Source organism: Crocodylus siamensis, chromosome 3, assembly GCF_052110815.1.
Source record: "Crocodylus siamensis isolate JL-2025a chromosome 3, ASM5211081v1, whole genome shotgun sequence".
Classification (NCBI taxonomy): Eukaryota; Metazoa; Chordata; order Crocodylia; family Crocodylidae; genus Crocodylus; species Crocodylus siamensis.
Window position 1 is genome coordinate 48,227,407 of NC_143397.1, and position 1,153,433 is coordinate 49,380,839.

Below are 1,153,433 nucleotides of genomic sequence, written 5' to 3' on the forward strand. Positions count from 1 at the left end.
CAAACAAGTAAAGGTTTTCAAAATGACTCTTTTGTATTTTAAGATGTTGTTTTTGAATGAAGGGGAACCTAGATAGGAGTTGACAGGCCATGTTAGTGGACTAATGACATTTTGCCCTACTGGTTTGTTGGTTTAGTAGTCCATCAGACATCATAATATTTTTCTTTTCATTGTACGTGTGTCATAAGGGTTGAAGCAATGTGTAAGATACGTAAAGTTGAAAATCAATTGTGAGAGTTATACAGAGATAACAAGCTTTAATACTTAGATATAACAGACCTGTAACTTATATTGGGCCTTTGATAGGATACTGATAAGTATCTAAAAAATCCTAACATCTGTAGACCCTTGGGTTTGCATACATGTAAGAGGCCACCTATTGGGTAAGGGCCCTACCAGATAAGATTTTTCTTGTATCAGTTTCTTTTGGTATGAGTTCTGTCTTGGGGTAGACATGTTGCGTCTCAATGAGGGGGCTCTGACACCATAGTTATACTAGCATAGCTAAAGAGACAGAGAGAGAGTGAGCATAGCACCAGAGGTAGATCATTAAAATGACCTGCCTACAGATAAAGTGAGAATTCATATCCAATCGAATTGGGACTCAGGATCTTCTGATTTCTGGCTGTGGGCCTGGAAAGGATGACAGCCTCCAAAGAGGGAGAAGCGGAGTGGCACTGGGGAAAAAGAAAGGATTATTGCTTTAATATAGGATTAGCTAAAAGAGGAAGTGGGAAATAGGTGATCCATTTTAAAACATAAATATTTTCAGTAGTAATGAAAACCAAGCACAGTACTGAACAAATTGAGTATCACGAGTACGTACACGCTCTCTCTCTCTCTAAAGTTTCCTCTAACAGGAAGGTCCTCTAACTGTACTTGAACAGGCTTTGAAATTGGTGCTATAAAGTGGTGATTTTCATTCTGAGGACCACAGGAGAGGTCTTTAGAGCACTTTAGGGTGAGCCACTGAGAGAGAGTCTGCCACATGATGCCAATTTTCTTATTCCTGTGACTGACCTACTTCTTTAACAGTATCATTTGCTCTGCTACCATTCAGGTACTCTGTTCACAGAGTAAGGGTAAGATGTGGTCAAAATGTGGTTTCAGAAAATGTGGTTACGTGGCAGAGTATTGCATTACTGCAATAATGTTTTTTCTGTGATACAGTAAAAGGGCAGTGCCCAAAAGGAACTATAAAACTTGGAGTGAAGAAAAAAATAGGCAATGCAACTTTAGCTGTGAATATTTTAACTATGATGTAAGTTTACTGAACTAGATTTAAGAAGTACATGAAGAAATCAGATTATAATGTAGATTTTTCATTACAGTTCTTTATTTTATTGTTATAATCCTAAAGCATTCTGTTTCACAAATTTGATTGTGTTTAATTTCTTTTTATTTACACAAGTCTATAAGGATGTTTCTGAAATGAAACAGTATATGTAGTTTTAATGTGCATAAATTATATAAAGTAATGCAAAACAATGTTTTGTTTCTTGTCCCAACACAAGTAGTCTTCTAAGACAAGTAAGGACATGTACAGATGCACAGTTACAATACTTCAGAGACGAAGAGGACTCTACTGTTCATAAACACACATTACCTGATGCACTGTAGCTATTTAATCTCTCTGTTTCTCACCTGTGGTAAGCAAGTTGAACAGCAGCAATTATCTCCTGAAGGTAAATGGGGAAATTACTGCAGTTTAGTTTCTCTGACTATTGTTTAGGAATAGAGAGATTAAATAGTTGCATCAGATTCACCTTTACCACAGTAAAACCTTACATCCATACAGCCTTTTAAATTGATGCACGTGTCCCCTGACTGTGCCTAAGCATACATATAGGTACTTTCCACCCCAGGTATACTTTACCAGTTATTTACCATTTACCATTATTAGACTGAATTCTGAAAAGAGTTGCAATTTCTGTACATTTTTGATGCACAGAGATTATCACCTAATACTTTCAGTTGGGAAAACAGTATTTATTTTTGGTTGCAGGGTTTTCCTTTGATATAGAACCTACTGACTGAAAAGTAGTCATTTTTAATCTGTTTTATAAACAGTGCTTTTTAATCTCTGTGTTATAAGCATAGTAGCTTTTTTTTCTTTCCATCCCATGTCCACTCAGTGCTAACTCATGTACAAATACCACCTATTCTCCTACAGGGAATCATTTTACCTGTACCCAGCTGTTTTGTGGAATTGATGAGGATTGTACAGTTCAAATAATTTAAAATTCACTTAAAATATATTCTGTAGGTAGCATTTCAGTATATGACATGGTGGGACCATAGCTGCTGATTCTTACATGAAAAGGGTTGGGGGAGAGGAAGAGAAAGGGCGTAGGTACAGATTATTGCATACAGCAGAACTTTTCAACTTTTGAGTGGCTGGGGTCTGCATGCTGCCCCACCATGTGGGCTCCCTGGGTCCCCCCCAGTGCAAAGAGGGTTCCCTCGCTGTCCCTGGGGACCCTGCTGTACAGGGTCTACAGGCCCTGTCAGTCCAAAGTCCCCCTCCTCCTGTCCTTCCCCCCAGCATGGGGCCTCCCCAAGAGGAAGAGAGAGCCTGGAGAGACCCCAGCTCAGCAGTGACAGAAGGAGCAATTGCAGAAACAGGGTTTGGGCAACAGCCTATGAGCTGCAATTTAACCCCCTGCGGGCTGAATGCGACTAATAGGCCACAAGATGGGCAGCCCTATAACACAGTATCAAAAGCTCACCTAAAGAAGAAGAAAGAAGAGGAATGAGAAAGTGGAAGCAGAGATGAGCAAGAATGAGGAGAGGAGAAAGAATAAAAACCAGAGTACTGATCTTAAACATTTATCTCCATTATAGATATCCCTAATTTTACAGAGCTAGGGATATTTGGACTCATAGAATTATACATTCATAACTGGACCACATCCTGCTTTTTCAAGCTGAAATTTATGTAATTTTAGATAGCATTAATGCTCAGATGTTTATGGCTTCCAACCAGAAAATATCATGGGATGACTTTAATTTGCTGAATCCACCTCTGTTATGCACATGAGTGGTTTGAAAGGATTATTGCATTTTTTTCTGAGTTCACAATATGTGCCTTCATGATCAAGAAATATAGTTAGTATGGTAAGTTGTAAAGTATAGAATTAAGTTAAAAATATAAAGGCTAAGTGGGATACCATACAGAAGACACGCAGGATAAAATTCTGAGCAGCAAAAAGAATTTTTGTTTTGTTGTCCTGGATTAATTTTATTACATCAGAAGAAAGCAAAACCACTGTTGTCAGTGACACTGCAGGATGTAAGATTATGAGAAGGGGAATTTGGCAGTATTGTTAGAAATAGCATTTAATTTTATATTTGATCTTCAACCATTTGAACTCTTAAGTTCAATGGATTGCTTTTTGTCTGGACAAAAAATTTTTAGTGGCTGACGGTTCATTTGCTTTCTAGGAAAGTGGATACTAACTAAGGAATACATAATTAACAGTGCTGAAAGTGGCAGATGGCTTGATGAAACAACTTACGAATGGGGATATAAACTTGAAAAAGGTCCCCATTATTCACCTCAAATGCAATCTGCACCTAAAAGATGGCGCGAAGAACTGTCACGCTCTGGTGCTCCAGGGGCCTTCCACAGATGGAAAGTTGTCCTCGTTGTTAAAGAAGGTGATAAACGAAGGGATTCTATCACCAGGTAGGATGATACCTCTTAAGTTGAAATAATGAAATAAAAAAAGAATTTTGATTAAATACAGTTTTGTTCTCCTATCCCAGTTAAAATTTAGTCCTCTTCAACTTGTTTTAGTTTCAGCCCTTTTAAATTATAGCAGATTTGCAAGATTGCAAATACATCATCTTCTTAAATTTACATAAAAATAACTGCATTTCTCTTCAGGTTTAGGGTTTTTCTGGTGTTTTTTTGGCTTAATATTGTTAGTGCAGCATCAAATATAGCATGTGGAGATTTATCCATGTTTGAAATGACCTGTCTTTAAAGTTTCCTCTTAGGAAAATATACAGATAAACTCTGAGAATATAGTTATGCTCTTTTGCAATGTTGTTTAATTTTTCCACATGTTGCATAAATGGAGTGTTCAAAACTGCACTCAATATTTCACTTGTATAACATCAGTCAAGCCTTCTTAAGAGTTATGTATTAGTTTCTACGGGCATTTGTATACGTGCATGTGCTGCAGTGGCAGGCACTTTTAAAAATGCCTGGCGCTGAAGCACATGCAGTTGTATAAGTGGCAAAATGCGTGTCAGCGTTGAGAAAGTGGCAGTGGCACACCTTTTTGAACTAAAACACATAGGAGGTGCTTTAGTTCAAAAGCATACCGCCACCATTTTCTGTGTGCTGACATGTATTTCACTTCTTATACAACTGCACTGTGAGAGGGGCAAGCTTTCATACCCAGTGCAAGCGCTGGCCTGCCGCCATCTACAGGTCAGCCACCTGCCTGTCTCGCTTGCCATGCCGTGATGTAACAATATTGATGTAATAATTAGGCAGGAGGCTGCCCATTATACACCCCAATACTGGGGGAGCTATCCACAGCTCTGTTCCACCCCTACACTGTGGCCCAAGCCTCACAGATGGCATCTTAGGCAGCCCACTCAAGTGTCCCATTTGCCCATTAGCAGTGGCCCCTTTCCCTGGGAGCTTCGGCTCCCCTTTAAGCTCTGGCCCCATCTCAGGCCAGTCAGGACCCTGAACTTCTCTGCTTTATATGGGCATCCCTCACAGTGGGCCCCTGGCCTTTTTGACCCTTACTTGCATCCCAGCCCCAGCACTGATCAGTCAGGGTCCCCCGAGTTAGATCTAAGCCTCCTGCCTGCACTCAGGGATCGGGGTCTCCCATTCCCAGTTCAGGTGCTTCAAAAAGTATACCTGGCCCCGTAGGGTCACTCACCCCAGCAGGCTCAAGCACTTCAGGAAGCTTACCTGGCCTTCCCTGGATTAAATGTATGATATAACCCACATGAAGGTGAGGGCTGGGGTTAAAGTGCCCCTATCTGCCTTTCACTGGGGTGGCAACTGGCCTGACATTTCCTGGGGGGCTCCCACACCACTAGGAGCCCCACCAGACCACCCATCCTTGGCAGGGTGCAGTTTTAGGTCATTCCCAGGACCAGAGGCTCCTGTTCCTACCTACAAAATGTTCCCATCAAGCAGCTCAACCAGATAGTATTTCTTGCCTGGCTCCCAGCAGCAGACTGCTCTTGTTTGTATAGGCAGCCAGAGTTCTAAAATGGCCACCGTAATCAAACACCTGCTGAGTGTTTGATCTAGCCCTTAAAGTGGCAGGCACCACTGGTGCCCTGCCACATGCACGTGGTTCACTGCAGTTCACATCAGCTTGTGTGTGGAGCAGACTTGATTAATTGTCCCTGACGATAACATTATTGTTAACAGCAGTATATGGGCAGTATATTGCTGCATTTGATGCCAGAGGATGTATACAGTCAGATTGTGTTCTCCGTAGGGAAAGTAAATTGCTACTTGTCTCAATCCTGTGGTTTTAGAGCTGGAACCAGCAACCTATGGCATGTGGAACCTTTGGATCTGACCCACAGGCGTGGGGCTTCAGTAGCATTTGGCAGTGGGAGCACCTTCTGAAGGCACTCTCCCCAGGCTGATGCAGGGACAAATGGGCACTCTCTCTTTGGGCACTCTCCCTATGCTGCTGCAGGGAGAACTGCTGGCTGGCTGCAGGTGCTTTTCCTGTGGTGCCAGGGAGACAAGCAGTGACAAAGGCAGTGGAAGTGTCCTAGTGTTTGCCCATCTGCCTACCTCAAATCTAGGGTGGATCATGCAGCCAGAAAAGGTTGCCTACCCCTGTTTTAGGGTATTCCTTTGCAGAGTCCTTCCACAATGAGTGAACAGAAGCACTGTTCTACTTTCTTTGCTGTGATTCGGCATGGCTACAGACTGGTACTTCTAGGCTTTCCAGCCAAGGCATTCTTTACTAGAAGGGAAAGATTCTTATTTCTGTAGCTCATTGGATGAGTTTACTATTTTCACTGTCCTGGGGCTGGATGAATACCTTCATGTTTTACCTCTAAAAAATACCATTCTCCCACTAGAATCCTAAACAGAGCTGCAAATCCTCATGAGAACTTGCTTTATACACCTTTGTAAGGTCTTATACACCTTTGTATTTGCTAACAGTAAAGGTAGCTTTTAACAGGAATTATACCAGCAAGACAATAAAACTGGGAGTTGTTTTTATTAGGTAATCTATATTTTTTCCAGACTGTTTTCTACAGAGAATGAAATCTTCTTATTCATACAGAAAACCTAGCAAGGTAGATGTTTTTGTCTTTAGGAAATGAATCTTTCAGTCATAGTAAAGCAGTACTAGCTTTCAGAAAGGATTAGTTTTTCTCATATCCCCTGTCCTTTTTAGCACCTTTTTGCTTACTTGTTTTTCATAGTATGGACTTCTAACTGGTGGATCTATCTATAAGTGGGTGAGACCAAGATGTTTTGGCTCTCCAATTTTTACCATAATATATGCGTTCAGCAATTCAGAAGAGTCCTTTTGCCCCTGCTCCCCTCTCTTATCTGTCATCTTATCTTAGAAACATAACTTACTGCAGCAGTAGATTTCTGGAAGATATCTACTGGGAAGCTCTGTCATATGTAATAGTGTAATAATGTCAGAAACATTAGCCGAGCTGTCTCTATGTATCATTTTGGGTGGGACTAACTATACTGACAGTCATGCAGTAGTGTGCGTGTGTGTGTGTGCATGCACACGCGCACACTTATGATGCCATACTATACGTTATAAAAATTTCATGGTATAGTTCAGGATACAGTATCCTGTTCTTTGTTAAACCATTACAGTGATGACATGGCTCTTATAAAATGCCACTAATTATTACTTTGGGACATATTGCAATTAAACCATAACTACTTTAATTATAAGAGTTTGATCTTTATAAAATACACGTGATGTTCCCTACCACTGCACTTGATATTCCCTCACATGAAGCAAATAAGGGCAGCATTTTGTCTAGGTGCATTATATACCTTCTTAGGACTCTGATTTGTCTAAGATACAAAAGGTAAATTCACATCTAGCCCCTTTTGCTGTTAAGTTTGTGTTTCTGTTGTAAGTTGTGAACATTAAAATTGACTTACCACTATTAAAATATTTACAGTAAATGCCTCTTTCAAAATGTATGTTGATATAGAGTTCTAGAAGCTGGAAAGGCAACTATATATCAGTCACAAAATGCAGAAAGAGATATTACTCATCTGTTCATTGATAATAAACGCTTCACTGCAGAAAGAGAAAAACACCTCTTTGAAGCTCCATATTATTCTGTGCAATATCTAGGAGATTATCTTCTTGAGGTAAGTAAATTAAACATGAACTGAAAGTGATGTTTCATTAGCAGGGCTGTAAATTTGTGTCAAAGCTGAAGTATATTGCAACTAATCAGCATAATATTTCATACACTATTAACAACTTGAATTTTTTCAAATTCACTTTAAAGAACATCAGCTTTCTAAAATACTACTCTTTTTAAATAGTATGTGCTATTTTTCTGATGTCATTGAAAATATTGTGTATTCATTTTTTCCTGTGTGTCCAAATGGGTATTTTGGATCAGTCCAGTAGCAGCATTACTAACCATGCATGTTTTGTTCTCTCTTCTCTGTGTGTCCACCTGCCTATTGCTTCTTTAGCTGATGCATTGTACTAAGATTATTCGTTAACCTGCATGATATGTGGAAGAGCTGCAGGTCAATTCCTCCTGAGAAATGTATGAAAATAACTCAAATAATCAGCAGTAAAAAAAGTGAAACTGACTATTGGCAAACTTCCATATGAAAATGCTATTTTCTTACGCAACATCTTTGTTTTAGTACAGAATTTCCAACTGGAAATAGGATTTCCCCCCCCTAAATATGACACTGCATTTCTTTGCATTACAAATTGTACTTTCATGCTATAGGATTAGCTGGTGGCTTTCTCCATACACACACATAAATTCTGCTATATTTTTATACAGAACATATTAAAATGATGGTCAACTGTAGTGGTTCAGAAATACTGAAAACAAGTGCAGCTTCCCAGTGGTAAATTTGAACCATTATGTCTAATTATAACTGTTGCAATCTGGGATGCTAAATCTGTTTTAAATCTACCTACCCACATTGAGATGTTCATTGACATTTCTTTTCACATTTGTCTCTTTGTAAAGCAAAGCAAAAATCTTTGGTGCCTCTTGTTTTTGAAACATTTACCAACAAATATACCATCATGCAATGTGAAAGACCTAGATTTACTTTCATTTTCTTCTCTGTATCTAGCTAGGGAGTGTATTTCTAGAGATGTAGTATGCATGGGAACATGAAATATGTAAACCTAGCTCCCACTGAGTGAAACTTAACACTTTAGCATACTAGAGTCTAGACTCCTGCAAGATCATGTATTTCATACTGAATTGGACTAATTTTTTAAAAATCTTCTTAATTATCCTGAGGGGAATTATTTTGCCTTTCCTGACCTGGGTGAAGAACAATCTGGCAGCAGCATGCTTTACCAGCGCATGCTTCCATAGGTGGCAGAAAGAGGGAAGTTTAGCAGTGAAATAAGCAGGGGTGACTCTGACGAATAAGCAGTCATGGACCAAGCAGTGGCAGCAACCACCCACCAGGATGGGGACAGCAGATGGTAATGGTTTCCTCCTGAAAAGCCACATATATCCTTTGACAGTGCTGTGACATGGTGAGTATAGGTCACCACTATAATAAGCCTGTCCAGCCCCCAGCCATGGGTTTACAAGTCTTCAACATTGGAATAGGCAGAAGATATTAGAATCTCAGTGGTTGTGAAGGCAGACAAAGGGTGCAGTGGAATGAGGTATCCAGTTTTTTTAGCCTCCTTGCAATTGGATTAAGATCCTGTTCTGTCGAGAACTGTGTGAAAGCAGATGTTGCAGCAGCTTCTCCACAGTAAAAGAAATCATGCATAGGCTTCTTCCATGAAAATTACTTTTCCACCACTTTTTTAAAGCACTTTGGCAACCAACTAGTGACAATGGGAGCAGCATTATGAGTTCTCGAATGTCCTAGTCATGAACTGGTATGAAGGTAGCAGTTATAAGAAGGTCTTCTAACACTCAGATGAGGCAGGAATGTGATTTGGCAGCTGTAACTACAGCTGAGCAGCCCTTTTCAGGATCCACTCTGCTTGTGTCACATGAGGAGGGAACTAGAAGCAGTGCCCTACACTTAATCTGTCTACCTTCTTCTTGACTGGATAACTGCATCCAGTGGAATCACCTTTACTGCAGTCAAAATCAACAAAGATATACAATACATTTTGCAACCTGGAACATCAGGACCCTCATGGACAATCCTAAAGGACATCATCAAGGCCAACTTGAAAAAATTCAACGTTGACATCAACTCATGGGAGACTGCTGCCTTGGACCACCCCAAATGGAAGAAGAATCTGCTGCAAGAATCTCAGTACTTGAAACCTTACGATGACCATGGGAGACAGAAAAGTAGGAGTGGCAGAAATAGTATGTCTCAGACTGGATCAGGGGTGTTGGATGTAGCTGTGTTGGTCTCGGGACACAGGCAGAAGATGTCAGACTGAAACAAGAATCTGCAGCCACCCACCCCACATGGAAGCAGATGTCTGGATTGGCTTCATCAGCCATCTGTGGATCCACAGAGAAGACAATCATGGAAGACAGTCATCCACAACTGCAAGGGATTGCCAAAGAAGAACAATTCATAGTGCTGTATAAGGTTTAGAAGAGGAATGCATGCGAAGCAAGAGAGAGAAAGAGTGTGCAGTATTTCTGTTATAGGCATATAGTGTGGAATTTGCATACAACTTCTAAGACAGCAAGCTAGTATGCTGTGAAGAAAGAAGACTTTATTAAGAAAAAATCACATTCAAGTAATTAAAAGATTATGCATAGAGAAATTTTGAAGTAATTTTTGTCTGTTAGAGAATAATATAGGAAACAGAGATCCAACTTACTGGTCCTACAACAATGTCATGAGAAACTGTTGAAATCACAAGAAACTGAAAGCTTTTTATTGCAGTTTTAAAGAAAATAACATTTTAAATATAACCTTGGAATAAAGTTTGAGAGTCATAAGGTAGTATTTGTAGCAGCATAGAGGTAGCATATTCTTTTTTATTTTTCTGGTTGAATATAAAGGGCTGAGAGAATTTTTCTCTTTGCTTTGAAAACTGGGTCACCGGCCTAAAAAGGTTGAGAAACACGGAGTTAGATCTTTTGAACCTTGCATGCATTTGTTCTAGTTTACTGGTATCGTTATGTGCCAAGCCTGAGTACTTATCCATAGTTATGGATTGTGGACATGAACAGAGGTTCTGGAAGTTCACTTCTTTCCTTACAGTATTCCCTCCGTCGTGCACACATGTGCTTTGTCTGACCTGCCTTGGAGAAGGTCATTTTCCATCTTATTATTCCATATACAGCACTTTCACTCGTAGAGTCATAGAATTTCTCCAGGACAGCACGTCCCAGGAAGCACTAATATGGTTCTGGGTCCATAAGACATTTAAATATGGAAAGACTAGCCTTAGCTTTTACTCTCTCAGGGCTAAAGAGCTTGATAGAGTTATGCTGAAGGTATCAGTCTCCTCAACTAAACCCAAATCTCAGATTCGGATTCCAAATAACAAAAAATTCTAAGTGACCAGACACATACTTGTGGTGTGTCAAGAGAAAATCCTAATCACAAGACAACTACAGATGCTCAAAATGCTGCTTGGAGACAAGAACAGACAGTCTGCATCTGATGCATTTCTAGTAGACAGGAAGTCTGTCTCCCCTAAGTTTTAACCATTCCTTTTTTTCTGAGTATTATCTGAAAAATAAGGCTGTGTATATTTATATTTCTCCAGTATGGGCAAGATAGCAATAGGTATATCAGATCTTCTAATACATCTCTCTCTTGGTAATTGCTGATCTGTTTACCCAGCAGAAAGGTCTAATGTGCTATCGGATCCTCATATTCTTTACTTGATAGCATGGACTATGGTATTTTGCATATACTTCTCAGAAAAGTTCAAGATTATTTCAAATTTAGAAACCTGTAGCACTACCACTTGGAGCTTGAGTCACAATTCTTACCGACCTTTCTGTCCCCCCTCCTCTACCTCCCCCCCCAGAAAATGAAAAATAAAAAAAACATTTTTTTCCGTAGCTCTGGCATCCAAATGAAAAGCTCAGGTTGGTAAAGCAGTATTAGAATTGCTTTCAAACTAAGTCTGTTTATGCCCCTAGTCATATTGATTCTTAAACTATCCCAGGAGTTGGAATGGTCACTGGCCACTTCAAGAAATGATGGTTATTGATCTGTAACCAGCATTTTTGAGACTACCTCAACACAGTTGTGTTCCCTGCCCTCTTTCTTCATTTTCTCTTGACAGATGTTGAATTTCTCCCAGGAAATCCTTTTGACCTGGAATCCTACAGATTTAAAGCCCCTTGTCCCACTTTAGTACCTGTGAAATATGTGAGATAAATGTGCTGGCATGTTTTGGGAGGCATATTCACTTTAATTGAAACTATAAAACTGCTTTAAATTCTTGTAAAGGGCAGGATAAATTTGAGCCATATAGACCAGGGGTATCAAACAGGACCTGTGGGAGCCATATGATCCAGCCTGTGGATCACTGGACTTGGCACCTTGCATGCAGCAGAGGGGTTGGGTCTGAGGTGCAAGCTGCATATGAGCCAGTATGCAGAGCCAGTTGGGTGGGGCACCATGTGCAGCATATGTGTGCCAGACCCCAGTGCTACATGCAGCCAGTCCAGCCCTGCATGCAGTGTGTACCGGCCCCAAGGCTCCCTATGCATGCAGCACACAGAGCCAGAATGGGACACGTGCTTCCCTCAGTACACAGGCCAGACCCGGCACTGCACGCAGCATGGCAGGGAGGGTGTTCAGGACATAGGCTATATGTGGCACCCCAGATGAACCTCCTGTGCTTCCTGTAGCCTCAAGTCCAGGCTGCTTATCATGGGCTGCATGCATGCTACATGCACAGCAAGGCCTGGGGCTGGACCTGTCACTGCAAGTGCTGCACAGGGGGTGGGGTTGGTTGTAAGTCCAGTCCTCAGACCAGTCCAGTGACCTTCACCCAGTATGTGGGGCCTGAATGAGTTTGATGTCATTATTATAAACTAAATCAGAGATAGATATGGCATAAGCTTTTGTGAGCTCAAGGTCCCTACACCATATGCTGTCAAAGGATATGCATACACCAGTGTATAACATGGAAGGAGTGATACAAATACAGAAGACAGGAGAGATGGCAGTTCTGGGATTGGCAAACGCAGGAACAAAAGGAATCACAAAAGCTACAGCTTAAAACCATACTTCACACAATCCAATCTGTGAATGATTTCTTGTCCCACAATTTCTTGTTCAGGCCATTTTTTGAAGTGTTCAGGTTGGTGGGGTGTAGGTGGCAATGAGAGGGATTCTATTGTCCTTGTTTTGGGGTTAGTATTGTAGAAGGTTGAAATGAGGTCTAAGTCTGGCTTTGTTGATTTTAGTGGCTATACTTTTAGGATTGTACTGTATTTGCAGGTATTCCTGCTTCATATTCTTAAGGTGTGCATCCTGGTCGGTGACAGTGCAGATACAGTTGAACAGAGATTGGCTAGTGGCGTGCTTAGACTGGAAGCTGGTACTATGAAGGTAGCTTTGGCAGTCAGTTGGTTTCCAATATAAAGTATAAAGCTTAGGGTAATCAGGCCTCCTGCCTCTCACCCACTAGATTATATAGTAAGTGTTCTTAAATTTAAATTGAAATTGTCTCAGAACAAAAGGACTACATGTAACTTTACAGACAGCATTGTGTATTGGGCAGTATTTAATTACAAAATGAGACTCTGCTATGGAAAGTATAAGAAATACCTCATTCCCAAGGCAGAGAGAGAATGAAGGGACTGGATAGCTTGGAGATTCTGTTAATAAGATAGAAAACACTTAAGATCTGTGTTGCTAGCTCAGGTCATCCTTTGTTGGCAATAACTGAAAGGAATTGAAATCTAATTTCTTTTAGTGGCCTTTATAAAAAGATTCAGTGGTATTAGGCAAATAAAAGACAAAATCAAGTATGTAATGTAAGCTATCATATTCAGCTCAGAAAGAGATTCAGGGCTGGAATAAATCAGAAGGATGATTTTGAAGGTATTTTGCACTAATGGCTGCCCAAGCTATACTTTCCTTTATGATGAAAGGTTTCTGTTTCCAAGGGTGTCAATCTGGCATATTATTTTGACACTTTAAGAAATTCAGATATAGAAAAATGGTTCAAAGTCATGCATTTAGGGACTGATAACAAGAATTTTGGCTGTGAGATGAGGACTCAGACTAGAGTCAGTAGAAGAGAGGGTCCTGTGCATACTGGTTGATGAAAGGAGGATCATTAAGCAGCAGTGTGGTGCAGCTATGAAACTGCTAATGTAGTTTTAGGGTTTGAGGTCAGTAGTAAGTATTTTCTTTGGGTCAGACATGACAGGATTGTGAGGGATGGCCTTTGCCTTGCTGTATAAGCAGGAACATGGTCTCTGAGGGTATATTAACCTATGACTTCTGTACCAGTGCAGTAGCAGGGCATTGGGAGTATCCTTGTCTCTCCTAGGTTTTTTTCTGTGGCACGTGGCAAGGCACTTTTGGTTTTGTATTGTGCTTGGTAGTTGCAGGGTGTTAGAATGGACAATTTTTAGGACTTTGTGAATAAAAAGTAGCCTGGAAGCTCAGGAGCAGGATTCAGTAGCCTGAGAGGTGTCCTCTACTCTTTTTATACACATTTTTAAAAGAACAAACAGAAAACTAAGAAACCTTGCTTTAAGCTGTTGTCTGCAAATGCCATGCTCAAATTTAAAATAATATATTTTTCTCCCTGCACAGAGTGAAATACAAAATGTTGTTGAAGATAGTCATATGAACACTTGTCTAGCTGAACAAGAAGCCAGAGATACAGAATCTGACACACACCTTGTTAAAATGAAACATGCATTAATAAAGCATATGTATTTTGCTCAGGTAAGTAAGAGGCAGGATTGCATAAATTTCTGGTTATAAAAAATAAATTAAAAGGGAATTGTTATTTCTCCTCAAAATACAGATGTGTAACCATGAAAACTAGTGTCTCAAGACCTTCAGAAATTGTAACAATAAATGGTAACATAAAGATTAAGAATCCTATAGTGTATTTAGTTTAATAGGGTTGCTTGACAAATGGAGGTAATTGTTTAGTATGAGTCTAATGAGTATGAGGGAATATAAGAAATGTCCATGATAAGAATAGTAATTGATAATATTTTTGCTTGGTTTTGAACTGTCCAACAAAGATGTGGACTAAATTTTAGTCTTCCTATAACTAGCTGTTAAGGACATAAGAACATAAGTGCCATACTCGGTCAGATCAGTGATCCATTTAGCCCAGTATTCCATGTCTAACACACCAGCCCAGCAGGCTGGGGGCTATGAAACTGGTTTGCTTCTGCACAGCCAACCACCACTAGCTGCGTACTCTAGTGCTTCACACTCGCCACCATGCTGCCGTTGGGATTCTGCCCAGATACCAAGTAGTGGGACACCTTTGGCAAGAGGAAGAGTCCTTGGTGGACCAGCCTGTATTCTTCCCTAATCCCACAAGCCACCAGGGACCTAGATTGGCATCTCCTGCATGGAGCCATCCGCATAGGCATGTATCTGGCACACTTCTCTGAGTCTCCCAACACCTACCCTTTTTGTGAACAGAGGGAGACCTTGGCACATGGCTACCTCAAATGCTTCAGGGCTGCAGCCCCTCCGTTGCCTCCTCAGGAATCTCCTTCTGAAGTTCTGGCTACACCTACACTTACACATCTTCGTACACCTTTTTTTTTTAAACCAGATCCCAGGACCTCTGGGTTAACCTCTTCCTGACTGGCCAGACTAGCCATCTACCAAACCAGTAAGGAGCCCCAAGCCAGTGGGAACCTGAGCAACCGTGGGTCTGTTTTTTGAACTCCCTTTGATTAAGGAATATCAATAGTTTCCTGGTGGACCTAGACCCACCAGTCTTTTAGAGTAAATAAGCCTGTCTCCAGTAGTGGCAATAGTGGGTACTTTAGGGGGAGAGCATGTGAAGAGGGTATATCTGGATACATCTCCTGTCATGCCCTCCTTGGCATCCATTATCATTGATTTAATAACTAACTAAATCACATTAACATGTTCTTAAACTTTAGGTGTCCCTAAGCAAACAAATACTCTGCTGAGTTCTGTACAGAATTGTTATTCTAAGTCAAATTTCCCTCAAGGAGAACATCATCTAATGCTGTCTATTGTTTTAATATCACCAATTTAAATTGTAATAAAGCCCTGTAATAAAACAGTCTGTTAGCAACTAAGTACATGAATTCACATTCAGAAAAATAAAATATAAGTTATTTTGATTGAATCAGTACACATTACTACTACATAATGTATTTATCTCAACTAATATGTGTTAGTAGCTTTCTGTGATAGTTACTATGAAAAAAAGCGTAAATATTTCCACAGTACCAATATGCAGGCTTGATTCTGAACCAAAAGGGTTACTACTCACAGTGTCCCTGACACAAAGCTACCAGATCAGAGAATGGAAAAGCTAAGCCAATAAAATGTATACTTTATACTTCTCCATTCATAGACAATTACCCCTGTTACTGTACAACAGGGCTGTCCAACTTCTAAGTAGCTAGGGGCTGAATGCTTTGTGGCTGTGGGACACACCAGGGCAAGCCATGGGCCTCTACAGGCCACACACTGCATGGATCCTCCCTGTATCCCTTCTGTACTTCTGCAGGTGCCCCCAACCCCAGAGCTGCACTGTGTGCCCATGTCTACCCCCCGTCACTACTTTACATGCTCATGCAGTCCCAGGCTCACCCTCAGTTCCCCTAGCTGCTCCATGCTGCACTTCCCTGCCCCATGGAGCAAGGGCAAGCTGCAAAATCCAAAGGAGGGAGAGGGAGCCCAGAAAGCCTGGATGCTCGTTTAGCTAGAGGTCTGGGAAGGGTGGTGGCAGCTAAGCAGGGGCTCAAGGGCCACAAACTTAATCCCTCATGGACTGCCAGTTGGACAGTACTACAAAAACAGTAGTGCAAGTTTAATTTGGCCCACTTTATTGCTTGACACATGCACCCTTTTCTCCCAATGCTAACTGTAGATAGTTAAAATATCAAAGGTATTTTAAAGAAGTGTTATAAATAAATGTTGTATGCAAAAGTTATTCATGAAACCTGGTATTCCTACAGGACACCCTTTAAAGATGCATGTTTTGTAATATACACGGACACTACCATAGTGTTAGCTGTTAGCTAGATGTAGTAATTAATAGTAGCTTTAAATATATATAATTCCATTCACTTCATAGGATCCCAGGATTTTGCAAAACAAATCTAGAAACTTTCTCTCACCTTTGATAAATTAAAGATAGAAAAGATGCTGAAGAATACGGTTAAGTGCACCAAAAATTAATAAAATTGATTCCGTATCACATAAGTGGGGAAAAAAACCATGAAGAACAGCTTAATTGAAACTGCAGGACCATTTAGAATGAAAGAATTCTGCCTAGATTATTTGCCATGGGCATCAGTGCTATTCTTCTTAAGTTTCAAAAGTATAATTTCTGTCAAAGAACTAAAGCTAACTAGCTCTCCATATTGAATTTACGTTTTAATTTTTTAACGACTAGTTCACTGTTTACACACATATACATACGTGCACACACATACTGTGGTCATTAAATGTAATATTTTGTTAGTGTACAGCCTAAGTATTGACTTCCACCTGTTTTACAGACAATGAAACAGAAGTCTACTCAAATAGACCACTTGAATGGATGCAGTACAGAGGTAATGAGCTTTTTGAGAGGAGCAACTGTTTCATAAACTTATTCTTTTTTCAAACTTATATAATTTGCTTTCTCAAACTACTTAAATGTTTTTCTAAGATTTTTTTCTGCAAAGAAGTTAACGTAATATTCTTGAAAAGAGAAATAACAGTTTGTATTCATTATAGAATCATGGAATAAGGCTGGACAGGAAACCCCTTAAGGCAGGATCCTGACTAAACCTTCCCAATAAGTGTACGTCTAACCTGATCTTAAAAACTTGCAAGAATGGAGATTCTTCACCATCTCTGGGTAGCCTGTTCCAATACTTAACCTCTTTCACAGTGAGAGAGTTTTCCTAATATCCCATATAAATTTCCTCTGCGGCAATTTAAGACCTTTGCTTCTTGTCCTGTTCCCTATAGCCACAGAGAGAAATCTATCATATAATCACCTTCTGAGTATCAGATCTCCTTTCCTCTCCTCCTCTTCACCCCCCAAAATTAATTTAAGAATCATCTATGTGAAAACTTTATTTGTAGCATTACCAGCCTTTCTTGTGAGAAAATGTCTTAAATGTTGCTGCCCTATAGAGTTTCTCAGATCTGTTGAGTGACACAAAGGAAGGTCACACTTACCTTTATGTGCAGGATCTGAAATAGCAGTCTAGGACTAGAAGTAATGAAGTAGATAATACAGATTTTTGCAGCACTGAGGTTTTGTTTCCTGGTGGGGACAGATTTCCAGCTAAGATTATGTTGGCATGGGAAAAAGAATGACATATATAATTATATAGTTGTGGGGGGCAGTCATTCAGGCTACAGGGAACGTCATGATTCTTATGAAATACATCCAAGAAGAACATGCGGTATATCACATTTTCTAGTTATATTTTTCTTGTCATTTGGACTAGGTTTCATTTTTCTATGCTATTTTGTTTGTTTCTTAATTCTCTTGCCCCCTATACCACTAAACCTTCTACCAGTGTAGTTTTACTATTTTGCTGCAGAGAGATCCACAGGGCAGATCTTCAACTAAATCTGGCTCCCATTGTACATCAGATACTTCCAAAATGTTTAAAAATTAAGACCATGTTCAAAATTCACCTTAAGAGTAGATTTGAGATTCAGGTGCCATATTAATATCTTAAAAACTTGGGGATATTATAACAATAAATAAAAATATTAAACAGAGGAATTCAGGCTTCAGGCTAAATGTGAAAAAAGCATCTTGAAAGAAAAGGAAAGCACAGTTAAGGTCGGTCAAAAAATTAGCTTTTCCTATTATTTATAGATTTGGTTTCTTTCAAAATTTAGAAAGTCAAAAATATTCATATAAAAATATTCAGATTTGATTGTTTGATATTCCTATACTTGTTTCTCATACAGGCAATCTACTTTTCTCTTTCACTCAAGGTTATAATCGTTTTGTCTGAGCTTTGTATCTCTCATTCCTTTAGGTTCTCTCATTCACATGCATGCTTGTCACAAAAGTCTTCATGTTAGCTGTTAGCAGTAACTTCAGTAGTACTCATACCTTTGTGATGTTAATTACATGCAAATAGCTAATATAAACAGAAATTATAAGCTTTTAAATGGCAATCACAAAATAACTTCCTTGTAACATCAATTTGGGGTATCTAAAGAGGACTAGTACAGCTGGTTACCTTTGAGGGCAAAGACAACATTTATCTTTAATTTTTATTTTTTAAAGGTGCAAGTTGTATGAAAAATCATACCCAAGCTGAGCATTCTGTTTTTCTTCCATTTTACTCACTCTTATAGGCTAGGAACAGACATTCAAAAAACCTGAGCCTGAATTGAGTCAGTCTTTGCAAGTTAGTTTAACCTGCAGAGAGTGAATCAGTTTGTAAGTGGATAGGCATTTGGCAGATGCCTGCAGTGGCTCAAGCCAAAAGCGTGGGGGTACTAGAACAGCCCCTCCCTTCCACAGGAAAGCTGAGCTGAGCGGGGCAGGCATGGCTAGGCCCAGACAAGCCTGCCCCAGCAGCTCCCTGACAGCCAGGAGTAATCTGGGCACACGGCTGCCCTGACCCAGAAGGGAACTCTTTCCCCTCTTCCCTTTCCCCCACCATGGCAGGGCCAGGAGGGGGGCCCAGTTTGGTGCTGGGGGGCGCTTTTCTCCCTTCTCCTTCCCCCCCCCCACAGTGGGGTGGGGAGTGGGGCTCTGTGAGGCTGCCTGGCCCCAGAGGGGGACTCTTCCCCCTGCTTCTCCCCCATCACTACAGGGTGGGGAGGGGGGGCTCCATGGGATGCTACCCAGCCCCAGAAAGGGACTCTTCCCCCCAGTCCCCACCCCAGGGCAGGCGAATGCTGTGTTCCATGCTGGGGGAAATGCTTGTCCTTCCTCCTCCTACCCCCCCCCAGAGAGGCAGCAAGAGCGCAGAGTTCAGCTGGGCAGGGTGTGGGGGTGTAGGGACCCCCACACACTCCCCCCTGGCAGCAGCAGGCAGGCAGATCTGGGCGCTCATGCTTGGCACAGGCGCAGCTCTGGCCAGCACTGCACAGGGGGAGGAAGTGGAGCCTGCCTTATTCCTGTGACTCAGAGCCTGATTCTGCAGCTCCAGCCCTCACAGCAGGGGAAGCCCTGCACTGGAGCCAGCTGCTTCCTCCCCTGCCCACTGTGCAGGTCTCAGCACTCTGCTGGGAGTGGAGGAAGCCCTGCCCCCTGCTTTCCCACAGAGTCCAGCACAGGGCTTCCCCGTGCGAGTACGGAGCTGCAGGCACGGCACAATGCCTCTGCAACAGAAGCAGGTAGTGCTGTGCTGGTTCCACACTGCCCCTGCAGCTCCACACTCACAGCAGGGAAGCCCCATGCTGGACTCTGCAGAGAAGCAGGGGGCAGGGCTCCCTCCACTCCTGGCAGAGTACAGGGACCTACACAGTGGGGAGCAGGGGAAGCAGCTGGCTCGGGTGTGGGTCTTCCCCTGCTGCAAGGGCTGGAGCTGCAGGCTCAGGCTCAGGCAGCAGAGACATGGGGATAAGACAGGCTCCACTCCCTACCCCCATACAGCACTGGCCGGAGCTGCACCTGTGCTGGGGACAAACACCCTTTCCTCCCTACCTGCTGCTGCTGCCAGGCACTGGGGGCTGCATACCATGGGGGGAGTGTGTAGGGGGTCCGTACATCCCCCCACCCTCCCTGTCACCCTTCACACTCTGCCCAGCTGAGCTCTGCTTCTGCTGCCTCTCTGGGGGGGAGGGGAGAGAGCCTCCCCCTCCACCCCACCCTGACTCTGGGGCTGGGCAGCATCATATGGAGCCCCCCCCCCCCCCAGCTCTACAGTGGGGGCGGGGAAGGAGAGGAGGAGGAAGAGTCCCCACCCAGTGCCTCAGAGAGTCCCCCTCCCCACCCTGGGAGGAGGAGGAGGGGGAAGAGTCCCCCCCAGCACAGAACAGAGCTCCTCCCACCTCACCCTATGAGACAATCTACTCAGCATGGCCCTGTTAAGGTGAAGGGGGCAGGGAGAAGGGTTAATTCCTCCCTCCGTCCTTTCCCTGCAGCTGGGGTCCGCCAGCTCCAGGGGCCACCGCAGCAGTCCTCTCCCCTCTGCTCCCCAGCAGACAGGCTGACCCTGGCTGCAGTGGGGGAAGAGGGGAAGGAGGAAAGAATTAACCCCCTTCCTGTCCACTTTGCTGTAACAGGGCCATGCTGGCTGGTGTTGCTGCTTGGGCCTGTCCCTGCTCTGGCTAGAAAGCAGAGGGGCAGGGGCAGCCGTGTGGTTGGAGAAGAGAGCCCCTCCCAACCCAGAAAGCATGCTGAGATGCTGGGGGTGTCTGATTTATTTTAAACCAGCAAGGGATCTGGGACAGGTGTATAAACCGGTGTGAGCCAAATCAGTTAAGTCTGATACTACAGTCAACCAGGTTTATCTCAAACTGGTTTTGGCCATTTTGAAAGGGCTTTATGTGCACTGAACATCTGTTCTGTTACAGCTTTAAACCAGTTTCTGATCACTTAAACTGGTCTATGTGTAATCTCTGCCCCTAGCCATAAAGAAATTGACAGGCCTTGGGAACTGATGTGATTTCCACAGTGAGGAGTGATTAGTTTAAGGCACCCAATCACTCTAGAAGTTTATTCTGTCCAACTACCCTACCAGTCTCACAGAAAGGATACAAAGAAGTGACAATCTCTTACAGATTGCACCTTTAGAGAATAAGTTATTGAGTATTCTTCTTTTAAAGGTAATTTTAGATCCCGTGTTTTCTGAAGAAATAAGTACTTCCTGAAAGGTGCATCAAGAGCAATGATTCCCTTCAAAAAGATACTAACTCTTATTGGTTCAGGCTGTACATTAGTAATTAAATAAAACAAAAAAAGCAGTTCTACTTTAAAAGTGTCTTATCTTGATCAAGAAGTAGACATTTTGTTTGGAGACTCATAAATGTTTCCTTTCAGATACAAAAGAGACTAAGCTCTTTAAACTTCTGCTTGTTTATATTTTAAACTAGTCCATCCTATGTTTTTAAAGGCTTTCATTAATCATCTTTTATGCCATTACTCACAATAATATCTAATTCCTAGGTTAAAAATAATGACCTTTCCAGAGGTACATTCTGTATTCTTGAAGGACTAGTAGAAGGACATTTCTTTCCTGACGTTATAGGAGAACTTTCAGCTGCTCAAAAATATTCCATTCCTCCTGTGCAACATCTTCATTCTCTGCTAGAGCAGATGTTAAAGGTAAGAGACAAAAGACTTTATTTTATGGGTTTTAAACCAGGATGAGGGAGTCATAAAATGGAAAAGGTCCTAAAGGAAGATCTAGTCCATCCCTGCTAAATATATGCAGGATTTGCTGTTCCTAAACTTTTGTTGTAGACATAACTACGCATATAGTTATAATTTTCCTTGATTCCTTTTCCCCGTGTAGCCAATACTCTAGCAAAATATATCATATCTACCCAAATCCCAAACTATTGAATTCAAGATGACCCCCCCCACTAATTAGATTCCTTGCATGAAAAATTATATGAATGTTATAAATTTCCCACGTGTCAAATTTAGTAATTCTACAGTTATCTTAAATTCATCCCCTTCTGCCCCTGCTGTAGCAGGGAACAGGGCCAAACCCTTGTCCTTTGCCTTCCTGCCTCTTCCCCTCTCCCCCATGCCTATGCCTAGCCCCCCGCCACCTGCCCTGCCTCCCCCCACCACCCTGCCAGCAAGTGGTTCCTTGAATCTAAAAGGGCTGAGAACCACTGTCCTAAAGATATGTAAGATACTTATGGCTTTCACTTTACCTTTGTATCTTGCTCCGAGCAAACAAGTTGTTGGTATTAAGCAAAGTTACTAATATTCACTAATAATAGCAGAAGAGTTCTCTAAAACTTGAACAAAACTGTTAGAAACTTTGATGTCAGGTTGTCGTTTAAGATGAGGTTGTTGATTTTTTTCTTCCTTGTTCTTTCCTTGGTACAGATTTCACTATACAGTCATTAAAATGTGAAAAATATTCCAATGTAAAATGACATTGACAAAATTTGTAAAACAATTATAGGAACTTAATTGAATGTAGCATAAAAGAAGGGAGCACAGCTTCTGGTATTTGTTTTGAAGCTAAACTGAGCTACAGATATTATATAAATTAGCCAAACAGGTATAAACAGCGTACAGTAATACTGAAACTGGCATTAAGCATACGAATAATGACTTGCATGCAGAAGCATCGAAATGATTGTACAGTCAAGACAACTGATAGGAGGGTGCAAGATAAATTATGCGTGCATTTTTATACTATACCAACTTCAAATCTTAGTGGCATAAAAGTGGAAATGCCATTTGGTTTCATGAGAGTTGTTGCAGTGTTGTACCAGAACTGAATTTGTCCTCCTGGAATGCCATATTGTTGCAAATTATCCTTCTTTTCATTTCTTTTCTATGCAAATTATACCATTTTTGCTAGTTAAAATTAAACTGCATTACTCATAGATAACTAAAGGACCGCCTTCTTCCTTCTGCCCCATTGTAATCTGTGAGGTCAGCTAAGAGCATCTCCTGCTAGAACCATCAGTGCACTGAGTTTGCATGGTGAAAACACGAGAGGTCAGTCTCGGTAGTCACTGATCAGCTTTGGAACGCCCTCCCTCTTCAAGCCTGGATATCTTCCAAAAGCACTATAAGGCTTTTTATATTTGGACAGGCATTTATCGAACTGCAGTATTGTATAGGGAGGTTTTTTTAAATATTTTATTTTAATATTTCACTTTTTCTTTTATATGTTGTTCTGTCTCTTACTGTAAGCCATCCGGTGCCTTTATTGGGAAGCAAGCATATAAATCAAATTAAAAAAATGCTAATTACTAGTGATTGTGATCATTTGGGTTTATGGTGAATATGACCAAAATCGATGTTCTTCAAAATTGTGTTCAATCTTTGGTTGCTAGAGAATCAATTTTATTTTTTATTTTATTACAGGGAAATACAGATGCAGTATTTTCTGCTAAATTTTTTCATGTTTTGTACATTCTTCTTCAACTTGATCCTCCTTGGAAGTCTCCTTCCATGTTAAGATTCTATTTAGAACTTCTTCAGTGTCCTATATGCATGAAGGGAACATGGTCCCTGTTAGAGATGCTTGTGAGGTAAGGAAATTATTGAAAATTATTTTTCCTAAAAGGCTAGCTAAGTAGAATTAATTTATATTGTACTAATCCAGAGAAAGTTCTCCTAATTAAAAACCATTGAATTTGCTTATGAAGTGAAACACTGATACAGAGAAGTCATTTTTCAGTAATATCACAGTCGGTGTTGATTCACTGTAACTAAAATAGCAATTTGTACATGAAACAAATTTTGAACATTCGTTATAAATTTCAGTAAATCTGAATGCACTGCAAGTGATTCTCACTGTGCAGGAAAATTATACATGTATTTCTTTCCCTTTTAGTATTTACTGTATATTAATGGTTCCAGGATAACTGAACATTGCATAGCTTTTGATTAACTAAAGCAAGGGTGGCCAACCCATGGCACCAGTGGCATGGGCAGCTATTGTGTGGCATGTGAGCCCCAGCAGTTAGTAAAGGGAGGCACTGGAATGGAGATAGGTGTGCTCAAGCATCCAACCTCAAGGAGCAGAGACTCTATGTGAGGAGGTGTCTCATGTCAGTGCCAAGAGCCACATTAACCTTCCCCTGGGCTTCCAGCTATTGCTAAATTCAGGGCTTTGGATCCTCGCTTTCCATATCAAACTGCAGTGGTTGCCGGGCCAGGTTAATCTCTTGGTGATGACACCTGTCTTGTAATGTTCTGCCCACTGCTTCTCACAACTAGAGTCTCGACCGCCGCCCCCCCCCATTCAAGCACCTCAGGGCACAAACTCTGTCATGTGCCTCTGGGAGGTGAGAACTGATCAGAGTGGCTGTCAGGGAGAGGGTTGGGCTTAACTCCTGGTATGCCTGCCAAAAACTTTGGCCACCACTGAACTAAAGTAATCTGTAATATATAACCTGTTTTGTTGCATATTAAACAGTATTAGCCTTACTTTGCCAAATATGTGGCTTCATGCTGCATTTTCATTTTTCGCATAACATTGTGTAATAGTCAGGACAACAACCTGTTGTGTCGGGGAATAAACTTTCAAAACTGCTCTTTGTGACCTGTGTTAGTAGAAATCACCTCAGATTTCTGGAAGGTGTGGACCCGTTACTCAAGCGTTTATTAAATTAGAGGAAATGTCACAGCAATGTACTAAATGCATTTGGGCCCCAGGGGCAGCCATGACACCCCCTAGTGACCATGCTACCCTTGCCCACCTCTAGGGTACCCATCTCTTCTCACTTGCCTGCCGTACCTTGATGTATTTAATTGATCAGAAGGGAGGCTGCCTAATGGATCATAGAGTAAGCTCAAGCCTGGTCTATGTCTCAAGCCCCTAGTCCCTGATAGGGCTCAAGACACTCTCATGCCTTCAGGCACTATTGAGACCTCTGTACCACACCTATTAATCCTAATCCCAAACCACCAGTGCAAGTCTTAACCAAGGAATAAGCACACTGGCTGTAACTCACTTTGAGCATATCCAAATGTGCGTGGACATTTGGTTCCTTGGGGAGAATTAGCAGCGGTGCACCTTGCGCCACAGCTAATTGTCCTTCAGGAACGCCTGTGCCACACACACTTTGGCATACAGGAAGTTACCCCAGGGGTGGTAGGGGATGCTGGGGCCCCAGCTTCCTTACTGGGGGTCCTAGAGGCCTCATGGGGCTGCAGCCATGGCAATTCTGCTGTGCAGAGCCTGGCTGGCTGACAGTGAAGCATGGCTCCAGCTCTGCTTTTCAGCAGCTCCAGGCTGCCCAGCTCCACTTTTCAGCAACACTTGGTGCTTGAGTGTGCACTGTGTTGGTTTTTTTTCCACCATTTTTTTTTTACCCCTGGATACTAGAGGTCAAAAAAAAAAACATGGGGAAAAAAACACGACACAGTGCATCCCTGGGCAGCACACCCTTGCAGTGTGGAGAACACCAGACTGTGTGGTATGTTGTACTGCAGATGCATACTTCATGACCAGAGTCATCTGGATGCACTCTTTAGGTGCAGACATCAACAGTAGCTCATTGCCTTGCCTTGCCTACCACCCATGGTAGTAAATTTCTCCTGACTGTCAGTATGTATGTCCTTTTTATCTAATGGGCAGCTCCATGCCTAGGCAGCAGTGTTTCTTTGCTGCCTTCCCTCTAGAAGCTGTTCTGAGGTCAGCTGCATGTGCTCTATCAACCCGGGCTGTCTGTTACAACAATCATAGCCACCATAGAAATGGTACATTTTTTAAGAAATACTATTCAATATAGGACATCTACATTCTGCTAAAGTCAGGTTTCCCCAATATTTTAAACTAGAAAAAATTATACTTATGCTTAAAACTGTGTATTATGTTCAAGAACTCTCAAGAGGTTGATTAATGTAAATGGTATGAACTCTACCTCACAGAGCTAGAGATTTTCAAAGACTGTTCTTGTTTATAAAATACCATGAGATGCTTTGGGTGTGGAATGATCTTTATAAAAGGGATAAGAAAGCATACTTAAATACAGTAAAATAATTTGACTTCTCTAACAAAACCATAATTAGCCTTAACACTCTCCTTCCATAAAAACCCATGAGATCAAACAGCTGATTTGTTAATGTCAGAAACAAGTATGTTAAAAGATTGCTGTAAATCTAACTCTATATCCTCCAATGTATCAGTGGATTAAAATGTATTTATTTTCAATATAGAAATGTATTTATTTAAAGTAAAAATTACTTTTTATGGAATTAATTTTTATGGAATAAAGGGATTCCCTACTAAAATAGATAGCTAACATGCCAAACTTCATCCTGAGTAAACTTTTGACCACATTAAAGAATCCCGGATGATGGAAGGGAGAACAAAATTTTTGAGATACAGATAATATGGCCATTTTTTTAATTCAGTTTTGAATTATTTTTGGTTGCTTTCGTACATTCACTGTGCTCTAAATCTAGCTCTGGGGTGTCAAATATACCATCCACGGAACCATCACATCCAGGGCTACTAGAGCACACTTCAGCTCTGCACTGCAGCACAAACCTGGCACTGCTGACTGACTAGACTTCTGTGTCACTAAGCAGTGGCACAGAGCTGGGGATATGTGGCTGCATGAACACAACAGGGCATGAAGTAGCACAGATCTGCCTTTGGCCAGATCTCTGTGCTGCTGCACACCCCCAGCCCAAACACAACTCCATGTGGCTGCACAGCCCCAGCTCTGGGCTTCTACCCAGCAGTGCAGAACTCTGGCTGAATGGCAGTGCCAGAGGCTTGTGGTAGCATGGGTCTGGGGGGGTTGTAATGCCACAGAGTCTCATTCGGGCAGCATGGCGTCAGGGGAATCTGTTCATAAAGAGGGGGCAGAGCAGCAGGACAGAATTCTGGCTGAATATGGATCCACACTGCCACATGTCCCTGGCTTCTCCTGGACACATGCTCCCAAGTCTGCACTGCGTGAACGTGGCTCCGTGCAACCCCATGCCTCCAAACCCACTCTGCCACCTGGCCTGGGCCCACAGTGCTGCCCAAGCATGGCATCACAGATCTGGTCCAGAAGGAGCCCCTGAGATCTGAATCTGGCCTGGGGTGAGTTTGACGCTCATGATCTAGCTGGAACTGAAATGTCAAAGTCCCTTTTTCAACAAAATACTTTATAGCTCATTTCAGTCTTAAAGATTTTTCTGCGGTCTGTTTTTCAGATCTTGCCTATACTGTGAAAACTTTTGTCATGGAGTTTCAGGTTCAGAAAAAGTAAATGAGGAGAGAATGGTTCACAAAACATTACTGAAGTTTTTCTTCAATTTAGTGAAAGCTGAAGTGGAGGCTTTGATCAAAAGGTAAGTCTTAAAGGAGAATATTTTTATCTCCTTGAGTTTAATTGTTCAAACCCATTTCTTTATCTACAGTAGATTTGCATTCTGCTTTTAGTGTGTTCCTTATTCCCAAAATGCAATACACTTTCATTAAAGCTTGCAAGTGCTGTTTTCGCTATGTTTTTGCTAAACATTTCTTCTGGATTTTTCTTGTTCTCTAAAAATAGTTTTTATTGTTTTTAGAAAAATACTCTTCCTTTAATTTTGATTTATATATTATTTTGTCATACATTACAAATGTAGGTAGGTGTATAGTTTTATTTCATAAGAGTGAGTTTTTAGCTTTGATATTCTTAGCTGTTCATTCTTAGCAACGTTTGGTAAAGATCCTAAGCATGGTGTGCAACTTTTTAACCTTAGTGTAGGCATTATCTTTTGGTAGGAAGGACACATGTAAAATTAATACATGGTTGTTTTACAGAGTAAAAAAAAATCCACATTTTCCCACCTATCTGTTATATTAAACACATTTGAGTTCCTTCAGTTTAACGTCATAACCTTTATCATTTTACATATTATTCATCAAAAAGAGCATATGTTCTTGCTCTACTTAAAAATTGCCAAACCTTTGTGTATTTTGACAAGACACACATTATCTATCTAATAATGATAGTAATCAAATTGGCATAAAACTTTACGTTTCATTAACTTTCCCTTTTATAGTTTGTTTGAAGAGATGAATTCACAGCAGCTGCAAGTCATGCCCCAAACAGTTCTTCTGAAGACCTTTTGGCTAGAAAGCGAAACCTCAGTGCTTTTTACCAAACGCATAAATATTCTAGTCGATTGGGTCATACATTGCCAGAGAGAAAAGTGCAGAACAAATGATGTGAGTATGATTTTTCTGCCATTAAATAATGGAAGCCAATGTATTTTAAAAAAGAAATTTCTTTTATTCACCCTTTTGTGAGAATTATATTGCAGCACTATAGCTGTTTGTTATATCTGCCTTTTGGTATTATGAAGCATGCTGCCTTTTGCTCCATTAAAGGAAATGAACTGATCCGTAAGATTCTCATATATTGATCTGTAAAGAAGAAATACACTGAAATATGAGTGGCTTGTTTGTTGTACTCAGATGTTCATGTGCCCTTACCAGCAGGTATTACTGCAGTCATTATGAACATAGTTAACACATCTAGTCAACACACTACACTATTACCATTGTGAAAATTAAACTTATTTTACAGTGTCCTTTTCACACAGTATTGTACTCAGTAAAAATTATCTGAAGGATGAAACACTCAAACAAACAAGGCTTTGTTGTTTCAAACATGTTTTTTTTTAATAAACTCATCATTTTTCTTCTCAGGCCCTTTAACTTCTTTCAGTGTTTTCTGTAGGTCTTTTCATCCAGACATAATGGAAGACAACGTAATTGCTATTCTTTGGCCTACTGGCCAGCAGGACACTTACCTGCACAGAGACTGGCTCTCCTCAACACCACTCCTTTCTTTCAGAAACTAAAGGCTGTCTGAAATGTCTTTGACCACAAAATTCCCCACATAATTCTTTTTAAATTATTGTAAAAGTAGAGAATAAATAGGTAGCATGCATACATATTTTCAATACAATAACAGGACAGCAACAGAAAATCAAATATTATAGAAGGAAAAGCCTTTTCAGTGTCCTATTAGCTGCCCTTCATAGTGCGATGAAGATAGAGAGATTTAAACATAATGAATGCTTTGCTCAGGTTACTTCAATCCTACCCAGACCACCTACCAATTTTAAGGAATGTCAAAGCAATTCATTCAGAAACAAAATCTTGTCCTTTATCTTTGGTCAAGGTATTAAAAAGTGGCTAAATCTAGGTTTCTAGGCCCATATCTAAATGTAAGTGGCCTGATTTTCAGAAACACTGTGCATAAAGCAAGCTTGCGTCCAGTTCACTCCAGTGGTGGGTTCAGTCCTTTTGGAAAATGAATACAAATAGGTTCCTATTTGTAGCCTAAATTGAGTCACTGAATTTCTTTCCTAGTATTAGTCTTTCCTATATTGAGACATTTCAGTTTTGTACAATAAAAACCATTTCTTATATTGCTTCTTACGTAAGCATGAGTCTTTTGTTTTCCGCTTTCAAAACAAAACAGTCAACAATTTGTTTTAAAATACGTTCAGAAGTGTTCTACTTTTTTAAGACAAAATTGTAGCACTGAATATACAGACCTAAACCACAAAACCGAGTTTCTAACTGGTTTTCTCATTTCATCTTATTTACAATAGCAAAAGTGTCAAACTCACCCTACTCCATGGTCCAGATCTGGACTGTGGGGCTCCTCATGGGTCAGATCCAGACCTGGAGGTGATAGGGCAAGCAGCCACAGGGCAAATGACGGTGTGGCAGATGGGGCTGTTTCAGCACTGCTCTCCCTTGCCCCCCTAATGCCAATGGTCATGCCCAGGGGATTATATAACCCTGGAATTTAGGGCAGGCCTTGCCCCCACTAGCCCCACCCCCAAATTCCTTATCTTCAGGGAGCACTGCAGGGCAGGGGGAACAGCTTCAGGGGCTGAATCCAGCCAGTGGATCATACGTTAGATATCCTTGCACTACAAGGTTTAGCTTCCTAGTATATGACAGCAGTGGGCAAAATGGTAGATCCGGTCAGTGGCTGGACTCCATTTCTCAGCTGCCCCTTCCCACATCTCTGCAACTGGTTTCCATGGAGACCTCAGCAGCAGCGGAGCCATGATGGCACTTGGCCAGTGTTTCCATGGAAACCAGTTCCAGCAGTGCTCACAGCTGTGCAGGGAGCTGCTTCAGGGCTGGGGCTGGGATCTTGCAGTGGTGACAGCATGGTCCAGAGCCAGGGCAAAGCAGAGATCCCCTGCCTGCACACCCCCGTGTGAGGCATACAGGCAGCAGATCTCAGTTCTGCCCCAGGTCTGGACCACACTGTCACCACCACAAGATTCCAGCCCTGGCCCTGGAGCAGTTCCCTGCCCAGCTATGCACCCTACCAGTGCTGCTGGGGCCAGTCTCCATGGAAACGCTGGCCCCTCATTGTCATGGCCCTGCCGCTGCTGGGGTCTCCATGGAAACCAGCTGCAGAGATGCAGGCAGGGACTGCTGGGAAATGGAATCCGGTACGGGTTGGACTTTGCCTGCCCCTGAGATATCGTTCTCAGACAAGATCTGTAATGATTTCATTCTTAATAACTTTGTTAGTAATAACCTGTTCCCTATTGCATGCAAAGGTTATTATCATCTTTCTGTGCTTTCAGTTTTAGAGTATTGTTCGCCAAACTTGTATATCAAACTTTGTCCAGATATGTAGAGACATTCAGTTAAAATCTTTTAAAACAGATGAAAAGACTAATTTATAAGAAATACCTACAGGAGCAAATCCCCCCCTCAGTACATAGCTAGTTGCGCCTCTCTCCAGTTGTATTGTTTTTAAAGATATCAGAGTAAACCTGAAGTGTTTCCTTGACAGTAAGTTTTGTCAATAGGGTGCAGTGATTCCGTACCTTAAACTTAGGGGGATGGAGCATTATGGGTAGTTTTGTTTTAGAAAGAGCTTTTTACTTGAGGTAGTTATTCCATTGAGAACAGAAACAGTGTGTATTGCCATGCAGAAACCTGGGTCAGCTAACTTCTTTAGCAACCTAAGTTGGTAGACAACTTTAAGTGCTTGATAGTGGCAGCATCAGGAGGTGAATAAGTATTCCACCTTCTCTAATATTATCAAAGATGGAGCAATGAACACTTTGAATCTAAGTGGTATACTGTAGTTCTCACTGATCCCTAATGAAAACATCTGTAAATAAACGCATCAAATGAATGTAATGAAAACGTTTCAGGCTGGCTTAACAGATCTTCAACTAACTGATAAAAGTGACTGATTTTCATTTTTATATCTATAGAATCTGCTGGTAAGCTTATATTGCCTGGTGAATCAGAGGGATTTCAACAAATGAAAAGTAGAGGGAAACTATAAAAAGCCAGGCAGATACAACTCTAAACTCTGCCTCAGAATTATTGATTTCCTGCCTTGTACATTTTAAGACTATTTTGTTTTTCTGGCCAAAGAGGTTTTGGTAACTTATGGCTGCAACAAAGAAAAAATTAACGAAGTATTGGGGAAGGGGAAAAAAACTCCATTAATTGAAAAATATGTTGTTTATTATGTGTCTTGGTACCTTTACTATATAAATTTATGGATTTACCTATAAAATAGGTGACACAATGGTGTTACTCAGCTGGAACATCTTGGTAGTATAACTAGCCTCACTCTCAAAAAGGCATGAAGTTTAGTAATGTGCATAATGTAAGCAGACCTTGCTAAGGGACATGGTAGTTTTCGCATCACTTGAAGTCAGTACTGAATATCTTTCTGAAAGAGAACTAAAGCTCAAACTGAAGTTAGGAGTTTGATGTAGAAAATATATTGAGCCTGGGCAAGACTCTCTGGGTTGTGTTTTGCAGCATGTCAAACAGGATGATCATAATGGCTTCCTCTTGCTAAAAAAAACATTCTGTGATGAACTCCATTAAAGTTAGATTAACTGTATACAGCACTCGATAAGCAATTTTGACCAAAAAAAGTCAATAAAATGTCAGGGATCATTAAGAAGGACATTTGAAAACAAACCACTGTGTAAATAAATGGTGCATCCACATCTTGCATACTGGGTGCAGTTATGGTTTCCACATCTCAAAAAGGAAGTAGTGGAAAAGATACAGAGAAGGGCAACAAAGATTACTCCGTAGTAAGAGGGACTGAAAAGGCTAGGACTCTTCAAGGTGGAAAGAAGGCTGAAAAGGGAAGTGATAGAGGTTTATAAAAATTATGAAGTGTGTATGTAAAGTGAATAAGGAACTGTTATTCATCGAGTCCCAGAATACAAAAAGGATGGAGAACCCACTGAAATTAAAAAGAAACTGGCTTCAAACAAACAAGAGAAAGTACTTCTTCTACATAACTTTTAGCTAACTTGTGGAACTCATTTGCACAGGAGATCATGCAGGCAGATTATATGACCACATTAAAAAAGAGATCAGACCAGTGCTTCTTGACCTGGAGGCCATGGCACCCTGGTGTACCGTAAGATCTTTTTAAGAGTGCTGCAGAGTTCTGTGTAATACTAGCACTATAAGATGTGCAAAAATGATATACCCAGAGATAGGAATCCATCATGTTAAAAACATTGACCTTTTATGATTTTCTGAGTTCTTTGCAATTGAAAAATTGCTGTTATTTTTCCCTAGTCAAAAAAACAAGTTAAAACTAGGATCTGGCATTTTCTTATGGGCTCCTTAAGTCTAACAAGGGATGGGCTGTGTGTAAGTGGTGAATTGGCTCTAGAAAGGTTGAGAACCACTGAATTACACAAATTCTTGGAGGACAGATACATTGGGAACTACTAAATAGAAGTCATGGATGCATTCTCTGACATCAGAGGACCTCTGGTGGTTCATGACAAGGAGGGTATGACAGAATGGATTATACATGCCCTATACATACGCTTTCCCTCTAAGTCATGAATTGTTTGTCAGAAATAGGATACTGGGCTAGATGGACCACTGGTCTGACTCAGTATGGGATTTCTTACGTTCGTATCGAATTCAGTGTAGCTATGCAAGTATAAACCTAAAGTAACTGTTAAAACCAGATGGTTTTAGAACTCTTATATGTGGAATTATACCTGTATAAAACTGGAGTAGTGCAATGATGAATCAGGCCCAGAAAATTAAGTCAACTCCAGAATATAAAGCACAACATCCGTATAGTTCATAAAGCGATGGTAACATTCCACAGCATAGCTTTTCATAATGCTAAAATACCACTTACAGTGTTTCCTAAGCTTCGTGGGTTTATGCCCCACTGTAGCAGGATCGGCTACTCCTTCACCCCCCACTGCCAATTCCCCTTGTCGAGTCCCCTAGCCGCCAGGTTCTGCCAGTAAGTTAAATTGCCAAAGTACAGTAATAAGGGCAAGGAAGAAATGTCTGACAGATGAGAATTGGATAAGAGGTGGTCAGTTCATTGCTTATACTTTATATTCATTGGAAAGGAGGGAAACAAAAATTCTGAACATACTTCCAACTGTGAATTAAAACTTTTATAGCAGGAAGATCCCTTTTCAGGATTGACATTTTCAAGATACTTTAAAGGATGAAAATGCAGTAGGTTTCATTACATCTGTAAAACAGAGGGGCTCAACCTACAGCCTGTAGAGCCACGACATCTGACCTGTTAGACTTCCCACAAGTTGGGAAATTTGGCAGTGGGGTGAGTGATGACCAAGCCAAATCAGGGTTCAGCCTTGCCCCTTTCCTCCCCATGCAGCTAAATGAGGGCCAGGCCACAGGCCTTCTCCCACATGGCCAGAACAGAGCTACCCATGTTCCTTTTCGTGCAGAGCCGGATTGGGGATGGGTCACACCCCATCCCCTTCATAGTCAGATTGCAGCTAAGCAACATCCACCTCCACACAGCCAGACTGAATCTAGTCTGTTCCTCACCCTCTGACCTCCACACACAGCCAGGCCTTCTGTGGCAGCCCTGTGCACCAGATTGGGCCCACAACCTGGATCTAGCCAATGGACAGACCAGACACTGTCCATCTGGCCTCCAGGGCAAAAAGGTTGAGCACCACCACTATAGAACATATTTTTCTGCTGTCATTTGTTGATTAACATGTGACCCAAACAGAATTAATCATCTTCAAACCGATGTTTGTTTCAAGCAGAGATACAGCAGCAAACCTTAGGGCTCAGTCCACTAGTCTTTGTACATGCTACATTCCAGTTCACTGAAGGTGAATGCCACAAGTCACGAATTAAAAATCAAATGATTTATATAGCTAACAGTGTAAAAAATCTTGTTTCCCCATATATTTTATTACTTTTTTCAAGTTTATTAAAATAACAATTTTAACCAAGTAAATACCATATAATTTTTACAGACGTAACATTTTGATTCTAGGTATATAAGCTTCCATATAGTATGAAAACACACCTAGATCCTAAAATGAAACAATTACAAAAATAAACTGTTGGTTTCATTAGCAGTTAAGATACAAATCCTCAGTTCTACAAGGTTCTAACTTATTTTTTAAAGTACTGAAATGTTATTGTTAATGTCTTTTTACTTAAAGTTTTCTTTTTATTGGATTTTAGGAGATAAAACAGTTTACTAAATTGCACAAGAACTGTTGCAAGTATGAAATTGCTTAGAAAGTGTAGAATTGTAAAAAGCATAGATTATTGTGGTGTTTTGGTTTGAATTTTTCTATTATGAATAATAAGCAGAAGCTTACTTGTGACTGAGGAGAGATTGTTGCCACACCTGGTAGCAAATTCCAGGTTTAATATGGAAGCAAAGTTAAATTTTTTCTATACATGTACTTTTTCATTAATGTACATCACTTTCCCTCTGGCAGTTTTTATTTAAACTAGTTTCATGCATTCTTACAGATATTACTTTAATGGGACATTTTTACTCATTGGTACCATTGGAATCTTTATTTAAGAACATTAACTAAGCAGAAGTCCCTTGTTTATGTTAATGTTTTTATGATAATGTCAACCAGCAGAATGTATGACAATTTTCCAGGTGACATCGTAGCATTAAATTTCATTATCAGGATTCCAAAAATACATTAGGCAGTGCTGAAAGGTGAGAGATTAAATTATGAAGATGTGGCTGCACTTCGCGGCGTCTGCCAAATTGTTCTGGAACTCTGTTTTATAAGCCATTTGCTCTAAGAGTAACCTCAAGATTGCTGACATTTCTTTCTGATAGTGGTTTTGGCTAGCAAGTAGTGGTTAGGGAGCAGAGAGGGAAGCAGAATATCTGCTCTGGGATTAAGGATCTACCCTGGGCTTCATGTGCAACCTTAACCAAGTTGCTTAAAATTAGCAAAAAGAAGTTATCTGCTGTGTTTTTAGACATTTTATTAATTACATGGTGTTATTGATAGCAATAATTTGTTCACACACATATAATTCGTGCTCCTAGGACAGAAGATACATTAGTAGTACAAGTTGAGAGCAGGTTCTTAAAAGCCCTACAGCACGTAAAAGCCTATTCCTTGAAGATAATATTTGTCTTGCTTTTAATTCCTAAATCTTTAAAAGAAAAATTCATTTTACATATCAAGCTGAAATACTCTGTCCATTTTTTCACCCTGCCCAATTAATTCACTGTTTTATCATGAGGAAGGTTCCCTCAGTTCATATAAAGTAAATTAGAATACAGCAAAAATGAAGAGAAACTTAACATAGTATAGAATTAAATAGTTAAATAATTGTATGTACTTTTATTTTGACAAGGCAAAGATGACAATTTCCCTGCTTATTACCTTAATGAACTCTGTGTGTGTGTGTGTGTGTGTGTGTGTGTGTGTGTGTGTGTGTGTGTGTGTGTGTGTGTGTGTGTGTGTGTGTGTGTATCTCATACATGGTTGACAGATATCTTGTTAAGCAAATCTGATCCAAGTCTTATTGCGTGTGTCTACATGTGCAAATGCTGTAGGTTGGGTTTACTCTAGAGTAAATTATTATAGAGTAAACCCACCCCATTCAGGTGTCTACACATGTGGGGATGCATTGCTCCTGGCAGCAATCTGCTCCCACCCACCCCAGCTCTGCAGTGGCCCCCTGCAGCAGCCAAGAGGAGCTCTAGACTCCCCCTGGGCGCTAGCCCTGACGTTGGCAGGAAGTACAGGGCCAGGAAACAGCTGTCTCGTGGTGGGAGCTAGGAGATTGTTCCCTACCCCCTGGAGCTGCCTGCTGCCCCTGCCCCAGCAGTAAGGAGATCCCAGCCTTGGCTCCCCAGTCGGGGGCAGGGAGCTTGGAAAGAGCTGCAGAAGAGGGGCAAGTAGCAGTGAGCCCCTGGCTGGGCAGGGATTTACAGCTCCCCTGCAAGTGCACTTGCAGACTTCCCCACACAGCTGGGGAACTGTCCTGGTCAGGGGCAGGTCCCAGACAGCTCCAAACTGGGCAGGGAACTATCCCTGTGCAGGGAGCTCCCAGTCCCTTCTCTGTGATTGCAATGCAGGGGCCAGGAATTCCCTGCTGCTAGGGCAGGGGGACGCTGGCCCCACCTGGGCTCCAGTGGGTGAGTCTTCCCTGGCAGCAGGCAGCTCCCAGGGGCAGGGAGCAACCTCCCACCCCCTGCTGCCTGGCTGACTGGGAGCAAGTTTTCTCCCGGTCAGCCATTTACACATGACATACTACACAGTAACTAATCGTGAGTAAATTTGCTACTTGTAATTATAGATAGCAAATTTACTCATAATTAAACTACTGTGCAGTAAGTGTTTGCATGTGTAGACAGCGATGCTTACTGCTCAGTAATTTGTGCTAATCTTGAGTAAGCGTCTTGTGTAGACATCCCCAGTCTCTATTATTCTTTTATAAGCCTACACTTGATTTATTGATGAAACTCCATTCTTTTTCTGTCACTGGTACTGTGATGCAATTCTTTTTAACTATGATAAACTGGTCTTCAATTACATCTTATTCTTGAGTAAATATTCAAGAAACATTTTGAGACATAGCATATGTCCTAGTATTTAATATAGTCCAGGTCCCCATAATTTGGTGCCATATTTTTCACATTGAAAGCCTGCAACTACTACTTTCAAGGAGACTACTGTGCGTTACTTTGGTAGGTGCCTAATATGAACAAATGCTATATGATGCACAACCTCAGCTAAAGCAGTAGTCTAGGATCCTTAACCATGTTTTGTACTAATATATCCTTAATCATGTTTTGTACTTATTTTGACTGAGGCTGGGTTATAATCTCCAATACTGTTAACAATACACTATCCATTTTAATTTGCATTTCATAATGTTGTTTTACAAATACCATTTCTTCCATTTTAGATGTTGAAACATGAAGTATCTAGCCTCCTGAATGGAATTCTTGGAACTGTAGTAGAATATTGGATTTTGTCAGGCTTCATAACAGACAGAAATGTATTTCAGCAAGTGGCTGATAACTTGGCACATTACATTGCCATTTGCTGTGATGGTGAGTGTCTGGGGTACTTAGCCTTTTAAATGTCAGCAAGAGAATTTAAAATCTTAATTGAAATCTGCTGTTTGAACTTTGAATCAAATTTTGCCAAAATATGCCCACACAACTTCATTGCATGTGTATATTGCTAGGGGGATTTGACTCTCCTCTCAGAAAAGAGCTAAGATGTAATGAATGGGCTAAAATTGATTTGACTTTTCTTCATCTTCTGCAAGACATGTTATTTCTATCAGATTTGGTCTTACTAAAATCCCCCTTAAACTGTATATAGCAATACTCTGTAGCATTTGCTATCAGTTCAGGAAGAGGCAGAGCATCTGGAGTTCTGTTGACAAACCATTAAATCCCATACCTGCATAGACTCCAGTTCAAACACTTCTGTTAGAGAAAAATCTTTCGTTCAACTCTTAGCAACTGCTCCTTACTGATCCGTGATGACCCTTCTTCAATAAATCTAAAAATCAGCTTCAGTTTCCTGGTCCTATTTACCTTAAAATAAAAGAGCTCCAGTATGTCACCCCAGATTCTCAAGTCACTGGGTAAGAAATCCAGTGTCCTTTCAACCATCTATTCCTCTGAAAAATATACACTAGGGCAAGTGTGGGGGTGTCAAACTCATCCAGCCCGAGGGTACCTGGGCTGGTCTGCAGACCACATCCAGCTGTGCCAGAGCCAGTGGGCAGGGCCAGTCCAGTAAGGCACCACATGCAGCACATTCCCTGTGCCAGCCCCCTGTGCCACAGGCAGCCCTGCTCTAGGGCTCACTCTGGGAGGTAGTGCATGAACTGGACCCAGTGCTATGTATTTTGCCCACAGCATCCCATCAGCCTGGCTCTGAGCAATAGCTCCAGGCCCAGTCAAGATTGAACCCAAGGCTGTCCATGCATACTAGAGTTAGTGCTCAGGGTTGTCCGGCGGGGCATTGCAGACAGCACGTGCCTCAGATCAATTTTCTGCATGGTAAGGAGCACCTGGTGCTCTGGGTCCAGCCTGCACAGTGTGTAAAGTCAGTCTAAGATATCTGGCTCCACAGGCCAGATCTGGATGTAGGGCAATGTCACTCCTGTCCAGTTTGTACATGAATATCAATATTGATATATTAGACAATAAGGAACATTATAACTCAGAGAAGTCACTGTTACTCAGTAGGAATTCTGTTAAAGAAAGGAGATTTGTCACTCCACAACTGAACCCAAAGAGTCAGATGATACCAAACAAGACCAAAAATCCTTAAGAAAATAGCTAAAAGGTGTTTGCGACTCTTGTCATCCTACAAGCTCCCTCCCAGTAACAGGTGGGCCTTTTTCATAAATTTCATAGATTTTAGGGTCTGAAGGGACCTATTAGATCATCGAGTCTGACCCCCTGCCCTGGGCAGAAAAGAGTGCTGGGGTCAGGTGACCCCAGCCAGGTATTTGTCTAGTCTCCTCTTAAATACCTCCAAGGAAGGGGACAGCACCACCTCCCTTGGAAGCATATTCCATATTTTGGCAACCCTCACTGTAAAGATTTTTTTCCCTGATGTCCAGTCTAAATTTGCTCTTCTTCAGTTTGTGGCCATTGTTTCTAGTTTCCCCAATGGACACCCTGGTAAACATCATATCCCCTGTTTCCTGCTGTCCCCCCGCGATGAGTTTGCAGACAGCCACATTATTACTTTGTAGACGGTTATGTATTACTTTACCCAGAACATCATCAAGAAGACTAGATGGAGCAAGAGGAGTTAGACTTATTTTAAGGTGTGACTGAAGAAGGCCTTGTCTATATGTAGAAATATATTTGGAGGGGCTGTGTCTTCTTGGACACCTTGGTTCAGTCATCTGTAGCCAGAAGGTTAGATAAACATCATGGAATTCCTGGAAGGGTTCTTTATATCCCTTTGTCTTGACTTCTTCTACCTTCAGAATTGACAAAATATTAAGTGGTCCTGAAAGCCTCCATCTTAGAAACTCCCTTAAGACAAGTGGTCTTATCCCAGTTGATTTCTTGTTAAGAAAAGGATCAAGAACATTCTAGGCTATCTTACAACTCAAGAGGCCAAATAGTTGTCAAGAGATAAAATTCCTAGGTTTCCACTATTGTTGGAATTTCTTCAGAAGAACTGATAACGTTTGTACACCTGGCAGAAACTTGTCTGTGTATTCCAGCCTGTATTCCAGATCAGAATTAGTCACCTATGGGAATTGCTATTTTTGATATAAAATGTCCCTCTTTAATTTCTCCTCCACCCTCCACAATATTCCTGAGGTGTTGATTTTGATATTAGCCTGGCTAAATGGTCTAGAGTGGATGATGCTGGGGGAAGGTAGATATGGTGGGGATCAAGCAGCAAACAGGAAGGGGATCATAGGGGCACTCAGGGAGGGCACAGTAATTAATTTGTGGCACTTCCATCAAAAAGGTTGGCTCTTACTGGCCTAGAGGAGCAGTTGAACAATTTGTTCTCTTTACCTGCCTGCAGCAAGCTTTCTCACCCCATGCCCCTCCCTCTTCTCAGTTTCTATTTCCTGCAAGCCTGCTGAATCTCCAATCTCTCCCAGTTGATTTGGTGGCTTCCGATTCGATTTGGACCTTTAATGGGTCTCCTGATTCAATTCAGATTTGGAGATTTGGCTGTCAAATCGGGCCAAATCTCCTCCAAATCGAACCGGCTACCGAAGCTTTGTACAGCCCTAGTTAACATATCAGCAGGTGAAATCTTTACAGTTCTGCTCTCTGAAGTTTGTGTCCCTAGAATGCAATTGTGCAACACAGGGACTTTTCTAGAATTAGACTTTCTGTGACTGAATTATTTTAGTGGCACAAGACTCACTTAAAAGTCTAGACTAAGACATTTAGTATGAGGGTGTAGCAGGGCACTAAGGTACCTGCTACTTGAAGAGTAGGAATGGCCACCCAGGTGCCAGTTGCCAGGGCAACCAGGGGAAGCAAGTAGCCAACATTTGCCTGGTCAGCTAACAGGAAAAGGGCAGGGCCTGGCTCTTACATAAACCACAGGCGGAGGCCAGGGAGGCCCCTTGCCTGCGACCGAAGGAGAAGGAGCTCTGCCCTGAGTGAAGAAAGGGAAAAGCCTGAATGTGGGTGCAGCTGGTGATATGGGTGAGAGAGGGAGCATTTGTGGTGTGGCTCAGAGGATGTTTTAGCCGTGAGGCCTGAATTTAAGTTATCATAGAATCCATGAGTCGGAAGGGACCTAGACAGATCATCTAGTTCGACCCCCTGCCATGGGCAGGAAGGAGCATTGGGGGTGGGAGGGGTCATAAGACCCCAGCCAGGTGCCTATCCAGGCTCCTCTTGAAGATTTCCAGCATCACATTGAAGGCTCACGTTCATCTTGTGGTCAATCATGACCCCCAAAGTCCCTTTCATCTGTAGTGCTAACCAGCATAGCACTGCCGAGCCTATAAGCATGCTGCAGGTTTTTCCTCCCAAGGTGGAGAACCTTGCATTTTTCGATGTTAAACACCATCAAGTTCTCATCCACCCATTTCATGAGCATGTCAAGATCTGCCTGAATCACCGTCCTGTCCTCTGGTGTGGATGCTTTCTCCCAGAGTTTGGTGTCGTTGGCGAACTTGGCCAGCCCACTTCTGACACCATGGTCTACATCATTGATGAAGATGTTAAAAAGTAAGGGCCCTAGGACAGAGCCCTGAGGGACCCCACTGGTCACAGGGCACCACGACAATTGACTTCCGTCAACCACCACCCTCTGGGTCCTGCCACAGAGCCAATTCCCCAGCCAGCAGATTGTGGTGAGGTTGAGGCCACACTTAGTTGGTTTATGAAAGAACAGCTACCGTAAGATCAGTGATGGAACTTCCAGGAATGTTAAAGTGTTCTTCAGCAGGCTTTTGTATCCCCCTGAAACTGATGTCAGACTGGTGTCCATCCATTCATTCTTTCATATGGAGATTGCCCATCTGTACAGTAGACAGCATAGAGGCATGCTAAGCAAGTGATAGCATATATGATGTCAACAGAGGAGTAGGTAAATGGACCCATACGTTATAATCTGCATTGTTCGGTCCAGTGACTAATAAATAATAGAGATGCACCAATACATTGGTCCGATATTGAAAACTGTGAAATTTGGGATGGCTGCAACCCCACTCTCCCCCTGCATAGCTTCCCTGCTAGCACCGCCAGAGCTGCCTGCCCCAATTGCAGCACACCGCAGTCCCTTCACCCCACTGGGAAGAGCCCGGTGCAGCCCCAGCCCACAGCTGCAGTGTGCCCTGCCCCGCCTCTCACAGATCCAGGGGCACATGCCTCCCCCCATGCCCTCTCGGGGTGTGCACAGTGGCAGGAGCTGCTCCACCTCTCCACACCCTCCAGACAAGCCGTGGCTCTGTCCCCCACCCCACCCCAGCTGTGCAGCGCCTACTCTGGCCCCACTCTTTCCCTCACTGCAGGAGCATTGATCTGCTCCCCCATGCCTCTTCCCTCCTCCCTCCCCTTCCACCACAACAGACTTACCAGCTACATGTATCAGAAATCAGATTGATATCAGCTGATCTGCCTCCTTAAAAATCAGCTATCGGTATCAGCCCCCAAAATCTCTATCAGTGCACTACTAGTAAATAATTATCTCTTCAGAATAACTTTTATAGAGATTCTATCCAGAGATTTTTTTTACTAAAAGGTTTGATTTGCTGTTAAGTAGGTTCTGCTTTTAAAAGCTGATGAATATTTTAGAAAGTATGCTTATTAGCAGCTGAATGATAATTTCTCTCTAATGTGACAGTTTTAGTAATTTTCATGAAGAATAATTTATGAATCATCAATAGGACAGAAATCTAGTAGAGGTATTAACTAAGTTGTCACCTTCATGGAAGTGACTCGTGTCCTGCATTTGTATGTGTTTTTCTTTCTTCCCCCACTCCTCCAGACTTTTCAGCACAGAAATTAAAAGTGTTTATTGATTCTATACCATCCCTCTGGCTTCAAATGTTTGTTGCAGAAGCAGTCTTCAAAAAATTTTGTCTACAGGGGAACATTATTATTTCTACTGAACCACTTTCTCTTCAGAAAATAGTAAGTAACACGTTTGTATTTCTTGATAACCTAATACATTTAAGAATGTTATGACAGACTTATGAGAAACATAATCTTTCTTTTTATTTGCCTGCTCCTTCTCCTTTCACTGTGACAGGACATGTTCATTGCCTATGTGGCATTCTGTCCCTAGAGAATCTAAAGAATTTAAATGCAAAATGATATTAGGATGGGCTTTATCTTACCACAAATTTGAGAGGATAGTTCAAAATGAACAGGACTTGCTTACCAATTTGCAATAACTTTACTGTAGCAGCTAGCATAAGAAAGTATAGTGGGAAAGGAGTAGGCACCAATAACTTTAAAGATGTAATAGTATATTTAAAATTTAATAAAAATGGCCTGTTGCATATGATTTAAAAATCAACAAGATAAGGTATGTTCTTCCTTTTAAAGTCCTGTAGCATTATACCAAGTCACTAATTAGATGTTTGATTTCAGGCAGCAGTTTTTCTCTTGTTTTAATGTTCCATCTCCTCCTACTTACATTAAAAGTGTTGCTTGGCATCACAGTCACTAGAAGGTAGATAGGGAATGCATTTACTCAGGTTGTCTCTCTCAAACCTCAAAAGGGTCTGGTCAGAATATGAAAAGGGAAAACATAGCAGAGCAGAGTTCAGCTGATGTGATCCTTCAGTGGTGTCCCAAATCCCAATCATGGACAACCCTGAATATGAAAGCCACAACAAACTCTGTGTTTAGTGTAGAAAAGGATAGGAATTTTTTATTTATTTTACTTTTCAGCATAAGTATACTTTAGGCAGAGCATTAGGAAGATATTCTTATACGTCTAAAAATGAACCAAGAGAAGTGAAGGTATTTTTGATGCATGTAATCGTCAACACAGAACCAAAAACTCCAACCTTGTTAGCATTGTTAATGAACCTTTACCTGACAGTAATTGCAGTCAATTATTATATGAATTATTGTATGATTTTTTAGTGAATAAAACAAATCTCATTCCTTTTGCAGTTTTCCTAAGGCCACAAGTCATTTTTTCCTATCCCCACAGCAGTATTAAATCTGTGGCATAGTCTGGCCACCAATACTTATGTAGTGTCTTCCTATGCAATTAACTCCACACATTGGGACTGAAAGGCCACCTCGTAGATGATTGTACAGTGAGGGAAGAGAGAGTAAGAAGGAATCTTTTCCCATTGTGTAGGAAGGAGCCAGTAATTTCAACATCTATAATATCCCATTAGAAGCTACATCTCCATTCCCCACCTGCTCTTTAGGTGATGTCTTTTTTTCTATTGTGTTTGAAATCCTGGTTTATCAGGGAGTTAGACCCCACTATTGAATTATTATCTCTACTGGAAAACCACTAGATTTCAATAAAAAAAAAAGATGTTACAAGTAACCCACACATTGACTCTAGACTGCTGGGAAGAGAGTTTAAAAAAAAAAAAGATAAATTAGCACTACCTGGCCTATCTGGCAATAAGGAAAAAAAATCCTAGGAGGTGATTAGCATGATGTCTACCATCAGGCCCAAAAGACACAACTCTATGCTGATCCAAGAGGGTAGTTTTTCTTCTCATATGGAGTTGCCCCCGTCCCTGTGGCATAGTCTAAGAAAGACTTATATGTAAAGCTGCCCATTAATCCTGGGATCCAATAGGCTTTAGAGAGAGTCAAAGTCATCCTCAAAGGGGACATTTTATAGGGTTATAAGATTCTTTTTTCCATATTGATACATTAGTTGGTGTCTATATACACCAATTATTTCAGTAGTATCAGTATTTTTAAACTCTTTTTAAGTATGCTCAGGTGTTCTTTTGTTAAGTACAACAAAAGAAAAATGAATACAAATTTCTAATTACCAAATAAAGTCATAAAAAAATTAAAGAAGAAACATTACTTTTGCAACAGGTTCGTTCCTATTTACCTGCTTTAAGGGAACTAGGTATGCGTGAGACAGTGAAAATGCAGAAAGTGAAGAAACAGAAAATAGGGCAATGGCCATGCCCTCAGTCACAAAGGGCATTACTGATGCTAAATGGTGATAAGCAGAACCAAGTCGAAGGGCTGCCTGATCTACCGTAAGTAATACCTATAACATCACCAGTTGTATTCTGCTTTGGGGGACAGCTGCTGACCTGACACATTTCTTGAACTTTATGTGACCTGTTTTGTTGTCTGCAAATTATTGTGACTGGCAGAAAACTCCATTTTAAACCTGAAACACATATGGACTGCATTTTTTCCTTCCCTCAGTATATTTACATATTGGAGCCCATTTATTTTTCCAACAATAACATAAAATGCTTTCTTAAAGAAACCGTTCAAAAAATTACCTTTCAAAAAATCTCTGCATATCAAGTATGTATTTTAACAACTATTGGTAATAGAATTAAGATTAAATTCCAGAAAGTCTCTACAACACTAAAACGTATTATGGATTATGTTCTTGCTCTGTTTACCAGTAGGTATATCTTCATTTTTTCTTAAAAAAAAAAAAATTAAGCACATCTAACAAAATACATTTATTATTGCTTGCTTTCCTTTAAGTGAAATAATCTGTAGTAAGAACCCTTCATTGTCAGAGAAGTTAAGAGTGACAGCAGAAGTTGAAGCATTACACACCAAAGAGAGTCATCAGTCTATGGTTAAAGACATGCGTCTTTACAAGACTAATATTAAAGGTATTTTATTTTTGCAATTATACTAAGAACTTTACATGGCTACAATCAGTACTTTCAGGTTTAACACGTGCCCTGATGACTGCTGAGCTAAAATGATGGCTGATGTCCAAGAACTACTTCCTCGTGTTTCATACGTGTTGTTTTCAATGCTCTTTTGAGGGAAATAATTGTATTCATGGTAGAATAAAGCTGCTTTCTCTACATACTCCCCTCCCCCAAATATTAAAATACAGTGTACAGCTTGTGAGCTCATTCCAGTCTTGCCCGCCTTACTTTACTAATCCACCTCAACCTGTGCTTGGTAGGATCAACGTTGTCTTCTGATTTGAAAGTATAATTCAGTCATCATCTCTTTCAGGCCTAGACATTTTGTGAACAAAGACTGAGGAGCATGCTATGTTACATAGCTGTGTTAAGCATATGGACTGTTTTCTTCCAGGCATTGAGCCCAGACTATGAAAGGCATTTGGCTTTTAGTCTTAACTATACTGGAACCCAAGCACCTAAGAATGAATAGCACTGCAGTAATTGACTCAGGCCCCACTTACTACACAAATTCAATAAAATGCGCTCTATCCAGCTAGTATCGCTTGCTGGAACTCCCATTTTTATTATTTGAACCTTACTTATAGTATTTTTCGTACAAATATATTTATCATAATGACGCCCAAGGGAGAACTGAGGTAAAATTGGCAACAGAAACCCCTCATCTTTCAAAGGATTATGTTCAGAGTTGAGAGAGAAACACTGGAGGATAAAGACCTCAGTCATTTCAGAGATTTAAAGCAGAGCTTCAGCAAGAGATAGGCCACACACTTCAAAAATTAGTGCCTTTTTTCTTCACTGCTTCTTCAAGGAAAGTTAATGAGCAAAATTAATGTGAATGATTACTTTCTTTTTTTTTTTAAACAAGGGAAGCAAACTAAAAAGAGTAGAGCCAAAAACAGGATCAAACTCTTCATCTCCCTACTAACATCCTGAGCACTGTTTCTGTTGAAAGAAATTAGTACAGCACTTAGATTTTCATAGGGACTGTGTCAATGGAATCAAAATCAATCTAAAAGTGCCAGCAGGAGAGAAGTAGTCTGATGTAGACATTTCATCACTAAATTGTCTGATGTTGCATCATCTTTCACCTGGCTTCAAGATTTTGCTCTGGCTCTTGTTCAGGCAATCACTTAGTGAAACCAAAATCGCGTATTGCGTGTCTGAAGTTTTGAATCGCACCGTTTCCTTACCTTCAAGCAGCAGCTCTCAGTCTCTTGCTGTTCAGTTTTCCACACTCTTGTCAGCTGTAAATGGTATGAGGGTTTATTATCATTATTATTAATATTATTATTAAAACTCCTTCATTTATTCATCTCTCTCTCTCTTTCTTTCCACTACTGTAGCCAAGTCAGACAGCCTATTGAGAGACAGCAAACCATCTGTTAGCAGATTTGAAGTTCTGAATTATACTTGACTATGTAAAGGCAGTCGTGCTTAGCCAGAAACATTCATTTGAATTAAGCTATAAATGCTGTGTAAAAAGAGCCATACATTTCAACATAGGTTCATGAATAAATTTAAGGGAGGGCAACTACACTCTAAACTTTTATTGCTTCAAAACCCAGTATTTTTGGTGTTCTGTGATCATTCAGTGCTTTTATAGTGTGATTGAAGCTTTAAACCTTGAACTGGGGGGAGATAATTCCTGTGTTAAACCTTTTGCAGTACAATTTCATTGCTGGATCTGTGACGGAACAGAAGCTCTGTGGGGTTTTTTTGAATTTTTCTTAAAAGATGGTTAAACAGGACAAAGGAAAATCTTACTCATTATTGAATTTTCTGGCGCATAGCCAGATTTCCTAGTTCTGTGCACTTTGATTATTTTCTTTAGTAGCTATCTTGCCTAGTCTAGTACAATCTATTAATTTTTTATGGTAGGAGAGACAGCCCTGCATATAGCTTGCATAAGAAACAAAGTGGAGAAATTGATTCAGCTCCTCTCTATCCCTGGAGTAGACATTAATGTTAAAGGTAAGTTATTTTCTATACTCAACCAAAATATTGAGACTAATACATAATTTTGGTAATTTTAATTTGAAATGCAACACTTCACGTTAGGATTTTAAAAAAATCATAATTGCTTCTAATAATATGGAGTCAGGACTTAAAGCAAAGATTTTATGAACTGATATCCTAAATTTTGTAGGAATGTGCATCATAATTTACTAACCATATCTTCTGTCAATACCTAAAAATGCAATTTAAAAAAAGCTAATACTTTTTCAGTAATTTTTACTTTTAATAACAATTGCAGATTTAGTATAAATAACCAGTACTGTTTCTTTTAAACAGCACAGCTTTCTTTAAAAAATAGAATGATAACATTATGAGCATTTTACTGTAATTTTTGCTTTTTAAAAACTTCCCTTGATTTATAATTCAGACTATGCTGGCTGGACGCCTTTGCATGAAGCCTGTAACCATGGCAGCACAGTGTGTGTCCGTGAAATTTTGCAACGTTGTCCAGAGGTAGACCTGCTCAGTCAAGTGGACGGGGTGACTCCTTTGCATGATGCGCTGTCAAACGGACATGTAGAAATTGGCAAGATGCTACTTCAGCGTGGGGGTGAGTGCATTTATGCTAAACTGGTTTAGAGAAATTATCCAGTGTTAGATGAGTCCATGTGAAGTCCATAGCTTTCTTCTTAGGAGATGGTGAAATGCAGTGATTGTTTAAAATAAAATAAATTTTGAAAGCGAACTGTTTTGAATGCTAGAGAGAGAAATATTACCCTTTTCTCACTTATTCGGATTGTCATCAAAACAAATACATAATAAACATCAAATATCCATGACCTGTTATTCCTATATTAAAACATTAAATATACATGTGGTTTGTTTAAAATGTTTTACACTCTGATGACAAGATTCAAATACAGTTCTTCAGCTCATTGGCGAATGAACAAAAATTATCTAGCTACTAAGTAATTTTACAGATTTTTTTTGTTTTGATCTATATTGTAATGTTATAGACAGAAAGATATTTACCTGATTAGATTTCTACATAATATACATTTCAATGAAAAATTATTCAGCATCTCTAAAAAACTGTGACTATCTTCAAAGAAAAATTTGCTAGGAAATTAGTTAAAGAAAAGACCATTTTGTAATTGTGATAGCTGCTGTTTGGGAGGGATAATGGTGATTTGGGATACCATAGCTTTACAATCAGTCGTTGCTTCTTATACACTTTACCAATCATACTTTTCACAGTTTTTTTCCAGTGACAGGAAGCTTAAATCTTATTTTGAGAGAGACTCTACAAATTAAATTAACCAACCATGTTTATGAGCTAACTAAATACAAATAACTCTCTCAAAAGTGACCGTTGATATCTAATTCATCTGCTAAAACAAAGATTTATGTTCTTTATACTGTTCATACCTACTGAATGTATCAAACTGATTTCTGCCCAATAAATGTGTCCAGACTTTTGTGAAAGAAATCATTCTGCACATAATGCAAAGGAATGCACTGTATTTAGGTGGCTTATAACTCAATTAAGCTTGGAGAGACAAAATTATATTTGTTTTTTTGGCAGAGACTTCTGTATTTACAGTCTTCTCCTGCCCCCTAAAGGCTACTTATGTTGGTTTTACAGACACCATCTCATAATCAATACATTCCTCTGCTATTCTACCTCTGCATGTTTGCTAAGCTTCAGTGCTGTGTCTCCCAGGTGTTTTATTTATCTACTGAACCATGTATCTGACATGCCAAGCCAATACCTGGCCTCACTTCAATCGGTCTAAGTGATGCAAGAGCCAATATTATAGTAAGCCCAGCTCTTCAATAGAGAATGGCATTCCACTGACAGATGTGCATTTTTCCTGCGCCTCGTGAAGAATAGGCAGTGGATGATCCTGTTGTCCTAGGGGAGGAGATCTACTTGCACTTGCATTCATCAAGGTCTTCTGGCAACTGTAGAGGCTGAATGCAGCCTTATCTTTGCCTTTGTCACATTCTGGGTTTTGGCCTGTCAAGTAGTTTGACACCAGCATGGTGGAGACAGCATTATACATTCATTGTAACTTCACTCAGGTTCGATAACTGTAATTTGGAGTATTTCTGAAGTAGCTTTTTAAAATGCTTTTCCCCAAAAAACTTGCAAAAGTTATGTAAATATCTTGCATAATTATTGATGTTAGAAAAAAACATTGTTATACACGCTATTAGAGTTAAAGCAGGATAAAGTCAGAATGTACTATGTACATATGTAGGGCTATGTATATAGTACAGTTATCTTTTGCTGCATTTAAAATATAATTTTTTTAATGGGAGGCTGGCAAAGAGAAGTTACATGAAAGCAACTGTGGCCTTTATAACACCACAGGTTTGCAGCTTAAAAGTGCTTAAGTGTTCACCCTTGAATATACCACCTGTTATGCATTAGCCTAACTCATTTTTCTTTCTTACAAGTTTAACTTAGTAAATTTGTAAACTGTTACAAAGTGGGCAGTTCTGTTCTAGTAATAAATCTGGGGGATATTTAAAAAAAGAATCTACCATGGACATTTTGCCCATTTACTTAAAACATAGTTTATTAAAGTATCTAACATTTGCATTACAAAAATTGCTAAAAACAACTAGTGTACCTAAGTGATTAGTAGTTAAGAGGAACCTGGATTATTCAAAACAAGTTACTTGATCTCCTTGTGTTAACTTAACCGGTAATATAATAAGCCAAAATCACCACCACACTGGAAGTAAATATTGTGTTTGGGTGTATCTTCAGCAGGTATGCATAACTGATGCTAAGAATTTTTAATGAATTTTGACCTTAGCAACACTTTAATACGATAAATGTAATTTTTATGTGTGCTGTATGTTGTCACTAAGTTTTGGGAGATAATACTTAGACAGGTAGTATGTTGCTTTTTTCCCCAGAGATTGTTATGCTTTTTAAATAGTAAAATAAGTGGATAAAGAAAGGCACAACTAATAAGACAACTGACTTGAAGTTTCCCTCTAACATGTCTCAGCTGTGCAGTCAACATGTAACCAATGTGTCAGTATAACTTAGTACAAAAACAGGTTATAAGCAGCCCCCTAGCTGCTGGCTTGAAAGTGCTGTTACTGTTAACCGTTTGTACTTTTTCATGCAGGACCCGAGCTCCTACAGCAGAAGGACTCTTCTGGAAAATACCCGCTGGATTATGTGGAATCCATACCAGTAAAACAAGAACTTTTGGATATTGTTTGCACAGAAGAGACAGTTGAGAGTTTCTCTGAACATGTAGAAGATGATTTCCACAGCCAGCAAACAGAACTTTGGTTGATTTTATTTAGTAAGATGTTGCTAAACATTTGCTCCGTTTATAACCTGCCTTCACCATTTACTTTAACTTTTAAAGAACTAGGCTGCTCAAATTCAGTTCCATTAGTGATTAATGATGGCCGAAAGTTGAGAAGTAGCTTTGTTGCTGATTGGTTAGTAGATCTTTTCACTAGAGAGCTAGAAACTTTCCAAAAGCTTCCAAACTTTCTTCATACAATATCTATGGACCTACAACATTTTTCTGGAGAACAAATGGAAGCCTTATTGGCAACACTGGAGACTATGGCAAAAGCAACTTGGCTGTCTGAATTCCATATTTCTAATAACTAAGATTGATTTTTAAATGTTTTCCATTGGTTCAGTGTTGAGTTAGGTTCATTATTGTGAACACTGAGGGTGCACGTTGCATGTCCCAACACCAGCAGACTTTAGGGCTGCTTGCCCTTTTAGTGTTATAAAGCTTTGTTAACACTTCCCACTCATGGAAGCTGCATTTAGGACATTCTGAACCACTGCATCTTCTGGCCACCATCACTCTTGTGACAAATTCCTTCTGCTCTTTAGGTTGAACCTTATACCTGTGTCTTCCTCAGCAAGGGAGAAATCATTTGCATTAAGTTAAACCCCTCCTTTCTTACACTCTGTACATTTTCTGTCACCACGTAGACCATAATCAATACTGACTTCAAAGTTTATTGACCCTTAACTTAATCTGGTAACTTCCAACATATAAGTATAGGCCTGTTTTATGCAACTAATCTTCTGAATATTTGTCAATAAATAAAAAATGTGTGGGGAACACAACTTTTAATCACAATCTATTTTTCCTATCCTATGTAGAAGTGTTTCTCTTCAGGAAAATATATTAAAAAATTGTACTTTGATACTTTAGGTATGATAATTTTTAAATTAAATTAAAACCTTAATTTTTATGCTGCACATATATATTAGTTGCTAGAAGTTCCCATATTTTCATAGCAAGCTGTTGATGTAGGGATGCCGTTGAACTCGGTTAACTTATTTTTTGCCCCTGCAGCGCCTGCTCATTCGTCTTAGCCTGCATTATGTTCAGCTTAAAGTCTGGTTCAGATCACCATTTGTGCTAGGACTTTGGTTGTTTAAGCTAGCTGAACAAAGAAAGTTTAATGGTGGTCAAGCCACCTTTCTGCTTTCCAAATTACTACAATTGCTGAAGGCTAGTTCAGCACTGAACACAAGTTACAAGAAGGTTGGTAGTGCTCTAACCTATATTAGTTTTCATTTCATCCTTAGATCTACTACACTGGCAGGGTTCACCAGAATACAAAATGCTCTTACTTTATTCTGAGGCATTGCTTGGGGCCATAGGTGGTGGTGGTGAAGATGTAACTCTGGCTCTGCTAGTAGGAAGTTCTGGATGGACTACAAAGGGCAGTTTCACAACAGGTTCTTGCCAGTTATTGGCCATCAAGCTCTGGAGTTTTAGCTTGGTGATTCACTAAAGTATGGACATCTTTAAAAAACTACAGCCCCCCCCTTAATGTTATTGTGTTACTACAAACGCATGAAGACTACATCAGATAAATCCTCTAAACTGGTAAACTAATTCTCTCACCTAATTTAGGATGTGAGTTTATACACTATTAACTTAGTTACATCTAGTAATCAATTACAGAAAAATGGACAAGTCCTGAATCATCTTCTACAGGCACAGAAGCACTTTGTTCAAGGAGCTACTATAATCCTGTGCCTAAAAATAAAGCTTGGAAATTGGAAAGAAGCAGAGATTTTAGGGAAGCTATACTTGTACCGGTACCTAGCAGTAAAGGATCTCTTACTACTTTTTCCTCCCTGTTCCTCTGCACAGATTAGGGAGTGGAAAACAGTTGCCCTTAAATAAAGAAGAAAAGGAAACACTGCTTTTACAGGGGTATTTAATGATGAAATCTAAACGTGATTTGATAACAGATTAGGAATCACCCCCAGATCTTAAGCTTTTAAAAGGAATTGCAGATTAGCAATTGTTCAATTTTCAATTCTTCTATAGCAGTAACTTTTTTCTATTAAAAAAACACAAAGTAAGGTTGTAGATAATAGCACCTACTGGAATTAGTGTTGCTTGACTAGAGGGAATAAGTTACATTGATACAGCTGGCTGATGCATATTAAAACTTCCATTTAGCTTTCACACAGCTAAGATATATGTTCTCCTGGCACTTTATCCACTGAAGATGCTCAGGCTGTTTTAGTCTTGGAACCAGATCTTCATTACAAATGTTCAGTGGTTATTAATGACTGATTACGTTTGTTTTAAGACATGTCACAGAACATGCTGCTTAAGTAAGGTTAGGGGGTCTATGCAGGTTGGATGTGTGAGTGCTTAGAGTAACAAAACAACTAGGCAATCAACCAACCTTCATTGCATATGAAATGGCATAGTAACTGTAACCCTCTAGTGTAATGCCTGGTTAAAGAAAAATATGAAAGGAGTCTGATGTTAAACCTTACAAGGAATGCAAAGCATGTAGTTAAGATGGTAATACTTAATTGGATTATTTTTAATCGTGAATTTGAGAAATAATCATAGTAGAAAACAAAGGGATAAAATAAAAATAATTTTAAGAATCACTAAGAGATGAAAATTATAATGGCATTCTGTTGACTTTTTAGAGAGAGATGCTATTTAATAAAATCACTCCCTATACTTGCTATTTTGTCCTTAGTCAGAGATGTAACTCTTATTTTAAGGTTTACATATTTCTGTTCGTAAGTTACTTTAAATATATCTATCTACTCTGTAGCATCCAAAGAAGTGAAAGAACATTATGGTTCCATAATCAAGCTGTTAGAATGCCAGAAGTAATATTGCTCATGGAAATTTAATTCATCCATCTTGTGCGTCTGTAGTCCTTAATTGTGTGCTCATACAATTTTTTCCCATTCCTTTCAACATATGTACTGAATGAGGCTGTTTTTGTACAAGACCCCCACAGCGTTTATTGCAACAGGTGGAAGGTATGTAATGAACGAGATGGGAAATTGCAGGAAGAGAAGAGACAGTCTCATGATTAAGACAGTTGAATGCCACCCTGTGAAGCTAGATCCTGTCTAGGCATCTGTCACAGTTCTCACATGATTCTAGTCAAGTCATTTAAAGACTAGACGTCTTCAGAGGTGGTGACTAATGTAGTAGGCACTTCTGATCCTAATCTCTCTGCCTCTCAGTACCTACTCATGTACTAGAAGTGGTGGAAGAGTGAGTTTATTAATTGTTAAATCACTTATGGGAAGGGGGTGGTTAGCAGACACCTCATGAAGAAATAGCTTTGTCTTCAAATCAGGGGTTGAATCATGCACTTTTAATAAGATAAAGAGGCATACATGCCAGTAGAGAAAATAGAAGATATTCAATACGTGCTTATTAAGTGAATACTGTCCATTCTTTGTGCTGAATGAGACAGGGCCCTGGAAGGGGAAAAAGAGGATGACAAATGGGTGAACATGCAATTAAAAACTAATTAACACAGCTTTCTCAGTAGGGGGGATGGATTAGGGTTTCACGGGCTATCTATATGTTCTTGCATTTGCCAACTTGGAAGATTTAAAATATCCATACGTCATGTTCTACACGCAGCTTTCTCAAACTTACATCTGCACCTTCAGTCACTTCCCCTTCCCAACCATGTTTCCTGTTACTATTTTACTTTCTCTGGGCTATCCCATCTCAGTCCTTCCTCCCCCTACCATGACTTTTCCAAGCTTTTTAGCAAGCCAATCCCAGTCAGTTCTGTCATCCTAGCTCCTTGTCAAATCTGTCTTCCCCTCTCCCATGTATTCCTCTCTTTCTAATCTGCTCCCTGTCAGGTTCCCCATCCAGTCTCAGTTTTTTCCCAGCTTTGGTCTGTGTCCTCCCCCACTTCACCCCTTTTCCCTCTATCTCCTAAACTTACATTCCTTGTCCACCTCTCCCCCTCTGTACCCTCATTCCAAAGCTAGCTTCCAGTCTCAGTCATAACCAGGGAAGCTGAGCTTTGCTTCTTTAGCACTGAGTCCAAAACAGAAACTTGAGAGGATGGCTTTGCTCTATGCCTATAAGTAGGGGGACTATGGTGGTGTTAAGCCACTTCTGGATCTCCTGATCTCTTGCTCCTCCACTGAATAACTCCTCATGAGTTCATGATGATGTGCACTGAGCTGAGATAACAGCATGTCAGGGTCTGCATGGGTGACCTTAAGAGTTCTTTTTCTCAGTTGCTGTACAGGGGATTCCTTTTCCAGTCTCCTTTATAATGTTTGATGTCTAAAAATAGAGGGGAAAAGCTTCTGGTTTATCACCTAATGTAATTTATTTTAACTCTACCTTGTGTGTTCTCAGGAGAGCACATCACAAAGCTAAACCCAAGATTCTAAATGTAACTTTTAACTAATGCACAGCATACATTTCTCATTAACTTACTAAAATGTAACATTTGTGTGGCAAAGCACCAAAACTTTTAGGTGAAATGTGTAAAACTTGCAGGTATTAATGTGAAATAATAATTGCAACAGATTGAGACCAACTAAGTTGACAAAACGTTATCTATTTTCCTTTCTGGTATGCAGGACATTCTTGTGGTACTTGCTTTAACTTTAAAGCAGTTTCTTCCTGCCACACAATAGCTTTTTCTCAGGTTTCTCCACTTGAAAAGTACTTCTTTATAACCTTAGGCCCCTAACTGTTCTCACTGTTTTTCTGGCTAAGTAGAACATGTTCACAGTACTTTCAAAACATGTTAATACCCCTCTTCTCAGGGGAGAGAGGGGTATTTCTCCCAGGCACTTAGCACACTGTCTGCAGTGTTCTCACTCCATGCCAAGAGGGGTGAGAATCTTAAGTTTATACACATACTTATACCCAGTGTGACCCTCACTGATGGTTCACTATTGTTCAATAGTTCAACAGCTCAGTGTGGAAGTACTCCCTGGTGTTGTCAAATGTACACTGATAAGAGCCAGCAATGTCAGGCAAAGATATTGTTTGAATCACTGTGTTGTCAGTAAATGTTGTTTCAGAACAGAGTTTTGACTTAGTGGTTTCCTAACATGCATTATTTGCCTTTCACATTGCCACATAAATAGAAATAATATATGCCACTGCATTTGCACAAATCTTTTTCTCCATCTGATGAAGTCCTTCTAAGATATTTTACAGCATGTATTTTGGGTTTATCTTGTTTTCAAACATTCATTCTTTAGTTACTAATCAGCTAATTTAGACCAGTTCCAGCTAATTAAGAGTACAGTCTTGTACAGTGTTGCGCACACCTGTTGTGCTGTTTAAATAATATATTTTGTTGGCAATTAACTTTCCGACAGTTCCAGTATTATTGAAAGTTTGTGAGTGTTAAGAGCTAGACAGAAGTAATGCTAATTTGCATTAACATAGCTAGCTTTGTGACTACATTTACAGTTCAGTCCACCAAATGTACAATACTTATGGATGTTTTAACACATGCTCCAGGGCTGGAAGGGGTGCTTTAATTAGAGCGACTTTGAGAGCCAGTCTGATTAAAGTGCCCTGAATGTCTCGTGTATCAGCGTCCCCAGGACTTCAAAATGGCAGCAGCAGCTTTTCAAATAAGTGCCTCCACTGCCATTTTGAAGCACGGGGACGCTGATACACAATATGCAGAGGCTGGCTGGAGCATGGTAATTACTACACTCCAGCCGACTCAATCCAGTCTGCACTGACGCACGTTGGAGCAGCCTCCCGGCTTGTGTACAGGCACCCTAAGTTCCTTGAAACTAGTGGTTCTTAAGCTTTCTAAGGTAAATAAATATAGTTTAAGATTTCCACATACTTTGCTGTATATTTATTTTCCAGGTGAGGCTTTAAGAAGTCCTGTGTGTTCTTCATAGATTTTAAAGATCACGTTGTTGATACTTCAGTAAAACTGTTTCCAATATCTCATTTAAAGTTCTAGTATATGCATTTTATGCAATATTGTAGTCTCATGAATTCTGCACAAAAGTAATGACAAACCCCTGCCCATTTCTACTTTCTTTTATACACCCAAGCATCACATTGGCCCTTTTGGCTACCTTATAACTCATATAGACTATCTAGTCCACTCAAAGCCCTAGATCCTTTCAGGATAGGAACAGACATTGCATTTGTCCTGGGACAAATTATGCTTATGTTTGTCCTAGAACAGAAATGTCCTGGGATTGGCGTGTACACACATCACCACTCTAATCACAGTTCAATGAGCAGCAGAATGTGCTGCCCCTTTTCTGCACATGATTCCATACAGTCCAGAGATAACCAGTCAGCTACACTTCACAATGTCCTAGGACAAAATGGTAGCACTTTTCTTTTTACCCTGTGAACCTTTTCCAGCTCAGTTACAGTGCAATGGGCACAGGTGTCTGAATGATTTCACTTTGTCCCAGGATAAAATGTTTGTAGCTTCTGAGTAATATACATCAGGGACAGTGCCCCCCCCCCCCCGGTCATTATATATGACCTGCATTCCTTTGCTTTTCTATAACTTAGTATTTAGCTATAATGAAACACGTGTTTGAATGGGCCCAGCTTACCAAGCAATCCAGCTCACTCTATAACTGCCATCTTCATTATCATTCTGCCAATATTTGTCATCCACAAATTTAATCAGCAGTGATTTTTACATTTACTTCCAGATATTAAATGAAATTTTTGAACAGCATCAGTCCCAAGGGAATATCACAAGGAGCACCCCATTCAATAGTTATTCTCCATTAGCTACTATTTTTAAGATCTGTCAGTTAACTTGTTCTTAAATCTATTTAACATGTGCTTTAATGATACTACATACAGCAAATTTTTAATTTAAGCTAAGTCAAACATCTTGCAAAGTACATTAAATCTTTGTAGACATCTTTAACAACCAAACTTCTACTCCAGTGGGGAAAAAAAACCTCAGGTTTGTTTAACAAGTTGTTGTAAGAGATGTTCTCTTTAGGTACCACTGGTAGCATATTTCTGTACTGTTTGGAAACTTAAAATACCACGTTTCCTTTACCAAAAATGCCTTCTTCTTAGAGGAACTCAGTAACAGTCAATGGAATTTGCCCTGCAGGACAGGAAATCCCTTGTGAAATTTTTAAGGCTTGAAGACTACACTGAATATTGGAGTATATTTTAAAAGAATGCTTTAAATGACTAATACAATTACTTTAAAAATGCATATGGGCTTGGCTCAGTAGGACTGGGCACTGTTATCTATTTAAACTTGCTAGGAATAGGGAAAAATAGAAAATATGCATTCTTTGCCAGGATAGCTAGTAGGAAATACTATCGTAGACTGCTACATTCAAAGAGATTCTAAATTTGGAAGAGAAGAAAAATAGGTATAGGAAATAAGGGTAGAAACAGAAAAGCATTACACATTTTCTTGAATTCAAATGGACAACATAACAGAATCTAGGATGTAACCTGGAGTTTTCTCCATCAAAAACTCCACCGTGGAGTACTACTCCATTGCCAGCAGAAAGCTGTTATTAATCTTGAATGTAAATGAATGAAAACAAAAACAACTGCCACTTTATGAAGCTTGTTAGTCCAGGAGAGCATGACCCAAAATGTTGTCTGTCATTCCTGGGCACTTTCACATAGTTAAAGTCTAAAGTAATGAACAATACTTCTCAGCTCTCATAACTGATCTTCTATGCTTTTTATAGCTTAAAAAGGATCTCTTGATGAGGGTCTCTTATTTTGCTATAAGCAGAACAAAACTGACTTTGCTCACATATTTACAAATAGCATACATTTTGATTAGATTCTGCTAATCTGTGCTAAGACAATATTCAGGTATCTTTTTTTCAGACAACAGCTGGATTAAAAATGTATTGAAGATAGATTTGGGAGTGATGCAGTGATTTCTTTCTAGTATAAATATAGCTGTTACCTAACCAGACCCTTATAAACATTCTTTTTAGCTTTTAATAGTGATTATTTTGCTGAACCTGTCACTGTTCCAGTCACACATTTATTCTTAAATCTGGCATTTTCTACTTCTCATGGATGCTGTGGTACTAACACAAATTCTGATATTTTTAGGGGGGGTTTTGGTTAGTTTCAAATTAGGTTTTATGTGTTATCTTACATGTCACAAGAATACCTCTAAAGGTACTGATTTTTTTTTCTTTGAGAAGGAATATGATCTGGCAGTTTGAGGTGGTCAACCAATCATTAGTTTAAGCCTGTTCAAAGCAGACCCTCTCTGTGTGGGGGACATGCTATCTATAATGGCTCTTAAACTGCTAAAGATTGAACTTTTTCATATGGATACCATGTGGATTTATGATAACATATCTTCTCTATCAGCCCCTTCTGATTTTAGGAGTGTTCATGGAACATGAAGAATTACTTGTTCCCTGATGGGTCTTTTCAAACTCAACACAAAAAAGCAGGGAGGGAACTGATAAGATTAAACGACGGGCACACTTATCAAAGGCTCTACCATAGATGTATTTGTAGGGAGTGCACTACTGTTATTAAATTAAAGTTCTTTTTTCTTGACAAATCCAGAAAAAAATGCTTTCAAATGTGTATTGTACTACAGCAGTATCAGGTTTAAGAGAAAAAGCTTTGAAATTGTATTATCTAGTTTGCCTACAGTGAGTGCTAGCCATGAGTAATACTGCAAGTTTACTGTCTGTCCTGTCAAAGGGTGCTAATCTCATGCCTTTGGAGGTGATTGGAAAGAAGAAAAAGAACTGCTTCAAAAGAACTGGAAGTAGCTGTATGGTCACTATTTGTAAATGTTTGCCTTTTATAGTTTCTAAGAATATTTTTCCCTTTTCTAAACAGGCGTAGTAATCAGAATGAAAACTGTCTAATCACCATCACAAAATTAATTGGAAATACAGATCTGTTGGGTAAATGTGCAGGGCCAAATCTTTTTGGCCCTTACCTGTTCCCACAATGGAATCTGGAAACCTGTGTTAAGGTTTCCATAGATAGCACATCTCCAAATGGGATCCGCCGCTGACAAAACAAATGCACAGAAGCTGCCTGATAGTCATCACCCTGAATGCAGTGGTGCCTAGCGCTAACCAATAGGAAACACAGAGGAAAAAACGGTGTCTCTCAAACCTAGCCCTTTACTCAGCAGTATGAAGAGGCACCTCCATCTGCTTGGGATCTGTAGCCCAGGACCTGATGGTAAGTGCTTACAATGTGCCTTTCAAAAACAGAACAAGGCTCACACCTGTGTTTTAAGACATGAGTCACCTCACTTTATCCAGCAGACTGTTTGTTAAAGCACTTGGCCCTGATGTGGAAGATCTGGGTTAAGATCTTTCTATTCCCTTAAGTAGTAGTGTAATTAGGGGTAGGTGGGAATGGCATCTGCCCCAGCTGCCAAGTTAGAAGGGGTGCCTTTTGCCCCCCCGGTATCCGTGCCCTGCAGCAGAAGCAGCCCGATGGCTTACACAGAGCAGCACCTTCAAAACAGTGCCTGGTAGCAGCAGATGCTGTTTTAAGAGTGACAGCCAGGACCAGCAGAGCACATGGCAGCAGTAGCAGCAGCTTGACCAGAAACTGTTTAGGAGTTGCAGCATGGGTGAAAATGCTGCACCCCTCTATTCTCACCCCTCCTGTTCTCCTCTTTCAGAACTGCAGGTTTGGCCTGTGCACCAAGTCTGCTGCCCCTGCCCTTAAGGGATTCACACCTGCCCTGTGTTTCATCCAGTGGTTAAAGCAAAATACATAAAAGTTCTTTGGAACAGGAACCAGGTTTCCACACTCCCAAGTAGTCATCAGGCTAGAAAACAATGTTCCCTCTTGAACTCTGTTTCCGTTTTAACCTTGAATTTGGTATGTGTGCAGGCACTTATGCACACGTGTGCATGTACTGTAACATATGTTTTACATAGGGGTTGAGTATGGAAAGTGCCCCATCCTAGAAATGCCACTGGGTAGGATGTTCTCCTAGGAAGGAGGGAGAGAGGTTGCAGCTTGAAGTCCCCCCACTCTGAGGAAAGTCTTGAACTGCTACCTCCTGCTTTGTTACCCTATCCAGATTTTTTTAATGCCTAAATATTTTGCACAATACTTTTTACAACATGTGAGAGACACATCATGGTTTATGGAAATGCGACCCTTGCCCTGAAAAAACATACTGAACAACTAGATAGGAATAATGAAAGGGAAAGAAAGTGCCACCAGTCACCCTACTTAAATCTCTGTAGAGACTCCAAGCAAAGGGCGGAGTGGGCTTTTCCATTTCTTTTCACTTATCAAGGCTGAATGTATCCCATTCTCTTACAGGTCATTAAGAGCCAAAGGCTCTTAATTTTGTGTTTCAAAAATGTTTTATCTAGTTCAACATTTTACATAGACTGTATAATTGCTTGAATTTGGTAGCAGGCTATATTATTTATTCTGTAACTGAAATTAAATGGCCAGACTTTGGTTTGAAAGATTGACATCATTGCCACTCAGAAACAAGGTTATTTTTCAAAAGTTCCTTAGTAACTTAGTTTGCAGCACAGCCCTAACTGGTGTCTCCATGTCGCTCTGTACAGACTGGCTTCCAAACAAATAGTGCTGCTACACGGACATAGTACAGTGGACGGGTTAACTGGTTCTATGAAGTGACAGTGTTAATTAGGTGTACAAAGATCCCCAAGTTACTGAAAGTCAAGGGGACTTCAGTGCTTTTGAAAAACATTGCAGTAGCTCTGTTTACCTTTGGTAAAGGACATGGCACAAATAGATCCAATTTGTGAGAGACTACATTTTGAATCCAAGATTGTGAAACTGTTTTGAACAAACAACATGCATTTGGAAAAATACCAAAGTTCATTTGTAGATTGTCACTGAGAAAAGGGTAAGCCAGTAAAAATAAGCAGCATGTGCATGTACTAGTTCTCCAAACATTGAATATTGAGTTATTTTAGTAGATCAGGGTGTTGCTTGGTATGTGCACATGTGTTAGGTAGCTATGAAGTGTAGGGTAAAAGGTTGATGATGTGTGGAGTGTCAGCTGAAGATGCTCACTCTGTAGGGGTCTGCCAACACAAAGTAATACAATGTATCAGTATAGGAACCGTCCAGACTGTCAAACATCAACTGCACCTCACCTTTCATTGACTGTGTATCAAGTACAAAGAAGGATTTAATTTTCAAGCAGAGACACAGACAGTATCCAGGAAATTCAAAATAGTTCATCCTTAATGTACGGTATTATTTTCCTTTTTCCAATGGGTCATTTAATTTAGTGCTTACGAAAACTGAGGGACTAATGCACCAGTGTTAGCCAGGAGTAGCAAGGACAGACATATAAGCCTCCGTGTAGAGATTTGACAGTGCACCTAAAGCCGCATATGCAATAACCCTGTTCTTACCATCCTGCTTAGCATCAGTTGTGCCAGGCTGCACAGCGATCCTGTGATCTGAAGGACTGGTGGGCACTTAACCCCACAGCTTGTCCCCCAAACAGGGGCAGAACATAATTTCCCACCACTGCACTATATCACTGAGGATCTCTCTCACCCTCTTCTCTTCAGCTTAAATTAAAAATCTAAATAGCAGACCTAACTTTGAACTTCCTGGCATTTGACAGTTTGTACATCAGCTACAAATGTAAGCCATTTAAAATGTCATTTTCTTTTTAAATGTCATTATGTTTGTTTTGGAAAGAGTGTGGTCAAAGCACAGCTTTAGCATTGCCCTCTAGAGAAAGGGGCCAAATGGTGGTTTTTTTTAAAAATCAAATCTCTGCAAGTAATTAGGAGCAATAGGACTTAGCAAAAGACCAGACTATTGCAAGGGGAAAATGTGTTTCAGGCTGGAGACTTCACTAATACAGAGGGCAGCAATGCTTCAGTAATGGCAGAGTAAAATTACCAAGTTCTGCCCAAGGCACGCCAGCCATTCCAATCCAGCCATTGCTGCCACTTACCTCACCACCCAGCCACTGCCCGGCCAGTGAAATGCTACCAGAGTCTTGACTTTGCAGGCCAGATCAAATGGCCTTGCAGGCTGGATTCAGCCTACAGGCTATGGGTTGCCAACCTCTACATTAGAATTACCCTCTTATATCCACCCCTAAAATATTCTGACTCCAATACAAGGTCCTGCTAAAGACCATAACACCCTTTAGAAAACAGCTTTCCTGTTTTTCTTGAAGCCTTTGTTAAACTTTGCCAAAATAAAGTGCAATATTCTGATTTGACTGAAATAACTCAGTTGTTCAAGCAAATTCATTTGTCCCTTTAACTATAGAGTACAGACTCTGTGCATTAGTATATGTTAGCCCAAATAAAAAAGTAGTTTAATTCTTATGTTCTGCAGCTGCATAAGCATTTAAAGCCACATATGCAATAACCCTGTTCTTATCATCCTGCTTAGCAACCCCATGATAGTTTCCTTTTATATCAAAATGCTATAGATACAGTTTAAGTCTGATCGTTTCAATTTCTATCCTAATTTTTACCTGAAATAATCTTGAAGAGTTTCACAGGCAGCTCCTAGCCACCCTAAACAATGGAAATAAACAGATAACTAAATAATGTAGAAGGAGAAACATCTGCCAGAGGCCAGAGGGGACGCCATTGGTCTTTATTCTTCCGGCAACACAGACAGAACCATGTTTACGTTTTTGTTAAATTAAACAAGAGATTCTCCATGAAGCAAATATAGCAGAATTACTTGTATTACTTACATTAGAGTATTATAACCATTAAGAATATCACCAAGAGGCCCCAGCCAATAACTGGCCCAATGGCGCTATGAGCTGCAACAATACCTTATTAAAGACAGCTCCTGCTCCAAAGCATTCATTATTGAAGAACAGGCCACATTTAGAAGGAATAGGGGAAGGCAAGAGGATTACTGTAATAAGGTTATGCATGATCACTTCATACACTGCTTCCTGTGTGTCCAAGAAGATGGGCCCAAGACAAGCCCTTCCCCTGCACAAAGCACCCTTCTGCCTCAGCGAACAAGAGCTTCTCATCCTTTAGGATTACAGTATTGTTTTTCTAAACTGTTCTGGATATTGTGCTAGTAACTATTAGGGGCTGGAAGTAGCTTTTCCTTACTTCCAGATTTGTCTGGGCAAAGTGGCTCGGGGCTTTTTGGTTTTTTACCCATCCCCTCAGTTCAGAAGCATTTTCAACAATTATTTTATTGAACTAATATAACTTACAAAAACCTTAAATTCTCCAGTTTTATTATTGTAATGCAAAGGCTGTATGGCACCTAGTATGGATCTTGCTGCAAGCCACCTGCTTTTCCTGATGCTCTCACCTGTCTGGCTCCTTCACATACCCTCCAGGGCTATCAAACACTAGTGATACATGCTCCTTGGCACTATTTTGTTTTTTTTAGCTTCCAAGGGCTTGGGTGATCTGTTCTTGTCAACTCCTTTCTCTAGCTCTCCAAACATCCTCCCCACCCTCTAAACACAACTGTTTCATGCTCAGCTGTATTCACCTTCCACCCAGTTCTGCAAGTGCTTTCAAAAACATAATGGCGGGTTTTGTAAGTATTCATGTTTATACAGATCCCATTTACGGCCTAAAAAACACATCCCTTTCTGGGAGCCAGGGATTTGAAGATCAGTGTCCTTTATATTGTGTTTTTCTTTTTGGTTAGGCTGAAGTTATTCTAAGTACTCCAACAGTTTGCATTGCCCCATACCTGTAATTCCTGTTCTGGTCTCAAAAGTCTGGAGATGGTAGAAGATCAAAGAATTCATCTTGGTGGAGGCATGGGAAAGGAAGGCTTTTACCTAAAGCCTAAAAGTTGCCATTTCAAAAAAAGAATTGTCTCTAGTTGCCTTCACTTGATACAAGTGATTCTTGCAAAGTGATCTGGAAATTGCCTCCCCTGGGAAAAGAAAATGTAAGTTTCTCTCCTTTTTCAGAAGTTTTGCCGGCTGCAAAATCAAAAGCAGCTAGCATGCATCTGCAAACATAGCCTCTCTTAGGGGGGCAGGTTAAGAAGAAATGGGAGGGAGCTGCTTTTATTGACAGCCGGTGAAACTATTGCTACTTCAGGGCTTAACAGGGTTATCTTAGATTTTTCACTGATTTGTTAAATGGCAGTAAAGATAAATTTTTATTGACTATCATTTGGTACACTACTGTTTCATTAGGGAGGTGGGTATATTTCTTCCTATTCATGATGTCACTTTGTATCTCATTTTGCCTGGTTGCTGGTAGTCCTCTGAACTCTTTCATTAACCACCTGAAGTTACAGTAAACCACAGGAGTTAAAATTAACATTAATGCTATCGCTCATTGGGCCTTTTAAAATTAAACCATTTATATTTCACTAATATTTGAACTCAAGGATAACAAAACTTTCTGCAGTATAAGTAAAGGTGAAAAAAAATATTCAAAACATTATCTGCACTATGGCAGCACCTTTCACTAAAGCCATAATACCATTGTGAGAACCATTTCTTTTCTTTGCAAAGTGAAACTGAGGAATAACCAGCCCAAGTAATGTTCATATTTTGAGTTAGTCGTGGATTTATGAATAAAACCCAGAGTCCTTCTGATTAAGGCTCCTGGCAGATGTTACACTTAAGGCTTGATTAATTTGTTAATAGCAACTTAAATAGTAACCTGGCCACATGTTCAGGCAATTAATAGTGAGACAAAATGGGAAACCAGCCACAAAATTATTCAACAAAATGTGCCCCATATATTTTGGCTGGCTTCCATCATGCCTTAAATTGAACATGTGGCAGAGACAGAATGGGCTCATAACCAAATCACTGACATTTTGGTGAAGAAATTGTTTTCTTACTGGTGCAGATAACCCTGTGAAGGTGCATTTAAGGCAATGGTGTTGCTTTAATGCATTCTGCATGTAGTGAGACTGTAAATAGTGAAGGCATCAAATAATTTAAATAATTTTATTAACCGGTAGATTCCCCACTCCACCAGAATTCCTCCTCTTAATTTTGATCCTGAAAAATACCACTCAATACTGAAAAATTAAGTTTTCGTTCAGCGTCAGTTGATATGTCTTTCACCATATAATACATAGGAACATGTGGGTGTAGGATAACAAAGAAAAATGCTGCCAAATACCTAAAATACTGATATACATAAAAGTGTCTATGTTTAATGCAGGAAATGGACATATGTTAGACGCTATCACTGAAATAAACAGATGAAAATTGAGTACAGCTAAACAAACATGAAGTTTCACACAGAATGATGGACAATAGCAAAAGAATGCAAGGCTTGCAGTACATCTGAGGAAGTCTGTAGACATTGTCGGTGCAGAACAATTTTTTACATTATCAAATTGAAAGTTATTGCAAACAAAAGTCTTATCAATAAAGGTCGTTAGTAAGGTTGACATTGTTAATGGTGTATTGTTCTTCAGCAACGAATGATGACAGGATAGATATGTATGCCTTTTAAATAGATCACTATAACATGATGATCTATTTGGAGCATATTTAGGTCAGAGCCTTTCTACAGAAAGGTAATATGATTGGCATTCTTTCAAGAGCTTTGTACAAACAGAAACAATCAAAATAGTTCTCCTATAAGAAACATTAATTAGCAACATATGTTTAACATAAAAATAATTTCAAAATAGTTCTAAAGAGCAACGCAGCTAAAGAATAATTCTTTAGACATTAATATATACATTCAACTCCCCGCATATTCCTCCTAAATATCTTTTATCAAAATGTATTGTTACAGTATTGCAATACAAACTTTCTCAGTAATTGCAACAAAAAGCCAGATGTTTCACAGGGTAGGCATGGATTGGCTGAGTTATTGAGGGTGTAGTCCTTCTGTTTTCACTTGGACCAAATTCCCTCTGACATCACAAGGAGATTTAAGTAGCAGACATACAATGAGGCCCTTAGTAATGTACTCTCAACTTGCTATATGGAGAGCCAGGTGTATAACTCTCCATGCAGAGATGTGAGACTATGTCCCAAAGTATTCATTATCCAACAACTATTTAAAATTTTTTAAATAGAAACCATTTTTCTATATGTTTCATTGAATTTACATGCAATGCAATAGGGCGCAGCTGTATCAGAAGGACCAATTACATAATTAACTAAAGAAATAAACTGGAATATCACTTTTACCACACTGCATTTTTACACTATATTTCACATGGGTAACACATAATGAAATATGCCATAAAGCATTTAAAATATGACCTTGCAATTAGAAAGCAAAAACATTTTCTGTAAGTTTGGTATTAAAATTTGTATATGCACAAATGGTGTTCATAATCTGACACCTGAAGCAAGATGGATTTAGTGTGATGATATTTTTTTTTAGTGAATGAAGTACTGAGGTCAGGTGCAAACTAGTTAGTACAAATTAAGATTAGTGGTACATATAAAAAGTTACATATGCAATTACAAACCTGGCAGTATTTTTAGAGAGATGTATGTATTTTAAAATCTTATGATGGAATGATAAAAGTGGCAGGTAATTTCTTCAGTGAATGGAGTCCCAGAAAGGGATTCACACTTGGTATACACTTCATGAGCTTACAAGCAGTCCTAGTCAGCATGAATACGTTGTACAAGATGTTAACATTGGGATCTAAAGTTCAGGATTTCTGATAAAACTGAAGTGCAGTAGGTTCCATTGCACTGTATTTCTCTTGAAATGTATAAACATAGAAAAAGCGTAATGGAGACTTACAGAATACAAATATTAATGCTCACAAATAAAACTTCACTTGCCTTTTTTGAATCAGATTTAAATTTACATTTTTGCAGATTTAATCAGCGTGACTTGAATATTTATTTATATGTGCCTTCTCCTACATTACAAAATATCTGCCACTTCTTATTTTACATTAATTCGTGTAATGGGTTATGTTTTTTATAAGGCTCTTGCACAAGCATAAGCCATACTTTAAACCTTCATCAAATTTGTCTCTACAATGGTAAGTAAGTATAGTTTCAATGGTAAATACCTTTGTGCAATATTTACAAATTCTCTCCATTGGATAAAAAGGCAAAATAAAAAGCTTAAAGAAAGGAAGTGCTGCTTAGGCTTTGGGCTTTTCCTTTTATCTTCCCCCAGCAGATGCTAGTCCTCTTGGAACATGAAGCTGGTTAGCCAGGATTGTTTTTCTTCCTCTTACTCGGGCTGTGACTGGGATCATGTTTCAGTTCTTGGTATTGCACCTGTTTAAACACAATATTCAGAGAGAAACTGGTCAGGTGGCAACTCACTAGCAAAAGAATGAGAGAGTTTTATTTTTTTCCTAGGGAGAAAAAGTGCTGTCTCCATGCACACAGTGTGGGATCTGCAGCTGGGATACAAAAACAATGGAATGATAGATCTGGAGTAAGGAGGAAAAACAGCATAAGGAATATCCTGCCAGGAAATAAAACAGTGAACTGATGTAAATGTTAGTGAAGAACACTCTCTCCCCTCTCCAAGATCTTACATTGAAAATAAGCAATATCCACTTTAAAGAAATGGATACAAAATTCCTTCAAATCTGCTTCTTGAGTTTGTTTGCTTTTTTTAATGCATTCTCAAACTTAAACTTAGCTCACCATGGAAGGGACTAGATTCAGATCTAGTGTATATAACTCGTACTCACACCAGGGCTGAATTAAACCAGCTCCTGAAAATACTTGAAAACATAATCAGCTTCTCAATACAACTACTGATTTATGCTCTAACTTGCCTTTATACTTAAGAGTTCATATCAAAGATCCTGTACCACAATATAAGCACATCTAACACTCATTTTCTTTTAAAAAAATAGTGACTTCACCGCAATTCTCAAATAAAACAAAAATTCTCACCTTAGAAAAACAGGTGGCAGTATCTTAAATTTTACAGTGCTACCACAAGATACTGGGCAAAATAGCCTGCCACTGGCTCTGCATTACTGCATTTCCTTTCATTATCTGGCATTCCTATTTCCTCCCTTCAGGTGCTGATGGCCTCAGGCAGCAGCACTTCCTACAAAAAAACCCAGCAGTACAATACTCCAATGATATTCACCTAATCCCTGGAGGTTGGTTAATACACACTCCGTCACCCACTGCCATCTCCCAAACATTCTTCTTTTTTACTGCTTGCCCCTGAGGATCCTCAAAGGCACAACCATGGCAATAACTAACTCCTCAACCAGAAAAGTACAGCAAACTTGCTTAAGTTTAACTGGATTTTACCCCCTTATTTGAGTTTTAATTTATTTGACCCAGAGAATGCAAAGTCCAAACACAATTTAAAAATCAACACACAATAATATAGGATTAACAGTGTTTTATATTAAAATGACAACTAGATGAAAATGAAAAAAATATACACACCACTTGTACATCTGAAGGGACTCTGGAAAGGAAGTCAAGTAGCTCATTGTTATCAATTGCATATGGACTTCGAAGTTTCTTTGTAAATTTATTGATGCCTGGAAAAGTGACAGTTCAAATGTTATTAAGGTCTCTGGTATATTCAGTGTGATACTGTTATTAAAAAACACATTTCTGGCAAACTTTTGACAGAGATTTTAAGACCCATTTCATAGGCTGATATTTAGCATCAACTTAATGAGCTGTAAACTCAGTCTCTAAAAGTGCTCGTGTTGTTTTTTCTCTAGCCCCTTTATTTTTATTTTGCAGTGACAGCCATTAAGTTTTACATTTACCTTATGGCACCTTACAATAAATTAAGGTAATAATCTTTACTCCTCTACTTCAAAATCCTCAGATAATATTATCGTATTCAAGCTCTTTTTACAGATTTTTTTAAATACATCTTGCCTTGGTAACATTTTTGGGGAGACAAATTGATCATTATTCCACAAAAGAAAAGTTGTTTTGGTTTATTCTAATTGGTAATCAAAGATCAGAAGTACCAAGCACATGATAACAAGAATAAGTTACAAAAGAATTTTTAATTATACCTGCTATTACATTATTAGACTGTGGTTCAGAATCTCTCCATAAGATTTCCCTAATAGAACATACCATATTTACTCTAATACAAGATAAGATTTTTCTCTCCAATCAGCATGCTTCCCCCCTCCCCCTGTCTTGCACTCGCATACAAGGAAACCATTTTAAATTCAATGGCTATCATTAAACTGATGGCCAAAAGCAGCCTGTGCTCAGGAATGAAAATCAACTATGACACTGATTAAATGCAGACAATGCTGAGCATGACTATAAAAAAAAAGAGTTTCCTGTGGGCAAACATTAGAATTTACAAGGATAGATTAGTGCAGCCCATCTGAATAATACAGATGACAGTGCCCATTAAGTGCACTCCTCACCGCCAACTCTTTTTAAAGTCATGGTGAGCCACTACATTGTATACATTTTTTATCCCTCTTTACTTCCACAGCTGAGCTGTGCAGTTCTATCCTATTTTTAATGAGTCCTGTTTCTTCACCAGCCTTAAATGCCTGGTAAACATCAACAAACAGGGCTCCAAACAGTTCACCCAGAATCCCTCCATCGCCCCCACCTCCCGTCAGTCTGTCACATATTATTAGTGTGGCCTCACCCTCCATGAGGTGAAGTCAGATCAGGTTGCCCTGCACCTTATCTGCATATTTTTGGAGCATCCCAAAAATACTGGTCCCAATTTTAAGTCAGGGCTAATTAGCACAATTTCAATGTTATTGTTTTCAAATTTTCTCCTCATTTTAATGTGACCAAGGAAAGTAGGGCCTAACAGTAAGGAGAGAGAGAAGGGACTGCTAGGGGGAAAAGATTAAGGGGAAAAGAGAGCAAGGGGGAACCTGACCCCCAAATTTATTTTCCCTGCTGCACTAGTGGGAGAGGAACAAATTCCAGGCAAATCTCCAATCATTAGATTCTATACTTGGAACAAATCTTCCATATATTGAATCTAATTATTAGGAGGTCATCTTATAATCAGGGTCATCTTCTATTTGAATAAATAATGTAAGTTTGTAGCCTATAGGAACAATATAACTGACCTAAGGCCCAAAGGGGCATACAACAACCAGATCTACTACTACCCAAAGCAAGCAAAGATCAAATCTCAAAACATACAGGGACTGCCCTGTGGGTTGTGGCCAGATGATATGGGAGATGAGATGATTTGGTGCATCTTCCAAGGAGATTTTGCTGGTAGGTCTCCTATATAACCCTGGACAGAACATGACGCTTCAACCACTTGACAAAATGTATAGATGGCAGGCATTGGTAACACCACTTGCTAACTGATCAAGTGATTCAGCCATCTTACAGAACTCTCCTATGTGCATGCAATGAGAGGAGGAAGTTGTGCTTAGGTTGATGATTCCTGCATTCTTTTAAATTTTAGCTCTTAGTACAATGTCACTAAACAGAATATCTGAAGCTCAGATGTATCCATTTCAGGGGATCCAACCCAGCTCCATGTTACTGACAAACTGAATGCCTCTCTCATACTTTCTCATACTGTGGTTAATGGGCGGGTACTGGCATGGTGTCAGCTTGCCTTTGATGCCATGAGAAGAATTTGGATGCTTGTAAAAGTAGCTGTAAATGAAGGTGAAAAAAACCTAGGTTCCTCCTGTTGGCTTTATTCCCTGATAGAAGGAAGAGACGGTCACTCTCCATGATTGGAGGCAGAATACAGCAAGAACCATCAATGGGACATAAGGCAATTGGGGGGACATATGGTGGGAAGGAGGGAACCAGGAACTATATAAAAACAAGTGCCAAACTAGGGGACTGTGCAGCAGGCAAACAGAAGTAATGATGTGGTAAGAATAAAACAGATTAAGGGGAGAGGAAGTGCAGAGTAAAAGCAAAGGGTCCAATTAATCCTTGTCAAGAGAGTTTAAGATGCTTCATATAAAACAGGTCAAATACATCAATATTTTCTTAACATTACTATTCCATAGAGGTAACTGTATTAGCTGCAGGGATGTTGCCTAATTGCTCTGGTCCACACTGAACAAGTTTGAAATTCCTTAAGTTTATGCAGAGAAAAAGAGGCTGGAGAAAAAAACAAAGTGTCCCTTGGGATGGGGAGTCTGAGAGACAGAATCTTGGTGGGTGTGCAGAAGAAAGATAGACCCATGCAAGTGTCATCTTCACAACATGGAGGAGTTTTCCTAAGGAAAAAAGCTGCCTCCCAACAGAGAAGCTTGGGAGAATGCATTCCAAAGCAGCCCACACAGTGGTTTCTTAGAGGTGACCATCCATCATATCCCTAAAAGCCAAACAGAAATGAGTATTTGTCTTTAAATGAAAGAGAAGTGAATGAGATGAGCAGGTGAATCTGCACTAGCGAGGCTAGAAACAACAAATAGAAAAGTAACGTATTTGGAGGTATCCATTTCAGGAACAGGCTTCTGGCTTTAATGAGCTCATCAAGGATATTTAGGTGTTGCTCTGCTTAGCACAGCAACACCTAACCTAAGAGCGGTCTGGTGCCAGCTAAAATTCTTAGCCCTGAGCTAATGCATAGAAAGAGTTAGGTACTTCAAGAAATGGTCTTCAGAAGCCAGCTCAACAAGGAGCTCCTTAATCTAGCCAACAGTGAAATTGCAGAGGAAAGGGCAGGGCTGACCCATCTCCTATGGTTTGTATCTAGAACCAGGTTTGCCAGTGCCATAGCAGGGGGCGGGGGATGAGTGGGGTGACCACCCTGGTTGCCAAAGTGAAGGGGCACCAACAGGAGCTGCCCAGCTGGGGGCGGGCCACAGGATGAAGTTGTGAATGGCTCATTTGTCATTAAGCAGAATGACAACCATTTTATTTTACCACTGTACGTGGCGAATGAGTATTCACTCTCTTTCTTTTGAACCCTTTAACAAACAAAGTGCTGGTATGCATGCTATGCATATAAGGTGCAACTCCATTTTCTTAACAGCATATTTGGGGGGAAGGGGCACAGGGATGGGGGAAGAGCGGCTCCGGGCACTCCCAGGCAAGCATGGGGGGGCATGTGCCCCCTAGATCTGTGCGTGGGATGAAGGCAGGCTACCACTGTGGGCTTTGCCCCGGGCACCAAACTTCATTGCTACTACACTGAGGTTCTCTGATTCAGTAGCATATATTTTCTTTTACCAACTGTGCAAAACTGGAAACATACCAATTCCAACTCAACCAATAGCTTAATGGTGAGAGCAATCCTCTGGGATTTAGGAGGTTCTAATCCTTGATTTAGATCCTTGATCTAATCAAGTTCTAATCCTTGATTTGGGCAGGGTGTCTCTCTCTCTCCCTCTCACACTGGAGCTGTTCCACTATACAGAAGAACCTGGGTCATTTGTATCTGGGTGGTTCACAACCAGTTCAATTCTCAGTCGGTTGATGAATTAAGGAAAAGCTGCTCAACTGTTTCCTGTGGTTTTTACTTCAAAGGGCACTGCTTCTCCCATTGCTAAAGCACAGCGGCAGTCCTGTGCAGCAAAACACAGAAGCAGAGCCTTTTGAAGTAAAAGCCACAGCAAAAAGCCAGTGCACTGCTGTGGTCTACCTTCTCCCTGTTTGCTATGGCTATAACTTCCAGTTAGTCTGCAAACCCTCATCCTCCCAGGGGATTAGGAGACTAACCAGCAGAGAATCTGAGTTCTACTATGTAAATGGGTTCTACTGATTTAGCCAGTGGCACTTATTGGTTTCATGATCTACAAGGAATATGAATTCCAGTCTTATCTGAAGGCATTAGGCAACAGCTGAATGGTAGTTTTGAGAATAGCAGAGGTGCCAGAAGGTTTGACTTGGGTTCTTAAGTTTCTTTTAAGATTTTCCCATTGCATTTTAAGTGAATAGTTTAAACTTAAATAACCAAATGTCTATTGCCAAATCTGTACTGGGGATCTTCAGGTAAAATATCTGAAGTCAAGTTAATGCTACAATATGTTGTTCCTAGAATTTGAGGGAAAACTGAGTTTTCCAAGGCATGATTTATTTTTATTTAATGGGTTGGGGGGTTTTTTGGAAACAAAAGCTTGCTGCTCCACATGTAAATGAGCCAATTTTCTTTACGTTGGGTGTGTACCTACAGAATGGAGGTATTGCTGATACAGAGGAGGGTTTTTGTTAAAAATGTATGGTTAAAACATAAAGCAATTTTTAGAACTGGTATGCAGTACATTAGCTTTCCTAAAACTGTATAAAAAATGGAAACAAGCCATTGAGGGTCAGCTCTGTCCCCAAAAGAAACCTACCTACTTTTTTAATTAGCCATGGGTAAAATACCACATGTGCTTTTCTGTTAGCCTAAAGGTGACCTTCTAAACAGCTTTTTGGCACTGTGTTTACATACATTTCCACAAGATAAAGTGCTGCAGTAAAAAAACATAGTATCCTAAATGCACTATATAGATTGAAATGCCTCTGTTTGTGTATAAGTGGTGAAAATAAATCAGAATAATATCTAGACAAAGCTACACTTTGATATATGAAGAATCCTCACAGCTACATGTTTATAGTATGATGAAGTCTACAATGCCAGACAAGAAAAATGCTTTTTGCAGGTGGGCCTAAATCTTTACACAGTTGTGATTTTTAACTAACCTGTCTGTTTCCATCATGGAGTAGCTTCATGACCATAAATACAGAAAACTACTGACAGTGTAACTCATCCCTTAAAAAACAGTTTGTTCTAAGTGGCACAGACAGTTAAAAAAGGCTTTACTTACCCCAGACAAGGACAATGTATCTCAGTGGAATGAAATACAGGATGACTGTGAACACACAGAGGGCAACAATTGCCAGCCAGCTTAAGAATGGGACAGTCCAGTTGAATGTACTAAACAAAAAATTAACACAAGTCAGAAGTCTAATTGCCTTACCAAACTTACAAAAGAACAGGCAGACTACAGCTCTGCAAACAGAAGAGTCAGTCTTCATTAGTGAGAGAGAACTGAAATTGTGTATGAATAAATGGGTGCAGAATAGGTGGAAGATCTCAGATCTGTATTCACACCACAAGGAAATGAAAGTGAGCCTTAGCTTCTTCATCCCATGTGAAAAAATCTCTCCCAACTCACTTAACTGGGGCCCTGCATGCCAGTGAGAGTCTACTGTTGTCATGGGGTGGGGAATTCCAATACCTTCCCCTATTTTACCTCCAGAAAAAATTGTTAATTTCCTTTCTTCCAAGTTTACTCACAAAGACAACTCATATCCCTGTCTTTAGTTCATTTGCTCAAACAAGGCCCAAGTGAGTGTCCTTTCCCCCCACCTCCATTATTAACAGCTGGAATATTGCACAGTGCTGGTTAGGTCTTCTAATATAATTTTCCTCTGGCACTCTGAAACACAGACAAGGAGTTAACTGTGGATCTGAGTGGCTTCCTTGTCTCTGTTTCATATGTAGTAATACTCTCAAGTCAGTGGTCATTCAGTCACAGTGGGGTCAGGACTAACTAAAACTATGCAGGTGTTATGCATACTTGTGCAAAGTGGGCAACCCTTCTACCATGCAGGAAAGCAATCTTTCAGAAAGGCAGGTTTGATAGGTAATAGGTATGAAAGGGTAGGAGACAGAAGAGGAGGTATAATATGGGGAGAAATGGACAGAAAACCAGTACTGAGGATTGGGGCAGCAAAGAGAAAAGGAGAGCGCTAAAAAAGAAAGGTGAGAAAGGGACAGGGAGGAGGCACAAGAAAAAAATAATTATAGGAGGGAAAAGCAAAGCTGCAACAAAATGGGAAGCATTCCTTGGGAGACAAAGGAGGAAGCAGAAGGCCTAGATATAGTATTATTACAATAATGTAACTTACGTTGATTTTGAACACCAATGCAAATCACAGCAGGGTCCAGAGTGGCTAGATGACCAGCTCTCCCAGAGTAGCTGCACACCCAGGTACGCATTGCTTTAGTATTTCATCACCTCATTTCCTGGACCAAATGCTTACCTTGAGATAAGCTGCGAACAGATGGCAACTACACTAGCATCATTTCCCCCAATAGATTTTTGTTCCCTCTCCTTTTTAGGGTAATTCCCTACCAGACTGGGTAATGTTAGCTCAGTGGAGGGGTTTATGCCATCTGCCTACTCATTTTTTCAGGGCTGTATAGGCTGATTATGAGTGTAAATGTTTCATCTATCTAGGCACAGAAGGACTGAGGTTTCAAAGAAGCTTCAGGTAAATTGGTTTTACATCAAGCTTTAAGATTAAGAGCCTCACTTTGAGCTTCAAATTCCTGAGTGGAATAAAGATCAACTGGGGAGCCACTTTGCAGAGTCTGTGATATGGGAGAAGAGGAGGATTATGCATAAAGTCTTGAAGCAGTCGTGGTGTGGATTCCAATCCTCAGCTTGTAAAAGAGAGAAATGGCAACGGGCCAGGTTAAATAATCCCAGGGGATCTTTGGTTAAGTGGGATGGCTATATAAAAGCACCACCACTCCAAAGATTTCACATGGCATTTATCTTCCCATAAAGACAGTATGTTTTTGGCTCAAAACAGCTTGATGGTATCTTTAAATTATATTGACTGCATACCCCGATCATTGTGGCTAAATTATTCTGGCTTCCCTGGTTAAATAATTACTGCTGTCTGAGTTGCTAGCCATATTTTTCATAATGAGCTCTGGCTTCTTGTTTTGTCTTCTTTCTCCCCTGGCAATTTTGACATGTCTCCAGAGTGAACATTATGTTAGTGTCACTTGGTGTAGGATCAGTCCCTTTCTCCTCGGGGGACACCTGCTCTTTTCCCTTCTTCTGCATGCATTTGGGGTGAACAGAAGGTTGAGGGTCTGCTCATGTTCCTGTGACTCGGCTTGGTGCTATGGATCACAGACACCTCATGTGTGGGAACACTGGCTCCTCACTTAGCAAACCTCCTTATGTGCTGTGTTAGCACTGTATTCAGTACAAATTCCCTATAACATTTTTAGGAGCAAATTACAAAGATTTATAAGAAGTGTTATTAATCTCACTTTGTTTAGCAAATGATGTTGGTCTCTTTTCTTATACAATGGAACACAAATCTAATTCCAAAATGCAAGCTGAAAAATATGATCAAGATGATTCCCTTGAACAGCCTTAATTAAAAAGAGGCTAGTTGCGAGAGTCTGCCCAATATAAAGTACCAAACCTGCTTCTACTCTTGTGTGTATGCTCGGTTTTGAGGTTGCAAAATGCACCATTTTTCACAAGTACCCCCGTGGGAAGACTTCCCAGACTTCCCTTGTGTCGCGGGGCACTCCCGTGCCCCGCTCCTAAGGAGATGCCCCAGGAAGGGGAGAGGTGTAACAGGGCACCAGGGTGCCTGCTACTAGCAGGAGGAATAGGGCTGCTGAAGCACCCTGGAGCAACACAGATGGGGGTTGCTAGGGCAACCAGGCAGGTCATGTGGCCAGGAGGGGGCAGGGCCAGGCCCTTATAAACAGCTAGGCCAAAGCCTGGCTAGCAGTACCCTTCTGGATGCCACAGGAGCAGGAGCTCTGTGGCTGAGCTGAGCAGCCAGAGTCGGGGGTTGCAGCCTTACCTTACTGACCGGCGGCAATGATGCTAGGGACGAGAACACCCTGATAAGAGGTAGGGCTGGGAGCCCGAGAGGGGCTGAGAGTTGGCTTTACGAGCGGGTAGGCTCTTTGTTGGTTTTGTTACAGCCGTTCGGGCTTGGCTTGAGTTATGGTTAACCGGAGGACCGGGTGAGGCTGTAGGGGAGCGAGGAGGCCTCAGCGGGGCTCCCCAGCAGCTTGGGGGCTCCGGGTGCCCAGTAGGGGCACAGTGCCAGGGAGGCACAACTGTTGGTGCCGGAGTGGCACGGAGCACGGGGTTGGACCCTGGCCCGTGAGGACGGCACTTTGCCCAGGGGGGCAAAAGACCCAGGAAAGGGTCAAGGGGGCCAGGCACGGCTAAGGCCACCTGAGCCCCAAGCGCGGGAGGCGCGCAGCGCGGTGAGCGCGGTACAGGCCCCAGAGAGGGCGAGGCCCCAGAGAGGGCGCAGCGCGGTGAGCGCGGTACAGGCCCCAGAGAGGGCGAGGCCCCGGAGAGGGCGCAGCGCGGTGAGCGCGGTACAGGCCCCAGAGAGGGCGAGGCCCCGGAGAGGGCGCAGCGCGGTGAGCGCGGTACAGGCCCCAGAGAGGGCGAGGCCCCGGAGAGGGCGCAGCGCGGTGAGCGCGGTACAGGCCCCAGAGAGGGCGAGGCCCCGGAGAGGGCGCAGAGCAGAAACGACCCAGGAAAGGGTCAAGGGGGCCAGGCACGGCTACGGCCACCTGAGCCCCAAGCGCGGGAAACCCGCAAGCGCGGAGAGCATGGCAGAGACCCCGAGTGGGGCCGCAAGCGCGGAGGGCGCGGCGGAGACCCTGGGAGGGGTGAGAGGAGCTAGGGAGACCCAAGGGCGTCAGTAATAGGCCGGTGGGTGAGAGCCCGGCCCAGGGGCGCCAGGTGGGTGACGAGCCCAGGGTGCCAGAGGGAGAGCACCCAAGGGGCAGGGGACCAGACAACGTCCCCCGGGACAGCTGCGAGGCTGGGGCGAGAGTACCCCCACTTTGGAGCGGAGGTGATACCATCAAGGTGCCGTTAGGTATAAGTAGGCAGCCTCCCATTTTGAACCTCAACAGCAAAGACGTGGCGGGCGAGTAGAGGGTGCCAGACCACCCTAATTGGCATGGCAAAGGGGCACTCGCGAGCTCACGGCCGCTCGCGGGGCCATCCGTGACACCTTGTATGGTCTGTTTTTCTGAAATGCGTAGCTGACAACTTCTGTAACAACATTCTGTTCATCCTGACACTGAAAAGCTTACTATGGGCCCATGCTATGGGTGAAGTAAAAGAAGATGCGAGAGGACCCAATGCTTTATAGTTATGGTCTCCTGACCCCATGACATTATATCATTTTCTTAAAATTCACTGCCACTTGGTGTTTTGGTGCCATGTACCTGTGTGCAGACTGAATTATCAGAAACATAGAGTACAAATGAGCAGTTAAGCCTAATTGATGATAACTACCACTTAGCAATGTGAGCCTAGTCCCTTGGACACCTGGAGTCCCTGGACAGTATTCGAAATAAGTAGTAAACCAGCGTTGGGGCTGTTATCTCCACCTTTGCATTACTTTGAGTGTACCATGAAAGCCCTGGTAGACCTGTTGTGGGGATGTCTGAAATAACAATAGTCTCCTAGTCACCTTCTGCCTCATCTTTTGCACTATGCTGCTTACAGTGCCAAGAAAGTCCTGATTACATTGCACCAAACTTCCTACTTCAGAAGGACCTGAGGCTGGCCTTTTTCTGGTAGAAGCCCAAGCAGACTTCAGCCCTGTCTTTTAGCCGAGAGATTCTTTGTAGAATTTTTCTGGTCTCAAACAATAGACGTATTCATTGGCTGAACATGCCAGAATTATACCGCACTCCCTGTAACTGTAACAGGCCAGCATCATTCAGATGTAAACACACCATTGAAAAAATTTCCCCATATATTCTGCATAGTATTTAACTATTTATTTGTAACATTTACATTTGTTGGTAAAGCATGTATTTTATGCATAAATAATACACCTGCAACAGATGAAAACTGCTCTAAAAGTAACCTATCATAAAAAAGGCTTCCTAGCAATTGAGCATATGTGTATGTTTAAAAACTCTCAAATATTTATTTAGCTCTATGTACTTCTTTGATCAAGACTTTGTATTCATTTTTTTCAATGGCTAGGTTAAAAAGGGTTCCATCTCTCAGGTGAAGGACAGTCCTCTTTCTTACTTCAAAGCTGCAGTTCTGATCCTTTGCAATTCATATACTTCTAAATTCCAGAATTAAAGTGACAGGACTTTCATGAAACCAAGGGTCAGCACAAAGCGAAGTAACTAATGATAAGATTTTGCAATACATCATCCCAAAATGGAGTCCTTTGCCAAAAAATAAAAGTAATACTTTGCACCTCAGCTGGTGAAAAAAATGTGAATACCACAGAAAGCAATCCAGCACAAATGTGTCAGCACTTACTTCTTTATCCTTTCTCCAAGTGAAGCCACTTCATCAAGGACATTTTGGACACTGACACAAACCTCTTGGATGGCATAAAGTTTATTGATAAAACCTTTCTTTTCACTATCCTAAAAAAAAAAACCCAGAAAGGAACAGAATAGACTGTCAGTAAAAGTCTGTTCAGAAACTGTCATAACAGGCACTAATTATTTCTTTAAACTTTCAATAGGATGTACAGAGTCTACATACATTGGTACATAGGAGTTCAGTTTTATTTGTCCCTGCATCTTCCTAGTTGATGTGGTATCCCCATTCAAGATGATAAAAGCTCTTTTTGAAGTACAGGGTGTAAAAAACTAGATACATCTTACTTCTTGAGGACAGGCCATTGGCTTCAGCGTGACTTACCAAATTTCCATGTGATTTTTTTTTTTTTTTTTTTTTTTTTTTTTTGTCATCCCCTTTGGCAGAAATTACTTTAGACAAGAATGTTGGTACTGAACTGGGAAATGCCAAAGGAATTAACTTGATAAATGGCATTGTGCTCCTTTCCTTATCCCTGAACATCCTGTGCATTTCACCTAATATAGAAAATGTGGGTTCACATGTAACTGTTCATATCTATAATGTTATTATTTTAAAGTTTATATATAATATAAAAATATACACAAGTGTATATCTGTGTACACACATCCGCACACACTCACTGCTGCTCTTCTATGGCACCCACCTCGCTCTTATCACACTATTATCCAGTAACATTCCAATGCTAAGGCCAAGGCTTTCATCATCGAGGCTTTCAAGAGGAGGATGAATAAGCATTGGTCAAGGACAATTTACAAAGAGAACTCCTGCATTTGTGAATACCCACACTTACAATTCAAAGGGGTCTACACCTCGATTTGAAATTTCCAAAGGGGACCGCGCCTCCATTAGAAATGTTTTAGTAGTCCACAAATGAAAAGAGGTTGAAAACCAGTGCTCGACTCAAACCTAGGTGCATCATTCAGCAGCAACTAAAACGCCAAGTGTCAGCTTAAATTGTCAGAATGACTGATACCTTCAACAATCATTTTATTTTACCACTGTATGTAGCGAATGAGTATTCACTCTCTTTCTTTTGAACCCTTTAACAAACAAAGTGCTGGTATGCATGCAATGCATATAAGGTTGAACTCCATTTTCTTAACAGCATATTTTGTATGCTTGGCTGTGTGGAAGACCTGTAATATCTCAGCCATGACAGGAACAAAATATCCTGGGAATATCTAGGAAAGGTGGTTGTGGCAGGTTCATTACCCAGGGGTAGCCATGACACCCTTTGGTGACTGCGTGACTCCTGTCCAGCTCAGTTTCTATTACAGCCCTCCCTTAACTGCTCACCCACCACACCTTTTCCTTACTAGAGGTCAAAGAAAGGAGGATGCCCGCAGGCCTTAGAGTGAGCCTTAGTCTATCTGCAGTACCACTGGGTCTCTCTTGGACCCCCAACAGCCTTCATTTGACCCTTGAGCTCAGTGGGCCCTTTCATAACTTCAAGAGCTACATGCATATCTGTGCTTCTCCAGGGCACCCATAGCCTTAAGAGATCAATGTGCGGCTCCATTCCTCCCCTACACCACACCCCAAGCTTTGTGGGTGTTCTCTCTCTTTGACATTGCCTCTTTGTCCCCTTGGGCCTGCAAACCTCCTGGTCCCTTACATGATCTCCCTCTGAACTCCTGGATCCCTGGTCCCACATGCAGCCCCTTGTCCAGGCTGTCAGACCCTTGGTCCCACACAAAGCCCCCTCCTCCAGGCTCAGGGACCCTCTACTCTGGCTTAGCTTGCTCTGGACTCATGGACCCTCTGGCCTGGCTCAGCCCTTCCCTGGGCATGTGGACCCTCTGGTCCAAGTCTCAGCCTTTTCCTAGGCTCTTGGACCCCTTACTGGGCCCTACTTTCAGTCTGTGGGCTCCTAGCTTACTGAGTCTCTCAGTAAGTCTTGAGCCTTCCACAGCAGGCCTCAAGGCTAAACCACCAGTGCCACTTGAATAAAAATAAGCATCTCAGCCCTTTGGTGGATACCTCAATCCCTCTCTGGGTTCAACATAAAACAAAGGCTGGTTTCCTATAAAATCCAGCCTCTCTCTGCCCAGATGACCTGCCTCTGTTCCCAGGCCTGCAGAGTTCTTTACATAAGTCCAAGTCCCTTCAGGAGCTCTGCACCCAAGAGCTCCTTATTTCATGACTGCCAGGGAAATACGGCCTGATCAGTTTAGGCTCTGGGCTTATATAGCTCAAGCCTGAGCCCTATCTTCTAGTCAGGTAAGTTTCTCATTAGCCCCTTAAAGGAGCAGGCACACTCCAGTGCCTTGCTACAGTGGTATTATATGAAGTACTTTGGTTATCTTTTTATTTAACCAGTGTCTATACAAAACTGGATATTTATTCATATAGCCATTGATTTATGTTAATACAAAACTTTATTAAGTGAGATTTCATTACATTTACAGTTTCATTGCCTATTACTAATAGATCCTCATTTAATTACTTTTGTTGAGTTTTCCATAAAATAATCACCATTTTTAGTGAGGAATTGTCAGTGTTAAGGCTTCTTCATATGTGTTGTATGCTTTTACTAGATACTTCCTGTATTTTGTAGGCCATGCTTCCTAAAGGAACATATCTCCTGGCTGGACATGTCTTGGAAGGAGTGGTCCTGTTTTGATAATCCTTTCTCTCCTGCCATGAGGCTACTTTCTGAACCCTAATCTCATCACAAAGTGGTATCAGATTCACATGGAGTCCAAAGCTAGGTCTGAGAAGTGCTGTAACATAATGACTCTACTCATAGGTTAAAATTGGCTAAAAGTGACATTTCCTCCTTGTCTTTCTCAAAACTTTTCTAATTGTGTGCAATGCCATATTGAGTTTTTCTGTATTTTCTTAATGTGGTATATCAGCAACAACAACAATACTTTTCAAGGTTAGCAAAGGCTTAAAAAAGCAAAATATTCATCTAGAATTCTTTTTTTTTTTTTTTACTTTAAGACTTCTTCCATCACAAACTACATAACACATTGGTCCCCTATGAATGAAGTAATTACTCTTTATATATTGTATATGACCCAAAACCACAGTGGCTAATGGAATTGGTCTGCATTGCATTCCAATATTTCTTTCTTCTTCACTAATGTTCAATACTTTATTAGTAGAGAATAAATTGGTACATTTCTTTTATTGTCATCTTTGCTTTCCTTTATAAACCAGTGTGGATGAGGGAAATATCATTCAGTGTTTAATCATCCAAAGATTCTCTGGTGACACTAGTCCAGAAACTACATTGTCAAGATTTCTTTTGAAGATGTTAAAAGAATTTAGCCACAAAAGACAGGTTGGCTATAAATCAGCAACCTGCGAGGTGTATATATGGCAAAACCATTTCCAATGATGCAGTATAATTTAAAAGCCATAAACACCTGGGGATGGCAAAACATACGAAGTCATTTTGAACCCACTTGGAAGAGTCAGATAGTATTCTCAGTTCATTTGTGAGATTAATAATGAGTTGCTGTTAGTTCAAATAAGTATTAATCAAGCAAAAATGTCTTCCCTGATGACCACAGCCACTAAAGTAAAATATACCCCAAGCTATACAGCATTGGTGGCTCTTTTTCAGCTACCTCCTCAGTATTTATGTAATTTCTTCCTACCTTGCTAATGATACTGATATTCATCTCAGGTACACTATAGCTCCTCTGGATGTGCCTTTCATTTCATACAGAAAAGGCAGATTCATAATTAACTGTTCATATCACTACAATGTCATTATGAAAAAAGATCTGCTTTATTTATGCAACTACTGCATGCACTGACAGATGAACATGAAAATAATCTGTTTTTTTTTTCAATAAACTAGAAAGCAAACAATAAGTGACACTTAAGACCAACTGCTTTCTCCAGTTATGGTATATGTAATTTCACCTCTTCAGTTTATATTCCCAGACCCTGCCTTTGCTATAATTAAATTGTAATGAAGAATGTCTTGCATTCAAAACCTTGTCTAACTTTATCCCAACAACATAGTTGTTCCAATAAAAGATACTGCCCTAAGAAATCCTTGCCTCTTGTATAATCAAAGTGTGTGAGAAAAGAATGATATCAATGTAACAAAAAACAATGTCTGTTGTGACATCTGCAGAACTCAACAGGGATTACTTTAGAAGATCCTAAGGTTATTTTTCTTGACAAGTATTTTACAAGACGAACCTTTACCTTTTTTTCCTTGAAAGGATATCTGTTTTAAATTATCTCCTTAAAAATAGAGAGAAAGAGAGAGAGAGATGCAGGGACAGACAGAGAAAAAGAATCACCATTGCCTTTCCTCCCCACCTTAGTAGCTTAAAGGAAATTTGTTGACATACTCTGAAGCAGGCATAGACAAAACAGCACAGGAAAAGGGAGGCAGTCAGAAAGATCAGGATTCAGCTTTGCTTAAACTAATTCCACATGCCCCATGAACCATTAGTTGCTTTTTACTTCCTGCTCCAAAGATTTGTAGAGAAAATAATCTGAGCTAGGGAAAAGCTACACTTTTTTTCCAGCAAGATGCTGCGTTAGCAAATCCAACATACGAGCTACCTTCGGTGAGCCAAGGTTCTTAATAAACCATTTTTCAAACACTACTGGTATTTTCTTTCTAAGGAAGATGGACTGTGACTGGAATCAATTTCATCATTTGTATAGCTACAATTGCCAAGTTTCTGGAAATAATTGCCATTTAAACACTGGATAAAATGTATTATATGAAGCCGACAACAGTTTTATTAACATTTAATTTTCATGATTTGTTTGTTTGTAGTAGGCTCAAGGTATCTCAAAATGAAGATGTTTGGTGAGGGATGAGCATTTGAATAAATCACCAAAGAATGTCAGACTAATGTTGACCATCTGACTCGAATCTACAAAAAGAAGGAAATTTGGAATAAGGGCTGAGATCTTCTTCTTATTTCTTTTCACAGTAAATTGTAGATTGTGGTTTGATATGCTTCTTGGCCAATAATAATGCTCAGTTTTCTTATAAAGGTTTTCAACTATAGCCTGTTTTACATAAAGAGGAACTGAGGTACAACACGGTAAATGCCTTTTCTGAGACCACTGATCTCTTTTAGAAGACCGTGAATGTAGCCATAACTCCAAAAACAGGGACAAGAGCAGAAAAATCAACCGGGCAGAATTTTATTCATCCATACACTTATAAACCAAGGGTAATGCTCTTGAAATTAATTAAAACTTTTTTTTTTCATTTAAAACAAGTTGTTTAATTCAATTAAAGGTCTGACTCACTTGCCAGAATCAGTATCCTACAAATAAACTAGCAAACTGGAGGGAGGAGCACAGACCTTGAAACAAAGCAGATAAAGAGATGGGGGTGGGAATTGAAGAACTACTGGTGAATTTTACTTGGGAAATGGGTCATTTAGGATATTCTGAAATTCTGTTCTGGAGGTGATGAGGAGAGTACTGGATCAGGCTCATTATGCACTTCATGCACTACCTAGTTTTACCCAGCCATATTTCCTATTGTCTAAGCTTTTCTCCCTGCCTGTTCCTTCAGCAGAAGGAAGAGCAGGCTAAAGGTGGAGAACCTCTACACAAAGTATAGGAGGCTGATTGGTCTTCAACAGATGAATAAAGGAGACAGCTGCACACGGCAGAGGAATAGAATTAATCCACCAGTTATGTGACAGCACCTGCACAGACCCCACAGTCAACGACAGGGAATGAACCTATGACCTTCTGTGCAAAAACCACAGACTTTTATAATTCACACTGGGGAAGAACTACTTTAGCTATGAGATAGACATAGATTGTTTTACCCAATATATTATCAGAGTATACAAAGCCGTACCTAGCTTCATTTTTCCAAGTGAGAGGTTTTCTCATTAATCCATACTGCTTTTTCAAAGTTTCACAGTCAAGTCTTTCTCCCTACGAGGAGTTTCTGATCAAATAAATAAATAAATAAATATGAAAACACAAACGTAAATAAAAATAATACAAAATCAAATCACAGTGACTACATTTGAGGCAGGTTTAGCAGCCAAGTGCACACAGTGCACAAACAGCAAGACGCAAATGCACTCCCCTAAGTTTCAACCAATTGCCCAGCTCGAATGCATTTGGAGATGTCCATTCAGACGCTTGTGTTGTACTAAACCCATGAGCGTCAGAAGGGAATGCCTTAGTCCTTAACTGGCAAGAAACACTAATGCCTCCCTTAGGAAGGCCAAGCTGCCAGCTACTGCTAAACACTTTGCTATAATCTGGCCCTTACTCAGAAAACTGTCACTGGGGATTAATGACCTCACCAATTACCTCCCAGATTCTAACCTCTGCTTTCTGGGGAAGGTCACTGAGAAGGTGATAGCAAACCAACTTCAGTAATATTTAATCTCCTCTAGGTTTTCTGCACCCACATCAGAGCAGCTTGAGACCTGGATATGGCACATAGATGACTCATTATCTCATCATTTCCTTCGGGAAATCGGAAGAGGTCAAACATGCTATTAGATCTAAGCCCACTTTGATATTGGTGATCATGAGATGCCGCTGATTTGTCCATGGGACCTGGCAGAGGTACACAGAGAGACTTGAAACTGGCTTCCTTCATGACAATGATAATGATTTGAGAGGGTTAGGATGTTTTAACTACTCTTCTCCCTCAAGTCTTGCCACTTGTGGAGTATCAGAAAGGTTCACTTTGGTCACCCCTCTTGTTTAACAAGGATGTGAAGACACTTGGGGAGATTCTTTCAGAGAGAGTTGAAGGCATTTAACAAATTTTAGAATCCAGCTTTTTTTTTTTTTATCTCCTAGCTAATAACTCCTTAGCTTCTGGTCATTCTTTAAAGTAACTGATTGTATCCAGCAGAGAGACATATGTGGCACCAGTATACGCTCCCCATGTGGAACAAATATTATAGAATTCAAATATCACATAGAGAGAATGCAGGTAGCAAAGGTCTATTTACCAAAAAAATAAAATAAACTACAACATGGTAATTATATTAATTTTTAGGGGAACATATCATGAAAAAGCAGTCTGGGAAAGGCAGCTCTTTGGAGGCCATTTTTCTATGAAGAGACATAATCTACTGCTTTCATGGATAAGGTATCCATGAATCAAAGTTAAGTTGTTTGACTCAAGCCCCAAAGACCCAGAGTTATGAACAAACAGAAACATATTATAGTCATACTATAATGCAAATAAACTATTGAGGCAGACTCATTAACAATACTTGCATTTCTATATAGTACCAAAACCATCAGATTATTTTGGACAAACCAATCTTGATTTTCAAGTTCTGGCAGCCACCTGTACATCTACAACTTTACATAATCATATCAATTAACTATTTTTTATGCAGTGACAGCTGTGCATGCATAACTTCTAACCATTTCTCCTGCAAAGCCCGTTTGCTAAGAAGATCTTGTATATGCACATTATACCGTCCTCAGGTACAAATAGTAGATAATGTGTGTGTGGACAGCTACAAGCACACAAGTTAACAGCAGGTTAAGGTCTTATTGAAAAACAGAACAAAAACCTGAAGGCCATATTAACAGAACTTATTTTAGATACTTGTGCTGTAGCTGGTAAAGTACAATAGAGTTACAATCTAATGAGTGTTCAATATTGTAAGATCCATGCATGATTAAACCATATCAACACACATACAAAAATATTGTAGGTTCACTGTTTATCAAGACACCATGACTGTAAGCATGAACATTACAACAATCTGTTCTGCCTCAAATGATCTATTCAGAATTGATAAAATCACTTTGAACCTTCCATGATTTTATTCACTTCTACCCATTCTACAAATTAGACTTTTTGTCTGTGATGAACTACTATTGAGCTAGAATATAAGTATAATTTTAACAATATTAAATCGTGAGCAACAGGAATAATCCAAGGAAACACAGACAATGTTAAAATCTAGACAGTGCAAAAATGAAAACTTGTAAAGACAGTTTTCAAGTAAATTAATTTACATGAATTTCTTGCTGATATTTTTCTCTCTTGCACCTCTATCCCCTCTTACTCTCAAATACAGTTTAACTCTTTTCCTTCCTGATTTGGCTTTCTTTAAACATGTTACCTCAATAAATACAACAGTCCTGATACAATACAAAAACATGAAAGTAGCAATTTTATTGAAGAGCCATCTAGTGGGGAAAAACATCCCCCTAAATTTTCACTGCACAATGAAAACCCTGGCTGATTTTGATCAATAGCATACATTAATGAAATATTGTTTTCCAAAATACTCTAAAACAATGCAGTACTTGGAAATGGCAACATGATTATCTATTGATGACTATAATTTTAAGGACAGAAAGTCAATATTGCCAAAGGCTATCCTTGGCATTATTTCTAATGAGAAACATGAGGAATTCGGTATTTATGCAATGTATTGTGGGGCAAATCACAGGGTTGAAGGGAATCTGCCAAATATACTTGTCTAGGGTGAAAAAATTATGATGTTGTCCTTTTGGCTGATCTTTATTTCCTTTACATCCTGGGTATTGTTTTTAAATACAAAAAATAGTATCTCCTACTGTAAGGGACACAGAATGATGTTTGATTGCAACAATTATTTCCTTTGTGTTTTTTCTGGATAGTACATCACTCTTTAGTCAACATCACTTGCTCCCATCCTTTCTTCCTTTTAGTTGCAGGTCATCTCTTTAATAATGTCAGCTCTAGTCATTCTCTGCAATACCCAAATTACAGGGCATGTTGAGAAAGCCTGAAATATTGGCACTCCAGGGTATCACAAAAAGATTGTCTTCAGTAGTTAATGAATCTATTTAGAACACAACCTTGAGAAGGTGTATTAACTAATACAACATTGACCACAACTTCTTAGCTCTTCTAGAGTGGTCCCAGTAGTATTTATTCATGAGCAGCTGACAAGGTACTGTCTATGCTGATTGCAAAATTGCAGTTGACGCTATGTAAGTTAACATCACCCCTCAAGGTTTTGATCTAATATCATGTAAATTTTTCATAAGACAAACCCTAACAGTAAAATCGCAAAGGACACACAATTTAAAATAGGCAGCAGACCTTGGCAGCAGTACTGGAGAGACAGATGCTTCCTCTGGGAACTGCCCGTGCTGCATGAGAGGCTGGAGGGGGTGTAGGGAGAAACCCCCCCCCGAGAAAAGCTCCCTTGAAAAACTCCTTATTCAGCTAGATGGATGAGAAGAGAGTTGAGAGGCCAGAAAGAGGAGTCAAAAAGGTCTGGGATTAGATAAACATCTGAACTTTTAGAGGTTTATCCCAATCAGTCCTTCTACTTTCTGCAGTTCACCCATCACCAACAGATACATGAAATAAAAAAGAATGAACTATTTGATACTAAAAGTGTAAAATAGTTTTCAAAAACATATCTAATCTGGAAAATTATTTTCAAAGCACAACCACAGGATGCTCTACTGTATAAGAGCTGCTTATGTAGTTTTGTGGGCTTATGTTCATTTAAAATTTCAATCAGTTATGCATATATTGGGTCAAGGTAAAAGATGTAACAGTTAGTTTGATTCTTTAGCTCATGGAACAGGATTTTAATTTTTTCTGAGAAATCATGATAAGTATGCTCCTAGGCAGAGGTTAAATAGAGACAAAATAGTTAAGAGCTGGTCTGCAGATTCACCCTCCTGATTTAACAGTTTAAGCATGGCACCAAAGTACACTTTAAGGTTTACGGTATAGTCTCTTACACGTTTCTCAGCTTTGTGTCAGTAAGATAGTATGATCTTACACTTCTCATGTAAGTCATTCAACTAATCAAATACAGGTAAAGATTTTAGGCTAAATTATGGCTGACCCCAAGGAAGCCAAAGGGTAGATAACAGCTGTAGCTATCACCAAAAGATCTGCATCTCCAGCAAGGATGTACTAGAGATGGTGGCCTAAAAGATGATACCACATTGTGATAGCTATCACCATGACAAAGACTAAATAGCCTAAGCAATGACCCTGGAGGAAGCAGCCTAGAAATCTGAATCAGTGACTAAATAGGGACCTACTGAAATTGTAAATGCACGGAAAACATGAAACCCAGCATTGCCTGCAAAAGCGGACAATGTCTGCAAAATCTGCAGAAATAAAACCTTAATGAAAATAAAATGCTGGCTTCCCAAAGGGAGCCAGCAGTCCTTATGGCACTGCAGCCTGGCCATGCAGCCTGTCAGAGGAGGGTTGGGGGGGCAGCCGGTACGCAGAGGAGCTCAAGATGACTGCTGCCCCTGCCATTTGACACTGATTGGTTTAGAGGGTTGTCTGTTATGTAGCTGCAGCCTCTCCACCAATTGGTAGCAAGGGGCAGGGCCACCAGAGCCCCTCAGTCACTCAGAAGCATGCGGGGGCCCCAGTCACAATAAGCCCACAAAAATAGCAGCCAGGCCCCCAACCTACCTATGAAATCAGCCGGCTGCTTCCTTGAGTTGTGTACACCCCTAACGACATCCTATTGCTCCTTATTGTTATGTCCATTTCCTTCCTGTTATTTCCATTACTTTTTATTGGCTGGGGAGGGGTTACATGTTTTCAACATTTTTACCTTGAGCTGCTGATATATTTTGGTTGGACTTTTTAGGTCCTAAAAATATTAAGTGAAAGGGGATATTTCCTTGCCTCCAGATTTTAACTGTAAGTCATGCAGATCTGATCACAGAAAGCACATTAGACATGAGGTCTCAAGAGATGTCTCCAACATCTACTCAGCAAAATACTCCCCCAAAATGTGGCTGACCAAGTCAAAAACTTTGGGTCACTTCTGCACTTCAGTGATTTCATTCAAGTGTGATTTGTTATAAAAAGTGGAGGAAAAAATTGGAGGAAAAAGGTGGAGGAAAAAATACTTTCCTGAGGAGCCTATTTGTATTGATCAACAGCCCAGAGACTTGAAAACTATGGGACAGGCTTCATCTGTTCGTATAGCTCAACAGAACTCAGCAGATCTAAGATGCTCATGAACTAACCGTAAAACATAAATTTGGGAATATTAATCTCAAGTTTTCAGTGACCACAACAGATTCTTTAGCTATACCATTTGATAGAGGGATGAAAAACATAGTCCCTAATTCTCAGTTGGTATTAATGACCATAGTTTAGTTTAAGTAATTTATTCTAAACGTTTGTCTAAAGAAAACAGTATTAAAACACTAATTGCAAATCCTGAGCTTCCTGACTCATGCTGAAAGACCTAATGTTTCCAAAAAACTTTTTGGAACAAGTGTTGGGATTGAATCCAAAGATAGCAACTGAAGTTGACAGATCTTACAATATTCCCTGTTAAAGTTCAAGAAGTGATGGTAAAGACAAAAAAAAAAAAAAAGCTCTTAAGCTATGAAGTGAAAGATGAGCTACTATGAACAGCCCTTTAGTTACATCCCCCCCAAAGAGATCTTATTTCTAGAGCAAAGATGACTAAGTAACCTTTTACAGTTTTGAATATATTCATTTCACAGGATAGCTAAAATTATTCAAGTGTACTATAAAGATGAATGTAATCGTCTGAACAATTTTAGAAAAAAGCACTGTTGCTTCTGAAATTTCTTCTCATAAGGGTTCAGGCTAAGATAAAAAATAATCATCCAGTTACAGGAAAATATGGGGAGGAGTTGTGTGACATAGCAATGATGAGAAAAGAATTTCACCCACTGTTAATAAAATTTATCTGAATGCCTTTAGGGAACTTTGATGTTGGAGGTCTGGGCCAGTGTCTTTATGTTAAAAATTGCATGATATACTGGGAGGAAGACCCTCAGGGCTGGGCTCTAAAAGACACATTGACTGCCCATTTTCTTTCCTACTGCTGACTAGAGACTGGTTAAGAAGACAGCTGAAGCTGTTAAAATGAAAAATCCTTAAGAGGTATCTTTCTGCTGTTGGCATTTTCTCTTCTGCTCACTATCGGGTTTGTGCTAGGTTGGAGGTATGTAAGAGCAGCTGCCTGATCTGACTGAAGCTTCTTCAGTGCTGAAACTCCCTCTACAGCCTATTTCAAGAAGAATCCAATAGCCTTAGACTCTATGATATTCCATTTATTGGGTCAGCTCATAGGTCCATCTAGCCTAATCTTCTGTTTTACACAATGGTAGAGTGTAGATGCTTAAGGGGAGAATGATAGAACATGTCCAAAATCTTCCACTTCAGATTTTTCCCTTTGAACCTGCCAGCATTCAGAGGTTTAGGAAGTTCTACCTCTTGAAACAGGGTGTGCAGGGTATTGGAAGCAAAAAAGACTGTGGGTGAGGAGGGCCAAAGGGATATGAGCACCAGCAGTGAGACGGGAGTGCTCAGGGGGGCAGGGGAGGCCTCAGTAGCATTTGTGGGGTGGTGAGGGGTCAGAGGGCCCGGAGTATCATGTGGATGAGTTTGTGCAGGGTGCAGTGGGTTCCATGCAGGCAGTGAGAGGGCAGACTAGGACCCAGCAGGGCATAAGAGGGATGGTGGGGTCTGATGGGACTTGGGGCACAACAGAGTGAAGCCTAGCATAGGGAGGATACATGGGATAATGGGGGACAGAGTGGAACCAGGGGCATTTGAGGTGACAGAGCAACGCATGGCACAGATGATCCGAGCAGGCTGCAGGGCTTGAGGCAAAGCAACTTGCATGGGGGCCCCGCTCCACATCCCACTTATGCTGGGGACTGAAAGCCTGGCACACTGGATGCGGTGGGATAGGTGGTAACCAGAACTTCTGGCAGGAACAGCCAAAGAGCTGTCCAACCTGCTGGGTGGGAGGGTGGGCTAAACTGGAGCCACAGCCTCTCCGCCCACCTCTGTTGGGCCCCCCAAAGCACAGGGCCTGGGATGGTTGCCTCAATTCACACCCCACTAGGGACAGCCCTGCATACAAGACAGTGAGGAACACTTTGGGGCAAAGGTGGAATGTGTGAGGAACCCTTGTGTTGAGGTGCAGGGAATATTTATTAGGGCTGTGTGAAGCTTTGGGTGCCAATTCGATTCAGAGGAGATTTGGCCCGATTCAACAGCTGAATCTCTGAATCCAAATTGAATCGGGAGACCAATAAAAAGGTCAGAATCAATTCTGCTCCCCTGAATGCCCCTCGCCCGCTCTCCCAGCCCTGTCAATGACTGCTCTGCCTGGCCTCAGCATCCTGGCTCTTTGAAAAAGAAAAAGAAAAAGCTCTAAATTAGCTGCTGCAGCGGCCGTCAGGGCTTCTACAGGCTCATGGCAGAACCCCACCCACACAGCGGGGGGCAATGGGACTCCCCCCCCCTACCTGGCAGGATCCACTGAGCGCAGCACTATTTTTTGCTTTTTAAAGAGCCGGGACACTGGGGCTGGGTGGTGCAGCCATTGACAGGGCTGGGAGAGAGGGCGGGGGATGGGGCCTGTTTGATTCAGCGATTTGGCTGATTTGACGGTGGCTGAATCTCTGAATCTGAATTGATTCGGGACAGTGATTCAAATCACCAAATCGAATCGCTGTCCCCTGAATCGGCCAAATCTGAACAGAACACCAGCCACTTTGCACAGGCCTAGTATTTATATCCATGTCCAGGGTAGTGGGGTAAAAGCTGTACTCCCTTGGCACCAGGGGCATTTTTACTTGTGCTCCAGGGTTGAGGGGTGGGGTGCTTTAATTAGTGTGGCTCCAAAAGCATCTCATGTATCAGTGTCCCAGTGCTTCAAAATGACAACTGGGCACTAACTAAATCTCATCAAACGAGCTTTAGTTAAAACACCCCACTACCTTTTTGAAGTACGGGGATGTTGGTATACAAGACACGGAGGCTGTTTGGAGCACACAGTTAGCATGCTCCAGAAGACTCAATTACAGCATATTGGAGCAACCTCCCTGTACATCTACAGGCACTTCAGATGCCAACCCCACCTGGGAGCTGATCATCAGCCTCACTCCTCAGTTATATTTGTTTTTGCTTGGACCTTACATAAAGAATATAGACTTAGGGTCCCAGTTTTTAAGTAAAACTTCCAGTTTCTTTTTAATTGAAGAAAAATATCCATTGCATTATGTGAGGATCTGACCACACCTCCTGCAGTCACCTATTCAAAATCCTAGATCTGCCCAAGACAGTAGGCATGAAAGGGAATAAAATTTAGGTACGAAGAGACTTAGAAAACACAATGTTTGGAAGATACATCCAAGTTCCCTTCCTCTGTCTTGAATGACTGATATATACGGTTCTATTCATTGTTAGGAAATGAATCCAACTGGAGCTGGGTGAAAAACTAAAATTAATTTTATAATGTAATTTTCTAGAAAAAATTGTCCTAAGCTCAGGAATTTTAGGACTGTGTCCTATTTATTCAGTGTCAGCAGGGCTAGCAAATCTGCATCCCTGTAGTGCAGGTGCAGCAAAACATTCATGTGCAACTCTTTCCAGGGTATTTTCTAAATGCATTTTAACTAAGGATGTAAATATCATTTTAAAAAATATTTGTTTAACCTCCTTAAGTATATCGGTTAAACAATTAACCAATAACACAGCAGCTTGGACAAAGCTGCTACTGGGAGCTGCTCCCAGTTCCTGGAGCCCTTTCACTGGGGGGAGAAAGGGAGGATGCTAGCCCAGCCAGACAACACAGCCCAGGTGAAGCCATGCACTGGAAAGGAGGGAGCACCTGTGAATGAGCAGCTAATTGCTTAATTGATGAGTCATTAGGCTGCTTACTGTTTTCCTTTAAGGCTATGGGTGCTAGTCCCCCTTGCTTCTCCACCCCTCCTTTCCTCCTCCCTGCTTCCATCCTACTTGCCTGATGCCTTCTGATTCCTGCTGGGGCATCATGCATTTCCCTTGCTCCCATCCCTGCCAGACTGCACCTGCCCTGAGCTAAGGAATAACCAGTTATCACTGCACCTGTCTGTTAAACGATTAATCGTTTAACCTTTCACATCCCTCATTTTAACCATATCATAGCCTACTGATGCCTCATCATAGAATAAAAACATACTTAGAATGGACCACAATTAATTATATTCTGGTGTAAGGCATGAATAAGCCCTTCAGTATTTGGAATATGGGTTACATACAAATGCAAAAAAAAAAAAAGTGGAGGGAAGGTTTTTCTTGCAAGTTTTCAGTGGTTTACACAAGCATCTATTTGCTTCCTCAGATAAAGAAACATTTACAACTGATATGATTTCCCAAAGCTCTGAATATGCTCCAGATGTACACACTTACTACATTACAATAAAAGACCACATAGAGAAAAGCTGCATACTTGTTTCCAGTCACCTTAGGTGAATTTGCTTTTGAAATGAAGAATTAAACTCTCTCAGTCAAAATAATGATGAATGTGAATGGCAGCCAGAAAATGAACTTTGTGTTAGAAGTAAATACAAAACCCAAATGAACAGTACAATGTTAGAAACAACAACCTGATAACCACACATGCCAGGACACACAACATTTTAGGATTCCTTTGGAAATGTTATCTCAGCCAGAGCATCCTTATGACACAGGAAGATCACTGATGATGCTATTGTATGCTAAAGCCCCCATTCAGCAACACAGGCTGAAATCCAACATATCAGAAAAAGAGTAGTGTGTTTTCAGATGTGATTCCTTGACATTCTAAAGAAAATAAAAAGGAACAAGAAATGCTAGTGTGGTAACCACATCACAGGTAGTTGCCCATTCTTGTGAGGCCTCTGAGAAATGCGCCATGCCATTCCCTGAATCCCAGACTGTAATTAAATACAAAAGCAAACAAATAAACAAAACAGGGCTACCAAGTCCCGTACAGATGTATGTGTGTGAAGGGTTTCTGAAAGTTATGAGGACTGATATGCTCGACAGAACAAGCAGGAAGGGAAACCAAACGATTTCTACAGTTTATGCTTAGAAGCTTATCACAGAAGTGAAGTATCAAGGGGTCCTAAGGTGAACTAAGAGATGGGGCATGAATGTGATAATGGAAGAAAAGGTCAATTAAAAGTGCATCACAGTTGGTGGAACACAGAAAGATCTCACATTCAAATCACACTGTATACCCGAGGGGCGAAGAGCTTTTGAATGCAATGTCACTTTCAGGGATGCTTGACACATCTATATTTTGGCCCAGGAATCCACACTGGGATATGCGCTCCAAAAGCAGATTGCTCATGTTTCTCTTCGATCCTTGTCTGAGACAACGGCACTTCTCTCTCTATCTGGAAGGCTGCCATCCCTGTGTAACAGAGAATGATGCAGTAGGTGCACTGTGACAAGATGCAGCCTATTTAAAATACTTTTTTATCCCTGTGGGTATTTCAAGAGAAAGGGATGTTTGGCCCCTATTTACAAAGTTCTGTTTGCTCCACAAGCTAAAACTCATAGCTTATTTTAGTGGCGCTCACAAAAGAAAACATCTCAAACCACAGCATGTAAATTCAACAGCTCTCATTTTCGACTTTTGGCAGGCAGTCATTGTATTATTTATTGTCTAGTAAATAAAGTTTAAATGCTTTTCAGCCTTGGTTGCAAACTATCTACCCATTTGCAGTCCAACAGCAGGAGGGAATAAAAACTGCCATCATCTAATATCTTTTTTTCCTCCTCTCTGTGACTTCTTTCCATAGATTTCATTATTTCTATCGGATCTGCACATATTGTCATATCCAGGGCACAGCAGTACTAAGTAAACATGGAGAAGGGTTGTGAAATTTTTATCATCGTTGAAACAACTGCTTGGGAGGATATACTATATTCAATCTTTTCCTAAAGAAAACAAAATCAGGACGAGAGCAGGTGCCATTCCTCCAGAAAATGATCTATACTATTCTAGCCTGACAGTTTGAGATTAAACACACAAACATTTCTGAGATGTTTATGCTTCGTGGCAGAATGGTTAGCAACAGACTGCTGAAAGCAACTGGAGCAGGGTTAAACAATTTTTGTAAAAGGCCAGATTTGGCTTGCAAGATTTCTGTAATATACAGAATAGTGCTGCAGTTGATTGTTCAAGCGGTGTAACAGTTATTCTTCATGCACTGCATTAGACTGGGCAAGACTGTGAGGCAGGTTACAGTGATGGAAATTTCATCATCTTAATAGAGATAGCTGAATAAATGTTGACTGAAAACACTGGGGTGGCTTGTCTAACACATACAGAAACCTCCACGAACATGTTGACGATCTTTTAGAAAGTGCCGGGGAGGAATTCTGTGTACATAATTGTACCAATGACATTAGAAGTGTACAAAATCCTCAAGTTTGTGCCCAAAATTTTGGCTGATGTAAGTCATTGGAAGTTTTCCTATTGATTTCAGTGGACCCAGATTTCCTACAATTTGGATTTATAAGAAAAGGGCTTAAGTTTAGGACCTGACTAGCTAGACAGTTATACTGTATGGATGAAAAGGCAGTATAATAATAAGGTGTTTAAATACTTGAGGCAACAGGAAAATTTTCCTCTCACTAAAATGAGGTGCTGTATTCAAAGGGTGGAGAGTAGCAAAAGTACCTGTCTTAAAAAAAAAAAAGTCAGGTGTTCCTTGGAGCTATCTGTATACAAGACTAAACAACTGGTTAACTACTTGAAAAAAAACATTGAAATAAGACTTGTAAGAAAGCCCAGATGAGCATAATAATAGGTTAGGGACAAAGAATTGTGATTTGTTGAGGAAAACTGTGACTTTGCAAGCTACTGAAATTTTTTGAGAGCATTAAAAAAGCAAATAAAGTAGATGATGTTGACAACTTGTATAGCCTTTTAAAAAGCCTTTCATCTCCTCCCTAATAAAAGGCATTAAAATGACCATGAAGTCAGAGTTGAGAAGTAAAATGCTGACCAAAATTGGAGGTTGGCTACCAGACAGAGAAAAAATGGAAGATGTGATCATTTTTTAACATTTCAAAAGGTTACCAGCGGAGTGCCACAAGTTTCGGTATTAGAAATTATATCATTTAATATATTTATTCATGCTCTGGAAAAAGGATGAATGGTGAGGTGGCAAAATTTGAGAATGAAAGAGTCGTTTTGGTTATTCAACACCAAAGAAAACTGGAGGATTTTCTGAGTGACTAGCAGACCCAGAAAAATGGACAACACAATGGTGGGGTAAAGTCATTGTTAACAAATTAATAATGAGGTATTTTTATAATGCCGTTACATACATTCATTATATTCCCTTACCTAAAACAGTGAGCTCAAGTTCATCTAAAAAAGAGCAGAAATAGGAAGATGGTAGACTGATGGAAATAATTAAATACATAATAGAGAAAGTGAAAAAAAAAATTGAGATGAAAAGAGCTTGAAAAGATTGGGCATTTTAGATTACAGAGTAGATGAACAGACATGAACAGAGTATAAAATATAATGAACCATTTATAGAAAGTAAAATGAACATTCATAATTACTCTCCACATATATTAATAAAAACACTTTAAGAAATTGAAAGCAACACATGTAAAACTGGTAAAACAGTATTATTTCTCATACAATCTTTAGTATGACTCATTGACAAAATGAGTGGGACTCATTGACAAAATAACATGACTCAAAAATATGAGACATTTTCAGGAATAATGAAAATTTTCCCTTTTGTATTCCTTTTTGAAGCAACACAGTATTACAACATGGGTTACACTATGTAGAAACTAGTAGATATCACACCCACCCTTAATTTGGAATAAATATAAAACAGTTAAGCTCTTTTATGGAACTAAGTAGCATGAACAATAGCAGCCCCCCTTCCAAATATAGGTAATATGTCCCTACCCAATACAAAGGAACATACAAGGGACACATGATCGACAGGTTTTTACCGGAATTTTTTTGTGAAATGTGTGTGTTTGTAAATGAGAGGCAAAAAGACCAGAGAACCAGAATGAGAAAGCAGCAGGGAAGCAATAGCTAGACAGAGGTACACAACCACTACCAACCTAATCCTAAGGAGAAGAAATTTTGAACCTTGTGCAGCTGGAGGGTCTTGTTGCTTTGAACAAGGCAGCAATCTACACGGTCCCATACTTCAGCTAAGCAAAACAAGTCAGCTAACTGAATTCATCTAAACATAATTTCTTTGTATAGATAGGGAAATGGGTTTAAAAGATTAAATGACCCAGATTGGTCTCTTGTTCACCATATACTATAACTAGTAGTCCATGTTGCCTCCCTTGGGAAATTTGCCAGTTCCTGCTTTGAAACAGGTTTTTTTACTACATAGTCATGTAAATTTAACCATGGAAATAACAACATTTTAAAACTTATGTCCCTTCTATCATGAAAACGATATCTTCACTCTGAAAATTTCCCCCTGACAAGAATCGGTTTTAAATGGATGAATATGAATATCAGATCAGTCAGAGCAGTTGTAAAATGTACTTGAAGATTTTAATAACTCTAAAGAGATTTATCTGGTTTTCTGTGCTTTTGTTCCCAAATTTTAATTATGGCAGAGTGTATAAACATCAGTATATGTGCTCTATCTCTGGCTCAAAGTGCAGCAAAAATTGCTCCTTCCCATTCAAAGACAGTGAGCTTCACCTTCACAATAAATTCAAGTCTTTGGGGAACCCCAGCATATTCCTGAGGTTGTATCTTTTGCATTATATCACATTGAACTGTCAGGGCCAAATTACTGTATTACTCCAGAAACTGTATTCTACTTGTATTGATTTTAGTGCCTTTTGGTTCCCATTCTGTGGAAAACATTAATATACAGATACGGGGAGAATTCACTAACAGGCTTATTCAAAAATAATGGAATGAAGACTGTAAAAGTGTGTAGTCTGCAAAGCATTTCTCCCAAGTACCTGTAAGCAAGTGGGAAATACCCCATTGTGTTATGCTAATGTGAAGTGAATATAAGGAAGTTCCCTTGGCAACCAGAGATGGCAAGTCCTGATTGGATGCAGCTCAAGTGTTTTGTTTGAGATTGCTCCACATTGCAGGGAGAAGGATCAAGCTTTTTATTTAATAATCATCATCATCATCATCAAGAGGTCTTTTTTTTTTTTCCTTTCTCAGAGAGAGAAGGGAGGACTATCAGGAGTGGGATCTGGGTAGACAGAGATAACCCCAAAGGATGAGCCCACCCAGGATAATGAAGCAGGGGGCAAGAAATCAAAGAAGGTGGGTGATGGAAGTAAAAGGACCTCATGTTAAGTTAGTACCTTAGCTCCTTTCATTATGCACTCTGGTTAGAGGAAGGGCTAGATATACTTGGGCAGAAGTTCCCAGAAAGTCAATGTGATCCTATTCACAACTGATGGCCATTATTTATTAATGTTGTGTTTATGTACCTTTATTCTTCTTCCTTTGTTATTTTTTGTATTTATCATCTGTTTTACGAAAATGGCCATTATCAAATATTGGGTCACCATGATGAGTACTAAATATATATAAAGTTCAAAGGGTGGTTCCCTCCTCCAAAATAATTTAAAATCTATATAATCTAACCCTGGTAGCTCTTGTTAAGTAAACTTTTTCTGAATGTGTACACTTCTTTCTACTTTCATTATTTTCTACTCATTTGTATTGTAAAATAATTCGATCAACTCTGCTGATATTGTGTTACCAATCCCGAGTTTTTCACTCTTACCAAGATTATAGAAAGAAACAGAAGTGTGTTAATTTGGAAGGAATTGTGGCATTTTAATATAAAAGCAGAATGATTCTTTCTAAATAAATCCTTATTAGGAAACAACATATTTTATTTACACATTCAGTATAAAAATATTACTAGGTCATTATTTAGCGGTTTAAAGTGAAAGAAATGTAAATCTATTTTAAAAAAGCAGTGATGACAATATTGCAAATTATTTTTTTTAGTAAAAGTAATTTAGTGTATCAAATCAGTTCCCTTTAGAGCACAAAAGCAGAATGGATATTTGAGATACAGAGGGAAAAGCCTAGAAAAAGACCTTTAAACACATATGCCCTTGAAAGTAGTAACAAAAAGTACCCTACTTGGCTTAACTAGCTTTACTTTATAAACAAATGGGAGGTCTGCAACCCTCTGAAATAGAACTTTCCTTTTGCACCTTTGTTGGGATATATATTCGGAGAATGATACTGATAGTGCCCAGAAGAAATATATTAAGTATGGATGGTATTGTCATGTCTGAAAAGAACAAATGATAGTAGGATTGTCAAGATAAAGGAGATGTGTTTCAGTGGCATCTGTCCTTGAATGAGCTCAACAGTAAATGAAGAAGAGGGCAAACAGGATATTATAAGACTATAATTGTAACAATATTTCCTCTGTTTAGTTTCATCCTTGAGGAAATACACTAGTTCTGATTCACCAGCATCCATTATAAACCTTTCTTGTAAATGGCCACTTGAAATCAGCCTGACATTTATCCAAAACTATTCTGTTTTATACAGAATACTTATACCATGCTCATCACCATAGTATCTGAACGCCTATAATGAGCTGTACAGTGAGTAGCATCATTTGAGCCAGGACCTATAATTTAGGTACACCTGATGGAAAAGACTGGGATGTTATAAGTACATAAGGACTTCAGCTATAGTGCCAAAGATGGTAGAATTTGTATTTTTTTATTTTCTTTTGAAAGCAGGAGGATAACATTTTTTGAGTAGATTTAAGCTTGAAATCATGAAGATTCATCTCTTCAAACCTCTTCACCTTGCTTTGAATTTCAAAAAAATGGAAAAAAAATAGGCTGGTGTGTGCTGATAGGTAAAATAAAAAGAAGAAAGTAAAAATGAACCTGTCAAATTCCAAATTTGTGAAGCTGATTTCTCAAGTGCATTTTGATCCAGATTTGGAGGTGTCATTTAATTACATTCCTAATCCCAACCCCACAGAAACCTCTCTATGGAGTTCTGATTGATTCTGGATCTGAACATGGGGACAGCAGAACAGTTTACAGTAATATAGCTGCAGATATTTAATCATTTTGCTCCTAAGTATTTGTACCAATGTTTACAAAGCACAGAACATTCAAAGGAAATAATGGTGAGGATTAATGCTCTTTTCACTTTTTGAAAACAAAGTTTAATTTTTTTCACCAGTCTTTCAATAACTTATGTATGACTTAAAAAATCCCAAATATCAGCAATACAGTGAGATTTTAAATAATATATCCTTCCAATTTTATATTTTTAAACATTTCTTCCAACTATTTCTTCACCTAACACCTGTAAGAATAAATCTTGAATCCTTTCTAATTTTGCACTATCTAATACTTTCCTGAAGTGACTGTTCACAGCAGACATTTTTAAAGGAAACCAGTATGTTTTTAAATCATTAATTTTATCTCTCTCCTCATGTGTTAGTGGATATAATTTTTCCTTGCCATTTCCTTTTTCACTGTTATATTTGTAAAAGCCCCTCTTATTCCTCTTAATCCCTTTGGCTAACAAAACCCCTTCTGATTCTTAGCTGTCTTTATCTTTTTCCCTAAAAGCCTTAAATGACTGAGTAATCTTGTTTGGTGGAATTCTTCCTTTCCATTTCTAGTACAGCTTTGTTTTAACCTCACATCTTTGAGCAGTCTCTCTTGAAGCTACACTGACATTCTTATTTCTTGTATTCATTTTTTTCTAAAGGAAATGTAGATTATTGCACGTTGTTTTGCTTTCCTGGAAACTAATATCCTTGGTCTATGCATTCTGTGGACAAATTCTTTAATTTACTCAATTCAAGTAGCTCATCGTTATCTAATCTTTTCCATTATTCTCACATTCAAAATCAGTTACTCTCTAGACAGATCTGTGATAGTTTATTCTCTGATTAGAGTCTTTACCTTCTGGTTCATTGTCTTGTACAGATCTTAAGAATCACAAAACATCTATTTTATACTGCATTTAATGTCCAGTTGGTAACTGCAGATACAGAATACTGCAGATGAAAAAACCTCGATAACATCCCCCCCACAAATTCATTCTTTTTCTATACTTATCCAGGCAAACTATAGCAAACAACACAGTCATTTGTCCCCTTTTTTCCTTACTTGACTAAAGAATTTCTCCACAATGTTCCCTGTCAACTTTTAGTTCTTAGAGCTATAAATACTTTTGACAAATAATACCACACCTTGCTTCCATGTCTTCAAATCTGGGATTGTGCCTTTACCCTGCATGAGTGGTGGAGAAGTGTCACGGGGGGGGGATAAGAAAGAAGTCGTCCTCCCCTCCCAGACAAGTCACCAGTCGGCCCTATGCCTCCTGCGTTCCTGAGCAGATTTTTCTTTGTAAACATGAAAATAGGACCCAAGAACATAGTGATATGTTAATGGAAAAAAAAATGTATCCAGAAAAAGAGAAAGCCTCCACAAAACACTATCATATACTTCAGGCATCTCCAGTAGCCTGTCATGCTAGCTTAAAAGGACAATATTAACAACTTACTTTACACAAAAATCAGGGAGTATTATCTAAGCAAAGCAACTGGGTAGTAAATATCAAATCCTGAATACTTTACAAAGTAAAAACTGAATTCAATAGGAGTTTTATGAGAACAAAGATTCATAGGGTTTGGACCTCAGTCCTTAGAAAAGGGAGAGAGAAATGGAAAAGCAAAAGGAAATCTGTTTCAATCTTGAGACAAACTAAAAGTCTATTAGGTGTGAATTTTTAAAATTTTTTTTATTTTTAATGTGCAGAAAACAGAATTTAATCATTGCTATCTCAGGCTTAAGAAAAACTACACTGGTTTGAAATGGCTACACAGAAGATGTATCAGATTTTGTTCCAAAGTTTAACGTCCTATAAAATATGGCTACTCTGGGCATGGACATATGTATGTTTGGAGCTGTTTAAAAAGAACAGGAGCTGTTACATTCTAATTATTACATATGGATAAACTGGGAGCGATATGAGAATATCAAAACTGCTGCAAGGTTAGCACTGTTAAACTGGGAGTAGTTTTGCTACATTTGTATCACTCCTGGTTTATCCACACCTAATCAAAATATAACAGCTGTTGTTTTTTTGAAACACTCCCCTTCTGAAATGGCTCCAAATGTACATATATCCATATCCTCTTTTACCTTTTCCCTGCACTAATTCTGCCACGATTTTTGCCTACCAACAGTGGCACCTGAATTTTGGAAATGATATACAGTGGTATAAACAAACTCTTTCTATTTGTCTCTTCTTTTGGGTTAACACTAAATGGTTACAAGACCTGATGATTGTTAAACACAGTGTTATGCATTTGTCCCACAGGCCAGTTCTAGGTTTCATGAATGGAGCAGACTGGGGTTGGTGTTGGTGGAGGGACTTGTTATGGATTCTGCCAATACCCTTCTTATATTTGCTGACTACAGAGAGAGAATGTGCATTTGGAAAGATGGGAGACCAAGCAAAGTGGGAGTTTAACAAATAGGATGCAGAGACAAGGAGTTGGTCTAAGGTTTCATAGTTTCTAGGGTCAGAAGGGACCTGAGCAGATCATCTAGTCCGACCCCCTGCCATGGCAGGAAAGAGTACTGGGGTCAAATGACCCCAGCAAGATGTTCATCTAACCTCCTCTTAAACACCCCCACGGTAAGAGCCAGCACCACTTCTCTTGGAAGCTGGTTCCAGACCCTAGCCGCCCTGACTGTGAAGTAGCGCCTCCTGATATCTAACCTAAACCTACCCTCTGCCAGCTTGTGACCGTTATTCCTGGTCACTCCTGGCGGTGCTCGGGGAAACAGTGACTCCCCCAATGCCTGCTGATCCCCCCTGACTAGTTTATAACAGGCCACAAGATCCCCCCTCAGCCTTCTCTTTTGGTTCAGGTCCTGTAGCCTCTCCTCATAGGGCCTGCCCTGCTGTCCCCTGATCATACGAGTGGCCCTCCTCCGGACCCTCTCCATGCTGTCGACATCCCTCTTGAAGTGCTGCGCCCAGAACTGGATGCAGTACTCCAGCTGCGGCCTGACCAGTGCCGCATAGCGGGGGAGGATCACCTCCTTGGACCTGCTCGAGATGCATCTGTGGATGCATGCCAAGGTGCGGTTGGCCTTCCTTTCTGTGACATGGCCTGAAACACCGTAACAGAGAATCGAAGAGTGGAGGCACAAAGCCTTCACAAGGGTCAACAAGTGGGTAACTAAAATTCTATGATGGTTAAATGTTAAATGTTCACCCAACGTGGAACTTTATGCTCAATGCACTTTCTTTGGGTCCAGAACTGAAAGTGAATTGGGAGAAGACAGAAAATGAAATTGACACTCGTAACGTCTTATACAGCAAGGAGACACTCTACTCTTTTTACCCACAGACAAAAGAGGGTGCCTGGATCTTAGCAATCGTGCTGAGACAAAGTTAACAGGGTGTAGGAATGACAAGAGCTCCATGCAAAGGGCAGAAGATTACAACAAAAATGGTTACTGCTAGGTAGCTCCTACATAACTGTGTTACTTAAACCTATGACCTAGTTTAAACACATTCCTGTCTTGTTTTTCTTTATAAGATGTCTGGGACTGTGACAAATTACTGTCTGAGGGCTGCCATGATGCCCCCTAGTGGCTACCTCTGTCCTGTCTGGTCCCTACTTGTTTCTCCCAGGGTTTCAACCTGTTCACTTGCCTGTCCTGCCTTGGGCTGCTGACAGATGTGAAACTTGTCCCCCGCCACCCCCCCCCCCAAAAAAAAAACCATACCAAACAAACAAAAAAACCCCCACACTTTACTGGAAGCAGTGTACTAGTTCAACCCAGCTCTGCAGTGTCTGTATAGATTTGGTGCTTCAGCAAAGCTTTATGGAGCTTTTATCTAATAGCTGATTCAATCAGCTATTAGATAAAAGCACCAACAAGCCCCATTAAAGTGCCCAATCTATACAGATGTTGGGCGAGCCAAATCCAACTAACACGATGTCTCTTTTGGGCATGCACTGACCTCGGCATTGGTGCACATGGAGTCTAAAGTAAAGCACCGTTTTGTTTTGTTTTTTACATCTAAGCAGCCTTGATGTTTAGGACAGCAATGAAGGGCCACTCAGTCGCTGCCTGCCTGTGTTTTGCACCTGGCCCTGGAAGGGCTCAAAACAGCTGCATGCCTCTTGAGCACCCCCGTGTCCTCCTCATCACTCCTTGTAACACATAATCTGCCAGTATAAACAATAACTTAAAGGCAAGCTATCGCTTCAATCAAACTTCCCTGTTCTGGGTAAAGAAACATTAGGAAAGAAAAGGCATGCTGTCATTATAACAAAAACCTCCCCACTGGGGGTAGGCAAATGAGCATTAGAGCAGCCCTTCTCCTCTGGGCTCTCACCGCTCTCTGTCTTAAGGGCATTTCAGGCCGGCAGGAGACTGTCAGGACGCTCCTCCCAGACAAGGGGCTCCGTTCCCTCTGGAGTTCCAGCCCAGCCCCTCTTTTCTCCTTGGTCAAAGTGCAGGGTTTTTAAGGGCTTTGGAGCCTGGCCTCTTCTACTCAGGTGACTCTTTAGATCTACCACAGCTGTCTCTCTTCAATTCTAATGGGCAGTATGCCCTGCTCTCTGGCTGCAGCATGGCTTTGCTGCTTGCAGTCCCCTCTCTAATAACAGGAGTCTTTGGCTTCCTTTTACAGGGACAAAGGTTTAACGTGGACTTTTCCCACATGGCAAACAGAAGTTAATCCCTGCAGGTCTAAGCAGCTGTCTCTAGAAGCTATGCCAGTCAACTGCTGCAAATATTAGATCAATGCACAATAGCATGATAGCTGCCATGACTCGATGCTAGCATCTGCAGTTATCAAATGCACTGGTCAGCCGTGATGCAGTATTTCCACCCCTGCTGTAGTCTACCAATAATCTGTGCACCTTCATTCAGCTCCCCAAACAGCTGCTTTGGGTACCTGTCACTGGGCATGCAATATATGTACCCTAGTCAAAGGTGCTTGCTGTACATTTGCCATTTGCATGGATGATGACCTGGCTCTATGTAGTACCTCATGGTTAGATACCCTGCACTACCAAGAGATTCTCGAGATTAGCCTCAGACCTTGCTGACAAAATATTCCAAGGATATGAATTTGCAGTATGGCCCAGCTTTCAGAGTCATAAGAGATGCAGAAGAACTCCATCACTTTAGAGACTGACAACACTGTTGGTGCCAAGAACCCCTTTCTTTTCCATATAACAGGCCTCAAGGTGGGAAAGCTGCAGAAAGCATGTGCAATCTCCATCCATGTCTCAACATCAGGTAATTTGTCTTCAAATGCCATGCTTTCAGGAAAGTGTAAAACTGAGATTCCCTTCAGTATGTCACCCTCAATGGCTGCTGCCTGGGTACTTCACACTGCAGTGTTGGAAGCCTTGCCCATTGCCAGGGAGCTTAGACCAAGTTGCAAAAGTGTAGCTAAAGCAAAGCCAATTTTTGCATACTTAGAAAGTGAACCTCTGCAAATTCAAATATCTGCATAGTCAGCAATTGTTTAAAAGGAACTAACATGCCCAGCTACACAAGCAGTAAGATCAAATTAGACAGAACAAAAGGAAGCATAATACAAAAAGCCTTGAGATAAAATAATCCAACATAACATATTGTAGTTTCAGCTTAACATATGTAACCATACATACCACATGTAGTTGTTCTGTAATAATCTTTGTTAAGTTTCTTAATAAGTTGCCAGACAAAAACAGCCTTCTCAAAGAAGGCCTTAATATACAGAGAAAATAAAAAGGAGCGGTGTATGTGGCATTCCAAAAAGATAAAGAAATAAGATAATTCTACCCTTCCGGAAAATTGTAATTCACACAAACACATAAATCCCAGATATGACATCTTTCAGGGCCAAGGAAAAATTGGCTCAGTTTGTTTCCCAACATCTCAGTAAAGCAAGAAATTTAAATAAACCAATTAGAGAATGTCTGTTAGAATAAACCATGAAAAACTGAGGTATGGACTGGAGGGAAAATCAGAGAACTAAGCAGATCTGAGGTAACCTGTTGCCAGTCCAAGTGTCATTTCTTCTGATTCTTCCAAGCTGCTATAGATGAGATTCTATACTGTCCTGTCATGGTAGTCAGGTGGGCATCAGAACACATATATATTCTTGTGCTTTGCAGGTATAAACTATAAGAAGTCAGGCTGTGCACCTATTTCCTGCTTATTTTATCAGTAGCCAGGGGCAGATCCAGCATTTCCTTAAGTGGGGGTGGTGTACAAAACACTGCTCCTCAGACCATAGGGGTAAGATGAGGCATGGCTGGAGCCCCCATGTGGGCAGGGAACACTGGAAAGCTGGACAGGGAGTAGGCACTGGAAAGAAGAATCCACTCCCCACTGCTGCTGTTGTCCCTTGGCTGACATGCATGGGAGGGCCCCAGAGCGATTCCTGCCTCACTCCAGCCAGGGGCTATGGAGAGTAGCTGTATGGGGTGCCAGGCTCAGCAGGGGACAGTGGTGGTGATGTATGGGTCATCCACAGATGGTGGTGATGTCCTAAAGTGGGAGTGCAACTGCATCCCACTGGATCTGCTGCTATCAGCAGGCAACCTACTAGTGCACTCATAACAGAGGCAACAGTAACCCTAAACTAAGTTGGTCTTGATTAGGGTGATACTTGCTGCAACTGAGTCTGATGCATCACAGCAAAGTCAGTGTCATTTTCCTACAAAAACTCACCAGTCACCCCTATCTGAGCCTTGAACATAATCTGCAGAGGGAGATAAATCTGCTGTCTAATCCATGCCATACTCCATGCACCACCTACTGTGATGCACCCTTTCATCCCACTATGAAAGCCAGCAATCAGGTGGAAAATTTTTCCTGGCAGTTCAAGTTTTAACAGTAAGTCCCACAACAGGGTTTGAGTCAGACTCTCTGCGTACATGGACACCACATGGCACACTCTAAATTACTCTCTGCATTTGCTTGCATTGAGTGGAGTTGATTCAAGATGATGTGAACAGAATCTTGCCAGCAGCATTAAGGAGAACAGTCCCTTGGTAGCTGTTACAATTGAGTCTCTAGTTTTCTTGTGCAAGGAATAATACGACTATCTTTAAAATTCTGTGGCTGTCCTTGGTCTACATATGCTGACTGGCAACTGATGCAGCTGAGACAGCAGTGAAGGGCCACCTTACTTTTAGATTTCAAGTTGTATACCATCTTCACCTGGGGCTTTAACTGGGTGACCATTTTTCCCACTTTAAAAGATGGGTCTAGGTGACAGGCAACTCAAATCAGCATGAAATGACTGAAATCTCTGATCTAAGTCTTGAAATGCTCCTCCCATCTTAGCAATATGGCTTCCCACTCTATGAGATGTGTGCTATCAGTATAATACACAGAATTTACTTATGAATCAACAGTAATAATTAGTATGATACACAGAATTTACTTATGAATCAACAACAAGGTCATATGCATCCACAGTTGCAAAAGGCTATAGAGAATGCACCCTGACAATCCCATGCTTATGGAGTGATTCTATCACTTCTGACCTGTAACAATGGCTAAATCTCTTATCCAGATTCCACTGAATCGATTTGGGACAGTGATTCGAATCACCAAATCAAATCACTGTCCCCCGAATCAGCTGAATCCAAAGCAAATACTAGCCACTTCACACAGGCCTAATCTCAGTCTCCTCTGTACGTTCTAATCATCATTTATTCTGCAGTCTTCTTAATGGCCTCTGGGAGCAACTACAGCAGCCTCTATACCATGCTCTATTGTCTGATATGATTTACCAAAGACAGCTCATGTCTTTGGTTGTTGACCCCAAGCAGCTTTCTGGTGATCTTCAGTACATAGACCCTGAAGACTCTCAAGCACTTGGATGCTGCTCTGCATAGTTCACCTTCACTGAAACTGAAGGTGCTGTTACAGGTCAGAAGTGATGGTGTCACCCCATAAGCATGGGACTGTCAGGGTGCATTCGCTATAGCCTTTTGCAACTGTGGATGCATATGACCTTGTTGTTGATTCATAAGTAAATATTTGTACAAACATGGGTATCAAAGACACTACTATGATAGCAAGCCTTCACTCTATCATACTGTGTAACACACTGCCAAGTACTTAGAAACTGGGTGTTGCCAAGTATTTTTGTGAGTGCCCAAGTACTAGAAAATGGTACGTGTAACTGTCACGGGCACTGAGCTAGTACACAGTTCCTCGCTTATTCATACTTACAAGCCCTGTCACCCATGTCATTTCTTTGCATCCTTTTCTTTATTCCTACCAAGATTTGCACTGAGGTTGCCCATAAGAATATGTGGTTACTACTAGGTCCTGCTATCAACACTTCTTACAGCTGCTAGTAAAATATGTTGAGTGAGGTGCTTAGAGAGCTGAGTGAGATGCAACAAAACAGCAGAAAGATGCAACCAGCAAAACAGGAAAACTACCACCTGACCAACTGATAGCAAATTGACATAGTGTCACATCAGAGTCCATGCTTTGACTGTCCCCCTGGTCATCCACTGTATAGCAAGCCGCATCCTTCACCTTCTAAATCACCTCCACCAGGGTTTTGACACTTGCTGAGGTCAGCTATATAAATGCCTACATATCCAAGATTGCTAGCTGCCAATTCTGACCACCCTTCAGGAGCTTGTCTTATTGCTGATCTTCCACTATCCGAGTATTCCAACTTGCAACCTTTGGACCAGAGAAGTAACATTAATCCCTTAGGACAATGGCCTCCTGGAGGTTTTACCTGCTGCACGTTGTATTTGAGAGGCTGTCATTGTGACTGCCTTTCTGAGTTCTAGAGTCAGAGGACATCTCCTATAGTCATGTCTATAGCAAGTGTAAAACAAGTGGTTTGGAAGCTAGCCCACACACACATATGAACAGGTTGCCATGGTCTGTGCCATATCCCTAGGTAGGGAGAACCCAGAATGCCCCCCCTGGAGGAACATATCACTGCAGTTTTCTAACCTCAGCAGTCATGAAATTGAGCTGTGACTTAGTGGACTAGTCCAAGTCAGTCAAGGGATATTCTTTGCCCTAAAGGTGGCAAGCTCATCATCTTCCCCTTACTTTGCAGATACAGGTCTGGCAGACCACAGAATGGAGAGATCTCACCAGACCTGAAGGTGTAATGTTCAGCACTTATTTGTTGAATGTTCCAACAGTGACCACAAAATAATCATGGTCACTTGAAGTCAGATTTTACCTTCTCCTAAGCCAACTGTCATCCTGGCTAATGAGTCTGGCATGGCTATGTCTGAAGTCAGCATTTTCTCTCTCCTGGGCTGATGACCTGAAAAATGTAATGGGCGCAGCCTGTCCAGGTTCTAAAATTCTGTAAAATCAGGTCAATCCAATTATCATTTTACCTTTCTGGACTTCAGCAAGGCCTTTGACACCATCTCCCACCCCATCCTCATTAAAAAACTAGGCAACTGTGGCATTGATGCCTACACAGTCAGATGGATTGCAGATTGGCTCAAGGGTTGTACTCAGAGGGTGGTGGTGGATGGGTTATATTCGACCTGAGAGGAAGTGGGCAGCAGAGTCCCCCAGGACTCGGTCCTTGGGCCTGCGCTGTTCAATTTCTTTATCAGTGATTTGGACGACGGGGTGAAAAGCAACCTGTTTAAATTTGCTGGTGATACCAAAATTTGGGATGAGGTGAGCACGCTAGTAGGGAGGGAAGGACTGCAGCAAGACCTGGATAGGTTACAGGGGTGGGCTAACAAAAACAGGATGCGTTTCAATACTGACAAGTGCAGGGTGCTGCACTTGGGCAGTAGTAACCAGCAGCACACTTATAAGATGGGAAACTCCCTTCTTGAGAGCATGGAAGCAGAAAGGGATCTTGGAGTCATTACTGACTCCAAGATGAACATGGGCCAACAATGCAAGGTCACGGTTGGCAGAACTAACAGGACCTTGTCGTGCTCATCGACAGGTGCATCTCAAGTAGGGCCAAGGAGGTGATCCTTCCCCTCTACATGACACTGGTTAGGCCACAGCTGGAGTACTGTGTCCAGTTCTGGGCGCCCCACTTCAGGAGGGATGTGGACAACATTGAGAGGATCCAGAGGAGGGCCACCTACATGATCCAGGGAAAACAGGGCAGACCCTACAATGAGAGACTGCAGGACCTGAACCTGTTCAGCCTTCACAAGCAAAGGCTGAAGGGGGACCTGGTGACAGTCTATAAACTCACTAGGGGGGACCAGAAGGGTTTGGGAGAGACCTTGTATCCCCTAGCGCCGCCTGGGATAACAAGGAATAACGGTTGTATAACAACCGTCGTATAACAACTTGTATAACAAGTTGTTGGAGAGTATGTTTAGATTAGACATCCGTAAGAACTACTTCCCAGTTAGGGCGGCTAGGATCTGGAACCAACTTCCTAGAGAAGTGGTGCTGGTTTCTACCCTGGGGCTCTTTAAGAAGAGGCTTGATGCCTACCTGGCTGCACTCATTTGAGCCCAGTTTTTCTCCTGCCCAGGCAGGGGGTCGGACTTGAAGATCTACAAGGTCCCTTCCAACCCTACTTCTATGATTCTTTCTCTCCATTATAATTGGGGCCTGATTTAGCAACAGATGTGTCATAAAATACTAATGCTAGTGAATAAGGGCCAGATTTTTAAAGGTATCTAGACACCAAGCTTTCATCTAAATCCATGGGAATTAGACACTTTAAAGACTTTAATAAAGTGCTCTTTGATCCTTGGTTGCATCCAAGATATATTCAACTCAACTAAAGCTTGTCTAGGACAGAGACATCTGGTCCCCATGTACGTCACAGTTATGCCAAACTGCCCACATTTTGAAAGGGACATACCAGGGGCAGAGCTATATCATCTTTATGTCAACCCTTGAGCACCTCAAAAATCAATAGTACCTGCTGAGGCTCTAGTACATGAATACCCATTTCCTTTGTTCTCTCATTCTCCTGCAGGCAATTCAGGATTTCATTCTTTTAGAACTTCCTCCAACTTTCTTTGTGGCTCCCATTGGAATAAAGGAAGGCAAGGTACAGTGCTGACTGGCTCGCAGGATATGGATAAGATTGAAATTCCAACACTGGCCTCACTTCTAGACTTGTCAGTAGCCTCCAGATTGAGGTTAGGGAATTGGAAAGCAATTTTGTAAGTCAAAACCTCTGGCCAAGTCCCTGAAGTGAGAAGGTCTAGAATATAGACCCAGGTGCAGTCAAAGCTCAGGAGAAGAAACATGTCAGGGAGATAAGTAAAGAGGCCCAGATTTTGTTTGAGGTTCCTTCACTGGCCGTGGTCAAGAAGAGACTGACAGCACAATTCCAAGGACTGTGATTAGACACAGAAAATGATAGCAAATTGCTCCAACCTGTTAACTATGCGCTTAGAGGACAAAGACTAGACTGGGGTTTCTAATGGTTTTCATTAAGGAGGTGAGACTTTGAATGCTGAAGGTAGTATTTTTTGAAGACTGGTATTACATTTAATTAATTTATCCATTTTGATTGGGAACTTAATAATTTTGGAACTGATTGGTATTTGCCTGATAAACTGTGCAGGCTTCTAAAACTCTACCAGGCAAGCTCCTTCTAAAAGCACCCCCAAGACCTGCTTAAGCATAACAGATTTTGCTGAGCCATTGCAGCCCTTACTTCACAGATTATTGATTTGAGAGTCCATAAGGTCCATGATCTCTATGCAGCTGTCACTCATGCATTTCTAAAAATCCTTATGAAATTTCATTGGGGGAAAAAAAGCCTCATTTCAGTTCTGTTACAGGAAATGACAATTCCATATTTATGGACTAAGCCTGAAAACTTCAGCATCAAATAAAAAAGAACAATTTTCAAGATGGGAGAACATATTCTGTTCTGAAACAGATACATTTCTTTTTTTTACTTTTTTATAAATTAAACAGTACAATGTGTTCTTTCAAAATTTTATTTATTGAGAAATTTACTGTTGGGCTACGATCGTGTATGCTACATTTCAGTCCAGGAAAAGTTTTCATAGTTGTATTATTAGACTTTGAAAACCCTGGTGTTTAGTGGAAGTGATTAGACAATGCAGCTCTTACTATGTAAACCATGTATCTATCAAAATGCATAGATCTATGTTAAATTTGAGAAAACAGCTTGACTGAAGTATTACCTGATCTCCACTATACACTGTATATTGATCAAAAGTATACAAGTAGCATTTGTTCACTGAAAATGGACAATAAAGCAGCTGAATCAACAGAAAGACTTTTTGAGGTCATCGCATATTTTAAAGCTAGCAAAAAATTTAAATATCACTACCGGAAACCAGTCTGCCAATGAACAAAAGAGAAGGCATCCCCTGGGACTGCTATCTGCCCTTTTCATACTGCTACCATTATTTAAAGTTTTAATCAAGACATAGTCAAAGGCCAAAGAACATGCCTGCACTTAATTCCAAGTGAGGGCTAATATGGTACATACAAGGTGTAACAGTATATTTATGGTAGTCACATTTAGCAAAGTTAGAAGACTTTACAACATTCCTGAGACATCTTTAGTTTTAAACACTGCAAATAACATCTGCTGCACAATTCATTCTAAATTATTTTAGTTGGTTGCAGGAAGACTTTAGATTAGCAATGCAATTTTAAACATTTTGCACATTATTAGAGAAAAGTAAAAACGAGTATTTCTAAGGTAGAGTAATATAAGCTTCCAAGTAGATTTTTTCCTCAGACTTTCATGTTACTTAGATACCATTAAATATCTATTAGAGTTACTTTTATATAAATGGATTATGTAAATTTTGTTTTTTCCAAACTCATTATTTTTCAGAACAAGAACAGTTTGCTAATGTAAAATAATGCTTCCTTATCCTGGGCTTTATTACCTAAGGACTTGAACAAACTGAAGAGGGGGAGAGGATGTGGGGAGAGAAAGAAACAAAGCTTAAACATTTAACAGCAATTTTACTTATGTGGTTTCTGAAAAGTATGAAAATAATCCAGTTACATTCTTTAGCTCGATTACTTACAAATAGCTTATCTGTAATATCAAGTTAATCTGTCAGTTGTGCAAGTTTATTTTTCCATGTGCTATCTAGAGATAAGCAGGTCTGTACTATTAGATTTCCACTGACGTAATTGTGCATGAATTCTGATCTGATTTGGTATTACATGGTGCAAAAGGTGACACATTTTCTTTAATATAACCCATTAGAAAAGGAAAGAAATTGCCAATGTATGAAATCTGAGGAGTCTGATTCAAAGACTTTGAGGTCAACTCAATGGAAAAGTAACTTGTACAACTACCCCAGGCACTAAACACTGTGACAAGCAAACCTAATACCCAGTGTAGTTACTCAGTTAGACAATCAATAAAAACATTACATTATCAGACTGCTACAGCTGCATGTTATCCTATCATATTACCTAGTCTGTTCCAAAATGTTCAAACATGCATTTACTGATCATTCAGATAACATAGATACTTCTCCAGTCCCTGTTGCACTTAATATTAAGAGTATTAAGAGAGAGTTAATAAGTATTTGTGTTTTTTCCATACAACAATCAATTTGGATTTTAATGATTATATATTGTATCAAAAATACATTAAAAGCATGCTATTACATTTGCAAAGTCAAACACTCAGAAGTTAAGAAATGTCAAAATTAACTTTAATTTTGCAATGCAAATTCACCCTCACCTTGTGCAACCAGTTTTTAATTATATACTATTTTTTTCATAACATCCCTTCCTTGTTTTGTACTTCCTTAGTGAATTTTTCACCTTCTTGTTTAATGTATGGCCCTCAGGCTTATTTACTGTACTCCATCCAAACCTTGCTTTGAAGACAGGGGTTTTCCAAGCTGTTCCGCACTACAGAATCTGAGTGCTATGCAAACATTAATACATTTATCTTCAGAGAACTAGTGTGAGGAGAGGCAGGTATTATTATCCTAACTTCAGAGACAAGGAACTGAAGCAGAGAATGATTAAGGTAAAAAATATTCACTGATTTTGGGTGCCCAGTTTCAGATACCTAGGTGCACACAGACATTCAGGGAGGTTAGGGGGAGGTTAGATTGCACCAAATATACCCAATCTAACTCAGTTCACCCAGGTGTGGACCTTATACTTAGATCCCTAGTTAGGTGGATCTAAGTATGAACTGTACAGAAGTTCAAGAAGTTTAGATCTGTGACTGACCCAATCTAAGTTAACTGTACCTCTGAGGTAGTCTAACTTAGATCAGATTCAGTGAGACTGATCTAACTGAACTTCTGGGCTGGAAACCCCAGCCACTGACCCCAGACCCAGGGCTGCACTTTTTCTACCATTCTCCCCCCATTACTGGGTTATTTTTAGGTCTCTGGCCCCTCCCCCAAGATGGACAACCCCCCACATACCAGCCTGCCCCCCCCAAACTACAAGCTTCTCCCAGGGCCAGTTTTACTGGCATTTGCCAGTGCTGGGAATGAGATAGTAAGTCAGAGAAGATGGGAGGGTGGGTGGGATGGGGCAGGGTAACAGGTTCATCTGGTAATGGGTTTGAGCTCTAAGAGGGATGCTGGCATGGTACATGTATAGTCCTGCCATACATAGACACTGAGGCCCAATGAGGAGGGAACCTTGACAATTGTTAGCTGTTGTATTCCACACAGATCCTATGCAGCACGTAAAAATTGTAATTTTTACAAGTTTTGGAACTTAGACAAATTTAGGTGGATTTTCATGGTAGTGGGAACACCCCCCTCCCAAATCCATTGTACAAAGACAACATCTTTTTATTTCAAACCCTGATTTTTAAAAGAGTAGGCAAATTTTTGCAAAGAAAATAAGACCCTCCTCAGAAATGGCTGATTTTTTTTTTTTTTAATTTGTAAAATGAGTTAAGTTTGAGGCAGGCTGTCAACATGGAAAATTTCAGCCCTGACTCTTAATGTTATAAGCAACTGAAACCAAAGTTTTATAATGGAACATGCTAGACAGTCTTAATAATAGTGTTACTGGCCCCACCTATGATCTACCTATATATCCTTATATCAGAAGAATGGATCCTTTTCCTGTGCAGCTATAAGGCCACTAGTCTTTAAAGAGTTTACTGGCAAGATTTATTGTTTTTGACTGTGAATATTAGGAAATGAGAACATTTGAAACATTGTGTATCACAGGTTAAAAGACATGAAAAATTACAAACAGAAACTCCATAAGATATAGCAGCTAATCACTATATAGCCCTCTGTACCAGCGGAGGCTGAATTCTGTAACAGGGAACAGGCAGCAGGGGAGGGAGGTTGTGATATATTCGCTGCTGGCAACATTGTTCCTCTCCACCTCTTCAATGTTTTAACAGGCTTCTCCTCTCTTCAACATGGCAAGCACATGCTCATAGACCAGCGGCAGACTAGGCAGGGGGAAGGGGCCATGACCCCCAGGCACTGTCCTGGGGAAGGATGCCAGCCAGGCCCCTCAGAGTTCTTATTGCGCAACATGACTAAGTATTGCTACAAGAAGGACCGGGGGGTGGGGGGATGTGCAAATGCAAGCATTGGCCCCTGGGTGCCGAAGACCCATGGTACATCGCTATCACAGACACATACAGCACTAAGTACAGAGGCTGACCTTTATCTCTGATGTGTTAAGAGCAAAAGAAGTGTCCCCATAGCATCTTCATTGCCATATGAAGTGGGAACAGGTGGGTCTAACCTGGTTTTTCAGCAATTGCCTCGATAGCAGCACACAACCAATGTACACTTCAGCAGAGAGCATAGCTCCTTAGAGTTTCTGGTTCCTGCCCACTGTGAAGGATGATAGGGCTCCCAAAGCAATGCATACATATCTACAAAATGAAGGCTGTAGATGGAGCTGATTATCTTCATTATTTATCTAATGCTCTACTCATGCTGAATTTGCTTTTTCTGGATACTGGGCCACTGGAACCTCAGAAGCTGTAGTTGAAAAAAGTCTCTCACTAGAAATCAGTCTAAAAGAGGGAGCAGTACAGGCATTCAGCCTGCAGCTGCCCCTCTCTCCTGCTCTCCACACCTTTCCCAGACCATTGATCACTTAGGGAAGGTATGGGGAGCAGGCTGCTCCACTCCTGGTCTCAGGGGACTAGAGTAACAGGAAAAAAGCCCCCATATTGCAACAAAGGGACCTTGCAGGGCTGTGGGCATGGACTTTAAAAGGTGCTGCCTGGAGGAGTTTCCTCCTGTGCGAAAACAGAAGCCATGAACCCACAGCCCCACGTACAGAGCTGTGACACCAGCTTTGAAGTGCTGCACAAGAGAGATCTTCCAGGTTGACACCATGGTTGAAATCATGTTTCCCTTGGGAGAAATCCCTTGGGAAGCACTTATATGCTTGTCATTTCCACAGTGAGAGTGTTGATTCTCTCTGTAGAAATGTAATGCTTGTATGTGGCCTAAATTCATCCTTCCAGACCACATTAACAGCAATTTTGCCCAGAGTCCCTTTTGTTTTATTTTGCCCAATTGTGTCTAAAGGTGTGTACAGATGTTACACTTAGAAGTTCAGGTGGTTAGATCAGGTAAAAAATACCTGCTGGATCTAAGTCAGTGATCAGATAGGTGCTGAGAGCCTAATGTAAAGTAAGTTGGGAGATAGAGAGGCAGGTGGGATTGGGAGGGAGGGCTAGTGGGACTGTGGGGGGGGGTAGTTAGTGGAATCGGAAGGCTAGTGGGGTGTGCAGGGGGGCTTTAGGGGATTGGAGAGCCTCTTTTGACCGATCTGTCTGTGCAGTTCAGTACTTAGACTGATCTAACTAGTGATCTAAGTGTAAGGTCCACACATGGATGAACTAAGATTGGGCAGCCATTTTTACCCGATCTAACCTCCTGAACATCTATATGCACCATTATTTGGATTATCTATCCAGCAGCCCCTTTACCAATTGCAAGACAGCCACGTGGTAATAGACATTAGCCCTATATACATACTAAACAACCAATCGTGTTCCGATTCTGCAGGATCCAAAAAACATATGAAACACATACAGATCATATACACAATATGAAATATATACACCATTTGTCCACATTCACATATCTTATTAATGCTGTTCCCAAAAGCATAGAAATACCTGATCAACTGTCATGCCAAATTTTGTAGTTCAGATTGCAACTTTCTGTTATGTGCATCTCAGTGAAATGAAAGGCACATCACAGATTCACTGGCTTAGTTTTCAGCTGTGATGTGCTGCAAGCCTCAGTGGCAAGCCTCAGCTGAAAAAGCGGTGTGACATGCCTTCCATTTCACACAGAGTCCTACTGCTAGGAAGTGCCAGGAAAAAGCTGCATTTCTTATATTTTGGTTTAGAAATTCTTCAGTCATATCAGATACTGTGTTTGTCACAGTACGCTCATTCAGTGCTCATCCCTACGCAAACATGTTTCACCCTTAGACCAGGGCTCCAAAAGGGCCCCCACAGCTGTGCCTTAGTTGTATGACACTTCTAACTTGCGTCAGCATTGGATATAGGTCTGTTCTATGTTCTGGGCCTAAATTTGAGACAATTTTCTTTAGGTGTTCTACTGAGTGGACATTTGGGCTGTCAAAGCTAGATGTTTTGGCTGTTCTTTGCCAGACTAAGTTGGGCAGCCACAAATGAGCCTAAACAGATATTTAGGTATAACATTAGTAGTTACACTTCAGTGATTATATGCAACTTGTCTTTAGTCGCAGCAGGTCTATGGCAGTGGTTGGAACAGAACCCAGAGCTCCTTGCTCTCAATCCTTAAACCATGTGAAAAGCTCCTTTAAGAGTTAGAAATGGCCTTTTTCACTGCTTTCTGAAAGTACATATTAATGAATGCCTTCCTTGAAATTGGGGAGTTAAACAGTTGACAGGCCTATGTTCACATGGAAGTTCCAAGGGGAACCTAGTAGCACTTATCCTTGTTTGTTCCGATGTTCAGCATTTCCTTCCCTACAGTTGTAAATAGGACAGCTATCTTGTAAAACCACTCTCTGAATAGTTAGTTAAAAAAAATCCTTTCCTAGACTCAAAAGTGTTTCTATTTGTTTAGTTATGCAGGGTAATATTATGTCACATTCTGAAAAAGCTAACATGATTTAGAAAAATTATTCATTTGATTTAATAGCTTATTGAATACTTGGATGACTTAATAAATGAAGTCATTTATTAATACATTATTATTCATATTATATTAGTCACAGGTGAAAAAACTACATACGTGAATGAGTATAATCCATTCAATAGTTTATGGACCCAAGGTCCCCCCAGAGGCTACCACGCATGTGCACGATATCCCTTGGCGCTGAACTTTGATTATGGATCTGAGTTGTCTGAATGTATTTAGAGGCTGAGACACTGACTTATACTGGTCTAATTCCAGAGGAACTCCAATAACTGCAAAAGAGTTATTCCAGAATTACACCAGTATTATTGAGTCCCTACTACCTAAACACTGAAGGAGGCTTTTCTGGATTCTTTGTCCCCAAAGAACATATTAAGTTTATGAACTGCCTCCCTCATGCACAAATATGTAGTAGATTCCCTCATCCCTTCCCTCATTAGGATGACCATATATGCCCAATTATGGTGGTTTCTGAATGTCCCACTTTGGGAATAACTGGCACTCAGAGCTACAACACTGCATCTTTATTCCAGCCACATAACTTTTTTCATATTGTTGAATCACAAGTTTGTTAGATAAATGTCTGTGTCCTAACTAGGCTTTTAGGGGATAGCAGAATCATATACAGCTGCAGTTTTGGTTGGAGAATGCAATTAGTTCCCTCTCAGATGTATCTGTTGTTCTGTGTTGAGGTTGCAATCTATGTATGTGCAGAATCCAACACTGGACTCAAACTGCAGATGTGCCTGCAGATTTTTCTATTCAATTTTTAATTTTCTGATTTCCTCCTTTCCCTCTGCCCCCCCCCCCCCCCATTTCTTAAATTGTTTTCCTACACAGCTTTTATTTTATAGAATGCAACGGTCATTTTGACAGATTAGAATCTTTTCATATCAAAGTTATCTTTCTTCCCCTTCATGATTTACTCAAGATGCAGAAACATGATTCTTAGGCAGTTTACAAATGTGTTTGGGCTTGAAAACAAACTTGGTACCTCTTGACAGTTATGATTAAAAGCTTACATATATATATTAATTCAAATTAAGTATGTTCCATTACCCTGAAACAGGATAACAAAAATATTTCCAAACTAAGAACAAATGGCTAGAGAAAGATGTTAAAAACATAAATGACCTGAATATTTTAATAAAGCCTCTTATTAAAAATAATCAATAAAATTAATACAAATAATTAAGGTATGACAACAGTTAAAATTTCCCCAAAAACCTGTAATATTACTGTTACTTTGGAGCCTGATTCTATAGTGTGCTAATGCTTGGCCCCTCACCCATCAGGCCCTTTGCACTTGCCTCAAATCTCAGCTGGAGCTTCTTACAAACAGAAGAAGCTATGAGAAAACATGCCTAAACTTTCCAGGCTGCAAAGTGAAATCATATCTTCCTTAATTAGATGTATAGATTATACATATTGATCACTAAAATATTAGTATATAATGCTGCAAAAGAGCTTTTTATAGTTTGTTGATAACTTGATTCCATGTGATTTAACTCTTATTTGCTAAGATATTGTATAACCACAGAGAATTTGAAAGAGGTTAAAAAAAATCAGATCAAATTGTAACTTTGTGGCTGGCACAGGTTTAGCGCAGAACATATGGAATGCAGAATCCCATGTTAACTTACTGAAACACGAGTATTAAAATTTATGACAAATGTCGCAGCTAAACAGCAACAGCAAGAGTGCATCACGTCTTCAAAGCACAATATTAGTAAGTAATAATAACAAGAAAGCAGCATCCCCATGTTAAACATTAGATTATAACAGAAATAACATCAAGTATACTTGCCATTTTAGCATATTAATCATTTTTCAATTGAAAACAAATGTTAATGTCCTCCAGTTAAAAGGTTTAGGCATCATATGATCTTAAATCTATAATCTTGCCTGTCTGATTATTTGCAGTGCTAGATTAAATAAAAACGGTAAAAACCTGGAAAAATAAGATTTGAAAAACCAAGCAAAAATCTAATTACAGCTCTGCTTCACCAAATTTAACTGAACTCCTCACAAGTAGTAAAAGTCATCGTTAATAAAAAGACATTATAAAACTATTATTTTAACTAATTGCAAACATTTGGATATTCAGCAACCTCAATTCATTTCTTCTGTGACTCTAATTTATATAGGGATGTCATGAAACAGCCCCCTACCACACATCCCATAACCTACTTCAGTGTGTGCCCACACGGACCTCATCAAGTAGCCAATGAGTTGCCCTTTCATTGCAAGTAAGTGACTAATATTTAAGCTGCCTCTAAAGAAAGACACTTTTCATAATCGCCCAACAATCTGCTAAGTGAAAACATATGGATAGGCTTAGGCAAAGCCTGCCAGGGGTCTTGACTGAATGGAAAACAGGTGCTCTAGTTTTGTGCCATGTAATACCCCATTTACCCCCAAGTCCAAAGGTTACAGGACTAATAGCTGCCTTGTGGTAATCAGGGAAAGCAAAGGGACTGGCCATGGTTAAACATCTGGGACATATTTTACATACTTGCAACATATGCTTCAGGTTCAATTAAAGTGAGGCTTTGGCACATTTATTAATCTTTTTACTTTTATCCTAGAAGAGGACCCAGTGACCTGACTTGACTATTGTACCATATGAAAAAACAGAAAAGTAATGAAAGCTGGAGGTCAGTCCCTGCCAGTATTGTAAAGCATGTATTTATTTTTTCACAGTATTTCACTACGCACAAACCCTTAGCTTGAGGGACCTATGAATTAAAGGAGTAGAGAATTCTGCCCCTTCCATACTGACAAACTGATAGAAAAAGAGAAGTTGCACTTAATTGTATATGATACAGCCTTAAGGAGGAAAGTGGCAAAAAGAGACATTCATGATCTGTTTTATAGTCTAGTTTGTAGCAATAAAATGTTCATTGCAGAAATTACTGGGTATATGGTACATCTATTTTTTATAAAAATATTGCATGTGTCATTTTCTTTCTGTTCAATCTATGATTCTTCAGCTAGCACACTGAATTATGAAGGCTTAAATAAAATTTATGTACTAATGAAATAAGGATTTGAATTTATGAAAGGCAACTCATATGCCTTTTGTACTCAAAACACACTGCTTAGTCATTCAGTAAATAGTACCACGTGATTCACACAGTAATTTAAGCATTCTCAGACACCTTTGGTAACTATATCTTAAGAAGTGGTTCAACTTTGGTGTCCATTTCAGACAGCTAAGCACTAGATTACAACTGATACAGCTCTAGAGATTTGGTGTTATTTTTTGAAATCTAGTATGTTTTGTTTGGCAGCTGCTTTAGCTAGAGCATAACAGGCTTTTTATGGATGCGCTTTGTTTAGTAACTTGAGAAAAACAACGAAGTGGTAACTAAATAGGCTGATTTAAACTGCAAGCAGTAAAGTACTGTACTTTGTGAACTGATCACAGTTATTAAAATTTCCAGGAGCACATATACTACTGGGTTGATGTTCTTATACTGGCTCTAATAATAAAGCAGCCAGATGCAGGAGAAAATGGCTACAAATGGATGGCAGATCAGTGTTTATCAGAAGAGAAATGATGATTCAGAGCTAGCATGTTGAGTTAAAATACAAGCTCTCTACAGCTACAAGGCTGACCTTTGCAATAAATCATATATTTTATTGCCAGAAGTGTATGCTCATATCATTTAGTGTGAAGAACTAGGACATATGTGTTTTGTAAAAAGGAGGCTTTGTTACTGCAATGTTTGATGACTCTGAAATGATGTAGCTAACAATTTAAATGATGTACAGAAGAATTTCACATAATATCTTTCTGTCAGTTGTAAAATGTTTGAACTGGCAATGGAATGAGGGAAATACTCATTTTTTTAATCCTCTCTCTCAAATCTTGGGTGTTAGCTAACAGAAAAATAATCATTCAGGGGATTAACTAATCACAGTGAATTTTCTGACATTTCAAATGCTGCTGCCAGCATACGAATTTTTACAGTGGTATGTAACTGTACATCTCTACTAGAAACAAAGGTCAAGGGCATAAATTAAGATACACTGTTTTTCTCCTCTCTTCAAAAAAATTCATTGCTTTACTATAACTGAAGTAGGAGAACATTTGTGAAGGTCAAAATTGCCTGTGTTTAATGCAGCACTGTTTTAAAACAATATGGGTTTTTTCCCCTTCTTTCGCATATCTCATCTTATTGGTACGAAAATCCTAGAGACAACAGCAGGGCTCTCTTTACTGCACTTGTCTCTCCAGCAAAGCTGTCCTGCCAATGCTAGCCCCTGCATCTGTGGTGCAAGGTCATTCTAATTTCCTCCCTCTGGTTATTCCCTCTCCCTAGGGGACAACCAATCCAAGCAGTCCATAGTTTGGCTCAGTAAGATGAGGAAACAAGCTGTTATTTACTGTGGTTGCAATCCTTAACCCAACCAGTAGCCTAGGAACCAAACCACATATTCTCAAATGCCAAAAGATCTGCAATAGTTCTTTGGCTTGCTGGGCCCCAATGCCAGTCCCAAATCAAGTGGATGGCTATGAAAATTGTGATTATTTAAATGTCATAGAGAGTACAGAACATATGAAGCTTTCTCTACGAAGTAATTCATTGAAAATTATAGAGGGCAATAACCCATCTTCAACCAGTGTGGAGTTGCTATTTTTACACCATTTCCACCCCCTTAAAGTATAGCCCTATTTGTAACATTCAAGACAGGACAAATTTTTGTCCTTCAAAAACAGTTGTCACTGCAGTTATCTTCACAAGAGCTATCAAGTTCCAGACAAGCTGAATTATTTTTGTTCCTGGCAGAAAAAATATTTGACCCAGCTCTGGACAAAAAAAGAAGAGGATTTATAGTCCTCCATCCCTTCCTGCAACACACAGTAGCATTGTTAGGATGATAAACAGCTCTGTCCAATTTTCTGGACTAAAACACTTCAACTCCTTTTTTAACTGTCTGTAAAAACAGTGTCATGTCTAAATTCTCCCATCCCCAGGTACCCAAGTGCTAAGAAAGATAATTACCTTGTCATCTCTGTCATCTTCTTCTTCCTCGTCCTCTAGCATGTCCTCCACTACCTGCAGACAGAAACAGTAGTAGTTGTCATGATTTAAAAAGGAAGAATTTTGTTCTGTCAATTGTAAACCTTTTGTAGATGAAAACTTTATTAACATTTGAAATAAATGCACAGAAGGCAAATGTGCAACTAGAAAAACATTTGATCTAGAGATTCAAATTTAGGAAAGTGTTACAGCTTTAATTGACTTACATTAGGGAATAATACACTGAAAATCTCTATCTGCAAAATGCTAGCTTGACAATTTAAGTATTTAAAAGGTAGTTAGAAATTCACTCTGGGATATTTTTAACTAAGGAATCCTTCATCAGATCTTCTGGTGACTGTGGAGCAAAGTACAAATGCTTATTTTAAATATACAACTAATCTGAGAAAAATACAATATTTTAATTTTATTTACACGGTTCATTAAGAGAGTGTTGAAAAATTCAGTCTCAAGAATAAATTCATCATAGCCTATAGCATTAATGGAAACATCTCCAGCAGTGACAGGTGGAGCAAATTTTATCAGCAGCAGCATTAGATTTCCTAATAGTGACTCACTGCTACTGATGTACCTACTATAATGCATGCCCATCTCTCCCTCTCTGATTGTGTATAAGTGTACCATATGTATGAATTTATCTTACTGTTTCACTAGATGGACAGACATTGATATTAAAGAAGAAGGGAGAAAGTAAAAGAGAGAGGAACCATAGCACACAGAATTTTGTACCTTTAACCTTCACATCAGGATTGTGAAATAATTTTTATACCTATTTTATTGACAAAGAAGGTCAGTGGAAGAGCCATATTTAGCACTTGGAAGCTGCTGCTTAACTTACAATTAAGCCTCACAATCAAACTACAATATGAGTCAAATTCTTTGTTGATATAAAGTGAAGCAGAGTCACTTGTATATCACAAGAGAATGTGTCTCTATTTGTACACATGAAAGAGCTGAGCTACAGGCCTGGAGATACAAAATTGTGGCCTACTTTACACTGAGTTGTTGTAAAGTACATTAACAATGTAACTGAGTACCCTGTACAGTGCATGTGGAAGTCAGGTACCTTGGAATGAGTCAACTGAGCTGCAAGATGCCTGGAGACAGAAATGTTGAGGATTTAAGTCTTAAATTCTGCCCCTTTAACATGGATTGCGTGAGTTTTTCAGGCCCCTAGCAGGTTACATTTATGGTACAGTTAACGTGTTAATTGTGCCACAACTAACAACATGCCATACATTAATTATTTATGGTGCCATAAAATGGCAAACCAACTACAAAGATGTCCCACAGAAATGTGTAGTATCTTTGTGGCTGGCATGTGCCATCCCCCAATCATCAGCACTGGGTCCTGGGCAAGCTAGGGGCTGCCCCAGTCTTAATATCAACAACTATGGATTGTCAGCATCAAGATGCACGCTTGCTTGGACCCAGCACTTCAAAGTGCATGTTGTTGGCCCTGGCCTTAGATAGCCTCTAGTCTTGGACCAGATCCCAGTTGTCCAGGGCTGATGCTGAAAATCACCTGATTGTCACTAGGGGCCTGTGAAAGTCGTGGGTTGCTATCTGGACCTGGGGCCATCCAGGATGGGTGCCAACTATTAACTGTTTGTCAGTACCAGCCCAGGTCTGCCATAAGTTTCCAATACAACCTGAGTCAGCATTAGAAATGCAGCAGTTCTAGGGTCTGGGACAGAGCTGCCCCTTGCCTGATGTGTAAGACTGGGCTAGGGGCAGCTCTGTAGTGCTGTGACTGAGAGCTAAGTAATATTATGCCCTATCTCAAACATTGCACATCCAGCACAGAAAGTCTGGCATGGCAGGATGAACAATGTTTGGAATGGGGCATAAAATTCCTCAAATCCTAATCATGACTTTTTTTAATGTTTGCCAGGGCCCTCACATCCACATTGGAGTCACAGCTTTGAATCTTCTGGAGGTGGATGTCTATATAAAATCTTTAAAACAAAAGGGTATACATCCTTTTAAAAAGCCCGGCAGGAGGAAGGGCTGCTTGTGATATTGGCCCCAGCTTATTATATAATAATTAGTTGTTAAAATACTTACGTAAGATTTGGGAAACCCCAAGTTCAACTCTTCCTTCTGCCTGAGGGGATTTACACCCATAACTTTCCATCCCCTGGAGAAAACCCTCACTATCAGGCTACAGACTGCCTGTAAGGCAGGGCTGTGGGCCACTCCCCTTCTTTGGTTAAGGCTGGTCCACTCTGCAGTAAGAATTAAAGATTATCTGGGCCAAGGCATAGCACAGGGTGGGAGGGTATGACTCTGCAGCCTAGCGATTAAGGGACACACTAAGAACGGAGCACCTTGGGTTTCAGTTGATACTTCAACAACTGTTTATGTATTTTATCCAATGACTAAGGTAAGGGATAAGTGAATGCGACCCAACTGCTGATGTCTTGTCATCATTTACAAAAAGCTTTCCTGGCTTGTCTAAGTCACTTGGGGAACAGGCTGTATGTAACAGACCCAAATCATGAGGGCATAAAGGCACAGCATAAAGGCACAGCACAAAGCCTCACCTTGAAGCTTCAGGGGGAAATGCCCAGCATATTTGAGACTGTGGAAGAACTGTGTTCTTCCACTATGGCCTGGCCACAAATTGAAAGAGTGAATTTCATTTCCACTTCCTGCAAAATTCTGTGAACAAAAGACTGCTTGTGTGTGGGTTTTGTTTAGGGTGGGATAAATTGCACCCTTAATGGCCATTCTCAGTAAATCCTTACATGATAGTCTGGAATATCTCTAAAGAAGCACTTCTGAACCTCCAAGTACCTGAATAATAATGGAATTACAAATGCTTGTGATCACATATTTAAGCACTACTCATCTATAAGGGCTTGTTTCCCTTTGATGGATTTGTTTGATTGCTTTAAAAATAAAAAAGACAATGAATCATAAAGATCCCTCCATGGATCATATTATATTAAGATCAGAAGAATGGGCAAGTACCTAACAGGTAAAAGTTTATGCTGACATACTGTTCTTATAATGGCTTTTTCCCCCAGTTTACAGCTTTTTGTGGCTTTTCTGTCATAATGATGTAAGTTACTGAAAAGTTCAACATGAACTTTTGAATTTAAATGTCATTTTCATATTTTTATATCTCTCTGTAACTTACATCATTATGACTTTGCATATACATACATACATACATATACATGCATACATACGTGTGTGTGTTTCTCTCTCTCTCTCTCTCTCTCTCTCTCTATATATATATATGCAGTTTGGAGGTGGGTGGCCCCCCCATTCACCAGCCGCAGGCTCCCCTAGCATTATAGGCTGCATTGTCTGCAGAATATCTATATACAGAGAGACAGAGAGAGACAGAGAGAGACACACACACACACACACGTATCTATGCATGTATATGTATGTATGTACGTATATGCAAAGTCATAATGATGCAAGTCATATATGAGAGCTTTACATATACACAAGGCACAAAATACTGGACTTTAAATCACGGGCATTATCCAAGGCAGGGCTGTCTAACTGGTAGCCTGCAGACCACATGTGGCCAAAAGAAGTTAATCTGTAGACCCCCAGCTCAGTGTAAAAGTAGGCCACACAGGAGCTAACAGCCAGGGTCTCTGGGCTTTCTCTCTGGCTTCTGCTTCATGCACCTGCCTCTGCAGACAATGTAGCCTATAATGCTAGGGGAGCCTGTGGCTGGTGAGTGGGGAGGCCACCCACCTCCAAACGCTGCAGCTGTGGTAGGACCACCCATGTGCACACTGAAGCCACCAAGTGTGTGTGTATGGGGGGAGCATCCATGCATATGGTGCGGCAAGGGATGGAAAGTGTCCACAGCAAGGACTATTGCAGCCACTGCTGATACTGTCCATGCATAGTGTGGCCCCTAGATGCTTAGAAGTTGGACAGCCCTACTTTAGGGAATTAACAAAATATTTTTGTTGTATTATCTATAAAAATCATTTAACAGTCAAAATTGTTGTATAACAACTTCTTTGAAATTTAGATATGTATGATGTGGGCCTTCTGATGCCTTTGACAGTGAGAAACAAAAGAAAATGATTAAATGAATATTTTTGAAAATTAGATGATATTCTCAACTTAGTTTATTGTGTTTTCCACACCTCCCATTTTTCAGTTCTACCTGGATTTTATTTCTAATTGCTAAAGGCCTGCTCCATGATTTTGGGTTTTACTGTTCTGTGCCTCCATTTCCCTATCTGTAAAAATGATTATATTCCATCACAATATGATTTTTATTATAATGATACGAACCTACCTTTTTTGAGACCTATGGTTATAAAATGCTGTGCAAGAGTTTATCACTATTAATTTATTTGTTTACATCACATAAATGACTATAGTTACAGTTTCATCCCTTCTGTGACCTGAAACTGAGATTCCTACCTGCTGTTTTGTCTTTTAAAAAGATTCTAAACTCATATGACTGAAAATGACACAAATGCAACAAATTTAGAGTTCTGTTGTATTTTTAAGGGATTGTATGACTTAACAGTAAGATGAATATATATAGCTGTACTGGACTCTGAGATACACCCTGTGCCTCCTTAAGGTACATTCAAGGCATATCTATATTGTTCACTTACTGTGCCAGGCACTGTTGTGATGAAATATGTTGTATATCTTTTTGAACGTTACCCTGCCCACAAAGCGTAAAACTAAGTATCTGCCTTAGCATAGTGCTTTGGAGGTACTAAAAATTCTGCTGAGACAGAACCAGTTTGGTCCAGGTGCTGCTCCGGATGACTGTAGCCATCCTGTTTTCCATACAGGGGAAGCAGCATGGTGTCTGTCAGCAGAGTGACTGGGTGATATACCTATACCTTCATAGATCCCTGATGTAAAAGGGAAGTTCAGTCACTGCTGCAGAAGGCATTTCCCATCAAGGTCTGCCAACCCTACTAGTCAGTGAAGAGGAAATCACAATTTTGACTTGCCATTGCTTAGGAAGCCAAATGGATAAATGGCTCCTTGTGCCTTTCCATTCCAGACAGCTGTGAGCTGGCCTGCAAATTGATTTTCTGTGGTAGGATCTATATAACCCTTCTCTGTATCTAAATTATTATTTTTATAAAAAAATTATTAACAAAAAGCTGCTTTCAACAATGCCCAGAAGTGCCACAGTCTTAACAGGGCTGAGCAGTTCCATGACCGTTTTACCTACAGCTAGATCAGGATCTAGGAACTAGGCACTCCTCCACCTATTCTCCAGCATGGCTCAGTCCAGTAGATGTGCTCTGGTAATATATGCTACAGACCTACTGGATAAGGTTCCACATAAAATGCAAGGGCAGCAACCATTTTCCTTTGTAAGACGATGAGTAGTGGTGCTAATGGCACACCATCATTTTTTATGCCATAGCATGGAGTTGGAACAGCCAGCCAGATCCCGCCACACCTTCTCTCAACTCTCCAAATAGTGTCTTGACTACCAAGCTACAAGATATTTTGAGATGGGGGTATGCTATGCCCAAATTCTGACAAATGGAGCTAAGACTGAATTTCTGAGCCAAAGAAACTGATCTGAAACTTCTGCATTAGCCTATTTGCGAACTACTTTCCTGTCACACCTGCTTTCTCCTTCAGGAACTGCCCACATAAAGTAACTAAAGGTATGATATAAGCGCAGTTTAATTAAACCAGTGCAAAGTCAGTGTGGACAGCGTCTGAAATGGATACCTCTACAAATGACAGCCCTTTCACTGCAAATGACAACACCCAATTTAAATCACTAAGGACAATGCTAATTTTAAGTAATCAGGATAAACAAATCACACTTATAGTATGTCTTCTTATACAAGGATTTCAAAACATCTGCATAAACATTTATACCTAATAATAATTTTGATCTGTTCAAAGTGACACAAGTAGCTTATGACAAATTCAAGAATCAAACCCAGCCCCTCCATTTCCTAATTCCTGCTTTTTTATCTAGATGAACATTTACCCACCTATGTTAATCCACCCTATTCTTCCATTCTATAGTCATATAATCAATTAAACTAAGCTTTAGAGTGTCAAATTGTCTGGAAATTAAAAATGATTGAACTCAATTATTATAGCAAAATAAATGTATTTCAAACTCTGGGTGGCACACATTATTTGTTATAGCATAAGTCTTGGTCTATGTTTTACTTAACATGAAACTCTGGAGGAAGAGCATGAAAAAAAAAAAGCAAAACTAAAGAATATTGTTCAAATAACTGAGTGTATTAGAATCTAGATCTGTGAGTTTTCCAAGATTTTGCTATTCAAAATGTAAACAGTAGAAGCAGAATCCTTGTAACTATTAGTGAGCTGAAGTCAGTTTTAAAAATATACTGAAGGATAACCTGTTCTCACAGAAGCAAAAAGCAAGGTTTTACAATATCATTACAATGAATTCAAACAACAGATTTCAGCTTTAAGTTTTATACTTGAATGAAACCAAGAACAAACGTGATTTTTCTCTTTGATTCTAGCTTGCCACTCTTCAAATAAACTTTACATGTACTATTTCAGTCTGCAGCAACACAGTCTAGTAATCTAGACAGTTACACAATATTATATATTTTCAGGGAGAAAAAATGTTACAGGAGAAAGTACATGAAAGATAAATGAAATATTATAGTTATTTTATAATAAGTTTTAAGGTAAAAATCTTAGATCACCTCTATAATGCTCACTCTAAATTATGCTTTCCGATACCTTGCTTGAAATCAAGTAGTATTATTCAAACAAAGGAAGGGCACTGGGGAAATCAGAAAGATCTAATGCAAGCAGTTAAAAGTGACATGACCTTCTGTAATGTCACTTGTCACAGACTTATATGCCACATACTGGTGGAAGGTCTTGAAAGAACCTGGTTCTTGGTTCTATTCCTTGAATGTAATACTAATACAGATGACATTTTAAAAAACACATGAAGACAGCCTCAAATATGGCATGTCAGCTACTTTATGGCTAAACAGTAAGCAGATGATGTTAACATATAGCAAAATAAGAGCCTGCCTGTACAAAACAGTTCTATAAAATATTTACTAATCAGAAAAAGCAAACAACATAATTTGTATATGATGATGACAGATTGCTCCTGCCCCACCATCCCCTTGCAGAATTTTGTCTAGAAATCCTGTGTAACTCACTCTTTCTTGGAGTACTAGTAACCACAGCCACAGTAGACATGTTAGCTCAGTTATATTAAGAATGCAAGACAAGAAGAGCAAGTATCTGTGGACTGGAATTAACTCTTACAACTACGTTGACAATGAATTGGACCTCCTAATTAATAAAATCCCCAAATGTCTAGTTATGTATTAATAAATGATTTTGGGGAGGGCAATTTAATGTAACCTGTAAGGAAACCAATATCAATACAATAGTAATTTGGTCAGATTCTAGGTATTTACAAGCATCTTAAGTCAGAATAAGAGGCAAAAAGGCTTCACAAATGCACACAGCTTTAAAAATACCTCCTGAATTTAAACCGTTTCTGAGAGAAAGGACACTTGCTGCTTATTTAATGGGTTTTTAATGAAAACCCTCAACAAAAAAAGTCTCACTTTAATTCATTCCAGCAGTTACTAGAGCAAAAAGTGCAATAATTTAATCACTGCAAACAGTCAGTCATGAAGTCTCTTTATCATCAGCTTCTTTGGCTGCTGCAACAGAAATAACAGTGGAGCTAAAGGATATTTTGATAGGTTTATGAATGAGCAATTCCACACTATTGATTTACCGAAATATGTAAGATAGGGGGAGAACATTTAAAGGGCGGCTGGGAATGGGGACGACCCTCAGTCCTCCAGATATCTTTAACCATTAAAATCTTAATATAGTTCCAGCACCCAATTCTGTGAAGTGCTCAGGAAAACCTAAAGTGGCCATTCCAAGCCATTAGTTCACTTCAGCAGTTTATTTAGTGCTTCTCCAAATTTGTTCATCACCTCACTGGATTGGGCTATAAAAGAATAAATTGTTTCAAATTAAAACTCTGTTCTGTTCTAATTCAGTTTGTTACAATGTACAAATGTCTGCAGACACTAATCTTTTTATATAACCTATTTAAAACTGGGAACCCACTTCTGCTCCTACTGAATTCAGAGAGAACAGGATTCAGGCTTACGAGAATATTTCTGTTCAAGAAAGACAAAGGAATTTGACTGGAGCTGTATTCTTCAATGTAGTCCAAAGTTCATTTAGACAGTCTAGTTCTACATAGACTTTGTAATGTTTCTGTATGTCAGTGCATTTAAAACACTTTTGTGTAAGTGTAATACAAAATTATTGATGTGTATGAGTTGAGAAAGATGCATTAAACTATTCCAGGTCACTTCGAAGTACCACTTCCACAGTTAATATGTCTCTTACAACTGTGTTTATGTGGTCATTTTCAAACATCTACTTCTCTCAGAGGATTATTGATTGTTCCTATTTGCAGAAGGAATAGCTTAATTAAAACATCCATCTATTTTATATTTTACACCATATTTACAAGAAAAATAAAACTAACATTAAAAGATTTTGAATTAGTGGTATAATGCATCTAGAATACAAGAGAATTTGATTCACATTATTAAAGATTTGACCTTGGAATATTTCATCTACAGCAATCATCAAGATAACTGAACCACTAGATGTAATAATAATTAGTGTGATAAGTTTGCCAGTAAGAATGAATTGTAGCACAAAAGACAAGACAAAAAAAAAAAGCATTAGTACTTTAGTGCTAAAAGACTTCTCATTTTTCAGAGACACTCAAATACAATTATTTCTTCCTGCAGAATGCATTTCCTTAGCTCATTCTTGGAAACGCTCATATTGTAATTTAGTCTGATTCTTAATAGGAAATGCGACTTTAATGTGGCTATCAGATATCTTTTGATGCATGTCACTGATTACATATAGTTCTGTAATATCAACAACAGACTTTTTATTTGCAATATAATAAATATCTCTGAACTATGCATGGGCAGTAAATATATTATATTATACAAGTACATGTAACATTTTGCCTGGTGTGAGCCTTATATGTGCACAATATTCAGCTGATAAGACTAAACACTAAATATTTTTTAACATAAAACAGCATAAGAAGAAGGGTTTTCCCTTTCTTTTAATATTTGGCTCTCATTGCTTTCAGAAGTTCTTATATATATAGTGAATAGAGTGACATTGTGAATAGAGGACTAGGTGTTTATTTGAAGTATGTCTCCATCTAAAGGCTTTAGTATGTACTGTGTAAGTGTGTATTTATTTTGTAAAAAAATAAAACATTTATATGTTTTTAGAATGGTGCTTTTTTAATGTGATGGAACAGAAAAGATAGTCTGCTCAACTAAATATAATTGTTTAATTTATTATTTAAAAAACTTAAAACAGAAATACTCTTACAAGAATGTGAGAGCTAAGTTCTAGAATGAAGTAGTTTATGATATTTTTGTCAACAGAATTGAAAAGCAAAGGTTTATTTTAATTCTGGGCTTCTTTCAGGTAGTTTAAAGACTACCCTGACAAAATACCACTCATATATACATTCATGTTTGTTTAACTAATATTAAACTTATTAATGGCCAAATTTGCTAGGACTTACATTTTGGGCTGACTACCTTGTCATTACTAAAAAAATATATACTCTTTTAAAATATGTTATGTGGTACTGTATGCCTGCATATATTATTGTAATATTAGCCCAATGCGTTATAAAAACCCTTTTATGTAATTAGACATTTTGGCATATATATTAATTTTGAAAAACAACTCTAAAGTTACTCAGGTATCATCTGCACCTTAATATACTCTAAACAAAAGCAACCACAAGCAACTCCAACACTCCTCCAACACTAAATTATTCTTGAGTTTATTGAATATTGACTAATTTTGGAGCTGCTACAATGCATCATGCCACTCCAGCAGTCATGTAAGACTGCATGCAAATGAAAACAAATCATTAAGACATGTAGAGAAGAATACTTTTGCTTATGCAGTGAACTGCATTTTTAAAATATCTTTTTTCTAAAATTCTTTAAGACTTTTCAGGGGAAAAAGTTTGGGAAAATTTCAGTTTAAATAAATAATATGTTTTTGAGAGAAAAGTAAAAAAAAAATCTTTCTAAAATGAATACTTCTGGGTTTGCCCCACTCCTCCTGTGACCAAAAGCAGCTGAAAATAATCTTCCATTGGAGAAATTTTTTTAAAAGTGCTATTGGGATGAGACCTTCTATGCAAAGTTTTAGCCTGGAGTGAATTTCTATGGCTGAGACAGTATAAACCCCTGAAGGTGGAGGATAATAATGGAAGCACAGACTGTCTCCTTAACTATAGCGTCATGAATAGCCAACTATAATAATACATTCCTTTACATTCGGAAGAGAAATGCTGAACAGCCAACTTATAATTTTTTTTCTTTGTACAGTGTATTGTATGACTGCTAAATTAATGCATAATGTATTTGAAATATTTATAGTACCAACATTTAGTTAAATAACCTTTATGTAAGATTTATGTTGATTTTTTTCATTTCTCGTTTAATGGCAAATTATGAAGAGCATGTTTCATAAAGATAATTCTCCATTTAAATTCAGCAGGCCATTAAATATTAAAATTATGTTTCTGATGCAATATAGAACAAATTTGTCCAGCTTCAACGATTATTTGCACTCATAAAAATTAGGCTTGATTAATAAAATTTAAATGCTTGATTAAGTTGACATTTTCATGTTCCGGCTCTAATTTATTAAAATGAGCCCCTGTCCCATGGTCTGATGGGGCATGGCAGTATACTTTTTCCCTTTATCATGTAGGTAGCATATAAGGAGTAGACAGTATAACGAGAACAACAATGATTCTCAGTAGGCTTTACTGTTCTGGAAAAGTCTAAACTGAATACATAGGTGATGAGCTAACTAATAAATGCTTTTTTCAACTGAGTTCTATTTGCTACTGAGAGCATACCCTGAAACCATGTTGTGTTTTAGCAAAGTCAGAAGCCAGGAGAAAAATTATAGGATGCCATATGACTAAGAAAAATCAAAGTCTGGATTAGCATTACAACCCAATGGCAACAGTATTCAGGAAAGTCACAATCCCGGTGTGAGATAGCTGTCATTGATGAATGTACTATAACACTGTTTTTAAGCATGGAAGAAGGATTCTCTTTGCACCTTCAATTCTCCACGTGGCCTCAGACACACAATTAAATTCCACTGTGTTTCAATTTCTCCATTTGTACCAAAAAGACAATGACACTTATCTTCTTCAGAGGTTTCTTGTGAGAATTTAGTTAGTTCATGCTTGTAAAGCCTACTGAGATAAAAAGCAGTAGATATGTTGTATGTGTGCTGAGCAGTAACAGAATTCAGATATGTTGATATTTGCAGGAAAAAACTGGGGATGTGGTCAGGTATTTTCTTAGTGGGATTTGGAAACATGGGGGCCTTCTAGACCAAAAGTAGAGTCCCCTGCTTTCTCAGGTGAACATTTACCCTTAGGAATCTCCTAAACTGTAACTTAAAACACAAAGCTCAAAACCAGAAATACCCTACGACATGACCTAGTTAAAAGCAGGAGACATGAGGGCACCACCAATGCCCTGTCACTACAATGACAGGCAAGTACTTAGTTCATATATGCTCAGAAAAGCCTAGGAAAAAGAACCATGTCCTGCAGTACAGAGGGAGGTAAAAACCCTCACATTCCTAGCCAGTGAAATCTAGGGGAAAATATCCATCCTGTCCCAAAATGTGATGATTACCATGACCTTGAGCAGAACAGCATGACACTTTGGCCAAAAATCTCTACATTTTCTAAGTACAAAAAGGACTCTCACATCACCTTAGACAAAAACTACCAACCTCAGGTGTGGCCAACATCTCAATGCTGCTGAAAGAACCTGTTCACCTGCAGAAGCCAGCAGCATTCATAAGGTGGAAAACTTCCTTCCTGGCCCTTATATGTAAAAGCCCTGAAGCATGTGATGGCTAAATAACTACCACACTACAGGGGACTTGTTTACCTACAGAATGTACACTAGGTCTATTTTCCTAAACAGGTGGGGTAACAAATTGTAATCTTATTTTGTAGAAAGCTTGAGTAGGACAATATATAACCTGGTACAATGAAGAAGATGATTAGGTAGAAATTGGCAGAGGCTCCTGGCAGGGTGCTGTCTCTGATGGGAGTTTGAAACTTACTGCCCTTCCTCAAGTTGGCCAGTGTCCAGATTTTTTAACAGGATGGAGGGGCTGCAAACCTCAATTTTCCCCTTATCTGTAAGGGCTGTTGAGGGAGGGAGACATGTAGTGAGGTAGATGTATTTATGGACAGCACTTTGTCCACTTGTAATTTCCACTGTAAGAGCACCTATATTTTGCATAAACAAATAAATAAATATACATTTGAAAGTCCTCTTTTCAAATGGAGGTAAAATAGACCCTCAAATGGATGTCATGAAAGCTTAAACCAATCACACTCTGTGCAACTGTGTAGCTTGTAAAAGAAAACTGATAATAAACTCAAAACAGAAGATTTAAGTATCTCTATTTTTGCTTTGTCATCAAGGTGCCATCTAAATGTTTATGTATAGTATATATATTCTTTCAGTGTACGTTTTTCAATAAGGATCTACAGTAAATAATAGCCCCCCAATACACTGTCTATTTATATACAATATAAACATATATCATATAATTTTACATCAAACTTGTAAGAGTAACGATGTATTTATATTTTATGACATATACGTTTATAAAACAATATGCACGTGATATTTTAACTTGAACTTCTAGTCATTCACAGTCATTTCCTTCTCAGTGACATAACTTTGGACTGGCAAGGGACAACTAGAAATTTAATACATTTTAAAATATTTAAGGCAAACAGTGGCAGTAAATGCAGGATGCAAAGTAAATGACTAGAAGCTTTCCCAAAAGGTAGCCCATTAATAGCTAACTCCCAGACTGGCAGACAGATGCATTTTCACCTCTACTTGCCTATAAAGAGCTGGACACTCAGTTAAGGTAACTTGCTGATATAGGAAAAGAGAAATGAATCAGGAAGGGAGATTTCAAACCAGCCAGATTTGACAACATACTGAGATTCATTCCCAGATAATGCAGATAATCCCAGGTAATGAGTCTGAAGAAGTCACATAAATTGATAAATCCCTCAAGGACAAAAGTTGCAATTCAGAAAAGTGACTACAATTTTCTCTCCCTTGGGAATTTGACAGGGGAATGAAACCTAAAAAGTGAAAAGCACTAGCAAGCAATAATGCATGATCCAGCAGCTGGAAATAACTTGTGTGTGATTGATGTTACCCTGAAGCAGAATATCTTGAAGAAGAGTAGTAGCCATAGCACCTTCTGCCTTCAAGTGAGACCTCTCTTGCACTGTAGGTAATACCAGGAAGGTTTAACATGCACCTCCATGTGCCAGCTTCAGAGAATCTGGCCCTGAGCTGATGATGGAAAAGGACTGTGCATCACTTGTTATGATCTCTCCTATCACCATCTTCTTCAATGCCAAAACAGCTCTCTTGGTAATATTCACTTCTGGGTAAGAAAGATGAGGGGGTTGGGATAACAAGTTTGTGTGTAACTTGGCATATATTTTCAACAGTCATTGCCAACTTGAGTTCCTAAAAATGGAGTTATTTTATAGCAATCAAGTTTCTGATAAACTATGTCCTATATTATTTTATTCCATTTTGAAGAGTTGCATAAGGGGTTTTCTGGTTCACTGAGAAGGTTCTTTTAAAAATGGTCCTGCTAAGTGGCCTCTTTACTTTGGAAGCACCTTCATTTACTAGGCTCTCTCTTTTTGACCTGAAAGTTCGACAGGTGCCTCCCGTTCTGGGTATGCTTACACAGCTTCAGAGTGTATGTGAGTATGAGTGCACCTAGCCAACAGTATGGTAGTAAATGGATGTTTCTGGGAAATGTGAGTTTGAGTCCCTTCAGGGTGAAGAGGGAATTAAACCTAGGACCTTCACTGAACTATTACATAAAAGGCTAGCACTACCACCATATCCTCTCCTTCATCTTAAAAAATAATAACAACAGTGAGCCCTCGTCACCATTTTCAAGGAAAAAAAAATATCTGTAAGCAAATATTTTCAGGAATCTGTTTTGGCCTCTGAAGCCCAAGTTGACAGATGCATCTCTTGCAACCGAAAGCTGGGCATCCCAAGATTCCAGACATGGACTCATACCCCTTTCCTTAGTGTTTCCTACTGACTACTCCAGCCTTTCTGAGATGCTTAAAAGTGGGTTTCGGCTTCTTTTGGAAGTTAGGTCTTGTGTCACCTCTTCAGATCTGGCCCAGAATAAACAAAACTTAAAAGGAAGGGATTTCCTCACTAGTTTTATTCAGTTCTAAATGTGACATTTACCGATAACCTTAGCTCAGAAAAAAGAAATCCAGACAAAAATGTGCTTGTCACTTGCTGCTGTCCCTAATTAGGCCCTGTCCATGTGGGGACAGTACATTTAAAAATATTAAAATATAAGATATTAAAAAAGGAACGTAAGGGCTGAAACCCCCCAGCACACTTTTTTTATTTTGGGTAGCCCTAGATGTCTTCCAATAATTGCTGTGCAGGAAGACATTTTTTGGCTATACATCTATTATTGCAAAGTGATTTGGGATTCCAGGTGTATGAAAGGCGCTGCAAAATAAATCACCCCTTTGCTTTCCTCCTGTCTTTGTTCTCCTTCAATAGTCCAAATGGTCTGTCATTCTGCCATGCTCTGCTACTCCCCACCTGTTCTATATGTTGAGTGGCCCCGTGTAGAGGCAGCACTTCCTGTCAATGACTGACAGGAAGTGTTGCTTCCAACAATATAGATTTAGTGCAGCTGACAAGGAGGGGCGGGCAGCAAGGGTAGAAAATGAACCAGAAATAGATACTATTTTGTTAGAAAGGCAGAGAAAAAAAACTGGATAAAAGACAGGGAAAAAATACTTTTGCCAGGTTATTTTTAAGTTGCAAAGATTCTAGAAAAGAAGCAAAATGAGCCCAGGTGGCAGCATTAAAGGATGAGGAGGTTGAATCCCAGGACAGCAGGAAAAAGTGTGACTTAATCTTGTATATATGTGGGGGGGTTTTATGCTGTTCTAAGAAAAAAATTAGAGCAAAGTTGAATAGAACTTTAGGAGGGCAGATATTCGGGGGAAAGCATTATGTGTTTTTTAAATAAAGCAAGACACTAAGGAGACAGCTAAGGAAGGTTTCAGTTGAGATAGAGAGAGAGCCTTAAGGGTAAGACTACAGTATTGGATTTATATGTTCTTCTAAAGTTCCTCATTTGTAATTAAAAGAACAAATTATTCTTCTGTGATTCTGAGATACTCATGACTCATATCAAACGTTTACTCTTTTCATACCAGGTAAACGGCTATTGTCTCATTGATTCATTTACAGACCTGAATCCAGAAGGGTCCTTTAGATCATCTATATCACAGACCCTTGCATTTCACCCCCAAAACACCAAGAACACCATAGCCTGTCATAGGTAAAGTAGAGGGATGAGGACAGTGTCAATATTACTCCACAGCAAAGGGTTTTTAAATACATTCAAGAGATCTAAGGAAGAGGATATATGTCCCCCAACTACAGGAGGCAAAACCCCTAGTCAGCGCCCATCTGAGTGTGGGGTAAAATTCCTTCCTGACCCCAAAGGTGACGACTGGTCTGACGCTGAGTGGTGGGGCAACACCACCACTCTACGCAGGAATCTCCAGGATTTAGTTCCAGCATCACCACTGGGACACCCCAGTCAAAATCCTCAATCTTGGCTGCAACCAACACCCAATGTTTCTGAGGAAGGTTAAAAAAATTCTGATAACTGAAATGAAAAAAAGGGGCGGGGCAGGGGGAAGGGGGAGTCCTTCCCAGCCCCATGTGGCAACTAGCAAAACCCAGAAGAATGGAATAAATCAAAAATTCTCCATTCGGCTCTGGACACAGAAAACACATGCCAATGTTACACCCCCTTTCTGTCATCCTTTGCCCTCCATAAACTTTTTCCACCCCCTTCTATCTTCTTTTGTAACCAAACAGGCTATGGAGCTCTGCTTCATTCTAGGGTGCTGAGCATCATCACCAATATCCTCCTGCTCTGGGGTGCAGTGGTTCTCTTGTGATCTCCATGGCTAGGGAAAGAAGTTACACTTAAACCAATTTGAGTGATCAGAAACTGGTTTAAACCTGTAACAGAACAGAAGCTCAGTGCACATAAACCAATTTCAAAATGGCTGAAATATAATACAAACCAGGTTGAATGTTGTATCAGACTTAACTGATTTGGGTCAAACCAGTTTATGCAACTTCTGTCCCAGACTCCTTCCTGGTTTCAGTTAAATCACAGTCCCCCAGCATCCCAGCATGCTTTTCAGCCCTGGGCTAGGCTGTGCTGTCTGTTCCAGACAACAGGATTGACCCTGTCCTCTGCTCTCCAGCTGGTGCAGGGGTGGGGAGTGGCCAGACATAGGCCCAGCATGGCCCCATAAGGCAAAGGGAGCTGGGAGGGGGCCTATTCCCCCGTCCCTCCCCTCTCCCACCAGGACACTGCAGCCAAGGTCTGCCTGGCTGGGGTGTAGCAGCCCCTGTCAGCCATTCCCCCACTCTAGTAGCAGGGGAGGGAGCATGGCCAGAGCTGGCTGGCATGGCCCCACCATCCAATTCCCTTGCCACCAGCTGGGGCTGGGGCTGTGGGTGCTGCTGAGCAGAAATGGAGGGGCCAGCCCAGGCTGGGCTGCAGGGGCTAGGGCTTTCCCAGAGGGCTCCAGCTCCAGATGGGGCCATGTAGGCTTTGAGGCTAGATTGCCCCTGCCTCCCCACACCCAGGCCAGGCTGGGCTGTCATGGAGTTGTGAGCCAAGCCCAGCAGCATGGGCAGGGGCTGGCCAGGTGGCGGTTGCCTGAGACATTTTGCAGGCATCAGCAGGCCTTGAGCTGCCCCAGCTGCTGCCATGCCCCGTGTCCTGTGTAAACCAGCTACCACTTGACTACAGTGGCTACTCCCCCTCTTACTCTTGCCCCTGCTGTGCCCCTCTGGGTGGGAGGGTGGGGTGTAGGGGGAACTTCAGCCCAGTGGCTTCTGCCCAGCACATGAGCTCCTGCTGCCTTCTAATGCTCCCTCTGCTCGCAGGGACTGCTCAACACTTTGGGTGGGCATAACAGGTGTAAGGCAGCCGAGAGCTGGCTGTTCTGCTCTCCTCACCTCCAGCTGTGGCTCCTGCCACCCCGTGCAGGCCCTGTTCTGCCCTGCCATGCCATGTCCCACCCACTGAACTATGGAGACCCCAGGGGAAGGCCAGCAGGGCAGGGAAGCCAAGCCTGCAGTAGGCAGCCCGCAACCGCCCTCCCCCATGACGGGCTCCACTCCATCCATGCTACCTGCAGGGGAGGGAGAGCCAGCTCTGCTCCACTGCAAGGAGCTGTCACCACTCACAGGTGGTAACCAGGGCTCAGGTGCTGCTTCAGGGGAGGGGGCTGCAGACCCAGGTCCTTGCCCCTGTAGCCCTGGCAGCCAGGGGCCCACTCCTGCAGCAGGGTTGGAGGGACAGGGAGCTGTGGGTGGGAACTGAGGGGCATCAGCAGGGCTGAGGGGTCGTGGCTTGGGAGTGAGGGGTCATGACCTATGTCCTGGTGAGAAAAGGGAACAGGGGGAGCTCTGATTTTCCATGGTAAAATACTCAAAATGTGTCATCAGGGGACTCTGTCAAAAGATTAATAAAGTTCAGATACCCTATATCTACTGCATTCCCTTTATCTACCCAGCTAGGTACTTTGTAGAAGAAAGAGATCAAATTGATTTGGCAAGATTTTTTCTTGAAAAATCCATGCCGACTGCCTGTGATCTGCCTTTCTTCTTCCTAATGCTAACAAATAGATTTCCTTATAATATGCTCCAATAACTTCCTAAATATTGATATCAAGCTGACTAGTCTGTAGTTCCCCTGGTCCTCCTTTTCACCTTTTCTTAAGGAAAAGTTCTCTGGTACCTTGACTGTCTCCCAAGATTTTGTAAATATTATTGCCAAGGGCTCCGAGATTCTCTTTGCCAGGTCCTTCAAAACCCTGAGATACGTAGCACTGTTGACCTGAATTCAGTCAAACTGATCAAAAATTCTGACTGCCATGTGTAAAGACAAGAAAATTCTGAGGCCCTGAATAGTGGAGACCCTGCTGTTCTCACACTGTGCTGGCAAGGGTACACACATCTCAGCATGCTCTGCAGGCTTCCCTAGTCTGCTTGGCAACAGATGGCAGCAGTATGAAGGACAGCCCTGCCTGGCTGACCCAGATTGCCTATAGTCAGCCTGTTGAGCGGCACAGTCCAATGAGCAACACGCTATCTCTTTGGGAGGAGGGGGGATACCGGAGGACTATGTTCTCTTCTGAAAAAACTCATAGCATTTACAAACATCTGTTGTCCCAGAATAAACTCTCCTGAGAGTGACTTAACCCTAGCTGTTCCCAGGTTATTTTTCTCCTGAAGAGAGAAGGCTGAACATCTGTACACTCGTGGCTTCTCCTCAGAGAGCAGCAACTCAGAAGAAACTAAACGTCTGTACAAGGTCTGAGCAAATGTCTGTACAAGCTATAGCTTCTTCCAGAAGAAAATGTAGTCCTCCAGCATCCCCTCTCCCCCATTTCCCCCCAGGGAAACACCGTGTTCCTTGCTGGATTCTGCTGCTCTAACAGGGAGCAGAAAATACCCCCTTCAAAATCCCCACATTGTGCTGCAGGGAAATGCAGGCTGACCATGAGCAGGTCTGGGTCAGCCAATCAGGGCTGCCCTATGCACTGCTTCCCTTAGTTGCCAGGCTAATGTGCAAGACACCCTTTTCCCCTGCCCCCCCATGTTGCTTAGTGTCAGCACAACAAGCCCTCCACTTTTCAGGGCCTCAGTGTTTGCATGTCTGTATACATGGTTCTGGCTAATCTCTTCTACCAATAGAACAAAACTGGGAGAATTCTCTCAGACTATTTGAATATGTGTACACAGCTCAAGGCAAAACAGCTGTTAAACAGCTCCACCTTCTTTTCATCTTCTGTTAAGAGCTTTACCTGGCTATTTAACAGTGGACCCACTGCTTTCTTCACCTTTTCTAACCCACTGCTTTCTTCACCTTTCTCTAACATATTTAAAGAACCCCTTCTTGTTCTTAACTGTTTTTGCCCCAGGTGAAGCTCATTGTTTACCTTTGCCTCTGATTTTGCCTGTACAAGTTCTTGCTATTTCCTGTTATGCTTCCCTGGTGTTCTGTAGTTTTCCATTGTTTATAGTTTTCCGTTGTTTGTATACCTGAATTTTGCTTTTGAGGCCTCGAAGATCCTAGAGCAGTCACATTAGTTTTTTTCATGTGCTTCCAACATACTGATATAACTTCTTGCGTTTCCAATACTATGCTTTTTAGAAGCTTTCAGCCCTCCTAAACCTTTTTATCCTTTTGTCTCTCCTCCCATGGTACCCTGTCTACTATCTTCTTGACTTGGTTGAAGCTGACTTATTTAAAATCCAGTATCTTACCTTCTGCTGATTTCATGCTTTCCCTTCAGTCTCAGAATTGTGAATTCCATCGCAACATGCTCCCTTCCTCCCAAATTTCCCATCACCTTTACATCATCAACCAGTTCTTCCCTATTGGCCAGGTAATATAGACCATTTACCAAATGATCTATATTGTTTTATGCAATTATGCTGCCCTCTTTGTCAATTACCATTCTGCCATCTTTTGCATTATCGATAAATTTTCTATGAAATGATTTATAGTTACTTCCCAAATCAGTAAGAAGTTGAATGCCATCAGGCTATTGTCACGGCGCAGGGACCTAGGAGCGGCCATGATCTCCCTAATGCCCCCTACCGTGCCAAGTAGGTGATTCAGCACCCTCTTTCTCGCCGGCCACGTCTTTGATGTTGTCTAAATTTTATAAAGGAGGCTGCCCTTTGTCCCCTTGGACACGGTGCTATGTTAATCCTGTTCCCTGTTCTATATGGAGTGACGGGTGCACCCCAGCCTTATGGGCTATGCGTGCCTCCAACCTCCCCTATAGTATGCCCCAAGCCTCACCGATGTACCGGACGTTGTCTGGTCAGTTTCCTTCCTATGCCTTAACTGGCGCTCCTGGGCTTGTCACGCAACCGGCGCCCTAACTGGTGCCCTGGGCTTGTCATGCAACCGGCGCCCCTCTGCTTTCTGCATCCCGACTGGCGCCCTGGGCTTGTCACGCCACCGGCGCCCTGACTGGTGCCCCTGGGCTTGTCACGCAACCAGCGCCCCTCTGCTTTGTGTGCCCTGACTGGCACCCTGGGCTTGTCATGCAACTGGCACCCTGACTGGCACCCCTAGGCTTGTCATGCAACCGGCGCCCCTACTTGTTAGCCCTCTCGGGCCTGCTCAATATGTCTGCCCCTCTTAGGCCCGCTCAATATGCTCACCCCTTCCTGGGGCTTCTCTCTGAATGCGCCCCCTCCTGGAGCTTCTCACCCAATAGGGCTCAGGCGGCCGTAGCCTTACCTGGCCCCCTTATTACTCGCCCTCGGGTCTCGTCACCCACACTTCTCATGGTTGGGGCTCAGGTGGCCGTAGCTGTGCCTGGCCCCCTGACCCACCGCCTAGGGTCTTATGCCCTGCTCGGGCTTCTCCCAATAGGGCTCAGGCGGCCATAGCCTTACCTGGCCCCCTATTCCGTATATGTGTGCCGTCTCCGGCACCTGACTATCGTGCCCTCACTGGCACCAGGAACCTCTACCCCGTTGGGGCGCTCCTATGTGGCCTCCTACCACCCCTTATAGCCTCACCCGGTCCTCTGGTATAACCATAACTAAACAGTTATTGTAACACAGCAATAAGTCTCCTGGCTATAACATGCAATCTAGGCCCACCGGCTTTCCTGCCAAACCTTCCAGTCAGGGTTCTCTCGCCCCATACCATGGTGCAGCCACTCGGGTGCTTGGGCTGCTCTGCTCGCCTTGGCTGCAGGGCTCTGGCTCCTCAGGCTGCCAGAAGGGAACTGCCGGCCAGGTTTGAGCCTGGGCTGTTTATAAAGGCCAGGCCCAGCCCCCTTCTGGTCAGCTGACCCAATGCAGTTGCCGCGGCAACCAACACCTGTTCTCTCATCATAGTCACAGGGCACCAGAGTTCCCCTGTGACAGCTATGTTCAAGAGAATCCCCATTCCAGAAACACTTCCATAATTATCCCACATCAATTACTATTTTCTGAGATGTCCAAGTTAACCAATTCTTAAACCATATGAAATGTATGCAACTATTTTTTAAAAATTAAAATTCAATGTAGTACTAAACATTTAACATGTTTAATATTTATGAAGTTTTTTTTTTAAATCAACCTATCTTTTCGTCTCATTAAAAGGCTAAAATCATGTCTGTTTGACAGAACTGTTTTCCATAAAACTGTGTTAACTGGCATTAGTTCTATTCTGGCCTTTCATTCTTTATCGTTTGAATCCCATGTCAGTTTTGCCATTATTTTGCCTATGGCTTATGTTAGACTACCATCCTATAATTCCTGAGGTCACCCTGCCTGCCCTTTTTCACTACCAGCACAACATCAGCACTCTTCTAGACTTTTGTAATTTCCCCACTATTCCAAGATTTATTAAAAATGAACATCAGCAGGCCAGATGTGTCTTCAGACACTTCTTTAAGATTCCTGAGTTCATATTACTTGGGACTGTTGATTTAAAAGTGTTTTATCCAGAACAGATGTGTAACATCCTCCTTGCTTACTAACATTCACTAATAGACTGGAAAGTAGTCACGTGGAAAATGGAAAGTAATCTTTCCAAATACAGAACAAAAATATGTAATTCACAATTCTACCTTTTCTGGATCAATAATGGTTGTATCATCTCCATCTAGAAATGGGCCTTTATCATTGCTTAGATTGCTTTTGTTCCTAACATTACTTAAGAACTTTTTCTTATTGTCTTTATCTCTCCTGAGGTCCTTAGTATTTCGTATCATTATTCTACATTTTGCACCTCTTAATTTATATCAGGTGTGGTTCATTTTTCTTTTTTTCTGTGGTGTGTGTATGAGTGTAATTTTAATATGAAATATATTCCACCCAACAGAAGATCAACCTCTTTTGGACCTCATTAGGATGGAAAAGATGAACTCATCACTGACTGGAAGGTGTTGGCTGCTTTGGGACAAGTAATTATGAATTCAAAATGGGCAAATGGAGGACAATCCCAAATATCCAAAGTACACATCTACTTAATAATTCACACACACACTTTAACTGTTCTCTTTACTTTGCCATTGAATTAGTCTGGGCTTTTAGCCAGAAGTGTTCCTCTTGACTGGGGAATCAGACACATCTCCTTGGCTGGGGAACTGTGGCTGACTGGCCATCTAGCATACTCTTCATAAAAAGCTCCCAATTTTCAGTCGCATATTTTGGTTAAATTTTTGTCTCCAATAATGTTGTTCTTAATTTTACTCAATTCAGGAAGTAAGCCTTTTCTGAAGCATCAAGTATATACATAGTCTAGATGGCTGGGACTGTCCTCTGTTTACCCATATTGAATTCATAACAATTTGTCCCAAGGCAGCCAACAACCTCCAATCAGTAATTAATTCACACTTTCCATCCTAATGAGGTCCAAAAAACACTGATCTTTTGTTGGGTGCAAAATTTCTTCATATTAAAAATCATCACCTATGCTTTTGAAAACTCCAGTGATGATTTATTATTGAATGCAGCCTGTCTCCATACTGACAAATCCCATGACATCAGTTTTTCCTTCTTTACATTGTAGGGAGATGCCCACCTTTCTATACCAGACTTCCACCAGTATCCTCTCCTCTGCTATATTACTTAAAACATTAAAACATATATGTTCAAGATCTTGCAGACTGAAGATATCAATAGGCATGTCTAAACATGCATTTTAATGCCCAGGAGCCTATTTTACTGTACATTAAAACATCACATCAAAAACCATGCTAATACACTAATGTGCAGTAAAATTAAGCTACTGCCCATTAAGCATCACTAAAAAAGCATGTGCTTTCTCTACTCCACATTAGGGTAGCCAACTGCACATTTAATTAGTACCTCACATTAGAGGGCACCTATACATGAGTGTGGAGGCTGCTCTCACACACAATTCCAAGGTATTGGTGCAGGCTCAATTGAGTCTGCTGGACTGTGGCAATTATCACACTCCAGTGGCCTCCTGTGTGTCATGTATCAGCATCCATGCACTTAAAAAAGGTGACAGGGTACTTGAAATAAAGCTTGTAGAATGAGCTTTAGTTCAAGTAATCCCACTGCCATGTTTGGGAACACTGATACACGTGACACTGTGGTGCTTTAATAAGAGCGGCACTTGGAGCCACCCTAATTAAAGCACACTGCCCCTCACCTCGAAGCATGTGTAAAAGTACCCAGAGGAACTAAATTTAATGTGCAGTAGCAAAAGTGCCTTAATGAACATGTAGACACACCTGCTAAGTCTAAAACAAGAATGGTGCATTTAATATAGACTGGCAGCATACACCAAATACTTTCATTCGCTCTAGCTTTCCTGAACAGGCTATAACCTGAGACTTTAATATTCCAATCATGCAAATATTCCTCCAGGTTTCAGTAATGCCAATTATATCAATTTTTTACCCTCAGCACTGAGAATCTTGCCCAGTACCCAGACTCCTATCACTGCTGTATGTGCAACTGAAAAAAAATCCCTTTTGTATTCCTTGGCACATCAGTTGAATTTGTTTGTAGCGTGCTGAGCTTGAGTTCATACCACATTTGCCTCTTTAGCCCTTTCATTGATAGCATAATGTTCTCCTGGCTGCTCCAACAAGCCTCCAACAGAGACAATTAGTCCTTCCATATGTGAAATGCACATGGCCCAATATCCTTCCCCAAAAAAATGATTTCAGCTTTAGAACAGTTTTGCAGCCAGTGGTTCAACTCTGGTACTTTTTACTGCTCTTGAAAATGAACAGATCTTAGAGAAAACTACTTGGATTTTTCTCTTCTTTAACTCTCTTCCAAGATGCTGGTAACATTTTAGAATCTGTGTCATTCCACCTAATGATATGTCATTTCCTCCAGCACATATCACTTCCACTATACACTTGCCAGGCAACTTAATAACCTTGACTTATTTTGCAACTAGAACTCATATTTTTGCTTCAGGGAGACAATACCCACTCCTATTGTCCTTGGTTGATTTGTCTGTGCGTTCTTCTTAACAGCAAGTCACCTATTACAATTGCTTGCCTTCTTAGAACACCTGAAGAACTTCTGTTGGTAGCTGTTCATTTAATAACTCAGGGACAATCACATCAGGCAAATACCCCATAGCTTTCTATTCTGCTCTGTTCCTCCAGAGACAGGTTCCTTAGTAGTTTAATCAGTAAGTGTATAATAGTGATTCAGTATTTGAAATGACTCCTGCTTTCTTTTCCCCTCTTGGTCAAAAGTCACTAGCTTGTTTCTTTAGTTTCTTGGCTGTCCAATTGTCATACTACTGATGTGTTTTCCACATGAACAAGTTTCCAAATATAGTTGTCCAAGAAGTTCTTGGAAGCGTTGAAATGTGTACCTTCAGACCACAAATCTCCTCCAATAAGTCTATCAGCATGCATTTCATATATCAGAAATCATTTCTGTCCTCCAGCAAAAGGAAAACATAGCACATCCAAAGAATTTTACAGAATGTGTTCCCTGTTGTACAGCTTTATGTAAGTGGAAAGAACCACACTCCCTCCCCTGAGTATTCAGGTAATTCTCCTGTTACCTACACTGGTTTGCCCATGCAAGAGGTCATACGGAAACTGATTGGTATGTCATGCTGCTTAGTCCCCATCTCATGCTGACAAGGAATAATATATAGACTTCAACACCCTGGGTCCAATCAAGGAGTTCTACACAAAGACTAACAATCTACTAGCAAACAGGCCGAAGCACACACCTACCAAGCACAAGGTACACAGCTACACCTTTTGAAAAGTCTGTTAGCTACTCCTGTTTACCTGGTCTTTGTGTAATAAAGATTCTGTTAGAATCCCCAAATCTAATGAATGGAAGCCTATACTTTTAGGATTTGCTAATACTTGTGCATCCATTGGACAAATCATATCAATGCTAAAAAAAAAAAAAAAAAAATCAGATCTGAAAAAATGGTGATGACAATCAGTTTGTATCTATAATATATTTCATATAATTTCTTACAGAATATTTAACAACAAGCCCTAAAGCAGTTGTATTTTTAATGTTAAAATATTTTTTTAAAGCAAAAGATTGTTTAGAAAGACAGGAGGATGTTTATTGTGTCCCTTTAAATATGTAGCAGGTATGTTTTAGGTTGATTTAGTGAAAGGGTGAAATTTAAACATGGGTCATAAAGGTAGTGTCCCGGGACCTGAAGAAGCTGGGAAAACTTACCAGAAGGACGGGCGGAGAGGAACGCCGCGGCAAAGGGAGAACCCACATGGCTTGTCAGCCACGTCTATGTACAGCTGCGGCCGGCAGCTGATGATGACGTCAGACGCTGGCCGGGAGATTTAAAAATGGCGGCCGCCGCTTTGGAGGCGGCAGATGGCTCAGGGGTCATGCGGCAGGACGGGAAAGCGCTGACAGAGGACCCCGGGGACAGAGCCCACCCCCCCGCCGAGCTGGAGCCCTGGAGAAGGAGGCGACCCTGATCAAGAGCCCGACGACAGGGACGATGTCCGATCGTGGAAGGAGCAACAGATCGGGTGAGCAACGAAGGATCAGGACAATCCAAGAAGAGTTTGGGGATTCCGAAGTAAGTTCTGCAACGGTGGGTGCGGGACTTACTGAAGAAGGGCGGAAGACCAAGAATCCCCGGGCTGAAGGGAGATCGGGGCGGGATCGCCGCCAAGACCCAGAGACATTGGGTCAAGGATCAGGAGTGGGACAACTGGAGGGCTACTGAGGGGGGAATCCCTTCCCCTCCCATCCCAGGCTACTTAGGATCTGGTGGAGGGATAGCGATATAGTTAGTGATGACACAGGCGAAGAGCCGCACTGGGTGGAGGGCTTGTGGCGAGGGGTCTATAGAGGGTGCAGATTAGGCTCCGGTGTAGGTCACGGTAAGGAGGTCAACCGAAAGGTAGCAGCATAGCAGCATCCTACAGTCTGTGGGATTGAGTAAGCCGTGGGAGAAGCCAGCGGAAGCAGCGAAGCCAGATCAGAGAAGCGGAGCCCAGAGGTGGCAGGAGGCCGGGGTGTAAGGGGTGGCAGAGCCCTGTGTGCAACCGGTGGGCCAAGCCCAGGCCACCGAGGGACCCGTGCACTAGCCCCACCCCACTAAGGAAACACCAAGTCGTGGCAGGTGAGAGCAGGGTTTGGTGACACGAGAGAAGATCACCCATGGAGACAAACCAGTCCGAAAGGGGAATAGTTACCAACCAGGAAAACAGAGCTCCCCAGAGGGGACAAGAAGGCCCGTAGGTGACAGGTAGCTACCCAAAGATCAGCACTGTCAGGGGTTCAACTGAGGCTACGGGGAAAAGTTACACAGAAGCTAGCATAAGTGATCACAAACTGGTTCAAATCTGTAACAGAACAGAAGTTCAGTGCATATAAACCACTTTCAAAACGGCCAACACCGGTTTAAGATAAACCTGAATGCATGCAATATCAGACTTCACTGATTTAGTTTAAATTGGCTTATTGAACTTCTGTCCCAGATCCCCTCCAGCTTCAAGTTAACTCACAGTCCCCCAGCATCCCAGGATGCTTTGCACCTCACCCATAACCTCCACCTCGCAGAGTTGGTGGGCTAGACTTGGCCTAAGCTGTCTGCTCTAGCACCCCCACTCAGCTTCTGGCCTGAGCCACTGCAGGCTTGTGGCTGCATTTCTAGAATCAAAAGCAAATGCCCGTTCACTTGCTTATTGGTTCAATCTATACAGTTTAGATTAACCTGCAAAGATTGAATTAATTCAGCCTTGGGATTTTTGACTGTCTGTACTTAGCTGACTCTGCAAAAAGTTCTGCTAATCAGGATAATCCATTATTCATTGGAGGCTTTGTAACAGTCTAGGCCCACTCTTCTGGATGTCCCTGTGAACTTGACTCTCCTACAATGTAGTTCAGGAAGTGAAGCTACTACTGAGATCCCTTTCTCTGCAAGAGGACAATTCTTTTAACTCCCAGTTCTCCGCCTCCTGATACTCTGACTTTGATTTTTATGTGTTAAGGGCTCAATGAAGTTGCTTAGGTGCTACTTTGGGGAGCAAACCTGGTCAAAGCTGGCATGGATGTGAGTGGGGCAGTCAGTGAAGAAAGCCAGTGAGACAAACAGGAAGAGGTATGCCTGTAGAAGTGCCTGTAAGAAACCCAGGGGTAGCAACAGCTTCCAGTAGGTCACAAATACCAACAATGATGGTGGGGTAGTAGCTAACGATGATGAAGGGGTGGGAGTTCTGGTCAAGAAATCTATGAAGAAGTGGTCTCTTGACCATTGATATCTGCATGGTGATAACAGTACTAAAAACCCAAGTTCCCAAAGGGATAGTGCCTTGCAGACTGCGTCCCTCTGCCCCCCTCCCCAGTGGCTCCTGTTCCAGTCTTCCAGAAAGCTACCCTCCTGATACCAACTTTACTTAATTTTCCCTGTTCTTCTGCTTTGCAACCTCAGTGCTTACATGGCTACCTCTCTCTAGGCTCCTGATTTTGAAGAGATGCCAAGGATCCATAAAGAAAATTAGTTACTGATCTGATACTTGACAAGAACAAAGTAATGCACTAAAATCATGCCTCTTTTCTCATCTTAGGTAAGAGGTAATTAGAAAGAAGTGTCATTAACTGACCAAGGATTCCAACACAGGTATTTCCATAGGCTTAGTAGATGAAATTTATTTAAAAACAAAACTTTGTAAAACAGATGAAGCTGAGGGTAGTTGGTAATGAAGTGGTAGTTGGTGTGGATGAAATATAACCACATGGATTTCACCAAAAGCATCAAGAACATCTAGCTCCACTTAAGTATCTAGAGAAAAATTCCTTGTTCAGTTTTAGGGCTTAGGAACGCTGCAATTTTTTACAACTCTCATATGATAACAAAGTAATCAACCAAGGTGCTAGGGTGAGCAAAGGGTAGAGCTGGGGAAGCACTGCTGGATAGGTTTGTTTTTGTCTACTGAATGTAAGTGATACCATTAGGCAACCCAGAGAAATGATGCCATGCGTGACATGAAAGTAGGTGAATATCTATTATAAAAAATAAGCATCCTATATAGCTTAGTATTTATAGCTTAAGTTATAATGAATTTGTGGTTTGTATATGTTAACTAGCAGGTTGCTATTTAACCTGCCCCCCGCTATTACCTTGCAGCACACAGAACAGCTGAACGTGCACTAGGTGGTACCACAGATGAGATGTGCCTGTGGCGTCACATACTGCAGGGTCACACTAATCTGGATGTGGCCTTAGAGCAACTAATGTTGACACAATATTCTTAAGACTAGATGACAAAAGGAGGAAGAACTGTGCCACAACAAAATAAATTCCAAAAAGACTTCTAAGCTTTTTGGCACCTGTAAAGATATTCAAACAAGGATGAATAAGGGATAGTTCATCAGTCATATCCAGACAGCAGCTCTGTTAATGATTTCATTGATTGACAGTAGAGTACAGTCTATTATGCTTCAATTGATAGTCAGTGGCAATCAACCTTTTGGTCCTGCAGGTCAGATGAATGGTGTGCAGTCAGTACATGGGCCACAGCAGGCCCCACGCACCAGACTCATGCACCATGCTGCCTCTGTGCAGCCCTCACATGCTAGAAACAAGCCACATGCACCATTGCTAGGACCTGTGGTCCTGCACCATTCCCACCCAGCTCCACATATCAGCTTTGGGCTCTGGGTCCCCATGTAACCTTGACTGGCCCCCACACACCGGGATCAGGTGCCACACTTCCCCATCTAACATGCAGGGCCATGCTATCCAGCAGGCTGGACTCCCCATAGGTCTGAAAATTTAGCAGCAGAGGAGCAGTGCCACTGCTCCCTAGCTGCCAAATTTGTGGATCTGTGGAAAGTCTGAATGACAACACTGTGGGTTGGATCTGGCTTGTGGGCTCAAAGTTTTAGCACCCCTGGATTAGTCAATGAGATTTATTAGCGGCATTATAATGGAAAGGAAGTCTTCAAAAACTACTTTTCAAGGTTCCCATTTCGTCTATCATCTTTAATCTTGCCTAATATTAATGGAAAAGTCCATTTTTAAACTAATACAAGTCCATATATCTGTGAGTCATGGTATTCTATTTAATAATATATTCATGTTTTGCTATTATAGGGTGCATCTGCATGTTCATTAATGCAATTTTGCTACTGCTCATTAAATTTAGTACCTGTAATGTGAGGGCCCTTTTACATGTGCTCCAGGGGTGGGCAGCATGTGCTGCTATGATTAGAGCAGCTCTGAGTGCCGCTCTAATTAAAGTGCTACAGTGTCTCATGTATCAGCGTCTCTACACTTCAAAATGGTGGCAGGAGCACTTGAACTAAAGTTTGTTGAACAAGTTTTAGTTCAAGTGCCCCCACTGCTATTCTGAAGTGCAAGGACACTGATGCACAAGACACAGGAGGCTGCTGGAGTGCAGTAATTATCACGCTCCAGCAGACTCAATTAATCAAGTCTGCTCTGACATGCTGTAATTACAGTGCATTGGACAAGCCTGCACACTCATACACAGGAACCCTCAGGTACTAAATTTATGTGCATTAGGCTGCCCTAATGCACAATAGTGAAAGTGCATGGTTTTTTAGTGATACTTAAGTGTGCAATAGCCTAATTTTATTGTACATTAGCATATCAGCATGGTTTTTTGAAATGACACTCTAATGAGCAGTAAAATAAGCTACTGCACATTAAAGCACATGTGTAGACATGCCCATTGTGTATCTAACACTAAAGAACAAAACAATTCACAAAAGATGGGTGCTATTTCTAGTTCAAGACAAGTACTAAGAAGTGACTTCACTAAGAGTGCATGATAAGCTTCTGGCACAGATGGAAATGGAACTCGGGTCTCTAGATTTCACAGAATTGATCTAAGCCGCAAGCAACACTTTGAACAGTAATATAGAAGGCAAAATTTCATCAAGAATCTTAGTCAAATTTTGACATGATACTATGTTAGTTTGCTCAGCTAAGAACACCATCTGTAAAGATATAAGACAAATTGAAAGGCATCTAACAATTCTGCAGCTTCCTTAGAACCAAAGAATGATATGTTAGGTCTTCAAAAGTTAATTCACTAAGGAAGAGGTCACATCTAAATCCCATCAACTCAAGTAGTTAGCAACATGAATAATATTAAGGAAGAACACTATTACAGTTGACATGACTGATACTCATTTTGATCTGAAGATTAAACTCAGGAGAGCAGCATCTAGCATCTTTACCAGCTGAGGTATCAAATCATCACTTTATTTGGGCTGTTACATGGCTCTGGGACTATCTTCATTGTGGGTGTTGTTTCTGGTAGGAAAAGACTGAATAATGCAGCAAGTCATTAGTTTAAGCTTTCTTTTTTTATGACAGATTTTAGTTACATGTGGGATCTTCATGATGAAATGGTTTAAACTCCAGTTTTAAGCAGCTGGATGTATTAAAATGAGATGAGCATTAAAGAAAGAATATTTTTTGCTTTTATTTCCATTTCTTGGGCTTTTTCAATAAACTTTGCACCCTTGGGCTCAATTTTGCTCCTTTTGTCTTTGCGACCAAAACAATGCAAATTATACATTACCCTAGTCCAGGGGTGTCAAATTTACCCCTCCTTGTGGGGGTAAGTTGCAGACTGGATATGGATGTGGCAGTAGGCTTTGGTGTGGTGCAGGGCAGCAGAGTGCGTAGCAGTGGAGATTCATGTCACCAACAGGCTCATGCCTGGGAATTCAGCAGACTCCACCCCCAAATTCCTGACCCCTCTAGAAACACTGCAGTTCAGAAAACAGCTCCACAGGCCAGATCTGGCCCATGGGTTGTTCTAGACAGCACATCTTCTTTATTTAAAGCAAACTTAATTGTCACCAGATAAGGTAGTTGCAGGATTATATTGTTTTAGGACACCCAGGTCAAAATAAATTTACTGTAGAAACCCTGTATTGTGTGTATGTTGGAAGACTTGCACACCTATACAGCCAATAAGAACAGCATATTATAAATGCTTTGGTGGCATACATTTGAAAATCTAGCTCTTAGTGTTTGTTACACAAACTATTGTTTTGACATTAATTTATTGCGTTATATGCCAAATATTTGGATGGTCTGAATTACTGGGATAGGCAGCAGGTAACCTCAATGAGTTGCATGTACTACTGAGTGGCACATACAGCTTAATCTCTAAAAAAACGGGACTTTTCAAAATCTGTTTAAAATTTTGGAAGAGTCAACGTTCTTATATCTTCAGTAGCCAAAAAAAGTTGTGTCAAGCAATAAGGTTCAACATAAAGAACAGTTTTCTTTTCTTTTCTTTTTTTGCTCTTTCCTGATCAGTAAAATCATTGCGCACATGCAGGATTTAGAGTACAGTGCATGCTCTAATGTATTTTTAAAGTCATAGTTTCAACAAAAAATAGAAATGGCTATTGAACAGTTGGAGAAAAGCTCTGATGTGAATAGGAAAGAACTGTCCGTCAAGCATCATAAACTGAAATGGTTCTGAAAAGATGTATTTTAATAAAGAAATTCAGTTTCTGCACCAAACTGTTTTAAAGTCTTGTCTTAGCATTAAAAAAATAAGCACAAGCATGTGTTTGAAGAGGAAAAAACTTACTGTATCATGTTGCCTGTTATCTTTCCCTGATATGATCAAGAAGTAGTTCCATGCCAATAGTGACAACAAAGCCAGCGGTATCACATAGAGCTCAAAGTTCCAAACCACAAAAAGAAAAAGCTAGAAGACAAGAGAGAGAGAAATGATTCAGTTCTGCATTATGTTAAATAAGCTTTCATGCACAGTCAAGAACAGTACATTTAAAGATTTTAAACAAAAAAAACTCTCTAAATAGGCAACAAGAACACTTGGTTAAGCATTTTAGTGACTGTGAAACTTAGCTCTGTAAAGCAACTATTACACAGCTGCTTTGTACCTTAATTTGTGGGAAAGAAAAATTGATATTCAATTGCCCAAGAGGGAATTTTAATTGTCCTTCTCCAGTTAAATCATTGATAGGATGGGAAAAATAATGCAGAAATGGCACAAAAATTAAACTGCCACACAATCAGGAAAAGCTTGGGTTATTTCTCTTAATGAGAAAGAGTGAACTGCTATTTACAACAAGGGACTTAATTCTCACTGGTGTAATAATATCATATACTTAAACAGATGATGCAAATATTAAAACACCAAATCTGAAAGCTGTTACACTTCTGAAACATGAACTAAAGCATTGGACTAAAGACATGACAAAAAGGAGAAAAAATAATTTAAAAGTGTAGAAATTTTAAATAAAACTGTGATAGTGTGACAGTACTGTTAATGGCTTACATATAGTATGGGTTCAAGCTTCCCCATCTTTCTTGTACTTAGTAAATTTGATAAAGGTGCAATGTACCAGAACTATAATAAATCCAATGCAGAACAAGACCGAAAACTAAAAAATACAAAAATGTTTCATCTCACCCCTCTTTATAGTCTAAAGACAAAAAATTGGTTTGAACAAGGACTGAAAAAGGATTTTAATAATCTTCTGACTTGAAGATTTGTGTTTAACAGAACCAAAGCACACCATCCTATCATAGTTTCATAGATTCTAGGCTCAGAAGGGACCTGAGCAGATCATCGAGTCTGACCCCTGCCATGGCAGGAAAGAGTACTGGGGTCAAATGACCCCAGCAAGGTGTACATCTAGCCTCCTTTTAAAGACACCCAGAGTAGGAGCCAGCACCACTTCTCTTGGAAGTCAGTTCGAGATCCTAGCCACCCTGACCGTGTAGTAGCACCTCCTGATATCTAGCCTAAATCTACCCTCTGCCAGCTTGTGACCGTTATTCCTAGTCACTCCTGGCAGTTCTCGGGGAAACAGGGACTTCCCCAATGCCTGCTGGTCCACTCGAACTAGTTTGTAACAGGCCACTGGATCCCCCCTCAGACTTCTCTTGTGGAGGCTGAACAGGTTCAGGTCCTGCAGCCTGTCCTCGTAGGGCCTGCCCTGCTGCCCCATGATCATGTGAGTGGCCTCCGCTGGACCCTCTCCATGTTGTCCACATCCCTCTTGAAGTGCAGCACCCAGAACTGGACGCAGTACTCCAGCTGCGGCCTAACCAGTGCCGCGTAGAGGGGGAGGATCACCTCCTTGGACCTGCTTGAGATGTATCTGTAGATGCACGACAAGGTGCGGTTGGCCTTCCTGACTGCATCCCCACACTGCCGGGCCCATGTTCATCTTGGCATCAATGATGACTCCAAGATCCTTTTCTGGCTCTGCACTGATGAGAAGGGACTTCCCCAGCCTGCAGGTATGGTGCTGATTGTTCCTCCCCAGGTGCAGCACCTTGCACTTGTCAGTGTTTAATCCCATCCTATGCTCATCTGCCCACCCCTGTAACCTGTCTAGGTCCGACTGCAGCCTATTCCTCCCTTCTAGCGTGCCTACATCCCCCCACATCTTAGTGTCATCAGCAAATTTGAACAGTGCTATTTATCCCCTTGTCGAAGTCACTGATGAAGATGTTGAACAGTGCATGCCTGAGACCAAGCCCTGTGGAACCCTACTGCCCACATCCCTCCAGGTCAAAAATGACCCGTCCACTACCACTCTCTGGGTGCGGCCCTCCAGTCAGTTGGCGACCCATTTGACTGTGTGGGTGTCGACACCACAGTCCCCCAGTTTCTTGATGAGAACAGGGTGAGAGACAGTGTTGAAGGCCTTCCTAAAGTCCAAGAAGACTATGTACACTGCTACCCCTGCATCTAAGGATTTGGTGACCTGGTCATAGAAGGCCACCAGGTTGGTCTGACAGGACCTGCCACTAATGAACCTGTGTTGGTTGCCCCTAAGCATAATCTCCCCTGCTGCCCCTCGTGGACATGTGCCAGAATAAAGCTCTCACAAAGCTTGCCTAGGATTGAGGTAAGACTAACTGGCCTATAGTTTCCCGGGTCCTCCTTCCTCTCCTTTTTGAAGATAGGAACCACATTGGCCCTCTTCCAGTCCTCTGGCACCACACCAGAGCACCACGAGTGCTCATAAAGTCGTGCCAGGGGTCCTGCAATGACATCAGCTAATTCCCTCAGTACTTGAAGGTGGAGATCGTCCGGACCAGCTGATTTGAATACATCCAGTCCCTCCAGAAGTTCCCTAACTAGTTCCCTCACTGACCCTTGGCCTAGGTGTGCCTCTCCTGGGGTGTAAGGGGGGCCCAGAGGAGGGGTGGCTGTTCCGGTCCCTGCTTAGGAAAATGGAGGAAAAGAAATCGTTAAATATGTTAGCTTTGTCATCTGATGTGACGACCAAATTTCCTAGCTTGTCCTGCAGGGGTCCCACGTTACCCGGAACGTTATTTTTGCGCCCTATGTATTTAAAAAAGGATTTCTTGTTGTCCTTGATCTGGGAAGCTAGCCCCGGTTCCATCTCCGCTTTGGCCTTCCTGACTGCCCCCCTGCATCCCTGAGCAACCGCAGTATAATCCTCCCTGGTGATGGCTCCTCCCTTCCATTGGGTGTGCGCCTCCCTTTTAGTTAGGAGACATTCCCGGATGCTTTTGGTGAGCCACGGGGGGGTTTGTGCCCTCCTGCCTCCTTTGATCCATGTTAGGATTACCTCCCTTTGGGCTTGGAGGATCATCCCCTTAAGAACTGACCACTCTTCTTGGACACCTGGCTCCCCTCCCCTCCCCTCCAGGACCTCTGTGCTTCCCCACCTATTCTCCTTAGCTCATTGAAGTCTGCCCTCCTGAAATCTAGGGCTGCTGCCTTGCTGCTGTAGGCCTTTGCCACCTTGCGCTGGCTGGTGGATTCCAGCAGGCGATGATCACTGTCGCCCAGGTGGTTGAGCACCCGCAGTCCCCTCGCTAGGTTGTCACCCGTGGCCAGTACCAGGTCCAACAACGCGGCTCCCCCAGTGGGGCTGTGCACCTCCTGGGTTAGATGGAGGTCCTGCATTTTGGCTAGGAACCTACGTGAACAGTAAGACCTGGCTGACTGCTCTTCCCAGCAGATGTCTGGAAAGTTCAGGTCACCCATGATGACCACATCCTTTGACCTAACTACCTCTGTGAGCTGACTTAAGAATTCCTGGTCTAGCTCTTCCCCTTAGTTGGGTGGTCTGTAGTCGACCCCCACAGTTAAATCTCTTTCATAATAGATTAGTGCAAATACTAACTAGAAATCTACATTTTAAATAATCCACAGCATCATATGACTTAATTTCCCTTTGCACCACTGAATGTTCTGTGTATGTATGTTTTCCTAGACTACAGGTATCAATGTGACTTTTTAAACCGAACAGATCTGAGAGAGATAAGATGCTTACACAGGCTATTGGCACTTCCGATTGACACTTTTGTATTTGACCAAAATGTTTCTTGTTCAATTTGCTTTGTTTAAAAGGAGATTTGTTGGAATTAACATTGAATGTAAATACAAGGATTTATAGAATTTATAGATAGGTAAAAGAGAAGGCTTCTAGGGATTTACTAACACATATATTGAGAGGGATACTTACAGGAATGTAATTTGACAACATTGACATAAGTCACTTAAAACAGGACTCTGCAGTTCAAAAAAAACCCCACACTCTATTTCACCCAAGAAGACCTGAGTGAATTGACAGGCTTTGAAGGGCAGTCTCAAAGTAAAAGAACAAACGGATAAGGAAAGCATCTTCAGAGATTGGCCATTGAAAACTGCCTCTAAATGCAGTCTGCCCACTTCCACCTCAATTTTAATTCTGGAAGAAGTAATCATACAAGTCAGAATCAAAACACATAAGGCTTCACAAAATAAAAATAACATCCTGAAATCCACCTGGAAACAAACTGGTGACCAGTGTACCATCATTATATTTAAATACACCTAACCATAGTTAGTTTGATCCAAATTCCTATCAGTACAGTCATTTGGGTGTGGGGATTTAAACTGCCCATTCCACATACAGAAGAGCATCAAATGCACAAGAGTCCTACATTCTGAATCAGCTGAAATATGCAGCTGCAAGATGATTTTCAAAGGCAGTCCCAAACAGATTGTAAGAACTAACTCTGGAGGTTAGAGTGATGTGGCGAGCTATGGTGAAGTCCACACCTGAGGGGAATGATAAACGCCAATAAAAGAAAACACTACTGATTATCCTACAACCTCTGGCCATGTACAGCTGTTCACCATGGCTGATCAACGTTCATGTGGCTTACTTTAACTTGCATGAGCATAGACTGGGAGCTGTGTATAGGCATTTGCTGCTACTGGGAGACACACAGAGAAACTGGTATGTCATTTGAGGTGAGAGCAGAGGCAGGCAGGATGAAGGGGGGCTAACACATTCATATGAGGGGAGGCTGGCAGATCTATGGGGGAGGTATCCAGAGTTGGGAGGCTGGAGGGTAAAAATAGCCCAGTTAGGTTTGGGTTAACCCATTAACAGTGTAAATTAGCCTGTGACCAATCTAAATTAGTTAACATACCAGGTGAACCAATTTTGATCTGACCTGCCAGTTTTTGGGCAATTTAAATCCCCACACCCAAATGCATGCACAGGTAGGAATTTGGATCAAACTAACTATGGTTAGGTGGATTTAAATATAATGATTGTACATACCCTCTGATTCTAAGGAGAAAAAATGGCTTTGAGGTTTTGAACCCAGGAATAAAGAAGACAGGTTCAAAACAAAAACCTGGAGCAAATCTCACCATGGCAGCTACACCCAAACAAGTAGCTTGTGCATTTGGAAGTGTGAGAAACAAGCAAGCTGTGCTTTGAAGGGCAGGCATTTGAAAGCATAAGAAAATTGCCTCAATTTGTCCAGGTATAAAATTTGCCACTGCTGAGGCAAGGCTACATCACTTTCAGGGATTCTGTCATGTGTTTCCTGCTTTTTTTTAAAATTGGGAAAGCTTGACTTGCCACAGGTTATCCCATTCATGTGTCTGTGGCCTCAGGCTGCAAACCTCATTAACAATATAGACATACTCCTTGACTAGAAAGAGTCAATATTACACCTGTCATCTCCTTTAGATAATTCCTCTGACCAACCAGTATTATTTCCATCTAGCCTGGGCTGAACTTCAACTGATTTCTCTTTTAAGCACCTGTCTTAGTCAGGCACTAGGAAAGCAGGGATGCTATATTTGCAATGAAAATGAACTGTATATCTATGTGAAATCTGTATAGTGTTGGCAATGCAGCTCAGACTGCTTCTCTATTCTCCCCAGCAGACAAATACATGTTAAATAAAAGATATCACTAACTAGAAATTTCCAGTAGTAGACAGTACCTTCAGAATATCTCAGCAATCCCCAAAATTATGTGGTGCAGAAGGGGGAGAAAATGCAAGGAAACTGGTCAGCTGCCAGACACAAAGGATCTTACAATTATTTAAGCAAGAAAAAGCTCTGGTTTTTTTTTGGGGGGGGGGGAGGGGGAAGAGGGGGTTGGTTGGGGCAGGGAGTTGGGGGGCTTTTTTGCTTTAGCTTCACTGCATTCAAGAAAGGGGAAAGGAATATGATATAATAATTCATAAACGTTAATACATAAACAAAAAGGCCAGGAAGTGGAAGGAAGAAGGATGAACAATCAAAATCAGGGACCTGTCCATGCCTATAAATATCCAATAGAACACAACTGTATCTGGAATGATGGTATGGAAAGGGCAGCATAGAAATAGATTAAATAAATACATATTTATAAAAAAAACCAGTGGGTGTACTTAGGCTAAAAGAAAAAGAAGAAAGGATTTCCCCTGCGCCCTCCTCCCTTTCCCCGCCCCACTATTGAAACAACCAACTTCTTTAAAGGGAAGAATGTGAGTCCCAAAGGTTACAGTTTAATATAGCTGCCATTCCTACACTGAATGCTACAAGGAAGGATTTTTTTTCTCCTTTCCCTCTTGAGACAAGGATTTTAAAAGTCACAGGCACGAACTGGCCATTTACAACATCATATCAGTTGCTACTCTCACTGAGAGACACATACATTAAATGATCATTCAGAGAGACACATGACACTATCCCTGGTGTACAACACTTCAAAAAATAATTTAAGTTGGAATATTGAATATCCTATTCTTTTGCAAACTACAGTATATTTTAAAAAGAAATCTCATCCAAAATGATTAACACTTCCTACTGTTCAGGAAAAAAAAGCCTGCCCTTTCAAACTAGCAGCTGTGGATCATTAGCTTTCCAGTGATGAGATGTGTTTGATGAGTATTTTTCTTTCTAATTAAGAGATGAGATTCTCTATTTGACTCTCTCTTCAGGCAGAAGTGAAGAGAAAGATTTCTGTCTATGTGGAAAGGCCATATTCTACAGAACAATTATTTCAGATTTCTTTTTATCTTCCCCATTCCCAATTTCATTTCATTTTTAACAGAACCCACATTTGTACCCAAAGCTTTAACAGCATTTAACCCATTTGTCACCTAAGCCTACCCCCTCTATGCTGTTGCTCCTATTTGGATTACATTTAAATATTTTAGACATTTTTCACTAGGAAAAGACGATGTGAGAAAAAAAGATAGGACCCCACTATCATTGAACATACTAGATGCTATAATCCAAATCTTCAGTCACAGCTTATAATAACACCACAACTCAGAGGGCAGGTATAAGACTAGTTGGAAGTAAAGATTTTCTGATAAACTAAGATTTCATCAGGAAAGGCTGATATTTCAAAACCAAAATACAGTATTGCCAACTCTCATGATTTTTGGCATTGTTTTTAAAGTCTACGCTTTGGGAATGTGGAAAACGTAGCTCTTTCTTTTATCTAGATAGATACGTATAAATAAAGATAAAAGGAAGAGCTAAGTTTTTCATATTCCTGAAGCGTAGCCTTTAAGAACAACACCAAAAATTATGAGAGTTGGCAACAATGAAAATAGTTCCTGGAAATGTCTTGGTTCAAACCTCAGATGAACGGTTCAATGTCTTGGTTCAAACCTCAAATGAATGATAGGAACTTGCCAAGTTACTTCCTATCAAATAGAGGAGCCAGGGTTCACGCAGCAGCCTTGCCATTCAGGCTGCCTTGGAGACAAGGACCAAAGGTGTTCTAGAGCTTGCAGGTTTTTCACCAGGGAGAAGTATGGAAGCTCTAGATTAGAAGTTCAAGCTCTTTTTCAGGGATCCTAAGGCTTCTTCATATCCTGCCATAGAGTCTAGGGGCTCTCAACCTTCATACTGTGGAGTTAATAGCCTGAGATCCCCAACTGCTAATCTCCAAAGTGAACCAGGAGCTCACATCTCCCAGACCAATTTAAACAAATCTGTTTGAAAACTTCTACCTACCTTTTCCTTCTGTAAGATTTTTTAAAAATTACTGTTCAATCCCAGAAAAAATGATTTTTTTGAAAAAATTGGACTTTCCTGCAAAATGTAAACTCTGACTGTAAGTCCATTTTGCGCTCTCCAGCCCTGGGTTAGCTTCATTAGTCTGTTTGTCCACCATAATTACATTAAAGGCTAACTTTGAAACACAGCCATGCAACCTTCACTAATACATGTAATTTTTGCTCAAACTAATTATTTCATTCATTTAAATAGTATTTTGCACATATGTAAAAAGTTGCAGCATTGGGGAATTTTCCAGCTCATTTATAGAATGTGTAACACAATCAGAAAGACACCTCTATGCATGATTCCAAATACTGTGCTTTAATCACAAGACTGTGGTTTTTTCAGGTTTTTTCTTCTGGATATTTTTCCAAAAGAATCCAAAGAATGAAAGAATCTATGTAAATGTACTGTGAGGGTCTTCTATCACATGCTATAGAATTCAAGGCTTCAAATGAAACAACATGCTCCCTGCACCATAAAGCACTACAAGAATTACTTCAGCTGAACTTGAAATCACCTACTTACCTATTCAACCTGTTCTGTCACCTATTCAGTTTTCTCTTTAAAAAAAGGAATGAAAATGCTACCTTTTGAGTTTGAATCCCATCTCATCCCCCAAAATGTTTCTGTTTTCTAAAATCACTTCCTTCAGCTCCACTGGATTCCAAAACAAATTGCCAGTGTAAATATTAACATTGTATTTTTTGGTCGCAGAATACAGTGCACTTGTTCAGACAGGCCTGGAGAAAATGAGCCTCATACGCAAATGATAAAGTCCTCCTAAAAGTTTTTCAGATATCTGAGCATGAGGAATAGGTCAACTTCAAAAGATCTGAATCTTAAACTATCCAGATCTAGAATATGCAAAAGTCAAACAGAGAACACGGCATGGTATTTACAGTAGTAGAGTCAGGGGAAATAAGTGCCATTCTTGGTTGTGTCACTCTGGCAGAGTTACAGCGTAATATAGGTGAGTGACTTAACCACCTCTGCCATTTCAAAATGTCTTCTTGGGGCCCATATTTTGATGACACACAAACACAACTAGGTATTAATGTGTAAAGGAATAAACTGTGCTGTGAGATTTCCTGCATTTCCAATTTCTCATATTCTGGCAGTGTACTGGTCTGTCTCACTGCAATTTGGAGGGTACTCCCCAGCCTACCCCTCTTCCTCCCACCTAGAACCTGGAAATCAAGATGTTTCCAAGAAAAACAACAAAAATGTGTTAGATCTTGTTTAGATTCAAGCAACAGTTAGTTTTGTCAAGATGAATCTGAAGTTAGACATAAAAAATCAAATTGTCATTTTAATCCCAACCCTGGTGAACCACCTGACATTAAAATTCTGCTGCGCTTCTAGTTTGGCTATGGTGTACACAGATAAAGTGTCAACATCAAAAGTTCCCATTTCTTAAATAGCTGGGTAGTTCAGGTCTTGGTTTTTGCATGTTTCATTCCAGCTATTAAAGAAGCAAGTATGACAAGATATGACTCATCTGATATGTTTCAGCCCACCTCAATCTCTCTTGAAACATCTCTGTAGTTAAATGGACTTATTTCACCTAAACAACCTCAAAGATCATCTAATCATACCATAATGTAGGCTACCTGTGCCTTGACAGGGTTGTCAGCACCAACAAAACCTTCTAGCTATGGGCTGGAAAGTTTTTTTTTTATTTAAATGTATATTTTTTTCTTTCTTTCTCCACTTACAACTTGTACTGACATTCCACATCATTTTATAGTAGTCAAAGATGAAAGTGCTGTGACTTTGCTTTGAGTATACTGACAATTCCAAAACAGTGAACCCCAGAGCCTGTGAATACAAGCAATCCCTTTAACAACACATGAATTACTGATGTAAAATTCATGCCAATGACTTTCATATAGCAAAAGTTAGGTGGAAATAAAAATGGCATATTTACAAAGAAATCTGTAAATATTTACAAAATGTTGGGACTCTCTTGGGTCCTTTTCTTTTTCACTTCAGAATTTCTGAGCAGTATTAGCACTAGATGCATAGTACAAAAGCCAGAGCTTGGTCCGATGAAACGATCACAATATGCAGCCCACTGCCATTCTAGACTGCAGTCCAATGCATTTTTGTGCTCTTAGAGAACAAAACACAAAGAATTTACAAACACAGAAAATTTAGAGTAACTGGTATTTTTTCATCTATGAGAAGTATACTAATATCAAGTAACAACTTCCCTATAGTGGTACATTAGTAACTAGATCAAAGAAATGTCTGAGAATGAGGCTATTAGGTTCACTGAAGCTTGTCCCTTTTAGTACTCCATTTCCCCAATAGAATCTCCAATTGTTTCTTGAATGACCCATGTCTTTGTCTCAGCAACATTACTTAGCAGAGCATTCTATACATTAATTATCTTCTAAGTGAAAAAGTGCTTTTAATGCCTGTTCTCAATTTGTTTTTGCTTTACTTTTATGTAGGCCTCTTAAGCTGACTTTTTGTTTTTAGTGCAGTGCTGATGAGAGGAGTAATCACTGTCTATATGATTTAAATCATTATATAATTCAATTATATCTCTATTAAGTGTCTGATTTTGCTCTAGGCTATACAAATACAGCTTTTTAAGCCTTCCCTCATTGCTCATGCTTTTTAGGCTTGAGAGCAATCTAATTCTTCCTATCTCAAACTTCCTTGCCAATTGTTTAACACAATTACAGAGTTAAACATGCTGTTTCATTTGGAAGTGCCTTACTAAAAAGCTACCATTTCAACACATTTTATATTCTTTTGGACATTTTCCAAACGCTTACCTCTATTTCACAACACTAGCCATCCCTCTCTTTTTGTATATATAGGCATGTGCTACTTTATAATACCAGCAGATTATTTCTGTACTTCCTCTGCACTGAAATGGGCCAGTTTTGAAAGTGAAAATGGTCAAATGTATATGTTTCCTACTGATGCAAAATTATACTACCATAAAGGCAATTTACACTAATATAGCTTTTCCCACATAGGACAGGGAAAAACATCACACCACCTCCCTGGCATTGCTATGTTGGTATAATACCTGTGTGTAAAATGTGGCATATGTTTGTGTCAATTTTATTGCTACAACTTCTAACATATTGCAGTTGGGTGAAATTCACCCTTTCATTTACTCCAGAATCCTGAATATTTTGGGGGTCTGAATGCCCATGAATCCAGCCCCTTCCCAGCAAGCAGGCTGTAGGAATGCAGAACTGCCCTACTGTAAGCCATTATTCCAGCCATACAGAATGGAAGTGCTGGTAATGGAGCAATATTAGTGAGTTCCTTGAGCTATTGAGAAAGAGTATCTCTTAAGGTCCATTGTAGTACAAACAAGGAGAACAGAACTGTAGTTTCTTACCCACACTGCCTGGCCCGCTTGTATAAATGCAGATAGCACATTGCTGCCGCAGTTTGGCTTTTTATCCTTATCAACTTTTGCTCTACGCTTCACACTGGACACTACTATAGATTCACTGTTGTTCATTCACCAGAACTGGCATAAGAATAAAGCTACTCAGCATTTCAAGAACTGTAAAAACAGTGACTATCTAAATACTGAGAAATGAAGGAAATAGAGGCAGAATTTTTTTCTCTGGGGAAAATAATCGGCATGTAAAGTAGCTAACCTGAATATATATTTAAGTTCCAATATTTAACTGGCTTTATTGCTCTTAGAAGAGTTCTAGCATGAAAATTTCCTGCTCAAATGAATGGAGCAGCTAGATCCATAAGGCAAGTCAGTGTACAAGTAAATTGCATGACTATATTTTGTGCCCAGGGAAACATACACTTTGTTGGTTGTACATATCAATAATGAAGTGGTTAACATCGACATTTGAGGCGTGGTAATTAGGAGTATAGTGATTTGGTTAGGGAGAATATGTGTAGTCTAACCATTTCTTGGTGGTTTATTTTAGCCTGTTTGTACAGGAAGATACCAAATCATTGGACCAAACCACCAGTGCACCCTGAAAAAACTGGAAATGTTCCCTTCTAAAAGAAAATTATTCAACATGGACTGATATCTGATTTCCTAGATCAGATTTGTACCTGCCTTGAACTCTTCTTGAAGAGTCTATGGGTTAAATTTTCACCTTGCCATACACACCAAAATGAGTGCTAAGTAGCTCACTCACCCCACCCAGAAACTGACTGTTTTGATGTCCTTTAATAGTTGAATAAAACATTAATAGTTCCTGCAAAGAGTTGTTTTTCTCCACCTGGCATTTCATGCAAGCCCCAAGCTTTGAATCATCCATGTTTCTGCTTCCTTAAGCACCTCTCCTCTAAAAAGATTAAATAGGCAAGGTTATTGTTCCCTTTAAAATGTCTGATAGTTTCTCTTTACTAGATTACTCTATGTGGATGTGCTTAAATTGCTCCAGTGATTTTTTTTCTCTTTTTTTTACTTCCCATATTAGGTATAGTCTTGTAACATGCTGATTGCCATTAACTCTCACTTGGTATGCAGTCATTTGGTATAATGCTGACTTATTTTCAATTTTCAAGATCATCAATCTGTCTTAGTAAGCTTCCTGTGATGATTTTCATCAAGCTACTGACTGACAACTTGTTTTTATTTCTTTTGTAGTTCTGGGATGCCTGGAGCAGTAGTTAGGTGTAACTGTAAAATGTAAATAAATAAAATTACGTCAAACAGTTGTTGGTTTTCCATTGTCCTGACTTTCAGATTGAGGCACAAATAACAAGTCAGTCATTCAACTGATGTGAGATAGCTGAAATATATTATTATTCCTTAAAATGTATTTACAATAGAGTACATTAAAAAAATGTGCTATCTTGCTACCCTTTGTAACTTCATCTCCCAGTCTCTCTTGTAATTTTCTAATTTTCTCCTTCACTGATTTCAAGTCTTTTTTCCTCAGTTCTGGAAAAACTTTCAGACTTATGTTTAGAATCCCTCTGCCATGCTGGCATGTTTCTTTTTGCAATTCTAATTTTAATCCTGTGCTGATTTAAGAAGATTTCTCTTTTCTTTAATGTTGTACTTTTGCTACATGATGCCTACGAGGAAAAAGTATCCTTTCTTGATTTATATGTTTAAATCCATTTGGATGCTTGAGAGCTCTATATGTTTGTATACTAGGTATATATATTTCTCTTCTATATTTATCAACTCTCTAAATACTCTTGTGCAGAATAAGGCCATGAAATGCAGGAACAGGAAATCAACAGAGAATACTGGTTTAGACAGCAAAGCAAGTCAGGCTCCAACTGTTCAAACAGCCTAAATTCTGTAGTAAAAAGAAAGGCCCTGGGCCAAGGCCAGTGAGACAGGAAGGTATTTTTAGTTCACTTGTAAGATAGCTATAATAGACTTCTGCAATGTTTTCTTTAAACAAAGTCAACAAGACATAACTCTAAGTTCCTTCTCTCTAAGCTGGGATTTCTTTAGGGAAAGAAAAGACATAGATCCCAAAGAAGCTAAGCATGTTCAGTTAGTCCCAGGTAGAAGCTGAAAAACTGGCACTATAAACAAAGCAATGACCTCTGTTATTAACATAAATGGTGAAAACATGGAGCCCATACTTTCTCTAAGGATATAAATGAAAATCAATTATAGCTGAAGATTAGGTGAGCTAATTTAGGGTTCAGGGAATTTCAGGTGTCCTGGATGGTTTTTTCAATTTTTTTTTTTTTTTTTTTTACCTTGACACATTTAATTCCAAAAAAAAAAAAAAGGGATGAAGGGAAGAGAAAAGAACTGTTTGTTTTTATTTCTTTTTCCTTTGACTTGCTGTGAGCAATAACAATAATTTATAAAAGCAATTACATTGTTAGAGTGACAGTACCAGTTACCTCCAGGTCCCTAAACTTCCTTCTGCCAGCATTAGACTCTATCTTCCCTTTTGCACAGATCCAGCAGCAAAAAAAAAAAAAAGGTGGGGGGTGGGGGTTAAAATTACCTTATCCATTGAGAGAATCCTCAACTAGGGTAGCCTATTTTCACACTACCTCAGAGGGAGAAAATGGGTCGAGCGTAGAGAGAAAATGTCTCAAGAGTTCCAGTGATCTGGAACTACTCCTGTTATTATACATTGGCGCAGGGCTGTCCAACTTCTGAGCAGCTGGGGGCCATATGCTACACCAGTCACAGGCCCAGGCTGCAGGCTGTCTGGGCTCTGTGCGACCCCCTGCCCCATGGCCAAAACAACCCCCCCACCTCCAACATGAGCAGCATGAGCTGCCTCACTGTTGCTGCTATGTGTGCAGTGAGCTGCCCTGCCCCAAGAGATACTGGCCATTACAGCAGCTGCAGAAATGGGGGGAAAGGGCAGGCGGGCAGGAGCGCACAGGCCTCATGGGCAATACCAGTTGGACAGCCCTGCATTTAGAAGAATCCCTGAGCTGGGCCCAGGATTGTAGGCTTGAAAATGGCTCTTCTCTCAGCTGAGCTAAGCCCAAGCCTAGCGTTTTAGGATTGTAATGACACTGCCTGGGAATAGAGACCTCCTCACATTGCAAACTGATGATGATGGGCAAGAGACAGAGGTCCAGAACGGGAAAGATGAACATGGGAACTTTTCCAGTGACATTTATTTGGCAGCGGTCACCCTTCATCTCCCGTGAAAAAGTTGATTCAGTAGCTACAAGATGGGTGCAAATATTATTTGGTGTTTGCTTTGTATTTCTGGGAAAGCAGCATATGAGGAAAAGATCAACTTTTCGAACAGAACGTCCTTCTAGATGCCAAAAATACTCAGCAGAATAATAATAAAAAATACAAGGGGCTACTTATCATAAATTAAAATGAAGGAACTGATTTTGTCTAAAGGTGAAAAATAGCCAAGAATGGATTACACAGACTAAAATTGCTATGAATACTGGAGAGCCTGGGAAGGATTGTGCTTGGGACAAATTTCTGCTAAGAAACAGAAGCACACCATGAAAATTATATATTTGTATTATAGCCATACTTTCCAACTCTGTCATTTTTGGCATGGAACAAAATATATTTTCATTTGTGGTTTTTAAATGTTCACTATTGCCAGCATACCTACAGGACAGGGAAATAAAATGTTTCATCATTCATGCACAGACAGCAGAAAAACTCTTTGAAAAACATCTACAATAGTTTACTGGTAAATGCTGGTTAGTGTGCCTGACTCGTTGTGTTGGACTTGTTTTGCTTGGTATATTACAACAAAACAACAAAAATGAAAACTGATGATCACAGTGGGAAGAGTGAAATAAATCTGGAATCAACTTCCCACTTTTTTTGTTGAAGTATTTCTAAGATATCACAGAAAAATCCTGTGCCTCTATACTATTAAAACAACATCTTGCCTTTTCAATTGTTCCTCCGTAATAAAACTTATTATATGTGTTTTTACATGAACTAAAACAAATCAAGCATAGAAGAGACAGGTGTGCCCTGGCAGATTTCCCATTGTTTTTAGTCATTTTTCCAGGCATCAAGTACTGCAATCTACACGGGCTCCTTCTTTACAGTCAGCTTTTTCTGTGCCATACTAGCACAAGGAGACAGGTATGGCTTTGTGCTCCAAGTATGAGACACTTACAGCACCTAGCTCACCTCTCAATAGTTCACTGTTTCAGCAACATGACACTTAATTTATTTGCATGCTTTTGCCTTCCTGACATGTTTAGCTATACTTTGTCATAGAAAGGCTTTTCTAACTCTAATAAAGCCATTTACTGAGCTGGCAATGCTATTAACAACATTTACTAATTTGATGAAGAATACTCAATTTTGTATCTGCTCAGATTAAAGCAAAACTTAGAAAAGTGGGCATTAGAAGACAGTATTTTACTGCTGTCTATATAGTAGTGGGTAGTACAAAAGTGGGAATACATGGTATTTTACTGCTGCCTACAACACTGTCTCTCCTGCTGATGGCTGACTGTGTACTGTATTTTTTGAAAAACAATAAAAGCACCACCTTTTCCAACAGTAAGCAGGGACAGAGCCCTATTTACATATGAAGAGAGGAGTGCCTTTCTTTGAGGGCATTTATTGCTCAAGGAGTTCTCTCAGGTCTCTGCCACATCTTACGGTTAATCACATCTTTAAGTTGTAACCCAGCCACATGTTAAAGCAATTAGTGGCATTACAAAACAAGGAATAACCCACAAAGTTCTTCCACAAAATGTGTGTAATTACTTTTTATCTGGTTCCTATGCTATTAATTGAACATGCACCATGCACCAAAATTTGGAGCATGCAGCTGATGGGGCTCCCAACCACAGGGGTGCACCACGTGCTCCCATGGGTGGGAGTCCCATCACCCAATTTGGGCTCCCAGCCATGACAGCTTGTTACTTGCCAGTGCCGGGGGAGCCTGATATCATGATCCTGGGCTCCCTCGGCACCAGCAATAAGGTGCAATGCTCAGTCCCACAGTTACACCTCCTGCAGTGCACGTGTGACATAGCAGGAAGCGTGACTGTGTGGATCACACATGAGATCCCATCACACCTTCACCAGTGCATCTGGCAGGGACTTCAGGCAGTTGGGCATTTCAGAAGGTTGAGGGAAAAAAACTTAAACTTGGAGCTTTGTGTTTTAATTTACGGTTTCATAGTGAATTCAATGGCAAGGTTTTTCCAACAAAATCAGGACATCTGGTTAATGCAGTGATCCCCAACCTTTTTAAGTACCAGATCACTTGTTTTAATTATGAAACTTAGGATCTACTGTGCACCCCCCCCCCCCGCACCCATGAGGTCAGTCTGTGGTGGGGAAAGGGGTAGGGGGGAGGGGATGGCATGTGGTAGATCTTGGGTTGCACTTTAATCAAAAAAAGTGATCTCACCATCTCCATGGTGAGGGAAGGAGTGGGGCAGAGACAGGGGTGAGTGGGATCCTGGCTGGGCCAGGTGTTAGGAAGATCGGAGCCCACGAGGCTTGTTCAGGCATGCAGGGAGGCTCCCGCTGCTGTGCACACCCCAGGAGAGGCCAATCTGTGTGAGGGGTGGAGGTGGCTACCAATGCACAACGGGCTTTGAGCCCTGAGCCCCACTTCAGCTGCCCTGGGAGTCCAACGCACAGTGGCAGCTGCCTCCACCCCACGCACAGATCAAGGGGCACTTTTCTCCCAGGCCTCCATCAGGGTGCATGCAGCAGCGGGAGCCCCCGTGTGCCTGGAGAAGCTGCTTGGGCTCCAATTTTCCCATCTCCCAGCCCGGCTGGGGCCCCACTCACCCAGCGGCAGGGGGTGCAGCAGGGCATGGAGGGGAACTGTTTCACTCACCCAGCCCAGCCCAGCCCAGCGGCAGGGGATGCAGCTCAGCCCAGTGACAGGACGCATGTGGCATCGCAGTGCTCCCGAGCAGCTCCAGCTTTGTATCTCAGTCGGGGGGGGAGAGGCTGAGTGTGTGCGCTCAGCACCCCCAGACTGAGATCAACTGTCACAAGCTCCACAATTGACCAGTCGATCACTGTCAACTGGTCGGTGACCACTAGGTTAAGATGTTGGGAGAGAGAAGATAGAGACAATTACATTCAGAGTGCCTAACCCTTGTAAAAGGTTTCTGTAAACACTTTGAAAAACAATAACATTTTGACCAGGTGAAACAAACCTTTGATATTCACAAGGGTGAAAGACTTAGGACCAGGGAAGTACCTTTTCTTTATCCAATTGATATCACTCAGGTTTAGTTGAATTATAGCATTTTTTTTTCAAATCTTCATCTCCCTTCTCCCATTTTCATTTGCATTGTGCCAAAAGAATAGTGACCAGGACAGTTGCAGTCTATGACCAGGTTCGTGCCACCATCAAGATAGCAGCAGCAGACACAATGCACTGGGAACAATTGAGCAGAGAGGTGGGCTGTCCTGTGGAAAATCATCACCACATATTATATGATCACAAAATTAAAGATATCATAATGTCTATTCACAAGAGCCAAACTGCAGCTGTACAGGCAGCCTTTACTCTAGCATTTCCCAACTTCTAAGTGCCCGACAACTTTCCAAAAAATAAACCAACGGTTCATCATCAGGGTTCAGGCCACATCACAGTGCTTTATCATTTGAGCAAACAGAGCGCCCCAAGGGATGACGAGGTCGAACGGTCACAAACTCCTGCAAGACCGTTTCAGGCTGGACATAAGGAAGAATTTCTTTACTGTCCGAGCCCCCAAGGTCTGGAACAGTCTGCCAGCGGAGGTGGTTCAAGCACCTACATTGAACACCTTCAAGAGTAAATTGGATGCTTATCTTGCTGGGATCCTATGACCCCAGCTGACTTCCTGTCCTTTGGGCAGGGGGCTGGACTCGATGATCTCCTGAGGTCCCTTCCAGCCCTAATGTCTATGAAATCTATGAAATTACTAACAACTACAGTAGGCATTTATTTTCAGTACAACCCTGTCAGTAAAGAAAGAGATAGTTTGTGCCTTGCCAGTGGGATTCTCAGCTATTTGCTAGATTCAGGGATTACAGATTTCTAGGTTCTATAGGAAAGTATGCTTTAGTACAGTGATTCTCATCTGTATGGGTGCTATGGTAACCTGAGGTGCTATGAGATCCTTTTAAGGGTGCTGCGAGGTGCTTCACAACACCTGGACACATTTCACAATATAAGTGCAATATTTTCGAACAGGAATCCACAATGTAAAAAACATTCTGGCCTGTTTGGGTTTTTCTGAGCTCCCTGAAACAGAAGAATTGCTCTAATATCTTTCTGTAGTCAAAAAACAAATGAAAACTAAGAGTTTCTGGTGTCAAGGATGTGCCTTTTGCTCTCTGAATTTTCCAAGGGGTGCCTTGAGCCTAACAAGAGGGGTGCCAGAAGACCCACTGCTCTAATAACTATAGACCCATCTGCTCCTGCTTCCCCAACCTCTTTGTCCCCTTTAACTTCCATGCCACCCTTTCCAACTCCTGGCACTGTAATTCTCCTGGTGCTATTTCTTGAGCTTCTGCCTGTCCCACCTCTCCCTGGTTCCTGTCCTTCCCTCACTCCATGGGTGTTACCCTGTTTGTCCTTTCCTCTTAATGCTGGCCCTCCTCCAGATCTCTTGTCCTCAATTCCTACCAGGACCCACCTCAACACTTCTTTTCTTTCCTTCAAATCATGCTGCTCTTTCCCCACTTCAGGCTCATATTTTAGTGTCAGAACTCCAGCTCGCTGTCCCCAAGCACCCTTTACTCACTCTTCCCTTCCAAATCCTGCATTCAGATCAGGGGCTTCCTCCCTTCTCTGCTACCTGGACAACAACAGTAGAAACACCAAGAGCTCAGACTTCCTTTGTATGGTAGAACTGCTGATCAATGCCCACAGAATCTTATAAAAATTAGCTGCCAAACTCTTTTTAGTCTCTTCCACAATCTAGTAACTTGATCAATTTGTACCAATTTTCATGCAGAGAGCAAAAGGCACATCCTTGACACCAGAATGAACTCCCTCTCCAAAGCTGAAGTCCCTGCTCCAAAGCTTACAGAATTTTTCATCAAAGCATTGTAAGAATTAACAAGCGTACAACAATCTGTCTTTTCTTAAGCTCCTTTTCAGAAGTGACTTAACTGTTTCAGATGAAACTTCCTCAAAATATTCAGCCCCAGTTGGACACAAAGCATAGAAAATATTAGCTGAAACAATTATAATTTATCAAGGTTATATACCCAACTGAAGAATGCTCAGCAACCTTAACTATAGACTCTGCCTGCTTTTACTACATATTGTAAACATCAGATGCTATGATCATATTTGTGTGTGTAACATGTACACAGTCTGAAGCATGGGGGGAAAAAAAGTTCCCAGGAATTCCAGGTTAATAACATTTTAAAAAAACAACCCTTCTCTTCCCCATTTTTATAGAACACTTGCTCAATCAAAATAATACAAACCAACATACTTGCTTCCTATCTTCCCTCTGCATACCTTAAAAGCATGATAACACCGATCAAACACAAATATACCATCTCAACTCTCTGGAGTATCAACTTTTCTTTCAGTAGCTTCTGGTCAGCAAAGGAAGAGCCCTTTCTAAGACTCTCAAGCCTAACAAATCTCAGCTTCACTTCACAGTTTCAGTTCCAGGAGGCATTACAAGCTTGGACTTTGTTACCTGTGATGAGAACTAACTAGTGGTGAAATTACATGTTACACTTTGACCATACTAAGCATACTTAAAACTTGAGAGTCTGCACCTTAAGGCTCATTAACTCATGCTTAGTGCCCTCTGAGCAATTCAAAGTGACACCTCTTTAGGTGAGGGTTAATTCTCGGCTGTGCTACCTAGCTTGTGTTAGGATAACTTCAGTCTACTCAACAAAGATAAAGTGAGCAATCTGAAGTCCTCCAGCATCTCAGGCTGCAATGCTCCTAGCCGTCCTGCCCCTCCCAGCACAGGAACAGAGCCCAGGTGCTCTGGCTCCCAGCCATGTCCCTGCTCACCAGCCTTTTAGGGGTAAGTCAGAGCTGTGCAGGCAAGACATGGCATTAACTCTAAATGTGCAACTGCTCATAGCATAGTCTAACCTTAACACGACTTAATGTTCCACAGATTTAATACGGTCTAAGTATAACACGTCACTTCACCCTAAAAAACCTACCCTGCTGAGTTCATGAATCTTCTACTTAGAAGTATCACTAAGATGGAACTCATCCAAGCTGTAAGACTTCCTTCAGGACCCTTCACTACATGCAGCAATGAATGGTCTTTATTGAATATCTAGAATACAAGTAATATACAAGCATAGATATATTTACCTCTCCCTACTATTCACCTTTTACACATACTCTGAGCTCAATGGTATACTTAGTTGCATCTGTGTGGGACTGAATTGCCCCTTGCTTTCCACCTCATATAGTCATTTCCATCTTTGAAAAACAGCTTTAAAATGCCACCAAAGCAGAAAATATCTTGCATCCATTTTGGTTACACCCCAAACAAGTATAAAGAATTACAAACAAAGCAGGGCACCGGAGAACCCAATTGGTGTGAACTCAGAGCAGGTGCACACATGGCATATGGCAGAGTAACTAGAAGGAGAATATGGTCCTCAGTCGACTTTGCTGTATTTATTAAGTTGTCTTAGGCCAGGTACAGACATTACACTTTTACCGGTATAAGTGATGAGAAACTGATCTATACCTGTAACAGAACAGAAGTTTGGCACATATAGACTGTTTTAAAAATGGTGGAACACAGTCTAAGATTTCCCTCCTCCCCACCCCCAAGGGCAAATGTGCGTTTGGTTCACTATACATAGAGACAGACAGAAAGATAAGGAGCATAAGCATGAGAGTGCAAGAGCTTCCGTAAGCTTAAGTTTACTTCATCAGCTGTTTTGTGAAGCCTCAATCAAGTGTAAGGCAATGAAAAAGAGTCTAGCCCTGATGCTCTTTAGCCATTTCGACAAATGCAAAAACAGTGCAAAATGTTACCTTTCTGATAAGGAAGCAGTTTTACCTCCACTTTATACAGGTGTACAAAGTGGTTGCACAAGGCACTGGAAAATCAGGGGCTGCACCCTATCCCCAAGGGATAAAGAAGGGCACACAGAATACCTTTGGATTGGAGAGCAAAGAGGACTTTTGTGCTTATCCATCCTCCAGGAAGGCTCTTAGTAACCTGCAGGAGCTAATGTGGCATCTTGGAATGGAGAAAGCATTACACAGATTGTGGATACCTCTCTTTTACCTCATAATGACATTTATAACATCAGCACAGAGAGAAAAATGATGGCTGAGACATTACACTGGCTGGAGCATCCCCTATAAGCATCTCTTGGCTGCCCATGCTGCTTTTGAACCACTTAGAGCTGAATATGCAGAATAACCTGGTAGCACCACCAGGGAGAATCTGGGACTCAGATCCTTAGAATCGTGTAGTTTAGCATGAGGATAGACTAGAACATGTGTGTTATGTGGCAAGATCACACATCTGGACAGTTAACTCCCTGGTGTGACCTGCAAATTTTCTTTGGAGTCTGTATTTTGACCACAAATGTCTGATTCTTATGCTTACTCTTTTTGCTTAACTCATGCCATTATGCATGTTACATCCTTGCATGGCTCCAGACAACCGTGTCTTCAGTAGAGCGAACTATATTTTATAATGTTAGATTAATCTGTTTTTTCTTTACTGCCTCACTGGCATGCAGAGGGATTTTGTTAAAGAATAAATGAACAGAACGAAGAACTGGCAGGCAGTTAAAAGCCTGCCCAAAAAATCAGTTGGGAACAGTGGGAAAATATCAGAGTTAAAAAAGCCTAGGGCTTTCATTTGAAAATATTTTTAGAGCGACTTTATGAGACATCTTTCTATAATCTCCTCCTTCAATTTAAAGAAAAGGGTTTATGTATATTTTTTGAGATTCATAATGCTTTATTAAAGGAGTCTTTCATCTTTAGATGCTTCTAAATAGATTTACATGTTTTTTCTAGTGGTGGATGGTTTCTCAATGAATAAACATCTTATAAAAAGAGCCATGTTTTTTTGTTTTGATGGCTTCATTCCCAGCTAACCAATGTGTAGTTACTTTGGGAACATAGTATAAACATTGCAAGAAAACACCACAGAGAAATATGTAAACACAGATGAAATTCCAGGTTTAGTGATAAAACACGATCAGTGTTTCACCTTCTTCTCTGTACTGTAAAAATTTTATCAGGCTACAAGCAAACAATCTCATTGAAAATTTGGCTGTACAGTCTTCTACCACAGTGCAATGGATATGCAAAACAATGCATGTGCTAGTCTAATGTCTTAAAGCACCATCTCATTGCTTTCCAATGAGATAGCTGACAATGTTTTCAGGATATTTGGGAATATACTCAAGATTTTACACAAAGCATTCTCTTATTTTAGTCCTACTGCAGCATATGTTCTACAATGAAGTAATATGAACCAAACTTCATGCTTTTGAGTTATCTATGTACAGGGGATCAGATGGGTATTCCAGAATTAGCTATATGTTACTTGACTGTCTAAAGGATTGCTGATCTTTATATTAAACAATACTATATAAATAGGTGGAACTAAATCTTTTGCAAGTAGTGTAATAACTGCTTTTAAAGTTGCAAATGTTTTTTTATATATATATATATATATAAACATTTGCAACTTTAAGAATAGTTTTTACACTACTTGCAAAGGATTTAGATCCACTTACATGTTAAAGTTAGCATGCAAAAACAAATCATGTCTTATATATTTTACCTGGAATAAGCAATAGGTGCTTATATATATCAGCAATAATCAAGTAGACTGATTTAGGAACAAAGTACTTTGATCTATCCTCTTGTGACAAAAATGTATCCAGATTTATCAGATTCATAATCTTGAGGAGAACAAAACTAGGGAAGAAGAAAAAGGCAAAAAAACCCAACCTCTCATAATTAAGCTACATGGTGCTTTGCTAGTGAGCCACCTTCCTTCTAACCGGCCCTCCCAGTGGTATAGTAAGATAATCTGATGAATGTGAACGTATTTGATTTTTTCCATAATACTGAAAAGCATGACAATGTGTCATGGCAAAATTCAATATCCTAGGTTTCTGATGAAGCAAACGACGGCTGCAAACATAGATTCTATTGCCCCATTATATTCATGTTTTTCCACTTTGCCCATCACCACAGTATTCCAAAATTAAGAAATGTTTGTCAAATGTAGCTATTCTTTGATGAACATTTTGGAAAGAGCAGAACGTTTGTTTGTACGAAAGTTTCATGCACTGTTAGCTGGGGAAGTAGCAGATATTTTTAGCTATAAGGTAGATTGTAAAAAAGCATTATATATATGCATAATTGGATGCCCTAAGAGGTCTTTTCATTCTCTAGCATCTATGATTGAAACAAAGAACTCAGAAAAATAATTATATAATTCTACAAATGTGACCACATATCTTATGAGTTTAACCATGCTGGATTCTTTGTACAAGAGGAGGAAGATATCACTCTCACTTCAGAAACTTTATAACCTTATTTTTTTTTGGTTGGAAGACGCTCCTTGAACAGAAACATTCAAGAACTTAAAGGACTTTTATTTATTTGATAATTAATTTACATTTCCCCTCCAATTATTTCTGGGGGACTGAATGCATCGAGCAGCAGTGTTAGCGTTGATGAATATCAGTGTTAATTGAATATAATTCACTTTCTTTTTCCTCTGATCACAGGCTTGATGCAGGCACTTTTCAATCGTCACACAGGAACTCCAGCAAAAGAAACAGCTGGTAACACGGGTGGATCCAGGATTAGGGCCAGCGGGATACGGTCACATCCACTTTGGCTGTGTGCCACGTGTGCAGTGAGCTTTCTGAGCTTACTGGCATGTCAGCACAGTTTCTGTCAGAGCTCGACACCTGCTGTGAGCTCTCTGAGCAAACCCGCTGATCAGCACAGGCCTCCGCCACAGCCCCTGCTTTTGCATGGTTTCAAGTCCCTGAAGACTGAGCACCCCTCTCAAAACTGGGGTCTGAGGTGCACTCTTCTATATTTAAGCCCCGCTCCTCCAAGAGAGGATCACCAGGGTCACCATGGTGGGTTACAAGGTTGAAGGGGACCCTTATTACCTGACAGTTTCAACTGCCCACTTAATTGCAAGGCATTCCTTCTCAGTGACTGCATATTTTTGCTCCTAGGGAAGAAGTTTTCAACTTACATATAGGCTGCACAGTACCAGGGCAGCACAAAGGAGCTACTCTTTTGTCCCCAAAGCCTCTGCATGCTCTGCTGACCACCGCACCTTTCTAGGTACCTCTCCCCAAAATAAAACCATCAAAGGTGCTGTAATAGATGAAGACTGTGGAGTGAAGCATCTATAATATTCTGCCAGTCCTAGGAATGACTTTTATCTATCATTTTGTCATGGGTATTTGAGACTGCATCACTGCCTTTACATTTTCTACTAAGGGTTTACTTCTCCTATTTCCTAAGGCATAATTTAGATATTTAGTTTCTTGGCACCCAAGCCAACATTTAGGTGGGTTGGCCGTGAGGCTGAAAGCTCCAAGTGAATGTAGCACAAGCTTTCACTTGCTGGATGTGCTCATCTGAGGTACTGATGAATATTACAATATTGTCCAAGTATGTGGCTGCATAAGTCTGGTGCATTAGAATATTCTATCCATAAAGTGTTTGCAGGTAGCAGGTGCCTTATGGAGTCCAACAGCCTGGGCTTGAAACTGAGATCATGTTTACTTTTCAGAAATCAGTACCAAAATGGACAGTTTGGTTTGGTTTTGGCACCAGCAAAATTAGGCTAATCTACTCACTAGTAGATTCTTCAGGTCACCCCCAATTCAATCATATTTTGAATCTCCCAACATACTGTGTCACTTGGTTCTAACAATATTTATGAATATCCCATTTGCACAGACAACCCTGCCTTAAAGATAATCCAGTGCTCCATTATAGTGGATCTCCCAGGAGCATTCATAAAAAACATCCTTAAACTCCTCAGGAGAGCTTTTGCCTTGGCTTGCTGGGCTAGTTAAACTGAACTCCAGGTAAAGACTAAGGCCAGACTGGAGTCTAGAGGGCCCCCCTGGAAGACCCACACCAGCCCCAAACAGACAGGTAGAAACAGACATGATTCTTGAGCCCTCCAGGGCTTGAACAGATTAACACGATAGATCTGGGAACCTTGCCACTTTCCCACAAGATGAACCTTTTATTATATTGCTGCTCTTGGGCCCACAGTACTGTTTTAAGATTTTTCTTCATGAGGGCTCCCACTAAGTCTAACATTCCCAGCAATTTGAGGATGTTTTACACTACATTCTGGACCTTAGTAACCTGTGTCACCAGAGATTCCTGCAATAGGAACAATACTCCTCCAGGTTGCTTGCCATGCAGTAACTCGTAGGGGGAAAAGCCTGTAAATGACTATCAGACCTCCCAGATAGTGAACAACAGATATGGTAGCAGTTTGTTTCAGTTCCTGGGACCCACATTACAAACTTTCTTAATATCCCCTTCAACACTGGTTGAATCTTTCAATCAATCCATCCATCTGGGGATGATAAACTGAGGAAGGTCTTTACTGAATGGACCATGATGTGAATACTGTGCCCTGATTATTCAACATCTCCTGGGGAATTCCTACTCAAGAGTACATTTTTAATAAATCCAAGGCAACCATTTGGGCTGAGGCCAAATGGATGGCCACTGTTTCCAGATAATGGGTGGCATAGTCTATCCGAACAGGAATAAACTGGCAGCTGCTTCCCTATGATCTCCATGGCCAAAAAGTGTCTCTTACCTGACCCTCCACTGTTCCTGCCAAAATCCAGGATGGGGTTCAAACAACTCAGGGTTTTGAAAATGGAAGTATTTCCTCCAGCTGCAGTTTGGCTGGATTGGGTTTGACCAAATTCATCTCAATCTTCTAGGCCAACCAAAACAGGGCCATTGAGCCCTAATCTTGCTCAATCATCTCTGAGTATGTCAGGTGACTAGCTACAGTAGCAACAATCCTAACATCTGGTCTCAAATAGTTTAGCTCATTTGGACTGTAGCATATGAATGAAAATCCACATTGACACACTACACAGACACGTTTCACTATCTGGAAAGTCAGGATTCACAAACCAGTTCTGTCCAGACCCTGAGTCCACCAGCCCCACGACAGCCTCTATTTTAACAGGCACCACATAGCCTTTCAGAACTAGGCCACCCTTAGTGGTCCTGACACAGAGGCTTAGGTATACCCAGACTCCATCTAGAGATACTGTTGGTGGCCCTTCTCATCACATGTATAGCAAACACCATAACCATCTCATTTCATTGTCAGACTGCTAGCCTGCTCCAAACTTCCCTCTTTCCCCCAAAGCAGCCCTTTCAAAGTCAAGCCATTGGACTGTGATCTAGGAGGAGATTAAAGTTGAAGCTGGCCTCTACTGCTGTTTCAACCTCCCAAAGCTTGGGGGGTCCTTAGGGATTACTTATACTCCAAATCTTTCTCCAAACAATTTACAATCATATGGGTGGCCTCATTCAGAGTAGACAATGACTGCTGGTGGACCTATTTCTAAGTTTAAGCCTGTTCTAAATTTACTATGTTGACTACCTTTGATGACAAATGTGACTGCGGGTACAGAAGTCTTTAAGTCTTCAGGCAGTGATGCAAAGCTGAGAATTATAGTTAAATGCCTCCTGTCTAAATCTGCACTCATACACTTCCTCTGTTAGATCCAGGCAGTTCAATATAGCAGCTTTAAGAACGTTATCATCTCAGGCTGAAGCAGCTCTGAGGTTCAAATAGATTGTCTGAACTTCCCAAGTTAAAATGGAAACTATTTTAACAGCCCAGAGTTCCTGTGATCATTGGTAGGCCTTAGCCACCTGCTCCAAAATTTATAGGAAGGCGCCTGGGTCATCTGCTGGCCCCATATTTCCAAGCAGTCCATCCATCCCCACCTAGGAACAGGGTGACCTACCAACTTGTGTGAGGGGGCCTCTCCTTTGCCAAAAACACACTGCTTAAACCACTGCTGCTCCTTCTTTCACCAGAACTGCTGCTGTGGTAGCTGTAGCTGCTGGTAAAGCTACTGCTGGTACAGGATTTCTATTTCCACAGAGTTTCTGATTCCATGGATCTGGAAAAATCTATAGCATCCTCATTCTCCACTCACTCCTCTTCCTGATATAGGGGACTTACATTTTGCAGTCAGTTTCACACTTAGTAGGACCAGCTTGTCCCCATGATAGACACAGCAAAAGAAAGAAACAAGTAAGCAACAAAGACAGTCAGGAAAAAAACAAACCCCAAACCTTGCTGTCTTTCCTTCAGCCCCTAACCTAAGAAGGTAACCCTGACTCTGTGATTCTCCAGCAGCACACTCTTCTCCTCTCTGCACCCTGCTCCTGAAGCTCTTGATCCAGTCTTGTTACTGGGTCATCAGTTTCAGCATGCCAGTCTTCCATCTAGGCAGACTGCTAACTGCTGACCACTGCAGCTGAGTTTCAAGCCCTTGAAGACTGAGCACCTCCTTAAAGACACCAAGCCTATAAAAGTGTCATGGGATTTAAATATTCATGTATGCTTTAAGATCGAAACTAGACTTTCCTCCTTGAAGAGTCTCATCTCTGCAACTTTAACATTAGTAATAACAGGGGGAAGTCACTGCTGCAATGGTGCTCAACCTTTCAGCCGTATAGGCTAGATGACTCCTGTGGTGTTGGTCCACAGGCCAGATCCCTCACAGGGTTGGTGCACAGGTTTGAGCTCTGCACCACCCTGATTGGGCCCTTCACCCCTGCAGCTCTGTGTGCCCAGGCAAGTGTACAGGGCCATGAATTCCAGACCACCAATCTCCCCAGAGGTCTAGAAATTTGGTGGCAGGTGAGTAGCAAATGACGTAACCACAGCTCACTTGTTGCCAAATTTCCAAACCCTTGAGGAGCCCGGTAGGCCAAATGGCAATTCCATAGGCCAAATTCAGCCCCTGGGCTGGGGGTTGAACATTCCTGCAGGAGTGCATGTTTTAAAATGTGATAGTTAAAACAGGTGGATAGTCCATATTAATGTTTCCCAATTGCTACCATTAGTGGAACATTATGGTCACAACAATGGTCAGAATTTTAAAGGGGAAAAACACCTCTCCATTATGGATACAGTCACAAAGAGCTGACATATTTTTAAAGCAGTCATCTGAAATGCATATAAAATATCCTCATATTTATTGCCTCAGATGGGTAACTATAAAGAAAGGTGTATTATAATGTGATATGAAACATTAACTTACTCACTTTTTATTTGAAAAATTCAAGACATGCAGCTACCTCAGCAGGACTGAACACTATAGAAAGTTATAAAGTACTATCAGAAAAGGTTAAGAAAGCCATAAAAGAAATGCAATAAAGAAAACAGAATACAATAATGAGTAAGTAAAACAGCAACTGGTGTAAAATGGACCAAAGCAAAAGAAATTTCAAATTCTTTTAAAAATACTTTAATCATATGTAAATATATTCTTTATGTTGTGCAGTTAAAATAAGGGCAATGCCAAAACCTCATCCAATAATCACATCACTTAGTTCATCCTAGACATTTTAGTATGTGTTATTCTACACAAAACTACCTGAGTTTTATTTGTGTAAATAACTTATTCTAAAATTGACTAGGTATAATCAATTATTCCTAATATGCCCCAATTACACAACACTTTATTTAACATAATTATTTGTATAATATTACTACAGGCAGTTGTTGAAGGTAGAAGCAAATTTATATTTAACACGATTTTTAATATAAAGAATAATAATAATTTTGTTTAAGAATGAAAAGAAAAATAATTAACTGTTAAATTACTGCATAATACCCTCTTACTCATGAATCATTATTGTTATTTTTGTATAAACCTTCTCTCTGGAACACTGATGGCAGCCCTGGAGTACTTTAACAAGTAGGATTTTTTTTCTTCTTCTTTTCAGCAGCACAATTATATTCTAATCTCATTCCTCATTAACAACCAAAATAAAGTAAAACAAGTTCCCCAGATTTAGTTCAAAACAAAAACAGGTGAGGATAGTAATGATCATTTTTCAACCTGCAAATTACAAATTAGGGTAATTGAGAAGAGTGGTAAGAGAACTGATGGTATTAAACATAAATTGAACATAAAGAAGACCAGAAATTATGAAGAAAACTCTTCTGATGAACATTAAAATCCAAAAATAACCAACATTATATGAACCGCTCAGCGCTCACGTGTATTTGGAGCATCTGCAAGATCCTGACCATCACCACTTCTAAATTCCTCTTAAGACACGCTTCTGTGCTGCTTACCTTTAAGACTCAAATAACTACCAGGTAGAAGTTTGTTCCTCAGCTTTGCCAGGGCCAATCTTGTGCTCTGCTTGCAACTTGGGGGAAGGATTTATTCTTTCTAACCTCTATATAGTTTGTTGCACGAAGACTGGTGTGTGTGTGTGTCTGCATGTATGTGTATACGCAGGAAGTAGAGGGGAGATATTGAGGGGAGTGCTTCTGTCAGTACTTCTGACAAGTTGGCTACTTCTTATTTAGGTGCCTAATGTAAGTTTAGTTACCTAAGTTTAACTGCTCAATTTTAGACAGCTTTCTTTTAAGGTGCAGGAAGATTGAATTTAGCAGATATCCAGCTACTTCCTGCTTTTCCAAAAAAACTGCAGCACCAGTGAGACTTCATTTCAGTCAAGAAGATTGTGACATATCTGGAGAAAGCTCTATTTGCAACTGTTGGAATATCATTTCCTCTGACTGTGGCTGCTTCAAACATCAGAAAACAAAAGCTTATTTTCTATGCTGTTGCTTCTCGCTGCTTTATGAAGGCAAGAAACCCGAAACCCCCAAATGTTGTAGAATTATTTTCAGTGTCAATTTCTTGTTTATCACTTTTTCGACCCTATCTATTTTTTAGTAACTGATAAGTCTCCCTGGGATCTAGATACATCTCTTATAAAGATCTGCTTGGTAGTTGAATTCTTGAGACATGCATTCTGTTACACATTTTACTTATCCATAAATAAGTGAAAATAACTATCAAACATATTTGCAAATGTATATGTTCCCGATATTATCTTTAACTATATATACAAAGCAAAGTGTATATGTATGTAGTCATATATATACAGTAATCCAATGGGATTCCCATAGGAAAATGTGGAAGTTATTGTTAAAATGTCTGTCATCCATGTAAGAGAAACAGAAATGAGCTGGGCATTAAATTTGCATACAGCCCCAAGCACAGAGGTTCCTGTATGTGCAGTGTTCTACTGTTCTTGATGATGGGCATATCTGGCAGGAAGATTCTGTCAGGATTAGCTCAGGAAAAACACCCCCAAGGAGATAATTTGAAGACATACTATGAATTTGCCTCGATACATGAAAATAAACATGAAATCTTCAGCAAACTATGCACACTAAAAGTTACCACAAACACTATGCCACACACTAGGGGATAATTTAGTTCAGCTAATTAACCCACCACCATACACAGTGTTGTTAGAAGTGGTTGCCACTTAGGACTGATTTAGGACTTGAATTACTAAAATACGCTTGGAAAAAAAAGATTTCAAATGTTAAGGAGAAGTAGAAAAATAAAGATATCATCGTAATAGCTGTGAAATAATCAGGTTCAGATTCATTTGACAACTTATTTCATTTCCCATAAGGCATTAGAACAGTGTCCAAATCCTATTATTATTTTAAAATTTGAAAATAATATTTTAATAAGTATCTGTCTCAATTTTAATTCTGCCTCCTGTGAAATCAAAACAAATACATTGCCTCTTAAACCTACACCTTCATGCTACAAGAAACTATTCTTTAACTTTACGAAAAATTCCCTACAAAGTATAAGCATCTTAAAACAACTCAAGTGTTTTGGCTGTTGAGATGGTAACTGAATCTTTTCAGGATCTCGGGAGGAAACAATTTAGACAGTGCATGATCTTATATAAAAATAAAAATAACAATGTGCCAGGATTTAAAGAATGCAAATGCTTTTTTCACAATGCATTTTCTTTTAGTGTTTTTAAATGGTCTTGCTAGGAGTGAGAGAACATGCTTAGTGCTATTTCATATTAGATCACAAATATTGAGAGGAATAACAGAGCACCACAAACAATAAGAACATGAAAACATATTTACAAACATTCACAGGCGCCTATCATACATAACCTATCCTATTTTTAAACATCCACTGAAATTATTTACAGGCTCTTTAGTGCTTTATTTCCCAGACTGAATAATTTATCTACGACTATATTATACACATGCCCTGGACACTGCTGATGAGGAAATAATAAAATGAGAGTAAAGACAAGTTCCACTGAATAGTGAACATTTACAGACAAAAAGCTCAAAGTATGTGTGTAAATGAAAGCCTGTCTTAATTTAGTAAGTTTACTCTGTGTGATGAAGATCTACATCTAAAGAAAATTAAGTGCATTGACAATTAAGGAAAAAATGCTATACTATGAATATATATATAAAAAAAATCTCTAGGGACCATACTTATTAGTGGGTGAAATAAAAGAAAAGGTTTGACAGCTGTAAACACCAAAACTGCAAGTCAGTGGCCAATAAGAAATAATCAGATTTCAAAGTTCAGTATGTGGACTATTAAAAAAATTCTACTGGGCCCATAACTTTGGAAAAACTGCCACAGAAATAATAAGAGTTTGGATACAACTAGTCAATAGAAAAATGTTGTGGCTAACTAGTGTCAGTGAGATGATATGTGCAGCACCTTACATTTTTATTTAAAATTAGAATGATACTACCTTTATTGATTAATAGTTGAAAAGGAAATAAAGTACTTCAGCTACAATGAAAAATAAAACAGCTTTTCATATATCATGAGCAGTAGAAAAGCCATTATTTTCTAATAGTTTGCAGGGAGAACTCATTTACTCAATTTTCTTTCAAACTGAAAAAGAACAGTCCGAGGACATCATAAATGCAAACGACCAAGCATTTCATGTCCATTGTGAAACAAGGAACCATTACCATTGTGGAAGTTTGACCATAAAGTACTGCTATATTCTTTCTTAGAAAAATGCCCATGTTGTGGACTATATGGTCACTAGGGGTAAAATTCGCCTCTATAAATTAAGCACTTAAATCCCATTGAACAGCACTAGGATTTGGGTTCCTAAGCATGTTGAACAAAGTAATGAGAGAACCAATGGGTAGATTACGGACCTGTATTAGAAAAAGAGAATAGCAAAAGAGAGAATGGACAGAAGACAGAGAAGTATGTAAAAAGAGGTGGTGAGAAGGAATACGGGGTGATTTCTTCATGGTCATACAAAAATTAGTTTTGACATTTAGGCTATAATTAATAACATAGTGGTGTAGGAGGAAAGTGAAAGAGGAATAGAAGGAGAAATCAATGAAGCAAAAGAAAGAAAAAAGTATTTTACATCCTCAAAAGATAGTGCCAGTATGCATAATATTAATTAACAATTTTTGGAAAAGGGAGAGGTAGTCTGAAGTTAGGCAGGAGGGAGGGCAGGGTTGCACCTTTCAGACTAACTCATTCTGAGAGGCACGAGTTTTTATAGGCTACAACCTCGTGTAGCTCAATTCCGGAAGATTCAGAAAAGATATGGGGGGGGGGGAAGGGAGGAGAATTTCTGGCTTGGAGAGAGCCAGGCCAACCAGCTGATCAAGCAGTTTATGGTTGGATTAGGTGTGCAGTGTGCATATCTCCTGTTACATTATCTATCAGTCATCATAATAAGTGAACAATAGGATTTTTTTCTCATAACATCCTTCTATTGTTTCTGTGCCACTCTCATTCACTCTCTGACTTTAAGAAGGTAGTCTTAAAAGATGGGATAAAGAGAGGAAGTGAATACTAGAGGAAGGAGAATGACTCAGGGTAGGACAGGAGGGGGTCTAGTCTGGCTAAGAAAAGGGGAAAAAGAGAGGAGGAGAAGGAGAGAGAAAGCCTGTTTTTCTAATGAGAGGACAATGAGGCAAAAGTGTAAAACCAGGCTCAAATAAAAGAAAAGAGAGCTAAAGAAGGGGAATTCATGTAATATGGAAAAAGAGATCTCAAATTTGCTACAGAAGAAAGGGAAAAAGGACAATGGTTGAAGAATATAAAAATATTCTCAAGTAATGCATCTCCTGTGTACTAGGTAAATGAACATTAATAGGGATGCTTTATTGATTACACTTCATGAACTATGGCTAATCCTAAAGCGTGGAAGGTCAGAGAGACAAATCTGGCTGTTTCAGCAGAGCTGGATATAGTTAACAGTTAAGACAAACAGTATAGGAATGATGGCAGAAATGATCTGGTTGCACTGGGGCAGGATCTTTATAATATAGTACTGCTTTTGAACTGAAAAGCACTACTGATTTGGGGACCATTGGAATTAAACAGAATTTTAGAGCATTAATACAAATGTTGGAGTGAGGAGACCTTTTTTAAATGAAAAGGTGACAACAGTGTATTTGTTTGACAACAGTAAGAGTTTTGACGAGGTAGCTTGAAATTATTTGCAGGGAGTCATGGGGGCGATATGGAATACTACTTTTTAAAGTATCTGAGAGTTTTATATGAGGAGCCTCAGCAGATTTTTTTTTTTTTTTATTCACAGGCAGTTAGAAAAACACAGTCCATCTAGTTTTTCTAAGGTCAGACACAAAGGCCCTCAAAAAACTCAAGTCCACTCAAAATGCTCCAGCTCACTTACTCAGCAACACAAGTTCCTACCAGTCCATCACACCATTCTCTGTAACGGAGATCTAGTTCAGGACACTGTTTAGATCACAGATTTTTAAAACTTCACAAAGGATTGCTTCTAACTACGTGATAAGAATGTCTTTTCCTTACAGCGCTATGACTCCATGCAACAACTGCATATACTGGAAATGAAACAGTTAACCAAGAGAGAGGCATACAAGACCTAGGAACAGAGACAAAGGTACAGATAGAGGCTCCTTTTTGTAGAGAAAGCCTGGATGAAACTTCATTCTGAGTCCTATTTGCATGAGTTCTAAACAGCCTGGAGGGGTTATTGTGGAGGAGGCTAACCTTTTCTCTTCCAAAGGCAGAATGCATTTGTTGCCACAGTGCAAACCAGCCCACTGGCCTGGGGGCAAGGGACCTTGCTGATCTCAAAATGAGAAGTAGCTTCAGATTGAAATTTGTCTAAGTGAGATCAGAATCAGGCTCCAAGTTTTCTACATTGTACTACAAAGCCACTAAACCTCCAAGCCAGTGAGACTCTTTTAGTTTAATCATATTTATTCATGTCAGATTTCACAAAGCAAAATACATTATAAAAGGAGGACCACAATTCACAGTGTCTGTTTTTACTCTTGAAAGCTTATGATTGCATTCCAATTTTTCCTTTGAAAATTTGATCTTGCAGCTTGACAGTGACAAATCACTGGTTCTTTGCTCAGTGGACCTTCCTGATAATAGAAGATATTCCTCCCCAACAGAGAGTATATTTCAGGTAAATACATTCACATGGATTGAGCCTGCCCTTTACTGAAAGCGTTTGATTTAATTGCCCGAATGACATCAATAGAAAGAACCTCTTAAATATGGATTACCAGGTAAAGTGTAAATGGCTGAAAGCACTTGAAAAGCAACACCTTTGTTTTTGCCATGTATTGTTCAGGATACACATGACGTAAAGTTGAATATACTATAATTGCTCCCTTATGGTGAGGCCCATGAACTATTACACACACACATACTTGAAAATAAGTGTTTCATTTCAAAATGTGTTTTGTTGAGACAGAAGACATGATTTAAAAATAAAATGGTATTATTCTAGTTGTCTAAACTGACCATCAGACATTGTTCTTACTCTCCTTCTTACATGTTTTTCTAAATGGAAGGGCCACTACAACACCCAGAAGTGGCATCTGATGGCATTTCACTGCAAGCTACATGCCACAAAGATCAATTTTTTTCACCTATTATTCTATACTTACAAGAACTAGCAAAAGAGCACATTCAATACATATTTAAAGCACCTGCTTACCCACAACCACCCTACTTCAAAACCCTCCACCTAAAATAGTTCTAGAAAACAGATACTGCCTCTTATGATCACTGTTGCCTTGATTTTGCTAGTGGTTCCAAGAAATAAAAATGTATTTGAGATAAACACGATATATCAAAAAATGTAATCACATCATAGCATGTTTAGCCTTTTCTAGTTATGCAAATCAAAATCTGTGTATGACTTGCATGTAAAATAGCAGAAACATACACACACACAAAGAAACATGCATTATGATGACGGCATGAATAAAGCTTTCAAAAAAAGAAAAAAGCAAATGCTGCTAAAAACAGATTTCATGACCTATAGACATAAACCCCTCTCTCCACACACTAGATTTGTTTCCTCTATTCTTTACCAGTTTGTATTTCTGTTCAGAAGAGCTCAGTCATTAAGCAACCGTCCTGGGTGTCTTTTCTCCCTTGGGGACTACCATATTGGAACATGACTCCTCTAACTAGTTAAGATATGAACCTTTGCTGTGAACACCAGCTGCAGTTCTAACTTGGCTACTGACACGGCAAATGGAAGCAGGGCCTTCAAGAACAAGTAAGCTTTACTTGTTAACCTTATTGCAGTTGCACAGAAACAAGATTTCGTCAAAAATACCTTCTTGTCAGCTTCTTTCATGGCTGGATTCTCTTCACAAGTTGGAAAATTAGAAGGTTCACATTTTATAAAAATCCAGGCAAAGAATGGTGCAGTGTGCATGTGGAGCGAGGCTCTATCTGTGCCTCTCTTCTTCATTATAAAGATACAGTGAAACAATGAAAGGCTGAAAACTCCCATGCTGATACTTTTATATGTTTTTGCGGCAACAGTAAGTCAAAGGTTAGCTACTTCCCATCTGCATTTGACTTTGCATGGTCTAGTATATACACAAATGTGCAGATGATAACAATTAGAAATTAAACTTGTTCATAGAAAAGTCCCTCAAATGTGCACTGTTCCCTTTTTTCAAATGCCCAAAGGTGCAGCATACTGACAAAGGAATGATAAGAAAAGATGCATGTTGGTGAGGACTTAAAATTTTTTTTTCCATCTAACTTAGCGATTTTCAATTAATTTTCTATTCCCAGCTGTTATAAATTTGGCCAATAAATAAATAATAGAAAACTAATGTAATCATTAAAGCCTTATCTTTTTGGTGCAAGTTACAGTAAATACACAAAATGAAATAAAGGTCAAAATCTTTATTCAGCAAACCATGATTGCTGGATAGGATGATAACTGAGCATTCTCTGGCCGTACTAATTAATAAGGGGAAAATGGACCCAAAAGACATTCTGCATGAAGTGATGTAACAGCATCTCAAAAAGAAACATGAAGCTATCATTCCGGAAAACACTCTGACACTTAGTTGATTGTGGAAAATAAAGACAGAGGTAGCTTCAGTGATCAACTCTGACTAGCTTTTCCACTGGCTCACACCAACCGTGAGTCCAACAACAGAAAATTTTTCAATTGGAATGAATATTATATTTTTATATCCTGTAAAGAGCTGTAAATAACAATTGATTTAAAGTTTAACTGAATTTGGTAAATGGAGCTTTTAATTGCCAATATCCTCATTATCAATAGTAGTCACTAAAAAAAAAAATTTGATCCTGCAGGGTACTGATTTCACCGGGAGCCGAGGGTCTCAAGCACCACACGGGCAATTGGTAGCAACTCAGAGGAAACCTATCAACATGAAAGGGGAATGGATCAAGCCCACACTAAAAAGCATAAGTATGAAAACGAAAAGAGTAAAAGATTTTTATGTTGACTAGAGGGCTTGTTTACCTCATTAGTAAGTTTAAAATTCAACAAGTCTTACACAGCTTGTGGAATGGGGAAGACAATTTACTGATATCTCTAGTGGGTAACATAATAAACCACTAATTGCAAGTAATCATAGTATCTTCAAGATTCCAAACTACCCACTGGACTGACTATTCTGGTATGCCCTACCTCTATCAGGGCACAGAGAAAAAAAAACAATGCATCTTTGAGAGAAACAGTGGATTGCAGAAGCAAACAATTTAATACATACTCTTTAGGATACAGTTTCAAGAACACAGAATGTCATCAAAGTCTGGAAATTATGCAAATAATACTAAGCTACATTTAGGAGGTCTGCACCGGTAAAGAGTTCCCAACCTAAATAAATGCGTCTCAAGAAAGACTGAGTGTTTCTGCGGTGCAAGGGTGCTACCTACAGGCTTGTGTGGAGAATGGCATGTAGCAAAAAATAAATGCAGGTTGCACATTTTTACCACAAACCAATACAGCATTAGTTGTAAAGATAGAGAAAATTAAAGCTTTGCTCATTCTAAAGCAAACATCAGACAAGGAAATGTAGTCAAATTACTGGAGGTTTTCACACACCCTCGTTTAAGAATTCCCTATTCTCAGAGCAACACCATCTTTCTATCTAAATTAACCTTTCCCTTCTTTGTGAAAATATAGTAATTTTTTGCTAAAAATGGACAATTCCATCTAAAGCTTTCCAAATCCTATATTTCACAGTTTATGTTATTTTATGATTTAACCATTGGGCTTGATCTTTCAAAACAATAAAAAGCTTGACAAGAATTATTTGCATCTTAATAAATATTTTTGATATGAAACTGCTAGTATCAGATAAACTATAATAATATCTTCTAATCCGTCCAAATATCCTCATTGGAGAAATTATTTGGAACATTCATATTTTCCAATTAATCAATTAACAGCTTTTAGATCAAGAAAAATTTGAAAAGTGTCATTTGTCTTTAAGGATATATATATTTTTAAGTTGTCTGCATCTCTGGACCTCTTTGCATATTGCTTTTTTCCTCTTTTAGAGGCCTGATCCTGTAAACACTGATGCATGGCTGTAAACTTAACTCATGGGAACAGTCACATTGACTTCAACAGAACTATCCATTGCTGCATTTTCAGCATCAGGGTTTTAGACAATGAACTTTTCAAGATAAGGACGGTATCTTTCCACGTCTAAGTGCCTAAAACTATTATTATTGTTACTGTATTTTTCATTGCAGAATTAATTAAGATTCAGCAAGCCAAGGAGTTCAGTACAAGGATGCTAAGATTTTTAGAAAACTGTAATGCTGCAATCCCAATTTTCTAATACTATCAATTACATTTTCTCAAGAAACACAAAACGAACAAAAGATAAAATTCATTAATTTTATGTTGCACAGTAATAACTGTGAATTTATTTTCCCATCTAAATATAGATTTTACTACTCTTGTATTTAAACTCTATATTTCTAGATCCACAGTGACTAGTGCGTATCAACCTGTCACAAGTACAATTAAACATATTTTAGTATCTGTAGTAGTGCCATGAAAGGGATTTTTGAAAACAAGACATTTTGTGTCAATTTATCCAAATTGTTACAGAAAATTATTAAGACATACCTGTGTTTACATTTGCTACTTTCTAACTTTTTCACTAGTCAACCAAACACTGTATTTTACATTTCCATTAGTATTATGCATATTGATTAAAATGAACTGCTGAAATACATCAGGATACGTTATTAATTATACTGACTTGACTTTACATATATTATTAGTTTTTTTTTAAAATCAGTATTGTAAAAACTTCTTAATTCATCTGTGGAAGAAAGTCAGCCCTGATGAAAGCTAACTATAACATGAAAATAAACACTTCAGCTCTTCAGCAATAATACCCATCAGTATTGCTTTATTTTTAGATGAATAAAAAAGATCAATTTAATTGATACTACTGTATGGTCTCACTGATTTAAAAATCAAACAATACTGAAACAATTATAGGTTAAAAAAATTAAATTCTAAACTAGCCCTAATTTTCAGAGCAAATTTAAACAATGATCTGTTTACTATAAAAATTATCAGACAATTATTCACTTTTACAAAACTGAAAAAAGCAATTGTTGATTTTATTTTTATGACATTTCACTTTATGCAATAATATAATTACATCACAATTAAATGAGCTCAGTTCTACTTTAATTAAGGAGATAGCTCTGAATCATTTTTATTAGAAATGTCTGATTATAATTAAACTGTTCAGAGAACATTTTAATGAATACAGAAGAGAAAACCATATAAGCTGTAATAGTATGTTCATAACAAATTTGCCCTGAAATTAATATTTAATTTCTTTTAAAAATACTTTATGCCTTCTATATAGCAGTTTGTAAATTATTTTAAGTTACCTTTCCCACTGATTGAACTTATTCATATTTTATTCATTTCCCCCAGTTTTTAATTGCATCACAGGGTTTTGTGAACGTAACCAGAGCTAGCATTCACAGGCTCCTAGAGAAATTTTAATAAAGAGAAAAGTTCCTATATGTTATCTGATTTGATAAAACAAACTTTAAATGACATACCTGACTCTTATTATCAATTACTTGCCTGCGAGAAACAAACACGCATGCTATTTCAGCATGCAAAGTAACATTAAGACGCCAAAATGTTTTTCTTATTAGATTTTAATAATACGTTTTCAAAACTGAACTTTCTTATAATAGGTGAATCCTAAAACTCTTTGATATAGGTCTAAGAAACCAATGCCCCCCAAATCCTAGTTATACAGAGGAACATTTTGATACAATAATGCTTTCAGTGAGGAAAAATAAAATCAATAAAACTGATTTACACACAAGTATCCATTTCTCTGATCAACTGAACAGATGTAAAACATCTTGAAGTTTTAAAACATACCACAGTATTCTTCTATAAATCTACTTATTGCCTTTTTCTATTGGGATTCTATTTATGCTCTGCCACTATTCTGATACTCAGTGTGCATTCTGTTTAACAATTCCTCTCTCTTTTGTACTAGTAGAACATTATCTCTCATATAAAGTTTCTGTGCAGCAGAAAAACTAGTATCACTTTTTTCTTTGATATGCTTCCCTGAAATGTTCAAAGAATTCTTCAGAACACCAAAAGTAAAAAAAAAGAGACCTTTGACATTACTCACTATTTAAAAACCCATAACAGAATAGATAACAAATATATGACTCATAAATTATCAATTATGAAAAATAATCTGGTACAGAATGCTCTGCTAATGCAAAAAGATGGATTACTGTCACGAGCCCATAAAGCTTTTGTTTGTGAATCTAATATTTCTACCCTTTCTGTTGGGTAACTTAAAATAATTTTTAAACTACATGACCTTAAAAAATCCAGCTATCATGAAGGTGGACACTGAAACCCTCCTAGACATAATCTATCATTCTTGAAGCAATTTATATTTTGAATTCAACTATCAGATCCAAAAATCAAGTCAGCAACAGCTAGATTCATCCCAGAACAACCATACATCACTATATTTTAGACGTGAACAAGGGTATTAGTGTAACCATCAAGCACAAAGTGGTCTCAAAAACCTGCCATATCTTTTATTGCCAGACAACAATTTCAGTAGTCTTTAAGTGCATTTTAGAATTCAAACGGCTTCTTTGAAGTACTCCCACTTCTTTTGAGCTGGATGGGGGGTGTTATTTGGGGAGGGGAGGTTTGTTGTTTTTTTAATACTTGAAACTAGAAGCAGAAGTGGATGTCTAGATAAAAAGATAAACTGCTATGAATAGTAACTAGGAGCACTGCTGTATCATGTCACCAGGAGCAGATCTAGGAAAGGACTGGTGGGGCAGCAGAGATTGACATGACACTCCCTACCTACAGGCTTGTGTGGAGAGAATGGTGCTGCTGAAGTTAAAAGTAATAACAATAAAAAGATAAACCAAAATAGGATTGATTTCCAACTGAAAAGCTCATATTCTCTTATTTGGTCTGTATGCCCTTTAACGTTTTATGGGAATTACGATACTTTTGCTTGTAGTGCAATGTCCTATAAAGAATGTATGAATAGCTGACCCTGCACTAACTGTTAATCTAATTTGTGATTCCCACTGCAGAGGAACTCTATCACTGTCTGTTTTGCCTGCCTGCTACTAGCTTTGGTCTGTGTAACTTTAAACCTTGGTCAAATCAAGTCTAGATATCTCATTTTAAATTACCATTTACAGTTATCTCTCTTAAGTATTCCTCACAGTTCCATGGATTCAAAAAAGATTTCTATTTGTTTCATCTACAATTGAGGGATAGAATAAAATATGCTGGATATTTTGGATAAAACACTAAAAGAATGAACTCAGTAATCCAGAGACAGTGATTCACATTGACCAAGGAAATGACTGAGGTTCAATCCTGGGGTCTGACTCTCCCTATTCTCAGGGTGGATTGGAGGAGTATGCTGAAGGTGGCATGCCCTGTATTTGAGAGTGACAGTGGAGGTCAAAAGGATTAACCACATTGTTACTCAATAATGACAGCTGCTGGCTGATCAGGAACCACTAAAGCTCTTAACTTGAATTTTGCTAATTATTAAGCACAAATTTTCCCAATTGCCTTAAAAAAAAATCAAAACATCCCTGCAGCTTTTTACCCTCTCATCAGAAGAACTACACTATTGTAAACATGAGTATTGCTCTGGTAAATATTACATTGGCTGAAGTAGATTGGCGTTTATATTGGCCATCATAGGCACACTTTGCAAAGGCTGAATTTTCTCAAGAATAACACAACATAGCTTATGAATGATTAATGTTACTATTTCACAACTGATTACCAAACAAGAATCAACCAATAAAGAGTAACCTTCATTTAAGCATTTTAACATTTTGTTCTAGAGACAAGTATAATATGAGCAAAACCTATGAATTTTGTTCCAGTTACTAAGAAAAAGAAAGTATGACCAAATCTAACCTCAACGGCATAAGGAATAACTTCAGCAAAGTCATTATTGTAATCCTTGACTGGCTAGGGTCTAAGTCAAAGAGAACCTGCATATTTACTTTCAGGAAATGTGTAATTTCACCATGTGCACACTATAGACAAAACCCTTCCTTCTTCAATACTACTTTTAAGTAAAATTCAAAACAGGTGTTTAATGCTAAGGCTGTAACCAAAATGTTTCTTCTTATAACCTATGACTTTGATAAGACCTCCCGCGGAAATATAATGGTTACACATCCCTTTTATGGCTTTAACAAACCCCTATTTTCTGTCTTTTGTTCCATACAATGTAGAGTCTATTTGCACCCATTCAGTACTAAATTACAGATAAAGTTACAGCAAATTTGTTTTCTCAAAAAAGCAGTGAGGCCTAATATCCCTTGAGTAATAACAGCCTTGTCTTTCATTCAGAAGTAGAACTGGCATAATTTTCTCTCAGAAACAAACTCTGCTTCTTGTGACAATGAACCTGTTCTTAAAATTCTGAATGGGATTCAGCTCAATTTGCAGGTGTTCAGGTAGAAAGGTAAGAGGCCATTTGAGCCCTAGTGGGCAATTGTTGCGGTGGTAGGTAACCTCAGTCTGCTCAGTTATATCATTTTATTAGATACTCGGCCAGTTTTCAGCTCTGAGTTACTGAGGTATGCTCAAGTGAATCAATAATTTATATAGATGTATTTCACTCATTCTGATGTTATAAAGATGCACACTAACAGCCTGCTGCAGATTTGGAACAAAGCAAAAGAAGCTTTAAGACAGAAAAAAAGCAACTCTTTCTCTATGTGAGCACAACAATTATGTAATAATGCTCTGATAGCTTATTAATTTCATTTTTTTCAACTGTTCTAACTAATAGACTCTAATGACATAAATAAGGTCTTTTATATGTTTCACTGAAATTGCTTTGGGGATTGTTAATACCCGTCATTCAAAACACTATTCAAATTGATTTAAAATTATAATGCTATTATAGATATAACATAATCCAAAACATTTAAAATATAAAATTCAGACAGCTAAAAGATGTTACATTAACTAGCTCTCCTTTTTTAAACAAAGTCTCTCTAAAATATATTAGAGTTTAAATTTCTGGTATAAAATTACTTTCTGAAAGATGAAAACCAAATGCATTTAGGGACTGAGTGCTAAGAGTGTTGTTAATATGGCCGTATGCCGTTAATCATTATCTTGGGAAAATTATATTGTGTTTCATATACTAATACTATGACATTTTTATTAACTCATAATCCCTGCGCTAACAGTCATGCATTAAGCAAGTAATAATTAAGAGGGCAGCAAATATTAAAAATGCCTACTTTTAAATTCTTCATTCATCCTGAATGAATTTAGTATCTCTAAGCACTACAGGTTCTTTAAGGACAAACAGTGACATATAACAGTGCATCTCAGAAACTATTAAGTGATGCTTTCCCAAGAAGTCTTCAGTAATAATTACCAGTATTCATGACATTATTGATTCAACTGGTTTATGGAATTAGGTTATTTCAAATTATGATAAATAGGTCTTTCTGGAAATTTAAAAATCTGCGTTTTTGTTAGAAATGGGTTTGAGAACAGCCCCCCCCAATAAGCCTCTGTCCACTGCTTAGTAAATGATGTTCATGCTTTCCCGTACTGTTGGAGAAGCACTGCAAGTGGTGTTCACTCTACTTGGCCATATGCACTACAGTAGAATAGGTACTCGGTGGACTTGGCGATGAGAGCCATGGAATGGGAACTGCTGAGCTTCACGGGTCAGAGCGGGAGGCTTACAAAATTCTGCCCCCTGAGCCTCTTTGATACAAGTAAGACGGAAAGAGTTGCTGAGAACAAACCTAACAGGAAAGAGAGGCAGAGGAACGTCTATCTCCTTTGTAAAGGTGGGAGCCAAAGAAAGAAAGAAACCATCAACAGAAAGAGAAATGTTCAAACCAAACAATTTAATCAAAAGTTGGAAAATACTGAATGGAGAATGTCAAAGCAGAGTAAAGCAGAGATAGAGCCTATATTCATACTCTTAAAAAGCAAAACAAGAAATATGAGAAAGAAGCCAAGGTTCAGTAAATGCTATTGATGGAGGATGTTGTTACACTACAGGCTTGCCTTCAACTTGATGCTTTTACTTCTGAAGTTATAAGCCATTCAAAAGGTTTACTGACTGTGTAGTATCACAGAGGTATGTGTTAACTGTGACTCAAATGCATTTCAAAATGGCTTTCCCAACCATATTTCCAATAGATCACTCCTTGTAGTGATGGATACAAAAATATATGCAGTGTAACCACAAATAATTGTCTTTACTTGTTTTGTTTTGTTTTGTTTTGTTTTAAATGTGGTAAGGAAGAGTCTATGTCAGTCCATTAATGAGCAGTGTCTACTTAAGAAGGCTAGACAATTAGAATCAGAATAGAGGCATGCCTAATCACAACTCCTATGCAGTTGTGGAAGGAAAAATCATGTCTAGTACACAGTCAGTGCTCTGTACTAATTGCCCAAGAAGTTCCACTTGCATAATACCAGATAATAACAGCTCAACAACAGAGAAAGGGGGGCCAATCTCACATAAGCAAAGCTAAATTAGGCCATTTTTTGCTTTTGCAGACTACTGAATACACTGTACAGTATGGCCATCTCTGGGAAAACAGGTGATATCTGGTAACTTTGGAACTGCTATAATACCACTGATGTTATTTGTGGAAACATAAAAGCTTTGAGGATTTGCAGTCCAGTAGCAAACCTATACAGTACCACATGTAGCAATTTGGCTTACTGTTATTAATCCCACCCTCCTTTTTTTTTTTCAAACCTAAAGTCATTTTACTGATTAAAAACTTTGTTAGCGCCATTGCATAACTGATGACAGTTTAATTATTTCAACTCAAACGTTAACCTGAAAAAAAGTAAAATATAACATAGAAATAGAAATAAACTGTGTTTTGCTAGTTTTGAATAAAGGCTTATTTACTGTGATAGCAGAGATAGACTTTAACTTCTTCAGGATGTAAAAGTATTAATTTTAGCTTTGAAATGTAAAATAATTATGGAAACTAATTAAATGATTTCTTTCAGACCTCATAGCCATTTGTTCAATACAGCCATTCAACTTCAAGGTCAATTGTAAATTGCTTGTTTTCTTCGAAAAGGTGAATCACTTATCCCTAGTACTCTGTAAATATCTAACATTCCTCTAAGTAGGATAAAATGTCTAGTTTTCATATAATGAAAAATCGCATAGGTGACATTGTTTCCTGCAACGTTACCTAATAAAAATATTGCTAATAAAAATACCTAATATTGCTCCATTACATAGCTGTGGCTAGTATACAATGTTAACCTATAAAACTGGGGACAGTATACACCCAGCCTTCACCAACCACTAGCCACAGAGAACACAAGGTAATACTAGGATTTTCCTGGACAGCTTTGCTGGACCACCAGTTTGGCCCTTAATTAAGGAATTTAAGCAAACATTCTGCCTGGACTGCAATCTGTTTAATGAAGCCTTGTCACCAAGAACTGCAGCTGCTGTCTGGGGTCAACACAAGGGAGCCCTTGAGAATGTGAAGATAAAGGGGGAAAACAACGTGGATAGATAGTTCAGAGAAGCATCAAGATAACCATTATCCTTATGGAAAAGATTTAATCCTAGTCCTTTAGTTATGGAAAATAACCTACACTTGGGAATAGTAAAAATACCTTTTAACATATCTAAAATGTGCAATGAGGATTATGCTAGTAATGTGCTATTAAAATCCTGTCAAATTTAGAAAAAAATGAATTAAACCTTTGATGTTCATAAATTACCAGGTCACTTTATTGACTCATCCATGTGACACCAAGAGACTCAACACAGCAACACATATATTGTGCTAACCAAGGGAGTTCTTTCTATACTAGTGTTTTTCATCATTTTTCAAAATGTCCATCCAATTAAAAATGAAAATAGCACCCTTTTCCTATCTTTAATCAAAACTGGCATGTTGCTACTGAGACTTTCTTAAATTGCATGAAATAATTTTATTTTAAGCTTGCTCCAATTCAAATAAAACAAAACATTGTCAGGAGACGTCAGATATATGCAGGAAAGGAAATCAAAAGAGTCAAAAGTTATGGGGAAAATTTTGTAGCAAGCAGGAACAAGACATTTCAAAAAAGGAAAAACCATCCAGACCCAGAAGTGGACCAGAAGTATTTCACTTTCTGGGTCTGGGGGAGCACTTGGGATTCCCCCACAGCTGATCACCGAGCATGCAGGGGACACTCCTGCATGCCCATGGGATGCTCTATCTGTCCTGCCATCTCAGCATTCATGAGCTACACCTGGTACCTCGAGGTATGTAGAAAAAACATATAAAAGCTGTGTCTGTGGCTGAATTGCTGATTCTCTGAATCAGAATCGAATATTCAGATTCAGCCGAATTAAACTGGGACAGCAATCTGAATTAACGAATCAAATCACTGTCCCCCAAATTGGGCCGAATTGAATACTGTCTGCTTCACACACCCCTACTAAATATCAGTTATCAGATTGGTATTGGCAAATATGGTTGGTTAATCATTAGTTTCAACCAAGAACATCTTTATCAGTGCAGCCCTAATGGCAACATTTGCTGTACTACACATTTTCAAGGAGCACTGCTACAAATTATCTAAGGTGGGGTTGTGCAACTACCAAGCAGCTGGAGGCTGCATGCCCCATGAGCTGCACCAGCAGGAGGCCGCACACCCTGAAGCCATACCAGAATAAGCCACAGCCTCCCCAGGCCACACACCTGACAACGTCTCCACCACCAATGCACCATGTGCGTTTATCCCTCTCCCCACTGCTGCACTGTGTGTTCGTATCCCTTGACCCCAAACTAGACTGCACCATGTGCTCCACATTCACCATCAGCTCCCCCAACTACCGCACTACACCACCCCCTGAGGTGAGGTCAGGAGGCAGGACCCAGAGGAGGCAAGGAAAAGCCAGAGCCTCTGGTTGCTCTTGCAGCCCAAGCAATGGGGGGAACACTGCCTGAGCAGGAGCCAGGAGGGTGGGGGGAGTCACAATTTAACCCCTTGAGAGTTGCATACGGTCCACAGGCCACCAATTGGACAACCATGACCTAATGTATTCTTGAGGCTTTATGTATTAACATAAATAAAAGCAATTAAACAGGATGACTGTTAGTCACATAATATGTGCTGCAATCATGATTTCATAGATTAGAAAAGATGAAAGGGCTTCCCTCTGATTAGCATTCAAGTTCTTTTATTTTTATTGTGTGTACTGGATTCCAATTTATGTTGTATATGTCAAAACAAATAATAAACCACAGGATGAGCAGGAGAAAACATTTATATTATTTATATGAAAAGTATATTAAAACAATAATAGAAATACTGGATCCAATAAAACTCTGCAAATTCAGAGAAATCTACAGAATTCATTCTTTCCCTCGTGGCCAAGTTTTGTGGCTCAAATATCATCTCCCATCTCATATAGAGACACCATGCAGACATAAGCATATTTAGAATTCCTTGGTAACCCTGGTAACCTTGATTTCGACCATCTTGCTTTTATGACATGCTGGAACTTCAAACCTTTACAATGCTTTGAAAGGCAATTTCTGTATTTAATTTCCTTTAGTTTGCCTTTTCTGATTAACGTACATCTGGTTTTGTAACCACTGTACATTTTTACTACCTAAGATACAATTCTATCCCTTCAGCAAAACAGTACTGTCTAAGTACAGAAAGTTCCAATAAATCAATGGTACGAATACTCCTTCTACTCATGCAAATTGCTCTAATATTTACTGTTGCTGTAATGAAAAATAAGTGAAATACTCCATGTAACATCATTGAATGCAGAGGTGACCAAACTGTGGTGCAAGTGCCACAAGTGTCTTGGACAACCTCGGTGTGTGGCAAATGGCAGATGAGGGAGGGGACAAGCCACACAACAGCAAATAGGATAGGAAGAAGAAAGCAAAGCAAAGCAAAAAAAAAAAAAATCAGACAGGGCACATAGGAAAGCAGAGGAGAAGAAAGCAGAGGAGCAGATTGGGTAGAGAAAGGGGATAAGAGTCGCATTCAGAGAAGGTCCAGAAAGGCTGACCACCACTGGTTTAATGTATTTTGTTTTAAATTTCATGACTGGAATAAAATGAACAATTTAAGATATTTTTCATTCCACCCACATATGCAATCTGAAATAATGACTGTTGAAATGACCATCACTTCTAGAAAGAACGTAAAATGGAAACTGGTAGGACCTGATGGCAAAATATTGATGGTCGTTTATAAAGACACTTTCCCCATAGAATGACAGTCAACAATTATTAAAAGTCAATGTCACTGCTATCAGAACTGTTCTCTCAAATCTATAATTCTCTCTTCAACTGATATTTAAATTATTTGGTAGGTCAGTGTGAGAAAGGATCAAGTACTCCTGCCTGGGCCCCTTTAGACCTAGAGATACACTGGGCTGCATCCTAATTTCTAGCACCTCATTCTTGCTATAGTGCAGAGCAGGTTAGAAGCCAGCTTCTTCTTCTTCTTGTGCGTCTCTACACCATATTTGACCATTTTGTTACACATTTGTGTTAACTTACTGTACTTTGTGAGATCTTTCATTGTACATGTTTCTGCAAGCAGAGGCATTGCAGCAGGTGTTGTGGTATAACTCCACTTCTTCATTAGTTTCTTGGAGTATCCAACTCTGGTACGTAGGTGGTTAAGGCATCACCAACTTTACCATTGTTTGTCACCCCCTAGTGGCAAGGAGTTGGCTGCTGGAATGTCCACTTTTTTTGCTTTAGCTTCTCATTCCATATCTGTAGTTGTCTCTTTGGATGTGGCATTGAGAGGTTGGGTGCTGGTGAGGAATCTCTTGCATGACTTCAGACATTTGTGTACTGTGAGGTAGTCATATAGCAGGTATCTCACATCTTCCATTTGACTTGATTGTTCTAACCTGCTGGCCATTGCTCTTCTATGTCAGGTGAAGTGATGCCAAGCAGTAGGTAAACATTGTTTAGGCTGGTAGGTTTTAGACATCCTGTGATGCATCAGCAGCTATCATTCAGAATGAGGTAGAGGTACTTAGTCAGCTAAAGCAGCCAAATGACAAGTTAATGGTTAGGGGGATTTTCAGGAGATACAGAGCTGGCCATAATGACATCTCCTATACTAGTTTCAGCTTCAGGGCATGCCAGGAAGAAGTAGGGGCACAGCTAAAGCCCTGATGTAGTGCAGCAATCTCTACTATAGAAGACTGGTCCCCTGGAGCTGTTGCCACCGGGTATTGTTTTAAAGAAGTTCTAAGTAACATGGAGAAAGGAACAGCCCTCAGCCACCTTCAAAATCAGGAAAGAAGAATGGTGGTATAAACGATGGGCTGAAGCCCATTCTCATGCTATACACTGAACATAGCTTTGATTCAGTTAAGGATCTAGCCCTATTTGTTTCCAAGGTATTCTGTCTGAGAAGTAAATTCACTTTACAAACCTATGATACTATACTTTAAGATGTTATTTATGTGCAAAAATAATGTTAAAATAGCACTAAAGGTTTTAAAACCAAGAAACCTCTGCATATTCAGAATTCTTAATGTTTCCCATAGTGTTCACATACTGTAGCTTCTGTATCCCACCACTGAAATTCTGTCATTACCACTACCAGTTTTCTCTTGCATTATTTCTTGGAAACTCCATTAAATTTAAGTGTATGTATGGATTGTACAATATCTTCAATTGTTATGTAAGAATCTTGTGGCTATAACTAAGCTCTACACAAGTCTCTGCCTCACAGAGCTGTAAAATATTATTTACCCCCACATGTAAACTGAGAAAGGCAGTTTATGTGACTTGCCAAAGTCTATACAGCAAGTCCAGGCCAGAACCAAGATTCATGGTAAGTTGCTAAGTTTCCAATTAGCAGAAAGAGTAGCACAGAGAAAAAGGGCAATAACCTAGAATTAGGAGATTTATGTTCCAGTTGCCATCCTACCAGAGACTTCCTTCATGATACTACACAAGTCTCTCAGTACCTCCCAATTTGTAAATGGGAATATTATTTTCCTCTATCACCAAAGCATTGTGAGGTTAAGCATTTTGATGTGCTCCCAATGGGGGAGAATATAGATACACAATTAGTGCATCCCCTGCCTCCCCCCGCCCCGCAACAATTCCTTTTTCTGTAGGGAATGAAATCAGTACAATATTAAGAAACAGAAAATAAAATATTACTCAGTAGATTTAAGATCAGAAATGGTGTACCAACTCTGCTTGGACGAGAAGCGTACAAATGTGTAATGTGGTAGAGGTTAGTGTAGGCTGGACTGGACAGGCTATGAGCTGGGAATATCCACCATAGCCTGGAGTGAAGGAATTTCTTCTAGTCAAGGAATGGCAGCAGAAACATCCCTCAAGGTTGCAATTTCTACTTCAGCTGGGATGCTGGTACTCTAGTGATGAGAATGACTGACAGTTGGCAGTAGTCCAGTTTCTGTTCCTCACTCACTCCACTCCTCAGCACCTAGGCCAATGTAAAGGTAAGCACTATACACACCTCTAACATGCTGCCTTGATTTCTGCAGCAGTAACATAGCACTTCTGTTAGATCCTCTTAAGCTCTAAAATCAGGGACAGGATTTAGCTGCCTTGCTTTAGTGAAGAGGCAGGAGCAACAGTCTAATATGTTATATTTTCTTTGCTGGTCGCAAGAATGAAACTGACAGAGCTGAGACTGCTGGACATGTGTGTATGCGCCACAATACATAAATCCAGCATCTGGCTTTGTCACTGCCATGTCCTTTAGCTTTTGCAGACCAAGGCTGAAAGCTCAGTCAGCAACAGGAAAAAATGTGCAGTTACTTAGGTTAGTGAAGGTTGTATTATTCACAGTCTTGACCCTGTTTCCCTTCAGTCTGTTTTTGGACAGCAGATTGGTAAGGGAAAAGCTAATCTTCAGAACTGTTTGGAAAATCTTTACCTCAGTGTGTCAAACCAGGAATATTTTTTCCACAAATAATGTATAACTGACCTCAACGATTTATGTACTCGGATTTAGAAAAAATGAGTTGAAGATGTTTCTGTATTAGCCTTGCAAAAATAAGATAATAGTAGAAATATCAACAGAGCCTAAATACAGCCACGGCCTTCTGACTAGGCTACACTTATAAAGTGGAAGCGACAGAGAAGAATATAAGCTAATTCCACAGACCATGTCATGTCTCTACTGATACCAAGGCAAACCACTCTCTTTCAAGATATACCACTCTCCTTCCTTTTCCTTTTACAAAACCATCCACTTAAAATACTGTACGGGGCATTTTTCTCTTTTGGAGGGGCGGGGGAGAGAGGGGCTCAACCAACTTACGTGTCAACTGAGATGACATATTTTCTTCTAATTTTTCATTGCCTGTGGTATCTAAATCCAAGCTCTACTTTTCCCCTCTTTCAATATCTTTTCTTTAGTATCCTACTGCTTCCAAAAATTGCTGGCATCCAAGAGGATTAAAAGGCCTTCTCTAAAGTTGTCACTGTGCCATTTCTACTGCAAAATTAAGCAAAGTGAGATATATCTGAATAAAGACCTAGTGGAACTGACTCATTTAATTACTATTTAGAAGTCTATAAAAGAATAATTTCCTTTCTCACATATAAACAGTGTGAAGAGGAAGAATAAGGAGAAGGATATGTGCATAGAAAGCTTTCTTTTGATGGTGTACTGGGAAGTATGAGGGGTGGTGGTGCAGTGGCACTGCCTTCCTTCCAAATGAGAAAGGAAACAAGTTTATTTTATGACTAACAGTTATACTTTCAAACTGGCAATTAAAGTGCTTTATTGAGGCCATTTTGAGACACCAGATACTTTGAAGATTAGACATTCATCCATGCTTCGTGTTCAATGTTCCTCTAAGTAAAATATGTGGTTCCTTTAGTTATTCTGTTATGAATTGTACTTTAAAGGCAAAGGGACATTTTTGATAATGCACATCTTAAACTTTTCATTAAACTACCAAATTTAAATTCTACCTTTTTGTGCACTCTGACATTTTTGTCTGGCATTTTCATTAATTTTGCGACATACATAAATGTAGCTGAAATGTTAACTGATCAATACTTTGTCTCTCTCATGTAGCACTAGAGCGCAGCTCCCCAAGGACCATGCAGCAGTACAGAAATTAAATGTGTAAAATATCAAATGTTAATGTTAAACACGGCAACACTTACTGTATAACGACTGAAAAGGCTAAAAGAATTCCAAATGGACAGATGGTAGCACAAATTATCTACAATCACATTTAAAGATTAAAGTTTGTCCTGTAAAATAATTCATTGACTCACGTTGAAGTGTGTCCTTTTACTGATAGCTCAGTTGTCCAATTATTTTTGCACTCATTACAGTGAGAAATGACAGTACTGGAAAGAGAGAGTATACACTTTTTCCCCCCATGCTGCACCCACTGACATCCACAAGAACACAAATGTCTGGTCAAGAGTCTGATGGAAATTAGGCTCAATTTAGTAGATATTTCAGTGCCTACAGAAGAGGAGTCCAAAGAGAAACCTTGCCGCTTGTGCATATTATATAACAGTACAAATTTATGTACTTAAATACCATACTAATTATTGATTAATTTTTAGAAGAAAAATATGTTGAGATAATGTTAAGTATTTGTCTTACCTAAAGGAAAGCCATCATATTTAAAGTGAAGGCTCCCCCCTTTGTATTATACTTATTTCTTTTTTGCCTAGGTGTTAGAGTATCATAACTATTAAAAAAGATCACATTTTCTATCTGTGACCAATATCTTGGCAAAATAGAGCCAATGAAGATTTAATAGGACTGTTTTACAATTTTGATATTAATTTGATATTGTTGCTATTTATTTCTTTTATTTAACAGTTGGCCAATAAAATATACGAGGAAGATATTTTGACAAAAAGATATCGTTAGCATAGCAATTCTACTGATATTTTAGATTCAAAGTCAGGTCATTCTGATCCTATAATTTATGTTTCATGAACTGCTAATACAGAAGCAGGATTTTCTTGAGAATATCCTACTAAAGCAAAGGACACAATAATATAAAAGCTTTCATTCAAAAAATGTATTTATGTAGTAATAATATGATGCTTCTCAAACTTTTATATCTACTGTGATTTATTGAGCCACAGTAAAAAAAATAAAGTAAAAATTGAGCAGATACTGAAGGTGTTATTCATGGAAAATTCCCTTTGAAGATCATGGTATTTTGAAAGTGCAACAGACTTGTAGAGTTTTTTTGTACAGGTGATGTATAAGCTAGAAAGTCCCCATGCTTGACTTCCAGAAGATCTGGAAATCCATGAGAAAAAATAAACTGGAACCGCAGGTCGGCAATTTTTTTAGCATTTCACTGGACTTTGAAGTTCAACAGGCAATCCAGTTCTGGGACAAAATCATTCTGAAATACTTTAAAGTTTCTAGTCTCTATAGGCACATCTCCATGAGATGCTTAATGCGCAGTAGGTTAATGCGCCATAGAATTAGTCTACTGAGCATTAAGCATCATGAAAAGACCATGTGCCTTTGCTATTGTGCAGTAGTGCCAGCTACTGTGCATTTAGTTAGTTATATTAGCGGTACTAAACTTAATGCACAGTAACAATGGCACATTCATGTACATGTAAATGGGCCCTATGTAGATATAGCTTGGGGTAGGTTTATCTGGTAAACTCAACATCACATTGAGGAAGTTCTGAAGAATGCTGTGTTGCTCTGGGTGAACTTCTTAAAAAACAAGCTGTATAGCTACAACTACGTATGTACCAGGGTGAGCTAATTTGCCCAGATGGACTAATTAGCTATTCCAAGTGCTACACAGAAGGGGGAAACTCACCTGGAGCAGCACAGTGTGATAAGGTTGGCAAGTTTACTGCAGAGGCATAGCCTAAGATGACTGCTATGATTCCCAAAGTCAAAAATTATACCACTAAACGTACTAACTTTGAAAAGAACATCAGTGAACATTTGAATGTATAAGAAACCTTGAGTAAATAACTAACTTAAAATAGCATTACCATATAAATTTAAAAGGGCTGCTTGTATTTTCATTATAAAGTTTTTTTTCAGTAGTGTGTAGATCATCTGATATGGAAAGATTATATTTCACACCTGAAGTTGTGACTCCCTTGTATTCCTTTCTTCATTGATTTTAGAATTTTCTTTTCTACAGTATTTTATCATCATGTGCATGTGAGCATATCTAGAAGAGGGATTGGAGTGAGACAGGAAGAAGGGGAATTTGGGATTTATCATAAATTTTGATCAGTCAAACAAACTATTCAAGGATTTTGATGATTTGGAAAAAAAAATCAGTTTTTCATTTTGTAAGACTGCCTGAAACCCTTATTTTACTACTATATATCATTAATCTAGAAGCCTATGTCTTCCAGTCTTTTTAGAAGACTGAATGGTTAATTTTAAAGTTAATTTATAAAATGTTGTTTAGTGGTATGTGTAACAGACTTCTGTTTCCCTCTGGTGCTCTAGCACCTCACTGAGATTATTAGGCATTCTGGACACTCCATCAGTCACCTCCATCACTCTCGCTTGCCACGCCTTCAATATTGTTATAAATTTAGGGGTTGCCTTGAGACCACCAGAGTGACCCTTTAGGCATTTCATCCTGCCCAGCTCAGCCTTGGGCTCCTTAGTCTGCTTCATTTAAGTTTAAAGGTACAGCAAATTAACTTCATATACAGTGGTATACAGTGGTATACGAATGGGCAGACAAAACTGCTGTGGGGGACCAGTTGACACTTGCTGCCAATCAGTAGATTCACCATCCTCCCCCACCTTTTAAAATGATTTAGTCTTACATCTGCCCATAACCACACTTCCACAAGACAGTGTTGAATTTTACAGGGATGTGGGGAAGCTATGAAATCCCAGCCACAACCTCCACTGATCCTTGTTAAATTCCTTGCTAAATTCTCATAGCTATTGTTAAGTAACAAATGTCTATTTAACTAGAAGTAGAGTTATGTACAGCTTTTACAACACAGGAAGCAGAAAAAAAGTCTTAAAAATATCTGTTGAGACATGTTTCTTGGAAAGAAAGACTTGAAAATAGTAACCATAAGTAGAACCCTATGATGTAGGGCAGGACTGAAATAGTTTTAAAGATACAGTACTGAAATAGATGCAGTATATCAATGCCAGTTCTTAAAGTAACTGTTACAAAAAAATATGGTCTGTTATGTGGGGGAAGAAAAACAAGTATATTTTTCTATAACCAGAAATGTTTCTACTACAATGTACTATAACTAGTGTAAAAAGAATATTTGCTATGGCACCAAAATAAAAGGTCTGCATTTATCTATTTGGAACTGCTTGTTAAGATGGCTTCTGGTCATGTTCTATTAAGATAAATGGTGACACAACTTTCTTCATGGTGACAGCAGTGGACCACAAGATAGAAACGACATGCTTGCCATACATTTCCCCAGATCCTATTGACATTAAAAAGGATTTCCATGCCCGCAGTGAAAGAAGAATTGGACAGCTGAACATTTACTGATCTGAATAGCAGTGCTAACATGAAAATGTGACCTTACAGAGAAACAAGCACCATCATAACAGAGTTTTTATCATCTAAACTGAGAAACAGGGAGAGAAGTTTATCGCCCTTTTAAATTAAGGCCCAGAATATATAAATATAGTATTGTAGACAACAGCATTAGTCAAAAACTGAGATGTTCACAGTTCAAACTCATTCTTTGTGTAATGTTCATATCTGTGTGCACAGAGGTGTCATATACAACCCTTTCACACTTGCAGAAGCTGCAACAGGGCAAGTATTTGCCTCCCAATGGTGGCTAGGTAGTGGTACAGTACCCCCTGTTAGAAGACAACTGCTTTAAATGCCAGACACAGTACAAAAGGATCCCTGCCTAGGCGTAGTGATTCAGTGCAGCTCCAAGACACCCCAGACAGCTCTTCCCACTTGTGAGATACAGCAGTCAGTTTCTGAGTCTGCCCAAAGTTGTGGGTGTACATCCCCTCCCACCCTGACAATCTGGATGTCCAACTGGCAAAATCCAAGTGACGAATTTGGCTGTGGGTTTGAAGCTCATGTCACTATAAAGCAACAACATCAAGTGCACAGAATTTACTAAGAGGACACAGAGTTTTAACTCTAAATTTTCTATATTTGATATCAAGCATGCAAACCTTAATGAAATAATGTTTGGGGTGCAATTAGAGTTTCATGGGACCACAAGATGCAACCTGGAGCCAGAATTTAGTGACTGAAAAAAGAATATTTACAGCAGACAATTACATTTTGTCTGAGAAGTAACTGTTTTGGTCTAGGGGTACTCATATTTTTATGAACAAATTTTCAAATATAATACTTACTTAGCAAGTGAAACATCTCATTCCCCTCATAACATGAATGCCATGTTAATAATGTGTACCAAACATCTGTACAAAGGATTTTCCCTCAGAGGTCTGTATTGGAAAGAACTCTAATTTTAAAGTACAAAAAAAAAAAAAAAAATCGAGGAAAAAAAAGAGACAGATATTGTGCCAAGCCTGCAAATTGACAATACTGGTGTCAAAGGAACTACTTGTGCAAGGAAAAAATGAATTGTTAGCAAATTCTGTTTTGTTCCATCTTATTTATACACGTATCCACCAGGCAAAATTTTTCTTTCTTGCATCCATGAACTTTTAAACTTAATTCTGTTTTTAGAATTTAAATAAAAAGTACATATAAAAAACAGGTTGTTTCAGCCTGGAGGAAAGCCAAGGCCATACAGCCATTCTGAAGACTGGATGATAACAGGAACATTATATCCAGCCAAACAAACGACTTTGAGCAAAAATAATGAGAAATATTACAAGATGATCATACCACAAAAGCAGCAAGACTCCTTGGGGGTGAATCCCAGTCAAAGCAACTGTTTACATAGTAGGCAGCATTTATAAGTACCATGACACAACGCTTCATGCGGATGAAGTTTCTTAGGAGCAGCTGTGGGAAAGATGAAAATATTATCAGAAAAAACAAGACCTCACACAACTTCACACTATCAAGACAGCTTAGAATATATTCACACTCCCTTGGGTTAAAGCAAGTTAGTAAAATTGAAAGAGTGGCCATCTCCATACCAAGTTGGACTGTGATTATGAATGAGGCCATGAAAATATGCCTTCTGCACTTGCTCCAGCTCTAAAAACATTAAGGCTAAGGACAGACATACACATAAACCAGTTTAAGTGATCAGAAACTGATTTAAACCTGTAACAGAACAGATGTTCAGTGCACATAGACCAGCTTTAAAATGGCTAAAAGTGGCTCGAGATAAACTTGGTTGAATGTAGTAGCAGACTTAACTGAGTTCAGTAAACTGGTTTACTTCTTGATGGGGTGCTAAATGCTGTGTTATCAACTGCCTCTGGCTCCCTCCCTGGTCAGGAGCAGCGAGGGTGGGGGGGCCCCTCCCTAATCAGAGTATCTTGCCAAGACCTGGCCATGACCCCCCCTCAGCTCAGCTCTATAGAAGGGAAAGGAGGGTTCTCTAGCAACCCTCGGCTTCTAGCCTGAGCCACTGCATTTTCTCAGTCCAGAGGGAATGTCTGTGCACTTGCAAACTGGTTCAGCCTAGCCAGATTAGACTAACCTGCAAAGATTGAATCAATTCAGGCTCAGGCTTTTTGAATGTCTGTGCCTAGCTTAAGTGCCAAAAAAATGTCACATAGCTGCTGTCTGGCATATGCCCTGCCCACAGCATACCCAGACTCTCAGTGTCAGTCATGCTATAACAGCAGCACTGGGCATGCCCACCACTGCTCTAACAGTAGCTAAACTACATCCTGTTGATGTTTAGGATGTGGAGAAAAGTGGGTGGTCAGTGTGGGCTTTTTATGGTGATGTTCCCCAGGGTGATTCAATGCAGCACAGACATGTTAAATCCACCAAATTGTTTAGATGTAGATTTAGAATACTACTACGTATTGGAAAATTGGAGGGGCAAAGGAATACAGCAGTCAATTTATCACATGCTAAATTTAATTCTAATGTTTATAAGTCTGAAATACATATAAACTGTTGCGTTTATCCTAATTCACGGTGAGTATTAAAAATATGAAAAAAATCATGCACAAGGATTTATGTATCACTTAGTTATTGGGCTTTTGGAATTTTATTAAATTCTATGACCAAGGCTTTCAGTAGTGTGTACCTACATTTAGGCTCAGCCATCAATATTTAGCTAAGTGGTGTGATTTGTCAGGGATGACTAACATTCAGTATCTCTCTGACTTCAACAGTTTGAAAATCTTGGCCTTTCCTTGTAAATGTGTGTTGCGAGATATTATCGGCAAATAATACCAAATTATTGCTCTAAACAAATCAAGACTCAATGATCTCCCAAGGTCCCTTCCAGCCCTAATGTCTATGAAATCTATGAAGATACTTCATATATCCATTTTTTCCCTGTTGGCTATACACTGTGATAGTGGTCTTTTCAGTTACCATTAGTTCTAAAGGTTTAATACTATAACCTTAACAAGAAGAATTCTTTATATTTATTTGTACAAACTGATTTACAGGGAGGAAAAGATTTCAATTCAGGGAGAAAACTTTAAATTACTGATATATTAGGCATCATTATTATCTTAAGGTAGCCATCATAATTAATTTGAGTATTGGATTAACACTTTACTTTTAAAGAAGAACCCACCAATCACCAGGTAACATGGATATTTTAAAATGTTACTACAGCAATCATTAATGAAGTTCTCTCTTTTTAATTTTTAAACAGTTTTTTTCTTTTATAAGCTGTACTGTAAGCAAATATTCTAAAACCAAAAGAGGGTATTTAAAGTTATTGCCTTTGCCATCTGCAAGCAAGAATAATAACAATCATTTTCTGTTATGAAAGTAGGGAGAACAGCAAGTCTTGAATAAAAGGCCTTCTTGTTTGTTTGCTGTAATAACGGTGAAAAAATGCAGCTCTAGAAACTGCTTTCCCTACAATAGTGAAGAAAGATAGCATTTTGCCCTTTTGCAATCTCTTCTGTAAAATACAATGGACAATGGATACTTAGTTCATGTGGTATATAATGTAAATCACATTAAGGTTTATGAAGGTTCATTAGTAGTTGAACTCAATATGCTCCTACAAAAAAATACTTTAAAAACTTTGCCTTTCCTACCATGCACAGCACCAAAAAAGCAACTTCCCACAACTCAACTCCACTCCCAAGAACTAAAATACAGAACTATGGATTGCAAATAATTCTACCAAATATAAATTAACTGGAAATATCACAAGATGCATTTTTAAAGCAATTATAATAGTCTGTTTCTATAACAACTAAATAGCACTGAAAAGTCATAAACTATTTTGTTTCACTTGTCTCTAATTACCATATAACACACTTAAAATCTAACTGACTGCTGATACTATGCTCCTAACCTCAACAAAATGGAGTTCTTTCAAGTGAAGGTCAAGAGCAAAAATTTATGCTAGACTTAGCTTACATCCACCTGTGGTATACAACCTGATACGTGTGGACACGCCAATTGTTTCAACTGTGTTCTCATTCAGACATTTCATGAAAAATCAAACTGCAGTATAGAATGAATAGATACAATAAAAAATGTATGTTGTTCATGACCATTCTTAAATCTCAGAATTCATTTTTGCTAACAGAAAATTGACATGTAATTCTTTCCACACATAGCAGTTTGATAGGAGATATTTAGCAGCTTACACCTGATCCTTAAGCCTTTCCAAACAGATTAGTCTTTTCTTACTTTTTACCTGTTTAGACAGTCTGTTTTCCTCTTCAATGTACTTCTGTTCTTTGGGCATTAATGTTCGTATGCTGGCTTTCACCTATACACCAAAATATGTGTCAATATTATGGGCTTATTTCATACTTAGTAATGACACATACTTCAATTTGCAATAATTAAAAAGTTCCAAAGACATGGCTGCCAAGCCCACAAAATATAAATGTATATACAGGCACAAGCTTCTATTTCTTACATTAGCAGCACTAGAAGCAGCAGCAGCAGCAGCACAGTAACAAAAAGAGTGGGTGTGCCAGGCAGTGGCAGAAGAGCATTCTGTAGTATACATCAAGGTTTAGAGAAAATGAGGAATGACAGAAATTCTCTACAAATCAGGAACAAAAGCTTTCATGAAACTGAACTCTTTAGCAGTACAAAAAAGCTAAAGTTAAGACTTACAGCATTAAAAATCACATCTATTTCAAGATAGATGACCCCCTTTGTTGGCCCTGTCAGCTGCTTGTTTTTCAAGACGTAGGCTTTCTGTTCACCATTTTGAATCTGCGGGAAAAGGACATGACAGCCGTCTGTCTCACGGTCTCCACTGAATACACTCCCTCAGTGACCTTTGACCCCCAGCTGCTGAAACTGACAGAGAACCCAAAACAACTGTGGCAATTCTGACAAGTACCTGTTCATTACCAGGACCAAGTCTGTCAGGAAAAATTAACTATCATGGGATTCAACATGGCCGTGAATTGAGTATGTTAAAATTTTAGTGTTCTTATTACAGACCTTGGTTGAAAAATGACAGACAAAGAGCTGAGATTTTTTTTTCCTTGAGCAAGAAAAATACAGAGCAGTATGTCAGGTGAATGAAACTTACAGACAGCAACGGTATAGCAACTTTGCCCAGAAAGTCAGCACTCCGATCTCGATCTTCATCATAAACTGTCACTTCCAGAACTGAGTGGATATCTTTAATATTGCTATAGAGGAAAAAAAAAAGTACACACAGAGGAAGAAAAAAAAAGTCACCTACATCAATGGTTACAAGGACAAAAGCATAAAAAGTTAGCAAAAAGCAGATATTTACGTATTTTAGAAAGCCTAACAGGAAACAAACTAGGGTAAATAAGATGTCGTTAAATACAACCAAAAGCAGAGATTGGTTACTTCAGAGGCAACACTGCAGTTGTAGTATCTGCAGCACCTTACACTACTGTAAATTTTTTAAAAGAGTGTTCCTTTAAATCTTGTACCTGGTATAGGCGCTACACAAGTTGCAATGAAAGCCAGTGGTAAGGTGTACTGAGGGATTTACAGAAGGAGACATCAGGTTTGATAGCCATAAAAGACCACACCTGAAAATTCCACTGTCCTTGTGGTAATTTAAAATGCCACATGCTTTGGTATCTGTAGCCCTCTAAATAAAAATAAAAATGAAGTAGCTGACTATGTCCTTAGGGTCAGAATGAGCTCTCCACTTCCAAAACTGTAGCTTAATTCAAAATATTCAATAGCCACACTAAAAATGAATTTAGAAAGAGACGTGCAAACCTTATTACATTTTTCACCTACTTTTAAATATTAAACAGTTCATCACTGTGCATAGCAAGTGACGTTATATATTGTAAAATCTTATGGAATAGTTATTTATATATTTATTTTTATATATTTATTTATTTAAATATTTATTTATTTGGTTAAGGGAAAAGAAACAAAAATCATTTGACCAAACTTATTATTTGATCAAATTCCTTGCTGAGAAAACATGAATTAAAGGAAAACAATAGCACTTGACTAAAACATAGATATATGTGAAGCTGAATTTTAGGACAAAGTCCATTAACCAATTTAAGAATAACCAAAACGATTAACACATGCATATACATACTGCAAGAGGTAAAACCTTCCCTTGAAGATCTTACTAATTTTTTCTATTTTCTTTCTGATAAGTCTTTTGTTCCTTACAAAAATATGTGAGCCTTTATTCAGAGACCCTGGTCAAGTAACACAGGCTGATTAGTCACTGATTCTCTTAGCAGATAATTAACAATAAATTAATGAAGAATTTTGCATGTTTGTGCAGATACATAAATGAGAACTATGTGAGAAAGCTAATGAGAATTACAATTGCTGCAGCATTTTTCTTTTGTTCTGAATGAATTACTGAGGCCCCATCTCAGAGAAACGAGAGTTATGCTGCATAGATTCTATAGTATAGGTGGCAAAACATAGGACAGACAATTTCTTAGATAGAAAAAATTGACTCAAAGGTCATTCTGAGACCGAACACAATACTTAATATTCTCATTTTTGCCAAAGTGAAACTCACAGAAAGCTTAAGCTTCTACTAAGTTTGTAAGCTGATTGTAGATATCAGCAGCAAAGAAATCTGAAGTTGATCAATTTTCTCCTCGTCAGTATCACACTGCAATCAGGGAGATATATATAAAGTTTCTTTCTTCCATATTATATATATGTGTGAAAGAAAAAAACTAAAACAAAGAAATAAGGTGACAATTCATTCCTGGAAGAAGTATTCTTCTTTGCATTTGTTGGAACCTTTTATTATTTTCAAAACTACAGAAAAATATAACAACTGTGCCACTTCTAAACTGAATGTTGCAGATTGCCTTTTATCCAATAGCACCATTGCATAATTATAATATCAAATAGTATTGTAACAAGGTCATTTGTCAAATCAGAGAAACAGATTTAAAAAAAATGAAAATCAGCAAGAAGCTCTTCCTGAAAAAAGATGCTTCTGGTTTATTTCCTTCTCACATACACTGAACTAGTGGTATTCATTAAGATATTTATTATGTTTCATAATGATCATTAGCATCAACATGTTTCCTCATTTCCAAAAATCTAGGACCAAATCCTCTGAGATGAGCTCTTTCAACTTTCACCAAAGCTAGTGGGAGTTAGGAATACTCTGTACTCCACAACTATTCTCTCACAGGAACGGACCTCCTCTTTTTAACAAAGTGATCTAGTTTTCACTTATCTGAAAGCATTTTCAATTTTTCTTAATTCCACTGAAAAGGAATTCAGCTATTTAGCTTTAAAAATAAGAGTATTTCACAACTATTTCTCTGGTAGGTAATTTTGATTTTTGAAAGTTAAAATACCAAAAACTTACAATGTGAAGACTTTGTTCCATTCAGGGTTGAGATTCTTGTAGACTGTATGTGTCAGCAGTCTGTCATTGTTCAACTCAACTACACAAAATGGGTCACTTTTACCTATAAAGAGAAAATTTGGAACAAAAGCCATGAGCTGGCAAAAGTAAATCAAGATTGGATTTATTTCCAAAAGATCCACCTGTGTGTCTGGTTCAAACAAGATTTCAGGCAGGGAAGTCTACTGGCCTGTCTTATATACAATATCAGACTAAATGATCACAACGGTCCCTTCTGGTTTTACAGTCTATAATTGTTCTGTACTGAAAATTCATAAAACTACCAGGCCGACTGGGAATGCAAGGACAAAATCTACTACTTTTCTAATCGCAAACTGCAAAAACCCTGCAAGCCTGTGAACATTCCCAGGATGAACTGAGAGGACTTGGTATGCTGTGCAGTTAATAGTTTTCCAGTAACGATTAGATCCTTATAAAATTTTGATGCATAGTAAACATATTACTCTTTATTATTTGCATTAACACAGTACCTAGAAGTCCTTTCATGGATAGGGATGCCAATGTGTTAAACTCCGCACAAAACAAAAACCAAAACAATGGTCCCTACTTCAAAGAACCTACAATCCAAATATAAGATAACAGATCACGGTTGGATATGGCCAGATGGAAGTACACAAAGAATCAATGACACAATAAAGATTATATGGTAGGCAGTAGTGTCAGTGCATCAGCAGCCTAAGTGTTGTAATTTTTTTCAAGTAGCCTGGTAAAGGAAAGGTTAAGTGACTTGGAGATAAACAAGAAAATGGCTTTTCATATGTTTACATCAACGAGTACACTGTCATCTCTCATCAAGAAATAGCTTTTTGTCTTCTACCACACCATTGACCAAATCACCAGAATCAGCCAGAACTACCTTCTGGCAAAAAGAATGGAAGAAACCAGGCAACAAAGCTGCTGAATGGAGCCAGTGAGAAATTGCCTGCAGTGGGGAGTTAGCATCTGGCTCCCACTACAAATGGCATGCACGGCAGAGCCTGAACAGGTTGAGAGTGGGTCTCAACAGATGCAATTTTCTCATGAAATTAGGGAGACCCTCCACAACTGACCAATGTGTTTGTCAAGAGAAGCAAACCATGGATCATCTCCTGAGATGCCCTGTAGCACCACAATGCACCCCACAAGGTCTGGCAACACTGACACCAGAAGCAGTGGCCTGGGCAGAATACTGGGAACAGACCATATAGAAGGATTTGATTGGAGACACAGTGAAGATGTGTACAAGAAGCTCCTACCAAATGTGAGAGGTGGGATGGGAAAAAAAGCATGAAGATTCTTGCTTGAAACTTTAACACAGGGCTGACCACTTTTCAAGTGCAGCACCAGTGAGGACTGCATGCCATGTAGGCTGCACCAGGGTGAGCCATGGGCCCCCCAGTCCATGTGAGTCGATGTGGATGCCCCCACCACTGCATTGTGTACTCACGTGGGCACCCTGCCTACATTTACACTGAGCATCTGCACAGCACCAGACTCCCTTCTGCTCCTGCCTCCATCAGCTAGGGTACAGGCAGGAAGTGACAGCCAGAGGAAGGAAAAGGAACCCTGGGGCTATTGTTGCTGTTGGAGCAATAAGAGGAGCAGCAAACTTCAACTTAACCCCTTCCTCTCCCCCACCACAGGTCACTAGTTGGAAAGCCTGGCTTTAACGTATGGGACATAATTCATGTTACGTGAAGTTTAGCATCCTGAGTTGATCTGCGGTGAGGTTCAATAAATAAGAGTTAATGCATAGGCTATAAAGGGACTTGAAAGTGAGGACACACAGATTATGTTTTATGAGATTAAAAAAAAGAAGCAGCCAAGGCAAAAATGCGACAGGAGAGCATAGGAAAATGATCTTTGTAGCATTATTCTGGATTGCATATGGGTAGGGAAAGACGACAGTTGCCAAGGCTAAAGAAAGCAGGAAAAAACCTACACAGTTTTAGCTGTACAAATAAATAGGGAAGTCCTATTTATGTCATTCCAGATGAAGTGCAGAAAGAATTTTCAGGAATCAGACGTAGCTTAGATATTGAGGATCGAGAGAGTTGAAGATAGCCTCAGTTACAGGCCAAAGTGACAGACAAGATGATGGTGTTGTCCATAGTGCTTGACAATGCAGATGGGGGGGGGGGGAAGAAAGGGAGGAATCAAGACCTTTGTTGGGTGGTTAAAGGAAATGTTAGAGAGAGGCCAAGATTTTAGTGTAGACATGTCTGGAGTAAAGAAGTAGATTTGTGAGTCATCCACATGGAGCTCGTAGTTGAGTTCCTGTTTGCACATGAAACTGCCCAGAGATTACATATGGAAAATAGAATACTGTTGAACCCTGGATTCCCAGAAACTGCAGAAAGATTACTGGATGAAGAAGATCTTGGAGGAGGAAAGGTAGGCATAGTAAGAATCAAATTATTTAGCTGATATTTTATTAGAAAGAATCTCCTAGCAAGTAAGAATAAAGGTTTGAATTACTGGGGAGAAAGAGACACAAGTGTCCATAAACTGTATCTATTTTTTCCATACTTTTGAAGAGGATAAACTCCTCGGTCTACTGCATCATTTTAACTTCCCATGATTAATTAGTTAAACAAAGCAGCGGCTGCTAACAAAGTAAATTGCAGGTAAATTCCAACACAGCACAGTGATTATAATTTTAAGACCAATTCTGGTTGACTTACATACGTATACCTTCTCTTTAAGTGCCTGTGTTTATCATATATGTTTCAACAGTGTTGGTTGTAGCTGTATTGGTCTAGCGATGTAGGGAGACAAGGTTCTCTGGGTAAATTTGATGTCTTTTATTAGACCAACTAAAATAGTTGGAAAAAGTCTCCTTTGCAAGCTTTTGGATACAGACAGCCTTCTTCAAGCAGAGGGAGCATCTGCGGTTGTTTTGTGCTCTTCCTGGATCTTCCAAGAAGATTAGTAAATTTCAGATTTATCCAAAGACCTTGTCTGCCTACATCCTTAGACCAACATGGCTGCAACCAACACCTCTCAAAAATGTACGATAAACACAGTCCCTTAAATAGGAAGAATATGTATGCAAGTCTAGCAGAATTAGTTTTAAAATCATCTTCACTGTACTGTGTTAGAATTTACTTGGAATTTACTTTGTTAGCAGACACTACTTTGTTTCACTAATTAATCATGGGAAGTCAAAATGATGCAGTAGACCGAGGAGTTTATCCTCTTCAAAAGTATGGAAAAAATAGTTATAGTTATGGACACTTGTGTCTCTTTCTCCCCTTATTCTTGCTTGCTGAGAGATTCTTTCTGGATCTTCCAGGAAGAGCAACTGCGGATGCTCCTTCTGCCTAAAGAAGGGTGTTTGGACCTGAAAGCTTTCAGAAAAGAATTTTTCCAACTATTTTAGTTGGTCTGACAAAAGATGTCAGATTTACCCAACAAACCTTGTGCGTTTATCATGGTGTGAAAGCATGCATAGAATCTGCATCTAAATTTAAGGATATAAATACACGAGTACTAAGCTTTAAAATAATTTGTTACTGCCATAATCTGAAGGAAGTCTGCCTTGTTAAAGTTAACAACAAGTAAACAGCATATTCTAGAGTGGCTTAACCTTGTTTCTGGTCTACCCACAGGCAGCAAAGTATTTGAAAGTTATTGAATGTCGGTATTGGCTCCCCATAATCAAATCTAGCAAACTAAGCAATTGTATTTCACAATGTCTTCAATATTTCTCTAATGCAATGTCATGTATTATAAGAACCCATAAATTCAGTAGCTCAATGGGGCTACATTAATGATATTAGTAAGCATGTAATTTGTTTCATACCTTATACAAATGACAATGAAATCAATATTTAGACAAAGCTGTCCAAGGGTCACATCTTCCAAACTGTAATATTGATTCAGACTACCTCAGAGGTTAATGTGCATATTATTAACTTTAATGATAAAGAATAATTGTTTTAAACACATTGTGAATTACAGTCACAGTGGATGTTTATGTTCCCCTGAAAGCTGAATATCATCAGATCTTCTCTATTAATCTTGAAAAAAGGATGAATTAAATAACCATCAGAGATGGATGCTACCTTCAGAGTTTTAGAGTGCTTAGCTGCCACATACCACACCTAAACAGAAGTTAGATACTGATGGCTCACATTTCAAACAAAGAGATGATCACAATTACAAACACTACAAATGTACAAGGTAACCAGGGTGATATTGTTTTATCTGCTTTGTTATAGGATACTCAGTGATATTCTCTTACATTTGTAAATAATTTCTGTGAATTGATTATATACAGAGAAATGTTCTTGCAGAACTGCCCTAATGCCTTTTACAATGAATAAAAAAGTTTTGGAAACAATAAGTTAATTAGCTGACCACCTGAAATTACGAGGACAGAATTTTATTTTCTGAATACTTCGATATTCACTATTTAAATATAGATACTTGGAGATGTATATGATGACTAAAACTGGTCAAGACCACCAAGTAATAAGCAATATCCATCATGGTGAATATTTGTCTATAACACTCATATTATGTGTGCTTCTATATTAAAATCACTTCAACTTCTCATTCTCTGTCACTTAAATTCAACTTCTTTAACCTCCTCGAAAATAAACCATAAAATAAACAAATTTAAGAATACTTTTGACTTTGCATTAAGAGAAAGCAATGACACTTTACAACAGGGCTGCAAATATGGTACGACACTTGCTATCACTGTTATATCCTGTAACAGGACTGGTGTCCCAGGAATGGCCCTCACGCCCCCTGGTGGTGACTTGGCTCCTGCTCTGCCCTAAGGTCCCTCCCTTTGCTCTCACCTGCCATGCCTTGGTCTTATTAACAAAACTGGAAAGGGAGGCTGCCCAAGGGCTTTTAGCCTATACTCTTACCCATGGATACCTCTTAGACCCCACTGCTCTCAATCAATCCCTTCTGCTAGGTAGGCCCTCTTGGCCCCCTAAGGGCATGCATTGCCTTATGAGTTAATCATGGTCTCCAACCACCTCTGTACCTATGCCCATGCCTTGCAGGTGTAACAATCAACCAGCTTGAGCCCCTATCAGACTCAAACCTCCTGTGCTGGCACTACTAGGATTTTCTGATCTCTCCTACAGTCCCAAACCCAAAACATAAGTGAATTGGCTATAACTTCACTCTATAACCATACTGCTATCCTCTGAAATCCCCATCCAAACTGAGTCTAATCCCCTGCAGTCCTCAGTTCCTTACTGATAACTCTTAGGGACAGCAGGATGACAATCAGGCACTCATCAGCAGACATCTTACCACAGAGCTCCTTTCTCTTCAGCCTTTAGGGCCAGATTGACTGCTTAGGTTCAAGCTCTACCAGAGCCCTGCTGCCCTTCCAGATGGGTGGCTTCCTGTCCGCAGGTGTCTTTTAATACACTTTGCTTACTGGCCTTCAAGGTAGCCTATTGCACAGGGATGGGCAAAATAGGGCCTGTTGGCCAAATCTGGCCAGCTAAATGATTCTGTCTGGCCTGCAGTGGGTCCCTTGACCCTGCCCAGCCCAAGTGCTGGGGAGCAGCCTAGGCCATGCCACATGCAGCTGATCCCACCATCCTCAGGCATGGAGGTGCTGCCAGGCACAGAAGCGGCCTGCCCTATCCCCATGCATGGCTCTCAGGCACACCAGGAGCTGTAGTCCATGAAATCAGGCAGCACAGTTGCAGGGTAGGGGTAGTGTGGCAGCTGGACTTAACTTCCCAGCAGCCCCTGTGGTGGTGGTTTGCTCTGCCGTCTCACACTTCTGGCTGCTACTGTCAGCATCTCTGCCACTGCCACCAGACCTGGACCCACTGCCTGGGTACCCTAGCCTACCCACCCTGCACCCATTGCCAGGGGTGAGAGGCAAAGCAGGTAGGTGGATGGGGTCTCCATGATGCACTTTGAGAGACTGGCCAGGCAGATGGGATGGGGCTGTAGGCAAGTGGGGAGTGGCATCCACAAGTGGGTCAGTGTTGAGATCATGGGGTAGTTACAATTCAGGGCTGGGGCCTGCAGCATAGCTGTGATCTAGTCTGTACATGTCCCTACAATGGGCACTGGTTCCTGTGATAGCCCTGCACTGTCACCACCCTGCAATCCTGACCCTGCCCACCTGACCCGCTCCCAGATGCTGCTCCCTCCCCACCCACAACCCCATCCCAGCTTTCTGGCTGAGCATACCCTGCCACAGAAGTCCTGGGCTGGTCTTCATGGGGACCCCACCACCTGCCCACCTGGACCTGGGGCTAGATAGGATCAATTGGCATCTCCCCAGTGACCTCCTGCATAATTGCTCATCATTGCTGTAGAAGCAGACCTTGTCTCCTACACAAGACACCACCAGGAATCTGTCAGCATTGCATTAGGCTTCTTGCTGCTCACCCAGGTTACTCTTCTCAGCAATAGACACTTCCCATTCATGGGCTCTGGCTGCCTATCTCTTTAAGCTAGCCCCGTTTTTGTCTCTCTGGGTTCTGTTTGCCCTTATTTTTCCTCTATAAGTAACAGGAACCATAAGCTAGCTGGTAAATATCCACTTTGGAAAAATGATTTATTCCAAAAACATGGCTGTTTGATTTCCAAGTAGCCAGGGCCCACATGCCCCATGGCCTGCACCAGAGAATCTGCATGGCACACTGGCTGCACCAAGTCAAAGCCTTGGTCCTTGGTCCACATGTTGGGCAAATCTGGCCAGTCAACTGATTCTATCTGGCCTGCAGTGGGTCCCTTGGCTGCTAAACCATATGCTTGTACAGGCACCCCTGCCCCATGTACTGCTGCACTGTGTGTCTACTATATGCCTACCCTCAGAGCCCTCATCTGCTGCTACAGCCAGAGCCATAGGGGAGCAGCAGCAGCTGAACAGGAGCCTAGGGGATGCAACTTCACTCTTTGCAAGCTGCATGCAGTTCACAGACTACCAGTTTAGACAGCCCTGTTCTAAAAGAAAGATTCCACACAGAAGATAAATAATCAGCCTATCACCTTCCTCCATAAGTATATTTAAATAAGTATATATTTGTGCTATGATAGTGCCCTTATACCTGATCTGATAATCTGCAGAATTAATCTCATAAGAGAGTGAGCAAGTCATTTAATGGGACTGGTGCTCAGCTACCTCTGTAACTGCCTTAGCTTGGAAGCCAAGGTAGAGGAAATAGGTAAGTAATGATTACATGAATAAGAGCTGACCTGCATGAAAAAATGGTGGTGAGGGAGAGAATAGGTCTGGGGCAAGGGCAAAGGCAGGTGCTGCACAGCTGGGGCATGGCACGGGACAGGGGAGGGTGCAGCTCCTGCTACTACAGGCTGCCACTGTGGGCTGGGGCTGTGCTGGGCTCTTCCCAGTAGGGGCTGGGTCATGCTGCACTCAGAGTGGGCAGTGGTGGCCCTGGGAGGGGGGGCTGGGGAGCTATGGTGAATTGTGGGGTGGCTACAGTCCCTCTATAACCCCCTTCCCAGTGCTGCCACCCACCTCAAACGCAGCCCAGTCCCCGCTGGGAAGAGCCTGGTGCGGCCCCCAGTCCCAGCCCACAGCAGCAGGAACTGAGCCCCCTGGCCCGTGCCCAAAAGCTAGGACAGGCAGCAGCAGTGCTGGGAGGGGGGCTAATGGGGGGTGGCTGCAGCCACCCCAAAATTCGCCATAATAGCCCGATCCCCCTCCCATTACTGCCACCACCTACTCTGAGTGTAGTGCGGGCCAACCCCCTCCCACCGGAAAGAGCCCAGCCCCAGGGCTGCCCCCCTACCAGTGGTGATGGAGGGAGTGGGGCTGGGGCCCAGCCCCAGCCCGTAGCAGCAAGAGCTGCACCCCCCTGTCCTGTGCCCCACCCTGGCTGTGCAGCACCTGCCTGTGCCCCAGCCCCACTCCCTTCCTAAACACCGATGGGGGAGCAGATCGAGGCCCCACTCATGCCAGCCCCTGCTCCTGCCTGTGCCCTGCTCCCTTCCTCCATCACTGCTAGGGCATCGATCTGCCTACAGCCATTTTCCCTCCCCGCACAGATTTACCTGCTGCCGATTGCATAAGAATGTATTTACTTTGCATATGATGTATTTTGGGTATAAAAGGGTCATTGGATAAGAGCAAATTTGCATATACAGAACCTGCATAAAGCCATGGAAACATGTAAAGAACAGTCAGGAGGACTGGAAGTTTAAGACGACACCTTAGGAAGAGGTGGAGCACTTCTGGATTACAAATGGTCCAGTCATTTAGAATAATCCCAGCTGAGAACTCATATTGGAGCATGTTGTTGACTTTTCCTAGGCTGTCACCTCGGGGACAGGTGCAGAGATTGCTATTAAGTGAGAACTGACAGACTGACACTGCTACCTGCTATGAGCAAGACTTGATAATGCTATATCCAGCTGAAGGACAGTGCTGGAAGGTTTGTGTTTGTTTGGAGACTTTGATTTATACTATGGAGTTTTTGTTTTTATTTAGTCAGCGGGTCACTATTGCAAACTGTCAGAAGCTGGGAGTTCTGGAAACCACTGGCTGACTAAACCTGAAGAGAAACTGAAGCAGAAGCAAGATCTGACAGCAAATTTAGAAGGTTTAGTTATACCTCCTTCATATTATGATTTACCCTGCAAGTAGTACCTCATTCATTCTCTTCCATTGTGCAGTGTCCAAGGCTAGGGACAGACATTACACATAAACCAATTTAAGTGATCAGAAACTGGTTTAAACTTGTAACAGAACAGACATTCAGTGCACATAAACCCTTTTGAAAATGGCTGAAACTGGTTTAAGATAAACCTGGTTGAATGTAGTATCAGATTTAACTGATTTTGGTCAAAATGGTTTATGCAATGTCTGTCCCAGACCCCTTCCTGGTTAAAGTTAAATAAGACTTCCCGGCATGCCCTCTGGACCGGGCAGGCCTCTCCCCTCTGCTCCCTGGCTGGAGCTCCAGCAGAGACCTGCAGGCACAGCAGGGTCTGCCTGGCTTCCCCATGTTCCCCTCCTCCCGCACACCCACTGGTTAAGCAGGGATCCATTCCTTCTGTCTTCCACAGCATGGACCATAGCCAGCATGTAGTATGCTAGTTAATGCTGAGAGGTATCTGTGTAAGGCAGACAGGACAGTGTCTGCTTAGGGCTTTTTAGAGCTAATCAACAGTCAGCTGATAATGTCCCTTTTCCTTTTGGAAAAAACTGTTTAAGAAAAGCTTGAACTAATGAGCGAGGCTTTGTTTTCTGATGGGGTGCTAAACGCTGATAACAGAACTGATAATGCTCTGTTACCAAGGGGGGAAGGGGGAACCCCGCCCTAATCAGAGCATTCTGCCAGGGCCTGGCCCTGCCCCCTCTCAGTTAAGCCTTGTGGAAAGGAAGGGAGGGCTGCTCTAGCACCCTCCAGTTCTAGCCCATGCCACTGCAGGCATGTGCCTGGATTTTTTCAGTCCGGAGGGAATGTCTGTATGGTTACAAACTGGTTCAACCTAGCCAGGTTAGACTAAGATGCAAAGATCAAATCAATTCATACTCAGGCCACCATCTAGAATGTTTACCCCTAGCCCAAAGGTAAGGGCATGAACTAGGCTTAATTAAAGTTGGAAATCAACACTGTCAATCCTAAATAAATGGACAGTAAGCAGAACGGCCAGTCAAGACCAGTGACACAATTACTTGGTGGATCACATGTTCATTCACCACCTCTTTGGTTCTAGAGACCTAAGAAACAGTAACTTTACATTATTACCACTTTGGGGAAAGAATTATTCACCATTTCTGTATATAAGCATAATATGGCCTACTTCACTGAAGCAGCATCAGAAGAACAAATGAATTTCACTATACTGAGAGCAAGAAACATTTAGAAATCTGTTTGTTTAGGCTTGTAAACTGTGCTCAGTACTATGGTATCCAAACATAGCATAACTTATATTTTGAACAACCTCAAATAACTTCTGTTTAACCAATGGACCGTGGCATTTTCCAGCAAGATAACAGCTCTTTTTGAAAACTAAGCCAAATTTTCTACACAGTATAAATTTGCTTTCCCACAAATTTATAGATGACTCCCTTTCCAAGCCCTAAAAGTATGTTCCAAATTTTTCAGGCTCCAGTCCTGCCTATGATATAACTGTTGTCATCAGCTAAAATTAAGATGCCATCAAAGGCACACAGATCAAGTAATTATTATGATGTATTATTATTATAATGTATAAGCTGTTAAATACTAAATGTGTGCTTAGCGATATACAAGAAACAAAAAGCAAGCTGCTTAAGAAGCTTTCACTCTAATAGGCTGCTCCAAATATTACTGAAAGTAATACTTCCTGCTATAAGTAATCCTATTCATCTAAATGGGACTAAACAGAGTATTAAGTATTATACCTGGTAGCATTTGAAGGCATTTATAAGACAAGTAGGCAATAAAACCAAAAAAGTTCACCTTCCCAGTAACTGAAATCAATTAGACAGCAGTGGCACCTGCAGAAAAACCTCAGCATGAGGCAAAGCAGATCGTATTAGATTTTTCTGTTGTTGTTAAATCTCATGGTATTTTGGACTCTTACTTATTTGACCCTAAGAAATCCTAGCAGGACAGAAATAAAATGCTAATTTAAACAGTACATATTTAAAATAATGTGATAATTTAAATTTATAATTATGAATAATGTGATAATTTAAATAATTTCTCCTTTCCTCAGTCAACAGTCCAGTGCCTTTTTCTATGTTGCCTTATGGTCCAGGAGTGCTTTTGTAAATTCTATGTAAGCTCCCACTCTCTCATAAAAAAAAAATTATAAAAAAATAATATTTATGGAGACTTCAATTTATAAACATTGTATCTTCCTTTTGTACCATCTTATGTTCTTTAAATCACATTCTATTGTTATTAATAGTATCACTCTAGTCTTTATACTGCAAGATCATAGAGCAGAACTTTAAAATGCTTGGCCTTCTTTCCAAACACTGAATTCTTATGGCACCATATAAATAAATACAAGAATGTGGTTGCCTGCTATCCAACATACATCACCCAAAGCTATTAAATGCAGTCTGGGTGCGTCCACACGTCACCATATAGTGATGTTGCTACGGTGCCGTTTTTTAGTACTACCTTTTGGAAGTACTAAATCACGGCACGGCACTGGTGATTACTGCACTGCACAGGCGACGTATACTTAGATTTCCCCACTACATTGCCATAGCAGCATGCTATATTTGGGGAGTGCGCCACTACTGCGACATAGCTGGCGATCACCTATAGACCCACAAAACTGCTACATTGCCATAGCACACCATACTTTGCCATAGCGTATCACTACATTGCTATAGGATGACATGTAGACACACCCACTGAGAATAAATATGTTACTATTGGCTCAAATCTATTTCTTTTGTCTAGTCTAATTTTATAGCATTGTTTTGATCGTGAAAGAGCTAAACAGTTACAGCAACCAGAGAGATGGGCCTCCGTGGCATGGGCCTCCATGGCCAGCCCTATTAGGAGAGGCTGAGGGACCTGAATCTCTTCAGTCTCCACAAGAGGAGACTGAGGGGGGATCTTGTGACTGCCTACAACCTTATCAGGGGCCACCAACAGGGACTCGAGGAAAGTCTGTTCACCAGGATCCCCCTTGGAGTCACTAGGAACAATGGCCACAAGCTGAGGGAGGATAGGTTTAGGTTAGATATTAGGAAGAACTACTTCACTGTAAGGGTGACCAGAGCCTGGAATAGGCTTCCCAGAGAGGTGGTGCTCTCACCTTCCCTGGAAATCTTCAACAGGAGACTGGACAGGCACCTGGCTGGTGTCTTATGACCCCTCCCACCCCCAGTGCTCCTTCCTCCCCATGGCAGGGGGTCGGACTTGATGATCTGTCTAGGTCCCTTCCAACTCACTGATTCTACGATTCTATGAGATTTTGCCTAATTTATTACCCAACTCTCTATTCAGAAATATTAAACACAGACTAGTAAGCCTTTGGCAAAAGAAATGAAACATATTCTGAGTTCAAATTCACAATCCATCTCCATGGCGTGCAGAAAGGGAAGGTTATTGTCTTCTCAGGATGCACTAAAACAGTTGGGGCCAAACATTTTTGGCATGCATGCCATGAATTAGCCCCACGCCCTTCCTAAGTGCCACTCCAATCACTACCCCTCTCCCCCTCACACTTGATCAGCTGCTCCATTTCTGCTCCTGCCCTGTGCTCCTTGCCTGATCTACAGGTTGGCTTTTTGTTTCCTGCCCTGTGCTCCCTCCCCATCTGCTCCTGTTTTCCATTCCCTAACTTATCTGCTATTGTGCCACCTGTTTCCTCCCCAGTCTGTCATGTGCCACATACATAGGATGCCTTTGCCACTTATGGCACACAGGCTAGCCTCTGCTCAACAGAAAAGAAAGAAAACTGCTCAACAATAAGCATTTTCAATGAAAAACAAAATAAAACATGAGTCTCTACATCCTATTTGTTTACAGGAATACTGACAGTATATTTTCCTCAAGCTCCTTTAAGAAATGAAATTATGCTGTTGCTGCTATGGTCCATGAAATATGTGAGAGACAAGAATTCTCACGGAGTATTATCTTTTATTGGACCAACTGTATAGTTGAGATAGACATAGACAAGCTTTCAAGTATCATAGGTCTTCCTTAGGTCTCTGGAAGAGAAGCAGACACAGATGAGAGACTTCTGAACAGACACAAACTTACTAGGATGCATCTCATTCAGACATCCAAGTGAGAGCTGGTAAGAGTTATTCCAACATGACATAATTTTGTTAGAGAACACTGGTTCATTACACCCAAATATTTCAGATCTGAGACATCTTAGATTTAACAAACTTTTAAACCTTTCTTGGTTTTCTGGTGGGCTGCTGGGTTCCATGATTTTTATGACCCATGGCTACAGAGCAGTACCATCATGCCCAAAAGTCCTGAAGGCCCCTCCTCTAACCGTCTCAGTTCCTGGCTACATAGTAAGTAGCCCAGAAGCTGAGAACTGGATTTAACATTGGTACTCAGATCGTCTCAATTTTCTGCTGCAGAACCTAGTAATGCTGAAATATCTTAACTCCATTATGCCAACTGCTCCAAGCCATGAATACAAGAGTCCATACAGATACTTCCAGTTTAGCAGTGGTGCAGATTTCATAGCAAGAAAGGACTGGTACTATGAACCAGTCCATGAAAGCTACATGAATGGTGCTTTTAATGAGGATGCACAAAATTAACATGGGTGTCTGCTGCACTTCATGCTGTATCTAGACTCTTATTTGATCCTAAAGAATCCTAAAAGAAGAGAAATAAATGCTAATTTAAATAATACTAATTTAAAATAATTTGAAATGATCTTTCCTCTTTGCCCTTGCTCAGTCTATATCTCAGTGCCTTTTGCTATACTACCTTATACTCCTGGAATACCTTCCTAATTTATATACAAGCTCCCAATCTCATTCAAAAAATAGTAAAACAAAAAAAAGGTGGTGTTCATCCAGAAAAACAATATATCACAGTAAACTAGAATTGAGCCTACAGTCATCACTTCCATGGGATCTAACAGACTATAAATCTGTATGAACTGATAATACCACATTATACTCCAGAATTTTTTCCCCTAGAGTTCTCTACATTGTAATTAAGCTAGAACTTGAGCACCAGCTTCTCTCCAAAACTAAACATAAGCTGATCACATTTTTGTACTGTTCAAATTATACAGACAGTTGCTCCTTTTCAGCCTTCTCCTGACCTTAACAGACCTGATTCTTGGAAGCCTGAGGCAGTGACAACACTATTTTGAGGAATAATAAATGTGAAATATAATTTCAATTCTACCTTAAAAATACAAACCACAACCCTTGACTTCACAAATATCGTTTCATAATTTTAATTCAGTTGTGAAGGTACCAAGTTTGTCTTTTGTTTTTGAAAATATCCTGTGCTTTTATGGTCCTCCCCTACTGGTATCTATGGCTAGCCATTGTGGATCTATGAAAACTAGAGCCAAAAATCCCTTCCATTTGGAACAGAGTGACAGCCAGTCCATGGCTGTGGGGGGCAGTGCTACTCAGGCAGTCTTTAAATGTCACTAACATTGTTGCAGACCCCCTAAGAGCCAGCTGCCTGGAGCTGAGCAGGCAGTATGACCTATGGCCGCACTGAGGAATGGCTCAATAGAATGGGACACCGCCTTATCTAATGGATTAAGCACAAAACCAAGACCAAAAGATGCCTATGTTCTAATGCTGGCTTTGACAATGACTTGTTCTGTGGCCTTAACTGAGTCAGTTAACCTTTCTAAGTTTTCCATCTGTGAAACGGATATTATAATACCTGTCTTACAGTAGTGTTGTGATGACTTATTATGCATAAAGTTTGCATGCATATTCAAGCTCTCTGGCAAGGATGTTCAATGCAACAACTACATTTAACCTAATGCTACAAGCCACTTGCAGAAATTCCCAATCTGACAACCACAAATATGTTTACCAAATCTAATTCTAACCATTGCACTCATTCACTAATGAAAGAAAGCGTCGTTTCCCTGCTTTTTACTTATTAAAAACAACACCCTTCTTTTTAAAAATGAAATTTTGTGGACATTTAGTTCATAATCTGGACTAAACCTTTCAGTGAATAAAAATATGGCCCGCTGAAGTTTTATCACTTCTCCCCCAAATACTATTTTGTATTCTTTTTCATTTCGTGAAATTAACTCACATTTATATCGGGACTAGACATCCTGCTCCTGGATGGTACAAATTACATCTGGAACCATACTTCTAAAGGAGACTCAAATAAACACTATGAATTTTTGTATTAAGAGCCTTCTGTTTCTATATGGAAATGTATGGTTGTGTATATGCAAGAAAAATATTGCTAGCATCTCGGGAACAAAGCCAAAGGTTGTTTTTAAAACTCAGGTCCTAGAAGTTAACAGATGTAAACCCATCTTCATCTGCATCTGAAAATATTACCCATCTTACCATACTTCCAATTAAACTTATCAATACTTTAACAAGAATTTACCAGGAACGAGTCTCTCACATAAACTTTCAAAGAAAAAAAAATTTCCTCTCTCTTGAGCTGCATTTACTTTCTGTTCCCCAAGAGGTGACAGCATGAAATCTAACATATGTAGGATACTAAATCCAAATGTCATGAAGCCTTTAATCAAATATGCCTTTTATACAAAGTCCTGTGCAGAAAACTCAGAACCCTAAAAAGTACAAACAATCAACTGATAATGAGGCCATAAATACAAGTAAATTTACTTCTAATGACGACTAGAGACACAGTCATCAAAGTGTTAAAAATTCATTTCATGCATATCTCATTTGCCTCTTCGCTGATATTTATCACATAATTCTGTGAGAAAGTAGAGGCCTAAGATGCTCCAGATAAATGTCTCAATTAATTGTACAGAGGTAGCCCTCTTTGAGCTGAACCAGAGCTGTGAGCTCTTTATTAAAAGCACTATTCTGTAGCCCGTAACCTTGTTCCTTGACTCCTCTCTAGTTTCCAATTTAAACAAGTCCCCATGCGGCCTGCTCTAAAGGGCTTTGTCTCCCTGTCATTGTTAAGAGAGCCGAGGCATCCTGGAAGTGTGAAATCAGACCTCATGAGCTGAACGGTTCCCCAGGGAACGCTGGACTGCGCAGAAGGTCAAAGTCATGGGCTGGACCATCTGAAAGCGTCTGATCGCCGGTCTGTGACACAGCAAGCGGGATGGGGGTGTGGGGGGGTGGAGAGCAAGGGGACTAGAATTGAGCACATCTTAATTAAAGCCCACAGACAGCAAAACAAACTGTTTTCTAGGCAGGCTGTCAAATAGAGCTTAGATTTAGCCCTACTAATGAATATGAGTTGCTAACTGTTACTTCTTAAGATAATAAGACTCTCAGTGAAGTTGATAAAAACTGTGGCATATCTTTTTTTCACCATTTTCTTCCTTAAATAATCTGCTATCAATAAGGCAGATTTTCTAAAGAAAAGTATGAACATGTCTGTCTTAATAAAGGATTAGCAAACACCATCTATTAAACTAGCTGATTTCACCAGAGAACTAGAGCTTTATAAGCCTTCTATATACATAACTGTTGCAGGAAGCAAAACACAATTTTTCTGACTACTGCTATAACTGATGCTACATTTCATTTTAAAAGGATCTGTGTTTCTTTCTAAAATTTGTCTGGTTCAAACGCAAAGAAAACATGTTAATTTGAGAGGTTAACTCTGATGATGAATATATTATACACTACCTTTAAACAATTTGCTAGTATGTATATTTCTCACTGGTCAAAGCTTTATTGTACCAGTCTGTAGCAATGCTTCACAAGCCCCTAGTCTCTCTGAAGGCTACAATCCCTTCATAAGGAACCCCAAGCAAGCTAGGGGGAATGCAGAAGGAAGGGAAAAGATAACTTTTCCTGTTTTGCTGAGGACTTGTGGGGAAAAAAATAAAACAATCTAGTACTGAACAGTTAATGCTTAATAAGGATGTAAACTGAAGCATCTCCGGAAGAAAATAAAAAAATGAGCAGCCTCTCTTGTCCTGCTGCACTTTTTCATACCTGAATTCCAAAAATACAGTGTTTCCATGAAAACCTTTCAAGCATGGTTGTTTGCCCCATCGCACCTCCTAACAGAATAAAAGTTCATACTGGTAGAAGCCTACTATTTTTGACCTACAGAAAGAATTGCATGACCTTGTTCGAGACGCGTTCTTATGTGCTTCTCCTGGTTGCAGGGGCATTACAGTATGCCAGTTCTTTTGCCGACTGACCCTACAAAGTGGTCAGTACTTTCTATTCTTACTGAAGTCAAGTTTGGCTGCTAGGAAAATGCTCAATCCCTCAAAAGATTATGCCCTTAATGGGTGTTCTTGTAAGTGGCTGGATTGAGTAGTATTTCTTAATACTTCTCAAACCCAGTTAGAGGAGACTTTAACAGTGACCAATTTTCAAAACTGTTGCGCCCACTTTCTCAGGCTGTAAAAGCCTGCCCACAATTTAACTGAAATTTCAATCCACCCCTTGTCTCTTGTTCAATGCATGTGTATGTGTGGGAGTTGTAAACTGAGGCCTTAACCACCACAGTTAATCTCTTTTTTTAATCTGTATTAACCTTAATGATTTGAAGTGCACTGTCCAACACTGGCCTATTGAGATGGAAGAAAAAACTACCCTCAACTATCAACAGTTTATTAGAGGCTTAACTGAAGTGACCTACTGTAGTAGTATTCAGCTGAACAAGGCTATAGGCTTTTTGTGGAAAGGAAAAGAATTGAGGGTTTCATTAAAAAGTAATTTGTGCTTTTTACTCACTCATTCAAAGGGAGTCTCAATTGCTCTTTATTCACACAGAGTTAATACAGTATTACAATGCTTCTCAATGAATGTATGGTAACAAAAGAAAAAATTTTACATTTTGAAAGGAAAAAATTCTTTGTAACTGTAGCAAGATTGATGGCTACTTAAAAGATTACAGCAGTCTTTTCCTTTCTGTGCTTATGCTTAATGATGGAATATTACGGAGTTTTTAAACTATTCAGCCTAAGCTAATATATTTTGACATTACTTTATATTAAAAATTATATTAAAAATGAAATTCTCAACCTACAGGCTAGGGAGCAAATCTCACAGATACTGTTTAGGTATTTATGTTGTTGCTTAGACTTGGGATAAAATACCATAAGGTTAACTCAGAAAAAATTATGCCAAATAATAAATAGATAAATAAATAAAATGTAAAGCATCCCCCACAATTTTGATTCATATAAGCAAATCTTAATCACATATAATATTGTTGATGTCAGTTGGTCTCCTCCCATAAATAAGGATTACTCACTTGAGTAAGGGTGGGAGGAGCAGGTCCTACATAGCATCTACAAACACTTTATTATGACAGAAAAGGCTTGATCATAATATGAAGAATCAAAAAACAAATCAATCACCAAATAAGTCCTTTCATTAACAGTTATTTCTAAACATCTATTCAAATTCAAATTGTAATCTGAAGGCAGGCCACTCAAGTGGTTCTAAAGGTCCCTACAAAAATAGATACATGTCAGAGCACTTAATAAATCATTTCCCTTTTTTTCAACATTATAGCAAACATAGTGGTCCAAAAATTTGTATAATCTCTGAAATATACAGCCTTCTTTAAAAATACTTATTTAGTACAAATAATTGTTCTAGCTATTCCTGGTGGACAGACACAATATTTAGAGCACCTAGGATGGCAATATAGCAGGTGTTTATTCCCGTTGATAACTGACAGTCATTCAAAATGTACAGTGTCTTAAAATAGTTTCAGTAGTTCTGTACATCTTTAATTGAATCAAATGCATTTCCAAAATCTTGTGCAGAAATGACATGAGGATCAAGAAAAGTCAAAGACTGAACCAGGTCAGAGACTGAATCATCCCATTGCCCCTGAATAACTTAATCTCTCTCTCTCTGTTCAGACCACATTGGATTATAAGGTCAAAGCAGAGCAAAGAATCTTAAGAAGTGTTTCTCCAAGCTCCTCCAAAAAAAGAATCTGTTATTTTGTGTTTCACAAACTGGATGATCAGTTTCAGCATTTTTTTGCCCTGTTACATCTCTAAAGAAAAAAAAAATATTTATATCATATTACTTTATACAGAAGCATTACAGGAGACATATCGGATCATGCCTACATTTATTCCTGTAATAGAATTTGTACTTTAACTTCTATGGTGGCAGCTAAACCAAATGTTCATGAATTTTATAGTAATGATAGGTACTTTATGAAAGTGAACAATCTCTTCTTATTCCCCTTAGCTTGTGGAGCATGACGCTCATTGTACTTTTAAGAGAGAACTTAGTTATTTTTGAAGAAAAAATATTGGTATAGTTTCAACATTTTTTTCTTAAGTAGTTTTCAATAAGCAAAATACAACTCTATCAATTCAGCTAATTATACAAAGAACAAAACATTACTAAATAATAACTTTAAATTATTTACTTATCAATCTTTACAATTAGCCACTGAAGTAGCATTGGTCGCGGGAAACTTTGTGTTCCTTAGGAAGATCTGATTATTATTAGTAGTATTTTAATATTAAACTCGAACCAGTCTGTCAAGCTCTTTGGTAAATTCCAGAAGGTTAGTTCCTGACAGATTTAATGTATTATCTGAGCCTATCGTATTTTGAATTAACTGTCTGCTTTGTCTTGTAAACAATATTTACCTTCAGTTCATTTTGATTATGAGATTTTCATATATTTGTACCCATTAGAGAATAAAGTCCTGCACATCTACCACATAAAATGTCTTTGCAGGACCTCTGATGGTGAAAAAGGTGTATTTCTCCTCTCCCATAGAAACTGTAGGATTCTGTTTGCTGGCATTACAACTCATGGTCCAGCACATAAAAGTTTTGTTTTTTGCTAAGAGATATGTCGTCTGCAAATGAGCTGAAGAGTTCTGACACTTTATCGTTTTTAAACTTTATATTTTGCTGAAACTGTCCTATTTGTCAAATGATTCACTTTTTTATTAGACTATCACAGAAACATAATGAGTCCTTGCCTGTAACATCAGCTGCCATCAACGCTTCTGCTCTGATGACCTTCACTTGTAGAAATCCCACATCCTTCAGATTATGAAACATCCTCATTGGGCTCTAAATAATAATAATAATAATAAACATAAATATTATAGCTTGTATAATTCTTCTCCCTCCCCTCCATTCCAAATATCATTTAGTACACATGATTGCCTTTTTAATTAGGGTTTTTTTTAGGAATGTAATGTTAACGGTACCCATCAGTTTCAAAGCATATCTATCTCCAATTTATAAACTGGAGATTAAATGAAAGAATATATAAAGGTAAAACAAATTTAAAATTTTAATTCAACTTTATTATACTTCTAATATTAAAAGTGAATAAAAAATTTTTTAATGTTGGTACATTATTTAGCATAACAACATATACAACTGAATAAAAATATTTATACTATTTCCTCTTGCTAAATACTTTTGCACTTAAAAACCATATTTAATTTCCCTTGTTATAGCTCCCCAAAAGAGTTTTGTTTGTGATTAAGGGCCAATATTCTTCTTTTCAGAAACATGTTTAGTCATCTGACTTTAACAGGAGTGACACACAAATCAAAGACCAAAAAGATGGTTATGTACTGCTGGAACTCTCATAACAGATCTTTCCTTCCTTGCCAGCAAGGCTTATATATCATTTAGATTTATCAACATTGGAAAAGAGTAGTTCACATTTATTCATGATATGCAACATTTGTGAAAACCTTTTAGAAAACTATTTTGAAACACTGATAGCTATGTTTTCAAGTGACCAGATGCAGGAGACTGGTATTGTAGTAATTGAGCCCAAGAGGCTCAAATGTTTCTATAAGGCCTGAATCATACTGACAATTCTGCAGATAAATTTTAAGCCCACAATATATTAACTGTACATACCAAAGCTATATTTTAGACATCAGATAATCTGAGTCAGGAACTCAAAAGATGGTCAATTAAAATAAAATTCTAAAGTCCATATTTAGAAATGTATGTGGCTTGATCTAAGATTTTTTTTTTACAAGTCTTGTTCCTAAAACCTAGCACTTGTGCACATTATAACTTTCATCAACAGTTTCCTACAAACAAATCCATTGAAGCCATTTTTTTTTAAATTAAGGCCAATAAGTTTTAAAGCTAGGGCCTTATTTTACTGCTTTAATATGAAGCAAGTGAAACAGCTTGTACTGTTCATAACAAAGTCTGAGATTTTAAATCATGCAAGCAGCAAGAAAGACACTAGGTGGGTGATTCTGAAATATATCATAAGGGAAAACTGTTAGGTAAAACTATTAGGGAGCTTTAAGTCTGTAAACTAAGATTACTGTTCTGAAGTAATCTTGAAGGTGCCACTTGAGTGCAATCCTAAAGGTTAGCTTGTTTGAAAAATGTAATATATTTATGCCTAACAAACATTAAAGCACATCCCTGCCTTTTTATTAACAAGAGAATTCTGACAGTCAAATCACACTATGATATTAATTTTATAAGTCCCCTCTGACTGATTATTGTTCACAGCGGATGGTTGACCTTGGTATACTGAGCTGAGGAAATGCAGTTATGTGTAATCTCATAGGCTTTATATATATACACACATATATACACATATACATATATATAGTGTTTATCACAGAGATTGTTTTAATCAGTATTCACATTTGTTTATCATCAGAAATCTGTTCAAAATAAACAGATAAAGTTGAATCAAAACATACTTCACTCTATTTATGTGCTTGCAAACCAAGGGTGGTGGAAGTGGTGTTACCGATAGCAATGTTATAATTCAAACGTCTGTTGGAAGTCTGTCATTTATTACAATACTGATCAAGTTTAATTTTGGAAGCTTCTTATCAGAGCTGGCACCAAAATACAGATAAGTTTCCTGCTCTAATGTAGTGCAAAAGGTGAAGAGATTTACCAGAAGGTTTTTGCACCTCAATTTTTGTAGCTATTTAACAAAAGTTTCTAAGTGGCTGAAACAAATAGCAAGCTGGGAGGGGGGGAGACTAAGCCAAAGTTTAAAAAAAAAAACAACACACACACACACACACAAAAAAAATCACACTGGTAAATACATTCTGCTAAAAGGCAGCATTGCTGTATTTCACTCTTGATACCCTTTCTCAGACTTTCTGGGATAATTATCATTTGAACTTTTAGTTTCAGCAAGTCAGCTGATTTAGACTCATTTATTGTACATTCTGACAGCCTGGGCTAGTGACATACTGTGCAATATTATTGTAGGGACTCTATGAAAAGAAAATGACTTTATTACATTACTTTAAATATGTAACATTATGTAATGATTTATCAGATGATATTCTGTCTTCTTATTTATGATTATTGTTGAAGGCCTCAAAACCTAGATAGCTTCTAAAGTCTGAAATTTCCATAGTAGAGGAATCTATGATTTGCTGTGAATCCTTTCAGCCCTCAATAGATGGGAAAAGATTGAAATGCTCTGGAGATGAGTCCTCTTTATTTTTTTAATGAAAGGCTGTATAATATATTTTCTGTATGGCTGCAGCAGCTGTCAGGGAGAGCATCTCAGTTCAGCTCTATTATGGGAGAAGCAATACCCCATCCTATGGCATTGAGATACACTGAGGGGCCAGTACTGATTGACAGCTTGTCACCGTGACGTCTTATTCCATCTCTGTTATGGAGAAAATTAATGTCACACCACCAGCCTTATGACTCGCTGTCATCCTAGAACCGCTCACCTTTTATCAATGCTCTAAATAACATTTCAAGCCCATCGTCTCACGGTGGACAATCCGGTCAAGGGACATTAAATCGGATGACTGTGAAATGTCATAATAAAAATGGAATGCTAACAACTTCTTCTCTAAACTAGCTCCTCTGGTTTTTAAACTGTGACAAGGGGGACCATGGGTTCAGCACACCCGTTCTGAAAAGGTCATACAATCTCTCTTGGTCTGTACCCATTACTGCCCTCCTTCTCCCCACCCCAAAAGGAATTAATCTTTTCAGACAATTGTGGTAAAATAATGGTTCAAACAGTAATGTCTGTTTAATTTGTAGGGCTCTGATGTTCAGCTACAAATGGTTAAATGACAGTAATAGAGTCATTTTCAAAGGCTATTTGATCTGATGGCAGGGTCAGCTCATTAACTGTTTGTGGCCACAAGAGCGGGTGCAAAATGCATTTTTCAAATGTTGTTTGCCTTTAAGAAGTTTAAAAAAAAAAAAATCTTCCAAATGCTATAAGTGCATCTTGCTAACTGCATATTAGTTATTTGTATATGCCTGACAGTATAAAGATAAATCATTCAGCAATGAGAAGAAACAATCTGGATTCTGTAGATATTGTTCTGCTGCTACCTATGGGTCACTTTAGCGAACAAAATATGGCAATTTCTCCAAAGGTATTCAATATTAAATTCTGGAATATATGTAAATGTAAACTTATGTTTCTGTCAAGTAGCAAATTAGAAACATCCCTCAAACAAAGGTTATGTGTTTTCTTACGTTTCGAATGCAGCAGTATGTGTATATTGAAGATGTATTTAAATTTTGAAAATTATGTTTATGTATATGGATATATGAGAATAAGAAATCATTTGATCATTCTCATACTATATAAATTATGTTATACATTCAACTTTTAAAGCAAAAGTAGAGAATTGAAGAAAGCTAAACTTATACATGGAGCAATCTTATTTCCCTATGTTGTCGCTGAACTATCAAAACTATCAATATCACTTAACAGCCACATGTTATCACAGTTATCCACAAAAATATGGTATTGTTACACTCAATATCAAAATGTATGTCATTATAGAAAATAGATCCATCAGAAATGTATTATATTTATAAAGATCTATTCTGACAACAACAGACTCTGCCTTGCTGGATATCAAAATCTGAAATAATTCTCATAATTGTAATTATTTTTCAAAGGTGGTACACAATACCTTAGCTCTCAGTTGGTTAGAAAATATAATGTTTAGCCTCACTAAGTCACCTCTATTAAACTGAGTTTACGATAACACTATTGGTGTATGAGTTGTACAAGCATTAGCAGACAGCTGATTCGGTGGAGATAGCCAGAATAAATTTGCTGAAGCGCACATCCTGCTAATCTGTTTGAAGAATATTGTACAGCATTAGTACTAGCACTTCATGTTATCTGCACAGCCTGATAAGGTACATCTTTATTAAATTCAGTTATTGAAAGGATGTCAGTCAGGGAATGGGAATATTTTAAAACCTAAAAAAAATTAAGCGGCTCTTTGTTAGTCAGAGCTTGGTTTAATGGCTGAGTGTCTAGAGAAGCCTTCTAAACACCTGGCAGCATTGTACAATAAAAGCTTTGTAATTTTAAGTGGAGATAGGGGTTTTTTTCCTCCCCTTTTTCTTTATGTATAGTGAGACGGTTACTTTTAGTGATTTGAGTATTAATAAATGCTGGAGTAAGAGCTCCCCTCTCTGTTGCTTTGATAAAACTACACAGATTCTGTGTAATGTGAGGATGCTGGGAAATAAAATAATTTGTTTCAGAATATTCTGAAATGGAAATATAGTTTAATATAGTTATTTTAATGACCTAAACCACTGCTCCAGACTCTAGTACTCAGTCAAAAAATAGAAAGGCTTCTTTCATTCTAATATGCTAACAATTGCAAAACTCTCCACACTCCAAGGAGCTGAAAAGAATATTTACTAGAACACTCTAAAGTTGCTAATAATATCTTAGATTATGCTACACTTGGAAAACACTGAAATAATCAAAATTACATAATGCTACAGTCAAGTAAAATAGCTGAATAATTACTGATACAACAGTTTATGCAAAAATAGGATTTGGGGCTCTGTGGATATAATCAAACTCTTTAAGTCAATTACTACAATATTAACAGCTTAGTTAAATCTTTGTTACTAGTGGGTAATAGATCAATTCAGAATGTTTAACACTTATTCATTATTTCTTTATAATATTACATTAAAAATGGAAAGTTACGGATACTACATACATATCTCTTCAGTATTTCTTCTCGCTCTTTCTGGTCCTCCAAGAAGTTGACAGAGAGGTCAGAGATACTGACTGCAGCTGAGGCTGTCAGGGTGACCAGCAATACCAGGCATCCTTCTCCTTCCTCCAGCTGCAACTCCAGCTTGTGAGTTTGTTCTTTACTCAGGGCCGACAGGTCAATCTGGCACCTAGAAACAAACGTTTTGAATCAGCATTTGGCTTTCTTCGTAAGATCAAACAAGAGCAGCAGGAGCTGACCTGCACTCAACTATGCGAAAAAATAAATCAGTTGAAATTCCTTCCTTGTCTGTAGGAGGATTTATCTTCAGTTTTATCCATATCTCTTGCCTGCTTTTAGCTTCAAATCATTACAATGCACAAGAACTACATGGTTTTTTTTTAAATACATACAATGGAGATGCATATGAACCAGACCCTTAATCTAACCAGGAATCAGAAATCTAGACTTGTATCTATCCTGTGTTGTTTAAGTCTCTCTCTTAAATAAACATAAGACACAAGTATAACGTGAATCTTTCCCAAAACGGTGAATCTCAACACACTAAGACTAGTACTCATTCCTCTCCATTATTTATGCACTCTTTAAGGGACTGATTGTGGTGGAAGCTAACATCACTGGCCATGAGAGTAAGGGAAATGGAGCATTACTTGCATCAAAGATCAGCAAACTACAGCCTGAGGACCAAATCTGACCCACAGAACCATGGGTTCTGACCTGCAGATATGGGGCTTCAATGGTGGGAGGGTATGGGTGGCATTCTCCCTGTGGGAACAAGTGGCAGTAGCACCTACCCATCTGCCTGCCACTGATGTGGGATGGGACATTTTAGTCCACAGCCAGAAAAGGGTGGCTACCACTGACCCATGTAACTACAGAACAGCTCTTAAAGTGGACTAGGTAGAAGGGGCAGAGAGACCACACAGCCCGTGTTTCCTGCCATGAGCAAATGGAATGAGTTGTCCCTATGTGTGCAGGGCAGCAATAATGTCCATACATGTAGGGACAGAGGAGAAGTATGCTTCAGCCCAAGAAGCTAAAGGGGCATAGTGAAAGAATTGTGTACTACTGCTGCCATGGGTTGAGCTTAATCAAGAACCAAAAGGGAATATCATATAGTTAACAAATATTCTACATTGTATTCTATGAGACTGGTTGAGAAAACTGTTTAGTATTTTTAATACTGTAATGTATATCCAGAAGTTAAATCGTTCTAACATTATAGCTGGGAATTTCTGTACGTTTTCAGAATGTATATTGAAGGAGATAGGTAAGGAGGATTGAGTTAGACTGAAGTCAAGCAGAAGGCATGGAAAAAAATGCATAAGCTTTAATGCACCTGATGAAGTGAGCTTAGGTTCACAAAATCTTATGCTTCTCTGATTTAGTTAGCCTACAAGGTGAATCTCTACCCTGGCTTCAATTATAGGAGATGCAAGATTACACTGGACAGTAGTTCTTATGAAAAAAAAAATTACTTGTACTATTTATATCCACTAGCTTTCTCTTAAGGTTTTGAGATAATGAATTCTCTATAAAAAAATTCAAATAAAATCCAGAGAAAAAAATTGGTATATTTTACTGATAGTTTAACCACTGCATGCTGTAGTTTTAACAGGGATTATTTGATGTGACAGGCACATGTTCTATATGCCACTTTCACTGAGCTAAACATCTTGCAAACTCTTTTCATAAAAATGTCAATTGATTTTGAAGAGAAAGATAACGTGGTGACCACAGGGCCAACAAACTGAGAAAAAGGTGGCAGACATGAATAAATATGCATTTAAAGACAGGAAATAGCCAATTATAAGAATAAATGTGGCCTCATAAAATGGGCATAAATGGGCATTCTACTATTATGGACAGATTAAATTTGTTACAAGGTTTTTTTTTCAAACACTATCTGTTGTGTAGCTGTTAAAATGAAACTTCTGCAAAGTTCATACAGTAGGTAGGTTCAATTAATTATTTTACAATGAACAATTTTAAACAGAATAATGGGGCTTACTGAGTTTGGCATTTACCTTTTATTTTGGATCTTTGGATTTTGGACTGTCATGAAGTGAAAGGAATTGTTATAGGAAAAGTTTAAAAATCTCATGGTCAGTGTATGTTCAGTATGTCTACATATGCCAAAAAAATCATTGTTTAGGCTATAATAAAGATAATGAATTATGCTGATCACATACGTGCAGTGACTGGTTTAGATTGCGTCTAGTATTAAATGTTCTTGTCTACTTTAACTACCAAATACTCTTGAAAGTATGCTTAAAATATGTCTTTGTGAGAACATTGTTGTATTTATCTTTGGATAGTATTATTATCACCTTAGTCTTTAATTTGAATAGTTTCAGTACTGCCAATAAGGTCAGTAAGAGAATCAGTAGGGCTTAATGATATCAGTAATCCAACAGTAATCCCAAATCATCTCCAGTCATTTTAGAGTCTTAGCCAAAAAAGGAAAAACAAAAGGGAAATTGATGCGACTTTCCACATGCACATACAAATTCATTATCCTAGTGTTTGTCTATGTAGTGAATGTAAACAAATAATGTTAATGTAAAGTTAAAGTGGAAATAGTGGGCTCCCAAAACACAGGGCATTCCAAAAGTTAGTCTTCTGTCCCAACATTAATAGTCCATGCCATTCCTCTTTGAGACAGATAATCAGTTCTTTTCAAAACAGTTCTATGCAGCACTTCTTTCGCAAGTCCCTACTGCTATTACTGAATTTGGAGAAGAGAGTGGCAAAACAGCTTCCATGTATGTCTTCAGCTGTTTTATTTTGTAATACAAATCCAATTTTTAAGCAATCAGAGTCAGTAATTTGACAACAGTTCCATTTAGGCTTATGCACTAGCATAATGTCATCTGGACAGAACTCATATAAACACTCTTTCCAAAGCATTGTACAGGCATGCTTGTCATCACTAACAAGGCAGCAAAGCTACTGCTGTTTCTCAGTTCTGGATCAAGGAGCATATTTCCTTCTGCATCTCTTCCTGCATAGAGAAACAAGAACCAAGAAGAACCTTCTTCACTCTCTGGAATCAGGCAAGTGGCTGGGGAATGACTGTAATTTGGAAGCAAAACAAACACAGAAAATTCAAGATACTTCCTTTCCTCTAGAGCTGTTCAGAAATTGGAAACTTTTTTTGATGGAAATATTTTATATAAATAATTGTAAAAATATTAGGACCAAAACACTCCTGACTGAATCACTTAAATGCTTTGTGAGACTTTAATTGGACCTCTCCTGCACCTAAGGGGGCTTCCTAAACAGACTACACTTCTTTAAATGGGACATGTTCTCCCTGTAGAAGAGGGAAGATACTGAATGTTAGGAAATGTAGTCAGGCTGTGGAATTCATCCCAAAAAAGAGAATGGGAACAAACTGTAGCTGATGCAACAATGCAACCCGGTTCAATTCCCCAGGCTCCAGTTTGATTTGAATGGGAGCTGAGGCGGCTCCACATGTCAGCTATAGCCTGGCAGTGCTCAGCCCCAGCAACCCCAGGTCCCAGACAGCACACAGAGCCCTACCGAGCTGCACTGCACCTGCACCGTGGGGCAGCTGCCATGAGGGTGCCAGGTGGAGGCACAATTCCAGCTGCCCTCCACTGCCCCGTGCTGCCACCATTACCCAGAGGCCCCATTTGCTTCTGCTGCAGGCAGCAAGTACAGGGCTTTTATTTAATTTTTTTAAGTGCCGGGACTGGGCTGGGGCCAGGGAGCACAGCCATGGAGGCTTCTCCCTCAGCTCCCCCTGCCCAGGCAGAGAAAGGAAAACAGCCGGAGGAGACAGGAGAGAAGCTGTAGCTGCCCAGCTCTGCCTGCCTTTCCCTGGCTGATCCGAATCATTGAATCTCTCTGAATCAGTGCTGAATCTTCCAAAGCCAAATCAGCTGAATTGAATCACTGTCCTCCGAATTGGCTGAATCCAAATTGAATACTTCCCTAATCGCATAGCCCTAATCTGCAGGCCTGCATCCTCACAATGTCCTTTAAAGACTTCTTGAGCTTCTGGCTTTTTTCATAATTGAACAATCATTATTGACATTATGAACTCTTTATATGGGTATTCCTTCAAACATTTGTAATGTGATATAAGCCAATGGTTTGCCTTTCTTGCAAAGGTTAACAGCATACTGAGCTGCATTAGTAGGAGTGTTGCCAGCAGATCGAGGGAAGTGATTATTCTCCTCTATTTGGCACTTGACAGGCCACATCTGGAATAGTGTGAATACAGCAGAGGAAGTTTAGGTTGTATAAAAGGAAAAACTCTCATGAGGAGGGTAGTAAAGCACTGGAACAGGCTACCCAGATAGGTTGTGGAATCTCCATCCTTAGAGGTTTTTAAACCCAGGGAGCCAAACCTTGGATGGGATGATATAGTTGGGGATGGTCCTGCTTTGAGCAGGGGACTGGACTAGATGACCTCCTGTAGTCCTTCCTTAGCCTAATTTTCTATGATTCTATGATGTACCTTTTTTCAGTTCCTTTTTATTCCTGCTTTACATATTTATACATATTTTAAAGTTTTCTTGTAAGTGAATTTTTAAATTTCTCTTCTTTTATTTTCACTCTGTTATATCTTTCAGAAATGATGATCCCTAGTAATAAACTAAATAAAATATTTATATAAGTGGCAAACATTTCTGACAGTGATAGCTTTTATTGGAAATTCTTATATTAAAAGCTTGTCTAACTTTATCCCAAACTCCATAGTTGGTCCAATAAAAGCTATCACCCTAAGAAATTCTTGCCTGTTGCATATTTTCTGGACCATCATGGCTATAACATCACTACTTACTCTTAATCAGTCACAATTAAATCAGATACTGAGGCATTCTTTAACTCAAAGCCTTTATGTGTGCTGTACCTTTTTATATCCATGTTACATGGCATGATTGTGTCTAATTGGCTATTCACTATCAAAGGTAGGTCTCCATCGGTATTACTGCTTTCTAATGACCTACAGCAACCCAAAGGATATACATCTCTCCTTAGCCTATGTATTAATATATAAACAGCAAAAAAGAATAAATATTACAGACTGGCAGTTGATTGATTGGATATATTCAAATATATAAATGACTGGTAGGCACCCAAGCCTTTACTGAATCTTAATGAGAATTGGGGATCTAATCTATGTATTTCTGAAACAATACTTCTTGAAAATTAATATGCAAATTATGAAATAGTTTATTTTAACTCTTACAAATGTACAGCTAGTGAACTGATTTTTGCACAAGTTTACCCTGATTTTATTAGGTCTCAAACCTATGCAATAAGCCATCTGTGAAGAGATTATGTGCTTGGCCCAAGAATAGCTGAACATAATTCCTAATTAGAAGATAAAGGAAAATATTTTTTTCATTATCTATTACCAACTTTGCTGTAATTTTCTTAAATTCTTAGTTCAAATGGCGTTAACATCGACAATATAGCCCCTATAGGGACGGAATGCCACAGCTTTTCAGTTATGATTAAACTGACTCTTAAAATTCATTTGACTTTTTTCCCCCCCGTCATGTTGCCATCATATGACACGTTTAATGTTGTCTGGGGGCTCTGCACATTTCCATATGTTAACATATTTAGATTTCTTTAAACTTTAAAAATAACACTGCATTTCCCATTTATTGCATTATAAATTGCTTGGGCATGAGGTAATTACAACAGGCTACAAGCCCTATAAATTATTGAGAGATGGTTACAGCCTTATCCCCATCTTAATTTAAATTTTAAATTGGGAATTTTTATGTTCTCTTTTAAATAAAAAGTCTCCTATGAACATTAAACAAGAAAAGCAAGGAGACTGTTTCTATTTATTTGAGGACAGAGTTGAGTCTCCTATTTTCATTCTCACTCTTTTGCAAGTTAAATGATACAACAGACAATTTTAAATAACTTATTTTTTGATGGCAGATTTGTTTGTGTAGGCTTCTTTCATAGAAACTCCCATTTTCAAAAGGCCAGCCATCACATCTCATTTTAATTCATATACGAATTAATTAATTAAATACATTTACATTTTCAGATAATTAATTCTGCACCCAAAGAGTAATTTTGTGAGGAAAATTTGAAGAAATCATCACATAGAACTGAATTCAGCTCTTCTTGTACCCATCTCAATAATTAGTTTTTTACAATTAAAAATCCCTGTAGTAATGGCTCTGGGCAACTACAGCCCAAGTCCATAAGTTCTTCTCAGCTTCCATGTGTGTACCATCCTCAGCCATTATTCACATGTTTGCATGGCCAATCTGCAATGTGATTAGAGAGCTGACAGTAGTTCTCTGTTTTTGTCTTCTAGTCCTTCAGCTACCCCTTTCTTTACAATATACCCTTTGGAAGCTGGGGGATGCTTTATAGTTGCTGCTTTGTGTTTAACCCCTCTTTTTCCTTAAAAACTGTACAACTTCAGCAAAACCCCAGGTAGACTCCCTTAAACCAGTTAACCTATGTTCTGCCAAGCTGCAGAAATGCAACTAAACGGCCAGAGCAACATGCTTAAATCTCGGTGAAGGGATGCTCTAAAATAATTTTGGCTGTAGGAGCAGGAATAGTCACCACTGCAATGTAATTTTAAAACAGCTCACTTGGAGGTGGGGGACTGGGGACAATAACTAGAATGGGTTGTAGCATGAGACAAAATAAAGTACATCAAGCACGGACACAAAAATGTGAAAGTCCACTAACCACAGGCCCTTGTTTCACGCACCTGCTATGTTGAGCTCTTTGAGGCACTTGCCACTACTCTGTGTACCAAGCCCATCACTTTGCATGATCCCATTCTTCAAAAGGGGAGAAGAGGGAGAGGAGCCTCTTACAAGGGTTTCCCATGGTATGAATGCTATTTTGGGGTCTCAACCCTTACAAACACAGAACAACCTAACTATATACCTTGGGAGGATTCTCTGAGGACCTTTTAAACAGTGAAACCACAGATGCCCCCCCAAAAAGTGGGAAAGGAACGACCAGAGCCATGGCCCAGAAGATGCCTGAAATTGTTCTGGGGAAGCTTTGAAGTAAAGAGGTGGGATTTCCTGGTACATGGCCAAGGAATTTACAGTTAGGGAAGATTTTGGTTATCATGTAGGTGATCTGCTTCAGTAAGGACAGCATACACATAAAGGGTTTATATATGTTCTCCTCTCTCTCCCAGGAAGCATCCATTCCTAGATATCTATGGAAGAAAAACTGTAAACACAAAATTTAAGTGTCCAAGTGAACTATACCTCATAGTACTACTCTCACAATTTAATTACGTCCCCCTGACATGAGCAATGGTCTTTATACAGACACAGTGCAGAACAAACACAACTGCAACATAAATCCCTTTCCAAATGCTAAATCAGGCACACGGAACACAATGCTGCATTACACATTTCTAAATAGATGGCTTAAAAGAAGGAAACTGCAGGATGCAGACATCACTACCTTTGATGTGGTTTTGGAGCCCACACCCGGGCTCCACTTCCCTGCTTCCAGGCATTGGCAGCAGCATAGAGGACCACAGGGCAGCCTGTGCACGGGCTGTAGGTGGCTATAGCTGGGGGAGATGGGGCTGGGTGGTGCACAGCTAGACACATACACAAGCTGCAGCCTGCATGCTGTGTGTAGAACAGTGCCATGCTGGTAAGTCTGTGGAAGGGGAGGGGCAAGGGGAATGGGAAGGGGTGGAGGGGGACAGATCAAAGCCTCCACAGTGAAGGAGGGAGTGGGACAGGGGTAGCACTGGGGTCTATGGGGCTCTGGGCCCAAGGTAGGTCATGGGATGGAGTTGCGGGAGACTCATCCAGAGGCACGGGGGGGAGGGGCTTTCTGCTGCTGCACGTACACCTGGGGGAGGCACGGGGAGCACATACATGCTCCCTGGATTTGTGCATGGGGTGGAGGTGGGCTGCCCACTGTGAGCTGGGGCTCTGTGCTCTGCTATCTTTACCCCAGGACCCACATGTCCCCTGCCTGCCCAGCAGTAGGAGGCACAATATAGTGTTGCGCAGCTCGCGGGGCAAAGGTAGCAGGGCACAGAGACCCAGCCCACAGCAGGCAGCCCACCTGCCTCTGCCCCTCACACAAATCTGGGGGCACGTCCCCCCCATGCCTCCCCCAGGGGGGTGCACAGTAGAGCCACCCTCCCGCACCTCTGAATGAGCCACCCACAGCTCCATCCCATGACCTTCCCTGGCACTGAGTCCCATTCACCCTAGTGCCTGCCCCTGTCCCTACCCCACTCCCTCCATCAGCTTGGAGGCCTCGATCCTTCCCCCGTCCCTACCCCTCCACAGACTTACCGGGGGGTGCACGCGTGCATGTATCCCTCACTCCCAAGCCACAGCCCCCTGCCCAGCTCTGCTGCTGCCCTTCACTCCTGACTTACAGTACCCCTGGATCCTGCCAGGATGTGTGGAGACCCACCCTCCCCTGGCTCCAACCCCCCCACACACACCCACAGAGCCCCACACATTCACAAATTCTCCCCCTTCACACACACACTTCACCCCCCCACTATACAAGGTACCTGCATTTTGAGGTTTTAGCTGTGTGATTAAAATTGCGATTAATGTGCAACTAAACGCAATAAAATCTTTCAATCATTTGACAGCCTTGCTAAAAACCCACTTCTATTTGTTGTTAGAAGTCAACAGATCTATCTGCATTTTTCCTTAAGTTCTTTCTTACATATATTTGTAAATTTAATCAGTTGTGTACTACTTATTTTTCAGTTAACTGTAAGGAAACAGGAATCTGCAGCTTTGTCAAAGATTCAGTCTGAGTAAAAGAAAAGCAGCGAGCAATCTACTCAAGCCAATAAAATGGCATCCTATGCTTAAAACTAGCAAGCAGAGTGTTACATTTAAATTGATCTTTTATTCAGCAACTAAATCAACCCTAACTCAACGCAATCCATAAAGCTAATCAGACATAAAATATCCCATGCAAATTAGCAGCCTCAATAGAACAGGCACTTTAAAACTCCTACCATATCAGTACAACATGCCCCATGGTATTTCACCATCCACAAAACAGAACATAGCCTCAGCAGTTGATTGCTCATTAAAATTGCCAAGAGACATGGATGTGAACATATACAGCATCCCTAATTTCCCTTAGCAGAAGTCTTCTTTATGGAGGCACTTTTGAGTTGCATGAATATGTCCATCTGTGTCCTGGATTCATTCCACATGAAAACTCACACTTTAACTTTCCTGGCACTCTACAAGGAGTGGTAGGCAACAATTGTGTATAAGGGGTTTACAATATTTGCATCCAAATGTTTTTGGAAACACTACCATTGTGTCTTTGGCCTTCCATATATAAACTCTTACACCTATAAACTCTTACTCCTTTTCCTCTTCTACCAATCTGAGTCACCAGTGGTGACCAAAGACCCCAATTTTTGGCAGTAGGCAAGAGGATACAGGGTAAGCAGTGTTTATCCCCTGAGTTCTGGAACTGCATCCACGCAGCAGCTCTGGCAACTGTGATGACACACCCTGCAGGCCACAATTTAACAGCCCTGGGTTGCCAGTTGGACAACCTGGAGCTAGGCGACTGGCTCAGAATGCTGATCAGCAGAAGACAGGGAGACCCAATATCTCTCACAACCTTTTTGATCCACCTTGATGCAGCTGTAACAGCCAAAGGCCTCAGGGTAAAAATGCACAGCAATGAAAGAAAAACCTCAAGTTTGTTGACAATAAAAAGAAAAGAAAAGGGCTTGTCCTTCACAGGACCAGTAAACAATTCAGGCTACATATTAATGTGAAGTAGACAAAGAAGATTAAAAAAGACAAAGAACCAAACAGGCATTAAAATAGGTGACAAGATGGATAATGTGGATAGTTTCTGCTCCCTGGGAAACATCATCAAGTAGGACAATACTACTCAAACAAGATTGCAAGGAGGATATGGCAGGTGCAAGTGGCCCTGGGCAACATGAAGCTGATAGGCAAAACAAGGGAATCTCCCTAGGCACAGTAATCAGAATGCTCAGAACACATATGTTCTGAACCCTGCTCTTTGCTGTATAGATATAGCCTTTAAAGAGGGCTGATAAACAAAGACTGATGGCCTTTGAAATAATGTTACAAATAGCTGCATGTAGTCAGTTGGCAAGACCATGTCAGAAGCGAGATCATCAGGATCAAAGGATTAGTTTGGAAGAACTGTGGATGTGACCATGAGAAGGAATCTCCACCTGTCTGGATACATCTGGGTGGTAAATGATGATCTTCTGCAAAGGACCACGCTCTTTGTCCCAACAGAGGTCAGCAGACCAAGAGGTACTGTGCAGGAAGTTATTGGACAATGTGATAGAATGCTGCAGCAGGAATCCAGGTATGCTGAAGTACAAGATAAAAACTTTAAAGAGCTAGAGTACAACATGGCTGGCTTCTCTGGAATTAGACTCTGGGACAGGACATTTCTGCTAATGTATCCAAATATCATATTCATTCTTTAGCCATAGCAACAAATTGGGACCTCGTGTTCAGTTGCTTATCCACTATGACCTCTAAAATCCTTTTTGTGACTCCAAAAAGAAAGGGACTGTACAAGGAATCAGTGTGGCAGGAAGAGAAGGGACAGGACTAAGATGAAAATGAATTGAAGCAAGTGTGAAGCTTGTGGGAGATTAACAGAAGAGTATGTCTCCTCTAAAGAACACTTCCTTTAGATTCTGGAATGGGAGCCATAAATATTAGTCTTATTCTTCCTCCATTGTCAACAAGTATTATTAAAATCATCCTTCTCTTGTACCAATGCACATAGAAAATGACCACCTACTATTGCTAGTAGCTGCTCCCTTGAGTGCTGCAGGTCCATGTGGTGTACCTAGCGGTTCCAGTCTTGATGAACCATGTAGGTGTCAATAAAATTCCATGAGATAGAAATTCTATTTCTTTAGTTTGAGTTTTGAAAAAAGCAAATTCAGAAATTACACAGAATAAGATGCTTTCATTGTACATTTTAGCACTGCAAAGTCTAGCACTCAAATAGTAGAACATGTTAAAATTAAAGTTGAAGAAGGAAGGTTAGAACCGAGTTCCTCGTATAAACATTCAACTACCTGATTTATCCCCGAACCAAGTCAATTTTGTGTACCGAATTCCTCTCTGGAAAAATTAGTATGGGATCGTTTGATTAGCAAGGATCCAAGTTTTCCATTCACCACGAAAAAACATGGTAAAACCCAGATTTTCTCATTTTAGGGGGAAAAACCTGGATTTTTTTCCTTTAAAGGAAAAAAAACTGAAAATGGTGGGTTTCTCCTTGCAGGCTAGCAGAGTTCCAGCATGCAAGGGGCTGCAGGAAACAATAGAAGGATTATCAGTGAGGGGTGCCATGTACATATGCACATGTACACATGCGCATGGCCACCATGCAGCCTGGAGAGCAGTTCCCTTCAGGTAAGTCTGGTAATGGGGGGAAGAGGGATTGAGGCCCCCCATAAGGAGGGAGGGAGAGAGTTGGGCAGGGCTGGGACTAGGGCTGCAACTGCTGCCTATCTGGGCCAGTGGATGGGGCTTGGGGCCCGGAGCCCACATGCGCAACCACAGAGCCTGGATGGGTAGTGGGACAGGGCCATGAGCAGCTTGTCTGGGGGGGGTAGGGAGATGGGCTGAATCCCTGTTGCTGGGCACACTCCTGGGGGGGTATAGGGAGCATAGGGGGCACATGCCCCCAAATTTGGGGGAGGGTGGGTGTGAGCTCCCTGCCCTGCTACCTTCCCTGTGAAGCCTCCACAGTCCAGCAGGTGGGTCCTGGTGCAGCAGAGTGGAGTGGGGCAGGGAAGCTCAGTGCTGTTGCCACAAGCCCTGGGCTGCCATGGTGAAGCATCCTCTACCTGCCTGGCACTAGTGGAGGTGGCAGCATAGAATTATGCCCCTTGCTGCTGCTGGGCAGGCAGGGAGAGCCTCGTCATGGTGGCAGGGGCTCCAAGCCTCAGCAACTAGCTTCCCTGCCTGGCCCCACTCTGTCTTGCCTTGCCCAAGTCCTGCCCACTGGGCTGCAGATGTCCCAGAGGGAGGGCAGCAGGCCAGGGAGCCCAAGCCTGCAGCTTGCATCTGCCCTCCCCAACCATGGGCTCCACTCCTGTTGTGCCACCTGTGTGGGAAGGGGAGCAGAGCTCCATTCTCCATTCTGCTGCAGCAGCTGCTGCCTCCTGCAGGCAGGATCTGGGGTTTGGGCACTGCTGTGGGAGCCAGGGGCACCAGCAGGGCCAGGGGGCTATGGTTGGGGAGAGAGGGGCACCAGCAGGGCTGGAAAGTTGTGCGTCAGGAATAAGGAGCAATGGAATGGGCAGAGCACTGACATATTGAGGCTACTCTGTGCCAGAAAGCAGCTGAGACACCACAGCCACAGCCGCCCCCTTCACCTACAGTGTTCTGATGAATGAAGGAGACAAGAAAGTTCTGATTTTCTAGGTTAAAAAACCTAAAATCAGATGCCAAAATTTATAGATATTTAGAATTTATTTTATTATAGTAATTGAGTCACTAGTAGGCTGCCAAATTTCTTTAAAATTGTAAATAAATCAATAAAACATTGCATTTAAATTTTATTTTTACATATATAATATATATGTATATATTATATATGTAAAAATAAAGAGAGAGAGAGAGAGAAAGAGAGAAAGGTGTTTCATTTTAATCACAGAAAATGTGGATTTGGGGGTTTTTTAATCAGAGACTTTGTGATCTTAATTTTTCTTTTTATCAATTTGCAATCCCAGAAAAATCAGGATCCCTCTTGATGAGGCACGGTATCATAAAGCATATGCACAAGAGAAATAAATTAGGTTTGTGGACTACTTTAATTCTGTCATGTTCTAATTTGTCAGTACTTTCCTTTGCAAGCTTAATGATCATTTAACATAATTTGTTTTACATGCAATATAGATTTTTGGGTTTGATCCTGCAACTTTTGGCCATAATAACACTCCAACTAAGTATATGAATAAGGACTCGTTATACAAAGAAGGGTTCAGGATTGGGCCCAAGATAGGTATACACATTTTCCCACAACTAAGACCTCCAGTGATGAGTACATTATTTAAACAGTACTCAAATGTGAAATGCAAAGAAATAAAGAAAAATAGCTTACACCTTTAATGATTCCCTTATATTATCCACTTGTGTTTATAACTAAAGATCAAAATATTGTTTGAAAACAGAACATATTTGCCTTTGGTTCTATATTACTGCTTTTAAAATAAAAACAAAAACTATGATTGCAGCAATGAGATATTTGACACTGGGATTTATGTCTAGTGAGATACAGCTTAATGTTAGGTTGTAAGATGTACTAGCCATAAATTACATGCAATACAGTAGGAAGAAGAGCTAAAGTTGCTTTAGTTAATATTTACATTGCATCTCATTCTTGTGTTTTCAGATACAATCTATAGGAGTGCAGATTCTTTTGATGTTTATTGTGAAAGTTGAGTAACACCAAATATAAATTGCTTGTTAGAATTAAGGAAGGTTATAGAAAGCATATGCGATCTCATAGTCCTTCTGACATAACTGGATTTGGAAATTACAGACTAATATCTTCCTAGGGGTAAAATCTTGCAGTGGAATTACGAATCTACTCGATGGAGTTATAGAAATTAGGAGAAAAGACTTATCTATAAATGTTTATTTTCCTTATATGGTCCTTGCAGTACTACATATACATCATAGCCATTTACATTGTGAGGTGTCACTGGTGAAATTGGCCTATATTAAAATTCATGTTTTCCTCTGCTAAAACACTTTCCCTTATACACATTTACTTACACTCATACAAATGCAGAGACAGAGAGAGACACACAGAGAGGGGGATTCCCTGTTTGATAAACATTGTTGCCTAATCTGGTCCATCCCCAATCTATCCAAAATACTGCTGCCAAAACTAATTTTCTGTCCAACTGCTCTAATCATACAATTCTCTCATGAAATCTCGCTACTTATTTCACCAGAAAAATCTTTGTGTACATGTTCTTCTAGGTCCATTTTCCCCACCCACTGTTACCCTTCCAACATTTAATGCTTTTCTTTCTACCTTTATCCATTATATACTAGTCTTAGCTCCATGCAGTGGAGTAATTTGTGAGACAGGACCACAAGGAAGACCTACAATTCAGTTAACTGTCATTGGTGAATATTTGAGGCAAAACAGAATCTCACTGGCTCAGTAACTTGCTAATAGGAACCTACCAAATACAAGATTTCACGGAAATCGTGTAATTGGCAGCCTCCCATGAAACAGCCAGTTCCCTGTGAAAAAGTGCAGGGAACTGGCTATGTTCAAAAAGCCAGCAAAAAGCTCTCTCCTAAAGGGTGCGGGGAGGGGAGGGAAGGGACCAAAGGGAAAAAAAAAAGGCAGATTGCCAATCTCCTGAAGTGGGTGAGGGGGTAGGGCAAGGGGGTGGAGAAAGGAAGATATGGGAAAAGTTCCCATCTCTCTGTCTCCAGAAAGGGAGGCAGGGAGCAGGTATTTTCCTAAGGTCTTTCTGTGTATAGTTTAAGTGCTGATTTAATCAAATGTATATAAATTGGTATTAGTATAGTCATGATTTCCCTCTTTAATAAAATTTACAGTTGGTATTTCTTTAATTTCATTGTCTCCTTTGATTTATTTTAGCCAGGACCTAGCTTTACACTTCTATTGGGTAGGGGAACTGTTTAAGTGCCACACTTAACTGGTTTGTTTACTCAGTAATTATCACCCTCCACCCCCTGAAGAGGGTGATAATTACTGAATTAACAAGCTAGGCAGCTCCAGCTAGGGCTTTTTATCAATGCCTGGGAGGAGTGGGACTTGTGGCACTCCTCAGCCAGAGGAGTGGGACTTGTGGCACTCCTCAGCCAATCAGAGGTGTGTTGGGGGCGATGGGGTTGCTCCACCTTAAAAATGGTGGCCCTGGTTGTGATACGGCCATAAAATTGGAAGTCCCGGCTGTGTTACAGCCATGTAATTGGCCTTGTGGCCCATGAATTTGGTAGGGTGCTACTTATTAAAGTTGCAGTCTCTCTACAATGTTAAAATGTTTTGGATAAGGTTAGTTCTCCAAAATTATCTTTTCAAAATTTCATGATAAAACCATCATGTGAACAAAACACTAAATGCTGTGTCTTCATTAATTTTAACTCCTGTGATGGTTACTTTTGCAGCAGCATAATTGTAGAAAATTGCTTCAAATACAAAATTATACACACAAAGTAAATCTCACACTGTGTGTCCAGGAACTCTTTTCCAGACAACGGTATTTTAAAATGTTTTCACCAATATTTCAATATAAACTGCAATATGCATGTATCTTTAAAAAATGGATTTACAACAAAATATTTAAAAAAAAAAAAGAAAGCTGGTGTCTTAATGTCCATCAGATGACTACAGTTGCATGTTGGTGCACTGATGTAAAGCTTAGGAACACTACTTAGGTTGGGGTGGGCAATTATTTTGGCTGGAGGGCCACTTAGTGAGTTTTGGTGAGCTGTCAAGGACCATAATGGTAGCTCCACCCTCTAGTCACCATCTTAGGACTGGAACTCCCACTCCCTAACCCCTGACCTTTGCCTCCCAAAGTCCCTCCCCTTGCTCCAGAAGTACTTCTTTTGGGTGGAAGGGTGGTGCCATCTTGAAACTGGAAAAAAACCCAAACACCTACTATAACTTATTTTAAATCTATTTAAAAAAAAGACTTTAGTCCTGATTTATGTGCGTTTGTGTAGTGTATCTTGAGACAATTGCATAACAGATCAAAATACAGTCTTACTATTGCATATTGGTTGTGCGGGGGCAGTAAGGGAGTGCATGTTGGGGGGTATGCTTGGGGAGTAGATGTTTGGTGAGGTGTGGAGGTGTGTGTGTGCGGGGTGGATATGGCGGGTGCAGTGTGGGGGGGTTGAGTGTGGAGGGGTGTGGGTGACGGCTGTGGGGTTATGGTGGGGGGTGGGAATGTGTGTGGGGGTTGTGGGTGTGTGGGGGGTTATGATCAGGGTGGGAGTGTGTGTGATGGCTGTGGGTGGTTTGGGGGGAATCTGTGCACACGCACACAGATACGGGAAGTCTTCAAAGTTCCTGGAGCATGCGAGTCCCTGGATCTGCAGGTGGTGGCAGAGTGGGGCCAGCCCCACCCGGCTCCATAACATGCAGCTCCCACCCAAGTCCCTGCCTGCACATGGCAGCAGCCCCATCCGGCCCAATACCATTCCTGCCCAAGTCCCCACCTGCACATGGTGTAGAACCAGCCCCACTTGACCCCATCTCATGCAGCTCCCACCCAAGTCCCTGGCCATAAGTGGAGGCAGCACACAGGGCCAACCCAGCCCGGCCCCAAAGTGTGCAGCTCCTGCCCAAGTCCCTGGCTAAACATAGTGGCAGCATGCAGGGCCAGCCTTACCCAGTACCTAGCTCATGGCTCCCTGCACTCCCATCCTTTCCCCCAGTGGGAGTCCCTGGCCCTGGCCCAGTGGGGCACTTACCTGAATTTCCACTCTCACAGGCCGGGAGGCTGGAAACAGCCACAAAAGCCTCTGCCAGGCAGATGCTTTTTGTCTCCAGTGCCCCTCAGTTCAGGGCTGGGGTGGGTCAGGCCAGGCTGGGGTGGAGGGGGTGATTGCTTAGCAACCAGAGGCGCACCTCCTGCAGGGACATGCTGGCTTGTAGAGGGGCAGCCCGGGGCCAAGGCTTACAGAGGGCTTATGCAGAAGCCCCGCAACCCAGATAGAATTGCCTGGCAGGCTGAATTTGGCCCTCAGGTCATATTTTGCACCCCCATTTAGGTCCTAATTGGCAATGTTCAATGTCCTATAATGAAATAATTCAACTTTTAGTGAAAAGGGAAAAAAACACACAAGAAAGCCCAAAGTCAAATAAAACAAACGTCCAAGAACCCCCATGAGATAGAAATGTTTTATATAAAAAAGCTACTTCTTTAGTTTAGAATATTCTGACTAGCATATCATTTTGCTCTCAGATTAATAATGTAGTAGTATACCAATCATTCTGCTTCTATTTGTTTGTGTGCAAAAAACCCCTCTACAGTTGCTATGAAAAAGACAAACTGTAATGGACTAGGGGTCAGAAAACATATATTAAATAATGCATTTTCAGTGTTTTCACCTTAGGTTTTCAAAACATTAATTTTAGAAGACAAAAATCAAATAAATATTTCACATATTACACACACACGATACATGCTCAAATAAGATGCATTTTTATGCATTTTAATGACAACACTCCATTCAGACAACAAAATAGGGCAAGTTTCCACTTTCAATAAATATAATCAATATATATTTTTAACAAAAATACAACATATGTTCTTCTGCTCATAGATTGTACCAGTTTGGGATAGTGGTGGTGACACTCAGATGTTGATGAAAGCAGATATAGATGAAGTCAACAGTAATCTCCTAACATAAAATATGAGTAAAAATCAATGTCATTTTGAAGATAAACATGCATTTTTATACTAATACATAATGCTATAAATCCTGCTGTATTGGATTGCAAATGATATCAGCTGAATAAAATTGCATGACACGGGATTTACTTATCCTGTGTGTTCACAGAAACAACTTGTTCTCTGACAGCACTCATTCTTGGCAATTTATTGCAGCTGTCAGCAGCCAATTTGTTCAGATTACTACTATGCATAAAGGTGTAACAATCATGAGGATTTATTAACTGATTATCATAAAGGTGACAGAGTCAGGATCGCCTTAAAAATGCAGGTGATAAGAAAGTTAAATAATTACATGGAGATTAAAATCATTTCACCTCCATTTTTATCTTAATATTAGTTGCTAACATAAGCTGCCTAAACACACTACAGTATATGGTTTTAGAATATTAGTTTATTTTCCAACCCAGTGAAGAACCTGAAACCACTTGCTTCTAGTTTTGAAAGCAAGATTATTACACTTTTCAGGAGCTCGAAGGTGCTGTATTTCCTGCAGGGTGCAATACTGCCTGCTGCCACATGGTGGGTGCAGGGCAGCAGGGGGCAGCATTCCCTGAAGGGTGCACTACTGTGCGTGTTAAACTTGAGCTGTGATTATTAAACTTGCTCACCAAATTGCATGATCTGAACACACATACTATTTACTGGTCATGAAAAAAGTATATCATAAGTATTTGGTGAATGTTTCTTCAACTCATTAGTAAAAGTGACTGATTTTCCCCAAATATTTTGGTAGCTCAGAAAATCATCCCACTATTTATGTACTTATCTGACCCTAAGCCATCTTTCTGTAAGCCTCCAGGCTCTGTTGCTCAGCAGAATAAACATTTATTCAGCCTCCTGTTCCCACATATTTTGGTTCCCTTGAGTTTTCCTATAAGTTTCAGAGGGTGGTTGTCTGCCTTTTGTTTCCATTGCCTATAACTAAGTCCTAGTCTCTGTACTGAAGAAGCTAAGCAACTCTGCCAGCTGACAGGGATTAACATTCTCTGTTAGACCCTGACTCCATGCGGTGCCCAATGACTAGGGAGATGACGATCCCATCACCCATGGATCCTGTTACTCATTAGCCAGAGCAAGCAGGGAGCAAACACCAGCACACATTACTCACAACAGCTTTATTCAGAATGGAGACAGCTTTGTACTAGCTCCCAAAAAAACCCAACAAATGGGGGAGCCTCCCCGAACAATAGTTGTTTTCACATTTATACACTTTGGTTCATACTTATTAACATTTACTCTGCCTATGAGCCTCCTTCAGTTCCACCCATTTCTCCTCCCATCTCAAGCTCTGCCTCTGTTTACTGTTTGCCTCCTTAGCATGGTATTGCCTATGCATTTCATTCATTTACATGCCTCTTTGCTAAGAACGCATGCCTAAGACGTTGACCACCATTATCTCCCAGTCACTTGTGGTTTCTTGCTGGGTTTTTTGCCATTGGTCTGTATCCTATTTTTACACAACACATCACGCCCTTTGCACCCTATTCTTTTGTTAGGAATCCACTTACTTAAGCATTAGCAAAGTTAGTTACTGTTAATATATATCCAGCCTTGTGACTAACGGCTTTTGCCGAGATACAGAAAAAAAACTTTTATACAGCTGTACACCCAGCACCCCCATAAAATCCAGATATCGTTACCCTAACATTCCCCTCATTTGATTCTCCAGATCTGAAAATATATTTGCATCCTAGTTCCTTCACAGATCTCTCATTCAAAATTACATGACAACCCAAATTAGCAAATTAAACAGTTTAGTTTGGGGATCGCACATGGTCACAGCATATGTTGAAATGCAAGTTTTAGCAAATCTAAGGATATAGTTACATCTCAGATTAATGACAATTTTTCCTTATTCTTCCTCACCTAAAAATTTTCACCTGTTCATAAACAGTAGTATAGACAGTTCAAATATTGTGTAGTTTAAACTAAATGGAACTTTGGGGGTAAATAATGAGGTAAATTAAAAGTGGGAAAGCAAAAGTTTGTTTTTCTATTTATTTCACTTTATTTGAGGACTCCTACTTAATATTATGGCTTCACTACTCTAATTAGATAAAAAGGGACATGTGGTTGTTATTCTCCCTGTAACGTATGAAAGGAATCTGGTTCACCTCAGTTTACAATACTTTCATTTCATAGCAGGATTGCTGTTGCAGGTTCTCTCACAATGGGAAATGCTTACATTAAAAAAAGTGCTCCAAATCAGAATGAAAATGATAAGTTTCAAAACGTCCTGAAAAGAGAAAACTCCAAATTCCAGGACATTCCTCATGCTATTCCCGGCTCCAAAGTACTTGGAATTAACTCATGGAATTGTCCACCACAGCCAGAAATCTAGATCCAAGAACTTACGCCAGTCGTTCCAGCCTTCTTAGATTTGAGGTACCCTTGCATAATTTTAATGAATTGATCAGGACACCATTTAAAAAAAATAAATGCATTTATTACAGTGTTTTTCTCTTTGCAGAGGAGGTGGGTAGCAGGTAGGAAGGCATGAGCCTGAGCCTGCACTTATCTCCTCATATCTGTTTATCTTATACCTCAAAAGAGCTCATCCTTCAAAAGATCTCATGGCATCCTGGGGGGCCTTGGCACCCTGGTTGAGAACCACTGCATGATGCTACTGCAACAACTACAAGGGCATCTAAGCTAATAGCTCTGCAACAGTGACCACTTGAAAGTCCAGCTTCACCAGCAGCCTGTCAGCCAAGCTGGCATAAGTAAAACAGGGTCCTAGTTGAACCTTGACTGTGTCACTGGAATTTCATTGAAACCCATGTTTCTGCAAAAATATTCCATTTGAGGAATTGACGTTTTTCACATTAAAGCAGAATAGTTGGAAAAATCCAAACTAGAGCTAGTGCTGACATGCACTAAAAACATGACAGCAAATGTCTAAATACTAACAACTTTTCCAAGACGCACAAAGCAGCTTGTTGCCTCATATTGTTGCCCACTACAGTTTCTGCTGACACTCAGGTATGCTATTTTCTTTTAGTGGAAACTTCCTCCTTAGAATTGCTTCTCTCTTACCATACTTTCACCAGATATGACAGTCAATCATAACAGAGTCATGAATTTCCTCTTGATAAATTTGTGCTGAGTAGATAACTGTTAGCTCTTGAATATTATTCAAAATAGTAAGAACACTAAAAGATCAAAGGAAAGATGTTCCACCACTCAGTGAGACGAGAGGAACAGTCTTCAGTTTTTCTTCCTAAGTATATCACCTCCCCTGGTATGTCACTTCATTCCTATTACTTAAAGCAGGGTTCAGTAAGCTATAGCCCCTGTGCTGAATCCCACAAAGAGGTTGAATCTAGCCCATGAAGGCTGAGTCTGGACTGGGGCAGCAATAAGAATCAAGCAGAACACAGCTGCACCAAGGAATACTCTCTGCAGCATCCCACCATCCCTCCCCTCCCCACAGCTTTATGCCTATGCTTACCTTCACTCTAGACAGTCTCGGTATCTGTAGTGAAGGTAATTGCAGGCAAGATGGGTGTTTGGGGAGACAGAGATTTGTCACCCAGTGGTCCACGGCAGTCAGTTGGGTCAGAAACTCCAGCCTGCAGCAGCAAAACATTGCCAACTCTTGCCTTACAGCATAGGAACCCAAATCATGGTAAGGAACCCATTGTTCCAGGCACTATAGAAACACAACAAGAAGAGAGTCCCTGACCCCAAGAGCTTACAAGCCAAATATAAAACCAGAGACAACAGAGAGATAAAGTTAACAGGGGGTAGGCAGTTGTATTAGTACATTAACAGACTTTTGTAGATATCATGGCAAAAGAGAATTTTAAGGCAGGATCTAAAGGAAGGATCTGAACAAAGCATCTAAAGGAAGGATCTGCAGAGTCCTACACTTAGGATGAAACAATCCCATGCACCGGCACAGGCTGGGGCCTACCTAGCTAAGGAGAAGCTCTGAAGAAAAGGACCTGGGGGTTATAGTGGGAAATAAGCTGGATATGAGCCAGCAGTGTGCTCTTGTTGCAAAGAAGGCTAACAGCATACGGGGCTACATTACTAGGAATGTTGCCAGCAGATCAAGGGAAGCAATTCTTCCCCTCTGTTTGGTACTGGTTAGGCCACCTGGGCAACAGCGATCATCACCTACTGGAATTCACCATCCAGCGCAAGGTGGCAAAGGCCTGCAGCAAGGCAGAAGCCCTAGATTTCAGGAGGGCGGACTTCAATGAGCTAAGGAGAATACTGAGGGAGGCACTGAGATCCCAGAGGGGAGGGGAGTCAGGTGTCCAAGAAGAGTGGTTGCTTCTTAAGGAGACGATCCTCCAAGACCAAAGGGAGGTAATCCCAACATGGATCAAAGGGGGGCAGAAGGGTGCAAAAGCCCCCATGGCTCACCAAAAGCATCCGGGAATGTCTCCTAACTAAAAGGGAGGCATACACCCAATGGAAGGTGGGGGCCATCATCAGGGAGGACTATACTGAGGTTGCTCAGGGCTGCAGGGGGGCAGTCAGGAAGGCCAAGGTGCAGATGGAACTGGGACCAGCTACCCAGATCAAGGACAACAAGAAGTCCTTTTTTAAATACACTGGGGGCAAAAAGAAGGTACCGGGTAACGTGGGGCCCCTGCAAGACACTCTAGGAAAAAAGGTCATCACACTAGACAACAAGGCTAACCTATTTAACAACTTTTTTGCCTCCATTTTCCTGAGCAGGGACCAAACCAAGCCCCAGGGGAGGTGCACCTAGTCCAAGCGTCAGTGAGGATCTAGTCAGGGAACTTCTGGAGGGACTGGATGTATTTTAATCAGCTGGTCCAGATGATCTCCACCCCAGAGTGCTGAGGGAATTAGCCGAGGTCATTGTGGGACCCCTGGCATGGCTGTAAGAGCACTTGTGGTGCTCTGATGTGGTGCCAGAGGACTAGAAGAGGGCCAATCTGATTCCCATCTTCAAAAAATGGAGGAAGGAGGACCCGGGAAACTATAGGCCAGTTAGTCTTACCTCGATCCTGGGTAAGCTATTTGAGAGAATTATCCTGGCACCTGTTCATGAGGGGCAAGCAGGGGAGCTTATAGTTTCATAGTTAGTAGGGTCAGAAGGGACCTGAGCAGATGCTTAGGGGCAACCAACACGTGGGTTCATTACAGATAGGTCCTGTCAGACCAACCTGGTGGCCTTCTATGACCATGTCGCCAAATCCTTAGATGCAGGGGTAGCAGTGGACATAGTCTTTCTGGACTTTCGGAAGGCCTTTGACACTGTCTCTCACCCTGTTCTCATTAAGAAACTGGGGGACTGTGGTGTTGACACGTACACAGTCAAATGGGTCGCTAACTGGCGGGAGGGCTGTACCCAGAGAGTGGTGGTGGATGGGTTATTTTTGACATGGAGGGATGTGGGCAGTGGGGTCGGTCCTTGGGCCCGCACTGTTCAACATCTTCATCAGTGACTTGGACGAGGGGGTAAAAAGCACCCTGTTCAAATTTGCTGACGGCACTAAGATATGGAAGGATGTGGGCATGCTAGATGGGAGGCATAGGCTGCAATCAGACCTAGGTAGATTATAGGGGTGGGCAGATGAGAACAGGATGGGTTTCAACACTGACAAGTGCAAGGTGATGTACCTGGGGAGGAAGAACCAGCAGCATACTTACAGGCTGGGGAACTCCCTTCTCATCAGTGTAGAGGCAGAAAAGGATCTTGGAGTCATCATTAATACGAAGATGAACATGGGCCGGCAGTGTGGGGATGCAGTCAGGAAGGCCAACTGTACCTTGTCATGCATCCACAGATGCATCTCAAGCAGGTCCAAGGATGTGATCCTCCCCCTCTATGCAGCACTGGTCAGGCTGCAGCTGGAGTACTGCTACCAGCTCTGGGCACCGCACTTCAAGAGGGATGTGGACAACATGGAGAGGGTTCAGAGGAGGGCCACTCGCATGATCGGGGGGAGCAGGGCAGGCCCTACGAGGAGAAGCTAAGGGACATGAACCTGTTCAGCCTCCACAAGAGAAGGCTGAGGGGGGATCTAGTGGCCTGTTACAAACTAGTCAGAGGGGGCCTGCAGGCATTGGGGGAGTCCCTGTTCCCCTTAGCACTACCAAGAATGACTAGAAATAATGGTCACAAGCTGGCAAAGGGTAAATTCAGACTAGACATCAGGAGGAGCTACTTCACACTCAGGGTGGCTAGGATCTGGAACCAACTTTCAAGAGAAGTGGTGCTGGCTCCGACCCTGGGGGTCTTTAAGAGGAGGCTAGACGAACACCTTGCTGGGGTCATTTGACCCCAGTACTTTTTCCTGCCATGGCAGGGGGTCGGACTTGATGATCTGCTCAGGTCCCTTCCGACCCCCCAAACTATGAAACTATGAAACATCTGGAGTACAGTGTCTGGCTTTGGACCCCTTGCTACAGAAGGGATTTGGACAAATGTGGACAAACTGGAGAGTCCAGCCGAAGGCAACAAAAATGATGAGGGGGCTGAGGAACATGTATTATGAGGCAAGGCTGAGGGAACTGGGCTTATTTAGTCTGTAGAAGAGAAGATTGAGTGGGGATTTAATAGCAACCTTCAAAAAGAGGTTCAAAAGAGGATGGAGCTAGACTGTTCTCAGTGGTGGCAGGTGACAACAAGGAGCTATGGTCTCAAGTTGCAGCAAGGGAAGTTGAGGTTAGATATTACGAAAAACTTTCTGTCTAGGAGGGTAGTAAAGCATTGAAACAGTGTACCCAGAGAGGCTGTGGAATCTCCATGCTTGGAGGTTTTTAAGACCTGGCTAGACAAAGCCTCAGCTGGGATGGTATAATTCGGGATGGTCCTGTTTTGGGCAGAGAGTGGAGCTAGATGCCCTCCTGAAGTCCCTTCTAACCCAAATTGTCTACGATTCTATGATTCTAAGGCAGATAAAGAGATTGCTCTGTGGATGTTCACAGGGGACTTTTCCTAAGCATACTGGGTTGCAAAGGAAAAAGCACGAAGATACATGTTTGAAAATTGAGAAAAACTGTGTAGGCTGGCATCAGAGACTAAATGGAGAGGGAAGTTCACTCTCAACATGAAATGAAACATGACAGATACAGTGAAGACTTTGATGAGATGGAGAAGAAGGAGCCGATGGAGAAATGCAGAAAGAAGAGCAACAGAACCAAAGCAATAGAGAAGAAAAGTGATCTTTGAAGCACCACTCTGAATACTATACTTTCGTCAGGGCCAGAGAAAAATAATGGGTTTGATATGAGCCAATGAGATTGTACACAAGAGTTTTAGCTGTGTGGGTGGATAGGAAAGGTTGTTTAACTGAGCAAGGACAAACATACTTATACCATTGGGTATACCCACTAGTCAACAAAAGTCAGCTGATCTAGTTTAAATGTTTCATCTGTGAAGATATAACTGCAGTAATTTACCCCAAATGAAAAAAAGCTAGGATAGACAAATAAAACAATTGCACTTGATTTAGCTGTACTTCAGTAACTCTCTCTTCCTTTTGAAATTGTGCAACTTCTTTGTCTATACACCCTATACAAGTTTTATGCAGAAACAATCTGCAAGACAAATGTAAATCAGGATGCAAAGACTTATTTGGACCCCCTGCTACAGAATGACTAGAAATAAATAGATAGGTCCAAGCTGAAGATGAGGTCCAAGTAATTGGCAGGATAATAGTGTTATCAACAATGATTAAGAAAGAAATTAGCAGGAAATGTTTGGGTGTGTGGGTGTAAAGGCGGCATATAAATCTCTGTTTTAGTTCAAGGTCAACCTGGATGGCAGCTAGACAACCATAAGGAGATTTCAGAAAGATGTGTCAAAATTTTAGTTTGTGCGGAAAGAGACAGGTCAAGAGTAGAGAGACAGATTTCTTAAATACGGTAGTTACCGTTTACATTTAGAGAAGCTTACCAAGAACTAAGGTATAGAGGAATAGAAGAAGGGGACCAAACTTTGTGGAACCTCCACACAAAGTTGCAGGGGTATGCAGCAAACTCTTCAAAGGCCAGGCTGAAGGAAAGAAAAGAGCTCAGGGAGGCCAGGCTCATAAAAGCCAAGGAATCTCTCAACAAAAGCATGGCTTACTGTACTGAAGCAGAAGAAATATCAAGGAGTAGCGGTTCTAAGCTTTGTCCAAGAATATATTTGTTTAACCATTTTAGTATTTATATAAGATTATTTATTATTATTTAGTATTTATATAAGATATATTACTTATTTTTCTCACAACAACCATCACAACAACCATATACATTTAAAAATTAGACTTCAAAGCAGTCCTTTGAAGAAAAGCATTCTCATCCTATTATGCCAGAGGGGCATATTAGACTGCAAACTCATAGTAGCAAGGAACTTTTTTATTTGTAAAGTCCTAAAGCACCTTAGGGACAATAATATTTTAAAATTATTAATATCACTATTAATAAATAAAGAGCTGCTATGTTGGTAGAATTCTGCAGTCAAATATGAGCAGTCTAATCTCATCAACTTCTGGGAAAGAATGGTTGTGGATGAATAGAAAAAAAGAATCATACCAGCTACTCTACCAAAACATGATGCTAGAGAACTTTAAAATAAATGTATTATTTCATTAATATAAGGTCTCGTTATATAAAGTAAAATCTTAATATATTTTTTAAAAAATGACTTGATTTAATATTAAGACCATTGTAAAATATAGACTTTAAATCTATTTTGACTTCACATTGCATAACAGACTGGCTCCAGGCAAAGGCAACATTTAATATTGTCTGACCAATCTGCCCCATTACCTAATGTGGTAAACAAAGACGCACACAAGCATGTGGGGGTTGGAGAGTAACAAAAAGATAATCACATTGACATGGAAAAAATAGGGCTCAGTTCATAGGAATTCCATTATACATTCAACAATGACTAATTCTACTAGTTACAATACATCAATGTACTAGTCATAGCATCTCCAAGTTTTTAATACTGTAGTCCCACAGACAACTAACAGAAAGAAATAGGATTAATTATTACTGAGTGTGTTGGTGGTCAAAACACACAAAAAGTAACTGAATATTTGGATTTTCCAAATAAAAGTAAGTTTTTTAGTAGCAGTGTACATCTATGTTAGACACTGTGGACTCTCCTCCCACCCCCCACTGTTGGCTACTACAGTTGGGCTGGATTTACCAAGATCTACCACAGTATATTGAACTTGCCAGCTAAGACTTATATACTTTCCTGAACCCTAAGAGATATCTTAAAGAATCAGTCCTTGAGAATGAATTGGGTGAGTAATCAGATTTCATTGCCTGAGAGGTTGTGTGCCATGTTTTAAGAAGATTATTTCATTCAGAAATCAGATTAAAAATGAGGATGCATTTTAATCTTACCACTGTTTTATAGTTATTTCAGTACTGGCCCCAGCCCAGAAAATGTTGCCGTATGGAACCCCCTGCATCTTGATGATATTTCAAAATGCAGTATTTCCACTTCTGAAAAATCTAAGTCAATGAATTGGTAAAATCTGCCACCTACTGGTCAAGCAAAATATTATTTTTAGAGCACCACAGTGAAGACTAACATAAAAGCTGCAAAATGTGCTTATACTTTGTAAAAACCCAGTATTTTCTTTATAACAAGAACAAATGGTTATAAAAAACAGTTTCAACAAAATCCGTTTTAATCATCTGTTCCCATCCCCAGAGTATTAGTAGGCTGTAATTGCACAAACCTGCCAATAAAATCATCCCTCTTGCCAGCATCTTTGTCCCACACAGTAATATCAATAATTCCACCTCTCTCTTCATAGAGATGAAAGTCAAACTGCTCTCTCCACTGAGGATTCAAAGTTTTTGGCACAATCTAAAAGGAGAGTAAAGAAAGTCATTATTGCATTGTACAGCCATGTTCTTTCTTGAACAGTAAAATTAATCTTTGGGTTCTGCCCAGGAAGTCTTTTTCATGCACTTAATAGCTTTAATAGGGAGACTTTTTAAACATTTTTTTTTAAATGAGGCCACTGATCAATGTCTTGATCCTGTTTGGGCAAATCATCTGCCTCCAGGATCTCACAGCTCTTCACCACTGGAAATCTCTAGGAACAATGGATTTGTCCTGGGAACTGAACCATTTTTCTCTAGACTAATGATTCCTTGTCCCGAGTGACAGGTAAGTGACAAAGTTGTCTTTCTAAAACAAAGGCAGAACAAAACATCTCAAAAAGACAAATAGATGGATACTGAAAACACTTAACCAGGACCTGAAGTTCACCAGATCTGCACCGCCTTTTCTTCTTTTCCCAGTCTTATTATGCTCAGGGAGAATTAATTTACCAAGACAATTTGTTGTTTGTTTATTTATAGGAACAGATAGAGAGGTATTTTAAAAAGTGCAACCTCCTTTTCTTGTGCAATGCAGATAAAAGGATATAGCTGGAGTGGTAATATTCACACCAGTTACCTCTAAAATATCATAGCAATTCAGAGTAGAGGTCTTTCTAGAACAAAAAGTTATCTAGTCTCCTCCATTAGAGTTCAATAACAGTAGTAATTCCAGAATTGAGCCAGAATGGAAGCCGGCTCAACACATTCTTTATAAGGCAATATATAATTTTAACGATTTATAGAAAAGCAGGGCTAAGAGGGATCTCCAAAGGTCATCTGGTCCAACCCCCTGCTTGAGGAAGGATCACCCCTATCCAAACCATCAGGTCCAATCAGCCCCGTCACACAACTATAAAGCATATTGCCCCAAAATACCAACACCACCCTAACCAGCCACAGGAAAAGCAAGGGGATAAAGGCTATCAGTGTACAGTTTTTGTAAGGGTTACTAAAATACCCTTGAGAGATCCATCCTCCCCCACCATTATAGAGAAAGGCAAAACTCCCCACAGCCCATACTAGTTTGAAAATGGAGTAAAGTTCCTTCTTGATCCAAAATACGATGATCAGTCTGACCCTGAACAGAAGGGCAAAACCCTCTAATCAGATCCTCTGGGTTTTAGTCCCAGTAAAACCACTGGCATACCCACACATGCTGCAGCCAGCATAAAAGCTTATAAAACCAAACCCTTTTCCTCCCTCCCTGCCTCCGCACCAGTAGCAACAGGTGGGGAAAAATTCCTTCCCCACTCCATGTGGCCACCAGCAAAGCCCACAAGCATGGGAAAAAGCAAACACCCTCCACTCCACTCAATGAGCTGGGGCCAGCAAGCACAACTCCACACATAACATTCCCTATCTAGATACCCAGAACCCCTCTTTCAGTACTCCCTCCATAAATTTATCCCCCATGCTTTAATCTTTCATAACTAAAGCTGTTTGTGGAGCTCTGCTTCATTATCCTGCTGCTGTATATGGTCTTCTCTGGTCTTCTCCAATATCCACCCAGTCTGGACTGCAGAACCCTTTTCATGATCTCCCAGTGATCACTGTGGGTGTGGGAGGATCCTGGGCTTCTATTTAAAGAGCACTGCAGGCGTTACTTCTCCTAGATCACCCCTGATCAATGCCTATACAACCTCTTCTTGAAAACCTCCGGTGATGGAGATTCTACAACGCTCCTAGGCAGTCGATTCCACTGCCTCTCCATTCTAACAAAGAAGATTTTCCTGATGGCTAATTGAAACCTGCTTTGCCGCAACTTCAAGCCACTGGTATACATCCTGCTGTTTACAAACAGAAGGAATGTGTTCTTCCTCTTCCTTACGGCAGCCTATAATGGGGCGAGGCGGGTAAAGGACCCCTGTAACTTTCCCTTTTAAAGAGCAGCAGGCCAGGGCTGCAATATGTTGCTAGCAGCTGAGTGAGGACGAGCTGCAAGAAATTAAGCAACCAAGGGAGATAAAGACAGGCATGACAGAGCTACAAGCAGTGGTTGAGGGGAAAGCTGCCTTACAACAAGCTACAAGGGCAGTAGTTAAATAGTTTCATACTTTCTAGGGGTTGGAAGGGACCTGAACAGATCATCTAGTCCAACCCCCAAGTTGTGAAGAACAACTGAGAAGCCAGCAGTAGGCAAGAGCAGACTGATTAGTGGGCTAAGAAGAAACTTATCTGCCCAGTTTTGGAGATCATGTGACTGGAAGTGGTGAAGCCCAGGGTACTAGAAGCCTGATTTCTAGGCCACAGACTCAGTCTGATCCTGAGCTCTGCAGATGGAAGCTCTTATAGAAACCCAAGCTGCTGGAGAGGGGAACACCAGCAAACACAGGCATCCAGAAGAGCTGGAGGGTGCCAGATTTAGAGTTTGTGGTGACCCAGAAGGGTGTAAGCATTTTGCTAGGGAACAATTTCTTTATGATAGCTGTTAAAGCTGTAAATCATAAGTGTGGCTGAAGGGGAGGCAGGAGACTATGGTGGAGTCCTACCTGTGCTCTACTCTCTGCTTGAAGCAGGAGGCTTAGAGCCTAAGTGGAACCACTGGTCAGGAGGAAGGCTAGTGTGGGAGAGCAGGACCAGTGGGAATAGACCACAGTGGATGCCAATCAGGCACTAAGCATTTTAGTTGAGGACCTAGAGTCCAGTGGATAGGACTGTACACGAAGATTAGAAGCAACCCAAAGGGAGGTAGAAAACCACGGAGGGAGGTAGTGGGTGCTCAGTGTTCTGAGTTGTGGGCTAAGGGCCTGGTGGATCGAGGCAGGGCTGACCAGGGAGTCCAGAGAACTGAGTTGGGGAGCTAGATCATGGAGATAAGTGAGCAATTTGCTTAAGACTGAGACTAAGAAGAGGTGGCCTGCTCAGGACATGGACCAAGAGCCTGATGATGAGTGGGGCAGAGTAAAGCACCTCAGGGCTCACTCTGGTTTCTGAGGGTAGCTTCTCAAATTTATATCCATTTTTTCCATCAAGTTGTGGCAGGCAAAGCAGCAGAGCAGTACCCTGGAAGGCCACAGTGGGAGAAAATTGAACAAATGTAGTCACACTAGGGGGTGTCAACCCTCTAAAAGTGAGCCTTTCCATGCAGCCTTCAGATGTTTGAAGACTGCTCTTACTTCCCCTCTTAACTGACAAGCTGAACATACCTATTTATTTCAAACTCTCCTCATCTGGTTTGCCTTCCAAATCTTTTATCATTTTTTTCACCAATCTCTGGACCCTCTAACTTTTCCACACCCTTTTAAAAGTGTGAAGCACCAAACTGCACACAATACTCTAGATTTGACCTAACCCACACCAAGTAAAAGGCACCTTCAACTCCCATATCCTGCACCTAATGGACGCCTATAGATGTGCACTGAGGCTCCTCCAACTCACTGTAATTACAGCACGTTGAAGCAGACTCTATTAATCCAGTCTGCTGGAGCATGGTAATTATCGTGCTCCAACAGACTCCAGCTTCATATGCATCAGTGTCCCTGCGCTGAAAAAAGGTAGCAGGGGCACTTTAACTAAAGCTCATTCCACCCCTCTTAAAATAGCCCATGTGACGCTCTGGGCACTTTAATTAGAGTGGCTTTCAGAGCTGCTCTAATTAAACTGCTCTCCCCACTCTCAGAGTACATGTATAAGCACCCTAAGTTCTTACTGATGCACCCCAAAACCATATTTACCATTTTACAGCTCCATTGTACTACAAACTCGTATGTGTCTGTGATCCATCAAGACTTTTAAATCCTTTTCTGTAGTGCTGCCATGTAGCCACATGTCACTCACTTTGTATATGCCTTTTTGACTATTCTTCCTGAAGTATAGCACCTTGCATTTGACAGTACTGAACTTCAACCTGCTGGCTGTAACTCAGCTTTTCAATCTATCAAGATCCTTCAGAATTTCACTCCTGTTCCAGTATGTTCACAATCTTTCCCAGTTTTGTGTTGTCCAGTAAATTACCAGGTACTAAGATTAGGTTAACTGGTCTGTAATTCCCCAGGTCTACCTTTTCTCATTTTGGCCTTCTTCCAGTCCTCTAGTACCTTGCCTGTCTCCCTTGACTTGGGCAATATTACGCCCCAAGATTACCTCTGCCATTAGTATCTTAGTATGATTAAACCCTGCTATCTTTACTTTCTTTATATCAGTGTTTTTCAACTTTTTTTCTTTTGCAGACCGCTTAAAAATTTCAAATAAAGATGTGGACCCCTTTGGAAATTTTGAACGGAGGTGTGGAGCCCTTTGAATTGTAAGTGTGGGTATTCACATACTTTTGATTGACTATGATCATACTCATCTTTCACAGATGCCTTAGACATAGTCTGTGGACAGAGGTTACCTGTATATTTAGAGAACTAGACTTGACAGCTCAGGGGTACACTTCCAGTCCTATCTTACTGTAAGGGACTGCATTTCAAGTCCAATCATTAAGCACAGTTATACAGACATTTCCAATGAACAGCTCTACTTGTTCACCTTGGACCTAGAATAATGTTTGTTTTTTCTGAGCAAAAAGCCAAGGCTACAGAAAATAGTACTTATTAGGCTGAAAAAGTAATATTGAACGTAAGCCGGCAGCATAATGAAGTCATCAACAAGGCCAATTCCACCTTGTCATGCATTAGCAGATGCATAACCAACAGATCAAGGGAGGTGATGCTCCCCCTCTGTGCAGCATTGGTCAGGACACAGTTGGAGTACTGTATCCAGTTTTGGGTACTGCACTTCAGGAGGGACATGGAGAATCTGGAGAGGGTTCAGAGGAGGGCCACTTGCACAATTAGTGGCTTCTGTGAAAGACCCTATGAGGGGAGGCTGAGGGATCTGGATCTCCAGCCTTCACAAGAGCTGTCTGAAGGGAGACCTTGCAGCTGCCTATAATTTTATCAAGGGAGGACAACAGGGAATTGGAGATGTGCTTTTTACCAGAGCGCCCCTAGGAGTAACTAGGAATAATGGGTGCAAACTAGTGGAGAGCAGATTCAGGTTAGACATTAGGAAAAAAAATTTATGGTAAGGGTGGCCAGAATCTGGAATGGGCTTCTAAGAGAGGTGGTACTATCCCCTAACTTGGAGGTCTTCAAGAAGAGGCTAGACAGTCATCTGGCTGGGATCATCTGACCTAAGTTCTCTTTCCTGACAGGGGCAGGGGATTGGACACGATGATCCTTTGTGGTCCCTTCCGACTCTACAATCTATGAATCTATTACTATACCTGAGTGCTTTCAAAAAGATTTATTTCATTAGTTTCTTTGTAACAGTGTTTGCCAGAGAAAGTTTTGGAGTGGGGAAAAGAGGAGACTGACCATGTATTTAAAAAATAAGCCCAGAGAATGACAGAAGATATGCTCAACTATTTACTGACTGGGTATTATAAACTGGCAAAAACACTGTACCTGATTTTTGTCACAAAAAAATAAATTTTAGAAAAGATGAAAAACACTTTCAAAATATTAAAATGAAGTATTTAGATTGATCACCCTGGAAACCAAGTAAAATTCAAGTAGAAAAAGTTTCTTCTTCCTGTCATTTTATCAGGGCTAATCTAAAATATCAAGAGTCAAATTAATATTTGCAGAATTACATTAGGGATGGATTTTGCTTATATTTGGTGACTCAAGGCACTGTGACTCATGTAGGAATGAAGCATATAAACAGTGAACTTTAATAATCACATCCATTGTTCTGGTCCACTATGTACTGGACTAAATCTGTAACTTTGGGACAGATTTTTTTGTGGGCTGTCCTAAATTGTCTTAATGTTGATGGATCCTTAAAGCTATTAATTTGCTGTTCTACTTGCATTTCATGGAGCTGTAACAGCACATTGTTTACTCTGAGCAGAGTATCAGCCAGCTCACTAACCCAGGTAGACATTTAGCCTCCATACAGCTGCACTCAACCATTCTCATCCAACCTGGCTAGATAACTAGGTATGATGTAGCCCTAGCCATATCATTTTTTAAAGAGATGTAAAAGGGAATTTTCCATTTGTCAGGATTAGTCAATCAGATTGGGTTTTACACCCTCCCTACAGTACCTTGGAAATGCAGCCAGTTAATTAGAACAGTGGAAAGGAAAAGAAAAAACTAAACACAACCCCCTATCAAATATTGTGACTTGCAGACAGTGTCCACCTAGTATGAACAGTGTAAGTGAACAACATGCTTTTGGTGTAAACACAAGCAAAGAATCCAAAAGGCTACTAGCACTAAGCCAGGCTGGTTTGGTACAAGGTAGATCTTAAGTTTTGTGCAGTTAGAATCAGTCTCATAGGTGATATCATTCTGCACATGAACATAGCATAGTGTGAATTGTTTTTTGAGAGTATTGGGAGGCAAGATTAAGTTTTGTATCCTTGATGTTATGATGTAATAATATTGCACTGAGAAATATAACAGTATAACAATGACATACTGAGAAATCAAGGTAAATTATTATTTTTTTCAATGCCTCATCCTTTTCCATTTATTTATTTACACTTCAATTAAAATAATAAAAAGACAAAGCTCTACACGCTGTAGCAGCTAATTAGTATTACAATAAAATCCAAGCAGAATCCAAATAATCATCCAAGCAGAAAATCACAGATGTTAATTAAAGAAACAGAATGTATATTTCAGATCATAATTAAAAGACATTACCTTGCTCTTGTATTTCTGATGCCCCAAACGGCACTTCACATAAGGATCACTCAATCCATTTGCATCCATAGCCTTGAGACCACGACCCTCTATCAAAGTGACACTGACTATCCCTCTCCATAGTTGAGATTTTCTGTGAAGGTCTGACAGACGTAAACTCTGGGTCTGAAACTTCAGGTAAAGGATAAACTAGACTTAGTTATAACAAGCACAGATATTTACTATTTGATCTATTATTCAATGTTTTATATAAATATAAAAGGGAAAAAACTTCTCAACTTACTACAAAAGGTTTCTTTAAAAATATGGACTGTGTTAACTCTATTCTAATACAAGATTTTCTTCCCCATTTAACATGAGGAAAAATACCCCTCCTCTTAGAATCACATATTGGCGGGTGGGGAAGCAGCAATTGCTGTGGCTTTGGCTCCAGCCTCTACCTCGGGTCTGGCCATGGATGCAGCCTCCGATCCCCACCTGCCCCTCTCCCTTCCCCTTTTACCCCTGTTCTGTGCTGGCAGACTCCATCCACACTGCAGTCTCTGGGGCACTAAGCCCAACCCCAGTCCAGCCACATAGCAGCGATGAGGCTGCTACAGGGGCTGGGCTGGGCTGGGCCCTTGCTCTGTGCCCCAGGCTAGAATGGGGATGGCATAGAACAGGAGTAAGGGGGACATGGAAGGGGGAAGCACAGCGGAAAGCAAGTTTCTGAATAGTATTTTAAATTGGTTTTATTTCACAATATTTAAAAAAGACACCCAATAGTCAATAACTGCCTACAGTTTTCTAATCTTACTCTCACTACATCAAAGTACTTCAGAGACAAGAACATTATTCACAAGTCTTTAACAGGATGATGCAATTTAAACAATTTCATAACCAAAATTACTCTGAATTATAATGCCTATTACAAACCGAACTCATGTTGACCAAATTCTGTAAGTCAACCGTCTCCTAGCCTTCTACAAACCATGTTTTTAAAGAGAACCATGTTTTTCTTATAAATTCAACACAAAAAAGATCAATGTTTTACTTTCAGTGTATGTATACTAACAAGACACTGGTTTATTTCATAAAGCAAAAGCAATTTTAAAAATAGTATGTTTATTTTAATTATATTAAATAATTTCCCCTCATATCTAAATGATTAATGGTAGGAGTTTCCTTCTTTTTCAATTTATACATTCCACCAGTATGACCATAAACTGAAGGCAGATTCCCATTCCGTTTGTAACGCATGTGATAGCTGGTGATGGATAAATATCCCATTAGCTGGGTCTTTTAGACCAACTTTAGACAACCTCTTGTGTTATTACATGACCTTTCAGAATATAGACATACGTGCACACACACACACATATACACATATGTGTACATATGCATATACTTTATATGCATGTATAATGTATACATATTATACATATACCTATATATGCACATGCACATATAAACATACATAAATGCATAATGTTGGAAATATATATATATAGATAAATATATATAATTTGTGTGTGTGTAGTACTGTATATATAATATCTGTACTATGTAAGGGGCGGGGTGTACAGCAGTACACCAACATGCATGGGTACCCAGGGAAGAGCAGAAGTGGTGATTTCTGGTTCCTGTCACATTTCTAATTTCACCCCCAACCCCCCAAGTCAGTGCTCAAGGCAGTTGCCTCTATTGCCCCACAGTTATTCCTCTGTGTGTATTATGTAAATAATGATATATTATAAATGCACACACACACATTTGAATAAACTAATGTACACATGTTGAAAATTAACAGTTTCCATTATGTTTTCCAATAATTACTAGAAAATTGAGAACTTCCACTTTTTGATAAAAAGGTGAAAGTAGAACAACAACAAAAATAGAAATATACTATTTGATTATTGCATATAAACCAATTAAAATGTTGCTGGATTTCTCTTCCACAACCCTTTACTAATATTTTATATTGTGTGAGTCATCTTAGAGCCTTACTTAATAGCATATACATTTAATTCTTTTACAATTGAAAATAAAATTTGAACTGATTAAATGTAAAGTAACTAAACTAGGACAACATTTTCAGAATGGGCAATCTCTCTCTATCGGCCATAAAAGAATAAAAGCTAACACAATGAAACATTGTTGATTTTTAAAGACATAGCTTCTCAAAACAAACATTTTCTTCTCTAAACACTTGACTAGGATGGTTTAAGTCAAGAATAATCCTACCTTGAGCAGGGGGCTGAACTAGATAACCTCATGAAGTTCTTTCCAGCCCTATTTTCCTATGATTCTATGGAACTGAGTCAAATTAGGGTCTGACGTCATTCCAGATGGTAGAGTTAGGACAAACTGAAATAACACACCTTGCTCCCGTCACCTATATTGACCACAGCTGTAGTGCATATGAGGATTCAGTCCTTTAACTAAAGCCATTATAAACGTTAAAACTTTATTAGTTCTAAGATCATTTATCTAGGCTCAATAGATCAGGTAAATGATAACCAGAAATCTGGGTTTTCCATTTGCCAAGGTAAACGTGGATTTTCTCATTTTAAGGAGAAAAACCTGGATTTTCTCCTTTAAAAAAAGAAAAATATGGCAAATTATGGGTTTCCCCATGCAGAATGGCAGTGTTCTGGGGGTGGCAGCACAGAGGGCACCTTGCCATGTTGGTGCAGGGTTCATAGCAGCAGCACTCAGCCTTATTCTGCCCTGCTGTGCTAGGTCCCACCCACTAGGCTGTGGAGGTCCCAGGTGGAGAGCAGCAGAACAGGGTGCCCCAAGCCCACGCCGACCCCATGCACAAATTAGGGGCACATGCCCGCCATGTCCCTCCCTGGGAGTGCATGCAATGCAACCCCCCACAATTTTTATCAGAGAATTTGTGATTTTTAAACATAGGAAACCAGGATCTCTGATGATGACTAGACTCATAAACAAATTGGAGAAATGGGGGCTAGTTAAAACTACTAAAAGGTGGCTAAATAATTGGCTCAATAGCCATAAGCAAAGGGTAACTATTAGGGCTGTGCGAAATTTCACCAGCTTTTTTATTTCAAGGCTGTTTCATCTGGTTTCAAGCTTGAAACAGCAAAATTGAAACAAAACAGAGAACTTCAAAACAGCCTCGATACAAAAATGAAGCAAGTCAAAACACTTCAAAATTTTTTAAACATTTCAAGTTTCGAAGCTCAAACTGGCCTTGCCTGTAGGGAAACAGGAACTAAATTAAGGAGAGGGAGGGGGAAGAGGGGAAAGGTAGGTGGGAAGGAGTGCTCTCATTATTGACTGTGTAGCTGGCCAGTGACTGTCATCCTTCCCTGACGTCCCTTCCAATCCCCGTGCTCTAGGGGAGGGATGGAAAATCTGCATACAAGGTGGAATTGTTTGAACTGCCCTGCTTTCTGCCTTGGTGTCAGTTGAGTGTGTACCTTAACAGATACACACTGTCACCCACCCATGTCATCAGTTTTCATAGTTTCATAGTCAGTAGGGTCAGAAGGGACCTGAGCAGATCATCAAGTCTGACCCCCTGCCATGGCAGGAAAGAGTACTGGGATCAAACAACCCCAGCAAGGTGATTATCTAGCCTTGTCTTAAAGACCCCCGGGGTAGGAGCCAAAACCATTTCGCCTGGAAGTTGGTTCCAGATCCTAGCTGCCCTGACTGTGAAGTAGCACCTCCTGATGTCTAGTCTGAATTTACCCTCTGCCAGATTGTGACCATTATTTCTAGTCACTCCTGGCAGTGCTCGGGGGAACAGGGACTCCCCAATGCCTGCTGGTTCCCTCCAACTAGTTTGTAACAGGCCACTAGATCCCTGCTCAGCCTTCTCTTGTGGAGGCTGAACAGGTTCAGGTCCCGTAGCCTCTCCTCGTAGGGCCTGCCCTGCTGCCCCCTGATCATGTGAGTGGGCCTCTTCTGGACCCTCTCCATGTTGTCCACATACCTCTTGAAGTGCGGCGCCCAGAACTGGACTCAGTACTCCAGCTGTGGCCTAACCAGTGTCACATAGAGGGGGAGTATCACCTCCTTGGATCTGCTTGAGATGCATCTGTGGATGCATGACAAGGTATGGTCGGTCTTTCTGACTGTGTCCCCACACTGTCAGCCCATGTTCATCTTGGCATCAATGATAACTCCAAGATACTTTTCTGGGAGTTCCCCAGCCTGTAGGTATGGTGCTGGTTCTTCCTTTCCAGGTGCATCACCTTGCACTTGTCAGTGTTGAATCCCAACCTATGCTCATCTGCCCATCCCTGTAACCTGTCTAGGTTTGATTGTAGCCTATTCCTTCCTTCTAATGTGTCCACATCCCCCCACATCTTAGTGTCATCAGCAAATTTGAACAGGGTGCTTTTTACCCCCTTGTCCAAGTCACTGATGAAGATGTTGAACAGTGCGGGCAAGAGGACCAAGCCCTGGGGGACCCCACTGCCCACATCCCTTCAGGTCAATAATGACCTGTCCACTACCACTCCCTGGGTGCGGCCCTCCAGACAGTTGGTGACCCATTTGATTGTGTGGGTGTCAACACCACAGTCCCCCAGTTTTTTAATGAGAACGGGGTGAGAGACAGTGTTGAAGGCCTTCCAAAAGTCCAGGAAGACTATGTCCACTTCTACCCCTGCATCTAAGGATTTGGTGACCTAGTCATAGAAGGCCACCAGGTTGGTCTGACAGGACCTGCCTCTAATGAACCTGTGTCGGTTGCCCCTAAGCATAATCTCTCCTGCTGCCCCCTTGTGGACATGTGCCAAAATAATTTTGCCTGTCAGCAGCTAGAGGTGCTGGGACCCAGAAGCCAGACTCCCCCTGTACCTATCTCCTTGACAGCTGGCAGGCTTTGTGTCTGCAGCAGGGCCTAGCAGGCCGGCAGTTTTCACTGGCCTGTGCCCCAAGACAGACACAGTCCCACAAGCACCCATGTCATGAGTTTTGCCTGTCAGCAGCCAGAGGTGCAGGGCCCCAGAACCCAGAAGCCCCTGCACCTATCTCCTTGGATGCTGGCAGGCTTCATGGCCTCAGCAGGGGCTAGCAGGCCTGCAGATTTCACCCTGCTGTGCTGTAACACACATGGTGTCACCCATGTCATGAGTTTTGCTTGTCAGCACCTTGAGGTATAGTTTCCCCCAAACCCCTGCACCTATCTCCTTGGAAGCTGGCAGTCTTCATGGCCTCATCAGGGGCTAACATGCCTTTAGTTTTGACCCCACTATGGCTTAACACATACACGTGACATGAGTTTTGCTTTCAAGATTTTGAGGTGCAGTTCGCCAAATCCCCTCCACCTATCTCCTTGAAACTTGGCAAGCTTCATGCCCTCAGAAGGGGCTACCATTCCTGCATGTTTCATCCAAATCAGGCCAGAAATGACAAATTTATGTGCTGTTTCAAACTTCCCCATTATAGCCTATGGGCAAAAAGTTGAAACAGTGTTGAAACAGCGAAACTGTTTTGATGAAATAAAACGCAACAGCAGTTTTGAATCTAAACAAAACGCTGTTCCATCAAAACATCAAAACACAAGTCAAAATGGAACAATGCTGTTTTGCACAGCCCTAGTAATTATTAAACAAGTCAATGCCAGAATAGCAGCACAAAGGGTTTATGTGGAGTCCCAGAGGGGTCTGTCCAAACCTGGTGCTGTTCATCATTTATTACCAATTTGAATAATGGCATAGAAAATAAGTTTGTGGACAATACAAAACTGGGAAGGACAGTGAACATGTTGGAGGATGCAAGCACAATTCAATAGGATCTCAACAGATTGGAAAGCTGGGCACTTTTGGAAAAACTGCTTAAAAGTGGACATGATAGCAGCCTTCAAATACCTGAAGGGCTGACAAAGAAGAGAGAAAGAACCTTTTCTCTCTTGTTGCAGAGAGAAGGACATAGACAAATGGCTTGTAATTGCAGCAAAGTACATTTATATTGGATATCTGAAAAACTTCACTGTGACATTAGAGGCAGTGGAATAGACTGCTTAGGGAAGTTGTGGACTCTCTATCACTGGTGATGTTCAAGAAGAGGTTGGACAGCCACTCAGGGATGGTCTAGGCATAGCTATGCCTATATTCTACCATGGGTATTTCCTATGCTTCTGGGTTTTGCTGACTGCTCCTGCTCTCTTACCCCTCTTCCCACCACACACACTTTTTTCCCCCTGCTATATGTGTCAGGATGTTTTGAAACCTCCCCAGAGACATTTGGTGCCAGCTACAGCTAAACCTGGAGACTTCAACCATGGTGTACCAATTCTCTTGCTAAGAGCAAAGGTGGAAGTTCCTGGCTAGAGAGTCTTGCCCCTCCACTCAGGGTCAGGAAGGAATTTTGCCCCATGGTCAGATTGGTATGGACTGTGGAGGTTTTTGGCTTCCTCTGTAGTGTGAAGCATGGCTCTCTACCCAGGATGTGTTGAACATATACTGACAATGTTTTACAGAAGCAGTACATTGGCTGCTGTGGCTCCCCTGGCTTTACCTGTGGCAGGCTCCAGTGTTAGACCTATGTTGTGCCAGGGTTGAGGGTAGTCTTGTGTGTAATTTAGATTATGGTGGTATGGGATGTTTGGATAGGAATGATCCTGCCTAATTCAAGGGTTTGGACTAGATAATCTCTGGAGATTCCTTCCAACCCAACTTCTCTATGACTCTAAATGACTGGCTGATAAGTCCAAACAGCTGCCACCTATCATTTAACTAGATACTTCCAAAAGACCTCCATTCTACAATAGCAACTAGTTCCAGTACTGAAAGATCTGCAGGGTCTGAAAAGCCCACAGCACAGGGGTCTTCCCTCCCCACATGTGCTGTGTAGACCTTGCCCCTCTTTCCCTATGGGCTGATGGACACAGGCAGGAAGCAGACTAAGGAGCAGAGGTGTGAGGCAGTCCCTGCTGCAGTGGAGTGGGCAGCACTGCCCAGAGCTGCAAAGCATCCTGGGATGCTGGGGGACTGTGAGTGAACTTGAACCAGGGAGGGATCTGGGACAGAAGTTCCATAAACGAGTTTGACGTAAATCAATTAAGTCTGATGCTATATCCAACCAGGTTTATCTTAAAATATTTTGAAAGTGGTTTATGTTCACTGAACTTCTGTTCTGTTACAGGTTTAAACTACTTTCCAATCACTTACATTGGTTTATATGTAATTTCTGTCTCTAGCCATTGAAAGAAATGTGTATCCTGCTCTGAGCACCTACTGGGAAGAAATAATGCAAGTGCATTGGATCCATCCAGAGGCTCCAGAGAAGTTAGATTCAATATACTGCTAACCAGACTCAAAATACAAGACGTTTCAGGGGCACTGAAGCTGGTAGTCGCTTATTTGCTACCAAGGAGAAGTATAATGGATATATTGTGATTTGTAAAATTGTGCTTTGTAATATTTGCATGTATTATTTATTGTTCATTTATTATTGTATTTGTTATTACAGTAAAAAGATAAATGTGGATTTTTAAAAATTCTTTATTATTCACTGAGGAAAATTTGACGTCAAGTATCCCACATTAGCTGCTGCTGGTTTGTTTAGCTGCATACCGAACCCAGAGAGGATGCACATTTGGTACTGTATAGCCCTTATACAAGTCACTCAAAGAGGTCTCAGATACGATGCTGTTTAATTTTTTTAGATTCAAAGGTGTCTGGTTTTATTAAAATGGTAATGGCAAAAATAAGAGCTCTCAGGACCATAGTAATATTCCAGTGTGCCAGAAATGATTCATGAAAGACATTTGAGAATAAACATAAAAATAACATTGTGGGAACATTCCAGTAGCCCCACAGGGCTTCTCTACACATACTTTGGGGTCAGGGTAAGGGGAGGTGCTTTAAATAGAGCAGCTCTCAGGAGCCACTCTAATTTAAGTGCCTGCAGTGTCTTGTGTATTCAGCTGTTCATAATGGTGGTGGGGTGCTTTAACTAAAGTTCATTCAATAAGCTTTAGTTAAAGCACCCCCACTGCCATTTTGAGGCATAGGGACACTGAAAACACATGACACTGAGGCTGCTGGAGCATGCTAATTAGCACACTCCAGAAGACTTGATTAATTGAATTTGTTCCAACACATGCTAGCTAGCACATGTTGAAGCAAGTATCGGGCATGTGTATAGGTGCCCATAATGATTAGGGCGAACAAAACAGTGAAGTAAGAAATCTACTCAGATGGCACAAACAGCAGACATCATTTGGAGCTGGATAATTTTATGAAGTTTGTGGAAACTTCATTTCACTATAGATGCTTTTTAGTAGCCAGTCTCCAGTCAAAATAGCCAGATTCTTACCTGTAAATAAAACAGGCTAGTAGAGGGGGTTTTTTCTGTCACTCCAGGCTTTTAGCAAGTTTAAGGGTTTGTTTGTTTTTATGTGGGGATGCTCTAGAAAAATAATCCAAATGAACTTTTAAAATTGATTAATTAAACTACATTACACCCATAGACTAATATGTGGACACTTCTGTTCAGATTTAAGCCAGGCTTAATTCATTTTACCCTATTTCACTTCCAAAAAGAATTAAGATAAATCAAATTAAAGACAACTGAATCCAGAATAAGATAACTTATAATGCAGGTTAATGCAATGGAACTAGATCACTTTAAAATCACAATTTTAGTTAATTTGGATTAATTTTCCTGTGCGTCTCTGTGTAGACAGTTGGTTAGGCATGACAAAAGGAGCTGAAGAGTAATTAACACTGACTCACTATGTCAAAAGCAGCTCATACTCCACCCTGAACATAAAAAAGATGAAAAGAGCCCTCTGGAAGAAGGAATCAGGTGGTGGAATTAAACCAAAGGACAAGCCAGGATCAGGGAGAAGATTTATGATGGTTTTCACATAGTACTTTTTAAATTACCTTTTTAAAGTTCAGACTCTTTATAAATAGGTGTACATGGTACAATGCAGAGCTCTTCAGAGATACTTGAACTAGCTCTAAATTATCTGTTTTTACCCTGCTTTTCAGCAAGGCCAGCTAACATTATGCCACTGCAGACTCACTCTTCATGCATAGAATTGGTATGTAGCTTTTGTCTGGAGATAGGTAGGAACTCCATCAGTTCCTAGTACGCTTCAAGTTATTGCCTCAACCAATAAACTTAGTGTTTGTTCATCAGTATGGATGCCTTTTAAAAGGAAATTTTGACTGACAAATATATCTTGCATTTTTGAAAGCCCTCTGTGACCAACAGGATAGTGAACATGATTTAAGTTTCAAGGTGCATGATCTAAGACTGCTGGCAGACATTGCACTTAAGACACAATTAACCAATTAAATAGTAATCTGGTCACATGTTATGCTATTAACAGCATGATAACACAGAGAATAAACTACGATATTATTATACAAATTGTATAACAATGTTGTGGCTGGTTCCCATCATGATTTAAACTGAATATTGTATGTGGTTGGTGTACTCATGGGGCTGGGACCACAGATCAGCGCTACCAGTGTCAGAAACACACCAAAAGCCTGGAAAGGCTCCAGTGCACTCCTACTGCTGGGAGTCCCAGTCCACTGATCAGCAGGGATCCTGCCTTTTCTGATAAAAAATCCCCAATTTTCAGGTTAAAAAGTAACCCAAAACCCACATTTTCCCATGATTAAAATGAAACACCACTAATACATAGCTATATATAGGGGTGTTTCATTTTGATCATGGAAAAATGTGGGTTTTGGGTTACTTTTTTTAACCTGAAAATTGGGGATTTTTTTTAATCGGGGAAAACCTGATCCCTACTGATCAGGGCTCTCAGCCTTGGGAGCACACTGGAGCCTAAACAGCTCCAGTGCACTCCAGAAGCAGGGAAAAGCAGACAGCTAATTGGAGCTCCCAGCCACAGGAGCTCACCAAGCACTTGCTGATGCAGGGGCAGCCCAGGATCATGATTGGCAACAGGGTGGCATTGGCATGGGACTGAACACATGGCATGGCAGAAGGCACAACTGTTGGGATTGGGGATCAGATCCCATTGAGCTTTTAACTGAACATCTATCAGTAGCCTGTCTTTACAACAGATCTTAAAATAAACTGCTGCCATACTAAGCAAGTGCTACTTCATAAATCATATAAATTTATTTTATGAAGGTTCCACAGCTGAGATGCTTTATATATGACGTGGTGAGGCAAGCTCCAAATGATCAAACCCATGGTGAAAACCAACAAATACGTTAAATACAAGTTTTCAAAAATCAAGCCAAGCTCCTAAAAACTCAGTTGTTAGTTGACAAAACTGTATCACGCAGGACCTGATGAAGAACAACTTGCATTCAAAACCTTGTCTAACTGTATCCCACCCATGCAGTTTGTCTAATAAATGATATCTCCCCAAAATTCCTTGCCTCTCACAATTCCTGGACCATCACAGCCACATCTCTCCACCACTACTAAAACTGTATCATATCACTGACATATTAAACTCAGCAGAGTGCACAATAGTCAGGTAGGTGTTAACTGGTAACAAAGCTACAGGATCTATTAAAATCTAATGCAGTATTTTATAAAGTTAAATGAAAAAAATGTTCCATGGTTCCCAATACTTTTTTTCAAGAAATTCCAAAAAAAAAATCTGTCATGTTTCCATGGGAAAAGAAAAATGCAAACTTGGGACTAATTAACCCAGTTAGTATTTTAAAATACAATATTTTAGTGATACTGTAACTGAAAATTAGGGAATAATATAGTGTTCCAGGCAGAAAATTCTAGAGAAGGGAATATATGTATAATAGAGTATAGAAAAAGTAAACTTTTTTTTTTTTGGTTTTTTTGTTTGCAGTGATTAATTTCTGTTTCTCTTTTCAACTGAAATGATAGATTTATCCAGAGAAGACAAACCAGACTCTACATTTTTTCTACTAGAGTGCTGTATCCCTCAACATAAATAAAGAGCAGGAAAAATCTTCTATCATCAGGAGAAAGTTGGGAAAATATACCCCAATAAATAGCAAGTACAGTTTTATTAGACTGCCTGCTACATTGCTGAACTCAGTAAAAACAATGTCACCAGCAATTTAATTCTGCTGATTCCTGGAGCATGGTAGTAAGAGGTCTTCTCAGAATACACGGGATGAGGAGTTAACTCCTTTATAAAAATACCCTTCTCAGTCATATACATTTCTTACCTACGCATGGTAATCTATTCTGCCCAGCTGTTTTGAATCTGATGTTAGTGGGGTACAACTATTGCAAAAGAGATGAATTAAAGATTGAAAGTAATTTAAGATTTAAATCTGAAGGAGGTGCTCTGCTTTCAAACACCAGATGTGCTGGAATTCAGATTATCCAGAAAGTTGGGGGAATTCTTTGGTTAGTGTCAAAAAGTCTTAAAGCAAATAATTCAAGCAAGTGATACTGCGATAAGACATGAACTTTCCTAGCCCACAAAGTCATTTAAGTTTAGCAATTTAAAGGATTAAAATATTACTCATCGCCAGCAAAATTTCACAGGCAAATGAGTTCTAGCACCTCCTTTTCTGATACCTCCTAAAAACACACACACAGCACTACGGTTTAAAATTCCTTTAAGTGGGAAAAGTTTGGTAGCGGATGTTTGTCATTTCCCTGGTTATTTTGTAAATGAAATTACGACCTATGACCTATCTTTTCTTTTTTCTCTCATGAAACTGAGGTTTGAATTGTTTAGGTGTTGGTGTTAGTGTTAGCAGTGAGCCTATTTAGCCTTATTTTTTTATGTTTGCTTTTATAGAGTACAGATAAATATGTGAGAAATCTCCATCACCGTAATGACTGGAATTTTTCTACAGTATCTTAAATCAATTTTTCATCTTTTATATCTTCAAAAGGAGCACTGGTGAGGGAACTGAATAATACCTAACTTGCCTGCTGTCTAGAGCACAATGCTGGGAAGGCAAGTTCAAATCTTCTCTGTTTGAGGATGGTGTGAACCCTGGCTCTCCTGCATCCTAGGGAGTACTGTAAACACCCAGCTATTGGGAATAAAGCATGCAAAGACCTGTGTCCTCTCTCTCCCTATACTAATCATGGGTCTGTGTCCACTACAGTTATGTAATTTATATGCATGCCTTGCCACAAAGTGCATAGCCCTCTGTCAGTGCTCAGTAAACATGTGTATACCTAGACATCCATGCTGTCCAGGTAATAAAAAGTAACAAAATTGCAAAATTTGTGCACAAAAAGTGCCTTCTCGTGAAAGAAAAATGGCTCTTCCCTAAGAAGATATATCTTCTTACCTAGAAGGATATCATCTTCCTCCCAATCTAATTTGAATACCTATACACTTCTCTTGGGAGAGAGATGCACCTAGTATCCCATAGTCCTCTGCTCTCCCTCCTTCCTCAGGGCCAAGCTGTCAGGGAGCACTGTGGGTATCATGCCACAGGTCCTACCACTCAGATGACTAATGGGAGGAGGTATTCTCCTCCCACAGAAATCCTCCCAGAGCCCCAAGAGGGTTCCAGCCAGATAAGAGCCCTCACCTGATGCACTCTGATTCAACCTGGAGCATTAAGTAGGAGGCAGCAGGTGCAACTGGAGCCTTCCCACAGTTCCAGCCCCAGGAAAATGCACCCCACCCTGGCTTTGCCTGTCCTGCCAATCAGCTGACTGGTGCCCCGCATCCTCTTGCAGTGGAAACCCTCTTGGAGCCCTGGGAGTGGGAGAAGACCCCCCACTCACTGTACTCCTCCCATTTCACCAGATGTCGTGCAGGGGGTAGGAAATAATTCTCCTGTGAATGCAAGCCTGCCCAGCCTCAGCCATGGCACAGCTGTCTCCCATGCCCCATATACCTCCGGTGGAACCAGAGGAATGCAGGGGTCAGAAACAATTCTCCTGCGGGCAACCTTGCAGCTGGGGAGATTCCCTGGGATCAGGAACATGTCAGCAATACTGACCTTGGGGGGCGAAGCAGGGGGAGGTGGAACATATGTATTCTCTACTCTAGCTCCTGACCTACTTTTCTACCAAATTGAGCAGTTTCTCTTGCCCTCTCACTCATACCTTCTTATGTCACATTCGTCACCCCCCTTTCACAGAGGAAAACTCTGCTGTTAATAGGACCTGCCCTCTTTGCCATGTACTCCCCTGCCCTGATTACACAGGTAGCTGGGTCAGTGGTTCTGCAAAGTACTTTCGCTGGCCATGCTCCTGACCCATTCAGAGTCTATTCTATCCATAGGGAACTATAGGGAGAGTCACACCTCAGAGTCATTTGCATTGATTTGAAGCTTTTAAAACTACTAAATGGCCTATAGTGAGAGCAATAAACATACCTATACCTGGCCCATTGTTACCACATGGATTAGTATGGACAATTCCAAAAATGTAAAGGGATGCTTTGCTATCCTCATTAACTTCATGTAATAATTTAGACATTTGTTTTAAAGAGAGACGTATACAATATTATGAGAAAAATATTTATTTTAAAGTAGGGCCTCATTAAGTTGAACTTTGTTCTCTCTCAGACCTAGAATTCACAATACTTTTTGATGCGTATATATTTTTAATGCATCAGTGATGATAACCCTAGGATTCTATTAGTCTGTTTATGATATTTGGTATCAGTTATAACATTTCTATCAAAGATTTTTCTAGCATTAGTCTTGTAGTATCTTGCCACAGTACACTTGCACTTTCTCTAGTATTTGATGCGTTTCTATCATTTGTAATTTTCAGTATTCATAAAAGCACTTTCATTAGCTTAAGCCTACTCAATTCAGCCGTAATAAAGACTCAGATAATGTATCAAGATCAGAAAAGTAAGTACAAGGAGAGATAAATTACACCTACAGGTGTCAGTTAAACTCTGCTGTGCAAAAGAGGGTGTTCAATAAAGTGAAAAGAAAGAAGTACTAATGCTGTCACCACTCCTCATGATTTCTGTTGAAAAGAGGTAGTTTTTATTCAAACCAGAGGAGCACTGGCAGCAAAGATCTTATTCAGAGCAGAAGTAGTAATGCATCATCATATGCCCCAACCCTGTCCATTTCCTAGTCACTGCTGCCTCCTGCATTTCTCTTGGGCTAGGGACAGGCATTACACATAAACCGGTTTAAGTAATCAGCAACTGGTTTAAACCTGTAACAGCACTGACATTCAGTGCACATAAACTAGTTTCAAAATGGTTGAAACTGGTTTCATATAAACCTGGTTGAATGCAGTATCAGACTTAACTGATTTGGCTCAAACCGATTTATGCAATGTCTGTCTGGTTTAACTTAAACCAGAGTCCCCCAGCATCCTGGCATGCTCTCTGCTCCAGGCCAGCAGGGCTGGGCCTACCCCTCTACTCCACAGCCGAGCAGGGACAGACAGGATAGGCAGGGGTGGGCATCTGGCCAGAGAAGGGTTTAATTCCCCCCTCCCAGATCCAAGCCCAGTCTACCAGGCACTCCCCACTTGATGCTGCAGCAGCAGGCTGCCATGGCCCCTGAAGCAGAAGAGGCAGGGAGGGGAGTTATTCCTCCCTCTACCCCCAAGTTCTGCCCGCCCCAACCATGACCACTTGCTCCCTGCTTGGGGCATGGAATAAGCCCCCTCCTGTCCCCTCTTCCTGACACAGGAGGGAGGGGGAATAACCCTCATCCCTGCCCCACCCGCAAAAGGCCCTGCTGGCCGGTGCCTGGCCATGCCCCCACTCTTCTTCTGCAGCAGGATGGAGCAGAGCCCTTGATGGGGGCAGGAGTCCCTGTCATAGTGTCAGGGAGGATGAGCTCCTTCCCAGTGAGGGGCCCTGCTGTGAGGCTGCAGCGGACTGTACACAGCAGCACTGGGGCCCAGAGGGGGCCAGAGCCCGCCAAGCTCCCTGCAGTGCCACTATGCTTCACAGCAGCTCTCCTTGCCCTGAAGTGTGGCCCACCACCGGGAAGAGGAAGCAACAAAATCATGGTCATTTCCCTCTTGCCACTCCAGTGGCTGGGTGGGGGCGGGGTCAGCCAGCAGCCAGCAGGGCCCCTTAGGCAGGGGGCAGGGAGCGGGGTTATTCCCTCCTCTGTCCCTGGGGCACCACAGCAGAATCTGCCTGCCCTGACCACTGCCACTGCTGCTCGCTGTGTCTGGGGCAAGTGGTGGAATAAGCCCCCTCCGGCATGTGGTGGAGGGGGCTTATTCCACCACTTGCCCGGGGCACAAAGCAAGTGGTGGCAATCAGGGCAGGCAGATCCGGCTTCGGTCCCCTGGGGGTAGAGTGGGGAATAACCCCACTCCCTGCCCCTTCTGCTTCAGAGGCCATGGTAGCCTACCACTCAGCAGTGAGGGGGGAGCGCCCAACAGACTGGGCTCAGGTCCTTGCTGGTGGGACATGGAGGGGGGAATTAAACCCCTCCCGGGCCAGTTCAGCCTGGGCTGGCCACGCACACTCAGCACAGCTTGTCTGCACCCGGGGGCACTCTCTAGCACCTGGTCTGAGCAACTGCAGAGGGAATAACTAGATAACTAGAGGAGGCTAGATGTACACCTTGCTGGGGTCGTTTGACCCCAGTACTCTTTCCTGCCATGGCAGGGGGTCGGACTAGATGATCTGCTCAGGTCCCTTCCAACCCTAGAAACTATGAAACTGTGCTGTTACAAACCGGTTCAACCTAGGTGGGTTAGACTAACCTGCAAAGATTTAATGAATTCAGGCTCCAGCTTTTTAAATGTCTGTCCCTAGCCTTGGAGGCTATGTGTGATTTGTATCAGAGCAATCTTTTCACCTCATAGTATCTCCCTTGCCAGGGATCACTCTTGTTGTCTAAACCATCATAAACCTTGAAGTGATTTGGCTCAAGGCATCATATAGGTTTCAGCAAACCAATGATAGCCCATCTACAGTCATGTCACGGAGACTGTATGGTAGACATGATGACATTTACGCTGAAATATTATTCATCTGTTTTGTTAGTTAATCAAATAGGCTCTTGCCCCTACACACTCAAATGCACATAAGCCTACTGAAACTCTGAATGCCTTTTTAAAATGTAACTGAAATTGTTATAGCCATTATTTTCAAGTGTTTCTGGGACCAAACCTAATCATTTCTTGCCTTGCCTTCTATCATTCAGAAAATTTCCTTTAAACATTATTTACTGTGGGCAAACTGACATCTAGATGTGGAAAGTTCACGAAGTTTAGGAAAGCAAAAATTTTCTCAGCATTCATTGCTTAACAGTTTTTTAAAACCATCAGGCCTCTTTTACTCACAAATTAGACTCATTTGAAATTGCGACATGTTAATTACTTTCAGAATTAGCAATGCCATACAAATCAGTGTTTTTGTTTGCAGCCATAATCCTTACAACATGATGTGCTGCTTCCCATTTTTATTCTCAGCTCAAGAAGCGTCCTGCTCCACTGGAGACACATGTGCCTCCATTCTAATCATTCATACACACTTGATAATGCTTCTGACATTGGAAAAGAGAGAAATCAGTGACTACACAATTAAACATCTTGCATTAGTCACAAAAGCACCATGTAATCCAGCTACCACTTTCATCTTTTCACTTTATGTGAACTCAGGCAGGCTTACTCCCAGAAACGCACAAAACATAAAAAATGTCCATGTGATAAGTGGAGTACATGTTGCATTGCTACAACAAATCCTTTGTTATAAGTTAAAATACATGAAAAATCATATTCTATTCATACAGACTTATATACACTTCCAACAAATGACGACTTGTAATAAAAACAGTGGCTTTAAAGAAAGTTACAACTAAGTGTACAATTTAATGTTGCAAAGTGGAAGAAAAATAAATATTTAGGAACACTATCCTTAAATGGTCACTCTGCTTGTGACAGTAAATGTCATCGCTATTTTACAATATTTGTAAGACTGCTAAACCAAATGTCACTTTCAGTTCACTTCTTAGGATGCTTAAATGGTTTCACTGGGATTCTGTTAACTAAAATAAAACTTGCTGTATTCTGCTCTTATTAATATGGTGGACCTCAGGCTCTTTTAAATTAAAATAGCCTTGTATAACATAGTATACTAAAAATGGTAGATAATATTCTTAATTTAGCATTTTAAACTTCATTGAAAGAACACTTTTAGAGGTTTCAACCTATTCTTGATAAGTCAGGTTTGGGAGGGTTGAAGGTAGAGATCTTTTTTCTAGTACAGTACCCCTGAAGCTTGTGACTTCAAACAATTTATTGGAGTCAAAATGTAGACTTCAGTAGTTACGTCTAAGTAAGAGCAATGAACTTATTTGAAATACTTTATCTTTGCATTTTCTCATAAATTTCACCAGAATACTGTGACTTGACAGAGAAGAGATGATAATTGTTAAATTACTACTTTTGTCTATTACGTATGACTACAGATACAAAATCTGTCACTGTATCTTTCCTTAAATTAAGGCACTTAAAGGGTTTTACTGATGCATTTTTAATGTGCCATTAATGGATCAAATTTTAACTATGCCCTCTAAATTTTAAGGCCCAATCCTGTTCCATTTGAAGTTAATAGAAGCCCTGCTACTGTCTACAGAAGAAGGTAGAGTACACCCTTACCAAATTGAAAGTGATCTCTAATTGAATGAAAAATATCCTTGCCAGCAAGCTCAGTTCAGCAAACTTTGACTGTAAGGTATTGTCTTTCAACAAAAATTGCTCTGACCAACTGATTCTAATAGGCTTACATTAAAAAAATCTTGAATTAAATTCATTTTTTGGTATGCAAGCTGTACTCAAATGCAGATGGGTGAAAAGTATAAGTAGTATTTATTGATGCAAGTGCTCTGATGTCAACAGTTGCCAGGAGAGATGATCTAAAATGTTCTGATGGAACTGTTTTCTGTCAGAAAATGCTATTTCAGACAAATCAAGTATTGGTTGGCGACATGCTGATTTCATTAAAACTTTCAACACAGACATCAGGAAGGTAGATGAGCTGGCTGACCAGCTTGCTTAGTTCCTTATCAGCTTCCCTTTTTTCCAACTTCCCTGACCCACCTGCTCTTTATCAGACTATGATAACCATGAAAGCTTGGCCAAACCTACACATGAAATTTAAATGACCACATTAAAATAACAGTGCATCTTTTATAAGAATGCAAGATCATGACTGGGACCACGCCAAATGTAGCGTCCAAGATCATGACTGGGACCACGCCAAATCATCCCCTTGTGCTAGCTGCAAATGTACCCAATGTTTTATTATGCTACTAAACCATTCATAAATAATTGCATCTCCCTATGTAACTGTACCCTCTTTGTTGACACTTTATCCCTTGATCAAAGCATATTTCTCAGAACAGGCATTCAGCATCTGTTTGGGGTTTTGCATCACTAGTTCGGAATATTCTGCGTTCTGCCCCATGGTTAAACTACCCAAAACAATATCAATGCTCCAAGGTGTACCATTCAGTGAATCAAGACACATCTCATTTGGCTGAAGTATAAGCTCCAGACCAAAATCTTGCAAAAAACACGTTTCACAACTGGACAACTCAAAAACAGGATTCAAGCAGTTAGCAATTGTAATATGATGGCCTCTCCCTACCTGTTTTATTCAGAATTTAATCAACCAACTATCAAGGAGGAATGCTTTGAAGCTATACAATTGAAGAATATAAGAACAAAACAGAGTTCCTGGCAAAAAGGGCACTCCAGGAGAGAGAAAGACATCACGGCAATGTTGCAACCTGCGCTCAGCTGATCACTCTGGGCAATAGATCTATGCCCAATGAAGGCTGCAAAGACTGAAACTGGTTCCTGTCTGCACTGACAAGAGACACTACTGCAGCTAACATATACTAGGACTTTTGTGATAGCTCATTTACTGAATATCGGGAAGTCTTTTTCTGTCATGTAATTTTATAGCTCGTTTGTGGTTTGATTATTAAAGCCTTTCTGTCGTTAATAGAATGAGGTGTTGTGTCAATCCGTAACTGCATTTGGATCAAATTCTGTTTTTGACTGCAAGAGACTATACAGTGCTTAAGATTGGGGGCCATGACTCCCAGCTCCTAGGGTGTGGTAGGGAAGTAGGACTTTCTGGTTCTCAACGTCTGATCTCCACTAGGGAGCCAAAGTTCCCACTGTTGCCTGGTCTGTACAACTCTACTGCTGGCTCCCAAGGAGTTAGATAGCCAGAGAGCAAGACAAAAAATGTCAGGCTGGTTTTCCCAAATTTCCAAAGTTGTGAAATGTTTCATGAGAGCTAAACTCTAGTTTCTAGCTAGCCCTCCCGATCACACTTTTGAAGACCCAGGGGTCTTCAAAAGGAAGCTGGATAATCACCTAGCCGGGGTCATTTGACCCCAGCATTCTTTTCTGCCCACAACAGGGGGTTAGACCTGATGATCTGCTCAGGTCCCTTCCGACCCACTATGAAGCGAAATAGCTGTTGCCACCCCAGCGGAGTCACAAAGAAGAATGTCTACTCATGCTGGCCCACATGTAGTAAGGTACTTAATTACGTAGCATTCAATGGTACTGTACAAGGTAAGCACTTGCTACCTGAGTTAGAGCCTTTGAGGATAATTTTAATACGGTAAGTAAAGGCCATTACAAGGCAACAGTCCACAACTGTGTACAGTTCCATTACAGGTCTCCTAATTAAAAAGAAAGCTACAGTGATTTCAAAACACCATGTGGTCACTGCTGAAAGATTCAGAGTTCATTACTGAGCTTTTGTTATGACTACAGATAAACCGCTATTCTAGTTTAACCACCTCCAGTCTGGATAACTGAACTGATGCAGACATATACTGCTTGGACAACAACAATAGCATACGCCAGAATCAAATAAGGGCTCTTTCAACCAACACTGAGGTAGACAATATCTGTATCACTGTTCCACAAGTGAAATGCCTGGCCATACTGCAGTTGCATAAACAAATCCCATTTTCTGCCTACAATCTATCCTACACCCCAAATTAGGAAGACTGAAGCCACCCTTCCCCCTTGCAATAAAATCCACTTTTTATACATCTCAGGAGGCTGCTTTGCTTTTTTTCTATATAATCACATTACCCTGACCACAGTCAATGAATTGAAGTTCATGAACAATCAGATAATAATTGTGAATATGATTATGGGAGGGTTTTTCACTGGTTTACATGCTTTATTCCCACTATGTGCCAAATTATTTTGGCCTCCTAAAATGCACAGAATGTTTTCTGCAGAGAAAGGAAAAGTATGTTTATACTTGTCAAATGTATTTTCTATGAGAATTACCAACACACCCCATGTGTAGGGTTAGATCCCTCTAATGTTCCATGGTCATGGAGAGTTATAATGCACCCAAACAGTCATATAAGGGCGCCAGCTCCCCTGCTCCTCCAAAGATAGCTTTAAAATATTAGCATTCTACATCAAGTAGTTCGTAAACATTAATAAAATAACAGCTTTATATCAGATATAAATTAAGAAAATAAATATCAGATATATATACTGAGAAAATAAGTACCTGTATGTTCCATTTAGTTTACATTATTATAAATCCAAATCTAACATACATTAATGTGTAAAAGTAAAGGGAAGAACAAATTACTGGACATAGTTTTTTTTTAGAGAAAAGAAAGTTACGAGTTAAAACATTCAACTTCCCATTGTTTGATGATGTCTAATCACTTTAAATTACCAGGTGTTACAAGTGGTAAAAAAAGGGTATGTTCAATTAATCATAATTCATAAGTCATTAATAAAAATACTGAAAAGAACTGAACCTAGGACAAACCCCTAGGGAACTTCATTTGATACTGCCTCCTAGCTTGACATTGAGCCACTGCCAATGAGGACAATTATCCAATAAGTTATAGAGCCATCTTACAGTAATTTCATCTAGACTACAATTCTTTATCTTATGTTGATGATTTGACTGTTTTTATAAGCAATGAGGATGATGTCCAGTGCCTGGTCAAGTGTAAATAGGCTGATGAATACACATCCACAGCCCATATCAACTGGGCCTCCAGTGACATGTTTCTGTCAGCCCAGAGCATCAGGTACTTGGGCCAATGCTCAGCCTTCAGATCTGCCTGGAAACCTGTCCTGGTGGTGAAGTGGCTTCAAAGCCCTTGGAATTTTCCTAGGTCCAAAAGCCTATTTAGTCAAGAACTGGGAAGGTGAGCAGGCCCCCATTCAGCAGCCACCCTTGAGGGTCACCAGTTCTCTTGGTGATGAGCAGTTTGTACAGGGTGCACTAAGCTAGGTAGGATTGTTTTGGTGTTGCTGCCACTAGGCACCACCTCCAAATCATGTCAGAGCAGGCAACCTAGAAGCCTCCAGTAGCTGCTGCTCCATGGGACCCTGGCCAATAGCACCTTTGTCTGTCACATTTACCTGGTGGTGTCTAAGTGACCTGGCCTGCACTTCATGCAAAGAGTAGGTAGAGGAGATGCCTTCCCACATTTCCTGCCTGAGGCTAGTAACTATTTTCTACCCCCAGCACCCTCTTTGGCATGCTAAATTTGGAAGTCCTTGATACTGTGTACATTTTCTCTATCCTATATCAAGCAGCCAAAGGGAACATAATCGGCCTGGCCAGTTTCCTACTGTACCAAGCCAAGATGGCAACTCTAAAGAGCCACAGAAACCAGCTTGCAGGGGCTGGGTCTGACACCAGCCTACAAATATGGTCCAAGAATGTATCTCATTTGAATTTGGACACCTCACTATGCAACACACCGTGAACAACTTTGTCACATTGGACCACTGAGAGGGAACTCTGGCAAGGTGACAGATAGATGGCTAGTCTTAAATGTGTGTCTCCATAAAAGATGTTGGTGGGTTGGAAGTTTCAATCTCCAGTGATATGGGTGTTTTGTTACGGTTAAATGTTTCATGCTCAGCCCTGGTTAGGCCAATATTTCCTTTCAGGAGCTGTGACCAATGTTAATATAGTGACCCAAAACAGTCTTTTCAAAATCTCAGCAACAGAAACAGGCAATAATTTTTTTAAAATGTGCTTTTTTTGTTTCTCCCACCACCCAGAACAAAAGCTTTCCACATGAAACTTCTGAATCTACAGATTCAGGCATGCTTTATTTATCCCAGACATCTCAACTTTTTGAGAATGGGATTTAATCTGTTTTTCAGCGGTCTCTGCCGACTCTGCTCCATCTTTTTATTTCCTTAACTTCTCTCTTGCATTCTTTCCTTCCTGAATTCTCCCAGCTATAACCAAACTATTGAACTCAGTGTGGGCAGAGATAAAAATTCAAATGCATATTATAACTGCATTATCCTTTAAGTATCAATAAACAGGGATATCTGAAGCTATTTTTCCCTTTTCTCCAATTATAGAAGTAACCCGGGCTTGAATCAGCTCCCCTGTTATCATACAGCAACAACATAACCACAATCAAGTACATAGCCATAGAGAACACAATAGCCATAAAATATAATAAGCATCCTTCACAAGAAAGTTTGCATTTTTAAAACAAAACATAATTTTCTGTTAGAGAGAGTTGTAAGCAAAGTCTTCATTTTTACAAAATTACACTTTTTAAAGAGAAAAAGTAATTACTGAATGTAGAAAAATTTACTTGTCAAGCCCATTTTTTTCAACAACAGATGTGTGTATGGTAAAGTCTTTCAGTTGCTTCTTCTGATGCGAGTAGGGGGAATTAAACAAACAAATAATTTAATGTTTTACAAAACAAAACCATTTCACCCCCAAATTGTTTAGGGTCTTTTTTTCCCTTTCCATGACTTACTATGGTTGAATGAAGGTTGGTTTCATTTTGGATAACCCATTTTCTTGGAATGGCTTGTATATCAGTACTGAACTGCAATTACTGTTTCACTGTCTACAAGTGTATTGGTCACAACAGTAAACACCTACTCACATTAAGTGACTGCCAGAAATAATAGGATTTCAGTTGAAGAACCTATTATTGGTAGTATAGGCAAAATAAAAACAAGGAAAGTAATGTCATCAAGTGGAAATCAAGACAGGAAAATAATTAGCAAGCACTTAAGTATCAGAAATGCCATCATCTTGTTAAAAAAATAAATAATATATTAGAAATGCAATAGTGCACCTTTCCTTTACCATTATCATTAGCATCAGGATCAGTAACAATAACAAGATATTGTTAGCTTTTTCCAGATAACATTGCATTGGATCAGAGGTGAAAACATTACAATGTAAAATTGTTTTATTTGTATCTCATATTCTGTGATAGCCTGGCAAAATTTTAATAAGGGGTCCTCACTGAACCTTATACTTGACTAGTGATAAAGTCTGTGCCATAAGGAACAGGACTGGGAATAGGGGAACAGGACTGGGAATATAGGACTGCCCTATACTCACCTTACTCTGAGGGTTGGCACTTCACATTATTTTACAGGAGCACCCCTGCCATGAGTAGCCCCACCACATTGCCATCAGGCCCTCCAGTCAGACATAGTTTACAGTCACACTCAGATCTCCCAGTAATAGTATAGTAATAATCCATGTATGGATTATTAATAAATGACTTACCTCTGGTAAACACAGGCCTTTCTGTGCACCCTGTTTTACCTGCACCTCAACACAGTTTGGTGTCAAACAGAATGGATCCTACATCCAAAGAGAACAGGAAATAAGAGAAAAGGAAGGAATAAAAAGAAGTGTTGTGAAGGGATAGTTTATTTTCCTCATCCCAAAAATAATTAGCACAGCTTCTGGAACAGGTTCTGCTGCCAAGGCTGAAATGTAGGAGAGATAAAGAAAACTATGTTATTTGAGAAGGACAGAGAGGGTAGGACAAGCCCCCTTCTGAAGAGGAGGCAAAAAGGTAGCAGGCAGGAAGAGAAAATTTGAAAGGCATCTCAGCAGAAAAAGATAGGCTGCAGGCCAAAAACATAGCTGGCACAGTAAGAAGGCCTGTGGAAACATAAAGGAAGTGTGACATCTTCATAGGAACACTGATGAGGTGAAGGAAAAAGTTGCCTAAGGATATCGGGGTGATGTTCATGGGGAACTAAAGAAGAACAGTTTGAAGAGTCTGCAAAGGCAGGAAAGCCATTCTAGGAGCTGCTTCAAAGAGTCCTGATGTGACTCCACATAAGAACTTGGCTAAAATATATATTCTGAGCAGTTTTATGTCCCAGCAGCACTTGTCAACATAACCAATGAATATCAAATGAATCTTGTCGCAGAAAACACAAGACTTGCTAGGCAGATGACAGACTGATAACATCAGGAAAATGTCTGGATTAGAAGGTATATTACAGAGTAGTGAAGAAACTGTTTAATCCTTAATTTTGATGGGAAATCTAAGCAGACATCAAAAGAAACATGAGGCTGCAAACACAGTAGATACTGTTACAGAGCTGATAATATTTGACTGTGGTTATGCTGTGAACGACACTCCTTCCCATCTCTCATCCCAGTGAGGAACAGTTTATGGAAAACTGATCACCAGATCAGAAGTTCACTTAGCATCAGCTTTAACATGTGTGAAAACATGATACAGAATTTGTGGTAGATTAAAGCAATGGTAGCCGATTGCCTAAATGCAAACTAGAACATCCTTCCAAAATACAGGTCTCAAAGAGAGTTTAAAAAAGAACAGCCTCTGGCCAGCAACCTATTACTGAAAACACAAAGACAGATCTTTATTTCCATAGTCCCAAACTCCTCAATCTAATTTCAAGACTGCAACTAGATGTCTATATTTATGATTTAAAGAGCTGATGATACAGAGAAGGATGTGTGGTATGGTCCTTCTGCTGAAGTTCTTGAAGATGAATAAACCTGTTGAAGTGAACCCTGTTCTAAAGGGTAAAGAATTCAAGTCAGAGAAAGTAAAAACAATGTCAAGTAAAAAATAAGGATGGCTGGGACAGGACAGGATGTTCCTGTGGGCCATGAGAAAGCAGCAACTAGAGGGAAAAATAATTAAGAAAAAAAGCTATGCTATCTGAGAAGGACAGTGAGGGTAGGACAAGCCCCTTCCTTAAGAGGAGGCAAACAGGTAACAAGCAGGGAGAGAGAATTTAAAAGGCATCTCAGCAGAAAAGATGGGCTGCAGGCCAAAAACATAGCTGGCACAGTAAGAAGGACTGTGAAAACATAAAGGAAGTGCGACATCTTCATAGGAACACTGGAAAAGAATTGAGAAAAATTGAATGAAGAAAGGATAATGGTATGGTTATTTGGGATGTAGTGTGTATTACCTATACATTTTAGTCAAAGTTGAATTATATAAAATAACAGCAACTGACTTTAAAAATACAATATTTTAAACACTATCTTTTAGTTTTCTGAACTACGTACATATTGAAAACTTAAATAAAGGGTATCACACTTAATGCAACGTGATTGAGCTACAGGGACTGCATTTAAAATTTGAGGGATATATTTGATATTCAGCATACAATACACATCACCTTTTATTAAAGTTCCTCAGCACAGATACAGGGTCACATTTATATATAAAACATATTAGTCAGTCTGTATGGTGTGGGGGTTAAAGGAAACTTTCATCCTTAAGAGCTTAAGAGTCCAAAATAAAGAATTAATATTAAAATTGAAATTTCTGTTTAACACGAAACACAATGGACAATGAAGGGAGAACTTTTCTATATTCTTCCTGTCCTTTACCTGTCCGGGAGGGGGGCGGGGGGGAGAGTGGGGGAGCACCGAGCTTGGATGGGCAGGGTGTGCCTTCCCCACCCCCTGCGGTGCAGATCCCTGGATTCTGCAGGAAGTGGAGCCAAGCCCTGCCCCCTGCTTCCCAGTGGACTCCCAGGATCTGCAAGGCAGGGGGGAATGCAGTCAGTTTCATCATGCAGGGCTTCCCCATTATGGTGCACAAGTGCCAGGAGCTGCACGTACACTGCAGGGAGCCCCATGTGGAAGGCTGACTTGGCTGCACTCCTTGCCACCACGTGCAGCGCTGGCTGGAGCCGCGTGCCACTGGGCAGCAGTGCCTGCATGGTTCATGAGTGCCCACCACCTGCTGCTGCTGCCACTGACGGCAAGGGCTGTGCATCATTGGGTGGGGGGCATATGGGAGGGTCCCCATGCCCCCTTACACCCCACAAACTGAACATACCCACACCCTGCACCTACAACTCTACACATATCCACCCCAACATCCACTATGCCCCCCACAAACAGCCACACCTTCTCACAAATCACTCCCCACACACACACACGGCCAACCATACCCCACATACAATATACAAAAGTAAGACTGAGTTATTATGCAATCATCTCTATATACAGTACACAAACTACAATCATAACAAGGATTTTTTTGTAGTTAAATTCTAATACGTTATAGTAGGTGTTTGACTTTTAGTATATGATTTTTTTTCTGGTTCCAAGGTGGGAACCCTCCCCTCCCAAAAGGATTAATTCCAGGAGCATGGGGAGGGATGTCTGGTGGCAGAAGTCAGGGTAGGAGAAGGACATCCAGTCCCAAGATGGTGACCAGGGAGTGAGGCACCTGTCAAGGGGAGGGGTTACCCTCATGGCCCTTGAAAGTTCACCTAAACTCATTAAGTGGCCCTCCAGTCGAAATAATCACCCACACATCTAGAGTCTCCTCCATGTAAGGATCTGAAGTTCCTTACAAATATCAGTTGGTTACACAACAGTGCTTCATCAATGATCATCTACCATTTTTATGGATTGAGAAAAGGAAACACAGTGAACTTAATAAATCAATCTCTTGATATTATGTAGAAAGCTTATGTGAAAGCCAGGAATAGAAACCAAGAACTCGCTGTCCCTGTTCTGAGCTTAAATATAAATGAATTACAGATATATTAATTTAAACATGTTTCACTGAGTGCATAATATTGCCTGGTAGTCAGGTTTTGTAGTCAAGTTCAAATCTTGAAGATATTTTCATACATCTTTTATATATAATGTTAAAAAAGAATAAAATTCAAAAGCCGTCCCTGAGGCATGCTTCACTGGAAGGCAGTATAGCAGTGTCATAGTATTGTAGTCCATAAGAAGTTCTGAACAATTTAATTAACTTCTTCAGAAATATGCATGGATAATATATAAAATGTAAATTTATATAGTGTTGGTGATGTCGGTAAAAATCCCATATTCTTTTCTTTACTTGAATGATTACCACAAGTGCTACTATTGTGGCAGTTCTTCAGCACCAACATCAGAAATGGCTTTGGAAATATGCATATTTAGCTACCCAGACATGATCCCTCCAAATAAAGATTAAGCCATGTTCTTGGACAGGTGTACAACACTTGACCAGTATTGTCTATGCTGTGTTTGTCTGAGTCTTAAAGTACAATTACATTCTTTAATTCCCTAGAACTCTCAATCTAGAAATATTTGAACACTACAGCATTCAGTCAACCAAATGGGAAACAACAAAACAAAAATTAAAATTATATTGTTGCATGGAGGCCACGACACATTTTTTCAGTTTAGTACATTTCTTTTATGTCCTATTGCATAGGAAAGAGAAATTAATTCATTTATGACAGGCTGCAGATGTTAGTGAAAATAGCGTCACTTTTTCCATTTACATCAAAAACTGGAAGTGGTCAGATGAACCTGAGATGAGTTAAAATGTTTTAACAAACATCTGAGGGGTTTAATTGCTACTTTTAAAAAGCTCAGCTCACTTGTCTCAATATTATATCAAAATACAGTTTCATAGGAAAGAAATTCTGTGCCATATTTTGCAACACTAGAAGAGAATAAAATTCACAATTCTTCTAAAAGATGCTAAAAGACCACATGCTAAAGATTACCTTACTTGATCTTTTCCAACTCTTCCTCATTAGCATTGTCTGTAAATGAAATAGAGCATTTTAATTACCTTTTACTCTGACACGCACAAAAAGGAGGCCAACTGTCTTCCAAAGGGACAATCCATATTTAACCACAACTACAACTGAAGTGACAGCATACATTCTGCCGACAACTACACAGGAAGTGAAATCAAACAAACAACTTGAAGCAACATTCACACACAGGCAAACTTCACAATTTGATTTACTGAAAGTTTCTGGAGAAAACAAGGTAAAGCATATGAAGAGAGTGAAAAAGAAGTAGGCTAACTGAATAGCAAAGGGAAAAAAAATCAATGAGTAATTAATGATAATTACTGGATTTAAATTAGTGGAATTTTTGACCAATTAGTTTGTCATTTGAGGAACATATGCCCTCATACTTTAGAGCACTCCAGCTGCACCGTGCAGCAGAAGAGGTCTTCTGAGGATATTTCTTGAAAAGGGAAATCCTTGGGTAGCATGTAGTTATTGCAGGATTTTTAACACCACTTTTGTAATGCCTACAAGTGCTGGGATGTCAGCAGGGAAAAAGGTAAAGCCTCAGGTGCCCCTGGGTCTGGCTGGTTCCTGCCTATTGTCTTTAGATACATTTCTATGGACTAGGATCTGACAAGGTGCATGACAATTCTAGGATCAGGTGACCCCCACACTAGCTTAAAAACTTACATTCCTCTCTATGTGCACTTCACACTTGCACCAAATACTCATTGAGGGCTACAGAGCATTTGGCTGATGAAAATGTTCTGGATTTAATTTTCTGTAACAAGATATTATAATACTCTTACGTTTCAGATACAGTAGTATGAAATGCTGATTACTTTCGATTTTAAAGGAGAACTTAATGTAGACCACTAAAAAGTTGTGCATTTTTTAAACTTCCAAGTGTCTATTTAGTTTGTAATATCCAAAACCTACTGAAGAATTAAAGTATGTCTCTAATAACCTTTTATTACTGGTATACTATATCTTCTGCCATAAAACTTACAAAATTATGACAGTGATCCTGTCTCATCTTGAAAGAAACAGAAACCAATTCACATTATCTCAACAATTTGTCAAAATCTGACCTTGCTAGAGACTATCCACTGCCCTTTCTGAAGGGAGAACTAGCATGGACTGTCCTCAAGTTCTTCATGATTAAACAAGATAGAGTCTTCTAGTCAAGAAGGTGGAACATTTAGATAGCTTCAAATACCACTGCAAGCAACTTGCTTGAGATAAGGCAGAATTAAGTTACAGAATCTGCATTCAGAAAAAAATGTTAACATTAATTTTTGGGAGAATAAATTTTCACTTAATGTAAACAAATTAAATGGCATCAAGTCCTGCTGAAGTTTCTTGGTTGATTACAAACCAAGGAATTTGTGTACTCTGCTTGACTGGAGGACCCCAGTGAACTATCGCTTTCTTTCCCACATAGTCTGGAAAGAGTTTTAAAATACGGTGTTGTCTGCCCTGCAAAAAAAGTGAGTTAAAAAAATCAAAAAGAAAAGCAAAGTGTGTGCATATGGAGGTAGGGACTACATCTTGCTGATAATCTTAAAATACATAGCAGGGTTCTGTTTTAGAATGGCAAATTGAAAGGACAAAATGGTTATTTTTGTGATTTTCTTTAAGCTGCTAAGGAGAGTTTGAGATCTAAAGGGCCAATTATTTTCCTCAGTAAACAATAGGTCAGAGCTTAGCAAGCACTTTCTATCCATAGAAGTCAAAGTGCTTTAGAAAGCTGGGTAAGTATCATTAACCTCATTTTGTATAAATAGTAGAACTGAGTCATAGAAGAGTTAAGGTCACCCTGTGAGTCAATCACCAAGCCAGGACTAAGACTTGGATTTCTTGGGTCCTAGCAACTGTACCACACTGCTACCCTTGTCACCAATATGTTTTCCTAAAACAGCACCCACTTTTGTTCACATACCCTCACAACTCGGTGCCCAGGGTGATTGCCCCTATTACTCCACTCAAGTTACATCACTGTCCTAGAGCAGTGGTGGCTAACCCACAGCACACATGCCACAATTGGCACAAGCAGCCAGTCTGCTTAGCATGTGAACTCCAGGTGCCAAGTTAAAGGGGAGCCAGCAACAGGAGTTGCAGCAGCACTCAGGGAGAGGCAAGGAACCACAGCGGCAGTCAGGAAGAGGATAGGGATTAGAGTGACAGTCAAAGAAAAGGCAGGAATCAGTGCTATCTTGAAGGTTTGGCCACATAAGACCTGTGGGGGCAGGTGCCACAGAATTTAGTCCTGCCATGACCCAGTGGCGATGGCATTTGGCAGCACTGGGTGATACTGGGAGCTGATTATGAGAGTGGTGCTCTCTCATACTTTGGACTTAACTTGTGGCACACTTGCCAAAAAGGCTGGCCATCATAGTTCAAAAAGATTGATCCAACACCTCAGGATCAACAGAAAACACTCATCGATCCCTTTGGATCAATCCCTAAGAGAAGAGAAGAGTTAGGCTCAAACCTTGAATCAGCCAGAAATCTAACAGTATTTCAGCTCTGAGAACTTTACTTTGTATCTTTAGCTACAGAAACATATGACTGTACTGTTGAACATATCATTATCATTGCTGGCTGTACCAGAATAAATTTCAAGTTGAAGCAACAACAATCCAGTCAACTTTCCTTAGAAGTCAATACAGAAATAAACAGACTATGATGAATGAGCTGCAGGAAATTATTTCAGTTGAAAGCATTCCATTAACTGAATCCATTCCTCTCTTCCATTTTTTCTGTGATATTATCCTTTAGGCACATACAAAACACTACAGACTCCAAAACAGCATACAAAATACCAGCATATTAATAAAGGGTATATTTTTTGAAAAAATGAAACAAGCTGGGATTATACCTTGTTTAAGATAAATCACTTCAGATGGGAGGAGGGAATCAACATCACTGATTTTATTTGCATTAAATAGATCCAGGTAACATTCATATGTTTCATTTGTTTTGTCTAGCACTAATCAAGCAATTTATTACACTTCTAGAGGATATAAGGGAACATGCAGCTCAAATGAACTCACAGTTACTTTGTAAGTTCTCCAGTGATGAAATCTGTGCATTGAACTCTGCTTGAGAAAGAGCCAGAAAAAAAACAACCTCATGCATGCACAATAGCACAAACAAACAATACAGGACACAAAGCAAACAAAAACACTTCATTAGTCTACACACAACTGCAAATGATGTATACGCCATGCTTTACATTACACGTTCCAAAGCAAATATTTATCATAAACAAGATACAGCTAGCGTTCACGAGACCAAACAAGCTTTACTGGTACATGCCTTAGATAATTTTAAAACCAAATGTTAATACCCATTTCCTATATATTAAAAAAAGAGTAAAATATCTGCCATCATGCACACAAAACGTTTTAAAGTTCTGGAATTAGAATCAGCATTTTTTCTTTAGCAGTTCTCATATTCCATATTTTTCTGTTATTCTTTTCCTTACGTTAATTATCCAAACTGCCAGTTCCTCATGCTAAAATTTTTTTAAAATTACATTATTAATATAAAAGATCATTAGTGTTAGCACCACACAGCAAATACACATGATTTTATGATTTAGAATTCTTGGAACTAGTGCTACTGCAATGAATAGGTACTTGTACTGGATCGGGGGGAATCAAATCTAGAAAATATAGACTTTGCTAAAAACTATGGAACTATTTTATTTTCGAAATTTCACCATCAATAGGCTGGACTAGTTCATGTTTCTATAGGCTATAACAAATTCATTTAATTCCAAGGATCAAATTTTATTAAACCTATATTCAAAATTCACATGTATCTGACCATACCTCTTTGTCTCACTGGAATTCCTATATAAAGGGATAGAAATTCTATTCAGGGGTTATGGTTCTAACATGTAATTAGGTTACAAGACTTCCAGTATTAAAATAGACATTTCTTATTTCTTTAGACTTCAGCAGTATGTCACAAAAAGTTAAGACTATTTGGACACAATACATTTGTTCATCTCAATTCAATGATAAATTGTCACTTTTCCCAGGACATGCATATACTTTTATGAAGTTTCTGGCTTTTAGAATGTAATATGTTTTTTATGTAGGGAAATTGGATATTTTATGTGCAAATTATATTGCCCATCAGTACTTTGGACACTGCATCTTAACAGAATTTCCTTCATGAAGACACAAGAGAAGTACAAGTATCGCTATAGAGAAGATCAAGTATGCAGAACCCTATATGCATGCTGGGTAGTAAGGCTGTGCAAAATTTTGCCTGGTGTTTCATTTTGAAGCTGTTTCAATATGTTTCGAGCTTGAAATAACAAAATTGAAATGAAACAAAAGCATTTGAAACAGCTTTGAAATGAAACAAAGAACTTGAAATGTTTCAGAACTTTTGAAACGTTTTGAGTTTCAAAGCCAGGCTTACTGGCTTCAGTGCTGGTCCCAGCCAGCAGCACCTGCCTCCTGTCATCTGGCAGGCAAATCAGGTGCTCCCCACACCACCAGGAAGGCTGCAGGGGCTGTGCTGGAGTCCTTCTGGGGGTGCAGGCCCCTGATCTGCCTACCAGATGACAGACTGGTGCTAGACACAGACTGCACTCAGCGCCAGGAAGATCAGTGCTTCCACCGGCCCCAGGCAGCAGCACCTGGCTCCTGTCACCTGGCAGGCAGATCAGGGGCATGCACTGCCAATAGGACTCCAGCACAGCCCCCGCAGCCCTCCCAGGGGTACAGGTGAGCCTCTGATCTACCCCAGGCCTTGCACCCTCCTCAAGCCGGCTCCGGTATGGGGCCGGGGCAGATCAGCTCATGCAGGGACACAGTACTGGAGCTCGCTTGTGCAGGGCAACGATCTTCCCGGTGCTGGTCCCAGGCAGCAGCACATGGCTTCTTTCATCTGGCAGGCAGATCAGGGGCTCGCAGCCTTCCTGGGGGTGCAGGCAAGCCCCCGAACTGCCTTCCTGCTGGATTTTAAGTTTCCCCATAATAATCTATGGGCGAAACATTGAAACAGCATTGAAACAGCAAAAGTTTTGATGAAACGAAATGGAACAGTACTTTTGAAACAAAATGAAACTCAAAACAAAACACTGTTCCGTCAAATCGTTGAAACAGAAGTCAAATTGGAATGGTGCTGTTTTGCACAGCCCTACTGGGTAGGTCTTACAGTTCACTGTATGGGTAGGTCTTACAGCTACTGGGTATCTCTAAGCTACAAGTAAAACACTTGTTATCCGTGACACCTTGTTCCTTGTTCAATGCTTTTCTTTTCAGAGTTCCACTCACCTCTCATTCACAGAGAAGGATATTCAAAATTGCCAAAAAAAAATTATTGTCACCACCAGAAATACTAACTCTGAACCTCCAGCAAGGATGTCTTTTCCTTCACCTTTAAACCAAAATACCTCGACTTCTCACAAGCAGGATGACAGAATGTGGCTTCTTCCAACTATCAACCACATTATTTTTAGCAGGCTAGCAAAAGGTACCACTGCAAAACTTGCCCTCTTTCTGCACGCTGTTGCTGAACATGGAACTTCCATAATTCTCTTGACCCCTCCAGTTTGGGTAGCAATAGATACTATTAGGCATCAGGATCTGCATCACAAACTCACTCAACAATATTAAAGCTCACTATACTTCAGCTGGGGCTGAAATGTGGAAAAGCTTGGGGGCATGAATACTAGCAATCAGCAATACTACCAACCTAAAGAGTAAGTTTAAAATTATTAGGTGCTGTTTCCTTAACTCCCTCTTTCACATATTCCAAGAGCTGTAACTAAATTAGAAAGGCTTACATTACCAAAAAGTAGCAGCAATTGCATTTTTAAGAGATAACTGAATTTGTACCTTTTTTTTTTCAAATATCATGAGGAGGTATTTCAAATTTGAGTAGACTAGGCTTAAGTACTGAAAATCCCATGTTATTCAGTTTGGCAATGGGACAAACATTTTACACTGTTTACATAAAAGTAGGTGTAAACTATTTAGCTTCATCAAACTGTATAACTAGTTCAAAAGAAAATAAGTGAATCCCATTTAGGTAATAAAAGAATACTTGAAGCAGAGGAGGTTTCTGATTCCTTAACATCTGAAAACAGAGAATGTCTTAGTCTTATTTGTCTCTCCTACTATCTAACCATGTTTTGAAGTACTTCAGAGATTTCAGGCTTACACCAAAATACACATTAAAAAAATGTAATGCCCCACTCCATGCAACTAAATAGAGAAGAAAAATATTATTTGAATGCCAAAAACCATTCCCCATACTACATACAGAGAGAAGATATGTGTTATTTGAATAAGTATTTTATTAGGACCAAATTTTTCCAATAATATTATATGGGAATAATGAAGGGCAAGAACTTGCCTTGTATCTCTAATCAAGTAGTTAATTGCCTCTTAAATCTTAATTATATTAAATCCAGTCATACAGCAAGGCCTTACAAAAACAAACAAACAAACCAACCAATCCCTGGATGAGTTTAATTGGTGTGACATCTATTTTAATAATCTCTTCTCTGGAGTTGAAATAAAGAAAGCGGTGGAAGCAAAACAAAAGATATATTGCATCTTGTATCATTAAAGTACTATTATTATTGTATACCAATACTATGTATTATTGTATACCAATTCAGTATTAATTTTGTATGTTGCTACCTTACTGTGGCAGAAACTCTCTAACTTGACTAGAACTTTACATATACAAAACTTGGGCACTGATTTTTAATAACAAATTCTGTCCTCAATGTACAATGCAGACAGGTCTTATTATGGTAAATCTCCAGCAACAACCATTTAAAAGAAGAAAAGGTTAGTTTGGTAACTAGAAAGTAAATAGAGTTGAAGGACTCTGCTGCTATCATAACAGTCTGTTGAATTTGTTCTCCAACCAGACAATGCAATCCTAAATCTTTACACAATTGTTTCCTTTTTTTTTTGGCACAGATCCATTTGAGGTGTAGAAATGAAAAGGCCATGCTGTTGCATTGAGGTTATCTTCACTATTTTAAAATGCCTCTGTATAGTAGGTGCATATTCTTCCTATAATGAATATGTCTGTGTTTGAGTATGTTGAGTATAGGCTCTACATTAGAAGTTTTCCTCTTTAGAGAAAAATATTTTTCTAAATAATAACCAGTATTAAGGCAGGATAATGCCAATTTTACAAATTAGGTCACTTTGAGCAAAACGGCTGTTGCTGGCAAGCTCAAAAAAAAGTTAATTAAAAAAGGAAGAAGAAATAAATCTCAACTATGTTTTAGAGTTTGTTGCAAGAAATGGAAATCTGTAAGACAGAGTCCTAACAAAATGGATTAAATCATTTTTAAAGAAACACTGTGGTTCAAATTTGTGAATGAGTATTACAGTATTTTTTTCTGTAATTTTTTCAACTCCAAAAGAATATCATGAAGGAAGTGACAGGCATCAGAATTATTTTCAAACTCTAAAGGTCTGGAATTCAAAGTACCAATCATAAGTACCACTACTTACGTGTTAAATAATTTGTGACAGAGAGAAAAATATAGACCTGTATCACATTATAGTTCTATACATACAAGAGAAAATAGAAGTTGGTGAACTACATTCAGATAAACATTTTTTCCTCTTCTGATATATTTAATAGTATTTAACCTTCAGTGCTTAATTTTGATAGCCAATACTGTTTCCTGGATAAGTTTTGTCAGTCTTCTAATTCACTCCTGATCACAAAGTGCATTATATCAACGTGAGCTTACAGCTGGGCTCACTTCAGGGATAATCAGATGATATACTGGGTTGTGGGGGTCAGACTTTTTTCTGGCCTTAAACTACATGAAATTATGGAATAAAAGATAAACATTTTGATTAAAATGCTTTTCACCACTGGATATGTTCTAATACTGAGAAGAAGAATAGAAAAGGCAAAGGGGATGATTTTCTATGGAACAAGCTACTGTACAAAGTGCCTCAAAACTTATTTCACTGTATACCCATTCAAGGTGCTAGGGTTGCTTCTCAGAAGGAATTCTCTCTAGTTTCAATGTGAGATTGCATGTTTAGTCGAAAGCTTCTCTTAAATTGATTAGAATGGTCCTTAATAAAACTACCAGAAATTCCCTGCCTCTGTGGACCGGAAGTGTACATTAGAAGGAAAATAATCCATATTAAGTTATAAGTACTGTGCAAAATGCAGTACGTTAAATTTTTAATGTAATCAGCCTGCCCTACTTACAACTCAGAAGTTAACAGAAGAAATGAGAGAACAAAGGAAATTCAGCTAAAGACTAAATTTACCATTTTTAGTAAGACACATGGAAAAATTGAAAAGTAACATTTTCTAAACCACTGAATTGTCTTTCATGCCCCAAATTGATAAGCAGCTTAAAATAAGTGCTGAAGAAGGCTAATATCATGTATGGCACCTTTTCAAGAGGTTGAATAATATCATCCAGTGCTTATTTTATTAAATGCCAATAATCAGAAACTGCACTCAGTACAAAGTTTCCTTCTTAATTTTAGCACTAGAATAGTGGTCATCTAGACAACACAGCACTAGGTCCAAAATTCTTTGCTGACAATAAGCCAGTCCATTTGATAAGAAAATTCACCTGGATTTTGTTTAATCCTGCAGAATATTTATATTCTACCTAGATTATTCACTATTTTCATAAAAACAAACAGTCTGCTTTGAGGCAGGCCACACATGCTTAAATGCACCAAAAAGACAATTCAACTCTGTCCACATTACATATATAAACAAAAAACAAAATGTTGTCAGGGTACGTGTTTTTCCCTTGCTATCCAATTATCCATCTGGGGATGGAACATTCACAATATCACAACCATCTCTCTGATCATGGAACATTTACAGTGAGAACAAGGTAACACTTGTTGAAACATTAAAACTTACCACTTCCTTTTGCTCTTCTCTTGGAGCCATTACTACTGATAGTAATATAGTTCCCATATCATGGTCAGGAAAACGAGTATCCTTTAGACTCACGGTAACATCTGTTGGTCTAAGACACCAAAAGATAAGTATTTATTTTGCATTTCAGGCACTGATTTAATCAAGCTTCTGAAGACTTTGACAACACATTCTCCATTTTGCATCAAGTAACTTGAAAATAAATCTAAAAGTAAATTACTTCATGAACATGGTGTCTATTCTTAATCAGAGCAGTCTCAATACATTTGTCACATCATGCTTTCTAAATAGCTGTACATAGTAAAGGAATTAATATTAATTGTAAAACTTATTTTGATTAAAGCAGAAAAATGACAATATAAAGTTCTACTCTTGGCCAAAAAATTGGTACAAATATAAACAAAATAATGGCTATAATCTTGGCTAGCCAACGAGTATAAACAACTACAGCCATCTGTAGGTATTTAGGCACATGTGGTGTCACTCAATCGAGCATAATTTATAATATAAGTAAAACTTTGCTTTCTAGCTTAAGGGGCACTAACTAATTATTTCTAAGCATAATGTTGCAAATTCTATTTTGGACTCCACAAGTATGAGATTATCAAACAATCTAGCATACTGTACATTTCTGACCCCAGGGTTCTTTGCATGTCTGCCATACCTGTTTAATTCTAATGCAGCAAGATCCAAAAAGGCAGAGCCAATGAAGTCATCTTGAAGCCCAAAGTCATAATCAAAGACCTAAGATGTACAAGAGATTAAAATATGTATTATTATAAAACTCTATTGAAACTTTCCTAATAAATGTTTCTTGATAGCCTGTTTTCACATGAACAATACTAACATTTTATTAACAGGCCAAGCAATTAAAAAAATAACAACATGGAGACTGAACAGGAGTAAGAGGTGTGAGGCCTCCTTTACATATTACAAGTATCACGCAATTAACTAGCTAATTGTATAATTACCTTGAGACCAGCTACATGTGCAAAGTACCTGTCACGCCATAAAAAGTTCCAACCAGCTATATAGTTAGACCTCAAAAATGTGTTTTAACTTTATAGCTAGTTGCTATCAAGTTTTAATTGTATAGCAGAGTCTCCCCTGAAGCTGGAAGCCCCATCAGCTGACTAGGCTCCCATCAGCAAGGACACACCATGTCAGCAAGGACATGGAGGGGTCTCTTAGCCCTAGCAGCTGCAGCTCTGGGTCCTGGCAGCACCCTACAGCTGTCAGGACCCAGAATCCTACAGCTCCAGATGCTGGGTCCCAGCAGCATGCCTCCCAATGCCAGGACCCTGCTGGATCCTGGCAGCTGCAGGGTGTGGATCTCCTAGCCCCAGCAGTGCGTGAAACACTAGAGGCTGAAAAATTGCAGCAACTGTGGTCTCCCAGCCCTGGGAGTTTCGGTTCCACCTATGGCTGGGAGACCACAGTTACTTTGATCTTTCAGCCCCAGAGGTTTCATGCAGCCCCAAAGCTGGGAGACTATGGCAGCTGCAATCTCTCAGCTCTGGGGGTTTCTCACAGCTTTGAGGCTGGGAGATTATAGCAGCTACAATCTCCCAGTCCCAAGGGTTTCACACAGCCCTGAGGCTGTAAAGGTCATAGCAGCTGTGATCTCTCAGTCCTGGGGGTTTTGCACAGCCCCAAGGCTGGGAGATCACAACAGCTGCATCTCCCAGCTACAGAAGTACATGGGGTACTCCCATGGCTGGGAGCCCCTCAGCTGAGGGGGATTGCGCATTAGATCCCATTGCACATGTAGAGGGGCCCCAAGAGACAGAAAATAAATCCTGGATTAATCTTCTAGTTTATGAATTATCCTTAAGATGTATATTGATTAACTCTACAAAATACAAGCAGGAGGGTGGGATACAGCTGTAAGAAAGAAATGAGCTGTGGTGCCAGTATAAATATTAAATGATAAAAATAAACCTATAACACTACAATTTTTCAAGACTGTTTAAACTGTTTTTAAATCTATAAACTGAAACCATCTTTAAGTGATTTATGGAACGGGATTCTATCATTATATAAACTGATACTTGAGTACATGGTAGCTGGTGACTATTTTATATCAAGTAAGATCATGACATCTCAAAAAGCATCAAGACAAACTTGTGGAAAACTGGAATGGAGTCTGTGGCCTTTATACCAGACTGATATGAAAGACTGGGGATAGATTATTACCCCTTCCTGTATTAAAGGCAGTGAAAAGGAAGGTTTTTGGTGAAAAAATAACAAAGGAAAATGAAACACAGCACAACGCAATTCTGGTAGGTTACACAAACCAAAATGTAGGAAAAGCCAAGTCCAAACCTTTTCTTGGAAATATAAGTTTCAACAAAAATGTTTGCAGGAGGACTTCTTTAAGAGAGCGAGATGCTCCAAGATGACCAATACCTTTATAATGCATTTAGCTTTGACACATGAAACCAATTTCAAGGCACTGCTCTGCCTTATTTGGACCGTTAGAGTCTCTTTCTCTCTGGGCATGGGCACACAACTCAGCATGGGGCAAGTGAGGGCAGAAACTTAAAGCCCTGGAGCTTCCAGGCACCAAGGGGGATAAGAGCACACATAAACAGACACAGGCAGATCCAGGATTTTATAAAGGGGTATATGGGAACATCCAGTGGTACTGCAAGGGTGGATGCATCTCCTTCTCCCGGGTTCCCCCCACTGGGCAGGTATACCCAGAAGCAGGAGCAGCAGTAGGGACTATTTTTTAAGTCCCTCAATCAGGTAAGAATCTTCCCTAGGGGTGCACCGATACATCGGTTTGATATCAGATTGGTACCAATATAAAGAAAATTGTCTATATAGGATATCAGCCTGATGGGGCTGATTATTTGGTTGATAAATGCCTGTACTGCGTGCAGCCACAGCACAGCATGGAGCAGAGCCAGCAGTATGGAGAGGGAAGGGGCTGCCTCCAGCTGGTAAGTCAGAAGGGGAGGGGGAAAGGAGGGGATGTGAGGGGGCAGATCTACTCCCCCTGCAGTGAGGGAGGGGGAAGGGGCAGGCGCTGCCCAGCCAGGGTGCAGGGGGGTCGCGAGGCACAGCTGCAGCTTGTGCAGTGGGGGTGGTTCCTGCTGCTTCTTGCACCCTGGGAGGGTGGGGGGAGCATGTGCCCCCAGATCTGCATGGCGTGGGGTGGGCTGCAGCTGCAGGGTGGAGCCAGAGCCAGCACTGCATGCCTCTTCTTGCCGGGGGCTGTGCTTGGAGTGGGCTCTGGCAGCACTGGAAAGAGGTTGCAGCTACCCCAAATTTCGCTGCAGCTCAGCTCCCAGCCCCACACCACCACCCAGCACAGCCAGGTTTTTCCCAGTGCTTGAGTGCAGGTGAGGCATTCAGCCAAGGCTGCACTTGGCAGTGCAGGGCTGGGAGTAGAGCTGTGGCAAAATTTGGGGTGGCTTCAGCCTCCTCCTAGCACCACCGGAGCCCACTCTTAGCCCAGTCCCTGGTAAGAAAAGCCCATGCAGTGCTGGCTTTGGCTCCATCCTGCAGCTGCAGCCTGCCCTGTACCACGCAAATCTGGGGGCACATGCACCCTGCCCCCCCCCCAGGGTGCAAGCAGCAGTGGGAGCTGCCCCCATTCCTTGGACCGTGCCTCCGTCCCGTGCCCCCTGCCTAGGCAGCACCTGCCCGTGCCCCCTAATCTTTTCCCTCCCTTCCCCTCTCCCTTCCCTTCCTCTCCGTGTTCAGCAACATATCCTCTCCTCTACAGCCCCCCTCTCCCGCCTGCCACTGCCACTGCTCCTAGCTACACCTGCGGCAGGAGAGGAGGAAGGCTCCTGCCCTGGGCTGAGGAGAGAACTGGAATCAGCTGAGGACAGCAACATGGATTCCCTTTCGTAAGCATCTAGTCCCATGTTGGCAGGGAACACCAGGGGGGACTGAGCAGGGAGGAAGAACCCACCATGAGCTGCTATCCCTGGTTGGAGTGGGGCAGGATCAGCTATACAGCTTCTCTGCTGCCACCAGATCAGCATAGACAGCAACAGCAGCAGCCAAGGGAGGAGGAGATGTGAGGAAATAGGACATGCCATGGAGAGGAAAATGGGAAGGATTGGGGATTCTTACTTCCTTCAGGGACTTGAAAAAGGTCTCCAACTCCTGTTCCTGTGGTGTTGACTGAAAGGGTGTGGGGGGGTGCACGCATGCCACCGAGTTTCCTCTGGATCTGCCCCTGCAGACTGCTACTGAAGAGCAGATTAGTTATTGCAGTGTTAGTTTCCACCTTGGTTTACTTTGCAAGAACTGATTTATGTACCCATGCCCTCAACCTCTCTTGCTCATACTATTCCAGTTTGTATAAATAATTAGATATTAATTGGGCTGCAGGCCGATGCACATTGATTCTATATCCCAGTGGTTAGGGGTATCCTCATGGGAAATCAGGATTCATTTATTCTACATTCAAATCAGATGAAACAGGGATTTGAAACTACATCTCAAATATTCATAACCACTGGTTTCTTAGCTATTCTGGGTGGGTCTCTCATTTGTAATGTCTTGTTTCCATTCCACCTCAGACTGAAAACTAATTTCAAAACCTTGACATTTTTCATGAAATAAATTTCTTTTTTTCCTGGCCATCTTTATCAGTGCTGGCACCCTTACTCGTATCAACACTGGCAGATCTGTAGTACTCTATGAAAAGGTGGCAGAATTAGAACAGAGAGTAAAAAAACTTAATTACATGATATACTGTAGAAGAGTGTAAATAACATGTATAATCAGAGTCTGATATGCTAACAAATTATTTTTCATATCAGAAACATTGTTTTTAGTCGAACATATTCAAGTTCAAATTATAGTTCACAGTTAAATAATTATTGGAAAGCTTTCAAACATGCCATTATAAACACCATAAACCTTATTCCTCTCCCTTTGTGTATATTGTATAAAATATTACTGGACAAAAGTTCAATTTACTCAGCTGACAAAACACACTGGCAAAGGTTTAGTTAAAAGCTTTCAAATAAATGTTTATTTCCTGTGTTTAACTATATGTAACAACATTCTTCCGCTGCAACTTTTATAAGCTCTCTCATAAAACTTAGATCTTGCAGTTGAATAACTTATAGATAAAATAAGAGTTTTAGCATAAAGTAACCAAATGGAATCCTTTTTAAATAAACTTTCGCAGCTGGGCTATTTAATCATGTCCTGAACTGTAGTACATAAGTGAGTTATACACAGTACTAAAAAACTGAGAAGTTTTGTTCAAAGTCCAAATGCAATGGTGGCCACACTATGCTAATCAATACAGTTTCTCTTGACTAATCAAAATACTTATTTCTGAGACCTTATTTATAACCCAATACCTTGCAGGAGGATCAGTAATTCTTTATGCAAAACTGTCCAGAACAGGCAGCAGTTTATTTAAATGTGTTCCCTTGATGCTACTTCTCTTCCTTGCATCAAAATAACTGTGATAATTAATTCTGAGTCTCTAACAGTGACAGTGAAGTACCGGTGGAGAATTACATTTAATTTGAACAGCTTCTGACACTAATGCACTCCTTTGTCTGTGCAGAATCACACCATTTAACTGACAGCATCTGTTACTGCAGAGATGGTTTTAAAAAGGTTTAGGTGGATCTTGATTCTGGACCTTGATCCTGAAGTATTTCAGTTATTTTCACTGGCCATATGCAGACATTCAGTTTCTCCTGGGAGAGTTGCTGCTTTCTCAGGAGAACCTACCAATGTTCAGGATTTTTCTGCCAGAGCAGAAATTGACCACTGCAGGAGAAAAATAACCTGGGAACAACCACGATTAAATCACTCCTGGGAGAGTTTCTGCTGGGAGAGCAAAAGTCTGTACAAATTACCCCTCTGAGAGAAACTAAAACACAATCCTTCAGCATCCCAGGGTACTTTGCTTTCCTCTCCCTGCCCCTGTCCCTGCCCCCAGGAGACAGTGTATTGTTCACTAGACTCTACTATTCCAACCCTGCAGGGAGCAGAACACCCCCTTCACAATGTTATAGTATGCTTCAGGAAGACAGGCTGATTCTGAGCAGTCTGGTTCAGCCAATATAGGCTTCCTGTGCACCACTGCCATCTGTTGCCAGGCAAAGTAAGAGCCTGAGGTGTGCGCCCAGGGGGCCCCTGGCTGCAAAGCATCAACTCTGCAACCTCTCTGCGCTTCAAGCAATGAGCATTCAAATATTCACTTTAGAAAATGGATCTCTTTTTAGTAATTGGATTATCCTAACTCACAAGATACCAAACATGCTCCCATTAAAGACAGACAGAAGAAAACACTACCAAACTTATGTAACAAAAACACCTTATTCAGTAATGAATATAAAGAACAATGTGAAAACTTGAAGCATCTTGTGGGATTAGGATCAAAATACTCTTTAGAAAAAATTGTTTGGCAATATGACAGGACAGTGTTTGATATAAAAGCTATGTTCTCTCCAGCTCTATTGCTGTAAACAGCAAACAAAAGAGACACTGCCAATAAAAAAAAACCCTCTTGTATTTAGCTCATCTTATTTTACAAACAACGCCAATTATTTTATTTTTAACAATTTTATATTAATTTACTTTTGCCTATACTTTGTGCTACTGGTATTTATTTCTTTATTCTATACATCACACTCAGCTTGGGTAAGAAAAATAGACTCTCTTTTGTTCCTAGTCAATTTTACTTTCTGGCCTTCTTGCACTAGCAAAATATTGTCTGAATTAACCACCTAAAAAGCTGTATTTAAATTTTAAAGCTTGATATCACCAATATAAGCATATATATATATATATATATATTCATCTTAGATTTCATTACTCCCTTTACCACTGTTTCATTAAAAAATTAATTTAAGACTAAAAGTTATTTGACAATGCCCCCTTAGAAATGCAGAACTGCATTATAACTTTTCAAAGGTACAATACTATAGTAGGTAGAACCAATAAATAAGACTTCTAACTTGTGATTCTACAGAGAAAAAAAAAAATGGCTCACCTTTATATATAAAGGCTCCCTAAGATGATCAACAAGAATGCAAGTTTTTTCCTCCCACACAGGATTGAGGTTCTTGTGTATTGTTTTACTTCTAAACACTTCTTTTCCTCCAATTTTAAACTTGACATATGGATCGCTGGTCCCTGTTAAAGAGAGACACATTGATCCAAATTAAATGTGTCCCTTTTGTGTGCAAAGGAAATTCGATTACCCTAAAAAGAATACAATATCACTGATGATATGAATTTTTAGATAAAAGTAAACAGTTGATAGAGAAAAAAATAAAATTATAAAATTATCATCTTTGTTTAGTCACTTTAAAAATTTATTTTACACAGTGCAATTACTTAAAACAGGAATACTGCCTTTCTCTAAAAAATACATAGCACTAATATCCTTAAGTGCATGCCTATGTGGCCTCCCCACTGTTTGAAATCCAAAGTTATGGTCCAGCAGCAAAATCCTGAATCCTGAGTTTACTGGGAGCTTTGCCACTTGCCCTTGATCCATTCATCTAGTATTCATTCATTTTCAATTAACTATGTATTTAAATAGCTTTATGCTTTATGTGTGTGACTGTTCTTTTAACCTTCCTATCTTAATCTTACCTCCTGAATCAAAGTGCCTTCCCCCATGATAGTTTATACCAGTATTTTTTACATTAAAAAATATCCAGTTCAACTTTCTGCTTGGAAGAAAATATTCAGAAATTTCTAAACCAGTAAACATTATGATAACCTTTATGCAGTAATTGAAAGCAATTTGATTGGAAAATTAAGGGTGAAATACTGGCCCAGTAAAATAAAAGGGCAGAACTCCTATTGATTTCATTATGCCCATTTTGTTTTCAGTACTATGAATAAGTAGAACTGGGGCTTACAGCCCCACTTCCTGCCTCCAACTACTCTCACAAAGTAACAACCCATACTCAAGGGTTGATTCAGAGGGTTGTGGTCCCTACCTTTTAAACCATGTTGAGCACCTGGAGACTTTATGTCTCCAAAGTAGGTAGGAATGCTTCTCAGCATCCTTTTCCTTTCCCTCTGTGCCTAGTGATACCTTTTCATCCCTCCCAATTCCTCCCCTGCCCCACCTGCCATTGCTGCATCCCCCAGCTGACCTGGAGACAGGGGGTCCAAAGCTACTCCAGTAAGCTTGCACAGAGAGCCAGGCTCAGATGGGAACAGCAGCAGTAGCCACAGTGGGCAGGTTCCCCCTCTCTCCCCACTTACCAGCATCAGAACAGATGCAGGGAGGGGAACTGGAGTGTGGTAGGAGAGGCCAGGGCAGCAGTGGAGGTAGGCAGGTCTCCCTGTGCCCAGAAGTGTAGGTACAAAGGATTGGGAGGGAGGGTGGGGAATGGAAGGGAAGGAGAGAGAAGGTGCTGCTGAGTATGCAGGAGAAGGGAAGGGGTGTCAAGTGCAGGGAGAAGGGGAGGATTCTTACCTCATTCGGGGACTTAAAAAAAAAAGTTCCTAGTTGCTGCTCCTGTGAGATGGTCTGTCCCCAGTGGGTGGGGAGGTTGGGAGTGGGGACATGCCACCACCCCAGCAATGCCCATATGCCTATATTTAAAATCTTGGATCCACCTGTACCCATACTCCTACACAGACACATACCCATACATGCTGGGTTAGGGTCAGTATATAAGTGCATCTCTCCCTTTCCCTGGAAATATCCAAATTCCTGCAAGTGTAATTTATGCTACATGCACATCATTCTCACAAGGTATATACGTGCTCCTATAGCACTAGGCTCAGGCATTCTTAGAAAGGGACCTAATTAGAAAATTGCCAGCAGTTTTGGTTGGCATGCTTAAGTTGCGTGTAGTTTTATATTTTTAAAATGTTGCTAAGGTTACTTTTGCTGGGCAGAAAATCCACATGAAGGTAACAAGAGACATGGGCACGCATGCATGATTACAAATTCAGTCTAGTTTTGTCTATATAACAGTGTCAGGATGAGGCTGAGGTGCCTGAGCTAACTAAACAGAACAGTCTTGACCAATATCGACAAGGCTGAATGGTTATAAACCCCTGCAAGACCATTTCAGGCTGGACATAAGGAAGAATTTCTTCACTGTTCGAGCCCCCACGGTCTGGAATAGCCTACCATCAGAGGTGGTTCAAGCACCTACACTGAACGCCTTCAAGAGCAAATTGGGTGCTTATCTTGCTGGGATCCTATGACACCAGCTGACTTCCTGCCCTTTGGGCAGGGGGCTGGACTTCATGATCTTTCAAGGTCCCTTCCAGCCCTAATGTCTATGGAATCTATGAAATACGTTGGTTTTTTTTGTCAGACCTCACCCTATGAGCAATTAGGTTTTTTTCCTGGATTAGTTGTAAGGACTATTTCTTGATATAATTGACTACAACACTGACCAATGAACTGTCATATAAGAAATGTTGTACTGTATCTGCTCTACAAACTGATTTTGACTAAGTTCCCTCCTTTGCAAAGGAAGGACTCAAAATAGCATGAGTACTACCAATACATTATTCTAACAAAGTACCTCCAGTGTGGACACAGCTAAACTAGCCAAGTTGTACTTTGTACCAGTATATAATAAAAATACTCTCCATGAACGAAACAACTACATTGTTCAAAATGCAGTTTTGCTAGTACAGCTGCGTTTACACTAAGAATTTACTGCTGGATCAGCCATGCCAGTGGCACCTCTTCAAAATCCAGACTAACATAGGGATGCAAACATAAGTCTGTTATATAGACACAGACTAAATCATTCTGGGCACTAGCTCTTTTCTGGTATCTTTTACACAGTATCACTGAGAGTCTTCAAAGGCTATTTTAGGAAACTATTGTGGATGCCAGTGGTCAAAGGTGATATCTCATTAATATATACATTCCGAATAGTGGCAATTGCATCGTGCTAAATTCCTGTTTTGATGGTACTATGAAGTAGCATTTAAATGTAGGGTTCACAAAGCAAACATTGTTTTTCCTATCTATATATGCTAATTAAAAAAGTATTACAACTATTCGAAACATGAAGAATGGAAAGTGTGTGTAAAATGCCAAAAAGTACTAAATAGCATTTTGTTTTCACTTGCCCTTTAAAAGTTAAATTAATTTTAATGACTGACTGCAAGAACTGCAAGTAGTTTTCTCATTTCTCTATCAGTCAGCTGTTAGCAAGAGTGAACTTGTGTTCATCTCATTTTGATCTAAGCTCATTGTAAAATAACTGTTTCTATCTGTCAGAAATAACAGCTAAATTAGTATGCATAACACTTCTGATTTGATTTCTACTGTAGTCATGATTTTTATCCTGCAAAGTTAGTTATTAAATTATTTTGTAAAACAATATATGAAGTCCCTTGTGAGGACCCTTCCAGCCCTATTTTCCTATGATTTCTTGAAGACACTTGGCCAGCACGGCTTACTTGGGGATGCTCCTACTTTGAACAGGGGGTTAGACTAAGTGACTTTGGGGTCCCATCCAGCCCTACTTTCCTATGATTTCTGTATCAATAAGATGTGAAGACTGTATCACCTAAGCTTTTTACAGTCTTCTGTTTAGCCACAAGATGGCACTATTATTTACCTAAACACACATTCCTTTTGTAAACCTGTATGATACAAGCAACCTCAAATTTTAGTCAAGTTTCAGGTCTAAACTCATTTTTTTATGATAGGATCATAGTTGTATTAGCAACACAAAGTTTGCAATAAAAAAATACCTGGTCACCTTATTTCTTCATTCTTTCAACACAGTGAAAGTTATCAGGGCAGACATCATTTTTTAATTTGTTCAGTATGGTCACAGAGCATTGTGGGTGTAACTAGTAATAATAAAAATAGTAATATTAGCTAAAAAGAGTTTAGTCTTGTGTCCTAAATAAATCCTGATTGCCTTACTCTTTAGTGTGCTCTGTACAAGTTGTATATCTAACTGTTGTCTTTCATCATAGAAAAACCTGAATTTCAGTAATACTCCATGCATAAAGTTATCAAGAAACTTTTGGAAAGAAGCAGCTTGATCAAGAAAAAAGTATTCTGTTATAGAAATACATTTTTCAATGTGTGGAAATGCAGGAGTCATTTCCTGGAGGGGCAATTTCCTCCCAAAATGAAGCACAAATTTAGCATTAACATGGGGCCAAAATTAATCTCTTTCAGAGCAATGCTTCCAAGCCTGAAGCAAACTTCAGTCAGAATTTGGTCCAATAAACTGCAAGCATAAGTGTTTAAAAGCTATTTCAGAATTTGATTTAGAGTGTTGTTAGTTAAAAGCAATGAAGTTGTGTTTTTCAAGCACCAGTATTTATGAGCTCCTTTCAGTAACAGATCTTCCTCCATTTGTGAATTCCAAACAGAAAGATCAACATGTAGTTATAACAAAGAAACTAATTTTGAAAACAGACTGACCAAGCTCAAAATCCTTCGTTGGACTGCTAATGTGTGATGTGTTTCGAAAGAACCTTGTCGATTGTTTTTCCAACATTATACTGTCAAGCATTAACATTACTGGCCAGTCCTACACCCACAGTTCCCAATGATTTGATACTATAGGACCTGATGTTGCAAACACTCGTGCACATGTACAACTATTTATAGATTTGACTAATTCCATTTGGTTAAGTGTATGTGAGGTCATTATTCAGTATTAAGGGGTTTTTTTTAAGAGAAATAAAAATTAACTCCAGATGTTCCCAACTTTATAAGTAATTACCCAAACAGAAGAATTCAAGAGTTCTACAGAATAATTTTAAATGATATGATATGCTATCATGCTTTTTTTGCTGTTGAAGAAAATACGAGATTTTTAATTTGTTCCGTTTTTTAACACTAACTGTAAGATAAACGGTAACTGATTATGAATTTCCTCCATTTTTCCACAGCTGTTTAACTGTGTCACTTCTGAGAACATTCATTCGAACCTTCACTTGTGGGTCTGAGCATATAGTACTTAGTTTTTTTTCAAATCACCTTGCTGATATTCTGCTGAGCAAAGCAACAGCATTTCTAAAGGCAGTAACGATTCTTTGCACAAGATGGCAGTCTCACTTTTCCAAAAAGCCATCATTTTAGTTGAAGAAAATGTAAAACACAGTATATGTTAAGAGGAACAAAAACAGAGTTTTTGACCAATTCTTCAAAATAAATTATTGACCTATCTTGTCATCTGTTATCCACTAACATACATGGAGAATCCAAAAGAACTACTGGGTCTAATTTTTCTCTGACTACAGGTATGTATTTCCCACTTCTGTTAGTTAAATATGGTACATAAGTACAGAAAAAAATTAAAAAGAAACTAGCCTCTCCAGCTATACCAGTAACAAATATTAAATATATTTTATCAGTGGGAGAAAAAAACATTTTTTTTAAACTGACATTAAGAAAGGAGGATAGAAGGAATTATACATTGGTCTGATTTTGATACCTAGGAAAGAGACTGAGAATATCAGCATTTATTTCCTACGGGTCTGGAAATTTAGAAGTAGGACATGTGGTGGTTCTATGAGCTACAACAATTCACACTACCACCATTTTCCTTCTGCCAAATTTCAAGACCTGTGTGGAATTGCATGGGCCAGATGACATGGTTCCATAAGCTGAACCTTCGGCATCCCTAATCAAGAGGATAGCAAGCAATAAGTAATAACCAACATGGATGTGTCAACAGCAAGTCAGGCTAACCAATTTAATTTCTTTCTATGACAAGTTGATGGGCTTGTAGATTCAGGGGTTGGGGAACACTGAATGCAATACACCTCAGCTTTAGTATGGCTTTTGATACAGTCTCATAACCTTCTCAATAAATAAGATAAAGAAATACAGTCTAGTTTAAACTCCTGTGAGGATGGTGCAACTGGTTTGGCAGTCATGTTGAAAGGGTAGTCAGCAATGGCTTAATGTTAAAGTTGGAGGAAGTACCAAGAGGGGATCCCCAGTATTGTTTAATATCCTCATAAATAGCTTGGTTTGATGGAACTAAATGTAAATCTGTGTACGACACCCCACTAGGGTAGCAGACACTTCAGAGAACAGGGCAAGGTATTCCTAGGGCCTCAATACATTGGAAAAATGGTCTGAAATGAAACAGATGAAATTTAGTAAGGACAAGTACAAACCACTATACTTAGGAAGGAACAAAAGGGTTCCAAGGGTTATAGTGGATCACAAACTGAAAATCGATCAACAGTGTAATATTCTGCAAGATATTAAGTGCACTAGCATTTATTAACAGGAATTCGTTCTTCCACATTGTTTCACACTAACGAGGCTTCTCTGACTGATCACTGACCGGACTTTAAGGGTACATACAGACATTCAGGGAAGTTAGACTGTGTTAAAAATGGCGAACCAATCAAACTTAGTTCACACAGGTGCAGACCTTATACTTAGATCCCTAGTTAATCTAAGGCCCAACTACAGAGAAATACGGGAAGTTTAGATTCATCTACATATGGCCAACCCAATCTAAGTTACCTGTACCTCTGAGGTAGTCTAACTTAGATTGGGTCTGGTGAGACTGATCTAACTAATTTTCTGTACAGTTCACAGCTCAGCCCTGGGACTGTGAAAGCCCAGTTGCTGGTCTTGGCCCTGGCCCCAAAGACCAGAGCTGTGCCTTTCCTACTGTCCCCCCTGGCACCAACCTTCCACCCCACCCCCAGATGGACAGCCCCCCACAGATCAGCTAGCAGCCCTGAGCCCACCAAATGCCCCATCCCACGAGCTACTCCTGGCGCTGGTTTTACTAGCGTCTGCCAGTGCCAGGAGCCAAAGAAGTTGGGGTGAGGGGAGGAGCAGGCAGGATGGTGGGGGAATGGTTTGCCAGAGGGCTCTGTTAGTCTGAGAATGGAGGGAGGGGTCAAGGGTCTAAAAATAGCCCTTGGCCCTGATGGTGGATGGGGGGAGAGCCACCCTACCCCTACCAAGCCTTCCCAAGGACTCCACTACTTCCCTAATCCAGCTAAACCCTCTCAGACCACCCCAACTCCCCTGCAGACCCCACTTTCTCCCCCAGTCTCCCAGGAGGAATTTTACACTGCTCCATCATTCCCCACTGCAGACCCTGCTTGTCCCATCATCCCCCCCAAATCCCCATATCCCTACTTACCTTAGATCAGGTGGCCATTTTTAATTCAATCTAATCCCCCCAACCTCCCCAAATGTTTGCATATACCCTAAGATATGGACAAATCAGAAAGATCCCAGCATAGAGAGAAATTAGAGGTCTAGAAAACATGATAAGGAAAGGTTGCAGGAACTGGGATTATTTGGTCTACAGAATGGGATGATAGAGTAGAGATTTTGAAAAAAGGTTAGTACAGAAGATCATCAGGGCTAGGGACAGAAGTTACACATAATCAGAAAGTGGTTTAAATCTGTAACGAAGCAGAAGCTCAGTGCACAAAAGCCAGATTCAAAATGGCTGAAACTGGTTTAAGATAAATCTGGTGGAATGTTGTATCAGACTGAATTGATTTGGGTCAAACCGGTTTATGAAATTTCTGGCCCAGACCCCTTCCTGATGCAAGTTAAATCACAGTCCCCTAACATCCCAGCATGCTTTGCAGCCCTAGGCTAGGCAGTGCCATCTGCTCCAGAGACCAGGGCTGGCTCCGCCCCTCTGCTCCCAAGCTGGAGCAATGAGGTCTGGATGACAAGGGGGTGGGGGTGGGGGGGAAGGCGAGCCCAGCTGGGGTTACAGTGGACAACTGGGCTATGTATAGACAGTCAAAAAGCCTAGGGCTGAACTGATTCAGTCTTTACAGGTTAATCTAAACTACAGAAACAAAGTTGAAACAGAAATGAACAGACATTTACTTTTGATTCAGGAAATGCAGCCACATGCCTGCAGTGGCTCAGGCCAGAAGCCAGGGGGTGCTAAAGCACAACTCTCTGGCATGTAGCCAGCATGGGCTATGTGTTTGCTTACTCTTCCTGCTGCCCCCAAAGGTCTCTAGGATTTGCAGTCCAAAATTACAGTAGCAGAACTCTGCAGGGTTGCTCATCACTTCCTTTTCCTGCTTCCAGGCGCCTCTGGGATTTATAGTCCATGGTAGCAGCCAGCAGTAAGTCTGAGCAGGGGAAGAGGTGTTTAACCCTCCTCCTTGGCCCCAGACCTCAGCCAGGGTTTGCTGGAGGGGAGGGAAAGCCCACCCTCCACAGTCTGGGCTATGTCCCCAGCTGGGCTTGCCCTCCCTCACCCCCTTGTCAGCCAGCCCTCACCGTTAAGAAAATGTTTCATACTTTTATAGCAATGCTATGTGAACTGTATATGACAACAGAAGCTCATATCTGAAACAATATCTGTAAATCATCTTTGGGTTCAATCCTCCAAAATATCAAATCCCCACACTCACAACAGCTTCAATGTAATTTTAAGATACTCAGCACATACCCAATTCATAATCTGATCCTTCAAGCACAAACAAATTGAGGTCCTGGGTTCCTCTTTAGTTGAGATTTAAAGCAGGAGTCAGCAGCATAGAGTCCATGGGCTGGATGCAGTCCACATGGCCACTGGATCTGGTCTGCAGATACTGGGTTTTGAAGGCAGGCGCTTTACCTGTGAGGTGGCTGGGAGATGGGGCAGTGGTGGATGGATCCTAACATCTACCCTTTCACCTCTGACTTGAGTGGAGCCATTCAAGCCCACAGGCGGAAAAGGTTGGCAACCGTGTATTTACAGGGTTTGAACATCAACATTCTCAATTTGGCTTAAATCCTTTATGTTGAAATTGTACTTGGAGATTTTTTGGATTTTTGTAGTTATTTATTTATTTGTTTTATTTTTTAAAGCAGTCTTTTTTAGTACTTTAGTTGTCAGGTCTTCGAGACAAGGTTTGGTTAGTGTTCTGATATCAGACAGAATAAAACAAAGCACATCAGGCTCAAATGCAGAGCAGATTTGCTTGGAAGCCTTCTGCTTCCCGCCCCCGCCCCATGGAGCAAGCTGGAGTAAATATGCTAAGGGCATGTCTACATAAGCAGTTTACAGTGGTGAAATTTGGGCTGTGTTGATATAAAAAGATCCATCTTAACATCATGCCTTATGATGATATAATTGGAAAATAGCAGTGTTATTTGTAGCAAATGGCATCACAATAATGGTCATGTGGTCACGTCTATGTTCTGAATTATTTGGTACTACTGCAGAACAGCAAATGCAATCACTACCTTGGCCTCTTCCAGATGTCCTCTCTCCCTCACTCCATTATATAATGCTGTATATGTGCTCTCAATTAGGACCCTACCTCCCCAGCGTGAAAGGTAATATAACACAACAGCATGCGTTCTGCAGCAAGCAGCCAGCCAGCCACCACTAACCATCTGTGGTAGTTAGGGAGGTTCCCCGTCTTACAGATCCAAATCAAATGGGAGGAATGATGAAAATGATATAAAATATCCAGAGGCATCCAACACTAAGACGAGGTTCTGGGGATGCCTCTCAAGTTCATAGTATGGAAAAAAAAATCTGGTACCACAGAAACTGAACAAAGACCAATAACTGCTTATGATTTTCCTCACCTTACAAAGTCTGCATCAGAGTTTTTCACATCTTTTAAAGACACCAATGTCAAGTGACAATAAAGGGAGGACGAGGGAACAGAGGAGGAGATATTTGGTGAACTTCTGTAAGTCTCTAAGAAATGTGGGAAGGCAGGTAAGAAGCCGGCAGTATTCGTCAGTGATGAGAGGCAAACACATACAGAAGCCTCTCAGTGCTTGTCTTAAAATAAAATAGCAGTAGATTCTGACATGGACAAGGACGAGTGCACCCAGCCGTGCCCCACCCAGCGGTAGCAGCAGGCATACTCCACACCTAGATATACATCAGTGAAGCTGTTTTGGGGCCATTCCTCTACACCTCTTTTTGAGACCTGCATCTCCGGCATGTCTCAGAGCAGGTGCAGGGAAATAGCCAGTGAGAACTCATTGGCAAATAGCTGGGTGTGGAGCATGCAAGTGGTTATGGGAGGGCAGGGTACTCTTGGACCTCCTAGAGCTGTGATTCACTGTCACTATCATGTACACAAGCCCTCAGTTTTCAAGAAAGTGAAAAGGCTCAATCTTATCAACAATCTCATGGAACCTCATGGACCTTATGGATCACGATGGTGGATGTTGAAACCAAGGACATGAGAGATATGGACATGGAGGTTCTTGCTTGTGTCTAATGGAAATAGAGTGATTACTGGGCAAGCACCCCCTGTCAAAGCTACCACTCACCTCCCTCCTCAGCACCTCAATACTTTCACACCAGACTTGAGCTTCATTAAGCCCCATTTCTACAGACACTGGAGAAGTTGTATTAGGAATGTGACATGCTACAGCTCCTTCCAGTCTGGCAGTGCAAACAGTAACCCTGGGAGCTGAGATCCTTTACTGTCTTCAACCCAAACATGAGATGGGGAAGCCATTCTGAGGCAGCCCAAGATTCCCAAACCATAGGTCGTCATGGCCATGACAGCCAAAGCTCCAAGGATGTGAACCAAAATGCTCCTTTCTTTAATTAAAAACCTGTCAGCAATTTTTGTCATGTCAGGAAAATCCATTTGTAAAATTCACAAGGAACTAAACAAAAGTTGCTAAGGCCTGTCTAATGAGTACTCTTCTAACAATATGCCTAGGCACATAAACTGTCCATGCTGACAAGCAGAAATTACACGACATTATGAATTCATGAAGGCATGCACAATAAATCCTGCAGAGTTATAATATACAACCCCTTGCCCCCAGCTGACTAATTTTATATAAAATGAGTAGAGGTGTAGAAAAAAATGCCAATCTAGCACCTCACAGCAAAAAATATCCTGCACACCCCAGCAGGTTGTGACTGTAGTAGTACTGCCATGCAGCACAAACTATAACAAGCAAATAAGAGTGTTAAGCAAGGCACATATCCAAATTATGTTTTTCCTTTAAAGAAAGTTCAAAAGCAGCCCTGATTGATTGCCCTGGTGACTGTCACTGAAGTAGTCCTATCTTGTGACCTGCATCAGACAACCTGAAAAAACCCTCTCAACTTCTGCCTCCCAACTCTGCAAGATTCTTCTCCTTGCACTGTACAGCTCATAATTATAATTCAAGGCAGGTATTGCTCAGCTACTTTAAAACTTTCCAGTTACCAACTACCCTTTAATTTCACAAAAGCTGTCAACCTGGTTGTCTACCATCATTCTCTTCTATGATCCTATGTCCAAAAGAAGGCTTCATTGGCTACAGAAGTAAAAGCAAGCAGGAACTTCCAGGACTGCTGATGCTGTTAGTTTCTATTGTGTTAATTGTGCTAGCAAGCCACCTTTCTTTGTTGGAAAAAAACAAGTGAAAGTTCCTGAAAATTCTAGCATCATGAACTTTTCCAAATCATGTTGCATAAATGTTGGTGAATTTATTCCCATGGTCAGCCAGACCTTGGGGTGCAAGGAACTATTTTGTGAACTAATGTTATGAACAATACTGTAACTTCTGTTTCCAGCATGGGGGCATACAAGAGGAATATGGACTCCAACAGATTCCACTGTAGCTGGGAAAACCCATGCATACAAAGCTTTAAATACCTCCTAAGGACTAGCAAGCCTTACAACACTGCAAGAACCCCAAAAGTCTGCCCAGGCAAACTGACTGGTAGCAACTGACTGGAGGGACTGATTGCTTTGGCTGAGAGACTAAGCTTTCCACTCCTCTGTGGACATAGAGCAATTTCTAGCTAGCTTCTACTAAATGACTTGCCATGGGCTTTGGAACCAATCTCAGTACACTAGACACAGCAACAGCACGGAGAAGCACAACCACAAAGGAGACTCAGTCACAATGTTAAGCACCTATTTTAAAGGAAACTTCATCCTCCACCATCATTTTTTGTAGAAACAAAATGGCTCATAGCGAAGAAAAAGCCAGCTGTTTGGTTGGATGTGGCTAGTGCATGGCAGTAGAAAGAATGTAGCTACATCAAAGAATCTCACTTCTGTGTAAATCTCCCCATATAAACAAGCTAAGACTAAAAAGAAAACCTCATGTGTATAAGTTAAGGCAAGGAGGCTGTTGCATGCAGAGCTTGTCCAGACTATGTGTAAAATTTAAATGACTAAATTATAATAACAGTGCCTCTTGCACAAGAATGCAAGTTTGTGATTAGGATCACTCGAAATACAACAATACCATTAATCCCATCTCTGGCTTTTGGTATTGAGTACACCCTATGTCTAACTACCCGTGATCAATTATGAATAGCTTCCCCTTTCAAAACGATTGCTTCTTCCTTGTTACCACATTCTTTCTCCATCTATGACGGTTGGAAAATATTTTGAGATCTGTCCTGTTGTAACAATGCACCTCACAATCTATGACCTAAGGTGTTTGATTCAAGTAATCAAGACCCATGGCAGTTAATCAAATGGTAAACCTCTGATTTAAAGTGTCTGATCAAGCCCTATTGCAGTTAATTGAATGGTAAACCTCTGGAGTGATCAAGGGTTTTGTGCATGTCAGTTTCACCGACAACAACCAGGGCTGGATCCAAACGTTTAACAATCACAGCACAATCAAAGGACAATGACCCTCCACCCTGCTGGCTTTGTCCAGGCTCCGATCATCAGTCTATCAGGAAAAAATATGCTTTGAAGAAAGAGAGAAGCTAACAGCAAGGTGTGTTTGTTCTAGGAGAGAAGAACCATGTTGACCCATTGTAACCTACGCCCAGCTGACCACCCTCAGCGACAGATCCACACCCAGTGAAAAGCTGTAAAGATCAAAACTACTTCCTGGCCCATGTTGGTGAGAAAACACTATTACAGCTAAAAATATACTACAGTTGATTATAGCTCATTTATTTGTAAATTGCAATAGCCTATCTGTCATTTTCCTATAGCTCGTTATCTAATTAATAAAGCCTTTTTACAAATTATCAATGGAAGTGTCGTGTCAATCCTCATAAGCACTAAATTAAACTTCCCATTTTAATTACAACCAGGCAATCCGTACCAGACTGGGGGGAGGGGGGAACCACTGGCAATCTAGGCTTCTGGCTCTAGCCACTTTTCAAAACTACAGAGAAAGCAATAATAAAAACTGTGTACATTCTGATAAAGTCTAATTTCTTCTTCTTCTTTTCCCATAGTTTAAGTCTTCATATGCTTCTAGAGGCAGTGACAGAATCCATCTATTACCCACTTTCCTGCATGTATTTCTGGGTGTTAAATGATGAGCTTGCTTTTTGCTGTTGGCAGGAATTGAAATATGACAGTGCTACCCAAATAAGCAATCAAGGGAAGAATCTGAGCTTGATCCAGAATGAAAGCCTTTCTTCTTCTTCTCCGAAGGAGCAACCGAAACTACCTGTGGTTTTCCCCACACACCTATGGCTTTCTGACTCATTGCAGCAGCCTGAACACATCAGGATTTCCTCTGCCTCCTACAGTTTCAGAATCTTCTGCATCTGCCCTAATGGCAGGAAAAAAAGTTCTCTTTAACCACAAAGAGAATTCAGTCAGCTGTGGTTAGAATCCATACACTCTACTCTGTATTCTGGTCTTCTGTACTGTCCAAGAAGTCATTGCTTCTGCATCCTCCCCACCTCACTCTGGAATTACTAAGAGGGTTTTAAAGTTGACAGCTTTTCCATTTTGGGCACTGCACTGCACGGTTTTCTTCATGCCTGCATATTCTTGCTTTCATCTGCTACTGCCTTTAAGGGAACAGTGGCACAAGCCTGTGAAGGTTTCAGACAGTCCAGATCCCAATACCAAGTACTCAGATACACTTTTATGTAGTGTTTTCAAGTAGTTAAGGGTTTGCAAAGTATTTACTGGAAGTCAAACTAACTAGATGAGACTTAGTCTTGCACAGCACACAAGCTATGTTGTGTAAACATATGCAAGGTAAATGTGATTAGTGGAGTAAGGAGGCAGGGGAACCTCATCTTGCATTAATGAAAGTGATTGCCAATTACTCCTCCAAGGAAGCAAGAGTATGGTCACAAAGAAGCATGTGTTTAAGTCACTCACTTCATGCTAAGGGTTGCAACTAAGTCCAAATCTTCTCCCAAACTTCCAATATCTTTCTCTTTTTCTCTGCACCTTGGAACCATTTCATTTACCTTGTAATTCTGAGAGCAAACACAATCAGTGAAAGATTTGCTCATAATCAGCATGGAAAGTCCTATATCTATTTAGCATATTGGCTTCCATTACTTTTGTACCGTAACCCTAATTTCTATGGCCCACGCCTATACCAATTGCCAGTCACCCACCATTAACAATTAGCAGTAGTCTGCAGATCTTTGTTTTGCATAGCAGCTGCCAAGCACAACTTCCTGCCTTCAGCAACTTCTATATCCTTACACAATTACAGCAAGTATACTACTGTCCATGTACAGTCAGTCCAATTTTTATCCTCCCTAACAAAGGATCTTTCAGAGGGTTCACCTACAGCACAAAACTAATTAAGCCAAATGGCACAAAATTGGCTTGATTAGCAACTACCCCAAAGATAAAAATACCAGTTATGATTTCCTGGGACCCTACAGGTGAAAAAAAAAGCACAGTCCATTTTGTTTAGAAAACAATCCAAATGAAAAATTCTGACAAGATTAAATATTGGACAAGTTGGATATACCTAGAGTTTTCTTTATGTAATATACTCTCACTTTTTAAAATTCTAAATCTTCTGGGTTAGGGACAGAAGTTACACACAAACCAGCTTAAGTGACCAGAAACCGGTTTAAACTGGTTTCAAAATAACAACTGGTTTAAGATAAACCTGGTTGCATGTAGAATCAAGACTGGTTTATGTAATTTGACCCAAATCCCTTCCTGGTTTAAGTTAAATCAGAGTCCCCCAGCATCCTAGCATGCTCTGCAGCCTTAGGCTGGGCTGAGCTGTCTGTTCCAGCCAAGCAGGGTTGGCCCCACCCCTCTCCTCTTCCTCAGCTGGCTGAGAAGGGGGTAGAGGTGCAAAACCCTGCTCTCAAGTGCAGCTGGGTCCACCTGGCAGGGAAGCAGGAGCCCTTGCCAGGCATCCCCAGCCCCCCACCCCCTCTTGCTGCACCAGAGCAGAAGTGTGGCCAGATGCTGGTAGCCTGAGGGGAAGATGGGGTTTAATCCCCCCACTGTGGGGAGGGGGTGTGTGTGCACAAGTGAAGCCTGTCACTGACCATCATCCTCCCTCCTCCCCCTGCCCCCACAATGGAGGGATTAAACCCCATCTTCCTCTCAGGCTACCAGCATCTGGCCACACTCCTGGCAGGGGTCACAGTTTGCAGGCAGACCGTAGCTGAAGTGCGGTTCCCCACTTCCTGTCCCGGCAGTGGCAGCAGAACCATCATGGCAGGCAGAGATGAGGCACCTGTCACCTGTGCCTGCTCATGGCAACACCAGGCGCTCAGGGAGGGCTGCCATGGGCTAGTTACTGCCCGCACCCCTGGAACACAGGACTGGGCCAGACCAGACTGCTGTGGTCCATTGCCTTATCCCACTGCTGCCCATGGCCCTGACCCACAACAGCTTGCCCCGAGTGCCTGGCACCTCCGTGAGCAGGCAGCAGGTGACATGTGCCTCACCTCTGCCTACTTAGACGGTTCACTCCACTGCCACAAGGAAGTGGGATGGGGAGCTACACTCCAGCTGCAGTCTGCCAGCAAACCACGGCCCCCCCCCCCACAGGGCTGGAGACAGTAGGAAGACCCCAGACCCCTAGGGCTGAGACAGGAGGCAGCACGCTGACACCCCTCCCCCTTGGGCTGCCCCAGCCCAGGCCGCACTGCCACATTGGGAGACAGCGGTGAGTCAGGCTCCATGATTAGTCCTGGCTCCCCCCACTTCCCGTCTGTGCCTGCAGCCAGGTCAGTCTCCCTGCTCCACCCCTCCCTGCGGTGCCAGTTGCTGCTCCTTCAAGGGACTTGACCCAGGCACTGCAGCACGGGCCTGGTCTGAAGGGGTCTTCAGCATAGGACAGAGGCAGTGCCGTGTCAATGCCCATGCCACTGCTGCCTGCAGTGGAGGGATTAAACCCCACCTCCAATCCTCTCAGGCTACTGGGGTCCTGGCATGCCCCTGCTCCTGCCACTGGAGCAGTGAGCAGGGATGGGGGACACTGGGGACTCCTGGCAGAGGCTGCTTCCCCCCACCCCCTCCAGGCACACCCTGGCTGGGGTCCCTGCAGGCCAGGGTGGGGGTTTAAACCCTTCCCCAATTATACTCATGCCCACTTTCAGCTCAGTTTCTCTCCAGCCAAGGACTCGCTCTTGTACCCCTTAGCTTCTGGCCTGAGCCACTGCAGGCATGTGCCTGCATTTCTGGCATCAAAAGTGAATGTCTATTCACTTGCAAATCAGTTCAGTCTATGCAGGTTATACTAACCTGCAAAGACTGAATCAATTCAGGCTCAAGCTTTTTAAATGTTTGTACCTAGCTCTGGTGAAGCAAATATACAAAAGATACAAAATATTTTGTAAGCCCTGGGTCCTTGCTTCTCTGAACAACTACAGAGAACTGGCCTGAAATTCAACTGCCACCTGTGAGAAGTACTAAATAGTAACATGAAATCTTTTGGCATTGGTTCCTCTATTTGTTCATTTGGTTCATGAAATACAGTCCTGCAGTAAGACTGGCCACCATGAGAGCAAATCAATTAATAAAATGTTATGCCAAGCAATCAGCCTAGACTATGAAACTCATTCTTGCTTTTTACTTGTCATGGTGCATTAATACTGAATGTGCATAAGACCTACCAGAAGTAATCTGTTACACCAGAGGTTCCCAAACTTTTTCTTCTTGTGTACAACCTTCCAGATTTACCAACTGCCTGAATACACTTACCAGCATACGTATTTTAACCTCTTAAAGGTCAATACAATTAAATCCACCATTACACAATTTCTCCCATGTACCCCCCCGATACGTCTTGCGTTCCCCCACGAGTATGCATACCACAGTTTGGGATTCCCCTGAGTTATACCATTAATAAACCTGGCAGTTTCACATCAACAGAACATGAGTTTGTTCTTGCAGGACATCTTTTTTGTATTAAGTGCAATCCTTGTTCCAGGGATTAGTTTTCGCTAACAAATACTCAAGATTAAAAACTACTCTTAAAAATTGTAAGAACATTATAACAATTAAGGAACAAGTAACATCCAATTCGGTTTTAGAACTCTGCTGCAAGTACCCAAAAGTCTTTGAGGTAGGTAGATAAGGTGTCAGCTGTTTTATCCTTTGAGCCACACATTCGTTCTCCAGAAAGGACTTGTGGCTTGCATTACAGTAAAACATGAAGAAATGCAAAGTAACTCAACAAATCCAGGAAGCAAGGACCCAAAAGTCCAGATCTGGCCCAAGGGCATGGGTGAGCTTCACACCCTTATCTTAGGACATGTATCCTCATCACGAGTGCATGGTGAGTTGATATTGTATCAAGAAATCTTTGACAGAGGGCACATGACAATCAGCATGTTTCTTTTTAGCAACTGAGAGCAATGACTTCAGCCTATTTTTTATGATTTCTATTAGAAAAGCACACAGAGACATCATCCACCACTGAGACCCCGTTGTCCACCAAACACACAAAGAAACAGCCTGGTGAGGAACTGAGGCCAATATGGAGACTACATGGCTTGCTGAGTCAAGAACTGAGCTTAGACTCCTGGAACCACAGATTATCGCTGAATTCAGAAAACCATCCCTCATTCCATAAAAGCATAATTGATAATTAACAAAATTTGAATCCACAAGGACTTAGGACAAGGTCCTCAGAGGAAAGTCAGTTTGCACCTAAAAGCTAATCAGATTTCTCTGCCAACCATAAAACTGGTCCAGTAAAGGATATCACAATAAATCTCTTGCCTCTTATACACTGCCTAGACTATCATTGTTACAACAAGACTATATTCCTCTTTAGACACAATTTTCATATCATACATTTCCATGCAGAAAATGTTTTTTATAGCAAGGCCAATGCTGAATTATCAAGAATGTAAAGCCAACATGATCCCATATTAAACATCATTATTTAGTAATTCCTAATACATAATATAAAACAATTATAAAACTCAATCTTTCAGCATTTTTCAGGTAAAACAACTGCTCTAAAACTGATTTGAAAAAAGAAACTATTTTAGGCTACTCTTCCAAAGATAAATGTTGATTGTCCAGTTTTAAGACGAAGCAATCATTTTTGGTACATAAAGACTTGCCCACTGCAAGTAAGTTGCCCTTTGTCAAACCTCAACATGTTCAATGAACACTGCTTCTAGTTCAATATCAAACTGTTTTTCATTTCTGAGGATACTAATGTAGCCCAAGTTAAAATGTTAAAAATAATATTTAACCTCAGAACTAAAGGGATTAGGATTAATTAATGAATTTATATACTTTTGCAAAATCTTATAATCTGTATTTGTGCAAGAAATTTAGTTTTCAGGGATGATTCATCTCTCACATATACTTTTATAACTCCTCTGTCTTAAAAGGATTTATAGGAATGAGAAGTGAACCATCCCTGGTCAGAAACAGCAAAATAAAATTGGCTTAATTTAAAACACTCTTTATAGTAAATCTACAGTATGAAAAAGTTCAGTAAAAAAATCAGTTCTTTTATTAAAAAAAATATTACTGCATATAAAGCTGGGTGACTAACTTGAAAACTATAATAAAAGCTTTGTGTCCTATAAGGCATATTAGTATTAAATTATCTAGCACAGCACCTAAAATTACGCAGCTTGGCCCCAAAAGCTTTCTTCCCTTTCTTGTCTCTACCCCTGTCCAAGTGTATCATGTTAATTCAATCATCACTATAATCCTTGGGTATTTAATAGACCTCTAATTTCCAAACTGAAGTGGAATCTGAAATGCTTCAAATGTGCATCTGCCCACATCTTAAGGAAAATAGTTGGTCAAATCAACTGGACTATAGAGTTCAGAGGATATTAGTAAATATCTCTAAGTTAAAGGTGAAAAAATTATCTAGTATTTGTATCCTAAGCAAAAGATAAAAATGTATATGGAAAGGCTCCAAATCTTACTTGATGAACAATCATCTAAAATATGTTTTAAGCAAGCAGATGATGGGCAAGGAATGAAAAACGTATGTAAAATAGGCTATATCTTACAGGACAGAGTGAACAGATAAAGTGAGAAATGCCAAAAGTCAAGCTGAACTCACCAAGGAAAGCAGAACACACAGTAAAAAGTCCTTTAGCCATACAAATAAAAAGAGAACAAGGAAAAAAAAGTAAAATGAAGTAGATTTTAAAGATCTTGAAAAATAAAGGCTGAGAGAGGATATGATTGCCCTTCACTGTTACATCAGTGAGGCAAGTACAAGTGAGAGGGAAGATCTATTTAAACCAAGACAATATTGGCCCAAGAAAAATGGGTATGTACTAGCCACAAGTAAATTTCAGCTGGAAATTAGAAAAAGTTTTCAAATAATCAAGAGCAGAGACGATCTTGAACAGCCTTGCAACAAAGCAGTGGAGGCAAAAAATGTAACTGGGTTTAAGATGGAATTTAGTAATTGATGAAAGAGATTATATGACATACAGGCCTGAGAAAGGAAGGGGCCATATTTGATGACTAGGAGATCCTATCTAGTCCATGTTTCTGTTTATTGGGGGAAAATTGCATCCTTTTTCTATCTTATATTATTAAAACAGCTAAACAGCCATTTGGGTAATTTAACATTTAGAAAGCATCTGTTTGGCAATTAGACAAACACATTCTAGGGAGTGTGGCTCAGACAATAGTCTAGTAGTCATGCTTTACAGCTAACAAATACTACAGCATTACCATATGTTTCTTTATTTTAGATTTGCACCACTTTTACTACACATAATGTAACCACAATGTTTACAGGCATATAGGCTAAAAGCTGTAAACTGTACTTGTGAGGAACTTAAAATTACAAAACAAATTTCTTTGAAATCATTCACTTCATTGGAAAACTGAAAATAGAACTATTTTGCCAGCTTTCATTTGACTTTTTTTCAGTTTTCACTTCCTGAAAGCACTTCAGTTTTATTTTCACTTTTTGACAAAAAGCAGAATTTTTCAAGAGCCTCCCCCACATTTTCTGACTCACTCTTGTCCTGGTAATTCATTCTTATTGCTCCAGCATGCTGCATAACCATAGCACGGGGCTGTTGGCTGTCTCTCTCTTTAAAACAGCTGTTGACAGAGACCCACTCAAAATTTTGAAGTTCCAGCTTCACTTCCTTGGATGCAAATAGCTGGTTGTGTACAGCTGATGTAAAAAAAAATCCCTATCAAGGATGTGAGCTTAAAGGGAAGCACACAAATGAATATATTTTCAACTCTTCATGCATGTATTTTTGTTATGGTATTTTAGAGCTTCAAAATATGACTACATAAATATAACTGAGCAAGACTGAAGTTCCAGACATCAAGCAAACAAGACATAAATTAGAGACTGGGAAAACCACTGTTTTGTCATATCCTGATTACAATTCTGACTAGGTGAGATTACAGTTCAATAACTATCTTAAACCAGCTTTCCCTCACTAGTGAAGGAACATGCAATCCATACAACTTTGAAATAAGAAGATCTGTTGTATAGGGGAATTGGAATTCACTTCTAAAGGACAGTAGCATAACTAAGGGTGGAAGTGACCAGTGCAGCAACAAAAACAGTTATTGCTGCAATAGGAATTGACTGCACCCCCTCAATTGGCATGGCAAGAGCTGTGCTGCTATTCCTCTGACCAAGGAAGTCAACCAAGGAAAGGCAATTTTCATGTCCATTGCATTCTCCCAGTGCAATCCTGGCAACAAAGGCATCAGAAGGAGCAGAGGGACGCTGAATCAGTAAACCTTTGTTTCAACACATCCCTCCCTCGCCTTCACTGCCTATTTCTGAACCTGAGCAAACCAACCACATTGTTTCCACTGCGTTTTAAGATTCAGATAACAGAACCTTGGACAGAGCATTGCTTTTTTCAACTTCTCAAGGGATTTATTAGCACACATCACTGCTACACAGATTGATATAAGATTTGTCCCTATTTCAGCAAAACAAAACAAAACAAACCCCTCAGACAAACAAAAAAGAACCAAGAAAGCAGGAAAGTTGTCAAGTCAAATATGCAAAAATTAGGAAATAGGAATAGGAAATTCAAGTTGTTGGAGCAACCCTAATTCAGCACCTTCAACATGTATGATAGAGTTGTTAATGTTGTGGTCTTATACAATTTTCCTCACAGAAGACAAATGGGGAACTACTGTAGTCATTGTAAGCCCTTATGGCTCCGGTTCTTTCACTTGTCTCTGTACCTTGCTCCAAGCCCTCCCATGCTCACCAGGGTTGCTCTCCCTCACCCTCTCTACCTATTGACCACAAGTTCTTCTGTTTCTCTCTTCACCACACTCTCATTCCTATTATCTCCTCTTCTTCCTTCTGTTCTATTTCTCATCCCTCCACCTAGGCACTAGCAATGGACACATTGAGACCACAAGGGAGAATTTCTCTATTCTTAGTTCCAGTGTTTGGCACAAAAGTAACCACAAAGGAGAACAGAAACAGATAAAGCCCTGCTAAACCTACATATCTCTGAGATGCAACTTATTTAGGGTAAACTACAGTCTCAAAAAAATAGCTGCTAACATCTAACATACTTCTACTTAGTTAAATTTGGATGACTATCCCAGGAGAAGCAACAGACATGTATGTTCCTGGCACCAGCATGACCCTCTGTCAAATCTTAAGCCCTCGCCCCAAAGAATAGATGCTCTAGAGATCCACAGCAAAGTGATTTTAGGAATATTTAAATGTGGGGAAAGGGTGAAGAGGGGGAGTATTATTATTACTATTATTTTATTCATTTATTTTTATACTAACCAGGGTCTCAGAAAGTGTTGAACTATTCTGGCCATGTCTTTCAAAAAAAAAAAGCTTAGCCAGGTGCCAAGACCTACAGAGTAAGCTTTGGCCAAAAGACAAAAATCTGACGGAACCATACAACCTAAGCTGAGTTGAGCATTAAGGAGTCCATTTGGACTAAGGAGGAGGAATAGTTCATGCACTGAGCAACACTCATATAGTTTGCAAAAAAAAAAATCTCTATTTCCCTTTGTGCATCTAAATGACAGTTTTCTGGCCATCCACCTGGCTACTTTTGGCCCTGGCTTTATGCTATGGTTGTGTAAGCACGCACAGGAAGGCTACACACTCGCTAGGTAGCTATGCAGCTACATGAACATGTACCTGAGTACAAGTCCTGGAAAAATGAGGTGGAAATAGGAGGACCCCTCCATGTTTTAGCCGCAATAGTTGAGTGAAAAGGGGACTTGCTTAAGAAGCTAGAGAGATGGGTTCAAGTCCTCCCACCCTTGTCTAGAGAAGGTTTGAACGTCCATCTCCCTGACTTCATAGCGCAGCATTTTAATCACCACACTCCAGGTATAGAACCCTCTCTGGCACCCCTTTTAAGGATGAGCCACTGCCACTTGCATTACCAGTAACTGGATAAAGAAGAGTACTATAGGGAAATTCTGTCCAGTGAGAGCAAGGGTCCATTCATGGCCCAGGGCCTGCTCCCTGCTTCGGCAGCATCAAGGACACCGAGCTACAAACCTTTTAGCTTATTCTCTTCCTTCTGGCCCTACACATTTCTCCCTCTCTTGGCTGTGCAGGGGGACAGCTCTAGAGAATGCACAACTTATGGTGCGGCGATTACAACACTGTGCAGGAAGTCAGGGACATGTTAAAAGGGAACCAGAATTCTACCTTGACTGATGTTAAGATCAGTATTGATCTGATCAATTCAATCAGGGAATCTAGGATACAATTAGGCTGATATCCACGCAAGCCTCATTCTCATTTTATTCCTATAATTTGATTTTCATACAAGATAAACATTAATTCATCTTATAGGATGTTTTCTCCAATATCAAATATACTTTACTTAGAAATCTGGAAGAAGTTCTTTGAATTCGCTGAAAAAGAATCTTCTGCCTCCAAACCAGAAAGTCTAGGAAACATCTATGAATATTGAAGGAGAGAGCAGTTACAAATAAATTTGAAATCTAAAAGCAGAGACGGGTAAAAGATAGGAACTCTTGCATTGCAGAATAATGAGGGAAAGGGGGAATGAATCATTAAGCAGATTACATACAGTGATAAAGAAACATAAAACCTTGACATAGACTATGAAATGGAAAGAAACTGTCAGACAAGAAGAGAAAAAAAGAACAACGTACTCTCCTCTCGACACTGACATGGGTTAAGGAAGTGCTATTGTTGAAAGATCATTATCTGTCTTTATATACACCTCAGGGGCATGGATACGTCTTTAAACATTAAATTTGTTTTTTCATAAGTTGGATTCAGTAATAAGTACACTTTATAAAAAATTAAATGCATATTTTTAAAAACATACAGGAGATGAAAATCAAAATTTAAAAGCTTTATGAAAAGAGGACTGTGGGTAAGGGAACGTTTGAATTAAAACCATCATTTTTTAAAGAAGTTAATCAAATCCATGTGTAATGGATTGAAACCTCTTGTAAAATCTATTTACTACCATCCTATTATATAGAAGATAAACTACAGAAAAGTCTAGGTTTTGGCAAGCTTGTCTGAAGAGAGCTGTTCTACAGAACCACTTTGTTTTGCTTTTACCCATATTAAGTAAAAAAATTCTAAAAACAGGTGCTAAAGCAGCCATTTCTGGAAAGATGACTAGGGACTAAAGTTGTGTGGCTAGAGGATTTGGATTATATGGTTTAGAAACTGAAATTACACATAAACTGGTATAAATGATTAGAAACCAGTTCAATTCTGTAATGCAACAGAAGTTCAGGGCACACAGAAGCGACTGGTAGAGGGGTCACAATGGGGCATGTACCCACCCTGAGCTTGGCCCTCAACTCGGCACCACTCAGGACAAAGCAGTTTTTTTTTGCCGCGTGGGTCAGCAGCTTGTGGGGGGAGGGGAGGGCACTAAGCCGTGGCACAGAAGTATAGGAGTAGACATGGGGTTTTTGGCTTGGCCCTGAGTGGGCCCACAAATTGTGCAGCCTCAGACTCAGGAGGCACCAGTCACCCCTGAGTGCACATAAACTGCTTTTAAAAAGGCCCAAGCCAATTTATCATAAACCTGGATAGATGTAGTATCAAACTTAACTGATTTAAGTTAAATCGGTTCATTGCACTTCTATCCCTGATCCCCTCTAGATTCAAGTTAACTTATGTAAACCAAAATACCCCTTTCTTTAATTTAAAACTTGACTGTCAGCAATATTTGCAATGTCAGGACGCTGTGTATTTTATATATATGAGTATTTTATATGGCAGTGTGAGATATTTTTGGTTCACCCCTGCATTTCACATCAAATCTGGCTCTGTGGTCTAGAGCAAAAACCATTTATGCTCCCCACTGCTACTTAGAGGTGGGCAACCACCAACAGGACAAGGCAGCTGCCATAGTGTTGCCACAGGGAAAAGGCAGACAACAACAGAGTTAAGAAGCAGCAGATGGGCTTACTTTTTCAGCATATGTACAAGTATCTTCCTATTTTGCATTTCACATTAACATGCACTACACTATATCAATTATCTATTAAACAAAACATTACTGTTCTGCAAAAAATGAAAAATAGCAGCATTATTCATGGTGTTTTTCAAACCAATGATGTTACAGTCAAACTGACAGATAACAAGTAATTCTCTGAGATAAACACAAAAAGTGTACGTTGTTACCGCAACTGTGACACATTGACACTGTACATGCTCCACTGAAGAACATGAATACATCCAGAGGCACAGTATAACATTAAAATCACTGATCATCTCAGGATTAAGTCATGCAAAGCAGAATTTATTAAATGGTGACAATCATAAGCCTCTTATGTGAGAGCTATAGTATCAATCACTACAAAGGTGATCAGAGGCCTTGTTTAATCATAATAGGTTGAACAGTCCCCCTTTGGTACAAGTGGGTAAGTGCCTTTAATATAAGTATTTAATACAATAAACACTCATTAATCCATTCAGCTAGTATGTGTTAATCAGCACAATCTTCTTGCAGTTAATAACCAAAATAATTTGAAACCTCGTTGAAGAACACGAACTATTTTAAAAAAAAAAAGCCACTCAAAACTAGCATTCTTTTTGTTTGTCTGTTTTACAGAAATGTTTGGGACCATTGCACAAAAAAATGCAGTCATTGACCCAAACAACTTTTAAAATAGACAAACAAGTTGCATAACAACAGATGACAAGAAAAATAAAGTGATCTAAAGAGTGAAAGGAAAGCATGATTTACAACAAGACATAGGGCATGTCTTCACTATAACTGTCCTGTGGCTTAACTTGAGTTACTTTCAGACTAAGTGCCCTGTGTTCACACACAATTTTGCTTTTGCTGTAAGCCACCTAACACTTTAAACCAACATCAATAAGCCCACTTTGTAAAAGTCTTTACTGAGATGCAGGCTGAATTAACCTACAACAAAGTAGGTGCTGCAACCCCAACTTCAAACAACATTTCCACATCTCATAGGCCAAGCACTGGTACCCCACATTGCTTTGCTTGGTTTCTTGCTGTATCCCCTACTGCTCTGCAGTCAGAATTTTATTCCTCGTTTAAAATTAGCATTACTGTGGAACAACATTCATACCCTACAACAAGGAAAGCAGAATCCCTCTGGTTGTCACCTACAGCCCCCCATCTTGAACACCTGAGACACATAATTAATTACCAACGCCTCCTAGGAAAATATGACCTTCTTAAAGCAGTCATACGGGACAAATTTGTCCTGGCTTACAGGTAGCCTCCCAACCTCAAGTGGCATCTCTCAAGCAACAGGCTACATGACTCCAAGTCTCACTGGGGTATCAGGCCTTACAGTGGACCCAGATGCTTTCTGTGCCCCAACATCAATACAGACCTCATCACTGCTGGACCAAATAACATGGATTATAACATCCAAGGTTCATTCACTTGCAATTCTACCAATGTCATACATGCCATCACCTGCTCACAGTGCCCATCTGCTGCCTACATTGCACAGAGGAAGCAACCCCTCTGTGACAGAATGAATGAACACCAATCTGACATCGCCTACAGAAAGATAGGCAGGCCTATGACAGAATACTTTCAACACCCTGGATGATCCATTGCTGACCTCAGGGTGGTTGTTCTCAGGCAGCAAACTTTTAAAAACCAATTTGAATGGGAAATTGTGGAACAAGAAATGATCCACAGACTGGGCTGTGTGTAAGTATGATTTCAGTGGGGACTGTGGATTCCTATCCCATTACCTGGACTAGGTTTTCTGATGCTTTCGTTCCCATGGATTTATTGCCCGCATATTTGCCTCTCTCAGCACTGGTCCTTTCCCAGCTTTCCCCTTTTTTGCCCTTTCTTTCTGCTTTGTATTTAAATGTCTCTGTCCTTATAACATACTTTGTGCATATCCTTGCCAGGCATCTGATAAAGTGAGCTTCAGCCCACAAAAGCTTCTGCTATATATGTATACACACTTTGATGAGTCTATAAGGTGCAAATTTACTCTGCCTTTTATTTAACAACCTCCAAAGTCAAGGCAGCCTGTGCTTTCCAATTATTAGCCAGCCTCTGCTGCTAACCCATAATCTCCCATTCTACCACCAACCTACAGAAGTTCACATGCAACTAACAGTTTGTTCCTGCTGACCACTGTTGTGCAGAGATCCATACTCTAATTTGTCCAAGGTAACTAAGGTCCAACTCACCCTCTTACATACAACTGTTTTGAAAAGAGAGCAGAAGTGATAAACAGAAAAAAATGAATAAGCCCAAGGGTAACGATACTACCCAAAGACAGTATTAGAATCTGACAAACAAACAAGGAGTGGATGAAATTAGAAGTAAATGGAACAAAATTGATGCACTGACCTAAATGGTAAATAAAGCAATGAGAAAATGGGCTATTAGAGGGGTGTTAAAACATACAGCCCAGATCTGAATGATATAGACCACAGATCCTGAACCAACCCCACACCTGGCACATAGCATGCTGAGCTGGTCTGATGCATGGGCTGAACACAGTGTCACAGGCGCTGCGCTGGGCAGAGGGTCGGTCCAGGACACAGACTGCATATGGCACCCTGCTGGATCTGCAAGACTAGGAGACAGGTGAGGGGTGTGGGCGGCCAGGCCTGTGGACAGGCTCTGAGGGACAACTACAGGATCAGCAAGACGAGGGCACAGGTTACTTGATCACCACGAGGTCGGGGCCTGGAGTGGCAAAGCAGGGAACATGGGACCCAGATCCAGATAAGCCAAGGAGGGAGATCCAAGAGACACAGTCTGAGATGAAAGCAGAGGTCAGGAGCCAGGAGTCAGAGAGCTGATGCTAGAATCTGAGATCCAGGTCAAGAAAGCCAAGCCAAATCACAATGCCTGAGAAACCAGAGGGAGCCGAGCCAGCGCCAAGTTTCAGGGGAGTTCCAAGATCAGGGTCAGGAAAGGCAAAACTGAGGTCAGAAATCAGGAGAACCAGGGACAGCTGTGAACGCGAGGCTTGTCTGAACACAGACTGTGACAAGGTGTGGCTGAGGCTGCAGGTGTACTTATAAGGAACGAGTGACACTTTCAGCAGCCAATGGGTCTGCAGAGAACTGGGGCAGTTGCATTAGCCAGGGATCAGAGGAAAGTGTGGTATCTCAGATGCCTGGCCCAGCTAGGCATGCTGGATCAGAGGCCCTGGCAGGATTGACTCTGAATGCCAGCTCTAAGGCTGATCCATATTACACCATGTTGGAGCCATCACACAGGGCTGGTCCAGCAGGGCATTTTGTGCAGCATGCGCCCTGTACCAGACCTCTGTGCTGTGTGCAATGCTTGCTGTGCTAAGTCCATCCTGTGTACCATGTGCAGTACCTCCCAGCCCTGCTCCAGGGCTGGCACTACCTGCAGTGAGCAGGCCAGTCCCAGTCCTATGGTGCTGCCCATAACACAGGGAGCCAGCATGGAATGCATGCTGCATGGTGTGCCCTGCTGACTGGTCCTGAGCATTAGCTCTATCAGATCCTGACCAGCTCCACAGCCAGTGTGCAGGGCTGCTCCAGTGAGGCATGTAGTGCCCGTGGTGCCCGTTCCAGCCTACACAAGCCTCAGAATGGGATCAGCGCTTGCTGACCATGACACAGGTGGATGGCATGGGGAGTATGCTACACACAGCACCCCACTGAACCAGCCCTGCACTCTGGCTCCATCAAGGCCCAATCCATCCCACAGACCAGCCCAAAGATCCTCATCCAGCCCATGAAGCCAAATAAGTTGGCACCTTAGTTGGTCTTGGGCTATTCCATTCCATTCAGCCTTCCTTCTTTAAAACCTTAATTTGTCAAGCCACACAGGAGGAAGCACAGTTTGACACTAATGCCAGAAGAACAAGTAGACTGAATAGAACAAGCATTATGCTCATTGCTACCACTCTCTTCACCTGTCTCCTAGTTCAGGTTTCCCCATGACAGTATATGGTCTCCATTGTACTGATTCTGATAAGTGACCTAACCAGGCAGGATAAGAAAAAGGGACTGAAGTGACATAACCACTTTTGGCTAAATCCTGAAAAACCACCTAGAATGCAAGACCTGCATTCCTTCCTTCATGCATGCTATTTTTCCTCACCTTATTCAATTTGTTTCCTAGCCCTCTCTTTTTGTCTTTTATTTGCCTGGATTAGCTGATTAAAATAGTTTCTTTTGCCAAACTTCGGGTTTGTTATAAAAAAAGACGGCTAAAATGTAGTGCCCCAAACATGACAGTGTTAGTACAAATTTACAAATCTGACTTGCAACTTTGTGGCTGGGAAAAGACAGTCAAACTAGGAGTGAAGAGAGGGGGCATCCTTACAAATCACAGTCAGTACAAGGGAATAAGGAACATCATTAAGATAAATGCCTCGTTAACTGCTTTCACAGCTTTTCCTTTCTTTATTCTGTTCCTTTAATTAAAGCTTTAAAAGGTTGTTAATTGTATTTTTGCCATGGAAATACACAGGCTGAGAGATCTCTGCCCTTGAAACTTCAACCTCTTTTAACTGTTTAATGTTACATTATGGCAGCATCATGCTGTCTCCTTTGACACTTCATTCCTATTCATTCTAGCAAACCAATACATCATCATTCATCTCGTATGCACACCTTGTCCTCCTGCCCTGTAAATGGGTGTTCATTCAATTATTAACCATCCTGGTGCCTCCATGATTTTTTGATGTCTGCCCCAGGCTTGAGTATTCTATACAAACAAGAAGAAATTTTAAAAATATATTTTATCTCCAAGTACACTCAAGACTTCAAAGCATCTATGGGGTGGGTACTCCAAAACTGAAGGAAAAGCTATACATTATTGTTTTTGGATTGGAGACTTCAAACTGGCCAAGGATGACTTCTTCAATTTCTCTTTCTTCTCCTATCATCTGTGTATATTTTGTGCATACCAAGGAATGGTGTGTTAAAATTAAGCTAATGTTTGTGCATCCTACCCAGGAAGAAAAGAAGGCCATAAATATGTTTACTGACTTCATGTCCACAACCCAAACTGAAGGAACAAAGAAGGAGGAGAGGGAAAGATTCATTAAGCATGCAGGTGTGGGAAGGGCACTTGGGGTGCCTGCCACTTTAAGAGGTCAGGCAGCCTGAGAAGCCACCAGCAGGTATGGACCAGGGCTAATTGGGAGTCAGCTGACCCAGAGACCTGGCAGAAGAGGCTAGGCATGGTGGAGGGAGTCATCTGACTCAGGGCTGGGCTGGCCTTAGGGCAAGTATAAGCTCAGGCCCTGCAAGAAGCCCAGCAGTAACATCTTGGAGCCTGCTGACAGTACACCACCCCAGCAGTATGGCTGCAGCTCCAGAAGGTCAGCTTGGAGAGCAGTCTGGAGGTCTGGGGAGGAAATAAGGGGATGAGGAGGTTCCTAGGGACTGGGGGGGGCAGGTGGTATCTGGAGCCCAGATAAAGGGGCTGAGAATGTGGGACCAGAGAGGGTCCAGGGAACCCAGAGGAGGGGCTAAGTGAAAGACAATATCAATGAGGAAGAGATTTGTCAGGCATGGGGCATGGTGTAGGGGAGGAACGGAGGCATGCAATTAGCCCATAAAGCAGCAACTGCAAGTACCTGGTGGTCATTTCAGAGAGCAATTTGGGAAGCCCTGGAGCAGCCTCCCTCATTAAACAAATAAAAGACATCAAGGTATGGCAGACAACTGAAGGGGTGATTGCCCACAAATGTGAGGGCTGCAGGGGCTCCAGGGGCTTCATTGCCACCCCTGAAGGACATCCTGCCACAGAGGGACAATAGAATTATGCAGAGGAAAATAACCCTATTGGAAAACACTAGCACAATATTCAAGGCCAGCAACGTAATGCAGGCATGTTCTGCAACTGTCTTCTTCTGTTAACTACTTATTGAAACATACCCTTCATTTTATCACATCCAATAAACAGTTCCCCCACCTCCAAAACTCACCACAAGACAGTGCATAACTCTACATACTTCCAAAAGGGGAAAGTATTTTTTTGTTTCCCTACATACATAAAATATATTACCCTGAAAGCACCTGGTTGACTGCTCTCAGAACTTTTTTACTTTTGCACTTGAATTTTAATTTTGCATAATGCCATGTTTGTTTAATAAAGATTCCATTCATAGTGTTCAGTGTGATATCATATTGCTAGTAATAAAAAAAATTTAAAATTTCATATCGTTTCCATAAGAGATTGAACAATTAATAAAATCCCTACACATCATAACTCTCCACATTCATAAACCTAAAAGCCTCTCACCATGTTACATAGTTGCCAAGATATATGCATTAATCAGGTGTATGCATTATTCACGAGTTTGCCCTTACCTTAAAATAGGAACATAACACTGACTCTGTGCTCTTTTCCTTTTAGTTTTTTCTAGAAGCCACCTCCCTGGTTCAAAATGTTCAGCAAGTCTGTCCACCTCTTACTCCCACTCTCTATCAAGATTCTACTTTGCTTTCACAAAAGGTGAGCGAAACATAGCAAAGCAACTGTCACAAGGCAGATACTACTCAGTCCCCAACCCTGAAATCAGGCAATGCTGTCTACTTTTGGAATCTTCTAAATGTGCTGCCACAATCATTCTGCAACTGCACAAACTAGTGTCAAGCAGATCTCATTTAACTATAGCCACACAAAACTGGATCTCCCAGAATAAAAAAAAGAATGGAGCTTAGAACAAAACTTCTGTTTCCTATTTCAGAAGTCAGACTAAAATGTCATTAGATGCTAAGTTATGGATGTTTCCAAAACTGACCATACAAAGACTGAACAATTGTCCTTGGGGATCAGCCAGGTTTCCCAGCATGGAGAAATCTCTCTCCCCACCCTAAAGAATTCTGAGCTCTCATGTGGAGGGCAATGATGAGTAGGTAGGTATGAATGGCTTCAAATCATTTGGGAATCCTAATCATGTACCCTGTATTGGTTGCTTTAAAGTTATTACAAACTCAAGATATATTTGGAGCAGGCTGTGTATTTTAATCCTCTTGAGTATCTTATCACTCAAGCACTTTCATGCATTCTACTTAAGGATTCTTAAAACTGGCACTAACTTATAACAACAAAATAGATGATGGGGTGAAATGCATGGAATCACAAGATTAATTTGGCTTGATTGCCAATCCTGGAACTCCAATGCTTTCCGGTATGTATTCCACAAGAAACATGAAAAACAATCCCAGGATGCACAGGGGCTATGCAGGAGCTATTCACCATGGAATATTCATCTACAATGCTAAGCATTTATTATAAAGGTGGTGCTGCATAGATGCAATGATGTCAAACAGAAAGTTAACCAGAATGACAAAGCAACAAGGACTCACTGTTCACACAGCAGTTGTTTGGGATCATTCAGCATAGACACCCAAAACAGAGACAACTTTCAGGTGTAGACATATCCTTAAGTCCTGATCTGACAACCCACATGTTTATGATTAGGGAACTGGGAATGTGGAGAGTAGTGCTAAAACATTTGTGTGATTTTAAGTTATGATAGGTGCAAAGGCTGCAGCATAGTCTAAAGACACAGCAGTTTTAAATATCATAAGCAGTCTAGCTATAGCAGTATGGAATGGGTTAATTTACTCTCAGCTGGGTAAATGCCCTGAGCTAGACTGGGTTACACTGAAGATTGAGGTGTGGACAGAACATAAAATAGATAAGATAATTTAAGGTGCTCCTTGGAAAGGTTTAATTTATATTGTTAAAGGTTTTTTTCCCCCATTATGTAGGCACTCAGTAATTGTAAAAGGTAGTCATGGGAAAAGGAAATGGAAGATGGCAAAATAGAGAAATGGGAATGAGGAAAGGCAAGAGCCTAACAGACATACATAGTGATGGGTTCACTGGCAGAGATAAAAGAGGGGTGATAAAAGTGGATTAGCAGCCAAGTGGTAATTGAACAAGTAAGAAAATAAAGAGTTGATACTGAATTAATAATGAGTCGGAAAGGTTCCCAGGCTGTGAAGTCCCTCAAAGACTAATGGGGTCTAGAAGGCTCTAACTTAAACCCCTGGACCATCAGTTGGAGCTGGTGCTAAGTGGTATGGGCAAGAAGCTCCCATTGTGCAAGTCTTTCTAAAGGCAGGGATCCTCCTTTTTCAGGAATGGAAAAGACATAAAAGAACAAAACTATATATTTATTATTATTGGAATTTAAATTAGCTAACTTAGCTCAACTTAACTTCATCAGCTCATTGAAACACCGCACAGTCATCTACTCCCTGAACTGTTTTAGGAATATTAGACTGTAAGGTGCTTCTCAAGCTCTGTGCGCTGCATTTGCAGATCACCATTTCTCCGAATAGTCTTAAAAGGTGTCCACTGCAGATGCTCACCACAGCAATAGATCATTTTATAAACACAATACCACCCTATAACTTGCCAGTTGGAAAGTAGAAGAGACAAGGGCATTACCAATGTCCTTCCACTGCAATGACACAGAAGTTATTGGGTTAATATCTGATCACCTGATCCTAGAAGGAGGATATAGATGTAAGCAAAAGCATGATATTCCTTGAAATCTGACCCAAGAAAAACATTCTTTCCTGCCTGCAACCCTGGTGATCTATTTGGCTTTCTTATTCCTTCTTGTTCATTTCCACCCATTGCTTTACAGAAGTATCCACAGTAAAGCAACTTTTTGTTTTTGAGTTTCCAAATCTCCATATCTAAGGGGAACCCAAAAGATGAAATGCAAGAATAAGTGCTAATAAAGTGTGAGTTGTAAGATTATTTGAAGTCAGGTCCGTTTCAAACCTGCTGCATACAGAGGCTGATTTACTGATTTAGCCATAGCTTGCTGGGTATACCATATAATAGAGGTGTAAAAAATTTGGCCTTTGAGCCAGATCCCTCTGTGCCACTGATGGATCTTGAACTGACTCCATGCACTCCATGTGGCGTGTGGAGCCAGTTCCAGTGCACACTCTACACAGTGCACAGGGCTAGTTCCAGTGCATGCCCCACAAGGCATGGGAACTGGATTAGGCATGTGCATAACAAGCAGCCCATAGGCTGCCCAGTGCCATGGTGCTCACAGCAGATCTGCCCTGCATACTGGATCCAGAGCGGGGGCCAGCACGTGGCTCACTGGGCCACTCATCTGGTCTATGGACCAACCCTGCACCAGTTACCTGGCCTGCTGGGCATGATGAGTTAGACACCCTTGCTAGATAACATTAAATGATTTTGTCACTACATTTCCAAGGTATCTCACTCCAATGAAATAAACTAGAACATACTGATTATCTGTTTAACACCAAACAATGTAATTAGTGCTTTTTCCTAGAAGTTGTTTAAATAAAACTACAGATGTTCTTCACACAATGCCCATTTGTATACCTACACAGTTTGGTAAACTTTAGTTAGAAGCCAAGCAATTTTTCAATTTTTATGTAGTTAGTGCCTTAGTATCTCATTTTTGAAGTAGAATCGAAACAATATAATTTTCTTTCCAGAGAAGTTGGCCATATTCCTAGAAAATTCTCTGCAAATACATATTTATGAAGCATATTTTTGACACAGCCAGAATCTAATATAATAGCCTTTAGAAAATCTTAATATAAACTAAATTTTCTACCAGGTTTGATTTATATGTCTCTCTCCTGTTGCAATATGGTCTTTTGTATAGCCTTTCTATTCCAATATGATTTCCTTTGTGTTGAAAAGCCTGCCGCTTTAAGATTTAATTAAGATTTTTTTTTAAAGTAGTATTTAAATTACATGAAAGTACATTTTGGCATGTCTTTTTCTTGGCTAGCACAAGATACATATCCAAAAGGCTCTTTCAATAATTCGGCATTCAGCTATCTATTATGCTGTCTATAATGTTTTTCTAATGTAGTACTGTGACTGTTTGCTACATTAGAAAGATGTTTGAATTGCTATACTAATGAACTGTTCTTACAATCCATTTGAATTCTGCCTCCAGCAAATATTTCAGAAGAAATCACCATATTCTACCTGACCAACTGTGTAATATTACACAACTGGGGAAATTTTCACTCAAGCTCAGCTAATGAACATTTTATGCTCCAAAGAGTAAGGATGAATAATCTCTGAAATTATTTTAGTGTAACAGCAGATGGGGCCTACTATGGTTTTTAATCAAACTAAGAATTTAATTTACAGTATATTTTACAACCATGAAATCCATAGGTCAGATGTATGTTGAGTAATACTGAATTTTCCTTTATGTCATTTAAAAACATTTTGTACTTAATTTGACTGTCCCCTGGCTTTCATAATTTGAAGCAGTATCAAATAACAGCCTAACAGGTATTTTCCCAAGCACCCATTTTTACACACTTCTGTCCTATTTCCATTTATTCTTCCAGACTGTGTAAAGCTTTATCATTTGTGTTCAATTTTCTGCATGGTGAACAGTTCACTATATATATGGGACTACTCACAGTGTACAGCGCTAAGCATCTATGCAAATATTAGAATAATAATGAACTAAATGAGACGATACATCATTATTTTTAACTGGAGTTCTTTGATTTGTTTCTCTATATCTGTTTGGTTATACCTCCTAACTGTCCTCAGTGTAGACTGCCAATATAATATTTATTCGTGTTAATAATTTCTATCAGAAAAGGCAAGTTAAATTGAAGTCAGCTGTCTTTATTTTTTATAAAGGAATACATTTCTTATAATCTTATTTCTTTACTGTTTGTGCTTATGTATACGCCTACACGTGTGTATACTCTTCATTCTAGTTTTTTGTGTTGAGAAGCAAGGGGTGTTTATACAAGTGCTCTTGGAAACGGTGGGGATTGCTTTAATTAGAGTGGCTCCAAGATCTGCTCTCATTAAAGCGCTTGGAACATCATGTATATTAACATCCCCACACTGAAAAACAGCAGCCGCCGCCATCATTTTTTAGAATGGGGACACTGATGCATGTGACGTTGGAGTCTGCTGGAGTGCAGTAATTACTCCGACACGCTGTGATTACAACACAGCAGAGCAGCCTCACTGCAGGTGTATAGGCATCCAAGAGTTTTACATGTAGGCCCACTCCTGCAACTAGCTTCCCACAGGCAGATTCCTGCATCCCTACAGAGCTAAAGTAAACGTATTGAGCTCTGCATGGTCTCACGTGTGTGCTCAGATGGATCGAGTTACCCAATCACATCCTCAGACTGGGGACCATGTCATACAGGACACTTAGTATGTGTTAAATCTGCGAAAAGTTATGCAATGTTAAAGTTAGAACATGTTTTGAAAAGGTGCACAGTAATATTTTCTATGAACTCTAGCATGCACAGATCACAATCCATCAGTAAAGGGTTACTAAACAGCTATTTTGGCATGCTGCACTGGAGCAACTTTTCCCCAAATTTCTAAAAGTGGCCAAAAACAGCCCAGAAGAAAGTGCTAATTGACCAATTGTCTCACTGAGTATGAGAATTCCAATCCCTCCTAGACCTGGCATGGGATCTCCAACTCCCCCTGGACCAACTGTCCCACCTGTAATTAGATATCCTGGGGCTTCCTGAAGATGACAGGTGGAGGAACTGAATAAATCCTTGCCCTGGCTGCTCTAATCTATAGGCACTCTGTGCTTCAGCAGCAAGAGCTCCTGCCCTGGTAAGGCACTACTTTGAGGACCATGTTGCTGCCATTGTGTCATACTGGCCCACTTGCAGGAGGCACACATTATGCTGCATAAGATGTGGTGCAGTCAGACCTGCTGTCAGATGCCTTGTCACTGCTGGGCACTACCGATTTTGTTTGGACTGGCAGGAGCACCTCATGCTCAGAACCTGGGACAAAGAGCAGTAGTAGTGAAACTTTAGGATGTTCCATAGCACAGTCGTGGACCTTTGTGCCAAGCTGTCTCCCCTACTGCAGCACCATGACATTGGGCTTCCATGGTCTGTCCATCAAGAGACACATGGCCCTGGTAATTTGGAAGTTGCCAAACACCAACAGCCTCTGTTTTATCATCAACCAGTTCAGTGTGGGGCAGAAAACGAAAGTGGCCATACAAGAAGTGTGCAATGCCATACTTGAGTAGCTGGGGCCTAATTTCACCTGGCTCAAAGTCCCTCCATTCAAACAGATGGGCTTCCCAAAATGCACAGGGCCATCAAGGGGATCCATATACCCATTCTGTGCCTCCCTTGCTGCGGCTCAGATTACATAAATCAGAAGGGGTTCTTTTCAGTTATACTCTAGTGACTCATGAATCACCGGGGGCACTTCACTAACAGTGTTGGGTGGTCAGGCCAGATATACAATGCCCACATATTGAAGAACTTCAGTTTCCCAGAAATGATGGTACAGGGTGAGGTTGCCCCTGGTACTCCCACCACGCATTTCGGTGGACTGATCATTCCCCTTCGATTTTGAGGACACAACCTATCCCTTGCGCCCCTGGCTCATGAAGTTATAAATTGGCTGGCTGGGTCCCAATTAGAGTAATTGGATAACTCTTGCCACAGAAGGGAAGGACCACCCCTCCCATGGTGTTCAGCAGACCTCTTGCTCAGATCTATACTCCCTGCTTAGCATCCATCAACACCAGGCAAATGTAAGGCTCCTACTGGCTGAGGCAGCTGGAGTATTTGGCATGAATGTGGCATACCTGGCTCACTTCCTCTTGCTTCCACTAACCATGTGGTGGCAGCTGCTGACCAGGGAAGGGTGGGGGAAGATGGGCGGGAAGCAGCCAGCCTTCAAGGTAGCCCACGCTGACATGAGGCTGGTGGCATTGCTTCTTGTTGATCGGAGGAGGATAGGCGGCTGCAGTCTTGCAATTCTGGTGCAGGTTCTCTTCCACAGCAATAACCACCCTGCCCAAAAAACTTTCACAACTCTTGCGACAGACTGGAAGGATGCACAGGCCTCAAGGGTTAATTCCTGGCCCTCTGAGCTCCTCATCAGTTCCAGGAACTGGTGGTTCTAAGCTAGAGAAGTCTGCTGAACAATTTTTAACAGCTCCTCTGGCCAGTCCTGCCACTAGTGTCAGCTTGGTGTGCAGAGGGGTCCCCAAGCAACTCCAACATCTAATCTCACTGGTCCCCTGGAAATTTTTATTTATGAACATTCTCTGAGTGGGAATGTCCTTTTGTGTTCTTTGCATGTCATCAGCACTAAAACTTCCTGAGCGCTCACACACCAGAGAAAACGCTGAGGAGTGAAAAAGTAGAAGGAGCCTTGTGTGTGTTTCTATAGTTAGCACATACAGTGCAGCAGTGCTGGATTCCCATGCATACTTTTACAGGTGTATTTTGCATTGGACAGAATACAATGTCCCCTCCTTTCTAGTAAATTCCAAAGGCTGGGGGCAATCTGTACTGATTGCCATCTCTGCACCTAGGTACTTCCCTGGGTCATGCACCACCCCCAAACACTGATCACCCCACCAGTTGTCCTTTCTTCCCTGGAGTTGCTGGATATTACTAGAAGTAGGTGTTGGGTTGTCTATGTCCACCTGTTTGATGAGGACCTCATCAAGGCTGTCTCCATTTGGGCATCCTGGGCCTGGGTAGGGAACAAGTCCTCTGAAGAGGCATTCTCATGCTCCTCAACTGCCACTTTGGTAGCAGTTGATGGAGAAGAGATTCTCCCATCATTTTTGTCATTGTTCTTGTCATCGTGCTGTACTGCGCTTGCAGGTGAACAGCGCATAGTGTGGCAGGGAGTGATTGAGTGGTCCAGGAGAGGGTCCTCCTTGAGGACCCTGGACAGCAACTTGCAGACAGGGACTACGATCCTCATAGCACCAGAGATCTTGCTGGCATCTCTGCTCCAAACATACTGTGATTTCATGCACTTGATTTTAGTGCAGATTTTTTTGCCAGTCCCATTAGTGCCCCTAGAGCCATGAAGTGGGCTGTGATGCATTCATAGACCACCTGGTTTTGTCAGCTGACCTTCGTGCCCTTAGGGGTAGTAACAATGGGCACGTGTAACAACTATACACATGTACTGCGGGTGCTCTGACATGCTGTAATTGAGTTTGCTGGAGCATGGTAATTGCCATACTCCAGACTCTAGCATCACATGCATCAGTGTCCCCGTGCTGAAAAATGGCAGTGGGGCTGATTTAACTAAAGCTCGTTCGATGAACTTTAGTTGAAGTGCCCCCACCACCATTTTTCAGCACAGGTATGCTGATATATGTGATGCTCCAGGTGCTTTAATTAGGGTGGCTCTCAGAGCCACTATAATTAAAGTGTTTCCCCCTACCCCCAGGTCCCTGAACGTGTGTGTAAATGCTTAATGGTTCCAGCACCTTCTCACGACTTCAGTTCACAGCCCTTCTGCAGGGCTGAGAAGGACATTCTCTAGTGCAGTTCAGTTCACAAAGCTAGATGGATTACTGTTCACACTAGATCACTCAAGAAAAAGTGGCAGGCCTTAGTGAACCTTGAGGGTTTCAAAGGGTACTTAGGATGGTGTCATGTAGGCCATGGCCACCCCCCACCAGGGAAGTTGGGAGTGTCACCTTGGGACTGGTACCACCACCCTCCCCTTCCCTGGAAGCACAGTTCTGGTAGGTGGATAGAACAGGCCTTGAAGCAGAAGTGGGAGTACTAAGAGCAGTACATCCTGGGATTCTGGAGGGCTGCAAATTGCTCATATTAACTTCATGAAGCAGGCTGACATTTAACACATACTAAGTGTCCCATACTACTCTTAGTATGGGATAGACTGAAAACTGGTTTCCTGTGGCTACTTCCTGCAACATTTCTTCCAGAGATTATCCACTAAGGATGGAAAAGAATAGCTGCTAAACTACCCATATACAATGGGAAGAACAGGCTGAATAAAGGACTTAATCTTTTTCTTATTTCACTTTGCACATTTACTTACAGCTTTTAAAGTCAGAAAGAACCATGGACAAGTTCATTAGGGGGAGTTCACTAGGGAGCTTGCCCAAAAACTCTCACCTTCCATCACTATAAGCCTAGTGAGAGGAAGCAGGTTAGCAGGGAAAAGGGAATCTTTTGAGACCAAGGAGCAATAAATAGGCCAGCTTACAAAGAGTTTGCTAAGGAAGGTCTGCTTGGAAAGCAGGAAAGGAAGAGAGAGGCACTGGATTAAGATGCCCAGAGAAATGGCAGGAGGACATCCCAATACCAGAGCTATTGCCACTGCTAGCTCTTCCTCTGGTTGCACCTGTGAGCTGTCTGTCCAGGCAGGACTGCTCACCACTGAGACTTCCACCCAGGCACTGTGGAGAAAGTGGCTTGCAGGTTTCTTCCAGTGATAGCCAGGTGGAGGAGTGTCTGTGATGTAAGCAGTGCCTCCTGGTGATATCCCTCAGGAAGCAGGCAAGAGATCTATAGAAGGAGATGGCAAGACTCTGAAGCATCCTCCACCATAAGGACTTCATCGATTTGATGCTGAAGAACACCTCTAGAACTGCAGAAGGAGGACTGTCAGAGGTCCTGATACAGAAGAAAGAGGACATGGACTCCCAGGAAGGTAGAAGCTGGAAGCATCATCTCTACCTACAACAGTTTGCCTGGAGAACAATACAGAGCCCTAGCAACAGAGGAAAATGAGTACATTCCGTTGGTTGAAGAGGCCAGGCCACACATCCCCAAGATTGGGAGGATTGAGCCGTGGGGAACTCCACTGCCCACATCCCTCCAGGTCGAAAATCACCCATCCACCACTACTCTCTGGGTGTGGCCCTCCAACCAATTTGTGACCCATCTGACTGTGTAGGCATCAACACCTCAGCCGCTTAATTTTTTACTGAGAATGGGGTGAGAGACAGTGTTGAAGGCCTTCCTAAAGTCCAAAAAGACTACGTCCACTGTGACACCTGCATCCAAGGATTTTGTGACCTGGTCATAGAAAGCAACCAGGTTGGTTTGACAGGACCTGCCTCTAATGAACCTGTGTTGGCTGCCCTTAAGCATAATCTCCCCTCCTAGTCCCTCGCAGATGTGCTCCTGGATAATTTTCTCAAAGAGCTTCCGGACCAAGGTAAGACTAATGGGCCTATAGTTTCCTGAGTTCTCCTTCCTCCCTTTTTTGAAAATGGGGACCACATTGGCCCTTTTCCAGTCATTTGGCACCTTGCCAGAGCACCATAAGTGCTCATAAAGCCATGCCAGGGGCCCCTCAATACCCCTGCCAATTCTCTCAGCACCCTGGGGTGAAGATCATCTGGACCTGCTGATATGAACACGTCCTATCTCACCAGGAGTTCCCTAACTAGGTCCTCACAGACCTCGGCCTGGCTGTGCCTCTCTTGGGTCTGTCTGGAATCCCAGTAGTAAGAAGAAGGAGTTGTGCTTTAAAACGTGGTATGATTGCTAAGATCTCCAGTACGAAACTGAAGACAGGCCTGTTGAAAGTCTCTGGGTTTGGGTCAGAGGGGAGAACAACAATGGTGATGTCATAGTGGGTGTCTGCTGTAGACCACAAGACCAAGAGAATGTGGTGGGAGATGCTTTCTTCAAACAGCTAGTGCAAGTTTCCAGATCACCTGCCCTGGGGTCTTCATGGGGAATTCTGATCACCCTGACTTCTTCTGGTGGGGCAATACAACAGTGCACAGGCAATCCAGGAAGTTTTTGAAGAGCATTAGGGACAACTTCCTGGTGCAAGTGCTGGAGCAGTCAATTAGGGGCCATCCCCTTCTCAACCTGCTGCTCAGAAACAAGGAAGAATTGGTGGGGAACATAGAAGTGGATGGCAACTTGGGCAGCAGCAACCATGAGATGACTGAGTTCAGGATCCTGAGGAAAGGAAGGAAGGAAGCAGAGCAGTAGAGTAAAGACCCTGGACTTCAGAAAAGCAGATTTCAACTGACTCAGGGAACTGATGGGCAGGATCCCCTAGCAGAACAATCTGGGGGGGAAGGGAGTCCAGAAAAGTTGGTTGTATATTAAAAAAAAACTTACTGAGAACACAAGAACAAACCATCCCGATGTGTAGGAAGACCAGCAAGTATGGCAGAAAACCAGTTTGGCTCTTCAGTGAGCTAAAACACAAAAAGAAAGCTTACAAGAAGTGGAAACTTGGACAAATGACTAGGGAGGAGTATAAGAGAATTGCTCAGGCATGCAGGGATGAAATCAGGAATGCCACAGCACAACTGGAGTTGCAGCTAACAAGGGACATGAAGGGTAACAAGAAGGATTTCTACAAGTATGTCAGCAACAAGAGGAAGGCCAGGGAAAGTGGGAGTCCATTACTAAAGGGAGAAGCAACCTAGTGAGAGATGTTGTAGAAAAGGATGAAGTGCTCAATGCCTTTTTTACCTCAGTCTTCACAGACAAAGTCAGCTCCCAGACTACTGCACCTGGCAGCACAGTTTGGGGAGGAGGTGAGCAGTAAACAGTGGTGAAAAAACAGGTTAGGGACTGTTTAGAAAAGCTGGACATGTATGCGTCCAAGGGTCTAGATACGATGCACCTAAGGGTTCTGAGGGAGTTGGCCGATGTGACGTCAGAGCTGCTGGCCATTATCTTTGAAAACTCATGGCAATTGGGAGAGGTCCCAGATGACTGGAAAAGGGCAAATACAGTGCCCATCTTTAAAACAGGGAAGAAGGAGTATCTAGGGAACTATAGACAGGTAAGCCTCACCTCAGTCCCTGGAAAGATCATGGAGCAGGTCCTCAGTATCCATTTCTAAGCACTTGGAGAAGGTAGGGGTGATTACAAACAGTCAACTCAGATTCACCAAAGGTAAATCATGCCTGACCAATCTAATTGCCTTCTTATGACAAAAGGACTGGCTCTGGATGTGGGAAGAAAACTGGCCGTGATATACCTTGATTTCATATGGTTTTTGATATGGTTTCCCCCAACATTCTCAAAAGAAAGCTAAGGAAGTATGGGTTGGATGAACAGACTGCAAGATGGATAGAAAACTGGTTGGATCATCAGGCTAAGAGGCTTTAATGAATGGCTTGATGTCTAGCCAGTATCTAAGTGGAGTGCCCCAGGGATTAGTTCTGGATCTGGTTTTGTTCAATACCTTCATTAACAACCTCGAAGATGGGATGAAGTCCACCTTCAGCAAGTATGCAGATGACACCAAGTTGCAGGGAGTAATAGATACACTGGAGGGTAGGGCTAGGATTCAGAAAGACCTCAAAAAACTGGAGGACTGGCCCAAAAGAAATCTGCTGAGGTTCAATAAAGACAAGTGTAAGTCCTGCACTTAGGAAGGAACAATCCCATATTCAGGTGCAGGCTTGAGACTGGCTAAGCAGAAGCTCTGAAGAAAAGAACCCAAGGGTTTCAGTGGACAATATGCTGAATGTGCGCCAACAGTGTTCCCCTGTTGTCAAGAAGGCTAATGGCATACTGGGCTGCATTAGTAGGAGCATTGCCAGCAGATCAAGAAAAGCAATTCTTCCCCTCTATATGGCACTGACAAGGCCACATCTGGAGTACTGTGTCCAGTTTTGGGCCCCTCACTATGGAAAAGATATGGACAAATCAGAGAGTCCAGCAGAGAGAAATGAAAATGGTTACGGGGCTGGGCCACAATGACTTCTGATGAGAGGCTGAGGGACCTGGACTTATTTAGTCTGAATAAGAGACGACTGGGGGGTTTACTAGCATCCTTCAACTATGTGAAGGGTGATTCCAAAGAAGATGGAGCTAGACCGTTCTCAGTGGTGGCAAATAACAAAAAAAAAAAAAAAAAAGCAGCAATCATCTGAGACTGCAGCAAGGGAAGTTTAAGTTATATATTAAGAAAACTCTCTCACAAGGAGGGTAGTAAAGCATTGCAACAGGTTACCCAGAGAGGTTGTGGAATCTCCATCCCTGGAGGTTTTTAAGACCCGGCTAGACAAAGCCTTGGCTGCGATGATATAGTTGGGGATGGTCCTGCTTGAGGCATTCTTCTTCAGGTCCGAGGAGGAGCTTGCTTTTCTCTTCAGACCTGAAGAAGAAAGTCTTGCATTTGAAAGTTTGTCTAACATTATACCAACTATGCAACTGGCCTACTAAAAGATATCACCCCAAAAAATCTTTGCCACAAAGAATTTCTGGACCATCATAGTTAATATCATTAACATCACTCCAACACCAATATGGCAAAAATACCAATATATCACAGACCAGAAGAACTTTCTTTTCTTTTCTCACTACTATTAACATTTCAGTTTATATTTTAGTAAAGGTCCTCCCTGTGAAACAAAACTTCTATACCCAGCCCTAGATATTACTAAATATGTCTAAAAGGAATGTGATTAATATCAAGTAGCTACAAAAGGCTTGCATTAAAACCAAACAATGTTACATATGTTTAAACAGGCATTTGTTTATACTTTATTATTGAAACTGGGAGGTAGGAGAGGCACAAGTGTAGGATTTCTCATCTCAAAAGAGGACATGATGAAGAACTGAATGAATTTACTTCCATCATGCTCAGCATAAAGCAACTCAAATATTTCATTTCCGGTATAAGGATTTATTTTCAAATTGCAAAATCAGCACTTCTTTATGTGCAGCTGCAAATTGTTGGTCCTGCCATGAGAAAAAGAATGATATTCTTCACTTCCCTTGTTGTGATTATCAACAGTACAATTTTTCAGCTAATAACCATGACTACTGTTGACAGTGCTTCTTATTGTAGTTAGTTATATAAAATACAGCTGCACACTTTTCCTTTTCTTCCTAAGACTGATTTAGACCTCTGTATTTCAGTCTGGGAAACAGGAAGTGTGCAGGATTCATTTGAAGTCTACTATGTTTACTTGGAAGAGTTCAACAGCCTGACAGTGAAGATATGAGTAAGAATATATCTTTGATTATCATGTTACAACATATTCTGAATAGGTTCCTGTAAACAGACAAGGAACTTCGGGAGGAACAACCGGCACCATACCTACAGGTTGGGGAACTCCCCTCTTGTCAGCACGGAGGCGGAAAGGGATCCGGGAGTGATCATTGACTCCAAGATGAACATGGGCCGGCAGTGTGGAGAGGCAGTAAGGAAGGCCAACCGCACCTTGGCATGCATCCACAGATGCATCTCGAGCAGGTCCAAGGAGGTGATCCTTCCCCTCTATGCGGCACTGGTCAGGCCGCAGCTGGAGTACTGCGTCCAGTTCTGGGCGCCGCACTTCAAGAGGGATGTCGACGGCATCGAGAGGGTCCAGAGGAGGGCCACTCATATGATCAGGGGACAACAGGGCAGGCCCTATGAGGACAGGCTGCGGGACCTGAACCTGTTCAGCCTCCAAAAGAGAAGGCTGAGGGGGGATCTTGTGGCCTGTTATAAACTAGTCAGAGGGGATCAGCAGGCATTAGGGAAGTCACTGTTTCCCCGAGCACCGCCAGGAGTGACCAGGAATAACGGTCACAAGCTGGCAGAGAGTAGGTTTAGGTTAGATAACAGAAGGCGCTACTTCACAGTCAGGGCGGCTAGGGTCTGGAACCAGCTTCCAAGAGAAGTGGTGCAGGCTCCTACCCTGGGGGTGTTTAAGAAGAGGTTAGATGAACATCTAGCTGGGGTCATTTGACCCCAATACTCTTTCCTGCCATGGCAGGAGGTCGGACTAGATGATCTGCTCAGGTCCCTTCCGACCCTACAAACTATGAAACTATGAAACTTTGGTTCATAAATTAATATCAGAGAAGGTAAAAGAAAAGAAAATTAATCTTTATCCTGTAGTTTACCTATTCCTTAAGAAAGAAATTCAGTGCACCAGCATGAAACCCAAGTAATCAGACTTTTATGCAGGTGACCTGCACAAGAGTTTGAAGGAAGGGGCAGGGAAGAAATTCACTACCCACTTCACTAGGTCTATTTGGAAGCATTCCTGTGGTAAGCGTTCCAGTTTCTCGGTTAGAATACCCAAGTAGCACCACCATGCTGCTAGCTCAGGGCATTAAGGTATGTATCTCATGACCCCTCCCTTTGATTGCCAATCACCACTTTGTTCCCTGGCCTATACAAGCATCGCTGCAATGTGCCAGGAGTTCAGAGTCTCCCCTCCCTGATTATCAATTAGTGTCCCCATATCCCTGAAGTCACACCAATGGGATGAAGAGGCAAAAAAAGAATTTAAGATAACTTTATACAGTAAACTTTCCATGTGCCTCCAAGCTCTGCAGACCCAAAAGCACAGCCGTGTCTGCACAATGCCACAAGCACAGGGCCAGGTTAACTGACCATGACAACAGTGATGACCAGCCAGGTTTACACAGAGCAGCGTGGCATGGCCAAGGGCACTGCTCATAGGTACACCAAATTGATTGTTTAGATGTGGCTATAGGCAAGCAGGCAAAACTGATGTAGTTAAACATTGATACACCACAGAAAGTCCCTGTTCAGCAGGTGCCTATATAGACAAAGTGCCTCCCTGTTTGCCTGTAAAAGTTCCCTAGGCATCCCTTCCCTCAGCAAAGTGCTGACCCCAGAGAGACTCTTGCACAGGGTGAGTTTGACACCCCTTGATGACAGTGTGACATCTCTTCTTGTGTTTCCTTTTTCTGGCCCAAGGACTCTGGCACACTTTTCTACAAGGTGCACTGCTTTAATGGGAGGGGTAGAAAGTGCCTCTGCTCAGACTAATCTGTAACCCAGTGGTTAGACTAGTCTTTTGGGTAATGAAAAATATGGGTTTGATGCACTTGCTCAGGCTGTACAGAGAACGGACCCCAAGCCTCTTCTTTCCTGAGAAACTCAGCTCTAACCACTAGGCTATTACATTAAAAGTGTGCAGGGCCCACCCACTATCTCCTTTTCTGTCTATGTTTGATCCCTGCTCAGTTTCTGGAAAGTATGATGGTAGATTCTTATTGTCGGTAGATTCTTATTATCAGGAGATTGTCAGGAACCTGCTTAGAGAGGGGCGGGTTTTAAGAAATAATTCCCTGTGCAGTGGTTCTATTTGCTAGCTTTAGCCAGCATGCAACTAATCTAAATTGCCATTTGGAGGCACCTAACTTTCCTCATGCACTACATATATTGGGAGCTTAAGCACCTACTCAAGGTTCAGATACCAGATACATAAGAGTAACACTGTAGCGCCTAATTTTTAGGTGCCCTGGTACTTTAATTATGTAAGTGCCTTAACTATACAAAAATAATGATATAAAACGTATTTGTAAATGTTAGTTACAGCAGTTTTCCTCATATATAAAGCATGACATTTACACTCCTAGTTTCATTTCACTTGTAAACAAAACAAATAATACTTGTATTCTGACACTTTTTACCTTTTGAAACCAAGCTAACTATATGGATTTGTCTCCAGTTCATGGAATGAATCATTTGAATATCTTGTTTTATTAACACATGAAGTACAATTTGTTAATGCATCTATGTATCAAAAGGAAGAATCCAATAACAGGTTGTTCTTGCAAAAAACCTCAATATTTATAATTCAGCTGAAGCAGTGTATATCTGGAATAACTCCATTTACCTATGACATGCAGCTGAGATCTCTATCAGGTTAAGTAACTGATCATCTGATCAGTGATCCCATTTCTTTGACAAATTCTGCTTCTCCGAAAAGTCTAAACATTTATTTTTGCCTTGAAGGTTCCATTACAGCCCCTTGATGTCACATGGAAAATGCTTTGCAACAGATCTCCATTGTTTAGCATAGTCTTATGATTGAAGTGATGCTCAAAAAAATGGAGTTTGTATTTTGATATTGCTACAGAGAATGGATAATACAAAGTAAAATCCAAAAATTGTGAATATAAAAGTTCCTCAAACTATCAGATCTCCCAAAAAACAATTATTCAGTTTTGAGTCGTACAGTTTTGATTTTAGAAAGATGAGAAAAGGTATAAGCTCTGGTGAGATTTCTACCTATTTGGTTTGTTTTGGAATTCTTGTGCCAGGGCACCTTAATAAGTGAATGGAAGCAAACATAACTTTTTCATATATAATTTGCTGTTCAGAAAAGTCAGATGGACTAAAGACAGAATATGTTGGTGATCTGATGTTGAATGGGAGCTGCCTCTGCAGGTAGAGAAGAAATAAATACAACTAAACTAGGTATTCCTGTGGGTCAACTTTTTTTTCTAAACTAACTTGCCCAATGTGTATCCTAAATGCAACTTATGAAATCTTAGGATTTGACCAAAAGTTGCATACTCTTATATTGAAAAAGTTAATGACAAAAGTAGTCAGAGGAAGATTTATTGCAGGTGTATTATTTACCAGTGCAGCCTGCAGAGCCACATTTAAGCAAATCTATTCTCAACTAAATTGATCCAAGTCTTGTAGCTTTTCTACGTGGTGTCCCTTAGGAAAGTTAAGCCCAATTAAAAAAAAAAGACATGAATCAAAAGAACATTTAGTTAAACTACATTAAAACCCTGTGTGGCTGCTCCAACTCAGACAAGGAATATCCTTGCTTACTTAATTGCAGCTGATGCAAAGGCCATTAAGGCCAGGTACAGACATTACGCTTTTACTGGTATAAGTGATAGGAAACTGGTCTAAACCTGTAACAGAACAGAAGTTCAGCACACAGACTGGTTTAAAAAAATGGAGGAATCCAATCTAAGATTTGCCCTCTCCTCCCTAAGGCAAATGCTTGTTCTTTTTGCTACTGATCTAAACTGTGCCGTTTACAGCAAACCAGGCAACTTAGATTGATTCTTCGGCTTTTTGAAGGTCTGTCCTTAGCCTAATAGTTTAACTAAAGCACTTTAATTTTGGACCTTTTGTTAATTCAGTTTTCCCTTTCTTAGTGTCCCTGGGTAAGCAAGCCTATAGAGACATTTTATAAATTAATTTGACTGATTAGCAATATTCCTACTTTAGGTCATTGAATGACCAAATACATCACTTACAGAATATACATATGGCAAGACAACTTTTCATCAGAATATTCTTACCTCCACGATCCCGTGCTGCTAAATTTTGTCCCTTCTTCAATGTGATGTCCAACTGGTACATTCCCGGATTAGCTGACAGGAGATCTGCATTACTGGACCCAACTGCATTAGTTCTCTGAAAAAAAACCCAAAATAAAACCTGTAACCGGATGGTTCACAAAACACTATTAGCAAATTCACAGAAAAGTACTAATTATAACCCAAGTTATACAGGACAAATTGCAAATTGGAAAAGGGATCTAAAGCAACTACATGTCAGAAGAGAAATGGTTGTACTCATGGGGCACTTGTACATGTGATGCCATTACCATGTACACAAGACAAAATTGTCACATTGTGTGGCTTAATGGTGTCACACTGTACATGTGCAAGAGTTTGGCGTTTTTTAAAATGAGTCTGCATTGTTACAAATGAAATTATATCCTGATATAATTTAGTTTGCAATGGTGCATTGCAGCTATTAGTCAGCTCACCCCCCTGGGCCATGGGGGAGACGAGCAGGCTCTACAGAAAAAAAGGATTGGGTCCCTCACTGCGTGTGCCTTTACCAAGCACCTGCTGAAGGGAGAAGCAGTGAGGGACCCAATCCCTTCTTTGTTTTTGGCAGAGCCTGCCTGCTTCTTCTGTGGCCTAGGGCAAGCTGCTGGTGGGCTGAGAAGCTCCTGAGGTGTGGGGGACCCTGGTCCTTCCCTCCATGGCTACAGTGTTGCCCGGGGCTGCCTAGGCAGGCTGCAAGCAGGCTGAGTGCTGCCCCAGCTCAGAGGCAGCACCTGGCCCAATCCAACTCTTCCCCAAACCCAAGTTGGGGTAGCACCCGGCCTGCTAGCAAGCCCACCTCGGTGGCCTCAGTGGGTGCTGCCACCATCGAGGGAAGGACCAGGGCCACCAGCAGCTCAGGGGCTGCTTGGCCTACCAGCAGCTCACCCCCCAGCCATAGGCAGGCTCCACTGACAAAAAAAAAAACTGATAGAAAAATAAAACCCCTCCACTTCAATTAAAAACCCTCCATTTCAAATTAGGGGAGCAGAATGCAACCGTAAGCACTAAACCCCTGTCACATGTACAAGTGCTCATATACAGTAACTACTTAGAGAACATTGGGAACAAATATCTAGTACCATTGGACTATCCATGTCAATCACATTCTAACAGAATGATACCTTTTTAAATTCACACCAAAGTAACTACAGGTATTCTTTATAACCACCCATTCTTCTCCATGTCTATGTTCCATTAAATTATCTCTAGGTAGACCATACAGAGCACGGACAGACAAAGTCCAGCCCACGGGACAGATCCGGTCAGCAGCAGACACCATTTCCCAGCAGCCCCTGCCTGCATGGCTGGGGCAGTCTCCATGGAGACCCCAGCCAGCAGCACTGTGAAAGCTCAAGGCTGGGGTTGCCATGGAGACCAGCCCCAGCTGTGCTAGTAAACTGGTGGTAGACCAGGGCAGGGGGCTGCTCCAGAGCTACTAGAATCTTGCAATGGGGGCAGCTTGCTCCAGAGCCAGGGCAGAGCTGTGATCTGTAGTCTGAATGCTCCAGGCAGAGACATGCAAACAGGAGATCGCATCTCTGCGGTGACAGCCTGGTCCAGAGCAGGGGCAGAGCTGTAACCCCCTGCCTGAAGTGTGCAAGCTATAGATTGCAGCTCTGCCTTGACGCTGGAGCAAGCTGCCTCCATTGCAAGATCCCAGCAGCTCCAAAGCAGTCCCTGTAACAGGGAGCTCCCTTTGTCCAATCCCCTTCTGGGCACTGATATAACAAAAGCCCATTCCTGCCTACACCCCACCCCCTTTTGTGCGTTTCTCTTTCCTTCTAAGTACTGACAGAGACCTAGCACACTCATTGAATGGGTGTGGCAAAGCTCAGAGCAAGCCAGAAAGCTGAAATGGTTTTCTGTAGGAGAAACCTACAAACTACATCTACATATCAACTGAGCTAAGTGTCTCTAAAGAAAACAAAAGAACTAAAATATCCACTTCAAAGCAAATCCTGTAAGACAATTCCAATGTATTCTTATAATAGTTCTTGTAATACAAGGTATGACTTTAAAGAAAAATGCATTTGGTAAAAGGTATAAAACATAAAATACAGAATGCCAGGGCAAAGATGAGACATGAAATATAAAAATGCACTGTGAACAAAATATGAAAATGCAACGTGAGGTAGTGAGGATCAAAGGCCACTGGGGACAGTAAGTGCGTTAGGTTAGACGCAGTCATGTAGACTGATTTAGCATAAAACTTTAGGTTTGGGAAGCAGTTCTTAATCAAAGGAGGAATGTGTTCACCAGGATATATTGAGAGTCATGCTTTCAATGCACCTTGGCTTTTCTTGCCTAATCACTGGAATTGTATTGCTGTATTGGGCTAGTCCCCCTGAGTGAACGCAAGTATGTATGAATCAGTAGATAATTGCATGACAAAGCAATTGCCTCTGGCTGTTAGTTGACAAAAGTCTAGCCACAGGAATTTACCATTACAAAACTCTACTCTACAAGCCATTTTAAGCTAATCAAGCTACCTAAAACTTACAAGGACACAGCCACTGAGTCAGTCAAATCAAGGGTGGACTTCCAAAGCTGCACCATCGGGCAGAACCCCCCTCCGTGACTGTGACTAACAGCTGTTATGCACTACTCAAGACCCATGTGGGATAGCGACCTCCAGATTGGGCCACCAAGATAATGCTGGGGGATCACACAAGTCTGCCAGTGAAGGAATAAAAGGCAGTGAACCGTGACCCTCAGCAGTGCCCTCTCATTCAGCACCCAAACTACCAAGACAGAAGGACAAGCAGGCAACCCCCTCCTGGAGAAGACATTGCCTTGAAGGAAGCTGACCATCAACAGCAGGTCTGCAGCGCCTCAGAGAGATACATATACTAACACCAATGCTCTCACAATCACTGCAGCTACTATACTACATGGGTTTGAATGAGTGAATGCATGTGTGTGTGCGCGCATGCTAAGGTGACCACTACCCATCATAAACCCCCCAGAATTTGCATTTATAATGTTATTAAAACTTCACATCCTGTCTAATAAACTAGAATTTATGATGATCCTGCGAGTTGGTCCTTTGTAGCCAACAATCCCTGCTCTGCTCCACCTGCACTCTGCAGTCAGAGCAGCCATTTGCCCACCACTGATGTAGAGTACAACTTCACAGAAAGCACAGTCATTTTCAAAGTAGAGTCCCTATTTTTTATAGCTTTTGCAAATCCCTTTAATTTATAACTATCTAACTCTGATATTGTCATGTCAGATAAAAGTAAAGCATATGGGACAGAAATTGAACTTCACTTAGTTTAGGGAGTCCCTTTACTGAAGCAAATGGAGATGCACTGGTGTGAAATGAGAAGTGTTAAAAAGAACAGCTTTCTAGGCACTCATAATATTAGTGCTTTTAGCAAAATGTAAGGTGTTGCTTTTGACCTGAAAATCCCTTAAGGACCCACCATTATCTCCACTATCCAATCAAAGAGATCTCACTTATATCACTGAGAGTACTTCAGCTTTAGAGCTAATTTCCCATAACTTGACCTCAAACTTTTCCAGGCTTCATTCTAAACATTTATCTTGTTGAGTAGCCTACTGTGCATATTGCACAGCCATATGGATGTGTATGCTGAATGGGTGCTAGAATCACAAACTGTGCATGAGCATCAAACATGCCACTTAACAGAAAACAGCCATTTGGTCATATAAAGTGACACAGAATCCTACTTTATGTGGCTACAAGCTCAATATACTCATTTCGTTAATGAGTACAATGGTGATGCATAAGGCATGCACCCCTGAGAGTGCTGGTACACCCCCAGACCAGCCGGGCTCACTGCTTAGACAATGGGCAAGGGGGCAGGTGGGAGCATCAGTCCCCCCCTCACTGGAGAGGCACATGCCCCCCTCTGACTAAAGCGTCACCAGTCGCCCATAAATGAGTGTATTTGTATTTTATTTATTTCACAGTAATTAAACTAACTTGAGTAAATGTAATCAGCTTATGCAATGAATATTTTATCACATGATTTTTGGGCCCTGACAATAAATGTACCTGCAAGTTACAAACACGACAGAAAGGAACACAGATAGAATTCACTTCTCCATTCCTTCAAAAACCTTCTAAATTATAATTTTCCCTCCTTTAGTTTTTCTTAAGGTAATAATAAAAGAAAAATAGTAAAACAAATGTTGACTAAAAAATTTATCATAAGCAAGACAGTCTTGTAGCTATAATCCACAGACCTTAATACTAGCTTTTATCTTATAGTTGCTATAGGCACAAAGCTGACCAAAGCACATAGTGACATTCTCATATCTTGACAACATGTTCATGTTTACTATATTCCAGTCACATGATTCAGATAGACTATTATATTTTTTTCCTTTGGTTAAGACAGCTGTTCTGCTACACATCTTCCTTTTAGATATACAACTGATTTTGTGATTCCTGAGTCCTACCACTTCACAGGCAGAGTGCAACTGTTCACTCTTTACTTTTGTGATCAGTTTTCACTCATCTGTATAAGCTGATATTTGCCATTATAGGGAGAAGAGCTATATTTTTAAAATAAAAGTATTTAATGCTGAGTAGCTGTTCCATGCAAGAGGAGCAGCTCAGTGCTTGCAGACTAGCTCTGTCCTTATCTATCCATGATGACCATATGACATGATACTGAAATGATCCTGACATAAAATGTTCCAAAACAATAACAGTAATTTAAAAATAAAACAAACTGTTTCCTGCCCACTATCTTATTTTTCACTTTCAGGGAGTATATGAAACAGAAGATATACCACCTGCTGTAGCACTTAACTCTTCCTTGACTTCTTTCCTGCCTGTGCCCCATCACTTAGATGTTCTTAGAGTGGTTTCTTTTACGCATCTCCAGAGAAGTATTTCCTGTTTGTTTCTATTTTGTTTTGTTTGGGGGAGGGAGGGGAGAAAAGTGCAAGATAAGTGGGATGGTAAGAACACTGCAAAGTGAGCAAGGCATTTTGAATTCTTGTTAGAGTTTTGTTTACAACCATTAAATTGTAATCCAAATGGAAAGGAGTTCTTGACAGACAAAGAGAACAGGTCAATGAGAGAACAGGTAAAGCAGATATATAGAATGTGCATGAAGTTATACTGGCAAATAATGTTAGAAACATTAACAGAGTGATATTAACAGTTTGTTAAACTGTATAAGGTCAAGTCAGTATCTTACATAGCGTGGGGCTTGTACAAGGAAAAGATTAAAAATGGAGATTGAAATTGGGGCTTGTACAAGGAAACGATTAAAAACAGAGATTGAAATTATAGAAGAAACTATGAAATGAACCATTTAAGCAAAAAAGCGTTTATAAATGTAACACAGAAGTCCATAGAAAATGGCAATTAGGAATAAATGCTACTCTCTTTTCTGGAAATAAATGTGAAGACTGATGTTTATGATCAGGATTATCAACCATGTTATGGTATAAATGCTGAATACTTGGAGATCAAAATTTGCTATGGCTGAAATATTTAAAAATATTTTAAACTTGCATTTAGGTCTTTGTCATTGCATCTTGAGTCTTACTGACATTTTGTGTCCACATCAGTTGCTTGCTATGCACTCAAGACTATTATAGCCTATTGCCTTCACAATAGATTAAAAATGAATATCAGCATACAGCTATGGAAAGAGCTTTCAGACTACATTTCACCTGTCACATAAATAAAATGCAAATCAGGAAAAGTTTATTAGCTACAAGAAACCTCAATGTCCATCACAGCATAACATCATTTCTGTTTCTACAGTTTAATAGCTTCACCAATAATTTTTCAAAACTTGCGCATTCCACATAATCACTTGAAATGCAAAATAGCTGCTTGTCTTCTATGAATCTAGACTAAAGACATCACAACAAGATTTGTTGTGACATATGTATGCAATTCCTTAAAGCTGGCACCACCAGATGATGCCAAGTCCTCTCAAGAAGGGGATTGTGAAAAAAATACCATCTTCTATAATCCTGTAAAATGTATTGAACATTTTTAATATCATTTTATCTTCACTATGAAACCATTAATAAAATGTTGGGATGATGGACAAAAAGTGACATGGTCTTTTGACATTAATCAAGATGTTAATCATTAAGACAACAAACATCCTCTGAGGACAAAACAGCAGGAACACTCACCTTTCAGCTACATAATTTATTTCTGCAATGCAAAAGTCTTACAAGTTTATAGTATCATAGAAAGTTAGGGTTGGAAGGGACCTCAGGAGGTCCTCTAGTCCAAACCCCAGATCAAAGCAGGACCATCCCCAACTGGATCATCCCAGCCAAAGCTTCATCTAGCTGGGTCTTAAAAACCTCCAAGGATGGAGCTTCCACCACCTCTCTAGGTAACCTCGTTCAGTGTTTTTCTACTCTCCTGAGAAAATTCTTCCTAATATCTAACCGCAACTTCCCATACTGCAACTTGAGACCATTGCTCCTTTATTTTCTTCTGCCACCACTAAGCACAGTCTAGCTCCATCCTCTTTTGAACCCCACTTCAGGTAGGTGAACCCTCAGTCTTCTCTTACCTAGACTAAATAAGAGCAGCTCCCCTAGTCTTTCTTCATAAGGCATGTCCCCCAGACCCTGAACCATTTTTGTTGCTCTCCACTGGACTATCTCCAATCTCTCCACATCGTTTCAGTAATGGGGGATCCAAAACCGAACACAGTACTTCAGATGTGGCCTCACCATTACTGAGTCAAGGGGAAAAATCACTTTCCTAGACCTAGTGGCAACACACACAATGCAGCCCAGGATGCCATGAACCATCTTGGCAACAAGGGCACACTGCTGGCTCATATTCAGCTTATTGTCCACTGTAACTTCCAGATCCCTCTCTGCAGAGCTGCTGCTAGCCAGTCAGTCCCCAGCCTGTACTGGTATATGGATTATTCCATCCCAAGTGCAGGACTTTGCACTTGTCCTTGTTGAACCTCATGAGATGCCTTTTGGCCCAATCCTCCAATTTGTCTCTAAGTCGCTCTGAATCCTAGCCCTACCCTACAGTGCATCTGCTACTCCCCCCAGCTTGGTGTCATCTGCAAACTTACTGAGGGTGCACCCTATGCCATCTGCCAGGTTGTTGATTAAAACATTGAACAAAACCAGCTCTAGGACTGACCCCTGGGACACTCCACTTGATAGCAGCTGCCAACTAGACATCAAACCATTGATTACTACTCTCTGAGCCCAATGCTCCAGTCAATTTTCTATCTACCTTAAAGTACATTCATCCAGTCCATACTTCCTTAGCTTGCCTGAGAGAATGCTGTGGGAGACCATATCAAATCCTTGCTAAAATCAAGGTACACTATATCCACCAGTCTCCTCGCATCCACAGAGCCTCCTCCTCATAGAAGACAATCAGGTTGGTCAGGAAAGAGCACTGAGGTCACGTAACCCCACCCAGGTGCTTGACTAATCTCCTTTTGCACACCTCCAAGGTAAGCGAAAGCATCACCTCCCTTGGAAGCCCATTTTATATTTTGGCAATCCACACTGTAAAGAATTTCTTCCTGATGTTCAATCTAAATCTACTCTCCTTCAGTTTATGGCTGTTGTTTCTAGTAACCCCAAGGAGTGTGTTGGTAAACAGAGCATCCCCTATTTCCTCCTGGCCCCCTCCTCCCACCACCCTAATGAGTTTGTAGACAGCCACAAAATCACCTCTTAGCCCTCTCCTGCAGAGACTGAAGAGATTCAGGTCCCTCAATCTGTCTTCATAGGATCTTACCCGCAGGCCCTCAACCATATGAGTAGCCCTCCTCTGAACTTTCTCAAGGTTATCCACATCCCTCTTGAAGTGCAGCACCAAAAACTGGACACAGTACTCCAGTTGCCACCTTACCAATGCTGCAGAAGGGAAGTATCACCTCCCTAGACCTGCTCATGATGCACCTACTAATGCAAGACAGAGTGTGGTTCACCTTACCTGTCACCTTGTCACATTGGCAACTGGCCAATGATGACCATTGGTTCAGCAACCACATCAGCCAACTCCCTGAGCACCCTCAGGTGCATCCCATCTGGCCCCAGGGACTTGTACATGTCCAGCTTTTCTAGGTAGTCCCTAATCTGTTCTTCTAGCAGAGGGCTGATCACCTCCTCTTCAAACTGCTGCCTGGTGCAGCAGTCTGGAAGCTGACCTTGTTTGTGAAGACAGAGGTGAAAAAGGCACTGAGCACTTCAGTCTTTTCAGCATCCTGTCACAAGGTTGCCTCCCTCACTTAGTAAGGGACCCACACTTCCCCTGATCCTCCTCTTCCTACTGTCATACTTCTAGAAGCCGTTCTTGTTACCCTTCACATCCCTTGCTGGTCTTCTGCCATATCTTGCATGATGTTAAGCAGTAGTTTATCATTATTTTATATACAAATTTTTTGTTATCAAAATGATGTCAAAGTCCACAGTTTCAGTCAACACTCAGAAGAACTTGTTCCAAAAACAAAAAAAATCCAAAAAACAAAACACAAGAAACCCACCTTATCTAGTTTGTACAACCCCCATTGGCACTGAATTTTGAAACTGACCTTACACTACTGCCAATATCATGAAGAGATTGTCTGAATAAACAGATCTCTCAACAAAGATAACATTTTAATTGTATAATTTTAGGACAATGTGTGCATGATTAATACACTTTAAATAAAATCTCTTGGATACTAAATAATGAGTGTTTTCATTTTCACTTAGACTAGGCTACAATAAATAAATATTCTAAAATTACAGTGAATATATCTTCAGTTATAACTTGTCACTAACTTAAAACTATTTAAGTGAATACTCTAACATGTCTTGAATGGGTGTAATTTTAGGGAGTTAACCTAAGTAGAGGCCTCAAACTGCCCATGCTTTTGTGAGTTCAATTCCACGGCACTCCTGATGAACAGAGATTTACTGAAGTGTCTGTTCCCAAAAATTAACTTCTCATTATACCAACTCTTGCTAGGTTTAAAAGAATGAGCACAATACCCACTTATTTAAGAACAACCCATTGTCTAAAAGACTCAGTGCTTTAAAATCCAGAGCCAGGAAACTGTGGAAAGAGATCCAAATCAGTCTATTCAAGGGTATTGACCTCTACCTTACAGCTTATTGTAGCAATTTTAATCCAACTTTTTAACTACTTTTTGCTGTTCTTTCATGTTATAGACATTTTAATGCCTAAATTGTCATACTTTACTTAGTATTTAAACTTTAATAGCTTTAATTAAGGTTTTGTGCATATTAAAATTCCCATATTTTAGATTAGAAATGGTAATAGAAAAATCATTAGTCTCCTTTTTCTCTATGAATATGCTTTCACAAGCGAGTTTATACTCCTACATTCCTCTTCCATATGGCAACAATAGAACTGTTCTACAACTATGAATCTTGCTTCTTTTCTTTTCTTTTTATAAATAGGAGCAAAGGACTTACACAAATAAGTACCTAAGAGTTCCATTAGGCATTTATGCTACAGTATCTCTGTAACTGCAAATTCCTTTTCTTTGCTGTAAGTAAAATTTAAACAAAAGTTCCAGGATTAAATCTCATATAATTATCAAACAATTATCAAAGAACTTTGGATTGCACTCATTCTCCTTAACAAGAGCCTCTCTCAGGGGATGAACTGAAAGCTAGCTCCTTGATTCAAGGCCTTGGAACCAGGGGAGGATAGGGACCAAAATGCCAGGGTCTCAGAGTGGGAAGAAGTCAGTGTCCCCTTGGGCTGGCCTCAAGGGGGAACTGTCAGAGACCAACAAAGGCTGCAATCCTGAGCAAGCATCATTCTGGGGGAACTCTGTGGCAATGATAAACCAGCATGCGGGTTAGCAATGAACAACCCCTAAACACGGTCCATCCTCCACATCGCTTCAGTCTTTCATTTCCTCCTTCTGATGCTGGTGGACAGTTTGTTTAGCACTAACGTTAACCATTACAGATCATGTATAATAAACTCTTATTATAACAATGTGCAGATAAGCTTTTCTTACCAAGTTTGTTATAAAAAATATATTGATAAAACTGCCATACCCATGGTGTATCGAATTAAAAACATTGTTAGTTGTTTATGTGTTTGTATTTAATGCTGAACTTTTATTTAAAGCATGTAAATTAAAATGAAATACCACTATGTATCAGTTGAACACAATGTTTAATAGATATATAAAACTTTAAAGCAACTTGGAAGCCTACCAGTGCCTCAATCACTATAAAACAATAAATGACAAATGCCTATACATTTTGACATTTGATTTGGGATTATTTATCATGGAATATCAGAGCTCCCCCTTTCCCCTTCGCTCATCAGGATGCAGGTCCAGGCCACTCACTCCCAAGCCACAGGCCCCCAAACCCTGCTTAGTGCTCCTCACTCCCCACAGCCCTCCCTGCTGGTGCTTCTCACTCCCCACCTGCAATCTCCTGGTCCTGCTGGTGCCCTTCACCCACAACACACAGCCCCCTGTCCCCTCCCACCCTGCCAGAGGGGGCCCCCAGCTGCCAGAGCTATGGGGCCAGGGACCTGGGTCCACAGCCTCCTGCACCCCAACAAGAGCACTCAAGCTCCAGCTGCTACCCATGGCAGGTGGGGCAGGTGCAGGCTACCCACTGCTGCTCTCCCCCAGGGCCTCTGTGGCCCAGCAGGCAGGACCCAGCATGGCAAGGCAGAGAGTGACTGGGAAGGGAGGCTCCCCAAAGGAGTGCATGCAGAGGTGGGAAGCCACCCCCCTGATGAGCCACCTGCAGCCTCGTCCCACTCCCCACCAGGGCCCCACGGCCGCACATGGCCTCAAGCCCTATGCACCACCTAGCTGGGCAGCAGTCCCAGCCCTGCCCAACTCCCTCTCTCCCTCCCTCCCTCCCTACTGCAGCTTCAATCCCCTCCCAACCACCAAACTTATCTGCAGAAGCTGCTCTCCAGGCTGCCTGAGCTCTTTGCAAAATAGGAAAGCCTCACATCTGACCGCCCTCCTCCCCCTCCCCACAGCCCTTTGCAAGATGGAACTCTGGCAGCCTGCAGAGCTCTTTGCAGAAATGGAAAAGCCATGTTTCTCTGTTCAAATGAGAAATCAGCATTTTTCTCAGTTAAAAGGGAAAATGCACGTTTTTCCCATTTTTCCATGGGAAATAAAAAACCCAGATCCCTGCTGCTTATATACTGAAGTTTATCAGCTACACTCACACACACAAAACTTCTGCTGCTAAATGGAAATTCCTTAAGATCCAAACCCAAAACGTGATATGTTCTACGTCCTCATCCATTTCAAACATCATGAGGTCACATTTTAAAACTTAAAAGGCAAATCCTATTTAAAAATAGAAAAATTTTATAAGAAATTTGTAACAGCAAAATGTTCAATACAAATTTCTTGTTTTTAAATGTTATCCGGAATCAAAAATATTATAATTGTTTTCATTTCCTGTAAATAAAACTAAACAAAAGCTATTTCTCAAGTAGGTTTTAAGAAATGATCCTCCGTCAGTCAATCACTGACAATCTCAGGGCAGAGCAGTAGTATCATTCATACTGAGAGCTAATTCTATACTCAGAGGTGTGGCTGCTATTGAGAAGTATGGGAATTCAGGCTTAATCTGGCATGCTGCCTTTCTGGCTTCATTCCCCTCAAAGATGGGGGGAGGGAAGTAACTGGTAGCCCTGGAATGATATCTTTTCCCTGTTTCCTTTCCTGTCTGGGGACAGGAGAAGTGGCATGGTTTCTTCCTTGTCCAGCAGAGACAACTGCCTGGCTTGTTTCACATTTGGGCTAGGTACAGTCATTCAAAAAGCCCGAGGTAGATTCAAGCCAACTCACGTGAGTTTCTCTATGCCAACTATGTTAGTTCAGGAGCAAACAGAATGCAAGTCTGCCCTTGGGGAAGAGGGAGGAGGCAAAAAGGCTGCCTCCGCACTGGCTGAGGCCAGCAGCTTGAGGGCACTTCTGCATGCCTCTAAGCATGGTGGAGACTGCCAAGGGCTGCTGAATACAGCAGAGCAGCAGGCCACCCCAGTTGGTTGCCAAGCACACACCTCCTGCTGCTGCCCTGTCATCTGTCAGGCAGCCATCAGCTGAAGGCAGCCAGAGGAGGAAGGCATGCTCACCCCTGCCATTGTGGCATGGCGGTCCCTGGCCTTTGCTGGGGTACAGCCATGGGGGGTCTGCCTCAGGCAGAACAGAGGTGGGGGAGTGGGGTTCGCAAGCCACTGGGGGAGGTGGTGCCAGTGGTGCACCCCACAGTCCTGGCCCAGGCTGGTGGGCCACAATGTCCCTCCCCTGCCCCAGCTCCATCTGAGCCCTGGGACCATGTACTGGAGTGGGTTCAAGAGGAAATCCAACAATTCCCTCCCCCGCCCAGCTAGTGCCAGGTTCGGTCCCTTCCCTTGCAGCTGGGGGGGGGAGGGTGTGCAGAAATCCTTGGAGACTGGCTGGAGTGACTCCAGCACACTGTGACCTGGGCTGAGAATGCAGGGTGCACTGCTGGTACCCCTTTCCCCAGCAGCTTGCAAGCTCCGCTCCTGAGGTTTCTACCTGTCACTTACAGGCAGGACAGAGGCAGGGGAGGCTGAGCCCAAGCGCACCTCACTGGTGGGAGATCTAGCAGGGAGGCCACAAAGTAGCCTGGGATGCTACTTACATTGGGTAGCTAAGGGATCTGGTATAGAAGTTGGACAGAACAGTCTAACCTAAACCAATGATACTATATCCATCCAGGTCTATCTTAGACTGGGTTGTACAATTTTTAAACCAATCTATGTGCAATGAACTTCTGTTCTGTTACGGGTTTAGACTAGCTCCTGATCACTGAAACTGTTTTTTGCATAATGTCTGTACCTGGTCTTAAGGAAGGAGACTAAGTGTCAGACTACAGGTTGAAAGCTTTGAAATTTTTATATTGAACAACTTCTCTCATTTTGCTGTGTATGAAGTAAAGCCAATTTCATTTTATTTAATGATTTCCTAGAGAAACATCAATATACAAGCTGCAGTTATATAACAGTACATGCTTTCCTGCTGAGAGAGATGCTCATTACCACATCCCCTGCAATCCAATGAGCACTCGAATAGCCTCCATTTAATAATTTAATGGATTTACTATAGCAAAATATGAAAAAGGCTTTATTATAAATGAACATGAACTAAAACACAATTACATTGGCTTTAATTATACACAAGTAGTACAGAGAGCTCGTTTCAACAGTCCTAAGCAATCCAAGACAGAGGCCTCTCACCAGCCCCTTTTTTGGAGGGGAGGTGGGGGAAGAGCACTTCCACTGAAGGAGATTCCACAACTTCCCTATGCACCTTGCTCCATTACTGTTCTTACAGTTAAAAAGTTTTCCTTGAGATTTGGTGTGAATCTGCTTTGCCGTCTTTTAAAACCATTTGCCTTGTACCCCTCCCTTCTTATGATAGCCTTTCACATGTTTGAAGACTACTATCACATGCCCACTTAAACTCCATGCTTAGTACTTTTAATGTTTCCTCTTGCGGGTTATGTCCTAGCCCCTTTATCATCTTCACTGTTCACACCTGGATCCTCTCCAGTGTCTTTACACCTTTCTGCAGGTGACAGAAATAGGATACAGTACCCAACTGAGGCCTAACCAATACAGCAGTACTATTACTTCCTGTGTCTTGCATACAATGCTGCTGTTCATGGAACTCAAATTTTTATTTGCTTTTTTATGGAAGTATCACATTGCTGACTTGTCTTAAGCATACAATCTGCCATGACCAAGTCCTTCATGGCCATAATAACTGACCTACCACAAATTGCCATTCTTTATGTAGGCATTTAGTTTTTTCTTCCATGTGTATAACATTTTGTATTTCTCTGTTGCCTATATACACTACTTCTCCAGTTTATCAAGAAATGTTTAAACTTCAATCCCCTAAATTGTTTTCCACCCTTCTCAGTTTTACGCCATCTGCAAACTAAGTCAGTGAACCCTCTGTTCCTGCATTCAAGGCATTGATAAAAAAGTTTAAGCAATGCTGGGCCCAGAACAGTCCCACTTAAGACCACCTGCCAGTCTGACATTTTGCTTGCAGTCATTCAAAGACTATTTAAAACTAACTGTACTGAACTTATCTCCTCAAAACCGACAACTACCAGAGCAAAAAAGACTGATCACATTTTAATTACCACGTGGGCAGTAAATTCACTTTAAAGGGCTCATGTCATGTGAAAAAGCTACAAAGCACCATATGCTCAGCCACTTTTCAGTGAAATCTAAACAAAAGACCATGGTCTACTGCAGAGGTGCACAATCCGTAGCCTGCAGGCCAAATTTGGTCTGCAAGTCTTCCCTGGGGTCTACTGGAGGCACACAACCCAGTGCCCAGGGCTGGTCCGGGGTGACTCCAGGTCCCAATCCCAGTACAGAGGGAGCAAGTGTGGTCCCAGGGCCCAATCCTGGTGCACAGGGGTGGGAAAGGGAAGAGCTAGTTCCTAGTTCCCAGCATACAGTGATAGGAGGGGACAGTGTTGGGCCACAGGGCCCAATCCTGGCACACCAGGCAGAGAAGAGGTTGTGCTGGGGGTGTAGCTCATTCCAGCCCACAGACTGGCCCTGCACTACTAATCTGGCCCATAGGGCCAAAAACTAGAGCACCACTAGTAGAATGAAAAGACTCCATTCATTGTCTTTTATTTTTTGTGTGTTAACACCCACATATGAAAAATTTAACAAACCAGACCTCCTTTCTGAATATTTACAGAAACATCTGACAACAATTGTTTGCATCAATGAACTGAACCTTCACAGCATATGATTTATAAAAGGACTAGAGGAGAGGGTTAGTACCAAAGCTCTTCAGCCTAAAACTGCAGTCGCCGAAGGAAAATTTGGAACTGTTTTCTTAATTTGTTCCTTTTGTTGTTACAAACAGCAATGACCAAGTTCCTTACCAGTATTATTGTTAATATGACGTCAGATGCTATGGCATTTTCACTGAAAAGTCTAGTTCCAAATCCCAGACACACTGATGCTGCGCCTCTTTCATTAAATAAGCACCGAAGTAACTTCCATCTGAGAACAGTTTAAATTGCAATAGAGTGCTACAATAAAAGCCTAGTAGATTATGTCAATGATATAGAGTATCAAATCCTTCCAGAATTACAACCACTGCTGACCTGTACATTAATGCCATGAAGCTCCAGAGAAAAAAAACCCCAAAACAATTACAACTTCTGATTTCTTAGACATTTTCTCATGTTTTTATAAAATTGCATGGACCTCTGCTTCAAGAATGGGGCATCATTAGTTACAGGTTAGTTGACTGCATAGTCGCTGCAAAACCAAAGAGACTAGAACAAGAGGGTTATATTGACCATGAGTAAGTACCTATTTACTACTTACTTGAAAATAGCATTATCTTCTAAATTGGTGATCCCTGTCTGGCATGTTGCAAGATCCTTTGAATGGTACTACAGGGTGCCATGCAATATTAGCACTATTAGGTGTGCAAACATCTATACAGGTTTCACAAGATAAACCCAGAGATTTCAAATTGGAATCCATAACATTAAAAAATTCAGACCTCGTATGGTCTTTCCAAGCTCTCTGCAAAGATTTGTAATCTTATTTTTCTGTAGTCCAAAACAAAAACAAAAAAAAAAAAGAGTGAAAGCTAAAAGGGAATATTTCCTATTTCTACAAATGAAGGCAGTAGCACTAACACATTGTTTATACATCTCCAGACAACCCATTCAGGACTGGTCGACTAAGCTCAGCTCTTCTTGGGGACATGACATCATGCCACCATTTTATAGTACTAAACATCCACTCATGTGCGCTATGCTGTTTGTTGTGATTAATCAATTAAAGATATCTGCAAAAACCACCAGGCTCAAGCATTTCATTGCTAACATTATGGTTATTCAGGATTTTTTTCTATTTTATTTTTAAAAAATTGTTTCCAGTCATATTTTATGCACTGTAATAAATAAATTAGTTTTTACTAAAGTCTGAAAAATTATGGACCTTGAGTCTAAAAAGGTTAGGAACCAGTGGTCTTATCACAGATGCACCAGATTTTCAGGTTGAGAGACAAACTTCTTTTCAAGTCAACACAAAATAGCATGCATTTAACCAAATCTGCCTTTTTGCTAGAAGGTTATGTCATAAACTTAATATGTACAAAGATTTAGTTAATAACTTTTACAGAACCAACTATTAGTTGGGAGAAATATTAAATGCCCTTCCTTAAGTCAAGGAAGGAAACCTAAACTAAGTAAAATAATTACTTTTACAATTACAAATAATTACAATTACTTTTGCTTAATTCTGTTGTGTAAATGACATGGCTAGTTAAAACAGAAGAAAAATACAGTAAAACTATGGAGCAAATAAGTTATCAGAAGTAGCTACAGACCAAATGACAAGCTATGGAAACAGATAAAACTAATTATATAACATGAATAAAACCACTCAAAATGGAAGGGGGTCACATTCAGTCGATCAGTCACATTTCAATCTGTACTATAAAATTTAGCACTGCACAGTCCCTGTATGACAGTAGTCTTGAACAGAGGTTTATTTAGTTTAAACATTCAGGAAGTATGTTGTGGTTGATAAGAATAAAAATAATTCCGTAAACACTACTAAGCCTCTTCCTTTCTGAGATTTTGAAAAGTACTATTAAAAAGTGTGAAGGTTCTTATAAAAACCTCTTACACACTCAACATTCAAATATAATTGACAGTTTACATCCTGAGAACACCTGCCATACTGTAATTACAGCAGTTACAGCAAATGTTAGTTTTTTTGTTCGAAAGCAGAAGACTCAAAGTTACTCTGCTTACTTTCAATAACATGCAGATCACTATCGAGAGCCTGCCAGAACTTCCTCTTGCAAACCAAATACCACAATGCACTGATAATATTAACTATTGTAAATGACACGCTGGGACCTTCAGTATGCAGTACTCCATCTTAAAAACTTCATTCCACCTGAAGAACTAGATCAGCTCTCCAGCAACGGAAATCAAGTCAACGGCAGACTACTCCAGCAAGTAGACGCAATTCCACCAGATTCTCCAACATACTCTTCAGACAGAAACACCTGCCAACCCACCCTCATTTCATCCTTTATACCTATATACAAAACCACATCACCCATGCACCCTATGCAACATACAAAAATAAAGCAGAATGTACAAGAGCAAATCAAGCAACCACAAAGTCTAGTTGTAACTCTTGCCCCTCCTTTCTCCTGCCACATTTTTGTTTTAGATCTTCACTTGCTGAGTCATGCCAAAATTTAAGTCCCAAGCCTGGCACATGTTGTATGCAAATAGAAATGCAAACTCTACTGAAATCAGCAAAACTTGTTGACACAGAAGCCAAACTGCAGGATTATGAACTTTGACTGTAAATGGGAAAGGAGCCACATCTTTCTTCCCATATTTTGAATATTCAAAAATAAATACTACATAGAGTTCTCAATAAAAACTATTCCAATTTTCAGATATTGAGAATGCACGTTATGAATGTTTCACAATGGGCTACAATTATCATCAAAGGAGGAAGTAGTTCCAAAGTATAGCAAGACATACTCTCAACAGTGTACAAAGCCTTAGAATAAATTTTGAAGGAAAGCACAAAGTAAAGCATAGAGATAAATGGAATATAGGATAAACTGCAGCACATGTTTACCAAAGGTAGATGATGATGACACACCAGCTCGATCCATTTCTTTGATAAAGACAACTCATATTCTAGACAAGGGTATGGCAGTATGTCTAAACTATTGACATGTCAACAAAGCTTTGACCCCGTGCCACAGGAAGTTCAAGAAGAAAATGGGGTTTAGTTTAACTAGGATGGGAAAGGAACTGGCTAAAAAGGATACAACAATGGGTTGTGTTTAAAGAACTGTCAGGTGGAACAGGAAGTGTGCTAATGAATTTGCTGATGGCATAACATTGAGATCATTAATTTCTGTCACTTGAAAACTTTTAAACATGTCTTAACGTCAGCTATCCAACAGCATTTCCCTACTTCTGACAGTAGGCTCAGTAGCTGCCTTAGGCAGACACATACAACTTCCAAACAAGCATCTTACAGAGACGAAAAACCTAAATAATCATAAAAAAAAATTCTAATCCCCTAAAGCACTTTAATATGTATTACAAATACCAAAGACTCATCTATACCACAAACTTACTGCACCAGGGATTCATGCCATCACATACAGGCTAAGGACAGAAGTTGCATGTAAACCAGCTGAAGTGATCAGAAAATGATTTAAACCTGTAACAGAACAGAAGTTCAGTGCACATGAAAACCAGTTTCAAAATGGCCGAGGCTGGTTTAAGATAAACTTGGTTGAATGTTGCATCAGACTTAACTAATTTGGGTCAAACCAGTTTATAAAACTTCTGTCCCAGACCCCTTCCTGGTTCAAGTTAAATCACAATCCCTCAGCATCCCAGCATGCTTTCCAGCCCTGGGATGGGCTGTGCTGATTGTTCCAGCAGAGAAGGGTTGGGGGGAGGTAGGGACTGCCTCCGCCAAGCAAACTCCAGCTAAGGTCTGGGGCCAGGGAGGGGGGTTAAACCTACCTTCCCCTTAGTAAAGAGCTGCCCTGCTGCTAAACTTACTGCTGGCTGTGACTGTGGACTACAAATCGCAGCAACCCCGGGGAGTTCGGCTGCTATGGTTCCGGACTGCAAATCCCAGAGACCTGAGGGATGGCAGGAAGAGGAAGTGCACACACAGCCCATGCTGGCTACATGTCCGAGAGGCATGCTCTAGTGGCCCCTGGCTTCTGGCTTGAGCCACCGCAGGCAGGTGGCTGTATTTTCTGAATCAAAAGTAAATGTAGGTTTAGTTGTTTCTCAGTTTAATCTCTGCAGCTTCGACTAACTTGCAGAGACTTAGCCGATTCAGCCTTGAGCTCTTTGACTGTCTGTGTTTAGCCATAACATGTTGTGTTCTGTGTACAGTTTCACAGCTCTGAGCAAGCTACTGCCCAAAGTGGAAGCCGGGATGCCATAGAGTAAAAGCAGGCTAATTAGCACTGCTGAGAACCAGGGCTAGGGATAGACATTCAAAAAGCCTGAGCCTGAATTGATTCAATCTTTGCAAGTTAATCTAACCTGGCTAGGCTGAATCAGTTTGTAACCACACAGACAACCCCTCTGGATTGAAAAAAAGCAGGCACATGTCTGCAGTGACTCAGGCTAGAAGCTGAAGGGCACTACAGCAGCCCTGCCTTCCCTTCTACAGTGATGAGCTGAGGGGGCATGTCTAGGCCCCAGCAGGATGCTCTAATTAGGGAGAGGTTCCCCCCCTCCTAACCAGCCTAGCCTGGAATTGATAACACAGTATTTATTGGCCCATTAAGAAAACAGCAGAGGGACATTACCAGCTACCTGTTGATTCTGCCTTTGTCCCATCTGCCACATGATGGACGATAGCCAGCATGTAGTCTGCTAGCTAATGCTGAGAGATGTCTGTGTAAGGCAGAGGGAATAGGGAGGGGAAGAGGGGAGTATGGGGAGCCCAGGCAAATGCCTGCAGTCTCTGCTGGAGTTGCAGCCAGGGAGCAGAGGGTAGGGGCCAGAGCCCTGCTGTGGAGCAGAGAGCCCTGCCCAAACCAGCGAACATGCCAGGATGCTAGAGGAGTCTGGTTTAACTAAAACCAGCAAATGGGTCTGTGACAGACATTGCATAAACTGGTTTGACCAAAATCAGTTAAGTCTGATACTACATTCAACCGGATTTATCTCAAACCAGTTTCAGCCATTTTCAAACTTGCTTATGAGAGTACCACTGCCTTTCATATCAAGTCTGTGTTGCAGATGTGCACTAAACATATTTCAATTCCTTACTTAAGTCTTGTTTCTTGACAGCATTTTGCAAACTACTTGTTGTTATTGTCTACATTACTTCACTTGTGCTGTTGTAACCTAGTTTTCCTTTTTCCTCTTACTTCACATCATCCATGTCCAATTCAGTCCTCTTATATGTCATACACTCAAGATCTGGTATCCTTAATATGAAGTCAGTCAAAAACTAAAAAAATTAAAAACCTAAATGACTAAGTGTTGCAACCAATCCTATTTCCTTTAATAAACATGCATTTATGTATACTTACATAAGCTGCATAAATATACAGCTTACATACAAGCTAAGCCTACAGGCATGTAGATGGTACAGCTACATGTAGACATTTACTGGTACAACTCTACCAGTGAACCTCAATAAAGGTTTTAATTATATATTTTTTAATTCAAACATCAAAAGAAAGAGAATACAAAAATTATTATAAATTTAAAAATTAGTCTCTGTGACAAGTAGCACATAGTGTTTAACATTTTACACGCACACACAAACCATCATTAAAAAATTAATCCAAAACTATAACATCCAATAAATTAATATTTTACAACTATTAGAGGGACAACATAGAGAAAGAAGAGAATAGAAGCTCTATTCTGTGCAATGATTAACTTTTCCACCTCTTCAAAATAATTTCCTTTGTAATCATGCCCACTCTCAGAAACCCTGAATACTGGGTTGATGACAGGCTCCAATTAATAAGGTAAATATTCTAATATGTAGTTCTTGATTGATGTCTGACTGTTCAAATGTAAAATTATTTTAATTTGAGTATTAATTTATTTCAACAGATCACAGAGAATTTGGTTGGATGTTCAGCGGTAAAGTAGTTGATTTTGGCAAAGGCAACAGAGGTGTTGAAATGTAGGTAAGAGAGAGTAGATTATCTGTGAGTTACACTATAACCCTCCCCATTGCAGAAGTCATTTGGGTGGCAGGATAAGTGCATAAGTATGGGATACAAGTATAGGATGCCTAATGTACATAGCTTAATTACTATATACAGACCATGCAAAGAGAAAGAATGCCAAGGTGAGATACTGGCAGGGATGCATGGCCACCTTACCAGTAGGACCACAAGGTGCCACTAAGGCCAAAAAACTTGTAATTGTTCAACCTGGAGAAAAGATGACTTGGTGGCAGCCTATAAGGGGCATACAGGGCCTAGAGTAAACCAGATCCTGCCAGTTCTTAAAAAAATCTCACATACATAGCTACAGGGTCTTGCTCTTCTACTAATCGAAGCAATCATAAATAAGGGAGGATATCTTCCCAGGTAAGACTGGCAAGGAATGTGGAACTTCCACCTTCCTCTAAGTCTTAGAGTTTAAATCTTAGAAGAAATAATTACCCACCCCTACTCTAGGATCCTCAAAGTATACGACAGCCAACTACATCTCTACCACTGCAGCGCTGGGGTTTGAGAGTGCCTTTTTATTCTCTGCTTTTTTTCTCATGGTACATTACCAAAAGCAGAAACACCCCACAATGTCTATTATGGTTGTAGTTTGTAAGAGAAGATTTTAGGACTTTAGATGGTAGCCTACAAATGCACTAGGCTTGCCGTCCTGTGTTCCTCTAATGCATATTCTGTTGCATGCATCACTGAATTTCATTTGCATCATGTTGCTCATTCATCTAGCTTAAGCAGGTATGTAAAGTTCTTTATCTTACTTGCAAATTGCTGGTCATGAATGATGGGGGCGGGGGGGAAGGCAGTGCCCTGTGGTGCCACCATTCCGCCTCCAGCCTCATGTACCCCCCTGGCCCCCCGCATCCAGCCCTGCATCCCTCCCCATTCCCCACATTCCACCCTGTGTGCCTCCCCTGTATCCCCCCACGTTCAGCCCCATATGCCCCCCCACCCCCTGCCTCCAGCTGTGTGTGCCCCCCTCCATGTTCCCCCCACCCCCACTTCTGGCACTACGGCCTCCCCCATTCCCCATGTCCAGCCCAATGAGGCCCCACAGCCTCCACCACTCCCGGTGCAGCCCTGTGTACCCCTCCATCCCCTGCCACTCCACCGTGAGCTACTACCAGCTCCTAGGAATGGGGCGGAGAGGAGCTTGCAGGGCCGCTGACGCCCAGCAGTACGCCACATCCCCCTCATTCCTGCTTCCCTTCCCCTTCGCCACCACCTCCCACTCTGCCATTTGTCATTAGGGTAGTCAGTGGTGGTAGCACAGGGGAGGAGGCGTGGCAGTAGCAGCTGGGGGGGGCGCGCTGTCACTGAAAACCATCCTTCCCCTTCCTGCTCTGATCCCTTCCTCCCCTCTTCCCCGCTGCCTCCCCCTCCCTGCCAGCTGTTGTTGAGGGGGGCACCATGGGGGGCTCCCTTGTTCCTCTGTCTGTAATGCTCCAGGCCCTCAGAGCCAATCGGCGTGTGCCCTCTCAGTGGCACACGCAGTTGGCCCAGACCATTATAGACAGACAGATAGACAGACGAACAGACTCAGGCTTTTATTATATTAGAATATTTAGATTTGACTAACATGAATAATAGCAGGTCAATTGCAGGCTTTGCCATCTTACCACTCAGACTTTTAATAAATACTAAAACAGGTTCATCCCCAATGCAGAATTTTGACATGCCTGCCCTTCCCCCATGAAAATAAATAAAAATACTATTTATTACTCTTTTTTTATTTTCTGACTCTTAGCCATAGAGTTTGATCTATAATAACTCACGAGGCTAGATTTAACCCTCTTATGAGGATCCTTTTGAAAGTTCAAATAAATTAAATTAACCCAGCCTACTTTTTCAGTTATTTGACTGATAAATATGAAGAATTCTGGTAGATTAGTGAGGCTTATTTAAAATAAATAAATAAATAAAAGACATGCTTAGACTGTCCTATCCCATGATCTTCTATGTATTCTGTAATGCAGAGGTATCAAACTCATCCACCCCCACATGCTGGAAGATGGGCTTGGGGCCTGTGTGTGGGCAAGATCAAGCCCACAGATTGATCCTAACTGCTGGATCCAGAGCTCAGAGAAGGCCCAGTGCAAGTGCTACATGCAACATGTAACCCAGACCAGATCTCCATGCATGCCAGATCTTGCCCCATAAGCCATGTGTACTCCATGCCAGTCCAGCTCTATGTGCCACATGCAGCACATCAGACTGGGATAAGTGCATGCTGCATGCAGCACAAGTTGTTGGTCTGAGACTCACGGGCACAATGGTGAGCTGGATCAGACCCACAGATGAGCTCTGCACATAAATGCCAAGGTGTATGTGTGGTTCAACATGGGTGCCATATGCAACACGCACACCAGACCCACCCAACATGGTACATACAGGGTGTACCCTGGTTACAGCCCCACATGCCACATTGAACATACACCAGCCTCAGCCCTGTATGTAACATGCAGCATACAGAGCCAATCCAGAGAACATGGTACATATGGCACGTGTGCCAGATGGGCCTGTGTACTGGATTCCGTGTACTGATCTTGCTTGTGTGAGCCCAGACTGGACCAGCCCCACATATAATATGTAGGACCAGACCAGTCTGACCCCACAGGCAGCACTGAGAGGTTGAATCATAGGACTCTGAGAGCAGGATCTTTGACATCCCTGCTATACTTAATTTTAGTTAAAAAAAAAAAAAAAAAAAAAACCACAAAAAAAAAAACCAAACCTATCAGGTTCAGTAGTATGCACTCCAGTTCCACACACTGTTTACCATGGTTTACCACAATTTGCCAAGTTCTATACACAATTTACCATGATTTACCAGGTGTACTGTTTGCTACTTTCCAACCTTTTGGTATAGGCTAACAAAAAATGGTCTCACTAAAATCTGCCACTTCAGCCAATTTATTCTTAAATTCCTTCAGAAAACTTATAAATCTAAATCAAGTGATTCCTTTTATTTCTGAAAGAACTTCTGTAGAAGTTACTTTGCATACATTCAGAAATTTAACTTAACATCAAGGCACCAATTTCAGCTAATTGAACTTGGTTCTTAATACACGTATTGCTAAAATCAATTCTTAATCCTGGACCTACAATTCTATTAATTACACCCATTCTAGAAAAGACAAACAATAAATTAAGTAACTAAGTTTTTATGATAAATCAATATACACCAAAAAAATCAATTTGGCATTTCTACTTAAAATGTAAAATGAGCACTTGAGCCAAAGTTTTACTGTTCATTATTTTTTTTCCAGCTCATTTCCTGTGATGGTGTTAGTGGGGCAGGGGAGAGAAATGTGTTGCCAAGTTTAAAAGAAAGCAACTAACAATTTTTATTTCTATAAAGTACATTGAAAGATAGCCAAGTTAGTCTGAATTCAGGTAGAAGGAAAGGTAGAGGTGCACCTAATAGACTACCAGCCCAGCCGAACTGTACATTGGCTGGACAACAACAGCTCTCATGAACTGTTTAACAAAAATGAGCTACAATTCAAAATCAGGGTCTTGATTTTACAAGCGTGTATGAACAGAACTATTCTAACCATTCTTTTAGAACAGGCTTGTCTAACACGTGGCCCATGGGACACCATTTGGCCTGCCAAGCCATTTTATCCAGCCCGCGGCAGAGCCGCTGCCAAGCACAGAGCTGCGGGGGAGCCACCACGGCTGAGCACAGAGTCACTGCTAAGCCGCAGCGGAGCCACTGCTGAGTGCGGAGCTGCGGCAGAGTCGCCACAGCTGAGCACAGAGACTCTGCCGAGTTCAGAGCCGCAGCGGAGCCGCTGCCGAGGGTGGAGCCGTGGCAAGGTGAAGCGGGCAGAGCCGGCCTGCAGGCTCCAGCTGGCAGCGAGGGGACGGGAGCTTATCCTTGAGATCTCTTCCATGTTTCTGCAGTATAAGCGTACAATTTCTATTTAATTAACCACAATGACCATGATCAAGTTAGTAAAGGATCTCAAGGATAAGCTAGTCGAGGGCTGTTCAGATCTGGTGAGGCTGTCATTGCAAACAACCAGAGGAAACCTTGACAATCCTGCTGTGGCTATACACAAGGTTCAAAATACAGGGGGGAAGGTAAGCCATAAGGACGAGAGCCCCCAGCACACCCCGTACCTTTCTAAGCAGCTCAGGCAGTGGCGGCAGCTCCTTCCGGCTTCCAGCTGCCACTGCGCAGACAACTGCCCCCTCTTCCCCCACCCCCCCAGTCCAAATGTAATTCGAAACCTGGCTTTATACAACCCTTCTGCTTTGCCAACCCTCATCTATCTCTGAGAAGCACCCGGATTATCCTGTAATATCTGAGAAACTGTACATTGTTTTCAGTTCTTGTCTGCCATTTAACTGCAGCTGAAGGTTCAGTATTTGTCCCTAATATTGGTGACTCACTGTGCCTGCCTAGAGATTTGGGGCCAGGTTTTCAAACCATTCTGGTGCCTAAATATGTGGAAAGGCATCCACTGAAATCTTCAAAAATAACAAAGGAGGAAGAAAGTTAGGTCTAACCTGCTGTGGTGCTTCTAAACTTTACTCAATCTTGCAAAATACTTAAGGCACATATTCAACTTTGAAGTAGATGGCGTCAAAAGGACTATCACGCTTAGTCCTAATCCTTTGCTTCATCAGTGTTTTTAGGAGGAAGACTAAAGAAGGAATCTATCTTTGGAAAGAAACTTCAGCTCCATCAAAGATCTGTACAAATGATTTCCAAAAACCATCTCTCTGGGTGCAGTGTATTTACATAAGGAAACAACCATTTTTATCTGGCTTGTTTGCAGGAATCATCAGACATCTCTCTCCTTTAATTGGCTATTTCATCTTCCTCTGAAGAATGGTGTCAGAAGCCTCTGGTATCTTGATGGATGAAAAACTACAAGAGATGTCTATGCTGGTTATAGGGTTTAAAATCCTTAGAAAAGAGTGAATTTTGTTCTCCAAGCCCTTGTTAGCTGCTTTGCCAAAGAATTTGCCAAGAAATTTAAGAGCCCACTGGCTATTTCTCATAAGTACCAGCTTTGTAAAAGAAACCAAAAAGAGCTTACTTACCAGAATAATAGCACATTTTGTTCAAGATGCGGAGTCAACATACATATTCCACTGCGGGTAGCAGTGTGCCCAGTGTGCTCAAGATAGAATTTTATAGTCCATTGAGAGCACTTGTGTTGGAGAATGCCCATCCTTCAGACAACTGATGGTGTAGAGGATGGAACAACCCTGACTATATCTCAGTTCTACAAAGGAAGAACTACTCCATCCTTCAAAAAGTCTTTGAAAAGATTATTAAGGAATATATTTGTGCAAGTCCAGTGGGAAAAATAATGCAGCAGGGCAGCCAGCATGGATTCGTAGCAGGCAGATCATGCCTGACTAATCTGGTTTCATTTTATGACTAGGTCACAAAATGCTTAGATGCACAAGTAGAGGTGGATGTCATTTTCTTACATTTTAGGAAGGCCTTCGATACCATATCTCATCCCATTCTTATCAATAAATTAAAGGCTGTGACTTAGATGCTTACATGGTCTGGTAGGTGGCAAATTGGGTTGCACCCAGAGAGTGGAAATGGGTCATTATCAACCTGGAAAGATGTGGGCAGTAGGGTCCCACAGAGCTCGGTCCTTGGACCTGTACCCTTCAATGTCTTCATCAGTGACTTGGATGTGGGCGTGAACTGTACTCTGCCCAAGTTTGCAGAGGGTACTAAATTATGGGGGGGGGAAGTGAACACTCCAGAGGGTAAAGAACGACTGCAGACAGACCTGGACAGGTTGGATAAGTCGACAGGATTTACAGGCCAAGCCCTATGAGGAGAGACTAAGGGACCTAGACCTCTTCAGCCTCCACAAGAGAAGGCTGAGAGGTGATCTTGTTGCCACCTACAAATTAATTAGAGGAGTGCAGCAAGGAAACAGAGATGCTCTGTTCACCAGGGCATTCTCTCGGGGTAACAAGGAGCAGTGGCCACAAACCGAGAGAGCAGATTTAAGTTAGACATCAGGAAAAACTTCTTCATGGTAAGGGTGGCCAAAACTTGGAACGGGCTTCCAAGGGAGGTTGTGCTCTCTCCTACCTTGGGGGTCTTCAAGGGAAGCCTGGATAAGCATCTGGCTGGGGTCATCTGACCCCAGCACTCTTTCCTGCCCAGGGCAGGGCATCAGATTCGATGTTCTGTTGAGGTCCCTTCCAACCCTAGCATCTATGAACCTATGAAGGTAGAGCAATACAGCTGTACAAATCCCCACAGTGAGTGGCTTAGGTTCCTTTTTACCGCACTATGCTTCAGAAAGAACCCAGTAAGTAAGTAACATTACAGATTAAATTATTATATGATCTGAGCAAGAAATTTTGGATATGTCCCCATAAAAATTTTTAGGAATTATTGAACAACAAGGCTTTTCTATCAAGGGTTCCAGTACTCCCACTCTTCTAGCTGAAATGATTAAGAGGAAAATCATTATCACAGAGACAGATGTAAGGAGGCATGTAGCTATACATTTGAGTGGAATGTCTATAAATTTGCATACCAGATTTAAATCTTGTTCAGACATTGGCTAATCAGAGAGTAAACCCTGGGTATTTCTTGCAAAAATCCTTTCACCACTAACTGAGATTCAAAGATTCAAAATATCTTGGATTTGAGATTATAATGGAAGAATATGATGCTGGAAAATCCCTTCCATTTTGAAATGTAACTCCCTCTGATACCCCCAGAACAAAACTAACACATATCTTGTTCTTTGTAGTCCCAAACATGGATCTGGTCATACCATTTTTACTATCCTTGAGACTTCTTTGTTCATTGTGAAATATGTCCTATATGCAGAATTTTGCTATTAAATATCAGTGCCTACTGATGGCAGGTTCAGATACAGGGGTCTTGCAATGCACAGAGAAAGGACATCTGGAATCAGAGATAAGATTACTGGCCTTTTTACTGAGAGGCTGTGACATTCTATGTACTATACCTGCCTCAGCCAAATCCAAAGCTATTAGAATAAGCTAGGTTTTTTATGTCTGAACTTATAAATTCCCCTTGAAAATTGTGTAATGGGAGAAAATGAATATGAGAAACTGAAAGTTCAAGGAAGAAGAAAATCTTCTGACAATGACTAGTGACTCCGACCCCCTAAAACAAAACTAATGACACTTCTTGTTCTTTATGGTCACAAACATGAAATCCCAACTAATGAAGATGTTCCAAATTGCTCACCATTACTACACTATTCACAGCTGAACAAAAAAATCATCTGCTCTCACATTGTCTGGGCTAGGAAGTTTCACTGCTGAAAGGAAAAGCTTCACAGTCAAATTCCAAGCACAGCTGAGCTGGTCTTGTTGCATCCTGCTTATTCAGAACATGGCGAGTGGCTATATTGTCAAATATCTCCTGAACTGGGCAACATTTCATTTTTGGCAGGGAGGTCATTTAGCCATTCTAGATGTTTCTTTCTTCTAATATACGTATATGCGTGTTTTCTTTTCCCTGAGCAGACCACAGTCCCTCAATTATTAGAGCAACTATGTAAGCTCCTTAGTTAAATCTGGTAACTCCAGTCACCAGAATATTTACTTCCTGAGTGACAATCTAAGGCAGGGGTGTCAAACATATGGCCTGCAGGCTGGATCCAGCTCACAGTGCCCCACTGTTGGGCCCCTGGTGCTGCCCCCATGCCTGATTCAACCCACACGGGTCACAGTGCATGCCTGTGACATGGGGCCAGTCTACAGGCCATATCCACCCACAAGACCCCCTTTCCTTCCTGCTCCCCCCCTCCCATCCTTTCCCCGAACATACTGGGTCTGGTGGAAGCTCCAGCTGGCATGGGACCAGCTCCGCATGTGGCACAGATCCCAAAGCACCCAAAACAGGTGCCGCATGTCAGTCCAATTAGAATGGGAGCTGTGCTGTATTTGGTGGCTGCCCTGGTTGGACTACACCACGTGATGCCCACTCTGGGACACAAGCTGCACACATACAGAGAGCTTTTTCCAGCTGGTCTGGGACCCATGCTACAGTGCCAGATGAGTTTGATGCCACTGGTCTATGGAATAGTTTGCATATATTTTATAGATCCCTCCACTGCAATATGAAAACCATAGGTGAGACACAAAGGTTATTCTGTATTTCTACTTAATTCTGCCACCAGGCCTGCCCTTAATCTACAATAGCTGACAGTTTACCTTAAAAACTGTTTAGCCTGCCCCATGGCTTCAGAGCCCAGTGTCTAGCAGCTCCCTATCCTTTCCCTTTCCTTGTAGTGTGTTTAATACTCAGGACTTAGCAAATAAGTCCAAAACCAGCCCTTCTACAATATACTTTACCTCTGGAGCCAAATACAAAATATAAAAAGAGTACTGGGTGTGATTCTTAGAAGGATTTCATTTAACCACAGGTTGTCATGGGTTTGTGTAGCTACATTTTCATGAGTTAGTAGCATGTGTACATCCATAATGGACACACATATGTAGCCATATATGTACCTAGCCAGTGTGTAGAATACTGTGCATGTTCAGTCTATCCATCTGCCCTGCAGGGGTAACAAAATTGATACCTGTGGGTAAGTGCCAAATACAATATTTATGTGCCTAGACAGCTGCCATTTTGAGGCACAAAAAAAGACAGAATATGCCCTTAGTGCTTATGAGAATCCAAAAGGATCAATGTGATGCTTGTAATGACAGTTGTTTAAAACAAATCTCAGGAAAGTGTTTGTACACAGAGGTTAATAAGAAGAATATAAGAAGAGTCATATGGTCCATCTAGCCCAGTATCCTGTATCTGACAGCAGCAGAGGTGGATGCTATAAAGAGAGGGCATCAAACTGAATACTAATCTATCTCTTATTAAGTACTTGCTCTGGCAGCCACCATTTTTTCATTAGAGAGCCAAAAGAAACCACCATTCTGTTCAACGGCCATTAAAAGACCTATCATCCATGATTTTTTCCAGTCCCTTTTTGAACCTGGAGAAAGGAATATAAATATAATAAGGAAATATACATCTTGGATATTGATAGCACCGTGCCAACTGATTAGATCAATACTGGTTGTCAACAGATAACATTTTTCTGTCCACATTCAGCTTTCTGAGATCTAGAATAAGGTAAACTCTATTTTTTTCCTTAGGAATTTACATTCAACAGAAATCTTTTTTCCAGTGATTAAGTTCTCTTCTACTATTAGAATCCTCTTGTTCAAGCAGGTTCTTACAAGAGGTATCTGTGAACAGATTAAGAAAAGAGAATAAGGTGATGTTAAAAAAGGAACTGCACTGCATATGTCATTTGCGTGATCTCCAATATCCATTCATCTGAAGTTGAGGTGACCAGGTGTGATGGTAATAAGCTAAACTACCACAAGCATGAAATATGATCTAAAAGAAGGAAGTCAAACCCACAATTCAGTGGAGGCAAGAAGCAGCTGATCAAATGATTGGGTAACTGCTGCATAATGCTTTCTTTAGAGGGCTTTTGCCATTTATACATATGTTGCCTAATTTTCTGTGTCTGGTATGGGGTATAGACACCTAAAGATGAAAGACCTTGAATCTTTGAAAGTTCTCAGGCATTATTTATTTCTCCAGGAAAGAATGTGCAACCTTCACATGCAAAATCTATTACAGTCCTTTGCAGCTCCTTAGGAACACCTAATAAAGACAGTCAGAAAGAGGTGCATAGTGGCAGTCAATACTCTCACTGTACAAGGCTTATTAAATACAACTAAAGCAGCATGAAGAGGAATTTTTATGACCAGCTGACACTTCTCTCATTGATTTTTATTTATTTCTGTTTCTTCCAGCAATTGATCAATGAGGTAGGTACAACATAATTTTATTTATAAGGATTTGTTATTGCCGAGTAAAGAGGTAAATAGAACCTGGCTTCTTCTCAGCTGGGATGCCAAGATAATGCAGTCGCTCTCCTCTTTAGGTCATGGAAGATTCTTTAATGTTGAAGAATAGTGAATATATGGTCTGGTATCAGCGCTTCGTCTGGAGACAAAGAGAACCTGGGACTGTCTATTTATTCTCTTGCACTTCCTTAATAAGCAGTGAAACCTCATTACTTGACCCCTGTCTTCAAGAAAGTAATATTTCCTTTTTCAGCACACAAAAAGGGATACAAAACAGGGCTATGAATATAAACTGTTGAGATGAAAAGTACTATGGGTGTTGGAAACTATACAGTACAGGTAGCCAAAATGGATGAACCCCTGTCATCTCCAAACTGGGCATGTCTACATGTGCATTAATGCACCATAGTTCTTGCACATTAAGTTTAGTACCTGTAATAACAGGTACTAACTAAATGCACTGTGCATGCCTTCAATTGCACTGGGATAAAAGGGTTTATTGCAAGATAAATGCGACATCTGTTTGTAGCCCAAGTGTGCTGAATTCTTCTTGCAAAGAAAATACAAATGTCATAGGGCTCAGGGATACAGCCCCCTCCCCCACTCCAGGCCGAACAAGCATCTTGGGTGACTCCCAGCAGCACAATGGCATCACAAAATATTCAGTTCTAAGACCCTATGGTTTGTAGCTGTATTCTGACCCATTTCTAAACCAAAGTAAAACAAATATATGCAAATTGAGAAGACATTAGCAGAATGTCACACTTAGCAGCAGTTAGTTAATTAGCAAACTACAGGCTATTTACAGACAAAAAACATAAGTAGTTTGAAGAAATTAGATACTATGTCTGACTTCATCTTGTCTGCCCATAGACCCTGACTCCAGGCATCCGTGGTAATGAAACAGAGGTAAGACAGGACTGTCAGGGTGGTTTCCCTCTTTATTTTCCCAGCTTGGTATGAGGCCAAAAAAGCATATTTTGCCCCAACAGTTTCTGTTGACTAGCAAGTTCTCTGAGACATGTAACCTCCACCAATGGCATTTGTACAAGGAAAAAAAGTATTTCTACTTCATAGACCCAAAACTCACAAATGTTCCCAGCTAATACTTAGAAAAGTCCAACAGAGTTCAGTGCACTCCTATGAAAGATTAACTCTGCACTATGCCTTGAGCTATATCATTTCACTTCATACCTTGAATAGCAGCTTCCCCACCTAAGTTAAAGGAGATAAAAAAGGAACTTTTAATCCAGAATGCAAATCTTGAGGAATTTAATAGCAATCCTATGATTGCAGTATTAAATCCTACGAGTATTTCCTTGCAGCCCTACCACTGGTGCTGAAATGTTGATTTTCCTGGAACCTATACTTTTTTTTTAATCTTCCCTCTCTCCCCTATCACATCCTTTTACATAGGGAAAACTGAGCAAACATTATTCACAAACACTTCAGTGGGCGTCAAAAGCAAGAAAAGATCACGTCAATCTCCTTCATTAAACTTGCCAAATCCCTCATTTTGAACAAATATAATCTATTTCTGCTAACTTTAGCCATTCTGAAGATAAAATTAGAAGAAATGGCCTTGCTTTCACTAATTAGTACAATAATATTTTCTGGGAGATAGGTAAGAAAATGTTTGTCACCGGGTTATTTTGCTTGTTGTAAGGATTACTAACTCTCTTAGTCATACAACATGAATGTCTCAGAGATGACTGGCATTATAACCTCTTACATTCATCTAAATATCCACTGGCTATCAACAAATTATATAGCCTTTTTACCTGCAATAAAAGCAGGACAGTTCTCTATAAAACAAACTTTACATGCTATAACATATTATAATAAAAACAGAGGTTAACACTCTAAGATACATTACAAACAAAAAACATCTAAAAAAATAAACTACCTTTTTATGTTTCCTTCTCATTCCTCTTATCTTTAGCTCTATTAGTTACACTGTGGTTGCATTAAAAAATCTGAATTTAAAAAAAGTGCACATAGTTAAACCAGTTGCTGTTGCATTCTTGGGTTGTCTTCTGTATACCAGGCCTTATTGAACCTAGCAGAACTCTATTGGAAATGACGACAAAACCATTTTGTCTGCATTTCAATTTGCTTTAACTAATTGTAGCATATATAAGACATACATAAATGCTGACCACTTCTTAACAATCCAGAGAGCACAAATATTATGTGCCCATGTATGCTGTAATTGAACCTCGCTACCTCCTTACTAGTGCCAGCATTCACAGATTCTCAGAACCATTCTTTCTGAAGGCAAGCTCATTACCTTCAGCGGTACCACTAAACACATTCCATATACTTAGACAGCCAAATACAATTTCTTTTTCGATTGATGTGCAATGTGCCCTATATCCTAAGGCATTTTGGAGTTGCTGAATAGCCAGAAGTTTTTAGCAAAACCGACAGAATAGTCAGGATCTGTTTCAACACTGCTGATTTAGTCAATAAAATGAGCACTGTGGGAATATTTGTTTCCACCAAGCCCTTTCAACAAACAAATAAGGAACTGTCTGAGCCACAGTATTGCCAATACATTCAAAATAGAGAGAAAATATATCTGAACATAAAGCACTGTCTAGGTTTGTTGCTTTACTTCCTCAGAAAAATTGAATGCTTTTAACATATCATATACTGTGAAAGCTTGAGCACTGAGTTTGATATATAGCATTATACACAGTCTACAAATCCAAGAGATAATGTGTTCAAAAGAAGGCTCAAACTGGAATCTGACAACAGAATAACAGAAGTTTTGTTTCAGTGGAATAATCAAGTGATACAGATGCTCTGTGGTTACAAGTCCATATTCACCACTGGCGAAAGTCTTGTCAAGATATAATTATACCAGGAATACATTTGATATTTAAATTATTCTAAAGCAGCTAAAAACTCCAAATTCACTTGTACTTAGAAAAATCCCAAGAGCACCATTATTTTCACTAATGGAAAAATCTTCTTTAAGAAGAATGAAGCAAAGGCCTAACGCAATAAATTAACTAAACCTTTAATTTGTGTAAAAGCATGCGATTCTCATCCTAATCAAAGAGCCCGCGACTTCCTTGTCATTTTGACTTTAAGAAGATTACTGTAAGTTGTATATGTGAATACACACTGAGAGGGACAGGGAACCATAAGGAATACACTAACAAACTTCACAGATTTTCAACCTAGATTTCTAGGTTGCTTCAGATCTAATATGTAAAACAAATCTCTAAAGACACGAAAATACATTATGTCAAAATAGGGGACCCCCCCTCTCCAGCCCCGAAGTCTTTTTCCAAAATGAAGCTCATTTCTACAGAACTGGCTCCATATGCCTGTGAAGTATTAAAATCATGCTCGCATTTCACTAGACTAAGCTTTATGGAAGGTAGGTCCCAAACTTATTCAGCCCTAAGCAGTTCTTGTACTAACTGAAAATCTAAATAAATTAGAACAAACTTATACCACCACATTAAACACAAAGGACTTGTCATTTCCTTGAAAAGCACAGGATTATCTTGAATTCTGTACTATAAGCACTGAATGCAAAGTATGTCAATCAATAGGCATAGACAGTTGTCATGTTTATAATCAGTAGAGTCCAAGAACACTGAACAGTCTTCGTTTTTAAAAAGTGGCATACATTTACTGAAGCCAACATAATATACATGCAGTGTTCCTTCCGAGTTCACCTCAACAGTCATAGTTGGGAGGAAGGGGGGTGTCCGTAATGTGTGTTTGAGAGAGTCTAATTTTAAATACCAGAGGTTACCCTAAATGTTTACTATTTTGATATATGGATTCTAATATTATACAGAGAATCATATTTTATAGAACAATAAATCAACCAGGAATTGCTCTGGATTTAAAAACATTCAAAACAGTAATATCTAACACTAAGAGAAAATATGTTCTTGAATAGTTTTACAATCATCATTCAGATTCTAATATACGAGGTTAGGAGAGCTCTGCCTAAAAACAGAAAAGACATTAAGATATTTAACACCTCTGTTTAATTAAAAACATATATATCTATCTATATAGATAGATATATACACACACACACACACACACACCCCTATTGAAAACTACACAGAAGTGTCCAGAAAAAAAAAACTTCAGAAACTAGGATGGCAATATTTTAAACCAAAAGAAAATCAATAATATGTAAATAAATCTGTATTTCAGTAAAATATGAAGAGCTTAACCTAAGGATGCCAGAAATGAGGTTTCACTGCTGTTTTTATCCCCCGAGAAGATGGATAGGTGCAAGGAGATAAAACAACTCCATTCTTATTTTGTAACCTGTTAACACAGAGATGCTCGTCACTTTAGGTGACTGGTGCTATTTTTCAGTATTCCTCTAAAGTTTTAATATTCTGCACATAAGCAATATATACATTTTTTCTCATTCTACATCTGCATTTTAAGGAAAAATACCTATTTAAACATTTTCAAAAATTAATCAAAATCATATCAGAAAATCTTTGCTACTTCGTTTAAGGAAGTGCACAGCATTCCTGTATTGTACAGAATTGTTTTAAGGTAGGATGTGATCTAGTAAGTCAGTAGAACATGTTACATTCTCTTAAGATAAACCAAAAACATTCTTACCTTATTGTATCCAAATGGCAAAGTTCCGCCAGTTTTCAGCTTACAGCTATCTAGCATAGTGGAATAGGTAGGAATAAAGCATCTTTTGCTTCACAAAGGCACATGCATATCTAAAACTAGCCTTGGGAACTCTCAACTGCTCAGCAATGCTGTATACCTCTAGCTAGTAAGAACAGCCTCTTTGCTTGCTTGCTGCTGTGAACTGCAGCTACTCAGAATGAAAGGCAAAACCGTGATCTGTGGATACTGTTGCTTCATAGATTCAAAAGGAAATGACTCAACGATGTCACCACCTCCAAACACTAGAACAGCATCATTCCCCCACTCTACATAGTGAAAACAGAGCATGCAGAAGATAGGTAGGTTTTTTTGTTGATTGTTTAAAAATAAAAAGAAAGTAAAACCAGTATTAAAAATGTGTATGTTAAAACAAGTGTTCAGTTTTATCACTGCTGCCTATACATAATTCATATGCATTATGAATTAATATGCATTAATTAATTTATAGTATGTATATAGTAATTATATTTATTGTTTTATTAATCTACATTCATTATATATATATATACACACACATATATACATACACACATGTTCCTATATAATCAGAGCAAAGAATCTGCAAAGCAGTATTGTAATGATTATGAACTACACGTTATCAGCCTGCCAGTGTGAACAGAGCTATTCTGATGTCAATAAATACACACGTATGTGTGTGTGTGTGTGTGTGTGTGTGTGTGTGTGTGTGTGTGTGTGTGTGTGTGTGTGTGTGTATTTATTGACATCAGAGTAGCTCTGTTCACACTGGCAGGCTGACAACAAATTATATATAAAAGAGCCTTTGAAAAATCTAACTCCTTCATAGAATCCACACTTGAAATACATTTTTCCTTAATATATTCTGTACCGCCTTGTCAGAGTAAAAGAGTGTCTCCACCTTTTACTCAAAAATACATTTTTCCAACTTTGCCAATAGTTCTAAAGAACGTAATTAATTATGTAGCTTTTGATGAATTCAACAATTTACTACACAAGAACTTCAAATGACTTCAAAGATTGAAAAAACAGTTAGATATTAATCTCCAAGATTGATATTAAAGAGGAACTTCATGTTGGTCCTTATAAAGATAAGGTATAGGAAGTCAAAAGAGGGAATCTGAAGAAGAATTCTGAAGGAAAGAAAGATAAAGTACAGGTGTATTTTTGGGAAACCATAGCACAAAATAAATAACACTCACCAAAAGGAATGCCATCTAGTTCACATTTCAAATTTCTACTCCATATGTGACCATCCAAGCAAAAGTACATAAGATGGAGAGGTCTTATTTTATAGGCTTTCCATCGTTCGCATTTGCTCTTACTAATAAAATGGCCTGATTTGCCACTGAATTATACTGGCATAAATTAGGAATACCTCCAGTTAAGTCAATGAATTCAATGGAAAATCAGCCTCAATAAATGCACTGTCAAGCAGTAAAAATGTATTAATTGACACTAATAATGTTTCTACTTATAAATGTAAAGCCCATCAAACATTAAAATCAGTCTTTAGTTATAATAAGCATAAAATTAACTCCAGTATGTTAATATTTCCAGTTCTCAGTGCTCCTGGGGTAAACATACCACTAAATTTTCTACAAATTATGGGTCATCTCCTGTTTTCCCTGCTCACTGGAATAGTCCCCACTGAAATCAATGAAACTCTATGCCAAAGCTAGCTGAGCAGGGTAAGGACCACATTCAATATTAAGCAAAAGGCAAAACATGCGGCCATTCCTTGGTATTTTGTAATGTTTGCTTCCACTCCTTAACACAATTCTATTTTCTAACTTTTTAAAGTACAGTTGCTTACATGTACGTAACACTCATCATAGCTTGGATAGTTGCATTTTTGCTTTGCATAGCTCTTTAGGTGATTGGCCCCAGATTTGTTCACCTGTGTGGAATACCAAAGATATTTGACCTTCTTGCTCTGGTGGGTTTCCCAATATATTTTAGTGTTTACCTACCTGCTTTGTGCCCTGCTGGGCTGCATAAGGCTAACTCTCACGGAAAGCAGAATTTGGTTTTCCAATTGCTCACTCCCTACAGTGGTCTGTCATCTACTTATACTCCCTGGAAAGACATCTGGTAGCAGTCCCCTTGTCATCAAGTACAGAACTCTTCCCATTTGTTTTACCTTTGCCACTAGTCTCTCGATTGTCTTTTCTTCAGACACCACCTTTCACTCCTTTTTGAGTGCCCAGGAATAGAAATTTTGAATGAAGTTGCGGACCTCTTTGAATTGTGAATATGGGTATTCACATGCTTTTAATTGATCATAGTCATTTGCTGAAAAAAGGTTGAAAACCACTGATCTACTTGGACCACATAGCTCCTGTCATTAAAAGTGAATACATTTGTTTCAATCTTTTTCATGGGTTTTTTGAGGCTACAGTTTCATTCTGCTGTCAATCACTATAGTCCTTACCCCCCTCACACTGCTCCATGTATGCTCTTTATTAGACCACTATGCCTGAGATGCATCTAAGACTAATGGTGCACCTCAGTGTAAAGTCTGTACCAGTTACTTCACAGCAGTGTCTCTTAAATCTTCTGGAAGCTGTATTGGATTATTTTTTACAGAAAACCCTGTATACCAAACACAGAGCTCATCCCCCCCCCACTTCATACTAGGAGGTGACTTACACTTTGGTTAGAAACAGACATCTTTAGCAGAGTTGCACAGTGAATAAGTGGCAGCACAGCTGATTATACTCCAGGTATGTCTATGCACCTCTCCAAGTTTCCACTCCTTCCCCCCACCCCAGCTTGAGACACATCTGCAAGTGGGAGGAAACTTCTGTCTGCAAAAGCACCATCTGTGTTGGGGAGCAAGAGAAAGCCTGCAGGGGATTTCATCATGGGTGTATCTGCAAATAGGTTCCTCACAGCCACCCCTCCCCCCAACCACTTGCAGTTATGAATGTGCATGAATCCCACTGCAGATGGCTTCACTACACCCACCTGCAAGCATAAGCTAGGGAGGTAGAAAGTCCCCCCCTTCACGCTTGCAGGCAAGCAGGGGGAAATCCCTCTGCTTGCCCCAACCTGCTACCTGGGGTGCATCCAAACACACCGAAGCCCAAACTTTCCCCACTTACCCAAATGTATCCTTGAAGAGATGTGTTTTGGTAAGGAGTGAAAGTGAAGCAGATAGTCCCAAGGCTAAAGGGGGGTAATTCTGCCTGGGGAATGCCCAGGGGGTACAGGACCAGCCCCCTCAACCCTGAGGAACCCCTGCTCCAGGGAGGCTGGAAAACCCAGTCAGCTTTACACTGCCTGAGATCTTCTGCCATAAACAAACAGACATGGGCCACAATAAAGCGGCTCAATTTATTCTGCTGCCATGGCCACAAATTCCAGTATTTGTGGTGCACCAGAAGGTCTGGACATCTGTTTGCTTTCACTTTGAGCTACCATTAAATGTATGATGGCAGCACAAAGGTGACCCTTGCCACCCTCTGTGGCCATCCCTGGAGTATGAATTGTTTTGTCTGTAGCATTCCATCCTGATCCATGATTAGTCGAATTGCCTACAGGCTCCCATCAGAGAGGGGCAGCTATTGTTGCATGTTCACAAATGCTCTCCTGTTCAACAGAGCTCTGTGTGTAGAGTACAGCTTGTGCCACCAGTAGTGGGTTTTTCCATGTAGTACCCTTACCCTCAGATCACAAGGCCCAAATTTACATAACTGTAGTGCTTTCGAATGTTTTGCCTTGCTCTGAAATCAAACCCATGCCTAGTAGCTGGTGGTCCTTTCCTATACAGTGCTGTAGCTACAGTGCTATAAACTGTCTCCTGTTTCATTAGTTTCTTATCAAGAGCCTACATGGATAAACTAGCTTCAGAATGATTTTATTTCATATCACTAATACTTGACTACATTCTTTGAGTTTAATATTATTAGGTCCAGTGTTATATTGGGCCTAAAGTCTCAAATCAGCCACAATAAAATTAGCTACTGAATGGAACACTGGACATAGGACTGAGAGGAACCTCCTGGGTCTCTGAGTGCAGTTCCCTTCTGTTAAAGGCAACCTAACTTTATAGTATTGATTTAGCTCTACTTCAACAGCCAACAAAGAAGTTAGAGCAAAAGAAATCTATTCCTGGGCACTCAAAAAGGAGTGAAAGGTGGTGTCTGAAGAAAAGACAATCAAGAGACTAGCAGCAAAGGTAAAACAAATGGGAAGAGTTCTGTACTTGATGACAAGAACTGCTACCAGATGCCTTTCCAGGGAGTAAAAGTAGATGGCAGACCATTGTAGGGACTGAGCATCTAGAAAACCAATATTTTGCTTTCCATGAGAGTTAGCCTTATGCAAATCAATAAAAAGGGCAAAAAGTAACAATTACTTAAGTACCTGTTTAAATTCCCCTGATGTTATTGGTTAAGCAGTTAACCAGTAACATACATTTATCAGGGATATGCCCCCACCCGTACTCACTCATTCTTCAAGTGGCAGCAGTAGTCCAGGCTCTCTGGCAGGTGGCAGAGACCTGCCTAGAGCATGGGCTGGCCATAGCAGGGGGCCAGGAAGCTGCAAGTGGCTGCACTGGGGTCTGTAAAGCCCCCAGTCTGGCTCATTGCAGGTGGCAGATGCACACATGCCTTGGGGCAGACAGTAGGGAAGGGGCCAGGGCTGTGCTACCACAAAAAGGATCAGGCCCCTCATGGCTCCCCAACTGTACTAGGTACAGTATTAGTCCTCCCTCTTCCCTTCTGCCTGTTCTGCTGTTTCAGAGACATCACACCACTTCCCTTCCCCCCTTCCCCACTGGACTTCTCCCTGCCCCATGCTAACGATAATCAGTAAGGTATTGCTAGGTATAGATATGCAAGTGGTTAAACGTTTAAACCACTCTACCCTGCTTCCTTGGCTTCCTCAGTTGGAGCCTTAATACTTCCCCTGAAAAACTGAGCTGCTCTTAGCACTTGAAGGACTATAACTTTAATTAGATCAGTTTCTGTTGAAACTCTCTCCCACACACTGGAACCATAAATTAAGCAAATAATCCCATCTTTAATGAGATAATTTAATGTGAAGGGCTGGTTCATAGGCTGGATTGGACCCTGTGCACCAGGACTGGGCTCCAGGGGACCCGCAACACCTCTCCCCAGTTCTGTATGCCAAAATCGGGCCCAGCACTGTCCTGCATTCTTGATCTAGTTTGCAGGGCCATGGACCCATAGGGAGCCCTGGCCAGATATCATGTTGAAACTGGCCTGAAAGCTGTTTGAGGTCCCTTCCAGCCCTATTTCTCTATGATTCTATGATTAATTCCATAATATAAATATTTAATTCTTTTTCTGCTTCTCAGTTTTAAATTAAAAATGAAAATAAATCCCTACCTCCTTCACTCCCCCCCCACCACTGCCACTGCCACCCCCCACACACAAACAAATATTTCTCTACCCCCAACCTTGTTTATCAACTATTACAGTATTTCTGGCAATATTCCTGGCAGCAATGTTGGATTAATTTCTCATCCTCCCCACCTGCCCATAACAAAATAGTAAGTAAGTATTACTTCCTTTTTCTCATCTTTATCCTCCCTCCCCTCCCCACAGCACCTCCAGGCCCCAGCACCTCTATCTACTAACTCAATTCATGCTCCACTACTACATATATAAAAGGTTTCTTATCTAAACATCCAGTATTCTTAAGTAGCATATGTCTCTTAATGACAACTTCTCTGCTTCGAGGTATAACTTTGTTAACTTATAAATCACATGCTTCTGGTTCTAAGCAGACTGACTATTGTTACTGCCAGAATGTTTTATGGTGTACGGATTCCATAAAAACTATTCTATAGAGATGCTGTACCTGCAGCTAGCTTTCTAATCTTCTACTTATAACCAGGATTTCTTGGTAAATTCTTAATTTTTTTCTATGCCACAGTCCATGGTATTCCTTGATTTCACAGTGCATTTTGTTCTGTTACACAGATTTAAATAATAGGGCACAATCATCTGTATCATAATGACAAAAATACCATATAAGATGCATTATTCATAGTATGTAGGGCAACTTTTTGTAATAACACTTATCAGGGTATATACATTGTTTTAACAAGCTCCTTTCTAATTTAACTATGTTTTATTTAAAAAAATAAAAGAAATTAAACTACTGAAAAAATAAATTTAAATTATAACTATATTATTCATTTCAGTTTATGCAATTAGTGTAATTGAATGACTCTTGCTGAAAGTTGAAACACTGAGAAGCTGAAAAAAAGAAACTTTTTCAAACTATGAATAAAATAGCATAAAAGGATGAGATCTGCTAGTTCTAAGATCTTGAAGGACATATGACCAGATTACAGTTTGCTCAATTTTACCAACTGTAGGTAATGCATGCTTTGTTTAAGAAATCAGCCACTTTTTAAATATAGCACTTGCTTGTATTTTAATTAAGAACATTTAAAAATGTTTTAATATTTAAAATAAAAAGCTAATTTCCATTCATTTACAATGAATCAAAACCCACTAATCATTTTGTAAAAGAGAATGGCATCCTTTGCTGTGTTCTAAAATAATAAAAACGCAAAAACGTTAAATCTAAACAAAGGTATATTAAGCCAGATAAGTGATTATATAATTGTGTATAGACTAATGGAGAGCCCTAGTTAGTGAAAAGTAGTATCAGATTTAGCAAAACAGCTATATATAGCTGCATATAAAAATGATATAATGGCTATCAATCAGTGAAGAAAAATCAAACAATTTTTGGAAAATTACGTGTAAAAATGCAAAGCAGGATTGATATCAATAAATGTTTTCTGCTTGCTGATTTAAGTTGCTAAGTTTAATCATATTCATAAATCAATCTACTATGGATTACACTTTCCCAGAGAACAAGATTGAGACCAGAGCCATCCCTGGGGAAGGGGGCGACACAAATTGGGGAGACCACCCCACACTTTGGGGGGCCCTGTGGACAGTGCCAGACAGGCCTCGTCGTGGCCACCATGTGCCACCAGCGACCTAAATGGAATTTACTAAAAACAAAAAATTCCTTCCCAGCTATTTCAGAGAAGAAATACTAGATGAAAAATCTTATACAGCAAGAAAAGAAACCTCAAGTTGACAAAAGTTTGAAGTAATATCAGGGCCATGTCACACATTACACTTGAAGCACAAGTGACCACATATTCAAGTGATAAAATGTGCTAAGTGCACTCTTATCGTAACAAAATTATGGGAGGAGTATCTTCAAATCATAATAAGTAGCATGTATTCACCATGGTCATATATCCAGCATGCCAGAGGCAGGTACTCCTGGGCTGAGCAGTGCTAGACTCAATGGGAAGGGCATGGGCCCTGGACATGCAGGCTGCACACCCTCATGGGCAGACACATGAGCTATGATGCACAGTGCTAGGGTTAGTTTTCGGAGGCAGGGGGAGAGGGCCCAAGCAGCCAGGTCCAGCTCTGTCCAGAGGGCTATGATTGCAGTAAGCATTACTGTGCAACTGCTCAGAACACATTCTAATTTTCAATATGGTGCCATAGCATCTACTTGGATTTCAGATACAACTTATGCTATATTTCCTGGTGATAAACAAGGCCTCTGTTTATCACTACTGTGTAGGCAGCCATTGATCCTCTGGATCATAGTGTATGCATAAGAGGTCTAGTCAGGTGCCTGATGAATATGCTTGTACAGTGTCCTGCAACCATTGCACCAAGACATTCAATGCATATGCCGAGGCAAGATTATGAGGCTGCCAAAGACCTACCATTCCTCCTTTAAACTGAGACAGAATCAAAAGGCCAGAGTGAGTCCAGATGTTCAATGTCTTGATGGCTATAGCTTCTGCCAGACAGCAACAGAAAACAACTGCTGCTAACTGCCTAAAGCCTCAGAAAGAGTGTTTGTCAGGGTGATGCCCTTTAGCCTTTCTCCAACCAAGGAGTAGGGTTTTGAGGCAGGCTATACTTGCCTTACTCTGGAGGTTACAACATTGTGATATTTTATAGAAGCTACCCTACCACAAGTAGCCCCACCATATTACCACCAGGCCCTCCAATTGAATATAGTTTATGGCAGGGGTGGACATAATACAGCCTGGATCCGGCCCACCAGGCAATTCCATCTGGCCTGCGGGACCCTTCTGTAAGCCCTCTGTAGGCTTTGGCCCTGGGCTGCCCCTCTGAAAGCCAGAGCATCCAGGGGCGGGCAATTATTTTGGGCAGAGGGCCGATTGCTAAGTTTTGGCAAGCCATCAAGGACCACATGACAGGCAGCCCAGGGCAGACTAATATTAATTTACTACATTTTTAGGGGCTCTGTGGGCTGGTTAGAATGGCCTGGCAGGCCACATCTGGCTCCCGGGCCACACTTTGCCCACCCCTGCTGTAGGAGGTATGGCTCTGGTTGTTAAGCAAACACCCCCCTCACCCCAAGCTAGGGAGCACTGAAGATTAGAAGCATCTGTCTGGCAGAGGCTTTTGCTGATACCCTGTGGTTGTTTCCAGCCTCTCTGCCTATAAGCCTGCAAATGCAGATATGGGCCCCACAGGGCCAGGGACCCCCGCTGGGGGAAAGGGGGCAGGAGTGCAGGGAGCCGTGCGCTATGGGGCTGGGCTGGACTGGCCCTGCACGCTGCTACCATGTACAGCCTGGGACTCAGGGGAGTGCAGGAGCTGTGGCTATGGGGCCAAGTGGGATGATCCCCACACCCTGCTACCACATGTGGCTGGGGACTCGGGTGGAAGAGCCATGGGGCTGGGCTGGGCTGGCCCCTCAAACTGCTGCCACGTGCAGCCAGGGACTTGGATGGGAGCATGGAAGCTGCATGTAATGGGGCTGGATAGGGATGGCCGCATATCCTGCCACCATGTGTGGCCAGGGACTCAGGCAGGAGTGCTATGGGGCAAGGAGGTGCTGGCCCCACACTGCCACCATGTGCAGCCACAGACTTGGGCGAGAGCTACGTGTTACTGGGCTGGGTGGGGCTGGCCCCACATGCCGCCACCTGCAGCAAGGACTGGGGTGGGGACATGGGGAGCTGCGTGCTACAGGCCCAGGTGGGGCTGGTCCCTCTCATTGCCACCAAATGCAGATCCAGGGATTGGCACATTCCAGGGACTCCAAAGACCACCTCCCCTCCACACACACCACCACACCCTCCCACACCCCACCACCACCATACGTTGTGACCCTCAACAGCTCACCAAAACTCGTTAAGTGGCTCTCCAGCTGAAATAATTGCCCACCCTGGCTTAACGGTCATACCATTATCACTTCTACCTATTGCTCAAAACAACACCCATTTGTACTAAAATACAAAACACCAGCACCACTTCTGGATGGAAAATTCACTGGGACTGACAGCAAGACCCACAAGCAAGCACACCACACTGCTCAGCACTGGCTGGCACCAAAACTCCAAGTGGTATAGCCATGCCCACATGACACTGTGGGTGGCTTCACTGTTACTATCGCTCAGATGTACTCTATTTCAGGATACAACTATGAAGGTTACAAAGTAAAGGAACCCATCAACACATCTAAGCCAGTAATGAGATACAAATAAACAAAGCACAAGCCCTGAAAGGAGACATTGTAAAGGAAGGCCATACATGAAACAATCATTACATTAAATAACCCAAATACATTATAATTATCTTAAAATATGTAGTAATTGATGTAACCAAAAGGTATTGGATGTTATCGTGCTATAATATATTTTTGTTAAGATGATTAGATAATTTGTAAAACAACAAAAAAACCCCAAATAACAGATGGGTCAGAGAGGACCATAAAGTATGGCAGAGAAGAAACAAGATAGTGTTGAACAGCATTCCTTAGCAGAGGAGGAAAGAAAACAGAAATCCTCCTTTTTACTTTCCCCAGGCATATAAACTCCAACTAATTGACACCTTCCATGTCCACAAGAAATCTAGTTCAGTCCAATTCCAAAAGTTGCAGTGAAACAAAGACATTTAAATAAAAACCTTCAAAGATCATTTATTAGAATATTAGAACCAGCCACCTATACATATGTGGTATAGGCTGGAGGGAAATTTGGAGAACTCAGCACATTCACAAAGACTTGCTGCCACCCTCTTCCTACCTCTCAAGTCTCCTCAGCCAGTATAAGTGAGAAGCTATGTCATACTATCACAGGTAGCCAGACAGACTTTGGGATAAATGCTTGGTTTTTTGAAGCGCAAGCAAATAAAGGTTGGCCTGTAGACCTGCTTCTGTTTCTTTTATCAGAAGCCTGCCCGTTAAGTTGCCTGTAATCAGAGTAACAAAACTCAGTAAAAAGAATCCTATGGCACCAGAGAATTTCCTCTGCTATGTCTGGATCATCCATATTAGTTTTAGGGTCAATTTATGCTGAAAGTGTAGTGAAAATGGCTGCATTAAACTTTAATGGCTATATTAAAGGTAGTGCAAATGGCTCCATTAAACTGCAAGGAATTTTACCTGCATAGCTCAGAAAATTGATTATAAAAGTTTCAATAATTTTTTTAATCCAGAAAAAATAAATAAAGTGAAAACAGGTACATATTTTAAATGAGCTTTTAGCACCATTTCACTTGCCTCAGTTTTGCTATAGTTCTCATTTAAAATACATACCTGTTTTCACCTCGCGCTCAAAGTATTTCATTATAATGCTCAGTGCAGGAGTGGGGAGAAGCAGCAACAGCAGCAGCATCTTAGAGGCAGTCAAAATATTACTTTAAAATGAGAATTATATAAAGACTCTAACAATGAATTTGATGATGCTATCCGCCACACTGGACTGAAGTTTCATGTAAAATTAAAGCTATTATTTCTACTAATTTGATAAAATACAGGCTTACTTAAAATAATATATTTGAAAATTTTAATATATTGGCACATGAAAGCACTTTACATTTAAAAATTCAGAACCACAAATGAAAATGGTTACTTTAATTCAGTAACTATAATCACATTTTTAAGTTTCTTCCATTTTTAATATGGTAGTATTCTAATAGAAAAATAATGAAAGTCATATTATATACTATATTACATTTTGCTCACTTTCAGAATGCTTAATTATTTTCTAAAGACAGAGGCAGCTTCTTCAGGTGGTGGGGGTTGGTTTGTCTGTTTGTTTAATAAGGTAAAACATTTGTACAGCATTTATTTAAAAAGCTATTTATGGAACATGTGATTTAAAATCTTTCTTTTCCCCTGAAAGACAGATCAGGCCCCTGTGACTAATGAATTCTGTTGTTAGGACTTAAACAGCAAATGACGGTTAGAACACAACATAGTTTTTAGAATATATAATATTCACTACACCTTCATAATTAAGCAAAAACAGGCCATTTGGTAAAGTATCTTTTTGTGTGTTTTAGTTAGATTATTGTATTATTTTAAAATCAACATTTAAGTCATTTATATTTGAGTAAATACCCTGAGTCTGCCTCAGCCACATTCTCGCATGCGAGACATTCATCCAAATTTCCGTTAGTTTATTTCAAAAGAATGTGCATATGGTATTTGAGTTAATATGGCATTTACCTTGTTTTATGACTTAAGAACATGGTTATATACACTAAGGACATACACCTAAGTTATTAAAAACAAGAATAAAACATAATGACCTAATTCAGATTGCTATTATAAACATCCCCAAGCCATTCATAATACCCATGAACAACGCATGCCCCAAGAGGCTGCAGGGGCACGGTGACTGCCTGCAGGCAGTGGTGGCAGGGGTGTGGCAGCAGAGAGCAGGGAGCTCCCACAGGCAGCCGCAGCAGTGTCGGCAGTGGAAGGGCAAGGGGATAGCGAGCACCAACCACTGGTTGGTGACCACCTGCAGATGCCACCAACAGTGATTGGGGACTGCCTGCAGATGTTACTGGCAGTGTCGGCGGTGAGGTTGGGGGGTGGTGAACAGCGACTGCCCACAGGCACTACTGGGAGCGTTGGCAGTGCTTCTGTCAGGGGGCGTACCACCAACCTCAGGGGATGTACGTGCACCCCCTACACACTGCCAGTGATAATACCTCTATTTTCTTACTCAGAGGTATTAGCTAGAATGATGACAGTACATAGTTTGTGTGTTAGAATGCCACCTCTGTCTCTCCCCCAAAACTCTGCTTTGTAACATGATCCCTGAAGAGGGCAGAAATCCCATGGGCTCTTTAGGTAACCCTGAGTTGTAACCTGATCTGGATACATTCCTGAGGGAGAGGGGTACCCTGCTCCCTCTGCCTACATGACTGGCATCACATACCTGGATGAGGGGCTTGGGCTCCCTATTGTTCTGAGCAATACCAGTCTACCCAGCAACCAATAATGCATTTCAAATTGGTTGGCTGGCAGTCAGCAGGTGCTGGCCTTCATTGGAGCAGGTAAATGAGGTCATAAGATCTATATAGGAGAAGGGAGGTAGCCATGATGAAAACTCAGAGACAGAAGAGCTGGACCATCTGAAACTTGCTCTGTCTCTTGAAACTCATGATCAATGAAATGCTTGCCTCCAGAGGGAATCTCCACCTGCCTCTGGATGATACTTGTGAGTAAACTACCTGAGATCTAACTAGACATATAGCTTGCAGTAACTCAGATGTATGATCAAAGGCTACCCAGCTACCCTGTTTGCTCTATGGGATTTCTCTGATATTGCTTTACCCTGTACCCTATTTCAAACCTACTCCTTGTAACCCATAAAGTTCTCCTTTGTCCTAGCATGGGAGACTTATTGGAAGAGGGGCTAAATTATGCCTTGGGGTCCCCTTGGGTCAACTGACTAAGGGAGACCACTATTTGTGCTTCAGACTGAGGGAAGCACCCCAAGTTCTTGAATTGGGTAGAGTACCCTCAAGGGCTACTAGCCCTGTGTTTCCCAGGGGGCACAGAGTCAGGATCAGTCTAGACCCTAGGTGGTGGCAGCATTACCACCAGGCTAGCAGGTGTGCTCCAGGAAGGGGGTTTGCCAGACGTGTGCCAGGGAGGATCTCGGAGCTTGGAAGGGTGCAATGAGGTGAGTGGCTCAGTGCAGGAGCACCCCCACTAGTGGCCCGCCACAGTTTGTCCATACTGTATATGTTTATTCTTGATCTGCAGGAATCACTTCTATATACAAAACAACATGCATCCTTCATATACATTATATATGATACATTCCTAAGAAGAACTGCAACAATATTTTTAGTAATGTGGATACTTTTTCACAACAACATTGAAGCCAACACTTTCCAGGTAAATCACTGAAGAACTACCACTTCAACCACTATCAATATGGAGAAAATTGAAAGTGGTTATTCAGTGAAGGGCTTTGTATCCAACTGCCAGTCTCTGTAGTTGTTCAGTTCCTTAAATATATTTTACACTTAAGTCTGTTAAATACTAGAAATAAAAGCCCTTCTAAAATATGTCATGTAAGAATTATCACACCTGCCCTGACCAGAACAGAATTAAAGGGACTTAATTGGCAGAGGGGGAGGGAGGATGTCCTGGCAGGAACAGAATGAGGCTAAGTATAGACAGCCAAAAAGCCCAAGGCTGAATCGATTCCGTCTTTGCAGGTTAGTATAAGCTGCAGAGATTAAACTGAGAAACTAGTGAACAGACATTCACTTTTGATTCTGGAAATGCAGCCACAGGCCTGCAGTGACTTAGGCCAGAAGCCAGGGGACTCTGAGCAAGTCTCCCAGCCTGCCAGCCACTGCCAAAGGGAAGGGACTGAGGCTCCAAGGCTTTTCCCCCTCACCTGCTCAAGCAGAGGGGGTGTGGCCAGGCCCCACCTTGGGCTAGCACACTGGAGGGAGAGGGTTTAAATCTCCGCCCTGGCTGGGTCTGCCATGTTTGGGGGAGGGGTGGGGAAGGGAAGCTGACTGTTACTGGGGGTGGGTTTTGGTTTTTTTGTTTTGTTTTTTTAAAGAAAATCCAAATTTTGGTAAGTTCTGAGTATATATGAAGAGTGACATCTGTTTAACAAATGCCTACAAAGTTTAATAAAACACACACTTTTCGGCCTGAAATACTTAACATTGCTAATATTTTATTAATGAATAACATTAATTAGGTGTTTTCTTATCATCACAACATCAATTCACAAACTGTAAGCATTTTGAAAAAAGGAAAAAGGGATTCTTTAGTAGAACCTCTGCTTAGAGGCTTTCAAAATATTCAGCTACTTAAAATATAACTGAATTAAAATAGCACCTGTAGTTCCTGAAGAAAGGGAGTATTTCAGAAGATTAATATATTTGCATCACTGAAACAACCAATTAAAATTGTTTTTACTTTTCTTCTTCAAAACGCTTCCAATTAAAATATTTTGAAGTTACTACAATTTTCCCACATTATCCACATTTAGCTCACACCAATAAGGCCTTATATTTTTTAATTAATTTTTAAAATTAATTTAAATTAATTTTGAAAAAATCCAACAACACAGGACATGACTACTCTGTGATCCTAGTCTTGGAGTTATATATTTTTTAGGAATTGCAGGACACTGTTTTTTCTAAAATATTCTCATCTACATTTCCAAAACATTGCTTCATTAACATCAGGACCATCTTGATCAAGTTATTTTTTCAGAAATGTAATACTGGAAAATGTATCACAATAATAGAAAACAAAGTAAGAAAAGAAACATTAACCGACATTAATTCTCTATTTATTAGGAAATTATAAACTCCCAGCATGTTTGTTTTTTAAACTTCCCTTTGACGTCTTTATTCCCTTCTATGAATGTTCGGCTTTTAAAAATGCCATTTTTTTAAAAAGAGAAATTTTCTTCCTTGTTATGTAAATGATACTAAAATCTCCCATTCCAATAACCAGCTGGTCGTACTTAAAAAAATTCTGACAGACATTGTTAGTATATGCATTTTTCTTTTATTTAACATCAACTTCAATATTTAGAGCTGCAAACATTGCTAAAACATACAGTGCAGACAAGGTAGGTTACAGGTCTTCCTTGTATTTGCAGTGGAAGCATCAGATTGAGGGGTTGGGTTTTTTGAGGTTTTTTTAATTCTATTCCTGAAACTGAGATGGTTCATAGCATGTCAGTACTGCATGATTAGATTAAATGGTCAAGCAATGGGGTTGATTCAGGAACATGAATTGGTATCCTAATTAGATCTGGATTTTCAACACTGATAAAATAACTCTTGCTACCCTACAGGATAAAAAGCATTTTCAATCATATTCTGCCATAAGCAGCAGTTGTATAACTTGGGAGGTGGAATGAGGTACAAGCGGGGTAGCAGCATCAGATGCCACCTTAGGTGGCGGTGGGGGGAGGAGTTGAGCAAAAATAGTCACTCCTGTAGCTGGCAAAAAGGTGCAATGCCAGTGGCTGCAGCATAGCAGCTGGCAGTGCCCTGTGTTAAAGCTGACCAGGGTGCAAAGCTGTCTAGTTATGCCTCTGGGAAACAGCCTTGAAAAGCAATCTTGCATGTCCTTTGGGTGCAAATAGTATAACTCTCAAACTAACCTTTACTTAATTTTAGTTTAAGACAACAACTAAAGCCATTATCTGTCTCATATTGTGCTTTATGCTTTTGTGGTAAATTAGCAATTAAAGCAGAACCACATATATTGGAAACTTGCATAAATGAAAAAAAACAAACCAACACTGAAAAGCTCATTGAACCTTTGATAATACTTCATCAATATTAAAATATATTCAAATATATTTGTTGAAACAAGGAATGCTGTTCTCTTCTTTAAATCTAAAATAATTATTTCACGTAAATATTTTAGCTGATTTCCTATTACTACATTATCTTGTGGGGTTGCTGTGTCAACAAAGGCAGCTAACCTTTACTGCCTTGAATAACATATTTGTCTTGCTCAGATAACAAGGAGCCAGAATAACCTAAGTTAAAAAAGGAGTTAGAGAGCAGAACATGCATAGAGAAAGGTATGCATTTGTAATGCTCCCCCTGAGCATATTCTCCCCTCTCCACAGACTGGAACAAGACAAATTTTACATAGTTTAAGGCAAAAAGACCATCTTCAAAAAGAAAAGAGAAAGGGAGTTTTGAGTGAAATCTCATAGAGTTTGTTTTCCAAAATCCCTAATTAGGCACTTAGTGTCAGTGGTCAAACAAAGTGGGGCAGCAAGCTGGGAGGGAAGTAGCATTCTATAAGCAGTTCTTATCATCAATAAGGGTCTCAGTATCATTTAAGAAACACAGAAAAACACATTTCTACACTGCAAATTTTCACTGAACAAGTTCACTAGAGTTTGAAAATCTTCCTTTGCAACTTGATCAATTCACAGAAGTTAATTAAGATTCCATGAATGCCAAAGGCTCTCAGTAAAACTGTAAAGTTTTAATGTTATACTAAACACAGTCAAGTTGCCAGTTTTTTTGTTTGGGGTGGGGGGTTACATTATAGTAGCATCTATAAGCTCTAACTTTCTCATGTTTCTCTGAGATAGGCCATATAAAACAAACATTACAAAAATTCCTTGCCTTAGAGCTCACAGTCTAAATAGCAGCAGAAAGACAGTGGCTTTGATGTATTGACGACAGGATTATAAAGGGATGGTAACACAGCCACCACATTGGCCCCTCTATCACCTTCTCAAGTCCAAATTTATAATAAAGATGCTATGAAAAAAGGAAAGTTGGATGGGACAATTCAACATGCAGAGGCTGCCTCAAAGATCTCTTGAGTTTAGCATATAGTACTCCTCCCTCAGGACAAGGTCTGTCTAGTTCAGAGGTGTCAAACGTATGGCTCTGTAGGCTGCACCTGGCCCACAGGATTTATGATTTAGTGAGCCCATTGGTCACAACCAACCCCATGCACTGGCACCTACCCAACACACTGCATGCAGTGTGAGCTGAACCCAGCAGCACAGGGTACTGAATGCAGACCTGTGACCTGGATCACTTGTGTCATGTGCCCAGTGCAGACAGCATGCCACATGCAGCATGCACCAGCCTTCATATTCAGCACCCAGGGCCAGCATGTAGAATGTACTGTCCACAGTTCACAGGATGGACCTGGCACTGCACATGACAGCAGGACTGGGGCACAGGCTGCATGGGGCACCCTAGACTGCCCCACTGTGCTGCCTACAGCACCAGGTCCAGCCCACAACCCACGCTGGCCCTGGGAGGGGGGTAGGGGAGTGCATGCTGCATGTGGCATGTGGCCTGGATCTGGTGCTGCAGGCACTGCCTGAGCCACTGGTTCAGTCTAGCCTGAAGACCAGCTATGTGAAGTTCAAATTTGACACTGTGAGAGAGTGTTTATGCTAAGCAAGGCCTAGAATTAAAACAATGCACTAAAACTCCCGGAATGCTTCAAGGAGGTTGAGGAGTCAGCGATTGACATTCTGGTAATCACTTTCTGACCCTTAGATGAAAATGCTGAACTTCTGACCTTTGAACAATGATAAAAATAGCAGACACGCCACTTATATTGTTAAGAATAGGAAACTGCATGGCTAAACCACGATGACGAAAAAACAACCGCATATTATGTCAGCCTTGACATTTTAACCCTGCAAAAACCAGCAAAACATATAGATGAATAATGTATTTAGGTTATAGAAAATTAGCATAAGAAATATAAAGGTCATTAAGAATTAACATAAGAGCATAAAAATTATAATACAAAGCGTATCACCTGATATTATAATATAGATAAGTTAACTAAATAACCAATAGAAGTAAGAATTAGAAATGCATATGTATAAGTGTTATCATATATAACACATATATAAGTAATAGTATACATATATAACTAATAGTAAACTAATAGTTTACATATATAACTAATAGTAAAGTTATGTTAGATGCCTCACTTCCACCATGGGGACAGTTTTGTATCTTTTGCCTAAAAAAAGATAAGGGACTCCTTTTAAATGAGCTGTTGACCAGTTCTGAGACTACTGAATCAGGCAGCCACACCTAGCCTCCGGGTTAGAGAGCAAGGGCTTGATTTGGGAACCTCGTGAACCAACAGACCTCCTTTAGTTTATGGCTTTGTGAAACAATAGAAGTTTTAAATTGAACAGGTCTGAGCCTGTGCTTAATTCAGTCCTTATATAATTCGGCATCAAACTCACACAGACACCCCTGGTCTAGGCTGCTTTACCAAATCACAAAATCATGGTGCCTCTGACCTAGATGCCAACTCTAAGGAAGAATGTTTTGAGACAGTATGACAGCTTCAAGTGGCAAATTTTGAATTTAAAGATTTTTAAATGCCTTATAAAAGACACTTACATAGCCCACCTATGTAGTCACGTACACTTCAAGTCTGTCTTTCTGAAACATGGCATATGGTGCCTCAATCATGCACACTTTAGCATGATCCACTTGTAAAGGAATTGAGAGTTGGCTGCCTGCTCTTTACTCTTTTCCCCAGTAACAGGAACAGTATAGATGAATTTCTGTATTCCTCAAACCTATCCAAACAGAAAGCTAATGGTCTTTTAGCAACCAGAGTACACAGTTGGGGTTCCCCTGAGGGAAAGTGAGGCCCAGAAAAAAGCATTAGTATATTTATGGACTTGGTGAGATGGGAATCTGCAGTGTACTTACTTTACTAAAAGATGCAATAACAATGAGAAAAATCCATCCACCTAGATGCACAGTAATTTTTGGCAGCTCATGGAGCTCTTAGCCCCTAGACTAGCTGCACATTAACACCTTAAATTGATTTTAAGCACTCTTAATTTGGCTCAAAATTATGGCACTCCACAGCAGGATTCTCTCTCATCTGTACTACCCAGCTCCTATTCTATTAAGGTATGACCACTCTCCAGAGATGTGCCGCCCAAATCAAAGTCCTTCAGTATCCCAGGATCTCTCACAGTCCCACCCAGAGAGCCAGGAAAGAAGCCCATCCTGGCTCACCAGCCCTCTATTGACAACTCACAGCTACAGCTACTGGTCCTGCCTCAGCTCACCAAGCATCTAGTGGCAAGTCACAGAAGTGCAGGTGGGGGACAGTCAGAGAAGGTTAGTTCTAGACTAAGGGTGTAAATACACCAAACTCCAGGCTAGCACTAACACTGATCAACACTTCTGTGGCTCATAGCATAAGGTGTAACAAGGCCTTAACTGAGAGATGAAACAGGAAATATTCTCCCACAGGTGCTCAGGGAAGTGCCATACACTGAGCAGGTAATATATTAAGGTCCACATGTAGATTTTTTAACATAGGCCATTAACACCTTCACACATGAGCATACATAACACAGATAAATGTACTTTGAAACTGTATAATTTCTAGGCAAAGGGACTGACATCGGGATCCAATGAGATCTTATATTTTGCTGCTCAATGTTACATCCGAGATGGCCAAATGTTTTCTCATGTCAAATTATTTTGCATTAAAAGATCCTATCCTAAGTCAACAGAAGTATTATTGAATAACTGTTATATGCTATTAAATAATAATTAGATCTTGTGCTCTCTGGGGAGGTATTCAGAAATACCATATGTTGTTACAGCATAATAAATGACACAATCCATAGTATTTATATAGATTTCGGGAATCAAATTTTACCAAGCTGTTCCTGGTATCCTACAATAAATCACATTCTAGTTTGTACCTGCAAATCCATATCTATCAGAAAAAGACAGTGAAGTGGCAGTGAGATATGGGTATGATCCTTGGGTCTCTCTCTGTAAATTTGGAGAAGGCCATTCATTCTTCCTTTGCATCCGTTCCCCACAAGTAAATTAGCACTAGTTCTCCCATGAATCATCCCTGAAGTTTGTATATTTGAGATGGACTAATGAAACAGCTGGTATTGGTTTCTGACAGCGTGGTCCCTTCCCTGTGTTTTCATGCATTTACAGGGAGTTTGGTGTTATACATTTAGAGGGTGTTTGTATACGATACATTTATTTTATATTAAAGGATAGGTATCATTTATGTATTCCTTTCCTCTACCTCTTCCCTTCCCATTCTTCTCATTCAGAGACCTTGGGCTGGGGGCTGAAGGGAGTGGGAAGTGTGGAAATCAAACAAGAGAAAGCTATGATTTTAAGCAGTTCAGATAAAAGTTCCCAGGTTACAAACCTACTGAGGTTGGATTTGCCAGGCAAACTGACCCTTTCCTCACTTTGACAGCATGGGTAGTAAAATTTAGACTGTCCATTTTGGAAAAAATACAGGAGATACTGTTATTCTATGGGAAGTAGTCAACTGTGAATCAGAAAACTAGGGTTGAAAGGGACCTCAGGTCAGTCATCTGGTCCAATGCTTGGGGTCATCCCACATAATCAGGATCACCCCTGATTAAACCAAGCCAGTTAAATGTTTGTCTTAAATATTTCCAAGCATGGGGATTCCAAAACCTCTCTGGGCATCCTTTTGTAATGGTTTACCACCTTCAGAATGAGAAAGTATTTTTTTAAGATCCAAGCTAAATTTCATCTGCTACAATATGAAACTGTATCTCTTTGCCCTGTCCCCTGTAGCTACGGAGAACAGTTTATCACCATCCTCTGCATAATCACCCTACAGGAATTTGAAAATAGTTATTAAATATCCTTCCTCAGTCTGCTCTTCTCCAAACAACCCTAGTTCTTTCAGACTTTCTTCATAAGGGTTGTTTTGCAGACCTCTAACAATTTTTGTTGGTCTCCACTGGACTCTAACCTGTCCACATTTTTCCTTGAGAATGGAACCTAAAACTGAACATGGTACTCAAGATGAGGCCTCACCAGTGCCAGACAGAGTGGAACAATCACTTCCCTTTATTTGAAAGTGACACTTCTGTTAATATAACCGAGTACACCATTGGCTTTTTTTTTCCTCAACAAGAGCACGCTGTTGGCTTATATTCAACACAGTAAACCCGAAGTCATTTTCTGCAATACTGCAGCCTATTCAATCATTCCCCAGTCTGTATTTATGCATGCAATTTTTCTGTCCCAAGTATATGACTTTGCATATACCCTTTTAAATATATCAAATTGATTTTGGACCACTTCCCCAGTTCATCCAGATCATTTTGGATTTTAGCCCTAACCTCCAGAGTGTTTGCAACTCTGTCCAACTTTGTATAATCATGCTTACTCAATCCTTCGGAAGCCCTGCCTGATATCTCATCCCATCTGGATATTAAGCCACTAGCACTCACCTGTATCACAATCGTAAGTCGCTGCCATCTTTCATATGGCTAGGGCAAGCAACAGCAAAGAAAGCGCACATTAATTAAAGTTGTATATTGAAGTTTGACAGCCAGTAAATGACATCTGGCTGGCTAAATGGATTGCTTCAATCCAGGAGTTCGCAATGTGGCTCACTGACTACACCTCCCCACATGTGCAGTTCAGCAAGTCCTTGATGCCCCATTCATTCAATAAATAGGCACACCTTCCATGATCTACATGAATGTATTTCAATGCAATCCAATATTTATATTGCAGGCAGAAACCTGGAATCTCGATGGTTGGATCTATGACCAAACTGCTGTTGCACACTGTTGAGATAGACCAGAAATCACACCAGTGGCTCTCAGTGCCCAGACTGTTCGATGAAAGGCAGAGCATGAGTAACCAGGCTTCCTTGACTGAAGCCTACATCTTGGTGGGTGGGCGATATCTTCATACAATGGGAGATCAGGGTTAGCCATGATCTTTTTGTACTCTCAAAATATGGCCAAATCCCTTCTCAATGTGGAGGGAATGATATTCAATAACATGGAAGCGGTATGGACTTTAGAGTACCACTTATCTAGTTGCATGACAGCATCCACCTATGTGTTGACATGGCAGGTGTGAAGGCTCTCTCACCAGATGGGAGCACAGTATTAATCTGTAGACAGTACTAGGGCCTGCGTTAATCTACAGAGTGGTAGGAGGAGCATCACTTTCCCAGGATGTTCCACAATCTTAAGTGGAAAAGCTGCTTTTCATTGGTAACCAAACTTACTATATTAAAAACCCAGATTCAGCTTCTATTCAATTTATACTATAGAATTCTTACTCCATATCAAATCCCTGCAGCTGCCCCAATAGTCTGTAAAAGCGGGACTGAAGTGGTTGTTAGATAATCACAACATAATCACAACGAAGACCGTTTAGTGATCATTTAGCGAATGGCTCTTGAAGGATTTAATTAATGACGAGTCTCTGTTAGAAAACCCCACCCCTATTTGGTATCTCTGCTGGGTAGACCATGCCACATATTATACACTGATTCAAGGGCACCTTTGTAATTAGAAAAAAGGGTTCTGAAATAAATATAAATTCAAAAATGAAATGAAAGATTTTCCAGCTGCATACTTACGTACATACACTTACATATTAAGGGAGACATCATTTCCCATTATTCTAGTGTTAGCTGACACTTCAGTCTACCAAGCACAAAGGAATCATTTGCATAAACTTTTCCCTGGATCCAGAAAAAAATAAAATGGACACCAGAAGCTCCCTTAACTTAATATATGGCCTCTGCTACAAGATGTGAGAGGTAAAGAAAACAACATTAAAACAAAAGGTTATTACTCCGTATTTTTAATCAGTGTAACTGTCTTGTCTGTATTAGCAAAGCTTCCAATAGCTTACAACTAAATTGAAATAAAAATAATTTTCTTTGTTTTTATGAGTTATTTTAGAGTTCTCAAAAGAATAGTAGTTTAAGTGCCACTATAATTTAGACTAGGCTTGTTAGGGATGCTGTATAGGTACAGACTGAACAATTCAGATATAACAGGATCCCAAACCTAGAAGGGAAGAAAGTAAGAGGTCCACGAGCATCCAGATCAGAAGTAGTAGCACAGGAGAGGCCTTGGTATCTACTATTAAAGTACTACATAAAACGAATGGGGATTTTAAAATTATTATTTTAAAACAAAGATAAGGTGAAACAGATAGTTTTTATTAAAAAATGAACATGAATACTGTACAGATAGGGAATGAGGTGAACTGACAGACTTGTAGGAGAAAGCTTTCATAAGCCTAATCAAGTTACTCCCAGCTGCTAGGATAAAAATTTTTAACACTTCCATATACCCGAACATACATTTTCAATATGCATACAATATGAAGAATTTAACTGAAACAAAATGAGAAAAAACATTTTTAAAACTTTTAAAATCACAAAAGGTGTTAAAATAATAAAGTGAATTTTAACTGAATTAGCTAGAATGTGCCAATAACTATTTTAAACAATTTCAGCATTTAAAGATGGTGGCCATAGATTTCTCTTCAATTTGTAGCTTAAATGATGATACAACATTAATAGCCATTACAAGTCTACCGTTAATATGCTCTATTTTACTTGCAGTTACAAATACAAGCAGATTTTCAAAAATATTTTCAAAAGGTCTAGAGCTAGCTACATGAATGGAGAGAAGCCAGAACTCCTGACACTCTTCTGAGTAAGAACTGATATTGTCATGAACACGGGAGCAGCAGAAAATTATTTAGCCCTACCACAGAACATGGTTTTCAATTGCTACAGTAATCCAACAGACCTGCTAATCTGTGAGATATTAAATTTTCTTCCCTTTGTCCCTTGTTTCCATAAGCAGGGATCCAAGTTTTCTGTTTCTGGGAGAAGAGGGTGGGGAACCGAGAGGAGGGCAGTCAGACAGAGGGAACCACATGTACGTGCATCTGCACACATGCACATGGCAGCCAGGCAACATGAACAGCAGCTCGCACAGTTCCCCACAGGTAAGTCTATTGCGGGGGGAATTGAGGCCCCCACAGTAAGGAAGGGAGGGGGGGATTTGGGTAGGGCTGGGGCTGCTGCCCAGCCAGAGTGGTACATGGGGCTTGGGGCCTGAAGCCACAATGCGCAGCCACAGGGCCTGGGTGGGGAGTAGGACAGAGCCACAGGCACCTTGTTCAGCGGTGACAGGGGGGTTGACTCCTGGAAGGACATGGGGGGCACATGCCCCCCAGATTTCTGCACAGGTCAGGGGCAGATGCAGACTGGCCACTGCAGGCTCAGGGCTCTCTGCCCTGCTGCCCTCCTCCTGGGGGCCTCCAGTCCAGCAGGTGGAACCCGGTGTGCCACTGCTGGGAGCCCCACACTGCCATGGCAAGGTGTCCCCTGCCTGCCTGGCAACAGGAGGGATGGCAGCACAGAGTTATGCCCCCCGCTGCTGCCAGTCAGGCAGGGGGCACCTCGCCATAGCAGCATGGGACTCCCAGCAGCGGCACCAAGCCTCCCTGCCCTGCTCTGCCATGCTGCACTGGGTCCCACCTGCTAGGCCTCAGAAGCCCCGGGGGGAGGGCAGCAGAGCAAGGAGCCCCAAGCCCAGAGCGGGCAGCCCACATCTGCCCCCCACCCACCCACAGGCTCTGCTTCAGCCATGCCACCCATGGGGAGGGGGTGCCGGGCTCTGCACACCGCTTGGGCCGCAAAAGCCGCCACCTCCCATGGGTGATAGCCAGCACTCAGGCACTGCTGCCATGCAAGGGGCTGAGGCGGGGCAGGGGCTACAAACCCAGGTCCCTGGCCCCATAGCTCTGAGAGCTGGGCTCTCCCTCTGGTAGGGCTAAGGGGGACGGAGGTTGCAGGTGGGGGTGAGGGGCACCAGAAGGCCCAGGGTGCTGTGGCTTGGGAGTCAGGGGCAAAGCATATCAGGGCTGCTCAGCACCACAAAGCATTTGGGGGGGCAGTTGCAGCGGGACCTGCATCTTGCTGAGCAAAAGGGGCAGGGGGAGCTTTCATTTTTCATGATAAAAAACTCAGAATCAAATGCCAAAATTTATAGTCAATTAGAATGTATTTTATTATAGCAATTGAGACACTGGTATGCTTTAACACTGTAAATATATCAATAAAACTGTGCTCAACTGTGGATTTGGGGGGGTTTTAATAAAAGAATTTGCAATTTTTAGAGAGAGAAAACCAGGATCCCTGATCATAAGAGATACAAAATGTAAGAATTAATGGCCCACACCTTGCTGTCTTCCACACCTAAATTGTCTAGTCCTAGCATGCCTGATATGGTTCAAAAACATTTAATTAAGGTAAGTGCTATTCTTTTTCCAGTAAAGAAAGGTAATGAAAACACAATTAGGCAGTCTGAAAATACCAACTCAATAAGACAAATCAATTTAAATGTAGTGAAATTATCACAGAAAGTGTTTCCCTTCCAGAACAAAAAGGGCTAAATTTTGATTAGCTTTACTGAAATCACATAACGGAATAAAGGAAATTACAGCTTTTCCACTGTCTTGTGCAACCACATAAGATGTGTATGAAGTAGTAATATCACATACGCAACTTAATACCACTAGTTTAAGAGCCCGTGGAAGATTAACCAATAGTGAGTAGCTGCTTATGTCATGTGACAACCAGCAGGGCTGGCTGGACAAGAAAGCAAGCTGAGCAAAAAAAGGGGCAATATAAGTTACAGCAGTAGAGGAACATGAAAATATTATGACCCTTCATGAAATTCACAATCCATCCACAGAATTTTTTCTGGGCAGCACAGCTCTTGCCTGTCCATGCTCACACCTAACTCTAAAATCACAATCTAGCCCAGGAAACTTAGACTACAAATGACTTGGATAACTTTAAAAATTCACATCCACTCTGTTTTGTACAATGCTATTTTTAAATAACCTTTACAGAAGGTATTAAATATACATGTCAAAGAGTTCTAATTTCTCAGAAATATAGGAGCCCCCTGCATGCCTTGCTTTTTATCAAGGTTTTATTTTGTTTTTTGTTAGCAGATAAGGAGTCTTCCTCAATGCATCAAAGGCACCACTTCAGTGAGAGTGTCACAGTTAACCTTCAAGACCTTCCTTTCATTGCATCTACAGTTGATTTTAGCCAAAGGCCAGAGGATGAAAGCTAGGACACAATCATTACATGGGTAAAACACCTAGAAGCTTTACACTTAACAATAACTAATTTAAAATTCACGGAGACATATGTCCCAGATCAATTTGGCATCCAATTTTAATTTCGTCTTTAAAGAAACTTCTCCCATAAGTCCACCTTTGCCCAAGTTATACCACCATGCATAGTACTGCATCATATGTAAGCATTGCCCCCACTCCCCTGAAGCCCCCCAGACACCCCCTCAGCAGCCGCCGAGCCCCCTGCCGACCCCCAGCACAGTGGGAGGTAAGCGGATTTGTGGTGGGAAGGGGTTAACTCCTTGCTTGCTGGGAGGAGGCCACTGCCTGGTGCCGGGCCGGGTCAAGCCCCCGCCCAGGCCCCTACTTGGCCCAGCCCCCCAGGGAACCACGCGACCGGAGCCGTGTGAACAGGCTGCGTAAACAGGCGCTTGAGTTAGCGCAGAGTTCGCGCAGGGGAGGGCACGGGACCCTGCCTGCGACCCCCCCCAGCCATAGCCAGCCCCAGCCATAGCCAGCCTACCAGAGGCATGACACGGATGGGCATGCGCCACACCCCGAGGGTCCCCTCGGGCTCTGCGGCCCCTCCACTGGGCACCTCAGAGACGGCCGCCCAGACGGAGCCCATGGTTCCGGGCTCCAAGCAGACGGAGCCCCTGGCTCTTGGCTGCGGGGGCTGCCTGTCCCTTTTTCAGGCTCTGGGGCCCGGGAGCATGGCCACCTCCCCTTGCAGGGTCTGCTCCCTACTGGGGTCTCTGGCACGCCAGCTGGAGGAGCTCCAGGCCACATTCCAGAGACTGCGTGCCATCAGGGACTGTGAGCAAGAGACAGACTCCTACTGCCAGGCCCTTCTTCCCCGGGAGCCGCAGGGGAGAGCTCCGTCTCCCTCCGCGACTAAGGAGGACTCTGGGACCTCCCGCTCTGCCCAGTCAGGGGCGTGGACCAAGGTGGTCAAGGGCCCCAAGGCCTGCCACACCAAGGCCCCTGCCCCGCCGGAGCTTAGCAACAGGTTCACACCTCTTGCAGCCCCAGCAGAGCCCGCGCAGTTGCCAGCTCCCGCAGGCAACCCAGGCTCGACCGCAGCTACTGGCCCCGCTCTCCCCAAGACAAAGCATAAGGTGTTTGTTGTGGGAGACTTCATCCTGCGGGGCACTGAGGGGGCAATTTGCCGCCCCGACCCCTTAGCCCGGGAAGTCTGCTGCTTCCCGGGGGCCCGCATCCGAGACATTGCGGAGAGGATCCTGCAGCTCCTCCGGCCCACAGACCACTACCCCATGCTCCTTATTCATGTGGGCACCAATGACACGGCTTGGAGCACCCCCAGCCAGGTCATGAGGCGCTACAGGGAGTTGGGAGCGGGGCTTAGGGGTCTGGGAGCTCAGGTGGTGTTTTCGTCGATCCTCCCAGTCTCGGGCTATGGGCTGAGGAGGGAGAGGAGGATCCACGCGGTGAACCAAAGACTGCGGCGCTGGTGTTATCGGGAAGGCTTTGGCTTCCATGACCACAGCCCGCTCTTTGGAGAGAGAGGCAGCGAGCTGCTGGGAAGAGATGGCCTCCACCTCTCTCCCCTGGGGAGGAGGCTCTTCTCAGCCAGGCTGGCTGACCTGCTCCACCGGGCTTTAAACTAAGCCCACTGGGGGATGGGGGGACTACTGCCCCTGCTGGCCCGCTGAACGGCCCTTGCAAAGCTAGCGGGCCAAGGCACTTAAGGGGGCACTTAAGGGAGACCACCCCTGCCCCAGCCCTGGCACAATCTGTGGGCAAGGCAAGAGCCCCCAAGGGCACACTTGCCTGCCTGTACACTAATGCCAGGAGCCTGGGCAACAAGCAGGACGAGCTCGTCCTCCTGCTCAGTGCAAAGAAATATGATGTCATTGGGATAACAGAGACCTGGTGGGACTCCACCCATGACTGGACCACGGGTATAGAGGGCTATACCCTATACAGGAGGGATCGTGTTGACAAAAGGGGCGGTGGTGTAGCTCTCTATGTGAAGGAAAGCTACATGTCCCTGCAAGCTGATGTTGGCGACCGGCATGGACAGCTAGAGACCCTCTGGGTAAAAATTCATGGGGAATTCGGCACAGGGGACACAACGGTGGGAGTCTACTACAGACCTCCCACTCAAAGTCCTGAGCTTGACCAGGAGTTCGCCCGGGAACTGACTGAGGCCGCTTGCTCCAGGACCTTGGTTGTCATGGGTGATTTCAATTACCTGGACATCTCGTGGGAAGATCACTCAGCTAAATCTGAGGGGGCGCAAAGCTTTCTCTCATGCGTGGATGACCTCTACCTGACTCAAGAAGTCTGTGGGCCAATGAGAGGGAAAGCGCTGCTTGACCTGGTACTGGCTACGGGGGACGACCTAATCGGCGACCTAGTGATTGATGGGAAGTTGGGTGACAGCGACACCAGCTGATCACCTTCACCATCCGCCATAAAGCTGGCAAGTCTGTCAGCAACACAGAAGTCCTTGACTTCAGAAAAGCCGACTTTGACAAGCTCAAAAAGCTAGTCAGTCAGGCCCTCAGGAACCATGACCCCAGGGAGATGGGAGTTCAAGAAGAGTGGTTGCTTCTCAAGGAAGCGATCCTCAGTGCACAAGCTAAATCTATTCCAACACGGAGGAAAGGCAGCAAGAAGGCACAGCAGCCCCCCTGGCTCTCCAGAGACCTAGCGGACCTACTGTGGCTAAAAAGGAAAGCCTACAAAGGATGGAGGATGGGATTCACCTCCAAGGAGGATTACTCTACACTGGTCCGGTCCTGCAGGGAGCAAACCAGGAAAGCCAAGGCTGCAACTGAACTCCAACTAGCTTCAGGCATCAAGGACAACAAAAAGTCCTTTTTCAGATATGTGGGGAGCCGGAGGAAAAGCAAGGGCAATGTTGGACCCCTGCTAAACCAGCTGGGGCAACTGACAACTGATGCCCAGGAAAAAGCCAACCTATTAAATAGGTACTTTGCGTCAGTCTTTCATCAGTCACATGGGACGCCCATGCCTGCTATGGGACAGGGAAATCTGGGTGAGGGGGATCCCCTACCCTCCATCAATGCTGACCTCGTGAAGGAACACCTTGAGAAGCTGGATACCTTCAAGTCAGCTGGCCCTGACAACCTGCACCCCAGGGTACTCAAGGAGCTGGCGAGCGTCATAGCCCAGCCCCTGGCACGGATCTTTGAAAACTCCTGGCGATCTGGTGTAGTGCCCGAAGACTGGAAGAAGGCCAATGTGGTGCCGATCTTCAAGAAAGGCAGGAGAGTGGATCCGGCTAACCACAGGCCCATTAGCCTGACTTCTATCCTGGGGAAGATCTTAGAAAAGTTTATTAAGGAGGCCATCCTTGAGGGACTGGCCCAGGCTAACATTCTAAGGGACAGCCAGCACGGGTTTGTTGCGGGTAGGTCTTGTTTGACCAATCTCATTTCCTTCTATGACCAGGTGACCTATCACCTGGACAAGGGAGAAGAGATTGATGTCATATATCTTGACTTCAAAAAAGCTTTTGATCTGGTATCCCATGATCACCTCTTGGCCAAACTGCCCAGTTGTGGCCTTGGCTCCACCACGATCCGCTGGCTGGGAAATTGGCTTCGTAGTCAGACCCAGAGGGTTGTGATTGATGGCAGTCACTCATCATGGTGCCCTGTGACCAGTGGGGTCCCTCAAGGCTCTGTCCTGGGACCCATCCTGTTCAACATCTTCATTAATGATGTGGACATTGGAGTCAGGAGTGGACTGGCCAAGTTCGCCGATGACACCAAACTTTGGGGCAAAGCATCCACGCCAGAAGATAGGCGAGTGATCCAGGCTGACCTGGACAAGCTCAGCAAATGGGCGGATGAGAATCTGATGGTGTTTAACACTGAAAAATGCAAGGTTCTCCACCTTGGGAGGAAAAACCTGCAGCACCCTTATAGGCTCGGCAGTGCTACGTTGGTAAGCACTACAGAAGAAAAAGACTTGGGGGTCATCATTGACCACAAGATGAACATGAGCCTTCAATGCGATGCTGCGGCTAGTAAAGCGACCAAAATACTGGCGTGCATCCATAGATGCTTCTCGAGCAAATCTCGGGACGTCATTCTCCCCTTGTACTCGGCCTTGGTGAGGCCGCAGCTGGAGTACTGCGTCCAGTTTTGGGCTCCACAATTCAAAAAGGATGTGGAGAAGCTTGAGAGAGTCCAGAGGAGAGCCACGCGCATGATCAGAGGTCAGGAAAACAGATCTTACGATGACAGGCTGAGAGCCATGGGACTCTTTAGCCTGGAAAAGCGTAGGCTCAGGGGTGATCTGATGGCCACCTACAAGTTTATCGGGGTGACCACCAGGATCTGGGGGAACGTCTGTTCACCAGAGCGCCCCAAGGGATGACGAGGTCGAACGGTCACAAACTCCTGCGAGACCGTTTCAGGCTGGACATAAGGAAGAATTTCTTTACTGTCCGAGCCCCCAAGGTCTGGAACAGTCTGCCAGCGGAGGTGGTTCAAGCACCTACATTGAACACCTTCAAGAGTAAATTGGATGCTTATCTTGCTGGGATCCTATGACCCCAGCTGACTTCCTGCCCTTTGGGCAGGGGGCTGGACTCTATGATCTCCCGAGGTCCCTTCCAGCCCTAATGTCTATGAAATCTATGAAAATCTCATCTGTATATGTAAGTATCATATCTGCAAGCACCTACTCTGGACACTTTTAAGAAACATTTCGATGCTTATCTTGCTGGGGTCCTTTGATCCCAGCTGACTTCCTCCCGCTTGGGAACCGGGCTGAATGAGAAGATCTTATGAGGTCCCTTTCAGCCCTAATGTCTGTGAAATCTATTACATCTTTGAAAAGGAGCTGTAAAACCAAGGGGCAACAATTTCACATGTGGTTAGGGATATTTGTTAAACTGAATTTGAGAAAACAATATGGCTGCTATTCAGGGGAAGGAACTGGGTTTTTCTCTAGGACTGATTTCCATCAATTGGCACACTAATGAGATGGATCAATACTAGGCCCGTGTGAAGCAGAAAGTATTCGCTCCAGATTCAGCGGTTCAGAGTGATTCGATTCAGAGCAGCCGGACGAGCTGCAGCCTGAGCCCCTGGGAGAAGCCGTGGGGGCTGGGGGGAATGATTGGGAACCGGGGGATTGAACCAGGAACTGGGGAATCAAAACGGGAGCTGGGGGGAAGCCCCTGTTCGTTCTCCCAGCCCCCAATCATTCCTCCTCTAGCCTCCGGGGCTTCTTCCAGGGCTGCTAGCATTCCCTGCCTCGCCCCAGTGGGGAGGCAGCCAGATGAGCCACAGCTTCTCCCAGGGCTGCCGGTTCAATTCCGAGCTTGTCCGGCTGCTCCCCCAGCTGCCACTGCTAGTGCCTGCCTGTAAAGTCTATGGCTGAATCTCCGAATCTCTCCAAATCCTTTCAGAGGCTTCTGATTCAATTTGGAGAGATTAATGGGTCTCTGGATTCGGAGATTCAGCCGCCAAATCTCCTTCAAATTGAATCAGCTACCAAAACTTTGCATAGCCCTAATCGGTACTTTAAGAACTGGTAAGACATACCTCTGTATACTCTGGCTTTTGCCAGGTTTTTTTTTGAGTTTTTAAAGGGATTAGGGTGGTTCAGATAATGTTCTAAAGTTTTAGACAGACAGATTGAACTTTCCAAAGTGCAGAATAAAAATACATGCATTAATGTTCCTGCCTTTTCTTTACAGATGCTGAGCAGTCATCTCCAAAGGACACATTCAGAATTGACCTTTTAATCAAGCAGAGAGTTCAGAGTGTTTAGTAAGGCCAGAGCTGGCTTCTGCTGGCTACCAGCACTACCACAAAAATACAGCTGGGCAGGAGCTAGCATTCACAGAAGCACCTGTAATTGTGCAAAAACTCTCTCACTGACTGAGGAAAAAGAGGGTTGAATTCTGCAAGATGCCGAGGCCCTCAAATCCCACTCAAGTCAATGCGTATTGACAGCTTTTATCACCACACAGGTTTCAACACAATCCAGGATAACAGGAAAGGACACGGGATTAATTTAAAGCCTAACTGTTGTGACGCATGGTCTGATTCAGTTCTTCACAGCAATTTTAAAATGGGTTTGCAAATGATTTCCTCAGGGAGAATAAAATAATTTTAAGTAAAGTAGATCCTGCTTCTGAAAAATCCCTTTGCATGTTCTTGGTTTGCTTATATTTGTCTTCTATTACTGTCAAGTCTGGACTAGTACTTGTCAGCAGCCAATGCAAGATTATCTAAAATGCTCACAAAATACTGAGCAATTTGCAGAGAAGGGAAAAATAAAGCCCCTCCAGAAGGGTCACAGTAGGCCTACCTTGTGAACACACAGGCCATATAGTAAAATCATCTGCATTTGAGAAGTAAATTAATTCCCTTTCAGGTGTATATTTGTGAATCTAGTAGAGAAAACTCCGTAGTAGCAAGAGGAGGCATAAAGTCTACTAATAGATGAGAACTCACCACTCTAATCTAAACACTCATCTACTGCTTCTTCGGAGCCGGCATCCGAGACATTGCGGAGAAGATCCCTAAGCTCCTCCAGCCCACTGACCACTATCCCATCCTCCTTATTCATGTGGGCACCAATGGCACGGCTCGGAGCACTCCCAGCCAGGTCATGAAGCACTACAGGGATTTGGGAGTGGGGCTTAAGAGTCTGGGGGCACAGGCAGTGTTTTCGTTGATCCTCCCTGTCTCAGGCTATGGGCTGAGGAGGGAGAGGAGGATCCAGGTAGTCAACCAAAGACTTATCGGGAAGGCTTTAGCTTCCATGACCACAGTCCGCTCTTTGGTGAGAGAGGCAGTGAGCTGCTGGGAAAGGATAGCCACCACCGCTCTCCACTGGGGAGGAGGCTCTTCTCAGCCAGACTGGCTGACCTGCTCCACCATGCTTTAAACTAAGCCCGCCAGGGGATGGGGGGGACTACTGCCACTGCTGGCCCACTGAGCAACCCTTGCAAAGTCAGTGGGCCAAGGCACTTAAGGGAGCCCACCCTTGCCCCAGCCATGGAATAAACTGTAGGCAAGGCAGGGGCCCCCAAGGGGACACTTTCGTGCCTATACACAAATGCCAGGACCTTGGGGAATAAACAGGAAGAAATTGTCCTCCTGCTAAATGTAAACAACTATGATGTCATAGGGATAGCGGAGACCTGGTGGGACTCCACCCATGTCTGGACGGCTATACCCTGTACAGAATGGATTGAGTGGACAAAAGGGGCGGAGGTGTAGCTCTCTATGTCAAGGAAAGCTATGCGTCTCTGCAAGGTGACACTGGCACCTACAGTGGGTGACTTGAGATCCTCTGGGTTAAAATCTGTGGGGAACACAGCACAAGGGATACTTTGGTGGGACTCTACTACAGACCCCCTACCCAGGGTCAAAACCTTGACCAGGAGTTTGCCAGGGAATTAGCTAAGGCTAATTCACACCTGCTGCATGATTGTCATGGGAGATTTTAACTACCTAGACATGTCATGGGAGGAACGCTCGGCCAAATCTGAGCAGTTGCAAAACTTTCTCTCATCCGTGGATGACCTCTATCTGATGCAGGAAGGCTATGGGCCAACAAGTTGAGATGCTGCTCGACCTCATACTGGCAACTGCGGATGACCTAATCAGCAACCTAACGATCAAAGGGAAGCTGAGTGACAGTGACCACGAGCTGATCACATTCACCATCTGCCGTAAAGCTGGCAAGTCAGTCAGTAATACAGAAGTCCTTGACTTCAGGAAAGCTGACTTTGACAAGTTAAGGAAGCTTGTCAGTGAGGCCCTAAAGAGCCACAACCCAAAGGGGAGGGGAGGGGAGGGGAGTTCAGGATGAGTGGTTGCTCCTCAAGGAAGCAATACTGGATGCACAAGCAAAGTCCATCCCGTCTCAGATGAAAGGCAGAAAAAGGGCACAGCAGCTCCCTTGGCCCTCCAGGGAACTGATGGACCTCCTGCATCTTAAAAGGAAGATCTACAAAGGATGGAGGACTGGAACCACTACCAAGGAGGAATACTCTGCACTGCAGAGAGCAAACCAGGAAAGCCAAGGCTATGATGGAACTCCAGCTAGCTACAAATATGAAGGACAATAAAAAGTCCTTTTTTAGATATGTGGGGACAAGGATGAAAAGCAAGGGCAACATTGGACCCCTGCTAAACCAGATAGGACAACCGAGAAGCGATGCCCATGAAAAAGCAAACTTGCTTAATGGGTACTTTGCATCAGTTTTTCACCAGTCCCATGGGACACCCAGGTGAGGGAGATTCCTTACCCTCCATCGAAGCTGACCTTGTGAAGGAACACCTTGACAGGCTAGACACCTTCAAGTCAGCTGGCCCTGATGGTTTATACCCAAGGGTACTCAAGGAGCTGGCTAGCATCATAGCTTAGCCCCTGGCATGGATCTTTGAGAACTCCTGGTGCTCTGGTGAAGTGCCCGAAGATTGGAAGAAGGCCAATGTCATGCCTATCTTCAAGAAAGGGAGGAAAGTAGATCCGGCAAACTACAGACCCATCAGCCTGACCTCTACCCTGAGGAAGGACTTGGAAAAGAGCATCAGAGAGGCCATCCTTAACAGGCTAGCTGATGGCAATATCCTGAGGGATACCCAGCATAGGTTTGTTGCGGGTAGGTCTTGCTTCACCAATCTCATTTCCTTTTATGACCAGGTGACCTATCACCTGGACAAGCGGGAAGAGATTGATGTTGTATATCTCGACTTTAAAAAAGCCTTCGATCTGGTATCCCATGATCACCTCTTGGCAAAACTGGCTAACTGCCACCTTGACCTCACCACGATCTGCTGGCTGGGGAATTGGCTCTGTGGCAGGACCCAGAGGATGGTGGTTGATGGAAGCCAATCATCTTGGCGCAGTCACCAGTGGGGTCCCTCAAGGCTCTGTCCTAGGGCCTATACTGTTCAACAGCTTCATCAATGATGTAGACCATGGTGTCAGAAGCAGGCTGGCCAAGTTTGCCGATGACACCAAACTCTGGGGTAAAGCATCCACACCTGAGAACAGGAGGGTGATCCAGGCAGATCTTGACAGGCTCATGAAATGGGCAGATGAGAACCTGATGGTGTTCAACACCGAAAAATGCAAGGTTCTCCACCTTGGGAGGAAAAACCTGTAGCATGCTTATAGGCTCGGTAGTGCTACACTGCTTAGCACTACAGATGAAAGGGACTTGGGAGTCATGATTGACCACAAGATGAACATGAGCCTTCAGTGTGATGCTGCAGCTAGTAAAGGGAGCAAAAAGCTGGCTTGCATCCATAGATGCTTCCCAAGCAAATCCAGGGAGGTCATTCTCTCATTGTACTCAGCCTTGGTGAAGCCACAACTGGAGTACTGTGTCCGGTTTTGGGGTCCGCAATTCAAAAAGGATGTGGAGAAGCTTGAGAGAGTGCAGAGAAGAGCCACGTGCATGATCAGAGGTCAGGAAAACAGACCTTATGAAGAGAGGCTGAGAGCCATGGGACTGTTCAGCCTAAAAAAGCGCAGGCTCAGGAGTGATCTGATAGCCACCTATACATTTATCAGGGGTGCTCACCAGGATCTGAGGGAATGTCTGTTCACCAGAGCGCCCCAAGTGATGATAAGATCAAACAGTCACAAACTCCGCTGTGACCGATTCAGGCTGGAAATAAGGAAGAACTTCTTTATTGTCTGAGCCCCCAAGATTTGGAACAGACTGCCATCAGAGGCAGCTCAAGCCACTTTGAACACCTTCAAGACACATTTGGATGCTTATCTTGCTGGGATCCTATGATCTCTGCTGACTTCCTACCACTGGGGCAGGGGGCTGGACTCTATGATCCTCCAGCATCCCTTCCAGCCCAAATGTCTATGAAAGTCTATGAAATCTACATAATTTAGCATACATGTTAAATATATCTTGTTTTGGACTTGTTCAAACTTAACAAAATAAATAATGGTAATATGATGCTTCTTACTTACATAGTGTCAACTAGCAATACATTTAATAGGCTATACTATGCAACAGAAAAATATTAAAACAAGAAAGTACTTCCTTAAAATATCGAATTATGAAAATGATATTGAGCAAACAGCACTCCACATTCTCCCTTGATAACCAATATGTAGTGATAACAGTTACTGAGCCAGTAGTCCTCATAGTGCTGTGGCCTCTCTATGCAGCCCACCATGGAGGACGGGGGAGGGAAGCTGCTGGCATACACAGGAGCTCAAGATGGCTGCCATCTTCACCCCTTGCCACTGATTGACTGAAAGGACTGCCTGTCATGTGCCCCTGTCCACCAATCAGTAGCAAGGGGTAGGGCAACATGACAGACAGCCCTCAACCAATCAGCAGTGAGGGGCAGGACTGTATGACAGACAGCCCTTGCAGTGGTGAGGGGCAGGGACACTGGGGCCCCTCAACCAGTGGCATGGGGGGGCCCCAACCATGATAAACCTTCAAAAATACCAACCAGCCTTGCAATCTCCCTTTGAAATCAGCTGGCTGCCTCCTCAACTTGGGTACACCCCTACTCATCACACACGAGTTAACCAATTCTAAACTAGGGATAACAAAAAAAGATAATACAAAAGGTTTTTCCTGAAGACTAAACAATAAAAAAGTAGACATCCATAATTCAATCTAATTTAACCTTTTTAAAGTTTGGAAATAAGCTGCTGGATTAATGTTAAGTAATATCAAGTCAATAAAAAGATCTCGTCTGGCTCTGAAAAACATGGCTGTTTCTGCAAAGGCCATACAAAAGTGCCAGAGGATTCCCTGGCCTGCAGATTATTTCAGTCAGACTTTGCTCCCTGAGGAGCTCCACAGCCAGCCCACACAACTAAAAGTGTGTCTTTCAACAAAGAAAAACCCTGTAAGCCACCCTGTTAAACAGGGAGAAGATGGCAATTGGTTGAAATCTTGGGATGGACATGGAAAAAAAACATATATAGTTTCTTGATTTTTTTTTCCAAACTAGAGTAGTTTTCACTGAAAATTTCATTTTCTACATCTTACGGTAACTACGAGGGGTGGATCTAGGGGGTGAGAGTGCAGTGGTGCAGTTACATCCCTCCTCATTCTTGAAAAGAAGAGTAGCTTTTCTGTTCAGGCAGTGCTAATCACTACTCCACAGATGTCAATGATCTTTAACAATCCTTTTTAATGGTCTTGATGTTCAACTATTCAAACTATGGTTTCTTCTGCAGTCTTGCTCTCTGTTAGCCATTCCAGGCAATGTCTCTCTTCTATCTCTTTTCAGACTTTAGTTCTAGGTAAAAACCTTAATTCAGGTGTGGCAATATTAACTCAGGTGTAGAAATGACTGACGATGAAGTGACTCTCCAGACACTCAAGAAAGCTATATTTTGTTTCATAATTTGGAATAAGAAAGGTACATTTAAGTATAATAGCTACAGGACAAATGACAATCTTTTGACTATTTTAAATATTTTTTCTGAGTTTGTTGTATTTTTTAAATTTAATGTATAATCTAGCAAATAATCTAGCAATCTATTGAGACTTGTGAAATTGCAAAAGTTGTTACCATCAGATACTGATTTGGGCCATTTACTCTGATTAAGCAACAGTCATTAATATCAAGGTCTCACATGGTGCTGTTTCTCGATTCTAAATTCTAAATTGCAGTAAAAAGAATTCACAATATATTAAATATTTGTCTAATACTATTTCCATATGTAAGCAGTTTCAATAGTCCCCATAGGAATTCAGACAGATGGCCATATTTTCAAAAATAAGAAGTGGGTCTCTAGTGGTGACATTTTAAGTGTATGAAACAGTCATGTAACAGACACAACTACATATTTTAAAGTTACTGCTGACTTCTGACTCAGTGATATACATTTCACTCAGTCTGGAGAATTTTTCTAGTAACCTCCATATTCTGAATTAGTTTGCAGTATCTTAAAAGTATCAATAATGTTCACTTTGTCCAAAAGAACAACTGAGTACCTAAACTCTTTAATTTTTGTCTTCCTTTCAAACACAATTCATCACACTGTATCATCATTATGATGGAACTACTGATTCCTAGAAAAACAAAACAACCTTTCTCAAATAGGCATTTTACAGCTACATATTAAAAAAGAAGAAAACTTCTGGGAAAAACAACTCTTAACCATTTTAGGTACCCCCCCAAGAAATCCTTAGGACTCAGGATATGAAACACCATTGGAACAGCAAGAATACATAGCAGGATAAATGTTATTTGAACACAAACAGATAATACATGGGTAAGTACACTCAGCTGAAATTAACCTCCACTCAGAGGGCTGTTCATTTCATCTCATACTGAATCATTGCACAGAGTTGAATTTTAGACCAACATGAAATAAGGACAAGATCAGAAGGCTGGGCTGTAACAGGACTGCCTCCAGTAAATGTCCCATGAACTGATCTTGAAGGGGGTAGGTCCTTACAAACAACAGTCTAGCTGGCCATTGGGTGTAATGTGCCTTCATTTAAAATTATAGTAAACAAAACAAAAGTCTAGGATCCGTACTGTAGCTCTCTACTCCAATAATAAAGATGCCCTGAAGAGAAAGACTGAATATGAATACTTTGGCACTCAACTATCTAGCAAGTTCATCATGCCCCTTGAGGGATGTCAAGGAATCAATTGCAGTAGATGATGTTACCATGCCCATTATTGCCCATGCCCATATCACTCCTTATATATCACCCTCGTCATCCTGAAGTCCACCTTTTATTCTGTAGCCAAAGATGCCTTTTGCCTAGTGATTATACCCCAGCATCAGTGTTCTGAATTCTCTCTTGAAATTAATATACAAATTTCACATGGATACAGGAGCCAGGGGCTAGTATGAGCAGGGGATTGACAAGAGTTTAGTATCACAACTGGCATCCAGCAAGGCTATATTGTTGGCTCAGTGTTTATTGTCATGCCATAGGCTAGATCTTAGAACAGGTGGCACATTGCTCAAGAAGCATCATCAGCAACACAACTTGCACAGACTTTGGGACTCAGCAAATGATGTAGCACTCTCTGATGAGTTGGGAGAACACCTGGAATTTGCACTTGAATGCTTTGAGATAAAAGATGCTTCACCTGGATTCTGTTTCTCTTAGATTCTGTCCAAGGTTCAGAATCTGGCAGCTTAAAAATTCATGCAGAATATACATGTTAATGGTCATTTTGTTAAAGGGAGCGGAAGACATTTATTTCAATTCTAAGCACCAGGTATAGTATCATAGTGCTTAGGGTCAGAAGGGACCTAAACAGATCATCAGGTCCAAACCCCTGCCCCGGGCAGGAACAGGTGCCGGGGTCATATCACCCCAGCCAAATATCTGTCAAGCCTCCTCCTGAAGACCCCTAAGGTAGGAGAGAGTATCACCTCACTTGGGAGCCTGCTACTATGCTCCACCGAGCCAGGAGCTGCTCTTCCAGTCACTCCTCCAGTGGCTCTGCAGGTTGGCTGGGTCTGGCTACACTTCTGGAGGCTAACCCCAGCCACCAGCCACCAGACTGCATTCCACAGGGTGGGTGCAGCCAGGGCTGTGCTCCAGGTGGCAAGCTCCCATTGCTGGGCTGTGCTCTGCGGCATGGGCTGGGCCAGGCTGCGCTCCAGACGGGCAGTTGAAGGCCCTGGGAGCGGGGACTATGCTCTCCCGCCACTTGTCCAGCCTCCCTGTGCCTCCCAGACAAGCCGCAGCTTTGTCCTGGCTGGGAGAGCAGAAGCAGGGCATGGGGGTAGGCATGTACACCCAGATCAGGGCGGGGCCAGCAGCAGGGGCTATGGGGAATTTTAGAGTACATGAAGCTTCCTGACAGCCCCCGCTCCACTGCACTCTGTAGGGCAGGCAGAGCCAGGGCTTTGCTATTGGCTGTGGCTGGGGCTAACCTCCTGGAGTGCAGCCCAGCTCAGCCTGCCCTGCACAGATCCAAGGGCACACACCTGCTCCCATGACCCCCTGGACTAGCAGCACGCAGTGGCGGGAACCCTCCTCCCCGAGTCCTACACTCTCTTGCCCCAACTGGGCAGCTTGTCCCAGTCCCAGTCCCAATCCCTCCCTCAGTGTGAGGGCTTGATCTGCACCCCTATGCCCCTTCCTTCCCCATTCTGCCCACCACAACAGACTTACCAGCTGGAGGCAGCTGTGTCCAGCATCCTCGAGGACTGTTGCCTGTTTAGTCTAGGGCCGAACCTCCAATTCAATTCAGAGCTTTTAATGGGTCTCCTGATTCGATTCGGATTCGGAGATTCAGCTGATGAATCTCCTCTGAATTGAATTGGCTAACAAAGCTTTGCAGTCCAAATAACCAGTCAGAACCCAAACTACACAATTCATTGCTTGACGTGATTATTCTACTGCCATCCTCATCAGGTTTTAAGGCTCTTTTATGAACATCATTTGCACTAGCACAAGCTATATCTTTAGGAAACCTAGGAACAGGGAAAATATTTGACATTTGGTTCCTACCAGAAAGGCGGCTGTTTATTTAATATACGAGTCATCTAAAATAAAATAAATGTTGCATTTTAATAGTTAGAAATCATAGCAGGAAATGTGCTAGTTATTAACTGCTCCACAACTGGTCTCTTGAAAGTTAACCCCCCCCCCCCCCACAATGAAGAAACATTAGCTAGGAGGCTGAGATTTTTTAGTAGTATTTTAAAATAGTACCAAGGTACTTTCATTTTCTAACTGCACCCAAAAATGGGATCAAGGGATTTCAGATTAATATCACAAAGCAGACACTTATAGAACATGCACCTTTGCTCCCTACATGGCAGTATTAGGAAGCCTTTGCAACACTTGACCTGTTTTCAAAGTACCCTTCTACACAAGAGCAGACAAAATCTGTGGGGCACCTACTTGACCCACAGGAGAGAGAAGTTGATCCCATGTGGATTCACCACCACTTTTGTAACCACCTCACAAAGTAGAACCAAACTTATTTTGCTGCATCAGGACTTTTTTCTCCATAAAAGAATATTGGGACAAGATTCCTCACTTGGGTTTTAGATCATATATGAACAAAAATGCAGCCCATGGAATTGCTGTATTCCTTCATTTTAGTGCACTCTACAGGCTTACACCATTTTTTAAATTAAAGATATTGAGTAACTGTAAATCTTCTAAAATTTTCAATAGCTATCTGTTGATTTAAACTTCTGTTATGTAAACTGGTGTATAGATATGAATGCTGAAAAAACCAAGCTGTTTACAAGGCTCTTAAAAGAAAACAATACCATGCCAGAATGCATTTTAGGCCATTTTCTTATGGCACAGCTGCTTACTTATTCAACAAGACAACTTAAGTGACTAGTAAAAGATTTCCTCTGCCCAACAGGGACTAGGGTTCCCCACATGCCTTTCCCTCATATTTCTCAAATCTTCTAGGTTCTTGTCCCAATCTGGGCCTTTTATCAGGAGCCTTTCTGCAGTTTTCACTCAAGGTTTTTTTTTGTTTTGTTTTGTTTTGTTTTGTTTGTTAACTTGTAGCGTGAAACCACAAAAAGATTTAGGGTACTTATGCCACTGCAAATGTTACCAGAACTACTACTTAGGTGTCACCTAATAGGTACCTAAATTTCTTGAGTTACCTCTAGAGAGCTTCCTTGGGCACATAAAAGTCTGTTGCTGGCATGCACACAACCACCCAAATCTTGACTATACTCCTAACTGCCTAATTCCCATCAATATGTACGAATGAGGCTTTCCTACACATATCCTTCTTGAAGGGCCCATTCCAGTAGGGCTTTTCAAAAGGCACGTGCTTTGTCATGCTTTGCACATTGTAAAGTTGTTCCACAATTACCTTTGTACCTAAAAATGCAGTAGTTTGGAGCACTTACTTTATATGAAGGATACATGGAGATCCTGTGTGAAAAAGACCTGGTGGCACCATACCCTCCTCCCCTGACTGTTTTAAAACAAAGAAAATGACCCTTATTCAATGTTTGGAAGTCCTCTGCATTCAGAAAGTTCAGGACCCATGAAAGCCCAGGAATCCCGGATGGTAGAAAGCACTTACAATTTAAGGCACCTAAGTCCCAGGAAGGGTCATGATTTAAGATATACCCTTCTGCTACTGACTAGCTTAGGTATTCCCTGCTCAGCATCAGTAGCATAACTGGAGCTAGGAGGAGTGAGGGAGTGAACGGGGCACCAGCCTTCAGCCCTGACTATGAGGGGGTGCCAAAATGTCCCCTGAGAGTCTATGTCACAGCAAGTGCAGCCCCACACTGCCCAATCACAGGAATTGATAGAAGGAAGCCCCACACGCAGCCGTGTATCTGGGGGGCAGAGGAGAGAGTTGGGGGGGGGGAGCAAAACGCTGCCAGCTCATGGAGTCTTTGCCACTGCAAGCACAGACTTGCATCCAACAACATACCCGGAGAGGCAACTCCCAGGGAACCCATACCACAAGGCTACTACAGCAGCAGCTGCAACAGCTCTCTGGGTGCAGAGAACCGGGACAGGTAAAATTCTGCTCTCCACACCTCTTCCTCACTACCTCCATAATCCCTTCCCCACCTCCTGTCATAACCCAGATGCTTAAGGAGCACGGTAAAACTCAGCTCAGCATGCTGGTTTTTGTGGATCCCTTTCCCCATGTATCTGAGATTTAGATTTTGTTATAAGAACCAAATGCCCAAAACCTGGGCACTTCCATTAGGCACTGACTTGGATCTCTAAGCATTTTTGAAAATCCCAATAGGCACTTGTCCGCATTTTGAGATGCCTAAATCTTTAGAACACTTGACTCCTTGCATTTCATTAGGATTATTTTAAAAGTCCAGTATCAGACCTATTTATTCCTTCTGCCATCTTTTCCACCATATTGTAAGTCAGTTCACTTAAGAAAAGTATGGCTGGCAGAAGTAATTCAAAAAGCTAAGGGTAGGAACAAGCTTTTTCCACACCCGGTCTACATGTAGGTGGCTTGCTTTAAACTATCTACCACCTAGACCAGAAGTAGGCACATGCCGGACTTGGTCACTGTCCGAAATAGTGTGTGCACCCATCCGCTGCTCCTGAGAGCTGTGCAGGGAACCCAGTGCAAGTAACTGGGTGGTGGGGGAGGGGGTGAATGGGAAAGGAGGAGAGGAGAAAGCAGTCAGGTAGTATTGGAGGAGCTAAGAGGTTGGGTGGGTGGAGGAGGGGGTTGGCAGATCTCAGGGGTTTAAGCAGGATCAGGGGTACCAGCACGTCTGTGGGGGTAGGTTGGTGGGTGTTGCCCAGTCAGGGGTAGAGAGGCTAAAAATAACCCAGTCAGGGTTAGGGGGCAGAGTGGGAATAGTACAGCCCTGGATCTGGGGTAAGCACCTGAGGTTTCCCAGGGCTGGGGTTACGCCGTGAATACATACAGGCATTTGTGAGAGCAAATTAACCCTTTCTTAGATTGGGTTAACCTAGTCTCAATCTAGGTAAGTACACTTCTCAGATCAACTAGTTTAGATCAGGTGATTTAAGTCCTCTATGTGCCTTTATGATCACGCATTCAGACCTGGTTAGGTCAATCTAAGAGTAATGCCTGTACATACCCTAAATCCTAGAAACATAGAAGGTTAGGGTTGGAAGGGACCTCAGGTGGTCATCTAGTCCAACCCCCTGCTCAAAGCAGGACCATCCCCAACTAGATCATCCCAGCCAAAGCTTTGTCTAGCTGGGTCTTGTAAACCTCCAAGGATGGAGTTTCCACCATGTCTCTGAGAAACCTGTTTCAGTGTTTTACTACCCTCCCAGTGAGAAAATCCTTCCTAATATCTAACCTCAACTTCCCTTACTGCAACTTAAGACCGTAACTCCTTGTTGTCACCTGCCACCACTGAGAACAGTCTAGCTCCATCTGCTTTGGAAACAACCTTCAGGTAGTTAAAGGTTGCAATCACATCCCCCCTCAGTCTTCTCTTCTGCAGACTAAATAACCCCAGGTCCCTCAGTCTTTCCTCATAAATCACATGCCCCAGCCCCAAACCATTTTTGTTGCTCTCTGCTCCAATTTGTCCACATTCTTTCTGGTGGGGGGGGCCAAAAGTAAACACAGTACTCCATATGTGGCCTCACCAGCACTAAACAGAGGGGAATAATCACTTCACTTGATCTACTGGCAACACACCTACCAATGCCGCCCAGTATGCTGTGAGCCTTCTGGGCAACAAGGGCACACTGCTGGCTCATATTCAGCTTATTACCCACTGTCACCCCCAGGTCCTTTTCTGCAGAGCTGCTGCCCAGCCAGTCAGCCCCCAGCCTGTACTGGTGCATGGGATTATTCCGTCCTAAGTGCAGGACTTTGCAGTTGTCCTTCTTGAACCTCATGAGATTCCTTTTGGCCCAATCCTCCAATTTGTCTAGGTCAAATGTACCATCAAAGCTCATTTCAGTACCTTCTTCTTGAGCCAGGAAAATGAAACACTGCGTTTACTTTTCCATGATTCATTACATTCTTGTAAATTTCAAGCAGAATCACTTTTGGCTCATGTGGCCTTCTCTTTATTTCATGTTTTTTCAGTAGTCAGGCAGTAGAATTACCATGAGTTCAAGGGAAGATGCACAGGAATTAATAAAAGCTTCAATAAGTGAAAACTGAGCAAAGTTGTAATTGGCTAGGATACTAATGTTGGAAACTTGAGATAGGATGCGATTTACATTCATATATAATGAGCTTATTTATTTTATGATACTTCCTCTACCTTAACTTTTGGCAAGTAAAATACCAAACATTACTGTGTTTGCATAAACGCTACACATGCAAGTATTCCACATAGCTTGAATCAAATGGGTGTAAACAATCATATCTGGGAAAACCTCACACACTGTATTGTACATTTCATTCACTGGAAAACCAGAAACATGTTCTCCTTGTCTGGGAGAGAATATTGAATGTGAATACCCTACATTTCGGCAACTGAATGTAAATGTCTTGGAAGAGTATCATTTCAACAAACTGCAGTGTTACAGCATTATAATTTGTTCTCTTCAGAGTTGGAGACACAGGTCATTAGAACAAATAAGAAATTAGTGTTTATTTCAAGGCAAAAAATACAAGATTCGTTTTTTGTAAGCTATACAAGTAATTACCATTTGTAACTTCATATCTCATTTTGAAATAGAGACTAGTAGATTTTAAAATTTCAGTTTGAAAATGCAGTTCACTGCTTCTTTTTGGAGCAAGAGGCCAAATCTAGTTTCCTTATTGAAATTAACTTTTTCACACCCAGCTTTTATCTCCCTTATTTTATAATGATCCAATTAATTTAGAAAACAAACCTTTTCAACATATGAAAGAGATGTTTTAAATATTAAGCACTCTGCTTTTCAGTCAAATGGCAAGCTTTTGTTTACTTTTCAAACATGCTAAGATTTTGCACTGAGGAGTAAGTCAAAAATACATTTACCATGACAGAAATGAAAAGAGAGGGACTCTAACTGAGATTAGCACTTAGGTCTAAATCCAATAAAGAACAAAGCAGAACTGGGGCAGAATTAAGATTAAGTGCAAAACTATAACCCAAAGAACTGCCACCCAACATCGGATGCCACCTCAAACCTCCAACTGCCTCCTAACATTGGAAGAGCCCGCACCTCAGCGGGCCCTGTGGCACTCCCCACTGCATCATCTCACCAGACTGGAGATCCACTTTTTCTTGGCCCACCTTCGCTAGCTATACGTGCTCATCCACCAGTTTACAGGTTTACATTTATCATTATGAACTTCCCTTTTTATGCATATGTTATATACAGTATTCTTATTTTTATAGCTATTTTTGCTTCCCCCTCTAAGCTAAGCTGGGTTTAAGCACTGTGGTACACCTTCTTAACTGGGGGGGGACTATAGCTTTTTGGGCACTAGGAAAATGTTCCAAAGTATTGTTTTATTGTAATTCATATTTTTTAATCTAAATACTCTCTCTTAGCTGGATCACACTACTTTCAGTTTTGTGAAACTAATCCCCTTAAGTACCAAACATTACTTGTTTTGGACTTCATTCTGTTTACAAAAGTAGAATGACCAAGTGAATGAGACACTGGGTCTGTGCTACAGACCTGAGTCCTGTATCTAGTTCTCCCAGAAATGTTCTCGTGCAGCATTTCAGTAAATTAAACTGTCATAGGGGCAATCAGCTGAAAGAGCCCCAAACCATATACAGGGAGCCCCTAGGGTGGGGAATATACACAAAAGAGAAGAAAAATAATATAATAACATACTTACCTGCAGCAGGACCCGCAGCACAGCCAGAACAAGGGAAGAAACCCATGTCGGTTGTAAGCCGCACCTTTATTCAGATGCAGCTGGCCAGTGACATCATCAGCAATCACTGGCCAGCGGAACTTAAAAAGAGAGTGCCGGCGAAGGCTGGAGAAGGAGAGAGAGAGAGTCAGCAAGAACTCTCAATGCCGGTGACAACCGGCATACACAGAAGGAAGGAGAGCCAGCAGGGGCTCTCTGTACCTGCAACGACCAGAGCGTTTGGGAGGAGGAACAGCCAACGGGGGCTCTCTCCACCAGCAAAGGCTGGCATGCCTGGGAAACAAGAGAGCAAAAGGAAGCTCTCTACAACAGTGAAGAGAGGTATAATTGCCCACAGAGGAAGCCCAGCTGGGCAGCAGCAGGTGCAGCAGCAAGTGATAACATAAGCAGCAACCGATCAAACCCGAAGGGATCAGGGGGCGCTGAAATTAGGACGCCTCTGAGGACGTCGGGGGAGAGCAATTCCACAAGCCGTATTCGACAGCGTGAGAGAAGTGACGGCCCAAGAAGAGAAGCCGTGGCCATCACTGGCCAGACAACGGGTCACCTCCCATAAACGTCCCAGGTACCAGAAGCGGAACACTAAGTAGCAAGTTCGGGTTTTCAAAGAACTCATGGAGAGGGTGATGAGAAGTTCTCTCTTTGTCCTAGTGATAGGGCTAAAGAAAGAAACTAGACTGACCCTTCCTCCAACAGGCAATTCTGTTTTGTGTCCTTTTTTTTCCTTTTATTTTTCCCCCTTTTGGAAGGGTTGTGTGGTGGGACAAGATGACACTTGGGGATTGAGTCCCTTAGCTGGGAAGTAGGTCCAGGGCAGAGGATAAGGGTGCAGGATAGGGGCGCTGGTAGGACAGCTCATTTTTCCGTCCTTCCTTCTTGTTTTTTTCTCTTTGGTTATTGGTTGAGCTCGTGTCTCAGGTCTAAGCCTAGAGCAGGACGGGGCCCACCTTTGACCAGATAACGAACAAATTAAGTCATGCCAGGAGGAAGTGCTCGGGGCACAATAAGGCACAAGTAGAACGTTGGGGTCAAAAGCACAACAACATCAGGGGAGGAGTGGCTGACAAGATCTAGTGACCCACCAAAGGTTGGCATGAGGCTGGGGTATAGGAGAGGTGGAGCCCCACAGATGGCTGCCTAGCGGATTACCCACCGCAGAGGAACCCTGGGTGGTTTACCCCCCCACTGAGATAATATTCACTCATGGCAGGAAAGTCTGGAGGTGACCACCTAGGTGACAAACATCTATTTCCTGGTTGTCAAGAAGTCCTGGGACGTCCATTGTCGGCCATCCGGGCCAAGGCCACGCACAACCAGCTGTTCGAGGCCAGGCAGTCACATAAACTATACAATAAAGGGAGTGATACTATGACCTCTCATCTTGGGTAGCGCTTGGGATCATCGGGGGAACATATTTATAACATAAAATGCGGTCAAAATTACAAAATTTGTTTCTTTGAAACTTGCTGCATTATGAATGTGTTGTTGTAAATGGGCATTCACTGTTGCTGACAGATTTCTAGCATGTACCCACCCAATTTAGGACAACAGAGATTACAGTTTAAGGTCAGTGCTGTGACTGATAACTGATATACAAAGCAGGTTAACTGAAGCTATTTCCCTTACCTGAATGAAAGGAGAGGTTTGCAGCAGTGGTAAAGCTGCCAAAAACAGAACAAAAGAAATGCGGGTATTGGCAGGATGGTATATAACCAGACTCAGAGACCACACAGGAAGCCTGGTGCAAGACTCAAGGGGCACATCTACATTATGCAGTTTACTGTGCAGCAGACTAATCTGCTGTGTAGTAAAGCATCACCATCTATCTACACATGAGCAGCAAGTAGGGTACAGTAGACTAATTTATTATACTGCCGGATAGTCCTGTCAGATACAAATGGTAAATTATTGCGCTTAAACGCACATGTAGACAGTGACATCAGGATTAGTTTACTTCAGCTAAAATTGAGCCGAAGTATACTCGATCGCATTAAGTTCACATGTAGACATGCCTAAGGACTATACCTATCTGGCACAAGCCAACGTTATGCTAAGATAGAGACCAAACAGAGCTTATTGGCTCACATGCAATATCATAGCAATGTAGCTATACTCCTGTGGTTGGGGAACTAGCACATGCAAAAGAAGCAGGGTGCATCCCATCAGGCTTTTACAGCAGGGGGACCCCATTTAGCTGTGAGAACAACCATAGAGAGGGCAAACTGAGCTGAAAAAAATGCATGGTTCAGAAACTAAGCATGAAGAACCTGGCTCTCACCACCGAATCTGACCCCAGCAAAGACACTTTAGACCAGTGAGAAAAACAATGCAGAAATCCATATGCACATGACCTAGTTTTGTTTAGATCAGTTAATTTCTGATGCTAAAAGCAAAAAACTGCATTAGAATCCTGCACAAAGTTTGTCCATCTGTCTCTCTCTCTGTATGTGTGCATTTAAATAATAATAAGGTATCAGACAGAGGTTCTTTAGGACAGCAGACATGACTGTTCCAGTACAAGACTCCAGTACAAGCTACTGTTTCCTAAAAGCATATATATTCCTTGAGATTATATTGTAGGAATGTTGTTGAATCATTCAAACAGAAGCATCAAAACCAGTACCAATGTCACTAACGCTATCAATTAGACTAGTCTTACAGTGCATACTTTTACTTTCTTCTTGTTTGAATACAAAAGATGAGGCTCAAACTTACTTCATGCTTTCTAAAATTGTTTAATCCAGAGTGGATTTAACTGGCTTGTTAAAATCTCAAGTTGTTTTTAACCTAATAAAAATTATTAGTCTGCATTGCCAATATAGCCTAATTTTATTGTATTTTATTTTATTTGTTTTTACAGATTTGGGAGTTTATTTTAAAATGTGGTTTCAAAATCAGACATATCTGCTGATTTTTACAACTGTGAATGTTAGGATTTGTGCACTTCCCCAAACTGTGTACAATCAATAAAAAAATCTTAATTCCACATAGTCCAGAAAAATAGGATATGCCAGAAGAGAATGATGTAAGGTGGGATCCGGCTAAATTAGATATTCTAACTAGAAGTTTATTTGACATTGAGACAGAAGTCATCTGCCTCTGTGATACTGATAAAAGATGTAGAAAGACAATATTATAGAGGCCATAAATTGTTGTTAATGATAATTTGATAAAATTACAAATATGGTGATTGCGACGTTTTAAATCTGAAGAGGCATTTTACAGAGGTGTCCTGCATCTAAATAAACATAAAGCAGAGTTCCAAGACATACAAGGTTTTGCATATTTTTGTAGCAGAAATGCAAATACCTTTGGAACAAATTTTAATAGTGTTGATGTACAAAAGTAAATAACTACTACAGGATTTACATATTGTGTTTTCCCTATACCAAGCAAAGTGCAACATCCACACCTTTGAGCACCTTTTAATTAAATCTATTTTATTTGTGGGCCTTACCTTATTAAAAAAAATCAGACATGATTAACTACAAATTCTCCAACTCAAATACCCCAAATAGTCTACAGCTTGGCGTTACCTAGTTTACTGCTATGGATAATGGATCAATAACCAGTAAATACTTGATGTTAACAGCAAAACCAGCCATTTCAAAATTATAGTAAAAAGGCGTTTCTCAACTAAAGAACATTTACGTATATACCTTGGAACTTGCCTTTGAAAAGTGAAAAAGCACAATCAAAGAGAGGGTATCTTCCCTGTATTCCAAACGCAAATGAACATTTGTCAGGTAAGACATGGCAGTTCATTCCCAAGTAGTGATGAAAAGTTCAAAATAGAAGAAAATATTGACAGTCCAAAATTACCTGAGGATCTATCATTGTGTAAAAATGATAAGGCAGAGAAAGGAATAACAACAGAAAATATTAAGTATATAGATAGAAAATCATAATCTCAACTGATATAAATCAGAATAGTTCTATTCATTTCATTAGAGTATATCAGTTTGTATTATTGGGGGATCTGGCCCAGGATTTTAAATTTGTACAGTACGACAGTCAGACTTAGCTATACAAAATGAGGCAGGTTGATATAGACTGTCATTAAACGGAAGGTAACATTTTATTACAATTTCAGGATTTTATCCAAAATGAACACTTCACAACTCATGGCTTTTTATGCATTGTGATTTAGGTCCCCATTTTGGATGACAGAAAGAGTGCTGTATGCATCATTACAGGGAAAAGGGAATTTCACTCTGATTATAAAATACATTATGGCCTGTGAAAAGTTTGAGAAGATAATTTATAACCTTTTGGACTTTGAAATAAGGTGTGGGGATGGGAGGAGAAGATGCAAACCCTTAAGCAAACTGGTGTAGGAAAGCAGAGAGGGAAATGCCCACACAGCAGTCCAGCTTAGAGAATACAGGAGTAGCATTTAACCAACATAAGGGCAATTTTTAATGGCTGATCATCTATTTGCAGCAATGCTAAAGCAAATAATTTGTTTCCTAGATCAAAACTCTGGCACATACATGGCACAGCTGCTCCGGATGTATCACAAAAGCAACCATAACAAGAAGAATCCAATCCAAGAAGACAATAAGGAGATTTGCCTAAACAAGTCCCTACGTACCAGCATTAAACTTCACACTTACATGTAGCCATCATAGCAGATTTCAGAGATTTCACACAAAGGAAAGGACAAGAAAAGTGGCATCACTTTTCTATGAAATGTGACCCGTATATATTTCTTTGTGGTTTTCTTGTAATTCATAAATTAGACAGTTCCAGTCAGGCAGCAGTAGGAACAGCAACTCGATGCCCCCCAGCAACTGAAATTATACAAGGACCAGGAAAAGATACTTCCTAGAAGCATCTTTCAGTTGCTCATTAACTACAACAGCATGAGCTGGCCTGTTGGCTGTTTATCTGAGAAGAATGACTAAAAAAAGATCAGGCCTACACATCCATTTAGACGTATAAATATAATGAGATTTGGTTAATTACAGAAAGTACGCCAAAAACACAATAATCTGACTAGAGCTGGTAAATATAGGTGCCAAAAAGAGGAGCAGGAAAACAAAGCAGGGAAGAATATTAACAGAAATATATCATGGCTATGTTTCATCTGCACTGATGAATGAATTTAACAACCAAATGTGCTGAACAATATTTCGGCCTGACAGAATGCATACACTGGAAACAGGATTAAATATCCAGATCGGAAAAAGACAAATACAATGTTATGTTCTCCCCTGTGCGCTATGAAAGAAAAAATAACTATTGCAGTTTTAGTCACTTAAACTACTGTATGATAAGCCAGTTGTGGCTATTCTAATTCAAATCGGGATCCCAGATGCATAGTACAATACAGAAGCAAGACAACTCAAAGGTCCTCATTTACTAGCATTCGTAACATTCACACTCCATGCACTAAGCTACTTACCTCTTAAGAAAAAAGTGCACTCCAGTGTCATGTTATTAGCACAGTCCCATAAGTAACTGGGTGTTTTGTGCTGCTCTGGGTTTATGCTGCATCATGCAATTCAGATGGATACAGCTGAAACTGCAAAGTTAATTCTGGACTTTGAAAAGAAAAGGCAGGACCTTTAAACCAAAGGTCAGTGATACTGGAATTTTGCATTACTCCATATCAGAAACCGCATATATAACATAACAGGGCAAGGGTCAATTCATTTTAAGTTTTTCAAAGAAAAGACATCAAAGACATGTTATCAGTTTAGACTGTCAGGTTCTATGTTTAAATATTTTTGAGGCACTTCCAATGAGATTGTTCTGTGCAACTTCCCACTAACTGTTTTCATGAAACCATGTATATTACAGGATATAGTCTGTTCACCACAGTAAGAAAGAGCTCACCTGTTCTTTACCTCTACCCTAATTCTTTATCCATATCACAGATGGCAACTTGTATGCTACCAAAAGAGTCCCTGGTATAAATCATAAAGGCCTTACCTACTCTTTCACCCCTCATCAGTAAAGTAACACAGCAGGAATTCTAGCCTTCTCTGCTCTCCTTCCTGCCACTTCCAGAACCCACCCTTCTCATTCCTTTATTTGAGCAATAGTATACCCAACATACTTCTACTCTTTACTGTAGAAAGCTGTTTTCAATTCCTTCCTAACCACCCTCCAACTGGACCTCTCCTCTAGCTCTTTTGTTGTAGCTCCCCCGAACCATTACCCTTGCAACTTGGACTTCCACGTGATGATGTGGCTTTCTTCACCTGCCTTCTCATGTTCGGAATATCATTTGATTTTTAACCCTGGTCCAATTTTCTAATTACAAGAGTTATCACTCACCCCAAACACTCACTAAATACTTCTCTGATCTCTCAGTTTGCACATTCCAGCTCCATTCCAGCATCAATACCTCCTATCTCATTTCCTCCACCACCACGCACCTGCCCTCTCCCTCATCCTCATCTAATCCTTCAGGATGCTCCAACCCATCAAATATCTTCCCTTCTTTACCACATTCAGTGCCTGAAACACAGCCCATTGAAAACAATGGAAGGCATTCTACTGACTTCAGTGAGTCCTCCATCCCTTCCACCGGTTTTTTTCCTTTTTATTTTTTTTGGTCTTATTTGTTTCATAGATTTCATAGACTTCATAGACATTAGGGCTGGAAGGGACCTCGGGAGATCATCGAGTCCAGCCCCCTGCCCAAAGGGCAGGAAGTCAGCTGGGGTCATAGGATCCCAGCAAGATAAGCATCCAATTTACTCTTGAAGGTGTTCAATGTAGGCGCTTGAACCACCTCCGCTGGCAGACTGTTCCAGACCTTGGCAGATCGGACAGTAAAGAAATTCTTCCTTATGTCCAGCCTGAAACGGTCTTGCAGGAGTTTGTGACCGTTTGACCTCATCATCCCATGGGGCGCTCTGGTGAACAGATGTTCCCCCAGATCCTGGTGGTCACCCCTGATAAACTTGTAGGTGGCCATCAGATCACCCCTGAGCCTGCGCTTTTCCAGGCTAAAGAGTCCCATGGCGCTCAGCCTGTCATCGTAAGATCTGTTTTCCTGACCTCTGATCATGCGCGTGGCTCTCCTCTGGACTCTCTCAAGCTTCTCCACATCCTTTTTGAATTGTGGAGCCCAAAACTGGACGCAGTACTCCAGCTGCGGCCTCACTAAGGGGAGAATGACGTCCTGGGATTTGCTTGAGAAGCATCTATGGATCCAAGCCAGCATTTTGGTCGCTTTACTAGCCGCAGCATTGCATTGGAGGCTCATGTTCATCTTGTGGTCAATGATGACCCCCAAGTCTTTTTCTTCTGTAGATAGACTCTGCTCTTGATTTCACTGTCCCAATCTCCTTCCACAAAATTCCAGCCTTTAATAGTTGCTTCACCTGCTACCCCTAACACAGTTTGGGGAGTGGAAAGTCAGAGAGTTTCTGAACCTTCTGAAGTGCCTAGCATAATCCTGATTGACTGTTTCAAATTACAATTAATATATTAACAACTATTAATATAAATGTTAAATATAATACTGTCTTCAATTACCTTCATTTCAGGACTTCTCTTTTAAAATTCCAGAAATGAGTACATTACCCCTAGTGAAAGCAAGTTAACATACAACAGGCAATCAATGAAAGGTTTAATGAAATTCACACAATAGTTCTGTAGTATAGTCTAATGTTTGCTTAAAATGGCTAAAACTGGCAAAACGATAGTGCAGAATGCTAGGCAAGGCCAAGTGTCTTTTCCTAAAATATGCATCTTAGCACCATAGTTCACATGCTAATTACATTTCCACTGATCCTAACTAAACAGATACACTTCATTTCCAGATCAAAATGATTCCTGAAAGGGAACAGTGCATTATAAGACCTTCTTGGAGTAGTACCTAATAAGTCCGTCTAAATATATTCATTAAAGTGCAGAGAAGGACTGCTCATTTAAGATCCAAAGAAAGTTCAACACATTTATGCCACGTTGGTGGCTAGTAAAGCGACCAAAATGCTGGCTTGCATCCATAGATACTTCTCAAGCAAATCACAGGACATCATTCTCCCCTTCGAGGCCACAGCTGGAGTACCGCATCCAGTTTGGGCTCCACAATTCAAAAGGGATGTGGAGAAGCTTGAGAGAGTCCAGAGAAAAGCCACGCACATGACCAAAGGTCAGGAAAACAGGCCTTACGATGACAGGCTGAGAGCCATGGGGCTCTCTAGCCTGGAAAAGCGCAGGCTCAGGGGTGATCTGATGGCTACCTACAAGTTTATCAGATGTGACCACCAGTATCTGGAGGAACATTTGTTCACCAGAGCGCCCCAGGGGATGACGAGGTCAAATGGTTATAAACAACTGCAAGACTGTTTCAGGCTGGACATAAAAAATAATTTCTTTACTGTCCGATCTGCCAAGGTCTGGAACAGTCTGCCATCGGCGGTGGTTCAAGCACCTACACTGAACACCTTCAAGAGCAAATTGGATGCTTATCTTGCTGGGATCCTATGACCCCAGCTGACTTCCTGCCCTTCGGGCGGCGGGTTGGACTCGATAATCTTCCGAGGTCCCTTCCAGCCCTAATGTCTATGAAATCTATGTAGTAATTAAATGAAAGCTAACTTCAAAATGATGGACACTCAGCTGTCTCTGCAAAACATCAGGGGTATGCATAGCAGCAACACGTAAGACACTTGAAACTGCTCTTCACTGAATTAAGGAGACTCCAACTCAAAGCTTTTCAGTAACCCTTGCTACTACTACTGATAACATAGATTACACCTCCGGTGACTGAGAAAGATCAAGCTTCAGTAAACAACACGCTAGAGCTGAAAAACAGAATTCCTATCCTCTAGAAATCACAGATGCATTTTCAGAGTAGCAATGCTGTATAGTGTATACTGTGGATTTCAGAAGAACATACTAATGATATGTTTTTCCATTTTTGAAGTAGAAGGGTTCAGTATGACAAGTCACGATGATTTTGAGCTAAATCATATGAAGGTTGTTAACATTTATCATACTCATTTTAGGTAACTTTACTTTTTAAAATCTACATAAAAATGTACAAGCCTTCAACATACTTTTGATTATTTAATGAAAACAGGTATGATGACAGGTGGATACACTGACCGCGTAAGAACTATGGACAAGTCCCGCAGGCACTTGCACTTCAGTGTTAGAAGGCTAAAACATAATGGCCCTGCTGTTTGACCAGGTTTTGGCATCCAGGATTTCTATACAACAAATGGGGAGAGCCATGCATGTCTGAAGAGCAATTCAGAAAACTGGAAAAACAGTAGGTTGTACAGAGTGGGAGAGGTAGGCATGGGCAAAAGATGATTCAAAAGAGCCTAGAGATGCCTTGGGCTAGTCATGAGGAAACACTAAAGCACAGGGCATATTTGACCTCCCACTCCACTCTGGAGTTCAGGTGCTGCTCATTAGGCATCTACAGTTACTTATGATTCAGAATGGTACCTAATGAAAAAGGGGTGGCAGTAGTAGGAAGTACCCATCTTGTAGTTAGTAGCCTGGAGGTTGAAGTATCTAACCCTGGAAATTCAAGACCAAGTTTCTAAGCCCTCCTCACCCTAAGCTAAACCACCCTCCTATGAAAGTGACCTATCTATTCCCAATAAACAAGACTGGATGGAAGAGCACTCCTTTCTCCTGTTAAATTTGGGCCACTGGGGCAGCCAAGAGTACAAAAGCTGTGGGTCCAGATAGATTTCAAGCAATGCCTATGTGAATCAGTGGTTACAGCACTTCCCTGGCAAGCAGTGGCCAGGGTTCAGAGCTCTGCTCCCATTTTCCATTAGACAGTTATAGGTAAAGAAAAACAGAAATTACCCTGGAAAGTAATCAAGAGGTGTACCCATGTAGATAAACTGTTTTGGCACTCAACTAGGAACACTGAGATCTGAGTCTTGGTTCCTGCTGCCAGGGTAACTTCTGTTTTAACCAATGACTGTCTAAGGTAAAATGTATAAATAACCCTACAAAGAGGGACTAGAAACCAGGTTTCCTTTGAGGGTCCTTCCCTAATGCTCTGACATGCCCAGTCTCTTTCAAGCAGTAACTCTCAACCATTTCAGACTCAAGGTACCTCTCATTAGACTCAAGGTATCCCTTGGAAAATGCTAGCTCTTAATTTTCAATTTTTCAATTTTTTATTATTTTTTTTTACTATATAAGGGAATAATAAATCTTTTTTCTGTAGCAAAGGACTCAAAAATTACTGATCTAAGGAGATGGACAAAGTTTTAGCACTTCCTGGTAAACAATATGACTTGCAACAAAGTTTCAGTAGCACTGGGGCACCTAAAGGCTCCAACTGGTTCAGTTATAATCATTTACAGAAACCCAGTTTAGATGTTCAAGGAACTTTCCAATCCAAAGTAGTAGAATCTAATCAAGTCAGATCCCTAAAGAATTTTGTTGGGGTGTATTTACAGGTTAAAATCAGCATGTGCTTACTCTAAGGAATGTTAGTCAGTGTTAAAGTTAGCATGGGCTGTGAGAAGTCATGCATCAAGGATTAATATCCTCCCTAACCTGCACAGCTCTGATCTGCCACTAGGGCTATGGACAGATATTACACAAAAACCGGTTTAAGTGATCAGAAAGTGGTTTAAACCTGTAACAGAACATATGTTCAGGGCACATATATCAGTTTGAAAATGGCTGAAACCGGTTTGAGATAAACCTGGTCGATGTAGTATCAGACTTAACTGATTTGGCTCAAACTGGTTTATGCAATGTCTGTCCCAGATCCCTTGCTGTTTTATGATCAACTAGACACCCCCAGCATCCTGCCAGGCTCTGTGGGCTGGGTGGGGCTCTCTACTCCACAGCAGAGCTGGCCCCTCCCCTCTGGCTCCTTAGCTTCAGCTCCAGAGACTGTGGGCTGCTTCCCTCCTCCCCTCACCACTCCCTCCTAAATCAGGAATTCCCCCCTCCCCCTGCCTTGCTGAGGAGGTGTCTGTGTATTAGCTACCAGACCACATGCTGGCTAGGACCCCTGCTGAATCAGCAGGCAGAATCAACAGGTAGCTGGTAATGTCCCTGTGTTGCTTTAATTCAGTGATAAACACTGAGTTAGGGGGTGATAAACACTGTTATCAATTCCCTGCTGGGCTAATCATAGCATTATGCCCAGGCCTAGCCCTGCCCTCCTCACCTCAGTGCTGTGGAAGGAAGGGAGGGCTGCCTCTAGCCTGAGCCACTGCAGGCATGTGCCTAAATTTCTGGGATGTCTGCCTGGTTACAAAACTGACTTAGCCTAGCCAGATTAGACTAACCTGCAAAGACTGAATCAATTAAAGCTCAGGCTTTTTGAACATGTGTCCTTAGCCTAAAGAGCTAGTTAGCAGGGATGGAGCTAGGAATTGCCAAGTCTGAGCCATGACTGCTTAGCTCGATGACCCTCTAGCAGCGGTACAGACTCCAGGATTGGGCCTCTACCAACTTATATCAGAACCCCTTTTCCCCTGCCAACCCCACAGATGCCCAGTAGCTCCCCATGCTCCCAGATTAAGCCTGTGCTGTCTCTGCTAGCCTCGATCAGGGCTGCCCCTGCCCACCTGAATTGGGCTCGCCCCCTTCAACCAAGCCCTGTAGATGCCATGAAAACAACACACACACTGAGGACACAAGGATTTAATGGGCTACCATTGTATTTTTAAGGAAAATTTCAAAGAAGAGAATTAGAAGCTACCAAACCCAATGGCCAAAACAGTAAACCAGAAAGAATCCCTACCTTCTAGAAGTGCCTACTAAAATTTTTAATTCTTTTAATAAAATCAAAAAAGGCAAATAAACAACAAATCCTTCTTACTTGTAATCCTGGTTCTCAGGCACAGTTCAGACAGAAGAAGAACTGTGAAACCAAATTCAATACAATTATATTTATATATTCACACAGACTGTCAACATGTAAGCAGTGTTCAGAGGCACTGCAACCAATGCTACTTGTATTTTCACTCTGCCATAATATCCAAAATGGCATTTAGAGTCCTTGGATTTGTATAACATGATAAGTACATGGTAGGACCTGTTTACTTTCTGAATACTGTATAAAATATTTTTGCAATTCCTTTACCATTTTAAGTATTATGAAGATGCTCCTTGGATCCAACAGCAAGTGTGAATGATTGTAGTGCTTTGCACTGCCTTTGCACACAGCAGAAAAGAGGAAATATACTGAACTATGGCAGTGTACTTCAAGATGCAAGCCCTTTTATAGTTTAAATCCATCCACTAATCAAAACACTCTTTAACATATATGTTAAATAATCTTTCGCTATTTACTCACAGATATTTTAAACGCCTAAAAGGAGATTGATGATTTGGCTTCAGGTTTGGCCATCCAAATACGTGTTTTGTTTTGGGTTGGTTTGGTTTTTTTAACTGCCTGTTCTTTGGTTCCTTGGCATAACATCTTCTATACTTGATAAAGAATTATTTTATTTGTATTTAATTACATTCAATCCTGTACTGTTTTTAACTAACATCCAGGTTTAAGGGAAAAATTGTTTCAAGGACACTGACTTCATCAGCTGAAGAGGAAATCAAATATAAATACCAAGATATTAGTCTGAAATTTTAAATCATAATGAAAGATTCCAATCAATTACTGCGTGCAAAGTTACATACAGTCTGTATATTCATATTCAATTTAGCAGGAATTCTTTCTGATATATTTTTGCCTTTCAAACTTTATTTTCTTAAAAAACAGTAATGTAGCCATTTGTTTTCCCCTGTATTCTTCAAAGCTCTAAACATATTTCCTCTTTCTTTTGAGAAAAAGAAAATATTTTCCCCAAGCATAGGCCTGAAAATAATAAACAGTGGGATGCTTATTTACAACTAATAATATTACTACTTCCATTCATAGGCGAGGCCTAAATATTTTTGTTCACCAGTGCAACTCATTTAAGCCTGTGCTGTTTTAAAATATTATTTAACAATGACCCAGAACCATGAAAACCAGCACAAAATATTACTTCCTGTATTATCAAAGGCAGAACTGCTTTAAAGATTTTTGTTTTTATAAACTGCAAGTCAATGATGTATTTTCATTTTTGTTTAAATATCTAAAACTAGAATTCTCTCATCAAATCATATATAAAAAAAACCAGACCAAACTTTGGGCCTAAACATTAATAGCATTCCTTCCACAGCAGTGTTTTGGGTTTTTTTCCATCTGTCAGAGAGCAATAGAGAATTGTTATAAATCTATCAAAGAGAAAGATCAGTTACAAAACAAAGCACCCCAGTTTACCATCCTGGAAGTTTACTACAGTTTGCACAGCTTGACATATACATCAAAAAATGAAGCCAGCAATTCATACAGAAACCTCTTCTCACTCCTTTATCTGAGATAAGCTGAAGGGAGACTCTTCAGTACCCATTCTGTCAGTCAGACTCGGAGCTCAGATGGATGCAATCCATCTTTGCATACTGTGCCTATTTACTGTCTCCTCGAAGGAGAAGTCTCAAACAGAGGCCTAGATTCCACTTGATGAATAAAGGATCCATCTGCCCAAATTTTAAAATATCATTGGAGTCACACTCCAGACCTGTAGTGGCTTCCTCCTGCCAAGTGATGTGTCCTGTGGACCCCGTGCAGCAAAGCACTTAAGCACATACATAAATTTAAGAAGGTTCAAAGCCATTGGGACTGCTCCTATTTTAATTTAAGCATATTTGTAAGTATTTCACTGGATCAAGGCTTGAGTGCTCAGTTTGCAGTATCAGCATTACATTGACCTACTGAAACCTTGAAGAGTAGAAGGCTGATAATAGCTAGTTATAAGCCTAAAGGAACTCAGTTCCTATAGCCTTGTGCTATAAGAGATATAGTTTGGATAAAAATACATTTCATTTTTCACATGTAGTTCTTGTTTTATGTTATTTATTTTCTAATCCCTCAAGAATGGTGCTGAGTATAAAACATTAATCTTTTATCAGGATGGAATAGCAGAGCTTGTTGAGAGTCTGGTTAAAATATGGGAGATCATGAAATAATTAACTTTATTCTTTAGAACATTATAGTAAAGATTCCTCTCTAATCTGAACATCTTAAAACTCATGTAAAAAAAAAAAAAGAGGTGGGGGCATTGGGAAACAGGTCTCTTCTCCATTTCAGCAACCATTTTATACAAGAAAGTTGTAACTAGGTTTCAAAATACTAAAACGCCATTATTAGAGTAAAATATTTCACAATACACTGATTTCCACACTTTCATCTGCTCTTTCCTGCTCTGTTCTTGTTAACAGAAATGTTTCCTTGACATTTAAGAGTGTTTATAGAACAGGATTCAAAAGGATGCTGTCTTTTTCAAAATACCCACTGGATACCGATCATAAGATAAGAAGAAATGAATTATATTGAAAGAGAAAGGAAGAAAACGCTTCAGATATTGATCTTACATTATAATTTCTTTAAACAGATTTGTTCTCTTTAGTTGGTGGGGGGGAGTAAATCACCCCGGGGGGGCTTCTCCCCCCCTGCACCAGGTGGACCTTGGTGGGCACTGGTGCCAGGCTGGGGGGAAAGGGGCATTCTCACCCCTAACCCCGCTTCCAGAGAGGTGGACAACTGAGGAGGGGGCAGGACTGAGCTGATCTCAGCCCAGCTTTGAGCTGCAAGGGAGGCAAAAAGCTCCCTAATTGGAGCTTCCCTCCTCTGTGCTGAGTAGACCCCAGGTGGGGGGAGGGGTGCCAGGCCAGTGGGATGCATTCCCACCCCCTGCCCTTCTATCTCTCCATGGCAGATTGCTGAGGAAGGGGCAGGGCTGGACTGATTCCAGCCTGGCTCTGGGCTGGGGTGGGGGTGGAGGTGGGGGAAGGGGAAACACAAAGCCCCAAGCAGTGGGGCTTTCCCTCCCCTTGCACTGTATAGACCAGGGCTAGCGGGGCTTTGGGGTCCATTCCCATGGCAAGGCACAGGCAGCAAGCAGGCTAGGGAGCAGAGGCTTTAGTACCGCAGCTCTGTGACAGCTTGAGGCAGGGCAAGCCCTTCTCTGCTGCAGCAGATAGCATGGCCCAGGGTTGCAAAGCATTCTGGGATGCTGCAGGACTGTGAGTTAACTTGAGTCGGGATGGGGTCTGGGACAGAAGTTCCGTAAGCCGGTTTAATCTAAATCTGTTAAGTCTGATACTACATCCAACCAAGTTTATTTTAAACTGGGTTTAGGCATTTTGAAAGCAGTTTATGTTCACTGAACTTCTGTTCTGGTACAGGTTTAAGCCAGTTTCCAAACACTTAGAGTGGTTTATGTGTAACTTGTGTCCCTAGCCCCAAGGAATTTACTTTTTGGGCTGACACACAAAGCCAATATTGTAAATCAGGCGTTGGAGCAAGGGGAGCGAGGGAAGCATGGCCAGATGCACAGAGGCGGCAGCGGCAGGGTGCAAGTTTCCTCCCACTCCACGTCCAGCTGGCCAGGCGATGCCTATGCGGCTCACAGGGGGTGCATCATTTCCTGTGGGTACTGAATGTTGTTTGGTCAGATGTAAATGCTCAGCCCACTAAAATATACAATTGCTTCCACAAACAGAGCCATACAATAAACATAAAATTCCCTTAATTTCTACAATATCTGTAACACCAATATGTAAAGTATGTCTCTACTACCTACACACACTCAAATGACCTGTGAAAATTCTCCCAGGGTTACTGTCCTCATAGAAAAACTTATCTGGAGATGCCTAAACAGACATTTGAGTACTCAACCCTTGAGAGAGAGTTTACAGTGCTGATGCAGCACAGACAGGCGGCCCTTATGAACACATCTCAGCATGCTTAGCAGACTCCTTCAGTCCACCTGTTAACAGAAATGCACAGGGAAGCCCTGATTGGTTGACAGAGCCTGCCTCAGAATAATGTGGGACCTGTGAAGGGGGTATATTCTGCTTCCTGATTGGCTCAAGCAGAACAGTCCAGCCTGAGCAACACTATTTCTCAAGGAAGGAGGGAGCAAAGATCCCTAGGATGCTGGAGGACTGTGCTGTGGCTTCTCTCAGAAGGGTAAATAGTGTAGGTATTTCCTGTCCCAGGAGAAACCCTCTGAGGAGTGATTTGACCTTGGTTGGTCCAAAGTTTTTTCTCCTAGACTGGCCATTTTTGCTCTGGGAGAAAAATTCTGAACATCTGTATTTTGTGGTTTTTCCTGGGAGACCAGCAACTCTCCCAAGGGAAACTTAAAGTCTGTTTGTGGCAACTCAGCCTTAACACATGAGCAGTCACAATCATCAAATGTTGTAGCTATGATACCTTCATACAGGCTTTTTATAATTTAAGTATATGGATAGCAAATCTAACAAATATGTAATACAGTAAGCGTCACTGTCAACTATTTTGATAAATACGGAAGCTAAACCTTTTACTTTTCCTAATCAGCAACTGATAAAAATACAGCATTTCACACATAATGAAGGGTTTTGATAACCACCAACTTGTTATTAAAATATTGTGGGGGGAGGCTTTATTCAAATCAGAGAAGAGAACCCTACGGAAAGTCATGGGAAAAATACAGATCTCTCTACATATAATTTCAGCAGCTATCAGTTAATTAGCAGTGATTCTCTATTTCATTATTTCTGACATAAGGGTACAGTAAAAGCTGTGTTAACTGGTGAATGTGGCGTGCCGGTTATATAGAAATCCCGGTTACCTGAGGCAGAGGTTTTCAGCCGGACGTGGAGCTGGGGGACAAGAAGAAGTGGGTGGCAGTAGCCGGATGAGGAGCAGCAGCAGCGCAGGGTGGTGGGTGGCTGGTGGCAGTGATAGCTGCTGCATGCAAGCTTCCCCACTCTGCCCCTGACATCCAGCTGGCCCAACAGAAATTCCGGTTAATAGAAATGCTGGTTACTAAAATGCCAGTTAACACAGGTTTTATTGTATTTAGCATGAAAATTAGTTAAATTAAGGTTCCAACTTATTATTAATCAACAGATAATAAAATGTTGTTTTCCTTTGAAAGTGAAATGATATCAATTATTATCAGCACTGGCTGTGGCTCAGATAGAACTGTGATCCCATCACAGGTATCTGAAGGAGTCTTCCTGAATGGCAGAGTTCTTAATTAAATGGTTTTCCCTCTATTACAGTCTTTCACTAAATCACTGTTATAGCACCTGGAAACTTTGCCTTTTGGTAGAGATATAGTTGGATAAAAGACCTTCAAAAACTGAACTAGCCATGACTTCTAATTAGAGACACTGATGGATGACTGCAATGAGTAATTCTGACTGAAGAAAAGAAACAAATAGGTCCCTACTGCCCACACCTTTCCAACTAAAGTCAACAAGTAAGGAATCAACATTTAGACATATAAAGGTCACACTGACATATTATGTTGCGAGAATCAGTCAGTTAATGTTTGGGAGCATTTTTAAATAGTTGTTTAGTTTTTAAAATTAAGTATATGTACTAGCTGGTAAAAACAAAATGTTGATTTTATTTTTAAAAATAACTCAATATGCTATTTAATGTAATGCTGACTGATTATCTCTAATTGTCTGTTCCAGCAATCTCAAAAGCATAAACTGAAATCACAAAAATAAAAAAAATGTATATTGGCAGTGGCAATAAAAACATTAGGTCTTCCTAATTTCATTTATCCTACACTTAAACCTACATCATTTCCTTAGCACACAACTGATTTGTCATTTATGCTGTTAACCCATCAAATTCATACAGGATAATACATACAATTCTACATTTACTGGGGAGCCATTTATAAAACTTGACAGCATGAGTTGGCAGTTTATATTCTCTGCTGAGCAATATAGGATAAAGTTAGATTAAAAATTAATCATACCTAAAAACAAGTCCAAATAAGGAGAGAAGAGCACAGACAATGAGACAATGTAAGGACACTGATTTTGCATTATTATCTAGCCCAGGGGTGGGCAATTATTTTGGCTGGAGGGCACTTAACTAGTTTTGGGGAGCTGTCAAGGGCTGCACACAGAATCTTTCAGAAGATAACATTTTAACAACTTATAGATAAAAAAAAAAATCACATTAAAAATCAAACATCTACTGTAACATATTTTAATTTTATTTTTAAAAATATTTTGTCCTAATTTATGTTTTTTTGAATAGTGTTTATAGAGGCAATTGCAAAATAATTCAAAATAAAGTCTTTCTCTTGTGTATTGTGAGGGGAGAAGGGGAGTATGCATGTGTGTGGCAGAAGGTGCCTGTGAGCTACATCCCAGGAGCTGGCTGGGTGTGGGGGAAGAGAGAGGAGGGGGGATCTCCTTTATATTCTGATTCATGTAGTTTTCTGTACTTACCCAAAGTCCCTCTGAGTTAAAAAGCCTGCTTTAGCAGCTCCTTATGTAAATGACTGCAAGAACGAGAGCACCAAAGGGATTCAGTAAATCAATGTGGGCATAAATTGGCAAACTGGTATTACAGATACCCCAAACCTGAAGTCCTTGTTTAGGTAGAACTTCCACTGAGGTCAGCATGAAAAAAATAAGTAGAATTACAGTTTGAACAACAACAACAAAAAAAAGATAGTATTAGCCTCAAGTATATTTTCCAGTTAGTTTCCTTCCTGTTGCAGGACCCAAAATGTAAATAGATACTGTTCTGGGCAGGAACAAATCTAAAAAACATATTTTGGTTAATATTCTGAATTTTGAAACCTTGAAACTCCTAAAGGTCAATTGGGAAACTGCCACATTAGTAACTGGTATACTACACTACTACATCATCCAAGAAAGGCTCTAAGAAATATACAGATGGGGTAGAAAGGCTAGTCTTCCGGAACAGGATGGAGAAGTGGGTAGGTTGGGGTTTGTTGTTTTTTTGTTTTGTTTTTGGTTTGTTTTTTTGGGGGGCGGCAGGGCTGGGATTTTTTTTTTTTTAATTAAAAAAAACAAGTACTTCCTTGCTTATTCAAAGGAAATAATAATATTGCAAATGCCTTGATACATAATGTGAGAAGCTGAAATTTTATTATACTAATATTACATTAAACTTTATTACACTATTATTAAACTCATGAAATTCCATAATGTGCTAATCACTGGGCTAGCACTTCCTTGAGAACTGATATACTTCAAGGTTAAAAATGTAATGCAACTTGAACTGGTTCTCCAAAAAAAAATTGTCTACTTTGGCCATGTGGTACATTTGTGCAGGGAAGGGGGACCTTTCTCCTAGCACAAAAAGAGAGAATACAAGCATTCAAGCAGTTTCCTGTGGAACTGGCATTGAAGACACACAATAACCCACAGCCCTCAGCTCTCCCTCCCTCCCTCCAAGAGAGAGGGAGAAAAGGAGAGCAGGGACTCCTTGACACCCGCTCCCTTCCAGGGTCAAGCTGTCATGGAGCCATGTGGGGACCCTGACTTAGAATCATAGAATCAATGAGTGGGAAGGGACCTAGACAGATCATCGAGTCCGACCCCCTGCCATGGGCAGGAAGGAGAACTGGGGGTGAGAGGGGTCATACGACCCCAGCCAGGTGCCTGTCCAGTCTCCTCTTGAAGATTTCCAGGGAAGGTGAGAGCATTCCCAATGCCCCCCTGCCAATCAGATGAATAGCACAATGAGGGGATATTCTCCTGAGGCAGAAACCTTTCCACAGCTCCAAAAGAGCTCCCACTACAGAATAACATCTCCAGGATCATCCTGGAAGAGTACAGAGGGACAGAAGGCAGCTACACCCACAGCAGCGACCCTGCAGGGCTCCAGGAGAGTTGCTGCTGCAGGCAAAGGTCCCCTTGCCTCCTAGATGCCTCCAGATTGATTAGCTAAACAACAGGATAGAGGGGTACTCTCCTGGGGCTGGAACCCTCCCAAGGCTGTCTGTGGCAGCTGCCGCTTTTCAGCAGCTGCCAAATGCCTATTGACAGCCTGCCCCCTTCCCAAGCAGGGGAGAGGGCAGACTGTCAATCAAGGGACTCTATGAGTAGAAGTGACCCAAGGAGCAGCCCTCTAGGGCCCCCTGGCGGGAGAGCTCACATGTGTAGCTCTCCAGGTAGGGGGCTGGAACATACGTATACTCCAACTCTCGGGCTATTTTCTGTGACAAAATGAATGCTCTTCTGTGCTGTAGTGAACTACTGAAACTTTTAAAGTTTTATTCTTGTTTTCAAAACTTTGAAACTACTTCTGGGATGCATAGTCATTTCAACGTTCATTTTTGTCATCCTGTTTAAAAGCTTTCTTTGTGCTGATAATTATGTTAGTCTTTTTATGGCTAACTTTGATCACATATACTTATAATGGCTGTTTTAACTTCCTCAGCATTTGTTCTTTAAAATGGAGTTCTTTCAGAAGTTTGATGTCACAATGTGTAAATTGCCTCCTAACAGAAATGTCATGTGTAGTAAGCCCTAATTCATTACTTTTTAAAAATGTATTTGCTACTCATTATGATATGTTTTCATCCTTTAGGTCTCAAGCCATTTTTAATTCAGTATGTACTTTGCCCAGGTTTTGAAGGAGAAGATCAAAAGTGTTGTTTGCTTGGACATACACTGTTAAAATGTGGATTGCTGCTCAAATGTAAAGTCTTCATACCAGGTGCTTTTTTGAAGTCTGTAAAAAATGAAAAATCTCATAAATCAGACACTGAATCCATGCCTCTCACATTTTGATTGTACCTATTTACAAAACTGAACTCAAAGGTTTGTGGTCTTGTAAAGGAGGGCAAGTCAGCTTACCCTAATTTGATAACAAATCTTGGGAGATAATCTCACCAAGACAATAAGAAGAAATCTCAAATACAGGAGTGGAAAATACTTAGAAAAGCAAAACATCAGTATACAAGTAATATGGCATATTTTAAATGTGATAACATTGAATTAACAGGAGTTGCAAAAGCAGAAGAGATGGACTGTACTCCCTGGACCATAAAGAAGGTCAGTATTGATGAAATAGTGGTATCACATTCCAATGGCATACAAAACTCATTTGAGAACATGGGAACATAAGCTTCTCCACATCCATACAGAATATTCCATCAAGGCTGTGTTGATATCAAGGCTGTTCAGGTGTTGAATAACGGGGTTAACCAAAAATGCGGGAAGTGGCCAAAGTGGACACGAGTAGTTTCTTACCTAGCATAAATAATATACTTGATACCAATACAGATAGTTATAATGCTGCAAAGATAGTGAACCAAAAGTCTTACTTGCGGATGCAGCTCTTTTTGCCACTGGCACCAAGTGGTTGTTACTTAAAGAGATGACATAAACCTTTTTTTCAATAAAAAATATATGAAGAGATCTGCCTCTATATTTATAAGCATATGCCTTTCCCCTCAACTATCTGCACCAGAGCAATTGTAAAAGGCTTCTCTAATCCACAGTATTCAAAACTGATACCGATTGTTCCAGGAAGCTACACATTGCGAACTAATTTCCAGTATAGAGAGAAATTTTGAGGATGTTCAGGCTACAATGAAGCGCCAACCAAAACCACCTAGAGAGGCTGGTGGCATCCTTTGACTGTAACGGCAGCTGTTGAATGGTTCCTCAATTGCTCTAAAATCTGCATGAAAAACAGTTTCCATCCCATCACCTGGGATCCCTCTACAGCTCATCCCAGTGATTCATGTTGTATGCTGGGTCCAGAACTTCACTCTTAAGTGCTACTTTATAAAGTGTGTAAATCAGTCATTTTTCCCATGTAACTTACATGAATGAAAAAGAATTTTTTCTGGTTGTCCAAAAGTGTTTGAAGAGAAAGTGTTTGTTGAATTCAGGGGTGCCAAATTCATCTGGCCCTGCAAGCTGGAGGAGTGGTGCAAGGCTGGTCCACAGGCCAGATCAGGTCCATAGACTCCCTTCCTCCCCACCTCTCATGCCAGAATCAGAACATACAGCACCCGCTCTGGCACATCCTGGGCATGTGCAATGCTGGACTTTGACTGTCCCTGGCAGGTGCTATGTGCAGCACAGGTCCCAGACTGGTCCAGGGCAGGTGCTGCATGCAGCATGGGCCTGGGGCCAGCTGGAGTGGGTGCCACTTGTGGCACATTCCATGACCTCCACATGGGGCGAGTCTGACATGTACCATGTGCGCCATGTGGGCTGATTCGGATCCAGAGGCAGCACTCTGGGTTGGATGATGTGGCTCTGTGGCCTGCCCATATCTTTGACACCTCTCGTTTAAGTTTAACCTAGCATAACTTCTTTTTTTTACCCACCCTGTGACTTCATTTAAATGAACAATGAAAGCTTATCTATTGACTATACTTGTTTCTAGTCCTTTTAATTGGGTCTAATTCATGCCCATGGTAGGTACTGATCTATCTGTTTCTTCACTGTAAACAAAAAAAGTTTACAACTAAACTTTACCATGATGAATAATCCTAACTCTGATGCATAAATATGAAAAAACTACTGTTTGAAATAGAACATTATGCTGACAAATGATCCTAAAATATTTGTTTCCTAAAGGAAACTTCAGGTAAGTTTTGTGCAGAGGACAGATTTAGCAGAACCAAAACCACAGAAACTCATTAACAGAGTGTTGTATCAGCTCTTAAATACACAAGAGAGAAACCATTAACTTTTTAATTTTAAAGCTCCACTGCAATGATATTTCAGGAACTGCTAAAAGGACAAGCAGTCTCAAGAAGGCTTTCCCTCTACAGTGTACCTGTCAGGGAGTCAGATCAAAGGAATTCAAGTACAATGTTTATTGCAACCCATTTATGGCAGATATTCATTCTGGTTTTCTTCTGTTTCTGCAGTCTGGCCTCCAGGTAGGGTTGCCAACCCTCCAGGATTGCTTTGAAGTCTCCAGGAACTAAATATAAGCCTCCAGGAGACTGCTGAGTCATCCGGGAGATAAATGATAGAGCATTCATTAAAATAAATATTAAATGTTCAATCCAATTTATACAGTAGTCAAGTTGGTTTTTAAAAGTAATAGTAATGTACATTTGCCTTCCTGAGTACGGTACAGTAGATCAGTCATTAATGTCCTTACATCATATGATATAACTTCCCAGAATAGATTCAAACAGAGTTGGCAACCCTACCTCCAGGTACACTCCCTTTCTGTAACCATCATCCACAGTCTTCTCCTGATTACTTCATCTCAGAGGCAGCCTTGAGGCCTCCTCAATTTATTTCTCTGACTTGCCCAAACCACACTGCATTCAACCCTAACTCTGTAGAGACACTTAACCACCTAATGGGCCTTCCCCACCACACCCCCCACTGTCAAGTGCAAGCTATGTTTCCAATCTAACTCTTTCCAGGTCAGAAAAAAGGCTGCACCTTTCTCAGTGCAGGCTGTCTTTGAAGCTCCATCACCCTTTACCACCATACTGTTGCTCGCCTCCTCACACCAGCTGCTTCTGGCTATCCCATGTCTTGCCTCCTTCAGTCAACAAGAAAATGTATTTTAAAGAAACAACCATCTTCTGAGAACAGTCAGAAAAGGAGCAGTAAAAGCTAATTGTTCATTCACTAACCTCAGGAAAAACTGCACCCATGTTCACTGCTTTCCTTTCTCTTGTATTTCTGCAAATTCCTTAACTACTTGCTGATCCCTATTTTACTTCAAATCTTCTAAGGACCAGTAATCAATTCTAGTTCATCAAAGGCAATAAACCACATTAATCATCCTACAGTAATTATAATTAAAAAAAAAAAAAAAAAGAAAGAACCCCTCTATCTTGTTTCATGCATTTCATTCAGTTGTGCTGACTGAAACAGCTTTGTAAAGTCACTGGCTTTTAGTATGAATGTTTTGCCTGGCAGGGTTCATTAGTGTCAGGTTGGCTTTATCACAGGAAAGTTAACTTTGAACAGTGCAGTGCCAGGCATGCACATAAAAATGCACTTAGCTAACACGAAGATGGATAATTTACTTCAAGGCCAATCTTATGTAAGTCCAATAGGTTTCTCATCAATTTCCTATAGAAAGGCTGGATAATCTGGAGTTGGATTCAGAAAACCAGAATTTTATTCATAGTGCAGACAAAGATAGGATCTCTCATCTCTAGGAAAGTAACCTTTATACCCTGTGCTTCAGGTCTCCATCTGTAAAATGGTCAGGTCTCCTGCCTCACAGGGGTGTTTGTATTCCACGGCATTCCTGTGTTACAGTGAAGGGTTAGGAAAGTTAGATAGAATGCACTCTGACAGAAATGCTGGTAGAAAGTCTATCCCTGATGGGCAATTTGGCTCAAGAACCGGTATTTGGGAACCGCTGCACAACATTTGACAATTCAACTTGGCCAGTGTGGTTTCTTTAAACACACAGCTTTGGGAAGAAGTGTGGAACCAGTAAGACTTCTAACCTTCTTGATAGAGTAAAAAAAACAATGGGTAATTATATGGTGGGGGTGGACTATCTAAATTGTGTCACAGAAGCACTAGTCATACTGTATGCATTGCCATTTGGACAGCACTTTTCCCAGAACAAGGTAGGTACAAGCAATTACTGTTTATGTATCTAGTTACTGTTGTCTCTTCAAAATGTATAGGTAGGAAATGAGGTTTGGCAAAAATAAGCAGTATTAATATTATTCTATCCTCTCAAGGAATGTGAAAAATGATGGAAGAGCTGCAACTCTCAGAGAATGAAAGGGTCATTGGCCTAAGATAGCACAATGTCTCAGGAATACGAAAGGAGCAACCCATGGGACAGGTCTAATCATTCTGTTGTCAACATGTGAAAAGTTGGGTCATTCCTGAAACACTGAAACATATAAATGTCTTATAGGATCAATGTTTTGCTCTGGAAAAAAGATTAGTAGGTGATGTAGTCTACCTTAATTTTTTTCAAGATACTACATAAGCCCTACCTGGCAAGGCTGTTTCAACCTGTTTAGCTTCTTGTATTTTATTTTACTACTTCCTCTTTGTTTTTTCTTTCTTTTTTTTTTTTTTTTTAACTCTCTTCAGCTGATTGGTCAGCCCTGGTAAGATGTTGTACAGGCAGTCCTTGAATTTATGACACAATTGGTTCCTGAAAACTGCGTCTTAAGTCAAAATGTGTTAACTCGGAACCCATTTTTTCATAAGAAACCATGTTATGAATGGGGGCTTAGTTCCTAAACCAAGGCCCAATACCCTACTTTCGCCAAAAATACCCCAGAATTTTGTACTCAATCAATTATGGATGAGTAATATAGCTACATTAATGTATTTATATTGTAAATAGCAATCATATTGATTTGGAAGGACTTCTTTGAGGTGACTTTACTGAACTTTTTGAAGGGTTCTTGGCTGGAGTGTTCTCCAGAGACTTGCCTGAAGATTCTTCTGGAGCCTTGTCTGCTTTCAAAAAAGAAAGTGTCCAAGGAAGTTCAGACAGATGTTCTCCAAGGAGATGAGCAACACAGTGAACTTGTTCACTGGCCTGGCGTTACATCGGATCAAGCATTGTAAAATCAAAACTGACGTCATAAAGTTGAAGCGGGGTGTCAATTTATAAACATTGTAAGTGCAAAAGGTTGTAACTCAAAATGTAAGTCGAAGACTGCCTGTACTGAAAGCATACATCACAAAAGTGGGCCTTACAATTAAACCTTCACAGTCAGAATCAAGTTCCACCTGGTCCCACTCAAATCCTGCCTCTGTCCTAATGATTTGTCACAAATCTCCTCAGTAAAAAATGACAGAGCTGAGTTCTGTGTGATTCTATACCTGACGAGAAGAAACCACAGTCACCCACCATGAAAGAATTATTTCCATTAAATAATTCAGAAAAGAAAGAAACAGGGGAGGCAATCTAAGGCAGGTATGTCTAACAGGGCTTACAGCCCAGATGCAGGAAGCCAACATCATGGCTCAGTTGTTTAAACAGTAGCGTTACTTGAGAATCAAGGGAAGTGATCCATTCTATTCAGCACCGGTGAGACTTTACCTGGAGCATTGTGCCCAGTTTTAGGCCCCGCACTTCAAGAAAGATATAGACAGCTTAGAAAGAATCCAGCAGAGAGCAACAAAAATTATTTGAAGTCTGTGAAGTTAGATTTATGAGGAAAGGCTGAAGGGTTAGTCTATTTACTTCTTTACCACATGCACCTTTCCCCAAAAAAATCAGCCCCCCAAAACTGGAGTAAGGATCTTAAGCAAGAAAGAGGATTTTCAGCCCTAAAGAAAAGCATCCCACTTGGATTTATGCTCTATGAAGCAACAGCAGTGGCATTTCTATTCAGGCAGCTGAATTCCCTAAGCAGGTCCTTTTTAATGGCCTTAATACTCTACTAATCAAGCTAACCTTTTTCCTGGCAGTTTTGATGTCTACTAGCTAATCCTGGTCTCTATCTCACAGCCTACAAATTGTTTATAGCTCCACCCATGGAGATCAGTCTTTCAACCCTAATTTCCTATGAACCTGTGCTTTAAACAATCTTTTAATTATAATGTACATTACACAGAGGAATAAAGAATTCACAGAATGGAAGGAGTCTATTCCGAACATGAAGAAGCTAAACAAGTGCTGAATGGTACAGGACATGATACAGCACACCTGGGCTAGTTCTTCAAGATTACATAACAGTTAGATAAGACTTGAGGTCCTGCAAGGAGTGATCTAGGAAACATATAGGAAGGGTCAGCCTGATTTTAGGGCTTTTTTTAAGGTATATGTGAGAGAGGCAGTGAAAACCCCTATAAGGGGTCCCGGACCTCCACCCCACATACCCTGATACCTACCACAGGGATCCCAATGAGCAGCAGCCAAGAAGAATCATTAGCTCCACGATTCCAGAGCTGCCTGCAGCTGCGGATCAGTGAGGGACATGGGTGGAGACTCTGAGAACCACAGGCTGCTCAAATAGCAGCCAGAAAAACAGCTGTGGGGCCAGCAGAGGGAGAAGAGGATGCCAACCAGGAGATGTCAGCTGCCAGGAGGAAGATCACCCAGCTGAAGGCAAGAGAGGGGGACCAGAGGGCTCCAGCACAGCAGGGAGGAAGCCCTAGCTAGGGGAGACAAGCATCTCCTGGGAACGGCACCACAGCCTCGCCCGGGAATTGAGGTATGGTGGCGGGAGGTGCCAGCAGGGAGAAGCTACCCCCCACAAGGGGCACAGTGGGACCCTCTAAGGGGTCCCAGACCCCCACCCCACGCACCCCAATACCTACACTACAGGGATCCTGATGAGCAGCAGCTGGAAGGAATTGCAGGTGTTGGCTGCGCGATTCCGGAGCTGCCTGAAGCTGTGGACTGGCAAGGGACATGGGCAGAGCATCCAAGAACCACGGGCTGCTCAAATAGCAGCCAGAAAAACAGCTGAGGGGCTGGTGGGGAGAGACAAAGACGCTGACCAGGAAAAACAGCTGCCAGGAGGAAGATCACCCAGCTGAAGGCAAGAGAGAGGGAGTAGAGGGCTGCAGCACAACAGGGAGGAAGACCTAGCCAGGGGAGACAAGCATCTCCCAGGAATGGCACCGCAGCCTCTCCCAGGAATTGAGGTACGGTGGTGGGAGATGCCAGCAAGGAGTAGCTACCTCCCACAAGGGGCACGGTGGGGAGGCACGAGCAACCTGGTGTGGGAACCATGTACCCCACCAATCTGGGGAAGATGGGAAGCGACTCCAGGTCAGCCAGGGGCCCAAGGTGGCCAAACTGAGGAGGTGGACCACGGTGCGGCATGGGATGGCAGACCACGGTGGGGCATGGGATGGCAGCCCACCCCCACAGTCACCCGGAGCGCAGGGACAAGTGAATCCCTCATCTTTTTTCTTCAGTTTTCTTTATTTTCTTGAGCTATAAAGGGGCACTGGGAGATGGTATCCCAGGGGTCCTTCAGCAGAGACCCAGATGTTGGTTTCAGTTGAGTTCATTGGAAGCCCTAGCTAGCCCCAAAACAGGACAGGCTTACATGCCCCAGCTGGCCTGAAGTCAAGGAACCAGCTGCGGGGAAGGTTGAGCTGGCTGGGAAGGCCTGACGTATTCCAAAGTGGGCTAGCCGGCAAAAAGGAAAAATCATCCAGGGGAAGACCTGCAAAGTGCAGTGTTCGTCCAGACCTTGGAAGTGGTAAGGGTGGGGTAAAGGGGAGGTTTGGAGCCCCATGAAGAAATAACAGGGATTGAGACTTCTACGTCCTTGGGGGCCACCTGAAGGGAACTGCCTCCCCAACAAAGAACATGGAAGATGTGGCAGGCGAGTAGGAGCAGCACCCACACCACCTAGGTGGCACCCAAGCCCAAGTCTCACCCTGACATCGTTTGGGGGCAAGGCGCCCATCAAGGAGAGGCCAAAGCCTTACAATACCTACCAGCAACAGTATACAATGAATGACTGCTGCAAGTGTACAGCTATGTCAATACTGGAATATAAACTCCTAGACAAATATGTTTCCATGTTCACCAAATGGATTTTCTGAGGCCCTTTGCTTACAATTGTGATTTTTTCTTATGAAAAAGTTGATTTTACTAGCTTTGCTCACTGACAGCCTCCTGATTGGAGCATGAGGTATTACAACACACACAGATCTTATAACTACAATGTAAGGATTTTCTTGAGTTTGTGGCCACAGCACAATAGGCTAATAGAATCACCAATGTAAAAAAGTAATTGTTTCGGTTGTGGTTATTTTCAAAGTACTGTTTTAAATCTATGCTTTTAGTTATGCTAAAAACTGGCACCCACTTCATAATTGCTATAGAAAATCATATTTAATTCTCTGTAGCCAAATAAAAGCTAGCAGTTTAGCATAACCAATAGTATAAAACTGCATTATCAAGAGCATAAAATTAATATAAAATCATACAAGAGACAGTTGACTGAAAGTGTTAAGCCAGGAAAAACTGCAATGTTTGCAACAGCTTTTGGTGCAAACACACTCACCTAAGGTAGTTACAATATTTGTTCTACATGTACGGACTCACAGAAGTTACTGTATTTGTTCTGGAAAAATAAAACGTGCACAGTCGTGTTCAAAATCACTCAAAGAGTCACATCTGCTACCCCTGATAAATTTAAATATCTGAAGCTTGGCATTCCAGTTACAACAGTAGCTGCCCCATCCACTTCCAACATTTCAGAAATACCTAAAATACGTTTGCCTCTAAGAGAGCTTTAATGAAAAGAAGTGCCTATTCTGGCTGCAACAACTGCCCAGAAGTCATGAAATAATTTGCAACCATCTACCAACGTCCTGCAATGCATAAAACAACAATGGGAAATCAGTGAGTCAAATAACTAAAACATACAAACAAACAAACAAACAAACCCCAAGGAAACTACATCATGCACCAAAAATGGAATGGCTAAATCTGAATTTTAAATCATCCCTATCTATGGATATTTATGACTAGAGCTAGATGAGTTCTTCTGACATTATATCATCAATTTAAATTGTTGGCAAGTAAGAATAGAGAAGTGATCTGAACACATGTCACTTCTGAAGAAACTTCCCACTGAAACAAGGGACGCACACAGGCTGGCCTGAACTGATGGGCTGCTGGGTCACTCAGATTCCTAGGCTGTGCAACAGACAGTCTGTTTTGTGGACAACTAAAACCTTACTCCAGGGTTGTTTTTTTTACTCCAGTCAGTTTTTCTTAAATAAAATATTTCAGAGTTTTGTTCCCCAAATAAGAATTAAATAAAAATAAAGGTATTTAGTGCATTTGAGAGGGGAAAAAAAATTTCTGAAAATTTTTTTTAAACTAAAACTTCAATTTGTTCTGTTTCCTAACTAATTATGTTTAGGAATTTTCTTGGCTTATCAACCTCTTCTTAGGAAACTGATTGTGCTTAACCCTGCTTCTAATTTTGCATGTTTTCAGGAGGAAAGTATGCCTATCTGCATCCTGTTTCCAATTTTCTTGATAAATCTTTTGAAAACAAACACAGATAATAAAATCTGTATTGTCAACCCATATCAACAAAATAAGTGAGTCAGGCCCAACCAACCACGGAACATGAAATACAAAATTGGGTTTAAACCTCACAGAATAATAAACTACCTTTCTGTTTGCCATCTGCATTCTGAGGCACTGAAGTCTAACTTAATTAATCATGAAGCTGGAAACTTGCTTTGTTGTTTACATAAAGAGCTGAGGTTTCTACAATCACTTGATTCTAGTAGCTAAATTAAGGAAAAAAGCCCAAACAAGTAATGCAAAGGCAAATCATAAGTGTTGGCAGAATTGCATGAAGAAATAATCTGAAGATGAATAAAGAGCTGTTTTATTATGTAAATGTTAATTAAAATTTGTCAAAGTTTTAATTTGAACCAGACACTCAAAAGCCCAACTCATTATACTAATAATCTGAACTACTCGTGTTTTCATTTAGTAAATCTCAGTTCATTATAATTTCTCATTAACTTTGAAGACCTGCTTTTCATGGGCCTGACAATTCCAAATCTAACATGTTAAGTAAAAATGTCAGTTGCTACCTGGAAAAAGATTTATCCTAATTCATTTTTTTTCTTGTGCCTATGTCTCGACAGAAGTTCAGAATGAATTTAGTAAAATTTAGGGCTTGTAAGCAACTATGTTGACAGTGCTAAAGAAAACAAAAAAAAAAAGTAAGTAAACCATTTGCAAGCTTACATACACACATAGCTTTAAGATCAGAATATGTACAGCATCCATTTGTCCTGTTTTATTTAAAAACAGTTTTGGGAAACCAGCTTGACAATTCTAACAGCATTTTTATTGGAACTTAATAACCAATTTTGTCAATACTGCCACTGGACTATATAGTAACAATCTATCAGTCTGCTCATATTGTTTATTATTATTTATGTCAATGTATAGATTACTCAATTGTTTATGACTAAATGCCCTCCCATAGTTTTGTCAACAGATTAACTAAATTTAATCAGTGACTGATTTTCCCAAACACAAAATATAATACCCACTTGAAAAGCCTTATTTAAAAAAGATCAATTACTTTTCTCCCCCCCCCCGCTATTGGCATCCTTTTGTCTGTGAGAGACGGTGGATATTGCTGCCTATGACATAGATGGTTTGCAGTGTCTCATGTGACTGACTAGTCCAATCAGAGTTGCATGATCTGTGGCAGTGGTTTCAAATATGTGTGTCGTGGTTGTGTTCAAGAGCTGCTTGCTTCCTATGGACTCTTTTCTCTTCAAACTGTTGGAGCCAATTCGTGTCATGGACTTTAATGCCCTGGTGGAGACAATGATGCCACTTGTTCCAATCACTTAACAAGTTTTCCCATGGGCTAGGATCAATTCCAAATGCCTTCATATCTTGCTTGCATGTGTCTTTATAGTGAAGCTTGGGGCATCCTGTTGTTCTTGTTCCCTCCAATAGTTCCCCATATAGCATGTCCTTGGGTATATGTCCATCTTCCAATCTGCTCAGATGGCCTAGCCAATGCAGTCATCTCTGAGTAGGTCAATCACACTTGGTAGATTTGCCCTTTGAAGAGAACTTCTGCATTGGTAACTTTATTTTGCCATTTGATATTGAGTATGCGGCATAAACAGCACAGGTGGAAGCTGTGTTTAACCTTTTCTCTTGATGTGCATAAGTTGTCCATGTTTCCACACCATACATGACAGTGCTGAGTAAGCAAGCTTTGTATACTAAGGTTTTGGTCTTGATGGTAAGCTTTGACTTGTTCCATACTCTTAGTCTCCTGAAGGTAGTGACAGCCTTTCCAATGTGAACGTTAAGTTCTTTATCCCGTGAGGGATTGGTGGTCACTGTAGAACCTCGGCAGCTTTGGACTACTTTTAGTCACCTGCGGCAGGAGAAAATATTATTGGGGGGTGGCTGACCCCATCCCACCCTCCCACAGGGCTGTTGCAGGGCCAGTGCACACTGAGGTACTGGCCTGGCTACATGCCGAGTGGAGCTGGGCACTACACAGCAGCAGCACCCTGGCTCTGCTGCTGTCACCAGCTGCCACAAAATTAGTTTGGGGGGGAGGGGCTAAGCCCCATTAGCCCCAGCCTTCTGCCACCTATGCTTCTAGCTGGTTCTCATTAAGGGTGATTGATAGATACTGTGGAACTCCGTCCTAGTACAACTGTTTCCTTTATGGTGATAGAGCAAATGCCTGACAAGCTCTTGAAAGGCGATCCATGAGTTCTTGTAAATACATCTTCGGTGTGGACTATAAGGGCAGCATCAGCAAATAGCATTTGAAAAGTGTTATTAAAAAAAGATAAAAAGATCAAAAGGAGAAACCAGAGAATGACAGACTAGAAACCATCCTAACTTCAAGTCACAGAAAGATATGAGAACAATCAGTCAATATATTTGTAAGAACAGAAAAGATAACGAGGTGAAAAATACCAGTTAACAGGGTTTGTCAAGAACAAATCAAGTCAAAACTAAATATCCTCTACAACATGGTAACAGGCTTTGTGGACAGGGGAGAAATAGTAGATATGACAGATCTGGACTTACTGTCTCACATGACATCCACTTAAAACAACTGCAAAAATATTTTCTAGAGGAAACTCCTGATTGAAATACCATATCCAAAATGTATTTTGCAAAGACTCACTCTCAAACTGAAAGAATCAAGTGGACTTTCACAGGAGTTTGTCCTGGGTCCAGGAGCATTCAATATTTTTGTAAATGACGTGGGTTATGGAAAAGAGCATATCCTTACTAAATTTGCAGGTGATATGAACCTGGGAGAGGTTGCAAGCACCCTTGAGGAAAGGATTAAAATCCATATTCAAGAGGCAAGAGTCTGTGTTAAACAAGAACCAAGATGCCACAAAAAGGACCATGGCTCTACTGTGCTAAGTTTTTTAGAAATATATAGGAAGTGACAGTCTTGGCCCAAAGACTTTATATTCTGAGTAGACTACACAGACAAGCTACGTAGGGAAAGAGAATTGAGCTGTCCAAGTTCACACAGACAATCACTGGTAGTATGAGAGAAAGAACACAGTTTTCTAGTGTTTTATTCCCCAGGACATTCTGCCTCTCAGTCACAAATATCAAGTTAGACTCAGACCCAGTAAAGCATTTATGCTTGTGCTGACCACTAAGCATGAGCTGTTCCATTATCTTTATTGTTAAACTGCTTTTCTTAACAGTTCACCCTTAATCTAGAATTCTTTACTGCATGCATTCCACTGCACTGGGTAAAATAAAAAGTGAAGTCCTCCTGCAGCATGATTAGAAATATGAATAATATAGTTCTCATTTCTTTAAAAAAAATGACATGCTTTGAAAGTTAAAATAAATTAACACTTTTCTCACTTTATATTTTTAATAGAATCAAAAGATAGTAAACATTGTCATGTAAATTGTTCACAAAGCAAAAACTGGTATTTTCCTACAGCTCTATTCACAATCTTCTGGCCAAGAAAATAAAATGCTTCCAAGTGAGTCATAGGGTAAATACAGATGTTCAGGGAAGTTAGATCATGTTAAAAATGGCCACCCAAACTAACTTAGTTTGCCCAGGTGCAGACCTTACGCTTAGATCCCTAGTTAGCTAAATCTAAGTTCAAACTGTAGAGAAGTTCAGGACTGTTAAATTGATCTAAAAAAATGGCTCACGCTATCTAAGTTTACTGTACCTCCAAGGAAGTCTAACTTAGATCAAGTCTGGTGATACCAATCTGACTGAATTTTTGTACAGTTCCAGTGTAGCCTGGGGGCTAGGAAAGCTCATCCAATAGACCGACTCCCAGGACCACGCTTTCCCTACCCAACTTTGCACAAGCTATTTTTAGCCCCTGGTCCCCTGCCCCCAGATGAATAACCTTTCCATCCCTGCAAAACAGCCAACACCCCCGCTCAGCCTGCCAAGCCACTCCATTCTGTCAGCCACTCCCAGTGCCAGTTTAACCAGCATCCACCAGCGTCAGCAGTCAAGGAAGTAAGCTGGGGTCGGGAGAGAGGCGGGTGAGATGGGGGTGCGGGTTCACTGTGGGGGAGTTCAAATAGGCCCTGATCCTGGGGGTGGGCAAGATAGTCCCCCATTCTCCTAAGACCCTGTAGACCTCACTAGTCCCCCTGATTTTGCCAAACCCTCCTGGATCCTGCCAACACCCCTGTGGACCCTCGTAGCTCCCCAGTTCCACCCACAGACCCTGACTTCCCCAATCCCCCTCCCACTATCCCCACCATCCCAACTTACCTTAGATCAGGTAGTGATTTTTAACTCTATCTAACCTACCCCAAACCTCCCCAAATGTTTGTATATACCCACAGGATTACCGGTCCTATCAGTTTCTAGAACCATTAGGTGATAATGATTTTATTTAAAATATGAGGAAAAAAGTTAACTATCCATGCACAATAACAATTTATTTCCAAATGTGTTAAAAACTTGTCAGTTTTTAATATTAAACCCTAACGGTACCTAAATCACCCCACTGAGTTTATTTTTCAGTTTAGTAAAAGATGGTTTTGTATTCTATATGCAAACAGTATAGAATAAGAGATTCCTTTGGCATATTTGATACTTAATAACTGACTGTTTTGTTTTTAATATTTTAAATAAAGCAAAAGATATCCTAATTATGAAACTATATTATACCCCTTAATGATGTAAAATTTCACAGCCCCAGAGAAGAAAAGTAATATCCAACAGATAAAATGCTCATCAGATGCAAATCAAATTGCTGTACTTCAGGTAAGACATGCAAAATGCACCCCCCATACAACAATGCAGATTATTTTCATAGCAGGGAGGCAAGTAACAGGCAGAATCACTCTGCAGTTAAAATGATTAGCGCCGTCTTTAAACACAGTGGGATGCAGCAAGATGATGGGATTAGAGACTAGTATGCACAGGAACAACAGCTGGAGAGTTACCTGCCATCTATAATTCACACTACAGCTACGCTTTGCTCCAAGGAGGCTTACAGATTTTTTTCACTCTAATTATTCACCCAAGCACAACTTAGGGCAGTTTAATTTTGAGCAGCTTACCCTATTTTTATCATCAGCTTCTCCAACTATATCCTATAACAAACTCTTCTTTTCCATAAAATGGATCTTTCAAAGTTTATATGTCCAACATAATAAAGCTCACAAACTTAAAATAGCGAGGGATAGAACACAACAGATTTCCTTTGCTCAGTACTTCACTTTTGGGAGCCCTGCTGTCTAGAGGAATCCAAGGCCACATATAGGCATTCAGTCTACTAAGAGAGTTACTGCTGTCCTAGTAGAAACCACAAGTCTACAGGTATTCAGGATTGTTTTTTTTCCCAGAGCAAAAATGGCCGCTCCTTGGAGCAACCAGGGTTAGACGGATCCTGGGAGAGTTTCTCCTGGGAAAGCAATTGTCTGAACACTTCATTGAGAGAAGTCATCCTCTAGCCCTCCAGTATCCCAAGCGTTTTGCTTCCCCCTCTCCCTGGAAGACTGTGTGCCCCAGACTGGACTCTACAGCACTAGCCAAGCAGACAGCAGAACGCATCCCTTTGCAATCTTTGTGTTGCAGGGAGACACAGACTGACCCCGAACAGTCTGGGTCAGCTAGTCAGGGCTGCTTTATGTATCACTGCCATCTATCTCCATCCAGTCTGAGGGAGCCTGCATAGCATGCCAAGATGTGTGTACAGGGGCCACCTGGCTGCATGCTCTGTGCTCCTCAGGGGCGCAACATTCAAATGTTTGTTCAGCAGTCTCCAAATACACTTTTTTTACCAGGAAAATAAATCTTGGAGAATTCTCCCAGATTATTTGAATGTGTGTACACAGCTTAATACGGCAGGTAGGCCCCATTATACAATGCATGGGCATAATTACACGCATAGAGAATGGGATCTGTAGAAGATACCATACTAAGCACGGCATTTCCCAGAACACTAATAGTATTGGTTACAGTGGACCAACTCACAGTATCATAATGAATTCTTGTTTATTGTACGGGACGTAAAGTTACCAATAAAATCATAAATGCAAACTTTGAATTATGAGGGGTACTGGTCACCTTAGCGTGCGTGCACACACACATACTCACACACTCAAACCCATGTAGTATAGTGTATAGTAGCTGCTGTAGTGATTGTGAGAGCACTGGTGTCAGTATATCTACCTAAGGCCCTGGAGTCTGCTGTCGATGGTCAGCTTCCTTCAAGGCAATGTCCTCTCCAGAAGGGGGTCGCCTGCTTGTCCTTCTGTCTTGGTAGGTCAGGTGCTGGATGACAGGGCGCCACTGAGGGTCACGCTTCACTGCCTTTTATCCCATTTGGGCAGACCCCCAGGATCATCTTGGCTGCCCAATCCGGAGGTCGATGTCCCTCATTGGTCTTGAGTAGTGCCTGACAGCTGTTAGTTACAGGGGTCTCGCCTGCCGGTAATGTAGTTTCAGGAGTCAGTTTGTGATTTTGATTAATAATGGTATTGTTAAGGGTTGCAGGAATAGTCAATAGGGTGGGTGCTCAGTTCCAGGCCTTGGCTTGATTAGCCTAAAATGGTTTGTAGAGTTTTGTAATGGTAAGTTTCTTTGGCTAGGCTATTGTTAATTAACAGCCAGAGGCTTTTGCTTCATCTTCAGTTATCTGATTCATACATACTCGCATTCACTCAAGTGGACCGGCCCAATATAGCAATACAATTCCAGTGATTACGATTCCAAGGCATTCTTACAATAATAATTCTAGTAATACAAAGTCTGACTTTACTTTAAAGAAAAAGACATTTGTTAAAAGTTAAAAGATATAAAATAATATACTGAATCCCAGGGTAAGGATGAGACAGATGAAATATAAAAATGCACTATTAGAAATATATAAAAATGCAATGTGAGGTAGTGAGGATGAAAGGCTACTGGGGACAGTTAGTTAGGTTAGCACCAGGATATATTTACAGTTTTTCAAGTGGGTATTTTAGTTCTTTTGTGTTCTTTAGTGACACTAGGCTTAACTGATATGTAGATGTAGTTCCTAGGTTTCTCCTACAGAAAGCCACTTCAGCTTTCTGGCTTGCTTGGAGCCTTGCCACACCCATGCAATGAGTGTACTAGGTCTCTGCCAATACTCAGAAGGAAAAAGAAATGCACAAAATGAGAGGTGCAGGCAAGAAGGGGCTTGCTACAACAGGACACAACACGGAAACAGGCTGTGCCTTAAAACCCAACCATCTCAGGGAGTTAAGCTTCTAGCTCTGGGCCACAGGGTGGTGTTAGTCTTCACTTGAGATTCACAGCTATGAAACATCTTTTGGAATTAGACATCTAACTCATTTTTAACCTAACAAGTGGGGATCGGGGGATTTTTTATACCAAAATATGGCTGTAGGAGGTGATGCTCTTCACTTTATCCTATACCCTAAGTCCTGAGAGCATTCACTTTGGAAGTATAGAGATCCAAGTACAAGACCATTCTCTGTTTGAGGAACTTTTAACCTTCTCTCCTACCAGACAGGTAAATGGTCTAATCACACCAGGTTATAAAGTAAGGTGCCTGAAAATGCTTCCTGTTTTATTATAAGCCAAAAGCTCTACATTACAGGCCAAAATTCAGGACAAGTATACTATAAAACATCTATCACACAAGTCAGGCAACTGTACTGATTTGTGTCTCATTCTTTCTTTCTTGCATTTTTTCTCTTTTCAATTTAAGTGTCTTTAGGGGAAAAAAATTCTAATGAAAAACTGGTAAGCAAGTAGTTGAAGCTGTCAAGGATGAATTCTCATTTACAATTCCTAACTAAACTGAACATCAGATTGTGAAAAAAAATCTACTATGGTTTTTTTTTCTTTGTTTTAAAAGAAACAGAAATAGAGCTGACATTCTTCCTCCATGCTGGTTAGCTGTCTGTATCTATTTCTATTTATTTGAATAATCCAATCTGTTAGAACCAGGTTGCTAATTCAGAAGGGATAATAGATTAGGACATACTTAATTCATATATTTTCACCGATTCAGAAACATACATTTTTTGCTTTTTCCCTCAGTAACGGAGATGCATACTTGATGCAGCCAGTGAGCTATAAGTCCTACTAACTTATAATAATGCAAAAATATTGGTGAAGGTTTATACCTTATGTTAACAGTTCCCAAACACATTTATATATATTCAAACTCACTATTAAACTCTCATCATAAGCTCTGTCAATTCCCCCCACTGATTTTGATTATGGCTCCGGATAGCTATTTTTGTCCACATGCCCTTTGAATATTTACAAACTACACCCAAATGGAATTTGGGCAGCTTTAATTTCATGCAATGCAGGTTTCATTACCAAATGAGTGCACATTTGAAAAGCAGTTTCATGGGCACTGACAGATGAAGCCAAGGTCTTACAATGCGGACACCACAATAACATAACTTTTAAAAGGATAACTTCTGATTGGATTTATACACCAAAGTATGTTATACCAGTGTCTGGAATAGATAAATGACTAGCAGTCCTGATGTAGCAGCCCACAGTAGACACAATTTCAGCATCTCATCAGGATACGAACACACAAGCCAGTGATATCCCGTTTGCATGAAAGAAACACTTACCCTAATGAAACTGACTAATGCCGAAGACACATGATCCGTAGACCACCATAACTTAAATCAATGTGTTGTTATCCCAGAGTAGAATGGTGTATGCTGGTGTAGAGTTACCCACTGCTTACTCCCTCCACATTTATACCACTATACCAGTACATTACACCAGTGTAAATGTGTCCTGTATCTGCACTATATGTTTGATTGCCTTCTATATTTTAGAATTTTTTCCTTTTTTTAAGTTCTTGGTATACCTTAACTCTGAATTTTCAAACTTCTGTGAGAGTCTTAGGGTTTTTCTCCCGCTACTAATAAAATCATCTTTGATTTTCATGGGGTTGTACACCCACAATGCCTAAATAAGACTTTGAAGCTTTAGGGATGGCTTTTATTCTGCACATTATGATTTGCTGAAAGCCAACAACTTTCAAGTGCCCACTAAAATTTAAAATAAGTGGTCAGAGTAGATGTTTCCCATAACATTTCCCATAAAAAGTATGCCACTTATCTATACTCAGAGTGGCAATACCATAAAAATGTATGGGCATATAGTAAAAATGAGGTACTATCTCAGTCCTTCCTTTTTGAATAGGAAAAGCTCCCAGACTTTTTTTATGTCTTCTTTATGTCATAAGTAAACCTACATTTTTTTAAATGTCTACTGTCACATCTATGCTCACCAAAAGCATCCGGGAATGTCTCCTTGCTAAAAAGGAGGCTTACACCCAATGGAAAGAAGGGGTCATCACCAGGGAGGACTATTCTGCAGTTGCTCAGGGATGTAGGGGGTAGTTAGGAAGGCCAAGGCAGAGATGGAACTGGGACTAGCTTCCCAGATTAAGGACAATAAGAAGTCCTTTTTTAAATACATAGGGGGTAAAAAGAAGGTCCTGGGTAATGTGGGGCCCTTACAGGACGCGTTAGGAAATTTGGTCATCACACCAGATGGCAAAGCTAACATGTTTAACGATTTCTTTGCCTCCATCTTCCTAAGTAGGGACCAGAACAGCCACCTCCCTGCTGGGCCCCCCTCGGGCCCCAGGGGAGGCACGCCTGGGCCAAGGGTTAGTGAGGATTTAGTTAGGGAGCTTCTGGAGGGGCTGGACATATTCAAGTCAGCCAGTCCAGATGATCTCCACCCTAGAGTTCTAAAGGAATTGGCCGAGGTCATTGCAAGACCCCTGGCATGGCTTTATGAACGCTCGTGGTGCTCTGGAGTGGTGCCAGAGGACTGGAAGAGGGCCAACGTGGTTAGTCTTACCTCGATCCTAGGAAAGCTGTTCGAGAAAATTATTCTGGCGCACATCCAGGAGGGGCCAACAGGGAACTGCATGCTTAGGGGCAACCAACATGGGTTCACCAGTGGCAGGTCCTGTCAGACCAAACTGGTGGCCTTTTACAATCAGATCACCAGATCATTAGATGCAGGGGTAGCAGTGGACATAGTCTTCCTGGACTTCCGGAAGGCTTTTGACACTGTCTCTCACCCTGTTCTCATTAAGAAACTGGGGAGCTGTGGTGTAGACACCCACACAGTCAAATGGGTCGCCAACTGGCTGGAGGGCCGCACCCAGAGGGTGGTAGTAGATGGGTCCTTCTCAACCTGGAAGGACGTGGGCAGTGGGGTTCCACAGGGCTCGGTCCTCAGGCCTGCACTGTTCAAGATCTTCATCAGTGATTTGGACGAGGGGGTAAAAAGCACCGTGTTCAAATTTGCTGATGACACTAAGATGTGGGGGGGACGTGGGCACACTAGAAGGAAGCAACAGGCTACAATCAGACCTAGACAGGTTACAAGGGTGGGCGGATAAGCATAGGATGGGATTCAACACAGACAAGTGCAAGGTGATGCACCTGGGGAGGAACAACCGGCACCACACCTACAGGTTAGGAACTCCCCTCTTGTCAGCACAGAGACAGAAAAGGATCTTGGAGTCATCACTGACTCCAAGATGAACATGGGCCGGCAGTGTGGGGAGGCAGTTAGGAAGGCCAACCGCACCTTGGCATGCATCCACAGATGCATCTCGAGCAGGTCCAAAGAGGTGATCCTCCCCCACTATGCGGCACTGGTCAGGCCGCAGTTGGAGTACTGCGTCCAGTTCTGGGCGCCACACTTCAAGAGGGATGTCGACAGCATGGAGAGGGTCCAGAGGAGGGCCACTTGCATGATCAGGGGACAGCAGGGAAGGCCCTATGAGGAGAGGCTACGGGACGTGAACCTGTTCAGCCTCCAAAAGAGAAGGCTACGGGGGGATCTAGTGGCCTGTTATAAACTAGTCGGGGAGATCAGTAGGCATTGGGGGAGTCACGCCAGGAATGACCAGGAAAAACGGTCACAAGCTGGCAGAGGGTAGGTTTAGGTTAGATATCAGGAGGCGCTACTTCACAGTCAGGGCAGCTAGGGTCTGGAACCAACTTCCAAGAGAAGTGGTACAGGCTCCTACCCTGGGGGGTTTTAAGAGGAGGTTAGATGAACACCTTGCTGGGGTCGTTTGACCCCTGTATTATTTCCTGCTATGGCAGGGGGTCGGACTAGATGATCTGCTCAGGTCCCTTCTGACCCCAGAAACTATGAAACTATTATATAATTACTTGCTATAACCTCTGCATTTTATAAAATGAGTTATCTTATAAATGAAATAAACAATAAATTTCATTAAAATAACATGCTACAGAAGGAATTGGGTTTCTTTGCCAAGTCAATTCAATTTTAAGTCTGAAACTTCTTTCTCTAACATAAACTATCCTTTTAACTCATTGCAGTGAAAATTTAGACTGGCATATGACTATTGCTGACTTGTATCACAGGCCTGAATAGATAGATTATTTACTACTTAATAATGTTAAGACCTTTCTAAGTGGGTAAACAGCAGTGTATGTATTGACCAAACTTCCACCTCAAAACAAAACAGAAGCAAAAAAAGACTTTCTACTAAAGCAAGACTTTTCTACTGCGCATTTCCTTCCTCTATTGGGAGAGACTGAAAAAACAAATGTGACAGGTATTATTCATGTTGCTCAATTCACTTCTGGAAAGTGCTCAGATACTATGATGATGAACACAATATAAGAATCTATATAAAAAAGAACATATACAAATTCCATGGATCTCTATGGCTGGGTAATATTTGTAATTCCCATTAGATATTGTACTGTATATTAGAATGTACCACTCCTAGTACACACCCGGAAATGCACATTTATATGTACATTTAATTCGTATTGAATCTCATCTAATGACTGTCATCTGTTGAACCCCACTATCCTGAGTGTGTGTAGATTGAAAATGCAAGTTGCTTGGGCACTGAAAAACATTCAGGTATATATTTTGATAGGCCTCTCATTTGTGAATGAAAATGTTGTGTACAGAATAAACGTGCATGCTCTCACAATGGTCATTTTATGTCGAGTCAGATAGCTGCAGTGGCCAGCTATTGGGGTCATGATGTCTTCAGGGCTCTGGAGCGTAATGGGTACATCAGTCTTTGTCATTGTTTTCCTCCTAAATGCTTCTTCTGAAAAGCTGCGTGTTCCCAGGTCTTCCTTGTTTCATACACTCATGCCACATCTTGAGTATTCTTTTCTTTGTCTCACCTTCAGTGGCCTGAATGTTCTCTCTCAAATACTCTTCAGATCTTCTGACTACATACCCTCATCATTTTGGTCTGCTCTTGCCCAGCTTTTCCTCCCTTGAGGACAGTGGTATCTAGTGAGCAGAAAACTCACTAGATATTATTATTACTCAAAACAAAGCATTTCAGAGAAACAAAAATAAAACTGATGATATGCAAGTCTAGCTTACTAGTTACCTAGTCATCTATGTAAACTACAAACTCAGTGCCTCTCTCTGAGTCTACTTTGTCTCTCTTTCACAACTCATTCGTAATCCATAGCCCAGTTCTTTTGTCATTCCTTTCACAGGACTCAAGTCACATCATTGCTGATGGCTATTTGATCTGCCAGCAGCTTATTTGATCTGGAGGCAACTTGTTGGACACAGGGTCTTTGAAAATGAATACAGGTTTCCCTTGCTTTATGTGGGTTCTATATGTGTGAATTCACTCTTATACAATGACTCTTTTTATAACAAAAATTTGTTATATGCGAGGTAAATTCACTCTTATGCGATCGATGTAGTGGATGCCTGCTTTGTGCAGTACATTTGTGGGAGTGACGCACACCAAAATACAGTCTCCTGTGTGGATCTGTGCTCCTCGCTCGTTGTCTGCAACACATTTTTCTGTAGCTGCCATTCCCATTATGGCTTTTAAGGATCCCACTAGCTTATCTCCTACCCCTCTCCACCAGCCTTCACCACCCTCTCTTCACACCAGCTAAAAATTCACTACCACCATGTGCTTCTGTGCACTGTCTGCTGTTGGTGAATACCAAAAGTGTCTTGTAAAAGTGGTAGAAATGGGTCTGGGTGTCAGTACAGTTGAGGTCCTGGAACGTATCCTTATTTGTCACATTGTAAAGTGGGTTCCCTTTATGCGAACTCAAGTTATGCATCATTTTCCAGGAACGCATGTACAGCATAAAGCGAGGGAAACCTATACCCTATTATCTATTCAGCAGTAAGTGTGTGCACATGGGAACCCATTGACTAAGTACAGACACTCACAAAGCCTGAGGCTGAATTGATTTAAGCTAGGTATCTTCTTCTAAGCTGCATAGGTTGAACTGATAACCAACTGAACTGACATTCAGTTTTCAAATGGGAAACAGGGAGAGGGCTGCACTGGCCCAGGCCAGCAGGCTGGGGATGCTAGAGCACATCTCCCAGCCTGCTTGCCATTGCCAGCCCAGTCAAGTGTCCCCAAACCTCTGCTGCCCCCCCCCACAGGGGGATAAGAAGCTCCCTGTCTGGGTTCTGGCCCACCTTAGGGGAGTTCCCCCTCAGGAGGTTTTCCCCAGCCCAGGCAGCCCTGGGAAGCTGAGGGGAATTTCCCCCTCCCCCTTCCCAGCTGCTGATCGCTTCAGCAGCTGCCACAGAAGGGAGGGAAAAGGAGACCTCTGAGCCAGGTACCTGCACATGCAGCCCAGCACGGGGACACCAGGGAGCCCCTTAGTTCAGGAGTGGACAATTACTTAGGGAGGAGGGCCGCTTACTGAGTTTTGGCAAGTTGTCAAGGACTGCATGGGTAGCCCCGCCCCCTGGCTGTCATCTTGGGACTGGACATCCGCCCCCTAAACCCTGCCCTTTGCCACAAAAAGTCACTCCCCTTGCCCCCAGAAGTACTCCTTTCAGCAAGACGTTTTGCCATCTTAGAACCAGAAAAATACCAAATTATATTCTAAAGAGCAAACATCTACAACATTCATTAATTTGATTTCAAAAAATATTTTTGTCCTGATTTACATGCGTTTGTGTAGTGTACACAGAGGTGACTGCAAGTTGTTTAAAATGAAGTCTTACTCTTGTATATCGTGGGGGGTGCATATAGGTTTGTGGGTGGGTATGTGGGTTGTTGGTGGATATGGGGTTTGTGGGGAGCAGCGTGTGACAGGGTGTGGGGGTCTGCATGTGTGGTAGTGTGAGGGAGGGTGTAGGTGCACGTGTATGGTGGAGTGTGCATGTGGGACCCACCCTATGAACACACACACACACACTCTGCTCCTGCCTATACACACACACACACACACACACACACACACACACACTGCCCCTGCCTGTGCTCGCATGCACACACGTACACATGCAGTCTGCTGATACAGCCGGGATACACAATCCATCAATACAGCCACATGATGCCAGAGCAGGGCAGAGTCAGGAAGAAAATGAAATGGCTGGGGGTGGGGTGAGGCTGGGCTATTCAGTTCTGCTGAGGGCTCCTCCTGGGTCCTTCTGCCCCAGGAGCAAATAACTGTTAATTTACTTTTTTTTTTTTTTTTTTTTTTTAAGGTACCCTGTGGGCTGGATAGAATGGCCCATATTTTGCCTGCCCTGCCTTAGTTTCTGCAAGTCTCAGGGATAGCGGATGAAGTGGAGGGAAATTCCTCTGCTCCCCTATATTAGTTTTGCCTCAGACTTGCAGCAGCCTAGGCAAAACCAGCTGTGGAGGAACAGGAGAATTTCCCTCCATTCCCTGAAGCTGCCTAAGACTCACACGGGTTTGGGAGGGTAAGAATTCCCCTTAGCTCCCTGGGGCTGCCCCAGGTGTGGGGACCCTGGGCTGGGGTGGTAGGAGGCCCCCCAAAGCTCCCCGGTACCCCCATGGTGGGCTGCATAGGTAGGCACCCAGCTGGGAGGACTTCTTTTCCCTCCCTACTGTGGTACCTACTGAAGCAACCAGCAGCTGGGAAAGAGGGGGGGAGAGGGCTGCCAGGGTCTGAAAAGGCCACAGCACAGGGGCTTTCCCTCCCCTCATGTGCTGTATAGATCCTACCTAGGAGGGGTTGGGGGTCTCTTCCCCTGCCCCCCTGTCTCTGTGGGCTGATGGACACAGGCAGTAAGCAAGTTAAGGAGCAGAGAGGTGAGGCATTCCCTGCTCCACTGGAGCAGGCAGCATAGCCCAAGGCCTCAAAGCATCCTGGGATGCTCGGGGACTATGAGTGAATTTGAACCAGGAAAGGATCTAGGATAGAAGTTCCATAAGCTGGTTTGACCTAAATCAGTGAAGTCTGATACTACATCCAACCAGGTTCATCTTAAACCAGTTTTGGTCATTTTTAAAGCAGTTTATGTGCACTGAGCTTCTGTTCTGTTACAGGTTTAAACCAGTTTCCAATCACTTAAACTGATTTATGTGTAATTTCTGTCCCTAGCCATTGTGTTGGTTTTATGTATAGACTTGTTTGACACTGAACATTTTAGGTGTATATTAAACAATTCATTTTTTCATAATATAAGTTAAATTGTAAGTCATGCAAGAAATAGTAACTTCTACTATCTTCTCCTCACTTACTAGGTCATAAAATCTTTACAGATCAAAATCAGACTATTATTTTGTGTTATTTCCAAATTTATGATAGTATAGTTTGTCATTATCCCTAAAAACAGTTTTTAGGGATAATTACAGTTCCCTAAAAACCAGGTAACTCATTTTCTATAAAATTCAGAGTTACAGCAAGTAATTATAAAATAGATGTGACAGTAGACAGTTAAAAAATGTAGGTTTACTTATGACATAAAAGAGGTCTGGGAGCTTTTTCCTATTAAAAAAGGAAGGACTGAAATAGTACCTCATTTTTACTATATGCTCAGATATTGTAGCGATCAGTGTTTTATGTTTAACTGAAACAGAGAGGATAGGCAAAACAGAGTATTTATTAGGTCAAACTTTGAAATCACTCCAGCTTCATGTATATTTTTATATATCCATACAAATCAACTTAAATTTTAAAATCCAGCCTTCTATGGGAGGTCGTCTTCAAGCATTGAACTACTGTATATTTCAGAGTTTCTCATCCTAATCCCTTCCATTTCCATGCATGTCAAATACATAAAACTATCACACATTAAAAATATGCTCTCAGAAGTTAGATTCCCAGGAAGCTTTACCTTTAAATAGGAATTGAAGGACAAGAATCTACCATATCGGTTGTTCTAAGTCTTTATCAAATTTGTAGTTAACCTAACTCCTAAAAGCTGAAAATGTGAAATTTTAATACAGCTTTACCTATACTGGAGTGCACCACCCATCTACATTTTTATGGCATTACCACTCTGAGTATAGATGAGTGGTATATTTTATAGACAAATTCTAAATGCATTAGAGAAATACATTTTATATATGACTTTATGAACTTGACATGCAGTAAAAATAACTGGCAACTGTAATAAAGTTACCCTAACAAAGTAATACTAACAAGGGGAACCCAGTATTCAAACACCCATCCTGGATACACGAGCTGAGCAAAATACAAAATTAAAAACAAAATAGGTACTAACAGTTGATGCAGAAAGACCTGCCATGAGGCACAATTAATGGCTATTTGAAGACATTTTAAACACCAGCCATTCTCTAATATTCAGCGCTTGTAACATTAGTTTAATCAATATGCAAAAGAACAAGGAGCAAAGATACTTTATAAAATGTGATTATAGTTAAGTAATGAGAAAATGAAAGAAGACATTATGGAAGTTTTAGAAAAGTATTATTTAAAAAAATACTTCTAGACTCCTACACTGTTAATGTTTGTGGGGGAATAAGATATTGAGTTGAAGTGGCACTGGACATCCTATTTTTCTTGGAAATAGAAGGTTAGGTCCTATGAACACAGAGTATTTAATCAAGTTTGTCCTTTGTTAGATTGAGGGAAGGTGGATCATCCAACTTTAATAAAAAACAAATCAAATCAAATAGCTATTTTATGCAGGAATTTGAGATGAGGCTTAAGTGACACTTAATCTAAATAGAAACTGTAGGGGTTTGCCTTCCTTCAACCCTTGTAGTTAATGTGATTGTATAAGAGAACCTCCTCCTTGGTAACAAATTAAACAGGGAGCAGATAGTCATAGGTTCAAATGGTCTCGTGAAAACATAAAACAAATACATTAAAGCCGGAGTGCTCAACTTCCAGTCAAAGGACCTCCAGCCCATGGAGCCATGTTGTCCAGCCTGCAGGATTCCTCACGCATTGGGAATTTTGACAGCAGGGAAAGTGGCAATACTGTTGCCCTCCCCTGCTTCCATATTCCCAAGCCCACACTGGGGGTCAGAGCCAAGCTACGCCCCTTGCCCCTGCACAGCCAAACCATTCCTCTTCCCCTGCAGGGCTGGATTGGGGCTGCCCCCCCATCCCCATTTCACTTCCTGTAGGAGAAACCTACCAACTACATCTACATATTGAGTTAAATGTGACTAAAGAAAACAACAGAACTAAAAGATCCACTTCAAAGCAAAGCCTATAAGAGACAAAACTCTAAATATATCCTGGTGAACACATTCCCCCTTTGATTAAGACCTATTTCCCAAAGCAAACTTCCCATACCTGTCTAAAGTTTTATGCTAAATCAGTCTACATGACTGCATCTAACCTAACTCACTTACTGTCCCCAGTGGCCTTTGATCCTCACTACCTCACACTGCATTTTCATGCTTTGTTCACAGTACAATTTTATATTTCAAGTCTCATCTTTGCCCTGGCATTCTGTATTTTATGTTTTATACCTTTGTATCTGTCACCAGACTAAGCCTGCAGAGTATTCTGAGATGTGTGCACAGGGTCGTCCCCCCCGGATGCACAGTCAGGTTGGTATTTCAAGACCCATTTCTTTGAAAGACTCAAAAAATGCAGCCAAGGGACTTCATTTTGATTCAGACTTCCGTACCAGTTAAAAAAAAATTAGAGACAAATGGCTTAAATATTTATCATCGGGAAATATCACAAACCACTCAAACTATAGTCAGTATATAGGAGTTGTTTCTACAAGCAGCTACCTCCATAAAAAACCAAAATCAAACAATAGTTAGAAAGAGTTCAAAAAAGCTCAACATACTGAAACTATTCCTTTTAAGAAAGAAAATAAGAAAGAAAAAAAAATCAATACCAAAATCTTTAGTACCCAAAAAAAGGGTACCACCATCTTTGTAGTACTTTACAGATAAGCAGAATTTGTACCACTCGCTTCCCAAATCAAAATCTGAGGCATCACACTGAGGCACAGGCTCATATATGGACTCACTGGAAAGAGGTCTGACCTACTGAAGCAACCTACCAGTTCTGTCTGCATTACCTACAGTTAAAGATTTAGTGCCAAACTCTCCACCAGCATAAATTAATTTGCATCAGTGGATACAGGCCAGCAAAGAATTTGACCCTCAATATCCCAGTAGCAATCAGGCTTTTATTGCTTTAGTTTGTGAAATATTACAAGATCGGTTTTCAGGTTGTAAGTCATTACACTTTAAAATATTTAAGCAAGCAGTTTTTCTATATTTAAAAAAAAAATGTTAAGCCTTTAAAAGTGGTAAAGCTAAGCACATAAAATTAATGTTTTCAACTTAAAATTATACAAGTCACAGCTAAATATACCAAAATTATTTCCTTCTTTCCTATCTCACATGGTTAAAGAATAATACAATATTACTAGAATCAAGCAATTTGTCACTGACAAATACCTTCTTACTTTCCAGCTGTTCTGTTACTTAAATAACTATTCTATATTCACAGAATGTTAGTTTCATTAAGGCAGTGATATGCAATATGATTTTAAAGTATTTCAAAACAAAATTTTGATTACAAACTTTTAGGTTGATATTCCCCATATATCATAACACTTTCTAAGTTTAGTACAAGTTATTACTAAATACGAATCGTAGGGTTGGAATCACAGGGTTCAATCTCACAGTTTTTCTCTGATCTCGTCCACAGACACAGAATGCACTATTCCTAAGCAGCTCCTACATTTTGTTCCACCTATTCAACCTGTAATGTACCCACCAACCAGTAGTTCTTTCTGGCCCACATTTCTCCAGTTTACTCATGAGAATGTCATGTCTTAGTAAAATAAGGCTTACTGGAAGTCCATAGATAGTCGACATCTAAATGCAGTATAAATATACAAATATTTTGTAAATTAGTTGAAAATGAGTTGCATGACAATTTGATCACGTAGCAGACAGATTAGTCTCTCTCTGTCACTGTTTCTTTTATTAGCCTTTTAACTGGACTTACGTTAGCTCTTTATGGGTTTTGGAGTTGTTGGTTTTGTTTGTTTGTTTTTTTTACCAATACCATTTTTCTTTTCTTTACTTATTACTAATTTCAACTGACATTCCTTGCTAAAAAGAATGAAAACAAGAACAAATGAATGTATTAAAAAAAAAAAAAAAAAAAAAAGGAAAGGACAGGGAAGAAAGAAAAAGAAAAGCTACAACAATCTGAACCATAGGGTAAGAACAGCATTGTGGCCAACACAATTAAAATCCTGGAATAGGACTCTAAACTTCTGGATTCAGTCACTGCCTCTCTTAGCAGAGATTAAGGGACTTACTCTTACAATATAGGAAGGCCGTAGCATTCTCAGGCTTTTGTTTCTCTGCTGTACATTTCTCCTAACATTCAATCTATGCTTTTTCCTTTTGAAAAAGAAAAAGCATAGATTTTTTTCTTTTGAAAAGCATAAACCAGACATTCACTTCACTGGGGTCACCTAACCCCAGTTTTCTTCCTGCCCAGAGCAGTAGGGCTAGACCCAATGATCTGGAAGGTCCCTTCCACCCCTGACAATCTGTGAATCTATGAAAATCTAAACACTTAAGAGTAGGAACCGACTGAGTGAACAGTCAAAACCATTTAAACATTTAAGTAATCCAGGACCCATGTATTTACAAAGTGCTAGATACAGGGAGCATCTACACATGCATATTAATGCAACACAACAAACTTCAGTGCTTATCACACGAGTTTATTGTTCCTAGGTGCCATGTTTACACATGCACCTGGGACTGCAGCATGTTGAGCCGGGTTGGAGGGAGCCCTGGCTGGTAGGGAGCACAGGAGGTCAGCCTTCCAGCCCAGGACTGCTCCAACCCAGCTCAACATACTGCAGAAGGGCTGGCTGGGACATGAGTGTAGCATGAACTGAACTAATGTAGCTGATGTTAACATAGAATGTAATGATAGTAAAATATAACCATGTTAATCTTGTTCTGTAAGCAACTTGAAAACTCCATTTTGTATCCTTCTGCTTGACATAAGTGAATAAACTCTGCATAGCCTTTATGTATGAGTGTGTATAAAACGGTGAATGGTGAGAGAATGACATAGAGATGGGAGAAGCAGATTTAACTGTTTATGTAAGCAACAAGGTGCCAAACGTAAGTTACCAGCCAGTAACTAACTAACAAATGGCTGAAGAATCCCTTTGAAGCTCAAGGGTGCAAAGGAGATAACAGAAGAAGAAATTCTACCAGCCTTGAAGTGTTCCTGGTTCCCGTCTAAGATAAGCTGAAAACAAAAGAACAACTGCAAAAACAGAAGCTGGCTATGGAAAAACCCCAAAGCACGGAAACAAAGGATGCCAATCCCTATAAAAGAACACTTTGAAAATGCCAAGTTGGGTGAGCCTCTTTCTCCACTGCTGTTTTATCAGAGCACAGATGCATCTGTTCACTCCACTCCAACTGTTATCTTCAAATCTGCTATCTTCAAATCATCATCATCTACACAATAAGCCCGGATTGGCCACCCTGAGCTAATATTGAGCAACTATTGCGGGTGTATGCGTGGATGAAATGGTTGTCTTGTATACATGTATGTCTGTGTGTAATGATGTGTATGATGATTTGTGTGTGTTTGTATGAATGGTTTGCGCCCAAACCTATGTCTAACTCATGTGATCAATAAACATGGCACCTTGCCTTATCCCCCTTTATAAAGTCTTGCTCGTGATTTGAGCAATTGGCAATTTGAGTAACATAAGCGTGCTCCACTGTGGGGCTACCTGGTAGGCAGCCCCCGGACTGGAGCACCCTCATGCCTCAACCAGCCAGGTCAGCATTTACAGGTGAGCTGCTGCTGAGTAAAACAACTAGGCAGCAGGATAGTACTTGTATTTACAATCACTACCCTACCGTCTAGTTATTAGTTTACTCCAGCCTAATAAACCTGCACATGTAAGCACCAAACATGTTTACTGTGGAGCTAATTACTCTACTCCACAGTAAACATCTTGTATAGATGTCCCTACTGCAAAGTTATTTGGATCCTCTAAGTGTAACATATAATAAAATTATTAAAATTAAATTAAGATATATCTACAGACCTATATTCAGCCTTCATTGACCTTACTAAGGCCTTTGACTCCATCAATTACAAAGCCTTAAAAAATGTATTGGCCAGTTTTGGACACCCTGTAAAGTACATCACCGTCTTGAGGTTTCTCCATGACCAGATGACTATGACTGTTCTATACAGCATATCGAAGGCAGATCCATTTGTCATCGAAACTGGGTTGTCAGACAAGGATGCATCATCACTAATTCTGATCTCCATTTTTCAACCATCATCCTGATTCTCACTAAGGATTGCCTCCCTTCTGGAATGGATACTGAAAGCCAAATGGACTGGAAGGCTACTCAATCTGAGACTTTTTTTTACCAAAGACACACAAAAAATCTTCCTTGACCTTTAATACACTGAGGACTGCATCACATTTGTACACACAGAGGAAAACCTCCAGATCATGCCGGATCTGTTCGCAGAAGCTTACCGAACTTTGGGCCTCCCTCTCAACATTGAAGAGACTGAAGTACCCTATCACAGCCTGCTCTGAGCCATGAATGTAACAACCTTCCTCAAATTACTACCAAGGGAAATACCTGACAGTAGTCAAGCACCTCCCTTACTTCAATAGCCACTTCCTCAGAGAGTGAGCATTGATGAGGAGATCCAGCGCAGGATTTGATACACAATTACCTCCTTTAGAAAATTACTTCAGCATGTTTTATTGATTTCAATCTCTGGAAAGAAACCAAGATCCATGTCTACAATGCAGTGGGTTCATCATATCTACTATCCTCTACAGATGTGAAATATGGGTGACCTACCATCATCATCAAGAACCTGGAGAAGCAACACCAGTGATGTCTCTGGAAAATCCTCTGCATCAAATGGGAAGAGCACTGCATTGAGTCAGTCATCTTTCAGCACAAACTTCGTCAGACTAGACATTGTGTGAGGATACCTAACTCTGGTTTCCCAAATCAAATGCTCTGTTTGTAACTTAGTGGTAGCCTGAGATCTCACAGCAGGGAATGCTACAAGGACACATTGAGGGCTTACCTCGAGAAAATGGATGCCAACATCAAGAGCTGGGAGAAGCTGGCTGCTAACTGACTCCAATGGCACTGCAACCTCTACCAAGTGGCATCCTATTTTGAGGTAAAGAATCTTTCCCTTGAAGCAGAGGAAGGAAAAGAGAAGAAATCCCAGCCTACAGCATACTCTACCCTGCTGAAAGACCTGCTACTTCTATGGATGGATCTGTGGCTCAAGGATTGGACTCTTAAGTCAACTCAAGACCCATGGTAGAGATCATAGTCTAATTTAGGGATTGGCAACAACAGGCTTATAGCCACATCAAATATCATTAGTCATGGTATTTGCAATCAGATATTTTTCTTACAGACATCCATATTTAAAAAGGGCAAAACCTAAACATCTTTTGCCTAAAAAATAGTGTACATGAAGCTATGACACATAAAGCAAAACTGAATTTTTAAGTGCCATCTTGCTTGGTAACAATGAGAAACAGATTATTGTTTTATACTTCAATCTCTCACTTTTTCACCTATCAACATTTTTTATGTTCCGTCTTAGTTTTAATTTTATTTTTATTTGATTGTATAACAAGTTGACTTTTTATGAAGTCAGACTGTTTTCAAATAGTAAAAAACAAGGCTTCTAAAAAATTGTTCATAGAGAGCCCAGATGTTCCAAAGGTAAAGAAGAGATCAGAGAAAATGAACTGAGATTCAACCCTATGATTGTACAGATGTGCTATCTCCAGCAGTGTCAAATATAATAATTACATATAATCAAGGAAAACATGGATTATAATGTTAAATCTAAGAGATTTAAGGAATAGAAAGAAAGAAATAAATAAAAAGCAGTCCCAGCTGAGGAAATGCAAATGGCTAAATTTAAAAATGTTTTACATACAGCTTAAATCTATGGGGATCATACAAAGCCAAAATCAAATGACTTGTGGGGAAATGAATATAGCAGGGATATGATAATGAACTTCATGTTAGGCTAGAATTAGGTAGCAAGATTTATGAAATCATGGACACAACAGCCATTGTTCTGAACCTGCAGTGGCCAGTGCTCAACTCTTCACCATCTTATGCAGTACTGAACAAAAGCACCATTATTCTGTTTCAGGAGCACACTATTCCTTGGGCTTTTTCTACCATCTCTCCATGTAGTACACTAGCGTCATCTCCTAAAATGGTAATTCACACAAAAATTCAGATGGACATCCAAAGCTTTCAAATCAGACACAAACATTCAAAAGCACAACAGGCTGAACTGTTAGGGGAAGTCTGAACATCTGAGAAATAACTGGAGTGATAAGGCCAAGAGACCTATGAAAATATAGAAAAAAGAAAGATTTTGCAAAAACTACACTGTCTACCAAAAACATGTTGATGAAAAATTATGAATCAACACTAATCATTAAGCTTCTGTGTGTTACCTGAACTGTTATGTTGTTTTTTGGGAGTACGGCTTTCAGTCAGAATCCTTAATAAATTGAATTGAATTGAGCTAAACAGACAATTTTTGACACTAAGAAGGTGCAGGTCTACACTGAAATGTGGGACAGAAGTAGAGATATGGGAAAGTAATAAAACACTCCCTCAAATTTAGAGGTCATTATTTATAGGGTTTCTTTGTTAAAATGTATTTCCCTTACCACCTGCTTGTCTTCATAAAAAAAAAAAAGAACTAATTCTTTCTAAAAGAACTAATTCTTTTGAGCTGGACTTTCTCTGAACGAATTCATAATCAAAAATCAGAGCATTTAATACACAAGAATCATACCTTGCCCAAAGTAATTAAAATCACCACTGCACTTGACATCCTTGCTTTCAAAGATTTCCAATTAGAACTGAAAATATTAAGAACAAGAAAACTCATTCTGTGAGCCACATACAAGGTATTTCCAATACCCTTAACATACACAATATAATCTTTATTGGCTTCCACTATGGCATTAATGCACAAAAGTTATGGCTTAGACAGCTCTCCATTACATACAAGTGATACATATATACAAGCAATAAGAGAGCTATACAACCATCCAATGACAAATTATGTATTTGAAAATCTAAAACATGTTATTCCATCGTTGTGAATATGATGTGCAGTGCCAAAAGTGGAATAACTATTATCACAGCCAGTTTTCAAAGTTCACATTACTTCCAGAGTTTCTGAAAGAAGTGTACAGAGTAAAAAGTAGCATCCAATTGCTTTTGGCTGCACTTTTACAATTAGCAGTGACTAGGGCCCCTCTAGACTTTCAGATAAAGTTATGATAGGATGTGATGCACAATCCACACAACTGTGCCTCTTTCCATGCCTCTCACACATGTATGGCAGGAAACATGGTTGTGGGATCCAGCATCAGATCCAATTACACCTTATTGCTTATGCAGCAGGAGCCCAGGATCACCTTGCACTAGCAAGGACTCTCAGCCACACCACATGTTGCCACAGCTGCAAGTTCCATCAGCTGGCTAGACTTGTAGTCACAGCAGTGCCCCACACATTGCCACAGCTGGGAGTCCTTCAGCTGATGAGACTCAGTCATAGCAGTGCTCCACAAATTGCCAGTAGACACAGGGTCCCATGCGTCTCTGCATGCAACAGTCCCATCAGCTGCAGGACACCCAATCATGGCAATGTCTGGGGCCTGCTGCAGCTGTGAGCCCTGTCAGCTGCAAGACTCCCAGTTACTGTAGTGCATGGTCTCCCCAACACCCCGCAAGGGCTGGGAGCCCCATCAACTGGGGTCCCAGGCATGGGGGCCTAGCTATGTTCCTTGCTACATGTGCAAATTAAACCTGGATAAAAACCAGCTAAAGTTGTTAGGCATTTTCCAGCATTTTCTGACTTTATAGCTGGATGGACCTTTTCATGACTTGATGATTACTCTGCACATGTAGCTGGTCTAAATTAATTGCACAGTTAACAAGTCAAATGTGTAATGCAGGTTATGTTTAGAAAGGACCTAAGGATGATATTGGTACATTAGCCCTAGACCCACATACAAATTTCATACAATCAAACTGTCTCACTGGGTAGTCAAGATGGGAAGATTTGTGGGCACAGAAGGAGAACAAGCCAAAGGAAGCCTTGCTCTGTGACACAGTGATATGTGCACTATGCTGAAGCAAAGGGGACCTTGGGTTCTGGGCCCCAGGAGTGCTTCTGTAATTTAATTTAGAATTATAGAAAATTAAGGTTGAAAGGGACCTCAGGAAGTCATCTAGTCCAACCCCCTGCTCAAAGCAGGACCATCCCCAATTAGATCATCCCAGTCAAAGCTTTGTCTAGCTGGGTCTTGAAAACCTCCAAGGATTGAGATTCCACCTCTTCTCTGGGCAACCTGTCCCAATGTTTTACTACCCTCCTAGTGAGAAAATTCTTCCTAATATGTAACCTCAACTTCACTTGCTGCAACTTGACACCATTGTTCCTTGTTCTGTTATCTGCCACCATTGAGAAGTCTAGCTCCATCCTCATTTGAACCCCCTTTCAGGCAGATGAAGGCTATTAAATCCCCCTCAGTCTTCTCTTCTCTAGACTAAATAAGTCCAATTCCCTCAGCCTCTCCTCATAAGTCCTATGACTTGATCCTATGACCCCAACTTACTTCCTGCCCTTTGGGTGGGGGGCTGGACTCTATGATCTTCTGAGGTCCCTTCCAGCCCTAATGTCTATGAAATCTATAAGTCACATGCCCCAGCCCCCTCACCTTTTCTGTTGCCCTCTGCTGAACTCTCCAATTTGTCCATATCCTTTCTGCAGTCAGGGGCACAACACTGAACACAGTACTGCAGATGTAGCCTTACCAGTGCTGAATAGAGGGGAATAATCACTTCCCTTGCCCTCCTGGCAACACACCTACCAATGCAGCCCAGGATGCCATTAGCCTTCTTGGCAACAAGGGCACACTGCTGGATCATATTCAGCTTATTGTCCACTATAAACCCCACATGTTTTTCTGCAGAGCTGCTGCCCAGCCAGTCAGCCCCCAGCCTGTACTGGTGCATGGGATTCTTCTGTCCTAAGTGCAGGACTTTGCATGTGTCCTTATTGAACCTCATGAGATGCCTTTTGGCCCAATCCTCCAATTTGCCTCTAAGTCACTCTGAATCCTAGCCCTACCCTTCAGCATATCTACCACTCCCCTCAGCTTGGTATCATCTACAAACTTGCTGAGAGTGTACTCTATGCCATCTTCCAGGTCATTGATGAAGACATTGAACAAAACCGGTCCCAGGATCAACCCCTGGGACACTCCACTTAATATCAGCTGCCAACTAGATATCAAGCTATTGATTGCTACTCCCTGAGCCCGATCCTCCAGACATTTTCTATCCACCTTACAATCTATTCATCCAGCTCATATTTCCTTAGCTTGCCTGTGAGAATGTTGTGGGAAACCATAACAAAAGCCTTGCTAATATCAAGGTATACCACATTCACTGGTCTCACCATATTTGAATGGTAATTGGATAAAATGGGCAACACAGAAAGCAAGACCTAAAACCTAGGGCCCTCTCTCCATTCCAAAACACTGCTCATCTCGTGAAACTACGAAGTCAGGCTTCCTCTGGTATGACCTGCTTCTGGCCCCCATACATCTTCCCCTCCTGGCTGCCAAGTGGCTCAGCTTCAAAAGGAGGGCTAGAAGACGCACCTTGCCATGCTAAGATAAAGGCCCAGTGGTTAGAGCATTTCAGTGGGAAGTTGGAGATGCAGGTTCAAACTCCCTCAGACTCAGAAAAGCCTAGAACCTGGATCTCCTTCACCTTGGGCAAGCGCTCTCACTCCAATTCTTTCTCTTCCAAACAGTCATTAGTCATGCATCTTTTGCAACTAACTTTTTGGAGACATAAGAGTTATGCATCCTCCCAGGCAGAGCAAGGTCACTACAGAGAGTAAGTGACCAATACAGAGCCTTTTGAAACATGCACAGAAGGTTAAGGAAAGTTGAACAGGGGATAGTAGGATCTAAAATCTGTTAAAATTGACTAAAATGCCACTTCTACAGCTAACTGGTTTCTGTTACCATTTTCATATTGGATTTGAACAAAAAAGTTCCAAATTAATTGCATCAACTCAGGAAAGGGACCCAGGTTTCACTGTACAAAAAAGACCCAGGTTCAATGACTACATGTTCAAGAAAGGCAAAAATACATTAGGATGCAAAAGGAACAGGATAGAGAAATAAGGGAAATGTGATAATGCCATGGTGTAACAGCAATGAGTGTAGTCTCATCTGGAATACTGTATGATATTTATCACCCACCCAGATGGAAAATGGCACCACAGAATTAGGGGGATTTCAGAGAAGGGTGACCAGAAGGACTGAGGACACAGGAAAATTTGTATTAAAAAAAAGATTTAAAAGATTAAATGATCTTATAATATGAAAGTAATAAGGGATCTTATAAACAAAAATATGGAATAACATATGATCTAAAGTTGTTAGATCAAGAACCTCTGTTCTGTCTGACGGCACAAAAATGAGAAGACAGTCAATGAAAAAAAGTCAGAAAAACTGAAAACTGATAGGAAATATATACATACACACATGCATGTACATGTGCATTTTTATACAAGACAGCTAGACTATGGAACTCAATCCTGGAGGAAGCTATTGCAGCAAAGAATGTGTAGAGAGTGAAAGAGAATGGCATTTGTTTATGGATAACTGGAATATCCAGAACGGTCAAATTCTATAGCATTCCAGCCAGCTCAACTTTCAACTTCTGAATGAACTTTATACATCAAACAAATGTCTGTGAGGGATCCTACAAAAACAAACCAGACATGACCCTACAAACATAATGCACATATCTGGGCCCACAATACTACAGCCACAGTCCACATATATGGCCCCCCTGAGCCTATAATGAGCCATACTGTAAACCATGTGCATTATACTTTGGGATTTGGACCGATACGAGCAAGCAATGTAAATAAAATTAAAATCAAAACAATAAAGACACCTACTGGAAACATATCAACTGGAGTGCTAAATTTCTGAATAAAAATAAATATATAATTGTTTCTTTATGAAGGTATATCTTAAGTTACTGAGAAACCCATGTCTTAGTTGCTTTAAAAGTGGAAGTGCCCCTTGAGAGCGCACATCAGCTGTTACACTTGAATGACCTTTTAGCAATATAGTTAAATCATCTTTCAACTTTGACCCTGAATGAATCAGAGTTAAAGCTGGAGTGATATTGCTCTGCTTCTATTGTTACAGTATCATGCAGGTTTAGCAGTGGCATTGTAACTATCTTTCAATACTGTCAGAATTATTACATCTGTCAACATATCATTTAATTACTTAGATTGCAAAGTTCTTGACACAAGATCCATCTTCTACTGTCCATTTGTAGACAGCAATCTGTAATCAGGGTTCCTGACCACTTCTCCAATACAAATTGATAAAAAAAATATAAAAAAGGTATCTTGTTCATTGTCTGAGCCCAAACTGCTCCTCTGTCCCCGCCACAAGGCAACAGTTGCATAAAAAGGTCAATTGCAATGTCATCTGACTTGCAGATAGTTTCCAAATTTAGAAAACAATAAAATCCTATGGCAAAGCTTGTGGAGAGCCTATCTTTAAAAAAAACCCATTAAACATGTTTCACCAAGCACAATAAAGGCCTAGCAAGGATATCTTGCAAGGATATGTCTACAAATACAGAGAGGGAGAAGAGGAGTAATAAACCTCACAGGGGGAGAACTATCTAAGCTAAAGGACAATACTGGCACAAGAAGAAGTGGATAAAAACTGTTCCTGATTATATTTAGCCTGGAAATTAGAAGCCTTCTAACAACCTAACAGTAGTTAGGATTTTGAACAGTCTTCTAGTAGTAGTGGAGGAAGCTTAACTGCTTATATAATGGAGGTTGGTCTGTTTCTGTATGTGACTGTATCACACTGAAGGTTGCCCACAATAACAGGAGATTGGCTTCAATGACCCAGGAGATCACTGCCAGTCTTATGTTCCAAAAGTTCTGCCCTATTTCCTCTAGTAATCTCAGATGGACTGTGTATGGGTTGGTTATGTGTTCTACAAAATTTAATAGCTTCTCTCTTACTCTCTTAACAGCCACATAGGGTATTACATACTCAGTCTCAAAGTAATGTCTCTCCCCTGTCTCTATTGTTTTGCATAATGTGAAAGCTTTTAACCTCAGCTTCATTTTAATTAGCCTGAGCGATGGAACTCATTTCTTACTTATCCGCCTCATCTTAATATAGCTTCTTGAACATAAAACTGTACATGAATTCAGTTATAGCATATATATTGCATATATAATGCCCATCCCTGTACCCAAAATGTGCCAAGTACATAGAGAAGTCTGTTAAACCCTTAAAATACACACTGCAATTTTAATAGAAGTAGGTGCTCAGCATCCCTCAATCAGCCAATTTATAGCTTGCAGTATGGCTGGAAAAGGTGAGACAATAAATACACACCAAGGTTTTACAAGCTCCTACACTGGCAAATGCACAGTGAATTATAATTGTTATCAACATTCTTATTTTGCAAAGTGCATAAGAGATTTGTTTTGCTCTAGAGAATAATTCTGACCTTGTGTATATAAATTAAATGTTATCCACTTACTGATCTACTCATCTAAGCAGAAAATAAATCAGTCAAATGCCATCCCTAGATGTCAATGAAAAGGGCATTGCAGATCTTCAAATTATCGTGTGTGTGTGTGTGTGTTGACATCAATGAAAAGATAAGTGTGTGTGTGTGTGTGTGTGTGTGTGTGTGTGTGTGTGTGTGTGATGACATCAATGAAAAGATAACATGTAAACAATTTAGCCTTAAAGGGGGAAGTAATATCTATTTGGAGCCAAGTCTAGTTACAAATGTTCTCCAGGATCTACAAGTTCAATTCTATATTAAGAGTTAACTAAATTAACATCAAATTTAAACAAGTTAAAAACATAGAATAACCAAAAAACCTGCTTCACACAAAAGTCATACAATACTATCACGCGCCATAATGCATTGTAAATTCCAGTAATGAACTGAATATTCAGTTAAAGGTATCTTCTGCACACCTTCTCTAATTTTTCAACCTCCTTTTTAAAATGCAGACAAAAAAAAAATCTAAGAAAAAAATCAATTCAGCGACGATACTTTGCTACTCTCCTGCTCATATAAGCCTGGATAACGTTAGCCCTAACTGCACCAACATCACACTTCATGAGTACGTTGAGTGGCTTGTCCACTTACGGCATATACAGACAAGTACGCACGTGCCCCTTACAGCATCTCAAATCCCTCTGAGGCACATGAGGGAACAAAGAAACATTCCCCACGCTGTATATTTGCAGGGGAAAAATTAGACCCCTGGATATCCAGGTCAAACAATACCCTGAGGGAAAAAACCAGGTCAGGGGACAGTCCCGGACCATGGCCTGAGACAACCAGATGCTCAGTCCTCCACAGAGACACTCTGGTATCCTGCCAGAGCATCTCTATGGTTGGCCCTTTCCCGGTATTAAAGCTTGCTGCCTGCCCATGCAGGGCAGGAAGCACTGCAACCTTCAGGGACCTGGACCAGCTTTGTGCCAGGTAAGTAGGGGGTTGGGGATCTGGAGAAGGGGGGAGGGGACCTTGAGGGAGGCCCTGCCCAGCCCTAGCCCCAGCCCCCATTCGTTCCCCCAACTTCCCGTTGGTTCCCTCCATCCTCCATTGGTTCCCCCAGCCCCTGTTCATTCCCCCACCTGGGAAAAAACACTAAATTACTAGGGTGCCCCACATAAACAAACCCCTATTCGGCTTGTTCGGCCGGGTCAGCAACAACGAGGGCCAGGTTCAATTTTGGCAATATTTTACCTTGGCTCAAGACCCCGCTCCGACCACCTGGGAAAAAACACTAAATTACTAAGGTGCCCCACATAAACAAACCCCCTGCTTGAATGGGGGATGGGCCGAACATTCCCCCCATCCCTCATTCATTCCCCCAGCTCCCCGTTCATTCCCCCCATTCCCTGTTGGTTCCCCCAGCTCGACATTCGCTCTGTCAGCCCCCATCCCACACTCACTAGCAGTAGCAGAGAACGAGCAGGAGGCTAAAGAGAGGAGGGGAAGTCCCCAGCTTATCTCCAGGGGTTTGTCTCCAGCTTCCTGCTCATCTCCAACCCCCTGTATATTCTAGGAATGCTAAATAATAGCATTGACTGTGCATTCATGTGAGCAGGGAGGGAAGGGGCATGGGGGGGGCATATCAGTGCCCCCACTGTGAGGGAAGGAGGGGCAGGAGCTAGGACAGGGGCTGGGGCAAGCGCTGCCCAGCCAAGAGGTGCTCTGATTCACTCTGTACTGAGCACAGAACTAACCTTTTCCTTTTACAGTCTGCATTTTAACAACAATAGCCATCCCAGAACAGAATAAATATTAAAATTCTCTCATGAATATGATCCAGCAATACTCTCAGATTTATAACATTAGCATAGCACCAATTATAGCTTCCTGCTCATTCTGTAATCATCTATTATATTTAACACAGACAATATGCAAGATATACAATACGAAGACAATATATTTGTTTGTTATTCTCATATTAAGTTAAATTAATGCCAAGTAGAATTTGTGACTGCATTTTGTCTTTGTTAACATTATTTTAAATGAAGGCTTCCTTGAATATATTTGACATTTTCTGTACATCTCAACAGTTATCTAACCAATTTCTGTTCCAAGTTAAAATTGTATATGTAACCCTTCTGCCAAGCACCAGTTGGCAACAACAAGGGCTGGGTTCAATTTTGGGGTCTAAATATATTTTACCTTGGCTTAAGCCCCCACTCAGACCACCTGGGAAAAAACTCCAAATTACTAAGGTGCCCCACATAAACAAACCCCCGTCCTTGCAAGCAGTGTAAACACAGAGGATAAATTTATTACACAAAACAAAGACAAAGAGAAATAAAGAAAAGCACTGAATGCAATTTTAAATACTACCAACTACAAGGCATATAGTTCATAGACTGCACACTCTTGGGGAGGTTTCACCCATGCCCAGGTAATCTGGGACGTGGGGCTCACTCAAAAGTCAGTTCCAGGGGCTTGCAACCTTATATCTGCTATTCAGCAATGGGCTGGAAAGGAAACTCTTTCCAGCCCATTGCTGAATAGCAGATATAAGGTTGCAAGCCTTCACTGGCAAGTCCTTTGAGCTGCTTCTTGAGTTCACTGGGCTGTAGACAGCTGCTAGAAAGGGTGTGTCCTTCTGATGTGGTATAGCGATTCCCACTTCCATGTGGTGGCCTTGAGGGGTTAACTGTGGTTCTAGACAGCATGCCACATCACTAAATTCCTAGTCCCAATCCCAGCTCTGTTGGGCAGAAACTGCAAGAAGAAAACTTTGAAGAAGTCAGGTCTACCTCACTGGGCCTGAACTGGGCAGCAAAATCTAGTCAGGCCTACCTATACTGCACTGAGGCCTGAACATATACCTGGGGTTCAGCCATTCAGATAAACTGAAACATCACAGCTGTAGAAACAGCAGAAAAAAAGAGTCCAGCTCTACGACTGTGGCCTAAACATCCAGTGTCAGCTATACCCCATGCTGAGACAACACAATTACAAAACGGAGCAGGCCAGGCCCCTGTAGCCAGCAACTGCCGGGACCCATTCCTGGGCAGTTTGCCTCAGTGATTAACACCCACATTAGGTAGGGACAGACATTCAAAAAGCCTGAGCTTTTTCCAACTCTTCAGTTTAATCCATTTTTCAAACGTTACAGATGTTCTTTTCTATTAGCTGAAAGTCTCTTCCTATTGTCTTGGTTATACAGTATTTAAAGCCCTTTTATTTATTCTATAAATTGTTTAATTTTAGTTTGTGTCTATTCTGTCAATAGACTGAGTTTTCATGTACTCTAGTATCCCATCTACTTGTGTTCAAGAAGCTACTACATAATCAGATTTTGTCACTTCATTCTGTTTCCTTGATTTCTGCTTTTCACTTCATATGCCACCACCTGACAATAAAGAGCCAAATATAACTGGTTCTTCCTTTTAGTTTTTCTTTTAAAAAGCTTATTGTGCTTTTAGTTGGATTTACTCATTGATAACAGTTGCTTGGGGTCTTTTAAGCAGAAGCTTGAACCAAGTATTTTAAGCTGTATCTGTCCATCTTCATGATTTAGCTACACATTTAGGCCCAACTTCCTTCATTATATATCCCATCCTAAAGACCACACATGCCATTAATAACTACCAAGAACCCCTTTGAGTTCATCATTATTTCTTACTGAAGTCTAGTCCACATTAACGTTTTCTTTAAAATCTCCTACAATTCTATTACCCATCAAAAATGGTGAGAACACCATGAATTATCATCACATTATTTTCTTAAACTTCACTGAAAAAGGTTGGATAAAGCAGTGATAACAATGCTGGTTTGTCCATTTAAACTAGCACTACACTACTAGCTACTACTGTTGGAGCTACATTGGTGCTAATGCAATAGGGGAAAATTCCAAAGTATTTTCGAGGAACAGTTTGCATGTCTGAAGGAGCTTCAGAAAAGTCACTGCATTGCCTCCACAACGATTTGAGTCATGGCTGTAACTAAAATCAGTTTATGCACATTGTAGTTACTATGTAACATTTGTTTACCGTTGGGAAACTGGCTGGATCACTGGTACTAGAACCTGGGAACAGCTCAGTTTCCAGGGCTGGGGAAAGACATTCAAAAAGCCTGAGACTGAATTGGTTCAATTTTTGCAGGCTGGTCTAACCTGCAAAACTTGAACAGATTTGGAGGTGGACAGACATTCCCTTTTCATTCCAGAAATAGAGACACATGCCTACAATGCCTCAGGCTTGAAGCTGGGGGGGTGCTAGGGCAGCCCTCCCTTCCCTTCTACAGTGCTGAGCTGAGGGGGAGCATGGCCAGGCCCCGGCAGGATGCTCTGATTAGCCCAGCAGAGAATTGATAACAGTGTTTCTCACCCCTAACTTGGGCAACTACATCATATAAAACCCTTCAGAGACAGATCAAGTGCCATACTTTTTCTTTTGCTCCTATTATACCCCTGGAAGACAGTTACAGAAGCATATTCTTCTGTTGATCAGAAACCTCTCTCTAATTTCCAGCATAAATTTATTCATGGCCATTTGTTCCTGTGCCAACACCATCCTGTATCTTAAGTAGCTCAGCTCCTCCTCGCTGGCACAAACCCTGCAGTTGTATTTATAGACATATCTTCTCTCAACCTTTGTTTTGCTAGACTAAACAGGCCATATTCTTTTACTTTCCTTCCAAAGGACAGCATCTGCATTCTGCTTGGCAACTTAGTAGCTCTTCTCTACATTACACTTGTTCCTGCTTGAATTCATCTTTCTTGAACATTAGTATCTACAATTGCATAAAATATTCCCGATGAGGTCTCAACAGCATCTTGTACAACTGCACCAATTCTTGCCTCTCGCTACTGTAAATACCTCTCTTCATAAGGTTGCATGTACCTTTCTCATAGTCATATCACACTTGTGGCTCATAATCATCCTGCAATTAATTAATCCACAAAGAGCTCTCTACCTCTGGCATTTTTAACCAATAAGCTCTCAATTTATGGGAGAAATTCATATTATCAGCACCTTAAACCTTTAACTTTCTACTATTAAATTTCATCTCGTGACTGTTTGTATAATATATTTTGTGGACCTTGGAGAAGATGTGCAAACTACAAATATAAACCAAGGTAATAAAAATTGATATCAACAAAAATTGCTTATTGTCAGAGAGTTTTATGGGTCTCTACAGATATGCGAACAGAGAATCCAGACAGCACAGCCACTTCCCCTGTTCAGCCGCTTGAGGTCCACAAAAGGGCTTCCATGGGGTAGAGGACAAAAGGGGGGAGGCAGGAGAGGTGGGGGGGTCATGCTTTACATAAACAGAGTCTTCATATGGATGTAAGCAAGCCAGCATGAACCCCCTAGAGTTTAAGCCCAGACAACTTGATCTTGAGTTGCTCTGAAGAGGACCATCAACTAAAACTTTCAGCTCAATCATGCAAAATGTAAGTTTCCATACATAAAGAAATTAAATTTCACTCTTTGCAAGTGCAGGGTTTCAATGATCTAGTAGAACCTGATCAATGGGTAACAAGTGGGGAGGGGCATCAGGAACAATTGCAACTTTCGCAAAGTCGATTCTGTTAAGCATGATATTTGGTTCATGAACTAAGGTTATCCAGTGGTGTCTGGATACAACCTCTCAACCTTCCTATTTCATAGAATATAAGGGGCTGGAAGGGACCTCACAAGATCATCGGGTCCAATAAAATATATATTTTTTCTTTTTGTTAATCCCCGAATCCCCAGAGCTGGAGGTTGCAACCACATATCCTCATTCCCATTCTTCCTCCCCTTAACCACTTGTCTGTCTCCAACTGTGGAGAGAAACCAAGTGTCCTGGCTTTACTGTTTGAATAGTAACTTGAACAGATGAACCATCCAGTAAGACCATTGATTTTTTTTTGCCAACTTAATGACAAAAACTTAAACCTCAAACAAGAAATAAATGTAATCACAAGACAAATAAAGCATCATAACATCACAGTTCAGTCCCTTAAAGAAACAAGGTCCATAAGCAAAATTTGCCATGTTTTGAAATATCTGAGTACATTCTTATCATGAGCCAAAGCCACCCAAAATATAGCACTGCCATCTATAAGACCTGAATTAAACAGATATCACCAATGTATAACAACAGTTGGTGGCTTTACATTTAGTATCCAATGTGCTAACCTGGCAAAATGCCATATTTTTTAATACAACACACCTAGGATGCACTCCTTATTTTTAAAACACAGAATGAAAAAAAACATGTTTCCTTGAAAATACTTGTAAGTAGCAGTAACAGAGTAGCAGTATGCTCCCTATGCTGCTCCCTGTGGTGCACATGCACTGTTACTTTCACTTTCCCCTAGCACAGACTTATGATTAAAAAAACTACTATTACCATACTCCTTGGCCTATAATGCACACTCCAATTTCCAGAACTGATTGTGGCAAAAAGTTGGTGTTATAAGCAAGAAAATACAGTGTAATATTTTAAGTCACCCACACAGTCATAACCTTCACAGCTCTAGGTGGCTACCTATTCATTCAGGTTAGGCAAAGAATTTTGGATAACTATTGATATACTACCTTGACACTTCTTAAATATTTCTATATAATATGTCTTAGTTTATCTGCTCAATGTTGATGAAAGGATTAATTGCTTCACAAGGATAGCGGAATAAGTAACAGGTCATGTAAGTAAGTCAGGGTAGGTATGAACTGGACTGTCAACATATAAATAAGTTGACTGAGTGATAAAAGAAAATGACCACACATCAAGCATTAATTGCTAAGAACTGTCAGTCACGTGAAGCAGAATGTATTAAAAAAAAATATGACTGCAATTTGCAATGAAGAGCCAAGATATGAGAACACAGCGTTAAGAACAGGCAAAGAAACAGATCTGCTGAAGCAAAAAACCAATCTTAATATTGTGAAACCACAGGGCTTGCCCTTGCAAAAAAGAGTGAGGTGGGTACAAGGCTGGGACCTAGCACTAAAGGGATACACTGCAAAGGGACAATATAAAGGCTGTGAACACCGCGCACTTACTCAAACTCTTGACAACCACTTGGAAAGACTGCTTTACTTGGCAAGAGAGATCGCAAAAACACTTCCCACTGCTCCCCTCTATTCTTTCAGTGTGATTCACTCTAACAAACTGTCTTGCCTCTTGATTCATCTTTTATGTTTTTCCTATGCACCTTTCTCCCTGAAAGAGCCTTTATTATATATAGGAGAAAGAAGAGAAAGTATAAACTCCAAGACCCTAGGACTATCAACAGAAGTGGTGCTGAAATGCTACAAAAACACTTGGAAGACTGCATGCAAATAAGGAACAAAGTGGTCTTCCTGATAACTGTTCATCAGATTTTAAACCAAACCAGCAAAGTCTGGTCTCAATATGCACTTTAAAGGAAAGGATCTTTGGAGATAAATAAGTGCACCTATTGAAATTCCAGCTACCTTTTAAAAGCTTTTGTCTTCCTACATAAAGTATAATTAGTTTCAGAATCTGATATGAAGCCATGCCAGCAATCAGCACTCTAAGTTCCTTACTTATTTCGTGTTAAGGCTTCAAAAATGCAAATATTACAAAAGTGAATTAATTAACATTGCTCTCAAGCCCTGAATCCTTCCATTGACTCTTTCACAACATTAAACTCAAGCAACTGAAAACTTTAAGCTGGAGTATTGCATCCAGTTCTGGGTGCCACACTTCAACAAGGACATGGAAAAACGTGAGAGGGTCCAGAGAAGAGCTGCCCATATGATCAAGGACTTGCAAGACAAGCCATACAAGGCGAGGCTGAGGGACTTGGGCCTCTTCAGCCTACAGAAGAGAAGGCTGAGAGGGGATGTGGTAGCGGCTTACTGCTACATCAGGGGAGTACATCAAGAACTCGGTGAGCAACTGTTCACCAGGACATCCCTGGGGAAGACCAGGAGCAATGGATACAAACTCCTGGAAGGCCACTTCAGGCTCAGTTCCAGGAAAAACTCCTTCACAAGCAGACTGGAATAAACTTCCTTCAGTGGTAGTGCAGTCATGTACCCTGGAAATCTTGAAAAGGAGACTGGACAGTCACCTCGCTGGGGTCACTTGACCCCAGTTGTCTTTTCCTGCCTAGTGCAGAGTGACTGGACCCTGGATCTACAAGTGACTGGATCTACAAGGTCCCTTCCAGCCCCTAACAATCTATGAATATCTCATTATAATGGCAGAGTGCAACATTATTCTAACCCTATCTCTATGACAATGGGCTGGAAACAACTGGAGAAAGAATTTCTATATACTCTGTAAGAGGCTTGGAATCTATTGGGCAATCAGGTGTCCCCTGGCAGCCTGTCCTGGTATCCTTCCCTCTCTGGCACCCTAGGTCATTCTCCTACCTCTCATGCCATGCTTTCATGTTCTGAATGATAGATTTGGGACACTGGCAGATAGCCAGGTTACCCATCTAGAAATACTTGCCATTACCAAGATCTCTATTTCACTCTTCATCATTTTCTCTCTCTCTAGGCCCAGCATCTCTCCCAGAATCCACGCTTGTTAGCCCATAAACAAGTGGACAGTGTTTCTAGTTGTAGACATCCGGTGTATCTTTGTGCCATAAGCTTTTCCTTCCCACTAGGCTTACCCTCAAAACACCCACAGCTTCCTTCACCAAAGTTTAGAGCCTCAGTCAATCCACTCACACAATTCCTGTGGGCCTTCCCAGTGTTGGCCCTGAAGATTGTTCTTACTGTTAAAATAATTAGTCTTATACCTATAGTTAAAAATGGTTTAAGGCAAAAAGAAGTTTGTCTTATACTCTGCACTATACTGTATAGTGGGATCATTCCAGACTGACCTTTACACTTCTCAATCGCATATAGAGGGACGTGTAGAAGATCATAGCACTTGTGCAAATTTTAGTACCGTGTACACAACATTTTGAGTGACAGATAATATTTTGGAGGGAATTTATGTACCATGTGCACAATTTAGTGCCAAGTGAAGAGCTGGGAGGCCTACATGCATCCCAATATATAGGAGTCGTTGAGAAGAAGTTTGCGGGCTGGGCTGGGCTGGCCTCTGCTGGCTGGTGCTGGTTCGTGTGTTCGGTGGTTGGATGGCTCTCTAGTGGTCAGCTGCTGATGATGATGGTGTGGTTACCGCTTGCTATTGCTGGAAAAGGTTGCTGATCTCCAATCCTCTTGATGTTTGTTGGTCATGTATTGCCCTGTACATACTTAGTCCCCTCATGTTCATTGTATTGGTGTGTTGTATAATTATTGTATATAGTTATTGTCTCATATTAAACCGTTTCATTCATTTCACTTTAATTTTGGTATCCTTGTGTGTTGATCCCTATAACCAGGCTGAGCCGCCTAAGTCAATGATAGCCAAGTCAACTTGGGCCACTCGTGTCCCCTTCTGCCCACCATAATTTATTTAACGAAAACCGCTTTTCGGTACTCTTATAAATTTTCCCTGGCTTTACCAGTAACCACAGTGTCCTGCCCCTTGCAGAACCCAGTGTTGCTCCTCTTTTCTCAGGCGCTCTCAGCAGCCTCTTCAGCACAGGAGAATAGTACCTCATGAGACAGCAGCTGAGGTCAGTAGTTTCCCTGTACTACCTGAGAAGCTCAACAGGTCATTTGGGCTGTCCCTGCTTGACGTGGTTGGAACAGCCATAACATTTCACAAACATTTCAGTTTTGACAAAACTTTATTTGAGAAGCTATTTGGGTCTGAGAGAAAGAATAGGAGAGAGAAAGCATGACACTGTCACTCTCTTCTCTAACAACACAGCTACCAGTATATACTGGGCCCATAATAGGGAAGATCAAGCCTGGCTCTGCCAAATTTGGTGCCATCAGAGATAAAGATCTCTGGCTTATATTTACAAAGTTCTTATCTGAAAATGGATACTTCAACATAATTCGACTGTAAAAAAAAACATGGAAAAGGTTTGTTTTCCATTCCAACACTGAACAAAAGCAATTCAGTAGCACGATTTTTATTTTGCAACTTTCAATTAGCCTCCTGATACCAGTAAAATATATTAATATTGTGGCTTTTTCTTTTTCTGATATATAATCACCTTTTCAATACCTTTTAGCACGATCTTCTGTTTGCAGCGCTTTAGGATATATAAAAACTATAATCATAGCAATTTCAGTATTAAGTCATAAGCAAACTTCTTAGACTTAATGTTGACCTAAAGCAATAAGTAATTCACAAGGAAAATATGTTTTAAAAGTATAAAATGTCTTGCCCAGAGTTCTCTCTCTTTTATAAATGAATCCATAAAAACTAGGGGTACTTTATGGTTCACTATGGCAGTGAGGCACAGAATCTAACTGGTGACATTTTTAAATACCTCTAGTATTCTAGGCTGACAATTTTGTCATACAGGTCTTTCCACAGCTACTAAATAAGAATATTATAGTTACCGTTACATAAAAGAACAGCAATGAACAGAACTTTGCACTAGGTTAACTAGGGGTAGACAAGCAGGGGACCAGCCCCTGGCACCAACTCAGAGGAGATGCCAGAATGACAGAACCCTGGGGAGTCTATACAGGAGGAACAGCAATCAGGTGCACGGACACCGTGACACTGCTGCAGCAGCACCAGAAGCAATTGAGGCAGGCAGAAGGTGGCAGAGCAACAGCAGCCAGGGAGTTTGAGGCCCTAGAGCAGACAAAGCCTTTCCTGCCCTGCAGAGTTTTGCCCAGAGTGCAAGCCTTCCTAGTTATGCCTGTGTACTATAGAACTGGGGATATCACAAGTAAATTAAATTTGCTGGTAGGCAAAGGTTTTACCTTTTAAATCTAACATGTCCACCAAATGAATGTAGCCTGAATAGTCCTGGTAATGGGATGAAAACCATAGTCCCTGTTGAGAACATGGTTAATATGATGCAGTCTGTATATGATTTTTTGTTCTGCAATTTTACATTCAAGTTGGTTTTTAAAACCACGGGCTTTTGAATATTTTTATAATTGATGGCAAATTGTTGTCCTTTTTTTCTTTAAAAGGAAGGATTGCCCCATCTAGCCAATGTAAATAAGAGGGGAACTGTTTAAGCAGCTGATACAATATAAGACACTAGTGGGGGAGCAGATTAACAAACCCTATAATATGCATTGTTTGGCCTGGGAATGATGAGGTCTGATGGGTGTACAGCTGGAATCCAGGTCTGTGGCAAGGCCTGGTGGATCGGTGTGCATTGCAGTTAGGTAATCTATTGCTGGGGGGGCCATCGTTTGAGGTCAGGTGGCTGCTTATAAGCCAGGACAGCCTTGTCCCTCAAGGGGGCCTTAAAATAGTCATCATTTTCTAGAAGAGGTTTTGGGTTGTTAACGATGTGTCCAAGGTGTTCACGCTAGGGGCTACAGCCTATAAGTGACAACAAGAAGGATTCTGCTGTCCTTGTGTAACCTGTCCTCAACTGGATGGGCTAGGTAGGCAGGCAACAGTGCTCTGAGAGGGATGCTTTGTCTCGGGTACAGATCCCTCTATTCTCTTTAGAGCCACACCACACAAAGGATTCTTAACTATATACCAAATTTATTTAACATGTAAGAAATTATATACAACTGCACACACATCTCCATATATATATCTCAAAGCAATAGATAATATTAGAAAAAATTAATCGCTATACACTCTTATACATACACATACTTATAACTATATTCGGGAATGGGGTTGCGTGGGGTATGCTTTGAGAGCAGCCCCCTTACCCAGGACCCCAAGATTCTCAAGGTAAGCCACTAGGCCCATAGGGCAATCCCATGCAGGCCTCCAACAGGTAAGTACTAGATTCCCAATATAATACTCCCTGAGAAGCCCCTATTCCCTGAACTCACAGTTGTCCTGATGCACTAGGCTCCTCCCTGGATCGCAAAAGGTCCAATCAGAGCGAGGGGCAGTGAAAACCTTGCTGGGACCCCTCCTCCCAGGTGCTCTGCTCCTGGATCATAAACACACCGATCAGGAAAGGGGGGAGCACCCTCTCCAGATTGGTGGAAGAAATTCCACCAATGGCTCGGGGTCCTGCTCAAGCTGGCAAGCTGCCCCACAGCTGGCACGACCACTGCACGTGTCACATGGTTGGGGAATTACAGAACAAGAAATCATCCACAGACTAGGCTGTTTTAAACTTAGCCTCAATGAGGTGCCTCAGCAAGACATATGGTTTCTTATCCTAATACCTAGACTAGGTGTTGTTAACTTGAGTGTCCCTCAAGGTCTTAACTGACTTGTTCCCCTCAACTGATCCAGTTAACCCACATTTTATGTTTCCCAGCAGTGTTCCTTCCCCTGTCTCTTTCCTTTCTATAAAAAACAATTTATTTCTGAAACTCCATTCATACATATGACAAAGTAGGTTGTTGCATACAAAAGCTCATTGCTCTATGTAGCACTTAGTTCATGAAGTTCCACCCTACCCTACCTTCTGCCTACATATAACTAGGAGAAGAGAAAGAGTGAATCTAACTTTTAGACATGCTCTGTTTTGCCCAATTTTACAGCTGAGAAAGAGACAAATTAAATAACCTAAAACCTCAAAAAGAAAGAACACTTGAAGTCATACCTAAATATACATGCATGTAATTTTTAAATGCAGATTCTAAGATCCAAATCCTTGTAATATGTCCCAAAAGGGAAATTCCATATTAAGACAGATGAAAAGAAGCACAAAAGGACATCTATATTCTGGCTATCACCAATGAAAACTCCTTTCTTTCCAGAGCTGCAATCCAGTGGTTCCATTGACAGCTAACCACACCATATTGCCCAAGAACTTCTACCTGGGATAGCCTGCAAACATGTGTCTTCATTTTAAGGTTAGGGAACTCTACTACTGGGCTGGAACATGTGTTCTACACTTCCCTGCCTGGCATGGGCTTTCTGTAAGTCAGCTGGGTGCAGCCCCCAACCAAGTTTGCACTTCAGATGTACCTGCTCTATATTTGACAGGCAGCACAGGGAAAGAAGCTGACAAGAATTACAGTAAAATCTAGCTGACAGCTCTAGGGTAAATGATGTTTTCATTAAGTAAATTATATTCTGAAACCCTATTACAGGTCTATATATATACACAGGTATATGACATTAATAACAAAGATGTCAGAAAATGATTTTAAGATATAGATTCAAAAAATTTAGTGTTTCTTATCTGCAGGTTAAATGAATTTAAAAACCAGAACAGTGTTAAATTTTGTCAAGGCCCCAGAGAGAAATAAAATATGCAATGACTCCCTGCAGCCACTTCACTTCAACTTCCACATACCACCCTCACCCCAGCCCTTTCACAGCCCCTGTCGTTTACCTACTGCCTGTAGCAATTCCCTCTCTCCATAACACATGTTCCTGAGTCAACCTACTCAGGAAGACAGAAAACAGTTGAAGTACAACTTTGTGGAGGTGTAGACAGATGTTAAGAAGTTCAATCTCAGCTGCACCACTCAAGGTCTCTAAGTATGGACAGATGAATAAGTTACACTGAATTAAAAGACAGAAGCAGAAGAGGAAACTTAAACGCACATCAGCTGCTCTACAGTAACTCCTCCCTGCATCTGCCATAGAAAGGAGAAGTTAAGACACACTATTGGTATTCCCCACATCTTCAGTCTAAATTTCCAGCTCATAATACCCAATGGTAAAACATGAAAAGTCATCTGGATCTAAAAATGTTTTATTAATTCACCCCTTGGAGTTTCTCTACGGTCAGCTGGTGGTTGGGAGTGCAAGGAAGATTCCCAAAAGGTTTGGGAAGTTGTAAAGAAAGCACAGCCTCCAAACTGCTCATGCACCAATCCTGAGGAGAGGCTGCTTTTCTTCAGGAATGCCTGGCCTCTCCTCATTGCTAACTTCATGACTCTCGTGCAGCAAAATGGATTTATATCAAATCTCAGGAAAGTTTCCTAAGCTGCAGTACTGCAGAAAAAGACTTGGGACTTGCAGCAGACCACAGGTATCAAACATGGCCTGAGGGACAGATCCAGCCTGTGGAGACACAATTCAGCCCATGGGTCTCTGGATCGAACTATGCCAGAACAGGTGCATAGAGCTGGTCTGGCAGGGAGCTGAACAAGAAATCTTGTGGAGTCTTGTGCTGGCCTCCTCTGCTGTGTGCAGCACACAGAGAGAGACCAGCCCTACATGCAGCATGCACTGGACCCAGGGCTTACTGTGCATGTGACAGCAGGGCTGGCATAAGATGTACACTGCCTACAGTGCACAAGTAGGATCTGACACTAGATGGGGCACAGGAAGTCTGTGGTGCAAGCTATACATGGCACCCTGCCAGACTAGCCCTGAGCACCAGCTCCAGCACAGCCTGATCCAGACCGGCACTGGAGCCTCCAAGCAGAACTAGTTCAGCAGGGAACTAGAGTCCAAGGCATGCAGCCCAGACTGATACCCTATGCTGTCTGCAGTACCAGGTCCAGCCCACACACCACAAGTAGCACACACTCCACACTGCCCCTGCTACTGCATGCACAGGAAGTCCTGAGGGTAGTGTGTGGCACATGGGCTAGACCCAGCACCATGGGTGCTGCATAGGAGGTCGTGTCCCAGTCTGGCCCACAGACTGCACCAGCAACCTTCATCTAGTCCACAAGACTGGAAGAGTTTGACACCCCTGCAGCTAAATATGTACCAATGGCATACTCTTGTTGCAAAACCGGCCAACAGTATATTGCATTGTATAAACAGGAGTGTCACTTGCAAATCAAGGGAAATGATTCTTCCACTCTATTCAACACTGGTGTAGCCTCTCCTGGAATACTATGTCCAGCTTTGGACCCCATACTTCAAGAAGGATGTGGACCGATTAGTGAGAGTCCAGTGGAGAACGGACAAAACAATAAAAGGCCTGGGAAACATGACTTCTAAGGAAAGGCTGAAAGATCTAAGATTATATAGCCTGGAGAAGAGACAACTGAAGGGGGATTTGACAACAGTTTTTAAAAACCTGGGGACAATCAAAGAGGATGGAGATAGGCTTTTCACTGTGACCAAAGGGGACTGAACTATAAGCAATGGCCACAAACTGCAGCAGAGGACGGATTAGAGAGTAAGAGGAACTTTCAGACTTCAAAGGTGGTCAAGCATTGGAACAGGCCATCTAGAGACATTTTCAGGAGCTTGTTGGACAGACAGTTGGCTGAGTAGTTTAGCTGGAAATGATCCTGCCTTGAGGAGGAGCTGAATTAGAGGGCCTTGTGAACCTTCCAGCCCTACTTTCCTATGATCATACATCTAAGCAGAATAGGACCCAGCTGGAATAAGAAGCCAGAAAAACTGTGGAATCTCTTCACTGGAGAGTTTCAAGAGGCAGGTTTGTTTAGGACAGTTTAGGAACAGCAAATCCAGCCCCTATTCAAGATGTTGGACCAGAAACTTCAGGTTCTATGAAAAGGGCACTGTTATCACTTGTTTCTCTGCCCTCGCAGTAATTATTTACTTGACCAAAATGTGCATACAATATGCACGTTACTGTTAGTAAAAGCAGTAGATTCCACTTGAATCTACACTCGGTCTAAGCGGTACATGTTTCAGACAGTGGTTGCTCACAAACCCAACCCTTGCTATATTCCCACAAAGCTTCACCACCATGAGGTATGGTAAAAGAGATTCTATAAGCTTAATGGAAACATGGAAAGTGGCAGGGAGAGAGAAAAGTTGCCGGTGTACACATGTTCCATGCTTCCTTTCTAACTGTTGATTACTTGTCACACTGGAGGAGCATAAAAGTGAAAACCTCTTCTGATCAATAATGTTTCCTGCTATACACACAGTCATGAATGGCACATACCCCCAGCAGCTGGAGGGACATGGCTGCGTGGGTGACGGCGGGAGCAGGGAGCTCCTGCAGATGCCACCATCACTGTCGATGGCATGGGGATGGGGGTGTTGAGTGCCAACCACGGGTCAGCAACCACCCACAGGCACCGCCAGCGGTGTCAGCGGCAGTCAGGGGTGATCATGGACCGCCTGCCAATGCTGCCAACAGCACCTTTTTGCAGGGGGTGCATGTGCACTCGCATGCACCCACTACACATCGCCCCTGCACACAGTTACAAAGGTATAGACTATTGGCATTTTCATACGTGCTCTGAGTCAAGGTGGGGGGGCACTTTACTTAAAGCGGCTCCGAGATCTGTTCTAATTGAGGTGCCCGCAGCATCTCATATATCAGTGTCTCCGCACTTCAAAATAGCGGCAGGGGCACTTTATCTAAAGCTCAAATGAGCTTTAATTAAAACACCTCCACCGCCGTTTTGAAGCACAGGGATGCTGATACATGATACGTGAGGCATTGAAGCTGGCTGGAGCAGACTGTAATTACAGCACATCTAAGCAACCTCCCCACATGTGTACAGCCCTATAATAACTCTTTGTAAAGCTGTTGTGATTCTTCCATGTATGGGAGGTTGGCTGTTTTCACTTATCTGATATGTATTGTGTTTTCTGCATTTCCAGCATGCACCCACAGTATTGATATGCTGGAAGGACAGGCCCCCAGCAAAGCTGCCTGATTCCTGGGTAGTCACAAACCTCTTTGAAAGGTACAAGGCTATTAGTGTACTTAATTTCAGCTGTATGTGGGAGTAGTTAATGTTTGTTAGCTGAAACAATGAAAAATAGCACTCTGGGGACTGTTACAAAATGCCACAAGACTAGACTGACTGCAAATATGGGGGACTAGGAACTGATCTGGGTGCAGCCGTGCATCTGTATGGCAGAAGCAGTCAGAAAGCATGCAGGGAAAAAAGTAAAGGCAAGAAGAGAATGGGGAACTTTTTGCATGGATAGAAAGGCTTGGAACTGTGAAAAAGGAGATTGTCTCCTATAATTTTGTTCCTTTGGGGCATCTTTACACCTGCTCTGGAGCTGGGAGTGGGAAGGTGTTTTACTTAGAGCACCTCTTGGAAGCCTCTTTAATTAAAGAGCCCATAGTCTGTCATGTATTCAGAATCCTGTGCTTCAAAATGGCAGTAGGGGAGCTTTAACTAAAGCTCATTCAGTGAGCTTTAATTAAAGCTCTCCCACTGCCATTTTGAAACACAGGGATGCTGAATACATGAGATGCAGAGGCTGCTGGAGCATGCTAATTTTCATTTTTGTTCTGTATTCTGTCAAACACTATGGCTACTTCTTGTATAAATGTACTTCTCCTATGTAATGCATCATTTTGCTGTTGTGTTGCCTTATATATTGCCTATGGCAAAGTCTAATTTCAAAGCATTTGATAACTCCAGGTTGAGGAGTTTGGAGCTGGGGGAAGAGCTCTTTAGAAGAAACGAAGAAAGGCCTCTCTGAGTGGGACTAAGTCTACACTTACAAATTTTGCAGACACCAACTTGGATGGAGTTGCAGAGACTCTGGAGGGTAGGACTAGGATCCCAAATGACCTGGATAAACAGGAGAAATGGTCTAATATCCAATCAAATGAAACTCAACAAAGGCAAGTACAAAGTCCTGCACTTGAATTGGAAAAATTGTATGCAAGATATAGACCAGCTAATGGATTGGATAGGCTGCAGTACTGCAGAAGAGGACCTGGGGGTTACAGCGGACTGAATATGGGCCAGTGTGCTCTGGCTGCAGAAAAAAGCCAACAACACAGCAGCGATTCCCACTATAAACCCCATCAGCTATGGCTCCCACCTGATGATCCTAGGCTCCCCCTGCACCAGCTATAAGGTGTAATGGGATCTAATGCACCATCACTTCTCCTGCCATGCATGCGTGGTCATGGCCTAAGGTACAAACTGTTCATTAGGATGTGTGAACTGCTCATTAGGATCATACTTGGCACTAAAAATTGTATTTACACCTGGAAGACAACACACACAGGTGGCTTTAAACCTCATTTAAACCCCACACTTCTGACCTAGCCAAGGTGCGGTTGAGCTAATTTAAAGCAACCTTAGGAATGCTGAGTTGCACCTGAATTTTCAGAACAGAAAGGACTATTCTGGCCATCAGAAATTATCAGGGCATTGGCTCACCTGAACCACATTTGCCGTATCTCCTAAAAATGCCCGTTAAAGGCTAGGAAAAGTGGTGATACAAACTCCTATATATATCTATATAGATCTAGATATATAGATACAGATCACACACACACACACACACACACACACACACACACACACACACACACACACACAGAGAGAGAGAGAGAGCATCTATGCCATTTAGAGATCCCTTAGAGAATTCTAAGAGCTAATTAAACCATTACTAAGGCTGGTACATGCCACAGGAGCAGCTGCAGCCACCTCTAGAATCAAACATTTAATTTCCAGGCTTTCTAGTAACTGATTCATACAGTCTGACTTCCAAATTAACATATGTTAGCCATATTACTTCAAAAGATAAGATAACAATAACTTGTATGAGAGCAGCATAAGTTAAACAAATTTATAAAGCATAACAATATATATTGTGTTATCTCGTTACGTTCCCCACCCTCAGAATACACCATTTAAACATTTACAATTCATTCCAACCTACTTCTGGCATACCTGTACCCTTCCATTTCCTCAAAAAAATGAATTGCTTCACTGTATTACATGTGCTGAGTAGAATGCTTTCTGGTTTAGACAGCTTTAAATACCCTGTATCAGAACAGAGGAGAAAGACCACTGTGACACACACAGTCTACCAATCCAACCAATATCATGCAATATTGCATATTTTTATATTTTATTATTATACTTACTATAAAATATGCTTGTGACAATTAAAATATTTCCACTGATTTTTAAAATTAAGGGATTTTTCTTTAATTTTTCATGTTGGGCACACAGCAAGGTTACAGAACTGCAAGGTTACTCAATAGCACACAAATATAGACTAAATCTGGCAAGTAAGCAGGAAGGAACTTATTAGGCCCTCCTGTGGCAAATATACGGAAATGCTGCAAATAGTTACATTCTGAGAGTCAAACTAACCTGCAAGGTAAAAAAGAAGCTTTTTGTTAAGAGCTGTATCATGAACATATTGTTGTCCTTCCAAATGTAGAGAATTTCTTGTTTAATAACTTAAATAATAATAAGCCTTGAGAAGCCTATCAACCACAGATTAACAAAATCATGACACATGTACCTATTCTCTTGTCTGAATAGTTCAGTTCACATAAAAATTCATCGCTTTGTGGTCACTGCCAGATTCAAGGACTGGGTAAACTTCCAACACAAGCTATAAAGATATTTTCTGAGGGTACAAAGTTTTCTATAGAAAATATGATTTATTTTAAAAATAAAGGGCATCTTTACACGTGCTCTGGGAACAGGGGAGAGGCACTCTAATTAGAGTGGCTCCGAGTGCTGCTCTAATTAAAGCACCTGCTGCATCTTGAGTATTCAGCATCCCACACTTCAAAATGGTGGTGGGGTGATTTACTAAAGCTCATTTGACAAGCTTTAAGTTAAAGTGCCCCTACCCCCATTTTGAAGTGGAGGGACGCTGAGTACCTGAGACATGGAGGCTGCTGGAGCACACTAATTAACACGCTCCAGCAGACTTGATTAATAGCGCGTTGGAGCAGCACTCCACATATCTGCAGGGACTCATGGAGATTATATAACATGTTATATACATTATGCCCAGGAATTAATTTTTTTGCCTATATTTAGAAACTCAAATAGGCAACCTAAATTTAAAAAACAGTGAGTACTTCACAGTTTCTGCTAATATCACTAGGAGTTGCTGGGTACTCAGCACTTTTGAAAAGATGGGCCTAAGCTGAGGTACACACGTGAAAAATCTGTGTCCGTCTTATAACAGGGTATGACTGTAAAGCATCTATATATGAATGTGTTTTTGTTTGTTCTATTTTTAAGTGTTATTTAAAATTTATATTCACTGATTATTTGCACACCTACTTGGAATATAATTAACATGAAAAAATGAAAAGTGATTAACAGCTTACTATGCGTTATAATTTTGGGGGTCTTTTTAGCAGAAACAAGCAGTTCACTTAAGAAGCCTACAATACACAGGACACAGTATTGCTCTTTATAGTTACCGGAGCTAACAAAATTATACCATTAATATAAGAAAGCTATTTTAAATAGGCCAAGTTATCTTTTCAGAAGCACAGCAATCAAAACTAGTAAAATTAACTTTATGTCTACATGTAATGACAGCTTTGAAGTCACTAAAGCTTTGACATTGATTTACATGGGAAGAGAATCAAACCAATATCAAAGTTTTTCTAAATGAGCAGTTAGCAGGATTATTTAAGGCCCTGACCCTACCAACCATACAGAAATAAGTACAATCACATGCAAAATTCCTTGGGGAATCTCAAATCTTTCACAACATGTAAAATCAACCTAGAATTACAGGCAGGAAAAAAAGGGGGGAAAAAATGTACTGAATTGTACAATGAAGGAAAAGTAGGGCTGGAAAGGACCTCTGGAGGTCATCTAGTCCACCCCCTCTACTCAAGGAAAATAATGCCTGACTAAACCATCCTACTCAAGTATGTCTAATCTGCTCTTGAAAATTTCCAAAGATGGGAAGTCCACAGCTTCACTAGGTAGCCTGTTCCAGTGCTTGACCATCTTCATTCAAAGTTCTTCCTAGTCTCCCACCTAAATTACCTCTGCTGCAGTTTGAAACCTTTGCTCCTAAGTCCTGTCCCCTATAGCTACAAAGAAAAGTCCATCTCCATCCTCTTTATAATCACTCTTCAGGTATTTGAAGACCGTTATCAAATCTCCACCTTCTCTTCTCCAAAGTATAAAATCCTAGATTTATCAGCCTTTCCTCATAAATTTCATTTCCCAGGCATATTATTTTAGCCACTCTCCAGTGCACCCCCTCCAATCTCTCCAAATCCTTTTTGAAGTTTGAGACCCAAAGCTGGACGCAGTACTTCAGGTAAGGCCTGGCCAGTGCTGAAAAGTGGAACAATCGCTTTGCTTGATTTTCAAGAGTCTCCTGTTAATAAAGCCCAATATGGTGTTGGCCTTTTGGTTGTAAAAAGGAAACAAATAAACTGTTGGCTCGTATTCAGCTTCTGGTCCAGCTGTAACCCCTTGGCCCTTCCCTGCAGTACTGCAGCCTAGCCAATGCATTCCCCAGTCTGCATTTGTGGGTACACTTTGTCCATCCCAAGTGCAGGACTTTGCTTTCCACCTTCTTGAATTTCATCTGATTGATTTTCAAACATTTCTCCATTTATCCAGTTATTCAGGATCCTAGCTCTACCCTTCCATTGTACCCCAAATTCCACCCAACTTGGTGTCACATTAGTAAGTTTGCCAAGCTGCACTCAATCTCACTGTCCAAATAATTAATGAACAATGTTAAACTACACCAGATTCTGGACAAACTCGTAGGAAACTAAGGATCATAAAATGAAAACAGGAGGTACAAAGTTTAAAACTAACAGAAGAAAGTTCTTTTGAACATAGCGTGTAATTAAAGTGTGGAACCCATTGCAACCAGATGTTATAGAAGCCAACAGTTTAGCCAGATTCAAAAAGGGACTGGAAAATTCTTGGAGGAGAGGGGCATCAGGAGCTTGTTTCTACACCCTTGCAAGTGTAGTAACAAGACTGTTATTTCTTTACTGTAACTAGATCTTTATATAAGTTCCTGTAAATAAAGTATTGCTTCTATCCCACAAGCCTCATCAAGATGCTAGAGACTGCATACAGCAACTCAGTGGCTTGTCAGCAGGGATCCAAGTTTTCCGCTTCCCATGGAAAAATGTGGGTTTCCCCCTTTAAAGGAAAAAACAACAACACAGGTTTCTCCTTGCAGACTGGCAGACTTCCAACCTACAAGGGGCTGCTTGGGGCTGGGGAAACAGGGGGAAGACAATCCTGGGCAGGGGGCACCACACACACACACACAGCAATGCAGCCAGGCAGCATGGTGGGAGCAGACTTACCTTTATGCACCTGCCAAAGCCATGGGATGGGAGGGTTGGAGGGTCAGGGCTTGGGGACTGTCCAGGCACATCCATTGGCACCACATAGCCCTGACAGCTAAGGGTGAAGAGGGCTGCAGATCAGGAATGAGCGGCACCACTGGGGGAGGAGGGGGCTGTGGGTCAAGAGTGACGGGCACTGGCAGGGTAAGGGCACCAGCACACCAGAGCTGCTCAGCACCACAAAGCAGCAGGGGGAGAAGGGACAGTTGCAGCTGGACCTGTACCCTGCTGAGCAAAGGGGGCAAGAGGAGCTCTGATTTTCCGTGATAAAAAAACCAAAATCAAATGCCAAAATGTATAGGTATTTATAATTTATTTTATTATAATGATTAGGGCACTGGTGGACTTCCACATTTCTTTAAAATTGTAAATATATCAATAAAGCATTATGTTCAACTGTTACATATACATATATACACATATAGTGGCATTTCATTTTAAACATGGAAAGACATGGATTTGGGGGTTTTTAAAATCAGAGAATTTTTTTTTAAAGAGAGAAAACCAGGATCCCTGCTTGTCTGGCAAAAGATACCACCTCCACCTCATCAGCAACTGGGTGAGCATTAACACTGTACCTCCCCCACCGTCCCCCTCCACTCTTTGCAGTCCCAGGGAGAAGCTACTGCCATCTTGATGACCATAGGTTACATTGCCTGCTTGCTTTATTCTACCATGCTTCCGTTTCAGTGAAGATAAAAGTCAGCTCCCCCACTTAAGATGCACACTCCTATTTTGGAGTGCTGATTTTGAAAATAAGAAGGAGGATGTGGCATGTGAGCACCAACCGTAGCATAGTAAGTGTGAAAAGTTAGACTACAAATCTAACTGTGTTTTTTGCAAATTGTAGAGAGATTGTCCTTAGAAAAAATGAAAATGATCAGCTTCCCTTCTTAGTAGAACAGTAAGTACTATGCACTTCTACAGAACTTTTGTCACTGATGATAAGGAAAAGAAGTAAAGTACTTGGTGCCCCTGGGAATGTAAATATGAGGGTAACTGAGGAGTCTACCTTTTCTGTAAGGCAACAGGCTATGCAAGAGAATCATAAAAATCCTCCAAAAGAACCATAAAAATCATACAACTTATGGGTGGAATCAGCCTATAATTGGGCCACCTAGAGTCTTGAGTCCTATGCTTGCATGATTTTTGTATGTACAATAAAAATGCCAAGTCAGTGCAGTTTTTCTTTTTTTTTTTTTCTCTTTGGTTATTTGATTCTTCTGTGGAATTTTTTAAGGGCAATATCAATTCAAGATCTTTATACCATCTCATATTCAGTAAAAAAAGCTGAACCTGAAAACATGGGTTTGACTTATCTGCAGGGCCAATTTATAAATATCAGAACAATACAGTAGTAATTTCTGGGCTGCCTCAGTCATCTAAAGCAGGGCTCTCCAACTTCTGGAAGGTGGTGGGCCGTGTGCAACGCAGGCCTCAAACCCCTGCAGCCACAGACGTCCAGCACTCTCCCCACTACACAAGCGCAGACTGACTCCCCCCACTGTCAGCACACAGACCAGGGAGACCAACTCTTCCCCACCATACGCACAGTACAGCGCCACCGTGTACGTAGCCTGGACAGCTCTGCTGTGTGCATAGCATGCACAATGTAGACCCACTCACTTGCATGCACAGATCGTCTCTTGTGTTATAGACAGCTCAGAGGAGAGAGGGGAAATCTGATCACTCCAGCCACTGGAGCGCTAGGGGCAGTTGCAGCCAGGGGAAAGCCAAGAGACTGCATGTTAAACCCCTCAGGGGGCTGCATGCAGCACATGAGCCATTAGCTGGACAGCCCTAATCTAAAAGAACTATGCTGCACTGATCTGTACATCATCAGAAACTGTGAACTGCACACATCTAAAAAAAAAGACTAGATGTATTATGAAAACAACACACAAAGTCATAGGAGTAAAGAAGTGTTATGCATGACATTCAAGTGACCCCTTCAAGCTCAGTCAGAAGTTATGTAGATAGACTATTGCTGTTGTAGGTGGCAACAGTTCTCAAACATTAACTGGCACACTACTGGTGCATTTGTTGTTTGCCAGGCAACAGCTGGCCTCTCGCATGGTGCTGGCTCCCTTTTTGCTAAATCACATTAAAAAAAGATAGCTGAAAGTACAGATATAAATAGTGCTTGTTTGATGAAAGCAATTAGAAATGCTATAATGTTGTAACCAAAAGGGGATTGAAATGGGTCAGAAGACAGCCAATTTATCCAAATAAACAGTTCTAGATTATATAGTCTTAGATAGGACCAATGATAAGGGAATAAAAAGAGAGAAAAAATAAGTGCCTTATCATGAAAGTCTACCTTAGACAGACATTTTATGCTTCAGCATAACATGAGTTACTAACAAGGTTGTTAAAGTGAAACATTTTAGAGAAGGGAATTACTTACCAATGTCAAGACTACCTCACTCTACTCTGAAAATTGTTCAATAACCTATATTTTTCTACTTCAAGGTTTCTTTTGAGATGCTATGAGAACAAACTGAATGAATGTTTTTTGGCATAGTCATCACCTCTTATTAATGAGTGTGCATCAAATTCTTTGCCAAAGGGTAAGTTGGCTCTCACTTTTCAATGTAAATGAATGTGCTTCAGACACTGGCCAATAGATACATTTTTTTTCTTCATGAGTTAAAACATTTTCAATTTGACAAAGTAATATAGTGAAGTGTTTAAATGGGATTAAATACACAAGGGAAAACAGCTTTGGATACTGATTGGCTGACTACAATTTTAATACTGTCGTATCTGTGGAGCAATTCCTACTGGTATACAGCTGTGATTTACAAAACAAAAATTGCTGTGCCAACTTTGTTTGGGGCAGGGGTTGAAGAAAGAATTTGTGTAAGAATGAAAATTATACAGAAATCTTTCCTTTGCTTTTTATCTGATACTGAAACAGCTTAACAAGAAAAAATACAGACATAACCTGAAACAACATTTTCCTTTCCACAAACACTACTGGAGGAACCTTACCTTACATAAAAGGATGAGTTGAGAGCCTTAACCAGCTCTCATTTCAGCTTAGCAGAGTACCCACTTACTACTTGTATATTAAACAAGCATTGGATAAAATATAAAGTCTACCCTCATTCAAAGGGCAACCATATGTTCCAGTTTGGCCAGGACATTCCTAGATTTCGTAGGTGGTCCTGCCATCACAGCCGGTTGGTGAAAATTGAAAGAAGAGTGCTGGAATCGGCTGCTGCAGGCAGAGGCAGGCAGGCAGGAGCATGGGGCACAGTATGATAGGAAGGTGGAGCAGCATGGTGTGCCAGGCAGGCAGGCACCACAGGTGCAGGCAGGAACAAGGCAGGCAGATTGAAGCAGTGCCCAGCCCAGCCCAGCCCAGCCCATACCTCCAGCTGCTCTGGAGGAGCCAGGCCAGGCATGGCACATGCAGGTGGGATGGTGCCTGCTCCAGTCCATCCGCCTTGCTCCCACCTGCAGCAGTGGTGCCTGCCCACCCACCTGCCTGGTGCACCATGCCACTCCACCTCCTGCTAGACTGCGCCCTATGTCCCTGGCCACCTGCTTCTGCCTGCTGCAATGCTACTAACTTGGGGGGTGGGGAAAACAGTGTCCTGGATTTCCTTAAAACTAATATGATCAGCCTACACTATCTATGGAGCAGGAAATGGAATCTAGGACTTCTTCACAGCTGAGTGTACTTTGTCATAAGGCAAAGGTTATGTTTATCCACATTCCCTCTTCAGCCCAATGAATCTTGATTTCTTTGCTTCAAAATGGTATAGCTTCATCAAGACAGGTGGAATGTACCCGCAGCCAGAAAAATGTATAGCCAAGTGCTTAGCACATACTCTCTTGGATCCAGGCAAACATGGGCTTGAACCCTTCAGGCAAAGGAAAGAATTGTTCCCAAGTCTTCTACTTCCTGAGCTAGTGCTCTAACAATTAGCCTATTATACATTACAATCACCCACCACATCTAGATAACACAACTGCAGTTTATAATGAGCCAAATACTCTTGGTGTGGGGTAGCCAAGTTCAGTGTCTGCCTACTGAATCAGGCCCCTCACCGAACTTAAACTCAGCATCAGCTAACTTCTGAAACCCAATTACTGAAGTGGTATGTAAGACCCAAGCTGCTAAGACTGTAAGACATGGCTTCCCAACCTTTTCCTCAGCATGACCCCATTTAAACATTGGTAATTTTTTGCAACCCCAAAATGATGCAGACATGATCAAGAAGGCATAATGGTGTTATAATGTTTACAGTCTTTCTATTTTTCACTTAACACATTTTAAATCATTTTAACTTATTTTTAGATTTAAAAAACAACATTGAAGACAAAGTCTAAGAAGGCTATTAAATGCATTTATTTGACATTTATTTCAATTGCTTTATCTGTGGATTATATTTACTGTGCTGCCATACTGTTAAACAACCTTAGATGTCACGGTTGTTAAACTGAGATTTTAAAGTATATAATACACAGAAATTATACAGGAAACTAGACTGCTATTACTGTTCACTGTTAATGTTGCCATGCTTACTCAATACAAGCATCTCTCTAAACTTCTACTAAAAATAAAGCAACACAAACCAAAAGAAAATAAAACGAATGCATCATACTCAAAGAGCCACACTATATTCAACAATGATGTGCCAGAGAAAATATATATGTACATAGTTTATCAATGCAAATTATAACTCATTCCAACAATAGTCTTAAACCACATGTTCCTTGTGTTGTGAACTCAGGTGACATTTAAGTTTATTGGGTTTCTGTAGACAAAACAGCCTGGCATAAAACACACTGCAGCCTTTCTTCCCTGCTCACCTCAGTACTTGTAAATCCAAGTTCAATGAAGGATTCATCAAATTTCTGCTTTCGTGTTTTGCACTCCTTTCATTTCTCCTTCTCATCCTTGTTCTTAGTTTTACCGCTAAAGCTCAAAGCAAAAACTTTTTGGAGAAAAGCATCTATGTTAGATTTCTCTGTCGTATAAAACGTATTTCAGCTAGTCAGTACCGACATGCTGACTTCAGCTTCTTGTAACATACCTTTCATTGGAGATGCACCTGTCATGCATGGACAAATAACTGCCATGCACAAGAGTTGCATATTTATAAACAGAATCACAATCATTCATCACAATCAGTTGACACTGTCAAGCACCTTTACAACCCCATTTTTTATCGTTGTAACCCAAATGGGATTGCAACCCCAAGGTTGGGAACCAATGCTGTAGGGCTAAGTACAGACAGTCAAAAAGTTCAAGGCTGAATCAATTCAGTCTTCACAGGTTAATCTAAGATGCACAGATTGACCAAACACGTGAACAGACATTCACTTTTGATTCTGGAAATGCAGCCACATGCCTTCAGTGGCCCAGGCCAGAAGCCAGGGACCACTAGAGCACGCTTCCCTGCTCAGCCGGAGCAGACAGTTTAGACCAAGGTTAGCCTGCCCATCCTGGGGGGAAGGGGTGGAGATTTGCAGGGGAGGTGCAAAGCATCTTGCAGTGCTGGAGGACTGTAAGTTAACTTGAATCTGGAGGGGATCTGGGACAGAAGTTCAATAAACTGATTTAACCTAAATCACTAAAGTCTGCTACTAAACGCATCCAGGTCTATCTCAAACCAGTTTCGCCCATTTTGAAAGCAGTTTACATGCACTGAACTTCTGTTGTGTCACAGATTTGAACCGGTTTCTGATCACTTACACCTGTTTGTGTGTACTTTCTGTGCCTAGCCTAGGAGTTCTGAACATTCACACAAGTACACTCTATGCATCTAGAACACTTTAGTCAAATAGAAAGGCTCTTTTGTGTGTTTAGGCATCTCCAGTGCTGAAGAGCAGCTGAGCAGGGGTCTAGTGAATTGTAATTCTGGGATTAGATGACTCAGTTTCACCTAAGCCTTCCTTTACATGTCTGGAAGAAAAGTTGGCCAGATAATCAGCAGGTATAAACTAATGTGGTTTCCCTGACTTCAGTTTATGCTAACTAGAGACATGACCACCAAGAAAAATTAATTCTGAGCAACAGTTTATGTCAAAAGCAGTAATTAATATAATCAGGTCAGGTGCAACAGGGAGCTCGTTACCCAGTGTGAATAGGACAAAGTTCCTTACAATTCCAAAACAATTAAAAAGATAATTAGCTTTCTTTCACTGCATTATAAAATGGTACTGCGATGTCTCATCTGCATTTCTTTTCAGACAGGGCTGGCCATTTGACTGATTCACTGAGGGAAAGCCAAAAACAGAACTCAGCACACCATCATTAAAGTCTGTCTTCATAGAAGTGATAAGACCAGAAGGAAATCACCTGGCAGCAGGGTGATGCCACATAGAAACATAATGGAAATGCAGAGATTGGTAATTTTAGATACATTTGTTTTTTAAGCTAACTTTCATTGCGTTTCAAATAATGTTTCTCAAAATTCAGATTCTACTATAGCGAATGGCAAAAAAGCATAGATTAGATATAATTTAAATGCTTCAGAACAAATAATTCATACAGCACCTCAGAAGTATGTACCTCATTACAAAAGGGTAAAGTAATTTTACAATCAACAACATTTGCAAACAAAGAGAAAATACAAGAGGCAACAAATGGAGTCACTGAGTGCAGCTATGAGTTTTTTAAAAAGCTACAGCTATGAAGCCATACTGTACCCATGAAAACAGATTTTTAAACCTGGCTAACACATTGGACTCAGTTCAGTTCCAGATTATGGTGTTCCAGACAGCACAATTCCAGGCAAAGGATTCCCCACAACTACATAACAAGAATAAACTGAGTTAGCAGAAGCTTTCTTAATCTAACAAGAGCCTGCATCTAGCCAAAACAAGTAGGGGTTGGCTGGAGAGAGATTGTGGTCAATCCAAGCACCCTGAAAGCCTCACAGGTGAGGACAAAAGAGGACCTGTCTCAGACAAAACCTTTGGCAAAGGCAGACCACACAAGTGCAGCCTGCCCTCTCTTGGTAGATGACTCTTTCATGGTGCAGCTGCCTGATTTACATTCATACATGAAGATATCAGAGGCTACCCATTCTATCCGGCCTGTGGGGCCCCTAAAAATTTTTTAAAAATTAATATTTATCTGCCCCTGGCTGCCTGTCATGCGGTCCTCACTGGCTTGCCAAAACTCAGTAAGCAGTCCTCCCCCAAAATAACACCCCTGTATCCAAGAAGCATTGACCCTTAAGCCATCATCACCAGGTCATGTGGCCTTCTATTACCAGGTCACAAAATCCTTGGATGCAGGTGTCGCAGTGGACATAGCCTTTCTGGACTTTAGGAAGGCCTTCGACACTCTCTCTCACCCCAGTCTCATTAAAAAACTAGGAGACTGTGGTGTCAATACCTACACAGTCAGATGGGTCACTAATTGGCTGGAGGGCCACACCCAGAGAGTGGTGGCAGACAGATACATCCCCCACAGATGCATCTCAAGCAGGTCCAAGGGGGTGATCCTCCCCCTCTACGCGGCACTGGTCAGGCCACAGTTGGAGTACTGCATCCAGTTCTGGGCGCCGCACTTCAGGAGGGATGTGGACAACATGGAGAGGGTCCAGAGGAAGGCCACTCACATGATCAGGGGGCAGCAGGGCCCTACGAAGACAGGCTACGGGACCTGAACCTGTTCAGTCTCCACAAGAGACGGCTGAGGGGAGGATCTAGTGGCCATTTACAAACTAGTCAGGGGGGACCAGCAGGCATTGGGGGAGTCCCTGTTCCCCCGAGCACTACCAGAAGTGACAAGAAATAACGGTCACAAGCTGGCAGAGGGTAGATTCAGGCTAGATATCAGGAGGCGCTACTTCACAGTCAGGGTGGCTAGGATCTGGAACCAAATTCAAAGAGAAGTGGTGTCGGCTCCTACCCTGGGGGTCTTTAAAAGGAGGCTAGATGTACACTTTGCCAGGGTCATTTGACCTCAGTACTCTTTCCTACCCATGGCAGGGGGTCAGACTTGATGATCTGCTCAGGTCCCTTCCAACCCTACCAAGTATGAAACATTTGTTCTATTGCATTGGTTATTTGTTACCTTGTAAATAAATAAATTCTGTAAATATTTTTCTAACAGTCTGCAAGGTTGTTTGATTGTAAGGGGAGGGTCTCTGCTCAGGGACCCTGCAGTAGCTACCCAGGAAATTGGGCAGGGCCATTGGCTACCTGGTACCCCAGGATCCCACTATTCAGGTGAAGGTGCAGGTAGTGTCACGCCCACGGTTACAATTGTATTGGCATCGATTCATTATTACTAATGGATTTTATAAAACGATGAATTTTTAGAAATGGAAAATTTCTCACAGAAAAATAAAGCACTGGAAATGTTTCCACAGAAAACTTTCCACTCCACATTTTCTGATACCAGTGCACGTATAGATGGTGACACTTCACTGTGGAGCTAATTAGTCAACTCCAGAGTAAAGCCCACATTTAGATGCACCCCGTCTATATCTTACTTCCTGGCCTGCACTAAAACTGTCCATATTGTGCTGCTTGTTCCTTAAAACACAGAATTTATTCATCTCTGCTGCTGCGCTTAAGTCTAATTGTGGGAAGCAGAGGTAGGAAATGGGATGTAGATACATTTAGTCACAAACAACATGCTGGGTGATTATTCCTGGCACATTCTGGGCCTTGTTACACTGCAAGCTGCACAAATGTTGATCAATATTAGCCCTAGCTTGGAGTTTGGAGCAGTCAGACCCTTAGTCTAGAAACCTTTTCTGACTGTCCTCACCTGCCAAGTTGTGACTTGCCACTAGAGACCTGGTGAGTAGGGGCAGAGCTAGAAGCTGTAGCTTTGAGTTACCACTGGAGGGCTTGTGAGCCAGGGCAGGCTTCTATGCCTGATCTACGGGCAGGGTTGCAAGATTCTGGGATACTGGAGGACTTTGACTGATGGCATATATGTGAGGAGTAGTGGCCTCATCTTCACGGAAGAGGAGTTGAGTAGCGTGGAGTAGAAGTAATCCTGCCCTGGAGAAGCATAATATTAAGCCACATAATGAATGCTTAAAAACACTTTAAAGTGTTAATGTGCAGACAATCCAGAGGTTAAGAGATCCAGGAGCTGCCCTAAAATTACCATGTAACAAGGTCCTTCCAGTGCTTATATCCGACTGCATTCAAGTGAGTTATGAACCTAGTGCAGACAGAAGCAGAAGAGAAGACAGGTTCAACTTGTTCAGGGTCAAACTTGACTGTCCTGGGCGTTAAAACCTTGACAGTTTTCGGTATTGATGGTTAACAGGTACCAGCTTCAAGTGAACCCTAACTGTCAGTGTAGACATATCTTAAGTTTCCACCAGCAGAATCACGTGGACACCTAAACATTTGCTGCAGACAAGTCACCCAAGTTCTGACATTGCTGAGCTGTTTGGGATTACAGCTCATGCCTTAAACACAAATGGGAGTTTCAAAATAGGCCTTCACTCACCTTATTTGCTTGTGGGGCCCAACTTGGTAAAGATTCCCAAAGTACGCTTATCCTCTTTTGCAAAAAAGTAAACCAAAAGGCGGTGGTGCCCCCTCATATCCAGCAATTACAGGATTTATTTGAAACACAGTACAGCCAGATTCAAACCTCCTTGTTCTGCCTAATTTGGCAGAAATTTTAACACAAATCTGCACCCTAATGAGTGTCCTAACTACTGGGCTATAGTTCAGTCTCTCATACTGAAACTTCCTTTAAAGAAAAAAAAAAAATCTTTGGGCCAAGGATAGAGTAACAATAATTGTATAGCCTGCTCCAATGAATAGTTAAGCCTTTTTTAAAAAAAAAACCATAGAACCATCATAGAGTCTAATACCTTGTATGGATTTAGCACTATCAATAGGAAATCATTTCTGCAATTCACAATTTGAAAAATTGATATTGGCATCAAAGTCAATTTTCATTCATAAAGCAAACCAAGTTTTCACATTATTACAATAAACAGTTCACCACCTTCCTGGCAAGAAAGCAAAGCGATTATTCTTGCATGTCTTTGCAAAGCAATAAAAAAGTCAACAGGCAAACCTGGCTCCAACATAATGTTTAATTGAAGTGGTTATGTAGGGCAGTTTTTAAGCTGACCATCTTTGGCAATTCAGTACAGCTATTGCATATTGCATACTTCACTGCTCATAATGGTTTCACTTTCCTCTTGCACTGCCGTTGGTCATGTCCACTCACCTAAAACTTGGATTGTAAATGCCCTTGGCAATGATCATCTTTATGTTATATGTTTGCACTGTACCTCAATACAACAGATTCCTGGCTTCAAGATACTACCATAATATAAACTGTAAACAACGTATAATTGATTACTCCAGTTGAAATTCTTGTCTACTTGGTACACTTCTAAAATATCCCTTGCAGAATGTATGGATGTGTAAATATTCAAGACTGAAAAAGAAATAACAACAATTTGTTTACTTGGAATGGCTCTCCTCCCCCACCTCTAGAAAAAAATCTTTAAGTCTAGCTAACCCTCCCAAATATTGCTAAAGTATTGGCCACAGCCATCTATACTTGAAAGCATTCATATATTTCCTGATTCTGCAGCATAGTATTAACACAGTATTAGCACAGTATTGTGTTAACAAGACAAAATCTTATACTGTTGTTAATATATCATTCAGCTAAGGGCATTTCAGTTTTGAAAAGTACTGTATTGGAAGGTTTTTCAGCGAGCAGGGTTTATTGCCACCCCAGGACAATCATTTGAATATCTGTTTTGGCCCCAGAACTATCAGGACAGGGAGGACTTAGGGATCCGTTAAAAAATACCTGCAGATATTTAAGGAAAAACATGGGCAGATCAACTGCACATTTTAAAAGTGAGGTCAGCACACTGAAACCAATTATAATGATTCTAGCAGTACAAACATCCTTTAAAAATGCACATTTTGCAGTTATAGAAAATAACTGGAATAACGGAGTAGCCCCAACGTCCATTAGTAATACATGCAGCTTAATACTATTTTAAAAACTGAAAACATATATACTATTTTTATCAACATGGATAAAGCAGTTTTTCCTAAATGTTTACGGTTTGATAGATATGAAGCACATGACTATAAAACCCTGCATGTAACTAGATACAGTGTTCAGTTCTGTAAAGTTACTAAAAAGACTGCTTAACATAATTAAAAGAAAGTTGCAGAAAGTCACCACTATGCTCCTTATAATGAAACACAAAAGATGCATCTTTACATGTACTGTCATCATTGCCAGTCAAATAACCTTGCCTTTCACAAAGTGATTTCATAATCGTATTCTCCACAAACTACCACTGAAGTGACACATAATTTTTCAATAAAGAAAATGATAGGAAGCATGTAATTTTATTATTTCCTTTTGATACTACAGCAACAAGAGGAACAGAAGCAACATTTTACTGTATTGTATGCCCTTAAGCTTTTCTTCCATTATGGTCAATGAATCAGCACAAACAAATCGAATGCCACCTGGAACAGGTTTGTCCTTTCTGATGGAAAAAAAAAGCTGTTTCCCATATATCTGGTTAGATATCACATTTATTATTACAGTACGGATGGAAATGACACTTTTTTATGTTGGGCGTGCACGTAAGATTTAGCACAGTGAAAGTGATATACAGATTAAGTTAGATCCAGTTCTGAGACCACATGCTGTAAAAAAAAAAAAAAAAGGTCTCCATTAAAATGCCTGTGTTACATATTAATCAATGAAATACATATCCATAAGGCCCAGATGCTCAGTGTGCATTTTCAACAATTTGGGCAGGGGTAGGTCCTTGCTCAGAATTGTCACTGCAATATTTTTGTTCCTCTCTCTACTCTATTTACTTGGTCCTTCCAGGTACGATGCTTGCTTATGGTAAATCAGTAGACACAAGTGCAAGTTCTCATGTGTCCACTGGGCATGAAGACAAAACCATTAATTCTACTTAACTGGACCATGCAACAAACAAAAGTGATATCTGGTAGTTCACATCCACTGATAAGGCCAATAACCAACACATCAACTACTACAAATACTGTGAACTAATAAAATTAAAATGATCCTGGGGCTTGTAAAAGAATAACGTAGCCCGTTAGTAGCCGATTCATGCGCTAACCTTGAGTGACACTACTTTTAAAGAGGGACAACTGGTGGGAAAGGGTGGGGAGGGAAAAGACACACACACACATACACAACAGAAGGTGGGGTATGGTGGCATGCACACATGCATGTAGAGCCAGGCAGGGTGGTGAAGAACTGATCCTTCAGGTAAGTCTATGGGGGCAGAGAGCAGAGAGGATGGAGGGAGGGCACAAGCAACACAGTAGCGGGGGGCAAGGGAGGCACATGTGCCTGCCCCAAATTTCTGTACCCACAGTGGCGCATGGGGCTGCAGCCTCGCTGGACTAGCCCTGGGCGGGAGCTGCCTCTGCGGCCCAATGGGTGGGAACTAGCATGGGAGGGAGCACCATGTTGCCATGGATGCCAACGTGAGGTACAGTGGCATTGAGTTGTGCCCCCACTGCTGCTAGGCAGGCAGGGGGGCCTCACCTTGGCATCCATGGCAGTGTGGTGCTCCCTCCCACACCAGATCCTGCCCTACCTCCTTTCATAGAGCTTTAACAAGAGACACTGGGGACCAAAAATGGCAGAACACAAGGCTAAAATTTTCTGGGTTTTCCCTGCAGTAAGAAAGAAAAAGGCTTACAACATTTCTTCACTCCCAAGATTTTGCTCTTCACTAGTTGTCTTGACCTTCAAGATGCCCAGACCAGCATATTGTTGAGGATATCCAGCATGCCAGCCTGGTCCCTAGAACATCCTGTTGTAGGTCAAAAGGTCTTTCATTATCAGAACTGTTAAACCCCTCAGCCCTACTTCCTTATTCCTTAACCACAAGAGCAGGAGCTGAGCTTATCAACAAATTACACAAGCAGCCACAGTGCAAAATTAGCAAACTGTGTAACAGCTAAGGCTAAGCTGAAGTTTTTAAGCCTGTTGTCAAGCAGAAAAGATGTAACAGAATATTCACGTTGTATAGACTTAAGTGAAATGCAAGTAGGAGTGAGTAAAGGTAGGGTTTCAGCCAATAGACACAGAGGAATGATCATAAAGCATGAATATGCATTAAATAAAGTAAGGAAAGCTAATAAAAGGCAGGGGTGTAAAAACTATAGTTGGCCATGCCTTCAAGACTGCTGAAATGACGTATTTTCTTGTGGAACCTATGGGCTGTCTGATCAACACCCTTGGGAGAGGGCATCTGCTTAACAAGGTAACCAACTTATTTCTTATTAATGAATTAGGTTCTCTCTTAGTAAGCGTGCTTTATAAGTAAAACTCTTGTCTTTGGCTTGTATGGTCTCAACCTTGACCATGCCTTAGACACAACTATTCAGGTAATGCTGTTCTTCACTTGATCCAAGACCAGGTACTGCCATCCAGCTCTGTCCAGCCTAGAAGGATTTTTAAAGGAAAAAATAACATCCCAGACCAGAAAAGCAGCCCAACTTTCATAACAGCAGCTGAAATAGACAATCAGAAACCAAAATATCCATCCATGACTGACCAGCTGCTTTGTATCCTGAGAATGTAGCAAAACCTACAATTCTCCCACCTTTTACAATCCCATCTATTCTCCACCTTTGTGTGTACCTGCTTTATCAAAACAAGAAAAGAAATGACAGTTCACATCCATTAATACAGAATTCAGTTAATTCTTTTCCTCTCCATTGTATAACAGAATTAGAGACTTTAACAGATATCATTCTGAAAAAGGGATTTTGATAGATCTTAATTAAGTTTATCTTCCATAACTGCTCAGTTTCAAATTGCTTTGTATGCTTTGTTCTTGATCCTTCTGTATCCTAATCAATTATTTTCCAGACTTTGAAGTTAATTTTCTAATGCAGTTCCCTTGGATTAAGCATTCTGAGATCTCTGTACTATGAACCCCAGACCATGCTTAGTTGCTTCATGTTATACAGTGGCAGGGTCACACTAGCATCTTTGACTTTAAAGACCCATTTATTCCATTTAAATCAACACAGATAATGCTGCTAAAACATGCTCTGCCTTCCTGTCCCAGTTCAGTTCAATCTCTGGAGAGGTATGTGGATGGGTGTGGGCACAGCAGCACCCGCCCTTCCACTGTGCAACCAGCTGAGCTCTCCACCCATGAGGCCAGCAAGAGGCACCTGAAGAGGTCAGATAAGGAGCAGGTACTAGAAGGAGGGACCCACCTTTTGTCACTGCCAATGCTATTTCTGGCCAATCAGGCACCCTGCATAGCCACTCCCCGCAGCTGGAGCAGGCTGGCAGAAAAAACCCAAGGAGATAGACAAGGAACAGGGGCTTGCCCTCCTCCACCATTCCCAGACCAGCCCAGCAACCCGTACAGCCACTCTCTCCAGCTGGAGCCCCTAGGAACAAGTGCAAAAAGGGTGGGAACCCAACCGCCACCATCTCCAGCTAACCTGGGTGTAGAAGGAGCCCAACTCCAATCATGGGCTGCAAGAAGCAGCTGCACCAGGTACACTGCTCAGCCAAGGGACAGTAGCAGCAGCCAACAGGTTCCCCTGTCCTGCACCTGCTCCCTGCCCACCTCCTCCCCACAACAGGTCTGGAGGCTCTGGCTATACCTGGGCTTCCATCCTTCCCATGGTCAAGTCACAGCCCCCTATTTAAAATCCTGGATCCGCCTATGGGTATAGCTGAATCCTTAGCTTCAATAAGCACTTCACTCCTATCTGCAAGGAAGTGCAACACCAAATGCAGAAATGACTAGCAAGTTCCCTTTTCCTTATAAAATTAAGCAGAAAAACTTGAAACTTGGTAAGTGAAAGGGTGGGGTGGGGAGGAAGAGAGCAGGGAGTATTTTATGTAAGCCTTTAAATCTGTGTTGTTTCCATTCTATTCATTTAAAACAATTTTTGCAGGCCTCTCTCCCTTGTATGTCCAACACATGACATCAGAATTTTTAGGATTATAGAACTGCCTTTCAGCATCAAATTATGTGATGATAGAATGGCACTTTAATGGCCAGGTGCCAGAAACTGTGGCACTGATGTAAGACACTTGTCTAAGCAGGCGTGAATAAGAGTTGCTGGCTCAGTTTTGTGTGAACGTGATGGCACTGCTTTGTACTGATCTTTATGTAAAACTAAAAGTGCAAGCAGGTGCAATAGCAAGGAACACTTTATGATGTTTCTCTCAATGTTTTATCATATAAATCTTTTCCCAACGTGTATGGCAGGTCCAATTCCCAAGACAAATGACGTACATACAAACATACTAGCTAGAACCCTTAAATAAATTCAGTGCTACTTTTTTCTACAGCTGACAGTTGATTCTGGCAACATACAATTACAGACTGTATTATGCAGGAAATTGCTACAAATAGGTTGGTAGGCCGGTCATTGCAAATCTTTGGAAGTGTCATGGCAGAATCCTGGCAGAAACATCTGAAATCACCGAACCCGGGACAATTACCATGAGAAATCACAACTGTTATCTCAGCCACTTCTGCTAAACAAGGTCTATGCAGGAAAGGAAGGTACCTAGACTCTAACAGTTTGAAAACATAAAACCACCTTCCTCAGTACACATTTTTCTTCCCCTTTACCTGGATTCCTCAAGACTTTTATAGTACCACTATATAATTTTAAATATTTAATAAGCAATTGTTCACAGGACATCCTAGGGAGATTTTTTAATGGCAAGGGAAAGAATTTATGGGCATTTTGGAATGACTGAGATTTAAGACGCAGAGAGAGCAACTGTGTCATACCCCAGCTTGAAGAGCCTGCTCTAGGTATTGGACACTGCAGTCAAAGGACAAAGAGAATAAATGTTTCCTTTTACTTTTTTATGCCACAGCATAATGCTATATATTCTATTTAAGCCATGAGTTTTTATTTTGTTAATTTTCCTTAGTCTCAGTCAAATACTAATATTAAGAACTATTTCAAAGCTAGGCAGTTACTAAGCTCTTCTTTAAGTCTTAATGACTAATGGACACACAACACTACAAAGCAGCGTCTTACATAAATGATGCTTTGAACAGCTGTAGTAAAACAGTAATTCTAGTTTAGATAATCCATAAAAGCACAGTCAAAAACTTCCTCAAGCTTGAGGCCCATTTTTCAAAGTTTTGAAAAGATAGCAGACCTTCCTGTCAAAGCCATTTGCACCCCATGTGTCATCTGCAGTTCTGTACATAGGGCTGATACATTGATAGCATCTTCACAGTCAATGTGTCATCTGCACCACAGAACTGTGTAGCCAGCCACCATATGTTCCCAATCTGCATGCCAGGCAAGTCAAGCATCTGAACACTGAAAGAGATCATGATTCTGTGCAACTGTACTGATTTCCCAGGGAAAATCCTATAATTTTTGGACCCCCTTTTTTGTTTCTACACTTGTAAATTAAAACAGTATTTATACTGGTCTATTGCATTAATAAGATGCTATAGTGTACCAGACTAACAACTTCAAGAGATCATCAGTTACCATGCCAATTGAACTTGCTTTGTTACTAAATTTCTCAAAAACATCTTAGAGCTGAGGTTTCATCAAGACTACATTTCTGTGATTAGTGTTTCCTCAGTTCTTATAATGAGCTTTTTATGCTCTAGAAATAGGCAACATCATGCATATGCATTTTGCCTTCCACATTACCCTGAATACTGCCACTTTCCATGGTGTAGCAATGCTATTTTTGTAAGTATACAGTTTAAAACCCAGGAAAGTAAACTCATTCCTATGACATCTTGAAACAAACAGCTTTCATTTTAAAAATATGCAAAGATTATAACAAACAAGAAAACCAAAACAAGGATCAAATCTTCATAGTTCTTTTGGATTAAATCGCCTCAGTTGTAAGCATACATTCAAACAATGTCTGTGCCAAGGAAGAGGGAAAACAAGCATCTAGTCCCCTACAAAAGCACAAAGATCCTGAAAACAGATGGTGACAGTTCTATTTCCTCCTCCCACTGAGAGATGATCCTATTTAGTTTTCATAGGCTGTCCTAATTAGGCTCCCTTCCCCCCATAAGATTATTGCTATTCTACATCTTTAGCATTGGCCAACTCTTCCATTCTTCTTCTTCTTATGTTGTAAATCACAAAATTGTTTTACTTTTCTGACTGTACCAAAGACAAAACAGGAAACCACCTTTGCATGTTTATTTTTTCCCTGTTATAAAGTAGCTTGTTTGACCCTTGAGAATTTAGAGCTATTCCCATCGTACAATCAAAGAAGACTGTTCAGCTAAAACTTAAGTCACAGCCTGATGAAAATTTCCCAGCTTCTGACACAAATAGCAGTCTAGAACTCTAAATATTCATTGCAGGGACTCGTATTATTGAGTAGTACAGAAAAGCTGCAACATGACTGAAAATGAAACTGTCTAGAATAGACCCAGAACTAAGCACTGGAACAATTTTTAAACACTCTTGCAAAGAAAGATCCCTGAATTAGCTTAGCCTGCCAGCAAAAACAGAATCCACCCACAAACAGGAACCATGATTCAAACTAATTCCAGGTCCCACAGTAAGATGCCTTGTCTCAGTCCCCAACTAGGAAAGGAGACAGGTTTCTCAGTATACATGGAAAATGCCAATCTAAAAAGAACAGAACAAATTTATTTTTAGTATTACACTAACAGTTATATACATGCCTGTAGTTAGGTGGCCAAGGTGTAAATCTGAGGGTTCTCTTTTCTCAAGGACAACCCAAAGTACACTGATATGCCTCTTAAGCTTAGCCACCACTATGAAAGTCTTATTACCTGTGACAGGCCAACCTTGCTACTGATTTAAAGACATCCTTCCAGAAACTGTAGCCATCTACAGAAGTGGGGGATCATGGGTAAATACCGAATATAAAAGATATGAAACAGACAACAGCTCCTGAGAGGTAACAGACTAATAAGGAAAGATGCATTACTAGCCTTTTGCTGAATGCCTTAATTGGACGTACTGTACTAATGCTTTGTAAATCATCTTCATTTTATTTTTCTCAGTAAATGTTTTATTTGTGAACCTTAAATAATCTTCGTCCAAGTCAGCCTAACAAGTTCACCTGCTGGTGACAAAAATCTAGCAGAGACACAATCTGTCAATTAGTGACAATCTCTGGATGGTTATGGGTCCATACAACAACAAATAGACTGTACTCATTAAAGACAGATTGGAGCTACTCTATAGTCCAAGCAAGCACCATCTTCCCATTATAAACTCAATATTCAATATATCTAGAATCCCCAGAAAGAAATTTGAAACCTCAATGGTGTTATTGCCACATTTCAAGGTCTATTTTTCTGGGAAGTTTTTTTTCATGAAGAGGCATTAAGGAGAAGAATTAAGGTTCTAAAGTCCCAGTGTTTCAAAAAATTGTCTATTGCTAGTTTACAAACACCAAATAAGGGCAAAGTACAAGGAGAGGACATTTAGAAAGGGCATAGTCTCATGTGACAAGGAATGGTGTGGCAAGAAGCATAAAAGATAGGCACAGAATAGGACAGTGTAAGGTCAGTATAACAGGGTGCCAGCCCAGGGTGTCGATATGTGGCCCAGCAGCTTTGAGAGCAGCATCCAGCTGGTAAGTCTGTTGTGGGGGGAAGGGATGAATGGAGAGGGATGGAGCATGGAGCGGGGCAGATCAAGGCTCCCATTGTCAGAGAGGGAGTGGGGCTGGTGCTAGGGCAGGCACTGCACAGCTGGGGCAGGGTGGGGTGCAGGATGGAGCTGTGGCTCATCTGGGAGGGGGCAGCTCTTGCTGCTGCAGGCACCTCAGGAGGGCATAGCCAGCATGTGCCTCTCAGATCTGTGTGCAGGGCAAGGGCAAAGGCAAGCTACCACTGTGGGCTGGGGCCAGGGGCTGCACTTGCACATTTGAGGCAACACTGGATTTCTTCAATGTCAGCCTTCTGCAATAGATGACGTCTAAGGTAGGGGAAATAGCATTCTCCAGAGTCTCACCATGGATCTGGATTACCGAACTTGGAGACTGTTCATTAGGAGCTTGTTGGTGGAGGACCTTAGTCTTCCAAATGTTAAGTACCAGTCCCATTTTCTTGTATGCCTTGGTAAAGACATCGACAATTACCTGAAGGTCTGTTTCCAAGTGAGTGCACACTATAGCATTATCAGCATACTGGAGCTCAATGAGTGAGGTTCGGGTGGTCTTTGTTTCGGCTCAGAGTCAGCTGAGGTTAAACAGCTTACCATCCATATGGTAGTTTAGCTCCACTCCAGCTGGAAGTTTATTGGTGGTCAGATGTAACATCAGGGCAAGGAATATTAAGAGTGCTGGAGCAATGACACAGCCTTGTTTAACTCCCATTTTATCCTCAGTGGGATCTGTGATAGATCCATTACAGAGAGCACCACTTGCATACCATCATGGAGCAGGCAAAGAATGCTGACAAATTTTGGTGGGCATGCATATGTTAGAGGTCATGTAGCAAATATTTCAGCAGGAATTCCCCCCAGATACCTTGTTTCTTCATCTGCTTCATTGCTTTCCTTTTTGGAAGGATTCAAGATTAAAGGATGCTGAGAAATTCCCTCCCCTTCCCTAACCATTTCTAACTTTCTGTCTGACCTACCTATCCCTTATAAGTAGTTATTAGTAGTATTAGGTAAGCTAAGTTCTTATATTCCCTTATGACAAGCCCTTTTTTTTTTTATTGTAAATAATGTTTTGTTAGGTTTGTATTGATTTTTACTGTTGTATATTGTATTATTATCATTTTCGTATTGATTTTTATTGTTTCATATGGATATTGTATGGTTTAGGCCTGTGTTTGCAAGTGAACCAAAGTAATGTCAAGTTTCCATCTTGTATGTCAAGCCTCCATCTTATGTCCTCTGCCCAGGCATCCCCTGTGTTGTAACTGTGTGACTCATGTACCCCTCCCATGTAAATTGGTTCCCAGATGAATGGGAGTGATTGGGAATGATTGAAATACAAGGGTAGCAGGCCTCTACTGAATGGCCTGTAATGACCAGGCCATCACCTCGCATTGATTCATTCAGGAACCACAGACCTCACCCAGGAACAGAGACAAGAACCCAGCATTTGAAAGACAAAAGACCCTGCAGAACCAGCAACTCTACCATTGTACCCCACCATTACAGACACCCAAAATGCACATCCCTGCATGGAGCACACATGCTCAGTACACCAGGGGCTGACCCTTGCCTGGGCATGCCTCCTGTCACTAGGGTCACACAAGGTCTGCCCCTATAAAAAGGGGCAGTGAAGACAGACCCAGTGGGAACGCCATTTCTATCTGAACCAGACCAGCTCACGTCACGCTGCCTATCCACCCCAGAGGCCCTGCCAGCAACCCCCTCTGGACAACACTGAGCTGAAGGAGACCCTGACTGGCCATCAAGGACCAACTTTCAGCCTGGGATAGGTAGATATCACCTGCACATTTCCTCCTCCAATTTGGACTCTCTCTCTCTCTCCTCCCAGACTTCAGCCCCTGCACCAAGCCTCTTTAACCCCTGCTGCCATTGTGTGTGTGTGTGTGTGCGTGTGTGTGCGTGAGTGCAAAGGAACCAGGAACCAATAAGATATTGTGTCACCATCTCCCCTGTTCAATAAAACCACTGTCATTTGTAACCCCAAGTTGGGTTGTATTTTACTGAGCCCCGGTCCCTTCCCCATCTTAAATTCTAGTCTCTCTCTCTTTCCCCCCGTCTTTCCCTGCCAAATCTCAGCCCTCTCTGTCCCTTCTCCATTCCCCTGCTGCAGCCTCTTAGCCCCGTTGCTTTCTGCCATCCTCTGCTCCCACTGCTTTTTGCCTCTTCTCTGTCCCTTCTCTGTTCCCCTGCTGCAGCCTCTTGGCCCTGTTGCTTTCTGCTGTCTCTCAGTCCCATTCCTGCCATCCACCGCCTTTTTCCACATCTTTCCACAGCCCTTCCTGCCATTTCTGCCACTTCTAGCCTCCTGGCCCCGTTTCTGCTGTCCACCACCTCCTTCCCGTGTCTTTCCACAGCTCTTCCTGCCACTTCTAGCCTCTCAGCCCCACTCATTTCTGCCTCCTGCTGCCTCTCCCCACTCCCTCTCTCTCTCTCTACCTTCTGTTCCCAACCTTTCCTGCCCCTTTCCCCCCATGTGTTCTCCAGCTTTCCCCACACCCTCTCTAGCCAGCCCCTTCTCCCCAACACAGTCCTCTGGCCTGCCACCAACTTCCCCACAGCTCCTTCAGGCTGCCCTGCAGGTTTCCCAGCAGCCAGAGCCCTTCTCCAGCTCCTGGCACGAGCAGCCCCTCCCCTGTAGCTTCCTGAGCTCCCTAGCAGTCCCTCTCCAGCACCCCTGGTTCCCAGAGCCAGCCCCCAGTTTCCTCCACACCCTCTCTAGCTCCCCTGCACTTTCTGTCCCAGTTTCCCTCTCCCCACTTACTCTTTTGGCTCCCCTGTAGCTCCAGCTTCAGTCCCAGCCTCTGTGCCAGCTTCTCTCCAGCATCACTCCCCTGTTCTGCAGGCTTTGGGCATTGTCCTTTAATCAATTAAGGTCAATTAACCTAAAGTAACCCCCAAGCCTCAGTTCTTCAGCCCAGCTCTCTCTAGTCTACTGGTTCTAATTCTGGTCCGGTTAACTTTCACTCCCAGCAACTTTCACTCCCTACACTTCCACTTTCTTATCTTAACCTTTCCCCAGGTATCCAAGTACACAAAGCACATATATCCATACACATCACAACACCCCAAGTTAGGAACTCACCTGTGTGTACGTGTAGGTGAGTGGTATGTATGTGAACTGATATACATATATGTCACTGTGTGCATGATATATGAATTAGTGATCCATGTGTGTGTATTGGGTGTGCAGGTATTGATAATTGATTCTGGTCTAATTTTTGGTCTGTATAGTGTGTGTAGGTGTTTGAACTGGTGACAGGTGTGCATATGCCTAGGCTGGTAATTGATGTGCCTGTGTGTTTGTGTATGCACCTAATTGATTTCTGTGTTTGTGTATGTGCAATTGTACATATAAAACTGTGCCCTCCTGTCTAGCCCAATATGTTGTAATTTTACAACTTTATGCAGTTTTGAGATCCTGGGAGCTTGGCCTGACCCCAGAGTCATAAAGATTTGTGGCATGTTTTAATATTTTAAAACTTTCTTCGACTGAATTAACAGATCCATTCAAGGTTAAGCCTCATCTGGAACACAGTGCATTACAGGCCACCATATCGCAAAAGGGATATAGCAGAACTAGAAAAAATCCAGACAAGAGTCAAAAAGAATAATTAGGGACCTGCAAAATGCAATTTCACCTTGTAGGAAATATTAAAACCAAGTCAGCGCACATTACAAAGGTGACTTGATAAAAATATATAAAATTAGTGATCTGGAAAAGATAGGTTAGGAACTTCAGTTCACATAACACAAAGGGAATGTAATTAAATTTTAAAAGTTGGAGAGTCAAGCATCATAAAAGTAAATATTTTTCACACAATACTTAATTGGATTGAGAAGTTGTCCTAGAATGTTTTCCTGTCAACACCTCCCACTTCTCCCCACCTGAAGGGCAACAGCAAAGGAATCTTCCTTATCTTCATTTTTCCCAGGAGGAATCCCACCATCTTTCTCTCTTTGCAGGCATGGTATCGTAAGGATAGAAAAGGGACTTGAAAGGAAAAAAGAACAAACCAACTATTTTGTTTCTTTCTTCCCTCTCCTCTTTAGTTTTAATAAAAGCTACTCTGAGCTGTTGGACACTTTCTGCTACTTCTCCTCTCCTGTGGAAATCATGTCAGTTAATCCTTCTCCTCAAACTCTTATGAAAAACTCCTCTCAGCTCTTGACAGTGAAAGCACCACCTGCTTTCTGCAGTAATTAGCTGATCCATAAGGCATTCATGAGTAAAGAAGGCAGTTAATCAGAAAGGGGTAGGAGCTTGGGTGGGAACTTTCTGAATTACAGCAGCGGCTAATGTCAAGTTATTGGAGATGAAGCTATTGGCAACCATGTACATGGGTCAAGCAGTTAGTAATGAACATATGGCCTTTCTTCTCTTGTGCATTAATTAAAACTAGCTCAAATAAGTAGGAAACAAAAGGAATTGGTTCTAGAGCTTGTCCTTTGAATCAGGCAAGACAAGGAAAGCTCACCATTACTTCAACTCTGTATTGCTATTAATATCTAGATTTAGTAACTTCTAATTAGAATCTTTCATGTATGTTAAAATTCATTCTAAACTCATTTAGAAGAGCCATTTAACCCTCCAACATAAATAATTTAAATAAAAGGGAAAGAATACTTTTTTCACTACTATAATATCACCCATGCGTAAAATCCAAAGTGAACAAGAACAACCCTACAAACTTCTACTATTTGCTTACTTTCTCTCAGCTTACAATAGTAAAAATGTTTAAGAAAAGCAGGAAAGTACAAAAATATTATATTCAAGCAATATTTGAAAACAAACCTTGGTTTATTTTATGCAAAAAACAAATATGTCTTTATTAACTGCAGTATATCCTGTCATAGCAAAGAAACAAATAGTTCAAGTTACTTGTCCCTTTAAAAAACTTTTGAGCACCTTCCGTTTATACACTAGAGATATAAATCTAATAAATAAGTCTTCCATGCTATCACTTTCTGATACTAGCATGCAAAGCTTGATGACTTATAAGCAATATGATGATTAAGGTACTTGGGCAGGGGCCTAGTTGCTGCAAGATCTGATTAAACTTAGAAGATGATATTCTTTGCTTTTGACTTGATACTAAAAATGGCTCAGTGTGGCATTACAAGGTACTGTGCTGCCGACTGTTCCATTTTCTGACTAAGATGTAAAACTAAACCTAACCATTTGTAGTCTTAGTGGTTTAAAGATCCCATGACTCTTTCTTTAAGAGACAGGACATTACCCCAGTGTCCTGGCTATATTCCAAATCAAGGAACTACATTTGGCCGGTCTAGAATTCCTCCTACATTTTCATTGAGGTATCATATACTTTCAAAGTACTCAGGATTGAGTCTCTTCTCACACTAATGTGAAATTAATGCAACTCTAATGACTGCAGTAGAGTTACTACTGTTTTACACAAATGTAAAGGAGAAGGGAATCCATCCCACAGCTGCATGCATTTCAGTGCTGAGTGAACGATTCCTATGGGATCCCGTATTTATTTCAAAAGGGTACTGTGTGACATAATTCATTAACATTTATAAAGTACCCTAAGATCCTGGCTTAATGGTGCTAGAGGAATAGAAAATACATATTTTAACCCTTCCACCATACATCGTTTTGTATGTTTCAGGTTGAATTTTCAAGAAATCTTTGTAATGAATTTTCCTAGCAGCAATGTTATTGCTCCTGTGTACCACGATATGCAACAAAGCATTCACAAATAGTACATAACTCCCTCTGGCAGGTATCATTAGAGACAGTAAAGGCCTGGTTCCAGCTATCTAAACAATCTGTTCAAAATAAACTACTGGATCAAGCCACCATCTAAAACACTAACCACCTTCATGTTTTAGCAATTTAAAATTTTAACCCTGTAGTTGCTTTCTGGTGGTTTCTTCCCTACACAAGCATTCAGGAATCCCTAGGAACATGAAATCATAAGCAACCATTTGGGGGAAAAGTCACCATACAAAAAGTCAAATTAAGAAGACCTAGACAGTGCACAAAAAGTTCATAGACTTTGTTGAAGTTCAGAATGCTTCAGTGGTGGTCAAGTCAGTACCAGGAGACTATTCTCACCCTGAAAACTTCAGTCCCAAAAAACCTTACAACCTGGTCCCACTTCACAGAGAATTCAGAATCTCTCTCTCGTCAGGATACCCTTACAAAGCAAGATGAAATGACAAAATCCCTGTTCTTATAATCAGAGCTCCCAGTCTCTCAGACAGAAAGCCCCAGGTGGCTGGTCAAATTCAGACTTTCTACTCAAGTAGATCCCTCTACCAGAAAGCTCAGGTTGATCCACCTTCACTATGTTCTTTCCCATGGCAGAACAAAAACTCCAAACAATTAAAAATAAAACGCTATACAGAAGTGGAATAAATGGAAACACCATCATAATTTAGGTAATTAAGCCTGCCACAAGCTAAATATTTTCTTCTTTTAAGAAAAAAGTTAATTTAAGATTGCATATTGAAGTTGCATGCTAAACCACACTGTCAACTTGTCAACTGTGTGCTCACATTTTAAAAAGCTAAAAAGCATTTTTTTTAAATGGTAGCTTGTGATGAGCCCTCTTTATAGTTCTACATAAAGTTTATTCTACGTAATTAAAAAATACTTTGTTTCATGTATGCAATATTTCAGCCTAATGGCAAGAAAGATCTCTGGGAAAATTCTAAAATTCTACAAAGAGTAGTAATACAAAAATCTAGAACTCTTGGTTCAGAAATGATACCTTTTATAAGACCAACTAGGAAAATAGATTTTTTTTTTGTGATTTCCTAGTTGGTCTAATAAAAGGTATCATTTCTGAACCAAGAGTTCTAGATTTTTGCGTTTCTTTTTGTCTCAGACCAACACATCTACCAAATACATCCCTGAAACAAAGAATAAGTACTTTCAATATTTTTTTTAAAAGAACTTCAAGCTTGACTCTCAGTTTATTGTAGATATGGAATACACATGGAACAGTGTTCCTGTAACAAGTCTTATTCTTTTTCATGCCTTGCTAGTAAATGAAGTTGCTTCTCTTTGTAATTATTCTCTATAGATATTGCTATTAAAAAAATAAAAATTCAACAACAGTTGGAATAAGGCCTCATTAGTACTTATTTCCCCTCTTCCCCTTTTTTTTGTTCACTTGCATTCGGTGCCAGGATCAATTACTGAAAAATGACCTATGACATATAAATTACTCTTTTTCCAGGTATAACTGTACTGTCTTTAATGGAGCTAATGTCAGGGCTTAATTTATTTAAATATAATTAAGAAAAAGAACCAATAAATTTACCCTATCTTCAGTCCTGTTCAGTGGCTCTGCATCTCCTTCTACTCCAAACTCTAAATCCTTTCCCTTCTTTGTTTGGCTTCTGCATGGCTCTGCTTGTTCATATCTCCTGATTGAGAGGTGTCTTCTACCAGCTTTACTTCACTACTTGGTTTCCTTCTCACACAAGTTCCTCCATAATATGTCCCATTTGTCCCTTACACCTGAAAGTCATCCTGATATTGTATGTTACATAGAATCAAGACACAAATAAGCAAGTTATCATCTCCCTGGAGTTCCTGACTCACCAATATATCAAACAGATTAGTATGTCTAATGTAATACTTTGCCATCATTATCAGTCATTGTCTCCCTCCCTCTCAGTCTCTTCCTACCCTTCCATTACTTTGGGACATATGTGCCCTCACTGGGAATTTATATTTAAAAATGACAATACATTCTGTCACTCTCTTATTAAGTCTTTAACACCACTACAGCTACAAGAAGACTTCCTTTTACCTCCTAGAGTTGTCTACATTATGTCAAATATGCCAAAAATATATATCAAGATAGTAGCTGAGAGTTGGTGCTTTTCAGGAAATCTTCTAGCTGTTAAGTCCATGAATCCAGGCAAAGGTACTTTCCAGTTTCTCAGTTCTTTCAACAAAGCTGAAAAGGTTTGGTCTGAGTTATGTTCACTATCTAATTAAACAGCATTTTAGGAACTAAGAACCAGGCACCCAAAGATATTTAAGTGTCTTTGGTCTGATCTAGTTCACATGTATACAAAATGGCCTTAGACTGTTTTCTTCATTCACCTTCTGCTTGTAGTAGCACATATTTTTTTAAAAATTCTTCTTGCATAGTAAATCTTCTGTGTTGGGAGGCCAAGTGACTTTGCAGAAACTAAAGAGCCTTGCACACTTGTAAACCATTACCTGAAATGAATTAGCACTAACAGCAGCACAGTGATGTAGCCAAGTGCCCAGGTGGCAAGAACAGTGGCAACTTCCAGTTGCTGCTCTGCCACCAGCGCAATCAAAATCATGACTGCATGGCTACCAGCAGCAGCCATTTTTTTCACCATACTGCATTCCCCGCCATCAAAGGTGGCGCCAATCATCCTGCTTTAGTTATACCACTGAGCAGTAAAGCTAAAACTCATTTTAAAATGTATCCTCTTATCCAAGATAAAGAAACAGTAAATAAACGCTACTTGTGTGTCAGGCACAAATACCAAATGTTCCTCCACTGTCCATGTTCAACAAAAATCCTCATTATAAAACCCAAAATCTTATTTCATTGAATTGCATGGGTCCTGATTCAATAAGGTACTTCAGCACATACACGACTAACGCCATGATTAAAGTTAGGTGTGTTTTTAAATGCCTTGCTGAAATGGCACTTCAGGGTACATATATTAGATTTACAGATAAATCCTGAAATCAGCTACATTCAAAAGTTACCAGTTTCTTTGGGCACTGTGCACCCTATAACAGACCCATTAATCAGAAACTATCTGAAATGGATAGATTCTGACAGAGTTGGGCACCTCAGTTTTGACATTCTTTATCCTGTGTTAGCTCCACTGAACCTAATGTAATTACACTGGTGAACATAAGGGTAGGACTAGACCATTAAAGTTTTCCTTTCCTTTTTCCCCCCTTCTTGGTCCCCCCCACCCCTTATATTTTTCTTTTGGCTTTGCTATTGTTAGAAACATCAAAACTCTTTTAAATCAAATCACTTTGAAATGTATGAGCACAGGCACAGTACTATATTGATTTTTATAACCACATAAGCATTCGAAGTAAACAAGCAAGCAATAGTATATTACATCATTGCAGAGAAAATATAACCTAAGTGTATCCTAGAAGTTGAGGATAACCAGACTTATTAAAAACTCCTATTCATTAATGAGACCGAAGCCAGAAAGAATCCCCTAAATCAGTCCTGTGCAGCAAACAAAACTTAAATGGCACTTTTTCCCCCAAGTTTTACGTCTCAACCTGATTTAAAATGAGACCTTCCCCTCTTGACAAAGTTTAACACTGCAAAGCCTATCAGAAGCATATAGTTCCATTGACAAATAAAAGCAGAACACTGCTTAAAAATTAAGGAAAGAAAAACTGAAAAAAATTTCTGATACAGTAGACAGTGAAAAGGTAAACTATATGATGACAGCATCTTATATGGGGTATAACTCATGTGATCCAGGGCATAAGAAATATACTTAGAGCTTCATTTTTAAAGAGCGCAATATTAAATTATAATGCATGTTACAAAAGTTTCTCATAAAATTCTGGTTGTTCCATAAAAGTTGTTTATTCGTTACCTGCATATTTTGCCTTGGTTTTGTAGTGCCTTCATTTTTTTTTTTTTTTACTCATGTCTTTTCCCTTCGCATTTTTGATCAGGAAACAAAAGATAATCTACATAAGGGTAATCTACATAAAGGTATCTAAATAAATACTTAACATTTTTAGGGAAGCCTTTTAAGGATGAAAAAAGCACCAAGGAACACTTGTTTAGAGGTGGTTACAATCCTGGTATCAAGAGGCAAAAGTAACTTTTACTGGTGTGTTTCAGGCAACTGGAAAATACACAAGGGCTCCAATTCAGCAGAGGAGTTATGACCCAGTACACACACTCTTGAAGTTTAGACCCCGATCCTGCAAAAAATTCCTGCATGTGCTGACCTGTATACATGCAATGAGTCCTGATGACTTCAGTGGGTACACATGCACCTAAAAAAGTTTAGAATACACACAAGTCTCTGTAGGATCAGGACCAGTTTGCTTAATGCTGGAAAAAGTCAAGTACACATGTACAATTTGTTCCTGATGCTTAAAAAAATGAAGGGCACAGTTTTAACTCAGACACTCATTTCTTCCATTGCTATGGCCAAAGAAAAATGATACTATCTTATGCCATATTAATCAATTATTTGTGCAAAAAGTATTTGATTGCTTAGCATGACACTATCTCCAGAGTGACTCACATGTCCTGAACTTTTCTAGTAGAGAATCTATTGTAAGAGTTGACAGACCTATCAACAACTAGCATCATCACTTAACTTCAAATTGACAGCATTAAGAGTGATTTCTTTGTGTAACACCCTCCTCCAATAACATGAAAAATGACTATTTCAGCCTGAAATTATGGCAGTGTATGTGAAATACTTGCTAATGAAGTCTGACATATTCCTCAAATTATTATATGTTCTTTATAACATGCACTATCAATCACTAGTGCTATTTGTGCTGATGGGATCTATACAAACATGTCAGACTCATCCTCTGTATACCATGCAAGGAAACAGTAAGTTACCTGAAAAAAAAGCAGTGCTGGTAGTCTAAAGCCCTCTGGTGCAACAAGTTTTAATGAGGCAGAGGACAACTTCCAGCATAAGGTGGTACTGGCATAACTCCCAGTGTGAACACCCATCACAGTACAGTGCCTTCTTCCAGTATAGGTAAGCCTACAGAAGCCACTCAGCATTTGTCTGTACTACTGTATAATATTTTGCCAGCCCAACTATCACAGGAGGGAAAAAGATCACGCATTCACAGATGACTAACCAAGTCTTGCAAAATCTTCAGTGAGGGTGCACCTTATACTAACAGATGAGTGCTTTTGTCAGTTTAGTTTACCATTTGAGGAGCTGGCATAGCTAAGCTGACTGAATTTCCCCCTCTCAACCTATGCTGCATCTACAGTAGGGGGCTCTGCCAGCACAGCTCCACCATCGCTACAGCAGCAGCAGTTCCATAGTGCAGACAGGCCTTGCTCTGCTGGAAGAGCATCTCCATGGAGTGGAGCGACACCAGTTTAATTACACCAGTATAACTGGAAAAATGTCTTGTGCAGATGAGGCAGCCATGAAGCATACAGGATTATACCAAGTTAACATCGTCATATGTAACGTGACATCATTGCTTTGCCTGGTTCCCCGACTCGTAGGAAGGCCCAGATCCCACATCGGCTGGTGAACGCTAACTTCCAGGTATGTGCATACGTCATTTTCCATTCAGCAAACCCACTCATGTACGCAAACTGAGTGGTGCAAGTACAGCCCTGCAGGGCCAGAGCCCATGTTTGTCAGCCTTCCCCAGCCAGGCTTCCACAGAGGCCCCCCAGCCCTACAGGTGAATAAGTAAGAGGCTGGCAAGTTTTATAGGGCAGGAATAAGGTACCAACAGACACACTGCAGCATCTTTGATTCAGAGATAAAAGACAGTGGTTTACACAGGCAGCTGGAACGGCAGAAATAGCCCCAGAGGCCTTGGTCCTTGGACCCAGGTGCTACCTTGGTCCCTCCCCGGTGCTCGAGGTGGGCCAGGATCCCAAAACAAAGAAACGGGCCACACGTTTTCAGCCTAAACGCCCTGTCGGGGGCGCACGTGGCCGGTCAAACTCCTCCTCCCAAGGGCCCCGACCGCGGTCCGCCTCCCCGAGGGCCCGGCGGGGAGCCGGGCTGTGTCCGGGGCCCCCGGGCTGCCGAGGGGCCTTGGCCCGGCACTTACCGCGCTGCTGTCACCCTCCTCGGCGCCCTTGTCGGTCCTCCTGGCGGCGGCGGGCGACTCGTGCAGCAGCTGCTCCAGGCAGGTGGTGCTGGGCAGCGACGAGCTCTTCTGGTGAGACAGGTGCGCTCCGGGCCGCCGCCGCGGCTGCAGCGGGCCGGCTTGGGGCACCCCATCGCCTCCGCCCTGCTCCGCGCGGGCCGGGGGCTGGGGCTGGGGCAGGGGCAGGGGCGCGCGCGGCCGGGCGGCGCCTTGCCCGAGTGCAGAAGGTGCTCCCGCAGGCGGCGCAGCGCGGAGCCGGCCTCGGCGCCGGGCTCCAGGGGCTCTGCCGCGGAGCAGCACAGGTTGGGCTGGGAGGACGAGAAGACGCGGTCCAGCGCCTGCTTCCTGCGCCGGAAGCCGCCCCACTTGGCGCCGGGCAGCCGCTCCCCCGCGGGCGGCGGCCGAGGGCAGGCGGCCGGGGCCGGGGTGGGCTCCGCGCTGCGGCGCTCCGCGCCCGCCTTGCCGCCACGGCCCTTGCCCCCCAGCTGCAGGTTCCTCCAGAGCCGGGCCTGGAAGGACGCCGCCGGCTCGGGCTCGGGCTCGTCCCCCGCGCGGGGCTCCCTGCCCGGCTCCATCCGCCGCCGCCGCCTGCCCCAGCAGCAGAGCCCGCAGCCGCCCGGCCGCCTCACTCCCGCGCGGCGCCGCGGGGGGAGCTGCGGCAGCCCCGGCGCGCTGCCGCCCTGCCTGCCCCTCGGCGCCGCTCAGCCCACCAAAGTTTCCGCGTCCTTCTCCCGGCAGGCGCGGGGCGGGAAGTCGCAGCGCGCTCCGCCGGGTCACGGCCACGGTCACTGTCACACCTTCATAAGGAGACTGCCGGGCGCGGGCGCCTCCTGCGAGCGCGGTGCACCGCGCGCTCTGCCTGCAGCACGGGCAGCCGCAGCCTGGAGGCGAAGCCCGGCGGCCGTCACAGGAGCCCGGCTGCTCGCCCCATCCCCCCGTGTCAGGGAAGGGAGCGCGCTTGGGGGAGGACAAGGAGACAGCTTGGGAATAGAAACAGCCCCTACTCTGGAGTCGGGGGGGGGAGGCACAGCCTTAGCGCTGCTACTACCAGGTAAACTCGGAGCTTTCCGACAGGGTTAAAAACATTGCTGACCTAGTGTGGCCTTTCTTTGCAAGGGATGAATTCCTCCGTTCTTTTTCACAGACTGAAAGCTAAGAGCTCACATTTTCCCAGGAGTGTCTTCAGGCTATTGAGGGCCCTTGGAGTCTGTCAGGGGTGCCTCGAGGCTATCCGAGGGTGCCTTGCATCTGAAACCTTGAGAGCTGCTACCCCACTCTGGTTGACCTCCCTCGGGCCCTTTGCAGAGGAAGACTGGGTGACTGGTGCCTCCTGAGCCTGGGGGCAGCAGCGTCGGCAACGTCCGCAGCAGGGTGGCGAGCAGCGACCGCACACAGAGGCTGCCAACAGTGTCAGCAGCAGCCATCTTGCATGCCCCGCCTACCAGTCGCCTCTGTTGAGATTCACTGGGGCCCTGGGCCCAGGACCCCCCCAACCCACGTCCTGCCTCACAGCCGCAGGTTCATCCCCCATTGGCGCAGCAGGAACAGCAGCTGGAGCAGGACACGCTGCTCTCAGGCCTGGGGCAGGAACTGCGGTTGCCCCTGCCCACAGGTCTGTGCTGCAGCTAGCATCAGGGGTGTGGAGCCACTGCCGACCAGGCATGTGCAGTGCAGACCAAGCTCTAGGGGCAGCCCCTCACCCCGCTGAAGCTCAGTCTGGCTGCAGCAGCACCTGGCAAACGGCGTCCAGCAGCCATGGCCTGCTGTATCATGCACGCCTGGCCCAGCCACCGGTTTCATCCATGCCAAGGCAGGGGCCCCTCAGCCTGGCCCCAGCTGACCCATGCATTAATCCACCTATACCTCTCCACATGATTTGTATGAACATCTGATTTTCCCAACAGTGGGCATTGTGGCCACTTCCAGATATGTCCTCATTGAAAGTGGCCCCATGAGAGTGCTGTTGGAGCAATGATGATGACTGATACAGAACCAATCATAGAAAGTCTTGACCTAGTATCAGAAGTATACATAGGAAAAAAAAAATCTTGTGATATCCCTGGACTGAGGCCATCTATCTAACTTTGGGCTATTCCAAGGCAGGCATTCAGAAGTTTCTTAACGACAAGAATGGAGTTGTAAATAATTTCTTCCCTGTCACAAGACACAAGAAGTGATGTGTCCCTTAAACAACAAGCTATGGATCATATTTATATGGTACTTTATGTCTGGGATATATTTTCTGTATTCTGAGACTAGAGTCTTTGTTAAAACAGTTTCTGTAGAATGATTTATAATGGTGGGTTATAAAATACATTCTACATCCATGGGCAAGGACATGGTAGAGAAATAAGTCTCAAAGAGCTGTGAACTGGTGTAGGTTAATATCACCCTGTTCAAGACACTGCCATATACCAACCCTGCTTATTTAAGGATAATACTGAAATCCTTTCCATCTTGCTCATTCAAATAAAATTCTGATGAGTGCACCAACAGCACGGTGCATAAGGAAGCTTTGTGGATGAACATCTAATGTAGGATAATGGCAGTTTTTAGTATAGGGCCAAATCAGAAGATTACAAGTTCCTCCATGGGAGCATCTTCCAAAGATAAGGAAAGAGATGTCCATAAGAAAAGGACAATGATTCTACACACAAAAACAAGTATATGGGTCAGATGATCAGATATAGGTACTTTGCCTTCTAAAATATCTGTCGGTCTATCTATCCATGCCAACAAGGAGTTGTAAAATACAGATTGGCAGGTAAAGGGTGAACGTGCCGCAGGTGAAAATGGTAGATCTTGTGCACGAGGTATCCAATCTGCATACAGACACATTTTACAGATAATTTTCATCACTTACAAAACTTTGTTCAATTACATTTTATCTGAGATATGTCAAATTTTCAAGAGAGGAAGAAATCACAATCAAAGCAGAGTTAATGCTAAAAAGTGCCAGCAACTAAAACAAACTTATTAACTACAACAGCCAGAATACAGGGCTAAGATTATTAATTTAACCCAAGGAAGCAACTCATTTACAAAAGAACAAATAGCACTTTTGCCAATATTCTCATTAAACTTCAGTTGGGGCAATTTTAAAGTAATCATCCGGGGATTTGGAGTCATCATCAGGGGCTCAGTCCTGCAAACTAGTTCCATGGTGCATCATGATGCACAGTCCCAATTACACCAGTCAGGTGGCACAGAGTACAAAGTCAAATACTTACAATCTCTCTTGTTCAGACAATAAGTTTGGATTAAATGTATTAAATAACACATTGATGGAACATTAAATTAAACATTTTGATGAAAAGCCTGGATTTTGTCCCTCAGTAGTTCAGCAACTTTCAGGACAGTGTCTCCAGAATGAAATAAAGCAGTTGGGTGATTAATTTTCTGAATATGGCAATAAAAGGCCATTTAATGAACAATTCTATTTGTTTAATAAAGCGATGCATGTGCTTAAGTTCTGAATGACAGTGGAAGACTTCACCACAGGATGGAAGACTTGGTGAATAAGGAAAACAAAGAACCACTGTTTAGTGGGAGTACAGCGGGGAGGAGGGGGGGGAATGAATTCTAACCTTTTATTTACTGGATTAGTGGTAACCTGATTGTAAATAGTTCCATTAAGACCACTAAAACCACAGTTGTTTGGAAAGCTGTCTCTTGCTAAACACGCTCCTTTGGAATTACTGAAACCTCTTGACCACTTGTGAAACTATGCAAGATATCATCCTGAGTGCTGTAAGAAAGACTGATAACCTCATAATGCAGGACAAAGAATGGCATATTTCTGATCCCCTACCTTTACTACTAAAGAAAGAGAAAATGCTCCCAAAACATCAAACTTCTTTTATGACATGCTGAGGCTGAAACGTGCCTTTATGAACTTTGCTAAGAAGGACAACATTGTAATACTGTCTATTATATGGGTAACTGATATTAAGCCCTTCCCCATAGAAGAATATGTTTTCAGATGCCTATAACTTAGCCAAACTTTAACAGTTTGTGCTGTTTTCCAGGTGGCATGTCAGCTTTGGGCTAAATGTTTTTGGAAAATTATAGCCTTTTCCTCTGAGAACAAAATAGGGGAAAATGTATTTGCTCATGATTTTTTGCATGTGGGGACCATTTCTGAGAAGTGCTAATGCCCCTATTTCTTTGGAACAGTGACTTAAAATTTGGTTAAAAAATTGCTTTGTATCAGAGCTATGGTTTTTCCATCTCTCTGAAAATCCATTCAATTGCAACTGATACTAGAAGAAGACCCAGTTCTTAAAGAGGTCTTCCCAGAACCACCCAACCAAGCTTTCAAACAAAAGCACCAAACCTTGCTAACCCCACTGCCCAAAGCAAAGTTCCTACAGCCCAAAACACTGAATGGATCCAGACCATGCCATAACAAGAAATGTAAAACCTGCCAACATCCACCACCCCCACAATTACTACACCCCACAACAGAACCATCAGGATTTCTGGATCTTACAACTGCACCTCCAGAAATGTTATGTATTAGGGCTGTGGAACACTTCAGTCCCTGATTCAATTCAGCAGAGATTCAGCCCAATTTGGTGGCCAAATCTCTGAATTTGAATTGAGACCCTTTAATCTCTCTGAATCAAATTGGAACCCTCCAAATATATTCGGAGAGATTGGGAAAGATTCAGCAATGTACCCGGGTACATCTGCTGCGCCAGGGACACTATCCCTGGGGTTTTTAAACAAAAACATGTATTTTGTATTAAAGGCAATGGTGCAGCTCCTTTTCCCTTGACAGAAAACATTTGGAACTATACACATAATGCTAAGATTCCAGTGGTGCATGTACTGGGTAAAGGCTTTCTCAATTTTGCTGCTGTCACAGGCAGAGTCCATCAAATTATCTACTACAACCATATTTATTTTATTAGGAGGAAACAAAGTTGTTGTTGAGACTGTCCGGTAGACCTTCCACAAACTTGATAAAAGGATATTTACAAAGCAGTTCTTTATACAAAGGCTGCCAACAGCTATAGCACCACACAATATTCTCAGGCATAACAGACAACATTTTATCAGCATGATCCAAAAGGTTTTTTATAAAGTAACTTTTACCACAGTCGCTAGGGCCTGCCAAAATCACAGAAAAGGGGTGCTTCCAACACATATCCATCTTTAAAAACCATAGGGGAGGCTGTTAAAGTTTTCTGTGAGGACCCTTTTGTCATAAACGACTTCCTGCGTTTTTCTCAAGGTTTTGGTTCCTATCATCCACTTGCTTTTGTTCCTGGCGATAGAGCGCTGTTGTATCACAATTGTTTTAGGGGTGTCCACAGCAGGGTTTGCCCCATATTCTAGAACAAGATATCTCAGGGTTTCAAAGTTGACTTTTTCACTGTTGGCCACATTCAGGGTAATCCCTTTGACCTTCAAGCAAACCTTTCCCCCGGACAACTTGTACCCATAGGTTTTTGGACCAGCCAACACAAACTCTGTGATGTGGTGGGATTTCACTGGTGAGCTCGCCTAAATAATCACCCAGCGGGGGGGTTCCAATCTCCCTTGCGGCTCACAAATATCACAGAATCTGTGTCATGGTACAGACACGGGTCTTGCAAGCTTTCTAACAGCTCATACAACTCTAAGCGTGCATAACCGGTGGTGAAACAAGCTATAAAGATGTTTGTGTTACCAGATACCGTGTAACACTCTTTGGCGTACTTCCAAGACACGCAGACTGCCTCATCATCAATAAAGTCATAAGATGAAATTTCATAGGCGGGAGAAAAGAGATAGCCAAAGAGTTCTACGGAGTCTCTAACAATGCTGGTATTGGGCAAGTTGGTTCTCTGACTGAATTTACCCCACAAAGAATTTAGAAACAATTTTGCTATTTGGCACTTTGTGGGGTTGGGTTTGATATGCTCTGGGCGTAAGGTTATGCCTTCTTTTTGCAAGAAATTGGCCATGTATCTCTCTTGTTTTTCTTGGTTGGTACACCAGGCAGGGTAGCCTGAGCCTTCCTGCTTCTGTCGGAGGTGCATTTTTATGTACTGTGAAAAAAGGGTGCTAGACTTCTCGGCAAAATGCCAGACTTCATAGAAATAAGCTACTCTGTACTCTTTGGCGATAGCTTTATTCAATTCTGGTGCGCATCGCGTACCCAGGAGGGCCTTCTCTTCATCAGTGTGGTTGCACTTTTGCTGTCTTGTTTCCGCGCAGAGGTGGCACAGTGTGAACATAAGTTTCCTGTTCACCCTGGTGGGTAGCACAGGAAAAAAAGGGTTTCGTGGTGGGTACAGTTTCACCCTGGCTATTCCAAAATAGCTCAACAGGGGTTGGAAATTGTCGTGAATGATTTCAGGGTGTCCGGCTGGGTATTCCTTTGTTTTGTTTATAAAGGGGTAAAGACTGGTAAAATTGTAATAGTGTATTTGTTCACCGGGTTTAGTTTGGTAATATAGACAGATGGCATTAGTTCTCCTCCCAAAAAGAGCATCCCTAGGCACAAGTGGAGAAGGCAGCGGGGTTCTGTTTAAAAAATCTGCCAGCTCCCCATCTGTTTCTAACAGAGCCCTCCACTCGTGCTCCCAAATGGTCCTAACGGTAAACCCCTCTCTCCGACCTCTCTTGAGATAATCAGTCTTGTGCAATGCCTGATAATTCAGAAACCCGAAGGTGGTCCCCATCAACGGGTTCTGGTCTTTCTCATTGTAGCAAGTGACACAATTGTGGAAAAAGCATCCGTTAAATTCAAACGCTGTAGATTCCCCATCAATGTTGGCATAGCCGTCTAAAAAATAGGGGCCTACCTGAAATTCCCCACCCTGTAAAGCATGTCGAATTTGAATATTTTCTTTCTCCAAAATGTACATTAGCCACTGAATAGATGGGGTTGAAAACCTCTTTTTTTGTCTGTGATAGTTGTCTGGGGGGAGAAGCGCTATGGTCTACGGTTCCAAAAACATAAACCTGTACATGGCCATGCAGACAGAGGCCAGCGTGATGTATTGGAAAGGATCTATGCAGCACACTACATTTTGGAGTTCACCATCTACTTTCACTCAGTCTACCCGCCGTGTCATTTTCATAATCTCATTCCTGTAGAGGCAGCAGGCCTCTTTCAAAATTTTTACGTCCTGCTGGCAATATTAGGCCAGCTCCTTTTGCATGTCAAAGGTCTTATTGGAGTTATTCTGATACCATTCTAAAAACTGTCCTTTCTCACCGGACATCATATTTTCAATGCTGTAATACTCCATCTTTGGGAGAGACCCCACATAATTTTGGTTTTCTGCTATGTTAAAAAAATGTGGGAAATAACGTTTGCATCCTTCAAACCCCATTGCCTGTGGAAGCCTGCTAAGTTTCATTGGCAAAAAGTTTAAAGAATCTATGAAACGGATGCCTAGCCTGGTCACTTCAATACACATGAATTTACCACCCTGAGTGATTAGTTTCACACCCATTTTTTCCTTCAATAACTGGCTGACAACGAAGTAACCATCGTAGCCTTTGGCGTTGTGAGTTATGAAGGTGTAGTCCTTGACTTTTTATCCATAAAGACCTTAATAAAATCAGACAGGCACTCTTCTCCCTTAAACTCCCAAGTGCTTTCTGGCTTTTTGGGGTTAGCTTTACAAGCCTTTTGGGGTTTTTGCCTGTGGCTTTCTGCATTTTTTTCCCCTGTCTAGCTCCATTGCAAAAATGTAGTTGGGCACATGCATCCCCGTCTCCCGCACACATTCAAAATCATAAAAAATGTACCCCTCGCCTTCTTCAGGCTCTTTAATCTGACACACAAAGCACCAGTGTTTGTTTACATCTGTGATTTTCCCATAACACCGTTTGCACTGCCGCCCTTACACTCGATGCTTTTTGTCCACATAAGATTTACACTCATCACACCGAGTTTTAGTCAGACATTCAATCTGTTTTTCAGAGGCCAGGGCCATGTGACTTTCTAAGCACTCTTTGGAATGACAGAACAACTTACAATTAGGGCACCTCTGTGTCCTGCCCATGTTTTCATAGCAGTTTGGGCTCAGGTAAAGATGACATTGGAACCTGCACGTGCGGCTATGGCTGTACAACGTCTGACAAAGATGGCAATAATTTCTCATGCCAAACACCTTTTTTACATCTGAAATACCATAATAATGTTTACCACGTAGCAGAAGAAAACAGGTGTCAGTGTATCTGGGTGTGTCCTGTGTTTTAAATAAACTCCACCCAGATTTTTCCTTATGCATCACTATGTGAATGTTAACCTGTTCGAGGTCTTCAAACCAAGGTACCTGATGGACCATAACCTTCTGATATATAGACATGCCTAATTTCCTATGCAGTTCTTTGGCACCATCTAGCAGCTCGACATCTAGCGCTGTTCAATTTCTTCATCAGCGATTTTGGACGACGGGGTGAAATGCAACCTGTTTAAATTCGCTGATGATACCAAAATTTGGGGTGAGCACGCTAGTAGGGAGGGAAAGATTGCAGCAACATCTGGACAGGTTACAGGAGTGGGCTGACATAAACAGGATGCGCTTCAATACTGACAAGTGCAGGGTGCTGCACTTAGGCAGTAGAAACCAGCAGCACACTTATAGAATGGGAAACTCCCTTCTTGAGAGCACAGAGGCAGAAAGGGATCTTGGAGTCATGACTGACTCCAAGATGAACATGGGCCGACAATGCGAGGTCACAGTTGGTAGGGCTAACCGGACCTTGTCGTGCATCCACAGGTGCATCTCAAGTAGAGCCAGGGAGGTGATCCTCCCCCTCTATGTGAGGCTGGTCAGGCCACAGCTGCAGTACTCTGTCCAGTTCTGTGCGCCCCACTTCAGGAGGGATGTGGACAACATTGAAAGGGTCCAGAGGACGGCCACCCGCATGATCCGGGGACTACAGGGCAGACCCTACATTGAAAGACTGTGGGACCTAAACCTGTTCAGCCTTCACAAGAGAAGTCTGAGGGGGGACCAGAAGAGTTTAGGGGAGACACTGTTTCCCCTAGTGCCCCCTGGCATGACAAGGAACAATGGACACAAATTATTAGAGAGTAGGTTTAGATTAGACATCCGCAAGAACTACTTCACAGTTAGGGAAGCTAGGAGCTGGAACCAACTTCCTAGGGAAGTGGTGCTGGCTCCTACCCTGGGGATCTTTAAGAAGAGGCTTGATGACTACCTGGCTGGACTCATTTGAGTCCAGTCTTTTCGCCCACCCAGGCGGGGGGGTTGGACTTGAAGATCTACAAGGTCCCTTCCGACCCTACTTCTATGATTCTATGATCTCTGGCCCCTCTACGTTTTGTAACAGCCAATAGACTGCCTGCAAAGCACAGGTTAGTATCATAGGTATTCAAGTCAATTAAACACCTCCACTTTTTAGTAATGATCTGGGAATAAGGGATAGAGCTTATAACTCTACGGCTTCCACCTCCCCGGCCTTTCACAATGATAGCAACCAGCCAAAATGTCGAATTGAGCAATATTTCTCTCTGGCTTTGTAACAGGTTACTGAACCACTCTAAAAACAGCTCTGGGGTCAAATTGTTTAAATTGATAGCTCATGAGGATAAACAGTTTGCCATGCTATCTGTCTGAATACGTAACTGTGCATAGTCATTGCCTGTGAATCTGTCAGAATTCTGCTACAATTTCTTCCACCCCTCGGGTTATGGCTTCGTATGCCACATGTAATGGCACATGCTCCAAATTCACAAAACGGAACTCCTCAGTGTACCTCGTGCTACCAACCCTGGCTACAGACCACTCTTGCCTTCTCACCGCACCTATGTACATCCGGTAAAACATCCTCTGATGACTCAGGAGACCAGGGGGTGCTTGAGGGATCCTTTAAACTGTCTTCTACACCAGATTCCTTATCCCAGCCCTCTGACCCTCCAGGTCTTGGTGGTGGGGGTGGTCTGGGAACATTTGAGGGACCTTCTAATGGTCTTCCTAAATCATAGTCACCATCTCCCCTCTCTGGCTCTGTGGGTCTTGGTGAAATGTCAGGTCTGGGAGGCTGGGGTACATTTGAGGGACCCTCTAACAGGCTTCCTAAACCATATTCTCCACCCCCTCTCTCTGGCTCCGGGGGTTCTGGTGAAGGGTCAGGACTGGAAGGAGAAATGTTTGAGGGATCTCTAGGGGATCTCTTTTTTCTTCTCAAACAGTGTTTAGCCTTCCCCACATTCTTCTTTAATCAGGCCCTTACTTTTCACCCCGCGAGTCACTTGCTGGTTTTCCACTCATTCTTACCCCCATGTTTACCATGACTCCCCCTCTTATGATACAGACCACACCTGCTGTCTGAGTTACACAGACTACCTCCTCTCTGAGTAAAATTTACCCTTTTGCTCTGGTAGTAATCATGATCTTTCAAGGCGCTCGGCACACTTTTTCTGAGATGTGTACGTCTGCCAGTATCACCCCAAACCCCTCTCTTTTTTTCATAATAATCATGATCTTTCAAAGTGCTCTGCACACCCTTTCTGAGATATATACGCCTACCAGTACCACCCCAAATCCCCCTTTTTTTTGACAATAATCATAATCTTTCAAGACAAGTTGTTTATACCCACCCTGAAAACCCACCTTTTTCACAATAATCGTGATCTTTCAAAAAAGGAGAAAGACTCTCCTCTGTCTCTAAATTGTGTGAGTAATCAGTCCTGGGTTTCTTATTCAAGGGGTCCATATCACCTGTTTTGGGGGTATGAATCCTTGTCTTTTTACATATGGTTTGCTCAGAGGTATATGGCTTGTTTTCCTCTGAGGAATCATACCCTTCTGTTCTGTCTCGGTGGTCTTCTGCTACTTGGGTATTATGATCTGCAGACTGACCATTTCTGGGGTTTTTTGCTTGTGCTTTTAGAGGTCTCTGCCCAGACCCCCACTCTTCTTCGGGAGTGGTGTGTGTGATCACTTAGGAAATATAAAATTTACAACTCAGCATTGAGAATTCACTTTCCTCACACACTACAAATTTAAAATTTGCTTAACGCCCTACACACTGCTTCTTCCACAAGAAACACAAAGTTTCAGAAGCTGATTTCAGAAAAATGACCTTTTACTACTGGATAAAAACATGACTGTATGTGCTTGTTCTGCTTTTCTGTTTTAGAAGAGTTTCTGTTTGAAAGAAACAGCTGTTGTAACTTAGTGTGATTATAGTAACACAGCCACAAATAACCTACCATTTTAAAATAATTTTTACCTTCTGATGTCATGGACCATGTGGTGCTGGTGTCACACACCATGTGACTGGGGGTTGGGGTGGAGTTGCTGATGCCATGCATCATGTGACTGGGGGTTGGGGTGGGGTTGCTGATGTCACACACCAAATGACTGGAGGTGGGGGCAGAGTTGATTATGTCATACCACATGACTGGGGTCAGGGGCGGGGCTGGTGATATCATGCATCACATGACTGGGATCAGGGTGTGGGGCTGGTGATGTCACACATCATACAAGGAGAAGGGGCGGGGCTAAGGGAATGGGCGTTCCAGTCCCGCCCACCTGTCACATTTGCATTGAAGGCCAGTGAGCCTATATACTACTTATAGACACTGGATTCATGACACATTATAACCTGCCTAACATCTGACTCCCCCGGTACCTCTCCACTATTTACCAGATACATTAATTCCCCACTGCCCTCTCCCTCCCCCTACCCAGTCTGTCTCTCACCTACTGACTCCTCAATTTACAGCTTCACTGACTGGCTTTCTTGCATGCATAGCAGCCTCTGGCTGCTTTACTATTCATTCCATCCAGGAAGAGCTCACACCAACTGCAGATGCTTCCTCAGCCTGATGAAAGGTATTTATACCCAAAAGTTTGCTAAGAAGAATCTTTCCAATTATTTGAGTTGGTCTAATAAAAGATATCAGATTTACCCAAAGAAGCTTCTCTGCCTACGTCCTTAGACTAACAGGGCTACAACCTATACCTCCATTCAAATGTGATAAATTTACACACCTTTGAAAAAATCATGAATCAAAAATATTTAGGAGAGACTTGCTCTAGCTCCTCAGCTTAATGCCCTAAAGATTACATCCACGCTGGGCATGAACTGCTCTGTGGATGAGCAGGTTTTCAATTCTGGATCACTGTGGATTGGGCTGGGTCTAGACACTGGAATCAGGGGTTTTTTTGTTATCAGTGGTTTTCCCCAACCTATACCACTGAGCCAAGGAAGGGCAAAGGAGAGACTTGCCTAACTGAAACAGAGAGGGGACAAAAATAAAACATTGGGGTGGGTTTATGTGAAATAGACTGAGACAAGGAGTTTGAAAAGTAGGCAGTGGGGGCAGAGAAGGCAAATGATTATAGGGGAGAAGGGGCAAAGACTGAGGTCAGCCCAACACAGAGATTAGGACTGGGGGCTCAAGGAAGGGAATGGACAATGGAGGTTGGTGAGTGTGGGAGAAACTGAGATTGGGTGAGTAGCTGGGGAAGACTATGACAAGCTAGCCAAAGAACTTGTGCTTCCAGAAGAGCAACAGAAGTAGAGGCAGGTTCTATGAGGCCACAGGGTGTATGGAAAAACTAACTGGGCACAGACTGAGACAAGGAGGTTGGTGAAAATTCTCATTGGGAAATATATATTTAGAAAATGCTGAGACTGGATGCATGTGCTGGTAGGCAAGGACACTGGCAGAGGAGATGGGAGAGGCCAGAGCCTGGAAAGTGGGACTGGCACTTATTGGACAAGGTTCCTAGGATAGGAAGTGAAAGTCTGAGGTGTGCAGATTTGGAGTGGTTAGGTAAGGAAAATGGGACTTGAATAAGGAGCCAGTGCAAAGAAAAGGATGTTACAGGGAGCTGACAGGGCAGTAGCGCACAAGCTTGCACTAAATCTTAAGAGTGATATTTGTGTGTTACTGTATTAAAATGATGAAATTGTTGACACGAATGTCAAAAAGGCAGAAGCTTTTAATAAATACCTCTGTTCTGCATTTGGGGAAAAAAAGACAGTTGATGTTATATCATTATATGGGGCTAAATAATACGTTCCATCCCAGGGACTCAGAAAGGTAATAAGCAGCAGCTACTAAAATCAGGTGTCTTTAATTGAGCAGGTTTAAAAAGCATCCAAGAGTTTTAAAAGCACTGGCCAAGGAGTTCTTTTTACCATTAACATTGATTTTAAGTAAGATTTGGAACACCACTGAAGTCCCAAAAGAACTGAAAGTAAGTTATTATTATGCCAAAAAAGGTGGGCAGGGGTAGGAGAAGGGGCAGGGCAAACAAAATGACTTGAGTTCCATGAGCCTGTCACTAATACTAGGCAAAATAATGGAATAGCTGATGCAAGACTAAATTAAATAAAGAAATAAAGGGCAGGGAGGGGAAACGTATTTAATTAATATATTCAATATTCAATTAATATCAGTTTATGGAGAATAAATCCTGTCAAATTAACTTAATTTTTAATGAGATAAGAACTTTGGTTCATAAGGGTAACAGGGTTGAAGTCATCTGACTTGTTCCTTCCTGACATTTAATCAAGAAGCTAAAATGATAGATAATTACATGACACATGTTACATGGATTAAACACCAGCTAATCTGACAGGTCTCAAAATGTAGCTTTGAGAAATCATCACTTGTGGCCTTCTGGTGGAGTCCTACAGAGCTTGGCTTCCCACATTCTAGCATTTTTATCCATGATAAGATTCCAATAAAACTTAAAATAATCACTGATAAAGTTTATAGATGAAATAAGTATTGCAGGAAAGGTAAACAATGAAGAGGCCAGGTTCCTGAAAGAATAAACTGGATTACTGTCAGTTGGGCACAAGCAAAGAGTAAGTATTGTAATAACTTCATAGCTTCACAGAGGCTAGGGTAAGAAGGGACCTCAGCAGATGATCAAATCCGACCCCCTGCCCTGGGCAGGAAAGAGCGCTGGGGTCAGATGACCCCAGCCAGATGCCTATCCAGCCTTCTCTTAAAGACCCCCAAGGTAGGGGAAAGCACCACCTCCCTTGGGATCCCATTCCAGATTTTGGCCATTCTTACCATAAAGAAGTTTTTCCTGATATTTAGCCTAAATCTGCTCTCTGTCAGCTTGTGACCATTGCTCCTTGTTTACCCCAAGCGGCACGCTGGTGAACAGAGCATCTCCGATCCCCTGCTGCATCCCCCTAATGAATTTGTAGGCTGCCACAAGATCACCTCTCAGCCTTCTCTTGCAGAGGCTGAAGAGGTCCAGGTCCCTCAGTCTCTCCTCATAGGGCTTGTCCTGTAAGCCCCTGACTATATGAGTGGCTCTCCTCTGGACCCTCTCAAGTCTATCAACATCCTTCCTGAAGTGTGACGCCCAAAACTGGACGCAGTACTCCAACTGCAGTCTGACCAGTGCGGCATAGAGGGGAAGTATCACCTCCTTGGCTCTGTCATGCATCTGCTGATGCATGATAAAGTGCAGTTAGCTTTGCTAATGATTTTGTCACGCTGATAACTCATGTTCATCTTGGAGTCCACTATGGCTCTGAGATCCTTTTCCGCTTCTGTGCTGTTGAGAGGGTCACTTCCCAGCCAGTCGGTGTGCTGCATATTTTTGCACCCTAGGTGCAGCACTCTGCACTTGTCCTTGTTGTACCGCACCCTATTGTGTACTGCCCACTTTTCCCACCAGTCCGGGTCTACCTGCAATCGTTCCCTAACCTCCGGAGTGTGCACTTCACCCCACAATTTAGTATCATCTGCAAACTTGGACAAAGTACACTTGACACTGACATCCAAGTCACTGATGAAGACATTGAAGAGTACAGGCCCAAGGACCGAACCCTGCGGGACCCCACTACCCACATCCTTCCAGGTCAATACCGGCCCCTCTACTACCACTCTCTGGGTGTGACCATTAATCCAATTTGCCGCCCACTGGACCGTGTAAACATCTATGTCACAGCCTCTTATAGGGCCAAAAGTCATCATGAATATGGGAACAAAACACAGGCCAGGCTTATGTGAAAAATCTACTGTGGGAAAGACAAGTTTATTATGAAAAAAACAAATGTAAAGTTTGTTGGGAAAATCTATTGTGGGAAGCAGTGACTGTGAAAAGGTTTTGGGGAGCAAAGTGAATAATTAGCTCTGAATGTAGTCCATGATTGTATAAACAGAGGAATCTCAACTAGGAACAGAAGAGATTATATTACTGCAGTATTTCTCAAGGGCATGGCTGCCTCTGGAATTCGCTGTCTAGTTGTAGTATATGTGGTTCAGGAAAGATGTTGATAAATATGCAGTGCTCAGATGCTGTAATGGATAGGTAGCAAATAAGAGCTTACAAGTAAAGTAATAGTTCTGTCTTCTGAGCAGGATTTGAAGAGCATGAAGTAAATAAGGCATGAAGCCACACACAAATACTATGCAGAAGAAAGTCCAACCAGACTACAGAGGCAGTGTTCATTCTGGCATTTCTTAACCTTTGAATTTTTGTTTTCAAACCTCAGCTATTTCTTTTAACATAAGTGCCTGTGTCTGATGAAAAGACGAATGAAGTATTTCAGACTTTTGTAGAAAACAAAAGGATACTTTTTTGATTAAACCAACAGAATAAAAAGGATTTGGTAGCTGAGTAACCCTTAAGCAAACTGCTCTGATTTTATGTACAGATATTAATTATTTCATACTATTTCTTCTTATCAGCAAAATAAGGATTGCATTTTTAATATTGGAATGATTCATTTTTCTCTTTTGACATTTTACTTTAGGTTAGTTAAATGTGTTTGACCAAGGTATTGTCTCAAATATATATTTGCAAGTATATTTGCCTAGGAAAAATACTAAGTTGTCTGATCTTTAATGGTTTTCATTTGCTGAGAAAAAAATATCACAAAGATTCTTTTATCTATATGAATGACAACCGAGAAGCTTTTATGGAAATGCCAGCTATGATAGTTCCATGGAGATCGTGTATCCAGGGAAGCATGACATTTCAGAAGTTGTGTTCTGAGCAGCTTGAAAAAGATCAGACCGTATTCCAAGTATTTTTAATTTTTAAGGTGTCTCCTTGTAACATCTAGTATTCTGGGCTTTTTCATCTCTACTGAAGAAATGTTGGCTACTTCCTTTTCCACATTTAGAACCCACACAGAATAGTTACAATGTGGTTATAGGCTTAAGAGTTGTGCAACACATTTAACAATATGATGGGTGTCACAGGTCACTGTATGACAGCCTGAAACCTGTCTTCCTTAACAACTGATGCCAGCAGTGACACCATGAATCACTCCCTGATAGCATATCATCAAAGTTCTCATCTGACATGCCCTATCAGTAGCTTAGTCCACCATCCGACAGCCTTTATCAGTTGTCAAGAGCAACACTTAAGCTTCCTTCAAGCCTTTATCTGTCTCAGCTTCTAAACTGACATGTATAACCTCAAGGAGAACTGTGCTGAAATAGAAGTCATTTAATAGTTTGCCATTTGTCATGAATAATGGATCTACTTAATGACTCGGAATCAAGGAGCAGAAGGACAGAAGATGAAGGTGGCGTTCTTGTCTATACCCAGTATGGCATGGATCTATCCAGGGACTGGTTAGTTCTCTGGAAATTATGGAAATATGCATATCTACCCTGTATTTTACTCTTTTACTGTTAAGTGATACGGGTGGTATAACTGTGAAAGGAATTTCCAGGCCTTCAGATAAAATAAGATTTCCACCTAAATGAAACATAAAATAACTTATTTAGAAGGGAAAGAGGTGGAAGAACTAATCCATGGAAACACACAAAAAACTAGAACTCTTGGTTCCAAAATGATACTTTTTATTAGAACAACTGGGAAATCGCAAGAAAATTGTCCTTTTCTGCAAGCTTTTGGGATCAAAGTCCCTTTATCAGGTTCTGGGGAAAGTGTAGATGGTACAAGATGGTACACAGTCCCCATAGGTAGGAAAGAAACTTCATTTTTGCACAGAGGCAGCTGAAGATTTTCTTACAATTTCCCAGTTGGTCTAATAAAAGGTATCATTTGGGAATCAAGAGTTCTAGGTTTTTTGTATGTCTTCATGTCTCAGACCAACATGGCTACCAAGTACACTCCTAATCCATGGAAAGGAATGCATATGATTCGTTCATGAGATCAGTAGATGTAAAACAATATATCATCTTTACAAAGTACCATTTATTCACCAAACACCAAAATACAATTGAATAAAATATTTCTTTAAATGACTTGCTTATCTTGAGTTAATCACACAACTAATCAAGTATTAAAAATGTCAAGAAATTTGAGACTAATATATAACCATTATAGTACATACCAGGCCTTGAATGAAGCAGTGGTGTGCTGACTCATCTATAGAAGGTGAAAGGGCAAAGACTGTAGTGCAGATCAATATATTCTTCTGTCACACTTCAACCACTTCTACACTGTGATGCTCAATGTGAAATGTAGTCAAGCCCCCTCTCCCCGCCCCCACCTCATACACGCACACTTTCCAAAAAAAATTACACTGATCTCTCCCTGAATCACAGTTATGTCTATGTTCATAAAAAATGGATGGACTGCTGAAGTTGCATAATTCATGCTCATTTTTTTCACCTGAAACAATTCAAAATGGAAAACAGAACTGGTTTGAAAAGAAAAAAAAAGATCGTATTATGTGAGGCTGTTTAATAACAGCAACTCACATCATCCTCAGGGTGAAATCAATCCCAGACTGGAAGGCAATTTAATGATCTATGGCAAAGTTGCAACAATTTGTGGTGGCATAATCTAGCATTAGTCAGAATCAACTCACCATAAATAGGCCCATAATAAAGGGAATCTTTCTGAACACTGACTTCTCTGACTAAATTGGTTTATGAAAATTTAATCCAAACCTGGCATGAGAATCACAACTAGACTTGTGGCATCTTGATGCTCAAAACCATATTCATTTAAAATTTTTACTTCAAATGGAAATTTCAATATTTAACAAGAATAAGAATGTCAAGCCTTTGGGACTTAACACCACCAATAAAAACATACTCCCACAATATACAGATAAGCTATTTTCCATTGGAAATAAATCATTTATATTTGGGGGGAAAAGTACCGTTCTACGTTTTGTTATTCATTGCTTTAAGTTTCAGCACGTTAAAACTGAGACAAACGCAGAGTGATTTGGTATCACTAATTTAAGGCAGAGAAAAACCCCAGAGTATAAGACTATTTTTCATTTTAAAATATGAATTATACATGTTGAAAATGAAGAAAATCTAGTGAGGCAAAAGCAATCTTTAGTATTCTTTGAGGTGTTTTTTAGTTCTGGTTGTAAATCATCAAGCTAATTTGACTCTACATTGAAAAATGAATGTGACATTTCAGTGCTATGCACTGCGCTTTCTGATCCAAACCCCAAATAAATCAATGAGTCTTTTCATTGACTTCATCAAGATTAAATAAATACCATTTTTTTCAACACATACAATAGTATGTGTATAGAATGGTGTTTTTTATGTATCATTATATCCTTACGTACTTAAAATTGTGAGCTTGCCCCCCTGGGGCACATCCACACATGCAGGCACGTGCACTTGCAGCAGATCAAATAGCAGTAGCACAAATTTGTGCTGGAGGTTTGTGCCTCAGCTCATGTGCCTGAACATGCACTTTGGTGTGGGGCAAATTGTGCCACTTGGGGCAAACTGATCCTGCCCAGCTCCTCCCAGATCTGCAGCCAGGGGGAGCTAGAGCTCACCTACACTGGCCCCAGCAGTATAAAAACCTGCCCTGGCAAGCAACCCAGGGCTTCTTGCCTTCAGGAGCTTCTGGGGCCCAGCCACTTGGTATCTGGGGACACTACCCATTGTGCCAGCTGGACTGCTGAAGCAGCCCTAACCTGGAGTGGCCCCTGCACCCTCTACCCATTGCAGCAGTCTGGTAGTGAGGGCTGCTGCTCCCACTCTTGGACCTGTGGCCCCATGGCTGTGCACCTGCCAGATCTGGACAGGGACTGCATAGCCGCCTAGGCTGTGGTATGGGCACTACAGTAGAGCCTCCTGCATCTCTGGGCCAGCTGCCAGCAGGGCTGCACAGTTGGCTTTCGGGAAGCACTGCTGTCATGTCTTCTGATGCCCCTGCCCTGCCATCTAGGCAGCTATCGAACAGAAGATGTGCTCCTTGTGGTGGCCTGCTTTGAACTGTCAAAGTATGTTCTCTTGGCCCCAAATGGCCAAGAGGTCAGCCACCTCATCTGCCCTCCAGCTGGGTCTCCAGGGGCGCTGGCCCTGGACAGGTTTCTCTGCCTGGGTCTCGCCAGCAGAAATCCTGGTGTTCCCTGTTTAAAAACTGCAAGTTATCTGATAAGTAACCCAGATTCTCTCATTAAAATATCCAAAATCCGTGTTCTTCTGCACTTAAAATGAAACGCCACCAGGATGTCTGGCACTGAGCAGCACTGATATGCCACTGCCCTGCCCCTGCCCTTGATCCACATTCTCAGCCTACAGCACCCCCCGCTCCCCCTCAGTCCCCTCACTTTTGAGCCACAGCCCCTGCTGGCCCCCACTAGCTGTCTCCTACCTGCAGCTCTGTTCCAGCACCAGGACATGAGTCCAGCTGCAGCTGTCCCACCCACTGCTTTGTGGCTGAGCAGTGCAGCCCTTGCTGTTCTGCTGTCTGCCTCATACTGTTCCTGGAAAGCCCTTGACTGGGGCTCAGGGATTGAGCTCGACCCTTCCTCCCAGGCCAGCGTCTTCCTGCACAGGCTCCTGTAGCGGGGCAGGAGGGCTCTAAGCCTGGCTGTGGAGGTCTCTCCTGTCTGGAGCACTCCCCCACTCCCAGCCCCCAGCTCTCTCTCTCATACCCCAGCTGCCACCTCCACCCCTCCCCACAGCCCACCACACCCCCAAAGTGGTTCCTGGAATCAGGAGCAACCCCAGGGTTAGTGTGGGCATGGGGCAGGGCTACAATGTGGCAGTTGCCCCTGCAGCTTTGGCTCCTGCCAGCAGGTCCCGTCCCATCCTTTTTGGTGGCTGGACACGCAGGGTGTGATTTGTGGGTGGGAAAGGGGAACTTGGGGTGAGGATTACAAGTGGGTGTAGGTTTTGTGGTGGTGAGGTTTGTGGTGGGGGTATGGGGCTTGTGAGGGGGTTTTGAGGGTGTGGGGTTTGTTGCTGGGTATGTGGGTGGGCCTTGGTGGGGGTGGTTTGGGGGTGTGGGAGACTGTGGCTGATGTACTGCTCAGGAGGGGTGTTGTCCCCTGCCCAGCCCCGTCTGGCCCTCCATCCCCCCACAGCAACAGCAGCCATTGGGGCACTCAGGGACCTCCTGGCAGAGGCCCCCCCCCTTAGTGCAGTGCAGCATGGTGCAGCCCCAGCCACCTGGCACCTGGTGCCACCTGTACCACATCACGTGGGCCCAGTCCAGCCAGGCCTGGGGCCATGGGCCTTCGGGAAGCACTGGACCACTCTGGCTGTCACTAAGGGTCCTGGAACCACTTGTAGGGGCCCATGTGCCAGGCCGGGCAGGGTCCTGCCTCCAAGTGCCCTGCATGCCATCAGGCTGGGCCCATTCCATGGAGGCAGGACCTGGCCTGGCCCAACACATGGCCCATACATGCAGTGTCAGGATCCCAGGTGACAGCCAGTGGCCTGGAGCTGCCTGAAGGCACAAGACCCCAGGCTGGGTTAGCACATCATGGGGGGGCTCTGCCAGGAGGGCCCTGAGCACCTCAATGCCCACTCCTGCTGCAGGGGACTGTGGGCTATGTGGGGGGTGGGCAGGGGAGACCCACCCCTCCTAAGCAGTCCACTACCCACATACAGTGCACTGCACCCTCACAGCCCCCCACCTCTCTCCTGACTTACCCGGGACAGAACCTGGGTCTGGTTCACACTGCAGCTCCTGTTTGCCCCACACTTTGAGGCAGTGTGCTGGAGCACCAGGGCAGGGGGAAGTCATAGAGATGCTCTGGCCACCTGCCAGAGTGTGTCTTTGGAGGACCCCACATCTGGTTGCTTAAGGGTACACTATGGGAGCATGCCTTGCCCCAGTTCTTTTCTGCGGGTTTTTTTTTTTTTTTGGATACCTGGATTTCCAGATATCGAATTTAGAGCTTGCACTGCAAATATACAGCACAAGGAATATTTTCTTGTTCCCAGCATGCTTCTTGTGGCATCTCAAACTGCTTTGAGATGCTGCAACAGGCACATGTGCACTCATCTGGACATGCCCCTTCTGACACTCATCCAGATAAACAGTAGTTAGGGGTACTGAAATATATGCAGATTAGGACTAGCAACATTTTCTTACCTTCTAATTGGAGATGGATTCAAACTACAACACTTGGATAAAAGTTTGACCTTCCCCAAGTTAAGAGGTGTTGGGATCTGGATTTTTCACTGCCCTGGTCCTCCTTGAGTGGCCTGTCTTGGGCCGTCAGGCTTCACTATGCTCATGCTGGCCTTATCATGCAGAACCTTTTGTTCCCGCGAGTTCCCCTACTCTACATGGGTTAGCCTTGTGCTAATTCTGCCCCAAGCCTCTCACTAGGCATAATGTCTCATGGGGCTGGCTCTTGCATTGTCCTTCAAGTTTACTCCCCTTCGACCATACTCAGTACGCCCCTGGGGCTGTCCTTCAGGCCTACTCCAACTTCAGCCCTACTCATCCCCCTGACACACACAGCCCTTCAGGCCTACTCACACTTCAACCCTACCTTGTGTAGGGCCTCCCAATGCTCTCCACACTACCCCCTCGGGGGTCTCTGGGATCTCTCATCCCTGCTGGGCTCAGGTGCCTACACATGGCCATATCTGGCCCCACTACTCCCCCAGCTGCCTCCAAAACCCACCCAAATATGGAGGCTGAGGTTAAGGTGCCCCTCCTCACCTGTCACTGGACTGGTAACTGGCCTGGCATTTCTTGGGGACTTCTACACCACCAGGAGCACCCATCCCCAGCAGGGTGCAGTTTTAGGTCATGCCCAGGACCAGAAGCCTCCAAACCATGCCCATAAGTTCCTACCCTTACCTCTAAGGTTGTTCTTGCTACAGCTCAGCTAGGCGATGTTTCTGCCTCCCCTGGCAGCAGCAAACTGCAGCCTTTATATGCCTTGTGTTCAAAATAGATGCCCTCATCGGGCACCTGGTAGATGCCTGTCTCTGCCCTTAAAGTGGCAGGCATCCAAAGGTGCCCCGCCACATGGCTTATATTCAGTTTATGATCCACTGTATGCCCCTGGTCCTTCTCTGTAGTCCTAGCCAATCATTTCAAAGTCTGTATTTATGTATGCAATTATTGCATCCCAAATGAAGGACTTTACATTTGTACTTTTTGAATTTCACCCAATTGATTACAGACCATTTATCCAGGTCCATCCACGTCATTCTGGATCCTAAACCTGCCCTCCAGAGGGTCTGCAACTCCACCCAGTTTGGTGCACTCTGCAAATTTGCTAAGTGTGTACACATTCCTATCATCCAAATAATTAATGAAAAAGTTGAACAATATCAAACGCAGGACAGACAGACTCCTGTGGAACCCCACTTGATACATCCTCCCAACTACACATTGAGCCATTGGTAACTACTCATTGAGCATGATAATCCAACCAGTTTTGTATCCACTTGACAGTACTTCTGTCAAGTCTGTTTCCTTGGTCTGTTAATGGGAATGCTGTAGAAGACAATGTCAAAATCATGCTAAATTCAATGTATATTATATCCATTGTTCTCCCCCCATCCATAGAAACTGTTGTCTCATCATAGAAGGAAATCAGGTTGGTCAGGCATGACTTGCTTTTGCTGAATCCATGTTGGATTAATTTTTCATCTGAATCCATGTTGGATCTCCTGAAGTCAAGAAAACTCCCTGCACTGCAAAGTAACAGTGCTGGAAATGCCTGCATATGCATTGTGTGGTGCCACAGACAGGCCTGAGCATCTGCACTCATCTGGATGCAGCCCTAGGGTGAATTCCAGCTGTCCCTGCCAACCTGAAAACATCTAGTTTCCCTAAGTAATCCCTAATCTGTTCTGCCACTACTTTAAACTGTTTGACTCCTTCCCTACTTTTACTGCCAACTGCACTTGTCATCTGGTAGCTGCCCCTATTTGTGAAGACTGAAGTAAAAAAGGCATTAAATACTTGTACCTTCTCTGCACTATCCACAACTAGGTTGCCTTTTGCATTGCTTAAGGCACCTATGGTTTCTTTAATCCTCCTCTTTTGACATACTTGTAAAATACCTAATTGCTTTTTATGTCCCTTGTCCTTTATGTCTTACCTTCAGAAGTCTATGAACTTTACTATACACTGCTCAGACATCCTTCCTAAGTCCAAATTATTGATTATTTTAGCATTATGGTGTTTACTCTTAGAGTGTCCTTCAGCACCAAACCTCTTGGCACCGTTCTGCTGTTTATATATTGAGAGCAAACTAATATTTGCCCCTAAGGTAATTTCTTACCCCAGTACACCTGCATTTCACCATCTCAGTCTAGGCTTTTGTAGCTCCAGAAAAAGAAATTTTGCCATCTTACAGGTTCCTGGTTTGTATACAATTATAGGTCCTCATCCACAGATGTCAGCTGCTCTGAAATTACGCTTACTGTAGATAATGAGTAAGGTATAAAAAAATATCAAAAAAGAATTCAAGAAAAAGATATGAAGAGAAAAATCATATAAACAGTAACTGTATATTGAAAGAGAGAGAAATATGAAAAAAATAACCATAAGAACTAGAGTAGGATTCTTACCCTACAGCTTTCACTAAAATACAGGTCTTGTCTATGACCAGTGTCAGCATTTCTTGCCAGCAGCTTCTCTTTGAAATCCCAGTTATCCCAACTTCCACCAGCCAGAGGCTAGATCACCCAAAGTCTATGGGTCATTGGCCTTCTCTTAAGGCAACCCTTAAGTATTTCACTTTATCTGCTCATCTATATTCTCTTCATTCAGTTTACTCAGGGAGTATATTTTGCTAATAACTAAGTATATTTTGCTAATAACTTCCTCTCCCCGCAGATATGCATCTGTCAGATAAAGTATTTCTAATTTACAGTTAGATCTGAGAAATACTTACATCTTCTTCCCCAACCTCTAGACTGCTAATCAGAGACACAACAAGGCAGCTGGCTATCTGGGACAACTGTGAGGCATGGAGGCAGCAGCAACTTCCAGTTGCCAACATGCCACTGACTGCAGTGGCAGCAGCTATTTTTTTTTACCCCCTGGTCAACCTGCTGCTGCCCTGGTCACCCTGCCTTATATACATTACTGATACTAATCCAATGGTTCTTATCTTACAATTATTCAAGAGAGATATAGTCTCTCACTTATTCAATTATTGAGGAAAGTCTCTCATTTATTCACTTATCCAGCTAAGCTAAACATCTGTTTGGGGGTGGGCCTTGCTTCATATGTACATTGCCATCCCTTTGGCTGACCAATATGCATACCTATTCCAAATGTGAGTTCTCAGAAATTATTACCCAGCTATGTGAATAGTAGTCTCTGGAGACACATGCTCAATCTAACCAACATATTACTGCCTGTTGCCAATTGCAGGTGAAACTTTATAAAATGACAAAATAACAATTATACCCAAAACCCATAGGCCAAACAAACACACAAAACTGTGATAAAACTGAACACAGCTATTACCTGTAACCACATTATCTGTAAATAGAATCTAATTCTGGTAAATATCCATGTATAACACATACTTAATGCCAATTTCAGACCTGTTTTGGGGTGAGTTTGTGACAATTATCATCTTCTAAATGTAATTTAGGAAGGCCTAATTTCTTCAGTAACTCTCATGGTAGGGTTTCTCTCTGTCCTGTTTCCTCAAACAAGTATCATTTCTATCTTGAGAGAAGGCACCTTCTAAACCCTGCTATAGTGCTTATGCCTGTCAAGTCTAAACCAAACCATTAGCCTTTGCAGGAGATTACACTGGACTGGTATGGGCACTGTCTTTAACAACTCAAGTGCTTGCTAAACTGTGGCTTACGTCGGGTTATGTTTTTCCTTCCTACCTATATTCTTAGACAGACTCCTGTTGATTTAACTCAATACACTCATACAAAAAACATCCCAATAAGGAAACAAACATAAAATTGCCAGTCATGCTTTATGCCTCCTCAGATAACACTGATTAGATGACTTTATCCTGTAAAAACATCACACCTTTAGTGAATGGGACAGATCTTTAGCCTGCTGTCATCCTCTTTTCTTCTTATGTCCCCTCTTACCTATTAGCATTTGCCTCCACTTTTTAGGGGCTCCCCCCAGATCTTCCACTAGATAAAGAGTTTAGTTGGAGTCTTTACTGTAAATGTTCCAAGTTATTAGGGTGTAGGATGTAGCCGTGTTAGTCTAAGGACATAGGCAGACAAGGTTCTTTGGGTGAATCTGATATCTTTTATTAGACTAACCTAAATAGTTGGAGGAAAAATTTTAGTGAGCTTTCAGGTTTAAAAACCCTTTGTCGGACTGAGGAAGACTGCAGTTGGTGTGTGCTCTTTCCGGATAGAATGATTCTACTATTCACTCCATGCAGGAAGAGCACACACCAATGACAGAGACTTCCTCAGCCTCACGAAGGGTTTTTAAACCCGAAAGCTTGCTAAAAAATTTTTTCCAACTATTTAAGTTGGTCTAATAAAAGAATTCAGATTCACGCAAAGAACCTTGTCTGCCAAGTTATTAGGAAGCAGAGAGGGCTGCTTCCTTACCTTACCATGGCAGTCAGGAATTAATGTTAGAACCTAATCCACATAAGAACAACCAAATCTCTAAGTTCACCTGTAATGAGATGCCACAATTACAAACCTTGAGTGTGCAGTGGGATTATAGTATCGCAGTTTTTTTACTGGCCAGTATAATTGTGTCATTCTCTGGGAAACTCTATTCACAATTTCCAAAAAAATGTTCAGTCAAAAAAAATAGTTCAGGTACTGGGCTCATCTAATGCTTGAGTCAGAGGTTGGAAATTAAAAGATTTCCTATCACCTTTCCTTTGTGCATTTTTACGTGAACCACAATATATTTTATAGTAATAAACTATTTCATTAACATGTATCAACTCAAATATGTCTCATAGAATTTTATGGCATTATTTTTAGGTCATGGCACTCCACTAGTGGAGAAAAATTTCTTCTTTTTTTCTTTTCCACCAGAAGTAAGTAATGGGGAAAATGCTATTGATTCCATCTATAAATCAATTCCTTTTAAGACCCTTACAATTCTCCAAAAAATGTTTAAAAATCTAATATGGGATCATTTAGGACATTGATTCTAAGGATTAGATTATATTCAGAGTATTACACGTTATCCATTCAGAGGGGGAAATTAACATTTTTAAAAAGATGCCAATTGAGAAACTAAACTATTTAGGGATTAGAGAGAGCTAGTTAGCCATGCTAATCTGAAACTGAGCAGGAAGCAGGAAAGTATGGCACCTTAAGCCTAACTCAGAGTCACAAGCTTTTGTAGACTACAGCCTACTTCATTAGCTGCTGTAGCATAGCCTATGAAAGCTCATGTCTGTCTGAATGAGTTAGTCTATAAGGCTGCATATAAACATGCTCAGGGGTGGGGTGTTTTACTTAGAGCAGTTCCTGGACAGCCACTCTAGCTAAAATGGCTCACCGTCATGTGTATTTAGCCCCCATGTGTTTAAAAATGACTACGAGAGTCTTTATCTAAACCTCATTTGACGAGGTTTAGATAAAGTGACCCTGCAGCCATTTTAAAATGCATGAGGCCTTAATACATGTGACGGTGAGGCAACGCTGGAGCATTCTAATTAGAACATGAATAAGCATGTGTATAGGCAGGCTTTTAAGTATCCACATCGCCCTGCCTTCTGCCTATTAAGGGACTGTTAGTGAAATTCAGAACAGTATAGGTCGTCAGCAGTTTAAATCTAGGCTAAGTCAAAAGTAAACAAGATCCATTACCAGCTGTAGGTTATTTTGAGGCCTGTTTACAATGAGTCCAGTATTTTTCGCAGCAAGTGGTACTATTTGGCTCTGAGTATTCTATAAGGGACATTTCACACACACAAATCATGCCATGTCTGATTTAGTAGGGCAATGATGTGCAATTAATCTCAAAATGACAGAGTTTTCTTCTCTAAAAAAAACATCTCAAGAGAGACATTCAAATCCAGCACACTATGAACTAGGAATGGACAAGCATATTTTGTTGAATTTTGAAATTTTCTAGGACATCAGAGATTCACATGTTAACTCAAATTCAGATATTGTTGGTTCCAACTGCTTTTAGGAAAGACACAGCTTAAAAATAACATAGAACTTATGGAGAATAAAAAGGAGCAGAGGCACAAAGAGAAGAGAAAAAACATCAGAGGAGGAGAGGGAACTTTTCAAAACACAATATATATCTTTTGAAGTAGAGTGCTGTCCTTTAAGTAATACATAGGGTCCCATTTAGGTAGAAAATATTTTAAAGGTATTTATATTAATGAAAACAGTCCATTTATGTTAGCGGGCTTGGAGAAGGCATTATATAAAACTAGAGGGCAAAGGCTGGAAATTCTAGTTTAACATTAGTTAAAACTAGAGGGAAAAGGCTGGAAATTCTGACTTGTTCTGCAAACCTGTCCTGTATTTCAAGGAATTTACCAAATATGAAAGTCCACAAAATGTGCCCCTTCCTATTATAAACAACAAAAACAGTTGATAAAATAAGTAATTCAGAGGGAGAATAGGAGCACTGTCTGCTTTATGTTGCAAAATTACTTTGGTTTAGTTAAAACAAATTTACATACACATGTCACCACCTACTGTGCTGGCACCACAGATAGGCAGCAGGCATGAATAAAATGTTTGACTTGGATGCAAATGTGGAGATAATAAAAGTGGACAGATTTTTAATGTGCTTCTGTTGGGTTTTGTTGTTTGGGTTTTAAGCTTCTGACTAATTGAGCTTATAGTCACATATTCCAAGCAAAATTACTATTATAACCCCTACCCCTGGGTTACAGGGGGTTAAGCAGAGAGGTGGGGTTATTCCAAGCCCAGGAAAACCAGACTCAGGGAGTTGGGTTGAACTAGGGTTTGTAACTTGTATTGGGAACTGGCAGAAAGTAGCCACAAGCCAACAGAAGAAGGAGATGGTAGGACTCTGAAAAGCTCGCAAAAATGAAAAATGGGACAATGAGAGGGTTAGCTAGAGCAGCAGTGGGGAAAAGGAGCTACAATGGTGGGGGGGTGCATTTTTGTCTGGAGCCAGTGTGGTTGGAGCAGGGAACAGGCCTTGTTCCCCAATATGCTCCAAGCACCATTGAAAGATGCCCCAGGGAGATTGTGGGGGAATCTGGTCTGAGTACAGCTGGGAGAAAATTGAACTGTCCCACAAAGGAGACCCCGGAGGACCTGAGTGAGTTGTACTAAAAAGGCTTCAGAAGCTAGTGCAGTCAGTGTGATTGTGGAGCAGTGGAAGTCCTTGTGCCATCTGGGACAGCTTGGGCTGTGCACAAGGTAAAGATTTTCACCCCGGGGGGTCCTTCTGAGACTGTTTGGAGTAAGGGTTTTAAGTTGCACTGTTCAAAGAAGTAATTGTATTATCAAGTTTCCATACTGGGTTATAGCTTTCTGTTCGGGTACTTATTTGTATAATTCATCACACTTGCTTGTACCCTCCTGTTAAACTGGGGTACTGCTGTGGAAACTGAGTCACCTTTATCCAGAGCTGGCCTTAGAGAAAATGGTGCCTGGGGTGAACTTGTATTTTGGTGCACACACACCCCCCTCTGTACTTTGAGCACCCCCAACATATTTCCCCCTCCCCACCACCAATCAGCATCTCTGCTGCAGGCAGAGGAAGGCAGGCAGGGATGGGGATCGGCCAGAGTGGGGTGGGGCAGTCTGGGGCATGAGGAGAGTGCTGCTGTGAGTGTGGGCTGCTTACATGTGTGTGCATGTGTACGTGTGTGTTTGGTGCCCCCTTGACCATGGCACCCTGGGCAGTCAACCACATCTCCCACCCCTAAGGCCACCTCTGCCATTATCACACACTGGCAGCCTCTCATGACAGAGGTTTTACTATGAAAAGAAAAACCTTGCAGTAAACACTAATAACTTGAAAATTATTCCCTAGTGGTTATGGAAAATCGTAGAAATCAAAGACTTTTTAAAAACGTTGTTAAATCAATTCCATTTACCAATGCCTGACTTTTCCATAAAATACATCTCTGCTTTTGGCAGTCTAATCTAAAAACATCATGTTTCCACTCCTTGTATCTGAATTTAAACACTGTGTGGAGCCCAAATTAACTTGTTTGCTCTGACTAAATCAAAAAGGTTTCAATTATTGTAAATTTGGCCCACAAATAATAACTATTTTAATCCAAGGTATCACTTACACCTACTTGTAGATTTTTCACTGCCTCCTGGATTAAGTCAATTACAAACTTCATTAGATTATGTTGATTAAGGCCTTGTTTTTTCCTTAGAATCAGCCTTTCTAGAAGTTTGTGAGTATTTTGCTTGACTGTGAATGATATACAGAATGGAAAGGAATAGCCATATTACAAAAAGCCCAGCAGAGGGCAGTGAAAATGGTTAGGGGGCTGGGGCACATGTCTTACTGAGGAGGGGTTGAGGGAACTGGGCTTATTTAGTTTGGAGAAGAGAAGATTGATGGGGGATTTGATAGCAGTCCTTAACTACGTGAAGGGTGTTTCCAGAAAGGATGGAGCTAGACTGTTCTCAGTGGTGGCAGATGACAGAACAAAGAACAATGGTCTCATGTTGCAGCAAGGATAGCTTAAGTTGGATATTAGGAAAAACTCTCTCACAATGAGGGCACTGAAGCACTGGAATGGGATACCTAAGGAAGGTATCCATCCTTGGAGATTTTTAAGGCCCAGCTCAACAAAGCCCTGGCTGGAATGATCAAGCTGAGGATGTTCCTGATTTGAGCAGGAGGTTGGACTAGATGACTTTCTGAGGTCCCGTCCAACCCTAATTTTCTGTAGTTCTATGAAAATGGTTTAATGAAGTCCAAATGTAAACTAGAATTATCTTAAACCACAAACATTTTTACAACACATAAAATGTAGAGTAATTTGTGTCAGGCTATTTCAGAGCCAAGTTCAATAAAAGTACCACCTGGTTCACAGAATCCTACGGAAGCTCAGATAACGCTGAGTTTTGAGGGTTTACATAGGCTTCCACAGTACAGAAGCCAGATGGTGAATTCATCGTTCACTAGAAGACAAATTTTCATCTTCTGATATGTGGGTGCAACTTCACATAGGCATTTTGGAGCCTGTTTTACATATACAAATCAGGTAATTAGGATTTAGATCTTCAAAGCAATGTATAGATTTTAGATACACACCTTCTACTACTTATAACAGAAAACATGCATCTAATTTCTTTTGCACCATTGAAAATCTCGGGTAGGATTTTCATCTAAAATTCACATATGCCATTCACTGTGACTGTAATTATTAGTGAGAATCAGATTTCACCCCCCCAAAACAGAAGTCACGCTGAGAATTGACTTCTAAAGGTGCAAGACCAACTGAATTTCAATACTGGAGTTATTCATTTAGTCATAAGCCTGGTGTAGCAAGTCTATTGAGTCCACCCCAGCACCTGGTGCCCTCTTAGGTCTGACCCACCTACTGTACTCTCCAGCCCCAGTCTCTCACTTGCCATATCTTTGATATTGTTGCTGTTATACTAAGGAGGTAGTCCTTGGAGGCCAAGAATAGTTTCTGTGGTGTTCCTCCCTTTTGGCTCTGTCCTTGAGTTTCTCTGCACTAACCCAATCACAGGGGTCTCTATGCTTCCTTCATGGGTAATTCCCCTTTAGGGCAGTCCTCCTCATGCCTCAAAGCATTTGGATCTCCAGCCATCCTGGCCTTGGCCCCTTTTTCCTTTGGCTGACAGGCCAGGTCCACCACCTTGGACTTTGGCTCCCAGGCCTCATCCCTTTACGTCCCTACCCAGAGCAAATCTTGTCCTGAAGAGCATGCCTACCACCCTGTCCTGTGGCCTTCAAGCCTCTCCCACAGCCACTCTGGTCAAACTTGAATGTAAAACACCAACCTAAATGGTCCCTGCTCAAATATTAACGCCTCCTTAGGTCTCTGTTTCCTCTAGCCCTGCCATCTAGCACGAAAGCTTGTGCTATATACAAAATCTATTTTAATTCGTTTATAAGGTGCAAAACTACCTTGCCTTTAAATATCTAATGTTCCCAAGCCACCAACTAATTTCACTTTGTAGCTAAGAAGGTCTTTTTTGAATAGTGGTATAGGTTGTAGCTGTGTTGATCTAAGAACATAGGCAGACACTTCCTCAGCCTCATCTGAAGGGTGTTTGTTTAGTTGGTCTAAAGAAAATATCAGATTTACCCAAAGAACCTTGCCTTTTTGAACAATGGATTTCACTAGAACTGGATATGAATTAGTGACTTAAAAGTAAAAGTCATCATAGCTCACTGATAGTCACATTAGCCACCCACCCCTAAGGGGAGTTTAATTTTTTAAAATCTCATTATAAATATGCTTTTTCTGGTGTTTAATAACTTTGCATGCCAAATATAATTTCTATAGTTTTCATCCTCTCTAAATCTCATCTTGTCTCCTTTCTATATCTCCTTTTATGTCCTCTCCTTAGGATAGTATAAGTATTTTTTCAACCACAACTTTTCTTATTATTTCTGTGCACAATCCAAGGTTTATCTCACCTCAAAAGACAGGATGTGCAGTTAATAAGGATTATATGAAGGATAAACCAAAGGGACACAATGGAACTTGTATCAATTTCACCCTGCTAATCATGAGAAGTTGTAGTGCAATTAGATAATTCCTTAAAGTCCCACTATCCTGTAACTGAGATCAGGCTTTTGGCTCTTGGGCTTGTTCAACAGGCTTCCTACTTCAGGAAACTGATATGTGATATGGTATCTTATAAAGAATTTGCAAAAAGTCCAGGAACTCTGAATCCAAATAGTTAAAGGTGCACAATTTACAAACCCAAACCTTTTGTGTACTTATGTCTCTGATAGGCACCCAAAGTGTATGACCGTGACTGAAAACTGTATTTTCACATGATACTTTTTACTTCTCTGAAGTATGTCACACTTTTAAGGCGGTTACCTGCCATTCTCGTTCCCAACTCTACATTGGTTAGCTAGCCATATTTTAGTTTACAATCATAAATTTATAATTATCTTTAGCACCTACTTCCCTTAATAAATAAAAATAAATAATAAAAAATAAAAAAGCAGAGACTCTGAATCTTCTATCCAAATACTGTATATGCTTGGGCAGATAAAAATAAAATATTTAAATAATTTCCTTGATACATAAACAACTGCTGTAGTTTTTTTGTAAATATGCATTTGTGTCTGCAAGGTGTTTATGCATTTGTGTCTGCAAGGTGTTTATGCAATTGTGAATGGAAGAAAAAATGGTCTTTTAATTAAAATGTGGTTGTAACAGGGCACCAATCCTGGACTCTATTACAGTTCCAAGAACTTCACTAGACCCAGACCCACTGGGGGACCTGCTGGGATGTGAAGGATCAGTGTGGTGGGGCAGGGTGAGCAGAGATGGTGATGTCTGGGGCAGACAGAGCAGCCTCCACGTCTGCTGCAGGGAAGAACTTGGTCACGGAGCCCTGGTTCCTACTGGCTGAAGGGAACACAACTGGAAGATAAGGCCGTGCTGGCTCTAGGGAAGTTTCTCCAGAGAGGGGAACACAAGTGAAAGACAGCTCGTCAAGTCACACAGAGGTGCGGGACTAATGTTAGGAGCTGGACTGGTGGATCATGCCAGCCTGAACCGGTCATCAAGGACTGGATATTCTCCATAAAAGAGATGACCGTAAAGCAAAGGCAGAAGGGAAGGACCATTGGAGACCAGTAAGTCGGAATCATACAGGGTTGCCTTACAGGGATACTGTGCCTGGGTAACTAGACAGGTGCCGACAAGAAAAGGAGCTTTTCCTGCAGTGGTCTTAAACAAGATATCAGCCCCATGGGACTTAATGAATGGAAGGGGATTGAAAAGAGTTAATTAATTTAATAAGGCTAAGACTGTCAATTGATCAAATAGTTAAGAAATTGATTAACTGGACCTTGATAGACTTGATCTATGTTCATCAAAAGAGGATTGATGAAGTGGGGAGAGTTAATGAAACAAATGAGACACAAGTTAATTCATGTGACATAAGTGAGAAAGTGATCACAGAGACTTTGGGTGCTTATAAGAGATATAAATTACTGAATTATTAAAATAAGGATGAGACTGCTTAATTGATAAGAGAAAACTGATGACTAGCTACATTGTAGAAAATTCAGCAGATAGCACAGTATTAAAGGCTGTCCTGGACCTGCTGGCAAAGGATTGCTAATGGAAGACTCCTGGGAGGAGGTCATAGGCCTGTGCCTAGACAGGTGTAAGGACAAGATGTAGGGGAGGCAAAGCCCTGTCGAGGAAGATTATGTACCACCCTACTCATTCGCGGTAGTGAACATCTTGCTTCTTCTTATTCTCCTTCTTTTGAACATCAAGGTGTGGCAGGAGAGCATCGCGAGCAGCTACCTAGAGTGAGGGGAGTGGTGGCAGATTGAGTACCATCACCCACAAAACCTTATAATGGTCTACACTGAAAAAATGTTTGAGAACTTTTGTGTTAAAATCATCTTGTACACATCAAACATAAAAAAACCTCCTCAGAATAAAGTATCTGGAAACTAATGAGTTTTCTGGCCAATTCACTTCTGTTTAAAACTCCCCACTAAAGAGCACCAGCTAGATTTATGCATCATGTAGATACCCTATCATGTAATATCACTTGCAGTAATTAATCACCTATCTGTGATCACTTTATCGGAAGTTATTTGATTTTTCAATAAAGAAAATCAGAGACAACTCTATTTGATATTTTCTGTATTGATTTTTAAGTATTTGAGCAATGGCATACCCATAAACATAAAATAGTACATACCATGTTATAATCTTATTATATTTTTATGCCAGGATCCTAGTTTTTTCTAATAAAAAATCACAAATTCTGATTTACCGCCCCCATCCGCATTTTTCTGTGATTAAAATGAAATGCCACTATTTATATAGGTATCAGTTGAACACAATGTTTTATTGATATATTTACAATTTTAAAGTAATTTGGAAACTTATTGGTGCCTCAATCGCTATAATGAAATAAACTCTAACTATAAATTTTGCCATTTGATTTTGGGTTTCTTATAATGGAAAGTCAGAGCTCCCCCTGCCCCCTTCACTCACCAAGATGCAGATCCAGATCCAGCTCCAGCTGTCCCCCCACCACTGCTTTGTGTTGCTGAGCAGCCCTGATATGCTGGTTCCCTGCCCATGCCATTGACCCTCACACCACATTCACAGCCCCCTGGGCCCTGCTAGTACCCTTCACTCATCACCCATAGCATCCCACCTCCAGCCCTGCTGAAGAGGGCCCCGAGCCACCAGACCTACAGAGCCCAGGTCCACAGCCCCCTGCCCCCACCCCCCCACAGTACCAGAACCCCAGCTGACATCCATAGGAGGCAGAAGCTGCTGTGGCAGAGTGGATTGGACTGCAAAGCCTTGCTCCCCCTCTCCCATAGGTGGTATAGTTGGAGAAGAGCCTTCAAGAGGGGTTGGGACAGGCAGTGGGCTCAGGGCTCCCCACTCTGCTGCTGTCCCTCTAGGGCCTTGACAGCCCAGCAGGTGGGACCCAACATGGCAGGGCAGAGCAGAGTTGGTTGAGGAAGTTCAGTGCTGCTACTGGGAGCCCTGCTCCACCATAGCGAGTTGCTCTCTGCCCACCTGGCAGCAGCAGGGGTGGTGGTGTAGGGTTGTGTCCCCTACTGCTGGGTGGGCAGGGGGTGCTTCACCATGGTCGTGCAGGGCTTGCAGCAGTGGCAGCACAGAGCTTCCCTGCTCCACTTTGCCCAGCTGTGCTGGGTCCTGCCCACTGAGCTGTGGAAGCCCCAGGGGCAGGGCAGCAGGGTTGGGAGCCCAAAGTTGCCAGTCTGCACCTGCCCTGTGCACAAATATAGGGGGTATGTGCCCCTATGCTCCCCTGGGTTTGTGTACAGCATTGGGGAACCAGCCCCCCCTCCCCCCACTGCCACCTGGACAAGTCAACTGCAGCTCCATCCCACTCCCCATCCAGGCCCTGTGACTGTGCTTTCTGGCCCTGGGCCCCAAGCCCCACACACTGTCCTGCAGCCCCAGTCCAAATCCTGCCCAACTCTCTCCTTTCCTCACTATGGGGGCCTGAATCCCACATGCTCCCCCCAGACTTACCTGCGGGGAGCTGCTCTCCAGGCTGCCTGGTGGCCGTGTGTGTGTACATGCACATATGCATATGGCACCTCCTGCCTAATAGTCCTCCTTCCGCTCCCCCCAGATCCCTGCTTATAACATATGCTTTATAATTTTTGCTTTCTGGAATTAGTACCTCTCTTGCAAGTCAGCATAAATAAAAATGTTTGACATATCTTGGTTAAAAATCAATCCTTTGTTTATCTGGGGAAAGTGGAATGTGGTATCATTACTCCATTAAATATTTTTACTTTGTAATGCTTCACTCAATATTCTTTCTAATAGTAATGTGCATCATGACCCTGCCCTCTGTCAGTAACAAATTAGGACTTATCAAAGAAAAGTGCAAGGTATTATTTTTATAAAAGATTGGATCCTCTTTGTCTAACTCAGCTGCCGTGAATGGAACTATGCTGATATATATATATATCAGCTGGGGATCTGGCCTACTTCATTATTGATGTTGCTCCCAAGAGTGATATCATTTTCTGGAATGGTTAAACCGCTTCATCCCACAGGGCTAAGTAAGTTCGGGGTTGTCCTGAGCAGGAACTCATCCTACAGGACCTGCACTTACTTATTATGACCACTTACCAAGGGCAGCATAAAGCATCAGATGAAAACAGGAAGGCAATTCCAGAGAGTCAAATTGCAATGATGTGCAAAATCCCGGACTTAAAAATGGGGAAAATGTTTACATTCAAGGAGTTAACTTCATGTATAACGAAGACAGTAGAACACCAGAATTCCATGACTAATGCACTTCAGCTAAACAGTCCCTTCTAATTCACAATTCATATAATTGGTTCACTACACAGCAGCTATCTGATGTACCTACCATATTGTTGCCTTCTCTGTTCTGTTCCACAAACTGCACAGAATCATTGGGAGTGTTGAAGATTTAAGTATATCCTCTCAACAGCAGTCTTCAGCTATGCCGGGAACAATACAGCACTGTCCAAACTGAAAACACTGAAAGATTTCTTAACATATGTAAAACTTCTCTGGCTCGTTTTGATTTTTGGTTTTGTTTTTTAACCAAAAGTAGCAAATACTCAAAGACAAATCTTGAAGAAGTACTTCTTTCGTTATCTTTCCTTATTTTGTTAGACTTCAGTTGTTGATTAAGATGCTGTCAGGCACACTTAAAAATGAAAAATTCTGGTTGTCAAGTATCTATATATAGAGAGAGAATAATAATGGAAATAATAGCAATCAGGCAGGCTTGTGGAATACAATCTAGAATATCTGATAGCTGGGGCTGGGATAGAATTTGGGTAGTTCCCATGGTCAAATATTCTTTCCCACTTCTTTTATGTCAGATTTTTCTTCCCCTTGGATATACACAAGAGCTCAAGCAAATTTTCAGATCTTGAAAACTCCTGCATCAGGCTCCAAGCAAATTGCAAAGTGAAAAATTTTCCTCTGTACTTTTATATCATGTCAGGTTGGGACATTTTCCATCACCATCAGATTTTCTTATATTTCATCACATTTAACTACTCAACTAAATTAAACTCATACTTCAATCCAGTTCAAAAGAGTTTCCTCTAAAATAGTCTATAGCCTTTTTGCCTAACAGGCTATTCAAATTAGTTCAAAACAGTTTTTTGCACATGGAAAGCACTCCCCACCCCAAATACCTTGTGCTCCAGAACAGCAGAATGTTTTTTGCATCCAACTGTTTTTTGCATTACAAAGTTATCTTTGTCCAAGACTGAAAATTTTCATTTTCTGAAAAGGAAATTTGGGAGGTCTAACTCAGGGCTGTCCAAATGGTGGCCTGCTGACTGCATGCAGCCTGTAAGGGGTTAATATACGCCTCCCCCCAGCTTCTGCCTTGTCACCATTTCCCCACATCACTCAGGCTTCAACAGTAGCCAGAGTCTCTGCGCTCCTCTTCTCTCCTCTGGTTTCTGCTTCCTATCCCTGTCCCAGGGAGAAAAGCAGTGAAGTGGTGTGGGGAGGTGATGCTGAAACAATTGGCATATGGTGCAGTGGGTAGCAAGAGAGCATCAGGGAAGGTATGCAAGAGTGTAGTGCAGTGCTGGAGTGTCTCTGCAGGCGCACACTGTAGAAATGGAGGAGGTCACAGGCACACAAGACAGCAATGAGAGGGTTGTGGGTGCATGGTACAGCAGTGGGTAGGGCATTCATGGAGTATGTGGCTCGCAGAGCTTGTGGCTTGCCCTGGTGCAGCCCATACAGCATGCAGCCCCTGCTAGTCCAGTCTATGGAGCATACATCCCCTGGCTGCTTGGAAGTTGACAGCTCTGGTCTAAGAAACTTGAAATGACGCCTTAGAACAGTTGTGCCTAATGTTTTTGCCCTGCAGGCCAATTGCTCTGTGCCCAATTTGTTTGCAGGCCAGATCTGGCCAGTATGCCTGATGCAGCATATGAGGTGGGTGCAGTAGGGCCCAATCCAGCCACAAGGAGGAATATGGCAGGGGATAGCCTGGCACGGATCCAACCGTGTGGGGGGCGAAGGCGGGGGGAAGGGAATGGCTTGGCTCTGACCCAGCTGCACAAAGGAGAGGGGGCTTAACCTGGCCCCAACCTAGCTATTCAGGGAGAGGGTGTGTGGTTCAGCCCCATCCCAGCCAGGCAAGGCTTGGGAATTTGGCAGCAGAGGAAGAGTAGCAGTATTAATTGCCACTGTTCTCCCACCACCAGATTTCCCAACCCGTGGGGAGCCCTGCAGGCTGGATGCCATGGCTCCACAGGCTGGATCTGGCTTGTAGGCCAAGGATTGAGCATCCCTCAGTTAGAATGTTAACTTTTGTGCAATCTTGTGCACCCATATTAGACACTGCTTCTGCTTAAAATACTTTTCTGTATTTTCTATCTTAGAAATGTACCACAGGTGAAAAAAATCACCTGTATTTTGCAATAAATAATTGTCATTTAAGAAAAACAGATGCTATAAGGCAGCATTCCTGAAGCTTGTTACATGTACATGGAGGTAAACCCAGGGCTGTGGAAGTTTTACAGGTTTTTCTCCTCTATGTGTTGTGTTCTTCCAAATATATGTAGGTATTGAAGGGAACCCAACTGGAACCATGAATCTGATGGCTGAATTTGAAGGGCCCATCCTGCCCAGTGCTACAGTTAGAATTTAAAAAAAACCCCAACAGACCAACTGAAGGACCCATTTGCTTCTCCTTTAGTGTGACTACCTTAATAGCAGAAGACATGGATCTGTACATTTTTGGGGATGATATATTTGGGGATGGTCCTGCTTTGAGCAGGGAGTTAGACGAGTTGACCTCCTGAGGTCCCTTCCAACCCTCATTTTCTATGATTCTATGTTTCTTATTAATAACAACTGTTGTTCTAAAATATATAGCATGGATCTTGGATTCTGTAGGACTAATAAAACTTGTGCACTGCAAATTATTTCCTCTGTGTGTCTCTTTCTATCACTCCCTAATAGGAGATACACTGAAGTTTTTTAATTGGAAGTTAATTTTTCTTTATCTTACAGTTAGTATTCCTCTCCTCTTCTCTTGTAGTGGTCTTTATCACCAGAATACTTGAAATATACCTATCTTTTCTGCTTGCAGCCTCTCTACATTATTTGATATTTTTTATTTGCTCTACTTTTTGACTTGTTTACCCTCTTTTTTCACCCAGTTTCCTTTGTCTTTCCATTTCAAGCTAAATTAAAATCTAGTAAGGTAATGTAGGCAAAATAACACAGACTACGTCAGAGTTTACCATACTGAACTTTAACTTAGCCTAACTCAAGATAGTAAGGTGAAGTTACATGTTATGCTTAGACCATACTAAGGGCACTTAAATGTGAGTGTCTGGATGTTTAAGCTCATTATCTCATGCTAATTGCCCTTGGAGCATCTTAAACTTAGGCTACTTCAGGCAGGGGTTAACTCTGGGCTGGGCTACCTAGCTCATGTTAGGGTAACTTTAGATTGCTCCATGGAGAAAAAATGAGCAATTTGCAGTCCTCCAGCAACTCAGGATGCACTGCTACCAGCCCTTTCCATCCCCAGAGCAGGGACAGAGCCCAGGTGTCCTGGCTCCTGGCCATGCCCCTGCTTACCAACCCTTTAGTAGCTAGTCAGAGCTGTGCAAGCATGAAATAGTATTAACCACTAATGTGTGACTGCTCACAGCATATTCTAGCTTTAATTCCACTTAACATTTCACAGATTTAATATGTCTATGTGCAACATGTAACTTCACCCATTAGACAACTTGAAAAAATATTACAATGCTACAGGCAATCACATGATGAAAGCTAAGCAACAAAGTTAAATGATGCATTGTTGCTTATAGTACATGTGTGTTTAAAGATCTTTTTTGCAAAGCTTGTTTCAGTTGTTTGTTTCTTGTGGTTGGATAGATTTTTTTCCTAGCAGCAGTTTAGTTATTTATTGTCTACCCTTATGGAGTACCCATGAGAGAAGCTTGCAGTGGTGGGAGGTGAGGAATTATTGTGTTTACATTTTCTGTTTGTAATTCAGAATAATGTTGAATGTATTCACCAAATAAATCATCGAACTGCAGCAGATTAGGAGATGGCTGAATACTCAAGTAAATCATCTGACAAGTATTTATTTTATCAATTGCAGTATTTCAGACTTAAGGATCTTGCTAGATGCTTGTCCTAAACTGTGAACTCATTACATACATTAAAATGCACAATTAAAGAAATCATGCAATTCAGTAAATTGTAATATAAAGTCCTGTAATATAAGGACTTATCTTGAAATCCACATAAATATTCACCAGCAAATGGGAATACCAATATTTTCCTTCTTCAGTTTTAACCCATTACTGTACTTCAAAGCCAGACTGAAAAAAACAGGAAATTTATAACCTGATGGACCAGGAAGATGTAGAGGAGAAACTGGAATTTCAAAATACTGGACCAGTCAGGAAATAGCCTGGTGTAATAGGCACTTGCCAGTTAAAAAAGACTTCAGCTTTAGCACCTCCATTGATTTCAACTATGACAGTATACCCTAGGTGAGGAGGTCATAATAAATAATACAATGAATTTCATCTGGACACCTCTTTCTGCAAAAAGGAAAATAAAAAATAATTTGTTTTGAAATAATCAAATGATTTTCATTTAAAAAGCTTCTAAAATGGAAGTGTGATAGAAGCTTAAGCTTCAGGGACCCAGGCTCAGCTGTTTCTTCTTGGGCTTTTAAGCTTATGGCTATAATTCCCTATTATTCCAATCTCCCAGCAGGCTGCCTAGATAGCTGACAGCAAGCCAGGATTGTTTCCAAGGGAATCCTACCCATGATTTGGCAGAAGTTTATTAAAACCAAAACATTCCCTGAACCATTTCCATTTCAATGATCTGTGACGAACCTTTTCCAGAGGAAAAATCCCAACCATATCTAGTTGCAACACCTGTACTGGGGGCAGGGGACTCTCTCAGAATAAGCTACTAAAAACAGAGGCTGAGGTTCCAAGCTCCTGGAGTCCTGTAGCAACTTCTGAATCTTAGCTTTCATTTAAAAACAATTATACTTTCAGCCCTGTTTTTTATAAAGAAGCCCTTGTATATAGGCCCTGAATACATCCCATATATTGAGAATTTATTGCATTTTCAGAAACGTTGAGATACACGAACTACCTCATCTGTCTTAAAGTGCTGTTATTTTAAAAAAACATTCCTCAGGCAGACCCTTCTATCCATATTAAGTCCATCTTGTTTCCCACTGCAGTCTTCCCATCATTGCTCACCTTTCCTATTATCTGATTAATTCGCTTGCCACGTTGTTAAATTGAACTGGGAGCTCTTTGGGAGGGACTCAGACAAAGCGTCTGTATAGCTCTTTTCAGTTCAATAGCTATACATATGAAAAAAAATAGCAAGATCTTACTTTGTCCCTCCCTAGCCCCTAGTCACAGAGACTGAAGAACACAAGCCCTTGTAAATGCAACTTTTCTACAGATGACATCCAGCCTGGCATTCTCCAAATGTAATTAGCCCACCTATCTCACCTGTCTCTGGGATGCTGTCACACTTCCAGAGTTCACTCCATTGTAGAAAACCCTACATTTTAAACACAAAGGATAAAGCAATGTCCTGTAAAATTCATGACAACCACAACATGGATCAATTTGGGTCTGCAAAAAAAAGAAATATATATATTGATCAATTACCTTCAAGAGGAGCTCAAAATGGATTATAAAAGGTCCATATTCTGCACATTTATTTCAAGGTTCACAGTGGATCTTCCGGCTTCTCAATTTCATACACTTGCTTCACTTAATGGCTTGCTAGTGGTATGGATTTCCAATGCAAAGCAACTATATGAGCTGCAGCCAATAAAATGTGTTTCTTTCCCTTTTAACTTGTATTTTGCTAATCCCATAATATTTTAATAGGCAAATATTCAGATCCATTCCAAATTCGGCTTCCTCATTATCCCATATTTAGAATGATGGTTTATGGTTTAGTTTAGCAAAATATAAGCTCTCTGACACAGCATGCCTTAGTGATTGGAGGCTTAATTAGTTAATATTTGAGATTCTCATGTGGAAGGCATTATATAATTGCAAAACATTAACCACAGATTTCATGGACAATTGCAAGTTTTGGCTATCCTTGCAATAAAAGACGTTTTACATGAAACCTGTACATGATGTGAGCACACTGTTACTGTAACAGTGCACTGGGTCTTTTTTACCTAGAACTCCGGAAGGCATTAGCAGCCCAAGGAAAACAGCCGCATCTCCCCCCTCAACTTTCACCACCAAAGTTTCTTGAAAGATTGATGGTAATACATGTGGAGAAGACCACAGGTTTGTGCTTATTTAAAAAAGCAGATGTCACATACTGAGAAAGTACATATCTACCACTATTACAATTTTCCCATGGTATGTAAGTAAAATTCACAAAAAGACTCAAGAATTCTAGAGGGGTTTTGGTTTTGTTTTTTAACAAGGATCTAAATAATCTGTCATTCCACAGAAATAGCCAGACTGCTTTGTCTGTTTGGATGCTGATATCTACTTGGACTAAGTCAAAGTGACATCTCTCTCCGTTGAATTCAGGTCATCCTCCATTGTAGGAATATGATCCTCCAACCCAGACTGCTGGAGAATAGTGAGTTAACAGGGTTCTTGAGGATGTTCCAGGTAGTTTTGCCGTAATTGTTCTTTAGGAACAACTAATGAAACCTGCCAAGATATTTTCAAGCATTTGTCTGCATCAGCAGTATGGAAATGTCCTTCAGTGTCCCATCTCTTTCAACATGTATCTTCGCACCAGGGCTTGCTTCCTTGTTTGTATATGCAAGGAAGAATTGTCCAATTTCTGTACAACTCTTTGGACTGCTATCTGACACTACACTGGTAATAAAAGTAAAATAGCTGTAAGGCTGATGGATATCTTCTTCACTGATAAATGACCTTATCAGTGATATTTTTATTTGGTCTAGGATCAACATACAAAACATTAGTCTCTCATCCACCAGGACAATTTGGTATGTAAGTGTGTGTTTGTTATGATGACTTCCTCTTTGAGTGAATGAGTTGATAGAACCATGGGCTTCTGAGGCTTGGATCTTTAGCTCAAGCTGCCATAGCTCATGATCTCAGCCACAAATGTTCCCCATTCGGTCACTAATATGTTGGCCAAGAGGAAGTCATCACATATGTGCCTGTCATTGTCAGACAATGGGAACAGATGCTAGAAATGCAGCTAATCAACAGCCACTGCACTAACAATTATGTATAGAGTAGTTACGGGTGAAGCCTCCCACTTGCTGCATGCAGATCCAGGTAGTTTAAAAATTGGTCCTGAAGGAAGTGTAGTTAAAAACATTTTCTCTCTGCTTGTTCATTTTTATTTTCTATATTCCATTTTCTTAGTTCTTGTTTATTGTTTATTCTAACAAGTCATTTAGCAACACATAATTATGTGAGTAGGGCTCTGTTTGCAGATTACTGACGCTGGGCCGTGCTTAATTTAAAACTTTTGAATCCCCAGCTGTTGTGACTAGAAGTGTAAGAAAGGCCAGCTTATGCCAAGTAGTATATCTGCCACCTACATGTGTACCTCCACTTTGCCTAATATCTCTGATTCCATTACTGATTTTTAATTTGGCTCGGCTTGCTGCAAAGGAACAGCTCTGGCCTGTGTGACCTCATGTAGTTATCATTGATCCCTATGGCCATTTTCCAAAGGTTTTGTGAAAGGAAGAAAAGGGATTGATATGCAGAACATAATGCAGAGGAAGAAACATTTATTCCTATAAGAAATTTGTTCTTCATTTCATTATATTCAGAATCAAATCAAATTCGAGGAGACCTCTGCAATAGTAGGTCAACAGGTCTATAAGGATCAAGTAGTAATCTTTTTTAATGCCACAGTTTCAGTGAAAAAATTATAATAGTTCCATGTTTTTCTGCAAAATAGATGTTAGGGCAAGAATATTAGTAAGATAGTCATATATTCCCATTAACTTAGACAAAAATCAGGGAGGATTACTAAGAATTATCCCAAAGGTTACTGAGCCAACTAAATTAATTTTAAGCTAATAATTTTACATCTTGTGAACCAGAATTGAATAAAAAATTCTTCTGCTATTCCTACAAAATCAGTGACCAAAATGGAGGCTCAAAGAGATGACACACTTAGACAAGATCACCCAGAAATCAATATAAAAACTTGGGGGTTATTACTGTAAGACTCGTGTTTAATCTTCTTACATTCTTCTCCAGAAAAGCTACATTGCATTAAATCCTACATATTTGAGATTTCTATTATGACAAATAAATTATAAGAAACTTTTAGAAAGTTTGCATATAATATCTGAATAATGGATTTTTCTCCACCTACTCTACAATTACTACAATTGTGTTAGCTTATATTTGACAAGAAAGAAACTGAGGCTACATGGCTTTTTTCCTTTGGATGCTTCTATTGATCTTTGGGTACTGTTAAGGGAGAGCTCCCAGGACTGCCTTTTCTTCCTCTCTTCCTCCTTGTCTTTGTCTACCTCTTTCCTTGCCTTTGTCCTAATTCATTTCATTTTCTCCATAGCGCCCTCTTTTTTATACACACACACACAAAGTGAAATGTGGGAAGAGAACAACTGAGTGAGAAAGTAAAGGGAAGAGAAGGAGTGGTGGAGAAAAAAAGAGAGTAAAGTATGGGTAAGGCATGAATGAAAAGCAAATATGAGTTGGTAGTGTGTATGCCAGGATAGGCTAAGTAAGGAAAAGAACAGAAGTCTCTGTGTTCAGTGGTTGTAAACATGCACTCTGCTACTCTGTACTCTACAAATAGAAAATTTAAAGAGGCTGTGTTTTACATATGGAGGACCCAAGAAATTGGAATGAGATTAAAAGTGGTGTATTTTAATTGACTAATTTCATTTTTTCTTTTGTATGTTTACAGTTCAACTCAGGCCATTGGCACATAGGGTAAAGCAACAGATACCTTAGATGGCCAAAATCAGATATGGTGCATAAAGTGAAGTGCAAGTTACATAACAGGAAAAGGTTTGAGTCTAAGTGTCATAGTGTAAGCAAGCATGAGAAAGTCAAAGCGATATAATGAGCAAGGTGAGGGACCAATGAGAGATGTAAATTACAGTAGATTCCCAAGCTAATGACTCACTTCTAAATCTAGCCCAGTTCCCTCATAATATCAAGAAAATGCATTGCATGCCAGGTTTTATGAATATTTTGAAGTTTTCTCTGCAGAAACGTATAGAATATTACAAGGAATGTTATTTAAAAAATTGAATCTGAGGATAACAAAGATCAAACTGAATCTGCATCAATATTTAAACCAAGTTCTGTATGTATAAAAAGTGTAATACCAGTTAATTTGATATATTTTGCTTCTGGAATAAATACAAAAATAACTGCTCATAAGGAGAATTTTCTTATATTTTAGAAATAAACTTCTGAACAAAATAGTATCTAGTGACATGATTTTTTGTGGGTGGTGACAGGAAAAATATAAATATGTACAGGTTAAAGTTTCAAACTAATACTTATGGGTATTGCCTCTCATGCTGGCTTCAATTTGATCTTGTACAGTAACCATAATGCTCTTTTTGTATCTAATCACAAGTTACTGTCTCAGAGGCTTACACTTGAATAACTGATTTTTGACAAATTAAATTTAAAAAGTCAGAAGCTGAAATACTATTATTTGGCCTTAGTCGTTTCACAAGTTCCTGTTCTCCTTTTTGTTTAGTTAGCAACAGTTAACAATGGCGGAGTTCCTTCAGTTTCATCAGTCAACAGTCCTTGACTGAGGTCTGTGTGTAGGAACATACTAAATCTGTCTCCAGATGTTCCTTTTCAATACATTAGGAACATTGGTAGAGTACTTTCTTTCTCTCTTTCAATCTGACATGAAGACTATTTCATGCATAAATTTCTTCAAACTTTGAATTACTGTAATTTTCTTTCTACGAGGGCATTTCTACATGTTCATTAATTCACCTTAGATACTGCTCATTTAGTTTAGTATTTCTTTAATAAAGTACTAACTTAAATGCATAGTACCTAAAGTTACTGCACAGTAGCACCAGTGCATGGTTATTTAGTGACACTTACTGCATATTAGTCTAATAACAGTGCACAGTAGGCTATTAGCACAATTTTTGCTGTGACACGCTGCTGCGCAATGTTATTAGGCTAATGTGCAGTAAGTGTCTCATGTAGACACACCCTCAGGGTATCAAGAGAGTCCCTCCATAGGTTGCAAACTAGATATAAAGTATTCATCAGGCTGTTTGTTCAAAGCTATTCCAGTATATTTGTAAAATTAAGCATGTTTTCCAAGTGTCTCAAAACAATTCATGGAGGATACAAATACAAACAAACAAGGCAACACAAGATGACGCTGAGAACCACCCCCCATACTCTCCTCTGCAAGAATCAGTTTAGATAATTTCATATAAAATACTGCATATATTGTAATATATTTGTGACTTTCTTACAAAATAAGCTAAAACTGTAATGAATGGGCAGATACTGAAGGTAAACAATAGAATATTTCAGTTAGACTAGTGTACGTAGCTTAATACAGATCAAAAATATATTAAATACTTACTGCATTGAAGTCAGATAAAAATATATAAGCACTTTTCAAAGGGTAAAAATAACAGGAAAAACAAGCAAGTGTTGTAGAACAGATGTAAAAAGGTAAACCTAGTTATGTCGCCTTTTATTAAGTTTGTCCAACTTTCCCAGTATAAGAGGCTATAACTTCACCAAACTTTAATCCTTCAGACTGGGTACATCTAAACATCCACTTTACTTCAGAGGTGACTAATTAGCTCCACTGGAAAGCATCACTGGCTGCATGTGCTGATATTACAGCACAGTAAAATTAATTAATTCCGCCATAAGTAATTTACTGTGACAAAACACACATGCAGACAGTGACAGGAGCTGGCTGGGCACAAGGGTGTTAAACTGCTGCAGCTGCCTGCTACATAAGCTCCACACTTTAACACTCTTGTGCCCTGGCCAGCCCCTTCATCCAGTGGTCATTAACATAAGATTGCATTTATCCATTGGAAATATCTCTTATTTTCATAACTTGTTCACAAGTACACAGAGTACTTTCACTGACAGGATTAAGATTATTTTATTTTGAGGACTACTGAGAATGTTTTAGTATACATATGCTCCCCTAAAGCATGTACACCATCTCAGTAATTGCAGAAAATAGTTGTTCTCTTCTTTTTTGTATTAACCTAGCTTGGAAGACATGCCTCTTGCTGCTTCATCAGTATTACTGCTGATAGCAATAAGCCTTTCAGAATCTGGTGCTCAAAATTATTTTATACAAAACTGAAAAAGTATGCCCTGATTTATATGAGTTTCGAGAAAGTGGAATAAACTGCCAAAAGCACCAACATACATAGTTGCTATAACATAAAATGAGATGACAAGGTGTTAGAGATACAAGTGTTATCAAGCTTACTTTTTCCTACAACACAGAATCTTTTCCTAACCTCTTTCTTTCCCCAGAAGACTCTTGGGATTTATTTCTGAGAGTGCACAGCACAGAATCTATTTTTCATCCCATCTAGTTCAGACTCAATTATATAAATCAGAGAGGGCAATAAAAGGTTATGTATTTGATTTATGTATTTCATCAACAACCAGGCATGTACTGCTAAATTCATTTTTATCATTTTTAGTTTATTCTCCAGGATTCAACATTATGATATTTACAGAATGTTCTAATTTTATACTGAAAAGTTAAAAAACCATATGTGAACCAAGTTCTTAAATGTAGATTGTTTAATATTATCCTCAACATTAATGCAGTTGTTTTTTTTCTGTGTTCTGCGAGGATTACTTGTGCCTTACAGCAGGAATTTAAAGCAGGTCATACAAATTCACTTGCAGCCACATAGGCAGACAAGCTTCTTTGGGTAAATTTGCTATCTTTTATTAGACCAACTCAAAAAAATTCTTTGTTGCAAGCTTTTGGGCACAAACACGCTTCATCAGGCTGAGGAAGCATCTGCAGTTGGTATGAGCTCTTCCTGGGTGGAATGAATAGTAAAGAAGCCAGAGGCTGCTATGCATGCAAGACAGGCAGTCAGTGACAATATAAATAGGAGTCAATGGGTGAGAGACAGGTGGTGGAAGAGGGGGGAGAATGAATGTAGCTGGTAAATAGTGGAGAGGTACCTGGAGAGTCAGATGTCAGGCAGGTTATAATGTGTGATAAATCCAATTTCTATATTTAGTCCATGATTTTTTTGTATCCAGTAGGTTGATGAAATGAAGTTTGTTGGCTCATCTATGAAATGTGTTTTGAAAATTCCCTTTGAGGATTAGAACTGAGAGATTGGTTTTCTTGTGAGACATGTGCCCCCACTGGTAGTTGGGTATTCTTGTCTTTGACAGATTTCCAGTGTGCATTCATTCTGGTGCGTAGTTGTTGTTTGGTCTCTCCTACATGTTTTCCATCAGGGCATTTGGTGCATTGGATGAGATGTATTACATTTCTGCAGTTGCAACTGTAAGATCCAGGAATGCTGATGGTTCTGTTGTGGGGTGTAGTAAATTGGGGGGGGGGGGGCAGAGATATGTTGGCAGGTTTTACATTTCTTGGCATGGCATGGTCTGGATCCATTTGGTGTTTTGGGCCATAGGAAGTTTGCTTCTGGTGATAAGGTCAGTGAGGTTCAGTGCTTGTTTAAAGGCTAGGATGGGTGATTCTGGGAAGGTTCCTAAAGAGCACAGACCAACTGCAGCTGCTTCCTCAGCCTGACAAATTGTGTTTGTGTCCAAAAGCTTGCAAAAAATTTTTTCCAACTATTTGAGCTGGTCTAATAAAACATATCAGATTTACCTGCAGAACCTTGTCTGCCTGTGTCCTTAGATCAACATGGCTACAACCTACACCCTTGCATCCACCTCATATTCTTCAGGAAAGCTACAAGTATGCAAAAAATAAAAAATTCAGCAAAAATTTCAGGGGTCAGATTCTTTTGTTTACTTAGGCAATACAAAGAGATTTTAATATGTTCAGAGATAAATGGTAGAGAATACCCTTAATGCAGATGGATGCCTCTGTCAGCTTTTCAGTAGCAGACAGTTCTCACAGCTCCCTGTATCTACTGCTTCCCTTTCCCAGCATATAGAAAGGCCAGAGCATTCAGGACACTGAAAAAGAGCATAGTGGCACGGAGTTACACTGGATCTGACCCTTGGATCTTATGCCGGTGGTAGAAAGTAAAACAGACAGCCAGGTGCACTAACTTCTGCTGGGTGCAGGGATCAGGAAGCTGCAGCCTGTGGCTACAACTCTCCACTACATCTGAGCACAGTGGAGGATTAGGTTCTCTGAGTGAAATCCTGACACCAGTGAAGTTAATGAAAGTTTTGTCATTGACTTCAATAGGGCTAGGATTTCATTCCCTCTGTCAGGCAGTCTTAACTGTGAAATCAAAGCCATTAGAATTAGGAGATATAGTTTATCTAAATGCAAAGTATACTTTGGACATACAGTGGGGAACACAATGTCCTTCCTAATTGTCTTCATGGAAAACTTCTCACCCTCAAAAAAGCTACATAAAGCTGTCCATGTGTGAACACATGCTTAGGAATATAAATACGTATTTTGTCAAAAGTCTGAGCTTGTGACTTGTTTATAGTCAGTAAGAGGGCCCTGTTAGTGGTTTAGAGGAAACTGCCCCTTTTAGTGGTTTAATGGCCCTTTTTAACGATTTAATTGTGTAACAGTGTATACATTTGGCAGCATATTTCAATTTAAATTACTTTTCATGCTATGTAACAAATTACAGCAATATTCCTTATGTGTACAAGGGCCCTATCTAGAGAAGGCAGTGGGGATGGTGCATGGGGCGCTGGAAGCCTGAGCGTGCTCAGGGAAGCTTGGGCTCAGTGGGCTTCCAGTACCCTGATCTTTTTTTTTCTCTCCTGGAGCCTACCTGCAACTCCAACAGTCGGGGAGCGAGCTGCCAGCAGGTAGCAAAGCCCCTGAGCTGCAGGGGGGCCCCATGCTTCCCTTCCTGGTGGTGGCACTCCCCAGGCAGCACCTACCTGCTGGCACCTCATCTGGGCAGTCCCAGGGGGCACCCCACTGTGGAGGGAAGCACCAGGGCTCTCTGCAGCTCCCCCCTTTCCCTGCAAGCTGTGGGAGAAACAGGCAGGCTCAAAGGATCGGGCCCCTCACCACTTTTTTTTCTTTTTTTTGCTTCGGTGGAGCCTGCCCGCTTTGCAGCAGAGACCCAGTGCTTCATTCTAGCTCTGACTTCCCTGCATATCTGTCTAAATGCCTCAGGATCTATAATAATAATACACTTATGCTGTCTGTTCAGAGGACTCTGATTGGTTGTTTCAGTTAGCATTGAGCTTGACTGCCAAGGCAACCAATCAGAGTGCTCCGGAGAGACGGAATAAACCTATTATAATTATAGATGTGACTTATAGATGTGACTTACAGCTAAATGGGAAAGATACTATAATTTTCATATACATTATATATCTTTCACTAAGAAGTGGATCACAGCATATATTAAACAGTATTTCACACAGCTTTATTTGTTAGCTGAGTTCATATGATTAATTTATTGTGCTGTGTGTGCCAAAGTTAATTTAATAAACACCTGTGTGTTGAAACCCAGTGTCAAATACTGCTACTGTGTGCCTACCCATAGTTAAGGAAGTGGCATTTCCCACTTGCATGGAGTGAATTCCCTGCAGAGTGGACACTTAAAAATGAACTCTCTCATCATGTAACAATTACATGGGGGGAAAAGCAACATAGCACCCTTCTGTGTGAACTACTACTCCTGTGTTGTCAGTATCAAACTTATGATGCTGTCTCAGTCACACAGAGGAATTAATAAAAGATGACCTGGATTTTAAGGAAATGCCTTGAGTGGTCAACATTTTTCATCAGTATATCATCACCACCACCATGACCAGGGATACTGGTTTTCTCTATTTAAAAATTGCAAATGCTCTGATTAAAAATTCCAAAATCTGCATTTTTCTGTTATTAGAAGAAAACACCACTATATATATAGTTATCAGCTGACACACAATATTTTATTGATATATTTACAATTTTAAAGCATTTTGGAAGCCTACCAGTGCCTCAGTCACTATAATAAATCCTAAATACCTACAAATGTTAATGTTTGATTTGGGTTTATCATGAAAAATCAGAGCTCCCCTGCCCACTTCACTCACCAGGATGCGGGTCTAGCTGTGGCTGTCCCCCTCACACTGCTTTGTGGCACTAAGCAGCCCTGATCTGCCAGTGCCTTGCCCATGCTATTGCCCCTCACTCCTGACCCACAGCCCCCCAGCCCTGCTGGTGCCCCTTGCTCCTGATCCACAGCCCTTTGGGCCCTGACGATGCCCCTCACTCCCCACCATAGCCCTCCCACCCTCTAGCCCTGGCAGAGAGGGCCTCAGCTGCCAGGGCTACAGGGCCAGGCACCCAGGTCTGCAGGCCCCTGCCCCTTGCAGCAGCACCCAAACCCTGGCTGCCACCTGCAGGAATAAGCAGCTGCTGCAGCACAGCCCAGCTCCCCTTCCCCCAAGGACAGCACGGCAGGAGTGAAACCCATCATGGGGAGTGGATGCAGGCTGTCTTCTATGAGCTTAAGGTTCCCTGCCCCGCTGCCCTCCCCGCAGGACCTCCGCAGCCCAGCAGGTGGGACCCAGCATGGCAGGACAGAGCGGGGCTGGGGGGAAACTCCATACCGCCATGGTGAGGCACCCCCTGCCTACCTGGCAGCAGTGACAGGCACATCTCCATGCTGTCACCCCAGCTGCTGCCAGGTGGGCAAGGGGCGCTTTACCATGATGGCACAGGGCTTGTGGCAGAAGCACTGAGCTTCCCCACACTGCCCTGCTGTGCTGGTTTTGTCCACTGGGCTGTGGAGGCCCTGGGCAGAGAGCAGCAGGGTGGGGAGCCTGAGCCCACAGTGGGCAGCCTGCCCCCACCCTGCGCACAAATCTGGGGGAGCACATGCTCTTCCATGGCCTCCCTGGAAGTATGCACAGTGGTGGGGATCCAGCCTCCCCATCAGACAAGCTGCCTGCAGCCCCACCCCACTCCCCACCCAGGCCCTGCAGCTCCAGACCCCAAGCCCCATGCACTGCCCCAGCGGAGCAGCATCCCCAGCCCCAGCCCCAGCCCCAGACCTGCCCAACTTCCTCCTTCCCTCACTATTGGGACCTCAATTCCCCCCACCCCCCTGCCACAAGATTTACCTGCAGGGGGTGCTCTCCAGGCTGCCTGGCGGTCATGTGGATGTGTACATGCGTACATGCCCATGGCACCCCCTTGCTGATTGCCATTCTTGCACTCCCGCCAGCCCCTTGGAGGCTGGAACTCTGCTGTTTTCTGCATTTTTCTCCTTTATAGGATAAAATCCAGGTTGTTCTCTTTAAAATGAGAAAATCTGGGTTTTACCACGTTTCTCCATGGTGAACAGAAAACCGGAATCCCTGATCACTACGTATAAACTGAAGTGTCACAGAGTGCCCTCCACTGGCTGTTTGCTCAGGACCACTAAGGCCTCGTGTCTGGTCTCTGAGAGAATCCCAGGAATCCAGCTTAGAGTGACTTCTAGAGCAAATTCAGAGCTCAGGTTCCTCCCTACCCTAAGACCCTGGCCTATTGATCTTTTATGTTCCTTGTTTCTCCATGGCACTGAGTCAAGGAGATCCAGAATCTAGGTCCACTAGTAAGAGAGGGACTCTACCTTTTGTTGGGGGAGCCTCAGTGCAACCTAAGATTCCAAGCAGCGAAGTATTTGCTGTAATAAAGTAATTTACTGGGGCAAAAGTCACTCAGCTAGGGGTTCTCTGCCCCATCCAAAGGGTTTTCATTGGTACACCATCATCCTTAAATATTAACTACAGCACTACCTATCTTCCAGGTTACTTGGTTACTGCCACAAAAATCCCTACTTCTTTACTTACAATATACATACTTCTTAGCTTGTGTGATCATTAATACCAGCCTGTTCTGATTTTTGTTTACTTGTGTGCAAGAGGACCTATTCATTTTATAATCACCCACAGATGCAGATTTTTTTTTAAGTACGAACGATCAGAAACATTGGGTATTATAACTTGAAAACAAGATCTTGGGCCTGATCCTGTCCCAAGCTAAAACATAGGGGTGTGTCCAGACAAATATACACCTGTGATTTGTGGGGTCAAGACCTGTCTGTGGTGTTGCAAACTGTACACAGCTCATATGCATGCCATCACTGCGCTGCTAATTAACAGCACGGCATGGTTTTTTTACACTGGGAGATCCTGGTGATGAAAATAATCTCAGCAGGAAAAAGCAAGGTAGCACGCATAGCAACAGTGTGTACTACCCAAAACCAGAGCCTGGCTGGCCAGAACCATGGTCTGGCTGCCAGCCAAGCTCTGCCCACCCAGATCACTGCTGCTGGAGCTCCAGAAGGCCCCTGGGACCCCAGGTAAGGCTGCTGGAGCCAGCCCAGGTGCTGGCCCCAGCCTGTCCTACCCCACCTGGGGCAACTTGCCACATGCCAGAGTGCACATGCAGGGGCGTTCCCCAGGGACAAGTAGCACTGGTGCAACTATGTGCCGTTGCTATTCGTCCCCAGGAAAATACACGTGTGCTTATCTGGGTCCGCCCGGGTTGTCTTCCAATTTACTTGAGCTGGAACAGCAGCAGACCCAACATTAAGTCAGACATAGTTAATAGCTTGTGTCATGAAAAAGTAAGTGTCACCAGCATTCTTGTCTGGGAAAATCTCTTAGATAATTACAAATGACTTTTGTGATTCATGCTTTATAGATTCTCTTTGATCTTTTCTTTCTTTACAAAACTGTCTCTTGGAGCCCAGTCCAAAGCATTTTAAAGTTAGTGGGAGTCTTTCCATTGATTTCAGTGGGCTTTAGCCTCTGACTTCTACAGCTCCCTAAAGCCTGTGATCTCTGTGGGTTCCATCATTTTTTCTTTTTGACACTCTATTTCTCTGGCTCTGTGCATACAGGGCTCTCTCTCTCTCTCTGTTTACAGCTGAGCTAAAAATAACCAAGCAAATCTATTAATCTATTTTACAGTATTTTCCTTATTTAATAAAAAATGGTCTTGATTTCTATGTTTGCCCACCCTCTTTCTCTCAGTAACTTGCTCCTTCTACACACCTATTAGTATTAGCTCTCTATGATACCAAACCTGCATTTCTTCTTCCAGAAGACCCTTCCTTTTGGTGCAAAGCATTTTTCTTTTTCTCACCTCTTCCCATTCCATTTTAAACTTTTTGTAACAAGTCATAATATATTTTCTGGTGTAATAACAATAGGTTCCCTCCTTTCCCCCCTCCTGTTGTCTGCTTCAGATCTCTCCCTCTCTTTCTCTCTCTCCCTCATCAATGAAAACCCAGATTAATAAAAAGCCAAGCTACTTTTTTCACTGGAATCCAATCACCATTTAAAACACATTGAGACAAATATAACATCATTTTAATATTGTGGGAGTCTAGTGTGCAAAAGCCCAATCTGAACGGTCCATCTGTTCATCCCCTGACTAAATATATCACATAAGATTCTAAAGTACAGAGCTCAAAAGGGACTTGCTTGAGGAGCACAAGGTTGTTTCAAAGCTGTAGCAATCCCTAGAGAGATGTCTGCGGTACAAGAGATACAGTGTCCATCTGTCTAGAAATATCTCTTGACAAATGCACCATAAATATCACACTTTATTGTATTGTTATTGAAAAGTGACTGCAGTGCTGCAAAAGGTCTTGGTTGGCAGTATCAGAAATGACAATCCACCTTATCACAGAACAGCATGGTGACAATCACTGACAATCTAAACTGCCTCACTCTACCCTACTGATATCGATTCATCCTAACCTAAAAAATCTATTTCATAAGCTTAACAGCTGTATCCATTTAAGCAGATTTCTCTGATAAAACTCCCAATTCTAAAACTTAGAATTTTAGTAATGGTATTTATGAAATTACGGATGCAAGGAAAAGGCCTAGATTCTTGAAAATGAACAGATTCCACCACCATTATTTCACACAGATATTAATTCTGGGCCAAATTTTAACCAGTAACCTACCTCCACTCCTGTAAGTCACACAGTCACCTAATGACATTCTCCTTATGGGAAAAAAATTGAATCAAGCAAACTCTCCATTCAGTCAAAGAGGAAGTGGATGATCCGCTGGCAGTGGCCAAGAAAACTATAGGAAGTCTGTGAGTTTCCAGTGTGTTTGCTGGGATTGTCTCCAAGAATATGATCAGTTGTCTGCAATATGTGTTTTTAAAACTCTAGGTAAAGCTTAAGCTTCTATAATGAACCTCATTCTGTAGGAGTTCTGAATCCTTGAAACGCTGGCAGAAAGCTTTTGGGAAATGACTTCAGCATATGTACTTCCACTTTCCAAAATATTGAGCCAAATCTGTTCTGACTTAAACAGATATAAATCCAAAGTAACTTAATTGGTTTTATACTGATGTACCACTATTGAATTCAATGGACATACTCTAAATGTACATTGATAGTCCAAAATATATTATTTGACCTTTCCCCTTTCTTTTATAGAATATGAGTAGGACAAGGTGCTGCTTCTTTGAGATACCCTTTCAAAGCCCCTTTGTCCAACTCTTGCTTTAGCAAAAAATGCTAAAAATATGTTGTCAAGATTAAGCGCCTTGTGTACCTTTTGCTCTTTATCGCCCTAAAAACACTGGAGATTGGACTTTAGTAAAACGTTTCGTCTGGAGCTGAAAATCCTTATCAAATAATGATGGATCTAAATAGAGCAGAGATCAAAATATGCATCTATCCAAGTAGCCAGAATACGACCACCTATCATTGCAGTATCTAAATATCTTCCAGGCAAAATAGATTGCTGATATTTACTTAATGAACTTTATGGGGTATATGGCTTTTTTTCCCTTTTACGCTGTAAAAAAGTTCTGCTTAGGGTGACAGTTTGGTGGAGGGATTCTTTTCATCTTTTAAAGCAGGTGACATCAATGTGAATTGTTGATTGTTTTAGACACATCTTCTTTGGGACTATGTTTAATATGTGCAATACAATAAAGATTTCATCAGTAACAGGAGTGGTGAATTAGAGGTATTAAGTACTCTTTAAATACTTAATTTATCTAGTTACATAAGTAACAATTTATAAATAGCCCTTCAAAATACTATCTGCAGCATTTTTGGTCTAGTATATTAGTCATTTGAATCCCTTTTTCTTAATATTCGTAGTTTGAAAAGGAAATCCTTTGAATGGTAAGGATTTTTGATCTTGAAGGAAGCCCAGTTCTATAAATAAGAGCATTTTTATTATTATAATGGTTCATTTGCTCTTTTCTTATGTACATACCAACCTGGATTTCCTAATTACTTTCTTTAGGTTTACAATTTTTTCTCCAGACTAATGGTATTAAGACCTTTGCAATCCCACAGCCTCTCCACAGAAGACCTGTACCCTTACATTTCAGAGTACTTCAGAAAGTAATTTGGAGTATTCCTAGCTAAAGGTCCAGAATACAATACCCATTGATCATCTTCAATAAAGATTTTTAATTGGTCAGTTCTCCATATAGATTTCTCTCAATGGACAAAAGAAGTCTTGAATTCAAGTCTTAGAAAATAAGGGAGACAAACTAAAAATGTTTTAACTACTTTATTTAGATTTAAAAGTTCATCATGAACTGATTAAAAAAAGATATATCTTTTATTTTGCCTTGCTGAATGATGAATATTGCCTTCTCTTACAAGTCAAACTTCATAAAATTTCTCTACAAGATTAGAGACAGAATGGGGCTGAGTCACAAATACTAGCCATTATTTAGTTTGTAGACTAAAAAATGCATTAAATTACATAAGAAAACAGGATGACCCAAGTAATGCTTTGCCTCTAAAATGTCCCTTTGCTACTGGCAATTGATACTAAGTACTGGAGAAAGAGGCTTGGGGTTTCTCTAGAGCAGAGCCTTAAGAGTTATATTTCAAACTGCAGAAATGAGAACAGACCTAGTGAAAAAGCAAACTATCCATCAATGTAGGACATGGAGGACTTTTCATACCATCTCCTCTAGTTCAGTAGTTCACTACTGGTAAAAATGTAATAGACTATCAGTGACTACCAATGAAACCCCACCAATCCATTCTAGAAATGGTAGAATATCTAATGTAACAGTATGTGGGTGTCAGATGACCTAGACAAACACCCATACCCTCTTCAAATACAGATTTCTGTTGCAGAACTGTACTAGTAGTCACCCAAAGTGGGTTTTTGGTCCCATTGTTCCTAGTCTATACAAATCTTTTATAATCAAAGACTGACTATTCTATTGATGTCATTTATATTAATCAGCAGCAAGTAGAATGTCTTCCCAGCAGCAGAAGAAAAGATAAAATTAGAAGCATTGTATAACAAGCAAAGCAAGAAATTGCTAAGCACAGAAATAAAAGGAGGTCCTAAATTAAGGGCATGATGGTATTTCAAGGAAATGAATGAACACCCACTGTAACTATAACTGTAACTTTTTCATTGTTAGGTACTTATTTTTATGCATGGCTCTGTAAGGGCCATTTGACATGAACAGCGGTTAATACAAAGACTTGCAATGCTTAGGGTTCTTGTGGAGAACTCTTGGGATAGAAGGGTGTACAGAAGGACTAAACTTTAGGTGTTACTGAAGCACTGCTCCACAGCCAAAGAATATAAAAGCTTCCTATAGCTTTTGGGAAAGACTGCAGAAAGGCTTGGGTTGGTGACAGTGAGTTGTATGAGCATTATCAGCTATGGGCAACTGGTGCCACCTTAGTCGGGGGGGCACATGCCCCCCCTCAGCAACCAGTCAGCGATCGGGGGGGTGTCCCACAGTCAGTCTCACTGACTGGGGGGTGGTCCATGGGTTGCTTCCCACTCCTTGGCTGGTGCTTGCAGGGGGGCCACTGGCTCTCCTGCCTGCCCCCACACCCATTGCTTGAGTGGCAATTGTGGCCGGTCAGGGGGTGCACCAGCACTCTCAGAGGATGCATGTGCACCCCGTGCATCCCCTATGCATTGCCACTGTTATCAGCTATTTTCTTCTACCTCCTTAGATGTCAACAGGAAGCAGAAATATTGTACATTGCTACACATGGGAAACTGCCACAGAGTGACCTTACTCCCTTGACTATCTCTTCAACCAACCAGTTGACCTTTCTCTCTCATCCCACAAAAGCCAACTTTTATCAGAATTATTGTCCTTATTCTGCTCCAATTAAAATAATAGCAAAATGGTAATTTTTTGATAGGAATAAGATGTAGCCCTAAAACATTATTCCTTACCATCTCTCCAGTACAAAGGGGCATTTCTGGCAGCCAGAACAAAGGCAGGCAGAGCAGAGATGTATCTCAGCCACAATGCCCTTTGTCAGGCCACTGCCTCTGTCCCGGGGGTTGCAAAAGAGGTCGCACAGTAAGGGCTCCAACTCCTCTAGAACTCTCTAGGAGTTTCCAGAAGTACTACGAGAAAAGTAATGGACAGCACAGCCCTGAAAGTCCTGGTGCTGTTTCTGCTGCACTGATGAGTTTGTCTAGTTACTTATTGGTATGTCATATTATTTCTATGAGGTCACAGAACAATTTAGAGTTACAGCTTTTCTTAAATCTATTCCATTTTATTAAGGTAGAATAGTGTTTTTGAAATTCACTGAAATTATGTCACTCTGCTAGATTCTGAGAACAACATGAACAATATATTCAACTGCTCCTTTCTGATGTACGACTGTAAAGTCATTATCCATCTATAGCAGAACCAACAAAAAGATAAAATTGACATTTTGCATTTTTCTTCTTTAACTAACAGACAGTGTCAGTTCTGCAGTGTACAATTGTACATGAATTTTACATAACACCAATCACTGACATCCTCCAGATGAATTTACTGATGTAGAGATGATATATGTTCATCTCATTATATATATAATGGCTGAATGATCACATTATCATCTCGCTTCAGTGCTTACTTAGCTTTGCTCCCTGTGTACTGTCAGTTTAACAGTAGCACTGTTAAATTATTGACTGTCTTTGGTCTCTTCTAGTTGTAAACAAATTCAGTGAAATGATGTATGCTAGGGGAGTTAGCACAGGTATCACATTTAGATGTTTGCGATTAACATCCATGGAGACTGCAGACAAGGATCAAAACATTGGCTTGTGTTGCCAGAGAGACATTGGGGGGAAAGTCAGGAACAAACCATCCTACCCTCTGAAACGCAGAGGAGGGAGAATATTCAGTGGAGCTGGGGCAACTCATTGACTAGAGCTCATTACAATCGGGCCTCCAGAAAAAAAAAAGCAATGTCTGCTGCCCCTTGAGCATATACCAGGGCACAACAATTACAATGGAAGACAAGTCAAAGGGTGGTCATATCTCTAGCCTGGATATGTTCCTTTGAGAAAGAGGAGACCCAATTGATCTTTTAGCCATGTCTATTGAAAACAGGTCAGTAGGCTTTTTGACCTCCTCCAGAAGAGGCTGTAGTGTCTCTGTTTCATGATCTAGCCAATGCTGGTTAATTCCTAGGCAATGCTCAGAGGCAGTTGAGGATTTCAATGCCAGCTGGGGAATCATCACAGTTAAGTTAAGACTGGAAGCACAGGAGATTGTAGAGTTGCTAAGTTTTATGGAAATTATTTATAACTATGCAAATTTCCTTGTGCAAAAATTGGTAAATTATTCACACACAGCCATAAACTTCAGTTTAAAGTCAATTCATGCTGCCCAAGCCCTAGGGGAAATAGATTGGGGAAACTTGGCAGGTTTGGTAGGGCAAAAGACAAAGGATGCTTGGATTATCTGTGTGGAAGATAGGCTAGAAGGGGAGGTGGGCTGGTTGCAAGGAGAACTGGTCTGGAATAAGGACAAGATTCTTTCCTGTTTTGCAGCCCCCTGGCTCCTCCCTCAGCTCAGATCCAGCAGGAAAGGAAGTGAGGCAGGCGCTGTCAGGCACCACAAGGACCTCTGACAGTCAGGGGTTGCAATGGTAGGACAGTCCTGCAGCCCCACTGGAAAGCAGGAGTGTGAAGGAGAGGCCAGCTACACACTGGGCAGCTGGTCACTCAGGAGGTCTGTGGGCATCGCCTTCACAGGAGGGAGAAAGGATGTATGGGAGAAAGAGGCCTAGAAAACAGGGTAGGACCTTGGGGGTGGGAAAATTCCTACCCTTTCTAGTAGGGTGAATACCCTTTTGGGTTGCATTTCTGAACACCATGTACAAAGCTCTGTGGAGGGAATATGATGGGAGACTGTTTTGCAAAATGGTGCCATTTGAAGTAACTAAGAACCTTGCAGTGAGTCTGCATCCAGAGAGGGCAGTTATTGTGCCAGCTGCATCTCTCATAAATACTCTCTCTGTCTCACTTTGTATGTAGGTCAATAAAGATAAGTGCAGAGTGCTTATCTGGGGAGAAGTAACCACTGACATGAATATAAGTTAGGAGATGTCCTGGCAAGCACAATGGCTGAAGGGGACCTCCAGGTTATGGTTGATCACAGGATGAATATGAGCTGCCAGTGAGACACTGTAGTCAAAAGAGCTAATAGCATACCGAGCTGTATTAATTGATGCATTGCAGCAGGGCTAAGGAAATGATATTTCCTCTCTACTGGGTGCTGGTGAGACCCCAGCTGGAGTACTGTGTCCAGTTCTGGGCACTGCACTTCAAAAAAGATGTGGAGGATCTTGAGAGGGTCCAGAGAAGGGCCACAAGAATGATTAAGGGCCTGGAGGACAGACATTATGAGGAAAGACTAAGGGATCTGAGGATGTTCAGCCTGGGAAAGAGAAGACTGAGGGGGGACTTGGGGGCCATCCATAAATATGTAAGAAGTGAATATTGGGAGATAGGAGAAAAACTGATCACTGGAGACAACAAGGAGCAATGGCCATAAGCTGTTAGAGGATAGTTTCAGGTTGGATGTAAGGAAGAACTTCTTTATGGTAAGGGTGGCCAGAATCTGGAGTAGACTTCACAAGGAAGCAGTGCAGTCCCCAACCTTGGAAGTCTTCAAGAGGAGACTGGACAGACACCTTGCTGGGATCATTTGATCTCAGCAGTATTCCTGCTCAAAGCAGGAGGGTTAGAGTCAATGATATTTCAAGGTCCCTTCCAGCCCTTAATTTCTACAATTCTGTGATTTCTGGTTTCACCCCAGGCCTGTGATACCACCACCACAACTGTGACACCCTGAGAACTACTTCCAGATTTCTTCAGTGAAGTGAGAGGGAAGGATCTCAGTGCTCACTCCTTATATCTACTGCCCCATCTAAGACAAGAATGAGAGTTCTTCACTTTATCATTATAAAATCCTTATACAGGCAGTCCTTGGACTTACAACACAATTGGTTCCTGAAAACTGCATCTTAAGTCAAAACGTTGTAACTCGGAACCAATTTTCTCATAAGAAACAATGTTATAAATGGGGGATTGTTCTTGAACCAAGGCCTGATAACCATTTTTCACCAAAAATACCCCAGAATTTTGTACTCGATCAATTATAGGTGAGTAATATAGCTACATTAATGTATTTATATTGTAAATAGCAATCATATTGATTTGGAAGGACTCTTTGAGGTGACTTTTCTGGACTTTTTGAAGGGCTCTTGGTTGGACTTTGTGAAGGGTTCTTGGCTGGAGTCTTCTCAGGAGTCTTGGCTGCAGGTTTTTCTGGAGTCTCGTCTGCTTTCTTAAAGAAAGTGCCCAAGGAAGTTTGGACAGATGTTCTCCAGGGAGATGAACAAAACAGCGAACAGTGAACTTGTTTGCTGGCATGGCATTGCATCAGATCAAGCGTTGTAAAGTTGAAAGTGATGTCATTAAGTTGAAACAGGGTGTCAATTTATAAATGTTGTAAGTACAAAATGTCGAGGACTGCCCGTACATTACAATCAGCGTAAGGAAAGCACGCCAGCTAATTCCCCTGTACACTTTCTTGCCTGGGCAGGCATTGCGGTTACCTAGAGACCGGAGTAAACAAAAGCTTTCAGTCGCAGCCCTACAAGAGGCCCAAGGAACTTGTCACCCCCCTGTCTGTCCGCTTCACTTGCTGACATGCTAAGGAAGCAAGTCCCACAGGCCTTTCTTTTTTATTTTCATTTAACACCATTGTGACTGCTTCAAGGAAAAGGCAAGATTCCTGAGAGCGTAGCAGCAGGTATTCTTGGGTTGCTTGCCATTTTTCTGAGCTGCCCAACAAACTGGCAGAGTGACTGATGGCTGCATGGGGAATTTGCGTTTGGTGGGGTTAAGATATATTTGCTATGTTGCCTTGACAGCAGCCTTTGGGGCCCTGGGGTCATGGGATTGAGCAGATTAATGTGAATACATAAAAATATAGAAAAGTATCATGTTCAAGGTAAAGTACAGTACTTACATAGAAAATATGATTTCAAAGATGATTCACTGGCCTTCAAATCCTCTCAGAAGCTAATCTCACATGGACATTGAATTAAAATATCAGAAGTCCCCTATAGTAAAAGCTGTACCTTGGTATAATATTTGTAACAAAATCACAATATGAAATTATATGATTCTGCTAATATTTTTTCACGTGGCTTCTCCTGGGTTATAAGAGTTTTTCTTTTGTCTATGCTCAGTTATTTCTATTTAAACTATCATACAGGCATGCAGTACCTCTTCAGTAATTACTTAATAATTTTTCCTGTCTTATCAGTTATTCCTTCATAAACATGATTTTTCTTATCAAGCAGCCATAACATTTTTATTAAGGCGGATGCAGAGTAAATTAAGTAATAGAGTGCAAACAATTAACTATGAACCACGAGGATGTTTTAAAGGTATCTGCTACAATATGATTTCATATTTAGTAATGTTAGGTAACAAACTGTATGCTTTGGGCCAGATTCTGTTCTTCAGGACACAGCTACAACCTTACCAATTTTGATAATATTTCACCTTTATTACCGAAAGCCAAATGTGTTGTGTGTGTGTGTGCACACATGCACATAAGTGATTTTTAATTATTATTAACAAGCATCTTTACCAGGATATTTCTCTCTTTAGCCGGTGTGGATTGATATCATACACTGTTTTGTTTTGGTTTGGTTTTTTGGTTGGTTTTTTTTTTGTTTTTGCTTTTACATGATTTAATAAAGCTTCCTGATTTTTACTCTTTACATGATAGGATAGCCAGAATAGGAACTGAGGTTCTCTGTTTGCTTGCAATGGGTACTGAGTAGAGAGCAAGGGGTCTAATTTTCTAAGCAGAACTCCACACACAAGTCTGAAATCTGATTATAAAAGGTTTGGCTCTTTCTGCTTCTGCAAGCAGGAGTTCTATAAAGCTTTTGTTAACATTGCTTGTTATATGTATATTAGGCATGCTTATGTTTAGAGACGAACTGGTTGTATAAAGGTGAAATTCACTTCTTCTGGGTTTGAGATTTGAGACTGGATGTCTTTTACAACAATATTTTCTAGTTTATCCACAAGTTATTGGCTTCAAACGTAGAGCACAAATAAAAGAAAACAAGTAGAAAAGAAAAATTCCTTCCACTGCTGGAATTACCGGGTGAAACACTGTCCTATTCTGCAGGAATTCAAACTAGATGATTATAGTAACTCTCTGATTTTAAAATCGGCAATAAACTCTGTTGCAGTTTGCACCAGTTTATTGCTTTCTGGCGCTGCAGTTACATGTGCGCGCAGGACCGAAGAATATTGAGCCAGGGTGGAGCACCCCCAACTGGCATGAGATTTGGGGGATCAGCCTGCCAGCCTGGGGCTGCTCCAACCCAGCTCAATGTATTTCGGAGGGGGCTGGCTGGGGCACAAAGGTGCTCCCATATGGGGCTAGCCAGCAAGGCAGCCCCTGCACTGAAGCACCCTCAAGCGCCAGCCAGCTCTCACAATGTTTTTATTTCCTTCTCTAGAGGAGAAGACAAAAGATTATTGCAATGACTGCACTATTGCACCTTGCACTTAATTTAATATCCAGGAGACAGAACTGGCAAAATACTACATGTGAGAGCTGCAAGTGAGAAAGTGCTTTAGTAGCTGCTTAGACCATTATCACAGCTTGGAAATCTCAATTAATATACATTAAACAATTACTAAGGAAATCACAGAGAGACATACATTACTTTTTACAATACAGTGGGTGTGTCTACACGACACTACATTGCAGTAGCAACACACTACAGCGACATAGTGTCCGTCTACACGTCACCAGCAGCTATTTCACTGTAGCAACACGCTCCTCCAATGTAGTGTGCTGCTATGGCAAAGTAGCTGCTGAAAATAACCATGTGTATGTGCCATGTGTATGACGAAGTACAGACTGTTACTGCGCCAAAAGGAAGTACTAAATCACAATGTAGTAACAACATCACCATAGTGACACATGTAGACGCACCCAGTGACAGATAACAGGGGTACCTGTGACCTGTATACAATATAGGCACATTAACATGCCATTATAAATATTTTCAAATGGTAGTTACTGATTTTTAGCACAATTTTTTTTCTTTTTCTTAAATAATATACCCAAAGTGCTTCTGCTCAGCTGCACTTTGGCACTTTTTCTCCCTCCTTCTCTCCTTCCCTCCCTACCAAGATTCTCTTCATGTCTAATATTTTGTTCTGTTTTTATGTCAGAAAGACGGATGAAAAGCCAAGGGACCTGCAAAACCCCCAAATTTCTCTTTACTCTCCCTTCATAAATACCTGTGATCAAATGGTACATCTCACTGTAGGCAATGCAACGTGCTGCCTATTCAGCCATCATGTGTACAATAGGTTCCTTCCTTTTTTATGTAATATAGCCCTGCAGGTTAAAACTTGCAGAGAAGTGGTCCTATGTTTTATGCAGTGAAGCTCAAAATTAGAGCTCTCTGTGCCATAGAACTGGAAAGATGACCTCACAATGTCTCCAGGGAAACCAAGATGCTGATTCTCTGCATTTTTTAGACTCAGTACAACTGCTCAGCATTTAGATCTGCACACACTCTTTACTAAACAAAGATACATCTCTCCAGAGTTCCAAAGGTATAATGTACAGACTTAATGTAGTCATTTTATGACTTTTAAGAGATTCAAAATTTGCTATTTCTTTATTATAAATCCTCTCTGGAGTTTTTGTATGTGGAGTTATAACTTAGCTATGCGCTTTATAATAAAAAAGCAACACTATCCTTTTTTACTATGTGCATACAATGACTATATATATATATATATATATATATATATAAATGTCTGTTTTATAATCCCATTTTTCTTCATCTAGAGCCCTTTATGGTGATTTATTTGTTCAGCACCAACGATGAGCTCAGTGTTGTGTAATACATAAAAGTAGAGACAGCTCACATCATATATGTATTTATATGTATAAATATACATATGAAGCAAGAACAAACTACTTAACAAATTTTCCCTCATGTTGAGTGTTTGTAGTTATAAAGAGCAATAACTTTGGGAGAGAATGAGTTGTTAAACTGAATGCACATGGTACTATTATATCTATATACAGATATCAGGAGACAACACTGAACACTGACCACATTATTAAATTAGGACCGAGGTTAGCTAATTATCAATACAAGTTTCCCTCACCAGCTGCTGGGGTTAGGTTCCTGAAAGTTCCTGTGGCTGGCAAAACTGTGGATGGCAAGACAAAAGGCTTATGGAAAAATCGCAGGTTGTGGGGCTGATGAGCAGCCACAGAAAACCATGGTTCCTCAAAACTGTATACCGTGGTAGTCAAAATGGTATATAGATGGATACTTAAAACTGTGGCTGGCAAAACCATGGCTAGCAAGGGAAACCTGTATAAACAAACTCAGCTGAACCTTTTAGACTAAGGGTTTGCAACTTGTTGGCTGGATCTGGCCAGCAAAGAGATTTTATCCAGCTAACAAAGTGTGCCAAAAAATGATCCCACCATTAGTAAGTTTTGTGCAAGAATGTGCCATCAAGTGGTGAATATGTAACAACTGCCACCTGTTGCCCACCTTTAAGACCAAGATGTGTTAATTTGGACCCCTTTCAGTGAAAGGTTTTCAATCTCTGCTGTAAAAAGATTAATACATTCCCATGTTACATTCATTTTGGGTCTAACGGATCTCAGTATGCTGCTCTCACCATGCTGTGGTTACAGAAGAGGGGGCCTAAATCTCTGTATCTAAGCTTTACTCAGCATAAGTGGGTATGTGCCCACAGAAGGTCTTTTGTCAATGAGCTGATTACTGTGGTGCTCTCAATGATAAAAACCAGATGAACTTTTATTAGCCACTACATTATTTGTATTTAAAAATTACATAACTATAGTCAAGTGCTTGCAATCTGTAGCAACCTGCAGTGTACTCACTATGCCTGTTGTCCAGTAACCTGTTTCCCCCCTAGGGTCCACAACAACAGGTGTTTCACATAGTTATGACTCCCTTGTTTTATGACCTATGTCTCCTATGCCCTGCCTGGTCTCAGTGCAAGGCTGGCATTCACTTTAATTTGCACTATGGTCTGCTGAGAGATCATGAGGAAATCAGAAAGATCAGGGAAGTTGGCCTGAGCTCCAGTTATACCACCATTTCATCCTCCTTGCTTTAGTAAGTCTCTTTCCTGGGACAGGGGGATGATCTTGGACCAGGAATGAGCCCTGCTGTGCTCATCAGATATGGCCAGAATCTAGTGCCTTTGCTCTCCCTAAACAGAACTAAGGGAATAGATCATAAATCAGTCCCTATAATTCTTTCATATAACTTGTGGAATATTTGCTGCATTCATGGAGTATATATCCATGTACAAGACTGTTTCCTGAATATATGGACTGTAAATAGAAATTATAGAAATCATAGAGAAGTAGGGGTGAAAGAGGACCTCCAGAGTCATTTAGATTATTCCTATCCAAACCATCCTATACAATCCATAAACTAAACTCTTTATAAAACTGCCAGTAACCCTGACACAACACGCAATATAATGCCCTAACCTGCCACAGGTAAAGCACAGGAACCACAGCAGCCAATGTCCTGCTTCTATGAAAAGGTTGTTAATATATACTCAAGATATAAAGGTAGAGGTCCCGCTCTACAGAAGAAGGCAAAAATCCCCACAGTCCACACCAATCTGATCACAGTATGGTGAGAGCAGCATGCTGGGATTCTTTAGACCCACCAGTCTGGAGTAAAATTCCTTCCTGACCCCAAATATGGCGATTGCTTTGACCCTGAGCAGAGAGGCAAGGTCCTCTAGCCATGAATCTCTGGCTTTGGCCCCAGCAGGATCATTGGCACACTCCAGGCAATACTGAAAAGTGGTTTGAGTTGTATACATGGAAACTACAAATAAATACTTTTTTGATCTTTGCTTTAGATAAGATTTTTCTTCAGGCAACAATGTCAACAGAAAACCCTGCAGAACTGGTTAATACTAACAAGTAAGTCCATAAATACTTATTATCATGACTGTCACGACTGCTTGAATAGAAACTTACTGCATTCAAGTGCTTATCATTCAATTGCAGAGCTGACTCTAATGGAATAATTGCCATTGATAAGGAAAGCAAGGAACAGTGTTAAAGTAGGACACCTTGCTAGTTCTGATTTGGGTTGACAATATCAGTAGTATTTTATGTTGGAGCCACCCAGCTATATTTTAAACTGAAGGAGGGGAAAGAAACATTGCTATAAGGCTCCCAGGTCTACTGTACAGGATCAAACTATCTTCTTCAGTATGGAATGGAGTAAGATCACCCTAATTGATGTGTCTAAGAATCATACCTCTTCCTTTTGAAAGGAAGGGATATTTGGCACCACAGCATCTTAAAGTAGCCCTTTCTCCCAAAAGGTATGGGAGCAAGGGATTGGGCTATGTGACCACCTGAGATGAATCAGATGTGCACCACCACCAACTATCAGTGCCAGCCTTTCTAGCTCACAAATTGTGCATTTGGCCCTTGGGGTCTTAATTCAACATTCTGATCCTTAAAAAACAACTATGAATGTTATACTGGAGTGTCTAGATTCATTGATTTTTTTAAGTTTTTGCTTTAGATACCCAGAAATACATAAGTAAAAAGGAGACAGATATCTAGCCCATCACCTTGCAGAAGAGCTGAGGGCTGCCTCCCTGCTCTTTCCCATTCACAAGGACCAGAGGACTCTCACACTACAAAGGATGCTAGGAACACCTTAAAGGCCAGGGAGAGATGGGGTAATAATTCTATTCCCACTTGTAAAATGACAAGTTGGAATAAGAAGGAATGCATGCTATGAAATTAAAAGAGCAGCTGTTAAGGCTGTTGCATGCATGGAGGGTTGTCCCTACCCCATGTCCTGTTGAACCTCAATATTGAAGCAATACCTAGTCCCAGAGAACAGGCATGAGAATAGCTAGTTCTACCTGTTCCCGTGCCTCTTCCTGCTTGTGAAAAGCATAGGAACAGGTTTGTCTCTCAAACTGTGCTCATCATGGCCACTTCATTCACTACCATCGACACTTCTTAAAATCTGGAAACAAGGTTTTAATTAGGTCTGTTGACTACAGGCGGAAGTGTGATATTCAGAACTGTTAGCTTGAATGAATCATCATGGTCTCCAGTTTCTCTCACCAAGGGAAAAGCTTTTCTCTGGATTCCATTTGGAGTTCTTTATGGGGCAGCTATCTGTAAGTGACATTACATCTGACTGTCGCTATTAAGAAAAAAACCTAGCTACTGGTGCTGTTGGCACTACTGCATATTTAACTGCATTGGGTGCTTACTTTAGGAGCACCAGGAATTAACTAGGTAAGGGCTATCCAATTTCTAGGCAGCTGGAGACTGAAAACCCTGCAGGCCATACCAATGAGCCACAGGCCCCATGGGCTGCACACCATGTAGACAGTCCCCACTGTGCACCCGTTCTCCCCTACTGATGCATCACATGCCCCCCAGCACTGTGCTCCTGTGCAGGCACTCCCCACCCACCACTGCACCCTGTGTTGCCGTCTGGTCCCCCCTACCACTGCACTGCAGCCTGCACAGCCCCAGGCTTGCCCTCAGCTCCTCCTTAATCATGCTGTGCTGCACTGCCCAGTTACCAGGGGTGAAGGCAGGCAGCAAAAGCCAGAAGAAGGAAGGGGAGCCTGGAGACTCTGCCAACTCTGGCTGACTTTGCAGCCCTTGCCTTCCATGTGGAGAACACAGGAAGCAGTGGCCAGGCAGGGAGCCCAAGAACTGCAACCTAACCCTCATGGGTTGCATGCAGCCTGCAGGTTGCCAGCAGAACCAGTCTGAACTGGGTAATATACCATTAAAACATCTACACTTTCTTTATATTATTATGTAGTATACTTCTGCATAGCTTAAAGACTTTTCCAAATCAAATGCCTGGTAAAAAATGCACTGATAAGCATTTTTGCCAGAATTACATTTTTCAAACATCTCTGTGGATGAGCCTTATAATATTCTTAAGAGACCTTCCATGCTACAGGAGATAGTCCTTGACCCAAAGTGCAGATCTTGAGAAGCAGTAAAAGGTTTATAGAAACGAAGGGATCACTGGAATATTATGTGAAACACATGCTGGACTGAAGCAAAAGTACAAACTTCAAAATTCCTCACTGAAGTACATTTTGAGGATGCAGGTCACTGGCAATATGCCAATAGGTTATCATTTCAATTCAGCTCAAATATACATTGTAAGAAGCCACAGAGGATAAATGATTTATGATTTATCTATGAGTGAACCCCGTCATGCAACACCTCTATTTGACAGATACTATTTTTTGGGTTTGTGGGGAATATCCTGGCTTTTTTAACATTGTACTGGGGCTCCTTCAAAACTAGCAAGAGTCAAGAAGTAAAGAGCTTATATTTTGCACTATACCATGATGATTGATGTGCTGGGTGGATAGGCTGACCTTGTGGTTAGTGGGCTGCACTCCAATGTGAGAGACTGTTTTAGTTTTCAGGCTCATGGGGACGATATCACTTTTGCAGGGAGCCTCATGACAATTGGGCTGGAAAAGGAATGTCTCTATATGGAAGGGCAGCAGTGACCCTGGAGTGCCCCTCCTCGCCCTTGAGGTTCCAGAAAAGACAATTTTAAGTTCTGTTCCAAGCTTCATACAAGTCTTCCTGCCGATGATGGTGAATTAGTACCTTCTAACTAGCCCTATTCCCTCTTAGTTCAGCCTTATTTACATTTGGGCCAGCTAGGGAACATAAGAGAGTGGGTTTATAGAAGACTTGTATATTGAATTTTCCCCCATTTTCAAGTGGAATTCAAATGCTGTTGGTTGCAACCAATGCCATATCTTAGTTACTCAAGGCCTTCTGTCACTGAGGCTTGCACGGTTTAGAGAGCACTGCAGCGGTAGTAACATGTTCCAGCCCCTTGTGGAGAAAATACAGAAGTCTGCAGCTAGTAGAAAAATCATTTTTACATGTACAAGTGCCTGGCGCTGTGACACTTGCAGTTGTATAAGCGGCGAAATGCATGTCAGTGCTGAGAAAATGGCGGTGGTGCACTTTTGAATAAAACACCTTGGAGGTGCTTTAGTTCAAAAGTGCACTGCTGCCATTTTCTGTCCACTGATGTGCATTTTGCTGCTTGTACAACTGCATGTGTCGAGTCTGCTTAGAAGCGGTGGATCTCCGGCTCATCGCCAAATGAAAAGGTATGTGTATAAATGCCAAATTGTGACTGGTAAGTCTTAATAGGAAGTAAACTAAACAAAAAAGCAGGATGGAATCCTTGGAAAGTCAGATGTTGCATCTTACTGTTAATATATCAACAGTCTGAGGGTAAAGCCAATGGACAGTTAATGAATATAAAAAACATTTTGTTTGGATAATAAATGCATTCTTTCCTTCCCTAAGTAAAAGTTAATAAGTCTTCTTTAAAGCATATCCTTCATTGCTTTCTGCTCAATAACTAGAGAAATGAGGATGGATTTCCTTTAGTAAGGAGTCAAGGTTCATATAAGTTGAATCTGAGCGGCATGCTGATTGCTCATGACCGTGAAATGCCATCATGCTAAATTATCCTTTTTTTGAAGAACTGAGGGAATGACTTTAAGTAATGGAAAATTGATTAACTGCCCTTGATATTACATTTATAAATGTTCCACCTACAAATTTATGTAATGTTTTCTTGTGCTAATTTATTGTAAAACTACAAGCTACAATTTTCAGACTTACTTGCTTACAGTGAGAATAGTCATTTCAATGCTGTAACATCATAAATGCTCACTGTGGCAATGATTATGATATCACTGACAAAAGATTATGTTAAAATGGAAATAACTAGCAGGAGTTAAACCCTATTCTCAGGGAAGTAATATTAATATTAATAATAAAACTAAAGGAAGGCAATTCAGAAGGCATGATGTCCTAGCAGAATGTTTTCCATGGACTATTTATTGGTTTTTTCATGGAGCAATGGTACCCCTGCAAGGGTCTTTCCACTGTGTTTTTTTAATGGGAGCCTGTTTAGCACGGTAGGTTAGGGCAATGATCACTTAAGGCCTGGGATGAACTCTGACCTGCAAGCCCTCCCCTCCTTATTTTGGGAAGCGGCTGTTTGATCTTAACAATCAGCTGAGCTTGAGATTTGCAGTCATGTATGTTTTGGCATCTGTACTCCTTCTGTGGCAGATGATAGAGAGGATGGTACAGCAGGACAGATCACTTGGGGATCTGGCAGCATGAGGTATAACTAGGGCCTTTCTAAATATCTCCCCAGTTTCTCTTGTAGCTGGTACAGGTTTCCTCTGCTTTGTGATGTACATGCGTTCCCCAAAAACTTGAATTTGCATAAAGGGAACCCAGTTTATAAGGTAACAAATAGGGATATGTTTCCATGGCAGTGAGGGAGGGAGTGGGGTTGGGGCTAAGGGAAGGGTGGGGGGAGGGGAGGGGAAGGGAGAGGTATGGCGCAGCCCAGCAGCTGCAGGCAGGTGGCGTTGGCCACTCCCAGGGCTGCAGCAGGGAGCTAAGCTGTCAGTGGATGCAGGGCACAGGACAGGGGGGTGCAGCTTTTGCTTCTATGTGCACCTTGGGAGGGCTGCAGGCTGTGCTAGGCTCTTCCCGTGGGTGTGTGCCCCCGGATCTGCACATAGGACAAGGGCAGGCTGCCGCTGCGGGTTGGGGCCAGTGATGGCACTCTTCCTGGCAGTGGCTTGGGCAGTGGTGTGCTCAGGGCGGGTGGCAGTGGCACTGGGAGGGGGGCTGCGGCCACCCCAAAATTTGCCATAGCCCCCTAACCCCCCCTCCCAGTGCCACCACCGCCCACCCTGAGCACAGCACAGCCCAAACCCCTCACTGGGAACAGCTCAGTGCTGCCGCCAGTCTCAGCCCGCAGCAGCAGCCTGTGTTCATCCTGCATGCAGATCTGGGGGCACACGCCCACCAGCAGGAAGAACCCAGTGCAGACTCCCAGCCTGCAGCCCTCCCAGGATGCGTGTAGCAGCAAGAACTGTGCCCCCATGCCCCGCACCCACTGACAGTGCCCTCTGCTTTGCTCCCTGCTGCAGGCCCGGGAGCACCTGACGCCACCTACCTGCAGCTGCTGGGCTGCGCCACACCGTGCCCCCACTCCCGCCCCTTTCCCTACAGACTCACCTTGCATATCATGAATTCGGGGTGTAAAAAGGGTCATTGCATAAAAGCGAATTTGTATATACAGAACCTGCATAAAGCGAGGGAAACCTGTATAAGGAGAGCAGTATGAAGGTACTCTAACCTCCATTCTCTGTCTTTTCATTCCACCCTTCTGGAAGCTCAAGGCTGACAGGATACATATCTCTTATATGAGAGGTCAAACTGCCCCTGCCCCCTCTAGCCCCCTTAGTCCAGGTCTGGACCACAGGGATCTTCATGGGAGACGTGCAGATATGATGACAGCAGCAGTGAGGCAGTGGGGCAAGTGGCAGGGCAAGTAGTAATGCAGCTGTCACTCAGCCCTTATCACTGATATGTGTCAAAAATGGGCTCTGTGCCCCAGATTTAAGTGGGCAGCCCTGCCCTCACGTACCCCACCCCAAATTCCTGAGTCTGAACATTTACACCCCTAGAAGGCCTTCTAGGGGTGTAAATGTTCAGAGTAAAATGGCCTTAATATGGCCTTAATATGGTTCCTAAGTTCTCAAAACATACTTGGTTTCTCCACAGTTAAAATCAATCATTATTATTATCATAATAAATATGTTTCGGTCAGAAGGAAAAACAAGGGAAATTAAAATTGCGTTCTGTTTTTGTCCTATATGCATAAGGATCCATTCCTCTGACAAATCCCACTCTCATTAAAAGTTGACATAATCACACAGGTAGGGTTTTTAAAACAGTCTAATCTGTTCTTGGGGGCCTAAATGTAGACAGTTAGTTTTAATGAAAGGTATGTATCTATATTTCCTGGGTTTTTTTGAAAAAAATATGTATTAAAAAAAAAAACCACTTTTAAGGAAGGCAACATTTTTGATAGGGAAATGAAATGAAAAACTCAAGTCTTTATGATATGACCAGAAGCTGAAATGCTGACACTAAGAGAGGGGAAAGGGAATTGACGCATTTTTGGACTTTTTGAAAAAGTTCTTTACTGAGTCAAAATAATTTGGAAACAGATAGCATATGGAGTTCTTCTACTTAGTTTGTTTTACCAAAAACTCACAATAAAGGTTTTAATTTCCATTTTAGAAATTTGGTGCCAGCAAGATTTGTATTAAATATATGAATTGATGGTAAATGATATTGCCAACTTCTTTGACCATTTTAAATTCCATTATAGCACCAATAACTAGTAAAACGCTTTCTAGTACCTAACAGATGTTCTACTGCCCTTTTTACACCTGTCAGCATTACGAGTTCTATAAATTGCTCAGCTGCAGAAAGAGATAAATCAAGCTGTTATAAGAATTCTGAAGAAGCGGTACAGAATATCAGAATTAAGTGTCCCCATACTTGTTGTGTATGTACAGACAACTACTCACAACTGCTAATAGTTTTACCCTGTTCAGACAGAACCAGTTGAAGGCATATAGGGTTCCTGATGATGGTGCCTACAGATGTTAGGGCCCTGGACTAACTCATAGCACTTTACATAAAGTTAGAGCATTCCTCCCCGCATCCAACCCAACAGACATTCACCCCCAGGGGGGCTGGAGCCAGCCTGGGCCAGCAGGTGGGGGCACTCTGGCAACCTCTGAGGAGGCTGCTGAACCTCCCCTCTCCCCAGCCCTGTGCCACCCTTTGCCCCCAGCTCCAAGGCTGTCAGCAGCAGGGGAGGGAAGAGGGAGCTGCTGGCTGCTTTGAATGACCAGAGCTGAGGGCGGTGGGGAACAGAGCCCCCTCACCTTGCAGGCCCAGCTTAGATACCCCCAGTACCCCAGCCAGGGGAGCTGAGGGCGCCCGCAAGGTGAGGGGGCTCCGTTCCCCCCACCTCCACCTCAGCTCTGGCCATTGAAAGCAGCGAGCAGCTCCATGCTGGCTGCTCCTGGCTGCTTTGAATGGCCAGAGCTGGGTGTGGGGGCAGGATGTAACAGAGTCCCTCACCTCACAGGTCTGACCCAGATCCCCGCATTATCCCAGCCAAGGTAGATTCGGGGGAGGGGGCTCTGTTTCACCCTGCCCCCACCCCTCAGCTCTGGCCATTCAAAGCAACTGGCAGCTCCATCCCCTTCCTCCTCCCTCCCCCTGTGACAGCCCCAGGGGCAGGGCAGGGCTGGGCTAGTAGCAACAGCTCTGCCCTGCCACCACATGAAAAATTAACCCTGGAGGGAACCCAGGTTCCCTAAGGTGCTCTACTTTAGAGCACCCTAATGTGATACCTCACTTCACCAGGGTTAATTTTTCACACGATCAGCTATTTTAAAAGAGCTTGTTGCCATGCACATCTTACTTTACGGCTGTAGAGCATTTCCAGGAGCCCGATCATAAAAAGTGTCTGTCATGCAGCACTCCAAGTGAAAAGGAGGTGTCTCTCATGTGTCTCTCATGTAGCACTCCAGGTGAAAAGGAGGTGAAGCATCTTGTAGGATCAGGCCTTTAACGAGGGGCTTAAACAAGCAACCCTGATAAACTGAAGGAAATGGATTTTCTGTGTGTGCTATTCTGCTGAGTCACTGCTTGCTCTTTCCAGATGTTCAGCCTGCTGAACATGATAGCGGTGTGCAATACCATGCAACAGTAGATACTGATATAGTTCCTGTTTGTTATAGTTTAAATTCTCTTCATCTTCATGAGCACATCTCTCAGGTAATAGGCCTCCACATGCCATTGTTCCAGAAAGGAATCCTACAATTAAACCCATTTCAAGACTGAATCAACTGCCAGTAACACCCCAGTTTACCAACTGGATTACCTCAGCTGGCCCCTTGATAGGCTTGTCTCTAGGACAGCAATGTTCAACCAGAATGCTGCAGCACCCTGGCATGCCTCGAGTTCCTTCCAAGGGCACTGCACAACGATAGCACTGTTAGGTATGCAGACATGATTCACCCAGAGAAACCCAGAGATTTCAGCTAGGAATCCATTGTATTAAAAATATTTTGACCTCTGCTGGTCTTTCCAAGTCCTTTGCAACAGAGGAATTGCTCTATTATTTTTCTGTACTCAAAAAAAACAAGTGAAAACTAAAACCTGGCATTTTCCAAGGGATGCCTTGAGTTTAAAAATATTGAGAAGCTTTGCTCTAAGAGCTGTAACAAGTTCAAAAATGCAGTGGCAAAGAATAGCTTGTTCCACACAGAATATTGTTAGTCCACAGAAAAAGACAAGCAGAGAGAAAAGGGTTAAAATAACAGAAACATGCAGAGAGGCCAGGATTTCTGTGGGTGATATTTTTATGGGCCAACTGCATGGTGTCTCTGTGGCTCAGTGGTAGAATCCTTACCTATCACACAGGACATCTGTGTGGTAGATCTTCAATTCCTCAATGCTTGTACAGCTACAGCCATGGAGGCACCAAATGTCTGGACTCAGTCTGGCCTTTGGATTCTGTCTCAATGACCTAAGTGGGGATGAAAGGTCTGGGCAGCCTCTACTCCTCCATACTCCTGCCTGAGCATATGTGTCAAAGGTCTGGGTGACCTCTCAGACATACTCCATGATTCGGAAGGTTGTCAAACCAACTGCATGGTTGGGACAGACTTAGCCAATGCAATACAATCTTGTTCAAGGACCTGAAAAATATAATAGAAGGTATCACTCACAGAAATAATCCTTGCCTCTTACATACTTCCTAGACTACTGAAGCTTCAATATCAGAGGCTTAGCTTTTAATTGATCATTGTTTGAGAGTTTGCACCAGAAGACCCCAGAAGTTTCAAGCTGTGGTCTTCTCTGCTCCAGGGACAATTTCACATCAGTAGAGAAAAACTCACTTAGTGCTTGCATTGTCTTAGAACTGCTAGTTTGGGATGCTTGCAGCCATCAGTTTTTGGTTCCAGGAGACCCAAGCTAAGACTGATTTAACTCTTGGGCTATGAACACATTAAGTTTACTGTGGGGTAAAAAAGGGGTGAGGCTTTACCAAGTCTCAAGTGCTGTGTGATAACTACCTGTGTGCACATTCTTACACTGTTCTAAATGGGAGATAAATTGCAGCAGGCTTTAATGAAGGGGGTAAATGACCCTTTTACTACTTTATAGCTAGAAAAATTGAGCCACAGGGAGGTGCAATGACTTGCCCAAGGGCCCCCAACTGGTAAGTGGCAGAGCAGAAACAGGTCTTGATCAGAGGCTGTCAACAGAGCCTGTTTTCAGTCAGTCATGTGACTCCCAGTACCATTAGGACAGAATCAAAATTTAGGTGTATAAAAAGTGAGACAAACAAAGAGACCTGGGTTTTCAATTTAGCTTATCATGGAAACACTGTAAGAACTATAGCAAAGAGGCAGCCCACATTTAAGCATGCATATAAAACTAATCAAAATGCTAACCAAAGACAGCAAAACCCCAAATATCAAGTATTATGGTCTCTCTAGCAAAAATCTGAGATCAATGAATGGAGATCAGACAGCTGACACATCAATAGTTTATTAGAGGTCATATTTCACATAATTAATGGTGATCTTTAGGTCCTTTTCTTTGCTGAAGATGGTATACGATATACAGAGATACAGATATAAAACTAAAACAAATTAAATCTCAATTATACATCAGGATTTGGGGTCCGGCTTCTGTGACTTGTGGCATGATGAAGCCAATGTCAAGACAGCATTTTGATATTTAAAATTTTTTCTGAGCAGTGATTGACAATAAAAATGTAAGTCTTGGTGCCGTTTCATGTAAAGTAGCTTTTTGTACATGCCACCATGAGCCAGCTGCAGAGCATCCTTATAGTCCATATGCTTGTAAATTTTGTTGTGGATTATCCTTAGGCACACTTCAATCATTGAACTGTCATCTTTGCATTTTGTGTATTGATTGCACAGGGCAGTTGAACTGTTTTCTTCTCTTCTTTCTTGTTTTAAAGTTATTTTTATACAAGAAGCTTTATTTATAGCAGTCTAAAAGCAGAGATCGTTATAAGGTAAAACGCATCTGATTTCTTCCCCAGAAGACTGCCTGGAATTTTCCTCCACCATGAAGTTACGGATTGTGGCTAAACTATGTTATAAAAGAGTGTGTGTCTGGGATATAGGCGATAAAGACAAACATGGTATTGGGGTTAATTTAAGGAACACAAAATAAAGCTGGCCATTTGGGTAAGATATAAATTCAAGGGTCGGGCAGTTAAGAAAAGACTCCCAGAATTTTGCATGAGAAGCAGTGAGAGTCCTGAGGTCTTGACCAGATTCCATATTGTATCAGTCTGTCCATTCACCTCCTCAGTGAAACAGGCTTAAGCTACCATGATTTAGCTTTGGCTTACCATGGGGTAAGGGTAGACACACAAAGATCCACTATAAAACAGCTAAGACATGGTAAATTCCCATCTCTGCTGACTTGCTATGATTTGTTGGCCTGTTTGTGCCCTAAATCAGTTGGGAGCTGAAGTTTTCTGGCAGTTGTGCCACAAATTAGCACCTTCCTTTTGTGCCCGAAGCTTGCAAAGAACATTTTTTTCCAACTGTTTAGTTGGTCTAATAAAAGATATCACATCTACCCAAAGAACCTTGTCTGCCTATGTCCTTAGACCAACACAGCTACTTATCGCCTCACACTTTGCCCAAGTATCATGCTAATTCCTTTCTCCTGCCTGATCTACTGCTCTGCTTTTACTTGCTGCCCTGTGCTCCCTCCTGATATCATGCCCTGCCTTCAGGTTCCTACCCCATCTGTTGCTGTGCTGCCTGTCCTCTCCCTCATCTGTCACATGCTGCGCACAGGAGCTCACCATGCCACAGGCCACCCCGCTCTAAATTAAGCTGAGGCAGTTAGCTGTGTCTAAAGTCAGGCAGAAAGCAGACTAGATATGCACCTTATAGACTAACCCAATAAGTTATTTATCTTACATATCTTACTAAATTAAACTGTCAGTTTCAAATGTATATTTTACTCATCTTCCTTTCTGGCATTGGATTTTCATGTAGTTTAACTCTTAAGCAGCTGGGTTTTTTTGTTCCACCCCATTTAAGTGGGGGATTTGGTGGGGTCTGACATTATTCCTGTGTCCCTACTTCCATTTCTTCACAAGGCAATAGAGATATTACAGTTTTGGTGTGAGTCTAGCTACCAGGACCATAACTTGGGATGGGCAAATGGGCACAAACCATGGGCTCCACCTGCACAGAGTCTGAGCCCCAACAATAGGTACATGGATACTGCACTACTGTTGAGAGACCAAAAGCCAGAGCAGGCAGACTGTTCTATAGCTGTGGCAGCAGCAGCTAGAGACTGTTTTTGAGTCCCCTGCATACGTACGATTCCTGTGCCTGTCCCCTGCTTTCAGTGCTCAGCAGGTTTGCCCAGGGCACAAACTCTGCACATTATGGGTGCATACACATGAGCTAAATCAACTTAAAATAAGGAAATTCAACTAATGCAACCCAAGATAAGACAACTCAGAGATATATTATCTTGCACCACATTGAAGTCAACTCCGCTCCACACGTGTACACTCTGACAGTTAAGTTGGCTTAGCTGTCTGAAAGTTAGTACATGTGAATGCACCCATTTCTCTACTAGTTGTTACTGGAAAAGTGTCAGCATTAAGAGTTAGCAACCCACCACCACACTTGGCCTCATTTAGCATCTTCTAGAAGTAGCAAGAAGTGAGCTGCTCTCTCAAACTAGGAGGGGCTCTGTCCAGGTGAGAACTGAGACATATTGACAGGGCAGAGGGAGGAAGCTTACACCACTTTTACTTCTGTTGTACTGCCTCTGCAGATTACTAGAAGACTCTAGTCTTCCAGGCTGTCCATCTGGCACTTTTTAGAAGCACTAAAAATTCTTAGGGAAAGTCTGAAATGAGTCTAGCATTTTATTTCTCTACCAGTGATCCTCAACCAGGGTGTGCAGGCAGGGTGCCATACAATGTTAGCACTGTTGGCCGGGTCCAGATGAGCACAGCCATGTAGTATGTGGTGCCGCAGATACATCTGCAGCACCACATACCGCGCATTTGGCTGTTTTCGGTGCTGCAAGGGATCAGTGTAAGGATTTTTTTACCCCTGGCATGGGCATTCCCCAGAGACAACTAGTGGCTGTTGTCCCCGGGGAACCAAACATCTTTGCTGTGTGGACGCAGCCATTAGGTGTGTAAACATGGTTCAAAAGAGAAACCCAAAATTTTCACATGGGAATCCATAATATTAAAAACATTTTGACCTGTTGTGGTCTGAGTTCTTTGCAACAACAACAACAACAACAACAAGAGTGAAAACTAAGAGCTGGCATTTTTTAAGGATGTCTCAAGTCTAAAAAGGCTGAGAAACACTATACCCTATCTATATTTGGCAAGATATATAGAAATTAAACAATGAGGAAAAGATATTACTTGTATTGCGCTAGCAGCCAGGAGCCCCAGTCATGGATCAGCAGTCCACTGTGCTCAGTGTTGCACATCCTTTGAGAACCATGCAGGCTGCACTATACCCTGTGTCACAGTTTCTTTGTTTTACACAGCAAGCTTCATTCTTTAATGAAGAAATGTTGCCATTGCCTTCAGTGGGAGTAGGACTGAGCCTCTGAGAAGAGGGACTGTGATGTGTTTGTCCAGGGGCATTAACAGAATTAACCACTCAGTTTCAAATACTCAGACGTATGTTGGGCCATGCCTTATGAAGGCTCTCTTACTGTTTTCACTGAAGGGATGGATGGGATGTACTCTTTATTAATTCTTTGCCTTGCAGTCACAAGCAGTGAACCTACTCAAGAATCAGAATCAGAGAGAAAATAAAATAGTCTGTGTTCCAGAGAGTTCAAATATGTTTTTATAAAAACAAACCTTATTTACACAGTGTAGTCTAGATTATCATCCCTGAAGTGTGCCAGGGAATGTTTTTATCCCTGAAGTTTCTAAAGGGATAAGGGCATCTCTTTGTCATTACCAGTCTCCCAGGTACATTTACTTGCTATGTGACGTTATCCACTTAGTGCATTTTGTACTGTATTTCAATACTTGCCAGTTTTCAGCACCATTCATAAAATAAATGCATACGTTTTTTCCGAACAGGGAACAGTCTTTCCTTCCTCCAGTTCCAGTGATGCCTGGTAACAGAGCAACTTTTCTAGAAGATCGATTATCAAGTCAGGAGAGAACCACAACTCTTCTCCTAGATCAGGCCTTTCGAATCAAAGATGACATTGTTTCGTATCTTCATGGAAGTAAGAACTATCAACAAGGAGAGGCAACTGCACGGCAACTACTGGAAAATCACATACAGACCATTACAAGCATAGTTAAGAAGCTCAGTCATGATATTGAGGTGGGTCTGAATTTGTTCTAGGTGTTGCTGAGACTTGCTGCATTTCTAGCTCCCTCCTATGTCACTACCAGTCTCTTAACTAATGATGTATTTAATGAGCTCCCTGTACAACATTTACATATATCTGTTTTACCTACAAGTCCAGATGTCCATATCAGCTATGTTTCCAGAATTCAGAGTCTTTTTGACCACTATGAGGCTGAAGCAAACCTAGAACTAGATTTGTCTTGTGCTCAAGCTCATACAGAATCATAGAGAAGTAGGGCTGGAAGGTAGCTCTAGAGGTCATCTAGTCCAACCCCCTGCCTGAGGCAGAATTATCCCTATCCAAATCATCCCATACAAATCCATTGTCTAATCTACTAGCAAAATTACGCAGTCAACCCTGATACAACCACGAGACATAACACGCTAACTTGCCACAGTTAAACCAGGGGGACCACAGTAGCCAATGTCCTGCTGCAAAGGTTGTTAAAACATGTTTAAGAGATCCAAGGAGGGGATCTGACCATGGGTAAAGTTCCTTCCTGACCCCAAATATTGGTCTGAATCTGAACAGAAGAACAAAATCTGCTAGCCAGGAAGCTCTGGATTTAGGTCTTAGCAGGAGCAGTGGGACACTCCAGTCAAAATCCTCAGCTTTGGCTGCAGCCATCACACAGTGTCTCTGAGGAAGACTTAAAAATACCCTTACACATTTAACAGCAGGAGGGGAAAAAACCCCTGCCTCCTGGTCCCATTTGGCAACCAGCAAAGCCCAGAAGATTGGGAAATACACAAACTAGAACATAGGCCTACTTCTGCCTAGATCCTTCCTAATCAATCCCTGTCCAACTTCTACTTGAACACCTCTAGTGATGGAAAGTCCACAACTTCCCTAGGCAGTCCATTCCACTACCTCACCACTCTGACAGTGAGGAAGTTTTTTTCCTGATCTCCAATCTAAACTTACTTTGCTGCAACGACAAGACATTGGTCCATGTCCTACTCTCTAAAGTGGGAGAGAAAAAGTGCTTTCCCTCTTCTTAATGGCAGTCCTTCAGGTATTTGAAGACTGCTATCATGTCCCCTCTTAAGCACCTTTTCTTTAAGCTAAACATGGCTATATCCTTCAACATCTCTTTGTATGACTTGCCTTCTAAGCCCTTTATCATTTTTGTCACCCACCTCTGGACCCTCTAACTTCTCCAGATCCTTTTTTAAAACATGGAGCCTTTTTTAAAACATGGAGTAGTCTAGATGAGCCCTAAACAGTGCTGAGTGAAGAGGCACTATCACCTGTCATGTCTTGCACTTAACATTTCTATTGATGCATCCTAAACTGAATTTGCCTTTTGTGCAGCTGCATCACACTGCAGACTCATATTGAGCCTGTGATTTACCAGAACTTTCTCTGTAGTGCGGCCATCCAGCCAGGTGTCACCAGTTTTATATTCTATCTTTGATTTCTCTTCCCCATATGTGGCACCTGGCAAAATTCACCTTAACATGTGTGCCAAGGAAGTAATAACAGTTCTTGGATCCCTTCTACTTCAGTTCTGATCTCAGCACAGTTTAGAGTACCATGAGGACTCTAAACTACATCAGCAGGCAGCACTCCTGAGCAGATGAGGCAAAGCACAGAAGACTAGCTGCAGCCCCACTAGACAATGGGATGGAGGGTGACAGCAGCTACATCTATTCTGTGCTGAGATTCCCCCCTACTCCACTTGCATGCAGGGGACATTCACAGCTGGGCTGGTTCAGCCCTGCTTTTGTAGCAATGTAAATAGCTTTTCCTCATAAGTCATATTTCCCAGGCCTCTAATCATTTTGGTTGCTCTCTGCTGGAATCTTGTCAATCTCTCCACAACTTTCTTGAAGTGTAGGACCGAAAACTGGACGCCGTGTTACAGATGGGGCCTTACCAGTGTAAGAGGAGAAGAATCATTTCCCTTGGTTTGCTAGAGACACAAACTAGAGCCTAGCTAGTCATTCCCCAATGTATAAGTTTGTTCTATCCTAAGTGCAAGACCTTACACTTCTCCTTATCGAATTTTGATTCACTTTAGATCATTCCTCCAGTTTACCATCAAGGCCATTCTGAATCTTAACTCTACCCCCCAGAATGTCTGCTCAGCCTTGTGCTGGCACAGGCCAGATGAGAGACTGGGAGCCAGTCCACAGGCTGGATTGGGCCTCCCACTGCCCCATGCTACCTCCCTCAACCCTGTGCTGCCTACTGGAGACCTGACATGCAGGGTTGGATTGGAGCCCACACCACCTCCAGTCAGCCCCTGTGTCCCAAGACTGGCTCTGGGCCACCTTCATGTGTGGATCCATTGTGCTGCCTGGCCCACAAGTCTCCCCATTTGTTCAGAAATGTGGTACCAGGGGAGTGGCAATTGCTGCCACTCAGGATCCCTGTCGATAGATGGCATGGCTCAACAGGCCAAATCTGGCTTACAGGTTAGGGGTTGGGCACTCCTGAACTAGAAAGAGATGATAAGAAAGAGATGATAATTTGCTCCAAAGATTCAGATTTTCAAAAGTTTGAATGTGGTTGGAATAGTTAAAAAAAAAGAGAGAGATGCAATGTTACCAAGCCTGCTGAAATGGAGCTGGGGGGTTGGACACCTGTCAAGATCAAGTTTTTCTTGATGTAACCTGGGTACACCGCAGGGTGTGCCCTATTCTCAACTGGATGGGATGGGTAGGCAGGAGGGGGTGCTGTGAGAGGGATGCCAGAATTTCGAGCGGATCTCTCTTTCCTCTACAGAGTTAGCCCAAACCCAAAGTTCTTAACTGTATACAATTTATTGACTTATAATATACATAAACATAAAACTAAAAATCATACACATATATTTACACAGTGAACATTAACCAATAACCATGGTCAAACCCTAAATAACACTGTGGGAAAATCACTCCCAACCACAACCCCTAAAGAAAACAATATATCCACAAAAACACCCACAGCTTCCCAACCCCGCAGTGGGGAACCTGTACTCAGTTAAAGGGTTGTGCAAAGTATAAGAGTGGAAATGTGATTTTACACCTATAGAGGAACAGTTACCTCTTTCTTTAATGCAGAAAGATAGGCATCAAATGGCCCCTACCCCTTAGGGCCTTGACTAGGCAGGGGGCTGCTCATCCAGTCCCTTCTCTGGGTTTGCCCGCCCCAAACGTCTTTCCCCTGTGGGACCCAAGGGCCCAATGACTCACGCTTCCTCAGGTGGCGGTGGTCAGGGTGCAGCTTGATGTGGTCTCATCTGCTGGAGCGCCCCCTCCAGGCCTCTCCCACGCCACTGGGCTTCTCTCCACCATGTGCCCTGCTCTGGGCATCAAGGGCTCAGCTCCTCTCAGCTGCTGCACCACTGCTACTGGCTCCTGGGTGCTGGGCCTCATGCTGCAGCACTACTATTTCCCCATGCTCTGGCTTTGGCACCAAGGTCTCTTTTCACAGAGGCTGGGGCCTTCAGGCTCTGGCTGTCTGTCCTCATGCCGGGTGGCTAACCCAAGCAGACTCTGCTGCTCCCTGGCTCCCAAGACGCCGACCTGCGCACCATGGGACCTGGCCGCTTGACAGGAGATGGGGCCTGAGCTGCCTCACTGCAGCCCCCAAGGCCCTTGCCCTGTGCACTACCCCACGCACCGTGTGGCCCACTGGCCCTGCTGGGGTTGCAGGTTTGAGCCACCACTTGTGGCTCCCAAAGCCTGGGCTCCATGCACTGAACCATGCACCATGATGGGCCTGAGTGGTCTCGCACTGCTCCTAAGGATGCTCCTCCAGTGGAGGCTTCAGGAGCCTTGGGCCAATTGTCTGCTGGGGGAAAAGCTCCCCAGCTTTTCTTGGCTCCGCTCTTCTTGAGTCCCTCGCTGCATCCGCCCAGTGTGCTGAACATGCTGGGCTTTTATTTACACCAGAGGCCCCACGCCTGAAGTCTGCCGGACCTGCAAAGCAAATGTTCCACCAATCCGAAGTGTCCTTCCCCAAGCCAGGCTTGCCAAGCAAAAGCAGCGAGCCCACCACATTGACCCTCTAATATTCAGTAGTTTCAAATGAGCTGTGGATATCTGGGAAACCAGATTCTCTCACAGTTTAAGGACATTTGTAATTCTGTATGAAATTAGGTAATGCAAGAGATTGATGAAAGTTAAAGTAAAAACAATTATTAGCACCTTATTATATTATTTTGGCTGGTTGCAAATTAATTCCATTGGGCTCTAACATGAGGTACAGCTAAAGGTGAGCAGTTCATAAGCTGTAAGTATCAACTTGTTAGGAATTGGAATAGCTGAATCGTAACAGTTAAATATTACTAATAAATTATTTGAGAGGATGAAATGCAGAACTAACACACTGAAAACATTAAGTATTTTAGTAACATCCGTTGCTTGAATGCTTTTTAACAAGCTTTTTTGTTATCCTTTTGTAATTTTCATACAAGCTATATTTAAATTTTACTAATACAATTCTGGTAATCAAAAGCAAGCACTGATTATTCAAAGCATTAAAGCCATCAGAAATGCTAAGATCAAGTTCTTATTAACATTGTTAACTTGCCCAATGCAGAAATACAAAGGCATTGATAACAACTGAAAATTAAGGTTGTACTGAAATGCCTAGTAAAAATTCCTGTTTCCACACTTCCATGATTGAAGTCAGTCTCCAGATTTGTTGCTGCTTTACCTCCCCAGCACATGAAGACATCAGTGTCTTGGGAGCCCTGCAGATACTTATGCCTTGACTTCAGGGAATCACTGCCTCAGGCCTGCTGCATAGGCAACGTTTTTGGAGAACACCATATCTGAACCAGGACATCAGCACTTAAAGCAGGGGTGGGCAATTATTTCAGGTGGAGGGTTGCTTACCCAGTTTTGGCAAGCTGTCAAGGGCCACATGGGTAGCCCCACTCCTTGACAGGTGCCCCGCCCCCTGGTCACCATCTTGGGACCAATGTCTTGGGACAAATGTCTCAGGGCCAGAAGTGGTGGGGCCCAGAACAGGGCACAGGCTGGCAGGGGTCTGTGGAGCTGGACTCGGCTGTACCAGCAGGGAGAGTGGGAAGCCGGCCCAGCTCCGTAGAGCCTCTTCCGGCTGGGACCCTGTACTCCTGCCACCCTACTCTGGGCCCCACCAGCGCTGGCCCCGGGGCACCGGTGTGGGCCCCATGCACCTGCTTACTCCCAGTGCCCTCCAACCCCACAGTACAGGTAGGGGGCAGCATGCAGCCCTGACCCCCTGCTCCCCAGCAGGGAATGAGCTGGTGCTGAGTGTGGGGGAAAAGCGGCTTCTCCCCCACCCTGTGGTCGGTGTTCCCTGCTGCACCTGCCTGGGGCTGTCCTGAGCAGGCACAGGCAGCCCCACGTGAGCTGTGAGTGGCTGCAGTGCAGGGCGCCGGCCACGGGACAGGCAAGGGACCACTTTTCCCCATGCTCAGTACCAGCTTGTAACCTGCCACTGCCAGCCTGGGCCCTGAGCTGGCTCCAGCCTCACATCTTGAGGCTGTGCTGTGGTGGCAGCAGCTGCAGCCCCCCCCCCCCCCCCCCGCCCCCGACTGCCACACCAGGCAGTGTTTGCCACCGCCACCTCTGGGCTGCCCGGTGCACAAGCTCCGAGTGGGCAGCACCAGCAAACACTGCCTGGCGTGGCAAGCAGGGGGGACCTCAGCTGCTGCCGCCAGCCCCAACGGGTGAGCCCGGAGCTGGCCTGAGGCCAAAGCGCAGGGGCAGGCTACAAGCTGGTACTGACTGCAGGGGGAAAAGCAGCCCCACCTCCGCTGTGTGGCTGGCGCTCCACACTGCAGCCACTCACAGTTCATGTGGAGCTGCCTGTGCCTGCTCAAGACAGCCCCAGAGCAGGGAGCACCAGCCACAGGGTGGGGGAAGGGCCGCTTTTTCCCAGGTTCCTCCCCTGCCCTTCCCCCACCCTTACTTGAGGTTCTGGTGCTGGTGCAGCCATGTGGCCCCAGACCAGAAGGCCCTGCTGGGACTTCTGGCTGGGGGGTGGGCCGTGCTGTTGCAGGAGCCTGCCAGACTTCCCCTGGGTCCTACTGCCCCGGTTCCTGTCATTTTTGACAGGAACCAAAGATAGATAAATATTAATTTTCTAAAATTTTTAGGGGCCCCACAGACCAGATAGAATGGCTTCACAGGCTAGATCCAGTCCGCAGGCCATATTTTGCACACACCCCCCCGACTTAAAGGTTTCCTCCAACCCTTGATGCTTCATCTCTCTTTAAAAAAAAAGTAGCTCCAAGAAAGCCCTTAAAGATCCTGTGCCTTTCTGTATTGCTCCTCACAGTCCAAGCCATATGGATAGCTCCCCTATAACAAAGTCTCTCATTTTCTTTCCCATAAATCTCACAAATTCTGATTAACTCATATTTTCCCCTGGTGCACAGAACAGATTATATTTAAAGGGTAAGCTTCTTGGGGCAGGAACAGTCTATTCATTCTGCGTTTATGCAGTGCCTAGAGCAATGATTCAAATCGTGGAGCTGCAACGTGGTCCAATGAGATCCTTTCAAAGGTGCCATGGGGTGCTATGCAATATTATCACTGTTAGGCATGGAAACACCTACATGATTCATAAGATAAACCCAGAGATTTCAAATAGGAATTCATTCAGATCTCTTGTGGTCTCCCAGTTCAACAGAAGAATTGCTCTGGGTTTTTTCCAATGGTCAAGAAACAAGTGAAAATTGAGAGTAGGCCTTTTCCATTGCATACCTTAAATATAATGAGGGATGCTTTGAGCCTAAAAGGTTGAGAACCACTAGCCTGGGGCAATGGGATCCTAGTTTATAACTTGACTTCTACAGATACAGTAGTAGAAATAAATCACTTGCCACAAAATACAAGTCACTTTTATTTATTTCAAGTCTTTTGAAAAAGCAGGAAGAACATAAGTCAGCAAATTGTAGACTTTGATGGCCCAGGATTCCTTCCAGTCTCATATTCCTATTCCTAGAACTATTCTGATATATTGATGACATGAATAATGATGCTCAGCACGAAGACCTTAACTTAGTAAAGCCTAAACCTGCATTGCTTGATGTTGCATAAGAAACAGCAGGACAAAGCAATTATTTTTTGTCAAGTGCAGAATAGAAACATAATTCAAGCTCCTAAGAGAGAATTTCAACCTGTAAGGAGAAACATCAAATTTTAAAAAATTAAATGCATTTAACATTGTCCATTCTTCTATGATTATAAAATAATAATGATTCACTTAAAAAGGAGTGAATACAGGCTAATAATTGACAGGTACAGGTTTCTGTGTGTGTATTTCACTCCTCCATTACCAGCAAGTTCTGGGAATTTAATACTGTTAGGAGCCCAAGGAGTTAGCTGAAGAACTGAAATATTGATTCATCTCAATAAACAGGAGGTTGGTGCTGTCCATTGTAATGAATGAGAGACTCATGCTACTTATGCTAAAGAGCATGTGTTTTTCATTCAAGTTTCTATCTTTGTGGATTTATCACATCACATTTGCATTGTCAAACATACTTTAGATGAGTCATTGGAGTTGCACTAATACATCTGACCTTTTGAAAATAACATTTTTGTAACAGACCAAAAATACGCATGGGGACAGGGCTCAATATCTCTGATGTCACCACATATATAGTCACTGAAGCTAAAAAGATTTGCATGATGTTTTTCCTCCTGGTATATATATATATATATATCCTTCTCAGTTCATGTACCTCTTTCCTCAGGCTAGTGCTCAAATGTCTCTTTGTACTGAGAAGATGTTACAAAACTGAGGTAAGGGTCCTCTGTTTTCCTGTCTTCCTATTGTGCGAATACAAGTAAGAATCACTTCTGCTTGCCCCCAGGAACACACGGAGCAGGCTCCAGCCATCAGGGATTCAGGCTTTCATATCTATTATTTCCACAGTCAGCTCAAAATCTGAAATGTGCCATAAAAGCTGCCTTTATTTGTTGGGATAGTATAATGAATAAAAAGCTATTACAAGATCTGATGATCATTTTACTGTTTTGAAAATGTATTAAGCACTTGCATATTTGAGGAAGCTCCAGGAATTTGAAAATGGGCAATTCTCAAGTGTTATTAATTTCACACAGAATATTTTACATTGTTCCAATCAACAGAAAAATCTGCTGATGTGACAATACATGGGTCATGGTTCCTTTTCAGATTCGAAATGATCCTAAAACGTTCAGTATAACACAATTAGTCATATTAGAGAGACAGTAATATAAGCCAAAGCTGCCTGCTAAGGTTACTTGACACTTCCCATTGTTAGTTCCTGTTTTCAGTTTTAAACTTTGCCAGACTAACCACGTAACAACACATCTCTTGCCTACCTCAATAATTTGGGGGTTGATGGTGTTTCATTTGTTTTGTTTCAGTATCAACCAAAGCAATTAATCCATTTCTAAGCATAAGACTAATTAAATATATTATTTTGTTTATCTTAAAACACACAGAGCCATGCTCTGATGGTATTAAATGACATATGATCCTAAGTGCTCTGAAAAACATCGTGTACTACTAGATCTCTCAAACTGGGCACCAAAATTAGGAGATATTTTTAGCTTACTCTCTCTGAGCCCCATTTCCCTCACCTGTAAAATGGTGAAAAACAATGTTCCCTTAAAAAATGGGGCTATGTAAAAGTGTGTGTGATGAGTGCTAGAGAAAAGCCCAAAACGGATGTGACGGGCTAACTGGTAGTGACCTAGCCCAGGGGTTTTGAAAGGGCAAAAGATGATTAGAGGACTTGGGATTCCCTTTCCTTACCAATCATGTAGTGATTTGACCCAGGGGTTTTGAAGGGGTAAAAGATGATTGGAGGACTTGGGATTCCCTTTCCTCACCAATCAGGCCCCAGAGACTCACCCCTCCGTGTCCTGATTGGCCCCTTGGGTCACCTGGAGGGGGATAAAAGGGGCAGCATGGGCTGACTCGGGAGAGACCAGAGAGGGACAACAAGGAAGGAATTTCACAGAGCTGAGCCAGCAGGGAAGGTGCAGTGCCCTGGAAGAGGAGGACCTGCAAGCAGCAGTGGGACCCCCAACAGCGCGGTGTGCGGCTGGCAAGAGAGGCTCCCCACTGGGCTCCAGGATCCCCTAGGAGAGGCTGCAGCCAGCAGGAGAGGCTCCCCCCCCACTCCAAGAAAGATCTGAGCAGGTTCCCAGCTCTGCTTCCAGCTCCTCCAATCAGAGGCCAGGCAGCTCCACATGAGGCCAGTGCTCTGGGAAAGTCAAGATCCCTAGCAGGCTGAAGCAGTGCCTACCATGTGGGAGATCTGGCTTCAAGTCCCAGGTGAGGTGACTTGGGGTGAGTGAGATAACAAGAAGCAAATCTTGCAGTGGAAAGGGGCCATCGTGTTTTTTCTCCCCCTCCAGGTACTAAGGCCCTATATTTCCTCATCATTTGACATTTTGCATTTTGTGCCTTTTTATATTTCACCAACCCATATTGTTTGTTCTGCTGTTTGTGTTTTATATTGTGTTAACCCTGTTTTTTGTCAATGATTGTAAGTGTTTAACCTTTGTTGAATCCTGCCTCCTTGGGGCACTGTAGTGTCCACTATACCCTCTGATTTATGCCTGTTTATATTCCCAGTATTGAAAGGTATATAGTTAAGTCCTCATTGGTGGTCTGGCTCTGCTCTATAGGGGGAGGAGAGTCCCTACACCTCCCACAGCACTTGTGCATCTGCTTTGATCCCTTCAGTTGGACAGGGGGTACCTCTTGGAGTACCGCCCGGGTTACATGGACATTAACAATTCTGCCTGCAGAGTAGGATTTGAATATTTTGCAATAAATAAGGAAAAAGGCCCCTACACTGCAGAATAAGGATAAAATAAAGTATTCAATAGCCACGTATTAAGTGAGCACCATTCTTGTTGTGCACTCGGTGGGTGTGTCCAGACAAGCACACATGTGCCTCTTGCCCTGTCTCATACCCCTTTGAGGCAGGGCAAGAGGTATGTGCAGAAATGAAAAAATGTTCCCTGCACTACAAACTTGTAGCACGCGGAGAAAATTAGACCCCTGGATATCCAGAGGTTAAACAAAACCCCGGGGGAGGGGGAAATGGGTCAGGGCAGAGGCTGGAGAAGAGCAGAGGAATGAGCAGGAGGCTGGAGACCGGCGGGGGAGAGGGAACCTGTGGCCCCTGGGTGGGGTTGGGAACCTGCAGGCAGGGTAATCCATGTGCTGGGAGGGGGCTCTGCCCTGTGTTGGGCAGGGGACCATTGGTGATACACAGGGGGTACACGTGCACTCCCTGTGCATAGAAGTGCACCCCTTCAGAAAAGGTGCTGCCTACACTGTCAGTGATGCCTGTAGGCGGTTGCCGCTTGGCATCCCCCACTGCCAGCGCTGTCTGCAGGCAGTCAGCGATTGCCACTGGCCACCACTGTTGCTGCCGACAGTGTCTGTGGGAGCTCCGCGCTTATCACTGCCACCATGCTCCCACCACCACCAGCACCATGGTGCCCTGCCAGCTGCTGGGGGCTTGCAGTGTTCATGCAGGGGACCCACCCTTCCTAAGCAGCCCCCACACTCAGTCCCTCACCTACCCATAGAGTGACTCGCATCCCTCTACATCCACCCACATTCTCCCGCCCCCCTCCTGCAAACCCCACATCATACATTCATCATGTGATAAGGAAACCCAAAGCAAACGTTAAAACATAGATATTTAGGATTTATTTTATTATGATGCTGGAGACACTGACAGGCTTCCAAATTCCTTTAACATTGTAAATATAACAACAAAACATTGCCTAACTGATCAGTCCCCCTTTCTCTCTCTCTTTTGTTCTAATTGTGAAAGAATGTGGATTTTGGGGTATTTTTAAAAATGGATTTGGGATGCTGCTGCAGCAGTCCAGCTGGCACAAGGGATAGTGTCCCTAGGTACCAAGTGGCCAGGCCGCAGAAGCTCCACATTTTTTTCCACAATTAAAACAAAAGACACACGCACGCACACATATATATCTAGAGAGAAAGAGGGAGACCGAGAGCAATCAGTTGGGCAATGCTTTATTGGTATATTTATAATGTTAAAGCAATGTGGAAGCCTACCAGTGTCTCTATCATTATGATAAAATAAATTCTAAAAACCTATATGTGTTGATGTGTGCTTTTGGTTTTCTTCCCAAATGATGGGTGTGTGTGAAGGGATGTGGATTGGTGTGTGAGTAGGTGTGGGGTGATTGCTGGGGGGACTGTGGGTGTGGGGGACCTTGTGGGGGGACTGCTCAGGAGGGGTGTGCCCCCTGGCCCCCACAGGGTGCAGCTGTCCCACACAGCACATGGAATGACGCCCCCACAGGGCCTCAGCTCCCTCCTGAAGGGCCCCAGCCCCCCTGGCCAGGGTCCCAGGCACCCTGGAGGGGCACAGCCTCCCCGCCTAGGGTCCCAGCTTCCCCCTGGAGGGCCACAGTCCCCCCACCCAGGACGCATAACTTACCTTTAGCAGCAGCAGCAGGAGTGGGGTGCTCTGAGCCATGGCAGCAGGACCCAGCGTGGCATGCAGAGACCATGCGGCAGGCCCAGCTGGGGCCTGCCAGCCCTGGGGCCTCTCTGCCACCTGGCGGGGCCAGGCCATGGTGACAGGACCCAGAGCAGGATACGGGGACCATGTGCCCAGCCCAGTTGGGTCCTGGGGCCCCTCTGATGCCCAGCCAGGCCATTCCCAGGATGGCAGGACCCAGCATGGCAGGTGGGGACCACACGCTGCACCCAGATGAGTCCTGCCAGCCCTGGGGCTGCTTCTGCTGCCTGGCCCGGCTGGGTCTATGGTGGCAGAACCTGGCATGGCATGCAGTCTCCTTGCACTGAGCCGGGTCCTGCCAGCATGGGAATGGCCCAGCCAGGCATCAGAGGAGCCCCAAGGGTAGCAGGACCCAGCTGGGTGCGGTGCGCAGTCCCAGTGTACTGCACCGGATCCTGCCTCTGTCCTACTGTGCCTGCGAGGGGGGTGGCATGCAGCCGGACCTGGGCCAGCCTCATGTGGCTCATTAGTCTGGCTTTCCACCTGAGCGGGTCACAGGGCTCCGGGAAGCACAGGTCCTGTGCATGCTTCCTGGAGCCCTACGACCCGCTCCAGTGCAAAGCCAGACTAGTGAGCCACAGGGTGCTTGGCTGGATCCATACCCCCCGTAGCCCCAGGGACATCCCCCCCCCGCCACTTACCTTGGATGGCGCCGGGGGCCAAGGCAGCAGGAGAATGAAAGAGACACTCTGACTGACACCAGAGTATCTCTTTTGGAGGACTGACTCTCTGGCATGGTCTGGGGCCGTGCCTTGCTCCGCTTTTCTGCAGAGCAGTTTTTTTAGACCCCTGGACATCCAGGGGTTTAATTTTCTCCCTGTGCTGCAAGTTTGCAGAGCAGGAACATTTTTTCATTCCCACATGTGCCTCTTGTCCCGCCTCAAATGGGTTTGAGATGGGACAAGAGGCATGTGCTTGCTCATCTGGACGTGCCCATCAAGGCTGAAGTCCTATGGAAAAAAAGAAAAAAAGTGTGTGATCCCATAATTACAGAATATGTTACTAGATATCTTGCATATAGAAACATAGGAAGGCACAATTGGGCTAAATTAGGGTTGCACAGAGAATTTTTGCATACATTCTGGGGGCTAGAGTTAAGATTCAGAATGGCCTTGATAAACTGGAGGAATAGTCTAAAGTGAATCAAATGAAATTCAGTAAGGACAAATGCAAGGTCTTGCACTTAGAACATAACAAATTTATGCACTGGGGAATGACTAGCTAGGCTGCAGTACAGCAAAAGAGGACAGTGGATGGCAAGCTGAATATAAGCCAACAGTATACCCTGGTTGCAAAAAAGTCAATATCCCACTGGTCTGTTTTAATAGGAGTGTCTCTAGCAAACCAAGGGAAGTGGTTCTTCCACTTTGAAACTGGCAAGGCCTCACTTGGAGTACTGTGTCTTGTTTTGGACACCACACTTCAAGGAAGTTGTGGAGAGATTGGAAAGAGTCCATCAGAGAGCAACCGAATGATTAGAGGCCTGGGAAACATGATTTATGAGGAAAGGCTGAAAGATCTAGGATTATAACCTGGAGAAGAGAAGTTTGGGAGAGGGAGAAGGAGGGGGTTTGATAACATTGTTCAAATACCTGGAGGGCAATTATAGAGAGGACAGTTATAGACTATTTTCTGTGGCTGCAGGGGACTGGAGAAGGGGTTAGGTCTTAGACTGCACTAAGGGAAATTTATATTGAATAGAAGGAAGAACTTTCTCACTCTGAGGGTAGTTAAGCATTGGATCAGGCTGCCCACAGAGGCTGTGGAATTTCCATGCAATACTTGACTGGTTTAGTCGAGATAATCCTATCTGGAGCAAAGGGCTGGACTAGATGACCTCCTGAGGTTCCTTTCAATCCTACTTTTCTAAGATTCTGTTCCTAATTTTTTAGTTCTTGGACCTGAACTTTAACCATGCTTTTTTAAAATGTGGTTTTGATGTATGATTTAGATGGCAACTGTTGCTCTACTTACCCCTAGTAATGGAAAGTATTATTAACATTGGTTAAAAAATAATAAAATAAATGATAAACAATGAAATGGTAAATTGAACACATCAACATCATGTGCCTATGGATTTTCAGATTTTGGAAAAACAAATAAGAACCAGAGATCATACCACTACAGGAACTAATTTTGCTGTTCAAAGTCTGGACTGTAAGTATCTACAAGGATTTGGGGACTTGCGTGGAAGGGTGGCTAGGTAAGTAAAACATGATGGACCTAATTCCCCTTTGCACTTCTTCATTATTGAGTATCATTAGAGCTTTAAAGTGGGTATAAATATATTTTATTCTTATTTTAAGGCTTCTTCTTATTTTAAGGCAAAATGGTATAAAACATACTTAGTGTAAAGGAGCAGAAGGATTTATATGTGAACATATCATATGGTACACATTAAAAATGCCTACATCTTTCTGCTTCAGTTCTTTCCCTAAAACTTAATCTTTTAGACATGTTATCTTCTATGTGATATCTATATTGCAACTTTTTTGTAATCATGTGTTCCCACCTAAACTCCTCTGCATTTTCAGTAACATACAACACAGTTCTTCATTTCTCTTTCTAAACTGTGGCACAGTAGTGGTGCTAGTTGCCAGCCCTATATAGATGTAACATATGAAATGTTCCAAATGCCTCTGAAGCACTCCAAGTAGTGAGCATACAGATATTCACAGTCAAAGAAGCATTTTAAAAGTGTCTAATGCTTGTAGGTGTTAAAAAAAAACTTGCTTTAAAACCTGTGCGCCCCAGCACTAAGCCCAGCACACGCCTAGAAGCGGCATCGTGTTAGCTGGACCCAGATCGCCCAACGTCTGTATAGATCAGATGCTTCAATGGGGCTTTTTGGCACTTTATCCAAGTGCTTTCTGCAACATCTAGACATTTTATGAAGTGCAATAGGGAGTTGCTCTGACACGTTACAGTGCTCTTCTGAGAAAGGAAATCTGAGAAAGCAGGGCAGACGGACAATAAATAGTCTTCAGTGTGCTCTGCTGTCGTTGGCAACCTCTGGAGCCTGAGAGGAGCAACTTCTGGAGCACTTCATGGCCCCTGAGTCTGGTTTTCCAAGGCCCCAGTCTTTTTGAGAGGCCAGAGGCCACCACACTTGCCAAGAAAACAGGAGATCATTCACTAGCTATCCACCCCTACTGCAAGGGAAGAAGGGGAGCAGAGCATTGTAGGATGCTGGAGGACCACGTATCATTCCTCCTGGCTGAAGAGTTCCACCACTGCAATTTTGAAGCACTCTGGCAAGGGGGCATAGTTAGAGGCTGTATGTCTGTGGGTCGTTGAAGCCCTTCAAATCTGAAGCACTCCAAATTAAAGTGGAATCTGGATTGCTTCAAATGTATGTGTGTCCATGTCCTCTGTTTAAGATATCTGCATTCACTCCCAGACAGAGAATGCATCTTAGAGGCAAAGAGGTATATTCCTTCCGGTTGTGAAGTTTATTTCAGTATTTTTAAGTGAGTAAGTGATGGATATACTGTAGAAATCTACAGGGTGCAAGGGAAGACATAAGCTTTCCCTGGAAGGCTCAAGGCAACATATAAACCTAAAAGGCTCAGGTTACAAGTCTGGTTGATCAGATTGTATGTGTAATTCATGTGGACTTTCATAACACATTTGAATTAGTACTGCACAACATCCCAATTAAAAAGTAATAATAAAAATTATATAATATGAAAAAAAAATCACACATCAAGTAGATGAAGAACTGGCTAAGAGACAAATCTCAAAAAGCAAGGTTATCATCAGTGAATGAGGGAATTGCTAGTGAGGTTCTGCAGAGATCAATACTAGGCCTGACACTAGTCAACATTTTAATCAAAGATATGAAGTAACTAGAATCACAGCTGACCAAACGTGTGGACTGCACAAAATGGTTGACAGTGTGGGAATGCTACAGAGCAATCTGGATTGCTTGGCAACCTGGGCCTATTCAAACACAAAACAAAACAAATTTATGCAGCTAAATGCATGGTTATATATCTAGAAACAAGGAATAAAGACTGCATCTGTTGAAGTTTCCTGAAAAACAGTGATTCTGAAAAGGATTGTGTGATCATAGTAGCCAAGTAATTCAGCATGAACTCCCAGCGCAATTTTGTGGCAAACAAGACTAATGCTAGTATATACAATACATCTATTTGGTTGTATATACAAGGTAGCAGGGAGTGTAAGCAGGGAGGTGATTTTTTCCTCTGTATACAACATGGGCAAGACCAATACTGAAATACTGTGTCCCTCACTATTTTGTGGCCTCTCAGTGGACTTTCTCTGTGGCCTACTTTAATCTGTACAAGAACCATAATACTCAGACCATTGTTGATTATGAGACAGTTTATTTTTCTGGATTGACTCACCAGCAGAACTGCTTTGGTAGGCTTCACCATTATGAGTTTCTCCAGGACCTCCCTCTTTCTGGATAGACTCATCACATTGCTTCTTTGGTATGATGTATGGAATCTCTTAGTAGAGTGTCCACACTTATGCTCAAGACAGTGTTTAATGATCCCTAGAGTTATCACAAGCCAATGAAATACAGAGACTGCTGAACAGAAGAATGCCTCAAAAACTCTGTGGGTACTAAGGAATTACCATCTAAATCCTGCCCTTCCATGGCTTTATATGTAGGAGAATACAATTTAATCCAAAGGTATTTTAATATATAAAAAAGCGTTTTCTTCTTTTCAGTTAGCTCCTTCCTTCTCCTGCTTTATCCATTCCATGATGTCATATCTATTATGAAAGGCAGCAATAATCAGTACCATGGAACTGGCTGTCATCTCACAAATAGTGGGTTTGACATCCTGCTCTAGGAACGGAGTCCAAGGATTCCATTTATTTAAAAAAGAGAAAACAACAAGTCTTCTAAACCTCAGCAAAACTGACTGATGTTGCAGCACAAGGGCTGGCTATACTAGCTGCACTCAAATGGTCAATTTTTAATGGAGTTTTACATGAATAATTGCTATTAGTTAAAGTATGGTATAGCTACCAGTGATTTATACCTTATAAGCAAAAGTTGCATTTTGCTTGCTACTAGAATTGCCCCTCTAGATATGCTGGATTTTAATTCGTAGTGTGTGGGACCATCAAAATGAGAAGTAACCCAATATTGAAAAACAAAGCATAGCTATAATCATAAATACTAGCTTCATTTGTCATATTTTTTGATCTCCACTGTAAGAAGAATGCAATATGATTAGAATCCAAACTGGAATTTCTATAACCTAGTATAGGTGGGGACAAATGTACATAGTCGTACTTTTACATGTTCTATTTTATATATACAGAATTTAAACCTAGAGCTTAAAAAAACAAAAAGCAAACAAACAGTGGCCTACCCATAAGTGTAGTTTGCCATTAAACTTGAAAGTTGGTGCCCTTTAGCCTAAAACTAACTAGGATGGAAGGGACCATGACCTTCTGTTATGACAGATAATTCCTCTTTCTGCATTTGGACGTATAGCATGCATTGGATCTTGTAATTCAAATATATTTTTCCATAACTTTTCATTCTTGTCCTTTACATGGTATAGTACTGTCTAAATATCAACCAGTGTCTAGGTCATCAAATAATCTAAGCATTTCTAAACTATACAAGTATTTCTGAAAGCATGGCAATGATGTCTTTAAAACATACCTCCAGTACCTCAGTTATCATTGCATCTCCCTCAAACTGATGTTTGCTTTTAGAAAACTGTATATTCCAATTATTTTCTAATTTTTCAAATAAACCCATGCACAAGTGACTCTGGGCACAAGACCATATGTTACAACATAGCAAAACAAGACAATACATATTAACAAAACAGATGCCTCCATGAATATAATTACATAATCCTCACTCCCATCAGCAAAAGACTGAACAAGCAGATGGACTTTACACATAATGCTGAAGGTTAAATTCTTGCCGGTTTTTTTTCTCATGCAGTTCTGTCCATCAAAGTAAATCAAAAGTGCAGAACTTTATCAGAAGCATCATCCCATGCAACCAATCAAAAACTGGTGTATAAATTGAGAGCCAGTAACTAGGTCTTTCAGGAATTTTTACAACCTATACCAGAGACTATTCCATCATTGTACTGCCCACTTTGACTTAAACGTGTAGTAGGAATCTCTGAGACTCTTTCTCTATGTTATTCCTATATTTAAATGCTTAAATATATATTGTTTGAGGTTTTTCTTATTTCTATATGTGTACTTAAATCTTGAGAGTTTTTTAAATTTATATATCTTCCAAAGCTTTTTTCACTACTCTATGTACAATGCTTAGTTTCTCCTCTATCTCTCTCAGAAACAGAAATGTCACATTAGACAGATGTTATTTTCCTCTTTATAAACCATGAACTAAATTAGCAGTAAAGTCAGCAGTACTCTCACTCCAATAAAACTTCAAAATTCCAACTATCCAACTTTCTTTTCAAAGGTACACTTGTAGGGAAAATTTCCAAAACATGCATGCCCAAATGCATATACCTTATTTGCACATAAAATTAATTTTTATTAAATACATATTTGCCCCTTCCAAAAAGGCTCAGGGTGGTTTACAATAAAAGAAAAGAAAACTTATAAAAACAGGATAAAATATAAAATTGGAAAGTATAACAAAAAATGCCTCCAACCAAAAAAATCCAAATTTAAAAGCAATCCACTCCACCACTCCCCTATCTCTTAACCAAAGAGAACATAACCACCAACCTCACTTCCTAATCTACATTCACTACCTCCATAAAAGAAAACAACATTCCCCCCATATTTCTTCCCAGCTTTATGCACTCCCATTCTGCTCGCTTTCAGTATCTCTGTTTCCATCAAATGGAAATGCCAAACTACAAAAGGGTGCTTGCCCTGGGTGCTGGCTTTTAAATCTCATGGGCTAGCTAGGCCCTTCCTTTTTCCATTTTGGATAGCCATGTGTTGCCTGCTCAATGTCTCATCCCTCTCCCACTCTGTTTCACAGGCAAAGAAACTGAGGAACAGACAGGCAAAATGACCTATTGAAGGTCATTCAGAAGGGCAGAGACAGTAATAGACCCCGAGGTTTCATTAGGCAGTACTGTAGCTAGTATACCACTGTTTCTGCAGAACTGGTGGCTTTCACTCAGTTATAAGAGACTGGCCCTCAGCCTGTTGTGACTGTCTCTTTAAAATCCATTTAATAAATAGCCTGTATGTCTAATATTGTTTTGGATTATTGTTTTCTTACAACTTAAAAGATTTCTTATTGACACAAAACTCTTAATCCCCATCTTTCAAATGTTATTAATCTTTTTCAGAAATCTTAGAGCTGAGATTTTCAAAGGATCCTAAGGGAATTACAAGCTCAGTGGGAGCTAGATACCTAATTCCGTTACATGGCTTTGAAAATCCCTTGCTACATACTTATTTAAAACCATCATATTAACATATTATAGCTACCATCTCCTCACTGCTCTTTTTTAGAAATCTACCCCATGCTTATACAACAGAATTAAAATTTCTTTGGCCTTCTGTATTCCAGCAGATCATGATCGTCAGAGTTATATGGTGAAATTCAACCCTATATAAGGGCTGAAGCAATTCTGCCAACCCGCTCAGAGTTGTACCTACCTACACTAGTAGTGAATTAGACCCATCCCACCCCAAGTTTCTTCTAGTGTAGGGCTGTCTAGCTCTTAGCCTGAAGGCTTCATCTACATCCTGCAACCAGGGTCTCTGGGATGAGGCAGAGCAGAGCAGTGGGAGAGGGTCTGGTGAACTACTGCCTGTGCAGTGGGAAAAGGACTCATGCTGCCCATGTGACAGCAATAGAGGCCTGTCCCCTGGGTAGTGAGCCATGGACCAGGTGGGGCTGATCCCATCCCAGACCCCAGGTGGAGGTAATCAGGCAGAGTCATCCTTCAGGGAGGCTTCACCCACACCGGATATACAATTTCAAAGCAAACAGTAGAAGACTTATGCCTCTGGCCTGCTTGGAACGTCTAAACTTGTGCTTTGAAAATCTTTGGCCTGTGATACCTTGCTTATTGTTCCTTTTCTTATCTTGGATCTCCCAGCCTGGATCAACTGCTTGTCCTAATCACAAAGTTCTCTCAACCTTCAGTCAGATATCTTGTACTCAGACCGATACCTGGCTAAACCTTGGCTACAGTCTGGTAGGCTCCACTCAGACATGACCCCATCACCCCCTGACACTGGGGAGCACCTGAGCCTACAGCCTGGAACCCGTGACCAGTGTGGCACAAGGTCTCCAGCTGCTCTGAAGTTGGGTAGTCCTGCCCTAACATATACTCTCCAGAGCAACTTAGAATCTAGGCATTATAGGAACATTTATTTTATGTGCTCTATTTACTTTTTACTTTACATTATTCTTGGCTCATTTTCTGGGGTTTGTGTCCATAAAAGTTTCTGACAAAGCTAACAAACTACCTTCCTTTCTCTATCTAAACACATGTTCACTTTCTTGGTTATCATATAATTGTTCTCTAAATCAATAGTTCCTTTTGATCAAAGTTTTGGCTTTATGACAAAGTCTCTATTATCTATAAAACATTTCCTGATTTACTTTATCTAAATGTTCTGAAGAATCATCAGACCAGCTTTTTTGTTGTCATCTTCTACATCAGCTATTTTGATTACATAATCCAAAATCTTCTTCCTGATTCCTTACCTGATAACAATACTGACACTCCCTTTTGTGTTGTACTTGGTTTAGTCTTTGGGAAATAATTTATTTAGACATGTACAGTCCAGTTTTCCTTATTCATTTTTTATTTTATTAATATTTAATTGTACAGTATTAGTGTCTCTAAGAACATCTTATTTCAGCAATCCTACTAAGTCTTCCTAATACAGGAATAGATGATTACCGTTAGGGTCAGATATTGCAGGGACCACAGGAGAACTCAAAGGCAATGAAAGCAACTTAGCTTTATACACACAAGAGTATAGCAGCTGAGGAGAACCTGTGTAGGTACACTTAACTTTCCAATGCATGCTGTGGAGCAGTGTCTGTTGGGGTAATCTCCATAATGCTGTGTGAGTTCACTGACCTCCTCTTTTTAAACAGGAGGAGAGCAGAAATGGAAGACGTGACTCCCCAGGCTCATTTTATATTACAAAATATAAAATAGATTCTAAAGAAAGAGATCTTAGATGAACAGTTGATTTAACAGTTTTCAGATTTTCCATTATTCAGCAAATGTCAAATAATTAATTTGGCCATTTTGAGGTTGAAAAGAGATGTTGGCAGATGCAACTGGGAGAGTTTAAATAGAAGATGACAAACACTGCTTATAAACCAGAAATCTTCTGCCAGCACCTGCTCTATAACCAATCTTTCTGAATATCCACCTCAAACCAGATGTTACAAGCTAGGATGTCGGTTACAACAGTGTATCTTCTCTGCGTGTTTTCTAGGCAACTACTTCTGGTAAAACACAGCAGCACCTGGTGTCCAAATTAGCCCACGTGCATGCATTGTAGAATTCATGTAACTCTAATTGTTAGATTGCAAATTGTTACCTTGTGCAAAGCATGAAGCACCCCATCCCACACCATGCACACTGACCTTCCTTTGAAGCTGAGGAAGGTGAGAAAACTGCTGTTTACTTGATATGTTCTTTATATCAGACCTAATTTGCTATTCTTATATAAAGACCATATCATATTATTTACTGAATACCTTCAAATGCCCTAGATTTTAGTAAGTGCAGAATTAGGAAAGTTTTTTTTCAGTAGGCAATCAGTGCTGGAAGCTGGATTGGGATCAGGACTCTTGTACCACATTAACTGCAACTCTGCCACCAGTCAAGATGCCACTGAAAGACTGTGGCTGATTGAATAGTGGCAAAATGAGATTAGCTGGTGCCATCAATTGCAAAAACTACTATATATTGCTACTCTGTTTTGAAGAAGCCTCCATTTTGATTCTAGGTGTGATGCAAGTATTGCGAAACTATCAGGGGATTTAAATATCATCAGGCATGAGATCCAGAAGATAGAGAACGATATCTATAGCCTCCGTTCTGCTATGGAAAGCTATGTTAGTGGTTTTGAGAAGAAGGTGAGTGAAAAATATACAATGACACAGACCTTTTGGGTGTGAGATATGCAAGTAAACTGTATTTTTGTTTGTTTTCTTGCTTGCTTGTTTTTTAAACTGTTGACCAGTGTTAAGGGGAATATAGTGAGGATAAGTATGGCTTTTTTTTTTCCTTATAAATAAAAAAAAGCTCATTTGTTTCAGGGACTTTTGTAGAACAGTACTGACAGTTACTCACTAAGGCTAGTATAGACAGTCAAAAAGCCTGAGGCTGAATTGACTCAATCTTCATAGGTTAGTCTAAGATGCATAGACTGAATTTATGAGCAAGTGAAAAGATAGTAACTTTTGATTCTAGAAATGCAGTCACATACCTGCAGTGGCCCAGTCCACTACAGCATGCCTCCCTAGTTGGCTGGAACAGGCAGCTTGGGCCAAGGCTAGCCTGGCCCGCATCATGGGTCTTGGGGAGAGTGCAAAGCATCCTGGGATGCTGGGGAACTGTGAGTTAACTTGAATCTGGGACAGAAGTTCAATAAACTGATTTAACTTAAATCAGTTAAGTCTGATACTACATCCATCCAGATTTGTCTTGAACCAGTTTCAGCCATTTTGAAATCGGTTTACGTGCACTGAACATCTATTGTATTATAGATTTGAACCAATTTCCAATTGATTAAGCTGCTTTATACGCATTGGCGATGCATAGGGGGTGCACACGAGTGCACGTGCTCCCCCTGACATTGGCTGTGCACCTTCTGAAAGAAGCATGGCAGACACCATCGCCTGCAGGCAGTCGCCTCCAGGGGGACATGTCATTCATGTTTATATGCAGCTTATGTTCTATAACCTATAGGGCTAGGAAAAGATGCGCAGTAATACAAAATTGAAAACACAATCGTGAGAACCTGGGAAACCTGAAATACTAAATAATAATCACCCCAGTATTTGCAAATAGGACATGGTGTTCTCCCATTGCCCCTTTCTTGTTTTAAAGTGCATATTGAAATTCCAGATTCAAAGACCTTAAAGACAGAGAATAAATACTTCAGGAATCCATTATTTTTAAAGTCTTTAGTTTTCAGCTTCAGAAGGGGGACAGATCTAGCTGCTTAATAGCCTCCCTATTAAGTGAACCTGTAATTACTTTTTAAATTATACTTTTTATGTTGACCTATTCTTATAGTATAGTGTATATAGTATACTATAGTTCTGTAATGTATATTTGTACATAGCTTGGACATACTGCTGTTTCCAGGACATCCAGAAAATTAGAACTTTTAAAAATTATGCTGTAGAGTATTGCTAACAGTTATCAGAGTCTTTTGGCTGATTTAGGGAGTTTACCATCTTGAAGGATTGTGCACGTAATAGTATCTTTGTGTAAAAATACAATTATGCAGCAAATTTTCCTCTCTTGGCAAGTAAAATGATGGTTCTCTCTTCCTGCTTTCATGTGAGCATCTATCACATTGACTGAAGTTACTATTCAGCTTAAACTTGCTGTGCATTAGTCTTACTTCAGTATACTTTGAATGCGTGTGCTGCTTAGTAAGCAACTTAAATTTCCTCCAAAGTAGAGTTACTCAAGACAAAGCTTGGAGGAAGATATTCTACCTGGGAATACTATTCTATGACACTGTTACGACATCTGCCTCTTAACACATGTAACATTGTTCTGTTTCACTGCAAAGTGGAAAACAGAACAGATTCACATGAAGGAGTGTAGCAAAGTTTGCAAAAACAAGTCAGTGTAGATATTAAGCAGAAACCTTCTCAACTGAAGATAGAAATCTTACAGAATAGTCGGAGGACAGAGTTCCAAAGATAAGCTGTCTTTTTGATGAGAAATAAAGTAAAGTATAGTCACCCTGGGCCTGATTCTGTCCAAGCTTACTCGCTGTAAGCAGCCTATTGAAGTTTTCTTTATTTTCCCTGTACTGTTTTTCCTACTTACCAAAGATATTATAGTTTCCTAGGAGATGAATTTTGGCTCATAATTAGGGTCTTATGTGGACATCATGAACTTCCAATGGAGGGGGGTTTTCTGTAGTTGAACTTTCAAGAGTAAGGAATATAAGTGACCATGTTCCTCCCACCAAGTTATTTACATCTTCTGTGAGATCCAGTCTCTGCCAAGAACACTCCTGGGATTCCAAATCATTGTAGATTTGGTCATCTGAATGCTCTATGTAACACTGTAATGTCATCAAATCAAGCTTCTACAAAGGCATGGTGCAAGTGTATCATTATGGGTTGTAAACCATGTTGAGATCTACATGTCAGGAATATATAAGAAACATACCTTATAAAGGTCTTGGTTCTTCAGGGTTCTGAGAAATACATACATAAATGTCCATTTGCCATGTAAATAGTAATTTCAAGTGCCTTGATGTCACTGATACTGTCAAACCACCACTGAGCTACTTCCAAGTACTAAGATGCTGTAGTCCTTATGTATTTACTTTTCTGCCAGTGTGCATGCTTCTTAACAAATTGTATGTTGAGCACTGATTATGCTTCACAGCTAACAGGCTCTTTGGAGCCCTAGTACAAGCCAAAGCAGGATTAAGGGTTCACTTTCTTGTCTCATGAATAGTGTCTGATCCAATAGCAATGCTGAGAGTCTACCTAAGGTAGTTGCTACCTACACAAAGAACTGTGAGGAGGGAAAGAGAGTGCATGTGTCCATTTGGGAATTTGAGGCACTTCTTTAGGATGTGGTAGACTCGGGTTCAAATCTAAAAGTGGGCTCTCTTTTTGGTCCAGTGAATACTTATTTATACAAAGTAGAACAGCTCCAACAAGAGAGACCTATCATAAAATAATAAGCTGGAAATGACACTTGCCTGGGATATAGGAAATGTGCATTTTAGTCTTTGCTCAGAATCAGGCACAGCAGAGGTTTGAACTACACGTCCCACATATCATGCAAGGGCTTTAAACACTTAGCTATTGGGAATTCTGGAGTGATGTCCTCTCACTTGGAGTCCCTTGAGGATCCTGCTAGGTGGCAGGCTGTCTCAATTCTCTCTAGCTCCTGGCCCAAAACAAACTTCAAGATTCATTTAAATCCCACTAAAAAATGAGTCTATAGTTATTTTGTTGGTTTTGTCTCGAACTTTTAGTGTTCAGTGTAATAATAAAAAGCTTTTTCCAGTACAGGCCTGCCTTAAATTCAGGCTAGTTTCCCAGCTTCTGTAACAGAAATGTGAAGTTAAATGTAAGTGCTGATAACTTGGCTCACAAAAATGTTCCCTATTGAATTTTCATTAGGTAATGCAGCTATTAGGCAAGATAGAGACTTCCAGCTCTGAGCACAGCTCAAATCTAAAGACAGTCCAGGGAAATCAGCACCATGAATTGCAACTTCTGGATTTCAAGTAGGTGATATAGATTTTTTTCATTATGTTAATGCACTCTGAATACTTTAATCTGATAGAGTTGGCATGAAGTAGCAAAATAAACTCATTAATTTACATGCATTCACAAATGCTGAAGGAAAGGTAATGAAGATCTATACTGTACTGCACAATAATTAAAATGCATAATGAAGGAATATTGTTTTGAAAACTACTTGTTAAAATGAAAAGGCACTAAATGCCTCTCCCTAACAAATAAAGAACAGTCAACTAACTCCTTACCATATTTAAAAGGAGTAGCACTAGATACCTCTGCTGACCCGGCCTTAACACATATTGCACATAAACTGGTTTAAGTGATCAGAAACTGGTTTAAACTTGTAACAGAACAGACGTTCAGCACATGTAAACCAGTCTGAAAATGGCTGAAACTGGTTTAAGAGAAACCTGGTTGAATGTAATATCAGACTTAACTGATTTGGGTCAAACTGGTTTATGCAATGTCTGTCCTAGATCCCTTGCTGGTTTAAGTTAAACCAGACTCCTGCAGCATCCTGGCATACTCGCTGGGCTGGGCTCTCTGCTCCATAGCAGGGCTGGCCCCTCCCCTCTGCTTCCTGGCTGTAGCTTGGTCAGAGACTTGCAGGCACAGCAGCATCTGCCTGGCTTCCCCATACTCTCCCCCTCCCCTCACCACTCTCTGCCAAGCAGGGATCCCCTGTCCCTTCCGCATTACACAGATACCTCAGCATTAGCTAGCACATGCTGGCTATAGTCCTTGCTATGGCAGTCAGCAATTTTGGCTTAGGGCTTTTTGAAGCTAATCAGCAGTTTAGCTGGTAATATCCCTCTGTTCCTTCTTTGTTTAAGAAGAGCTTGAACTATGTTTTCTGATGGGGTGATAAATGCTGATAATAGAGCTGATAAATACTCTGTTATTAAGGGCAGGGGCCTAACTCCTTAATTCTGCCAAGGTCTTGCCATGCCCCCCTCAGCTCAACCCTCTAGCACCCCCCAGCTTCTAGCCTGAGCCACTGCAGGCATGTGCCTGCATGTCTGGGATGTCTCTGCAGTTACAAAGTGATTTATCCTAGTCAGGTTAGACTAACCTGCAAAGATGGAATCAATTCAGGCTCAGGCGTTTTTAATGTCTGTCCCTAGCCTTAGACACCCATGCTGGCTTTCCACATCACATATAAACATAATGGGAGAAGTAGAGCACAGAGGTACTGCTTCATGCACTCATGCAGGTTAGTGGCAGAAAGACAAGGAAGGGCTGGAACCTTTTGGTTGGCAGCTTAAGTATGCCAAAGCAACAGGAAATATGTGCTGCCTGTGGTTTAGAGATGTGGAATGAAATTCTGGCCCCAGCAAGCTCAATGGCAGCTTCCTATTTGACATTTACAAGGCCAGGTTTTCACCCCTGGGACTGGGAGGGAGACCATGAGCTAGGTCTGGCCTGCTTCTGGAGCAGTTCAGAATTGAGCTGCCCTATACTCGGTGCCTACTGTAACATCACACTGTGTCATCAGTGTATTTCAGAACTAAATGATGCCTCCTGGGACCTTGACTCAGAGAGGTCACACCTGAAAAACAACTAATCTTGCAGGCTGCAGTGGAAATTAGACATTTGAGATTATCTGTATATTCCCAGGCTCTGATCCCGACTCGCCAAAGTCTGACAAAATACCCATTGAGTTCAGATGAGTAGAACTCATGCCCCATAGTAAGACAGTGCAGATGTTCAGTATTTATGCTATATTAGTTCACTATAAAATAATTCATCATGTAATGAACCCATATTAATAGATGATGTCCCCACCCCGACTTTTTCCTCCAATCTTGTGATGCTTGCCCTTGAATGATGAATATGTTTCCTAACATACCTATTTTCCCTCCTTTTTCTACTGAGTAATTTTGTTAATAGCACCATTGGTAAAAGCCCTCTTTACTTCACTGTTTAAATGTGGTATTAGTTTTATTTATAACTTGCCACAAACCTAATGTTCCTGTCCTCAACAAATAGCTGTAGCCCCATTATTAACCAAAGTTTCCTTCCTCTGCATTCACACCAGTTCTATAATGTTCCTCCTTGAATGTAGTATGCGCAGCTATGCACAGTAAAAATTGCTGTGCAATCTTCTTCATAGCCCTTTTGTATTGTGATTTATATTCCCTTTGATTTGTGCTTCATCTTTTTGGAGCTGCTTCCCAGAGTCACCTTTTTTCCCCCCAAACTTCCTCCAGTGTAAAAATTAATGAGAGGCAAGGAATTCTTAGGGTTGATGTCTTTTATTGGCCCAACTGTGTAGTAGAGTTAGATAAGGTTTTGAATACAAGACACTGTTTGTGAGGTTGAGGTCTAACCAATATTAGAATTAAATAGGAAAAATAATTTCCAGGCCAATAGAATAGAAAAAAAATACATGCAATCATGGGGATATAACTGGTCATGGAATGGGTTGAGTAGGAAGAAGGGGAAGATAGGAAAAAAATGGATGGCAAGGGTAGAGAATATGTGAAGCAAGGAACAAAACTTAGAAGAGGAGAATGGGAAAAGCTGCTAGAGAATGGAGAGCTGAACTGATGCAAACAGCTTTTCTTTTTTCATACTGAAAATGTTACCAGTATAGGAGACTGGAAAAAAGCTGCAAGATTTACAAGATCTTGAGATGATATAAGTATTGGTACAGTCTTAAGATCCAAAAGGTTCTTTTCATTAAAGAAAAAGGTTTGCATGTGTATTTAATATCTTACTGAATTAAAATTACCCATGCCCCTTGAAGAACACCTACCAGTGCTTGAATTAAAAAAATGCCAAAACCAAAAAATACCAGTTAATAATGGAGATGAAACGGACTTTGTAGGCCAGATTTCCAGAGCTGAATGAACTCATTTTGGATGTTCCTGTCTTGTACCCTTCTAGGCCTACACTTGGGTATGACTCAAAGAAAATTATGCAGGTCACATGCAGCAGATGATAATCCTGAAAGCAATTAAATGAGGCATTAAAGTAGGTGAAGTGTGTGAGAGAATAGGATATTCAGTCCTACTCAAGTATACTGAAATCAACTGTCTGGAAGGATCTCATGTAAAATAAATCACTTTTCTCTCCCCCTTTAAATGCACCTATACTATCCCTTTAAATGCACCTATACTATCCCTTGCCCTTTCCCTTCGCCCTCACTTCCATGTAGGGGAAGTCTGTACATGTGAAAAAAATTTAAAACCAAGGAACAACTTTTCACTTGACATCTGCTGTACAGCCTAAGCCTTCTAGAGCTGAGTTTTTCAGACTACGTTCAAGTCAAAATTGCTTTTGGTTATCACGATTTAAGCTCTTCGACCAAATATAGCATGTAAGCAAGTCAAACAACTTTCATGGATTTCAGTAGCTGTTGTGTCTGCTTACAGAAAGACTTAACCTGGCCCTTCATAATTAGGATGGTGAAGGTCTTGGTACAAGTAAAATCAGGAGTAATATGTACAGCCATATGAATCAGATTGTCTAAACATCTTTTGACATGTGGGAAAGTCTTAGAGTGATACGTGAGAAGTTAGTGATATTTAACTGCCACATTGATAGAAAGATTGTGACAGTTTTTCTACTTACTAGTAAACTCTTTAGAACAGGGATGACTCCTTTCTTACTCTAAAATTCAAATAACTAGTATTAAAATATATGCTGCTAAATTGCCTAATCACAGTTGCAGGGTGAACTGTATTTTAAACCCCTTTCAATTCCTCTTCGATACAACCCTTTTGAGCTGACCCCTGCCACATTCACCCTGTCTGGAACCAGGCCTCTGGGTAGCAGCCTCCACATTTTCTACCACAGTAACACAACAGGTCACCATCTAGACCTGGATTTGACATTTGTAATCCATTTCATTTGTAAGCAAGTCAAAGCAACTCAAAACCACCTTCTTATAACAGGGCTATATAATTATTCATTCAGAAGTACAGAGCAGGCAGGGCAATGCATAAACATGGTAAAGGTCTGTATGTACTTCCCCCTTATTGGCCCCCTATTTGTCCTTTGCATGATTTGGTATGCTCCATCTAGCTCAGTTACCGCTACCTGTGATTTGAGAAAGCCCTGCTGAAGTTTCCCTATGCCTGTGTCTAGATGATGCATGACAGACCCTTACTGAGACATGCCTTGCCTGCTCTGGGCACTAGCTCCCAAACCAGAAGCATTTAGCTGTGTTAGTGTGAGATGTTATGTGCATGTGCCAACAAACCCTGGGAGCTAGCACATGCAAAGCAGGTGTCCCATGTCCCAGTGTAGCGGTTTTTTTGTGCCATGTAGACATACCTCTGTTTGCATGTCACTCAGTTCTTCCTGACACCCCCTGCGCAGCTCAGCCATTCACTCAAAGCCCTTCCTTTTCTAGGCCTACAGACTGGTAACAGTTTAGTAACGTCCTATGATCCTAGGCAGGCAGGGAGTTGTTTTTTTTTCTAACTGACAGCCCAACTTAGGCTATATTAACTCCTTTGAAGGCCTTTTATCCCAAGCATCTTACCCTTGCTGTGGTTTCCTGTGTTTTTGCCCTTACATCTTCCTTTCATTGAACTCTGTGCATTCAGGCAGATAGCCATTATTTTGTGATGTTATCTGATAGTGTAACCAAAATAATATGTAGAAGTTTCTTATTCTCCACATCACTAATGGCCAACCTTCTTGCCGAGTGTGCTACAAATTACCCCACGCCTTCCTTGAGTGCTGCTCCTATTCCTTGTCCCTACCCAATCTGGTGCTCTCTGTTCCTTTGCCCTCTGGTCCCTGACCAAGCTGCTGCTCTGCTTTCAGCTGCCTGCCTGATCTGATGCTCTGCTTTCTGCCCTGTCTGTCACTGTGCTGCCTGTCCCTTCCCCAAATCAGCCGCATGCTGCCTATGCCACAGGTTGGCTACCTGTTCCATATCATCATCCTAGAAATGACCTCTTGCTGGGCCTCAAAACATATTTTCTTTCTGGCCTTTGGCATGCACCAGCTTGGGTGTTAGGTCACAAAGCAGGCCTCAGAACATCACCCAAGTAATTTCTGTATCAAGCTCGTAACTGGGCTTTATACACTATCACATACATTTGTCTTCCAACTTGCACTCACCCCCCTGGTCATATTTATTTACTCTTTGTACTGCAAGGGCCCCTATCATATGCCAGGTACTATGTAAAAACAACTAAAAGATGGTGTCTACCCCACAGAAATAGCAGGTGGATGCAAGAGACAGGCTGGGGGGAAAGAAAACTGGCTAACCTGTAAAACCTTGGTCTGAGCACATTAACTGCCTAGCCACTGTTGAGTACATTGTAGGCATTGTGCAGAAAAGATTTTTAAGAAAGGATTTGAAAGACCATATTAAGCCAGCTTTCCAGATGTTTATGGAGAGTAGTGTTCTTCAGTTGGTACAATGAAAGATAATTGCCAGAAAAGTCCTTGCCTCAGATGTATATGGGGAATACAGTCTATGCCTGAAGGGTGGCATGGAGAAGGCACACAAAGGTTCTTGGTAGAAACCTCAAGCAGGTGATGAAGGCTGGCACCACTGACACAGTGGAGGCTGGACCTGGCATCTCAATAAATGAAAACACATAGGGCAAGGATAGGCCACAAAGGATAGTTTTGTTTTTGATGTAGCTGGGAAGGGGGAGCTAGTAGTGGGATACAAGGAAAGAACTGGCCCAGCTAAAGTGATGAGTCAGGAATATGATCTTTACAGGATGGCTGTGAAGTAAGGCAAGACTTCAAGAGAAAAAGTATTGCTGGAAGTGGGCAGGGGAAACAGATGAACTGAGTCTTCAGGCCCTCAGAACTGCTCTCTGCAAGTACTCATTCCCATTACCAGTGACTAAGCCAAAAAAAATGCTTGAGCTTCTTGTCATTAGTACTACACAACTGTCCTGTTTTTCCTGATAAACAGTACCCCTTAGTCCATAGATAGTGAGTCACTTGTCATGATGTTAGATAAAAATCCATACTGACTAGAGAAGATGAAGCCATTCCTAAACTTTAAGAAACTCCTGAAATTGCTTTTTCTTTTATTAGTACTAAAAAGAAAATGGACCAAATACATTATTTCTGTATAGGCTTTGATAAGATATGGGCTACAGGCAAGAAACTGCAATAAAATTCTATGTACAGTAAATCTTTTACTGCCTTCTTATTCCCAGCATTTCAGTTTCTGTTAATAACTGTCATCTCTATCAAAGGACTAATAATGCTGCATCAGTCAGTAGCACAGTAAAAATAATTAGGGGTACTTTCTCTGATTTCCCCCCCCCCAAGGCAATATTTATCCTTTTAGAATTAGAAGTAAACATGCCCTGAATTCAGGTAGCCTTGTTGCACAATCCTGTTCTTCCCCCACTGTTTTAGATTTTAACTGATTCACACAGAAGCCAAACTGGGTTGCCCAAGGTTATATAGTAAATCAACCCAATTAAATACAGGTCAGTTTTTGCTGGAAAACAAGTGTGTCAGAAGTTAGCATAAAAATGGCACACAGCAGTTTCAAATATTGTTTAAGATCAGGTCATTTACAAATGCTTGCAAATTTAAATTTCTGCCTAAGACTCAGAACTAAGCTAATGTTTTTTTCATGACTTGTACTGTATATTATAACTTGTCAATTATTTTACAGTTGCACATTATGTTACATGTTGCAGCACAAAAATAAAGTCTGTGTCACATAGGTCCAGCATCTAAGTGTACATAGTTTCCAGTCTGATCCGAGTAATGCTCGTTAGCCTCCCATTTGTTCCAGAGCTACCTCTCCAGTCCAAGGACCATGTGTTTTGAACATTAGGCATGTAAGATGCCTCTCTGCTAGGTCCAATCTCTGGACCTAAGCCTTTGTGTGCCTGTAGTAGATTTCCAGACTCCCACTTGAAATCTACTCTGAAGGCAGATCCGATATGCTCTTTATGCTCAAACGCTAAGGGACCCCTGCTAAATCAGATGGGACAACTGATGCCCAGGACAAAGCAAATTTGCTAAATGGGTACTTTGCATCAGTTTTTCACCAGTCCCATGGGAGCCCCCTGGCCACTAGAGGACAGGAAGGTCTGGGTCAGAGAGATCCCTTACAATCCATCAATGCTGACCTCATGAATGAACACCTTGAGAGGTGGATACCTTCAAGTCAGCCAGTCCTGACAGTTTACACCCCAGGGTACTCAAGGAGCTGGTTAGCATCATAACCCAGCCCCTGGCACGGATCTTCGAGAACTCCTGGTGCTCTGGTGAAGTGCCCGAAGATTGGAAATAGGCCAATATGGTGCCTATCTTCAAAGCATCCACACCTGAGGACAGGAAGATGATCCAGGGTGACCTTGACAGGCTCAGGAATTGGGCAGATGAGAACTTGATGGTGCTTTACACCGAAAAATGCAAGGTTCTCCACCTTGGGAGGAAAAACCTGCAGCATCCTTATAAGCTCAGCAGTGCAACACTGTTTAGCACTATGAATGAAAGGGACTTGGGGGTCATGATTGACCACAAGATGAACATAAGCCTTCAATGTGATGCTGCAGCATCCATAGATGCGTCTCAAGTAAATCCCAGAATGTCATTCTCCCATTGTACTTGGCTTTGGTGAGGCCGCAGCTGGAGTACTGCGTCCAGTTTTGGGCTCCACAATTCAAAAAGGATGTGGAGAAGCGTGAGAGAGTCCAGAGAAGAGTCACACACATGATCAGCGGGCAGGAGAACAGGTCTTATGATGAGAGGCTGAGCACCATGGGACTCTTCAGCCTGGAAAAGCGCAGGTTCAGGGATCTGATGGCCACCTATAAATTTATCAGGGGTGACCACCAGGATCTGGGGGGAGTGTCTGTTCACCAGAGCGCCCCGGGGGATGACCAGGTTGAATGGTCACAAACTCCTCCATGACTGTTTCAGGCTGGACATAAGGAAGAACTTCTTTACTGTTTGAGCCTCCAAGGTTTGAAATGGATTGCTGCTGGAGGTAGTTAAAGCACCTACCTTGAACACCTTCAAGAGACATTTGGATATTTATCTTGCTGGGATCCTATGCTCCCTGCTGACTTCCTGCCCCTGGGGCAGGGGGCTGGACTCCATGATATCTCAAGGTCCCTTACAGCCCTAGCATCTGTGAATCTCTCATCTTTCTGTATTTCCAATTTCTGATTACCCCTGATCTGGGGGCTCTTTCTGATGATCATGTTCAGCATGATGCCATGGCAAATATATTCAGTTGGATTGCTGGTACCACCAAAAATGGAAAGAAACCAGCCAGCTTTTAAAGTATATTTGATTATAAAGGGAAATAACATATCTGTTTATCCACTTCTCAGAGTATCTACTCTAAAGAACAACATGCATGAAAAATATACCATCATTGCACAAAAAGTATAATATTCAAGTTAGGGGTTAGTAAAATAATTGAGGATAGGGGTTGTTGGAAACCACTGGGAGATTTGAAACAATTTACCCAAGTGAATGAGTGATTTTTCCACAATGACAAAGCTCAGCTTTATCCCAAAATATCTTAATTTTAGGATGAATAGTCTTCTAAATGAATTAAAGGAACAAGCTCAGAATCAGCAGAAGTGGATAGAAACCCTATTGAGGAGATCTGAACAAGAACAAGCCAACCAAACAAATCAGCTACTTAATGCAATGAAGGAGAGACTGGTAAGAATTGTTTTCCCCTCACAACTTCCAGTAAAATCAGTGCAGAATTGTAGAGTTTTGAAGTTGGGGTTACAAGAGGATTACCAATGATTTGGGCTCTGTAAAAAATTTGCAAAGATACAAAAAAAACAGGTGTCCCCCCCCCCCCCCCAAAAAAAACCCCCTCAACACCCCCCCCCCCAAACAATAGTAAACATTTCAAAAGCCCCATGACCATAACTCTGTCGGTAAAATGATTTGAGCGTATGGAGTTAGATTAGAAAACTGATAAAAGCTCGCTCATATTTATGTTATTCATTCAAATTCAGCACAATGTGCACCTCACTCATAGTTTCCACCTGGTGGTGGTTTAATGATTTTAAGTCTGTTTCCCGTTATTGGATGTGTAGCCATGTGAAAAACAAAACAAAAAAACAACAAACCAAACCCTGCATATATGGCACCCTCATAGACAGCCTCAGCAAATAAACTCAACAGAGAACTGAACAGACAAAAGCCTTGTGTGCAGATGGTACCTTGCAGTCTGTGCTGAACACTTGGTAAGACAGCATGGAGGACCTCATACTGTTCTTGTTCGGATTGAACCTGGGCTGTAAATACAGAGGATTCAGTTGTCTCAAACTTCCTCTTCTTCGAGTTATGTTCAGACAAACTAAAACACTCAAATTCAAGGTGGATTGCACCCATTTGCTCCCCCAACATTTGTTTTCCTCCTCTCTGAGGCACAAGTGAGGATCTCTTTTTGAAGTCTTCAAAATGTTTAGCTAAAACAAAAAACACCCAACTTGAACTTTGGCAAAATATTTTTTCCCCTGAAATGCAGGCAGTGGTGATGAGGGAAGGATCAAGATAAAGAAAAAAATTGGAGAATGGGGGAAGAACAAATGCTGTGGAAAAACTGAAAGTGAGGGAAAAAGAGTAGAGATTGCAAACAAAAATGAGCAAAGGGTAAGAGGAGACCGGAGAAGTCATAAGTAGAAGCCCTAATAATTCTGTTACCTGACAGAAAATCAATATATCATTTCCTGTCCAGTATGTATGCTTTGCGTATTCAAAATTACTGCCAAAAGATACTATGGAAAACGTCTATCTGTGAATTGAGCTTTTCATTGCTGGTAAGCTGGCTGCTGTTTCAAGTGCCAGAACTGACATCCTGAATCTTCCACTTCTCACTTTGAGCTCAAGCACCAGAGCCCCAAGCACCATTTTCACCGTGTGAAACACTGAATTGTTCTGTAATGCTAGTGCTTGACTTCAGGAAACCAGGAACGAAGGTTTAGTTTCTTAGACAGCTGATTCAAACTTCTAGAATAAATTTCTAATGGGCTAGCTCTGGAGAGAGTGCAGTGTAGTAAGCCAAAATATATTTTAGTTATTAAAATGCACATTAAAACTTTTAAACAATATATGCAGGATATGCAAAATTTGCCAGATTTGCAATATAAGAATTTCACAAATGGATTCTAGGTTAGCACCTGACAATTTAGCAGATTTTATATTTCAGAGGAATAGCTGGGAGCTGGGACTTAAGTCAAACATTTTAATTAGTTCTTCCAAAGCCTTAAAAGCTTTTTGGCCTATTGACATATGCTATTCATCCTGCTTAAGAGCTGAAAACCAAATAAATTGCTACAATACAGACATCAGCAACTATGATCCTGGGTGTATCTTAGGACAAAATTTTACATGAACATTTCCTTTCATTTGAATCTTGAATTACACTTAAATCTGGCCAGTTACTTCTGTACTGAATGTATCTGAATGCAGTAGAGAAGATATTGAAAATATTTCGAACTCTACACTTTATTTGCTTCCTCTGATACTATAATTTTTCATGGAGTGCTTTGCAGATTAGATATACATTGCACAGTATTACAATCTCCCTGGAGAGAGAAAGTGTGAAAGTTGTGCAAAACAATACATAGTTAATGTTCAATGCCAGTTTTAAACATATCATGCCAATTGAGTTTTCAGTACCAATTTTACACAAAGCAGGACAGGATATAAACATCTCACAAACACACACACACTTACTTTTCAGCAAACTGTCCACTGGAAAACATTGCTGCTTCATGAAAACTCGGGCCAGATATAGTTGTATGGCTGAGCATTTGAGAAATCTATGAGGCGGAGTATTAGAACCGTGGTAGTTTGAGGTACATTACAACACTCAGCTCACTAAGATTTAGATTGTATTTTTGCAAGGGTATTTGCCATCAATCACAATTTGGCCCTTACTGCTTGGGCCAGCTGTTACATTTTTAAAAATAGTCCAGGCTTAGTACCTTTTGAAAAAAAATGGATGATGACACAACTATTTATTCTTCACTCCTGTGTGTCACATAGGATGTGTGAATGGGAATGCTGATTGGTCTGGAAGTTTATATGCTACAGGATGGAAAGATTTCATGAGTGAGAACAGCAGCAGGTTATGCCAGATGACTCACTTCATCAGCCACCTGTACAGCATTTCAATATTTGTAAAGTCAAAACCATTTGTTTTCATTGCTACACCGAACTCAATTTAAACATTTAGAAATGGTTTAATTTAGAGGCAAATCCTGCCATTGCCTCTATACTGATACGAGCTCTTCTGACCGCAGAACTGTTTTCTGTAAGAACAGAGGGTGCTGACCACTGTGACAGAGCTCTCGCTGGTCCCTGCCACGTGTAGGACGAAGTGGAGACGGACAACTGCATTCATCCTTTTTGCATGCCCTGCTAATGACTATATAAGGGCCTTCAGAGACTACTTAAGGCACATATATTGGGAGTGGGGAAAGGAAGAGAACCTCTCCACGCATTTAATGGCAGAGCAGTTTGCAGATCAGCCCAGCCTAGCTTTTTATGCTGGGCACTGTGCTCCAAATTTGCTCAATATTTAACAATTTTGGTTCAAAAGCTTTGTATGAGAGGAGCACAGTAAATCCCTTACCCTTGCACTGTACCCAAGTACGAGTCCAGTTTGTATGTATTCCAAGGTAAAATTGGGATCAGCTCCCCACCCCGCTGATGAAACCCCTGAAGGTGAAGGGACTACAGGGCCTCCTTCCCAGGGGACCAAGTCTTAGCAGCATTTATTCAGTACCATTTTCTGTGAGGATTTTCAGAGAAAAACTGTCTTAACTCATACTTGCAAACCAAGAGGCAGCTTAAGGGTGAGCAATACGGGCCCTCTTGTTAACAACTCGTGTTTATATGAAGGTCTCTTGATATTTAAAAGGAAGCAGTAGAAGAGCAACTGGAAGCAGATGTTCATCTTTCTCCAAAGCTAGAAAGGACAGATAAGCTGCAGCACTATGAAAAGGAGCAGAGCCCGATGAAAAATTATGCAAATGAACTGCACGCAAGAATGTCTAGATTTGAAAGACGGATGTGGAATGAGCTGGCGGAAATCCAGAATGAATACAGATCAGGTGAGGAGGAGTCTGTAAGTTTGTACAGGAGTGCAATTTGCTCCCTCAAAGTGTCTATCAGTTAAACAGGGCAGTACAAAAATGTCCATTTCCATCTCCGAGTCTCAATCAAAGTTACCTTTTGTCAAGTATTTCTCTTCCTTGTGCCTGTCACTGCAAACAGCCATTTGCATTAGAATATCCCCACACAATGTCATACTCCAGATTGTTTCTCTGGAAACTTTTGTTGCTGGGTGTGTGTGGCGGGGAGGGGGAGGATGTTACATATTCTACTTCAGATAACAATGAGTACAGGTAAATATGTAGCCAGGATTTTTCCCACAGGCTCTTATCAAAATGAAGGCTGCAAGCATCTGCTTAGGCAAAGATTGAAGATAGTGTTCTCACTGCTGCTTGCAGTCCTTAGCTGCGAGTTTGGAAAGGAGCTTCAGGCTTTCAAAATATGAGCTGTTAAAGGACAGGGCCAGAGGAACAAAAACAATCACCTGTATGAATAACAGCAAGCTCAGGATTCACCCTTAGAATATGGAAAGGATATGGTGGGTAAAAGGAATGATATTAAGAGTATATAGGACTGTTTCTCTTGAGGACAATCATCTTAGAGGGAGGTTTTGTCTTTGAACCACATTCAACTCTGGGCTGGGCCTGGATGTTCCACTTCAGCAATGGCTAGAAAAGCCTTTTCCGCTCTTCCTCTTTCCTTCAAATAAACAATTTGGCACAGTGAGCTGCACCTGTGTTACAGGCTGGTTTACTATAATGTCCTCTACTTGCAATGGAAGCAGTTGACATATCAGCTGGTCCAAGAGCACAGTGACCCATGTCCCAAACAGGATGGTTAAATAGGATGATCACACTGATGCTCCCTACACTACCCAGTGTCCATGTACAGCATCATATTTAAATAAAGGTTCAGTTCCACATCTTCAAAGCCATCACTGGTCTAGGACCTTGATACTTGAAGGAGTAGATTACCCCTTCCCTCCCTCTTTTCCAGCATCACCCACAGAAAAAGGTCTTCAGGAGGTACAGGGACAGTGCTGAACTTTTTGCAGAATTCTTACTCGCTTCAGAAGAATAGGTTGGACCAATGTCTTGCTGTCTCCTTCATCTATGCAGGGTATGGGACTTGGATATTTGTACTAGCTTGTCATAGATTTCATTTAATAGATTTCATAGGTATTAGGGCTGGATGGGACCTTGTGAGATCATCTGGTCCAGCCCCCTGCCTAAAGGTCATAACGCTAAAAAACTAGCATTGCCTCTTTCCTACTAATTATTTCCTCCAGAGAAGACAACAGCCTTTGACTATATACTTCTACAAGAGAATATGGTCCCAGAAGCACGACACTGAAGCTTCACACAGCCTGAACAGCTAAGACATTACAGCATTTGGCACAATAGATATCTCTGCACCAAGCAGATAGTTTATTGTTCTGTAAGTGCTACTGCTTTCTACTAGGCAGACAAGGTTCTTTGGATAGATCTGGTATCTTTTATTAGACCAACTCAAATAGATGAAAACATTCTTCTATGCAAGCCTGTTTCTCACCCACTGACTCTTCAATTTACATCTTGCCTGACTGCCTTCCTTGCATGCATACCAGCCTCCGGCTTCTTTACTATTTATTCCTTCCAGGAAGAGCTCACACCAACTGCAGATGCTTCAGTCTGACAAAGGGTATTTATACCCAAAAGTTTGCAAAGAAATTTTGTTCCAACTATTTGAGCCGGTTTAATAAAAGATATCAGATTTACCCAAAGAACTTTGTCTGCCTACATCCTTAGACCAACACCGCTACAAACTATACCTCTGCTGTCCACTAGCACACTTACAAATCAAATTCTAACTGAGTTGTGTTCTACAGAAACCTCGTGATCAGAGGTTCAGGAGGGCGGCAGCACCCTGCTGATTGCTATGGTGTGATCAGCTGCAGCTGTGGGGGTGCCTACTTTTGTGCCTTCTTCCCCAAAAAGGGGATACTTGGGGGCAGCTGCCCCAGTTGCTCCCCTTCCCCCCCAATTATGCTACTGCTCAAGATTCAGCTTTGACCATCTCAAAGATCACCTTACCATCCACAATCCAGGAAGACGGACCATTGGGAGGCTCATGCAGTTAAAATCTAGAATAATAGATTCAGGTACTGGAGGAATAGTAGTTCCTTTCCCATGGCAACTATCTGATGGGATGACAGGAATAAGTGCAAGAGGGAAAATGTGAAAATTCATAATTGGCAGAGAGAAGAAAGCACTTTCTTGGCAAATTTTAAGCTGCTTAAGCTTGTGTCAGGCATCTTGGAAACAAGAGAGGTCTGTATGGTTTTACCATACCTCTAAAGATCCAGCAAGTATTCACTTGAATAATATCTAAAGAATGGCACAGATCAAATAAACAACAGAGTTGTTTCAAAAACAAGTGACAGTGTCATTTCATCATGTAGACACCATTTTCAAGTGGAAGATTAGCTGGAATCCACAGATATTTGATTTTATTTGCTATATAATATCTACTCTGACAAACTGAGCAAACATCAGAAAGGACTGGTTTATAATTTGAAAGTTCCTGCAATTTGCAAACATTTGGACAACATCTGCCAGCTGGTTCAACCTATGAGTCTTTATTTTGACCAGGATGGGCAAAATGCGGCCTGGGGGCCAGATGCGGCCTGCATCTGGCCCGCAGGGCCCCTAAAAAACTTGGAAAATTAATATTTATCTGCCCCTAGTTGCCTATCATGCGGCCCTTGATGGCTTGCCAAAACTCAGGAAGTGGCCCTCTGCCCAAAATAACTGCCCACCCCTGATTTAGACACAATATAATTAAGCACTATTGGTAGCTGTCAAAGCTGGGATGCTTTGAAGTTCTATTTAAGAAAGGGAACCTTTGTAAATTCCAGTGTCTTTCTTCATAAATGTAGATATACGATTCCCAACAATAACCCTGTATTCAAAATTCCATACATCTGACTTGCATAAATGCATATGTGATTTCAACCAAAACTGCCTTTTTTCCCCCCTCATGATACCCAAGATATGCTACAAAGTCGTGTCTACTTGGAGTAAAAATAGTTCTAATGGTTGGATTTTCTTGGCATAAATTCCACTGCCTGTAACAGACCTTCCATGACTAAAGATTTAACATCCTTTTTTTTTTTTTTTTTAAATAGACAGGATAGTTTTGTAATTCAAATCGTGATTTATAAAACTGTGGTTCTTCTTTGACCGTTGGTTATTTAGAGGTGCGTTGTATAGAACACCAGGTCTACAGCAATAATGTAGCTGGCTAAAAATGCATCATCCACTAGCTCCAAACCTGCAATCATTAGTATGGGAGGAATATTTTACCAGAACTCAGCTTAGCATCATTGAGTTCAATGGGGCTCTTTGAAAATAGAGTAATCCACTCAGGTGTCATCATTACCATCTAATACCTTACAGGGTACGAGAATATGATTACGGAATGGGTCTAAAAGTAATGATCCTGGATTTAAAAGCAGTTGCTCAGCAAGGAGAATTATGTTAGTTAAACTTTTAAAAGTGAACTTTCATGACTAGAGAAAAATAACCTCAGCATACTTTCCAATACAGTAATGCCTTTTGTGTTTCATTTAAGATATACTAAATTAAATTTTCATACCCAGTAAATCTGATAGAGGTTGCAGTGTTATTCTTTGCATTTGGCACTGCTTACTATACAGAAAGAAAATGCCTATACCAAGGAGCTAACAATTTAAATTGCTAATGCATCCCTATGACATGCAATAAAAATGATTAGATTGTCAGAATGGCCTTAATGGAATTTAATGCGCTTTGAATGAAATGGTAGTCAATTACGGTAGAGTTTCATAGAAATCTTTCTAAAGAAAATTGTAGTTTCTTGATGCACTCTGTGTTCATTATTTAACTAAATATACTTTATCTCACTCTAGGATTTCAATCTATTCACGAATCTCTCGATTCACTGCAACACATACAGACCACAAAGCTGAAACTGGAAAAACAGAAAATCCAGAAAGATATTAAAAAGATCCGACGAAAGATGATGACTGAACTCGAAGACTGAAGCCTTGTGAAGATTAATCTCTCTCCACCTAGACACAGCATTAACTTAGGGATTTTCTGTTTCAGCCTTTTATCTTTAAAAAATTGCCATTGTTTCTCCATGTTGTCCCTAGGACATTTTTTTCTATGTTTACATCATGTTGTATGCTGAAATCTTCATAATCTATTGCAATACTAAGAATTGGTGATTTTCACGTTGCTTTTAAGGCATTGAAAGTAGCTGGATGTGAAGGGAAAATAAAATTTAAGGAGTGACAGATTTTTATAAAAACTACTGGCTTTTATTTGGGGATTCTTAGGAACCATTTGCTCATTTAACACTGAGTTTCTTAAGTAAAATGAGCCTAATGCCAGACAAAAATGAGCTGCTTTTAGACCAGTGCAACTACAAACAAAATTGGACCTTGTAACTTCTTCTGTTTCTGTCCTATGCTCATGCATTAATCCCATTCTTAAGAAATGGAGATTGATTGGAAAGAAAAATACTAATCCTCCCCTCAGTATCTAGAATGTAGCAGGAAATGTACTCCTATGCTATCCGAGCTGGAGGAGAGAGGACACGGAGTCACTAAACGCAGTTAAACAATGGAGTTACTAAAAGCAGTGAGAACATTGTAGACAAAACAAAAGATAATGCTTACATTACCAAAAAGTAATGCTAGAGTGTTGCTGTAGCTGTGATGGTCCAGTGAATGTTTGTGAGATTAGGGGTTTTTGTGATGGCTTTTATTGAACCACCTGTATAGATCCTTCCAAAGCTTGCCCTTCAGCAGTGTGTGCCTAAAAATTTGTCAAACTTCTTTCCTAACTATATGGTCCAATAAAAGATATCACAAAAAACAAAACAAAAAAACAAAAAAAAACATCAATCAAAAAGACAACAAACCTCATCTTTCATACATTGTCAAAATATTGTCCCAGATTGATTTGAAGCATTAAAGTCTAGGGAACAATCTTGAATTTAAAGTCTCAAGTGAAATCAGTCTGATCAGGGAGCTGTGGTATTATTATTAAGAAATGCTATTGCATGGGTAGATATAATCAAGGTGTTTGCAACTCCTTGGGTGCATCTACACAAGATGTTTACTGCGGAGTAGATAGACTATTTAGCTCCACACTGTCTGTGTCTACCTGCATAGCCCTACTAGGCTGCAGTAAACAAATAAATGCCACTGTAGGTTACTGTAGCAGGGCACTAGGGTGCCTGCTACTGGCATCAGGAATAAGCGCTGCTGAAGCTCCCTAAGAGCACAGATGTTGGTTGCCAGAGCAACCAGGCAGGTCATATGACCAGAAAGGGGCAGGGCTAGGCCTTTATAAACAGCCCAGGCCAGAGCCTGGTGGCAGTTCCCTTCTGGCAGCCACAGGAGCTCTGTGGGAGAGCTGAGCTGAGCTGAGCTAACAGAGTACAGGGTGCAGCCTGACCACCCAGCGGCTATGGTATGATAGGAGTGGAAAGAACCCTGACTGGGAGGCTATCGCTAGAGAGCCAAGGAAGCTTAACTTTTATGTTCGAGCGAGGAAGCTCGTTGTTAGGTTACAGCCAGTGGGCTTATGTTTCGGTTTAGTTTCTTGTGTAAACACCGGAGGACTGGGTGAGGCTGTAGGGGTGCAAGGAGGCCTCACAGGAGCTCCCCAATAATCTGGGGGTTCCTGGTGCCCAGAGGGCACAGCGAGTGGTGCCGAGCGGGCACCGTTGTTTGCACCACTGGGGCGCGTATTGGGGGTGTGGACCCCGACCAGAGGACCGGGTGAGGCTGTAGGGGTGCAAGGAGGCCTCACAGGGGCTCTCTAGTAGCTCAGGGGTTCCTGGTGCCCAGTAAGGGCACAGCAAGCGGTGCCAGGGCGACACAGAGATTGCTGCCATAGTTGGCACGGCGAGTGAGCGCCGGAGAGGCACAGTGTGTGGGGTGTAGAGATCCCAGCCCGTGAGGGCGGTGTTTGCCCAGTAGGGCATATGACTCAGAAAAGGGTAAGGGGGCCAGGCACGGCTATCGGCCACCTGAGCCCCGAGCATGCGAGGCGCGCGAGCTAGGCCTGAGAAGGCGGGTCTGGTGGCCAGGCAGGGCTAAGGCCGCCTGAGCCCCAAACTTGGGAAGCGCAGCACAGGCCCCAGAGAGGGCAGATTAGAATAGAAGGCTCCACGGTGAGTGATTGGCACCCTACTAGCACAAAGTCCTAGAGAAGGGTGAGCGCGCGGCAAATGTCCCAGAGAGGGGCAGGCGTGTGAGAACAAGCCCAGAGAAGGGCGGACATGCGGATAGGGGCCTGACAGAGACGAGGCGCAATTAGAAGCCAGAAAGAGGGGCTGGGGGCATGACAAGCCCAGGGGCACCAGGGAAGGGCACCTAGAAGAAACTGACCAGATAACATCCAGTACAGCTGCGAGGCTTGGGGCGTGCTAAAGGGGAGGCTGGAGGCACATGCGGCCCCTAAGGCTGGGGTGCACTGAGTCACCCCATACGGAACAAGAAATAGTGCCAGTGCAACACTGTGTACGAGGGGATCAAGGGCAGCCTCCCTAATTGAACCATATAACAGCAAATACGTGGCGGGCGAGATAAGAGGGTGCTGGATTGCCTGTTTGACATGGTAAGGGGGTGCCAGGGGGATCACGGCTGCTTCTGCGCCCCGCGACAGTTAGTACTTGTGTTGATAAGTACTTTCCTGCAGTAGCATTATTTAGTACACCACAATGCACATGCAAATGCTGATAGGCCCCGTACTAAAGCACCCTTGTGCCCCAGCTGGTCCCATCTGCTGGCTAGCTTCACACTGGAGCACCCCTGTGCCCCAGCCAGCCCCTCTGCAGCACGTTGAGCTGGGCTGGAGCATCCTTGGGCTGATAAGGTGACACCCCCCCCGACTTCCTGCCAGTTAGGGCTGCTCTGACCTAGTTCAATGTGTGGCAGTCCTGGGTGTATGCGTAAACACGGCGCCCAGGAGCAATAAACTCTGACACAAACTGTGCTGTTTATTCATTAGCATTCATTGCATGTGTAGATGTGCCTCTTGTGTTCAAATTTAAGCTCACTATCGCCTCTACTAAATGCTAGCTAAAGCTTCCTTACTATGCACAGCTCTTCCTGTTTGGTTGGCTCAGCAGGAGGCAAATTGTATTAGCCAGCTGTCAGGCTGGAGGCTAAATCCTATTTCACCTTCACACACCCAAGTGACACTCATATGATCACTTAACTGCAGTTTTTGGCACTTGCGCAGCTTGGGATCTTGTATACCAACACTTGCCCTGTGCTTCTCTTTTGTGCATGCTCACTTGGCTTGGTCTTGCCCTTGTCATGGAGTACAGGGGTCCACCTTCAGGAATGAATCTTAGGAAGTACAGCTTAAAGTCTTTATGATCCCTGAACACTGTCTATTCATACCAATTACACAGCAATTTATTTGGTGCATATAATTATACAGTTCATAACTTGTTATCTCAAAGAAAGCTGTCACTAGTTTCCAACTGTAAGGAATTACCATTGGTGGTTTTAAAGTAACTTGTCTGATGGAAAGAGTGCTAAATACCACATTGCTGTCATTTTAATACATGAACATTTAAAATTAACAGTTGATACCTAACGCTAATTACTCTCTCCAACTTAGTACACTTTCTCATTTACTTTAGCAGCAAGCCTACAGATCTGTTATCTAATATCTGAGCAAAGCAAGGTTTAAAACCACTTGGTGGTATGACATTTCCGTCTGCGATACAAGACAAAAGAAAGACAAGCTGGAGAACATGCTAGCATCCAGACAGATAGCTCCAACCATCACTATAGTGACCTACAGCAGCCTAGTGGTTGGTAGTCATTTGTATGTCCTCAAGGCTGTATGTGGCCCTGGCTCTGTGATCAATGCTTTAAGGTCTTAAATAACATGCATATGCTCATCCAGTCCAAGCTGCAATAAAATGAGAACAAAGCCACAAAGATATTCCATGTATAATGCAGAACATCTTTATGACTGGTTTGCATTGTGCCTTAAATAGAACATGGCACAACCTTCTTCCCCATGTCTGGTTCCAACACTCAGCTGAGCACTAGGATTCAACTTGGGGTAGCTTCAGGATCCAGGACACAACCTTTCTTTTCCTGAGCTTTAGGATCAGACTGAGGATAGCCTTGGGTCTGAATCAGGCCCCGGGCAACCCCCAAGGTTTGGAAAAAAGCAACTCCCTCCTCAATCAATGGAACTGGGCTGGGGGCACTGCCAACTCCTGAACATGGCTACCCTCCACTCTATCCCCAGAAGCACTACCTGTTCTTGGGTCCAGGACATAGGCACCTCTTTACAAAGGTCCATTTAAAAGAGGCACCCAGCATGAACAGCTGGGGATGATGGAGCTCCTCCATTCCTTCTGCTCACACCAGACACCTCTTTAATCCAGGACATGCAGCAGGGTATGGTATAGATGGGGAAAGCTCTTGTATGGGAACCATCATGACCCCAATACTGGATGTCTTTGCCCCAGTGTCTGCCCATGGAACTTTTAAAAAGTGGGCAGCCATTGAGCTGAGGCTCCCAGGTGCATGGCCTCTTTTTAAAAGGTCTCGGACATTGAGCTGGGCTTTGTGACTCAGAGGTGAAGAGATGAGAGTTCAAGACTGCCTGCATCAACTCCTGGCTCGGTAGAATGTCCTCAGCTTCATGCCTTTGTTTATTTATTAAGATTTCTGGGGTGGCCATGACCCTTTGGATCATACCCCATAAAGAGTCTGAGGAGGAGTCTTGGTGCTCAGTAGCTAGCTTGTAGGTTGGGTTTTTGTGCTATGTCCCTTCCCAGCCCAAATTCAGGACTGTCTGTGTCATCTTGTTAGGTAGAGGCGCTTGTTCTGGTCTTTGGCATCCTTGCCACTGGGGCTGCTGAGCATTTACCTCCCCTTCCCTGCCCCCTAGGCAGGCTCCTGAGCCCACCTCAGATGTGCCACAGATCCAACTGGGAGTTTCAGGAGTCTCTGCAATAATGAAGAATTGTAAGATGGCATTCAGGAAGACTGTTAAGGGGAGAGAAACAACAAAAAGAGCTATGTGGAGGAAGCTTGGCTTACTATACCACAATTGGAAAGTAGAAAGATCATAATAATAATTATTAAAATCCTAGAGTTAATGGCACAAAGCAGGAGAATCCTTAAGTGATTGTTGCTTTACTGCTGGCACACATGTGAATCTGGACTTGTAAATAGATCATAAAATATCCAGCAATTGTTTTTATATGTTAGGTGACTAGACAGCATGAAAGAGTTTTGGATAGTGGTAGTGCAACATTACATGTTCAGTCTACATTATGAACCACTAAGAAAAAGAACATCTTACATGACAATTGGTAGAAGACTGTAAGAGCAGAAGATAAGCAAGGAAGGAAATCCTGCTGGTCAGAAGAGCCCTTCCTTCCCATAAGGGAAACAGGTTGGGTAACCTTTTCAGACACAAAAGTTGAGAACATTTGAAGTGTACATATTGCACATTAAGTTACCTGTTTATTTTGGAAAGAAATGAAAAGGACATTCTAGAATAACTGCATTTTTTTTAATCACATGCAAGTAATGGGCAAAGTAAAATCATGTATCAAGAACCACTGTCATGATTAATTCAAGTAAATGGTCAACAGCCGGGTTACCAAAAAGATAAATACAAAAAACAAGTCAGACTCATTTGTGACTACAAACCTGATGATTGCACAAATTTTTCTTTGCCTGAACTATTTATTGTAGAAGACTGCAGACAAGAAGGTTGAATGGAGTCAGTTGTAATGATAACTATTTTTGGGCTATCAGTAAATCAGCAGATACATTTAGGGCTCAAAACTGTAGTGAAAAGCATATTGCTAGATTCCTGCATGTTACAACAGTTAGGAAAAGCAGAAACAGTTCATTTGCATACTACCTAGACAACTATTAAGGCCTTGTTTCTGTTTTTTTCTTTTTAAAAAAAGGTACCTTATTATTTTGCACCACTGCAGCAGATGCAAAATAAAAATCACTTCTGTTGGCAGTTATACATGAAGAACAGGGATAAATACACTCTTCATTACAGCATCACTAAATAAATTTAAGTGGGTAGAGGGACAGGGAAGAATGGACGAGTCATGTTCATTTAAAATCAAAGACAGACTGATAGAAAGGCCCATCTCAAAATTCTTTCATTTCCCTCAAATAAAAAAGGCAGCTGTCCCACTTAAAGGAAGTCCAGGCTAGGAATGTGCCGACAACTTCTTATCTAGTTCCAGAGCTCTAGTATCTCCATTAGCTTTGGCATTTGCTATAAGCACCTGAGGGAATAAAAGAGAAGCATCAGCATTAGCAAGCTACTGTGGTAATATATTTTAATCTCTTCTACCCAGCTATCCTAAACAGCCAAATGGCCAGAGTTCAAATGAAATGCTTCAGGATTATGCATCAGCTTGCTTACAGCATACAGCTCAACACTGCAGACCTTTGCAATACAAGACATCACCATTTGTCACCAGGAGAAGAGAATTAAGTTCCATACTAGCAATGAACCAAGCATTCAGTTGAAGAGATCCTTCTCTCTGTCAATGCAAGACTGTTCCCTGCAGTCCAGTTTACTGGTATTTGGCAGGCCTACACTTTATATGCCATGATGGAGCTGTTCTTATACAGCACTGTCAAAAGTTCTCTGACTTTTCATTTAGGATTTACCCTTTCTTGATTTAATTTTAAGACCAACTCCCACTAGAAGCCTTTCTTCTATTCAAATAGTTCTATCAGCTTGGTGTTCAGCTATTCATAGGTTTGTCTGGCACTTCTAGGCTTCCTGTAATCACTTAGTCAAGCTATGTGTATGACTTAAATTTTCCCTTTTAAGGAAATCCCTCCAACTCCTAGCTATTTTTATTGCTTTTCTCAGCAATCTTAGTTGCGGTCTACTACCCAGAAGAAAGTACAACAAAACTACTAGTATTGCCAACTCTTTTGTCACAAGCTTCAAAATGCAAGTCTAACATGGGAAGTACTGACATCTCAGTACAAATGTTGCTTTCTATATTGAGACTACTTTTTCTCCAAAAGTCCAAGTCACTTAAAGCAAAATGTTATTGTTCTAATGCATGCTGCTATATTCATCAATAACCTGGTAGCTGGAAGAAGTTTCATCTCAGTCCTTCTTTGACTGAAGAGTTAAATATGAAAAGAGTTAAATATGAACAAAATGTTTGTGCACCAGCCCTGGAGACCATAGCAAAAGTGCTAGGAATTCTTGGCTCTGCAGTGGTCCCAGTACTAGAAATTAGGGCTGTGCAAGTTTTGGTTGCCGATTCAGTTTGGCGGAGATTTGGCCCAATTAGGTGGCTGAATCTCCGAATTGAAATCAGGAGAACCTTTAATCTCTCCAAATCAATTTGGAGAGATTCAAATATAGACACAGCTTTAAATGTTTTTTCTACATACCTCAAGGTACTAGGCAGCTCGTGAATGCTGAGATGATGGGGCAGATGGAGTGTGTCCCACAGGAGTGTGGGGGTGTCCCCAGTGCACTTGGCAGCAGACTCAGAAGTGGACCGGAAGCACTTCCAGTCTGCTTCTGGGTCTGCTGGGGAGCACGCTGGAGCCCCCACCATGCCTCCTGGGTCTGGAGGGGCACCCAGGGTCCCCCTGCAGCCAATCAAAGAGCTAGGGATGCATGGGGGGGGTCCCCCAGCACGCTCAGCACCAGACCCAGAAGTGGACTGGAAGTACTCGCTGCACCTGGTACCTCGAGGTATGTAGAAGAAAACATTTAAACCTGTGTCTATGGCCAAATTGCTGATTCTCTGCATCAGCATAAAATCTTCAGATTTGGATTCAGTCTAATTGAATTGGGACAGCGAACTGAATCAATGAATCAAATCACAATCCCCAATTTGGGCCAAATCCCAATCCAATATGGCCTATTCGCACACCCCTACTAGAAACAGTGCTAAGAATTTCAAGCTGAAGGATGTGCATTAAGATAGATGCACCATGACATACAGCTAAAGGAAGGATATAGCAACCAAGAAACCAACTAAACCAATTCATACATGCACCTCATTTACTGCTGTTAAAATAGAGCTTCAAAGTTTAATGCCTGGATTAAAAAGCATTCTCCCATGATAAGAGTCTTAACAATGTAGCAGTGAGTCCAACTGCTTCCAAATCAATGTTTAGCCTCGCTTGAAATACGGAAGTATTTGTTAATCTGGGTCTGACAACTAAACAGTTTACCTAAGGTCAGAAAAGAAACCGGTGGCAGAGCTAGGAAGTGCACCTTGGTCTGCCAAGTCAAGTCCAATGGCTTAATGAAAAGGCTATGGAAGTCTAATATGGATTTAGAAGAAGAGTGGGGGTGAACCGGGGGAGAGGGTAGGGGCAGAAAGTTCCTTAAAAAGGCAAAATCAGGCCCACAAGCTGGGGGATGTTAAAAAAAAGGCTTTCCTTAATCCAGCACCTGCTTCCTTTTAGCCCTATCTTAAATTGTTACATTGAGAAAATAAGCTGGAACATTTAAGAGCATCATCTCAATCCAGGTTTCCAAAAAGTGCAATTTAAATTAACCCTGCTATTTCTTGGGCAATGCTTAGTACAACAGGGTTTCACTTTAAATTTAGAACAACAAGCAGTCCTGATTCTTCATGGGGGCTGCAAAGGAAATGTTGCCCTGAAAAACATGTTTTGTACGAAATTGAAGTGTGCATGTGTTAAAAACTGGAGATACGAGGAAATTTAGTGTGCTTTACATCTTTTGAGTTACTGCACAGATGTTTCATTTAAAAAAAAAAAAAAAGTTACTAAACTATTCCTATTCAACCTACTAGGAAGTTAAGGAAGAGAGGCACACTAATGTAACTTCTAAGGCCCCTGGTAGACATTAAAATAATGGCATTACTGGGAACTGAATTCCACTTGAAACTAGAGCTACACATTAGACAAACCTACTGTAATCTGATTTACTGTATTCATTTTCTAACAGTTTTTTTGTTGGACATAAAAAAACCCAAAACCCTATTGCCAAAATAAGTTACATGCTCAATGTCAAAGTTTAGAAAAGTGTTCAGGATACTGACAGACTAGAAATTAATCTCTGGCTAATATTTACCAAGAAGGCCTACAAGCCCTTCACTTAGTTCCTCAAGTCAAGGTCTGCACTGATTTACACACCATGGAAGTCCACTCTCTACAGTATAATGCATGGAAAGAAAAAAAAGTCTGATCCCTGAAATTCATTTGTGATCCTTGGATCTAGACAATTTTGCACAGGAGACAAATCAAAATTCACTGTTTATGAGTATATTGCGTCTCACAGGCTTTATAATAAAAAGAATGCATCTTACATCTATTAATTCATAATCATCTTTGGCGTATAGGTGTTTTAGGAGGTACCAGCGTGCAACTGACACTATAGTTTCTGGATACCCCGGCTGATACACAACTTTTTCCAACATCCGACGAGTCTCCCTAGGAATAAATGTGGAATTTAGTGATCAAATCAAGAGGTTTGGTCACAGTAACATGCATGACTTCTCATACTAATCACACCAAATAAATGTCTTGCTGCATTAAAACACACACCAGCCATTCACTGGAAGCTCCATCAGTTTCTGCAAATTTAAGCTTCAACTTAAATCTCCTATCCCTTATACTACACAGCTTTTCCCAATCTTCTGCAGCATGATCCAGTGGATCAACTGTGTAACAATCATCCAGTCGCTGCTTCCTGTCACATCTTAAAACTGAACATATGGCCAGAGTGCTCCTGTGTCTGGGACTGCCTGCCAGCAGATCGGCACCCCTACCTTCCTCAGGACTGCAACAGAACAAAGGATTCCAATGGGCTCCCATGGCTGGGAGCACTGAGCACCCAGCTTGCTAGTACAGGGGGAGCCCGAGATCATGATCCTGGGCTCCCTGTGGCAATAGGATATGATTAGGATCTGATCCCTGATCCCATAATTGTGCCTCCAACCATGCACATGCAGCATTGCAGGAGGCACAACTGTTGGGACAAGGGATCAATTTGAATTGCACCTTTAAAAAGAATGTTCGTCAGCAACCTGTAACACTACTGCAAAATTTCAATGGATTTTTCAGCTTTTAAAAAGTTGAACCAACATACCATTTTGCTTTCATTTGACTGAGGTACATTGTACTGTAGAGAATACATACCTTGCTCCCATCTTGCGACTGTACTGTAGCAGTGCTCGCAGAAGAACTGCCAGAGGACAGAAGGAAAGTTTCAAGGCTTCGGTTGTTGCCTCCTGCACTAAAGATGGCCAGTGATCATTTGAAACATTAGCCTATAAGCCAAAAACATAGCAAGAAAAGCATTAGTAGCCGTTATGTGATCAAAATGCTTTGCTGTGGTGTATAAGTAATATTTGCTTGTAAACCTTTTCTCATATTGACATTTGATTCTGGGAGTCAGGAAAGCTAAAATGTTAGTTTAATTGCACCAAAAATCTTCCTAAATCTTATACTATAAGAAAGTTAGAAAACCCGAACTATCTTTCAACCACCTCTTGAGCAGCCCTGCAAAAGGTCCATTACCATTCACTTGGGGAGTAACTGTTTCCCCTGTAAAAAATGATGTTCTTTTAAAAGGATAGCTAGGATGTATGACAATTTGGTATAGCTGACAGGTATTTGCCAGATTACTTTGGAGTGACTCGTGCATCAACCTTGCTGACAAACACCTATGTTCAGTAATAAGTTAAAATATCAAACTGAATTGCATTTCATAATGGAGGCACCATTCAGTAAAATCTTATTAAAATTCAGTGAAATATGCAAACAAGCCAAACATGGTACGGTATCAATGTTTTTATATACTAAATGCTTAGGTTCTCACCAAGATGGTTAGTTGGGGGGGGTGAGGGGGAGGGAAAGCACCCCCACCTCAAACAAAGCACACCCCCAAACCAGGGGTTATTTTTCTAATCAAGAAACAGCCATTACATTGGAGGGGTCCAAGGAAAATGTGCAAGCGGTCTGTTCATAAACTGGATGCAATTTAAGTAGACTCAGGTTGACAGCAGACAGAGCAGATACCTTCCTGCACACAGCTCTTTCGGCAAAACAAGAAGTTTTTTTTTTTTATACATACAGTACATAGTTAAACTTGTGGAACTCACTGCCACAAGAATTTGCAGAGGCAGATCATGAATTTGTCTAATTCATTTTTTGAGCTAGTTAACGAAGACAAAATCCAGTAGGAGCTATTAAGTAAAACAGTAAGGTATGTATCCTCTGTCAGCTCTAAATCCATAATGGCCAAGGGAGGGAATTACTCTAGAGGGATAGTATATGGATGGGGCATACAAAAAGTATCTACTAGTGGAAACACTATTGTAGGTTAGACGAAGCACTGGATGACCCAGTATAGCACTTCTTATATTCTAAAACATGGATAGAAGGTTGTTTTAAGAGTTGTTATCTGCTTCAAGTAATTAAAGCCATTATGAAGATGGATTAGGAGGAAATATTCTACACCAGTTTCAAATATTGCAGTGATTTGAAAGTAACCCAAGTGCTTAGGTACCTTGTGCCATAAGATTTTTTTTTTTTTAAATTATTTTTATTTTATTTTATTTTATTTTTACACCGGGTTATTTTATGGCTGCAATTTTTGCTGCAGGCGGTTTGAAATGGGGAACAAGTTATCAGAAATGAGAGCAGAATCATGTGGAGAGGTACTTTTATTGGACAGTTTTCCTCTTTGGAGGCAGATGGTACTTTTTACTAAACAGTTTTCTCCCACTGATCAGGAAGAAAGACAGCTTAGTTTTATATTTTGAGAAACCCTTCCCCTAGCCAAGATCAATCAGGTAGTCTACTTAGTGTCAATTAAACATTAAATTGTCTTTCCCATTTAGCATTTAGGACATTAGACAAGACACCTTTTGCTTTTTCTTTAGGGTAAGTCTTTTAGCTAATGTTCTCTCACCTACTGAAGAGATGAATGCTGTGACATTCTTCTTGATGCTAAACAGCAGTAACCAAGCAGGGCACGCTTTATCTTACTGCGTAGTTAATGCATTCTCAGAAGAAGTCCCATACTGCTTATAGGTGGCACTGTACATCACCTCCAGAAAAAGCTTCAATAATAGCAGCCTATATCTTGTTTAAGGTGCATTCTGCTGTAACTAATTATTACGGTCCTTAGAAACGGCAAGGGATAGACTTATCTTCTTTAGGCTTTAAAGTTCCACAGGAGAAAAAAAAAAAAAGGTCTTTTAAAGGCAACTGCCCCACATCTACACCAGGGTACTTCAAAATTCACTGGCAAAACACAAATATTAGCAAAGAAGTTAAACAATAATAAAACCAATTACCTAGACAGGGCCATATGATCAGCAACTCCAAAGTTTTGAAAGGGTAAGTTTGAATAATGGACATTGATATTTTTAGGGGAAAAAAAAAAAGGCATAGAGGCAAAATTAATCCTCCTTTGGTTATTCAATCCATTTTTTTTTTTAAAAGACAGAAAGCACTTGTGGAAAGAAGTCCAAGAAGCAGTAGGAAAGCTTTAAAAGTCAGTGTTGTTTTATTCCTCATCCTTATCGCAAAATGAGAACTGAATTTTTGGCAAAAGTTTGAGAGTAGTAGTTCAAAGAGTGGGTAGGATCCACATGGTTTATGCACGGACTTCAGAAATTACTAAGGAAAATGACAGTACAGAAGCCTTACGTTACATGGCTTTCATTTTAAAATAGTTTCATCATACTTGTGATGTACCTACCATGCAGATTTCCAGGGCAAGCATTGCTAGCCTGAGCAGACTTGATAGCTTCCCATGCCAGTTACCCTGCTGTGATGCCAACTGTAGACTCTTTCTGTAACACATCTCTGCTGCAACCATCATTTTCTGAGATTCATATACTTTTGCCAGCCACTGAAAACAAAAAGCAGGACATTCTGTTTTAATGACCCACCAAACACTTAAATGTTTTTAAAATATTTGACTACAGAAAAAAATAGTTTCCTTGTTTCATTTAACTTATTAACCCACAATCACTGGTACCAACCTACATGAGTTACTCAAAAAGTATATTCAGTCAGAAGAGCTTGAATCTTCCCACTCGGAGTGAGAGTGTGGGTGAGAAACACCACCTGAACAATGGTTATTGACAGCTTTTCCTTTGGAACAGACTCTATATACTAGATTGAAGGAGATTAGTGTATCATGATTCCACTGGACCATTGTGAGGCATTCCTAGTTCACTGTGTTTAAGTAGAGAAAACACAAAGAGGAAGATACAGATATGGTAGCCTCAGATTCTCACCTTATGTCTGAAGTTTGAATGGGCTTTCATGGTAACTTTGTTCTTGCATACTAGAGTAGAGAAGTGGTTATCAAAATATTAGTTCTCTAACTCTCCTAATAGATGAGATTATTTTGCAGGAAGGCCATTTAGATGGATAAATACTACTGAAAGACTCACAGAGGGACCATTAGCTTTATTAAGACAAGACTCAGATACCCATGGTGATGGAGGCTTCCTATAGAGGGAAAAAAACAACTACCCTGGCTCCTGGGGAACCCTATAGGCTGTAAAGAAGTGTGAAGGACAAATTTATTATCAGCAGATATGGCAGCCATGTAAAGCAAAACCATTTCCACACACACCATTTCAGAATTGAATCTGGACTACAGTAGGGTTAATGACCATCCCAGAATAAAAATGGTCGTCAGTCATCTATGTTGCAAAATGGTGTTCAAGCCTGCAAGAGGCTATAGCAGGAATCAAAGAAGTCCATATCAGAGCTGGTGATCTTTGCAAGCTGGTCCGAGTTGTCAGAGATTCTTGACATTTGAAACAATCTCTAGTACAAAGGTTCTGGCCCAACAGAAGTGCAGGACTTCTATTAAGATAATCCTTTATACAGGATGCACTGAGGATTTCATCTTATTAAGTCCTAAAGACTAAAAGAAGTTGCACATGTTTCGTATTGCAAATTAGGGGCCAGATGTGACCAGGAAAAAAATTCCTTGAAGTGTGAAGGGGTTTGCATGTGCAAGGATGAGAATCTCTAGGGCCTACAGGATTTTTTCCAAAAAAACCATGGACACAACAAGCATTTCTCCAATACTGTTCTCATAAGATCTTGTCTTTATACTCAAAAGGGCAATGATGTCACCCTTGCATGAAGCTGTTCATATACCACTGCTCTATAGCTACAGGTCTGAGGCAGCTCAGCCACCTGATACAGGGGGCATCAAGTCCCACAAGCACAAACCCTCAAAAAAAAATCCAACGAGCCACAAACCTTTGCATAAATGATGTCTGCACATCCCAGAGAAGAAGGCAGCAATGGCCTAAAGATTTGACACCTCAGCATTATCCTCCTTGTCACTGATACAAGAGGTCTAATGGCCTTGCTTTGTTGTCAAACTGTAGACTTGACTTCATTAATTTGTAGTGACTGTAATAGTGCCACACTTTCTGGACAAGTTTCTAAATTACAACATTGCTCATTTAAAAGATAAAAAACCACAGAAATGCACCAGGCATCTTGTAGAGCAGCAGAGCAAGTGGAGAAAAATCTACCCAATCATCCTGTATTGCAGGAAGACTGATTTTTAAAATTACAATGCAACTTTCTCCCTTGACAGTGACAGACTGTCAAAAGGCCTGCTTGCTGCTTAGAACCTGATGTTAAAATATGAGCCAATCACTACTGTGTTATAGCATTTTCGCAGCAGCAGCGTTTGCTAGATGCAAAACTTCTCCTGATGTCGAAGAAAGGAGGGAACAAGCCTTTTGATATGAGCCCAACCTGAATGATGGAGGAAGCTTGGGGGGGGCAGGGAGCCTGGATCAATTTGAACAGAGGAGAGAAACTCTGTGCCAAAACAACAAGCAGAAAGAAAGCAGAGGAACAGTGTTGGTCTGTAAGAACACATCCATTACTGTCTGGACAAATTACTTATTTGTTCCTAGGAATGTACGTTAAGGTACCTTAAGCTGAAAATATTTAAATTGGAGACTTATGATTCAGAAGCTAGGGCTAATGACACCTGACAAATTCCATTCATTAAGTCAGCCTCTAAATGTATCCTTTTCCTGCCTCTGTCATCTCAGAGAAAGCTGTTGCAAAGAGACCTTTACTTGTTGACACGAGGAGGGAGCACAAATGATCAGGTTCACCCAAGATGGTTAGCAATTACTCATCTCCCTCACTAGGTGTCAGCAAGCACAGGAGAAGCATGTTAAACTCCAAAATGACCGTTCTGCTCAGATGCTTCAATATGTACTCCTGTCAAAGTAAACTACATGGACTTACATGCCAAGCTGCAACTGAAGAGCCGCTGGTCATGACCGTTTTACGGAGTTCCTCCAGGACGGTATCTGGAAGCTCTTTATGTGACTGCAACAACTGCCTACACTGAATTTGCCTCAAAAGTAAGAACAGGGCTGGCTGCTCAGGACAACTTTTTAAACCCTGAAACCAAAAACAAAGTTTTTAATGAGTTTAAGTGAATGACATTTTCAAGAACTATATGAACATTCTTTATGTTTCTCTGTACAATGCAAAATGGGGAAAGAAAAACCCACCCTCGCCTCCTACTCAACCTGCAGCAAGGTCTTTGTCATGGTTTAACCTGCACCTTTCTACACACAAGGGATATTCCTAAAAGGAAGTCTAGGGAATCACACACTGAAATTGGCAAGGGACATGCACTACTCTCAGGCCTCACAGGGAATTCTTCCAAAGAACCTGCCTCTTACATTGGAAGAGGTTTGGAAAAATTAGCTTTCTTATGAAACTGGAGAATGTAAAGGTGGCGACTAAGGAATCCACAGTGCCTGGAAGCAAGTGGAACAATAAAGAGCTTCAGAGCTGGCCTGATGACACAGAGCTGTCATGTGGATGGACCTGGCATTGAGAATATCCTGAGCAATTTGTGAGTTTTCAGGCTAGCCTCTCCCGATTAGTCTGGTTATTTAAAACAGAAGCTTCAATAAGAGGTTTCCTAAAATTGGAGAAATTCCTTAAAAATTTCTTTAGCAGTGTTAATACTTGCTAGGATTCAGGTGAATGCCTCTGATTTGGCCTAGTGATATCCGACTTGTTCAGCAAGAACTTGAAAGGTGAGGTTGGGCTACAGAGGGGAGGACCAACATGAACAATACTAAGAAGGGCAGTCATGTTCCATAACCACCAGCTGCACTTCTATTTGGACACAAGCAAGATGATAACCTTATATGATGTGGGTATGAGGTCAGGTGCAAGTCCTTCTGCTTTAGTGTACTGAACATGAGTAGTGAGTAATCACCATATGTTCTCACATATTACATGTCCCAGAATAAGACATGCACGTAGTTTCTAAAAGATGAAATGAAGAAAAACATCTTTCTTTGAAAATACTGGCAAGTACAGTATTCACAGATAGAACAGGCAGCTGCAGTAGGAGGAGCGCAAAAACCTGTGACTGCTCTGTTAACCCCTAGCTGCAGGACGTGGCAAGCACTGCTGGCTGCCCACCTGGCTCAAGAAGAGGAGTGACAGTTTAGCTTGGCCAGCAGCACCTATTAAGTCAGCTGAAGGCCAATCCTGAAGGAGCTGAACTGCCTGGCCCCTCTTCTCAAGTTGGGTGGGCCCCGAGCTGACCTGACAGGCACCACTGACAGCCCATCTAACTTGAAAGGTACTCTGGCTCCCACAGAATCAGGCCCTCAGCTCTCTGCATTTCCAAACAGACATGCATCCCCACTTGCAGCAGCGGATTTAAAAAACAAACAAAAATGTGTGTGGCACATGTGAGTAAATACAGTATTTAGTCAGTCAGTTTTAAAAAGTTTCTCTCTCAAAGGAGTCAGCAGTTGTTACATATTTGACTGTACTCTGCTGCTCCTATGCAGTTTATCATTACATACAGGACCCAGGAATTACTGCTGTTTCATGACTGTGCCAAGCACCAACAGCAGAAGTAACTTTACCTTTGTGCAGAGAGCCTCAGCTTCTGTGAGTCTACCCATCTCTTTTAAACCAGTAATAGCTTGACAAAGAGACCAGTCTTCAAGAGCTTGGATGTAATTTGCTGGAAAATTATTTCCTGCAACTGTAAGCAAGTATAAACATGCATCAAAAATGGATTGGTGCACCTGCTTTATAACCTTAATACATGGCCAACCCAAGTCTTAGTAACTAAAAGGCGACCTCATAATGAGGTTAGGTCACAGAGGCTAAGCAAGCATTTCCTAGTTTTCACAAGCATAGTAAAATGGCAAAAGGTAAACTAAAAACAGCACCATTTTAAATATCATGCTTTAACTTTTAGGAGGCAATAAAAAAGTCCTTTTGAATAAAAGTTTTGCAAATTTCTAAGTCAGCTAAATGTCAGGCCTACAAATTAAAGTTGCCCTTTAAGTAAACATTACCAACAATGTAACAGGATATTGAACAGGTTTAACAATATATGAGTTCATTCAACAAACGTTACAAGACAGTAGTTCTTAGCAGCATTTTAAACGAATTATTTTGAAAGCTACATGATTCTTAGCTCAGGATTTCTTAAAAACAGTCAAAGCTCTGACCTTGTATCCTACCATCCAAAGTATTTCATAACTAGCTAGAATTTAATGAAATTGAAGTAATTCTCAGCCTCTCCTCAAATCTTCCTGACCCTTATTTGGCCTGCACATTTGCACAATGTATGTAATAGTTCATTTAATAAAATCATAGTTCTTGGTGAGCTATTGGTAACAGTGTCAGTTCACCAAGTCCTGAATAGTTCTTGGGCAGTGTTTATAAAAATATTCTTTATGTTCTAAGCTTAGAATAGTAACTAACTCTAAGCTATTTCTGGAAAGTGCATTTTAAACTTTTAAAATAGGTCTCAAATTTTAAACAAATATAAGAATATAACTTGGTAAATCTGTTAGAGTATTTATAGAAAAGCAGAAAGGAAGAAACAGTATTCTCCACTTCCCCCAAAAAGAAAAAAAATCCAAACAGTTCTATTTTTATTTGGAGAGGAAATTCATATGAAATTTCACACATACAGAAATTACAACTGTTCCCATCCCTGGCAAAAAATGAGAGAGACTGTAGAAAACATTACATATGCATCATGGTTGTAGCACTCTTCATAAAATGGACACAGATGCCAGAAAGATGTATTGGGTTCACTTCTAGAGAACAGAATGAAAAGATCCGTATTGGGAGGCAGGAGGAGGTGGGGAGAGAGGTAGATAAATATTAGAAACCTCGCTACGTAGAGACACAAGGAATAAGTTCTCTGGCTCCTAGCTGAATGGTAGTAGTTAGAAAGGTTAATGTCCATGTGGCAGGTTTACCTGGTCTCATTTCATACCCTGCTACTGGCTCAGGTTCCTATTTCTTTCTCTTTCTCAAGTGGGGGAGCTGTATCCTGCAAACTATGATTAGCTTCTCTCTTTTGGGGAGTCCTGTGTGTAGAAGTCTGCAAATAGACAACTCTTTCACTCGGCCTTCCTAGCTGGCTCATCACCACTAGCACAGGTTTCTTAGGGCCCCTCTAGATATTCAGGTAAAAGGGCAATGTGGGTGGCAAGACATGTGATGGTGAGATCTAGCATCAGATCCTATCACACCTTACTGCTGGTGCAGTGGGAGCCTGGAATGACCATCTCAGGCTCCTCCTGCACAGGCAAGTAGCAAACTCCAGCAGCTGCCAGACTCTCCACCTCTGTAATGCCACACAGCCGAGTCCTGCAGCTGATCATGACCCTACTCTCAGCCCTGGCAGCACACAGTGCACCCCTGTGGCTGGTGTCAGCTGGTGGGGCTCCCAACTGCAGGGGCATAAACCCTGCTACATATTCAAATTAAAACTGGATAGAAACCAGATATAAAGTTATTACACATTTTCCGGCTAACTTTATAGCTGGATGGACCTTATGGTGTGGTAGTTAATTTGCATGTGTAGCTGGTCTAAATTAACTGCACAGTTACCCAGTTAAGTGCAAAATGCATGTAACATGTAGAAGAAGCCTTAGTCCTTGCCACAGAAAAGAACTTTCCTTCCAAAGGAAAGGAGGGTGCAAAAACAAAAACAACACCCTCCCCCCCCCAAAAAATTTCATACATTTTATACTGACTCCCTTTAGACCTCTTTAGATAGTCAACTTTCCCAAGCTCTCTGGGGATTTCTTGCTTGAGGCTGGATGGTCTTCCCACTCGCTGCATATGGTGCAATGACTTTGCTTGATCCCAAGTCTGCTCTTCAGGGAATCACAGCCAGTGATGGCATATCATCTAACTATCTTAGTTCTTAAACACAAGCAACACCCCATCCCCAACACATACACCTGACGCTTGTATCCTTTGTTTTACCTGGTAAAGTGGGCAAAACCTAGTTCAGCTGCCCTGGTTGCTGAGCCCAAAACCTTTAAAAAGGGCCATCCCACCCTGCAGTAACCAACCAATGCATGCTATTGACATACAGAGGTGAGTGCTGACTAGCTATCACTGAGGGAGGGAAACACCTGCTTTGACCCACACGGACGTTGGGAACATCTATTCATTATTTGATACAAGTCAAAACGAATGTATTTGGCCATATCCATTCACTTTCACATCTCTGGAACAAAATGAGGAAAAACTATATAGAAAACTGGAAGTAGGAGAGATGCTCACTTAAAAGCACTAGTTACTAGGCGTGTGTGAAGCGGGCCCTATTTGATTTGGATTCTGACTGAATCAGAGACAGTGATTCAGTTCAGCCAAATCTGAATCTGAAGATTCAATGCTAATTCGGAGAACCAGTGAGTCAGACACAGACAGTTTTAAAAGCTTTAAAAGTTGTTTCTACATACTCTGAAAGTACCAGTGCAGTTTGTGATCGCTGCGATGCTTGGTCATCCCACAGGAACACGGGGGGGCCCTTCATATGCTCAGCAGCAAACCTGGAAGTACTTCCGGGTCTGCCAGGGAGTGCACTGGCACCCCCCACCCCCCGTGACTCCCCAGCTCAGAGACCCTGGGTGCCCCCCCATGCCAGACCCAGAAAGCATCAGTCACCAAGCCAGGGGGGATGGGAGGGCGGGTGGGGGGCGAGGGGGGGGCCTGTGCGCTCGCTGGCAGACCCAGAAGTGAACCGGAAGTGCTTCTGGTCCACTTCTGGGTCTGCTGCCGAGCACACTGGGAAGCCCCCCGTGCTCCTGTGGGACACTCCATGCACCCACTGAAAGCTGTCTCTATGTCCAAATCTCTGAATTAATCTGGAGGGTTCCAATTTGATTCGGAGACATTAAAGGGTCCTCCAATTCAATTTGGATTCAGAGATTCAGCCACTGAACTGGGCCAAATTGAATCAGGAACCAAAGCTTTGCACTACTAGTTACTTTATCAGCCTGTACTTGAGTAATGAGAGAAAGTTTTAAGTGATTCCCTTTAAACTGTCAACTAAAAACAGATTTGCCAACTCAAAAAACATTAGAGAAGTTTGCTTTGTCAAATTATGAGAGAGTTCAGAAATGTCTACTGTAACTTACTTTTGGCTGAAACTGTGGCTACAAGCATCGTTTCCAGATCTGTTCTCCTAAGCTGTGTGTTGTTCAAGCAGACAACAGTGTTTTCAGCATGGCAGGCAGCCATTAGCACCGCCCAGGCTGCAGGGTCATCTGAAAAATAACGTGGCACATTTTGTAAAAACACTGGCATGCCATTTGGAGTAGTCCTTACCATATGAAGTGAAGAGAAAAAGCAGTCTAGTATAAATTTTATACTAAAATAAGCCAATGGATCCTTGAGGATATTCAACAACTAATGAGAGGGGTGGAAAAGACAGTCTTTGTAAATTAAGGCCCAGACCAATTCTGAAAATGGATAAGTATATTCTATCAAAGGAAGGTTTGCAGAATGATATAAATGCTTTGAAGTAGTAGCACCTTCTATTTGAAACAGTTTTGCAAGCTTTTAGGCTCAATATCCTTGCATGTAAGTATTACAGCCATAATACAAAGGGAAAAAGCTGGCAGAGAAATTAAGCAGTTTGTAGATTTGCAAAAGTCTATTATAGTCTCAGAAACTGAGAAATAAATAGCAAAAGCCAATCTGGTGTCTGCTTTGGGATGCTGCTTTCTAGCATTTTCTGCCTGCAACAGCATTTCCACTTCTATTTCCAACACTTTTTGCCAAATGCCATTTGTTATGACAAATGCATTTACCTTGAAAAGCAACAAAATGTTTGTGACTCTTACTGGTTCAGATATTTAAATTCATCTGGACACTAACTATAAAAGAAACACCCCTGTACTAGCAGTGCCCTTGATAACAGGTGAACTGGAGCAGCCCATGCTTTCCTCAGACAGGATCACACTAGTCTTTGGAAAGCACAAGGAGCACGGGAAGAGAGGACAGTTGCAGACTAAACAGATATATTGTTCTCTTTCTTGGAAATTTCCAGTGGTGGAAGTTTTCCATTGCTATACTGATAATTTGTACATGGCCATATACCAGGGACGCTCAATCTCTCACCTGTAGGTCAGATCTGGCCAACAGGTCTCCACATGGACCTGACGAGAGCCCTGCCACACAGGTTCAGGTGCCCAATCCCAGTGCACAGGGCTGAATGGGGACAGGAGCAGTGCCAGAAGCTTGGGGCCCCAATCCCAGCATGCAGGGCTTGATCTGACCTATGGACCAGGACCAGCCCTGTGCCACTCTGGCTCAGAGCCAAAAGCTTGAGGACCACTGCCATAGACCACTGGACAACATTCATCTAGAAAAATGAAATGCAGTCCTTGACAAGGTCTGCTGGTTTTGAACCAATTACATTAGGCTAAGTCTGTATTCTATTATAGAGCCATCCAGTTATGGAAAAGTACTGAATATGCATTATTTCTAACCCTGTGCCCTTCAAGTACACAGTTCTGCATAGGTTATTCATTAAGATATGGAGGCTACAATACTTAAGTCATGATATAAAAAAAATCTTGGAGAAGGGAGAAAAAGCCACACACAGTGATTTTTCTCACTTCCTGCATGTTTTGAATAAAATTTCATCAGTATCTGAACAACACTCGTTGTAAATAGTTACAGGGAAGCTGTAAAGGTTTCAAGTGCAATTCTACCCTGAAAGAAAGGTTTAAAAGGAGAGATTATACAGGGTTTTTTGTTTTTTTTTTGTCAGAGCAATGGCTAAAAAATTTTTCAGTTTATGTGTAGAGTAAAAACCCAAGCAACTGAACCCATGGTTTGTTTGGTTGGTTGGTTGGTTTTTACTGGCTAGCTTTGTAAGCTCCAGATGAAGTTAGAAATTTGAGCTGCTATTTTTGGGTCAAGCACCGCCATTAGCAATGAGTATTTTACAATAAGAATTTTGTGTTTGTCATGGTGAGGGTGCAAAAACAAAACCCCCTCTAAACTTCTCATACATTTATATTGACTCCCTTATATTCTTAGAACAGGTTTTTCCTTCTACCAAGCCTTAGGTGGAGAAAAAATCCATCTCAGTATGCTATTACAGAAGTTTGACATTGTACATGCTAGCAGAGACCTGTTTTAGATTAAGCCATACATTGAGCATCACCATAAAATAAGGCAAAGTTTAAAAAAACCCAAAAACAAAACATAACTCCAAGGAATATGATTTTATTTGCTTCCTCATCAGGGAGTTTGTACACCTCCAATACAGGGCAACACGCAGGGATCCTATAGAGTGCAGTCTTTTACTACACAGCCTGACTCATCTCTGCCATGAGCCCATCCTCTGTATGGAATGAAACGAGAGTGCTGGTACGTGATTAGGTAGATGCACAAAGGACCACACTGAGGCTGTAAAAGAAGGCCTTTTTTCAGGTATTTTCCAGCTTTAGTGTGCTTCTATTTCACAATTCATGAGCAGGACTTGTGTAGTGGAACAGTCAGATCTGCTGTACTGCTGAGCAACTGACAAAAAGTTAAAGGGAATGAGCTACACTTTGCCAAAGGGCTTCAGGGATGTTTGCTAACACCAGAGAGAATCCGATGAGAAGCAGGAATCTTGGATTCCATTCCAGACTGACCAGAAGTGCACTCGTGCAGACAGACACTGTCGCCCTGCCCCATGACTTTCACTGTGCCAGAACCGTCTTCTCCACCACAAGGTTGTCCCAATCCTATTCTTTTTACCTACCCAATTCCAGTTCACACTTGGCATATTTCTTATTCCATTTCCAGCCCTGTGGGATGCTATTACCTGCCCCCTCTAAATCAGTGCCTGGTGCCCCACTCATCCCACCTTAATTACTCTACTGCAAAATACCTGATCAAAAGAATTCTCCTAAAAAGACTGGAGGAAACATAAGTAGAAGTTTTTCCACAAAAGCATTAATACTGAGAATTTTAGTGAAGAGTTAAGTCACCTGGAAAGAGATGAATTGCCTTTTGGATATTCTTTAGTGGGTTGTTCTTCTCATCTTCAATTAAATGACAGCCTGCTGCCAGCTGATTAACTGCAGTATTCAGTAAGGCTTTCTACAAATGAGAACACAAGATACTTAAAAAAGTATCTGGCAATTGAAGATGATTCACCTTATGGTTATTTATGGAATTAGAAAGTCTATTTAAAGAGATGAAAAAACATGCCACACACCTTTCCCTGGTTTAAATCAAGTATCCGAGCAATACTTCCTGCCACAGCTCCTCCCTGTAAGGTAAGATATTGAACTGATTACATAATGAATGCAGCACTTTTACAGGACATATTAAAATTAGATCATGTTACTAAATTTTGAACAAATGTAAACTAAAAAGCATACATTCAGGTATTTTTCCTTCCACAGCAGCGAAATCTGTTCTCTTGTTCATATTCCCATAACTGATCTAAAACAATTATTATATTATGAAGATTAACAAGACTATTGATGAGCTCTAACTGTTGCCCCATGAAGAAAGGTCTTAGTATACAGATGCTTTTCCTTGCATTTTGTTTTGCAGCTAATTATTACAAATGAAAGCAAAGTGAACGTTATCTTAGAAGCTGAGGTAGCAAACAAATAAGTTAAGAAACACTTCTGCTTATTAGAAAAAAAAAATACATGTGCACAACAAATCTGTCTGTAAACAAATCAGATTCCTTGGGTGTGTGTGGGGGAATAAAACAACTAAAAAGGAGTAAGCAAAAACAACTGTGCATAAAAGTTGATAAAGTATTAATGTGACTTTGCAGTGTCTACAAAATATGTATACAGCAGGCATTTATAAAAACAGCTTAGGCAAATTTTGGTTTGAACTTTTTTCAAAAAGTTAATTCACGCTGAACAACTTGTACTGTCCACTCTAACATGCTCACCTTTGCATTTTGTGGTGTATGGAGAGGAACTAGTCGAGACAAGAGAGACCAGAGGGCAGAATTATCTGGATTGCTACAGGAGACAACAAGGATATTTAGAATGATTCTGCCTCAAACAGTACAAGATGTGAACCCTGCTTGTTACACTGTGTAAGCAATTATTTTCAAACTGTGTAATCTGCATTTCCCTCCCACACCCAGCAGGCATTAAGTTTCCTTGGCTAGTGAATTAAAATGAAGAGCAATCTGTGCAAATTCAAACACTTTTCAATGAAGTTTATACTACAAGTTTAGGTTTCTTCTGATGAGCATTAAGGGAAAAAGAACTTTAGTATAATTTGAAGAGGGGGAGGGAAGAAAGAGAGGAAATAGGATAAACGTCTGAAAATCTTTCAGAGACAATAGTTGTAAAGGGCATTTTGTGCTGATGCTCTAGACTATGTAAATGTTACCACTATTACCACATTTGAGTCAATCAAAAAACCTCCCAAAGTGCTTAGCTGTAAGAACATTCAGCTAATAGAATGAACTGCCCACTAGGTCATTAAAGATTAGGTTAGAAAAAGACTAAGGGAACTCTGCAAGGAGGGAGGGGAAACCCTGCTGCAATGCAGAGGACTTTTCCTACAGCATCAGCAGGGATCCCATTCTTTTCTCTTTAAATGTAAAACATGGATTGGGCTTTTTTTTTAAAATCAGAGTATCTTGGATTTTTTTTTTTTTTTTTTTTTATATATATACACACATAGCATATCAGTTGAACACAATGTTTTATTGATATATTTACAATTTTGCAATCTGGAAACCTACCAGTGCCTCAATCATTATAATAAAGTAAAAAGCAACTATATATTTTGGCATTTAATTTGGGGAAGTTTTTTAACCATGGAAAAATCAGAGCTGCTCCTTTTACTCACCAGGATGCAGGTCCAGCTGTGGTCTCCCACACTACTCTGGTGCCAAGTAGCCCTGACATACCAGTGCCCTCCCTCTGCCCATGCTGTTGCCTCTCACTCTGAAGCCACAGATGCCCCAGTCCTGCCAGAGCCCCCCACTCCCAACCCACAGCCCCTTTCTCCCCTCTCCCCCCCACTCCCTTCCAGTAGCAGCTTCCTGTTGGGTAATTTTGGATTCTACTAATTTTTGGTAGAGGGTAATTTTTGGATTTTACTAATAAAGAAAATTTCAGAACACGTACGTATGGATAGCTTTGGAAGCTTGCCTCTGTACTCCCACGTTTCTGCCTTGCAGTGCATATACAGCAGATATAATAAGGCATCTCTCATATAAGTGATCTTTCCCTTTTACATGCTTTAGTAGTTCTTTAAGAGCTGCTGTTGCTAGCGTAGCATCTTGTTTTGCCAACCCAAGAGCACAAAGTGCTTGCAGACTTTCGGTACTGGGTTCCTTTAATATAGAGCTGTAAATGCAATGGAAGATGGGTTATTGTGGAATAAAAGCTGTACTTATCAACAGTACTGTAGGACTGTTTGTCAATTTTTACTTATCCAAGTGTCCCAAGAGCAATCTGTGTACACAGATTCACTGAAAGTTGTGACTGGCTCTTGAAAGTACTATAAAAAAAATGCACTTTGGCTCCTACAACTAATATAACAATAACAACCCCACTACAAAAGTTTGGATTAAACTAGATCGGTGTTCTTCAGCTGCCTACATACTCTAGTTTCAGCCGAGTGCACCACACAGAAGGATAGTGTGTGTATGCATATGCAGAACACAGCTGATGAGGATATGAGAAACTGTCCTAACACCTGTCCCAGACGTCTCTCTGAAATGAACACTTTTGTCCCATTTTGTTCAAGACACTGGGATGCCCTGGACAGGTGTTCAAATGTATGGTCACTCTAAAATGGGGACACGTTCTCAACCCTCTACATCTACCCACTGCCTGCCATACCCTCTTACCCCAGAGAAACCTTTGTTCCACTATAGTCACAAGATTATGTATATCAAAGTCAAGGGCATCTATTAATATGGAATTGTGCACAATGGACTATATACTTCACTCTTCCCAAAAGCAGTTCTGAGGAGGGAAGACTTTACATCAACTTTCTATCTAGATGGAATGTATTAAGTGTGCACTGGTACCAACTCAGACATACTTTCTGTCTCCAAAATCAAGACTGAGTCCCTTTTTAACTCAAAAAATAATTTTCTTTTAGTACATAAAAGCTTATACAAAAAAAAATTATAATAAAAATAAAACTACCCTGGTTATTCAGAGATACATTTTATAAAACCTAATGGCATTTACGTAAGGTGTGAGACAGAGTACATACCCTATTTGATGATCATGTTCTAATATGGCATTACCTATAGACATTTATCAGTGGAAAAGAACTAGGTCCCTACACAAACTGGCCCTACTTATTGTTTGGGCCTCTATTTAAAAAAAGACAAAACAAACCAAAAAACCCTAAATCAAAGATTTCAATTTCCTACATATTATTTTTGCTTTAAATGCACTAGATTAAAGAAAAAAAAAAAAAGATTCAACATTCTGGTCTACCAAGCTTTGCAGGGAGGAAAACAAACAAATAAAAGGTTGGTTATTTTTAATTTTTCACCTGTGGTCCCTTTTCTTAGAATCACGGAAGAGTAGCTCTCTTTTCTAAAAATCACAGTTACTCCCTTTAATACTAGCTCTAGTAAAAGACTATATGTTGAAGTACTTTGCACCACTGCCAATCCACTGTTTTAAAATTTAGAGACTGTTTTATATTCAGTGTTGAATTTATTGCAATATTACAGTTGAAGTGTACCAGTTTTCTTTAATACAAGTGACAAATATTATGTAGGAAGTTCTTTTTGTTAAGGTTCATGATAAAAATAGAAAGAACACTGCCATGACTAACCAGCAACATTTTCCCACATCCTGTTAATCATTCTTCAGGATTACTCAAAATTAAAAGTGTATTAATCTGTGACCTCAAATTTCAGTAATTCGATAGGTTTGCTGGCAAGACAGACTTTGCCAATATGGCCAAATTTCTGTCAGACTACTCTGACAGAACAAAAATACTGGACTCTTATTTCTGCCTACTAGTTGTCAAAAGGACCAGTAACAGATAAGGCAATCAATCCGGTCTGAAATACTAAAAAAACCCAACAAAAACACCTGGCTACTTAAAAAGAAGTGTGGAAGTGAAATAGGACTGTTAAACCTACGCATGAAATCTACGTTACCACAACACCGTGCCAAAATGTTGAACACTTTTTCAAGGGATTTTTGATTACAGAGAAACAAAAATAAGTTTAATTGGCTAGCTTTCTTGTAGCTGGATAATATTCTGGCATTTGGAAAGGTTAAAAACCCTACATAGAAGTGTTCTGTATTTTTGAAGAAATTTAGAAGAGAAGTTTTTTTGAAAGGAATGTAACAACAATATAAAATCAAATCATATGTGAATAACATATTTGTAGTTCAAGCAAATACACATTTAGAGACAAATGCATACAACCTCAGTCTTCATAACTGCAGAGTACATAGGTACGTGCCATCAACTTGACTAACTAGTTGTTTTTAGATTAATCCTTTAGCAGCCCTTCTGTCCCTATACCGCCTTACAGATACAAGCTTGCAAGATTTAAAGCTTTTAGAAAGAATTTAAATTCTGTCAAGTGCACATATATGTTTACACCACCACATACCACTTAAACAGCAGTGTCTTTGCAGCATCCACGTTATTCTGTTTGTATTCTATTATTGCAAGTGCTGTTAAGATATCAGCTTTGTCATGTTCAGATTCAGCAATGGACAAGGCTTTTTCATAGGCTGGTAACATTAAATTCAGAATTAAGTTTCAAAATTAGAAAAGCAGCAATAAAATGTAAGAGGTCTCTGAAATGACAAGGATAATACTATGCATATATACAGTCTCTGGTTCCACAGTAACATTTTTCCATAGTAACATTCTGCCTTAGTGCATTGGTTGGACAAAGGGACACTGTTGAAACTGCACAAACAAGTGTAAATCTGTTCCCCCCCGACATCTTGTAAGTTCAAACTTTGCAACTACTAAAACGTTTTAAAAATGTAATAAAAGCAAAGAACAAAAAAAAAAAACCAAAAAAAACCAAACAAAAAAACCCACACACAAACTGATAATGGAATGTCTATGGAAAGAAGTGTCCACTGTGTATTTAAGAAATCCTCTCTGATAATTTAGGATTATTTAAAGTTTCTGCATTCAGTTGATACTGAAACTCTTTAAAAACTTCCTGATTTAAATGAATAGACACCTACCTTTAATACTTTCCTGTAGAAGCCCCTTTCTGAAGTAAGCTAATGCTATTCCTACAAGGTCATCAAATTCACTGAGACAAGTTGACATATAAGCCTGGATGGCCTTATCGTATTGACCTATGCCACTAGAAAACAAAACACATACACTTAGATGTGACCCACCAAAAAAAAAAAAAAAAGTTTTCAGTATTAATTTTAGGCAGATGAAATTTATAAAGCAACATAATAAGTACCATATGATAAATGTACAAGTCATAACTTTATATTCATTAATTACCGTCTTTAGGAGCTGGACAATGCTAATGGAAAGTGACCAAGTTTGCAGCAATCAGTTTTTTGTTTAAAAGAAATACTGATACTTCTTTATTCTGTCAAGATCTTTCCATGGACGCAGTACCAGCTTAGTAATACAGATATTCACAACCCCGTTTCAGCTGCATGACAGCTTTAAGTTGCTGCTACCAGCTCAGAAATATTAACATGCAAGTCAAATGTCTGAGATGAGTGCTCACAAGATAAAATGCAATATTTGAAAAACATGAGCGTACTTATATTAAGAACAGGTAGTATCCATAGATTAGCAAAACATACAAAAATATTGCCTAATTATAGATGGGGGGGGGAGGAATCACAGCAAGATTCAGAGATGTGGGGCAGAAAATTTTCCCAAAACAGAAAATTTTCCAGTGCTTTATTTCTTCTGGGGGAAATTTTCCATTTCTAAAAAATTCATTGTTTCATAAAATTCATTAGTAACAATGAATGGATGCCAATACAATGTTAGGCAAGCTTGGCAGTTTCAAAGTTGTAATTAATATTTTTCTGGTTATTATTCCTAGGAAGTGTGTAAGAGAGTACATATATGTTTTACTGGTTTGTAAACAGGAGGGCAAATACATTCACATCATAAACCAAAAAATCAAGTTATGAATTCACCTAACTGGCTGTGCAGGTCAAATCAAAACCAAAGCATGGCATATCATGCACCATTCTCTGGGTGTGCTAAAATTAGTGTGACAACAGTTTTCATTGTCTTCATTTTTTCTCTTTAATTTAAACAAACAATATAAGGGAATTACATGCTATTGTGTACTGTTTTTACACATTTTATAAGTATTTCAATAAAAATAATTGCTTTCCACCTAAAGCTCTGAATTTGAACATAACATTTAAACCACATTAAGTGTGTTGTATTTCATTTTTTTCCTAATCAAATAACTCACTTCAAATACTTGTGGCTACTGGGACATAAAATTAACATGGGGGTACTTTTTTAGCTTTGTTTACCAAATACAAGTCAAATAAACAGAAACCAGATCTGCTAAATCAGATCATGCTCTATTTGGGGCATTGGAAATTTTTCCAGAAAACCCACATCTCTGGCAAAATTTCCATGCAAGACTGTAACTACAGAAGTGACGCTAGACTGAATAATAAAATAACCCAACAAATAACAAACTAACAGTTAACTGCTGTATAGATACAAGTGTTAGTCTCATTTTGTCTCAACGTATGCAACAACTCTACTGTTGTGATACCTGCTATCTCAATTTTTAAGACCATCTCTGAAAACTAAAGAGTCATTAAGAATTACAGAAAGGCAAGCCCATGAAATGATCCCACTGGTTCTGATCCTCAAATTGAGCCTGGAGATAGGTACTTCTTCCCAAGAAGAGTTAACCTCACAAGCCTTGCACAACACAGCTGAAGCTACACTAAAAAGGAAGGCATGCTTTGCAACTGTCCTCTAGTAATTAGGATTTTTTCTACATTCCCTGAGACCAAGTTCTGAAAAACATGAATGGTTATCAAGAATGAGGCAGACACCATAAAAGTCTTGCCAGATTGTTTCCCCAGAAAAGTGTGTGTCAACCAACTCCATCAGAGAAACTCTGAATACAGGATAAACTGTCTGCTGAGATTTCTTAGGAGAATTTCATTTCAGATTGCTACAATTCAGAGTCCAGTATGGGGAACCTTTAGAAGTTCATAACAATGTCCACCCCCACTCACACAGAAATTTTTTTTAAAGGTAGTGACAGCCTGCAACAAATAGCTACTTGCACTCAAACTGGATTGCATGGGGAAAAAGAAAGGGAATATTTCAAGTCAAACAGCAGGTAGAAAAAAAACAAAATGAGAAAAAGGACAGTTTATACTTCCTTTAAACAGCTACAGGAGAACAGACAATGTTATGCTACAGCTAACTACTTTTCATTATTTTGGGTACAGCTCTAGCTCAGAACAACAGAAATGATTTAATGAAGATGCATATAAAAATAAACAACTTACTAAAACACTACATTTTATGCTCACAATAGATTAAAGATGACTACTGTACCACTAAACAAAGGATGCAGTAAACCAGTGTTGTAAATCTTGTTTTATAGATCTAATATTTTTTAGCATGAATACAAGGCCTTACTCTTGGATTATCAAAATTTCTAATAGCTACTATGTCAATCAAACTTTCTGAAGCAGTCACCAATTCCCTCCCAATTTTTACAGTGCCCAGCGGAATGGGGTTTTGGTCCACACTGGCTCCTAGGCATTATAATAATAAATTAAATTAAAAAATGGCAACTACTTACCACAGTGATCTACCATAATTTCGCATTGCTATGTTCCACTTCTCTTTATCTTTGGAGTTCTTCAGTAATGATACTGCCCTAGAAAGCAGATGTGAAGTACAAATATTTTCAAGGGTACATACAAAATGACTGTTACACTGTATACCCATATATTTCAACTGGAGGTGCAGTGAATTTCTGGGCTGATACCAATGGCTGTTTTTAAATGAGCCACATCATCCGATGCCGAGCCGATTCTGATATGTGGCCCGGCAGCACGGACAGTGGTGTCTGGTTGGTAAGTCTACCGTAGTGGAAGGGGTAAGGGAAGGGGTGTAGGGGAGCAGACAGAAGCCCCTGCGGTGAGGAAGGGAGTGGGGCTGGGGCAGGCACTGCACAGCAAGGGTGGAGCGTGGGACAGAGCCATGAGCAGCTCAACTGGGGGGGTGGGGGGGGGTGTAGGGGTGGCAGCTTCTGGGGGGGGGGTACTGGGAGAGGGCTATGGGGCGAGGGTGTAGCCACCCCAGAACTCACAGTAGCCCCCTACCAGTGCCACTGCTGCCTGCCCCAAGTGCAACCGAGCCCCGCCCCCCCCCAGGAAGAGCTTGGCACTGCCCCAGCCCCAGACCACAGCAGCAGCCCACCCTCACCCCATACACAGATTTGGAGGCACATATCCCTCATGCCCTTCCAGGGTGCGTGTAGCAGCAAGAGCCACCATCCCCTCCCTGAACACCCCAGACAAGCTGCTTGCCACCGTTCCATGTTCCACCCCGCCTGTGGAGTGCCTGCCCTGCCCCATTCCCTCCCCTACCGCTGGGGCTTTGATCTGCCCCCCACATTCCCCTTCCCTCACAATAGACTTACCGGCTAGACCCAGCTGCTCTCCACACTGCTAGGCTGCGCTTCTGGCCACCTGCATGCTGTGCTGCAGCTGCGTGCATGCATGGGGCATTTAATGGGTGGCATTATCAGCCATATCAACCAAAAAAAGGCCGACTGCTGATATAGTCAATTTTTCTTATATTGGTACCGATCTGACACAGGACCAAAGTATCGGTGCACCTCCAATTTCAACTTCTAGGACTTGCTTCTTTAAAAAGAAGCAAGCAAAAGATTTGTTCCTGATAATGAGAAGTGACTTCATATTATGTCCTGTGCTTTCACTATAAGTGTTGTAATAAGTTTTAATGCTTGCTTTAAAACATCTGTATGCAGAGAAATACCTCATCTTTATGGGAACAATTGTTTTTATGTATTCTTTTAATTAACAACTTGCATGCAGCACAGGCAGAGCCATGACATTTTAGTTCTCTAATCCCTACCAAAAAATTCAACATGCTGGAAATTACTGTAAAACCTTGCATGAAAGGCATTGATTAATTCATTCTCCAGAAGAGATGCAAGACAACTGTGTTAACTACTTGCAACTCGCACACACTCAGGGCACATGTAACACCATTTTGAGAATACTTCTGAGAGCCTCTTAGAAGATGCTCCATGCATCTACTCCTGCACAACAGATGGCAGTGGGGAGTGTCTGCAGGATGACTTCCCTGCCTCATTTCTAAGTCTGGCTCATGCAGAGTAATAGTGGGTGTGCTTCCCAGTAGCATCCTGACAACAGCCACAGAAACAGCAGACAAACCCTTAAGGGTTTGGATATATTACTCAAGTTCTGTATGGTCTGATTAACCTTAACACAATGGCACCACTTTGCAACAGGACATCCCCATCTTCCCTTTAAGTGCACTAGTTAAAATGCACCAAGGAACAAACCTAATCACAGACTTTTTAGCTTGAGAGTATTTTAAAACAAAAGTTAGAGCTTACACAGAGAGAGAGAGAGAGAGAGAGAACCTTACCTTTCATATGCACCTGTTGCCTGTTTGTTCAGTTGTAGATACTCATTCAAATAACCCAACATTGTGAAAGCAGATGCATCATCTTGAATTCTTTCTGGAAGATCAGAAATGACCACACTGAGGAACACTCCAAGAATGAATATTGAAAAAAATTAAAGGTAATAAAGAGACTGCAGCAGTTTTGAAACATCTTGCCAAGTCCTAGCTGTAAGAAGCTCACTGAGGTCAATGGAAGTCAGATACCTGAAGGAATGTACAAGAAGATACCAAAATCCCATACCATCTTCAGACTAATCCAAGAGATGGCTTTAATTCTTAGCACATGAAGAGTTCCTGCACACAAGCTGTTTTACTCATCAGTACAACAATTCTAAATTTCAAACTGGACATTCATTTTCCCTGGAAAATGAAAAATGGGAAGAGGTTCAATTGTTCTGTTTCAGTCTTCAGCAAAATACATACTGAACCTTAAGGGTGTGGACACACAACACCTGAATTGTTCCAAAAATGTCACTGATTAGGAACCAGTTCACCATTGTGCAGAGTGCTGTGGCCCCGACACCAGGGGGTGGGAGTAAGCACCAACCCCAGCATTTCTCTCAGTGGGAGAGTGGGGAGTGGTTTGCAGCCATGCTTTGGGTGGGAGTGTCAGGGGGTGGGGGACCTGTGGCTGGAGGCATTTTCATTTCTGCTTTTCCTCTTTCCTAAGCTCAGTTGAATAAGACTTCAAAAGCCGGCTAATGGCTGAAGTCTTAGGTATGCTTGCCCAACTGGGGGGTAGGGGTGTCAGTGCTCAGACCCATGCTTTTTGGTTCCCAGAGCTTATTGGGGGTTGGGAGGCAGGGGGCACAGCATAGCAAGGTACTGCAGCCAAGTAAGGTGTGATAATATAGCTGAGTGTGTTAAGAAAGATGCCTTTTATTGAACAAACAGCAGGAGAACTCATGGATAAAAAAAAATAGTCCAAACAAAAAGGGGAAAAAAAAGCAGGCAACAGTTCTGGCTGTATACCAGAGCAGACAGTTGTGTATAGAGGGGTGAAGAACAATGCAGTGTGGGATGGAGGACAGACCAGACCTGTGGCACAGAACACGGTTTCTACACAACACTGAACAGGTTCAAAATAGTACTTGATTTTCTAGGTACCCCGTTGAACTATTTCAGGAAGACATTTAAGCCTGTTTTAAATCTGTCTGCTTCAGGTTTAAATAGCATTTAAATTAATCTAAGTGTTGTGTGTGTCCATGCCCTAAGATTTTAGCTTTAGTAGTACTGCTTTTGGTTCCATGCAATTAAAAATGAGGCAAAGAATTATCAATTTGATATTTTGAGTGGGAAAGTAAAGGCTCTTTTTAGAACAAAGGAAGAAACACAGACAGGGTACAGCTATTTGAACAAATTACCAAAACTTAAGTGTGGGAGTATATTTACAGCTTTAGCTACTCCATAGAACCCATCTGTGTTCTTGCCTATCTTGCAGCAATGCACAGTAGCTTGGTTGAGACTCAAGCTGCCTCACATTCACTGTGCATGTGGACAAATTGGCTACACATATCAAGAACAATAAAAAGTCCTTTTTTAGATATGTGCGGAGCTGGAGGAAAAGTAAGGGTAACATTGGACCCCTGCTAAATCATATGGGTCAACTGATAACTGATGCCCAGGAAAAGGCTAATCTGCTTAACAGGTATTTTGCATGGGTTTTTCACCAGTCCCAAGGGACGGCCGGCCCTGCTCAATACGGTACGGGATGGCCAGGGCAAGGGAGAACTGTTACTTTTCAATGCTGACCATGTGAAGGAACACCTTGAGAGGCTGGACACCTTCAAGTCAGCTGGCCCAGACAGCTTACACCTCAAGGTACTTAAGGAGCTCAGCCCCTGGTGTGGATCTTCGAGAACTTGTGGCACTCTGGTGAAGTGTCCAAAGATGGCCAATGTGGTGCCCATCTTCAAGAAAGGGAGGAAAGTGGATCTGGGGAACTACAGGCCCATCAGCCTGATGTCTACTGTGGGGAAAATCTTGGTGGGGGGACGGAAATCAAAGAGATCATTCTTGACAAACTGGCTGAAGGCAACTTTCTGAGAGATAGCCAGCATGGGTTTGTTGCGGGTAGGTTTTGCCTGACCAATCTCATATCCTTCTATGACCAGGTGACATATTGGCTACATCACAGTCTGCTGGCTGGGGAATTGGCTTCGAGGCTGGACCCAGAGTGGTAGTTGACGGAAGTCAATCATTGTAGTGCGCCGTGACCAGTGGGGTCCCCCCAAGGCTCCGTCCTTGGGCCTATTCTTTTCTACATCTTCATTAATGATGTGGACATTGGTCTCAGAAGCAGACTGGCCAAGTTAGCTGATGACATTAAACTTTGGGGTAAAGCGTCCATACCCAAGGATAGGATGGTGATTCAGGCTGACCTTGGCAGGCTCGGAAAATAGGTGGATGAAAACCTCATGGCCTTCAACACTGAAAAATGCAAGATACTCCACCTTGGGAAGAAAAACTCACAGCATGCTTATAGGCTTGGCAGTGCCTATGCTTGCTAGCACCGCAGCCGAAAGGGACTTGGGGTTCATGATTTACCACAAGATGAGTATGAGCCACCAATGTGATGTTGCAGCTGGCAAAGCGAGCAAAACTCTGGCTTGCATCCATAGATGCTTCTCTAGCAAATTCCAGGATGTCATCCTCCTACTGTATTCGGCCTTGGTGAGGCCGCAGCTGCAGTACTATATCCAGTTCTGGGCTCCACAATTCAAAAAGGATGTGGAGAAGCTCGAGAGAGTCCAGAGGAGAGCCACGGATATGACCAGAGGTCAAGAAAACAGGCCTTATGATGAGAGACTGAGAGCCATGGGACTCTTCAGCCTGGAAAAAACAAGTGCAGGCTCAGGGGGACCTGGTGGCTGCCTATAAGCACATAAAGGGGTGTACATCAGGATCTGGGAGAATGCCTGTTCACCAGAGTGCCCCATGGGGCAATAAGGTCAAATGGTCACAAACTTCTCCAAGACCGTTTCAGGCTGGACATAAGGAAGAACTTCTTTACAGTCTGAGCCCACAAAGCCTGGAACAGACCACTGCTGGAGGTGGTGCAAGCACCTACTCTGGACTCTTAAAGAGTCAATTGGACATTTATCTTGCTGGGATCCTGTGACCCCAGCTGACTTCCTGCCCCTGCGGCAGGGGGCTGGACTCCGTGATCTTCCGACGTCCCTTGAATTTATGTATTACTGTGAAGTAGTTAGCAAATTAAAAGTTCTCACTCTACCTTTCTCTCATGGCAAGCAGTCATAAGTAGTTCTCCCTTAATTAATTAATCCCACTAGAACAGGTTGGAATACTATAGTTAGGTCCTTGTACTCTCTACACTGTATTTAACTAAATCTTAACCCTGTAAAAGTACTTCTGATTTTATAGCTTAAACCATAATATTTTAGTAGCCAAAGTGCCCAATTTGTCATTGAACAACATTGAGAGTCACAGCCTTGATCCTGCTGCCCTTAGTAGTTTCTTCAGGATTTTCCCCAGTTAATAGCACAATTATACCCCATTGTGAACAGTTGGTGCCAATGAAGTCCCTGGAAGACCTTATAATTAAGACCCGATAAATCTGTTAATGGGCACTAGAAATGGTGCGACAAAAAAGCCAAAAACCAAAACCAAAAACAACTCCCCCCACCCCCCAAAAAAAAACAACCCAAAAAGAAAAACCAAACAAACAACAGGAAATCACTCCCAAAAAGATCCCACAAAAGGTGCATAACATTTTTGGGGCTGGTTTCCACTATGCCTTTAACTGAGTGTATGGTCACCAGAGCCACTTCAGGACTACAATATGGTCCTGAGACTGCAAAGGAATCTGAAACAGGCTTTGGTGTGGTCCTGGGATCAATGATGAGTCTCAAATGACCCCAGTGCAGTCCAGGGGCTCTGGCCCTAGGACTGCTTGGGTTCAGCCAGGCTGCAGACAGCCAGCTCTCAGCTTGACAATGGAGCCTGGGATCCCAGCCTCCCTTTTCACTGGCAAGCATTAAATAGTGCCACTAGGATCTGATCTCTGATCTTAAAATGATGCTGGCCTCACATGTGGCAGGGCAGGAGGTGTGATTGCTGGGATCATGGATCAGATCCCATTGCATCATTAAATGAATGTGCACCAAAGGCCCAGGATTAGTGCAAGATGCCTACCTACCCATTTTGGTTATCTGCTTCACAATTAAGTTGTCCCCTTGTCATTATTACATGATCAGATCACTTGGCACAGCAATAGTTCAGATGTACATACTCATGACAACTACGTCTTTTGGTCAAGTTCTGATACCAAATTACAGAATTTGTCTTTAAAAAGTTACTCACCTGTATATTTGCTCAAAACCACTTGTGCTGCTGGAATGGCATGCATTTGAATGATGTTGTATTGATACAGCTCAGAGTTTCGGTTGCTTTTATCCTGCAATGTTGAGCATACCCAATGGGCATAGCCTTTTGCTCCTTCAGTCTCAAGAAGGAAGACAACAAAACAGGATGTTATTAGCTGCTAAAAAGTGACAGGTGACAGTGACAAGGTGCAAAAAAATTTAATTAATTCTACTTGTAGCAGGAGTCCTCAAAAGCACTCTCATTAGATATTTAGATGAGTCAGTCAACATTTTCTTCTGCTTCACTATTGTTTAGGTTTACTACAAACCACATTTCAATTTTTATTTGAGGAGATACATTTCTGTATTGCCAGTAGATTTAATGTGCTATTGGAAGGCTATCATGTTGTGAAGATGGCATAGGAACATAGAATACAGAACATGGGTGCCTTAAAGGGAATTTGCAATAGGCCGCTAGCTTTCCAACTGTCATCAACTTTTGCCATAGGCCTTTATATAGTACCAGAGGCAAAATTATTCAAAACCACCCAGAGAGAAAGCTGTTCAAATACTTACATGCATACTGAGTTCAGTGGTGTGCCTAAACAGATCCATAGTATCATAGCTGCCTACACTCTCTGCAATGAAAGCCTAGACACAAATAAGAAAAAAAAGAAAAGTTTGGGTTTGGTACCATACGGTACTCCATTATTCCCACTTGCAGGTGGTGTTCTCAAAAACAACTAAGAACTACCAAGTACATCCAGTCATATACAAAACTATAATCACAAAATGCTTGCACATATCAAATGTAGTACATTTTAATCACCTTTAAAAAGATTCCTGAACATATAATGAATCTTAGTTTAGAAAACTGGCATATAGACAGAGGGAGGGAGGACACAGATTGCTGCATTTAAATTGCTTATGCAGTAGAAGGTTACTTTCAAAGCAAGAGCTCAATCTTGAGTTTATAGAGCACTCATTACAATGGAGCCTCATTCCTGATGAGGGCTTTTAGGCACAATGGCTTACAGACATTAAAAGCAAAACAAAACAAAAACAAAAACAGCCCCCCCCTACACACACATTTAAATGGTGCTTTACTTTAAACTCGGCCCACTCCAACACCAAACCAAGTGCATGCCCAGAAGAGGCATTACATTAGTTGGACCCAGCTCATCCAATATCTCTATAGATTGGATGCTTTGTGGGGCTTTTATGGCATTTATCTAATAGGTGACCGAATCAACTATTAGATAGAAGCGCCAAAAAGCCCTGCTGAAGCGCCCAATCCATATAGACACTGTGGAGCCAGGGCAAACCAACGTATTGCTTCTGCCAGTGAAGCACGTCTTTTTGGGGTTTGTTGTTTTAAAGTCTGTAAGCAGCCAGTGATATTACTACTACTTCTGACAGTTTGGTTTCACTTATATAATAGCAGTAAGATGGACAGTATGTATTACAGAAGGCACCTTATTCTGTCTGTCTAGTCACTCAAAGGCTTCCTATACCCCTTTCCCCTCAATGTCATAGTTTCATAGTTGGTAGGGTCGACAGGACCTGAGCAGATCATCGAGTCTGACCCCCTGCCATGGGCAAGAAAGAGTACTGGGGTCAAACGACCCTGGCAGGTGTTCATCTAGCCTCCTCTTAAAGACCCCCAGGGTAGAAGCCAGCACCACTTCTCTTGGAAGTTGGTTCCACATCCTAGCTGCCCAGACAGTGAAGTAGCGCCTCCTGATGTCTAGCCTGAATCTACCTTCTGCCAGCTTGTGACTGTTATTTCTTGTCACTCCTGGTAGTGCTCAGGGGAACAGGGATTTCCCCAATGCCTACTGGTCCCCTCTGAGTAACTTGTAAACAGCCACTAGATCTCCCCTCAGCCTTCTCTTGTGGAGGCTAAACAGGTTCACGTCCCTTAGCCTCTCCTCGTAGGGCCTGCCCTGCTGCCCCCTGATCATACGGGTGGCCCTCCGTTGAACCCTCTCCATCCATGTTGTCCACATCCCTCTTGAAGTGCGGCACCCAGAACTGGATGCAGTACTCCAGCTGTGGCCTGACCAGTGCTGCATAGAGGGGGAGTATCATCTCCTTGGATCTGCTTGAGATGCGTCTGTGGATGCACGACAAGGTACAGTTGGCCTTCCTGACCGCATCCCCACACTGTCAGCCCATGTTCATTTCAATAATGACTCCAAGATCCTTTTCTGCCTCTGCACTGATGAGAAGGGAGTTCCCCAGCCTGTAGGTATGCTGCTGGTTCTTCCTCCCCAGGTGCATCACCTTGCACTTGTCAGTGTTGAGAACAGGATGAGTTTCATCTACCCACTCCTGTAACCTGTCTAGGTCTGACTGCAGCCTATTCCTCCCTCCAAGAGTGCTCACTTCTCCCCACATCTTAGTGTCATCAGCAAATTTGAACAGGGTGCTTTTTACCCCCTCGTCCAAGTCGCTGATGAAGATGTTGAACAGCGCAGACCCGAGGACCGAGCCCTGCAGAACCCCACTGACCACATCCTTCCAGGTTGAAAATGACCCATCCACTACCACTTTCCGGGTGTGGCCCTCCAGCCAAGTAGTGACCCATTTGACTGTGTAGGTATCGATACATGAAGGTGACAATAAGACAGACTTTGACATTCCAGTTTCTGGAAAATGGCAAATGTCAAAGCCTTTAAATTGCTATGACTACATAGTCTATTAAAATATATAATAAAAAAAACCCTCTAGTTTTAAATTTCTGACCATAATGGCTTTAACATGCTTTCTCCTCCTCATCACCTTCCCCTCACATTACTGCTCACAGAAACACTATTTCTGTTTTTTTGTGTGATCAAGAGGAGCAAAATTGGGTCCCATGAACAGTGGTTTTGCTTCAGGTGCACTAAGCATGGAGACTATCAGCACTTGACAATGCTACAAAACAAGATTAAATAGAATGAACATAGGTTTTTATGAGAGACAAAAACCTTTGCAAAAACTTGAAAGACATGGAACAGTAGGGTTTGTCTAAGTACCCAAGCATTTATAAACTGAGGCTTAATTAAGAATTTGTTTAAGTCCTTCAAACTTTGATAGAACACTTATTGAATCACATATTGTGAAAGATGTTAAGTGAAGTTTTACCTGCCCAATCCAGCACAGTAAATATGAGGGCTCAAGAGACTGAGCTACCTTGAAGGCTTCATGAGCTTGCTGTAAAAACACGTATGATCAGATGCAGAACAAAATATTTAAAGACTGTTAAACAAACATAGACAAAAATGTATTGTATGGGTTACTGACAAAAAACTAATGGATTAGCTATTTCCATGGAATAAAATGGAGTACAAATAAATATCCAATACTCGCATAGAGTACTTAAGTACCACTTCATTGCTTTGTCTTTAAAATTGAGCAAGTTCAACACCTTTCCCATTAGCAGTGATTAATGGGACATTTTATTTGCCTTTGGAAAAAAATTCAAGCCTCTGGTAGAATCCAGTTCTGCAAGTTTATTTCCTTCATAAAGTGTTTTCAAAGTGTTCATTCACAATCACTGCACACACAGTTTGCTCTGAATTGTGTGCAAGCTTTTTTTCTTTTTAATATGAACAATTATTTATTAAGGAGGTCATATTCTTAACCTTAAAAAAGGCCTTGTAACAAGTTTAGATACTTAGTGATAACCCGTTTTCTAAATCTTGCATTTAGCTTTTTTTAATATAATACATTTGATTTTACAGAGTAGGGGTTGATTTAATTCTGTTCTTGAAATTTTGGAGAGCTACAAATCAGATTCTCACAAAATCTAGGTAAATTAGTTTAAATTAAAGCCACCTAATTTTATTTTTCTCCTAAGGCTGAAAGATGTACCAAAACATGCCAAATACCTAAACAATCTAAAATATGGGCTGGCATTTATAAGTTAGGAATTTCCCAGTTCCAACATGCTTGTGACCCAGATTTAATTCAGTTTTGGTTACCAGAATTTGTAAGTGCTAGGTTGAAGATACACTCTCTGCCCCAAAACTGCGCACACAGTATTGTTTTTATTTAACTAAACTATCTATGAAAATACTTGAATTCTTTCCACCCCCGCATTGCGCACATCTACATGTGTGCTGTAATGTGCATTTACGCATGACAAAAAAAACCATGCTTTTTAGCTCATGTGCATTAAAATAAGCTAATGAGCATTTTTTTAGTCCCTCACAACAGAGAGCTCCTACAGACATGCAACAAGACTGCTCCAACATGCTGTAAATCCAGCACATTGATGCAGACTCAATTAATCAAGACTGCTGGAGTGTGGAAATTAACATGCTCCAACAGCCTCTGGAGTCACACGTATTAGCATCCCCGTGCTGAAAAATGGGAGCAGGGCACTTTAAACTAAAACTCATTTGATGGCCTTTAGTTCAAAGTACCTGCCACCATTTGCAGCGTGGAGATGCTGATCCACATGAAGCTCAGGCGCTTTTAATTAGCACAGTTCACAAATTAAAGTACCCCCCTTCCGTCCCGCCTCAGAGAGCATGTCTATAAACACCTGGAGGTACTAAATTTAATGCACACTAGCAAAAGCACATTATTGAACGTGAAGATTCACCCATTAGTAGTAAAATGTATTAACATAACATGCCAATATTTAAGATTTGAGGAGAAACGCTTTACCTCAATGTGTCCATTTACTAGATACAAAACCCCCAAGTTGGTCCAGGCAACTACATTCTAGACAAAACAAATTAAATGAAGTTAAAAACCTACAAAAACTTAAAAAAAAAGGGGGGGAGAGAACCTTAAATGCCCACTTATAGGTAGATACCATCTGTTCTATCACTTACAATTTGTTCAGCTTGAACAGATTTGATGAAACAATGTTGAGCAAGAGCATAATTCCCAATTGCTGAAAGACAGGAGAGCTAAATGTAACTGAATTTTGTTAACAGAAGCAGCTAAGCTGTCCCCTAAATTAGATGCACAGTTTTACTTGAGTGACTTACCACTACAGGAAGCAACCACACCAAGAGCATTCCAGTAGAGGTAGTTTTTACTGTCAAGCCTCACAGCTTTTTTGAGACACTGAGAAAAGGAAGATTAAAATGTGAATTAAACACTCAGGTATGGCATGAGGTTTCTCATGTTTTAGTCAGTTTCAATTACACCAGAAAACATCAAAGCAATTTTAAAAAGTAAACAAGGTCTTTTTCAAGTATTATTGAAGATAACAGAAATATAGGCAATACCTGTACAGATTTCTCTAACAGTTCACTGATCTCATTTGTGTCACTACCCATTGCTGTTAGGTGTTGTGCTTGATGATAGTAATTTATTCCAAGATCACACCATATGTTAGGTAAGGACATCAATTTTAAAGCTCTGCCGTAACACCTACAGAAACATGAATCACAGAATCATTTTATTTCTACCCAAAGATGAACAGAATATTTAACTGAAGCCTGCCTGATGAGCAACTTTGAAACAACAAAACAAAAAAAAACAAACAAAAAAACCCCAACAGGTGATGGGTAACCAGCCACTTATGTGGGAAGAAATATCAGAGCATTTCTTGGCTTCAGGCACAGTAGTTCAGATACGATGTGTGTATTGCTGTGACTCTCAACCAGTGTGTTACACCACCCTGGAGTACCACAAAATCCTTCTGAGGATGCTGTGGGGTGCCATACAAAATACTAGCACTGTTTAGGTGTCCAAACACCTACACACGATTCACAAAATAAATCCAAAGATTTTTAATAGGAAGCCATAGTGTTAAAAAAAAAAAATACCATTCTGACTTGTTGTGGTCTGAGTTCTTTGCAACAGAAGTTGCCTATTATTTTTTTCTGTAGTCCAAAAAGTAAAAAATTAAGAGCTGGCATTTTCTGAAGCGTGCCTTGAGTCAAACAACATTGAGAACCACTAGTGTAGGGATATATCATAAAAAGCCATGTACACTATTCAGTTGATAGGCCATGGAACAGCTGTGTAGATCGTGTCAAACAAGTGCTGATGTTACTGCATCATGTATTGTGTGCACGCCATGTATGAGGCTCAAAAAAATCTATTTAAGAAGTTTAAAAATTCTATTTTAGAATATGTTATTGTGGCTACTTTGTATCCTTACCCTTATGACATCAAGTACAGTAAATACCATGGCTTGGATTTTAAATGTGGTTGCATTAATTTTTTGGCAGATGTAGCTAACTCCACTCTGAAAGCCTTAACATGTATGTAGCTAGCTGCATATACCTCACAGGAAAACAAAAAAGACTGGCTAAAATTCAGATGCTTTTCCTAAAGTATATTTCTATGCATGAATAGAAAGTGTCATAAATTTTAAAGTAGTCTCCTATGAGCTTCAGGACCAGAAGCAAATAATCCCCTATTACAGAATAATAAAGTTCCTGCATTTGGTCTTGGACAGCTGTGAAACTTACTAAGTTTGTCGATTTGAAATTTACAAAAGCAGTTACTGTCATGAAGTTGAATTCTCTACATCCTGGGAGACTATGGAACCACACCTATATTTGAGAGAACAAAAATACATTTCTAGACTGGGCTTCACCTACCCACTGTAGAAAGATAAAGCTTTGAACTTTAAGGCAGAAAGGGTGGGATACTGTGACAACTGATTAGTAGGCAAGATAAATAATTAATTTGTCACAATCCTGCAGTTATCACATCCATCTCACTTCAGCACAGGTTGAATTTAACTGATGCAGGATTGAGCACAAATCAACTCACGCTTTTAATATTTTACTTTTTTAGGAGTACTTAAAATATTTCACTAGACTGTGTACCATATACTGCGAAGTACCCAATGATTGTTATTACCTTCCTCCCAGGATGAGGAGCTCACTTTTCTTCAGAGTTTGCTTGTCTGTCTTCTGACCAATAAGGTATCCTAGAACTTTAACATTCACTTTAGATGTTGAAATCACATGCACACTAGTACATGCATCTCCAAGTAGTTTCCAGAGACAAGATATATCAGGACGACACTTTGCTGCTCTATAAAAATTAAGGAAGAAAACAAACAAAGTAGTTCATTCATGGAAATCTTTAGGCACCTATGTCTCAGTCTTTCAGAAGTTTACTTTTCAAAACACTAGAACAAAGTTCAATTTAACACAGGTCACCTCCAAAACAGAAAATATATTTCCTTCTCAAATACAAAATAAAGAACAACATCTGTCATATATCACTGTCACTACTTAAAAGGTAATACAGATAGTGTTCATTACTATGCAACAAACTGAGGTTAGAAAGCAGAATACCATTTCTGCATTTCCACAGCTCATTAACAGCCATTCACAACATCTTTCTTTAACTGCAAGATCTTTGGGATAAAAAGACCTAGTTTTTAAAATCTAAAGTCAGATAAGGTTTATACATTCTTGTTTATCAGGTGGAATTAGTTTCTTGCTTTAGCTAAAGAAGTTATGTTTACTGCTATTACCAATGAAGTGTATACATTTAAGTGTCTAGAACCCAGCCAATTACCAAATGATGCTGACAGGGGGACAATCCATGTGGACAGACAACTAAGTATACTATGTCAACTCTACCCCATAAGTGGACTCATGAAACAATTACTATGGATCACTGGTATGCAGCAAGTCCCCTTCTTTTAGCTCTAATTTGCTCATGGTAAAATTACGGTATTTACTCAAATATAAGATGACCCTGAATGAGACGACCCCATAATAATTAGATTCTGTACATGGAAAATATATACATTTGTTATAGATTCTGTATGTGGAAAATTATAACAACTCATAAAGAATCTATGTATTTGAGGGTTGTCTTGAATCATTGTTCCCCCTCCCTGGCTGTAGTAGGGAAAGCAATGGCTGGAGGGGGGGGCAGAGTCAGATAGCCCCCTTGCCCTCTGCCTTGCCCACTTCTTTCCCCTGCAGCCTTCACCTCCCTGTCCCCCACCCAGTCTCTGCCCCTTCTTCCCTCAAATTTCCCCTTGCTGTCAGAGGTAATAGGGCTTCTCTGTCCAAGAGCACAACACATGGAAGCTCAGCCCTTACCTGGCTATGCAGTAGTGTTGGCACTGCTAATTGGCTGGGCAGGCAATACAGCAGTGTAGATGCTGCTGATTGGCCAGGAAGGGGCAGGAGTTTCTATGTTCCCTGTGCCTGGGAGAGAACCCAGCTTGAGCTGGAGCTGAGCTGTGCCTGACAGTAAAGGAGAGGGAAGGGGGTGGGCAGGAAAACAGAAGCTGGAGAGTGAGGCCGGAGGCTGCTGTGGGTTTGACTCTGGCCCCAACATGGGCTGAGGGACAGAGTCAGAGCTGAAGCAGCTGCCTGCGCTGCTTCATATGCAAATACAAGATGAGGGGCCATTTTCCCCCATGCTGATTTGGGGGGGAGGGAAAACCATGTCATATTAGAGTAAATATGGTATATAATTTTCTACAGAGACCTCTTCTGCTCATAGGACCCAATTAAAAGGAAGTTTCTGAAACTTCAGAAATAAATAGAATTAAGCATGAGATCTAGAATTTTAAAATGAAAAATAAAAGACAAAAAAGTAAGTAGAAAAGCCTTCTTGTTAATGAATCTAATTTGACAACCTAATTTTGACCCTATGGAGTTACCACTTCTGAATTAGTTGGGTAAAATTTCTCCTCACCAGATATTTAAAAAAAAAAGAAAACCAAAACAAACCCCCTCAATTCAGGCAAGTGAACCAAGAAGAAAGTGTCATTCAGAGTACAAAAGGTACTTTTCATACTTGTATCATAAAAAGGCACAAAATAAAATTTCATCCTAGGCCAAAATAACTGAACGTCCAATCATTCCAGATTGTAACTGACACTACAGATTTTAAAACTTCCAGTTCACATTAAATCTTTAATACAAAATACTAACTGTGTAAAATATTCAAGTGATTGCTCGATGCAGTCCAGCGCTTTGTCATCTAGGTAATCTGCAAGAGCAGCCCTTGCTACCATGAGGTAGCATTCACCCAGACCTGAAAGCAAAAGAATTGTTACCTTTGTTACGGGAGACTTCTTTGAAATAAGAAACTTGCTGAACACCACAGGTAAAGTAGGACAGAAACAAATAAATGAAAAAACAGGACCCTTTTGCTCATAATAGTAATTCAGCTTTTCTTACCCTGGAAAAAAATGGAGCTGAAGATTATGTAGGTTTATGTTTGGTGTAACTGTAGAAGCCAAGACTGACCCAGACATCCAGCACTAATTCCCATTATCAGCAGCTTGATGTAGGTGTTTGACTTTTGTTCTACCCCAAGTTTTTCATTCTCGACGCCTTTCCCTTGCTGACAGCAAAACTGCCTTGTCAAAGTCAGGGAAAGAACTACATTAAGCAGCAAGCTATTTGCAAATATCACTGCTTTCAGTATGTTTAAAGGTCCCGGGACATCTCATCCCTCACTACGTAGAGGTAGACAACAAAATCTGGCTTGCTCATTGCATAGAAAGGCCATGACACCTGTAACTGACTAGACATCAAATCTGGTTCTCAGGAAGTAATTCAGGATTGGACTGCTGCATTTATTTCTTTGAAGAACTCCCGACATCTTAATCCAATATTGTAGCAGCTGGTACCATGATCTTTCCAGGGTTTCCACTGCTCAAGAGCTCAATGCATCACCCAATAAGCAACACCCAAGATACGAAACATGCCTGATATACCTACATGCGACCCTGGCTCTGACTTAAACCCTTCACAAGCTTCTAAAGAAAACAGCTGCTGCTACTCACTGCCATACGGAGCATTTTTGTCTACAATGAGCTGGTATCACATTCAAACTGTTAACAACTATCCAAAATGACAGAAGAGAATAGGAGAGAAACCATGAAAACTTTTAGTCTGACAACTGATGCAAAGTTACACTGACTTCTGGGTAGATAACCCCAAATGCATCACAAGAAGCTCTCTCACAGGTGCAATGCAGAAGTACTAAGGAGCAATGGATACCCATTAAGGTGCAAAATTGTGGCAGCCGTTTTGTTTCAGAGGTGTTTCGGGCCATTCCAGTGCCTGATACTGTGAATCACAATCGAAACTGAAGGCTCTGAAATGAAATGAGGCATCTAGAATGTTTTGGAAAATTTCAGCATTTTGGAGCTGGGCTTTCAGGGAAACAGCTGCACGCTGCTGCCCTGCCGTGTGACTCAGCCCTGCAGGGAGCAGAGATCCAGGGCAGTGCAGGGTGGGCAGCAGTGGAGAGGAGAACCACGGCACGGATCTCTGCTCCCTGCGAAGCCAAGTCATGCAGCAGGGATCAGCAGGCTTGCTCACTGCTCTGCACTGCTTCCCTGTCACGTGACCCGGCATGAGCGGGATCAGAGATCCGTCCAGGGGTCTCTTCACTTGCATGGGAGGGTAGCGGCCCTCCCCCTGCCCCCAATGAGCCATCCACGGCTCCATCCTACTCCCCCCAGCCCCAAGCCCCAGCTGGGCAGCAGGGCTGTGCAAAGCTTGCAGCCCATTTGAAACAGATTTGGAGGAGGTTCAGCCGAAATGAAACAGGACAATGACCCAAAACAAATCACTGTCCTCTGTAATGGCCAAATCCGAAACTGAACTGAAACACAGCCGTTTCACACAGCCCTAATACCCACCCACAATATTGAAAGAATAATTCAGATAAATTACCACCATGCAGTAACAATGACTCAGTGAAGAAAGTTAACAATCTGTTTGTTATACAGCACCTCATTGCAAAGCAAGTGTCTATGACTGCATGAATTGTGTGGGTAAGAGGCAGAAGGGGGACAAGTCCTATGATACATTTTTTAGGCTGTCCACTCCCTCAACAGCTCAACCCTCTATTGAAAAAAATCAATTATTGGTATTTAGCAAGTGGGGTTTTGCTAGTTATAAAATATTTTTTCCTATTTGAACTGTGTACAGCTTTCTTAATGCAGAGGTTAGTAATTCAGTTTCAACATTTAATTAAATGAAACAATCCAGCTTTACTACCTTTTAGTGCAGATACATATTCTTTTGACTTCTTCAAGATTTTTTGATATTCAGCAATCGCTTCCTTGTATCTTCCTAGAAGCTGATCAATTACTGCAGCCTGGTAAATACTGTAAACAGACTCTGGGTTCAGTTCACTGGCCTTTGTGAAGGACTTAAGTGCTGTCGTATAGCCACCTCTGCTCAAGTAGGCCTCCCCTAGAGACTCCCAGCAGTTGGAGTCCTTTGGATCTGCCCTCAGAGCTGCCTGCAAGCTAAACATGTCAAGTAAGACATCAGATTAAATTAACCATATTAGTGCAAGATACAAAGATCCCTGCTTTCTCAATACATTTATCCTTGTCCCCAGAAATGTGTGGGTAAGAAACCATATATGATCAAAATATTTCTTAGGTTTTTCTGTTTTGTTTTTAATCCTGACAATTTTTAGCTTCACCTCAGACATTACCAGTGCATAATTCACCAAAATTACAAAACTGGTTTGTTTAGGAGTGGATTTTGGCCACTGGTCTGAACATAAGACCAGATCATTTGGCAGTAGCTGCTGCAGCATCAGCAACAAGTCAGATTTATGGACAGAAAAGCAAGTTGTGGTTTATTCACATAACCTGTCTGTTATAATGTAAATAATAAACAAAAACTGTGATATGACATGTCCAAACGTTGAACGAGTTACGCTCTTACTCACTACACAGATAAAGTGAGGTCCTACAATATTTACATTATTCTCAAAAATATAGCTTGACTGAAGACAAACTGTTCAATTGGCTTTGCACAGGCAACTTAAGCTAAACATTAGTTCTTACTCAGCTACTGCTTGTGAATGCTGATTGGCTCTCAGGTAGTAAAGACCACGACGAATCCATGCCCATTTTGCTGCACCAGCACTTGCTTTTTCAGTGACTGAAGTCAAGACTGCTATAGCAGTCTCCTGATGAAGACCCAAAAAGTCAGATTAGATACATACATATGTACAACACAGAACAAAGTTATTATTCCTGCTTAGTATTAGGTATATTCTTAATACAATACCTAATTATTCAGCCGAAACGATCTTACTTGTGGTAAGATAGGAGATCAGGTACTTTAACAAGAAAGAAGTACAGGGTTTATCCCCTTTCAAGCATAAGGCAACATTAATGCCTGGTCCATAATATACTGTGGTTATTATGCACTACTTTTACAAGAGGACTATAATCAAGACTGGTTTGCTTAGACTGGTCAAGATTCCCACCTCTAAAAAGATATTATATCCCATCTACAGCATGCTCTTCATGCAGGATTTTATTTTTTGCTATAAAGATAGCTTTTTTTTTATTTCTGGATTAAGTTGCTAAAGATCAATGCAGACAGTTGATGGAAGGAAGGGAACAGAAAAGAATTTGTATCAGTCAACCTTACTAAATGGACAGAAGGAGCAGTCTGCATCCCTTTTCCTTGGTTAGCTGCCACTAGTTTGAGGGAATTCCAATTACACCCAAGATCTAATCAAACTTCATAAAATTTAATAAGAAACAGTTATAGGAACCTTTCAGATCTGTCATTTGCCCAAATTGCAAAAAAGTGTTAGAGTATAAACAAACATCTGAAAGGAAAAAGAATTAGGCATCTAAGAATGAAGAGTAAGTTGCATGCTGGTGTCAATAACTATCTTATCTGTGGGAGGTTAAAAGGTAACATTCTTCTGAGTATTAGACAACTGACTTTCAGAAAGCTTTGTGAAACTGTGTTGGAAAGAGTACTGGAATTTTGGTAAGAGGGTGTAATTAACTTAAATTCCAGATAACATTCTCTAATAAATATTCCAAAATGAGGAAGGTACTCTTAAATAAACTTTAATCCATTTGAATAGCTAGAACACTGCACCTTCCAACTAGAAAAGTATGGCCATTATAAAAATGTGGATTTCTCTATGAGCAAAAATATTTAAAGCTTTTAAACAGAATAGTGTTAGATGGAAGCAGCAACCGTATCACTAGGGTTTCAGAATTGCTCTAATGTCTCTGACAATATTTTAAGGTTTTTGGGGTTTTTTTTCCAAATTAAGCTTTATAAATCATCATAATATTAAGTCTTCCTATTAACCAAATTTCAAAAACTCTTCTAAAATGTGGTCAGATATGGATTACTTTGGACTGTGCTTTTATTATCCAACACTGAAGAATCTGTTTATCCAAGTGGGGGTTTTTTGGCATGGCAAAGACAGAAGACACACTTAAGCCCTCTCTATAAATGCAGGTCAAGGCATGGTTGGATTTAATGCATGATTTACACAATCATGCCTCCTGCCATATCACACATGCATAGCAGGAGGCGTGATTGTGGGATAGCACATTAGATCCAATATTGCCTATGCAATGGCAAGCAAGCACCCTTGGCTGGAAGCCCCCTTTGTTGAGACAACTGTGGCAGCAACATGTAGCTGGGATCCAGAACCCCATTAAACTGTGGGGACTCTGGGTCCTGCCTGCATGCAAGGTGCAGCCCAGACCCAGAGCCCTGTATGTGCCCAGGGATTTCGTGCACCCCTGAGACTTGGGGATCATGGCAGCTGTGACCCCCAGGGCTTGGACGGTTGTACCCTTGTGGCTGGGAGCCCTGTCAGCTGCTACATGTGAAAATTAAAGCTTGATAGCAACCAGCTATAAAGTTAGTACACATGTTTGAGGTCTCCCTTTATAGCTGGTTGGAGTTGTTTAATGGTGCAATAGCTATCTTGCATGTGTAGCTGATCTCAGGCTAAGTGCACAATTAACCAGTTACTTGTGCGATATCTGTAATGTGTAGGGGGGTCCTTACATTCCTGAAAGTTAAAAGTTTCCCAATAAAGGCATACATGCCCCCCCCGCAAAAAAAATCACTTGCAGTACACCATTATTGTTCCAACTGCTTTCAGACTTAATATAAATTTGAATTTAAGTGGAGGTTTCAAGCATGCTTAGAACTATAGCATTAGTAAGCAATGGGGGTGCAGGTGTGTATATAAAAATTTTTGGAATTGTTTTTATTTTTGACAATAGGGAGCTGTTCTTCTCAGAGTCACTTCACATTAGAAAAAAAAAAAAATGTTCCAAAAAGAGGTTGGATATACAATACCGTGTCTCCAAGTTCCATACTTAAGTCTACAGCTGCTGATCCAGCTTCTCCATCACTTTGATTCAATTCAAAAGCCTTTTTATAGCAGCCACGAGCTCTGTTTTTGTCTCCCGCTACATCTCTGTAGTAATGGCCTAAATAGCAGAAAACACTTCCCATGTAGCTGTCCAATTTTGCAGCCTATAAACAATTATACACAAACAACACATTTTGAAGCAGGATTCTAATACAGAACATGTTCAACAACATAATGCCAAAGAGGGACCACCATGGGAACCTTTCCTTATTTGGCATGTTCAACATATATAATGCATACACTTAAATAGCAGAGTGCTACCAAGGAAGTCACTTATGAATTCCCCACATTACAAGAAAAAAAAAAACTCAGTAGGCAGCAAGGTGTCAGACTACAGGTTTCCCTCAATTTATGCGCGTTCCTTATATGTAAATTCACTCTTATGCGATAAGCATACTTTTACCTTGCATATAACGAATTATGGGTCTATTTGCTCTTATGCGATCAGCATAGATGCCCCCCCCCACCCCAGGTCTGTGGGGGGAGGGGAAAGGGCCATGACTCCATTCACCCTGGCCCCAGCTGCAGCAGCCCCAGGAGCGGCCAGTGCCAGCAGCCACTGGGTTTCACCATGCTCCACCTGTTCCCCCGTGCCTGGGCTCCGCTTGTCCCCACTCACCTCTGCTCCTGGGCTATACTGTATCCTGGTAGAAGAGGTGAGTGGGGACAAGCAGAGCCCAGGCACAGTGGAGGACAGGCGCAACACGGTGCAGCCCAGCGGCTGCAGGTAGCTGGCACCAGCCACTCCCGGAGCTGCTGGAGCTGGGGCGAGTGCCATGCGCTGTGCTGCCTAGGGCTCCGCTTGTCCCAGCCCATGCTGGAGTGGCTCTGGGAGTAGCAGACACCAGCTGCCTGCACCAGGGCACAGCGCAGCCCAGAAGCAGAGGTGAGTGGGGACAGGCACAGCCCAGGCAGAGCATGTAGGCAGCTGGCGCCAGCCGCCCCCAGGACTGGGATGAGTGCCGCTCTGTTCCCTCTGCTTTGCTGCCTTGTGCAGCCCCAGGAGCAGCACCCCTCCCTCAGTCCCAGCCTCACTCCCTCCCCTCACCACCATGGGAACCTATCCCTATTTGTTACACTGTAAAATGGGTTCGCTTTATGAGAATTAAAATTTATGCACTGTTATCTGGGAACTCATGTACCACACACAAAAAAAAAAAAGAAGAGGGAAACCTGTACTTCAGATCAGAGCTATTTAGTGACAGCACTAAGATATCCTAATTGACGTTGCACATGAAACAGAACAACAAGCAAATTCTGAAGGACAAGTTAATCTGAAATTATTAGTTACACAAAATGATTTTTTCTAAAGCAACAAGCTTAAAAAGTATATAAACCTGTCATTTGCATATACAACGCATAGTTTTACTGTATTACATTGTATAGAACTTCAGTCCAGGTCATGCTGAAATTTAAATCTACACTGTTAAATCCTTAAAGTATACCCTGTTGGTTTAACTCTGAAAGGCCACAACTTGCTAGCAACTGAACTATAGTTTTGTGAGGATGAACAAAGACCAACATTATAAATGTTAAGGCGTTACTTCTTGTGGGCACATGCAATGTAATCCAGGGTTATTAACCTGGGGACCGTAAGTAGAAATGTCATATTTTCTCACCCCTTACTGGTCAAATTGATCAACAAAGACAGAAGCATATCAACACTTCTGCCAGCCCTTTTTCCCCACCCATAGATATAAGGATTATCAATTGAACTGTGGAATGAGTGAGCTTTAGAAGTTATGCTCTGGCAGATACCATATCAGGTCAGCACGCGATGTAAAAAAAACTCTTGATTTTTTTTAAATGCTGCTTTTCAACCAATATTAGGGTTAATAATTTAAATCCAGCCTTCATCCTTGGAGTACTGTACCAGTGCTGAAAGTTCTAGGTTGGAAAAGAAAATGGAATCTCTATAGTGTGAACATGAATTCCTACATAAGAAATCCAAAAATTTAAACCAGTATATTCCAAACTCTTTCTTAATCAGCTTGTATCTTTCCTGAGATCATTTTGTCCAGTGCTCTTCTCTCTATTTCAGGATATGCTTCAGGCTGGATATCAATTATCCTAGAGGAGAATGTTGCTGCTGCAGCTGTTTAAGACTTCAACATGGCTAGCATTAGGAGCTTCCAGGAGGGCAGGTGGCTTTCAATGAATGACCTCTCCAAGAGTTTGTGGGGATATCCAGCTTTCCTGGCTCTCCTGGTTTCTTTTCTTTGTCCCATGCACAGCTCAGCAACTGTGAAGTAAATACTCATTCCACCCACTGTATTTTCCACTTCAGGTATAACAATAGACTATTCCACAAACATTTATGGATGCTTTTGTTACCTTCAAGAATTGACTAAGAGCTTTTGTTTTATCTTTTCTCGTCTCTTCACCCATGGACCAATAAGTCAGTCCCAAGTAGTGATGATACTCTGCCACTTCAGCTTCTCTTTCAATAGCACTTTGAAAACTAAATAAAGAAGGGGAAAGAAAAAAGGGTTAGGAAAATGCTTTATAGGAAAACAAAATGAGAAAAAAGAAAGAGACACACACAGATCTTACCTTTTCTCTGCCTGTTGATAGTTCTTTTGAGTGTAATGAATCAACCCCTCAAGAGCATGGGCTTCTGCCACGTGAGGATGAGATGACATAATTTGTTGTGCAACCTGCAAAGGGATATTGTGTGGTCTATAGTTTCATGCTGAAAGAGTTCAATTAAAAAAAATAAAAACTTCACACAAAAAACAACATACTAACCTTTGAAGCTTGGTCAATCAAGCCTTTGTTTACGTAAGCCCGACCTTTAAGAGCCAGAAGTAATGGGTCACTATTTACACCAGGCACCTAGAAAGAATAAGCATTATCTGAATTTTCTGACCCTACATGTTGATGGGTATTAACCAACAGCCAACACAATACAAAGTAGTAAATATTTACTCTTCTCAGCCCCTCCCCAGGTAACAAAAACAACACTTAGAAAACGTCAAGGCTTTCCTGCTGATCTTTTAACTGATGAATGCCTAATCAGTACTATTCATAACTGGGTGGAGGGAAGGACTGAATAAATACATAGGGGCTTACTCTGGGTTCCTGGGCATCTTTGGGAAAAAAAAAAAGTTTCCTTTGCTTTATTGATACATCTCAGTATCCAAAAGAGTGCGCTACAGTACATAAAACAAAAAAAGGCATTTAAGACTTAAAATACCTTCAGGTATAGAAAATAAAAATTTGTTGCAAATGATAATTGAAGAGTTGTACATATTCTAAGGCAAATGTTTTGTACTTGTAATTCAAATGTACTGTATGCCATTGGGTTTCACAACTGAGCAGATTTTATTTTGGTCAAACTCCAATAAAAACAAAACAGAACACCTTCAGGTAAATGTTGCAGATTACCCACTATTAAACCTAATAGACCTCTCCAAAGAAAGTCCTAAATAGCTTAAGATGCTGAGTTCACATGTGCAGAACTGCTTCAATTTTCTGTAGTATATTGTGATTTATGATACACTTTTGAGGGCAAAAGTTAAGAATACTGAACAAGCAATTTCCCATTAAATACTCTTAAAAAGGAAGCTGTATCAAATTTTAAAAAATGAACAACTAAATAAAAAAAATCAGGAAAAAGCAGTTAAACATTTAAGTGATATTGATGACTCAACGCATTACTAAAACAGCTTAGAACGAAAGTTAGATAGGGCTGTGAAGAACTACAGGAAACATAATACTAAGCAAAGATTTTATATAGTTTAGCTGGAAAGTATTCAGCCATGTTGAGTATTTCCATGTAGGAAAATGAAAAAAGATTCAGTAGACAAGAATGACAGTTACATAGAATAGCTCTGCATGCATCTTGACAGTAATCACTTATCAAACTATAAATATAATTTAATTGGGGCAAGAGAGAAGGAAAGGTACTTACAATACATGTGAAATAAGGCACATGAAAGATGGTACTAATGGAGAGCCTTGGTTAAAATAAAACCACAGAAATAAGAGGGTTGAAGAGACCACAGCAATCCTACCATGCAAGTCATTTACTACATGATAAAAAAAAATGGCCAACCAGACAAAATGGTGAACCAGACACAAATATGTTACTTGGTAAACACAGAACATCTTTGTGGCTGGCTTGTAATACACTTTAATATGAATGTGGCATATTACACATCAAGAAATAGGACTCTGCCTTGTCCTCCAGCATCCTGAAGAATACTGCCTACCCCTTCCCCCACCCCTACACTGAAACCCAAGGAAAAACCTGGGTTATAGAAGCTCCCAGCTAGCTGCCTGTGCAGATGAGGGGGAAAATGCCCTTCACTCTCTCATCCTAGCAGATAAATAGGAGCTGTGCTCACTGGCCTGGCTACTGCCCCAAGACAGTGCCCAATCCTTTACTATTGTCTTCAGTTCTCTGCAAAGTGAATGCCTCTCACCCCTGATTCAACATTAGGCCAATATAGGCCTGGAAGCAGCAAGGGGGCACATTCTCTCTGCCCTGGGCCACCTGGGGAGGATGAATCTGAAGTGGCTTTTCCCCAGCCACTGCTATAGCAGCAGGACATTCCAACACTGCACAGGTAGCATGGGGGAGGAAGAGCATGTTCCCCTGCCCTGGAACATTAGTACTATGCCCTCTGCTGCTCCTACTCCCTCTCCCCCTGCAAGCTCTTCACATGGAGCTGTGTCTGGGGTATCTTGGGATGGTTGCAGCCCTATCACTTCTTCTCCTGTTCTTGCACGAAGTTGATCCAGTTAGGTGTTAAGGACAGAAGCAGTGGGGCTCTCAATATTCAGGGTATCCCGAAGAGAGAGGGGGTTGGAGCTCGAGCACTTATGCCTGCTCCCACCTTCCCTTTAGCATCACAGCAAAGTAAACCATTTCAGCCAAGTATCTATCCAATCTGCTCTTGAAAATTTCCAGCAATGCAGAGTCCATGACTGCTCCAGGTAGCCTGTTCCACTCCTTAACCATCCTCGTAGACAAAATTCTTTCTAGTCTCCAACCTACTCTGCTACAGCTTGAGGATATTGCTTCTAGTCCTGTCCCATACAGTCACAAAGAAGAGTCTATCTGCTTCGTAGTTGCCCTTCAGATATCTGAAGGACTATCAAATGCTCCAGTCTCTTCTCCAAACAAGATAACTCTCTACCAACTTTTCCTCATAAGTCTTGCTTTCCCTACCTCCTTCCATTCTGTCCACATATTTCTTGAAGTGCAGGGCCCAAAACTGGACACAGTACACCAGGTGAGGCCTCACCAGTGCTGAATCTAGTGGAAGAATCCCTTCCCTTGATTTGTAAGTTACACTCCTGTTAATACAACCCAGTATGAAGTTGTCTTTTTTTTGGCAGCAAAAGCATACTGTTGGCTCATATTCAGCTTATGATCTACTGTAGCCCACTTTCTGCCTCCCGCCATGTCCTTCTCTGCAGTACTGCAGCCCAGCCAATTGTTCCCCACTTTGTATTTGTGCATGGAATGAATCTGTCCTAAGTACATTACTGTACATTTGCCCTTGTTGATTTTCATCTGACTGGCTGTGGACCATTTCTCCAATCAACCTGGGTCATTGTGAACCCTAGCCTTACCCTCTAGAGCGCCTGCATCTCCGTGCAATTTGGTGTTATTCACAAATTTGCCAAACATGCACTTAACCCCTCTGTCCAAATCATTAATGAAGATGGCCAACAATACTGGGAACCCCCCAGACACCTCCTAACTCTACACTGCATCATCATTGTTGAATGCGATAATCCAGCCAGTTATATATTCCCCTTATAGTCCTTTCATCCAGTCTGTATTTCTTGATTTGTTAATGAAGTGTTGCAGGAGACTGTCAAAAGCCTTGCTAAAAATCAAGTCTTATTTCCACTGAGCTTGTCACCTTCTCATAGAAGGAAATTAGGTTGGTCAGACATGATTTGCTCTTGCCAAATCCATGGAGGCTGTTCCTGATATTTTCTAAATGCTGACCTGTTCTTTTCAATAGATTCCTTGAGGGCTTGCTCCTTGATCTCTCCAGGTATCAAGGTTAGACTGATTCATCTGTAATTCTGTAAATCCTCTCCCCCCACCAATCAAAGATGAGGGGGGGAAAAAGAAGAGAGGTTTGTCATTTTTCAGTCATCCAGGACCTCACCTGACCTCCCTATGTTCTTAAAGAGGATAGCCAATGGCTCCAAAGTTACCTCAGCCAACTCCTTCAGTACCACAGGGAGCATCTCATCTGACCCTGACAGCATGAAAGCTTCCAGTTTGTATAAGTAATCCCTAACCTGTTCTTCTACCACTTCAGGCTATTTTTCTTCTTCCTTATTTTTGCTGCCAACTGTACTTGTCTTCTGGTAGCTAACCCTATTTATGAAAGCTGAATTAAAAAAAATGCATTAAATACTTCCATCTTCTCTGCATCACCTGTAACTAGATTTCCATCTGCATTTTGTAAAGGGCCTATGGTTTCTTTGGTCTTCTTACATTTGACATTATTGTAAAATCCTTTTTTATTGCCTTATGCCACTTGCCAGCTGCACCTTAGATCATGTCCTGGGCTTCCAAATTTTCTCCCTGCTCACCCGCGAGACACTTTTATGCTCCTTCCTACTAATTTGAACAAGTTCCTACTTTTAGTAGGATTCTTTTTTTGAATTTCAGCTCACTGAAGAGACTGCTGCCTAGGCACGCTGGTCTATTACATTTCCCATTCTTCTATCACACTGGGATAGCTTCCTCTTGCATCCTTAATAAAGCTTCCATAAGATACAGCTAGCTCTCCTAGACAACTTTTCCCCTGAGACTTGCCTCCCAGGGGATCCTGCCTACCAGTTCCCCAAGTTTGTTTGTACCTCCTTTTCTCAAGCCCAGTGTCTTTACTCTGCTACTCTGCTTCCTTCTTTCCTTCCAGCTCTGTACAATGGGGGAGGGAGTTGGAGGCAGAAGTAAATGAGCTCCCAGTGTTCTGGAGGTCCTGGAATGGTTGGAAAATGGCAACAGCTGTGTCCCAGGCATCTTGGAAAAGCTGGAGTCCTGCTGCTTCTGCTTCCACCTCCCCCTCCCTTCACAGAGTCACCTGTGCGTAAAGGCTGGTTGGGCAGAAGTGGCAGGGCTTCCCATGTCCTGGGAAGGATCGAGTCCGGTGTGAATGCTCCCCATACTTTGTATAGGTGTAGGTCTGCACAAGAGTGAAGAGAGCATCTCCTTTACTCAGGGGAACACCAGCTGACAAGATGGTGAGCTCAGAGATGAATTTCTTATTGGTAGTCTAGTGGAGGAAATTAAGGGGAGGCAGGGGGTTGAATGATGGCCCCTACCAACAGCTCGAGTTCCCCTTACAAAAATTCCCCAGAGCAAAAAAGTTCCCAGAGTACCTTCCCCCTTCTAAATAGTTTGCCTTGTGAAGCAAGGCCCATGAGATTTTTATTACATAACATTATCCATCTGCCAGACTTCTTTGTTCATAAGAACTAATGAAGGTGATGTATTTGCAAATACAAGAGAGGCAGATGACCATTTACAGACAAAATACTGGTACCAAGATCTTTAAATGCATTTATATTAAAACATGGCTTTTGCTCTACTGTATACATATAGTGTTACTATATTGTAAAAGCATGTTTACAACCCAAAAAGAGCACTTAAAATCTGACGAACACAGAAATATTTAACAAAACACTTGATATGGGAGTGGGGAAGGGAAAAAAAAAAAAATCAAAGATTATACTGAGGCTGCAGGCCTGGGGGATGGGAAGAATAAAGAAATTGTTAGATAAAAGGGAAGAGGGCAGGATGAGGAGAAAACAATTTATGGATGAAAAGGAGAGCAGAGTCACCAAAAACACAAAATAAGCAAATTTCAGTGTCAGAACCAGACCAAAAAATAAGGGAAAAAAAGTTTCCCCAGTTTAGAATGATGGTTTCTGCAAGGGGAAGAGAGCCTGGAAGAGACAGAGCTGGAGGGGAAATTTAGGACCCAAGTAAAAATAGCATACATTAAAATGCAAGACAAAAAGGAGAGAGAGAGAAAAGTGGAAAAGGCAGCACCTGTCTCTTATCTGGTCCTTTCTATATCTGTCACTGTAAACAGACAAGGGAGAAAACAAAACAAAAACAAACAAAAACCCCCCCAAAAAACAGAAAACCCTTCAGGATGTTTCTGACTTGAAGACCAAGTAAGGACAGTCAGAAAGCCTGAGAAAATGATTCAATCTTTGCAGGTTAGTCTAAGCTGCATAGACTGAATCGATAAGCAAGTGAACTAACATTTACTTTTAATTCCAGAAATGCAGCCACATGCCTGCAGCAGCCCACACCAGAAGCTGGGGAGTGCTAGAGCACACCTGCTTGCTTGGCTGGAGCAGACAGCTTGGGCCAGGGCTGGCCTGCCCACCCACCCTGCAAGTAGGTGTTTGCAGGCAGGGTACAAAGCTTCCTAGGATGCTCGGGGACTTAACTTGAATCTGGAGAGGATCGGGGACAGAAGTTAAATAAACCTATTTAAACTTAAATCAGCTTACCTAATACTACATCCATCCAAGTTTATCTTAAAAAGTTTTCATCCCTTTTGGAAGTGGTTTGTGTGCACTGAACTTTCATTATGTTACTGATTTAAACCAGTTTCGGATCACTTATACCAGTTTGTGTGTAAATGTCTGTCCCTGAAGTGAGCTAGAGGAAAGAGAACAGCTTCAAGAGAAACCAGAAGACTAAGAAGCAAGAATGGATACATCAAAGGATCAAGCTGAAGAGTTGCACAGAAGTGACCATCAAGTGATTAAAATAGATGCGACAAGGAACGAGAAACAGGGAGGTGGAAGGTGAGGAAGAGACAAAGAAAAACCACTTTAGCAAATATTTTCTTCATAGGAGAATTTCTGAATGTGGAATAAAAGTAGGAGGGAAAGAGACCCACAACTTTCGGGTCCCAAATGCAACAGGAAGGGAACCCAATTTTTTTTTTTAAATGCATCAGTTAAAACCAGTACCTGCTCAAGAGTACTAATGGCGTCTTCTGCCATGTCAGCATCTAGCGTTTTAATCAAAGCCTCTGCTTTCAAACGAAGTGCAAGATTTTTCTGCTCAAGAAGGGCATCAGGATCGCCGAGCTGTTCTAACATCTTAAGAGCTGTTTAAAAAAAAAGCGCAGCTTTTATTTTAGTCCTAAGCTAGCTTTAAAATGATACAATTAACTTGACATTGTTAAGCCTATTAGTTTCTGACAGAATTTGAATGTTACTAGAACCGCATTTTTCATTTTAAGTTTTAATTAAGGGTCTCTTCTTCCATAAGAAAAAAAAATATATATATATTTTTTTTTTTTTTAACTAAAGACTTTTTCGGAAGATGATAAAACTAACTGGCTGAAAGAGAAGCAGACTTTATGCTAGCAGCTCTCAGGTATACTGAAGACACTGGAAACAGTAGTTTGAGTTTTGATACACTTGTAAAATTAAGTTTTATTTATTTCATTGTATTTGAACCTTCTAATAAGAGAGATTAGCTTTCCCTTTTCTTGTAAAATATACGTTTTCTCTAAACAACTGAAAGAAATGTTTAACTTATCAGTATTTGTGCCAATAAACAACAGCTTCTCATCTAAAAAGATCAAAACAACATACACCTGTAGAGATCAAATCACTTTTAAGAGGTAAGCCATGTAAATATAGTCAATTAGATATTACTTTATCCTTCTCTGTATAGGTTCTTTTGGGAAAGAAAAAAAATAATAAAAATTACCATGATTGCAGGAAAACACAGCTTCTTTGTATTTTTGCATTTTCATTTGTGCCTCTGCCAGATAATGCCATACTGCTGGACACTGGCTGGTCTTCTGCAAACCTAGTTTTCAAAATTAAAGTTGGTTTAAAATAATACTTGAGGATGCAAAACAGATTTGGGGGCTGTTGGAAGGCTGGCAGAATTCTATCCCATGTGCACCACCATAAAACATCATGCAAAACGATATGAAACTCAAAAGACAGTTCTTCATTTGAGGCCAAGTTTATGATATTGTCTTGATGCTTACAGGAAGGGTTAAGTTAATACGGAGGTAAAAGTGTAAGTTTCACTATTATGCCAAGCTCACAGTGTCTATCTTCCTTCAGTAAATCAGAGAGGGAGAAAAATGAGGAGTTACACACACTAGTTTAGAGATGCATGCATCTTGAATGCTCAAGAAGCAAAACAAGAGAGTTTCCAGAGGGACATCAACATCCCCTAGACTGTTCTGAAAACTTCTCCTTGGGTCTTTGTCAACAGAAGATCTGTAGAAACTAATACACTATAGCTAATACCCAAAATCTAAAAACAAAACAAAAAAGTTCCTCTTCTTTCCAACAGGAACTAGTGGGGTTTTTTTCCTCTTTTCAAGGACTTAAAAAGAATCACATGCCTTTCCAGATGGGACAAGATCACCAGGGAGCCTAAGTGGCTGGAGAGGATCTCACACTAACAAGGGCAAGTAGGATGAAAATATTTTATAAAACTGGCTCTAAATACCAGTTATCTTGGCTAATGCCAGTCATATATGTCTACCCATCTAAAGAGGTGTCAGTTTTGGCCTGGGGTAGTACAGACACTAAGGAGCATAGTTGACAGCCCAGAGGTTGCAAAGTTTGAGGCCTCAGCAGAAGCGCTCACAGTATGGCCCTGACAGATTCCAACAAATCTGCAAATTCTGCAAAGTACCTTGTTGTACACTGATGCAAAAAAGAAAGGAGAACTTTGGGCTCTGAGGATAATTAAAAACTTATTTGTAAATGGAAATTTTATCCTATTCATTACTTAAAAATGGAGCATCTTGCACGTTCTGCAAAAAAGAATGCGCGTTATATCCACTACTAGCAGATTCAGTAGTCCTTACTGGGCCATAGCCTTAACTTCCATTTTGGCCTCAATGATCAAAGGTACATAAAATTAATGGAATACACAGTATTTGCTCCTTTCACATCATATAGGTAGGTTCAGGTTTGGCAGAAGCAAATAAGAAGGTATATGGAGAGAAAAAGGTTTATGAACAAGCTATACTAAATAAATCTGAAATCTGTTTACAGGAATGAATGAATGCTGTCAAGACATGTCTAACATACAAGTGTTTTTAAATAAGGTTTTTAAAAAAAAGAGTGTCTGCTTTTCGAAATTGATCTTTCATTAAAAGCTGAAATGTCTAAACACTTAAAGGTATAGTGGTCAAAAATATGAAATATTTCAATTTATACATTCTATTGTGGTGCCTCATCTCCCCAGCCAGACTTCATCATCATACACCATGACTTCTTCTTGATAAGGAATAGCCATGTGTCCTGGGATATACTCTGATTGGAGAGCCCAACCCACAAATGCGGGGTTGACCTACAGTGACCAGGAGACAACCCTGCAATACTAGCTGAATTCTGACATTTTAATTCACTTCTGAAAAAAAAAAAATAAAACGAGATAAAAAACAAAACCAAGAACCCACTCTTGTTTGCCAACCAGTTCTACACATAGACTATTTTAAAAAGAAACCTGTCATATCTCATTATAAGCAAACTAGAGTCAAATCCTCAATGGTTAATATAGAATACTGTAGTAGTTATAGTTGCTGTAAAAGAACTCTAGGCTGGTTTTCAGATGCCCACAATAAAGAATATTTAGTGTAAAACTGTAAAAGAAAGTTCTCTTTTAAAAAGGGATGTTGTTAACTTGAAAAGAAAAAAACATCCCTGTTCAGTTTCCTCGTAATCAGTTGTATTCCATGCTGCCAGAGTACAACTGAAAGATTAGGAAGATGTTCATTATAGCTGCACCTGCTCTTGATGAGGGGAAAAAGAATCATGTCCCCTTTGCTTTTTATTTGTGTAGAACTTTAAACAACAGTTCAGAAGAAGAAAAAAAAAAAAAACACTCCAGCAAGTTGAAAAGTTAAGAAAATACTGTTAGAGATTAATCACAGAATCAAAAAGGAAACTTAAGTGGAATATAGTACACAAAGTTACTCAACTTTTTTTTTTTGTTATTGGTTAGATTTCAAGTTGTCAACATCTTTTAAAAATGCATCTTGCCTGGCTGATTTAGAAGATGATTAACCAATTTTACTTTCCGTTCAATATTTTAAAGGTGACCCATACAAATTAACTATTGCACACAATACAAATAGTTATCTTAGCTGTGTTATACATTTACCTTCAGACAGATGCTTGGCAGCCTCTTCATATTTTTTTTCTTGGAGGGATTTGATGCCCAAACCAATAAAGCCAGGGCCACTGCTTGAGTCCATTTCCATAAGCCTACAACAAAAATGCAGGGCTTCTTCAGTGACAGTACCTAGTATAATAAAGAGAAACAATTTTTCATAACTGCAGTTTGATAAAAGCTATAGACAACAAAAGCTTTAATATATTTAACTCAAGAGATGCATAAAGAAATCAATTTACTTCAGATCTAGTTCTTAAACTTAAAAGTAGCTGAGTTTTTAGTAGCAGCTTCCTAACATACAGCAGCTATTTTTCTTCCTAGTGGTGTTATACATCAACTGAAGAAACTGCTGCTCAGCACCATCAAGCCATATGCCAAAAATGTTATGCATGAAGATGCTGGATTTATCCACTTATATTAAACTACCAAAGGTACACACCCTCATCAAGGGAAATACCTCCTGGCTGATTGTCATCTTAGCCCAGCTGAAGATCTCACAAACACCTGCCATGAATTAGTCAAAATTAACTCTTCCCTGAAAGAACATTGCCTGTTCCACAAGTTCACTGTAATGAATCTTGCAATCAGCTGCAGAAGGAGATTGAGAAAATTAGATCACACATTCTCTTTTAACTGCTGACAAAACATCGTACCCATTACACTTACGTTTAGTTCTTCCTGTAGATTGAATAGTTGACAATGCTCACACCATTAGACTTAAAATTATCTTTAACCTTTATCTTTGGAGAATTAGCGATATCTTTCGTGTAACAGTTAACTTTAATTTGCTTATGGCCAAAGGTGAAAAACTTTACAGATAGGTTGACGGAATGGTATAAAAAAGAAACAGATCATTTAAAGCACTGTGGTCTAGCTGTAGCAACTCTGTGTATTAATACATAGCAATACATTTTCAAAATCCAGGCTTTCTTATTGATATGGACTGTGAAAAGGGGTAGGACTCACAAAGTACATGCAGAAAAATGATGCCTTGTAATAACTCCTACTCTTTGGGGAAAAAGCCATTTGTAATTATGACTGGTTAGGGCTTTTCCCTTAACACGTGATCCTCACTCATCTTAATTTCAAGCTTAATTCTGGTCTTTACTTATCAGACACCTGCATAATTTCTTATAATAAAGGTTTGTGATTTGGTACTCTAGCAGTTATGATTTGCAAGAACAGAACTAGTATTTCAAACAAAAATGTTTATTTTTAGCTACTAGATACAGATAGGTTCTCTCCCACTGCTGGACTTAGACCAGACTTCAAACGTGGTCTTTTGCAACACGAAGCTGTTACCTTTGAATAAGACCACCCGTACACCAATAAAACTGTCTTTCAGCAGATTTTAAACTAGGGGTAAGCAGTCATGGCATAGAGAAAAGTCAAAATTATGATTTTCTTGCCTTGGCTGCAGCTTTCAATGTTTTGTGTTGCTTTTTTTTGGGTCAGCTAAGATTCAGCCTCTTGAACTTGCTCCCTTCCCCTTTCAAAACGCTTAACTGAAAGTTCATGCCTGATGGTCTTAGAAGACTCTATAAACAGGGAAATGCCAGAGGAAAAGGACTGAGATACATAAACACTTGCTAATTAGAAATTAAAGTAGAAGAGAGTAACTTAGATGATCTCATAGCAGACACACTTCAATTCACACACTTGTAAAACACATGAAGTAATACACAGATTGGTGAAACACAGGTCTTTACTGAATCAGAGACAAAGGAGAAACAGCAGAGGACATTATTTCAAGAAGTCCACTCAGGAATCTTTACAAAAATGAACGTTCCACTCCTCTATCTACACATGGAAAGGGGAAAAGGTACCTTTTGCTCCCCTTATAAAGTTAATGGGTACAGGAGAGCTGATCATTTGATCTAGTACCACCCTGCCCATTCCATTCTTCCCCATTTTTGTAGGGGTGGGAAAGGTTATTGTCAACCCTTCATAAGCTGCAAGCAAGACACCTTCCTAGGTAATCAAGAAGACCTAGGTTAAATGAACATGACTTGCATACATTAATGTAATGTCAAACATTACATGCTGTGCGATATATCAGCTGCTGGAACAATCCTCAAACTGTGTACAGACTGGACAGTACAGTTAAATCAAATAAGTTTGTGTGAAAACTCTCGTATTTTACAAATGCAGTCCTTATATACAAGAATAGGTCTTTAATACTTAAACTAATACTTATAGGTAGAAGTGCTGTACTGTGTCAGACCACAGGTCCATCTAACCCTTTAACCTTTATTTCCCAGTGGCCCAGTGGATGCTGAAGAGAAGAGTATATATATAATCCAGGGTCTATCCAGACCGATCTGTCCCTTGTTCCTACTCCACGTTAGCAAACTACTGCCAATAGCCATGCCCAATAGGGCCCAAAGGCCAGCTTCTGATGTCCTCCAATTGATAGCTTGGTGCACTAGATAGAGAGGCTCTGTGGGCTGAACCTGGCCCGCAGGCCATCTGCTTGATGTCCCCATTCTAAACAAAGCTGCAGCTTTGTAAATGTGATTGCAAACATTCCTTACAAATATAATTGAACTTATTAACATTAACGAAGCTGTTTAATGTGGAAAAAATAACCTTGCAATTAAAACTGAAAAACTATGCCAACAAATCTGTGGGCAATCAATCAGTTACCTGAAGGATTATATTCTACTAATAAGGTCATGCTGATTTAATTTTCTCAAATGAATTTCAATTCAACCTTCTAGGCTGAAAGTTTTCAGGCTACTAGGCATTTCTACAAATGTTCATGGAATAATGAAGTTATTAATTCATAAGAGAACCATTTTTATATCATGAAGCAACAACATAGATCAGAAAAATTTACTCTTCCAAAGGTTTTCCAGAGTTCATTCAGCTTCAAATGCCAAAGTGTTACATTGTCAGTGAAGACTGTAGGTGCATTTGACCGGTGTTAAATCTGCAAATGTGCATGTATGTGTGTATTTTATGTACATGCACACACATGTATAAATATATTCAAAAAATTATAGCATCCTGCCATCAGAAAAGAGAAGATAAACTGGAAAGATTCTACTGCTAGGTCAAAAATTTTAAACTTCTATAACTGTAAATAGATATAATTATTTTCCTATTTCTTTGGGTTCAGTACTCCAGCTCTATTCCTGGGCTGTTTGGCAGAGCTCAGAAGACAAGGAAAAAATATTTTATGCTCCCTCAATTCTGAGGTGGAATGACAGTATAGGTTACCTTAGGGCCATATATTTAGAGGTTTAACTAGAAATTAAGGAGCTTTATCTTTAAAGTTCACATTTTCAAAATTTTGGGAAAGTTTTTGATAACTGTTTAATTAGAACTCCATGTTGTTTAACATTTAGAAAAGGTAAGTAAAAACAAACCAATAATACTTGGAAAATATGTTTATCTTCTGTGTCAACATATACATTATATTTTCTGATCTTCGCAGTGTGGGCAATAACACTTTATATAAAAAAGCAGCGGATGTGAACGCATGCCATAAAACCTGCAGCTCCAGTATTAGGAAATAACTTCAATAGCTCTGATATGCTAGTTCAGTATGGAATTCTGGGCCCTGACCCCACAAGAAAAGCAACACTGAGAGCTGCAAGAGTTGATGGGGGATCAGTAATAGGATAATTAAGGTTCATTTTAGTAAGATTGGTCAGAATATAAAGGAAGCTGGACATAATAAAGGACTCTCACAAAGAGAAATCAATGTAGTGCTTTTATGCTGTTTTGTTGCGATATGTCCGAAAACTGTGTACTATTACTTCTGACAAAGGCATTATTCGGATTTGATTTGTCTTTCTGGTTTCCCTCAATTAGGATAAACACTGAAATTAAGACTTCTGTATTATTTCTTTCACGCAGTCTACCTCATTGGACACAAATCAGGGGATTATTTAGCTTTCATATTTGAAAAGCACAGGAACTTCTGTGCATCTCTAGAACGCATGTTTCTGAGTTTTATGTGGCTTGCAGTTATAAAGATCATGTTTAAAAATAATTTTGACTGGTTAACTTCAAAGTCAGTTCTGGTCTTTTTAAATTATCAACTCCGGTACCTAAAAATAGCGGCAAAAATCACTAGTCACTTTTGAAAATATAAGTCCTGACCTCCAGTACAAGTGCAATATTAATTCTATAGTGACTACTGAAAAATGATTATGTACATTTTAAAATCCTAACACTAGCAAAGACAGCATGCTGCCCTCAAAAAGTTTAAACAAAAATCTGGCCCTTTCCCTATTTCATTCAAATAACCATTTTATTTTGCCGGCACCTGCAAATCTTTCAGAGAAAGATCCATAACCCTCCTACTAAAGGGAAGGTATTTCCTGGGTCACAAATCACCTGACTTTGCCTTTATCCAGAGCTTTAACTGTCACTAACCTTTCTACCAAAGATGGGCTAACAGGATTATCTTCATGCTCATGAAACTAGTCATGTTTTTGGAGAGGCTGTTTTGGGGCTTTGTGAAGCACTACCCCAAATAAGATTTTGTATGCTGCAAACTAAAGAATCATTATACCAAAACCAGATGTAATAAAAATATTACTTTTTTTAAAAAGTCACTTCACAGTGCAACATCACCAAGTTTCACAGCCCTGAGACACTACTTTAGGTCAGAACTACCTTCCTCCTCTCCAGGTTGGTGGAAACATAACATCTAACTGAAATGATATCCTCAAATGGAAAATCATGCAAACTGTCTCAAACAGCATATTCCATCAGCCTACTGAAGGAATAGACCATGAAGGGTTAGTTCTGTTGTGAGACGTGATGGGACAAAAGGGAGAATGGGTACAGAACCGAGAGGCAAAATTTGTAATAGTAACAGAAATAAATCAAAACCATCCTACTCACCTGACTGAATAAAGTGCAAGCAAAGTACTTCTAAAGGATAACTCAAGGTAGGATACAAAACCATCATGTCATCACAGGCCTTCTTCAACCTAGCCGTTTCATGAGGAAACTTGAAAGGAAAAAGATAGAAACAGCTTATTTAGCTACCCACGTGTTACTAAACAAGAAAAGATTATTTTTTTGTGTTACTAAAAAAGAATACAAGTACTAGTGGCCTTACTTTTGACAAACACTGAATGAAATCTCTGTATAGAATCTGATGGTCTTCACTGGGAATCATGTCTGCAGAGTTCACTGCATGTTCAAACGCAGTCAAAAGCTGTAATAAGAAGTCAGTAAGTGTCCTGCAGTATGAATAAGCATAAAATGTAATAAATATTGAACATATGAAATTCTTTAATCATTTTTCAGAAGGATATAATGTATACTAAGACAGTTATACTATGAAAAGAGAAAAAATACATAATAGAGGGTTCTTTAAACAGTATTCAGATGCACTCAAGTCCAGCTATGCCTTTAGGTTGGTAAGTAGCACTTAGGTGACTGAAGTGAGCCATGTAAGTGACATTTTGGACCACTTGCACGGATTTTAGATCCTATTGCCCCCAGGAAGAAGCATAACTCCATATAAACTGCAAAAAATAAAGGCGGCTAAAAACCTCCTATGTTTTACCCCCAAGGCCTAGTGGTTAGGGCACTTAACTAGGGAATAGAAAAACCGGGTTCTAAGCCAGTGATTCTCACCCAGGGTGCTGTAACATTCTTATAGGTCTGCTGCACAATATTAGCACCTACACGATTCACAAGATAAACCCAGAGATTTCAAATAGGAATCTACAGTATTAAACATGTTCTGATCTGCTGCGATCTTTCTGAACTCTGCAACAAAAGAATTGCTCTAGTATTTTTCTGTAATCAAAAAAATGACTCAAGGCTAAAAGCTGGCATTTTCCAAGGTGTGCCTTGAGTCTAAAAACACTGAGAACTACTGCCCTATGCCCTACTTTGATCTAAACCTATAGCTCTCACCTCCTAGAAAAGTGCTTGAAACATCAAGCCATGGGTCAGGCATGCTAAGAATCTCTTCCACTCTCCTGTTGAAGCTGGGCCAGTGTTTAGCCAAGAGGAGAAGATCTGTAGGCCAGAAAGACCAGAATACCACTTACATGGCTAATTTTAATGATTAAAGTGCTATTTACCAACTCAAAAGAGAACTGGATTTGAGCCATAGTGTTCAAACGGTAGTAAATCTACTGCTAAAGTACAGAGGTGTTAAGCCATGTTAGTTTGAAGTCAGGTAGGATGTAGGGCAGACTGGTACCTTGAAAACTAACTGGTTCAGAGACACGAGCTTTCTCAGACAGCGACCTACTTCAACATCAATAGATGCTACCTAAACTACTAAAATAATCTAATATAGGCACTAACATAATACATATGCAAACTAAACAAATGTGAAATGCTATTCATCATGGAAGCCATCAGTTTTAAAAAAGTATTAAATATCTTTATGCTAGTTGTCATTTTGACTCTCCTAGCTTTTGTATCTTTAAGATGGGACCTTAGCACTGATCATAGGTACAACTCTTTTTTTCTTTTACGTATCTACATACACATACCCTATACACACACACACATTTGCGCACACATCTACAGACATAAATACACACACACGCCCTGCTTCCCACACATCCACACAACTATGTATAGATGTATGTTTAAAGTATAACAACATCTGGCCACAAGAAACCTCCTTGTAAGTCCTTAAGTTCCATCTTGGAAATAGCCCCAAATCCAAAAAGCATAGATGCTATTATACCTACCTGTGCCAATCCTATTTTAAGTGGCCTACTCCCTGATGCAGAATCAAAAATCATATTACATACATCATACAGTACCTAGGGAGACTTAGGCATCTTAAAATATAAGGCGAAAGAATGAGCACATGGAATAAAGAGTTGCCTACTTTTACTCATAAGGAAGTGCTGAGGAAAGATTTGTCTCTTTAATCTTACCTCTCCCCAAGATTTGGGTACCTTACTAAAGTCTGTACTGACATATCTTACTCCATCTGAGATTCACAGCTCAGAATCCTGTCCTGGAGGTAGGTGCCTTTTCATAAAATTACACAGAAGGCAAAACACTCAGCCAAGAAGTGATAAATCCTGAATAAGGCCCTCATCTACCTTAATGCAGACTATTTACACCTACTACTTTTACCTCCCTGGAACATGCACTATCTAGTACAGTGATGCTCAACCTTTCTGGCTAGCATGCAGGATGGACAGTGCCCTATCCGTCTGTAGGCTGGATCCAGCTGGTGATCCTGATCCTGCTGTGCATGGGGAAGGTGCTGTGGCCCAGCTCCATGGGGAGAAATAGATGGCCCAACCTCAACACAGCTGCACGTGGAGAACAGGACATGGCTCATACCTGATGCAGCCCTGTGGGGAGAAGGGCATGTTGCTTGGCCCTGATCCTGCTATGTGTGGGGAATGGGACATGGCCCAGCTCTGCAGAGAGAAGGTGGTGTGGCCTAGCCCCACTCCAGCCACACAAATGACGTGTGTCCCCAGTAGTTGGGTGGGGCACAGTGGCTGCGGGAACATGGCAGCAGTAAGCTGGAGCTCCCGGGGGAAGTGGCAAGCGCCGACCAGGGGTTGGCAAACACGCACAGACGCCGCTGGCAGTGTCAGCAGCAACCAACAGCGATCACAGACTGTCCGCAGACATCAGCAGTGGGGTAACAAGCAGCGACGACCCACAGTGTCGCCAGCACCTTTTGCTACGGGGTGCATGTACACCCACACATACCCCCTACATGTCGCCCCTCCAGTCGGTGTGGCAAAGCTCCAGTCTGTGGGAGAAAGAAGGCATGGCTCAGCTTCAATCTGGCTGTGTGGAGGGAACAGGGTATGGCCTGGCTCCATAGGGCTTGGGAGTTTGGCAGAAAAGGAGGGTGGTGGTATTCACTGCCACTGCTCCCCCACTGCCAAATTTCCCAACCTGTGGGGAGGCCTGGGGGTTGGACGCTGTGGCTCCATGGGCTGGAGGAGAGCACCCCTGGTCTAGTTTGAGGCTAGAACACTCCCCACCTGTCTTGCTGGAACTGCTCCATTTTGCAAAAATAAAGTATTCCAGATTTATTTAGCCAGAGAGGGAGTAAGAGAGAACATGACTCCTTAACCTACTGTTTAGGGCCTTTATCTCATAGTAAAGGAACTATTTATGTATTTTAGCTAATGAATGTTTGATACAAAATCCAGAAATAGCCTATAGAGTGGGGACTGAAACTCGCTGCTTTTCTCCAACACAAGACAGGTATCCTAACCTAGAGAATCATGCTCCATGTTGCTGATGCAATGAGTTCTTTTTGGGTAATTAGAAGAATGTCAAGAGATGATGGGAGTAATCCTCTCTTTCCCCACCCCCACCCCAAGCAACTACAGCCCTACTCATTAGGGCACTCTCTCTGCAAGTAAGAGATGTGGGTTTGAATCTTCCAGGGAGAACAAAGCAGTTTACCTAGGCCCTCTCATCCTGGACAAGGTCTGTAACTACTAAGTTATTGTTTAGATGGGGTGAGGTGGAATGGTACCATTACCTGTTGAATTTTTAAAGAAAGCAGGTGCCACCACAGCATTTAGTGTGGATCTCAACCTGGCAGACATGCATGCAGAATGTCTACTGAAGTGATCCCTTCAGGAATCATGGCAGGGCAATGTTTTTTCTAGAGTCAAAAGAGTGTTAGGTATGAGATACACCCTGACCACCTCTCAGCCCTGTTAAGACAGAGATCTTTCTAATCATGCACAGAAGCAGAAGGTTAGATACTGGGAGACTTTTAATGTGGGAAACTGAGGTGGCAACACAGTTTAGGCAACAATTAAGCATGAGTTTTCAGAATCAAAATTTGGACTGAGGTACCTAAATTCTACTGAAGATATTGGCGTTCTTTTTTGGATCTGGCCCCAAGTGGTTATGTGCCAAAGAGGAATATTTTCAAAATTCACTTTTGAGCCCTAGGAACATTACTGAAAGTCAAAAAGCACTTAAGAAATTTCCATTCAAACTGAGTTGTGTAGAGCATAAGTGAGTAACTTTACCAATTGCTGTGTCTCATTATCTTGATTCTGTGTACTGTCTGCCAGTAACTGGATCATCCTCTTCCATAACTGGTGAAGCTCTGCATTATCTGCACCTTCCTCCTGCTTTATCTTAACCAATTTGTGCCATGTTCGAGCTGCCTGTCAATAAGAAATGCACTTTGAAAATCAGAGGCTTTATGTAACCTTTCCAAATTATAGTAACAACTTAGCAATGTGAGTAGTTACTGTTTCCTAATTTAAGTGGACAAGAGAGCCAGAAAACTCAGGGTTAGTGAGTTAGTACTATAGAAGTTACTTTACAATGCTGTTTAGTATAGTGAATAGAACAAGGAGCATTTGAACTTCTGTATTAGTGATGCAGTTTACAGTTTCTAAAATTGACTATTTAACCTTGTATAATACAACACTACTACAAAAGAAACCCTTCAAGTGTTTCTTGTAAAAAAAGTAATTTCTACTTTACATACAGTGAAAGCAGCATACTAACCACGTGCAGTAAGCGAAGTTCTTGCTGGAAGCACACAACAACATGATCATAGACCATATTTGTTAGCACCAGTGAGGAAAAAAATTGCATCCCAAACAATATTATTTTTTCTAAAAGTAACATGGCATCTACTTTCGATTGAGAATGAAAAGCCTATTATATCTGAGAGTACTGTTAACAGAAGTGGAACAATGCAAGTATTATGCAATCCCAAAGAAACCCCATTTATAAAATGTGAATTTTAACACTAGTAGGTGGACTACATAAAGGCTTATGAGTTTGCTACTGGCATTAAACTACTGAAGCCAAGTCTGGTTGTTCAGTAAATAGAGACTTAAGTTTTTATAGTTCAAGAAATTTCAGGTTTGAACCCCAATGCTGATGAATGAAGCAGGAGTGTTATATTCCATCTACCTTTCACTGTTTTTAAAGGTTTGAAAACCAGTATACGTTCCAAAATCTCCTGTGTCATACTGAGGCTATCCTATAATCATAACCAAAGAATTCTTTAGCCAAAAACTACTTTTTTGAGAGACAGAGACTAGTGTTAAATTCTCAACGCTTCAAAGAAATTAAAATTCTCCAAAGAAACTGAAGTAGGTGAAAGAACTCTCTAGAAAAGGAAGTACAAGATTATATCCTTATAATGCATGAACATGAAGGTACCGAACTAATGTTAATGCACCTTTTAATCTGGCTGTAAAAGGGTGGCTTGCCTCTTTAAGGGCCAGGTGGTTGGGGAGGGGGGGCAATTAGCAAGTGATCAATTTTTCCTATAAAAAGCCTGAGAAAGAGCCTGAGGAGAGCATATAAGGAAGAGAATGGCTTTTCCAAGATAGTCTTAACCAGTGGTGATTGTAGATAAAGTACTATATAGAGCAATTGAAAGGCAAAGAGTACTGTTTTTGTTTATACAATTTAACTTTGTTCTAAGGTGAATCATAAAAACTGTGCCCTTAAAGAAACTTTGGGTTTCTTTCAGTCCTTTCTAGACTAGGGCAACAGGTCACCTATTTAAAAGAAGACAAGCAACACACTGTTAAATGGTGGTGAATGTAGTTAAGTAACTGGCCCCTGAGTGAAAGGAAACAAAGCCAAAAGGCACTGAAGTCTTCCTTGGCTGTGATGCTCCTAAGCTACTTGAGAAATGGGGGAGGTAGGGAATGACTTCAGGAGTTGTAGCTCCAGTTTCTGGATGCAGGCATACAACAAAAGCAGAGCCTGGAGACTAAAAAGAGGCACAGGTGGATTTGTAGCTGTAAATAGCAATGGTAGAAAAGCAATATCAAAAGTTTATAAAGTTCTTGTAGGAAAATGTCAGAACCACAGATATGGAGAAGGAAGACTCTAAAGACGGTGATGACTGACAACTGGTACGTTTTGTCTGTGGGCAGGTGGGGCAGAAAAAGAGGGGTTTGCCATTAGGAAAACTACTGTGAATGTTGCTCTGTGAAGTAGAGCACCAAGAACCTTAAGAGATACTGTGTGGCATCTGCTGTGTTGTGAAGTGTAGGCAGAGGAAAAGAGGGGTGCATTGCTTTTGTAAGGGATGGACTCTTTGTACAACACTGTTCCAAAAAACTCAGGTTATCCTACCATGTTAATAAAGAAGTTTCAGGTGAAACTGATAGGATTTCTAAAAATGCTTTGTTTGTTAAAGTTTGTCAGTTCAATAGATTCCTCTTTCCACCACCAAATCCTGAGACAGAAGTAAGAGGTTTACAAAGTTGTGTGCTTTACTAAAAAAAAACAACCTCTAGAAAGGAGAGAGAAATTGGTGACTAACCTCCAAATGTTTCTTTTCTTGGTGATACAGTTCCACAAGCTTCTTGCATACTTCACACCATTTCTGCTTGTCACTACAAAGACATGAGACATACACACTTCAGTCCATTTTCTAAAAGACTTCAAGCAATGTTTCCACTACCAACTTGAAAACTAGCCACATTCTTACTTTTTAAATGTGAAAATTAACTTGTTTTGGGTATTACTGCTGGCAATAAAATCTGGCAGTAGGAATATTCCATTCTCTTATAGGAATGCACCACATCAACTTTGTTTGGAAACTCGTTTGCCGCAAGAAATTGAACAGACATACTAATGACACTTATGCTATTAACTGAGTTAGATGCTTATTTAACACATTAGGCCAATAGATATAAGGATGACATGACAACAATGCATGATGATATTACTAAGTTAGTATTTATTCTATTCTGAAAACAGTGGTAACTTGCATCTAGTTCTATTTCACATTCTGCACAAACCATAGGTGGGGTAAGCCATTGCACTCTATTACAGGAGTTAAAATTTAATATATCTTTTTATATGATACTATTAAAGCTGGGCTTTTCCCTATATAATTAGAACTGTATGGGAACAGCATAGAATATTAAACTGGAAATTTAAATATTCCTTACCTTTCATAAAGTTCCAAGAGCTTTTGATAGACACTGGCCAAGTCTCCTTTTGCATCAGTTTGGTTAGATTTTTCATACAAATTTGCTAAACCCTAAATAAAAGTAAAATGGACCTTTTTAGCTTCTACTTCTGATGCCTGAAAGATCAACTGAATGCATGATGGCAGGCTGTGTGTAAATGAATCCCAATACTTTCAGTGGGGTTCAACATAGGTAAAGGGATCTGCCTGACCATGTAGCACTGCAGATTCAGAACATGACATGAAAATGGTAGTTACAAAATAAAAATGCAGCAAGCTTTTTCCTAATTCCATTTCTGAAATTACGAGTAGGGTAGAATATGGACTGAGGCATAAGTTTTTTATTGTTTTACACTAGGCTATAGACCAATAATAAAACCATGTAAATTGTGAGAAATGGCAGGAAAAAAGTTCCCAGAGCACTAGTTCAATGAAAGGTCAAATTTAACTATCCAGTGATAACTCAGTGTCCAATGTCGGGCCTTCTTAGTTGGTTACTATTCTCTCTCTCTCTAGTTTAAAGAAATACAAATATTAAGTTTATAATATACTAACTATTCCCTTTTCTTCTACAGAAGAAAAGAACTGGCCTCCAGCCTGAAGTTCCACCTTGCGCTAAGAGAGCGCAAGTGCCTGTTATAACAGCTTTGTTATAGGATGTTGCATATCTAACTTAACGTACATATCTTCAAGAGTGTGCATTACCTATGGTCATGGAAGAAGACAGAAATGTACAAACTGGACTGGATGAGATTGGAAGGTAATGTTATTTGACAACTGCGTTTTATTTGATGCTTTGTCTCCTAAGGAAAAGTTTGTGTTGCAAGAAAAAAACCTCAGAAAGCTCATGAGTGAATAAGAATTTTTTTTTCTGTTTAACTGTTTTACTTTTGTGAAGGTGTGAAACATGTTTGTTCATTTATCAAGAGACACTTGAATATACTTAAATATACTGCAGCCAGATCTGTTCTTGGATTTATTTGCAGACATTTAGTCAGAGTACAGCAATCAAACTTAAGGAGCAAAATCTGGGATGCAATCCCAGATACTCTACACATGGCTATCAGCAAGCCTGAAAGTGACCATTGTTAGTAGGGTTTTGGGACTGTGTGACTGCATGCACTTTGGTATTTCCAGAATCAATTTTTAAATTTGGGACAAAAAAACATTTGCAGGAAATCCTTGAAAACAAAGTCCTGAAATTTAAAGCTGGCTAACCATCCCAGATGATCTAGGACAACCCAAATCAGATTCTTAGCTGCTATACCGTGTTACAGTTTCATTGTCTTCAACAACTTTATGACAATTCTTAACACCCAAAGACTTCTCACACAAGACACTCTCATTGTAACCCTGTCTTGTTCCGATACGATGTACAAAGGTAGTTATTTGATGGGTAAAAAATAAATAAAACTAATGAGATACAAACCTGCCATGCCAGTAACTGGCCTGGTTCAAGTTCAGTAGCTTTCCTGTATGCCCCTTGGGCCTGATCAGGCTGTTCTAACTCTGCAGCTGCCAGGCCAATAAACACCCAGGCATTGTAGTTGTTTTTTTCTTGTTTCAGCACTGCCTACAAATATAAAATATCATGTGAAACTAAGCATACTAAAATGTTTTCCACAACAAATTTGAGTTATCCACTTTTTTTTGTAGAGAGGAGAGCTACTGATTATTCTAGTCCAGTGCAGAAGGGATAGGGTTCTTCATTTATATTTTGTATACAGATAAAAAATGAGATCTAACAGAACTGCTACTCCCTGAACAGTGGTAATACAAGTGAGGCCACTAATCAAAATGTGTAACTGTTAGCTTTTCTGCTCAAGAATGCTATGTACCTGAAGTGATCTGATACCATAACTAGTCACTCCAGTCTACAGATGGATAGACTTTTGTCATTGACATTTTTTTAGAATAAATTTAAGCTGTTCCAGGATTAAGTATCTGCAAAAAGAAAACTGCTCACTTGGTCTAAACAAACTAAAACTTCCAACTAATGGAGTCAATGCCAGACTTGACAAATCCATTTTATAAAACACCAATAAGAGCTAGTGTTTGACTTATCATCATAACAAAGAATCACTATTCCTACTATCCTATTTCCTTTACATGAAGGAAAGGAAGGAGGATCAACCACAAGGACTTCATCTGAAATCCTACAACAAATAACTTGCTGTGACTGGTGTTAGGATGTAGGTTAGACCACAAATCAGCCCTCTACCCTTCCCTAATGCCATTCTGATCTTGTTCCCCAGCCTGATCTGCTGTTCTGCTTCCTTCCCTACCCCATCTGTCGCTCTGCTTTCTTCCCTAACTGCTGCTGTGCTACTTGTTCCCTCCCTGTTGTGTCACACAGAGGCTTCCTGATGCCATCTGTGGCACATGTGCCAAGGGTTGGACCATGGGTTACACCAGGAGTCTCAAATTCATCTGGGCTGACAGAGCCAGTCAGTGGACTGGATCCAGCCCATATTCTCCTTCCCCTTCCCTAGCAGACCTGATCTGGCAGCTGCACCAGCTGGTTTGGGACCTGCACTGCATTTGGCACAGACCCCAGAGTCTGGAACAGGTGGCAGCTGTGCTGCATATGGCACCCATTCTGGGACATGTGCTACACTTGCCTGCCCTGACAGATCTGGGACTGCACTGCATACAGTGCCTGCTCCAGCTAGTCTAGAACCTACACGGCATGCAGCATGGGTCCTGGACCAGACAAAGCAGGTGCTGTGTGTAGTGCATGTGGCGAAGCAGATGCAGTCCAGCTGGGGTGGCCACCATGTACAGCACAGCCAGACTGTACCCCACACAGTGCCTGTTCCAGCCGCTCCATGATCTGCACTGCAGGTGCCACAGATCCAAGACTGACTGGAGCAGGCACTGGATTAGGTATGCTGAAGTGGGGGGAGTTAAGGGAGAAGGTCTATGGGCCTGATGTGTGACAAGCCATGCCCTGTGTGGGTCTGATCAGATTCAGCAGCACTACTGTGCTAGGTGGCACGTTTCTGCAAGCCAGTTTCAGCCCACAGACTATGTTTGATGCCCAGCTATGTGAGGATGCTTAAGAAAATTAAGATGTTCTAATGTCACTTTACTTCTGAAGGACAGAAGCTAACTTGGGGTTTAACTTACGTGAAATGACTTCATGCCTATCATGGATTCAGCTTAATTTTCCTAAACATGACTGTATAGGCTAGCCCTTAATGTGCACTCTACACTTTCTGCAGCAGCGTACAAACCTGACAGAAGGACATAAGTTGTGGTTTTTATATTTGCATAACTTTTTTTTTTTTTCTTACAAGTGAAAATTAATTACCTTGCAGTGCTTTAAAGCTTCTTTATATTCTTTATTCCTAATCGCTTCTCTGGCACTCTTCAGTGCTGTCTTTACCTCCTTATTGGACATTCTGATGGCTGAAGTCAAAAGCAGAAAACTTAAGGTTTTTGTTTATGAAAAGATCCTTCTAGCACATGCTCTTAATAAAATATCCCTTCATAAAATAAATTATTTTTCAAGTGTTAAATTTGCATAGCAAACATTGTAATATTATAAAAACCTTAGTCTGTCTGTCCATAACACTTCATTCGCACTCTGACTGGGTGTCTCAGCAGCCAATCTGAGTGTTCTGCAGACAGAGACAGACGGTGGAGCCTTGCCATGACAGCAGGGACTGAGGAGCTGGGGGGCAGCAGTGCTGGCCTCACTCCCAGCCCTGCTCCTTGGAGGCAGAGAGGGACGGCAGGGACCAGAGCGCTGCCATGATGGAGGGGATGGAGCAGGGGGAAGGCCAGCGCTGCTGGTCTTGCACATCCAGCCCTGCTCCTTGGAGGTGGTGGCAGTTCAAGGTGCTGGCAGCACAGTGCTGGCCTTGCCCCCCCACACGGCAGAGCAAAGCCATGACAGTGAGGACTGAGGGGCCAAAAGTGGGGCCCCTCTCCAACAACAGCTGGTGGGGAGGGGGCAGTAGTGGGGAGAAAGAGGAGAGAAAGGGAGGGACTGCCGCCAGCTGCATGCAAGCTTCCCCCCAGCTGTTCCTGGGAGGTGGTGGCAGCAGCACAGGGTTGAACAGCGGGGGACGGGACATGCAGCAGCAGAGGGGAACCAGACTTCACATGATGGAGGGCGGGGGGAGCGGGGGGCATGAGCCTGGACCTGAAGTGGCAGGCAGGGAAGAGAGGGAGCAGGCCTGGACCCAATGCAGTGGGAGGGGGAAGGAGGGGAAGCCAGACTCAGACCAAGGCAGGTGAGGCAGCATGTATGATTTGCGAGATCTTTATGTATAGGGACCTACCAAATTCATGATTTCACATGCAATCCCAGATTTTGCAGAATCTGTGACATCTGCAGGGTGGTGGGGAAATTTATGGCAGGGCTTTGGGGAGCATCTATTCACCAAGGTCCCCAAGGGGAGAACAAGAAATAATGTGCACAAGCTAACTAAAGATTGCTTCAGGCTAGATATAAGGAAAAACTTCTTTATAAGTTGAGTGCCAAAGGTTTGAGACAGGCTCCCCACAGAGGTGGTATAGTCATCCACCCTGACATTCTTCAAAAAACATCTTGACATTCATCTTGCTGGGGTCATCTGATTCTAGCCATCTTTCCTGTCCAAGTGCAGGGGGGGGCTGGACTCAATGATCTGTAAAATCCCCTCTAGCCCCTAACAAATATGAAACTATGAAAAGAAAATGCTGGCTCCTCACAGGGAGCCAGCAGTCCTCAGTGCACTGTGGCAGCCCGGTGGGGCATAGAGTGGGGCTGCCTGCTGGAAGAGCTGTGGGCAAAACAGCAGCTGCTCTTGCCTCTCACTGCTGACTGGCAGTTAGGACTTCTTGTCATTTGGCCCTGCCCCTCCATCAATCAAAGGGGTGGGGCTGCTTGACAAGAAGCCCTTGTAACCAATCAGTGGTGAGGAGCAAGGCCTCTGGGACCCCTCAGCCAAAATTACAGTGGGGGCCCACTGCACTCTACCCATGAAATAACTTCCCAGGCCCATGTTCTGCCCCTGAAATCAGGGGAGCAGCTCCTGCAAGTTATGCAGGTCTGTGACGGAGCTACAAGGCCCTAAGCCAGGGAGCAATTCTTGAAGAGAGAGATTTCTCTTCTGCTTGGACAGTTCAACTGCGTTTTTTTCCGAAAACACTGATGTCAAACACCATAAACATTGAGAACCTACCATTTCTCTGTTCAAATTGTATTAATGAAAACAATTTCCCACCTCGCATACAAAGCTCCCTGTGCATTGACCTCCTGCAGTCACTCAGGACATAAAAACAGGGACATCCAGAGTGTCACAAGGGGAACACTTCAAAGTAGTGGCAGCTCCCGCGTTCCAGGTGTACAAGTTGGGAATGACACAAGTGTAGCAAAAACCACTCCGACTTCATCCAAGCTTAAAGCTGATGCTGCTTTGTTTATGCTTGTGTCAGTTGCAGTTTGTCTGCATTGAACAACTGGAACGTAAGAGCCACTGCCTTTTTGTAACCTCAGAGGGGGGATGGTCTCTCCATGCTCTCAGGCTATTGACAGGCATAACAAACTGTTTTAAACAGAAAAGGGAGATTAACGTGCTGTTCAGGAACAGCAGTTACTTCTTCCTGTTGGACAGCTACTTGGCCTCTGCACTGGGTGCAGTGAGCTGTGTTGCTGTACCTTAACACAGGGCTGAAATTAGGAGGGTTTTGCTCTGCTTGTACCAGTCCAGGCACCAGCGGATGTCACTTACCTTACAACATCTTGCGCCAGAACTGCGGCGACAGTGCTGAGGCCCTAGGACAACCCCAATCACGCTGTGCGGCACTGCTGGGGGAACAAAACCGTTACAGAAAAGATCTGACTGGAAAATGGACCTGGGTTTTCCTTCCCGCCTACTTCCCCTATAGTCATAGGTTTCAGCAAACAGGGTTTTGGCTTAATTGCTCCTTTCCCCTCAGGGTCAGAGCCGAGGCTTCCTCTGCCGCTCCCCACGAGCGCAAAGATGCCAGGTGCTTTGGGGGGGGGGGCGGTGGGGTGCATCTTGGTGCTACCGGTGACCCGGGGCAGATAGCTGGTCGGGCCATCACACCCGCTCCACCCGGGCGTCCTCCTCTCAGCAGCCCGGAGGGGGGTCTGCCCGGGCGGGCGGCATCTCCTGTGCCCTCGTCTCATCCCCTCCCCTCCGAGCAGCACCCGCACCCCTTCCCGAACTTCACCTCCCCCCGCCTCTGCCGCCGCCGCCCCGCTCCTGGCTTGGCAGCAGCGCGCAGGCGCACTGGCGCGTCCTCCTCCTGCCACGTGACGACAGCCGAAGCGCTCCGGAGGCCACCATCTTGATGCTACCGGAGCCTGCGGCCTGCCGCTACGCGCGATTCGCCCCGCCCCCCGGCATGGTGGAAGCCGTACTTCCCTCGGCCGGGGAGCACTATGGGAGCTGTAGTCTGGAGGGGGGCGGGACGGTCTAGCGTGACGTACCCCTACACCCCGGCGGCAACCTGAGTATGGGCGCGATGCGCCAGCTTGTGCGGGCGCTGCTCCTTCTCACCGCCGCCTGGGCTGGGGCTGGGCCAGGGGTGCGGGCGCGGCCTGTGGGCCGCAGGGCCCCCCGCGCCGGGGCCGTCCGGGGGCCGTACAGTGTCGTCATGGTGACGAGCGACTCCTTCGTAAGTGCGGGGAGCATCGGCTGTTGGGGCTCCCGCTCCCCGCACGTCTCGGTCTCGGCCTCCTCCTCCTCCGCCCCCTCCCCCTACTGAGGGTCTGGGCGTTGGGGGGCGCCCCGAGCAGCTCGAGCTGCTTCCCCATCTCCCCTGGCTGCAGTGGCTGGCACTGGCGGGAGCTTCGCTTCGCGCATGTCGGGCCGGGCCCGGGGGTCGAGTGCTTGCAGCCGGGGCTGTGCGCGCCCCATGCGCACACGGGGCTGGGCTGGGTTGGCCTCGGACACAGCTGCTTGCTGCTGCCTCTCGTGTCTTCCTTTTTTCCGTGCAGTAGCTGGCATTAATGGGGGGCGCCTGGCGCCTCCTTGGCTTGTGCTGCCAGGCAGTTGCTTCAGCTGTACTAGTCACCGAGAAGCAGGACTGGAAGTGATCTCCCGAGGTGATCTAGTCAACCCCGGCTGAGGCAGGATCCCTCAGGCAGGCACCTGACGTGCTGCTGCCAGTCTGCCCCTCCACCTGCCTGAGGCCTGTTGCTCTCTGTCTCTCTATACTTATTGTTTTGGTGCTAGTGATGGTACTTTATAGCTCTCCTCCTGTGAAGTGTGAAAGGTCCTGGTGACACCTTTTTAGCCCAGGCCCTTACCTGGACTCACTCATCTCTACAGCGTTGCTGTGGGGATAACGTTTGTAACCCGTCCTTTTGATTGCATCAAGACCTAGCTTTGGGTTCTGCCCCTGACTCCCCTTTCTCTGCTGCATCAAACGCCAGCTGCTTGCAGGCAGCCTGTCCTTCCCTGCCTGTTACATGGCATCTGTCAGCTCTTGAGCTTGTCCTCCTGCTTCTGAGCTGTCCCTGATGCCAGCTTTACCAACCCATTGACAGAATTTTCAAACTTTTCAAACAGTCACTTATCTGCTTTCTCCCAGGCTGCTTCTCACCCCGGGGGGGGGGGGGGGGGGAATGACACACACCTCCACAACCGCAGCAAAGCTAACATGTTCTCTGTTGAATCCCATCTTAAAATTCTCTACTGCTGTGCTTGTGGCTACGGCAGTTAACACTTTCAAGCTGATCAGCGTGGTCTTATTGTTTCTTTGCCTCCCTTTTGGTTACTATATCCATCTGTTATCTCCTGTCTTGTACTGAGATTGTACACTTTTTGGAACCAATAACCATATTGTATCTGTATAGTGTCTAGCATAATGGAGTCTTGCTCCAGGACTAGTGCTCCTAGGTATAGTACTATGATGAAACAAATACCAGTAATAAATTCTTAGGCTTTGGTTCTATTTGTTCTCTAATTTCCTCCTAGGGGACTGTAGTAGTCTGCTGCAGAGTTACTCCAGTATAGTTTAGATCAGTATTTGGCCCCATGTATTTGACAGGCTTCATAGCGTGGCACAAATACTGAATGCCCATAAAGCAAAGGAAGATTTTCTTTCTTGAAACTACTGAAAAGCCAAAGGCAGAAAAAAATATGACCGTTTCTGTGTGTGTACTGCATATTGTAAAATACAACATTAACATCTATGTTTAACATTGTATTAAGTTCCTTTTTTCCGTTAAACAAAAGCTTGTTTCAAAAGTATCAAGAGTCGGATTTTTACCATTCATTTATCTTACGTATTAACACTTAAGTTCTTTTGATATTCTTCTTTATATCTGTTTGATTTTTTTTCTTCCCCTAGAGCCTTGGATGTTTTCTTGTGTCTTTTTAAGAGCTCTTCACTGTGACTCATGCTAGGGAATTTTTGTGTCTATTTTAAACACATTATTTTAAAGAAGTTATCTTGTAGAGGCTAAAAAGTCTTTAGTTTTGCACACGTTGAGACCTGACTAGTCAAACAAAAACAAGGTCAGATCCTAGCAAAAAGAAACCCTAACATTTTTGTACATGTGCTACTTGAAATCTATTGCAGAAAGTCAGGCATATTCTGAAGTGGATTCAAGGTGGAAGCTCTGCAGTGAAATCGTGTGAGAGTGAGTTTTAGGGATAATAATGTTTGTCTTATTCTAATAAAGATTCTCATGCAGTGTTAAAAAGAAAGCAACTGATTCTTGCATTCTTTATCCTTGTCACATGACGTACGCTCTGTGGGCATCTTAGACTAGAGGTGTATTTGGCAAATAGCTATATCTATATACCTAGCATGTTCAGTAGTGTTCAACTTTGTACTTCTCAACTGCTGTTAGTGCTTTGTGGCAGGGTCAGCTTTATGGTTGCAGCAACAAAGACAGCTGGAAAGAGATGAAATTGCACTGATGAAATTAACAGCAATTAGTCAACTTTCCGACTGCTAACAAGCAGGCCCCCATTTTTTAGTAGCAGCCAGGAACTGACTAACAGCTGATTAACTGAGTCTGCTCTGCAGTGAGGTGTGAACAGCTGAGCATAGGCTGCTTTTTCATGAATTTGCCAGCATAGGTAATATAGCTTAAGCAATTTTTTAACCTTGAACTCAATAGGAAATGTTTTTTGCTGTGTGCACAGTTTTTAAATAATGGCCCTGTTAGCTTTGAATGTATTAAGTTTATGATGGGGTAGGCAAAAAGTCAAACCATTCACTGAAGCATTCTCATTTTAAATAGAATATTTTGTGTGGGTCTTGTTTTGTGGCTTAGGGGTTTGTATACTGAGCTTCTGGCCAAAAGGTTGAGCACCCAAGGTTGGGTGTGGACCCAGAGGCTCAGCTGGGAAGCAGGTCCCTGGTAAGCATGAAGAAGATGTTTGACAGAACAAGGAGCAACAGTCTCAAGTTGCAGCACAAAAAGTTTAGTTTAGATACTAGGAAGAATTTTCTCACTAAGAGGGTAGTAAAACACTGGAACAGGTTACCCAGAGAGGTAGTGGAAGCTTCATCCTTGGAGGTTTTCAAGACTTGGATAGACAAGGCTTTGGCTGGGATGATAGAGTTGGGGCTGGTCCTTCTTTGGGCAGGGGACTAGATGACCTGAGGTCCCTTCCAGCCCTAACTTCTATGATTCTATGAGGTTAGGTGAAAAACTTTCTAATGAGAGCCAGCGCACCATGATTTAATCTCATGTTCTACAAACATAGGCGTCAGTCCTCAAGTATACTTGAGTAACTTTACTCTTGTGAGTTAAGTGGAATTCTTTGTATTCCTCAGGTTACTTTCACGTGGTTGTGAAAATGTAGGTTCACAACTGCGGAGTAAAGTGCAGTCTTTTCATCTAAGAGTTTGAGGTCTAATTTAAGGCATGATGAATCAAGAGAGCTTAAGAACTAAAGGGAAAGAGAAGAGCAGTAGTAAAAAGAGAGTATGGTTACCTAGACTACATATGTGAACAATTAGCTTGTTTTAAGTTGCTTGTAGTTGAAGGAAAGGTTGTTTTAAAAATATAACAAGTAGTAATGATAAAAGCATCAGTTGGAGAAACTGGCAAAATGAAGGGCTCTTGAAACCTTTCAAAAGTCTGTATTAGAGGCCACAGTATCTTATACTGCAAGTTGGAAAGCAGTTTACTTTGACTGGGAGTAGGGAGTGAGGAGTGGGTGAGAGGAAGATGCACACAAGTAAGATTAAGCACGTGCCAGTAATAAGCCAAAAAAAGCTAACCTTTCATTCTTGTGTTGGGGCGGGGGGTGTTCCCCTTTTATGCTGCAGCAGTAGTGATGGAATAATTTCAGCCTATGACTTCACAAAATATTTTTATACCTAGGTTACACTTAGGTTATGGCGCACAGTGCTACTGAATTTGCTTAGTTACATCACCTTATTTCCTGAAAAGAAAAGCATGTTCAAAATACTACTAAATTTGATACACAAATCTTTCTTACTGGTAGCTCTCTTATCCATAATGGAGGAAACAAAGATCTAATTCAGTTCCGAGGAAAAACCTTTTACTAAGGATTTTTTCTGGATAGTTAACTAGATTAAAAGTTTAACTTGGCCTTTGACATAACTAGCAAAAGATCCTAGGAGTTTGGTTAACAACAGAATGTTATCAAGACCTTATTCTAGTAAGTTTGCTAGCCACTGTAAATATTTAAAATAGCATAGGCAAATCATGTCATGGTAGGTCATAGGAGCAGAAGCAATCTCTGTGATAATCGGAGCCTGGAACAGTGGTTCTCAACCTTTTAAGGCTCAAAGTACCTGTTGATAAGATTTACGGCATCCCTCAGAAAATACTGGCTCTTAGTTTCCACTCATTTTTTGACTACAGAAAAATACTAGAGAAATGTTTCTGTTGCAAAGAACTCAGACCACAACAGGTCAGACTGTTTGTTTTAAAACTGCGGATTCCTATTTGAAACCTGTTTTTTTTCCTGTGAATTACATTTGCGCACCTAACATTGCATGGCACACCATGGTACCATTGACAGGATCCCAAGATACCCCAGGGTGCCACAGCACCCTGATTGGGAATCACTAGCTTGAACTGTTGATACCAAGATCTTAACTGAATCTGAGAGTGGAAAGAGAGCTATTTTAGCATGCACAGCTTCAGGTTTTTCTCACTTTCTTTTATTTGATGGGTGGTCTAGCTCAGGAGTGTCAAATGCATTGGGCACCACAGGTCAGATCCAGACTGTAGGTCAGATTATCTGTACGCAATGGTAACTGCTGGGGCTGGGGCTGGTGTTTTAGCACAGTTTTGGATCCCAGGGAGTTAATGCTCTTGCCACTTGCCGTCTTTTCCTCTCTCCTTGATTTTAGTTGCCAGAGGCAAGTAAAATCCCCAATTTTGGCCTGGGTAACAGTGTGGTATTGGGGAGCCTAGTGGCTTCAGTTCCTGAGCTGCACCAAAACAGCTGAAATTTTAACACTACTGCAACAGGGGCTCCAGAAGTTGCAGCAACAAAAGTCCTGCAGGATGAATTTGGCCTGTGGAAGTAAAACCTCAAGAAAACCTGTGGGCTGCAGCAGGCCATATCTGACCTTTGGGTTGTATATTTGACACCCTTGGTCTAGTTCATGTTGGAGCAACTGGAGTTTCCTTATGGCTTTTACTTTCATCCTGGGTTATTGGAAAGCAGCATCCCAGCAGTCGGGTCTATATTACATAATTCTCAAGAATGGTGAATACCCCAGACTAATCATCATCTTGACTCCTGGAGGGAAGACTGTCAACTATTAAAGGCAATTTGAATTCCTAAACAACTAAGCATGTTACTTACCCAGGTTTAGTTGCTGTCAATGTTCTTCCAAGTACTTGTCTCATTCAGGTAACGGGCAAGGTAGATGATGATACTGTTTTGCCTTCAGTTGAATCACTTGTAAAGCTGAGTCTTGTTTTCAGATAGCAAAGTCATGAAGTCCAATTAATAGCACGTTCTGTGCCAAGGGATAAATATATACCATGTATAAGATGAGGAAAAATATTAACTGTGCAGTTCTTCCAAGGCAAGAGCCTCAAGTTGTGGTCTCTTGTCATAATCCTCTGGGATCAGCCTGGGAAGAACTGAGCCCAGTTCACTCCAACCACCAGTACCATGCCACTCAGCCATGCCTTGTTACCATTCACACGATCCTGACAGTTTATATGTTCTAACAGTTTATGTTCATGACTAGGAGAGATCATTTGCCAATGTAGCAATGTTCCATACCACTTCCTAATCTGAAACCTTTCTTGAGATAAAGATGATTGCAAATCATCCTATGATTTGGGAGAAATACTTCAGAGGCTGTTGGAGATGGCTCCTCAGTCAGCCTGTCCAACTGGAAGACTAGACACAGGTAGTTGGTGAAATCATGTATCGGAGGTTTTCAAAATAAATTGTGAAAGGGGCTTTTTTAAGTGCAAGGTTTCATAGAATCATAAGAGAAGTAGGACTGGAAAGGACCATCTACCCCCACTCCCCAACCTGAGGCAGGATATTCCCAATCCAAGCCATCTTAAACAATCCATATTCTGAACTTTAAATAAGACTCTAGTCAGCCCTGACACAACACAGACATAACACCTTGGGCCTGCCACAGGTAAAGCAGGGGAATCTTGACAACCACCATCCTGCTTCTATAAAAGTTTGTCAATATATGCTTGGGAGATCCCAAGCAGAGGGCCATATCCCCTGCTACAGAGGAAGGTAAAAATCTACACAGTCTGTACCAATCTGACTGGGGTAAAATTCCTTCCTGACCCCAAATATGAGATTGGTTTGATTCTGGGCAGAGGGACAATTCCCACTGACAAGCCAGAAACCTCCAGCTTTGGTTCTAGCAGGAATACTGGCACACCCTATTCAAATTCCTAGCCTTGGCTGTAGCCAGCACCCAATGGCTCTGGGGAGGCTTAAAAACACCCTGACACATGTAGCAGAAAGTGTGTGTGTGGGGGCAACCTAATTCATTTCTGACCAGCAGCTGTTCATCCGCTTTTTAAACACCTCCAGTGATGGAGAGTCCACAACTTACTTAGGTAATCTATTCCATTGCCTTGGTTTCTTTTCCTGATATCCAATCTGAACTTACTTTGTTTGCAGCTTGAAGTCACTGGTTCATGTTCTTCTCTCTACAGCAATAGAGGAAAGGTGCTTTCCCTTTTTTCTTATGGTAGCTCTTCAGGTATTTGAAGACTGCTATCATGTCTGCTCTTAAGTGCCTCTTCCATACGCTGAATATGCCTAGCTCCTTCAGCCTCTATTTGTATTACTTGCATTTTAAGCCCTTTGTCTTTGTTGCCTACATGGACTCTAACTTCTCCAAATCCTTTTTAAAATGTGGAGCCCAGAATTGTACAAACATTTCAGATGAGGCCTAACCAGTGCCAAGTAGAGAAACATTATTACTTCCAATGTCTTTCACCTAATGCTTCTGTTAATTAGTTTGATGACCGTATAAGTGCAGATTTTTATCCTACTGTGGTTGCAATGAGGATTTCATTATTCATCTAATCTACAAGATCAGAATTGTATATATTTCTTGGACATCCAAAATATGTTTGATGTTTGTTTCATTACATCTAGAATATTAAATTTGCCTTATTCTGTAGCTTTGTCTCATCATCTTAAAATCTGTATTTCTAATAACTAAAGAAAATGTTTTTATTTATTTTAATATTTGAACTCATCTCTTTGACTGCAGGATGGAAGGCTGACGTTTTATCCAGGCAGTCTCACTGTGACTTTGCCTTTTGTAAATCTCATGAAAAAACATGGCACACTCTTTCTCAATGCTTATACCAATTCTCCAATTTGTTGTCCCTCCCGGGCAGGTAAGACCATATTAAAATCCTATTAAAAATAATAAGTACCTGAGTAGAATCAATTTAAATATGCATTTTGTTTGGGCAAACCTTAGAAGGTTTGATTAGGTTAAGCCCCACACTTCTAGTGCATATCTGAATTTTGCCTGGTCTTTTGAAGATTTATCCATTTCTCTTTCTCGCTTTTCTGCCTCTCAGACCTCATGAAGAATGTCTTGCGTTTGAAAGCTTGTCTAACTCTATTCCAACTATGTAGTTGGTCCAATAAAAGATATCAACCAAAGAAATCTCTGTCTTATGCTGTTTCTTCCAACCTGCATTCCTCCTTACTTCTACCTAGGCAAATGCATTCTTGGTAACGTCTTACATACACCGTGATTCAGAAGGATCAACGGTTGCTACTACTATTACTATTCCTGAGATTGCAAATCTCATTCAGAGTTAAGTACATCTGAGGATATTTAAGAATATAGTGGCCCTGGCAATTTGCTGTTGTGACACAGCCTTTTGGGGTGAAATGTTTTGCTGTGCCTTGAGTTACCAAATTTCCGAAACATCTGTTCTGAAAAAATAGCCTGTATTTGAAGTAGGCGTTATTATTTAAACACGTTAGATTAATTTTCAGCTTTTTCTGTTGTTTCAGACAAATGCAATCAATGCTTCATGTGTTTTCTAAAATAGGGGTGGCAAACCTATGGCATATGTGCTACGAGTGGCATGGGCAGCCTCTGTGTGTGGCACACAATAGATGGGGATGGAATAGGCAGCACAGTGGCATATAGGGCAGGAAGCAGAAAGCAGGAGCTGACTGGGGAGGGGAGGAGGATTAAAGTGGTACATGGGGTGGGTGTAGGCCTAAAAGGTTGGCTCCACTGCTCTAAGAACATACCCTGTAGTATACAGCATTTGATAGAAAATTATGCTTCTAAATCAAAATCCTGATTCCAATACATTTTTAGCCATTATGGTTGTAAATAAAACTTTCTAGCTATGAACTAAGTGTAACTAGTTCAGTGATCTCTTGCTAAATCTTCAGAAGAGTGGTGTAATGGAGCCTATGGCTCCTGATACTCATAGAGGGAACAATAGGGGCAAACTGCCCTGGCAGACAAAGAGGGGACTAGCTGTAAAGAGAGAGACAGCCAGAGCCCAGGAATGGAGAGCACCTATTGTGCTAGTTGTACAGCAATAGTAGAGTAATCAGTGTTAGCAGCAAGAAGCCTACTGCAGTGCTAGTGGTACTAGTCTTGTGTATGAGACACAACAAGGATACAACTGCTAGATTACCCTGAAAGCCAGTAAGCAAAGCTAGTTAGAAGATACCTGTAGACGCCCCAGGAAGTCACATGACCAGAAAGAAGCAGGGCTCTAGTGGAATATAAGCCTGGGCCAGAGCCTGCACAGTCAGGCTGTCCCTGGAGGCTGAAGAGGGAGCTCTACAGTAAGATGGCTGCTGATGAGAGATTGAGATCCTGCTATCCCTGAGAGATATCAATGAGAATCTGAGGGCTGGCAGGGGATTAGATTCAATATGGATGGGGATTTCAGAAGATAGCCAGTATGCTCAGAGAATTAAGTTACAGCCAGTGCACTTACGTTTTGGTTTGGATTTTAACCAGTAGACTGGCTTTGGGACTATATGGGAGGTCAGGAGATCCTAGTAGTGCCAGCATGGCACAGGAGGCTTGTGTCTGCCAGGGCAAGCTGTAGTACAGTGTCTGTGGAGGGCAGAGCCAGGGCCAGGGGCCCACAGCAGCAGAGATGGGGCCAGAGAGAGACCCTGGTGCCCAGAGAGGGCCAGAGAGTGGGGCCTAGGGCCCACTGAACTGTTTGATTGTTACAACTGCAAGGCATGAGCATGGCTACAGGGTAAATTGGAGGCAGTGATTAGCACATAAGGCAATGGGTGCCCTTCAGGACCACGTGTAGGCCAAGAGGGCCCACCAGAGAAGGACCGATTGAGAGCAGTGGGGTCTGAGAGGGATTCATGGGTAAGAGAATAGGCTAACAGCTTGCCAAAAGCACCCTCCATGTCCAGGTTTATTAATAAAACCAAGTCGTGGCAGACAAGAGCAAAGGGAGGGTACCTTAGAGAGAGAGTGGTGCAGGAGACAAGTTGCCACCATGGGGCATGACGGCCACCTCTGGGGCACTGGATCTGTTACAGATGGAAACTGTAACCCTAAGGGTACCTGCTGCATTCATATCGGTGATATTTTAATTCTGAAAATGAATGCACATTGTCAAGGCTACAGGATGAAGTACTTCTGAGACCTCTTTGGTCTCTCTTGAATACACCTCTGACATGACAAGCCTGGTTTCCATTCTGGGTGAAACCATGTGGTCAGATTTTTTTGTGGATCTCTGGACTGCAGCATCTCCTTCCTATTCATTAACAACAGAAGCTCAATCAGGTTTAGGCATCTGTAAGAATTTCCTTGTGGGAGCTTACAGTGTTACATGTTTATAGTGACACAGAGGCAGTGTCTTCCAAACAAAGCACTATTTATTCATACTTCAGAGATTTAAAGAAATTGATTAAGAACTTACTTTATGTTGTGATCCATAGTTCAGGGATAGCCAGACTATGCTTACCTCTATATTGGGACAGCCAACCTATCCTGGTTGCATGAGGTTCTTTGCATCTTTCAGTCAAACAAGGTCTAAGTTTCCATCCACTAACAGCCCACTTCCCTTCCTCAGTCCTACTGCCAGCATTTTTGGTGGGGGTGGGGGAAAAGAGAGTGGGTTTTCCTTTTGTCCTAGGCTTGATCGGCAGGGGAGGACACACCTATTTTTGGCTGAGCAAAGCAAGGTAGTGGTATTCCCCAATTGACAGCTTTTCCATTGTTTCCTTCGGGTCTTCTGCCTGAAGTTTCATTTCCTTTGGTTTCTGTCTTAAAAGTAATTTCCTTTCCTATGATTTAACAAACTCTTTTAATTTACCTAACCTGGAATTTGGGTAAATTACTATCAACTGGATCATATAGCATTACAAAAAACAGTACCCCTTAAGTCCCTCGTTCTCCACATATATGTTTAACTTTAAAAAGTCCCATTGAAAATAAGGGAGCTGCTTGCTCACTTAACCATGTGCTTCTTAGTGCGTTGCTGCAAGAGGCCTATATTAAAATATTATATTATTTCTACAGTGAATAAAAATATTAATTTTCTAGCAGGATAAATTTGTGTTAATGATCGTGCATTGGCTAGAATGACAGGGCTGTGGTCCATGAGTAGGGTTAAGAATTACTACAATTAAAATAAAAAATCATGATCATGTCATGGATTCAGGAGATCTAGATTTTATTCCCTACTCTGTTGACTTAGTGTGAACTTTTTAACTCTCTGTACTTGAATTTTCTGCTCTGTCAAATTAAGATAACATTTACATACCTACCAGTGTACTTAACGTGTATTAAGCTCTATAGAAGAAAGGTGCAAGAGAAGTGCAAGTCTTGTATAAAAACCATTTTACACATGTTGTTTTATAAAGACATTGTTAGATAGTTATTTGTGAAATGTGCTCTTTTTTTAAAGCTATGTGGAGCGGTCTCTTCACTCATTTAACTGAATCTTGGAATAACTTCAAAGGCCTGGAGTCAAACTACACAACATGGATGGACCTCATGCAGAAACATGGCTACCATACCCAAAAATATGGGAAAGTGGACTATACTTCAGGACATCACTCACTGAGGTAGGCAGAAGATTAATTCTTTTGTGGCATGATATCTGTAAGCATGGTTAAGAACAGATAGATAATGGTACTTAGCTTTCAGTTTTCATTTAAACAAGTAACTTTTCGTAGAAGAAATGTTGTTAAAAATTAATAAGGCTCCAATCCTGTAATGCCTAAACATGATACTTAGCAGTCATATCCATGCAGTCACTCCTAATGTAAGCTGAGGGGAAAGGGCACTGACTAACCTTTATAGCTGTCAGGGTTGAAAATAGTTATGCTTAAGAAATCTTAATTTATCATTAAGTTTGCTCTTTGGATACAATCTGGATAAAACTAAATTGAATAATCACATTTAAAAAAAAAACAGTCTCATGATAGGATTAGATAGGATTTTTATTATGATTCATCCTCAAGTCCTGAGCATATTTTGCAGAATATTGTTCCTGGGTATTTATTCATCTTATTTGGCAAGCCATTTATCTTTCCAGCTCTTTTTGTATGCCACTTTTTCTTTTTGTTATGTTAAATTAAAATCTGTGAGTTATCTATTTAGACCTAATTAGTCCTTCAGTAAACTAGACTGGTATTTTATCATCATAGTTATATTCTACTTTAATTAAATTCAGTTTCAAATCACTGCAGGAAGAGTGAACTATTGAACATCTTTTTAACCATTTGTCTCAATCTGCTAAGCTTTCTTTCATTTTTGTGTTTTTGGACTATTATGCTTTGTCTGAGGATCATAGGAAAGTAGGGCTGGAAGGGACCTCACAAAGTCATCTAGTCCAGCCCCCTGCTCAAGGCAGGAACATCCCTCACTAAAGCATCCCAACCAAAAGTCTGTCTAACATGCTTTTGAAAGTTTCCAAGCATGGAGATGCCATAGCTTCTCTAGATAGCAGGTTCCAATGCCTGACCACTCTCAGAGTCAGAAAGTTCCTCCAACCTGAATTTCCCCTACTGAAGCTTGAGGCTATTGCTCCTAGTCCTGTCCCCTGGAGCCTCAGAGAAAAGCCCATCTCCATCCTCTCTATAATCACCCTTCAGATACTTCAAGACAATTTTCAAATCCCCACTTCAGTCTTCACTTCTCCAGGCTAAACCCCAATTCGTTCAGCCTTTCCTCATAAGTCTTGCCTCCAAGGTGCCTAATCATTTTTGTTGCCCTGCACTGGACTCTTTCTAGACTGTCCACATCTTTCTTGCAGTTTGGAACCCAGAGCTGGACACAGTACTCAGGTGAGGCTTCACTAGTGCTGAATGGAGAGGAATAATCACTTCCCTTGATTTTCAAGTGACACTCCTGTTAATACAACTTGGTATGCTGTTGGCGTTTTGTTTTGTTTTTTTTGCAACAAAACCACACTGTTGACTCATATTCACCTTATGGTCCACTGCAGCCCCCAGGCCCTACTCTTCAGGACTGCAGCTTAGCCACTTAGCTAGTCATTCCTCAGTCTGTATTTGACCATGCAGTTATTCTGTCCCAAGTGGAGGACTTTGCACTTATCCTTATTGAATTTCATCTGATTGACTGCATACCATTTCTCCAGTCCATCCAGATCATTCTGAATTATAGTCCTGCCTTCTGGAATGTCCACAATGCTACACAGCTTAGGGTAGACTGAAGATTTGCTAAGCAGGCACTCAGTCCCATCATCCAGATCATTAATGAAGATGCTGAACAATTCCAGACCCAGGGCAGACCCCTAGGGAATCCCACTTGATACCTCCTCCCAAATAGACATTGAGCCATTGAGGACTATTTGCTAAGTATTAGGATGATCCAAGCCAAATGAGTTCTAGGTGCCAATGTATAAAACACTACAAAAGTACTGTACACCCAAAAAAGTAGTGGTGCTAGGGTTCTCTCATTTTACCATTCCCCGTACATGGATATTTTATAGTAGTTGTTTAAAAAAGGTAGGATGGCAAAGAAGGGGAAAGGAGTGGATGAAATAGACTAGTGGTAACCAACTTTTTCTGGCAGGCAACCCACAAGATAAGCTGCCTCCCTCTTCACTCCCCCTGCTCAGTGTCTTGCTGATCATCTTGCCTCCGTGCCCACCCAAAGGTGTACCTGATAGAGTTTGCCATTGAGGTACCAGAATGGAAGCAGGGGGGTTCAGACCTCTGGCTGTGGCTACAGAGCAGAGAAGGAGCAGGACACTGCTGCAAAAGGAGGTGGCACCACCAAGATCCAAGCTTATCTTTTTTGACCCCCACAGCTGCTGCAGTTTTTTATGGTGAGTGAGCCCTGAATTTGGCAACAGTTGAAGTGCCAGGGAAGGGTTACCCTGGCTCTTGACAATGACACCTGATGCCTTTTCTCTCACCACTATCCTGCCCCTGCTCTGCTCCCTCCCTTCATTCCAGTACGTTTACAGAGTCCATGGGGCTCCAATGCCCCATGAAGCCTATGCCACTTGTGACACATGGGCTGCAGGTTAGCCACCCCTAAAACAAAAGGGAAGGGAGTGTGCGCCTTTATATCTGACCTTTCATTCGGGCCTCCTGCAGAGAAGTTTTGTCGGTTAATTCTAGGAAATGATCTTAAATAGGTTCCATAGAATCATAGAAAATTAGGGTTGGGAGGGACCTCAGGAAGTCATCTAGTCCAACCCCCTGCTCAAAGCAGATCAGCCCAGCCAAGGCTTTGTCTAGCCCGGAGTTAAAAACTTCCAACAATGGAGATTCCACAACCTCTCTGGGTAACCTGTTCCAGTGCTTCACTACCCTCCTAGTGAGTTTTTCGTAATATCTAACCCCAACTTCGCTTGCTGCAGCTTGAGACCACTGATACTTTTTCTGTCATCTGCCACCACTGAAAACAGTCTAGCTCCATCCTCTTTGGAACCACCTTTCAGGTAGTTGAAGGCTACTATTAAATATTCTCTGTCATCTCTTCTTCAGACTAAATGGGTGCCTATACACATGACAGTTTTTGCCACTTAAAGCATACTAAAGCTGTGGGTGACTTCAGAAAGTTTTAAATTTCTACTATGTATACAGTCTGATTCTTGGAGGGTCAACTTTAAAGTTGCCAATTTAGACTGGTAGAAGTTGCCTTAATTAAATCTTGTTATATGTGTTTTAAATCACACTTATAAACAAGGTTTAATTAAGATGACTTCTGCTTTTTTGAAAAAAGTAAGGGAAACTGCAGTAGTGCATCTCAGCCTACCTAGTTTGCCTTTATTGCATGTGTACTTAACTCGGGCATCCATGCAACCTGAGGCTGCATTGTGCAGCATCCAGTGTCCCCTGCCTTCTACTCTACAGAACTAAGGCAAGACATGAAACTTGCACCAAGCTGTGGAACATCTATTAAGGTTTAAGGTGCTGTATCTAAATCATTTTAAGTAAAGCACAAAGTTGCAGCACATTTGGAAATGCCTGCCTTGCATGGGTATAGGTACCCATAAGCCCAGTTCCCTCAGCTGCTCCTCATAAGTCATGTGCCCCAGTCCCCTATTTTCATTGTCCTCCACTGGACTCTCCAGTTTGTCCACATCCTTTCTGTAGAGCAGATGTTCCCAACCACTGGGTAGTGAAGGGTTGGCTGCTGAGTTGTGGCATGAGGCCCCTGCTCAGGCTCCCATCTGTCCACCTGGGTGAGGAGCTTCTGCTGAGGGGAGTCACGTGGGGTTAAAGCTGAGTGATGGGGAGCCCTGGGAAGGAGGCAGCTGGCTCCGTGCATCCTGCCTCGCTCCCTCTGCCATGGCTGTGCCCGGTGAGGCACTGCCTGCACAGCCCTGCCCAGAGCTGGGAGCAGGGCGATATGGGTGGGGAAATGCCTGGGGCAGAGGGCAGTGAGGCAGCTCTACTTTTTGCTACTGGGAAAGGCAGCGGAGACCCTACTTCTGAGACAGCCCCAGCTGGGTCCCCCCCAGTTGTGGGCACTGGGGGCCCTGCGCAGCCCCCTTCCTTGCAGGGCTCCCCAGTGCCCACAGCTGCAGTGCCCCAACCCACACCTGGGTACAAATTTAAATATTTACACATTTACATATTTAAATATTTACAAATTCAAATATTGAAATTAGATTGTTTCTATACCCAGTGTCAAAATTCTTTGAGTGAGTTTCCTGGTTGCAGTATGAAAAAGATTGGGTACCACTGCTGTAGTGAATACAGTACTCCAGATGTGGCCTCACCAATGCCAAACAGAGGGGGAAGAATCACTTCCCTTGATCTGCTGGCAGTACTCCTACTAATGCAGCTGAAGTTGTTAACTAAATTCCATGAAGTTACAGCTTTGCGAACCCCACTGCGCCAACAGTTTGTGCAGCTCTCATTGAGTGCATAATCTGAGTAAGATGGGGGTACACAGTTGTAACTGAGAGTCTAACTTGAAGTGCAGAATGTTTAGCTTTTCAACAACCAAAAATAAATGGGAGGGAAAAAAACTCAAAAATCAGAAAATTAGGTTTTCAAGACTGAAGGCTGAATTTGCAAGGTTGGCAGATAAAATATTTTTAAACAGTGCACTGCTAATATATAAACATTGGAATGCTACAACATCATTTTTATTCACTTTTTCAGAATAGAAATCCATTTTAACCACATGTAGACCAGGACTGAATTTCTTGTGTCTCCTTCTCTCAAGAGTGAACATTTTAATGGATCTCTTTTAAGTCTGTTCATTTGAAAGAACCCTCCAAATTCTTCAAGTCTCCATGATAGCCCTCCACTGTGCCTTTTCTGCCCTCTCCAAACCATGAAACCAGAACTGCATACTGTGGTTAGACTTAGACTTTATTTGGAAGTCTAGGAGAGTTCTGTAATGGAGGCATCATGCATCTCCTGGGATTTACAATAAGTATAGTCTTGTTTACATGCAGAGCCCTGTGTTCTCTGTAGAAATCTGGAACTAATACTGTGGCAAGAAGAAACAAAGTTTATGTGATACAAGGTTTTTAACTATGAAAATGAATAATACAATCAGTATTGTAATCTTATTTGTATTTATGTAATTAGTCTATTTCATTTTGCCTTCAATTACATTTTTTGATTGACAGTGCAGAACTGTACTGTTGAAATCTCTGGTCGCAGAAAAGATGGAGTTTTTCTCATAGTGGCATAGGGTTTAGCATGCCATGCCGAGGCCTGTACCTTTCCACCCTGGAGCCTTGCCACTACTCCAATTATTCCGGGGCCAACAGACGCTTCCATGTGTTGTGGTGAGAAAAAAAGAAAACTTCATTGCACTCCCCTAACCATGGCGGTTTCATGGTGCAAACAAAAATAATAATCCTGCATGCTGGGTCTCAAGCATACAGTGAGGATTAAATTAGTAACTGCAGCTCCAAAGTAAGGACATTGCCCCATAAGCCACACAAGTAAGCTAATGACAAATTCTCTCCCACACTGCCTTCCCCACCACCACAGTCGCATACATATAATTGCCCAACTCTGGCGCACACTTAAAAATAAATAAATACATACATACATACATTTCAAACCCTTCCCAGACGGGCCTGTGCCCTGCAAGAAGAGGCCAAAGGCAGCTGCCAACATCCCCCTTTTGCCAGCCAGCATCATCCACAGCCCAGGAGATGCAACAAAGGCTCCAGGGCTGCTGGCTTCTTGCTGCTTGGGCCTCAATAGTCTCAGCTGCCCCCAGATTCAAAAACAACAAAAAAACCCCATTTTGGCCCCCACAACTTCCCCTTCCTCACACACACTCCGAGTTATCTGATTGAAGCAAGGGCCTAAATCTGGGCTTTGGTGTGGCATGCTGAACCTTGAATGCCAGGGCCTCAATTTCCTGCCTCGGGGAAAATTTAAACCCTTGACAGTCAGACCTGTGTCCTGGAAGAAGCAATGTGCCTGATTTTGAAATGACAGCCTGTTGGCTGGGGAGTCTGTATAAATCCCTGAGCCAGAGGGGAAGGTCAATATCAGGGTCTGTCCCATGTCCCTGTGTGCACCATGACCGTGCTTACATATGTATGTTATTCCACCACCACTCGATAAAGCTTCTAGTACTACTACTACTACTACTAAAAAAAAAAAAAAAAAAAAAAGTTTCACACCCTTGACTGACAGTTCTGTGGCGTGCAAGAGGAGGCCATAGGCACCCATAATCTCCCTTTACCCTAACATCATCATGCAGAGCCCTAGCAACACAACAAAAACATACAAGGCTGATGGCTTCTTCATGCTTGAGTATCAACCGTTTCAGCTGCCCCGAAACTCAAAAACAACAAAAAAAGCCATTTTGGCACCATGAACTTCCCCTTCCTCAGAGACGCTTTGAGTTCTTCAACTGAAGAATGGGTCTAAATTTGGGCCTTGGCGTGGCATGCCAAAACCCAAATGGTTTGGCATGCCATACCAAGGCCTGCACTTTTCCACCCTGGAGCCTTGCCACAACTCTGATTGCTTGTGGGGCCCATGGCAGCTTCCATGTGTCGTAGTGAGAAAAAACCCCATTTCCTTGCATACCCCTTGCCATGGGGCTTTCAAGGTATGTGCTTGGTCTTGAACACATAACCTGCTGGCTCTGGAGTCTATATGCAAATCCCTAAGGGAGAGGGAAAGGGCAAGATCAGGGCCTTTCCCACGTCGCAGGAGGCCATAGGCACCCACAAACATCCTCCTTCTTCCTGACAGCATCATGCAGAGCCCCAGAGATGCAATGAAAACATGCAAGGCTGATGTCTTCTTCATGCTTGGGCCATCACCCCAAAGAACCTAAAAAAAAAAAAAATGTACACCCTTGACAGACGGCCCTGTGCTCCAAGCCAGAGGGGAAAGACAACAACAGGGCCTTTCCCATGTCCCCGCCTCCAGCATGACCACACTTACATACATACATTAGCACCCCCCCATACAACCAGAAAAAAAAAAAAGAAAATTCGCATCCTCGATGGCCCTGTGCCCTGTAAGAAAAGGCCATAGGCAGACACAAAAATCCTCCTTTTCCCTTCCAGCATCATGACCAGCCCCAGAGATGCAACAAAAACATCCAAGGCTGATGGCTTCTTCGTGCTTGGGCCTCATCGGTCTCAGATTCCTGAATATTCAAAGAGAATAACAAAAGCCATTTTGGCCCCACCAGGTTTTCCTTCCTAAGGTCTGATTTTTCAGAATCAGAAGGGGCTTTCAGTAGTAGCGTAATAGTAACATATGCTATATTTGCAAAGGCTTGAATAATACAGGAGTGAATCTGGCTCTTTGATTTTTTTATTGTTTATCTCCATCTTTTAAAGCCTCCTTGTATTATGCTAAAAAACTAATGAAAATTATTGAGCGCCTTTGACTTCCTATTCTGTGGGAGTTGAAGGGATATCAGTACTTAACAGGGTCACAGCCTAAATGTAGCTTGAATAAAAGTGGGTGGAGGTTGAAAATAAACTAAAATAAACACATGGTTAGTCAGCTGTTTCAATTGCCTATTTAAGAATAATTTCAGAATTTAGTACGAATATTTGTGTAACTAGAAAATCATAACACTCATATGTTTTTCAGTGTAAAAAATGTGCATCTCATTCTAATAACTGCACATATGTAGATTTAAAAGGCTTAAATCAATTAATTAATTGACTTAGTCCAGGGTATATTTACTATGGAATAAATTTGACTAAATATAAGGAAAGCTACAAATGGGTGTTGGGATACTTAGTACAGTCCTTTTGTTTTTATATCCTAGTAAATGAAAACTTACACAGTGTCTTCCCAGCATGAGATGTATGAATGTTAGATTTTGTAAAGATATGAATATCCCAAAAATATTAATTTGACATCTGCACTATGCAGTAGTAGCTCTTTTTGAATTGCAGAATAACATTTTATCCTAAATGTCTACATTTCTCAGCTGACACCAGTCCAAAAATGTGTACTTTCAGTTTTTTCAACTGTATAGTAACAAGACAAATAGTTTTTCACTTGTCTTAATAAGCTATCACAGTTACAGCATTGATAAAAATAAGCTTTGTGAATATGAAAAGTTTCCATTTCTTAAGTGCAGGAACTTTGGAATGGAATACACAACATATTCACTTATAACAACTGAATCATAACATGATCCTGCCAGTATTTGGGCATCTGTCCCTGCTGCATGATTAATCAGATTTGAGGAGGGGATGGTGAGGTATATACAGATAGAGGGCCAGACCTTCAACTGGTATAAATGAGTGGAAATTAACAGGACTATGTCAGTGAATATTCTGAAGAAGCAGTATATTGACATGCATGGATGTTTCACACAATTTTAACACGTAATGGTTTTATACATACTGTCAGAATAAACATTAATTATGTATTGTGTGTTTTCATTCTGTTAGCATGTCCGTATCTTTCCAACTTTAAGATTTAACACTTTCAGCTAATTGGGTATCTTCAAAGAAATATTCTTCCTTGTGGACGTTTATATTTTATGCCTAAGTAAAACCTTTCAACCAAAGATCTTGACGTGCTTTAGGAGCATTAATTACATTTATCACATTGCCTATATCCCTTCTCCCTGACAATGTTATCCACCTTGATAACCCATTCATATTAATTCTGGAGGGTGGGGGCATTCATGACTGCCTTTCTGCACCCTTCCAGAGCTAATGTACCAGGCTACTATTCATTCTTCATCAAGTCTATCCTTAAGGGATAAGGATCCTTAATTCTACCCTGTCTACAAGAAATAAAACAAGGACCTGCACATTAGCGTTGCATAGTAACCATATACTCTTATTGACATGAACCTTTACCACCTTCCCCTTACTGTTTGTAAATCACACCATTATATCACATATGAAAGTAAATTGCATTTTTTTTCAAGATAGAAAAAATAATACCTGGTCACTCTAAGTCACATAGCAGAGTTGGACATTTTGACATAATACCCTTCACCAGTCACTGAAATAATTGCTATTTAATGGTACATAATTAGGTTATATAACAATGTGAGACAAGTAAAGAAAAAAACTGTAGCAAGGTCAAACTATATAGGAGCTTTAGATAGAAAAATATACTCCTGGTATCTGGCCAGGATGATGAGACTAATATTTTTGCTGTTCCAAAAATGACTTTGATTTAAATAACTACAGGTTTTCAAGACCTCACTTCTGCAAAAGGCAAGACCTTGATTTTTTGTTGTATTTAAGTGCAGGTCAGATGTTGTGGACATTGGCACCTGCAGGAAGCTGACAATACCTGCCAGACCCCAGCAGAAATTAGAGCAAGAGAAAGTCTCTTTATTTCCCAGGTCTGATGAAAGTTCTGAAAAGCCAAAGAAGGGTCAGAGGTTGTGGAGCTCATCTTAGTCGCATCTCTCCATCATATATAGACTCTTGCCATACACTTAAACTGTCCCTGACAGGCCCTTCCTCCTGCTTACATCAGAATGAAAAAGGACAGAGTTTACATCATAACTAAGAAACTGGAGTAGGTGTTTAGGTTACCTCCATTAGCCCTGCCCAGGTAGAGATTTCCCTTCACAAGGGGCCAATTTAAATGTGATTTCTATGATTTATCTGGGAAACAGCAGTGTAACTAAGTGGGGAGGGGGCAAGATTGGGGCAGCAGCCCTGGGTGCCACCTTTAAGGGGGTAATGAAAGGTGCAAAAATAGCCACACAGAGGCAGCTGATTGCCTTGCTGCAATCAGCATGTGGCAGCTTGCGTTGCACCATGTGTCATGGCTGCTCCATGACACATGGTTACTTTTCTGCTGTTACTCCTCTGCAGGCACACAATGAACTCACATGACTGGAGAACGCAGCCCTGCATCTTGAGTATTTTGTGTCAAGCAGTTGACTATTTTGGAACCAATTCCTCATTAGATTTAGTATGAAGTGTCAGCATTTAAATAAATGCTCAACTGTTCAGAAAATGAAGTGTTTGACATAATTGAGCATGTATCAAAGTCTGTGGGAAATAAGAAGCAGGTACAATGTAGGTTTTCACCAGATTTGTACCAGCCCAGCTGAAAGCTGCTAGTCTTACTCATTTATTAAGTGATGCTATACTCCTGTCTTTTATCTCTCAATTTTTTCAAGCTTACTATCTTTGGAATGCCATCTGCCAGCAAAAGAGATCTAATCCCACTTCATTCTCATTAGGAGTTATTAAACCATGAGGATTAATTTGCAAAAGTTTAAAATAATTATCTGGTAAGAACTCCATTTCATCTAAATTCTGAGGCCTGGTGATTTATTCTTTTATTTTTTCAGCTTTGAGAAACTTGTACTTTAATCACCGCAGAAAGAGCATTCCTTTAAATAATAGTCTGATCTTTTACTGTGGGTTAGTTAAAGGTTCCATGATGTATCGTAGCAAGAATACATATCACTACCTTTGACTTCTTCCTTTGATTGGTATGTTACTCCATTAGTATTTATTGACTTCCCAGTCTTGTGCCTCCACCCCTCTCCGCATATCATCTAAGCAGGACAGTGGTGACCATGGTCTTCCACAGATCTCTTCTCCTTCAGGCATACAGAATTTCCACTATCAATAGATTCTTAACACAAGTCAACCTCTGTCTTCCACGATCTCTCCTTCCTTCAATCTTTCCAGCTATGAGCAGACTTTCAATTTCCTCTTTCCTCCTAATATGTCTGAGAAACTCCAACCATCTCTTTCTGCTGTTAATCAGCATCTTCCTTCTGCATCCTGTTCTTAACAAAATATCTTCATCTGAAGTGTGACTTGTCCACCCTACATTCAAGATGCACCTTAAGAAACACATCTCACTTGCTTCAACTCTCTTTTCCATACTTGGCGATATTGTCCAGCATTCTGATGCATACATGAGGACTGGCATAACATAGCAATCCAAAACTCTTAACTTTGCCCCCTTAAAAATGTTACTATTTGTCAATATCTTTTTCATTTTCAGAAATATGTCCTTTCTCTGTTTTATTTCATGATCACATTTACCATCTGATGTTATCTAGCTTCCCAAGTAGTTAAATTTATTAACCTGCCTTATCTGTTCCTTTTCCACTTTGATGTTGCATACAGGAATGATCTTCTTTGTAATTACCATGCATTCTGTTTTTCTACAGTTGATACTTAAACCCTTCTTCTTGCTTTCACTAACAATTTTATCTAAAATTCCTTGCAGCTTCTCTTCTGAATCACCTATTAAGACTGTGTCATCAACATAACACAAGTTTTTTTCAAATTCTGTCCGCCAATGATCAGCCCTAGTCAATCCTCAATATCCCTCAGTATTTTCTCACTGTACAAGCTGAACAAGTCAGGTGAAAAACACAGCCTTGCCTCACGGTTCTCTTAATTTGAATGAAATCACTTCATTTATTTTCTATCTTCACTGCTGCAGTTTGGTCCCAATAGACGTTTCTTAAAATTCTCAAGTCTTTACCATCAATATCTAGTTCTTCCAGCATTTTCATTAACTCCTCATGCTTGACTCTATCAAAAGCTTTGGTATAATCAATAAAACAAGAAAAGGTCTTTCCTCATTTCTATTCAAAAGCATTTGTACCTTGATCTTCCACAAAACCACATTGAACTTTTGCACTCTCCAGTCTTTTTCTACTTCTAGCTCTCAACATCAGTACCTTTAATAGGATCTTTGTCACATGGCTCATTAAACTGATGGTTTTATGGAGTTCCCATTCAATGGCTCCAGGTCTTTTGGGGAGCTCAATAAAGACTGATTTACTGAGGTCCTCAGGTATTTCTCCACTTCCACAGCAGTTGTAATCTCAATGATAATAGCTGTTAACTTTTCTATACCAAACTCTTCCAAACATTTGATCTGTTCCACTGCAATCTCATCTGGTTCTGTAGCTTTATTGGTTTGCATTCGATTGATAACTGTTTGTACTCTTGACTTAAGAATTTTCAAACAATCCATGTTCTTCCTAATAGATGGCTTTTCTTCTCAACTCTCATGGAATAACTCTTCAATATACTCTGTTCATCTTCTTAATACTTGTTCTTGTTCCAAAATTAAATCACCATTCTTGGCTTTGATACATCCACTAGCAGTACATCCTCCTTTGTCTGTGAAGTCTTTGATATTCCTAGACATTAATGTAACATCTTTATCCTTTTGTTTTTCTATCTCTGTACATTTTTCATTAAGCCATTTTTCCTTTTCTTCATTGCATGTTAATCAAATCCTTTTGTCCAGTTTCTTATACTCTTCCACACTATCAGTTTTCATTTTTCTTTCATAAGTTCAAGGATTTTTTCAGTCATCCATTGTTGTTTCTTTTGCTTTACTTTTGATGAAATAACCTCCTTGGCTGTTTCAACTAGTGCTTCTTTGAAAATTTTCCCAGTTTGACTTACTTCCTTCATCTTCAAGTTCTTGAAAACTATTTTTGACTGCAACTGTGTACCTTTTTATCAGATCTTTTCCCATTAGAATTGAATAATCAAGCTGCTTTGTCACTTTTAGTTTCTTAAGTTTCCTCAACTTTATCTTGATGGTACGTACTACAGGTACATGATCACTTCCCCAGTCAGTCCCTGGGTAAGTTTTTGACTGTTGAACTGCATTCCTGAATCTTCTGTTGATGGTGATGTAATGGTGATGTAACATTATCTCCACGACTTCTCCATGTATACCTTCTTAGGTGGTATTGAAACCATGTGTTCACAATGACTTGATCATTTGCAACACACCAATTAGTCTCTCTCTCACCTCTTTTATTTTTCTCTCCAAGTCCATGAGGTCCAACAATATGATCCACTCATTCACAACCAACTTTCACATTTAGATCTCCTATCACTATGACCACTTCTTGAGGCTTGCATTGTTTTTTCGCTTTATCAGAGTCTTCATAGAAATGATCAATGCCATCCTTCCCCACTTTTAGCTGTCAGTCTATAGACTTGTATTATTGCAATGTTGGAAGGTTTAGCTTTTCTTTTCACAAGCATCACTCTATCAGGCATTGCCCAAAAACATGCAAACATTTTGAGGTTTCTTCATCCAAAATCAATCCAACTCCCTTTTCATGCATCTGACTTCCTGAATAGATGATTTTCACTTCTTCTGAAACAGTAATTCCAGCTTCTTTTCCAATGTGTTTCACACAGACCTAGAATATTGATCTTTAATCTCTTCATATCATGCTTGACATGGTCCAATTTCCCAATTTGATGTACAGTCCTCACATTCCATGTTGTCACTTTGACTGCTCTTTTCTGAGTTTGGACAGGAGCATGCTGACAGTCATGAGTCACCTGTCACACGTGACTATCCTTACTGGGCAAGGTGTCCTGACCTTCTCGTCAGGGACCCTCTTCATGCCATTGTGATATCGTTGAAAGTCCATGGATTAATGAAAGTCCACTGCAGTAGGTTGCCACTTTGTGCTACAGCGCTCAGCTAACTTGAGCAAGTTCCTCTGTTGTCCCAGTTGCATCAGGCATCCACCAGATGAGATGATCCACTGTTCTGCACCCCCAATGACTTCAACCCTGGTAAGGGAGGCTGATGGGAGCAACACCTTGCCTAAGGGTGACACAGAGACTTCAGTAGCTAGACAGTACTTGTCTCACTATTACCCTAACTGTTAAAACTCTCCTACTGCTGCATGCAGCTTAACGTCATACCCAGGGCCTATAGTAAAGGAGCCTGACTAGAGAAAAAAGGTGGAAGCCAGAAAGGCTGAGGCCCTGACACGGGCTTGGAGGCCTGAGGAGGCCAGACATTGTACTGGGGTAGGGGGTCTCATTGGAGTGATTACCCAGCACCTGTGAGATGTGGAAATGGCTGTAGGGGTGGGAGGAGGTCATGAATAGCCCTTTAGGTAACACGTACCCTGGGGGCATAGACGGGCAGGAGGGCCCATCTGGCATGAGAAGGGTAAGAGTGGGAGCCAGCAGGGTCCCGGAGGGAAAAAGGAGCATACCCCAGGAGCTGGAGTAGGGCAGGAGCCGCATGACCACTAGAGGGCATCATCTCCACACCTGGGAGGGACTGATTTTGTCACAACCAGATTGAGTTCTATGTTACATTTTTCATTGATACATCAGCATTAGTAAATTTACATGAAATGTAGTCTCAAATGTGCATACAAGTTTAAACTATGTGCATGTTTATGCAGCCTGTTCCATGTCTGACAGTAGAAAAATCATATTCAATAAATATTGAAGGTCTTTTAACTAATGTAATCATTCTGGTTATGTCTGTTAATCATACAGTACAAATACTAATATTGAAAGTGTGGTTAGATCTAAAGCAGGATTAAATGAAAAGATCTATAATTATCTTAATATTAGGTAATTGTCATTGGTTTTGCTAAAAGCTAAATTTGTTTGTAAACTCTACTGAGGATATATATATATATATATATATGCAGTGTACATAGTACTGTATACTGTGTAAGTAGTACTGCATTTAAACAGAATGACATCCCTAAAGCCCTCAGGAAATTGAACTACATATATTATTTCATGATTCTGTTGGTGGTATTGAAAGTACCATAAACAAAGGCGGTGGAAGAAGTGTTTTTAAAATCAACTCTTCTACTCCAGGCTTTGTTTATGATACTTGTGGTGCCATTCACTCTGGCAGAGAAACATGGGCATCTGCAGCTCACATTTCTCATGATTTTTATCTTTCAAAATTATCCTTCAAAATCTGATCCAAAATGTATTTTAGAAATAAAATGATATCCCAATCCCATGCCTCTTGGATCCCCAGTTCATCTTTTCCTCTTCCTTTAGTAGTATTATGAACTAGAGTCAGTGGAGTCATAACCAGAGATTTTGTTTCAAGTGACAGTGTTTTAAAAAGGAGTCGTCATTGTCATCATCATCATCAAATTGAAAGAGTAGTATTGATTCCTCAGATGAATGACTGCCCCTTGAGGTATGCTCTAGGGCAATGCTTCCCAAACTTTCCATCAGCATGACCCCACTTATGACCCCATTTTGTCAGCATGACCCCATTCCCTCAGCATGGCCTCTCATGCCCAAGCCCTGGCTGCCACCTGTGAAACGCAGTGATTGCTGCAGTTGGAGCAGGGTGCAGAGCCCAACTACCCCCCCAAGCCCCTGCCACGGGCAGCACAGTTGGAGTGGAGCCCATGGGAGGAGTGGAGGAGGCTGGAACTCTGCCAGCCTCCAGGAGGCAACCTGCATTTTCCCCATGTTTTTCAGTCTGGAAAACCCAGATCCTTGTTTGCCGTGACCCCATCCGCTGATGTTGCAACTCCATTTGGGATTGTGACCCACAGTTTGGGAACCACTGCTCTAGGGTATTGAAAGGGGCAAATATTTTCTTGCATGTTATACATCCCAAAATAAAACATGCACCTTGCTTTTGGAAGGCAGAATGCAGAAAACACGGTTTTTTCCAGAGTCATGGCTGACTGACATAGAACAAGACCCTCCTGGAAATAGGGAGCGTTCAGGAAGGGTGGCATTGCAGGCAACAGTTTGCATCAGAAACGTCCTAGTGTGTCTCCTGTGAGGCCACATTTCCTGAATAGTAAGTTTCCAGGAGGACTTAATCTGTCATAAACTAGGGGTGGGCCAAGTCTGACCCATGGGCCACATTGAGCCCATGGCAAACTATTTCCTAGCAGCCCTGGCTCCCAGCTTGTCTCCATGAAACCCCCAGGAGCAAGGGGACATGACAGCACAGGGCCACCAATCCAGGGCTCTGCCTCAGCCCAGCCTGGCCCCATGCTGTCACAGCCCCACGCTCCTGGGGTCTCTGTGGAGACTGGCCAGGAGCCCTGTGGAGAGGGCACATGGCCAGGTGGGGAGCTGCTCTGGGGCTGGGATTTTCTGGTGGCAACATGGGCAGGGCTGGGGCAGAGCCACAATCTGTTGCCCGCATCCCCCTGTGATGAGCACGGGTTCCATGAGCAGGGGCGCACGAGCAGTGGATCGCAGCTCTGCCCCAGCCCATGCTGTCACTGCTGCAAGATCCCAGCCCTGGAGCGTGTCTTCGCCTGGCAAAGTGCACCACCCATGCCACTCCTGGCTGGTCTCCATACAGACCCCAGGAGCGTGTGGGTGTGAGAGTGCGGGGCTGGGCTGTGCTGTGGCAGAGCCCTGGATCTGCAGCCCTGCACCGGCATGGTCCTGTGCTGTCACACCCCCCACACTCCTAGGGTCTCCATGGAGGTCAACTGGAAGCCAGGGCTTCCTGGAAATGGAGTCTAGCCACCAGCCAGATCTGCCATTTTCCCCATCCCTGCCCTAAACCCTGGTGAAGAGCAGCAGCAGGGATGGGTCATTCTTTCTATAAATTCCCACAAATACTGTACTGTTTCCACACCAGAAGCATCATCAAGATGCTAGCAACAGCCCACTTCCTGCTTTGGGCACAAGCTATAGTGCTTAGCCAATAGCTACAGCTGTGAGAGGGTAACACAAGACTCTTCCCCTATAGTTTGTTTAGCAGACATAAGTGGCAGCCCTCTATGTAGCTGCATGGCATACACAGGGTTTCCAAAAGTGCTCCTTGGGGGTGTTGATATTGGAGAAAAAGGTGTGTACTGTATGTTAGAAAATACAGTGTGTTTGACTATAAAAATTCAAGACCAGATTCATCATACTGAATTAAATGAATCTGTACCAGAAAGTGAAAAATGTAGAAACAAGATTCGATATGCTGCTCCCAAAAGTTCACCTGCAGAGGTGGAACTGGTGGAAGGCTCAGAAACAAAAAAAAAAAGGATAACATATAGGAAAATTAGTATAAATAGGGTGATATAAAATTTAGAAGTGAAAATGAGTAACTTAAGAGCCAGATCCAAATTGGCTTTGTCGGCACTTGAACAAGATTTAGGTACTCGGATCACAAAAAGAGATTCTGATGGACTAGGCTTCAGTAACACCAAAACTGCTTAGGTAGTCTGATGGGCTCTGGGCCCAAAAATATCTTTTACTCATCTAGATTTTAGCTACTGTACATCTTAAAAAGCAATTTGTATTTGTCATCTTAGAACCCAAGTTCCAGTGTGAGTTGGATCAGTTCTGAGAAGCACCTAAAGTCCACTCAAGTCCTCCATCCCTTAGGCAACCATAGAGGAACTGCTTCACATTGACAGAGTGCATATACCAGTAGTTCATTAAAACAAATAGCAGGAGCAGAAGGTGCCCACCATTTGCCCAGTAGCTGAGTGATTAGAGAACTCACCCAGGGAGTGGGAGACATGTTTAAGCCCTTCTTAGCTTGAGGGGTTTCAAAATTGCACGCCTCACCTCCTAGGAGTGTCCTAAACACAAACCTATAGAACAGTCTGGAGCAGGGCAACCCCCATCCTTCTTGCAACTGGGCTACTGCACTCTCAGCAATGCACGTTTTTGGGACTAAAAGGAGGACAAGTGAGAAGGATCTTACCCTGGTGATATGTTCCTCTGGGGAGGAAGAACCATGGATCTATTTCTGTGCTTTTTTTTTTTTTTTTTTAAACTAATGATCAGGTAATGCAAAATACACAGAGTCCCAGCAATAGGTTGCAGCTAGATTTTAAGCACTGCAAGGCCTCAGTGGAGGAATCTTTGTGGTCTGGTGCTAAAACTATGCATAATGTCAGTTTTGGTTATTTGAATGGAATAATACATTTGTGGAATCTGCAAAGAAAATACAGCTGCAAATGTGAGAGAATGTTCCTCGGAAATTTTAAACTGATGCGCAATAACTAGATGTTTAGTTGCAGAACAAGAAGGGATGCTGTCCACTAACTGCAGTTATTTTAATTTTAGTAACCGTGTGGAAGCTTGGACTAGAGATGTTGATTTCCTACTTCGACAAGAAGGCAGACCGATGGTGAATCTTACTGGTAATAAGACATATGTGAGAGTGATGGAAGAAGATTGGCAGAATACTGATAAAGCAGTATATTGGATAAGGAAAAAGGCCACTAATTTTACTCAGCCATTTGTTCTGTACTTGGGTTTAAATTTACCACACCCATATCCATCGCCTTCTGCAGGGGAAAATTTTGGGTCCTCTACATTTAAAACGTCTCCCTATTGGCTTGAAAAGGTATGTAGAAATTTACAGAAATTTAAATCTAAATGACTTTACAACTGAAATCATGTGTGTTCTTCATGTTGTATAATTCACATCACATGGAACTCAACTGCAGTACTGATGATATTGCAGTGCACTATGAAGAGATCTCTGGATGAGATAGTAAGTTCATGTTTTAACATTACACATGTAGCAATGAAGAATCATCTGTCACTCCAGGGAGAGAACACATGGCTGCTTCAGTCAGTTGCCCAGTAGTCCATGATTTAGCAAAGAATTTTGGAAGCAAAAGAGTAGGGATATATATTAACCTAACAACTAATGGTTCTCTGCTTGCCTGTACAATACATATGCTACTGGTCTCTAGCTTATTGTTTGCAAAGTGCTTTTTAACAAGTTAAATATAAAAGATGCTAATCAGTTTGCATTTCTGTTCTGTGACTTGACCTTCTTACCCATGATTTGTAGCAGTTTTGTGGTAGTGACATTGTACAATGCAGATTTTTGTCCTTTCTGTTACCTGATGCTCTCTGCTTTCTAATCTAGGTCACTGTAATGAAAAGAAAAATCCAGCTACTTCCATATTTGGGAACTCAGCAGATGCCTTTCTCTCTTGGAAAAGCAGTAAACAATTTTTGTTTGCCTCTTGTATGGTCCCCAGATGCAGTTTTACTATTGTTGCAAAGCTGTATAAATTAGTTACCATGACTTCTACTGCATAAGTGGCAGCAAGATTTCCCAGAGCCCAGAAACTAAGTGATGATTTTGAGGAGACTGTATTTATTTCTCAGATCATCTGCAGTTTATATACTCTGCCCGGTCTTCACTACTAGGGTATTACTATCTCTATTTGTCTAGGCACAAAAAGAATTATGAGAGATATAAAAAACATGAGTAATTAGGAAAGGTTGAAGGAATTGGTTTTATTCAGTGTAAAAAAGAGAAGATGGGGAGGGGACTTAACAGTCTTTCAGTACATAAAGGGTTGCTGTAAGAAGGACAGTGATCAGTTTCCCATAGTTACTGGGGGAAGGACAAGAAATAGCTTAATTTGCAGCAAAGAAAATTTAGCTCAGATATATGGAAAAATCTTTTTAACTATAAAGATGATAAAACCCAGGAGCAGGCTATGGAATCACCACCGTGGAAAGATGGTAAGGAGTGGTTAAATAAATATCTGTTTGGACTGGTATAACTATGTTTGATCCTGCCTTAGTGCAGGGGTCAAACAAGATGATCTCTTAAGGTTCTTTCCAGCCTAATATTCCTATAATTATGATTGTGCCCTTTATAATAATATCTGAGAACCTTTTCACCCTTTAAAATAGAGATAATTATGATCAGACTCTTCTTCCTTTATCCCTAACCAGGGAACACATAGCTGGAGTAGCCATTCAGCTTTTCAAAACCTGTTGTTATTTTGATGCGTTTAGGACACTACGCCATGGCATGCGGTATCACAGAGATGGGTTTCACATTCAATTTTGAATGCAGTGAGGCTGCAGTCTCTGAGCTTCAGGAGGGAGTTGCTTAATCCAAGTGCAGCTGTTATGGTCTCTCAAGCATTTAGGACTAGTCTTATGGAGTGTTTTAAGTCTTAGGACAAAGACCTGACATCAGTTCTGTGCTCAGTCTGGAATAACTGCAGAGTGCAGCATCAGGACTAGATGTTTATGATAGGATTGATGCATAAAGCGGTTCGTTTCTCTGGAGGCCACCAAAATCACAGACACACACTCATTAGATGGCACAAAAGGTGCATCTGCAAATAGGGTCAGAGCAGAGTCAAAAACTCAGATTACTCTGAACCCACCAAGGAATTTTGTAGGCTGTATTTATCTTTTTCCTCCTGGGCACATGTGCAGAAACAGGAACTCTTACAGCTCACTTCCGTTTCATACAAGCATACATGTGGTTACATCACTACATACATCGCATGTATAGTATAATTAACTACTTACGTATGCAGGGTGGAGAGGTAAATATGCATCAGCTAATTAAGCATGCTCAGAGACTACTATAGGTCACCAAGAGTTCAAGCCCCCCCCCTTCAAGGACACAGTCAGTTGAATTCCAGCTTCTGTAATCTGTATGAGAAAGGCTAGGGAGAAGCTGGGGGAGAGTCTGCGATTTAGTATAAGAAAAGCTGTGGCAAGGCTAGGAAAGGAACAAAGTCCTTGGCAGTGTTTCTTTCTTATCGGGTGCAAGATGCAAGCTGTGCATTTCTAACAATACTTCATTTCTAACAATATTCCATTTCTAACAATATGTTGCTAAGCAGATGGTCCTCTGCATTTTATAACAGTTGGCATTTTTTCAGGGCATGTGGCTTTGTTGCTAGACAGGAGTTGCAACAGTAAAGCAGAGATCATGAACACATGGTTCACTATGACTAGGTCTGAGTCTTACAGGGAAGGAAAGGTTCAGTCTTCAGACCAGTCACAGATGGGAGTGGACATTATTTAGCTATTTGAGTAATAAAACTGTAGGTTCTAAAAGGTCAAAAAACTTGACTCAGAGTGAGGCCACATGCCTTCGTTAATAAGGGATGTTTAAGAAACAGTTCTTTGGCATTTCCCTCTTCCCAGTGACATTGCACAAGCCTTGTCTGGCTCCACATATAACCTGTTCCTGATATTTCTCAGTGCCTATCAGGGATGGTGCTCCTTATTCTTGATGTAAAGGGGATAAAGAGCTGGGGTTTGTCACTGCTTGCTGCTGGCATTTCTGTGCTTGCTGTTTCAGCAGCTCTTTCTGACTTCAGATAAGTGACGTGATAATATGGGAGATAATATTCACCCTTGTGGGAGGTAGGGCTTTTGAGGCTGAAACTTATGGGTGTAATAACCCTCTGGGGTTGGGCAGAGAAGGAGGACTTAGGGCTTTTTAGAGTGTTTCAGGACATACCTGTTGGTGGTGGGACAACAACATTTGATTGCTAAAAAGTACCAAATACTGGAGGATCTTCCAGGCTGTAAATGGATGTATTTCTCTGTGAATAGGCAGTAGTCATTCACTTGAGGAACAGTTGCCTCAATATCAGGTATGGCTTGAAGTCTGAGATGGGTATAAAATTCTAGTAGCTGATAGATGCACCTGTAGTCTGATTCTTGCTTAGTTCTCAGTTGGCTGGATAGTGTTGTATGTAACCAAGATGTTGTAAAGGTGGAGAGGGAGGATATTTGGATGCTAGTGCCTGGTATGGGGAGCCTTTGTCAGTCTGGTAAGCACTCTGCTACTGAACTTTTCTGTTTCTGAAGCCCCAAAAGCGCTAAGCAGGTGGGCAGCAGGGATTCTTCATTTTCCTTTCGTGTCCTCCATCAGATCTACTATATGTTTCTCCTGGTAGTACATGTATGTATATGTTCAGCAACTAAACGTTCAAGTCATTAGAGCCTTTGGAATTTTTTCTCTACTGCACTGTTTCTTCAGAAATCCTCTGCTTGGGAAGAGTTTGTTCTCAGGATGATCTTTACACAATGCTTTAATGTTCTGTGTATATATATATATGCTTTGCAATGTCACTTTTGTTAACATTTTTAAAGGCGTCAGTCTTACTGCTTCCAGGCCTGTCAGGATTTGCTTTACATTTGTGTTAATTAGGCTGCAGCTCTGATTAAGTAGATAAGCTCTCTGATGAAAAGATTATACATGTGATAATCTCTATTATTCCATTACTTTTTCTTCAGTTAGTAAAGCTGCAAAGGCTTTGTTTTGCCTGTTTAATGGTAATTCATACTCTAAATATATAATTTAGTAGTAGTTAATTCTTGAGCAAAAACAAACTGAAATATTATAAAATTTGTGTCAACAGGAAGTTATTGTTTTAATATTTAAGGTCCTGTTTATGAATGTACGTGCTTAAAAACATCTACATTAATGCTACAAGGCATTTAAAAATCAGCACTTAAATTCCTTAACATAGTTCTGAATGCTAGCGAGAACATCCAAATACCAGAAAATTATATATCCAGTATACATTTGAAAATTAGACTACCCAAGTGAATTCTTTTACCAAGATAGAAATTTTGCACCCACTGTTCTGGAGACTTTCCCAGAAAGAGTAAATTGCCATGTTGATCTATATTCTCAGATGACATCTAATTTTTTTATGCATATGATACATCATTTTTCTCTTCAGTGACACTATACCTGCACTTCCAAGATTAGTCTATTTAACATAGCTTTAGATGATTGTCTCTTTTATCATCTTCCCTTTTTGATAAGCCATGAACTGGCAGGTCACATCCAACTGCCTCCTAGTCTTGCTTACCAATTCATTATATAGCTCTTTGTGACTGAATCACTAGATATCATAGAAGCAGTTAGAAAGCAATACGGTATTATTCAAAGAACGTGCATTTAGGACTTTTGAAGAAATACAGCGTACTGCAAGCAACATGAAAATCCCCTTTTTCCAGTGCCTGCAACTGAGGCAGCTTTCAACACATTTCCAAAGAAAGGCAAACTTCATTAGAAATTGGACAGAATTTGAGAAAATATTGGTTACACGTATGAAAACACACAGGTCTGTGTTAATATACATCCATTTTAAATAGCCATATAGATGAAAAAACATTATTTATGATAAAATGGGCTATTGACATTGGAACAGAAATTCGTGCTAAAGAATGGGAGACCAGCTACAACAATGGTCCTCACACATCCATCTGCACAATGACAAAAGAAAATTATTTAAAAATCCTATACCTACGGTACCTCACACCACTTAAAAATTAAATGTATTTATGGTACAGGAACACGCAACTGTTGGAGGGAGTATGGTCAGGTGGGAAGATCCTAGCTTATATGATGGATGGGTCACAGAATCAAACCATTTTGGAAGAAGCTTGGAGACGTGACAAGGGAAGTAACAGGGTACCAGCTATCAGATAACCCATTAGTGTTCTTATTGAACCTTCCTGAGAACTCTGAAACATACGGCCACATCCACAGAAGCGTGGATGTTTTGTTTTCCTAGGGACAAGAAACAGTGGGCACACCTTGTACCGCTGCTAGTTCTCCCCAGGGAATGGCTGGGCCATGCACCCTCTGGCGCACAGCAGGTTACCCTGGGTGCTGTAGGGGAGGCTGGGGCCAGCACTGCTTTTTTGTGTGTGTGGATATCCAGGTGTCAGAAAGCCTCCCACGCTGCTACTTTGCAGCACAAAGAACAGCTGAATGTGCAGTATGCGGCACTACAGATGTCTGCAGTACCGCATACCACATGGCCATGCTCATCTGGACATGGCCTGTGAGTCCTAAAGAACTGAGTATTCATCTTCTAGTGGCTGTATGAATTACAGTTGCTAAAGCCTGGAAGACAAGTGACACCCTCTGCTTTCAAAAAGTTTGGAAATTTTTGGTAAGAGAAAAAGTCTTCTATCCAGTAAGTGTTCCACAAAGGAGAAGGAAAAATGATGCTTACTTAGAAGTTTGTTGGAAATTCTTGGAATATGCAAAACAAAAAGCATCTTCATCTGCCTTCAAGGAGAAAATCTGAGAAACTTTGAATACTGAAGAAAGGTGCAAGTTCTGTGAGCTAGCACTTAAGAACAAATTTGGAATAAATTTAAAATTAAAAGTAGATGATTACAAGATAGTGAGATTAGAAGATTGTGTTATACAGAGTTCTAAGGAAAAAGAGGGTGTGAATTTATTACACAGAAATTAGAAAGGAAGAGAAGAGAACACAAAACTCCTCTGGACACTGACTTGGCTTAAGAGAGCACTGTTGATGAAAGATAAATAGCTGTCTATGTATATTTTGGGGGATTGGATGCATCTTTAAATGTTACATTTGTTATTTGATCAGATGGATTTGTTAATACAGTAAAAAAACAAGGAGCAGAAGGAAGTACCATGTAACAGGTAACCAACAGGTGTTCTGTGGATGGTCATTTAAAATTTGAACAGTTTTCACAGTTTTTATTAAATCTATATGTAAAAAACATGCTTGCCAAAATAAGTTTATTTCCTCTTGTTTTTAGGTAATGTATGAAGCCATTAAAATTCCCAAATGGATTCCCCTTTCAGATATGCACCCAATAGACTATTATTCTTCTTATACCAAGAACTGCACGGGGCACTTTACAGAGAAAGAAATCAGAGATATCAGAGCTTTTTATTATGCTATGTGTGCAGAGACAGATGCCATGCTTGGTAGGTGATACTCCATAATACAGAAAACGCTATTAAAGCTGTTGACAGTTCTGATCAGACTTATTTTTTTCTAGAGAATCATTTAAGTTTGTGTATTAAATGATTTCTTAGATATAACATAAAGGATGAATAAGAAAAAGAAAAAGGTGGATTCAGGTACAAGTTCTGGGAATACTGTCAGTTTTCAATTACTAGTGGGATTTCAGACCAGGATAGTATACTGTTATATTGGCAAATCTTAATGGCAGCCATGGCAGGGGAGGTGGTAATGCACCAGGCACCATTCCTCACGGCTAAATGATGGAAAAAACTTACTGCTACTTTGTTTAGTAATATCTAAAACAAAAAAAGCTACTGCTCAAAACACAGACCAGCACGCAAAGACCTAGTTAAAGCTAAGCCCTATGGCTCAAGTTTACCTGGAGGCTGACTACAAAGCATTGGGGTTGGGGCCTTGATTAGATGGTATCTTCATATGCAAGTGTGAAAGAAACTAGAAAAGCAGAGAATAAGCAAGGAGACAGCAGAGAAAACACTGAGGAAGGAGAGTGATCACTGAGGAGGCTGACTTAGGTTCAGCAGCACAGTGAGGGTGGTGTCCTGGGTTCTGCCTTCAGAGGAAGACAGGGGCACATGGGCCTTTGAGTCTCCACTGCTGTAGGCAAGAGGCTCTCAAGATTTGCCCGGTGCTCTGCAAATCCTAAATGTTAAAGGTATATGAAAGCAATTTGTTTAAAACATTTCTCTTGTTTCAGGTGAAATCATTTTGGCTCTGAGGGATACAGGACTTCTTAAAAGAACCATTATTATATTCACTGCAGATCATGGAGAGCTAGCTATGGAACATCAGCAGTTTTATAAAATGAGCATGTATGAAGGAAGTTCTCATGTTCCTCTTCTAGTAATGGGGCCAAATATTAAAGCACAACATCATGTGTCAAATGTGGTCTCACTTGTGGATATTTATCCTACCATGCTCGGTAAGTAATTCAGTTTTGTTTGGAATACCAAAATCTCAGTGTTTCAGTTAAGTCAGAAACAAATTAAAAGTACTTACAATCAAAATCAGAGCTCCATTGTCCTAAGTCAGTGATTCTCAGCCAGGGTGCCAACGCACACTGCAGTGCCTTGCGTGTGAGGAGATAAGCAGATAAGCACAGGCTCAGGCTTGCCCCTGCCTAACTGATTCCCATCCTCACTGCCCAGCCTCTGTGCAAGAAGGTAAGCGCTGTAATATATAAAGTAGATTAGAAATTAGGTGTGATTCAGTTTCTAAAAGTTATGGAGGAGTGCCTTGAGTCCATAAATGGGGTTGGGGTTTAAGCGTACCTGTATTACAAGATTCTTACGACAAGTGGGTGTAAGAACTAAATGGAGGCATTGAGAATAGGATGAGAATTACAGTCACAGAACCTAATGCTACAAAGACTAACAGTCTATGAAAGAGCATGTGTCAAATGATTCAAAGCCTCCCCCCTCCCCATATAACCTAAGAAACTTCGAAACAGTAAACTATATCCTAGTTACCTACCTAGCAATTTATTGTAGGTATCATCATATAAGGGGATCTAGGGTTGGATTTCAAGGTTAAAGTGTGATTAAGAATAAAGGCTGGCCAAGAAGGCTGAAGCTGGAGTAATGTGGCCATAAAACAAAAATACTTGAAAGCTGTAGTTAGAGCAATTTTAGGAGAACAGGCAATAGGAACCAGATTATGGAGGGTCTTGGATGAAACTGGGGGGAATGCATTTAATACCATGGTTACAGAAAGTACACTAAGTGACTTTAGAGGAGAAAGAAAGAATAGGAACATGTAATGAGTACAGAAGCTAGTATATGAAAGGTGTATTGTTTGAGGCCACACACGTAAGTACGTATTGTATTTTGAAGAGAACAGCCTTTCAACAGAAAACCAAAGAGTAGGGTAATGGAAGCATGAGAGTAGAGGTGAAGGAGGCCATGAGTTAGAAAAGATTGGGTTAACTGGAACTATTGGAAGGATTAAAGGAGGAAAATATATGAGAGACCTCATTGAATGAGCCACTGCATCGGTGATCAGCAGAGATGATCTAGCATTCATGGTCAAATGTAAAAGATGAAAATAAGAGAAAAAGGGTGATGATGAAATAGAGTAGCGTTTAAAATCGGAGAGAATGAAGGAAGGCCTTGATGACAAAAGTATGGAGAGGAACAGAGGTATCAGGTACAAGGAAGAAAGCATTAAAAGGCACAGAAAAGAAAAATTAAAGGTGACAGAAGTTGGTTAGGCAGCAGTAAAAGTGAGGCAATACAAAAAGGATGAGAGGACCTGCATACTTTCTTCTCTGCCCCCTTCACTGCCCCACCTTCCATTATGCCACCTCCACTGCTCAGATTTCCTCACTTCTCTGTCTCCTCGATTCTTCCTTCTGATGCCTATTTATACTGCTCTTTCTCTCCTACCCACCATTGTCTTCTCCTTAAACTGCACATGTGCTAAAGTCATTCAGTTGACAATACAGGCAAATTATTTTTTGTCCAAAGAACGAAGTACAGCAGAAGCATGGTGCAAATGCTCCCCAATCTTTACTTTTATAACATGCCTCTGATGAGATCCCTTACACGACAGAAGATAGTTCAGTTTCCATGCAGAATATATCATGGGGCTCTCTTGAGAGTACAGTCAAGGATGTCAATACCTACTTTATGGCAGTGTTAATTTTTATATTAACTGTTCTACTAAAGACAAGGGCTGGGACCACGTGAGTTGAGTCATCTGATGATAATATCTGCCAATCCTATCTAGACCCTAATTTAATTGGTAGTCAAGAAATTAAAGTTCTGCTTCATTTAACCAATCTCCTGTGGTGTAAAAAATTATATGTCCCAGATCTGGTACTTATATATAGGGACCTACTGAATTTGGGGCAGCTGTCCCGATTTTGTGGTTTGATTGCAGCACTGGTCACCATTTTTGCGGGAGAGCGTGGCACCCCTACCACACACACACACCTCTGACAGAGGGGCCCCAGAAGTCCCAGCCCTCCTCAGAGGGGAGGGGTGGGATTTCTGGGCCCCCTTGGCCAGAGGCATGGGGGTGGGGGGTCACCATGCTCTGCCATGAAAATCTCCCCCCGCTTCCCCTATGCTTCAGGACACCAGGGCTTCCCTCCCTTTTCTATTTTTGCAGCATTCTTCTCCCCCTCACTCCCCCACTTGCTGCTGAGTTTGCACTTTTTCATAGGGACCTACCTATTTTCCAGTTTCCACGAAAATCATGAAATCGCAAATTCATTAGGTCCCTACTTATATACAAACACATACAAAACAGATTTTAAATCTCTCATTTGTCTCCTCCCCAAATAAGTTTCTTGGCCAAATGTTTAAAACCCTTCATTTCAATCTCTTTTTCTGAAGTTTGCATTTTAAAGGCCTCTCCCTTCCTGTTCTGTCTTTCAGTCTCCTGTTCTGTCATTTTCTCCTTCTTGTAAGCCACATTCCAAAAATAGAAACATAAATCAAGTAAAATTAAATTATTTAGGTAAGAAAAAATAAAAGCATGTCTGTCATCTCTTAACCTTTCTGCCACACAACACTGCTGCCTAGTGATAAAACAGACTTGGATCTTTTTTCCATGATAAATATAATCCCTTTGGTCTTATATGGTACAAGGAAGTATTTTCTCCCAAGGTACCATTTCATCTACATATTTAGTTTCCTGAAAAATTGCTTACCCTATTGGATCATGTGCCTTCAGTACATACTATATGCTAAGGCTCATATTCCCAGCAAGGACTTTATAATAGGTATAATTTCTGTGAGAGTGCATCTGTTCTTCCATCTTGTAACAGGAAGGAGAATGTCCTCTCTTGGCTCCTGAATTGCTGGTCAGTGGGGAAGTGTTGTGGGGACATGGCCTTCATAGATTTCATAGACATTTGGGCTGGAAGGGACCCCGGAGGATCATCGAATCCAGCCCCCTGCCCCAAGGGCAGGAAGTCAGCAGGGATCATAGGATCCCAGCAAGATAAGCATCCAAACGTGTTTTGAAGGCGTTCAAAGTAGGTGCTTGAACCGCCTCCGGCGGCAGTGTATTCGAAACCTTGGGGGTTCGGGCAGTAAAGAAGTTCTTCCTTATGTCCAGCCTGAATCGGTCACAGTGGAGTTTGTGACTGTTCGATTTTTGTCATTCCTTGGGGCGCTCCGGTGAACAGACGTTCCCCCAGATCCTGATGAGCACCCCTGATAAATTTATAGGTGGCCACCAGATCGCCCCAAACCCACGCTTTTCTAGGCTGACGAGTCCCATGGCTCTCAGCCTCTCATCATAAGATCTGTTTTCCTGACCTCTGATCATGGTCTCCTCTGCACTCTCTCAAGGTTCTCCAAATCCCTTTTGAATTGTGAAGCCCAAAATCATTTTGGAAAGGCTTGTGCCATTGAAGATCCCTAATCTTTGAACAATGTTTGCACTTAACGGGACACAGGTACTGCAGGTCTTTCCACGTGCTACACAGGGATATGAGAAAGAAACTTAAGTCCCGTTTAGGACCGGGCATAGTCTAGCCCACAAACTGGAGATTACCATTTTTCTTTTTATTGCTAAGGAAAAGTTTTCTATTCGCTATGGCAGGAAGCAGAAAGAGAGTTTGATGGCAAACGTATAGTTTGCAAAAGCAACTTAACAAAAGAGAGGGAATAGGGAAAAAAAGAAAAAAGGCTACATACTACTGAAGGGTTATGGAAAGAGAATTCACCAGCTAGGACTATCCATATAGAGGGTACCCTTAACAATGAAGTGACCACTCCATGTACCTGCAGTAATTTTTAGATAAAATATACATTACACAAATCTATCATGAGATAGGCAATGTTGAGTTCATAATCAGTGTAGATTGTATTTGGAAGAATAATAAAAACAGTTCACATATGTAGTACTTTGATGTTAGTAGGCACTTTGGCATTTAGATAGCAGAGAACTTTACTCATGCTAAGCTGCCTAAATAGAGAGCAGCACCAGGGCACATGCTCAAGGCCCCTCTCACTGTCTACTATGCCTAAATGCCAACATTGGTCATATGCCAAGCAGAAGTGGACAGAGCTTGATTCTCAGCAGCAAAGACAGCTATAAACCTTCCCCTAGCACATCTTAAAGACATTGCAGCCTCCTAATGATATCTGTTGAAATGAAAAAACACCCATACTGTGACTGAGCTGAGACAGGCCCCCACAGCTGCACTATGTAATAGAAAATTGCATGGAATTTCTGTTATGCTGTGTACCAACAGAATAACCTTTCTGCCAGGACTTCCACTCACTGTCTTCTCACTAGCATTTGTAAGGAGGTGAGTAACCAGGGCTGAATTACTTTACCTCCCTGTATTTCAGCTTCCCCATTTGTAAAGTGGGAATATTGATATTGAGATCCTTTTGGAAAATAATTTGTGATCCACTGATGAAAAACAATATATGTGGGGTACAGTAGTTGCTAATGCAGTGCCTGTGGCAGAGGAATCCTCTTTCAGTTAATTCTTAATACTTATCTGGCTCTCTCAGCTTACATAAAGAGGCCAAAGCAAAGGTGAGATTCTTAAAGGTAAAGGAGCACCACCTGTGTGTGTCCAGTTAAGTGAAATTCAGGTTGCTGGGATAGCAGTGTAATGGAATTTCCCTGCGTTGTGGTTTTTATGCCTCAATGGTAGTGTTCTAGTGTATGCTCTTTGATGGTGGTCTTACCAGGAACAAAATTTAGAGGACATGTATTACTTCAGCAGCATGTTCACTGTGTACTGTATTCACTCAAATCTAAGATAAAGTTCCCCCCCCTCCACACACTCCCTACCAGTCAACCTAGGGGGAAAAAGAATCTCATCTTAGATGTGTGTACCAAGCAGGGTGGGAGGGGGCAGGCAGCTGCTGCAGCTCTGACTCAGGCCCTGAGCCCAGGTTGAAGCCAGTCAGACCCACATCAGCCTCCTCCCTGCCCCCTCTGCTTGTCAACTGCAGCTTCTCCCCACTCCCTGCCCCATTCATTGTCATTCATAGCTCAGCCCCAGACCAGGCTGGGTTTCCTTCCAGGCATGGAGCACATGGAAATCCTGTCCCCAGCCCAGCCAGCAGCACTGACATTACTGCATGGCCCAGCAAGGGCTGAGCTTCCACATGCTGTGCTCTGGGAGGGAACAGAGCTCCAGCAGTATCTGACAGCCAGGTGGGAGGTAGGGGAAGTAGGAGAGAGACTGCAGAAAGCAGGGGTGAGGACAAGGCAGAGATTGTGGAGTGGAGGGGGAGGGGAAAAGGCTATGGAAAGCTGGGAGTACAGGGGCAAGAAGGCTGCCTGACCCTCACCCCCCACCTTCTATTTTCCCTGCTGCAGCAGTTGTGGGGTGAGGGACAAATTTAAGACAATTCTTCAATAATTGTAACCAATTCATAATTTTTCCATATATAAAATGTAATTACTGGGGGGTCATCTTAAAATTCAGAGACAACTTAGATTTGAGTAGATACAGAACCAAGACTTCATTATTGTTACTAGCATTATTTAAGAGAAGGTTTAATAATGTTGGTCTTTGTTTAGATATAGCTGGAATCCCTCTCCCTCAAAACCTCAGTGGGTATTCCCTGATGCCTCTGTTATCTGAAAAGGCAGAAGATGAAACCTTACCCAGAAGCCCACATCCAACATGGGTACTAAGCGAGTTCCACGGATGCAACGTGAATTCTTCCACCTATATGCTTCGAACTGACAAATGGAAATATATTGCATATTCAAATGATCACTCTATTCCACCTCAGCTCTTTGGTATATTAACAACTTTTACTTTACTAATTTTTTTTAATTTCTCAGTTTTGTTTAATTTAAAAAATACCTTGGCAAACTATTAACAGTTCTTTTTTGTTGCAGACCTTTTTGCCGATCCAGATGAACTAACAAATGTAGCTACAACATACAGGGAAGTAGCACACTCCTTGGAGAAAAAACTTCGTTCTGTACTTGACTATCCAAAGGTCTCTGCTTCTGTCCATGAGTACAACAAGAAGCAGTTTATCAATTGGAAACAGAGTGTAGGACAGAACTACTCAAATATTATTGCAAACCTTAGGTGGCATCAAGACTGGTTAAAGGACCCAAAAAAGTATGAACGTGCAATTGATAAGTGGCTTAAATAGAACATTTCTGTACAGAAAAAAATACAGAAAGGAAGTATTGACTCTGTTATATATCATTTCTATGAAATAAATTAGTATAGTGAATGCACTCAAGAAATAAAACTATTAGAGTTGGGTACTTTGTGCCCAAAAACTTGTCAAACTTCCTTCCCAGTTATATAGTTGTTCTAATAAAAGATAGTAGCAATGCAGTAATCCAAGGATTATCATCACAACCTTAATTTGAGATCCTTTAAAGCAATAATCATACAGGGCACATCTACATACGACATTGTTGCTGTCTATGTTGCTGTAGCAATGCACTATGGCAAGAGTGTCCGCAGGCAAAACCTGTGACACCGCAGCTACAATCGCTGTAGTGAACGCGCTCCCCCAGTTGCATTGCTATGGCAATGTAGTGCCTAAAAATAAATCAGGCACAGTACTGGCTGTAACTGTGCCATAGCAGCACGTGTAGATGTGCCCACAGACTTGGATTTTTCTTTTAGCAAGACATGTATTTTATATAATCAATCATGTTACCAAGTCTGCATTCCATCAGATGAAACTTTTAGTTCAAGGTTAAATCAGTTGTCATAGTTGGGAAGGAAAGTGCATAAATATAAATTCATTTCCATAAAATAGTCCTGATTATTGAGAAAATGTATGATGCTTTAAGCAATTAAACACTAAAACCCAATGAGAATTTGCATGTATAAGAGACATTAAGACCTCAGGATTTGGCATAGTGGGGGACAGATTATGGTAATGTATTGTAACATCAGGTTTGGGTCTAGATATATTTGCCTGGGTCAGCAAGCATACAGCTGTGAAAACAGCACGAGAAAGTATAATAATTAGTACGGGTCTGAAAAAAAAATCAGAGGTCCATTCTTGTATTTATCATAGAAACCTTCTCTATGCAGACCCAGTGGGATTCTTCCTCTCCAGAAGTGTCTTAGTGGGCAGCTTCTAACCATTAAGACTGGTGCCTGCTTTTGTGAACCTCTGAATTATATGCAGATGACAAACAAATCACAGAACAACAAATATACAAACAGAAAAAAAAAGGTTTTGTATACTAGTGGAAACTAACCAAAACCCAAACGTGTGTGTAGAAATTTAAGCTTCAACAACTGCTTCTGTGCAGCAGAAAATAAAGACAGACTGTGTAAAGCCACAGTCCTGCTCTTAGCTCCTGCAGGTTGACATTTATCTCTTCATGAATCTGCATGCAAAATTAGGGCCTAAAATATATAATAGAGATAGGATGCAGGGGATGCCTAAAAGAATGATGAACTTAGTTGTTACTATTCTGCATCACAATGCGGAGATGTATCACAGAAAATAAGCAGGAAATTAAATTAGTTTGTGATTAACGCTGTTTTTAATTAAATCCATCATTAAATCATCATGAAAATGTACAGTTTGTTGTTGTACATAGCCAGCTACAGAAGTAGCTATTTAAGGTCATATAATCCTTCATACTTAAAAACTGACATATAATAAGTCGGGCTGCTTGCAGAGATTTAAGAAAAAGCAGTCACACTTTACCAGAAGTAGCACATTACTTTGACCTGACTCTGCAGTATCTGAATAGATTGGGTGCTGCAGCAGGGCTTTTGGGCATTTTTAGCTAAAGCAGAGTTAATCAGCTATTAAATAAAAGTGCCAAAAAAGCCCCACTAAAGTGCCCAGTCTATACAGACGTCAGGCAAGCTAGGTCCAACTAAGGCACTGCCTCTTTTGGGCATGTGCAGGGCTCAGCACAGGAATGCACTGAGCTTAAAGTAAAACGCTGTTTTTTATTTTGGGGGCGGGGGGGTTGTTTGTTTTTTTAACATCTGCAAGCAGCCTCAGTGATAAAATTAGGCTGTCAAAAATGGACATGAAAATACTACTTATTTATTGACTTAAACATGGTATATGTATCCAATAAACTGTTTTGATAAACTATGTTTTATAGCTATACTATATTATACATTTGCACTAATAAAACCTTATATTTCACTTACTGCTGTTATAATATTTCTCCTTCAATTCTTGTTCCAAGTCTGAGGATTATAAATGAATAGGCCAAAGCTACTCCTTGAGCAAAATAGTGCACACAGTTCTTATTAAAATGGGTACACACTTCAAATACAGATGGACTCACTATCAGCAAAAATGAAAATTAGAAAAAAGATCAGATATCAGCAGTGAATTGTAAACTGGCTATATAAATTGAGAAAAGAAGTATACTTCTGGGAAGGCCTAGGACCAATCTGTATGGAAGGGAATTGCAAATCATCAACATTCAAAGGTCTGGAGGGAGGTAACACACTGTATAGAATGTACAATAATAAAATAAAATTACCATAAGCTTTTGTTCCAGTGGTATTTTGTTACAGAGTATTTACAGAATTATCTAGAAGGGAAAATGATGTCTTGTTGGAAGGTCAGGCAGAATAGTAAATTTTCTCTGAAGGTAGTGAGCCTGCTTTACAAGGTAGTTCTTGGTAGGCGTTTTACTCAAAGCGTTAACGTGTGCTAGCATTAGGGACAACTTTCTGGTGCGAGTGCTGGACCTTGGCCCTATTGTTCTTGACCTGCTGTTCACACACAGGGAAGAATTTAGTGGGGAATGTGGTAGTGGATGGCAACTTGGACAGCAGTGACCACAAGATGATTGAGTTCAGGATCCAGAAGGAAGAAAGGAAAGCAGCAGAGTAAGGACCCTGGACTTCAGAAAAGCAGATTTTGACTCGCTCAGGGAACTTATGGGCAGGATCCCCTGGGAAGCCAGTCTAAGGGAAGAGAAATCCAGGAGAGCTGGCTGTACTTTAGAGAAGCCTTACTGAGAGTGCAGGAACAAACCTTTCCAATGTGCAGGAAGACTAGCAAGTATGACAGAAGACCAGCTTGGCTTAGCAGGGAACTCTTCAGTAAGCTAAATCATAAAAAGGCAGCTTATAAGTGGACGCTTGGACAAACAGCTAGGGAGGAGTATAAGAGTGTTGCTCAAGCATGCAGGGATGAAGTCAGGAAGGACAAAGTACAATTGGAGTTGCTAGCAAGGGATGTGAAGGGTAACAAGAAGGGTTTCTACAAGTATGTTAGTAACAAGAACAAAATCAGGGAAAGTGTGGGCCCCTTACTGAGTGGGAGAGGCAACGCAGTGACAAAGGACATAGAAAAGGCTGAAGCGCTCAATGCCCTTTTCACCTCAGTCTTCACAGGCAAGGTCAGCTCCCAGACTACTGCATCTGGCAGCATAGTTTGGAGAGGAAGTGACCAGTCAACTGGAAAAAAAACAGGTTAGGAACTATTTAGAAAAGCTGGACATATACAAGTCCACGGGGCTGGATGGGATGCACCCTAGGGTGCTCAGCGAGTTGGCCAATGAGATTGCAGGGCCACTGGCCATCATCTTTGAAAACTCATGGTGATTGGGAGAGATCCTGGACAATTGGAAAGGGGCAACTATAGTGCCCATGTTTAAGAAAGGGAAAAAGGAGGATCCAGGGAACTACACACCTGTCAGCCTCACCTCAGTTCCTGAAAAATGGAGATCCTCAAGGAATCCATTTCTAAGCACTTGGAAGGAGAAGATGGTGATTAGGAACAGTCAGCATGGATTCAACAAGAGCAAGTCATGCCTGACCAACCTGATTGCCTTCTATGATGAGATAACTGGCTCTGTGGATGCACGGAGACCGGTGGATGTGGTATACCTTGACTTTAGCAAGGTTTTTGATATCGTCTCCCATGACAGTCTCACAATCATCTATGGGTTAGATGAATAGACTGTAAGGTAAATAGAAAACTGGCTGGATCATCGGGCAGAAAGGGTAGTAATCAGTGGCTTGAAGTCTAGTTGGCAACTAGTAGTAAGCGGAGTGCCCAGGGGTTGGTCTTGGGGCCAGTTTTGCTCAATATCTCCATCAATGATCTGTTAGATGGCACAGAGTGCACCCTCAGCAAGTTTGCAGATGACACCAAGCCAGGAAGAGTATTAGATATGCTGGAAGGTAGGGCTAGGATTCAGGCAGACCTCAACAAATTGGAGGATTGGACCAAAAGAAATCTCACGAGGTTCAATAAGGACAAGTGCAAAGTCCTGCACTTAGGACAGAAGAAACCCATGTACCGTTACAGCCTGGGGATGACTACCTGGGTAGCAGCTCTGCAGAGAAGGACCTGGGTGTTGCAGTGGATGATAAATTGAATAAATGAGCCAGCAGTGTGCCCTTGTTGCCAAGAAGGCTAGAAGCATACTGGGCTGCATTGGTAGGACTACTGCCAGAAGATCAAGGAAAGTGATTATCAGGGATCCTGGTTTTCCCAGATTCAAAACTGCAAATTCTCCAATTAAAAACCCAAAATCTGTGATAAAAATTAGTGGTTCCTCACAGCCCCTCCCAGTGCTGCTGGTGCCCCGTGCTCCCTCCCACCCAGTCTCAACAGCCCTCCTGATGCCCCTTGCAACAGCCCCTCAGATCCAAAGACATGCAGACAGACACCGACACCCACCCCAGCAGGTAAGTGTGTGGAGGGACGGGGCAGGGGAAAGGAAAGGTGTTAGGGGAGTAGATCAAGAAGAGGGGAGTGTGCCCCTGTGCCCACTCCCAGGAGCAGGGCCAGGGGGTGAGGACAGGGGTGCCACTCTGTGGGCCACACACATGCCGGCCAGCCTGACAGGAGGTTCGCACGCAGAGGCCACCACCACAACTCTGCCACTGTACCTTGCGCTACCATCCCACAGCCACCTGAATGGCTTTGTGGGCAAGTGGCACAGGGCGCAGCAGCAGCAGTGCGGTGGCAACCACCGTGTGCAGGCCACATATGTGCTGCCCGGCTGGGGGGTGAAATGGGGGCTTACATTCAGCGGCATGCCCCGCAACTAGCTGCACGGTTCCATGGTGGCATCTGCATGCAGGGTGGAGGGGCTTTGTGGGCAAGCACTGCCACTGCAGAGCCATGCCCTTCACCCCTAGATCCTAGAGGTAAGTGGGGTTCGGGGGCTGTGAGGCAGGGCTGGGGAAGATGGTTGGGGGCTGAGGGAGCAGGGGGTGCTGCCGACCCCAGGTGGCACTTCGCAGCTGGGAGCAGGGCCAGGGGATGAGGGCAAGGGCGCCCCTCTGCAGGGGGCTTTGCAGGCAAGTGATGCAGGGCACAGTGTGGTGCCTGCCATGTGTAGGCCACACGTGCCGCCCGACCGCCTGCCCAGGGGAGGGGGAGATGGAGGCTGGCATGTGGCTGGAGTACAGCTCCATGACCTGCTCTGCAGTAAGGATGGGGGTGCGGGGGCTTGGGCTTGCATGCAGCGCTGCCACTTACCTGGAAGCCCATTATGGTGGTAACGGCCACTGCCTCCAAAACCTTCCACTGCCACCACAGAGCTCTGCCCGGAGCTGTGTGGCTGGCTGCTGGGCGGCAGCAACAGCGTGGTGGTGGCCGGGCAGCACACAGCCATCCCCACCACCGCCCCGTGCTGCGCCGGTGCCTCCAGCTGCACAGCTCCGAGCACAGCTCCGCAGCAGCAGGAGGTTTCGTACACAGCAGCTGGCACGGGCAGCCCCACAGGCAAGCGGTAGCAGCCACCCATGCCAGTGGTGACCACCTCTGCCTCCAAGGGTTTCCCGCCCTTTTTGCAATTGGCTCCTGCAGGCTGGAGCTGTGCCAGCCTGCAAGAGCTCTTTGCAAAAGCGGAGAATCCGTGGATTTCTCTGATAAAAACAGGGAATCTGGGTTTTCTCCATTTTTCCATGGGAAACAGAAAACCTGGATCCCTGGTGATTATTCTGCTCTATTCAGCACTGGTGAGGCCGTATCTGTGGCACAATGTCCAGTTTTGGGCCCCCCACTATAGAAGGGATGTGGACAAATTCCAGTCCAGTGGAGAGCAACAGAAATGGTTAAAGGCACATGACTTATGAAGAGTGGCTGAGGGAACTGGGCGTATTTAATCTGAAGAGACAATTCAGCAGGGATTTAATAGCTGCCTTCAACTTCCTGAAGGGTGGTTCTAGGGCAGATGGAGCTAGACTGTTTTCGGTGGTGGCAGATGACAGAACAAGGAGCAATGGTCTCATGTTGCAGTAAGGGAAGTTGAGTTTAGATATTAGGACAAACTTCCTTACTAGAAGGGTGTTGGTGTCACTGGGCATAACCCTAGGTAACTCAGAGGGATGGAAGTGTCGATGAAGCCCCTCTGCTCTAGGCCCAGGCAAGCCAGGCCCCCCACTCCCCAAACCTTTGTAACCCCTTCTTTGAACTTTTGTAACCTCCTGTAATACTGGAAAACAGAATAAGTAGCAAGCAAGCTGAAACTCCCTAAAAACTTATCTGTGGAATGCAAGAGCACCGCTCAGAGAGAGAAGGGAGGAGGGATGGTGGGGGGGGGGCAGCTAGTGGAAAACTACTGTAGAAATGACCAGGGTATAAATATACACTGTTGCAGGGCTAGGGGCACAGGATTTGAGACCATACAGTCTCCCTGCGCCTTTTACTTGAGCTCAAATAAACTCTGTCTACTTCTCCCCCCAGTGTGTTTATTGGCGCGACGCACACCGGGCAACGAACCCAATTGTTGCCTCCCTCGGGCACCTTTTCCCGGCAACAGTTTTTGGCGCCCAACGTGGGGCTCGATGCTAACGTTTCGCCTTGCCCGGATCCCTCCTGGGGTCGACGACTTGGGGCAACGACCAACGCCCAGCGAGCACCAGTGGTTTCATCGGGGGCCTCAGCGGAGACGTGGTTTGATCGACCCCGGAGGGCACAACGGTGCAACGCACTCAAATAGTGGAGATGCGATCGTGGGCAACGGTGTGGAACTGGTCCCTTGGACAAGGTAGGATAAGCTCAGCAGTCTGAGCATTGCCCGTTAAGACCTGGGGACGCCCAGTGTCTCCCTGTTAGGACCTGGGGACGCCCAGTGTCTCCCTGGAGTATGGGGCAGGGACAGAGTACGGTTGGCAGGGCACGGTGTACACCCTTAGAATGCATTCTGACTAACTGGAAACTGTTTAAGTCAGACCTAATGACTAAAAATAAGCTTAAAAGGTTCTGTATAGTGGAATGGCCTCAATATCAACTGGAGGATCAGGAAAGGACCCTCCAGAAGGGTCAATTAACTATAATACAATCCTCCAATTACTCCTGTTTTGTCAGCGGACGGGTAAGTGGAATGAACATTTGTATGCACAACTGTTTATGGCTTTACGAAATAAGACAGATATTTTGCAGAAGTGTAATTTGACTCTGACAGGATTGGTAGTTGTCAGTGTTGAGTCTCAGCATTCCCCCGCAACCACTGTAATGCTAGAGTCGGTGTCCCCTTCGGTTTTAACACCTCTACCATATAAAGATCAGATGCCCCCGGTTCCAGAGATTCCTCCCTCAGTGGGATTTTATCCTTTACTTACTGAAACTGTAATAGCCCAGCCTGGGGCAGATGGGCTGCAGCCCAGACCATGCAAGTATACACCCATGTACCTTTTAATCCGGTGGACCTGGCGGCTTTTAAGGCACAGGCTGGAGAATTTTCAACTAACCCGAGTAAGTTTCTCTCTGTCTTTGAAGGATGTTTAGCTAGTCACAAGCCTGATTGGGACGACTGTAATATCCTTATGCGAACCTTATTAACTGAAGTAGAGCGGAATCAAGTTATTTCCAAAGCAAGGGAGGAAGCACAGCAGAGGCATGAAAGGGACCCCGTCAATGTTCCTGGTCCGGCAGATGTGGTTCCCGTAGCAGACCCTAGATGGGACCCTAACAATCCTGTGGATCATACCCGTCTTACCTCTTACAAAGAACTGCTTATGCTTGGGCTCAGGCACTCGGCTGTCCAACATAATAATTGAGCAAAGCCGTATGAAATAGTACAGGAGCCGAAGGAAATTCCAGTTGCGTTCCTACAGTGCATCCGGGACGCCATTCGGCAAAATACCAACGCAGACCCTGATGACCAGGCGACGGAGGCAATAATAAAAGGTATTTTTACCAGCCGCGCAGCCTCTGATATAAAGCAGAAATTATAAAAAAAGGAAGACTTAATGGGTATGTCTGTAGCACAAATCCTGGAGACTGCAAACAGGGCATATACCCTCAGAAAGGAAGAAAAGGAAAAGAGACAAGTTAGAATGCTAGTAGCAGCAGTACAGGCTGGAGTCAGAGAAAGGCCACAAGAAGGTGGGAGAGGCAGGAGTATAAGAGGTTGTGGGTGCGGGCGCCCTGGCCCACGAGAAAGACACCTGGGACAGAACCAGTGTGCCTTATGCCTGCAAGAGGGACACTGGAAGAATGAATGCCCAGAGAAAGGGAGAGACTGTACTCCTGTAATGGCAGCGGAAGGACAGGAGTAGGGGTGTCAGGGGAAACGGACCTCTCCCCCCCCCGGAACCCCGAGTAAAAATGCGGGTGAGGAATTCAGAAATTGATTTTTTGGTAGACTCTGGGGTGGCACGGACTGCTGTAAATCAACCTCTTCAACTTCCCGTAGCAGACTCGCTCACCGTGGTAAGTGCCACGGGAAAAAAGACTCAGTGCCCAGTGTATGCTCTTGCAGAATGTGCTCTGGGAAACCAGGCTCTCTCTCACAAATTGGTCTACCTTCCAGATTGCCCAACACCCCTGCTAGGACGAGACCTGCTTTGTCGATTAGGTGCATCACTGCATTTTACCCAGGATGAAATAACCCTCACATTGCCCCCTGAAAATGCATGGATAATGACCCTCGTGATTGAACCCTCGACTATGAACGCTCCCCCGGAGTGGAACCAGTGGGAAGACCAGGTATACCCTTTGGTGTGGGCAAGGGGGGTCCCCGGAAAGGCTACACATCAAACCCCCATTAATATCCAACTACTGCCAGGAAAAGGTCCGGTACGAATCAAGCAGTACCCAATCAGAAAGGAAGCCAGAGAGGGACTCCAGGAGATTATAGACCATTCCCTAAAGTACAGCATACTGCAAGAGTGTCAGTCAGCCTGGAACACTCCTATCTTGCCTGTACTAAAGCCTGATGGCACATATTGACTGGTGCAGGACCTAAGGGCAGTTAACGAATGGGTTAAAACTATTCATCCCCTCATCCCAAACCCGTATACCTTGCTAGCCTCCATAGGGGGGCAGCATACTCATTTCTCAGTTCTTGATTTGAAAGACGCTTTCTTTACGATTTCAGTTGACAACCCCTCTCAGGAGATATTCTCTTTTGAATGGGAGGACAGAAAAAGGGTTAAGAAACAACTTTGTTGGACAGTATTAGCCCAGGGATTTCAGAACTCTCCTACCCTTTTCGGCCAGTCCTTAGCTAAAGACTTGGAGGAGTGGAATAACGAGCGTGAAGTCCTCTTGTTACAATAAGTGGATGATTTATTAATTGCTGCTGTAGATTTAATCTCTTGCCTTAACGCCGCTGTAAGCCTCCTGAACTTTACTGGACTTCGAGGATATCGGATGGCTCGAAATAAAGCTCAAATTGCTCTCCCTGAAGTACGATACCTGGGATTTCACATAAGACAGAGGGAGTGCCAACTTTCAAGTGAACGAAAGGAGGCTATATGTCAGGTTCCCACCCCAAGCAACCGTAAGCGGCTCAGGGCATTTCTCGACATGGCAGGTTTTTGCAGAATACGGATCCCTGAATTTAGACTGTGGGCAAAACCACTATATGACTGTGTAAAAGGGGCAGACCATGACCCCTTTTATTGGACTCCAGAAGCTGACAAGGCATTTAAAATACTAAAAAGGAAACTAATGGAAGCCCCTGCCCTGGGTTTACCAGACCTTTCTAAACCTTTCCAATTGTATGTGCATGAATGAAAAGGGATGGCTCCGGGAGTGCTTACTCAATTGTTGGGGGCATGGAAATGTCCCGTTGCTTATTTCTCCAAGCAGCTTGATTCAGTTGCCAAGGGATGGCCAGCGTGTTTACAAGCAGTTGCAGCAACTGCCCTAGTACTTGAGGAAGCTGAAAAGTTAACACTGGGAGGAGTCGTGCAGGTGTATACCCCTCATATGGTCCAGGCTCTGCTAGACGCGAAGGGGGGGTCTCTGGCTCACCCAGGCTCAGGTGGCTCGGTACCAAGCTAAGCTGTTGGAGAACCCTGAAGTGACTCTGCAAACCTGCCCCTCCCTCAACCCGGCTACTCTCTTACCTGAAACGGAAGAACAAGAGCATGATTGTTTAGACATCATAGATGCACAGTACTCCAGCCGTCCAGACCTACAGGATCAGCCACTTTTGAATGCCAATTGTGAGTGGTACACTGATAGCAGTAGCATTGTTGTAGAAGGGCAAAGGAGGGCAGGTTATGCTGTTGTGACCCTCTATGATGTTGTTGAGGCCAAGGGTTTGCCCGCTGGAACATCTGCTCAACTTGCTGAACTGGTGTCCTGACCCGGGCGCTAGAACTGTCAAAAGGGAAACAGGTCAACATCTATACTGACTCTAGGTATGCTTTTGGAGTACTGCATGCCCATGCTGGCCTATGGAAACAAAGGGGACTGCTGACAGCCCAAGGCTCCCCAGTGAAGTATGGACCCCAAATTCTCCGACTCCTGGAAGCTGTTCAACTTCCCTCAGCAGTGGCAGTAATGCACTGTGAGGCGCATCAGAAAGAGGATCAAGATGTAGCCAGGGGTAACGCCCAGGCGGACAGAGAAGCTAAAAATGCTGCCACCCTGAGGATGCTGAGACCTGCTGACACCCATATGCATGCCCTCATTCCATCAGTGGGGGAGCTCCCGGATCCCCAGTACTCGTATGAAGAAAAAGAACTAGCCGATAAGCTTGGTCTCCAAGAAAAGGAGGGATGGCTCTGCTTCACTGACGGGAAGATCCTCCTACCAAAGAGCCTGACCCGGCCGGTGCTGCAACGGCTACATCAAACTACACACGCCAGAAGGGAAGCTCTCACTCAGTTAATGAAAAATATTTTCTAACCTCTGGACTTCGACCTCTGGCCTCCCAGATACAGGCCAGCTGTTCGATTTGTCAAAAGAATAACCCTCGACCCGGTCTCTCAGTACCTCCACCCACTGTGGAACCTACCACAGGCCCAGGACTAGTTTGGCAAATAGACTTTACTGAGTTCCCCCGAACTCAAGGGTTCAAGTATCTCCTCGTTATAGTAGATCAATTCAGCGGATGGCCTGAAGCCTTTCTGTGTCGCAATTGTACAGCCAAAACTGTAGCTCTAAAATTCATCCAGGAGATTATTCCCCGCTTCGGACTTCCCCAGTGGATGGAATCTGACAAATGGAACACATTTCACTTCAAAGATCATCCAAAACATCTCAGATGCCTTACAGATCCCCTGGAAACTCCATACTCCATGGCGACCACAGGCTAGTGGTGTAGTAGAACGTACAAATCAGACCCTCAAGCGTCATCTATCAAAGACCTGCCAGGAGGCCTCTCTGCAATGGCCTGATGCTTTGCCCCTTGCTCTGCTTCGCATCCATGCCCTCCCCAAGGGAAGATTAGGGCTTAGCCCCTTTGAGATTATGTTTGGAAGGGCATGGCCTATGAACGGGACGCCAGTTCTAGCAGGGGAGTGGGAAATAGGATGTAATATTTTGTCACGGTATATGTGCTCTTTGTCTGCTGTTCTTTCTTCTCTCCATAGGTATACTAAAGACTTGCAGCCTCTTCCGCTGGATGCTCCAGTCCGCTCGTTACAGCCGGGGGATTCCGTGCTCGTTCGTACCTGGAAGAATGAGCCCCTCCAAGAGAAGTGGAAAGGACCTCACACTGTCCTACTAGTTTCCCACACAGCGGCAAAGGTCAACAGACACAAGAACTGAATTCATCACTCTCGTCTGAAACCGGTGCCTACTCCACCAGCGGAACAGTGGACCATCCAGCCCACCAACGACCTTGGACTAAAGTTGCTGTTTAAAAGGGAAAAAGTTTAAAATTAACAGTATGAATTCCAGTTTAAGTTTCAAAACTACTGTAACATTTTTCTTTTTTACTGTAGGCTTTCTTTTCCTGTTACCTTTTACTACATTCTCCTTACATGCAGGGTGGGGAAGGGACCCAGCAGACCTCGTTACAAACACCTACGAAGCACTGAAGGTTACTTTTGCCTATGAGTTTAACCTATCTAACTGTTGGATATGTCCCCAAATCCCTTATCACGCTGCAGGACTCCCATGGCGAGCCATTCCTAGTAACTGGTCAAATACACTTAATCGCCTTTTATCTTCAGAATATGAGAAAACTCAGCCAAAACTTTGTTGAATATTCTCAAAGGGGGGAGTTGTTGGTGTCACTGGGCATAACCCTAGGTAACTCAGAGGGATGGAAGACCACGAGTGTCGATGAAGCCCCTCTGCTCTAGGCCCAGGCAAGCCAGGCCCCCCCCCCCCGAACCTTTGTAACCCTTTCTTTGAACTTTTGTAACCTCCTGTAATACTGGAAAACAGAATGAGTATCAAGCAAGCTGAAACTCCCTAAAAACTGTTATCTGTGGAACGCAAGGGCACCGCTCAGAGAGAGAAAAGTGTGGGGGCAGCTAGTGGAAAACTACTGTAGAAATGACCAGGGTATAAATATACACTGTTGCAGGGCTAGGGGCGCAGGATTTGAGACCATACAGTCTCCCTGAGCCTTTTACTTGAGCTCAAATAAACTCTGTCTACTTCTCCCCCCAGTGTGTTTATTGGCGCGACGCACACCGGGCAACGAACCCAATTGTTGCCGCCCTCGGGCACCTTGTGCCGGCAACAGGTGGGCGGGGAAGAGCGGGCAGGGACAGAGCACCACTACCCACAACCCTCTGCTGCTGCCAACTCCCAGGAGCAGGGGGGTGGGAAGGGAACTTGCCCTGCTGTCCCCTCCATCCCCCTCAGTCAACACCCTGTGCTGCCACTGCCGACAAGGAGCAGGGCCGGGGGGGCAAGGCCCCCCAGTCCATTCCTTCCATCCCCAGTCATGGCGGTACCGCTGCCTCCTGTCTGGAGTACCCTTGGAGCACTCGGCTTGTTTCAATCAGCTTTGTGACTGGCTGCCGAGACAATCAGTCAGAGTGCAAATAAAGCATTATAGACAGACAGACAGACACACACACACACACTTCTATTATATTAGAATGATTCTATTTGAGTGAGCTGTGACATCAATTTGATCTGAAGGACGTAAGCTAGGCAGGTCTCAAGAACTCATGGAGAATAAGGAAAAAAGTTCCAGGGAACTGGAAAATTGTTCTGTTTGCCCATCTTTAAAAAGTAAAGCTCAAAAAATTATGGACCAATAAATATCAGTATCCAGAAGTCATGGAATAAGTTATTAGACAATCATTTAGTAAACACCTACAAAACAATAGGTAATAAAAACCAGATAACATCTGTGCAGAACAAATACTGTCAAACCAAACTAAACATTTTTTTTACAGAGTAACTTGGTCTCATGGAGAGGGAGAAAGCAGTATATCGGAGGCACCTTGATTATTATTTTTTTTGTATGGACTAACTGTCTCACCTCATATTCTTCTAGGAAACTAGGAAAATTTGATCCAAATAAAATTACTATAAGGTGGGTACACAATTGGCTGAAAGACCTCAAACCATCTACAGCCATTAACTATGATGACAGATCAAATAGGGTCCTGCAGAAGTCTGAGCTAGGTCCAGTACTATTCAATATTTTCATTAATGACTTGGATGATAGATACAGAGCATACTCCTAAAATATACAGATAAGTCAGGCTTGTCAAGGATTACAAGCACTTTGAAGGACTTTATTTGAATTTAAAATGATCTTGAATACTGGAGAAATAATCAGGAATCACTCAAATATGAAATGAAATTAAATTAAAAAAAATGCTACACTTATGAAGAAAAGAAGTGCACAAATGTAAAACAAGAAACAACTTGCTAGACAGCAGAACTGAGAACCAATCAGGGCATTAGAATGAATCACAAACTGAGTACTGTATGAGTCAACAATGTGATGCTGTTGTAAAAATGAAAATGTCATTCTGGGGTCTGTTAACAGCAGGTTGGTATTTAAGACATGAGCACACAGCATTAGTGAGGCATCAGGGGAAGTGCTTTCTTAAGTTTTAGGCACCAGACTTTAAGAGAGAGAGACTAAGTAGAGAGAGTCCAGTGAAGAGCAAGAAAAAATAAGAGCTTTGTAAAACATGACATATGAGGAAAGGTGGGCAGAATTAATTTGTTTATTCTAGAAAAGAGAAGATTGAAGAGGTACATGTGATAACTGGCTATTATTACGAGGATAGTGAACAATTGTTCTCCATGTCTACTGAAAGCAGGAAAAAGGAATCTGTATAGTTTGCAGCAAGGGGGATTTAGGTTAGGTATTAGGAAAGCAAGGTTCTTTGAGTAGACGTGGTATCTTTTATTTGACCAACTGAGTAGTTGGAAAAAAGTTCTTAGCAAGCTTTCAGACACAGTCACCCAGAGTCTCATAGGTATTAGGAAAAGCGTTCTACTTAAGCATAACAGGTTACTTATGGAAGTTATACAGTCCCCCTTAACTTGAAATTCTAAAAAACAGGTTCAAGAAATGTGTCAGGAGTGGTCTAAATATACTTGATCCTACCCCACAGAAAAGGGATGGGCTAGCTACAGTCTCTCACAGGTCTCTTCTAACACTACGTTTCTGATCTTTTGTATCCACTAGAGGGCAGAATTAAAAAATAAATCAGCCATTATTTTAACAAGGCAAGGAATGTAATTCAGCCCGGCTGGCACCTAGTAAAACTGCATTGGTTCAACTTCTTTTGGTAACATCTCTTGTCAATGCCACCCAAGTGCAGGCAAAGCTTGCTACAATGTTTCTATGGACACCTCTGTAACAGATTCAATCTACACTGTTTTCTAAGTAGTTCTAGTGAGAAGTGTGCTTAAATGTCATTTTCTAGAAAAAACAAGCACATATTTTGAACCGCTAAGATTCCTGAGTGGAGAGACTAGACAAAGGGGAAAGTAGGCAGATGTGAAGGTCACACAAAGCACCGACTTTGGTGGCAGCACTAGAAATACAGCTCAAGGCTCCCAAGCCCCAGTTCAAAACCAAGCCACACTGCTCTACTGTGCTTTATGGAATTGCCAAGAACGGGTTGTCAAAGCTGTGGTGCATAGACCAAATCCTGCCCACAAAGCACTTGGAACTGGCCCACAGCAGCATAGGAGATCAGTAGTGCACAGCTTGACACAGCATGCACCTCCACCACACCATGCTGCTGATCCCTTCAACTACTTGCTTCTCCATAGCTTCCCCTCCTCCCCCTCTTACTTTTGCCATCAGATTTGTTCCTTCTCACTGCTGGTGGGGATGGGAGTCAGCAGTCCTTAACAGGCTTGGTGGGGTAGCAACAAGCAGCTTGGGAACTGCAGAGGGGGGCATTAACAGAAGGGCAACCTGCTGCTTTAAACTTGTCAATCCCTGGCTTAAAACAATCAACAGTCCTGTAGGAGTTTCTGGCCTTCTCCCCCACATAACATCCTACTGTTGCTAACATAAATGAAGAACAGGACTGCAGAAAAATCCCTACTGGCTTTTTTTTTTTAAACTTATTTCAATTTTAATAGAGCAAGGCGGCAGACATCTCAGCATAAAAAATGCCGCTGTCAGCTGCTGACATCCTACCGTACTAGTGTTACAGCTGTTGTTCCCACTATTAGGAACACTTTTGCACTACCTACAGTGAGAAGCTTCAGTTAGAGAAGAGTCTACACTTGACACAGCTTTAAAAAAAAGGCTTGCATTCAAGATCCCTCAAACTGAGCAGACCCTGATAGGATTTGCCAGGCACTTTCCACACTACAATTACAATCAAGTCCACAGAACAGTAACTGTTCAGCTTCCATCAACAGCTTCCAAAACTTGAGCCTGGTTATGGAACATTTAGGATTCTGTCTACAGGAACCACAGTGGTTAAAAGGGACAAACACTGGCATCATGATCTCCTAATTCTGGACCATAAAGATGCAGTTGTTATGTATTACCATTGCTGTTAGATATCACATGCACCATACACAATTGCCTTCTAATCACAAACTGCAATTCACATTGAGCTCAGTAGTTGCTCCTAGATAACTGAAGGCAGAATTTAGCCCTGTTTTTTACTTTAATTATAGGAGATATACAAAAGATGCAATGGGCCAAGGATGATATAATCTAAACCCTCAGCAAGAAGAAAGGACTCAGTTTAGGAAACACAGGATGGCTGTAGAGGAGCCTTCCTCCTGCTTCTTACAGCTAAGGAAGCAGGTGTGTGTATAAAATTTTATGTATCCTAGGCCAAATTAGCCAAAACTAATTCCAAATCCAAGAGTCCGGAACCATAAGCATCCCTACTATGGACAAACATCCTCCACCTGCACCTGGGGCTTCAAATGTTCCCGAAACCTTTGCCAGGCATGCTACTTGCAGACCCAAGCCCAGAGGCTTGAGGTTGGGAAGCTCACAAGTTTTACTTGCCCTCAGCCATAAGGCCGTCCAAGCAAGCAAGGGAGGAGACTCCCATTTCCATAAGCTGGGCTTAGAGCCACTGCACCTCAGTGGGTACTGAACCATGCCAGAAGAGCAGTTCTCCTGCAAGGCGGTTCAGGAAAACTGCCTTCTTGGACACCGATACATGGTATTTCTCCTGCCAGGTTAAGAAGCCGCTATGCTTTATCTGAGCCTTCAAGAGGCCAAGAAGCAATATAGCCATTTTAGAAGACCTCTGGCTTTTTCAATGTTTAAGAACGTAAGAATTGCCATTTACTGGGGCAGACCTTTAGACCCATCTTCCCCAGTCTCCTGTGTCACCCAGGGGCAGAGCCAATGCAGAAAGGGAGCCAACCAGGTACAGCCAGGCTCCCCTTCCCTTGCAGCTTCCAGCATTTGAGGTCTTGGGAGCTCTGATGCAGAGGCCGTGCCCCTCATTCTCACACTCAATAGCTCCTGATGCCCCTTTCCTCCAAGAATTTGTCCAATCCCTTTTCTTTAATAGAGCTCAGCTGGCAGGTTCCATGACTCTGGGTGGCAGATGACACTGGTGGCTTGTACCAGCCCTGCCCATGCAGCCCACAGACTCCCACTCTCCTTCCCCAGTGCAGGAACGCATCCATGGGCTCACACAGGGGTCAGGAAGGGGGCCGTCTCCTGCTACAACAACTCCCTTTCCTTGAAGCACATTCTTTACGCAACAGCCAGTTGTGTCAGGAATTCCTTGCTTTATTTTATTTACAAAGAAGTTACCACAAGGCGGCACAGAGCACAACCGGGCTGGGGCGGGGGCTGCCTGCAGGTGGCACACAAGAAGCTGGGAAGACAGCGCAGCCCCGCACAGCTGCTTGCTCTTCTCGAGAGGAGCTGGGGCAGAGGCACCACGCGAGGGGGGCGCACGAAGGGGCCGAGCCGCGACTGGTGTCCGGGTCACAGCCCGCCTCGTCTCCCGCCCCCTCAGAGGCCGCTGTCGCGGGGGGGTGGGGGCGGCAGGCGGGGCCGGAGCCGGTGCGGGGCGCGGCGGCGGGCCGGGCCGTCGAGGCGCGGGCAGCAGCGGCGGCAGCAGGGCGGGGCGGGCGCGGCGGGGCAAAGGGCGCGCTGCAGGCGGCGCGCCCAGGGCCGCTGGCTCTGGAAGAGCAGGTAGGCGAAGGGGTTGAGCGCGCTGTTGGCCGCCGCCACGATGCGGAGCGTGGCCGGCGGCCCGCCCCGCGCCGCCCCGAGGGCGCGGCCGAGCTGGAGCAGGCAGCGGGGCAGGCGGCACAGCGCGAACAGCGCCATCAGCACCAGCGTCAGCTGCAGCGTCTTCACCCGCGCGCGGGGCATGGGCGCGGGCGGCCCGGGCTCCGGCGGCGGGCGCTGCTGCCCGGCGGCGCGGACGATGCGGCCGTACGCCCAGGCCAGGAGCGCGGCGGGGGCCAGGAAGCCGCTCACGGCCCCGTAGGCGGCGAAGAGCCGGGCGGGCCAGCGCGGCGGCCGCTCCAGAGTGCAGAGGCAGCGCGCGCCGCCGGGCGCCGCCGCCAGCCCGAAGGCGAAGGCGTGCGGCAGGGCGAGCAGCAGCGCCAGCCCCCAGCCCAGCGCGGCCAGGGCGCGGGCGGGCAGCGGCGGGCGCGCGGGCCGGCTCACCACGTGCTGCCGCTCCAGGGCCAGCAGCACCAGCACGTGCGCCGAGGCGGCCGGGCCCGAGCCCTGCAGCAGGCGGAGCAGGCGGCAGGCGGCGTCCCCCGCCGGCCAGGCGGCCGCGGCCAGCAGCTCGGGCGCCAGCAGGCTCAGGCCGCAGCCGTACAGGTCGGCCAGCGCCAGGTGCGCGATGAGGAAGTCCATCTTGCGGCGCCGCCGCCGCCCGCGCCCGCAGCAGCCGCGGAGCCGGTGCAGCACCAGCCCGTTGCCCACCACGGCCAGCAGCAGCACGGCGGCCACCGCCGCCACCCGCGCCTGCTCGCCGGGAGGGGGCCAGCGGCCGCCGGGCGCCGACGCGTTCCCGCCCGAGAGGTTGCTGGCGGGCGGCGGCGGCGGCTCCGGGCTGAAGGGCTCCTCCATGGCTGCCCCCGGGCCCGCCAACTTTGTTGGGAAGCGCGAGGACGGCCGGCGCTCCCCCGCCGCATATGGAGGGGCGCTGCCGCCGTCTGGCCCGCGGGAAGGTGGGCTGTGCAAACACACACACCGCAGCGAGCGCGCCTGGGATTTCTCCACCCAGCGACCGCTTCCCCCCACCTCCACAATCCCGCTTCTCTCCCCGCAGGCGCCCGAAGTGCGAGCATCGCCAGCCCCGCGCGCTTCTCTCCTTCGCCGGCACTACGCGGTCACCCCGCTCCTCGCCGCCGCATTTCTTAGCCTACCTGCCGGGGAGCTACAAGCGGGACGAGGGCACCTGTTGCAAGGAGTCTCTGTGCCACCTCCCTCCCGGGCATCACCAGCTGCCTCCGCGATCGCGGCTCATGGCGGGGGCGCGGGAGGAGGGGGGTCGCTTGGATGCAAGCCAAAGCGCGCTGCCTTTGTTAGCAGTTACCCAGCCCTCGGAAAACACAAGGGGGAGGCTAGCAGGAGCACTGTTGTATCCTGTTTTAATCAAAGCACATCTAGGCGAAAGCTGTTCGCGGGTCTTAAAAGGCAGCAGCCGGGCTCCTGCGGAAGACCCTGATCCTCGCTACCCGGCTTTTCTTACATCTCTTTCAAACGGTGCGACAGGGAAGGGGAAGCGTTGATGGGAACCGCGCCTGCTACTCCCGGGACGATTTGTGCTTTGATCCGAAAAGGATGAATCGGTGCCCCCCGCGCCCCCCCCCCCCCCCCCCGTCTCTTTCAGGCTCATTTCCACCAGATGGCACTTTGAGGTAGGTTCCCTTCCATCCACCCCAAAAAAAGTGAGTCAGAAGAAATTAAAGGAGGAAACCACATTTTTAAGGGGAAAAAGTAACAGGAAAACAGTTTCAAGGAAGAGGTAATCTTCCTCCTCTGGACTCCCACTGGGAGTTAGAAATGTTGATTCTCAAAGGTTTGCTTAATGGGAAGCTGCAATGAGGAAGCCCCACTTTTGTGGTTGTGGTCTGCACATGGTCATCTACTCTAGTGTTTCCCAACCTTTCCCATCCCAAGGCATTTACATTTTCCATGGCACACCTGTTAAGGCTTGCCCCATCCCCAGGCTTCCCAGCTCACTGTTGTGGCAAAATCCTTTCCCCCCCCCCAGCTGTTCAGAGGCTCCTGACTGCACAGGCCCTGCAGGCAGCACATGCAGTAGACCAGAGGCTCCCAACCCCCAGGCACTGGCCCAGTAGCAGGCCATGAAGGGGCTGGCTGCCCCTGCGCAGGAGGGTTGGCTGCAGGACTAGAAGTGACTGCAGACTGGCAGCCAACCTTTTTTTATACCGAGTACTGCAGTATACTGTTGCTGCTTCTGGACTGCAGTTTGCCAGTGCTCGGTCATTTCCGGTCCACGGTTTGCTATTCCGGGGTCTAAAGCAGTTGGGAACCATGGCAGTAGATTCATTACCTACTCCTTAGCTGACAAGGTTCTGTGGGTAAATCTGATCTCTTATTAGACCAACTCAAGTTTTTGGCAACATTTTTCTTTGCAAGCTTTCTCATATTAATACCCTTCCTAGGCTGAGGAAGCATCTGCAGTTTGTGTGCTCTTTTTCCATTTCAAACAAAGCCTGCAAAGAATTTTTTCCAGCTATTCCAGTTGGTCTAGTAAAAGATTGGATTTACCCAAATAATCTTGTCTTGTCTGTGTTCTTGGACCAACATGGCTACACCTTCTGCTTGACTAGTTCCCCCCCAGCCTTGCAGCCAACACATGCCCCAGTCTTCTGCGAGTATCTCACGGACACTTTTTCCCCAGCACTGGGTGGCTGGAGAACTTCCTATTCATCATTCCAAAATGCTCAGGGCACACCAGGGAACTCTGTGTCCTGCAGCACACTAGTTGAAAAGCACTGATCTCCACACAGCTCTGAAATCACCTGCTTTTTATCATTAATTATCCTTGAGGCTTCCTTCATGCCCACATATGCTGTTGCCCCTATTGTTCAGCCTGGACAGTATGTCTTCAGACATGTACCCAACCAACTGCATACAGCAGCAGTTTAGCCAGAGGTGGCAGCAGCATGCTTGCAGTTGTCGAATATCACCTCTCATTCCCAGTCACAGGAAAGCAAAACTACCTTGAATAAAAAGGAATGCCACTTTGTTGTGTTTGACCCAGACAGGTCACCATCCAAGCCCTTTTATTTGCTTTCATTTACAGACCAAGTCCCAGGAGTGCAGTACCAGCTGCATGAGCCATAGGTGCTCATCTGCATGCTCGCCATGGACTTGAGTGGAGTTAAGGGCTTGCAGCCCTTTTCCTCCCCTAGGATGCATCCCAAGTAGGAAGGGCTGGATGCAGAGTGCACTGGAGGTGTCCAGCCAGCCTTTTTAGGTGGAACATTTGGAAGGAAAAGTGGCACACACTTGTTGAGAATTTGCTACAGAGAGCTGGAGCAGCCCTATTAAAGAGCAATGGGGAAAAGTGGGGAGGCCAAGCAAGTATGCCAGCCATTTCTTTGAATCCGATTCACTACAATGCCATCAGTTCATTTGGATCCTACACTCTTAAACAGGCTACGAAACTTGCAAGAAATGGATGGTCTTATACCTATAAAAAAGCCAGCTAAGAAACAAATCCCAGGGATTTCACGCCGCATCCTGAGGCTCCTTGTCCCCCCCCAGTTACTCCTGGGAATTATTTTTCTCGAAAAAACCCTGACAAGTAGCTGATGTGCTCAGGACCAGACGCGTATCAGCCGCAGGGAGATGCCCCGAGAGAAAGACGCCCCTTAGCTGGTCAGAGCCGACGACTTTCTTTTCACACTCGCGCCTCGCGCTCCCAGTGCTCAGGGAGGGGCCAGCGCAGACCCCCGGAAAGCGCTCGCTGCACGGCGGCTCATGACACGTTTGCTCTCGGAGCGCCCGACCCCGGGGCACGTGACCGCCGCGACACGCCCGGCAGCTACCGCAACCCGACTCCGCCCGGGGGAGGGGCCAACTCCGCCTCGCGGCTCCTGAGGCGCCCGCAACCAAGAGAGTCACGTGACCACAACAGCGCGTCACGTGGCCCGGTCTTTCCACCGCCCGGCAGAGCCCGGCTCCTGTCACTGCTGCTGCTGCGGGGCCCCCACTGGGGGTGGTAAGTGTAGGGTGGACACTGAGCCTCCAGCGCCAAGGAAGGTACCGGGAGCGCGGCTCCGCCACTCCAGCGCTTCCGGTTGCGAGCGGTCACGGGGCCTGCTGGGAATTCCGGACTGTGCCGGCCGCGGGGCTTGTCGGGAGTTGCGGTCTCGGACTGCCCCTAGGCGGGTGGGCGTGACTCACGGAGGGGGCGGGGCCTGTCGTGTGCTCTGAGCGTGTTCGGTCGCGTCTGGGGGCGGGGCGGGGCGGGGTGGTCTTCTGGCTTCTGTGGGGCGTCGGGCAATCCCTCCGGGTTCCGGTAGTGCAGGGATGGCCACCGGAGGGCAAGCGGAGCGGGTGGGGGTGGGGGCTGGAGCGGCCGTTGCGGAAGGGGGTGATCCACTCCTAGTGCCTCTGCATACACAACCCCAGTAGGAGCTCATCGCTCCTGGTGCACCGCGGGCGTGGCTGGTTCTAAGGGTGTGTCTACACCTGCACTTCAGTGTGCGTTAACCCATTTTAATGTGCATGAGTGTCCCTAAAAACCATGCACTTTCGCTAATGTGCATTAGAGCATCACTAAAAACCTCCCCACCTAGGAAAGTCCTACCCAGTAGAGCCTTCCATCCTGTGAAATAAGCACCATAATGTGAAGGAAATATGACTAGATCCTCCTTGCACCAGACAAGTTGGAGGTAAACAGCCTTTCTCTGAGCCTAACCTGCATAAAATGAGCTGTTTTGAACAGGAGATTTTTACTACGCCTTTGACTCTCCTATGAAATAGGAACTTTAATTTCTACCCAGGAGAACATTTACAGTCTCTTCTCCTGTGCCCAGAGAAGGGTACTTGTGCCTGAAAGCTTGCAATTAAAGAAAAATTTGCAAAAATCTAGTTGGTATAATAAAAGATACCACCTCTACCATGAATTCTGGTCACTAAAAACCATGCGCTTTCACTGTTGTGCGTTTGCTAGAGGTGCACAGATCCATTGGTCTGATATTGGATTGGCACCAATATAAAGAAAATTGATTGTATTGGAAATTGGCCTGGTGCAGCTGATAATTTGGCCAATAAATGCCTGTGCATGTACACAGCCACAGCACAGCGTGTAGGCAGCGAGGAGCACAGCCTGGCAGCTTGGAGAGCATTAACTAAAGTGCATTAATGCACATGTAGATGTGCCCTTAAAACATCAGGATGCTGGGCCAGGTGGTTTGGTTACTGCTGTCACTGTCAGAAATCCCTTACTTGGCCCTCTTATGCTTTGCTCTTCTGCCGCTGCCGAGAGCCGATTCCCTCTGTAACTTGTATTTTGCCTTTTTAAACTTGAGAACATTTCTAGTGGACACTGGCTTTTCCTTGGGTGGTTTTGAGTCTTCAGTTAATTGTAGGTGTTCGCTTGCTGCCTAATCTAGTGTTAGAAGGAAAAAGCTGTAAATTCAAGTTACAATGACCGTGCCTGTGTGGTTACATGTGGGTACAAAATTAGCTGTTGATCTAAACCCTGAGTCTGAACCAAATTTTCACGCTTGAGCACCTAGTTAGGCAGTCAAATAAGTGAGGCCTGGTTGCAAAGTTGACAATCACTTCACTTGATTGTGGTAGGTATTTTGGGTGCTAAGCACCACCCCTGACTAGGGTATTTATATTTAAATGTTTCACTGAGGATGGGTCCTTAATTGCAGGCACCTCTTTTTGAAGTTTGGTCTGTGTGATCTGCTGGAGGTTACACTCTCGGTCAATGAAGAGATGGTATTAGGCAGTTTCTGATTTCCAGTCTTACAATCAGAATGCTTTATGTGATGGGCTATCTGGTAATGATTTGGCCCAGGGGTTTTGAAAGGATAACAGATGATTGGAGGGCTTGGGATTCCCTTTCCTCACCAATCAGACCCCAGAGACTCACCCTCCATGTTCCCTGATTGGCCCCTCGGTTCACCTGGAGGGAGATAAAAGGGGCAGCTCAGCTGATTGGGGGAGGGAGAAGGTTAGTGAGGGTCTAGGATGAAAGTTTCAGAGCTGGGCCAGTTGCCTCAGAAGAGCCTTAAGGAGCAGGACCTGCAGGCAGCAGTAGGACCCTCAGCAGCATAGGGAAGGGGTTGCAGTGTGGTGTGCGGCTGGCAGGAGAGTCTCCCCACTGGGCTCTAGTCTTGCCTGTGAGAGGCTACAGCCAGAAAGAGAGGTTCCCCAGCTCCAGCAAGAAGCCGAGCAGTGACCTGCGAGGTTCCCAGCTCTGCTTCCAGCTTCTCCAGCAAGAGGCTAGGAAGCTTGACATGAGGCAGGGGTTCCTGGAAGGTCAAGACCCCTTGCAGCTTGGAGCAGCACCAGCAGTAGTAACTGTGTGGTAGAGTGTCTGCCTACCACATGGGTGACTTGAGTTTAAGTCCCAGCTGGGTCAAGTAGGGGTGAGTGAAGTGACAGGGAGCAATTCTTCTTGCAGTAGAAGGGGGTAATTGTGTGTTCTCTCTTTCTCCCCCCCTGCAGGTACCTTGTCCCTATACTTCTTGTTATTTGACATTTAATATTTTGCTAACCAATATTGTTTATTCTGCTGTTTGTGTTTTTATAGTTTGTTAAACCTGTCTTTTGTCAACTGGATGAATACATCTATGAGCATAAGTGTCTAACCTCTATTGAATCCTTGGGGCATCGCAGTGTTCCTTATAACATGTATAAACGAGGCGGTATGTTCCCACTACTGTTTTTTCTCATTAAAAGGTATATGGTTAAGTCCCCATTGGTGATCTGGCCCTGTTCTATAGGGGGAGGAGAGTCCCTACACCTCCCACAGCGCTTGTGCACCAGCTCTGATCCCTTCAGTTGGAGAGGGGGTACATCTTGGAGTACTGCCCAGGTTACATTTACTTTATGCTTATTCACAAAACAAGTCACGTCATGAAAGAAACATGACCCCTCCCTCAGAGGGAAATGTATTCTCACAACTGTGATAGTCACCATGTTTCTCTTACTAGTTAAGATTTTTGTAGTATTGTCTGTAATTGAAGAAGATTGGATTATTCAAAGAAGCTATGGTGCTGTTTGGCTAATACATAACAGTATTTTCCAGGCTAGTTATTAGCAGATTATTTACAACAATCCATGAGAGCTGTGATGGGGCTAGCATTTTATTAGGAATTTATGCAATTGCTAAGCATGAAGAGCCACAAGAATGTCATAAATAACCCCTAATGTTTTAAATGAACGTGATGGAGAGATGCATTCTGGAGAAGGTACTAATTGATGTACTATAAGAAGAAAAGAAGTCTCTGATACTCTGTTATCAGCCTAGCCCAGCTTTCCAGTTATCCTTTTATCAGCTCTGGCAAGTTTTCCTTCAGCTGTCCCATGCCTCATGTAAGACCTGCTTTTCTGTGCTGTGCAGGCCTGTTTCACAGAAAGCCCTTCTTCAGAAAACAGTTACATATGGAAAAATAGCAGCCTTGGATGTGTTGGGGACATAGAAGCAAACTGAGGCTACAACTAATTACTCTAGAGCTTCACTCCATTTTCCCATCTCTGCTGTATGCTAGTCTGGATCTAAGGTATTGCTATGGCTTGCTGTGTTGCTGAGGAGTTAAATGTTCTTGTCTCTTCTGGAACTAGATTAATTTCCTTTAAAGTGGCCCCTCTCCCCCTTTACCTATTTTCTTTACTATGTAGAAATACTTGGGCTTTGCATTCTTTTTTTTTTTTTTTATCCTTTTTTGCAAATAACTTTTAGCATTTAATTATTTATTAAATATAATTATTTAAACCAGTAGTTCTCAGCCTTTCTAGACTCAAGGCACCCCCTCTAAAAAAACAAACAACCCCCCTTAATTTAGTGGTACCCCAGTTCAAAAAACAATTTAACTATTATTGAGCATGGAAAAATAACAGAGCAATTCTTTTGTTACAAAAAACCTCAGACTGTAACAGGTCAAAATTATTTTTGATACTGTGGATTCCTATTTGAAATCTCTGGGTTTATTTTTTGAATCATATGTAGGTCTTTGCAGACCTAAGTGCTAGTATGTTGTGGCACCTCTTGGCACCCTTAAAAGGATTTCATGGTACCCTAGTTGAAAATCACTGATTTGTAGTTTGTGGATTTGGCTCCCCTTGCTTTGATTTATATGGAGAATAGAGGGTTATTTAGTTGGTTTAGAATGGCACAAGAGAATGAGAAATGGTTTAGAACTTGTTTAGTGGCAGGCACATGTGTTATAGCAGCAGTGAATCCTACAAACTTAAGTCTAGTCATGGATTTTACTGAAATGGCTGCCAGGAGATTTATCTAATAGGCAGGCTGTATGTTTTATTAGTGCCTATCCAGATAAAAATTTGGTTATGAACATTTTGAGTAAATAGTTTTATGAATGGCTAGGGCATCTGCAGTATTCTTGTGTAACAACCCTAAATATTGTTTTATGAAAGGGCTTTTTAATATTTAAAGAGCATGGATTCACACAATTCAACCAAACAGGCTGATAAAGTGGAGACTGATCCTCTTGTCTATATTAGTAGAAAAGAAGACATAAAAAGATCCCAAAGGGTAACAGCCAGCGTGAATGGTAGAGAAGTAATTGTTTTCTACTATGAAAAGAAATTTTATGCTCTGGACTCTCGCTGTTATCGTAAGTTTGTTTTGTTTTTTTTGTTATAATATAAGTAACAATTTTAAATTTAATCTAAAGTAGGTCATGATTCTAACTCCATATTCCACTACATTTTAGATGCAGGAGGTCCTTTACAACTTGCCGATATAGAGGTATGTAAACATTCTAAAAGTAACACACACACACAATCATTTAAAGTCTCTTCATGCACTTTTTAATAATCCCTGTTTTTAAACTACTCTCTTACTTTGCACCAAATAATGTTCTCAGTAAGACTAGAGTAATTCTGCTGAAAACAGTGGGTTTACTTAGGATTTATACTAGTGTAAGTAGAGTAAAATTTGTCATCTTCTCTCTTCAAAGGATGGTTCTTTTCTAGTCCTTAACTTTTCAAAGTCCAAAGTGTTCTCAGTTCCTTGTGGTTTGAGAGACAACCCAGGCCAGGTAGTTTTTAGATTAACAGTATAGTAAGTGCCTAATTCGTATTTGACACGTTGAACAGTTATGAAATCCTTTGCTCTGTGCACCAGAGAGACATGTTCTCTGTTAAAAGACACTTCAGAACAGCATTACTCCATTTAGGATGAAAAACACTTCTTAAACATATTCTCTTTTTGAGATCAAAACAACCATTAGCTGGGGTCAGAATCCTGCTTTTTTCCCCTCTCTTGCTCTACCCAGCACTGGTAGAGAACTGCCAGGTAAATGCATTATGAAAGATTCAGAAGAAGGCCTAACATTGGGCAGTGGTAGAAAGAACCTCCCACAATATCTGATCCAGTGGTCCAGTCGGGGATAGCAGTAACTATGCTATTGAAAATGGAACTTGATGTTTCTGCCTTGACAGAACAGGATGTCACAACTAGGCCACAAGACCATATTTTGGCTTGGAGACATTTCATAGAGAACAGTCAGATTCTGGTGAGTTATCTTGTTCTGTTTTTTTTTTTAGGATGTCAATGGACAGCCATGCATTATTTGTCCCTGGCATAAATATAAAATTACCTTGGCAACAGGAGGAGGATTGTATCAAGCAATTGACCCAACAGAGCCATCAGCCACACCAAAATGGAAATCCAAAGGAGTAAAGCAAAGAATTCATAGGGTTATTGTAGACAATGGAAATGTTTATGTGACTCCTCCTGACTTATCTGTCAGTTTTGACTCTGATTTCTATGCAGACAAATACAAAAAGACTGGAGGGTCCATTGAGAAAAAATAATGCAAGACCTGAACATCAAAATTTTTGGACAAAATGCAAACACTAATGAATATTCAGTGAAGGCATCACCATTACAGGATGAAGAAAAATTGTACGCAGTTATGTAAACTATTTTTAGATGTTGATATACAATGAAATGTTACTGTTAATTTTATTGCTCTGAAAACATTCAGGAACATAGAAATGTGTAACATCATAAGGAAATATCTGTGAGAGTCTCTAACATGCAAGTCTGTATTATGGCAGTTTTTTTATTTTTGTTCTTGCCTTGCACAAAGAGAGTGAGTGTATACACACACATTAGATCTGTCTGTAATGGAAGTGTTAGAAACTAAGTTTCTGGAGTTAAATCTTTTAATAATAATGTAAAATGTTTTTCCTACTAAATTATTATTATTATTATTCATAAAGCAAGCTGACAAAGTTTAAGTTAAATATCCATTTAAGGATAAAACTTGTTCTTGTATATCAAATGATTTAGACCAGGAGCAGGCAGTTATTTGGGCCTAGGGGCCCATAAGCAATTCTAGGGAGCTCACAGGCTAGTCAGCAGACCCTGCCACTCCCGCCATCAAAACCCCAACAGCCTGCAGGCAACACACCCTGCAGCTCCTGTACCCGTGCCCAGCAGCACCTCAGTACACAGCCCCAACCCTAGCCCCCTCCAGGCGCACTCCAGCTTCACCCTGGCAGTGGTGGTGGAGAGGAGCTGTAGGGCAGCCCAGGCATGGGTTCCAGGCAGCTACAGCAAGAAGGGCCCAGCAACGGTAAGAGGGAGACAGGTCTGGGGGAAAAGCAGCTAACAGCAGCTTCTGCCCAGCTGCTGCTGCTGCTGCTGCTGCTGCTCCTCAGCGTGGGTAGGTGGGCTGGAGCAGGGCAGGTCAAGGGTGTGGCTGTGTGTGCGGGTCCCTACCAGTACCAGAGGGGTGGGGCTGGTAGCGGTGGCAACTGCTACCACTGGGCCGCTACAAATGAAGTCCAGCTGTGGAGTCAACCCAGCCTTGCTGTGCACCCAAGGGTGGCAGCAGGACACACCATGGTCCAGGTGGAACTGAGGGGCCTGCTGCAGGCTGGACAAAGTCCCTCTACAGCCTGCTTCCAGCCCGCAGGCTGTATTCTGGCCACCCTGGTTTATACCTTCCATATAAGCGTGAGTTTTTTAAATCTGATTGACTTTTCCAGGTCAGAGGAAAATCTGCATACTTTAAAAAAAAATCTTAACGTGGGGCCAGATATTCTTAAAGTACAAGGTATAACAGAAAACAAAGGAAAAGATAAACTTTCCCCTCTTTAAAGGGGAAGAGGAAAGCTCTTTGTTGGGACTTCCCCAAGAAACAGCCTTATTCAGTCCTTCTCCCCTGAGAAGACCCCCCTGCAGTTGGTGCTAGTGTGGCTTCATAAGGGGCAAGCTCTGACTTTGGGACTCTGGCTCTTCTCAGTCCCTGGCTTCCCCCGTGATCCTCCTCCTCTGGGAACTTTTTGGGTACCTCCTGGGAAGGAGGGAGGGTATTTTCTAATTTAAAAGTAAAAGGTTATCAGGATGCTGATGTCTTAAGCAGCACAACAGATGCTGCTTCAAAACAGTCTTCATTGTGCCATTCCAGTTCCTTCTGTCTTCACTTGGACTTTTCTCTGTCTGCTGTGGGACCTTTTCTCCAGCTCTCTCAGAGCTTCCCTCTTTATCCTCTGGCTCAGTTAGCCATACATGCAACAAAACAGTTACAAAACTATAGTCATACCCTGGGGACAACAGTCATCCAATACAATAAAACATTAAGTCATGAGGAGCCCATTAGGGGCAGTCTCTGTGCCCTGCTGTCTGTTTTAGATTATGATCTGCCCGTGGGGTAAAAAGAGCATCTAGAGCAGCAGTTCTCAACCAGGGGTCTGCAGCCCTTTGGCCCAGCCCCATGCAGCGAGGAGCTACCTTGGTCCCCACCTACGAGGCATGGGCATGGTTAAGGGTTAGGAGGAGTCATGGAATTGGCCCTCAAGGCCAAGATCACAGACACCTGCGGTCATGAGAGAGATCGGGCTTAGGAAGCCCCAGGGCAGCCTCTCTTTCTTCTAAAAAATAATATCAAGGTGGGGCAGATGAGTGAAGAAGAGGGTGTCCAAAGAAAAACAGACTAGACAAGGGCTGAGTGGCCACCAGGGGGCACCATGGCCACCCCGGAACAGCACTTGTTACTTGGGGAACTGTTTGCAAGTGTTATTTACAGTAAAGCCTGCCCCCACTAAGCCCCACAAAGTGCTCTCCAGTGGGACTTAAGGCTAGAAGCCAGCTCACCTAGCCTCCTTCATCACACAAAGCACTTCTACATTTTAATGTGCATTTTCATGCCTATTTCTGCATGTGTGATTACCCCTATTTTTCTTGGTACAAGTACTCCTCTCTCTTATAGTGTCTGAACTCCTTCCGGTAATGCATTAGCCAGCATGACTAGCAGCTATTGTGCATGTTGTTTTTGCTTATGCTCTCCCTAAAATGGAAAATTTGTTGTGCAACATAGTACTTTGTTTTTCAGGTTGGCATTTTTTTTTGCCAAGTATACACACTGCTCTGTATTTTAAAGAAGTGTGCCTTGTACTTGGAGCAGAAATTTCTAATGGGTCTTTTGTTCCTATGGGAATTCATTATAGTCTCAGATCTGCCCACACAGAAAGCTTGGTGTCCTTGACAGAAGCTTTGCTTTCATATTAAAAAGTTTCATTGTCCCTAAGGAGCAGAACTGTCATTCAGGATGGGATGGAGTCTTCTGCCAAATTGGAGATTATTAAAAGCATTACTCAGGATTGCTGCTGCAATGTGAAAGCTTAGTGGTAGTGAGAAATCGAGGAATGCTTTTAAATTACTGAATTGACCAATTGTGGTTGTGAGTCTTTGATCAAAGGAAACCATGCCTGGGCTTCAGCTTTTTCATAGAAGTTAGGGAGGCAAACAAAAGAAAGTACTGTCTTACTTGGGTTCTGCTTCAACCTACTGTTCTTCAACCATAAGTTTTTCTCATTTGAGCACCGGACTTTCTTGGTACTCTTGCAAGCACTGCTTTGGGTATCTTACATATACACTTATGTGTGTATACAGAAGATACATATGCATTATGAAGGTAGGCACACACAGGCTTGTGAACCTTGGACCTCACTTTATTCAAATCTGGCCTTTAAGGTTGTATGGAAATATTAAAAAATATAGCATACATAATGGTATTGCTGCTACTCTAGAATTTTGCAGAATAGAATGTAGAGGAGCACATTCTGTCAGCTTTGAAGCCAAGCAGGTTTTTCGGTTCATATTTCTGACATAACTGAATATGATAATTTTGAAATTACATAGCATTTTGGAAAATTTAAATGTTGTGGTACAATGAAGACAGGAAAATCTGGGTGAGAAGAATGGTTCAGCCACAGTAAATGTAACAAAGTATACATTAACCAGTTTACTCATAGTTTACTAGTAGACTTAAGTTATTAGAGACTGACCAGTAGTATTTACTTTGATATATTAAACACCAGAATAAAAAGCCGTGCCATTCATGCAAGCTCAGGGATATTAAAATACTAGCTTTCTGTGCCAGTGAAAAACTTGCTGTAGACTACAGTACCAAAAACATTCATAATAGGCCCATCATATTACAACTATGTGGAATGCCATGATTCCAAAGAAAGATGTTCATTTTTTTCACTAGATGGGAACACTGAAGATGCTAATCCACTTGTATCAACTGATACTTTTATTAACAGTAAACGTTAAGTGTGAGTATGTTATTTCCTTCAAGTCTTAAGATATATTTAGCATACCAGCAAATAGCTCACCATACTGCTTAATTTTCATGTAGAACTGCAGTGGATTTTTCTTGGTCCAGTGCAGAATGTAGGATGTGAATACTGCTGCTTAGTGAATTTTCAACAGGAAATTCAGAAATGACTTGTTTCACTGGAGAGGGTACTGTACATCTTGCTGCATCGTCATATTTCAGGGATAAATCTTTTTTATCAACACTATCCTTTGTGTTTTCTCTGGAGGACTTTCCTTGAATGATCTCTTTTATTTTGCTTAGTACTGTGTTAATAAAGAGTGCCTATTTAAAAGAATAAAGATATATTTTAGTTTGAGAAACCCAGGAATTTGGATTATATATTGTTGTGTGTATACATTTAAAATGCACATCAGCCATGTTAAGTACACTTTAATTTGAGACTTTATAACACATACTGATATATTAACAACAAAGGGCTTGATCCTGGAAGATACTGAGCGCTCCAGTCACAATATAGCCAAGAACTTAAGCATGTGCTTAATGTTAAATATGCAAGTATTCCAAATGAAATCAGTGGTACTGCATAGATGTTTACCATTATGTACATAGACAGACATGGTTCTTTGGGTAAATGTGATATCTATTAGACTAACTAAATAGTTGGAAAAATTGTTCTTTGCAAGCTTTCAGGCCCAAACACCCTTCTTCAGGCATAGGGAGAGTCTGATGGTGTTTTGTGTGCTCTCCTGGGTAGAATGGAGCCAATGTGCAAAATGCAGGTGGCAGGGACAAGAAATGTAAAACCTGCAAACATTTCTCCACCACTCCCACAATAACTACATCCCACAACAGAACCATCACCATTCCTGGATCTTACATCTGTACCTCCAGAAATATCTCATCCAGTGCACAAATGCTCTGATGGAATATACGTAGGAGAAACCAAACAACAACTGCACACTAGAATGAATGCATGCCGAAAATCTATCAAAGACAAAAATACCCAATTACCTGTGGGTGCACGCTACTGACAAGACAACCACTCTCTCTCCAATCTCTTAGTTCTAATCCTCAAAGGGAATTTGTAAAACACCTTTTGTAGATAAGACTATGAACTCCACTTCATAAGTCTACTGGATACAAAAAAACATGGACTAAATATAGACATTGGATTTATGGCACATTATAACCTACCTGCCATCTGATAACCCCAAGTAACCTGTCTGAATTTTACCAGCTACATTGAATTACCAGGTCAACATCCTCCCCCACATCTGTCTCACAACTATTGTCTCCCATTCCCTCTGATCTTCATAGCCATGCATTTGCATTTTCACAAACCTGCATTATGTATGTTGGTTTCCATTCCACCCAGGAGAGCATACAGAACTCCAGCAGACTCTCCCTATGCCAGAAGAAGGGTGCCTGTGCCTGAAAGCTTGCAAAGAACAGGTTTTCCAACAAATTAGTTGGTCTAATAAAAGATATCACATTTACCCAAAGAACTTTGTCTGCCTATGTCCTTAGACCATCACGACCAGAGCCCTATTCCATTATGTACAGACTTAAGTGCTTTGATGGATCAGGGCCAGCAAGCTCACTTCGTTGGATCAAGCATTTAATAGAGGTTCCATCACCACAGCACTTAAGTATCTCTGCTTGTAGTTTAAAATGACTTGCTTCTAGGGTAAGTGCCCTTATGTCTGACAAACATATTGATACAGTTATTCCAGTAAAACAGTTTTCCCTACAGGATGTAAATGCTTACAACCTATTCAGCTATTTTAGAGTTTTTCCATTGTCTTAAAAAGCAGCAAAACTTGCTTCTTAAGAAATCAAACTTCTATGGGCTTTAGGTTTTACATTTAACCCACTCTTTAATATACCTCACTGAAGGATAGCATTCATTTGAATTTCGGTGTTTAATGTATTTTTGACATTTGCATTGGAAAGAGAGAATCATTAACTGAGACTACCGACCAAGACTTTACAGCAAAGTCAGGAATACCATAGCTATATGCATTTTTAAATTCTTGCATGAATAATTTGCATCCCTCACTCTGACTTTTCTTTGCCTCCCATTTTTTCCATGAAGATTTTTGTAATTTAAAAATATTCCAACCTATTACAGTTCTCAACAAGCAGTATTTTTCTTTTTCTACATCTTATATTTTTTTGAAACACAGTTACCATATTTACTTGAATCCAAAGAGTTTGTTTGTTTTGGCTTTTTTCCCCCAATCAGCATAAGTGGGGCAGGGGAGGGGGAAGTCTTATCTTATATTTGAGTTACCAGCCCCAGGGCAGGCAGTGGTTCAGGTCTGGCTTCAGCTCCTGGGTTCAGAGTCAAAGCTGGAGCTGAGCCCCACCCCCTGCCCTTGGCCAGGGTGGCTTGTGCAGTGTGGGAAGGGGTGTGTGGCAGGAGGAGTACATGAGACAGACCACACAATGGGGATGGTAGGGGGAGTGCATCGGGGAGATCTCACAGGCTACCTTTCTCTGGCCATTTGTCCCATTTCCCCTTACCCCACCTCCCACTTACATTCAGCTCTGCCTCCAGATCCAGCCCTGGACAGGCACAAAAGGGAAGGCATAGGCTTGTGGGGGGCAAGAGGCTGGAGAGGTAGGTAGGGATGGCAAGAAGTGGTGGTCTTGCCCCTTGCCCCCCCTGCTGTTTTGGGAAGACAAATTTAAGATGGCTCTCCAATAATCAGATTTTATATATGGAAAATGATAACAAGCTTATAATTTTCCATGTACTGAATCTAATGATTGGAGGCTTATCTTAAATTCAAAACCATCTTGGATCTGGGTAGATACAGTATATTCCTATCAAATAACTGTGTATAGTGCTCTTCAGTATCTTCATTAATGATCTGGATTCAGGTGTCAGATGCAGACTGGCAAAGTTCACGGATGACACTATGGGGGAAGGCAGTTATGCTGGAGGACAGGCTGGGGATACAGGCTGACCTGGACACACTTGCAAAGCAGGTGTACCAAAACCTGATGGCATTCAACATAGAGAAATGCACAGTACTTCACCTTGGGAGAAAAAAACAGCATCGTGCTTACAGGCTCAGCCGTGCTACGCTTGCTAACACCACTACCAAAAGAGACTTGGGGTCTTGATTGAACAGAAGATGAACATGAGCCCCCAATGCGATGCCATGGCCTGCAGAGCAAACCAAACTCTGGCATGCATCCACCAGTGCATCTCAAGAAAAACCAGGGATGTCATCCTCCCACTTTACTTGGCCTCAGTGAGGCCACAGCTGGAATACCGTGTCCAGTTTTGGATCCCCCCCACTTCAGGAGGGATGTGGGTAAGCTCGAGAGAGTCCAGAGGAGAGCCACCCATATGATCAAAGGCCAAGAGAGCAAGCCTTACAAAGAGAGGCTGAGAGACGTGGAACTCTTCAGCCTGGTGAAGAGAAGGCTCGGGGGAATTGGTGGTTGCCTATAAGTATATAAGGGGGTGCATCAGGATCTGGGAGAACAATTGTTTGCCAGAGCTCCCCAAGGGCTAACTAGGTCTAACAGCCACAAACTTCTAGAAGGTCAATTCAGACTCAATATAAGGAAAAACTTCTTTACAGTCCAAGTGTCCAAGGTCTGAAACAGACTCCCCCCATAGGTGGTGCAAGCACCTACTCTGGACTCATTCAAAAGGCATTTGGATGTCTATCTTGCTGGGATCATTTGATCCCTGCAGGCTTCCTGCCTCTGGCAGCGGGGAAAGACTCATAGATGTTCATAGATGTAGGGTCAGAAGGGACCTTATAGATCTTCTAGTCCGACCCCCTGCAATGGGCAGGAGAAAAAATCCTGAATGTAGGGTCCCGAGCATACACCCAGGCTTGGGCTTGCAACTCTGTGGCCCCAGAGTCAGGACACTGCCCCCTTAGCCAGACAAGTACACTTAAGCCTGACAAGTAGGTCCCTTCCAGCCCCTAATGTCTGTGAATCTATGTCAATGAAAACTAATGGGATCATAGTAACACAAAACTGGTACATACTGACTTCAGTGAATCGTTATTTGGCTTTTCTTAGAAGAAATTTAAATACTTCACTTGCCTGACACCACCTTTTTATTTTTTTTCAAGCTTCTAAACCAATAAGAAGCAACTGGTTATAATTAATAAGTGATCAGGGGTTGGAGTAGTGCATCTAATAACATAGCATAGGGGAATGTAGGACTGGCCTGTAGGACTGTGTGAAATTTCAGCAGCTGTTTCATTTCAGAGGTGTTTGGGCTTGTCTCGGCGCCCAAAACACTAAATTCAAAATGAAACGGAAGAGTGGTGGTAGATGGGTCATTTTTGACCTGGAGAGACGTGGGCAGCGGGGTCCCCCAGGGCTTGGTCCTCGGGCCTGCACTGTTTAACATCTTCATCAGCGACTTGGACAAGGGGGTGAAAAGCACCTTGTTCAGATTCGCAGATGACACTAAGATGTGGGGAGAGGTGGGCATGCTAGAAGGGAGGGACAGGCTACAACTAGATCTTGACAGGTTACAGGGGTGGGCAGATGAGAATAGGATGGGATTCAATACTGACAAGTGCAAAGTACTGTACCTAGGGAGAAAGAACCAGCAGCATACTTATAGGCTGGGGAACTCCCTTCTCGTCAGTGGAGATGCAGAAAAGGATTTTGGAGTTATTATTGATTCCAAGATGATCATGGGCCGCCAATGTGAGGATGCAGTCAGTAAGGCTAACTGCATCTTGTCATGCATCCACAGATGCATCACGAGCAGATCCAAGGAGGTGATACTCCCCCTCTATGCAACATTGGTCAGGCCGCAGTTGGAGTAGTGTGTCCAGTTCTGGGCGCTGCACTTCAGGAGGGATGTGGACAGCATTGAGAGGATCCAAAGGAGGGCCACTCGCATGATCAGGGGGCAGCAGGGCAGGCCCTATGAGGAGAGGCTACAGGACCTGAACTGTTGAGCCTTCACAAGAGAAGGCTGAGAGGGGATCTGGTGGCCATCTATAAACTTACCGGGGGGGCCTGCGGGGAACAGGAGAGTCCCTGTTCCCCAAGAACTACCAGGAGTAACTAGGAATAATGGCCACGAGTTGACTGAGAGTAGATTCAGGCTAGACATCAGGAAGCACTATTTCACAGTCAGGACGGCTAGGATCTGGAACCAACTTCCAAGGGAAGTGGTGCTCACTCCTACCCTAGGGTCTTCAAAAGGAGGCTAGATAAATCACCTAGCCAAGTTCATCTGACCCTAGCGTTCTTTCCTGCCCATGGCAGGGGGTCGGACTTGATGATCCGCTCAGTTCTCTTCCGACCCTACCAATTATGAAACTATGCAAGGCTCTGGAATGTCTCCAAAATTAAATGAAACCATCAGAAACATTTTGGAAATGTTTCAGAATATTTCAGAGGCACCCCCTGGGAACAGTCTGGCACAGCCCTCCTTTTAAAGTGCTGGGAGGCTGGGGCCAGGCAGAGCAGCCATGAGGGCTTCTCTCGCAGCTCCCCACACAGGGGTAGAGGCAGGCACAGCCAGAGGAGCCATGGGAGAAGTCCCCCTGGCTGCCCTGCCCAGCCCCATCCCATACCTGGCCCCAGCTTCCCAGCACTTGAAGAAGAAAAAAAAAGCCCTGCACTCACCTGCTACAGGAATGGGGATTGGGGCCTCTAGGCACTTATGGCAGAGCCCCCACACACAGCGTGGGACAGTGGGGGGCAACAGAGATCACCCCCCACACCTGGCACCCACACAGCAGCTGCCCCATGGCACAGGTACATTGTAACTCAGCAGGGCACTATGCACTGTCTGGGAGCTGGGGCCACGGGCTGAGCGGTGCCAGGCTCCAGCTGAGTGCTGGAGCCACCCCAGTTCCTAGACAGGGAACTGGGGCAGCGCTGTGCCAAGCCGTGCTGAGCTATGCGGCAGCTATCATGCAGGTGCCAAGAGGGGAAGGGGTGATCCCCACTGCCCCACGCTGCAGGGCAAGGATCTGCCACAAGCCCCTAGAGACCCTGATCAGTGATCCGAAACACCAAAACAAATTGCTGTCCTCCAAAAGGGCCAAATCAGAAACCAAAATGAAACATAGCCAATTTGCACAGCCCTACTGTCCTGAGTCTGTAAGACTGCAGACTCTCTGCATCATTTACAACAGGACTGTCAAACTCACCCTGCCCCCATAAGCCAGATCCAGACTGCAGGGCTCCTTATGGGTTGGATCCGGATGTGACAATAAGGTAAGTGATGGTAGTGGCTGTAAGGTTTAGCACAACTGTCATTTGCAAGCGTAAGCAGGACTCTGTGCCCTGGACTTCAACAGCAGGCCCTGCCCTTGCTTCCCCTGCCCCCAAACTGTCAGTCCTTTTACCAACCCTGTGAACCACACAACCAGTTCTGGAAGCCATATGTTTGACACCCTGTTTTAGAAAAGGGCCTCCAGTGAGTCTGCTAGGGGTCTGGGGCTGCAATAGGCTGAATGTCACTTAAATCCCTTGCCAAACATAGGTGCCAGAACTCAGCCCCTTGCACGTATGGGGGTGGGGAGTGGCAGAGGTGACTGGTACCATTCCCCAGAGCTACCTATAAGACTGATTTTATTTTTTGTAGATTTCCTAAAAATTTGCAGTTAAGGCTAACACCTTCCATGATTGGAAACTTAGAATCTAAATTTTTGGAAGGTTTCAGCCAAATTAGTTTGGCTGTTCTCTGACAAGGTGATGGGGAAATCTTTTTGCCATTTTTAGAAATTCTGATAAGCTTTTATTTCAGTGGTGGTGTCATTGTGCTTTAGAACAGGACCTTGAAATCAGGTGCAGGGGGTGACCCTGCATGTCCTGGCCATGCCTTTTGTTCCTTTTCAAGATTAATTTGACAAAGAAGTCAGCTTCTAATAAACTGCACTTTGCACAGAATTCAGAGGTCTGCTAGAATTTATCCGCCAAGTCTAAGTGTTCTCCCACTGCTGAGCATGCTTCTGCCCATTACAGCTCCTACAAGTGATTACACTGCACGTGTGCTATCTCCACAGACAGACATTCTAACCCAGGACTTTCCTTGTCTTACAGCTCATGACTACTGACTTCGGTAGGAAAAGACAATTAAATTGAAAGCAGGGGGAGACTGACTGTCTTATGCCTCCACTGTGCTTCCAGAAGTATAGAGAAGCTAGCCACCTGACTTGAACTTAAGGAGAGGAAGGAAAGGCACAGATTGGGGGAAAGAAATGGATGGAAGTGTGGACGGAAAGAGAGACATAGCTGGGACTTGTGAGACAAGAAGGTTGGGACTGGGACTTGCTGGATAAGGAAATGGGATCTAGGCTGACAAAGACTAGGCTGGGATTATTTGGGCAAGAAGACTGGGCCTGCAAATGATAAATCTGTAGAGGAAAGGCTATGACTCACTAGATAAAAGAGCTTGGACTAACTGGACATGACAGAAGAATGGGACTGAGATAAGCAGTTAGGGATGGAGAAGAGATAGGGCTGAGAGAGTGCAAATACATGAATAATTCAGAGAAAGAAACAAACAGACCATCTCTGCCTTGTATTTAGTGCTTCTATAATGAACAATTTAAAGCTGCCTCCCAAAATTCTACCCTCCCATTCACTCCGGGGAAGTTTTATTTGGTGGGAGGAATAAACGCTCTTGGTTTTTCCATTATTAAATTAATATGGCAAAAGAAAAGGATTATGTTTTGTGCCTTGGCTTGTAATTTTGCAGATCTGTGTACATGCTATATTGAAATGAAGCCTGAACCAAGTAAGCAATCAGGTATTTAGCAGGTAGTCTCTTCATGAAAAAAACAGGCTGAAGACTGCAGTTTGCATTGATGCCAGTATTTAAACCTTATTCTGATGGGTAGGTTATCACATAAACATTAAAGGACAGTGTAATCAAGAAGGGCCTAATTTTGAGTAGTATCTTATATTACATATTATCCCATTGTTTTGACTGGGGATGATACAAGACGTACCACGAACAAGTGTTGAGGCAAAAACATCAGGTCCAGATTAAGCTAATTAACTTACCATATAAATTAGTGTTGCATAGAAAGCAAACATTAAACTGGTGATAGCAGTCTTTGCTGGATAGCAGATCACATCGCATAGTGAGCATCTTGTAGTCTGAAGGAAAAATAGTTGTTAAGAACTGCTTTTTTGCTGTCAGAGTACTAACAGTACTTAATAGGAGAATGTAGTTCCCTATATCCATGTCCACGTCTCAAAAAGGCTGCATTCATACACATTTGTTGATTAAGTCTTTTTGATATCATTATCAAATAGGAACAGTAATATATATTGTCTTCTCTGCGGATCACAAAAACATACAGGAAATGCAGGCATAAGGGGGGGTTGCATTCACCATAGCCTTTTCTTTAGCTTGCCTGCTCTTTTGTCTCGGCCCCTCCAGAGGGTTACAAGAGGGGGTTACTGCTGTAGAGGTGGCTGAGTTCTCTCCCCATGCGGAAGGGGGAGATCATTGTATGTGTGTGTGTGGGGGGGGTCTCCTCTGCTCACAGATTACAGGGGCAGCCATGGCATCTGCTCTTAGACACTGTTTTCTCATCTGTAAATCTCCACCTGTTTTTGCTCAGTGAGACATTTTCCTGTACAAGTACTAAGCTCTGCTTTCAAGTTTCATCCTGTTATGAATTGTTACTGAAAATAGTTTATGGCAATTAAAAAGCACCAGAGCTGATAAAAAGGTCAGTTTTGCACACAGGAACATCAGTAAGCTCTGGAACAAAAATCCCGATTAAAAAATCAGAGATATGTAAAGCTTGTTAGAGTAGGTCAAAAATCATAATTTCCACTAATATTCCTTACCTGAATTGTATAGAGTGGTGTGTGAGGATTTTGCAGAAGGCGCCCTGACAGCAAGTCCAGCTCTGCAAATTTTCTTACCAGTTGCGGCTGCAAGAATTTGACCACGGATTTTGAAGCAGCAGATACTCTGCTTAGCACATTGATAACTCTTACTGCATGAGATGAGGAGAGTACACTTGCCACAAATGACACTGAGCCCTGCACAATGGAATCATTCTGCTGAAAGAGAAGGATTTAAGAAATAATGTGGCATTTTAAGAGCATTTTACTTAAGATACCCTGGCTAATGGGGAAAGGCCATCCCAGAACTGAACGCTTAATATTTAAGCCTATATAAGGAAGATATTCTATTAACATTTCAGTTACTCTTAACTGAACACTATAAATAACAGACACCAAGTGCAATGATCTGAATTAACTTGACACAATATAAGCTATAGTAGGAAGAGATAATCCTACCCTAGATTCTTCTGCAAAGCACCATCGTAGTTTACCCTTACTGTCTTGCAAAATGATGTACATATATTTCGCACGGTTAGCTCTGGGAAATGAAAACAAAGCTTTTAGAGCTATTGTGTGGCCACTGGTTATCACTACAGAGGGGCCCAAGGCTACTTTCTCCTCTGCACTATTCCCAGCCCTATGCTGGCTCAGAACAAGCAGAAAACTGCCATCATCATCTGAATTTAAGAAGTCCTATGGATGTTGAGGATGCTCAACACCTCCCGTGAGGATGTCACCTTGCAGTGCTCACTGTAATTTTTCCACCTGACTCAGCATCAAAAGCAAAGCTGAAACTTAATATAAATTTGGAAACACAGGTGTTCAAGCTGAGAAAATGAGACTATCAACTCAGAACATTGATAGAGGATGGATCAGATTAAACTGAACCCATGATCAAAGCCAAATAAATTTAATATTTGGTTCTAGGTGAGTTTTCCTCTTGATTTTATTTGTAAAATTGACACCTGATTAATATTGTGATGAACATATGAGAAATGTGCAAGAGAGAGAGACAGAAAGACATGTTCTACTTTAACACATAAAAATATGGTCTACTTTTCTGCTCTGATAATGCTGACCACTTGTCTGCCTGTCCATTTCTTTATGCTTTCTTCTGTCTTCTTAAATAAGGTGCTTCTGAGCTGAAAAATAAAGCCACTTCTCTCCCTTTTAAATTCCCCTTCCTCAAGACCCACTTTTTCATGACTGGGGAGTAAGTAATAGATATTGCAACTGAGGGTTAATCAACAGACACATCTGATGCATATCAAGAAATGAGACTTGTCCATCATCACCTTGACCATGGTTGCTTGTATCTTGCTCCCAAATCTCTTTATCGGTATTCTTGGCTGAACACTCTTCAAGCCAAAGAAGAAACAGCAGTAGTATGGCAATTCAAACATGTATATTAGTCCAGTAGACAGGCTGGAGGCAGTGGGGGGTGGGAGGAAGGTGCAGGGGAAGAGAGGATTCAGTTCTGATTCACACCATTGGGTATTACCACTATACAAATGGCATTAGACAGGAAGCTTTGCACAAACTTTTAATCCATGGTTTTCAGGCAGTTATTATTTAGAAACCTGACCTTCCATTCAGCACCTCCAGGGGATTCAAACAAAGATTGGAAAAAAAAAACCAAAATGCAAACTCTAATGCATCTGTGTGTGACTTTCTCTGGGGTCTCACTTTTTGATACTGAGGTTCTCCAGCTGCCCAAGTTGTTCCTGTGCATGTCAAGAAGTATCTCAGTCTGACAGTGAAACAGCTCAGGGGTAGACAACCCCTGGCATGGGTGCCAGAGTGTGGCACTCAAAGACATTTTGCTTAGCATGCATGCTTCTGGGTGAATGGTGGGGAAGGGGCCAGGGCTACATGGCCACAAGAAGGATCAGGCCCTTTATGGCTCCCCCACCATTTGCCCCTGGCACACCAACATCTTACAAGTTGAAGTTGTAGGTGTTTTTGGCACTCTGCCCAAAAATGTTGCTGATCCCTGGCCTAGCTCATACCTAAACCCAACTGAGATATAGAAGGTCGCTGTTTCTTCACCTATTTCCCTTACGGTGTGGGAAGGGGTGATTAGGAAGGTGTTATCTGAGTGCACCTTCCATGTGAATAGTGGATCATACTTTACAGTAGGGCTGTCCAACTTCTAAGTAGTTGGATGCTGCATGTCCTATGGGCCATACTAATGGAGACTGCATGCTGCAGGGGACACAGCCTCCCCCCGCACCCAGGCTGCATATTATGTGCTTGAACACAGTCCTCCCCCACTGTAAATGAGCAGGTTCCCCTTTGCTGCACTGTGTGTAGTGCCCCACCTTGCCTTCAGCTGCCTGGTCATCAGATCCCTAGGCACTGTGCCACGCTGTTGTGTCCTGGCTTGCCCCACTCCAAGGGGCTGGGCCATGCAGTGGAAGCTAGAGGAGGAGGGAGCCCCTAGCTCCTGCTACAGCCAGAGTAAAAAGTGCAGCCACAGCTGGATGGAAGGCTCAGGGCTGCATGATGATCCCTGATGGACCACATGAAGCTCAAAGGGTACCACTACCAGTTGGACAACCCTACTTTATAAAAAATATGGCAGTAGCTGCCGCTTTCTTTTGAACACAGCTGGAAGAAGTTGTTCTATAGCATAAGACAGCTAAGAAATTAGAACATTTATTTAGAATGTGAAAAAGCATGGGTTCAGTTCCATTTTCTATCTGAGCTGATTCAAACCCACATCTCCCACAGCTGGGAGAGTATCCCTATAGCAGCTTATAGGGCTTTTCAACCTTTTTGTTAAAGCTGCTCCATATTGCCAAAAAATTTGAGAGAGAGTTCAACAGGAACTATAGCTCTCCTTAATGAGTAGGGAAAAAGAGTCCAAGATTCCAGTTCCTGTCCAAGGTTCCCCCTATTTCCTCTTCTGTAATAGAATCATATATATTTGAGAGGCCCTGCCTGCAAGCCCCATAGGGTAGACAGTCCCAGCCATAGCCAGCCTACTAGTGGCATGACGCAGACGGGCATGTGCCGCACCTCGAGGGTCCCCTCGGGCTCTGCGGCCCCACCCCTGGCACCTCAGAGACGGCCACCCAGACAGAGCCCATGGTTCCAGGCTCCACGCAGATGGAGCCCCTGGTTCTTGGCTGCAGGGGCTGCCTGTCCCTTTTTCAGGCTCTGGGGCCCAGGAGCATGGCCACCTCCCCTTGTGGTGTCTGCTGCCTACTGGGGTCTCTGGCGCGCCAGCTGGAAGAGCTCCAGGCCACAGTCCAGAGACTACGTGCCATCAGGGACTGTGGGCAGGAGACAGACTCCTACTGCCAGGCCCTTCTCCCCCGGGAGCCGGAGGGGAGATCACGGTCTCCCTCCAGGACAAAGAAGGGCTCCAGGACCTCCCACTCTGTCCAGTGAGGGGCACGGACCAAGGTGGTCAAGGGTCCTAAGGCCCGCTGCACCAAGGCCCCTGCCCCGCCAGAGCTTAGCAACAGGTACGCACCTCTTGCTGCTCCAGCAGAGCCTGCTGAGTTGCCAGCTCCTGCAGGCAAGACAGGCTCAACTGCAGCTACTGCCCCCACTCTCCCCAAGACAAAATGTAAGGTGTTTGTTGTGGGAGAGTCCATCCTGAGGGGCCTGAGGGGGTAATCTGCCACCCCGACCCCTTAGCCTGGGAAGTCTGCTGCTTCCCGGTGGCCCACATCTGGGACATTGCGGAGAAGATCCCTAAGCTCCTCCAGCCCACAGACCACTATCCCACGCTCCTTATTCCTGTGGGCATCAATGACACAGCTCAAAGCGCTCCCAGCCGGGTCATGAGGCTCTACAGGGATTTGGCAGCGGGACTAAAGGGTCTGGGGACACAGCTGGTGTTCTCGTCGATCCTTCCAGTCTGGGGGTATGGGCTGAGGAGGGAGAGGAGGATCCACGTAGTCAACCAAAGACTGCGGCACTGGTGTCATCAGGAAGGTTTTGGCTTCCATGACCACAGCCCGCTCTTTGGCGAGAGAGGCAGCGAGCTGCTGGGAAGAGATGGCCTCCACCTCTCTCCCTTGGGGAGGAGGCTCTTCTCAGGCAGACTGGCTGACCTGGTCCACTGGGCTTTAAACTAAGCCCGCTGGGGGATGAGGGGACTACCGCCACTGCTGGCCTGCTGAGTAACCCTTGCAAAGCCAGCAGGCCAAGGCACTTAAGGGAGCCCACCCCTGCCCCAGCCCTGGTACAATCTGTGGGCAAGGCAAGAGCCCCCAAGGGGACACTTGTCTGCCTGTACACAAATGCCTGGAGCTTGGGGAATAATCAGGAGGAGCTCGTCCTCCCGCTTAATGCAAACAATTATGATGTTATAAGGATAACGGAGACCTGGTGGGACTCCACCCATGACTGGACCACGGGTATAGATGGATATACCCTGTACAGGAGGGATCATGTAGATAAAAGGGGCGGGAATGTAGCTCTCTATGTTAAGGAAAGCTACACATCCCTGCAAGCTGATGTTGGCGACCCCATGGAGAGGAGAGTTCAATAAGAGTGGTTGCTCCTCAAGGGACCGATCCTCAGTGCACAAGCTAATTCGATTCCATCTCGGAGGAAAGGCAGCAAGAGGGCACAGCAGCCCCCTGAGGCTAAAAAGAAAGGCCTACAAAGGATGGAGGATGGGATTCACCTCCAAGGAGGATTATTCTGCACTGGTCTGGTCCTGCACGGAGCAAACCAGGAAAGCCAACTGAACTCCAACTAGCTTCGAGCATCAAGGACAATAAAATGTCCTTTTTCAGATATGTGGGGAGCCAGAGGAAAAGCAAGGGCAAGCAACATTGGACCCCTGCTGAACCAGATGGGGCAACTGACAACTGATGCCTAGGAAAAAGACAACCTATTAAATGGGTACTTTGTGTCAGTCTTTCATCAGTCCCATGGGACGCCCATGCCCGCTACGGGATAGGGCAGTCCGGGTGAGGGAGATCCCCTGCCCTCCATTAATGCTGACCTCATGAAGGAACACCTTGAGAAGCTGGATACCTTCAAGTCAGCCGGCCCTGACAATCTACACCCCAGGGTACTCAAGGAGCTGGTAAGCATCATAGCTCAGCCTCTGGAATGGATCTCTGAAAACTCCTGGTGCTCTGGTGTAGTGCCCAAAGACTGGAAGTAGGCCAATGTGGTGCCTATCTTCAAGACAGGGAGGAAAGTGGAGTCGACTAACTATAGGCCCATCAGCCTGACTTCTATCCCGGGGAAGATCTTAGAAAAGTTTATTAAAGAGGCTATCCTTAATGGACTGGCCAATGCCAACATCCTAAGGGATAGCCAGCACGGGTTTGTTGCAGGTAGGTCTTGCTTGACCAATCTCATTTCCTTCTATGACCAGGTTGACCTATCACCTGGACAAGGGAGAAGAGATTGATGTCATATATCTTGACTTCAAAAAAGCCTTCAATCTGGTATCCCATGATCACCTCTTGGCAAAACTGGCCAGTTGTGGCCTTGGGTCCACCACAATCCACTGGCTGGGAAATTGGCTTCGTGGTCAGACCCAGAGGGTAGTAATTGATGGAAGTCACTCATCATGGTGTCCTGTGACTAGTGGGGTCCCCCAAGGCTCTGTCCTTGGACCTATATTGTTCAACATCTTAATTAATGATGTGGACATTGGAGTCAGAAGAAAACTAACCAAGTTCACCCATGACACCAAACTTTGGGGCAAAGCATCCACACCAGAAGACAGGTGGTTGATCCAAGCTGACCTGGACATGCTCAGCAAGTGGGCAGATGAGAACCTGATGTTGTTTAACACTGAAAAATGCAAGGTTCTCCACCTTGGGAGGAAAAACCTGCAGCATCCTTATAGGCTCGGTAGTGCTACCCTGGCTAGCACTATGGAAGAAAGAGACTTGGGGGTCATCACAAGATGAACATGAGCCTGCAATGTGATGCTGTGACTAGTAAAGTGACCAAAATGCTGGCTTACATCCATAGATGCTTCTCAAGCAAATCCTGTGAGGCCACAGCTGGAGTACTGCGTCCAGTTTTGGGCTCCACAATTCAAAAAGGATGTGGAGAAGCTTGAGAGAGTCCAGAGAAGAGCCACGCGCATGATCAGAGGTCAGGAAAACAGACCTTATGATGACAGGCTGAGAGCCGTGGGGTTCTTTAGACTGGAAAAGCTCAGGCTCAGGGGTGATCTGATGGCCACCTATAAGTTTATCGGGGTGACCACCAGTATCTGGGGGTACGTTTGTTCACCAGAGCGCCCCAAGAGATGACGAGGTCGAACGGCCATAAACTACTACAAGACTGTTTCAGGCTGGACATAGGAAGAATTTCTTTACTGTCCGAGCCCCCAAAGTCTGGAACAGCCTGCCATCGGAGGTGGTTCAAGCACCTACATTGAACACGTTCAAGAGCAAATTGGATGCTTATCTTGCCGGGATCCTATAACCACAGCTGACTTCCTGCCCTTCGGGCAGGGGGCTGGACTTGATGATCTTCCGAGGTCCCTTCCAGCCCTAATGTCTATGAAATCTATGAAATATGAAGGGAAATAAAACACACACATGCTTTACAGTCAAAAAGTATGTAAATCTCTAGTCCACTGTGTAGGCAATGACATTCAGCCTTATCTAGTCAGACTTATTTTCAAAGGTAAACCAAAAATACAATGTCCTCCCTCCTTTCTAACCCCAACACAAGGGCAGTGGGGCACTGTGGCCTGGTGTTCCCCCAGATACCATCTAGGGCAGAACTGTTCCACAGTAGACATACCTGTTACATACCTTCCTGGGAGTGGAATTGGAAACACTCCATCTAGCGTCCCTCACCTCCTCAACCTTCCAACCAGAGTTTCTATTAGCATGGGAAGTGGCAGACCAGTAGCAGATAGTGAAGGTGTAAAGCTGCAAGGATGGGGACCTATGGCTCAAGCTGGATTTAGCTTCCCACACTGCCTACAACCATGTCAGTGGGGCATGATTGGTTAACAAACAAGGGTGAAGGATCTTTGAGTATCCCAGGAGGGTGGCAGGAGGCTGCAGAAGCCTACCTGACTGAGAGGAACTCCTCACTACATCCTATATATAATAGGGTGGATAGGATCATTAGGGTTTACTGGTGTGAGACTTGAAAAGTATTGGCCTCCCCCAGCTTTGTTAATGCTCCATCAGCCTAGAGCAGAGGTTCTCAAACTTTTTTTTTCGCAGACCACTTGAAAATTGGTGAGGGTCTCGGCAGACCACTTAATAAACTTGTTTTTGTTCTACAAATCAAAGTACACAACTCATATTTTAGTATCAGCAGTCTTACCTTACAGACACTCTTGATTGTTCTGCAACCTTTCTGCGGACCACCTGAATGGAGCTCGCGGACCAGCGGTGGTCCATGGACCACAGTTTGAGAACCTCTGGCCTAGAGCATCGCATAGGTATCAAACTCTGATACTGTGTTTAACTTACAGAAATCAATGAAGAAACAAATAATCTAAACTGGCTTGGATAGTAATACAATAGGACTATTCCACTTCCTAATCTGAATCCAAATTAGGACCCACTTAAACCAGGTGGCTGTAGTAGGGCCCTTTGTCTCTACATGACTCTATACAGAGTTATTGTCAGGAGTCAGCAACCTATGGCCTGCAGGCTGGGCTTAGCCTAGGAAGTAACTGGATCTGGGCCTGTGATACATCCCAATCAGTAGCACGTGACTTACCCCAGCACAACCTTTCTCCACTCTGTACCATGCTACCGATCCCCTCCACAGCCCTTCCTGCCTTCTCCCTCCCCAAGGCAGGCGATGCTTACTGGAAGTGAGCTCTCTCTGCCCACCTCTCCCCGCACCTATGGCAAGCACTGTTTACCAGAGGTAAGCTTTCTTCCTCCCTCCCTCCCCTGCCCTGTCTTCTGACATCAGCAGCCACCTAGTTCCCCCTTCTCCCCTACAGGAGGGCAGTGGTAGCCTGTAGCCCAGTTGGCTTGCAAGCACCTGGCCCATTGCTCCAAAAGCTTGCAGACTTTGGTCTATGTCATTCTGTGATCTGGTGCAAGAGACCCCTATTCCTGCCTGAGCAAACAAAATCATTGTGTACCCCAACAGTTCTTGACAGTTTACCAGGCCCATTCTGGGCCAACATGATGTCTCTTTCAAGCCTCTGTCACTCCCTGCACAATGTGGATCATGGTCCAAACAACTCATGATCAGAAAGGGAAAACAATTCCTCCAACTATGTCTCCCCTGGAGTATGGCTATCCAGGGCCATTCCTGCCTTTTTGGCTGCTAACAAGACCTTGCACTAAGCCTCAGTCCTGATGTATCACTACTAAATGGGCAAGATGTTGAGCAGCCCCCATGGTTATCTTAGTCTAAATGGATGTGTCTATTTTAGGTGCCACTGAGATCTCAAAACCCTAGCTCACCATGCCACCTAATGCTGTCAGCCTCCTAAGTTTCTGCTGGTGGACATGTGCAAAACCAACTGAATCTCGATGGCGTCAAGCAATTCTGAGTCTAACCCTGACTAGGATTCAAAAAGTAGGCATTCCTTTGCCTATACCAGAGGCTCACAACCCTTTTAGACTCAAGACATCCCTTAATTAACTCATGTCACCCCTTGGAAAATACCAGTTTCAAATTTTCACTTGTTTTTTAACAACAGAGAAGTAATAGAGCAATGCTTCTATTGCAAAAAACTCAGAAAGCCCACAACAGGTAAGAATGCTTTTTTAACACTATGGATTCCTATTACAAATCTCTGGGTTTATCTTGTGAATCTTGTTTGCATACCTAACAGTGCTACCATTGTGTGGCACCCTACAGCACCCTTGAAAAGATCACAGGGCTCAATGGTTGAGAATCACTGGGTATACTTTATAGCAGGGATTTGAAAACAACTTCCCGCATGTTTTCTAAGCTCCAAGCTATGAGATCACTCATGTAAATATTAACTGGGTCAAACAGAACCCATTTTACACAAAATTGAACATCTTAAAAGAGGAGTAACAAACCCCTCAATAGAATGACCTATGGCCTAAGAAGAGGGATTTTAACATGTTTGTAAGTGCTCTAACACTGGGTTATAAAGAATGAAGGGACCATTTCCTACAACTTGTATTTTGTGTATATTCTTACTTGGTAGGTCTATTCTGAAAATACCTGGCCTTGGAGGTATATAACCTAATTTGAGAATACCACCAGGCTTCGAACAGCGAATTCCTGTGTAAATCCAGTACTAGGTGCTTAAACATCTTTGAGGATCTGTGCCTTAAGTCCTTTTCTGACTTGATGATGAGGTATTTTATCTTGGAATATTGGTCAACAACTGATCTGAGTTAGCCAAGAGAGTGTAAGTTATTTACCTCAAGGAAAAATAACTTATGGCGGATAAAACACATTTTGTTTTGTTTTGAAACACCAGAAGGAGAAAATCTGTTGTCAGAACATTAATGACATTAAAACAGACTCCTTACCTGGTTTGATGGTTTCCATTTTACTATGTTTGGAAGTTCATCCTTAATGTCATCTATAATTTCCACAGCTATTCTCTGGAGAACATAAGCTGGGATGAAAGCAGCAATTTAAGACTGAAATCAAAATCTCTGAATAAAATAAAAGAATGGCAAGGGTGGGGCAGGAAAGGAATAATAAGAGTCTCATAAATAAGATCACATACCTTGTCCAGCAAATCTATTTATCACCTGTCCACAGAGCCACCCGATTGGTTTAATAGGCATGTTGGATCTGGGATGAGTTCCCTCCAGTTCTCAGATACCTCCAATGACTAACCTAACTGATTTCTTAGATCACAAATGACTCAACACATCTACATCACTGTAACCATACAGAAAGCCTTTATGACAGCACAGTAGATCACTTAGATACCTGCTTAGCTTTTGATGCATACATGTAGTATCTACAATATATTATTTCCTAAGAAATCATGCATCTTCTCAGAAGTTGTAAGGTAAACAGTCACATTTCCTGTAGGTCCTTTATGAAGAAAGTGTTTTACATTTTGCTCTTTTACTATTTTGTTAGCAAGGTGAAGGTACAAAGCCAGATCTAGACAAGCAGGGCTATTACACATGACTAGGTGGCTTTGTTCTACTAAAAGTCCAGCACATTCAGAATGACTGATTCAATCTGTGGGTGAGTGGCATAATCCCCATTTCACAGTTTCCATTTTACACTATGGAAACCAAGGTAGAAATTATGTTAGTTAATTTGGGGTCTGAGTTAAGAGGAAAAAAAAGGAACTCAAGTCTGAAAATAAAAATTAATGTTTGCCATGTACCCAAAGTCCTAAAATCTCATTTCAAAATAAAGGCAAAAGGGAGTCCAAAATTCCTGGCTTGGAAACTAAATAAAACGGCTGGCTTCTTGTCTTCATGTTCAAGATCAGGGATTGGCAATGCTTTTTGGCAGTAGGCAGGAATCACCCAGTTTAGGTACAAAGTAGGCCAGCATTAAGACCCAGCCACCAGACTGAAGTGAGATGGCGCAGGCAGAGCTACCCTCTACTGAAGCCCTCAGTACGCAGCTGCGGAGCTGTGTATCAAAAAGCCCCTCACTACCAAATGCCACAGCTCTCCAGGCTGGACCCAGCCCATGGGCCCCAGGTTGCCAAACCCTGTTTGAGATAAAAATATTCTGTTCAAGTCTTTAGCTTCTTTTGTACCATACTTGTTCTGGAAAATAAGTGGGCTCCAGCTGCTTATGGTTTCTGGTGTATCTATCTCCCAGACAAGGAATCCTGGAGCTCTCAGATCAGCTCTCCTGGTGAACAGCATGTTGTGTCACAGACCAATGCTCGAAAATATGACTGGAGCCATTAAATGCAGCAATAAGATTCAAATAGTTCTCATTATGCCTGTATTGGTTTAACAGACTGCCAATCTTAGGAAATAGCAGAAACTGAGGATTGCTGTATTTCTCTACTATGGATGTTTTTTAAGGACTTTAAATGAAGGTACTTTGCAAACTTGCATTTGGAAACTGTCAGGTAAGGTACAACAAAGCCAGAGGAAAAGTACAGTCTGAAGAACTGTTGCAGGACTCTCTCGTTACCTGCCACTGGACTCGTGAAGACAACTGTGTGGGTAAAGAATTGTGTCCATTTAAAATTCAAATCTCTACCCATTTTATCAGTAACTGCCTGTCCTAACCTCTGATAACATTTGACAAACTCTCAAACTAGATGAATTAAAAACTCAATTAGAACAATGCCCGGGTAGCAACAAATATATAGCAACTAACAGCATTACTACCAGTCTCCCACCGTTTTCAGTGGACCTTTTCTTATACCATTAGGGTTTCAGTTTCAGGCATCTTTCCTAAATACAAGTGTAGAAATATCCCACTATATTCATGGCTCATTGCTTACTTGTTGAAGACTTCCTAAAAAAGGATTTAATATGCTGTACCAAAACCCTTGTTGGCATCCAAGGAAAACTGACTTGTCACATGCAGTCTTCTTTTTGTTTTAATTTATATTAGAAGATAGCTGACATAACACTGTCACAGACTCATCCAATACCCTGTGGAGCTCCAAGCTTCTCCTCACTATTCCAGTGCTTGTCTAAAGGAAAAGACCAAGGTTTTCCCTCGGATAACACCTTATCCCTGTGTAAGCCTCTGCTCTGCTGCCCTGTACTGGACCCCACAGATGCAATAAGGGGAATCTTTGCCAACCCCAGGTGTTTTCTCCTTGGGTCATGACAGAGCCCTCAGTCCCCCTCTCTGCAGAGTACCACCTGCCCTGAGATCACACTTTACCACAGGCAACCAAACAACAAAAGGATTTATTACACAGGAGACAAGAATCATACAGGAAAAACCAACCACATAATTTGAAGACAGAACAAAATGATGTTTCTTATCCTCTCATCTGCTACAACCTATCAGAAAATCCTATCAGTCTTTCCAGAGATTAGCTTTCCTGCTAACCCTGCCAAGTCCTGACCACTGGAGTCAGGGACTCTGATCCCAAGCCTTGGGATAATCTAAAGACCACCACTACCTCACAGATGGATCTTAAATACCTCCAAGGCAGCATCCCTCAACCAGCTTTTTTCACTTTGTTGAAAAGTTTCAGCATTCTGCAGAAAATTCTTCCCTCCCGGGGCACCTGGAACTCTCCTACCTAATGGCCCATTTCCTTGAGATGCCTTTGCTATGGGCTGATTTTTACCATTACAGGCAGACAGCATCTTGGATGTGATTCCAATAATAGCCTTTTCTGACTGTGTTTGGGAGTGGCAATTTTTCTTGCTCTAGTAACAAAATAAGCAAGAGATGCTTGAAAGCTTCACCTTCTCTCTTTTCCTTAGACAGACATTCCTCAGTTCCTTTGATACAACAGCTCTTAATCAGAGATCTGGACATAACCTTTACCTAAACTAACCTTTACCTAAACTATGTCCCAAAAATGTACAAATGCATTCAGACAGCAAAACATAATTGATGCAGTGATAAAGGTGACATAAATAAATAACAGGGCATTTGATCCCTGAAATCTTGTCCAGTTCTCCTACCCATAGTTTGTCCAGTAAAAGATATCACAAAACATCCTAGGCTCTCCAACATTTCCTGGACTATCATGGCTACAATACTCCAACTGTACTTTAAAGGCATAGTTTAAATCAAATTATGTGGTTACTTTATGCTAGAACAGCTTGGTTCAATTGTTTGCACCTCATTCAGACTTATTACATTGCTATTTATAGCAGGAAGATGCAATTAATCAATCAATTCTATGTAAAGCCTGCAGAAGCAGGCATAGCCCTGAAACAGATAAGCACTCAGCCTCACAACTTGAAGGACTGACCAACCACTAAATGCATCTCTGACAATTGACTGGATGCCACATAAGCCCACTACACAGGACTTAGAAAATAGGCACACAGGCACATAACAGGGGTTTAGCCCTTAGGGTTTCATTCTATGCTCCCCTAAATTGAAACGTTGAGTTTTTAAAATTGAAACAGTGGGGTTTTATTTTTCTGTCACTGTTACTGTGAAGGGGCCCGATCATGTTTTTTTTCCGGCGGAGAATGGCCATGTCCAGAGGGTGAGCTGCCAGTAGGCTGAGCAGCCCCTGAGCTACGGGGGCCCCCAGTCCTCCCCTCTGCAGTGATGGTGCCCCCCAGCCTGCTCCAACTCTTCCCTGACCCCAAGCTGGGGCAGCACCTGGCCTGCTAACAGTCTGCCCAGGAGGCCCCAGGTGGGCACTGCCACACTGGAGGGAAGGAACGAAGGCCCCTCCACAGCTTAAGGGCTGTTCAGCTCACTGGCAGCTCACCCTCCTGGCTGCAGGAAACGGGCAGGGTATGCTAAAAAAAGAAAAGGATCAGGCCCCTTGCCACTTCTGCCTTCAGTAGGTGCCTGCTGAAGGTAGAAGTGGCGAGGGCCCAATCCTTTTTCCCTCGCAGAGCCCACCTACCTCTTCTGCAGCTGGGGGCAAGCTGACTAATAACCGCAATGCATTGCTGAAAACTGAACTATACTGGCAGGTAGAATCATAGAATCAATGTCGGAAGGGACCTAGACAGATCATCTAGTCCGACCCCTGCCATGGGCAGGATGGAGAACTGGAGGTGGGAGGGGTCATAAGACTCCAGCCAGGTGCCTATCCAGTCTCCTCTTGTAGTTTAGTTCGCAACAATGCAAACCCATTTAAAACTCCCAAAACTCTTGCAAGTGTACTGTGATGCCATTAAGCCACGCAAAGTGACATTTTCATCGCATGTACATGGTAATGGTGTCATGTGTGTAGCAGCGTGGGGTCCTAGGGGTGGCCATGATCTCCCCTAGTGCCCTTTACTGGGCCAACATGGTACTAAAGCACCCTCACATCTCGCCCATCACGTCTTTGATGTTAACAATATATAAGGGAGGCTGCCTTTTGTCCTCTCTGACATGGTGCTCTGATGTATCTCGGTCTCAGTTCTATTTTGGGTCACTCGGCATACCCCAGCCTTATGGGCTATGCGTGGCTCCAGCCACCCCTGTACCACGCCCCAAGCCTCACAGATGTACCCGACGTTGTTTGGTTGATTTCCCTCTCCATGCCCCACAGATGCTCTCTGCCTTGTCTTGCAGCCTGCGCCCCCACTGGCGCTCTCTGGCTTGTACCCTTCTTGGGGCTTCTCACAACTGTCCGCTCTGGGGCTTCTCACCTTAGGGCTCAGGCAGCTTTGGCCTTACCTGGCCCCCTCCCAATCCTCTGCTCCCCTTCTCAGGGCTGGGGTCAGTGCACCCCTGAATGTTGTATCCTCTCTGGCACCAGGGTCCCCACACTACCATGGAGCCCCTATGAGGCCTCCTCCAACCCCTAGTAGCCTCACTCAGTCCTCCGGTGTAACAACAACAACAAACAATAACACAAGCCCCTGGGCTATAACATAAAGTTAAACCTCCTGGCAAAACGTTCTCCATACCACGCCACATCTCTCACCCGTGTAACTAGTGGCTTATACATCCAGGCCTTTTTCTCTTTCCTACATTCAGGGCTGATCTCTTTCCCTTAGTCAGGCAGTACCACTTCTTTCTGGCTGCCAGCAGAGAGCGAGAGCGAGCCCTCACAGCCTCCAGTCTGAGTCTTATGGTAGTCACCCCTGCCCCTTCTGGTCAGCTGACTCACCAGGTGTGGGCCCTTAGCTCCTCCTGGCTGCCCGTAGCAACCAGCACCTGAGCCCATATTACTGTTTTTCAAGTAGCAGGCACCTTAGTGTCCTGCTACAATGTGCACCAAGCACCAATACTCTTTGCTGTGGCTGAGCTGTATTCAAGCTGGCCTAGAAGGAAAAGATGGGAACAAATAATGAAAAATATCATTCTGGGAAGTCAACTTCACAACTACACCCAGTTGATCATGTCCCAAAGCGGCCATTTTAGCAGCTGCCCCTCACACCCATATTTCAGTAGCAGCTGCCCCTCACACCCATATTTCAGTAGCATATGCTTCTGCATCAAAGATGACAACTTCTGCAGACAACAGTTTACTTTGGCACATAACCATGGGTCATCCTCAGAGCATTGCTCATCGTAGTCCCTGAATAAGGCACAAGTCCCCTGGAAAATATAACATGTACTCAAGTAAATAAAGATAGTGTTTACATATCATAACTTCAGAGGAATAAATTAACTTTGCACACACAACTTTAATTTCAACATTTTTAAATTTCTTTGAATACTTAATTTTGAAACCTTAACATTGTTTAACAGACTTTTTTGTATAATTTCACAGGTGAAAAAAAACCAAACACTGAAAGAAATAGATTACATGAAATTCTACCAACACCCACATGATAAATGAGCAGTTTTGAAACTTTTAGACCCACAGCACAGACCTGTTGTAGTTGAACAAATGAAATAAACAGGTAGTGGGTAGTAATCCTCTATGTAGAACAGCACTAGGAGGAGATGAAATGTCTACTATAACACTGGTTTTCACTTATTTGCTGACCACAGACGAATGGTGACACTCAAAAACCTTGGGTTCAATTCTAGGTCTTGAAGGCCAGGGTGCACAAGTACTTGCATAGTAAACCAAGCAGAATTAATCCTCTTGGGGTTGATAACAGGTGTAACTAACATTTCCTAGTAATTTAACCAAAACATTTATTTACTTTTAAAAGGAAATATTCAACTACCCCATAAAAAACAGAATTTGTAACAGAAGCATCATGTCAGCATTAAAATCAATAAAATGTTTGGCCTCTATAATAATTGAGGCACAGTGAGCAAAATGTTTCCAGTAATGAAGAAGTTAAACTTTTATTTTAACAAGCATATTTGAACATGCACAACAATGAAGACATAGTACAGTACTATGCCAAAATAATACAACTGTAAAATATAAACAGGAGAATGAAAAAAACCCACACAAGCATAAGTTAATAGATTTCACTAGAACAGGAAGAAATCAGAAAAAAAATCTGCAAAAATATTTCTTAAAGGCCTTAATAAATGTTGAAAAACAAAAACACAGAAACAACAAAATAAGAGACATGCCAAGAATGGAGAACATCTTGTCAGTCCACTGAAATATAAACGGCTCGCATTTTTGCTTATAATTACCATCTTCATCTGCCACATTTCCAAGTGTTTTGTGCTCATTATTAGATTCTTCAAAATTTTGCACCATTATTTTTATTGATCAGAATTTAGTTGAAAAGTATTGATGCTGCTTATCATTTATGATGTTATGCAAGAGGATTTCCCTCCAACACATCTAAAATATCATTTAAACTAAGCTCAAGGGAGCTCAGGAATTCTTGTTGTTCTTTATCTAAATAGCTAGTTACGTTACATCCTAACCATGTATCAAATACATGATACCCAATTCCAAAGCCATCTGGCACCACTGGCCCAAATCCACCAAGATGTACTGCAGGACTGTGTAATGTACTAGTTGAAAGGATATTATGATTTATTCTCTGATAGGCTGAGTCGAGAAAAAATTCAGGCATATGTTCACCTTTGGATGCTGCAAGATGTTTCAGTGCAAATAAGTGGCGATCAAACCCTCTGCCTATAAAACCAAAAAAGTTCATAATGCATTATGAATACAGAGAACATAATGTTATTAATAAAGTACAACATGCATAACCTTCCTGTAAACCTTTAGATTCAAACAGTTTCAAACAGTATCGATATGCTCTGATATTTTATTTCATTGTAATTCATGAGCTACTTATTGTTTTGTCTTAGTTAAAATAGGAGAGGCATACAGTGTTACTTTTAAAATTGACACTGTCATATGTTTCTTACTCATAATGACCTAACAAGCATCATCCTTGTTCAGATAGTTCTGCAGACATCAAAAGGAGGTTCTGCGTACCCAGCAATCCAAATACAGTGACAACATCTAACTAGGCTGTTTAAGGAGTTTGGCGCTTACCTTTGAATACCCATGTTTTTATTTTCCCCAGAAACTCCACAGGCTTATTTTGTCATAGCATTACTAACATGTAATTATTTTTTAAAATTCTAAAAATAAAAGGAATGTTAAAAACATCACATATAAAGTCAAAATTATATTCTGTTTATAAGAACCTGAACTGAACATGAAACACTTCCCCATATATTTCTGTCTTCTCTTGGTTGCTGGGATATTACTCAGAAACATTTAGTTCAAAAGGAAAACAAAATGACCAGCAGTGGAAATCCAGGTATATTAGTCACTACACAGAACCATGATGCTTGACAAAGAAATGTGATGGGGACATGTCCTGGGGAATTTCTAACTTGAAGAATAAACAAGGAACAGCTCCCCCTACATATTTGGAATTTCATATCCAAATGCCTCAGGGCACTTCTTTATGTGCTCCAGGGGTGGGGGAAGGGGAGCAGTGCTTTAATTAGAGTGGCTCTTTAAAGTGCCAGTGCATCTGGTATATCAGCATCCCCACACTTAAAAATGGCATCGGGCTTGTTTGACGAGCTGCGCTCTGCCATTTTTAAGCCCAGGGATGCTGATACACGAGATGCAGGAAGCTGTTGGAGCACGGTAATTACAGTGCATTGGAATAACCTCTGCACTTGTGTACAGGCACGCACAGTGCTTAACTCTCAGTATTTTGCTTCTGCTTCTACACATTTTTATGATTTTTCCTTTTATCTACTGGTAAATGTAATCCCCTTCCTATATATTCTATGTTTCCTCTTCCCCCATCCCTTATTTTTTGCCACTCTTCACTAGCTTTTTATACAGCATGTGAAGAAAGCAGAACTATAGTTCTAAACAGGGAATGGACAGCATAGAGAACAGGATCTCTTAAAAGTGACCTGCAGGAGGGGCATGGGAAAAATGAGCCAGAACCTTTTTTGCTTCTTAGTAATTTAAAGTTTTCTCTCTCTCTTTCTGGTTCAAAAATGTTACGTTGTGTGCAATGAGGGAAAATGTCGGCTTTAATTTCTGCCCCTTTGTACATTCAAAATTTAGATTGTATTTATCACCAAAGATTACATGGCAAGTGGAACAAGCGACTGAAAGATGGACAACTGAGAATAGAGGGTGCTTTCAGTTAGATTTCAAAGAGTCTGTTTTTGTTAACGTTTATTTAACTTAAGTGTAAAACTAACAGTTGAATGAAAGTCTCCATTAATGAATCAAAAAATCTAGTTCCTTCAGTTCACACTCAGCTTCTAAAACTGCATGTCTTCCATGATACTTGGTAAGTCATATAGAAAATCAGAATTGATATTCTTGATATTTTAAAGCTAAAAATAAGCAAACATCTCCTTTAAAAATGCCACGGTTCCTGACACACTCTACAGGTCACAAGGAAATGAAAACAGCAGAACCACACATTAAAAAATTCATTTGTAGCTGCATTTGAAACAGCAGGGATCAGGATCGTGACTTATACCTCCAAAAAAGGACCAATTCTGAAAGTTCCTTGGATATCAAAACCTTAGATAGAAGTAATATATCATATAGGTATGGAACTAACCTAATGCAGCTTCCAGCTGTAGCCGTCTGTGGTACCTTGAACATTTGTCAATCAAGTCTCTCAGTTCTGCCACAGCGTGTTTGCTCCGTTCTTCAACAAACGCACGAGAACACTGTTGTGACAGCACAGATGTGGGTCGAATTGTTTCTGTACGGCCATGTTTAAAAGCAGCCGTGCTACATGCTTCATAACAAGAAACCATTTTTCCATACTGTCGATAAGCAGTTATCTGACATGCAAGTTGAAAAACAGCATCTGGACTCAGCTTTTGCTTCACTATAAATTCTTTTCCAAACTTCTGGAATCTGAACTGTCTCACAAACATTTTCTGCTTTGTTTTATCAAATTTCATACGTGCTGTATTTATAGCAGATTTTACTGAATCATTCAATTTAAACTCCAGTCTCTCACACTTTACAGCACTTAGTGCAGACTGCGGTACAAGAGCTGGATGCCTTGTACTGTTTCTATGTACTTCATTAGCAAAACGAAGGACTGCAACTCCATCTCCCCAAGAATGTTCAAAGTTTATCCCTGCAGTGCCATCAGATGTGACAATCAAACTAAAAGATTTGTCAAACCAGCGATTGAAACCATTTCCATGAAGCATGCAATGTGAAAGCTCATCATCATCCTTTGGGGAACTATTATCTAAACATAGGCAAAAGACTGCACTATCAATTTTCATTAAGTTTTCTTCATTACCCTCTTCGATAAGCTGTTGTCTTACTTTTGCCCAAGTATTTCTGTCTTCAGTGGTTAAATAACAAAGGGAAGATTCAGGCAAGTGATCTGCATCTTGCAAAATATAAAGCAAATAAGCCTTAATTTCAGATGGATGCAGAATGTTACCAAGATGATCCAAAACATCAAAAATATAAAAGTGACCATTTCTCATTACCAACAAATGTCTTGCACATTCATTTGTAAACAGTTCATCTTTGTTTAATTTAGGAATTCTGGAACTGTTGAAGAGACACTTGTACTGTGACATATCTAGTGGATATGCATTTACCAGAAGTGCTCCATACCAAGCCACAGAAGATGGAAGAAAGCGGATGAAGTGTTTGAAGGGCCTACTCTTGCTCCATTTGGGGTTGACATAATATATATCTGGCCGTAAACAGTTACTCCTTAGAGAGTTGAGAAATTTTATGGATGATACTACCAAATTTGTAGCTCTCAGTAGCTGTTTGTTGTATGCTTCCTTTGGATCAGGAGTTAAACAAATAAAAGGGTTGAAGTTTAAAACAACAGGTTCTCTGGCAGATAGATACATATCAAACCAAGGACCTGCAAAACATAAAAGTAAAAACTCAATGAGTAACAATATAATTTTAGCATGTTGATATATCTATTTTATGAAAGCACATATTTACATGTAGCATCTAGTTACTTTACTGAATTATTTCCGTTTCAAATTAGTAAAAAAAAGTGAAAGCAAAAAAGGAGCACTCTTAAAAATATACAAGCATAAGGAATTTTTTAAAAAGGCAACCCATTTCTCGTTTCAAATTTCAATTTCCATTGTAAATCTAAACTTTTAGAAGGACATGTCATTGTACTAAACACAGAATAAGTAAGTACACATTGGGTAACTCTCATGAAATCTGTGAAGTGACACCAGGAATTCAATTTATCCCAAGTTATAAAGCTCCCAATCCTCTGGTTCTGAGATACCAAGGTAACAGTTGCCATAGAAATACCTATGCTAGATAAACACAAGCTGTGCATTCTATTTCCCACACAATCTATATCCAATACTAGCTTTGGCAGTAGAGGACTAGGAATGAAGATCAACTTTTTCTCTTCCCAGGAATGTTATTAATATGCTTTTACATATGGTGCTTCAAGTGTACCCATCAGTAAGAGGGCATAACTGCCTACCTCATAAGGGTGTTTTGAAGAGTGTTATAAATGAATACCTATAATATTCTGTTAAAAACAAAATGACTGAATTATAAGGATAAGAAAATGGAAAAACAAACCTGATATATAACTCGTATATTTATTCTTTTTATCTAGTTCAACGAGATCTTGGTGTAACTGCTTGCCTATTCCTTTTTGAAACTCCTTGGCAATTCTTTCTGTATTTCTACAACATTGAAAAGTCTTTTATTATAACATGTAGTATTTAAAAATAACTTTAGCAATTGTATATTTCATTCAAGTGTTATGCCTTTTATCATATATTTCAATCTGTAATGAGAACTCTCGTGAGAATTGGTTTTTTTGTTTGTATATTCCTAGGTATGTGGCGCTGACTTACAGTTGGAGCCTTTACAACAATACAAATAAAACATAATAAACAGGGGTGCAACAATGGAGATTTGGGGGGCTGATACCGATAGCCAATTTTTAAGCAGGCATTTCAGCCATTACCAATCCAACTTCCGATACAGCTGCATCCAGCTGGTAAGTCTGTTGTGGTGGATGGAGAAGGGGGAGGAAAGGGGTTGCGGGGGGGCACAGATCAATACCCCCCGCAGTGAGGGAGTGGGGCAGGGGCCGGGGTAAGCGCTGCCCAGCCGGGGCAAGGTGGGGCACAGAATGGAGCTGCAGCTCATCCAAGGAAGAGGAGCAGCTTCCCCTGTGACATGCACCCTGGGAGGGCACAGACCAGAGCAGGGGGCGGGGCAAGTGCCCCCGGATCTCAACAGGGAAGGGAAGGGCAGGGCAACCTGTGCCAAGCTGGTGGGCTGTGCTCCTCGCTGCAGCATGCTGCGCTGCAGCTGCGCACACACACAGGCATTTATTGGCCAAATTTCTGTCATAACAGGCCGATTTCTGATATAGTCAATTTTCTTTATACTGGTGCCGATCCGATATCAGACCAACGTATCAGCATACCTCTAATAATAAATAGCAATGACTACTACTCATAGCAATCACAAGTTCAACAACGATACACAAATTATACAGGGAACAGGTAATTTCACCTTCTTGAAGTCAGCTTAGACTACTCAATTCTCCTGGCCCATGAACTTTACGTTCAATTTGCTGATAAAATTAGGTACCAATTATGGTAACACTCATACAGACCAAAGCAAAAGTTCAAGAAAAGCTCTGGTGAAGCTAGCAGGAATCATGTTAAGAACAGATTAAGAAGTCTTACCCCAAAATTTATGAGGTTCCAAGCTAAGGCTCTAGTCCTTTTGAAATCTAAGAATATAAATTTCAATTTGTCATGTGCATTCCCAGGAGACACAGGGGACCCACACCCCCCAGACCTGTACCCAGGGCAGGCGCAGACTGAGGCTGCTGCCCAGAGTGGGGCTTGGGCCTGCAGCATGTGGCTGCAGGGCCCCAGTGGGGAGCAGAACGGGGCCATGGCAGCTTATCCAGGGGAGAGGGAGGGCTGGCTCCCTGCTGCTATGCGTACTCCCGGGGGGACAGGGGAGACCCACACCCCCCAGATCTGTACCTGGGGCAGGCACAGGCTGTGTGCTCAAGCTCCCACCCTGCTTCCCTCCCCTGGAGACTTCTGGAGCTGGTGGGTGCAACCCGGTGCAGCTATTTCCTAGATCTTTGCTGTCGTAGCAGTTAAACAGAAAAGACTTTCAGGCCTTTAGGAGGATGTCTGCTGGTAATATCAACAGAGATCAATGAAAGACGCAATTCTTAATACATTATTAAAACATCGAGTCTACCTGATATGTAGAATAGCTTTGATACAGACTCCAAAGTTGTTTGCCACTTTCACAGGAAGACTTAAAGGAACAGCTAAGAGGGGAGAGGTCAAAGAATCATAATAAAGCGGTAGTAAGAAAACCAGAATAATGAAATCACATGTAATTGTTCTTCCTGAAGAATGAAATTCCTTGGGAAAAATTTTCTTATCTAAATACTTTCATTCCTTCCCAGGGAAGAAGGAAAACACTAGATGGGGTCAGCTTGGAAATCTGTCTTCTGAAAGTGAGGCATAATTAAAAAACATCATCCACTGCTGCTTTGCAATGAAACATAAGAACTGCCATGTACTGGGTCAGACCATAGGTCCCTCTTGTCCAGTATCCTGTGTCACACTTCCGCAGAGTGGTTGCTGGAAGGGAGAGTGAACAGGAAATGTCCACAAAATCCTGGAAGACTGATTCAGGCTCAACATCAGGAAAACCTTCTTCACAGTCAGGGTGTCCAGACTGTGGAATAAAATCCCTCCAGGGGCGATACAATCACTCCCCTGGAAATCTTCAAGAGGAGACTAGACAGTCATCTTGCTGGGGTCACCTAACCCCCAGTTATTTTTCCTGCTTGGTGCAGGGGGCTGGACCTGATGATCTTCCAAGGTCCCTTCCCGCCTTACAATCTATGAATCCCATGAATTGGGTGCCAATTTTACCTTCAATTGTATTGGTGAAACCTCAACAGACTCTTGGCAGATTAAGGAGATAAACAATTTATTATTTGTCATGACCAAAAAAAGCTTGAACATGAAACTTAAAATGGATATTAAGAATAAACTGAGAATCTATACGGAATGAAAGAAGAGATTGATCAACAATGAGAACTATCTTTCAGAGGTCAGAAAATACAAAAATAAAATGTAAGTAGCCAAAGATCTGAGCTGGATTTTACCAGCAAGTTAAGATGAACATCAAAATGTTCTTCAGCTACATAAATAAGAAAGAATGAGGGAGGGAAGATGGAGGAAGTGGAGCCACAATAAATTTCAGGGAAAATGAAGACTAAGGGTAATCTAGGTGTCACTCAAATACAGAATAAATACAGTAAAAGCTGTGTTATCTGGAACCTTACAAATCAGCATGTTCTATTAACCGCCATGCTGGCTTGTAAGGTAAAAGCGAAACCAGATGTGCCCACCATGGTACTTCTAGTTTTGCTGAGCCCACACAGCCAAGAGCAAAGCAGCCTGCGCTGCCAAGCCCCACAGCCTGGGGCATAGCAGCCTGTGCGGGGACCCCCTTCCAGTCCCCCCTGGCAAACAGATGCAGCAGGAAGGGTGGCGGCATACTGGACACGGCGGGAGAGGCGGCAGCCCAAACAGGCAAAGGTAACCAGCATATGTGGTTATCCAGCACCCCCCATTTCCCATGGGTGCCGGATAACAAAGCTTTTGCTATACTTTGCTTTATTCTCTAAGATGGCATTATAAATGAAGATAATGGTAGGCACCAAATGGGAATGAGGATATGATAATGGAAATTAATGGAACTAAAACTTAGATCTTTCTGCGATGAAACTGGAGGACTTGGGGCAAAAAATCTACATCTCAAGAACCAATACATGAAATAGCAACTCCGGTTGCATGAGTCTTCAGTGAATCTATTAATTTGGTGATAGTACCCTATGCTTGGAAAACGGTAAACACACTGCCAGTATTCAGTAACAAAAGAAAGTGACAGAGGCAATTACAGGCCAATTAGTTTGATTTCTGGATTATGCAAGATCTCAGTGTAGACACTGAAGGCAGGAATAATCAAGAATATTAAAGGGGAAAAAACCAGGCAAAATGCAACATAGCAAAGCATCCATGGCAAAGCATGCCATACAAGTCTAATATCCTTTTTTGACAGGGTAACTGACCTCTTAGATAAATGCAATCCAGTGGACAAATCCATCTAGATTAAGCAAATCATCTGATTCTGTGCCCTGTGGGAAATTACCAGTTAAAATGGATCGAATGGGGATTAATACTATAATTGTATGGATAAGAAACTGGCTAAAAGGGAGCCTCAAGGTCAAAGGTCCTCTCAAGTTACATCGGGGCGGGCAATTATTTTGAGTGGAGGGCCGCTTACCCAGTTTTGGCAGGCTGTTGAGGGCTGCATGGGTAGCCTCATCCCTTGACAGGTGCTCCGTCCCTTGATAGGTGCCCCACCCCCTGGTCACCATCTTGGGACCAATATCCCAGGGCCAGCACCAGTGGGGCCCAAAGCAGAGCACAGGCTGGCAGGGGTCTGTGGAGCTGCACCAGCAGGGAGGAGGGAGCTGGCCCAGCTCCACAGAGCCCCTGCCACCTGGGACCCCGCGCTCCTGCTGCCCTGCTCTGGGCCACACCAGCACTGGCTCCGGGACACCAGTGCAAGGCCTGTGCTCCCACTGGCTCCCCGCCCACTCACACCCACTGCCCCCCAGCCCTGTGGTACAGGCAGGGGGCAGCGCACAGCCCCGACCCCCTGCTCACCATCACGGAAGAAGCTGGTGCTGAGTGTGGGGAAAAGTGGCCCCTCACCTGCCCCATGGCCAGCGCCCTGCGTTGCAGGTGCTTGCAGCCCGTACGGGGCTGTCTGGAGCAGGCACAGGCAGTACCAGGCAGGGTGCAAGCAGCTGCAGCACAGGGCACTGGCCATGGGGCAGGCAAGGGGCCACTTCCCCATGCTTAACACCAGCTTGTAACCTGCCTCACTGCCAGGCTGGCAGTGGGGCCGGATTACAAGTTGGTGGTGAGTGCAGGAGCAGGGGGGGGAAGGGGGAGGAGAGGGAGGGGAGAAAGCAGCCCCTCCCTGCCCCATGCCTGGTGCCCCGTGCTGCAGCTGCTTGCAGCCTGCCTGGGCCTGCTCCGGACAGCCCTGTGTGGGCTGCGAGCACCTGCAATGTGGGGCGCCAGCTGTGGGGCAGGCGAGGGGCCACTCTTCTCCATGCAGGGAAGGAGCCCAGGGAAAAACTGAGCACAGGGGGGAAGAAGCCCTTCCCTTGCCCCATTATCCCAGCCCACGTAGGGCTGTCCAGCGTGGGCACAGGCAGCCCCATGCAGGCTGCAAGCAGCTGCAGCATGGGGCACCAAGCGTGGGTGGGGTGGGACTGCTCCCCTCTCCCCCCTGCACTCCTTCCTTGCCTGTGGTCCCCCCACACCTTACCTGAGCTTCCCGCGCCAGGGCAGCCATGTGCTCCCAGCCCAGAAACCCCAGCTGGGGCTTCTGGCTGGGGGGCGGGGCCAGGTGGGCCCATCATTGTGGGAGCCCACCGGGCTTCCCCTTGGCCCTACTGCCCTTTTTGACAGGAACCAAGGGTAGAGAAATATTAATTTTCCAAATTTTTTTTAGGGGCCCCGCAGGCTGGATAGTATTTTGCCCACCCCTGAGTTAAATGGTCCTTAGGGATAGTACGGTTAAGGATGACAGTTTTTGTAGCCAACAGCACACAAGACAGAGATGTGACTAGGAAGTTACCTTGGATTTGCCCAGACCAAACAATGTACTCATTTACAGCTGGGTAGTGTGAAAGGTGGTGGCCTTTTCTATAAGTCCAAAGCGGCTTGTAGACTTGAACTCATGCCGATGGAGTCATAATGGGACATTTTACTCATTCTGATATCCTACCCCAAAAAGGGAGACTAAAACAGATTTTATCAGGAGGAGAGCTATCAGAGAGAAGTTACTGCTGTTCATCAGGGATCTGTCATAGGGCATATGTAGATGAAATGGAGGCCCTAAATTGAAGCAATGGATTTTTAAAAACACTGCTTCAATTTAGGGCAAAGTAAACCCCTGTGTTGTGTATACGCATGTCTTACCTGTCTTTCCGGGGGAGGGGAGGGTGAGCTGCTGGTGGGTGGAGCAGCTCCTGGACTGCAGGTGGCTGGGGTGGGACTGGTACTTCCCTCCGCAACAGTAGTGGTCCCCCCAGGTGGCACCAACGCAGGCACCCAGCTCAGGCAGTCCCAGAGGGCACCACAGCCACAGAGGGAAGGACCAGGTCCCCATGCAGCTCATGCAGACAGGCAGGCTCCAGGCGGTGAAAAAAGAATATCAGGCTGGCCACTTTTTTTTTTTTCCTCCAGTGGAACCTGCCTTCTCAAGCTACTGCTGGGCTGCCTGCACGGGCTGCATTTAAATGAAATGGGTACAAGGAAGGGCTACTTAGGATGGTCAGAGGAATGGAGGGCAAATTAAAATAACTTGGTTTATTTAGTTTAGCAATTCATAGGTTAAGAAAGTATGTAACTACTCCTTATATATACATTTATGGAATGAGTAGCAGGGAGAGAGACAAAGAACAATATTGGTACAATATCATATAGGTACAAATTGGCTATAACAAATTTAGACTCAAAATTAGAAGGTATTTTCTAACCATAAAGTTGTGGAATAATCTTCAGAATTATTTCAATTTGTGGAACCAGGAAATGCCTACTTGTTCAAGATGGAGCCTGATATGGTAATGTAAGGGCTACATCAGAGCATGTGATATGTGGATTTGAGCATTTGGTATTTCCATGATGAATACTACAACTCTGTTTTAGAAGTATCCAGTAATCCCATGCTTCAGAGCTTCTGCTAGTCACCTGCAAGAGCCAGGAAAAACTTTTTTACCTTCCTATCAGAGAAACACGGGGCTCCTAAGAGGCTTTCCCAAATTCCTCTGAAGCACTGGTCTTTGGTCACAGACAGAAGTAAGTTTGGCTGAGGTGTGCTGGTCACTGGCAGGCTGGTCTTGATCATACAGTCAGGGTCAAACTGACAGTCAGATTTGCTGTCAGCAAAGAATTTTTCTTCAGATAGTTATTTGTAAACACAGGCACCAGACTTAGTGGCCCCAGAGGCATTTTCCTGTCCTACATTTCAAAAGTGTAGCTTAAGTTTTAAGGCCTTGGATTAATTTTACAGAGCTGACATTAAGAAACAGCTTCTGACCTGACAACTGAACAAATCTGATCTGGTATCTGTAAGTACAGAAGTGCACAATGTCCTCTTTTTAAACATCATTACATCATTTCTCATACCTGTACTGTTCATCATCCAGTAGGGGCTTCTGAGCTGCCAGATATCTCCTGACAGAATCCTCCAATCTTGGAACAGGCAATCTGGAAGAACAGAATTATAAACAAAAAGCAATTGAACAGTAAAATCAAAGTAAAGTAAATGTATCAGTAACAGAGGAAACAACAGAGGACACCATCCAGCTATATGGAGGGGTGCAGGGGGCAGCCCAGCTGCAACCTGGCTGTGGAGGGGAAAGGGATATGGCTGGCCCTGCAGGTGCCAGGGGCAGGGGTTAGGAGAGGGGCTATGGCTCAGACTTGTCAGGAGTGGGGGCATGGGGATGGGAGGGTAGAGAAGGAATGTAATCTGGCCCCAACTCAGCTCTGTGCAGGGACAGGGATATGGCATGACCTGGCCCCAATCTAGATGTAAGCAAGGCTGGGGGGGTGGTAGAAAAGCATGGCCCAGCTGTGATTAGTGGTGCAGGGCTTGGAAATCTGGCAGAGGGAGGGTGACTATATTAACACCCACTGCTTTCCCAATGCCAGTTTCCAGCCCGTGTGCCACATCTGGCCAGTGGACCAAAGGTTGAACATCTCTGGATTATGCTATCTAATAAAAGCTTCTGCTATGAGAGGTGATGGCCTTCAGGAACAAGGCAATAGCAAGGAAAGAGGAATGATGAAGGTAAAGATGCTTAACTGCAGGCTAAGAAAGAGGAAGCAGCAGTCTATTTAAGGTACAAATTCAGAAGTTGGATTTTTCTAACCATTTGTATGCAAATACAAAAAATATTTTTAATTGCTAAAACTATAATTTCATTCTGTGACTAGATTTATTCAGAGATAACTATTTTACTATGTCTCTCCTTGTGGTCCTGAAAAAGTACTTACATAAAAAGCCAAAACTAAAATATTTTAAACAGGAACCCTCTATTCTTGATAAAGGCATTACAATTTAAAAACTGTTACCCAAGCTATGACATTGGTATTTGATTACACCAATTTCATTTTGTTAAGTATGAACTGCCTAGTTGATTTTTTTTTAATTTACCTAGTTATAATTCCTGATTTCTAGGAATAATTTTCTGAAACATGCATTAATCTGCCTCCAAGAAATGGAGTAATTTAGCCATTATATTTATGTGATTTCACGATTGGCACCTGTTTGAGACCTTGAAACTTTAAACATTATTGGGCATATCCTCCTGGGGCTTGTGGGCAATCCATGGAGTGTTTCTGCAAGAAAATGTGCAGTGCATCTCCGAGGGTTTTTGCCACAGATATTTGCACTGGCTCAGTGGATCCAAAGTGATCATAAAAGGTCAAGATTGTTGCTAGTATTTCCAGCCCTGGATTAAAGTCATCAAGGTCTTCAGGCATACTATTCATGCAGTTACTTCAACAGTTTGGCCACACCATCATGCAACATGATCACCCCTTCACCTTGTATTAAGTGAAGGAGTCACCTATATAAGAGACATCTGACTGGTCACCAGTCTCTCCTATTACAGCAGGCTCAGTCCCAATCTTTCTATACTTTCATTCCATGATTTACACAGGTTAGGATCTATCTTGGAGTACTAAACCCATGCTTACACTCACACGTCCATATACAAATGTCTAATCCAACAGCAGCTCAGCAACCATTATGTGCTAGTACTAAGGGACAGCTTCTAGTCTACACACAAATTTCTTTGTCAGGGTAGTTGTTAGCAAGTGTCCCTCAAAGCTGAACATTTCTCAGTTCACTTCCCCGCTAAGATAAATGAGACAGTTTCTATAACTCATAATTCAGTCTCTTCAAAGGAAGGTAGAATACCTGCTATTCATGCAGGCATCTCTCAAGTGGTTACACACAGTTCCTGTTTTTCAAAAATACTGTTTCTAGTTATGAAAGACAAAGGGGAAAGGTGTTTTAAGCTGAGCCTGTTACCATCACATCTCCAAGAACCAGGGCAATGATCCTACTGTGCCTATTCCTTGCAGGGTACCTTACTGGTCAATAGCTGGGGGGTTTTAATTGGGGAAATAATTAAGCAACTAGCATGAACAGGGTGGATTTGACTTAAATCAATTTGATTTAAATCACTATTTAAACCACTGGTCAGGAAGCCTCAATTAACTCACTGTTTTCTACAAAAGTGGATTCTTGTTGTTTGATATCCTTGATTCATTTATCTTCTTTAAATTTTGGACTTTTGGAGAAAAGTAAGGGCATGACTGTGTGTACACAAACTTGCAGAGAGACAAGAGGGCTGATGGGTAAGTAAATGCTCAGGTCTGTTATCTTTCATCTCCATATACTGCTGTTAACAAGGATGTTATCTCTGGAGACAGCAAACTCTCCCTATGCCTGAAGAAGGGTGTTTGTGCTTAAAAGCTTGCAAAGAACAATTTTTTCATCTATTTTGTTGGTCTAATAAAAGATATTACATTTACCCAAAGAACCTTGTCTGCCTACATTGGCGATTTGTAGGAGATGCACATGGGTTCACGTGCACCCCCTGAGTTTGGCGGTGCCCTCCCTGTGGTCGCCATGCCCCTCAGCCTCCAGGGACATGCAGCATTCATGTCTGCCTATGATCTCTGGAGATACAAATCCACAGTTTGAGAACTGAAACTAAGCATCACAGAGATGCTTAATGGGATCTTCTAGACCAGAGGTGGCCAACCTCTAGCTCTGGAGCCACATGTACTCTTCAGAGGTTAATATGCATCTCCTTGAATCTTTGCACTAGCACATGGTGACAAGCTTTGGTTTGTCACTCCCGTTCTAGACTGAGTCCCATTGGGTAGAGTGTTTTTTTTAAATCTTTACTACTCTATAGAGGTGTCTCTGGGAACCCTATAAGACTGGGCCCTTAATCTAGTCCATAGTCTGCTGTGACCTATTTAGAAAACTTCTAGAAAGGTTATATGAATATATTGTCTCAAATAGTATATAATTAGAAGTTACAATCCATATTCCATGATGATATCTTTGAGGTTTAACACATCTTAAAATAAGACTATCTTTATAAAAAGGTTTTAAAACATTTTAACAAAAAAAAAAAAGATTAAATTAAAAAAAATCCAATATTTATTATTTTTTTTAAATCATTGATTTTTATCCACCCTGAGCACAAATAACTCTAAACTGGGTATGAGGGGTCCTTAAGTTACTGATTATGGGTTGACATAAAGAGTAACTGAAACATTGCTCACAGGCAAATTCATCAGGGACCTAAGATTTTAGCAGTTTCTAATAAAGCTCTGACTTGTGGACGGCATCTCTACGAGGCCAGACCTACCCCTTCTCCAGCTTATTGGACTAGGCAGTGGTTCTCAAACTTCTTAGACAACAGGTGCCTCTGGGGGAAAAAGTGCTAGGTTTTCACTTGCTTTTTTAACTACAGGAAAATACAAGCAATTCTTTATTGTTCTCAAAAGCCCACAAAAAGGAAGAACGTTTTTAACACTATGGACTCCTATTTGAAATCTCTGTTTATCACGTGACTCATATTTGCATATCTAACAGTGCTAACATTGCATGGCACCCTGCAGCAACCTTGACAATTCCCTATTAAGATAAACGAGACAGTTTCTATAACTCAGAACTTGGTCTCTTCAAAGTGAGGTAGAATACCTGCTATTCACGGCAGGCATCTCTCAAGTGGTTACACACAGTTCCTGTTTGCAAAAACATTCTTAATTATGAAGACTAAGGGGGGAAAAGTTGTTTAAGTTGAGCCTTTCGCCCCTGCCACACATTACATATATTACACAATTAACTGGTAAATCATGCAATAAATTTAGACCAGCCACATATGCAGAGTAAGACCAGCTAAATGCACAAAGTAATTCTCATGCAATTAGCTGGTTAAGCATGCAAGAAATTCAGAATGGCCACAGGTTGAAAGACCAGCCTCATCTATAAAGTAATCACCATGCAATTAACTAGTGAATTGTACAATAAATTTAGAATGGCAGATGTGGAAAGGAAGACCAGACTTACATACAAAGTAATTACCACACAGTTAACTAGTGAATCCCACAATAAATTTAGACCAGGGCCACACATGCAAAGTAAACCACTTCACCATCAAAATGTCTATCCAGCTACAAAAAGGGCCAACCAGCTACAAACAACTCTGCAAGTGGTTTCTATCCAGCTTGAACGTGAATGTGTGGCAGGGCCTTGTGACCACCACCACACCTCCAAGAACCAGGGGGCTGGCTATGGGCTTGCTGTACCAATCCCTTGCAGGGTACATTATTAGTCAGGAGCAGGGTGGCACCCTAGTTGAGAATCACTGGACTAGGACATTGCTTGGGGCAAGGACAATGCTGATGCCATCATTTTAGGGTTTCAGAGCAAATCCTGACATCTTCCGCTGTTGTTTTTTGGGGTTGTGGTTTTTTTGTTGCAAATCTTAATTTTTCAACAGCAGTTTCAGCGGCCGGGAAACACCAGCTCACACATGGACCGATTTGCACTGACTGGACAGAGCTACAGCTAAGACCTCAAAGGAGCCTGCAAAACAGCCTTTCCAATGCACAGATCCGAAAACAGGAGGTGGGCCTAGAGTCTGTTTATTAAAGACAACAAATCTGGTCTTGGGCTCTGCGGCACCAACCACGCCAGGGGTGCTCAACTTCCAGCCTGCGCATGGGCTAAATGTGTCGTGCAGAGCCATTGCATCTGGCCCACCTGCAGCACTCCCCATGGGCTTGGAAATTTGGCGGTGGGGGAGCAGCAGCAACCACCCTCCCCCACTACTGCCAAGTCCCCCAGCACAGCAGCATTGCTAGGTCTTAGATATGAAATTACTGTATTGGAAGCTCAGAACTATATTTGCTCAGAAAACTATGCTAGACTGAAAAAATATACAAATAAGTCTTACTACTTTATACTGTTCACTGTAAACAGCCAGTGAGCGAAAACCAGGTCAAAGTTGAAGCATTTCTTTATTTGGAGGCAAGCGGCCATCAGAAAATGCTGGCAGCAAACCCACATGTCTGTTAAGACTCCCTGGGAGTGATTTGCATGCGCTGCATTAATGACCTGCCTCAAAATTATCGTACATTTTGAACACTTGTACTGTTATTGATCGTACAAGGGTTAAATTATTATGCAGATAGGATCATTACGACACAGCTGGCAACGCTGCGGCATAGCCACCCCTGCCCCCGCGAGGCTAAATGGGGCCGGGGCAGGACCGGGCAGCGATGGCCACACCTGGGCAAGCTAGGCTGGAAGTGCATGGTAGGGATAGTGCTGCGGTGCACGAAGCGGTGGTCCGTGTCCAGCTCCGAGACGATGCCCTCGGTCAGCCCCACAGTACGCCAGTATCGGCGCCGCCCCGCGGGGCCCGCCCGCCGGCCGCACAGAGGCCGCACCCGGAGCATCGTTCCTCCGGCCTCAGCACGCGCAAGCTGGCGGCGGGCCAAGGAACACGAACCCCACGGTGGCCGTTAAGGCGGGGAACTGGCGGCTTCGTGAGGCCAAAGGCTCCTGCGCCTGCGCAGTGGAACCACGTGAGTGCCTTCTGCCAATAAGCGAGGGGAGGGGCAAGCGGTGGGCGTGTGCGCACAAGGGGCTGGGGAGGTTTTTAGGTTGGTGGTTTTCCAGTGGTGCGTGAATATTCTGTTTCTTGCTTCGGTAGTCCTTGGAGAGGGGTGTGCTGTAGGGGGCATAGGTTGAGCTGCTGATGGGGAGGCTGACAAGAGTATAGCCGGCTTTGCAGGGGCTGTCCTTGAGAAATTTGGAGGCTGTTTTCCCTTCCGTATTTCCCTGTCCTGCTTGCGGCATATAGAAGCCCAGGGGTTGTTGGATGGCTGATGCCTGCCACCCTAGCGGTGTTTGTGTTTGAACTGTGCTCTATGGGCGATCTGTACAGCTTTTCAGGATGAAGGTACTTTGCATAGAAGCACAAGATCTGATTATTTTATAATTTAGCTCTTAAGTGGTAGCACCCAATACCACTTTACCCATCTCTGGATAACAGAATCGTCTATCTCTTTTGCTGTGCTTATTCTCTAAAACCCCTCACTCAAGATAATTATGCTTTGTGGCCTTGCATACTAATGCACTCACTTCTTTACTAATCAGAAGTGAGAGGAAATGCCAGACCTGAGTCCATTTTGATTAGTTTTCCAGTGACAGCTTCTCCAAGATGAAGGGAGCAATTCCTGATTTGCACAGCTTGGAAGTATATGTGGTTGTTTCAGCCCTTTGTTTGAATATATTGCAGGACTTTCAGTACTGCAGCATTTAAAATACTGGCACTACGTTTACAGCACTGCTCATCCCTTGTATAAGGATGCGTCCTGTAGCTGAAGAGCATTCTTGGTGAGAAACACAGTACAAGTAAGTTTTCTGCAATTCCTTTAAAGAACAAAAATATTTTCATTAATGATGATAAATACTGCTGTCATCTGTAATGTTCTGCCCATTCCTGCCTTTTTTTCTAAAGCATTTGGGAAACCTTTACCTGTCCTCGAACAATATAAATCAATTGTCCACCCAAATTTAGGGCTGTTGCTGGGGGATCTCATTGTATTGGTTAGGCTTTCCAGCCTTCTTTAGCAACTGTCAGCAGTTTAAATTCAAACACTTAATCACTTATTAACCAGTTGAACTGTCAGCTGTTTTGAGTTCACAATCACACGCTAAACGAAGTGCAGTAGGTTCACTCTTTCTTTTTAAAATGAAGTGTTCTTAAAGTCAGGTACGGGAAGTCACTGGTAGGACCAGTACCTCTGTGAAACAAGTCCACAATCTTGACTTGGCTAGTCTTCCTTCATTTTCATGGAAAACGATTTTTCTTCTTTGTCACTATTAAGAAAGTCTTGTTTGTCTGTCAGATTTCCAATTAATCTGTAAGAATCATTAGAAACATGCAGACAATTTGGTGGTGTTCTATATCTAAAATATCTGTGATATTAAATATGTTATTGTTTTCTTATTCTTGCTAAAATCTGGCTCAGATTTACAATTCTGGCAGAGGTAATGATAAATGTCTGCTAGTTGCACTATTCCCTCTTTTTGGGAAACTCAATTTTTATTGTTGCAAAATAGTGAGCAGAGTGATCCATTTTATAATTCTGTTCTTTCAGCTAAACAATCTGGTTTATTGTTTTCAGTTCCAGTGCTAGGCTGAATAACATGACATGGTTGCATCAGCTGTAAAGATGCCAAAAAACTTGTTTTTTCAGCTTAAGATGGTTACCATGGAGCAGGTAATCTATTGTAATTTATTGATTTGAGATGTACTACTTAATACAGTCTCAGCAATGCAGAATAATTAAAGTCCAGAATGCATCTATGAAGATAAAATGACAGTTTCCTTTCTAATCACATAATAAACTTTTGAAAATTAAAATTTATTTTTATTTGTGCTACTGGACTTCTATTTAAATGGTATGAAACCTACCAGGAAGCTGCTCTGAATGCTATTAGAATATAATGGGTAAAAGCTTGAAATTTTTATGAAGGTTCTGTATTTGTTAGCATTAACATTTTAATACTTTAAGGAATAAAGGGCAGAAATGCTTTCTGTACTTACAGGTTGGTGATGGTAGGTTGGAGTTTTCCATTTAAAAGTTAGTATATATTTTCCTAAAATTGGTGTAATGTATATATTGGTAGATGCAATAACTTTGAAAATGTTATTTTAGTAATATGTAATGCATCACATCCTCTCCATGATAATATAGAAAACAATAGTCTTGTACAGACAAGAGGATTATTCTCTACAATACAATAAGAACAACACTGTAGACTGTACACGCACACTGTAGACACAGCAACTGAAGTATGTACTACAGCTAGTCATTTTTCATCTCTAGTTTATAGTTATGTAACATGCCTCACTTCCTATAATAGTTGCTAATTTGCCACCAATAGGAGAGTACTGTTAGTTATGTAAAATGGAGTCTTCTGTGTATGGTGTCTGGAATCAAGTTTCAGGGACTGAAATGAGTGGCTATCAGATTACTTCAAGGAATATAGCACATTTCTATTATTTCTACTCTGATCTTCCAATAATGAAAATATCTTTTTTCATAATTCAGAATCTTTACAAATCATTCTGGACTTGTTTGACAATTCAGTCAGTCAGTACCAACAAGCTTGTTTTCCCTTTAAAAAGTTATTTACAGTGCTTGTGCAGTTCTGTGGCTGGGTCTTTCTCTATGTGGAGTTATTCCTTAGGACCACCAGACCACTACAGGACATTTTTAACCCCAAGGGGTACTGTAGCATCTGCCTAGCCTGCACACAGCAGAGTATAACACATTTAGGCCCCACAATAGGTGGGGAGGGGGGAGGCACCAAACAGCAAAAGAAGAAAGGCTGTTAAAAAGTCTTTGGGATAACCTTTGGAGAAATAAGGGAAATTCAGATCTAATAAATGGCCAGCAAAGATTAAGTTCAGTTTTTGTGTTTTACAAAGTTCAGATTATTGTTTATATGTGTGGCATGGTATTGTTATGTGTGTGGGTGATTTATTATTTTTTTTAAATTGGAAGCCCTGAGCAGTGTTGTGGGCTGTCCTGCATTTCCATGTTAATAAGAAAAGGTCATGTGCATTCTAGGATGAGAAGATAATTTTTCATCCTACAGGCAGCTGGATGGTATCTGTAAAATGAGCAAAGGTCAGTCTTTGACAGAATCTGATGACAAAGCAGGTTCAGACTTCTGACTGGGGAACAGCTAGCTCTCTTACTATGCTTAACGCTCAATGCATGAGAAGTATTTAGATAGCCTGGCAGAAATTTAGAAGTAAACAGCTAGTGGTTTACTGAGTGCATCATGGAGTTAAGCTTCTTGCCATTCCTGAATAGGTGGGAGTGAAAGAGACATACAGGATCAAATTTTTGCTTAGGAACAAAAGTTAGTACCCTTAGCTCACAGCACAGTATCCATGCTACCTATCTGTGTCCCCTGCATTCAGCTAAGGCCAAATTCAGCAAACAAAGCTCAGTAACTCAGGTTTTGTCTGAGGAAGGTGAATGTTACCCTTAAATGAGTTTCTTTAAAATGGGGTGTCAAAGTCACCCAGCCCCATGGGCCAGATAAAAGTTGCTTAGCTAGTCTGAGGGGTGGGCCAAGATCAGCCCCCCGGTGCAGTGCTCAGGGTGGTGGATCCAGCCTGCGTGCCACATATTGCCTGGGGACTCACTGTGCATGCAGCACATGGAGCCAGCGCTGGGTGTGTGGGCTCGATCTGGCTCTGCAGGCAGCACAGGTTTAGTCCAGGGTGCCACATGCAGCACGTGTCCTGCAGCCCCAATGCTGCATGTAGCGCTGGGTCCAGCCTGCATGCTGGAGTTGGGGCTGGTGTGTAGGGTCTGTCCAGCAACCCACAGGCAAGATGTTTGATATCCTTGATTTAAAATTAATGCAGATAAGTCTGTTAAATTAAATAATTATACTTGATTACTATATTTCATCTGCTAAGGAAAATTAAGGGATCATAAGCAAATGTTTGTAAAAACCTAAACAACTAAGAGACAGGAATGCTGTTTACAAAACAAAACTGCCAGTGAGCTTCATGACATTAGCTGGATATCCCATACTTGTGATGGAGAGGATTGGAGAGAGAAATACAGCAACTGCCATTACAGATTTCCACTGATGCTGTTTTACTAAGTATTGGGTTTGCTATTCCCAGAAGAAGCTACTGTGCTGTTTCCAGTCAGTGTATTCCCAAAGACTTTCAGGGCCATCTGTGTAGATGGATTAGGTCTTCATAGAAGCATATCTTCTTGGCAGCTTGCCCCCAGATCTTGGCAGCATTGTTTCATTGGAGTGGTGCCGTAAGGGAGTTCCCCGGCTGTGCCGGTACTACAGAAGTCATGAAAAGGGTGCCCCACTGAGTAGTAGCTGTCATGGAAAACATAATGTTACTTATTAACTTTTGCTTGTTATTACCAGGGACCCTGATTTTCTCCAATTACAAAAAAAATTCCTAATTTTCAGTTCTAAAAAAATCACCCCAAATCTATACCTTTCCATGATTAAAATGAAACACCACCATATATAAGTCTATATATTAGCAGTGTTTAATTTAAATCATGGAAAAACGTGGATTTGGAGTGACTTTTTAACTGAAAATTGGGGATTTTCTTAAATCAGAAAAAACCAGGATCCCTGGTTATTACCACTGCACATGGGGTTGCTTGGACAAACCGCTTCCTCTGGCTCTCCCATTCCAGCTCTTTCCTATTCTCTGAGCCTCACCTTTTGTATGAGGAGGAGGAAGATACCTTTATATAGCCCATTCCAAGTTACACTTCTGGTTGTAACTTAAGTTGCCCTATAGTGATCACCAGGTTAAGTAAACACAGGCATATGTGAATAAGAAGAATTAAAAAGCAAGTTTTGTATGTGGAGAAGTAAGCAAGCTTTGCAAACCTCTGGTCTGGCTCTAACTGACCTAGGTAGCTGCTCCCTGAGGAACTGTCTGTCTTCCATTTTCCAACTCTCTCTTTTACAAATAACTATGGTAACGCTTTTTGTCAGGCTCCGGTGGGAGTCTAAGGGGGGTTTCAGTTTGAGCCCCCACCCAGCCACCTGGGAAAACCTACCCTACTGTGAATCCTAAAAGAACAATTACCCCAGTCACAAGCAATTTGAACAAACAGAATTGTTTATTAAATGTGAAAAAAATCCTTATCTGATCCCACTTTCAACTACTAAAATCTCCTACTATTATAACCCCAAAACAGCAAAAGCCTGAAATACCGAACACCCCAAAAGATCGCATATATTAAGCAGTTCAAAGTATTCAACAAAGAAATATGCACCTTAAAATATCAACTCTCTGGCCTGTTGGGCCACAGTTTTGAATGTTAACTTCCCCACCCCATCCCAGGAGTTGCAACCTTGCTCAGTCTCACTGAGCCCAAAGAAGGTTCCTTCCCAGGTCATCAGGGAAGATTTTGTCACCACCTGTCACATCTCATAGAATCATAGAAAATTAGGGTTGGAAGGGACCTCAGGAGGTCACCTAGTCCAATCCCTTGCTCAAAGCAGGACCATCCCCAACTAGATCATTCCAGCCAGAACAATCTCTCAAGCTTGCTGCCTCTTGCAGTTGCTGCTTGGGGATGCCACTCCCGCTTAGAGAGAGCTGCTCAGGATCGTCATTACTATGCTGTGATTGCTGCTGCGGAGTGTTGCCAGGTCTCTTCTGCCTCCTGGGGTCATCATGTCACACTGTTTGAGATCATGGGCAACTGGTGCCTCTTGAGTCTGCTGGGGCACCCACAGAAGCCGGCGGCACCGGGGACAGGGCTGGCGAGCTACTGCGGAAGCTGCCAGCAGAGACAGCTGGCTAGCACCCGCAGAAACCACTGCCAGCAGGGCGCCCTGTCAGAGAGGGCATGTGCCCCGCCTACCAGTCACCTATGTTTGAAATCACTGCCATACAGAGTTGCTGCTGCTGCTGCCTGGGGAGACCTGCTCTGCCACCTCTAGGGACTGCTGACTGGGGTCACAGAATCACTGCTGCCACTTGCAGCTTGCTGCTTCCAGGGGTACTGTGGGGGGTCTGCTGCAGAGGGTCGGTGTTGTGTGTGCTCCCTCTGGGATTTCAGCTCTAAGGATCACTGGTGAGATGGCTTCAGCTGTTATTTACTAGTGAGGATTAACCAGCTGCAGTGAGGATGACCATAAAGGGTGATGCTGGTCGGGAGTCTCCCTGGGTTCTCCAGTCACAGCCCTGAAGCTTTTCTTCCTTAGCCCCACAGGGACCCTACCACTCCCATTGCCATCCCTTCTGTTCAAGACCCCACAACTGTCAGGGAACTTTCTGACTGCCATACCTAGCAAAGGTATGCAAAGCCACAGTGGAACAAAGCACAGCACATAATCAAACACACGCGCACTTTATATATCCATATACATAGAAAAATATGAAGTAGGGTTACACTACAAATTAATTAACACTAAAATCATTAGCATGCATCTACAGGGAGGAGAGGTAACTAGTACTTTGCTATGGAGTGAGTCTTTACCCACTCACTTCCCTAGTTCCCCTTTTCTGCTGCTCTTTTAACTGGTCTCTGAGTCTTTAAGAGGTTTTACTTTCTTCTTGACAAAGTATCAGATCCAGTTTCTGATTTGTTTTTAGCAGGAAGCTTTTTTTCCTTGGCTTGATTTGAGTCCTTATACTGGGATCTAATAGACTTGCACTTTTGGCACTGTGTTTTTGAACATAGCAGAAAGGGATCCAGGATTTTCAAAAGGGGTACAGGAGTGGCTTCACTCACTGCTCCCAGCCTCCTTCTCCCCCCTCCCCCCCTTCAATAAAACCCCACCAGGGGAGCAGCAGCCAGGAACATTTTTTACTCCTGAAAAAAGTAAGAATTCCCTCCTCTTCTCCTTTGTGCTCAGAAGCATGTCACTTCCCCCCACCATGCCTTCTGCTCCTGGTGTCCCTGTTGTCCTGGGGATGAGGAGAGCCAACCGGGTTGTGTAGGGGGCTGGGCTCAGCCTGGAACAGCAGCAGCAGGCAGGTGGATTCTCCCTCCCTGCCTGCTTCCTCTGGGTGTTGTTCCCTGCCAGCCTGGGAGCAGGTGTGGGGAGGGGGAGCCTGTTTACTTGCCACTGCTGTCATGGGCTGAACCCAAGCCCTACAAATCCCAGCTGGAGTAGGGCAAGAGCTCCTCTCCCCCAAGGACAGCAGCAAGTGAGGTACGAGGATTGGAAGGGAAGGGGATGGAGAGTGGAGGGGATGTGGTTCTGAGCATGGAGGAGAAGAGATGGGGGATTCTTCTCTTATTTGGGACTTAAGCTTGGGTGCTGCTCCTGATGTGTGCTTAGAAGAGGGAGTGTGGTTGTGCCATTGCACCTCTTCTGGATCCTCCTCAGTGCATAACACAAAGTTCATTAACTACAGATTGCTGAAGCAGATTTCCTCTTTCTGCATGATAGGGTTTGTATTTGTGTCTGTAAGTACATTTCTTCCTGTAAGGACAGAGTTGTGGACAAATTGTATTTTTCCAAAGAAAATGATCCAGATCTGGGCCATGACAGCCAACAGTTGGATCATCAGGAGGCATGAATGTTGTCTGCTTGCACTGCAAGCACGCAGTTAACTAGATTCAGCTTCTTACAAGCTGCCAGTCCCAAAATTAGTGTCACCTCCCTAAATACCACAACAAATGGGCATTTGTATATTTTATTTTTATATCAGATGCTAGCAATGCATCTCCTTTTCACTGGTATATTTGTTCCTGAATAGCCAGTTATATTAATCTTTTCTGGATTCACTTTTGGACTTGCTTTCTGTATCCATTCTCTGGTGAAATCTTAACCTGATCTCCCGTGTCCAATTTAAATTAAACCAGCGTTACTTCCACTGGCCACTGCCTCTCATTGATTTTGCTTGATTCATCATGTCTATATAAAATTCTTCCAGCGTATTCTCCATTGTGTTCTTGAGGCTGTGTGTTTGGGGATTGCATTAGGCAAAGTGGTTCTTCTTGTTACAGTTAAAACAGCTTTCTAAATTCAGCACAACGTTTGCAGGAACGTTGCCTTCTATGCTTAGTATATGTCTGCTTATCTGTTCTCTCTCCCTTAGCATAATCCTTGCCAATGAAAAATCCTACCCTGTGAGGTAGCTTCTTACTAGTGGGAAATTCCACCTGTGAGGTGGCATTTTCTGGCTATATTTTTTTGAGGCCTACTGCTTGAACGACCCTTTTTGGTGTATGCAGCTCTGCAGCCTGGGCCTTCACGGTTTCTGCTGCCTTGCACATTTGGATAGCCTTTTCTCGTGACAAAGATCCCTAATACAATAGCCTTTTTATAATGCAGTGTTTGTGATGCTACAAATAATCCTGTCTGTAGTAAGAGATTCTGTCAAACACAGTTGTTACTCAGGCTCTTTAGATCAGTAACATGCTGGTCTATCCTTTCTCCTGTGGTTTATTTTCACATTAAACATCTGTGTCTTTCTAGCATCTCATTCTTTTTGGCATGGAGTATTCCTCAAATTTGGACAGGATTTTACTTAATTTCATATCTTTTTTGAAAGCAAAAGTGTTACCAGGTCTTCCTTCTCCACAGTGTGCAAGATAGATGAATTCACTGTGTCTTTTTTTCCCTTCAGACTCTGTGGCTACTAGGTAGTACTGAACGTGCTCCAGTTCTCCGTTAATATTGCCCAATATCAGAAGAGCAAGTGGATGTTGCAAAACTTCCATGACTACCTGTCCTTTTACTTAATGTGTGGGTAGCTCACTTATGGTGGCCCTTGTCCTTTCACGTGGCTATGTTGCTTCACTTATTTTCAGTTTTCAACTTTTTTTCAGTTAGAACTTCAAAGAGTTGAGATTCATTCTCATTTGCCACTTCTAACACCATGTAGTGACCACCAGCTTCAATAAATGCAGACATACATGAATGAGAAAAGCTAAAAAGCAAGTTTTATTAAGCAAGTTCTACAGATCCCCTGTCTGGCTCTAACAACTGGCTCACTAGCTGTTACCTGAAAATGCAGAGAGAAATTACATTTTTCAAGTGATCTGGTCCTTGAAAGTGCTCCACAGCTGTAACTTTAACACACATGCATGGCTGCAGAGCACTTTTTAAATGGCTGATTGCACAAAAAATTAACCTTGGTTAATTACATTAAGAGGCTCAAAAACAGAGTGCCCAAGGGAATCTGTGTTCCCTCCAGGGTTAATTTTTCATGGTGGGGGCAGGGCTGAGCTGGTGCTCAGTCTTGCACCTGGGCTATCAGGGGGGGAGGAGAGGGAGCTGCCTGTTGAATGGCGGGGAGAGGGCCCAAGGCTGGGGAACGGGTGGTTTGACAGCCTCCTGGAAGGCTGTTTGAAGCTGGGTCAGTGCCAGGCTCGCTCCAGCCCCCGTCTCTTGACCCAACAGGCAAATGTCTGTTGGGTCAGGGGGTGCTCTGACTCATGGTGCTTTATATAAAGTGCCACAAGTTAGATTGGGGCCCGTTTAACGTCTCTCTGCACCCTGAAGGACCATCTCCCATTTTCCAACTCCCACAGTCTCCTGTTTTGGAGCCGGTCTAAATTATAACTTCTGTCACTACACACCCCTCTTGGGGGTCTGTTCAATTTACAAGACATAGTAGTCTCAGGCCCAGTAACCTTTCTGTGTTCTGGTCTTTTCATACAACTGAGGTAGTTTCAGAGTTACTCATCCCTAGAGTTCCTTGTTAATTAATTCATACCATTGGTTCTCAACCTTTTTAGATTCAAGGTACTGCTCGGCAAAAGCTATCTCTTTTCTTTTGCTTGATTTTGGACTACAGAAAAAAATATTCCGCTTTACAGCACCGTTTCTCAAACCGTGGGTCGCAAGAATACACGAAGGGGTCATGAACAAACTTAAAAAATGGATCAACAAACTTTAAAAAATGGTTTCTCCTTTTAAAAAGGAGAAAACCGTGGGAAACTGGCTTTTCCCCTGCAGGCTGGTGGAGTTCCAGGCTTCGTGGGCCCCCCCCCATGTCCCACACACTGGGGGCCTGGGTGCAGCGTGTCAGCAATGAGGGGCATTGGGTCAAGATGTTTACAAATGGGGCCTGGTGCAAAAAGGTTGAGAAACACTGCTCTAGAGGATATCTAAGTGCAATCAGCCTGGAGTCAAAAAACAAGCTGTTACACAAGCAAAAGGCTGCAACTGGTCTCCTGTGCAGGCTCTTCTCATCTGGACTGCCTTTCTCCAGCAGTGCCAGGTCTTAAATATGAAATTATCATATTGGAAGCTCTAAATTACGATCTTTGCTGAAAAACTATTGTACACTGAAAAAATATGCAAACAAGTCTGCAAATAAGTCCTGTTTACTTTCTATTGCTCACTATCTCCAGTGAGTGAGTGAGAACTGGGTCATCCAAGTTGAAGCATTTCTGTATTTCAAGACAAGCAGTCATAAAAAAGTACAGACAGCAAACCCTCCCCAGGTTGCTCCTTGGGGTCGAACGGCTGGGGGAAGCAGAACTTAGGTGCATCCGAACCCCAAGCCTCTGGGCTTGGGCCTGCAAGTAGGATGCCCACCAAAGGTTTTGGGAACATCTGAAGCCCCAGATGGGGGTGAAGGATGTTTGCCGGTAGTACGGTGACTTACGGTTCTGGACTGACTCACAGATTTGGAATTCGTTTTGGCTGATTTGGCTTGGAATATGGAAAATTTAGATAAATAATGAAAAAGCCCAGCAAGCCTGAAAGACTCCCTGAGTGCTTGGGTCGTGCATAGGGTACATCAGTTATCTGCTCCAAAAATTATTGGGTAGCCAGATTGTAGCTGTATTGGTCTAGAGGCATCAAGGAACCAGGCCTCATGGTAGACGTGGTATGTTTTATTAGACCAACTAGATTTTTGCAAATTTTTTTTGCAATTTCTTTCTTTTTATTTATTTTTTTAACAAAAATCTAGCCGGTCTAATAAAAGATTATCACCTCTTGCCACGAGTCCTGCCTCAAAAAACCAAACTGATCGTCCACTTGGAGCACGTTTACTATTATTGATCGTGCCTTGTACCAGGGCTGAAACGACCATACAGAGGGGATAATTACCGCCCACCTGGCAGTGCTGCCTTTGTGCTCCCAGTTGCTGAGGTCCTCTCTAGTCAGTTCAGCAGGGCTGTCTGGCCGCAGATTGGCTAGCAGTGAGCTCATGTATTTATGTAGCTCCCCCCCCCCCGCTTTCGCACAGCAGCAGCAGCGCACCGGGCAGCCTCTTTCAGTGTAGTCAGCTGCTGCCTTGGCCGGAGCGTCTTTGTGTCTTTCTGCCGACCCGGCTGCGCGGTGTTGGCGCTGCAGAAATGTGCAGGCTCCTCATTGCGTGTATTACGCTCTTAGGTAGGGTTTATTGACGTCAGGAGGAGGCAATGGCTGAGCCCGCGGCTGCCGAGCTTGGTGCTGCAGTCCCCTCCAGCAGCAGCAGATGATCCGGGAGCAGGGGCTCGCGCTGCTGCTGCTGTCACATGCGGTTGCACTCACTGACTTGCAGGGGCCGGAGCACCGAAGGCCCCCGGGAGGCACTGCGCCCCGCGGCACGACTGCCTGAGGTGACATCCGTGAAGCTGCCTATGGAAATGGAGGAATAAAAGGCCAGAGGAGTTGGGGCTCTATGATGCCGGCAGCACTCGCAGGACTCTTTCCCCCCTTCCTCTCCTCTTGCTCTCGGATTTGACATCATGTATGTGGCTGATGGCTGGGTTTTTAGGAACGACTGAAAGAAGAGGCTAGAGAAGCGTTTAGTAGCCTTGTTCTGATTTGAAAGGATCTTTTTTTTTTCTTCTTTGCTAACAGCAGATGTTTCTCTCTCTTTATTGTTTTAGGTCTGTTCACATTGTAGCCTTTGGCAATGAAAGGGAGGCCTTTTCAGAGGAGAATCAGCAGCCCAGTCTGATTTGGACCTATCTGGGGAGAAGTGCCCTCATTTCAGAGACTGAAAGCAGTTTGTTGCTGAACTCTGCCAGTCACGTTGGAAATCCTGTTTTCACTGAGTATCAAGCCCGTGTGTTTGGAAATGTCAGGCTGGTGGTACATGACTGTCCCCTTTGGGTAAGAAACTAGGGTGAAACTTATAAGCGTAATTTTAAAAAAAATGGAGCGGCTCCTAATTCAATGCAGTTTTTATTGAATCTGCCAATTTCAGAATTGGAAATAATAAACCATTAGAAGTGGATTTACAGTATTAAACACATAATCACCCAAGGATATGCTCCCAGGACCAACGAGATGAAAAGCCCCTTAGCAAAGCCACTGCCTACTGACCTATATGAGGAGGCAATATTTTCAACTCACTTGTTTGGTGAAAACTGCATTGAAAAGAGTCCAAAAGAAAACAAGAAACCTTTTGTGTGGCTTGAAAACCAAGCTCTCTCTCCAAGTGTTTCTCTACAGCAGTAAAGCAAAGCATATATGAAAACATTTTGATAACTTAAAGAGGGAATCTGTTTCCCAGAAATAATCCAGCTTTGAAAATTACTGAGACATTTTGTAATGGGGCTGTTTGGAGTTACGGTGTATGGATTTATTTCTTTTTTTTGTTGGTTCCTGCTTAAATGTGTTGAATTATCAAATGCTGAAAAGCAAGTCCTGAGCCAGAAAAAGAGAGAGAAACAGTTTCTGATACTGTCCCATTAATTCAGCACTTCTGTTTGAAAGTAAACTTATTGAATCCTGAGCAAAAATTGGCTTGTTACTGACCTTGTGAGTTTAATGGAGAGCTGATGGGTTCTTGCTAGGTTTAATGTTTGATTATTTCAGAGCACTGTTCTTTAAGATTGTTGTTTAGTCAGATATACTTAGATTCAGTTTCATAATATTACTTAGAGCCTCATCTTGAAATCCTTGCGCACCCAAAATTTCTCTGTAGGAATTCTGAGTGGAAGAACTCAGCGATCAGATGCCTTGTTCTCTAGCGGTAGCCATTGTGTGTGATGACCCGGTCAACTAGAATTGAGGGCCTGGTTTCGAAAGTTTCACCTTGCATAGTTTTTGCATGTGTTGGTCTGTGGAACCACACCTTATTGTAAATGCCATTCAATATGAATAAAGGTTGGAGAATGGATGTATAAAGAGATTGGAGGATATCAATAAAAGAAACTGGAAGGAGGATTGGTAATGGTAGGGCAAGGTTGTATGGTCCTGGAGAGAGCTCACAAACTTCAGATGTTTGATTGACCTTTACCAGTATTTGAACTTTTGGGCTGCTGAACAGAGAGCAAGACTTTCAATTCTGGAGGCTGTAGGTTTGCAGAAACTAAATATCAATAGCAGCAGCTTATATTGCTTTGACACCTCCTCCATGTTTCCTGAAGTGCTACAGTCTTCTATATCCAAGCTTTCCCAGCTGGAGCAGATAAAGAGTTTTTAATGAAGTGGGTATTTTTTGCTTACTTGGAGTGGGTAGTTGTATAATTGGGTTCTCTCTACAAAAGGCTGGTGCTTGCTGTAGAAGAGACTGTTTTGGCTTCTTTAGCTTGCTCTTTGGACTGTTACTTAGACTTTTTTATATTTGATGACCATGCCTGCTCCATGACTATAGGCCTATGGAAATTATAGAGGTGCTTCTGCTTGTCACAGGTGATTTAGGACAGATCACAATTGTTCTTATAAGCACCTCAATTTGGGTACTGTAACACCTGAGAATTACATACCTTGCCCTAGTAAGGTGAGCCAAACTAACAGGCTTGGGCACCTAGTTACCTCCTAGGAAATTAGGAACAGGAGTTAAACCAGGTAGCCAGCATGCTAAGCAGGGGGATACCAAGAATTAGTTACCAGGAAATGCTGGAAATAGGAATGTGAAAACTCCTGCTTGTCTCTGGGGCTCAGATGCATGACTCAGGGCTGCACATAAATTCTTAGGCACTTCCATAAACTCAGGGTCCAGAAGTAAGGTGCCTTCCTGAACAGACACCTAATACATACTGACTGTTCGGTACAAGATGCAGGACCTTAGGGTTGCTCTCAAACAGTCAGTGTCAGTGGTAGTGCTGGTGGCTGCTTTCTGCATAATAGCTTATTAGTTGAAAATGGGAGGGTGCCAAGTTTCCTCATCTTGGGGGGGGGGGGGGGGGGCTGGAACCCACAGCTTCCACTTCCCAGAAGAGTGCTGTAACCACTAGGCAAATTTCAATTCAATACTCTGATCACAGCGAGTGCTCTTCCTGTTGAGCTGTCTCTTTGGGCAGAATTGCTGATGTGAATTTTTGTCTGAATGTGCATGGATACTTCTGTCTAGGTATAGAGGTATCTTTTCAGACCAGAATGAAGATGCGGATTGAATCTCTAGGCGGTTGATTGATTTGTAGGCAGTAGAAAGGGGTTGATTTGGACCTAAATCCAGATCATCGCCTAAATTCCACCCAAGTTTGGTTTAGACACCTATCTTTTTTTTTTTTTAATTTGGCTCTTAGTGAGTGCACATTTCAGAAGAATTTGCTCATATTCCTTTTATGACTGGAACAAGGCTGAAAAAGACCATTTTGGGGTATAGATCAGAAACCTGCATAGAGTTGTGGGCCTTCAGGAAGATTTGTGACTTCTTGAACTTCACTGTGATTACTTCTTGACTTTATCATCAAGGACCTTCAGTGATTAATTTCTGCAAGAACAATCAGTAGGGCTTTTTCAAAACAAATAAACCTCAAAAACAAAACAAAATTGTTCCTGTTTCCCACCAGGAAAGCTTCTGTGGAAGAAGAGTTGTGTGTACAGAATACATTTCTGGTGACTTTTAACACTGATAAACGTTACCCATTAGAGGAGCCCTGTATTTCCCAAGCAAAGTCCACCTTTTATTTTTATTTTAGTTTCTTTAAACTTTAATCCACGAGCAAATGACTTTACAAATGTTGACAATTGATTAGGAGGAAAATCTCTGATACTGTGCGAAGTTCTGAGAAAGGTGTGGCAAAGGAAATGTAGTTAAAATCAGTAAAGCAATCCTACATGGTATTTGTTTTGTGCATTTTACAATATTTTCCCTACTCAGCAAACATCTGAGAAAATGTGTGGTGCGAGAAGAAGGGAGAGAGCAACATTCTGTAAACCCCTTTAAAGGATTTCTATCCTCAGATAAAGCCAAACATACTCTGAAGAACCCCCAGTCCTCCCCAAGTTTACATTCATTGACCATCAACCCAGGAACCTGTCTCTCTTTACACCAAAGTTTCTCTCAAAACAAGAACAAACACTGCAAGCAACAGTTACTGGGCCATGCATGGCTCTGGTTGCTCCTCATCTCTGTGAAGGCGCATGCGGTTTCATTGTTGAACAGGTGCTTGGAGAATTCCTCCCGGGATGTCCACTAGAACAGCTGACAGCTTTGGGTTTGTTGTTGATGGCACTGTAATAATAGTTGCATTTGTGGTTCTCCTGCAAAAGACACCTCTCTAGAGGAATGCGGTGGTAAGAAACAATAAGTTTAGAGCATGGAGCACTGACAAGTGCCTTGTCCTATGGCTTTTGGAATAACAGCCTGATTCTGCTGCAGCCTAGTGAAGGTCCCCCTGAGGGACTTGGCTTAAAACAGTGTTGTAATGGTGTATTTCTTCCAGATATTTGTCAACATATGAATAGGCGTATCTGACTACTTAGCTACATATCAGGAGCACATCTTTGGCTTGGCAATGCAGAAGTGAGTAGGCAGGATGGAGCCCATAAAGAATATTGGGGAATTAAGCACTAAACAGGGATCTATAAAATGTCATCCTGTAGAGCAGTGGGAGCCAACCTTTTTGGCAGGAAAATAAGCCCTGCACCCTCCCCAGCTGCCACTTCTATCCCCTTCCCTTGCCTGATAGTGCTGCTCTGCTTTTTGTTCCCTGCCCTATGTTCCTTGCCCTATTTGCTGCTCTGCTTTCTGCTCCCTATCCTGTGTTTCCTGAACAGTTGTGCTTAAGGTATGATAAGGGTTGAGGTATACAGGGTTCCCTTGTATGAAGTGTAGCACTTATTAAGAGAGAGAGACACCGTGTATAAAGCATGCAGTGAGTTACCCTATTCACCCAAATCCAACACAATTTCAAGTTTAAAATAACCCCCCAAAATTAGATTCTATACACATCTAATTATAAATTTCTTAATAATTAGATTCTATACACAGATAATTATGTTTTAAACCTTTCCCCCCCAACCACTGTAATGGGGGGAGCAAGTGGTAGGGAAAGCATTGGTAGGGGGTCATGTGCCTTGATCTCTATTACCTCCCCTCCCAGTGGCCACTGAGCTCTGCCATTTGCTCATCTGCCATTTGGCATGCTGCTGCTTAACATAATTGTGTGGGGGCTCTGGCTCTGACCCTAACACATGGGGCAGGCAGCAACAGCTCTAGTTCCAGCCTCTGGCCTGGGTGAGGGCTGCAGCTGTAGCAGCTTCTCTGCTGCTGCATAGTCTTCCCTGCAGTTCTTTCAGGCTGCAGATCACACGCTGTCCCCCATGCTTCCCCCTCTCTCTGTATCATGTAGTCTCTTCCAAGCTTTCCTAAAACATGCCCCCTCTCCTTTCCCTGCCACACAAGCCACTGAGGCCCTGGCCAGGCAGCAGCGGTGGCAGTAATAGCTCCAGCCCTGGGGCAGAGAGTGGCTGTAACTCTGAACTCAAGCCTTGGTCATGGCCAGGCCCAAACCCACTGCCTGTCCCAGGCCAGTACTTGAATCCAAACAGGTTTTTTTTCCTCCGTGTTGAGTGCAGAAAAAGTGTTATCTTGGATTTGAGCAAATGAGGTACTTACTTTGCTAAGTGGTTGTTCTGCTTTAAGAGTGTCAATCAGGCAGCCCTTTGGACCTGTGGGATAACATATTGTCTCAGGAGTCTTGAAAGTGTGTCTAACCACTTTTCTATACCCTTACCTTTTAGTTTCATTTGCTTAATCTAATGCCTAAGGATACTTAGTGATAATTCCCCTGTATCTGTTGGCTCAAAACTATACCTTTACATTCCCAATTACGCCTTACTCATGCCCCATACAAGGTGATGTCTGTTGCATCTATTTTTACCTGAAAACTGGATTACAAGTTTAGTTTTAACCTTAGTCATCACAGAGTTCTTAACCAGGCCTGGTAAGCTAGAGCAAATATTTGATTAGAGAAAACTGATCTTATCCTAATTCAGTATGGTCTTTCTGAGTTTGTGCAACTTAATGATAAACTCTGTTTTAGCTAATCTGTTTGTTGTTGAGTTTGGAAATGTAGTTGGGGGTTTAACAGGTGTGCTTGCTGCAGTTTTCTGGCCTATACCTGTACTCCCTGCCAAAAATACTCCTCTGCTTTCTGGTTGCTGTGCTGTCTGTCCACTCCCTGATCTGTAGTGTGTTACTGCCTGTGTCTCTTCTGGCATTGTGCTGCAGGTTGGCCAGCCCTGCAGTAAAGTATGAAAGTATGAGAGTGATGTTGTAGTTGTGTGATGGTCCAGGAATTATCACAGAGGCAGGGATTTCTTAGGGTGACATCTTTGAATGGACCAAATGGCCTTGTCTACATGAGATGCTGACTGACTGTGCAGTAGCTCGTTACTACTGCTTAGTAGTGTCACGTGGCATGAACTGTGACACAATGCTATGTGCAGTCAGTGTCACCAAAAAGCCATGTTGGGGACACTAATGCACAGTAACTCCAGTTACTGCACAGTCAGCGTTTCATGTAGACGCAGCTGTTCTGTAGTTGGAATAGATGTGGGCACAGACAGAAGTGACACTTTTCACCCAATCTGGCCAAAGCGGTCTATAGCCATGACCGAGCACAAGTGGATGGCTGTAAATTGCTTAAAAAAGGCTGATCAGGTGAGAATCTGAACCCTCATTGCATGAGGGTTCAGATTAAGACGTTTCAGAACATAGTGTTTTCTGTAATTTATGTCTGCCTGCCAGCCTCTGAGCTGTTTTCAGAATGGTAGGGGAAGGGAGCAGAGGGAGTTTGGTTTGGGATTTTTTTCAGCCCCAATCCTCCAGTAGCCACCAGGGAACCCCTAGAACAAGCTCCCTCTGCTCCCTTCCCCCCCTCCCATTCTTAAAACTGCAGCCTGTCAGGGAAGAGGGGCTGTTGCTCGGGGAATCCAGCTGCAGGCTGGCAGCCAGCACCTAGATTCTCCTCCCCCTGGAACCAGCAGTGAACTTCTGTTTGGTCTGCGGGATTGTTGTAACAGAACGCTTCCTGCAGAGCGTTATGAGTTACAGTGGGGAGCTGCATTTCTGTCTGCACCCTTAGACAAGCTTTCAAATGTAAGCGTCTTCATTCTGACGTCTTGCATTTGAAAGCTTGTCTATCCCAAATACGTAGTTTGTCCATTAAAAAATCCCACCCTAAGAAATTCTTGCTGCCTTATAGTGTATGAAAGAAATGTGCAAGGTAATAATGTGGAACAGAATGCCATTCAAAAATAGCACTGCAAAAGCAGATCCTGGCTGTGTAGGACACTAAAGGCAAGAGGGGACAAATCTTGAACGTCTTCTGAACAAAATTTTTGATCAGCCTGTTCTTCTAAGAAAAAAGCAGCAAATGATGTTTTAGATTGCAGTGGCTCAACTGCTCTCTGCTCCCCTGGGTTATAGATTTCTGCTAGCATAGTTATGGAGGTCAGGGATGTGAAGAAGTATGTGATTGCTGATTGACATAGTTGTGCCCTGGTATAGATGCCATGCAAGTAAAACTGCTTTTACCATTATAGCTGGTTTTATATAAAGAGAATAGTTTTACAAAGTGCATACAAGGGCTATACAAAGTGAAGCTGTAAACAGTTGTTTACAGCTATTCCTAGCTTAGACAGCCTCTGACTTGTCTGCATGGGGCACTCTAAAAACCTAAATGAGTTAACTAAATTTGTGAAGTAAAAGTGCTTAGACCCCTGTGTAGATGTTCTAATTCATATTCAAATGGCTTTAGTTTACTATAGTTATCTAGCCAATACAGGGATCTCATGTATTTTAATTCATGTGTATTAACTTCACACTTTTAGTTAACTTGTCTGAGCTTTCCTGGGTGTTCTCATTCTCATGTACCTAAACCGTAACAGAGGAGGCTTTCTTCAACATAACAGGTTTTACAGAATTTACATTTGGTTTGTTAAGCTTTAGTACTCAGTTCCACTTTTGTAGCTAGTAGCTTGTAGTCTCCAATAATAGGGCTTTGGGGTAAGAGAACCTGCTTTTGTTGTGCTTTGGCAATGTAATCAAGTTAAACTAATATATTTAGGTAATACTGTTGGCAAAGCCTTGGCTTTCAGTGACACATTTGCTCAAACTGCTAAATAAAGCAGAGGTTATGAAACCATTTATATAATGTATGTAGGAACTGAGTGGAAGCTTTTTGTTCTTGTAAACAGAACAAAAATGTAGTGAAGCAGAATCTTGAAGGAGTGTTAGATATAAATCTTTGTTAGTCAATAATAAATAAATATATATAATTACTGACAGTAGCCAAAATCAGAGAGAGTATATAAAGTTTATAAACTGAATAACAATCAGTAATGTATTTTGTTACTGAATCTTTTCATGCAGTATTTTAATGGGATTCATATAGATGAATGAAAAAAGTCTGATTTTGATCATTTTTAAAATTTACTTTGAAAATTCCATATATACACAACAAATCGCTTTGTAAACCCATACAAAAAGGTTCTACAGTATTTAACAGGGTTAGAGTAAAGACTGGAAACTTCCACCATTGAAGCTATTTTATTTTAATAACATTTTGAGATCAAATGGTTTAAGGAGGAAATTACAGTTTTCCATGAAAAACTTATTTTTAGACAAGCAAGAGTTTCAATTTCCATTCTTAGGATTCCATAAATTCATAATGCTGACTGTACACTGCAACAGCAGTGAAGGGGGCAGTGGTTTTGACCTATGAGGTTCTAAATGGCCTGGGCCTAAGGGACTGCTTTCTCTCTTATGTTGCATTGTAATCCCTAAAATTAGCCAGGAGCAACCTCCTGCAGATTCCAATGTTCCAAGTTTGCTTGCCAAAAATACATGCAGGGGTATCCTTGGTAGTCTTCTCTCAGTTCTCTCCCCCTTGATGCTACCAGAATCTAAGCCTGAACATCTTCCAGAATCCCTGGAAGAACTTCCTATTTTGAGCTGGAACGTCTTTGTAGGTATATAGAAGGCAACGCTAACATGGGATATTATTTGGAGGGAAGGGCGTTGCATTATAATTTATTTTAATAACCTCTATTGGCTTTTATAAGTTGTCTTGTTTCTCCTCTTCAGTTCTCTTGTTCATCTGTTTTATAAATTATTTTGTTGTCTTCTGTCAGATGCCATGAACATTTGTTGGGAAGGTTGGCATAGAAATCTAATCAATAAATACCCTTTTTTGCATAAAATGCATGCATCCCCAGGAGTCTAGAGATTTGGGGGAATGGGACAGGTGTCAACATTAATTGCTATGGCTCCCAGAGCTGCTGTGGGATGATGTGGCTGGTCCACAGGGTCTGATCCGGCACAGCCTTAGATCTGGTTTGCCAGATCAGGCAAGTGTGTAGGCTTGCTGTACAGGCAGACCAGGCATAATGGCTCCAGACTCAGCAAGTTTATGGGGTCAGACCCTATGTGTAGCCTTAGACCTGGCACCAAGCTGGCATGCAGTGTCAGTCTTCAGCTGTGTCCCGCACGTGGCCTCAGAGCCAGCACTATTAATCAGGCTAATATGTAGGCTTGGACCCAGCACATGGTCCCAGGCCTGGTGTGCAACTCCAGATTTGGTGTTCCAGATCAGTTACCCATAACATTTTTTCAAGCTGTCTATCAATAACAGGATATTTGGGGGCATGCTGTATATGAGGAAAATAAGGTAAATATAAGGATGTCATGTGAAAGAGGCTAAAGCATCTTGCTGTGTCCCTAGAGGCATATATTTGAGTCTGGCTCTCGATTTGTATCAAACAAGCTGCTTCCCGGTAAAACTAGGTGTAGGTGGGTACATGGTCATTTGGGCTGTAGAGTTAAGAGACGGATTCTGATGCTAGCCATGTTGGCTACAGGCCTTAATGGTGCCTTAATGTGTGCCTTAATCGTGTAAGTTCACTTGGCTTGGTTTGATCTTTGACCTCTTTTTCAGTTGTTGACTACGTTGCCTAAATCCAAACAAGAAGATTATATGGAGAAATTTATAAAGCAAACTCCTCTTCTTTTAGCTGCATCTCTACAATCAAAAGTAATATTATCAGCTAAAACATAACTTTAATATGAAAGAATATATGCATCGCGTCCCTTTATTTTTATCTCTAGGAGAGTGGATTCTTGACCCATGGTTTTTTTTCTTTTTAGGATATATTTGACAGTGATTGGTACACATCTCGGAATCTTATCAGTGGAGCTGATATCATTGTGATTAAATACTCTGTGAATGACAAGTCTTCATTTCAAGGAATAAAGGACATTTATGTCCCAATGGTAAAGAAAGCATTAAACCACTGTTCAATTGCAGTCATAATTTCTGCTGTTGGTGCAAGAAAAAATGGTAGGTACTCATTCTTATATCATCAAAAGTTGAAGTTTTACTTTGAAGGTAGATATTAAGTCGGTCACAGTGAAACAGTTTGCCATTCAGTAGATCAGTCAGCAGCAACAATGAGAATTAATAATCTGCTTTGACCTTTTTGTCTAATGTGCTCCTGGATGGGTCATCATCTGTGGGGATTTTGACCTTTGAATCTGTAGGCACAAATCTATAGTCTGTTTTTAAAATTACAGATCAGCTACATTCATTAGCTCTTAAATGTCACCTAGGGACAGAGATGCAGTGTATTAGACTGGGTGACATAAGGACAAAGGGGCTGATCCCTCTGACAACAGAGTAGTAAGCGATGAAGTCTATACTCAAGGTCACGTGTAGCTCGCACAGATCAGTTTTAATTAACTATGTAATAACAGTTGCGGTTTCTGGGTTTCAAACTTCCTGTGTAATAATACAAATCAAAATAAAAACGAATATTAAAAAGACCAGATCTAGTACCAGAACATTTAATTAAAAAAATTAACAGTTTGTGTATCTAAAAAGCAGATTTTTTTTATAGAAATGAAAATTATAGCCTTGCTATCCTGGGTACTGTCATCAGAATTCTTACACTAAGTAAAATTAAGTGTGGCTACTAGTCAGCGGGGAGATCTCCGGGAAAAATACACCCTGCTGTAGGGAAGACGTATTGTTTCTTTTGGTACTTTTTACACAAGGGAAATTTGTCAAAAAAGCCTTTTGCCTTTTTGTTTACTTAGCCTAAAAAAAAAGTTTAGTGTGTTCATTCCTTATTCCATATTTCCAAGCATTGTGCAGCCTGATTTTTGCCAATTTTTATGTAGTCTAATAAGGTAGGGGTTTAACTTTTAAAGAAATCTGCACCTTTTTACTTATGGATGCTTTCAGAAGTAAATAGAATAAGCAGCTCTTGACTCTAGTCAGATACAGACATTACACCTTTACAGCTGTAAGTGATTGGAAACCTATCTATATCAGTAACAGAAGAGAATTTTGGTGCATAAAACCAGTCTATACTCATAATAGAACAGAAGTTTGGAATGTGTAGGCTGGTTTAAAAATGGTAGCACCCTCAGTCTAAGATTTGCGCTCCACCAGAGGGCCAATGTGTGTTCTGTTTGTTACGGATCAACACTACGCTGCTTCCAGAAAACTGACTGCGTCTACACAAGACACTGACTGTGGAGTTGTTACTGTGCAGTCCTTTAGTACTTGCACTCACAAGTACTAAATGACTGCGGGGTAACCAAAGTTACTGAGTAGTGGTGTTGCCAAACGGCTTTTAGATGATGCTGACTGCACAGTAGCTCACTACTACTGTGCAGTAGCATTGTTACGCTTTGTGTCATGTGATATTACTGCGCAGTAGTAACAAGGTACTGCACAGTTAGCGTCTCGTGTAGACATGGCCACTGCGTAACAGATCAATTCTGCCTTGGGCTTTTTGAATGTCTATACCTAGCCTGTATGTCAGAGTCAGAAGTTATTTTTGAAGTTAAAGGGTCAGATTAAAATAAGTGTTTCTGAACATTCTGAAAGTACTTTTTATTACCAAGAATAAGGGACATAATTTATGAAAAATACTACCTTTCTCTGGGTGCATCTTGGCCACTTTCTATCTCATGTCAATATTGTTTGAACAATCAGGCAAATAATTTTATTCTGTAAACTGAATACAAATGTACATAAAAATGTTACCCTAAGATTACCAAGGGCTACTTAGATGTCTTTATTTCTTCAGTGAACTAGAAAACCTGTTACTTTATTAAATATAAAAGAAAATTGGCACAAGATTTAACTGACATTGCAAAGCATAGAAGCAAAACAATCTGCTCATACAAATCTCAATAAAAGATTAGAGCTTAAATAAGGAATGGTGCAAAACAATAAAATGTCAGCCTATTTTGTATCGTGCTGTTTGGGATTAACCAAACTGCAGAGTATCTGGGTTTCTAAATGATGCCATGATAAATAAAACATGTTTTCCATTGTCATGCTAATCCAGGACATCATGTCTTTTATTGCAATTGTTGCTCCTTTCTCAGTTAACTGACAAACCTAGGAAAATACAAGATTTAGGGTAAAGATTAACTGCAAGATTCTAAATGTGGACTCGCACAGAGCCAAATTATGGCTTGTACTACACTTAAATAAGAGAACTAGGGCTGCAGTGGCAATTCACCTCTTTCTCTGCTGTGTGGTCTTCCTTTTTCATGGTCAAAGTGTAAGGGGATAAAAACAGCTGTGTGGGGACTACCATAATACACATGCATATGGGGTGAGAATAAAAGTTGTTTTTATCTATGCAGCTTTATTCTTGTAGTTCCAGACTCTTCAGAGCTTTATATTCCAGTCTTAATATTCTTTTAACTTATATTTTTGTTTTAATGTAACAAACTGCATTTATCTAAAAGGCAATATTCTGAAATGATTTAAATAAATGTGTATGCTGCTGCATTAATAGGTCCCCTTCATTGCACACATGAATTTTGCTAGGTTTCAGCTTTCTGTTCTGTTGCTGACTGTATAATGTTTATCTTTACTAGTTCTTAGAAACCAGTTTACCTTGGAGTATTTAATTAAAAATATCTTGCCGTAAATGTTTTCTCAGAAGTGCCTTGCACTTGCCCACTGTGCACTTCAGACAGGAGGAGTTGTGTTACCACTTCCGAAGGGATTCAGCTTGCTAAAGATCTAGGAGCTACTTACCTTGAACTGCACACTCTCAATGACTTCTATATAGGAAAATATTTTGGAGGAGTGGTAAGTAGAACGAACATTGCACTCTTGTAAATACAGCATAGGGCAAATATTCCTGATGTTTCTTTTAAAGTCCGAATCTTGGCTCTAACTTACAGCACTGCATAGAACATGCATGAGAAAATAGATAAGTGAAACAATGATTTGACCATTTCTACGCTACACATTTTTTCTCTAAAATTTTCCACTGGTAGTACATCTTCACTAGGGATAGCAATATTAGTAGCACTAGAGCTTACCCTGTAGAAACTTTTTTTGGAAATGTGCCAACACTATGAACAGATATATTTCTAGTTAAAATGGACTAGACACCAAATTATTTATAAAATGCTTCAAATTGCTCAAGATTTTTAGTAGGATTTATTATGAATTGCTCAATCAGTTGTTTTCCACTTGAAAGTGGGCATGCTAAGGTATTTGAAGTTTTATGCATTCCTACAATTATCTTGTTTTCAATCATTAGACAGTTTAGAATCTCAAGCAGTCTATCTAATCAGTTGAAATTACCTTACATTGATCTCCAGGATTAAAATGCTGGAAAATGCAGAAATGGGTTGAAGAAAGTAAACTATGGAACGATGAACATTTGCACAACAAGTTAAACGTGTGTTATTTGGAGCAAGGACTTTATATGTACTTATACCAGTACAGTTAAATTTAGTACAACCCCTCTTGCATTCTGGTCTAGACATACTCTTTAAATGCTTCTACAAAATTAGTTGCATTTTAATGTTGAGTAGAAAATTAGCCAGAACTGACATTTCTGGTACAAAAATGTATATGGATCGTGCTTTAGATGTTAATTTATGTCCTTGTGATTTATTATCTCTCAAAACTTATTTAAGTGGATTATCGGGCTAGTCTTCTTTTCTGGTAACGAAATTTTGCCTTCATGCAGGAAATTAATTTAATACAATGTTTAAAAAAGAACCCATTTTCCTATTAAAAGCCATGACAAATTTTCTACTAACTTCAGTGAATAGAAGGCCAAGCCCTTAAAGTTCAGATTTTTAGAACTAATGTTACAAAAATGTAAGTTTGCAAATACAAACTGAGCAACTGCATGTGTAAGACAAATAAAAAACCTGAGAATTGCTGTGAAGTTGACCTGTTTTTGAACACGCCACTTAAGCATTTGTTTTCCTTAAAAGTAGGCCATAAAGGTAATTTGAAAAAAATTTTTTAATTACTGTCACTTTTTTTTTTACTTTATGATGTGGGGAAGAGACTGAAGTTTGTTTGTTTGTTTGTTTGTTTGTTTGTTTCCCTAAGTAATTTCTTTTCTTCTGAGTTGGGTTTTTTGGGGTTTTTATTTTTATTTTAGGAATATCAGACGTGTCACATGTTCTTCCTTCTTAACTAGGACTTCCTAAGCACCTCGAGGTGTCTGTTTTTGAGTTCTTATATCTTAATTATATTGTTTGTTTGTTTTTAAATTTAACAAAGACAGCCTTTTGACTGAATGTTCATTAGTCCCTGTAGTTAAGTAGGACTTAAGCTATTTAAAACTATTTTTGCTTGAAGGATTCATGCTCGCAGTTGCTTATATATCAGTTGTTTCTGTTTTGATGTAACTTTTTTCTGGTAGGATATCATTAGTTCTACAGTAGACGTGCACCAATACATCAGTCCGTATGATATAGGAACCGATAAAAGGAAAATTGACGTTGACATTACCAGTGATTGGCTGCTTTTGTCTGATGAGGCTGATTTTTAAGGTCGCCGATTTTTAAATGCCGTGTGCATGGGTGCAGCCGCAGCATTTGGGCAGCCAGCCTGGCAGCTTGGAGAGCAGGGTCCATCTGGTAAGTCTGTTGGGCGGGACATATCAAGGCCCCCCCATGGTGAGGGAAGGAGTGGGACTGGGAAAGGGCCAGAAGCTGCCCGGCCGGCCGGGACACAGGACAGAGCTATGAGCAGCTTGTCTGGGGGGTGTGGGGAGGTAGGGGCAGCTCCTGCCGCTGCACACACCCCGGAGCAAGGCATGGGGGGTATGTGCTCCCTGGATCTGTGCATGGGGTGAAGGCTGCAGTGGCAGCCTGCCTGCAGCCAGGGGCAGCACCACCAGGGTCTTCCTGGTGGAGGGACTGAGCCATGGCTATGATCAGGGTGGGTGGTGATGCTGAAAGAGGGGTTGGGGGAGTTACGGTGAGTTTTGGGGTGGATGTAGTCCATCCCAGAGCCCCCCTCTCAGTGCCGCCTGCCCCAAGTGAAGCTGTGGCCCAGCCCCACACTGGGAAGAGCCCAGCACTGCCCCCAACCTGTAGTGGCAGCCTGCCTTCACCCTGTGCACAGATCTGGGGGGGCATGTGTTGCCCATGCCTCCCCCAGAGGTATGTGCAGAAGCTTGAGCTGTCCCCTCCTCCCTGTACCCCACCTGGCTGGGTAGTCCCTGCCCCATTCCCTCCCTCGCCATGGGGGCCTTGATATGCTCCTTCCCCCAATAGACTTACTAGCTGGATGATGCTCTCCAAGCTGCTGGGCTGCATATCGGCATTTTGGATCAGTATTGGCCAGTATAGCTTATTAATAATCACCCACCAGTATTGGCCCAAAAAATCTTCATTAGTGCACCCCTGTTCTACAGACCACAAAGCCTTCCAGAATCAACAGGATTTTGAATTCTTAGTGTAAAAAATAAGGAACGTTTTGGCATGTGCCTTTCACTTCTTCTGACACAAAATATAAGGAAACTTTGTGAATATATTAATTTTATAAACATTTTACCTCAGAGTTTCTCTCTGAGTCCTAACCAAAGGTATTTACTTTGTGCTTGCTGTGTAAACTGTGCCCTGATGTAAAACTCCTTCTTGGTTAAGTACAGCCATTCAAAGAGTCCAAGGCATAATGGATCTAAGTAATGTGGTTTTCTTTAAGTAGCCTAGGTTAGACTGGTGGTGAATAATGTATGTATTTACCCTTTGGTGGGAGATGCACACAGGCTGCCTACATGGGCCAAGACCTGCAAGTTGTGGGTATTACTGCTTTTTTCCCAGCATGCCCTGTGGGCTTCTGGAGACTTCCATGCATAGCTGAGCACCTGGGCCATCCCTGATTGGCTGCTGAGCACAGGCAAGCATGCCTCCATGTGAGCAGGGAGTTTCAGAGGAAAGGAGGCTGGGATCCCAGAGGAGAGCAATCTAACTTGAATCAATAGTTCAATACATTGGTCTAAACTAAATTGATTAGACTTGAGTGCACATTGAACCAGGTGGTTCTTTGACCGGTTTCTGCCATTTTTTACACCGGTCTATGTGTGCTAAACTTCTGTATGGTTATGGGTTTAGATAGATTTCCAGTCATTTGGACCACTTTATGTGTAATGCTTATGTGTGACTAGTTGTTTTAGATATTATTTTAGTTGGTGTTAGAATATAATATTTAGATATTTATGTCAAAATATCTGAATTTTCAAAAGTATAATACTTTATATTAATAGGAAAGGCAAAATGGATTGAAAGATGAAGCATTAAAAAGCATACTGAAGCCACATTCTTGGTCACAGATCATCTATACTGTTCTATAAGATTAAAAATACACACATAGAAATAAAATTTAAAAAACTGCAAGTATAAAAGGACTTCAAAGTATAATGCTAAAACTCCCTTTATATTTACATTATATCAGTTTCCCTGCAAATAACTATCAGTATGCTTTGTAAGAATTATTCTTTCTACAGAAGTATATTAAAATGAATCCCTACTCTTGGGAGGTGCTTGTAGTAACCAGAAAGCTATTATGCTGGAAATTCTCCAAGCGTCAAATTAAACCTCAGGGACAGAGAGCGTGTTTCTGTCCCTGTAGAGGAGTTACTGCTGAGAAACAAGTCTGCTTATTTACTCCCTTTCTGTGTGGACCCCAGACCAAGCACTTAGGCGGAGGAGACAGCGTGGAAGAGGTCTCACTTCCCAGGAAGTGGCCAGCTGCTTTCTGCCAGTGAGTCTATGGGGCCTGCTGAAGATTTGACATGTTCCCAGCATTATCATTAGATAATGCTGGGAACGTGTCAAATCTCAGCATGTCTCATAGATTAGTTCATTGTTCCCAGTTTTTTGAGCTGGGATTGAGCCACATAGAGGGCAATATCTGTGCTTCCTTTTTCACTACTGCTCATTTAATTTGAAATAATTCAGTATTTGCTGTAAAGCCACTTTTGCATTAGTATTTATTGCAGTGCTGTTAAGGTTTTTGACACCATGACTTCACTACAGTTGGGATTGACAGAAAAGCCCTACATTCTATTTCCATCTGTATTTGTATACTTCTAGTTTAGAGAACCTCCTGCAAGTGCTGAAAGCGTTTCAGATGTGTGTCTTCATTTCCTTCTAATGTACAGTCTAAAGAAGGACACTCGCTACCTGTTTCCATGTTTATTTATGTCTCCAGAATTCTTTATGGCCATCCTGTATATTGTCATGAGGGGGCTATTCAAATGTGATGGATTGTTCCATTTACCATTTAAGGATGAGTGTGATGCCTTTAATGATTGTGGGAACATTCGACTCGGACTTGTTTTGGCACAGCAGTATTACTTGATTGCCAACTACATTATTCTGCTTTCTAAACTTGGCCCTAAGCAGGGTAGAGTTTCTGTTTCTGAGAATTTTTGAGGCTCTGCTTTCACTTTCTAGTAACTTGAACCTGGTTTGCATAACCTCTAGTCTGTCTTTATCTGTATCACTGGTTCCAACTCAGACAAAGAAATAAGGATTCTTAAATACTTGACAAAGGCTCATTCCCTTAGAAAGTGAAATCTTAATAACCATGAGTAACATCCATATAAGATTCAAGGTAATAGCTACAGATACTGCTATATGCATTTGGTAGAACTGAAGCTTCACCTTTACCAACTGTACTTCAGTTCTTTACTTGTATTTCTTTATCCATCTTACATTATTTTCAGCCTCTTGCAAAACTGATACTTACTTTCACTCCATGGACTGTTTCTTTTTAGGGTGATAGTATGTTTTGTCTTTTATTTCTGAAAAAAGCAAATCATGCTTATACATCATTTATATAACATGCTTTTTTTAACTTTATAATAAAGCAGCTTATAAAAGTCATATTTTTCAATGCTGTTGGCTAGTTCTTGGCAACATAATATGTATAGTGTTAGCTTGCATTTTGGTGACTTGCATCCTGATTATTATCCATCAGTTTCTGCTCTTCCTTGAAGTCCTATTGTAATAGTTGTTCTGACTGGTACATTAATTGGTAACAAGTCAATGATTTCTGACTTGACAGAATGAATAGAAAATTAACCATCATCCAATCTGTTGTTGTTTGTTATAACATTGTACTGATAATTCAAATTTCAGAATGAAATCAGCATGGCCAACTGTTGACATTGGCATCAGTGGCAGTTGTGCATATAGATTGAGAGCATTGAATAAATACAGCATTTAACTTATTCTTAAATACATTTATTTGTATATTTTAAAAATACATTTCATGTTTTAGTTGGAGTATTTTATGATCCAGTGCTTGAATCAGAAGACGTCTGAAAAAATGAAGAGAAGAAAAAAACCCCACAAGTGCCATGGAGTTAAACCACCTCATCTTGAACAGCCAGGTGCTTAACAGTGTCCAAGCTGTACATTACTGTTCATTGTGTTGTTTATTTTCACCAATAATACTCATTAGATTGTACTAAAGGTTTATAATTAGTCATTATCACTATCAGCAGCTGCTGTCATCTAACATTTTAAGCAAAGTAGACTGTGTAATAATTTTGGGAGGATTTAAATTAATTTTGGAATAGTTTGGTAAAAATGTAGATGAGGTTATGAGGGATCATAAGTTACAATTTTAATATGTTGTATGCAGAAGATTTAAGATTGTACACATGGCAGTGAGTAAAGAATCCAGTTAGAAAAATTATCAGTAGAGTTTGAGTCTTTACAGGCTCTACAGAAGAGAACCAAAACATGTAATTATGTAATATTAACTGAGATAATCTGATCTCAGCTGGCTAGAGTGGGGATGTCCTGCTGGCAGCCCATTGGCCTCATGTGGTCTGTGATGGATTAAATTGTGCCTCCTAGGCTCCTGTTTAGTCATTGTCCCCCCCACCACTCTAGTTGCCACAGTAGCTAGAATTTCGAGGCTCCCCCTTCCTTGTCCAGCTGCCACTTCTTATCTTCCACAGGCAGCTGAGGGTGAATCTGAGGAATGCTGTGCAGTTGGCAGTGAGCATGGCAGGGGGGCAAAGGCACATGGTGCAGTGGGGGGAACAGATGCTTAATGTAGTGGTGGGGGTGTGCCTTGCAGCAGGGCAGTGTCTGCAAGGATGTACTATGGTGGGGAATGGGGTTGGAGGCATGCAGTGCAGTGGTGGGGGCTGGGGGTTGCAGGCACACAGCGCAACAGTGGAGAGGGACATCCATGGTGTGCACAGTCTGGTGGGGGGCATGGCTTGCCCTGATGTAGCTCTTGGGGCATGTACAGTCCTGAGTATGGAAACCATACAGCAACTACATAAGTATACTTCCCTCCCATCCTCTTCCCTCACCCCCACTTTTAAACGTATCCCTGCATTCTAGGTATGGGTATTTTATTTGGTTATTCCCAATAACCCAACTGTGAACATGCAATTCTGTTTTAGATTGACTTGCATATTATTTATTTGTGCAAGCATGTGCAAAGGCTTTTAAAAATGAAGGCCTAAGTATAGGCTCCAAAAAACTATTTTGTTTTTTTATTTGCACCAAAATATTTTAGAGCAAGACTTTGTCATGAAATTTTGTGAGATCCCTACAGTCTCCCTCTCAGTTCAGTTTTGAAACGTAATGGCTAATTACAGTATATATTCTGAAGACAAGAGCCCAATTAAAACAAGACAGAGGACAAGAAATTCATGGGGAGAGTAAAGGAACATAAAAGAAAAAAAGAAAAGGCTAAAAGATATTTTTAGTTTATATTTTAATATAGTTTAATATGGTTTAGTTTAATGTAATCTTTTGTTCTTTTGATAACTTAATTATACCTTTAACTATAATAATTTTCATTTGAAGTTGCTTTGTCTTAATTATCTGATTTACATATAATTTGTTTTATTAAACTGCGAAGTTTTGAATTTATTGACGAAGAATACAGGACCCAGTCTTGCCTTCAGTTAAAAACAGTGGTAAAATTCCTATGGACTTGAGACCCATTGTTATCTCCTAAATCCAAAGCACCCCTTCAATTATGATAACGATAAGAAATTATCACTTTCTTGCAATACATGTTCTTACAAATTTGGTTTCCTGAAATGTCCTAATTGTTACTCAGCAGTATTCCTGCCCAGAGCAGGGGGTTGGACTTGATCTTTTGAGGTCCTTTCAAGCCCTTAATTTCTATGATTTCTGTGATTCTACTAGTTCTGATATGAAAATCAGGGTATTTACACTGGAAATGAGCTATATCTAAAAGTCAGACTGGTTGCATGGGTGGGAGTGAGGGAGTTCAGTTAATTCAGGGTAGTTGCAGCATCAATACCTATATTTTCTTGTGTATCCTATGCCCCCAAATAAGACACGCACCTTGTTTTGAGATGACAGAATGAAGAATAAAAGATTTTTCCAAGAGTGTAGCCGAAAGCTGAGTTTATGAAACGGAGGCAATGTCTGCTTTTCAGCCCACTTTTCTTCCCCTAGCTGCTGCTCAGACAAAAGCTAGAGTTTTTTAATCCTATACATACCACTGCTGCTGAATTGATAGCAGCTTTTGGCTGCGGACTTCACCTCTGCTGCAGGTTCTTGCCAGAAAAGAGGCACAGCTCCTGGTAGCCATTCCAGTGTCTCCATGCTTCCAGTCCAGTCCAGAAATCAGCCTCTTAAGACTGCACTCCAATGTTGGAGGGCTATTTTTTGGGAAAGAACTGTGTATGTTATGTAAGTAAATCCAGTAATTTTGCACTGAAACATACATTATATGTTTATCAGAAGGCAGGGCTGTGTGACTTGCAGACTATTAAAGGCATGAGCTTTCATAGGCTACAGCCTCCTTCATGAATTCTGAAGCAGTAAGCTGTAGTTTACAAAAGCTCAGGCCTTTCTGAATCTGTTAGTTTAAGGAGCCATAACATCAGACTGTGCAGCTAACCAGCTCTCTCTAGGGCCTCAAGTCTTTCTAGATCTATTTTCCCCCTCAAATCTGGCGGAGTGTATGACATTGAGACTCTTTCACTAATAGGCATCCAAAGAATTTGAACTGGTAAAGCTCTAAGTATATAGGAAGATAATTCTACTAAACGATAATATGGGTAAAGCAAATACTTGTTTATATGGTTTTCAGGAAGTCTCTTTTTTAATGTAAATACATATGAGAAACCCAGACAGAGATCAATCGTGTATACACTATGAATCTTTGCATTCCTTTTTTAAGACTTTTAAAATTGAAGAACTTACTTTACTAAATTATTATTAATATATATCATTGTTAACATATTCTACTAATCTCATTCAAGGTGGATAAAACTGGATCTATCCAGTCCTATTAGTTGATTATGGAGTATATTTTTAAGACAACATTTTATTGAAGTTATACAAGTATTTTCTTAATTCTTTATTTGATCTAGTTTCTGAGAAATAAAGATGCTTTTTTTTGTGTTGTAATTAATATGGAAGTAGAGTCATAAAACAACTCATTCATCATTATTTTTAATATTCTCTTTAGAAAAAATGCCAATCTTGAAAGGTGAAGCCTCGCATTATGACTCTGACTTGCATAACCTGCTGTTCTGCTGCCAGTGTGTGGATGTGATATTTTGCTCAGAAGACTTAAGGAATGTAGGAGAAGCACACAAGATTATTTTATGCTCTGTAAGCCATGTCTTCATGTTGCTTTTCAATGTGAAGAGTGCAGCTGATATTCAGGATTCCTCTGTCATAAGGACTGCGCAGACTCTCTTCGCAGTAAACAATGAAGCTGTTTTTCCAGTTTCTAGCAGAGGCTCACCATGCAACCCACCAGTAAGAGTCATTGTTAAAGACTCCTTCTTCTGTTCTTGTTTGTCAGACATTCTGCACTTCATTTATTCAGGTATCCTGTCAGAATGGTTGCAGCTGCTTATGTCTTTTAAAAAGCGCACTGTTGTATAGAGTGGGTACATTATCTAATCAAAATCTGCTTCTGTTGGGGTTAAATCAATTTAGTTAAAACAGACTATGTGCTATTATTAGTAACAGTTTGTACATGGAAATTTTAATTTTGTTACAAGTATTGCTCTTAGCAAAATAATGACAGTTACTGACTTCCTTGAAATAAGACTTCTAAAGTGAGGTGAGGTATTTTTCCTGCAAAAGTCAATAAGAGGATACGTTTCTATGAATAAATAAGTTGTAAAAATGAATGGAATACCAGCGACCCCTGCAAAAGCCAGTATTTCAGTAAAAGAATTTCGGATCTAACAGCAATGTCAAACGTAATGTTACCTGTCCTAAAAATAGTGATGTGAATATACGTTCTCTGAGTGAGAATGCGAGGGGCTCTCATTTCCTGATAGTGAAGAGAGGAGCAGGATTACCTGGTTTATGAGAACAGTGGATTCATTGTGTGACCTTTGCAAGTCAATTAACCATATTCACCCTGATCTTAATTTTATCTGTTTAAAATGGTGCTAATAGTATTTTTCTACCTTTTTTTTTTTTTTTTAAAGCAGTCAGTGATCCTCAGGTGAAAGGCCCTGAACAATGTTAAAAAATGTTATGTCATGTGATCATTGTTTTGTTTTAATCCCAAAAGACCCTATTGATCATGTTTGAAAAGTTATACCAGTATAGCCAGGGGGTCAGAATCATGGCTTGCTAGCATCTGGCCGGCAGTGCTGTCTGGGGAACTCAGATTTGCCCTATATGCTGCATGCAGCACATGCCATCCCCAGCCTCGTGTGCTGCATGTAGTGTGTACAGCTGGTCTCGTGCGGTCTGGGGCACATACTGCACTTGGACTCTGTCTGGCATGCATGCTGCATGTAGTGCCTGCATCATACCAGCCCTACACACTGGATCCAGTGTGGGGACAGTTTATGGGCCCAGTCTGGCCTGTGGGGCCTGATTTGAGTTGGATACCCTTGCCGTACAATATCAGTACAGGCGGTGGAAAGAGCAGGGAAATGTCATGGATCTGGGTCCAAGAAGGCAGTGTTCCTTAAGCGTTCCCGGGGTAAACTGTTTTACTGGCATGGTTTAGTATCTGCCAAGGTGTTAGGGCTTAAAGCCCGCTTTATGGAAATTGGAAGCTCCTCCCTAGCTTGCTCCTGCAGCCATATGGCTGAGGGCAGGCAAAATTTAGGGGCATCTGAACCCCAAGCCTTTGGGCTTGGGCCTGCACGTAGGATGGCTGCCAAAAGACTTTGGAAATATCTGAAGCCCCTGGTGTGGGGGGCACGGATGACGTTTGCCAGTTGTAAGGCCACTTACAGTTCTGGACTGACTCATGGATTCGGACTTGATTTGGCTTAGAACGTGAAACTTTCTAAGGGAATAGCCAGTGTGTACCCTTTACCTTGGTTGTGGGATGATTACCCGTCTTCTTCAGGTCCCTGCTGTCAAGTGACCAGCCTGCTTTCCTTTTTTTTGATGAATTCTGACTGGAGTAGATGCAGAAGAGGGTTACTAAGATGACCAGAGTAGTGGAGAGCCTGTCACATGAGAGGAGACTGGAAGAGCTTGCTTGTTTTTTTTAAGAAAAACAAAGGCCTAGAGGGATATTATTGCTATATATAAATACATCAGAGGTAACCACCTGGGAGAAAGAAGAGCTAGACAATTTTTGCAGAAGATATTGCTAAAAATTGGCTGTTTATTTAGGCTGGAAATTGGAAGATTCTTAACCATTAGGGCAGTGAGGCTTTCCAAACCTTCTGGTCATGCTGGTACAGATTAAATATCTGTCTTAAAATGGAGCTTGATAAGTTTTATGAAGGGGATTACAGATGATGAAGTACCTGCTATAACACGGGACTGGATTTGATGACCTAGAAAATCCCTTCCAGTCCTGTGTTCCTGTGCACATCTGATGTTACCACTAATATAGTTACTACTAAGATGTATGCGATGAACATACCTTTGTAGTAAGAATTAGCAGAACTTTTTAAGTAATGCATCATTTTAATTGTAATTAGAAAAGCAGAAATATATTGTTACAGATGTCTATGGAAGGAATTTAAGTTTATCTCCAGAGTCATAATTGTTTAAAATAGTGAAAGGGCTGCTCTCCTGGAACAGTAGTCCATAATCTTTGGAGAAGAACAGAAGAAATCTATTTTAGCATCATCAAGGTTTGATTCTAATCTCGCCTGAGAAATCAGTGTGAAGCACTGGTAAACAGTTTGCTGTAAAGTTATGGGAATGTAAGCTGTACACTGTCCGGCTATAAACACCTTCAGATTGTATACCATATTACTCATAAAATGAATTCTTTTTTGGTAAAAAGTTCATGCCAAAATTTGTCTGTCTTGTACTTTTACATTGGAAAAGGGAGAGAGTTGAGCTCCTAATAACAGTGCTGCAATCCTGAGGAACTGTGAAGTATCTCTGATTTTGGTGGCATAGGGGTCAGATTCTCTTGATCAGACTCCAGATAAGGTGCTGCTACCGGACAAGTTATTGTGCTCCTCTATTTTTGTGTATGTTCCCACCAGCTTACTTCTTTACTTCTCTAATCATTTTAAATGAAGATTTGAGTGGCCGTTACTGGTTTGGGGTATAACCCTGTGTCATTATGTCCCCCCAAACACATAGTGTGTGTAAGTCATCTTCAAATAAGTCATCATGCTAGACACAAACTTACTATGTAACATCCAGATAGGAAATCTATAACTATGAATATCTTTTTAATAATTTTTTTGAAAAGTCTTCATTCTTTTCCTTCTTCTTTCTCTTTACCCCTTCTTTGCCTCACTCTAGACTTTTCCTCTTCCACTGCTCCAGGATTTCAGAAGGTGATGATAATACTGGCCCTGATCCCCTGAGCTTACCCTTACCAGGCATTCTAGAGGGAAACCACTCTGGTCCTGTGTATCTTAGCTAATCTTAGCTGGCTGGAGCAAGGCTTCATAGGAGAAGCAGCACTTGAGTAAGCTGTTTCTCTGTGAATCGCTGCCGCTGTCTCTCAACCATTCAGCTGATGATGGCACTTCCTCTTAAATGCCCAGTTGTTCAGCACCTCGGGGCTGGTGATGGAATTATTCTCTGAAGCAGGCAGAGGATTGAGGAACTGAAAATGAAAGGAAAGGGAGATTGTGAGGTGGGGAAAAAGGGAGGGAGGAGTAGCATGGGGAGGAAAGGGAGAAGGTGAATGTTGGTAGGTAGTTTTAAAAAAATGCAAAAATAAAAATGCATTTAGACTCTGTTTGTGTCAGGTAATTTTTCTTTTGGAACCTTTTTTTTCCCCCTTGTAAAAAATAAAAAAATCTACTGTATACAAAATTAATGGTAAGTAACTCTTCTCTAATTTAAATATCTATTTTACAATCTATTAATTTGTATTGATGTATTGCTTGTATTTTAAAATGTTTTATAAATAATTTTCTTGGCTCAGTTACACATTTCTAGCATACAGAAACTGAAATGTGTGCATACTGATTGCCTAATGAAAATGCACCTTGCTGTTTGTTACTGCTTGCTTTTTTTAATGTAGTGGATGCAGAAGGAAAACATTCTGCATGGGGAACAAGAAATCTCATACTTTGAAGCCTCTGATGTTGCTGTGAATTTAGCTAATTTGAAGGATAATTGAAACTATAAGGAGGGACTTTAAAAAGCATTAAAAACAGTTGAGTGCACGATTTCCATTTGTGCCTATGAAAAGTACATATTCAAGTAAAGAACAAATCATGTTGGCTTAAATCAAAGAGAATACCATGTGGACAAGCACCGAACAAGGCTGTTCACAATAGTTTAGTTGCGACTAATACTAAATACAGTTTACTGGCTGATTCTGGTGTTCTGTGTTACTTTTGCCTTAATGAGTATCTGCCAAGCTGGATAAGTAGTGTATATTTATGTGAAGCAAATTCTGCCCTAACTTATAGCTTGCAGTCTCAATGGGATTGTAGAGATGCAAATTAGTTTAGAAATTAGAACCTCTAGAAAAAGAGGTCTGGAAGGGACCTCAAGAGCTGATCTAGTCAAACCCTATGCTCAAGGCACGATCATTCCCAACTAAACCATGTCAACCAAGAGTTGGTCGAAACCACTCTTAAAATCTTCTGAGGATGAAGCTTCTATAATTTCCGACCTTCCTAGTGAAAAAGTTCTTCCTAATACTCAACCTCAATTTCTCTTGCCAAATTTGGGACCATTGCCCCTTGTCCTGTTCCTGTAGCCACAAAAAATAGTCTATTTCCATCCTCTTTATAAGCCTTTCAGGGTTATAATTCCTCTTTATAGCAGTCTTCAGGTATTTGAAGACTGTTATGAGATCCTGTAGTAGGGTTGGAGTGTTATAGCCCTGTGCTCTAGGAAATATGTGAGAAGCAAGCTTTTTTTTATGGTATCTTTTATTGGACTAGTAAAAGATGCACAGTGGGCACATTTACATGTGTGCTTTATTGTGCAGTAGCCAATTTGCATTAAAATGTTATGTAAAATATGTCCAAATATGCTAATGTACAGTAGAATAGGCTACTGTGTGTTGTCACTAAAAAAGCATTCGCTTTTACTACTGCACATTAGGGTACCATAATGAACCTTTATCTAGTACCTCACATTAGAAGTATTAACCTTAGTTTGCAGTAGCAAAAGCACATTAATGAACATGTGCACCAGCACCCAGTTAGTCCTATAAAAATATCATCCCCCCCCAAAATTCTCACATTTCCTGGACTATGTTGACTGTAACAGTACTGCAAACCTTCAGACTTCAAATTCCTGAAGGGTGGTTATAATGCAGCCTAGGCAGCTCTTCCCCATTCTATATTTGTGCGTGCAGTTGTTCCATCTCAAGTGCAGTTCTTTGCACTTGTCCTTACTGAATTTCATTCAGTTGATTTCAGGCTGTTTCTCCAGTTAATCAAGGCCTTTTTCAATCCAATCCTAAATGTGACATGTGAATTCAGTTCACATGAGAGCTGTGTCTTTTTATTTAGAACATTTTTAAGGTATATATTGAATTAAGAACAAAAGGCCAGATTATAAAGTACTATGTGTTTGTTTTTTGCTTTAGCATTAGTAGATTCTGTTTATAATGTTGGCATAGGCCCACGCCCATCAGTACTGCTATAGGGTGTTAGCTACTGGCATCTGGTAGACAGAGGTTAAACTCAGGATATCCTGTACTGCATCAGTTCCTGGCTTGTGTTTCTTCCTCTTGGGCTTGGCTCTGCATTAGAGTATCCTGACTTACCCTAGGGTTTGGCTTTGTTCCTAATGGTGTAGGGATTATAACAGTGTGAAGTTTTCTGCAATCTTTGAATCTCCCTTACTCCTTCAGACATTATGTCCTTCAACTTTAGCTGTGAATGTTCACATAAGCAAATTAGTGGTGTTTGAAGCTTATACAGACAAAATATTCAAGCATAGGCTCTTCCTCTCATTTCTTCAAAAATGTTATTCCAGTTGCTAGGCAGACAAGGTTCTTCGGGTAGATGTGGTATCATTTATTAGACCAACTAAATAGTTGGAAAAAATGTTCTTTGTAAGCTTACAGACACAAACACCCTTCAGGCATAGAGAGGTTCTACTGGTGAATTGTGTGTTCTCCTGGGTAGAACAGAAGCCTTGTCTGCCTAAGTCCTTAGACTGACACAGCTGCAGCCAACAGCCCTAAAGCATTTCAGTTGCTATTCTCTTATATACAAGTATACATGATTACCAAGTAAAAATAGTTGGTGACACTTTGGGCTGGAGTCTGTACCCACTAAAGTCAATTAGGACTAGAGCAGGCCTCCAGAAGAGATGATTTTTTTTTTTTTATAAACCCAGAATATACTGCCATTCTTATTTTCTTGCTTTTTTCCTGTAAAGAAAATTCCTCCTTGCTAACACTGGGAACCATTCAGTAATGAAAAACTAATCTTAAGAAAGAAGCTATATCCTCAACTTTTATAAACACTTATTTTCACTCTTTTAGCATTCTTAGTCTGACATTTTAAATATTTATATAACTTTTTTCAATCTAATAATTGTCTTTAAAATCATGTAAATATAATTAAGGTACTTATTTTGATGAGCGAGTTCAGAATGAGCAAGCTAATGATTTTCAAAGATGTCCTCCTACTCAACATGACGTCATAAATATTATAGGTAAAAAAGAAAGTGAGAGTCTTAAGAATTTTTCAGTTAAGTTTTCGTAGTCATGAATACTGGTGGCTTTTATAATTCATGCAGAGAAACAAACATCAAATTACCAGGCAATGCTTATTGGGTGTCTCCTTAATGTGACGATGTGTGCGAGGCAACAAGGTGGCCCGGGGGTGGGACTCCAGCTGCGGGACCAGGGAGGGGAAAGAAAAGCGCACGCTTTTTAAAATCAGTGATAGGGCGAACTTACCATTCGTCAGTTTGTCATCGCATGTGTCATCGGAACAATATAAGGGAGCCCCTAGCCGCATCGGAGTGAGGTTGTTGTTACCTGCTCCGTTGTAAAAAAGGGGACGCTAGACTGATCATCTAGCTCCTGCCTCCTGTCCGCATCTAGCAACCCCGGATGCCGTTTATACTTACCGGGGCATGTCTGCTTATTGTATTCACCTTGTTTGCTTCTATCTTCTGTCACCCACGGCTGCAGCCATAAGGAATTAAAAAATTCTTCGAGATTTTTTTTTTTTCCCCTCACATCATCCCACCTGCTCCTTGTTAATTTGTTAATTACAACCACGTGTAAGCCAGACTTGCACAACCCCACCACCTGCTAAAAGTCCCAAAGCTTTATCTGGTCCTCACACGCAGCAGTAGCAGCGTGACATTGGGGAGCTAGGGTGGCACAGGCACTAGCAGGGTTGACAACCTAGAAATTGCAAGTTCAAGGCTATAGCAGAAATGCTCATGGTATGGCTTGTCAGATTGCAACAAATCCATGAATTCTGCTAAACACCTTGACAAAGGACACAAAAAGGAAAGGAAGGCGATGCTTTTCTGTGCATTTAGTTACTAAAAAACTAAAATATGATGGCTCAATCAAAACCTGTTCTCTAGTATACTCTTGTGGGTATTTAGATTTTTGGTTTTAAATCAAGTTAGTTTCTGGTTACTTTACCAAAGTATGGAAAGCATTTCAGTCCACTAGTAAATGAGAATATCTAAGGGATTGATTCAGCAACTCTGTTGACCCTTGATATCCCATGAACTTCCACTATAAGATGGCACATCCCTTTGGAAATTTTCTGACAGTTAATTTTGTCATAAACCAAACAACACACAAAAGCCTCTGTTCTTTTAGAATCCTGAAAGGTTTCTTTCGTTCAGTGTGGGAAAGCAGTATTGGGGATATCTGTCTTTTGGGAGATAAGGCTTTATATTTTGATCTACCTTTCTTGGTAACAGTGAAGACTTCAGATGGTGTTAAGTTTTATTTTAATCCTTTTCAATTTGTATATCATTTAAGTTTCCCTTTAAATTTATAAATAGGCACGCTCCTTTCAGGCCCATTAATGCAGCAGAACGAAGGGTGCGTCTACATGTTACCTTATGGCAACATGGGTCTACAGGAGATTGCCAGCTACATTGCCACAGCAGCACGTTCCCCAGTTATAGCATGCCACCATGGCAACGTAGCAGCAAAATCTAACCATGTGCCGTGCAGATGGCATAATAACCACCCATATTGCTCCGTGCTTTAGTGCAGTATAACCTCATAAATCCGGATCTCAAAAACCCGGCACTGCTCTGGGACCAGCCGCTGCTCTCCCCCGCTCCCTCCCTGGACACACAGGGGGAAGCTTGCACACAGTGACAGCCGCCACCATCTAGCACCCTGCACTGCCATTCTGCATGTAGCTGCTGTTCCAGGACTGGCTGCCACTTCCCTCCTCCCCACTCCTCCCTCCTTCCCCACTGCTGCTCCGTGACCAGCCACCACTCGGGTTTCAAAAATCCAGCATTTTCAAATGTCCGGCAGGTGCTCAGTGCCAAGCAAGCCAGATTTATGAGGTTATACTGTGCTTCCAAAAGGAAGTACTAAAGCATAGCACCATAGCAATGTCACCACATGGCGATTTATGTAGACACGTCCAAAGAGAGTAATACTAATCTGTCTAGTTGCATGGCTTTGGACTACATGGTGTTTTGCTTCCTTTCCCCAACTGATTTTCCACAACAGAGCTGCCAGCCATTTAAATCTTAAAACTTTTCTTTGTGTCCTTCTAAGACATGGGCTTCAGTAAAAGTGGCATTATGAGGTTTCATGTTTCTCAGTGACATCCAGATGAAATCTGATTTGTTCAGAGTATTCAAAGATGTGTTTCCTAACTGCCAGCCTTGCACACTCAGCTTTGCACTTATGTCACAAGCAGAGTGCTTGTTGGCTTTAGCATCAACAATAACGAATACTTGGCAATTGGAATTTAAGCTTGTTCCACAATCAGGTGAATGCCAGTGTGGGAACTTCATCACTGTGCAGCTGCTTGCTGGGATTCAGGTCTGCATTTAAGATATTCTTTTCTGATATGTAAACCTGAGGAAATCTAGCTCAGTTTCCCACAAAAGTGGCTCTGCAGGGCTTAAAAGAGTAAAAAGTACTAAAAGCTTAGTTTCCCCAGAAAAATTAGCATACATGATTATGACCATGGAGAGGTACAGAAGGCATATCTCTTGAAGGTGTAATAGGGTGCTAATTTTTGTCATTTTTTGGACTCTAATCCTGTTGTGCTTTTTCCCTATCTGGCAAGTGGGAAAACCTACCTAGTAAAACACCTGCTCACATAATTAGATACTAATTGGACTCCTTTTCTTACTAAATCAGTATTATTCCTAGGAGGTTAATACCAGTAAGCTAAGTAGAATCACATAATTCACTTTCTGAAAATAGGGTATCTGTAAAATGACTAATTTTACATTCTGCTGTCAATGGAAAGGATTTTTTCTCTCAGATTAACAGGGATTATATAGGAAAATTATGGGCATTTAATATTTTGAAGTGTTACTCTCTAAATTTTGATTAAAGATAAATGAACAAATAGATACTTTAACCTATTTTATTGACCTTTAACTATCAAATTTTCACTAAGAAACATTTGATCTGTGATTTATTTTAACCTGACCTCTTTTATACTTACAACATATTTGCTTTGCAGAAATGTCATTCTTTCCATCCTTCTTCTACTTGATCCTGCAGGAAATTTTGATAAATATTTGTAATACACTGTTATTTCCCTGGTAGCTAATTGAAGTATCAAAAACAAGTTTTGACTTTAATGCAGAATCAAAAGAATAAACTTGTTTTTAAAGGCAGGTCTATGAAGCACAAATACCTTTCACAGCAGATGGCAATAATTCAGAAACCTGTAGAAGAAAATGTAACTTTCTTTTTAGCATTGGCTATTAGGTGAGAGGGAATAGGACAGCAAAAAACAACTTCCTTTTTTATATTTTTAGTTACTTGCTTATCTGAGTGTTTTAGCATTCTGAAACTTCAGCTAGATTAGTTCTGCAGTTTTCATACTTCTCCGTAGTGTTGACCAAATCTTAATACAAAAGTTGTCTCCTTTTCACTGCTGTATAGACTACTTCCCTTAAAGTGACCAACAAGCAACACTTTTATTACAAGTACAGACATTATTTGGTATTAAAATGGTATTAAACACTTTGATATGTTTTTAGTGCCTTCTAATGCAATATAGTTGTTAGAAATAAGAAAAAAAGGGGAGACAGTACTGTGCGATCAATCAGCCACCTCTTTGCAAGCCACCACTAGCCTATAGAGAATGTACAGGTGACCTAAAACATCAAGAAAAATACTGATAAGGAATATCTTAGTAACTCATTTTTGAAGGAGGTGGGTTTTTCCCCAACTTTTGGCTTAATGCATAAGTTCCTTTAAATGGCTGATCCTCTATGCTTCAGTAGTATAGAAGAATTAAAAAGGATAAATAACTGCTATATTAAAGACCTGGTATATTACAAGAACTGAATACACTTAAATACCTAAGCTTAAGGGCCTGTTTTCACAACCGTTTCTGAGAGAAAACATACATGACCTTGGGTATATTTAAGTACTGATAATTTTCAAAGCTAAGGAATTTAATCATATTTCCCCATGAAATTTACGTGTCTAAATCTCATATAGCTTTGCAAATCTGAACCAAGGTATGTTCTTCTGACCTTGTAGATTTCCACTAAAAATAAACCTCAGCATACAAGTTTGACAATTGAGAATTGTTTCTTGCATGTTTTCAGGCAGAAACTTGCTGAAAAAAATCTAGCAAACAAGAATGCTGAAAGAATAATTTTTATAAAACCTGCTGTTGGGCACAGACATTATCTTTTATCTGTCTGCAAAAGCCTTAGTATGTTCATTTATACATGATAATAAGAGCACTATTCCATACTATAAAGTATTTTTTGGTTTTATCTAGGTGCTTTCCAATGGGAATTGTTGGAAGAAGAGATAAAAAAGAAATTAAAGGACCCTGGAGAAGTTGAGCAGGTGCTTGAGAAAGTTAAATGTATTCTGAAAACTCCAGGACGGGTGAATTGCATTTTTTTTCCTTTGTAATCATTATAGCATTAGATATAGTGGGGCTCAGGAAAATAACTTGACATTGGTGATTTGTCTTCTTGTTGTTCCAGAAGAATTTTGTTTTACCTATTTTTGTATTCTCTAATCAATGGTATGTTTTTATTTGCTATAAATACATATGAAATTATAGAGACAGTTCAAATTTTTGACAGTACTAACAATTATGTGCTCCACATGTAACAGTCATAGGGATGTAATAGCAATAGGGAAAACTTTGGTTTCATGGGAAGGGAGGGTTAGAATTCCAAGAGACTTTGACAAATTGGAGGATTGGACCAAAAGAAATCTCATTTAAGTTCAATAAGGACAAGTGCGTAGTTCTACAATTAGGACAGAACAATCCCGTGCACTGGTACAGGCTGGGGACAGATTGGTTAAGCAGCTCTGCAGAAAAGGACCTGGGGATGGCAGTGGACAATAAGCTGAATATGAGCCATCAGTGTGTCCTTGTTGCAAAGAAGTCTGATGGCATATTGGCTGTATTGGTAGGAGTGTTGCCGGCAGATCGCGGGAAGTGATTATTCCCCTGCATTCAGCACTGGTGAGGCCACATCTAGAGTATTGGGTCCAGTTTTGGGCCCCCCACTATAGAAAGGATGTAGACAAATTAGAGAGAAACCAGTAGAGGGCAACAAAACTGGTTGGGGGCTGGGCCACGTGGCTTATGAGAGGCTGGGGGAATTGGACTTATTTAGTCTAGAGAAGAGAAGACTGAGAGGGGATTTAATAGCAGCCTTCAACTACCTTTAAGGGGGTTCCGAAGTGGATAGAGCTAAACTCTTCTCAGTGGTGGGTGATGACAGAAGAAGCAGCGATGGTCTCAAGTCGTAGCAAGGGAAACTGAAGCTAGATGTTAGGAAAAACATTCTCACTAGGAGGATAGTTGAACATTGGAGCAGGTTACCCAGAGAGGTTGTGGAATCTCCATCCCTGGAGGTTTTTAAGGCCTGGCTAGAAAAAGCCTTGGTTGGGGTGATCTAGTTGGGGATGGTACTGCTTTGAGCAGGGGGTTAGACTAGATGATCTCCCTGAGGTCCTTCAACCCCAATTTTCTTTGATTCTGTGACTCAGATTTTTTTGCCTTTGCAACAGAGTTCACTGGATTTTGTTCAAGCACCAACAGCCCTTTACATTTTCCAGGTTGTAGTCAGGCCTCTTACTTTTGCTGCCAGGCAGGTGAGGGAGCTGCCTGAAAGTCCCCCTACAGCCACAGGGGCTGATTGGGGTCTACCTCAAGTGTAGGGAACTCTGTTACCCTTGGCTCCTTATTAGGGCTATTTTGAACACTTGCACCTGTGGAAAGTACTTTGAAGGGTACATGGGCAGGCCTGGGGACAAAAAGCACTTCCTGATCCCAGGGCTGCCTGTGCATGCATTAAAGTGCTTGATGCACGAGCAGTCTGGGAACTAGGAAGTGGCTTCCCTGTCTCAGGCTGCTCACACCCTGGGAAATTTACAGAGCATGCCTGTGCAACCCAGGACCCAGGCACACAACTGATGACCTGAGATTGGGGATCTGCTTCCTGGGTTTCTTGTATGCTGGACAACTTAAAGGGCATGTAGGCAGCTCTGGGACCAGAAAGCAGCTTTCTAGTTCCAGGGTGCTTGTGTGCCCTTCTGTCCTACAACTAGGACAGATTGGCAGGATTGTGTAGGGGGCAGCCTCTGGATTTGGGGCAGAAAGCACCCCCTCCCCCAGGTCTGGGACCAAACTGCCCTCTGCCTGGTTCTGGCAGTGAGCTGATCAGTGGGATGGGGTAAGTGGCAGACCCCAGGTAATTTGGAGTGTGGGTAACACACGATCAGGGCTGCTTGCAAGATGCTGATGGCAACGAGGGCTGAGCAGGGGGTATCTGCCCCACCAGTCAGCCTCTGCTGTCCCCACACTCCCTGTATGCAAGCTTCTCTGATAACTTGCTAATTGCCCTGTCAGGGAGCGAGCTGCTCTCCTTCCCTCTCTTTTACAGTGCGGGGATTAAAAACAGTGCGCTGTGGGATAGTAGAGGATCTAAGTAACATGCCAGATGTTGAATTTAATTTGCAATACATACTTGCCCCGAAGAAGTTTCACATTCAATGAGCAACTTCTCTGAGGCAGGTTCTCCCCTTTTATCATGTGATAAGTTGCTTGGACATCTGGCATGTTACCATTTGATGCATTACATTTGTGCTAGTCCTGCAATAAATGTTTGCCAGGAGCCTAAGGGAGTAATAGGTATTTTGCTCTTAGCTTTTAAAAGTTTCTTCTTTCGCAACTGCATTATTATCACTCCCAAATATTCCAGGATCACAAGTCAAGCCAAAAATTAATGAGATTCACTTAAGAGTCATAAGCTTTTTAAAAGATAACATTTAGCTTCTTTTCACTGGGTGAGGAGTGGTCTTAGAGCAGTTTGATAGTTGGGCATAACATGAGGTACAGAAGGGTGAAAAGGAGAGAGAACCTTCAAAAGTGAGCATGAGGGGTTCAAACTTTACACAGGAAGAGATATTTATGGAAGATGATATAAGCAAATTGGCAAAAAGGATTATTATCATTTTTAATGTTGTAGAGAGGAGAGCCTGGGCAGTCGGATGGGAAGAGAACTCTGTCATGAATCCAGTTCAGCAGTGTGTGTTTAGAGGAAAGGGAAGACTTTAGAAGTATTACAGTAGAAGAAACCAAAAAATAAATATCAACGATAATATCAGGGTTATAAACTTCAGAGGATAAATTGAGTTGTCATTGGAGGTGAAAAAAGGCTTTTAGGAGTAAAGATGAGAATCTATTGTTTAGTGCCATGATAAAAATAATCTGCGTGCAACATTTATACATGTCAATATCTTTTCTTCATTTTACAGGTAAATAATTTAAAAGATTGTAGAATTTATCAGACAAAAAGACCATTGCAGATATGTAACACTTCTCTCAGGCTTTTCTTTAATACACCTGTGTTAGCTGATGTCCTCTTCAAAATACAAGGTAGAGTATACCTTTTCCTTTGGTATGTATCTTGCATATAATATGAAGCAGCTATAATTGGCATATATGTCTTTCTTCTCTTTTGTGCTTGCAGCTGATGACTCTATAGTTTACAACAGAAATCCTTATTGGTTTCTAAGACGATAACCTCAAATTTTTTGCTATTAAATGTCAACATTTACTCCAGTGCTCAAATTCTTTCTGCCTAATCTTCTTTCAATCTGATAACGCCTCCAAAATTTGTGTCTTTTGCAGATAGTATTAGCATACTTCTTACATTGTGTGTCTAGATCATTAATGAAATTCTTACACAGCAGCATCAGACCCCAGATCTTGGAGAAAGTCCATTGGTAGTCTCCCTCCATCTTGATAGAGCCTCTTTCAGAACAATCTGTTCTCTCTCAGTTTGACATCACAATTCTTTTACTGTTCCGTATCTTTTCCACCTTTAATTAATAATTTCTGATGTAGCGCACTGTATCAGATGTTTTGATGAAGTCCAGACATTATACTTACCATATTTCTCTTCTTTAAAATCAGCTATCTTTTCAAATTCCTTGGGCTTCATTGCCCTTATTAAGTTCCAGCCTTTATTTTGTAAATGAGATTATTTCTAGAAGTTTTGAGAGATTTCACATGATTATTTCTGAAAGTTGTAAATGGAGAACCTGGTCTCTACTATGGCAGAACTAAGTCTCATCCACTTAGTTGTTCTGCTTCCTAGAAATATCAGATCAGACATGTATTCTTGTCTACTTTTTCTGCAAAACGAAGTTATTCTTGTGATTTTCCTGGTTGTAAGTTACTGTGAATACAGATGAATGATACTGTATTGAATTACATGATCACATTATTTGCTCTACGTGATGGTCTTGGAGTTGATTTTCTATAGTGACATCCTAGTTCTTTCTTGGTTCCTCCCCCCCCCCCAGTGTAATGTTACGCAAGCAATATAACCTAAAATTTCAGAGCTGGCCACTCATTGTTATGGTCTTCACTTATTTTTTTTATAACTTACGCCACTTTAAAATGATTAAAATGTTGCAAATGTTTTTAGAAAAAAAATTGTAAATGAAATAATAATTCAGTAGTTAAAATAATAAGAATTTTGACAATCATGTACATAACTAAATTGAATTGCAGGGAGGGGGTTCATACTTTGCCATGTACTTATGCTTTCAGAAGCTTCTGATTTGGATGGAAGGTGGTACGGACATGACTGGGTATCTTTTCTGTTTCTTTTTCTCTGTAGAGTTTAAAAACATAAAGATACACCCACAATTCTGAAAGAAAACAGTTCTGATAGAGAGAATGACATTACACATACATACATTAAAATAGTATCTGCTTATCTATTCTTTTTTTAACAGACCATAGTTCCCACACATTACAGTTACTACTCTTTCAGGCAGATTTTGCTCCGTCTAAGTCCCATATGCCTCCACAAAATACAATAACACACTTACACTACAACACAAAACCTTCATTCCTCCTAAAAACACCACCCATCGTACTTCATAGAAAATACTATATGAGACATCATAATTCATTGGTGAACAGAGGACTGTGGTGTTTTTTATGTTGATATACTTATAGGTTTAACTGGCTTTTAGCAAAGAATTTATTTAGGGACTAAGCTAAGTCTTGAAGATAAAAATACCTATGACGAGAGACTCCATACTACATTCTTAGCCCTATTACTAGCTAGGACTTTAAAATATTTTAAATTTAATTTATGGTTGCTGAACTGATTGCTTGAGGTACAAACTAGCTCCCCAGTTACCAGTTTTCCACTTGATGAAGTTTCTGTTCTTGCTGAGGAAATGCTACACTGGGGAGATGCAGCCAATTTTTCAGTCCCTTCATGCAACTGAAATAGCCCTATACAATTTTAATATACCAGTAATACAACAGGCTATTTGAGATTATATTTAAGTAGTTAATTGAAAAGGATGTTAATTGTTAACAGACAAGGATTGATTGTGCAATTATATAAAGCCCTTTATGGTGATTTGTAAGTACTTGTTGGCAACAACCCAGGAAAGAACCAAAACAGTGGATTTATCTTCTCAGTGCCTTTGAAGAATCTAAGTGTGCAAGAGTGTAGTGGAGTGCTTTGATCTTTTTTTGAGAACTAACTATATATTTAAAAATAATTCCATGGAGAAAAATAATAGGTTAGTGCATGCTGCTGTAAATCAGCATTAGATAAAATGCTTATCTGAATACTAACAGTTTTCTGACTTGTCTGCTCCCATCCCACATGCAAAAAAAGTATCTTTCAAGTCTAGACAATGCTTTAATTATTTTGTGTTCAGCTTTAAATACTCAGAGCCAAATGTGAAGAATTAATCCCTCAAAAATGGGTACAGAGGACAAGTAGAGTCTTTCTAGATATTGCCTTTATTATGGAGTAAAAACAAAAGGACCTTTGAAAATGAGGGCAAAATTTTAATGCAAAACTGGGTAATTATAAACAGTTCAGAACTAATTTCCACTCTTGGAGCTGTCTTTGTGGGAAGTTGGTGAAACAATAACACCCACTACATATTTCAAACAAAATATCACTTATGAATATATTGACATTTATTAAAAGGCATGGCCACCCATTCCCAAAATGCTTGTTGAAGGATAAAAGATACTGGTAGCTACTTATTTTCTTTTAATGTAAGTTTCCTTTTAAATTACCAATGATACTTATAATTGCTGTGTCACTCAGAATAATTAGAAAAGTTAAGACTTTTGCTCTTGATCCTAACACATAAGTGTATGTGCATTACCAGTTCCATTCTTTTTTGCAGGTTTTGGGTTGTAGGCCTGGATTCAGGAAGGCGCCTAATCATAGCAATGCTGTGCATCGCGTGCCTAAAACTTTGAGGGGGGGGGTACCCATAAATAGAATTCAAAAAACAATTTATACTTTTAAATACTATAAGTGGGCTACATTTGTATAGGTGGCAACTTCACCACCTCGGCAGTGTTTCACCTTGGATGATCTGTTTCACTGTGGTTTTGAATGTGATTTTTCAAATCTTTGTCAAACCAGTATTGCTCCTGAAGTCCATGAGTCTGCTTATGAATAAAACTTACTCGCACCAATAATGATTTGTTGATTGAGTCAGTATTCACATACAGAAACACCATGATCCAGATGTTGTAAATCGTAATTGCTCCATTGATGTCAGTGGAGTGTTTCATTTGATCCCTCAGAGGATCTGGTCTGAGGTGGTAAGCACTTCTTCAGCTTGAAAAATGATCAGTGTTGCAGGAGTCATTATCCATTGTATGATTTTGATCCTTAAATGTATTTAGGTTTTAAGATTATGATGCTAGGAACTATATTTATTTTTAAGACAAATATGACTGGGCATGCTATTTACGTTCACAAAATGACAGAGGATTTTAAATTAATTTTTTGTTTTAAATCCTATAGGTGCTACTGTTCCAGCTCACAGAGCAGTCCTAGTGGCTCGCTGTGAGGTGATGGCAGCTATGTTTAATGGTAATTATATAGAAGCAAATAGTGTTCTGGTTCCAGTTTATGGGGTTTCCAAAGATACTTTCCTCTCCTTTCTGGAGTATCTGTATACTGACTCCTGTTGTCCAGGTAAGTAAACTTAAAAATATATTTGTATCCTCAAACCCTTGCAGGTTTCTAGCAGGTTTTGTCACCAGAATCAGGGAGCAGAGGGAAATAAAGCAGGATTTTAAAAATGTCTTTGATTCCATAAACTCCTTAATGAAGGATTTACTTCTTACCTAGTGATTAACATCTGGGTGCTTTTTTCCAACTAAGGGTAAACAATATTTGTGTTTAACATTTTACCTGTAAATTAATTTTCAGGGGATATATTTTCAAGATAAAAAATTAAGTGAACCATGTCTGCTGGCTCTTTCTCTTGTTTGTGCCATCCTCTTACGTCTTTGTGTCAAAATGGCAGTGTTGTAAATTTGGAAGAGTTATGTACTCTGAGATACTGTAGACTCATTAAAAAGAATCCTGTTGGTAGAAGGATTTTGGATTAAGGCTTTGGATAATCTGAATGTATTTCTTAGGCTAGGGATAAAGGTTATACATAAGCCAGTTTAAGTGATCAGAAACTTGTTTAAACCAATAACAGAATAGAAGTCCAGTGCACATAAACCAGTTTCAAAATGGCTGAAACTGGTTTAAGATAAATCTGGTTAAATGTCGCATCAGACTTAACTGATTTGGATCAAACTGGTTTATGAAACTTCTGTCCTAGACCCCTTCTTGGTTCAAGTTAAATTACAGACAGTCCCAACATGCTTTCCATGTGTGGGCTGAGCTGTGCTGTCTGCTCCAGTGGAGAAGCAGCGTAGGGTGAGAGGGGAGGAGGCAGGGACTGCCCACCCCCCACCCTCCCGGCAAACCCCATTTGAGGTCTAGGGTCAGGGGGAGGGTTAAACACCCCTTTCCCCACTACAACTTATTGTTGGCTGTGACTCTGGACTACAAATCCCAGAAGCACCTGGGAGCAGCCCCTGCCTATGCCTGGAAGCAGGAACAGTCCTGCTGCTGAGTCTGGACTGCAAATCCCAGAGACCTCAGGGGACAGCAGGAAGAGGAAGTGAATGCACAGCCCATGCTGGCTACCAGACAGCTGTGCTCTAGTGCCTGCCTGCATCTCCCCCTCCCCCCCCCAGCTGCTGGTCCAAGCCACTGTAGGCATGTGACTGCATTTTCTGAATCAAAAGTAAATGTGTGTCCAGTTGTTTCTCAGTTTAAGCTCTGCAGCTTAGAGTAACCTGCAAAGACTGAATCAATTCGGCCTCAGGCTTTTTGACTCTGTACTTAGCCTTAGAAAGACTCCTAGATGTAACTCTGTGGAACACAATGGAAAAAAAAATCTTATGATGGAAAACTTTATTTTTTTTCTTAACATGTGCTAATGCATCATTTTTTGGCGTAATTCCCATGAAACTTGTTGTAAAAGAGCCAGGATAAAATAAAAATGTATGTAAAATATAAATATGTACCTAAATACATTTTCATTGTTATTTTCTGCTTCTGCAGTAATACACTAAAAATTAAATCTCAAATGTCATTTCTGGGAAGTTTCATTTCCTTGAGTCTATTCTCTGGATCAAAATACTAGTCTAGGTTATTATTTGAAGTTTTGTTTCTTTTTCACATTCTTTGTTGTACGTAATTTAACAGTAGATAACGTTTTAAATTTCAAACAGTTTCTTAGTCATTGTTATTTATTAGGACAGGTAGAACAAAAGCAAGAACACTATCTTTCCCTCCCACCCCATACCTCCCCCTCTGTCCCCCAGTTCTACATTTTGGGAAAGCAGCTTTTTCCTCAACTATGATGATATTCTAAAATAATAATTTTGATGTTTCTGTAAAGGTTATGATATGATTATAGTCTAAGTGTCAGGAACCCTATTAAAGGTCAACCTTGAGGAGCAGTCACAGAATCATAGACAAGTAGGTTTAGAAGGTCATCTAGTCAAACCCCTTGCTCAAGGCAGGGTCATCCCTATTTAAGCCATACTATAGCATTATTTGTCTGACTATTCTTAAAACTGTATGAGCAAGCCTCAGCCATAACTACTAGGTAACATGCTTGAAAATATCAACAACACCTAAGCTGCCACAGGCAAAGCTGGAAGACAGGGGCACTGGCAATGTCCTGTTACTATTTTTATGATTTTGTTTGGGGGGGGAAATTGTTTGCAAAGGGAAACAATTGCTGACTTTTAATTAGTACAATATAGTATATTTTTATATTTAATAACAAGAATGGGTTTTGGTTAAAGTTATCTTAGCCTTAGTAGCTAGTATGTTATTTAATAAAAGTTAAATTAGAAAATTGAATATTACTATTTAAATATTACTGGTGGCTCTGTTTGAGTTAAAATGAATGAAAGTCTAGTCTTCAATTTACTCTTATGCCACTGCTCTACCTTTTTTTCTTTTTATAACTTTGCTTTTTCATTTTCTTCTGCATCTGCTTAAGTGGTATTCTTTTGCTGTATTTCATTGTTTGAAAAAAATAAACCTTTTTGTTAAGCCTTTTCAAAAAGCAGTATACTTTTCACAATTTTTTAAAAACAATACATCTACATGTAAAGTATGATTATATGGAAGACTAGAATCTGACTACTGAAGATTGCTCACTTGCGTAATTGACCTAGGATCTCCAATGTTTGACATAGGATTTACAATATAAGGAATCTTGAATTATGATTAATTACTTTTTACTTTCTAAAATTTAGTTAGAAAGGTTTACTTCTTGAAATTCAATATTTTTAACGGTAGAGTGATGTCATTCAAAACAGACGTGAAAAAATTGAGGAACGTTTTGATTTTTGTATAAATTCCAAAGCAAATCGAAGGTTAAAAATGGCTTTGAGCCTACCATACAGCCTTCATGAAACAAAATTAACCTTTTCTTTTTTTTTTCTTCTTTAGCCAGCATTCTGCAAGCCATGTCTCTCCTGATTTGTGCTGAGATGTACCAGGTATCACGACTCCAGCATATTTGTGAGCTGTACATCATCACACAACTGCAGAGTATGCCTACTAGGGAATTGGCTTCTACAAGTCTGAGTGTCGTTGGGTTGCTCAGAAAAGCCAAGGTACATATTGTCTGTATATGAATATAGAATATTTAATGACAGCGTGCTGCTGGTATAATGTATAAGGAATAATGTATTTTAAAAATACTGTGATTTTGTTTTATAGGGTAGGGCAGTATCTTGATCAGAGATTCCTGATAGCACAGGAATAGACAAAGTGCAGCCAAACTTAGAGTGCCCCCACCTCCAGTTTGAAGCATGGGGATGCTGAATATATGCAACTTGGAGTCTGCTGGAGTGTGCTAATTAGCAGGCTCTAGCAGACTCAATTCATTGAGTCGGTTCTGATGCATGCTAACTAGCATGCTTTGGAGGAGACATCCGGCACATTTATAGGCTCCCTCAGGTTAGTATCTTCCTCTGCAGAAGTAGATTCAAGCCTATATTTCCTGCCTTCTAGCTTGTGCTACCCAGGTGTAGCACACTCTCTATCCTTTCTGTTGATACTATATGACGATGGAAAAAAAAATCAAGATTGATTGAACCTAAAAGAGGACACGCTAGTTGCCATGACCTTACTAGTCCTGTAGGTAAGGTGCTTACATGGCACAGGGAAACATGGTTTCCATCCATGTTTATATGCTTCTTGGAGTGCTTATATATTTATATAATGCATGTTTGTTTATATATAATTTCATAGTTAGTAGGGTCGGAAGGGACCTGAGCAGATCATCAAGTCTGACCCCCTGCCATGGGCAGGAAAGAATTCCTGGGGTCAGACAGCCCCGGCAAGGTGTCTGTCTAGCCTCCTCTTAAAGACTCCCAAGGTAGGAGCGAACACCACTTCCCTTGGAAGTTGGTTCCAGATCCTAGCCACCCTGACTACGAAGTAGTGCCTCCTGATATCCAGCCTGAATCTGCTCTGTCAGCTTATGACTGTTGTTCCTTCTTACTCCCGATAGTGTTTGGAGAACAGGAACTCTCCCATTGCCTGCTGGTCTCCCTTGGGCAGTTTATAGACAGCTACTAAATCCCCTCTCGGCCTCCTTGTGGAGGCTGAACAGGTTCAGATCCTGTAGCCTATCCTTATAGGACCTGCCCTCCTGCCCCCTGATCATGCCAGTGACCCTCCTCTGGACCCTCTCCATGTTGTCCACATCCCTCCTGATGTGTGGCACCCAGAACTGGATGCAGTACTCCAACTGTGGCCTGACCAATGTCGCATAGAGTGGGGAGGATCACCTCCTCAAACCTGCTTGTGATGCATCTGTGGATGCACAACAAGGTCCAGTTAGCCTTTCTGACTGCATCCCCACATTGGCGGCCCATGATCATCTTTGAGTCAATAATGACTCCAAGATCCTTTTCTGCCTCTGTGGTGGTGAGGGGGGAGTTCCCCAGCCTGTAGGTATGCTGCTGGTTCTTCGTCGCCAGGTGCAGTACCTTGCACTTGTCAGTGTTGAAACCCATCCTATTCTCATCCACCCACCCCTGTAACCTGTCCAGATCTGGTTACAGCTTGTCCCTCTGCCCTAGCATGCCCACCTCCCCCCACATATTAGTGTCTTCTGTGAATTTGAACAGGGTACTATTCACCCTGTGACCGCTGGGCTTCAAATAGCCGTTCTCAAGCAACTTTCACTCTGGTGGTAAACGTAAGGTGTCTTACAGACTCGTGTCGTTGACCGAGCAGGTGTCTCGCCCTCGAGTCGCCTCTCCCGTTCTCGCTTGCCACGACTTGTCGTTCCTCTGTAGACAGGATTGCTCATCGGGTGTGCTCGGTGGTCCGTGGTACACCCGGCGGTCATTCACAGGGCTCCGCCACCCTTACACTCTGGCCCCATGCCTCCTCAGGTGAGTTGTCCCTCCATCTGCCTCGTCCTCTCTGGTGGGATCGCGCCTTGTGGCTTGACGTCTGGATGCTCGTTGCCTATGGCCAAGTTTGCCCGTATGGGCCCACCCCCTTGGCCTCCCTTGCCTCCGCCCCTTCTTTTGGAGAAACACAAAAAACCTTCCGAGGCTTCTCCTTGGCTCCGTTCCTTGGGGATACCCCTGTACTTTCTACTCTCCCCCCTCATGCGATGCAACCAAACAAGACACGTTAACAAAACACAAAAATGATGAGCCACCTTCTGACGTGGCTATGCCCTGCCCCTGTATTATCCTTCCCCTTGCTGTAGCTTGGGGAATGCTTTACTCCTCGCCCATCACCTTCGAGATTCATTCCCGTTCTCCCATCAGCCCAGCTGGGACCGGCAGCGGTACCCGCCTTGATTTGTAACCCCCTCGGGGCTCTCCTAGGGTTTTCTCTCTCTGGCGTGGCTTCCTTGCCAGTCGTCCCAGTATTCCCACCTGGGGTCTGCCTGGGCTCCAGGTGCAGCTCTGGCTCCGTCTCTGAGTCTGGAGTACCTATTGCTCCCTCGCTGGCCCGTGCGTGCTCCTGACGGGGCGCTCTGCCCCATGCTGCCTATGGTCTGCCCCTGGCTCATCGGGCTCTGCGGGTCCCATGGGAAGGATCTTCTTCTCTCCCTGAGGTGGCTGCAGCTCCCCTCTCTTGCTGCTGTCCTCCCTCATTTCTGTGGCATCAGCTGCCATTTTTATTTCTGCTGGCCAGCATTTGAGGCTGATGTCACTGGCCAGCCTTAATTGAATAAAGAGGCAGCTAACGAGCTGCGCGGGCTCTTCCTTCCACCCCTGCTGTGCTGCGTCTCCTGCTGCTGGTAAGTAACCCTTGTTATTTCTTTCCCTGGGACACACCCCCTCGTCCAAATTGCTGATGAAGATGTTGAACAGTGTGGGCCCGAGGACCAAGCCCTGCAGAACCCCACTGCCCACATCCCTCCAGGTCAAAAAAGACCCGTCCAGCGCCACTCTCTGGGTGTGGCCCTCCAGCCAATTGGTGACCCATCTGACTGTGTAGGGATCGACACCATAGTCACCTAATTTTTTTTAATGAGAATGGGTTGAGAGGCACTGTCAAAGACTCTTCTAAAGCCCAGAAAGACTACGTCCACCGTGACGCCTGCATCCAAGGATTTAGTGACCTGATCATAGAAGGCCACCAGGTTGGTCTGACAGGACCTGCCTCTGATGAACCCATGTTGCTTGTCCCTGAGCATACACTCCCCTGCTGGTCCCTTGCAGATGTGCTCCTGGATAATTTTCTCTAAGAGCTTCCCCAGGACTGAGGTAAGACTTAAGAGGCCTACAGTTTCCTGCATCTTCCCTCCTCCCTTTTTTGAAAATGGGGACCACATTGGCTCTCTTCCAGTCCTCTGTCATCTCACCAGAGTGCCACGAGTGCTTGTAAAGCTGTGCCAGGGGACCTGTAATGACCTCTGCTAATTCTCTCAGCGCTCTGGGGTGCAGATCGTCAGGACCTGCTGATTTGGATGTGTCCAGTCCCACCAGGAGGCCCCTGACTAGGTTCACTCCGCCCCTGGGCCTGGCTGCGCCTCCCCTGGGACCGTCGGGGATCATGATGTAGGGTGATGACCTGGTCCCTGCTCAGAAAAATGGAGGCAAAGAAGTTGTTAAATAAGTTAGCTTTGACATCTGGTGCAACCACCAGATTTCCTAGCATGTTCTGCAGAGGCCCTACGTTACCCAGAACCTTCTTTTTACCCCCTATGTATTTAAAAAAGGACTTGCTGTCTTTGATCCGGGTTGCTAGTCCCAGTTCCATCTTCACCTTACCCTTCCTAACAGCCTCCCTACAAACCCGAGCAACGGCTGTATAGTCCTCCCTGGTGATGGCCCCTCCCTTCCATTGGGTGTATGCCTCCTTTTTAGCCTTGAGACGTTCCCGGTTGCTTTTTGTTAGCCAAGGGGGCTTTTGAGCACTCTTGCTCCCTTTGACCCTTGTTGGGATTGCCACCCTTTGAGCTTGGAGGATCGTCTCCTTAAGGAATGATCACTCTTCTTGGACTCCCCTCCAGGACCTAAGTCTCTCCCCGACTAATCTCTTTACCTCATTGAAATTTGCCCTCCTGAAGTCCAGGGTTACTGTCTTGCTGCAGGCCTTTGCTGCCCTGCGCTGGATGGTGAATTCCAGTAGGCAATGATCACTGTCGCCCAGGTGATCAAGCACCTGCAGTCTCCTCACCAGGTCGTTGCCTGTGGCCTGGACCAGGTCTAACAAGGCATTTCCCCTGGTGGGACTGTCCACCTCCTGGGTTAGATGGATTTCCTGTAAAATGGCTAGGAACCTACATGGGCTGTCAGACCTGGCTGATTGCTCTTCCCAGGAGATGTCCAGATAGTTTAGGTCCCCCCATGATGACCACATCCTCTGACCTAACTGCCTCTGCAAGCTGACCTGAGAATCCCCGGTCAAGTTCTTCCCTCTGGTTGGGTGGTCTGTAGTAGACCCCCGCTGTTAAGTCCCTTTCCCCCAACCCCCTTTTAATGTAACCCAGAGCACTTCAGTCTGCCCCTCCTCTGACCCAATGTTGCTCGTTGAGGATGTGAATTGCTTTTTGACGTAGAGCGCCACGCCTCCACCTTCCCTCCCCATTCTATCCCTCCTGTAGAGCCTATAGCCCTTTGATGTTCACTGCGCAGTCATGTGTTGGATCCCACCACATTTTGGTGAGCCACACTGTCTGGGTTTGCATTAGCTATCAGGAGGGCAAGTTCCTCCTGCTTGTTCCCCATACTACAAGCATTGGTGTATAGGCATTTAAAGCCTCCTGAAGGTGAATGCCCCACCTCCCTAACCCCAGGACTCTTTGGGCCCCTGTCACTTACCTGGGCATATTGTGTGCTCATCATCAGCCTATGCCTCTCCTTGCTGCTTTTCATTTGATAAGCTGTTTTTAAGACTGGTAATCATGTTTTGAGAGAGATGTCACGCATGTATTTGATCTAGGATCAGTTTACTTGTGAATAAAGTACTTGTAAGTAAATGCTCCCAGTTAGGCATTTACACATGCAGAGAAGTGGAAGTGGATTTGCTACCAATGGCAGCAAACTGCTCCTGCTTCCTGGGGCCCTGCAATAGGCCCCTGCCACCACCAGGGGCAGCTCTAGGCTCCCAGTGGGTGCTTGCTCAGTGGCTGGCAGGGAGCACTGGGCCAAGAGACGGCTGTCCCCTGGCCCGGGCTAGGACATTACAGTATGCCTCTAGGGTCTGCCTGTGACCAGGGCAGGGACTTTTGGCCCCGACTCCCTGATCAGGTGCAGGGCACTTAGAAAGAGCTTCAGGGAAGGGCCAGGTCCCAGACCCCCCACCCTCATGTGCTGGTGGGGCAGCTAGCTTGGTGCTAGCTGCACCACCAACAGATAGGGGCAAGGAGCTGGGACTTACTCCATCCCTGCAGCTCTTTCCAAGCCCTATGCCTTGATCACCCAGTCAGGGCATGGGGCTGGAACCTGTCCTTCACCAGGACAGTCTCTAGCCCCTGCCATAGGTGGAGGGAGAAAATTATTTGGAGTGGGGGGCTGAGTGCGCGTGTGTGCCACCCCCAGCAGGTAAGTCTGGGGAGGAAGGGATGATGGGGAGGGGAAAGGGTCAGGGCAAGGGGAAGATTGAAGCCCCAGTGGTGAGGGAGTAGAGTAGGGGCTGGGGTGAGTGGGGCCCCAGCCAGGCCAGGTGGCAGAACAACCACAGCCCAGGCAGCTTGTTGAGTGGCGCAGGGGCTCCCGCAGCTGCACACGCCCATCTGCACATGGGGCAGAGGCAGCCACCACTATACCCTGCTGCCCTGAGAGCTGCATGACGCCATGTGCATCCCACTGTGGAGTGGGCAGGGGACACACACAGCGCAGCCCAGCAGCAGCAGGCATATGGTGCTGCTCTGGTCCCAGGGCAGCTGCAGCAGGGAGCAAAGCACAGTGCGCAGCAGCAGCCGCTGCCTCTGCCCTGAGTACAGTTGCGGGTCCCCACTGGAGCACACAGAGTGGCAGGTGCCCCCCTCTGCACCGCTGGATGAGTTGCCCGGGCTCTGACCATCCCACCACCCGGCTCGGCTGGGGAACCAGTAATCCCTATGCTGGGCTGTGACCCTGGATGTGCACGTGTCCTTCACCACCCCTTCTGCAGCTGTCCAGAGCCTGAGGCCAGGCTGCCTTGCAGCCCTACCTGCTGTCCTGCATTTGGGAGGCTGAGCCCCCTTAGCCCGGGTCTTCTGCCACTTACAGCCCCCACCCTGCACATGGGACGGAGGCTGGGAAACCTGTTCCCCACTCAGTTCTGTGAGGGCAGAGCTGGGTGGGGAACAGGCTGGGGAGCTTGTTTCCTTACTCAGCTCCATGAGCAGGGAAACAAGCTCCCCAGCCTATTCCTGACCCAGCTCTGTGCTCACAGAGTTGGGCAGGGAACAGGCTCCCCAGCCGCCACCAGAAGGCAGCTCCCAATGCTGGGCTCAGGCTGAGAGATGAGGATCTCCCAGCCCTTGCTTCCTGATCACGATCTCAGAGAGGGGGCTTGGAGCTCCCTGCTGCCGGGGCAGAGGGACATAGCTTCCACCTGGGCTCTGGTGGCAGAGCCCACCCTAGCAGCAGGCAGCTCCTGGGGGCAGGCAGTAATCTCCTACCCCACGGTGGATGGCTGACCGGGAGCAGATCTGCTCCTGGTTAGTCGTCTACAGGAGTGCTACTGCACCATTACTAATTGAAAGTAAATTTGCTACTTGCATTTGCAGGTAAACAAATTTACTTGCAATTAGCGAGGTTTACTGCATAGTAAGCATGTGCAGGTGTAGACACACGTGCTTACTTTGCAGTAAATTATGCTACTGTGCAGTTAACATCTCATGTAGATGTACCCACAGAGTATGCAATGGTACTAAGATTTTTATATATTATAGTCACGAACAGTGTTGCAGTGTTCTGTTTCTTTTTTGTTTGTAGTTTCACAACTCTGACTGCCTTTCAACTTGGCTACTTCATTTCATTGCCACTAACTACCTCATCTTCAGTCAAAAGCCTGAATTCCAAGATCTTTCAGGTAATTTATCAATTGCTACCTTTAAAAAAATATCTTTTCTATTATTTTAGGACTGAAGATAAAATGCTAAGTAGTGTTACTTTTGAGTGCCTAGCAGGGTAAATAAGACTTTTGGGGGATAAATGGTTGAGTCTCATTTTATACATTGCTAAGCAAAATAACAAGATACTTCCAAGGACCAATAGTAACCAAATACAGGTTTCCCTTGAGTTATGCGGTAGATGCGTTCTCGCAAAACTGTGGATAAATTGGAGTTGCATAAAGGGACCCCAGTTTATAACGTAACAAACAGGAATATGTTCTAACAGCAGTGAGAGAGGGAGTAAGGCTGGGGCTAGGGAACGGGCTGCAAGCAGGTGGTGTTGACCACTCCTGGGGCTGCAGTAGGGGCGGCACTGGGAGCTTCCTGGTGCTCAGGGCAGGCGGCAACCTGCTCTCATCCTCCTGCAGGCTGGGGCCACTGGTGGCACCGGGCTCTTCCCAGCACTTAGGGCGGGCTGCGGTGATGGATGGGGGGCTGTTGCCACCCCAAAATTCACTGTAGCTCCCCCCACCCCCCCAACCTGCCCTTCCAGCACTGCCACTGAGTGCCTGGAAGAGCCTGCTACTACTGCCGGCCCCAGCCTGCAGGAGGATGAGAGCGGGTTGCCGCCTGCCCCAAGCACCATGAAGAGCCCAGTGCTGCCCCTCCTGCAGCGGCCAACACCACCTGCTTGCAGCCGCTGGGCTGCACCACACTCCTTCCCTTCCCCTACAGATTTGCCTCGCCGCGCCCCATGCCTCTGCTTCTCCCCCCTCACCCCAGCCCCTGCCGCAGCGGCCCTGGAAGCAGCCAACATCACCTGCCTGCACCACAGCATGCCGCAGCCCAGGGGCTGAAGTGAGTGGGGACAAATAGAGCCCCAGAGCTGATCACATAAGAGTGGATTTACCTCGCATATAATGAATTTGGGGTATAAAAAGGGTCATCACATAAGAGCCAATTTGCATATCTAGAACCCATATAAATCAAAGGGAACCTGTAAGTTATTTGGGAAAATGGAAGTAGAAAGGGATAAAGAGAAATATTTGTGCCTTAAAAAAAAGACTGATTTTAGCAGAAATCATCTGCCAAAGTCAGATCTCTTGAGATGCATCTGTCCATTTTGCCTTAAGAGTAACGTAGAAGCCAACTGCTTGGAGTTCAGTATTAATGGGGGCTGTAGGATTGCAGAACCGCTCAGGACGCTGCTGTTTGTACTGGTGTTCCTGTCTGTAGAAAACTGACTTGAGTTTCCACTGCAGCAATTTGATCTGAAAAGGCTAGAAGATTGAGATAAAGCAGCATATATTGGCACATAGCTCTTCCCCTGTTTATACTTTTAAAAATTAACTTTGGTAAACCTAGCACAATTAATTGCTAAAATAAATCAAATGGGTTTTTTTAATATTAAATGTATTTTGCAATAAAACCTAGGCACAATGGACAGTTTCAGCCCTAAATTTTCATTTTTATTATGTGCTTATGTATCCCAAACTTTTAAACCAGTTTTCATTATATCTTTCAGTTGTTTTGTGTGTGTGTGCGCGCGTGTGCGTGTGCACGTGCACATGCCTTTGCATACCCACACAAAACCACATATGTAATGCTTTCCATTAAATTGTTTGTCTTTTCTGTTTAGTGGAAGAGCGCAATTTTATTGAGATGCACAGATGGCCTTCCAATATGTACCTGAAACAACTTGCAGATTACAGGAATTACATCCACTCCCAGAAATGTCACTGCACAGTTATGTAATCAAAAGACTGAGTATTCAGTAAGGATTGATGGACTTAAAAATCTCAGATTAGAAATAATTTGGAAAGTATTAAGACTCTAATAAGAAAGGAAAAACGCTCAAGGGCCAGAAAGCACTGTATAGAACACTAGTGCATTTGCTAGTACTCTTTGCAATTAAATGCTGTAACATTTTAAAGGGATGAAATATATCAGAGGACAGCAAAAGGATTTAACCCAGTATGGGACTTGTACAGCTCTAACTTGTTTCTCCTTTCAAGGGAATTTTTGCTGTAGTGGTGGTGTTTTCTGCTTCTAGGTTGTTTATCTTGTGTTCAACCCCTGGCTGGGATTTCAAAGGAATGTTAGGGAGCTGTGTATTGACCTCCTTAGACTTTTTGAATATTCCACCTCAGAAAGCATAGGATTACCAGTTTGTGTAGCATATACTATATATATGTTTGCTAGATTAAACGTATTCGTAAAAGCATTGGGCTACACCATGATTTACGCATTTCATCCCTTTAATTTTTTTGTTTTGTTTTTTACTTCTATACATAGCCATCTATACATGGTTTGGAACCTGAAATGCTTTTCTGTTTCTCTGTATTTCAGCAAAATCTTGCAGGCAAATGCCATTTTGGGAGGGGAATTTCACACTAGAATTGTAGGAGATTTTGTATGGGTAATTTCCATAGAGTTAAAAATAGCAGTTCCCTTACTATTTTGGGACAGATTTCACAATGGGACTTCACTGTTTGAAGCAGCTAGCACAAAATTCTTATGTTTAGTTCTGTATTAGAATAATAATGATTCAAAAGTGCTGTAAAAGATGAGCAAGAGCAACATTGTTATAACTCTTTCATGAGTGGGAAAGTAGAAGCAGAGAAAGACGATACGATTTGTTTGAGATCACATGGCAAATCAGTGCAGAGCTGTGAATGGAATGGTGTCTTCTGCTGAGAATATAGAACATGGCAGTCTGCCTCCACTTCAGAAAAAAAAGATGGAGCAAAAATGGTGACACATGAAAATAGAAATATAATGTGCATATCAATTAAAGAAATGTAAAAAGGATTTAACTTTGTATTTGTTTCCTAAATTTGTAATATTCGTTTATAATAGAAGTTAAAAATTCTAGGCATTTAGGTTATTAATTGGATGGACAAAATGGGAAGTTTCAGGCCATGGTCAAAGTGAGCACATGATTACAAGTCTAATTTGCATGCACATATAACTATTAGCATGCTCAGTCATAGTATCTGCACCTACAAGTTGCCGGTCATTTAAATGACAGTTTGTATGTGCAGATACCAAATTTCTTGATGTGTTCAGTCTTGATAATTACACATACAATGTAGATGCATAAATGTTTGCCTATTGTTGCACGTGGTCCTATATTTTAGTTTTTGCATATCTGACCCAATTTGTTAGAATTTATTGCCAGAAATTAATCCTTTGCCAATAACTAAGTATAGTGGGATTTTTTTTTTTATTTTCCTGGAGAAGTTTTTATACACATTTCCCTATTAAAAGCTTTTTTAAAAAAGCAGTTAGGCCTACTGCAAATATGGACCATTTCTGTCTGACAGGCAGAAATGTTTTGATATTCTATATTTTATCTGTTTGGTTTAACCACAAGTTTTATATAGTAAAGCCAAGCAATGTGAAAACATTAATTATTTATTCACATATTTATTATAACTTGCAAATAACTCAGACAAAATAGCTTTTTGTTCTTGGTTTTCTGTTTTGCAACTCATGATGGGTATAGATACTACACCAGTTCAAACACAAAATGCAACTCATAATTTAAGAATATTAGTGATTTCTCCAGTCTTATTCCATTTGGGTAAATGCCTTTCTTTAGAAATATAAGTGGTGATCTTAACTCTATTTTCAAATTGATATTTTAGCATTTAGAACTCCCTGAAAGTGGGTTGTGGTATTTGTTTTGTTCCTGTAGATACAGTTTTGCTATCCGTGTATCTTAAGTATAATTTATAAATCCACAGATGATAGATACAGAGGAGGTAGTCAAAACACTACTGAGTGTGATATAGAAGACAGTCTTTACATTTTAAACATTTTAAAATGTTTGCATTAGTTTTTAAAATTAGGAAGCTCTTGAAAAATGTATATGATTTGGACAAAGTAAAACCTGAGATCAAAACTTGTAAATTAGTTTTGGAAAGTTTGTTATTTTCAGGCTTCTCTTTTGACAAAGCTGTTCTGCTAATTAGTGCTTGCACTTCTCTGGATATAGGATTGTCTCGTATCTTTAAAAAGCAGCTTAACATATAGCACAGTAGTATCCAGGGGATCTATTCGTATAATTACATTGGGTGCATGTTCAAGGGGTAATAAGATTAGATTCAGTACAGAATGTAGGTGCCTACAGATATAGGAAATGTAACACCCAGCTTTCAGTTGCCTGGCCGCAGAGTGAAATTCAAGCCCCCTACATTCCCTATAGAGCCATGGGCAAGTGAAGAGCTTCTGAATCATAATTCACACATCATGTGATTAAAAGCTAGCTAATAGAACCCAGTCATCCTGTCTTGCTCTGGTGCTTGAGGAGCCTTGTGTCCCCTGGGAATTGGAGTCTGGAATCCTCTTTTACTGGTAGGCACTTATTACCATTCTTTCAAAGGATTGGAAAGGGCTCAAATCATAATGAGTCTGGTTGAAAAGGATAGTAACATTAGTGGCACCCACCTTTTGATATAATAGCTGAGTAGTTACAACACTTATCCAGGAAGTGGGAGACCCAGGTTCAGTGCCCCTCCTCAGTCTGAGAACGATGGTAATCATTTGATTGTAGGCTAGGCTGATGGGAGCATCCTCCCCTCTGCTGTTGAAGCTGTGCTGCTGCACGGCAAAGAATGCAGGAGTCATGGAGAGAGATTGGTATGCAGCATGAGAGAAAACGCATTCGGGAAGGAGGAGGATTTTAGTCTGATGGGAGAAGTCTTACTTTCCGGTTTCTGCTCTTTGCACAGCTTATACAGTTTTTTCGGTGTTCCTTGAATGTAAAACAGAGAAACAATCCTGGAAGAAGGGACCAGATGCAGGACTTGCCTCTCCTAGGAAGTGCCCTCATTGCTTGGCAGCAGGGTCAAGCTCCATCTGTCTCTCTCTCGCACCATAAACTTCGCCTTTTTTTTTTTTTGCGCTGGGGCATGGCTTCAGCTGGAGGGTAGGATAGTATCCCCACACAGCCTATCCCAAAGTGTGGTGAGTAGACATTACCCAAAGGAGTGGGAATAAAATTTTAACTGCCTCAGGCTGAGGAGGGCATTGAACTGCCTCCTTGGTTTCTGAGCCAGTGATCTAGCCATGAAGCTAGTATATGTAAGACATTTCTTTATCCTGATTTGTTTTTAAAAAGTAGCCATGTGTGCATTTTGTGAGGGGCCTAATCCTACCAGATCGTGACTTTTAGATCAGGCCCCTCAGAGGGTTAGGCAGGGAAGCCCAACTTCTGGATCCTGACTGGGTTTAGGATGAGGCTAAGCACCTAGGTGTTTGGACTGGGGTCGTTCTGTGCATGGCCAGATACCAAACTTTGGGCACTTAGGGAATTTTCAAGTCACACCTTAGAGCTGGATGAGCAGGTTTAGGCACCTCCAGAGCTAAGCAACCACGATCTAAAAAACCCTTGTCCAGCCACCCCTGGCATGTTGTTTCTGACTAAGTCTTGCTGTAGGCACATAAGCATTTTAATACATTTATCCTTAGCTTATTAGATAGTGTTGCATACAATTTTTTTCCAGTTTATTTATTGTCTATATATATATATATATATAATATATATGCACACACATGCCAAGCCAGCACTGAGGCTTTGTATAGAGAGGCTGCTGTAGAAAGTCTTCTGCACTGAGTAATACTAGTTTCCACAAGCCAAACAATCCCTGATTTATAGTCTTTACGTCTTGATGCATTATACCTGAAAAAGAAAAATATTAGGGAAAGGAAAAATTATATTACTAGGGTTATAGGTACACAAACAAGCTACCATGACAACTGGGGATGTCAGATTGATAGCATGTTAGCTATTCAACAGTAGCTGCTTGAGTGCACTCTGTGATAAATGTGAGATAAGTCAATCCCACTTCCATTGAGAGGTAAGAGTAGGCATATGGGGTCTCCCCATGGGATATATTATGTCCCTTAACTGCTGTCAGAGTAATTTGTTTGTATGCTCACAATCTATGGTATATTTTGAATATTCACAGGTTTGATAATTTTAGTTTTAAGAATGGTATGTCTGTGTTTTAATATAGCCTGATTAATATTTACATGTTTTTAGATTAGTATTTAACTCTTTGTAACAAAATAAACATTTATACCAATTCTATCTCATGTGATTACTTTATCCGTTTGTTTGAAAAATATGGACATTGTGATGGAAATAATTTTTCTGTTTCTTTTGTAATTTACAGACTTGTAGGTATGTAGAGCAAGTGAAAACATGCAAATAAAATTATGTATTTATATTTCAGTAGTGCCCCAAGTTGCTAGTTAGAACATCACTGCATTAGATGCAGCTTTTTCATGTCTAAGGCTGTAACCATGTTGCCGTCATCTGGATTTTTACCTCTCTTACACTCTCAGTAAAGACCTTTTGAGTCCAGATGTGAGGAGATATAGAAAAAGAGTATGAAGTCCAGGTTTTATTCCTGCAGCAGAGTGCAGCTGGCTCTGTCTTAGGAGTTATTGCCAATAGTTGTTATTTGGAGATGGTGCCTCATAAAATGATCTGATGCGCAGTAGCAGTAAAGAAAGATTATCCAGGCTACTCTGGGATGATTATAGGAGCAAGATGTGTCCTATGGGCATGTCCAGATCTGTCTGCAGAGCCACAAACTGCACATGTTGCACATGCAGACATTTGTGCCACTGCTGACTTGCAGGGCAGCAGATTTTTTTTTGACACTGGGAGATCCCAGTTTCAAAAAAACCCACAGCAGACAAAAGCAGGGTAGCTCACATGGTGGCAGCGTGTCACCTGAAATCAGAGCCTGGCCAGCCTGACTTGTGTTCTGGTTGCTATCCAGGCTCCACACACCCAGATCACTGTCACTGGAGCCCCAGGAGGCCCCCCCAGGTAAGGCAGCCTCTCCTACCCCACCCAGGGCAACTTGTGCACTAGAATGCCCATGCAGGGGTGTTCCCCAGGGAGGAGTAGCAGCAGCGCCACATAGTCTTCCCCAAGTCATGTTGAAAGTGCCAAGAATGCAGGCTCAATCAGCTGACTTCCAACCCTGTTCCTTAGCAAATTTACCACAGTTTCTCCCCAATTATAAACAGGTGTCTCAAGTTAAACTCACTTAGCTTCATTACTTAATACCTGGAAAAAATTCTTGACTGCTTTTCTCCAGTGATACCCTATGCTCTTGCACAAATTCCTTTCTCTTACTAGTAAGGCAAAACGAACACCTGGTACATGGGCAAGACAAAGCTTGTTTCATGTATCTCAGCTACCAGAATAAGACAGTAGCTGCAGTTCTTTCGAATGTGGTATTTATATGCACGTAGCTGCTGTGCATTTAGAGACTTTTGACCTGTGGAGTGTGTGTGTGTGTGTGTAAGTCACCTCCCTGCTTTGCTCTGAGAGCACAAAGGGCAAAGCACACTATCTGTGCTGCGCATTTTTGTCATCAGCAGAATCCCAGGTGTACTAAGTTCTCTGATGGTAGGGCCTGCTAATTAGCAACTGTAAATTGCAAACTCATGGATCAGTATAGCTTGTAGCTGAATAAATAAAAGGGGTTTTTTGCTACTTGTTGTTTGGCATGTTTCCATTTGGCTGGAATCTCATTAGTCTGTTAGGACAAAAGATAATGGCCCTGGAAGGATGTAGAAATACTCTGCCTTTGTAATGGGGATGTATTTGGTAGCCATGTTGGTCTAAGAAAAAAATGAAATGAAAAACTCTAGAACTCTCAGTTCAGAGATGATACCTTTTATTAGACCAACTATGAAATTGCAAAAATATTCTTTTTCTTTAAGCTTTTGGGTGCACACACCCTCCCCCCTTCTTATCTGCACATCAAAGAATAACTCGCAAAGAGACTCTGTGCAAAAATGAAATTTATTTTCTACCTATAGGGACTTCTTACCACCTTTAATTTTTCCTGAGCCTGAGGAAGGGTGTGTGCACCCAAAAGCTTGCAGAAAAAGTGTGTTTTTTGTGTGTGATTTTTCTTAGTTGGTCTAATAAAATATATCATCTCTGAACCAAGAGTGTCTAGAGTTTTGCATTTCAGCCTTTTTAATGGCACTTAGTACTACTTGTTCACTTTGCAGGAGGTGAGAGTTTTTCCAAGGATGGGTTTTGCCATAACTGCCTGATATATAGACAAAGCCTCATTCTTTGCAGGGGAAGAATGGAGTATGTCCAACAGCTCTTGATCATTTGGTTCCTAAAACCTTTGTGTTTTAGCTCAGTGCGTAGCTGTGACCTATGGACAAAGGATGCTTTTTGTTTCATTAAGTTTTGTTAAGCCAGTCTTGAATTCACCTTAGAATTAATTGTGATCCTTAGAAGAGAATTCTACTGATTTTTTTTATTCAATATAGGAGGTTTGTACCCATAAGTAGTTAGTATAACTCTACTTTCTTTGATCAAAACAAGTTTAGATAAGGGGTAGCTCAAAAACAATTTAAAAGGGCATAGGATCTTACAGTTTCATATCCCAGGTGGGTCTTCCAAGGAGGATATGAAAGAGGTGCTTTTGAGCAATCATTTTAAGACCTCTAATGTGAGGTGAGTGCTACTATGACTACTCTCCAGACCCTGTCTCCTTCATAGAGATGCTATTGTTTAACTAATAGCCAAACTCAATCAATTTGTTGATTTTTGAATTCTAAGTATTTCAGTACTGATCCTTAAATGTTTCCAAAATATATTGGCTATAGATCATTGGCTATCCTTGACCTCTTCCATAAGGATCTGTAGAGCCATCGTTACTCTTAAGATAGTTTTCAAAGCCCTTCTTAGGTACTCTAGTTTGGTACTGGGGCAGCTACTGATTTGGCTGGGGAGGTTTCATAGATTTCATAGACATTAGGGCTGGAAGGGACCTTGGGAGATCAAGTCCAGCCCCCTGCCCAAAGGGCAGGAAGTCAGCTGGAGTCATAGGATCCCAGCAAGATAAGCATCCAATTTACTCTTGAAGGTGTTCAATGTAGGTGCTTGAACCACCTCCGCTGGCAGACTGTTCCAGACCTTGGGGGCTCGGACAGTAAAGAAATTCTTCCTTATGTCCAGCCTGAAACGGTCTTGCAGGAGTTTGTGCCGTTCGACCTCGTCATCCCTTAGGGCGCTCTGGTGAACAAACGTTCCCCCAGATCCTGGTGAGGTTGAAGTGATCAGATGAGGTTCCACCCTACTTCCTTCTCCCATGTCCATATGTTGGTACATACAGAACTTTCACAGTATGTGCAAGTTGAGGTGCAGCTGACATAGTAAAGACCGTTGATTTAAGATCCTCTAAGGCAGTGGTTCTCAGTCTTCAGCCCAGGTCAAATGTAGCCCTTGGAACCAGCCTATGGGATTCTACACATTGGGAAATTTGGTGGCAGGGGAGCAGTGGTAGGTCTGATGCTCCTCTCTGCTGCCAAAAATCCAAGCCACATGGGGTAAGTCAGAGGTGGGCCAGGATGCTTCCCCTGAAAGGGCCAACTGGGTTGGGGCTGGGCTGCACACCTGTCTCCCTTCAAGGCCTGGCCATGCTCCTTTCCCCTTCTCTGTGGGGCTGGGCCATACCCCCCTCCCCTGTGGAGCTGGGTCAGAACTGGATCACACCTTTTCCCCCCTCCCCAACAGGGCCAGGCTGGGGTCAGACCAAGCCCCTTTCCACCTCACAGCTGGATAAGGTCCAGGCTGCCTCCCCTGCCTCTCTGCAGCCCGATGGGGCATTGCCCATCCAGCCCACCAGCCAAAGAGGTTGAGCACCACTGCTCTAAGATGACAGACTCTGTCAGAGTATTTACACATGCCTGGAGATGTCTAAGTACCTTAGTACAGCTATGCTAACATAGATTGCTAGGAATCTTTTGGCCAGGGTGTTGGAGACGCTGCCTATTGGATCATATCCCAGCATGATCATCTAAAGTCCTTGTTGTGGGATATTGAAGAAGATAGAGGAGTGCTCTGAATCCTGTCTACCATCAGCCACTATTGAAAAAGTGGATGAGAGGGCAGAAACAAGGGTCCAGGACACTGGTCAACTTTTAATTCTACCCATGACACTACTGACACACCTAGTGTTTTAGAGACCTAGTTTCCTGACACTACTACTGGAACAGAGGCTGCACAATAGCAATGATTTATGGTAAGTAGGTTTGCTAGTGCTGCAACCACAGGCAGCACCACAGTATGCTGTACTTTACATATAAGCAAGGCATTGTTGTAGACTCCTTCTGGACTGGTGTTGGTTCAAGCATCTGGCAGTGCTGAATTGCTCCAGAAGTCAGTGCTATAAGGCTGGAATCCAGTTGAGCTAGGCACTGAGCTGTTGAGACTTTCAGTGATGCTGTAAGCATCAGCTCCTTGGTAACATAGTGCTTTGGTGCTGAGTCCTTGGTCCTGTAGTGCAAACAGGTTTTGGTAGGAACTCCTCAGGGCCACTGAGCTTTGGTGAAAGGGCAAGAGAGATCTTTCTAATGAATTTCTCCACTGGTTCTCCCTCTTGTCTGAGAATTTCTTGTTCACTTTTATTTACTCAATGAAGCACTTCCTACAAGGTAAGGTTAACAAGTCCATGTTCCTGCTTTTTGATTTGTAAGTTGCATGTTCAAGAAGATTTTGCTATACTTGTCAGGCCTGTAGACTTGCCTGGGAGGTAAAACCTGCACCCTTGACTGCTGTAGCTGAATGGAAGCAGAGGACTTGTAGATGCAGCAGTTTCCTGGACTGTGTGATTCCCTCCTCCCTTCCCCCCCCAACTAGCAACCCTCAACCTTTTGGCCCCATGGGCTAGAAGAGTGGCCTACAGGCCAGATCAGGCCCTACATTCCAGGATCTGGCCCCATGTACATTCCGGGATTGAGCTCTGGGGCCCCATGCCAGGATTGGGTCCTATGCTGCTGTGTACACCCACTTTTGTGTACAGAGCCACAGCCCACAGGGAGGAGCCTCACAGGCCTGTGGCCTAGTATTGGGGAGTAGATCTTGCTTATTATATCTTACACAATAGATAGTTGAGCCAGTGGGACATCTGCTAGTAAAGTTACAGGGTATAACCCAGTGCTTTACCACTCAGTCTGTGCTCTGCCTGGATGATCTGCAGATGCTTCCACCACCTTCCCATTCAAACTTTCTAACAGATAAAAGCTGAATACTTAAGGGGAAAAATGCAAGACTGAACAACAAGAAAATGTTCCACTGAATTCTTAGCCAATTCCTATTCAAAGGGAACTTGAAATTGTGTCAGGGCAGATATTTTTAGCGCTATCAAATGACCTATTGCTTGTTGTAGATTTTACTGTAGGGAAACAAAGCAGGTTCTCTTTAATGAAAACAAAAAACAAAAAAAAAAAACCAACTCGCACAAGAAAAGTAATATGTTGGCATGGAAGGGGGTGTTTTCCTTGAAATGAATTTCATCCTAGAGCAAAGGACTTAATGCACTAGAACCCTATATCACCATTTAAGCTCTTAACTATGAGCTTAACAAGTGGTGCCAACAAACAACTTAATGTGGGACCTTACCTGTAGTGGAGATCTAACCTTTGCCTGCCCCGAGCATGATGCTACATGAATGTAGACATTTCCAAGAACTTAATGCTTGCCTGTTTTAGTCTATTCCAGGTCAGGTATTTTTTTTTTTTCCTTTTTGATGTCACTCTCAAAATATGTTAGCTGAGGAAAAAGCCTTCTAAAAAAGTATTTAATGAAAAGTCTGTGATACATGACTGGGATATTTTAGGGGTTTTTGTCCCTTTTTACTCTCAAACTCACCTTAGGATGAATACTGTTAGTGACTCCTATAAAAGTAATCTATTAGCTTCTTATTATGGAGGTTAAGTGCTTCACTCAATAGCTCAATGTTTTTAGATGCAAGGCACTCTTCAGAAAAATACCAACTTTTATAATTTGTTCATTTTTTTTTCTTTTTTTTTGACCACAGAAAACTAAGAGCAATTTTCCTGGTGCAAAGGACCACAATAGGTCAAAGTTTTTAGCATAATGGATTCCTATGTGAAATCTCTGGATTTAATCTTGTGAATCATGTTTGCTAACATTTGCACAGTACCCTGCAGCACCCTTGAAAGCATCTCGAGTCATTCTGGCCCTGGGTAAGGATTGCTGGTTTAGCGAAATCAACAGGCTAAGATACTAGAGCTGTTTCTATCTAATAAATGCCCAGAGAGACTACTCAGTAGTCTCCAGCCTTTACCTTTCAGAGAAGTAAGGTATAACAGACTGTTCTTCCTGCCTCATGTAGCTTTAGATGAGACTGGCAAGCAAGAAATCAGAATTCAGGGTTTTAGTAGATTTAAAAATCCCATACTTAAGTTGTACTGAATATTTGCTCCCTTCAAACTCTCACACAACTCTCTATATTTGGGGCTAGATATTGCTACTGGAATGCTGTCACTTAGTTTTATACAGCTATCAATAGAAATCCCTACACTGCAATTGTATTAGATTTCAGTGCTGTATCATTTAATAGCTATTATTAGACTTTTAGTCCTTTCCTGCTGACCCAGCCTCATGAAAATAGGTACAAGTAATGTACATGCTCCTAATCCCACATTGTGGGCTTATGGAAGCACAGAGAAAAGATCCTATGTGATTCAACTCCCAGCATGGTAGGCAGTTACACATTTAAAAAGGCACAGAAAGTTTTACTACCTGCAAGAGTACTAGCTATTATATCAGGGACTGAAGACCATGATTTAAGAAGTGTCCTGACCTCAAATCTGAGAAGCTGTCTGTATCATGATTTTGGATTCCTTGCTAAGATGAAGAAGTGTAAAATTAGCAAATACAGCACTGCTCTCTCACTTAATTTCCAAGATGGGAGAAAGCTTATGACATCTCCATTGTCAGCTAAGAATGCCTCTTTTTCCATTGAAGTTTTCTATTTCCATGTCTGCAGGGGTTAACTGAAAGAAAATGCAGTAGTAAGAAGGAACTGAACTCACTAGTGACCTTTACAGTACAGACATACTGCAAGGCTGCTTTCTAAGCTAGAGGTTAGGGCAGGATAATTATTTTGGGCAGAGGGCCGCTTGAGTTTTGGCAAGCCATAGGAGGGCCACATGACAGGCAGCCCAGGACATATTAACTTCTAAATTTTTAGGGGCCCCACAGGCCAGACAGAATGGCCTGGCAGGCTACATCTGGCCCCCAGGCTGCATTTTGTCCACCCCTGGGTTTGGGGGGGGGGGAAGACAAACATATCAGCCTGCATCATACAGCACTCTCCAGCTAGAGAGAAACTGCATTGTATACCATTGTTTCAGGGGGTGATTCAGTATAGCTAGATCTGTGAAAAAAAAAAGTCTTCCCCCCACATCCCTCTTCCAGACAAGCCTGTGAAAGAGTCATCCCCCCTCTTCCAGGTCAGCTAGGGAAAATTTTCACTGTTCTTGTAAGGGTTTCAAAGAGAATATGGATTTCATGCACAAAGAGCCTATCAAAACTCCACAGAAACAGTAAAGTAAGAGAGAAAAAAAAAAATATTCCTCTTTATTCAGAATTTTATATGGAAGTTTTTTGCCATTAAGAATGTAGACACAGGTCATTCACAAGTGAATAGTGGTAGCCCTGCCCTTCTTTTTACTACTGAAGCAAGGTTAAGGAGAAAAAGGGATGTGGGAGTAGGCACCTGTAGAAGGCAGTGAGAGCTTGGTATTCAAAGTTAGCCACTCCAAGCCAACACATTTTGGGCAACACTTCAAGTCAGTTCCACTTGCCCCCCAGTTCATTATCCAGCACAGCTTTGTCTTTAATCCTTGCATTGGCCAATATTAGAGTGATTTGAGAGTGCTTTCATGTTTCAAAGCTTGACTCCCCAACCCAGATGCATTAGCTAGAGTGCTATTTCTTGCCTATCCCTGTATATTGTAAAGGCCAAGATACAGAGGAATGTTAATAAAAAGGATTAGTATTTACTCTTGCACTCCCCTCATCTTATATAAGAGAGGTTATGGTAATATTACCAGTTACATGGCAGGATACAGGCCCCTACATGGTCTCAACTTGAATTCAGTTGAATTGATTCTTTGTATTAATAAGAAAGCATTGAGTTGTTGGCAACTACGTTAAGTGAAAGGACACACAAACTGGAGAGGGAGTTGGACAGAGAAAGGAAGTGCTGGCCATGGTTTTATGGACAGCACTATACAGAGAACAATGATATTGCTTAACAAGTCAGAGTAAAGTGTTTGCTTGCCCAAGCAGGTTCCAAGTTTGCTCCTGTAAGTATTACACAGGATGAAGAGCAGCAGCATATTGCAGCATTTTTCAGAAGGGACCGTTTTTCAAGAGTAATTCTCTCAACCCTCTCTCTCATGGAATTAGGGAAGGAAACTGGATGTTGACAAGACAATTGTTCTCCAAGACTCCTGTGGCAAATTTCTGGCCATCTTTGTCCTGGAATTTAAAAAAATAAATAAAAAAATAAAAAACAAAGAACACACACACAGGAAAAGGACTGTAGATCTTTTGAGACAGACCAAAGTTACGAAAAGGCTAAAAACAAACAAAACAAAACCCAACAACAGCCACCCACTCAGAGATAACTGATTTGATTTGAATTGGAAATGGTTTTTAATAAACCCTAGATCTTACAGGCACAAGCCCACTGTCCCATATCAAATACTTGTGAAGTATCCAAATCAATAACCATTCCAGTTAACTGCCATTTAAGGCTCTTGTGAAAGTAACAGTCCTGCCCCAGTTTGGATGAGTCAAATCTTATACTAGATTAGATCAGCTCCAGATTAAACTGGTAGTCTGTTTCTAGTCAGAGAATGCATTTCTGCAAGCACAGTTTCTTAAATAGGATCTAGTTGCATTCTTAGGAGACACCCCGCAAAAGCAAAGAACAGCCAACCCCCCCATTCCCAGCCACCCCCTTCCTTCCCCAAAGGCAATACTTGTTTAAGGAGAGATGGGAAATTTGACTCCCCACCCCCCCACCATCCCCTCCAAGCAAAAAACTCAGTAACATAACTGATATGCTGTTTGTCCGATAGTCTGTGGAAATACAAATCCACCTGTCTGCTAACTCATAGCAAGGGCAAGGTTTTCAAGGGACAGAGTATTACAAGCATCTATTATATTTTTAAAGGATGTCTAGATGTGGATCATTTGGCACCAGTGAGGCCACATGTGGGAGTACGGTGTCCAGTCTTGCTCCCTGTCCCCCCTATAGAAAGAATGTGGGCAAGTGGTTAGAAGGCTGGGGAACATGATTCACAAGGAAAGGAGAGGCAGAGGCCAAGAGAATTGGGCTTATTTAGTCTGGAGGAGAGAAGACTGCGGGGGTGGGGAAGGGGGCATTTAACAACAGCCTTCAACCCCGTAAAGGAGAGGCAGGAAGTTATTTGGGCCCGAGTCATGTAGGGAATTTTATTGAGGTGCTGCAGCTGGGTCAGTACCTCCCTCTCTCTATTCCCCTCCCTATGCAACATCTCATCAAAATTCACTATATGGAATAGGGCCCCAGGTGGATTGGGAGCAGTGTTCAGGAGTGGAAGGGATGGGTGAGGCTGCAATCACAAGGCAGGATTGCAGGGTGGTGGCAGCATAGGGCTGGAGCCCAAGGCCTGGGGAGAGCCGTGATCTGCTGCCCACATGCCCCTGCAATGGGGACAGGTTCTGTGGGGAGGGAAGTGCAGGAAACACATGGCTGTTCTGCTCTGGCCCAGCCCCACACAGTTATTACCCCAAGATTTTGGGGTCTCTATGCAGATCAGCTGGGAGCTACACAGGCAGGTCACTCTGATAGTGTCTGCCCAGTGGAATGCCCTACTTGCACAGCTCCTTGCTGGCCTCCATGGAGACCCTGAGATCTTGGGGCAGCCACCAGCAGCTGCACTGCCCCAAGCCCTGCTGTGTGCCTGGGCGCGCACTACAGCTCAGGCTGCCCCTGCATTTGGGCTGGATCTAGCCAGCAGGCCGTACTTTGCCTGTTCCCGCCTTAGAGTGGTTAGTTACAAAGAGGACAGAGCTAAACTGTTCTCAGTGGTAGCAGATGACAGAAGACTGGAATGATATAGTTGGGGATGGTCCTACTTTGTATAGGGGTTTGGATCAAGTTACCTCCTGAGGTCCCTTCCAACCCCAGTTTTCTTTGATTGCATGTATTCTTCCTATAAGACTTAGCAAGAACTACTCTTCTTCCTTTCTTTGTTCTCCTGTGCTAGCATGTACACATGCTACATGAATGTGTGAACTGCATCCCAGTGTCTAGTATTTGGGCACCAAGCAGGACTGTAGGAAGCTGAAGAAATTAAAGCTTATGATGAAGTCTTACTACTATTCATCAGCTGCTATCTACTGAGCCTCAGAGCAGCTGATCCAGGAAAACCAGGTTGTGATTAGTCAGTTAGTGGGAGGAAGAGAGATTGAAACTTACACTCATCTGAGGCATAGGAATTGACCCATGTCATGTATCATAATCACTTAGTCAACACTTGTTCAGAGTTCTTTAACTGATACCACCCCTGTGCTACTCATCTCTACTTGTTCTGCTGGCGTGGTATGGCTTTAAGTTTTCGTACAAGTGGTTTCCTGATGCCTTGTCCCACCCATCCATCACCTTATCCTTGTTGGCCTGTAGGAGTTGCCACATCACTGTCCACTTACAGCGTGGAGGTGGAAAGAGGTAGGTATTACTGTACTGCAACTACTGTTGAAGTGTGCATGCACAGGAAGTCTTGCATTAGTTAAGTGGCCTGTTAGTGTCATCTTAGCATTTTCCTTTATATGATCAAGCAAAGATGCTTAAAATACCAGCACCCTTCTCTCATTTTGTCCTCCTTAAGTATGGAAAATGTTAGGACTAGTTTTCCTTCCTGGGATTAGATTGAAACACTGATTTGGCCCTGCCCACAAACTGAAGCCCCAGAATGAAGGCAGCAGCTAGCTCTTAAAACCATCTTCATCCATGCGTTACTTTAGTAAGAGACTAGCATCAGTGCATCTAGCACCAAGGTGGCATACAGGGCCCTTTCCTGCCTAAGGCAGGGGGTTGCACTAGATGACATTAGAAGGTCCCTTCCAGCTCTACTTCTCTATGTTACAAGTAAAATAGATAACCTCAAGCCAGTCATCAGGCTGGTGGCAGGTCCTGGAGACCTTCCAGAGACTCCCTGGACTTACCTCCACTTTAACTTTGCCTGTAGGCCTGACATTCATCCAGTCTCCTGACCTGACCGATCCTTCTTTTATGACAGAAGACACCTTTCACCCTCACAGCTTCTATTACATACTTTGTGGATGTTGCTATTACATAGATATGGCTCCTTTACACATTCACTATTCTGTCTATATATATTTACCTTCAGCAGCCAACCAACAGAGGAAATAAGCCTACTACAAAAATCAGAGATTAAGAGTGAGCATGCTTTAGCTCCAACCGTAGCCAGCAGCTCAAAGTATTAGAGACAGCAGGTTCAAAGTCACCCTTGTAGACATTATATCCTTCTATACAGTGATCTTATTAAAAAGAAAGAATAGTGCCATTAGATAACAAGCTTGGCAGATTAACAGATGACAGAACTGACAACAAACTCTATACAGAGTGTCCGATTTATTTTTTAAAAGTCACTAATGTGATGATATGGCTTCATGTACTCTAATCAAAAAGTGTCTGGCTGCACTAGCTTACACAGACCAAGATCTAACAGAGGCCAGCAACTCTCTGATGAGCCTGCAGTCAAACACTTGGTCAAGGGCAACAGTCCCTCCACGTATGAAGCAGTGATAGGCAACTGGTAACAAGACTGACACCAGGAATAATTTTGAGAAAGGGAAAGAATAATTATTATGCTCTTTTCTCCTGTACAACAGCACACACTACTGTTATACGGACTCTGCCTTAAGCAGAAGAAAAAACTGACGTGTTTATAGATGCATCTCTTCTCTTTCCAGCTTAAAGTACCTAGGGGGCTCCACTATTTTGTTTCTAGGTAAGTAAGTAGGACAGGCAAGGAAGAGCTTTGCAGAATGGATTTTTCTTTAATTATTTGGATACAGGCAAGATGGTGATGTCATGTGTTCCCCCAGATGTGAAAGGAGCACCAATATTTGCGGGTCTGCATCTTCCTTAGCCCTATAGCCAGAATTTGTTTTAGGTCACCCTGACTAGCTTTCACTAAGGAAGGAAGATATCTTTGTTTTCTGCTGCACAATGAAACTAGTTATCAAGGAACATTCTCCTATGTGAAGGTTAAGTATATACAAAACCCAGTTATACTCAAGTAATGCATTCTGGATATTGCCAATACCAATATTATTAGTTCTCATTTACTGATCAGTAAATACCATTTAACCATTACTGGGTCCAATTCTTATCAGCCACTTACCTTTGGACTACTGTAGAGCACCAAGTTGTTTCAGTTTTGGTACAAGTTCTCCATTTTTATCTAAAGCATCTAGATCAGAAAAACCACCAATGCAGACTTCTCCGATGTACACACGGGGGACCTAGACACATATACAAATTCTATTTGTTAGTAAGAAGGATAAATAAACTGCACAGTTGGAGTCCCTGGAGACATGTGAGCATTGGAGTCAAGCAGCAGAATTGCCCATTCATTCTCTAGGCATTAAACTTTTATTTTGGAGAGATAGAAGTGTACCAGATCTCCTTCTCTGCTTAAAAAGGAAACCAAACAGCTGCCACAGGTTAAGTTTAGGGTTAGGGTACAGAGAAAGGAAGAGGATGGATTAAGGGGTTGTGCAAGGACATGAAGGTAGGAATATTTTAACTAGCATTTGCTAGAGCTCAGGGATTTTTTTGGGGGGTAGGGGTGGGGGTGGAGGGGACATAACAAGAGATCGCATTGAACCAGAGGATGTGATGACTCTTCTTTCATAAGTTACAGGCACAGTACTAAACACATGCAGAACCACATGCCTATCTAAAAAGGATTTTAAAATAGAGACAGAGAGCTATATTAAAACTTCAGCTAACAGTACCTCAGACTACCAATGTGAAATCTGAGCCAGTATTTTAAATCTTATTTGTCCTGCATAGTACAATATCAGGCAGATGCCTGCTCCCAGGCTTTGACTGATGACATTTGTTTCCTGTCAATGCATGTTTCACAACTTATGAAACAGTCTCTTTGCTGTAAGAGGAAAGAGAAACATCCGTTTATCCCAGAGCTAGCTGTCCCCTGTGAATCATATTGAAAACAGAACTAAAAGACAGACAGGCATCTACACATGTAGTGTGAATGGCAGCTAATTCAAGTCAGCTGCTATTGTCTCAAAAGGAATGGTCTCTCCATACTTCACAGGCATTTATACCTAAAAATAGCTTAATCCAAGGCTGATTTCTTCTTTCTAGGATGAAGTCACATCTCCAAACTCTGCAAGGAGCTACAGCACTTGTCTGTTTCTAGCCCAAAATACTGAACTGTTTCTATATTATTGACAACCCATTTAACACAGTACTGATTGATCCCCAGCGTTTTGCTGGGCACAGTTCTTCGTAAGTGAGACCGAAATGGCAGTTAACTCAAACTAGCTGCAGCTATTCCAAAGCCAAGTATTAGTTTGGACGATAGATGTAGGACAAAAAGCTTGTCCAGGTCTGAGGTACAATGCTCAAATTAAAGTCAGGCTGGTTATCTGTTTTCTTCCAAAGCAACAAAAACCACTTTACAGAAGAAAGAGTACCTCCGACACCAAGCACATTTTAAAAGGTATTATTATATCTGTAGGAATTATGAAAGTCTTTACTACTAAGGCAAGATTAGTAAACAGTAAAATAAAAATCATTGGGAAAGAAAGAAAAAAGAAAATCTTACTGTTCTTGCCCCTGTTGACTGTAGGAAGTAATCCTGAATACTACTCATGTCGTTTCTGGCCGTGAGATCAATGAATTCCAGATGTCCTGGCTTGAAAACATACTTCTTCAGAAGCTCTACAGCTTCCTGGCAGTAAGGACAGGTTGGCTTTATGAAAACAGCCACTTTATTAGCTCCAAGTTTGCTCTTCACAAACTGCTGGCTCATCTTAAGAGTACTGCTATCTAACACCTAGAATCAGACTGAATGCTATAGTACTGCCCCCACCCAGCTGCAGCTATTTATAGGTTGCAGAATACTTTCCTTCTAGGAACAACACCCTGGAGGAGGAGTCTTCTTCATTTGGTTATGCTTTTTAAAGGGGAAGTGCATCATGTGTCCTCTGTGCATAGTTAAATGATTTAACAATGTGAAGTCATTTGCCCCTCAGTTATTTCATCATCTTTATTTTGCTATAAAAGAAGATGCTAGCACATGCATGTGGCTCCAGCACTAAGCTTTCAGTCTTGTCTCTCTCCTTAGTTGTGTCTTGCTAATTATGGTTCATCTTAGAGACACGGGGGCATAACAGTTGGGTTGCCAAGCCTCCAAGATTGCCCTGGAGTCTCCAGGAATTAGATATAACCTCCAGGAGACGCCCAGGTGATAAATGATAGGGCATTCATTAAAATAAATATTAAATGTTGAATTCAATTTATACAATAGTCCAGTGGGTTTTTTAAATGTACATTTGCCTTCCTGCATACAGTACAGATCAGTCATTAATGTCATTACATCATGTGATGAAACCTCTTAGAATAGATTCAAACAGAGCTGGCAACCCTACAGAACAGTCATCTTTCAGGGGACATTGTTCACAATGCCAGACCTCTTTTTTTGAGCTGGAGCACAATGTACTCTTTTTAAGGGCATAGCCAAATGACTGGAAAGGGCTATGCATTTATTCAGTTTGCATCTAACCAAACTTACCAGTAACAGAAACAACACTCATCAAAAACAGGGTGCTGTCAGAGCTTGGGCCTGAGCAGCCCAGAAACTGACTTGCTCTCCTTATTTTCAAGGCTTCTACTAGTCAGTTTCAGGCCTGCTTTTATTAGAGGTCTTGAAAAGGAGGGGAGATGGCAGCCCTGAAACTGAGTGGCACCCTTGATTTTCAAGACTTCTAACAGCAACCATTTGAGAGCTGCTTCCCTTCACTGTTTCTGATGCAGTTACAGAGAATAAGATTGGTTACAAAAAGCAGGCAGTTACAGTTACTATGCAGTTAACCAGAGTACAGTTAAGTTACAGAGTAGACAGAAGGGGCTGAACTATGCTATTGTGCACTTAATCTTATGAACTTTACCAGTATGCAGGTAACCAAGGTTTTGATCATATTAGCAACAGGCAACAAATTAGACCTGGCATTGTGCTATGAGGTATAAGTACATTATGCCTTTAACTGGTACACAAAGAAGTGGGGTGTGCTTCCTTATACAATTTCATTGACATCAAAGGCCTGAAGAGCTTCAGCCCTACTGACCAATAATGCTTTTGAAAGTCAATGTAATGTAGGCTCCTAATGCCCTTGGTCATTTGAAGTAATTTAACCTAGTATAGGGTTCATAAGGTAAACTTCTCTGACAGATGTGCAGAGTAATTGAAGCCTTCTTTTGAGTGCTGTGTTTTCCTATCCCTTTTGTAATGTTCAGAAAAGCCATAAGATCATGGAATGAAAAGAACACCGCAACAGCTTGAAGCTCTGGGGTGGAACAGAAGATCAAATCCCCATTAGCAATTATTATAGTCCCCTGCACTTTTGCAAAGCCTGTGGCCTGTCACTTGTGAGAGCCTGTCACCTGTGGCTCTCAAAATATTTATCCCACTTTTACACCTAGGGAAATGGAGACTCGGAGTACCTTGCTCAAGACTGCTTAAGGAATAATGAACAAAAGAAATCCAAACACTCTATACCATGTTCTATATTCTGCTAGACCGCGGTGGACAAAATCTGGCTGTAGCACGCTCTATTTCCCAGAAGCCCATGTGGCAGCAGCTCTTCTTGGCTCCTGCCACCGAATCAAGCCCTGCTGCCTGGACAACCCAGCCCATCCTCCCTGCACCCAGCACCAGGGGTGAGACCCATGCAGACAGGATGGCTGAGCAGCTGGGATAGAGCCACAGCCAGGAGCAAGATGGGGGGCAGGACTGGGGAGACCCTGGCATCTTGGGGCAGTGACAGTGCAGGCTGGGGCAGGGCCCTGAACTGCTGTGCCTTTGAGACAAGTGTGGGTTCTGTGGGCAGGGACATGCAGGGAGCAGATCATGGCTCTGCCCTGGCCCTGGTCCCATGCTGTCACCATCCCAATATCCCAGCCTTGGCCCAGAGCAGCTCTCCACCCAGTCATACACCTTGCCCTCATGGATCCCAGCTGGTTTCCATGGAGCCCTCGGGATCACAGGGGTGCAGCAGTGTGGGGCTGTGACAGCATAGGTCCAGGCCTGGGACTGGGGCCAGGGCAGAGCCCTGGTTTTGTGGCTCCATGGTGTCATGGCTCTATGCTGTCAAAGTGCCATGAATTTGGGGTTTCTACAGAGACCAGCCATGAGCTACATGGGCAGGGACTGCTGGTCCGGCCATAGACTGGATCCACCAGTTTCCCCACCCCTGTACTAGACAAAAGCAATTTACTGAACAAATTTTGTACACATACTTCCTTTTCCGTATATGGGAAAGCCAGTTGAAATTAACAGACTAGTCATATACAACAACCTGCATTCAAACTGTTTGTAGACTTAGGGCTTATACAGAAACAATGCAAATGCACTGGTGTCTCTTTAAATACCAACAAGAAAATTGCTCTCTTCTTTGGTAAATAATGTGCAGGTGTTAAAGCCTATTTCCTGCACCTGTGTAGTTCTCAATACTCAATCCTGGTTTAGGAAGCGCTGTTTTAGAGATGGAGAGTTTAGGGTTGAGATCCTAGAGGTATTAAACATGTTTTTTGCCTGTCAGTTTGTTATGTACATGTGGCAATAACTGCTATAACTTACATTTATAATTTTGGTGTTTTAAATGAGCCTTGACTGAAAACTAAGGGTGCTATTTCACTGAATGTATGTATAAATTAATGTTTCTGGTGGGGATTTGAAAGTGATGTGGCTATATTGTGGGCCCCTTATTCTTACTTGAGTAGTAGCTCATGAGCTGTCTTGATAGACATACTTGTGTAACTGCTTGTTGATGTGAATAAGGACAGTGATAGAAAAACAGGTGGAAAAACTTCTGTGCTGCCTGCTTCAGAAGCTGGCTGTTACTTCTAGGTCTAGTTTGCGTTGATCTAGTGGGGAAAAGTAAAGCAAAGGGGTTATTTGATATATAAGATTTATTATAGAAAAAGAAAACAAATACATAATTGCTTTTTTTCAGGGTTTGATTTGGCCTGCTCATATTTGGAATGGAAGGGGAAAACCCCCTCAAAACTATTATTAACGTCTAAAAAAATGTTGTTTGCATGTTTCGCATCTAGTTTGATACAGTATAAAAAGCAAATGTAAAACCAAAGTGTGAAGTCTTCTTTAGCTTTCAGGAAAACATCAGACACATGACAGTTTAATCTGAGACCCTAGTGGAGTTTAAGTGACTATATCTAGCTGTAGCAAATCAAACCAAAGAGGTTTCTCACTAATTTTTTTTGTGAACCTTGTTAGCCCTGGAAATGGCAAAAAACTTGTTCAAGTGCAGGAAGTGAAGAGAAAAGCTGTACTTCTTGAGAAAGAGAGAACTTACATTTTCAAGTAATTACAGGGAGCATAGAATAAGAAACTAGAGCCTAGTATATTAAAAGGGTTGGTGCAGACAGCTGAAGAGTGAGTGTGTGTTCAAACTCCAGTTTTGTGAGATACTGCAAGTGAAGGAAACTGATTTGCTGGTTTCTATTAAGTCCAAATGAAAGTGACTTTCCCAGTGAGTTTTAACTGGATGTGTATAAAAGTCCTATTAATGGGATTTCCAACATACTTAGGCCATTTAGAATATCTTATTCACAGTGACAAAAACACAGAAATTACATTTACTATAAATCAACATAGCTGCCTTGTCAGTGGTAGCTGCTGTATTATGAGTAAGAATTTTTCTAATTCTAATTTCTAAGATTAAGGATTATCTTTTCAGGTGCTCTATATTTGCAGTTTGGGCTTGGCTTATCAAAGGGCTTACTTATCATGAGAGGTGAGGTCTTAATTGGAAAAACCTGGGTTTGTGCAGCACAAAAAGAGCTTTTGGTTGTTGAGCTCCTTTGGAAAACTGTGCCCTTCTGTCTAAAACAGTTCAAGCAAGGGTCTGTTATAGCTAACCAATTTCATCCTGGACTGTTTCATTTGTTTTGTTTTAATTCATTAACTGGACTGCTGCTTCTATTCTTAATACACTGCAAAGGAATCCTGTGAATGAATCTCATCCTTGTGTCTGATGGTTGCCAAAACAGGCCTTGTTTAGGGACCCCGTTATCTGGCCTTCTCAGAAGGTGGCCAAGGTAAGACAACCTTTTCATCTATATGATTTACATAGCTGTGGTTAATTATGATGGTTCCAAGATCCTTTTATTAGCTTCCCTTAAGCAAGTGTGCTTCTTAGACTAAGCTTTTCAAATATGCTGGCAAGTATAGATCTAACCTTTTTAGATTCAAGGCACCCTGTAGAGCAACTGTATTGTTGCAAAGAACTCACCCCCTGTGATAACCTGGAGTTGAATTGTTTTGAAAGTTGCCTAAATGTTTGAAATAACCTGGGGACAGCCTAAAATTAAATGGTTTGTCTCAAACATTGTAAGCAAGCACATTACCACAAATGCTGAACAAGTGCTGGGGGAAGTGGGAAGCAATGCAGGTCCTGCGTAGGTGGGTCAGTGTACTGTACCAGCTTCCTTAAGCTGCAGCTTGTGTAAAGTTGGTTGTTTGCTAATCTGAGCATGCGCCGAACAAAGGTCACACTTCGGTCAGCTCAGCTACCATTAGAAACCCCCAATGAGCCCACCGACTCAAATAGGGAAGTTTCTAGAACTCTGAACTGCGCAAGTCCGAGTGACGACAGCCAGAGGCGGAGCTACCATGAGGGAAGAAGATAAAAGGCGGACAGAAAAACGCGCGCTCGTCGACCCATCACCCACGGATCAAGAAAGAAGCGCCAGCGACGGAGACACGTGCCGACAACGCAGGATCCAGGGGTGGTGATCTCTCTCTCAAGTTTTTCCTTCCTTCTCCTTGCCTCATGCGACTGTTTCTAGTAACAAGTTTTGACCAAGGGTTTTAATGTTGTTATTGAGTTAACCAAAATAAAACAGTGAATTGTTCACTTTGAGAATGTTGCCTAACCACGACGCACAGAGGATTGCAAAAATACCTCTCCCTTCACCCCGCCGAGCAGGACGGGACATCCCCCCCCACCCCAAAAGACCCATGATAAGTCAGATAAATGCTGTTTCTTCTAACAACTAACAGACATTTCTGGATCATAGGCCCTGGTTCTCATAGGGGACTTCAGTCACCCTGTCACATCTGCTGGGAGGATAATACAGCAGTTCAAAGGCAATCCTGGAAGCTTTTGGAGAGTGTTGGGGACAACTTCCTGATGAAAACATTGGAGATGCCAACCAGGGGCCCTGCTCCTCACAAACAAGGAAGAATTGGTGGGGAGTGTAGCAGTGAATGGCAACTTGGACAGCAGCAACCACAAGATGACTGAATTCAGGATCCTGAGGGAAGGAAGGAAGGAAAGCAGCAGAATAAGGATCCTGGACTTTAGAAAAGCAGACTTTGACTTGCTCAGGGAACTCATGGGCAGGATCCCCTGGGAGGCCAGACTGAGGGCAAAAGGAGTCCAGAAGAGCTGGCTGTATTTTCAAGAAACCCTATGGAGGGTAAAGGAACAAACCATCCCAGTGTGTAGGTAAACTAGTAAGTATGACAAAAGGCCAGCTTGACTTAGCAGGAACTCTTCAATGAGCTAACACACAAAAAGAAAGCTTACAAGAAGTGGAAGCTTAGACAAACAAATAGGGAGGAGTATAAGAGTATTGTTCAGTCATGCAGGGATGAAGTTAGGAAGGCCCAAGTGCAATTGGAGTTGCAGCTAGCAAGGGATATGAAGGGTTACAAGAAGTTGCTGACATACTTATAGAAACCCAAGTAGAAGGTCAGGGAAAGTGTGGCACTGTTGTTGAATGGGGGAGGCAACCTAGTGACAGGATGCAGAAAAGGCTGAAGTACTTGATGTCTTTGCAGGCAAGGTCAGCTCCTGGACTAGTGCACTGGGCAGCATAGATTCATAGATTCATAGATGCTAGGGTCGGAAGGGACCTCAATAGATCATCGAGTCCGACCCCCTGCATAAGCAGAAAGAGTGCTGGGCCTACATTACCCCAGCTAGATACACATCCAACCTTCTCTTGAATACCCCCAGGGTAGGGGAGAGCACCACCTCCCTTGGGAGCCCGTTCCAGACCTTGGCCACTCGAACTGTGAAGAAGTTCCTCCTAATATCTAATCTAAATCTGCTCTCCTCCAGCTTGTGGCCATTATTTCTTGTAATCCCCGGGGGCGCCTTGGTGAATAAATACTCACCAATTCCCTTCTGTGCCCCCCTGACGAACTTATAGGCAGCCACCAGGTCGCCTCTCAACCTTCTCTTGCGGAGGCTGAAAAGGTCCAGTTTCTCTAATCTCTCCTCATAGGGCTTGGCCTGCAGGCCCTTAACCATACGAGTGGCCCTTCTCTGGACCCTCTCCAGGTTATCCGCATCTTTCTTGAAGTGCGGCGCCCAGAACTGCACGCAGTACTCCAGCTGCGGTCTGACCAGCGCCCGATAGAGGGGAAGTATCACCTCCTTGGACTTATTTGTCATGCATCTGCTGATGCACGATAAAGTGCCATTGGCTTTTCTGATGGTTTCATCACACTGCCGACTCATGTTCATCTTGGAGTCTACTAGGACTCCAAGATCCCTTTCCACTTCCGTGCCACCCAGCAGGTCACTTCCTAGGCTGTAGGTGTGCTGGACATTTTTCCTCCCTAGATGCAGCACTTTGCATTTCTCCTTGTTGAACTGCATTCTGTTGTTTTCTGCCCACTTGTCTAACCTGTCCAGGTCTGCTTGCAGCTGTTCCCTGCCCTCCGGCGTGTCCACTTCGCCCCATAGCTTAGTGTTATCTGCAAACTTGGACAGAGTACATTTCACCCCCTCGTCCAAGTCGCTGATGAAGACATTAAAGAGTATCGGTCCAAGCACCGAGCCCTGCGGGACCCCACTGCCCACACTCTTCCAGGTCGAAACCGACCCATCCACCACAACTCTCTGGGTGCGACCCTCCAGCCAATTCTCCACCCACCGGACTGTGCAGTCATCCAAGTCACAGCCCCTTAACTTGTTCACCAGTATGGGGTGGGATACCGTGTCAAAGGCCTTCCTGAAGTCCAAGTATACGACATCCACCCCTCCTCCTGCGTCGAGGCGTTTTGTGACCTGGTCATAAAAAGAGACTAGATTGGTCAGGCACGATCTACCTGCCACGAACCCGTGCTGGTTTCCCCTCAGCATAATTTGTCCTGCCGGGCTCTCACAAATGTGAGCCTTGATGATTTTCTCAAAGATTTTGCCAAGGATGGAGGTGAGACTGACTGGCCTATAGTTACCCGGGTCCTCCTTCCTCCCCTTCTTGAAAATGGGAACCACATTGGCCCTTTTCCAGTCCTCCGGGACTTGACCCGTGCGCCACGAGCGTTCAAATATTCCTGCCAGTGGCTCTGCAATGATGTCGGCCAGTGCCTTCAGTACCCTCGGATGGAGCTCATCCGGGCCTGCCGACTTAAAGGGATCCAGTTCCTCCAAGTGACCCTGCACCACCTCAGGGTCCACGCATGGAAGTCTGGTGCCTTGCTGCTGCCTCCCTACACTCCCAGTGAGAGACTTGTCCTGCCTCTCGCTTAGGAACACTGAGGCGAAGAACTCGTTGAGGAGTTCAGCCTTGTCCCCTCTGTCCGTCATCAATTGTTTCTGCCCATTTAGCAGGGGTCCTATTCCTCCCTGGGCCTTCCTTTTACTCCCTATATATCTAAAAAACAATTTCTTATTGTCTTTTACTTGGGTTGCCATCCTCAGCTCCATGGTAGCTTTGGCCTGTCTAACTGCCTCCCTACAAGCACAAGCAGAAGAGGTATATTCCTCTTTGGTGATCTCTCCCTGTTTCCACTTTTTATGTGCTCCCCTTTTGGCCCTTAGTCTGCCCAGGATTTCTCTGGTCAGCCAGGGAAGCCTCCTGGCCCCTTTCCCTCTTTTGTAGAGGAGGTGACCAGCAGTTTGTAGAGGAGGTGACCAGCCAACTGGCAAAAGCAGAGGTTAGGAACTACTTAGAAAAGCTGGACGTGTATGAGTCCATGGGGCTGAACAGGGTGCACTTAATGGTGCTGAGGGGGTTGGCTGATGTGACTGCAGAGCAACTGGCCATTATCTCTGAAAACTCATGGCGATCGGGAGAGGTCCCAGAAGACTGGAAAAGGACAAACATAGTGTCCATCTTTAAGAAAGGGAAGGAGGAGGATCTGGGCAACTATAGATAGCTTTCAGCCTCACCTCAGTCCCTGGAACAAAATCATGGAGCAGGTCCTCAAGGAATCCATTTCTAAATACTTGAATAGATGATTAGGAACAGTCAGCACAGATTCACCAAGGGCAAGTCATGCCTGACTGTCACAGGGATGACTCTTGGGGTTTGAGCCTCCCTTCTCTGTGAGCACTCATGAGTAACTTATCCCAGCCTCAGGCACCCACCTGCCACAACTTGAAAGAAGATCCTTAGCAATACTTCCCAGGCTTACTGCCGGGTATCTCCCATTGTCCATTTAGATAACGTGGGCAGTTTAACTGCCCCTCACTCTTCTCAGGTATATTCCTCTGATGTCCCATCTACGTTCTCAGCATTTCTGGTGTCCCTTTTGAGCTGCTCTAGGGCTCATCCAGTCCATTAGCATGGGGCAGAGTTCTCCAGCTGTAGCTCTGGTTTCCTGTTGGAACGGGAATCGCCTGTGATGAATTAGGGTCAGGAATCCCTGCTTCTGGGATATTTGACTCCCTGGTGCTTGGCGTTCTGGCTGGGGCAGTCCTAGTGAGGGCTGCCTTTTCTGTTTCCTGCAGCTTCTCTTTTCCTAGTGGGGATTTCTTTGCTGCAGTACCAGGATCAAGCTGCTCGCCATGCTGCATCCAGTGTCTCCCCAGTCCATCTTGGTGTCTATGGGGCTTTTTACCTGCCTGCTGGTAAGGGGGAGGGGGTGAGTGGGATATTCTTCTCTCCTGCTCCACTGACCAACCTGATTGCCTTCTATGATGAGATGACTGGCTCTGGATGCGGGGAGAGCAGTGGATGTTTTGACTCCAGCAAAGCTTTTGATATGGTTTCCCACAACATTTTTGCAGGCAAGCTAAGGAAGTGCAGGTTGGTTGGATGAATAGACTGTAAGGTGGATAGAAAACTGGCTGGATCATTGGGCTCAAAAGTTAGTAATCAATGGCTCGATGTCTAGTTGGCAGCTGATAGCCAATAGAGTACCCTAGTGGTCAGTCCTGGAGCTGGTCAGTGTCTTCATCAATGACCTGGAATATGAGATGGAGTGTACCCTCAAAACATTTGCAGGTGACATCAAGCTGTCGGGAGTAGTAGATACAGTGGAGGGTAGGGATAGACTTCAGAGAGACCTTGATAAATTGGAGGATTGAACCAAAGGAAATTTTGAGGTTCAATAAGGACAAGTGCAAAATCCTGCGTTTGGGATGAAACAGTCCCATGTACTGATACAGGGTGGGTACTGACTGGCTAAGCAGCAGCCCTGCCGAAAAGGACCTGGGGGTTACCATGGACAATAAACTGAATATGATCCAACAGTGTGCCCTTATTGTGAAGACCGCGTACTGGGCTGCGTTAGTAGGAGCCCTGCCAGAAGATCAAGGGAAGTGATTATTCCCCTCCATTCAGCATTGATGAGACCAAAGCTGGAGTACTGTGTCCAGTTTTGCACCATCCATCCACCCCACCACTACAAAAAAGATGTGGACAAATTGGAGAGAGTCCAGTGGAGGGCAACAAAAAAGGTTAGGAGGCTGGGACACGTGACTTTTAAGGAGAGGCTGGGGGAACTGGGCTTATTTAGTATGGAGAACAGAAGACTGAGGAGGGGCGGGGAATTAATAGCAGCTTTCAGCTACCTGAAAGGTGGTTCAAAAGAGGATGGAGATGGACTGTTCTTAGCGGTGGCAGATGACATAACAAGGAGCTATGGTTTCAAGTTTCAGCAAGGGAAGCTGAGGTTAGCTTTTAGGAAAAACTCTCTCACCAGGAGGGTAGTAAATCTTTGGAACAGGTTACCCAGAGAGATTGTGGAATCTCCATACTTGGAGGTTTTTAAGACCTAGGTAGACAAAGCCTTGTCTGGGATGATCTAGTTGTGGATGGTCCTGCTTTGAGCAGGGGATCTGACTAGATGACCTCTTGAGGTCCCTTCCAAACCTAATTTTATGTGATTAGACGGATTTGTATTTGAAATCTCTAAGATTTATCTTGTGAATCATATTTGCACAACGAACAGGGCCACAGCACTCTGGCTGAGAGTCACTGTTGTAGATGCTGTTTTTGAAATCAGGCCCTGGATGATTAGATACTTACATTGATCACCTTGCTGGGTAGAGCTGAGATAGATGGTTGTGGCCAGTAGAGGCCTTGCCATCTCAGTACTGGCCTCGTGGCTTGAAAAAAGCTGATTTCTGTGAGGGTCTCTCTCATTTGTATGCGTCTACTCCATGGTCTAGCTATCGATCAGATCTGTTGACCAAAGGGAGAGGCTGCAAGGCACAGTTCTCTTCCCAGGCTGTTGGAGATGGAGGCTACAGTACTGACTAGTCTTTTTAATGAATTTTTGCGATTGGCGGTTCATTCATTTTTGGTTGCATCTATTAGACTGTAGCTTTTAATATGTGGCAAAAGCAGCTGGATCCTGGCTGACCACTTCCTTATGTTTTGTATAAATGTAACCAGGGGGAAAAAAGATGCATATCTGTCTGTAATTACCTGCTTAGTGCATATCCTTGTGCTATGATACCATTTCTCAGTAGGGAATGAAATGAAATATTAACCCTGTATTTAAGTGCTGCAGAGATTATGATACGCGTAAATAAATGCCTGGGAAGTCAGAGTTACAATTTCATTGTGAGGGAGTTTCTCTTCCTGATGCATAATGCCCACACACGTTACAGAGGTTATAGCTTGAATTGCCAAATTATAAGCTGTCAGTGTGTTTCATACAGTGTGCTGGGAAGGCTGTACATTTCCAGTCAGGTTCTGAATGATGTTTTCTTATTCCAGTATAACACCCACACACTTGGTGTTGTGTGTGGTCAAGCGTGTTCTGGTTTTATTTTGCTGTGTATCTTGCTTGTGCTGTATATTTTGCTTCCTCTAGGACTGGAGAGACCCACCTCTCATCCCCCCCTTATTAAGTTTCCCTCTGAGGAACCTGGGGAACCAGTCTGGTGAGTCTGGCCCCTTCACCGGGGGTTGCTGACCACTTTTGAAATGTTTGGTCTGCAGTAGCAGTGTTCAAATAACGCCCATTTCTGGCTGGGACCAAGTGATGAGGTCAGAAAAGTTTTATTTAATGGTCAGACCACCTGGTCTGGGTTCTCCTCTTCCTCTTGGGGTGGCTGAAGCCTGAATGCTGATTTGGGAGCCTGAAAAGCCTGCTTCCCATGACTCATCACCCCCCCACACACACACACTCTTCACTGGAGAAGCAAACTGAAGCTGTGTGAAGGGAAAGCCTCAGGTATAGGGAGAGAAACTGTGTCAGGGCTTGAGACCTCTGTTCTTTCCCTCTACTTTCCCCTTTTGCTTTCTGGGTTTTGAGTGGGATGATGCTGTATGGGGGGGGTATCAATCCCTGCAGCAACAAGGTGGGAGCCTGGTAGTTCTGCTGGCATGCTCTGGGCCAGGGCTGAGAGCCTGGCATGTTTTAGTTGCTGTTGCAATTTCTTTTGGATTCAATATAGCACTGAGCCCCAGCTGCGTGTCCTGCTGGCTGTTTTGGTCATGCAGGTGATGCGAAAATCGCGGTTCGTTTCTTTGGAGGCTCGCGAATAATAATTTCTCAGGCACACACTATTAGCAAAACAAAAGGTGTATTTGCAAATAGGGTCAGAGCAGAGACAGAGAATCTCAGATTACTCTGCCCCCGAGGAAACCAGCAGTCGGCTCTAATATACTCCCCCTCCTGGGCACGTGTGCCGAAACAGGAACTCTTACAACTTATTTCCGGTTCATACAAACATATATGTAAATACGTCACTTCATACGTTGCATGTGCATTATAATTAACTACTTAAGTATGCGGGGCGGATAGGCATATATGCATCAGCTAATTACGCACGCTCAGAAAAGCCCCTAGGTCACCAAAAGTTGAAATCCTTCTCTCTTTCAAGGACACAGACAGTTGAATTACAGCTTCTGTAATCTACATGAGAAAAGCAGAGGGAGGCTGAAGGTATGTGTGATTTAGTATAGGAAAAAGATAGTAAATTGGCCAAGAGGGAAAGGGAGTGATACTTTAGCACAAAGGGTCCTTGGTAGTGTTTCTGCTTATCAGGTACGAGATGCAAACTGTGCAGTTCTAACAACACTCTATTCATTATGCATTCCTAATAATATTTCTAACACAGGTCTTGAGTGGGATGATACCATGAGTGTATTGTTCTCTAGTGCAGGCTGCCCAGGAACAGGGTCCTGGTAGCTACTGGCTGTGCAGGCCTCGAGTGGGATGATGGTATGAGAGTATCATTTCCTAATGGAGACTGACCAGGAGAAAGGGTCCTGGCAGTCACTGTTGAGGATTGTAGTGTCTTGGCATGGTGGTGTTAGTGTCACTGGGCATAACCCTAGGTAACTCAGAGGGATGGAAGACCATGAGTGTCAATGAAGCCCCTCTGCTCTAGGCACAGGCGAGCCAGGCTGCCCACCCCCCCGAACTTTTTGTAACCTCCTGTAACACTGGAAAACAGGATGGGTAGCAAGCAAGCTGAAACTCTCTAAAACTGTTATCTGTGGAATGCAAGGACACTGCTCAGAGAGTGAAGGGAGGAGGGAAAGGGAGGGTGGGAGCCAGCTAGTGGAAAAATACTGCTAGAAGTGACCAAGGTATAAATATACACTGTTGCAGGGCTAGGGGCGCAGGATTTGAGACCATACAGTCTCCCTGCGCCTTTTACTTGAGCTCAAATAAACTCTGTCTACTTTTCTCCCCAATGTGTTTATTGGCGCGACGCACACCGGGCAACGAACCCAATTGTTGCCTCCCTCGAGCACCTTGTGCCAGCAACAGTGGTATAGCTGAGACTGTACATTCAGGCTGAAGCCATAAGCCTTGGTCCTTTTTGCTGTTTTACAGCTGTTGCATTTCAGTCCCCTGGTGTGGGGCTGAACCCCAGCCATATTGGCAAATTTGGGCCAGGTTGAAGCCCTGGCACTTCTGGTTGTTTATCCAGGCCTCAGTGGTATATAGGCCTGGTTAGCTTTTTGCTGCCCAGTCCAGACTTGGTGAAATAGGCCTGAGCCTTTTGTGGTGTCCCTTTTTTGCAGTTTGTCTCAACCAAACATTGTGGTTGGGTGCTAGTTCTAGTTCAGGCCCAAGCCAAAATAGGCCCCCTTTTGTTGTTTCATAGCTGTTAGGTCTCAGCCTAGCAGTGCAGCTGAGACAAAGTCCAGGTTGCAGCCAAGTAGGCCTTGAGCTTTTTTGTTGTATGTTCAGGTCTGGGTGCAGGACAGGCCTGAGTCCCCCCTCTTAGCATTTTACAGCAGTTGTGTCTCAGCATAGCTGTGTTGCTGAGACTTGCTGTACGTTTGTTTGCTGTATGTCTGGGTCTAGCATGTTTTGGGCCTGGCACATCTTGCTTTTGTAGCTATGTCCTGACCAATGCAGCAATGTTTGCTCCGGTTGCTGGCCAGGCCCTTTCTCCTGTTCGGCTGGCTTTTCCCTGAGTTCTTGCAGTTTCCTGCTGCAGCAGAGCTGGAATTGGGACTAAAAACTTTGGGCTATGATATGCTGATGAAAACTGCAGTTAACCCCTCAAATCCATGACATGGATGTTAGAAATATTATTAAAAATGTATAGTGAATAGAGCGTTGTTAGAACTGCACAGTTTGTATCTCGTACCTGATAAGAAGAAACACCGCCAAGGACATCTCGCTAATTTACTATCTCTTTGTAACACTAAATCACACACCTTCAAACTCCTCTGCCTCTACTCTTGTAAACTACAAAGGCTGCGATTTAATTGGCTGTGTTCTTGGGAAAGAGAGGGGTTTGAATTTTTGGTAACCTGGAGAGCTTTCTAAGCATGCGTAATTAGCTAATGCATATATGCCTATCCGCCCCGCATACTTAAGTAGTTAATTATAATGCACATGCGACAGATGACGTGACGTCATTTCATGTATGTTTGTATGAACCGGAAATGAGTTGTAAGAGTTCCTGCTTCTGCACACGTGCCCAGGAGGGAAGGGATAAAACCCAGCTGAGAGTTTTCCTCGGGGGCAGAGTGTGGTCTTTTGTCTTCACTCTGACCCTATTTGCAAATATACCTTTTGTGTTGCTAATAGTGTGTGTCTGAGAGTTGTTCGCCTCCCGAGAAATGAACCGCAACATTTTTGCAACATGGAAGTGAGGATCAGCGCTAGTTTCGCTGGGAGCAACGAGGGGTCCTTCGCAACACAGAAGCACCTACGCTCTCAAGCAGCTCCCTGCAGCACAGTAGACCCATGCAGCAGCTCATTGAACTCTCTGGTGTGGACCCCTCTTTCCAGCCCATTTCTGAAGGGCAGGTATAGGGGTGCAGGTACCCAGAACTACCCTTTGGGGAGTCGCAAGTCTCACACTGCCTGGCCGTGGGTAAAGATCACCCCCCACAAGAGGGTGAGACCTATAGACTTTATTTTGTAGTTTGTAGTGTTTTAAAATTATAGTTAGTGTGGTTACTTTTGCTTTTCTTTATGCTTTGTAATAAATCTGGTTTTTGTGTTTACACTGCTTGTGAGAAAAGGTTTGTTGGTTTTATTGGGCACCCTTGTAGTCCATTTTGTTTCCTAGGTAGACTGGGTGGGGACTTGAGCCACAGTAAAATATAGTTGGTACCCCTGAAATTGAACCCGGCCCTTATTGCTCCTGACAGGTGCTCAGCAGAAGGGTTACACAAAATGTCTCTCATTAGAAACTTCAGGGTAAAGAATTTTATTTATTTATTTATTTAATGAATTTATTTATTTTTAGTGGAGGCCCATCCTTGGCAGAGTCGCTGCTAGATAAATGCAGCTATTGGAAGAGCTGAGGGACCTGATTGGGCCTTGTGGGATCTGCTGACTCTTTGGACTTGTTGAAGGGGCAGTAGACATTAGTTTGAGCTCTACTCTGTGGTCCCCCTTGGGACATTTCATCATTAACCTGTGAGCCAAACTCCTGTCCCTGTTTTTACATTTGTTGTCACTGGAATCTCTTGTGCTCCCAGGGGCCTCCCTCACTGAGGGAGGTTTATAATTTTCTTGGTGGGACTAAGCCCACCACTATCCTACCCAACAAATGTCTGAATGGGCCTTTGGTCTTCTAGGAAGTGCAAACTGAGCCTGTAAAGAGAGCGAGAGTTTGACTGCTGTTAGTCGCATGTTACATGTAACATAGTGTCTCCTCCATTTATTCTGGAGGGAATAGGGTGCACAAGAGCCCCTTGTGTATGAGAAGGTTGCACTAGTACTGAAGGAATAGCATGAAGCCACAAGGTTGAAGAGGGGAGGTTCTTGACCACTGTGCCTGTTAGGGGGCTGCAAAAGTAACCAAAAAGGCAGGCCTCCCTTGATTTGGTACTTGTTAGATGAAAAACCATGTTTTCATGGGCATGAAAGACCATGTTGCAGAACTCCCAAGTGGATTTGGCTATTTTGTGGCCTGGCTCTGTGGGATTGATTAATTGTTAGCAGGCTTGTCCTGCATTTTATACAAGGTTCAGGGCTCTTCTATTGTTGAGGCGGTGGCAGGCTTGCCTGGATCATTCAAAGGTTACCTTGGGGATACCTGTCATTTAGGCTGCTTTGTTGCCCATCACTTAAGTTTTACTAGGCACAGTAGATTAGGCTGAGGCACATAAGTCTGTGTCTAACCCCACTGTGGCCACTGAAGTTACCTCAGAGCTTAGCTTGTCACAGCACTACTGGTATGTACCCCTCACAAAGGAAAGCCTGTGATGAGAGCAAGGATGGGCTACTTAAACTTTTGTTCTAGGTCTGGCATGGACGACCAGGCAAGCATTGGAGGTATTTGAAATAAGCACCTCTAGGAGGAGTTTGCAACTACTAGCATCTCTGTCTTAGACACATGTAGAAGTTTCCCTCTTTTTTTTGGCTTTCAGGTAAATTTTACAGTTAGGGAAGTTGGTGGAGGGAGATGGGATACAATGATCACAGTTAGCTTCATATTTAAATAATGTTAGGCTCACATATTTTGCATTTGTGTAACTTGTGCATGCAGTATCCTTCTACATGCATTGAGGCACCCATCTTAAACCCACTAAACTGGACTTAATTGACATGCTGAGTTGGTCAGCTTCCTGTGGCAGCACCACTTGCAACTCTGCTATGACTGTGGCACCACCTGCAGGGAGAGATTTACCTAAGGGGCACCCACAGAGAGTGCAATTGGAGGACACTGAAGATGGCTGCTGCTGCTGCTAGCATACCCTAACCACTATGCTTATGAATTATTTTTTGTCTCTGCTGCTCCCAAAGCATGATATGCATTTTTTTGAACAGGAGGAATTATAGGGAACAACTATGAACGCAGCCACTGGGGCACGTTGCGGGGCACAGCCATGCTGTTGGCGGCAGGAGCATGGCAGTGGTAAGCGCAGAGCTCCTGCAGGTGCCACCAGTGCTGGCAGTGGTGGGGATGTGGTAAGCGCTGACCAGGGGTTGGCGACCACCCACAGGCCAATTGCAGACCATCTGCAGATACTGCTGGTGGTGGGGTGGCAAGCAGCAACTGCCTGCCTTCTTGTAGGGGGTGCATGTGCACCCTCTACACATCACCCTGGGAACAGGATATTTTGAAGTAAGTTATGTCCCAGGGCTTAGGACACTTGCCTGATGGGGGGATATATGTAGGGTTGGATCCAGAGGGGTGCAGTGGTGCAGCTGTACCCCTCCCCCCCTTTTGATTTCTCATCTATCCAAAGTTTAAAACCAACTGCCTGGCAGTGGCAGCAGTATTTCTATTCAGGCAGCAATGACAAAGCCAATTGACTTCATGGCTCATTATCCTCTACCTGATTCCTTCTAAACTCTTCATTCCACAGGTGTTCATGACCCTTAAAAAAAAGAAGAGCAAGTCATTATGTTCCACTAATTAAGCTATTTGTTCTTCTGCAGTTCTTTCTAGTTGCACTTGGTAATGTAGCTCCCATTTCATAGCTCTGCAGACAGTGTTTTTAGCTAGAGTTAAAAACTAACTCAGGTGTGGAAATAACTTTCAGTGAAGCATTGAATGCACTGTCTGTGTGTTCAAAAAGGCTAGATTTTGTTTTATGAAACTGAAGTAAAGATGTCCATTTAATTCTAATGACTACAGAACTAAAGAAAGTATGTTTTTATTATTTTTTGCCTAGATTGTTGTATTTTTAATACATAATTTATGTTGTAACACACTTATACTTGCTTTTGCTCCAATCTTAAAACGAATAATGTATTCCTAGTCCACTATCTTATTAGTAACTGTGGAAGAGCAAGAGCAGATGGAACGGAGAGACCCGGAGAATGCTGCTTCTGAAGCCGTTACCTTATTAGGCTGGAAGCTCTGAGATCGGAGCATGGTGACAGGGTGGGAGTTTCAACAGGGGAAAAAGTGGGGGCTGGAGGAGAAGAGAAGGGGGAAAGAGGAACTCCGAGGGACTAACAACTTACCTAGGAGTGTCTTGCAAAGTGGGGAAGAAAACGGAGCTCTGAGGGTGTGGGGCAGATCCTGGATGAAACCCCCCCGAGGGACGCATCCTCCACTGGGAAATCTAGAAAAGAAATAAAGAAAAGGAGAGAGCAGATTTAACTCACTCCCAGGTTTGGCGATGGTGTCAGAAACCCCAAGTCCTCTTGCAGGGCTATTAGTCACACAGGATAAAAGGTAGACTCATAGGTTATCAAGATAAAGAGGGTGTGTATAGCACGGTTGGAAGATAGAAGAACACACCAGGAAAAGAAAAATGAGTGAACAAAAATAAAAGGAGACTTTGTTTATGAATACTAAGTTCTGTTCATCCAAGTTAATAGTTAGACTATAAGATCATTATATAAGAAGAGTTACAAAGTTGACGTAATAGATAAGGTTAAAAGGAAAGAAAGATACAAAAAGACAGCTTTTGCCTGAATGTAAAGGGAAGCTGTACAGAGTGTTAAAAGAGAAATAAAGACAAGTATTAATGAGAATCAGACTGTGTGTGTGTGTATCTTTTGAGTGCAGGTGAATATCCAGAGAAGTGAGTGAGATAATTTACCCATGATACTTGTGAATCCCTAAGAAAGATGCAATAAGAATGAGTGAGCAAAAAAAACCAAAAAGGAAGAGAATAGCCCTCCTGACTAGTGACATCAAAATTTAGAAAATAATAATAACATCCAAGACATGGCAGGCAGGAAAGTCGGGGGTACCAGCAGTTCGTGAGGTAACTATATAGGGAGGGACACAGGGATGCTTTAGGCGTGACCACCACAGTAACCTTCTAGTTTCTTTTTAACTTGATAAAAGCATGTATTGTGTTATATGTGATGATGCACTATGTCATTTGGACCCCTTTTTATAATCTTAGATCTGTCCATGAATACATGGATTCCAGTCCTTTCACCCATAAATCTTGGTTTAGATGAAGTAGAACTGTGTCAACTGGTAAAACTGAATACCAGCCTACCTGCCAGAGTATACACTGCAGCTTGTGGTTAGAGTAGTTTCCTGAGAGTTGCAAGGTGCTGAACCCACTTTTTATAACTTGGGTGAATGCTTTAACCTCCAAACTACTGGGCAGTGGTGATGATGCTAACAGCAGCTTCTTTGTGAAAATCTAGCCCAGGATTTTTTTTTTACACCTGAATTACTTTCAAATTAGGCCTGAGTTTATTAATAATTTCAGGAGGGCTGAAGAGGCATTTTGAGTTAATTTAATGTTTGCCAAAATAATTTTGGCAGGTAGGTCCTGTTTAAGGGAAGAACAGAAAGCAAAACTATTGTTTCAACTTTTCCTTTTAAAGTGGGTTGGCAGCTGGGACATTTATACAACTTTATAAACTCAATCAAACAAATGATGAATTCATTTGATATACACCCCTCTGGCATCCAGGAGACTATCAGATGCATGACATTTAAGTCTAAGATCCTATTGAAGTGCAAGCAACTGTTGCCAAGTGCAGGAAATTGAGCCAAAAAAGCTTTTAGTTGTTTTTCTGTTAATGCAGTAACTTCCAGGAATAGAACAAGTGCCAGATAAAACCTAATCATCAAAGTGAAGAGGCTTCTCAAACTACATCCTGGTAGGAATCTAAAGTGTACCTTTCCTGGTAAGATACAGGTTGTAGTGCGTGGGCCCTCGTTTAGGCTGAATTTGTACAGATGGAGTTTGGGGATATCTTACCAATACATCACCTAACTGTACAGTCCTTGAGCCTGGCCCACATGCTGATTCTGTACACAGTCAGTGAGGGGTGTTTTGAAGCAAAAGGGTTATAATGATATAACCCCCACTGTGGATGTAATTATACATATAAATGTGCCTTATGGGCAAGTAGTTATATGGGTATATGTTCATATCACCTGCTTTAGCAGGAAATTCCTTGAAGATTCAATTCACACTGAGCATGCTGGAGTACAGACATCAGCAGGATTTTCCATGCATTTACAACCAACTGTGGGTTACACATGGCATCTGAACTGAAAGCTGGGGGCTTGTCTTTCCTATGTCTTCAAAAAACTCCCTTGTTGCTTCTGAGTTGCATTGAGGATGAAGTTATCAAGCTTGACTGCAGAGGGGAAAAGAGTCAAGTTTTGCAGGATGGGTAGGGGAAGGAGCTGGAAAGGAAAAAATGGTACTGCCGCATCCATGCTAGAGAGTTGTCTTGCTTTCATGATGCTGATGCATAGTATTAAACTTGGCATAAGGCATTAAACTTTAAATACCTTGGAGGCTCACTGAATTTATGCTACAATAGACTCGTGCTCCTAAATTGCTGAGGTGCTTTTGAAAAATCCCACCTCTAGTGCAAATTGTTCATCATGTGTTTGTGTCTCTGTGCAGCTGGAGGTCTTGGAAAGTAATTTTCAGCTATAGGTAGTCAGTAAAATACTTAGTGTATGCATTCCAAGTGCCTGTTAAGTGCTTGCATGCATACATTTTATACACATGCAAATGTGAACCACAGCAGCCAACTGAACTTGAAATCTGCCACCTACATTGTGTCAGACTGAGAATTTCATGTGAATGCTAGAGGGGCATAATGATATAAAGTACAATTTAGAGATGCTCCCTTACTTAGAAGACTATGAAAGCTGGTCATTGAGAGAATCCCTCTGAGGAGTTAGAGATTAAGGCTAAGTATGGACACCCCAAAAGCCCAAGGCAGAATTGATCTAAGTTCTACAGTATTCTGTATGCAGCATAGTTTAAATTGTAGTGAACAGAACATGGATTCATCCTTTGGTAGGGGAGGGCAAATCTTAGACCAGGTTTTGCCATTTTTAAACCAGTCTGTGTACCAAACTTCTGTTATGGGTATAGACTAGTTTTCAGTCACTTTTATACTGGTAAAAGTGTAATGTCTGTACCTGGTCTAAAGGACTAACTGCACAGGCAACTGTGTGGGGGCAGTGTTCTAGGCTGGCAGTCAGCGTACGGGTCCAGCCAAGCCAAGGCTTGACATAATGCTGCCTAGGGTGGAAAAAGTCTTTGCAGAAGCCCTGCTTACTCCACAGTAAAACTTCTTTTGTTCTTCTCACTTATACCTGACATCTTCCTTGAACCTGGTGATCACTACAGGCCACAGCCTTTCTGTTTACCATTTAAAATATAATGGGCAAAATCTAGAATGTACTGAAATCAATGACAGTTTTTGACTATACAAAAAGAAATAAAACTTGGTACATGATTGTACACCAGAGCTGGAGAGCCAGATAGGCTGCTAATACAGAGAAGGCAAAATGATTCAAAGATGTTTAGTGAGTAGGGAAAACCTAAATTATATATCATTATTGGCCTTAATCCAAAAAGGCTCTTGGAGAATGTGAGAGGCCCCTCAACATTTTAAGAGTATGGGGGCGGGGGGGGGGAAATCTATGATTCATAGCTTCCCTGTTCTTGGGAATATATTAAAAGAATGGAGATATATTTTTAGCTTGGTATATCCTCACTGAAGTGTTAACTAGCACTAATGCCTTTCCACTGACTATAACTTGAATAGTAGCCATACTATCACAACTATCAGCTGCCAGTACTCTCATCCAGCTTGGGTGTTGTTTCAGAACTTGGGCTTTGAGTAAGATGCTCTAACTGGCCACCCAAGCTCAGTCACTAGCAGCACCACTCCTGCTTTTTGTGTCCAGATGAGACTTGATTTAAGGTAAACCCTTGCAATACCTCTGTAGTGATGACAAACCCACATTGAGCTGCTGCTGCCTCAAAGCCATTCAATTAGCCATGCAGTTTGATTGGATTTTGTTTTTAATAAACGTCCAAGTACAACTAAGATCCAGGAGTTACTGGATCCTGATCTTGCCTTTGACATTGCTTTTCTCTGTGGCCTTGGATGAGTTGTTTAATCTTTCCATGCCTCACTATTTCTACCTGTACAATAACACTTCTCAAGACTGTCTTGCAGTTAATTTCTGGTTAATATTTCAATTATGAAACTCACCATATATAATGAATACTTTACTAGCTATCAGCTAGACTCTTGAATTACAAGTATGGAGCAGGTGGTCTCCTTCCCATGTTTCTCAGACCTGACATACAAGAGTAATGAAAATGAAATTAGAAGGTTGACTAAGGAATATTGTTGTTTTAATGAGAGAAACCGCTGAGTCAAATTCTTCTGAAAATTCCATTTTTTGCTTCAGCTACCTTCTGTGAAGTGCCATGCATAGGCATGCAGTTATAATTCAGTCCTGTGTAAAGGCCTACAGGTAAAGGTTAATTGTAAGTGTGATTAGATGCATTGTCCCAGCTGTACTGCAGCCTCTGCTAATAAAAACAAAGTGTGTTTACTTTTAAGGCTGGAGTAAAATCTACTTTGGTGCAGTAGCACCTTGTGATATTTTTCTATGTTAGTAATTAACATATAAATATTTATTTATTTATAACACATAAATCAAGAAGTTCCACAACAATAGCTGCAAGGCAAAATACTGGTCAGAGAACCCAGGGCACCCTGACTTGTAGCATAGGCAATAATCTTATTTATGGTAAGGACAGAGTCTATGACATGAGAGCAGTTACAGTAGTGGTTCTCAACATTGTTAGACTCAAGGCACTTCTCTGTAACTTCTGTGAATTGAGTTTCAAAAACAAATTTATTACAGTGCTTGCCTCCTTGCAGAGGGGGTAGGGAGGGATGGACAAGCAGGGACAAAGCTGAGCCTAAGCTTATCTTCTATCTCTCCACACCTGGCTTGTTTTCTCATGCCTACCATACCTTGAGACTGACTGGGTTAGAGATGCACAGAAAGAGTTGGGGGAGGGGGGAGGGGGGGGAAGGAAGGAGATCAAGAGAGGTTATGCTGTCTGTCCCCTCTCTTCATTCCCAGAAAAACCTGGAGGAAGTAGAAGAGCAGTCAGAGCCAGTAAGACAGAAAGGACAGCATGCTGCTTCCATGGAGCACTCTAAAGGTAAGAAGCACTCTTCAGCACCATCCAGAGGTGAAGGGCAGTTGGTGTAGCCCAAAGCAAACTTGACAGGACAGAAGATGCAACCTTCAAATTGTTTCGTACCTCAGTTGATGGGGTCTGAGGCATGGGGAGCATTTGGCCACATATACAGTTAATGGTGTTATTAAGACGAGCTGCAAAGTTATTACACACTTTTTGTGGAATAATTTTGTAGCTTGCCGCTTGTTTTATTACTCCATTAACTGACTAAATGTGTATCTGTAACTTAAGGCATGATTAACCAGTTAGTGATGCCTTACGCCCCCTCTATACAGTACACTTAAGTGGCAGACAACTGCAGGATAAGGATTTAAATCAGTTTAAGGTATGGATTTAAGCATGCAATGTGGGTGGTCTACATAACTAGTTCCACAGGCTCCAATGCAAGATTGGGGCCTTAGCATCTAAAAATGTCCTCTTAGAAGCAGCCAAAGTTTTTAAGTGATGTAACTGAGAATATATTTTTTGGATAGAGGAAACATGATGCGGGGATATGACACTGGCATAAAGATGCGGTTATATTACTTAAAAGGGGCAAAGCCAAAGATAACTTCACTGTGTGGCAGCAGGGTCCTGGCAGTGGTTTATCTGTTTAGTGCTAGACCCATGCCTAAGTCTTCTTGAAATTTGTAGAGCAGATATTTGTATGCATGCCTCTCTGGCACAGCCTGTGCCAGTGCATGTATTCAGACCACAGCTAGCAGTCTAAGAACACAGCAGGAGGATGGGGAAATACACACTGCACTTACCTTTACATACACTATTTTAAAAACTAGCATTTTCTCCTGAAGGGATTTGAACCCACATCTCCCACGTGGTGAGGACACGCTCCATGTGATAGGAGATGCTGGGCGATGCCTTCTCAGCCTCCCCTGTTTGAAGGGGTTCTAATCTGTACAGTGTAGCCAGAGATAGCAAATGACTCCATAGTCCACTGCTTAGAACTCCAAAGGTACCTAAACAGCTTTGAAAAATTGGCCCAAAGTGCCTTGCCAAGGACATGCAAAAAGTCTGTGACAGTTGCAGAAGACCCAGTCCAAGTCTGGAAGTCCTGCATCCAAGTCTGTTGTTTGAGATGTTCTAGGTTCCAGCTTCTGCTCCAAGGCCCTTCATTCAGGTAGTCGTGGAAAGTGGAACAGTTTCAGTTCTTCCTGGTGAGAGTGCCCCACCGTAGAATTATACAAGTTTCCCAAATTCCTAGTGAGTGATTTTACTTCTAGCCTATAGAAAGATAGGGGGATTTCCTTTTGTTACTATTTCCTGCTGCTGCTGTTTTCAAAGGACCTGTCGTCCCTCACTTTTTTGGAAGAAAGGGTTATGTGCCTAACTGAGAGAAGACCAAAAACAGGTCTCTTCCTGAGCTCACAGTCTGGCACTAACTCCATAAGAGAAGCGAGTTGTTTAGCTGGTTTCTGAAAATCCCATCCTTAAGTGCCTAACAGTCCCCACGCATTTAGATGGAGGCCTATATGTGCCTAGCTTGGGGTTGTTAATTCTATTAGGCTGCAGGGCATCTACAAATCAAGCAGTGCAGTGATGGTCCCCTTGTGAATCTAGACCTTAGTCACTTAATGCTGGGTGCTTAACTATCTAAATCCCTTAAGGCCTTGTATTGCCTTAATACTATTAAAAATCTGGTTCTAAGGGCCACTGGATTGCTCTCGGTTCCTTTCTGTCCAATGCTTGGCACATAGTGGGCAGCTGTAGTAGTGAGATGTGTCAGCTCCTCTTCAGCAGAAGGGAATTCACTTTTTAAATACAAGTCCCTCTTAGAAAGGATATCAAAAATGGGAAATTTGGTAAAGAAACATCTTGTGGGAGAGAGCCCTATTTTTGCATAAGACCAAAAGTATTATGATGAATATACACTGCCTAGCCAGAAGGCATTTTTAGCAATTAAGTCAGTGAATGTCACAAGCCACAAAACGCAATAACACTAGCACAATTTGGAAGTATTTTTCATTCACTGTGATGCTTTCACTCTACATATAAGGGAATGAATATTCAGAATCTTAATTTAAAGCCTGGTGCTTTTGGTTTGACCTGTTAGTTATTAGCATGCAGGCTAAGAATGGGTTACTAAAAGAGCAGGAAGTTCAGTTCCTTTGTAATGTTGCCAACTAATAGATCACTCTTCTGAGAGTTTTGTGAGCACATTGTGACTATACTCAAACAATTCACATATTTGCTTTGGTTAGGAGAGGCATCCAAAAAAATCAACTGATCTGCATGCTCCTGAAGTGTTTCCTTTTGGTACCTTTACTCTTGCTTTGCTTGTCTTATAAGTTAATACTTGTGTAGTTTCCCCCCCGTTATATTAGTATCCAAGCACCTCACAAACCTCAGTAAACACCCCTCTGTTGAGTTAGAGAAGTAATATTTTAACCTATGGGGAAATGAAGCAGGGAGCTGTTAACACACATCTTTGGGGTTGGATGAAGTTTTTAGCAGAGGGTAAGGTGGTCTGACAACTGGAACAAGACTCAGATGCAGGACTTTCAGGCTCGGACTGGGTCTTCTGCAACTCTCACAGACTTTCTGCATGTCTTTGGCAAAAGACTTTCTGCATGACCACTTTGGGCCAAATTTTCAAAGCTGTTTAGGTACCTATCAAATACAAATATATCAACAGGCACTTGGTCGGACCTTCAAATATCTGCAACTCTAAACACCTTAATGCATTTAAAAATGTAGCTCTTAGCCCTTCTGTGTCTAAATTATTTTTCTGTAAAATAGCTCTTCTGGGGAATACACGCAAAGGGGAAGCCAGCTGGGGCCAGGCGAAGTCTGCCTCACCAAACACAGTACATTGAAGTAAAGTGTTGGGCTGCAGGTATCAGCTTGCCCACACCATGCGCACACATTTAGTTTCATTATTGTTAAGTTGTATCTTCATTGGGCAAGAAGGCCTCACCACACTCCCATAGGGACTGTGCCAGGAGAGTGGGTGGTACCAACGACCCATTCCAGCCATCACTGAGACCACAGCGTACCATCTCAGTGGAAAGGGGTGAGGTATAGGGGTTGTGGAGCCTCACAGAAGACCTACCTGCTGAGCTGTCCAGGGCCAGAGGGAAGCACTGAGCAGCACCTTCAACTAAACATCAAGTCGTGGCAGAAGAGTAGGCCTTGGGGTGGCACCCAGGTGGGCGGGGCACACCAGCAGTGGTGCTGCAAGCATAGGCCTGCCACAGGAGCCATGGTAGGATAGGTAGAATATTCCATTCAGATAACTAAATAGAGTGGCCTGTTACCAGATTTTCTGCACCTCGCAGCTCATGTTAAGAGCAGTGCAAGCTGTTAAAAGCCATTTGTGAAAACAGGTTCTTATGGCTTGGATGGGACTTGTAGAACAATAAACTCACTGTAAATCTGGCTTCATGTAAACTGGTCAGCTTCACCAGTTTGCTCTTAATTACTGTTATTTAACCTCATTCTGACTTTTGCTTTCTCTTTGTGAAGTAGCCCCATGCATTCTGGGAGGTTCTATGGCTCTTTCTGTCTGTCATGGAGCAATAGCACTTGGTATCTTGAATTTAACATGTATTAGGATAGCTGCACCATGGATTGCTGGGAAGAGATGGCATCCAACCGATGAAGAGAGGGAAGAACGTCTTTGCAGACAGGCTCGCTAACCTAGTTAAAGCCCTGAGGAAAGTGGGGAAGTGGTAGACCTGGAGGAAGAGCAAGCAGGAGGGGACAACAGAACAGGTGCTCTCATACTTCCTGAGAAATCAGGGCAGTCAACTAGTTACCTCAGGTGCCTGTACACAAATGCATGGAGCCTGGGAAATGAGCAGGAGGAACTGGAAGTCCTTGTGTAGTCCAGGATCTATGATGTGATTGGAATAACAGAGACTTAGTGAGAGCTTGCATGACTGGAGCACTGTCATGGATGGGTATGAAACTGTTCAGGCAGGGGAAAAGAGCAGGAGTTGCACTTTATGAAATGAGCCATATGATTGTTCAGAGGCTTCAGTATGATGCTGGAGACAGGCCTGTTGAGAGTCTCTGGGTTAGGGTCAGAGGGGAAAACAACAATGGTGATGTCGTGGTGGGGGTGTGGTATAGACCACCAGACCAGGAGGAAGTGGTGGATGGGGCTTTCTTCAAACAGCTAGCAGAAGTTTCCCTGTCAGGCCCTGGTTCTTATGGGGAACTTCAATCACCCTGACATCTGCCAGGAGGGCAATACATCAGTGCGCAGGCAATCCAGGAAGTTTTTGGAGAGTACTGGGGACAACTTCATGGTGCAAGTGATGGAGCAGTAAATTAGGGGCCATGCTCTTGACCTGCTGCTCATAAACAGGGAAGAATTGGTGGGGAATGTAGTAGCAGATGGCAACTTGGGCAGCAGTGACCTCAAGATGACAGTTTAGGATCCTGAGGAAAGGAAGGCAGGATAGCAGCAGAGGAAGGACCCTGGACTTCAGAAAAGAAGACTTTGATTCATTCAGGGAACTCATGGGCAGGATCCCTGGGAAGCCAGACTGAGGGGGAGAGGACTCCAGGAGTGCTTACTGTACTTCAAAGAAGACTTACTGAGAGTGCAGGAACAAATGACCCTGATGCACAGGAAGACTAGTAAGTATGGCAGAAGACCAGCTTGGCTTAGCAGGGAACTGTTCAGTAAACTAAGACACAAAAAAGCAGCTTATGAAAAGTGGACATTTGGACAAATAACGAGGGAAGAATATAACAGCATTGCTTGCAGGGATAAAGTCAGGAAGGCTAAAGCGCAACTGGAGTTGCAGCTAGCAAGGGATGTGAAGGGTAACAAGAAGGGTTTCGACAAGTATGTTGGTAGCAAGAGGAAGATCAGGGAAAGTGTGGGTCCCTTACTGAATGGGGAAGACAACCTTGTGACTGACAGGATGCAGAAAAGGCTGAAGTGCTCAATGCCTTTTTTGCCTCGATCTTCACAGACAAGGTCAGTTCCCAGTATATTGCATCTGGGCAACACAGTTTGGGGAGGAAGTGAGCAGCCTTCAGTGTGAAAGAACAGGTTAGGGACTACTTAGAAAAGCTGGACATGTACAAGCTGGGAGACTGTGGTGTCGATGCCCACACAGTCAAATGGGTCGCCAACTGGTTGGAGGGCCACGCCCAGAGGGTGGTAGTGGATGGGTTCTTCTCGACCTGGAAGGACGTGGGCAGTGGGGTTCCGCAGGGCTCGGTCCTCGGGCCCGCACTGTTCAACATCTTCATCAGTGACTTGGATGACGGGGTAGAAAGCACCCTGTTCAAGTTTGCTGATGACACTAAGATGTGGGGGGATGTGGGTGCACTAGAAGGGTGCAATAGGCTACAAGCTGACCTTGACAGGTTGCAACGGTGGGCGGATGAGAATAGGATGGGGTTTAACACTGATAAGTGCAAGGTGTTGCACATGGGGAGGAAGAACCGGCACCACACTTACAGGTTGGGGAACTCCCCTCTTGCCAGCACGGAGACGGAAAAGGATCTTGGAGTCGTCATTGACTCCACGATGAACATGGGCCGGCAGTGTGGGGAGGCAGTCAAGAAGGCCAACCGTACCCTGTCATGCATCCACAGATGCATCTCGAGCAGGTCCAGGGAGGTGATCCTCCCCCTCTATGCGGCACTGGTCAGGCCGCAGCTGGAGTACTGCGTCCAGTTCTGGGCGCCACACTTCAAGAGGGACGTGGACGATATGGAAAGAGTTCAGAGGAGGGCCACTCGTATGATCAAGGGTCAGCAGGGCAGGCCTTATGAGGAGAGGCTACGGGACCTGAACCTGTTTAGCCTCCACAAGAGAAGGTTAAGGGGGGACCTTGTGGCCTGCTACAAACTGGTCAGGGGGGATCAGCAGGTATTGGGGGAGTCCCTGTTCCCCCGTGCGCTGCCAGGAGTGACCAGGAATAACGGTCACAAGCTGGCGGAGGGTAAGTTTAGATTAGATATTAGGAGGCGCTACTTCACAGTCAGGGCGGCTAGGGCCTGGAACCAGCTTCCAGGGGAAGTGGTGCAGGCTCCTTGCCTGGGGATTTTTAAAAGGAAGTTAGATGAGCACCTTGCCGGGGTCATCTGACCCCGGTGCTCTTTCCTGCCAAGGCAGGGGGTCGGACTAGATGATCTACCTAGGTCCCTTCCGACTCTAGCTACTATGAAACTATGAAAGTCCATGGTGCAGGATAGGATGCACCTGAGGGTGCTGAGGGAGTTGGCTGATGAGATTGCAGAACCATTGGCCATCCTCTTTGAAAACTCATGGTGATCACGAGAGGTCCTGGATGATTGGAAAAGGGCAAATGTAGTGCCCATATTTAAGAAAGAGAAGAAGGAAAACCCAGGGAACAACAGACCAATCAGCTTCGCCTCAGTCCCTGGAAAAATAATGGAGTAGATCCTCAAGAAATCCATTTCTAAGGACTTGGAGGAGAAAAAGGTGATTAGGAACAGTCAACATGGATTCACCAGGGGCTCTGTGGATATGGGGAGATCAGTAGATGTGGTGTACCTTGATTTTAGCAAGCCTTTTGATACCGTTTCCCACAGCATTCTTGTAGGCAAGCTAGGGAAGTATGGGCTGGATGAATGAACCACAAGCCGGTGGATAGAAAATTGGCTGGAGCATGGGGCTTAGAGAGTGGTAATCAGTAGCTCGATAACTAGTTGGCAGCCGGTATCAAGTGGAGTCTGCTAGGGGTTGGTCCTGGGTCTGGTTTTGTTCAATGTTTTTGTCAATGGCCTAGAAAATGGCATAGAGTGCACACTTAGCAAGTTTGCAGATGACACCAATCTCGGGGTAGTAGTAGATATGCTGGAGGGTAGGACTAGGATTCAGAGTAACCTGGAAAAATTGGAAGACTGGACCAAAAGAAATCACATGAGGTTTAACAAGAACAAATGCAAAATCCTGCACTTAGGGACGGAACAATCTCATGCACTAGTACAGGCTGGGGGCTGACTGGGCAGATGCTCTGCAGAAAAGGAGCTGGGGGTTACAGTGGAAAATAAGCTGAATATGAGCCAGCAGTGAGCCTTGTTGCCAAGAAGGCTAGCAGCAAACCAGGCTGCACTGGTAGGTGTGTTGCCAGTAGGTCAAGGAGAATGATTATTTCCCCTCTATTCAGGACTGGTGAGGCCACATCTGGAGTACTGTGTTCAGTTTTGAACCCCCCACTACAGAAAGGATGTGGAAAAATTGAAGAGAGTCCAGTGGAGGGTGACAAAAATGGTGTGAGGGTTGGAGGACATGACTTATGAGGGAAGACTGAGGGAACTGGGCTTATTTAGTTTAGAGAAGAGGAGACTGAGAGGGGACTTAATAGCAATCTTCAACTACCTGCAAGGGGGTTCGAAAGAGGATGGAATTAGACTGTTCTTAGTGGTGGCAGATGGCAGAACAAGGAGCAATTGTCTCAGGTTATAGCAAAAGGAAATTTAGGTTAGATATTAGGAAGAATTTTCTCACTAGGAGAGTAGTAAAACACTGGAACAGGTTACCTAGAGAGTCTGTGAAATCTCCATCCTTGAAGGTTTTTAAGACCTGGCTAGACAGAGCTTCGGCTGGGATGATCTAGTTGTGGATGGTCCTGCTCTGAGCAGGGGTTGGACTAGATGACCTCCTGAGGTCCCGTCCAACCCTAGTTTTCAATGATTCTATGACTCTATGTGGCTTAATTCTCTATTGTCCTGCAGTCACGTATACCCATGCAAAGTGAATATAGCATGCTATTGAATCAGAATGGCAGTGCTATAGCCCCAGTTTGCATAACTGTACAAAGGAGAAGAGGATCCAGCACTACTAGATTAGATAAACCCTACAAAGGACAGAACAAGCCGAAGTTTCAGCAACAACGTCCTGGGAGCAGCGGGCCACAACATTCCTGGAAGTAGGGGGGAGGCGCAAGCACCCTCAGGAGGCCTCAAGTGCCTCTATACCAATGCTCGTAGTGTGGGAAGCAAGCACTCCTGATTGCGAGTAAGAATCCAAACTTAGTAGGGTTCACAGAAACCTGGTGAGACCCTACCCACGACTGGGCAGTGGGCATTCGGGGATACATCCTATATAGAAGGGATAGGACAGAGAGGAAAGGTGGGGGGAGGGGGAGAAGAGTCGTGCTCTGTCAAAGAGCAACTCACATCATGGATTAGCTTTGGGTTAGAGGAGGGTCAGGCAGAGACACTGTGGGTCAAACTACAAGGGGGGTGTGGTGAAAGGGAACTTACAGTGGCTGTCTACTACAGACCACCCAACTAGGGGGCAGAGCTGGACTTGGACTTCTTCGGTCAGCTTATAGAGGCAGTTAGGTCAAGGGATGTCATTGTCATGGGTGACCTAAACTACCCAGACATTTGCTGGGAGGAGCAGACAGCCAGGTCTGACCGCTCTCATAGGTTTCTGGCTGTATTACAGGACCTTCGTCTTATCCGCAAAGCCCCACTAGGGGTAATGCCTTGCTGGACCTGGTCCTGGCCACTGGAGATGACCTGGTGAGGGGACTGGAGGTCCTTGACCACCTGGGCAATAGCGATCATCACCTGCTGAAATTCACTATCCAGCGCAGGGTGTCAAGGGCTTATAGCAAGACTAAAGCCCTTGACTTCAGAAGGGCCAACTTCAATGAGCTTTGGAGATTAGTGGGGCAGGCACTGAGGGCCCAGAAGGTAGAGGAGATGGGAATCCACGAGGGATGGTCGTACCTTAAGGGGGTGATCCTCCAGGCCCAAAGGGTAACAGTCCCTGAGAGAAGCAAGGGGGGTAAGAGTGCTCAGAAACCCCCATGGCTCAGCAAGGGCATTCAGGAATGCCTGAGGACTAAAAGGGGAGCATACAACCAGTGGAAGGGAGGAGCTATCACCAAGGAGGAGTACTCCTCCTTGGCCCGTGAGTGTAGGAGGGCTATTAGGAAGGCCAAGGCAGAGATGGAGTTCAGGCTAGTGTCCAGGATTAAGAACAACAAAAAGTCCTTTTTCAAGTACATTGGAACCTCAAATGGTAACCTCACTAGATGAGAGAGCTGATATTTTTACCAGTTTCTTTGCCTCTGTTTTCTTGAACAGGGACTGGGACATTCCTCCTGCCAGAGGTAGGGACAATCTCAGGGTTAGGTCTGACAGGCCTTGGGTCAGTGCAGAGGTAGTTAGGGATCTTCTGGAAGGGCTGGACATTTTAAATCTGAAGGTCCAGATGCCCTCCGCCCAAGGGTGTTGAGGGAGCTGGCAGGGGTCATTGCGGAGCCCTTGGCCCAGCTGTATGAGCATTTGTGGTCATCTGGCCAGGTGCCGGGGGATTGGAAACTAGCTAATGTGGTCCCCATTTTTAAGTCAGGGAGGAAGGAGGACCCAGGTAACTATAGGCCTATAAGCCTCACCTTGGTCCTCGGGAAGATCTTGGAGAAAATCATCAAGGAGCACATCTGTGGGGGGCCAGCAGGGGAGATCATGCTCAGGGGCAACCAGCATGGGTTCATCAAAGGCAGCTCCTGCCTGACCATCCTGATTGCCACTTATGACTAGGTAACTAAATCCTTGGGTGATGGTGTTGCTGTGGGCGTAGTCTTTCTAGAGTTTAAGAAGGCCTTTGACACTGTCTGTCTGTAACCCCATTCTTATTAATAAATTAAACAACTGTGGCACTGATGCCTACACGGTTGGATGGGTAAAAAACTGGCTGATAGGGTGCACCCAGAGAGTAGTGGTGGATGGGTTGTATTCAACCTGGTGAGATGTGAGCAGTGGGGTCCCCCAGGGCTTGGTCCTCAGGCCCACACTGTTTAACATCTTCATCAGCGACTTGAACGAGGGGGTTGAAAGCACATTGTGCAAGTTTGCTGATGACACTAAGATGTGGGGTGAGGTGGGCACACTTGCAGGGAGAGAGAGGCTGCAACTAGATTTAGACGGACTACAAAAGTGGGCAGATGAGAATAGGATAGGGTTCAATGTAGACAAATACAGGGAGCTGCACCTTGGGAGAAGGAATCCACAGCATACATACAGACTGGGGAGTTCCCCTCTTGAAAGCACAGAGGCGGAAAGGGATCTTGGGGTCACTATTAACTCCAAGATGAACATGAGCCGCCAGTGCCAGACCGCAGCCAGCAAGGCCAGCCATACCTTGTTATGCATCTGAAGGTGCATCTCAAGCCGGTCCAGAAAGGTGATACTTCCCCTCTATGTGACGTTGGTCAGGGTGCAATTGGAGTACTGCATCCAGTACTGGGTGCTGCACTTCAAAAGGGATGTGGCCAGTCTGGAGAGAGTTCAGAAGAGGACCACCCGCTTGGTGAGAGGGCAGCAGGACAGGCCTTATGAAGACAGACTGAGGAACCTGTTCAGCCTGGGCAAGAGGAGGCTGAGGCAGGACCTGGTGGCTGTCTACAAACTCATCAGGGGAGATCATCAGCAAATAGGAAGAAGCCTTTTCTCCCTAGCACCACCTGGGGTGATGAGGACCAATGGTAATACGCTGATGGAGAATAGGTTTAGGTTAGAGATCAGGAGGCAATATTTTACAGTTAGGGTGGCCAGAATCTGGAACCAGCTTCCTAGGGAAGTGGTCATTGCCCCCACCTTGGGTAAATTCAAAAAGAGGTTATATGATCACCTGTCTGGGGTCTTGTTAACCCATTCATTCCTGCCTGTGACAGGGGGTCAGGCTAGATGATCTGTTCAGGTCCCTCCTGACCTAGCTACTACTATGTTGGTTTCTGATTTCAACCTCTTTGGACAGCATTTGTCTCTGTTTGTTTAAATTTGGTACAGAGTCAAGCACTATGAATAAATTCAGCAAATTATAACAATTCTGTGTGTGATCCCAAAAAAGTGTATAAAGTAAAACAAGCCACAAGCTTTAGAACAAGTTTGACTTTGATTTGGTGTAAGCGTTGAGCAAAACTTTGGGTTGGGGGTCTTATAATAAAGCCATTTCTACAGAGAGCCTGTTACAGGGTGGTCTCTCCCCTTAAGAAGAGGCAGCCAGCCTTGGTAAGGACACTTACCTGTGGGGCATTTGGCTAAGGAGGGAGTGCCATACTAGGAGTTTAAAATCCTGAAGGAACAAGTAGAAGGGAGGCAAGCTGTGAGAGAGTTGCTAGGAAGGAGGCCTGGCCTGTCTGGGCCTCTGTGGTAGGAAGAAGCTGGAGTGGAATATGACTTTTCTACATGAATGATGCGTGTCCCCAGAGGCTGGGAGGGCACAGCAACTGCCCACAGGTGGTGGCAGTGGCGGCAGGGTTGTGGCAGCGGCAAGCTCCCGCAGATGCTGCCAGTGGTGTCGGCGGCGGGGAGGGGGCGCGTGACAAGTGGCAACCACCCGCATGCGCTGCCAGCTGTGTTGACAGCACTTCTGTCAGGGGATGCACCGCCAATCTCAGGGGGTGCATATGCACCCACGTGCACCCTCTACATGTTACCAAGGCTTTTCTGATGTCTAGAGAGGATGGAGAGTTTTGGTTGGATTTGTTCTGTTTATGTTGTTAGAGATTGACGTTTACTTGGTGGGAATCGACCTTCCTGAAGAACTCGTAGCAGAGTTAACTGGCCTGAAAAGTCATCAGGATAAAGGACCTGCACAGACTATAGTTTGCTTTTTAATGGACACTTTAAAAAAGAAGAGTTAAGATGGGTATTGGAAATTTAATAAAAAATTGAAGATGATCCACCTCATGCTGACAAATACTGGGTCTTCTCCATTGACCTTGATAGAGTTATTTGTCTTACAGTGGTAGTATTAGTGATATAGTTGTGATGGTCCAGGAATTATGTGAGGGGCAAGAAACATTTTGGGTGATATCTTCTACTGGACCAACTGTATAGTTGGGATAGAGTTTGACAAGTTTTTGAATGCAAAGCATTCATCTTCTCGTCCTCCTCCAATGGTGTAAGAGTAGAACTGTTCCTCCAGTTTAAATGCTCCCTTTATTTGATGCACAAAAGTTGATTCTTATAAATTCTCAGGATCGAGTCCTTTTGTTATCTGGAAAATTACTAAACTCATGTTCTGATCAACTAAACTTGTAGCTAGTAACCATCTTCTTTATTGCTATACAGCTACTCTGTAATGCTAGCTCTGTGCTCTGCGTGTTCTCCAATAGGTGGCAGCATCATATTGATATAGTAAAGTGTCTTTATAGAGAAGGAAAAAAAAGAAAAACATTAAGACTAAATTTGTATTCAGCAATTTGCTTTCAGTGAAATAGTGTAAATGCTTCACTTAACGGAGCTGGCACTTTAAGAAAATCATATTGCAATTTTCCATGCCTCAAACATTTCACATATAAAAGGAATATCTCAGCCCTGTAAAATGAGGCTTCTGTAATCAAATGTATTACATAAAATGGGGCTAATTAATGGACTAACCAACAACTAGAACCAAAGGAAAGGCTCTTAGTGACTTGGAGAGGAGTAAAGCAGTTGAATCAAACTACATGCAGTTAGAACTTACATGTCCTCTTAGGACAGGAAAGAGAGAAGAGGGGCACACTCTTCCCATTTTCCTTCCCTAGTCCCAAAATCACTCCAGATTTTTGGAATGTAGAGTGTGCAACTTGTATGTGTGTGAGAAAAGCAAATCTTCCGTTGGGGATATCAGGAGGTTGCTCTAGGGAAATGAGGGGAGTAGGTATCATCTTGGGGGATTTGGCAGCTGAAAACAGTCTGATTGAATTGTATCCTACATGGGAGGGTGCTACCTGCTGGATAGAGTGATGTGTTAGGGAGACTGGCAGTCTAAAAAAACAAAAGGGCTCAGCAGCTGTGATATGGAAATTAGAGGATTCTTGATAGAGTCATGGAGCTGGAAGTTTTCTCGGTGTCCAGTCCACTTATCTCTTCACACCTCTTTTCTTGGGAAGGAGAAAGGATTGCCCTCTGCTTCTTTTCTAATAGCTGGGCCCAGCATCTGCGTATCTGAAATGTAATAAAGTAGGACTTAAGCCTCAGTTAGTTAAAACAGTCTTAACTAAAGACGTCCTATTTAATTTGTATGGGTCTTTTTAAGTGAGAATTCCCGCAAAAAGCAAGGATGAAAAAGACTGTAAAACATCAAGAAAAATAGGGAGGGAAGCAAAACAAAAACACTCCAAAATATTTTATTTTCATTTTCTTCCTTCTCGTCGAAAAAGGACAAAACCCCATAAGCCCAACCCTGTTTTGCTCAACTCTGCAGGTCACACTTAAGTGCTGAGTAACATATCTGGCCTGTGAGTCAAAAAGCATGTCACTTCTGCTGTCACTGTGAAGAGCTTCTGTTCCAAAGAAATGCCACAGTGGATACATTAGTATTGGCACAAGATGGTCAAAAGCTTTATTCTTCTCTGCAGGAAACCTTCCTAGTTCTTCGATAATTCATTGGATCGACTTGCTTACTGAAACCATGTTACCGTGTTCAAACCCTGCATTTATAGACATCAAGCATTACACTTAGTGGAAACCATAAATCCATTCCTTTTCAATAGTATATTATTAATTGCTGCAAGGTTTGGACATGTCACAACACTTCTGTGATGTAGGGAAGTATTAACCATCTCCTTTGCATAAACTGAGACAGAGAGAGGCTAGGGGATTTTCCAGAGATCACAAAAGAAATCTGTGGAAGAGCCAGGATCATAATCCTAGTCTCTTGATGACTCCTGCTGTTCAGTAAACACAATCTCCTCTTTTCTCCCAATTAACTTAAACCTTTGCCTTTGTTTACTGATGATCTCTTTAGGGATTTCTGGTAAGGGAGCGTTATGTGCATTTGTTCAGCAAGACAAACAATGGTCATGTCCTCTTAAAAACTCTCTTATTGCTGCTTGCTAACTGTGTGAGAGGCCACTGGTTTTATTTGGTCACACAGCTGCAGATGGGAGACCAAACTCCAGTGACTGCAGGAGAGTGGCACAGAATCATAGAAAATGAGGGTTGAAGGACCTCAGGAGTCCATCTAGTCCAACCCCCTGCTCAAAGGAGGGCTGTCCCCAGCTAAATCATCCCAGCCAGGGCTTTGTCAAACCTGGACTTAAAAACCTCCGAGGATGGAGATTTCACCACCTCTCTAGGTAACCCGTTCTAGTGCTGTCCCTCACCCTTACTGAGGAAGTTTTTCCTAATATCCAACTTAAACCTCCCTTGCAACTTCAGACCATTGCTCCTTGTTTCTTCATTTGTCACTGCTGAGAACAGTCTAGCTCTAATCATCTTCCACTTGATCTTGGCTTTCATTATTGATCCCCGCCCCCGTGTTCCTATTGTAAGTTTGCCTGACTGACTGTATTTCCTGTTTTTATGTTTTTATGAATGTAATTTTCCCTGATTGCTCAAGTATTTTGCTTCATTGAATCATATGACAACAGAGATGCTGCTCAGAGTAATTTGTCACCTTAAAGCTGTGGGGTGGAATTAAATGTATTTCCTTTTGCCTTTTTATAATACCACTGGAAAAATCAATGCAACTTTCTGGTGATATTCCTCTTGCTTAACTGTTTTTAGAGTTGAGCTAATACTGAGAAAGTGTTCTGTCTTCTGTTACCAGGGCATCTCACAAATAAACCATGCTGACAGTTGATTTTCTTTTGATTTACTCTGATGTACATTAGTTGTTGGATTCACTGAAGTTATGGAGATGTAAAATTGGAGTAAGACAAGAATCAGGCCCAAAGATCTTGGAAAAAATGTTGACAAGAGAATCGGATGAATAGAACAAGAAAATACAAAGTCTTATGTGTCCCTGTGATGTCTCTTCTGATTTTTGTGCTGCTGAGTTATTATATTGTACCAAACTGGTGTGTGACATTATTGTGCAATTAAGCTTTTGAGATTTCTGGTTTAACTACTGAGTCAGAAGTTTGTTTCTCTCTGATTTATGACAAAGGGTATCACTACACCCGTGTTAGCAGGGGATGTTGTCTTGAACTGAATATATATGTGGGGTTATTTGATTTCTGAACTGAAGGATAATTATTTTAACTGATCCAGACTCTCCTTCATAGTTTGTAATTAGGCCTGGGAAGACAAAGATAAAAAAGAATCTGAACTTTAAAATATTCTTGCTTTTGTTGGCATATTTGGATTATAAATTCTTCTGGGGCAGGATCTTGTCTTAAATATTGATAAATTGCCACGATGCAAACAATACTTTAAAAAATGAAAGAGGAAAGACTGGAATCCCTTTAATTGAAACGAACAGATGCAAATCAAACAGAATGAGTGTATATGTTGTAGACGTGTCAACTCTGCCAGTACACTAGGTATACAGCTATTACTCCACTATTAACAACAGGGTCTGAGGACCAAAATCCATCTTGAGAAAATAGGCTAATTCTCAACTGTGCTTAATACCAAGCTACATTTGACTTTGCCACCCTTATTCATCCTGACTGGTACTTGTACAAGCAGTCTCAGTAGATCGATTTACACGAATCCTGCTCCAGAATGACTGAAGATTCCATAAAACCAAACCCGTAACTCCGGATTAGGCACTGCATGCTGTATAGTCAAAAGGAAATGATTCAAATAAATGCTAAAGTAATTATGACCATTGAATGTTTAGGCCACTAACCAAATAGCTAATGATGGTGCCTTCTATTAGATGACAAAACCGGATGTTTAGATTACATGTTGCTACTGGACACATACTTCACGAATGGGTATCTAGGTAACTGGCACAGATTCTAGAGGAGGAGGAAGCAAGTAATGTTTATATTCTATAAAAATGGTTTGCATCATATATTGATATTTAAAAGCTTCCTAACTTGAGCAAAAATAACTTCCACAGTTCTACCTCGTGTCCTTTTTTTTCCCTCCCCTTTTTAATGTAGAAAGGCCCAGTCCAGTAAGGCACTGAATGTTCATGGTTTCAGCTGAAGTTAACAAACAGTGAGTATCAGTAGCAGCTTGCAGGCCCTGTGTCACATTGCTATTGCAGTAGCTTTATATGTTTGCCTGACTGGATCACAAATAACTACAACACATCCCAATGATTACATTTTAACTGCAACCTCTTCCTTTGTAGTCTCCTCTTATTGGTACTTTCAGTGGGGGAAAAACAAAATGCACATTATGGAGCACTTATGGGGACAAGGCACTTTAAAGCAAACCATGTTTGGGGCTTAAGCTCCTGACAGAGTGCTGAATTGGTGATCCTGAAGTGTACACCTGATTCCTACCTGGAGGCTTAAAGCTGGGGTGTGCTTAGGTGTGTTGGGGTTGTCTTATTTGGAGTGAAAAGCCAAGGCCCAGCTGGCAGAGAAGCTAGGAAGTAAGAAGAAAGAAATCAAATGGTATCCCTGAAGGTCCAGTGGATCCAGAAATCAGTTTGCTTGAATTAATACCCATGTGGTTCTGGGGTTTTTTTCTTTCTTCTCTATGGGCAAAATTTAGTTCTGCCACAAAAAAATGGGGCTCAATTCCCTTATATCTGCCTCAGAGTTCTGTGTGGTTTTGGCTACATAGGTGCTGTACAGTTGTGTAAACCCTGCAGTGTATCTAAGGGATTCTCATCAGTGATTTTAATGCCATTGCTAGAACAGTTAGTTGGCCTTAGGAGGGAACCTGGAGCTTAGAAGATAACTTAGAAGTATCTTAAGGGGTGGGGTGGGAATGGAAGGTTTTGTTTATTAAAATCATTAAAAAAATATTCCAAGTCAACTCTGACATAAAATACCATAATTTAGATTATTTCTGTGACTACTATGTGCTTCAGACAAGTAACAATGGGCTGGTGAGGACTGGAATGCCAACATATTCGTGCTGGAAGGGGCTCACTTAGTGGCTGTTACAGGGCACCAGTCTCTGGTCACCCTGCAAGCCATCATTCCCCTTGACTCCCCTGCTATGCCTTGATGGCAGAAAACAAAAAGAAATATAACAAAGGGGATGAACAGCTAACATGCATCCATAGCTGTTGGGTATGCCAGTCTCTGATGCAGAGCTTCACCACCCCTCATACCCTGTCCATGCCCAACCAAGATCGTAGCCCAGAATTCCTCCTTCTCTGGAAGCTATAAACTTTTCACCCAGCTTAACTCTTCAGTAGGTCATCTTCTGCTTTTATCTCCCCATCTTGTCTACCTCTAAGCAGGGACAGTCTTTCACCCCATTTCAGGGGATGGTATTCACTATCTTCACCACCAGTCCATAAAGTATGCAAGATCGCCAATAGTCTGTGTCTCTTTCCATCAAGTAAGCTCTTGTCCTTTTATAGGGATGAGACGGGACACCTACATGCAGTTTGCAGACCATATCTAGCTTGCAGAAGGATTTTGTCTTGCCCACACTGAGTCCCTTGAGCCTGCCTGACCCAGGTGCCATCCAGCCTGTGGCCCGCTCCGCTCCCAGTGAGGCACTATGCCCCAGCTTCCCTGCTCACCCACAGCCTCTTGGGATGCTGGAGGACTTCAGTTTAGGCAGAAAAGCTCTGGAGAGTGGCCATAAGTTAATGGAACAGGAGAAATATTAGGCTGATTAGAGATAATCTTGTTCTGGAGTGCATAACCTTAAGCCGAATAAGAGTGCTTTAACTTAAAAGGTGTTAACATGCAGCTAGTCTAGAGGTTAAGAGTTCCAGAAGCTGCCTAAAGTTACCGTGTAACAAGGCCCTGAGAGACTACCTGCCTTGGTGTAGTGAGCTATTTCACCCATGTCTGCCATAGAAGCATCATTAGTCAGAGCTTAACGTTCTCCATTGATTCATCAGCTTGTTTGGAAGCTTCAAAATTGCTTTTTGTCTTTCCCATTTTTTAACACTACTTTAAAGAAAACAAAAATAATGAGGGCCAGCTGCCCCTGATGAAAAGGTCTCCCAGATAATATAGCACTAATTCTACATCTCTAAAAATAGCAATTGATTGGACTGTGTCCAATGGTGTGGAAATAGATCTCCAGGCATATCCCAGGCAGTAAAGGAAGCGGTGTTGAGAAGGGAATCCTTGCCTGTGAGTCAGAATTGAATCAATGCCCCCACATGTTCTTACGTGATACTTTGCTGTTGAAGGTACAGCCTTTCAGAGGAGATATCAAACTAGAGCCATTACCACACTGGTGGTCATTCATAGGCTCTGATATTTGCCCTCTGCCCAATCTGCTGCTCTGCTTTCTGGTTTTTGCCCTATCTGTCACTGTGTTGTCTGTCCCCTCCTTGATCTGATGTGTGCCACATACAAAGGCTGCCCATGCCACTTCTGGCAGGTTCAGCACCCATGGTATAAGGCATGTATCTGGGCAAAAGGCTGCACATTATCACTTTCATGACTTGGCAATCAGGCAGCCCCAGAATCAGCGTGAGCATAGTGAAGGTTTACCACCACATTTGCTTTGGTCCCTCCTTGCTTGGCAAACTCCTGAGTGATGCAGGAGGGGCTAATATTAGCAGGATGTTAGATGTGTACTACAAAATGTTGAGTGCACACTTTATATTTGCTGGCATGAATGGAGGTTGGCCCTTTTATCTTGCAGGATCAGGTCTTCAAATTGCTGATGTGGTTTTTTTGGTGGCAAAGAACTGTGCATACAATTGGTTAGTACAAGTTGTGTAAAGCACTTCTCATATGGATGAAAGATGTTTCCCTGAACCCTGTGCCAGGTCATTGTCATATTTCATTTACTGAGCTTTGTTGTTCCTTACACCAGTATAGAGCATGACAGTTTACAGAGATGAATTTCTAAGATATACAGTTAATGAATTCACCTTTTTACTTTGTGTAACCAAAACTATAGTGTTGTCTAGAACATTCAGAGTTTTGCTTTTCCAAGTTTGTGCAATACAAAGACTTTTTTGTTTTGTTTTGTTTAAAGTCAGCACTTTTGTAACAGTGGCAATAACTCTTAACATGCTGAAGCATAGGGTGCCTTCAGGGCCACAGGCATTTTAATGGAACACAGGAATTTTAAAAGGGATGAGGAAAATATGACATGTCTCCATAGGATTGAGATGCTGACATTTGAAAATTTTATTCCTTACAGCTTTTTCTGTGCTTGTTTATCTTTCTAGAAAGAGGCTTCAGAAGACTTGTGTTTTAGGGAGAAGAGTTGCGCCCTCTCATCTGTCTGCAGGCATTTATAAATGCCTGTCTATCACCATAATATCTTGGATTTTGCTATAGATTAAACCTCTAAATTCTTGTGGAGCTATACTATATCATTATATTGCACAGAAAGGCACTTTAGATTGATTACATGACTTGATTACCTATGATTATGTCTAATACTTTTTACCTTGAAGAGCTAAAATAACATGGAAAAGTGAATTTGAGGTGGGGTCTTATCCCTATTCCTGTTTGTTCCTGTTATTTAACTTCCCTGTAGTCTCACATGCCTAGGAGTCTACCTTTCAAGCAGCCCATGCTAAGGATATTAGGGAAGACCAACATTTTTGTTTTAATAGCAGATATTAAAATATATATTCTTTCAGATGCAGGAGCCAAATGTAGTTTGTAGTCATTCTAGAATAAGAGTAGTCATAATTACAGAAGAGTACAGGAAAAAACACCCATTCAGCGAGTTTCAGTCATGTGCAATAACTTGATTCTTTATTACTAACAGGCTTTCTTCCACCCACTTAGTAAAATTTCCTGGCCTGCAAAGGTTGAGCACCTACATAAAATTCGGTGTTTAATAATAAGCTATTTAAGTCCTTGTCATCAACCTCATTCTGTTTCTGTTGTGATTTTCTTATGCATAAAGAGCTGGAGTTCCAGTCTGATGCTTTGTGACCAAGTAGTTTCCCTCCCTAGCTGGTTCAAAGCAAAAGGCACAAAATACTAACTGCCTGAACCACTTCATTACTTTTGGGTCAAATGAAATATGGGAGAGAGAAACTACTAGACTTTTAGCAGAACTAGTTTCTTCACTAGTCCATAGTGAATTAGTCTTTAATTTGTAGCAAGCAGAACATTTTGCTAATTGTGTGATGCTACTTTAGTTTCTCTGTGTATTAATCCTTGATAGCTAAAAATAATAGCAAAGTGATATATTATCTCTGTAACAGATTCAAACTACACCTACAGCTATCCAATGTCTAGTTGTAATTCCAAGGCAAGGCAAATATTTTTTATTTGGCTATCATAGTTGGGATAGTTAGACACTGTCTAATGCAAGACATTCTTCATCAGGTTTTGAGCAGTGACTTTGTTATGACTTTAACATCTCATTAGTTTGGATATGGCCAAGCATAGCTCATACTTGATTTGTAAAGGTGGTGCAGGAAGTGTATTGGTGAGTCAATAAGTGATACTGCTCACTCTGAGTCAATGCTGAATCTGTGATTAGCATGGAATACTGTAAGGGCGTGTCTACACGTGCATTACTGCACAGTAACTAATCAGTCATAAATCTGATACCTGCATCATGCAGGTATCAAATTTACACACAAGTTGGCAAAAGTTGCCATATTTACTCCATAGTATGAGCATGTACATGTAGACACATGCCTGTACTGTGCAGTAATTTAGGTCGCTCAGCAGTAAATGCACACATGTAGATGCACCCTAAGAGTGGAAAATAAGAGCTAAATCCAGATCTTCATAGTTTCTAGGGTCAGAAGGGACCTGAGCAGAGCATCTAGTTCGACCCCCTGCCATGGCAGGAAAGAGTACTGGGGTCAAACAACCCCAGCAAGGTGTACATCTAGCCTCCTCTTAAACACCCCCAGGGTAGGAGCCAGCACCACTTCTCTTGGAAGTTGGTTCCAGATCCTAGCCGTCCTGACCATGAAGTAACGCCTCCTGATATCTAGCCTAAATCTATCCTCTGCCAGCTTGTGACTATTATTCCTGGTCACTCCTGGTAGTGCACAGGGGAACAGGGACTCCCCCAATGCCTGCTGGTCCCCCCTGACTAGTTTGTAACAGGCCACTAGATCCCGCCTCAGCCTCCTCTTGTTGGGGGCTGAACAGGTTCAGGCCCCGTAGCCTCTCCTCATAGGACCTGCCCTGCTGCCCCCTGATCATGTGAGTGGCCCTCCTCTGGACCCTCTCCATGTTGTCCACATCCCTCTTGAAGTGCGGTACCCAGAGCTGGTAGTACTCCAGCTGCGGCCTGACCAGTGCCACATAGAAGGGGAGTATCACCTCCTTAGATCTGCTTGAGTCAATCTTGACTTATAAGTTTGATTATTGATAGTCATTAACTATCCAGTGTTGTTTCTTACTGGAGTGAGAAACACTAAGCCCATTATCCTGGCTTTTGTCTCATTATAGATGTGATTTTTATTGCCTCCCTTAAATTGCCTGTAGAATTTCATTTGAAGGACTTATTCAAATCTCTTCCTGGGAACTAGATAATTCTAGATTTGGCTCATAATTGGTAAATGTTTGCACTCCTGGCCACGTTCCTGGCCACAAAGGATTTTTTTAAGCTGCATATTTTTTTCAGAGAAGACTCAGAAAGGCAGCCTAAGCAATTAATTGGTATATAATATTCCAGGTAAATAGGTGGGCCCAGAATTGTGGTGACAGGGGTGCAACCACACTCTCTGCAGCTGCATGGTGCAAGTGCAGAGAAAAGAGCTCACTATGCATGTGCAACCCCTCACTGTGATCCTGTGACACTGGCATGTCAGTGTTGCTTCTGCCAGAGCTTGCATGTGTTCTGAGCTGTCTGGGCTAACTGGTTGGTTGCTGCCCCTGCTTGAAAGCAGCTCTGGAGACCAGGGAGTGAGCACCACTGCTGTTTCCTCTTCCCCTTTCCTCCCCTTGCCCCCACCCCAAATTCAGCAGCAGGGAAAAAGATGGGAAAAGGGGAAAAGAGGGGATCCCAGCAGGAACTTGTATGGCACTTCTTATGTTCCTAGGTGCTGGCATGCTGGTGAGAAGGTTCTGCACTTTGTGCAGTGAACAAAAGGTGGGGTGTTGACAGTGCCGCTGCACCTCCCCTGAATCCTCCCCGTCCCGGTAGCTTAGCGATAAAAACCACATATCTACATCAAATCATTTTTTACACAAGTGGCTTTCTTAAGACTTACATACCACATAGCAACAGATTACTTTTGCACACTCAAGGGTATTTCATAATTGAGGCCACCTCTGGTAGTAAATTGAGACTTACTTTTTTTAAAGGCATAATTGCACAAAGCTTGTTATTTGTAGAGGCATAAAACCCAGCCATTGTCCTTTTAAGACTTTTTACAATGTAACTTAAAAGGCCATGAGTAAAGATCTTGGACTACAAGTGGACTGGAATGGAAAGTAGAGGGTGACAAAATCTAGACAAGATCAAAGTTCTTGTGAGAGGGATTTTTAATGATTTGGAGCTAGATTTGCCAAGGTAGTTAGGATCTTAAAGCAGTGAGGTGCTTAATGGGCTTTAACAAACTTCTTTGTGAATTAGCAGCTCATGGTATTGCAATAAATAGAGAAATTTGTAATAGAAACAGAGCAGCTGTCTGGATTATTTTAATATATTTATTGTAATATTTTTGTGATATGAAAATTGAGTATCATTAAGTTTTTCCTTCCTCTATGTAATTTATCATGTGGATGTGCAAGACTGTTAGCCATAGTGCACTAGGCTTGAAAGTTCTGCAGAGTTTTAGAATTGTTAAGATGAGGAGACACCACATATTATTAGTAAGTATGATCTTTCTACTTCTGAGTGGCATAATCTGAGTTTATTTTTTATTCTGACTCGATTTGGCTTTATTCTCAAAGCACTTGTTCAAAATATGGACACCATACTTTGCAAACAATCAGAGAATATTCTTATTCCTCTTTCAAGTTTAACTCTTCTGATCTTGTAGCAGAAAGATTTCTTGTCATTTTCAGGGTCTTGTTATAGTCCTTCTGTTGAACTGTAATGGTCAATTTTTCAGGGCCCAACCCAAGCTCTATAGGCAAAAAATATGCCTGAAATTGTATCATCAGAATAGCTGTCTAGATCTCTTTATATCCTTTTTGCACTGACAATTCCAGTAATTACCTGCATGGGGACACTTTGGCACACTCTCTTGAATGGATACTGCCTCTTGTTTGAGAACTTGTCTCAGAATGCCCACTAATTGCTTCCCTATGCTTGGCATAGGCAACCATTACATCTTTGACATGTGAATAGGTGGAGATCTGGAAGATGTAGTAAAACAAGAAGTTTGACCTCCAGCCAACAACCCAGGCTGTACTTCTCCAGAGGAATCTGACCTATTTTTATTTTTATAGCATTGCATCTTTCTGAAAAACTGTGGCAGTTCTTTAAAGCAAACACTGACCAAAAACATAATTAACTTCATAGAAAGATTTTTGTGCGTATATATCCTGTAGCTAAAAGAGGACAGGACTATTAATCCAACATCTGAAATAACTTTTTAAAATGAGAAGTTTCTCTATTTTAAGAGAAAGGGGGGGAAGAGTTTACCTATTATGTATAGAACATGTCTTTCAGAGCATCTCAGATAGAAATTTGCTGTTCCTTTGTGGGAAAATGAATCTAATGTTCTAGGAGAGTAGAATTACACTGACAGTAGCAAAAAACCTAAATTTAGTCAGGTAGAAATAAAACTTCGCTGTCTCTCTCTGGCCAGTGTAAAGAAATAAGACACTGGTACATACAGAGTTGGAAAAAATTAAGGAACATGCAGAACAAAGGTCAGGTTGCATAACTGCATTCCAGCACATATATATAAAATTAAACCACCCTTGTTGCAATAATAGAGCAGAATAGTCAGGGATTAAGGATGAGGGAAATGGCTTAGCTAAAGATCTGATATGAACATTTATCCAATATTAGAAAAAGGCCCTTCTTAAAGTTTGAAAAAATGCTCAAATTTTGTCTTTAATATCTTCGCTTAGCTCTGCACTCTCTGATTTGATCTGGATCAAGTTGATTTTGCAATGTTTCTTGCTCAGGTGCAACCAGGACATGCTATGAATCTTGTGCAAAAGCCTGGTCTTGCCAATAAAGCTTTGGATAGGAACAGATTGAACTTTGGGGTGCTTAGGAAGCATGAACATTTTTCCTGTCTAGTTATTGTCACGCGTGACTTTAAGTCCAAGTCAGTACTTGAATGGGTTACCTAGGGAGATGGTGAAATCTCCGTCCTTGGAGGTTTTTAAGGCCCAGTTTGACAAAGCCTGGCTGGAATAATTTAGTTGAAGGTGTTCCTGCTTTGAGCAGGGAGTTGGACTAGGTGACCTCCTGAGGTCTCTTCCAACTCTAATTTTCTAATAGTGGCTGTTTCCAGGTTAACATATGGAGAAATGCATAACATTGCTTATATTTGATTTGAGAAAATATAGAAAAAGGCTAAATGCATTCAGGAAATATGAAAACTTATGGCAGGAGCCAACTGGCATGTACATAGCCAACCCAGTCTCATTTATAAGAGGATGCAAAAAAAACCCCAACAACAACAAACGTCCAACAAATTAAGCAGTTGCTGTATTTTGCTCTCTCCCAAGTCAAGTTATGTGGGTTGTAAATGAAATGAGCTTTGGAGCACTTGACGAGGATGGGAAGGGATAACAAGAACAGAAAAATATGCCACCTAGATAAAGCATATGTAATGTTGAACCGGGCTAGCAGAGTACTGCGTGTTTTTAAAAATTATTATCTTTAATTCTTTTTTAAATGGGGAGAATGGGCACTTTTATAACGTGAGCTTCCTGATAGAGGTTCCTACCTTATAAAGTAATATGAAACTAACTGGGTGCCTCAAATATAAAAATATACTAATATATGAGTAGGTCACTACTGGAGACAGGATACTAGTCCAACCTTTATGTAAGCCATTGCTAAATGCTGTTTTCCAGACTGATTTCTGACCAGGTAAAATCTGTTAAACAAACAGCATGGGTAAACAGCCAGTTATCTGATTCTGTTGGGTACAGTTAATGTCTTTTGTTTTATTTCAGAGCAGTTACCACTGTTTGCATTCATCTCTGACATCAGACTGCTTTTTAAATGAATGAGACGACTGCGTGCTAACTAAACAACATGACTGTACACATCACTTTCATTGACAATTAATTTGCTTTGACTTCTTCCACTAAGAGTCCATTTTTAAAGCTCCCATTGACATCAGAAGTCAATAAAGGTTGCTATTAGCCACTTCTGATGTCAGATGATCTTCACACAAAAAACCCAAACCAACACACCCTTCATAAAACTTTCTGAAATGATAATTGAGTCTCTGTTTAAATACAATGGACTGATATCGTGGAGAAAATATTGGATTAAAAATTAGAAAAGTTACAGAGGACTAAGGTACTTAAGCCAACTGGGATGAGGATGTATTTAAACAGACTAGTTTACCCAAATGAAGGGAAGATGTATCTATAGGTCACATTCTACGTTTGCTGAAATTAAAACTAGAGAAGAACGGGATAAACAATTGTTGTAGGTTCTACAGGAAATGGTGTTGATCATTCGGTGTTATCTCATAAAGTCATAGAGAAGTAGGGCTGAAAGGGATCTCTAGAGGTCATCTGCTTCAACTCCCTGCCTGAGGCAGGATTATTCTTATCCAAACCATCCCATACAACCATAGTCTAAACATTACATAAGACTACCCTCAACCCTGACACAACACAGTCTGAACACCCTAACTTACCCCAGGTAAAGCAGGAGAACCACAGCAGCCAATGTCCTGCTTCTGTGAAATGTTGTCAATGTACACTTAAGAGGTCCTCAGCAAAGGGCCATGTCCTCCACTACAGAGGAAGGGAAAACCCCCCACAGTTCATACCAATCTGACCACTGGGTAAAATTCCTTCCTGGTCCAAAATATGGTGACTGGTCTGACTCTAAGTGTAGGGGCAAGACTCCCTAGCCAGGAATCTCTGGCTTTGCTCCTAGCATTGGCATAGCCCAGTTGAAGTCCCCAGCCTTAGCTGTAGTCAACACCATGGCCTCTGGGGAGGCTTAAAAAACCCTGACACATATAGCAGGGAAAAAAAAGTGGGGGGCTGGGCCGGGGGAGAGTGGTGGGGTAGGAGCAACCAGCAAAGCCCAGAAGCATGGGAAATAACTATGGTAAAACATAGGTATTTTTATTAGTAAATGTTTAGGATTGGGAATCCAGAAAAAAGATGACAAAGCTGATATGGAAATACAGAGTGCCCGAGTGAGGGACTAACAATAGAGGGATGGGGGTGAGGAGGGGAGCGCAACTAGGTTACAGGAGATACAATGTTAACCAACTAAGCCTGGGGGGTGGGGGAAGGGGAAGGAGGGGGTTTGCAACACTGAGAGAGAAAGGAGATGGATACACACAAACCCATTACAATGGTCCACAATGGTGGGGGAAGTGGTTCGGAGCAAGTGTCTCAGTCCATATAGTCTCATCGCGGGGGTCCTCTTCGGGTGGAGCGGGGTCGTCTGTGGTCAAGGAATCCTCTAGGAGTGAAGTGAAGGGGAGGGCGGTTCAGGTGGTGCCCTCCGGGTCTGGTCTGGCAGTGGCTCATCTGGTGGGGTCGGAGTACTGGCGGTGGCCCATGACATGTTCCATGTAGATGTCGCGGGACCAACGGATGGTGTTGGACACCATGAGGCAGTGCATCAGTTTGCCGTAGAGGCGGGAGACGCGGAAGGCGCACAGGATGCTCTCATTGCTGGGGTCCCAGGCTCCGAGCGTTCCCACGATGAGCACATTGACCATCACGTCGTAGCCACGGCCCCTCAGGGTGTCAGCCAGTGAGGCATACTTCTCCCGCTTGCGAGCCTGGGCATTGGTGAAGGCGTGGCGCCAGTTCTCGAAAGGGATGGTGACGTCCACAATCACGACCTTCTTGGCTTCTTTGTCGATGATGATGATGTCAGGTCACAGCCTGGGACAGTGCGGTTCACAGAGATCTCCCCCGCTGTGGCCGGGATGGCCTTCACCAGGCGGTTGGATTTGGTCCGCAGGTCGCTGGTGTACTTGTTTCGGACGGTGTCCTTCAGGAACCTCTCCAGGAAGGTCCTCGTGTGGGGTGTCATGATGATGCAGTCGGTGTGCGGGGCTGGTCGCAGGGAGACTCCTAGCTCCCGGCACGCCTCGGTCCAGGTCCAGGCGCAGCCAATGCATTTCCCAAGGCGGTGCGTGGCGTTGCGGGCTCAGCTCCACAGTCAGGCAAAGTCCCTGCTGTCTCAGCTGAACTCGCCCTCCAGTGAGCCGTTGAGGAGGTGGCCAAGTCTTGTCCAGCCGGCTGCCTCGCAATCCTCTTGCGGGCGGTCTCCTCAAGGGCGCTGGTGGTGATGGTATTTACTGTCATGTCTGAGCAGGTCAGGAGACGGAAGGCGTGGGCAACCACCGCGATGTTGCACATAGATCATCTCCAACCAGTGGCTGTCCAACCTCTTCTTGAACACCTCCAGTGATGGAGAGTCCACAACTTCCCTAGGCAGTCCATTTCATTGCCTTACCATTCTCACAGTGAAGACATTTTTTCCCGATATCCAATCTAAACTTACTTTGCTGTGACTTCAAGCCATTGATCCATGTCCTCCTCTCTCTGGCAAGAGAGAAAAGGTGCTTTCCCTCTTTTTTTATGGTGGCTTTTCAAATATTTGGGGATTGCTATAATGTCCCTTTCTGAAGCATCTTTTCCACAAGCTGAACATGCCTAACTCCTTCAGCCTCTCCTCACATTACTTGCCTTTCAAACACTTTATCATCTTTGGCTGCCTCTGGGCCCTCTCTAGCTTTTCTATGTCCTTTTTAAAATGTCAAGCCCACCTTCATGCTATTGCACAGGCATGTTGAATCCATCAAAATTCAAGACCTAGACAATTGAAAGATGGTGGGGGTCTTCCTGGAAAGCAGTAGCACCTATTTTCCCCTGAAATTTTAATGAAGGAAAGATTACCACTAGGCTTATCACACTTAGAATTGGAAGAAATAATCATTCAGATAAAATCACTGCTTTCTACTCTGACAGTATGCACCACCAAGGACCACAGTGTTTGTTTTTTGTGAACTTTTTGTACCAATGACGCTTTTTGTTTCCTGCAGCATTCACAGCAAAAAAAGTGTGCAGTTAATCCTGGGAGAGTTCATGCTGGAAGAGCTAGGACTACTTCAAGAGACTTGGGCCCTCTCCAACCTTTTAAAACTGTTTCTCTTGCCATTGAAAAGCAGACATAACTGAACTTATGAATTTGTAGAAACAAAGTTTTTTACTACCAGGAAACGCACTGGGCAGTGGTGTGAGGAATTTGAGCTCCACTCTGCATTTTAGAGAAATGGATTGAGGTGTGAGGGTCCTGGGATCTAACCTAAGAGAAGGGGAATCCTGCTTTACAAGAAGTACTGCTAGGAGGCATGTGTATGCAACAAATGATGAACAGCCATATGATGTTGAAAGTGAAGTTTGGCACAAGGAAGCAGGGAGAAGTGTCCTTGCTGTGTATGAGAGGAAGAGACTGGGAGAAGGCCCCGACAAATTTGTGCAGCAAACACTCACCCCAGGTGCAAAGGAGTGTCCCACCAGAGAGGTGAGCAGGCCAACACATTCCCCATCTATATCCTAGATGCCTGTGCCCTGGTTGCACCGATCTCTCATTCTGTTTTTCTTGCAACATGTATATTTTCTGCTCTCTTCTGGGATCTTTCCAGCATGTAGCCCTTCTGACCTTGGTTCTTTTGGTCAGCAGTCTCTGGGGACTGGAAGAACAATGTGTGCTGCTTCAGTTTCCTGCTCTGTCCCCATCTTTCAAGTGGGTGCACATTTGAAATACACTCCAGCTGAAGAGACTGAGGAAGAGAGAGAGACTGTTTGTTTGTTTTATAGCAGTAATGGGAGAAGGAAGATTCCCCTACATTTATTCCCTATAAAGTTCACCTGGCAATTACGCAGAGGGTCAGACATTTTTTCTTCAGGAAAATTGTGTAGCTACAGGCACTATGGGTTGAAAGTAGTTTCCTGTAATCTTGTAGCTGTAATGGGTTAGGAAACTGATAGGAGTCCCAGGGAAGGAATGTAGGAAAAAATGCAATGATAATAATGGACTTTCCTCCTAGGCAGTGGTGGCATAAGCCTGATATTGCTCTTCTGAGAGTGACAAAGACCCGAAGTAGGCAGCTCAGGGCCATTGTGGTCTGTTTGCTACCTAGCTGCCAACAGTGATTGTCCAGAGGGAAATCCTGGCAAGTAGCAGGAAGGTGTCAAGGTGTCTTACTGTAGTGGAAGAAACAACAATGCCATTCCTAGAGGAAGAATTTGAAAGCGGCTCTTCCAATTTTTCTTGATAGTGGTCGCTACAGTGAAGGGGATGCTGGTCTCTGGGTCAAAAATCTACTTAACAAGTAAATAAGTGTCTCCACAGTCTAGCACTGCAAGCCAAAGAGAAGTGAACTCCCTGCCAGTACAGTGTGAGACCAGGACCTGGGAACCTGGGATCTCTAGTCAAAGCATTGACTTTCCAGTTTTTACATGCTTGTGTTTAAAAAAAAAAAAATGCAGCCACAGGGAGATCCAGGGGTTTAGGAGGTAGGATTAGAGAGGGTGTGGTGGCCTGGTTTGTCTGTGCCCTATGTGAGCTCTTGGTGTGGGGTCTGCCAGGAACCCCTGCTTTTGTGTGGCTCCAGAGCCCAGGGAATGAATGCTGCCGGTGTTGCCCATCCTATCCTTTCCCCTGCTACTGAATCAAGCTGGGAGGCGAGGGGAAGGGGAAGCATGAACAGTAGTAGTGTCCATCACATTTACTTGTGAAGGCAGATCAGCAAATATCACAAAAGAAGTTTGTAGTATAGTCCAGGCCCTAGGAAAAGATAGCCCCTGCCCTGAGGACAGTCTAAGCAGATGAGACGAAGGCCAGGAAAAGGCAGTACTGTCCTCATTTCTACACACCAGGAACTGAAATACAGTTGTGTGATTTGTCCCAGTTTACGCAGGAGGTCTGTGGACACAGGCAAAAATTGATCCTAAGTCTTCTGCACCACAGTGTCAGTTCCTTAGCCACAAGACTGCCTATGTGTGGGTTTATTTGCTGCAGCTCTATACAGTGTTTCTCAGAAATGGAGTCTTAAACGTTGACTGAGGCTAGATGGTCCTGCAAAGCAACTTGGGCATCTACAAACTGGTAAATGCCTCCAGCAGTAATTTCAGGAAAGACACTCAGTCAGTACATACTGATTTGATCATTTTTAAACGTCATTTTCATGATTGTGTGCATGTTTCCCCAGATGTTATTTTCAGGTAACTTGGAAGTTTAATTATTCTGTGCTTCACGATACAGATGAACACAGGTAGGGGAGACACCTTTACTTTGCATAAATCTTACTGTCCTCTCTACATGTTGTCTCTGTAAAGCTAGCTGGAAGCGTCCTGATAGAATTTTATTCTGTTGGGAAAATGCTCATTCAATTGAATAAAAACACTTTCAGGGAACATGTCCATTCTGTTGAACCTTCTGGTGAAAACAAACAGGCAGATAGGTGGACTGGCCAGCCCAACATCTCTATAGTCTTTCTGAATGGCTGTTTAACTGGCCAGTGAGAAAACTACCTGGTTCTTGTCATCTGAATGGCTTCATGGGCTGCCCACCTGGTAGATAAACTGTTCTCCTCTTCCCAGGCTCTGTAAGCAGCCAGCTCTTCACTTGGCAGACAAGCTACACTATCCCCCAGATGTGCAAAAGGCTGACTTCTCACAGGGCTGGTGAGCATATTTTTGTTTCTGTAAACACTGGTATGTTCCCATTATGGAATGTTTTCTTCTGTCTAGGTCTATGCTGGGTTTTGCCATGTCTAAACCTTTTAATCCCGTTGAGCTTTTGCCCTTAGTGATATCTTGTGGCAACCAGTGCTGCTGAGTAATTTAACATTCTGATTTAAAGAAAAAAAAGGAATGCCTTTTCCACATTTTAAAATGAACTTGGTTATGAAAGAGCTTTCATGGATGGATGGTGTAAATGTGCTTTGAAAGCCGCTTGCCTTTTAATTCTAGCCCCCGCTCTTACTAATGAAGGACGAATATAGTGAAAAAAATCAGCATTTAGAATCTGTCCAAGCTAGAATGCTTGAGAACATCTGCACTTGCTTGAACAAGTCAAGTGCAGCTAAGTGTTCACAGTATTATAATATTATTAATGTACTTAGGTTACGTCTTGGTGCTCTACAAAGTCAATTTGCATAAGGCTACTAGACAGTACATTTCTTTATACTAGAATTAGTGTCTTAGACTTAGAAAGGACAGCCTCTTCCCTAGGACAGGTGAAACAAAAGGCTGCTTGGGTTGTTCCCTTGTCACAATCAGAATTGTCAGGCTTCTAGATGAAAGTGTAAATACAACTTAAATCCCACACTTTGTGCAAATCTAGCCTGTGTCCACTTTATTAAAGGAGATGAACCTGTTTGCTTGACCCTTGTTCAGTGACCTGAGGGAAAATGTGTGCGTCACAGTCGATCCTAAAGTTAGAATCATAGAAAATGAGGGTTGGAAGGGACCTCAGGAGGTCATCTAGTCCAACCCCATGCTCAAAGCAGGACCATCCCCAACTAGATCATCCCAGCCAAAGCTTTGTCTACCTGGGTCTTAAAAACCTTCAACGATGGAGATTTCACTGCCTTTCTGGGTAACCTATTCCAGTGTTTTACTACCCTCTATTGAGAGAGTTTTCCCTAATATCTAACCTAAACTTCCCTTGCTGCAACTTGAGACCATTGCTTCTTGTTCTATCATCTGCCACCACTGAGAACAGTCTATCTCCATCCTCTTTTGAACCCCACTTCAGGTAGTTGAAGGCTGCTGTTTAATTTGCTCTCAGTCTTCTTATCTCTAGAGTAAATAAGCCCAGTTCCCTCAGCTTCTTCTTGTAAGTCATATCCCCCACCCCTTCACCATTTTTGTTACCTTCCGCTGGACTCTGTCCAATTTGTCCACATCCTTTCTGTAGTTGGGGGTGAGCAAACTGAGCACAGTACTCCAGATGTGGTCTTACCAGTGCTTAATAGAGGGGAATAATCACTTCCCTTGCCCTCAACACACCTACCAATGCAGCCCAGTATGTCAGCCTTCTTCACAACAAGGGCACACTCTTGGCTCATATTCAGCTTATTGTCCATTGCCCCCCCGGTCCTTTTCTGCAGAGCTGCTGCTTAGCCAGTCAGTCCCTGGCTGTAGCAGTGAATGGGATTCTTCTGTTCTAAGTGCAGGACTTTGCACTTGTCCTTGATGAACCTCATGAGATTTCTTTCAGTTCAGTTCTCCAATTTGTCTAGGTTACTCTGACCTAGGTGTTCAGGGTGTTTTTAAGGTAGCTTGCACTAGATGCAAAGTATGGCTGAGCAGGGATTTTTACTATTTTTTTTTGTCAGAAAATATAACTGTGTTTCAAGTTAACACACTACTCCTGCCTGATTCAGGCTGGGAACTTAGACTCCAGTCTCCCATATACTATCTGTATGCCTTAACCCAGAGTGGGGGTGGGGGGCAGCCTTTGTGGTAGGCATGTCACAAGTTAAACCCTGAGCCCACCCACCCTGACACACTGATTCCCCTTCCCATGCCCAGTCTGCTTCTCTGCTTTCTGCTCCCTGCCCTGCGCTCCATGCCTGACCTCCTGCTCCAGTTTTTGCTCTCTGCCCTGTCTGCCGCCGTACTTTGTCCCTCCCTGATGTGCCGTATGTCACACACACACGTTGCCTGCACCACTTGCAGCGTGCATGTTGGCCACCACCACTTTAGCCACTGAGCTACTGAGGCAGTCAACCAAAGGACAAACTTAGGTGCATCCCAATGAAGACTTATCTTGTTTCACTTCAGCTTCTCACAGGATGGGAAAGCGGTGATCTGTGAGCTCTAATACTATTGGGTTAACCAACATGGCACTTGTTAGTTAGTTTTCAAATCATGGTGGTTTCTTTCCCTAGGCAAGGAATCCCTGCTGCAAGTCCCCCCGGCTACCTGATGTTGAGCTATTTCCTTAGTCTCTGGACTAAGACTGCAGCTGGATTTAAAAGGTTTCTAAATGAGAGCACAGGTCTACACTCCTTGGACATGGAGTTCAGAATCCTGACTACCTCAACCAGCCTTGCCAGACAAAAGGTGCCAAGATAACAGACGTCTTCTTATGGAGTGCATCTATTTTCTAAACCTGGGCACGACATCAAATATACAGCCTGCAAGCTGGATCCATCTGCTGGCACTTTCATTTGGCTCACAGCTCCCTCTCCTCAATGCAAAGCAATATGGTTCATAGCTGCTTCTTTTGTATATTGTTCAAAGGGGCCAGGAAGCATTGGAGACACAGTGGCTGGAAAGATGGACTACAAATGTGATGCTCTTGACCTTGTGCTCCAGTTCAAACCAAAACCTCTTCACTAGCTTCCCACAGCTTGCTTTTTGTTTTTGACTCCTGTGGCCTGTGCTCAGGAAGGTGTCTGTCTCATACGCAGGCCCTTTGGGCAGCCTTCAAGCTAACTTGTCCAAGGTATGGAAGTCTGATTCAGACAGGTACACAAGTGTTTATAACAGGGTGGGGCTTGGTGCATGCAGGATTGGGTAAGATAAAAAAAGAACAAGACAAAAATGGACATGTGATTTTTTTTTTTCAAAGCTCCTGGTAAGTTCTGAGTTGCTGTAACAGCGAGCCAAGCAATTTTACAGACAGCAGTTAGTGTTTTGTTGAAATATCCTCCATTTCCATTGACTAAAGCTGAAGATAAAACCTCCTTCCTCCCTCCCTTAAACACTGTTTTTCTGAGCTTCTTGGAAAAAAAACGACAGGGGGGGTTGGGTGAACCTCGATCTGTGTTTTCTCCTGCACCTGGATTCACTGTGACATTGTTGCCTGACCCCAAAAGTTGTCTACACCAGCGGGAGGGAACAAAGTGACACAAGCATCGCCACACTTCAAGGTAGCATAACATTTGCTCTATTTCTTTTTCCACCTTCTTAATCACTTGAAAGAGGTTCCCAGACTCTGTGCGCAAGAGGATTGGTATGTGTTTTTGGAAATCAAATGCTAAAAAGATCTTTCATTTTCAAATGAACAGTCATTTGTGCACCGTAGTGTGCCAGAAAATGCCTGAGAAGTGAAATATGCTCTGCTGGCTACTTTCAACTGTAATACTGAATAGTACTTGCTGACCATGCCAGTACAGTAATTTTGATTTAGTCATGTGTTATATGCTATAGCTGGGCAGGTGGGTGCTTTAGTCTCATTTGGGGGGGAACAGAGGGCTAGCTTTCCATTACTTCTAACTTTGGTGTGTGCCAAGCAGGCAGGTTTTGAGTTATTGAAGAGAACTCAGGGGGTCTGCATCACACTGCCCATGACCTTATGTATGAAGAGATGCATGCAGGTATTGCTCATTTACAATAGCTTTGAAGCTTGTGAGGAGTCGTCCTGAAATCACAGGCCATCCCACATTTAGTGAAATAGGTCCAGTCCCTTAGAGGCTGCAGCCTGGCCCTTCTGGGGCTGCGAAGTAGGGACACATTCCCTTCCGTCTCTACAATGAAGTTGAGGTTAGGTCTAATGAATGAAAACTGGCCTACAGGACCAAGGAGAGCCACCGGGCTCTTCGGTAACAGAGAAAATCAGCTGTTCTCCTCAGCAGGCATTTGCCCAGCATTGCAGGCATCCACATGGTTGGGGGCTGGAGTCACTAAGCAAAAGGTACATTTTAGGCCTGATGCTTTGATACCGTCCACTTCTAGCCAGGACTCCTCCACCTTTGTACAATACCCCTTGGAGCCCTCCCTCTCCTTTCAGAATAGGTTTCTGAGATCTACTTCATGTTTTGTATTGCATTGTCAATGGTGTTTTGTAGAAAAAGGCAAGCAAATGTAGGATAGAACATAACAGGAGTTTTGAACTTGAAAAAGTATAAAAAGTCAAGTCATTGAATGAAATTCAGTGACCTACTAAAATATACCAAAGCATTTGACATTTGTTTCAAGTAGTGTGAAAGGCAAATAATGGCAGCTCTAGGAGTTCTTTTTATATGCTGTACAAAGGGCAGTTTATACCTCGAAATTGTTTGGAACTTAATGCTGTTTTGTTGGGGAAATGCTGAGTCACTGAAACCAACATTTTTCAGACATGGAAAAATATTTGATTCAATGAAAGAGGCACTCCCCAGAATAGTCATAAGTTTAGTGGTTATGGCACTCAGTCAGACCAAGAGCTGGAAGCTGCATCTTCCATCTTTCAGGTGAGTGTCTATAACAAGTGGCTAAGAGCTATTCTGGTGTTCATTATTTTTCATTAAATTTCAAAAATAGGTTTTGGGGTTTATTTCAGATTAAAAAGAGTGAAAAGGTCAAGACTCTGCAAAACAGAGTTCTTGTTTTCCTGCCAGCCCTTCTAATCAAATATGTTAAGCTGTTTTTGGCATTTACTTTATTAGACAGTCCAGAAAGACCTCATCCTATTAAGCCATAAAGTAAGTGTGTTTAAATGAGAAATGTGCATGCACTTCAAACAGTTCTTTGGAAAGGTAGGGCATGAACTAACAACTTAGCAGCCATTGGACTAGTGCCTTATCTTCAAATGTTTATCCTAAGAGATAATAATTAAAATCAAGCAATGCCCTTATATGCTCATGTGCTTAACATTTAATGGAAGTACATACCCAGTATAAGCAGAAAATATATTTTACAGCTATAGTTAAATCAGTACAATTATGCAGAGAGACCCTAGCAGGAATCTAGCATAGTAGGCTATATCGCTACTTTCTGTAAACAGGAAAAAAATTGAAAAAAGAAAAAACTAAATGCAATACTTTAAAACAGCCTCTCAACCTTGCAGATCACTGGCTGGATGGGTGGCTAGGACCATTTACCTATAATTTGCCCTCACAAACAGCAGAAGCTGCATTTCCAAATGTTGCTGTTCTTTTAGCTGCTCAGGACCATTTAAACCAATATTTTTCTTCTCAAAAGAAAGTTAGATGCCATCTAGTGCGTGCTGAACTAGTGCCTTGGCAACAGTGAGGTGGATGAGCCTCTATACTGATAAAGTGTAACCAGTGAAAAAGGGTAAGAGAAGCTGCTTAAACATGAAAGCCTTCTCAGTTTCAAGTACATTGCTATGTATTAACAATTAGATTAATAATTTCTGCATGATTGTTATCCTGGGAGAAGGCAAGTGATAACTGGTTTGTTACAATATTAAGCATTTGTCTTGACAATAAAACATAAAATAAATTAACATCTTGTTTTAGGCCCAATTCACCTCTTTTACACAAGGGTTACCAAGCCTCCTGGCAGGTGACCTGGGAAACCAGCTGCTTCTCATGACACTATTTTGCTATAGTTCCTACTACAGAAAACACTCCCTCTCCAGAAACACCCTGGGCATTTCCCAGAGTGGTGGGGAGGGGGAAACATACTAAGGGAAAAATTAATGAAGGGGACTGATTGTAGGGGGTTTTAAAGGGATTTTGCCCTTAAAGGGCACAAAGGAGAAAAGGAAATGCTATAGCTGTTAGCTTAAATACTAACTGAAGAGGCACATTTGGCAGTCGGACAAGATGGTGAAGTATGCTTTTTGCTAGTAAAGGCTCTCTGCTGTCCCCAGAAGAGATTATCCACTGTAGAATGAATTCTATATCCTTGCTTTAAGCTTCCCTGGTTCTTCACCCTTCTACTCCTGCCAGTAGCATTTGAAGCATTTCCAGAGTTAGAGCAGGCCAACAATCCTGTTTCATGAAGTGTCATAATGAGCAGCATAGAATATGTGTACTGCCTATACAGCATCCAAAGAGCTTAAGATGATCCTTACATTTCTGTTGGTCTGGACTATTACATAAATGTGGGAAAGTCATTCTCATAACAAAAGTGGATGAATGTGCAAATGTTTAAGTCTTTATAAAGAAACAAAAAACCAAATCTCAGAATTGCAAAGTTAACATTTTATTGAACTTGATGTAGAACAGAGGGGCGACAGTGGCTCAAGTGTTCAAAATGCCCCAAGGGTGTTTCAGTCTATGGAATCTTAACACAGTTCATGTAGAATTTAAAAAGTTTTAAAATACTTCAAAAAGTCTGCAGAGGGGGATTACAGCCCTCTAAGCCTTCACATTACTAAAACACTCTTAGATTCATTCTCCGATATTGTTTTCCTTTAGGCAGTTTAAATATCCTTACCCAAAACGTTGAAGGTTACTGAAATGTTTGCCGTATCTTGCCATCACATATGCATATTGAAATGGTTCAGGAGAATGCATGAAAATAATCAGCTGTAAGGAGCCTTTGAGAGAGGCATAGGTGTATTATTTGTCTTTGTGTGAATCAACATTTATGGTGCCAGAGAAGGACTGGCTCGGGTATCACTATGAAAAGTAAAAGTAGTATTAATTGAATAATCAAAGTCGCAGTATTTGAATTTCTTAAATCATTCAATTTTGCTTGTACCTCGTTTCAATAGTTTATAAACCCGCCTGTCCTTTCACAGCATCTTGTAATTTTAGGTGGAACAGAAAGTTTTCACACTTGCAAAGCCACCAGAGACTTAGAACAATATTTAACACCAAATTTTAAAAAGTAACCAGCAAACAAAGCTCTTTCAACTGTTAAGAGTGAGTGACCAACTAACATTAAAATATTTGCTAATCCTTCTCTTCCTTCCTCAATTTCTCTAATCCCAAAACCCAGCAACATTGAAAAACAATCCCCTTAGTGTACGAGTTCTTTTTTTGCTAGTTAGGACAGTTATTTTTCCCTTTGACAGAAACTATTTAAATAGACTATCACAAGTGTTTCAAAGGTTTCAAGATAAAGCTGTAGTGAAAAGACACACAGGTTTCCCTAAAAGCAGACATGCACACTGTCACCCCTTCACCATTTCTTTAAAACAAACAGGAGAGTCAAACTTTACAGTAGTGTAACTTGCCAAACTGCCAGGATTTGCAAAATTTCATCTGTTTCTCATTTGAATGAGTTGGCAAATTTTGCCAAAAGGGCGATATTGTTAGAGGCCCTACTTGAATAGGCTGTTACATTTGCTCAACAGGAATGCAGATTCAAGGGAAACAGCAGATATGTCGTTTGACAGGACTGTTTTGCAATATGTAAGCTGTCGGGTATGTTTTGCAAGGCTTGAGAAATGCTCAATGCAAAAAATGACATTTAAAATTAAGGCTTTACAGTAGTGTGTTGGGCCTAATATGCAATGCTGGACCTCTGAAGTATTAACCTCTTGCTGCAGACACGATCTGTAAACCAGAAGATGTGCCAACACCAGCCATTCCTTTTGTACAGAGGGACAAAAGTAAATGCTTCGACTGCAGTAAGGCTCAGTTATAAAGTGACAGTATTATACACAGTGACTAGGCGGTGTGAACTGCAGCAGAGTAATGTTGAGGTGATGTTATGAGTGTGGGTTTGCATGTCATACATTTCAGAGGCAAGAACACTGCTGCCTAATATGGTCCCAACTTTAGACATCATATACTCATTGTTTAAAATGAACAGCCATTATTATTTCCCTATCTTCTCCTCAACTTGGTATGTAACCATCTAGAGTTGGTGCAGTGACAAACCACTGTGCTGAAGTTTGTACATTACTTTCATAATGAGTTTTGGTCACATATGCAGCTCCCAATGATTTCAATGGGAGGCATGACATTTCCTTTGCATCTTTTTATACATTTCAAATAAATAGATCAAAGCTTAAAATCAGACTGTAATAATTACAATGATCAAAGTAAGAAGCACCTGAAGTCTCAACTTATTGTGTTAGTGAGACTAACTCTATTCTAAAGTAATAATAAGAGCAACTTGTCTTACATGCGACCCAATTTTCCTATTGAAAGTAATGTGTCAAACACTGAAATCTAAATTCCACCACTCCCAGGAACTTTAGAACATATTCTGACAATTACATAAAACATTTTCTGGTTTACAGTGACACACAACAATTATTTTTTTGATGCTGGAGACAGAGTTTATTAAAGATACTACCAAAATTTTGGCAAACATTCCAAAATCAGATTTGTAAACATAATGCTTCCCTTTTCAATTGGCAGCACTTTAAAAGACAAATACAGTAAGACAAACAAAGAGATTAATTCAAAATGCTTATTCTTTTGACCAAATAACTTATGTTCCCGCATGATAAAGTAAATGATGGTTTAAATCAAATTAAACCAATAAACTGCATGAAATGAAAGTTTGTGCTGTTTGATGATCACAGTATTTTATAGTTAAATACCTCTGTTTGTTATATTCCTGGCACCCAGGAGAAAAATCTTTAAATATATATTTCATGTAGGCAGTAACTTCTTTGCATATCTCTCTTCAAAAAAATACTTTATAGCAGTATATAAATAGGTTACCTACATGTTTAATTTTATAACTTTGCCCAAAAACTATAGATCTGTTTAATTTTTGTAAAGTATCAATTTTCCCCAACATTAATAAAGCTGACAAACTGTTGAAATGGAAATGCTTTAGTCTTCAACAAGAGAAGTAGCAATTTTATAGGAAAAAACCTACAGCAACACTCGTCAGTTGTTTTAACCTGAGCGTTTGGCCTACGTAGAGTAGCAGCTTTTTTTTCTTCCCCCATCATGCATGCTCACACCCACACAATCTTGCACACATACAGCACAAGCATACGCTTTCAGACGCTGGTAGGCCACAGAATGCTTCCCTGTTGCTTTAATAAACTGGGAAGCAGTGTAGCTAATAATTTAACTACACTAAGTATAACACAAGCAAACACCTTAAGGCAACCATTGCATGGGGGTTTAAGTTGCAGGGGTAAATTACTGCTGTCGATAAAGACAGACTGTATATAGCTTTCATATATACATGCCTCTTTAACCCTCCAAAACAATGTTTTCTTTCTTTCTCTCTCTCTCTTTTATTATATTGTTTTGTGCAAATTTCTAAACCTTCTATCATTTAAGGCAAAGAGTTTGCATTAACAAGAAAGGTCAGAAAACAGGCTTATATTTATCCAAAAGCATTTGAACTTGCTACATTATTTTTTTTTTAAAATGTGCACAACTTTGAAGTAGAGACACTGGGTCCCCAGTATCTACTGGTAAAATGATTTCCATGGACAAACATAAGTCTTGAAGAAAAGAAGGGACCTGAAAAAAGCAGCTTCAAATATGCAGAGAAGCAACAACAAAAGTAGTAACTGAAGTCTGCTAATACTGAAACTTTTGTAATGCACAAGTTTAATCTTTAGAATCTGAGAGCAACTCATTTGGAATTTTAAATAAATAAGCTTAGGTTTATTCACATCTTCTGGTCCAAGCAGCGCTCTAGTGCAAAGATTCTGCTTGTTGTTGGTCAAATTCACCTATTAGTCTTTTGATATGAGCCAGCTTGTTGTGAAGATATTCACATCTGTATTTTTCTTCATGGTAGTTGGGACTAGACTGGAAAGGGGAGGGGGAAAAAAAAAAAGTCAGCATGCGAAATTATTTCTCCAACATAAATCTGAGCGCCTCTTAGGCCTATTAGACAGATTAATATCTAGTGTTTGGTATTTCTATTCTTACCCCCTCCCACAGAACAGGTTTAGAGAAGTAGTCAGTCTTGTTAGTCAGCAGTCAGGCAGAAGGCAAGGCAAAGTGGCACCTTAGAAACTAACAGAGATGCAGAAGCTTTCATAAACAACAGCCTACTTTGTCAGATATGTAGCATCTGACAAAGTAGGCCGTCAGCTGCAAGTTTATGCCTCTGTAAACAAGTTAGTCTTTAATGTGCACCATCTGTCCTGACTTCTGCCAGAACAAGTTTAGCTACCCACCTGTTTGATCTTCCGATATTCTTCTAGGACTTCCTCATGAAGAACCTGCAAGAAAGAAAATTAAATAAATATCACTTGGGGAAATACTGCACGGCTACAAAGTGCAACTGAATATTAACAAAGGAGTAGGGGAATTGGGTACATTGTTTTGCTACAGACACGCACACTTTGGTTATCTATGTTTTGCAGTACAGAGAACTGCAAGTCTACAGGGACAGCTGAGATAGCATCACAGAAAAGTTGCTATGTTTGCAGGTGCCCTTTGATAACCACCTTTTTAACAACCCCTATGAGATGCTGCATAGCTAGGGATTACTTAGGAGTGGACAGGACCTTGAGTGAAGGGAAAAAGGACCTTCTTATATCTTCCCAAAGCCTGAACAAACTGTGGGAGTCATTGAGAGTTAATACAGCCTGAGGCAATATTAACTTTGGGGCTCATTCTTTTCATCAAGGTCAAAGAAACTGGGGTCAGTAGTCAACGGCAGCAGAGTTATTGGTTCTGTCATGTTATATCACAAAAGCAAGGAGAATAGAGGAGCGATACCTGAAAAACCAGGCAAGATCCTAGGTGTAGGTTAGGGAGAGAAAAAAAACACCAAACAAACCAGAGATTTTGCGTTACATGTTTCTCATTTCCCCAAAATATATGCTCAGTCTGCCCAAAAGCAGAAGCTACTAAGAGCATTACACTGGAAAGTAGATCACCTCACTGATCGTGTATAAAACCTACAAGGCCACATACTGCATGATTAGCCTGCACAGAGAATGCTGCAGGTAAGTACAAGTTAATTACTGGCACCCCTTCGGAAAGTATGTGCTACAAAAGCCATCTGGAGTTGAGTTTGTCTGGAAAAATGAACCTGTAACAATACCTATGAAAACTGCAGCAGTTTCTCCTATTTATCTTTGAATCCGTGCCAGTTGCTTTCCCTGTACAAAGCTGTTTCCTTTATAATGCTTCAGACCCCAAACTTGAACTCAGTAATTTTTCATTTCTCTTGTGCTGTTAATTTCTCTTTCTAGCGCTTTCCTGCTCGTTTGCTCATTGCTGCTAGTTGTCATGACATCAAATCAGGATGGCAATGACCAGTTCAGTTTGTCTTTCCAATATCACCTGGGAGTTTATTTAGTTAGGAAATCAGCAAGGGACTTGGGAGACCAGAGCTCAAATCCTTGCTCTGCCTCAGACTTCCTGTATGGACTTGAATAAATCACTTAGCATTTCTTTGACCCACGTCCCCAGCTGTAAAATGGAGATTAGAGCATTTCTTGCCTCTTGCATTCTGTGAAAGAATATGTTCACTAAGGATCATAAGATAAGGATCATAAAGATCCAATCCTACAGTAAAAAGGGCCATATATGTACCAAGACAGCACAAAAGTTCTGTCAAATGAAGCAGCTTCTTTTCCTCCATTAAGTTATAGTAATTTGCCTAAAGACTTTATTAGTTTTAAAAGAATTTGGAGTATGGGGTTATATGTGTAAATGTTTGGGACTTTTGCGGGGAAGGACAGAAGACAGGAGGAGAGGGAAGAAGATTATAACAAAGCAGAAGGTAAAAATAATTGGTTAAATTAAAGATACAGCTCTTTTTATTTCTTTTTACCTGATATTCCTTGGATCCTGGAGAAAGAAGCTTACGTTGTGCATCAAGTTTCATAAATCTTCTCGTTACATTCTCCATCCTGGCATGTAAGCTTCTGTATTCATCATACTCTGCATTGAAGTCATCTTTGTAACTCTGGCGTTGCTCATATGAGACAATAGCTATATATTTTCTAATGGAAAAAAAATAAAGAATTTTAGATTTCTATGAAATTCTTTTGGTATAAAAATTGTTATTATTCATTACAAATAGATGGTACATTCTTAGAAGTAAGCTCAGTAAGCAATGTAAAAGAGTTGTTTAAAAATACTTTTCTCCTGGGATTATATCAAACAAGTTTAACAGCTAGTTAGTTACACACTTAAAATTTGGTAAAAATATATGGAGTCTGAATTTATTGTAGACTTAAGAAACAATATCTCTGTGGCAAGTTGTATATAATACTTTGTTCTTCATATATGATGAAAGGCAAAAGAATGTAGAAAACTTTAATATGCATTCAAATTTGATGGGACCAAAAAGTGTAAGTTTAGAAGAGGAGAGCTGCTGGCAAATTTTTGCCTGTGAAAGCCCCTTAATTATTAGATCCATTTCTTTTGGTCTGTCAGTCTGAAGACATCAGCCTTCTGGGCACGCTGCTAAGCCCACTGTTTTGATGGCCTTCTGGAGAGTTTGAATTGATGGGCTGGGATCCTTTTTTCATTTGGCAGATTTGTATCAATCTTTACTATTAAAGTACAGTTAATAGGATAAGATTACAGTTGGTTGTGCTCAGTTCATTTGAATGCCTGGAGTACAAGACAAGTGCTATAAAACAAGCTGCAATGGAGGTCAGCTTGAAGGAGAACCAGAACTGTGTCAAGCGCAAACAAGAAATTCACACTGGCCAGGTCAGGTGGCCACAGTCAGCTGAGGATACAACATGAACTTGCAAATGTGTACAATAACAATTAGACAAAGCATTGAAGGACAGATATCATTTCTCCAGTTTTCCCAAAACACCAGAATTTGGCTGCCATGTCTGACTTTTGCCTCAGCCAAAGAGATCTCATTCGAAACTCAATACTGTCTACATACTGGGAAGTCGAAATGGCTGTACTGTCTGAGTCACCACAGGCACTGCAATCCCAGTGTCATATGCTGAGAAGAATTAAACACAGGATCGCATTTAGATCAGCTCTGATCTATTCAGTATTCATCTCTGGATCCTCTAAAGATAAAGGAATGGAACTCTAACTCCTCCATCTATTCTTGCCAGGGCTTAGAGCTATGCCGATATTTTGTTCTCAGTAAAACTACATATAGTTGCATGATTTTAAAATTAACATATTCTAAACCTGTTGGGGTTTTTTTTTTTTTTAAAAGCTTACCAAAAAATATCTATGCAGACTCTTTTTTATTTATTTAATTTTATGGGGTCCCCCCACCATTTTCATACAAGAGCATTTTATGTTAGGAGCCCAAATGATAGTGGTCAAGACATTTAAATATTCCACAGAATGAGGATATAATTTTTCCATTTTGAAGAAAAACGTAAAACCATCAAATAAAACAGTGAAAAATAGTATCTACAATAGCTATGTGCCTCTAGGATTTTTAGAATAGTTTGGAGGAATTCTTCTGGTAAATATTGGTTTTAAATACTCCAAAAAGACATATTTAACCAACAGACTGGCATTGCTACAAGCCAGTTGTTTCATATCTGCAGCAAGTTTCTAACTAGAAAAAGTCTAATGTGCCATTGCAACAAGACAGAAATTAAGCAAATAAATCTAGCTTTCAGCTTACTGAAAACACCCATTTGCTAAGAAAAGTCATAGAACTAAAACTTCTTTAGTTCACTAATTTTTCATGACTGTACACATATATATCCCTCATTATAATTTAAGTGTCATATATAAGTGGAGTAAAAATTGTTCCTGCATCTCCCTGTATACAGATATGATCAAGGCTCTGTTTACCCTCCCAGAAGCTTTACTTTAAATTGGAGGTCTCTCTTTTCTGCCATTCTGTGAGCAATTCTGTGGCAGAGTAGATATTTTTCTGAAGAAGTTTCTAGTTTGGCTCTGATCTGTTTGCAGAGTTTAATGGTTTCTGGTGGCTGACATTTGTGACTTAACATTAATGTATCTTTTGCAAAGCCTGTTTTTAAAAAACATGATTTTTTTCAATCTAGGGCATATTTGGAAACTATAATCCATGCACTAAATCAAACAAATATTTCCCTTCCCACCAAAAGAAATCTCAAATGTTGGGTTTGACTGACTTTCAAGTTTCTACTTGCTGAAGACAGTGCTGTTTCAGTTGCAGTGGTCAATTTAAAAAAAAAAAAAAAAAGCGAGGGCATTGGTTTTAGTCTCCCTGCATAACATAAAATCAGAAGTTTCTTTAAATAAGAAGTGATCATAAAAACAGAAGTGTTTCTGTGGTTTAGCCACAATTAGTAGTGTTTTGGTGCCAGACAGCCCTGGAATATTCCAAAAAGTCAGAAGTGATGCAACTGTAGTTAGGCATGTATCTCACGATAAAGAGATTATCATGATCTGTGCTAATGTATATGCAGCACACGTTAACAGAAGCTACTTTATTAAGCTGTACTGTAGCAAGTTTGTCCTTATGCATGTATGTTATCTCTTACTGTGACTAGTTAGGAAGAGAGTCAAAAGGACTGAAAGGTTCAAACTTGAACTAACCTAGAGAGCAAATATTTTTTAAGTTTTATAGTTTCATTACATATTTGGAGCAGTATTAAAACTATATTTAATGTAGTCATCTGATCATCATCCATTAATGTGACGTCTTAAGCCCTGCCCTACACCAGAACCTGTCAGGGAAATTGCAGTGTCCTTCATGAATGACTGGTGCCTCCCGAGACTGGGCGCGCACCATGGTGGCAAGTGGGGATTGCCCGCAGCTGCCAGCAATGGTGAGCGCTCGCAGGCACTGCCAGTGGTGTTGGTGGTGAGGATGGCAAGTGGGGACTGCCTGCAGATGCCATTGGCTGTGTCGGCAGCGGTGGGGGCAGCAGGTGCAAGCGGCGACTGCCCACAGAAGCTGGTGGCAGCCGATCTCATGGGGGGCAAGTCCCCCCTCCCTGTACTCTGCCTACGTGTCACCTATGGTGTCCTTCACAGCATTATGGTCTTCATTGGAATACAAGACTGTATGGGTATATCAGAAGTAACAGCAGAGATCTTATTCAGAATTAAGCCTATTACTTCTGAAATATTAGAATTGGGACAAATAAAAACTGACCTGATTAAATTTTTACTTCAAATGTTGCTGCATTGTTAAGGTGCCTTAAATAATTCTTTATCTGGGGGAGGGGAAGAAGGGAGGAAGGAATGAAAGAGTAGGCCTCATACCAGGAGAAAGATCAGGCAGCAGTACTCCCAGGGTGGATGAAGGACCATGTCCTTCCTTGGACCCAGTCAGAGATATGAACTACCTTATAGCACAAAGCACCCAAACATGAAATGCATAAACCCTCTGATCGCTTCCCAAGGCAAACTCAGATCTAGTGAAACAGCAGGGTGCTCTTCTAATCCCAAGAGAACTCAAGCGTGTAAAATGCTATTCTTCTTTGACCATTCCATTTGTGCAGGTTAGAGGTCACAAGTAGAAGGTAACATCACTTATAGGAAAGTCAGTCAGTATTTAATTTTAAGCAGGGTTAAGTAGTTAATAGTTTCATATGTAGTACAGTTAAATTAAGAGAGGGGGCTAATGACTGGAGCAAATGACAGGAAAGAGTCTAAATGAAAACATTTTTTTCTTTTCAGTGTTCTCAATGCTCTGTTTAGAAATTCATCTGGCAAATGCTAGTGCAGACAAAGAACTTCACTCATTTAAGCTGTCATTGACTTCAATATGAGGAAGGCTTCTAATCTAATTAGGCACTTGTGAAAGATCCCATTAGGTGCCTACTTCTACTGCTAGGCTCCTAAATGCTGTTGAAAATCTGGGCCAAACCAGAAACAATCTTCAATTCAGTTGAGAGTTACCATTTCTTTTATTAAATCACTTTTAATTGTAAAATAAATGTTTATGGTCTTACTCTTTGTTTCTAGCACATTTAAGGTATATTTAGCTGGTAAAATAAAACTCTATCTGAATGTTTATATAAGTTGAAATACATGGGAAATTCAATGAGTTAGGCCTCCAACCTGCACTCATTTGGCACCTACCTCTAAATTCAGGCACCTAAATACCTTTGACAATCTATACATTTAGAATTAGTAGATCTCATCCTCTCCCACATGGCTTTTCTTCATGGACTGGGAGAGGAACATGTCACTTCTCTGCTTTTTCAACTTGAAATGAATGAATACAAATAAAGTATTTTCTCTTTTCTTACTAACTAAAACCTGGAAGTCATTAAGGCAGAAGTGTTTCTGTTCAACATAAATCAAAAGTACTTGTATTTGCAAAAAATTAAAAAACAGCACTCGTTCCATTGTGAAGACAGAAAATGGAATTATATTAGGCATCTAAAATTACAACATTTAATCAAGCTTTACCTGACACCAAGTTAAGGCTTATCCTCTGATTCTGTACATCATTGAAAATTTGAAGAATCATTGAGCCAAGATATATTTATAATAGATTTTAGTAAGCATAGGTCTTAAAACATTATATCATCTAATATCAAGGCCAATATAAAATTTTAAACTGTATGCATTTTTTAAATTAAAAGATTTTAAATTCAATAATTTTAGAGAGTAAATTTTATCTACTGTGACTAAGGTATCAGCTATTCTATAAAAATGGTACCAAATAGAAGAAAATAATGCTCTGAGTGATTTCAATATTTCTGTATTCAGCTTGCCTGTTAGATTGCCTAGCTACTAAAAAACTTCCATGTCTATCTACCTCCTTTGTCTATTTTGTTCTTGCGAGCAGGCAGAGAGGACTGAAGCAAAACAAGTTTCTGTCTGAGTGCTTCTGAAAGAAAATTTTTCAGATACATAAAGGCAGCTTCATCACTAGAAGTGAAGGGACAAGCTCAGAGAGGTTCAATATACATGTGTTCACATAAAGTACCTGGTCCAAATTTAGAATGAGCAGCAGTGATGGGGTCTTTTAAAAAGTTACATTTTGTAGTTTGGCAAGAACTTTCACAGGAGCTTTCTGAATAGCCTCTGTGCATAGCATGAATTATAATAACTTTTGATATAACTTTACTTACATAGAGTAGTCTGGTAGTTCACTTTTTGATGAAGGATCTGTGGAGGCAGTGCAGGTCTCTTTAACTCCTATGGTAAATAAAAGTTTGACATCTTTATCACAGAATGCCACTACACCCAAAGATACAGATCTGAAGAGTCTGGAATGCTCCTACTCCAAATTCCCATTCTATTGTCTCAATTGGTAATCATGAATAAGATGCACAATTTAACATTTACAATAGGGGCCATATGACCAATTCTACAACAACCGATACCAGAAGTTTAAAAATTGAGCTAGCGGCTGCAGAAGCTGTACAATGAAGTAATTCAATCTTAACCCAAGGTCAACCTTCTTTTATTTCAAGACAAGTTGTGGCATCTGCACAGCAATTCAAGATATGCAGTGGCAGATGTAGCTACACAATAGGAGATAGTTTTATATCGACATCCAGCTTTCATGGGACCATAATACATGACAATGGGGTGGAAAGCTAAAATGCTCTTCTTGCTGAAGGTTTTTCTCACAATTATGGGTATGCAAAGCTTGATTTAATTTCACCACTTTTCTCTTGTTTGGGAATCTCTATCATTTTATGCTAGTCTCTTTGATATTCAGTCTTCAATAATCCTCAGGAGAATGCTCCTTTACAATTAACACGGCAACACTGGATTTTACAAATGCAAAAAGCAAGTAAATAAAGCTGCCCTCCATGATGAAGTTACGAAAGTAAGATACATACGGTTTCTAGCCCATCTGTTTGCAAGAGATATAGATGAGGAATATTTATTCTAGGAATTTAATTTTAGGAAAAGCCTATAAATATAAGTTTTTCTATAAATTCTTCCTCAAAGTATATATACTCTCACAGATGAAAAGGGAGAATGAGGTTCAAAAAGTCTGCTAGTAAAACTAATATTTCACTTGGGGCTTTGTCAGTAAGTTTCAAATACCATCCTACATAACCATCCTATTACTTCCTTATGTACTGATTAAAAACAAATGTTCCTGCCAAGGCTCTAATCATTTCAAAATATCATTTCCAAAAAAATATTTGATTCAGATAAGAAAAGTGATCACATAATGGTTCATACAGTACCTGAATTAAAGGGATTACAGAATAAAGTCATCTGGTGTAAAATTAAGTGGCATTTTTGTACCACTTTCTACAGAAAATATATGAGCAACTGAATACTCAGTTTAGTAAGGGACATGAAAGATATTATCCAAACAAACCTTTTCCAGTGCTGTGAGTCAAATTCAAGTTTTAAAAAGATTATTGTAAATGAAAACACCGAACACCATGTCACCATGTTTCAATACTACCCAGCTATTTTGGGTGCTACACCAAAATAAGTATCAGTCTAGGGTACAATCTTGAATTTTTCCAGTCCTGTAGAATTCCACAACTGGTTGCCTGCTAGACAAAGAGCATCCTTGATGCCAACACAAACATGAATTGAGCACAAAAGATTTTCAGAGAGAAACTCCATTCCACAAGGACAGCGATAAGAAGGATTTACACGAACTGGGAAGACACAATTGTAATGCAGTCAGCATTCTACCTAAGCACAGGTTATGCCTTCAAAAGCTTATGCAATCTATACAATTTTCTGTTTTCTGAAACTACTGCTTTAGGGTAATTGAGGGCTGAATTTGATTTCTGACTGGGATGAAATTCCCTAGCCCATACCACTGTGAAAATCATTGTAGAATTACTGATGTTAGTTAGAAATTCTACCTTCTCCTGTACTTTGCAGGGCTTAAATGAAACTACAGTTGGCATATTGTGCAACATGATCCCTTGCTCTTTTAGCGTGCATACTTTTACTTGCTAATTTGTAAAATTTACGAGTTTTCACAGGGTAAATCTCTCAGTCACTATCAATGACTAAAGCTATAAACCTATAAAAAGTCAAGAACCATGCTGAACAAATTCTCTCTCTCTCTTCAGGAATATTTTCATAAAATAAATCACAGCAATCCTCTAAAGCTTGCAATAAAATAGTTCTGGTACACAAGTTCTGATTTGAATACAGTCAGTATTTAAGACAATACATGAACTCCCTGGTTCAAAACACAACAAAAAGCCTAAAAAATAATTCCATTATCCATTCTTGTTTGCACTAGTCAATGATCCCTTCCAGACAACCACTATTCAATGACTTGTTTAGAACTCTTAAATCGAAATTGCTCCTGTAATAAAAAAAGGCTGAAATCTTACCAAAAATAAGCCTATAGAACATTCATAGTTTGGAATTCCAATACAGCAAAATATTAGGTATACTATTTGAATGCATGTCATTCTTCCCTAAGAATGTAAAAGAAAAACAGAAGCACTAATCTGCATTTTGGTTCAGGCGAAAGGCGCTATGTAAACACAGACAGGAAATGCTAGCCCCATTTTACAGTAGTAGAAGAGGCAGTGGATAGAAGTTGGATCATCCAGTAATTTAAAAAGCAGTGCTTTAATACCTTCACTTGAAGCCAAAGCAGAAGAGTTTTTCAGCTTGGCAATTTCTTCTTTCTTAAGGTCTTTCTCCTTTTCTTCCACACACACAGTGTCATGTTTTTTGATTTGGTCCTTCTCCTTATGTTTTTTTGACTTCTTTTTGGATTTTTTGTGTAACACTGAATGTTTCTCATCCGTGGACTTTGGACACTCCAACTGAACTGCAGTGGGTGCTGGCATTTCCAAAGGAGTCCTAGAGGTATATTTTTCTTGCTGGTCCTCATAGATGCTGCTGCCATTCTGACTAAAACTGTCAACAGGCAGGTCTTGAGTGCCCCGGCCTTCAGGAGTGCTAGGGGAATTGGAGTTAGAGTTTACAGTCTGAGGAGGATTTGAAACATGAAGGTGAGTTGAAGGAAGTGGCGGAGGGGCTGGGGTGGCAGCAGCTGCAGGGGGAGGTGGTGGTGGTGGAGCTGCAGCAGGTTTCTCATTGGAAGCAGTCAAGTGACCATTTAAGGTGGGTTGAACTCTGTTGGTAAGGTGAGATATCCTTGGTTTTTTAGGCATTAAAGGATCAATAAAATCGGAATCCAAAAGCCGTTTCTGCAATAAAAGAAAGTATGTTAGTTTCAGTTTAGTCCACCTCTACAGTACAGTGTCTGCAATCTCAAATCGGTTGATTATTAAAACAATGTGACTTATGTTGCTGGTCTTTTTTAGATAAGAAAGATCCTTACAGCTTAGCATGTGCTTTGTGTCAAGCTCAAAAAAAGTGCTAGATAATTTTACATTTATTTTATCCTGAGATCCCCTTCAAATCTATGGCCAAGACCTTGGAATAACATAATGGGCACCTATACATGTGATGGAGCTCTGCTAAATTAATTGAGTCTGCTGCAGCATGCTAATTAGCCTTAGTGTCACATGCATTCAAGCATCCCCGTGTTTGAAAATGGTGGCGGGGGCACTTTAAAGCTTGCTGAACAAGTTTTAGTTAAAGCAACCTGGCCACCATGTTGAAGCATGGGACACTGAATGCACATGACACTGCGGGCACTTTAATTAGAACGGCTCCCGGAGCCACTCTAATTAAAGCACCTCTTCTCTCCCCACTCTACAGCACATGTATAAATGCCCAATAGTTCCCACAGAATCAGGCTGTAACAAAACAGTTTAGTCAGTACTTTGTAGAAACCTAATGCAGAAAGTACATGTTAAGTAAATACATTTGCTCCAGTACAATACTTATTCAAGTAGTTCCAAGCCACCGGGGACACAATGTTTTTAAGACTGTCTAAAGCAGTGATTCTCAGCCTTCTTGGACTTGAGGCATCCTCCATAACTTTTGTGAACAGGGTGGCACCCACATTCAAAAACTGATTTATATGTTACAGTGCTTATCTCCTCGCAAAGGGGCTGGGCAGTGGCGATGGGGAATCATCCACGTAGGGACAAGCGTGAGCCTATGCTTATCTGCTTATCTCCTCTCAGCACCCTTCACATGAACTGGTGGCACCAGAATCACTGGTCTAAAGCATTAGGGAGACAGGAGGGGACAAGAAATATCTGGTTTCTGCTATAGCTAGCTTGGGTTTTAAGTACTTTCCAGATGATATTGGAGTTTCTTTGAAGCATTATCCAATTCATTCCAGCTTGCTTAACAAGCATATACTGCTTATATTCCAGTACAAGGCAGTGCCTCTGACCAGAAGTACCAGGCACAGCTCTGTACTACACAGCTGAACTACTTCCAGATTCTGTGTATGGTGAAGTGAGAGAAAGAGGGAACCGGGCAGTTTATATCATTCACTGTTCTTCTGGGAAGCGTAACTAAGGTTGACAAGAAACAGTCATGCACTGATTTCTCCCATCATAAATGTGTTAACGGTTCTAGAACAAGGTATTCAGCACTTGTTTCAGCTGTTCCAAAGCAGCAACTACAAGTTCCCACCACTAACTTTTAACATGTTTGCTTTTGCTGTAATAGAGTTTTACTGATTTCAAATATCATAGTGATGCTCTTTGTAGTGGTTTATATCGGAAAATCTTCAAGTACTATTTTTTAAATAAAACATGGTTTTTATTCTGATTTCATTCAAGGGAAAACGAGACAAAAGGGAGATCAACGATTTCTCAAAAGGTCTTACAAGTCTGTAGCTAGGCGAAATCTAAAACTTGAAGTGCCCCAGTTCAGTTTCATCCTTTAGCCACTAGATGATGAACATAACCGATATGCAGTGATACACAGAGCAAAAACAGGTGTATAGTTTTCAAGCAACAGAACACCAATGTCCTAAACTACAGTAAACCAGGCCTTTCTGTGTACTGCACATAAGGTAATGGCTAAAACAAAAGCAGTGTAAGACTGCTTGCATTCCAGAAATACCAGATATAAAAACAGTCATACAATACAGAGAAAGTTAACCCCCACAGCTCAAAACAGAGTGGACTATACTGCCCTGATTTGAAATACGAAGACATACCAAGATAAAATTATTTCAGACTGTCAAAAAAGACTTATCTAAGGATTTATCAACCAGAAAGTATGTGGTAATTGTATAACAATAATGGATACCTAAGTAGTTAACTTTAAGCTTAAAATCACAAACATTTGCCAATATGCTACTACTTTCTAGCTTGACTTTTAAAGCATGAAGACACTAGTGATGGGTACAGCTGGAGAACATGGGTACCTTTGCAAAATCTTTGGTAACTGCTCTCTCTAGAGTTTTGTTTACCACCACCCTGATTGGATCACTAAACACAGGGCTACTTTTTATGAAGAATACAAATCACAACTTTAGGAGCTCTTCAGCTACTTGACTATAAATTTAAAAAGCACTGTGTATCAGTCCCACAGGCTTTCATGGTGCAACTATTTGTTTAACATCATAGTCTGTCACCACACAAGTACATAAAAATAGTTGCTTCATCTTTTCCACACATTAAAATGGTATTGGTGACTCATACTACATTATGAAAACTTTCACACCAATAACAAATTCTTAAGTACCTAATCTTATTGCACCATATATACAAGGTAGAAAGTTACAAATTAAATACCTGGGAAGGAGAAGCTGATGCAGCATCTTTAACAGAACTTAGAGGAGATTCCAAATGACTGGTGCTGGTGGCATTCTGAGATGAATTTAGTTTTCTGTAAAGATTACCCACATTCCAGGTTACAAAGCAAATCAAGACAAGACTAACAGATCTTTCATTATTTGGGAAGAAGTGCTTGTTATTTCCCAGACAGAGTATCTTTTTACTGCTACCTTTAAAGGACAAACAGACTGCACTTACCTAGAAAGTATTAATTCCAATGACTGTTTATCTATTTCATTGTATCCAGGCCAGTCTTTTTGAATCTCTTTAAATACATAATCCTTCAGAGTGTAAGAGTTGTCCTTGGGATTCAAGTTGGCTACCTGCATACATTAAAAAAAATACAAGTATTAAAGCTTTTGGTAAGCTACAATATTAGGGCAGAAAAGACAGCTTGAAAGAATAGGATAGGTTGGAAGTATAATATCAGAAAGTGTATTCCTATTTACTTATTAGCTTTTGATTTTGAGGTCAGCCAGGCCTTCCACTTAAACACCAATTTCCAACACTTAAAGTTGATAATCCTGGATGCAGAAATTTTAAATATTCATAGACATCTTGGCAAAATGTATTTTCTTCAGGTACTACCATCCTATCAGGTATTTCTATGACATGCAATATACCTTTCCTATATAGGATACAGTTTAAAATTTTTGGCTTACATGATTTCTTATAATCTTGGCTGTACAAATTTATACATTTAAAAAATGGCCTCATGTTCCAAAGGAATTACAAGTCAATGCATCTTGAAGTCAGGTCTATACATATTTGTGTGCTCACAAAAACTTCAGAATTTAATTTTAGGTATTCAAAAGCATTTTGTATAACATTTCTACTGAAACAGGAGGAAACACTCTTCTGACCTAGAACCATAAGAAAGTAGGGATGGTCACCTAGTCCAGGCCCCTGCTCAAGGCAGGATCAACCTAACTTAGCCATCCCAGACAATTATGTGTCCAACCTGCTCTTGAAACTTTTCAGGGATGGAAATTCTAAAATTTCTCTTGGTAGCCTGTTCCAATACTTGACCACTCTCCTGACAGAAAGTTCCTCCTAATCTCTAACCTAAATTTCCCCTCCTGCAGCCTTATGGCCATGGCTCTTAATCCTGTTCCTCAGCCACAGAAAAAAGCCCACCTCTATCCTCTCTCTAACTGCCCTTTAGGTATTGGGTATTGAAGATTTATCAAATCCCCCCTCAGTCTTCCCTTCTCCAGAATAAATTAATCCTTTTCTCATAAATCTTGCTTCCCTAATAACTTTTGTTGCTCTGCACTGGGCTTCTTCTAATCTGTCCACATTATTCTTTAAGCATGGGGCCCAAGACGTGGACATAGTACTTCAGGTGAGGCCTCACTGCTCCTGAACAGAGTGGAAGAATCACTTCCCTTGATTTGCATGTGACACTCCTGTTAATACAGACAGGTATGGTGTTGGCTTTATTTTATTTACTTATTTATTTTTGTAGCAAGATCATACTATTGGCTCATATTGAAGTCTACTGTAACCCCCAGGTCCTTCTCTGCAGTACTGCAGCCCAGCCAGGCATTCCCTAGGCTTCTATTCTGTCCCACATGCAGGATCATGCACCCTTCTCTGCTGAATCTCATCTGATTGATTGTGGACTGGTTTTCCAGTTTGTTTAAGCCATTCTGGATCCTAGCCTTGCCCTCCAGAGTGTTTGCAACTCCACCCAACTTGGTATCATCTACAAATTTACTAAGCATATACACTGAAACCCATCATCCAAATCGTTAATGAGTAATCATTAATCATCAAGAATATCTGAGCACCAATCAACAGAGGAAAGTGTGAATATAGCTCTAGGAATATTATTAACTAAAACTGTATTGCCAGCAAATGCAACTTTATTTATCTACAGAAATGACTGCAAAAGTAGGTGGTTCATCTTGTTTTCCAAGTGACTGGGTTGTGCAATTCAGTACATGCACATTGCCTACATGAAGTTGCAGCATTCCATTAGATAGGTCCAGGTAGAAAGTTTAGACCTCATACTGAATTTTCCCTTTAATGGTAGAAAAACAGTATAGATGTAAGATTAGCAGTATTTTTGTTACTGTTTTGTTTTTGTTTTTTTGAGATGCACCCAAAAAACCCTAAGAGTCAGTTTATTGAGGACAGGCATAACAACTGTAGCCAAGGACACTGCCAGCTAGACTTTTAAAGGAAAAATTTAGCACCAGTGCAACCAACACAGGATGTTCATATGTTAGTAAGCTTTGTATATGCAAAGACAGAGCCACAAATTCCCAGAAAAACAAAACAAAAACACACTATGTTTATAATTCCAAATTAGCAAATGCCTCAAACTTATACATGCTCTGCTTTAAGATAGATTCAAATAAACTTCCTCCTTTCCCAAAATGCAATACATCATATTTGCACAAACAAGCAAGCAAGCAGTTGGCAAAAGCTCACATTCATTGAGGCCTACTATGCCGAAGTGGTAATTAAGTAACTTCTTTTCAAATCTCATTTTAGATCCTGCTATATCACACCAAATTCTTGCCCCTCCAAAAGTTTAGAAACTGGCCATTTGCCTGTTTACCCTTATCTAGATGTTGAAGAGGGCTTCATTTTGACATGCATATGAGCACAAGATGATACTTTAAGCAGTTTTAGCTATTTTTCAAATTCTCTCTTGGACAGAATTGGGTGCTAAAAGAACAAATCATAGTGTAAGAGTGCGTTAGTGGATCAAATGTTTCATGTTTTGTCTCAAAATATGTTCTTTTGTCCTGTTATAGCTGTAATTTTGTTCTTTGTGATACGATTACTAAGACTTGAATGTTTGCACTGTGCCTGTAAAAGACTGTCACTGTACTGTGTTAGAACCAATTTAAAGAAAAAAAGAAAGGAGATACCAAAACCCCACCAAAGCCACATGGAGTATGGTTGATGCGTTTGAAACAGGATTAAAGCAGCATTTTCAGTAAACGATAAGAGTATTTTTTGTTTGTTTGGATGGTTTTTTTTTTTTTTTTTTACATGCACACACACTAACTACATGTAAGCTCACAATTTTATGAGCAAGTGCAGGACTATACAGTGTAATATTTTCTCAACAAGGTTATATTTTAATTACTACTGATAAAAAGCATTACCTTACAGAACTCAAAATTAAAACTGAGATTTAAAACAGATTAATCATAGCACCAAATCAGCACCCATCCCCACTGGCTTCTAAAGGGCAACAGTACTCCAAGCACTTTCATTGCATGTCACAAGAGGTGACAGGTTGAGACTATATATGGCCAAAGTGTGTCCCTGCCTTGTCTATATATGGCCAAGGGAGACAGTGGGTGGAGAGTACTTGTTGCACTGATTACTCATTTGTGCAGGCCTGAGCATTTAGGATTTTAATGTCAACATTAGTAAGCAGTAAGTATTGAACTTAACAAGTACAGAAATTAGTGCTTACTTCTAAACTGTACAGTTAAGCGAAGACTGACCGGGAATATTTTAATCTCCCTATTCAAACTACATATTTTTTGTTTAGACAGATATGCCAAGTATCTTCAGTTTGAAAATGTAGGCATAAACTGACGTGCATTAGCTATACCCTTCCTCCATTAATCCAGGTTAACATCAAGTCATTGTTTTGTCTTGCACCCCAGTTCCTTTCTTTATGCTGTTTTATTCTTTTACAAGATTTAGATTGTTCATAAAATAATAATAAAAGCAACAATGCCTAACATACTTCATCATTTTTTTAAAATCTAAAGTAACCCCCAAAAAAGCCCTTTAAATTGATTTTTAAACCGGGACTAAGTCTTTTACTGCCAATCTATTAAATGAGTATAAAAATGCTTAGAACTGTTTTTTATAAGAGACAGAATAAAGACAATGAACTAACAGTTATAGGGTCAGAAGCTGCAGAATTTCATGCAAATGTGATATAAAGAATGGATTCAACCATAACAAGGCTAATTAAAGGCTTTCAGGCATAGACAGACGAGTAAAATAAAGCTTGTGTCACTAACTCGGGAAGCCAGCTGGGAGGCAACAGGCACAGAGGAATACTAGAAGACATTTTCTCAGAACATCTCTAAGGGGATGTGAAATGAGAACTCAGACCCTTGACTCCAAAATCAAAGAGTACTCCTATAGTTTTACAACACACACTCAAGGATAATTTTGGCCAGGTATGATAAGCCCCTACTTTCTCCTAAGAATTATAATTCTAAGAAGTTACAGCTCATGGACAGCACCAATGAATAAAGGGGTTGTCAATAAGAGTTAAACAAGGAATAAATAACAGCCTTAGAGGAGAATTGTAATTTACTCAAGAGACTGAAACTGCAAGCTACCCATGACAGCTCAAGCAGTGTCTGAACAGTGCAACGGAGAAAGTCAGTTTACCTCATCACTTTCAGGATCAGTGTGCATATGTACACACTGCGGAATATTACTCTACGTACCATGCATTTTCACCCATTATAACAATGTTTTCATCTACAGAAGGGACAGCATTTTCTTCTCAAATATATATATCCATATTGAGCAATGAGCAAACTGCTCTAATGTAAAAATGAACACCACTATTTTCATTTACTGTGACATTGAAAAACATCCCAAGTCTGAAACAGTTAAGTCAAGTAAGTACCTGGTAACAGACTTAAGGCTGGTACGTAACCTCCTTCATAGGATATTATACTTGTTTAAATAATGAGAAACAAATCTGTATAAACTGCCAATTCCAATCAATCCCTTTCCTGATACAGAACAATGGGTTAGTAAACACAAATTCCTTTATGAATTGGTGTGAACCGTTATGAACATCTTGAAATAACATGAAATTTCTAAGGAAAAGAACACAGAATGAAAACTAAGACAGGTACAAGAAATCTACACAAGTATTCCTTAATGCTTCAGAGGGTTTCTGAAGTTTTCATTTTTTTCTCCTACAGACTACTAGAAACTCCTTAAAACTTACAATTAAATTTTAATAATTACAAATACATCTTCAGAGAATATGGCATCAAAGAGGCAATATCAATAAATGTGCCCACTTCTGAACTGCAGTGAGCACTCGCTTAAAATTTAAATATGGCAGCAACATTCCTGAATTACGTTAAGAAAAACAGCAGCAGGAACGGAAAGAACAGGAAGGACATCTGATTTAGTCAGTCTTACCTGTTGAAGTATAGCTGCAAGGGAGTTCTTGTCTTTTTGATTCACACCATCTCTTTGTAAGCGAGCAAGTAGCTCTGGTTTCTTGTAGGTTTTCAGAGCCAGTAAATGAATCACCCTGTCCCTATACGGTCGCTGAGAAACAGTGTTGCTTACATGAGTTTTTCGTATTGTATTTGCAGGGTTCATGGGGGTTGACCTCTTCCTTTCAGGAGCGGCATCTAAAATACTCTGCGGTGCTTTTCGAATCTGTACTCTTTTACCTAAATGCAGGATTAAACGCACACACACAAGCATATTTTAAATAGTCCTAGTATGATGGATAAATATCATCTCCTTCTAAAGTTAAATGCAAAGAACAATTTTACACATATAAGAGCTTTTTATTCTAGATAGGGAAGAGTTAAGAACTCACCAAGAAACTGAATATGAAATTGGGAACAAAATGATATTAAGGAAGGTGAGAGGTACCGGTTTGCTTATGTAGTGACAAGTTCAATATTTTTCTTAATTTATAGGCTTAGAAAAGTTGTAAGTATGCTAATGTTAGAGAGGTTTTTAAAATGGGAATACAGTTTCAATTTATGAAACCAAGGCCTTCCTGTGGTTAATGTTATTCTCCATTCAGGCCTATGGAACCTAAGTCTACATATATGCCACTATCATTACATGAAAAGGAACACAAAGTATAAACTTCTGACGTTCATTGTGTGAAAAGAAAACTATCCAAATAAATACCTGGTGTTGAGTAAGTGAGAGAGAGCTATATCATTGGCTCCACAAAAATGAAAAATTTGTTTCTTACTGAAAGAATTCATGTGAAATTGACCCAGATAAGTGTTAGAAAGCACCTCTTAATTCCAACATGCCATCCAAGGCATAACACTGCCTAGCCAAGTACCACAATTGCATTTTAAAAACTTCTGTGGATTTGGCCCTTACACCAAAAGGATGGTTTTTTAGTAAATTCATGAGGTGTTTTTGCAAATGGAAAGGTTTATGAAGGTACTCCAAGGCTCATAAAATAAACAAGATCAGAACCTTATTTCATCCAAAAACTTAATCTTTACATAAAACGAACTAATTAGTAGCAATTGCTTTGGCTCTGGTGGGAAAAGGGTTAGTGACAGTAAATATTAGTTAAAAATACACAATTATAAGACAGTTCACTGCAACGGGTTTTTACTTAACGTTTCAGTTTCTACGATGTAGAAAAGTTGATGCTTCCTAGATTAACATTCCTACAAACCTAAATCCTTGCAAGTCAGGAAAATATAAAGCCAGTCAGTGTTAAGAGTCCAAAGCTTTGGCCTCCTCTCTCTTTCAGACAGGTTACAGGCTTTGAAACTAGGAAAACATTCTTTGGAATAAAAACTTCACACAAAATGACTCCATCTATTATGGAAAATAAGGTATTTTGACCGTAGGAAAAACATATTTTCATTTTGTAGTACAACCATTTTTAACCATTCCTAGAATTAAGCTAATTCACTGGTCCTTGCTCTTCTAGTTTTAGAAATAATTATTACTTTCATCAACTAAATGGTTGCAGTTTTAGTATAACAGCATGCACAAGGCAGTCCTTTTAATTGGTTAGAGCACAGTCAAATCCTAACCCAGCTGCAACACTTAAATTTGTTGTGTAATAGGGGTATTAGCTGTACCAGAATCTTGTTCTGTCCTAAAACGAACTAAACCTGTCCCGGTTTCAAGTTCAATTAGGGTGTACAACCCAAGGCACCTAGCAAAGGGCTGGACACTAGCTATGAATCTTGGCTTATTTAAAAAAAAAAAAAAAAAAAATTAAAAAACCTCCACAGCAGTGTCCCTCCAAAGCAGTTTTTCTATCCAATTTCCGCTTGAGCAATTTGTGAAAATTATGCAGCTCAAGTTAGTGGTTGGTTCACAAGATCATCATTTTAAGATTTTTTTTTTTTTTTTTACATGGAACAATAAGAAAAATAAGTAGACTGTGCTTTTTCAGGACAGACTACAGCAGGGGTGGCATATTTGGGAGTTTTGGTGAGCTGTTGTAGTCTAGGTCCACCCACCACCAACCCTCTGCAACAGCTCACCAAAACTCCCTCCAGCCCAAATAACTGCCCACCCTGGACTACAGGTGGAAAAAAACGTGGAATGTGCAGGAGGACCGGACACATAGTCATAATATTAACTTTTCTGAACATTATAATCCCAAGCCAGTATAGTTTTAACTTTGTATTTCATAAAGTGATGTAGATACCTAGTTAAGATACCCTATAATAGGCAAGAACATCTAAAGTAATGTACTGCAGCATAACAGGACTGGAATGTTCACGCTAGCATGGGCAACCTGCCCTTCCTTTCCAAAGGTCACTTCTGGATAGAGTCTGGCAGCAGGAACAGACCCTTGCAAGTCTGTCTAGTCAGGCTGCTTGCCAGTCCTGGTCTACTGGTGTGAAAATAATTCTGCATCTCCATTTACAGTAAAATTCACAGCCTGAGATCCTGTTACTGTGGCGAGTCCCTACAGCTGACTGGACTAATATTATGAAAGATGGTAGACAAGATTGAAAATCACTTCCATGCACCATTGTCCTATGGAGTCTGCAGCCATTTCAGTCTAAACATAAACCACCATAAACATTCAGGAAGGTACTAATTCTATGAACCCGTCAGCATTTACATGAAAGAGAAGAATCACTGAACCTGCTACGTCACTAAATTTAGTACTCATTGGGCACCTCTACACATTCATTAATGCATTTTAGTTATTATGCATTTAGTTAAGTACTTCTTTAACGAAGTGCTACCTGAATGCGCAGTAACTACTTTTACCACACAGTAGCACCGTTGAACGGTTTTTTTGTAATGGTTACTGAGCAGTAGCTTAATAACACCACACGGTGGCTTATTACCATAGTTTTCAACTGGCACACTACTGTGCAGTGTTATTAGGCTACTGCACAGTAAGTGTCTCGTGTACATGTGCCCATTGTAACCCTGGACCAGTGAATAAAGACTAGGGATGCTAAGGGCAAGAAAGAGCAGGGAGAATAATATGAGACTGCGAACAGGTGGCAAAGATGTGCTAACCAAAGATTCAGATCCTCTTCTGCAAGGCAAAAATATGCTAACCGTTACGAATGTCATACTTGTCAAAGTTACAGACTTCCAAACATCTGTTAGATTAAAATGGCAAAGACAACCATACCTACAAATGGACCACCAGGTTTTATGACCTTTGTACTTCGATTACGTGATTCCTCTTCTGCCTGGGTCATGCGTTCTCTTGTCATCTGATAGGAGTCATTTGTTGCACACACTGTAATTTTATCTTGAATAAATCCCAGGCAATTGAGTTGCGAAGCTCCAGAACTATGAAAGTAGTAAAAGAAAACACTTCAAGAGATTAAAATACTATTTCAAATTTAAGCTTTCACTGAAACTTAGTCAAATTCATAATATTTAGGGCCTAAATACTGCTAGCAAAAGGGTGCATTTCTCAATTGCTTAGGTTACAACACAAACAACTAGCAAATATCTAAATATTGTTTCAAATGAATGGCTTTCAGGGATACACATAAAACCTGTATCAGGTTAACTATATTGTTACATTTAAAAGTAGTACAACCCTCTTCCTCATTATGGGAACAGTAATACTGGTAGACCAGAATAGGGCAAATTTATATGTGTATCAGATTTATGCTTTTATAACTATTTCAGGAAAGACTACACCCCTAAAGTAATTAGTTATAATGGTACCAAAACTGTGCCCAGACTACACATGTGCATTAGGGATCATTTAAAAGGACTTTTCAGATTGTGTTAGGATCACTCAGTGAGTTGAACAGAAATGGGAAAAAGTTGCCTATGTAATTCATGCAGTTCTATCTTTCTTCTGCTTTTTAAAAGGGTTAATTCAACTGAATTCTCAGATACGATTTTTACCTAGTATTCGTATGCCAACTTTTCTAAGTGGTTAGTTTCACCATGCCTGTTTTGCATGTTTGCAGCAAACTGAAGAATCTGTGTTCAGCTGACCCATCTGTTTGTCTAGATATTACATGTAGCAACCAGGGACAAAAAAAGTTGTGATAGAAAAGCCACAAAGAACAAGGGCAGATGCAGCCTGAATTTTGAAGTTCACAGCATCTCTGTCACTGTCAGAGATCAATGAATACTGCACGTATGAATTAATGACACATGGTCTACCTACTACTGCTTATTTGCACAATGAGCTCTAGAGACATTTTTAATGACAACAAAAAAGAGAGAGGGAATTTCTCCACAGAATTTCCCAGTCTGACCATTTCTGATCAGTCCTTATACAAAAGCGCCTGTCCAAACTGGTCAGGGACACTGTTCAAAGAATTACCATAATTTAAAGTAGCATTTCAACTAGTAATTTATGCTGCTGACCTGCAGATGGACTGGGAGTTCAGCTGACCTGCAATTTTACTGAAAAGTAACCCCACAATTCTCTGCTGAATGTTCCAAATAAAAAGGGTAAGGAGCATTCAGCACATTTCTTCTTAAATTACCAGTTTATTTTTAGCTTTTCTGAAGTCTGCCAGCTATACTACTGGGAGCACAGAAACATTTCCACTGCTGCATTTTAGTATAAGGTTGATTAATTTATGTTCTTTAGCATGTTATCCTCCCAAAATGCACTATGAAGTGGGGGGAGGGGAGGGAGGGCAGAGGAGCAGGAAATGTAATACCCGTTCTAACCCATCACCTGAAAAATCAAGATCGTGTCATATTGACTAATTCCTTGAAGACTGCCTTCATGCTTCAGTTGGGCTCAGTATTTTTGCTAAGACTTTACTTGCTGGCATTTTAGCCCCTCGTGTTCAGATTATATAAATTAGTTCCTTGAGACTCAAACATTCTAATTATGCCTTAACTATACAGGATATACTATCTTTTCCAGAATAACACTGGCTACTTCCTGAAACTTAAGAGGTGGAACATAAGACATAGGAAGAGAAATTGAGACTGCTAAGTAAATTCTGCAGCCTAAGTTGATTGCCTATCAACAGATTAAAATGACATCTGTTATGGTCTTGTGTAGATGGGGAAGTCCGAACACAGTAAGTTGGGACTCAGCATGTACTGAAGGTTATCTGTACATTAGCAGTCCTGAGCATTCTTACCAATTAACTTTTACAGCAGATTAAGGCACAATCAATCTGTGCTCTAAGTGGATACTTAATTTAAAACAGTAAGTGGTTTTAATTCAATTGAGCTTGCTTTCAAAAGCAAAGTAAGTTTAGTCAAATTAAAGCCACTTTAGTGCTGAATAAGAATGTCTTCACATAGAACCGATGTGGTTTAACAGGTCCACAGGAAAGTGGGGGGAGAAGGGAGAGGACAGCTCACACCTCTAGTCAGTTAGGATACCTTCTTGTGTCTTGGACAACCTTAAGTGCCTAACTATGTCTATAGGGGGAGTTATTAAAACAGCTAACTAACACTGAGGATCTCCATCGCTGGATAGCTTTAAGATCAGGTTATCGTCATAATAAATTAGCTGGAAGCCAGTGTTTCAGAATAACCTATAATACCTAAAAAGCCAAGTTCCAAGGCTCATTAACAAGAAAGTTGTGCGCCAATATGGTATTAGCTAGTTTGTGTGGGTAAAAATGCACACACTCTCATTACAAATCCAACTTAACCATGTCATGGCATTGCTATTTTGCACTGGGGCTCTTGAACAGGACAGTCATGCAACAGTAGACAAGATTTCTAACTTGTGTCGTTCTTTGAAAAGTCCTACGCATTATGGCCAGGCCAACCAAGATAGCATGCTGAGCTCTCAGTGCAGACAGCAGTGACAATCTTCGCCTGATCTGGCTACAGAAAGCAGTCTATAGCTGTGATTAAACACAAGTGCCCGGCTGCAGACAGCTTAAAAAGTGGCCAATTGGGTGAAAAACTGACCCCACACTGCATGAGGGGTCACATGAAGACATTTCAAAACAGTGTCTTCTGTAACTTCTGTTTGCCAGCCTGTCGTTTTCAGACTGGGGGGGGGGAAGGAAGTGGAGGGAGTTCAATCTGGAGGTTTTTCAGCCCCCATTGGAGGGTGGGGCAGGTGAGTTGGGCCTCCCCCTCAAGAGGTGGGGTGACTGCAGTACACCTACCCCACCCTCCAGTGATGGCTGCTGAACCCCTTGAATGAGCTCCCGCTGCTCCCTTTCCCCCTCCCATTCTGAAAACTTTGCAGCCTGGCAGGCAGGGGAGTCATTGCTAGGGGAAACCAGCTGCAGGCTGGCAGTCAATAGCTAGATTCCCTTCCCCCTGGAACAAACACTGAACTTGTTTGCTCTGGGGGATCCTTGCAACTCATAACACTTCCTGCAAAGCATTGCGAGTTACAACAGGGAGCTGCTCTTCTGTCTGCACCCTCTATGACCAAGTTCTACCTCACTCTAACATGGATCTGATCCTAGCCTGAATAGTAATGAAGCCCAAGCCCTAGCTAATTTTTAATATAGCACTAATGAGGCATGAAAGTGGCAAACTGCTTAAAGGTTAATTTTTGGAAACAAAATGAAAAAGTTATAGGTAAATTTGGGTTATTATGCATTTGAAGAACCCATGATATTCTAAAGCTTGCATTTTTACTGTAGTTTGAAAGGAACAGTGTACTTGTTTTATTAAGTTTACGTTCTAGACCACACAAGCTCCCCAGCACTTTTTTTCTGCACAAATTTAAAAATTGCTTACCTTGTGACCGTTTGCTGGACACAGTCAAAGCTTCCCTGAGGATTATCTTTGCCAACGTTTGACAAGTAGAAGTTAAAGTTATGCACTTCATTTGGGAGATCAGCTTTGGGAATTTTGACAAGCTAAAAAAAATAAATATATAACTATATAAACAAACAAACTATGCTACATTTCCAGTAAACACCCCAAATTTGGCAAAAAACGTTAAGCAGCAGAGTAACCCAGTTAACTTTGGTCAGCCTAATAATATGCTGCAAGTTACACACATTCCAAAATGCCCTATTGCAGGGGTGTCAAAGCTACGCCTGTGGGCTGGACCCAGCTTCCTGTGCGTCCTGGAGTTGACCCATGGGAAGCATGCAGGGTGCCATTTGGATGGCCCTCCCATACGTTGCACATAGTGCCTGTTCCAGCCATTCCATGACCATGCTGCATGCAGTGCCTGCTCAAGCACCCGTCAGCTCCATGACATATCCAGCAGTCTGGCCCCAGAGCAGCCACCATATGCAGCATGGCCCCGAAGCAGTGGCTACATGCAGCATGGCTTGCGAGCAGCTGCAGCAGGACTGTATTGCACACCCTGTCCACTCAGGCCGCTCCAGGACATGTGCAGGGTCCAGCATGTGGGGCGGATCTGTGGGTCTGACTGGCTTTTGACACCCCTGCCTTACTGAATAAGGTCAAAGAACCTGATATTGATTAACCTCAGAATAAAACACATGCAGAACCTGCAGTACTACTCTCTCCTGAGTGAATTCCTATCTTACTGAAAATGTACATAGAACTAGGTTTCAAAAAAGAGTGAGAATAAGGCAGACAGAAAGATAGGGAGAGGAGAATGTAGTGCTATAAATTGACTGTAATACTCTAAATCAAAACACATTAACTCTTCTAGGCATTAAAAGCCTCTCAAACAAATACTTTTATCTAACATAGATCAGGTGACTTGCGCGGTTACTGGTACATCACTTCTGATAGAACTTAAATGTGATAAAACTTGCTCTCCTTGTTCAAACACACTCGACTAGTGTTTTGTGCACAGAACAGAACGTACTGTATTCTACTGGAGATTAGAAAGTATCAATTACAAGTGATCAATAGAATAGCACAGTTATGCGATACATGCTCCAACGTGCTGCTCTACAACAGTAACACCATGGCACAGCACTAAAAAAACCCAGCGAGTTCTATATTCTGAAGCTAAACCTATTTTGCTGTTGGATTCCACTATAATATTGATAGATGAGGGGAGGAGGAGCAACCTTTTTGACAGGCATACCACAAATTATGCCTTACACCCTCCCTGAGTGCCACTGATAGTCTTTTCCTGCCTGATCTGCTGTTCTGCTTTCAGCTCCCTGAAATATTTGCTGTTGTGGTGCCTGCCCCCTCACAGATCTGCTGTGTGCTATACACACAGGCTAACTCTGCCATAAACATGTCAGCCACCCCTGCTTTAGACTTTGCCCATCCGAAGGTCCAAGAACCGAGCCAGACTCCTAATTCAAGGTTTTGTATCTGCTGAAGAAAAACTGCTACGTGAAGAGTAATGGAAAAAATACTTTAAAAAAAGTGCTCCTCTGTGGAATCCTCATTGGATTGATCCATTTCATCTTGCTTATAGAAACTGGTCAACAGAGTAAAACACATGCAGCTGTTTCAGTGCCTATGGTGGGTAGGTGGGTGAGGGACTATACTGATCATTGCACAGCACAGGTGGGTAGGGGGAGGGGGCTGGGGAAGAGGGGGAGAGAGGGGAGTCTTGCCTGCCTGGGCTCTCTTCTCTTGAGCAGCAGCTGCTACTTTAACCGTATGGGCTGGGCTGCTGCTGTTCGCCCCCTGCCTGTCCCACCCCAGGGTTGACTCTCTCACGGCAAAGAGTCCCAGGGGGAAGAGACATCATTCCAGCCTACTCCTTCCACCAGGAAGGGCTGTATGTGCCATGGAGAGACAGCTGGGGTGGGGAGAGGCCTACCTTGGTGCTTGCTCTAAGTCAGTATCCTGGGGCTGGTGTTCCCTTTTGCCCTGGCCTAGTTACGTTACTGCTGATCAACCCTTATGACTATGGTATTTATACAAATGCCATAAGAAGCATTCTTCTCCCTTAAAACATACAGGAAAAAAAGTAATTACCATTCATGTTTTTATTGCTAGTGTTGGTCTCAAGTTGCTGATGAGATCTGTTCATGACTGGGCATGCAAGGTGAGACTATATATGCACACCACTCAGCCAATTCAACTCAGAAAAAGCATCCTTGTCATACTGAATGAAATCTGCACATTGAGTAGAAATTATCAAGCAGGTGGTTCATTTAGCAGATACAAAACCCTGACTTATGTATCCGACTCAATTTACCATTATGTTTCACAGTTCTTAGAAAAAGAAAATAGACAAATTATGGAGTCCTTACTGAACCTACAGAAAATTAATCCTAAGAATCTACAAAACTAGAGAAACACAATTTAAAATGTTATTTTTCTGAACATTTTCAGTCTAATGCTTTTATAATACATTTTACTATAATTGAAATAATTGTATTTTCCTTCAGTTTACTATATGCATTTGATGCTGTATGGATTTGAACCACAGGTAGTCAGTTTCTCCAGTCTGTATTTCTGTGTTTTTTTGTTTTTTTTTTAAGAAATGGACTTAACATATATGATCTGGCAGAGAATTTAGAAGAAAATACAGTTCCTCAAAATACTCATTTAGCAATAAACACATTGAAAGTATTAGTTTTTCAAGTTATGTTCATTATGTGACAACTTTGAAGTTGCGTGTACTTTTGATCAATTTTTAAAAAGTGCTTTTCCAACCAGATATTTTTCTCAAAAAGCCAGAAGCAGTACACTCAGTAAGACATTTTTAGGTATAGTTTTAGATAGAAGTAACAGGAATCTATCCCCAAAACCAATTAAAGTAGATGGCTGCAGACATGCATGATGTTGCATGTGCTAGTGTATGTATACTTTTCAGTATATTAGTCAACAGGCTTAAAAAGAATGCATGGGTCAGGCACTAAATTACTTAGTAGAAATATCTACAAAAAAAAATAACATTCCAAAATAGAATTAACGTGAATAGCACAGACAAATATCAGAATGGGTTTCCTTTCATTACAAATTACATCTTATCCACATTAAAAGTTCCAGTTCACTGTTCTTAAAGCTTTCCTGAGATTGCCACCAGGATGGAGGTGACGTTTTCAGAATAGCAGATGTGAGTGCCACATGCATACTGCTCATACTTCAGGCCTTGCTATCTTAGCAGCTCTCCCAAAGGCTTCATTTAGATATTGAAAAAGAGGAGCTTTGTGGGATCCATATATGGAGAGCTGGGAGACAAACAAACTGCCGATGCTAACCCTCTGGGAGCAAACCCAAAGGGGAAAATTTAATCAATCTTTTGAGTCTTCTACTGGCACTGTCTGTTCTATATTCTACATTTTGGTGGTCTATGCCATCAAATTCTCAAGGAGCTTATCAGAATTAGTGAAGCTATTAATTAAATCTTTCAGTGGACAGAGAATATTGCATTATCACTTTCATTTCAGTCCTAAATCAAGGCCTGAAGACAGATGGATAGAAATCCCTACCTATGTTTAAAAACTTTAAAAAAATCCCTATTTAAAAACTGAAACAGAATTACCATCTATGAAGACTAAGATTACTATAATTAGTAAAATAATTTAAAATTAAGTTATTCTTACAGCACAGAGTTGCTGCTGAAGTTTTAAAATTGGCTCACCACTGATCTAAGGGAAATAACTACTGAAACACCAACCTGTTTTACAACCTGCTAATTCAGCAGTTGCAGAGATAGCATCCACTTAACTTCACCCTTGTCAACTAAATCTCTGCTTTGTTCAAGCGAACTGATTAAGAGTTAAAGCAATGAGAAAGAAGGGAATAGCAAACAAGCCATCTACAAATACAAACAAGATGTCAGTCTATCTATTTCTGACAAGTTGAAGGATGTGGTGACCAAAAACGATAAGTTCAATTTGTCAACTGCCCATAACACTTCAATGAGTCAGTTTTTAAAGCACTTTATAACAACTCTTTCAAATGAGCTATATCAGCAATTTTCAACTAGGGTGCTACCAGATCTTTTGAAGGGTGCCCTGAAACGTCAGGAGAAAAGTGAAGTTTTGGAGGAAAGGAGATAAACTAAGCAGATACGTGTAGGCTCAGGAGTGTCCCTGCCTGGAGGATTCCCCATCCCATTGCTAGAGGCCTCTGCAAGGAGGTATGCACTGTTATCTATAGATTAGTTTTTGAAATTGGATGCCACTGATTTCACAAAGGTTATGAGAGGGTGTCTTAAGTCCATAAACGTTGAGAACTATTAGGCTAGATACAAGTAGAACAATTTTAAAATGGTGTTTTTATACATTAATTCAGTTCCAATTTCCACCTCAACACAGTTTGAGAATTCATTAGTAAAAACAATAAATCCTCTAGTAAAGAAACACATCATTCACCATTTTCTAACAAACGTCTAAATTAAAAACCTGAATAAATATACTAAATTAAGAACCTGAAAAAGTATACTAGTACTCTCACTGTTTTTATTGCTAAATGAGTATTTTGAGGAACTGTATTTTCTTCTAAATTCTCTGCCAGATCATATATGTTAAGTCCATTTCTTAAAAGAAAACAAACCACAGAAATAAGCTATGCAACTGCTTAAATAAATGTGCATACATATGGAGCAAAAGAACTCAGCAAATCTAGTTAGCAAAAGACCACACATAAGTATAAAGGCTATATTTAGTTGCAAGCCAATAAGACCAACCCCTTTAGGAAAATAACTAGAAGTACAACTGTAAAACATGATTATCCTCATAATTTAAAGGGCTTCGATTTAAAATCCATCCATCCTGAACCAGTCTAGGAGGGCTCCTAAATGTTGGCAGCAAAAATTGAGAAACTATTTTCAGCTAGTCTTGAAATGGAAAGCTGGAAACTGGGTAGTAGTTTGAGAGGCTGCTGGCACCAACAGAGGGCTTATTTAGCACTGCACAGCCCTGATGCATACTTCAGGGTAGTGAATGGAATTCCTTTTTCAGGAGAGGTATTTATTTATTAAATTTATATAGATGGCTTTGTTAGACTTGGTCTAACATGTTCCCTAGTCCCTAAACATGTTCCCTAGTCACCTTTGACAGGAAGGACAAAGATCAGTTGTGTGGAGCTGTCTTGAGTGCTGCTAGCTCTTGTGGGTTCGGGCAATTGGTTTGTATTTCTGGAAAGGGGGTGGGAAAGGGAACTGTGTATTCTTTGGCCCCTGTTTGGTTTCTCAGTTCTGGGGATTTATGGAGCGGTCACAGATTATGAGGAGTTTTTCCCCAATGAAATACTATGTACTACAATACTCAAGTGCCTGGAGTAAGTCATGTAGCAAAGCTCTTGGGATGGGGGCGGGGGTGGGGGAGTGGGTATATGGGGGGCGGGGCTTTGTTCTTACAGATGATGAGAAGCAATTACTTTGTACTTTGGAGGAAGTTTGGGTCCAAATCTGTGTCAAGTCTGCATTTTACTCTAGTCCTGCTTAAAGCTTTTCACTTATTGCTTCTGTCATAAATAGCTAAAAATAAGTAGGGGTGCACTGATAAAGACTTTTTTGGCTGATAGTGATGGCTGATTATTAACTAGCCATATCAGCCAATACTGATCCAACTGCCAATATGCAACTAGGGAGCTTGGAGAGCTGCAACGGACCATCAAGCTGGGGGCACGGGAGAAAGGATGTGGGGAGGGAAGGAGTGTGGGGGGAGCAGAACAAGGCCTGCACAGTACAGAAAGGAATAGGGCTGGGGAAGGAGCTCCCCAGCCAGGGTGGGGTGGAGCCACGGATGGCTCATTTGGGGTCGCAGAGGGGTGGGGAAGGGAGGCAGCTCCTTGCTGCTGCATGCACCCCAGGGGAGGCACTCCTGGATCTGTGTGGGGGGCAAAGGCAGGCTGCCTGCTGCTTCCTTCACCCAACTTACTGGCCAGACACTGCTCTCCAAGCCGCCAGGCTGCGTTCCTGGCTGCATGCATACACACAGCATTTATCGGTCACATTATCAGCTACGCCAGTCAAAAAATGCAGATTGCTGATAACATCAGTTTTTCTTTTATTGGTGCTGATCCGATACGGACCGACAATACACATCATTGCACTTCTAAAAATAAGTAAAACCAGTGTACGAGGAAGATGCACTTTGGTGCCAAGTGATCTACTGCAGGTCTCAACACATGTCTGTATTTAACTAAAACTAGTTATTCTAGTCATTCTTCTAAGAGAATATTCTGTATACCATTTTGGCTATCACAGTATACAGTTTTCCATGGCCACGCATCAGCCTGCCAATCCCCTGGCCCTGCTCGTGTCCCTTCTCCCCTCCCCTGCAGCCCCTGCTCCCCCAGCGGTGGTCCCCAGCTGTACCAGAGGTGTGTGCGGTGGCCAGGAACTGCTCTATCCACAGTGGCAGGGAACAGAAGGCCTGCTCGCCACTGTTTCCTGCTTCCCTCCCCCATGACCCGGCATGGCAGGGAGCAGAGAAGCCACACGGGGATCTCCTTGCCCGCTGCTGCTCACCCCACACTGCCCAGGCGATGTACCTCCTATGCCTGCCGCTGGTTTAAGGGGCATAGCCCTATGCCGCTGCCCTCAAGTGCAGTCCCATGTGCAGGAGGTGTATTGCCAGGGCAATGCGGAGAGAACAGTGGCGGGCGAGGAGCCCCATGCGGCTTCTCTGCTCCCCGCCGCACCTGGTTGTGGGGGAGGAAAGCAAGGCAGCAGGGAACAGCAGGCCCACTTGCTACTTATGCCCAGTTGACCACCCTGTGTATTAAAGGCAAGTAAAAATATTTTATACACTATACTGTACAATATTCAAGTCCCTAACCCCATTTTTCCTGTGGTTGGCGAGGGAAAGCCTCAAAATGTTACACAGGTAGTTTCTATGGGGGAGGAGGTAACAACCAGCAAAAATGTTAAGGAAGACTTGTTTGCTTCAGTTCTTCCAAATACATAGCTACTTGGCAAGCAGAGGAAAAGCCTCTTTTAAAAACCAATAAAAGGTTTCCCTTCAGCAATGTTTCCACTGCTGCACTAGAACAAAGACCTATATACCTTTGCTACTCCATGTGCCTAATACAGTTACTGGAAAGAAGGCTCAGTGCAAGTTTGTAAAGTCCAAGTATCTTTTGTATTTCTCTCAGTTCTGCCTGACAGTTGGGATAATTTAAGAATAAGATCCTGAACACTTCCATGCCTACTTTTAGACAGCAACACGGCAAGAGTGTTTGAGCACAGAAATCAGACACTTCTAACAGCTTTACCTACCCTTCAAATTCCATCCAAATGGGCAAGTGTATAGGGGTCTATCACAACTGAACAGAAAGAATTAAGAAGGGATTAAAGTTATCCCATTTTTTCCAATAAAAAGGATAAAATTATACAAGCAACAATTTGAAAATGACAACCCTGTTCTTAGCTTCCTTACCATGGAACATTCAAAATTTATTTATTTTAATTTGGCCCCAGAAAGATTTAGGAGACTTCAGTTACCTGGCAGCTACATGAAGCAGTATAACGGAAGAGGTATCACTACTACTTACATTTTATGAATGAACAGAAAGTTACTGCTTCAAAGAACTTTCAACTCAATTTAGAAAGAAGGGACAAAAATGAACAACATGTAAGGAGGGTGAAAACTGGCAGGACAAAGGTTATAAAAGTATCAAACAGATTGGGTGCATATCCCCTGCATACACTCCCCTTATAGAAACACTAGAAAAACAATTAGGTTGTTACAAACACCACTGGCACAGTTGGGTACTAGTAGGTCTGGATGCTTACGTAAACTGGCACACAGTTGTACTATAGGTGGAAAATTTGTGCGGGCACAAGAATTTGCTATCATTTGGTGAGATATAAAGTAGCATGAACAGTAACAAAAAGTGACTGTACAAAGACAGCTAGACAATGACATCTCTCTTAAAGAGCAAGCTGTATCTGCAACTTAGGACCCTGTAATACTATTACTTGTAACTACTGAGCCTGTGGAGTTTAAAGTAAGGATCTTGTCCATAATCCTAAAATATTTTAGATGTCTTATTTTGGGTTTAAATCAATTATCACCTGTTGGCTTATTAGACATTTGAGAAAACACCTATGACTTTTAAATGCCCTCCTCCTAGTCTTGAAAACTCTTGAATTCTAACTGTGCTGTAAGTCTAAACAGGAAGAGTAAGGAGTTGGTCAGTCACAGGAATTTAGTGCCAATTGGTTTAATTCCTGTTTATACAAAATCTGATAGTAGAGAGTGAAGAATTCCAGAGAAATGAATAGACATTCCAGTAGTTGCTACTGCAACCTTCTGGAAACTCAGGTCTACAAAAATAAAAGAGCATTTATGTAAAAACCAAAAAGATGTATCATAGTATTATAGTTCAGAAGTGAGAACCCAGGCGCTTATGAAAGGTCTCTAAATACTTAAAAATACAGAAAGATCCTTAGGAAGGTGCTGATCCTCAGTTCCACATTCACTTTTAAACATTCTATTGGCTGGTGCCTATATTTTTAGGCAGTATGCCAAGCTCGTTTTTACATGCACTCCCAGGAGGGTATCATCTTTTATTCTTATTCCCCACCCCCAGCAAATGCCATCACATTTAGGATGCTGCATTTATTTTTACAACTTTGATGTCTGCTCCTCTTTGGTCCCCACAGGTACAATTTTATTTCACTTTATTCTCTTGATGCAAATAGTAGCTTGCCTTTCTGACTTCATCTTTAACACCTATTTCAGTCACTATAGCAGACTATTCTTTGCCTGTTATTCCAATAGTTTCACAACAGGAGTCCCTCAACTGACTTCTCTTAATTCTTGAGCTGAAATTAGTCCACATATACAGAGCAAACTGATCCACAGTCATATCCTTCACTCTCCCCATCCCTATACACTGCGCTTTGCCAACTGCACAACAGTTTAGGTCTTCACATGGATTCCACACTTTTATTACATTATACTGTACTTCCATAAGGAATGGTTTACTGCCAATAAACCAAACAGACTTATCAGCTTTCAGGAAGCTCCCTTTTAAACTCAATGGTTGCATATAGGCTAGGATTTAACGCATTGCATTAGGAAATGTGCTAACATGTGCTAGCCCATGTAAGTCTAGAGCAGTGGATTCTAACACAGACAGGCTGAACTGATACAGCATGGGCGCTGAACAATTAGACTGCTAATGTGAACTCAAGTCTGTGATATGTATTCCATGCCAGCTGATCTGTCGGGCATTTTTATGCCCTTGTTTTGTAATGTAATGAAATTAATTTTTTGTAAAAGATGGTAAATGTTGCATTATTTAGATCTGCACAAAACAACTTTCCTGCCCCCAAATTCATATTTCTCATGGTTTTACAGTGATAAATTAAATAAATGGTCCTGAGAGGTTCACTACACAGAAGTCAAGGACGACTTTCCAGACAATCAGAATGGAAGTGCAATGTTTCAATTCTAGATAAGCTTCTGGACATTTCTAATATTTGTTTTTCCTATTTAATGTACCCTTTCAACAGAAGGTTAAATAGCCATAATTTGAGAACAGCACCACTTAACTATTTGGGGCTATTAGGTAGCAGCACTGCAAAACATAATTGTTAGTATTTTTAAGTCATCCTTTGGAGAAGCTACTGTATACTGGCCTTGAGATTTTTGTGAACATGCATCCATGTGGTTATTTGCTATACAGCAAAAACCCTTTTAAAAGAAATTAATATGCCCCTTTTTCTTTCATTCCTAAATTAAGTTTCCAAAATATCAAGCACTATCTCCATATATCAGGAACAAGAGATAGGATCTGTTCCCATGCATCTCCACAGTTGCCTTGTCACCCTGGCTCCCTTTTAAGAGACCATAAAAGTTATAAACAGTAGCCTAGACACAGAAAAATTCCTGAAGAGTTAATGTCTGTTTTGGTTGGAAGGCACATTAAGATACAAGGCTGTAGGTATGTTTGTGTTTAAGAAGAACTTAGTTTAAGTGTTCTAGAAAAGTTTATACAGCCTTAAAATTACATTAAAACTGGTTCGAATACTTTTGAAAGTAAAAAAAAATTGGCAACCTTTTCACATATTTTTGAAGTTTCACATTTATTACAATCTGAGACACGAAGATAAGTGGAAAAACCCCCTAATTTTAACACTAAGTGGGGTTGGGTAGCCTCATCCTGACTCAGTCAAGGGTAAAAACCCACATGAAGCTATTAAGCCTCAAGGTCAAGGCCATTTCCACTTATGCGTTACTCTCGTTGCTTAAGTGTATTTGTATCTGGTGCTCTCAGCCTGCTGTCTCTGTTTATACCCCTTCCTATTGCTTGTAACAGCCTCCTATACTTATCTGCTAAGAAGAGTCCTCCCTCCCCTTTCCCACCCATCTCCAATTCCCACCCCCCCCCCAGTCATTCATCATTCTTCTTATCAACAATCTTTTTAAAGCTCTGCTTATCTGTGTCTTGAATATTATTAATTTCTGGGGACTTTACAAGCCCACTTTATGATACATTCCCTCTACTACTAAAACTTCTTTCTGTAAACCCCTATCTCATCCCCAAATGGTGTTGCACTTTTCTGTGTTCCAGAACAGACTGTTACTGGTTATCAAAGTGAGGTTTACACCATATATTACTCAAGACTGCTTTGATACTTCAAATGACAGGTATCCATTGCAGCCGAATTCCGAGTTAAATGAGCTCTTACATTTCTGCCTAAACACTGAATTTTACCACCAACTCTCTTGGGCCAGTCCACACTTGTAAACTAGAACTGTATTTGTGAAATGGCATGTAAATAAGTACATGTGCAGGAAATTTATTTGAAAAGAGTGGTACCGTCCTCCTTGAGGCCAGTGTCACATGCATACCTTACCTGTCATGAAAACTCCCAGAAATAACTAGTGAAAGGTCCTGGCACAGAGTTAAGTTTCTGGCCTACATCAGCCCTAGCTGGGTTGCTCTGCCTTTGTACATTCAAATGCTTACTTTTTCCTACTGCCTCAAAGTAATTTTGTAGCTTAATTAATTCTAGAAGTTTCTTATGGAGTTCAAACGCCCACCTGGGCAACTTGAGTATTTTTCTGGGATTCAAGCACGCTTTCTTCAGACTGCATTTCTTTATCATCATCTGTTTTATATTTATTTCCACTACTACTAACTAAATATTTTGTCTTGGTAAACTCTAGTTTCCCCTTGAGCATCATAAACTCATCCTTTTCCTCTCTTTTCGCCACTTCACAGGACGGGCAATGGAACTGCCCAGTTTTCTAGAAGAAAGAGATACAACTATTCTTTCAACTATTTCAACCTCAGTCCTGGTCAAGAGGGCCTCTGATTACATGTTGCTGTCTTGCCAGTACATTTTATAGAGCAACACATTTTGGTTTATTGCCTCTTTCCTATTTATATTTTACAAGATTACATGGGTCTGTATGCCACTAGCAGATCAGAAGAAAGCGGAGATTCTTCCCAAAGAGCTCATTAAGCCATGCTAGTATCGGTTCCAACCGTGTTAAACTTTGTTTTGCAAAGCAGCTCTGTGGGTTCTGCTGTTCTTCTGCTTCCTTTGAAAACAATTTAAAGTATGAACTTCAAAATAGCAGACATTCCTTCTTAGAGGGCTTTAATCAGGTTGTGTCCACTGTGACCCAGCTGTTTGAAACATCTAACCTCCCAAACATATTGTAGAAATCTCTTTCAAAAAAGCAGACCTGTGGCAAGTCTCTTTTTACACTTATGCATGCCTTCAACTGCTCTCCCCGCTGGCAGAAAACACAGACTGTTCCACTAAACACTTACCTTGGAGCAACTATGCAGCTATCTCCAAGAACCATGTAGAAAGATTATAACGACTTAAAGATTTAATTAAAACTATTTGCCTAGTCCACCCTTCAGAAAATGCCAGCTCTTAGTTTTCACTGCTTTTTCACTACAGAAAAACAATAGAGCAATTGTTATGTTGCAAAGAACTCAGAAACACCACATCAGGTCAGTACATTTCTTTAACACCATGGATTCCTATGTGAAATCTCTGGGTACCTGTAGACGTGCAGGATGTCTGCCCTGACACGCTGTAATTACAATGCACTGGAGCAGACTCAAGTCTGCTGAAGTGTGCTGATTAGCACGCTCCAGCAGTCTTGATGTCTCATATATTCAGTGTCCCCACATTTCAAAATGGCAGCAGGGGCACTTTAAGTAAAGCTCGTTGAACGAGCTTTAGTTAAAGCATGCTGCCACCATTTTGAAGTGCAGGATGCTGAATACACATGATGCTGTGGGCACTTTAACTAGAGAGGCTCCTGAGAGCTGCTCCAATTAAAGCACCCCCTCCCCCTTCCCACAGAGCATAGATCAAGATGCTCTGTGAATCAGGTTTGCACACCTAACAGTACTACCATTGTGTGACACCCCTGAAAAGATTTCAAGGCATTACAGGGTGCCATAGCACCTTGGTTGAGAATCACTGTCCTAGTCATTTTGATTACATATTGCCTTTATGGTCACGTACTAATATTTGTTTCTAGTAGTGGAAAATTTCCACCAATAGAAGTGATTCTGGGAGAGAAAACAATATTGATATTCAGTCTGCAACTGCCCCCTCTCCCTTGATCCTCACTTCTTCCTGAGACTGGGGTGTTCCCAGTCTGGGGAAAGTGTGGGCTGTTCCAGTCTTCCTGTTCACAGGGGGAATGGAGCTCTACAGTAAAGCCTCGCTGTCTGCTTCTCCCATGTTCTTCTGTGAGAAGAAGGCTGGGGGCTTTGCCCTCTTGCTCAGCTCCTGGTGCTCAGGCAAAGTCCCCTGCCTACTTCTCACTCTGAGGATTTCAGAGTGAAAAGCAGACGGTGAACAGCTGGCGACCTGCTCCTCCCATCCTCTTCTAGTCTACAGGATGGTTGTGAACAGCTCCCTATGTGACTTCTTTAGACCAAGGTAGAAAAACATGGGAGACCCTCCCTGCAGCTCCACTCCTCCTGGTCCCTGAGAGGAGATAAGATGTGGGAAATATGCAGATGTTCATTCTCTACAGAGAAACTCTCCTGGGAGAGATTTCTATTTGGTTGTAATAAGGTTATTTTTCCTCCCAGAACAGCCATTTTTGTTCTGGAAGAAAAGAAACTTGGAATATCTATACACGTGTGATTTCTACCAGGAGTTTGGCAGCAGAAACTGAACAGGACCCATAGAGCCATGGCAGCTGAGTGACCTTTTTAGGAGGACACACTTCTCAATAAGTGTCAGCTAAGATATAAGGACAAAGTGTAATTAAATATCCAGTAATGAGAGAGGAAAGAAGAGACTGGCCTAAATCCAACTAACTTCAAAATCATACTGTTATGAAAACTTTTACCATGTTACTAAGTTGGATAGAATCTTAGATTCAGTTTTTAAGAAGGCTGTTCATGAGAGCAAGGAATAAGAGAGAGAATCCTTTTAACATGCTAAAAAGGGAGCATTATGGTTACAGCTATTCTGACTGGGTAAAGTCAGTACTAAAGTACTCAGAAGTCTATATGATAAATACCATTATTAAAAGCACATCATATATATTAATCACAATCAACTAAGTTTGCTCTACATACATGACAAAGCTGTTTAAAGAGTTGTAATTGAAACTAAAGCGGGTGTTTCTGAACCTAGGGCTAAAGAAGGTCACCTTACCAAAAATGGTAATTATGATGTAGGAAGCATGTAAGCCAATTCAAGACTATCAGTTTATGACCTGTTTACAATCTTGATTCAGCTATGGAATCAAGGAAGTTATTGTCTGAACCAAACAGTTTCACATTTAAATTACTGATTTAACAGGCAGAACAAAAACACTTTAAGACTGGAAGCTGGAAACCAGCAGTCAGGTATTTGGCTTTCACTGCTGCTTTGGATAAAAATGTCATTTACCTTTCAATACAAGGCTCAAACTTTTATTAAAAGAAGAATATAAGCCAAATGCAATGGTCTTGGGGGGGAAAGGTCTGCCTCTTACAAACCAAATTACTCTGTAAATTAATGGATCTAACTATAAGAAAGGATACTTGTATTAATCTCCAGAAATACCAAATTAATTAGGAGAGATCAGGAAGAATGGTAGCTGATTTATTTGGATAAATGTAAATGAGTACTTAACTTTTCAAACCAGTATCTTCCATTTATAAGATCCTTTCAGGAAAGATACAGACATTACTGTTACTAACTCAATGCAGATGTTTGCCTGAAGCATAGCTGTGGTTAAACAGTAGCTAAAATGCACCTCGCTAAAGAAACTGTCTATAACAGAGATGGGACATTGTGTCTACTGTTCCTTCTGTCAATTATGGGTTCATATGTAGTTGCTCTTCTCTGGTAAAAAAAGTTATCTTAAATACTGTATGGCCATGATTATGTAAGAGAGTAAATAATTTAAAAACATTAACATTGTTTTTAATGAAACATTTTAAAATATTTACAGTAATATTAAGGGTACAGCCAATAATGAAAAGATCCCTGTTTTAGCCATCTTGCAATACAGTAATATACTGAGGAAGCCTGCCAATAATCAGGAGTACAGTACTCAATGCAGAACAATGGTGGCATCACTTCCAAGTATTTCAAATCAACAGTGGAAGTTAGACACAGGTGGGATTATGGATATTGGTTATTAAATATTACTCTGAGCCATCAACTTGTGCTTACACACAAGCTTACAAGAACACCACAGTCCAACTAGAGTTTTTCTCAACCTCTCCTCGCATTTCCTTTATTTTCATTTGTGCTTTGTAAATGTCTGTGCTAGAACATGCACTGCTAAATTATACCACCAGTGGTCTATTTAACAAAATATCCTGTCTTTCATGTTGGCTAGATATTTCAGAGGAAAAGAAAGGAAGTCCCACATCATGCAGTCTTGGAATAACCCTTGTCCTAGAGAAATTTTTTCCTCCCTTCAGCCTCACAAACTTTTACTAGTTAGGAACTGATTTATGCCCAAATACCCCAGTGTTTATCCGTTTACTATTATATAGATTAAAATTTCTCTTTTGAAATTCTGTAAACTTGTATCCCTATACACAATTTTTTTTCTTTCCTTACAAATCTTACTTAGCTCTCAGCCTCAGTATCTTGTACAAAAAGTATCTTCTGACTAATTATACTTAAAATTATTTCCTCTTGTTACAAGTTCGACATATTCACTATTATTGAATGTTCTGCTATATCTGCATTGAGAGGTTGCCATTCTACTTTTTCAAGTAACTGTGGCTTCTGAACACCTTCAAAACAGTCATAGTCTGCCTGAGCCACAAATTTGGTGGCATGGGGCTATGTATAGAGAGGCAAGAGCCTTAAGAAGTACATACCTGCAGCTTCTTATCTAAGGGAAAAAAGCTGCAAATAAAATTGCTGAGTTTTTTTTTTTTGGTTTTCTTGCATAGTTTTTCAGATTACTATCAAGTCCATATTACAGTATCTATAAAGTGTATTAAGTACTTACTACATTTTGCATTTATATATAGTGAATTAGTCTACATCCCTTTCACTGGCAAGTTATTGGTGTGACACCTAAGCTACTTTAGAAAACAGTTAACTTGTGACATATGTGGCCGTTTTTATAGGACACTACCCTTAGAAATGCTCAAGACAGTCATTGCTATGGCATCTGGGTGACTGTAGACATTTTATATTAAAAAAATATGTAAGATTTCCAGCTAGTGGGGCTAAATACAAAATAAAGACTCACTTCACCTGCCAGAATATGGATAAACCAATTACTAATTCATCTGGAATTAATTTCTAGAGTCTTATACACACTAGAAATAACTTTAAATAAGATTTTTCTTATGATATTAAATCTCTGTCCTTTGCATCACTTTACAGAAGCAAAGACCAACCACATTAACACAAAATGACTTAAAATCTTAAGAACAGCATAGTTAACAAAATAATTTCTGTCAACTAAAAATAGGAAGAGCACTAGCTGACAAACAGATGCTGAAAGACTTGAAATCCTTTTAGAGGCAGTGGGCATATTCCTGCTAGATGTCAAAACAGATGTCATCTGCCTTAGCATTTAGCTAGAAGGTACATATTATGTTCATCCTGCTTTTGGCTCTCATCCCAAAGAATCAACCTTTCCCTTCTTACATTCACTGCAGCTTTAGACCATCCTGAATCATTGATCTTTTTCCCCCAAATCCTTTATAATAGCTACAAAGTAGGGGAAGTCGACATGTCTGCTTTTAGCAAACAGGAGGCTGAAATATGAGCAAATTCTAAAAACGTTTCCTAATTTTTACCTTAAATGTACCAGTTTTGTCTTGTTTAACTGCAAATTTTGTAGTAGCTTGAACAGCACAGGAATTTTGCTGAAATGAGTACTTTTTTAAACTTCTGAAAAGCAATGGAATTCATGAAGCTATAGACTTCAATGCCAAATCATTGAAGAAGTCATGGGAATTTGCCACAGGATTTATTCCTCACGTGTCATAGTACATAGGGGTCCATCTGTAAAACAGGTGATGTTTTACAGTGTAATGTTGTGTAGTGTCTACATCTGCTAATCTGAGAGAACAGTGAGCAGATTTCTGTAATATTTTTTAAAAAGAACTTGTATTTTGTCACTAAATGCACACTAGTACCAGAATACCATGTATTCAAGACTGTCTGCATGTAACAACTTTAAGGAAAATAAAACTCGATTCATCAGATAAAGGAAACTTTCAAGTCATAAGTAGTAACAAAATACTCATTAAGAAATTACTGAGATCTGAAAAAGTCAACAAAAGGGTTTCTTCTTGAGACAAATTCAAGCTTTTTTGTCTCCCTACCCCTTTAAAATAAACACATTAGGCCACAGATGAGCTACATTCTTTAAACTGCTTTAGGTGTTAGCTTTGTCCACTACAGGTACCACTGCATTGGAAATAAAATCTAACCATTGAATTCATCCATTCTGCAGCTATACAATGCCTAGGCATGGTAAGAATGTTGATATGTAATACACACAAAATTTAAAGATTACAAACATATGCTGTAGAAGTATATTAGTTGGTCTTCAGAAGTATTCCAAGTACAAAGCAATCAAAGCTTCTGCTGACTTTAAAGGTGATTTGACAGAGATGAACAATGCAAATTCTCTTCTAAAAGGTAGTATAAGTGGTAACTTTTGGAAACTTTCTTCCCAAAAGATACATTTGAAATAATAAGCAGAAATTTTTTAAACACTCTGTAGTTTCAGCAGTAACACCAAAAATGCAAGCATCCTCTTGAACAATAGCAGCACAAATTATACTCATTCCAAAAAGAGGAGTTAACTGGGGGGGGGGAGGTGGAGGGGAAGAAACAAAATAAAATAGTTTATATAAAATGTTTTAAAATTTGCTCAAAACATACACTGCTCTTGTATGTGGAAAACAAGACCTTAGGGGTGTAACACTAGAAGTTTAGTGACATGACTCTTGGGAGTTTCAGTAACAGATTATAAAAGTACTGCTTTTTCTCTAGCATACTGTATGTCACAGGAGAAAGAGAAAGAGGGCACCAAAAATACTGTCCTGATCTTTTCAGTGAAGTAAAAACTTATCTGACAGACATTTATAAATTATACGTTTTAGAAAACTTTAGAAAGGCAAATTTTTAATACCTGAAGTGCCATGATAAATATATAGACTTGTATTGGTAGTAGTTTATCACTAATTTAGTAACAGACCTCCCCAACTAGTATTTCGCAGCAGTTAATGAGGAACAAGTCTCAGGGGTGCACAAAGACAAGTAAACAATAGTCACATAACTTCTGCAAAAACAGAAACAGAGGATTTAGGGTGTGGAACTTAGGGAGAAAAAAAAGTCAATTTTTATCAGAGTTTAAAAACTGCAAGCAGTGATCAGTGTAACTCTACTATGAATCCTACAATACACTGAGTTTTATTTTTAACAACATAATGATAAAAATGTTTGTCTCCCCATTGTACTCGTCCTTTTAAAAGCTGACCTGTTACATTATGATACAAGTTGGTTACTAATCCACATTTAGATGCATTTTCTGAGGCAAATGCCTCAGTAGGAGCATGGCTTATACTGGCAAGGAAGTTCTTTTGCCAGCAGACGGTAATGTTTCCTTGAAGAATACATTACACTGGCAAAAAGATTTTTTTTTTTGGTAAAAAAAAATGTCTACCTTAGGTTTTGCATTTAATCAGTATAGCTGTGTCAACTGAGGCATGTGATTTTTCAAAAGTCCTAGCTGTCATTTATGGTGGCAAAATGTATGCTTAGACGAAGCTTTAACTTCCTCCTTATAAAAGGAAGATACATATAATGCTAAACCTAAACTATTTCACTCATGAAGATTGCTTCTCCAACCTCCATTTAGTTTATGGATTCAAAGAAGAATCCTTTTGCAGGCTCCCTTCCAGACCCTGCTGGTGAGGGGCTGAGGTGAGAACATGCGAACGAACACTTTCATTCCCAAAAAGGATTTTTGAATCTTTGGGTGGACCAGTTATTTATGAACCCCATGGTCTAAAGTTCTAAAGGAAATTTATCTTCCTTTGATGTCTCAAGTAAACTGTATTTGTGATTTCTTCTGCACTCACTTAACTACTGGTAAAACGGATGGTTTACAATATAAGTTCAAATCCAAATATGAAGGAGAGAAGTGAAGAGGCATCACAAGCCAGGTACCTTGAGTTACTCAAAGAAAAGGGACTGAATCTAAGGTAATTGATTCTTTTTCACTAGAAACTATTACACTCATGGGTACACATTAGGCAGCAAAGCTGGGGACAGCTCAGATTACAGCATATATGATCATGAATGCTTCTAGAAAAGAAGCAAACTTAACGTTAAAATGTTAATATTTTTAATGTATTAAAATAAAACAAACCCTACACACTCATTTTTCCTGACAATTTAAAAAACACAAAAGTACTTACCCCTTGGAGCCCTTGAAACTGAATTGAAGGTCGGGAAGAAATAAGTTCCTATAAAATAAAATTAAAAACGCTGTGAAAAACTATTATCAAATGTATTATAAAAGACTACTGTACTATCAACCTGAAATGTATTTGTCATTACAGGATACCCTGAACAGACATTTGAGCTGTCTCGCTTTTACTAGCAATTATATGCTAAAAAACTATATAATATCAGTTTTCTGATTATATACACATTAAATGTAACCTTGAATTTCAATCCCGATATGCAAATAAAGTTTATTAATAAAAATGAAAACTTGAACCTCGTAATAAAGGCTCAGTACAAAGTACCTATAGTTCATACAGAGACAGACGTTATACTTCATAGACCTCAAACTTTAAATGAGCTGAAGTATTTATAGTAAAATATAACTAAACTTGTGCTTATTTCAATCCAAGTATAATAAATAAAAATAATAATAAATGACAAAAACACTATTAGCATAATTTCAAACTATGTAATTTGAAAGATTTAGGGTCCAATTTTAGTAATGTAATGAGTCCAGAGAGAAGAATACAAGCAGATTTTTGGAGGTATTAAGTCTCTGTTCCTCCCTATGAGATCAGGGTAACATGCAGAGCAAAGGTAACTGTACTGCATATCACAGTCAACAATTCAGTATTCAAGGGATAAAACTAATCAGAACAAGTGAACTACAGACAGAGCTGTCCCTAGGGGTGTGCGAGCATATCAGTCTGTGCGGGGCCAGGGGGTGGGGATGGCAACTGCCTGCAGAAGCCAGCGGCAGCATCAGCAGTTGGGGGGGAGGGGAAAGGAGTGGCAACTGCCCACAGAAGCTGATGGCGGCAGTGAGGGGGAGGGGTGGTGACTGCCCACAGAAGCTGGTGGTGGCAGTGATAGGAGGGGGTGGTGGCGGTGACCACCAGCAAAAGCCGGTGGTGGCGGCGGGGCCTGTATGGCACTGTCCATGGGGACCCTCAAAGCATGGGGCCGGGGCAGTTGGCCCCATTTGCCACCCCTCTCCAAGGACAGCCCTGACTACAGAATCTACCTGTTCTTGAACACAGAAGTATGATGAGAGGCAACGACTCAACATAAAAGGAAGAACAATCTTTCATCCTTTCATTAATTGATATATACTATTTACAACAAACTACTAGGAATACATTAGTTGAAATCATCAAGGGACTCCCAAGCAAATAAAAAAAATACTTGGCACAAAGACTTATCATGAAAACAGTACAGTAGTTAGAAACAAAAACAATTCGGGAGACCAGGAGTAGAGGAAGGAAAATATTCATTTGTGAAACTAGAATTTGTTCCTTAGTTTAAATAGTATTAACATGGAATTAAGAGTAACGCCATAAAATAATTAATTTCAAAAGCCATGTTAAATCCTTAGGCTTAAGAATGTTTAATAGGTCGCTACTTAAATAGACCACAGCAAACCTGGATAAAAAATGGGAAAGAAAAATAGAGCATTCTTGGGACTGTAAAGAGAGTTTTCATAGAAAGATTAAAGAAATGTAATTTTTGTCTTTTAATAGCATCAGAGGACTGTTATAAGACAAAAAACCCTCTGTTAGGAAGAAGGTATGCTATGGAAGCATACAATTATTAACACCAATTCAGAAAATTTAATTCTGTTAAACCATTTAATGGTACTTTACTTTAAATGGCCTATACTGTGGGATTATTTTTAAGCAACAAAACTGTAACAGGAAAATTAAACAAAATAACTACTAGGGGTGCACCAATAGAGAATTTGGGGTCCAACAGCCAATTTTTAAGGAGGCATATCAGTCAATACCAATCTGATTATCAATACAGGTGCGTCCAGCTGGTAAGTCTGTTGTGGTGGATGGAGAGTGGGGAGGGAAGCGGCGTGGTGGGGGGCGTAGATCAATGCCCCCTACAGTGAGGGAGGGATTGGGGCTGGGACAGATGCTGCCCAGCCGGGGCAGGGTGAGTTACAGGGTGGAGCTGTGGCTTGTTATGGGGGTGTGGCTCCCGCTGCTGCGTGCATGCTGGGAGGGCACAGGGAGGGGCATGTGCCCCCCGATCTGCGTGAGGTGGGATGGGTGGGCTGCAGCTGCAGGCTGGAGCCAGGGCTACACCAGGCTCTGGGCGGACTGCGGTGGTGCTGGGTAGAGGCTGCAGGGAGGAGCTGCAGCCACCCCAAATGTTGCTGCTGTCCCCCCATAATCCCCCTCCCAGCACTGCTGCCCACCCAGTGCAGCCCTGGCTCATCCTGGTGCATGGGCAGAGACAGAGTTTGAGTTGGGGCTGCGCTGGGCAGGTGGTGCTGGGAGGGGGGAATTGGGGGGGCTACAACAATTTGGGGTGGTTGCATCCCCACCTGTAGCCCCCTACCAGCACTGCCACTGCCTGCCCTGAACCCAGTCCCCGCTGAGAAGAGCCCACCACAGTCCCGGCTCCAGCCCACAGCTGCAACCTGCCTGCCCCACCCTGTGCAGATCTGGGGGGCACATACTCTGCCCCCGCAGCTCCCAGATGAGCCACAACTCTGTGCCGCACCCTGCCTCACCAGGCAGCACCTGCCCTAGCCCCTGCCCCACTCCCTTCCTCACCACAGGGGGGCGTTAACCTTCCCTCTCACCCCCTTCCCTTCCATCACAAGAGATTTACTAGCTGCATGCCGCTCTCCATGCTGCTGAGCTATGCTCCTCGTTGCCAATGTGCTGTGCTGTGCTGTGGCTGCATACACGCATGCATACACAGGCATTTATTGGCCAAATTATTGACCACATCAGGCCAATTTCTGATACGGCCAATTTTCTTTAGATCGGTGCTGATCTGATATTGGACCAATGTATTGGTGCACCTCTAATAACTACCTTTGTTAAACTTTTCTGTAAAAAAGCCTTATACCTATATGAATTGATCTGTTGTGATCTTTTGTGATTTACCCAAATACAACAAACTTTTTACTGTAAAGCTGCTACAAAAAGGTAGCCTCTCCTGCACATGCTTCAAGCAGCAAAAAAACCCTCCCAAACCTCAAATATGTACTGAAATGTTCAATTTAATACTTAGTTACAGAAACTGAAGTTTGAGCATTTCATGGGAAGAGACAAAGCATAGCAATGCAGACCAGACATGCTCAACATTCTATAGCATTATCGCCGATCTAAAGATCAAAAAACTTAAGCCAGATGGGCTAAAATCATGGAAAAAAGCTTGTTTTTGATCGGATGGATTTTAGTTAACTTCAACACAGAAAGTAAAATAATCCTCAAGTTATATAGACTGTATGACTATAAGATAAACAGTATTTACTGTACAGCTGATATAATCCCTCTAGTTCAGGTTATCCAACTTTTTACAATATAAACTCCTTTTTCAGCTGCTTATAATATTGTTAAATTTCAATCATTCAGGGTGAAGTTTTTCATACCAAGTATATTAGCAGTTAAATTTGCTTGAAAAGTTTCTGATATAGCACTTCAGCCTTTTCCTACAAATTGTCAGGCGGGGGATGAGTGGGGGGGGCAGGGGGAAGGCGGACACAAAGAAACATTGTTTGCCCTCTACTGAACTCTAACAACCATTTCACAGAAAGCTTTAGGATCTCTCAGCTCTACAGCAGAGGTGGGCAATTATCTGGGCTGGAGGGCCACTTAGAGAGTTTGGGTGTGCTGTTGCAGGCTGGGTCAACACTCTCTCCCACCCAGGGCCTGCAAAAGCTCCTCAAAACTCCTTACTAATAGACTGGTTTAGGGGTGCTGGAAAGAGTGGGCAAGGGTGTCCATGGGGACTGGTCCAGGACCCCCGGTGGGCAGGGTGCACTTGGTGAGGCGGATGGGATGGGCCTGAGGCTGGGCAGGGAACAGCAACCAGGAACATGATGAGTGGGTAGGGGTGGAGCCAGGGCCAGGATCATGGGGTGATGACAGGGCAGGGCAGAGGCCTGAGGCAGAGTCACAATCCACTCCTGGCACAGCCCTGTACTGTTATCAAGCCATTTTCTCAGCCCTGGCCCTGCTCACCCATCCTGCCCCCAGACATCAATCCTCACCTGCCTGCAGCCCCATCTCATCCACCCAGCTTGCCCGAGAGAGTCCTGGGCTGGTCTCTGTGGAGATGCTGCCCACCTGCCCAGCACCATCGGCAGTGGGTGTGGGATGGATGGGATGGGGTTACCAGTCAGCAGGACCAGAACCAAGGGTGGTGGCTGAAGCTGGCAGCCCCTGAAGCCGATTCTGACATGCGCAATGGACCAAGCTGCCCGCAGCAGCTGGACTAGGTGGGGCTGAGGGACTCGCCGTAGGCTGGACAAAATTCCTTGGGGGCCAAATTCGGCCCATGGGCCATATTTTGCCCACCCCTGCTCTACAATATGCACTTCTGGTTGTCAGGGCAGATACCCTGAAGTCAGACTGACCAGAAATTGTATATTTTAATCTTCTGAAATCCACTGAGCATGCCCATGATCAGTGAGATTTATTCTAAATTCCCCTAAACTCTAACAATTTCATCATGCAGATGACACCTTAACTGCAGTGGGCCAACTAGACAGCATACATTCCATCACCCAATTTTATATGCACAGCACAGGAAATTTCCCCAATCTATGCCATTTCAAGGTGCATGGTGCAGCCCCCTGCACCATGCACCTTGAAATAGTATGTGCAGGGGGCTGTATGCAGGCTGTGGACTCAGGAGCTGCTCAATCCACAGCCTGCATGGAGCATGTGGAAGCTGGGAATTAGATGTTCCCACATGTGGGGGGATGCTGATGGGTTCCCTGCATGTAGGGACATTTAGTAAGGCATGCAGTCAGCATCAGGATTTTAACATGTCATATGGTCAAATTAAACTAAGATGCATGTTAAATGTGGAACACCTTTGTGGCTGGTTTGCCATTTCTGCCACAGGATAACTTGCCTGAACATCTGGCATATTGGAAAGAAAGTTGCAACACACTCACTTTTAACCCATGAATGTAATGTCTGAAAAGGGCCTACATGTCCCCATGTAAGGCAGCACAGAATCCAACTTGAAGGCGAGGAAGAAGGTGGACAGAAGGAGTATGTATAGGCTGGAAAGACTAGAGGGTAGAGAGGAACATTAACTTAGGAAGCAAGACTGAATAAGACTTGAAAGTGGAGTGGGAGAGTAGATAGGAACAGGAATAAAGTGAAATATTAGACACCACAGCATGAACAACTGGTGCCTCCCAAAACTGGGGGGGGCGGGCACCATTTGTAGGTGGCAGCATCAGTGATGACTACCTGCAGGCATCAGCATCAGCGGTGGTGGGGGAGGGCTGAGGGGGGGGAGGTGAGCAGCGACTGCCTGCAGGTATCTACAGCGGTGCTGATGAGTGGCAACTGCGTACAGACAACAGCAGCAGTGACAAGAGGGGGATGAGTGGTGACTGCCTGCAGTAACCCGGCATCAGCATATCTTGGGAGGGGGGGAGGAAAGGGGGACATATGTCCCCCCAGTGTCTCCCTTACAAGTTGCCTATGCACCACAGTAATGCGACTTGGCACATGGATACAGATCTACTAGAAATTATGTCTCTGCCCAAAACAGAATTGAAATCAGGGTTCCTAAGCCAAATACTTCTCTTTTATAAGAAAATATCCACAGAACCCACTTTGTCTGCCATTCCCCTCCCTGCACCTTGTTAACTCATGTAGTATAGCACTATTAGCGTGCTGTGCAAGGTGGGGCAGGTTTGGGTTTTTTTGTTGTTTTTTTTTACTTGCAAATTTAAATCAAAGAACAAAAAGCCCTCTTAAAAAAACACTCAGGTTCCAAAATCAACACAAGTAAATTAGGAGATGCAGATGGCACCTTAATTTACCATTCTCATATTTAATATATTAGGATACAGTTATCCTTCCATGATCACAGAGCATCCCTACCTCATTCAATGCACAGGACAAACAGTTTCCAGAAAACTCATGGGAGCTGTGTCACAAAAGATGCCATTAACTGTAGAGCACTGCCTTGTATGCAAAAGTTAGAAAAAGTACAGCGAGTGTGACATGACACCTGCTTAAAAAGATGGAGTCTACTCTAGAAAACATAATTCTCTTTTCAGCTCTGCCAGAATTCCCATGTGATAATGGTCAATTCATATAACCTTTTAACACATGGTCACTACTTGTAAATTATTATATCTTGGGTGCCCTCCTCAAGATTGGAGCCCTGATTTACAGAACAAGTGCTGATCGCTCACAACTGTAAATCAAGAAAATGGGAGCCATGACTGTGTGTGTTATAAAATACTGAACTCCTTTGGGAAGGAGAAAGAAAGAAAGCCCTCTCATGCAGTTGTTTACATTTTTGTACATCAAACTAGTGAATATCTTTGACTAAATGCATCCCAGCTCTCAGTGTGGAGAAGACTAAGGGAAGATTTCACAAATCTTCATATACTTGAAGAGTGGTTATAAACAAGATGGTCATAGACTATCTTCTGTGGTAGCTGAAGGAGTAAGTCTTAAATTTGAACAAAGGAAATTTAGGTTTGATATTAGGAAGAACTCTCTCACTATAAGGGTGATCAACAAATTATCCAGAAAGGTTGCAGAATCTTCACCTTTGAAAGTTAAAAGTAGGCAGGACACATTTGACTGAAATGAATGAATGCTTTGAGCATGGGACTGGATTAGACAACCTTCTGAGGTCCCTTCCACCTCTACTTTTCTGATATTCTATCTGTAACAGGAGATGTGGGGTTGTAAAGAAAGTAAATTTGTCACTAAAAAGGTAACCTAAAAGCCCATGAAGAACTTAGGTTTGTATTTAATACAGCAACAGTCTGCAACCTTTTTTTTTTTTTTTTTTACCTATAGGCCATATTGACTAACTTTGGGTCAGAGGCAAAAAGGGAGGTGCTAAGACCCAGCCTCTGCCACTGTCTTTCCCTGCAGTGGTATGGGAAACTGCTGTGCTTCTTACCATGCTAGCATGGAAAAGTGACTGCTGCACAAACCTTGGCCACCAAATACCACTGACACCCTGTGTCTCTGTGCCAGATCAAATATCTTTGCAAGCTACAGGGTAGCTGGCCCCTGCAATACCAGATCTGGAGGCTTTGGAGGGCAGGGTTTCCCAACCCCCAGACCATGGCTGAGTACTGGGCTGCGAAGGGTTGGCTACTGCAGACTGGAAGTGATTGTGGACCGGCAGACTGTGGACTGGAAGTGATCGGCAGACTGTGGACTGGCAGACAACCCTTTTTCATACACAGTATAAAAAAAAAGGTTGGCTCCCTGCATGCAGTATGCCAGCCACTGCTGGTCTATAGTCATTTCCGGTACGCTTCTTGCTGGTTCTCAGCATAAAAAGGTTGGGAACCCCTGCTGTACGGCATAAGGCTAGAGCAATACACTGAATGATTAGGCTTAAAAGAAATGAGTCACCTCTCATTTACCATATTTTTCTACATATAATATACCTCATATAGGACATACACCTTTGTTTTAGGAAGGCAGAATGAGAAATAGAAGTTCCAGTCATGCCTGAATGCTGACTGCATTTCCATTCTGGCATGGAAATCAGCTTCCTTGCTTAAAACACGCATACACATTTCAGATGTCTATTTCTTTTGGGGGGTGGGGTAGAAGACTGTGTGGTATGCAAATAAATGTGGTAATAAACATCATCCACACTGAAAGAGGCAGGGGTCACGTAAAAAAAAAAATATAGTAAGGGACTGTGTAATGAAACACTGGTTTCCTTGTGTATATATTTTAGGGGGCAAACTAAGGTCAATTTGCAATGTTAATTCTCAAATCTCCCAATTTAAATCAACGTTGCAACCTTAACATTCTTTCAGCGTACCCAAGTTTTAGATAAGTATTTTATCGTCTTGAACTATGCAGTTAAAATGGTTACTTGGATGATTGCATAACCCTTCAAGACACCCGTCGTATTTCCCACCAACCTAGCTTTCTGACTAACATTTTCTGACCTCTCCTAATCTGCCCTCCGTATCCTCACCCAATCATGCAATTTTTTGAAACATCACTTCTTGACAGTCACCCCCCAAGACTGCCACACTGTTGGACTCTCAGGATACTATCCCAAATCTAACCACTTCCACTGCTCTGTTTCCTGTCACCAGTATGTCTAACTGAAAGTCCTTCAATGTATGTACCACGTTTGGGCTTTCAGTTCTTAGTCAGCCAAGCTACATCAGGGACTGCTTCACCTTTGCAAAATGGAGACCACTCTGACCACTCTTTGTGAATCAGCTCAGAATCACAAAAAGCTATTGCTTCCCTGTATTTCAGGTAAAGCATTCCTAGGGCAGTGGCTAGAATCATATCACTCATTATTTGTGAAAGCTGGTAACAAAACAAAACAAGAAAAAAAACCTTGAAGTCAATAAAGCAACTTACATTTTGTCACGTTCATAGTAAACTAACCTTTCCACTATGCTGTATTTAAAAAACCCAAAAAAACAAAACACACAATGTAAATTCAGCATAACAACTCTAGCCTGAAAAATTAAACCTAGCAACATCTGAGAAGTCCAGTAACAACAACCAAAATGGTAAGCAGAAAAAATGAGCCATATTCCTAACATTCTGGTTGCTTCATCTAGCTTCTTTTTGACCTACTTTGAAATAAAGGGCAATAAAGAAATGTAGACTGATACAAAAAAACCAGAAGATCTGTTTATACCATGCTTCAAGTTTAGTTATCCATAATTTTCTCCTTCATAGATAATTATTTGTACCAAGCAGTACTTTGCATACATAAATGTTTATTAAGACACTATTCAGCACCATATGAAGCTTCAAAGGTCAAGATTTTTATTTTCCATTTAACAGTATCATGAGAACTTAAGAAATTTGTTTTGCCAAGTGGTATTTAGGTATCTCCTGCAAACACCTAAAATACCCTGAGCTTCTTTCTTAAACCCTCAAAAACATGAGCAAAACCAATGCAAAAAAGTCTTATCTTCAAAAGTGGAGGGAAAAATAAAGGTTTTTAACTTGGGATGAAATGCTTGTACAAACAAAGCAGTTCCACACCACACCTTATCAGGACATGTTAGACACCGAGCAAGAACCTAGTCCTTAACACAACCCATCAACTGGTGTTAAAGAGTATTTTATCATGCCTTTACTGTGAAGGTAGGCACATTTTTACATGGAAGTACCACAAGTGATACGCTCCGAGATTCCAGAAGTGATGAGACAGAGGTAGTTTTTAAACACTGACTAGAAACATCAACTTCCAGCTTGTGGAGGGAAATGGGGCATTTACTTTGACTAGCTGCATCAAGGTTAAAGCTACCTATCTTAAGATTTCTACAGCACTCATTAACTACAGGTAGGATAAAATCCTAACATACTGCAAGAGATTCTTTTACTACAATATAGCATACCACATGCATATTTCCCCCAAGAATTAGTCTGCCAAAATTGGACTTAAAGTGGAGAAACTGATTTTTTGACCAACAGAAGATTGTAGACTCTAAGATGGCTGATGCTTTTTTTCCTTCTCTCACACAAGCTTGGAGAGAGGGGCAGAGTCCAGTCTTCAGCAGCTGCTATCATTTTAACCCTTTCACATCACAATTGGAGCAGGGACCAATTCACACTCTTCTTTGTCCTGCTCAGGCAAAAGCAGACAATTCAGTTGTGAAAGGTTAAAACTAGCTTTCCCTGAACCGGAAAGGGAAGGTGAATAAACTGAAGATTAGGCCCTCTCCCTGGTCCATGCAGTCAAAACTGTGTGTGGGGGGGAAATCTCTTAATTCTGCCTTCCCAAAAACAATGTGTATTGTCTTATTTGGGGATGTGCATACAGGGAAAAGTGACAGATGTGGACTCTAAGTATTTGCATTTTGGTAGATATCGGACAAGATATTGCAAGTTACTGCCCCCACCTTAATCAGAGTAGCCAAATCCAACCAATCTATCAGAACTCAGGTGTTTTTAGAAAAATGGGCACAGGGTTCGCATTTGTTAATAAAACATAGAAAATGTAAGGAAGCATTCTTGGCTGAGCAGACGGAAGCAATCCGTAGCATTCTCTGAGAGTAGTTCCCAGGTAAGAAGCCCTATATAAAAGTTCAGTGTTGGTCTTCTGATGTAAAATTTAGTTTGATATTCTTTGCAAAGAGTTTTGTGTCTCAGACTGCTTCACAAAGCACTGAGTCAGACATTGTAATGCAGCAATTGTGTAGGCTAATGCAGTAGCCATTATGCTCTTAGAATAGCTCAGAGCATTTGACACAAGCCAGTTTTCAATTCAGAGAAAGAATGCTGGCTGAGGCACCAGGATTATCCATTTCAGTTTGAGAGACTGCCATATAGGATCCTTAAGTTTCTAGCAGAACAGTAACCAACAATGGCTAAATGGACCATTACATTATTTGAAGGACAGCACTTCTGATAGAGCTGCTTTTTTTCTTCATACAAAATGAAAGTAATTTTGCACTGCAATGTTTTACCTAAGGCTAATGTCAAATTCTGATTATGGCCCCATAACTTTTTGATCTCTTTTGTATCATAATGCATTAACAAATGACCCAAGTTCAGCTTCTGAACAGCAACCTGAAGTCCAAAGACTGACAGTAGGGGGCAAGCTTTATTTGGCAGGGGTGCTGCAGAGCACAGAGTTCAAGCAGCTTCTGTGATCATGCAGAGAAGCTGCATGTCCTCTGCAGTAAATGCAACTGACCAACTGCAAAACGAACGGAGTGGGAGGGAAGGGAAGGTATAGGAATAGAGAAAGTTCTGTGGGTGTGAATGCAGGAAGATGGCTGGAGAAATAATTCAGGGCATGCTTGGACTGCAAGATTACAGAGCCCAGCAGCAATCCCAGGAAACAAGCCAAGTGGCTCTGCATGGTCAATTAATTGCCTGTACTGAAAGCAGTATACTAGAACAGTGCTAAAGGTAGGCTAACTGGCAATGATTCTTAACACTGCTAATTAGCCTAGCTTTTTTGGTATCATGTAGCCTCTGTTATTTTGGTCTATATCTGGTCCACACAAGGGCACACAAGGAACACTGGAAGAAAGTGCTGCCAGCATGTAAACTTGCAGTATAGAAATGGCTTCAGAATAATGCTTGGGGGAGACACTACCACACTGGTAGAAAGACCTAAGCTGTTCAGTGGATTGTATTTGGAGCAATGCTACATCACCACTGATATAGCTCACCTTCTGCATCAAACACACATTTAGGCAAATTTTACCTAAGGTTGAACCCTAAGTTTCATTTTGTATCTAAATATTCATTTTTTACTAATAGGTCTATAAATATATAATATATATAAACATTTATATTATTATATAAATATAAAAATATATAAATATAACAAATGCCTTAGTGGAGTTACTCTGCACTATTATTTAGCTGCTAGCTTTGGGGATACAAGACCACCATGCTTATATTCCTCTGGGTTTGCTATTCATTGTTTAGGCAGAGAGACAGCCTCCTTTTAAGTCTCAAGCTCTACACAATATGGCACTATATAAATAACTCAGATCCCAGCTACCACCCTTGTGAATAAGGCTAATTATCTACCAACAATTTTCAAGTAAGTCAGCTCAATAGACTGAACAAAGAAGAGTTGATAATTAGCACATTTGAAGTTATGTGCATAATGAAAATCTTACATACTTTGATACACACATAACTGGTCTCACAGGAGAAGACTAGAGCAAGACAAAGGTCAGAGGACTATGGAAGCTGAAAAAGTCCATAAAGTTATCCAGATCTCATCTCTGTTAACTAGTTACTTCCAAGCATACATTTTCTAGTGATCTATCCAGTCAAGTAACGCATCAAAAAACCTGATTAAAAAAAGCAGTGTACTAGGTTTTTTTCAATTATCCATTTAAATTGCATAAACTCAGTGTAACCATAATGAAGTAATCCACAAACTATGTAAAAAAAAAAAAAAGAGAGAGAGAACATCGCTACCCCTTAAATTCACTCTCAGAAATCAGGAAAGGTCCGAATGATGATACTGGCTTGTAATTACAGCCATATTATTTCCACAGGACCAAAAAGTGTCATTTATAGCACTTTTTGAGTAGTGCTTATAAAATTATCTGCTATTCAAAACTGTATTTTTTTTCCTGTGTTCAGTATGTGACCCCATGCATAATATGCATCCTACTCTGAAGGCAAAAGTAATTTCCTCATAGGCTTTTTTCCCTGGTACTCATCGCCACTGTATCTGGCTGCTACATAAACAACAATGATGTTACCTTCAAAAACACTGCAGGAAGATGATTGGTTTTATCCCTACTCTACAGCTGTGGAACTCAAGCACAGAAAAATTAAAATACAAGATATCTGCTTACGCCCAATTTAAGAACAAAATTTTCAGTCATTAACATTATACAGTACTTTGCATTCAACCACAGCTGCTTCTGACTTCAGCTGTAACCAAGTCCTCAGCATTTCTGCAGATTAGCCCCCAGACAATGAACACACAATCAGAGGTCACTTGTAAAATGTATGGTTTAAATGACCTGACTAACATAACAAAGGAATGCTGGCATAGGTATGGGTAGAAAGAATCCCATTTTCAAGGACAGCATTCAACTGCCATAACAACTCTTCCTACGGTCCCATGTCTCAGTCTCTATATATCTCCCAACATCTGCAACAAACAATACAGCAATCATACAAGCAGTCTCCTTCACATACATAACTCATCCCAAGAGCACTGTCCATCCTGCAGAGTCACAGATGCAGGGGTGCAGTGTGGGGCAGGGGAGAAGGAAGGAAGGGGCAAGGGAAATGTATAGGACCTAGTTATAAAAAAACCCCCAAAACACTGTTATGTGCACTAAAATTGTGATTTTCCAAACTTCTGAGTGCTGGATTTCTAACCTTTGTGTTTAACTTCCTAGATGTTTAAAACTGAAAACAAGAGTCCTTCATAAGGCAAAGCAATACTTTTTTAATCAGCAGTGCTGGAACCTTTAGATCCACACTTCATACCATTCTCTCCAGCTAAGAAAGCGAACGGTAGAAGTAGTAGATTGCCCTTCTCTATGCAAACTAGCCCAGAGGGGGACGAGACTTACATTACTTTGCCAGTATATTTCATAGATATTTGCTTACACTAGTGTACAACAAATATTCACAAATCTTGGATTCCATTCCTGCTATGTCCTCTCATTACCTGACCTCTCCCAGATCATCTGCCTTCAGCTTTTATCAATAGGTAAGAGCAATGAGTCTTTTTCCTTATTGGGGTCAAATAAGTTTTCACCAAGTAGAAAGCCCCTATTTATATAATCAGTTTAAAACAAATGATTCCACAATGCATCATTCTTGCATCCTTCCTTTCTAAAGGAATGCATTCTAATGCATCCTTTCTTTCTAAAGGTAGGGATATTCTTATTCACTGATTTGCCTTTAAAAAACTCCCAGAATAATCTGCAATATTCCTGGTGCCTTTACAAGGTAAGCAAAGATTACCCAAATCTTCACTAAACGTAGAAATCCTGTAACAGTTCAGCTCCCCCCATCGATGGAATACAAGTGTGAACAGCGTTCAAGCACTTTTATTGTCATGTCACCTAACCCCATGCCTACATAAAGCTACATTATGTAGCACTACCAACTACTTGTCAAGAATGCTACATTATGGAGCACTAGTGAATTCCCCTGGCCAGGCCGGGGGGGGGGGGGGGCAGGGAGGAAAGCTTGCTAACCCCAACCCCACTACCCCATGCTACTACCATTTTCCAGGAGCAAGGAGGGGGCGGGGGGGGAGATGGAAAGCTTGCCCTGCCATCTCCCTCCACCAGCACCCTGTGCCACCGCCTCCGAGGAACAGGGCCAGGAGGGAGCCTGCCGCCACCTCCTGTCCATAACGCTTTTGGACCACTTTGATTGGTTGTTTCAATAACCAGAGTGCTCCAAGAGTGTTACAGACAGACAAACAGATTGACTAAGCTCTTTTTTATATTAGAATTGTCTACATAAACAGTAGTAAAAAATGCCCTAACACTATCTACAGTAATGCTCCAACTGCTATTACCAATGCTGGAGTTACAGTTTTACTACCACCAGTACAAGGTTATTTCCAGACAGCTGATGCACAGTAGGTCTTTCTGAGTTAATAAGCATGCTAAAAAGTGCACCTGTCCATCAATTCTAGGACCTCTGAGGGATGTGTTTCTGATACTGCCTCCTACCTTTTTTATCCCAATCAAGATGCATTGACAGGACCTCTAATGGTAAGAGAAAGACTGGGATTTGTCGCAACATAAATTAAGATGATATACTCAGCTTTTGAAACTATGACCTCTTTGGTGTTTTTTTTGTTTTTTAAACACAGTAGATGTCTTCTACATCCTTGCATTAAGAAATCATTAATTGTGCAAGCAAGGCAGGCCTTTGGCTTAGCAGCTGTAATAATATGGAGCAAATATTTCTGCCTTTTGCATGTGAAGCACAAAAGTTTTTTAAAAAAAAATATTTGTCAGGCTTACTATACTTGGGAGAGATACTGGACAAGCTTTTGGGCACAAAACACCCTTCTTTTCAGGTTTTTCTACATGTGGAGAACTTGAATTGCTGAAGAAGGGTGCTCTGTGCCCCCAAATCTGTCCAACATCTCTCCCAATGATACAGTCGGTCCACTAAAAAGATGGCATAAATCAATCCAACAATCCAAAAAACAAACAAAAAACCTCTTCCCTACATTTCCTGGACCATCACAGCTAGGACAACACACTTTTTTATGTGAGCCATTTAAATTGGAATGTTAAGCAACTAAGCATATGCTTAGGGCCTGATAAGGTGGCACCTCCTATCCTGAGGAGTTCAATAGGGCTTTCGAAGATTATTTTTGGCCCTACCTTCTCCTGTCACAACTCTCTAAGAAAACCTTTAATATTTTGTATTAATTTAGAGACAGAACAGATTATTTATTTGTCTCTTATTTCTATAAAATGCACATTTTTCTATTAAAAATAATTTATCTATTTCAAAGAGTGCATTCCTAAAGTCCTAAACCTGTTAAAGTGAAGAAAAAATTGCTAGCTAAGATGATAGCAGCTGCCAGAGTGAGAACTCTTCCTTCCCCAGTCATCACAATAATGTGTGAATTGCAGAAAATAATTAGGACTATTTAGATGTTAAATTATGGAGAATAGTTCCCCCTCTCCAACCAAGAAATCTGTAGATACTCTAATCAAATACTAAAAAAGCATTTCCAAAATAATTATATAATGAGAAAGGTTGTCAGCTACAACTGACATGGATAAAGAGAGGGAGGGGGAAAGAACCAGAGTTGCTATGAGGTTTTAGTTTAATTTAATCACTTAAAAACTAGTCATTTTTTTTCACAAGGACAAGTTTCAGTGGCTTAACCAACCTGAAGTTTGTTTATTCAAATTGATTAGTTTATATAACAGCTTTGTAGTTTTCTAACTTGCCATCTGTTCAGAAGAGGACAGATTCCATCCCCCTCTCATGCCAACTGCTGCTGTATCAGGCTGAGTCTGCAGCTAAGGAGTCAGTTTCCATAGCGCAATCATTCTATTCACACACATTAAGAAAAAAAATTGGCATGTATTTTAATGGCTTTAAAAGGACTGCTTCTTTTTTTATTTGATTATTTTTCTGTGATCTATAGGACATTGAGTTTTCTGCAGTGACATTAAATATAGTTTATTCATAATGTTCTCGGACAAGACAGAAATGTAAAAAAACCATTATTTTGACTGTAAAAAGATATAATCGTTATATAATTATATGAGTTATAATTGTTTTATATGATCAAAGGCAATTAAACCTGACCCAAAATGTATTTATTTACCTGCAGTGAAGAAAGTTCTACTGCAGTCAGCATAATTTCCAAGTTGTCATTTGCTCTAATATGCAAAGGTGTCCAGTTTCATGTTACAACATTATAGACACCACATTTTTGACGGTGAAAAATGTAAAACTTACCTTTTAGAATTAAATCCCAAATCAAAATATTAATGTACACCAAAGTTAGAATTATCTGAAATTCTTGATGTGTGAAATATTTCCTTTAAAAAAAATCAAATACTCAATCAGAAAAACTATATTAGCTATGTTATATTAACAGTAAGTAAACTTATTTCCTTTGCCACCACAAGAAAGTACACTGAGAATGATTAGCACCTTTAATTAGATTTGATGCATTAAAGGTTTTGACTTTGCATAACGCTGAAGATTAAATAATCAACAAAATCTTAAATCAGCGACTTAAGTCCTATTGTTATATGCATTTTATTCATTTGCTTTCAACCATTTTTTGGCATTCCTAGTGGCTTCTACAGCCAATGTATATAGTTACTTAACCTGCTGTGACTTTCAAAGGGGGAGGAGGGGAAGCTTATGAACTCTTTCTACAGATAACCCAAATGCTCAATTTTGTCACAGAGATAACAAAAAGCTGCCATAACTTTACTGACTGGTGGACACTAGATAAAGCTTATAAGTATTCCTAAATTTTCCATTTAAGACCTACAAGTCATTTTCTTTAATCCTCTGGTGCACAAAGACAGCTGTCCCTTTAAATGTCTATAGAGTATGAGTGACAGCTCTAACTCGCCCAGACAGGGCTCTCAGGGGCTGCCTCCGGCGTCTGAGCTCTTATTGCTGTGAATAATACATAAGAACCAAAGGGGGAAGGGGAGAATTGACCGAGGCTTAGATTAAAGCTGTAAAGATCAGCGTAACCTAACAGTACCTCCCCACCTGAAAGAAAGGAAACCCCACCGAGACCTGCTCTGTGATAAAGGCAATTTTACAGCCACAGTTTCATCGAAGCTGCAAATTGAAGTCTGAATTCCCCTAGAGCTGGCAGCGGTAAGTCATAGCTAGGCTAGTTTGAAAGGGGAAAGAAGTCAAAGCAGGGTATCATTATGCAGCACTCAGACCAGGGCTGGCTCGACACTGCTAAATGGCAAGAGTGCAACACAGGAGCAAGCTGCCAAACATGTTGGAACAAACCAAAAATGCCAGCATGTCGGTGGAGACAGAGGAGCATGCTCCCACACTCTGGTTTAGACTAACCTGCTTATTATGCAGGAAGGAGAAGCAGCTATTAGTTACAAGGAAAGGAGCAATTTGGGAAACCCGTCCCTGAGTCAGCCCTTAGTCGGAAAGGGGTTGCCAAGGGGAGAGGGTGGCTAGATTCAGGCACCCATCCAATCCAAAGAGCAGGCAGCCGGTTATCCTTGCAGCCAGGCAGCTGCGCAGCTCTGCCCAGGCTCCGCGCGACCACTCTGAGCTCCCGGTCCACAGCTGGGAAGCGTGATGAGAAGCGCGCTCAGCCTTTTGGATCCAAGCCTGCTGGCACCGGGGAGAGCACAGGCAGAAAAAGAAACGCTCCATCAGCGCCTTTCCGTCCCTGGGTCCTGCGCTGCCCAGGGCAAAAAGAAACTGTGCCAGCCCCTTGCCCCGCTACAATCAATGTGAGCAAGTAGAAAGAGTAAGGGGGGGGAGGGGAGAGACGGAGGCAGGAGGCAGGTGAGGATCTTGCCATAAAGCCAGGAGCTCAGCACAGCCCAATCCCCCTGCCTGGGACACAGCAGCCACTCTGCACTGCCCCCAGGGCTCCAGCTTCCCCGGGCAGACTGCGCAGGCAGGCAGGAGCCACTGCCCGCACTGGGGTCCACCCTGGAAAGCCCCATTGAGGGGCACGGCGGAGAGATGAGACCCCTCCCCCGGCCCCCCAAAAAGCACGAGGGGTCCTGCCCCACCCCGACAACACGACTCCCGGGCAGCAGGGCCACGGGACGGGGCGGGACGGGAGAGGCGCTGACCTTGCTGCCCTGGTAGCTCTCCAGCGCGCGGACGGCGGTCTCGGTCAGCTTGACGTGCAGCACCGTGATGTTGCCCTGCGCGGCTCCCCCGCAGGACACGCCGTACCGGCCCCCCTCCCGCAGCGCCGCCATCTTACGCGCCCCCCCGCCCCGCTCCTGCCACGGCCCCCGGGGCCGCCCCGCCGCCCGCTGCTGCCGCTGCCGCTGCCGCCGCCGCAGCTCCAGCCACAGCTACAGCCATCCTGCTGCTGACGTCCCGGCCATCGCCGCCAGCGCGCAGCCGCCGCCACGCCCCGCCCACCCCGCGCCGCAGCCCCGCCCCCCGACGCGCCCATTGGCCGCGGGCGTCGCTCCCCGGGGGCGACGGGTGGAAGAGCCGCCGTCTGCTGACGTCAGCGCGGGCTGTATTTAGTCACGGCTTGTGTCATACTGACGCGGTCAGTGACCGGGACGGAGTCGCTCACGTGACCCGGTCCCCTGTGCTGTAGGCAAAGCATGTGTGCTCTTTGCCCCGTGGGCTGCGTCTCTGTCCCGTTTCCCCGGGGCGGCCGTGCCGAGAAATCAGGGCTGGGTCAGCCTGCCAATCCCTGCCTTGGGCAGCACCAGCCCTTTCCAAGAACAGCCCGTGCAAGCTCTACTCCACCCTCTTGGGGAGAGACCTCTTAGTAGACAGATTAGATACTCGATTTTATTAGAGGTCTTTTATTCGTCTAATATTTATTAGATACTCGATTTAGTTAGGTACCTTTTATTAGACTAACATTCATTAGATCTTACTAGATCTCTTTTATTATGCTAGCTAGGTAATGGCAAAAAATAGACGTATCTATACCTATCTGTAGGCAACCCCCACTTGCTTTCTTAATTAGTTTGTGAAAAACCATGTGTTAAGTGAAATCGAAAGGATCTGGTGATCCAAGATGGGGACTGGGAGCGTTATAATGAAACTTGATGAGCGCTAAGTGGAAGCAGGTATCAACTGAATATGAGTGTTATAGCGAAATAGCATTAAGCGGGGGTTGCCTATATACTTATACGATATACCCATCCAGTTGCTTCTGCCCCAAGAGTTTTGTCTGCCTATGTCTCTAGATTAACACAGCTACAGCAAATCTCAGAATAATTTGCGCTCTCCATAAAACAGTAGTAGGACAACATATGACAGCTGCAGTCAGCCCTGACGCAAGACAGCTGTACCCCAACCTGCCACAGGTAAAGCAGGGGAACAACATCCTGCTTCTAGCAAAGCTTGTCTATATAAACTCAAAAGATCTACAGGGGGCTAAACCCCTCCTTCCCGGGGGCTAAACAGGGGGCTAATCCCCTCCTTCCCTACAAAGCAAAGCTGGTACCAATCTGACTGTGTAGTAAAATTCCTTCCTGACCCTAAAGAAGATGGAGGATTGTTCTAGGCGTGGTATCTTGGCAGCCTGTCTGGTCAGGAGACCTTGCGAGAGCCACAGGGTGAATGTGTCACAGCGAGCCCATTGCTCACCAGGCCTTTCTCATGTTGACACTTGACTTAGATGTGGACATCTCCCAGCTGCTAGTGGGGGCCAAGACATTCTAGCCTCTCCCACTGGCTTTACAAAACAGTGGTTTTTCCCCCTCAAAGTTTTGTAAACCTGCTTGAGGAACCAGTCCAGGTGCCTCAAGAAGCGATTTTGCCACAAAACACAGACAGAAGAAGAGAAGGAAGAACAACTCTATTCCTCCCTGTCACTCAAACTGTCCCATTAGCTATTACTCTACCAAGACTCTTGTTGCTCACTCCCTATAGTGTGGTGCTTTGCTCTCTTTCCATGCTCTTCTCCTGCTTTGCTTGCTGATGTGTTTACGAATACAAATCTCTCCTCTCCTCCTCCCACCCTGTGTGTTGGTTCTGTGTGTATGTAGCTGAAATGGCAATTTAGACATGTGAAACTCCTTTGTATAACCATGCTGTTGCAAATCATTTTCCTTCTGCCTTTACAACATGATGAAATCCATGTCTTCCTCTCCATCAAATGCCAAAACTCCCTCCTGTGTTTGCATAGTCTTCTCTTTGGGTCACATTTACCACTCCACATTTTCGGCCTACGTGGTCCCTGTCTTGCTCTCCATCTAACCAAGCAAATTTTTCTATATCTCATACCTCCATGACTTCCCCCTGTGGGGGGAAACCTCCATGACTCCATATCATCCATTTATATTTCTTTAGATTACAATCTGTTTAACTGGAGTTAATTCTGGAAGCTAACACATTTATAATACTAGTCTGGGCATTATGGAAATCAGTGTTCCTATGAAATCCTGAAAGGGTTTGTTCTTGCCCCAATCCTATTTAATATCTTTATCTATGTTCTAGAAAAAATATAATATTATAGTGATCAAATCTGCAGATGACACAAAAACTGGTAATGTGGTAAACAATAACAGTAGGAACAGATCAGTTTTACAGGCTGGTCTGATTTGCTTGATAAGAAGGGATCATTTGAATAACATGCATTTTAATTCAGACAAATTAAAGGTTAAACATCTAGGATAAAAAATGCAGGTCCTACTTAGAAAATGGGGGACTCTATCCCAGAATGCAACACATTGCAAATCAAGTAGGGGTTTTGGAAGATAAACAATTCAACTTGAGTTACCAAAGGGATGCTGCAGCTAAGACAAAAGACAATCTCCAGGTGTATAACTAGGGGAATGTCAAGTAGGAATAGTGTAGTGTTTTTAATGAGGCTGCTTGCTATAAAATAGAATTGAGTTCTGTTTGACTCAAAAAAAAAATTGAAAAAATTGAAAGGTTTCAGAGAAGAACTATAAGAATGATTCCAGGTCCAGAAAACATTTTTTGTCATGAGAGGTTTAAGATGCTCAAAGCTTTTAGCTTGTCCAAAAAAAGGTAAAAAGTTGACTTGATCATAACCTACAAACATGTAAGTAGGGACATTTTCTGATAATAAGAGATTACATTTATTTAGCAGATGAGGCATAATGAAATCCAGTGGCTGGGAAATAAAATTAAATAAATACTTTAAAAAAAAATCTGATTTTGACAGCATAACACAAAATCCTCTCCCTGCCCTGTGTAATTTATGATCTCATAACAGCTCTGGTTTGACAAACACACGTGTGTACACAGTCCTATTGAAATCAAATCTGTCCATATGTACACCTCTTTGTAAGATAGCCCCCTGGAATGCAGATCTTTAGAAAAGGACCAGACTGCTATATAAATACCAATGCCTCAGGGATAAGTGATATACCTGTAGGTAGTAGATGTAGTCAGCGGTGTCTTTAAAACAACACATGGCTCTTGAAGTCGTGGACCAAGTAAATAGCATCATGTCATAATGTCTTAGCAATGATAATGCAGACCACATACAAATATAGAGAAACTGAGACAGAGGGAAAACACATTTCCTCTGGAAGTTTTTCTACCTGTAAGAAATCAGAGACTTCCCCACTCCTCTATTACATCACCTGTCCAACATTCTAAACATTCCACTACTTCCTGGCCTTGCATGAGCATTACATGTTCATCATCTTCCTCTCTCTTTTTTCTGTGGCTTGCATAACCACTTTTTCAACCATATCAGATATAAAACTATTTACTTTAGTTCAAGACTTCAAGATTATTTTGCCACTTCCCCTTCTGGGAATCTTACAGGCAAACAACACTACCGGAGCCCTAATACTAAGACAGGCATCATGCCCTTGAAGGCAACTTCTGTTATTTTCAACCCAAAGAAAGCAAAGGAACCTTGCCTATATGCTATACAGGCAAGATGAGGTATGGTTGTGAAAGGTTGTATTAATGTTTGTGGTGAGGAAAACAAGATTTTTTTAACAAATGAAGCATATCCAGCATAGAATCCGTTTTCAGTTTCTATTTTTTGTTGTTCATTTTCACACCTGAGATGCAGTTATGTAAATAATCCCCTATTTAAAGTCCAAGATGATAGATTCTGGATCAGGATCTAAAAGCTCACAGACTCATCTGGGTACATCTACATGAGACACTAACTGCGGAGTACTCCAATTCTACTGTGCAGTAGCGCACAGGGCAAAAACTGTGCAATAGTATTAGGCTACTGCGCAGTTAGAGTCACTAAAAGGTGGTGTGCCAGCACCATTGTGCAGTAGCACAGTTATTGCACATTAATTTAGTACTTGGTTATACAAGTACTAAACTTAATGTGCAGTAACTACAGTGCATTAAGTGATGTGTAGACATACCCTCTGACTCCTGAATGGTGAAGGACCCGAAGGCAGGTGGATAAACAGACCAAAGATTTCATTTTGGTTGCAAAGTGAGATCTCACAGCCTGTTCCTGCAAACGTCCACAGATAAGAACCCTGAACAGCCTCCCATTAAAATTAGAGTCCTTTCTCCTTGCCACTGCAGATTCGGTTAACTTCTTAATGTTAGTTGTAAAGGAAACTTGAATATACTGTTCTACAATTGCTTTTCTGGAATAAGTCCTTTACAGACATTATTCCAGCCTACATTCTCAACCTGTCTGCTGGGAGACTACAAGTCAGGTTTTGTATGGAGATAAGCCTCTAGCAATGTTGGAAACCATAGCAGGCTACTGACTACTTTTGGCTACTTTTGGGAGTGGTATTTGGCTCCCAATATTGCTCCAACTGGTTTAGCAGAACCAATGTTAGCAACAGTGAGAATTTTTTGCAAAACATACCTTCCTGGGCTACTGCTGCCACTGCACATGGGACTAGTGCACTGCTTGCCCTGCTCTAGTTAAGCTACTGAGTGTATGTGGCTTTGGGGTAGCCAGCGTGCCTTTGTGTAGATCTGGTTACAGAATCATACAATTTATAGTATGCATGATAAGGTATGAACTTGAAATTATGGTAGTACAATTTTATGTTTTCTTTTTCCACTTTCTTTTACGTCTTTTTACCAGCTTGTATTTATTTACATATTTATTTGTATTTATTTCAAGTTAAGGTTCTTAAACAGAAACAAATATATTCTTGATCTGCACACAAAGTGGCACTTGCTTAATTAAAGATGTGATTTTTACCATGAATTAGTTAAACTGGACCCTCCAGTGTATGGGCACAGTTATAGTAGTTTAAAGTGTAACTTCTGTGAATAGACAAGCCCTAAAATTTCTGCAGTCTCTTTCAAGTGACTGACTTTTTATGAGATAAAATCATATAGCTATTAAAGTTAAGAAAGAGTTGTAGCTGTGATAATCCAGGAAAAATATGGGAGGCAAGGATTTTTGGTAATATTTTTTATTGGCTCAACTGTATAATTGGGAGAGATGTTACATAGACTTTCAGGCACAAAGTTGTGTTTTCAAGTATTTAAGCTGCGTCTGCTTCTTGAGGAAGGGTATTCACTCACAACTATACATCTCTCTCAGGTATACACTTGGTCTACTAAAGATATCACCAAGAAAATTCTTGGCTAAAGTTAAAAATGCAGCTCCAATTTAAAAAAAGTGATATTTAATTATTTCTAAAGAGGTTTCTGTATACAGAAGCACTTCTTTTTAGGCTACTTCAGGTCTTTCTTGAAGTAAGGAAGTGAAGAGATAAAAGAAGAGAAGGGAGGTAATGCGTTAGTAGACTGTCCTGTGTCATTCCCTTATCTACTGCCAGTTTTGCGCACACAGACCTGAATGTTATAGGGCAAGGGGTTGTTCAGTAAAAGGTTCAGTAGTTTGGTCACTAAGTCATTCCTCCAATGCCTATTGGTGCGTGACAGATTAGTGTACATGCAGAAGCGGGGAGGGAGGGAATGTGGGAAAAACAGCTGTGATTTAGACTTGCACCATTATGCTTGCAGATTTAAAAACCAAAAGGAAACGTTGGATAAAAATAGAACAATTTATTCCTTCTGATGACTTTCCTTTGTTTAATTCCATGCTGAAGTGAACAAAACACTTAAAAAATTTCAACATTGTAGTTCATTTGAAAAAGAAAAGTTAATGAGCCAGAATAGCACACTCACAAGACAGCCTTGTGTTTTAGTTTTCATGATGCTACAATATTTGATTTACTTTACTGTCAGTAGAAAGCAGGCTGTAGCGACTGTGGTGCCATTGCCAGATGGCTACAAATCAGAATTATTTTGTTTAGTGATCAGAATGAGACAAAGGAGATAAAGTCCTGCTTGGGAAACTCTTTGTTTGTGGAAGGGGTCCCTTAAAGTACCTTAGTTCTGAGTGGAAGAGTTCCCATCAGAAGGATAGCATTGCTAAAGTCACATTGGTGCAAGAGAGTGGGAAACCAGGCAACCCAAGAGATTGATGGGACTATGACAAAGGAGATATGACTACAAAGAATTCTACAATAAAGAACTTTGAGTCTGATCTTCCTCCCGGTGAGGTCAATGGGAAATGCCATAGATTTCCACTCCACCAGGATCAGACTTGAGGGTTAGCTACCTTGACCCCTGCTCCTTTAAAACATTTTCTATAATTTGGTAACTTCAATCAGAAATGTCACAATCCTGAAAACACTTCTTATAGTACATACTCATAAGGCCAACTGTCAGGCAAAGTGCCACACACATTCTGCTCAGTATTTTAGACCTTACATTTTGTTCCCTTCAGTGACATTTGTCACAGATCATTTTCCGTATGAGTTTTGAGTATGCCCTTTTTTTTTTTTCCAAATTGCATTAATTGACACCCAGTTACTTCAAGATTCTGTAATGCCAACCCTCAGGTCCACTTGGCGGAACAAGATTTCTGAAGTTTTATTGGTTAGCCTTGATTCTAATGAATGAAGCTTTTTTATTTAAAAATTTTAAAACTGTGTTTGGGAGAAGCAACCATCTATTACCAGAAGTCCAGACTCTATTATTTGTTCACTGTTTGATACAGGGGTGTATAAATCTATGAAGTTCTAGCACCAAACTTAAAATGAGATGGAGGGCAGAGCATATTAGCATAGGCACGGTGCCAAAATAAGCTAGCTACACTATTTCTGGCTTGGGAGGTAGAGCGTGAAGAATAGATTCCCAAAGCATAATCTGCATAGTTGCCTTAGTGGAGCTCTGCACATGTGCCAATATTAGCACCATACTGGGGCAGATAGTCCCAGATGAAGCTGCTGTAAGATAGCTGTATGGGAAGGACCTACAATATGAAATATATTTGGCAGATCACAGACAATATAAAGACCTAATTTTGATTTGGGGGACAGCATCCTGGGCTGCCAGCAAAGTGTGGGCCAGGCTTTCCATCACCTAGTTTTAATGAACCTTGGAAGCCGTGTGGGTTAGGAGACAAGGGAAGCTTCAGTGGTAATTCATGAAGCTGCTGGAGTGAAGGATGTGGGCATTTTCTGTGGTTTGGCAATGAATACATTATTTTCTTATCTCTACGTGTTAAAAATATACTGATATCTGAAAGAAGAATCTTATATACCATATGTGGCAGAAGGCCACCTCTGTTTCTCCCCAAAAACTCTGCTATGTGACAATTTGGTTCAGATGGGCCCTGCAGAGGGTACACACCTCACCCTATCTCTTTAGGTAACCTGAGCTGGGTACAATTCTGAGGGAGGGGGGAAGCCTGCTCCCTCTGCCTATGTGACTGGCATCACATACTTGGGTAAGGGGCTTGGGCTCCCTGGGGAGCTAGGAACTGCCAGTCTGCCCAGCAACTAGTGATGCATTTCAAATTGGTTGGCTGACAGCCAACAGGTGCTGGTGTCCATTGGACCAGGTAAATGAGGTCATAAGGGCTATATAAGTTAAGGACTGCCCAGGAGGAAGGGGCAGCAGCCATGAGGAAGACCCAGAGAGAGAGAAGAGCTGGACCATCTGAAACTTGCTCTCTCTCTCAAAGCTCATGATCAAGGAACTGCCTACCTCCAGAGGGAATCTCCACCTGCCTCTAGATGATACTTGTGAGTAAGCTACCTGAGATCTAACTAGATATATAGCTTGCAGTAACTCAGATGCATGATCAAAGACTACCCAGCCATGCCAGTTTGCTCTATGGGATTTCTCTGATATTGCTCTACACTGTACCCTGTTGGAACCCTACCCCTTGTAACCAATAAAGTTCTCCTTTGTACCTAGCATGGGAGATTTATTGGGTGCGGGTCTAGATTATGCCTTGGGGTCCCCTTGATTTGGCTGACTGAGGGAGACCACTACTTGGACTTCCAACTGAGGGAAGCACCCCCAAGTGCTTGAAGTACCCTCGAGGGCTCCCCCCTCCCTCAGGAATGTACCCAGCTTAGGTTAGAGGTAGGGTAAGGTGTATACCCTCTACAGGGCCCATCTTAACCAAATTGTCGCAGAGTTTTTGGGGCGAAACAGAGGTGGCCTTCTGCCACACTCCCCCTACCCGCCTTTAAAAACTTGGACACATGGCTTTACAGAGCTATGGGTACGAGCGTGTTTCATTTGGAAGGGTCACCTTTCACACCTAAAGAGAGATTACACAACACGTAAGACTGGTCATAACAATAATACACATAGAACATGAGAGCACACTGGGGAGCTCCCATGCCAGAGCTCTCTCAGGTGGGCCTGAGTCCATCCAACCCACTACCCAGAGTCCTTTTGCAACAGAGCATCTGCTGTCACCTTCTAGCTTCCCTTGATGTGCTAGATGGTGAAGTTGAACTCCTGAAGCTGCCAGGCCCATCGTTGAAGCTTGGCATTGGTGTTTTGCATTGTCTGCAACCATTGCAGTGGGGCATAGTCTGATAGGATGGTGAACTGTTGCCCCCAGAAATAGGGCCTCAGCTTGTTCAGTGCCCAGATGATTGCCAAACACTCCTTCTCGATAGATGACAGGTTCCACTCCTGAGGGATTAACTTCTGGTTTAAGTACACCATGGGGTGCCATGTCTCTTCGTGCTCTTGTAAGAGTACAGCTCCTAGTCCTGAGTCAGAGGCATCAGTGGCTATGTAGAAGGGTTTATCATGGACCAGTGCCTTTAGAATCGGTTGTTTGATCAGGGCAGCCTCTAGAGTGTCAAATGGTTCTTGGCATTCCTGCTTCCAGACCATTGGATCAGGGCTACCCTTCTTGGTCGGTTCATGTAGGGGAGCTGCCATCACTCCAAATCCAGGGACAAACTGCCTGTAATATCCAGCCATGCCAAGCAAGGCTCTGACTTGCTTCTTGGTTTGTGGAGGCAGCCAGTCTCTAATGGCCTCGATCTTGTCCCACAAGGGAGCAATATCGCCTCCACCCATTCAATGTCCCAAATATACCACTTCAGATAATGCCCACTGGCACTTTTTGGCTTTCACAGTAAGACCAGCTTGCTTGAGCTTGCCTAACACAGTGGTCAGATGAATCAGGTGCGATTCAAAGTCCTGACTGAAGATGGCGATGTCATCGATATAAGCCATGGCAAACTGCTCACACCTTTGTAACAGGTTATTAATCAGTCTCTGAAAAGATGCGGGAGAGTTGCACATACCAAAAGGTAAAACTGTAAACTTATATAGTCCCACAGGTGTGGTAAAGGCAGACTTGGCTATAGCATCTGGATCCAGTGCCATTTGCCAGAATCCTTTGGACAGATCAAGAGTAGAGATAACCTTGGCTGGGCCCAGGCGATCAAGTAAAGAGTCCATCCTGGGCACAGGGTAAGCATCAGGGGTGGTAATCGCATTCAGCTTCTGGTAGTCCACACAGAACCGGATGGACCCATCCTGCTTCCGGACGAGTACCACCAGGCTGGCCCAGAGACTCACTGAAGACTGGATTACCCCTATCCCTTTCATCTCTGTGATCTCTTGCATTATTTCTTGCCTCATGTTCTCATTAACTGGGTAAGGTCTGGATTGGACAGGGCAATGGCTGCCCGTGTCTATAGAATGTACTGTCAGGTTCGTTTTACTTGGTTTGTTGGAGAACACTGTCTCAAAGTCTTTGAGTGCTGCGAGCAGCTTGTCTTTGTCCTGGGAGGGCAGATGGTCCAGCAGGCAGAGTTCCTTTATTCCTGCCTCTCCATCCCAGTCACCATACATGACTGGCTCCCCTGGATCCTCAGGTGGTCCTTCTACTGAGGAAATCCAGAATACTGCATCACTTCTACTGAAGTATGGTTTAAGCATGTTCACATGAACTGTCTTAGGCTTTTTCCCACTCCTGGCCACTACATAGGTCACATTGTCCAGCTTGTCCAGGATGACATGGGGACCTTGCCAAGCTGCTTGCAGCTTGTCTGTCTTTACTGGCAGGAAAACTATGACCTTATCACCTCGTTCAAAGGTATGTAAGTGAGCCTTTTCATTATATCAGGCACTTTGCTTCTCCTGGGCCAGGGAGTCTCGTGGCACCTTCATCATGTCAGCTAGCTTCTGACAAAAGCTGAGCACATATTCTACCATGGAAGAGATTTTCCCTTCCCACTCTTCTCTCACCAAATCGAGTGGCCCCTAACTCACCTTCCAAACATCAACTCAAAGGTCAAGAACCCAGTGGACTCCTGGGGCACTTCCCGGTAGGCAAAGAGCAAATGCAGAAGTTTCTCATCCCAGTCATTGGGGTTAGAGTCCATATAAGCCTTAAGCATACCTTTCAAGGTCCCACTGAATCTTTCTACGAGCCCATTTGTCTGAGGGTGGTAGGCTGTGGTCTTGAGCTGTTTCGCTCCACAGCACTCCCACAGGTACTTCATCACCTCCACCCCTGTCAGTCAGGATCTCGGAGTGAAAACTGAGCTGAAAGAAGATCTGGGTTAGGGCATCAGCAACTACAGGTGCCTCGGTGGAGGTCAAGGCAATTGCCTCCGGGTACCGAGTTGTGAAATCCACTAGAGTCAGGATGTATTTCTTCCCTCTATGAGTCTTATGCCTCAGAGGGCCCACAGTGTGTATACCCACCCTTTGGAAGGGTTGATCAATGATAGGGAGGGGCTGTAGGGGAGTTTTTCTCTTGTCTCCCTTTTGCCTGTCTGCTGACACATCTTGCAGGATCTGTAGTAGTGTGTCACATTCTGGGCAATTCTGGGCCAATAAAAGTTCACCTGCAGCTGCTGGCATGTCCATTTCTTGCCCATGTGACCAGCACACGGTAAATCATGAGCTATGGAAAGCAATTGTTGTCTGAACTTACAAGGTACTATGAGCTGGTGATGGGGTTCCCAGGTCTCGGCATGGTTCTTTGGTACGCACAACTGATAAAGAAGTCCCTTATCCCAGACCACCTGTTCCCTCTTATCTGGGGTGAACTCTGTCTCTTGCTCCTGAGCCATCTGCCAGAGTTCCTCCAAGCTGGGGTCCTCTAGAACCTCCTGCTTGAACTTCTCTTGCCCAGCTAAGCAATCAGCAGAAAGTTCTGGTGTTCCTGTAAAGAGTGCACCTTCACCCTCGGGGATGTCCTTTAACTTCTCCCCAGAGGTGGGATCTGACAACCTGCTGTATTGAAGTCATAATTTGGGGAAGGGAATAGAGTCACTGAAAACCCTTGAGCAAACAATTTCTAATCTGGCATTGGGTCAACTGGACAGTATAGATAGCTAGGATGGCTGACAAGTATGACCACCTGATGGTGGCTGACTTGAGAGAGCTGATGAAGGAGAGAGGCCTTCCAGTGAGGAAGGAGTAAAAGAGAGAAGACCTGATTAAGATCCTGTGTGATAATGAACAGGATCAAGATTACCCCCGTGTGTTCTTCCAAAACCCACGGGGGGCACTGAGGGCCCACCCTCTGAGTGGGATTTCCAGAAATTCCAGCTTCAGCTAGAAGCTGAGGAGTGAGCGTGCAAGCTCAAGCATGAGCTAGAGTTGAAAAGGATGGAGCTGGAGGCTCAGCACCAGCGTGAGAAGGAACAGCGTGAACATGAGGCTAGAGAAGCCCAGCGCCAGTGTGCAGCTAGAGAGGCTCAGTGCCAGTGGGAGCATGAGCTCGCAGTACTCTGGATGCAGACAAACGCTGTGGGCACCCAACCAGCACTAGCTGGATCCCCCAGACTGAACACCCCAGTCTTCTCTCGCTACAAAGACGGGGAGGGTCCCAAAGTGTTCCTAAGCAACTTTGAAAGCCAAGAGTGCCGATAGAAGTTGCCAAAAGAAGAGTTCATGAAACACATGGCTGCTTTGGTTGAGGACGACATGTCCATTGTCCTGAACAGCCTGCCCTTGGAATCAGTGGATAATTACGATGCCTTTAGAGAGGCAGTGTATGAAAGGTTTAAGTTAGGTCCAGATTACTTCCAAGAAAAATTCTGTAGTACAAATCCCCAGTTGGGAAAGACCATGAACAAATTTGGGGCCCTGCTATGGGACTCATACCAGAAATGGAAGAAGGGAGCTGAAGCTTCCACCGTGGAGGAGGTGGACATGCTTATGGTGCTGGACCAATTTTATTACAAATGCCCAAGGGAAATCACCCTTGTGAAGGTTAGGGGCCCTAAAACAATCTGGGAAGCTACAAAAATTGCAGACCAGCTGTTGCTAAATAGACAGGGGCAGGACAAGAAGCCTCCCTACTTTGGAAAGGAACAGAAAGGGTTCCAAAAAGGGGGAAGGGAGGGCCAGGCCCAAAAGGGGAAAGAGGGCCACCTCTTGCTGAGCTCAAGGTGGCCCCAGATTCAGGACAAACCACCTAATTCAGAAAAGAGGGGGTGTTATAACTGTGAGGCGCCATGCCACATCAGGCCCAACTGCCCAAAGCTAAGCAACAAACCCAAGCCAGTCAGACATGCAACAGCTGTAAACAGTGAGGGGGGAGACACGAGCCACTCTGAGGGGCATACCTGTTGCTACAGGATTACAAACCCAGAGGAGGTGATGGCCTTCCACCGGACTAAGATAACGGTAAACGGGAGAACCCTTGTTGGGGAACTAGTGTGTCATTAATCAATGCCAACTTTGTTCACCTGCAGATATAGTCCTGGGGAGGACCCTTGCCATTCAAGGGTTGGAGTCCCAGCCATTTGAGGTACTGGTAACCCATCCCCCCATTGGGTGGAGAGGCTGCGGGTGTGCTCCAGGAAGGGGGTCGGCCAGACGTGAGGTGCCTCCAGGGAGGCACTCGGGACCTGGAAGGTGGTCGGGTGCAGTGAGGTGGGTAGTTCAACGCAGGAGCGCCCCCTACTGGCCTGCCACACCATATACCTAAGAAAGATTGTACTTCACTGACAATATTGGAGTTTCTCATAAGATATGAATCATACCACGCTACTTTTGGAAATGCCTGCTTAGAATTTCAGTACATTATTGTAATAACTGAATTTGTATTTACTGACTTCTTGTACAGTTTTTGCATTGAATATGTGCACTATATCAACCTAATTTATTGAAATACCATGGTTGATTGCTGAATTAAATATTGTATACACATACACACACATGAATGCGTGTGCACACACACATATATATTTATTTATATGTATATTTATATTCAAGCTTTCACCCTAAAAACACCATCCCTATGAGTTTAGACAGTGTGGGTTTGTTTACAGTTACAACAAACATTTAAATACATGTACACTTCGTATAGACGTCCATGGTGAAATGCGGGCCTCTCATATCCTTCACGTGCTATTCAAAATACCTGTCTCCTAAATCTCTACAATGATAAGTGTGGGCTTATATAATTGTAGGGTTTTGTAAATTATTATTGCTATTATGAACAGACTTTGTGAAACTGACAGGCATATCATTCTTAAATTACCCAGAATGGTCCATTTAAACCTATTTATTATCAATATGAGGCATATAAAAGACTGTAAAGCATTTAGAATATAGAATTATTTTATTTATCTTTATTCAGTGTTTTAAACTAATAGTCATTTTACTGTTCCCTTAATATTTAATCTGTAGTTGAACCTATGACCATAGTGCTTATTCCTGCAAGTTGAATTTCAAAATATAGAGAAGTGTTCTGTTTCTAAAAGGGCAAATACAAAACTCAATAACAGGAAATTATTTTGTCATTATTTAAATATTGCCAGTATCACCTAGGTATTTTTTTTCCTGGAGATTCAATGAAACTGTAAAAAAGAAGCTAAAGTGTTTCTCAAAATGAAAGTGTTTGAAATTAGAATTTGTAGTCAAGGACCTATTTATTATACACCATCTCTTAAAATGAGATCATTAAATGTGTTCATGATAGCTTTGTAAAAACCCCAACCTTACACAGCATGATGTGCTTTCTTTCTTTTAGCAGGTATCCTACAGGTTGGAGACATTTAAAATCCCATAGGACATAGGGAAGTTGCTAAGGTAACCAAGGTTTGGATTTACGAAGTAGAAGAAGCCAGTCTGTAATTTATCTGGAAAATAAACATAACACACTTTTTGAGTCAATTATATACAAATGCAATCACAACATGACAGTTTGACATTGAGGAATCAGGTCTTCTAATTTTCATTAGTAATCGTTTCCTTTGCAGAGAAACAAATCCTTCTAGTTCATAGATGAATTTTGTACCAAGCTGTGCTTAAATTATTTCCTTCAAGATTTAAACTAGGGAGAGTGGAATAAAAGCAGAGGTACAATTTGTTTAAAAAATGGTCTAATGAAAATAGAATTGAGTCAATAAGAAACTTAGGCTTCAGAATATACTTTTATTAATTCTTGGAAGTGCTGAACAAAATGAAAGCCTAACTCAGAGATTTTAGATCAGGACCCTAAAAATATAAAGCCTATTTATGTACCACCCTGGCCTGTCTTCTGTCTGACTTCACACTAACATGGCGAACTACCTCTCTATTCCTGGAAGATGTGCTACCTTACTATATTCCAGGTGTGTGACTTGCAAGGGCCTTGAAACTCCTTGCTCATTCCAGGGATTCTGGTTTTTTTTTCTGTTTAAAAATGACAAATTCTCTGACAAAAAATTACAAATTTTCTTTTTAAAACCCCAAGAATCTGTTATTAACATGAAGAGCCACCATATAGATAGGTATCAGTTGAACACAATGTTTTATTGATATATTTACAATTTTAAAGCAATTTGGAAGCCTACCAGTGCCTCAGTCACTATAATAAAATACATTCTAAATACCTATACATTTTGGCATTTGATTTTGGGTTTTTTATCATGTAAAATCAGAGCTCCCTCCTGCCCCCTTTGCTCACTAGGATGCAGGTCCAGCTGCGGCTGTCCCCCCCATACAGCTTTGTAGCTCTGAGCAGCACTGCCCATGCCATTGCCCCTTACTCCCCACCCACAGCCCCTCCCCCACTGGTGCCCCTCACTCCCCACCCACAGGCCCTCCCCCACTGGTGCCCCTCACTCCCCACCCACAGGCCCCTACCCTTGTTGGTGAACCTTACTCCCTACTCACAGCCCCCTGGCCCTGCTGGTGCCCTTCACTCCCCACCTGCAGTCCCCTGCCCCATCCCAGCCCCGTCAGAGGGGGCCCCCAGCTGCTAGAGCTATGGGGCTAGGGACCTAGGTCTGCAGCCCCCTGCCCCCTGTAGCAGCACCCAAGCCCTGGCTTTTGCCCGTGGGAGGCTGCTGCTGCAGAACAGAGTACAGAGCCAGGCTCCTCCCCCCACAGGCGGTGTGGCTGGAGTGGAGCCTGTGGTGGGGTGTGGGTGGGGGCTACCCGCTGTGAGCTCAGGTATGGGAGGCAGCTCCCCACCACTGTATGCACATGCCCACAGAATTATGTGCAGAATTATGTACAGAGTGGGTGAGGGCTCCCCATCCTGGTGCCCTCCCCCTTGAGCCTCCGCAGCCTAATGGGTGGGACCCAGTACAGCAGAGCTTAGCATGGCTAGGCACTGCAGCCATGAGCCCCCTGCTGCCAGGGTGAAGTGCCCTCTGTGCCGACACCCCCACTGCTGCTGGGTGGGCAGGGTGCACCTTGCCATGGCAGCGTGGGGCTCCCAGCAGCAGCGGCATTGAGTTTCCCCACTTTGCTCTACCCTGCTGCACCAGGTCCCTCCTGCTAGGCTGCGGAGGCCCCAGGGAGAGGGCAGCAGAACGGAGGGACCTGGTGCAGGAGGGTAGAGCTCAGAGCCTGAGCCTTCAGCAAGCAGCGCGCCCCTGTGCCATGCACAGATATGGGGGGCATGTGTCCCCCATTTTCTCACAGGAGTGTGCACAGCAGGGAGCAGCCAGGCCCTGCCCCACTGCTTGGATGAGTCACCTGCAGCCAGGGCTGGCCCACAACTTTTTGGGTCCCCTTGCAAGATACAGTTTTAGGGCTCCCTGATCTATTGAAAAATCAAAATTCCAGTTAATTGCAATATAAATTCACTGAAATAAAATAGCCAGGGCTGGGCTATGTGCATGTGGGCTGCACTGTGACAGGTGCAGGGTAGGGGCAGCACATGCTGGGGATGCCTGGGTTCCTCCCTGGGGCCAGGGCCAGGGGCAGGAGTGGAGCTGGGAACTCCTCCCCCACTTGGCCAGAAAGAGGCTCCCTGCTTGCATTGAGCCCTTGCAGTATGGTACAGGTGATGGGAAAGAGCGCACAGGGCACGGCCCCTTGGCTGTGGAGCCCCCTGTAGTCACAGGTTCTGCAGAATAGGATGGGCTGGCCCTGCCCAGAGCCCCGTCCCACTCCCCACCTGGGCCCCACGGCCGTGCATTCAGGCCCCAAGCCCCACACACAGCCTGGCTGGGCAGCAGCCCCAGCCCTGCCCAACTCCCTCCTTCCCTCACTATGGGGGCCTCAATTCCACCCCCTTCTCCCCATGCCAGATTTATCTGCCTGGCAGTCATGTGCACATGAATGTGCACATATGCACATGGTGGCCCCTGCCTGGCTGCCCTTCTGCTGCTCCTCCCCACCTGGGGAATTCTGCCAGCGTGCAAGGGGAAACCCATCATTACCTGCATTTTTTACCTTTAAAGAGAAAATCCTGGTTTTTCTCCTTATAATGAGAAAATCTGGGTTTTTCTCCTTGGAATGAGAAAATCTGCATTTTACCTTGTTTTACCATGGCAAATGGAAAACCTGGATCCCTGCTCGTTATATTTTTGTGAGCCCAACCAAAGCTGATACTATTCTCCAGGAAGAAAGATGGAAAGGGGGTGGGTGTTAAAAGCAGAGACGTTATCAAACTAAGGAGAAGGTAGGGGAGGTTGAAGGGGGAGCAGGGACTGTTAGAACCTGAGGCCTTTTTGAGCCAAGGTTTTGCTGAAGCCTTAGTAGACAGTGTCAGAGGCGCAGGGCCTCTAGTTTATCTAACATTAGCCCTTAACTAGTGAATGCTAAACTCCTTTTAGTCCTTAACTATTGAATATAAATTTGTATTATCCTACTTCTGCAAAGCAACATGGTTTGGCCTTTAGTACTCCTATAAAATTTATAATACTAGCTTGCTTTTTAAAGCCAATTCTTTCCCTCATTTTTTACAAATAGTGTAAATACTAGCTCATCGTTTTCCTCTCTTTTTGCTATAAACTCTCCATAAGATTTTTTGAAGGATCTGAACAGTGATATCACGAAAGGCTGTTATCTGACTTTCTGCTCTGCCTCTCTCACAAAGATGAAGGGAAAGGAGAGCTACCTCTTAGGCAGGCTCCGTGACCATCACTGATCCTCTCAAGCCTCCCTTACACTAGGATTTGCATGCAGCTCTAGTTGACATTGGTAAAATTCAAACAAGATTAACTTAAATATAATATAAATTGGTCTGTGTCTACACCATCATTAACTATAATCATTTTAGCTGAATTGGTACAAATGTCTTAGGCAAGGCCTTAGTGATAATGATAACAGGATGAAGCTAAATTTACAGGACTTAGCTTATGCAAGACCTCCAAGGATTTCGACAATAAAGGCCCTGATCCAAAGTGAAGAGTCGGTGATTATCTTTCTAAAGATTTCAGTGGTCTTTGAATTTAGTCCTATACAGGGGATAAGGCTCTAATGTTTCTGATATTAAAAACAAGGGGAGAAACTTATAAGTAACTGAATCCAATCTTTCTATATCATAAAAGAACAGAAAAGATTACTGACCCAATATTGTGTGCTGAATTCACCCTTAAAATAGACATACGAACCTTTTATTTTCGTAAGTTTCTTAGAGGCTGAATGTTTCATGTATAATTAAACCAACTAAACTTGTTGGCTCTTCAGAAAGTGCAAGTACAAGTAAAAAAAATACTAGAAGAAAATGCTAATGCTTATTTCTTTCATTTTGTAACTTGCTTGTAGCGTTGCAATTTCCTAACTCTAGAAAAATATGACAGAGGTGATGCTGCATAAGAATCTCAACAGCAATTGAAAAATAAAGATTTATTTCTTCCTGTGTGACTAATACCTGATTGTCTCTAATTATATTCATATTTTGAGTTCAGAGCACCCATGGTGAGTCACAACTTTTACATTATTCTTATTTCAAATTACATTGTATATTATACCATTGCTTTTGAGACCTTATTTTATTTTTGCATAAATATTTAGAATTAGGAATATAAAGGATATTATAATGTTTTACAGCACACCTGCATAATTAGCAACATATGAATCTCAATGTACTTTTGCAGAAGAGTTTATTCGTTAAACCTATTCTTGTTAAAGCATATTTCAGGGAGACTTGTTGAATTCCATAAATAGAATTTCCCTCTTTTTTGCAGTGCAACACACGTCTTAAAAATCTATTTTATACTGGAGAACATTAAACCAATTAGAGGGATATGATTTTCCTAACTATAATTTCTTTGGGTCTGGCAGCCTATAATTTATATGTAATTTAGTATGTAGCAAGACATTTTTTTCTCTTTTCCTGAACCATTCTTAAATATAAAATTGTCCTAGATGTTTAGATACAGTTCTTTAAATAGGGACAGGCCAAATTGTGTTTTCTTAACAACACAGCCCTGTTACTGTTATAGTGTTTGTTTACCTCATTTGCTTGAAATAGTTATAGTCAATGCTCAGACTCCTACAGTTCTGTCAAAATAACAGTTACTATAAATTTGACAATTAGAATTATACATCCCACCCTGCCCTTGTTGACCCTATGAAATAATTGTCAGTTTGTAAAGGCTTATCTTTATTTTCCATATGCACTTTTAAGACACCTGATTTTTCTCTTTGATATTTTAGAGTTAAATTTCTTTTTTAAAAATTGTATTTTTTTCAGGAAAGCTTGAATTTAGATTTAGTCTGGAACTGATGAAGGCAGTTTACCCTGGTTTTGGTTTACATTTGCTCTGTGAGGCTTATTCATTCAGTTGGGTATGACTTTGCCTGCCGCATTAGTTTCTAGTCTTCAGGTTTGTATTATGCATGTGAAATGAAGACATAAACATTTATGGAAAAATCAGGTACTGAATGTGAATGTGAATTAGATAATTTACTGTGCTGTATAATTAAAAAATAGCCCAACAACTATCAAAGAAAGAAACCAAAAGAAAATAATGGTATGACAAATGGTAACATCATAGCAGTAAATGTAAAATTCTGACTTCACTGAAATCAGTAGGATTTTTACTACTTAATGCAATAGGACAGGACTTCATCCTAGGGGTCTTGAACAATGAAAAAACATCAGATCTAAAAGGAGGATGGTGGAAAAGGCACAGAAATATGGAAAGGCAGCAGCTGAATCTCCGAATCAGATTCGGCTGAATCAATTTGGAACAGTGATTCAAATCACCAAATCAAATCACTGTCCCTCGAATTGGCTGAATCTGAATCCAAAGCAAATTCTAGCCACTTTGCACAGGCCTACAAGACATGCTCTGCTCCTGGTTTTTGCATCCAAAAATATACATTCCTTACTTTGCTTTGTATAGTGTCTTGAGATCTTCTCTTGAAAGATGCTATAAAAATGCAAAAATATTATGTATTATGAAATTCACTTAGCGAAAAATGTCCACATGAAGAGCTATACGAGAGAGATAGACTAATGAGAATAAGTTGTTTTACTATGTTACACTTGCAAATCAAAATAGATCCTGCAAACTTTGTCTTATGTGAGTAACCCTTCTTCATGGGTGTAGTTTCAATGCTAGAAATCCATTGAATTTGGAAGTCTATTCTGGGATTAATTAAATGTAGTAGCTCCCTTCCTGTGACTACTCCCACTTTGCAAGAGAATTTTGAAGATTAAACCAGGTCTCTGAAATGGACTTTATGGCAACTTGACTTTTGAGTGAACTGTGATGCCTAGGGAGGAGCTCCCTTCTTGTATGGAGGGCCCAGATCTGGAGAAGCAGACCTAGATTTTCCAAGGACACCAGTACAAAGTTTCAGTACTGTCCGCTTATGTTTAAATGTAGAGAATTTACAGAAAATTGTTTCTGAGCCTTGGAGACAAAATCCTTTCCCCCTTACACTTAAGATGTCTCAGCAAGGAGCTGAGTTTTTTAATTATGCTATTAGTCTTGGTATATTAGCTGAATTTAAGATATGATGTTAATGTTCCTTTATTATTCAAATAGTTCCAAAAAAGGAAAGTGTATATTTTTTTCCATTTCCATTAAGAAAAAGTAGCTTCTCTGTGTCACTCTAGGCTTTGTGTTGCTGGTCATGGTCTATCAAATAACAATCAAATAAGGAAGGCATAAAAAGTAGCTAACTGATGGGAGGCCATAGAGCATGTATTTAAGAATGTTAATAAAGAGAAGCAATGGTTTAAATTCTTTAGTATCCTTCTTTAGTATCCTGCTACAAATCCTCTGTTAGCCTACTACATTCCAACATGATGTGTTGTATTGTTATGTGGACAGATTTTTATATAGAAACATCAAGTACTGTATTTAGATTTTCAGTTAAAATCCATCAGTTATACATTTTACGTTTCCAGGACATCTGTAAATTGAATCTCACAGTGTCAGTTGGATACTAGATCCCTATGGAATCTCATTAATTTATAAGTCACTCACAGTCATCAAAATCCTTAATGACTTTGCTCAGGATTCCATTAATTATGAGCAAATCTAATTAGCTCCTTGGTGTTAACCAGGGGAGCTCTGCAGATCTACCCTAGGACCAAACACTTCACTGATAGGATTACATTAATGTCTCCACCCTGAAAGGACACCAGGCATTTAGGATTAATGACTGCTGGGAGGCTCTGTTCCAAAGGAATCCTCAGAAAACAAAGCCTTACTCCACAGGTTTCTTCTTCTTGCTCCCAATATTTCCTTCAGGCACTCATGGCCTAATTTTTCAATATAAATGTCCTGTGAAGAACAGGAAATCAAAAGTTAGGTTTCCTCCCTATTCATGCCAAATCAGGAAGGTTGCTTAATTATTCAAAGAGTGCAAGGAGGTTGGTAACCTAACTTCTGTAGATCATTCTCAAATGGGAACTATTGTTAAAAATCTACACATAATGCTTAACATAAGAACAGTGTTGTTTCTACAAGCATTTCTCCTTCTCATCATATTCCAAGACCTTGCCTAATTTCCCCTGCAATAAAGCTTTCCTTGCTAGATATCATTCAACATCTCTTAAAAATAGCACTATAGAGAGAACCCTGAGAAAGGAAGATTTTTAAAGGGGCTTATTCTAGACTACTGGCTCTTCTGAAAAACATTTGGAGAGCCTCAGATTCTGTTAGGCCTGAAACTGGTGAATCACAGTGCATAATGTCAGAAATTCAGATTAGACTCTCATAAATCTTTTCCCGCAGTGGTGACGAATAAGGTGTTCATGGGGGTGTATGTGCACCTCCTGAGAGTGCTGGTGCACCCCCTGACAGGCTGTGCTCCCTGCTTAGGTGACAGGCAGGGGAGGCAGGCAGGAGCACTGGTTCCCCCCGCTTTGAGGGCTGGCTGGGGATTGGGAGAACCAGATGAAGTGCCGTGGCCACTTCTGGGAGTGCCGTGGCCACTTCCATGAGCACTGTGGCTGCTTCCCAGTTGGCATGGTTGTCCATGGCAGGTCTTCCCCCCGGTCAGTGAGATTGGCCGTGGGGGACCCCCCTTTCCCCCTGGTTGCTGACTGGTCCCCCCTGACAAAGGTGGCATTAACTTCATTATGATAGTTTATGTTATGACAACCATTTCAAGCCCTTAGCAGATTTGTAACATACCTTGCACCAGGACACATTTTTATAAAATTGCATGAGTGCATGCATTTACGCTACTCTCGCAAATTTATGAACAAATCTCTCCATCCTCTTACTTGATTCTACTGCAGCATGAGCAATAAATGCAAATGCTGCAGTTGCAAGAGTTCAATTGATTTTCCAGTGCATTCCAAGAATACTCCTGCATACTCTTCACTAATAGTTCTGACAGCTTAGAGTGCTATCTCTGTCACTGTCTTGCCCATTCACTTGTACAGACCTAAGAGTACATGGCTGATCTGGCTATCATCTTTCTTCCTATTTCACACCTGCACGTTCCTGGCAGTCCTATAGTCACTTTTGCCTCCCTATCTTACCTGTGGGAGTTTCTTGTGTTACGTCTTGTGATTGTGCCAGGGTTGACCGTGTAGGTTCATTAATAGGCTAGACTGGGGTAGGCAACGTTTTTGGCCTGAGGGCTGAAAAAACTGCAGTCTACCTTGTAAAGTGCTGGAGTGCTGGCATGCCAGAAAAACAAAACTGGGGCAGGGGGAGAAGGGGATACATGGCAGGATGCACTGCATATTAATGTTGTTAATCATCATAAATGTTGGGGGGTTACAGTAAATATCAGGTTCTCTAAAAATTCTAAACCTTGTGACAATAAATAAAACTTCATATACTACTGTTGCTGTTATAAGTGCTACCTATTTACCTGCTACATTCATCACCCTTCTCCCCAACTCTCAGCCTGTATCTCACCCACTGACTCCTGAATTTACATCTTCACTGACTGCCTGTCTTGCATACATGCCGGCGTCTGGTGCCTTTACTATTCATTGCATCCAGGAAGAGCTCACACCACCTGCAGATGCTCCCTCAGCCTGATGAAGGGTTTTTATACCCAAAAGATTGCTAAGAATTTTTTCTAACTATTTAAGTTGTTCTAATAAAAGAGATCAGATTCACCCAAAGAACCTTGTCTACCTTTGTTGTTGTGTATTCTTTTTTTTGTTAACCATGTTGTGATGAGAGAGAGGAAAAAAGAGAGAGGGGAGAAGAAAGAGGGAGGAGAGACAGGGGGAAAGAAAGAAGAGGGAAGATTGAGAGAGAGAGAGAGAGAGAGAAAGAAAAAAAGAGAAGAGACCAAAACGAGGGGACAGAGAAAAAAGAGAAGAAAGAAAAAGTGAAAAAAGAGAAAGAGGGGGGAAGGGAAAGAGGAGGAAGAAACTATGAGGACTGGCCACCAGAGCCTGGTTGCTACTCCTCCCCACCCCCAGCACTGAAGGTGCATGCGTGAGTGGCGCTGGCATCAGGCCCACATGAGGCAGCGGCATCTGGTGCTGCTGGGTTCCCTCCCCTTTCCTTCCCTGCCACCCCAGCAATGCAGACAGGTGGGCAGGGACAGAGGCTCAGCCCCACCTCCAGACCTGGCCAGCAGCACAGCACAAGCCACTTGGGCCCCTGCCAGTGGCCTTGGTAGATATTGGGTGGGGGGCAAGTGCCCCCCACAAGTCACCCATGATTAAGGACAGGGGTTGCACCAGCCTTGTCCCCATGGGGCTACACTGCAGGCAGGAGTGCGGTATGCTCAGCTGCGTTGGGTGGGTGGCAGTGGCCTGGGGGATAGGGGCAGCTCTGGGAGAAGTGGCTATGGTGGGGCTAAGCATGAGTGACTGGTGCCTCCTGAATCTGAGGGGGCACCCACAGAAGCCACCGACCCTGTCGGGGGGGGCACCAGCCCTACCAACAGCATTAGTGTTGGCTGTCGGGGGGGCAGTAGCCCCGCTAGGGGGGGCATGTGTGCCCCATGCACCTCCTACCAGTCGTCTATGGGGCTACGGTGAATTTTGGGGTGCCTATAGCCACCCAAGCCCCCCTAGCATCACCCCTGATTAGGGATTTACCAAATTAACAGTGGGAGTAGGCTATGCAGCAACTCCTTTAATTTTGAAAGTTCCCCTGTGCTCCTGAAGATCCACAAGGAGGCAAAAAATTCAGTTTTAAATATGGTGCCATTTCTGTTGCTCACTCCTGATTAGCCAAGGGGCCCTGGCAGCCCCACTGTGTGTTGCTGACCAGCTGGGAGGCAAAAACCACACTATATTTAAAACTGCAGTTTTTGTCTCCCTGCTGATCAGGGGAGAGGAGCAAGTGTGGGAGGTGGTGGGGGTCTGAAAAATTGGCAGAAGTGGGATGTATTGTGGCTCCTATGATTTTTCAGGTTCCCCTCCGCACCACCACAGACATGGGGGTGGGGTCAGCAGAACACAGGCAGCATCCCTGCCTGTGCTCTCTAGCCCCCACTTCTGGTGCCTGCGGCAGTGCTGAGAGCTGTGGGGAGCTCAGAGCAGCAACTTAAAAAAAAAAAATACCAGATTTAAAAAAACCTAACTTTTATGAGCAGCATATGGGGTCAACTTATACACTGTGCTGATTTATACACTATAAAATATGGTACCTTTCTTTTTGTGTCAAAATGGCAGTTTCTCGCTGCCTAAGTGGCAGTAGTCTGAGCCATGTGCAATAGGCTGCATACTGGCCAAGCAGTATATGTCTGGGAAAAAGCATGACAGGGGAAGGGGAAGGAAGGCTTTCCCATGCTTTAGTCTGAGTAACTAAGTGGCTAGTATCTTATTGCAGGAAGCTGAATCTGCATTCTAGGTCCCCCTTACTGAGGTTTGAGCCTGCATACCAGGTACGGTTTTATCAGATCCTTCTCCAGTGCTCATTCTGAAACTGAGATCCTTCCCACTACATTTAACAGTTATTGGATGAAATGAGTGAAGTGGAAGGGATCTCGGAGTCCTAGTGGACTGCAAGATGAACATGGGTCGTCAGTGTGACGAAGTCATCAGCAAAGCTAATGGCACTTTATCGTGCATCAGCAGATGCATGACAAACAGAACCAAGGAGAGACTATGGCACCTGGAACTCTTCAGCCTCCGCAAGAGAAGGTTGAGAGGTGATCTTGTGGCTGCCTATAAATTCATCATGGGGGCGCAGAAGGGAATTGGTGAGGCTCTACTCACCAAGGCAACCTTGGGGGTTACAAGAAATAATGGCCATAAGCTAGCAGAGAGCAGATTTAGACTGGACATTAGGAAGAACTTCTTCACAGTTAAGAGTGGCCGAAATCTGGAATCGGCTCCCAAGGGAGGTGGTGCTGTCCCCTACCCTGGGGGTCTTCAAGAGGAGGTTAGATAGGTATCTGGCTGGGGTCATCTGAACCCAACACACTTTCCTGCCTATGCAGGGGGTCGGACTTGAGGACCCCCCGCAAAAGGAAGTTTCTGTGTGTGTCTACGCACAATATTTATTCATGGATTCATACATTGTTAGGGGCTGGAAGGGACCTTGCAGATCATCAGGTCTAGCTTGCCCCCTGCTCTAGGCAGGAAGACAACTGGGGTTAGGTGACCCCAGCGAGGTGACTGTCTAGTCTCCTCTTGAAAACCTCCAGGGTAGGTGACTGCACCACCTCTGGAGGGAGTTTACTCCACAGTCTGGACACCCTGACTGTGAAGGAGTTTCTCCTCATATTAGGCCTGAAGCATTTACTGTGGCGTTGCCTAATTACCTCTGCAGTAAAGGATCAGTATCTACCCATGTGTCCCTATTAAGCTGCAGTAATTTAATAAACACAGCCATAGGATAGTACAGCCCAACACAAAAACTATCCTATGGTGGTGTTATTTAGTGCTCTGTAAAGCATGTGTAGATGCTGACAGGGCTGGCTGGAGCACGAGGCTGCTTCAGTGTGGGAGCTGCCTGCTAGCTAATCCCTCACTGAAGTACCCTTGTGCCTCAGCAAGCCCCGCTGCACCATGCTGAGCCAGGCTGGAGCAGCCCCAGGCTCACTGTGCTGCAGTCCCAAGCGCATGTGTAAATGCTGCACCTGAGAGCAATAAACTACAGTGTGAATAGCACCAGAGTTTATTCAGTCAAATTAATTTCATGTGTAGACATGCCCTCTGTCTTGTTGGGAGCAGGAGAAAACCATTTCCCTGGGGCATGCACCCTTTAACTTATTTTCTTCTTATAGGTACTCCATAGTTCCCTCTCTTAACTTTCATAATGGGACCAGCTCAGATAATTCTTAACCTGTGATGTAGTGTTTAGAGCGCTACAAAGTCTGAGAGCTGCATGTTCAAATTCTCTCTACCTAAAATCTAACTCTCTGGCTTCCTAAGTGCCCTAACTAGAATCATAGGAAATGAGGGCTGGAAGGGATCTCAGGAGGTCATCTAATCTAACCACCTGCTCAAAGCAGAACCATCCCCAACTAGATCATCCCAGCCAGGGCTTTGTCAAGCCGGGCCTTAAAAATCTCCAAGGATGGAGATTCCATCTGTTTCAGTGCTTCACCACTTTCCTAGTGAGAAAGTTTTTCTTAATATCCAATATCCCTTGCTGTATTTTGAGACCATTGCTCCTTGTTCTGTCATCTGGCACCATTGAGAACAATCTAGCTCCATCCTCTTTGTAATCACCCTTTAGATGGTTACACAGCTACTAGGGCTGAAATAGGGAAGGTCCTGCTTCTTCTTTTATTTAACAACTGCTAGTCATAGGTTTTTGCCTGGCATATTTTTATGACTAACCCAGGTACACATCCAGCATGGGTGCATAGTTGTAACCACTTAGCTACCTGGCCAGTGCACAGGCTACTGTGCTTGCTCAATCTATGTCTGCAATCTGTGCGTATGCTGCTTATGCAACCAGAAAACTGACATTTAGGCACACAAAAATGGAAATAGAATTCTATTTAGTTAACACTTGACTGATATTCTATATATTTTTACGTTTGTGCTCCCCTTTTCTCTCCACATTCTCAAGTTGCAGGTCTTAGATAGTGAGCCTCTGGGCCAAAGTCTATGCTTTCTTTTATATGGGAAAGTATTTATTGTGAAAGAACTGTAATAGTAATAGATATAAATTTCCTTTCAGACAATAGACAGAATGCATGGCATATTTCATCAGGTTCAGGAAATAATACTGCTAAGAAAGCTGATAAATTTCTGAGCACTTGATTTCCAGTCACAGTCTGATGTTATGATCACCATTACAGTTCAGTGAGATCACTGTAAGCAATACCTCCTGGAATCATGCACACACAGAATGATGATTTAGACATCACGGGCACATCCAGACAAGCCTGCCTGTGCAGTGTGTGGTGCTGCAAACACATCTGCAGCACCACATATCACACAGTATGGTGTTCTCTGCACTGCAAGGGTGCATGCCTGTGTGTGCTGCTGGGTTTTTTTTTTTTATTTCATGGGGTTGTTTGCCCTCTGGTTATCCAGGGAGCAAAAAAAAATGTGGGAAAAAAATAGTGCAGCACACACTTGGGCAATGAGCGCTGCTGAAAAGCAGAGCCAGGCTGCCTGGAGCTGCACTGCGGCTGCCAGCCACACTCTGCCCAGCAGGAGCACTGTGGCTGCAGCCCCAGGAGGCCCCCAGGACCCCAAGTAAGGCTGCTGGGGTCAGCCCAGGGCTGGCCCCAGCTTCCCCTACCTTCCCACCAGGGTAACCTGCCACACGCCAAAGCATCTGTGGCATGGGTGTTCCCCAGGGACAAGTAGCAGCGGTGCAAGGTGTGCCACTGCTACGTGTTCCCAGGCAACCAAATGTCTGTGCTCATCTGGACAGCGCCCATGATTTGATAGGTCTAAAAGCCTTCCCCTGAACTGCTCATATAGGGGAAAAAAGACAAAAAGGAAAGAAATTCATAAAACATACTGGATATTGCTCACAACAGACTCCAAACTTATGGACTGGGAAGGCTATTTTGAAAGTGGTTAAATAGAGAAAAGAGATAAAAATGAAGAAGGAAGGAAGTACAAGCCATGGCCTTCCCTGTCTGAGAAAAGTGTACTGATTTAAACAAATCTTGATTTAGTCAAACTGGCAACACCTTCTTTAATGGACACTCTAATGCAGGGGTGGGCAATTATTTGGGCTGGAGGATCACTTAAGGAGTTTTGGTGAGCTGTTGAGGGCTGGGGGGATGGTGCTGACTTGGCCTTGGCCCCCCATCACAGCTGTTTACATGGACTGGTGCGGGGGTGGGAGGGGTGGGGAAGGGGATGCTGGAGAGCTGCCCATCAAGCCTATCTGGCCCAGGCCCATCCACCCGGTACCCACCACCAGGGTGCTGTATGCAGGGTGTGGGCGGGCAGGCAGAGTCTCCATGGAGACTGGCCCAGGACCCCCATAGGCAGGGTGTGCTTGGCTGGGTGGATGGGATGTGGCTGTGTGTGGGCAGGGAGTGGTGTCCAGAAGTGGGACAGGTGGGCGACCCTGGGCCTGGAGCCAGGATCATGGGGCAGTGACAGTGTGGGGCTGAGGCCTGGGGCCTGGGGCAGAGCCGCGATCTGCTCCCCGCACGTCCCTGCAGTGGGCGACAGTTGTACAGCCAAGGGCTGGCTGCTGTCCACATAACCAGCACCCATCACAATTGCAGCTCTGCCCCAGGCCCTGGCCCCATGCTGTGATTCCCCCACAATCCTGGCCCTGGCCTTAGCCCTGGCCCTGGCTCTGCCTCTGCCTGCCTGTCTCACTCCCAGAAACTATCCCCTGCCTGCCCATGGCCCCATCCCATCCACCTGGCCAAGTGCACCCTGCCTGTGGGGCTCCTGGGCCAGTCTCCATGAAGACCCCGACTGCTCCCTTGCTGTATCTGGCACGCCTGATGATAGGTGCGGGGTGAATGGGCAGGGGTGCCCAGCCAGCAGGGCTGGGTTTGGTGGCAGTGGTGGAGACACTGGCAGCAGTAGTCAGAAGGAGCATTTGCTACAGGGGCTCCTAGAAGCTTAGTTCAGCTGCTACGCCACTGAGCTCCACAGATTACAGCCCTTGGTGTGCCCGAGAGCGGCACGTGGGAATAGGGTGGGATGTGTTCTGCACCAGGTGGCAGCTCTGGTGCCTGGGCCAGGCAGGGCCAAGGACCCACCGCAGGCCAGATGGAATCACTTGGTGGGCCGGATCTGGCCTGTGGGCCATATTTTGCCCATATCTGCTCTAATCAGTTCACTTGCCACTTGGAAAGCTGTTCTGACTTAAGAAACCTGGGGATGCACGATACAGCTTCCAGAAACAACATAGCCCAAAGAGTGGGAAATTGCTCCTAAATGAATGTAGGGCAATTTTCTTGTTTTTTCAAGTGCCTGCCTTTCAATGCACAGCCTGTGAAGGCACAGCCTGTTCATCTGTGCATTGCTTCCATAGTTTATGTCTCAATCTTTGCCTCTGTTCATTTGTCTATGGCCTAATATGTTTCAGTGAGCTCACAGTGTAAAGTTAAAAAAATGCCCTAAATGGACTGAGGCCTAAGCTAAAAGTTCAAAGGAACATACTAAAAGTTGTTCAAAATCCTTCTTATAGTTCTGACTTTAAGAAGGAGTTGATTACAATAGAATGCGATAGACCTGATTAGTATCTTTTGACTAAGTAGGTTAAAAATTAACCTGCTGAAGAATGTCTTGCATTGAAAGCTTGTCTAACTTTATTCCAACTACATAGTTGGTCCGATAAAAGATATTAGTCTAAGAAATCTTTGCTGCTTGTTAAACGTTAAGATGACTAAATTCTTAAAGAGATGTTCCCAGAATCACCAATCCTAGCCTTCAAACAAGCACCGAACCTCACTAACCTCATCACCAGAAGCAAACTTCCTATGGCTCAAAACATGCCATGCCATGACAAGAAATGTAAAATTTGACAACATATCTCCACCACCCCCACAATTACTACCCCCACAACAGAACCATCAGCATTTATGGATGTTACAGTTGCACCTCCAGAAATGTAATATATCTCATCCAATGCACCAAATGCCCTGACGGAAAATATATAGAAGAGACCAAATAACAACTGCACACCAGAATGAGTGCACACCAGAAATCTATCAAAGACAAGAATACCCAATGACCCGTGGGGGCACATTTCTCACAAGACAACCACTCTCTCTCCAGTCTCTCAGTTCTAATCCTCAAAGGGAATTTACAGAACAACTTCCACAGATGAACCTATGAACTTCACTTCATCAGCCTCCTGGATATTAAAAATCATGGACTAAATATAGATATTGGATTTATGACATTATAACCTGCCTTATATCTCGCTTCCTAGGTAACTCTCCACTATTTACCAGCTACATTCATTCTCCTTCCCTCCCCCTTTTTCTTACCCCCCAACCTGTTTCTTACCCACTGACTCCTCAGTTTACATTTTCACTGACTGCCTGCATATCAGCCTCTGGCTTCTTTACTATTCATTCCACCCAGGAAGAGCTCATACCAACTGCAGATGCTTCCTCAGCCTCATGAAGGGTTTTTATACCTGAAAGCTCGCTAAGAAGAATTTTTCCAACTATTTGAGTTGATCTAATAAAAGATATCAGATTGACCCACAGAACCTTGTCTGTCTTAAAAATTAAGACATGTTTATTTCTTATATTTTTAAATATCACAGGTAATTCAACTAACATATTCTGTAATCAACATGAAAAAGCAATGTAATAATATTCCTAATGAGATATTTTTGAAAAATTATGTATACAAAATGTAGGAGTAAGGAATATTAACTTCCTTGTATAAATTAAATGACAACTACTATTCCAATTTGCAACAATTGAGAGATTTCTTGTATAAGCTAAGTTATGTATAAATTCAGAGAAATCTGTAATACCAGCCAGGATCCTGGAATATATGTTTCTTAGCAATTCTAAGTCGTAAATGATATTTTATCCAAATTTATAGCAGTAGCTATGATCTCAGTTACCCAGATAAGTTCAAATATTTTATAGCAGAACCTGCAACTGTATTTCTATTGAATATCCTTTCAAATAAATAAACCAAGAGACTTTATGTAATGTGTATACTTAGCCACACAGAGAAGTGCATTAGCCAGATAGCTTTGGTGTGAAGGTGAGTTACAAAATAGTTTATGATCACAAATAGACTTCAAAGTTACTATCATATGAATGAGAAAAAGTCACAGTTTACTGATGTTGTTTAAAAGTGGCTAAATAATGGGCGAGCCCTGAACTGCTATGACAAAAGTATATATACCAAAGTCAGTGTACAATTGTTTTGTTGTCTTGTACATGACACCTAGAGAGTAGGGCTGTGTGAAGCTTCAGTCCCTGATTCAATTTGGCAGAGATTCAGCCCAATTCGGTGGCCAAATCTCCAAATTGAATCAGACAACCCTTTAATCTCTCCTAATCAAATCAGAGTACTTCCGGTCCACTTCCAGGTTCACCGCTGAGCACATGGAGGGTCCCCCCCTGCACTTCTGTGGGATGCTCCATGCACCCCAGCATTGCAGCAATCACAAGCTGTGCCTGCTACCTCAAGCTATGTAGAAAAAACTTTTAAAGCTGTGTCTATGTCCGAATCGCTGATTTTCTGAATCAACATCGAATCTTCAGATTCAGATTCGGTCGAATCGAATTAGGGACAATGTTCCAAATCAACGAATTGAATCATTGTCCCTTATTCTGGCTGAATCCAAATCCAAATTGAATAGGGCCCGCTTTGCACACCCCTAATAGAGAGACAGCAATTGTAGAGATAGTGCTGGCATCTTAGAGTCTTGGTGGCATCTAATGCCACAGAAGGATGATACTGTATAGGCTGGAGGATTTAGCAAGCAGAAGGGGCTTATTATCTAAGGGAGTGTGGAGCTCTAAAACAATCTGAAACTAAAAATACTACTTTGATTCATGGGATAGTAAGTGGTTATAGAGGAAAAAATTAAACAATGAATAAACAAAAATAATACCCAAGCACGTGGTCACATTTTCACGGAGTGAAGGATACAAATATTAAAGGAGTGTATGATTTTAAGGCTTGCCAGTGATATTTTTAATGATAATTCAGAAAAACAAATAATGGTGAAGATGTGGGCATTTAGTCATCAGCTCCAGTTCAAAATGGCTAAACTAAAGCTCATTATCTTCCTTCTCAAAACTTCCCTGCTACCTTTCTTGATTACTCTGGATAATATCACCACCCTGCCTATCACTAAAGACCATAACCTTTGTATCCTCTTTGGCTCATACCTATCCCTACTTCTTCATGTCCAGGCTACCTATTTATCTTGTACATTCTTTGGGTGTTTCTAGGGCTTGCTCCATTGAGGTCAGTGTGGAGGATAACATAAACTCTCCTTGGTCTTGCCAGTGGCCAGTCTTTCCCACCACAGCTAGTCCAGCCTTGCCTCCTTTCCTGTACTGAACCTGGCAATGAAGGGTCTAGTGCAATGGAATCAAAATATTCTAGACATAGATACTATTTCTTTTTTCTTTTAAGATCTACATTTTAGAGGCTTGTTCTGTGCATAAATATAGATGATTCCGTGTGATGTAACCTGAAATTCTTAAGTAAAATATTGCAATACGATATTAGGCATATTAGACATTCATATTAGAAAAAAACCACCATTTTCTGATTTGGTTAGCAATAAAGCAACACAGGAATAAACTTTTTCTAATTTTGCCTGACTCCCAGGACATAATACCACACTGATACTTCATTATTACTGTTTTTTTGTTATTCTACTTGCCTGCAGTTAAGAATCTGTCATAATTTCTCTGTTGCTCCCTATTTAAATACGGATAGTAGCTCAGTTGTCAGAATCGGCCTTACACTAAGAGGAAAGGATTTTCAGGTGAACGAGAGCTATTTATATTTGCAACAACTCCAGAAGCACAAAGCTTTAAGGATGGCAAACACCACAGTGGTTTTGTAATGAGGTACCAGTCCTGGGAACTGACTTAGAAGGAGCATTGGGAGCATCCCTCAGGGCTTGAATTATCTCCAGTTCAGTCCCCACCATGTCCTCCTTCTCTTCCTCCACACTCTCCTGCACTTGAAAGGCTCAGGGCACCAAAATAACTGTCTTCTGGAAAATCCTTCTTTTACTTTTAACCTTTTCTCCTCTTCTCTAAACTGTCCCAAATGCAGCCTTTTCACATAACAGGCTGGAGCAAATATTTTAAAGGTTACCAGACTGCACAGAATAGTTAGGTCTTGTTTACACTAGAAAGCTGTATGGCTTTCACTACACTGTGTATAAAGTGATGTAAACCTCCTGTGTGAATGAAGTTATAATGATATCATTGTGCTTTATACCAATATAGCTATTCCTGTATGGAAGAGGAATGAACTGTACCAGTATAAGTTATGTTTTATTGGTATACCTGTGGCTACCTTAGGTTTTTATACAGTTCTAACTATTTTAGTAAAAAATCACAACCATAAACCCTGTAAGTGTAAACAGGTCTTAGGAGTTGGGGATTACATTCCTGTAATTTATAAGTAGCGCTTTAAGCCATTTGACCATAATGTGGATGAATACCTTTTAAAGTCTACCCTCATTCTTGCAAATCTTTAATCATGCAAAAATTAATGTGTAAGAGTTTGCAGGAATGGGGCCTGTATTTGCAAATGTAAAACAAACAAGCAAATAAAAAAAAGGCACGTTTTTAAGGTAGAAGAGTGAGTTGTATGGAAAAACCAATATGGAGTAGTGTGGTGGGTTGTTTTTTTTTAATGAACCATTAAAAAAACCTCAGACTTTTTCAGGGCTAATTCCAGTACATTAGGTTAACCTATCCTCAGCAGTATTTGTTCAGGATGACTTTAAAACAATAAATAAAAAGGGAAAGAAAAAATCTGTAAAAAAAACTTGTTAAAATAACATTAATAGATTAATCTAAATCAACAAAAGTGAGGGAACTGAGAGGTAAGATTAACTCATTTTGTTTTGCCTAGCGATCACAGTGGTCTCCAAGCAGTGGGCAGTCTCCTATACCACATACTTCATGCTGCAGTAATTAGACACAGTGGGATAAAATGGAATATCAGTCTCCATTTAGACTTTTCTGGCTTCTAGACTTGTCAGGGTCTTAATGTCATGTTAAGGTTTTTGTAAATATTTCCATTGTGCAAGTGACTTTTAGGACTTTGGTTGATTGATCTTTTTGTGATAAATGCGATTTACATTTCAACTGGAAGGAATATAAAATATTCATTTTGACAAGTTCCAAGCTGTGCTAATGTTTGGATTGGCTTTTTAAAATCTAGTGTTGCTTAAGCCATTTTGCATAATGTACTTTTAAAACATACCATGTATCGTACTGTAATTTATACCAGCTGTTTATGATGTCTTGGATCCCAGTATATGTAGCTGCAGCTACAGTCAAATGAACACTTCAAAAGTACTCATTCAGCTTGCTTCAGAATATACACAAGAGATAAATAGCAGCTGTATTGTAGGCTGATGAATGATAAGATGATAGCACATTTTGTTGGAACAAGTCATCTCTAAATATTATCTGAAGCAAAGTTATTTCTATTTTTGTTCCTTTATACAAGAAAAAATAGTATTTGCTAGTTTGAAGGGAAATTTTTATGATTTTTTATAAATTTTGTGGCAGGGCCCTTTAACAATTTAACTGGTAGCTTTGGACTAGGCTGCACATTGTGTACATGAAGCCTTCCCACATGGACTCCTGATCACAGTGCCTGTGCTCCTGAGTCATGAAGGGAGCTGAAATGAATCTCCATTTCCTTATTCTAGTCTCAAGAGGCTCTCAGTATTTAGCAACTCTTGTTTTGTCTGGGATCAACACATCTTGCCCAATCCCTACTAATACTTACTTAGCAAAATATAGAAAAAAGCTAAATTGAGGCAGTCCCAGAATGAAGAACACTGATTGCATTAGAATTGTGTGTGTACAAGAACATAAACAACGAAGCAATCTAAAAATATTGCCGTGATTCATAATCTATGCAGATGGAACAACCTCCTCTTTGCATTCATTTCATGCCCTGTTTGTATCATCTCACCCTATTATTTCATCTGGGAAAGTTGCTAGATGAGTTCACAACTCCTTTTAAATCTAAAAATAGCCTCTAGGTCATGCCTTCATTTTATTTTAAGTTACACTGTTTTACATTTTGTCATAAAGCATAACAGAATGACATACCTAAATGACCAAAACCAGACTTCCTGCTGATAGCTGATAAAGTGGTATCCTTGCTTTGAGCTAGGAAGCTGCTGTTAGCTCATGTTATTGCTTTCTTAGAAAGAAATGTAACACATTAATGGGCTGATCAAGAATTTAAAAAATGGGGGTGCAGGAGCAGCATCTGACACTGTAGAGGTACTTCCCTCCCCTGCTTCCAGCCTCCCCCCTTCTTGCAGTCAGATCAAACCCAAAACATCCCCACCCTGTCCTGCCCTGCCCTGCCCTCCCACCCTCCCTGCTCTTGGCACACCTCCTTTCCCATCTGTACTCATGGCACATCTCCCTTCACAGTCCTCCCCTTTAACTTCTCCACTTACTTCTCTAGGTGCAGAAAGAGGTTGGACAGTTCTGCCTGCCATTGCCCCTGCTGTCCGAGCCACTCTTGCCCCACTCCACCTGGGGCTACAGGGAGTGACTACACAGGGAACTGTTCCCTCTTCCTGCCCCTGCTCCCAGGCTATTGGGGAACACCAGAAGGGGGATCAGGCTGGGAAAGGGAACCCACCCACTACTGCCATCACCGCTGCTGTCTCCACAGAGCCTGGCTCTGTGGAGTCTGGCTGGAGTCAGGCAACAGCAGATCTAGAGCTCTCCACCTGCTCCCCAGTCAGCCAGAGACAGTGGCAGCAGTAGGTGGTGGTGAATGGAATAGGAGGGGACATTAGGTAGAGAGTGCAATGAAGGGGGTGCTGAGTGGGGGGAAAGGCATTTTTACCTGCCTGTGCAACCTCCCTACTGCTGCTCCTGTGATACAACAGGGATTACTATGATCTAAAAGCAGAGTGCTACCACACCACCACACCCCCTCTGGATCCACCTATGAACACATTCATATTATTTGAATATCTCTAATTATTAGGTCAAAAATTTAGAGCAAATGGGACTAATAGACTAGCATTTCACTAAAATCTATCTGTGACATTTAGATTACATAGTGCTCCAGTTCTATCTCTCAGAAAAATTGGTAAAATAAAATACTTTTATAAAAGAATGCATGAAGTTTTAAAGGCATAATTCTGTAACTTTAAAATCAGATTGGAAAAGTATCATGAGGGTATTACAGTACGAAGTCTCTGGCTATGCACTTACTTTGACTCCAGCAAAGATTATTGTTTAATCTGATTCAAAAGACAAATATAATTTATCTAGATATTGCTCTATTATCATGTGGTTATTTGTCATATGAGTTGGACTGATTGAAAACTGGAAGTACCAGTTTATATAGTCTCCTTTCTATTTTCATAATTATAGAAGTTCACACAATAAATCCACTGAGGCCATAGTGTATTTCTCTGTGCTTCTATTACAGTTATCTTTTTCAATCACTTTTCTCTGAGAAGGTCGGTGCTGAAATCCTGCCCAGAATAATCTAGCAATATAATTTAAGAAAAAAATCAAAACTAGGTAACAGAGGGCATATCTACACAAGACATTTACTATGGAGTTGCCTAATTAGCTCCTCAGTAAAACGTCACTGTCAGCATAGGTGGTGCTATTAGGATGAAGCAAAATAATGAAAACCACCATAGGATAGTACTGCTAGACACAAGTACTATCCTACGGCAGAGTTATTTATTCAGCTTCAACATCTGTATAGACACTGATGGGGCTGGCTGTGGCACAAGGGTGTTTCAGTGTGGGGATTGCCTGCCAGCTATCCCTCCACCGAAGCACCCTTGTGTCACAGCCAGCCTCTCTGTAGCACATTGAGCGGGGTCCAGGGCTGCTCTGCCCCAGCTTAATGTGCTACAGTCCTGGGTGTATTAGCAAACTGCATGCAATTAGTGTCTGTATGTGCAATAGGCACACCTGGGAGCAATAAACTCTGGTGTGAACTATGCCAGAGTTTATTCACGTGTGCTAATTGCATGTGTAGACATGCCCAGAGTATAGTGAACTAATCCAGATTAGATTTATATAAAATATTAATTAATTAATTCTCAGTGTATATCCTTTTTTCAATAGACCAAACTCATTTAGTCAGCTGAGACAAAATGTTTGTGTTGAATGTCATGAAAGTTGAATAGGTATTTTTGTGTATGTGACCATGGCTGGAAAAAGACATAGACACTACAAGATAACGCCTATGGTCCTTGATCCTGAAGACGCAGTCCTAGTTCTAGCACTTTAAAAAAATTCTATCCTTCTAGTCATCATGTTTATAAAGAAAACCGTGAAGCTGTGAACAGAGAATAAAGTCTTGTCAACAGGAGAATGCTTTGAGTATAATCTAATTTGTATATTTAAAGTGATATCGTTATACTGGTATAACTGACTCACGCAGATATACTTATTCCAGTATGGGTAGCTTGGAGAAGGAGTTAAGCTAAACCAAGAAGGCAGTGTTGTACAAAAATGTTAGTGTCTAACCAGAATGGGAGATGCAAAGATTTTTGTGGGTAATAGCTTTTACTGGACCAACTGTGTAGCTGGGAAGAACATAAGCAAGCTTTTGGGTACTACAGTACTTTTTCTTAGGTCTCTGGGAGAGAAACAGACACAGCAGAACTAAATAGCAGGTGGAGTAATGGCTTGTGCAAAACTCCATATATAAATAAAAATAGGATATAAGAAAAGTTATCAGTTAGCCAACACCCAGATCTTAGTGTAACTGAGGTCTATCTGAGTATGTAGCTGGCCTGAAACAGTTCCTCTAACTAATGAAGCAGTTTTGAAATATTCAGGCTCAAAGTATAGACAGTAACCTGCACCATTCATCTTAGCTCTTCAACCCATTACTTGGGGGAGAGACACCACCAACAGCAAAACACAGGGTGCTAGATTCTGGATGTACAGCTGCCAAAGATCTGGGGTGATACTGGTAATCCTCCACCTCTGAATATTTTGCTCCAGAGGTGCAGAGGTAGCCTGCTCTGGGTAGAGTAACTGGGAATCAGTCTCTCATTTTCTGCACCTCAGGATTTCTCTAGGGTATATGGTTGTAAATGATACAGTGCAACTGTGTGACATGGCCTTAGGTTACTTTGACACTGGAATACCAGTCTCTTATTGTAGCAGAACTCATGAAAAAATGGATTAATGCCAGAGCTAAGTAATTTCTATAGGCTTCTACAGATTGGTGTGCCTGTAATTCTAGTCATTTCTATATTTCTTGAGTTCCATTTTTTTATTTAGGGAGGAGGCAATACTTTCCTTCATTTTTTCCTTAGCTGTAAGAACTTCCTGGTAGATAGTGGTGGAATGTTAATGCAGGATCAGCACTAACCTTCATGTTACATGACATTTTCTTTATATAATTTTTATGACACAACTGCTGTTCATTTTCCCATACAGGTTTCCCTTGCTTTATGCTATACATATGTTCCTGGAAAACAGTGCATAACTCAAATTTGCATAAAGGGAACATACTTTGCAATGTAACAAATAGGGATATGTCCCAAGACCTCAACTGTACTGACCCCCAGACCCATTTCTACCACTTTCACAAGACACTTTTGGTACTCACCAACTGCAGACAATGCACAGAAGCACATGGTGGTGGTGAATATTTAGCTGGTGTGAAGAGGGGGTGGTGAAGGCTTCATTGATGGACCAGGGAGAGGAGTAGGAGATATGCTAGTGGAATGCTTAGAAGTCATAATGGGGATGACTTCTACAGAAACACATGTCACAGACAACGAGCGAGGAGCACAGATCCACACAGGAGACTATATTTTAGTGCGCATCACTCCCACAGTGCACCACACAAAGCAGTTGATCGTGGGCTTCCACCATACTGATCACATAAGAGTGAATTTACCTCGCATATAACAAATTTTTGGTATAAAAAGGGTCATTGTATAAGAAGGAATTCGCGCATATGGAACCCGCATAAAGCGAGGGAAACCTGTATACTTCTAAAACTTTTCTCTTGGAAAATGTTGCAGACCTCTGTCTTGTATTTTAAAAAGAAATGGAAAATCTTGTGTAGTTCTGAAGCATTCCAAAATGGGGGAAGGGGGTATTCAGATCTGGGATATGTTTAGCTTTTCTATAAATTGAATGTATTGAACTGTGTTTGTTTTTTAAAATCTTCAACAGCAAGCTTTGGGTTATTCATTAGAGAAAAGATTAAATCATCAGGACAATTAAGAAAGAATCTACTATGGTCTGAAGGAAAATAATGTGATGTAATGAGTGAAATCTTGGCCCCATTGAAGTAAATGACAAAAGCTTCCATTGATTTCAAATTGATCAAGATTTCACCCAACATATTCAACTTGGAATAGTAATGTATATTACCTGTAGTAAACTAAAGGTGATATGTAGAGAAAAAAGAAGGGTCGTATCCTTTTATTCTTTACGTTCCATTAACAGGGTATGGAAGTATTTGTTAACTAAGATCTTTGCAGCCAGATTTTAAAATTTCAGTTTTTCCTACTATATAGTTCCTGAAGTACAATTTGGTACATAGTATCACTCATGCCAAGGAAGTGCATACAAAGTGGAAATGTCCACATCTGAGTTGGATGCAAAACTCAAAGAACTTAATAAATTCATATCAAGGGACCAGATAATCTGCATTCCAGAAGCCCAGGAAAAACAACAGTATAGGAATCTGTAAATTCAGTAGTAAGGATTTTTAATAAATCTACCAAAATGGTAGTTATGACCTGTGAGAGAAGAGTAGCTAGTCTAGTGTCTAGATTTAAGTTGTGGGGGCAGGAATTGGGTTGAGGGGGGAGGAATGAACCATGCAAGTACAAATTTATTAGTCTAATCTTAATATGTAAGGCTTTAGAACAAATTTTGAAGTGAAGAAAAATCAAAAGACATGAAGATAAATGGGATAAAATACCATGTGTTTATCAATGGTAGATTATGTCAGACTCGGCTGATATCATTCTTTGACAAGATAACCGTTGTCAGACAAGGGAACCAAGGTAGATCTAATCTATTTGGACTTCAGTAAAGCACTGATGTGGTAACACATGGGAAATTATTACTTCAAATGATGAAAATTGGGATTAGTACAAGAATTATAAAGTGGATAATCCACTGGCTAAAGGGGAGATGACATCAGGTTGTACTGAAAGGAGAGCTATTAATGTTGATTGATGGGTGATGCGTGGTTACTAGTGATGTTTTTTAAGTATCAGTCTAAAGCTGATCTTATTTAAGTTTTTGATTAATGACATTGACACAGAAAGTGGGAGTGTTATCATTTAAATTAGCCGATGACCTACTGTTGGGAGGCATTGCTACTGCCTCTGTCTACTGCCTTGAGAAATATCCTGTGCTGATTACTCTTTCTGGAGGACTGGAATATCACATAGGAAGAACTGGATTTTTTTAAGACTGGAGAAGGAGAAATGGGATCTCATTAAGAATGTTGTGTCTAATGTTGATAAGTTGTATATAATACTGGCCAAGAAAGATTAATTTAAACAGAATCCAAGCAAAGAGAACTACTAGGATGAACATGGAAATGGAGAACCTATATTACAAGAGGACATGTAAAGGAGCTTGGTTTGTTTAGTTTAGCAAAATATAAGCCAATCGAGGATTTCTTTTTAAAAATACATCAGAGGCTTCATCCACATGTGTGTGGATGTTTGGTTCCCCAGGGACAACTAGCAGTGGTGCACCTTGTGCTGCTGTTAGTTGTCTCAGGGAATGCCCATGCCAAACGCCCTCTGGCACGTAGGAAGTTACCTCGGGCCGGGTAGGGGAGGCCGGGGCCAGCAGCCTTACCTGGGGTTCTGGAGGCTGGGGCTGCAGCAGCAGCAATCCTGCCATGCAGAGCCTGGCTGGCAGCTGAAGCACAGCTCTGGCTGGCCAGGCTCCAGTTCTGAGCAGTGCACACTGCCCACACGTGTGCCGCTCTGCTTTTTTTTCCATGTTTTTTTTGATTCCTGAATATTCAGAGGTCAAAATCCCCCCTGCACTGCTCCCTTGCAGTGTGGAGAACAACTAAATGTGTGCTATGTTGCACTGCCATGTGACTACACTTGTCTGAACACGGCCAGAGTGTGAACACTAGAGAAGAAAAGGTATTGAGTCTACTGGGTGGTGTTGGCATAAGGACAAATTTAGGGTGGAAATGAGAAAGCGAAGTTCTGGAACACCATTCTAAAAGGAAGAACGTGGGCTTTTATATTGGTATTAGATGTTGGGCTTTTTATTGGACTTAGACATTTAAAAACAAAGGACCATATTGGGGACGAAGGTGTTAATGCAATGTATTGTATTCCTGTTATTAAATATCTCCTTATGTGAAACTACTGCCACAAAGTAGACATTGAGCGTGCTTCAGTGTCTTGAGGTGAGGGAGGAGATTATTGCGTGAAAACAAATGCAAACATCTTCCATATACTACGCTTGTTACTTGCTGCTAATTTTCTATGTTCTTAATAACATCTTTCAAAAGTTGCAAAAGCTAACTTGACACAATTGCTTGATATATCAGATTGACTGATGCCAATATTTTTATGTACCAACGTAAGAAGGAACTGTAGCTAATGAAGTTTTAAGAAGGTTAAGTTAAGAATTACTGAAAGTCCTGGGGATCTGTTCTGTCATACAAACCTCTTTTTTTAAAATGGCTTGATTTCACAAAAATACTGGGAAACCAAATTAAATAATAAAAACCTAAAACGGTTCAAATTTAAGGTTGAGATTCTGACCCCTGGTTACATTGGTGAAACTGTTAAGACCCTGAGATCCGTAAATTGACAAAACCAGTGAATTTATTCATGCATGCAATATTTTAATGCAATAATACCATCATTAATAATGATGGAAATAATTGACATTTTCTGTCACCTTGACAAAAAATTGAGGAGTCCAGGGTATTCTTGACAAGTTAACATAATTTGAATGATGTATTTGACAAACACTATTGCTTAGAACAGTGGTAAGAAATTACAGAATCATCAGACATTTCAGGTAATATTTCAAGAGACATGGTTACAATTTTTCAGCTCCTCAATTTGGCTGGGATTTTCAAATGAGTTCAGGTGAGTTCTAGGCCTATCCACACTAGAAAGTGGCACTACTTTAACTATACAAATGTAAGTAAAACCACCTGCCTAATGTGGGGGAGGCAAATTGGTATGAATATGCATATAGTTTGTTCCCATATAGAAATGGGAATAAGTTACACCTTGATATAGCGCCTTTATTCCAGAATGACTATGTCTAAGCTAGGAATTGTAGCAGGGTAATTATTTTCGTGTTCATCATCATCCTCAAGGGATGAGGCATGTCAATTTTTTTTAGATTATGGGAAAAATTTAGCCTTGGTATCAGTCAAACTAATTTGCTTCTGTTCTTTTTGCATGCAGCACTATATGGAGTTATAGATTCATAGATGTTAGGGTCAGAAGGGACCTCAATAGATCATCGAGTCCAACCCCTGCATAGGTAGGAAAGAGTGCTGGGTTCAGATGACCCCAGCCAGATGCCTATCTAACCTCCTCTTGAAGACCCTTAGGATAGGGGAGAGCACCACCTCCCTTGGGAGCCCATTCCAGATTTTGGCCACGCTAACTGTGAAGAAGTTCTTCCTAATGTCCAGTCTAAATCTGCTCTCTGCTAGCTTATGGCCATTATTTCTTGTAACTCCTAGGGGCACCTTGGTGAGTAGAGACTCACCTATTCTCTTCTGCACCCCCATGATGAATTTATAGGCAGCCACAAGGTCGCCTCTCAGCCTTCTCTTGTGGAGGCTGAAGAGGTCCAGGTGCCTTAGTCTCTCCTTGTAGGGCTTGGCCTGCAAGCCCTTGACCATACGAGTGGCCCTTCTCTGGACCCTCTCCAGGTTATCCACATCTCTCTTAAAGTGTGGCACCCAAAACTGAGCGCAGTATTCCAACTGTGGTCTGATCAGCACCCGATAGAGGGGAAGTATCACCTCCTTGGTTCTGTTTGTCATGCGTCTGCTGATGTACAATAAAGTGCCGTTAGCTTTGCTGATGACTTTGTCACACTGACGATTCATGTTCGTCATGGAGTCTCCTAGGACTCCGAGGTCCCTTTCCCCTTCCGTGCTGCCAAGCAGGTCATTTCCTAGGCAGTAGGTGTGCTGGACATTTTTCCTCCCTAGGTGCAGCACTTTGCATTTCTCCTTGTTAAATTGCATTCTATTGTTTTCTGCCCATTTGTCCAACCTGTTCATGTCTGCCTGTAGTTGTTCCCTGCCCTCTGGTGTGTCCACTTCTCCCCACAGTTTTGTATCATCTGCAAACTTGGATAGAGTACACTTCACTCCCTCATCCGAGTCACTGATGAAGACATTGAAGAGTATCAGTCCAAGAACCGAGTCCTGCAGGACCCCACTGCCCACATCCTTCCAGGTCGATACCGACCTGTCCACCACCACCCTCTGGGTATGGCCCTCTAGCCAATTTGCCACACATAATCATCCAAGTCACAGCCTCCTAATTTGTTCCTGAAGTCTAAGTAAACAATATCTACCCCTACTCCTGTGTCCATGTGTTTTGTAACCTGGTCATAAAAAGAGACTAGATTAGTCAGGCATGATCTACCTGCTACAAACCCATGCTGGTTTCCCCTCAGCATAATTTTTCCTGCTGGGCTCTCACATATATGAGCCTTAATAATGTTTTCAAAGACTTTACCAAGGATGGAGGTGAGACTGACTGGCCTGTATTTGCCTAGATCCTCCTTCCTCCCCTTCTTGAAAATAGGGACCACATTGGCCCTTTTCCATGAGTGCTCAAATAGTCTTGCCAGTGGCTGTGCAATGATATCAGCCAGTGTCTTCAGTACCCTCAGCTGGAGCTCATCCGGGCCTGCCGACTTAAACACAAATGACTCTGCACCATCTCAGGGTTGATGCTTGGTGGTCTGGCGCCCTGCTGTTGTCTCTTTACCATCCCATTGTGAGACTTGTTTTGCCTCTCGTTTAGAAACACTGAGGCAAAGAATGCATTGAGGAGTTCAGCCTTGTCCCCCCGTCTGTCACCAATTGCTTTTGCCCGTTCAGTAGCAGTCCTATACCGCCCTGGGCCTTCCTTTTACTCCCTATATATCTGAAAAACAATTTTTTGTTATCCTTAACTTGGGATACCATCCTCAGCTCCATGGTAGCTTTGGCCTTTCTGACTGCCTTCCTACAACTGTAAGCTGAGGAGGCATACTCCTCTTTAGTAACTTCTCCCTGTTTCCACTGCTTATATGCCCCCCTCTTTGCCCTTAGGCTGCTCTGGATTTCTCATCAGCCAAGGAAGCCTCTTGTCCCCTTTCCCCCTTTTCCCCCGCATCGGAATTGTTTCTCTCTGCGCCTGAAGCATCACTTCCTTAAGGCACAGCCACCCTTCCTGAGCTCCCATCTTGCCAAATCTCTTACTCTACAGTGCATCATTGACTAAATGCCTGACCTCGCTGAAGTCAGCCTTCCTAAAGTCTAGCACTTCTACCCTACTAGTTACCTTTCCCACTCTATGCCTTATGGTGAATTCTGTTATTTGGTGGTCACTGTCCCCCAGGTGTAGGTCCCCTACTGTGTCATCCCCTGTTGCCAATACCAGGTTGAGTATGGCATTCCCCCTAGTGGGACCACGTACCTCCTGCAGCAGGTGGAGGTCCTGCACACAGAATAGGAACCTGCATGAACGGTGGGAATTTGCTGTCTGCGTCTCCCAGCAGATATCAGGGTAGTTTAGGTCCCCCATGACTACCACTGCTCTAGTCTTTATGTTCTCTGAGACCTGTCTCAGGAGTTCCAAATCTAGTTCTTCCCATTGGTGTGGGGGTCTGTAGCAAACCCCTACCACCAAATTCCTTTTCCCTTGACCTCCATGTATCCTAACCCACAATCCTTCTACTTTCTTCTCCTTCAATTCCATTTTGATAAGGGTCAATGTATAACACTCCTTGATGTAGAGTGCAACCCCTCCCCCTCTCCTCCCTACTCTATCCTTTCTATACAGCTTATAGCCCTCAATGTTTACCACCCAGTTGTGGGTAGAGTCCCACCAGGTTTCTGTTAGCCCCACTAAGTCGTAAGTGTTTTCTGCAAGCAGGAGTGCTAGTTCATCCTGCTTGTTCCCCATGCTCCTAGCATTAGTATATAGGCACTTGAGCCCTGTGACTGGCATCTTTGTTGCCCCCTGGCTCTGATGCCCAATGGGCCCCTTATTGCTTACCTGCTTATTGCTTACCTGTGCTATACTGCTGGATGTCCTGTGGATTGCAGGTTCCTGATGTTCTCCTTCTTCTCTTCTGCCTCCCCATCAAACATTCTTGCTAAACATGGAACACTTCCTGAGTACTCACTACAAAATACTGGAGGAAGAACCATTCATTAACTCCACAGACTACGAAATGTAACAATATATTCCAAGGTAATCATGAAATAATTGCAATGAATTCTATTCCCTACTTCTTTTCAAATTAAAATTGTGTAAGCAAAGGGCACAGTATTCTTAGCTTGGATATACTAATATGCCCAATGGGCCCCTTATTGCTTAAAAGAGACCTTAATAAAAGAGGTCTCTTTTTTCATAATGATAAACCTTTATCAAAGATTTTGAAATTGCAATGCTTACATTGAAACATTTTCATCTTGATGACTAGTTGCTGCTAATCACAGTGCAGAATAGATGTTACAGATACACCCTTTTTGTCTTCCGTTGGAAAGTGGTGTAAACAATACTTGTGAGCAAAACTTGCTGTTAGCTTTGTGGCATTCCCTTTTGGAATTAGCAGATTTAGCTGAGCAGAGATTGTGCGTAACAATTTTAATAAAGTTAAAGGGATGAATTGTTTGCTAGCATCCTAGTTAAGTCAGCCTGAAATGACATCTCTGAACATTGATAAGGAATTAGAAAACAGTCCTGATTTTCCTGGCTACCCACTGCTGTATCCAAAAATTATTCCATGGTTATGTCTGCCTTACATGCCAGCCATTAACTTTTTTGAATGCCCTACTCAGTCTGTTCTTAAACGACCATGAAAACATGGTGGATTAAGGTTTGTTATATTGGGCCTGGATCTACACTCATTTTACCTTCCACCAAAATATTCTTCATTCCACGGCAGCTGACAGGCAAGTCCAGTTTTCCTGACTTTCAGCAACTGGTTGTCCTCCCATTTCCCTCAGGTCACCTTGGGTGTCTTTACACATGCTCCAGGGGATGCTTTAATTAGACAGGTTCTCGGGAGCCGCTCTCATTAAAGCACCTGCAGCATCTCATGTATTCAGTGTTCTCCACTTAAAAATGGTAGCGTGGGTGCTTTAATTAAAGCTTGTTCAGTGAGGTGCAGAGGTGCTGAATACACATGATGCTAAGGCAGCTGGAGTGTGCTTATTAGCATACTTGATTAATCAAGTATGCTCCAACACATTCTAATTAGAACACATTGGAGCAGGCATTGGACATGCGTATAGGTGACCCTCATGATATTACTCCACGGTTTGTAGGGGCATGCTGGCTTATGACAAATCATACATCCTCCCTGGATCTAATGGCCAGTCTACACATGAATTAATCTGGAATACCTGTTCAAAAATAACTCCAAGTATGGATCCATTTTTTTTTCTGGAATATCAGTACCGTCTCATTCCTTGTTATAAATAACTTTGAAGATGGGTTAAGCTGAACCAGAAGTCAGCAACCTCTGGCACGTATGCTGAGCATGGCACACCACTGCCAGCTTAAGCTCTAAGCAGCTGCTGCCAGCCATGGAGCCCAGACTGCTCCCAGCAGGCAGCTGGAAGGCTGGAAGCCCTGCTGCAAGCAGACCGGGCTTCGTGGGCCGGCTGCAGCTGGGAGGCTGCAATCAGCTGCTCCGGGCTCCAGCATGTCGGCACTCTGGCACCTTCCAAGGTAGACATTGTGGTTTTTTCGGCACTCCGGCCAAAAAACATTGCCTACCCCTGAGCTAAACCACTAAAAAGTACTTTTATTCTAAAATAAGTGCGGCCACTCATACAAATATTTCATCATGGCTGTTCTGCTTTATACTATCCTATTCTGGAATAATCTTCATGTGTAGAAAATTAGACTTAGACTATACTACATGTTGCTCACAAAGTCAGTGCTTTGTCAGGGCTTCTTTAGTCATGCAGTCCATGGATACTTTTGAAATTATTCCTTGTTCACAAATATTGAATTACAGGCCCAATTCTCCGCTGCATTGCAAGGTGTAGTGTACATATAAGGTACATTATCATTTGTACCTAAGCAGAGAAGTCTGCAAATACTACCAGATCAGAATGGTAATACTTTAGACTCATTGTGCATAAGTGTGCATGAATACATAAAGTACAAAGCAAAGTAGAATAAGATCCTGCATGAGCATGTTCTCAGATACCATACCAATGAAGAGTGTACAGACAGACAGGAAACTATCTGTATTATTCTGTGTTGCTGCTCCCTGGGTTGATAAACCACTGTTCATAAACTAGAGTTTAAAAAGTAGGTGAAAAAGGAAGATAAAAGTCTGAATTGAAGAAGTATGTTGCTTTAAGAGATGCTGAGAGTTCTTTGTGTCTAGTTGATTCTATCAGTAATAAACAGCAGCAGGCTCAGGCAGAAAAAAATATAATAATGGTGTGCCCAAGAGAATAATGAGAGAGAGAGAGAAAGAAAAGAAAACAGGATATGTAAAGAAACCCTTCTGCTATGTAAAAAAAGCCGCTCCAGAAAGAAAGCTTATTAAAAATTCACTCAGCATTATTACAATAGATTCAGGAGGCCTAATCAGGAATGTGATCCCACTGTGCTGCATTCCATGTAAAAATATAGTAAGAGATCATTATTTCCTGGAAAGCTTAAATGCTGTGGCTTGGATCCTGTAACTCCTTGTGCTTGGGCAGACTTCTGTACAGATCCTGTCACAAGACAAAGGCCTATTTCAGGAAAAAAATGTAGTGCAAAATGTGAAAGAATGGGAAAACAAGGATGAGGTTGGCAGTTGCATGGGTATAACCTTTTAACATTTAATTTTGGTCTGCTGAACCTTCCTTGATGTACCTGGTTCAAAAATTCAGCCATGTAATTATTTTGATAGCTTTAAACCAGTTAAGGACTCTCCTGCTGTTACTTTTAATTAATTTTATTCTTCATATTACTTAAGTTTCTTCTTACTTGAAATTCATGAGAATGAAAAAACAGTATGGATTACTTGATGATAACAGCATGCTCTTTTGGGCTCAAGCCATTTTTTTTACATCTCCAGTATTTTCTTTTATATTGTCGCATGCTATTTGTAACATGCTATACATTTACTTTCTGAGATTTCCCAAACCATGTTTGTCCTGTGTTAACCATTTTTCATCCAGAGATTGTGAAAATAGAAAAGAACGAACAAAACATCCTGCCCCCTAACAGTCTCATTAAAACAAAGAGTACATACATAGATGTGACAGAAAGGACAACATGTTTTCACATATTTTGTAACTGGTCAAGAACATTGCCAAGGTCCAAATGCACATTGTTTGGCTTGATTCCTCTCCAGCAGAGTAAAACAGCACTTGGAGCTGCCCTCCACTGAGTGATAGAAACAAGTACGTTTAAAAGTTATTTCACCTGTTTCCAAAAAGCATGGGTTAAATGATGAATTTCCCAACATTTTTGAGAGGGGATGCTTCTGAATGTACTGTCAGGGATAGATTTCAATAGTGACATTCACTCGGGTTAAGCCCTGTCTCCAGCAAAAGAAATGTTCCACCAGAGAGAACTGCTAATAGCGCTGAATCACCATTTACTGATCTATCAAATACATTAACAGTAATAACTGGTACCAGCATTTTCTCCATTTGCTATGCCAGTTAATCTGAACTCTTTAATCTTTGAAGGTTTCTGTAAACTGCCCACCTTGAACTGATAAGAATGTGAACTGATGTTCACTTTTCAAACCTGAAAGGCAGCCAGACCCCTGAAGTGGCCTATACCAGGAGGCAGGGGACTAGAGCATGCCTCCCAGCCTGCCAACCACTGCAAAGAGCCGGGAGACATGCTTTCCCTTTAGCCACCAGCCAGCTAAGGAAGGGATATGGAGGGAAACCCCACACAACAGACCCCCAGCCAGGGTCTCCTTGGAGCCAGGGAAGGGGGAGGGGAGCCCAGTGGAGCTGGGTTGTACCCAGTGGGGAGGCGGGTAGAGCCCACAGTGGGGTCTTTATTCCCCCCCACCCAAGCTGGGAGCCAAGGCAATCACCCAGCCATACCCCAGCCAGTGGGCCAGCTGGGGAGGGAGTGTGAGGAGAAATGTACCCCCCGGCCCTGGAGCCTCTCTTGGGCTGTGCCCAGCATGCAGGCAAGGCCACAGTGAGGGCTTTACTCCAAATACCCCAGCTGGGAGCCAGACCAATTCCCCCAGCAGAGGAGGTGGCAGGGCCAGGGGAATCTGCCTGGATCTGGGCTGGTGGTGGAGCTGCCCTGCTCTGCTGGAGCACAGAGCTTAGCACAGGGCTGCACAGCATCCTGAGATGCTGGAGGACTGTGACTTAAGTTGAAGTGGGGGGGATCTGGGACAGAAATTTCATAAACTGGTTTGGCCTAAATCAGTTAAGTCTGATACTACATCCATCTAGATTTAGTTTAATCCAGTTTCCACTGTTTTAAAAGTGGTTTAAGTGCACAGAACTTCTGTTCTGTTACAGGTTTAAACTAGTTCCTGGTCACTTAAACCGGCTTATGTATAACTTCTGCTCTTAGCGCAAGGGTCAAGCAACAGTTGCTAGCACAGTGCCTTCAATGTAAGATGGTCCTGTTGTTTAGCCAGAGGCAGATGAGGTGTTTGGGAGGTTCTTTCTAGTGAGGCTGGCAGAGCTCCTTGCCCAGAGGGAGCTAATGAAGGAGTCTATGGGGGAAGTGTTAGAGACAAAGCCAACCCTAGCGGGGTATGGGACCTGGGGCAAATTGGCCTGTGCAGGGCCTCCTTAACACTGCGTGGGGCTGTGGTACCCCTGCGAAGTGGGGGGAGGGGTTCTCTGTGCTTCTTCCGTGGCGCAGAACTGAGCCGCCAGCTCCAGGTGGGCCCCATGGAAGGGCTCCATGGGGCCCCCCAAAGCACAGGGCCTGGGGCAGTTGCCCCAATTCACTGTACCCTAGGGAAGGCTCTGGTTAGAGACAGGCCATTCAGACACCTGAGAGAGACATAGAAAGAACATGACATCCTAGACAGAACAACTGCTGGTATGAGAGAACTGTGAGTGGAGTGGGAGGTGAGAGCTACAACCTCTAATGCCCAGCTATCTGGAGTAGGTACAGTGCCTTGAAGAACTGACTGAGTAAACTGGTGATACCCTAATGCAAGGATAATTAGAAGGGACTAAAGGAACTTGTCTCAAGTGTGAAGAATTGAATACCTCTACATTCTGTTCCAATAAATATCTGCAAGGAAGTGATTAATGTCTTACAGGAAGCTTACTGGGGTACAATTTGTGGGCTGGGTACAGACATTCAAAAAGCCCAAGTCTGAATTGATTCAATCTTTGCAGGTTAGTGTAACCTGTGTAGCTTGAGCTGATTTGCAAGTGAATAGACATTCACTTTTGATTCCAGAAATGCAGCCACACGCCTGCAGTGATTCAGGATACAAGCCAGGAGGTGGTAGAGCAGGTTCTCAGTTGGAGGGAAACTGAGCTGAGATGGGGGAGTGTGGCCAGACCCCAGTAGCCTGAGGGGAAGTGGGGGTTAATTTCCTCATTGTGGGGAGCGGGGAGGGGGAGCTCAGACACCAGTAAGCTCTGCTTTTGCACCTGGGACCACAGTGGCCGGATGCTGGTAGCCTGAGGGGAAGGGTGGAGTGGCGCGGGCACCAACATAGAGTTGGCTCTGTTCCATGCTGAAGGTCCCCTTAGGCAGGGTCCATGCTGCAGTGCCTGGGCCAAGTCCCTCGGAGGAGAGGAGAGCAGTGCCCAATGCTGAGGCAGATCCAGCCATGAGGGGGGGAGCAGGGGAGGCGGATGTGATGTGGCTGCAAGAGCAAAGGGGAGGTGTGAGGGAGCCAGGGCTAACTGCTGCTTCCTGCTGCGGCAGCATGGCCCGGGCTGAGGCAGCTCTAGGGGGTGGGTGTTAGTGCCTGCTTCCTCCTGCCTCCAGCCCCATGTGGGGGCTGCGGTTTGCAGGTGGACTTCAGCTGGAGTGTGGCTCCCCACCCCCTCTTCATCTCCCATTGGAGCAGAGAAGATGGGTAAAATGTGCAAGCAGCCAGTGCCATCAGATTGTCAGTGTTGACATTGTCGTTCTCTAAAAAACAGTCTTTTTTCACCACTGTAAGTCAAAAAGCAATAGTTAAGTTTACAAAAGCTTAAGGGGGGGCATAGTTATTACAATACCTACATGTGATCCTTTCATCCCCATGGTGCCATCTTCACATGTAATAAAGATTCAGAGAGGCTAGAGTCATGGCCCTGATTATGGCCCTCCACTTATTTTGAAGAGCCTGGATCTACTGGTAATGTTATTTTATGTAGTCCTCACGTTTTCTAAATCCACAGATTGAGTTTGTCTGTGGCTCCCAAAGATGCTTATGTCTTTGGAGTGATACTGCTCAAAGCTTCTCCCTATCCTTATGAACGTACACAGCAAGGGTCACAATTTAGTCCTCGGCAATATAAGGCTCAAATTGTACAGCAAGCTTTCAAAGACATGGCACCGCAAGTGAGACTGACCATGCAACAGATTATATTGGGCATGCCCCTTAGGTGTTTTGTGAATACAAGTCTGTACTTTGTGCTTATTTTCTTCTCGGCTTTAAACCACAGACTGTTTTGGTTATCTGCGTGACAAGTCTCAACCCAACAGAATTTCAAGCTTGCCAAGAATAATATGTAATGCAGAGCAAAGAAGGTTGAAAATATATCCCTTCTATTCTTTGACACTCAGTAATGGTTGAAGTAGCAGTAAAGTGCAACCCTATTTAGTACTTCAGTTGTTGTTAACATGCCTGAAAAGGCTGAAATTATCACAATTGAAAATAGAACTTTCTGTTGAAGGCAATGCTAATTTTTGTTCTAACACATTTTCTGCAAGAAACCCATTCATGAGGGACTGAAGGCATTATTTTCAGTTACTTATGATTGATGTCATGTACTTAAACTAAATCTTCCTTAACACAGGCTAAATCTTGCTTGGTTCCTACTCTTTCTATATTTTTTGTGTTTTATAGCACTTGGACAATACCCAAAACATGATCTAGATTTGAACCATAAAGCACTGGAATTTCCTGTCTTACTGAAAGCTGCATGTTTTTTAGCCAGTACAACAGTATTTTGCAATAATAATAATACATGTTAGCTAATACACTAAAAAAGCTGCTTATTTGGGCTAAGTCTACCTTTCAGCTAGAGTGAGTAATCTTCAGGGAGATGCAGTAGCTAGTTACTTTTCTAATTAAAACGAAAGTCAGCACAGAACTTGAATGTAAAGATGGGCCCATGCAGCAAACTTCAGATTTGATCTAGATTCCAAACAGCCTGGAATCTGTGGATTTTATATCAGTTGTTTTTTTTTTCACTTGTGTAATAAGAAAGACTAGTCTTTGAAATGATGATCCTTGTTTTCTCCTTTCCTACTTCAGCTGTGTTCAGATCTGAAAATTTTAGTTCAGCTCTTCAACCAAAAATAAATAGAGTGTTTATGACTCAGAAGATTGTCTGCATCTAGAAACAGCTATGTGGTAAGGAACAACTGGGACAACTGCCAGACCAGACAGAGTTGAGGCAGCAGAGATATGTAAGATGTGGGAAGGTGCCAGCAACTAGCAAAGATGAAGCAAAAGCTGTGAGAGAGAGTCTACTGCAACAAGGAAAAGCTCCCTGTGTCCAGAAGCAGTATTGTCTATGGCATGGGTGGACAATTATTTCAGGTGGAGGGCCGCTTACCCAGTTTTGGCAGGCTTTCGAGGGCCGCATGGGTTGCCCCACCCCTTGACAGGTGCCCCGCCCCCTGGTCACCACTTTGGGACCAATGTCCCAATGTCTTGGTCCTATATCCCAGGGCCAGCACCGGTGGGGCCCAAAGCGGGGCACAGGCTGGCAGGGGTCTGTGGAGCTGGGCTGGGCTGCACCAGCAGGGATAGGGGGGAGCTGGCCTGGCTCCATAGAGCCCCTGCTGGCTGGGACCCCGCGTTCCTGCTACCCTGCTCTGGGCTCTGCCAGCACTGGCCCTGTGTTCCCGCTGGTTCCTGCGCCAACTCACATCCAGTGCCCCCCAGCCCAGTCCAGGTGGGAGGCAGCGCACAGCCCAGACCCCCTGCTCACCAGCAGGGAAGAAGCTGGTGCTGAGCGTGGGGAAAAGTGGCCCCTTGCTTGCCCCGTGGCAGGCACTCCCTGCTACAGGTGCTCGCAGCTCATGTGGGGCTGTCTGGAGCAGGCACAGGCAGCCCCACACAAGCTGCAAGTGGCTACAGTGTGGGGCGCTGGCCACAGGGCAAGCGAGGGACCACTTTTCCCCATGCTCAGCACCAGGTTGTAATCTGGCCCTGCTGCCAGTCTGGGCTCCAAGCTGACTCTGGGCTTGCCTGTCACTGGCAGCAGCTGCAGCCCCCCCACTTGCCATGCTGGGCAGTGTGGGTTGCTGCTGCCTGCCTGGAGCTCACATGCTGGGCAGCCCAGAGGTGACTGCCTGGCATGACAAGTGGGGGGACCATAGCTGCTGTTGCCATGTGCAGCCCCGACAGGTGAGGCTGGAGCTGGCATGTGGCCCTGACTGGTAGTGGGGCTGGGTTACATTTTGGTGCTGAGCACAGGGTGGAGAGGAAGTGGGCCCTTGCCCACCCCATGCCCGGCACCCCTCACTGCAGCTGCTCGCAGCCTGCCTGGGGCTGCCTGTCCCTGCTCTGGATAGCTCTGTAGGCTGTGAGTGGCTGCAGTGCAGGGCGCCAGCCACGGGGCAGGGGAGGGGCCACTTTCCTCCATGCCAGGAAAGAGCCCAGGGAAAAGCTGAGTGCGGGCGGGGGAAGCAGCCCCTCCCCTATCCCATGGCTGGCACTTCCTGCTGCAGCCACTCGCAGCCTGTGGGGCTGTCCAGAGTAGGCACAGGCAGCCCCAGTCGAGCTGCAAGCAGCTGCAGCACAAAGCGCTGGCCATGGGGTGGATGAGGAGCTGTTTTCCCCCCACCCATGTTCAGCTTCTCCCTGGGCCACTTTTCTCTGGGCTCCTTCCCTGCCCAGGGTCCTCCCCTTCCCTTCCCCTCCTTACCTGCCGTTCTGGTGCCGGGGCAGCCACATGGTCGCAGGCCAGAAGCCCCTGATGGGGCTTCCAGCTGGGGGAGGTAGGGCCAAGTGAGTCCTGCTGTTGTGGGAGCCTGCTGGGCTTCCCCTGGGTCCTGCTGCACTTGGTTCCTGCCATTTTGGACAAGAATCAAGGGCAGATAAATATTAATTTTCTAAATTTTTTAGGGGCCCTGTGAGCCAGATAGAATGGCCTCGCAGGCTGAATCCAGCTCATGGACTGTATTTTGCCCACCCCTGGTCCATGGGCATACCATGCAGGTTAACTCACATTGACCTAGATTCTGCATGGCTGTACCTACTTTCCCTCTTAAGAGCACAAAGTACACATACTCCATAGGTTGTACTACAGTCAACTTCCTATAAGACTTAGGCTAGGGACAGAAGTTTAAACTGGTTTAAGTGATCAGAAACTGGTTTAAACCTATAACAGAACAGAAGTTCAGTACACATCAGTTGAATGTAGTATGACACTTAACTGATTGAGGTCAAACTGGTTTATGGAACTTCTGTCCCAGACTCCTTTCTGGTTTAAGTTAAATCAGAGTCCCCCAGCATCCCAGCATGCTCTGCAGCCCTGGGCTGGGCTGAACTATCTGTTCCAGCCAAGCAAGGTTGGCCCCACTCCTCTCCCCTATCACTGCTCCAGCTGGCTGAGAAGGGGGTGGGGATGTGAAACTCCGCTCTGGAGTGCAGCAGCCATTGCCAGGAATCCTTAGCTCCCCACCCCTCCCCACTGCTCCAGTGGCAGGAGCAGGGGCGTGGCCAGATGCTGGTAGCCTGAGGGGAGAGGGGGGATTTAATCCCCACATTGCAGGAGGGGAGTGGGGGGTTGGGAATATTAGAGATAGCAAAACTGGAAGGTATCAAGAACTTGAAGTTTTATAGTTTCATAGCTGGTAGGGTCAGAAGGGACCTGAGCAAATCATCAAGTCCGACCCCCTGCCATGGGCAGGAAAGAATGCTGGGGTCAAATGACCCACACTAGGTGATTATCTAGCCGCTTTTTGAAGACCCCCAGGGTAGAAGCGAGCACCACTTCCCTTGGAAGTTGGTTTCAGATTCTAGCCATCCTGACTGTGAAGTAGTGCCTCCCAATATCCAGCCTGAATCTGCTCTCTGTCAGCTTATGGCCATTGTTCCTTGTTACTCCTAGTAGTGCTCAGGGGAACAGGGACTCTCCCATTGCCTGCTGGTCCCCCTTGGCCAGCTTGTAGACGGCCACCAGATCTCTCCTCAGCCTTCTCTTGTGGAGACTGAACAGGTTCAGGTCCCATAGCCTCCACTCGTAGGGCCTGCCTTGCTGCCCCCTGATCATGTGAGTGGCCCTCCTCTGGACCCTCTCAATGCTGTCCACATCCCTTCTGAAGTGCGGTGTCCAGAACTGGATGCAGTACTCCAACTGCGGCCTGACCAATGTTGCATAGAGGGGGAGGATCACCTCCTTGAACCTGCTCGTGATGCATCTGTGAATGCATGACACGGTGCGGTTAGCCTTTCTGACTGCATCCTCACGTTGGCAGCCCATGTTCATTTTGGAATCAATAATGACACCAAGATCCTTCTCTGCCTTTGTGCTGACTAGAAGAGAGTTCCCCAGCCTGTAGGTATACTGCTGGTTCTTCCTCCCTAGGTGCAGTACTTGCACTTGTCAGTATTGAATCCCATCCTGATCTTATCTGCCCTGTAACCTGTCTAGATCTAGTTGCAGCTTGTCCTTCTCTTCCAGTGTGCCCACTTCTCCCCACATCTTAGTGTCATCCACGAATTTGAACAAGGTGCTTTTCACTCCCTCGTCTAAGTCACTGATGAAGATGTTGAACAGTGCAGGCCTGAGGACCGAGCCCTGGGGCACCCCACTGCCCACATCCCTCCAGGTCGAAAAAGACCTGTCTGCCACCACTCTCTGGGTGTGGCCCTCCAGACAATTTGGAACTCATCTGACTGTGTAGGCATCGATGCCACAGTCACCCAATTTTTTAATAAGAATGGGGTGAGAGACAGTGTCGAAGGCCTTCCTAAAGTCCAGAAAGACTATGTCAACTGCAACACCTGTATCCAAGGATTTTGTGACCTGGTCATAGAAGGCCACCAGGTTGGTCTGACAGGACCTGCCTCTAATGAACCCATGTTGGTTGCCCCTAAGCATGATCTCCCCTGCTAGTCCCTCGCAGATGTGCTCCTGGATAATTTTCTCAAAGAGCTTCCCTAGGACTGAGGTAAGACTAACGGGCCTGTAGTTTCCTGGGTGCTCCTTCCTCCCTTTTTTGAAAATGGGGACCACAGTGGCCCTTTCCAGTCCTCCAGCACCACGAGTGCTCTTCAAGCTGTGCCAGGGGTCCAGCAATGACCTCTGGTAATTCCCTCAGCACACTGGGGTGGAGAGCATCAGGACCTGCTGATTTGAACAAGTCTAGTCCTACCAAAAGTTCCCTGACTAGGTCCTCACTGACCCTGGGCCTGGCAGCACCTCCCTTGGGTCCGTTGGGGATCCCTGTGGGGGGGGATGCTCCGGTCCCTTCTCAAAAAGTTGGAGGCAAAGAAATTGTTAAAGAGGTTAGCTTTGTCATCTGGTGTGACCACCCAATTTTCTAGCGTATCCTGCAGAGGCCCTACATTACCCAGTACCTTCTTTTTACCTCCTCTGTGTTTAAAAAATGACTTTTTTCATCCTTGATCTGGGTTACTAGTCCCAGTTCCATCTCCACCTTAGCCTTCCTAACAGCCCCCCTACAGTCTTGAGCAATGGAGGTATAATCCTCCTTGGTGATGGCCCCTCCCTTCCATTGAGTGTATGCCTCCTTTTTAGCTTTAAGATGTTCCTGGATGCTCTTGGTGAGCCATGGGGGCTTTTGAGCACTCTTACCCCCTTTGATCCACGTTGGACTTGTCACCCTTTAGGCTTGCAGGATCATCCCCTTTAGGAACGACGACTCTTCCTGGACTCCCAATTCCCCTCCCCTCCAGCACCTCAGTGCCTCCCTGACTAGTCTCCTTACCTCATTGAGATGTGCCCTCCTGAAGTCTAGGGCTGTTGCCTTGCTGCAGGCCTTTGACACCCTGCACTGGGTGGTAAATTCCAGTAGGCGATGATCGCTATCTCCCAGGTGGTTGTGAACCTGCAGACTACTCACCAGGTCATTGCCCCTGGCCAGGACCAGATCCAACAAGGCATTTCCCCTGGTGGGACTGTGCACCTCCTGGGTTAGATGGAAGTCCTGTACCTCGGCCAGGAACCTATGTGAGCGGTCAGACCTGGCTGACTGCTCTTTCCAGCAGATGTCTGGATAGTTTAGTCACCCATGATGACCACGCCCCTTGACTTAACTGCCTCCGTGAGCTGACCTGAGAATTCCTGGTCCAGCTCTTCCCCCTGGGTAGTGAACCCCTACTGTTAAGTCCCTTCCCTCCCCCGACTCCGCTTAAGACCTCAGTAAAGAAAAATGGAATGATACTCAGTGTGTTTACCTCTGAAGGATAGGGGCCACTTCGGCAGAACTAGATACAGAGCTGAGCAAGTGATACACAACTGTTAATGTAGCTGATAAATTCTGTGAGAGGCAAGAATTTTTGTGGGTAATATTTTTCTTGGCCTTCCTCTCTGTCTAGGGATTGTTCACAAACACATTATGATTTCTTTAACTTATGCTCTGCTTGAAAATAATTTGCTAACTTAAAAATGGTTTCAACTATGTCACTTTTGGTATGTGAGAATTTCTTACTTAGTTATGATTGCACATGGGATTGTTTTCATTGGCTAGTTTCTAGTGTAGATTTACTCTCTGCAAATATTCAAAGTGTGAGCCTAAAACTCACTTTGCACAATTATTTACCTCTAAAAACTGTTGCTATTTATATGTTCTTAAAAGGCAAAGATAACCCAGATGTGATAACAGGTGAAGAGTCTTGATTTTAAAATTGTTGAAATATTTATGGAAAATTTTTGCATTATTCACCAATTTATAACCAAAACCTGTAGCTCCAAAGAGGCAGCAGGTTCTGAGACTGATGCCTTGATCTCTGAGTTACCTCCATCTCCTTGGCACTTGGCTGTCATTTCCATATGATATATGTCTACAACAATGTTGCCAAAGACCACAAAACATAACTTGTGAGACCATAAGGACAAATGCATTTATTTTCGGTAAACCATATATTAATAATATGTACACAAATATTCTAGGTACTGATAATCATCACTCCCCAGTATAAGGCACTCTCATTCTTCTTTTAAATGAATTCTCATTCACCTCATCAGCTACACTAGTCTTGCGTTTATTCTCTGTTAGCTTGAAGAGACTCCCCACTCCCACCTTAAGCCTTTTCTGGTGATCAAATCCTCCTTAATTTCCACCACAGAAGTCCTTTATGGTTTAGGGAATGGGTATCAAACATCTGGCCCATCGAGCCGCTCCATCTGGTCTGTCAGACTACTGGCAGACTACTGGAAGTAGGTGGTGCAACCAGAAGTGGGCATGGCCTTCCCTGGAATCTAAGGCCGGGTAGCCCCAGCAGACATGGCCCTTGGCTGCAGTAGCCCCAGTCACTGCAGGTGTGGCCATAGTGACTTCCCTGTGACCTGATCTGCAATCAACCTGCAAGGAGTGCCATGATCTGGATATGGGCTGGATATCTGGATATCGGCATGTATGGGTGCTTGGAGGAGCACCAGTTGAAGCAGACACTGAGGGCCAGAATGCCACAATGACCATATGGACTCTGCGGGACAGGCACCTGTAAATGAGAGTCAGGTCAGATGAGGCTGGGGTGACTGGAGAGCAGGGGAAGCGCTGCCTGGTGTGGGGACCATCCCAGTGGGGTTTGCCTTTGTCTTAAGCTCCACAGTTGGGTTTGTGAAGGAGGCCACTCAAAGGGGTTGGTCTCCCTCTTAGAGACTGGTATTTGAATTGTACAGAAAGCAGCCCAGAGGGCTGAACTGAGGACTCTGAATTGATTCATGTGGGAAGCTACTTGGAGGGGTTCACCTTTCCTCTAGGGACTGGAGATTGACCTGTAACAGAACCAGCCCAGAGAAGCCTTTGTCACCGTGGGACTGGAAATTAATAACTGAAAGGAGACACCTGGACATGTGTTGTTTGCCTTTTGTGGAATTTTGGACCTCTCATTCCTTTTTTTTTCTGTTTCCTTACTTCCAATTCTTTTTTTGATGGGACTGGTGCAAAGGGGCCCTAAGTCTAAGGGCTAACCCTGACCTAGTTGCCTGGGTGGCTTGGAGGCTGCTGGGCAAGGACTGATTTAAAATAACGAGAGTAGGCACTGATTCCACTTCAGGCACATGGTTATGGTGGTGGCAGGAGAAGGTCGGACCCTTTGCTCCCTTTCCTATCAGGACCAGAATAGCATCCAACATCGAGGATGTGGTAAGGGTGGGTACAGGGGAAGTGGAGCCCCACGAAGAGACTCTTTCATCAGGCCTAAAGTATCACTCCTGGGAACTGCCTCCCCAGTAAAGGTAAAACCAAAATCATGGCAGGCGAGAGGGAAACACCCCAGAGCACCTGATATTTCAGTTATCCACCTGCTTGTCACTGAACAGAAAGATGTCAGGCCAAGGGGACTTAGGCCCAACAACACTTACAGTCAACACCAAAGAACTAGAATTGTAGCCAAATTAACCTGATAAAACTTGGAGGGAACAGAATCTGTGTGTATCCAATGACTTCCTATGCAATGTGTCAAACTTGTCCTTGGCATAATGTTAGGTGTGGTGAGTCAGAAAACAACTTGAAGGCTGCAATAAGTGATACAGACTGGTCGTTCTGGTTCAGGACAGGTATTCTACATGATACAGGTGTTTGGAAGATTTCCAAAAGTATATGTTCTCTTTACAAGGAGCTACAGGACATGCCATTCTCCCTCCCCCCTCCCCCTCCTTCTTCCCCAGCTCGGTTAAGAAACATGGTTTTTTTTCCAGCCCCTATCCTTATTTTATCTCCTTTACACATATTTATATTGTTATTTTGTTTTTTTTTCCAGTAAGAAATTATGACAGTGTTTTTAATACTGATGGCCAAGCTTTAGACATCTGTTTTACTAGTAACAACCAGTCTGTACTATTAACTACATAATAGGTGACATAACCTACATACTCACAGGTAACAAAGGTAAAACTTATGTCTCCGATTAATTAGCTTTCTTATAAACCAAGATGGTAAGGTTAGATATATAAACTGAATTTTACTGAACATGCTTGTACAGTATCTATAGAGCATACATGTTCTCATACTGAATTGCAGTGTGGTCTGTCAGTGCCCCATCTCTGACAGTGTCAGCTACCAAAAACTCCAAAACCCATGAAAACAGGGAAGATTTCTGTAGTGGTCATTTACGTATTAACTTTACCACTTCAGTTGCTATTAGGAATTGCTATTAGGACAAGTTTGTGCACAGGGTCTGAGGGGCCGGGACAGGCAGAAAGAACTCTGCAGTGAAACCTCAAATTTACTTGAATATAGCTGAACAGTTTCATGAACTTATTTCCGTGTCTTTCATGACAGAGCTGTTTAACGTCCCAAGGGGAAATAGATGAACTAAGAATTCTATCTTATTTGTCTTCCTTTTAAAATTATTTGCATAGAAGATGTTTCTTTTCTTGCCTTCTTTTCAGTTACCAAGAAGTCATTGGAAAAATGGATAGACTCCCACAGATAAGTGCTTGGTTTGGATCTCAGTCTACTTATGAAACAGAGAATGATTATTTCAAATTCCAGAAGAGTTCTGGCAGAAAGAAGGTTTATTTTTTATTTCTCTTGTTAAGTTCCTAGTTTACTATATTTGATTTCGTTTTTAAAATGCCCGAATATTGTTCTTTAGGTTTGAAATATCAAAAACAGGTGCTGCTCAATGAGGAAAATACAAGGAAAAATTGTTTTGGATTCTCCCCTATGGCAAAACCTTCTTAAAATTGTACTGCAGAGGTGTAACAAGCAGGGTTTGCACCCTGGGCAAACTCTGTAGGAGAGTCGAGGGAAGGAGCCATGGTTCCAGGAGGGGTGGAGGTGCACATAGTTCAAAGAGCACAGCGGAGCACTGGAGTCTTACTCACGTTGGAAACTCCAAAGCCACTGGGGCCTAATTTTAAAAGGAAGACAAATAAGAAAGAATTCTTTCTTAGATCATCTATTTCCCCTTCGGATATTAAACAGCTATGTCCTGAAAGACAGGGAAATAAGTTAATGAAACTGTTCAGCTATATTCAAGTAAATTTGAGGTTTCACTGCAGAGTTCTGCCTGTCTCTGCCCCTCAGACCCTGTGCACAAACTAGTCCTAATCGCAATTCCTAATAGCAACTGAAGTGGTAAAGTTAATACGTAAATGACCACTACAGAAATCTTCCACGTTTTCATGGGTTTGGGGGTTTTTGGTAGCTGACACTATCAGAGATGGGGCACTGACAGAGGCAGCTGTGCTGCTGCTGCTGCATGTTCTACCCATCCCGGCTCTTGTTCTTAAAGCAGCAGCATGCAGGTATGCATGCCCTGGCTTCTGCTGCAAGAGCAATGCCATGGCGCTGCTCTTGCTGCCAGGTTATGGAGTCCATAGGGGCTGGGGACAATTTTGGTGTCCCTCTTAAGTCAGCACCTGGGGCTGGTGCCCCTTTTGCCTTCCCCTAGTTATGTGCTGCGTGATGTGCCTGCCTCTCACTTCTCTCACAGTAATGTTACACACTGGTTTTGCTGGAGCCATTCCTGATTTACACTGATGTAAAAGAGCAGCTTCAAGCATTGGATATTGGCACAGATGAGTCAGCTAAACCGTAAGAGCTGACTATGCACAACAGCTGTTTAAATTATGTAGCCAATTCAGTGCTGTTTAGCTTTCTGTGAGCTCTGTTGCTTGTCTGTCATTGTGAGAATTTGTCTTGAAAGGTTGTGTGCTGAGATCCATGCTATATTTAGTTGCCTGGGGCTGTTGGCTGTCATTACTACTTACCTGTGGGGTAACCTTGTGGGGCTGGCTGTCAGCCATTGTGGTAGGTTGAAGACAGTCTGCTTTGGTTCCCTCCTCAACTGTATCCCAGTTTGCATGTCCTCTGTTGACACTTGTTTTAAGGAAGAAAAATATTAGAAATGGAGTTCTCAGGCATGAAAAATTACTTTTTAATACCTACAAATACTGTCACTGCAATATAGCCATCTGCCTAAATCCACAAAATAAACACATGAAGGCAAAATTTAATTAAAAGTAAAATGAGTGCCACCAGATGAATTGCCATAGATGTCTAATATTAATTCTTCTCTCTGAAAGAGTGGCTCTGAGGCTGGCATGGGTTCTGATTATATTAAATCTCCATTTGTAACCTTGCAACCTCTTCAGGCATTAAATAAAATATTTTCTCGAAATGTTGGCATTCCTTGTCTCCCCACAAAGAACATTAGCCACTGGAGGATTTGGGCAGTTCACCAGCTGTCCCTAGTAATGACATGCTTCCTTGAAAGCGAGATTATGGCAGGTAAGAGAATGGGTGTCTGCTGTGCAGCAGGGTTTGTCCAAGATAGAAGGAGCAAATGGAGGGACTACTTGCCAAATATGCCTATTTAGCAGGGACAGGCACTTGGGGAAAAATAAAAGTTTTGTTTCATACTCTCACACCAAAAAGTTTCTTAGCCCAATATATTCCACTGGAATTGAAAGGTGAATTCAAACTTGCCTCCATACAAGGTCCCATTGATAGCTTTCACCTATGAGAGATGGGAATGGAGCTCACAAAACCTGCAGCTTCATTTAGAGTGTGGAAGCAAACTTCTGAATCCTCATGAGGAGCTTTGCCCATTGCTACTATGCATTTGACTGGATTTGACTGCAGTTTTGGATGCTGAGTTTCTACATAACTCTCCTATGTAGAGGTTACAATAAGCACAAAAGAAGGTATTTTTCTATGTGCACTAATAGCTTTTTATGCTCTACAAATAAGTCCTTCTGGCATGTAAAAGGTTCCATGGATTTTGGCATTTCCTGTTTTCATTTGTCATTGAGTGAATTATTTTTCCTTTGCAGGTCCCTAAGCATTCCGTGAACTTTTGCCAGTAGAGTGCCAAAGGTCCACATTTTGTAGGCTTTTGCCAGGATATGATTAATCATTAATTCAAGAAAAAAATCACATACCAGCAATTCAGCTGGTTAACAAACACACTGTGTGAGAAAACTGGCCACTTGTGCACTGTGCTTACCACAGAAAATGAAGAGGAAGATCTTTGAAATAATTTAGAAATGAGCCTCAACCAAGTTCTGAAAATTGAATGCCCTTAAAAAGGGGGAAGTTTGGGTACGGATCTGACCCCGTATTTGAGATCTGAAACTCCATTCTGGCTCTAGCTTGCAAGTAGTCATACAGCACTCAGTTCTTAAAGCTTTGATAGACTGGGTTCTGTATGATTTTTGTTAACTCAGAGATGCAAATTGCAGCTCCGTCTTTTCAAAAGTCAATGTCAGTGGCTCAGCCAGACAGTTTTGGAATGAAACCTAATATGAGCTTTTTAGTCTAGTGTTTGCCCACATAACCATTGTGAAAATATGCTCATATGGTCTCTCTCAAAATTAGCATTATTACAGTAATATTCTAATAGACCTGCAAGCAGCTGAACTAAGTATTCTGGAATTGTAAGTGTTCTTCCAGGACTCTGTATACATTTTCAGACTATATGAGGTTTGCAAGATTTCGTTATGAATATTCACCACTGGATGCTAGATATGCATAGGCCAGTGTTTTGGGCACTACGTTAAGACTCAAGAGGCCACAGTTGAATTTCCTCTTACACCACAGACTTCTATGACCTTGGGCAAGTTATTTGGACTTTATGCATCTCAGTTCCCCATCTGCAAAATGTAAATAATAGTACCACCTTGCCTTACAAGGATGTTGAGAAGCCAAAGATTAAGTGCAGATTAAGTAAAGATTGCATGGTGTTCAGAGAACACCATACCAGCCTAAACAGAAATGTACTGTGGAACTGGCCATAACTGTATTGTCTCTGCTCCTGATTAAATGAAGGACACACTTTAGCTTGTGAATAATACATCTGAATTCATGAAACTTTTAGCTTTCATACATTTCCATGGAAATCCACTGGCAACTAAAATAAGCTTTCAAGCAACTAAAATAAGCTCTTAAATAGTAGCCCTTTGTAGCACTCACTGGGGTCTGCCCCACTTGCTAGTACCTTCCTGATCCCGCTTTGGCTCCCGTCACTTGCCTGCCATGACTTCAATGTTGTTTGTTGTTGATGGGGAGGAATCCCTGAGGGCCAGTAGTCACCTTGTGGGGTGGGTTGATCTGTCTGTCCCAACGAGTCACACCAGGAGCCTTCTACTCTCTTGTGGTACTTGCCCTTAAAGGGGACATCCACTTAAGTTCTGGGCCATTTGTTGGGGTCTTGACTGTCACAGCCTCGGCCCCCTTTTCCTTTATGGCCACTCCCTCTGTCTGGGCCTACTGTTCAAGATCTCAGCCTCTAAGGATCGGCCCTTACTTAGATAACAATCCCCTTTTCTGGGGTCCACCTGAACCTCAATCATCTCTGCCCCTCAGTCTCAGGGCCTGAACTCTGGTACTTATTGTAGGTGGTACCCTAAAGTACCTGTGTCCATGGTTTCCTCCTCCCCTGACATCCACAACGCAGTCCTCCAATAGGTCTAACCAGAATATAAATTGTCCCGGGAGTCAAAATAACACGTGGTACTTACTGGCAGCTTGGGACAGGATGCACACGGGGCAGAAGGAAGAGCCCATGCGGCTCGTTAGCTGCCTTTTTGTTTAATTACGGCCTGCCAGTGACGTCAGCATCAGATGCCGGCTGGCAGAAATAAAAATGGCGGCCACTGCTGCGGAGGAGGCGGATAGGTTGGGAAGGAAGCCGCAGCTGACGCTAGCAGCGGAGAATACCCCACTCGCTGGACCCGGGGAGCATGGCAAGCGGGAGAAGATGCAGGTGGAGGAGGGTGGAGGACCCCCATGGGAGCCCATGCAGGACGAAGAGGGAGTGTCAGGTTTGCTGGACAGAGGTGAAGCTGAAGAGGCACCTGGAAGCCAAGCGGAACACAGGTGGGAGTGCCGGGATGATGAGGCATGGAGGAAGGGATGACAGGGGGAGAAGACCCCAGGACAGCCTTAAAGGGGTTTGTAGTCGGGGCAGGTATTGCTGCCGAGTTCTGCTGCATTGAGAAACGGATGGGAGTAGCTTCTGGAGGTGACGGGTCATGAAGAAAACCATCCCCTCCCTGTTAGGCTCCGGGGAAAAGGAGAAAGGGACAGGGAATAGCTTAGTAGTTGATGGCGGTTGGCACGTTTATTTTTGTTACCCCAGATGAAGGGGCATAGGGGTTAGGGACGAGGGCCTGAGGGGCGGGGCTGTGGAAAAGCCTCAGTAGGGTTCCCCCTTTTTTTGTTCTATGTATCCCTGAAGGAAGGGATGGAGGTGTGAAAGGCTGTGGGCTAGGCCCTCACGGGCGAGTGGGGCCTTAAGCCGCTGGCATCTAAATGTAAAGGTGGAGAGGGTTATCCCTGCATGAAGAGGCTGAGGCCAACAGCTGGGCAGCACACTGAAGGAGGCGTGAGGCCGGGGTGTAGGGGTGGTGGAGCCCTGAGAGTGACCACCAGGTGAACCCTGGGCCACCGAGTATCCCGTTAGCTGACCCCTCCTATTGAGGAACAGCAAGTCATTGCAGATGAGAATAGGTTTGGCAATGTGGGAAGAAGAGAGCTACTCCAGAAATGACATGAACCTGGGAGGTGCTTGACATCCACCAGTACAGCAAAAGCTGCTCTAGAGTGCTTATTCGAGGCCCGGCAGTTACATAAATGTCAGTCCAATGACTGTGAAAAAAAAATCATAGATTTCATAGATTTCATAGACATTAGGGCTGGAAGGGACCTCAGAAGATCATCGAGTCCAGCCCACCGCCTGAAGGGCACTGAAGGGCAAGAAGTCAGCTGGGGTCATAGGATCCCAGCAAGATAAACATCCAATTTACTCTTGAAGGTGTTCAATGTAGGTGCTTGAACCACCTCCGATGGCAGGCTGTTCCAGACCTTGGGGGCTCGGACAGTAAAGAAATTCTTCCTTATGCCCAGCCTGAAATGGTTTTGCGGTAGTTTATGACCATTCGACCTTGTCATCCCTTGGGGTGGTCTGGTGAACAAACGTTCCCCCAGATACTGGTGGTCACCCCTGATAAACTTATAAATGGCCATCAGATCACCCCTGAGCCTGCGCTTTTCCAGGCTAAAGAGCCCCATGGCTCTGAGCCTGTCATCGTAAGGTCTGTTTTCCTGACCTCTGATCATGCGCGTGGCTCTCGTCTGGACTCTCTCAAGCTTCTCCATATCCTTTTTAAATTGTGGAGCCCAAAACTGGACATAGTACTCCAGCTGTGGCCTCACCAAGGCCAAGTATAAGGGGAGAATGACGTCCCAGGATTTGCGTGCGAAGCATTTATGGATGCAAGCCTGCGTTTTGGTTGCTTTACTAGCTGCAGCATTGCATTGCAGGCTTCTGTTCATCTTGTGGTCAGTGATGACCCCCAAGTCTCTTTCTTCCGTAGTGCTAGCCAGCGTAGCACTGCCAAGCCTGTAAGGATGCTGCAGGTTTTTTTTCCCAAGGTGGAGAACCTTGCATTTTTCGGTGTTAAGCACCATCAGGTTCTCATTTGCCCATTTGCTAAGCCTGTCCAGGTCAGCCTGGATCACCCACCTGTCTTCTGGTGTGGATGCTTTGCCCCAAAGTTTGGTGTCATCGGCAAACTTGGCCAGTCTGCTTCTGACTCCAATGTCCATATCATTAATGAAGATGTTGAACAACATGGATCCAAGGACAGAGCCTTGGGGGACCCCACTGGTCACACAGCACCATGATAATTGACTTCCATCAATTACTACCCTCTGGGTCTAACCATGAAGCCAATTTCCCAGCCAGTGGATTGTGGTAGACCCAAGGCCATGATTGGCCAGGTTCAGCAAGAGGTGATCATGGGATACCAGATCAAAGGCTTTTTTGAAGTCAAGATATATGATATCAATCTCCTCTCCCTTGTCCAGGTGATAGGCCACCTGGTTGTAGAAGTAAATGAGATTGGTCAAGCAAGACCTACCTGCAACAAACCCATGCTGGCTATACCTTAGGATGTTGGCGTCAGCCACCATTAAGGATGGCCTCTTTAATAAACTTTTCAAAGATCTTCCCTGGGATAGAAGTCAGGCTGATGGGCCTATAGTTAGCCGGCTCCACTTTCCTCCCTTTCTTGAAGATAGGCACCACATTGGCTTTCTTCCAGTCTTTGGGCACTACACCAGAGCACCAGGAGTTTTCAAAGATCTGTTCCAGAGGCTGGGCTATGTTTCTCACCAGCTCCTTGAGTACCCTGGGGTGTAGATTGTCAGGGCCGGCTGACTTGAAGGTATCCAGCTTCTCAAGTTGTTCCTTCATGAGGTCAGCATGAATGGAGGGCAGGAGATCTCCCTCACCCGGACCGCCCTGTCCCACGGTAGGCATGGGCATCCCATAGGACTGATGAAAGACCAACGCAAAGTACCCATTTAATAGGTTGGCTTTTTCCTGGGCATCAGTTGTCAGTTGCCCCATCTGGTTCAGCAGG

The 1,153,433-nt window shown here is 42.0% G+C and overlaps 12 protein-coding genes across 27 annotated transcripts in view; 5 read left to right on the forward strand and 7 right to left on the reverse strand.

Moving 5' to 3' along the window:
* The window catches only part of SLF1 (SMC5/6 complex localization factor 1), a 53,061-nt gene extending 1,915 nt beyond the window's left edge, over positions 1-51,146 (forward strand). The window contains exons 3-17 of the mRNA XM_090038270.1: positions 3,445-3,688; positions 7,198-7,360; positions 13,934-14,068; positions 16,858-16,911; positions 21,438-21,596; positions 23,331-23,497; positions 27,126-27,263; positions 27,963-28,128; positions 37,144-37,291; positions 42,189-42,334; positions 44,231-44,400; positions 44,870-45,003; positions 46,930-47,022; positions 47,435-47,617; positions 50,157-51,146. Of these exons, the coding sequence (XP_089894396.1) occupies positions 3,445-3,688; positions 7,198-7,360; positions 13,934-14,068; positions 16,858-16,911; positions 21,438-21,596; positions 23,331-23,497; positions 27,126-27,263; positions 27,963-28,128; positions 37,144-37,291; positions 42,189-42,334; positions 44,231-44,400; positions 44,870-45,003; positions 46,930-47,022; positions 47,435-47,617; positions 50,157-50,659 (2,603 nt within the window). The 3' untranslated portion in view covers positions 50,660-51,146. The remainder of the gene's footprint in view (positions 1-3,444; positions 3,689-7,197; positions 7,361-13,933; positions 14,069-16,857; positions 16,912-21,437; positions 21,597-23,330; positions 23,498-27,125; positions 27,264-27,962; positions 28,129-37,143; positions 37,292-42,188; positions 42,335-44,230; positions 44,401-44,869; positions 45,004-46,929; positions 47,023-47,434; positions 47,618-50,156) is intronic.
* Positions 51,147-63,043: 11,897 nt separating this feature from the next.
* Positions 63,044-563,332, reverse strand: MCTP1 (multiple C2 and transmembrane domain containing 1). The gene is made up of 22 exons (XM_090038277.1): positions 562,816-563,332; positions 562,611-562,768; positions 369,301-369,415; positions 320,986-321,128; positions 314,662-314,741; positions 313,980-314,088; positions 305,055-305,093; positions 277,416-277,586; positions 270,627-270,757; positions 243,459-243,645; positions 238,458-238,551; positions 218,893-218,995; positions 216,628-216,730; positions 216,201-216,302; positions 215,770-215,844; positions 212,853-212,972; positions 155,979-156,098; positions 124,118-124,171; positions 79,182-79,291; positions 73,920-74,029; positions 68,620-68,717; positions 63,044-67,473 (listed from the first exon to the last, which is right to left on the reverse strand). The coding sequence occupies exons 1-22, from the start codon at positions 563,222-563,224 to the stop codon at positions 67,402-67,404; spliced, it is 2,703 nt and encodes a 900-aa protein (XP_089894403.1). The 5' UTR covers positions 563,225-563,332; the 3' UTR covers positions 63,044-67,401.
* Positions 563,333-624,488: 61,156 nt separating this feature from the next.
* Positions 624,489-684,663, forward strand: FAM81B (family with sequence similarity 81 member B). The gene is made up of 9 exons (XM_090038278.1): positions 624,489-624,620; positions 629,795-629,858; positions 643,021-643,273; positions 656,889-657,007; positions 664,732-664,861; positions 668,117-668,223; positions 676,732-676,867; positions 680,091-680,283; positions 684,213-684,663. The coding sequence occupies exons 2-9, from the start codon at positions 629,818-629,820 to the stop codon at positions 684,344-684,346; spliced, it is 1,113 nt and encodes a 370-aa protein (XP_089894404.1). The 5' UTR covers positions 624,489-624,620; positions 629,795-629,817; the 3' UTR covers positions 684,347-684,663.
* A 5,189-nt stretch (positions 684,664-689,852) lies between these two features.
* SKIC3 (SKI3 subunit of superkiller complex) lies at positions 689,853-766,099 on the reverse strand. 2 transcript variants are annotated; one of them, XM_090038281.1, is made up of 42 exons: positions 766,024-766,099; positions 765,558-765,631; positions 763,148-763,245; positions 761,264-761,407; positions 759,815-759,906; positions 759,181-759,253; positions 756,905-757,045; positions 753,019-753,117; positions 752,799-752,907; positions 747,927-748,067; positions 745,500-745,601; positions 744,749-744,888; positions 738,524-738,610; positions 738,329-738,432; positions 738,110-738,236; positions 735,700-735,879; positions 733,410-733,534; positions 732,604-732,857; positions 730,519-730,621; positions 728,471-728,647; positions 726,880-727,024; positions 726,637-726,715; positions 726,478-726,539; positions 726,308-726,364; positions 724,778-724,846; positions 722,225-722,299; positions 721,647-721,788; positions 717,285-717,378; positions 715,441-715,518; positions 712,850-712,974; positions 712,255-712,378; positions 709,781-710,002; positions 708,583-708,655; positions 707,884-707,937; positions 707,654-707,765; positions 704,801-704,929; positions 701,264-701,385; positions 699,606-699,764; positions 697,060-697,212; positions 694,488-694,618; positions 693,656-693,779; positions 689,853-690,616 (listed from the first exon to the last, which is right to left on the reverse strand). In XM_090038281.1, exons 3-42 carry the CDS (start codon positions 763,235-763,237, stop codon positions 690,539-690,541), a joined length of 4,695 nt encoding a protein of 1,564 aa, XP_089894407.1. In that variant the 5' UTR covers positions 763,238-763,245; positions 765,558-765,631; positions 766,024-766,099; the 3' UTR covers positions 689,853-690,538. The 2 variants fall into 2 exon arrangements, with proteins under 2 accessions (XP_089894407.1, XP_089894409.1); XM_090038283.1 differs by having other exon boundaries at positions 765,558-765,634; positions 766,024-766,046.
* Positions 766,100-766,297: 198 nt separating this feature from the next.
* ARSK (arylsulfatase family member K) lies at positions 766,298-810,543 on the forward strand. 2 transcript variants are annotated; one of them, XM_090038279.1, is made up of 8 exons: positions 766,298-766,470; positions 773,512-773,641; positions 777,173-777,332; positions 794,966-795,248; positions 801,227-801,398; positions 802,154-802,378; positions 807,958-808,182; positions 808,285-810,543. In XM_090038279.1, exons 1-8 carry the CDS (start codon positions 766,309-766,311, stop codon positions 808,548-808,550), a joined length of 1,623 nt encoding a protein of 540 aa, XP_089894405.1. In that variant the 5' UTR covers positions 766,298-766,308; the 3' UTR covers positions 808,551-810,543. The 2 variants fall into 2 exon arrangements, with proteins under 2 accessions (XP_089894405.1, XP_089894406.1); XM_090038280.1 differs by lacking the exon at positions 766,298-766,470 and adding an exon at positions 767,602-768,442.
* Positions 810,544-825,807: 15,264 nt separating this feature from the next.
* GPR150 (G protein-coupled receptor 150) lies at positions 825,808-827,106 on the reverse strand. The gene has a single exon (XM_090038284.1). The coding sequence runs from the start codon at positions 827,017-827,019 to the stop codon at positions 825,940-825,942; it is 1,080 nt and encodes a 359-aa protein (XP_089894410.1). The 5' UTR covers positions 827,020-827,106; the 3' UTR covers positions 825,808-825,939.
* Positions 827,107-829,152: 2,046 nt separating this feature from the next.
* Positions 829,153-839,777, forward strand: RFESD (Rieske Fe-S domain containing). 6 transcript variants are annotated; one of them, XM_090038288.1, is made up of 6 exons: positions 829,156-830,190; positions 832,703-832,817; positions 833,516-833,675; positions 834,637-834,749; positions 834,849-834,883; positions 835,684-839,776. In XM_090038288.1, the coding sequence occupies exons 3-6, from the start codon at positions 833,578-833,580 to the stop codon at positions 835,951-835,953; spliced, it is 516 nt and encodes a 171-aa protein (XP_089894414.1). In that variant the 5' UTR covers positions 829,156-830,190; positions 832,703-832,817; positions 833,516-833,577; the 3' UTR covers positions 835,954-839,776. The 6 variants fall into 6 exon arrangements, with proteins under 6 accessions (XP_089894418.1, XP_089894415.1, XP_089894413.1 ...); XM_090038286.1 differs by having other exon boundaries at positions 829,156-830,149; XM_090038290.1 differs by having other exon boundaries at positions 829,157-830,149; positions 834,640-834,749; positions 835,684-839,775.
* SPATA9 (spermatogenesis associated 9) lies at positions 839,777-858,235 on the reverse strand. The gene is made up of 5 exons (XM_090038285.1): positions 858,175-858,235; positions 857,972-858,060; positions 848,532-848,750; positions 847,734-847,829; positions 839,777-840,035 (listed from the first exon to the last, which is right to left on the reverse strand). The coding sequence occupies exons 1-5, from the start codon at positions 858,233-858,235 to the stop codon at positions 839,778-839,780; spliced, it is 723 nt and encodes a 240-aa protein (XP_089894411.1). The 3' UTR covers position 839,777.
* A 5,400-nt stretch (positions 858,236-863,635) lies between these two features.
* On the reverse strand, positions 863,636-881,110 carry LOC149868260 (carnitine O-palmitoyltransferase 2, mitochondrial-like). The gene is made up of 5 exons (XM_090038293.1): positions 880,843-881,110; positions 875,643-875,723; positions 868,948-869,054; positions 866,960-868,252; positions 863,636-865,035 (listed from the first exon to the last, which is right to left on the reverse strand). Exons 1-5 carry the CDS (start codon positions 881,010-881,012, stop codon positions 864,707-864,709), a joined length of 1,980 nt encoding a protein of 659 aa, XP_089894419.1. The 5' UTR covers positions 881,013-881,110; the 3' UTR covers positions 863,636-864,706.
* Positions 881,062-954,759, forward strand: RHOBTB3 (Rho related BTB domain containing 3). Of its 8 annotated transcripts, none has more exons than XM_090038299.1 (13): positions 881,062-881,141; positions 881,858-881,973; positions 892,935-893,160; positions 902,375-902,567; positions 905,194-905,345; positions 910,803-910,914; positions 914,001-914,366; positions 924,841-924,953; positions 927,846-927,966; positions 931,400-931,573; positions 934,412-934,578; positions 941,371-941,467; positions 943,129-954,759. In XM_090038299.1, exons 4-13 carry the CDS (start codon positions 902,498-902,500, stop codon positions 943,242-943,244), a joined length of 1,488 nt encoding a protein of 495 aa, XP_089894425.1. In that variant the 5' UTR covers positions 881,062-881,141; positions 881,858-881,973; positions 892,935-893,160; positions 902,375-902,497; the 3' UTR covers positions 943,245-954,759. The 8 variants fall into 8 exon arrangements, with proteins under 8 accessions (XP_089894425.1, XP_089894423.1, XP_089894424.1 ...); XM_090038297.1 differs by lacking the exon at positions 881,062-881,141 and adding an exon at positions 881,195-881,237; XM_090038298.1 differs by lacking the exon at positions 881,062-881,141 and adding an exon at positions 881,345-881,518.
* Positions 954,760-954,905: 146 nt separating this feature from the next.
* On the reverse strand, positions 954,906-961,512 carry GLRX (glutaredoxin). Its single transcript, XM_090038302.1, has 3 exons — positions 961,233-961,512; positions 959,781-959,901; positions 954,906-955,839 (listed from the first exon to the last, which is right to left on the reverse strand). Exons 1-2 carry the CDS (start codon positions 961,437-961,439, stop codon positions 959,788-959,790), a joined length of 321 nt encoding a protein of 106 aa, XP_089894428.1. The 5' UTR covers positions 961,440-961,512; the 3' UTR covers positions 954,906-955,839; positions 959,781-959,787.
* A 59,423-nt stretch (positions 961,513-1,020,935) lies between these two features.
* On the reverse strand, positions 1,020,936-1,085,986 carry ELL2 (elongation factor for RNA polymerase II 2). Of its 2 annotated transcripts, none has more exons than XM_090038304.1 (12): positions 1,085,752-1,085,986; positions 1,067,972-1,068,019; positions 1,049,012-1,049,133; positions 1,045,491-1,045,654; positions 1,042,301-1,042,560; positions 1,037,342-1,037,466; positions 1,037,102-1,037,195; positions 1,034,062-1,034,641; positions 1,031,609-1,031,675; positions 1,026,421-1,026,592; positions 1,024,811-1,024,855; positions 1,020,936-1,021,376 (listed from the first exon to the last, which is right to left on the reverse strand). In XM_090038304.1, exons 1-12 carry the CDS (start codon positions 1,085,881-1,085,883, stop codon positions 1,021,374-1,021,376), a joined length of 1,812 nt encoding a protein of 603 aa, XP_089894430.1. In that variant the 5' UTR covers positions 1,085,884-1,085,986; the 3' UTR covers positions 1,020,936-1,021,373. The 2 variants fall into 2 exon arrangements, with proteins under 2 accessions (XP_089894430.1, XP_089894429.1); XM_090038303.1 differs by having other exon boundaries at positions 1,020,936-1,024,436; positions 1,085,752-1,085,984.
* Positions 1,085,987-1,153,433: the final 67,447 nt, after the last annotated feature.

What these genes read in the sequence shown, in the direction of transcription:
- MCTP1 (XM_090038277.1), bottom strand. Translation starts at nt 563,224, where the DNA reads ATGGAGCCGGGCAGGGAGCCCCGCGCGGGGGACGAGCCCGAGCCCGAG. An exon ending in TTGCTATACCGTTGCTGTCT is followed by an intron (nt 216,303 to 216,627) that starts GTAAGTTTCATT and finishes CTTTTCCCGCAG; the next exon opens with ATTCAAAATGGTGAACAGAA. An exon ending in TCCCTTCAGATGTACAAGTG is followed by an intron (nt 67,474 to 68,619) that starts GTGTGTATATTT and finishes GTGTTTAAACAG; the next exon opens with GTGCAATACCAAGAACTGAA.
- FAM81B (XM_090038278.1), top strand. Translation starts at nt 629,818, where the DNA reads ATGTCAACAGAAAACCCTGCAGAACTGGTTAATACTAACAA. An exon ending in AGCTCAGTCATGATATTGAG is followed by an intron (nt 643,274 to 656,888) that starts GTGGGTCTGAAT and finishes ATGGATTTTCAG; the next exon opens with ATTTTGGAAAAACAAATAAG. An exon ending in CCAGAATGAATACAGATCAG is followed by an intron (nt 680,284 to 684,212) that starts GTGAGGAGGAGT and finishes ATCTCACTCTAG; the next exon opens with GATTTCAATCTATTCACGAA.
- SKIC3 (XM_090038281.1), bottom strand. Translation starts at nt 763,237, where the DNA reads ATGTCCAATAAGGAGGTAAAGACAGCACTGAAGAGTGCCAGAGAAGCG. An exon ending in TGATTGACCAAGCTTCAAAG is followed by an intron (nt 738,433 to 738,523) that starts GTTAGTATGTTG and finishes ATCCCTTTGCAG; the next exon opens with GTTGCACAACAAATTATGTC. An exon ending in TAGTAAATGGACACATTGAG is followed by an intron (nt 724,847 to 726,307) that starts GTAAAGCGTTTC and finishes GTGTTTTTACAG; the next exon opens with CAAGCTCATGAAGCCTTCAA.
- ARSK (XM_090038279.1), top strand. Translation starts at nt 766,309, where the DNA reads ATGGGCGCGATGCGCCAGCTTGTGCGGGCGCTGCTCCTTCTCACCGCC. An exon ending in TGGTGACGAGCGACTCCTTC is followed by an intron (nt 766,471 to 773,511) that starts GTAAGTGCGGGG and finishes CTTTGACTGCAG; the next exon opens with GATGGAAGGCTGACGTTTTA. An exon ending in AGAGACAGATGCCATGCTTG is followed by an intron (nt 801,399 to 802,153) that starts GTAGGTGATACT and finishes CTCTTGTTTCAG; the next exon opens with GTGAAATCATTTTGGCTCTG.
- GPR150 (XM_090038284.1), bottom strand. Translation starts at nt 827,019, where the DNA reads ATGGAGGAGCCCTTCAGCCCGGAGCCGCCGCCGCCGCCCGCCAGCAAC.
- RFESD (XM_090038289.1), top strand. Translation starts at nt 833,578, where the DNA reads ATGTGTTGGGGACATAGAAGCAAACTGAGGCTACAACTAATTACTCTA. An exon ending in TCTGGACTCTCGCTGTTATC is followed by an intron (nt 834,750 to 834,848) that starts GTAAGTTTGTTT and finishes ACTACATTTTAG; the next exon opens with ATGCAGGAGGTCCTTTACAA. An exon ending in TACAACTTGCCGATATAGAG is followed by an intron (nt 834,884 to 835,683) that starts GTATGTAAACAT and finishes TTTTTTTTTTAG; the next exon opens with GATGTCAATGGACAGCCATG.
- SPATA9 (XM_090038285.1), bottom strand. Translation starts at nt 858,235, where the DNA reads ATGCCTATTAAACCAATCGGGTGGCTCTGTGGACAGGTGATAAATAGA. An exon ending in AAATAGATTTGCTGGACAAG is followed by an intron (nt 858,061 to 858,174) that starts GTATGTGATCTT and finishes CTTTCATCCCAG; the next exon opens with CTTATGTTCTCCAGAGAATA. An exon ending in ATGCAACACTAATTTATATG is followed by an intron (nt 840,036 to 847,733) that starts GTAAGTTAATTA and finishes TCTTTTAAATAG; the next exon opens with GCACTCTTTATTAACACAGT.
- LOC149868260 (XM_090038293.1), bottom strand. Translation starts at nt 881,012, where the DNA reads ATGCTCCGGGTGCGGCCTCTGTGCGGCCGGCGGGCGGGCCCCGCGGGG. An exon ending in TTCCAGCCTAGCTTGCCCAG is followed by an intron (nt 875,724 to 880,842) that starts GTGTGGCCATCG and finishes CTGTTCTTCCAG; the next exon opens with ATTGCCTGTTCCAAGATTGG. An exon ending in CTGGATGATGAACAGTACAG is followed by an intron (nt 869,055 to 875,642) that starts GTATGAGAAATG and finishes TCAATGTTGTAG; the next exon opens with AAATACAGAAAGAATTGCCA.
- RHOBTB3 (XM_090038294.1), top strand. An exon ending in GAAAATATTTTGGAGGAGTG is followed by an intron (nt 905,346 to 910,802) that starts GTAAGTAGAACG and finishes TTCATGTTTTAG; the next exon opens with TTGGAGTATTTTATGATCCA. An exon ending in TTCTGAAAACTCCAGGACGG is followed by an intron (nt 924,954 to 927,845) that starts GTGAATTGCATT and finishes TTCATTTTACAG; the next exon opens with GTAAATAATTTAAAAGATTG.
- GLRX (XM_090038302.1), bottom strand. Translation starts at nt 961,439, where the DNA reads ATGAGCCAGCAGTTTGTGAAGAGCAAACTTGGAGCTAATAAAGTGGCT. An exon ending in AGTCAACAGGGGCAAGAACA is followed by an intron (nt 959,902 to 961,232) that starts GTAAGATTTTCT and finishes ATATGTGTCTAG; the next exon opens with GTCCCCCGTGTGTACATCGG.
- ELL2 (XM_090038303.1), bottom strand. Translation starts at nt 1,085,883, where the DNA reads ATGGCGGCGCTGCGGGAGGGGGGCCGGTACGGCGTGTCCTGCGGGGGA. An exon ending in TTGGAATTAATACTTTCTAG is followed by an intron (nt 1,037,196 to 1,037,341) that starts GTAAGTGCAGTC and finishes TAATCTTTACAG; the next exon opens with AAAACTAAATTCATCTCAGA. An exon ending in GAACTACCAGACTACTCTAT is followed by an intron (nt 1,026,593 to 1,031,608) that starts GTAAGTAAAGTT and finishes TTTTTCCATTAG; the next exon opens with AAAATATATAGCTATTGTCT.